We start from the raw sequence: 1,153,433 nt of genomic DNA on the forward strand, positions 1-1,153,433 counted from the left end.
CACGCTGGACATCGTAATGCAAGGGCAGTTCACTTGTAAGCAGGCACTTGCGGCAATGGCATTTGCAATCAAGAAAATGTCCACAATTGTGATGGGCTGTCATATTACACTCTATGTGGAACATGCTACTCTAACTACCCAAAGAGCATCTGCGTATGAGATCATTCTCTCCAGCACAAATATGCACATTGTACGAAGTAAAACAGTGAACTCCACGACATTCATGAAAGAAATGTGCACTGACAAGGATTTGGTCAGACACGACTGTGTAACATACGAGGGGGAGGAGGATGACATTCCCAAAGCAAAGGACAGGCCACTCAAGGGAGGGGGTCCTCTTCATTGATGGGTCAGCAACAATTAACCAGGACATACTGGCAGTGGTTCGCCTAGTAGACGTTGAATATTGATTCTAAAAAGACTGCCAATGAACTATTCAGCACTGGCAGCAGAGCTCATTGCGCTCATCGAAGTGCTGCAATATTTTGATTCAGCTTACGTCACTACAACAGTGCAGGCCGGTCTTTCAAGGTGGAAAAGGAGGGGCTTTAGGAGGGCGGATTGGTGCCCCGTACAGCATGCAGCGTTACTAGACAAGCTAATTTTTATCGCTCTCTCACAGCCTTCTGCAGTGGGGGTCATTAAATGCGCCGGCCATACAAACAACACGGACAAAGTATCACTCAGAAACGCCGCTGCACACACAGCAGCCAAAACAGCAGCTTGTCTCCCAGTACCAACTGTGGTAGAGTATGTTCTCACGATCCCCCCCGATCAGCAACCTGTCTCATACAGTGCCCTGCCCATAGCTCAAATTATTGAATTACAAGGAAGGGCCCCAGTAGAGGAAAAAGAATTGTGGGTCAAAAGGGGGTGCAAACAATCTCCTAATGATTCATTATGGAGGCAGGAATGAACAGGAAAAGCAGTGATGCCAAACAAACTGTTGATAATGTCATTTAATCAACTCCATCACCCCTTCCACAGCTCCTAACACCACATTGCTGCTGACATAGAAGAGGATTGGTTTATTCCAAACATCCAGGAACACTTGACAAGTATGGTTATTAGATGCACCACGTGTTAAAGTTTCAGTACGGGCATGACATTATGAACACTGAGAGGTGCTCTGCCCAACCCCCCCCAAAGGGCCGTTCCGCAAGTTGCATATTGACTATTCGGACACAGGAGAGAGATGCAGCAGGTCCCGGTATCTGATCGTTGTCGTCTGCCCCTTCTCACGTTGGGTGGAGGCAGGTCCTTCTGCACATCTGGATGAAAAGTATGCTGCAACATTTCTGGTCCTTGAGGTGTTCTCCCAATGGGGTGTGTGCGATGCATTAAGGTCAGATAATGGCACACACGTTTTCAATTCATTGTTTAAGGAGACTACTGCACTACCAGATGTGTATGATTTATCACCCCCAGACCAACGGAGTTGTGAAGAGGATCAACTGACTCCTCAAAAGTAAGCTATCTATGCTTTGCACCACATTGAAGAAAAACCGGGTGCATTGCTTACGCTTGGCACTGTTTAGTTTGCAAACAGAGCCCAGCAAGAACCATTTGTAACTCCATGAGGTGGTAACGGGTCGCTGCATTCACACACCAATATCTCCCATTAGAAGGGCGTCAGACGCACATAGGGCAGCAGCTGTTTCAGGTGACGAGTTCAAAGACTATTTAACAACCCTAACACAAGCACTTAAATGTATTATCCAACAGATTGCACCACCCCGATCAGAAGATGGGGCAGGTGCCATAGCTGACTCCATGACTGATTCCTCACACACTAAACCGCTGCTGCTGGGAGAACTTGTCTACGTGCAGTCCTTTGTCTGAAGGTGGAACAGCCCCAGTTTCAACGGACAATTTGAGGTAGTATTTTCTACTTCTCTTGAAAGTGGACTCCATTATTGGATCCACCAATCTGACATTTGGAAGGCACCTTCGGACATTGCTCCAGCACTTATGGTAGTGTGCATCTACCACATTTCCCTTTCCACTCCCAGCATTCGAATTTCTATTGCCCCCTTAAAACCTGTGCACACGCACAGCTGCTAAAACAGTTACATTTGGACAAGCAGGCACTTTCTTGCACTTGCGCACGCTCTCTCTCTCTTTCTCTTTCGCTCTCTCTCTGCCTCTCTCCATCTTTCCCTCTCTTTCTTTCTCTCCCTTTCTTTTTGTGTGCATAGGTTTTGCCTTTCAGAGTGTAAAGAAGATAGAACCAGCGTGCTCAAATCACTCATTATATGTAAGAAAAGATTACACTTACAATATTATGACTAGGTTTTCATATTCTTACATGTGTGTAATGCATTTTATAGCAGGTTTATTTGCTATTTCAATGTTTGTTTTAGGGATTTATTTAGGAGCTTCTTTTATATTAGAGGGACATATAAAAGAGAGGGTCTGGGGGAGAGGAAGAAAATACATCTTCACTGTGAATAATAGATCAAACACACACTCAAAATAACCCAAGGCCCAACTTTACACATCAACATGTCAACAATTCTGTTCATGATAAAAAATGTACCCCCTCGCACTGGATTAATAGAATATATTGCTAGGTCCATATTGTTTCCAAAATTTCACAATGCTTTCTATAACACAAACCGTACTAATGTAAATAATATTAGTAGTTTATTAATGGATACTTAGATGAACCCAAATGTACAACGCGACAAGCACGAAGGGCGAATTACGATGCATACCACAAGCTTGGCCTTGACGCCATAGAAGTTGTGCAACCCCCAGAACTGTCGAACAGTTGGCATACGGACATGAGCTTGGTGAATGGCAGTTGTTATGCTTGTTCATTGAAATGCATGCAGCAGGGGCATCTAAGGTCCTATTGCCACGGGAAGTACCAATTCTAGAGGCGTAATGCCTAGTACATCTTGCGCTATGTAGGCTCATGGGTACTTCCCAGACACACAATGTGAGGATTGAACTTGTCGATCCAGATCACTTGCAGTGTGACAGATATCCAAAAGGTAGCAAATGCCTGAAAAGACCCTGCCTGGTGATACAAGGACTGAAATACACAAATTACAAATAGCAATAAACAACAGTTAGCTGCATGGCAGAGGGTCTAATGGGATACAAGGAAGGGGTTCTGGCCAGGGTGTAAGCCGCATGTGCACCATTCTGGACTGAACACATCACAAAACTAACATGGATTGAAGCAATAGAGAAGCAAGTGAAAGAGAAGAAACATATGAACTTTGCTTTTACAGTGCCGGAACAGTATCAGTAGGGACAAACAAACATTGCAATAAGAATCTGCTCATTCCCGATCTCAAAAGAGGCACAGCGACAGTGATGGATTACTATTGGGTGTGTGGCGAACAAGCATACTTGCACCTCCCACCATCATTTTTATTTATTTATTTGTGTGCTTGTAGCGCGCCGAAAGCCCCCAGGCATCAGGGTGCGTGAACATGAAACAAAGACAACCTATAAATGGCCTTTCCTGATTTCTAGGGTACTATGCTAGTCAATTGCTGAAACTGACCCTGCGGCTTATTTAAACAGGTATGTTTTTCAAGTGACAAAATAGATTGGGGGTAGAAATGCACACCACTTATTCATTCATTGAATTAGCCCAATAAGTAGGTCACGTATTTGGACTTTGCGATATAGGTGATGCTTCAATAACAATTAAAGGTGCGCCCAGAGAGTAAAGCGCTACCTTTACTGTGAAAATTATGAGGCCTGAGAAGATTCACTGCACAATCATGGTGAATAAACTGCGGCACAGCTACTAGCAAATGAATTGCACTTATTAGTTTCAGTATCTGAGTTTTCAATAATTCAAAAAATGCAAACATTCAGTTTTTCTTATTATATAAATCATATCAGTGTATTACTCAACTCCATACACCGGTACAGTTCATTGAACATTAAATCAAAACTTTTCACACAAATCATTACTTTCAAAAAAGAAGAACATAATTGTAAGTAACTGTCACTGGTCTGCTAGAAAGGATGTCAGCCATGCTAAAGCAGCCGGTGAGCATCCTGCTACTTTCTTTAGTGCCTCTTGCATCAATTGGTGATCCACCAGGTCGAAGGCCACACTAAGGTCCAGCAGCATCAGGATCCCCGCCTTTCCCGTATCCACGTTAGTGAGCATACCTGTCTGTAGCTCTATCATTGCCGTTTCAGTACTATGGGCCTCTCTAAAGCCTGATTGTTGTTTGTGAAGGATATCATGGCTTTTTATGTATTTTTGGAACTAGTTTGTCGCTACCTTGTCCAATATTTTTTTAAAAAAGTTGGAGTTAGTAATGGGATGTAGGTTGGTAAGATCCTTCGGGTCCAATCCTGCCTTTTTTATCAATGGCGTTATGGTCACTTCTTTGATACCAGACCCTCGTGAAAAGAAGCATTTACAATTCTATTGAGGACATCTTTATTCTTCAAAATGATTTTTCGCCGGTAAAATATTTTCTGCACAGGATGTCGGTCTCATTTTGGACAAAACTGATAGCAACTCTTCTTCCAAGACAGGGAGGAAGCTACATTTTGGTATGTCACCAGGTCTGCTTTCCACTGTAACTTGTGGTAATGCGGTTCCAGGTACTTCTCTGGATATGATTATATTATCTCTTGCTTTTTGAATTTTTGCCGAGAAGGCTTTCTGAACTATTTCGCAGTCTTCCCTTGTAGGATTAAATGGCAGAGTAATGGCCTTTGGTTTATCCATACTTTTAAGAATTTTGAATATTTTACTGGTGGCCTTTGAAGCAGCTACTGTCTCTTTATTATAATAGTTGCTTTTTGCTTCTCTTATCTCATCCCTATATTTTGAGTTTATTTGTTTCCATTTCTATTTATTATATGTTGTAGGATTCTGGATCCACTTTCTTTCCAAACTGCGTTTTTCACTTTAAGTTTGTTCAAATCTCCGTGGAACCATTTCTGGGTCTTATCAACTTTCCTAACTAATTTATGCTTTAACGGAGCATATTTTTCCACATGCTCGCGAATGTGTGTTGTAAATTGCTCAAGTGTGTTTTCACATGCAGTATTGTCTTGTAAACTGTCTTGAATCCTGTCCAGGCAAGGTTTCAGTTTTTCAGGTCCTATATTTTTTAAATTGTGACTAAGCACCTTCTCATGTGGACTGTGTGTAACTACTTTAGGGTTATTTAGCAAAACATCAAAATAGACCATAAAATGATATGACCAAATACAAGGTTCTGTAGTAACATTTTGTGTATCTAAGTTATGGGCCTCATTACGAGGCTTGCGCTCCCGTAATGAAGGGTTCCAGTACGGGACCGGCACCATTCATTACGGGATGCGCAATTACGAGGTTCCCTTGCGAGACCCGGAACAGACGTCTGGTAACACCAGACGTCCTTTCCGGGTCCCGCGAGGGGACCAAGGAGCTAATAACGGGCCTGTTATTAACGGACCCGTTATTAGCTCCATCCCCATTCCCATTGAGCCCTCTGGGGGCTCAAATGGGAATGGGGAATGGTTGTGTGCATGAGTGTCACCGCTCGCTCCCTTCGCTCCCGTTCCCGTCACTTGGGGGCATGTTTTGGGTTTTTTTCCCTACTGGACATTTCCTCCGAACCTTATGCTACAGTGCTGTGACGAATTGGGAGCGCTAAAACCTTATTTTTCAAGTTACTTCCCTTCCGGACCCATTCCAGGTTTTTGGCAGCCAGCATGCTACGTTAATCTAATGACTATACTTCCCAGAATGCCTGGCTCACTGCCTCACCTCCTCCCTTGCAGGACAAGGTTGGGTGGAGGATAGGCAACACCTGTGGCTGCAGGTGCAGCAGGCGGCACACCTGAGGGGTGTGCTCGTTAAGGAGCTTTAAAAGCCTCAGTTTACTTCAGTCCAGCGCTGGTCATTGTTGCAGTGTTGCTGTTGTGACTGGTCCCTTGTTCCTGGTTCCTAGTTTTTACGCCTGGTTCCTAGTTCCTGTTTCTTGTTCCTCTGCCCTGGATTTCGAATTTATATGCTTAATTGATTTCTGCTTTCTGGATTTCCCTTTCCGTCTTCCTCTGTCTGCAGGCAGCCTTTCTCTGTGCTTTACCCTTTGATGCTGCCCAATTTGCCTGTGTTCTCTGTTTCTTTGAAGCTGTCCTTTGCTACTGAAAAACTTGATGCATTAGTCTTTCCCTTTATAGATTTAGCTTCCTGCCTTTCCTCCTTGGATGGGTGGGTAAGGTTTCCTTTTGTGATATAATTTTCCCTGCTCCTGATCCTTACTTTCTATTGGGATCCATTCCATGTTTTCCATTGCACTTCTGCATTTATTTCCCATTGATTATTAGGTGTGGGGTGCTGTTGTAACTAGTCCCAGTGTGTATGCCCTTTGTTTTCCTCACCATTCTATAATCACTATTCCTACTTGCCCCTTGACTAGGGTCTTATTGTATTTAGTTTCCTCCACCCATTGCTGTTATAGCCTTCAGGGTCCCTGTTTGATCAACTGGGTTTGTGGGTTTACTGACATTCAAGTGGTCTTTCCGGTCCTCGTGAGTACTGTTTCTAAGTTCCTTATTCAGTATCATCCAGAGTGTCAGCTCACAGATCCTGTCCATGCTTGCCCTCTACGTGGGCTTAGCGCTGTCAGTATCTGTAATAGCATAGTGGGTAAGGAGTTTGCCGACTTTCCTTTCAGTCATAAGGAGGTTCTAAGTGCTTACCCCACATCCCTTTTCATATATTGGTATTATAGTTTCACTCTATTTGCACTCCTGGGTTTTAGTATACACGAGTCTTGGGTATTGTATGCACGTTGTTAGATTCAAAGTTGTTCACTGTGTGATTCCGTGCACATTTCCCTTGCCATATTCATTGCCTTCTTCCTTTCTTAACAGAATGACCAGCCGTTATTCCCGTTTGAATATGGCCAGTTTAAGAAAGAAAGGCAGCAAGGCCACTAACAAGTTTGTACAGGAAGCTTCCCTTAAGTTTTCCTGTGACAATCAAGTCACTGATCCTGACTTAAATGAACTCCTTGTTACAAATGGATATTTACGTGCAAAGTATTTTTCCCACAGGATGGCCCATCGTACATTGCCTGATCCTAGTTCTGTCTTTAATTTTGATCCAGATTCTATGTCCGCACAAGCCTTAGCAGCGGAAAACAACACACTGCAAGATTTACTACACACGAGTACGTCTGTTGTTGAACCCCATGATTCCGGTTGTGCTTTACCTCAGATTGAACAGTTTCATGATTCAAACATAAAGAATGGAGGGGTTCATTGCATATCTTCTGTTTTCAGCCCTCAGTCTACTGCTTACTCCTCTGCACAAGTACTTACTGTAGTCGCTAATGCCAAGAGGTCTGATGTCAGTAGTCTGCTTAAGGGAAACACAGACCAAGTCGGTAAGAGAGAGTGTAGATCACAAAACCTGCAAGCAGTAAATGACAATGTACAATCAGTGCACATCCGGAAGGCTAGGGCAGGTTCCAGCCCTGATGCCACCATGCCTTCCCCTGTGCCTACTGATAGAGATGTACAGTTAAGGCGGGGCATGCTAAAAGCTGAACTTGAGGAGTTAAAACAAGAATACATTACTTTACAAGAGGAGAATAAAACCTTACAGTCTTTTCTGAATACACCTCAAACTTTATCCGTTGATGAAGTGAATACTGTTCAGTCCCTGAGTGCGGAGGTTTTTGTAGGTCATGATACTTGTCAATATGTAAAATCTATTGGGAGTGAAAGTCCTTTTTCTAGCACAGCACTTATTCAGGGCACAGGTTCTGACAATTGTTCTACCGTTTGTCAGGAATTGCTGTTAGATGAGGATTTACAAGCCACTCCTTTACCTAAGATTTCCTGTATAGCAGTTTGCCATAATTCTGAGCTTGAACACATACATGCTTCTAATTTCCAAACACAATCCACAATGGTGGCATACACAGAATCAGTCACTACTGTAGGCTTAGGTTCTGCCCTTGATCTAGCTGCTGAGACTGAAGTAGACATTCAAGCTGATGTGGAAAACGATGCTACCTCTGTGTTCGCTCCTCCTTCTGCCAATTCTGGTCACAACGAACAGTCAGAGACAGTACAGATTTCCGGTTTTGATGGACTCATTCCACAGTATACTGAACCAAAGACCCGGCAGGCAATTCCTGAACTTTTGATTGTAAGTATGCCACTTTCAGAAGCTAAGACCGAGGAATGGACATTTGACGAAATCCTGATTAACAGAGACTTTACTATGGTGATTCCTCTGGTTGATTTTGACTTCTACAAAGGGAGACTCTGTGTCATCCACTAAGGAGAGGGACGGCAGGGGTACAGCTCAGTCTTTGGTTACTGGTGCCAAGGAGTCAGCCGCTCTAAAGGTGCTTTCCATTCCTGAGCCACAAGTGTGTCTGTAGACTTCTGGGACTTCAGTCTGTCCTCCTACAACTATTGACTCTTCGATTATCCAGTCCACCGCTCTGCAGTCATCTTTGACACATGTGTCTTCAATCAATGAACAATTGCTATGTCTGCCAGTCACTCAAGAGCCTTCACCATGTACGTGGTCAGAGCCAAAGACCTTGACAAGTTTGTCTTCAGCTAACGAGACGGCTCCAGCTTGCATGCCCTCAGCCTCAGAATTTCCTCTGACATGCCTGTTTTCAGCTACAGTGACTCATCCAGCAGATTATCCTTCAGCCATGGAGCCTCCAGTAGCACATCCTGAGTGCATGTCTTCAATCACAGAGCCTACTGCTAGTTTGGCTTCAGTTCATGAGAGACCTGTATCCTGCTCAGCCTCGCGGCCAATATCGGAGGTGCACCTGTCTACTCTGTCTGATCATGTTGCATATTCTTCTACTTCAGAGTTACCTCCTGAATCCCAACCATTTATTACGGATGAACGTCCAGCCTGCCCTTCTTATGCTTCAGGAGGATCACCAGAAGGCCTGCCTTTTACACAAGTTGATTCTCCCAACTGCTTGACTGTAGAATCAGCGCCTCCCGAATATGCAACATCTGAGTCTGAGACTTCTGCCAGCTCTCTCTTCAGAAACATCAAGCTGGATCACGACTCGGGAGGGCCTTACATGCGAGGCCGTTGGACTTGCCTGGAGTGTTACGAGAGGGAGATGGATACCATTCGCCATGGCCCAGACACCGAACAAGTAGCCGACCAGGATAACGGGCTGGATGGTTCGCATTTGGGGGCCGGTTTGGATCAGCCGCTTGACAGCCTTTTTGTTGCCGGATCTCACATGAGCCTGAGGGAGGGGACGGGCATGGCCCCCCAGCTGCTGCACCATCCAGGTGCTAGTAGCCAAAGGAAGGGTATGACTGCTGCAGTTCAAGATGTGCCTGTTATTGCTCCTGCTGCGAGTGTGCCTGATGTACCAAGTACTGCGTCTATCACTCCTATCGGTATGCCAAACGTCCCTGCGGTTGTATCCCACGTGCAACAAGGTGGCTACATGACTGACACCAGGAGTGCCAGCCTCGTACAACCCATTGGACTTCCAGGCCCCCAAGGCATGGAACAGATGCAGTCGAACCTTGGTCACCCTCAACCACAGGCCTTTAACCAGATGGATGATGGGCGAAGATCCGAACCTCTACCTCGGCCGTCACCTTCTTTTTCTGAACATGAACATTTCCTGAAACCTGCTATTTTCTCACCTCCTGTGTGTCCGCTCTCGGCAGGGAGGCTACCAGAGTATCTACCATTGTCTAAAGCATGTTGCACCAGCCTGTCTCCCTCCTCAATGATGTATGAGTGTTCGCTCCCAGAGACTGAGCTTCCTGGACCTTCCAACTCTGCTTCGGGTCCTGCAAGTCCTTCATGCCTTTCTTCGACCCATGAGTCTCTTCCTCACCGAAACCCTGCCTATGGCTCTTCTAGACTGCGGCCTGATTCTATTCATTCCAGTCCCTCTGCTTCTGCCCACGGGTCATCGATTCCGTCAGTGCCACCTCCGAAGACAAAGCGCTCCTGTCATGGAAGGAAGATGTTTTGTGCGGGTGACGGCCGCCTGGAGTCTTGTGGGAGGGGGTATAGTGTCACCGCTCGCTCCCTTCGCTCCCGTTCCCGTCACTTGGGGGCATGTTTTGGTTTTTATTCCCTACTGCACATTTCCTCCGAACCTTATGCTACAGTGCTGTGACGAATTGGGAGCGCTAAAACCTTATTTTTCAAGTTACTTCCCTTCCGGATCCATTCCAGGTTTCTGGCAGCCAGCATGCTACGTTAATCTAATGACTATACTTCCCAGAATGCCTGGCTCACTGCCTCACCTCCTCCCTTGCAGGACAAGGTTGGGTGGAGGATAGGCAACACCTGTGGCTGCAGGTGAAGCAGGCGGCACACCTGAGGGGTGTGCTCGTTAAGGAGCTTTAAAAGCCTCAGTTTACTTCAGTCCAGCGCTGGTCATTGTTGCTGTTGTGACTGGTCCCTTGTTCCTGGTTCCTAGTTTTTACGCCTGGTTCCTAGTTCCTGTTTCTTGTTCCTCTGCCCTGGATTTCGAATTCATATGCTTAATTGATTTCTGCTTTCTGGATTTCCCTTTCTGTCTTCCTCTGTCTGCAGGCAGCCTTTCTCTGTGCTTTACCCTTTGATGCTGCCCAATTTGCCTGTGTTCTCTTTGAAGCTGTCCTTTGCTACTGAAAAACTTGATGCATTAGTCTTTCCCTTTATAGATTTAGCTTCCTGCCTTTCCTCCTTGGATGGGTGGGTAAGGTTTCCTTTTGTGATATCGTTTTCCCTGCTCCTGATCCTTACTTTCTATTTGGATCCATTCCATGTTTTCCATTGCACTTCTGCATTTATTTCCCATTGATTATTAGGTGTGGGGTGCTGTTGTAACTAGTCCCAGTGTGTATGCCCTTTGTTTTCCTCACTATTCTATAATCACTATTCCTACTTGCCCCTTGACTAGGGTCTTATGTATTTAGTTTCCTCCACCCATTGCTGTTATAGCCTTCAGGGTCCCTGTTTGATCAACTGGGTTCGTGGGTTTACAGACATTCAAGTGGTCTTTCCGGTCCTCGTGAGTACTGTTTCTAAGTTCCTTATTCAGTATCATCCAGAGTGTCCGCTCACAGATCCTGTCCATGCTTGCCCTCTACGTGGGCTTAGCGCTGTCAGTATCTGTAATAGCATAGTGGGTAAGGAGTTTGCCGACTTTCCTTTCAGTCATAAGGAGGTTCTAAGTGCTTACCCCACATCCCTTTTCATATATTGGTATTATAGTTTCACTCTATTTGCACTCCTGGGTTTTAGTATACATGAGTCTTGGGTATTGTATGCACGTTGTTAGATTCAAAGTTGTTCACTGTGTGATTCCGTGCACATTTCCCTTGCCATATTCATTGCCTTCTTCCTTTCTTAACAATGAGGAATTACCGGGAGTTCCAAGGTCGGAATGACCTGGTAATTCCTCATTCACAGACCCGGTATTGGAGCCTGGTATGGAGGCAGCCATGCCCCTGTTAAGGGCATGGCTGCCTCCATACTCGTAATGAGGCCCTATGTGTTATGACCCAATCCAATTGGTTACCCGTGGATGTAGTGGGTTCATTATTTATTACAACATGATCTAAGTTATTCAAGGTCTTTTCCAGTTTGATTGCTTCCTTATCAGTTATTCCGCTTCCACCTATTAAAGTCTCCAACAAGTAATGTTGCTGAGTTAGAAGACCTTAAATTGTTCAATTGGGGAGTTAACTCTTTGCAAAAATCTGATATAAGTGCTGGTGGTCTGTACAATACTATTATGTTTATTTGTATTTTTGTATTTTGTATTTTATTGATTTATAAAGCGCCTTACGCCAAAGCGGTGTACAAAGAACAACGTGATACATAAAACATGAACGATAAACTGTTGAAGCATAACAATATGAATCAATCAAACAACAAAACAATGGAAAGAGCAATTAACTGAAAGGGGAAGGGGGGAAGGGAGAAGGGACAGGTTGGGGGTGGAGTGAAGGAGGAGGAGGGCAAGAGGGGGAAAGGGAGGGAGGAAAAGAGGGGGAGGGGAGGGAGAGAGTCAGGGAAAGAGAGAAGAAGGGGGAAGTAGAAGGGGGTAGGGGATTCAAGAAGGAGGATGGAGAAGAAGAGATTTCAGGGAAGTGCGGAATGAAGGGAGGGAGGGGGAAGAACGGATGGCAAGAGGAAGGGAGTTCCAGTGTAAAGGAGCTAAGAGCTGGAAGAAGCGAAAACGGGAGGAGGCACAGGGAAGAGGAGGTGAAGTGAAAAGGCAATGGTCAGCTGATCGGAGGGAACGGGAGGGAGAGTTGAAGGAGAGAAGGGAGGAGAGATAGGGGGGGGCAAGACCATGAAGAGATTTGAAGACAAGACAGAGAAATTGAAATTTAAGTTGTGAGTGAAAAGGAAGCCAGCCAAGGTAGGAGAGAGAGGAAGAGATGGAATCACGGGAGGTAAGGAGACAAAGGGTGAGTACAGCAGAGTGGTAGATAGATTTAAGAGGTGCAAGGTGAGAATTAGGGAGTCCAAAGAGTAAGGAAGAGCAGTAGAAGAGGCGGGAGAAGATAATGGTGTGTGTGTGTTTAAGGTGTAAAACTTCACATCCACTGCATACTAACTTGGATTTGAATAGTTTGATAGATTCTTTGGCAATAATTGCCACACCTCCACCAATTCCACAGTCTCTGTCTTGGTTATACATAACATAACCCTCGGGTACTGCTATCTCACATTTTGGGCCCACTGGCTCGTTTAGCCATGTCCCAGTAATACACATAATATCCAACAATAGCCCCCTCCAACCATGGAGGGGCTATTGTCCGCTGGCCATGCTGCACTCAGCCCTGCTTGTGATCCTAGGAGTACATTTGCAAGGGGGGGGGCAACTGAGACTTTTGCCCCTACCACCTTTCCAACCTCTGAAGTAGAAAGAAGAAATCCGTTGCCAGCACCAGAGTTTCATACCCTCCCTGGGAAAGAAAAAGGTGAAACACTACAAAGAAAGAAGAGAGAAAATTATCTGTCCAAAGGCTCATCAAGCCTGCTCGATGAAATACCAAACGAATACAGGCTCTTCAGCAAAGTAGAGACTTTCTTTGCCTCATTGCTACTGCCCAGTGTGCAAGCTGTGCCCAACGCCAAATGCTTGCAAATTGTCCGCTGAGAACTGATGGAGCTGGCTAATGACACTGAACAAAGGCTGAACGTCGAACTCTGTGCCCTGAGGCAGATGACGATGCAGAATAGCTACATCCTAGATATGCTTACTGCAATGGAAGGAGGCATATGCAAAATGACTGGGGATTCCTGTTGCACATTTGTGCTTCCCAAAGATGCTGAAAATGTCTCTCTTTCACACATAATTGAAGATGTACATAACCTGGGAGTGCTCATGAAGAAAGAAGCTGGAATATCGAGGGAAGATTGGTTTCTCTTGGGCTCTATACTGTCTGGGGGCGATTGTGAAAATGCAAGTGCCCGTCAGCGTCTTCATCTTGGTCATCTTTGGATATGCCAAATAGGACTCCGATGTTGTGCCAAAGTAGTTCCCAATAATACAATGATGATGGTCTTAATTGGGGTAAAACCCAAAGCACCTCATGGTACCACAGAGAGCATTACCCAGACAGATGACCCAAACAAACCATCCATTACACCCCTGTGGCACAATCACCACACCCCCACCAGACCCCAAAAATTATACAAAGCACTGGGTTGATTTAGCAGGGGATGGGGTTTTTATTTACGTGACATGTACCCCAGAGGAATATGTCCCGCCTGGAGCAAGTTTAGGAGATGTTTGCAGAGCATGGGTTCCAAAAGACGAGTCGCTGCCATACCTGGAAGCTGAAAGGTTAGAGAGGGTGCAGAAGGGGGGGAACATATATTGGTACTTAGCTGCAAATGGCACTGCAGGGGAGTTTGTTAATTTAGGATTAATGAAAGGGGGCAATGTTGGGAAGGAGAGAGGGTCCTCCCATCCCCCTATGCCATACCGAATGAGAAATAAACGCTAAGAGAGCACATCCGGGGAGCAGGGGGGAGAGGGGTGCAGATAGTGGAGGGTGCGCAATCACCTTAGTGCATGCATTGCAAGCTCTATGGTAGATGCGGGTGTGAACGCCAAGTGGCGGCCATCTTAGAATTTAGGCCCAAGAGCGGCAAACAGCATTTTGTGTGTTAGTATTCAACTCTTTGCATGAGCAGTAACAACACCCCCACCCTGGGCAGGTTTCAGAGAGGAACTCTTTTTTCTTTTATTGGCCTTCATAGGAAGTGTGTGGTCCCCGAGTTATAGATCACTCAATGGTTATTAGAAAATCAAATGAAATGTTCATAGAAGAAATTTTAAAAACAAGGAACTTCATCCATAGTACAAAGTTGTATGGTCTAGTTCACGGGGTATCCCTGGTTGGTTTCTGGGATATCCTTGGTTAAAAAGTGGTCGACCGGTTTCGATGAAGGCTAGTTATCATCTTCTTCAGGACCGTAATTTTAGCTTTGTCTCAATGAGATCACGGGTTGGGGAGGGTTGCAGATGCCATCATCCCATCTACCTAAGAGAAATAAAACCAAAGTGGGTTTTAGATCTTGAGGTCACTATAATTCCTTTTGGTTAATCTTAGTCTTATTCTAAAGTGCTTTCAATTGATTTTAACCAATTTAATTGATGAACTAGTATCTGAACAGTTATGTGGCTATTTTGGTGGCAACCGTTCTCCCCAATGACAACCCGCAGCCACGGAAAAGGATTCCAACACCGAACTTTCACTAGTCATGAACCTGTCATCACATGTACTTACAGAAGCAGAAAGAAATATCCTGGAAAAAGGACTCTGTGCCCAACTGAGAGTACCAACGGCCCGGTATGACCCATTCCAAACACGAATTGAAATAAGACAACTGATCAGGAAAATAAGATTAAAACAATTCTTTCAAGACACCATAGAAATAGAAAAAGAAACTGGAAAATTCACAGACCTCCGTCCAGCCTCACAATTTTTTCCACCTACTGAAAGTAATACCCCAGAGTGCAACACTTTTGAACAAGCACTCCTTAAAAAACTAGAAATAATGGAAAAAGAACACAAATTCATACACAAAAACTACAGTAAAGCGGAAGCAGAGGCCTTAAAAACACTGGCAAACGATGACACAATAATAATCAAGCCAGCAGACAAGGCAGGAGCCACGGTTCTTATGGATTTACACAACTACCAGCAGATGGTTAACACCCCGGTACAAGATTCGACCAGCTACAGAATCCTTCCCTGTGACCCTACCCCATCTTTACGAAGACTGATTGCACCTATTGTGGAAGAGGCTCTAAATGAGGAGTATATCAACGAAAAAGAAGGCTCTTTCCTTACACCGACACATCCAAGGTTACCAGCGTTCTACGCATTACCAAAGGTGCATAAAGGAATAACACCCATACCTGGAAGACCTATAGTATCAGGTATCAATTCAATTCTGGAACCCCTGTCCCAATATGTAGACAGATTTCTACGTGACAGGATTACCAAGATGACATCTTATATAAAAGATTTAACGGCCATACTAAATCTGCTTACCACGCTTACCTTTGACGGAACCAACCAATGGCTAGTAACAATGGACATCGAGGCATTGTATACCAGTATTCCCCAGCAGGAGACAGTCGAAATGCTAAGAAGAACTCTGATTAATGACCAGAGTTTAGCCCAAGGACATGCAGGCTTCATCACTGAACTTGCAAAAATAGCCATAACCAGAAACTTCTTCATTCTTGAAAATACATTCTTTTAGCAGATCTCCGGGACAGCAATGGGCGCAACCTTCGCGTCCAGTCTAGCAAATCTCTATGTCGAACATTTTGAAAAGGAATTTGTGTATGAAGACACAAACCCCTATCGGGATAAAATAAAGGTCTGGAAAAGGTACATTGACGATGTCCTCATGATATTTGAAGGAACAGAACAAGAACTAACAGCATTTCACCAGTGGCTGAATAACTGCAATGATCATCTGAAATTCACCATTGAGGCCAACAGGACAGAGAGACACTTCCTGGACCTCCAAATCACCAATCAAGGAAATGAACTGCTGGCACGTGTCTACAAAAAAGACACCGATAGAAATTCATTGCTACAATACAACAGCTACCACCCAAGAGCCCTGAGGGACAACCTCCCCTTTGGACAATTTCTCCGATATCGCAGGACATGTACAAGATTGGAAGACTTCAAAGAACAATCTGGGGCTCTCAAAAAAACAACTGAAAAAAAGAGGTTACCCGAAAAGAATCATCAATGACACATGCAAAAGGGCAAGGAGTATAGCGAGAGAAATCACCCTCCAACAACACAAAAAAGAGGAAAAAAAGAGAAGAAATAACGGCAGTAATGAGCTATTCCCCCATGTTCAATTGCATCAAGAGAGAAATAAAAAAACTTTGGCCTATCCTAAACACAGGCTCCAGCTCCTTGGCTTTACCATCCTTTGCCATTAAGAGATGCAGAAACCTAAGGGATGGCTTGGTACACACCATGAAAGAACCGAGCGATAATGAGGCGGAGAACACAATTTGGGGAGCAAATAAACCAATGGGACATACACCATGTGGGGGGTGCTCCATGTGCGCCCAAAACTTCAAGAAGCAAATCCATTGAGATCGGATGGCACACACCATGGCAACAAAGGAGCTTCACCAACTGTAAATCCAAAGGGGTAATCTACCTCATCACGTGCCCATGCACCCTTCGATACGTGGGCATTACAATGAGGGAAGTGAAAAAAAGACTTATTGAACATAAATCATGCATTTGAACAAAAAAACTGACAGCCCCCCCTTGTGAATCACTTTGTCAAAAAAGGTCACACACAAGAAGACTTCACGTGGACCATCCTGGAAAAACTACCACCACCTAGAAGAGGCAGGGATTTTGGAAAAATGTTCCTCAAACGAGAACAACTTTGGATCTTTAGACTCAATACAGAGAAAAATGGATTACACGAAGAAATCCAGTGGAACAATTTGGCTCTAATGAGATGAACACGCAACATGGAACAATTTGCGCTAATGAGATGAATGTATAAAAAAGAATGTCAAGAAACACCATATATGACACTGTCTATCAGGGACACAGCCTGATGTGACATCTTCAGAATGATAATGTATATGCCATACATATGTGGAACCTACTCTCTGCAGTCAACTGGTGCCAGTGCTTCCAAAAAAACACAATAACCCCAAAAAATTCTAAAATCTAAATTAAAAAAAAAAAAAAGAAATCAAAACCATAACCATTCCTTTGGCTTCGGACCACCATCAGCACAGCATCACTGACGAAGGCAGAAGGCGAATACATATGTATGTGGCACAAGTCAGCCATGGACATTATTTTGACATTATTTTTAGAATAAGATAACGAGTTCACTGTATTGTATGTAAGAGCTCCCACTAGAACTACACAAACTTAAGAGATTATGAGGCTACCGCCTCAGCAATCTTGCAGTCTATAACAAAACTACTTTCTGCAAAGCCCATATCCTCTGAATGGGTCTAAAGTCACTCCAAAATGGCCGCCATGAAGGAGGATCATCAACAGCAACAATGGACCACTTATAAGTGTCCTCGTTGCTGGGCAACGGTTGCAAAAACAGAGCAACAACTTCGGCGTCCCGCAGACACAAGCAGCCGCTCGTGACATACGGTGAGTGGCGCTAGCTTTCAATACAAAAGAAATGCCTCCTATTCGAAAGTAGGCAGCAGTATGCCACCACTGTTTTCGTGCACGCATTGGCAACTGTAAATTTGGTTCATGTCCCTCCCAAAAGAACTTCTTTATAGAACCAAGATTCCTCGCGTCTGACCGCGAGCTGCCACTTGGCAGCCGCACACGCGAATGGAATAAGAACTGTCATCACCATTCCAAAGCATTCGGGCGCACCCCAGCGGGCCAAAAATGCTCTCTATATATGTATATTTTCTCAACACGCACGAACGCAAGCGGCGGTATGCCTCCACGGCCGCCGCGCATACGATTGCACCTTCTAATTCCACTCATGCTCTTCTCAATAGAAGGCAGCTTCCCTATAGAACAGAGATTCCTCGCGCTTGACCGTGAGTTACCACATTGACAGCCGCGTACGTGAATGGAACAAGAGCCATGATTACTATTTACAGATAGTCGGGCGCACACCAGCGTCCTGACTGCCGGCCACCCCCGTTGAAAAAGATTGCGCTAAATACAAAAGGATGTCCTTGCATCACGCACAATGATCCCATTACGACTAACATGTGAATACAGCACCACTGGGTCGCCTGTCTGCAATTCCTAACAAAACGCCTTGTTGCTGTCTTACAGGACTTGAGATACGCATGGCCACAGCCGCATACATCAAAAGATCCAGCTGACAGCCTGCACGCCAGAACCTATATAAGGTAATCACCAGTAGCCAATATATGTCTCTATATAGCCAAAATAGCCAAATAACTGTTCAGATACTAGTGCATCAATTAAATTGGTTACAATCAATAGAAAGCACTTTAGAATAAGACTAAGATTAACCAAAAGTAATTATAGTGACCTCAAGATCTAAAACCCATTCTGGTTTTATTTCTCGTAGGTAGATTGGATGATGGCATCTGCGACCCTCCCCAACCCTTGATTTCATTGAGACAAAGCTAAAATCACGGTCCTGAAGAAGATAACTAGCCTTCATCGAAACCGGTTGACCACTTTTTAACCAAGGATATCCCAGAAACCAACCAGGGATACCCCGTGAACTAGACCATACAACTTTGTACTATGGATGAAGTTCCTTGTTTTTAAAATTTCTTCTATGAACATTTCATTTGATTTTCAAATAACCATCAAGTGATCTATAACTCGGGGACCACACACTTCCTATGAAGGTCAATAAAAGAAAAAACAGTTCCTCTCTGAAATGTGGCCCCAAGTTCTTTTGAAACAACTAACTCCGAAATGGGTGGCACTCCCATACACCCCACGCCTAAGGACAGAAGTCCCCATATACTATGAGGAATCTCCTGTGAAAATTGTCCTTTGAGGTCACCCATTAAATGGTACCAGAATAAGGATCAGCCTCCACACTGAAAAGGTGCATCCCAATAAGTGTTCATGTGTGTTAAAAACATTGGTTCAAATAACACTTCGGGAAAAACTTTGAAGTATAATTCATCGCCTCCCTGAATGTGATCCAGCAGGTTTCAGAGAGCCACAACATCCTCCATTGTTCAGAAAGTTACAGGCCCTCGCACCCTGGAGGAATGCACGTTGCAAGGTCATGAGAAGGCAGTACCATCCTACGAAGCAGATAGCAAGGTCCTCCTGCCCTCAACGATCCCCACATGAAAAATACAGCATTGCCATACTTTCAATCTATGACCCCTGCATGCCACAGCACCATCCAAACACAGAACCACCGATCATAGAACCTTTACACCCCTTGATCACTGCTATCCCGCCTTCTGAAATGGGTCACGTGATCAGTGAAGCGAGGTGCAGGATGGCATCAGAATTATAGCCTAAAACTAAAGTGGAGGACCTTGGGAGTTGCTGATCTGTCTGGGAGCGAGTGAAGCATGTGAGTAAGTGTGACCTCGGCTCTCCCTCCAAGCTCATCCCTGTATCTGCCAGGTGCATTGTTACAATGATAAAAAAATTATTGTTTATGCAAGTATCTAATTAATTGTTAGGTCAGCTTCACCGTGGATAACGAGCCCAATGACGACCACCTGGACGAAGATGGACAGATGAAGATGGACCAATGGCTTGGCATTCCATATGGAGCAGTTCTAACATGTATAGGGCTCCTCAAATCCGTATTGTAGAATTGTACTATATATGATTATGTAATTAGTGACACAGTCGTGCTTATAATGTACCGCACATGCCTACGGAGCTCACAACGTTCGGCTGCAGCAGAGTTTTTTGTTGATGCATTTCTATTTTGTAGAAATAAATACTTGTTATCCTTGCAAGCGTGTCTTGGGCCTTTTTCCCTAGCGTGCTGTATTTTTTCTGGTGTGAGCGTGCAGGGGAATGCCTTGAGGAATTAAAGGATATGTTTGAGCCCCCTTCATGCTGCGTGAATGTCAGCTTGCAAAGGTCAGATGGGGAATGAGGGTTTGGGTACGTTTCGATTCCTGGCATCAGATGGCATTAGGAGCTGTAGCTCGGTAAACAACGTTGCACTTCAACCTATGAGGAGGTGGTGGGTGGGGAGGGGGTTAAGCCCTAGTCAGGTGGGAAATTACTCCGTCGAGTCATCAGCAGATATCACAAGAGAAAGCCACACCCTGACTCGAACTGTTGGTTCTCTATTGGTAATAGAAATGGTGACTGACCATGGACTCTGTCCCTCTGATTCCTTATAGCTGGAACCAAGCTATAATAATTATCTCTTTATAATTTAAAAGAAAGGGGGACAAATCTGCACCTAACTTATAGCATCTGATATCACTGCTTGATGCACTTTTGAATGTGTATTATAGCTTAGGCTGCTGGACTGCCTAAAAAAAAGTAGAGGTATATTAGTCGATGTGCAGCTGGGATTCAGGGAGGGACTAGGTGCAATCAACCAAGCTTTGAGCCTTTATTTTGTTATTGCAAAGTATGTGATTCTCTAAGAGTCACCAATTTATTTGGCCTTTATGGATTTGTCCACAGCATTAGACTTGGACGATCCCAAATGAGATGGGCATGCCGGTGGGTCTTCTACTCATGGTCATTCATGAGAAAACCTATGTGATATTGAGGTATGACAGAGGGGGGTAGATTTACTACTCAGAGTCAAGTTCAGGGGTTAGACAGGGTTACGTTTGTGCCCCATTTGATTTATACACCAACGCCCCACAAGGGTTTTTAGAAAACTTGTCAACTGATGAGCCCTCATAAGGTACTTGTAAATTGCCAATATCGGCTTATGCCAACGACATGGTCTTATTGGCAAAAAAAAACCTGGAGAATGACAAATATTAATAGATGCCTAAACTGCGTTCATGAAGGATAGGATGTTAAAATCTACTGTTAGGAAATCAATTGTCCGGCAAAATGATTGTCATGGTAAAGCATATTCTTTCACATGAGACAAGATATGAAAACATTGAAGAATTTGATTGCCTGGGCATCCACTTTAATTCAGAGTTTAATGGGAAAGGGCATATTATGAAGCATGACAAATAAATGAAGAAAGAAAAAGCAAGATTAGCCAAACTTGCTTCGCTACAAACACACAACTCAATCAAGCTTGCACAACCATTAGAAATGATCACAAGAAAAACGACAACCAAGGCTGAAAGACTATCGATGGACATCACCGAAATCGAATCAATTATGACAAGCCTTGACAAACGAAAGGAATAACTTGGTAACCTGACTGATAACCATCAAATGCACTTAACCTCGACTTTGTGTATCACACACGAAAGCCATAAACTACCTGCCAAAACAGAATCTCAACCTGGCAATTCTGGAAAACAATCCCTCCCAACCTGCTTCAACTATGAGTCAGACGACTCCTACTATACCCCAGATCCTACGACCAAGAACCAACAACCGACCCATTGTAACACTCTACAAGACAAGAACATCAATACCACGCCAAAAGACCAAGACCTCGAGGGAAATGCCAACCCCAGGATTCCTACCACGATGCTAGATCTACAAAACATGCTCATCGCAGTACTCTCCTAATCGATGATCCCCTTTCTTAAATTACATGAAAACATGAAAGACAGCATCAGAGACCAAGCAGTTTGCGGAACCGTTATTAGCTCTGAAGTCCCTTAACGGGTCCCTTCCATAATGCCTGGTAAAACCAGGTGTTAAGGGTGGGACCCGCTAAGGGACCTCGGAATAGGGTGGTAAGGGATTACCGGCACTAGTGTCGTTACCGGTGCCGGTAATCCCTTACCACCTACCTCGTAATGACCCCCCATCGATTTAGTAACATTCAAAGATTATCTGAACCTAGATAAGATCATTGTTGAGCTAGGAGACTTCAACGATCAGGAACTGATCTTGTCAAGACGCGCCGAGCTCCAAAAGCTTGGATTCACATGCTGGGCCTCTACAACTACAAGAGCAACCAATAAACAAAAACACAGACCAAAGAACGACAGAGACGACTATTGGCAACATCAATCGAGGGCACAAACGAACAACTATACTAATGATCATCCAAGAGCAGATAGAAAACAGAGCCAATCACCACAAACACAACAAGCATCTACAGATGAACGACCGATCAGAAGAACCTATGATTTGGAAACCTCATACACAGAAACTACATCTTCAGGAAACTCAATAAACTCCCAATCATAACAATCAACGAAGCTGAAAAACACGTGGTCACTCTGCTCGTTGAATACCAGAGGAAACTTGCATCTCTTTAGCAACCCCTCTCAGGAATTAGAACAATATAAAATCATATGCCTTCAAGAGACTTGGCTCAGCGAACCTCCAATCTGTGACGGCTTTCTTACCTTCCTTAACCCTGCCATTGTTAAAAAACAAGGAAGACCAGCATCAGGTCTCCTCACCTTAATCAAGATAACCCCCCATTGGACAGTACTGAGCAATGAAAACATCAATTCCTGGACCCAACTAACAAAAATAACAAGCACAAACAATAACCCAAGGAAAAAAAAGCATCAGTCAACAATTGCGATATTAAACCTGTACTGGAATCCTGCATCAATAACAACAGAAGCATTCATTGACGGAGTATTCATAGCAATTGACAAAGTTGTGGCAAATCACCAACCAGCAGAAATCATAATCTGTGGAGACCTGAATATCAACCTATTCACCCAAAATAGGACTCTCCGAACTCACCCACAACTTTCACCAAAAGCAAGCAGATGGATGAATGAACTCACAACTTGCAATCTTATACTCCTAGACCATGCAAGGAATAACTCTACATCCTATACGCCAACCTGGGCCACAGGATCCTCAACCGCAATCATTGATTATATATTTCTATCATACAACTTACACAAATTTGTCATAAAAGCCCAAATGATAACAACGGATAAAAGTGATCACAATCAGCTAACTGTGCACTCGCGGCCGCTAACTGAACAAAGAGACCTTGCACCGTTATGCCCACTAGAACTCAACGGCACAACATCAAGATCACGCATCCCACAACCAGCTATGGCAAACCTACCAAACAAACTACACGCTGCCAACTTGACAGATACCGAAAAACTGAACTATGAATGGATTCTACTACCCTTTCGGCAAACAGTTAAAAATCGGCCATATCAACACCACCGTCATACATACAATCAGGAAATAGCTGATAAGAAAAAATGCCTAAAACAATCGATACAGCACCTGAAAAAAACTAAATCTGGAGAAAATACAACACAGATCAAAAGTTTGAAACAGAACTACGCCAACTGGAGAAAATCCCAACAAACAATCCTCCAACAAGCTGACGCAGAAAACATACTGGGCCTGATCACGATCTCGGCGGTAACGCTAACGCTATCAGAGCGGGGGCTATTAGCGTGACCGCCATAGCCACAGGCGCTAATAGCGCGGGATCACGAGTTGGGCGGACTTGGAAGTCCCCATTCCCCATTCAGCCCATTCGGGAATGCCCCATTCCCCATTGGGCTCAATGGGGAAAATTTGCGCTCTTACCGCCGGCGGATTTCCCGCCGGCGGTAATAGCGCGAATTTTCGGCGGATTTCCCCCCCAGCCAAGAGCTGGGGCGAAATCCGCCGAAGCCCTGATTCGGCGGACCCTTTAATCCGGCGGTAATAGCGCTACCGCCGGATTTAAGGGTTACCGCCGAGGTCGTGATCAGGCCCACTGACATTATACAAGTCACATAACAAGAGAGAGCTCTGGAATCTGCTCAAAGACAACCTGCAAAAACAACACAAATTGACAGTTAACATTGTGCAAGAAACGTGGATCACACATTTCTCAACCATCTATGGACCACGACCAACACAGCTTCAAAAGAAAACGCCCAAAAATTAACCGAAATGGCAACTAAAGGCAGAATATGATGACCTCATACAACTGATCAGAAACTTAAACACCTCAAGAGCACCCGGCCCCGACAGAATATCTAACGCTGTCATCAAGCAAGACCCGCTGGCTTGGGCGAATTTCATGTGTCATATCATAACCCTTATAAATACACTCAAGCAAATTCCAAACTCCTGGAGTTCGACCACAATTTTTCCAATCTATAAGCAAGGACCCAGAGATGAACCACAGAACTTCCGCCCAATTACCCTACTGGACCCGCTCGGAAAACTCTATGCGTCAATACTATTGAAACAATTAATAGCATGGGCCACCGACAACGGCAAGTTCTCGGCCAGGCAAACGGGTTTCACCGCCAACGTCGGAACCAACATCAACCTGATATTACTTTATCTAATAAAACATGAAGCCATCAACTCGCACACCACTATGCATGCAGCGTTCATCGACCTGAAGATGGCTTTCGATACCATCTCACGGCACAAACTATGGTCAAAACTCAGAGCATGGAACTGTCCAGCGAGCATCCTCGAGCCAATCATCCTATTATATTCAGAAACTTCCATAAAAGTGAAATTATCAAAACAGGGTGCTACCACTACCGCTATTGCCACAGCAAACGGCCTAAACCAAGGGTGCCCCTTGGCGGCATACTGTACAATCTATTCACAGCAGACATTGAAGAACATCTAAGCAGCAACCAAACCAATCCCCCGAAAATAAATTCAACACCAGTTCCCGCTATGGCATACGCAGATTATATCATCTTGCTGAATAAAACAACCTCCGGACTACAAGCATCCCTGACAGCTTTGAGCAGCTACATGAACAAAAACGAACAATCAACATCTCAAAAACCAAGACAATGACCTTAACCAAACCCCATATAAAAAAGGCAAAGCAACCGACATTCAACATTAATGGAAACTGACTAGAAAATGTCACAACCTTCAAATATCTCGGTATCTTAATAAACCTAAATCAGAAGAACAATGGCTCAATAAAATTGAACAAACAGCACAAACCCTGACACGACAAGGTTGTATACTTCACAGGAAATACTGCCAATTTTCCTTCAGACCCAACCCTTACCTATTACAGACAAAAATACATCCCTAAAATAACATATGGAACCGAAGCAATGATGAATGTCCCGCACAATAAACTGAACAAAATTTGAAGCAATTTTCTGGCACAAAATTCTCCACCTACCGCAGTCATATCCAATGCCAAGAATACGTCATGAAATGGCAACTCAATCTATCGGATCCATTGTACTGTGGAAAAGATTAGAAATCTTCCAAAAAATACTTACCGACCAGAAAACCCCAGCAATCCAAATTCTGCAAGCTCAGGCAAACACCTTCAACAACACTGTACTACAAAAATGGAAACAGTCCATAAGGAAGGAAATGGAAAACAAAGAGGTGTCAGAAGAACTTCTAACTCTTCGCCCACAACACGCCAAAATAAAACTCCTTCAGAATGACTGGATAAAAACGATTTGAATGAAAAGTGTTTACAAACAAAACCTCCAATACAAAGGTATCAGGAAAATCACGAACTACCATCATATCTGCAAATTTTCCCAGACCAAACCATCAGAACAACATTTTAAAAAATACTTTTGAACATCCTACCAACAAACTCATATCTGGCAACAACGAGGAAGATCAAATACTACAAACAACTACTGTCGATTCTGCAAGAATGAAAACGCCAGAAAATGTATTCCACCTGGTCATGGAATGTCAAGCACTCTTCCCAACGCAACCAGTTTGGGGCTTTCTTCCAACTCTCATCACAACAAATGGACACGGAAGAAAGATGGGCTGCCCTACTCAGTGGGCAAAACAATAAATACACGTATACAATCACTCTCTTTCTTAGTATCATACTGGAACTCAATAAAAGAACCTCATGAGACTCAACTCAAACCAACATTTTCCATCATCTTAAGACAGATGAAAAAGTTTACAAACAAACTAAATCATCAAAAAAAATTAAAAAAAAGAAGAAGCATGCAGGTAAAATGGATCAAATAGTAGTAGGTGGACTGTGTCGATTCATCAAACAACTGTCATTTCAATCAGCAGATATCATACTTGCACGATACAGCACAGATATTTGAGGTGTTGAAAATCTCACAGTCTACTCTATGTTAATACTTTTTGTAGGAAATGATTAGCTTTACCAAAGTCAGCGCCACTACAAAATGCATGTACAATTAGGTCTAGATTACATAATTGAAAGTGGCCTGGGTGATCCAGTGCAATTGTCAATGTAGTGAAGCTACCCATAGCAAGGTTATGAAAACCTTAAATAGTATTAAGGTAGAGGTGTCTAACATTACCAAAGCAGTGGCAGGCCTCGTTAAATCTGTGGGGACTAGCCCACGGGTGAGTTCAGAGTTTTGGATGAGACAGGAAACTAACCAAAGGACATTGCACGGACCAGTTAAAACGAGATGTAAGAATGTAAGGAGTAAAGGGCCTCTTCTCAGGCCAGTAGTCACTGACAGGTTCCTGCAGTCTACACGTGTATTTCCCTTGGACGGCATCTCTAATAATACATCCAAAGGGCTAGACATAAAGGGTCCCTGGGTTAGTAACCAACAGGTGTCATCTAGGTGTGCAGCAGGGTGATCGCCGGGCCCTGGGGTGGGAGGGTCAATAAGGGGACCTAACAAATTTGTGTTTTTGTATGATGTCCCAATCCTTCTGGCGGGTTTCTATGAAGATCAGGCTACATTAGTCAACAAGGCCATTCACTGGGTGCGGCACGCCAGTGGGTGCAGTTCAATTATACTGGAAGATATTCTACGTTGTCAGAGAGGCAGAGTGCCCTCAGGGGCCTCCGACTATATCCAGATTTATTTTTACAACTGCAGCCTTGCAGAGGGTTTACTGTCGATACAATACCGTAACACTCCCCCCTGCCAGCACTAAAATCACAGTCCGCACCTGCACGCCTGGGACAGCCACAATATCAGGCAGTCTTGCCTCACTCATTCGAGTGCCATCAGAATGTCTCTGGGAGGACGTTGGTGGCTTGGAGGGTGTGGACTGACTTGACAAGGCATGTACACCCCATACTGCACCATCCTGCATTGTTCCCACACTTCAGCCCAAAATCTATCCAAAAACAGAGTGTAAAGTGTTGACGTGGAATGTTGCAGGGTTACAGGGTCTATTCGCTGATCCGGGGTGGGTTAGGTTTATTCAGGAGTGTCATCTTGTGTGCTTGCAAGAGACTTGGGCGGTGGAAGAGATTGATTTTGATAAATGGGCGAAGAGGCAGGCCTAAGGGGGGTCTGGTGACTCTGGTGAATCTCTCGCTCAAGCTAGAGTTTAAAATGATCAGAGATTAGCAAATTATTAGAAGGTCAAGAATTTTGTGTGCGAATTTATATAAAATGTATGCCTATTGATGAGAATATTCAATTAGCATGGACTGGATTGAAGGAGCATCGGTCGAATGATGTTGATAGGGTCATTTCTGATGTGGATTGGAGAGACATTCTGAAGGTGAATTTGAACCTGGGAACAGGCATGGATTTGCGTTTGATTCGACAGAAAGTTATTGGAAGGCTGTATTGGACACCAGTTAAGATGTTTAAATTGGGGCTTCGAGATAATGATTTATGCTGGTGTTGTGGTATTGGTAGAGGCACCCTTTTACATTTACTGTGGGAATGTCCGAGAGTGCAATTGTTTTGGAATTATGTCATTGATAGGATTGACTTGATTTTTGGAATAAACTTACAAAGATCCGCAGCAAACATAATTTTACTATCACATAAAGAAACATGTGTGCGTGCTAGGCAACATACTTGCGGAATAGACTGAGCCATGATGGTAGCAATTAAGCTAATTCTCAGAATTTGGAAGAAGAGGAAAAAGCCTAATGTTGAAGAGTGGTTAACGGAGTTACATATTATCTCACAGTATGATAAGGTTTAATTGAAAAATAAAGAAAAAGAAGAGGAATACATGAAGTTATGAGGACCTTTTTTGGCTCTTTATGATTGATGTGACGGTAGGGCTATTATAATGGATGTGACATCTATGGGAGAAGGTGGGATAAGATCGAGGTGAGGGGGGGGTTGTTGTTTGTTTTTTCTCTCTTTCGTTCTTCCCACTTGTGTTGTCTTTTGTGTAGTTTTGTGTATACCTGTCAGTTTGACTATTATGTTTCACAGGATATAGCTATTTTGTTGGACTAGACGATATATGATGCTTATGATGTTTTTCAAATTCAGTTGGGACGATTTAATCTGAGACATTGTTTGTTTTATGTGAAGTTGTTATTGTTTATTGCAAACTTAATAAATTGTTTTTTTTTTAAAATGATCGTTTCAGGCTCAGGTGATTTACAATGCCTAATCTCTACTCCCCCTACGGGAAAGCACATCATGCTATTTAATATATATATATATATATATATATATATATATATATATATATATATATATATATATATTGTCAATTCTACCTTCAAGTAGCCAAGTCGAGCTGCACTCTCCACAAAACCATGCTTGCCCAGTTTCCACCAAACAGCAAACGAAGGTCGGGGGGGGGGGGGGGAAATGAAACTCCACACCACCCGTTTTTCGTTTTGCTGATTTTCTTCTTTTATTGATCCACACGGGAAAAAAAGCATTTAAAAACCATGGAAATCCATTTCCAAAAATAGAGAAAGTGTGACCCCAGTGTGGGTCCTCCCAAGTGCAACACTCGAGGCGTGACGCGTTTCGCGGCTAACTCGCCGCTTTTTCACAACAAAAACCCTCTCCACCATACACCGTTTTAAAACATGAGACTAGGAGGAGGAGAGAGGGAAGGGAGGGGGTGGGCAAGCAGCCAACACAGAGATCAAAAAAGGCCACATTTAGTGATCTGCATTACGTACCAAATCCGTGGCAGACATCTTTGCCTAGTGTATTTGCCTAGCAGACATACATTCATTCGAATGAGCATTTTATTACTAGAGGTGAATTTAAAGTGCATTGTGCTTTAGCAGCTGAGACGAAATATCTATGTCCTAAATGACATTCCTTCAACCCATTGACTCTGATTGCCTCTTTGTCTTTTACTTCAAACATATATCGATCGTACTAGGCAAAAAGAGAGAAAGATTTCTAAACGCATGGAGCATTCACAGCCTAAATTGTTTTTCAATTTTAAATTTTAAAATGACTAATGCATAGTTAAAACCATCTTTAACTCCCTTAATAGGATATAAACGAATATCTAAAACCCCGAATTATGGGTCTCTATGGCTCACCCCTAATCTGTTGGATCTTATTTCATTATAATAATAATCGTTTATAATATTAGATCTCTGCTCGGGCCCCTGTTTGTCTATTTATTTAATAAAATACTTAGTGCAAGAGAGATCCCGATTCCAACATAATAATTGAAATCGAGATAACGTACTCAATATATCTGGCCATGAATGAAACATTGTCCCCAAATACAACACAACATTAGTGGGTTGATATCCGGTTTGCAGACTATATTTTTCTGGTTAAGTTTACTTCCCAATTAGCCTCTACTTGCACTCCTTCTCCCCCTCTCTCCTCCCCCATTCCCATATATAGAGAAAATAGTGCAGAGCAACAAATGTGCTCAAAAGCAGACACAAAATTACCAACACCATTAGAGATTATTTAAAATACAAAAACTTTTTTCAAAATACAAAAACTTTAAAACCAACTATTTGATATCGTATATCATTTCTGAGTACCTATTCATTCTTTAGAAACCGTGAAGGGAATATGAATACTAATTTTGCATAACATAAAGTAAGCAAAGTAAACATATAATTACTGTTTCTATGGGGATGTGCAAATAAGGGACAAAAGCATTCCTTTAGCTGCCCAGAAAGGTGTATAACTCTTCATCAATGTTATGCCCATTGGGCTGTTTACTCTCAAAATCTAGTATACACCTTGTTTCTTTTTGTCTCAGCTGCTTCTCCTTGTCACCTCCCCGGGGGCCTAACTCTATTTTATACACACCAAAGAATTTGAAACTGTCTATTTCTTTGTTATGACATTCAAAAAAATGTTTAGCCATAGGGTAGTTCACATCATTATGTGTGATGGCTCGCACATGCTGTTGTATTCAAATTTTTAACTTGCATTTTGTGCTGCCAATATAGTATTTGTGGCATGCACAGGTGAGGGCATAGACTACATAGTCTGTTTCACAGGTGATCCGTTGTTTGATCTCTGTTTTGTGTCCTGTCACTGGATGTTTAAAAGTGTCGCCGTCAATTGCAAATTTACATATATTACAGCGTGTGCATTTATGAAAGCCTTTCTTTTTCGCTGTTAACCAGTTTCCTTCTGTCTTTTCTTCTTCCTTGGCCATAAAACTGGGGACCAGCATATCTTTAAGAGACCTGTTTCTTCTAAAAGTGACTTCGGGATGGGGTTTGAGGCTTTTGGCCAGATCCGGGTCAGTTAGCAAAATGCTCCAATGTTTCTGCAAAATGTGTTTAATATTTTTTGACTGGTTATCAAAAGTAAGTATGCATCGAGTGCTCTTTTCCCCTTCTAATTGGTCTTTGTTCTTGTTTCCAGCTAATAAGGTATGTCTCTCAATTATTCTGGCTTTCAGGAAGGCTCTCTCAATGACTTTTTTAGGGTACATCTGCCTCTTGAAACCTGCTGCCGTCAATTTGCTTTCTCTATCGTAAGACTCCAAAGTGGTATTGTTTCTTCTGAGTCTCACAAATTCTCCATAGGGGACACTCCAGATCACATGTTTAGGATGTCCACTATGTGCGTGTAGAGGAGTATTTGAGCCAATCTTCTTTCGATGCAGCTCGCAAGTTATTTTCTCATTCACAATTCTAATATTGACGTCCAGAAAGGTAATTAGTGTCCGGCTGTGAGTCTCCGTGAATCTTAAGTTTTTTTTGTTTTGGTTCAATTCCTTTACGTACTCTAACCAGCCCTTTGCAGTACCTCTCCAGATAACAAACAGGTCATCGATGTATCTTAACCATAAAACCACATTTTGTGTATGTACCTGATTCCCATCTGACCATGCCTCAAGTTCTTCCCACGACCCCATCATGAGGTTTGCGTAGGAAGGCGCGAAAGTTGTTCCCATCGCCGTCCCTTGTATCTGCTTGAAATATTCATTGTTGAAAAGGAAGACATTGTTCGTGAGGCATAAATTGATCATTTGCATCACCATCTCATTATGTTTCAAAAAGTTCAAAGATTTAGTGTTCAGATAGTGTAGGCATGCTATTTTCCCATCCTCATGTCCTATCGACGTGTAGAGGGAAACAACGTCCATCGTGGCCATCAAATAATCTTTTTCCCAAGGAATATTTTCTATTTTGCACAGGAAGTCAGTGGTGTCTTTTACGTATGAGGGGAGTGTGCACACAAAAGGGAACAATACCTCGTCAATGTATTTCGATATGTTTTCCAATGCTGAGCCTATTAGGCACACGATTGGTCTCCCTGGAGGTTGTTGCAGATTCTTATGAACTTTGGGTAAAAAATATATAGTCGGAGTTATAGCTTTGCTGATAAAGAGAAATTTAAATGTATCTTCCGATATAATACCCATTTCTTCATATTTCTTTAGGAAGGATTTCACTGTTAGTTCTAATGCTGGCATGGGATTATCCTTTAATCTCGTGTAGCACTTGGTGTCGTTGAGCTGTTTATACGCCTCTTTAATATATTCTGTTTTTTTCTGCAAAACAATGTTGCGTCCCTTATCTGAGGGTTTTATAATGCAGTTCTTCAGCTCCTGCAGTTCTTTTAATGCTTTTCTTTCATTTCTTGTCAAATTATCTTTAAATTTCACATTTTTAGTTTTTCGACGTAAACTTTTTAAGTCTTCTATAACTAGACTCTGAAAAACACCAATAGTGCTAGCTACGTTTGTCGTGGGATTGAATTTGGATTTCGATTTCAGATTGCTTTTTACCATCCAATCAGTTCTGATCCCTATCTCTGCAAGATCAGTCGATACGTTCTCTTCTCCCATGTCCATTCCTTTCTCTAGTTCCATAAGATCAGTAAGTATGTCCATTTCCTTAATCGTAATCTCTGTTTTTCCTGTTTGTACTTCCTTTTTCTTTTGTTGCCACATGTTGTTGGCAAAGAATTTCCTGAGGCGGATCTTTCTTATAAAGTGGTCCAGATCTATCCTAGTATCCACATAATCATTGTTGGCAGAGGGACAGTAGTTTAGTCCCAAACTCAGAACTTTTTGTTGAGTCGTTGTTAAGATGTGATCAGACAAATTTATTATTTTAAAACTACCATCCTCCTGCATATCAGCCTCGCCAGTTGCCAGAGCGCAGCGATCTGCCCGAAGTATTGTTCTGGGAACTTCCTGCTCCGTTTTCCCCTCCTCGTTTTTTTCGGGCGCCTCTTCCTCTGCCACGATTCGCACTTCCACCTCTTTTTTGTTTGTTTTTTTTGCCATCTTGGCGTAGCAAACGCATTTCTTCTAAAAAATTTCTGCGCACTTGTGGTTCTTCTGTATATATATATATTGGGAAAACCAGAGGAAAAGGGACGGACCGCACTCTCCGTGGATCCAAAGAGGTCCTACAATCCCAAATATAATAGACCCTGTGGCCCCGTACCTCTAGAGTATAATAAAAATGAGTTTATTGATCAGAGAATATGAAACTAGCAATAAGATTTGGCCTATGATCTTGGTCATGGGGATGTGAATGTGCAGTTTGAGACAATCAGTGTTCTGTCGGGCCTTTGGGACGATAAGGATATGGACTTCGGGATTCCTCCGCTAATAACAAAAAACCCTGTGAAATTTCATAACTGTGCAATTGAGGTGGCAAGATTATTTTATGACAATGGATTGCACGCTTGCAATGGCACGGTAGCACCTGACAAACCGGCTAAAGTAACGTATGCTGGCCATGAGGGGAGTTCTAGGATCGATTACATCCTAATAAGTTTGAGTAATGGGATTGTGTGAGCAGTACGGAGGTGCTTAGCTAGGTGTGAAAGTGATCATAATCCAGTCAGCTGTGTTCTGCGGGGCTAGTGGGAAAGGCGATAGTACCTCTGAGAGTGCTATTCAGGTTTCCCTGATGGGCCATATAAGTAAATCGGTGAAATGGTCCACTTTGGATATATCTGTGGTGAAGCCATTGTTATATGCATCCATCGAGTCAAATTTTGCAAGCATTTGCTCGGAGGATATGAGGTCAGTAGGACCTGTGGAGGACTATAATGACATGGCTAAGGTCCTTCACTCCTTTTTTTACCAAACCTGTGCGGAGAGCTAGGAGAGGGACCCCCGTAAATGAAGGCGGGTTTGATGATGATTGTAAGAGGTCTAAACAAGTGCTTGTGGTCTGTTTTAGGACTCGTGCCAGTCAGATAGTACACATCTGAGACTGTTAAGGGAGGAATACAAGGCAATAATTATGGCCAAAAAAGGGGTTTTTGTCTTGGCAAAATGGGAGAATGTACAGTCCTGCTGTGCAAGAGGGGATTATATCACCTTCTGGAAATTGATAGGAACTAGTGAGAGAGATGCCAAGGGACAGATGATTGGCCAGATTCCAATGGATACCTGGCATGTTTATTTTAGTGAGTTATATGGGCCAGATCTGGGGGAGGAATCAGGGCCGTATGGGAATGCAGAAAATGCATAACCGATTGTAGATTTCTCCCTTCTAAACATTAAAGAGGTTGAACAGGCAATTGGTGGGCTGGGGACGGGGAAGGCCCCAGGCCCTGATAAAATCCCCATCGATCTGTTTAAAGATGAGCTGGGCATTTGGGCACCCCTCCTGGCACGTCGATTTAATATGATAGTTAGGTCTGGAACTGTCCCCCAATCTTGTAGGGAGGCAGTTATTTTGCCCAGCTATAAAAATGGCGATAATATAGCTCCTTGAGAATTATCGCCCTATCTCCTTGTTGGATTCTGCTGGTAAGATTTGTGCCAAAGTGCTCCTGGTTTCGCTCCAACAGTGGGCTTTGGAGGGCAGGAGAACTAACCATCTCCAAGCCGGATTCCAGGGGGGGCTTAGTACAATTGACCAATGCTTCAGGCACGGTCTACTATTAGCTAAATATGTGTCGATAATGCACGTAAAGGTATACGCTATTTTTGTGGACCTAAGTACTGCCTTCAACAGTGTCTCGAGGAAAAAGCTATCGGAAATTCTGTCAAATAAGGGCACACCAGGATATCTTTTGGTTAGTATACTGTCCATATATACTGATAACACAGCAGTTGTGAGATGCGGGTCAGAGGGGCAAAGAAATGGTACACCTCAAAATCAATCAGAGGGGCCACCAGGGGTGTGCATTGGCGTCCATTCTATTCTGCCTCAATATCAATTAAATGATTGAGGACCTGTTGGTGTGCTGTCTGGACCTGCTAAAGTTGGGGGGTGACAAGTTTCTGGCATTGTTCTATCCAGACAATGCTGTGATTCTGTCAACCACCCCTATGGGTGCTAGGCGTGGACTGAAGGTCTTCGTGGGGAAGTGTATAGAATTCAACATGCACATCAATATTGGTAGAACAAATGTTAAATGTTAAAGCTATTTGTACCGCGCACCGTCACCAACGGAATTGGTCCCCAGGCGCTCAGGCAGATCTGCAAACGAGAAGGCGGGGGGGGGTTAGTAAGGTGAAGAGGGAGTGGCATAGTGGGAGAAGTGGTGTCCTGTTGGCAGCTTCAGTTCGGTTTACACCATGCGCTGAGCTTTGGTGCGAGTATCGGATCGATGTCAGTCCCTGTGTGCTGTTGGTGCGGCTTATGTGTTGTTTGTTTATTATTGCATTGTGGTGAAGTGCGTGCGGCTTGCTGTGCAAGAGGTGGTTGTGTGGGTTTTTGTGCGAGTTAAGTGTGCAGACATTTTGAGCTTTTTGGTTACTGGGTTATATGTCTCGCAGCTAACATTCGCAGTTTGGCTAAATGCCTAGATTTGGGGATCCTGTATGGTGGGGAGAGGCCTAGGTTTCACAATACATGATGTTTCACCATACAATAGACAAAGATGTAGGCTACACCTAGATTTCAGAGTCCTGTATAGTGGGAGAAAGGCCTAGGCTCCACAATAAGTGGGTTTCAACATATACTAGACAGAGATGGAGGCTACACCTAGATTTGAGAGTCCTGTAAAGTCAGAGAGAGGCCTAGGTTTCATAATACATTACGTTTCATCATACAATAGACAAGGATGGAGGCTACACCTAGAGTCGAGAGTCCTGTAAAGCAGGAGAGAGGCCTACGTTTCATAATACATTACGTTTCACCATGCAGTAGTCAAAGATGGAGGCTATACCTAGAAATTAGAGTCCTGTATAGTGGGAGAAAGGCCTAGGATCAACAATAAGTGGGTTTCAACATAGAAAAACACAAATATGGAGTCTACACCTAGATATGAGAGTCCTGTAAAGTCTGAGAGAGGCCTGGGTTTCATAATCCATCACATCTCCCCATACAATAGACAAAGAGGGAGGCTACACCTAAATTTGAGAGTCCTGTAAAGTGGGAGTGAGGCCTAGGTTTAATAATACATTACGTTTCACCATACAATAGACAAAGATGGAAGCTAGACCTAGATTTGAGAGTCCTGCATCGTGGGACAGGCCTAGGTTCCACAATACAGTCAGTTTCCATAATGTGATTGAGTAGGTGTTCATAATATAACAGACATAGATGGTTTGTTACAGCTAGATTTGAGAGTGCTATATAGTGGGAGATTGCTAATATTGACAATTCCCTAACCGAACGATGCAGGTTAAACATTCACAGCTCTATCTTAATAAACATAGTTCCATCTCAGTGTGGCACTATCTAGATATGCCTCATGCAAAATTAACAGTCCCCCAGAGTGTGATGCAGGCTAATGTTCACAGTACTGCCCCAGCGTAGCTCGGTCAATAATTAACAATCCTCACCCTTTGTCGGGTGGTTAGTAATGGAGGCCTGGCCAACTGTGTTCTGAGGTAAGATAGAGTGGCAGGGCTTTCTGGAGTAGAGTGATTGCTCTACTCCCCACCCATGCCACACTTAGCTTGGTAGTTGCTGCTGGTTGACGGCTGGCCATTGGCTTTCCCTGCTGACAACTGCAGACACTGTTTGGAGCCGCCAATGTCGGAGCCGCCCTTTGCCTTGGGGCCCTTAGCGCAGGGGCTGCATGGGCAGAGGGCTACCCTGGAATGGTCGGTTAAGGCTATCGGTTGAGCCAATCCGGGCCGGAGGGCAGGATGGGAGGAGGGATGAGACGGGGAAGTCGAGGCCAATGGGAGCGGGTGGGTCATGGGTGCACAGGGGTCTGAGGGGCTCTGAAAATGGTCGGATCCATGTGAAAACAGGGCTCAGGAGGGCCTGTGGGCTGGAACAGTCACCTGCATCGCCGGGGACCTAAGAGGCGAGCAGGGAGAGAGGTTGCACTATAGGTGCAACACATTAGGCTTTCTAAGCCAATCCGGGCTGGGAGGAGGGATGAGACAGGGAAGTCGAGGCCAATGGGAGCAGGTGGGTCATGGGTGCACAGGGGGTCTGGGTGCTCTGAAAATGGCTGGATCCATGTGGGACCAGGGCCTGTGGGCTGGAACACTCACCTGCGTTTCTGGGGACCTAAAAGGCAAGCAAGGAGAGATGTCGCACTGGAGGTGCAATACGTTAGGCTTTCTAAGCCTATCCGGGCCAGAGGGCGGGCCGGGAGGAGGGACGAGACAGGGAAGTCAAGGCCAATGGGAGCGGGTGGGTCACAGGTGCACAGGGGGGCTCTGAAAATGGCCGAATCCATGTGGAACCAGGGCCCAGGAGGGCCTGTGGGCTGGAACACTCCCCTGCATCGCCAGGGACCTAAGAGGCGAGCAGGGAAAGAGGTCGCACTGTAGGTGCAACACATTAGGCGTTCTAAGCCAATCCGGACCGGAGGGCAGGCTGGGAGGAGGGATGAGACGGGAAGTTGAGGCCAATTGAAGCAGGTGGGTCACGGATGCACAGGGGGCTGGGGGCTCTGTAAATGGCCGAATCCATGTGGAACCAGTTCCCACGAGGCCCTGTGGGCTGGAACAATCACCTGCATTGCCGGGGACCTAAGAGAGGTGATGGTCTTTGGTCAGAAGCAAAGCAAGGCGATGAGATTGCAGATTTCCATGGAAGGTTCTGTACTGGAACAGGTTAGTTCTTTTGACTATCTGGGGGTCAGGTTGTCTAAGGACCTATCCTTGGTGGCACAACATCATAAGGCCACAGTGTCCCTTGAGAAATACGGTGGGGGAATCTGCTGGTTTTTCTCCAAGCACAGCAGGGGGCGGAGTCTCTGGCATTGAAAGGTTATCAATCTCAAGCTCTGGGGGCAGCGCTGTATGGGGATGAACTATGGGATAAGGTGCCACTACTGAGCATAGCAGAGAATTATTTTTTGAGAGCTATTTGTATGCAGCCAAGGGGGGGTCCCAATAGCAAGTCTTCATTGGGAGTGCAATCTTCAGCCAGTGAGTGGGGTTATGGGGATAAAACCTCTGCTGTACTGGGTGAGAATCTGGAGTGCCCCCGAACTTGGAAAATATAGGGAAGCTCTGAGTAACCTGTTGAGCCTACCTGGCTCCGGGGCTCTGCCTTAGTTTAAATACGCGTGCATTAGCCTTGCTGGCATTGGCTTGGAGGCCTTTTGGTTCAAATCCCATGGTGCTAACACCAGGTGCTAAAATAGTGGTAAAAAATGCATGTAAGGAGGCGACATCTGCAGGAATGAGACGAGCGTGCAAACTACTGAGCACTTGGGCTAGATATTATGATATAGAAACAAGTCCAGGGGTTTGAGGGCTACTTTGACTGAGTGGCACCCAGTTATGCTCATGCGCTATTTTTTCAGCTTTGCAACAATACACTTAAACTAGCACTTTATACAGCTAAGTGGACCCCACTGAATGTTACATCATGCAGGGGTTGTGGGGCGCCTGAGGACTCAGTTGGTGATTTTCTCCTTTTTTGTTCAGGCTATTTAGACCTTCGAAAGTGGCATCTATTCCCGCATTTTAGAATCAAGAATATTAGGTCTACCATACAAGCTGTTCATTTCTGTAAATGCACTGATGACTTAAATACCTTTTTTAATATGTTTTTAGAGCATGGCTGAGAAGACAGTGGATTTTAACAATGATGTTAAACCTGTTCATTTTATTTTTAATGCATTTGGATGGGTAATATTCCCTGAAACTTGTCTTACCTGTGTTTTATCTTAATCTTTTGTACTGCTTAGCTGATTTTATGCTGAATAGAGTTTTGTTACAACATAATTGACAGTGAGGCAATTCAGCCTACATTATCCTGGTTATCCTTCTGGAGTAACAAGCATTGAACACTCTCAAGATTGCTCACCCACAATTTACTGGAAAGGACTCAATCAAGAAAGACTTGCCCACAATTAATGGCATGAACTAGTTTTCTTGTCCAGAAAATATTTTTCAATGTATGCCGGAAGGATTCCAAGATGGCCACGGATAAGTGAAGATGCGGCCAGCTGAGCTCCGACCCTGCACAGTTATCCTGACAAAGAAGCAGTGAGGCACTCCCACTAACCTGAATCGGAAGCAGAAGGCAGGGCAATCCAGAGGTGGGGGCGCTCTTTGCAACCCCACGCGACACATGCAGCAGCTCTCCCCAGAGATGCCTTGGTCTATGCGGATCGGAGAGTCAGAGCCCACCAACCCTGCCATATTAGTAGAGCAGGCACCCAGGCAAACTCTCCCGCTCCGCTGTTACAGGACACGAAGCCCACGGAACAAGCCGTCTCCCCGGGGCAGAATACGGGTCCTGTCATCCCGACACGCCTCTCAGCTCTGGGAGCACTCAACACCTCAGGGCGGCCGCTACCTCTTGGGCTGCATCGATACCCCAAACCAGCAATGCGCATTGCACGCAGTTCATGGTGGGCACGCTGAAAGGCCCCCTCCCCCGGCTACCGGTCATCGGTGTAACCTGACAACCAGTAGCGCAAGGGCGGGCCCGGACGACAATCACAATCATCACCAGCCCAGTGCTGTGCCCCACCCGGCACTCCATTTGCTTCATCCCACAACTTGGTACATCCGTGCTCCACTAGGGGAGGGAGCTCGCAGCCACTCCACCACGATAGGGAGCAAGGTCACCCAATCAAACTGACCCCTCAGGGGATACTTTCCAACACTACAGGTCTGCATCTGTGCAGTCCCCTCCAGGCCAGCGATTCAGACTACACCCAAGGCGCAGCATGCTCGGCAGGGTATGACATGGCTGCTACAAAGGAGGATATAGAGCGCTATCTTTGGCCATTCTTAGACAAGCTTATGGCGTCCCTCCAAATGCAATTCCATATGCTCACGACAGAGCTTAAAGCGGAGCTGGCGGATATTCGCAGAGACATTGCATCCCTGGGCGAAAGAGTCGACACAAATGAAAGGGCTCTACAAGATTTGGCGCAGGACTCCTCTAAATCAGAGGACCTCTTAGAACATCTGGCAAGGATAAGCCATAATATTGAGCTTCAATGTGACGACCTCGAGAACAGATCTCGGAGGGCCAACATCCGCATTCGAAACCTCCCTGAGTCAATCCGCGATGGAGAGCTAAAGGAGCAGGTGACAAGTATATTCAGAGACTTGTCGGACACCGAGAGCGAAACTGATGTTCCAATCGATAGGGTTCACGGCATGGGGCCGACACACAAAGACCCGGGTGCTCGCCCTAGGGACACCTTGGCTGCACTGTCCTCCTATCCACAAAAGGAACAGATCCTTAGAGCGGCAAGGAAGGCTACCCCAATCACTTACTGTGGCAACGAGATCCAATTCTTCCAAGACATATCTCCATTAACCCTGCAAAAAAGAAGGGACATGCGAAAGCTGCTGGAGCACCTGCAAACCAATAAAATAGCATACAATTGGACCTTCCCATTCAGCCTCCTCTTTACCTGGAACAGCGCTACCCATAGAATTACTACCAAGGAGGAGGGAGCCAGGATAATGCAAATTGCCTGGCCCATCGGATGCAAACAGGCACGCTCCCACGGGCCCCCGACACCGGGAATGGACAACGAAGGATCGCACTCAACAGAGGCTACAGAAGAAACCTGTGCACAGTGCCCGGGGGCCACCCCCCTTACCAGAGAAGCGTCCACAGTTTAGGGGTCAGATGACTGAAAAAGAGAACTGCCAGGTCACAAACACTTTCACAGCAACGATGGGTCATCTTGGAATCCTATTTGGAGTAAGGGAAAGGGGGCCTAGGTTACCCCACATACAAACTCCCCAGGGTTATTTAGTGGGTTGTCTCCAAGGTTTCGCCATGGGTGGTTTAGCTAAGGCAACCTACACCAGGGATGGTTTTAAGGGGGGAGACAGGGTAGTGGGAGGGAAGGGGCTGAACCAACATTGGGAAATAGTTCTGTTCTTAAAGAGGTTCGGGGGGTACACAGGAGGCTGTGGATGATCTCAATACGCAACTATAGCGACAGAATTCCCATCGGACTGCACAAGTTGAACGCCCCGATCATTCCAGTGCCTAACACTTAATATCAGGGGGGCTGAACATCCCCTTAAAAAGGCAAAAGCTCAAACTTTTTCTCTCCATTCACCAGCCTGGTATTCTTGCCCTTCAGGAGACACATATTAGATCTCAGGACCGACACAGGCTGAAGCTACGAAATGACTCCCCAATCATTCAAGCTAACGCCAAGGGTAAAACATCGGGGGCACTCCTTGCATTTATATTAGGCTTCCAAAACACACACTGACAAAGAAGGCCGCTATGTCTTTGCCCTGGTCAAACTGGGCCAGTTTACCCTGTGAGTGGCCTCAATATACGCCCCGAATACGGGCCAAGAGAGCTTCTTAAAAATGGTCTTTACACACCTGGAACGTTTCGGGGATGGTGAGACCATCTTGATGGGGGACTTTAACATTGCACTGAACCCTGCACGGGGTAGGAGTTCCATTACCAAATACACCGAGCCCCCAGCATCAAGAGCCCTCAACACTAATTTTGAGCAGCTGGCACTTAAGGACGTATGGCCGGCGCTCCGAGGGAATGAAGTGAACTCCCCAAACCATCCATCATCGTAGCAAATATGGGAGTATCAAATATAGAGAACATTGTGAGATCCAGAGATGTGGCTGAAGACAAAACTAAAATACCTCATTAAGGACAAGGATCTGTCTCTTTAAGGAGAGACGTACATATTACTCATTACTCCCATTTGCACAAATCATTCTCTAGAATTGACTATATTTGGGCTTTGACCACACTGCTGGGCCACATCTCTGATATCTCAACTACGCCATAACTATCTCGGACCATACCCAATAACACTCACCATCACCCTCCCCAACATAAGGAATACACTGTGGGCCTGGAGATTCCCTGCTGGGCTGTTGGAGGAACAGGCCAAGCACGAGGAGATAGTCCAGAAAATACAGGAATACTTTTCTTCCAATTCCAGTAGAGAGATTAGGCTGTGCACTCTATGGGACGCCTTGAAGGCAACTTTAAGGGGAGAGTTCATAGCAGCAGGAGCCCATAGGGGTAAGCTAAGGCAAAAGATCACAGCTGAGCTGGAGGTAGAGTTCAGCACCACACTGAAATAAATGGAAACTGATCCTAGTGTGCAGCTTGAGAGAAAATATAGGGACACAAAGGGCAAGTTAAATCTCATACACACAAAACAGGCCAAAAAAAAGTCTGCTCTTCCTCAGGCAGAAATATTATATTAAGGGAAACAAAGCTGACAAACTCTTGGTGAGGCAACTGAGGGGGAAAAACATGGCCCAAACTATCCAGGGGGTGGAGGACGAGCATGGGGCCATGGTCACGACAACCGATCAAGTCACCGCACAATTCTATGCTTTCTACTCAACTCTATATAAATCCGAACACCCCGACCCACAACTCCAACAGGCATATCTGCAGTCAACCCCTTTGAAAACTATTCCGGTGTCCGATAGGGACTAGCTAGAAGCAGACATTACCCAAGAAGTCCAAAAGGCCATAGCGGGCCTCCCCCAAACAAATCTCCGGGCCCTGATGGTTACCCTGCATCTTTCTATAAAACATTCAGCTCCCTCCTAGTTCCTAAACTCACTGATCTTTTCAACTCATTCCACACTTCGGGCACAATAACACCTTCGATGGAGGAGGCCAAGATCATTCTATTTCCCAAGCCAGGCAAGGATCCAGCCAAATGCAGGTCCTACAGGGCAATTGACTCATGAACTTGGATGCTAAAATATACACCAAGGTCCTAGCTAACCATATTGATCAGCTAATGCCGACCCTAATCCACCCCAACCAAATGAGATTAAGAACTGACAAACACACGACAACCTGCAGAGGATCTGCCACCTACTAGAAAAAGTAGATAAGAAAAGGGATCCCACAATATTGGTCTTGTTTGATGCACAGAAAGCTTTCGACTGGGTGGAGTGGTAGTTCCTCTTTTGCACCCTGCAAACAATGGGATTTGGGTCCAGATTTATTGCGATGGTACAAGCCAACTACGCCAATGCCAAAGCCAGACTACTGGTAAACGGCCAACTGTCCCACTTAGTCCCTCTCCAGAGGGGCACAAAACAGGGCTGCCCCTACCCCTCTCTTATATGCACTACACCTGGAGCATCTACTGACACGGGTCCACCAAACATCCGCAATAAAGGGTATACATTTTGGCGCAGACGTGCTCACACTAATTGCCTACGCAGATGACATGCTACTGGCCCTCACAGACTCAGTTAACTTGCTTCCTGCGGTCCTGCTGTAACTGGAGAGATTCGGCTGGGTTGCCAGGCTGAAAATCAATGTCCCAAAATCAGAAATCCGAAACCTATCAATTCAGGGCGACAAACTAACCAGAGCCAAGGAAGCAACACAGCTGAAGTGGTTTCTCAAGAACATTCGAGTACTAGGGGTGTCCATCACACACACACACTGGGGGAGCTATGCAAGGTGAACTTCCAACCACTTCTCGCCCAAACCCAATTACAGACTTGGATTCCACTTACGATCTCGTGGCTGGGAAGAGTCAATTCCATCAAGATGGTGATCCTACCCTGGATTCTCTACCTATTCAGCCTTTTTTCACCTTAAACACCATGATATCCAAATGTATTTGGAAGAACAAGCCTCCCCGAATAGTGTTGACAACCTTAATGCTTCCTCAAAACAGAGGGGGCCTAGGTCTCCCTAATTTCCGAGAATACTATAAGGCAGCACCGTTACGGGTGATAAAAGACTGGTTCACAGAGAACACTGACAAAAGATGGGGGTAGATGGAATGAGTATTTCTAGGCCAACGACTGGGGGGACTTACTGTGTGGCTCATTAAGTCGGATAGACCACAGAACATTCACTGTAGTGAGATAATGAAAATTGTGGAAGACACACATGGGATCAAGCAATTTAGCAACACAATATAACTACCATTCCTTCCCCCCTCACCCCAATATTCGCTAACCCCCAATTTACCTCAGAAATGCAACAGGCCACATTCACAAACTGGGTTTGAGCGGGCTGCACCAGATTCTGTGATATGTTTCAGGGAGATGACATCAAACCCTATAACCAATGTAAAGATGAATTAGGATTGCAGGAATCTCAAAGTTTTCAGTATTTCCAAGTGTGCCACTGTCTGATGGCCCCCTCAAACATATTGGCCGCCACACAATCCTTGACACCGTTTGAAAAATGTCTAACCTCTAACCCAGGAGACAAGCACTTAATATCCAACCTGTACAAATCCCTCACAGATGAGCCCCCAGTGTCCAGACCTCTCTACCAACTTAGATGGGAACAAACCCTGGGCACCCCCTTAGAGGATGCAACTTGGGCCAGTGTGTGGTCTGACATTCCTCGGCTGACACGATCTATCCAAATTAGGGAATTCTGGCTAAAATTAATGTTCCAGTGGCACTATACACTCACACCACTACACAGGCTGTCCTGGTCCATATCGAAAAAAAGGGCTGGAGAGGATGTGGGAATACAGGGGATTGGTAACATATTTGGTGGTCCTGCCTGAAAATACAAGGGTAGTGGAGGGACACCTGCAAAAGATTTTTAATCTCACTAATAAGATCCCCCTGGCTGATACCCTTCTGGGCCTAGCTGAAATACTGGCGGAAAGCCTACGCCATTCTTCACCTAGCGGCATCGTTAGTAATAGCCAGGAAATGGAAGTCAGCTGACCCTCCCCAAGTAACAGACTGGATTCAGAAACCGTGGGACTTTGTCTCGATGGAATGGGTTACATACGCAATTCAAGGGGAACAAACTAAATTCACGACAGAGTGGTCGACCATATTGGACTGTCTCCACAGTCAATATGTGACCGACAGCGCCTGCTGGGGATATCCTGAAATGTTTACAGAAGTCAGATTGTTGGATACACCTTCCATGAACCAAGCAGGGTTAACGGGGGGACAAGGGGATTGTTTCAATTTGTTCTGTTATATATAAACTCAATAAAAAATGTTTTAAAGTACGCCAAGGGTGCAGCAAATCATTTACTACTAGAGGAGATGCATTCAAATAGACAGAATGATGAATTCCCAAACAATTAAGAGTGGTCAGACGCCACTAAGTTCAGGAGAAGGAATACAACTATATTTTGTTGTAAGAATTTTAAAGGTTTTTTCATCACAAGAGCTAGATTTCCTCCGATTGGAGTCAATTACAGGTCCCTGGAAGTATAAGGACTTGGATTTTTTGATTTTTGACCAGATCAGATAGAATCCCCAATGCATTTTATACTGTTTAGTCTGGTATATGGGGATATTAGACAAAGGGAATTATTAGACATTTTACATGTATTGGAGATAAGTCAATGCAGACCTGCATTGCTGTCCCTAGTATTTGCCAACAGTAAAGAGGTAATATGGCCACTACACCGTTTTCTAGCTAGTGCCATGTAGGTAAGGAGGAAAATGGTATTACTCTAATTTGAAGCTTAATACATATGGATGTATGCAAGTTTTAACTGCCTTTTCTGCAAATATGATCTTACATTTTTTGACATTTCATTTTAAGGGGATTTATATGTGAAGTGTATTTGTGATATATTTTACTGTACTATATTGATTTTAGGTTTAGTGGATGAGATTTTATCAGAATAAACCTGTCTCTCTCTCAGGCTCTGTCTCCTCATATAACCTTCCAGCTGGGATCAGGATCCCTTCGTTTCCCTCATTGTGATACCCCCACACTGGTTTAAATGTACCAAGCATTTCTATGCTTGGCCTTCAGCTCTTCTGTGGGCCATCCCAAGAAGTCTAGGTTAGTCGATGTCCGAGTTTGTCCATTGTTGTAGTTGTATAGATCATCCATTGAGCCCACAAGAGAATAGACAAAATGAGGCTTCCTGTATGCAGTTAAAGCTTCCTCTGTTAAACATGGATGATTTACATTGAAATAGTCAACCCTCAGCTCTCCATTGAGAGGGTTGAGAACAACATGGGTACTAATCATACCCATTAGCTTTTCCTTGTCTTCTATCATCTATATTCCTGGACCTTCTTAGACTACTTACAAATGAACTACATTAGTGTCATGGATGTGTTCCTACCTTCACAAGATTCTAGAGCTGGGCAGTGCAGACACATGGTATCAGAGAACTCAGTGCAGCATAGGGGGATTTGCAATATGATCTACAAAAGAGGGATTGCTTACAGGGCGTTTGCTGATTACAGGTGCAACCTACACGTTGAAAGTTCAGCAGCCCTCATATGGTCCAGAGAAAGGGATAAAAAAAAATAATTTGCATGTGTGTGAATAGATCCCAGTTTCTCTAATTGTGTCATTAGGCTATCCTTTGCATACAGAAAAAAATGTATCTCTTGTATTGATACTGTTCAGGGGGTAGTGTAACAATCACAAGCTTGGAGTGGCATTTCACTTCTCCATTAGGGAGACAAGTTAACTGAATGGGTAGCGCATGGCACTTCCAACCTCAAGTCAGTGGGTTTCAGCCCTGAATCAGGCACAAAATAAATCAATATGAATTTGTGCCGCCACTGGGAGGATTTCTGCTGAAGGTCCTCTTCCTATTTTTTTGTACTACGCGAGACTTGCATTACATTAGATAATGGATGTCTCAATGCTTGGGTATTAGATTGCAGCCCTCTAGGCACTGGACTAACCGATCTGCAAGGGTCACCTCCCCTTGTACCTTCTCTGCTGCCAGTTTTCTATTGCAGATTGTGCTGGTAAAAGTTCCGGTTCAGGCAGAATGGTTGGCTATAACCACATTGTTTTTCCGACTTTGTGGTTGATTACGCCCAACGCAGACTGGGCCCACCTACAGCAAGTCCTTGCTTGGTATGCCTGATCTAGTGTGGTCTCAACAGATATGACGACACGTACTGTCAGTTTCTTCTTTATTACATCGGTAGCTCTTCAGACTATCAACAATCACGAAAATGCAATACTGTCCTCAGGGCAACTGCTCCATGTCTCTGGATATGGTCTTCTCTACTTGTTCAGATAGCAAAGCTTCACTGCTTCTAATGATTCATATAGAGGAATAGCCCTGGAGTGGCGGTTATCTCCTATACAGTGCTATGTTCTACATTTAACTATTTCTATTTTTCCATTCTTCTGAAATAGATTATTTTTTTATTTATTGCATTTAATTATATGCCCAAACCCTTGGGTGTCACAGCGTAAGTTACATATATCTTCATTGTCATGTCAGGGTTGCATGTCAGGGTTGTCAGTCCAGAAGGTTCTCTTGTGACTCAGGTTGCACCTTCCTAGTGTCGACACACTGCAGGTTTCTCCTTAGCCCAGCAACCGACTACATGCTCTCTCATTGGGGGCAGCATGTACCCTGTATCATCAGGTGGCCAATCGACATCACCATTTCCTGCTTAACCAGTGTGACAGTTGAGAAAGTGTTATTCTATGTAATAGTGTCAAGGCAGTAGGTGGTTTTTCATAGGGCGTTTTGAGGTTTAAAAATGTTCTCTATATCATAAAAAATTGAATTGCGTCTACCATCCCATGCTAGATGCACTTACCACAGGGCAGATCTTAATCCTGAATAGAAGCTCATGGTCTTTTCTAACAAAATGCACAGTAAATGTTTCAACTTGAAATTCACTTGTGCATCTTACAGTGGTGCTGTCAATGGCATCTTTCTTATCGTCAACTCAAGTCACACTTCCTTCATGAAGGATGGCAAAGAGGAATATTCATTCTGCAGTAAATAAGAGTGCCACGTCCCTTAGTGTTCGGCAAAAGACTGCAAGGGCACTTCATATACTCATTACTAAGGACTGCGATGAGACTAAGGGAGGCAGTGATGACAGATTAGGTATAGTAATCATTATTACTCCCAGTCCGTCCATCTCATTCCAGTCCTTAGAACCCTCCATCCTCTACCTCCACATCTAAGGATAATTTAAAGAAACTCAGTAAGAGGCCAAGGAGGAGCAGGGTGCTTTACTCCTATAGGGAGACAGTACTGGGCCTCATTACGGGTCCGGAGGTAACCGTGCCCGGACCCGTAAACAGTTACCGGCGCCTGGCTTGCCGGTAACACCAGGGTGTTACAACCCCAGCACCCAGAAAGTCAGGTGCCGGTAATATGTTGTTCCCCAGGGACCATGGAAACACTGGCACCGGTAATAACAGTGCAGGTGATTCTGTGAAAGTCTGTGGGCGGGTGCCGGTCCGCCCGGCAAGTCAGACCTGCCGGTGGGAGACTTGCCAAGGGGGAGGGGGCCCCCATCCACCAGACTTGTACTTTGTCAGTCTGGAACAATGCTGCCGGTAAGCTTACCTTCACCGTTGTTTCCAGACTGGCAAGGTTAGAATGAGGCCCAGTGAAAATTCCAGGACATTTTTAGGCAACATTTCTGGTTTCCGTCTGGAAAACAGGGAGCTTCATTAGTAAAGAGTGGGACGAGACATATGGACTAGTAGGAATGGAGATTACCATACATAATTTGATGTGTCATCTGTAGAAGAGAAGATTGTAAGGCATGTGTTACCATTCCAAGAAGGCACCAAAAAAAAACACTGATAGAAGTGAATGTTATTGATTGGGTTATGTGATGAATCAAGGGTATTCCTCCCTCCCCCCCCCCATGAGCGGCTATGGAGATGAGCCTACTCCCAAAGACCCTCTCTAGGTGTCTAGGAAAGTGGGACCTCACTGGGAGAGAATATCCCTTAGGGGACAAGGACTCCCGTTCCTGTGAGGAACTCCCCAAACCATCCATCATCGTAGCAAATATGGGAGTATCAAATATAGAGAACATTGTGAGATCCAGAGATGTGGCTGAAGACAAAACTAAAATACCTCATTAAGGACAAGGATCTGTCTCTTTAAGGAGAGACGTACATATTACTGAGATGAGTAGACTGAAGACCGAGAACACGCCAAGGAGAAGCAAAGCACAGAGAGACAGAAAAGAGCGTAAGCAGGGGAAGTCCCCTGAAACAAAATGACACCTGGTGGAGTCAAGGAGAGCTGCAGGACCTGCGACTTTCACAGAAGACCAGAACGTCAGAGGGAAACGGTGGAGGCACGTCGTTTATAAGCAGAGAGAAACAGAGGAGAAGGGAAGCCTAATCCCAGTGGTGGCATAAACTGAAACAACATGTTGGTAGGCTGTGCACCCATCAAACAGCCACAAACCCACCGAGCCGGGGAGTCAATGAGACCCCCTGCTACCCGCACCAATAGTCGGTCGCAATGAGGGGGAGGACCGAGGGTGGGACACCGACAACATTGAGTAGCACGAAATTCAGAGTGGATGAGGTGAACCGAGCGAGCGTCAAGCCCAATAGCATTCCCCTGCAGATACAGGGATAACTGGGAGACCAGGAGAACAGGGAGGCCACCGGGACATCGTTATGGAGCGAAAGAAACTTGTCACAGTGAAGTTGGTGAGATATTGAATATAAAGCCATTTAAGTGGAACTGTGTTAATGCGATAAAGGGAATAACGAATAAGCCTGATAGAGAAGACATTAAGAATTGGGCACACATACCTTGGGAAGACAGGAAAGTAACCCATGGGTTTAGAAGTAAAGAGTGGAGAAAACCAGAGAGTGTGTTCTATAAATATGAATGTGTACCAAATAAGAGGAGAGATAATCCAACTGACAACCCCATGAGAGGGGGAAGGTCAAATCAAAAGAAAGTATACCCAACTTAAGAATGCCTGGGTTACAAGAGTCAGAAAGGCACACAAGGCTAGATCGAGTATAAGAGAGAGTACTAAAAGAAAAGAGTCCTTAAAGAGGGGATAAAACCCAAGTGATTTGTGAAAGAGTTACATGAACTTATCCAGAAGGTGGAAAGAGACTATTTAAAGACATCATACTAAAGAGAACTTTGGAGTGAAGATTAGACATTGCCATAAGAGACAACCAGCAGAGGGGAGATATTCTCCTGACCTAATTGAAGATAGTTAAGATAGTGGTAGGGTCAGTTAGAACTAGTTTTGGACCATGTACATATTTCTTTGGGACTTCCTGATGACTGATGAGAACCTTTAGTTATTTACATAGACAGGGATACCCCTCTAGCAACAGGGAAAGTAGGCCCTTCTTATTATTTAAATAAACACCAGTAAAGGTGTCCCTCAAGTGTTCGCCTCCTTCTTCCCATGCACCAAAGTGTCCAGTAAAAATTATTTACCTACACTTTATTGCAGCACAAAAGTGAAACAAATATTGGTCCAAACACTAGGGAAACACAGCCTGCTCCTAAAAACCTCTTCCCTACTCAGACGGCTACACCCAGTACTACAAAAACAACCACTGCTGAAACAGACCTTCCAAGCAGGATGCACTTCTCACGCATGATGGAGCAGCTGGGCTCCCTCTAGATATGTAGGGAAAAGATTGTGAGAGGTAACCACTATGACTTTAGTAAGAAAATGATATAAATGCATAACCAATATTTGCTGGATCCGACAATCCCCTCTCCTCCCTGCATAAACCAGTTGAAAAACAACAAGGAAAACCCTTTCTTGGTCCTGGGTGCATCCCCTGCTGTAAAAACATGCCAAATGCCACTATTACATACATTGTAACATAAAATGATTGTTCCTGGAAAGTTTGCTAGCTCCCTCTATATATGTACATGCAAATGCACCATCACTGAAGGATGAGTCTGAGAAATGTAGGCTCTAGAGATATCCACATGCATGTCACCAGGCAGAACCTATGGTCGTATTAACATTTGTTTTTAGTTCTGAAGGGATACATCCATTGCAGAATTCTACTCAGCTAGCTCAGAAGAATGGAAACAGTCTTTTCAAAGAGCAGTGTCGTTACTTACCGTAGGTCGTTTGGCCAAAATCAGTCTTTAAAATAGGAAACAGGGAGACCACTATTGGGCGTGGATGTCAATGGCTGCCTGAAACACGGCTCCCCATACCGGGGGAAAAAGAGATGAGAACAGAGCGTTCCATGAGCTGGAAAAGCAGAGGAAAGTGAAGATACGATAGCAGGAAGAGGTGGGGAGCATAACTGCCAAAAACCGGAGCGGGGGACGTGTGCTGTCATGCTCGGGAGGTGTAAGCAAACAGTCTACCCCGAGGCCCGAGCACAAACAACAGTCCACGGCAGGCATGAACAGACGAGAGAGTGGGGGAGGTGTACAGCTGCAGCCCACGAGACAAAGGCTGCGGCCAAAGAGACAGTGATCCCCAGAAAACGAGAGGCAGAACTAGGCCACTCGACTAGAAGCAGGACCGTGAGGCGGAGTGGCATGGCAAGGTGAAGAGAAGCTGCTCCACGAACGAGAAGAGGCAACCTTACACCAGAGGGCGGGTGGGATCATAACAACCCCCTCCCGTTAGCGAAAAGTGCATTGCCTGGCAGGGGGCCCCGAACTAGCGAGGAACCAACGGGCCACTGACGAAATCGGCTGCAGGCCTAATTGGAATAGCGGGACCGCAGGATCAAAGGAAAGTCACCCACAAAAGCGCTGGGGGCGCCAGGCAGGCCCCAGATGATCCCAGGAAGACAGGAACATACCAGGGATTGAGGCATCGAGAAGCCACACCACAGAGGAGGTACCAAAGGATAAAAGGACCAGGGGCAAGAAGAAAGAAAAACAGAGAGTTCTAAAAACAGTGCGGAGACCACCCAGAGCAGAATACAACAAACAAGGACTGTTGGGGGGAAATAGGGGGAGGACTGCCAGAGAGGGGTGCAGCCCCCCAGAACCATGGACCCAGCAGCGAGGGGAGGAGGAGGGGACAGAGCAGGACCATGAGCAGGACTCAACATCACCGCAAATAAGGGCAGAAGGGGAGGTGTAGCAAACTGGCTGCACACGGGTAGAGACCCAAAGGAAAAAAGAGACCCCAGAGGGTCTCGCCACAAGAGGACCTCCCCAGAGGGGCCGCGGACCCCCACCTGTCCAGAGTGCGGAAGTGACACTGAGATAATCAGCGCCCCAGAGCAGAGGCTGGGCCAAGAAATAAGAGACTCAAAGGAAGCAGCCCCAGGCAGCATGATAGGGTGGCAAGAAGGAGAGAGGGGGCCAACAGTGGGACCCCTGCAAGAGGTCTGGAGGCACTGCAGCAATTTAGGAGGACAGAACCCTGCCTAGCCAGGAACTCCCCCACCCCACGTCCCATCACGGACAACGCTTCCATCAAAGAAGACATAGCGGGGGTAATGGCGGAGATAAGAGCCCTGCACACCAATATCCAAACATCCATAACAGAGCTGCGTGGAAAAGTCAAAAAAAATTGAAGGAAAAATTGAGAATCTAGAACACAAACAGGTCAATGTGGACTTAATGGAAATTAAATTAAATGCATGGATGACGGACATTCAATTTAGAGAGGAAGAACTCAAATTGAAAGTGGATGGCCTGGAGAACAGAGAAAGAAGATCGATCATAAGGATAGTTGGGCTTGAAGAGGTGGATGGTGAGACCCCAGCCCAGGTTGAAAAAAAAGTGCAAGACATAGCGGATCTCCTCTTCCAAACGGAGGGAGGTAAGAAGGTAAGAAAGTGGGGGCGTGGCTTGGAGCCGGGGGCGTGGCTTGGAGCCATGGCGGTCGGAACGGCTCTGTAGGAGCTCCCGGCTGGTGCCACGCTGCCATCCACAATGCCCGGTGAATCCTGAGTCCTCTAACTTAAAAAATCATTGCTGCGATGCTCGGAAGCAGGGGCATGCTCTAGGTGCGCTCTGGTCTAGCTACGGCGCTGCATCCGATTGATTTCCTAGGTTCGAGGCGACGGGGAGCCCGCTACGGAGCAGATTCAAAATGGCGGACCCTACTGTGGCCGAGGCCCGCCGTCGATGAGGGAGACCCAGGCTCGGCCCGCGGCTAACCCGGGTCTCGGACTCGGACTGGGGCCCGTCCGCCCGCCCGCGAGCGGGGCGTCAGCTTTCCTGGGCTCCGCCGGGCGTGGGACGCCTTGATCGGCGCGAGCACCATGTTTCTTCCGGGGCTCCGACGCGGGGCCTGGCTGGGGAGCAGAGCCCACCCGCCGAGCGCGCGCCCACAGATCAGCATGGAGCGCCTCTAGGCTCCGAACAGAGGATAGCAGCTGTCTGGGGTCCTGCTGCGGTGCCTTCTCCTGCCTGCTCGCGGCTGTCCTTCACTGCCTCCGACCCGGGGACGGCGCCGGGAGAAAGGGGATAGCCTCATCTGACTTCGGCTCCGCCGCTGCCGGCCTGTGGGGGGTCCTCGCCCTGCCCACTCGGAGCCTCGCCTGCGGGGGTCTTGGGGCTGATCCCTTCACCGACTCCTCAACCCTGAGCTGCCTCAGCGGGGCCGGCCGCGGACTGAGCCGGGAGCGGCCCCGGACAGAGCTGTCACCTCCCCGCTGAGCTTGGCCGCTGCGCGGCCGTGGGCCTCCTCGCCACCCTCCCTCCTGATAAGCTCAGCGGCGTCTCCCGTCTGCCCCCTGTCCTCGGCGGGGGCGGCACCCGCGTCCACCGGCGAGTCGGGCCGGCCGCGGAGGGTCAGTGTGGACCCGGCCCCCAGGCCAGCAACCCTGCGGGACGCTCCGAGAAGACTCCAGTTCCGTACCCGGATGGGGGCCCTAACTTAACATCCGCCCAGGGGCTGCATCGTGGACGCTCCCCGTCGAGCCCTCCCCCCCTCAGCTGCACCCCCCCCTCAACGGAGGGAGAGGGCCCGAGGCCTGATCCTCCCCCTCATCGACCCTCACCCTCTCCCCGACACCCCTCAGCTTCAGCTGGCTGGGGGCGCCTGGAGCTGCCCGCTCTGGTGTGGACAGAGCCGACCCGCCTCAGGGGCCCTCGGAGTCCGCATCTTCCAACATAGCTCCCAGGGAGGGGGCCCATCTCCGGAACTAAGGTGATCCTCTCACGAGACGTCCCCCCTTCTGTATCAGCAGCACATCCAAGGCTCTCCCTCCTTTGTCGCCCGGTGCGGCCCACGCGGTGGCCCTTGAGTCCCTCAACGACCTCGTCGTTCCCCCCCTCAATGCACTGAAACCGTAGTCAGGAGACTCAGCCCGAGGGGCACTCATCACCGCCTGCCCTGCACCCCAGGGCTCCTGGACTTTCTTTCGCAAAAATACGCTTCTGGCCCACTCCCGGAGTGGGGAGGCAGACTTTCTAAACTACCGCCACAAGGTAAGGCGGCACCTGCCGCATCCAATTCCACCTGGACGCTCCGCTGCCCCCCGGGCCTGGCTTGTTGCCCCCTCTCGCCTCTGTCCTAGCTGCAGGGGCAGCTCCAGGGCAAAATGTCCAAATCGGGCAAAGCCGCCAAGCAGTCTGACATTTCCACACTTTTGGCCATGCCCGCTGGGGGGGAAAAAAGCAAGAAGGGTGAGCGTAACGAGGCTGGGGCGGGGAGCGGCCACCCTGAGGACCAAGCATCACAAGCGGTCACGAAGGCAGATCTCCAGAACCTTCTATCGGCCCTCACCAGGGAATTCCATAAGGGCACTGAAGAAGTCAAGACCCAAATCGCCCAGCTGGACAAGAGAGTGGGGGAGGTGGAGGCGAGGACCGAGGAGATTGAGACTACACTATGCGAGCAGAACTTTGAGATCGGAGAGGGGTCGGACAGGATTAGGGCCCTGGAGTGTAGGTGTGAGGCGCTGGAAGCTAGACAGGAGGACGCCGAAAATCGCTCGAGGCGGAACAACATCAGAATCCGGGGAATCCCGTCGGCAGTCTCGGAGAATGATCTCCCATCCTATGTTTCCGATCTCCTCCGCCACATCATCACCCTCCCAGATGACTCCCCCCTGGAGCTGGACAGAGTACACAGGGCTAGACCCAGGCAGAGATCCAACGGGGCATCCGATGTCCTGGTCAGGGTCCATTTCTATAAACTCAAGGAGGAGATTATGCAGGAGGCCAGGGCCATGGGTCAAATCCACTTCCGCGACTCAGAGATATCCCTATTTCAAGACTTAGCCGCATCTACCCTAGCCAAGCGAAGAGCTCTGAAACCCATGGCTGACTGGCTACGGGAACGCAAGATCACCTACCGCTGGAGCTTCCCTTCGGGCCTCTCCTTCACTTGGGAGGGAAAACCTCAGCAAATCCCATCTCCACGTGAAGCGGCAGCATTTATGGACCCGGACATGGAGGAGGGGGTCCCAAAGGGTCCGGCCCGCTCCCCCGAGGGGGCTGTGGGGGGGATCTCCCCGCCCCTGGTCCCGGGTGGTCGGTCGACGCAGGATACGCGGCCCTCTGGCAAGGGGGAAAAACACTGATTCTCACTGAGAACCCGAATGGCCCAGTCCCTATCTGTTCCTCATCAAAGTCATACAGCAACCGCCTGACCGCCCCCCTGGGAGCCTAGTTTTCAAACCTAGAGCCTTACAACCTCCTAGCCCAGCAGAGTCGCTACCAAATTACCCTTCAACTTCACAAGCCGATGGGCCTGGGCAGCCGGCGGCAAGATCACTCAATCTGCAAGATCTTCACCAATATAGCATGAGACCTCCTGGTCTCCGACACGGATGGCATCTGTGGCCCAGCCGACAGCCCTGTTGGTAGAAGGCTGGACTGGATACCTTTATCTGTTTGTTGTTTTAGGTTCTGTTCTAGTTTATGTTTTTGGTTCTCCTTGGTCAGGGGGAAATGGGCTGGAGCTCGAGCAGATGGCGAGAGGGAAAGGACAGTCAAAAGGCAAGCTGACGGTGCGCGCTCCTCTCTGCCTGGCGTCTCCAGGGCAGCAGCGAAGAGGCCAGCCGGATCTGAGGGGTCCCCAGCTCCGCAATTCAAAATACCCAGGGTTAAAGCCTCTATCAATCCAACCCAATAATGTCTCAACCGGATAGGGAACTTTCGCTCCTGACCTGGAACGTGCAGGGTCTGAATTCCCCCAGGAAAAGGAAGGCTGTGGAGCATAGGCTCTCCCGACTGGCACCCGACATCATTTGCTTGCAAGAGACTCATCTTCTCAGGAGCGATGAACGCCGCATAACCTTTCAGCGCTACACCAAAAGATTCTTCGCCTCCGCGGACCTCAAGAAGAGAGGGGTGGCCATTCTGCTAAGCCGGGACTTACCCTTATCCAATATCACCACCAAGCGAGACCCCGAGGGTCGTTATCTCCTATTAAAAGGCCTCCTGTTGGAACTTCCCATCACGATAGCCGCTATATACTGCCCGAATACAGGGCAAAGCACTTTCCTCCGGAACCTCCTACCAACACTTATCGCCTTCATAGAGGGTCGCTTGTTTATAGGGGGTGATTTCAACCTGGCTCCCGACCCAAACCTGGACAAATCGCTCCCTCCATCGAAAGAGGATTTCAGCAAAGCTATTGCCATGGCGGAATTCCTAAGGGAGACTGACACTATAGATGTATGGAGACTGGCCAACGAAGGAGAGAGGGACTACACTTTCTTCTCCCACGTTCACCTGGGTCACTCACGGATCGATCTGCTTCTAATCTCAAGCATCCTCATACCCTGCGTCGAATCCATCCAAATCGGGCTCAGAGCCCTCTCAGATCATGCTCCAGTCATGCTGAACCTGAGGGTATCAGGCCTCTCGGAACCTCCCCAGAGACAATGGAAACTACAAGACCACATCCTATCTGACATCGCAATCAGAACAGAAATGGCAGAAGCCCTTAAAAATTATTTCAGGGAAAACACCACCAAAGACTCCTCGCTCGCAATGATTTGGGACGCTATGAAACCTGTCATCAGGGGCACGGCGAACGACTGCACAGCTCGACTCAGACGATTTGGCAAGCTGCAACAAGACGCACTCGAAGCGGAGGTGGCAGAAGCGGAAAATATCCTTAAACGAGGCCCGAACATGAAAGCGAGCCGCATGCTACAAAGGGCGAAACGCTCCTTAGAAATGCACCTGGCCGACAAAGCGGCCAGGGCGCTAACATACACTAAACAGTTTTACTATGTTCACAGTAACAAGGCAAACCGGCTCCTGGTCCACAAATTGAAAAAGCTACGAACGAGAAACCTCATCCATAGCCTCGCAGATGCGCAAGGGACCCTCCGCTACTCCACCAAAGAGAAAATGGAAATCATGGCTTCCCATCACAGAACGATCATGTCGGGTGCTCCCACGGCCGAAACAGCGCACGCCAAATATCTGGCAGAAACATATACTGCCGCCCCATCCCCACAACTTGACGCCCTGGAGACCCCCTTCTCGGCAGAAGAAGTCAGTGAAACCATAGCTAAATTGAAAAACTCAACCCCTGGCCCAGATGGGCTTACAGCTCAATTCTACAAAAAATTTTCATACATCCTATCTCCTCACCTGGCTACCTTATTTAACTCATTCCTCCTCTCAGGCACGACCACCCCCTCAATGGAAGAATCAATAACCGTGCTCTTGCTGAAGCCTGGAAAGGATCGGAGCCAGTGTGCCTCCTATAGACCTATCACCCTTCTGAACTATGACGCAAAAATCTTCACCAAAACCCTAGCGAACAGGTTGGCCCCCCTGCTTCCGTCAATTATCCACCCGGATCAGACGGGATTCATACCCGGCCGCTGCACCCACGATAATATAAGAAGAACCATCAATGTCATCGAATCTGCCAATAGGAGGGGGCAGGCATTGATGGTATTATCACTGGATGCACACAAAGCCTTCGATATGCTTGACTGGGGCTATATCCGAAACACACTAACACAATTTGGCTTCGGCCCACACTTCATAAAATGGACACTAGCAAATTACCAACATCCATCCACCAGCCTCAGAATGAATGGAACTAAGTCTGACCCGATCAAAATCTCAAGAGGCACTAGGCAGGGGTGCCCCCTATCCCCCCTGGTTTTCGCCCTTTCCATGGAGCCATTCGCGATCAGGGTTCGCCACAATGCAGGGATCCAGGATCTGGCAATCAAGTCCCAAACATATAAAGCCGCCCTGTACGCCGACGATGTCCTCCTCACCTTAACCAAGCCAGAGGATTCCATGAAAGCCCTATGGAAGGAACTGCTAGATTTCGGGGAAGCCTCGGGGTTTAAGGTTAACCTTACCAAGTCCTCAGCATTAAGCATCAACCTTCCCAGCCAGCTACTATCGGACCTGGAGAGAGAATATCAGATCCCCTGGGCCAGAAAGAACCTCCCCTATCTAGGGGTCCAGCTCCTCGCTGCTCTAAGCAGACTATACAAAGCCAACTTCCCGGCACTCCTGAAAGAGCTCAAAGCCGATCTCTCACGCTGGCAAAAACAGGAGATCTCCTGGTTGGGAAGAATCACGGCCTTAAAGATGAACCTCATACCTAGACTCCTGTATCAGTGTGCGGCCATACCCACTACAATCCCGAAGCAAGAGATCCAGAAGTTACAAAAGAACATCATGAGCTTTATCTGGGAGGGGAAACAGCCGCGCATCCCGCGAAAGATTATGCTCCGGGGTCGAGAGACGGGAGGACTGGGAGCACTCGATGTTGCAAGATATGCTCTGGCCGCTCAGCTTTCATCGGCGTTCGCTTGGCTCCCCGCCGCCTCCAAGCCCTGCTGGCTGGAGCTGGAGGAGGCCTGGAGTCCAGGCCCTATAACCTCACTGCCACACCTGAAGGACCCCAACGCAAACAAGGGAGTGGGTCCTCTATCGGCAACTGAAAACACAGTAAAGAGCTGGAGGAAAGCGGCGCGTCTATGGAATATCCGCGGCGCGACGGGCCCACTCACCCCGGTCTGGGGAAACCCAGAATTCACCCCAGGCTGCAACCCCAGTAACTTCAGGAGATGGAAAGTTGGAGGACTGGAGAGGATACAAGATTTTTACGAGGAAGGAATCCCCTTAGACTTCGAGGCCTGCAAGGCAAAGTTCGACGTGCCGGAGAGCGAAAGATTCAGATACACCCAGCTCCGCCACTGGCTCTCGAGCAGAGAGATGAAGCGTCACGGAACCAGGTCCCTCACAGCCCTGGAACTCACCCTCACAGGCTCCCCGCCAAAGGGCAGAATCTCCACCCTCTACAAGCTCTTGGACAGAACAGACCCACCCCGCAAAGAACCATATATGCTGAAGTGGGAAAATGACATCGGGAGGCCAATCGATTTGGAGGAGTGGAATCTCATCTGGACAAGAGCAAACAGAAGCTCGAAGTGCGTTTCCAACAAGGAAGGAGCATTCAAGGTATGCTTCAGGTGGTATCGGACCCCAGAGACACTCAACAAATGCAACCCCAGGATTCCCCCGGCTTGCTGGAGAGGATGCCCAGACAAAGGCACTCTCTTCCATCTGTTTTGGTCATGTCCCAAGGCTATTCAATTCTGGAAATCAGTGCTGGATCACATCGGGAAAATCACAGGTCTCTCCATCCCATGGGACCCGGGCATCGCTTTATTGGGATCAAGTGGGGAGGGCCAATTCCCCCTCTCCGGGCACAGAGCAGAGTTATGCTCCCACCTGTTGACGGCCGCGAAAATCTCCATAGCTAGGCTGTGGAAAAACCCAGAGGGCCCAGCAGTACAAATGTGGTGGACAAAATGCTGGGACATAATTGCAGCTGAAAAGATAACTGCCCTCCGGTTCGGAAACAGAGACAAATTCTCCCAAACATGGGCTCCCTTTTTGGACTACACTCAGAATTTCCCAGGGTTGGCACGACAACCCCCCTCCCTACGTTGGATGGACAAAACCTAATAAATACAGAAGGGACAACGCAGTAGCAGAGGTACGGATTGGCCCAAGACCCCGTCGGCGATTAAATCCAGGAATAACACATCAAGGCCCGGACAAACTGACGCTCGCTACCACCCACTCATGACCCAGCGCCTAAAGCACTTTCAAGGATCTCCACTCGCCCATTAGTAACCTATCTCAGCCCACTAGGGCTTAATTAACCGCTTGCCCTTCCCCTTGAACTGTCCCCTGACCTGTTATTACTGTTGTTTTGTTATAAAGGACATAGTCCTTGTTGTTTTACTACTTGCATCTCGAAGCTCAACGTCGCTGCTCGCAGCGCTCTTTATGTATTCGCTACCACTTGATGCATTGTTTGTACAAAAACCAATAAATATATTTTGGGAAAAAAAAGAAGGTAAGAAAGTGCAGGTTGAAAGAGCGCACAGAGGAGGGAGAGCGTTCAGCGGCAGCCCATGATCAGTGGTGGTGAAATTCTTGCAATACAAGGAGAAAACAGGCATCCTCCCAAGGGCCAAGGAGGCCCAAGTGATCGAATATCAGAGCTCTGAGGTCAGGATGTTGCAGGATTTATCAGGCTTCACCCTGGGATGAAGAAGAGAATGTAGACCACTCACCACATGGCTCACAGAGCAGGGCACAAGGTACAGTGGGGATACCCCTTCGCACTAACATTTGAGGTCAAAGGGCAAGATTACTGAGTGACGATGCCTGAAGAGGCAAAACAAGTGCTGCAGTATCTAACAGAAAATGGAGACACGAGGGGTCCGCCGGGCCCGTTGGGAGTCCACTCACTGAGGGCGGCGCAACCGGAAATGCTTCCGCGAAGACGTAAAAGGAGCAAAGCAGGAAGGAAATACGTGAAACTGAGCTCCCCATCACCATCGAAGCCGCCCTGGCCCAGAGGCAGGCACCAATTCAATTTCACAAAACCCTGAAAGGTAAAAGAAAAACATCTAAAGGGAAGCAGTTGAAAGTCCCCCCAGTTGGGGAAATCTCTAGTGGCCCTCAGTTTTAGGAGTGTGTCTCTTTACAAGACTCCACGGGTTGGGTTCCCATCCGTGGGCATGTTCAGTTACCAAGGTTTGCCGTTAATAAGGGGGTGGGGAGACGGATGGGACAAGAGCCATAAACTAGGGAACACATGGGTACACAGGGAGGGGGAAAGCGAGGGCGAGTAGAGGGGGAAATCAGGAGAAGGGACCTGCTCCAGCAATGGTGGAGCCAGATAGAGGGGTGACAGGAAAGAGCTCTCTCAGGGTGGGATCCTTTGTCGTTAAAGGACTAAATTCCCCAACTAAAAGGTCACTAGTACAAAAAAGATAGCAGGCGCCCCTCTCTCGAGAGAGAGCATTTCGGTGCTGGACTGCCCATTTTGGCGGGACAAAGACTGATATGCATATTGATATTTCCCATCTGTGAAAGGTACAGTGAGCAAAAAGCAGATGGCTGCGAACTCTCAAAGTGGTCAATAACCACTGAACAGGTTGTCATGCGGTGTTCTTTCGAGAGAAGGGCGCCTGCTACCTTTTTTTGTATTTTTGGAAGGAACTTGGGGTTGGTCACCATAAGTTACCTGGGGACACCCAGACGTGGACTCCCTGTTCGCTGTGCTCAGAGAGGCACAGCTCCACCTTAATGATGAGGCCCAAAGAGGCTGAAACATGTGTATGGGGTTGCTGGTGGTACTCTTGTTCAGAAGGGAATTGCCATAGCATTTTAGTGCTGGACTCCCCATGTGGGTGGGACAAAGACTGATACGCAAATATATGCAAATGGATATTTCCCATCTGTGAAAGGTACAGTGAGCAAAAAGCAGATGGCTACGAACTCTCAAAGTGGTTAATAACCACTGAACAGGTTATCATGCCATGTTCTTTCGAGAGAGGGGCGTCTGCTACCTTTGTTTGTATTTTTGGAAATAACTTGGGGTTGGTCAACGCTGTTTTTCGACACCCCTGAGGAGGCCATGGAATGGCTCGATGCGCAGAACTGCCCTCAGGAGCCTGATGAGCAGATGGCGGACGGAGCAGGGAAAGTTAAGTGAAACAGTGGGCCCGGCGGACTTTGAACATTTGGACTGGAATATAGTCTTTGCCACTTTGTGATGGGGATGTACTTTTTAACTGTTTCGAACATGGCCCGCGAGCGCGGATATAAATGTGTAGGGGGCATCCGAGGGCCGTTTTATTCGTACCCCAGTGTGTGGTTAGGTTAGTCACTGTGTGGGGTGTGACACCCTGTCGGGTTCTCTACGGGGGCTTCCGTAGAGAGCCGAACACGGGGATGCCTGAGATCCAGGGATGGAGCTGGGCAGTTGGTTGGGCTAGGGGGGTGGGGGGTGTTAGTTGTTATGTGAGCCTGGGGAAGAAACTGAGAAGGGATGTAGTCGGGACTGGGGGGAGGCGATCAGACCAGAGGGGGAAGTGGGAGCTACGGATAAATCATGGGAGACCTTAAGGTATTGACATGGAATGTTAGAGGGTTGAATAGCTACCTGAAGCGTAATAAGGTCATGTTGTATTTGAGGAGGCAGAGGATAGACGTGGCCTTGTTACAGGAGACGCATTTGACACGGGATAAACTTGAAATGGTGCGGAGAAAATGGAGGGGGACAGTGGTTGGATCCACATTCTCTGCGTATGCCAGGGGCGTGCTGGTTTGGGTTGCACCACATGTCCCGTTCAAGCTCTTGGGGGAGGTTGTGGAGTCGGACGGGCGGCTTGCCATGGTTCGGGGGATTGTGGAAGGTAGAGTTGTCTGTATCATAAACACTTATGCGCCCAACCAGGACACAGCGACTTACTTCAAGACACTGTGCGCGAGACTCGGTGAAGGGATGGGGAGCACAGTAATCTGGGGTGGAGACTTTAATTGTGTGCTTAACCCCAGGGAGGACAGGTCGGATGACAAAATGGTTAGGCCCAGCCCAGCGGCCAAGGTGTTGCAGTCGCTGCTAGCGGATCTAGGCCTGGTAGACGTGTGGAGAGCGAGACACCCGGGTGGGAGGCAGTATTCGCACTATTCGGCTCCGCACCAACTGCACACGAGGCTCGACTACTTTTTTGCCACTCCAGACATTCTTACGGAGTGTGAACAGATTGACTACAGGGCGAGGGTCCTCTCGGACCACTCGCCCCTAATCATGCATTGGCGGCTGCGCCCCCCACGTGCACGGATTCCAACATGGCGCCTTCGGGCGGAAGCGCTACGGGATCCGGTATTCAAGGAGGACATGAGGGAGGAGATAGTCGCGTATTTCGAGTCGAACACAGGGAGTGTCAAATCGGCTGGTACTTTGTGGGAGGCTTTTAAGGTGGTGATGAGGGGAGTTGCTATCGCGAAGTCCAAGGGATTAATGGGCGGAATCCTGACCGACCTGCGAGAGGCCGAGATCGAGCTGGAAAAAGAATTGGAGAAGGGTGGGACCGATATGGAAGTAGTTACTGAGCTGCAGCAGCGGTGCTCTGGGCATTGGGACAGACTTTGTAACTTGAATTATACGAAGTACATTGAGAGGTTGCATGCGGGTGGGGACAAGACAGGCAGGCTCCTTGCTTGGCTATATAAGAGCGAAACCCCTAGGGCTCCGATCCGATCGGTCATCACCGAAGGGGGTGCGGAGATCGATACGCAAGAAGGGGTAAATGGGGCGTTCGCAGAATACTACCAAACATTGTATGAAGATCGGGAAGGGGGGAGCCGAGAGGAGATAGATGAAGTACTCGGGGATATAGGCCTGCCCAGAATCAGCGATGAAGAGCGAGAGGAGATGGATGCTCCGATCACTCTGGAAGAGCTCAGAGAAATAGTGCGACAGCTGCCCACTTGCAAGGCCCCGGGGGCGGACGGGTTCCCCAGCGAGTTTTATAAGGCGTATGGGGAGGAGGTACTCCCACCCATGCTGGACATGTTTAATGAGGCGTTTGAGCTGGGACAGCTACCAGAATCACTCAGGGAAGCGGTCATAGTGCCACTCCCCAAGCACAATACACCGGGACACAGTTGCGGCTCCTATCGACCCTTGTCAATGCTGAACCAGGACAGCAAGATCCTAACAGCTGTCTTGGCGGCTAGAATGAGGAGAGTGATAGGCAAGCTGATTCACCCTGACCAGACGGGCTATGTCCCGGACAGGAACATTACCCACAACCATAGACGCCTACACAGAGTGGTCGAATGGGGATGTAGCAAAGACGGCGAAATGGCGATAGTGGCGCTGGATGCGGTCAAGGCGTTCGACTCTGTTCGTTGGCCGTGGCTGTTGGCGGCACTGGATCACTTCGGAATGGGGCCAGGGTACAGGAGGTGGGCCGAATTATTATATAGCGCGCCTCTAGCCAGAGTTCGTACGGGGGCAGTAGTGTCGGATAGGTGGCAGTTAGGTAGAGGCACCAGGCAGGGATGTCCTTGGTCCCCAATGTTGTACATCCTGGCCCTTGAGCCCTTGGCAATTTACCTCCGGCAACAGTATGACCCGGTGGGCATAGAGGTGGGGGGGGAGAGCCATCTGATATCCCTGTATGCCGACGATATGCTGTTGTACCTCCAATACCCTGAAGAGAACTTGCAATATGTCTTGGAGGTGATGGAGAGGTTTGCTTGGCTTTCTGGTATAGCGGTCAACCCTCGGAAATCCACCCTGTTCCCGCTGGGCGGCTATGTGGGGATACCGGCTGAGAGGTTGCCAGTATTGCGAATCCCATGGGCGACAAGCACCTTTCGGTACCTTGGCATAGACGTATATCACACGACCGGGGAGGAACACAGGCACAATACTGAATTGGCAGTGGGGAGGATCGAGAAGTGCATGAGGTTTTGGGAGAAACTACCCTTAGCGATGATGGGCCGGGGTGCTATGCTTAAGATGGTCGTGCTACCTAGGCTGCTGCACTATTTCAATAACATTCCATACATGATACCCAAGGGGTTTTTTGCTAGACTACATAGGGTATGTAGAGATTTCTTATGGCAGGGCACGCGTAACAGGGTCGCATTGTGGAAATTGCAGAAGGCTTATGAGAAAGGCGGCGTGAGGCTGCCGAACTTTGAGGCCTACTACGTGGCAGCGCAGCTGCAGTACGTGGCCAAGTGGCTTTCGGACGACGAAACCCCGGAACATAGACTGTTGGGAAAGGACTGCTCCCCCTTCTACCTGCGAGAGATTATTTGGGTATCCAGCACATGGATGAGGGGGCGTCCTAAGATGCTAGCGTTGGGCAGGAACATGTGGCGAAGAGCCTGCCGGATGATGGGGGATCCCCTGCCATGCATGCCGCAGCTGCCGCTAGTGGCCTTGGCAGGGGAAGACGGACAGCTTAGGGCCATCCTGCGAACATACTGGGAGTCAGTGGGGCTGGTCACTTTGGGGGACATTTGGCAGGATGGGGCCTTGGCGGAGTTCGCAGATCTAGAGGCGGGGGCGGGGCTGCATGCGGGGCAATACATGACGTTCCACAGAGTGGTCAGGGAGGTCCGGAGCACTTGGCCCGAGACCGTATTGGCTGACGAGCCGGATGCGACGCTGGAGATTATGTATGACGCATCCGAGGGCGGGCATGAGGTCTCCAGGCTGTACGAGATGCTGATGGCAAAGGTTGGGAAGGATTTGGGGTACCTGAGGTTGGAATGGGAAACAGAGATGGGGGCCCCGATGGCGGATGGGCAGTGGGAGCGCGCCCTGGGGTACCACAAAAAAGTATCGAGGAATGCCAGGTTTAAACAGATACAACTATATATCACGCATAGGGCATACATGACCCCCCTGAGAATTTCCAGATTTCGAGACGCTGGGCGCCAGGCGTGTCCCAAGTGTAACACAGAGAACGCTGATATGATTCACATGTTCTGGGCCTGCCCTGTGATTGCAACCTACTGGAGTGAAGTGGCGCAGAAGCTGGCAGGGAGGGGCATTGTACTTAAGATAGATTCGGCCTGGGCCTGTTTGCTTGGAGGGTACCCCAGGGCGCGCAAGCTTCGGCACGTGGAGAAGCTTAAAGATTTGGCTTATACACTTGCCAAACGCAGAATAGCCATGGGATGGAAGAATTGTCAGAGGCCACGGGTGGAGGTATGGTGGCGTGACCTCCAGAAATGGGCTGCCGCCGAGACGACAGCATGGTGGGAGGCCAGCAGGGCGGGAGGGGAGGAAGAGGTGAGCTCCCTCACGGCATGGAAGGTGCTATTGGCTGAACTGTTTAGTACTGAGAGCGACGGAACCCCACCACACGGAACGGACAATGATGGTGGACACCCTGCAGGCTCATAGGGGGGAGGGAAGGGGATTGTTAAGTTAATTCTGTTCTGTTTTTTCTTTCTTTTCTTTTTCATATCTGTTGTTTGGCCTTTGTTGTGGCTTGATGTGTTCTATTTATGTTCTGTTGCACTGTGTGGTCGTTATAAAATAAAATACATTTTAAAAAAAAAAAACTTGGGGTTGGTCACCCTAAGTTACCTGGGGGCAACCAGACGTGAACTCCCTATTCTCTGTGCTCAGAGAAGCACAGCTCCACCTCACTGATGAGGCCCAACAAGGCTGAAACACGTGTATGGGGTTGCTGTTGGTACTCTTGTTCAGAATGGAATTGCCATAGCATTTCGGTGCTGAACTGCCCATGTGGGTGGGACAAAGACTGATATGCAAATAAATATTTCCCATCTGTGAAGGTACAGTGAGAAAAGAGCAGATGGCTGCAAACTCACAAAGTGGTTAATAACCACTAAACAGGTTATGTGGTGTTCTTTCGAGAGAAGGGCGCCTGCTACCCTTTTTTGTATTTTTAAAAGGTCACTAGTGACTTGCGAATTCGGGAGGGCAGCACTAGACGTGCTCTTCATTCAGGAGACCAGAGTGAAAGCAGGGGAAGAGAGTTCACTACAGGGCATGGGAGTGGGCCAAACATTCAGTGCCTCCTCCAAATACAAAAAAGCTGGAGTGGGGTTAATATTAACCAAGCAAATCCAACTGTCGGACCTCATTGTCCAATCGCTGATGGACTGCAGGCTACTAGTGGTGCAGGGAACTTGGGAAGGGACTTGGATCACCTTAGCAGGAGTGTAGTCCCCAAGCCAGGGGCAGAATGCATTCAATGAGAAGGCCCCAATGACCATAATGGGAAGCAACAAAGGGTTAATAATAGGAGGAGATTTTAATACATGGGAGGACCCCCAGCTCGATAGACGAGCAATGAGGCCAGAGCACATGGGATTAGTGGTGGGGGGAGGGGACAAATTCAAGAAAAGCTTGGAAGATAGGGGCTTGCTAGATGTCTGGAGGTCGCAGCACCCTGACAGGAGAGGGTGTACTTTCTTGTCCAGTTTGCACGCCACATTTACAAGAATTAACTACCTGCTAGTTGTGAGGGAGCATCGCTCGTGAATAACAGATGCAATTCGCACAGTGGAATGGTCGAACCATGACATGGTGAAAATGACCATGGAAACAGAGGGTATAGGGGGACGCAAATCTAGATGGCGCTGCAATGAATACCTCTGGAGAGATGAGCTCTTCGCAGGTGAACTCAGGGCAGGCATCGATGAGTATATCCTAATCGATGATAACAGGGAGGTGGGGGCATAACACTATGTGAGGCAGGGGAATCTCGTTGGGAAGTATCGGAAGGAGCACTTAACAACCCTCAAGCAGAAAAGAGCAGACTTAAAGGCACTAGGGACAGGGGACACAATACTCAAGATTAAGTTTTTAAAGCAAAAATTCTATGAACAAGGAGATAAGGCAGATAGCTTCTAGTGGCCATATTAAGAGCCCAGAGGCCCGAGCGATGGGTTGAGAGAATCAGGGAGGACGAGGGGGGCTGGGTGACGCCCCGGATGACATAGCCAACCTGTTTGTGGAATATCACGAGGACCTATACAAAACCGAAGGCCCTGGGAATACAGTCCCAACCAAACAGTGAAGAAGGGGATACAAATCCTGCGTGCTACTCCGCGCTGCTCTTCCTAATAAGCACCTGAGCGTCCCTTCGTCGCCCAAGAAACGAATTGCCTTGAACTTGCCCTGTGTGTATTTTCATATTCCACACATCTATACTGGCCCCAGGCACCTTCGCCTGCATGGAACACAGAAGAGAAGCCGCCATCAACCACGAGGAGCGCCCGAAGCCACCATCAGCTGTTTAGAAAATGGCCACCGAGCCTTGTGTTTACGTCGGGGTGCTAGGCAACCAGAACGGGGCATCCGGCATTTAAGCCAATCCCATAGCCGGCAGGCATACAGCCGGACTGCCCACAGACGGCCCGCTGCAAAAGGGTCTGTTTGCTCTTGTTTGCGCCCTGGAGCACCCACCACCAGCCTTATAAGAGTCAAAGTTTACTACTTCCCCTGCCATCTGCCAGGACCCCTGTCGGACTGAAGAGTCATCAACGGAGGACGCTACCAAAGGTACTTTGCCTACCTCTGGCCACGGGAGTTCATATATCCATCCAGCATGCAAACACTTACTCAAACACCGTGACACTGCTCTACGGGTCAGAGAAGTGCCACGGTGATCACGATCCTATGGACGCTAACTCTGAGCATTATGCCACCATCATGTACCATTGTTTGCAATCCCTCTAATTCTATATAAATCTGACAAATTTCGTACACTGCAGTACCGCTCAGCAAACTGCCTAATTGTCTGCTCCCCATGGGACGTACTCCCGCTATCTGCCATACGCATATGAATCTATGTTTACCATCATACATATTCTGCATACTGCCACCATTACCCTTGCATGCACGCATTTCTCACACTAATCTTCACACTTTGCCTTGTTAGACCCCACACATTAATAGTTGATGACTTAGCAAGCAGGACATAACCTGCTCTAACTAACAGTTCCATAACTAAATGTCCTTCAGCTATGTACAACCTTCAAAGTCCAATCCTCAGTAATCCTTGCACAACGGAATCCAGGAACTCTCGCCTTAGAGCCAGACTAGCTAAAATATATGAGCCTCCTATCAGTTCATTACCCACCTTTACAGGAAAGCGATTTACTAAAATCCGGCCCGACTTAATTCCTAAGAATACTAAGTTAGCCTTCAACTGCCTTCCAGAAACTAAAAACCTTACTCTCCAACGACACAAACATAAAGACCATCCTACCTCCCGCCTAGCAACCACTACTCTCACGAGCCTACCCATTAAAGGAGCCTTAATAAATGAGAGATCTCTAGAAGCACACGCCATAGAGATTGCCGATGCGATTCTGAGTGATAATTTAGACTTCCTCGCCATCACTGAGACTTGGCTGCATGCGGCAGCAGGCCCTATACTGATGGTAGCAATTGTTACGCTCACCTGGCTCCCACAGGGGCGTCGGTCGGACTCGGACAGCTGCGGTCTCCACCCACGTGATGCGTAGTGCAGCGATGACTGACTGGATCTGCCCTCCTAATCTTGTCTGCTTAACCCATAGAAATATTCTTCTGCAAGTGGAGAGATGGATTTAGCCACTTGTGGATTCAAGTGATGGCACCCCCACAGTCCTCCCCAACTAATCACCTCCGAAATGCCCTAAAAGCAATCTCACCTTATATTCTTGAAAGATGAGCTCTCCATCCTGCGTGGATTTGCAGGGGCGCGTCGATTCCAGTTACTTCACTGGTTTGAAGGCTCGGGAGAGTTCCGGAGAGTATTGACTCCGAGGTTCCTGGTGAGGACCAGTAAGTATTAAGTTCATAGAGTTCAATATGTCCGATGTTCACTCTTGTTCCCCCCTTCCTTTCTTGTCTTGCAGCTGGCTCGTGAAAAGATGCTCTTGTGGCAGCTGGTGGCACTCAGGTAAGAGTCTGTATTACCCGGCGCTGTCCGGTAAATGTTGCACGAGGAAAACGTGTTTTGTCTCTCTTTACAGATGCGGCACGTGAAAATATGGAGTCACAAAAGGTTGCCTCCGGTGGTAAATCGGGTAAGTCTATGGTGGTAAGAATTATATTTGTTGGTTCCCTCGGCTCACCTTGTGGTTTTCTTTTGTCTCCTACGTGCCGAAGTTCGACGAAGAAATGATGGAGGCAGCGCCGACACGAAGGATGCTGTGAAGACTGGTGAGTATGGCGCGGCACTGCAGCTGGAGGTGCAGCGCGTGCAGAAATGATGTTCTTTACATGTCCGGAGACAAGATGGATCCAGAATCAGGTGTGGAATAGAAATAAGTTTGTTTTCTAACCTTGCCCCTTTCTTTCCTCTTTGTTTAAGGAGCTCCGGATTCGAGGCGGGCGTGGCAGAAGACTGGATGCAGGCTGCAGGCCTGTGTGTTAAGCTGCTGGATGCAGAATAACGCGAAGCGTGTGTTGCTGGTCGGGCGTGGTTTAAATAGCCTCAAAAGTAGTCCCAGGTAAGAAGTACCTAGAACCACACCCGAGTAAAAAATAGTCCCTGTAGAAAAATAGTCCCTTTCGGGCTTCATGTTGGATTGGAGTCATTTGCAGCATGGTCTGCCTGAGGTAAGTAATGACTATGAGCCTGGCGCGTTAGGCACCAGGACTGATTCCTACTATGAGCCTGGCACCTAAGGCGCCAGGACTGAACCCAGATAGCCCCTAGCCGGGGCTGCTGAGGTTTTACTAAATGTCTAGATGCCTGCTCCCGGGGCTGATGGACTTGGTCCGGATGCCTGGGGGTAGGCATCATGACAGCACTCCCCCCCCCCCCCAAGGCCCCTCCTAAAGTTGTTCTTCCCCTGGGCCCTGGTTTGTCTGGGAAGTTCCGATGGAATCCTTTCACCAACCGAGGTGCATGGACATAGTCACTAGGTTCCCATGACCTTTCTTGTGGTCCGTAGCCCTTCCAATTGATTAAATAAAAAAGTTTTGATTTAACCATCTTGGAGTCCAGGATATTTTTTTACATCGAATTCAGGTTCTCCATCTATCAAGATGGGGTCGAGTGGTTTGGTTAATCTTGTTCCTGGTTGAACTGGTTTTAAAAGTGAAATATGAAAGACAGGATGAATGCGCATATTAGAGGGTAATTCCAATTTGACGGCTACCGGGTTGATAATGGCCTTAATAGTGTAAGGTCCCAAATATCTAGGGATAAAAGTCTGAGTTCCCTTCAGAGGTATGTGTTTTGTAGCCAGCCAAACTTGATCCCCAATCTGGTATTGTGGAGTTTCACTTCTATGTTGATCAGCATTTTTCTTATATTTCTCTTTTGCTTGTTCTAAATGTTCTGTTGCCTCTTTAAATGCTTGTGTAATAGTAGAATGCAAATGACTAACTGCAGTCATTTCTAAATGCTGAGGCGAATTTAGTTCTGAGGTTCAAGGGTGATGTCAAATATGGTATAAAAGGGGCTTTGTCCGGTTCCTGAATGTACAGAGTTATTGTATGCATACTCGGAAATCCATAAAATATCTGTCCAATTACTTTCAGTCTGGTGTAGCATGCAACGTAGGTACTGTTCAAGGCTCTGGTTGGTCCTCTCCGTCTGACCATCGGTCTGGGGATGGTGACTGGTTGATAACCTCACGTCACGTCGATTTGCGCCAGTTGACAACATTTCTTCCAAAAATGTGAAATGAATTGACTACCTCGGTCAGAGACCAATACGGAAGGAAATCCGTGTATTCGAACAATGTTTTCGAGGAACTCCTTGGCCAGAATTGAAGCAGAAGGTAATCCCTTTAGAGGAATAAAGTGGGCCATCTTGGAAAAAAGATCCACAACAACTAGAATGGTGTTAAATCCATTACATGGAGGTAGATCTGTAATAAAGTCTAACAATAAGGTGGGCCATGGTGTAGGTGGAATATCCAAATGTTGTAAGAGGCCAGCTGGTTTTTTCTTCTGACTTTTGTTTTGGGCACAAATGCCACAAGACATTACAAATGACTTTACGTCTTTTCGCCAGGTGGGCCACCAGAATTGTCTCTTAATTTTAGCTTCAGTTTTTGTTATACCTGGGTGTCCTTCCATCAGGGTGTCATAATAATAGGAGATGACTAGTTCTTGTAGTTCCTTGGGTGGTAGAAATAGTCGCCCTTGATAATAAGGTAGGTCATTGATGACTGACTAGTCCGGGCCTTTCTTCACCCAGTCCTGCAGGGCTGTTGGATCGAAGAGTTGTTGGATCTTTACTTGAATATCCTCTAGTGTCTGTAGAGTGGTTATGCCAAGAATTCTTTGTTCTGAAATTATAGGCACCGGTTCCGGGTTCGCATATGCTTCTTCCATCCCTATTCGGGATAAGGCATCTGCCTTGCCATTTTTACAACCTGGTCGATAAGTGATCACGAAATCGAACTCGGCAAAGAACAATGCCCATCGAAGTTGACGCGACGATTGGGCCTTGGCTGTTTTTAAATACTGCAAGTTCTGGTGATCGGTGATTACCGTAATGGTATGCCTGGCACAGAGAAGATAATGCCGCCAAGCCTTGAAGGCGGATTTGATGGCTAATAATTCTTTATCGGTAACCGCATAGTTTAACTCGGGTGCCGAGAACTTTCTGGACCAAAATGCTACTGGGTGAAGTTGACCGGTTTCAGGATCCTTCTGGGACAGGACAGCTCCCATGGCTAAACTGGATGCATCAGTTTCAACTATGTATGGAAGTTCGGGCCGTGGATGTTTTAAGACAGGTGCAGACGTGAATTTTGCTTTCAGCTCTTGGAAGGCCTTTTCAGCTTCTTCGGTCCACAAGAAGCATTTGTTTTTCGCAAAAGTGCTGTGATAGGGTGTACAACATGTGAGAAATCCGGAATAAATCTGCGGTAGAAATTAGCAAATCCGAGCATGCTTTGTACCCCTTTAACTGAACTGGGTGATGGCCACTTGAGGATTGTGTCCACCTTTCGAGAGTCCATTCGGACTCCTTTTGGAGTCAGGATAAATCCAAAGAATTCAACTTCCGTAGCATGAAAAACGCATTTTTCCAATTTTGCATATAACTTGTGCTGGCGTAGTTTCTTAAGGACTGCACAAATGTGCTTCACATGGTCTGATTCTGAAGAGGAGTACACTAGAATATCGTCTATGTATACAACAACACAGACGTCAATGAGTTCACAAAGGACATCGTTCATAAAATACTGGAAGGCTGCTGGTGCATTTCACAACCCGAAGGGCATCACCTGGTATTCGAATAACCCGTACTTAGTGCGAGAAGCAGTCTTCCATTCGTCGCCTTTCTTTACACGTACCAGATGATATGCCCCTTGGAGATCTAATTAAGTGTAGATGCAAGCGTCCTTTACTTGGTCTAGTAATTCGGGGATCAGAGGCAATGGGTATGGGTTCTTAACTGTGATCATATTTAATGCGCGGTAATCTATGCACGTTCTGAGGTTGCCTTCCTTTTTAGGCACGAAGAACAAAGCTGAAGATGCAGGGAACTTGGATGGATGAATGAAGCCATTAGCAAGGTATTGGTCCAAGTATTGTAGTAGGTGAAGGTTTTCGGGTTCCGTAAGGGCGTAGATCCTACTACATTGAGGTTGTGCACCGGGTATGAGATCAATTTGACAATCGTATGATCTGTGAGGTGGTAGGGCGTTTGCATGTTCCTTTTGGAAAACATCCTGGAATTCTTGATATTCCTGAGGTAACTGCACGACTGGAGTAGCAACTGTGGCCAGGCCTTGGTTCAAGGTTTTTTTTGGGTAACAAGTATGTGCACAATCCGGGAAGGTTATTCTCTTCTCTCGCCAATCAATACAAGGATTATGTGTTTTCAACCAAGGTATCCCCAGTATTATTTGTAACTGTGGGGCTTTGATTAAATCAAACACAATAGTCTCTCGATGCCCATCCTGACCCAACAGTGTCATCACTGCGGTGGAATGAGTTACAGGCCCAGAGGCAATTTCAGTTCCATCGACTGTGGTGATGACATCCAAAGTGGTCTTTTTGCAGAGAGATAGATTCATCCAAGAAGCCAACTCGTGGTCCACATAGTTTCCTATGGCCCCGCTATCAAAGTATGCCCTCACTGCGTGCATACGTGATGGCTGCCTTGGATCTATACGGACCATTGGTATGATGAAGTGCGAGGTCTGAGTATCCTTCTTCAAGCTCGGCAAGCGGGCCTCTACGCTTGTCGGGCGTGGTCGTTTCCCGAATCAGGCTCGGTTTGATTTTTATCAGCAACTCCGACTACTTTTTTTAGATGTTTTTATAGGGCAATCCCGTAGAAAATGTCCTGAGGCCCCACAGTACAGACACAATTGCATCTGCCGTCTTCTTTCTCTTTCCTTTTGAGTTAAGGGTCCCTTCATCCCCCCGATCTGCATCGGTTCTGATAAATCTGTTCTTTTGATTGAGGGTAACATTGGGTTTAACCAATACCCGATTCTCAAACTTAGCTCGATCAGCCTTTCTATTCTGAAGTCGGTGGTCTAACTGGACCACTAAGTCTATATATTCTGCACAATCCTGAGGTGGGTTCACAACCTGGGCCAAAACGTCTTTGAGTTCACCCCGAAGTCCACGATGAAATAATGTAATTCGTTTTACCTCTGGCCATCCGGTTTCCACCACTAACCTATTGAAAGTGACGATATAGGTTAGTAGATCCTGGTTACCTTGTCGTAATGATAAAAGTTCGTTATCAAGGGCCTGTCCCTGTGAATGTCTGGCAAATAGTCTTTCCATGTTCAATTGAAAACCTTGAAAATCCCGAAGAAGAGGGTCATCCTGGTTAACTAATGGAATTGACCAATCCGCTGCGCTGCCACTAAGATATGATAGTACAAAGGCTACTTTGGTTTGGTCGTTCGGAAAAGCTCCAGGTCTGCATAAAAAGTGCAAGCGGCATTGGTTCATAAACACGGCAAACTTTTTTGGGTCCCCAGCAAAGCGTTCGGGTGGAGCTAAAGGAATGCTCCCTGGTAGAACCACTTGCACAGGATTGCTCGATGAAACAGGAGTTGGATTCCCCCCCCCCCCCCCCCCCGAGTCCAGGTAATGGTGTTTGCCCAGCTTGGTTTTGCAGTAATTGTCTAGCAAGATCATCAGTGCGCTCCTTTGACACAATCAGTTCTCTCCTGGGAGCATTAGTCTCTTGGCGCGCGGAGTGCACTTCTGCCCTAAGTTCCCCTAACAAAAGGGCTACTAGTTGGTCGTTTTCTGAGGTTTCCATAACGCCCGGGTGGGGATTTGTAGATAGGCTTCACGTTCTGTTACGCTCACCTGGCTCCCACAGGGGCGTCGGTCGGACCCGGACAGCTGCGGCCTCCACCCACGTGATGCGTAGTGCAGCGATGACTGACTGGATCTGCCCTCCTAATCTTGTCTACTTAACCCGTAGAAATATTCTCGTGCAAGTGGAGAGATGGATTTAGCCACTTGTGGATTCAAGTGATGGCATCCCCACAGTCCTCCCCAACTAATCACCTCCGAAATGCCCTCACAGCAATCTCACCTTATATTCTTGAAAGATGAGCTCTCCCATCCTGCGTGGATTTGGAGGAGCGCGTCAATTCCAGTTACTTCACTGGTTTGAAGGCTCGGGAGAGTTCCGGAGAGTATTGACTCTGAGCTTCCTGGTGAGGACCAGTAAGTATTACGTTCATAGAGTTCAATATGTCCGATGTTCACTCTTGTTCCCCCCTTCCTTTCTTGTCTTGCAGCTGGCTCGTGAAAAGATGCTCTTGTGGCAGTTGGTGGCGCTCAGGTAAGAGTCTGTATTACCCGGCGCTGTCCGGTAAATGTTGTACGAGGAAAACATGTTGTTTTGTCTCTCTTTACAGATGCGGCACGTGAAAATATGGAGAGTCACAAAAGGTTGCCTCCGGTGGTAAATCAGGTAAGTCTATGGTGGTAAGAATTATATTTGTTGGTTCCCTCGGCTCACCTTGTGGTTTTCTTTTATCTCCTAGGTGCCGAGGTTCTGCGAAGAAATGGAGGCAGCGCCGACCCGAAGGATGCTGTGAAGACTGGTGAGTATGGCGCGGCACTGCAGCTGGAGGTGCGGCACGTGCAGAAATGATGTTCTTTACAGGTCCGGAGACAAGATGGATCCAGAATCAGGTGTGGAATAGAAATAAGTTTGTTTTCTAACCTTGTCCCTTTCTTTCCTCTTTGTTTTAGGAGCTCCGGATTCGAGGCGGGCATGGCTGAAGACTGAATGCAGGCTGCAGGCATGGTGAGTGTTCCACTGCTGGATGCAGAATAACGCGAAGTGTGTGTTGCTGGTCGGGCGTGGTTTAAATAGCCTCAAAAGTAGTCCCAGGTAAGAAGTCCCTAGAACCACACAAATAGTCCCTGTAGAAAAATAGTCCCTTTCAGGCTTCATGTTGGATTGGAGTCATTTGCCGCATGGTCTGCCTGAGGTAAGTAATGACTATGAGCCTGGCGCCTTGGGCGCCAGGACTGAACCCAGATAGCCCCTAGCCGGGGCTGCTGAGGTTTTACTAAATGTCTAGATGACTGCTCCCGGGGCTGATGGGCTTGGTCCGGATGCCTGGGGGTAGGCATCATGACAGCAATTCCCGATGGATATACCATATTAAGACAAGATAGATCAGGGACTAGAGGCGGAGGCATTGCTATTATCTGTAAATGTAGCCTTTCCATGAGATTAACCCCCCCCCTCGACTTCCAATCTTGTGAAGCCTTTACATTCAAACTACCACTGATCAATTCCCAGACTCTTAACATACATCTGATATACGGCCCTCCGGGCACAATTGGGACATTTGAGGAAGATATCCACACCTTCCTTTCCAGTAACCGCAAAAGCTCAACGCAAGTGTTTCTACTCGGGGACCTCAACCTGGGATTTTATGACCCGCTAGACCAATTTGCCCTGGCTACAGCAAATATTTGATCAGACCTTGGCCTGACCCAAAGAAGTAAAAACCTTACCCATAACACAGGTCGAATACTAGGCTGGGTAGCAGATTACAACTGCCAAGCCAACATCCTCTACACCTCACCGTTAGCATGGACCGACCACTACCTGCTTTTCTATACGCTCACTACCACTAGACCCCTCCCCATACTTGTCCCTAGGGCTCTACCTTGACTCCTAACATACATCTGATCTACCACCATCTGGGCACAATTGGGACATTTGAGGAAGATATCCACACCCTCCTTTCCAGTAACCTCAAAAGCTCAACGCAAGTACTTCTACTCGGGGACCTCAACCTGGGATTTATTGACCCACTAGACCAATCTGCCCTGGCTACAGCAAATATTTGATCAGACCATGGCCTGACCCAAAGAAGTAAAAACCCTACCCATAACAAAGGTCGAATACTAGACTAAAACCCTACCCATAACAAAGGTCGAATACTAGACTGGGTAGCATATTACAACTGCCATGCCAACATCCTCTCCACCTCACCGTTAGCATGGAGCGACCACTACCTGCTTTCCTTTACTCTCACTACCACTAGACCCCTCCCCATACTTGTCACTAGGGCTCCACCTACCTTAACGAGAAATAAAAAAAAACATCACAGTGGATAGGCTTATCCCTGTCATTCACCTCACCCTTAACTCACTGCCCGACAATACTGACCCTGAAAGTCTAATCAACGAATACAACAAAATTATGGCTTCCTCCAAAGATCTGATTGCCCCTCTTAAGTTGAGACCAAGTAAGCCAAAAAACTACTTGAACAAATGGTTCACTCCATTCCTAAAAAAACTTAAGGCAAGAAAAAAGAAAGTGTGAGGCGGCTTGGAAACTACTTCCCTCGGAAGCCAATAAACTAAAGCTCACCAAACCGTCATCCCTGTACAAAAAAGAAATCTGCCTTGCCAAACGGGAATCTTATGACACCTGTATCTCCCAAGCTAACTCTAACATGAAAGAGTTGTTTACTATTCTTAAAGAAATGGAGACACCCATTGCTATACCCGACGCATATACCAAAGATGAAAAATGGTGCACAGACATCCAATATGTATTAGCCAACAAAGTCTCCACCTTACAAAACAAAATATCTCTAAAAAAAAGATTCTCTAAACGTTCCCCCACACCTAAATCACCTGGGCACGCTGTTGAAACTCAGCCCACACGATTTAATTTTTCCAAAGTATCCACTATCGAAGTGGAAAGAATTATTCTATCCCTTAAACCGTCCAACTGCAGAGCGACCTTTGTCCTGCACAACTCATCAAGGACGCAGCCAAGACCTATCACGGTTCATCACCAAGCTTATCAACAGTGCCTTTGCCTCTGGTACCATCCCTATGGACATCAAAGTATCGTGAGTACTACCACTTTATATAAATAACCACCTTAGATCCCTTAACACCCACTAACTATAGGCCAATCACAACTGTCTCCTTCCTTCTAAAAATATTAGATAAGGTGGTATATACGCAAATTCAAAAGTATTTAGAACGACACCACCTGCTGGGAGCTAGACAGTCAGGCTTCCGTCCACAACATGGCATGGAAACTGCCCTCATTGACCTCAAGACACAAGTAGATGAGATTAGAGATAGTGGTAAATCAGATCGGCTTCTTCTCCTGGACCTCTCAGCTGCTTTTGATTTGGTGGTTTATGCGATCCTTTGTAACCACCTCAACACAGCAGCACACTTCTCCATAGAGGCTATAAACTGTATTAGATCTTTCCTAAGTGAAAGAACAATGAGGGTTTTCTCGCCCTCAGCTGCGGCTGATCCCATACCCATCACCTGTGGCGTGCCACAAGGGTCCTGCGTCTCGCCCACACTGTACAACATTTTTACTAAGCCCCTTTTCGATGATCTGTATCATCTCGGTATCACCTACACAAACTATGCAGATGATACCAAGATCCTCCTCCCACTTACAGGGGATTATGACAAGGATTTGTCCTTGGTGAATAGAGTGTACATCATCATCCAGGCATGGATGGCTATGCATGGTCTATGCCTGAATGATGATAAAACTGAACTCATCATCCTGGGTACCCCAACTAACTTAAAAAAATTAGGAACCAGCTACTTCTCCTTCGCAATCGACGGAAACCTCATAAAGGTAGCTCAAGAGGTAAAAACACTAGTCTTTCCAGACAAGTTAACACGCTAGCGTCCTCCACGGCGTACACGTGCAAACTTATCAGAACAGGCAGACCATTTCTCTCGAATAATAGTTGTATTCTTCTAGCCAGAGCCCACATCCTGTCACGGCTGGACTATTGTAATGCCCTATATATAGGAGCCAACAAATCTATCATTACTAGACTACAAACCCTACAAAATAATGCCCTTAGAGCGGCCCTAGGTATCTCTAGAACAGAGCACATTGCTGAGAGTAGATGACTGAACAATTGGCTCCGGACAAACGACAAAATCCTTCTCAAAACTGCCTCACTCACCCATAAATCTCTTAACAATGCCACACCGCTATACCTCTCTGAGAGATTCCATAAAAGGACATCCCTAAGACCAACCAGAACAGCAACCCGAGACTGCTTGTCCATCCCAGATTCAAATTATCTACGGTCGGAGGCAACAGTTTCCCTATCAAAGCAGCCAAACTCTGGAACTCCCTACCCCCCACACTGAGAGTTGACCAGTCATATCAGAATTTTAGATCGAACACCAGCCTTTGGCTAAAATCTACAGACCACTATCTTGCACTTTGCATGATGCTTGCTTGTATATTTAAAACTCTGTATGAACACTTACCTGCTATCCTCACAGTGACAATCACATGTCTGGACACTAATATTTGTAAATATGTAAATAGCTTCACTTCCGGACTGCACAATTCCGGTTATATATCTGTGTGCCCCGCTGTTGTAATTAATGTACTTCGTTTTATGACTGTCTGTAACTAAGCTTTGCAAATTCTTGTAACTGCTGCGCCCTAATAACCTTGGGTCTGGTGCGCCTTATAAATAATAAAACAAACAAACAAATGATAGAGATACAGGAAGATATAGCAGGGATGGGGATGACACCAAGCAGAGCATGCAGCACTTGAATCCCCCATCACTTCAGAAGAAGTGAAGGCGGCAATAAGCAGACTCCTCTTGGGAGGGGCACCAGGGGTGGACGGTTAAAACAATGGGCTTCTACAAACAATTTGCAGACTCCATAGCCCCTCAGATGGCAACACTATTCAATCATATACAAGACACAGGGGTAGTCCCAATCTCCTTCAAGAAAGGCCCATATAGTAGTTATCCCAAATCTCTATTTGGGATAGAGATGTAAATCATATCACCCAATATCCTTACTAAACATTGATGCCAAAATTTACACCAGAACACTGGCGTCTCGCATGGAAGGGATCATGCCTCACCTGACACCCGGACCAGTTGGGCTTCATAAAAGGGAGGCAAGGTGCAGACGCCATGCGCAAAACCCTAGATATAATGGAGCACTTGAGGGGGATGGGGGAAGGGGGAGAGGCAGGCCCTGCTCAGCCTTGACTCGTGGTACACAACTCCCCCATGGGTAGGGTGGCAGTCAACTGCAAATTATCTAGGGAATTTAATCTCACTAGGGGCACTAGGCAGGGATGTCCACTCTCCCCTCTCCTGTAAACCCTGTCCATAGAGCCCCTGGGAAATATGATTAGAAAGGACCCAATCATTGAAGGGATAAAAGTGGGGGACGCTGAGTACAAGTTGGCAATGTTCGCAGATGACCTGCTCCTCTATGTGGCTAACCCCGCAGCCTCCATACTGAGAATCCTACATACCATAAATGACTACAGTAAATTGCAGCAATTAAAAGTTACCGCTGACAAATCGATTCAATTCCCACATAATGACCCAAGGGGTGCCTCGGAGGAAACCCGGGGCGTTCGGAGAATCCCGGTCGCCCATCAAACGCTAAAATATCTGGGTATAAATATAACAAGAGAAGCAAGGGACTTCTACGAAGTCAACCTCCCGCCCCTCATGACAGAGTTGAAGGTGGAACTAGAAAGGTGGGCGAAACTGAGAATCTCCTGGCTGGGGGGTCTTCATGCGATAAAGATGGCAATTCTCCCCAGGCTCCTCTAACAGTACCAAATGCTCCCTCTAGAAATCCCTGCCAACTACTTCTCCCATCTCAAGGCCAAAATTATCAAATTTCTTTGGCAAGGGAAGAAGCAATGGATCTCCTACAGTACCCTTATACAAGACAAAGAGGACCGGGCAATGGGCCTGCCAGATTGCTAAACCTACTATCGAGCAGCCCAATTTAGGGCCCTGGACCTTAGAGCTGACAAAGACAAAGGCACCTGAGAGCTGACAAAGACAAACAATGGGTCGGAATAGAAAACCACATATTGCAACCAGTGACATTGGGGGTATGGCTCTGGGCCCCAAAATCAACATTCCCAAGCAAAGTTATTAACCACAACACTCTGGGTCCGCTCTTGAAATTATGGTGGAGCAAAAGTGAAACGAAGGGGCTGACAACGTGGCCCTCCCCCATGAGCCATATCTGGGCTCCTCCTATCAGAAATGAAATCCAAGAGCCATTGCACTTCCAGAAATGGTACGAATCGGTAGTGGAAAGGGTAGGTCAATTACTAAGGAAAGACTCATATATATTGCTTATTTAGACAACATTCCTGAGACGATAGTTCCAGTACACAACTGACAGGTAGAAGATCGTGCTCCGACACCACATGCAAGAGCCATGATCGGTTCAACTTTTTTAGACCAAATCAAAAGATACAGAAAGGGAAACCGCAGGAACAGCACAAAACATGTACTCTTCCAGGACCCTCTAGAAGAAGATACATTAATGAACAGAGGACGACCAGAGGCAAGAGAGGTGGATGCAAGAAGCACAACTCAGAAGCCGAAGGGGTATTAAGATTGCCAGCTTCAACAGAGCACACCATGTCATTAAATCATGTACTTAATCTCTCCAGTTATGAACTGTCAACTTTTGAAGACATCGCGTGACATTATACTCACTACTTAAAATGCGAACTAAGATGGTGGCCGGCATTGAAAGATCTCTGTGAACCCCATCTAGTTGCAGTGACCTCCTTTGCCAAAGAGGTAAGTTTGCCCCAATCAGAGCTGCAAGATTCTCCCAACTACTCTTCCAGCCCTCCCCCCCAACCTCCATCACCTAACAGTGATGCATCACATGTAATTTTCCAAACTACCATGTGCCCAGCAGTGCCTTTAACATGCTGCATCGTTTTTCTCTGACACTCATTCTGCAATCCCCAACACGCCCCCTCAACACTTGCTCTCTACCCCCTCTTTACCATGACAGGCATGACCGCATGCAGGTTCCAACACTAATTAAAATGACACAGCATGTGCACTATCAATGCTTCCTGTCTGGTTCCTTAACTCGGACGAGATATCCAGTATCACGCCTTAAACGAAGCACAAGCATTTTTCATCAATTCAACCTAGAGCACACTAGTCTTCAAAGACTCGCTCGACTACACATCTTCACCTTCACACTATAACCTTAAGTCGCCGCACCATCCCATGAGTGCCGCCATCGTGAACTGCTCGGCGCGGCCAGATTCCTACAAGCAAGTCTATGCTCCATGAACTACCACCCGCTCCCACAGCCACTGCTCACAAATTCTCTACCGCATGATTTACAACATTAGCACTATTGCTTCTGCTTCTATAAAATAAGAACAAAGCTTATAACTATACACCTTCCACTGGCACACAGCCATAACTTCCCCCATTGGTCTGCCAGCATTAAAACACTGATCTAATGGGCCAGCCCTTCCTTCCACCCCGATACTCTGTCACGAGGAGGCTGCGCGCTGAGTCTTCGCACACTACCCTGTGCCACAGACATGCCACACACACCTTACATGAACCCAGTTCATCCTCCATTAGACAGGTCCACACCGGGCCCACACCAGCCCACGTGGCCACCAACTCTCTTCCCCCCCACCAAGCGCCACCTTCTAAAAATGGTTACCTCAATGCTTTTCAATCATGAATGTAAATACTCTGCTGGAATTAATTCCTAAATGTCTCATTTTGTTTGCGCATTTAACAACTATACACCAATTGTGGAATGATGTGGTCACATTAAACAAAGTATGACATGCTTTTTTAATATAAGTGCCGTAATCACACCGTGAAGCATCACACTCAAATATCACACAATCACTTGACTATAAACATGGTTCATCCACTCACTTCGGCTCCACGAAACGGGCAATGACGCACTAATCAATATGTATTTCACACATTGCGCCACATCCTTGAAAAAGACCCCTGTTGGGTCGAAACGCGTGTCGGCATTAAGGGTTTCATGAAATCACTTTCAACATATCCAGTAAACAAGACTCCATTTTCATTGCTTACAAGCGCACCTGTACCGATGGATACTAGCAACTTCCCCGACCCAGCGCCTGGTTTGAGTTCAGTTCCTCCACAATACCACTCTAACTTTACTAAAACGGAGGGGCACCGTCTTTCAAGAGCTACTCACCAGATGCAGGACCTACTCTGCGCCACACTGTATAAGTGCACTGATCTACACATTCTAGTGCTCTCCCCAGATTTGTTATGAATCCTAACATCTGGCAGTCGGGGGATTGACAAAACATCAATTCATGAAATGACTATGACAATCAGTGTTGGCTCTTAATGCACAGCATAATTTCACACAACTATATTTTCATGTATTATGATTACATATGACAAACTGTGGAAATGTAAGTTGACTGAATGTTTTAAACTTGACTATTAGACCACATGTAACTACACTCATTTGAGACTAAGACTTTGGCCTTATCAAAGATGCTTAGAAAGTGCAATTGCACTTTTAACAAATGGGTTTACAACCTGCTGTAGTGGTCAGCATCAAAGTACTGCATAATTTTAATTTCTGTTGAGACCAGTTACCCTAAATTATAGCTATTGCATCTTTTTATAATAGTCCTTTCTAGTAGAAGATGAACCCTCCTGAAATATACCGTATACAACAAATACATGCTTTATAGTCTGCCATTCAGCATTACAGATCAGTACTTCAAGTCTCCTCGCTCTACAAGTGCGCATACACACTTCGATGTCAAGCATAGTATAGTAGCACTACAATAGACTGACCTGGCAGGACGAAGAAGGAGTTACTCACTGTAGAGAGTACTGTACCAGAAGTTCATAGTCCCCTTTCCTCCAAACTGTATGGGCACCCCTCCCACCGGGGATGCACTGGATGCAACCAGATCCATTTGTAATGCAAGAGTGCATTGATCTTCATATTTTGCACATGGATGCTGCGAGGCATGGACCCAAATGACAAGCCCCGCCCTCCAGCCCCAAGAGTCAGTGCACCTTTTCCACACATTGGCTCTGACAACCTAAGATAACTTATTTATGGGGGATGGAGGCAGGGTGACTATGGACTACTAGTACAGTAATCACTACAGTAAGTAACTTTGTCTTACTCCTACATCCCGTCCCAGCGATTTCACAGCACATTAGTCTCCTAGAATTAACTATTCTAGGAGAAAATCATTCTCTGTACTGCATCACAGCAAGGGCTAGTGTCCACACAATAATGCCAGTAGAATGCAAAGGGAGAAGACCAGGTAGGTGCTCTGCTGATCACATCCCAGGGCACTTCTCTCTGGAAGGCAACATCTGTGGCCCTTGCTGTCACAGTATGAGCATGCAAGCTGCAGGAGGCGTCTTATTCTGCATCTTGTAAGCTTCAAGAATTGCTTTAACACTCCATTGAGTAATAGAAGCTTTTGATGCTTGACAGACTGGCGATGGACCACCAACAGACATGAATAGAGCTTTTGACTTACTAAAGACCTTCGTATGAGCCAGGTAAAATTTCAGAGCCCTTTTAACATTCGGACAGTGAAGAATTTACTCAACCCTAGAAGATGGGGATGGAACCAAGGTTGGGAGAAAAACCTCCTGATGTGGAAAGGAGCGAATCTTTGGAAGGAAGGAGGGATGTCTGCAACACTACCTTGTCTTTATAGAACATTCAAAGGTTGTAACGAAATAACTACTGCTCTGCAGGAGTACAAGGATGAGTAGTGGCTAGACTCCTTACTCCGCTCTCACACTGCTACAAGCCAACAGTTATTCCAATGCAAAGTTGAAACAGGCACAGTCACGATGTATACCTCCTTCACCTTTTGTGGTAACATGGGCAGAGGGCAAGCTTTACTCATAAGAGGGTTGTGAATGTGATAGTAGCAATCCAAACAGCAATAGAACAAGACACCAAAATAAAATAATATATATGAATACTGCGCCGCCCCCAATTATCCCTACGAAAATGTCGACTGCAATTACGGTGCGGCACAGTGATCAGATAGATCACTTCTGCCCGCGTGCGCTTGCCCCAGCCCACAGTCCCCCCAATCACCATTACTGTGGCGCACTCCTGTGTGTGCCGCAGACATCCTTGTACCCCTGCAGCGTCAGCTCCTCCCACTTACGTGGGGTGGATCTGATGCTGCAGGGTCCTTTTTTATTTTTTATATCTTATCCCCATTTTACCGTAATGGTAAGCGAGCGGCACCCCCACAACCCCTAACCCCCGTTACTGCGTCCAAGGAGAGCGGGGGACACATCCGCAACCCCTGCTCTGCCTTGGCAGAGTAATGGGGGTCAGGATTTTTGTACGGTGCTCCGGCCCAACTTTAGTAATGTCGCCACAATCATGGTGACATTGTGAGACGATTCCAAATAAAAGAATGTTCTCAAGGTTATATATATATATATATAGATAGATAGATAGATAGATAGATAGATAGATAGAGAGAGAGAGAGAGAATCTGTGCCTGAATCAGACATGAGTTAGACCCATGTTTTTCCCATGTAAAATGTCGAAGTTCTTTAGAACACTTAAGAATATGTAAGAAAACACAAAGGGTGATGAAGGAAAAGTATCTTAGGTTGTCAGAGCCAATGTGTGGAAAAGTATGCTCCCTAATCATAGGAGATTAGCTTTCTATTCTTTAGAATTCGGCCATTTTTGGAATGGTCACTCCAGATTTACATCTAGACTTCTTTGGTGCATTTCTGTTCTTAACATGTTCTTTACACTCTTTCTCACACTTTCCAGCTGTGTCAGATATTACTATTTTAATACCTCCCGCCAATTGGGTCAATTGACGGGAGCCTTTTAAACCACGTTTAATGGCACTTAAACTAATCCGCTTACACTAAGCCTAGTATATGTTGGGCCCGACAGAATGACATAGTAGGTGTTCCCATGATTAAGGTTTTGAACACTACTAGTCAGAGGATAGTTCATCAGTAAGTACTATGCGCATGGGTAAACTGAGTAGTCCATTTATGGCATTGTGTACCAGCACCACGTACTTGATACCAGAAACAAAGGTGGTACTTAAGAGAGGCATTACAGATGTTACACTATGAATTTGGGATACGCATATTTACAGTATACATTGTGGAACCAGTTTGGATCGAGCACTATGCACTTTATAGTGGAAGTCACAAGCAATGGAGAACGGTCCAAATCGGCTACATTGTATATGAGTAGTGTACACTATACAGTGGACAGTGTCCGTACATTAGACTACTAACCGGAATGTAGTTCACTATGACTTTTTTTAATCGAGTGTAAATTTGCTATTCAGGAATATGCATAACCATCTGCACTCATTGCAACTCATACTTAATTGCGACATGAAACTATACAGTGGATTGACTCGAGAGTTTTTGAAAAAATATGTCAGCACCATGCACTTTATGTCTGAGTTGGCATATTAATGCACTATGAACTTTTTGTACCTTTTTAGACACTGTACGATAGATTGATTGGACAGTCACTGGGGAAAAAAAATGCATGGCACCATGCACTTTATGCCCGAGTTGAAATAACAATGCAGTATGCACTTTACAATGGGCCATGAATGTGGATTGTAGATTTGATAGACTTATTGCATTTTGCACTTTATTAAGTCTTAATTGGACAAAATGTGGATAAAGAAACGATCTTGCTTGGTGCATTTCAATCTAGTTGTGGATTCATGTACACGTCACATACCCATATGCACACTACAGCAGAGATCAGATCTCTATGTAAATTGACACCATTTGAAATGTCGGGAGACCATTGTTATTTGAAATGGTTGTGTTAAAGTCAGAGAGAGAATAGCCCCTCCTCCCTATGTACATGAAAACGAGAAACAGCGGTGTTCAAATATGTGCCTTGAACGTGGGGGAAACCATGTGAACAAGCTACAGGCTGTAGCGAAATGCGTCATCCCATTGATGGCCTCCCATGATTGTATGCCGGGCGCGGGTTGTAAGCCCACGATTTTTAAACATGATGTTTTGGAACAATAAAGGATTGATTTTTAAACAAAAAAAGTTTTTGCAACTCTTGAATGAGGAAACTATCTCCATTGGAACCTACAGTCCTGATTTAATAATTCTGTGAGTGCGGCTCAACTTCCACCAAGGTTTTGGCGGAGCAAAGAAAGATTATATATATATATATATTCAGTGAAAAAACTTTGTTACTTTGTTAAAAGGGACGTTATGGTTCCAAGTAAAACCGAAAAACTCCTGAAATTCACCAGTTATGGTAAGCTAAGCAACAATAACTCACGCCACCACCGTGCACTGCTACGACCAACACCCACGACATCAAAGATGACATCACAAATGTCATTGATGACATCACTGATGACATCACATGTGTATGTACTTTTCATAAAATATGTGTACAAGGGATTCTTATTATAATGTTGCGAAAAAAGTGTCAACGATCATTGCAATAAATATCATACCCTAATTAGTGCATTGAATGATGCCTTGATATAAATAGCATTCTATTATGGCGTTCTATCTAGTATACTAAGCTACTCATGCAGAAACATAGCATTGTGTGCAGCGTACAAGATGAAGGTATAATATTTGTAATTTTGATATGTTGAATAATGAAATGATAATTGTTTTCTTAATAGAAATTTGTGTACTGTGAAATATGTAATAGGTAGCTAATAAAACCCATGTATTACATAATTGCTTTACTACAGACAAAACACAAAGAGACAAGAACACATACAAATATGGGTATATACAGGGAAAGTGAAGTTAGCAAAAAAGCAGAAGTAGTAGCAGAAACAATTTATAACCTAACTGATTATTTTCATGCAATGATTGCTCTGTTTCAAAGCTGCTATTTACCCTACGTATATGTATCACATGATGTGATTGGACGCTAAGGAAAGTAGTGCGAGTACAATGTGTACAAATATGAGCATATGCAGGGAAAGTACAGCCATAAAGAAACAGAACTATCAGAAAGTGCTGATAACTCTATAGATTATTTTTATGCACAGAAAGGATGCTGTCTTTCAAGCTTGTGTCTTCCCCTATGTATATGTTTCATATGATGTGACTGGACTCTAAGGGAATTACTGTAAAAACCTACTTGAATGATAGGTGTACAAATAAAATAAAATGTTAAGTTTCTGACTCTTACTGAAGAAAACCATGTGGCCTAGATATGTCAGTAAACGAAAAAAGAGTAAGCCAGACATGTGATGTCATCAGTGGGTGTTAGTCTTAGCAGTGCACGGTGGTGGCGTGAGTTATTGTTGCTTAGCTTACCATAACTGGCGAATTTCAGGGGTTTTTCGGTTTTACTTTGAACCATAACGTCCCTTTAACAACGTTTTTTCACTGAATTTCATAGGTTTTTAGTAGCACAACTTAAACAATAATAACCTTGACTTTATGTACATGTAATATGAAACATACTGAACCCCTTCTACTGAATTTGATGTCCGCGAACTCTTTTAATGTCCGCGGACATGTTCGGACAACAGTACCACTACCTAAAAACTCTGGGGGGGTATGTTTAATTGTTATATCATACATAGGAACATTTTACAAATTCACAAAGCAGCACACATACACATTATATGTAGTAATACATAAGAAGTGTAACCCATATATGTAACACTAACCATTCATTTAAATACAATATGTTCTAAAATGGAATATACCAAAAGATGATAAATAGGCTTCCAACATAATTACCTCACAGACACTCCACAACTAAGAGCAAGACCAGACCTACAGAGTACTCAGAACATATCTTACCTGAAATAGTAAGTGTACTTCATTTCACTCATATATTTATAAACTTTCTGTATTAGATACAAAAAAATATCTTTTTTCTCACAGAAATGTCTAGTACTCTGGAATGGCTAGAGGAGCATTTCCCACATGAGGAAATGTCAGAAGATAGTTAAACTGATGGTGGACACTTAACAATATAAACCATTTAATAATTATTATTTTATTTACATTTAACATATATATATTTTTGTGTACAGAGCATACCAAAATAGAAAATACCTCTGAAGAAACTGTTATGGATAACACTCTTGACAGCATAAAAGAAAAAATTGATTTATTGACGACCCGTTTTAAAAATTTGAAAACTTTTGTTGAAGATCATTTTAAAACAAAAACCTCATACCATTGTCCCACATGTACCTGTCCCCCTCACCATATCCCAGTCAATTATCCCCAAACCCTCTCCATAACCCAAAAAACGTTTTGATGAGACTTCCATCCCTTCTTCAACTGATACCAATCATGTTGAAACCCCTAATTCTCCTGTTTTTGTTTCCGTTTCTGCCTCACTTTCTCTGTCATAAATTGTTAATATATGTTAAATAAAGTAACATTTTTATATTGTGTTGTAATTAGTTTTTTTTTTAAAAAAAAACAATTTAGGTGTCCGCAGACAGTGCAGGTGTTCTGAAATGTTCGTAAATGAACAAAAATGGAGGTGTCCTGAAGAACACTATACCTGTCCATACTGTTTGCTAGCAAGTTGAAACTGTTCTACAGCACACGCGGTGTCCTGAAATGTTTGTAAAGAAATGAAAATGGAGGTATCCTGAACAACACTTTACCTGTCCGTACTGTTCGATAGCAAAACACACGGGGTGTCCTGAAATGTTTGTAAAGAAACGAAAATGGAAGTGTCCTGAAGAACACTATAGCAGTCCGTAGTGTTCGCTAGCAAGTTAAAACTGTTCTAAGAACACATGCAGTGTGCTGAAATGTGCGTAAGTAAACGAAAATGGAGGTGTTCTGAAGAACACTAACCTGTCCATAATGTTTGTTAGCAAGTTGAAACTGTTCTAAGAACACAAGCGGTGTCCTGAAATGTTCGTAAATAAACAAAAATAGAAGTGTCCTGAGGACGCCATGTCTGTCCGTATTGTTCGCAAGGAAGTTGAAACTGTTCTAACAACAAACGGCTGTCCGTAACTGTTCGTTTGACGTGTGACGCACTTTTAATTACTTCAGGACCCGAACAGTGTCCGTAGAACATTAACGCGCATGCGCAAACCAATGTCCGTGCATTTGGTGCCCTGCGGACAGCCGTTTCCTTCGAGGACATGTTCACAAAGCGATCATGTGACCGCACCCACGCGTTCTGAATGCGGACACTGTTCGTGTCCCCAAACCATTCAAAAGTACATTTTCAAGTAATCCACAATATTTCTCAGTAGAAACTCACCATAGCACAAGTCCCACTTACTAATCCTGAGTTTCTACATACTTTTTGAACCTTTTTTTGTATTTGATCTGTCCGGGGACAGCGTGCATGTCTGCGAACCACGGACAAGCACCCCTATAAAAGACCACGCCCTAGAGCTTATTCTCATTGTGTTTCTGGCTATTCTTCAGAGCACAGCTATTTTTCCTGCAACTTGCAGATTATACCATCATCGAGATGGCATCCATGGCTGCACTACTGCCACCTGGTGCTGCACCTGCTTCAGCACCACCCCCAACCCCTCCACCACCACCACCTCCCCAAGGGCCTGAAGAGGGGAACAATAGTGAGGATGCAGAGGAGGAAGAAGAGGATGACGAGAATGAGGTAGTGGAAATCCCTAATACCCGCACTCGGCGTGAGTCTTGGGTGTGGCGGTTATTTACCATTCATGGGAATGGTCCTAAGGCTCGTGCGAACCGAGTCAACTGCAATGAGTGCAAAATGGTACTCAGTCGCGGGAGGCATGGTTCGTATAGCTTTGGGACCACTACCATGAAGCGACACCTCAAGTCATTCCACACTGGGGCCGTTCGCAAGGTTGTACCTTGCGAGGAGCGTAGTAGGTTGATTTCCTCTGCTTCATCCTCCGTTTCGGATCCTGTCACCACATGGAACACTCCTGTGGGACAGCATCTTCCTCAAGCTGCCCCACTGGCCATACACAATGCTGATGACCCTTACCTTTCGAGGGTTACAGTTGTGTGTATGTACTGCAACGCAGTACTCTGCAGGGGGGAGCGACTTCGCAGTGCTTTTGAGACTATCGTCTCAGAGCACGAGAAGACCTGCTCGCTACCCAAATAAAACCCACTCTACATCTTCCTCTCTGAGCTCACCCTTCCTTATCCCTGTGGTTGGTGTCCCCTCCTTTACACTCTTTTCCTAGTGTGTCGTGTATAAAAAAACCAAAAGAAGTATATAACAAAAATCTAAAAAAATAAGGCTCTTTTCAGAGCCGACTTTCACAGTTAAAAAATAGAAGTGAAAATAAATGAAACAAGACCCTTTGTATTTTTTAGAAGTCCGCAGACCTCTAAAATTTTGGGGTGCTGCCCTATAATAACCATTGCAATTTTCTCTGGGAGGAAGTGGTGGCTCTGAAAAGAGCCTTTGAGTGGTGTTTGTGTTTGAAAAATTATAAATACTCAACACCTACTTCAAAATGGATGCTGTAATTATAAAAAAAGGTTGCAATGCATTTTGTATGTTTCTTAGAAAAATCTGATTGCCAGCATAAGTTAGGTGTACTCCATCTCTGCGAAAAATGTATGTACTACGAAACATAATATTTTCATTGTGAAAAGAGGACATGCCGAAATCTCTTAGAAAGGCACAAACAGCCTTATTGACATTGCGCCTTGCTTTCTCCATTTGTGGACCAAATGAAGAAAAACAAAGCCACATTTGTCTCTGCGCAATCCGTGAAAAAATTACTTGAGAATTTGGAAACATGTCCATGACCTTCCCAAGTCCTCCTTTCATTGGAAATTGCAAAGAAATTGCAGACACATGTCCTAAACTGTTCCCTCCACAATGAATTATAATTATATCTGGATGTTGCTCTGTCTCCAAAGTAGCACAGAGAGGTAACAAGTCCAACCACTTCATTCCACGTACTCCATGTCAGTGTACTTCCACATGTGGGAATCCAAGATCTACAGCTACTCCACAGGTTTCTGCATGCACCTTCAACCAATGTATCCACGAGTCTCCCAAAATCCAAACAATCTGTTTTCTGAAACACACAGCCATAGCTATCTGTTCTTCTCTCAGCAAAAAGAGTACCTTAGAAACTCTCTCCTGGCACAACACACCCACTAAACTTTCCTGACCAATCCTTTTCTGTGCTCATTCTCATTTGCATGGCTTCCCAACCCAAAAATCCCTGGATGTAACACCCGATGTCCGCAAACTACCACCATGTCTGCAGACATATCATAACAGGGACAGCCCTTCTACCATTTCCACTTCACTCTCTGTGCCATTCCCTCATTGGATGTAGCTAAGAAGTCACATGACCATCCACCAATCACATCTAAGACCTCTACATCTAACTGCATCATCATAGATCAGCACTGCAAATGTACTGTGAATCTCTCTGAGTACAAGTGTCAAATAATTGGCAAGCAAAATCTACAAGAAATACTGTACAAGTCTCCAAGATTTCTACTTGCAGCTCCATGCATATCCATATGCATGAACACAAACTACAGGTATGCATATTTTCTGTACAGTACATGAACACATTTTCTAACTGACTTTTAGCTTGTGTAATCTGTAAAATGAATCTACTGTCTTTTTTTCAATCTCCTAAAACCAACTGTCACTTACAAACCTTTACTATTTAATTTCTTTATACACACACACTCAAATCATGTTGAACTAACATTTTTGAAATAAAATATATAGACTACATATAGTCAAACACAATTGCATGCACACTCCATGTTCAAATCTCAAACAATAATACTTGTACAATTACATACATTTTTTAAAAATGTTTATTTATTTAATTACTTACATTTATATAGGACAAGCAGCCCATGACATTGAGGCACTATTACTTGGAAGAGCTTAGTTAAAGGAATAGTGGTATTCAGTAGTACATTATGAATTTCACAAAGCATACTAAAGATATTTTGTTTGCTACAGTTAGTCATTGCAATACAATGTATTCATTAAGAACATATATGTATTCAACTGGTGCCATGTATCTTATGTGAATAAGATAGTTTTAATGGTTTTGAGGAAGGCGCTGAGGATTTCAATTAAAAAAATCAATGTCTAAATTAAAAACATTGCTATATACAAACAAAATTACTAATTTGTTTCTTTTACAATTGCAGTGAAGACCATTCTCCTGAAAAGCAGCAGCCGAATTTGAAGTACAAAGAACTAAGAAGAAACCTGCTCATTTTAGAAAAAAAGTAAGTAGAATATCACCATAATATTTGTATTATTACTAAAACACACTGTAAGGTTAATTCATGCTATTTCTGTGCCTATAAATAGAGATTCTGCACCATTCTGTCCAAAAATCCCCATGTCTTAAACCGCGATTTACAGCCAGAATGGCACACAAATTCCTATTTTTCTACACACAAATTACCCAATTCAGCCGCTAGAATTTAGATGTTATGGAACAAACAACTGTTTTAATTGTATAGCATTAGATTTACTATTTATACTTCTCCACACCACTAGCTTACTTTCTTCTGTCATCTGAACCCCAGTTTAGTAACACATTAATTCAAGAATACCCATCCCTACTAGTTGTAGTTGCCCAATGCACAATCACACACCATTACATACATCTTTATCATCTTACTCAAACACTCATGCACACAGCACACATACATTGCAGAACACCCCAACCCATACCTGCTTTATTTTTTTCAACAGACCCTAAAGAATGCCTACCAAAAATCAGGTCTGTAGAAAGCAACGCAGAAGTAGAGCAAATGAAAATAAAAGTGGCCAACATAAGCATCCATCTGTAGCAGAATTTGTAAAAAAAAAAAAGTTGAAACAAAACAGCTAATACAGTCATTTAGTGAAACAAAAGAGGTTTCAAGTACAAAAACTATGCCTCCTCTATCAAAATGTAAAACAAATCAAAAAACAATTAACAGAAAATCAGCTATCACTACAGATAAAACTGCTTCTTTAAATCTTGATATAGTGCAAAGTAAGCATACCAAGAAAAGTATTTTAGCCAAAATGTTCTGTCACAAAGTCCTTCAAAATCTTATAAAAACAGGAGAGAAACCAGGTTCAATGCTTAAAACCTATCGTAGGAAATTAATCTTAGAAGCATTGATAGACAGTGCAATTCTTCTCAAAAGAAAGTTATTTATTTTAGTGTTAAACAAAATGAAACCACTAACAAAACTAATAACTAAATTACAAAAAAGACTTCTCAATCAACAAAATGTCAACAGAAAGAACTTCTTAAGTATCTGCGGAGGTGAATGGAGTCACTACGAGCACAGAACCATACTTTAATAAAGAAGCATACAAACAAAAGCAATAAAATACAATTGCCATACATTGCAGTGGACGAAGTTATGAAAAAGTTAATAATACCATAATGGAACAAAAAGTACTCCTTACAAAAATATGCCCTGAAAACTTACAATTACCCCTCCATCCAACTGAATCAGAATGTCTAGTGTACAAATGGCCATGCACGTCAATGTGTAACATTCCCAAAAATGTGTTCAAGTCTTTACGCCAATTCCTCAATCAATATGTGAAAAGCAAAGACAAAATCAAAATTAAACTACTGCAAAATATGGATACCTGTCCAGTACGCAAGTACACAGGACTACAAGGACATTCATTAGCCGGCATTTCAGGACCTACTTGCAAAACCACCTTCCATGATATCAAAAGGATATAAAACACATCATTCAACTATAAGAAATCTAGTTTATAAACTGTACTATGCTAAAAGTCCTGCTTTAGCACTAGCCAATTTAAATAACATTCTTCTACATGGTACAACAAAAGACCTACTAGAAGAAATAGACTATATCCCGAAAAAATATTTTAGAAGTGAAAGCCACTTATAGAAAGAAATAGTTGTAAACCAAATTAGTAACAATTCTACACATGGCAACCTTTTACTACACACATACAAAAAAGAAATACTAAAATTTAAAAGTACATCAGTTGAAGTACCAAGCCATGTGTGTGTATGTTGCCGCAGAACTTTTTATAAAAGTAACACAAAAACTGTAGACCTATCATACAAAATAGAAGACAGTGAAGATTCTAAATGGTTTGAATTAGCTCTCTACCTTATAGCAGAAAATATACGAAATAACTGACCCCGTAATACTTTGCAGTTACTGCACTACAAAACTTGACAACAACCAAAATCCTTCACATGCTATCACAAATAATTTGGAATTATATCCACTACCAAAAAGCCCTTCAACAACTTAATTTAGAGCATCATAATTCAAACAGTGCACCCATTTCAAGCAATAATACGCCTTCAAGCAAAAACTGCAAAATTACCTCACTCTGAATTAGTGAAAGGTATTAGTGGAAAAGTAGTGTATTTACCACTAGATCTAAAAGAAAATGTGCACATTCTAGGAGGGCAACGTCCAATGCAAACAATCTTTAATTATCTTGGTAAATGGAGTACCTACAAAAGACAAAATAATTTGGCAACAGCTGGTAGATCTACATAAAGTTAGAGAAGCCTTGCAATATCTTAAAGAGAATAATGAATATTACAAAGAAATTAATATTGAAGAACACTTGAAGGATACAACTGAAATAATTCAAGAGACACAAGAAGCTGGTCAATTTGAGCTCCTAGATCCTGCTACAATATCAAACACTTTAGACCATTATACAATTCATCCATTGCACTCTAATGACACCATAGAAGATGCACTGGAAACATACGAAATGCGTTAAACAAAAGGATCACCAATCAGCATATGGGAAAAAAGTATAGAAGCACGTGCTTTTCCTCTATTTCCTACTGGCAAAGGAGGAAGGTGCGATGATAGACCTATTCAAATATCAGCATCAGAATACCGCTCATTACGGATGTGTTCTGAAGATCACAGATTTAGACAAAATGTGGAATACATATTCCACCTACTCTTTGAAAGTGAACTAGCAACTTTATGTTACGGAGTTGCACACATTAAAATCAGGATCGCACTTTCAAAATATGACAGCTACACAAATATTACAAAAAGTTAAACAAAAAGATGAGGTTTTACAATCAAATATTACAAATCTATTAGCAAATATGCGTGGTACTAAATAGTACTGGTTTCGACGTCATGGAGATGTACGTTGTATGATCAGAAACCTTGGCCCACCCACTTGGTTTGTTACATTAAGTTGTGCAGAATATGCGTTGGAAGATTTACATGATTTCCTACGCATATCAAACAAAAACAAAACAAACATAGATATACTAACACCTGGAGAACTTTGTTCTCTGGATCCTGTTAATGTTTCAAGATATTTTCACCATTGCTTCATTGCTATGCTACATTTTATTTGTAATAAAACTGTTCCTCCCCTTGGAGAAGTGCAACACTTCTTTCGGAGAATAAAATACCAAGCCATAGGAGCACCACATATCCACATGCTTTTACGGATTAAACATGCTCCTAAATTTGGTTAAGACAGTGATGCCACTGTTTTACAGTTTAATGAAAAATATGTCACATGTGTGAAATTCCATCAAAATCCACAAATAGTGATCTTCATGCACAAATTTTACTATTTCAAAGACACAAATGTGGCAAATATTGTCGTCGCAAATGCAAAAACAAAGGGAAATACTACACCAAATGCCGATTTGGTTTCCCTAGACCAGTTACAAATACAGGTCAAGTGAACAACCTCATGTCTTCAGTTAGACATAGGGCCTCATTACGAGTCAGGCGTTAAGGGGTTAACGGCGCCGTAAACGGCGCCGACCCTTAACGCCTGATTCCGAGGTCCCTTTGCGCCATGGTGAGTTTAACGCCTGCTTATTGCAGGCGTTAAAATCCATGGCGCTAAGGGACCATGGTGCTAATTACGCCACCTTAATTTACGGTGGCGTAATTAGCGCCTTCCCCACTCCCATTATGCCCTACGGGGCAAAAATGGGAATGGGGATGGGTAAATGGGAATTTACCGCCCCACTCACCTTGGAATGGGGCGGTAAATCCGCCATCCACCATGGTGTAAACATAGTTTACACCATGGTGGTAAGGGTACGACCCAGGCTGTAACTTACCGCCTGGGTCGTAATGAGGCCCATAGTGTTAAAGGTAAGTCACCTAAAAATACATATTACATAAAAAGAAAAGAAGAAGAACAATATATCAATGATTACAATGCCCACTTATGGAATGCAAACATAGATGTGCAGTACATTGCAGACAAGTCTACTGCAGTTGCACGACATGTCACAGCATACTTAACCAAAGCAGAAAAGACAGAGCTGCAAGACCTCTGGAAAGACCAGTCATCAGATAAAACAGTGTCTCAGAAATTATACAGCTTGGGCATAAAAATGCTCTGCCATAGAGAATGTGGATCCTATGAAGCAGCTGATCGTTTAACTGGTACTGCATTGTATGGTAAATCTGAAAATATAGTATGGCTAAGTCTTGGTCCAGCTAAATCTAGAAAAAGAGTTCTAAAATCATACAAAAATATAGAAACAATAGCCAAACATGATCCCAACAACCAAGACATTTTAAAAAACAATGTATTTGACACATACTACCCAAACAGGAGTACCACTTTGGAAACCATGTGTCTAAACCACATAGCCCAAAACTACACATACAAAAATAATATAAAACCTGATGAAAAAAACAGTAAATACAGAGTGACAAATTGTGAAGGCAGCTTAGTAAAATTCACTAAACCAAATTTAATTAATCATGTCAAATTGCCATTAAAGACTCCTCAACATAAAGAAGTATATTACATGTCCCTGCTACCACTCTTTAAACCATGGAGAAAAGAAAAAGAAATAATAGATAACTATGACCCATATGAAGACGCTTTCAAAGCAAATGAAAGCACTATAACTGATGTAAACTTTACACAGTACAAAACAGTGTTGCACAATGAACAGCAACACGAAGAAGAACTCCAAGCCCAACTAGACCAACTAGATAAGGACACTGACAGTAGTCAACCTTCTGTAACAGGAAGCCAAGAACCACTGGGAGAACCACTAATAACAAATGAGGCAGAATTAGCTATGATAGAAGTAGAAAACACCATGTGTCAGTATCAAGATAAAGAAGACAACTATACTACAATCAAAACTAAACAATGAGCAACGTAGCATTTTTCAAGAAGTAACAAAAGAAATTACACATGGTGTAGAACATGAAAACAAAGAATGCACCTGCCAACATTACAAACCTATACTATTGTATGTCAGTGGTGAAGCTGGTTCTGGCAAAACATTCCTAATCGAAATCATCAGTAAGTTCCTTCAACGATTGACAAACAACAAACTTTCAGCTGTTGTCACTGCCCCCACAGGTTTAGCTGCCTACAACATAGGTGGTGTCACTTTACACCGTTTACTACTCCTGCCAGTAGAACACCAAAACAAATTAGACTATTACAAACTTTCTACAGAAGATGCAATGGAACTACACAGAGTATTGAAACAAATGAAAATTCTACTAATAGATGAAGTGAGCATGGTGTCCAACCTCATGTTGGCTTTGATTCACCTCAGATTACAAGAAGTACTCAAAACAAACTATGAAGAGCTCTTTGCAGGAAAACACATTATTGTTTTCGGAGATCTTCAATTGACACCAGTAAAAGGTGAGCCTATTTTTAAAACATTAGGACACAAACTGCCGTAAAACTGTTGGCAGCATTGGAAATGTCAACCTTTGGCAACATTTCCAATACAGAGAATTAACAGAAAACATGCGGCAATCTGCAGATCTCACTTATGCCAACATCCTAAAAAGTATCAGAATTGGTATACTTTCTAAAGAAGCCGAAGCAATATTGAGAAGCCGAAGCAATATTGAAAACCCGGCACATTCATGCACTTTATGGTGATAATGCATGTGCTACAGATGTTATGGAACAATTAGCCCACAAAAATGTCAATTGTATGGCCTTAATGCCAACTCTTGCAAGCTGTTTCAAATTCAATGAAATAATATTAAGTAAAGAAATGCAACCAATAATGGAAATTAGCGCCACAGACAAACTAGATGTACATGGTATGACACTACCCATGTGTGACCAAGCCACAACAAGACTAAATAGTTTAGAAAAATCAATCTCAAAATCTCAAACACAGCAGGCTTGGAAAATATATTAAAATTATCCTTAAATTGCAGAGTAATGCTTAAACGTAACCTTGACGTGGACCACGGACTAGTTAATGGAGCACTGGGTACAGTTGTTGGCTTTCAAACATACCCACGTGACAACAAAATTCAGTTTGTCAATATTCTCTTTGACAAACTTTCAGAAGTAAAAAGGATAGGACGCTCAACAGCTCGATTCCTTCTCTTCAAAGACGTGTATCTACGCAGAGAACAATTGTCTCTAACTCTTCCATACGCAGTCACCATTCATAAATCACAAGGTCTTACCCTAGACAAAGCAATGATAGACATTGGTTAGAGAGTCTTTAAAGAAGGCATGAGCTACGTAGCACTATCACGCTTACGTACACTTGACAGTCTATTTCTAATCAACTTTGATGCAAGTAAAGTAAACGCTGATATTCCTTGCATTTTAGAATACAATAGACTTCGCTCACTATATACCCCCCATCTAAACACATATTCTGTACCACAAAAAGTAAAACGTAAAAGAAAACTAAATCAAACAGAAATGCAAAAGGATGTCACTGCAAATCCTCCAAAGAGAGTAAAAGAAACTAAAACTTCATCAAGTACCACAAACATAAAAGAACCCATTAGGGAAAGTAAGCCAGACTTCGTCAAAGAAGGAAGACAAACTAAAAGAAAATCAATTAGATACAGAACTACCTGGTCCATTTAAACTCTCAAATATAGTTGGAGTAAGTTGCTATGCAAATGTAGCAATGAATTTTCTATTTCAAATGCCACCAATAGTTGGCAACATTTACTTACACAATACAGACCAATTGTGTTTGCAAATCTTAGTACTTCACAGAAATGCAACAAACAATCCTGATAACACGTATAGTGTTTATGGAATAAGACAACAATTGGACTACTGTGCTGGAATGGTTAAATTCACTATAAACTCACAGAAAGATCCACAAGAATTTCTAATGTACTTACTAGAAGTACTGGAAAATAAAAACATACCTATAAATGAAATCTTCCAGATTTCATACATGTGGAAACATACATGCACTCTCTGCAACAATGTGACACAAGAACAAATCCCCAATGAACGCTTCATATATATATATATATATATATATCAATACCTAATTGTGAATCCATTCCATTTCAGCAACTTGTACAAAATGCAAACCATGGTAGATTATGTACTAACTGCAATTCGGATAATCGCTCCATGTTAGTAATCCAAACCCATAGTAAATACGTAATAATAATGCTTCTACGTTACAATGCAGATGGTACCAAAAACAACTGCAAGCTGACTGGATTCACTCATGGTCAAATATCACTTGGTAAGAAAACCTTCACAACAATAGGTATAATCTACCACGCAGGAGCCACAACCGATTCAGGGCACTACACTGCATATATAAAAAAGAAATGTGGATGGTTTGAATGAAATGATAGTACCATGACTCTAAAGCAGAGATTACCAGCAAATCTTACAAACGCTTATTTAATGTTCTTAAAACCAACATTTGATAACTAAACTGTACTTAAACCTTAAGTAAACTTGTAGTAAAAAAATATAAACTGTTAGAATATTCCAAAAGCTATCTAACTGTAATCAGATAAATGAATACCACTAAATTAGAGCAAAACTAGACAGTTAGAATACGCCAATTGGTATCTAACTGTCCCAAAATTTAACAATATCCAAACAGATAAATCAATACCACTAAAATATATCAAAAAATAGACAGTTAGAATACGCCTACTGGTATCTAACTGCTCCAAAATTTTACAATATCCAAACAAATAAATAAATAATAGGTTACTGCTCCAAAAAACTGCAACAAGCCAATGTTTACAGCATTAGCCAAAAACAACAAGTGAACACTGAAAACAAACAAAGAAATTGTAGCATAACAGAAAAAGTTTTTTTTTTTTTTAAATCCAACATGGATTTTTTTTTCTCCCATAGACCCAATGATTTTAGCAACAACACAGAAACTGAGCAAATTGCACAGTACTCTGGTTTGTAATCTACTAAATATGAGGTTAAAAAAAAATGTTGATTATACAATGTAATAAGTCATTACAAAATACTAACATGCTCTTTTCTTTTATCACAGAAATGAAGAAATACATGTACTCCAGTTACTAAACCAAACAGTAAGTATATTATAAGTACAACATCGCAGCATATCACACCCATAGTGGCTTATAACTTTGTTCCTTATAAATTTGTTTTTGAACCAAAGTTATAAGCCACTATGAGTGAAATGCTGCGGTGGTTGTGGCCAGGGCATAGAGTCTTGGGTGCATGGCCATTTGGCCATGAACCCAATACGGACAGCGTCCTCAGAACACCCCCATTTTGTTTATTTGCGAACATTTCAGGATACCGCGAGTGTTCTTAGAACACATTCAGCTTGCCATCGAACAATACGGACAGCGTCCTCAGGAGACCCCCATTTTGTTTATTTACGAACATTTCAGGACACCGCCAAGTGTTCTTAGAACAGTTTCAGCTTGCTTGCGAACAAAACGGACATATATTGCGTCCTCAGAACACCCCCCATTTAGTTTATTTAGAACATTTCAGAACAGCCGTTTTGTCCAAAGACAAATCGAACACAAGAGCGTCTACCACATAAAAAGTACAACATTTAACCTATCTCATACTCTCCCACCCTCCCCAAACACTCTTCCACACCAACACACTCTATTAAATAAACATTTTAAACCAAGTTTCACCGCGCTGGCCGCGGACATCCGCGAATGCAAGATGGCGGGCGCTACCGAAAGTCTGATGCGCTTCACGCTCCACGCCATCCAATCAGCGAACACATTGCATGTCCGCGGACATCACGCAAGCCGATTGGCCAATCAGGACACTGTCCGCGGAGTGAACAGGGAAGTGTGTCCGCGGACTGAACACAGATATCACTAATTTTTTATGACCTACTTTTTGGTCATTTAAAAAAAAACTACTGGACGGATTTTCACCAAATCTGCAAAATCACGCTTTCGGGACCAATCCGCTACTCCTGGTCCAAATTTGGTGAAAATCCGTCCAGCGGTTTGGGCTGTAGGCGCGAGCAAAGTTTTTTCCCCATTCAGTCTATGGGGGAAAAAAAGTTTTGGGACCCCCCCTATAACTTTGCCCCCCCTGGACGAATCCTCACCAAACTTTGCAGAACAATTCAAAATGGGCCATATACTTTTTTTGCAAAGTTTGGTGTGCATTCGTCCAGGGGGGAACGAAGTTATAAGCCACCCAAAAAGTGCTCTTCCTATGGAAACAGCAACTTAACCAGAACTACACAGCCACTAGCGTGGCTGTTATATATATATATATATACACACACACACACACACTTTAATCAAACACAGCAATATGCAAAATAACTGACTATAAAAACACTAGCCAAAACCCACCCTTATGGAAAGAACACAGCGTGCAGAACATGTAGATGAAAGCACTTTGGGTAATGTAGCAGGGATGAAGAGCAAGAAATTGCAGCAGTGTCATTGTTAAAAGGATGCCTTTTCAGAAAAAGGTGCTGAAAGGTAGCTTATCAGTCTCTAGAGTATCAAAAGTGGACCATCAGGGCTGGACCTCACAAAAGTACTCTTAGCGGTTCAACAGTGTTGGACCAGGCTTGTCAGCACTGTGTGCGTGGGTCGAACTGGGTCCAAATGCAGTGAGTCAGTAACAAGTCAGGTTTGAAGGGAAGCCCCATGTCGTTCTTTGCAGCATCAGAATGGTGCAGTTCAAAGTGTCCACCAGGTTAGGTTTGTTGGTCGAGTCAGTTCTATGCGATGGGTACTACAGGGTCGAGTCATCGCGTGAGAGGACACGCCTAGAGGACATTGGAAAGGCCTGCTATCCCAACAAGGTCCAAAAGAATTATTCTCGTCTTGAAAGGCCAAATGGAATCAGAGGAGGAGTTGGAAACCCCTTTCTAATAAAGATAAAAGGTTGTAGGTGATTTAATACAGAAAGCCTGCTTTAAGGGATCCAATTCCTGCTAACATGACATATGGCTTGCCTTCTTGCATCATACAGAAATTCCTCTGTTCTGCAGGAAATGAAGGAGACCGGAAGGAAAGAAGCCCAAAGAAAACCAAAATGGAGGACCCCTTCCTCCAGTCCCTTCTGCTCCGACTATTATAACTCTGCCCCCTTCTCAAGCGAGCAGCTTGAAAGGCCCTTTGGTATGAAACACCAAGGTGTTATGAGTGTACACGAGTATGATTCAAATCTTGGGTGGGTTTAAGAATTGTGCGTACTAACAGTCACCATAACAAAATCCAAGTATGACCCAATCTTAGAGATTATCCTGCGACTAGTCAGTCTTCACATGTATTATGGTTTTTGGATCAGATATGATGATTTGAGGTTCTTCTCTCTGGCCAACATGTCTACTGTGAGAGAGCCCCAGAGAGATTAGAATTCATGCAGTCTGGATAGATTTTGCTCCCATTCAGAGTTCCTCACATTGATTCTGCTCAGCCGGTCTGCTTTCGTGTTTTGATCTTGTGGCAGGTTAGAAGCTATCAAAAAGATGTTGTGCACTATTGCCCACTCACAAAAATATATGCCAGGCTCCAGGGGTCTCTTACTCCCCCGCTTGTTGAGGTAAAACAAACTGAGATCACGCTGTTCATCTAGATCAGCACCACTGTGTCCTGGATCTAAGGAAGGAATGATTTGGTTGCATTGAAGATGTACAAGTTTGTGAGCAGTGATGTGAAGGAAAAGGTTCTCCCCTAACAATGCGCGGTATATTGGGCTCTCCTTCAAGTTAACTGCAGCCCTTCCGAGAGATCTGTAGTAATTAACAAATGAACGGGAGCCTTCCAGGGAGCCCTCTCAGTGAGATTCTGTGACTTCTGCCATGAAAGAAGATTCCCCCAACCCTTCAGATGGGAAGGAATAGATCTCTCTGATTGTCTATTTCTAGCAACCAATTCTGTGCTAGAGGAGGGCTGAATCAACCTAATTCTGCATTTGCAAAAGGGCATTGACAATATACAAGAAGCCCGAAGCCCCAGAAACCTCTGATTCAAGAAAGCCAAGGTGCTCAGCCTTTGGAGAAAATGAAAGGCTGCAGAACAAGTCTTGCATTCTCTCCTTGGTAGGAAACACCTTTGCTGATACAGTGTCCCACTTGAAGCCAATAAAGGTGAAGATTTGGACTGGCAGGATCTCAGACACCAGAAGGTTGGTGTTGAGCCCCAGGTCGTACACCAGATTGATAAGAAAATGTAGGGTCATGCATACTTCCTCTGAAGAGAAGTCTGCAGACACAGATAGATGTGCATGCCCCTCGATCTCAGGACACCCGCAATGACATTGCGCATCTTTGTGAATATACACAGGCAGAGTTGTGGATAAAGGACATAACCGTGTATTGAAAATGCAAGGCCATTAAAGGGAAATGCTGGTATAGTGGTGCACTTTTCAGATTGGTATGTGTAAATAAGCATCCTTTAGGTTCACCGCGCATAGCCAATACCCTCACACAGTGATTCCATATGTGCGCTGATGACACCTTCTTGAATTTTTGTAAAGGATGAAAATCCTGGAAGAAAAAGAGAGATGGATCACAATCTTGAGGCCTACCTAGTTCTTCTTTGGCACTGAGAATGGGCAAGAGTAGAAACCTGCACATCTCTCCAGGACTGGGATTTGCTCTACAGAATTCATCTGAACCACCTTAACAATTTCCAGTAACAGTCCCGGTGATCCTGTAAGGAGGAGGAATAAACCGGAAAATCCCCCACCTCCTCCAGAATCACAGACACTCCAGGCATCTGCAAAATGGTGATACCAGGACTGGATATGTTCGGTTAGACTGCCGCCAATGAGCATTTGATCTCGATTTACACTTCATTGTTTTTTTAGCCTCTTAGGCTGCTGAAGAGAAGGAAGGGGAGTGCAACCCCTTGGTAGCTGGTCTTGGGTGCTTATGGCAATGCATGTTTGGGGATCTATCTAGTTGACATGCCCATCTCTCCTAGTAGCCAAGGAAGCCTCCAAAGGCCCTTATCCCACAATCCTACATGGAATGTCCTTGTAGGTGACCTTCACTTGTGGCTTGGTTAAGACTTTGCTGTCAGCAAATGAATTTCCTTTTTATTTAATTCCTCATCTGTTGAAACTCTGCTATGCACATCTTGAGAGAATTGGGCTGAACACATCCAGCCTGCGTCCCACATATCGGCACCTATACATATCACACGACTAGCTGTATCAATATAATAAACAGTGGACTCTCAAATGTCCTGAGCCACTTGTCTAGCCTCGGCTAAACCTAAATTAGCTTGCTTGTCTTGAGGAAAATCTGGAAGGAAATTACTTCTCAAACAAAGCATAATCGTCCCTAGTAGCCCTTGTAACATCCCTATCAAAAAGCCAGAGAAGGATTCATATTGTTTTGTCCAGGATCTGACAGTTATTTGCAGTAGTGATCTCTTGCTTCCCGGTTATACCAAACCCTACTACTACTGTCCTGTATTCCCCCCAATTGCCCCACATTTAACAGTAGTAAATGTATGCACCACATTTTTCTCTGTTCCCATCCATGGTGACAGTCCGTATCTGGTGGCATAGAGTAATTCAGTTGTAGTAGGCTGTTCCAGAGGTAGACAGAGTCCCCACCCTATTGTCCCAGCAATTGAAGACATCTTTATATGCCAAGTTCCCCGGAGAGTCAGTGATAGTCCAGTACATTAAGGATTTGATAATTGCCTTGCCTTTCTATGAAGCATGTACTTTGGACACTGAGGTATCACTAACAACCCTAGCTTAAAAGGTCATAAAGCATATACACAGAGGCTACAATTGTGTCGATAGAGTGTATTATTTGGGACATGACATTACAATGGGACACCAGATAAAAGCATCCTCTCATAAAGAGGTGGTGTATAAAATCCAGAAACCCCGGGGGGCGTGGCTCGGAGCTGCCGCGAGTGGCATGGCTTCTTAGGAGCTCCTGCTCGGCCCATCGCACCGCCACCGCCGCTTCCAGACCCCATTATGAGGCGAAATTAGAATGCCTCATGCATGAATCCACCCTGCGGCTGTCGATCGAGCGGGCCCACATTCTGTTGCCGAATTGCAGAGTTTCGGTGTGTTCTTTCCCACGGGACCCGCTCAAATTAAGATGGCGGCCGCAGAGCAAAAGCAGAGGAGTACCTCCATGAGGGGGAGGGGCAGGCGCTCTAAAGCAAAGGAAGCCGCCTAGCACTCCCAGCTCTCCATCCCGCACTGGCTCACCCAGCATCTCGCCCTGAAACCTGCGCTCACTGCCAAGCCCAAACGTCTCGAACAGCTCTGGGATCCAACGCAGCGAAGGTGACGTGATGGCGAACAATTGCGCCGCCTCTGACGGAGTCCGCTCCAGGACCGGTGTGAGTCCCCGACTCGGGGGGCCTCTCAGACCCGGCTCTCACTCCCGTTGCCAGCGCGCCTCCTCCCCCCCCATCCTGCACGGGGATTGAATCATATGCTGCTCCCCCTGAAGTCGGCCTGGCCTGAGCTGGTCCCCCGGGGAGGGGCTGCGAGCGGGGAGTGTTGTGCTTTGTGGGCCCCTGCCTGGAGCGCTCAGCCTCTCTCTCCCGGCGGCCGCTCCAGCGGCGGTGACCCACCTACCCAGTCAGACACCAGCCTTAGGCGGAGGAGCCCTCCACAATGCGTTATCTGCACCATCTGGGCGCCGCAGCCGGAACCCATCCAGATCTACAACCCAGCAGACCGCTGAGCACAGAGAACCACCACCAGCCTGCCCACCCTCGATCCACAGCATACTGGGCTCACAACATACTGGGCCTGAACTTCCGAATTCTTGTGGGGTAACACAGAGTCCCCGTGCCTCCGGGAAAGCACATCAGACCAGCCCCCTTAAGGTGAGGAGCGGGGAGGGGCAGGGGATACCCGCCTGAGTCTGTCACATTCCGAAGCTTTACTCCAAACGGGCTCCCGAACCACACCATCACTGAACGCTGCTGGCCCTCCCCACTCGGCATTGGGTACTCCCTCAAGCATCTTCTACCTGGCACTCCACCGCACCTCCCCCTATCACCAGGATCCATCATACGGTCCTCCGAGGCCCACCACAATCAGCTACGGGCAACCGAAAATATACCACAGCCTCCCCTCGACAATCGAGCTCCCTGGGCCGTGCCTGATGGGGCAGGTACTTAAAGACGACTTCTGATCCCTCCTCTTGTGGAGAATATCAAAAATCCCACGCAGGAAAGCCTGCTACAGAGACCCAACAGCATAAAAATGTCAAAAAGCGGCAAGACATCTAAGCAAGCAGATATTGTCTCCTTAATGGCTAACACCACTACTGAGAGATCCAGAAAGGGGGACCCACCAGAAGACTCCTCCATCAATCCCATGTCCACGGTTCCGGCATCAGCCCACTACCCATCCCAAACGGTCACCAAAGCCGATTTACAAGACCTACTGTCAGCTCAGACAAGAAAGAAATTAAAAAAAGCACAGAAGAGGTCACGAAAAAAATCAACTTTCTGATTAAGCGGGTGGGAGAAGTAGAACTCCGAACGGCCGAGCTTGAATCTGTGACCAAAGATTTGAAGACGAACAGGACAGGGACAGGATTACAGCTTTAGAAGCAAGATGCAACCTCCTAGAGGCAAAACAGAAGGACGCAGAGAACCGATCTCGGAGGAGTAACATTCGCTTACGAGGGATTCCATCCTCCATTCCAGACGCAGAATTAAAAGGCTATGTCTCGAACCTACTCAGATTCATAATCACACTTCCAGACAGTGCGCCCCTGGAGCTGGACCAGGTACACAGAACCTCCCCAAGACGGTAGTCTCCATTCCCCCCCGGAAGTCCTAGTTAGAATCCATTTTTTTCACGTAGCGCGAGGCGAGGCAAATGCACCAGATCACCTTTCAGGGATCCACAATTTCGCTCTATCAAGACTTGGCTGCCTCTACTCTCCAAAAGCGGAAAATCATGCAACCTCTAAAGGAATGGTTACGAGAAAGAAAGATCTCGTATCAATGGGGAATCCTGACCTGAGTCAAATTCAAGTGGGAAGGAGCTCTGAAACAAATTCACACACCAAACGAGGCAGACAAATTCATGGGCCTCAGAAGATCGGACGGGGAGTCGGAATCAGAAGAACCAATCCACCCCCCCCCACCCCTGGGGAAAGCCTTCCACAGGAGAATGGTCAAAAACCGGCAGGTGGCGCAGACTTCGGGGTCCCCCTAAAAAAGACAACAATCCGTGATGAGCAACCGGCAAGAACTCTGTTGAGTCCTGGCACTCTAGTCTCGGGCTAACATCCTTTTCAGGTAACCAGTCTAAAGATGAGGCGAATCTCACAGCTCACAATGACTCAAGCTCATTACATTGATGAAGTCCTCAGAGACATTTACTCACAAACACGCCAACAGTGTGGGAGCAATGTTTGAGCTCCAAAATACTTCAGTTCAGCAGCCCAGTTGGCCAACGCCAAGCGCTTTGGTGCCACCAGTTCCCCAGTGGAAGCATGACAATGGCTCTACTACCAGTTCAAGTTGGGGGTGGAAGGGAAGGGGGAAGATAGGTTAACAGGGCGATCAGCCCAGGGTTGGGCACGCTAAACTCCACGGGTTCCGGCCTCACAGTCAACACCGCAGCATGACGCAACAGCAACTAAGCTTTTACCAGACCAACGCAGCAAGCGATCTCTTCTAGCAGACTCTTGGCCCCGGGGGGAGAACACGGACCGAGGCACATCTAACGCTAAAGTAAATATCAATGGCTGATACAAGTGAGATAGTAATACTCACATGGAATGTCCAAGGCCTGAACTTGCCAAGAAAGCGCAAATCAGTAGAACACAGATTGGGACAATTATCGGGAGACATCATACTTCTCCAAGAAACTCATCTACTGCAGAAAGACGAAAACCGTGTCAGATTCAGTAGGTATAAAAACAGAGCATACTTCGCCTCCTCCGGAAAGAAGAAAAGAGGAGTAGTAATTCTACTAAGCGACAGAGTCCCACTGTCAAAAATCACCATAAAGAGAGACCCGGAAGGTCGCTTCCTCCTTCTAAAGGGCCTATTTGAAGAACTCCCCATCACCATCGTTTCAATTTATGGCCCCAACACATCCCAAGCCAACTTCATCACAAACCCAATTCCGACCATTCTAGCCTATCGCAAAGGCCACCTGATCATGAGTGGAGATTTCAACTGCATGTCAAACCCACAAATGGATAAAACTTTGCCCCCCACGAACACAGACTTTGCACAAGCACTGTCAATAGCCAAATTGCTGATCGAAACCAAATCTGTCAATGCATGGAGGCTATTCAATGGCACCTCAAGAGACTACACTCACTACTCCTGCGTGCATAAAGGCTTCTCAAGAATAGAACTCATACTAATATCTGGAGTCATGTTCCCATGTCTTAACAACGCAGGAATCCACACCTGCATGATATCGGATCACGCCTCAATATCTGCTAAACTAGCCATCTCAGGCCAAAAACACCCTGTTCAAAGGAACTGGAAAATTAACAACGCATTGCTATTAGATGAATGCATCCGATCGGAAACTGAAGAAACAATCTCCAACTATTTCAAAGAAAACACGACAGAGAATTCTCCCATCAACATCATCTGGGATGCCATGAAAACAGTCGTCAGAGGCACACTGATCAGTGCCGGAGCGGAACAGAGAAGAGTCTCGAATATCATGGCAGCTAAACTGGAGGAAAAAGTAAAGCAATTAGAGGACGAACTGAAATCACACAGCTCCAGAATAATGGAGAGAGCCCTGAGGAAAGCTAAAACGGCACTGGAAATGCATTGTGCTAATCGCACAGCGAAAGCCTTAGCATTTACAAAGCAATTCTATTACAGCGAAGGGAACAAGGCAAACAAAGTGCTAGTGCAAAAATTGAAACTAAGAGGGGAAGATGGAAAAAGGCTCTACTACGAAGCAGAAAAAAAAGAAAAAAAAAAAAAAAACGAAAAATTGAAGAACTGTTGAATCACCATAAATCAACCATGTCCGGGAATCCCACGGCACTAGACAATCTGTGAGAATATCCGAGTACCATACCCCTCTCCCCTCCCGCCCCCCCGAGACACATCCCAGTTGGAATTCCTAGAACTACCCATTTCCACCGAAGAAATCATGGAAGCTATTAAAACTCTCAAACCCGCCGCTCTGGGCCCTGGCGGTTTATCAGAAAACTTCTATAAAAAATGCGCCAGAATCCTAGCTCCTCAGATGACAGCCCTATTTAACTCTTTCATTGCCTCAAAGTCAATAACCGGATCAATGGCAGAATCACTCACTGTACTGCTACATAAACCTGGAAAAGACCCCGAACTAGCCGCCTCCTACCGACCTATCTCACACCTGAATAACCATGCGAAGATCTTTGCCAAAGTACTGGCCAGTAGGCTGGGACCAACCCTAATTGATAAAGACCAAACAGGATTCATCCCTGGGAGAGGAACCCACGACAATATCAGAAGGACAATAAACATCATCGGAAGCACTCACAAACTAAAGGTAGGAATGGCCGCCATATCTTTAGACACACACAAAGCCTTTGATCTGGTAGACTGGGGGTATATCCGGGCAGTCCTGGAGCACTTGGGCTTTGGCCCAAATTTTATCACATGGGTAATGGCCAACTATCAATCTCCCAGCACACAGCTGCGGGTCAATGGCACCAGGTCTAGCAAAATCCATATATCCAGGGGCACTAGACAGGGGTGCCCACTCTCACCCCTAATCTTTGCTCTATCTATGGAGCCTTTCGCTGCAAGAATCAGGCAAACTGCCAGTATAAGTGTTATCATCCGTGGGAGGCCATGAATATAAAATAGCGCTATACGCGGACGATGTCCTAATAACAGCGACAAACCTGGCAACGTCCTTGGGAGCCCTGTGGGAGGAGATTTCAGAATTCGGGGCCCTGTCAGGGTTCACGGTAAACCTGTCCAAATCCGCAGCCTTGGCAGTTAACCTTTCGAGACAAGAAAAAGACACTCTCAGCCCTCTAATGCCAATCCCATGGTCGACAGGTCCAATCGATTATCTCGGGGTACACATCCCCAATGTCCCATTGTGTTTGTATTCGAGCAACTTCCCACAACTGATCAGAGATCTTCAAAATGATCTCAAAAGGTGGAAGCCCCAGGAAATATCCTGGTTTGGTAGGATCACGGCCATTAAGATGAATCTGATCCCCAGATGGCTGTACCAATGCACAGCACTCCCAATCCATATCCCGGGTCCAGCCCTGGCAGCCTTACAAAAGCAAATCCAAGTATTCGTAGGGGGAGGGGGGGGAACCTCGCATAGCCAAATGAATAATGATGAGGGGGATACCATAGGGAGGTCTGGGAGTACCCGATTTAGCCAGAATCACTCTAGCAGCGCAACTGTCTCACTCCTTCACTTGGGCCCAAGAGACAGACAAACCGAAATGGACACAACTCGAAGAATCTTGGTGTCCGGTAGCACCCTCAGCCCTTCCACACCTACCAGCCATAAAGCCACAAGCAAACAGCGGACCCTTACAGGCAACAATAACAACAGTCCGCTGCTGGAAGGAAGCAGCCCGAAAATGGGGCATCCACAGATCGTTGGGCCCCATAACTCCCATCTGGAATAACCCTGAATTTTCCCCAGGCCTGTCGACGCACGGCTTCCAACCCTGGATAGAAGGTGGCTTACAAAAGACTAGCGATTTCCTGGAAGCAGGAGCACCCATCTCATTTGAAAGGTGGAAAAAAAATTTGGGGTAGATGAACGGGAAAGATTCCACTATGCCCAAATCCGCCACTGGCTGTCCCACAGAGTAACCAGGGAGAAATGCTCCAGAGAATTAACAGCATTGGAACTATCTTTAGCAACCCCTACAAACGAAGGCAGGACCTCAACCCTTTACCGACGCCTAGACAGGGCAGGCCCCTCTAAAAAGGAAAGATATATGCTCGAATGGGAAAAGGACCTGGGAAAAGAAATTGAAGTCGAAGAATGGGGAAAAATGTGGGCCAGACTGCATAAAAGCTCACAATGCATCACAAACAGAGAAGGGTGCTATAAACTCTGCTACAGGTACTATGCAACTCCTGCTCAAATCAACAAGGCCAATCCAAATATTCCCGGAACCTGCTGGCGAGGGTGTCCGGCTCCCGGCTCATTATTCCACATGGTATGGACATGCCCGAAGGCGGAAATATACTGGAGAGAGGTAATCAAACACATCAAGGAAATCTCGGGCCTCTCCATCTCATGGGATCCGGAATCATTCTTCTAGGCAACACAGGTGACAGTGCATTCCCAATCTCAGGCCAAATCACCAGGCTATGTACGCACCTACTCCTAGCAGCAAAAATAGCAATGGCACTTTGGTGGTCGAAATGTTGGCACATAGTGGTGGCCGAAAAAATCACTGAGATCCGTACAGGCTCTCTGAATAGAGTCCTAAACATATGGGACCCATTTATGGACTACGCCGCCAAATTTCCGGCCCTCACCAGGAGGCCTCCATTAACCAGATGGCTCCAAAGCAACCCATTTTACTGAACCACAGCCTCACGTCATAGCTACCCATCATACCGTAACCCACTTGGAGACTGAGGACAGGATAGGCCATGGACAGTAATGCCCAATCCAACAATCTGGTCCCCCTCACACCGGTCTTCCGGAGAGATATTATCGCTCTAACATATCTAATGAATGCTGTTCTGCGATTGCTGTTATGATCAATGTAATGCTCTTCTGTAAAACCCAATAAGATGTTATGAAAAAAAAATCCAGAAACCCCAGACTGTTACCCCAATGAGAGCATTTGTAGGCATTGTATGGTACTATCGCAAGTGGATTCTAGGTTATGCCCAGATTGTTAAACCCTTACAACACTTCACCAGAGCCAACACCATATAGCCATTACAATGGACTCCTGAAGCAGAAGAGGCGTGTATGAGTGCAAACAAAAGTTTGGTAGGGGCACCAGCCTTGGATCAACAATTCTACACAAAAAGAAAAGGTTCACTCTGTACTGCTATGAGAAACATTGATTCGCCCAGTCTGTCTTAACACAGTAGCATGGGTTTCACTTTAAACCTGTAGCCTGTTACACCAAAGAATTATATCCGATTGCTGCAGCGTTGCAGCCTTGCTTGTGGTCAGTTGCTGCTGAAGCATTTCCAGTACTGCAGTGCGAGAACATAGTCCTAGGTTCCCATTCGGTGGTTGCCATCCCACATGGAACAAGTTACTTACCTGTAACTGTTGTTCTCCAGCATGGGTCTGGCATGGATTCACATTCTCATGAATATTCCCCGTCGTCAGGCTGGGAATCCTCGGTAAAGAAAAATCAGTATCAGTTTCGTTTCTGATCTGTCTTTCGTAGTAGTAACCAATCACTGATCTCTGCGTCATACTGCCACAGCCAATGACTGCCATCTCCCTAAGCCCCGCCTCTGGCAGCCATCTTCAGATTTGGTAGCACGTGAAGTAGCAGTATGACCAAGTGAAGAGCCGCAAAGGGGTAGGCGGGAGGGTTCGCATGTGAATCCATGCCAGACCCATGCTGGAGAACAACAGTTACAGGTAAGTAACTTGTTCCTTCTCGAGCATGGGGTCTGGCATGGATTCACATGCTCATGAATAAAATAATACATAGCAGTACACACATGCACAACCATGGGAGGTGGCAAAGGCTCAACATTAAGCAATTCTTACCTCCTCACCAGGCTCACCTTAGGCGAACAGGTTGCGCAGCACTGCTTGGCCGACCCTGGACTCCTCCCTGGAATCCCGATCGACGCAGTAGAATTTCGTGAAGGTGTGCGTCGACCTCCACGTAGCAGCCCTGCAGATGTCCAGCAAGGGCACACCAGATAGGAACGCCGTGGTAGCTGCGATCATCTGGTGGAATGGGCTCTCGGACGGCCAGGCAGCGGTCGGTTTGCCAACTGATGACAGTACACGATACAGCCCGAGAGCCATCTGGAAATGGAAGCCTTCGAGAGAGCCTTCCCCTGATTGACAGGTCCAAAGTTCACAAAAAGTTGTGACGTCTTCCGAAAACTCTTCGTGCGGTCCACGTAGAACTTCAGCGCTCTAGCCACATCCAGCGAGTGCAAAGTCCTTTCAGCCGGCGACAAAGGCGACGGGAAGAAAACAGGTAACACCAAGGGTTCGTTGAGGTGGAAGTCCGATGGCACCTTGGGCATGAAGGAGGGGTGCGTCCTGAGCACTACCCTCGTGTCGTGAAAAGTCAAGTACGGGGGCTTGCAGGAAAGGGCCTGGATCTCTCCCACCCGTCGTGCAGAGGTGATGGCCACAAGAAACGCTGTTTTCCACAACAAGAACTTTAACGGAGCTGAGTGCAGAGGCTCGAACGGCGGTCCCATGAGCTTGGTCAGCACCACGTTGAGCTCCCACGCCGGGGCCGGGGCCTTCACCGGCGGGAACGATCTGAACAGTCCCTTCATGAACTCTTTCACCAGACGATGAGACCACAAAGACGTCCGTCCCGTGGTTCTGGTGTATCGGGAGATCGTAGCAAGATGAATCTTGATGGAAGCGTGCGCCAGTCCAGCCTTGGCCAGCGTCAGCAGGTACGGCAGTACTTGAGGAGCCGTAATCCGTAGAGGGTTAATCTTCTGTGCGTGGCACCAGACAGAGAACCTCTTCCATTTGTGTCCGTAGCATTTAAGAGTTGAGGACGCCCTGGCCTTTGCAAGAACCTCTCTGCAGTCGGCCGGTATGTCGTAACCTCCAAACTCTAACGCTGCAGGAGCCAGGCCTGCAAGTTCAGCGACTTCGGGTCGTGGTGGAGGATGGCGCCTCCTCCTTCCCTGGAGAGCAGATCCGCGTCCACTGGCAGCTTGATTGGCGGGGACGCTGACAAGTCCAGAAGGTCCGGGAACCATATCTGCCTCGGCCACGCAGGTGCGACGAGGATCATCCTGCACCGTGACCTCTTGAGCTGGTTGACGAGCCGGATCAGCAGTGGCAATGGAGGGAACGCATATAGGAACAGGCCCTCCCAGGGGAACGAGAACGCATCGCCCATGCTCCTCGGCTGGGGAAACCTGCTGGCGAACCTCCGGCACCTGGAGTTTGTCGCCGTCGTGAACAGATCGATCTGGGGTGTGCCCCACCGTCGGAAGAGGCGGTCCACTAGATCCTGTCGTAGTTCCGACTCGTGGCATGAGCGCAGCTCCCTGCTGAGCGAGTCGGCGATGGTGTTTTTTATCCCTGCCAGATGAAACGGCACCAGAAACATCCCTTGGGTGACGGCCCAATGCCACAGATCCTGAGCCTCCTTGGACAGGGCTGGGCATCTGGTACCGCCCTGCTTCCTGATGTAGAACATGGTGGTGGTGTTGTCGGTGAAGATCCTCACCACCTTGCCCTTGAGGGACGGAAGAAAGAACCTGAGGGCCCAAAACACTGCACGGAGTTCCAGGACGTTGATATGGAGGGACTTCTCCGTCGGCAGCCAAAGGCCCCTCGCGTGCAGATTTTCGGTGTGCGCTCCCCACCCTTCCAGGGAGGCATCCGTGGTCACTGTCTTCTGGTGGTCCGGGGTCTGGAAGTCCATGCCCGCTGTCAGATGCGCGCGGGTGCCCCACCAGCGGATCGCTCGTCGGAAGCTCTCGTCGAGTGTGATCCTGTCCTCGAAGCTGCCCGTCGTCTGGATCCAGCGAGCGTCCAGGAACGCCTGTAACGGGCGCATCCGAAAGCCTGCACAGGCAGATGAGATAAATGCAAGAAGACATCATTCCGAGGAGGGACTTGATGGACCTCACCCTGGCCGCGTCCGCAACCAGCATCCGCTGCACCTTGCCCAAGATGGCCCTCGTCCTTTCCTCCGACGGAGAGGCCAGAAGCGCCACTGTGTCGAGCTTCGCTCCCAGAAACAGTGCGTCTTGAGCGGGCACCAGGTGGGACTTGGCGTAGTTTATGGAGAATCCCAGGTCCACGAGTAGTTGGACGGTCCTCGCCGTGTGCTCCGCTGCGAGCTCCTTTGTCTTTGCTCGGATGAGCCAGTCGTCCAGGTAGGGGTAGACGTGGATCCCCTCGAGGCGCAGCCGCGCCGCCACCGGTGCGAGGCACTTGGTGAACACCCAGGTTGCCGACCGCAATCCGAAGGGAAGGGCTCTGAACTGGTAGTGACGCCCTTGGACCACGAATCTGAGAAACTTTGTGTCCCTTTAGGATGGGGATATGGAAGTAGGCATCCTCCAAATCCAACGACGACAGGAAATCGCCTCCTCCAGTTGACCCAGGACGTGCTGGAGGGTGACCACCCGGAACTTCTGTGTCTTGATGATTTTGTTCAGTCGTCGTAGGTCCAGGATGGGACGCCATCCTCCCGTCTTCTTCTTCACGAGGAAGTATCTTGAGTAAACTCCGGAGCCCCGAAGCCTCTTTGGGACGAGCTTGATGGCGCCTTTCTTGAGCATCGCCTTTACCTCCAAGAGAAGTTGAGGGACGTGATGTTCCTTCCTGGCCACGGGGGGGACGCGCGGGCACTTCTTTAGAAACTCGAGAGCGTGACCCTGTGCTAGGGCGTCCAGCACCCAACGGTTGGTGGAGATGGACTCCCACACGCTGACGAAGCTCGCCAGCCGGCCTCCCACCGGGGTGTTTTGGTGGGGGCCCGACCCCACGGCCGGTTCAGTCCTGCTTCGACGAGGCTTTGCCGCCTTGTCCTCCTTGGCGACGACGGCGGGGTCCGCCCGACTTGCCTCGTCCCCTGTAGGCTTTCTGTGACGACGAACGGGCCGCTTGATGATAGGTGGAAAATCCGCCGCCGGAACCTTTGGAGGCACCCTGCTTGCCTCTGCCGCTCCGAAAGGGCGTCCGTCGTTGCTGGAGAACACCAAGAGCCCGGGCCGTCTCTGTGTCCGTCTTGATGGCTTGTAGGGAATCGTCCACTGTTTTCCCAAACAGGTTGCTCCCGTCGAACGGCATGTCCAAGACTCTGGTCTGCACGTCCTGACGGAAGTCAGATGCCTTGAGCCATCCAGGCCGTCTAAGGCACACGCCGTTGCCCAACTGGCGAAATCCAGTGTCAGCGATGTTGTCGCTATCGTAATGGCGTGGTCCGACGCCACTTCTCCTTCCTGCTAGATCTCTAGGGCCTCCGCCCTCTTGTCGTCTGGTAGGAAATCCAGCAGGGGGGCGATTTTGTACCACAACTCCCTTTCGTAGCGGGCTACGATAGCCAAGGCGTTAGCAGCCTTAATCGTCGTCGCTGCCGATGAGATGACTCTGCGTCCCATTGTGTCCAACTTCTTTCCCTCGCCGTCCGGCGAGGAGGTTGACTTAGAGGCCGAGAGGCTGAGGCCCCCTCCCCCATCTTTCTTCCTGGCCGCCGGAGACGTCCGAGTCCGGGGTCGGCTGTGCCCGAAGGCACAAGGGGGCCGTGTCCGGGACCCGGTACTTCTTCTCATACCGATCCCTTCTCGCAGGCGTTGTGGATGGGTTCTTGAGGAGGGCGAGACCCTCATCCCAGATATCGTCCAGTAGAGGTACAGCGAGGACCGTCTTCCTCTTGGTCTCGCGCCGTAGATAAAGGAAACCTTCCTTCTTCTCTTTCGGGCAGAGCTGGAAACGCTCGGATGCCCTGGCGATCATGGCATGAAACGATCCAATCTCGTCGGGCGGGGAAGCCTGGGGAGGAGGTGACGACGGGAGATCCTCGTCGTAAACCTTGTCGTCTGTGCCCGTCGCAGCCGTGTCAGTCCCCGTATCATCCCCACGGGTCGTGGACGGGGAGGAAGGCTGAGTAGGGCGCGATGGTTGAAAAGGAGGTGGAGGATGAATCCTTCTTCTCTTAGGAGGAGGGCTCCCAGAAGGGCCTGGCTCCGGGTCCCCCGTCAGGAGAGGTTCCTCCGTTGGTGGTAACGGCAATCTCGTCCTTATCTCCGAGCATAAGGACTGTATAGCCAACAAAATGGCCGCCGTGTTGTCTTGAGGCACTGGTTGAGGGGAGTCCGACGGGCGGTCAGGAGCCCCGTCGGCACCCTCGACCTTCTCGTCGTCTCCTACGTCGGGGTCCCTCCCGACGGGCTGGTCTTCTTCCACGCCAACGCCGTGGCTTAAGACTTCGATCAGCTCCTCCTCAGAGGTTGAGGCCGAATCCACGACGACCTCCTGCCCCCCCTTTTTCTTCTCCGTCGGAGGTTTCACGGGGGTCCTGTCGATGGGCATGAAAGAGGACTCCCTCCGCGGTGGCAGGGAGACCCTGGGCCTCGAGGTCGCCACCACTGGTGTAGCCTCCACAGGCTGAGCCAGGGCCACGGCGACTGTCTCGATAGAGGCCTTGGCCGGATGGATTAAGGCTTTCACCACCTTAGGTGTGCTCGCCGCCTTCTCCTTGGGGGGAGGGCACTGCCTCGCTCCCCCTCCGATGGGGCCTTCGAGCTCGACCGGGGTCTCTCCAGGAGCTTCGCCGGGTGCTTGGCCTTCCTCTTACCCGAGCCAGAGCGCTGGCTCGTGGTTGATGGCACCGGGGAGGATGCGCCCTGCCTGGCGCCCGTAGAGCCCGACCGTTCGGCGCTCCCGGTGCCAGCGGACTCGCGGTGCTTGGCCTTCTGTTGGACCCCCGTCGCCGGGGCGCCCTCAAAGGTCTTAGAAGACCGCTCAGACTTCTTCTTCTTCTTCTTCTCGCCTGACGGGCTCTTCCCTTCCAGCCAGTTGGCGAGACGCAGATGGCGGTCCTTCATGGTCCGCTCCGACATATTGCCGCAAAACGCACAGTCCTTCTCCACGTGCGTCTTGTCCTCATGCAGGCAATAGAGGCAAAGGGAGTGTTCGTCCTCCTTAAAGACATTCTGAAGCTGGCATCCAGGGCAGACCCTGAACAGCTTTCCGGGCGTCGAGCTTCCCTTCTCCTGGGCCATGATCGAGATGGGCCTGAGAAACTTCTGGAGTCCTCCAAAAGCGTGGCTTGACGAAATCTTCACCCTTGAGGGGCGTAGAAGAATCCGACACGGGTCCCTGTTGATCGGATAAAGAAATGGTGGAGCTTGAGGCTCTTTTGACTGAAAAAGAGAACATTTTCCTAGGAAAAAACGTGAAAAAAGCACTAAAGCTCGAGAGCAATAGCACGAGGATCCCAACACTTGAACGTTCGGTAAAAATCTGAAGATGGCTGCCAGAGGCGGGGATTAGGGAGATGCAGTCATTGGCTGTGGTCAGTATGACGCAGAGATCAGTGATTGGTTACTACTACGAAAGACAGATCAGAAACGAAACTGATACTGATTTTTCTTTACCGAGGATTCCCAGCCTGACGACGGGGAATATTCATGAGCATGTGAATCCATGCCAGACCCCATGATGGATAATCAGCAATATCTTTATTGTTGAAAACTAAAATAAAACAATGTCTCTTTCGCCCTACTTAATATGAGCTACTGCTTTTCAACTCTTCCAATGTTACTTTGACCAGGTGCCTAGTGCTGAATCTGGCATCTCTGCCTCCCACTCCAGAGGATGGTGAACGACATGGTATGTTGCCTCATTACTGATTTTCTGTTGACACATTCCAGTGAGTTATTCAATACCCTTCTTCCTGAGGCTAATCAGATTTATTTTGTGGATGGATCGTGTTACCGGGACCAAAGTAAGACATTGGTGTCACGTATGTGGTGTGTGCTCCCAAGGGGGTGACAGAGCGAGAGGTTACCTCTGTGAAGGTTGCAGAGCTTGAGTCACTCACTTGGGTTTGTGAATTAATTACTCAGTCTGTTCACATTTATAGGGATTCCAAGTATGCTTTTGGGGTAGCCCATGACTTTTGCCAACTCTGGAAACAGAGCGGGTTTTTGACATCCACAGGTTCCGCTAAGAAAAACAGCTAGTATGGTAGTATTAGATGATAGTAGGCTCCCAGAAAAGATTCACATAATTAAGTGTTTAGTCTATCAGCCCCTGAATAACAAAATAATCTGCGGCCACTATTTTGCAGACTCCACAGCAAAGCTAGCAGCAGTAACCAACTCTGAGGTTGAGTACATCCTTCAGGTGAAGGTTAGTCCCGAACCACCTCCGTACACAACATTAGAAGACTTGGCCAATATACAGAAAACGGTATACCGTCATTTCATTGCCGCACTTTTCATTGCAGGGTTTTTTGCCGCGATTTTTTCTTCGTAAAAAAAAAAAAACGCATTTTTTTGGGGGGGTACATTTTTAAAAAAATGGGTTTGGGTGTTCGGGATGTAAAAAAAAAAAAAAGAAATGGCGGTTTGGGGGGGAGGGGTTATCCCCCCCCAAAAAAAGTTAAATCGCGGCAAAAAACCCTGCTATGAAAAGTCGTCAAAATCACGTAGAACCCAGGAAAACAGCCCCACAAGAGAGAAGGGTTATTGGTAAATAAAGGGGTGTCACTTGCATGAAGATTCCCTATGGAGAGGTGACCAGGGTGAGTTTGTTGCCCCACAAATATTACTTTCACACCTTGTTAGAATATACCATGGGCAGGAGCATTTCGGGAACAATGGAATGGTAATGACCCTCAATAAATATTGATTCCTGCCAGAGTTTACATAGTATTGTCAAAGATGGGTTGTGTGCCTACAAACCAACACTGAAGGGCAGTCCTCACCAACCAGGGAGGAAAGGCACCTCCTTATGGTCCATTTGTTAACCTCCAAAATGACTTCCTGTTGCAATAGATGGCAATATCTTCTAGTGGCATTTGATGTATTCTCTGCGATAGTAGCATACCAAGTAGAAGAGCGCCAGAACCTCTTGTTACAATGCTAAGGAGGGTTCGTATCCCTCTGTGCTCCGAGATGTGTATGACTAGTCCTGCGAGCTTCAACAGGAGCTACAGCATTTTATGGCCATACAAACTGAATACAATTGCGAAATTCTGTGGTATTTCTAGGGGAATAATAAAAGCCATTTTGGGCCAGTTCCCGAAAACCTTTACTTTTGTAACAGAAAATTAATGGTTGAAGCTTTTGAATATATTTTCAAATGTTTAACTGAAATGTGTCGTTGCACTAGAAGTGCAAAAAGGGGACACTGTGGTAGTGCACAGTCCCAGAACAGATACATCAAACTAACAGCAGGTCCGTTGGGTGCTGGGGGGTGGAGTGGGTTCTATTTTAGGGATATTTTTCCTATGGACTATTTGGTTCCTTCCCCCCAGGATATTAGCACCTACCCCAGTTCTTAGCGTTTATTGTTTTTCTTTTCTTTGAGCAGGCTTTGTTTAGGTGGAACCCTTTTCCTGTTGGCTGTGGACAAGTGTTGCCTTATATGAAATGGACTGAATAAGAGGAACTGGGGGAAAAGACATAAAATGTCCCATTGCTCCACTCTCTCAAGTGCATCGCCCAGTGCTCCCTGGTGAGAACCATCCACAACGCACACAGTCATTTGGAGTTTTTTGTTTGTTTCAAAGATAGATCTTTGAAAACCCCCACAGGTTGAACACTTCTTGTAGAATCCCTGACATTTAGTCTGCTGAGCCAGTCAGCTTCCATGTTTTGACCTGTGATGTGAGATGCTGTTAGAAATATGTTGTGTGAAATGACCCATTCCCAAAGGTAGATAGCGAGGAGACACAGGTTCTGTGACCTGGTATCTCCCTGATTTTTCACATAGAACATAGAGGTTGTGCTGTCCACAGGAACAAGCACTGCCTTGTCCTGAATACATGGGAGAAACCCACTCCGAATCCTGACAACCTACATAAGATAATCGAGAAAGCGTTAGTCGCACAACTGCAGCAACACATCGACACAAACAATCTCCAAACCTAACAATCCAGATTCAGACCCAGATGCAGCACAGAGACAGCAACCACACAGGTGGTTGACGACCCCCTTAACATCCTTGACAATGGCCACCCTTGCCTTCTTGTTCTACTCGACCTCTCAGTCGCTTTTGACACAGGAGACCACCAGGCGTTTAGGGACATCCTCGGGCATGGGGATCAGCAACCTTGTCCTACGCTGGTTCAAATGCTACCTTGCCAACCGCAAGCAGTTTGTTCAGATGGACTCCTCTAGATCGCCAATGCTACCACAAGCAGTTTGTTCAGATGGACTCCTCTAGATCGCCAATGCTACCCATGACCTGTGGAGTACCACAGTGTCCCATCCTCTCCCCAGTGATCTTCAATCTATACATGAAGCTGCTAGGAGCCCTCCTAACCACACACAACATCCACATCCACTAATACGCCAACAACACACAGCTATACCTTAAGATCAACTCCATCAAGGACATTCATAGGCTCAACACCTGCCTCTCGCTGATCCAGTCTTGGATGTCCAGTGCATACTTGAAGCTCAACCCCTCCAAGACTGAATTCCTACTCCTCACCAACAACACCGAATGCCCAGACATACAGACCTGGCAATCAACCCTGAACTCTAAGGGCTCCACACTCGAGCACACCTCCTGCACCAAGTCCCTCTGGTTCCACATCGACAAACACCTCTCCTTCAAGACACACATACTGAGACAGCTTGGTATCAGCTCTCCCTCCTGAGAAAAGTCCCGCCCTTCCTCTCTCCGGACAGCTTTAGATCCACCGTTCAAACAATGGTCCTATCCCACCTGCATGGGGGTAATGCACTCCTCGACCACCTCCCATCACCCTCCTTTGTGCCCCTGAGAAGTGCCCTACAAACGGCTGCACTTCTCATTAAGGGTCTACGCAGATGCGACCACATCACCCTGACCCTCATCAACCTTCACTGACTCCAACTGCGTGCACAAATCACCTTCAAGTCTTGCTGCACGATCTATAAGGCAGTCACCCTCAAGTCACTGAAAAACAGCATTTCCGGTGGACAGCTCACCACCAGAAGCCAGGACACGTACAGACTTAAAATCATCCGCTGCAAAAAAAAAAAAAGACTATGGAAACCCCTCCCCATCGGCATTAGACTCTCCCCCACACTCCTACAATTCAGAAAAAAAAATCAAGACCCACTTTTTCAAGAAGTCTCTCCTCCTCAACACCTAGGCCATCATGTCATCCCACATGCAACCTGACTCGCTAGACGCCAGCCGCCTCTCTCCTCCCCACCACTTGGTACAGCAGTCCCCCCTCCTCTGCCCCCTCTGTATTATTCTACCCCCCGATGTCTATCTGTTCTGTTGTTACCACTGAAAAGCGCTCAGATATGCATCTGTATTGTTGTACACCTTCTTGATAGGCACCTTCCGTCTCTCAACTTCCTCCCCTCTCTGGCAACTCCTCCGTCTGCCTTCCCTCTTTCCCCTGCTCCTCCTCCGACAGCCATACCACATCCTTGTACCCCTACTCAGAAGACCTTCAAAAGGTGGCAACCAGCTTCACCTAGCTACCCTCAACTCTCGCTCTGCTGTTAAAATACTCTTCTGATATCAGTCTCCTCCTTGAAGACTTTGACCTTGATGTTCTCTCTCTCACTGAGACCTGGTTCACTGCCAGCTCGGTCACTGCATTTGACACACTCCTCCCTGAGGGCTACAAGATCCTCTCTAAGCAGAGGCCTAAGCGGTCTGCAGCGAGAGTAGCCTTGATCTTCTCTGAGTGGGTCTGCTACTATCATTCCCACTCAGACCTACTCTTCCTTCGAATGCCTCGTCTGCAGACTTGGTGTCTCTCCAACCCTCTCGTTGACTCTCGCCACCATCTATAGGACCCCTGATCCAGTTGCACTCTTCCTCTCGGAGTCGTCTGACCTCACTTTTTCTCTGCTTGCCTCCACTTCCAAGCTTCTCCTCCTTGGAGACTTCAATATTCACCTGGACTATCCCGATTCGTCCACTGGTCTCTTCTGCATTCTCTGTGACTTTCTTTCCTTCACCATTCATCCCTCCGGTCGATCCACCCAGCCAGACATACCTTGGATGCTCTCATCTCTGCAGACATACCCATCTCCAACCCTCTCACTACACCTCTCTCCTGGTCTGACCATGCTCTCTTGTCCTCTCACCTGGATCTCCGGGGTCCCCCGGTTAAGCCCCTGGGTGCACTGCCAGTGTCCTTCTCTGTCATTCGACCAAGTGAGTGTCAGTTGCCACTTTCATCCCCCTCCCACTCCTGCCACTGACTCTGCCCTTGCTAATCTTCATCTCTCTATCACCAACACACTTAATATCCTTGCCCCTGTCATGAGGATCCGCATGAAGCCTGCCTCCAAGCCCAACACCTGGCATGACTCCGTCCTAGCCTCTCTGAAACGCAAGTTCTGATGGCTACGAATCGAAGACCCCAGACGAGTGTATCCGATTACTTACCTCTCTCTCCTTAGGAATGCGCCTTTTATGTCTTTTTTTTTTTTGTTTGTGTGCGCCCATAAACCTTGGGTTCCTTGGCGCATGTTATAGATGGTATAAAGTAAAGTGCAGTATGGCTGAGCGGAAGTGCCGGGCATCAGGCACATCCTCTGATAGAATGACCTGCCACCTGCTCCAGAGGCACTTCAGACTCTACATCCACTTAAAGAAGAGGGCCCATTTCCAGGCCCGCATCTCGGGAGCCACCAACAACATGGGCAAACTGTTTATAATCTGCAAGGAACTCTCCAATCCTACTGCAGTATCCACTTCTCCAATGCCATCACTGACCATCTGTACTTCAATGGCCTCTCACTTCTTAACCAAAATTCAGTACATCATGTCTTCTCTCCCCTCTACTGTCTTCTCTCCTCCCTCCCCAGCTCTCAGTCCTCCCTGGGCCCCCCCTCTCCCTTCCCTTTTACTCTCCTCTTTCTCGACCATAGCACCGGATGAGGTCTCTAGGCAAGACCTCTATGAAGGTCTTCTCCAAACAGGTGCTCCCCTGCTCCTCCAGAACCATCAAGGACAACATTGCCTCACTTGTGCCAGCCTTGGCTGAAATCACTCCTTTGCCTCTGGCTCCTTCCCACTACCCCTCAAACAATCATTTGTGCATCTTCCCCTCAGAAATCCCTCTGCTGACCCTTCCTGCCTGGCCAAACACTGCCCTATCTCCATTATCCCGTTCCTGGGTAAACTCCCAGAGAAGCTGTGCATCTCCCAACTAATCCAACACAATGGGTCTCATTACGAGGTTGGCGGTAAGGGGTTAACCCAACGGTGCCATTGCCGTTAACCCCTTACAGTGCCTTTGCCGTTAACCCCTTACCGACCCATTACGAGGTCCCGCCAAGGGACCAGGGAGCTAATAATGGGCCTGCTTTTAGCGGGCCCATTATTAGCTCCATCTCCATTCCCATTGAGCCCTATGGGGGCTCGAATGGGAATGGGGAATGGTTCTCAGAATGGGGACCTACCGGGTCCTCCAAGGTTGGAATGACCCAGTAAGTCCCTATTCCGAGAACACGGACCCGGAATGTGGTAAGGGGTTAGCCATGGTGCTAATAGCACCATGGCTACCTCCAACCTCGTAATGAGGCCCACTGAATCTGTTGGTTGTCTCCACAACCACCTGTCTGGCGTCAGAAAAGCCAGAGGCATGGAAACTACTCTACTGAACACCCATGAAGACTTGATCTCAAATCTCGATTCCAGCTCTCCGCCTGTTCTTATCCTCCTGTACCTTTCCCATGCCTTTGACACGGTCAATCATGCCACCCTGACAAATCTGCACCGTGACACCTTTAGCATCATGGGCCTGGCACTGGATGGGCTGGCCTCGTTCCTCTCCGACCTACCTTCCCAGGGCCCTTTTCTCTCCCCTATCACATTCTCCACCTGCGGCGTCCCTCAAGGCTCTATCCTCTCTCTGCAGCTCTTCAACATCTACCTTGCCCCTCTAGCCCTTCTGATCGCCTCCTTCTCTCCTCACTTCCAATGCTATGCAGATGCCACACAGCTCTCCTTCAAACTTCGCTCTACTTCCTCCACTCTAATTCTTGACTGTCTGACTGCTATTCAGGCATGGTGAGCTGCCAATTATCTCTGCCTCAATGCCAGTAAGACCGAGATCCTTCTCATTGGGACCCCAGCTCTCTCCCCCTGCTACCATCTGGCCACCCTCTGTGGGTCCCCTCCAATCACCCTCTTGTGAGGCGAAAAAGCTTTGGTGTCATCTTGGACTCCTCTCCCTCCTTCTTGCCTCACATTGGAGACTTTGCCAAGAAGGCCCACTATCAGCTGCACCCCCTCAGAGCCATTCTTCCTTTCCTCACCTTCCCCGCAACAGCCTCTTCCTCAATATTCCTTTATCCTCCCTTCACCCCCTTCAACTAATCCAGAATAGGACTGCAAGACTTATCCTTGGCCTCAAGCCCAGGGACCACATCTTTGCAGCCCTAAAATCTCTCCGCTGGCTCCCGGTTGCTGCTAGAATCAAGTTCAAGACCCTCTGCATCATCCACAAAGCTTTCTGGCGTCTGGGACCCGCTACATCCAACTCTCTCTTCCTAAATACCTCCCTGCAAGAGCCCATCAGTCATCTAGCTCCAACTCTCTGCAGATCAGATGCTTCTCTAAGCAGAGAGCGGGCGGTAGATCTCCTGAAGACCCACCTTTTCTCTTCTTCCTTCCCTCTTCCCCTGCCCTGCTTACACCTCGTCTACCTCAGTGACTGGATTCCTGGCTCCCTCTGACTTCTACAGGACACCAGGCCCCCCAACCCCTGCCCAGTCCACCCCCTGTCCTTGCATTTAGCATGTGGACCCTCTCCCCCTGCAATCCCTTGTACATGCCCTCCTGGCCTCCTCTCAGCACTTGCCCAGCCCCTGTGGCCTTCATCCCCCTCTCTTGCCCCCCCCTGCTCTTGCACTCTTTACCCTTCATTTCCCTTCCCACCCTTGCACTTTGCACTGACCGGCACTTCCACCCACCCCCCCTCTCGTTTGCACTTCTTGTTACTGCACTTGCGTGATCCGAATGTCTTCTCCCTTCCCTCTCCCCCTCTGCTGCTTTCACCCAGTCTGCCTCAGTGACTGGCTCCCTCTGAGTTCTACAAGGCACCAGCCCCACCCAGTCCACCACCTGTCCTCGCACTTAGCATGTGGACCCTGTCCCCCTGGAATCCCTTGTACTTGCCCAGCCCCTGTGGCCCTCTTGCCCCCCTGCTCTTGCACTCCATTCCCCTTCCCACCATATCATTTTGCACTGACCAGCATTTCCAACCCCTTCCCCCCTCGCTTGCACTTCTTGTTACTGCACTTGCATGATCTGAATGTCACAAGTCTTAGTATGACCGTTTTTTATCTTCTCCCTTGTTAACTCCACCCCCCCCCCCTTTTTTCGCCTTGTGGTGCCTTGAAACACCATTTGTTGTACAGGCCCCTTACAAATATCCAATAAATAAAATATAAATATACCTCTGCAAAGCGCTCTGCTGCTTCTCGAAGCTAGGTCCGCGCTCAAGAAATACAATGTTTATGTGAGCAGCTAGATCCTTTCGTGCCCATAACCCGTGGACAAAACTATACTCCGTCGTAGCACACCAGATCTGTATAAATTCATCAGTGGTGATCACCACTGAGGGAGATGGGCGATGGCACGGGGCGCCCCCTGTAAGAGTGAGCATGCTGCCACCACAGAAGATTGGACTTCAGACGTAGAGCGATAGAAATACTGTGCTTTAATTTATTTATTTATTTTTAATGTGATATAGTTTTATAAACAAAAACTTTACACATAATTCAACATAAAAAAACTAGTTACACAATTTAACATAATTTACACATAAAACATAATATACACATAAAATTACATTCTTATTCAATTTCAAAATTGCAACTTTCTCCCATTCAAATCAGAATCATATACACCACTAAGACTAATCTGATGATTTATTTCCTTGCTATTTCAGAGGTGGATTGTTCTTTAAGTTTTACTTTGACCGTATTCCATACTCTGTAAAGGGCCAGATGAAGACTTGCATTCAAGGTATTGATACACATATACCAGAAATCTTTTGATTTAATGTGATCTAAATTATGCACATACTTACTATAATGCTTCATATAAATGGTACTCAATCTGGGGCATAGCATGAGGACATGTCTTGCCGTTTCGATGGCAGTTTTATTCATACATATCCTACAGAAGAGCTCTGATTTGGGAATCGCCCTTTCAGGGCCAAGGACATTTAGGACAGGAAGATGATTAATACGTAACAATAATAGGAAACGTCTCAAGTTATCTGAAGGGCATAAGTTCAAGTATCCTTGTGCCTTTCTATAGGTGTAAAGTATATGGGATATAAACCCATAGCTGTGTAGGCTTTCAAGATGTTTGAAATTATTTTGCCAATCCCAGATTCTTAAACGCTCTCCCATTTGATATTTCAAATATTCAAAGTTCTCACTCCAATTGGGGATCCACTCAATCATCTCAAATAATAGTGTCATATCTCTTACATACTTAATCTGCTTATTCCCAATTATCTCTTCTTTCATTGTCAGCAGGAGAGAATTGCTAGTACTCATATGCATCTTAATATAGAGTTCAGCTCTTTTCTTTAAGACTAGAGCTTTTAAGGAAGGTAACCCCAATTCTAGCCTTAGTATCGCCATTGGTATTCCTTGTGGGAGACCCAATAGCCTACGCCAAAACTTACCCTCCAATACCTGGAGCCATTCAAGATTAAGCTGGATCAGGGCTTCCAGTCCGTAAGTAACCATAGGCACCAAGCATTGAATGTAAAGTTGGCGTGCTGCCCAAATGGAGTAACCACTCTGCTTGTAAGAGAACTGTGAAATCATAGCAGTTAATTGAGCCGCCTTTATTTCGCGATTTTGTATACAAGAATGAAGATTCCCTCTAGAGTCAAATTCCACTCCTAGATATTTATAGGAATGTGTATATTGGATTTCCAAGCCTCTGATCATCATTCTCGGGCGGCTCACCTTACCATGACTATAAAGAATCAGTTCTGTTTTCATATGATTTATTATAAGTTCATTCTCCTCCGCATATTTCCAGAGCCTCTCAGCCGAGCGAATGATCCCACTGAACGTGTGGTCAAATATCACCACATCGTCCGCGTAAGCCATGATTAAGCAATGCTGGGTACCTATTTTGGGGGGGCAGTTATACACCTCACGTAGATATTCCGGAATGTCAGAGACAAATAGATTATACAGGATAGGTGCCGTTACACACCCCTGTTTCACCCCTCTGATTTGCCTTATCACTCTAGTTGTAGCCCCGCTACCATCTAGCCGCAGCTGTACTGAGGTATCTTGATGCAGGAGCTGTAGATAGTAAAGCAGTCCTTCGGGGCATGCCATTCCCCTTAATTTCCTCCACAGTTTCTCTCTATTGACAGTGTCAAAAGCTGCCTTAAAATCAATATATAGAGCATACAGCGGAGGATTATTCGGAGAGAGAGCTTTATCTCTGAGACTATTCATAATCAACATATTATGAGTAGTGGAATATCCCGTTCTAAATCCGCTTTGGAAGCGGTCCAAGATTCCCATCTTTTCTGCCCAGGTTTGTAGTTTCTGCAGAAGCAAAGAGGCAAATAATTTGCCCGAACAATCCAGCATGGAAAGCAGACGATAATTACCAGGATCCGTTCTGTTACCCCTTTTGAATATCGGTACAAGTATTGCTTTTTGCCAGGTTTCCGGGATTCTCCCCTCAATTAATACCTTTTCAAAAAGTATTTTTAGGAGATTGGCCCAGAAAACCGGGTTACTCTTCATGAGTATATTAGAGAGGCCATTCGGTCCTGGTGCACGGGAAGCTTTAAGTTTAGTGATTTTATCTATAAGTTCTTCCAGATGTACCGGGAAGGGCTTGGGGATATATATGGTTGTGCCGAAAACCTCCGCCCTATCATCTACTATCCCGTTACGTTTCTCAAGAAAATTGACCCATTCTTCAGCGTCAATCGGATTTGTTTGAGGAGTTTCCCTGCTTCCCCTTGCCTCCCCCAGTAATGCCCAAATGTTGCTGGAATTTCTTGAGCAAATAGTTCTCACGGTTTTTTGCCAGCGTGCTAATTTTTTTGATCTTTTCCAGTATTTTAACCATGCCCTATACTGATTTTTAATCTTTTTAGTTTCAATGTGTAGATTAATCAGGGATTGTGTATTGGCCCTGATTCTGCGTATCTCCTTTCTTAATAGACGTTTAGCATCTCTTATTACTTTATCATAGGTCTCAATCGGGCCCTGTTCTCTGATAACCAATGATGATTTTTTAGTTGCGTATTTGCCTGTAGAGTTGTAAATCCACCCTTCAAGGTCCTCCATAGATAGATTAGTAAACATGATGTGATAGTCATTGTTCCAATCACCATAGTCCTGACTTGCTCTAAGTATGTTTTTCTCGGACCATATTATTCGTGAACTAGCATGATTAACAAGCAGGCTTCCTGCCGCTATTGTAGGGGGGGATTTAATACCACTATTCAGGGTTAGGCTGAGACCATTATGATCACTCCAATCATTGTCTACTATTCTCATGTCTTTAACTAAGGATGCTACCTCAGCACTGATAAAGCAGTAGTCAAGCGTACAACACTTCACACCCACTCCCCAAGTATAGTGTGCCGGGTAGTCACTGATAGTTCGTCCATTTAGACATTCCAGATCCCAGCTCCTCATAAAACATAACCATTTCTCCCCTTCTTTATCATTACAGTCATGCTGCATAATGGAATGCGGGTACAGGGACTTGTTATTAGACGTGCCTCCTTCTCCTTTCATAAGGCAATTAAAGTCACCTGTAATAATGATAAGGTTACTTTTACATTCATTTTTCCACGCACTCAACAGATCATGCAACCTGTCTTGAATTTGGTCACTGGCTGAGGCATCATAAGGATTATAGAGATTGATCAGCAGTAACTTGGCCCAATTATCCTTAAATAATATAACTACTTCCACTGCTTTGATATTATCCCCCATTTCAGTGAATATTTCTCTGGAAGTTGTTGATTTCCTTATCCCAATCATCAGTCCCCCATATGGTCTACCCATTTGCCCTTTTTTGGCAAGAGTATGATACAACTTATAGCCATCTATTACAATCGGTGCAGTTAGCCAAGTTTCTTGCAACATGAAAAAGAAGTGATTTGTAATAAAAGTTAATGACCCATTAGTCGCCGTAAAATGTTTAAAACCCCTGGTGTTCCATGATAATACTGAACAAGTTCAGGGTTTGTTTAGAGCCCGGGGTAGCGCCTCTGCAAGCCATTTAAGAGTGTTCTGAATATCACTCATTTCAACTTGTTTCCCAACAATTGGCAGGGAATTGGTTTCACCATTGATTTGGACAGATTGCATTTTATCATTAATCAATGGATCTATATCGTGAGGGTTAACATCTACACCCAACCCTACTTGCATCAGATAGTCTTTATGTTTTCGAATCAGCTGAGCTGAGGCCAATACCGTACAATGTAATGCCGTCACATTCGGGTTAGTAGTGTGTAGAGGCTCCACAAAAGAGAAGTCCTCTGATCTGATGACTCTTAATTGAGGGATCATGTGGAGTTTTCCAAGCATAGCCGTTCGTGGTAGCCATTTGCCACTAAGTTTCTGATTCAGATTCTTCACAATACAGATCTTATTTCTTTCACATTTCTCTTCTTTCATTGGCACCGAGGCTTCCTTCTCCGGGCTCACACTTTCATAGATACTATTAACACTATTCCTTTGCGGAGTAGAGAATTGATTATCCATAATATCTTGATTATCAATAAGAATAGAATCTTGACTTGTGTTGCTCACCGTCGATACATCTTTGGGTTGCTCTGGCAATATCCAACTGGTAAGTGTTCCCGGGCCCTTCTTTAGTAGATTTTTCCTTTTCTGGGCCCTTCTTTTTGCTTTTCTTGATTTTTGCTGCGGCTTAGCAGTATTAGGTAAGGGTGAAGCCACCATCACTGGCACATTCCTTAGTGCAGCTCTCCTCGCAATTCTGCGCTGTTTTTTAGTCAAGTGGGTATTTTCTTCCTTTAGAGGAGACACAGTCCCCTCAATGTTCGTGTCAATAGCCGATAATTCCGGCTCCTTTATTTCTTCGGGCTGCTCTTCATGAGCGAAGTCAATGCCCGAGCCAGGTAAGTTCAGCTGCAGAGCAGTATTAGCATGTATTTTCCCACAGAGTTTTAATAGTATTTTTAGCGCAAATTGCAATGAAGACATTGACGCCTGCAACTCTGCAATAGCTTCGGAGTTCAATTGTGAAGATTCATTTGATCGATCTTCGTTATGCCTCCTGGATTCTTCAAGATCGATCAATAAATGAGGTGATTCAGAGAGTCGGCCCTTACCCGAAATCTCTGATGAAGCATTTATTGATTTTAATACTTGTGCTTCTACTATAGGACTTACAGCTCTCTGGGTATTCTCGGTCTCAATACTCCCCACCCTGCCAGTCAGCGGGGGGGCCATTGATTTCTGTATAGAGAGACATAGATCGAGTAATGAATTGTTGTCAATATCATCAAAATGTGTCATCTCCAGGGAACGACTTCCATTATGTACTATCGACGATGTCTCCTCAGTAAGTTCACAGCTACGTACACATGGGATTTTTCCAAATAAAGCAGGAATCGTTCCTCTAGTATTAACTGGAGCTTTCAAATTATTCCCCCCCGATGAATTGGTGGCGGGCATATTTATATTGTCGGTCTTGCCTTTCCTCAGATTATAAGAAGATTTAACAGCGCGTGTTTTTGGAGGCATATTATCTCCAGAAAAATAAATGCAGGAGATTTTATTTATTTATGTCCAAATAATAAGTCACTCCTTACAGACTCCCACAGCTCCCAGAGGTAAAGTACGCAGTTGCTGCGCAGGCAGACTCAACCCTTTACCTATCGCCTCCCTGTCGTCCACAGGGAGTCCAACGGTCGAATTCCAGCATCAACCAGTAGGTCTGTGGACAAGAAACGACCTCCACGGGTTCAGACCGAAGCCGACTGGTGCTGTTTTAATGCGGTTTTCCCCAGCCTTACCCCTCGCTCTCTCCAGGTACTGGACTGCTGCCCAGCACTGTAAGTGCAGGCCTGCCCTCCCGCGGCTTCAGAAGGGCTTGCGGGGGGCTCTCAAGGAACTCACCGTTATTCACAAACACCCTCTGTCATCCGCGGTACGCTTCACCATGTGATAGCTGCTCCCGGCGGGCAGCACACAGCCCCGACGCCTCCCGGCGCGTCTCCGGGATCGCCGCCACACTAGTTCGCTCTCCGCTCCCGCACACACCACTCCAGGCCGACACAGCCCCGAATCGCCGAGTTGCCGGGACGCTGTAGCAGTCACTGGGCGGTCTCTTCCGTTAGAGGAGCGCACCTTCTTCCGCGTCACTGTCAAGCCGCACTGAGACCAGAACGAAAGGATTTCAGCCGCTTCCGACAGTCACTGTGCTTTTTGGATGCCTGTCTCTTGTGACCAGTTCTGAGGATGGTGCAATGTAATGCATCTCATTTTGAGTCTGGTAAAAGATCCCGAAAGAATGAAGGATGCTTAAAGACCTAGAAGACTGCGAAACCAGAAAGCATATGTGCTCCTTTTAGCTAGAAAGTAGGAAGCTGCTGCACACATGTTCAGTGTCCTCTCTTGAGAGTGAAATACTCTTGTAGAGATTGTGCTTCATCTGAAGCAATACATGTCAGCATCTGAGTTAGACAAATCTCTCATTTGCAGAGATTGATGGGTAAACCCAACTCCAACAAGATGGTGAGAGAAGTTTCCTAGATGCTTTGTCAGAGCTTTCCCGCTACAGCAAACATTGCAAACACTCAGAGCGGAATCTAGGCCGAAAGGAAGGACAGTGTATTGAAGTGTTGATTAATTACTGGAAAGCAGAGCAACTTGTGCTACGGCCTCTATATCTGCACATGGAAGTAAGCATCCTTCAGCTTCAATGGCCATATCCAATCTACTGGGCAATCTGGGCTGGCGTCACAATCTTTACTTTTCGCATGGGAAGGAAAGGTTTCAGGCAAGAAAGACAGCACTAAGCTTAGGACAGCCTGTTTTTTCTTGGGCACTGAGAAAATGCACAAATAGAACCCTTTGTATTTGGGGACATTAGATGCGGACTGCATTGTATTTTAGGTTCAGAGTCAGCTGAAGAGGAGGGGGGCACATAGAAACCATTAGCCGCTGTCCTAGGTTGTTTACAACAATGTGTACTTGGAGATCTATCAGGATGACTTGCATGCCTGTCCTGATGATTCTAAGTGATCCGACCGCAGCTGATTTTGCCGCGGCCGGAATGTTCGCATGAGAAAGGTGCGAACTATCAAAAGTTTGCACTTTTCTCATGCGAACACACTTGCATACTACGGGGGCTGCAGGGGTTTCCCCCCGCAACCCCCGCTCTCTATACTGTAAAGTATAGGGAGCGGGGCGTTGCGGGGGAAACCCCTGCAGCCCCCGTTTTGATGTTTCTTTGCGGGTGTGCTGTGGGGGTGTCCCCCGCAACACCCCACTCACTATGCCACACAGTATAGTGAGCAGGGTGTTGCAGGGGACACCCCCGCAATCTTTTTTTTTTTTTATTTACCTGCAATGGTACCACCAAAGGTTCAAACTTTTGGTGTTCGAACCTTTGGTGGTAGCATTTTTCGGTCGTTTTGTACAGTCGGACCTTTTTTTCGGTCCGATCGCACAAAACCGTCCTGATGCCTCTAGACCCTTCAAAGGCTCTGGATCTCAATTCTTGCCTGGAGTGTGATTGTTGGAGGGTCTTAGAATGAAGATTAGCAAGGACAGCCAATGATTTAGCTGTGATAGAGCTGGATTTCTTTTTTTTAGTTCCTCATCTGAGGAGGAGTGACATCAACCTGTGGTGTCAAATAGCAGATCTAAAATAAGGTTTTACATATCCTGTGAGAACAGTAGACGTCATCCAAGTGGTGCGCCTCATATCCACCCCAGTACAGGTCCCCGGACCCGTAGTTTCTACATGGTCGACAGTAGATTATATGAGGTCCTCTGCCACCTGTTTTGCCTCAGAAACGTCAGGCCGAAAGGGTACTGGTTTTTTCTGGAGGAAGGTCAGGTAAGAAGTCTGCAATCTCACACAAGAGGCACCATTTAGCCACCACCAAGAACACATCAATGGCTGTTTCAGTGCAGAGGATCACTGACGTAAGCTTTTCTCACATATGCCTGTAAAATCCTGTCTTTGAAAGCCGAGGAGGTAGTAAAAGATGCAGAAAGAGGCTTGTCAGAAAGGGAAGCTGAATTCACCACTGAAGAGAGGCTGGGGGTGAAGAGAAAACAGAGGAGAGTCAGAGAAACGTGCCTGTATCTGGCCTAAAGCTTTATTTGCGGGTAGACGTGAATGCAGTTTTTATCATGTCTTAGTGGCCAGTGCCAGCATTTCTTTTTGCAAATGTATGCAACACCCTTGAAGCATGAATTGCCAACACCACCATCTTCAGAATCTCCCTAGAAAGGATATCCCAGTCTCGTGGGAAGGCTGTGCCAACAAGGGGAAGACTTCCTCATTGGCTTCATTATCTGTCTTGCTGCTTGTGACCTGGTATCGCAGTGGAGGATTCAATCTGGGCTGGAACCTCAGAACCTTCATCAGGTGATGTTGGAATCCTCGGTGGCTCGGTCATGTTTGGTGCTGCAGGAGTCCGAGGCATCTGCGGAGGAAAATGATCAGTCCATGGTATGGAGTGGAAGAGAAGGTCACCAGAGTGGTTGGAGGTGGTAAAACCTTTTTTTGAGGGACTGAAGTTGTTAATTTAACTGGACCTTGATCCTTAAGGAAAATTTGGCCTCCCTAGACTCGCCTTGTGACTGATTAGACGAGGGCATTGAGGTTGATGAAGTGACACAAGAGGTAGGCACTCAGCAAGGCTGATGTACCGGAGCAGACCATGGGTCCAAATGCCCGACAAAGAAGGTGGATAGGACATGTGCCACAAGATCTGCATAGATGCCTCAAAACAATTTGAGGTAACCTCACAGGAGTGTGTGGATATTGCAATCCACTAAAACCAGCTGCCATCGCTGAGGGTGCAGCACCACAAGATGAGATGCAAGTGTCCAAGTTGTTGTCCTCTTGTCTTACAGCCATTTTGTGGAGGTTGCTAAGATGTTGCGTCATTGCTGTGCACAGAACACTCCATCCCGGCATATAGCCGTTGTGCAGTGGTTCTAATGAACCCTCAGGAAGACTCCCGGTGGAGGTATTGCAGACCTCAACCAGGTACTTGGTAGGCATAAAGCCCTCAGTTTTGTTCTCCGGTAGTCCCAGTAGGTAAAGACCAACCCCCTTCAGCTGATGCCATGTGTATGAGCACCCTTGTCCCTCGGCAAGTTGGCCACTATTAGCCCTGTGGGCCTCAGGCGTGCACCCATTATGAGGGCCCACCCTCGGGGCCTGCACCAGTAAAAATAGCCTGATGGGCCTCAGGCAGCTCCCTGGTGCAGTGTGAATTTGAATAGTCAGAAGACCCTCAAACATGACACCCTCTGCTGATGCGAGTGACCTGGAAGAAGATAAACTGTTCTACAACGTGAAAGCCTACAAGGGTTTAGGAGGGGACCTGAAGAAGAAAAAAAAATCTCCCTCCAGCGTTGTACATTTTTTTTAATGGTCTAGGTGTAAGTGCTCCAAATGGGACACAACCGTCACACTGGTGTTCAGCTCTAAAGAACTTCAGATAGAGTGCACATGGGGCTGACACCAGGAAGGGACTGCTGCAAAAGGTGCACCTAAAGGATCCCACAGGTACTGGCATGCACTTGAGGACCAAGGTACCAGATGGTGGAGTGGGGGCTAGGCAGGGAATTTAAAAAGAAGGTAAAGCGCACTAGAAACCACTGCGCCAATAAGAGCAACCATTTCCATCCACGCAGAAAAAGGCTCTGCCACCCCCATGCACCCATGGGAACATGCATCGAGTGTGGAGGAATGGGGACAAGACGTTGAATTATGGTAGTTACATTTTCTCCTAAAAGCAAACAGCTTTAAATGGAGATTGCCATCGTGATCCTTACCCAATTTGAAGATAAATCTGGCCTTCTTGACTTGTACATGGAAGTGCTAGACAAACTTCATTTGCTTGACAAATCGAAAGTGATTCTATGTGGACACTTACTTTGTCACCCTCTGATAGGGTCCAGGACTGTGCCACTGGCAATATGGTACGGGTCTCATGTGAACCTTTGCAAGTGAATCTTTATACCAGCAGTATACTTTATGAGCCGAGTGGCTGCTTGTGTGCAAGTGAGTAAGGGGGTGGTGGAGGGGCGGGGGGGGGCTGTGGTTGTAATTGAGTTTGAACCCTGCAAACCCCCAAACCCCCCAACCCCACCCCCCATGTCAAATTGTGTTGTATCCATGTCTCACTCGCTTGTTCAAGAGGGCCCTCTGGTGGATAACAATGAGGTGGCGGATCAACACTCAGATAGTGTTTAACATCCAAGGTGGGGAGAGACTAGGGTGGTTTTAAATAAACCTAAGAAAAAAATTGCACAACTGGGGACAAAGTCTAAAAAAATAAGTTGTGGCAAAATGTTACCAAGGCTTCGAATAAATGTGTTAACACCCTGCTGAACTCAACCATCAGTCAAGGCGATCCTAGAGATGGTGGTGGTTGCAATCCATAGTGTAGGTAATTAAAACAGAGGGCCCTGCACTTTTGATGGTAAATTGCCAGATTGTGCCATCGTTGATACAGGAGTTCTCAATCCTGGGAGTTCAGTTCAAACACTGGCAGGCAGGAGTGACTCCAAGATGGCAGAGGTGCATCCATCTGAAGCTTTGGAAAAGGTTGGTTTGTTGAACATTGAAACAATATAGGAGTGTGTTGGAATGAAAAGATGGTAAGTGCCCCAACTTTGATAAATCTATGTGGGCCGGGAGCTTCCCAGCAGGTGGATGCAGTCCCCTCTGGGTTTTTGACTCAGAGGTCTTCAACAATTGCAGTGGGCAAGCCCCTTCTAAAAAAAATATAGAGTTAGATTAGAACATGACTGTACAGTGAAAAAACCACCAAATCAGATCTACAGTGTTTGCCACATTATACATTGGCTCAAAAAGCATATTTCACTCCATTATGAGGGAAAAGCAAACAGTAGAGGCTCTTGGGTTTGATTTATCTCACACAGACAAGTTGGGGATTTTAAATTGAAGATGTTTTTTCCACCACCAAATTACCTTCAGAAATGATGATTTCGTTAGAAGCAAGCAGAAGTACGTTAAGGGAGTTTCAGGTTCAGAAAAAGGGTATACATTCGAACAGGTAAAAGACTGGTCCTGGTTGGCCAGCTCCTTGCATAGGACGGGCAGTCGCCAGTCTGTGCAGTTTCCCTAACATAGAGAATGGGGAGGATTTATCAAGATTTTTGTCACGGAATACTAGAGGGCACACTCCCCTAGTAACAAATGTGGCTGTGGTTCTCTTTTTGAAAACCTATTGTATTGTCTCCCTACAGGAGACGTGGTTGTTAAAGATCCCGGTTTTGGACAGCTTTATAGTAAATGCAGAGGCAGCCAAGCGAGGGACTTGTGGCTGCCCTTTTGGAGGCATTAACATTGGTTAAGTCATGTAGGAAGATGTCGCTTGTCAATTCCATTTAAGAATATTATCACCCCTTATACAGAATCTGCTTGTAGTGAATATCTATTGGCATGTGTGGATGTGGGACTTGGATAGTTTCATTAACCAGCTGTCTTTGGATATAAATGAATGGCACAATTCTTGCCCTGGGGAACAAATTATTTTGTCTTGGGATTTGAATGCATCCTGCCCAATGCCCGATTCTAATTGGGTCTCTTTCCCTATGAAGGAAGGAAAACCATTGGATGGATTGAAATGGCGGAAAGATCTGTGTGGCCTAGGTTTGAAAATGTGAAATGGATACACGATGGGAGATAGTCCCACAAATCATAAAAATTGAAAAATGTAATAAATTACAGATTGCACGCACATGATTTAGTGACCATTGTACCCAGTCTGTCCCCTTTAATATGGGGAAAAGATCTGGTGGGTGTCAGGAATGTATGTGTTAACAGGCCTAAGGGTGAATCAGGCAGGGAATAAAGTTTCACGGAATGTGGGTGAAATGTCACGGGTAAATGAGACGCTGGAAAATGATCTCTCAATGGTGTCGAAAGATTGGCTCTATGAAACCTTGAGTCTGTCAAAGTACAGAAATGTTCTTATCGATCTTTTAGAAGGCTGGGATGTTCCAATAGAAAGGGGTAATGGTGGTTTGCCATATGATGCCATGGTAGAGGGGGAGGGAGTGATATGAGACTCCAATTAAAACCCTAAAACAGATCGGGCAAACAAAAGTAGAATTGAATATTCAAAACAAAAAAAAAACAGGTAAAACAGACCCATACGAACTGGTTACAGGCTAAACATGCCGTTCGATTACAACAGGATGCAGAATCAATGTTTCAGGTTTTTTGCAGTGTAATAAATGATTGAGGGTCCACCCGCCTCTCGCCAGATAAAAGCGGTCTCTGAAGCAAATTAGATATCCTATAATCAGAAGTTCTTTGCGCTTCCAGTGACTCTGGATAATTGTGAACTAGTTGCTGTTTCTCCTAAAAAAGGAAGGGTGGACATTTAATGTAGAGAAGAAACAGATTGAGAAAGTGAGAATGAAAATCAGCACTTCTCGTCTGTTGGCCCAAATCAACTATCAAATGTATTATTTAAGGAATCCCTCGGCGTGTGCCTCTACCCTGGCAACATTGTTCAATCATGGGGGACATTCTTACTCTCTCCAAATCATGGGCCCCTGCATATATTGTCCCTATATTGAAGAAGGGCCTGCGATCAGACACACAACTATCGGCAGATAGAGATTCGCGATGCAGCCGGAAAGTCATTTTCATCCTTACTGTTGGAACATCGAGACTTGGCAAAGCGGCCTGGGTCTGATCCAAAAATGGCTGAAAGGCTTTAGAACGTTTCTTAGCACCACACTCAATGCGCTCCTGTTAAAAACAATCTGGAGTCTGGTGTGGCAGGGCAAATACGAATCAGTTTAAGTAGCCACCATAGACCTTTCTGCCACGTTTGACGCACTAGATCAAGGATTGCTGTATGAAAAAGTTGGAGCAGGGGCATTCCTGAAGGACTTCTTCATTTGCTATTTGGTTTGAGTCAGGGATCGAAGGTGCAGATTAGATTGGACCAAAGGGGGACCTTATCTTGTAGCATATGAACATCGAGAGGTGTGAGGCAGGGATACGTCTTGGCTCCCTGCCTCTTTAATCTCTATTTCCCAGACATCGGTCATTGTTTGGAGTCATCTGCATTTGCCTTGCAAAAAGAATCCATAGACTCAAACCAATATGGCTGGCATCGGCAGATGACTTCCTTTTATTTGACTGTACGCCAATTGGTCTTCAATATTTACTTACAGCCTTCAGGGATGTCATTTGGGGATCGCAGCTGCAATCCCTTTGGTCTCCCTTGCTACCCCTAAAATATATATTTATATTTTTAAGTGGAAGCTCCTGGGCTGTGGCTAGCACCATGTGGCTCTTTGTTTCTGGAGTGGCTGGCTTGCTTGTTCAGGCCTCTTTAAAAAATAAACAGGGGGTTCCCTAAGTATAGCACTTTGAAAAACCCTAAATAAGAAAGAATAGTAATAACGGATCATTTGCCTTTCTGGAGTTCTATACAATAAATTAAAGTTACTCACCATAGTGACTAGAGTACTCATAGTCCATAGTCCCCTTTCCTCCATCCTTGTGGCCGTCCCCCAACATGGGGATGGTACCGGCTCCTTTGGCAATGAAAAATTGAGCTTCCCCTTTACATATCGTATGGCGGAGCCTCGGGTGTGGGAAAGGCCCGCCAAGGCCCCGCCCTCCAGCACTTCACCTCAGTCCCCTTTGAACACATCGGATGCTTAGATACCTGGCTATGTTTATTACATATTAGCCATTGGCATACTAGCGGGGGAAGGCATATGGGACATATGGAGGAAAAGGGACTATGAGTACTCTAGTCACTACGGTGAGTAACTTTAATTACTCATATGTCCCGTCCCCTTTCCTCCATCCTTGTGGGTGATTCCACCAATCAAACACATAGGGTGGAGTTGTAATAAAGGAACAGGCGAAGAACCATGTGGCACGGCCATGTTTGGACACTAGCCACAGTTAGTAGCCAAACAAGGTAAGGCTAAAACGAAAAGTGGGAAAAAGTCACTGCTGCCACCAGCTCATCCTTTTAGCACACCTATGGCCCGATTCTCATGTAGGTGTTAAGTACTGAAAAGGACGTTAAAAGGCTTAACAACCTTTTCGGTACTTAAGACCTATTTTGAAGGTGGCGCATTCTTCCGAAGTTGGAAGGAATGCGCCACTTTCGGAATACATGTGGCGGTTGCTAGGATGGGTTGGAAACCAAGCTAGCAACCGCCACATTCGTAAACTGGCTTTTTGGAAGCCTATTCTTGTGGCACTCCTCCAGTTTAATATGTGCGCTAAACTAGCGCACATTTACGGTACCCTTTTGAGGCCATTAAACTGGAGGAGTGCCACCAGTGTAAATGGAAGTGTCCATACACCCGTGCTGTATATGGACACTTTCATGTACACAAAAGCAAGCAGCTTCAACGTTGCTGCAACCAATATTCCTCTGAGTGTTAGTCTACGGCAAAACAAAAATGTACCCCATTGTACTGCAGTGTAAGTTGCATTGTACAATGATAAAAGTTACCACAAGTGATACAAAAGTAACCAAAACACGACTAAGGGAAACAAGGTTTCCCAGTACTGACAGCCTGAAGGACATGTCAGTTTCCCCATGACATATGAGCAAAAGCCAGGGCAGTGAAGCTTAGAGTAAAAAGAACAGGTCCGATTGAAAATAAAAGTAAAAAGTTTGTGGGTTCCATAACGATGGGAAAGATTTCTCTTTACTGCACTTTCCTTCTAACAATGACACATCGAACTCCCACAGCTCCATAAATCGTGTTTTCAACTTTCTTTGAAAGTGGCTCCAGTTTCTGGTATCTTCCCATTATGTGTTCAGATCCTCACTTGATCACACCCTTCAACATATTTTTTCTACTTGTGGGCTAATTATGTGCAACTTAGCCAGGGTGCAAGGCCACCTGTGGAAACCTTAACCTGGAGTTCCTTAAATTGTGTACAAATTGACCCTGTGACCTAGGTGCGGTATATACACTCCCGTTCTTTGTCTGAACATTTCTGTGCCAATTCCTCTGCACCTTTTCTCTTGTAGGGCAACTAATCTGCTCTATAGGCCTATATTCTAACTGTACAAACTGTACAACTTCCCTATTAGCCCTTAATGCTTGTTGCTTCTTTTAAGCTCTTTACAAATGTAGAATGCGGTCTTGTGGCTCCTTTCTTTATGGCAGGTTTGTTTATCCAGTGCCTTAACTGTTGGTACTGAATCCTTCTGCCACATGAAATATTTGACCATTCACCCGTGTTGCTCTCCTTTGATCAGATGCTTGAATCCAAAGAAATCATGGCATTACAACTATCGTTATATGGGATTACTTGATGTTGTGAACAAATTGGAGGATAAAACTATGGAATATTTTGAACTAAGCACTCCATCCAAGGATGACCTGCGAACATTATGTGAGGGCTATAAGACTACTAAGATGGGAAGCAATGTCCTTGCAGCAAGGGCGAGACTTCAAATATTGTCACGTTAGAATTGGAACTCGAAAGGGGACTTTATCTCAAACCGATTGTTAATCCGCCCAAGGTTCAGTGTTGCACACCAAAGAAAGATATTACACTACCAACTTAGCAAGTCAGGTTCTCTTGGAGGCCGGGTTTCTGATAAACTAGGCCGTAGACAAGGCTGGGAAAATGTTGGCTTTGCTTGGAAAAAAAAGATGAGACTTGGGGGACAGACACGGTAACAGCGAGTATGAACGTGCTTTGCAGGACTCTGTCTCGCGTGCTTCAGTCAGCTTGCTTTCTTCTTTCCCTTTTCTTGCTGCAGGGGCCATGGGTACTGGTACTGAAGGACTGGAGCTGTCAGTAAGCCTTAAGCTGCAAGGGCAGAATAACGCAAAGCAAGAAGAAAGGCATGGGGTCTGTCTTATATTGCAACCACACCCATGCAACTGGGCCGCATGTACAGCAGCTAGTTCATGGGTCTCTCTGGGGGCCATGTTCGAAGTAGGTACGACGGCTGCACAGAGCGGCCATATTGGAGGTCCTGGCCACAGTGGAGGGCTAAACGTGAATGCACTGGCTGGGACAAGGTTGGCGTGAGCGCCAAACATGCAGCAACAGGTTCCAACCTTCCCTCAATCTCCCAAGATGTGTTTGCCTATTAAAGTGGAGGGGGATTGGTTTGCCGGTGATTATGAAGGTCCACGGCTATTTTTTTTTAAACATTTCGAAATGCATTACCAGCTTATTCACAGCGTGGCATACCGACATGTGCACTTTTCACAAGAGTGGGAAGGAACCGGATGTTGGTAGCGGGGGCTCTGTCATTCTAGGCCAGAGTTCTTTGAGCAAATCACAAGTGATAAGACACAGGATGACATTGAAAAAAAAAAAGAAACATACTTTCTACACAGGCCAGTGCAAAGGAATTGAAAAAAGGGCGCAGGGGATATTGGGAGAAATGGAAACTGCAACAAGAAGAGCTTGCTTTTTAGAGCAGCAATAGCAGAAATGAAAGACACCAATAACCCCCTCCTTCGCCAACCTGCCACCCTATCCCTTAACTTCCCTGCAAGACCCCTTCCTTTTTTTGCAACTTCATGGCCTGGTAGATTGCATGCGCCTCCTGCACCCAAAGCATTGCATAACAATTCCTTTGCGGGCAGCATTTACAAAGCCAACAGTCTGGGCTTGTGTGTAGGTATGGGCAAAGCACATGAGCATAAAGTTTGATGGTGTGGGTTGATTAAAGCGAGGTGAGATGTAGGGTTCAACTACCTCCGTAACTAACCCCTATATCAGGGTTCTTATCCATTTTAACAATACCTTTGCTGGCAGCAGGGGAAACAAGCATTGACAAAGCAGACAGTCTGGGCATTTACATCAAGGTTTTTATCCATTTGATATAAACCTAATATTCTGCTGTTATTTACTCCCTCCCCATATTGCTTCATCTAGGATTTTGTGGGGGCCCATTCAATGTATAGGGGTTCATTACAACATCTATTTATACCCTCATCAGGGTTCTTATAAATTTTATATCAAATATAAACGGTATTGTTAATCTGCTGTTTACCCCCTACCTCCATTGCTTTATCTATGACTAGTTGGAAAGCCTGTGTACACGGATCACAGTGGGTGAGGAGCGGACAAACGTACAGCTGGCCTAATAGATTTACTAAGGCAACAGCTTGTTTTGCAAGGTAACAGCTCCCTCTAGCGGTGACAACAGGCAAATCAGGTAGTCTCTAATGCGCATGACTACATCGGACAAACATTCATCTGGCCTTTTATTATATTGCATGGTTTTTTGGGGTCCCAATCAATGTACAGTGGTTCATTACAGCATCCATCCATCCATCCATCCATACCCCTTGTAGGGTACTTATCCATTTGATATCAAATTTATATAAAAAGTATAGGGGGTAATATAAAAAAAAAACTGACAACCCGTTGAACGTAGGTCGGGCCTCACAATGGCCTCTTAAGATTGAAAGTGACCTTTGAGCAAGACTGAACATTGGACTCGACTGAGGTGGAGGATCACAAACAGACAAAACAAAAATCCTGGGCTTGGATACCAAAGGCTTTGGCAGCTCAACAACAAAAATAGCCACTCTAGCGCCACGACACTCCAACGTCGCAGGCGAAAACACAGGAAATCCAGGGGTCAGAACCAAGTGCATTAAGATTGGGTTCCTGGAACGCAAGATGTTTCCATCATTTAACAACTTCAACAGACGTAAACCTGGGACACTTCAATATATTGTTTCTCCAGGAAACCTTGTTGTTTGAAAAAACGTTGTTAGACAGTTACGAGATCTTTATTTCAAGAGCCCAAAAAGGTGTAAAAGGAAGACCAACTTCGGGGCTATTGAATGCTCTCCGCTCTGGAATTGGCATACAATGTCTGAAAGCCCTTACCTCAAGTCTGTTTTTCCAAGTTCTGCTCTTACACTGGAACAACTTGTCCCTCATAGGAGAAGAGGAAGGAGGCGATCCAATGATAATAATAAACACTTATTGGAACCCTGTGGCAATAACCAACGACAACTATTTACAGATGATGGAAAAAGTGATTGAAGAGGCATACATAAACTATCAAATTAAATATCTATTAATATGTGGCGATTTGAATGCAACATGCCTGAAAGGAGGAAGAGGTCGTGTGGGGATAAGAAAAACATCACGAGCGGTTGAGAGGGGAAACCTATGGACAGATCTAATGTCCTCCAGAGATCCATACAATCTCCATTTGACATCTAATCAAAATAAAGCACCAATACCAACGTGGGAACGGGACGGAGCTCAAGTATCCATAGACCATATCTTTGTGTCCAGAGACTTGCTCACATTAACAACTGTCTTCGAAGTAATTAGAACCATCAACAGCGACCACAACTTGCTAACAGTCTCATGCGAACACCAAAGTTTCAAAAATCGATAATGACGGCCCAGATTGAAGATTCTAGTTATGGAGGTCGCCTAAGCCTAACGGCAAAGAACATAAAGAGACTAACAAAAAGATATCAGTCACTGGAAACACACAAAGATATTAAAACTATGGTCGATTACATTCCCTTGCTAACCGCATGGAATACGAAAAAGGTAAACTCAAAAAGTCTTGTAAAATCACATACCCACACATATGACGATACCTTGGTGGGTAAGAGACGGGAAATACGGAAGGCAAAGAGAGAAGCCAAACTGACAAGAAAAGCTGACATAGAAAATGCATCTCAGTTATCAAAGCAATACAAGCGCTGGGTCAAGGAACATCGGTTAAAACTATACCAACAAGACTCCAAACAAATGCTCAAGACGATTTGTGGTTGCAAATCTAGATAATTTTTGGATGCTTGTAACAAGTGAAATAAACCCAACTAATGACAATCTTCAAAACAATACCGGGGAAAATAACTGGGTGAAGTACTTTAAGGAACTCTTTAAACGGCCAGCAATGGCCCACAATATCGGAAAAAGAATGTCATCATCCTCCTGCGACGTTCCATATGACATGGATATCATCGCAGAGCTAATTGGGAAGCTGAAAACAATGCGAGGACCAGGTCCGGATGGGATAACAAACATAGCCCTTAAAGAACATCGAGAGGAATGGTCGTATTTCATACATCTGGTATTTAGGAGATGTGTTCAAATCAGAACAGTTCCCCATTCCTGGAAGACCTCTACGGTAGTTCTGATTTTCAAAAAAGGAAACGAAGAAAAGAACTACCGACCGATAGCCTTACTGGATACTATTGGTAAGATTTTTGCCTCAACATTACCGACTTGCTTCCAATTGGGTCGCAGAAAGCACCCTGCGCAGACGCCTTCCAAGCGGGTTTCGTTACGAATGCGGGGACTACCGCAAATATAATGCTACCAAGTAGCCTAAAGGGTAAAATTATGGAAGGGAGCCCCAGGGTCTTTGTAGCGTTCATCGACCTGGTCCAGGCATTCAACCAGGTTAACCGCGAAACCCTATGGGAGAAGCTCACCACATGGAACTGTCCTAAATCCATCTAAGACCCAGTTCAAGCTCTATACTCGGAAACAATGAGAGGCCGACTGAACCAGTGCAGAACTATCATCCAAGATTAAAACTGAACGAGGAGTAAAACAGGGATGCCCGTTGGCTCCAGCTCCATTCATCGCCTACTTGGGTGACTTTCAGTCTGAAGAAAAGAAGGTGAGATCGTTCCCTCCAACATTAGGCGATACGAAAATAACACGCCTATTATATGCGGATGACCTGATCCTCCTCGATCAGATAGCGGTGGGTCTTCAACGTAAACTTGACTGTCTATCCGCATACATAAAAGAAAATTACTTGGAAATAAACAAAGAAAAGACCAAGATAATGATCCTGGGAAAATAAACCAAGCGAAAAGACACTCTTAAATGGTTTCTAGACAGAAAACCGATAGAGTTCAAGTACCCAGGGGTAACCCTGAGCAGTAACCGTCTGGAAATGGCGATGCAAAGAGCTCTCTATGAAAAAACAAAATCATTAGCAGCTCAAACCAGAGCAGTGGACAGGAAATTTGGAAGATCCTACTTAATACCAACTGTACATTTCTACAGGACACAAGTCATTCCATCCTTGTCTTATAGAACAGAAGCAATGCCCTACTTTGCTTCGAACATATGGCAGAAGTTAGAGGGCCTTTATTGGCGGAAAGTCTTAGACTTACCAAAATCAACCCCAATGGCATCAATAAGGAGAGAATTGTCCTTGATGTCACTACAAGTCATCATTGAACGAAATGGCTTGATGTTATATAGAAAGCTACTCCTTCCATCTCAACCAAGAATACTGGACATTATCAGCACAGATATCAAGGGGGGGGGGGGGGGGGGGAATCAACTATTAAAAAAGTGGGAAAAGAGAAACCAAACCGTCTTGAAAGAAATCTCAAGTACTGAAGATGAACTAATGAATAACCCAAATAAGGTTAAAAAGAAAATGGAAGAATGTGACTGGATCAAAACACAGGAGAAGGCTCTCAGTAACAAATTGACAGCTAACATCCCTACAAATAGGAAAAAGATAAATTACCTTCCCAAATACAGGAAAAAGTTCCCAAATAGAGTCTTAAACACCTTTTTGAGAGCCCGCCTAAATCTACTGGCAACAAACGAAATTCTGGCCATAAGAGGCCTGTCAGCCTCTAACAAGTGTCACCATTGTGATGAAGGAGAGGAGATAGAAACAGTAAGACACCTGCTGCTCTCTTGCCCAGGAACAAAATCAATAAGATCAACTCATCTGAGACACCATTTTCTAAAGATGAAAACTTTTGACGAGGAGGATTGGTGGAGATGTCCAATGAGTGGAGAGAAGACCTCACGGGTGATTGCAGTGGCATTAATACTTCATAAGACAAAGGCCTGCAAGAGAGACAGAAAGAACATACCAAAGAAGTAAAACAAGCCAACTGTAATAATGGTGGAACAGAGACTTGACGGACTAGATTTGTTTGAAGTGAAAAGACGATCGTTAATATCATCTATAAAGTAAACAGGATAAAGAGTTTTTGAAAATATTGTTAATTTTCAATTAAATCAAATAAAAAAATTAAAATAAATAAAAGGTATATAAACGTATAGGGTTCATCATATTTTCGGGTTCAATTCAACTTATAGGGGGTCACTGATACCCTGTATCAGGGTTATCCATTAAAAAATATTCAAAGGCAATTACATTTATATAATAATTATTGGGTTTTAATAAAATGTATAGCGATACAAGGGGCAGGCCACCTGTCAACTGAACCAATTGATGAAAAGTATCCCACCCCACTATTGGTGTCAAAGGCAAAAGCTCAGACTTATCTGTAAGCCAGCCAATTTGTCAAATATTTTGAAGTTTTCCATTGTGGGAATTTTCGTTCTGGATGCTTTCTGTACAGATGTACAGAAGCAGGTTGTCCAAATATAACAAAACCAGGGTGGTAGACTAATATTAATTTGTGTGACGGATGCTCCCTCCGGTCACATGCAATGGGTTTGAGTACAAGGGAAAACAAAAGGGGCAAAGGGGCCATCTAGTACCCCTCGAAGGGAATAACTCCTCTGCTTGAGTTCCATTCATCAGCACTGTCAATTTAGGGTTATTAAGTAGTTGCATCTAGGTGACCCGGATACGAACAGAAAAGGCCATTACACAGAGTAAAGGATTCTTCACGTAGAAGGGTAGCAACCATGGCAGATAGTTCAGGATTAATGCTAAGAAGTATTGTAAATAATCCAACTAAATGGCTCTATGTCGAGTGCTCAGGGACAAACCTTACCTAATCTTTAAGCACAAGAAACAGCAAAGGTTAGAGGCGGTGTCCATGCAATTGGGACAAGATTTTTCTGTTCGAGTTTGTTAATGCAAGGGGTCTTATGAAGTATTAATGCCACTGCAATCACCCGTGAGGTCTTCTCTCCACTCATTGGACATCTCCACCAATCCTCCTCGTCAAAAGTTTTCATCTTTAGAAAATGGTGTCTCAGATGAGTTGATCTTATTGATTTTGTTCCTGGGCAAGAGAGCAGCAGGTGTCTTACTGTTTCTATCTCCTCTCCTTCATCACAATGGCGACACTTGTTAGAGGCCGACAGGCCTCTTATGGCCAGAATTTCGTTTGTTGCCAGTAGATTTAGACGGGCTCTCAAAAAGGTGTTTAAGACTCTATTTGGGAACTTTTTCCTGTATTTGGGAAGGTAATTTATCTTTTTCCTATTTGTAGGGATGTTAGCTGTCAATTTGTTACTGAGAGCCTTCTCCTGTGTTTTGAGTCTTTAAGAGGCACATTGAGATTGGTTTGAATAGAACAGTTATTAATGTTGCGGGAGTCGTGTCAGAGAGAATGCTCAATAAAAGTAGGCTATATCTTCTGCCTACTTAAAGAACTCAGGGCTTTTCCTTTAACAAGAGATGTCATGTTTTTTATTTCCTCCACATGTATCTGTGCTCAGGAACTCCCCCCCCCCATCTTCCTGCTCCAAATACCAATTTAAAAAAAATAAAACCTCCAACCAAGCTTTAGTGTACTTGGAAGAATGATACTTTAATTTTTTGAACACTTTGTTTATATCCTTATCTTTTCGAATGAAGAAACTTTCTTCATTTTCATTCCCTGTATTTTAATCACCTCTATCCTTGCAAGTAGACCATGCTGCAATGTCCCCAGGACAGTTCCCTTCACCTGAATGTCTGTCCAGATGATCTCTGAATCTGGCCTCACCAATGCTGCTTCTCAAAATTGATTTATGGATTCCCAGAGTTCCCCAAGGGCATGGGGGTGTTACATTTTAGTGTCCAGAGTAATGATCATGATGATAATGATACAGGTTTTAGGATTGCATTTTCTTAGGATAGGCAAATCCTATATTTTCCACCATTTTGAAAAAGTTATTCCCTCTGCAATGGCTCGACAGAATGCCAGGCAAGTGAGGGATCCATTGTCAATACTCAAGGGTTTATACTGCTTAGACTGGGACAACATTGTATACTCAATAAAATCAGAGAATGCCTAGAAAGGGATTTAGCATCAAATATGGTAGGGTTCAGCATGCATCATGTCACCATTAAATGATCAGTGTATTAAAAGTTTCAGTGAACATCTGAATGGTAAGTGTATTCTCTACCTTTCAGATAGGAGTTCCACCAAACATCACGTAAGCCACAGTGTGCAGCCTAGTCATTCCATCCGCAAGCTGCACCTTGGGACATACTTTTCTAGTACTGCTGAATCTAGCAAGGTCCAGTGAAAATCTTCAATTAAAGTTTCCTGTCCATAGGCAATGTACTTGTGAAGACGGGCTACTGTTGTGTGAAAGAATGAGTCTAATTCAGGAGGAAACATTCATAATGAACACTTACAGGCCACTGACCACCCCAGCAATCAATCTTATTCTAAGTAATCTGTCCGAACCTACCCAAAACCTCCAACTGGCTTTACCACTAAAAGAAAGACAAACTTGGCCTAGAGACGTTTTTTCCTCCCCCTTGGTTGGTGTATACTGGCTGGTGCATGACTCCCTCAAACCAATGTCTCTGGAATCAGTCATCTTGACTTTGCAGGGTTTCGCGTGCAGTTCAAGTAACCAATAAATGTGTTGGATTTCAGCATTAACAGCCCTGGTGCACGACTGTGCCCCACCACCAATTTTTGGTTAGTTGCCACATGTAGTTTATTGGATGCATAGATTGGATATGTAGGTCTTTCAAGAGTTCAATTGTGGTCTCTCCCAGGGTGCCTTAGATTTGTGCCCAAAGTACATTTATGAGGCCCGCCAGGGACTTCCAGCCTCCAATTGAGGTCTTGGGATGGTGTAGATTCCACCCTCTTTTGATGGCTGTGATCTTTAGCCCAGACTGAACTTTGGTTTCTTTTTGGTTGCTTTGTTTCTCCGAACCCTCCTTGGGTATTTCTCTTTATCTGCCTTTACTCAGAACCCCTTGCAGGTTATTTTTTTTTTTAAAGTGTGTTCAATTGATATTGTCTTTGCTTTCTGTCTTCTCGAAAGCCCTCAAGAGCTGTGCCTTTGACCTTCACAACTTTTGGGTATTTTGCTTTCTTTATGCTTTCTAACAAATCCTCACATATTATGGCTTATAACGTAATCTCCTTTTGATATTTGGTTCGCTTTCTGTATTCTAGTAACTTCTCTTGGCGAGCTCACCCTTATTGGGTCTTGTCCTTGCTTTCTGAATTAACTTCTCGGGTTGTGGCTTGCAACTTCAGCCCGGTTTGGCATTTACCTTGTTTTCAGGTTTCTAACAACCCCTCGATGGTTATGCTACTCAACTTCACCCCCTTCGGGTATTTTAAACGCGCTTCTGTTTTTAATAACTCCCAACCCCCGCTGGGCTTTGGTTCTCAACTTCCCCCTTTGGGTACATGTCTTAGTCTCTGGGGTTTTATAGGCCTGTCTGCATTCAATTCATTTTCTCAGTGTTCTGGCTCACTGACAGCACTGCAGAGCACAACAGCCCTCTTCCCACTCTCCTTTCAGAGAAGCATGACCTGCTTATTCTTGCTGGAATTCTTTGGGGGGAGCCGGGCACGCCTGGAGTGGATCCAGGCTTCTTGAGTCATCGGTTCCCTGTTGCTTCCTCCGAGTGCCTCAGATCAGGCTCGCAGCACTTCCTACTTGGTCGTGTCACGGTCCTCTCATGACCTTGGGGCGCCCAGTTCTCCTGGGATCAGCAGCGTCTCGTGGGCCCTCCACCCACTACTTATCCGTTGTGGTCCTGCCTCCAGGATGCATCAGCTTTGCACTGCAGCAGCGGCTCCCCCTCTGCGCAGTCTCTCCCCGATTGTACTGCTCCCAGCAGTCAACTTGTCCACGTCAGTTATTCTAGACCAGGTAAGTCCCTTATATGCCTCTTTCTGCAACAGGACACAATCCCATTGGGATTGGTTTCAAGGAGGGATCTGCTGCCAAATCAAGCATATTAAAAGGCACTTTTACATTAACATTGTGAGAAGCCCCCATGTGTCCAAAACACTGATGTCACTGATGTGAAGGCAGATGTTATAGACTGGTCTACTGGGGCTTAATTTTCCCCTAGCGGGGCAGGGGGTCTCGTAGAGATCCTACTTGCCCAATCTGCTACAGAGTGTTTGGAGTAGCAGGCTGACCTCCTGTATTGCTCGCCAAGAGTGCACGGACAGTTATTTATCACCAGTACATTTGCAGAGCAAAGCAAATACTTTGAACTCGGGTACACGGAACAATAACTCACAGCCAGATACGCAGTTAGCGGATAATGAGCATTTATACGGCTATTTATTCATAGTTAAGCATACATAAGCAACAAGTGATAACACAGAAATAAATCACAGAAAAGATAGTGAATTAAAGGGAATAAATCACCATGGGCGTAACTGAATCCCTCATCTCACCAGAAGCTGCTGGAAGACCCCGGTAACAGCTAGGCCGAGAGCACAACAGCCCACAGGAAAGTCGGAACAAGGCATCCCCCCTCCGACTGAGGTCTTTGTGTTTTTTCCACCTGACCTTTCCAGAGCTCCGCATATATGCCCTCCTCAAAAAGGGGTGGTAATTTCTCGAACCTTCTGGCATTAGCGCTTGCGCATTGATGAGTGACCGTTGGTTGACGGCCGGGTCAACCGACTAACCCCAAGGAGCAAAGCTTCCCTCTTCTTAAGCACCATGGAAAACAATTCCATAACTCATCTTCAACCTTGGCACGGGAATTACCTCCTTATCAGGTACCAGCCAGCACCTGTGAATCCCAGCTTTCCCAGCACAGTGTCCTTGACTGAGGCCTGCACACCAGGCTCAGCAAAGAATAACATCGAAAACATGTTTTTCAGCAAAGCAAGTGCAGCTTCTCACTGAGGCATGGAATAAATATCCATTATTATCAGTGCCATGTTTTAGCTTAAGCATCACACTTCCCTTGTCTCAATGGTAGTTTCTCCCATTAGGGATCAGGGATGAATTCCCGTAGACACAATTAGTAGTCTAATACATACGCATGGACGGTTAATGACCATCCCTGATGACAAGTGATCTGAAAGTATCTTGTTTTCTCTTTGGCTTTCTATACTCACTTGAAATAAGATTTCTAATTTAAAAAAAAGTAAAGCATACACAAGTATAGTGTCAAAGGGCTCACAAATCCCAATAAGACTTGTGCAAAATAGTGTGGTTTTGCAGATGTACATCTCTATCATTGTACTTTTAGTCTGCAATCATTGGTTGTATCCTTTGCAAGTTGGCAAAACCAAATTAGCTCTTTAGATTGTGGCACCAGAGCATGTCTAAATAGTTTTAATTATGGCAGAACACCAGTGCACTTAAGTCAACCACTCATCAAATTAGACATTTGAGAAGTGGAGAGTCATGCATCAGCCCTGTATCAGATGTGGGGGAAAACCATGTACTGTTTAGTGATGTGCTACATGGCACAACCCTGCATTAAAGAAACAAACTGCAGTGAAAGGGTCTTTGAAAAGCAGATACTAAAAGTGAAGGACTTGTTTGAGAAAGTTAAAAAGTCAGTAGTGAGCCCTTTAGACATGTAAATGTGAGCATACAGAAGAGGACAAACAAGCATGCTGTGTGTGCTCAGATTATCAGTACAGTCAACTATGCAGCATTTTGCACTGTGACTACCCCAACTTCGATTTCTCAGGTATGCCCAGTCTTAAGGAGCACCCTATTTAAACTTCTTTCCCAGTGCACAAACTCTACCAACCGTAGACTGAAGGGCTGGAACTCACATCTAGGTTCTCCAATCCTCCCTGAACAGGCTTAAGCGCCACCTAATAGCCAAAACAACAAATTGATAAAAATCTGTTCAAATGTGCTTTGATTGAAGGTTGAATACATTCTAAGCTCCACAATTAAGATGGTGGTACTTCCTCGTCTGTTATACCACTTTATAGATGTTCCCCTCTACAATCCCAAGCCCTTCTTTAGGGTGCTTAACACCTTAGTGAGTGGCTATCTATGGCGACCAGGGAGAGAAAGGATTGCATTGGGCACAATGTGCAGAGATTATACGGAAGGAGGAGTGAAACTGCCACACTTTGAATTGTACTATTTTGCAGAACAATTGCAATATGTTACTTGGCGTCTCTCGGATGAGCTAAGTTGGACACCACATTATTAAAAGAAACCATAAGGCTGTAGCTGTTGAAGGAGGTACTGTGGCTGGCGATGGGAGAATCCCTGACTGGCCACACATTACAGCTAGGCAAGGGAATATGGGTCAGAACCAAGAAACTGTTGGGCCTCGGTGGAACCCTAGTCCTGAAATATACTGCTGGCAGTGGTTTATGGGCAGGGCAAAGGGGATCTCAATACCATTAGAGCTCAGTGGGAAGACAAAGGGGTCACGCTGTTGGGGGATCCATTTCGGGAAGACACACTGCTGGAGTTCTCCGACTTGGTGGAAGGACGGGTACATGCTAGACACGTTGACACACGAGACTGCTCAAAGCTTCCAAAACCAAATGGCAGGGGTTCCCGGTATATACAGAAGGTGACATCACCCTGGAGTTATTTTATGACCTTTCTGGGGGAGGACTGCAGCTCTCTGGCGCTGAAATCCCTCAATTGGCTCCCTGTGGCTGCAAGGTTCAAGACCCTCTGCATAGCCCAAACAGCTTTCTGGGGCCGGGGTCCACACTAGATTAGACGGGGAATGCTATTGAGAATGCACAACAAAGAACGTTTACAGAAAATGAATGGACCGGCGTGCTGCTGTCCTCCAAGAAGGTGTGCAGGAATGCCAGGTTTAAACATATCCAACTATTTGTGCTGCACAGGACATACATTACACCACACTGGATAGCAAAATTCCCTGGGTCAACGGATACAGGCGGCCCCAGATGTGCAGATGGGAGAGAAGATTTGATACACATGTTCCGGGGATGTACAGTGATACAACAGTTCTTGGAGGCGAAATCGGCTCGGATGAAGCAGTGAGGAATAACCAAGTTTGAGTGGCACCGGTTGCGTGCGTTGGAGGTGTTCCCACATGTATGCAACAAGGAGGATAGATTTGGTATGTACATTGCCATGGCACGGAAGCCCGCTAGGGGTCCACAGATAGAATGCTGGTGGAACGACCCGAGGCGATGGTCCACAGCCGAGTCTGTGGAATGGTATAGGGTAGTATACAGAGGGATGCAGGAGCAAAGTGATAAGTGGCAGCCTGGAACGACCTGGTGCAAACAATGGTTTTCTCATCAGATGAAATGTCCCCCTTGCAAGACTGGAATTTAAGCAGGAACTAGAAGAGGGGAAAATGAATGTCTAGGGGAGGCAGGCAATGGGTGATAGGAAGAGGTACTGGGAAGGAATATGAGATGCTACCCATGAGGTCTTCTAGTAGAAAACACAATGTCATTGAGCACCATGGTGGAAGTATTGCAAGCTGTTTAATAGGTTAGTTGTTTTTTTTATAAAAGTTAAGGGGTATACATTGCAAGAGGCCAAGAAATCTAAATGATCGGATGGTGTCATAATTTGTACTGTGGCTAAAATGTGAAATAAACAGATTTAAACAAAAACATAATTCTAAGCTCCACAAAGCAGTCGACCGCCACCACTTTTACTGGTATCAGTTGCACAATTGTAACTCCAAACTATCTAACTAGCTGCTGGAAATGTGATAAGTAGGCAAGACATTATTCACACAGGTTTAGGAGATTGAATGTTTCACAAAAGGTTTTGGGAATTGTGCTGCAGTCAATTTAACTTGTTTTGGTATCGACGTACAAAAATCCTTTGTTGCCTGATTTAGGTCTTCTTGCTCTGGCAAAGATGTTCCCTTCCTAATGAAGATATGGGTGTAGTAAACCATTAGTATGGCAAAAAGATTCAATTATCTGGCCTGAATACTTTTAATAACACTGCAACATTGTGCTGACGGAGACTATTGCTTCCTCATCCACTACTGTCTCCCAGACCCCTCGCCTCCCCTGCCTCCATCTCTAGGGTACCCCTCCTGGACCTTCCCGACCCACCAGTGCCTGTAGGTCTAATGCAGAGGACAACCCCAAAACCAAACGCTCCTCCCCACCGCTATCGTCACTTACCTAGCCTCCTCCATTGGTCCAGCCGTCCGATCCCCTTTTGCTCTTTTATTCCTGAGAAATTTCACATTGGATTACGTATGGAACATACTCTTCAGAATACATGGTGCAGGCCCATTTATCAGCCACAGAAAAAGTCTCATCCCGCAGTAGAGATTTGAAGGAACATATGGATGTAAAATGAGTCACTTTAACCATCCATATGTATATTGTTACTCAATTCCACCTTTGATCAGATGTCAATGGTGATGAGGCCTGCTGTGTGTCCTTAACTCACTAATTTTTTGTCACTGCATGAGTAAAATAAGACAATAAAATCGATGCCGATAATATGTTTTAACTTTTTTTTTAAAGATACGCTAATTTATAGTAGAATGTTTTTCATTTTGAAATTCAGACACTAAGCTGTTAAGATTAAGGTTACCCATTTTTCAAAGAAGAAAAGTGGCCACAATAACAGGCACAACAAAACCAACCTTGTCAAAGTAGCAAAAGGACCATACCCCCAATGGCTCAAAGAGGACTTGGGGGGTTTGGCGGGGTAGAAGAACCTGCAGAAACAAAGTTCAATCCTACAACCGTAGAGTTGAACCCCTATGATGGCAATAGTTCAAAACCATGCAAAAGTTTAGACAAACAGCAGCAGAAACTTCCCTTCATGGCCCTGTAAAGCCACTTTTCACCAATTAACACTATATTTAAAAAAAGTGAAATGAAAAGCATCAAACTGAGAACAGACAAAGGATCTCAAAAGATAATTAATAACTTTTGGTTCAGGTTTTGTGCAGCAAGGAGGCAAGGGCACTAATCCTGGTACACTCATAAGCTCTACCCATGTTTCCCAGAGCATATGTTCACGCTCCGTCAAGGCAAACTCAGAGACCAGGTCAAGCAAGGCTTCAGAGGGCACATGGTTTATGGCACTCCACTCTTCTGTATCTGTCTTGGATAGCAACCATGGACCTCAGTCTTTGTTACTTAAAAGTGATTTCAATGTCTGATGCTTCTGCCTCCATCGGGTCCTCACCGGGAGGCGGCAGAAAGAAACCACAGAATGATGAACTGAGACCAGCTGTTATTTGCTTCCAGGGATGCAGACACAGGAAAATAATTTTTCCAAAAGAACATGTTCCTTGTAAGACCTAGTCACAGACAAAGTGGACAACCATAAATTGAAAACTTCAGCACTCAAAAGAAGAAAAGGCAACAGATAGTACACAAATGCAACCAGACAAACTGCTACATTTACTATTTAAGACGCGGGAGGGAGGTCAGCTTGCAGGAAAAATGCTTCTTCATTATCGAATATTTGGGAAACGTTGATCAACAAAACTTTGAAGATTAGACTTCTTGGCCAGTGAAAAAGGCAGGACATCCATTTCCCAATTCAAGGTATGGGTCATCGTGGGGTAACAATCCAGAATTGCCAAGGAAAATGGTGCAAACAGGCAGGGGCGAACCACAGTAGCTGATCAAAAAGATACAGCAGATAGCTCATGGAGCAAGGGAAGGTCAAAAGAGTTTTACCAGCAGTAAAGTGCTTGGAATATGCACATAAAACAAGGAATGGTACCTCTCCACCCATAGACAATCTGTTAAATAAACACACGAAAGACACCATGGAGTTTGGTTTATTTATATGCGGCTTTGCTCCCTGGATTGCCAACCTGGAACAACTTGTCCATAAACTCAAACACCTGTTTGGAGAGCAGTATGGCCTGCCAACATTTGCCTCCGGTAGGAGGCTAGAGTGGACATGGCAATGGAATAAAAACACTAAGCTTTAATGACTACTACTAGGGTGGCAGCCCACAGAAGTAGACTGGTATTTACTGTACGCACCACAGGATAGGACAGTGGAATTCTCACCTATAGAGATGGAAGACCATTGCCAGAGAACAGAACCTTGAGAGGTAGAATTGAGAAAAAAACACCAACTAACAGTTTCAATACCATCAAGACCAAAAGAACAGCACCTTAAAAATGGCCCAGACCACCATGAACCAGAGTGGCAAAGGTACCAAAACATTGCAACCTTAAAAAGGTGTGAAACCTAATGATCTGAGGACATCTAGGTCTCTTAATTGTTTCTAGTATTTACAAAGGAACAAGGGAGGAAACTGATTTTCAGAAGGAATACTAAGCCTAGATGTTTGCGTACATAACCCTGCTTGGGTCAGGATAAATGCATGTATTAGCAACATGAAATCTGACTGCCCGAATAAGGCAATGGGTGTCTGTTCCTTTGAGAAACTCAAAAAGCATGTAAACATCCACATGGCAGAGCTGCATGATATTTCTGGATGGCAAATGAAAATCAGATTATTGGTAAAAAATGACAATCTGCATGCTGAAGTTCCAAATGTCCCAGAAAGGTTATGGGGTTGGATACATTGGTAGATTCCTCTTGAGTGGACAACTCCTAAAAGCAATTAAAACAAAACAAATACTTCCTTTCTTTTCACACAGACACCAACACATTAGGTACCCATGGTGTCAGAGTTCAGCAGCAGCATATACATTTTGATGTGCCATATATCAAAGACCACATATGCTTGGCAAATATTCTGACATATACAAAATAATGACACTTGTGGAAAGAAAAATGATTGAATATATTGATCAATCCTAAAACGTACAGTCTCAAAGGAACAACACAAGTTTGTTAAATGTAGTCTATATAAGCACATCTAGCAATAGCTTGAAATAGGAGACATTCAACTCAAACTGCAACTCTAAAATGGACGAATAATGTGAAACTCAATAATAGAAACTAACTAAAGTAAATATTGCAAGGTAAGCCAATGGTTATTTTTTTGAATGAAATACTTTTGCGCACAGTCGCCCTTTTGGGATTCTTTAATCAATTTACAACTGCTACAAACGAATAAAATCCCCTTTTACCAGTCAGACTGTGATTGAGATACAACACTATCTATATGGGACCCAACAGACAGGCAGAATTCGTCATAGAAGCTTGCCAAGTTGAAATTCATGATACATTACAAAAAGCTCTATTAAAGCAACAGCTGTTAATGGCGCCTCACAATCAAAGGACCCTGCATATGGCGCTGGCTCGCATATTCATTTGTCAATCCCCATAGGAAAATGATATAAAAAGCACACTTTAGCAGCTCTAGCAACAAACCTACTTTGCGGCAGAAGGGAATAGTTTCTTACCTGTAACTCCATTTCTCCAGCATTGGTATCTTTCATGGATTCACATGCTTAGAATATTCCCCGTCGTCAGACTGGGACCCCTCGGTACACATATATAGCCTTTTCCTATAGGAAAACTTTCGACACTTTTGTGTCCTATCTACGTCCTTTTAGGACCCGCCTACGCATGCTCCGTAGGCCGTCCCAGTATAAGAGGCCCGCCCTCGCGGTTCCCCTTCAGATTTCAGCCCCTCCAAAGTAGGAAGGGTTAAACTTATCAATCAAATACATTGCATTCCGGGGAGGTTTGGCGGGCGCATGTGAATCCATGAAAGATACCAATGCTGGAGAAATGGAGTTACAGGTAAGAAACTATTCCCTTCTCCAGCATTGGATCTTTCATGGATTCACATGCTTAGAATAGATTGTATAGCAGTAACACTTGAGACGGCCGTGAGAATGCAATGTAATATACCCTCACCATACTACACAATGCATATGTACAGTAGGAATAAGTTAACTCATATAACCTTACCCACATAAAGTATACTGTCATCAAAAAGGTAGAAAACAGATTCTCCACGGCGTGGAGCTTACCTTGCTGAAACAGATGGCGCAGGACAGCTCTTCCCATCTGCACCTCGTCCGCATGCTGCCTGGCAAGGCAGTAGTGGCGGGTAAACGTGTGGGGCACTGACCATGCCGCAGCCTGCCATATGTCCGTCAGCGGAATTCCTACCCATAAAGCTGCTGAGGAGGACATTGATCTTGTAGAATGGGCTCTAGGATGTCCTTGCAGTGGCCTTCCGGCCTTGGAGTGACAAAACGCAATCGTCGATGATACCCACCGAGCCAATCCCTGTTTAAAGATTGCTTTTCCTCTCGTCGACGGACCATATGCGATGAACAGTTGTCGAGTAGACCTGAGTTCCTGTGTACGATGTAGGTAAAATTTCAGAGCCCTCTTAAAGTCCAGGGTATGAAGAGCTTTTTCTGCTGTCGATGATGGTGTCGCGAAGAAAGTAGGGAGAACAATGGACAAGTGTTTGTGATACACTGTCGGAACTTTTGGGACGAACGTAGGATTAGTTGCCAGGACCACTTTGTCCTTAAAGAATCTTAGGTATGGCGGGTCTACGACCAGCGCTTGCAGTTCCGAGATTCTCCTAGCTGATGTAATAGCAATCAAGAATGCCAACTTCCACGATATGAATTTTATGTCGGACGTGGCCATAGGCTCGAAAGGCGGTTTCATTAAGCTTGCCAACACTGTGTTGAGACTCCAGGTTGGGGGGAAACGTTTTACCGGGGGAAAAATTCGAAATAAACCCCTCATGAAGTGTTTCACAAGTCTGTCGCTAAATACAGGAGACGACTGCCTCTTCCTCGTGAACCTTGAGATGGCCGCCAGGTGCACCTTTATCGATGTGAAGGATAACCCCCTCTCCGCCAAGAGGAGCAGGTAAGGTAGAACTTGTTCCGGCGTCACCAACAACGGTTGTAGGCCGTGTTGTCCTCGACACCATTCACAGAACCTCCGCCACTTATAGGAGTAAGATTTATTTGTAGAAGGGGCTCGAGCCGCCTGCAGAATTTTTTGACAATCCTCCGCAACGTTTAAAGCACCGAACTCCGAAAAGTCAGGAGCCAGGCTGTAAGGTTGAGACTGTCCGGGTCGTGATGCCACACCGTGCCTTTGTCCCGGGATAGTAGGTTCGGGACTCTCGGAAACGCTATGGGATGTTCCAGCGACAGGTGAAGCAGGTCGGAGAACCACGGTTGCCTCGGCCAGTATGGTGCCACTAGAATTACCCGGCAATTGTATCTGCGTATCCACTGTATTGTCCTCCGTATGAGGGGGAACAGGGGAAAAGCATAAAGGAACATGTCCGTCCATGGGAAGGAGAATGCCTCCCCCATGGAACCCTCTTGAGGCCATCTGCTTGCAAATTGCTCGCATTTCTTGTTGTCTTTGGTCGCGAAGGCGTCCAGAGGGGGGTGACCCAATTTCTCGAACACTTTCATCAGGTGAACTGTGTCCATTTCCCACTCGTGTATTTGGGCCATGCTTCTGCTGAGGGAGTCTGCTTGCAAGTTCCTCACTCCCGGGAGGTGGTGAGCCACGATGGACATTTCGTGCTTTAATGCCCAATGCCAAGTGTTCTGGGCTTCTATGGAAAGAGTTATTGATCGCGTCCCTCCTTGTTTCCTCAGATAAAACATGGCCGTTGTATTGTCGGTCAGTACTCGTACTCGCGAACTCTTGATGTGTGGTAGGAATGTCTTCAAGGCCCATCGTACTGCTCTGAGCTCCAACACGTTTATGTGTAGGAGTGACTCCGTTGGGGACCAGCGACCTTGCGTTTGGAGAGAACCCATGTGAGCTCCCCATCCGGTTAGGGACGCATCCGTGATTATGGTTCGCTGAAACTCCGGTTCCTGTAGGGGTACACCGTTGTTCAGATTGTGGAAACTCTGCCACCACTGAAGGGTCCGAAGCAGCTTGTTGTAGTCGATGGTTATCTTGTCTGACCACGATCCTTGAGTCTGCGTCCATCGGTCCGCGAGGAATTCCTGGACTGGCCTCATGAATAGGCGACAGTTTGCCACCAGACGGATGCAGGATGCCATGGCCCCTAGGACCGAAACGTATTTTCTCACTGAGAGCCTGGTGTTTCGCCGTAGTCGGCTCGCTAGCTGATTGAGTCTTGAGGTTCTTCGAGAGAAGGTTTCACTAGCCCTAACTGGGTCTCGAACTGTGCCCCCAGGAATACCAGCGTTCGATGGCCGCAGAGAGGATTTTTCGAAGTTTATGGCGAATCCCAGCTGTTGTAGAAGCTGCATGGTGGCTTGTAAACTTGTGTTGGTCGACGCTGGGGAGGATCCCCTTACCAGCCAGTCGTCGAGGTATGGGTATACATGGTGGCCTTGCTTCCTTAGCCAGGCCGCTACTGGAGCCAGGCATTTCGTGAACGTTCTGGGGGAGGTCTTGAGCCCAAAGGGAAGAACCGTGAACTGGTAGTGTGTCCGCCCTATTACAAATCTCAGGAATTTCCTGTGTTTCCGACACATTGGAATGTGGAAGTACGCGTCTTGTAAATCCAGGGACGCTAGAAAATCCCCCTCTTGAACGGCGCGGATCACTTCCTGCAGAGTGAGCATCTTGAATTTTAGGCTCTTTAAAGACTTGTTGAGATCGCGTAGGTCTAAAATGGGACGCCATTTGCCGTTCGGCTTTTTTACGACGAAGTATCTTGAGTAGACTCCTTGACCTCTCTGTGATATTGGAACTAATACTATCACGCCCTTTGCTAACATGAGTGTTACCTCTTGTTGCAGTATCTTCAGATGGGAATGAGCGGTGCACACAGGTGGAATGTGCGGGGGGCTGTGTTTGAATTGTAGAGAGTGTCCGTTTCTTATAGTGTCCAGCACCCATTGATCCGTCATAATTCGTTCCCATTCGTCGACATATGCTGACACTCTTCCCCCCAGAACGGTGTGTTGTATGTCACTGCTGATCTTTATTTTGCTTGTCTCTCGACGACAACGGATAGGATGGTCTTTTCCTGGACGTCTGGAAGTTACGGCGTCGGTTTGCCATTTGGGAAGCACGTCTGTATCCCTGGGAGGGGTAAGCTGATCTGCCAAAGGATCTGTCTCCAGACGCAGAGAATCTGGAATTACCTGAAGCCCCTCTAAAGGGACGAAAAGACTTGTAGCTTCGGCCACTCTGGAGGGCACCCAATGAACGTGCCGTGTCCGAGTCCTCTTTCATTCCCTTTAGGGCTTCGTCCACCTTCTCACCGAATAGAAGGTCTCCCTCAAAAGGCATATCTAAAACTTTGTATTGTACCTCTGGCCTGAAGTAGGTACACTTAAGCCATGACTGTCGTCGTAATACGACCCCATTATTGACTTGCTTGAAGCCTGACTCAGCGAGGTCCACCACGATGTTTATTGCGTGATTTGAGGCTTCCTCACCCTCTCGGACAAGTAACATCGCTGCCTTCCTATGCTCTTCTGGAAGATGATCAAGCAACGAAGCTAGCCTGTGCCACATCTCCCTGTCGTATCTGGCTATAATCGCCAGAGAGTTTGCGGCCTTTACTGTGGTTGCTCCCACGGATAGCACTTTTTTGCCAAAGGCATCCTGGCGTCTCGCTTCGTTTTCAGGCGGAGTCGTGCACTTGTGCTGGGCCTTCGCCTTTCTCGTCGCTGCTGCCGACACCACCGAGTCCGGCGTTGGTTGGGAGGATAAACACTTGGGGGTAGACTCTGGAGCCTTAAACTTTTTCTCAAGGCGTCCTTTCACTGCCGGCTCTGAAAAAGGGTGACGCATTGTCTGCAACCCCTCCTTCCACACGTGGTCTAGTATTGGAATTGAGAACACGGACCTCCTTCTCTTACCCATGTGGTCGAACAAAAAACAATCATTTTTCTGTTCTTCCTGGGACAAACCAAATTCTTTACACGCCTTCTCCATCATAGAATGGAATGATGCAATGTCGTCCAGAGGGGACGGGTGAGCTGGGCTTTTAGGGGTTTCCAACTCTACCTCTGACTCCCAGGTTGGATCCCTAGAGGGGGATAATGAGATATCCGACATGGCTCCCTTGTCAGACTCCGAATCTGGCAGCTCACCTTCCTCTTGTGCCAGAGGTGAGATTGGCGTGCGTAGGTGCGTCGGTGGACGGGACGGGCCCGGCTCGTCGACGGGTGACTGTGGCAGGTTTGCCTGAGGTAGTCTCTGGTCCAACGACTGTAGCAAGGACTGAAGCGTGGATAGAATTTCCAGCGACAAAACAGATTGAGGATTGAGAAGAGGGGCAGATACCGGTACACCGGATCCCCTCGTCGACGACTTGTCGGCCACTCGTAGCCCTAGGTCTGCTGGGCCAGCTATTCTCTCGCTCTCGTCCTCCGAGGACAGCGACACAGCCTGTTCTTGTAGCAACGTATCCGGGGGGATCGGATCAAAAACTTCCGGCCTCCAGGCCTCCTGTAGAACCCCCGTCGATGAGGCCATCGTCACCGCGTTGTCGGTGAGACGGTGGATGCCACCTGCGTCAGTGGCAGGATAGGGGCCGATGACTGGACCACCGTCGTCGCCAGTGACTTAGCAGGCGGTCCCGCCTTTTCCACGCTTGGCCTGCTTTTACTCGACTCGTGGTCGATCGATGATGATCGCCCGAGGAGGATTTCGGCCTTTCCTTTTCGTGCTTTTTTGATGACGATGATTTTTTTGACGAGGAGTCTCTAGCTGAGTGACTCCCAGATGACTCTTTTTCCATCGGACGAGATTTCTTCGCCGGTGGTTCCGACGAGGTAGCGTGGTGTGATGTTTTTGCCGATTGTGTGGAGCCTACCTCCGAAGGGGGGTACGCCCCCGCTCCGTCATTCAGCCATGCCACCAGGCGTCGACTCCGGTCTTTAAGGGTTTTTTGAGAAAACCCTTTGCATATGTCGCAGTTATCCGCCGAATGATGAGGGTGGAGGCAATATATACAATCCATATGTCCGTCCCCCTCGTAAACTTTTTTCAAGCCGCACGCCGCACACGGACGGAACAGCGCTTTTCCTGACATGGAGGACATTTTCTCTAGCTCCAACTTCAGGTATACAACCTTGTACGAAGTAGTAAGACAACGGGAGGAGATCCCACTACTTTGGAGACGGTTGAAATCTGAAGGGGAACCGCGGGGGCGGGCCTCTTATACTGGGACGGCCTACGGAGCATGCGTAGGCGGGTCCTAAAAGGACGTAGATAGGACACAAAAGTGTCGAAAGTTTTCCTATAGGAAAAGGCTATATATGTGTACCGAGGGGTCCCAGTCTGACGACAGGGAATATTCTAAGCATGTGAATCCATGAAAGATCCAATGCTGGAGAATGATAATTCATTCCCTGAATCTAATTTGCGGTACCCTCTAGGGGAGGAATCTGGAACATTTAGCTCTTCAGATGTTTTAGACTGGCACTCCTGTCAACCCTACCCAGCATAATCATGGGTGAGAAATGAGAATCTGAGTCCAAAACATCAAGAGATGCTGGTTCCAGACCCTGGTACAGGGCATAAATCACGCTGCGAACGTTCTCCCCACTGAGGTCTCAGACATGGTTCCTGGAAACGGGACTAGGAAACTTGCACTAGGGGGCTGCCAACACCTAGCAACCCCCTAGTGCAACTTGAGCGCCTGAGAAGCCAGGATAGTGTGGTGAGGAAAAACAGATGCAGAAGGTGGATAAAAGGTTACTAATGGAAAAACAGCTTGTCTCTAAGTGACTAGGAAAGACTACCACTAAGTGATGCACTTCAATCAAAAAAATAAAATACAATCAATTAAAAAAAAACAATCTGTTAAAACACATACAGTTGATAAACACAAGAAGGTCATAGGAAGGTCAATGACAAATCCTTAAAACATGATAGAGATGTTAGGTGGTAGATGCCAACCTAGATTAAAAAACAAAAAATATAACTAAAACATTAGCAAATACAATTGATGAATCAGATGACTGAATATGCAATCAAATGGCTCTAGCAAATGTGCTTGGGCAGAAGTAGATAAATGCACTTCAAACAAGAGAATGGGATATACAAACATGTCAAATTTCTTTTACATAAGCCGCATGCGAAGTGACCCTTCTCCAGGATATGGCCACACCATCATTGAGTAAGAAATGTGATTAAGTAAAAGGGGCAGGCTGGTAATGTAGTTGCTTCTACATGCAATGTATTTATAAAATCAAAAGGAAAAGTAGCATGTGCGATCTTTGGTTTCATCCAATAATGCAGTGGTTAAAAATGGCAACTTCCAAGCTACTAGCCAGGTATAAAAGGCACTTACCTGAGGTTGTGAATGCCAGTTCAGTACATGCACGCAGCAGACTAGTTCAGACTCGCCAAGCGTGACTTCTCACTCACCAATGGCTAGCCAATATTTGGAGAACTGATTATAAAGACATTTAAGTAAAATTGCATTATATTTACGCATGATGAGTGGGTGCAAGTGAGTGCAATACCTACCTGTTAGTGTTCTTGGATCACTGATTGTTTTTGAAAGGTCGACCATGAGGCTCTTTTAAACATCTGGGCTGCTTGCATGGGAGTGGGGGGCTGCCCTGGATTGGTCGTCTTCTTTACCGTCTTGGCTCACAATTCATCCAGGTACATGTTTCAGGTAGCTCCCTAGTCTGGGTGCCTGTAATTGTTTATTTATACAGCGCTTATACACAAGTGGAGTTCTTCAAAGCGCTACAAAACGTGAAGACAGCAAGGGGAATACAGTATTCATTGTTAGGCCCTTAATTTTTGCGAATGCTCTAAACAAACAACAACTAGCGTACTAGGCCTGACGGCATTTCTCCTAGTGCAAGTCAGGAAGTGTTACAGTCGCGACCAAGCTATGGAGGGGGACAGGAAAAACAAACATACTAGTTCTAGTACATTTAGGTCATGCATGTGTACAGTGGGAGGAGCAGGCGGAAGGGGTAAACAAGTGTGCCCAGTCCAGCAGGGCACTGGGTTAAGTGCATAGAGGTTGCCCCGCTCATGGAACGTAGGCTGCAAGTGCTGTAGTGATGAACATAGAGCGGAGGCAAGTGCAAAAGACTGGCGGGGGAGCCTGGGACCTGGAAGGCTCTGGAGGTGAACCAGGCAACCAGTCAGCAAAAACTGAACAGCGTTCGGAAGGAGGCTGGAGAGCAGGAAAGCAGGTTAGCAGGGGAGAGGGAGAGAGAAGGAGTAGAAGAGGAAGGTCTTGAGGAGTTTCCGGAACTTAAGTTGCTCTGGCTCAAGATGGAGAGAGGCAGGGAGGCTGTTCCAAAGGGAGGCACAAGCAGAGGATAAAGATCTACCCCCAAATCCCTGTTTGGAAAAACGGCTCACCCGCAAGAGTTGGAGGAGGATGAGCAGAGGGCTCTAGAGGGAGAGTATTTAGGAAGAGAGCGTTGTAGATAGTGTGGACCCCAGCCGCAGAAAGCTGTCTGGGCTATGCAGAGGGTCTTGAACCTTGCAGCCACAGGGAGCCAATTGAGGGATTTCAGCGCCAGAGAGCTGCGGTCCCTGGGCTTGACACCAAGGATATGTCTCGCGGATCTGTTACTGGATGAGTTGTAGAAGACGGAGAGTAGAAGTAGCAAGATTGAGAAAGAGGCAGTTGCAGTAGTCCAGCCTAGAAAGAACCAGGGCACTGAGAATACCTCTGAGGGGCTGCAGCTGATAGTGGAACTTTTTAGAGATGTCAGAGATGTGAGAAGGAGATGGTGGTTTCGAAGTGATCCCCTAGACCTTCTTGCCTCATTAGTAGGAGAGGTTGCAGGGCCAAGGGAGGCCAGCCAGAGTGAAAGTGGGCGCAGGGGTCCCAATGAGGATGATCTCTGTGTTACTGGCATTCGGGCAGAGATTGTGAGCAGCACACCAAGCCTGAACTGTGGGCAGACAGTCAGGGATGAGCGAAGAGGAGGCCAGGGTTAGCTTTAAGGAGAGCTGGGTGTCCTCCGCATAACACCGAAAGTTAAAAGTAGAGATCCTGTGGGCCAAGGGGGCCATGTAGACATTGAAGAGCCAGGGGTATAGGTTAGATCCCTGGGGGACACCACAAGTACAGAGCGAGTGATAGAGGAGAGAAAGGACCCAAGTTACACCTGGGAAGGACGGTCGGAGAGAAAGGAGGCGAGCCACGTCAGGCTATGATCTGTGATGCCCAGGGTATCACAGAGATGGCAGATCAGGATGTTGTGGTTTACCATATCGAAGGCAGAAGAGAGGTGAAGAGGAATGAGGACAGAAGGAGAGTTAGAGTCAAGGTTTGAGAGCAGGTCTTTACAGGTGTTTAGAAGAGCAGTTTCCGTGCCTCTGGATGCTCTAAAGCCATACTGATGGTCATGAAGACAACCAACAGATGCAGTGTGGAGGGTAAGCTGAGGGATAGCCAACTTCTCCAGAAGTTTGCCCAGGAAAGGAGTGATGGCGATCAGCGATAGTTTGCTGGAATAGAGAGGACAGCAGAGGGTTTTTTGAGCACAGGGTGCCCAAGAGTGCTTGAGAGGAGTGGGGAAAACTCCAGTGGTGAAGGAGAGGTTTCAGAGGTCGGCCTAGGCTGGATCGAGAGTGTCAATGTTGTCCTAAATGGTTTTGGAGGGACAGGGGTCCACCTGTTTGGAAGAGGCTTTCATAGACCAGACTTGTCTTGAGACCTCAGGTGTGACAGGGGAGCGGGAGGAGAGAAAAAGAGGGGAAAGGGGCGGGTGCGGCTGAGGGGGGCCTCAGGGGTCGATGCTGTCATCCATGCCCTTTAATCTACATTGCTCTGTTGGGGAGGAGGATGGGGGTCTGGATACAGGGCTTGGCATTCTACCCGATTTTCGTTCCGCTATTCAAGCTCTGGTCATAGAACAGATAAGATCATAGTAACGCATTCATTAAGAATTGCTTGTCAACATATTGGCCCCTTTGAAATCCTTTTTTGATTCTTCAGTCAGACTGATAGCCAGAGATTGGACTCCCATTTCTCCAATCTTGTTTAAACTACATTGACTCACTCTTCACACCCAGATTCAGTTTCATCTTTGTTTCTTGGTTTAGAACGCAATTGTTCTAGGTCCACTTTCCTAACTTGCCAATACGTTAAACATCTCCATAGATTCTTGATTGGCTGGCAGCCAGGGTGTAAAAAGTTCAAACATTCAAGACTTGCAAATCAAGCCTTTTTATTAGAGTCTCCTCAGGCTTGGAATGCACTATCGATTGACCTGCATCCATATTCATATTTTAAGTTTTAGAAAGGCTCTTAAAATATTTGCACAAACAGGCATAAACTGTTTAGCATCTTATTGTAATGCCGTTATTCGGCTTTCTCAATTGCCCTTTTGTATTCTGGTTATTATAAAGTTGCTCGAAGCATTTGCACGAGAGTGCACTATTCAAAATTGTAATATAGAACTTTGTTACAGAAAGTAAAAACACTGCACTGGAAAACAAGGGTAGCTGTTTGCAATGAGCCAAAGGAAATGCAGAAAGTCAACAACTCATCCCACAAGAAAATACACACAGATCTTTAATAAAGCAACACAGGGACAAGAATGAGACTTTAATCGGTTTTTAAGTGGAGTTTATAACACTAAGAAAGGGTTAACACACACATACAATAACAAATGGACATCTGATTTGTATGAGGCATTATCCTGTACAAGTAATTTAGTTGTCTTTTTTTCTCAGTGCATAGCTTTACACACAGAGCCACTGCTGCACAACTATCTGAAGAGGCAAAATCAGAATAAGGCTGTTTGACAGATTGAAATTGTGTGTGTGTGTATATGCATGCGAGTACATAAATATATACACATACATATACACACATACATACACATATATACATATATACACAATCTATATGAAAAAAGATTTAACATTTGGACTGACAGAAAAAGTGTGTCTCTGCCGAACACTGCAGCCCAAAGCCCATTTTTAGTGCACAGTTCCACCCCTTCATCAGCATGCATGACACTTAACAGTATTTTAAGAAGGAAAACGAGGCACTTTGTGGCAACCACAGGCATCGTTAACATATTGCACAATTTGCTAGAACTAGACATGGAACTTGCACACTGCCACCCTAATTGTTTTAAAGCTGAAACATTCGATATTGCCTGTGAATTCCACGTACTGGGTAGATTTGCAACCAGTGCCACAGCAAAGACTGCTTTTGCCATTTACTGCCCTTGAATAACTGCAGCTACGAAATTTAATGCAGGGATACAAATGTCTTATCTTGGGATCCAATGAGTAATTTAAAGTGATGTCCTTATGGAAATTTAGATGCACGTTTCAGCACATTCTAAGGTTTTTAAAGCATAAAATCCAACAAGGGATGTTACATTTCAAGATAATTCAAAATATTGTTATAAAGTTCAATAAAGCTTGGAAAACTTTTCAGTCATCGTAATTCTTGTCAAGATCTATGGGGATGAAAGTAAAAGAGAGTATTGTATATACATATACTAAGTATATATGTATATGTAAATCCATATAAAAATGCAATTTTTCAGTTTTCAATGACAACGCCATAAAATGTAGGCCAGGCTTCCCAAAAGCATTCAAAATCAAAACCCTATTTCAGATCTTCACATTCCAAGGAGAACAAAAAAAAAATATAATAACAGTGCAAATGCCCACAATGTCATTAAGACCTGCTATCAATTTTGCCTACTTGTACAATAAAAAGCAAGTTTCAATAATATCATGAGCCCAAATCTAGGACATTCTGTAAACAGTGTTAATGTCCAAGCCTCAAACAAGAAACAGGTTGCCTTTTCAATAAAAAATGATCAGATAGCGCAAGTTGATTTGGAAGGAAGAAAAGTAGAAAAATCAACCATTTAAGTGAAATAAAAAAAAAAGTGCCACATTTTAAAAGCATATCCCGCTGACTGATTTCACAACTACGGCCACATCCAGGCTGGTGAACAGGCATTCTTTAAGTGAAAGTAAAAGTGAGTTTACGATTCATAGGCTGGTGAAACAAAAAAACGAGGAAAACATTTTAAAAAACATCCTGTGAATTATTCAGTTACCCAAATATGCCCTGACCCGCATCAATGCAGACATTTAAAACAGATGTGAATGTACAAATCCCGAATGGAACTGCTTACATGAAATATTGCAAAATTCAATGCATTTTGTTGAACGTGCAAGGCAATTTTTTTTATCTTTTAAGAGTTAATACCTCACCTGTTTTCATACACTCACTAAATACATTGCATACACATCACTAGTGATGCACTAGGCAGGTCAGCCTATAAATGAATAAGAGCACTGTCAAGAACCAGTCGGCACCAACATGTGTAATGTCAAGGCAAAAAGACGAAGATCAAAGTTAAAAATACAGAGAAGTATTAAGAGAACACATGGTTTACGTAGAAATTAAAATGAAAGCATGAAAGGTTAGTTTAGGAACGATCATCCAGTATAAAACACAAATGTAGTTGTACAAGGCTCTGCAATCTGGCCATGACGAAATTATGGAGGTATCCTAACAAGAAGGTCAAATTGGAGACCTGGCAATTTCCATATTAACAAATGATACAACACTGTCACTGTAGAATTCCATTCTTTTAATAGCAAACATAGGATAAAGAATAATTGGGGACGATTTCTATTTCAAAGTACAAATCTTTATATATCTGCAGTGTTGAAAATGTATTACGACACTGGCTTTCTTTTTTCACCATGTATAATGTAAAAAAAATTACATTGCAGGTACGAAACATTCAAGTAAAATTCCCTAACAGTTAACGACATTTAAAAAAAAAGTGTGCAAAACTGCAAAACTCATTGTAATAGAATGTGTAAGGTCAAAAGGGAGGGTGGGAACTGCTGGCAGCCTTTTGATTGAATAGATAGATGTATCACAAATCCTTAAAAACCAACCTTTACTGTTAGAATCTCATATTTGAACTTCCCGGGCACCGACACAAATTGAGTTTGTTAAATGAGGAAAAAAAGCTTGCAGGCAGCACATGAAGCATTCAGAGCAGGCAAACGAATGGAAAAGATATAAAATAACTGTAAAATGTTGGATGTATATGCACTAACAGCATCTGAATTTCAGCACTGGCCCTGGACTACGCCGGAGATTGAGCAGTCTCTACAACTGAAAAAAAATCAGTTAATTTGTCACTGTCAGCATAGTTTCTTCTTCAGAATAATTGTTTCAATCTGAGTATGAATTGACAGCTTCCACAATTTTATGGTTGTCATTGTTGTTTCTAATTCATGACCCCTGAAATAGTTCTTTAATCCCTTCATTTGTAGATGTTATAATGATGTGGAAAGTTCGTTGTACCCCTTACAGAATCGCTCCTTCTGGCTGTCTTTTTCTAGCACCATTATGCTTTAAAAAAAATGCACAAACATCAAGCAGCGACAGCGGCCGATTCTTCAAATGTCCAGGATTAACAATAATGCATGCTAAGGAAAGGTGCATGTAAGTAGCTGGAGATGGTATTTGATCCAGAGTAACTCTTCCTTGGTTGAGCATTTCTTTCCATTTACTGTCTGAAATACATGCAGTAGAACTGGAGAACAACATTTGCAAACTTCCCAGCCAACTGTAGACTTATCTGTTGCCACAAGCGTGAAGGGGCAGGACATGAACCTGTACAAGCGCAGAAAGCAACTTCAGTTTGTGACAGAACACAAAAGGAACATTTCCTACATATACACATCTGATCGGTCTCCACTTTTATAAAACTGGAATAAAATGGGAAAGTGCCATCTTTGTTATTTCCTAATTGATATTTAAATGTCTTTTGACACAAAAAGGTATGCACATAACATAGCTAGGCACCCTTTTTTTTTGTTAAACTGGACAACAGTGTCATAACCCACTGGCTGTATGGGCAAAACAAGATTGGTCAGGAAAATAATTGTTCCTATAACTGGTAATCTGACAATGTTACACTGCCATTTAAAAAAGGTCCTTGTTTTTCAGTTTATTCAAGTTTGTCTTTCCTTTGTGGTTTTTTTTCCCCCAGATAAAAAAATATTCAGACTTTTGTAATCTGCGTATGCTGATCTTCATCAAAAGGTTCATTTTCAGGATCAGAGTCAGTGGTGTCCGAGTACCTATAATGATCAGGTTCATTGTCACTAACATCCGGCGTTACTGAAGTTGAACTGCTCGCCTCAGAGTTTGTTGGCTCTTCTACAGTTTTGGTGAAATACAACTTTACCTATGCAAAGAAATGAGGATACAAGATTACAATATAGCTATGGCTGCCAAAAGACAAGAAATTTGTAAACAATGTAAAATGCAACATTTTGATCAGAGAAACAAGTTGGAGCACGCATGTATTGATGTATTTCTACTTAGTGTTCAGTCCCTGTTAAGGCATATGAAATATTCAGCATTACTTTAAAAAAAAAAAAACTTTACTCACCATGACTACTGTCCTCCTAATTCATAGTCCCCTTTCCTCCATATTTCTGTGTGCCCCTCCCATCCCATCGGGACAGTACCGGTCATTTGCAAAGCAATATGCATGATCTTAGGCTTGGGAACCTGGACATGTTGCCCCACAGACACCAGCCTCAGACACTGCCCAACAGTCCCTTTCATCACATAACGACCAGATGCTTGCTACTTAGTTCATATGGGAGCCTGAGTTTCGGTCGCATGGTGTAAAAGGGACTATGGAATAGGACTACAGTAGTCAATAAGGTAACTTTCTTACTCCCAAGTCTTGTCCCTCCATATTTTTGGGAACTTGTAAAGCATGAAGCCATTCTAGAAGGACCAAACCTCAACTATCTTAAGAAACGTTTCAGGGAGGCCTTGCCAAAAGAGGCATTGGCCTGTGTGCTCACGTGCCGACAATGTTTTCAGATGGAGTAGTCAGGTCAAGTGCTTTGATACATGGCCCATGACATCAGCCTCTGAAAGGCCACTGTTGTGGCTTTTTGCCATTTTGGATGGGCTTGCTTCTGATGCATCCAACATTCCAGAATGCATCCAAATGTGAATTCTCGGTCACAATTACGGTGGCAATAAACCTTAAGGTGTGACAGAGCCCCTTTTTAAATGAGCGCCGCCTAGGGTTGTGGGGTAGTGCATATCGCACCTCGCGCCACGTAGCAGTATTTGCACTGGGCACATTGTTTGGGTTATCCCCCTTCTTATTAAGTTGAGTTGGCATTTAGGCCCGGTCCTCTTGGGGGTGGCAAATTCTTACTGTACCCACTGCAGCAAAACCACCTGCCCACCCAGAAGCTTCTGTGTATTATCACTTTATTGCCTACTGCAGCTATGAAAACTACGAAAAGATATGGTCTTCGTAGTGAAGCCTCAAAATCGCGGAAACTATTAAGAAGTCCTGCTAAACATTAATGAGCCAAATTAAGTGTCCTGCCCTAAAATAGTTAAAAAGGACAAACTAAAAATGGCAGTTATATTTCCATCGAAAATTACTGGCTTTCTTAATGTGTCCGCGGTGGCGCAGCAGGCCCCGGTACCCATTATACCATCATAATTTCTCTAGCTGTTGAGGATGCTGTATTAGAACTACTTCCTCCCAATGAGCCGGTGGACAATCTTAACAGCAGCTCTAAACACAGTTTGCCATCCATATACCACAATGGCTTCCTTGTTCACTTTTGTAAGTGCCTCAAGAGAAATTCTTTGGGACCTAGTTCGGCTAACTTGGCTCCAATACCTCAGCAAGTTCCAACTTGGAAGCATTGGCGTCTGAGTCGGAATCATCCTACAGTGGAAGGGACTTTGCTGATGTTGTATCAGCTTCCTCTAGACATTCTTCTTTTGTTGGAGAAGAAATAATGTCTCCCTCAGTTAATTTAATTCTTTCCAAAATGGAGGCCTTGCTTACTCTTTGTTCGAAAATAGCAGCAGGAGTTAAAATCCATTGTGGCTGGAGTGGTTGAGGTTGTTCTCGACTGCAGTTAAAGTTGCAACCTTTGAGATTCTAGAACCTGCAACTCCAGGGATGGCTGCCTGAAGGCAGAGTTCCTGTGCCTGCCCTTCATCTCTCTCTTTAAATTCACTACAATGGCTGAAGACAATTCAGGAGATTCACAACCATTTAAGAGGGAAAGGAGACTAACTCTGAAAAGAGAGAAGATAAATTGATGGAACTCTAGATTAAAGTGACTACAGACAAAGCTGATATTAAGTCCTCTCTTTTGGCTTCTGAGGACAGATATAATGAACTGTCAGCAACAGTTACCACTATGGAAGGTCATCTAACCGTGATGAGTGATGACTCCCAGAAAATGGCTATACAGATAAAGGATCTGCAGGCTCAAGTGGAAAAACTGACTTAAGTGCTCTGAACAGGAGAATTTCTCTAGGATAAATAATATCCGGGTGGCTGAATTTCCAGAAAATATTGAGCAAGGTTGCCCTACAGACATTTTGGAACAAGCTTTGATTAAATTGCTCAATCTTGACCCTAAAACTCCCCCGGAAATTGAAAGGGCACAGATCCTTGGGTCCTAAACCATCACCAGGACAGCAGCCTCAGCATTCCATCATAACATTTTTAAGGTTCCCAGTGCGAGAGTTGGTGTTAAAGAAGGCAAGGGAAAAAGGTGATTTTTCATGGGGAAGCCTCAAAATGATCTTTGGAGACCCAAGTCGTGATATACTGGAAAAAAGAAAAGCATTTAATGCTGCCAAGGAGAAGGCGAAAGGGAAGCATTTGAAGTGTTACATGATCTATCCAGCGATATTGAGGGTGGTAAAAATTGGTACAGTGCACTCCTTTTCAGATCACCAAGGGGCTGAGGCGTTTCTCACGGATTTAGACCACCCATTCACAGTGCAGGATCTATATCAAAGAAGAAGATATGATGGGATTTTGGTTTTTATTTTGACTTCTGACTCTACATTTATTTTTAATTTCATGCTTATTTTATTAACTTTGTAATGTTTAATTGTATTTTGCTAATAGTATGTTTGGATTGCTGTTGAATCCGTTTTTAAAATGGTATTCCTTTGAAATACGTGCGTGAAATGGAGGGGTGGATAGCATTGTTGGGGTTGAAGGAAAGGACCGAACACATTACTGGGTAACGTGAGTCACGTAAGATTTAGAATGACAGATTTCCGTATGCCGGTTGTTACGCGATCCGAACTAAAGAAACGATGGCTCCTTGCTTTGTGTTGCAGCGAGTTTGTGTACTGTGCTTGGTAAAAACGGCAGAACTTTAGACTCTTACCGTAGTATTAACATTCTTGTTAACTGTGCCGCAGTCGGGGTCCGAACTATGTATATGATGCGAATTGCAAAGTGTATTTAAAGATAGCAGCATTAACCTTCAAACGAACAGATACTTCAACTAAGTCACATCAAAGCCATATGAATGCGCATTGTCCAGGAGTAAAGCAAACACTTTTAGAAAAGTCTGCTAAGTATTCCGACGATCTTTACGGCCATAATATACAATACATTTTGGTCTGCATTAGCCTAAAATCAACTTCAATTCAAAAATGCATTCTCCACCATATTGGGGAAAGCAGTGCTCGGTTACGTGATACGTTGGGAAGAATATACAATCACATTGAAGGCAAGATTCCAAACCGCCGACGAAGTAGCTGCATTGATGCAGTGTCACCTTGCTTACTGGCTGCTGAAAATAACAATTTAGACAGTTGCACAGAAAGTCTGCACTGCACCAAAGTGAAAACTACGCACACGCAGAGACACCAGGAATAAACCTCTTGCGCTATCGCATAGCTAGTTAACAAAGACAGCAGCTTGAGATGTAAATGTGGCAAGAATAATCAAAATGCCAATGTAACAGTGCAATTCTTCGATCGAACCACTGGCTATCTAATATGGCACACAACATGAAGATACTTCACAGAAACATCCTATCTTTTTAAAGCAGTCGAATTTCCACCACATTGTCTGTTTACACTTCATCCTTTCATGTTACTAATTGAATATGTATTTTGCATCAATCAGAAAGGTGTATTAAAAATGTCAATGCACTGCACGTGGTGCAGTGCGCTTGTTGCTGGGGTTACTGCACGTTGCCAGTTAATGAAGGATTATCATGCACGGTTACAGTCACAGAGCAGATCTCGCCCTGTTGCTTGAGTGTGGCGCTTTTAAAATGCCAGAACTACCAGAAACTTTATTGTAAACTGAATATGCATCATAAAAGCATCATTGAAATTCACGGACGCAAGTGGATTAACCAAGATAGACAGACAACTAATGCGGAACGAAGTTTATTAATGGGTTTGGAAGCAGCAGTTTATAGGATTAATACATATGCCCAGCTGATAGCAGGATATAATGGGGATGCAGTTAGATGTATTAAGTAAACAGGATGTGTGAGGAGTGTACCGAGCCTGTAAGGGGTGTAATCTGCAGATGGATATGATATGATATGTTTATTATGGAGGGTCAACAACGGATAGGAAACTTGTGTGCGCATCCTGAATTTTCAATGCGTTTACTACTATTGTTAACTCCGTATGATTTGACCTCATATTATTTATATGGTGCACCCATCATTCTGCAGGGCATATAGAAGGGTACTGAAGCATAGGGGTTTAACCTATATTCTTCAATGTAGATACCTTGACTGGGTTACAGGAGGTGAGGTGTATACTGAAGTATATTGGTGTTATAGGAATGTGACATTCTACAGGCATTGAGTTTTACTGTGGGATGTTAATTCCAGCTGAATATTATTAGGGAATCCGACAGAGGAGAAAGAGAATTGACCCTTTAATGCTTTGAGTAGCTGGCTAACTGACCACTCATTTAATTATATGGCTGAATGTTAGTTTTTAATTTAGGGCTCCCTGGAACAAGACTATAGGGGTAATATCGAGAGAGAGAGAGAGAATGAAGCAAAATGGTGGTTGAAATTTTTATATGTAGGCAATGTTTGAACTTGGTTATAGGACCTTTTCTGGGTGGCTTCATTAATTTCAGTTGAGAACCATTTTTATTCTGCATACGACGATAAACATTTTAATAATTAGTCTTTATTGCATTTTTAGCATTGGAGCGATAACAGTAACAAAAGTACTTGTTTTAAAACATGGTAGGCACAATCTTGGAGGGATTGGGTTTGAATATGGGTTGCACAGAGGTGATTGGTATTCAATAGTCACCTGGGGGATTTCTCCAGGATTCAATCTTGTGATCTTTTTTGTTTTACGTTTCCATGTCTTGGCTTGTGGGTGTTTGGTTTGTTTGTCTTCATGTTGTATATCTGTATCTACGTTGACGGCTTGCTTAGATTTGTTTTGCTGATGTTTGGAGATTTTGGAGCTTTTACTCGTATACTTACAACATATATAGTCGAGATAATTGTTATATGTGATGAGTATGGAGGTGTTTTTGACTACCATCTGGTTAAACAGTGAGTTAGTGGAAAATTGAAGATAGGTTGAAATGGGAATGAATGACTTGATTATAGTAACATGGAATGTGAAGGGCTTGAATTGCCCTAGAATAATAAAGAAAGTGATGGCAAGGTTATGGGAATCCATGTGTTAATATCCCCGCAAAAATATCGCAATAAGAATATATCGCCATATTTTTGCAGCAATATTGGCCCATGGACCCTGTGGGGGACACCCCCGCATTATTTTAAAATGTGCAGAGGACACTACCGCAACCCCTGCTCCCACAAAATATCCCCCCCAAAAATATCGCCTATGGCGAGACAAACGGCCATATGTATAGCAATATTTTTGGTGGGGATATTTTGTAGGGATACCGATTATGGGGGGCTAGAGCTGACATAGTCCTTTTACAAAAAACACATTTGGTGGATGAGACTAGGCAAGGGCTGACTAACAAGATATAATACATTTCTATCGAATTGTTATCCAATCAACTCCAGAGGGGTAAGTATTTTGTTTAGAAATGGTTTACAATATAAGGTTGCTAAGGTAGTGATGGATGGAGAGGGCCGCATGATCTTTGCAGATGTAATATACAAAGAGAAAATTACTTTAGGATGCATTTATGGGCTGTGTTTGGCAGATAAGAGTTTTGAAATACCATTTAAAAAAAACTTATGTGAAATGCATGGTGATGCTTGTAAGGAATTTGATTATTTTCTCCAAATGATTGATGTATGGAGGGAGCTACATCCTTCAGAAAAGGAATTAACGTTATTTTCTCCAGTACACGATTCTTTCTCTAGATTAGACTATATATTGATCACTAAGGCGTTAATGGACAAGACTCCTGAGGTTAATATTCTAGAGAGGGAAATCTCAGATCATGCGCCAGTTGACCTTTGTTTGCAGATGGATGTAGAGGTTCCATCATTTAGGAAATGGAGATTAAAGATGGGGATATTGGAGGAGAAGGACGCAGTAAAAGGATTACTATCTAATATGACCCAATTATTTGAGATATATGAGGGCTCAGCTGATCAAAGGATTGTATGGGATAGTTTTAAAGCAACTATTAGAGGAGATATGATTAATTGGACTTCACGCCTTAGGAAGAAATCTGTGAGTGAGCTAAACATGTTGGAAGCAAAATTGTCAAATCTGCAACAAAAATATGCTTGTTTAGGAAAAGCGAAGGATAGGTTTGAGATGAATCATGTTCTGGAAACTTTGGCAAGTGCAACAAATTTGATGGCAGAACGGGGTCTATTTTTCACGAGACAAAGATATTGGGAAACTGGTGAAAAAAGTGGGCGATTGTCAGCAAATAGTTTGAAGGGTATGAGTGGGAGATTTTTTGTTCAAGTAATTGAGGATGAAAATAATCACTTATTGTGGAAGAGTACTGAGATCTGAGCAGGTTTTAAAAATTATGAAAAATGATATACAGAGGAAGAATCAGTGTCGAGACAGGCTCAGGAGAGTCTGTTTGAACATATTGACATGAAGAAACTATCATTGAATAATAAGGCTTTAGAAGCGGATATTGAAATTGATGGTTTTGTTGGCAGTAGAATTCTATGGGACATTTTATAACTTTTTAGCCCCAGTTTTATGTAAGTTGTTTAATTCCTTCTTAAAAGGAGACAAATTGTGTCAATGACTAAGGCCATGATTACAGTAATACCAAAGGAAGGGAGAGACAATAGAAAGTGCAGGAATTACAGGCCGATTTCCTTGTTGAATGTGGACATCAACTTATTTACCAAAATAATGGCAAATAGATTGAGTGGATGTATTGGGAAAATAATTCATGAATCTCAAGTGGGGTTCATGAAGAATAGATTTGGATATAACATCAAGACACTGGTGGATATAATAAGTTTTCATCGCAATGAACTTGTCAATGCTGCTCTGGTTTTTATGGATGCTGAGAAAGCATTTGACAGGGTGAAGTGGACCTTCCTGAAATTTACGATGGAGAGAATGGGTTTTGAAAGTAGATTTGTGGGAATGATTTATTGTCTACATAGTTCTGCTAAGGCACATGTCTGGGTTAATAATGTATTGTTGGATACCTTTCGCCTTGCCAGAGGTACAAGGCAGGGCTGTCCTTTATCGCCATTTCTACTCAACATTGCTTTGGAACCATTAGTAACCATGATACGGAATGAGCAGAGGATAAGTGGGCTGACTTTTGGGCTAAAAAAAGTTCAAGTGCTTTCTTACGCTGATGATAGGATGGTGGTACTCTCGGATCCCGAAAGGGGGAGTGTTGTTCTTAAGGAATTCTTTGAAAGTGTGGGTACGTTTTCAGGTTATAAGATCTATTAGGATAAGACAGAGGTGTACCCGCTTTCAACGGCTGTAAGAAGGGGAGATTTTGTTGAATGGAACTGTAGATGGTCTGAGATGCATGTAAAATATTTGGGGATCTTTCTTATCAAAGACAATACAAAGATGGTAAGATTTAATGTGACGAGATTAATAGAAAATCTTAGGAAAGATATTAGGAAGTGGTCAAGGGTGGATTTAGGGATCTGGCCAAAGATTAGTACGATTAAAATGTCACTTTTACCAAAGGTCTTATACATGATGCAATCGATAACCCTTAGCTTCTCAAAGAAATTTATTAAGGAAATTGATGGTTTTTCAAGACTTTCTTTGGCGAAGGAAAAAGCTCAGAAGATTCCAAAGTTTACTTTATTACAAAATACTAAAGAGGGGGGCTTTGAATATCCAAACTTGGAGAATTACTACAGGGTATTCATCTTAAAGAATGCGGTCCTATATGTGACAACGGAGACAGAACAAGAACCAACTTGGTTGGCAATTGAGATAGATGCTTTGTTACAGTTTCGATTGGACAGTATTTATTCAATGGGAAGGCTACCTAAAAGGGCTGTTAAATTATCAACTGTTAGAGTAACAAAAGACTTGATGACATGTCGGCTCACTAATTTTAATGGGAATGTGTTTTTAAATCACAAATCGTCTATTTGGTATAATCCTGCTTTGCAGCTTGGAAACAGGACTCTGTATTCGCGAAGTTGGATTACAAAGGGGATCTTAACACTAGGGGATTTAATAAGTGATGGGCACATGTCTTTTGAGGAGCTTCAAGAGTGGTTTCATTTAGGTAGAAAGGAAAGGAATAGGGAGTTAGAATGTCTCTTGACCCGGGTTTTTAGTATGTTCTCTGCACCGATAGAGAAGGAACCGGCAGGATGGACCATATTTTGCTTATCGCCCTGTAGAGTCTCCACGTACTTGAAGCTCATGCTGGAGAACGAATCAATGATGGAATCATGGAGTAACTTGAAACGGAAGCAGGAAGTAGATTTAGGTTGTAATATCACTGATGACATTTTGAGGCATGTGTGGCGGGTTGGACAAAGTAGTAAGCTGGATCTCAAACTACGACTTATCCATCAAAAAATGTTTGGACGGTTATATTGGACACCTGAGCGCATGTGCAACTTGGGGTTGACAATTGACGACCTATGTTGGGGATGTGGGAAAGAGAAGGGGACATTACTTCATATGTTATGGTATTGTCCCAGAGTTCTAGCTTTCTAGTGTGAGGTGTTGGACAGGTTGGATATGATCTTATCTATCAAGTTCCCACGAAAACCATTACAGGTTCTAATGTTAGCGAACAATGGGCGTTGCTTAACGGCTTATCTGTATGGGAGTTGGATAGACCAAATCCTTGTAATCGCAGCAAAAGAGATTTTGAAAGGGTGGAAAACCAGGAAGAAGCCGCAAGTTGAGGGTTGGATTAATAATGTACTGATTTTACCGGATCTTGAACAGGGCATGTTTCGAAGAAAGGGCAAGGAGGAAGCTTATTGGATCTTATGGAAGCCTTCTAATGATTTGTATGGTAATGGAACATCAGATTGAATAACTGGTTGATCCAAGTGGTCAAGTAATGGCAAAAGGAGAGGGAACAAGTTACTTACTTGTAACTGTTGTTCTCCAGCATGGTTCTGGCATGGTTTCACATGCTCATGAATATTCCCCGTCGTCAGGCTGGGAATCCTCGGTAAAGAAAAAAAATCAGTATCAGTTTCGTTTCTGATCTGTCTTTCGTAGTAGTGACCAATCACTGACCTCTGCATCATACTGACACAGCCAATGACTGCCCTCTACCTAAGCCCCGCCTCTGGCAGCCATCTTCAGATTTGGTAGCACGTGAAGTGGCAGTATGACCAAGTGAAGAGCCGCAGAGGGGTAGGTGGAAGGGTTCGCATGTGAATCCATGCCAGACCCATGCTGGAGAACAACAGTTACAGGTAAGTAAATTGTTGCTTCTCCAGCATGGGGTCTGGCATGGATTCACATGCTCATGAATATAAGAATAAATAGCAGTACACACATGCACAACCACGGGGGGTGGCAAAAGGCTCAACATTAAGCAATACAAAAAACTCAACATTAAGCATCTCTTACCTCCTCACCAGGCTCACCTTAAGCGAACAGGTTGCGCAGCACTGCCTGGCCGACCCTGGACTCCTCCCTGGAATACCGATCGACGCAGTAGAATCTTGTGAAGGTGTGCGTCGACCTCCACGTAGCAGCCCTGCAGATGTCCAGCAGGGGCACACCAGATAAGAACGCCGTAGTAGCAGCGATCGCTCTGGTCGAATGGGCTTTCGGACGGCCTGGCAGCGGTTGGTTAGCCAACCGGTGACAGTGCATGATGCAGCCGGAGAGCCATCTGGAAATAGAAGACTTCGAGAGAGCCTTCCCTTGATTCACAGGTTCAAAGTTCACGAACAGCTGTGATATCCTCCGGAAACTCTTTGTGCGGTCCACGTAGAACTTCAGCGCTCTAGCCACATCCAGCGAGTGCAAAGTCCTCTCGGCCGGCGACGAAGGAGACGGGAAGAAAACGGGCAACACCAAGGGCTCGTTAAGCTGGAAGTCCGACGGCACCTTCGGCATAAAGGAGGGGTGCGTCCTAAGCACCACCCTCGAGGCCTGGAAAGTCAAGTACGGTGCTTTGCAGGATAGGGCCTGGATCTCTCCCACTCGTCGTGCGGAGGTAATGGCCACCAGGAACGCAGTCTTCCACGACACAAACTTCATCGGTGCGGAGTGCATCGGCTCTAATGGGGGCCCCCATGAGCCTGGTCAGCACCACGTTAAGTTCCCACGCCGGGGCCTTCACCGGCGGGAACGACCAGAACAGTCCTTTCATAAATTCTTTTACCAGTCGATGGGACCACAGGGACGTCCGTCCTGTGGTTCTGGTATATCTGGAGATCGCCGCCAGATGAATCTTAATGGAGGCATGGGCTAGCCCAGCCTTTGCCAGCGATAGCAGGTACGGCAGCACTTGAGGGGCCGTAATCCGTAGGGGGTTGATCTTCTGTGCTCGGCACCAGATAGAGAACCTCTTCCACTTATGACCGTAGCATTTGAGAGTCGAGGACGCCCTGGCCTTTGCAAGAACCTCTCTGCAATCGGCCGGTATATCGTAGCCTCCAAACTCTAGCGCTGCAGGAGCCAAGCCTGCAGGTTCAGCGACGCCGGGTCGTGGTGGAAGATGGCGCCTCCTTCTCTGGAGAGAAGGTCCGTGTCCACCGACAGCTTGATGGGAGGGGACGTTGACAAGTCCAGAAGGTCCGGGAACCAGATATGCCTCGGCCACGCCAGCATGACGAGGATCATCCTGCACCTGGACCTCTTGAGCTGGCTGATGAGTCGAAGCAGCAACGGAGGGAACGCATACAGGTATAGGCCCTCCCAGGGGAAGAACGCATCGCCCATGCTTCTCGGCTGGGGAAACCTGCTAGCGAACCTCTTGCACTTCGAGTTCGTCGCTGTTGCGAACAGGTCGATTTGGGGGTTTGCCCCATCGTCGGAAGAGTCGGTCCACCTGATCCTGGCACAGTTCCCACTCGTGACACGCGCGCAGCTCCCGGCTGAGCGAGTCGGCGATGGCGTTTCTTTCTCCTGCCAGGTGGAAGGGAACCAGGAACATCCCCTGGGCGACCGCCCAGTGCCACAGATCCTGTGCCTCCTTGGATAGGGCTGGGGATCTGGTGCCTCCCTGCTTCCGTATGTAAAACATTGTCGTGGTGTTGTCCGTGAAGATCCGCACCACCTTACCCTTGAGCGACAGGAGGAACGATTTGAGAGCCCAGAACACAGCTCAGAGTTCCAGGACGTTGATGTTGTAACGCTCACCTGATTCTCGCAGAGGCGCCGGTCTTGACTGGGCGACTACCGTATCTTCAAAGGTGATGTGTAGCACCCGGTTGGCTCTTTGGGCTGGACCTCTGTGCACTGTATGCCTGACGTGTAGAGTAAGATGTCTTAGGTAAGTGAATGCCGAGCTCTCCATCTGCCTCGGGGCAGGGTGCTGTAGCCAGTTTCTGCACTGGATAGGTAGCGCAGGCCTCTTGACTTCAGAGGACTGCTTTCTGTCGTTTACTGCACGAACGGTAAGTTTCGAGTCATTCAAATGTCTTTTTAAAGTCTTTAGTAATGATGTCTCTTGTTTTGCAGGGTTCCGGCGATGGCGGATGACGGGCTGAAGTGAGTTGAAGATGGAGCCCGTGTGATGAATAGAAGCGCCTGGAAGCACGTGAGTAAGCGCTTGTTGCCTGCTTCACGATGCGCTCTGTCTTTTTATTTTGCAGGTACGAGTCCGGAGCGGCTGCAGGGTGCCGGAATACCCACTGGATTAGATGTGGAAAGGAGTAATGGCACGTGAGTATTAAAGTTCCCCAATGTCTTTAAACGCACCTTGTTTTGTCTTTCAGATGCGGATGCAGCGCCGAAGGCCTCCGGAGCGCACGAAGAGTAGGTAAGCCTTTGCCTTTCAGATGCCGGAATGCAGTGTGAAGACCTCCGGAGCGCACGAAGAGTAGGTAAGCCTTTGCCTTTCAGATGCCGGAATGCTAACCTGTTCTTTCTTGTCTTTATAGGTGTTGCTGAAGACTGGATTCAGGATGGTAAGCCTTTTTCCTTAGGCCCAGGACTGGATGCAGAAGACACGATGAGCGTCCTGCTGCAGAGGGTGCAGAATAACGCAAAGCAAGATTCATCCACCGGGTGTGGTTTAAATAGCCTCCAGTAGTGCTTAAGTGTCTCCTTCCACAGCCACGCCTAAGTAAGAAAAGAGTTCCTGGTAAGAAAAGAGTTCCTGCCTTCCAGAAGAGTTCCAGTGTTCTAATTCTAGGGAGTGGCTCCAGCCCCACCCAACAGGAAAAGTAGTTCCAAACAGAAGAGGATCAGAGGCTCAATTGGCAGGCAAGTAAGCAGCATGGTCTGCTGCAGGTAAGTCCACCCAAGCATTATGAGCCTGGCGCTTCCAGCGCTGGGACTGGGCATATTTATGAGCCTGGTGCCACTGGCGCCAGGACTGGGTCCAAAAGGTCCCAATTGGGACTGGTTGGCACTCGGAACCTGGGTTATGGATCTGCTTCCAAGGGAGTTGGGAAAACCCTGACCTTTTGGAAGCAGAGATCATGACAGATGTGCAGGAGCCTCTCCTCCGGGAGCCAGAGGCCTCTTGCGTGGAGATCTCCGGTGTGGGCGCCCCAACCTTCCAGGGAGGCGTCCGTCGTCACCGTCTCCTGGTATGCTGGCGTCTGAAAGTCCTTGCCCGCCGTGAGGTGCGCTCGAACGCCCCACCACCGAATCGCCCGCCGGAACCCCTCGTTGAGGGGGACCCCGTCTTCGAAGGTGCCTGTCGCCTGCATCCAACGGGCGTCGAGAAATTCTTGAAGAGGGCGCATCCGTAGTCTGCAGAGGCGCACCAGGTAGATGCAAGAGGACATCACCCCCAGGAGGGACTTGATGGACCTCCGCCTGGCCACGTCCGTGGCTAGCAGGCGCTGCACTTTGCCTAGAATGGTGTTCGTCCGTTCTTCCGACGGGGCCGCCAGGCGCCTCACTGTATTGAGCTTCGCTCCCAGAAACAGGGCCACCTGTGACGGCACCAGGTGGGACTTTGGGTAGTTTATGGCAAATCCCAGATCTGTGAGTAGCTGGACGGTCCTCGCAGTGTGTTCGACGGCGAGTTCCCTCGTCCTTGAGCGGATGAGCCAGTCGTCCAGGTAGGGGTAGACGTGAATCCCCTGCAGGCGCCGCCGCGCCGCCACTGGTGCTAGGCACTTGGTAAAGACCCTGGGGGCCGACTTCAGTCCGAACGGAAGTGCTCTGAATTGGTAGTGGCGTCCCTGGACGACGAACCTGAGGAACTTTCGGTGACTTTTGAGGATGGGAACGTGGAAGTATGCATCCTCCAGGTCCAACAACGATAGAAAGTCGCCCTCCTCCAGCTGTCCCAGTACATGCTGGAGGGTGACCATCCTGAACTTTTGTGATCTGATGTATTTGTTCAAAAGACGAAGGTCCAGGATGGGGCGCCAGCCGCCCGTCTTCTTCCTGACGAGGAAGTACCTTGAGTACACCCCGGAGCCTCTTCGGACCAGCTCGATGGCGCCTTTCCTGAGCATCGTCCGTACTTCCAACAGCAGTTGCGGGGCGTGATTTTCCTTCCTGGCCACAGGTGGTACGTCAGGGCACTTCTTCAGGAATTCGATAGAGTGTCCTCTTGCCAGGGTATCCAGCACCCAACGGTCGGTGGAGATGGACTTCCACACCCCGACGAAATTCGTCAGCCGGACTCCCACCGGGGTGCTTCGGTGGGGGCCCGAGACCACGGCCGGCTCAGTCCTGCTTGGAGGTGGAGGCCTTGCCGCCCTGGCCACCTTGCCGACGGCGGCGAGGCGCTCCCTGCTTGCCGCGGCCCCTGTAGGCCTCCTGAGACTAGGAGTGTGCCGCCTGGCGTTAGGACGACGGGCCACCGCTGGATCCCTTGGAGGCACCCTGTCTGCCTCCGGGGCTCCGAAAGGGCCGTCGTTGCTGAAGGGCTCCTAGGGCGCGGGCCATCTCTGTGTCCGTTTTTATGGCTTGGAGGGATTCCTCCACCGCCTTCCCGAACAAGTTGCTGCCGTCGAACGACATGTCCAACACCCTGGTCTGGACGTCCTGACGGAAGTCGGTCGCCCGGAGCCAAACCCCGTCATTGTAGGCAAACACCGTTGCCCAGCTGGTGGAACCCGGTATCGGCAATATCGGTTGCCACCGTTATGGCGTGGTCCGACGCCACCTCGCCCTCCTGCAGTATTTCAAGGGCCTTGGACCTCTTGTCGTCCGGCAGGAAGTCCAATATGGGGGCCAGCTTAAACCAGAGCTCCCTGTCGTAACGGGCCACGATCGCCAGGGCGTTGGCCGCTTTGATCGTCGTCGCCGCCGACGAAATGACCCGCCGCCCCATGGCGTCCAACCTTTCCCTCGCCGTCCGGCGGGGAATTCGACGTCGAGGCTCCTGACCCCGCTGCTTTCTTCTTCGCCGCCGCCGAGACAACCGAGTCTGGCGTTGGCTGGGCCCTGGGGCAAAGGGGAGCGATTTCGGGGACCCGGTACTTCTTCTCGTACCGGTCCCGTTTGGCTGGTGCCGTGGAGGGGTTTTTGAGAACCGACAGGCCCTCTTCCCAGATGTCATCGATTAGGGGCACCGCGATGACAGTCTTCCTCTTGGCCTCCCGGCGCTGATAGAGGAAACCTTCCTTTCTCTGCTCCTCCGGGCAGAGCTAAAACAATTCGGACGCCCTGGCGATCATGGCGTGGAATGAGCCAATCTCGTCGGGCGGCGAGGCCCGTGCGACGGGAGACGGGAGACCCGTTTCGTCGTCGTCGCCCTCAGATCCCGTCGTCGATCCCAACGCACCGTCATCTCCCGACTCGTGGGAGGATGAGGAGGGAACTGTAGGCCTTACGGGGGCGGGCGGAGGAGAGTGGGTCCTCCGTCGTTTGCTCTGAGGACTTCCCGACGGGCCGGGATGCGGGTCCTCCGGCCTGGGCCGTAGGAATATCGTCCTTATCTCAGAGCATAAGGACTGGATGGCAGACAAAATGGCCGCCGAGCCATCTTGAAGCCTAGGATCCGGCTGTGCCGGAAGGGAAGGCCGCTCTTCCTCACCATCGTCGTCTTCCTCGGTTATGTCCCGAGGATCTTCCTGACGGGATCGAACCTTCTCAAATTGGACTTCAAGGTTCCCCACGGCCTCGGTCAGTTCCTCCTCCGAGGCTGACTCCGAGCTCGAGGAGGGCACCGTGCCTCCCCCTCGCTTCTTCCATCATGGCGGCCACAACGATGGGTTGAAAAGAGGATTCCCTCCTTGGCGGCAGGGAAACTCTAGTCCCAGAGGCAGTCTCCGCTGGTGTGGTCTCTGCCGGCTTGGCCAGAGTCGCCGCGATAGCCTCGATAGAGGCCTTCGCCTGCTGGATAGGGGCCTTCACCACCTTAGGTGCGTCCCGGGCCTTCTCCTTCGGGGGAGGGGCAACGCCTCCCTCCCCCTCTTCCGAGATCGGACAGGGCTTCTCCCGAAGCTTACCCGGGGTCTCGGACTTTCTCTTCCCCGAACCGGAGCGTTGGCTCGTGGTTGACTGTGCCGGGGAAGGTGCGCCCGCCTGGTGACCGAAGAGCCCGACCTTTCGGCAGCTCCCGGAGCCAGCGGACTCGCAGCACTTGGCCTGGTGTTGGGCCCCCGTCGCCGGGGCGCCAGCACAGGACTTAGAAGCCCGCTCTGACCCTTTCTTCTTCTCACCCGTCAAGCCCTTCTCCAACCAGCTTGCGAGACGCGATCGACGGTCCCTCATGGTCCGCTCCGACAAGTTCTTGCAGAACTGGCAGTCCTTCTCTACATGAGTCTTGTCCCCATGAAGACAGTAGAGGCATCGCAAATGTTCGTCTTCCTTAAACACATTCTGCAGCCCGCATCCAGGGCAGCTGCGAAACAGCTTGGGTCCGGGCGACGAACTCGCATCCTGGGCCATCTCGAAGTAGGCCGCGAATCTTCTGGAATCCTCCAAGAAGTTGATTCGACGAAATCTTCACCCTTGAGGGGCGTAGGAAAATCCTGCAACGGGTAGCCGTTAACGGGAGTAGAAACAGTGGAGCTTGAGGCTAGATTAACCGAAAAAAATGTGAAAATTCACCTAAAAAAGCGCGAAACACGCAGCAAAAGCTTGAGAGCTAAGCATGAGGACTCAACACTTGAACGTGCGGTAAAAATCTGAAGATGGCTGCCAGAGGCGGGGCTTAGGTAGAGGGCAGTCATTGGCTGTGGTCAGTATGACGCAGAGGTCAGTGATTGGTTACTACTACGAAAGACAGATCAGAAACGAAACTGATACTGATTTTTTTCTTTACCGAGGATTCCCAGCCTGACGACGGGGAATATTCATGAGCATGTGAATCCATGCCAGACCCCATGCTGGAGAAGTATAGTTTCTGTTGTTGGTGTGTGTGTGGGAGTGTTTGTTTTGTGCTTTTTGTCTAAATGTTTGGAAATATGGACAATACTTTTGTTAGTTTAATTTTTTTTTTTATTGTAAAAATTAGTTTTTACAAACTTTAACTACAAAACACGAACAATCACATCATTGTTATTAGGATTAGTAATATTGCCATGATGAATATGTACTCAACTAATCTAGGATTAATTTCTGGGACTGTCATGTCCACAGGCCCCAGAACACAAAAAACACACCATCTAGTGATGGGGGTAATGGGTCACTTGACTCACTTATGTCCCTTTGGGACCCATAAACACAGGGGCCCTGGCTGGACTCAGTCCTGGGTCCTTTGGCGCCAGGCTCATATAGAGATGTGAGTAGGAACACTATTTCAGTGCAGGAGTGCTTTTATTTGACATGAACTTTCCAGGAGCTGAAAGCCTTTATTCCAAAGACCATCCTCATGTGCTGACTCATCGGGTGTGGCTCCCTAGGCCTGGCCTTCATGTGCTGACTCATTGGGTGTGGCAGGCAGGCTGAACCTGGTGGGCGTGGCTTCAGAAGCTCAGCTATATAAGCTGCTCCATCCTTAAGGCCGGTGCTTCGCGTTACTGTGCACTCGCGTGCAACAGGACGCTAACCGTCGCTTGGACCAGTTTACTTACCTTTGAAACAAGGCGTCCTCCTGCATCTACAAGAAACCGGTGCTTCATCGCTTCATATGTAGACTCATCTCCTGACATCCACTGATCTGGATCCCAACGCCGTAGCACCACACTCCGCATCGACGAACTTGGACCCTGTGAAGAAGAAAGGCAAGGTTCGAACATCCGTCCTAGGGCGGCGCTGCATTTGAACCCTGCGCCCCCCCTAGTTAACAACTTACCAGCTACTGTACCACTGCAGCTTCATACCTCATTCCCTCTGGCTGCCGCATCGAGCTCTGCAGCTTCTGCCGGGCCGACAACATCACCTGCAAGGGAAGAAAGCAAAAGAGCAAACATCAAAAGTGGAACGGACAGCAATACAAGACAAAAAACTTTACAATACAACAAAAACAGACGAGGAAAGACAAAGGCAAACAGGAACACTTACCTGAAGTATAGTGGCTTAGTCGCAGCAGGACTGGACTACAACGTGCAAGGGACCAGTGAAGGAACTCTGTCCAGATCATACAAGCGCCCCTGCCAGAAGCAACAGAACGGAGTGTTCGCCAAAACTAATTGTTAAGGGCATGGCTACCTCCAAACTCGTAATGAGGCCCGATGTGTTATTTTGGAAACTGGTGTCTGACACTGAGTCGAAAGGGGAACACTCATTGGTTTGTTGTATAGGTATGGAAGAATGGAGGGTGCATTTTTCGAATTTGTACTCCATCTTCTTTGTATCACCTAGCTGTCATCCATCATATGTTAGACACAGATGTGCCGTACATTATTCTTAAAGAGGTTGAGGATGCAATCGGCTCAGCAAAGAGCGGCAAAGCGGATTTAATATAGACAGATCTCTTTAAAGATACGTTGTCTATCTAGGCCCCCACGTTCTGTCAAATTTTTAATGCCATATTGTTTACAGGGAGGATTCCCGATTCTTGGCGCAAAGCTGTTATTGTCCCAGTGTATAAAAAAAAGGGTGGAAGGTAGACTCATCTCACTCTTAAACAGGGTTGGTGAGCTGTTTGGTAAAGTTATACCGGGACATCTACAACTCTGTATTGACAGTACTGATGTGATTAGTGTTCATCAGGCCTGGTTCCAGAAGGCCCGTGGACCAGTGGACCAATGTTGTTTGCGGTTCCTCATAATCCAGAAGTGTACCGTATTCAGGAAAATGCATCTGTATGTGCTGTTTCTGGATTTGCGGACAGCATTCGACTCAGTGTGTGGGATATATTCACTCACTCAGTAGTACTTCCTTCCCCCACATCACCAAGCTGCACTTCAGCAGAACCAGCAAAATGGCTGTGCTGGATCCTGTGAGCACCGTTGCATCCAAACTGCATTTGGGAGTGACAAAAGGAGGGCAGCACTGATTTGCCAAGTGCCATTGAGCAAGATGGAACAGGAAGCACCTTGAGAAAGGGTACTAGGGTGTGTTCTGGTTTGTCCAAGAAATGTAGTGAAAAAGCAGCGCTGCTTTGCCACAAGCCCAAAGTTCCTATTGAAAAAGGGAATATTTCACCTTTAAAATGATGCCGTTCTGATGCTATTTTTCCCTGTTCTTCATCACACTACCTTTATCAAAAAGACCCTGTCATGCCCAGCCATATTCACATTGTGCTCCATCAATAAAGAGCAGTATTCCTGAATGGCAGGCTGTGCCAGCCAAATCTGAGAAAATCAACAAAAGCTTTACTTCAGCTGCACAGCGAAAACGCTTAAACTTTTGCTACAAAATGTCAAAAATCACTGCTTGAAAAGAAATTCTAGCTTTCTGTGCACATGTCAATTTCAGGGGAGCTTTGCCTGCACAGACTGTTGTGTAAAAGGAACTAACTACGGATACAGAACAATGTGGGAATCCAGATAGAAAACCAAATTTGAAAGGAAAATGCTAGCTTTCATCACGTGTCAAAATGGGCTTTTGCAAACCAAAAAGAAAGTACCTGTTTTAAAAGTGTATGTTGGATAAGGCCCTGCCCTTATCTAGCAATGTGAAGGATTTTTGCTGTGAAAGATATATGAGGGATGTTTTATTCAACAGGCTTGTTTTTTTTTTTTATTCAGAACAAAAATAAACAAAATAAGGAATTATCAAGCAGTGGCTACCACCCGTGATTTCTACAAGAAGTTTCAAGGGAAAACTCCATGACAACTCTGAGCTTAGGGGGGTAGCTTGGAAGCTGTGCCCATATATGGGGAACAATACTGAACATTTGTTTCCAAAGAGTATTTTATAAATAAAACTTGTAAGACTCATCTTTGCAACAGGACTTTGCAAAAATGTGAAAAGTGAACAGTTTAAATTGATATTATGGGTTTTAATTTAAGACGTCCGACTTCACTTCCACATGGAGAATAGAAATGGCAGATAATTGGGTATTATAAGGCAAGTATCCATGATGCCATTGCAAATTGTAATACTTGCATGCTGAATGATAATCCACACCTGTGTATAAAGTTATGGAATTTTAGGCCGAAGGTTTCTCACTAAAAACGACAAAAACTGTTAAACAGACGAAACAGAGTCTCACAAACTGTAGAGTTTGACTATCATGAGCGGCACAAAATATGTAATCTGTTCATGTAATTTGTTAAAATGCTACTACTGAACAAATGTGCCATTTATGGCAAAACTGGGTTGTGGCAAAATTAACTGTGGGAGGTTTTGAACATTGTAAAACTCACATCATGAATCTGATATCCTGCCCTTGAAACCCAACCCGCTGAGAGCAAGGCGTCAACCATTATCCCTGACCAATTCAGTGGTTTAGAGGCGTGCTTAGCTAAGCCTGCCCCACCATACAGTCTATGATGTCACTATGCATTATAAATAATAGTCCCTGACAGAACTCTAGAGACTCCCTCCTGAATTTCCTGTGCTGCGTTCATGATCTTCCCATTCATCCTGCCAGAATCCAGAGCCCACTGCAAAGCCAAAGCATAGCTGATTCCAGATTTCACTGGCAGGCCAAAGCATAGCTGAATCTACTCCAGCAAAGGCCCTTATTCAGAAAATCCCTCTAAAATCCCATTAAAAAGGGGAACAGCTGTGGTACCCTTTTGGGAACCATCCTGAAACCAGACCGGCTTCTTGCCACTACCTGCATGCCCACTGACCTATAGTATCCGGTGACCACACCTTGCCCAGCTGTCTTTTGCCAGGAGAGTCCGCTATCCGGTGACCAGAATCTTTTGTGACCAGAAACTGTTGACTGTCCAAAATCCCAGACTCAAAAGTGGACTGAGTATAATCCCCATCCCAGAGAAACAGTCTCCCCATCTTGACCCTTTTGTTTTATTAGACTTTTTAAGCAATCCTATCCATACCCTGGTAACTTGTTAAAACTGTTATAAGTCTCTGTGCATCTTGTCATCCACCTCCAAGCGTTCGCACCAATTTCCTATTCCTTTTTGTCCTGCATAGATCATAAGCCCTCAGTCATATTTGGAATAATTAAAGTAATTTCCGCATAAAGTTGAACACTGGGGTTACAAGGTTGAAGTCACAAATCAATCTTGGATCCTCCTGTGTCCCTCTATCAATATAGTTTGGATAATCTAGTTAAAGTCAAACCTGTAAGTTTCTCAGCTGATTTTCTTTCCTCTTTCAGGCCTTCATTTTACACAAATCAAACCTTTTTCTATCTTGCATAACTCACCGAGTTGTGTAACTAGAGACATCCTTTCACCTCTATCTTATCCCTGCGATATATATCTATCCCCAAGCACAAAAAATGTATTCGAAGTTAGAGTATTTCATCCGTTTTTCATAAAATTAATTTGTGTCATTTTAAACGGGAATTGAAAACAAATGCAAATTTCTAACGTGTGAATTCGGCTGCAGCATGTTCTAGCTTTCCACTTGTTTTAGAATGATATGACTCTTGTTGATCCCTTGCCTTGTGATTGCTAGTGTTTATGCATTCCTGTTGTAGTGAGAAATCATTTGTCTCAAAGATATAACTGCACATTAATTATTTGTCAATTTCCGAGTGTCATTTCATGCTATTGCAAAATGGACTCAATTATGCCAGTTTATGAAAGAGTGCTGTATATAAAGTGTAGGCTGGGTATTCTGCCCACTGCTTATTTTACGCATACATGGAATGGTTCTGACTCCGACAAATGCCCAATGCGCAGTGTTGCTAAGGAGACAGTCTCCCACTTTCTTTTTCTCTGCTCGTCGAACCTGCGGTAAAGACATTTGTATTTGAGACCCATTCTGCTGGATGCTGGTATTTATTCACTTGGATCTGCACTATTATTTTTGAGCCGAAGCTCCACTCCTTCAGTGCCACTGCTCGTCACGTGCATAGAGCTTGGCTGCTGAGGAAGAAGGTACTGACGATGCCCTTTGTTACTTCGGTATCACTGTTGCAAAATTAATAATTGTTTTAGACTGCGAGTAGAGCTCTCCTATTAGTTTTCTTTTTGATCGCTTTAGAACGAGCAAGTGTTCTGTGTGAAGGAGGAATGAATTACATGTGTTTTATGAACATGATTTTAAATGTTTTTAGTATTGACTGATGCAACAACCTGTGTTGGGAATTAATTCTCCTTTTAATATTTACTTGTGCAGGTTTTATTACATTTAGTATCAGGTATTCTTTTCTTTTTTCATGTGTGTGAACCTGATGATATTTTGTTGAATAAATGTTTTCCAAAGCAAAACAAAATGTTTTCCAGGCAACTTGTTTGATATTGGCCATAGCCATAAGTTCAAAGCACTTGTTAGCTAAAGTGGCAAAAATCAATTTAAGGTCCCAGACTAGATCTATATTGTGATTCATACTGACCCATTTCTTTGATAAGACATGCATTACTTACCATAATAGCATTTCTGACGATTGTATCTGCTTAGATTCACATGCTGTGCATATAGTCAAACACCTAGTGGTTATCGTAGAGCATTGCATCTTTCTTTCGAGGATCAAAAGGGTACGTCAACATGGGCATGACTGTAACACTATCCCTAACGTGACATGTATTGTACCCAAAATCCCTCACGCATCGAGGTCCCTCGATTGCGTTTTTTCTGCCGTGAGGGAGCCTTCTGACCAACATGAGTGAGTACAGAGAGAGCGAAGGTGTAAGATGTCCATGTTCCATCTATTCAATGAGGGGAGGAAGGGTGGGCGCATGTGAATCTAAGCAGATACAATCATCGGAAATGCTATTACAGTAAGTAATGCATGTCTTCTGATGCTTGTGAATCTGCTTAGAATCCCCTTCTTCCTTCTTAACTTTTTATTATATTAGCTGAAAACCAGCTTTACAATTAAAAAAATATTTTTTTTTAAATTCACAAATTCATATTAAACACAACATCCTAAACATTTTGTAAAAATATCATTTTTTAAACATGTTTTATTGTACTTTGTTTATTACAAACCTTTACAAATAATTAAAACAAAAAGATAAGAAAGATATAAATAGTTGACAGATTCATATTAAAGAAAAAGGAGACATAAGAAATCATCCCATAAAAAAGAAAATAGTATTCACATTATATAAAAGCAATATACAATAGACGGCAACAATATCAATATCTATAAAAAAAAGCACATTAGAACCAGAAACATTTCAAAACAGATCAAATATACATTTGTTTCACATATTTTTAGAAAATTCTAACAAAAAAAGTAAAATATATGTCAGTACCTGTAATCAAAGTACTTTCAAATCTAGAGATTCAGTGATTTATTGAAACCTGAAAGAGCCAGCCCTTCCCGAGTATTATGAATTTCAAGACAGCGCTTCCATATAAGATCGTCATCAAGCATAGTTAAATTCACTGCTAGGGATCCCAGGTACTTAACTCTCAGGCCCTGTAATGGAGCACACTCAACCACAAGATGTCTTCTCCGTACAGAACCTGCAACCAGCTGAGTCTGCCAAAATTAAGGATCTCTGCAATTGGATTTTCCTAGTAGGTAATAAGTTCAACCGGGCCCTTAATAGGATACATCTGTAGAAGAGATTTGGAAGTTGGCGCAAGATCTCAGTTAAAGAGCCTCTACGTCTATGCGCATGAGCTAGATGACTCGGACGGATAAGAGTGAAAGGCATCAATGGTCTGGATCCAATCAAAATCAAACAAAGCCTGCTTAGCCTTCATAGGATTCGATAAAGGTCTCCAGGGTCACACCAATCTCATTTTATATAATCTTAAAAATACTTAATACTCAAGAGTGATCCAGATTTCTGCCCATCAATTGGTATAACGAGTCTCGAATAGGAGCCTTCATTTTCGAGTACAAGGAGAGAGACAGGCTCATTGCACTCGTGCCCACAAGGACACAATGTCAAATTCAAAGCAGATAGATAACAGCACCACGTTAGGGACCCCAAGTATTCTCCTCCATAATTTCCACTCAATTCTGCTCAAGATTGTACAAATATCAGATTTTATGTCTAGCCCATAGATTCATTTTGGGACAATTTTTCCTTCATGGATCATCATCATTGCGGGTTTCAGAGAGAATCTTCCAAATTTTCTGTCGATCTTCACAACTTGGGCTTCCAATAGATTTGCCTTATGAATAAGGGCCTCGGTTACTATCTTAGATCTGCCTATGTGCAGAGAAAATAAAGCCCAAGTAGCGGACCATATTCGAAAAATTGAGGGACATACCTCCAACACAGCACATAAGATTTTTTTAAATTGTGCCTCTGCTTTTCGAAAACACAAGATTTTCATTTTAGTAGGATTGATAACCAGTCCATTGTCCTTGGAAGGTTCCATGTGTTAAAATCACGGCAAAAATGGCAGTGGAAACAAAATATTGCGGCAAAAAGGCTGTGGTTTTGCCGCCGTAATCCATCCACTATACCATTTAAGGGGAGAAGGGGACACCCCCGCAACCCCTGCTCCCCTTAAATGGTGTAATGGGGTACACCTTTAACGGGTCAAACAACAGCATTTTTGCTGCACGTTTTTGTACAGGCAACATTTTTATCGCGATTTTATCACTGCACACCCCTTGGAATAGGTCTCAAAGTTATTCAGTGATCTTTGCAGCACCGACCTTAGTGAGATCAAAGATAAGTAGGTGGTTTACAAAGGCAAGCCATACAATTCTATCTTTACCAATCCTTGGAGCAACTAGCCCTTCTTTGGCAAGTGTTAGAATACCGATTAAATAGCCAGGGGACCAGGACACAGCCTTGTCTCACTCCACGGTAAGATTGTATTGTCGAGATCCCCCTTTTGGGTGAGACGAACCTGGAGGCCACAGTTATTATATACCCCACTAACCAATCTCAGGAGCCCACCAGACATCCCCCATTTAGCCAATTTAGCTCATAACCGGCCACGGTCAATGCAGTCAAATGCAGCCGTCGGTCTATTGAGGCCAAATAGGTGCACCCCCTAGTTTGTAACCAGGCCTTTTCTTGGATACATTTAAGGACGAGCCCATTAATATTGGTGGAATGCCCCTTCCTGAAGCCAGTCTGGAATTAATCCAGGGGGTGGCCAGTAGAGGCCCAATCCTCAAGATGCGAGAGCAGGAACGCCGAAAAGATTTTACAATCAGCGTTGATTAACGAGATTGGTCGATAGTTACTAGGGTCAGTCCTGCCCCCACACTTGAAGATGGGGACCACATGGGCAGTATTCCAGGAAATGAGAGTAATCCCAGTATTTAGAATATCTTTAAATTCCAAATGCAAGAGTTTCGCCCAGATGTTACGGTCATCTTTGAAGGTGTTATTAGTAAGCCCATTAGGGTAATCAGGTCGTGGATGATATCAAGATCCAATTGGGGTTCCCAAGTGGCAGTTCCTACCTGTTCCGGGATAGTCACATTCGAGATTGATGGTGGCCCGAACCGATCCTCATAGAACTGCACCCAGTCCTGTTCTGATATTGAGTTACGTTGCAAGATTGTGTAATTCGGGTCTTCCCCATTGACTAAATGCCAAAAGGCACTAACTTCAGCATTGATCAGAAGTTCCAGTATAATTTCTGCGTCATGCTGAAGGAAAGAGTGCTTCGGAGCTTTACAATAGTTTTTATAGGCTTGTCTAGCCTTCCTGATGAGTTCATTACAAGTTGCCTGATCAGAATTGATGCGAGTAATAGATTTTATCTCCCTCCTCAGGCTCTTTTTTTTGCATCTGCTAATTCAATGTTATAGCAATGAGTATGTCTAGTGGCTCATTTTCTTGAGTTTGAAGTCCCTGCTGCTAGGCCAATTACTAGTGCACCAACAAACTTCTGGAACTAATTTGCATTGAAATTATTGCGTTTCCATTCAAAAGTGGATAGACTAAGTATGTTTCTTACATTTCAGTTCAGAAGACGGATGTTAGAGTCAGTCCATCTAAGTGCATTACCAGCCGTGTTCGAAGTGACTAGCGTCTGTGACCGGAATTCTCTAGTAGCCAAAACCCAATCAAATAGAGCCGTCAAGATTGAGTGGTCACTCCAGTCATTTCTCAGGAGATCAAATGACTGGCAATGGTTCATTAGAAAAGGGTCAACAAAAATATAATTAATGAGGGAAGAGCTAGTGCCTCTATGCCACGTGTGCCAATCAAAGGCCATTTGTGGATCAGCCTTTCTTCCAACTAGAGGTTGCAGTCCCTGACCCACAAGCCCTACTTTCCATATTTGGCAAAAGAAATCTCTTATCAAACTGCCCACCAGTCTGCTCTTCAAAGTTCCAGAGAGATTGTTGGGGACCACAATCAGCATTGAAGTCACCAGCCACAATGATTTTCACAAAAGACTCCAGCTGTGCAATGCCCCTATGCCAGTAGATGTTAATGATTTAACATGTTAACCTTATCCTCTATAGAGGAAAGCTCAACTCCCAAGGCACCAAATGGTAAGTTTACAATTCCCCTCTCCCCCTAGACACAAGGAATTCTCAATTGCAATGAGGAGACCCCCTTATGGCCTGCCACCAACACTTTCTTTATCAGATTGCACAAATGCACTAAATCCATCAAGAATAGGGGCAGAAGTCAGTCAAGTCTCCTGTACACATATGCAATTTGAGTCTCTCAAAGTTTTCATACACGGCAGGTTGGTAAAAAGGTGGGAATTGTTGCGGGTATTCCAAGATTTCATAGCTAGCAACAATTCCTCATGGGCAGTTGCAATGCCAATTTGCCTTTTACGGGACCAATTTTTGCCACAATGAAGAGATTATTATGGTTGCCCAGTCCATATCCTTCCCAGCCTCTTTTTCCAATCTGCTACCAAGATTCACTATATCCAACTCTTGGTGTACCTTATTCTGGTCATTACCATTAAGACTGGCACCTCCTCTCCTCATCCACCAACTGAACTTCGAATCCCAAAGTCAGTAGGGCCTCAGCCTGAGTAAGGATAAACTCACCTCAACAAAGGAGAGGCCAGGTGGATTATACTAATACACACATGATCTTTCTCCGGGAAGGAAACTCTCCCAATGTCAGACGAGGCCACTAGGGCAAGGGAAGGGATCATTGAGAATATAGTGAGAATATTAGGGCGATTAAAACACACATTATGACCAGGCTAGAGTTTATTACTAATCCTAATTTGAGCGAGCCCATTTTGTTGCCCTTTTCCCTCAGTCCCAATCCCAAGCGCCCACTAGATTTAGACATGTTTTGGCCATTTCCATTAGTGTTAGCTGAGGGAATATAGGGCCTGGCACTGCTGTTTGGCATGGGATTTGAACAGTCCCAAGGTACATATTTAGTGGAATAATTAAGTTGTTGTAATAAATCCTTCCACTCGGCGGAGACTCGTGGGTGATTGGACTCAGTTGGTAGGTTAACCAAATCCTCCAAGTATATATATTTCCCACTACCACACCCTGTCTTTGTGTTACAGGAACTTAGTCCAGAAACTGGAGTAAGCATTGGGTCAACAGTGGGCATCCCTAGAACATCAGTATGACAAGGAATCACAGGCTTGTCAACTCCATCGTTGTGGGTAGAAAAATTTGAGGTAGATGCTCCCTCACTAGGACCCCAGATGGATGCAATATGTTCAAAAATTTCCCCAGGTGAATATACTGCCACAGCTCCCCCACCCATTGGTCATACTGGTACAGATATTAAAGTATTTACCCGAGATGGATATGCTCCCACAAATCCCCACATATTGGTCGCCCAGATTCGGGAATTGCAGCCTTTTCCCTAGCTCCCAAAGTATAGTAGCCATCGTTTGTCTCCCCACCGTGGATTTCCTGCAGCCCTCCATACTGCAACATACTGATCTCATTAGGGCTCCCAACCTCCCTCCGCATCGATGGGGTTGGGATCTTTTTGGACCATAAAGTCAACCACTTTAATTTCTAGTGGTGGCTCAGGGTTCACAATTTCATGTTCAACCACCGCGGACAGCCTGGTGCGAAAGAGGGTTCTGTGAGCAGCTCTTAAAGAAAGAGACGATTCTTTCTGGCCCCCGATTTAGGTCGCATCAATTTGCCTCTGACCGCAGTCCCATTGTTCTTGGCTATTGGAGGGGCAGTTGGCACCTCCTCAACCCCCCAAACTCCTCACTCCCATCCCCAGGCCTGTAGTACTCATTAGGATCACTGCTGAGGGTAGCAGGATCAACAAGGTCAGGGGCGGGTGACTAGTAGGAATACTACTCAAGCCAGGTACCAAGTTCAAGTTGAGTTCAGTATCAGTAACATTCACAATTGCTTCATCAGATATTTGAATGATGTCCTCAGTCAGTAATCAAGATGGCACGCGTAGGTCCAGTGGATTGAGTACCCGACACCACCTTCATCTCGCGTGTGCCTCGATCGCAGTGGCCAAAGCGGACATCAGCTTCCAAGCTTCTCGAGCTTAATCATAACGTCTACGAGTTCAGAGTTTGTGGTCTTTAACTCTGCCCAGATATTGTCATAGTGAAACAAGAGAGCTCAAAACCATGTTAAGGGTTGACACTGTGGGATGAGACAAGCAAATGCGTTCATCTATTTCCCTCAAGGTATGGTGGAGTACTGATGAATGATTCTGGTCCCCTGAGCCCATCAGAGGAGGTGTTTGTTGATAGTGATCCTGGTCATGGCCAGACCGATTCCCAGATAAATTCCCAGCAAGCATACTACCAAGAGGAGTTGGTGAATCCAAAATGGGAGCCTCTCCTCCCTGCAGTACAGCACTTTCAACAAGTCTGGGCTGGCTAGCCAGTAGTTCAGTTTCTGCTTGATCAGCTAGTTCAATAATGCTTATATCGGTAAGGTTCCTCAGCCCAGAAAAATTAGGCTGTGTGGTCATAACTGAATGGTCTAGCATTGCTTTACCTTCATCACTGGGAGGGTTTTAAGTTCTGTGCTAGTAGTTAATGACTTGGTAAAATAATGGTCTATAATCCGTTGCCCGGAGATTGGTCCAATACCTGGGATAGGTTGGGTGGGTTTTAGGTAATGTAGGTCCCGCACTTCCTTATTAACATGATGGCAATCGTCTTGTATGGAGTCCGATTGTGGGGGCGATGCAGACTCTATGTGGTCCAATAAGCCACAAGTTTGAGCCTCGCCCCCCTCCTGATAGTCAACATGGGGCAGATACTCGAATAAGCTTTCCACAAAGTAGTCAACAGCCGAGGAGTGCCTTCATGATTGATAGGTAGAGTAGTAGAACCCGCCCCCTCCCTCCAGCGGTGCCACAGCGGGTTTAATGCACGGGCTGGCTGCCATCCGTGCTAGTGGAATAATTAAATCTACCGGCAAATCCTGTGAAGTTGTTAATTCCTACCCAGCACCACTACATAGTCCGGATCCCATTTTTTTTTAAAATAAAAAGTAACCGTTAATCTGCTGAGTCTAGGTCAAAGAGGAGTACCAAACGGTAGACCCCCGCAGTCCTCAGACACACCAGCAGTAATTCACATTAATCACACTCCAAGAACGCTCTAGAAACACATGACCATTGATATCATGCGTTTTATACTGCCGCGAGAGCGGCGTAGATACAAACAGGCAACCAGAGCTGCCTTCCCGCTCCTTATGAAACACTGATTGTACGAGCCGGTCTGAGCTTACAGTGGGATCAAAGAGGTCCAGAGTCTCAAGCAGTCTCCCACTTTTACTCGACTTAGCTTGGCGCGAGTAGACTGTGATTAGGCTGTACGCTTGAGTTGCTCACGCTCAGTTAGATTGATTCACTTACCAAACCGCTTCAATACAGTGCGGTAATTCTGTGTGAATTCTGTACAAGAGCCCCTTCCAACAGGGGATGAGGCTCTGTAGCATCTGTAGGGTCTCAACCGCTCACAAATACTGCATTTTTTTTCAGGTGCACCATCCAGCAATTCAGTGGTCTGCTCAGCACTCTGCTTGATCCTCTCTGATTCGATTAGAGGAAAGGGACCTCATGCGTCTCGTACATCAGAGTTTCAGCCGCTTTTGACAATCGTATTTAAAAATAGAGTTCATGTACTCATGAATTAAGAACTATTCACATTCACGTTGTCACTCAAGGTCATGGCTGAACTTTACAAGTCATTGTTCAAAAAACCACATTGAAGCAATTTAGCCAATTATTCATAAAATCGAATTATATCAGTTTCAGTGCATTAAGAAAATTTAAACCAGCAATTCGGAATAAAGTCAGATGACCTATAAACATTTTCCACATCTGATTACTGGTAACTGCATGATATTCTCTTAGTAGTTTTTGAAAGTGCAATGTGCGCAAATCATTTAACATTGTGAAATTGGTCAATAGATGTTGCAACGTTTCTTTGTTCTCAATGTTCCGACAAAATCGGCATACGTTTTCATGATTACAGATTTGTCCACGTCTGTTCTGTATTTCTTTAGTCGGCCATAGGTTAAATCTTAGCCGTAAAAAAATCATGTCTATGCAAAACTGATGGTGATTTCAACATGCATGATTCAGCAACACCAATTCTTTTCGTGAAACTGATTATTTTAAAAATCTTTATACTTGTGTCACTTTTCCCTGGTGCGAATCCAATCATTTTGTAACAGTTTGGTGTTTGCTAAGTCTGGATTTTCAATTAGGTTTTGTAGAGATCTTTCTGCTTGCATTAATGTGTGAATAACTACCATTCCATTTCTGGACAAATTTATGAGCAGATGTAAACATGCTGAGTATTCTGTCCAAATATGTTTGAGTCAGGAGCCAAAATACATTTTCTAAATAGGGAGATAACTTGCAATAAATATCTTGAGTACAATGAAATCAACCCTATTTCATAACGCACCCACACAACTGGTACACAGTTGGGTAGTCCTAGCATGTGCCACCAATATCTACCTTCCAACTTCTGCAAAATCACTTCTGTAAATAGCTTTGTTTCTATCCCATAGAGTAGAATGGGTGAGACCTTTTGTCTATAAAATGTGATGATAGGGCTAAGGGAACATTTTCCATACTTTGCTTGGATAATGTGTGATTGAGCTATTGCTATGGTCAATTTCGTATCAAGATTCATGAGATACGGTTTGTCTGTCTTATTATTGCTGAGTGCTATGCCCAAGTATGTGTACTGCTGTACAATTTCTAAGCTGTGCATAGGCTAGCGAGCAGTACCCATAGATGGTGGTGCGATGTGTGAAGTAACAGTAGCAAAGAGATGTCTTAGCGCTGCTTGTCCCACCTGAGAATCAGACCTGGAGTGTGTCCAGAACTCCAGGTTGCTGCCTTACAAATGGGCTCAAGAGGAACAATTGCAATGAATGCTATGGAAGCCCCCGTGCCTTGAGTAGAGTGTGCTCTAGGCTTGAAGGGGAGATCTCTCTTGGCAAGAGTCTAGCACAGTTTGATGCAGTTTACGATCCACTATGAAATAGCTGTTTTGGAGACAGGGTCCCCTTCTCTGCCAGATGCCACTGAAATTAAAAACTGGTTTGTCTTCTTTAGTGGTCTTGTCTTCTCCAGATAATAGATCACTGATCTCCTCACATCATGTGTGTGGAGGCTTCTTTCTGCCACATTAGTGAGGTTTTGGAAAAAAGGTGGGTAGTTCTATTGATAGGTTCACATGGAACTTTGAAATAAATGTAGGCGCAAAACGTGGGTGAGTGCGCAGGACCACCTTATGCTTGTGAATCGTGACAGATTGGCCTTGAACTGAAAGGGCCTGCAGTTCACTAACTCTCCTTTTTGATGTGATTGCCACCAAGAAGGCAGTCTTGAAGGCGAGTGCCTCAAGGCTAGCCTAATAAATAGGTTCAAAGGAAGCCCCCATTAGTCTAGTAAGTAAGTACAACATTCAGGTCCCATCCACGAGCTCGGTTGGAAAAAGGGGGGATGAAGTATTTTTAGCCCCTCCATAAATGCCTTGATTACTGGAACCTTCCACCACAAAATCTTCTTGGACGTGGTGTATGCTGAAAGTGCAGCTAAGTGGACTTTTAGGGAATTGAAAAACAGGCCTGAATCTAGTAGGTGAGTTAGGTACAGGACAATATATGTTGGTGTGCATTCAATAGGATTGATGCCCTTGCCATTGCACCAGATGACAAAGCGTTTCCATTTGCTGAAGTAGCAATGTCTGGTGTTAGGTTTTCGTGCTTCCCCAAGTATGTCCATGCACCTTTGAGGGAGTTGGAGGTGGCCGAACTCTATGACCTCAGGAGCCAGACTGTTAAGTAGAGAGTTTGCGGGCATGGATGAAGTGTCCCCCACGCCCCCGTCTTGTGGCAGCATGTTGTACGGGCATGGCAGCTTCCTGGGAGGGTAGACTGACATTGCCATGAGATGAGCGAACCAAGGTTGTCGGGCCCACATCGGGCCACCAGAATTATCGTGATTGGTTCCTGGTGCATCCTGTGCACTATCTTGTTGAGCAGGGGAGTCGGGGGAGCGCAAACAAATTTCCCTGATCATGCTATCCAGAGACTGTTCACCCTTGGAGCGGTTCTGAGGGTACCTTGAGGCATAATCTGGGCATTGTGCTTTCTCCGGAGTTGCGAATAGGTTGATCTCTGGGAAGCACCAGTTTGCGAAGACATTCAGAACAATGTCTTTGTGTAATCGCCACTCCTACTCTATGAGGGAGATATATATATATATATATATATATGGGCAGCAAGGGTTGCGGGGGTGTCCACTGCTCCCCATGAAAAATAACAAAGGGTGTGGGGTTGCAGGGGTGTCCCCCACATGTTCCATGTAATAATATCCCCACAAAAAACAGCAATTTTTCCGCGATTGGTTTGCATGGCAATAGGTTTGAGGGGCATTATTACATGGAACCCTCTACGGGTAGTGGGAAGTCTCTGCTGATTATGTCCTGAGTTCCCCTGGAACGTGTTGTGACAGGGGGAACATCTTGTGTTTGAGAGCCCATTTCCATATGTTCTGTGACCGTTTGGATAGCCCTGGACAGTGAACGCCCCCCTGTTTGCTCAGGTAATACATGGCTGTGGTACTGACTGTCAGGACTAGGAATGTCTTCCCCTTGGCGTCTGATTGGAATGCCTTCAGGGCCTTGAACACTCCTAGCAGTTCCAACAGGTTTATGTGCTTGGTTGCTACTGCTGGGGACCACATGCCATGCGCCATCTGATGGAGGGGAGCCCCTCTCCCTCGCCAGAGATGTGTCTGTGGTGAGAGTGGCTTCTACTGCGGGTGTGGTGAAGGTCTTCCCTTACAAGAGGTTTTACCTTGACCACCACTGCAGAGACTGAACGAGGGCTGCCGAGACAACCACTAGATCGTCCCATTGTCCGCTGGCCTGATGTCATTGGCTCGAGAGCAATTCTTGCATGGGGCACATGCGCAGACGTGCGTGAGGAACTAGGTAGATGCAGGTGGCCATCATCCCTAACAGTCGCATGGATCTGCGTACGGTCACCTCACGATTGCTACATAGTGAGGGATCTGGAACAGCACGTTTTGAACCCTCTCGTTGGAGGGAAGGACGAGACCGTCTTTGATCCGAATTAGAGACTCCAGAAACTGCTTGACTTGGCTGGGGTCCAGGCTGGACTTTACCTTGTTGATCGAGAACCGTAGAGTGAAGAGGAGATCTACTGTCTTTTGGGTGTTAGACATGTTCCGTACGAATCCCCTGTTATTAGCCAGTAGTCGAGTTAAGGGTAGACCGGGAGGGTCTGCCTCCGCAGGTGAGCAGGTGAGCAGATACTACCGCCAGTACCTTTGTGAACAGCCGTGGGACTGAGGCAAATGTCCTCTAACATGAACCTTGGGTACTTTTGTGCGCTGGCAACATTGAAATATTAAAGTATGGATCTTTCATATCCAATGTTGCCATGTAATCCCCTGCACCAGCAGAGGGATTACTTCCTGCGTTGTTGTCATTTTGAACTTCAGCGGCTGGCAAATTTGTTCGCTGGGTGCAAGTCTAATACAGGGCACATGGTGAGATCCTTTTTAGGTACAAGGAAGTACATTGAATTAATACCCTTGTTTACCTGATGAATGGAGGCGACTTCTATGGTGCCCTTTTCCTGAAGGATCGCGACCTCTTCCAGCAGGATTTGCAGGTGAACTGCTGATAGGCATCTGCTCTTTGGTGGATGGTATAGAGGTGGCTGGTGGAACTCAATAACCGTCTTGAGCACCCACTGGTCTGATGTGACCTTGCTCTCATGCATGAAGGAATGATGTTAACCGTCCCTCCGACCAGTAAGGCATGGGAGGGGACACGGACTGGCAAGTGATTTTGATGTGGAGGCCAAGGAGCCTCTTGGGCTGGTTTATCTGCCCCTACAGTGTCCCCTCTGCTGGTATCGGGTATTGCCAGTCGAACCTTGTCCGGAGGACCATGGGGTACCTCCTGCGCCATACTGTCCATGTGGAGCTCGTGACGAGGACTGGCCCCGAAAGGAACAGATGGTTTGCCCCTTCCCACTGTTGAAAATGCTTGGCTGTGATTTGGTTCAGATACTTGAGTGTGTAATGCTCTTTTTTCACTGTTTCCAAGGCGTCGTCCACAGAATTACCGAACAAGTTCGAATCTTCCACGGTCTTGTTTATCAAAGAGGCCCGAGTCTCCGGCTTAAAACCTGAATTCTTTAGCCAGGCATACCTCTTGAGAAGAGTACCCTGTGCCAGGGTGCGTCCCACTGTCTCTGCAGTCCAGTGTGTTTTTAAGGATGTTGTGCGTCACCTGCCTTACCTCAGAGACGACCGCCAGCAGGCGTGATCGCACGGTTTCAGGGACCTCTTGGAGGCCCTCCTGAAGCAGGTTCCACTGCACATCGCTGTAACTTACGAGAAGAGTATTATTATTAGCAATTCTCGTAGAATATGCTGCCGACGTGGTGATGCGCTTGCCTAGGGCATAGAGTTTCTTGCCGTCTTTGTCAGGTGGAGCCTCTGCAGTAGACAGTGGCACCCCAGCCCTCTTCCTGGTGGTAACCAGGGAGTCTGGTGAGGCAGATCCCCAAATGTACATTGGGTCAGATGGAGAGGGGCGAAACAGTTTCTCAACCCGAGGGTTGACAGCCCTGGTAAGGGAAGGGGACAGTAAGGAAGGTGCAAGGCGCTTCTTAATGGAATTCAGCAGGGGACTAGCTTGACTTGTGGGAGGTTTTTCCTTTAGAATGTCCCCCACAAAATCAGATTCCTGTACGGCTTCATGTGTGGCGATTTGGAAGTGGTCTGCGGCCCTCTTCAGTATGGCATTGAAAGCCATTTGGCTGTCAATAGGCGATGGCGGCTTCTGTTGGGGCGAGAAGGGAGTGGTCCAGGCAAATAACGTCTGGGTCAGGAGTTGAGTGGGTGAGAACCAAGGTGCTTCACCTGTTGGCTGATCTTGTCCCCAATCTGGACACAGGTCAGTTTCGTCCTGCCCAAAGGGATTGTCCTCTTGACTATAGGGATCCTCATAGGTCTCCTGAGGTTCTGATAACTCCAACACTACTTATTGGTGAGTTTGGATTGGAATCCTCCTCCCTAGGTCTCTTGGGAGTAATAAGCCTTTCATAAAAGTCTATAAACTGACATTTTGTCCATGTAATTTTCGAACCTCTCTGGTCCACAGGGATGAACCAGTGTCTGGAGGAGGGAAACGCTCACTAGAGGGAGGGGATTTGTCAGATAAAGCCTTAGAGAGAGGCTGGGCCCCTTCAGTGTACTCCTCTCGACGAGAGGGGGTGCTTTTTGGTTGTTCTGCCGCCGAAACAATAGCCGCAAGAATCTTGCCCACAGGACATTTCGACATGCCTGTAGGTTTCGTCGCGGTTAACTGCTCCAACGAAACCTTTGAAGCCGACACGCTCTTAGACAGCGTGTCGGCACTGTTGTGCTTTTTTGCAGAGACGCCCTTATGAGTGGAATGGCCGGATGCATGCCGAGAAGATGGTTGCAGGGAGGGGACCGGACCGCGAGGTTCGGTAGGCACCGTCAAAGTTTTCGGCGTGCCTGTTGGTGTCTGATGCTTCTTCGACGTATCCGTCGAGGAAGCTTGAGGGGTTGATTGTTTATCCTTGGGTGGTGCATGTGCTGGGGTGTGATTTCCCCATAGCAATACCGGTGGCCTGCCCGTCGTGGACTTGCACCTGGGAACCGGATGGTTCTGCCGAAAGGTCCATGTCCTCCACATCGGAGCCCCGGCTGCAACTAGAGTCCTCGCCACTCCAGGCGACGGCGCCAACGGGGAATGACTTTCGGCCTGCATCGTGTAGGCCGCCCACAGTTTTGTCCGGCTATCGTTTAACGTCTTAGGATGAAAGCTTGAAGGACTTACAGGATGGCTCATCGTGGTCACGAGGTAAGTACCTATTGCATTTGCCATGGGTGTCCTTCCAGGGGTATTTCAGGTTGCAAGACAGAAAACATAAATGGAGTTCTCTCCATAGCAGAGGTAAAGGGCGGCAGCCAGACCAGAAAAGGAAAGAGGGGAAGAGGAAATACATTCTCAGAAAAACAACCCAGGGCCCCACTTTCCCTTCTGTAAGAGCCTGGTCGGAGGGCCGAGGCCACACGGTCGACAGACGTCGATCGATGCAAAAGTCGCCGAGACAGCAGTTGGATGGCGGCAGCATAGAGATCCACGAAGTAGTCGAAGACTAAGCGACCATCGGTCATGGGACAACGAGTAATTAATTTGCAATAATAAGTGACAAGCTCTGCATAAGGCGACCAACTAGTTGGGCAGAAAAAAACAATCCGAGGGACCTCGATGCGTGAGGGATTTTGGGTACACTACACGTCACGTTGGGGATAGCGTTACAGTCACGCCCATGTCAACGTCCCCTTTCCATCCTCGAAAGAAAAATGCAATGCTCTGTGATTACCACTAGATGTCGGACTATATGCACAGCATGTGATTCAAAGCAGATTAACAAGCATCAGAAACATGGATGCGAAAATCCTAGGGAAAACGTTGGCAACTAGGTTGTCCAAAGTGGTGCCGGGATTGGTTCACCCGGACCAGTGTGGGTTTGTGTGGAGGTAGGGGGCGGGAAACGCAACATGTTGAACTTAAGGTATTTAGATCATGTTATGGATAGGGTGAAATTAAGGAATTAGAACCTAGCGTTTACTTCGTTGGATGCGGTTAAAGTATTTGACTCCTTAGAGTTGAGTGCCTTTTTTGAAGTTCTGAAATCATTTGAGTTATGATACAGGATGTTGCAATAGCTGTGATTATTATACAAGGATCCAATGGCAAAGGTGAAGACAGAGCTGCGTATCAGCAAAATGGACTCTGTAAAGGGGTACAAGACAGGACTGTCAGGTGTCTCTCCAATTTTATTTGCAATGGCATTGGGACCTCTGGCCAGGTCCTAAAGGAGCTATATTCCAGAGACAGGCATTTAAGCGGGAGGAATTATGCATAATATATCCTTGTATGTGGATGATATCCTGCTCTATGTGAGCAACCTGTTGGAAAATATTCCTATTGTATTGGAGGTTTTTGAGTAATTGTGAGAGACTATTGCTCTGTGTTTGATCTAGGAAAAAATAATTTTTGTTCCCTTTGGCGGGATTACATAAAAGAAAACGAGAGATTTTACTGGATTGGGAAGAGTCATGGGAACTAGAATTCTTCAGGTACTCCGGCATCCAGGTTTTTCATGAGGTGGAGGAGATGTTTGCATATAATGCGGGAAGAGCATTATCAAATATTGGGGACGCAGTGAACCTTTGGGAATCTCTACCGATATCATTGAAGGGAAACATTGCCCTCTGCAAGATGGTGTTTCTTCCAAATCTTTTGTAGTTTTTCACTAACATACCCTATATGATAAAACGCGTTGTCTTCAGGATGTTAGACGCAAATATAGGGGAATTACTTTGGAATACAGGAAGATGTTGGGTGGCTATGAAGACTTTAAGATGGACAAACGGAGGGTGGATTGAAGCTCCCTGAGCTATAATTTTATACTGCCCAATTACACTTTTTGGCTGACTGGGGTGATTCCCCGATAAGAGAATTGGCAAGATTGTTAGGACCTCTTCTGAAATATAGGGTGGGAACCAAACTACTGTGGAACTCCGTAGGGAAGAAGGGCACTAATATATTTCAGGTCTTGCGCTCAAGTATGGAGAAAAGTGAAAAGTGTGATGAAGGTGAAAGGGCTATATAGCACAGACCAACCAATCAGGTTGGATATCAGAATATTGGCAGTAATGAGGGAGACTTGTTCCTGGAAGGGAAGTTAATGACCTCCGAACAATGGAGGCTGGCATTTGGCATTTCTAATGGGCTCTGGACTTAAGCATAGGTTGTCAAACGGTTAGCAGAATTGTGGGAGTTTGTAACAGGAGGAACAGGAAACTGAGCAGGCAATGTTGCTAATTTTGTCATTGGGAGAAGGAAGAGGGAGGGTTTCCCATTTATACACAGTACTACGCAAGGAACTACGTAAGGAAGTTTTGACATTTAAGGACACATGGGAAAGATGTGGGTTTTGTGATTTTGGAGAGGGAATGGTCTAGGATAGGGTAACAGGTTAAAAAAAAAAGGGTATTGCGGAATGGAAGATTACAATGGCTACAATGGAACTACTTACATAGGGTATATGACCCCAGCAAAGCTTAACACTGTAGACCCTACTTTGTCATTTGGATGCCCAAGATGCAGAGGAAGTTCAGCAGGATTTTGGCACATGGTGTGGCATTCTCCAATTATTTAACAATATTGGGACGGGTGCTAGCCAGGATTCCTACGCTGATGCAGGGCACATATGCGCGCACACACCATCCATTTGTTTATGGGGACTGATTCCAGGAGGCAGGAAACATAAGAACCGAAAACGGTTAGCAACAGCATGGAAACGTTCAAAGGACCCAATGGTACAACAATGGCTAGTGGATGTACAATGATGGGGGTTGCAGAAGGGGAGATTTTATGGAAAAATAAGAATCCAGAAGGGGAGGAAGAAGTGGTACTGGATAGGGACCAAATGTTGAATGAACTCCCCCCCCCCCCCCCAAGAGTTGAAACCTACTTGAACTCATACGTATTCAGATGCAGGAATGGGGGAATACATCGAAAGATACAAGAGTGTGATAATGTATCGACAAGGAAGTAATGCCCTCTTTGCTATTTATAGAACTCTAGTCTCCGTAATGGAAAAGTATTCATCCGTTTATGCAGCTGACATTGTATTGTATAAAAACAATTATTTGGTACAGAATTGCGTTGTTGAAAAACAAAAAAATATATTTTTTAAAAAGGTCCTAGACCAGATCAGGCTTTTTAACTGGAAGAAAAAGTAGAGCTAGCCTCTTCCAGGTGTCTTTTCAGATTCGCAGGGGACAAAACCAAACTGTTCCAATGAATGAAAAGTGCAGTAGGCATCAATCTAGACCCCATACTGTAACCAATGACCTGTGAAAGAGCACATCATCTAACGCATGTTGCGGGATGAATGCCCTTAGCTATTGCCCAGTGACCAAGCTGGACCCACCTGGTATTGGTCACAAGAAGATCTTTCTGGTCGCTTAAATAATTTGCACATTGTTCTGAAAGATACCCAAGTGGCCCACTGTTCAGGAACTATACCGCAAGGGGCATTGACTGGGCTGGGGGATGATGAGGTGTGAAAGGGGATGTCACAAATGCATCTCCCCTGCTGCAAGGGGTCCAGCTTTAATGGACCCACTGAGGCAAGATTTAAGATCTCAGAACCAGAACCTCGCAGGCCAAAATGGCACCACAAGGATCCTTGGGCAATGTCTCGTCCTTCTCAACTTGCGTGACAGCCTTTTAGTCGGGGCAATGAAGGGTTTGTGAGGGCAGGGGAGGGGAGGGGAGGGAATGAGTATTTAAAGCTTTGTTCCTTCCTGATCCGGAATGCACCCCCCCCCCCCACAGCCCCAAGGCTATTCATGATGCATGCAGGTGACATCTGCTGGTGTGCTGCATGCCAAACCGATTTATTGTACGCCGACACAAACATTGAAAAATATCCCAGACTATGCCTAGAGTGAGCTCTCACTTGTGGCTCAGTTTATCCTGCCAATATGGTCTGCACCCACCAGGTGAACAGCTTTGAGAAAACATACGGTAGCTCTATGGATATGGACCAGACCCACCTCCCCAAGTTGTTGATATAAAAACACAGGTCCGGGGATTCCCAGATGGTTGCTGGAGTGTGAAGTTGCACTTCCCAGAGCTCCGTGGCGCGCCTAATAAAGGAGACTTTGAAGCGGGTAGAATATGCCACAAACCCATGAAAACACACGAGATTCCCCCCCCCCCCCCCCTTCCCCGCAACAATATAGTCATGGGTGAGATCAATATCGCAGAGCGGTTCCTCACAACCCTGCAGGAGACTGAATAAGCTGAGGAGCACACTGGCAAATGCAGACACCGTATTGGGCGTATTACAAGGGCGCCGGTGGAAGGAGCAGATACAGCTGACAAGCCATCATCCACAGAGAGCCAGATCCTGGAAAAAAGAATACCGGCCTCGGTCGGTAAGGGGGCCCGCAGCATAGCAATGGCAATGCTACACTGAGGAAAACATTGGGCAGAAACGAAACAGCTGCAGGCGCTCCGGAGGGAACACAGAAGTGGAGCGAGAGGTCTAAACGGGAAGCGTGAGGTGAGCCTTTGGCAGGGTGCTTACTATAAGAGGGGTAGCAATCGGCAGGGGCCTCCAAACCGGGAGAAGGCGGCAAACATAGGAAGAGATTAAGTGCGCTAGAGACCCAGGGGGTGACACATCAGAACACTATCCGGGAGGTAAAGAAAGAGCCAAGCATTGCGAGCGGAAGCTAGAAAGTAACAAGCCAAGGCCCCCTGGAGGGAGCCTATTCAGCGCCGACAAGATGAACAATACGCAGACACTCTGCAAACATAGCCCATGTTGCACACTATGCTGGAGTATCAAGAGAGCACAACTTGAAATAAAAGGACACTGGTACGGCCGAGGGGCTTCAATACAGACTATGCCGTATAACAGGGCAAGGGGGGTGAGGACATCTCCGAAGTGAGGCTGTGAGTCATGTTTGGTGGGCCCACATCCAAAGGCAAAAGGAGAGAGAGGGAGAAACTCACTAATGTACGTACTCGGGTAGTGTAATGCAACACATGATGCTCCCAGGGTTATATGTAGGCCCAGAGAAACCACGACGGTGAGCAGTGAAGAACAGTTAATTAGACATAGCGCTGACTCCCATACCCTAGCTTCACCCAGACAACCACACCCCAGAGCGATATTGAAAAGTGCAACAGGAGAGGCACGAATGGCAGAGTTCAACATCACCCGGCGGAAACAAGAAATCCAATATACAGAGAATACAGTGGCAATACGGGCCAAGAGGGGCCTGGCAGGGTGAGGTCGAGACAACGCTAATTTGAAAGGAGAGCAGAGAACCCCTCCCTGAATAGCAACCCACAAAGCTGCCCCAAGGGCAACGATAAAGACTATAAGAGAGCAACGGGCAGTGCTGGCCCCCCAAGAGAGCAAAACCATAATAAGGACCCATAAAATACTGAACGACCCCCAATCCAAGGCCAATTAACCCCTCCCGATGCCAAGGACGAAGGGGAAGCAGACCACAGGGAGCAACGCAAGACGCTTAAGGGAGCCAACTAGAGCGGTGCTGACGACAACACCTCGAGGTAGGCCCCACAAGCGGGACAGGGAAGCAATGCAAAGGAGGAGAGGGAACCCAGGAGATCAGCGACCTAGCGCTCAATAAGGAGGATCCGAAGGATTGCATTAAGGGCCTGGAGGAGAGGATGGCAGTGACCTTTCACAATGAAATCACGAGTTTCAAGAAAGAACTAAATGGTTCCTTGAAACAGGTCAGAGAAGAAATAAACACCTTGGGGAACAGAGTAGATGTTAAGGAACAAGGCTTGTCAGAAATCTCCCATGATGTAATTCAGAACTCAGATCTCCTAGAACAAATTGCCATAGAAGCACACAATTTAAAATTCAGGCAGAAGATCTTGAAAACGGATCCAGATGGTCTAACGTTAGAATCAAAAGGCCTCGCAGAAACAAACACGGATGCAGATCTAAAAGCTTTAGTGCAGCAATCCTTTTGTCGCAAACCTTTTGTCGGAACCTTCACTGGAGGACATTCGAATAGACCACATTCACAGGGTAGGTCCAAAAAGATCGAGATCCGGAGATAGACCTAGAGATGTGCTAGTAGCACTCGCCTCATATGAAGTGAAAGAAAAAATCCTTTGTGCGGCAAGGGGACAAATGTCTAACACAGTTAATGGATCACAAATTCTCCTGTTTCAAGACTTGGCTGCGACCACACTACAAAAAAGAAGAGCAATGGGCCCACTGACAAAAGCACTATCCGACAAAACATTTCCATACAAGTGGACCTTCCCATTTAGTATAGTATTTCCATGGGATGGGAAACAACAAAGGGCCACTACTTGCACCGAGGGCCTCTCAATTCTAGGGCTGTAGGAGGCAGATTCTAGAGAAAAATGAAGCGGGGCCCCTCAGCAAGGAATCAAGCCATGGGATTGGACCATCTCACGCGGGAGGAGAGAAACTAAAAGGCCCTCTCACTAAACAGAAATATATGATATATGATGTGGCATTTATAACGTGCCTGTACACACGTGTTTCTAGGTGTGACAAGACAAGGAGGGGGGGAAACGGAGGGAGGACAAAATAACGATCTTACTAGTGCAGGGAAGAGGGAAAGGGAGAAGTGCCAAAGGGGAAGGCGGAAGTGCAATTAACTTGAGTGCAGCCGGTGGGTGGCTCATAAGTGCAGAGAGAAGGGACTGTAGGGTTGTAGATACAGACCGTTAAGTGCCTCGGAGCCCGGAGACAGTGTAAGGGCACTGGACATGCAGGAGCCTGGGCCCGAGTTCAGAGGGTGACCAGTGCGCAGAGCAGTCAGGTGCATCAGCAGGGGGAGAGGAAGGGAAAAAGCGGAAGCGAAAAGGAAGGTCTTTAGTTGCTTCCGGAACTAGGAGGTGGTTCTGCTCAAGTTTGAGAGAGACAGGGAGGCTGCTCCAAAGGGAGGCCCCAGCCGAGGAGATCGATCTGGCCCCGACTCTCTGCTTGGAGAAGCGTCGGACCCTTAGAGAGTTGGAGGTGGATGAGCAGAGAGCTTGAGAAGGAGGATGTTTTGGAAGAGAAAGTTTGGAGGTAGAGCGGTCCCAGACCCCAGAAAACCAAGTGGATAATGCACAGGGTCTTGAAGTTGATCCTTGCAGCCACAGAGAGAAAGTGAAGAGATTTGAGAGTAGGAGGGATACGATCCCTGGGCTTGAGGCCAAGGACGAGTCTTGTTCTGGCTAAATTGTAAAGGTCGAAGAGTAGAGGCAGGAAGATTTAGAAAGAGGCTGTTACAATAGCACAGTCCAGAGAGGACCAGAGCTCTGGAGACTGGGGAGAGGAGAAGACAATCGATTAACAGAAACAATGGAGGAAAACTAGAGGAATGGAGCCGTTAAGAGGTACTTCCGGTACAGCAGTAAGTAAGCGGGGGTGAATGGCAGATACATTTTTATATGAATACTCCTTGAAAGCAAGGTACTGACCATAGGAACAATATACACCGCCAACACGGGACAAGAAACATTCAGTCCTGGGGAAGCTGGAAAACTTCGCTGAAGGAGAGATACTATTGACAGGGGATTTTAATTTGGCTTGGGACACCGGGAGGGACAGGATCGGCCAAACGATTACTAAAGGCCAGGGTCCATCAAACACTACGAGAGAAGTTTACAGAAATGGCATTGAATGACTTCTGGAGAGCTAAAAAGGGAGTGAGGTAGGATATACCTGTTTCTCCCATGAACGGGCTGACCATTCCATGATGGCCGCTCATGCCTTGTGCAACGGAGTGCTTTGGTTTGCTGCAACCTGATTGGCCAGAGCGTCTTTCAACTGGCCTATTGGAGAGCCAGCAGGCTTGGTCGGCCCTCCTCTCAAGGCCCGCTCCAGGCCCCTGTACCGAGGCTTCCACCCTCCATCCGCCTTCCTCCTCGAAGCCGCACATTGTTGCCGACTCTGTGCCTCTACCCCTGCAATTGGGAGACTGCCATGGTACACCTCACCATCTGGAGCGAAAGTAGGCCCTGGGGATTCCTGCATTTTTCTCACTGTTTAAATTGTGCATCAGCTGTTGTATGTAAATACAATTGGCTGCATCAGAACTCTTCTGCCTCCTCCTCATGATACCTAGAGGCAACGCACCTTTTTGCATTGATTTTTTTTATGTCGGGCTGACCATACCATGATGGCCGTCCGTGCCTTGTGCACCAGAATGCTTGGGGCTTTGGTTTGCTGCGATCTGATTGGCCAGAGTGTCTTTCAACTGGCCTATTGGAGAGCAGGCAGGCTTGGCCGGCCCTCTTCTCAAGGGCTGCTCCCAAGGCCCCCGTCAGCTACCTGTCCGCTACAGGTACACTATGGTCACCTGTGTGCTGTGAGCCCCCCCCAATGCCCCCTATGGTTGCCTGTGTGCTGTGAGCCCCCCAATCACCCCTATTGTCACCTGTGTGCCATGTGAGCCCCCCATGGTCGCACAATATGGTTGCCAGTGTGCCGTGAGCCCCCCACTGCCCCCTATGGTCGTTGGTGTGGTGTGAGGTCCCCCCTATGGTCGCCTATGGACAGCATGTTTCTGCCACCTGAATTGACTTTATGCATTTGTATGTTGCTGCTGCTCTGCAACATGGGGTTGGGTAGCATGTTTCTACCACCTGAATTGACTTTATGCATTTGTATGTTGCTGCTGCTCTGCAACATGGGGTTGGGTAGCATGTTTCTACCACCTGAATTGACTTTATGCATTTGTATGTTGCTGTCGCCCTGTAACATGGGGCTGGGCAGCATGTTTCTGCCAACTGAATTGACTTTATGCATGTGTATACTGCTGCTGCCCTGCAACATGGGGTTAGGCAACATGTATGTATTTTTGTTTTTGCTAGCACTTATGTAACTAAGTAAGCTTTCTGTAACAGCGGCGCTATGCCCGAGGGCTGTTGTGCGCTTCATAAATTCAAAAATAAAAAAAGGAAAAAAAAAAACAACGTACACGTACTTTCGCCAGGATATACCATGTATGGGGACTCCCCGGGTGCTAGGATTGCTAATGGAGGTGGATTTGATTTCACTGTCTGATCATGCTCCCATAAGAGTCACGCTAAGGGGCGGGAAATGGGGCAGACCACTGTGGTCAAGGACGCTGCCAAGGGAAACATCATACCATTCAGTCTTACGAGAAACACAGAGAAAATTAGCGATTACTTTGAGATAAACGACACACAAAGTGCATCCCTGGATAATGTTTAGGATACCTTTAAGGCAGTGCTCAGAGGGGAGTTAATCGCACTCAAAGCACAGAGGAGCAAACAGAAGGATAGGTTAGAAAAGGACAGAGGCCCAACGAGAATTAGCAGTAAATAAGAATAGGGCAAATTATAAAAAGATAAACATTTCAGAAAACACTTAGAAATGCTGCAGACTGGCAGGGCAGAGAAAACCCTGCTTACCTAAAACAGCAATACTACATTAAAGCAAATAAGGCGGACAGACTGTTAGCAAGACAAATGAAACGACAAACCTGTAATTGTAATATTGATGGAATAAAATAAATGGATGGCACAGTATCTATGGAAACTGAGGACATTATAAACTCCTTCTTGAAATACTATAAACATCTATACACCTCAGTGAGACCCACCCAGATAAAAATGCAGGAACATCTAGATAAGTTACATATGCCAAAAGTAACCCTGGAGGATAGAGAAATCCTAGAGGTAGGAATAACAAGACGAGGAGGTGGAAAAGATGATAAAGCTACTTCCAAGCAATAAAGCGCCGGGCCAAGATGGATTTCAAGCAGTTTTCTTTTACAAAGTAACAACCTCACTCCGTTTTTAATAAAACTTTAATTTGTTTCAGCATAGCAAGACTATAACCTGTTCAATGTCGGAGGCGAAGGCGATCCTCTTTGTGAAACCTAACAAAGATTTAACAATTTGCAGCTCCTACCAGCCCATAGGATATATATATTATATATATATATGGGATACATTACTCACCGTAATCGTATTTCTGATGCTTGTATCTGCTTAGATTCACATGCTGTGCATAGGCCGACATCTAGTGGAAGCTGCGGAGTATTACAGTTTGTTTTTCGAAGTCGAAAAATGGGCGTCGACACAGGGCGTGCCAGTAATACTATCCCTAGTGTGACGTCCCCTGTACCCATGATCCCTCACGCGTCTAGGATCCCCAGATTGTGTTTTTCCTGACATGAGGTAGCATGAGGAGTAGCGTGAGTACAGATAGTCCAAGCAGATAGACAGAAAGGTAAGACTACAAGCAACCATGCGCCTTCTCTCGGAGGGGAGGAAGGGTGGGTCGCATGTGAATCTAAGCAGATACAAGCATCAGAAATACGATTACGGTGAGTAATGTATCCCTTCTGAGGCTTGTGGAATCTGCTTAGATCACATGCTGTGCATAGATTAGCGAGCAGTACCAGAAGAAGGAGGTGGGATGTGAGAAGGGTCATGAGCAAACAGGTGTCTTAGAACCGCTTGTCCCACTTGTGTATCTGCCTTGGAATGAGTGTCAATGCAGTAATGCTGAGTAAAAGTGTGAATAGAGCTCCAAGTAGCTGCTTTGCAAATGGTGTCAAGGGGAACATTTGCAATGAAAGCCAGAGTGGCCCCAATGCCTCTGGTAGAGTGGGCCCTTGGCGTAAAAGGCAGAGTTTTTTCAGAAAGAGAGTAACACAGCTGTATACAGTTGATAATCCACTTTGAGATAGCGCCCTTAGAGACGCGATCCCCCTCTCTGCCTGTAGCTACGGAGACAAACAGTTGATCTGTTTTCCTTAGCGGTCTGGTTTTATTTACATAGTATAAGACCGCCCTACGCACATCTAGGGTGTGTAGTTTCACCTCAGCTGAGCTTTGTGGGTTTTGGAAGAAAGCCGGAAGCTCGATGGACTGGTTTACATGGAACTTGGATATGAATTTTGGTGAGAATCTAGGGTGTGTGCGTAAAACCAGTTTGTCCTTGTGGATAGTAAAGAAAGGATCTTGCACTGACAGAGCCTGAATTTCACTGACCCTTCTTATGGAGGTAATGGCTACTAAGAAGGCCGTTTTATAAGTCAGGTGTTTGAGACTACTTTTATGCATGGGTTCGAAGGGGGGCCCCATGAGCTTAGATAGCACCACATTGAGATCCCATCCTGGCGGTGGGTTCGAGATAGGAGGGTGAAGTCTCTTTACTCCTTCCATGAAGGCTTTAACCACTGGTACTTTCCACCACGAAACCTTGTTATGGGATGTGGTGTAGGCTGAGAGGGCTGCCAGGTGTACTTTCAGAGAGTTAAAAACCAACCCTGCATCCAGCAGGTGGAGCATGTATGTTACAACGTTGGAAGGAGTGCAATCAACCGGGTTGATTTGTTTACTCTGGCACCAGATAACGAATCTTTTCCACTTGTCAAAGTAACAGTGCCTTGTATTTGGTTTCCTGGACTCTTTTAGAATGTCCATACACCTCTGTGGTAATTTGAGATGTCCAAACTCTATGACTTCAGGAGCCATGCTGCTAGGTTCATAGAGTTGGGTTCCTGATGCACTGTTTGACCTTGTTGCTGGGACAGAAGGTTGTACCAGGCTGGGAGTCTGATGGGCTCGCATACCGCCATCCTGCGTAGGTGTGGAAACCATGGTTGTCTCGCCCACATGGGAGCAACTAGGATGAGCGTCATCGATTCCTTGTTCATCTTGTACACCACCTTCCTGATGAGAGGAGTTGGTGGGAAAGCGTACGCAAACATCCCTGACCAGTTCATCCACAGGGCATTCCCCTGGGAGTCCGGTTGTGGGAACCTGGATGCAAATCCTGGGCATTGTTTGTTTTCGCTTGTGGCGAATAGGTCTATAGTGGGGAAACCCCACTGAGAGAAGAGATCTTCTACTACGTCTTTGTGAAGGACCCATTCCTGTTCTTCTGGGAGGGAGTCTCTGCTTAGAGCATCCGCTAGGGAATTGAGCTCCCCTGGAACATGTTGCGATGACAGGAAGATGTTCCGTCTGAGTGCCCATATCCATATTTTCTGGGCAAGCTTGGACAGATTTGGCGAACGAGTCCCTCCTTGCTTGTTCAGATAGAACATGGCTGTCGTGCTGTCCGTCCTGATCGGCACCGACAAGTTTAGTAGATGGGGCTCGAACGCCTGCAGCGCTCGGAATACTGCCAGAAGCTCTAGCAGATTGATGTGGTTCTTGGCTACTGAGTGAGACCAGAGACCCTGAGCTGTGTGGTGGAGATGGTGAGCTCCCCACCCCGTCAGGCATGCATCTGTCGTCACCACTGCCTGTACTTCGGGATCGTAAAAGGGTTTCCCCTTTGCGAGATTCTCTCTTGTCCACCAGTGTAGGTTCTGTACGAGTGTTGGCGAAACGACCACTAGATCGTCCCACTGACCACTTGCCTGAGACCACTGTTTCGCCAACCATTCCTGCATGGGACGCATGCGCAGACGCGCGTGGGGGACCAGGTAAATGCATGACGCCATCATGCCGAGTAACCGCATAGCTTTGCGTACTGTTATCTGTTGACCTGACTGATAATGCGGAATTTGCAGAAGTATGTTCCGAATTCTTTCTTCCGAAGGGAAGGTCAATCCTTTCTGAGTATCTAGGATAGCTCCTAGAAACTGTTTTGAGGTGCTTGGCACCAGACTTGACTTTTTCTCGTTGATGGAGAAGCCTAATTCGTGGAGGAGGTCGATGGTCCTCTGAATGTTTGATCTGCAGATTCCTGGGGTTTCCCCCGTTATGAGCCAGTCGTCCAGATAAGGGTACACTGGGATTGCCTCCCTGCGTAGGTGTGCAGCTGCCACCGCCAGTACCTTGGTGAATACCCTTGGTGCAGAAGCTATCCCGAAGGGCAGTACCTTGAATTGGTAGTGGCGACTGTCCACCTTGAAGCGCAAGTATTTTCTGTGCGCCGGGAGCATGGAAATATGAAAATAGGCATCTTTCATATCCAAGGTTGCCATGTAATCCCCCTTTTTTAGGAGTGGGATTACCTCTTGTAGTGTGGTCATACGGAATTTTTGGGGCTTGACATACTTGTTGGCAGGCCGTAAGTCCAAAACTGGACGCATTGTTAAATCTTTCTTTGGCACAAGGAAGTAAGTTGAATAGATACCCTTGTTTACCTGGTGTCCCGGGACGAGTTCTATCGCGTCCTTTTCTAGCAGAATGGCGATCTCCTCGAGGAGGATCTTCTGATGTTGTAAAGAGTGGACTTTTTGTCTTGGAGGATGGTTTAGGGGACGTTGCAGTAGTTCTATGCAGTACCCATTGGATACTGTTGACAGCACCCATCTGTCGGATGTTATCCCTTCCCATGCCTGGGTGAAACTTGATATTCGTCCCCCTACTGGGGTTGCATGGGAAGGGACCCTGAACTGAGCGTCACTGCTTTGGTGGAGGCGTGCCTCCTCCTTTACTGGGGCTGCCTCTGCCTCTACCACGTCCTCTTTTACTACCCCTACCATACGCCTGGGTAGACTGTTGTGAGCTGGTGTTCCACTGTGTACCCTGGGTGTGGGAGTAGCTATTTCCTCTATTGGAATTTTGGCCACGGGGGCGACGAAAATTGCCATTCCCTCTTTGGTTAGGTGGTTTGGTAGTTAACTGGCCAAGGGATTTGAGGGTGTCGAATTCTTCCTTAGCGTTTTTTAGAGCGTCCTCGACTGCCTTCCCAAACAGGAGATCACTTTCCACTGGTTTGTCTAAGAGCGCAGCTTGTGTTTCTGCTTTGAATCCCGACTGCCTCAACCAAGCATGCCTTTTGATGACAGTCCCCTCTGCTATAAGTCTACCCGCATTGTCAGCGGCGTCCAGAGTTGCTTTTACAGTGCAGCCTGACACGTTCCTTCCTTCCGCACAAATGCGAGCTAGCTGGCTTTTAAGGGGTTAGGGAGCAGAGTCTATTAGTGCTGCCACTTCTTCCCACTGGTGACAGTTGTAGCTAGCCAACAGTGTGGTGGAATTCGCGATTCTGGCTTGGTAGGCTGCCGTGGAAGCTACTTTCCTGCCAAAACCATAAAGTTTTTTACTTTCTTTGTCGGGGGGAGCCTCAGAGGAAGATAATGGTGTACCAGCTCTTTTGCGGGTGTTGGTTACTACTAGAGAGTCTGGCTTAAGTTGACCTCTAATATATAGGGGGTCCGACTGGGCTGCTTTAAACAGCTTCTCCACTCTCGGATTTACAGGTCTTGTCAGGTTTGGGTTGACAAGGGATGGTGCTATTCTGCGTTGAACAGATTTTAGGATGGGAATGGTCTGGGCTACTGGCTTCCTTTCCCCTATTAGTTCTTCCGCAAAGTCCCTTTCTTCCTGGACACCTTGTGTGTCTATGTGGAAGTGGTTAGCTGCCCGAAAGAGCAGTTCATTCAGGAGGGGCTGATTATCTATTGGGGAGTCAGACACTGGGGCTTCCCTTTCGACTGGTGAGTCCATTCTGAAAATATCTGGGCTATTTTCTGGCTCATCCTCGTCTTCGTCTTCGCCGTAATAATCTGATCCTGCAGGATCTTCTGGCGTGTCAATTTCCTGACCTTCTATCAGGGAAGAGTTTCCTTGGTCTGTAGGGAAGAGGTAAGAATAGGGTTGGACCTCGATGGGGTCTAAAGGCCTAAATGGTGTTTCGACCCGGGGTCTTTTATTTGAGGGGATAGGGTCCCCTGACCCTGAGGGAGAATCTTCCTGAGGGTTTAAAGCTAGGAGTTGTTCAGGGTGTCTTTCGAAAAAATTCGCCAAGGAAGACATCCTTGACATTACTCTGTCAATGTCCTCGCATGACCAGAGTTTTGAGCTTGGGGTGACCTTGCTGGGACTTTCTATGGATTGGCCCTGAGAAGACTTGGTCAGTTCTTTTGTAGTGGAGGACTGCAAGGGTTGTTTCCTTTGCTGTTTACCCCCTTCCCCGTGGGTGGAAGTGTGTTTCCCCTTTCCCTCATCTTTCGACGCCTGGCGTCGAGGATCGGAGGTGGAATCCCTGTCTTTCGAACTAGCCTTCGAAACTGGCCCCTCTTTACTCCCAAGTGATGTACCCTTTTCCTGGGGTGCAGGCTGGGGGTGGAAGTCGTGTTCGTCTCCGGACGATTGATCTTCCGGGATATTAATGGTCGAGGCACTCTGTGCAAGTGTGGAGGCTTGCCTGACGTCGTGCGGCGACCTCGACCGGGACCGCCCAGAGGACGTCCTTTCGGACCGCTCCTTCTGTGCCTCTTTCCGAGGTTTCGACGACGTCGAATCTCGGGTGGATTTTTTGTGTTTAGTGTGTGTATGTGTAACGCTTTTGTCGCCGGGGGACTTCCCCATAGTCGCCGGGACGGACGACCTTCCGAGGCCGGGGACGTGCGTTCGGCTGTCCTTCGACGCCTTGGTGCCCTCGCCGTCCGAAAGTTCGGCGTCGCTGCCGTCGCTGAAGGTACCCTCCGCCTCCATAGCTGCTAGCTTGGCGTGGTGGGCCCAACGCTTGGTGGAGCGGTCCTTAAGGGTTTTGGCCTTAAACCTATTACAGGCCCTGCAACCCGTCTCGGGGTGGTCTCTGGGTAGGCAAAGGTTGCACGTAGCGTGCTTATCTACCCAAGGGTATTTCTTATTACACTTGGGGCAAAACTGAAAGGGCGTACCCTCCATACGCGCCTGTGGGCAGCGGGCAAGTGTGTGTAGGTAATAAGGTGTCGAGTGTGGAAGTGTACCACCCCCACTCTCCCTACTTGTAGGGCCGAGGCCAGCGGCCCAGGCCCGAGCCGAGGCGGAAGCCTCAAGGCCCAATCCGTCGGGTATTCGACGTTGATCTCCTCCCCGGTTCGGCGTCGAGATGTTGATCGACGAAAGGTTGGCCAAACGGGGCAAATTAGAATTATTTAGAGTGAAAATATGGCAAAGCCAGGGAACTCCGATGAAGTGCTTCCGACCAGAATGGCGGAAAAAAACAATCTGGGGATCCTAGACGCGTGAGGGATCATGGGTACAGGGGACGTCACACTAGGGATAGTATTACTGGCACGCCCTGTGTCGACGCCCATTTTTCGACTTCGAAAAACAAACTGTAATACTCCGCAGCTTCCACTAGATGTCGGCCTATGCACAGCATGTGATCTAAGCAGATTCCACAAGCCTCAGAAATATATATATATAAGGATCTTGGCTGGTAGAATGAAAACCATACTCGCCTATGTGATAGGTCAAGATCAGTCAGGCTTTATATCAGGAAGACAAACTTGGGACAATGCTAGAAGGGTCATACATCTTATAGAGAAAGCTGAAATCAAACCGATCCCTGCGACATCGATCTCTCTAGATACTGAAAAGTCATTTGATAGAGTAGAATGGCTATATCTGTTCAAGAAAATTAAACACATGGGATTTAGACCGAACTTTATACGAATGGTAGGAGAGAATTATAAAGACCCCTCAATACGACTGTCCATAAACGCGCATTTATCCAACTAAATACAAATTGAGCGGGAGACAAGGCAGGGATGCCCTCCATCTCCCCTCCAATATGCAATATATTTAGAACCCCTGCTACTATCTATTAGACAAAATCAAACTATAAAAAGGTATCCCGTTTGGAGGGGGGTGCGGGGAGATACATAAAATAGCTGCATATGAAGACTATATGCTGATGACATTGGTGGAAACAGAAACATCAATCCTGGCGCTGGTGGCAGCACTGGGGGGACCGGAAAGCATTTCAGGGCTGAAAATAAACATGACCAAGTCAGAAATGCTAGAACTGGGCCTATCAAAAGGAGAAATCCGGGGGCGTGGCTACCGCGCGAACGATGAAGACGTGAGCTCCGGCTGCTCCTGCAGAGCGCCGGCCTTATCCTGTTAATATCCTGTTTTTTTCGGGTCAGAGATCGGAATGGGGGGCAGCATCCGACTTTATATCTTATAAAGAGGCGGCAGACCGAATCTCCCTAAGCAACTTGGTAAACAAACGAAGATCCAGCACTTGCTATAATTCGGCGGGCTCCCACTCAAGCGGGATCCAAGATGGCCGATGGCGACAAGTGCCGTAAATAGCCGGGACTCTGCCGGCTCTGGGACACGGCCCCTTGCGGCGAAAACAAACAGAACACTGCCTGCTGCGCCTGGAACTCACCTGAAAGAGGAAAGCAGCCAAAGGGTTGCGCGCCGACACAGTCCCATACGAGCGGTGCACCCGCACACCTACGCTCCCTGGGACGCCTGGACCCCCACCTCTGCGAGCACCAGCAACGGACGAGGAGGTGGCGTGTCGCAGAATCACAGCGCCAAGGGGGACAAGACCGAACTTTGATCGCCATCCACGCGGGGACACGGCACTGGCCCCACCAGTGCGGGTGGAAAGAGACTCCCACGCGGAAGAGACGGAGGAGAGAGGAACACCGCAGTAGGAAGCGGAAGAAACTTGCAGCCCCGTCGGTGCCCAGACTGCCTTCACTCGAGACGCGGACACAGCCCAACGAGGGAGGAGGCTAGAAGTTGGCAAGAAAGACCGGTAAGGAGGGCTACACCACCAACACCCACGGGTTCCATAACGACACACCAACGCTCCCTGGGCCACCCAAAGTGATTGGAGCCCAGACCCTACTTCCAAGCCTCCATCAAGGGCGGTGCGGAGTGGGAGACCAACTTTCCCTGAGCCACCCAGAGTCCACCCGACATCAACTCTCCCGCTGTAGCCGGGGCACAATTAATGCAGCAGCAGTGTAAGAGGCGGCGAGCCACAACGTATAGCTCCACCAGAGATGAGAGCGCCGACCAGACGCCCACATGGGCACAAGCCTACGCAGGCGCACATCACCGGCCCCGAGTGGAGGAGCTAGAAAGGGAGATAACGCTGCAATCACAACAAGGCCTGCACCTGAAGCTGCTGATACTAGAGGCGGTGCGGAGTGGGGCGAACAACAAATCTGGGGTGAGGGGCTTCCCCCCTCCCCCAAAAAGAGGTCCGTACCCAAAACGCCAACAGACACTTATCCACCAACAACCCGCCTAGACCTAACATCACGCTGGCAATAACCAAATACAGATAAGACTAACGCAGGGTCGCGAAACAAGCCTCAAGGCTAGCGGCCCCCAGCAGCAGAAAGCAGGACCTCGGGATCAAGACGCCAGCAGGGAATCAGCAAATACCCACGGGGGTGCTTCACAAGAGTAAGCACCGAGCGGATCGCCTAGAGGAGAGGGAGGAGGCACAGTTGGCACTGGCGAAGAGCACACAAGTCGAGCCCCCCATGCAAAAGAACAGTTCCTTGACTCTGGCGGAACTGGGCAATAACCGAATGAGCAGATAGCAACTGGCTAAGCATAACAATGGGTAAGGACAAGCAACAATGGAAGACCACCACACAGAGCAGCATGGATCAATTCGCGATCGCCAGCACCCCGATAGCAGCAAGTCAAATTCTGAGTCCAAATTCCCCCGGGGGCGTAGAAAACCTATCACTTCGAGATGTAATGGCCGCAATAGCCAGTTCGCGCTCATCCATGGAAATTAAGATGGATAGCATAGCAGCGGATGTTTCCTTCTTACGCCATGATCTCCAGAAGCTCACCTCCTGCACGGGAGAGGCGGAACACCGAATCTCAGGAGCAGAAGACAACATTAGGGGTATCAACCAACAACTAGCACAAGCCCTGAATCGCCTGAAGACATTGGAATCCCGGGTAGACGAAGGGAAGGGCAGATCACGCCTGAACAGCGTACATATCCTCGGTCTACCGGAGGGCGAGGAGGGACCGAGCATGGAACTATTCCTGGAACAATGGTTGGCGGACATTTTTGCACCTCACACCTTCTACAAGTTCTTTTCAGTGGAAAGAGCACATAGGATGCCCACGGGCAAACCACCTCCTGGCACACCGCCATGTACGATAATCGCTAAACTGCTTAATTACCGGGACAGATGCGCTGCTCCAAATGTCCCACACAAAGGGGACAATTACCCATAACGGATCCCGGATCGCATTATTTCCCGATTACTCTAGGGAGGTGCAGCGAGCAAGGCAATCATTCGAGCCACTAAAAAGACAATTGGCCTTCATGAAAGTGAAATACGGGCTGTTGTTCCCGGCCCAACTTAAGGTCTAACACAAAGGGTCTACAATCCACTTTACTGATCCACAAGAGGCCTGTAAATGGGCCGAAACAAATATTGAAGGCGTCTCGACTGCGAGGCCAAAAAGACCTGAAGGGAGGCTCTGGCCCAGACCGGACCAACCCCCCCGGGGAGAAACCCAGAGGCCCACGGGCCGAACGCCCTGGATCCGGCGGCAGACCATGATGAACATTGAGGATCAACACATGACCCCCAGAACAAAAGACAGCCGAGGGATGGGATGGCGCAAGATCACACTAACCCGGAGCCTTGGCAGGTGGCCACATGATCTAACTCAACCTGAATGACCCGAATTGACCGCGAAAGAGACGGAGCTCCAGGAGGGGAAACCCCCCACCCCCCACGAAGACTGTTTCTTCTCTTTATTTGTTTCTAATAATAGTGTAAGTGTGAGCTGACCCCCTAAGGTTTTGAGGCTCAGGGATGTTCGGGCGGCAGGTACTTCAAGTTGGGGTGGAGTATAGGGAGGGGGAAGGAAGGGAATGTTTTTACGATATCTTGTTAGTTCAGGGCTATAGTATGTTCAAACAACTACCCAATCACAACCCTGTGCATGAACCACCTCACATCACCATATATCGGGACCTTACTCCCGCAGGACACACCAACGGGAGGCAGTTCTCCCGACTAAGACATCCTAACGGCCCTCCAACACGTGTTTTAGATGGCACTACTACAAACCCAGTAGCTACAGACTGATCGCCACAGGTGTCTCAAACTGCTCACCTGGAATGTGAACGGATGAGCTCTGGGATCAAGAGAAGCCTGATTAAACAACTGTTGAATAGACACTCCCCCGATGTGGCCCTGCTAACCGAAACACATCTAGCGGCAACACACTGCACCCTCTTCCAAAGAACCAACTACCAAGCCGCATTTCATGCGGGGTACACAATGGGATCCAGGGGCACCCTTATACTCTTACACAAACGAGTCCCATTCTCCCCGCAGATCATAGAACAGGACCCTCGGGGTCGCTATGTGTCCATCCTGGGATCGCTCTGGGGAAGAAACTGGCCATTGTGTCAAAATACTCGCCACCCGGATTGGGACAAGAACTACTGGACGACCCAACTACTCTCATGGGAAAACACCAGCTTGATAGGTGGATACTGGGGGGAGATTTTAACGACGTCATGTGCAATACCATAGATCGTACTTACCTCAGAGGGCGCAACCCGGATACCCCCACGAAGCTCTCCAACTTTGTATCCGCCTTGGGCCTTTGCGACGTGTGGTGGGAACTACACCCCGGAAACAAGGGCTACTCATTCCACTCGGGAGCCCACGGCTCCCTCTCCAGGCTGGACTACCTTTTCCTCCCAAACACAGACCTACATAGGGTAATATCCGCAGAGTTCCTCCCTCGTGGAATCTCGGATCACTCGCCCTTAACAGTAGAATTGTGAATGCACGGCACAACCCCTCCCAGAACGTGGAGATTGAACAATTACAATCTCAGGTTCCCCGAACTGATTGACCGCCTTACGGAAGTATCCGACAAATATTTTGAAATAAACAAACCTGCAGTGAACAACCCAGTAATAGTATGGGAGGCTTACAAAATGGTGCTGCAGGGAGAGATAATCTCCTGGACAGCGAATAAAAAGAGAGAGAGACTCCAAAAAAGAATAGAGGCAGAAGGGGAGATGATCCAGTCCGAAAATGAGCACATTCTGGACCCTACCCCGCAGACCCAGGGGTCCCTTAAACTAGCCATGGAGCACCTCAGAAATATAACGCTGAATAACGCCAAACAAGCCCATTGGGATTCCAGAGCGAGAGTATATGAGCTCGGGGACAAGGCAGGCAAAATGCTAGCCTGGCTTGAAAAGATAGATGAGGGACAACGCTATGTCCGGGAGATTGTCACTCCACGAAACGAAAGGTACCAGGCGGATGCCGAAATAGCAGAGACCTTCGCCCAATTCTATGCAGAATTATATCGAGCCCCAACATCACCACTCGACCCGACCCTCCTAGATGATAACACTCCCATCATTGACAGCACAACAGCGAGCAGAACTAGACTCCGATCTCTCTGAATCCAAAATAGCCGAAGCTCTAGCACAACTCCAAGCAGGGAAAACACCAGGCCCTAATGGGTTCCCGGCCGTAATCTGGCAAAAGCTAGGAGGAAACAAAATAGCGCCCCCCCCCTTTACAAAATGTTCCTCAGTGCCCGTGAACAGGGCACCCTCCCACCAGATCTATGTAAGGCTACCATCGTGGTCATCCCCAAGCCTGACAAGCCCCCGCAAATGTGCGCCTCCTACAGGCCTATCTCGCTAATTAATAGTGAAGCCAAGGTCCTTGCCAAGCTCCTAGCTAATCGACAGCAATCGGTAGCCCACACCCTGCTCCACCGGATCAATGCAGCTTTATGCCAAGTCAACCCGAATGAATCTGCGTCGGCTCCACTTGGCATTAGAACGGGCCCCAATTATTGACACACCTCTCGCCCTATTGGAAATTGATTTCGAAAAGGCCTTCGACTCGATCAGGTGGGACAGCCTTTGGGAAATCATGAGACGCATGGGGTTTGGCAACGGCTTCTTGGGATGGGTAAAACTACTCTATACGAACATCCGGGCGGAAATTAGAGTGAATGGTTGGCCCTCCCGGTCCTTCTGGGAAAGGGTACGCGACAGGGTTGCCCCCTCTTTCCCCTCCTCTTCGCTCTTGATAAATGGGAAAGGCTGCCTTTGAACACAGCAGCGGGTCTGATGAAACGTAATATAGCACAAAAATGGGGTACCCCAGAGTCCCCGACGGTGGAGCAATGGGCAACGGACATGGACATATGTGCAATGATAGAGCACAGAATAAACAATGCAAGAGGCTGCCCTGTCAAAACCGACAAAATATGGGGGAGGTGGGAAGAGGGAGGACCTTAGATCCCACAAGACAATGGTGGTGTGATTTTTAATAATTGCATAGAAGGTTTTGGGGAATGCTTTGGGTGATTGGTAATACGTTGGCTATTTTTGACCTTTGAAGGACATGCTAGTCCCTACATGTTATTGTTGTTTTGATTGTGATATAAAATAAAAAATGTTTTATCAAAAAAGAAAAAGGAGAAATCCATTAACCTGCGCAGTTGCTCTTCCTTCAGAATTGCCGGAGGAAGTATAACTTACCTAAGGGTAAAGCTAACCACTAATAGTTCACACCTATATAAAGCAAACTACCCAGACATAATAGAGAGAACACAAGAAGACCTTTCCAGATGGACCCCCCCCCCCCTTCGAATATCATTGTTGGGACGTATAACAGCGGTTAAAATGGTGACACTGCTCAGACTTCTGTACATATTTCAAACCCTTGCAATTGCAGTCCTGCAGAAATTCTTTAAAATAATACATTTACTGATGTCAAAATTTGTGTGGCAAAATACACCAAGACAAAGAGGGGGGGATGGGGTAACCCAATATGAGCAGATACTACGAGTCAGAACAGTTCAAAGTGGTGCGAGAATGGTTCACAGAAAGTCGAGAGAAGGTCTGGACCTGAATGGACAGGGCGGCAGCGGGTGGGCCACTGGCAGGTCTCCCATGGCTGCCAGGGAAGGATGGGCCTCAGAGGGCTAGACGTAGCTCAGTGCTCCAGGCTTCATGCGACATATGGGACGGATGGCTAAAAAAGGGGCATTTATCATGGCTCTCTACGTTTACTCCCATGTTTGGGAATCCCAATTTCTCCCCGTGTATGGAAATGGGAAAGTTCAAACAATGGCTACAACAGGGATGCACGAAAATCGGAGTCATGGTGTGGGAGGGCGAGATAGCTACGTTCGAGGACTGAAAGGTACATATAGGATTAAAAGAAAGATTAGAATATAACCAGTTAAAGGAATAGTGCGCTCAAAAATATTTTTGTCCGGAGGTTTCGGGCATGTGTTTTTAAGCATACGTTAATCGATCGTACACACATTTCCTATGCACCTTACCGTAATTGTCCTCATTTTTACACATGCGAAATCAGGCAGCAGGGCGTGGCCATCTTGTGCTAATCGTATCCGTTGCAGCATCGCCCTAAGGTGAACTGCCCTGGCGACACTAAATCATATCCCCCGCCCGGGAGGTTGACATCACCAAAGCTAGTGTTATTCTTCGCCTATCTCCATGACGCTACTGGGCAGCGTAGCCAAACGCGCCCAGTCATCACCTACGTGTTAACGTCAGTTGACGCAGAACCCGGAACATCAATACACGTCATTTCACAACACAGCGCGTCCCAATTTTTAATATAAAACTATACTTTTAAAGGCAATAGCAAAACTCTACAATATGTAATGTACTTTTATTTCACAAATGTGTCTCAGTAGCCAATTTATCATTTAACCCATTAATTCTGCACCGTGTGAAAACTAATGATGAACACAAACGTGAAACAATGGGAACACAGAGAAAACATTGTGGAAAGTAGTCTACAATTTGCTTGAGAGGTTAGTGCTATGGAGTATGTTTAGCTAACAATGGGATGCGGAAGCCAACGCTACAATTCGAAGAACACAGAGGGCATTTTAACTAAATATTAACGTAGAAAGTGGTGTTTGTGAAACCTGGGCGAACCCAGATGTGGACTACATGCATTTCGATGCCGGACTGCCCATGTGCCCGGGACAAAGACAAGTACACAAACAGGTTTTTCTTGCGTGGCGTTGCAATATGCCACAAAGAACAACCCATTACAATGTAAGCCAGCAATAACGGTCGGCTAATGAAACCTTGACTCATTCATCTATAAAATCATCCACAGTAAAGCTTACATAATATTCGGCATTTTCATCCTCTCGGCAGAACGCAGAGACTTCGTTCAGATCAGCAAATTTTCATAAAATGAAATTACATGTTCCTTTGTCCAGTTTTGGAATGGTGAACCTCTATCATATTTGATGGTATTACATCCCTCCCTTCATTCATTCCTTTTGGAATCCTCCCTTTCTTCCAAGGTCGAAAAACAATTGAACTTTATACTGTGTACGATGCGTGGGTTTGCTCAGCTCACAAACAAAATTCAAAGGCGCGGACCTTCACTCTGAATGGGAGAGAATAGCCCTTCAGACCATGGAAGCATTAGAAATATTTTTGAAAAACAAGTGAATTGTTTGCTGCCATACACGAATGCCACGCAAAATTTCTAGTGATTTACTTTTTTTAATGAAAACACTTAGTTTAATTCCAAATGCCTTATTTGTAATGTACCTATGGAGAACTTTGCACTCTCTGAGCGACTGCCACAACCAGCCCACACCACCTGTCAACTCAGCCCGTCTCCTGTTCACAAGGCAAATCACGCAAACATTTTTTGCAAGGAGCGAGTCTCGAGCCCCGACAAAATGTGCTCGTATGAGAATGTCAGAGCAAACACTACTGCAACCCCCTCCTGCCAGGCAGCGGTCCCCTGAACCCATGACCCCAGTTCCATTTGAACGCATCTGGTCTCCAGACCCTAACCCCGAACCACCTCAACGTCACCTCCCATATACCTATTCTGACTTGGTCATATATTCTGGTAATGCTGACACCTACCCCCAATGCGTTTGAAATCGTAACACTCTGAGGGCTGCAAATCAAAGATCGGCCCCTGTGATAAGACATCTGATAGTGAAGGCGCTCACTCACCACACTGATCTACACACTTATCCTAGACATGCATTAAATAATGATCATCCCTATACCTTTTAAGTATATATTAGAGGCCTATCAATTGCACACATGCGTTTGTACTATCCCACTTTGGGTCATTAGCAAGGTGAATGGTGTGGGGCTCTTGCCCCTGAGGTAACCTGTGGGGGTCCGGATTGATAGCTATCAGGTCTGACACATCAGAGCGAGAAGGGGGCGGAGTGACACATGTTAGTTTAGGATGGAATATTCTGTGACTGGGGACTTATTTTATTAGGATTCACTCTGGTGTGGTCAGCAAGGAAGGGTCACACTTCTGGTGCATCAAAAGAATAGCTTTGAGGGGAACAAGGTTGAACAAGCAGTAATTTTCCAACAGCGGGGGTGAGAGGTGCAGGAGCAGATTTATTGAGATGGATGAACTACAAGTCATGGTTCGGCCTGGTCACACACAGGACAGTGATCTGAGGAAGAATGAAATTAATACATTCTTTGCTCGCAACATCTTGCCTCAGCGCATCCGTGAGAAAGGGTCTTGGGAGGCACAGGCGCAGGTGGAAAAAGGTGGGTGCTGTCAATGCTCGCTGTGCGCAGCGCTGCTGAGGGAAGGGGAGACTTAGCAATGCCAGAATGCGGCCTAATCCAAAGATGGAGTCGAGGGTACACAAAATTGAGTCCAAATGTGTCTAGCAATAGGCCCACCTCTGCTTATGTGAGCGCCTTATTCCACATGGCTGTAGAAGGGCAAAAGAGGTGTCCCCCCACGAGTGCAAGAGCAAATGGTCCCTTTCTCATTGAATGTATGGGGGGGTGGCTCATCCGACCCACTCCTTCCTTACATTAGCGACGACCACTAACACATGCCCCCATGAAACTATAGGTCAGAATGCACCTATTTCTCACCAATAACCCGCTTTGATGAGCTGTTTTGCTTGCAGCCACTAGTTCTTGCGTGCCAAGTATCTTATCTAGCATAGGTCTCATTCCTTTTGTGGGACGCATAGTTATTCAGCTATTTGGGAAAGTGTTATGTAAGGAACCTGCAGAACCCCAATGGTGCGTTCATGCTGTTATCCATATGACCCTCCCATGATCAGTGAAGGACCCACAAGAGCTTGACGAAACTGGGAAGTGTGAAAGAAGAGAGTTACAGTGTATGGCATTCTCCAAAAGGCACTTCTTGCAAAAAATATTGACAGAGGATAGATTTGAAAAGACAAATGGGATGCTTTATTTGGACACTTTATATAAACATCGTTGAACAAATAAATAGCTGCTAATCATGTGAACCGGGAAGTGAACTGTTCCATGAGCTCTGCTTTCTGTGGACAGGGCATGTTTGCAACGTTTTGTGGCAATGTATGTGTCCTCGGAAAAAAATTGTGCGCGATTCCATAAGTATGTATGTCCAAGACGTTCAAAATAAGATTTTTCACAAAATCGAATTCCAATTCCTGGTATATTGGCTTGACCACCCATTTTTTGCTTCTTTTCGTAAAAGCCATTGTGTAACAAAGCAACCCAGAGTTTCCTGCAGTCCTCGATTGTTCACGCCCTACGTTCTCGTTATGCGCCAAGACCGGTAGTAATGTCCTATATTGCATCCCGTCTATGCCGAAATGCAATATCTTGAGCCTGTACTTTAGACACATATTGTGGAACACCTCCAAATCTCCCGTGTGACAGAATTCTGTGAGTCCCTTCAGATCTCTTGATAGAATTTTATCAAACACAACCTTCTCAAGAGCTTTGTGTGGAGGTGAAGATGGAATGAACCACTTCTGTTTGCGTTCCTGCTCCTCCGACAAAGGTCCATGTGCACATTGGTGGAAATGTTGGTTTTCTGTCCAAGAGTGAACATTGGAATAGTGGTGCATTAGTGACCGCCATTTTTCTAGTAGTAGTTCCACAGACACACCACAAATTTTGGACCTCCTCCAAAGATGGTTGCTGAAAGACTGGGACCACTGTAAAATACTTTCAGAACCTTTTTTCCCTCCAGCAGCTGAGATTTTTTTATTGATTTGGCAACGTGCCATACATGAAATTGATGGTGAATATTTGGAAACTGCTCTCTCATGGTCTTGGCTATTGAAACATGTCTGTCCGTGGCTATGAGGTCTATTTGCATTCCCCTCGATTTGAGATCTTCCAGGGATTTCATGAAACCATGTTTCTCCCATGGCCACTGAGGATTTACATTCGGACACCTGCACGACCACCGAACTCGCAATCTTTATTTTCCATGTCCTGAAAGCGGTAGGTGCAGTACTTTGCTGAAAATTCGGGGCTGTCACACTGTCCATCGCCAGCTAGCCTGAACCTTTTGCCAGAGAAATGTCCATTCAATTGACATTTGTTCAGTTTTCCAAGGTTCACTAACAGCAGGGAATAAATATTCACTTTGATATTTGTAGTACTGTGTTTTAGAAAGGAACTGGAGTCCCACAAATTGACAGAAACTGGACAACATATTTTAAGTAAAGCCACTGAAAAGTAAAGCTGCTGCACAGAGTAGATTTTCAGCTGCCACTTTCCCTAGCATCGGTTGAGCGGACCATGAAAATCTTGCATGGAGCAGATCACAGGTGGCTTGTATTTTCAAATTAGTGCCTTGTGATACACAAGTCACATTCAACAATGGCTTCCCGCACACTACTCCCAACCCCTCTCCTGACTGGATGGACACATTTCAGCATCAGTAAAATCTCCACCAGGCAGCTGTCGAATACAATGTATTTGGGCTCCTTTATTAGACTATCATCTTGCATGAATGTGGTTTGTGACTCAATTATGGTGGACATATCGGCCGAACAGGACGCACTGTAGTCGAGATATTTGGCTAGTTCCTCGGTCAATTGTGTTGAGGCTTCAGTCTCTTATTTCAGCTTGAACACGAATCGGAGAAAACATCAGTCGATTGTTTGTTGGGTGGCCCTTTTTTTGCTGGTGTCGATTGTGTCAAGGGGTCCGAGTAATTCAAAAGCATCTTCATCTTGTGGAGTTCTCGCATTGTAGCAATGGTCCAACAACACTTTGCTGGCTTCGCCGGTCACATTCAATTCATTTTCTGGCCATTGGGCATAAGCATCTTGAGTCTGCTTATTGATTTCAACATGCTGCGACTCAAACAATAGTTGCTCCATGGTGAAATCAGTTTGGCAAGCAGCATCTCTGGCTTCAGTCAATGTCTGTGTCTTCATAGTTCGTTTACATCTGGGCCTCTAAGAGATGGGTCAATGTAAAACCAACATACAGTATATAGCACTTTACATTTTTTTAAAAGCATTTTATGAAGACACCAGCCCAAAACACTTTTTGTAATCGAAATTGTTTGTTAGTTACCCTTGCTTTCTTGATTTTATGTGAAACTGCGTTCTTCACACTGCAACGACAGCACCAGCAAGTTGGTCCGCCACCTCGGATCCACGTGCCTCTTCTTCTATTTCCAGATCTTGTATACATCCCTAGAATACAATATTGAATTAAAAAAAAGTCAATCATATTTGAAATCAAATGATTTCCTCGCACACATGGCTTACATACATACCCTTGTACACTGTGTATGTCATTTAGTCAAAATATACATTTCAAATTCCACCCGATTGATGGCTAGCATACTCTATCAGAGATCACTGTGCGAAACCCACTGATTTTAATGTTGCACTCAAGCATTTTGCAAAAGATGCTTGTTTATAATAATGTCACTGTCTAATAGTATCATATGTATGATACACTTTCTTTTATTCAAGGGAACTGTCAGTACGCATAACTCAGGCTCTGGATCAGCTTCAAAGGATGCTGTAATTGTAGTAGAAGTACCAGCATCACCCTGTAACACAGTACTAGTTTTAGTATGGATGAAAAAAGTAAAACTGAACACAATGGGATGCAGACAATGGTACATATTAAAAACACATTAATGAAACATTATGTAAACAAACGACAGGCTACGTAAACGTTATCATATTATCTCTAATTCCATGCATAATACATTTCTGGAACTGAAAAGCGAAATAAAACTACCTGATACAAGCTCAAAGTTGTTGTGGACTCCGGGAAAGACATGGATGCAGAATCTTGCTCCTTCATATTCACTGCATTGTCATGGAGTTGTAAAGGGAAAATTAGATTTGAATTAGAAATGCTAACCTAAAAAAATTGACATGAAAGATTATGCTCATTTCCAAGGGCACTATAGCATAGTTTTTTGTGCCCATAAATAGTTTTCTATGATGCTCCTAAAATCAGGGGCAGATGTATAGCAAAATGGGGTGTAGTTATAAAGCAATACAATCTTGGCAATATGAAAAGTATTCTAAGGAACATTTACACCTAAAACACCAATCCTTCCATGTAGTTACCTGGTCACTACCCCAAGGCCTACAGCTAAATCATGAACCGTGACTCACCTGAGACAGCGTGTGCATGAATAGAGTTGAAATTGCATTAGGAAGCAATTTACGAGACGTTCTGAGTCGATGCTTCTTTGTGTACTGTGATTGGTGGTACATATTTGTGGTAAAGTGCAGGCTGCAGATGTGGAATCGATCACCCCTCAAGTCCCACAAGACATCCTGGGCTCTACTTTCAAGCTCTTCCGGCACAAATACGCAATATCTGACCCATTCTCTTATTAGATCTATATTCCTCGGGAATATATGCATTATTGTGCCTTTAGGTTTATGGGTCTTAGAACGGCAAACGTAAACCATACATGCAGGCATTGTTGGACATTCTGTAAAAAAAGAAAAATAATCCACATTGTTAAAAAATTATTTTGCATAAAAGCGTGAGAAAGATGCAATTATATCATACATTTTTCTATGCAATGTATGTTTTGCTCACCGAAGCAAAACCTGTGTAGCATAGCTGACTGTATTCTAGGATAACTTTCATACATAATTGATTGATGTGATGCAAATCAAAACAAGTTACTCGTCCCTTGAATGTACTATCATGCATCAAAAGGAAACATGCTTATAGACACGGTCCGCGAAGGATGCCATTCTATCCCAATTGACACTGATGACAATTGCTATATATCGAGAACAGAACAAATTAAACTCAAGTCAATGGTAATGGCAATGAGATGAATGAACAGTACACTACTGTGTACCTTCGTTTGAAATAGATAGAAAATTAGTGACCAAGAAGATATGATTAGGTGACCTGCCCTTACCTTGACCAACAGTTAGATTCAGCAAGCAGGGTAGTTAGTAGCAGGAGAACAGGGAGATGCTCACAGGTAACACGATGACGAACTGACTCTGTGGTCACAGATGTTCTCGGGTAGCAGGTTCACAAGTTGATTTGCAGTGCTCTGATGTTCTCACGATAAATATCAAGGGCGTTATAAAGAATTTGAAAAGTGGGTGTGTATATGAATTACCAGGTTACTCACCGTAGTGACCACCTTACTCCTAGTCCATAGTCCCCTTTCCTCCATACTTGTGGATATCTCTCCAACCTGTGGGATGGGACAGGAGCACTTTGTAAAAAGCATCCACATTTTTATTAAAAATGTGTCCCTCCTCTCTCCGTCCCGCGCAAGGCCCATCAGTCCTTTTCTATCGCTGGGTCACAGATCTATTAGCAATAACAGAGGAACCTTATTAGAGGGGACGGCGGGCGTATGGAGGAAAGGGGACTATGGACTAGGAGTAAGGTGGTCACTACGGTGAGTAACCTGGTAATACTCCTACGTGCCGTCCCCTTTCCTCCATACTTGTGGGAGATTCCCAAGCACTCCTTACAGGAACTACGGGTGGATGGAAATACCCCTTACTGAAACAGGTTCTTCAGCACAGCCTGACCAAACTGAGCGTCAGCTCTAGAGCTCATGTCGAGACAGTAGTGCTTACAGAAAGCTGATGGGGAGGCCCAAGTAGCTGCCCTAGCGATAGACTCCCAGGGAACATATTTCTGAAAAGCAACCGCGGCTGCCTTGCCCCGCACCAGGTGCGCATGGATACCTTTAGGAGGTTTCAGCCTTTGGACGGTGAAAGACTCAGTGATGCAGGCCGCAACCCACCTGGAAATAGTTGCCTTAGACGCCGGCTTGCCCTGAGGGTTACCGAAGGTCACAAAAAGTTGAGACGAACCAAAAAGTTGAGACGAACCCCTAAGCTCGGAAGTCCTGTCCAGGTAGGACTTAAGAGCTCTTCGGACATCAAGACAGTGTAGAACTCTTTCAGTCTCTGAGGCAGGTTTCGGAAAAAAAGACCGGAAGGGAGATCGACTGATTCAGATGGAATTCGGTCACTACCTTCAGTAGGAAAGCTGGGTTTGTCCGAAGGACTACCTTGTCCTTGTGAAAGACCAAGAAAGGATGCTCCACCGACAATGCATGGAGCTCACTCACTCTCCTCGCTGACATAACGGCGATCAGAAAAGAGACTTTCCAAGACAAGTACTTGAGGTCCACCGTAGCCATTGGTTCAAAGGGTTTACGGCACAGCGCTGTCAGGACTGCATTTAGGTCCCATGGCGGGTGCGGATTACGCACCGGAGGGTAGAGGCGTGTCACCACTGTGTTAGTTAGAGAATAAGAACACAGGTCTGTAGAAAGGTAAGCGGAAACCGCTGAGAGATAAGTCCTGCATGACAGAACATGAACCCCTGAATCTGCTAGGGAGGACACGAAGGACAGCACTGTGTCAATCGTGACCATCCTCAGATCCAACTTCTTCACCAAACACCAATGACAGAACCTGAGCCATTTACTCCTGTATTGAGATCTGGTCGAGGATTTCCTGGCTGCCTGGATAATGCACATGTTATCCGCAGACAAACTCAGATGCTCTGAAGACTTGAACTCAGGCACCATACCGCCAAGCTGAGCGATTGTGGAGAGGGGTGCCACATCTGTTGTTCCCCTTGGTGAAGAAGATCGGGAGTTACTGGTAACCTGATGGGCGGATACGCCGACAGGTGTTGAAGTTCTGAGAACCAAAACTTGGCCGGCCACCACGGAGCTATCAGCAGAAGGGAACAGTTCACAGAGTTCTTCAACTTCCAAATTGCTCGATGAACTAGAGGCAGAGGCGGGAAGGCTTAAGCTCTCATGTTGTACCATGGAATCTCGAGAGCATCCCCCAGAGTGGAGGCTCCCAGCCTGTAACGCTCACCTGACTCCCACGGGGGCGCTGGCCTGGTTCGCGCTGCTGTGACCTCGTCTAAGGTGATGCGCAGGGTTCGGAAGTCGGACTGGACCGGGCCCCAGATCTGGCTTGTCTGACTCGCAGAAGTATCCTTCTGTAGGTGAGAATAGGGGGTTAACTGTCTGCGGGGTAATGCAATCGGCCTCCCACTTACCCCTCTCACCCTCCTCAAAACCCTTCTGTGCTTCCCCGTAGCGTCTCACCTTAGGGTCTGGAAGGACGAGCTCTCCATCCTGCTTCTGATGCAGGGGCTCGTTGGTATCCAGTTACGTCACTGGATTTTCGGATGGGTGAGAACCAAACTTGCTTGGCTTCCAGGTAAGTTTTTTCTATAAGTGGTTCCCCTTGTGTCCATGCATTAATGTTCTAATGCTAGTGTCTTTTTCCCCATAGGGGCCGGGGTACGGAATGCCGGGGAACAGGCACCGACCCGAGGTGAGCGGTGAAATCCTTGTGGAAATCAGGTAAGTCTTTAATGAGTGTTTTGGTAATGTCTTTTCATTCACTCATTAACGCTGATGTCTTTTTCCCCTTAGGGGCCGGGGTCCGAAAATGCCTGGATGCGGCGCGGACCCGAAATGAAAAGGGAATGACCCAACAGGTAAGTCTTGACATGGAGTTTTAGCTTCCCTTTTCCCTTCTTTCTCTCACCTTTGTTCTTGTCTTTTTCTCCCTAGGCGCGGGGGCGCGACTGCGAATCCGGATGGTCGCTGCTGAACATGGAGGCGCCCTGTAAAGGTGAGTAGAATGCGGCGCTGCAGCGATCGATGCGATTTGCTTTTAAAAATAAATGTCTTCCTTTTCAGGATTGTCGGTGAAATGTCTCTGGGATGCAGATTTAGCAGGTGAGGCCTTTTCCTTCTTCTGTTCTCTTGTTCCCTTCCTTTGCAGGTGATTCAGGATGCTGGCAGGTGTGGCAGAAGTCAAGATGCAGGAGCAGACACGGTGAGCGTCCAGCTGCTAGATGCGGAACAACGCGAAGCACGTGTGGCTGATCGGGTGTGGTTTAAATAGCCTTGGAAGAAGTTCCTAGAATGTGTCCTTCCTCCAATCAGGTATGTATCCTTCCCCGACCACGCCCGGGTGGTAAATGAGTCCCACAGGTAAAGTAGTTCCTTTCAGGCCTCAAAGAGGCCGGGGTTCTGCAGCATGGTCTGCATCAGGTAAGTGCACCCAAACACTTTCATAATGAGCCTGGCGCCTATGGCGCCAGGACTGACATTTTCTATGAGCCTGGCGCCATAGGCGCCAGGACGCTGTCCAAAGGGCCCCTATAAGGGGTTGCTGGGACCTTCCCCGGGGACTTGATGTCCGTTTTCGGGGACGCAGGGCCTGAGCCGGCTCCCCGGGAGCGGGCATCGTGACACAGCCCCCCTCTGGAGGCATACTGAGGAAGCTTCTTGTTTACCGCCGTGGCAAAGAGGTCCACCTCCGGTGTGCCTCAAGCGAGAAAATCCATGATAGGACCTCCGCATTCAACTCCCACTCGTAGCTGACCACTGTCCGCCGGCTGAGGGCATCCGCTGTGACATTCAGCTGGCCCGGGATGTGCACTGCAAGCAGCCAGACACCATGAAGCACGGCCCACTCCCAAATCTGGATGGACAGGTCCACAAGGGGAGGGGGAGACTTTGCTTCCCCTTGCTTGTGTATGTAATACATTGATACCACATTGTCCGTGCTTATGCGGACCACCTTGTTGACAATGAGCGGTCTGAACGCCTGGAGCGCCAGAAAAATCGCCAGAAGCTCCAAATGATTAATGTGCAGGAGCTTGTCCTGAGGCGACCAGAGGTCCGAGACCTGAAGAAGATCTAACGTTGCACCCCACCCCAGAAGGGAGGAGTCCGTCGTGATCGTCACCATTGGGGCTGGGTCCTGAAACCCTGCGCCCACCGACAGGTTGCTGAGAGATGACCACCAGTCCAGGTCCACTCCCATGGAATCTGTTATTATCCACATGGAATACAGAACCACTGTCTGACGCCATGAATTCCGAAGAGCCATCTGGGTCCGTCTCATTTTGAGACGAGGAAGAGCCAGTACACACGAGGCCATGAGGCCCAGAAGCCTCTGGAACCACCAGGCCGACATGCTCTCCGACTGCGCCAACATCTGACACGTGGCCAACAGATCCGCCATTCTGTCCCCGGTCAGATGCACACTGCAGTCGATCGTGTTCCAACGAAAACCCAGGAAGATCAGGTCCTGTGAGACCGTCATGGAGGATTTCCACCAGTTCACCCACGGCCCAAGAACAGGAGCTGAGGGAGAGATTGAGGGTTGCCCGCTGCTGCAAACGGACAAGGGCTGCGTAAGAGCCAGTCGTCCTAATAAGGATACACATGGATACCCTGGAGACGAAGATAGGCCGCAATCACCGATATCATCTTCGTGAAGACACGCAGCGCCGAGCGGAGGCCAAAAGGAAGCACCCGAAACTGGAAGTGCTCCTCTCCCAAAGAGAAGCAGAGGTATCTCCCATGTGGATTCCAAATCAGGATATGCATGTACGCATCCTGAAGATCCACCACGCTGAGCCAATCGCCCATCTGCAAAGAGGAGCGTATCTGGCCGGGCGTGATCATCTTGAATTTCTCTTGGGGTAGGAAAAGATTGAACTGGGAAAGGTCTAGGATGGTGCGCAGGCCAGCCTGGTTGGGTTTCGGCACCGTAAACAGCCGGTAGTAGAAGCCCTCCCCTCGTTCCCCAAGGGGAACGGGTTCCACAGCTCTGAGGTGCAGAAGTTTCTGAACCTCGGTCTTGAGGGAGGGTGAGCCCGACAGCTGAAAAGGAGGGTTGAGGGATGGGGTAGAGGGTAAAGGTAAGCGGAAGCCCGCTCGAGCGACTGACAAGACCCATCTGTCTTCTGTGATGGTCTGCCACGCCTCCCAATGAGACACAATGCGTCCACCCACCGGGGTCTCGTGCGAGCGCTGAAAACCCTCATTTGGCAGGTTTATCGGTGGCGGTGCCACCTGAACCTGATGAGGAGGCTGAGGAGCAGGAGAAAAACCGTGTGCGTTGTTGTCTACGGCGGTTATTCCCTGCAGGAGTATCCACTCTGCGAGATTTGCGGTCGAGGAAGCCCCTAAAACCAGAGGGTCGACTTTGCGACAACGGTCTCTGGGATTTGAAAGGAGGTTTAACCAGAACCGACAATGATTTAGCCGTCTTGAGTGCTATCCTTGGTTTTGGTGAGCTCTACATCAGTAGAAGAATGAAAAAGCTCCTTACCATCGAATGGAAGGTCCAACACCTTGTCTTGCACTTCCTTAGAAAATTTAGTGGCATGCAGCCACGCCTGCCGTGAGGTATCAACCCCGAGCATGAGGCCTCAAGCCGAGGTGTCTACAAGATGAGCCGCAGCCTCCAGGAGATCCTGGGCCAAGACCCTGGCATCAGAAAGGCATCCAGCTTCTCCACCGGGATGTGCTCCTCAAACTCTGACAGACCTTTCCACATCCGCATGTTAGCTCCCGCCAATATCAATTCGGCATTGGCCTGCCTAAGCTGCAAGGCCGAGTTGGCGAAGAGTTTCCTCCCAAGGGAGTCGAGGAGCTTGTCCTCCTTAGCCAGAACCTGAGTAGCCGTCGTGGAAGAGGATGCTGCAGGCCTGGACTGCAAAGTGGCCGCAGCCACCACCGTAGAGGAGGGAGGCAGACAAGACGACAGAGCCACCTCTTCCGAAGAATGCAGCCTGTACCTTGCGTCAATCTTTTTATTGACAAAAAGTCCTGGGGGTGGCTTTTCCCAGACTCTTGGGAGCTCGGCCAGAATGTCATTCTGCAGAAACAGGCCGGTGCGCTCCAAGAGAGACAGGGTGAACGCCCCAGAAAGCACGCCCTCCTGCGGAGCGGGTGCCTCAGGCACCAGAACATCCAAGAAACTCATCATGTCCAGTACCCGGTCATGAAAGGCTCTGATAGAGCGGGACAAGGTCCTCGTTGTCCTGATCGCCTTGAGGGTCATCTGACAGGTCAGGATCCTGCTGAGCCGTGTCAGGCCCTGCCTTGTCCACTGGGGACAATGGAGGCAAAGGCGGGAGAGCAGGGGGGGGCACCACGGGCAAGGGAGACGCCAGCGGAACCAGCTGAGGAACAGGTGGAGCTGGAGGCGCCGGTGGACATATCTCCTTGAAAAGCCCTTTGAAATATTCCCTCATGGGGTCAGTGCACATAAGCGCTTGAAATTTACCGAAAAAGGCATCCTCAGGAGATTGTTTCTGGACCTGAGGAGGCCTCTCATGAGGTGGACAAGTCCAGGGACGTGACAGGGAAGGGTGCCACACCGGGCCCTCCACCGACGTATCCACATAAATCAAAGGAACCGTCCCCGCGGGCAACGAAACATTGTGCGGAAGAGGCATCCGGGCATTCCAATCATAAACTGGCCGGTAAGGATGCACAAGGGACCTCAGGTTCACCCAAGAGACCGAGCCCTACACCAGAAGCCGATGGCGTAGTTGTAGGGGTAGCACCTAAAATGGCCGCCGTAGTCGTGGCGGGAACGGGCGCCATTTTGTCCTCATCTGAGGGGAACTGCGGCACGTGAGGAAGTGAGGCAGGGTTCCCCGTCGATGGATCAGGGGTCTTAATCTTAGCCTTAACATAAGGAACCTCGGCCGAGCCGGTACTATGAGGCCTGGAATGTTTATGTGACATACCAACCGCCAACTGAGCCTTCGAAGGAAGGACCTCGGCACTGCCGGTAAAAGAAGAACTTTGCTTCTTTGCCCCCTCAACAGATCTAGTGTCACCACAAGAGCGGGAACGGTGCGCTTTCACCGACAAAGCCTTGACCGGCCTCTCGGAACTGTTGGTAGCTTTAGCCTCTGTACGAGGGACCTCGGACCCAGGTCCGGTAACAGCCTTTTCTGTGCGGGCCTCGAACATCCGTTCGGTAACTACAAGCCCAGCCAAGGCCTCGGCGCGCACCCCGGTTTTGTGTTTGAGGGAAGCCGACAGAGGCCTCAGAGCGAACTCCGGTACCCCACGACTCAGTAGAACTGGGTCTACAAACAGCCCTCACAGGAGGGGCCTCGGAGCGTACTCCGGTGTTCACAGGCCCCTTACGGAGACCCTCGTAGAAAACTCTGGTAGAATTATTAGGCCCAACTGGCCAACCCCGGTATCAGAGCGATCAACACCCCTTCCGGACCGAGAGGAACCCAGGAAGGTATCCCCCGGTTGGGGTGCCCTGAAAAGTAAAGAATTTACCGGGCGTTTTTTCTTCTCGTCGATGAACACCTGAAAATGCGAAGGAGGAGTTCGTCGGAACACCTCCTCCCACCGCTCCAACCGACGCTGAAGTGCCCGGACCGAAAGGGAGTCACAGTAAAAACAGGAGCCCCAACGGTGTTCCGGACCCAAACACTCTAAACAAAGAGGATGGGGATGCGCCCCCGCGAAGCGACGGTGACACGAACAATCTGGAAAGTCTAATTTGAAAGACAGACTAGTAAACGAACGCTAGCGAGAGCCAGAGAGGAAAAAATTGAAGAAAATCTTCCGAGGATGCAAGTGCGTCCGGCCCCGATCGAACGGAGAAAAGGACTGATGGGCGATGCATGGGTCGGAGCCAAGGTGGGTGGGGTTATGGCCGCATGCCGGGCCCCACGCAGGAAAGGGAGGAGGGACACATTTTTTTAAAAAATGTGGATGCTTTTTACAAAGTGCTCCGGTCCCGTCCCACAGGACGGAGAGATGTCCACAAGTATGGAGGAAAGGGGACGGGACGTAGGGGTATGAGTGACGTGTATATGGCATGGTCTTATGTAGCAGGGGCACGGCCTGCTTCAGGGGAGCCTGCTTGGAGACACTGGGTCTGGGGAGGCCATGTGAACAATGGCCCCTGCGCGTAAGATACCTTTGAAGTGTACATGATGTGTGGCACCTTGTTTTATGTGGATTGCAGGGGAGCAGTCTGCTTGGAGACATTGAGTCTGGGGAGGCCATGTGAACAATGGCCCCTGCACGTAAGATACCGTTGAAGTGTACATGGTGTTTGGCACCTTGGCCGTTCCTACCCTGTCAACCCCCTCAGGAGGGCACGGCCACAGGTTTGAACTGCCATTGATTCTGGTGGGGGGATGGATGGGCATGAGGCGTGCAGACAAGGTCTGGAACACCGCTGAAAGGAGAGAAACACTTATGGAGGATTGCAGGGGCGCGGTCTGCTTCAGGGGAGACACTAGGTCTGGGGAGGCCATGTGAACGATGGACCCTGCATGTTAGATACCGTTTAAGTGTACATGGTGTGTGGGACCTTGGCCATTCCCACCCTGCCAAACAATTTGGGAGGGCACGGCCACAAGTGCTAACAGTCATTGATAGGGTAGGGGGGGGGGGCGGACGGCCAAGAGGCATGCAGGAAAGGGCCAGAACACTTTTGACTGGAGACACACTTGATTCACTGAGAAATTGAAACAACCATTGATAAAAGTTCAGTTGTATTTTATTTTGTTGCCGATTTTGATGGCACAAATGTACTACACATTACAAACTTCAGGTTGCAGCACAGTATGGGAAAATCCCCTGTACTGACCGCTGTCACTGGGGAATGTGTCTCTAATGGCACCAATGACACAGGCGGGTATTACTCGTCGAACACAGTGTCCAAGCCTCCCATGACGCCACCATGTAAACGAACGCTAGGCCACCAGCCTGTACCCACCTGTGGAAGAGAAAGATACAAACTGTTTTTAAATGAACAAGATACGTGCATTAAACCTTAGTTGAAAATGCAATCTTGTATCCAATGGCATTGCTGCCAGTACAAATGTTACTTCACGGATCAACCCAAATGGGCTTTAAAGTGTAGACACATTACAACATTGAACGACTATGCATTCCATTACATTTGGGACACAGAAATATTGCTTCATGGTTGCACATGAAAAATATAAGGCCACTATGATTTCCCCAAATCGCGAGTGATGTATAGAATTGCAAGACTACATTCATTTGGCAGTGATGGATCAAAGTTATGACAATATAGGAGACAACCATGAAATGTTAGTGGCCTAAGTGACATCACAACTAGAGTACACTTACTCATTACTTGGATTGCGAGGGCGAACTGTTGCGAAGTTCGTGCATAAGCACCATCATAATCCTCAACACGAACCGTGTGAGGCAGGCTGCCCTGAAGTCATGCACCTCGGTACGCATTGCGGCTGTGTCTCGCCTTCTGATATGTAGGACAAGCATCCAGAGTTTTCTCGGCAGCAGCAGTTCTCCTCGGTTGGCATTAGCGCGCACCGATTGCATGTACACCAGGTGGAGACGTCGTCCAGGCTCAGGCTCTTCATCTGTTGATTCGTGCTTCCAACTGTCCGAAGCCCCATCGTTTCCGCATCTTTCTCTTTCGAGCAATTCCGCCTCGAAATACTCTGGCTCGTACTGGTAGGGCTGTAATGTTGCCACAAAAAAAAGACAGTGAAATGATTGAAAAAGCAACTCTAATGTCTGATGCAAAGCAGTCTTTTTATACCTATTGAGGAAAGAGGCGTTCTGCCATTTCCATGGAGACATGTCATTAGCTGGAGCGCAGAGAACGTTGACACGAGACTTGCATTGGCGTTGTGAAATGGGCGGTACATGTCTAGTGATCTCAGCCTCAGGGGCGGGAGATCTGATTTAGTGCCGCCAGGGCAGTTCACCTTAGGGCGATGCTTCAACAGATAAGATTAACACAAGATGGCTGTGCCTGCTGCCTGATTTGGCATGTGTAAAAATTAGGAAGACTACGGTAAGGTGCATAGGAAATGTTTGTACGATCGATCAACATATGCTTAAAAACACATGCACGAACCCACGGGACAATATTTTTGAGCGCACTATTCCTTTAAGACACTGGCTAAGACAACCAGAGATACGACACGCAGACTCGAAACCTATATAATTACACACTCCGGGGACAAACAATTAGTGTCAAACATGTACTGGATACTACAGGACAGTAACGCTCAGAAGATTTGGCCGTACCAAACAGCCAGGGAGGGGCTAGTGAGAGAAAGCATACGACTGGAACATTGGGAAGAGCTGTGGAGGAACATTCTGAGACTGACCAGGTCCATTCAACTACGAGAGGCTTGGTACAAGATGATATTACAATGGCATTACACACCACACAAAGTACACAAAATGTATACTACAGTATCTCAGGAGTGCTGGAGGGGATTTAAAGGGTAAGGGAACTGGAAGCATACATGGTGGAACTGCCCTAAGATCAAGAGATTCTGGGATGACATTATGGGATAGCTAGACCGTATGATACCGGAAGCGCACACCATGTCTTTGGGAGAAAGCATATGTGGACTCTTGGACCAGAAAACGCATTCTACTCTGAAACCACCAAAGAAAGCCCGGATGACAATAGCAGCTTAGCTGGCGGTAGCTAAAAATTGGAAACAGATTCCCCTTCTGTGACAAATTGGCTATATAAACTTTGGGAGACAGTGGCAATGGAGTGGCTCACATACAAGATACAAGGAGAAGTGGATACGTTCAGGAAAGATTGGGGAGAACAATAGGAGTACCTGAAGAGTGATTACATGCAACAATGGGGCCCGCAAAACATCAGACTATTGGACTTAATGTGAATGTGCATGGGACTCAGCTCTGGTCCTATGGAGCCTAATATGTGTATAAAACTACTGGAACTTATACCTAAGGACACAGAGTCGTAGAGGTGGGGAGGGTGCAGGGGTTGATGGGTGTTTGAGTTGTTTAAAAGAAAATGGCAATAAAAGAAATGTTCAAAAAAAAAAAAAAAAACACGTCAAGCGGGCCAGCACCCCCTTGTCAAGAACTGCCGAAGGGAAGAATTTTGTACTAAAAAAATGGCCTTGACTTCAAGAAGGTTTATGTTGTGTCCTTAGTTGGTCTTGGATCAGAGTCTGTGTATGGGCAACTTGTCCAGTGTCACTCCCTAGCCCTCCAGGATGAATCATTTGATACCACCACTGAGTGAGGAGGAGCCCAAAAGTGAGACTCCACCCCAGTCAGATTTTCTGGATTCTACCACAACCTCTGATCATACTGAAGGTTTGGAGGAATTGGAATTCCATCCGATTGTCCAGTTCCTGATTCTAGCAGCTTGCCAAATGTAGCTGAAATCACCAGTTTAGCCTCGCTAGGGGGACTGACTAAAGAAGGCGCTAGTAGACCAAGCAGCCTCTAATACCACAAAGTGCATGTGCAGGCCTTGTCTAGGAAAATGTCTCACTGCAGCCTAGATTGGGACGTCGAACAGGGGGTGCCAGTAATACTATCCCTAGTGTGACGTCCACTGTACCCATGATCTCTCACACGTTGGGATCCCTGGTTATTTTTTGGACATGAGGTGTATCGTGAATACATTTGTATCCAAGCAAATCCCATCAGACAAGTTCATAAGCATCCATGCGTGTTCTCTCCGAGCGGAGGAAGGGTGGGTCGCATGTGAATCTAAGCAGATACGAGCATCAGAAATACGATTACGTTGAGTAATGTATCCCTTCTGAGGTTTGTGGAATCTGCTTAGATCACATGCTGTGCATAGATTAGCAAGCAGTGGAAGGAGGAGGTGGGATGTGAAGTTTCATGAGCGAATAAATGTCTTCGAACCGCTTGCCCCACTTGTGCATCTGTCTTGGAATGAGTGTCAATGCAGTAGCGCTGAGTGAAAGTATGTATTGAGCTTCATATAGCTGCTTTTCAAATACTGTCTAAGGGAACATTTGCAATAAAAGCCAGAGAGGCTCCAGTACCTCTTGTGGAGTGGGCCCTTGGCGTAAAAGCAGAGTTTTATTTGATAGGGAATAGCACAGTTGAATATATCTGACTATCCACCTAGAGATGGCATTTTTAGAGATGCAGTCACCTTGTTTGTCTGGCGCTATGGAGACTAACAGTTGATCTGTTTTCCTTAGCAGTCTGGTCTCGTCTACATAGTAGAGGACTGTTCTCCTCACATCTAGTGTGTGGTGTTTAACCTCAGCTGAGCTATTGGGTTCCTGGAAGAAAGCCGGTAGCTCAATTGACTGGTTTACATGAAATTTGGAGATGAATTTAGGTGAGTACCTAGGGTGAGTACGTAAAACCAGCTTGTCTTTGTGTACAACAAAGAAAGGATCCTGCACTGACAATGCTTGGATTTCACTAACCCTTCTTATGGAAGTGATAGCCACTAAGAAGGCAGTCTTTTAAGTCAGTCGTTTGAGACTAGACTTGTGCATAGGCTCGAAAGGGGGTCCCATAAGCTTAGTGAGTACCACATTAAGGTCCCAACCTGGCGGCGGGTTAGAATTTGGAGGGTAAAGTCTCTTTACCCCTTCCATAAATGCCTTGATGACTGGTACCTTCCACCATGAGTCCTTATTATGAGAGGTCATGTAGGCTGACAGAGCCGCCAGGTGGCCTTTTAGGGAGTTAAAGACTAACCCTGCATCTAGCATATGGAGCATATAAGTTAGAATGTGATATGGAGTACATTCTATGGGGTTGATCTGTTTAGCATGGCACCAAATTACAAATCTCCTCCATTTGTCAAAGTAACAGTGCCTAGTGTTTGGTTTTCAAGATATCCATGCCTCTCTGTGGCTGGTTGAGATGTCCGAACTCTATGACCTCAGGAGCCATGCTGCCAAGTTCATTGAGCGTGGCTGCGGGTGCACTGTTAGTCCCTTGTGCTGGGTGAGTAGGTTGTGCTGGCACGCTAGTTTGATGGGATGCACATCACCAGTTTGCGCAGATGTGGATACCATGGTTGTCTTCCCCACATAGGAGCAACTAGGATAAGCGTCATCAGTTCCTTGTGTATTTTGTAAAGCATAAGCAAATTTCCCTGACCAGTTCATCAATAGGGCGTTCCCCTTGAAGCCTGGCTGGGGGAAACTATACGTGAAGTCTGGGCATTGACTGTTTTCGCTTGTGGCGAATAAGTCTATGGTTTGGAAATCCCATTGAAAGAATAGGTGTTCTTTGACCTGTTTGTGCAACGCCACTCGTGTTCTTCTGGTAGGTGATCTCTGCTCAATGAGTCTGCTAGAGAGTTGAGTTCCCCTGGAACATGCTCTGCTGAGAAGAACATCTTCTGTGTGAGTGTCCATTTCCAAATTTGATGTGCAGGTTTGGACAGATTTGGAGAACGCGTACCCCCCGGTTTGTTGATATAAAACATCACTGTGGTGCTCTCTGTTAGGATCTGCACTGATAGGTTTGTTAAATGGGGTTCGAATGACTGAAGGGCTTTGAATACTGCCAGAAGTTCCAGCACATTGATGTGGTTCTGAGCTACAGTTCGAGAACCACAGACCCTGAGCTGCATGGTGAAGGTAGTGAGGCCCCCACCCTGCCAGTGAGGAGTTTGTTGTGACAACCGCCTGTACCTCTGGATCGTAGAAAGGTTTCCCTTTAGTTAGATTCTCTCTCATCCACCAGCGAAGATTTTGTACAAGTGTTGGCGAAACGACCACTAGATCGTCCCCCTGACCACTTACCCGAGACCACTGTTTCACCAAACACTCCTGCATGATGCGCAGTCACGCGTGAGGAACCAGGTAAATGCAAGATGCCATCATGCCTATTAAACGTATAGCTTTGCGCACCCTTATCTGGCGGCCGGCTTGATAATGTGGCATTTGCAGTAACAAGTTTCTTACTCTTTCCTCTGATGGAAAGACCAACCCCTCTTCTGTGTTTAAAACAGCTCCTAAGCATTGTTATGTAGTGCTTGGCACTAGGCTTGATTTTTTCTCGTTGATGGAGAAGCCCAATTGAAAGAGGAGGTTGATTGTTCTCTAAATGTTTAGTCTGCAAATTAGGGGTGATTTCCCTGTAATAAGCCAGTCGTCCAGGTAAGGGTACACTGGGATTGCCTCCCTGCGCAGGTGCGCTGCCACCACCGCCAGTACCTTTGTGAATACCCTTGGAGCCGAGGCTATTCCTAAGGATAGCACCTTGAATTGGTAGTGCTGGTTTGCCATCTTGAAACGCAAGAATCTTCTGTGCGCTGGGAACATTGAAATATGAAAATAGGCATCTTTCATATCCAGTGTTGCCATGTATTCCTCCCTTTTTAGTAGAGGGATTACCTCTTGTAGCGAGTCATGCACAACTTTTGTGGCTTGACATACTTGTTGGCAGGGCGCAAACCTAATACAGGGCACATTGTTAGATCTTTCTTTGGCACAAGGAAGTACGTTGAATAAATGCCCCTGTTTACCTGGTTGGCCGAGACGACTTCAATGGCATCCTTTGATAGAAGTGTGGCTCTCTCTTCTAGAAGGATACGCTGATGTTCTTCTGAGTGGATTTTCTGTCGCGGGGGGTGGTTGTGGGGACGTTGGAGTAGTTCTACACAGTATCCGCCTGCTACTGTAGACAGCACCCATCTGTCTGAGGCGATTCCCTCCCATGCATGGGTAAAGTTGGAAATGCGTCCTCCTACTGGAGAAACATGGGAGGGCACCTGAAGCGGAATGTCACTTGCTCTGAGGTGGTGTGCCACCTCGAGCAGGGCCTCTGCCCCGACCACGACCTCTGTGTTGTCCTCTGGGATCGCCCTAGGAGGATAGGCTTTGATTATTCCCCAGGTGGAACCCTGGCCTTGATAGTAGCTGGATCCTCGAAAACGGCGGAAATTCCTGTTACCTCTTTGACCAGAAGGCTTGTTAGTGAGCTGACCTAAAGATTTAAGTGCGTCATACTCGTCCTTTGCTGTTTTAAGTGCCTCTTCAACGACTTTACCGAAGAGCACATTAGGTTCCACTGTCATGTTAATTAGCGTGGCCTGCGTTTCCGGTCTAAAACCTGACTGGCGCAGCCATGCATGCCTCTTAATAACGGTCCCTTGCGCAATGACTCTTCCGGCATTGTCCGCTGCGTCAAAATATGATTTAAGGAGGCAGCTAGACACCACCCTCCCATCTGCAGCCACTTGTGCTAGCTGGGATTTGAGTGGCTCTGGGGCAGACGAAAGTAATGCAGACATTTCTTCCCACCTGTGGCAGTTCTAACTAGCTAAGAGAGTTGCATTGTTCGCTATGCTGGTCTGATAAGCCGCAGATGAAGCGACCTTTCTGCCCATGGCATAGATCTTTTTGCTCTCCTTATCAGGTGGAGCCTCGGAGGTTGCAAGGGGTGTGCCTGCTCGCTTTGTAGTTGTTGTGACAACTAAGAGTCTGGTTTTAGTTGGCCTCTAATATATAAAGGGTCCGACGGTGCAGGCCTGAATAATTTCTCCACACGTGGGTTTACGGCCTGTGTGAGATTGGGGGCTTCTAAAGACGGCTGTATTCTGCTGCACTGATTTCAGTAGCGGAATGAACTGGGCCACTGTCTTTGTCCCCAGGAATTTGCTCTGCAAAGTCTCTATCCTCCTGAACCTCCTGGGTGTCAATCTGAAAGGGCTCAGCTGCTTTGGCTAGTACTTCATTAAGGAGGGGTTGATTATTGATAGGAGAATCGACAACCGAGTATCTTGCTTAGGAGGGGAATCTATGGAGTACATATTTGCTTCTTGGTTTGCCTCTTGGTCCTCGTCATCCCCATAAGGGTCCTCTGTATCATCAATAAAATGAGGGTCAGCTGTTTCCACAAAGGACAGATCTTCTGAGTCTGATTCTGGGTCATAAAGATCTAGGACTGTGCTCTGAAAAGGAGCATTTTGAACGAGACCTTTTAGAATGGGGTCGAGTAGGTAAGACAGATGCTTAAGAACCAGATGGGGGGGGAGTGGAGTTGTAGCTCTGAAGGTAATCAGGGTTTTTTTTCCAAACAAATTGGCCATAAAGTCCATTCTTTTCATTACTCTGTCACTATCTTGAGAAGACCATTCTTTGGAACTTGGGATGACTACAGATTGAGGGTGAAGTCCTAAATCCTCATCAGTGGGAGGTACTACCTTAGGCCTGGAATCCTTAGGTTTTTCTGAGGGCCTGGAATGTTTAGGCTTTTCCTATTGAGGTGTCTTTTCCCTAGGAGGGATTTTGCCCCTATGAGGGGTTTTAGAGGTCTTCGTGTGATGTCCCCCCCCCCCGGCTCTCCCCCTTTGGTCTTAGAGGAGTGTTTTACAGGCTTCTTGGGGCCTGCCACCTTATCCGATGGTGAGCATCGAATTCCGGATGCAGGGGCCGAGGCCTTGTCCAATCAACCTTCGGAGGGAATTTTGCGTGCGCCACCCTTGCCGTCTTGACGGTTGGGCCCTGTCGTGTGGCGATCTCGAGCAAGATTGCCCAGAGGACCAGGACTCAGCAGACCGTTCCCTGGGTGTCGTACGTGGTCGATCACTCGACCCATGTGTTGAATCTCGATCCGGGCTTATGTGCATGGTGGTGTGTGTTTTTGTTGCGCTACTGCCACCGGGTGTAGGCCCCACAACATGGCTACCGGCCTGACCTGGACGGCGTGGCTGCCATTGCTAAAAGTACCCTCTACCTCCATGGCCTTGAGTTGCCTGGTGTAGTGGGACCAGCGTTTCGTGGAGTGGTCCTTTAACGTCTTTGGCTTGAACAGCCTGCACGCTCGACAAGACGTTCCAATGTGGTCAATCGGGAGACACAAATTACAAACTAAGTGCTTGTCTAACCACAGGAATTTGCAATTACACTTGGGGCAAAATTTAAAAGGTGTATTTTCCATAATTATAAATTATGGAATATGGTTGTGGTTATGGCAGCTGGGCGAACAAAGTGTAGGAAGGGGAGTATATGCATTCCTAAAATGGCCTCCCCACTCTCGCCCTACTGTCTGGGCCAAGGCCCAGGGCAGCCTTCCAAGGCCGAACTGTCTTCACCGGCATGGTGTTTCGAAGGTCGGTGAAAGGATAGAAAGAAATACTATCGCCAATTATAACTAGTCAATGGCTTTATGCCGAAAGGAACTCCCTTATATGCGTCCGCCTAGAAAGGCAGGAAAAAAACAATCTGAGGGATCCAGACGTGTGAGGGATGATAGGTACAGTGGAAGTCACACTAGGTATAGTATTACTGGCATGCCCTGTTCGACGTCCCTTTTCGAGTTTCGAAAACAACTAATACGCTGCATCTTCCGCTAGATGTCGGTCTATGCACAGCATGTAATCAAAGCAGATTCCACAAGCCTCAGAAAATATATGGAATACATTACTCATCGTAATCGTATTTCTGGTGCTTGTATCTGCTTAGATTGACATGCTATGCATAGGCCGACATCTAGTGGAAGCTGTGCAGTATTACAGATGTTTAACGAACCTCGAAAATGGGCGTCGAAATAGGCCGTGCCAGTAATACTATCCCTATTGTGACGTCCCCTGTACTCAATCCCTCACGGGTGTGGGTTCCTCAGATTGTATTTTTTCCGACATGAGGTAGCATGAGGAGTAGTGTGAGTACAGAGTTCCTAAACAGATACATACATACATACATGGAAAGCTCAAGTAAACATCTATGCACCTTCTCTCAGGGGAAGAAGCGTGGGTGCATGTGAATCTAAGCAAATACAAGCACAAGAAATACGATTACGTTGAGTAATGTATTCCTTTTGATGCTTGTGTAATCTGCTTAGATCACATGCTATGCATAGATTAGCGAGCAGTTACGAGAAGGTGGTGGGTTGTGAGAAGGAGTAGCGGCAAATAGATGTTTTAGAACCACTTGTCCCACCGGTGTATCTGTCTTGGAATGTGTCTCAATGCAGTAGTGCTGAGTTAAGGTGTGAACTGAGCTCCATGTAGCTGCTTTGCAAATGTTGTCTAATGGTACGTTTGCAAGAAAGGCTAACGTAGCCCCAGTGCCCATTGTGGAGTGGGCTCTAGGTGTAAAAGGCAGTGTCTTTTGTGATAATGAATAGCATAACTGTATACATTTGACTTATCCATCTGGAGATTGCTCTCTTTGAAACGCACTCTCCTTGTCTGCCTGTAGCCATGGAGACAAACAGTTGATCCGTCTTCCTAAGTGGTCTGATTTTATCTACGTAGTAGAGAACCGCTCTCCTTACATCTAGTGTGTGGAGTTGACCTCAGCTGAGCTAGTGGGCCTTTGAAAGAAGGTCAGGAGCTCAATAGACTGGTTTACGTGAAACTTAGAAATAAAATTAGGTGAAAACCTAGGGTGAGCCCGTAAAACCAACTTGTCCTTATGTATGACAAAGAAGGGGTCTTGCACTGACAAGGCTTGGATCTTGCCGCCTCTTACTCTACGACTTCAGGAGCCATGCTGCCAAGTTCAAAGAGTGAGGTTGTGGGTGTAACGTTACTTCCCCGTGTTAAGTCAACATGTAGACCTGGTACGGGAGCTTGATGGGATCGCACATTGCCAGTTTGCGCAAATGTGGATACCACGGTTGTCTCGCCCACATAGGAGCAACTAGGATGAGTGCCATTTGTTCCCTGTGTATTTTGTTCACTATCCTGCTGATTAATGGCATCGGGGGGGAAAAGCATAGGCAACTATCCCTGACCAGTTCAACCATAGGGCATTCCCCTTGGAGAGTTGCTGGTGAAACCTTGTCGCGAAGTCTGGTCATTGCTTGTTTTCTCTTGTAGCGAGCAAGTCTAGAGAGTGGTAACCACAAAGAGAGAAGATGTGGTCTACGACGTCTGTGTGTAGATTCCACTCGTGCTTTTCTGGAAGAGGGTCTCTGCTGAGAGAGGCCGCTAGTGTGTTTAGTATCCCTGGAACATGTCGGGAGGACAGTGTCATCCCTCATCTGAGTGCCCACTTCCATAATTTCTGTGCCAGTTTGGACAGATTTGGAGAGTGTGTACCTCCTTGCTTGTTGACATAGAACATCGCGGTTGTGCCGTCTGGTAGGACTTGTACCGACAGGTTTGTCAGATGTTCCTCAAAGGCTTGTAGGGCTTTGAGGACTGCCAATAACTCCAGAACAGTTATATGTTTCTGTGCCGTCACTTGTGATCACAGGCCGTGTGCTGAAGGTAGTGGGCCCCCCCACCCGGAAAGGGGCGTGTCCGTCGTAACGACCGCTTGTGCTTCCTGTTCGTGGAAGGGCTTGCCCTTGAGTAGATTCTCCCTTGACCACCAGCGTAAGTTCTGAACCAGTGCTGGCAAAACAACCACTATATCGTCCCATTGACCACTTGCCTGAGACCATTGTTTCGCCAACCATTCCTGCATTGGTCGCAGGCGCTCGTGGGGGACTAGATAAATGCATGATGCCATCATACCCAGCAGGCGCATTGCTTTGCATACGCTTATCCGGAGACTGGCTTGATACTGGGGTATTTGCTGAAGCATATTTTGCACTCTTTCCATGGATGGGTAGGCTAAGCCTGTCTTTGTATCTAATACAGCTCCTAGGAACTGTTTTGATGTGTTTGGTATTAGACTTGACTTTCTCGTTTATTGAGAAACCCAATTGGAAGGAAAAGTCTATAGCCCTTTGCGTGTTTACAGTACAAAGGTGGTAGTTTTCTCCCGTGATCAGCCAGTCGTCCAAGTAAGGGTACACTGTGATTGACTCTCTGTGTCGGTGCGCTGCTACCACCGCCAGTACCTTGCTGAACACCCTTAAAGCCAAGGCTATACCGAAGGGTAGCACCTTGAACTGATAGTGTTGGTTTGCTACTTTGAATCGCAAGAATCTTCTGTGCGCTGGGAACATTGAGTTATGAAAATAGACATCTTTCATGTCCAATGTTGCCATGTAATCCCCCCTTTTTAATAGAGGGATTACTTCTTGTAGCGTTGTCATGCAAAATGTTTGTGGTTTTACAAATTTGTTTGCAGGGCACAGGTCTAGTACAGGGCGCATGGTCAGATCTTTCTTTGGAACAAGGAAATACTTTGAATAAATACTCTTGTTTACCTCTTTGTGTGGCATGAGCTTGATGACGTCCTAGAGGAGTAGAGCTTTTACCTCTTCTAGCAGGATAAGTTGTTCTTCCTGCGATTGTTTCTTCGGGCGTGGGGGGAGGTTTGGCGGTCTTCTTTGAAGCTCTATACAATAACCCCATTCAATGTTGATAACACCCATTTGTACGATGTTATAGCCTCCCATACCTGGGTGTAAAACGATATTCGTCCCCCGACTGGGGAAGCATGGGAGGGGATCCGTAGCGGGGTGTCATTGCTCAGAGGGTGTCCCTCCACCTCTGGTGGGGGAACCTCTCCCTCTTCCGCGGGCCCTGCGCTGACCCCTGGGGTAACCCTGGGTGGCTTGTTGATTTGTATTCCAAGAGGAAACTTGGTTTTGGTTGTATCCTGTTCTTTGCGTGCTTTGCCCCCGAAAGCAATGAAAATTACTACCACCTCTTTGTAGTTGTCTATAAGTCAGTTGACCAAGTGATTTGAGGGTCTCATATTCATCCTTGGCAGACTTGAGTGCGTCTTCAACTGCTTTCCCAAATAATATGTTTTGCTCCACTGGCATATTCAGTAGGGTAGCTTGAGTCTCAAGTTTAAACCCCGATTGTCTAAGCCAGGCATGTGGTTTTAAAATGGTGGCTTCTGCGATAATGCGTCCAGCGTTGTCAGCTGCATCGAAGATATTCTTTAAGAGGACGCCTTCGGCAGCCAGAAGGGAAAGTTTTGCTTTCAGTGGGTCTGGTGCTGACTCTGCTAGTGCCTTTACCTCATCCCACTTTGTGGAGTCATAGCTGGATAGCAAGGTGGAGTTGTTTGCTATATGCGCCTGGTATGCTGCAGTGGACACCATCTTCCTGCCCATGGCATATCATTTTTTGCTCTCCTTGTCCGGAGGGGCTTTGGAGGAGGACAAGGGGGTACCAGCTCTGTGGGTGGTGGTAACGACCAGAGAGTCAGGTCGAAGATGTCCCCTTATAAATAGGGGGTAGGAAAGTGCAGGTCTGAAGAGCTTCTCGATCCTAGGGTTTACTGCCCTGGTATCATTAGGTTGTTCTAGGGTGGATTGGATCCTTCTATGGACCGATTTGAGCAGGGTGATGAACTGGGTTGCCAGTTTTTTATCAGCCAACATATTCTCAGAAAAATCTTTGCCCTGTTGGACCTCTTGTGTTTCGATGCCGAAATGCTCTGCAGCCCTTATTAGTATATCATTAAATAGTGGCTGGTTATCAAAAGGGGAGTCTGGTAAAACAGGCTATTGCGGGACTGGAGAGTCCATTGCAAAAACTACAGACTCAGTCTTCCTGGTCCTGGTCGTCGTCTTCCCCGTCGTCATAACCCTCGATGTCCCGATAAGGGGGTTCACACTCCTCTAAGTATTCCTCATCCCCTATATCCTGATCATAAAGATCATAGGAGAGACGAGGAGTTTTGAGTGGTGGTTCACTGGACCTGCTGTGGCTGCGGTCCTGAAATGTCTGGACAGTCCTACTGGAAGATCTTTGGAACAGTCCCATCAGCATGCCGAACAGCTGTTTAGCTTAGCCAGAACCAGTCCGGAAGCAGATTTCAGCAACTGGACCCGTGGCCTCTGGTCTACAGCCAGACAAACAACAGTGGTGTAAGCGATCTTTCCCCTCGTCATAGGGATTGTATGGGTAGTAAAGTCCACTCATTCACTTTTTCTTGCCTGGTCGTGATTGTTGGAGCTCTGGCAGGTATCTCCACCAGGGTAAACTAGATTGTGGATGGATTTGGCGAGTACCCCTAAAATAGTCCTACATACCCTTTCAAGTCCCTTTAAACTCCAAAGATACTTATTCTGGAACTGTGTCCAACCCATTGGCTTTGCCAACGCTTGTTCTAACCTACTTACCTGGAAGGGAAGGACTACTAGGAGCCTTAATAGTTATAAGTCAAGGTGTATGGTTACTGCCTCTTTTTTCTCTTTACAATAAAAGTTAAAAATCAATGAAGCAGTATAACTAAGTAGTAAAGTGTAGTAAAGTGTAGTTGATCTAACTGAGCTCAACAACTGTGTACATATATGGTGTGGCCGATGTATTTTAGTAACAATTGCTTGACTTTCAGTTTACCTGCTTATAGTCTGGGTCTAGTAAATTAGTATCAGTTACTCTGGTCATCAACTAAGGTTGTCTCTCAGGACTCTCCTCCCCACAGACCTCCGCAAGCAATGGTTCTGAAAATCTGCCTGAATAGACATGAAGCACACAAATCAAGCTGCCAGTATCGCCATCCCAGCTCCCAATGGAGGTTAAAGCACGACAGTCTCTAGCCAACACTAAATTAGTCATCAAAGCACCCCTCAGTCAGTTATGGGATCGGGGGTGCACAGAGGGTGGCATGGGAAGTACAGTATTTCCTAACAATAATACATGGAGCAGCAACAAAGTAAATCTACTAACTCGGCTAGTGATCAATACACCTAACTTGCTGTGTTGTATCCCATACGCTATTATTTTGACACAGATTGTACACTAGATCAAAGAGAACGTACCTAGTTTAATTACGGTCTGTTTTGGTTGACTCACATGGCACATGTCAAATATGCAGGGAACATCGGGGTCAGACAAAATTATTGCCACACTGAAGTATCTTGACACGTATTGTGCAGTCTTATCTTTTGGAATTCTACAGCTTGTGACATTTACATTGCACAATGTCCTTAATGTGGAGTGTACGCCAATACTATAAAGATGTCTCACTATGTTTTTTATCCCATTCTTCAAGAATCCTTTCTTTATCATTGCACATTATTAAATCAGGGACCTTCAGTTGGGTTCCAAGACCTAAAGACTGCAATCACATTCCGGCTATAATACACCCCTTTCAGGAACAGATGCTCAGTTTTAAATACTTTAGAGGAGAATGAGTTGAGCATAGGAATGTTGCACAGAACATAGACATTGTAAAACCCCTGGATTGTGGTGAAAGTGACCAATCCCCTAAATATCTTGTACTGTTTACCTACAAAAGTATGCAAATCCAACTTAAATGGAGGTCTAGTAGTCAGGAGAGCTTTGAAATGGAACAATTTTCGTTTTGCCAGTAGTTGTCCTCAGAGTAGAAGATAATGCTCAAGTTATCCGGACCCATACTGATTTTGGTCTTGCAAACCTGCATGCCATTTTATTGGATCAAGTAAGGTCTTTGACCTTGACCGATAAGCAGACCCCTATAAAACCTAGTGTATTTCGCTTAAGTGTTGGTATGTTTAGAATTGAAAACTGGTCAAACAGGATCTGATACACTCTTGTCCTCAACATCGATCCATGTCCTTTATCATTTGAATTACAAAAAGGACACATAACTAAAAGGTTAAAAGCCCAGGAGTCTGCATGGGGGGAGATTACAGTTTTTGAATTATTGGTTCTTAGTTGCAGTCAGCCTATCTGAATCGCAGCACTTTTCTTTTTTGGTCAACATTTTACAAATGCCCTGTGCTAAGCACTTTTCATCCATGGATGGCACACCAAATAAATTGCCCTCTAGTGCTATATTTCCGTAAATGTAACACATTGAATGCCTTCTAAAACAGGTAGTGGTGCTGAAGAGAGCATGGTTTTCACTTCTGACGAGATTTCAATGGCAATAAAAATAAGCTTTGTGCGATAAAAACCCACCACATAACTATTGTCCTTTGGACATATTAAAGTAAGAGCCCAAAAGGAAATGTCACTTTTGAACTGTTCTTAATGATGTAACTAGCTCTGTACAAGCATCGGCTGGTTGCCAGGAATCCTTACTGGCTCTAATCCTCAAGAACTGATACAGAGGGGACCTCAAATGCGCAATCTCTATTCAATGCAGACTGTAAACTTCTAGGCTGCCTTCTGCAGGAAAATGTTTGATCTGGGTAGCCGATTATTACCAGATGCAGAGATTCAGTTTAGGTTCCGAGGGGTCTCAGCACAGTCAAACAAGTTTTCAACCTTATCATGATAATAAATCTCATTTTTATAGCTTTCACAGATATGTTGTGCATCTTCTATTGTGTTAACCAAGTGTCCCTATGGCCCATAATCCCCTTGGGGAAGGAACACCTTGCCTCCGTTAAACATCTTGCAGGTACTTCGTACCAACCCAAGTTTCTTTAGATATGCCCAAATGGTGCTCCCTTTGCGTCACTGCGTGATTAATGGCAGGGATGTGTTTAGGCACCCCACTGTTAATTTTACATTAATTATCTGGAAGTGCTTTGATGTGGCAGATAACCCAAATTCTATGACAAGACAGGAGGCTCGCATTATGCTTTACTTTATTTGCTGCCACACCAGCACTTTAAAACTTAACTTTAATACTGTACATTTATGTTCTTACGTTATGGAAAACGAAAATGGACCAGTTTAAATGTTTGTTTCACATCTGCCTGTGATCACTGTAATCACCCGGGAACTACTAGTCCCATGATACTCCTAATCTCTGGTAGTCCAATCCTCCCAGCTCTGCACCTATCAGAGGGCAGCCTCCTATATAAGAACCCTTGTGCCCAGGTCCTTTCCTCTTTCTTTTTTCTGCCATAAGATAAGTGACATATTTCTATATGTTTGCTTATAGAAGGATTGTTCGTCACGTATATATTTCTATAATTTATGTGATATGTGTATATCAGTATGGCATTACATCGTAGCGCGCATGGAATTAGTTTCATTTTCCTCAAAAGAGTTTACCTGAACGCGTAGCGCGAGCGTGGCGCAGCGTATTACATTCAGTAAGCGCGCGTTATACTTCTTCCAAGTTCGAGTGTTGTGAAGAGCGAGCGAGGGCCGGAGCCGCGAGCAATTCCGCTCGCTTCAGGCGGCCGAGCCCCGCGCTCTGTAATAATCGGCGCCGTCGAACTCGGCGGCCGTTAGGACCTGTGAGAGCAGGAACCCCCTCAGGTTTTCCCAGCTTCCGCTCACATTGCGCTTGCAGTCGCGTACGAGGGAAGTAGTCAACCAGAGCTCCAGATTTATTTTCGAGAAAAAAAAAAGTATATATATATATATATCTTTTGATTACGTTATAAATCGCAAGAAGCGGTTTACAGGCACACACTACACTACACTACACTACTCCTCAGAAACGTGTGTAGAGCCTTTAGAGCCTTCATCTGCTGACTTCCACGCAGTTGGCCCTGCCAACACCTCGATTATGGCTCAGTTTGTCATCCCCACCAACACCCCTTCCACTTCTCCAGAGTGGAGTCAAGAAGAGTGGGAAGAGGATCCTTCCCAGCAAGAATCAGACTTGACACAGAGTTTTAAGAAGTTACTCGGAGACTCCTTGCCGCAGGCGATCTCTCAAGGGGTGCAGCCCATTACGAAGAGATTGGAGATTCTGGAAATGATAATGGCTGAACAACAGAAACAGAACACAGCCAGAAAAAGACGGGCTAGTAGCCCTGATGAAGGAACGTCAGCAGGACACCCCCAAAAAGGGGTTGAGAAGAAGGGGTGTAAAGTAGCCCGGAAGAGCAAGCACTCTTTGACCCCCCCCCCGGGCATCACTGAAAGGGTTAACACTGTTCCCCAATTGACAGGCGACCCTGTCGCCAGGCTTAAGGAACAAGTTACTTACCTGTAACTGTTGTTCTCCAGCATGGGTCTGGCATGGATTCACATGCTCATGAATATTCCCCGTCGTCAGGCTGGGAATCCTCGGTAAAGAAAAAACCAGTATCAGTTTCGTTTCTGATCTGTCTTTCGTAGTAACAACCAATCACTGGTCTCTGCGTCATACTGACCACAGCCAATGACTGCCCTCTACCTAAGCACCGCCTCTGGCAGCCATCTTCAGATTTGGAAGCACGTGAAGTGGCAGTATGACCAAGTGAAGAGCCGCAGAGGGGTAGGCGGGAGGGTTCGCATGTGAATCCATGCCAGACCCATGCTGGAGAACAACAGTTACAGGTAAGTAACTTGTTCCTTCTCCAGCATGGGGTCTGGCATGGATTCACATGCTCATGAATAAAGAATACATAGCAGTACACACATGCACAACCACGGGAGGTGGCAACGGCTCAACATTAAGCAGTACATCAAACTCAACATTAAGCATCTTACCTCCTCACCAGGCTCACCTCTGGCGAACAGGTTGCGCAGCACTGCTTGGCCGACCCTGGACTCCTCCCTGGAATCCCGATCGACGCAGTAGAATTTCGTGAAGGTGTGCGTCGACCTCCACGTAGCAGCCCTGCATATGTCCAGCAGGGGCACACCAGAAAGGAACGCCGTGGTAGCTGCGATCGCTCTGGTGGAATGGGCTCTCGGACGGCCAGGCAGCGGTCGGTTTGCCCACCGATGACAGTACATGATACAGCCGGAGAGCCATCTGGAAATGGAAGCCTTCGAGAGAGCCTTCCCCCGATTGACAGGTCCAAAGTTCACAAAGAGTTGTGACGTCTTCCGAAAACACTTCGTGCGGTCCACGTAGAACTTCAGCGCTCTAGCCACATCCAGCGAGTGCAAAGTCCTCTCAGCCGGCGACGAAGGCGACGGGAAGAACACAGGCAACACCAAGGGTTCGTTGAGATGGAAGTCCGACGGTACCTTGGGCATGAAGGAGGGGTGCGTCCTGAGCACTACCCTCGTGTCGTGAAAAGTCAAGTACGGGGCCTTGCATGAAAGGGCCTGGATCTCTCCCACCCGTCGTGCGGAGGTGATGGCCACAAGAAACGCTGCTTTCCACGACAGAAACTTCAACGGGGCCGAGTGCAGAGGCTCGAACGGAGGTCCCATGAGCTTGGTCAGCACCACGTTGAGCTCCCACGCCGGGGCCGGAGCCTTCACCGGCGGGAACGATCTGAACAGTCCCTTCATGAACTCTTTCACCAGACGATGAGACCACAAGGACGTCCGGCCCGTGGTTCTGGTGTACCGGGAGATCGCAGCAAGATGAATCTTGATGGACGCGTGTGCCAGTCCAGCTTTGGCCAGCGTCAGCAGGTATGGCAGTACCTGGGGAGCCGTAATCCCTAGAGGGTTAATCTTCTGTGCGTGGCACCAGACAGAGAACCTCTTCCATTTGTGTCCGTAGCATTTAAGAGTCGAGGACGCCCTGGCCTTTGCAAGAACCTCTCTGCAGTCGGCCGGTATGTCGTATCCTCCAAACTCTAGCGCTGCAGGAGCCAGGCCTGCAAGTTCAGCGATTTCGGGTCGTGGTGGAGGATGGCGCCTCCTTCCCTGGAGAGAAGATCCGCGTCCACCGGCAGCTTGATTGGCGGGGACGCTGACAAGTCCAGAAGGTCCGGGAACCATATCTGCCTCGGCCACGCAGGTGCGACGAGGATCATCCAGCACCGTGACCTCTTGAGCTGGTTGACGAGCCGGATTAGCAGTGGCAAAGGAGGGAACGCGTAGAGGAACAGGCCCTCCCAGGGGAACGAGAAGGCATCGCCCATGCTCCTCGCCTGGGGAAACCTGCTGGCGAACCTCCGGCACTTGGAGTTCGTCGCCGTCGCGAACAGGTCGATCTGGGGTGTGCCCCACCGTCGGAAGAGGCGATCCACTAGATCCTGCCGTAGTTCCCACTCGTGGCACGAGCGCAGCTCCCTGCTGAGTGAGTCGGCGATGGTGTTTTTTATCCCTGCCAGATGAAACGGCACCAGAAACATCCTTTGGGCGACGGCCCAATGCCACAGGTCCTGCGCCTCCTTGGACAGCGCTGGGGACCTGGTTCCGCCCTGTTTCCTGATGTAAAACATGGTGGTGGTGTTGTCGGTGAAGATCCTCACCACCTTGCCCTTGAGGGACGGAAGGAAGGACCTGAGGGCCCAGAACACTGCACGGAGCTCCAGGACGTTGATATGGAGGGACTTCTCCGTCGGGAGCCAAAGGCCTCTCGCATGCAGATTTTCGGTGTGCGCTCCCCACCCTTCCAGGGAGGCATCGGTGGTCACTGTCTCCTGGTGGTCTGGGGTCTGGAAGTCCATGCCCGCCGTCAGATGCGTGCGGTTGCCCCACCACCGGACCGCTCTGCGGAAACTCTCGTCGAGTGTGATCCTCTCCTCGAAGCTGCCCGTCGTTTGGATCCAGCGCGCGTCCAGGAACTCCTGCAACGGGCGCATCCGGAGCCTGCACATGGGAATGAGGTAGATGCAGGAAGACATCATTCCGAGGAGGGACTTGATGGACCTCACCTTGGCCGCGTCGGAAACCAACATCCGCTGTACCTTGCCCAGGATGGACCTGGTCCTTTCCTCCGACGGGGAGGCCAGAAGAGACACTGTGTCGAGCTTCGCTCCCAGAAACAGTGCGTTTTGCGCGGGTACCAGGTGAGACTTGGCGTAGTTCACGGAGAATCCCAGGTCCGTGAGAAGTCGGACGGTCCTTGCCGTGTGATCCAGGGCGAGCTCCCTCGTCTTGGCTCGGATGAGCCAGTCGTCCAGGTAGGGGTAGACGTGGATCCCCTCGCGGCGCAGCTGCGCCGCCACCGGTGCAAGGCACTTGGTGAATACCCTGGGGGCCGACCGTAGTCCGAAGGGGAGGGCTTTGAACTGGTAGTGACGCCCTTGGACCACAAACCTGAGGAATTTTCGGTGCCCCTTTAGGATGGGAATATGGAAGTAGGCATCCTCCAAATCCAACGACGACAGGAAGTCTCCTTCCTCCAGCTGACCCAGGACGTGCTGGAGGGTGACCATCCGGAACTTTTGCGCCTTGATGAACTTGTTCAGACGTCGCAGGTCCAGGATGGGGCGCCATCCCCCCGTCTTCTTCTTCACGAGGAAGTATCTCGAGTAAACTCCAGAGCCCCGAAGTCTCTTTGCGACGAGTTCGATGGCGCCCTTCCTCAGCATCGCCTTTATCTCCAGGAGAAGTTGAGGGACGTGAAGTTCTTTCCTGGCCACGGGGGGACGCGCGGACACCTTCTTTGAAACTCGAGCGCGTGGCCCCGGGCCAAGGCGTCCAGCACCCAACGGTCGGTGGAGATGGACTCCCACACGCTGACGAAGCTCGCCAGCCGGCCTCCCACCGGGGTGCTTCGGTGGGGGCCCGACCCCACGGTCGGTTCAATCCTGCTTCGACGAGGCTTTGCCGCCTTGACCTCCTTGGCGACGACGGTGGGGTCCGCCAGACTTGCCTCGTCCTCTGTAGGCCTCCTGAGCCGACGAGCGGGCCGCTTGACGGTAGGTGGAAAAACCGCCGCCTGAACTTTTGGAGGCGCCCTTGCCTCCGCTGCTCCGAAAGGGCGTCCGTCGTTGTTGCAGAACTCCAAGGGCCCGGGCCGTCTCGGTGTCCGCTTTAATGGCCTGAAGGGAATCGTCCACTGTTTTCCCAAACAGGTTGTTCCCATCGAAGGGCATGTCCAGGACTCTGGTCTGAACGTCTTGACGGAAGTCCGTAGCCTTGAGCCATCCACGCCGCCTAAGGCAAATGCCGTTGCCCAACTGGCGGAACCCAGTGTCGGCGATGTCCGTCGCAACGGTAATGGCGTGGTCCGAAGCCACCTCACCTTCCTGCAGGATCTCCAGGGCCTCTGCCCTCTTGTGAAGTCCAGTAGGGGAGCCAGTTTGTACCAGAGCTCCCTGTCGTAGCGGGCCACGATAGCCAAGGCGTTGGCCGCTTTAATCGTCGTCGCCGCAGACGAGATGACTCTGCGTCCCATAGCGTCCAATTTCTTTCCCTCGCCGTCCGGTGGGGAAGTCGATGTGGAGGCCGCACCCCCCCCGCTTTTTTCCTGGCCGCCGCAGAGACGACGGAGTCCGGGGTAGGCTGCGCCCGGAGGCACAGGGGGGCCGTGTCTGGGACCCGGTACTTCTTCTCATACCGGTCTCTTCTAGCTGGCGTCGTGGAAGGGTTCTTGAGGAGGGTGAGGCCCTCATCCCAAATGTCGTCCAATAGAGGCACTGAGAGGACCGTCTTCCTCTTGGCCTCGCGCCGCTGATAAAGGAAACCTTCCTTCTTCTCCTCAGGGCAGAGTTGGAAAAGCTCGGATGCCCTGGTGATCATGGAGTGGAACGATCCAATCTCGCCGGGCGGAGAAGCCCTGGTGGGAGGCGAGACGGTACATCCTCATCGTATACCTCGTCGTCCGTACCCGTCGCTGCCGTGTCAGTCCCCGTATCATCCCCTCGGGTGGACGGGGAGGAGGGCTGGAAGGGGCGCGACGGCTGAAAAGGAGGCGGAGGGTGGATCCTTCTTTTCTTGGTAGGGGGAACACCAGAAGGTCCCGGTTCTGGGTCCCCCGACGGGAGAGGTTCCGTCGGCAACGGTAGTCTCGTCCTTATCTCTGAGCATAAGGACTGTATAGCCAACAAAATGGCCGCCGAGTTGTCTCGCGGCGCTGGCAGAGGGGAATCCGACGGGCGATCAGGGGCCCCGTCGGTACCCTCGATGATGTCGTCACCTGTGTCGGGATCCATCCCGACGGGCCGGTCTTCTTCCACGCCGAGGCTGTGGCTTAAGACTTCGACCAGCTCCTCCTCCGAGGTTGAGGCCGAATCTACGACGCCCTGCCCCCCCTTTTTCTTCCCCACGGGGGATTTCACGGGGGCCCTATCGATGGGCACAAAAGAGGACTCCCTCCGAGGTGGCAGGGAGACTCTGAGCCCCGAGGTCGCCACCACTGGTGTAGCCCCCACAGGCTGAGCCAGGGCCGCCGCGACAGTTTCGATAGAGGGCTTGGCCGGATGGATTAAGGCCTTCACCACCTTAGGTGCGCTCACCGCCTTATCCTTGAGGGGGGGGGACACTGCCTCGCTCCCCCTCCGATGGGGCCTTCAAGCTCGACCGGGGCCTCTCCAGGAGCTTCGCCGGGTGCTCGGCCTTCCTCTTACCCGACCCAGAGCGTTGGCTCGTGGTTGATGGTGCCGGGGAGGGTGCGCCCTGCCTGGCGCCCGTAGAGCCCGACCGTTCGGCGCTCCCGGTGCCAGCGGACTCGCGGTGCTTTGCCTTGTGTTGGACCCCCGTCGCCGGGGCGTCCTCAAAGGTCTTAGAAGACCGCTCGGATTTCTTCCTCTTCTTCTCGCCTGACGGGCTCTTCCCTTCCAGCCAGTTGGCGAGACGTTGATGGCGGTCCTTCATGGTCCGCTCCGACATGTTGCCGCAAAACGCACAGTCCTTCTCCACGTGCGTCTTGTCCTCATGTAAGCAGTAGAGACAAAAGGAGTGTTCGTCCTCCTTAAAGACGTTCTGCAGCTGGCATCCAGGGCAGACCCTGAACAGCTTTCCGGGCGTCGAGCATCCCTTCTCCTGGGCCATGTCCGGGCCTGAGAAACTTCTGGAGTCCTCCAAAAGCGTAGCTCGACGAAATCTTCACCCTTGAGGGGCGCAGTTTTTTTTTTAGAAAAAACGTGAAAAAATAGCACTAACGCTCGAGAGCAATAGCACGAGGATCCCAACACATGAACATGCGGTAAAAATCTGAAGATGGCTGCCAGAGGCGGTGCTTAGGTAGAGGGCAGTCATTGGCTGTGGTCAGTATGACGCAGAGACCAGTGATTGGTTGTTACTACGAAAGACAGATCAGAAACGAAACTGACACTGGTTTTTTCTTTACCGAGGATTCCCAGCCTGACGACGGGGAATATTCATGAGCATGTGAATCCATGCCAGACCCCATGCTGGAGAAAGAGGACTTCATGGCAAAGAACAGAGACGGCCAGGATAGACCCCCTACCCCAGGGGTGTACAATTTAGGGGACGATGACGAGGGCTATTCGCCCGATGATGAAGGGGGCGAGGAAGAAGAAGATTTCAGTAAAGGTGTGGAAGACCCCCAAATCATGGAGGATACGGCAGACATGTTCAACCCCGAGGCCATCCGACACCCTAAGTCCTCAGAATGGGTACCTTCCCCTAGAGTGGCACTTTACATGGCTCAGCATATCAGAAAACCTCTAGAAAGAGAGGTAAGATCGAGAATGAGATCTGAGTGTCCTAGACCAGAGCTGCCGAATAAACTAACAGAAACCCCTGACTTAGACCCTAAGATGGTTATGTTTGTGACCAAGATAGCTAGAGACGTTAGGAAAGGCGTGGACTGAGCCTGGAAAGGATGTCAGGATAAGCTCCTTTCCATTTCGGGTCCATTAGCAAAAATTATGGACCTCGCTGAGAAGTCAAAAGATACAGGTACGCCAACAGACGCAACCGTCCTGGGCAACTGGGCGCAAAGAGCAGTATGCCTATTGGGCAACGCCAATTGTGCCTAATCTTCGGAAAGAAGAAGAGGAATCTTATTGAAGATCGACAACAAGTTGAGCGACCTGGCCACCTATGAAGCGGGTGAAGGCGCCAAAGGTCTGTTGTTCGGCGAGGCGTTCGCCAAAGAAATGGCGCAGTTCGTAGGAACTTATTGCGCTTTAGAGAAGGCCCAGACTTCAATCAGAAAAATCTTTCCAGGGCGAATTTTTGCCGGGACCGGACGACATAGGGGTCGCTCGTCCGGTCGCTATAACTCCCAACGAAGGCCCTACAATCAGCGTGCCCAGTACTGGGACTCCAGACAACAAGACTCCTTCTTCCCGGCTTGATCGAGGTTCCCTAGAGGCCGCAGGGGAAGAGGCTCTTACAGACAACCAGGGGCAGCAGCCGGTGAGTACAGCATGTCGGAGGAAGAACCCTCCACTACCTGCGCGAATGGCAAGCATTATCAAGCGATGCATGGGTGCTACAGGCAGTAACAGGCCTACAGCTAGAGTTTATAGGTACGTTAGTACAGAGAACAGAACCCCGCCCCATAGTTATGGCGCAAGAGGAAGCAGCGCTCCTGCACAGCGAGCTCAGAAAGCTAGAAAGCAAAAATGCGATAGAGCGTGAACTCCAGAGAGATCCCGGTTTCCTCAGCAACATGTTCCTAGTTCACAGAGGGGACAAAATAAGACCAGTAATCAATCTGAAAGATTTGAACGAATGGGTGTTATACAACCATTTCAAGATGGAGGGGATTCATCTTCTCTGAGACCTTCTGCGCTCCGGAGACTGGCTAGCTCGTCTAGATCTCAAAGACGCATACCTAACGATTCCAATAGCAACTTCTTATCGGAAATATTTGCGCTTCCGATGGAAGGGAGAAGTATGGAGATTCACGTGTCTCCCGTTCGGTCTGTCCTCAGCTCCTTGGGCCTTCACCAAGCTCATGTAACCGGTGGCAGCAGCCATCAGAGAGAGAGGCATACGTATTATCTATCTAGATGACATTCTCGTCTGCGGATCAGAGAAAGCTACTCTAGCAAAGAACGTTCAATGGGTATTCTCACTCCTCACCTCGCTAGGATTCCTAGTGAACCTAGACAAATCCCAACTACGTCCGGTTCAGAGGATAGACTCTCTAGGCTTCACAATAGACTCCGTGAAAGCCTCCCTCGAGCTCCCGGGTCACGAAGTGAGAGCGATCAAGAAAGAACTCGGAGCAGTGCTAGCGAAAGGGACTGATTCCCTTCGCAAACTAGCCAGAGTAGTAGGTCTTCTAGCAGCCTCCATTCAGGCGATATTTCCGGGTCCTCTTCATTATCGAGCCCTGCAAAGGCTCAAAATAAAACATCTCCAAGGAGGTCTGCGATATCATCAATTAGTGACTTTGGACCGCGAAGCCCTCACAGAGCTCAACTGGTGGCTAGAAAATATGGAGGCCCCATTTTTGGTGACGCCCCAGAGCTAGTAATAGAATCAGATGCAAGCAGGTCAGCCTGGGGAGCCAGATGCGAACATGTGCAGACAGGAGGGAAGTGGTCAGAGGAAGAGTTACAACTCCACATAAATTGTCTCGAGTTATTAGCGGGCTCTTTTGCAGTGCGCGCTTTTACGAAAGACAAGGTGAAATGTTGCGTACTGCTCAAGATGGACATCATCTCCGCAGTGCGATACATAAACAAATTGGGAGGTACAAAATCCAAAATGCTAGCCGTGTTAGCGAAGAACTTCTGGCATTACTGTCTTCAAGACAGAATCTCCGTATCAGCGGAATACTTACCAGGCAAGCAGAACGAAGTAGCAGACTGGTATTCACGTTATCTTGTGGACTCCAGCGATTGGAAACTACACCCCCAAGTCTTCCAGCGATTGCAGAATCTATGGGGGCCCCTACACATAGATCTGTTTGCGTCCAGACTGAATGGTCAGACATCGAGGTACTTCAGCTGGAGGATAAACCCGGATGCAGCGGGCACAGATGCCTTCCTGCAACCATGGGCAGGGGCAGTACATTATGTCTTTCCGCCATTCATTATGATCACGAGAGCTCTAGCGAAAGTTCGCAGAGACCAAGCAGAAATTGTGATGGTGCTCCCCCTATGGAAGGCACACCCTTGGTTTCCAGTAGCGATGGAACTTTCTACGGATTTTCCGAGGATAGTGCCTCAGCTGCCGGACCTTCTTCTCGACCCATCCGGCCATCCTTGCCCGCTAGTGATCACGGGCTCGCTACATTTAATAGCATGCAGAGTTTCAGGAAAAGATGGGACCTGCCAGGAATTTCACAACTCGCTGCAGATTGTATCAGAGACTCCTGGGCGCCTTCCACCCTTCGGAGCTATAGTGCAGCATGGAATGGGTGGTCCAGGTGGTGTTCGGAATACGAGTTGGATCCCATTTCAGCCCCTTTAGTAGAAGTCATCAACTTCCTAGCTTTCAAATTTCAAGAAGGCGGCGCCTTCAGAACGGTGGGAGTGTATAGGTCAGCCATTTCAGCAGGTCACAATGAGATTGACGGTACCGCGGTGAGCACCCAACAGTTGTACGGCTACTCAGGGGGATGAAGCTCAAAAGACCACCTATGCCCAAGTACAAAGTGTTGTGGGATGTTAGAGACGTTTTTCACCTCTTTCTTACATGGCCCGATAACGAGAACTTGTCCCGGTCTCAGTTATCGGGAAAGCTAGCCATGCTGCTTTGCCTTACAGCCTGTAAGCGAGTTTCTGATGTCAAAGCTCTGGAAATCGATAGGAAAATATTCTATCTGAACGTCATATCTTTTACCATTACTAAAAGGACTAAGACAGATTCGAGAGTGATTGACTACCCGTACTTCACTAGTAATAAAAAGCTTTGCGTAGCACAATGTATCAAAGATTATGAGAAATCAACAGCGCATATTAGGCCACAGGGAGTGACCCAGCTACTCATTGCGCACAGGAAGCCCCATAATGCAATAGCATCAGCGACCATTGCTAGATGGGTGAGAGAAATAATGTATTGGGCAGGGATTGAATTGTCTCTTTTTGGCACGCATTCAGCCAGGGGGGCGATGGCTTCAAAAGGTTTTACTATAGGGGTGTCGCTGCAAGACATTATGAAATCAGCAGATTGGTCCTCTGAGTCGACCTTCAAGACATTCTATTTTAAGCCGGTATCGGAAATACCTAATAGGGTGGTGAACAGCATTGAACAAGCATAATGCGAGCCTCCTGTCTTGTCATAGAATAAAGATTGCCCACGCTATCAGCTCAGGAAGTCTTCATTCTATTAAAGACAAGGAGGCGAGCATTATATCCCACCCAGAATAGTAACGTATCAGTTGCATTGGCATGTGGTTAACTTTGTATCACTGTTGCTCATTCCCACCCTCATGACGACTCTCCATTCCTTTTAGGAGATGACCAGAAAACTACAGGATGAAGAAACTCGCAAAATCGAGTAAAGTTTCTTTCAAGTTGGTCACGTTTGACCTTAAAGCCTTCAGTTCTGAGGATTGTTAACAGTTCATCCCGAGAGGATTGCTCCGTTGGCGAAGAGACTATTGAGTTGGAGGGCCAGACACAAAGAAAGAGGAAAGACCTGGGCACAAGGGTTCTTATACAGGAGGCTGCCCTCTGATAGGTGAAGAGCTGGGAGGATTGGACTACCAGAGATTAGGAGTATCATGGGACTAGTAGTTCCCGGGTGATTACAGTGATCACAGGCAGATGTGAAACAAACATTTAAACTGGTCCATTTTCGTTTCCCATAAGTGTGGTTTTGTAAGAATATACATGTACAGTATTAAAGTTAAGTTTTAAAGTGCTGGTGTGGCAGCAAATAAAGAAAGTAAAGCATAATGCTTGCCTCCTTGTCTTTAATAGAATGAAGACTTCCTGAGCTGATCGCGTGGGCAATCTTTATTGTGCACCAATTCATTTAGTTTAGCTCCTACATCTAAAGCACTCAAATGATTAAATCGGCAGGTACATTCAATTTAATATATCTCGATCGTTACTGCCTGATTGCATACAAGGACATCCTAATGGAATGGGTACAAGTTATTGTTTAGGTATTACCATGGACGGGTGACTTAGTTGGGCTGCTCATCTGAAAATAGGCAGCCCTATGTCAGAAAGGTATTTTTGAAAGATTAAAGGGCGGGCTAAAGTATTGCTAAAATAATGAAGCAGAAGATTATCTAAGAGCGCAAGGGGCAATATGCTGCTATGACAATTGGTGTCATCTAAGATGCTGCCTAAAAACTGCCTTTTAATGTACAACTGGTGTTCCATATGTTGATCTATTTTTCAGCATATGAATCCTTGTATACTCATGTTTTCCTCTTCCACCCTAACACAATCTTTCCTCATTCTCCTCTATAACTTTGTATGGTGCCAATAATGGATTGTATTGGTAGCACCAGTTCTGCTGAATGGGTACCTCAATCCATTTTATCTGGCTTGCAGGAGCCTGCTTCCCATGTGTATTTATGGATGTTATTTTAATATGCAAGAATACTTGGCCAAATGCAAAATAAAAATTGATTGGGGGGTGGGGGGGTCTGAGGAGACATAGCTCTGGCATTCCCAGAGCTTTAGATAGATGCCATGTGAAACTACACATTCTTGAGATCTGAAGATTCGAGGATCAGGGCAAGGGTCACCACGGTAACAAGGTGAGTAGCAGCAAATTCAGAATAGGCCTCAAACCCCTGCACTTTATGGCTATCAAAAAAGGGCTGATCTATCCCCCCAAACTCCAAAGCAGACACCATCTAGATACGGAGATAGGGAAGAGCACTAGACTATACAGATCATTGTGCTTGTCCACGGTGCCTAGTGTTGCGTCCTGCAGCCGGTTAGTAGTTCCAGAAGACGGGGGCCTTCCATCTTGTTTGAAGTTTAAATTGGGTATTGTGAAAGATCGCTGTGATCGCTCATCTAGTCGCTGTGGCCACGCTACCCGAAAAGTTGAACAGAGTCCCTGATCCAGAGCTCATTATTCCTACTACTGGCAATTAACACACGCCTTGAAAACTACCTGCTGCGTCAAAATACGTGTCAGCAAAAGTGTTTCATAAATTCACCTCGAGTATTAGGCACAAATGTCTAATTAAAGCACTTCTAACCTAACCACTATGCAAGACTCTGCTCTAATTCATCATAAGAGCCCATAACCCAATGGATCCAGTGCCTGGTCTGAGTACAGTTCCCCTCACCACACCCAATATAACCAACTAGATAGGGCGCCATAAACTGGAGCTGAGAAAGTTAATTCTGCAGGGAGGCATCTGTGCACGGAAAGGGTGGCACTGAATGGGGACTGGGGGGTGGAGCTTGCTTGGGAGTCGTAGGAAAGTTAGGCAATATCACTGCATAATGGCCACCAAGGATCAAGCTGCAGAGGTGGTGTTGGCCCACTCTAGAAGAGGGCAGCCCCCATCAGAGAAGGGCACTGAAAAACAAATTAATACCTTTTTGTAGTAGTGGCGGGGATACAGGAGTTCAACAGATTACCTCTGGGTGTAGCGCTCCCATTAGCTGGTGGATGTAGTGTCAAGGTAGCTGCCTGCCCTGGTACAGGTGGGCAAAATAGGGGTGGGAGTAAAAAGGTGAAGGATGTTCAACCAGAATTCTTGGAGGATTGACCCATGCCTTGGAGGCCTTGAAATTCTCCAGGTACTCAAATGCCCTAGAGTCAAACAAGCTGACCCTGTGAAAGGGCATTTTTTATAATATTTAAACACATTTCAGAAGCGAACCGAGAGGAATGCATCCATGAGTGCCTGTGCACAACAGCAGCTGTGCTCATCCTTCGCGTAAGGCTGTCTGCCATGTCCAGGCCGCCCTATAAAATTTGCTTGGAAGGCTCTGCCATCAAATATGAGCTTAGAAAATGGACCCTACACGTTGGGGGACAGATCTGCAGCGGTCTCCGTGATCCAGTCCCACAAAGTATGGGAATAAAAGGCTTGAGTGCAAGAGGCACTCACAATCCGAAGGGCCAAACTGTCAGAGGCAAACGTCTTCCTTCCAAGGGGATCCAGTTTCTTGCTTCCTCTTCCTAGAAGCAGGTTCTTAAATGGAGTAGTCTTACCACGTGCAGTGGAAGTCTGCACCACCAGGCATTCCAGTGGCATGGGCAAATAAGAACACAAGGCCATAGCAAGTTTTTCCCACACAATTATTGGATCAGAAGTTCAAACAGAAATGAAACAGGAACTTCTTGGGTGGACCTTGTTCCAAGATATACGTGACATAATTATAGTTCTAGGTAGCATAGAGGGCAGTACTCTCTCAGGCACTCCACACCCTTAACTATTATGCACTAAGTGTGACTGAGTCCCCCATCATTAAATATATTTGCCCAAAAGTACACATGGATGCTCCTTAAAGCCAGTAAGTAACCCCTGTTCCTGGGGTAGAGACTGCAGGTCAGCTAGGATCAGCACTGAAAAGAAAGCACAAGGAGGACTGTGCTGGGGCTATGATACCTTAGGGTGGAACCATGCACCACAATCGGGGAGCTGAAGCATTGCATTTTAGTAGTCTCTCAAAACATTCCCCTTGGGGACCTCATGTAGCTTTGGCCCCAAAATGAAGAACATTGCCCACATTTTCTAGGACTGGAGTTAAAATAGTTGGGTATCCCCTCCTGGAATATTTAGAGAAGAGGGGTAGTAAGAGCGATATTCATTTGTTTGTCTCACTTCAGTTTTAGAAACTGAATTTCCGCATTTGGCCACCATAAACTCCTGGGGTACAGAGTTCCTCGAGGGCACTAGTGAGAGAACACATATGTACTGTGCTGACACTGAAACCACTCAGATTATGAGATGGAGCAAGCAGTGCCAGGGTATTCTACTCACATTAGAAGGCACTGAGCATGCCCTTTACCACCAGTGCTAAGGCTTAAAGCACCTGGTACTTGTGAAATCATCAAGAATCTTTCCACCAAATGCCTACACTTGCTTCAGGGTAGAGGTGGCAATGAAAAACATTAGCTGGATCAAATCAGGTGGCGATTTCCCGATATAAGACTTTTTATTGTGCATTTGTAAGGCGCTTATACATCAAGTAAATTATGTTTCAAAGCGCCCACATGGCAACAAGGAGGGCACATGGGAATGAGGGGGAAATCTAACAAGGAAAGACAGGCGGTCCTACTAGGCTTTGTGAGCATTCAGAACGTGCAAGTGCAGAGAGAGAGAAGGAGGGATGAGGAGGGTGGGGGACGAGTGCTGGGAGTAAGTTACAAGCAACTGTTAAGTGACTGGCAGAGATCACTTGGTAAGAGTGGCCAACTGCCAATAAATAAGTGCAGGCCTGTGATATCACAGGTCAGTGGGCGCTGAAGCAAGTGCTGGGAGTGGGCAGAGGCTAAAGGCGATTGGTGATGGGAGGCCAGAGACCAGGGGGACACAACGGCCCTGGTCACTAATCTCAGTGAGTGAGGTTTCAGCAAAAGAGGGAGGGAAGGAGGAGGTGAAAAGTAAAGTCTTGAGGAGCTTCCAGAATTTGAGGAGAACTGTCTCAAGACGAAGAGGGAGGAGGAGGCTGTTCAATACGAGGGAGCCAGACGAAGAAAGATCAGCCACCAGCTTGCTGTATAGCGAAGTGCTTGACACGCAGAGAGTTAGTGCCGGAGCTCTGGAGGGTGTATATTTAGTGAAAGTCAGTTGTAGATAGCACAGACCCAGACAGCCTTTTGTGTAATGATGCAGAGGGATTTGAATATGATCCTTGCAGCAACCTGGAGCCAGTGCAGAGTTTTTAGGCCTGGAGAGATGCGGTCCGTAAGATTGAGACCAAGGATAAGTCTTGCAGCCCTATTCTGGATTAGCTGGAGGGGACGTAGAGAGGAAGAGGATAGGTTAACGAATAGGCTGTTGCATTAATCAGGCCTACAGAGTACCACAGCTCTAGAGACATTGAGCTTCTGGTGAAAGGCGAAGAAAGGAAGTATTCCTTTGAGGAGGTGAGGTTCAAAGTGGGCCTTCTTGGCAAGGTCCTGGATGTGAGGGAGGAAGGAAAGGGGAGTCGACAATGACTCCAAGGTTTTTGGCTTCAGATGAAGGAGAAGAGGGAGAACCCATAGAGGGTGGCCAGAGTAAGGCCTTCAATTCAGCATTCCCATTTCCACATATTCCAAACCGCCAACACCTGCACCAGCCAAGCTAACCAGATGTGCCAAAAAACATACAGCAGACAACATACGTCCCTTTCTCAACAATCCTTGCCTAGCACCTCCTTCCTCATCTGACCCCAACATTCTAGCAGAGATCTTCAAAGACACCCTCACCCATGCCATTAACGCTGCAGCTCCTCTTGAAAATAAAAAAGAAAAAAAATCGTTTCACTCCAACTCATGGTTCTCGGAGGACCTATTAAATCTACGCCAATGCAAGCGCCAAGCTCTCAAAACATGGCAGGCCAATCCCTGTGATGCCACTAAAGTAGACTTTCTTAGCATTTCTAAAAAATACAAAAGTGCCATATTTAAGGCCAAATCAGAAACCTACAATAAGCGTATCACAGAAGCCAACTCCCACTCAAAAGAGCTATTCACCATCTTTAAAGAGCTCACCGTTCCCCCAATCTGTACAGATGAGTTTGTTAAGGATGAAGCCTGGTGCAATAGCATCCAAATAGCTATGCTAAAGAAAATAGACCTTCTTCAAAACAAAATAGCAGATCACTTCAAGGCTCTTCACCCCCAGCAGACCCATTCCGTCAATACCCCCTAAAGACAAGCACTCCCCTAAATTTAACTTCTCAAATCACCGAATCGGCTGTTCTTCACATCCTCAAACAGCTCAAACCATCTCAATGCAAAGGTGATATATGCCCCCCCATCATCATTAAAGAGTGTGCTGCACCTCTCACACCGATCATCACAGCATTCATTAACGCCTCATTCAAGACGGGCAAAGTCCCAGACAGCCTTAAAGAGGCATGGGTGCACCCGCTCTTAAAGAAACCCACCCTGGACCCTGCCCAACCTAACAACTACCGTCCCATTACAACGGTTCCATTTCTCCTTAAAATCTAAATTAAAGCTGCACACATGCAGATACAGTCCTATCTGGAAAACAACTCTGTCCTAGGTAAAAGGCAGTCTGGATTCCGCAAAGGTCACGGCACTGAAACCGCATTACTAGATTTGAAGAACCAAATCACCCAAATTCTAGAAAGGCATGCTGGCCCTCCTGCTCCTCCTAGACCTTTCTGCGGCATTTGACTTGGTCGATCATGCCATCCTCACAAACCATTTCACTCAGACTGCACACTTCTCCAAACAGGCCACAAACTGGATCACCTCCTTCCTTGAAGGAAGAGTAATGAAAGTGTTTTCCAATATAGCAAACGCAGAGCCTACCACAATCAGGTATGGGGTCCCTCAGGGCTCATGTACGGCTCCTACCCTCTATAATCTCTTTGATAAACTGGACGCACTTGGGTATCGTCAGCGTAGTTGGTGTAGGTGATCCCAAGTGCTCCTCCCGCTTACAGGACTCTACCATCAGGACGCTGCCACCCTCCAGAATATATACGCCACCATCCAAGCATGGATGGCCTCGAACAGTCTATGTCTTAACGGAGATAAGACCGAAATTCTCATCCTTGGTCAAAAATCCACTCTCACTAACCTCGACTCATTCTACACCAATTTCTGCATAGACAATTGTGTCATCCCAGTTCTACCTTCTGTCAAAACACTAGGAGTCCACATTGACGCCTCTCTCTCCATGGACAAGTAAGTCAATTCAATTGTTTCTGCCTCCGCCCTGAGCACTAAGCTTATTAATGCCATAAAACCTTTCCTTACCAAAGATAACTGTCTTTCTATTGCCAGAGCCACCATTGGAGCCAAATTAGATTATTGTAATGCGCTACTGGCCGGCACCTCCAATTCTAATCTTAATAAACTCCAAACACAGAACAATGCACTAAGAGCAGCTCTCAATATACCAAAAAGGGAACACCTCTCGAAAGCCAGAAAAGCAGCACACTGGCTACCTGTCAAAGAGCGCATTACCTTCAAAATTCTTACCACTGCACATAAATGCATCAACCTGTCAGCCCCCTCATACTTGTCAGATACATTAGCCAGATCACACTCCACCAGACCTACGAGACAATGTCACACAAACCAACTACAGGTCCCACGCATCAAACGAGCTAGAGCAGGTGGAATAAGTTTCCCCTACATTGCCCCCCAAGCTATGGAATGCACTACCCAGCACGCTCAGAGCAGAAACCTCTCTCTCTGCCTTCCGCAAAAACCTAAAAACTATATTGTTTAACTAACACTGTCTTCCCTCTAGTTGTCTACTCTCTTTTCCTCCTCTTCTGCAACTGCATTTCTCCTCTTGTAACTAAGTAATGACTTCACTGTATGTACAATAAGTCATTAGCTACTTCTGTAACAAGCGCCACGATGCCCTCCGGGCTGCCTGTGCACTAAACAAATGTAAATAAATAAATAAGGGGGAAGAAAGAGGGAGCAGGAGCCCCAATGGGAAGGATCTCAGTCTTGGTGGCATTGAGAAAGAGATCATTGGAGGCACACCATGACTGGCTGGCAGTCAGGAATGATGGAGGAAGTAAGGAGAGGATCAGAGGGAAGTTGAAGAAGAGTCGTGTGTCATCTGCATAACACTGGAAGTAAGGGGAGAAGGTGGAAATTAGATGTGCCAACGGAGCAAGATAGACATTAAAGAGCAAGGGAAAAAGGTTGGAGCCCTGGTGGACGCCAGAGGTGAAGACGGAGGTGGGAGAGGAGAAAAAGCCCAGGATAACCTGGGAGAGATGGTCATTGAGGAAGGTCAGCCAGTCCAGTGCCCGCTCCGAGATACCTAGGGTAATGTAGGGCTGTTTTATGATAGATAGGTTGATCGTGTCAAATGCAGAGGAGAGATCAAGTAGAATGAGAACGGCAGAAGAGTGAGAATCAAGAGTTGCAAGCAGTTCTTCATGGTTGTTCAGGAGAGCAGTTTCCATGCCTCTGGATGCCAGGAGGGGGTGCAAAAGAGAGGGCTTGAGGGAAGAGGGTAAGACCCAGTAGCAAAAGAGTGATTGCAGAAATCAGCAAGTGCAGGGGCAAGAGAGACAAAACTGTCCTTTATAGTTCTGGAAGAACAGGGGGATACCAGTTTGGAGGAGACCTTCAGAGCAGACAACTCTAGTGACCTCATCGGATGTGATAGGAGAGAAGGAGGAGAGAAAGTCAAGGGGGGTCAAGGCAGAACGCCATAGATGCAGGTGGGTGCGTTAACGAGAGAGAGAAAGGGAAGCAAGGGTGCTTAGGATGTCCTGTGTTTTTGAAGTGAAGTGTGTGGTCAGCGCATTACAGAGGGCCTAGGAGAGCAGGGGTGAGGTGGAGACTGCGGAAGGGTTAGTTAGTTCCTTGCAGATTTTAAAGAGTTAAATCATGTTGGATGCATAAGAGACGCAAGCCTGGATGGGGGCCCTTTTCTTGGAGCAAATTGAGAGTCGGTATTGCCTTTGGAGCAGGCGACAGGCCAGTTTGCCAGAAGGTGAACTTGAGGTCTACCACTTCCATTCCGCAGCTCTGCACTTGTGTTTCAGGGCTCCAAGTTGAGAGTCGTACCAGGTGTTACGCTTGGAGGCATGTTTCAGGCAGATCCTCATTACTGTGGCAAGAATGTCAAGAGTATTAGTGATGGCAAGATAGAGGTTGCTGAGAGCAGAGTCAGAGGTAGAGTCTGCGGTGGGGGCTTGAAGGTGGATTTGAAGCAGCAGCTGACACTCGTTTCATTGGACGGAGGTTGGCAGGGCTGGGGGAGGTGCAGTCAGACGGCAAAGAGGACCCAAGGTGAGAGGAGAGACTGGTCTGACCAGAAAGAGTGGGGTAGTGAGTGGGGAGGATAGCAAAAGATCAGTGTGGATGAAGGCATCAAGAGAGTCCAGCAGAGTGGGTGGGACCAGAGAGGAGAATGGAGAGGGAGGGCAAGGTGCAGAGTTCACAGAAGAGAGTGGATGTCGTGATTTAGAAGTCAAGGTGGATACTGAAGTCACCCAGGAGAAGGAGTTTAGAGGTGGATGATGATAGAGGAGGAAAAATCATCCATTCAGAGAGGAAGAGGGTGGTAGAGCCAGATGGCCTGTAGATAGTGGCAATAGTCAGGGAGGAAGTGTGAGAGATGACCAGTTTGCAAACCAGGCTCTCGAAGGAAGAGTAAGGTTGGGTGGGTATGAGGGAAGAAGGAACCCATTCTGGGAACCCCAATGCCAGCACGGTTAGAGCATGGCATGGAGATGATCTTATACTCGTTAAGTAGAAGGGAGTCAAAAGCAGTATTCAACCACGTCTCAGTAAGAGCAAGGATGTCAAGGTCTTCAAGGAGGAGGCAGATGTCAGCAGAGTGTTTGACAGAACGAGCATTAAGAGTGGCTAGATGCAAGAGGTTACTGCCTTTGACGGTTTTACGAGGAGGAGTACATGGGCGTGGTACACCAATCGGAGGAGTGGGGACAGAGAGGGAGGAGTAGCAGGTGTGGGAAGGAAGTTGATGAGGGACGGCACACATTGGTCAAAGAGGAGGTTGAGGAGCCTGAGCCATGACAGTGCCATTCTGATAGACATTAATGATGCACCTGGATGATGAGAAGCCTGCCAAGAGTACTCATCTAGTTTCACCCTTAATGGGTTAAGATGAGAGAGGAAAGCGAATAGAGATAAGATGAGAAGTCCATCAATCTAGAGAGGGGGCAGAAAAGAGGTTATCAGTGAAACTTGAGCTGTCACAAATTTAAAGACACCTAAAGCTGCAATGCGTCCAATTACTGGCTGGAGAAACAATGTAAAGCTAGATTTGCATGCAGCAGAATTCAAAGATGGAGGGATCGGCGGAGAAGGTAATCTATATATAAAGATAACATTTAATATAAAGACAAGCATCCCGACCCCCACGGAGCCTGTGGAGCAGGTGTCAGGACCCTCACACCTGCACTAGGTTGAGAGGGATGAAAAGTGCCCCCTTTACACATTTATGCTGCTCAGGATTCGTAGGACTCCATATAATGTCAGAGAACAATGGGAGATGTCGAGAAAATCCAATTAAGTGGCCCTTTATAAAAAATCTGGAATTTGGTGGGGTCCACCAACACCCATTCGGCCAGTCAGGACCTTTCAAACCTTCTTCAGCATCAGCAAACAGGTTGGGCACATCCAGGTACGAGCGCCATATAAATAAATATCAATTCAATTCAGGTATCACTAATGGGATTGTTGCCAATTTTAAATTTACTTTTAGGACCAAACACTTGCTCCTCATGAAAGATTTGCACAAATCTGTTCAGAGTTTGGGGTGTAGAGTGTGCATGGGGTTAGCCAGTTTTGGAACACCAGCCTGTAACTTTATCCTCCTTGACCAAAATGCTCAAAAAAAGTTCCAAATGTAATTAAAAGTATTTTCATTGGGAATGTTTCTGGAAAATTCATTGAATGTTGCCATGCCCGCCCCAACTGTGGGGGGTGTGAGTAGAGGATATTCATCAAGCCAGCCTTTGCATTCAGGGAAGCTGCTGTCTAAAAAAAACCCAGCTTTGAATCAATCACTGCTACAGGGTTCTATTTTGAGCGTGCCTGTGAAAACACACCAGATGCACTTTAAGCAGACCTGAAAATGCTGTTAAAACTTATTCTGTTGACCACAATATTTCAGCTCAATTTCCCCTTTGGAAAAATAGAAAAATTACATGGAGGTCCACAGATCGAACTGTGAACCCTGCCAGAAACCACATTATCTGGAACAGTAAAAATGTGCATATATTTAATGATGGGTTATTTAACCAATTTATATGGTCCTCTGAGTGGAAATGTTAGACCGTCCCTCCCATTTACCCCATTTATAAATATTTTAAGAAATATGAATTTAATGCCTGGCAAAACTACAAACACATTCGCGCACATGATAAATTAGTGCACTGTAGAAGTCTGATATGCAATTAAATCCATCATACATAGCATTTTAGATAATTTAATTGTTTAAAGGGTAATTAAGAAGAAATGTAAATTGGATGATTCAATACAATCATCGCATTATGCTAGATGTAGAGCATATGCCCCAACTTACCATGGGGAAACAAAACACTAACTTCTGGACTCTAATTAATAGTATTGAAATTATTCAACCAGATTGTCAGAAAAATCCCATCATGGAAAACCATTGGGTCGGGTATTTTGGCTAATTACGCGCTTCTCACATGTAATACACCAACCAGTTTGCAAAAGGCAACAGTTTTATGGGAATTTCATTTTGAGCCAGATGATATAGCTCACACTATAAACAGAACCAGTAACTTGAGAGCCCCCAGTCCTAATGGTCTCTCTAATAGACTAATCAAAAAAGCCCCATCTCTTAGGACATTCGTGTTATATATCCTTTTTGTCCATATAATTCAAGCCTGCAATACACCGGAAACCTGATAAACTGCTCATATTGTTCCTATATTTAAAAAAGGGTATTAAAGCCAATCTCCAATTACAGGTCAATTTCACTTCTTGAAGTTGGTAGCAAAATCTTCATCTCCCTAATCCTTAAAGAACTGCAGAGCGGGACCTTATAAAGTGGTCACAAAGAAACACACAGGATTGTGCGGGAATATTGGTGCTTCCTTGAATGGCTTTTTAATTGATAGTTTACAACAAAAAGTGTGGGTTAAGAACACATGTCCTAATTATCTAGCCTGTATTGGCCTTTCAGCCGCTTTCAGCTTGGTAAACCGCAATCTTCTTTGGAAGAAATTAGCAAAGCGAGGTCTTACTAAAGATCTACTTCACATATTGATCTATCTTCATTTGAAAAGGTTCTTACAAGTAAGGCTAAACCATCTAGGTCACCTATCTAAGAGTGCCCCCACATTTAGGGGGTTCTGACTCCCTGCCTCTTCAACATTTATGTTTATAACATGGGAGACTTTCAAGTGAAAGTATCATTTCGCTCCCCCTTGTCTAGGAACAATAACTTTTGTTGGGTGGCATATGCACAAAACTTTGTACTTCGCCATACTCCTATTGGACTTCAAAAACTCAGTTTGCTTTCATCAATACACCCAAAGAAATTATTTCCAAATAAATTCATGTAATCCATAAATTTGAAGTTTTGCATATTCCAGGAAAAAGCTAGGCTTTGCATGGTTTATAGTGCATGGGTGCAGACGGGTGAGCCAGACCATGGGTTGATTTTATTTGTGTAAATACTTTCACAAACAAAAAGGTTGGAAAAATGCCTTGCTATCCCCAATTCAGGGCTTGCAAAATCTACTAGCCGACAAGTATTGGCGAGGAGTTTTTATGAAGGGTGAGTACCATTTCCATGATGCTCAAACCTTGCTGGCGGGTATGGGGGAAGTTAAAAACGTATTTTTCATTTACTGCAGGAAATGGCAAATACAGGTTTCCATGTGCATGCTTGACAGCATTGCAGCAAATATGTAGTGTCCTTATGGTGACATGTGCCATTTTACAAAAAGCACTGGGAAATATTTTGTCAGTAGTCACCTTGGGGCAAGTGCATTTCTCTCAGGTCGAGTATGTAAACTAAGGAACTTACCCTGCCGGTATGGAGGGATTTATAAGAATTTCCAAGGCCTGCCTAAATACTATGAGGGGTTTCCCTGCCTCAAAGTAAACTAATGATAATGTCAAGAAGTCCAAAAGTAAAAAATGTATCACAGTCGTGTCAAAAACCTACTTCTGTCCCCAACACTTACACTTTGTTAACTATTATTATTATGGTATTTATTGAGCGCTGACCTAGCTTCAGGAAGCAACGGAGTGCTTCACAGAGGTATACAACAGTACAGATGCATAACTGAGTGCTTTTCAGAGGTAAGAGAATAGATATACAGTGGGGGTAGGATACAGAGGGGCACAGAGCAGGGATACAGCAGTACCGGGTGGCGGGGAATAGATGGGTGGGCAGCATCTAGTGAATCAGGTGGCACGATGGGGTGATGTGATGGCCTAAGTGTTGAGGAGAGACTACTTGAAAAGGTGGGTCTCGAATTATTTTCTGAATTGTAGGAGCAGGTCTGATGTGGACGGTGTTAGGCAGAAACCTGTGCAATTCCCATAGGGACCACTGCAAAAGATTTAAGACTACAGGCGTTTGGCAGTAAACCCACTTGGTAGCAGTCTGTACCACACAGATTCACTTGGTAGCTGTGGCTGAGCAGTCAGACTTCCCTCAAGAAGAGTTAGGCAGTATATAGAGTATACACAATAGGTACAGAGATACAGTAGCACAAGCAAACCCTGACCAGAGCTTTGGTGTAAAAGTATATAGTTATTTATTTAAAGACACACTTGTAGATTACACTAGCACAAATAGAAAAGTAAATTCAGCAGACAGTCACTATTATATCTATACAACCCTAATTACTTATTAGACAAGTCTTAATGAGAAACACCACTTATTTTCAGAGAGAGGTGAGCGCTTAACATAAGATGGCACTCTAATAAGTTATTAAAAAGGGAGGGGAAAAAGGCAGAGTTATGGAAGCACACACATTTCAATACTTTTAAAAGAACCATAGTAAGGCAGGATAGGCAGAGTTCTACTGGAGAGCAAGGAAGTCAATTGGCAGGCCCACTCTTGGAGAAAGCAAGCAGAAGGGGTCCAGGTTCACACAGTGGGGTTATGCCCAAAGAGTCATGTAGATAGTTCGCACACAAAGAATTAAATTAAAGTCAGGAAAAGTTAGCTAGGTTGTCCCAGGCCAGCCCAGGTTAGAAAGTCGAGGCTTTACTGTCACCCCGAACGATCTGTCGCAAGGGAAGCCAGGTGGGACACAGTACCTTAAGTGTGAAGGAAGCTCCAACGGGGGGCAGTTGTTCCTGGCAGCGGGTGCAAGTCGGTGTTTCGTCCAGAGGAAGAGGAGGTCTCGCCGTGGAGGATGCAAGTCGGTGTTTCGTCCAGAGGAAGAGGAGGTCTCGCCGTGGAGGAAAGATGAAGGTCGTTGCACTGCCAGGGAAGAAACCAGCCGCGGAGTTCTTCGGTTAAAAGGTACTACCCTTCTCTTTGCGGTAGTGGTAAGCCGTGGTATTCCAGTTGCCGGGGTGCTTGGCACGGGCAAGGCGGCCACGAGATGCTCCAGGAAGGTGAAAAGAAGGCAAAACTGGTTATCCCCACCAGTCAAAGGAAGAAGACTCTCCGGACTGGAGATCTCCTCTGTCGTCGGGAAAAGTGGTGAGACGGTTCAGCAGGGCTCCACCGGTGGCGTCGTCGTTGCAGGTCGGCTCAGCTTCTCCCTCCTCGGATTCTTAGGTCCTGTGGCGACTTCTGAAGTTCCAGTTCCCAAAGCCCTGCTTTTATGCAGCAAACCCCCATTCATTCAGCCTAGCTGTCAATCAAACATGCTAAGTGGTGAGCCGGCCGGCTCAACACTTGGGCCAATCACACAAGAGTGCGACTTGAGTTGCCAAGGCAACTCAGTCCAGGGTGCCTAAACCCCCTCCTACACCCCCTGTGGTACCCAGACAGAATGTCACCACTTTTGGAGGCTTCTGTGGAGAAGCCCGCCAAAAAGTGGAACAAAGGGCTCGACTTGGGTTGGAGTCACAGAAGGGAACACAAACACCATTTTAGAATAGAGTTCTGGCAAAAAATACCAACCGGTGAATTAATATTAAATAAATAAACCGGCAGTATGTTCGAGGCTATAGGAATTAATTAATGTTGGTAGCCTCGAACAATGGGAAAATCCCATAGAGATATATTTGCGGTTGAATATAAAAAGTAGTATCCACTGCCACCAGCCAAAACTCGATCCGGGGGGACGGAGACGTGCCCCCTCGAACAACAGACCCCGGGGCAATCGAATTGCCCCGACCAGTACTTCAACAATATGATGGTTTGTACAGGTTTCTGTTCATAATTTGGGACTAGTAAAGCCAATGGTGACTTTACATGCCCTGGGAGACAGTAGTCAGTCCCAGGGTATGGAGTCTATGTTTGGGGGTCGCTACGACACCCCTGGGTTACGGCACGGAGGGAGCTGTGTAACCCACATAAAACACATGAGACCCTATGGAGTAAAAGACTCCATAGCCCATAAAACACATGGAAAGACAAAGGAACACCTCAAATCATGTCTAAGAGTCGGAGTAAAAGAGTCACTCTTAGCAGGAGAAAAAAATAAACTCCAATAAATCCGGCAAAGCTGCTGGGGGACTCACTAGGTTTGGGAAATTAGCCTTTACAGAGAATTCTCCCTAACAGACGGGGAGGAGGTTCCATAGTCTTGGGGTGTAGGCAAAGAAGCCTAGTTTTCTGGTCCTTTCCTTTTTTCAGCAGTGGATTTCAAGTCTGCATATGTGACTGCGCAAGGGAATTCTTTACTAAAATAAAGTTCTCTCGCTGGTAGTAAGGCGTTGAAAAGAACTGTTAAAAAACACAAAGTTCCAAGACTTCACTTATTCTTCTACCAAGATGCAGGATCACAGATATTGTAAAGTCACTTATATTTCCAGTCTTTATATCCTATTGACTCGGGATCCCTGTCCGTCAAGTATAGGATTCACTTTATTATTCCCATGGTTCTTCGTCACCATGGTTTCTAATCAGTGGGTGTGAGCCCCAGAGTCGTAAAAGTGGTTTGGAGTCTTTCTTTGCCAACTGAGTAGTTCTCAACTAAATGAAATCAATCAATGTGGGTACAAGTCCCAGACTCTTAAAGGTGATTTGGCGGCTTCTATTGCCAAACAGGGACATTTCCAACTAAATATAAACCATCTTAAATGTGGGTTCAAGTCCAAGACTAGCAGAGGTGGTTTTCAGTTTTCTTTTGCCAAACTTGGTAACTTTCAATAAATGTCTTTCACAGGGTTTCAGACCCCCTTGTCTTTAGACCTTGGTTTCTAATAAGGGTGCAGGTCCCAGACTCGCACAGCGGCGTTACTCCCCTTGGTTCAATCTCCAGCCAAGTGGGTAACTGTCTTTGATGCTGTTTTCGGGTCCCAGAACCTCTCTTGTTTTAGATTTACTCTTGAGCTTCCCCGGACGTCTAACAACTTCTGGCAAACCTGCAAGTTTTATTCTTGAACGGTACCAGCGTTTCCCCAGTCTCTGTGTTACTCGCGTCTTTCTTCTCCCGGCGGCACATCGCACCTTGCAAGTGGTTCACTGCAGCCCGGGTAGCTGCGAGGCAAGCACCTGCACGAACGTACTCAGTCCATCGAACTTGGACCTTCATCAGGCTTTTCTCTACCTCGCTCGGTGGCTTCCAGTGCGGCTTCCCTCTACTCACTTGGTGCAGGCAACCCGCTGTGCCATCTCAGAGACCTGTTCTCTCAAGGCCTATTCTCTGATGGGCTCATTTGACAGCAGAGTTCCTTTTGACCTCCTGAGCCGACAAGCTGCCTCCATTCCGGCAACTGAGATCTCGGAATAAACTAGACCGCTCACTTCGTTTCTTTGAAGTGCTCTTCGTCCCAGTACTAATTTTCCCCACTGAAGCGGGATACTTTGAGTCCTTGGATATTTTGTGTTTGTCAAGAGTATCAAGATGGTAAACCTTACAACACAGTGGGCCTCATGTCACGACCCTCGCCCAAAACCCCCTCTGGCAAACCCATTGGCCAGGCGGAGTCAGGACTCGGGCCTCTAGAGCCTGGCATCCTCTCCAAAAGCCTTCATGGGGCCAGTCCTGGTGCCTATCGCGCCAGGCTCATACACCATGAAAAACAATGTGCTTGGGAACTACTTCATTGTATTGTCAGCCAACATGGAGGCATCCACATAGCTTGGTTTCGAAGAACCAAGCTATGCGGTCTAGTGTTTTGGGTGTGGTAGCCTAGGGACTACTTTACCTGGACTATTTTGTTGGGGCTATTTAAACCACACCCGAGCAAGACAACACGCTTCGCGTTACTTTGCAGCTTGCAAAATGACGCTCGCCGGGCCCAGATATTCCCTCGATCCTCGGAGAAACAGAACCTGCAAGGAGACAAAAGGAACATCATTAGCAGCAGCATCTTACCTGCAGTCTTCATCTTTAAACACTCGCAGCTACTGAGGACAGCATCCTCGAATCTGCATGCCTCCCGGACAGATCGATCTGAAATAGGAAGATAGAGTCAACATTAAAGAAAGCAGTAAGACATTTACAAATTACCAACTGCTCAAAAGGCTTACCTGGCTGGTCGCCTCTCGGCTGGCACCACTCCGGACATTCCACTCGCGCTGAAGAACACTGCGACCTACAAGGAAGGAAAACACAGGTTAGCAAAGGTAAGACTTCGCAGCGCTGCGCATAGCGCTTACTTACCGCATCATAGCTCTCTTAATGCGCCATCATTTACCAGCCGGGTTCAATCAAGCCAGTTTGCCGCGCTGAAGCTCTGCATACCTAAGGGAGAAAAAAAAGAGACATTTTAAACAAAGAAAGGCATGCAGGATAGCAACAAAACTAAACAATAAGACCTACCTGAACAATATCAAACTGGCCGGCGTCAGTGAAGTAAATGGATGCACTCGCCCATGAAAGACAACACGCCCCTGCAAAGAAGGTAGGACGGAGAGCACGCCTAATTCTACCACAAGGCAGAACCTTCCCCGCAGACCACATCAGGGCAAAGCTGAGAAGCATACCAGCGAGTAACCCGGCTGGATGGCGTCCCTGTGGATACCAGGTGAGCGCAACACCTCATTACAACTCAGGTGGTAGCCGTGCTGGGAGAATCGGCACGGCTGGTGCCGGAGTTGCATTTTTTTCCGGCACCCGTGAATGGGCAAGAACCGGGTCATGCCGAGTTAGGCGTACTTGCCCATTTTCGGGTGCCAGAATCAAGGGCCTCCTCATCCCCATTCTGCCCCATAGGGCTGCATGGGGATGGGGGCGTCGGATGCACTGGCACATTCAGAGTTGTGCCGGTGCAGCCGACGTGCTGTGCTCACAGGTGCCGGTCAGCCCGCCAGGAAAAACCTGGTGGGCTGACGTGCACCCGCAACCACAACACCTAGTATGGCGGTCCGGGAACTGCGGTACCGGCGTGCTTACCAGTACCATAGTTCCTGGACTGCCAGGGTCATAATGAGGCCCAGTATATTAGTTTTCCCTACAAGGGGAGGTGGGATTTTGTATTGGGGATGGGGTTATCAAGGCGGATGAATACCTCATTCCCTTAGAGTAATCGTCCCCAATTCCATAGGGGGCCTCCCTCCGCATGTGATCCTTTCGTGATGTACCATCCCCAGGGGGATTTATTGTACTGTTGACTCTCAACCCTTGGCCAATGGGAAAGGTTTCCCAGCAGAGAAGAAAGGGCGATATCTTCAGATTCATCACAATGGATAAAACAAGACTAATTCATGGATAGCCTGATGTATCAGGGATTTTCAATTTCCGCAAGCCAAAATAAAACCTTTATAATCGAAACCTGTCAGAAAGCGGCTGGCTTGATTAGGCAAATGAAAAAATAGGAAATTTGGCAGATTTTCATTGTTGTCCCGCATAAGATTTAAACTGGGAAAGGTTTTTCCCAAACTCATTTATGGTCTCAAAATAATCTATCGGCTAAGGCTTGATGATATGGATTCTGTTAAGCTATAAAAATGGAGAAGAATCCGGTTACTGCTTAATTATATTCCAGCTGCTGTTAAGAGTTTTGAGTTAGGTTTGCGGTCTCTGAAAGAAAAGGTTCTGTCGAAAGAATGTATTTCTTTGCAAAATTCTTGACATTCACCCAAACTCTTTTCGTGCACCTTCTTGCAGAGTCCTTGGTAATTCCTGATGTATTATTTGTAAATTTAGGACCAAATGTTACAAATAGTTAGTGGAGCTAGGAACCTCTTGACATAATACATAATATGAGCTGGGTTAAAACCCCCTTCTTCAGCAGAAGGACTGGATTGACATGTGCTCTTCTATGAAGACAAAGATTTCACACCCTTCTTTCCAACATAAAACAGTGGGTATTGTTGCTCCCTACCTAATCAAGTTTCCCAAGGCTACCTGATGATCTCACTTTATGAGGTTTAAATTTAACATCCTCTTAACAAATGGAATCCAGTGTAAACAACCGAAAGTGTCTGCACTTTGTCGAGTTTGTAATTCGACCAAAGAAATAGAAACCTTAAAGCACCAGTGAATCCTCTACCTGGCACTGCCTGACCGATGCATTAAACACTTTAAACGATGTGTACACAAAATTGAGTATATTCAGACAGGTCAATTCTAGGCCAGACTCTTGTTAGGAAACCAAGTCTCTATTGTGCTTGCTTTTATTATTTTTGGATAACCTGAAGTTGATCAATTTATATAACTGATGTAATTAACTTTTATATGGGCTATAATGATTTTAATATGCCTCTTACATTATTACTTGCTGTATTTTATTGATCATTGCGGGTGTAGCTTATGACAATCAAATGTTTGCAACCTGAATATTGGCACCTTCAATAAAGACCATTTTTTATCTTAAATGTTTAGATTGAACATAAAGAGTACATCTTGTAAAATGGGAGCGCTGCTTCATAGAAGGTTTTATGCATTAAAGTAGCAACCTTAAAGTTGATTCTAGAAGATGCATTACAGGAGATATATAGTTGGAGTCAATGTTTTAGTAACAATATGAGCAGCATTGGGCAATAAGCTCTGAAGTCTAAAAATCTGCTTATTCAGCCTAAATAAACAGCATTGCAAATGAGATACTCTCAGATTGGGTCTGATTTGTTTAAACAATCACAGATAAGGGATGGCTTTTTTACCTATAGAATTTCTTGTGGTTTAAACGATAAATGAGCATCAAAAACCATACCTAGAGTTTAACTTCCTGAAGTACAGAAAGAAATGAAAACAATTACAAAGATAAGTAGCCATTTATGATTCTGACAAATGAAAAGGGATAAATCACTACATTAGAACAGCAAGCTACTAACGCAAAGCGCCTCCGCTCAGGTCACCTGCCTGCAGACACATGCAAATGACATTTTCCACTTTGTGCACTCGCAGCCTCATACAGTTGCAAGCTGGCTTGAATATAGAGGATGCATAGTTGATGGCTAGTAAGGAGGACCCAGCTGCTAAAAACAAGGAACCTAATGTTTGTGCCAGTCATGTCCGGACACTTTCTCAGCACTTGCAACACATTTTACTTAAATGCCAGTTTCAAAAAAATGTGACTGTGCACCGAGGTGAACAGCCATTTGAAATTGAGAAGCCATGACATGGACCTCCTGCTTCAGGGTGCCCATGAAGCTTGCTGGACCACCATAGCACTGCACAGCTGCTGCTCTAGGTTAGAGACTCCACAACTATGGTAGTGATGTGATGCCTACCTCAAATATGGCAACTGTATTAATGACCACCCAGCTTGCGGGTTTAATATTTTTGGGGATATCATTGTACAATTGCTAACTGTGCCGCCTGTTTTGCAAGAACAGCATGAGGTTTCAAAATATACCATGTTAAATGGGACATTCTGTTTTAATCTGGTGACTTTTGCTGAACCAATGTTTACAAGTAAAACACATGCAAACTAAACAAAACTACAGTTCCACATAAATGATCAGTCTCCGATATGACAGGATTTGAGCAGTTTAATAAAAACTGATGTATTTGACTTGTTCAGAATAGTATTTACAAACCTTGAAGTTTGGAGAGAAAAGTCTGTTGGCTTTGTCTTTATTTGCCTTGTCCAGATCATTTTTTGACAATGTATGGATAAGATAGTCTTTGTCATTATCTGGATGTTCTGTGCTGCTTATACTATCAAGTTCCTGATCTCTATGTAAAGTTCCATTTTCTACTCTTCCACCGCTTTCATCGGGTCCTGGTACAAAGAATGTATTTATCCAAAAGTGAAACATTTTTTCCTGAAGAAAAAAAAAGGAAACATAGGAGTAATTACTTAAAAGTGGCTACTATCCCAATAAACACTTTTTTTTTTACAGAACATTCATATCACATTCAGCAGAACAAAAACATAATATATGTACTCAACATACCATGGGCTCCACCCATCAAATGATATAGTACCTTGATGGGCCAGAACCATTTTCCATTTAAACACCATACATCACTGAGGCAATCCACTGTGTGTTAATGACATGCTCGGAACCATACCTCTTCCTACCAGTTTCTCTTATTTTAACAAATATGCTGACGAGTTGGAAATCATTCCAGAGCAGAGAAATATAGGAGGCAGTAGTAACATATGCATCGTATGGATTAAAGATTCATTATTTTCAACATAGTTTCATCAACTAGTTAAACTATTAGCAGATGGCTTAAGGGCACACATAAAAACATCACTTTGCTTTGTATTTACATCTTACAGAAGACACTTGGGTGTGGCGATGCCAATCATCTGAGATGCAAGCAACATACTCCAAGGCAATCAATGTCTTGCAACCCTGTGCAGAATCAACACATCTAAAAACATCTAGGAATGTGTAATTTGTCCAATCTGATCTATTCCAATTGCAAATAAAATTACATTATGTAGTGCCCTTCACAAGTTCGAAAATATTTGGTTTTAATAATTGAATGACTTTCCTTGTCAAAAAAAAATCAGAAAATTATCTTTGGAATAAAGGTGATTGGAATTTCAAAAACTCACTTATAATTGTTGCACATGCATTAGTGTTGGTAAAGAGTCTGAGGCTAATTTAGCAATTTGAGTCGAAAATATGGTTCTCAATGTCCAATGTTGGCATAAAAGAACATTGCCTGCAGTTAACTTTTTAAAAAAAAAATAAAGGCAGAAACACGCAAACAAAAATTGAAGAAAAAAAAATATACCATTAACATTCTTTCATAACCTGGCAGAGCCATATTGGGAATGTTAAATTCTTAAAAGGGTTGCAAGATATTTAGCAATGTCTCTAAACCAGAGAGCCAGATTAGATTTGAGTGGAAGTATTTTACTCCCAGCTTTTGGATGCGAGGAGTAACATTTCAAGGGTGTTCTCACGGTTGACTGCAGAATGTTTAGGAAACTGGTACTTTCATTTAAAAATACAGCTATTTTTATTTCAACATGTACCTCTTTGTGGCCAGTACTTACAATACATTTAGATTTCTTTTATCTAATTGATCCCCATCAGATCAAGCACAAATTGTAGAGCCCTTTCTGGCCTGGTGGTGCCTGTGGTCTGAACACAGCACAGTAAGGAACAGTTACTTTACTATAGTTATGTTAAATCAACTTATAAAGCGCACAGTCACCCGAAGGTATCATGGCGCTAGAGTGAGGAGATCCTGGCAAGAGCCAAGGAATGACTAAAAGAGGCGAGTTTTAAGCTTTTCTGAAGGCTAGATAGTTAGGGATTTTCTTTATGGTCCTAGTGAGATCATTCCACAACTCGGCAGCTGTCGCAGAGAAGGCACGTCCTCTGACCCGGGCCCGTTTGTATACGGGCACCACTAACATGTCAGCCGAGGCCGAGCGCAGTGACCGGCGGGGAGCATAAGGCATGAATTTCTCCTGGCGATATTGAGCCCCTTGGCCATGTATGGCACAGTGAAAAATGCAAAGTGCCTTAAAATTGAGTTGTTAAGTCACCGGTACACAATATAGGGCTGAGCCAGGTAAAGGGAATTGCAATAATCCAGCCGCAAGATCACCATAGCCGCCACCACAGGGGGGCCTAGGGGATAGGGATCGTAGGGAGCCCCCTTTTTTAAATGTTTTGAGTTGAAAGTAACCGGCTTTGCATACAGCGGTTACTTGCTTGTCCATGGACAAGAAGGCTGACAATACTACCCCAAGGTTTTTAACCTTATCCACCGGGGCGGGAAGGGGGCCCAGGGAAGAAGGCCAGAAGGAGGACACCCAGAGTGAGGGATCAAGAGGGCAACCTACCACCATCACCTCGGTTTTGTCTCTGTTCATTTTGAGCCAGTTGTGGTCCATCCATTCACCCACGGCCGCCAGACACCTCCGCAGGCAGAACACCTCAGCCTGATCAAGATCAAGCCGGATCAGGAGCTGAGTGTCGTCCGCATACGAATAGCACCTGACGCCAAAGGAGCGGATGAGACACAAGGGCCCAGATGTAAATACTGAACAGGATGAGAGACAAAGAGGAGCCTTGCGGTACTCCACAGCTAAGGTGGCAGGGAGCAGAGGAAAAAGGAGGCATAGCGAGGGTCCGAGTACGATCCGCCAGGAAAGAGGTGAACCAGGCTAGCACCTGCCCAGATATTCACAACTGGGAGATGCGGGACAGCAGGATGGAGTGGTCAACCGTGCCAAAGGCTGCTGAAAGATCTAACAAAATCAGAGCACCCACTCCACCTGCGTCCACCAGCCTGGCCATATAATCCTGGACGGTGACCAGAACACTCTGTGCCTCTACCAGGACGGAACCCAGATTGGGCGGGTTCGAGCAAGCATGAAGCTTCAAGAAATGTGGAGTAGAGGTGACACCAGTGATTCTAGCATTTTAGATAGAAAAGGAAGGGAAATGGGGTGGAAATTGGACAAGGTTCCAGGATCAACGGAGGATTTCCTCAAAAGGGGGACCACTATATAGTCCATAGTTCCCTTTCCTCTATACTGATGGATTAAGTGGGATATTCGTCCCACAAGGACGGAACCAGAGCCTTTTTGCACCCAATAAAAATTGTCCTTTTAATTTAATGCATGCAGGGCATGCCTACCCATGCCGACTCCGCCCCTATGCAACACTCTCCAGTCCTTTTGCCGCTCGTCTACTACCATGAACAAACAACCGATTTTGCAGGGAAGGGAGGGTCATATGGAGTAAAGTGAGTACAGTACTCACTACGGTGAGTAACTTCCTTACTCCTACGCCCCATCCCGATTTCTCTATACTGATGTTAGATTTCATAGCCACGCATAACAGAACAAAAGTCAAAAGACGAGTACCTCCCTTAAACCATTTATATTGTGTAACTACACGGTCAACCTACCCATCAATTCCTTCCAAAGAGACGGTGGCAGTTATTGTGCACGATGATTCTCAGACAAGGCATTACTGGTTGCATTAAGCTTTATTTATTTTTTATATAATCATAATTAATAACCCATAGGGGAAAGTGTATAAAATGCAACCTTCATCAGTTGAACAAATGTTAAAATCAAACAATCTGAAAAACCAAAAAAGCACATCACACCAACCAAAAAACATTCTCTCAACATTCCTCACCTAAACTTTCATTCACATTCAAAACATTCAACATATATATATACTCATTCATACCTGTGCAATTCAACGCAATTTATGTTGTGTTCCCAGAGCAGAACAAACCAGTCTATAGCAATAGACCTCAAGACGCTAAAACATGTTCATAGTCTTGTAAAGTGCATCAATGTACATGTATATTATAAAAAAGGTATATATTGGCACCTCTCTTTCCATATATACAATTTCTCTGACATTTCTCTGTGACCCAAGTAGGGTCCAACTCCAAATGGGAGTGGAACCTCTAATCTTGTCGACTCGAGTTTCAGGCTAATCGTTGTTAGCATGAACAACGCAGGTGGTGGCTGTCTAACTTGGAGCAAACGAGATCCACAAGACTGCCTGACTAAACCTGGTGTCAGCTATGCAATTGGTATCCAGACAATAGTGCATGCAAAAGACAGACTGTGTGGACCACGTGCCATCCCTGCTGATGACTTCCCATGGGACATGCCTCTTAGAAGTTACAGCAGTGACCTTCGCTCTTACTGAGTGCGCATGCATACCCTTGAGTGGGAGATTTCTTCTGTGTGGAATAACATTTTATAGCAGATAAAAGCCAGGGAGCTATAGTGTCCTTTAATGCTCGACTGCCTGGACTGGGACCTCCAAAGCTGAGGAAGAGAGTAGACTTTCTGAATTGCTTGGTCCCGTTTAGAATTTGAGAGCCGAAATAAGGACCCAGTCCGCAGATGACTGGTTCCGGAAAAGTCTTTGGAAGGACAACCTCTTCATTGATATGGAAGCAAAAAACCACTTTGTGTAGGAAAGTCGGGTGCATGCACAGCACAACCTTGTCTTTGTGAATAAAACATGTAAAGTTCCAAATCTGGAAAAGCCTGTACCTCGCAGAGTGAGAGCAACCAACAGTGCCACTTTCCATGAGAGGAATTTTTGATCTGTGGTATGCAGCTGCTCGAAATGCTCGCCAGTGAGCACAGACAGAATGATATTCAGATCCCACACGAGGCCTCTTAATAAGTGGGTGCAACTGAACAAGACCCTCCATATGTCTTCATACTACTACATTTGCTGTGGAGAAAGTAGACTCGCCCACATTCCAGTAAGTGCCAATCACCGCTAAATAAGTGCTGCAGGAGTCGCCAGACGGCCAAAGATGCTAAGGGTGAGCATGCCATCTAAGCCGCTGGTGAGAGGGTTGACTCCTTTTTCAAAGGCCCAATGGCAGAATCTGATACATTTACTCTAGTATTGTGACCGTGTCAATTGTTTCCTGGCCGCCTGAATGATCTTCATGTTCTCAGAGTACCCCCTTATATGACAAGTCCTCGGGATCAAGTTTGCTGAGCAATTAAGGGCATGGATGAAGGATCTCACCCTTTTCTTGGACTAGGAGGTCGTGCTATTGTGGCAGAGGGATCAGCTCTATTCCATTTAGCCCCACCAGCTCACAGTACCAAAAACAGGCTGGCCACTGTGATGCCATCAGTTTGATTTTGTGGTCTGTGGGTTCTTTGTTTGGCTAATACCCTGGAAATCTGTGGAATTGATGGAAAGGCATAGAGGAATTCCCACTCCTCCCAGAGAGACTGTGTCCACGTCGCCCCAAGAGGCAAACAAGAGACACTTCGGTCTTGGAAAGACCCCATTTCTGTAAGATTAAACGCAGCACCAATGGATTAATCTCCCACTTGTGGTTGGAATGTTGCAGCGTGCTGGGGAGATCTGCTTCCTTGTTCACAACTCAGGCCAGATGAACTGCGCTGAGGAGAATGTTGTGATCCAGGACCCATTCCAATATGGAAACAGCCAGCTGACAGACGAGGAGACCTTGTTCTCCCCTTTGTATAGAACATAGCCCTCGAGCAGTCTATTTGTACAAGCAAGTCGATGCTTGTACGTGTTCAGAAGGAATGCATAGCGCATAGAAAATGGCTTGTAGTTCTGATGCATTTATGTGCTGCCTTTTCAGTCCGGACCACAGACCGTGGGCTTTGAAACACCCCCTCCACCCCAAAGTGGCTTTCCACCCGGTGAGGGATGAGTCTGTTGTGATAATTGGTTGGTGACTCCTTGGAAGTGAACCCCTTTCAAGAGATCTCTCTGGTCTGCCCATCACTATAGGTCCTGTCCCAGCGAGGATGGTATGGAAATGCAGTATGACTGTTTGTCCGTGGTCTGTCACCATGAGCTGCTCAGAAGCAGTTGCAGGCGCCTCATCTGCCACCTGGCGTGGGGTGGGGAACAAGAGGACACATACTACCATCAGGCCCAATAACTTCTGGTACAACCATGACATGTTCACTGTCAAAGAAGAAAGTCTCAGGACTGTCAGATTAATTTACAAGATGCGCTGGGGCAAAGGGAATATCCTTCCCAGCCTCGAATCCCACACAGACCTCAGGAACATGAGGCTCTGGACTGGGATAAGCAAGGACTTATCAAAGTTCAATGAAAACCCTGGCTGGGACAGGGCATTCAGCAGGATGTTGTTGCTTCTGAAGTCTCCTGGCTTGATGAAGGCCAGACCAACCAGTCGTCCAGGTAAGGGTATACATGGTTCCCCTCCATCCTTAAGGAACTGGCCACAGTACTCATCAGCTCAGTTTACCAAGCTGCATTGCACTGCATTAAGTCAAAAATGGCAGGTCCCAATATTGGTAGTCGTGTCTACCAATTCAAAACCGGAACGTGTAATTAGGTGTCCTTTAGGTACATCACACCAAACAAATCTTTACTCTGCAATTAGCCAAGAATCTGCGGTGGCATACTCATCTTGAATCTCTGATTGTGGAGATGGAGGTTGAAGGAGGAGAGATCCAGGATCATCTGCAGAACAGTCTAGTTTGTCTTGGGGGTGGGGGGTGGGGGGAGTCTAGGAGATTCTTGATAGAACCCTAGACCTTTATCATTGGGTAGGGTGGGGGGAAGAGAGGGTATGTTCTATGGACTGCATTTTGTGAAGTTTGTAGATCTCCTGCAATAGGAGAGCAGACCACATCTGGATCAAAGGAGGTGAGGCAGGGGGAGGAGGAGGAAGCCGGAGACGGACACCCCTGGAGACTACTGACGAAACCAGGGATCCTGCGAGATGGCCAACCAGCTGCTCAGATGCAATAATAGCCTGCAGCCAACCAGCGTGCTGTGGACCAGATACAGTTTGATATTGCTTTTTTGCATCGGTGGTGGCTGCCACAGTGTGGCAAGCGAATAAACCCTTTGAGGCGGCCCTTGACTGCTTCCTCTTGTGACCACTAGGGGACCAATCACAGTTTCTCGCCTTCCTATCCTGGTAGCCCCGAAACATGGAAATAGTTCTGGTGTTGAGCAAAGTTTGAAAGGTGAGGAATAGGTAGAACAAAAAAAAAGCAGTACCGGGCTGACTGCCATTTGTGTGAACTGGTTTGTATAAAAGCAGCACAGGAGTGTCCCAAAACAAGCTACCTATTGATGTCAATCGACACTCGGGAGTCTCCCCCCAGTTGTGGGCCACTATAAATGTGGTAAATGTCTTATCTGTAATTTCACCAAAAATACTAATTGATTTGAAAACTGTGGTTTGGAAACTAAATGCCTTCACCAATTGTACAACAAAATGGGCCATTTATTGTATAATTTGCCCATGTGGTCTTGTATATATCAGAAAAACTAAAAGAACTGTGCGGACCAGAATGGAGAACATCGGTCCTGCATAAAAATGGCATAAAAGACAAACCGCTAGTGGAACACTACCAAAAAATGAAACATTTTCACAATGACATACTATGGTATGTGTTACAAACAGTGGATGCACACCCCCGTGGGGCAGACAGGGACTTAAAATTGCGAAAGTTGGAACAAAAATGGATCCACAAACTGGATTCTGTGAAATGCGGATTAAATTTATATATAGAGTGGAATCTTTTTGTCCACAAATAAAACTCTCCTGTTCTGAACCAATAGGGACAATATAGATTAATATAGACAGTCTGTTCCCCTCTCTCAAAATAGACTGAGGTATCCCCATCTCACTGTACCTTGTTTTGGGATAGAGCAATTTACATTCTAATTCCTATAGTGGGAAACCATTCCTCCGGACATTTAACAATGGCTGCCATGCTATATCACAATCACTTACTGCGTACATCTTGTCGCAATGACGCCAACATGCATGCGTATTAGAAATACAAGGCAGGTCATGTGATCGAGTAGCGATCATTTGTACCTGCACACGGATTTTGAAACGCTGCAACCGCACCTGAATAGAAGTGCATCCGTGTTATATAATCATTGCCTCATTCAGGGAGTCTTTCATTATACGGCTTCACTTTATGTTGTTTCCTTGAATTTATTTCCACAGAACGCTCGAATTAGAAGAGCAGTTGGCAAGAGCACTACCTATACTAACTTGGTAACAAGAAGCATTTTCTAAGTGTACCCACGAAAAAACACATCTGGGAAAACATAGCCCTACAGGCCCAGCAGGAAGGTGAAGGTAGGAGTAAATACCCACCATCCTTTTTCCCACTATATCAATTACGTTAGTTGAGACATATGGTCACCATTCCCTTGCATTTACTGTTTCTAATGCAGCTCGATATGGTGCCGGCTGACATTTGATGCATTCCTTTGTCACTATGGACACATCCGTTGCAGTAAAAATAGATACCGCCCCATACTTCTTTGAGTGTCGTCTTTGAGGAAATATGAAGGTCTGATTATGGCTAGAAACCACCACTACACAGATACACATATAAATTATTGTTTCTTGGGGATTACATTAACGTATGTATGCCTCACAGTTTGGAGTATACAATCAGCCATTTTTTGACCCGAATACAATAAAATTACTTTTAACTGAACTAAAGAAGAAAAATAGATGAGAACAAGCAAATCGGGTCCAAATAACACCAAGTGGTATATCTATTATTGAATATCGATATATCTATGATGCACATGTAACAATGAATGAAATGGAAATATTAAGAAAGATGAGGCAGTATTTTTAGTTGGATGACTAGACGTTCATGCGACAACAAGCTTACTCATATCATCTTGCGGTTTGACGTATATAAGGCTGGAAATAGTCATTTCTGTCGACACTTTCCCCATGGGGGCTTTGTGCAAAATTATAAACAAATGCCTGCTATTGGGAGTCACTTTGTTTTACTAACACCACCTAAATGAACTTTGACAATTGCTAATATTTGAATGTTTTTGTATACAGTGTTCAACTGATTGTCGTATGTTGTGATATATTGTCTTTTTAAATAACTGGACTCTTTGGTGGTCCTTGCTTTTTAGCACACATCAAAATAATAAAACGAAAAATATATTTTTGCAAAAATCTGCCTTTGTGCATATCTTGTGATATTTGTTGCTACACAAGATTTTGACCTATAGGTGCCTCATATTAATCTAAATTGCCTGCCTACACTTGTGACATCAATAGGTAGCTTGTTTTGGGACACTCCTGTGCTGCTTATGTATTATAGGCCACATCCCACAAGCCCCTAACAAAAACGTGGTCTCCCTTTTGCTCATATAGCACTACCTGGTTTGTATAAAGCCACAGAAAATGTAGATTATTCAACTTCTTATGTCATGAAGCAAAAGGAAGAAGAATGGAATAGAAATCTGCTAATCACACGAACATACCTGAAATAAATAGACAAGCTGATGGATAGAACCCTCAGAGGAGAGAGCAGGCATTCAGGTTGAAAGGGAGGAAGTTGCCCATTTATCTGTAACACCTAGTCTTGAATGGTGCCAATGTCATCCAGTGCAAGACCTCATGTAAACTGAGTTCTTAGAGTTAGATTTAAGACTAAGGTGTACTGCTGTTTCTTGGGTTAGGCTGGGTCTTTAATCACAAACTGGGATTTCCTATACTTCGCGTTAAAGGTCTGTGCACATCAAAGCAACGCACATACATCAGCCAAGCTTGCACAATTTAATTGCATTCTTCAACAGTCTTGGAGGAAGATCTCAAACATTTAAAAAGTTGAATTATTTTTAATTAGCAATTAGCTTTCATCACAACATAAGATCTTCAAGAACAATGCTATTCAGGTGCTGTAAACAACCAAATTAAACTATTTTGAATTTTTGTTCAGCGCTGGCCCGACCAAGAGGGTCTCTTGACCACTTAAGGTTGAAAGGGTGGGAGGAAAAATAGAAGTTACAAAATGTTATTAGGAACGGATAGAAAGATTAGGATACACAAGTGGTAGCTTAATGGTAGATATCACATTATTAAACCCTTGTGCCTGCTAAGAATACATTTCACCTCTTCAGCAAATACTTCCCAGAATACCTATTTATTATTTATTATTACATTTGTATTGCGCACCTAACTCTTAGGCACCTGGTCGCATCTGTTTAAGAATATGGTTACAAGTAGTGCAAGGTAGAGCAGAGTGGTTACACTTAGGAATTTGGTTACACGTAATAACAAAGTTACTCATCGTAGTAACTACCTTACTCCTAGTCCATAGTCCCCTTTCCTCCATACTTTTGGGACATTCCGTCCTGTGGGACGGGACCGGAGCACTTTTGTAAAAAAAAGCATCAAATTGGAAAATGTGTGCTTTATGCGTGGTACAACACGTGGCCGTAACCCCGCCCTCCTTAGCTCCGCCCCACGCATCGCCTTTCAGTCCTTTTCTATCACCAGGTCTGAGACCATTTAAGCAATAATAGAGGATACTTATTAGAGGGGACGGCGGGCGGGCGTATGGAGTAAAGGGGACTAGGAGTAAAGTTGTCACTACGGTGAGTAACTGTTATACTCCTACATCCCGTCCCCTTTCCTCCATACTTTTGGGAGATTACCAAGCACTCCTCACAGGAAAACAGGTGGATGGAACTCCCTTACTGAAAGAGGATTTTAAGAACCGCCTGCCCGAACTGAGTATCGGCTCTGGAGCTCAGGTCTAAGCATTAATGCTTACAAAAAGCTGATGGGTAAGGCCACGTAGCTGCTTTGGCAATGGTTTCCCAGGGAACATACATCTGGATGGCAACGGCAGCCGCCTTGCCCCGCATAAGATGGCCATGAATTCTGTTTGGAGGCTGATGGCCCTGAACGGTATACGCCTCCGAAATACAGGAAGCAATCCATCGGTAGATAGTTGCTTTCGAGGCCGGCTTCCCTTTCGGGTCTCCGAAGGTCACAAAAAGTTGGGAAGAGCTCCTCAGTTTGGATGTTCTGTCCAAATAAAACTTTAGAGCTCGTCTGACGTCCAGATTATGCAATACCCTCTCGGCATCTGAGGCCAGTCTGGAAAGAAAACAGGTAAAGAAATAGACTGATTCAGATGAAAATCGGATACCACCTTTGGAAAGAAAGAGGGGTTAGTCCGGATGAAAACCTTATCCTTGTGAAAGGTGAGGAATGGATATTCTACAGACAAGGCCGGAAGCTCGCTTACATGCCTTGCTGAAGTCACTGCAATTAGAAAGGCCAATTTCTACGAAAAAGGAACTTCAAGTCCACCGTAGCCATAGGCTAAAAAGGTTTATGGCATAAGGCAGTGAGGACCACATTCAATTTCCACTTTGGATGCTAGTTGCGCACCGGTGGATACAGATGTAATAGACCTGCAAAGTGTCTTTTAATGACAGGGTTTGTCAATGAAAAAGAAGAGTCCTACAAGACAAGACATGTATGCCTGAAGATGCCAGATGAGAAACGAATGACAGGACCGTGTCGATGGCAGCCTCTCTGGGGCCCAGCTGCTTAGCTAAACACCAGTGACAAAAACTGAGCCATTTGCTCCTATACTCCTATATATGAGACCTCGTCAAAGGTTTTCTAGCCGCCTGGATAATACGCATATTATCCACGGACAAGATGAAACTTTCTAAAGATTTGAACTCTGGCACCAGGCCACCAAGCTGAATGATTGTGGGGAGGGGTGCCACAAAATGCTGATCGCTCTGGTGAAGCAGGTCAGGAATTAGCAGAAGCCTGATCGGTGAGCAGACTGACAGATGCTGAAGCTCTGAAAACCAGATTCTGGCTGGCCACCACAGGGATATGAACAGAAGAGTGCAATTCGTCATGTTCCTGAGCCTGCATAGCACCCAGTGAATCAGAGGAAGAGGCGGGAAGGCCTAGGCCCTCATCTTGTGCCACGGAATCTCGAGAGAATCCCCCAGGGAAGAAGCTCCGAGCCCGTTCCTGGAAGCATAAAGAGGATGTTTCCTGTTTGATGACGTCGCAAAGAGGTCCACTTCTGGAGTGCCCCAATGGCGAAAAAGGGTTTGAGAGGATCTCTGTGTTCAGTTCCCACTCGTAGCTGACCACTGCTCATCGGCTGAGAGTCTGCAGTCACATTCAGCTGACCCGGAATGTGCACTGCCAGCAGCCAAACACTGTGCTGAATGGCCCATTCCAAAATCTGCATGGCTAGATCTACAAGGGGAGGTGACCTGGTACCCCCATGCTTGTTGATGTAGAAAATAGATACTGCATTGTCTGTGCGGATGCAGACCACTTTGTTCACAATCACTGGCTTGAAAGCTTTGAGCGCCAGGAAAAATCGCCAGAAGCTCCAGACAAATTATGTGAAATTGTCTGTCCTGTGGCGACCACAGGTCGAAAACCTGAAGATGATCCATCGTCACGCCACACCCGATAAGGGAGGAGTCTGTCGTGATGGTTGTTTGAGGGGAGGGCTCCTGAAAAGGAGCACCCACCGAAAGATTGCTGGAAAATGACCACCATAGGAGATCGGTCATGCAGGGTGGGACCGCAATCATTTTGGTGTCTGGGTCCACTGCCTGAAGCCAGGAGCTCCGGAGAGCCATCCGCGTGAGTCGCATCTTGAGAAGAGCAAGGGGAAGAGCAAGCACATGAGGCCATGAGGCCTAGAAGCCTCTGGAACCACCAGGCCGACATGCTCTCTGACTGGATGAAAACTTGAAACGTGGTTAACCGATCTGCCATCCTGTCCACAGTCAGGTACACCCTGCAGTCCATCGTGTTCCAACGGAAACCCAGGAATATCAGGTCCCGAGATATCGTCATGGAGCATTTCCACTAGTTCACCGACAGCCCAAGGCCAAACAGGAACTGAAGGAGAGACTGAAGATTGCTAGAGGCTTTCACTGGACAAGGACTACGCAGAAGCCAATCGTCCAAATATGGATACACATGAATACCCTGTAGCCTTAGAAAAGCTGCAATGACCGACATCTTTGTGAAGACACGCAGCACTGAGCCGAGACCAAAAGTGAGCACTCGAAATTGGAAGTGCTCCTCTCCCAGGGAGAACCGCAGACTTTTCCAATGCGGGCTCCAAATCAGGATATGCATATATGCGTCCTGAAGGTCCACAACGCTGAGCCAGTCGCCCTTCTGAAGAGAGGACTTTATTTGGCAGGGAGTAATCATCTTGAATTTCTTTTGAGGGACAGAAAGGCTGAACTGGGAAAAGGTCTAGAATGGTGCGCAGGCCAGCCTGGTTGAGTTTGGACACCGTGAACAGACAAGAAGAGAAGCCCTCCCCTCTTCCCCTAGGGGAACCGGTTGCACCACCCCGAGATCTAGAAGCTTCTGGACCTTGGCTCTGAGGGAGGGCATCCCCCTACTGTTGAAAGGGAGGATTGAAGGGTGGGGGAGGGGCAAGTGGAACCTGCCCGAGCAATGGACAAAACCCACCGATCGTCGGTGATTGTTTGCCACGCCTCCAGATGAGACTAGATTCGTCGTCCCACCGGAGTCTCGTGCGAGCGCCAAAAATTTTGCAGACCTTTCTACGGTGAGACTACCTGTACCTGAAGAGGAGGCTGACAACCGAGCGAACAATTGACCATGTTGCTGTCTCCGACGGGAATCACCTGTCGGAGGATCAGTCCTGCGTGACCTGCGGACCTGGGACCCTCTGAAGCCTGAAGAGGATCGAGGCTGGGATCCAGATCTCTGAGCTTTGACTGGGGTTTTCACTAGCACCAACAGAGAATTGGCAGTTTGCGCGCTCGCCTTAGTCTTTGTAAGCTCGTCATCTGTTGAAGAATGAAACAGCTCTTTTCCGTTAAAAGGCAGATCCAGAACTTTATCTTGGACCTCCTTCGAAAACTTTGTTGCATGAAGCCAAACTTGAGGTGTCCACCCCCAGCATGAGGCCTCAAGCTGAGGTGTCAACATGGTGCGCAGCGGCCTCCAGAATATCCTACGCCAACACACTGGCATCTGATAAACCACCTTTAAAGTCATCCAGCCTGTCAACAGGAATGAACTCCCGGAAGTCAGCCAAATCTCTCCACAGTTTCATATCCGCCACCGCCAAAATGAGCTCTGTGTTAGCTTGACGTAAATGCAGAGCCGAGTTGGCAAAAATCTTCTTGCCCAAGGAATCGAGCAACTTGTCTTCCTTGGCCAGAATTTGAGCTGCAGCTGCAGAGGTCACAGAGGCTGGCTTAGACTGCAGAGTGGCGGTTACTACCACCGTTGAGGACGGGAGCGGACATGACACTAAGGCTACTTCTTCGGAGGTGTGAAGCTTTTAACAGGCGTCAATTCTTTTATGTGCAGCCCAGTGTGGGGTTTATCCCAGACCTTGCAGGCCTCGGCCAGGACATCCCTCTGAAGGAACAGGCCAGTGTGCTCCTGTGGAGACAAGGTTAGCTCCCCCAAAAGCACCCCTTCCTGCGGAGCAGGTGTCTCAGGTACTGGTATGTCAAGCAGTGACATGTACAGAACCCGGTCATGGAATGCTCGGACAGAGCGGGACTGGTCCTCACTATCCTTATCTGCCTGAGGGTTGTCTAGCGCATCCAGATCCATCGGATGAGATGTGACCGGCGTCAAATTGACGTCTCGCTCTGCTGGAGTCTTGTCAGCTGGAGACAAGGGAGGTAGAGGCGGAAGAGCTGGAGGTGGGCCGGGAGGCAGAGGCGGTGCTGCTGCCGGGGCGACAGGTGCCGTGACTGGAACTGTCGGGGCAGGATACGCACCTGGAGGCAGATTTCCCTAAAGAGTCCTTTAAAGTACTCCCTCATGGGATCAGAGTTCATAAGACTATGAAATTTCCCAAAAAAGGCATCCTCTGCCGAGACCTTAAGCCTTGGAGTGGGCAGCGGCCGCTCATGAGGGGCATAACCCCATGAACATAGTGAGGAGAGCTGCCAAGAAGACCCGCCACCAACCCGGTCTACATAGACCAATGGGGCAGATGTAGGAGGTAGCAAGACAGTATGCGGTAGCGGCATTAGAGCGCGCCAGTCATAGGAAGGGCGGAACGGATTCATACCGTCCCGTGGACAAGGTTGTCCACCAAAAAGGCGGCTCCCAGCACCCGCCGTCGATAGCGTGGGTATGGGGGAAGAATCCAAAATGGCCACCTTAGATCACGCGGGAAGGCCCACCATTTTGTGAGCATCTGTGGAGAACTGCGTCACATGTGGAGATGAGGCAGGTGACTCCATAGACTGGTCAGGGGACTTGATTGAAACTTTAGCCTTGACACAAGAATCCTCGGCAGAGCCGGTACTATGGGGTGTTGGATGTTTACTGGACATCTTTTCCCCTGAATTAGCCTCAAAAAGAGGAACCTCAGCAAAGCCGGTAACAGAGGAGCTCCGGTCAGTGACCTCTCCCTGTGCCCCCTCAACAGAACCGGTAACACCGCGAGCGCAGGAAAGTTGCGGAATCCACCTCACAGACAACAGGTCTCTCAGTTCTGTTGGTACACACCTTAGCCTCGTTAAGAGAAACCTCAGAACAGAGTCCGGTCTTAATAGCTCCCTCGAGAGGGGCCTTGAACTGTGGTTCGGTACAGAAAGCCTCAACGGAGGACTCAGGGCGCACCCCGGCGTCTGTGTGGGTAGCGCCAAACGAGGAGACCTCAGAGCAAACTCCGGTACCCAATACCTCAGCATGACTATGCTGGCTATTAGCCCCTGATTGGGATCGTGATCCGGTATAGGCAGGCCCCTCATGGGAACCCTCGGAGAAAACCCTGGTATGCCTAATAGGCCAGCGAGGCACCTCAGGGAAACCCTCGTAGCAGAGCTTTTGAAGCCCCTCCCGGACCTGAAGGACCCCAGGAAGGAGTCCCCCAGCCGGGGGTGCCCTGAAAAGTAAAGAACTTACCGGGCGTCACTCTTCTTTCCATCGGTGAACAGCTGAAAATGCGATGGAGGAACTCTCTGGAAGATCTCCCACCAACGAAGACGACGCTGAAGTGCCCGGACCGAAATGGAGTCACAGTAGAAAGACGAGTCCCAACTGTGATCCGGTCCCAGACACTCCAAGCAGAGAGAACGGCGATTCGCCCTAGCGAAGCGACGTTTGCAAGAGGAACAAGCGACAAATCCCAAATGATCCGGCATAAACGGAGGACTACGCAACCGCAGAACCGGAGCAGGAGAGAAGGACACCAGGAAAAGAAAAAAGGTCTTCCCGGTGATGTAAGCGGATCCAGCCCCGACCGCACAGAGAAATGGACTGAAAGGTGATTTCCGGGGCAGAGCTAAGGAGGGCGGGGTTATGGCCGCGTGCGGTACCCCGCGTAAAAAAGTGAAGGACATATTTTTCAATTTGATGCTTTTTTACAAAAGTGCTCCAGGCCTGTCCCACAGGACGGAATTTCCCAAAAGTATGGAGGAAAGGGGACGGGACGTAGGAGTATGCAGATCATAAAAAGACCAAGCTTAAGATTGTGGTTACAGGCAAGCTTAATGAGATGGTTACAAAAATGTGGCCATCTAAGATCTTGGTACATATTCGACTGCTTAAGAAGTTGGTTACAGGTTAGGGAAACACTTACTTCCCTAGAGAGTGAGACATTACCAGCAAAGTTAGCGAAATAACTAGCTGTACAAAATGGCATGACAAGATTCCAGGTCAGCCAAGAAAATGCTATTGTATCTGTGTCATGCAACATCATACAATTTATATCCGTTAAATATAACCAGAAGAGTCAGTTTGTTCGTTAAGGCCAGACAGATTATGGCTAGAGCGATGTAATCAACAATAAATGCAGTTTTAATTTTTACGCTCGGTTTTCACCTTGCACATGTTGTTCAAAACACTTGTGCACATGGAACTAGAGCTTCTGTACCATGTGACTAACCTTTTAACATCTTTTACATTGTTAATATGTATCTTTATCTTGTGCAATTTAATTCTCTGCGGGTCTTATTTTGTTGTTTCTCCAATGTAAACCAGGCCAAATTAGCATTTGATAAAATGTACAACACAAGTAGACCGACTTATTGAACGTTTTGCAATTTTCTTTACGTTTATGGTTGTTTTACTGCACTGACTATTGATGCTATTGCAGCAGCAGCCAATTTTAACCTGGAAATGTTTCAACATTAACGGTAGCCAATCTTTGCTGATCGTCTTCTGATATTTGGACATTTATCATAGGAGCTTCTTTTTATTGCTTATATATTCCCTGTGTATGTGAGAAGTTACTCACTGCAGTGACTAGAGTACTCCTAGTCCAAAGTCCCCTGGCCTCCATCCTTGTGGGCGTCCCCCAACATGGGGACGCTACCGGAACCTTTGGCAGTGAAAAATTGAGCGGCCCCTTTACATTTTGAACAGCGTGTGGGGATGCAACCTCCGGTGTAGGAACACCCTGCTGTGGCCCTGACGCCTCACCTCAGTGCCCTTTTAACATTGGACGCTTAAGTACTTGGCTATTTTTAATAATTTAGCACTTGGCAACAAGTGGGGGAAGATGGGTGGGATGTATGGAGAAAAGAGCACTATGGACTAGGAGTACACTAGTCACTACAGTTAGTAACATGAATTACCCATACGTCCCGTCCCCTTTCCATCCATCCTTGTGGGCAATTCCACCGAACAAAACCATAGGTGGGCCGTGACAACCTGCCTCATATCTAGGACGAAGCAAAAAGGCTCTTTAGAACCACCTGACCGAACTCTGCATCGCACGGAGCTGGTATCAAAGGAGCAGTGCTTACAGAACGCCGACTGAGTGGCCCAAGTAGCCGCCTTGCCGATGACATCCTAAGAAGCATGCCTCCAGAAATCGATGGCCATGGCCAAGAATCCACTCCGGGGTCCGCTTGCCCATGACTGTGTACGTCTCCGAAATGGCCTGAACCATCTAAAGGGCAATAGAAACCTTGGAAACCTGAGAGCCGGGGGAGGAGCCTCCAAAAGTGAAACAATGCCTTGGACTGCCTGAAGGATTACGTCAGAGGTAAAACTCGAGGACCCTCTTGAGGTCCAAGGAATGTGGGGCCCTTTCTGCCTTGGACTGCGGGTTCAGGAAGAACACCAGCATGGATAGATCTCTTGATTCATATGACTTGGAGAGACCACCTTGGGCAAGAAGTTTGGGCGAGTGCGCAAGAAGACCATGTCGTCGTGAAACGTGGTGAAGGGCTCAAACGAAGACAACAGCTGCAGCTCGCTGACCCTGTGAGCAGAAGTGAGAGCTACCAGCAAAACGGTCTTCATCGTTACCAGCCGGATGTCCACAGAGGCCATCGGCTCGAAAGGTTTGCGTTGCAAAGCTGCAAGAACCCCATTGAGGTCCCAGACAGGATGCAGCCTTTGCACCAGAGGAAAAAGCCTAGACAACCCCATGAGTTAGCCTTAACCACGGGTTGGCTGCCAAAAACACATGCTCAGGGAAATTCTTGTAAGCCCCAATGGCTGCCAAGTAAGTGCGGTAGGTATTCACCTGAACTCCAGAGCAAGCCAGGTGAACAGAAAAAGCCAGTACATCATCCAGAGGACAGGTGACAGGATCCAGACCCTTGTCAGGAGCCCAATGGCAGACGCTTGTCCATTTGCTCATATAGTGGGACCGAGTAGAGGGCCTCCTTGCTTGTTGAATGATGTCCCAGTTGTCAACCGAAAATAAATTGGAGCATGCTGCAGGCTTGGCTGGTCACGAACCAGGCCACCAGCGGCAGCTTGGCCGGCTCCAGATGTTCCACTTCCCCGCCCTGCTGCGTCACGAAGCCCATGTTGGGGATTGGAAGGTGGACAGGCCCCTGGAAGTACAAAATGCAGCAGATCCAAAAACCAGGCTTTTGAAGGCCAGTGGGGGGCAATCAGGATGAGGATGGGTGTACGAGGGGGGAACGCATAACACCTACGGCTGTGCCAACAGATATGGAAGGCATCTCCAGAGACCCCCGACACCAGACAGCCCATGAAGCAAACTGGGGGCACTTGAGGAGATTTGAACAAGTCCAGGTCCGCGAACCCCCAATGCTGGAACTGGGGCAACAAGGAGTCAGTGTGCAACTTCCACTCGTAGGTGTTGAACCCAAAGCGGCTCAGCTGGTCCGTTTCTGCATTGCTGTCCCCCTGGGAGGTGGACTGCTGAAATGCAAATCCCCTCCGTCGTGGCGCTTCCCAGATCGCAACCGCATCCATGCAGAGGAGGGGGAACGGTTGCCACACTGCTTGTTCAGGTAGAACATTTTAGCAGAATTGTCTGTCCTGACCAGAACAGACCTGTCCCTGATGAGGGGCAGAAATGCCTTGAGGGTCCAGGCACACTGCCGTGAGCTCGAGCAGATTGGTATGCAGGAGGGCTTCGGCCCTGCACCATGTGCAATGAATGACGCAGCCCCCCCCCAGCCCGAAAGAGGAGTCAGTCATCACCACCAGGGTATGCTCCAGTTGGGTGAAGGGGGCACCCACGGAAACATTGCTGTCCATCAACCACCACCGAAGATCAGGCAGGAGGAGCGGGGTATTGGGATCCTGTCTGACTGAGACCCCGGCTCCTGATCCCAATTGGCCGCCAGGTGGAGCTGGAGGTGACCCCATCTTGAGGCGAGAGTGCTGCACAGTGAGCATGCAGGACGCCATCAGACCCATAAAGTGCTGGAGCCACCATGACGAGGTGGACGAGTTGGCCAGAAAGGGCCCAATCGCCCTTCGAAGGTAGAGGAGCCTCTCGGGCATGGGGAACACCTGCTGAATGGCTGTGTTCCAACGCGCCCCTAGAAAGACCAAATCCTGGGAGGAGCACAGGTGTGATTTCCTCTGGTTGAGGGAGAACCCCAGCTGATTGTACTGAAAGCGGTACGACATAATCGTGAACTGCAGAAACTTCCCTTGTGGCTGGTAGATGGTGACATGCAGGTACACATCCTTGAGTTCTAGGGAACACACCCAGTCCTCTGCACACAATTCGTGCGCAGGAGTAATCAACGTTCGAGCGGTAAAGACAAATTGAGAAATGACAGGTTCAGTACTACCCTCAGGCCAGCCAGGTGGTTCTTGTGTACTGCAGACATCCTGGAGTACAAACCGGAGCCCCTGTCTGACTGAGGAGCCGGTTCCACCGCCTCTATCTCCAGGAGCGAACGGACCTCCCGTAAAATAGCCAGGGACCCAATCTGATGAAGAGGAGGAGATGATGGTAGAGGAAGACTGAACACTGGAAACTACGGATAGGAATCAAGGGTTCTTGAAAGGACGTTTCCAGCTGTCCTGTCCAGCCTACTGTGGAGCTGTGTTCCCTGACTGTGACATCACTGTTTCCTGGCATCAGAGCTGGAAGCAGAGGAGGCAGAGTGGAAAAATCCATGTAAAGTCCTCTGCTGCTTCCTCTTGTTGTCACTGGGGGACCTGTCAGGCCTCTACATACCTCGGTCCCGAAACTCCTTGAAGCCAGTGACAGCATGGGGCTTGAATTCAGTCCTGCCCTGAGGGAAGGACTTATGCCCTGACATTGCCAGGATGGCCAAGGACTTGACTGAGTGGAGGTTTTCTTCTTTGTCAACTCGTCATCGGTTGAAGATTGGTAGAGATCCACCCCTCAAAGGGCGAATCTAGGATCCGCACCTGTACATCAGATGAAAAAGTAGTGGCATGCATCCATGCCATCCTTCTCATCTCGACAGCCAGGCACAGCCCTCTGCTGGCCGTGTCAATTTAGGAGACCGAAGACTCCATGAGGTCCTGCGCAACAGCCCAGGAATCCGTCAGACCAGCCTTGAAAGAGGCTTGCCTCTCCAGGGGGAGGTCAGGAAGAAACTCCCACAGCCCCCACCACAAATTTTGGTTAGCCACAGTTAAAAGGGCATCAACATTGGCTTGCTGCAGATGCAGTCCTGATATGGTGTAACAGTAACAGTGTTTGCCCAAAGACTGAAGTACCTCGTCTTCTTTGGAGGAGGAAGACGATGGTTTAGAATAGAGGGAAGCCGCAGCCACCACTGCGGCTGAGGATGGGAGGCCAAAGGGATTTGCTCCCCGTACATCAGCCTGAACTTGCTGTCCAACTTCTTGTTCATCTGGGCGTTGGCCCTGGCCTTCTCACAGACCTTTCTCACCACCTGCAGGACGTCCTTCTGGAAGGGGATGCCAGACCAGATTGTGGTGCGCTTGCCCAAAAACTCTGCTAGTATGACTGCCCCAAGAACTCTGCCAGGTCCTGAAGGCAGTCATGAAAGGCCTTGACGTAAACCGAGGGTTCATCATCATGGGCGTCATTGCCAATCGCACCCCTTTTTTACAGGCTGAGGAGAGTCCAGGCCCTGGAACAAGGTGACGGTGGGGTCCTTCATAGGTCTAGAGTGAAGACAGGTCCAACGGCTGTTGAGGGGGAGGTGTTGGTGATACAGGAGGAGGTGGAGGTGTCCAAACAACTGGTAGGGCCTGGACCGGGAGAGGTACCGGCACTGGAAGTGCTGGAAGAACAGGCAGAGTGCCCAGAAAAGGAGGCCAGGGAGGCACTACCTGAGGGATAGGATGCATGAGCAGGAGGAAGCACTGAAAGAAGCAATCCTCAGTAGTCACCGGATCCCTAGGGGCCAGGCCCGCCGAAGCTCTGGTCTGCCGCTCGTGGTCAAAGCGCTGAGACGCTCTGGTGTGTAGTCGCAAGGCTGCAATGGTAGATGTACCCTTAAGGAGACCAGATGCCTGTACCATACAGTCTGCTGCCACTTCCAGAGGGAAGGGGACTGGAACCTTCTTGCAAAGCCCATTCAATGGGCGAGAGCATGGGCAGGCCCTGAGCCAAATCCAAAAGGGCCACTGGCCCAGCAGGCTCTGCCACGTTTCTACCTACCATTTTGGGACCTTGAACCACGCCCCGAGTGGGAGGATGCAAAGACCTCGGGCCAAGTGCAGGCTCAGACATGGGAGGGCACGTCCTGGGCCTTGAACCCGAAACTGCAGCATAGACCTCTGAGACCACTCTGGTAGGTGCTGAGCCTTCGGACGACTCGCCGGTAGTGGAAACGACCTCGGAGCGAACTCCGGGAGACTTTGTGCCCTCGGAACCTGCGCTTGTAGACATGTTGGATCGTGCAGAGGAATGACTCTTGGCTGTAGCAGCAGACAATGCTTTACACAGATTGGGGTAGAATAAGATGAAAAAAATGTATCTCCCTTCCGAGGACAGCCGGTAGGGCACCCGGGCCCCTTGGCGGCCTCAGGCTTGCCCACGGAATGCCCAGAAGAGCCCCCGGGCCCCTCGGCTTGGGAGCCAGTAGCCTTAGAAGTCTTGGGCCTCCCAGAACCTGAATTCAAGGAACCCTTGGCCGTGGGAACCCTGGGGAAGGAATCGCCACGCTGAGGATTCATGATGAACAGAGGGCCTACCTTCTCCTGACTAGAGTTCCTGGCGAGAAAGACCTTAAGGTGCACCGGGGCGAAGTGTGTAATATCTCCCTCCAACGCGACAATCAACTCTTCAATGCTCTGTGACCGAGAGCGCTGCACGCCGCGCATGCGCCTCAGCGATGGTTGGGCCCAAGGCACTCAAGACAGTGTATGAGGGTCTGAGGCCAGGTACCAACGGTCGATACGAAGCACATCTCGTGAATCCTCCTGCAGTCGACATTCACCGGGGGAGGCAAAGCAATGAAGGGAGGTTAAATAAGATTGAAAAACAGAGGGGTAGCAAGCGGAAAATTCAAAAAGTCTTGGTTCTGGCTGCCAGGTCCGACTCTGTCCATGCAGAAAAAGGGACTGAGGTGAGGTGCCAGAGGGCGGCGCCTCTGTGGGGCGTTTCCATTCCAGAGGCCGGATTCCAGCGCAATGCTCTAAATTTAAAGGGTAAGCTACATTTTTCACTGCCAAAGGTTCCAGTACTGTCCCCATGTTCAGGGACGCCCACAAAGATGGAGGAATGGGGACGGGACGTACGAGTACAAAGGAATATTTGGACTTTAAAAAAATAAATTCATACTGCATGCTTGTACCAAAATGTGTAGGATGTCGACGGTTAAGATGGACTTCTAGAATCTGGCCTGGTAGACCGATTTTAGGAGGCCACCCTATTTGTAAAGATCAGGGAGGTGAGTTTAGACAAAACCCAATCAAGGCACGTGGATAAGCAGCCAAGGCTTAATCTCACGAGATCTCAGTGGGGTGAGGGGCCCTCAAGGAGTCCACACAGTATGGCACACAATTCAATTTAGTAAGTTCTAAAAATGATTTTTAGGCCTCATGAACACACTGAAAAACAAATCTAGTAATACTATTGCCCAACCCTCTATAATACACATATGTACAATCACCAGAGGTTCACTTAAATAACAGATAACTTAAGTAATGCAGGTAAGATGTATGCAGTCAATGATGGAAGCCAATCAGAAGAACAATATCCTAGCTTGAAAAGTACAGACACCAAGATGAATGGGGCTCCATAGGAGGGTCCAACACAATGGTTCGCACCAGTATAAGTTGTCTTCAGGAAGGATGCAAAGGGCTTTTGGTGGCGATTAGTTTCAAACTATTTCCAAGTTATTCAGTAATTTACCAAAGAAAAGGAACAAGTTACTTACCTGTAACTGTTGTTCTCCAGCATGGGTCTGGCATGGATTCACATGCTCATGAATATTCCCTGTCGTCAGGCTGGGAATCCTCGGTAAAGAAAAAACCAGTATCAGTTTCGTTTCTGATCTGTCTTTCGTAGTAACAACCAATCACTGGTCTCTGCGTCATACTGACCACAGCCAATGACTGCCCTCTACCTAAGCACCGCCTCTGGCAGCCATCTTCAGATTTGGAAGCACGTGAAGTGGCAGTATGACCAAGTGAAGAGCCGCAGAGGGGTAGGCGGGAGGGTTTGCATGTGAATCCATGCCAGACCCATGCTGGAGAACAACAGTTACAGGTAAGTAACTTGTTCCTTCTCCAGCATGGGGTCTGGCATGGATTCACATGCTCATGAATAAAGAATACATAGCAGTACACACATGCACAACCACGGGAGGTGGCAACGGCTCAACATTAAGCAGTACATCAAACTCAACATTAAGCATCTTACCTCCTCACCAGGCTCACCTCAGGCGAACAGGTTGCGCAGCACTGCTTGGCCGACCCTGGACTCCTCCCTGGAATCCCGATCGACGCAGTAGAATTTCGTGAAGGTGTGCGTCGACCTCCACGTAGCAGCCCTGCATATGTCCAGCAGGGGCACACCAGAAAGGAACGCCGTGGTAGCTGCGATCGCTCTGGTGGAATGGGCTCTCGGACGGCCAGGCAGCGGTCGGTTTGCCAACCGATGACAGTACATGATACAGCCGGAGAGCCATCTGGAAATGGAAGCCTTCGAGAGAGCCTTCCCCCGATTGACAGGTCCAAAGTTCACAAAGAGTTGTGACGTCTTCCGAAAACACTTCGTGCGGTCCACGTAGAACTTCAGCGCTCTAGCCACATCCAGCGAGTGCAAAGTCCTCTCAGCCGGCGACGAAGGCGACGGGAAGAACACAGGCAACACCAAGGGTTCGTTGAGATGGAAGTCCGACGGTACCTTGGGCATGAAGGAGGGGTGCGTCCTGAGCACTACCCTCGTGTCGTGGAAAGTCAAGTACGGGGCCTTGCATGAAAGGGCCTGGATCTCTCCCACCCGTCGTGCGGAGGTGATGGCCACAAGAAACGCTGCTTTCCACGACAAACTTCAACGGGGCCGAGTGCAGAGGCTCGAACGGAGGTCCCATGAGCTTGGTCAGCACCACGTTGAGCTCCCACGCCGTGGCCGGAGCCTTCACCGGCGGGAACGATCTGAACAGTCCCTTCATGAACTCTTTCACCAGACGATGAGACCACAAGGACGTCCGGCCCGTGGTTCTGGTGTATCGGGAGATCGCAGCAAGATGAATCTTGATGGACACGTGTGCCAGTCCAGTTTTGGCCAGCGTCAGCAGGTACGGCAGTACCTGGGGAGCCGTAATCCGTAGAGGGTTAATCTTCTGTGCGTGGCACCAGACAGAGAACCTCTTCCATTTGTATCCGTAGCATTTAAGAGTCGAGGATGCCCTGGCCTTTGCAAGAACCTCTCTGCAGTCGGCCGGTATGTCGTATCCTCCAAACTCTAGCGCTGCAGGAGCCAGGCCTGCAAGTTCAGCGATTTCGGGTCATGGTGGAGGATGGCGCCTCCTTCCCTGGAGAGAAGATCCGCGTCCACCGGCAGCTTGATTGGCGGGGACGCTGACAAGTCCAGAAGGTCCGGGAACCATATCTGCCTCGGCCACGCAGGTGCAACGAGGATCATCCTGCACCCTGACCTCTTGAGCTGGTTGACGAGCCGGATTAGCAGTGGCAAAGGAGGGAACGCGTAGAGGAACAGGCCCTCCCAGGGGAACGAGAAGGCATCGCCCATGCTCCTCGCCTGGGGAAACCTGCTGGCGAACCTCCGGCACTTGGAGTTCGTCGCCGTCGCGAACAGGTCGATCTGGGGTGTGCCCCACCGTCGGAAGAGGCGATCCACTAGATCCTGCCGTAGTTCCCACTCGTGGCACGAGCGCAGCTCCCTGCTGAGTGAGTCGGCGATGGTGTTTTTTATCCCTGCCAGATGAAACGGCACCAGAAACATCCTTTGGGCGACGGCCCAATGCCACAGGTCCTGCGCCTCCTTGGACAGCGCTGGGGACCTGGTTCCGCCCTGTTTCCTGATGTAAAACATGGTGGTGGTGTTGTCGGTGAAGATCCTCACCACCTTGCCCTTGAGGGACGGAAGGAAGGACCTGAGGGCCCAGAACACTGCACGGAGCTCCAGGACGTTGATATGGAGGGACTTCTCCGTCGGGAGCCAAAGGCCTCTCGCGTGCAGATTTTCGGTGTGCGCTCCCCACCCTTCCAGGGAGGCATCGGTGGTCACTGTCTCCTGGTGGTCTGGGGTCTGGAAGTCCATGCCCGCCGTCAGATGCGTGCGGTTGCCCCACCACCGGACCGCTCGGCGGAAACTCTCGTCGAGTGGGATCCTCTCCTCGAAGCTGCCCGTCGTTTGGATCCAGCGCGCGTCCAGGAACTCCTGCAACGGGCGCATCCGGAGCCTGCACATGGGAATGAGGTAGATGCAGGAAGACATCATTCCGAGGAGGGACTTGGTGGACCTCACCTTGGCCGCGTCGGAAACCAACATCCGCTGTACCTTGCCCAGGATGGACCTGGTCCTTTCCTCCGACGGGGAGGCCAGAAGAGACACTGTCGAGCTTCGCTCCCAGAAACAGTGCGTTTTGCGCGGGTACCAGGTGAGACTTGGCGTAGTTCACGGAGAATCCCAGGTCCGTGAGAAGTCGGACGGTCCTTGCCGTGTGATCCAGGGCGCGCTCCCTCGTCTTGGCTCGGATGAGCCAGTCGTCCAGGTAGGGGTAGACGTGGATCCCCTCGCGGCGCAGCTGCGCCGCCACCGGTGCAAGGCACTTGGTGAATACCCTGGGGGCCGACCGTAGTCCGAAGGGGAGGGCTTTGAACTGGTAGTGACGCCCTTGGACCACAAACCTGAGGAATTTTCGGTGCCCCTTTAGGATGGGAATATGGAAGTAGGCATCCTCCAAATCCAACGACGACAGGAAGTCTCCTTCCTCCAGCTGACCCAGGACGTGCTGGAGGGTGACCACCCGGAACTTTTGCGCCTTGATGAACTTGTTCAGACGTCGCAGGTCCAGGATGGGGCGCCATCCCCCCGTCTTCTTCTTCACGAGGAAGTATCTCGAGTAAACTCCGGAGCCCCGAAGTCTCTTTGGGACGAGTTCGATGGCGCCCTTCCTCAGCATCGCCTTTACCTCCAGGAGAAGTTGAGGGACGTGAAGTTATTTCCTGGCCACGGGGGGGACGCGCGGACACCTTCTTTGAAACTCGAGCGCGTGGCCCCGGGCCAAGGCGTCCAGCACCCAACGGTCGGTGGAGATGGACTCCCACACGCTGACGAAGCTCGCCAGCCGGCCTCCCACCGGGGTGCTTCGGTGGGGGCCCGACCCCACGGTCGGTTCAATCCTGCTTCGACGAGGCTTTGCCGCCTTGACCTCCTTGGCGACGACGGCGGGGTCCGCCAGACTTGACTCGTCCTCTGTAGGCCTCCTGAGCCGACGAGCGGGCCGCTTGACGGTGGGTGGAGAAACCGCCACCTGAACTTTTGGAGGCGCCCTTGCCTCCGCTGCTCCGAAAGGGCGTCCGTCGTCGTTGCAGAACTCCAAGGGCCCGGGCCGTCTCGGTGTCCGCTTTAATGGCCTGAAGGGAATCGTCCACTGTTTTCCCAAACAGGTTGTTCCCATCGAAGGGCATGTCCAGGACTCTGGTCTGAACGTCTTGACGGAAGTCCGTAGCCTTGAGCCATCCACGCCGCCTAAGGCAAACGCCGTTGCCCAACTGGCGGAACCCAGTGTCGGCGATGTCCGTCGCAACGGTAATGGCGTGGTCCGAAGCCACCTCACCTTCCTGCAGGATCTCCAGGGCCTCTGCCCTCTTGTCGTCCGGCAAGAAGTCCAGTAGGGGAGCCAGTTTGTACCAGAGCTCCCTGTCGTAGCGGGCCACGATAGCCAAGGCGTTGGCCGCTTTAATCGTCGTCGCCGCAGACGAGATGACTCTGCGTCCCATAGCGTCCAATTTCTTTCCCTCGCCGTCCGGTGGGGAAGTCGATGTGGAGGACGCACCCCCCCCCCCCGCTTTTTTCCTGGCCGCCGCGGAGACGACGGAGTCCGGGGTAGGCTGCGCCCGGAGGCACAGGGGGGCCGTGTCCGGGACCCGGTACTTCTTCTCGTACCGGTCTCTTCTAGCTGGCGTCGTGGAAGGGTTCTTGAGGAGGGTGAGGCCCTCATCCCAAATGTCGTCCAATAGAGGCACTGAGAGGACCGTCTTCCTCTTGGCCTCGCGCCGCTGATAAAGGAAACCTTCCTTCTTCTCCTCAGGGCAGAGTTGGAAAAGCTCGGATGCCCTGGTGATCATGGAGTGGAACGATCCAATCTCGTCGGGCGGAGAAGCCCTGGTGGGAGGCGACGACGGTACATCCTCGTCGTATACCTCGTCGTCCGTACCCGTTGCTGCCGTGTCAGTCCCCGTATCATCCCCTCGGGTGGACGGGGAGGAGGGCTGGAAGGGGCGCGACGGCTGAAAAGGAGGCGGAGGGTGGATCCTTCTTTTCTTGGTAGGGGGAACACCAGAAGGTCCCGGTTCTGGGTCCCCCGACGGGAGAGGTTCCGTCGGCAACGGTAGTCTCGTCCTTATCTCTGAGCATAAGGACTGTATAGCCAACAAAATGGCCGCCGAGTTGTCTCGCGGCGCTGGCAGAGGGGAATCCGACGGGCGATCAGGGGCCCCGTCGGTACCCTCGATGATGTCGTCGTCACCTGCGTCGGGATCCATCCCGACGGGCCGGTCTTCTTCCACGCCGAGGCCGTGGCTTAAGACTTCGACCAGCTCCTCCTCCGAGGTTGAGGCCGAATCTACGACGACGCCCTGCCCCCCCTTTTTCTTCCCCACGGGGGATTTCACGGGGGTCCTATCGATGGGCACAAAAGAGGACTCCCTCCGAGGTGGCAGGGAGACTCTGAGCCCCGAGGTCGCCACCACTGGTGTAGCCCCCACAGGCTGAGCCAGGGCCGCCGCGACAGTTTCGATAGAGGGCTTGGCCGGATGGATTAAGGCCTTCACCACCTTAGGTGCGCTCACCGCCTTATCCTTGAGGGGGGGGGGGGAACACTGCCTCGCTCCCCCTCCGATGGGGCCTTCGAGCTCGACCGGGGCCTCTCCAGGAGCTTCGCCGGGTGCTCGGCCTTCCTCTTACCCGACCCAGAGCGTTGGCTCGTGGTTGATGGTGCGCCCTGCCTGGCGCCCGTAGAGCCCGACCGTTCGGCGCTCCCGGTGCCAGCGGACTCGCGGTGCTTTGCCTTGTGTTGGACCCCCGTCGCCGGGGCGTCCTCAAAGGTCTTAGAAGACCGCTCGGATTTCTTCCTCTTCTTCTCGCCTGACGGGCTCTTCCCTTCCAGCCAGTTAGCGAGACGTTGATGGCGGTCCTTCATGGTCCGCTCCGACATGTTGCCGCAAAACGCACAGTCCTTCTCCACGTGCGTCTTGTCCTCATGTAAGCAGTAGAGACAAAAGGAGTGTTCGTCCTCCTTAAAGACGTTCTGCAGCTGGCATCCAGGGCAGACCCTGAACAGCTTTCCGGGCGTCGAGCATCCCTTCTCCTGGGCCATGTCCGGGCCTGAGAAACTTCTGGAGTCCTCCAAAAGCGTAGCTCGACGAAATCTTCACCCTTGAGGGGCGCAGACGAATCCGACACGGGTCCCCGTTGATCGGATGGAGAGTCGGTGGAGCTTGAGGCTCTTTTGACCGAAAAAACGAAGTTTTTGAGAAAAAATGTGAAAAAATAGCACTAACGCTCGAGAGCAATAGCACGAGGATCCCAACACATGAACGTGCGGTAAAAATCTGAAGATGGCTGCCAGAGGCGGTGCTTAGGTAGAGGGCAGTCATTGGCTGTGGTCAGTATGACGCAGAGACCAGTGATTGGTTGTTACTACGAAAGACAGATCAGAAACGAAACTGATACTGGTTTTTTCTTTACCGAGGATTCCCAGCCTGACGACGGGGAATATTCATGAGCATGTGAATCCATGCCAGACCCCATGCTGGAGAAGTTAAGTGTTCTCCTGCAGACCCCAGGTTAAACAAGGGGCAAGAAACCCAACCCAGGTTTGACAACCAAAAGGTGAGCGGAGGGGAGACAGGAGACGAAGGGGCTTGTTCCCAATGTTATCCTATGGAGGATTAGGGTGTGGCGGAATGAGGGGATAGAGGCACACTGATGCTTACTTACCGCCTCACTCCCCTTCAATCCCCCCCCCCGGTCCCGACTCAGATTTTCCCAGATGTCTTTTTTCGGATCATATGGGGGAGGGAGGTGCTTGTTCCAGTGAGATGTGCCCAGGAGTTGCGGATTCGCTGATTCTTTGTTGTCTGAAGAAATACAGAATCACTTCACTGTATGGAGGAAGGAGAGTTCCAGCTACGATCACTGCAGTCTTCCTGCCAGACGGGGTGAAAGCAGCTGCTCCAGGACAGGTTCCCTTAAAGGTGGGAAGCTGGAATTTGGGGAGAAGATGTCTTGTGGCGCACGCTGGTGACTACCTAATTTCATATCATCAATTCAGAACGGCAATGGTTTTGGCGAGCTAGCCTACAAGAGAGCCGATTAGTCCATCCAGCAGACCAGGGACAATTTCGAAGGCTCTGAAGGGCTGGATCTTCGAGAAGGCATTGAGACTGGTTGGTCCTTTTAGTTCAGACCAAGGGCTGAAGCACTGCTCAGGGCCTTCGGAGATCAGGCAGAGGAGCAGGGCTTCACCGGGCCAGACAAAGGAAGGGATGCTGGGCCACTTCAGCCTGCTGAACAACCGAAGATAATTCCTGATCTTCGAGGGGGTCTTGGCTCCAATGTAGACCTGAAGAATAGCTGCAGAGGGCCTCCTTTTAACCAAGATTAGAGCTGGAAGCAAGCCCAAGCCTACCAATGGTAAGCGTCTGCATCATTCAAATAGCCAGTAGTTGTCCAATATCAGAAAAGTGCTGGTTTCACATCTGCCCCAGAAGCAAACTTTCTGGCAGCAAGGATGTGGACTGGAACTGTACAATTTGAGCCCCCTTCCTGGGGCAGACACACAAGGCTCACTATCCTGAGTAAGAAGCAGATTTCCCGGGCAAGTGCAGGACTTTATAAGGACGTTCCTGGCCTGGGAGTACAGGATGGCGGCCAAACTACAATACTGCCAAATAACAAGCGAAAACCTCGTGGCACAGCCCTTTTAGGGCACTAGCCACATTTAGTAGCCATACAGGAACATTGCCAATGTGCACACTAAAAATAACGCAAAAACTCTCAAAATAAATAACGGTTGCCACCAGCTTGTTTTTAGGCACATATAAAAGTAACCGTAAAGCATCTGTGTAAAAGCCTATAGTGATACAAAAGGAACAACCCACTTGCACTGCATTGTAAGATGTTAATACAAGAATTAACAAAGGAAACAAAGTTTCCCAATACTGATAGTCTGAAGGACTAATCAGTTTCCCCTTATCACATGAGCAAAAGGCAAGGGAAGTGAAGCTTAAGGCTTTTCGCCTCTTCAGAACTGTCAGGACAGTGTGAAAAACAAAACAGAATGGGGTTCCACAGGAAACTATGGAGGGAAAGATCCAAAAACAAAATATTTCGTAAACACTAGTCATGTACTACTTTTAATCTAAAAATATTGGGAATATTTAAAGTGATACTCATCGCAATGGTGATAGGAATCAGATTTCAATATTTTTAACAATACTTAATGACCAACCATAATTTACTGAGTATCATGTATTATTGGTGTACATAGGTTTTCTGAACATTTCATTATTTTGGTTATACTTTAAGGTACATCAGAAAATGTTGAAACTAGGTTTTATACTATTTGTGGCAAACTAGAAGGTGTCAGACTAAGTTGTGCCATGTTTAACGGTTTTTATTCAAATTTTAAAAAAAAGGCCCATCTAGCCCTAGCGCTATGAGGGAAGTTCCCGGACTAACAACTAAAAGTAAGGGTGCTCGTCAAAGTCCAAAGACATAGTGCTTAGTCCAAATCCTAATATCTAACTGGCCATACCACTTCGGCAAACTTAACACCAACAAAAAAGGTGGCCGGAGAAATAGCCTCTCCATCCTTGGCTTCTGTCTGGTCCAACACTTGGATCACTTTTTCAAGAAGATTTTAAAAAAGTTTGTCAAGTTCTCCATTTCTTTCCACAAATTCATCAATTTCCTCTCTGCAGGTTCTGTATGCCAGATTTTTAGGACTGTATATAGATTCCAAATTCAAATTTATTTTTCTTCATTCTCCCCTTCTATTCATGAAACTCTTTCTTCATGCCTTCTTGCTATTCAGTCTTGAATGACAGCTGATTATCTCCATCTAAATCCCTCCGAGACTGAAGTTCTTTTCTTTCCTGCCGCTACTATTCCTATGCCTCAGTCTCCTGCCTCCATATCCCCTTTTCTGCCCTCCCCTGCTAGGTACCTACTAGGGGTTATACTTGATCCTTCCTCTCGCAATCAGCTCTATAACTTCCGTAAATCTAGACCTTTTCTTTCTTTTACTGCAACTCAAATCCTTCTTGGGCTTCCTGCTACCCCTCTTGCTACCCTACCTTCCATATTTAACCCATCTACTCGGCTACACTTCTCTATTTTCTTGTGACTCCATCCCCTATGCTCTAGTATCATTTCAATGGCTTCCTTTTTAATTGAGTTTTCTTTTCAATTTTCTTTGCCTGGTTTTTAAATGTCTTCATGGTCTTGCCCCTCCCTAGCTTGCCTCCCTTATTTCTTTTTATGTCCCCTCATATTCACTTTGTTCACAATCACTTTTCCTACTTAATATTCACGAGCACACTGTGCCAATTCCCACTTTTGAGATTTTTCTCTCCCCTAAAAATTGGAAGACTTTTCTCCCCCAGTTTTGTTCTTTCACTCTTGATTCTACTTGCTTACCTATTTTTGATTCCATTTGTTGACTCCCATTTAATTTGTACCAACTATCTGTTTTATATACAGTGCTATGGCATACAGCGTGCTATAAATAAAATGTCAATTCAAATTCAATTCATATGGTTACCTTTTCTCAGGAAAGACCACGCTTTAACACAATTCCAGTATTTCTCACTTGGTGCTCGACAGTGTCCATGTCTTGTTTTCAAACACTGGAATCTGGACCCTCTCCTCCCAGTTCTGTTCACTATGTTTCGTGTTTTTATGGCTTGCCAAAGTATTCTGACCCCCTGACAGGCTTGTTTTAGTAGGTCTCGGTAGGTCATCTGCCCATTTTGGTTGTCCAGGCTCCCGTAACCCTTAAGGCTTCTCCAGCCTTGATTGTCATGGTCTTTCTGTTTCCCAGTACTTCCCAAAGCAGGCTGGCCCTCTAACAGGCTTGCTTTAGCAGGGTCTCGGTAGAGAATCTGCCGTTCGGGTTTTCCGGGATCCTGTAACCCTTACAGCTTTCCCATCTTCTGACACTACGTTTGACCCTCTCAACGTGAACGGTCGTTTCCCTCACTCTGCCCATCTTGGCAGTTGTTGCACTTCTTTGTGCAGAGATAGGTCTGGCCTTGCCGTCTTAACAGGCCCCAGACACACCACAGCTTCTGTGTGGTCACGCCACTAGACGAGATGATCTCTTTACAGTCTTTGTCTCTGTCCCGAATTTGGCTTCTTGGTCGGTCAGGACGTGAGCCTTCTGGTGTCTTGCTAGCGAATCGCTGGCTCTCCATGCTACTGCCGGCTCATCAGTCTAGCAAGGCACCACCCCTTCGGGACGTCGAACCATCAGAAGGTCGCTTCTGCGTAGGATTCTCTCCTCCATTCTAGGTTCCTCAATGTTTTATGTACTTCGTCGGAAAAAAAAGGGGTGTGCCATTCCTCTTTGATGGTGGAGTTCAGGTGGGATTCAGCATTACCTAAAGCCACAGATATTGGGGAAATGTCACTATTTGGTGGATTCAAAACAACTTAAGAGTCTTTGCAATTCCCACATAGGCAGACAATGCACTACGGGCAGGGAGTTCCTCACCGGAAGGAGTGTCCTTGTCCCAAGAGGGGAGTCACTCCCAGTGAGGTCCCAGTTAAACGGACCCCTAGGGAGGGTCTTGCTGAGCGGGCTCACCTCCCTAGCCTCAAAGGGGGGTGGTGCTCCCCTCTGGGGAGAAGAGACTAATAGTCTGGATTTGTCACATATTGCACTGCAAAAATAAATCTCATCCACCTACCAAAGACTATTCCCCAGATTTACATTTTAATGATCATCCAAAAAATGCATAAAGATGCTGCCATAATTTTGACAGATTTTGACAATTTTGTAAAATGTACTGTCAAGGGAAAACGTGTTAAAGTGAAATGCAAAGAAAATCAGGACTCACATCTTCAATGGTATTTGTGCACAGTTTTCTGCCTGTACTTCCTCCAAGTCTTGAGTGTTGAATGTACATTGGAACATAAACTTGTCATTTACAAATGGCACCACTTTCAACATTTACAGTTTCACCTCAAATCTAATGTACCAATTGAAAAATGTTTAAATATTTTTTTCATTTTGGGCATAATTTATCTCACTGGTAGTTCGATGTATGGCATTTTTTGGTAGATTGAGAGGGTGAAATAGAAGGAGCTCGAACTTATTTTCCAATCAGGAGATTTTGCCATTCCATAAAAGTCTTTTGTGCATGATGTGTAGCTTTGACACCATAGATTTCAGTTTCTATGCCATTTTATTCAAGAATCCTTGTCATAATGTGTGCTCTTAATAGCGCCTCTTCCAGACAGAGCCTCACCGACATCCTCTTTGTTGTTCCTTCGCCGGATCTATGGACCCCCCCCCCACCCCACATGATCTCTGTCCTGTCTCCTCCTCTCCCATTAACGGTGGCGTTCTCTGGGAAGTTCTCATGGCTTAATTTGACTCCTCCAGAGTCATTCTTAAGGTCTACCTAAACGGCACTGTCATGGTCCAAGGTCCTCAGGCAACTCTCCTCTTCGATAGCCGGTTCACCTCTCCAAATCAACTTCCTTTCATCTCCAGCTGTCCCCTCCTCTCATTCCTTGGCTACCTTGCCCACTCTTCCCTCCTCCTCTGCCCCACTTCTGGCTACCTCCACAACTCCGCAGGGCGTACCTCTGATATGTACCCCTACCCAGAAGGTCTTTAAGGCCGGCAAACTTCTTCATCTTGCCACACTCAACTCTCGCTGTGCTGTCAAACACTCCTCTGACATCTGCCACCTCCTTGAAGATTTGGACCTGGATGTCCTCAGTCTTACGGAGACATGGTTCATGGCCAGATCTGTCACAAGCTTTGACACTCTCCCCGCTGATGGCTACAAGATCCTCTCCGCACCCAGATCCGCCCGGCCCGGAGGAGGTGTAGCCATATCTTTCCCGAGTGGATTCCTGCCACCATCATTCCCACTCAGATTTACTCCTTTTTCGAATGCCTTGTCTGCAGGCTTCTCTCAATCTCTCCTAGCCACTCTCTTCCGGACCCCTGGGCAAATCGCCTCTTTTCTTTCTGAGTGGGCTGACCTCTCCTCCTCCCTCCTGAACTCTACTACTCAACTCCTCCTCCTTGGTGACCTCAACATCCACCTCGATTCCCACTCTCCCTCATCTCTGCTCTTTCGCGACCTTTGATATTCCCTCTCCCTCTCCATCCTCCCCTCTGGCCCAACGCACTCTGCAGGACACACACTATGTCCTCATCTACTCTGGCCTCCCCCTCTCTATCCCTCTGACCACTCCTCTCTCCTGGAGTGACCACTGCCTTCTCTCCTCTCATCTCTCACTCTCTTCCCCACAAGCCAAACTCACCCCAACAATGCCACCTACCTTCTTGGACATCCAACCTATAAAGCGTGTGTCAGTTGAGGCTTTCGTTGCAACCATCTCTCACCCCCTCTCCTCTTCTGGCTGACTCACACCCGGACACAACCCTGTCCCTTCTCTACTCTTCCATTTCTGACACTCTTGATGCTCTTGCCCCTGTCATGAGGATCTGCTTGAAGTCCAAAGTCAAGTGTAATTCCTGGTATGACTCTTACCTAACTAAACTTAAACGTAAGTGTGGGGCGGCTAAGAGGAAATGGAGGGCTTCATGTTCATCCTCTGACAAACTGGCCCGTCGCCTGCTCCAAAGGCAATACTGACTCTCTGTCCGCACCTAGAAGAGAGTCCACATTCAAGCCCATGTCTCTGCGGCACCTAACAACTTGGCTGAACTCTTCAAAATCTGGAAGAAGCTTGCTAACCCTGCTGCAGTCTCTACCACACCTCTTACCTCCCAAGCTCTCTGCACTGGCATTGCCTCTCACTTTAGCTCAAAAAGCCACATCTTGTCTACCCTCTCCTCCCCCTTCCCCTCCCATTACCCCCTCAGTCGGGGGTTGCTAACCCCCCCTTTAACAACTCCCCCTCCTTCTCTTACTTTCCTCTCGTCCCTTGACAAGGTCACTAGACAAGTCAGATCTATGAAAGCCTCAGCAAAACAGGTTCATCCCTGTTACTCTAAAACCATCAAGGACCACATTGACAACCTCGCTCCGGCCCTTGCCAATTTTTGCAACCATTCCTTTGCCTCAGGAACCTTCCCATCCACTCTGAAACATTCCCTTGTGCAACCTCTTCTCAAGAAACCCACGGCTGATCCTTCCTGTCCGGCTAACTATCGCCCAATCTCCATTACTCCCTTTCTGGGCAAACTCCTGGAAAGGTTGGCCATCTCTCAGCTTTACCTTCATTCTGATTCTGTTGGCTGTCTCCATGACCACCAGTCTGGTTTCAGAGCAGCCAGAAGCACGGAAACTGCTCTCCTGAACATCCATGAAGTTCTTCTCTCCAAACTTGAATAACATTTCCTCTGTCCTCGTCCTACTTGATCTCTCTTCTGCCTTCGACACGGTCAGCCATACCATCCTGCTTAACCGTCACTGTGAGAACCTGGGTATCACTGATCAGGCTCTGGCCTGTCTGACCTCTTTCCTCTCTGATCGACTCTCCCAGGTCCAACTGGGGTCCTTCCTATCATCCATCTTCCTCTCTACCTGTGGTGTTCCCCAGGGGTCTAACCTCTCGCCCTGGATTTTCAACCAATACCTGGCATCTCTCACCCACTGCACTGCCATTCTATTCTCAAACTTCCAGTGCTATGCTGACGTCAACTCATTTTCAGGCTGCCCTCGGCCACCTCCTCTCCCTCTCTGATTGCCAAATTGCCATTTCAGATTGGTGTGTTGCCAATGATCTTTGTCTGAATACTAGCAAGACAGATCCTCCTCATAGGCACACCTTCTCCATCCTCCCCGCTCCCCTCCCCACCTGTGAGGCTAAGAAGATTGACTCCACACTTTCCTTCTCCTCCCACATCTCTGAGGTCTCTAAAAAGTCAAACTTCCAACTGCACCTCCTCAGAGGTACTCTTCCTTTCCTCTCTTTCCCCCAGAAGCTCACCGTCTCCCAAGCTCTGGTTCTCTCTAGGTTGGACTATTGTAACAGCCTCTTTCTAAATCTACCTGCCTCTACTCTTCGCCCTCTGCAACTAATCCAGAACAGGACTGCGAGACTTGTCCTTGGCCTCAAGCCCTGAGATCATATCTCTACAGCTCTGAAATCTCTCCATTGGCTCCCAGTGGATGCACAGATTAAATTTAAAACCCTCTGCATTGTCACAAGGCTTTCAGGGGCCTGGGTCCAAAATACCTTCAGCTATCCCTGCGCAAATACCTCCCCCCTCAAGCTATTCGCTCCACTACCTCCAACTCCCTCAGGGTCAGTCGTTTTTCAAAGAAATGAGCTGGGGGTAGATCTCGGTCTCCGGCTGGGGCCTCCCTCTGGAACAGCCTCCCCACCACTCTAAAACTTGGAGAACCATCTCCGGATACAGAAGCACCTCAAGACCTTCCTCTTTGCATCTGCCTTTGCTCCTCCTCTCCCTTGCTGATCTGTTCTCTCTTGGCACTGTGAACCTGGCCACCCTCTGTCCCCTATGCCCAGGCATCTGCTCACCCTGCCACCCTTCTGCACTGCCTCTCGGCCATCCCTTGCATTGGGGACTGTATCTGTACCCCTACAGTCCCCCACAACCCATTTTCTTCTTTTTATGCACTTATCAGACTTACCCAGTTCTGCTGCCGTAATCACAACACTTGCCACTTACTGGCTGCACTACCCCTTTTTATTGCTCCATTATCTATTGTATGTATTATTATTTATCTGTTTCCCCTCTGCTCCGCACTTTCCACTCTCCCCCTCCTATGCACTTTTTCCCCTTTCCCATGCACTTGCACGTTCTCAATGTCACTGGGACTAGTAAGATCGTTGTTTTCTTCTCCCCTATTCCCCTCCCTTGTCTTGTCGCACTCTGAAACACTTGTGTACGAGCGTGATACGAATAAAATAATATATATCATAAGGCACTGTAGGTAAAGTCTATTTTGGGACAAAACAGAGATGCTAAACACATGGTGTTTCGGTGTAAGAAGCTATGTTTATTTGTCTTGGCATTATTAGAGTTTGAAAATCACTAATGGCACACCATCATTAGGTAATACAAGTTTAATTCTGTTGATTATACAGCACGCAATGAAGAGCATTGAACCAAAAAAGTGAGGGAATGCAGCAAGGAAAGTTAACTTCTAAGAATGAAAAGAATAATCCATTTGTTTAAGTGCTACATGCAAGACTTCATGAGTAGTCCGGGCAGAGTACTTCAGTGGCCTTACACCATTGATATTTCTGAGGGAGTATTCCTCAGTTGTACCGGTAGATCCCAGGGCACAGTGAGTAGCAAAAATTCATCTGTCTTTCTTTTAGGATTCTTGCTCTAAGATCATCAATAGCATTCCCATTCAAGCACTTATGTAAACCAGATCCTTGATGGTGTATATATACTCTTCCATAATCGTATTTCTTAATTTAATTACAAGTTGCCCTTCATCTATGCCGAAGCGCGAATCTGGACAAACTTGAACCTTTAATTACATTTTTACAGCTCCAGACTCGGATTGATTACCATTAGATGTTTTTAGATTCACACCATCATATGGGTTCATTCTTGGACATTGTTTTTGACAACAAAAAAAAATGTAGACAACCATTACCAACTGGCGGTTATTGTGGCAATCTATAAAAAAGGAGACTGTTCGAATCCAGGTAATTATCGACCAATCTCATGGATTACTTTTCTGGGCAAGGTATTTACCAAACTGTAGACTACGGTTTAAGTGACTGCTGTTCATATAATCACATTTTTAGTGAATAAGCTGTTTTTGGCAGCACTGTGTATACTATTGATCAAACCTTTTGGCTTCAATTAATATTAGCTATTACCCCCATGTTTGAAGGCATACCAGGCTGGTAGCCGTCCTACAGCTTGAGCCTAGGTAGGCCAGAGCGAAGTAAGGAATAAGGGTTTTACTGGCCCGGTATGTCCTGAAACACGAGGGTAATTACTGTTCGCCGCCTTAAGCTCCCTCTGGGGTGCGAATAGTGCAAAATGCTTTTGTGGTGAAAGAGGAAGGGATCTGTGCATATTGCGCAAGCCCAAACTCCTGTCCAAAAAAGGTTGTCTCCCGCCATAGTAATTGGAGAAGGGCCTATTTCTTTGGCAGGCCAGCAAGTGAGCGTGGTAGCTGGAGCAGGACGCCCAGGGCCAGCAAGTAAAGTCGGGAGCATGGGGTTGCAGGATATCATGGGGGTTAGGGAGGTAAGGGCAGGCCGAGGGGACTGGGAAGCAGAGGGTCAAAATATAAATGGTGGCATCTGAGGAAGAGGCGTGGGTGGCTGTGAATGCAGCAGACACAGGTAGTTTCTAGCCACCCGATTCGAGCGTCTGTCCCTTGGTGCCAGTGCAGAAATCTGTTCATCATCCAAAATCAAAGCTGTATATGGGGTTTGCAGTCTTGAAGTGCACACATGTCAGTCAGTGCCAAAAACATTATGTAGGAAACCCTACGGTCCCTTGGCGTTCCAGGCGCACTCATGCCTATTGTATGCATGAAGACAATACTGTTACGGTTAGGGGGAATTCTGCAGGAAATTCGATTTGATAATTCCATGTAACCTGTGCTGTGACAGGGGTGTGTGCTGGCTCCACTGCTTGCACTTTTCAGAAATGACACTGCCCAGGGCATTCAGGGTGTGAGTGCAGATCCTCCAAAGCTGGCCTATAGATCAATAGGCATTCCCTTTTAAGTGAACAATGCCGCTCTTATCTCTCGCAACTAGGGTGGCCTTCCAAAGCAACTAGAATATTTCAACCATCTTTGGAATCTAATTGGGATGGAAATAAAGCAAAACACACATTGTCTCAGTATACATAGGTGTAAGAACAGTAGAATGCCCTTAAAACAAGAGGCACAAATTCAAGATTTATCATTTAGACCAGAAAATAAATGGAGGGAATAGGAATTAAATTTGGTGGAGTGCCTTATATCTGAAAATAAAAGGTGGTGGAACAATGTACTAAAGGGAGGGGTACGTCTTCCACCTACAATATGGGATACATTACTCACCGTAATCGTATTTCTGATGCTTGTATCTGCTTAGATTCACATGCTGTGCATAGGCCGACATCTAGTGGAAGCTGCGGAGTATTACAGTTTGTTTTTCGAAAGTCGAAAATGGGCGTCGACACAGGCGTGCCAGTAATACTATCCCTAGTGTGACGTCCACTGTACCCAAGATCCCTCACGCGTGTAGGATCCTCAGATTGTATTTTTTCTGACATGAGGAAGCATGAGGAGTAGCGTGAGTACAGATAATCCAAGCAGATAGACAGAAAAGGTAAGACTACAAGCAATCATGCGCCTTCTCTCGGAGGGGAGGAAGGGTGGGTCGCATGTGAATCTAAGCAGATACAAGCATCAGAAATACGATTACGGTGAGTAATGTATCCCTTCTGAGGCTTGTGGAATCTGCTTAGATCACATGCTGTGCATAGATTAGCGAGCAGTACCAGAAGAAGGAGGTGGGATGTGAGAAGGGTCATGAGCAAACAGGTGTCTTAGAACCGCTTGTCCCACTTGTGTATCTGTCTTGGAATGAGTGTCAATGCAGTAATGCTGAGTAAAAGTGTGAATAGAGCTCCAAGTAGCCGCTTTGCAAATGGTGTCGAGGGGAACATTTGCAATGAAAGCCAGAGTGGCACCAATGCCTCTAGTAGAGTGGGCCCTTGGCGTAAAAGGCAGAGTCTTGTCAGAAAGAGAGTAACACAGCTGTATACAGTTGATAATCCACTTCGAGATAGCGCCCTTAGAGACGCGATCCCCCTCTCTGCCTGTAGCTACGGAGACAAACAGTTGATCTGTTTTCCTTAGCGGTCTGGTTTTATTTACATAGTATAGGACCGCCCTACGCACATCTAGGGTGTGTAGTTTCACCTCAGCCGAGCTTTGCGGGTTCTGGAAGAAAGCCGGAAGCTCGATGGACTGGTTTACATGGAACTTGGATATGAATTTAGGTGAGAACCTAGGGTGTGTGCGTAAAACCAGTTTGTCCTTGTGGATAGTAAAGAAAGGATCCTGCACTGACAGAGCCTGAATTTCACTGACCCTTCTTATGGAGGTAATGGCTACTAAGAAGGCCGTTTTATAAGTCAGGTGTTTGAGACTACTTTTATGCATGGGTTCGAATGGGGGTCCCATGAGCTTAGCTAGCACCACGTTGAGGTCCCATCCTGGCGGTGGGTTCGAAATAGGAGGGTGAAGTCTCTTTACTCCTTCCATGAAGGCTTTAACCACTGGTACTTTCCACCACGAGACCTTGTTATGGGATGTGGTGTAAGCCGAGAGGGCTGCCAGGTGTACTTTCAGCGAGTTAAAAACCAACCCTGCATCCAGCAGGTGGAGCATGTATGTCACAACGTTGGAAGGAGTGCAATCAACCGGGTTGATTTGTTTATTCTGGCACCAGATAACGAATCTTTTCCACTTATCAAAGTAACAGTGCCTTGTATTTGGTTTCCTGGACTCCTTTAGAATGTCCATACACCTCTGTGGTAATTTGAGATGTCCAAACTCTATGACTTCAGGAGCCATGCTGCTAGGTTCATAGAGTTGGGTTCCTGATGCACTGTTTGACCCTGTTGCTGGGACAGTAGGTTGTACCAGGCTGGGAGTCTGATGGGTTCGCACACCGCCATCCTGCGTAGGTGTGGAAACCATGGTTGTCTCGCCCACATGGGAGCAACTAGGATGAGCGTCATAGATTCCTTGTTCATCTTGTACACCACCTTCCTGATGAGAGGAGTTGGTGGAAAAGCGTACGCAAACATCCCTGACCAGTTCATCCACAGGGCATTCCCTTGGGAGTCCGGCTGGGGGAACCTGGATGCAAATCCTGGGCATTGTTTGTTTTCGCTTGTGGCGAATAGGTCTATAGTGGGGAAACCCCACTGAGAGAAGAGATCTTCTACTACGTCTCTGTGAAGGACCCATTCGTGTTCTTCCGGGAGGGAGTTTCTGCTTAGAGCATCCGCTAGGGAATTGAGCTCCCCTGGAACATGTTGCGATGACAGGAAGATGTTCCGTCTGAGTGCCCATATCCATATTTTCTGGGCAAGCTTGGACAGATTTGGCGAACGAGTCCCCCCTTGCTTGTTCAGATAGAACATGGCTGTCGTGCTGTCCGTCCTGATCTGCACCGACAAGTTCAGTAGATGGGGCTCGAACGCCCTTAGCGCTCGGAATACTGCCAGAAGCTCTAGCAGATTGATGTGGTTCTTGGCTACTGAGTGAGACCAGAGACCCTGAGCTGTGTGGTGGAGATGGTGAGCTCCCCACCCAGTCAGGCATGCATCTGTAGTCACCACGGCTTGTACTTCGGGATCGTAAAAGGGTTTCCCCTTTGCGAGATTCTCTCTTGTCCACCAGTGTAGGCTCTGTACGAGTGTTGGCGAAACGACCACTAGATCGTCCCAATGACCACTTGCCTGAGACCACTGTTTCGCCAACCATTCCTGCATGGGACGCATGCGCAGACGCGCGTGGGGGACCAGGTAAATGCATGACGCCATCATGCCCAGTAACCGCATAGCTTTGCGTACTGTTATCTGTTGACCTGACTGATAATGCGGAATTTGCAGAAGTATATTCCGAATTCTCTCTTCCGAAGGGAAGGTCAATCCTTTCTGAGTATCTAGGATAGCTCCTAGAAACTGTTTTGAGGTGCTTGGCACCAGACTTGACTTTTTCTCGTTGATGGAGAAGCCTAATTCGTGGAGGAGGTCGATAGTCCTCTGAATGTTTGACCTGCAAATTCCTGGGGTTTCCCCCGTTATGAGCCAGTCGTCCAGATAAGGGTACACCGGGATTGCTTCCCTGCGTAGGTGTGCAGCCGCCACCGCCAGTACCTTGGTGAATACCCTTGGTGCTGAAGCTATCCCGAAGGGCAGTACCTTGAATTGGTAGTGGCGACTGTCCACCTTGAAGCGCAAGTACTTTTTGTGCGCTGGGAGCATGGAAATATGAAAATAAGCATCTTTCATATCCAAGGTTGCCATGTAATCCCCCTTTTTTAGGAGGGGGATTACCTCTTGTAGCGTGGTCATACGGAATTTTTGGGGCTTGACATATTTGTTGGCAGGCCGTAAGTCCAATACTGGGCGCATTGTCAAATCTTTCTTTGGCACAAGGAAGTAAGTTGAATAGATACCCTTGTTTACCTGGTGTCCTGGGACGAGTTCTATCGCGTCCTTTTCTAGCAGAATGGCGATCTCCTCGAGAAGGATCCTTTGATGCTCTAGGGAGTGCACTCTTTGTCGTGGAGGATGATTCCGGGGACGCTGCAGTAGTTCTATACAATATCCTGCGGATACTGTTGACAGCACCCATCTGTCTGAGGTGATCCCTTCCCAAGCCTGGGTGAAGGTGGAAATGCGTCCCCCTACTGGGGTTGCGTGGCAAGGGACCCTGAACTGAGCGTCACTGTTTTGGTGGAGGCGTGCCCCCGCCCTTGTTGGGGCTGCCTCTGCCTCTTCCACGACCTCTCTTGTTACCCCTGCCGTAACTCTGGGTAGACTGCTGGTTGTTATTCCATTGTGTACCTTGTCCCTGGGCATAGTTGCCTCTTTGTGAATTTTGGCCGCGTGGGCGACGAAAATTATTGTTCCCCCTCTGGTTAGGGGGTTTGTTGGTAAGCTGGCCAAGGGATTTGAGAGTCTCATATTCATCTTTGGCATTTTTAAGTGCGTCTTCGACCGCTTTCCCAAACAATAGGTCGGGTTCCACTGGCTTGTCTATTAAAGAAGCCTGGGTTTCTGTCTTGAATCCCGACTGCCGTAACCACGCATGTCTCTTGATAACAGTACCTTCTGCTATCAATCTCCCTGCGTTGTCAGCGGCGTCGAAAGTTGCTTTTAAAATGCAACCAGACACGGCTCTCCCCTCTGCCGAGATCCGAGCCAGCTGGCCCTTTAACGGTTCTGGAGCAGAGGCAATGAGCGCCGCGACTTCTTCCCATTGATGGCAATTGTAACTAGCCAACAGGGTGGTGGAATTCGCAATCCTTGCTTGGTAGGCGGACGTTGAGGCTACCTTTCTGCCAAACCCGTAAAGTTTTTTGCTCTCCTTGTCGGGAGGAGCTTCTGATGAAGATAAGGGCGTGCCAGCCCTCTTTCTAGTGTTGGTCACCACTAGGGAATCTGGTTTAAGATGTCCCTTTATATACAGAGGGTCAGACTGGGCTGCCCGGAAAATCTTTTCAATTCTGGGGTTGACAGCTCTGGTGAGGTTAGGATTCACCAGGGAAGGATCTATTCTTCGTTGGATGGATTTGAGGATAGGGATGGTCTGAGCGACCGGTCTTCTCTCTCCTACAAACTCCTCCGCGAAGTCCCTTTCCTCCTGTACACCGTGGGTGTCGATGTGGAAGTGTTCCGCTGCTCGAGCGAGAACCTCGTTAAGGAGGGGCTGGTTATCAACTGGAGAGTCAGTAACTGGGGCTTCGCTTTGTACTGGGGAATCTACTCTGTAAATTTCCTGCTCATCTTCTCCCTCCTCCAGGTCCTCATCCTCTGCATAGTAATCTGTCCCGGTTTGTTCTTCCATAAATGCAAACTCCTGGTCCTCTTCAGGGAAAACTTGTCCCTGATAACTGGGGAGTGGAGTAGAATATGGAGTGGAGTAAGGCTGAACCTTGAAGGGTTCAGGTCTTTCGACCCGGGGCTCTTTACTTAGCGGGATAGGATCGGAGGAGCCTGAGGGTGTGGCCCCTTGAGGGTTATATGAAAGAAAGTGTTCTGGGTTCTTATCATAAAAATCAGCCAAGGAAGACATCCTAGACATAACCCTGTCTATGTCTTCACTGGACCATTCCCTGGAACAGGGTATTACTTTAGCAGGTGATTTATTTTCAAGGGTAGACTTGTGTTTGCTTGTCTGCTTAGGCTTTACAGGGGTGGAAGGCTGTGCTTTCCGCTGTTTCCCCCCTTCTCCGTGCGTGGAAAAATGTTTTCCCTGTCCCTTGGGGGCCCCAGAGACTTTCGACGCCTGGCGTCGAGGGTCTGGAGAGGTATCTGTGTGTTAACCGCGGTCTCGGTATCTTGGAGCGCGGCCTGGGGGTGGAAGTCGTCTTCGTCTCCCGACGATCGAACTTCCGTTAGTGTGTGTAGCGAGGCACTCTTGGCAAGAGTGGATGATTGCCTTGCGTCGTGAGGCGATCTCGATCGAGAGCGCCCAGAGGACACCGAGTCGGACCGTTCTTTTTGTGCCTCTTTCCGGGAAGTCGACGTCGTCGAGGTCCGGTTGGTGCACTTGGGGCAGAATTGAAAAGGGGTACCCTCCATACGCACCTTAAGGCAGCGGGCTGCTAAGTGTAGGAATATATATAAATGTAACTATATATCAAGAGTGAAGAGTATGTACCACCCCCCACTCTCCCTACTTGTAAGGGCCGAGGCCAGCGGCCTACTAGGCCCGGGCCGAGGCCAGCGGCCTACCGAGGCCCAGATCCGTCGTGCAGCAGTCGACGGTCGATGACTTCTCCAGCCGTCGTCGAGGTTGAGGGTCGACGTTGGGGTGGGGAAGGGAATGAATAAGAATTAAAATTATAATAACAGCAAAAGTATGGCTAAGGCCAGGGAACTCCGCAAGATGCTTCCGACCAGTATGGCGGAAAAAAACAATCTGAGGATCCTACACGCGTGAGGGATCTTGGGTACAGTGGACGTCACACTAGGGATAGTATTACTGGCACGCCTGTGTCGACGCCCATTTTCGACTTTCGAAAAACAAACTGTAATACTCCGCAGCTTCCACTAGATGTCGGCCTATGCACAGCATGTGATCTAAGCAGATTCCACAAGCCTCAGAAATATATATATAATATACAGGCCCATTTGGCTGCTCTTTATGGGTGCCAGTTAAAGGGCCACTTTAATGTAAATGCTCTTGTATCAGTGGAAAACTAATTCCTGAAGCAATTACTATACCTACCTCAAACAGACTTAGTATTCCGCTCTGTTTTGAATTGAACACAGCACTAAGCTTAGGCCCTCTACTTTACTGGGTTGGGTTCTGGTCCACACACTAGCTTGTCCTCTATCATGAGGCATTAAAAGAGGTCCTGGGATGGGTTTTAAATCTTGATTTGTGGTTCAACACCATTAAGATCAATGCTACCTCCAAAATTATATTAAAGGAGTTATTTCAAAGTTGAACATGATGAAACTTTGTCCTATACATGGGTCTGTTTGTGCTGCACGAGAATTATTTCGATCAGAATGACCTTACGATGCCAAATGCTTGCATGTAAAACTTCCCTTCTGTATTTTACCACTTGCCTCAGTAATCTAATTGTCAGGAAGGTGGATCTGATAAATGTGCCCTTTGTGATATGTGGCAGGAGGATTACAAACACTTTTATACATTGTCCGTTATATATGAACCTGGTCCACAAATGGCTAAGGCCCATATTTCGAAATCATGATATTACTAAGGCTGCAAATACAGCTACATTTTGTATGTTTGGGAGGTAACAATACTTTAAAAAGTTGCTTGAACGGAACAGAAGATTTTTTTTTTTTACTGCAGCTCTTTGAATGGCCAGGCCATTTTTAACTGAACTCAAGCCTGACAGATCTACCAGCATATTATTCATATGGGTGTATTGTTCCTGTGGTTTCAACTTGTTATCCCATTTCTTTTCTTACTCTTTAACAAAAGGTGCTTTGTATGTAAATTGTCTGTGGCTTTATCACCATTACCCACAATACACCTACTACTGCCTCCTGTAAAACAGCAAAGCCACAGCTGTCCGTAGATAGAAGCTGAATATTCATATGATGAGGTTTAATGAGCTTGTGACCATTGCATTTCTGATAGTGATCGAACCACTGGGGTTCAGCAAGAGCATGACTAAATAGAACAATGAAAACAAATTCATAACAAACTGTTAAAAACGAAGCCAGCAAAGCAAAGAAAATATCAAAATAGACACGCATACATTTCTCAAAATAAAGACAGAGAAACTTGTGCCACTAACTGGACTTAGCAAGGATCCTGCAAGTAGCATCCTTCCACCATCAGGAATTAGGTTGTGCCTCTTGGCAGATTGAGAAAGATGCTCTGTTAGGAGAGATGGTAGGGAAGAAGACGGCACCCCTCACAATCCATAAAAGGAAGGGTTAAATGTTGACTCAGTTACTCTTCTAAACAGTAGTGGCCAACATGCCGCTATCTAGACATCTGGCCTACAACTGGAAGATATTGCTATTAAAGAATCTACATTGGATCACCTCCTTCCTCAGGGGCATAACAGAAGCCACTATCTTGGGCCCCTACAATTCCCTGTCTCATCCAATTACACGCAGAGTACCCCAAGGATCCACACTCTAACCTCTGCTTTTCAACATCTACATGGCACTCCTACTAGACATCAATAGATCTGGTATCTCCTGCTACAACTATGTAGATGACAATTTACACATTTGTGAACCACCTGTCACCAAATGCACCAGACATTAAAAACTGCCTTGTACAGGTGGCCGCATGAATGACAGCAAACAGGCTAAAATTCAACCCTAGCAAAACAGCACTGATTATATGCAACCCTATAGGTCATAACTACACCACAATCCTGTGTCATCATGAGATGGGCCATTGCCAAAGTCACTCGAGCCAAAGGTCAGAGCCATCGTCCGAAGCCGTTTCTTCCAGCTGTGCATGCTATGCCGCATCTTACCTTACTTAACATTCACCAACATGGCCATAATTTCTTTAATATTCAAACTGGGTTATGCCGTATAAAAATGGTATGACACCTATCATGAGAGTTGCATAGGAGACAATCTGACACAAACCAAGGCATTCTTACTCACTGTGGTGGACAGCAGAAATGGGATTTCAATAATGTGGCTCAATCCTGGTCTCTGAGCTCATACTCGAGAGGAGTTCTCTGAAATTGCTAGGACATGCATGCCGTGGTGACCGGAAAATCTGTGCCTTTCACTGGGTGTTTTGCTGCCACTTTGGAGTTTAGGTTATGATGACCAGGGAGCCAGTGACACTTTCTCAGCTGTGCGGGTGGGGACATTGCTCAGCCTGAAGATGTTTTTTAGACCCTTCCCGACTCGTCCTGATGGTTACCCATGCTTTCAAAGGGCATGTAAGGGTCTAAAAAACATCTTCAGGCTGAGCAATGTCCCCATGGAAGGCAGACTACCCTCTTGCTCAGCAAGAGTGGTGAAAGGTACCCAACGTTCAGATGTCACCTTGTGTTCTGTGAACCCAGTACAAGACCGGTAAGGGTCCTTGCAGGGAACAGCACAAAAGCCTCAGTATTACTCCATTGGACGATGGCTAGCCATAACAGGACCCTTTGGCTGACCCATGTCGTCACTGGATCGAGTGCCTTAGAAAAAATCGAACCGACCAGACTAACTGCCTATGAGGACCCTTTCCTTGAATAAAAAAATTGCTTCAAGTACTTGGGAGGTGGGCTGTGGAATATGTCTTTCCACAGAATACAGAGTGACATGCCGCACAATCAGCCAGCCGGTGTTGTGGCCCCAAGGACTCCAGGCAATGTGTGTCGGAAGCTGCATAGTGCCTGCCGCAATACTTACACGCAGAGAACCGACAAAGTCCAACAAGAGTAACAGTGCAGCTATGTGAAGAGGAATGTGAAAAAATACAGGGGGTTGGGGGGGGGGGCATTTTTTTGTATTCATGATTGGTTCATTTCAAACCCTTCACATTATTTACAATCCATTTCCCTCTAAAATCACATACGAAAAAGACAAAAGAATTAAAAAGACATCAACCCCAAACCACCTATAAAAATTGAAACAGTTAACATAAAATTAAGAGATCCACAAAGTTCTGCGGTCTTCTAAACCTGTGGTTAATACACTGAACCCAATTCATCTTTCCATTCTTAATTCATCATTTAGTGTTTCTTGGCAAAATTTCTTCTAGAAATTTGAAGACCATTAACATCATACTCTTGTTCTCCCACTAAAAACATTTCACCAAGCATCAGCCGTCAATTTGGAACTTTCGACCCATGGCAAAATGTTTTTCTCTAACCACAGACAATGCTCTACATTCAACCACCAGATGTTTAATGAATTCAACTATACCCATCTCTACAGAATCTGCAAATGGATTCAGCTTGTTCTATTTGACACCTGAGGGCTAGTACTTCTCCAGTGGGGAGAAGATTCAACCGCAGGCGCATAAATATATCTCTGTATTGTCTCTCATGAGAAAGGTTTAACGATAATCTATGGGACCGCGTGCAGAACAAAGGGATCGAAAGACGGGGAGAACTTACTAAAAGAAAGCTGACTCATACAGCTACACCGTGAAAATTAAAGAAGCAACATGACAATTTAGAAGGAAATATGGCCGAAAGGTTATGGAGTGGAAAACTGGTGATGACGCTCCCTCAAGGCGACTCCCTGGCTCAGGCACGAGATTACACTGCACTCAGGCACTCAGATTATCCCCCACCCCCCGAATGAAGAACAAGCCCTAACACAGATATAAGGCAACGTCTGAAGAAAATACTGGTTCTGCTAGGACTTACTACATTTATGTATATCGAGTGGAAGATATTTTGGGTGTAGCTGGATTGAGAAATAATATTTAGCCAGCGAGGAAAGCAGGAGATGGCAAGCCACTGAAGACATTCCTGTGGACTCCTTTTTAAATGTAGAGAGAGGAATGAAGCATGTTGGGCGTATGGAGTGTGAATTGTAGGAAAGCAGATTTGGTTTTGAAAGAACAAACAATGGTGTGTAGCTGATCAAAGTGTACTGTGAAGCATTAGCACTTTACTAGTCCGACTGTGATGTATTGCCGTAGATCGCTTTCCCATTTTATGATATGTCAAATGAAATGTAATGATAGTGTATACTATTAAATTGTAATTCTTTACACTGTTGGAATGGAATGAAAAATGTTCTTTCATGTAAGGCGTGACCCCTGACTCTTCTGAAACCATTAGACCCAGTAGCACTGTTTTTGTAAGGATATTACCCTGTAGAGGGGTTGCTCAACTGTGTCTTTAAACTACCCTCTAGTCTCATTTTGTTGTGGATTAACGATAATCTATACCTACTTCTTCTGTCCTTCGTGTTAATACAATCCTGGATAAGTATTCTTTTTTTGTTTAACCTTTTCTGGGTTTGTTTTAAGTACCTCTACCGGTATATCCAGGCTGGTCAACCATTGGTTACATTTTAGCTTGTAACTGTCAAATAGCCAATCCAAACTCTCCACCGGGTTCTTCCTCAAGATCTCAAACGCTGGTAGTACGTCGTCCGTTATGCATCTGTGAAACAAGGACAAAGACTTCCAGTGAACTATTACGTGTAAAGACTGCAGAGCCAATTCAAACCTAATCATAGTCACCGAGAAGCTTGCGGGTAGGCACAGAACTCTGCACCAAATAATTGCTTCGATTCTGTCCCATACTTTCCAGGACAGATTCAAGGCTGTTTCAGCCCCACAAGGCAAAATTGAAGAAACCTTTTGTTTGTAGAAGATGACGATTGGGCACATAGTGAACTTGCCATATTTCCTATGCAGCATTAACCCTTGTAATGCTAAACTTTTAGCATTGGCTCTCAGAGTCAGCTTCCAATCTTGTTCTATGATACTGCAATCAATAGGGGCACCCAGATACGAGAGTGTACCTGTTCTATGGATTTACCCCTCCCATATGCCTTTTGAATGGATCTTTCCAGTTTCTCTTGCTCCGACAGAACAATATTTTTGTCTTTTTGACGTTAATTCTAAGGCCATTCTCCCTAATATTCCAAATGCGTCAGTCGCCAATGCAGTCGAACAATGGTTCACTCAAGGATATCACTTCTGGGACCAAATTCAGGGATAAAAATATATGATCCAGGCATGCTTTTTGATTACCCCGAGACCCAAGTCCTTCTGGCTGGAGGGTCTCCTGTGGTTTAACAATTAAGCATGCGGAAGCCCCAGGCCTTAAGCTCCCGGAGCCAACGCACAGATTTTGGCCTATCCCTTTATCATCCATGCACAATTAATTCAAATCACCACATACCAAAATATGAGGATTAAGAAAGGGGAGATGAGAATCATCGATCAGTGCCAATATCTGATCAATTAAGTGCAAACATTCCAATTAAGCTGCAACATTTGTGTAAATCAATTGGGGTTACTACCTCTATCACAGACAAACCCTGTCTGGATTTCATTAAAGTCAATAGCCCAAAATGTGGGCGACCAAGTAGACCCTTTTCTGCCGGATTCAGATACGCCACAAAAAGTCACACACAGGACTGGTTGCGACTATGTCTCCTGAAAACACAAGATATCAGAAATGTCAAGTTTAGCATTGTCCTCGACAAACAGGTGCACAAAAAGCCTCTAGTATTCCAGGAGCATAATTGCAATCATTTGGAGTCGCCATGTACTTGTTGCTAGTGGCCCTTATATATGATCAGGGAACTGCCCACCCATGACCAATCCTCTTTTATAGATTTTGAGGACGGTTTTTCATGCAGCTCTATAATTCTCCTGTCCTCAATTTTCATTGGATTAAACCTCACTTGCATCATTGGCCGGCCAGCTGTTAGTGTGGTTTACTGTTGGGGTAAATCGAGTACTGTCACGCTCCTTCCTTGATCTTGTTTTGTTGCGTCTACTTTTCTTGATGGACATTATTACCCAATCCAGTCTAGACTCTTCCACAAACTCAACTATCTTTCTATCTTCTCTCTTGATATAGCTAAACTTGGAGATGTGGTGCAGTAATTTCAAAACGTTGGCTCGGTTTAATATCAAGCCATCCTTCGTGACCAACAGTCTTTCAATCACCACTAAATTGCCTATCCACTTATCCTCATGATGCCTGGGTTGTATAGTAGTTAATGGGTCAGTCTTTCTTCCTTGGTTAATTTGTGAGGTGTTATCTATCTCACAAATGGGTCTCCTCAAAGTTGCAAGGCGCTTTTCTTCCAAGTGTCAGGAAAATCTTGCTTGCCATCCCACTGGCTGTGTCAATACAGGGTTTCTTTCAGGTTGAGGCATAGTTCTATCACTCTTGTGATCTTCAACATCATTGGAAATGTTTTCACCCGGATCTACCTCTGAGTTAGATCGTAGCTCATCTCCCCCTCTCCACTCAGTGAGTTGACAGATCCAACAAACGTGTATGGTCTTGTGGTTGTTCTCGCCTAATTAAAGATACTACATGATCCTTAATAGGAGGTGGCACATTCACCCTTTCTCGTTGAAATGTAATTTCCTTGGAAGATCCATTCCCTTGTTGGGCGGCCTTCTGCACTGCAGAGGTATTTAATACATGGATCAGCAGAGTTAAGATCGTAGAGAGGTGCACAATCTATTCAATTTAGGTTTATGTCCTTATTGCATATTGTTGGATTTTTCTTTGCAGAGGACCCTTCTTTGAATAAGACAATTTCTTTGTCAAACATTGGGAATAGCTTTTTAGGAGCTCCCTTGCCCAACCACTGGTTGTAGAGTTATCGGGGCCAGCAGTACTCCCTTCTCTAGCGTATGTATCAAGAGGCATAGTAGCTGCATACTGTGTTCTAGAATAAGCATGGATTTCCAGCGGAGAATCAGAGTTCTTATTTACCGTATTCGATGTACGCATCTACAATCGCTGCCATCAAGATATTTTTGTTGGCTTCTTCGCCCCTCGCCAGGTCGAACAGTCGGAATTGCCACTGGGCTGATAGTTCCGCTTCCTTATCCAGTCTTGATTGAATCATAGTTGTAAAAGACTCCAGAAAGATCGGTTTAGAATTAATCATAACCAGTACCGTAGCATGATCTTTTAAGGAGTCAGTCACAGACTCAGAGTTTAGCAAAAGGTGTTAACACACCAGTCAGGGCAGACATAACATTCTGCATCTGTGCCATTAGAACCGGAGAGAGCCAATCATTGTGCGCGACTTAATTGGCATTTCGCGTCCTCACTTTCTTCGGAATCAGAAGACTGACAGCATTGACAAATGTACATCACAGATTTTATGTTTGTGACATCTAGAAGATTACATACACATGAGTATGCGAGCAGGTCACTTGCTCCAGAGGGTTCATCCTCTCAGTCTCTTCATTTATCCCACTAATGTTGTGCTTTGATGCTGGTGTAGACATGGCATTAGATTTTACAGCTGTCACAAATGGATTTTCGAGAGCCTTCATCATCAGTGTGTTTGAGGCGAAAACATCACTGTGCCACTTCCGACAATCAATCAGTGATTGTATTTCCAGTATGTCCTGGGATATCTGTTTTACTAACTCAGAGAGGCACGTTGAGGGGTCATTCAAAAAAGATGTCATTTGGTTGACGGTAGCCCCCAACTGCAAAGACACATTATTCAAGACACTATATCATCTGTATTAATGGCCCAACAGGGACCTCCCTCCTCCTCCACACAAACCCTATTTCATTGGGTTCAAGGACAGCTGACTTGTAGGCTCCAAGCCGTTTGTAATTTGCTCCCTTTCAGCTGAAAGGGGCTTCACTCTAATACGAGTGTTCCTTCGAGAGGTTCGAATAACTGTCCGCGAGGAACTCCCCTTGAGCAGCCATAAAATCCATGGAGTCCATGGAAGTTTTCATTGTCGCAATCCGAGTTAGGCCATGCGTACCCATTATTTGGATGCAAGTTTGAGTCTGGGTGGGCAAGCCAGAGCTGCTCCAGTATCGCCCGGACATCAGAGTCAGTCACCCACCTAAAGGAGGTACAAGCTAGGTTCACCATCATCAGCATCGTTGGGCTTGCTTGCACACCTTGCACTGTACCATTAGTCATATTAACAGTTTTATCAGTGTTACAAGGAAAATTAGACTCGATAGCACTCCTGGGGGCCGAGTCCCACACTGATAAATGAACAGCAGAGACAAAGTCAGGGGAGGCTGCCACCGCCAGTATAGTCACAGAGGCAACAAAGGAAGTAGACCGCTGACTCACCTCGCAGTCTCAATCTGCCTCCGAAAAGGACGCTGCATATGGCAACGGTGCTTGCAGAACAGGTGAGGCTTCTTCACAGAGTTTTACTCGACGTTGGGTAATCGGGCCATTCAAGTCCATTGATCCGACTAAAATATGCACAAACTGACAACTCCAAGCCGACTCACGTGCCGCAATGCTGGGCTGAGCAAACAGCCCCATTGAGGAGGATACAAGGGACTGACCTGTGGTTGCTAATGGGCAGAGTACGTGGGACAGTCCACCTTCCTGCTGCCATACCATGTCATACAAGATTATGTTTCTTTTTGCTGTGCAAGAAACTCTTGCACATTTCCATTGGGCAGACACCTCCATTTATGGTTTGAAGGTGGCGGGACAAACGAGTATTGCCAACAGTACATTCATGGGTTTTGCTTCCAAAAGAACGCTTTCCAACATTAAGTGTTTCGGGAATTGCTGCTGGTTATTCTTACAGTATACCCAACATGTATGCATATGGATCTTGGGAAGTGACATGCCCTTTAGGTCCTCAATACCTCAACTCTAAAAGGATATGCCTTGTATTCTTAACACCTGCTCACCACTGCCTGTAAAGTGCTCATTTGACCTCTCTCTGCATCTTTTTTCTAGTAAACTATCAATTCAAGTCTTGAGGAGGAATTTATTAAATCAACAAATATCCCATAGTCAAAATATACAATGCCACACTATGGATTTAACATGTTTTAAACATTGTAATAAATAGCTTTCATGATGTAAAATACATAGTGCATCAATTAAACATCACAAAATGAAACTCTTGAGTCGGCTTTTTGACAAAAATTTCTGCATTATTTAATGTGAGTTTTACTGTGGGGTCGAACGTGCATATAGGACAATATACTCTTTAACAATGACATTCCATTACTGGTAAGTATCAACACTGTGGCAGCTGATGGAAGGGAGAAAGGACAAGAGGGGGAAAAATATACTCTACAGTACTCCAGAAATAGTAATCTTTAGACCGCCAAAGAGCAGAAACAAGGGAGGTGGAGGGGCTACAGGGTAGTGCCCGGTCAGTACGTGGAGTAGTCCCAAGTAAAAAAAAATAGAGAAGGTTCAGAAGGCTGAAAACGACCTCAAAACATAGTTCAAGGCTCTCAAAAGATAGTTCACATCTGCCAGTTAGGCGTTGGACTAATTGCCAAAAGCCAACAGTTGTAATACTTGGCAAAGGTCCTTCTTTCCCTTCAGCGAAATATCCTGCAACACATTTAAAAAACTCATTACAGCACCACTCTGCACAGGGTACGGCAATGAGACTGAAATAGGTGTCAGACTGTCACTAGTTTGAGGTACAATTCAAAGCAAATAACTACTGCCTTTGTAAACACTGATGCATTTGTTTATATTATCCTGGGTGTGCATTATTTGTTATTCTAAATGGAAAAACGGGTTCTCTCCTATAATGTCAAAAGCACATTGGAAATGTGTATTTTGTGATATCTAGTCAATTAATATGTTCTAATGTCCCCAAAGTTGTTCATGTTACTATATGGCAAGTAAGAACTTAGGGTGACTATCAAAGCAAAGGCGAAGTCGAGGGCCATAATTTGGGGCATGGTCACTACCCCAAGCGATAATGACCTGCTAAGGTATACATAGTGGTAGTAGCAAATCATGTTTTGGAATTTTGGGTGGTGAAGTAAAAGCTTTGGCCAATAATGGGAAAGTAAATAGACAAACTCAGTTGGTAAACAAATGTGGATTTATTCTGTAGTATTTAAATAACAAGGTTGTTTTCGTATGTTAGCATCACAATTGCAGACTTGGTTAAAAACGGTAGAGGGTTTAGCATGAGCATGCATTGCGGGTCGTGTAAAAGTAAACATTCTCTAGAAGAAAGAAAAAGCATTTTCCCATGTTTAGCTTTCTCCTTGGTGGGTTAAATAGGATGTGGTAGCAAAAAAAACAAACAAGTCCCCCTAGAGGAAGTGTCTTTTTGAAAGACAGCTTGCCTGGAAATTGCATACATTTTTCCTGGTCAGCTTTTCAAGACAGTGTTCAGAAGAAAGTCAATACCACTAGTTCTTGACTGCACTCTGAACATTCTGATTGGCTAAGGGAAGGTCAATAACGATTTCTAGGTGCTAAGACTTATAGACCGAGAGAGGGGTCGTTATCGCGGAAATAACGGCCTGCCACCAAGTTTGCCTCAAACTTAAGTTGGGAAGGGTCATTATCTAAAGTGATAATTACCCCTCCTGAGGCCTGCAAGGCTATTAGCACACTGTGGTGGTAGCAACATAAGTTATGAAGTTTTGGTGGTGAAGTAAAACATTTTGAATCTATAGAGAGTGAAGTAAAAAAACACACTAAGCTAAATGAATGTGGTTTTATTATGACTTTCCCTTGGATGGCAACACAAGCAATATTAGTGCCAATAGCTGTTCCTCAACTAATATATGTTGGGTATTCTGGAGAAGCTCCTGATGGCTCTGTTGGAAAAAATGTGATGAGCTTGATGTCAAGCTGAATGCACAAGCTTTTGTGTTGAAAGGGATTACCCACCTCTGTGACTCTTTAGACATTAAATGTGAAAAGCAGTCAGAAGGTTAGGAAAATGTGTTCACGATTTTGTTGTATTGGCGGACCTACTTAAGCCTACTACTAATAGTAATCCAGATGGAGATAACGTGGCTGCCACACAAAGATGTGGGGACAGTTATAAACTCGGACGATAATGTTGGGATCTTGGTAAAGAATGGTGGTGTGGCCCCCATCTGTAATTGGTACAAGAAAAACGAAGAGGTGTCAGGCAGGCAATGTATGGCGACTCTAGGAAAAACAAATCAAAGTGCCTTGAGTGTTCCCATGGATACACATGTATTAATTTCCCTGAATGTGTGGGGGGTGGCCTGGTTAATAAAACGGGTGGCAAAAGTATTGTTTTGGACTGATCGTCAGGGGTAATACGGGGAGTTTGCAGTGTGGCTAACATTTCTTTTGCCATCCGAGGAAGGTGGTATGCTGAACCTAGGGGTAGTACTCCTCGGATGGCAAAAGGAACCCTGTGGTTTTTAGGAAGCATAACAAACAAAAATCTAAGGTCCACTGTGTGGGTAAAGAAACTGTGGGGTCGGAGGGCACTCTTCTACCGCAAGTTGTTTAGGGGGTGGTGGTTACCAAGAACCCTCCACCTATAAGTGGAACTAGTGACATATGCGCCTAAATTATAGGCCAAACACATGGCTCTAAAAGTCCCCCTCGACAAAAAAAGAAACAGTCGAGAAATAAGGAAAGTGGGGATGAGTTATTAAACGATCTGGAGGAGCTGTTTTATATCCCAGCAGAAGTGGAGCATACCAAACAGATAAATGCCTTGTTGCCAACACTTAAAGTTGAATTGTCAAGTAAGTCACCTTTACACCAATGTATGCAGGGTTCGAAATTAAAGGGAGCTGGGAGCAATTTGGCGCCTGCATGTAGCCTAGAAGAGCCTGGTTAGCTTGACACTAACAGCTACCAGGAGCTACTTTGGGCTCCCCACGCCAAACGATGCTGAACACACACAACTATGTGGATTTAACTCTGGGACAATCTATAAATAAACATTACGAGCCGTCTATATGACATTTAAAACTTAAGGGGCCACAAATAATGGACAAAATGATAGGTTTTCATCTTATGTGGAAGTTACATTTGCGAACGCTATGTACTAGCTTCTCATAACCCAGTGGTAGCTTATGGTCACCGGTTAGTGCTGGATACACAGGAGCTGCTTTTAGCTCCTCATTATCCAACCTTAGTTCCGAGCCCTGTGTATGTAAGACACTAGCCAAAAACAGGGAATTAGGGTTCTTAAGGTGAGCAGTCTGTTGGCTCACACAATGTACTCTATATTAACAGAACTAGGTTCTTGGACCTTATACACGGGGCAATCCCACTACGCTGCATCAGCAGTAAAAATCTAGCCACTGTGGATATTCAGAAATACTAACCGTGTGACCTCTCATTCACTTCACAGGGGAGGATGTCATTGATTCCATTGTACACCACAAAGCTGCTCTTATGAAACAGGGCTAGGATTGTGTGGCCTTGGAGATTGAAGATCCTCACGGACATGGGGTGATGAGACACCATTCGGGAGTAGGCGAGATGCTAGGTCTGAGGGTCAGGATGATCATCGGGGTTGGGGAAACAGGGTTGCTCAGTCTGGAGACTATCTAGCGGCCAGCGCAGAGGGTGCTAAGCCTCCTTTAGTAAGCGAAGGTTGTGAAGCATCTCTGTGTGGAAATGGTGGGGGTGACTTTTTTAAATGTTTTATTTATTGCGGTGTAGCCGAGATTAACCGCTTTTCACTGATGGAGCAAAAGAAAACAAGAAAAAAACGATACAACCATAAATAGCAATATGTAATAGAAAATCATTACTTAAATGTAATTAAAACTAACATTCGCAAAACCGTTAAAACTGCACCAGTCAAGTTTATTTCATGGCCAGCTAGAAGTCTTTCCCAGAATGAGGTCGATGACAGCATATCTAATTTATCCACAAATCTTCCCAGTATTTGTGCTCGCAGTTCCCCAGTGCCCTTGCACACAATCAGCAGCTATAGTGATTGAACGGTTATTTTGTAGCAGCAAGGAACTTTTTTGGGCAATCACCTGATCGACTGGATTTCCCGTGTTGACCAAATTTCAAATTTGAACTCGGGAAGCGTGTTAAATAGTTAGGAAGACAATCCCTTGGTTTATCATATATTACGATAGGTATCCAAATAAACTTGAATCCCGCATTTCTGTTATAGTTTGTATCCAGTCCATTTGTGACATGGCCCTCTTGAGATCCATTGGATTTCCCACCAAGTCTTTCACTGTGCGGTCATAGTTTCAACATCATACAGACAAAGTTACTCATCCCAACCAAGATCTTACTCAAGCCCCCCCTTCATTTCCTCCAGTACATACAGTGACATCTGCTGGGGTGTTACTATATGCCTGTATAGTGTGACAATTTTCCAATCCATATACATTTTTAGTGATTGCAGGCCCAATTCATACCTCAAACTGGCTATTCTGAAACCGAAAAAAACCTTCTTCCAGATCTTACCCTCCAATCGAGACCAGTTTAAAACCTGGGAGCGTGTAAATGTTTTCAAACCGTATAACAGCGATGGAAATCACCTTTAGTATCAGATTAATGGGCATGTACTGTAGATCTTTCTCATTTGAGCCACTAACCGAATCAGTTTAAATTCCATATCTGACTCCAGGGAAGTCAATGTGTGAGTGGGACGCACTTGAAAAAAACTTAGATAGTCGACTTCCTTAACCACGGGTACCGTTTGCTCAGAGAGGGACCACTTAAAACTTGGAGGGATCTTTGGTGGTTTTTTGAACATACACATTTGTGATTTTCAACGGATATACACTAACCACCATGTAATCACCGAAAACAGTCCTTAATCGCTGCAAACCGACTGCTGTATAGTCCAGCAAGATTATATCGTCCGCATAAACTATCCAATTTATGGGTAGCAGGCCAATCTTTGGACTAGCCAAACAGTGATGAGCCAGAGTTTCAGCAAGGTCTGCTAAGTAGAGGTTGTAGAGTCATGGGGCAACACTGCACTCCAGTCGCACAGCTCTTTCAGTGGCCACTTTGCTCGACAAGTTACCCTGGGCATTTAATCTTGCCCTCAAGTTTGCGCCTTCATGCATGCAGACTAATATAGCTAACAAGTTCTTTAGGAGACTACAGGAGGTGAGCTTTGACCAGTCAAAGACACTATAGAGGTCCAACCATGCACAATATAATCTCGGAAGAAGGATGGCCCCATACCTCTCAGACACAATCAACATCACCAAACTATTTAGGGAGGTTGATAGTCCTCTCCTAAAGCCTATTTGCATCCTTAATAAAAATGTTCTCTCTTTGCCCATTCCTCCAGGTCCCTCAAGACCGCAGCTGCAAATATTTTTCTGTCCACATCCAGAAGGGCGATCGGGTGGTAATTAGCATGATCCGCCCGATCGCCCTTCTTGTAGATCGGTACAGTCACAGCCGACTTCCAAGTAGTTGGCAGAGAAGCAGTCCTCAGAATTTCTTCAAAGAACACCGTGAGGATTTTGGACCACATTGCAGGGTTAGCTTTTAATATAACATTAGTAAGTCCATTTGGGCCTGCCGCTCTTGATGAGGAAGATCTCTTAATCAGATCTGCCGTAATAGCTTCACTCACAGACAGCTTCCAAGTGTCCCTCAGACCATGGCGTCATCCTGCGGGTGTCAGTCTCTTATAAATGGACCCGAAGTAGCTGCACCAAGTCGACTCAGCTATCACATTACTTTGCATTTGGACTTTTGATATGTTCAAGTTGTTTATCATTGACCAAAGGTTACGGGAGTTGTTATTCACTAATGCATGCAGCATCCTCACCCCATCCACCTGGTGGTGCAAATATCTATGTTCGTGAAACCAATTTCTGTAGTCATTTTGCAATTAGATTTGATTCTTCACTATACTCTAAATGTGTTTTAGCAGAATATTTTAAGCTGCAAATGGCTTTTCTTAGGACTTTTCCTAAGCCATGTTTCCTCATCAAAGCAATCGGCATGCTGTTAAGCCTCGATGGAATCGCATGGCCAGGCTGATCAATTTCCCATAGGAAAGCCACAAAATTCAATGAATTACAAAACCTAGACAACTCCCTTTCTGGTGTGTTTGTCATCACACCACCCAAATTATTATTCAAGGTATTCCCCAAACGTCACAGCTCGATTTTTACTATTTATCATCAAACTGGAGTAGTAGCGTAGAATTTCAGCAACGTTAACGTAAGTGAGCATGGGCGATAACTTGTGATCACTCGAGCCACCTGAAAGAAAGAGCATCTCAAACAGATCATCAGATAAGAACAGGTAATACAATGTTGAGCCAGCGGAGCTCTTAGGCCAGGTGAAAGATGGCGTGATATCTCCACCTACACTGCCATTCACTATATTAAGCTTCCAACTTGCGAGGAAAGTCAGCCATCTCTCACCATTGTCAGACGGCTTCTTACTGCAGTTTTATAATCTTTTTTTCTTGTGACTCAATACATTGCGAATTTAAGTTGCCATGCTCATTCATCAGTGAATCTAAAAAGTCAATCAGGTTTCGAACAAGCGCGATGCCAATAAACGTTTATCCTCCTGCGGTGCCCTTCCATGCAATGTTAACAGGGCGACTACCCGACCTCATCTAAAAGTAGGAATCACAACAAAACAAATCTACTGAGGACCGGATAGATATAAGACCTGCAGCTGGTCGCCCACTCATACCCCTTACCGCCATTGAACTTTTTGCGGTCTGTTAACCACATTCCTTGGAATAGTATAAGATCGTGCCCCCCAAAGAGGGCTTCCTTCATTGATTTAGTTTTGAAGGAAGTGGAGCTCCGTGTATTCCAACCAACAATTCTAAATTCCGTTTTGCTAAAGGCTATCATCGACCCCCCTTAACTTCGCAAAGGCTTGTCCATTTAACTCCGGTAACATTGCCGACATCTTTGCCTCAGTTTCACTGGAAGGATTCTCCCTCCCCTCCCACTTCTGGCGTGAAAGAAGAGCTTGTTATTATTGGTTGAGCTGCTGCAGCCTAAGACTCCTTTACCCAGAACTTGCTCTCTTATAAGGATTTCTTCCTTGGAGATTTCAATGCCCAGGATTGTCAATTCTGCAGAAGCTGCCATTAAAGCGTCGGCACCTATTCTTGCTTTCAAATCCACCTCTGCGATACAAGTACAGCTGTGATGGAGGAAACGTACGTATTCAATGTCATCTGTCGAAAAAAGATATACAAGTCTGGGATATTCTTTAGCGCTAGCAAGATTGAGCTCTGATTTAGGGCTTTAAAATCTCGAGTTCTTTTCACTTGTGGTATCCAAGCCCTCTGTAGCGTGAAAGGTTGTAGAGCTACAGGAGGCCGAGACCTGTTGGCTTCCGATGCCAGGGCCCCCAAATTTAGCCCTGTTTTCCACAGCAAATTGTATTTTTTGCTGCCCCTCTTTCAGTTCCAATTGATTTACAGACCCATTTATTCTGACAATCAAGGTCCTGCCTGAGGTAGGCACCAGGGCGTCATCCCCCGAGGCCAGTCTGGGTACTTCTCAGACTGAAGTTGTCATTATAGGTGTGCATCCCAACAAGGTCTTTCCTCAGTAGAAAATCGGCTCCAATTTTACTACAGCGGTCTCATTAGATATTTCGATTACAGTAGTAACCTAAGACGGCCTGCTGGGGAGGCTTTGCACAACATATTGTCTACATTTGTAAAAATAAAAATAGGCTCCCAGGTCACTGTTTTAATGTTTTGCCCCGTTTGAGTACTAGTAGATATTATGCATACCGGCCTGGGAAAAATAGAGGAGCCAGCCCGCCCCCCTGCCACACCCCCTCCCCGCCTCCAATCCCTCCTGTGTTTCCTCAGCACCGACTGGGTTCAGGTTTGCATTTTATTGAGTTTTTACAACGAAAATTAAGTTTTCAGAATCAAACAAAAACAGGGAGTTACAGAGAGGAGCAGAAGATGACAATCAAACAATTCATCAACATACAGGCAATATTGTGCCAGGCACATTCATTATAGCATTTATTGGCGGGAATCAATGGTGAGTTGTAGTGGATTGGGTTTATGAATCTGAACTTGTCACGACATGACAGCAGGGGTTGTGGACTGTTCGTGGCTCTGGGGATCACTGTCTGGTTGCTGGTCCTATGGGAATGCTCTCTGGGATTGGCTGATAGTGGAGGGAGAGGGTCCGGAGAAAGAGGGGAGGGAGCAGAGGGAGGGGGAAGGAGAGGGAGGTTCAAGGGGTAGGGTGTTAGTGGTTCATGCACCATCGGAGCGCAGGTGGTTGGCGGGCTATTCCCGGAAATTACTCCGCGTAGTCTAGGAAGGGGGACTACTGAGTCCCAACATTTCGTCCACCACATGGGGATCACCGGGCCCTCTGCCTGTTTGCATACACGGGGTGTGGTGATTTTAGCTGCTGTGAGCAAGTGTGTGCATAGGTCCGCCAGGTGCCCTGTCAGTGAGAATATCACCTCTCCTGTGTCCCCCAGCAGAACAATTCCCGGGTCCCATGTAATTGTCAATCCCATGATTAGTCAGATCTCTTCCAGCACCTCTAGCCAGAATCGGGTTGACTGTGGGCATGACCATAATATCTAGTTGCATATATAGTTACAACTCCACCACTCAAACACAATTTGCACTCATCAATGCCAGATCCATGCAAGCCCACGTCACAGAAATCCATGACCTCATTGTCGACTTGGAGCTAGACGCCCTAGCCATTACAGAAACTTGGCTACACGAAGCCTCCGGACCAACCATTTGCCAATCCGTACCACCAGGATACACTATCCTCCGCCAGGATAGATACACTAACAAAGGTAGTGGGGTTGCCCTTATTGTAAAAGAAACACTCAAAGCCAGGCAAATCAAGTCTGCCACCCTCAGAGAACTTTGACACACACTCTGTAAAAATCTCCTTCTGTCCTAATGACATCATGATGCTACACCTAGTATACCGCCCTCCATGCCCCCTACTGGACTTTCAAGCTAACCTACACCTCCTGGGTAACAATCTCAAAAACAACACGAGTGCCATTCTCCTAAGAGATTTCAATCTGGATTTCAAGGATGCTAAGTCAAGTCTCTCATGGACTTCGGCTTTATCCAAAAAGTGGACATCCCAACCCACATCAAAGGTCGCATATTGGACTGGCTAGCTGATCACAACTGTGGAGTTGACATCAGCTCCAACACCTCCTGCCAATGGACTGACCACCATCTCCTATACTTCCTCATACCCTCCAAAACACCTGCACAACAAAACCCTCCCATGCCTGCCGCGTTAGCGAGATAAAAAAAAAAACTTTTCACTAAAGAACAAATTCTCCCCCTTCTTGAAGCATCAGCCTTAGATAGCACTACCTCTCACCAAAAAACCCACAGAACTGGCTGAGCTCTACAACAGTTCTCAAAGAGGCGATCAATGCCATCGCCCCACTAGAAAGAAAAAAGCCAAAAGCTTAAAACATGCCAACTCCTGGTATAACCAGGACTTACTTGACATAAAAGCCCTCAAGAGACAAGCCCTGAAAAAATGGCAATCACGGCCCTCTGCCTCCACACGTGAATCATATCCCACAATCGCAAAGCACCATAAAAACGTCATTGCCACAGCAAAAGTTGCTGCCTACAATTCCAGAATTGACAACGCAAAATCCCAATCCAAGGAATTATTCGCCATCTTCAATGAACTGGTTGTTCCCCCCCCCCCCCATGTCTACCCAGCAGACTGTCGAGGATGAAAAATGGTGTAACGACATCCAACATACCATGCTAGACAAGATGAACCTACTCCAGGAGAAAATCAAGGCTAATCTCAACAATCTACCCAAGGCCGTACCCCCAGCACACAATGGCATTGAGTTAGCTACATCCACCTTCTCCGACTCCCTTTGCTTTCAGAGAAGTACCCATTCCTGAGGTCCTACTAATCAGGAAGCACATAAAACCATTGTTGTGTAAGGGCGATATCTGCCCTGCAAACATAATAAAAAACTGTGCTGCAGCCCTAGCCCCCTTCATTATAGCCTTTATTATTGCTTCGTTCACCTCTGGCACGGTTCCACCCCCCCTTAAGGAAGCATGGGTCCGGCCACTCGTAAAAAGCCCACACTGGACCCTGATTCCCCTAACAACTATAGACCTATTACCACTGTGCCATTCCTGCTGAAAATTCTTGATAAGTCTGCCTACTTACAGATCCAATCCTACCTGAAAAGGCAACATCCTGGGCAAGAGGCAATCTTGTTTTCGCCCTCGGCACGGCACGGCACAGAGTCAGCCCTACTAGACTTAAAAAAACAGCTTCTAGGAAACATGGATAAGGGAAAGACCGCGCTCCTCCTGCTCCTCGACCTGTCAGCAGCATTCGACTTGGTCGACCACAAAACTATAGGGTCTCTCAAGAAGCCACCTCTTCGATATCCTCCTTCTTGGAGGGCCAAGCCATGAGGGTCTTCTCAGACCAGGCATCAGCCATTCCTTCCCCCATTTGCTGTGGGGTGCCACAAGGTTCATGAACCTCCCCCACCCTCTATAACCTCTTCACCCTGCCATTATTCAACAACCTAGAAGATCTCGGCATAACGTTCACCAATTATGCCGATGATACACAAATTCTTCTCCCACTAACTGGTGACAATGAGCAAGACCTGAAAACCTTACAACAGATATATGCAATAATCCAGGCGTGGATGGCGGCCAATGGCCTTTGTCTAAATGGGGACAAAACGGAGATCCTAAAGAAATTAGTCAGCAAATACAGCAACTTCAGCATAGAAAACACTTCGTCTCAGCTGCAGTAAAAACCCTCAGTGTCTTTCTGGACTCCACCCTATCTATGAATAGACAAGTTAGCTATATCTCGTCATCAGCAACCCTCACCACGAAAATCATCAATGCAGTAAAACCCAGCTCTCCTCCAAAAATAGTCTCAATATTGCTAGAGCTACCATAGGCGCTAAATTGGGCTACTGTAATGTCCTCCTGCTAGGGACATCCGCCAAAAACATTAACAGACTACAGATTACGCCAAATAATGCTCTCAGTATACCCAGGAGAGAGCATATCTCTCAGGCCAGACAAGAGGCTCACTGTCTCCCACAGATGTCAATCCAAAACAGCACCCACCTACTTAGCCGAATGAATACATCGAGCACAATCACTCAGACCCAAGCGGGACCTATACTCTCACCAACTATCAATTCCCACCTACAACAGAGCCAAAGGCGTCAGCTTTGAAGTGCTAGCACCAAAATCAAGGAACTCACTACCACCCAGACTAAGACAAGAAACCTCCCTCATAGCCATCAGAAAGACACTGAAACCAATACTATTCAAATAATCTGCATCCATTTTACTGTTCACTGTAACCACGGAACAGGATTATTGTCTAAACTGTATTTGTATCTGAGAGTTGTTCCCTTGTTTTTCCCGCACTAAGTGAATATGCTGTAACAGCGCCACAATGCCTCAGGGCAGTTGTACGCTTTATAAATGGAAATAAATAAATAATAGGTATAGTAGTGAGCCCATTGTTGGACAGCCCCTCCAACATTGTGGCGGTATTGCTGGGTTACTTTTGTTTAGAATTTCTGGGGTTAGATATCACCTATAGCAGACCTTCACCGCCCCCTCGTTGTTCGTAATACATGTAAAGCTCTTGTGCATTCGGAACCAGATGCGTCCCCAATCTTCCAACCCTAGTTCTCGCCCCAAGTCCCTCTCCCATTTGAGCATGTAGTTTTCTTTCTTATTGGGATCGGATTGGTCAAGGAGCTTGTAGAGTAGGCGAGATTTTCCCGTTAGGGGCCGATGCTGTTAGGGTGCGCTCTAGCTCGTTGAGCTCCCTGGCACCCCATGTGTTTTTGTCTTGCTTTGTGACATCCAGTGCCTAAATTGCGCGTACCGGATTCTTTAAGATTCCCTAAACTGAAATTTCGACTTACACTCCTCGAATGTTAATGGGGCCCAGTTGACGAAAAAGCCTGCTAGTCGGTTTAGTCCTCCTTCCGTCCACTTTTTAAAGCCCTTCAAGGTGGTACCGGGGAGAAGTCAGGGTTCTTCCATATCAGGGTTAGGGGTGCCAGGGAACCCCTGTTGCCCCATTTGCGAGCCGGCCTGCTCCAGCACTGAACTGTGTTTTTGGTGGATGTTAATGGGCATGTGTTCGTGGACCCCCGGGGCGCTGTGTGGTAGAGTTGCAAACGGTGCTGGGCTCCATGCTTCCTCCATTTTCTTCCAGCAGGGCTGGTTAGTGGTTGCCTGCCATGCAAAGGCCTGCGAGAGCTGCACAGCAAGACATTATCTGGTGACCTCCGGCACCCCCAGGCCACCCATGCCCGTGCCCCGAAGCATGATTTGCTTGGCTTTTCAGAGTTTTTTCCTGCCCCAAACATATTTTAGTAGATCTTTTTTGCAGTTTTTGGAGTGCTCTCTCGGGGATGGTAACTGGGAGGGCTAAACTATGGTAGATTAGTCTTGGAACGAAGTTCATTTTCAGGGCCATGGTCCTTCCCAACCATTATACCTCTTGTTTGTGCCAGCAGTCCAGGTCGGTGTGCAGCTCCCTAAATAGTTGTGGGAAATTAGCCTGATCTACTTGCTCAGCCTCAATTGGGAGCTGGACTTCCAGGTAAGTGAGGTGGGATTTGGTCCAGGGAGGGGGTGACTGCCTGCCAGTACTTGTCTGTGCTTCTGCGAGATGTTAATACCCAAGGCCTTTGATTTAGCGTAATTGACCTTAAAACCTGATGCCTTGCTGAATGCCTCAACCTCCTGCCAGAGAGCTTCCAATGAGTTATCTACCTGGGTTAGGGTGAGGAGAATGTCATCCGCATACGTGGCAGCTTTGTAGCAGCTTCCGCCCACCTTCAGGCCATGTATGCGTGGATGGTCCCATATTCTGGTAGCAAATGTTCCACTGAGAGCGAATACCAACAGTGAAAGGGGGCATACTTGACTTGTGCCTCTAGAGATGGCAATTTGTGGGGATCTGGTGCCGTTTATTCTCAGGAAAGTGGTGGGGTGTTAATTATCTAGGGTCAATTTGATAAATCTTGGGCCAAAACCAAAGTGGGTCAGAGTCTCGTTTATGTACCCCCAGTCTAAAAGGTCAAACACCTTGTGTCAAAGTGAGATCACTCCTAGTTCGGTCCCTGTCGTGGATGTGCCTTCAATTAAGTTTAGGGTGCGTCTGATGTTTTCCTTTGTGGTTCTCCCCGGGATGAAACTTCTTTGGTCTGGGTGGATTAGTTCGAAGAGGACCCTTTCCAGTCTGGTTGCTAGAGTTTGAGAAGATCTTGGCTTCATTGTTCATTAGTGTTATATGCCGATAGGAAGCACATTGCTCTGGCTTCTTTCCTGGCTTTGGGATAAGCACTGTCAAGGATTCCTCCATAGAGGGAGTAATGCTCCTGTTGTCAGGAAGGAGTTAAATAGTGTCGCCAGTTGGGGGGACTAAGATGTAAGCAAATGTTCTATAGAACCGTGGCGCAAGCCTGTCATGGCCATGGGCTGCATTTTTCAGGGATTTTATTGCTTCCACTATCTCCTCTGCTGTGATTGGTTGCTCAAGGGGCTCTAGCTGGGGTAGGGTTTACACCTTCTGGGTGGCCTTCAGGTAGCAGGTTTGTGCAGATTTCTCTGTTGGGGTCCCGACATGATTCCCCTGTGGTGGCTTGCCATTGCCTCCATCTTATCCCCCTCCGCATACCAGGTTGTTCCATCTAGGCCTCTAAGTGTTTGGATGCTATTTCGGATGTGTAGCTTTTTTAACTTGTATATCAAAAGCCGATTTGTTAATGTAGTAGTATTGTTTGGTGTACGTTAGTTCTCGGGCTGATTTATCAGCCAGGTGCATTTCCAGAGTGGTTTTTGCTTTTTTTATGTTCTCTGCTTATTTTACTGGTTTGGTGTTTTTTTTAACCCTTTCACCAGCTACGCCTCCCTCTCTTCTAATCTGGTTTGTTGTAGTTGCCCCCTTCTCCTTAGCGCTGCAGTGCAGTTAATCAGTACTCCCCTCACCACTGGTTTCATTGCATCCAAGACCGTTGCTTTAGGGAAACACTGCAGTGGGGTGCTCTGAAGCAACAGGTGAGTGTCTCAGATAGTTCACTTCCGATTGCTGTGTCTTGTAGTAGGGAGTCTTGTAGTTTCCAGTGTTTTTGTGGTGGGTTTTATAGGCCTTGGACTCGCACCCGGGCCAATAGTGGGGCGTGATCTGATAGCACTCTAGGGTGGATGTGGACCTCTTCAATACAGGGAAAAAGCGCACTGGACTTCCGGATTAGATCTATTCTGGAGAGTCCCTTATGGGCGTGGGAGTAAAATGTGTAATCATGGACACCTTCATCAGCGAGTCTCCAGGTGTCTATTGAACCAGTTTCCAGGAATTCAGCAAACCCAATTGTCGAGAGAAATCTTCCCTTGTAGATGGTAATGTTTTATCGTTGTTTGTGTCTGGGGCTAGGTTGAAGTCGCCTCCTATAAGGAGGTGACCCTCTGTGAATGCGATGCCTGGGAGGATGTTGGAGGAAACGATCCTGCGCGGCGTTTGGCCAGTATACGGAGGCCACGGTTAGTTGTTGTTCAAGGGGAAGGCCCTTTACTAGCAGATATCTCCCCATTGGTTCTCACTTTACTGTGACTCGTGTGAGGGGGGTCCTCCCAGGTGAATAGTATCGCCACCCCCTCCTTTTCTCCCCTGCTGTAGCGAGGTAATGCCCCGAGTATCGGTTAAAGTGAATTTGTTTCTCATCCACCTCCAAGAGGCGAGTTTCCTGCAGGCATACTATGTCAGCGGAGAGCTTGGTTAGTCTGCGTTCCACTGATTTTCTTTTCGCTGGGAAATTAAGACCCTGCACGTTTCATGTTACCATACGCAATTCTTTGTTGGTGTCAACTGTCATGTTTACTCCGTTACTATGCTCGACCATCCCCATACTACACCTGCACATCCCAAGTGGAATTAGGGTTGCCTATGCTGCGTGACATTCTGCCTCTGATTAAATTATTCCTCGTTTCTGCTGTCCTCTCTTGACCATTCCCTAGAACCAAACTCTCCTCAAACCTTCACCGCCCCCACCCCCCTCACCCAGCCCCATGTAAAGCGAGCAGTTGAGCCCACCCCTCAACTTACGGAGCAAGCGACTCAAAGCCCGCACAACCAACCTTAATACGGGCCAACAGGGCCTCTTGCAGACATGGGTACTTGCACTCCATTTGTTCAGTGTTCCACAGAGTGCCAGTCGCAGGCGTCTTCCGTAGTTACCGCTTCCCCTGTTCACATCATTCATCCAAGTGTTCAACGGTGATAGTTCGGGAGGTAAATTGCCAGACCCCTGCGGGCAGATGGCCGCCTGTTTGTGGGCAGAGGCCCGGGGAACTCCTGAGGTACCAGTACTGTGGCTCCAAAAGCGGGGCATCCTTAAAATCTGTTGAGATGCTGCCTCTCAGTCCGTCGCTTTTCTTGCTTTTGTGAACTTGGCCTTTGATCCTGCGTTTTCAGTTCACTCGGGTCCAAGGTTTTGCAGACTCTCTGCAGGATTTTGTTGTGCAATGTTCCTTTTTCAGCATTTTCGTCCTCAGCGGGCTTCAAGAGTCTTTTCACTTCCTTCATGGTGCAGATTTGCCACTGCTTGCCTTCTAGGTTAAAGTTCAGTGCGATGGGAAACCACCATCGGTACAGCACTTTATTTTCCTGCAGTCATTCTGCGTTTTTAAGGATTTCCACTTCAGCAGCGTGGATGCGGCTAGGTCTTCATACAGCATGACGGAGGCATCTCTCCCAGGACGTCCGCGGGGGGCGGGTTATGGGTCTTGCGATTCCTTGTTTTAATCTGGTTGTGTGTACCCTATTAAATTCCAGCGGGGGACTATCGGGCAGTGTCAGGTAAAACGAAAGTTCCCGCGTGAAGTTGCTCAGTTCTGCGTCTGTGATGGAGTTGTGAATGTCCCGTAGGAGGATGTTATTGCGGCGGGAGTGATTTTCGGAGTCTTCTTGCTTGTGTTCCAGGGACTCGCATCTAGCTTCCAGTGCCGTTATCCTGTCTGCTCCTTCCTCGTATGCCTGGTCGCAAAGTGTGGTTTCAATCTCTGCGGTTCTGCTTTCCACCTTGTTCATGCGCTTGTCCAGAATGGTGATTTTCCTCATTAATTCCCTGGTGCCCTTTTGGTATTCTTTAGTCATGGCTGCCAGCAGGTCCTGGAGATCTGTCTTAGTTACCACCTGTGCAGGAGAATTGTTGGTGAGCTCCAGATCGCCGCCGTGGGTCAGTGTCTGTCTGTTCGCCCCTCTTCATCTTCTCCATGGCAGTTTCCGCCAATAGAGTGAGTGGATATGTCCATTTGCTTTGCTGCTTTGGTTTGTTTGCCATTTTTCTTTTTAGACTCTGCCGGCTGAACCCTCTAGTAAGAGTTTGCCCTTCTTTGTTTTAGTTTGAGGCAGGGTATCCAGTCAGGCCTTTCTGAAGTGGTCCTGTGCCGTGGTGTGTTGCGACTGCTCCGGTCTTTGTACTGCAGCATGCTTCCTGTTTGGAATCTTATTTCGATGTGCTTAACCTCGCATTCCTGGGGGTTCCGCTGATACTTCTCTCCCTTTCCGAGCTTAACCCCCGTGAGGCGGGCTTTGTGCGAATGGCGAGCGGGGAGTTGTATGTGCTGTGGATTCTGTGCCGTCCTGTGGTAAGTGTTTAATAAGTGGCATTGCAGATGTTTTTGTGCTCAGAGTGCCCTGTGCTCATCAGCACTCCTTGTAGTGCTTCCAAGTCGGTGCTCTCGTGCCCTCCAGGCAGCCTTACTTGATTATCTGGGCTTGTCTAGGGCCCTGTCTTCGTATTTTCGCCAGCGTGGCTGGGGACTGAAGGGCAGGGTGAAGGTGCTTCACTCCTGGTTGGGGCCTTTCAGCCCCAGGCGCACGTGATTCAAGGTTGTGCTGATCTGTCTCCTAGCCCTGGTAGTGATCTGTGTCCGTGGGTGCTGCAGGGCTTGGCGCAGTGATGAGGGACAGCCCAGCGCTTCCTCTATGCCTCTTGCCATAAGTGGATGCCAGTGTTCCCAGAGTGGGTCAGCGCATCTCTCCTAGGGTCCTGGGCCAGAGCCGTTACAGTGGAGGTGGGGGCCTCCGGGCAGCAAAATTACTGTCCCTTCCGCCCGGGTCTCCGGAGCAGCAGGGGTATTGACGCAGTTAGGGGTGCTGCAGGCTGCGGAGGTCCGGTGCTGTCTGGGCTTACCTATACTGCTGGAAGTTTCTCTCCAACTGGGGCGGGCGGCCGCTTTTGCCTCTGTTTGGGTCAGGACTCAGCCTCCAGACCTTAAGAGCGGGAGGGGTGTTCGTGCCGTTGGAGGTGCTGCGAGGGTCCGCTGCGGTCCTTGAGTTCCGATCCCACCCGGTGATGCGCTCCACCTTGGTAGGTTTACTGGGCTAGCCCGATATGCGTTGCCTTAACGTTGCTTCAGAGCTGTGTGTGCTGCGTTGGAGGATGCCTCTCCCATGCTATGCTTGTTGCTGATCTGCTTGCTCCATTGGGGCGAATGGCGATTGAGGGATAACTCTGCATGTGAGGCGGAGGCAACAGTGTCTGTAGAGGGTGCATTAGGCGGTAATCGCCTTTTAGTTGTCTCCCGCTGCTTTGGATCTTGGCGAGTCAGACCCTCTCCGTCATTTTGGCAGCTGTATCAGTTGAGCGGCCTTCTAATGGCATAGCTTGGTGTGCCTAGCCGGGGCCACCATGCCTGCTCACACTCCGTCTCATTGTTCTCTCTGCTGCATACTGCTTTATTGTTGAGTCGAGTGTTGAACCGCACATTTTTATCACTTCTATTCTCTTGCTTGTCGGGCGGGGAGCTCTCAGGAAGCCATGCCATGCGCCACGGCTCCAAGCCACATCCCCAGGTTTACATTTCCATTTTACAACAGAAATCCGATCTTGCGTTTTGAAATCTTTAGTAACCTCCTTTGTACTTTGAACAGTTTTAGACACCTTTATAACTGGAAGGGCAGAGCACGTAGCAGATTAGAAGTGGGTGCAGTATTTATTTTCTGCCCAATTTGATTTTTGTTTTCCGGTACTGTTTCGCAACACATTGGGCACTTTCGTCATTCAACTTTTTTTTTTTAACTTTTTCGCTTCTTTCGTGCCTCGTCACTGGGCTGTACACTTACAGCTTCTTCTATCAGATCGACAACAGAGGTACTCTGCTCCTTGAAGTCATTTGTCACTTGCACCAATCTTCTGAATTCGTCAAGAAAGGATTCTGTTAACAGTGTGTCATCCAACTCCTCAAAACCACCGTCCTGAATTAAAGGACCGTTACATCCAGCCTCCAGGTCCTCCGCCCGTTCACTGGAAATCACTTCATTTTTTTCTGTCCCTGTGGGGACCTTCATTCTGACAAATTAAATCAGTGACAATTGTTTTGTTGCGTCCCTCTTCAAGTGTTTGAGTCCAACACCACAGTGTCTATTGCCGATTTTAGACCCGCCACGCTTGATTCACAACCTCCCATGTCCTTCGATAATTCCAATGGTATCCGAAAGTGCATCTGAACTTCACTTTTCAAAAGTTCAATGACATCCAGTAGCTGTTAAAACGAAATTTAGCGCCAAAAGCGTCGCATCAGGGTGCGGTTTAGCATTTCCGCAGTTTTCAAACTCTGAGTAGTCCATACTCTCTGCTTGTGGAAATTGGAGGGGCGGGTCTGCGGGAGAATTTGAAAGCACCTTTTGAACATCCCCCAGTATTAACCCGAGACTCCTCTGCTGACTCAGCAGTGAATTTCCCGGGGGCTCCCTCCCACCCCCCATTCATACCCGCCTCCTGAGTTTGTAAGTTATATTCTCCAGGGCATTCCAGATAATCCACATCTCCTGTGCTCCACCGTTTCCTTGTCTTTAGGCAATCATTTATTTTTCTCCTATTTTTTGCCGTTATAGTGTAGTCTGGCCCACGCATCTTCTGTGGCTCACGGTGGAGTAAACACATCCAGGGCGCCATTTTGCTGATAAGACACTAAGTATTTTACACGGCCCTGATTCCCGTGGAATTTGTCTGACGTGCTGGGGTATGTTCCTTCGGGTGATTCGGTCACAATATCTTGTCGAGGACTGCCCATTTCCTGCCCCACTATAGAATCCAGTTCCGGGGCTCTAAGGTCGTCTACTAGAGCCCCACTGCAGCGATAATCAATCTACGATGCAATATGATTTTTACTTCCACTCTGCATCGCCTTTTTGTCCACAGCTGGACTGCACTTGGGACAATGACACTGGGCTCGCAGCCCGGGAGAGAAAGTGCAGACAGGACAAAGGGAGGATTGTGCAGCTTATGTCAAATCAAAGTCAAATGAGATAGTCTTTTCTTACCGAACTGCCGGTGTTGCCGTGGACGCCGCGGACCACTGCAGACCACTTAGTCTCGACCGCTCCGTGTAAGGGCTGGCCTTTTGTAAAAGTATTTTGCTTGATAGCTCCTCTTCCACAATGAACAGCGAAGAATTGGTGCAGCAGTCCAAAGTAACACCACAGACCACTTAGTCTCGACCACTCGGTGATGATTGTTGGAATTGGCTGTTAGAAATGCTACAGCAGAAAATGGCCTCTCGGTCATAATTAAGTTTGTTTTCGTTGTCCTGGAACACTAGGGGATTTGACCACTTATTTGAACAGGAGGGATTATATGAGGCCATTGATTGTTTTTATATCATTGCCTTACAGGAAACCTGGCATACAAAGCCAGCCATGGTCAGTTGACGGGTGGAATATCATCGGTAGGCTGACTACTCGGGGTCCCTGTGGCAGGGCGAAAGGTGGTCTCTTCCTGGGCGTAAATGTCCTATTTAATTAATTGAAATTACTAGTAACTATTGGCAGGCAGAGTTCCCTTCGCTGAGAAGGATGTATGTGAGGAAAAATGGAAAAAATGTGTACGGTCATTACTGTCTATGATCCCCCCTCAGCACTGGAGCACAGTAAGATTGCAAAGGAAATGGAATCCGTCTAACATTGGGGGCTCCATCCCTATACTACTCTGTGACGACCTAAATGCAAAGATTCTGAGTGACTTTTTGGAGAGCTGTGGTGATTTAGAGCAGAGGTCTGCACTGTGCCCAACTGAGAGACTAAAACACAATGTAAACTAGGTTTCTGTTGGGCTAGCTTGTTGCACTTCTTCGGGTTCACCATGGTAAATGGCAACCAGCTCTCAGACGTGGCTCCACAGTATACCTGGTTTTCCTCCACAGTATACCTGGTTTTCCTAGGGGAGCTCTAGCAGCATGGACTATGTATTTATCTTGCAATCGTCCTTACTGGTTACTGACTTGTATGTTGCACATTGGTATGAGAGTGAACATCAGCCTCTCATTGTGAATCTTGAGTTAGATTGCCCCACCATCTATTATGGAGAACAAGGTACGCTCAACAATCAACTGAAGCGCATGTCATGGTCTACTAATAATTTAACACTAGTGGGTAGAATGGTCAAGGACACTCACAGAATTCACTTTTGACTGCAACTCACTCACAGCAGTTCTGGTGATGGGTGCCATGGCATATTTGGGGGAACTCCAGGTATGAGAATTGTGTTGCGGCTATTGGTACTAGCATTAAGCCATAAAACAGAAGGCTACTTAATAAGGGGGCAAATATCATCAGGCATGTACATCGCCACAAGTACAACAAGATGCTGAGTGATAGGAAGAGACTGCTTAGATCGGAGCTGTGCAAGTCCACCCATGAGTGTCATTCGCCTTTATCTCATGCTCCAAATAGTACGAGATCTGAAACGATTATCGCTTATGGCTGAAAAAGCAGAAATATACCCTCGACACCGACAAATGGGGCGATTAGTACACTGCACCTCAGTCAATGACACCAGAACCTTTTGGTGGATCATTAACACTAATGAAGATAGTGGCGCAGTTATGTGTGATGTTCTAGAGGCCAAATGGGTTGCACATATTGAGGCTACGCTGGGCACATCCTGCACTGTGTGAGAAACTGAGGGTGTCTCAACCGCTAGTCTCCGGGGATCGATCGATCTCTCTCTCTCTCTCTCTCTCTCTCTGGTGGCCAGGGCACGGCCATCGCCTTTGGATCTAGCCCCGGGGGGGGTGGACCAGTGTTGGAGTATCACCTGGGTGAGGGGTCTTCAGGGTGTGAGGTTGAGACAGCTGACGGCAAGACGCAGTATTTTTCATATTTTCAGCATCTAACCCATCCTTTATTTTAGGATGCTCCAAGGTCTCAACTCCCACCCCCCCAACCCTTTTTACACAAACACTGGGCAGAGGAAGAGGGAGAAAGAGTAACAAAATTAACTTTCACACATCGTACTGGCCATGTCCCGCTAAAATCGGGTCAGGCAAAGCCAGGCACTTAATTCTAGGTGCGTACACCTGATACCAATTAGCTCTCCTCACACGAATAAAAGGCAGAACCCAAGGACACACTCGAGGCAATGCGAACACGAGAACGAGCAGGGCTTCCAGGACAAAGGCAAACCTATTGGAGCAGAACAGACCAAGGGGCAAGAGCAGTGGGCCGGAAAACCCCAGAGTTCCCTACTGGAGGTTGTTGCCTTGGACAGGCTGCGAGAGACACGTGGAGAAGGCCAGATCACACAAGTGAAAACTGCATTGTGTTTCAAGGACGCCAGCAACCCTCCCGGGTAAAATGCAGAGTTGGGGAGGCAAGGCCAAGCCTGTGGCACTAACCTTGACTCGTGAATTGGAAATCATAAAGCAAAGAACAAACGCACACAGCCGGTGAGTCAGCAAGCAACCTGAAAGACTGGTGTGTGTTATTGAAATAGCAACATTTTATCACAAGTGAGGCTGCACGCATTTGAATGAGATGCGAGGAAAGGCAGACCTGTGAATGAACTGAAGTAAAAGGCAGCTGCAAGTTCAGCGATACTAAGTAACAGAACTGTCTGGCAAAAAGATAGTAGCCCACTCGAACGTCTCAGTGAAAAGGTAAATTGTTCGAAGCAAGAAAGAGAATATATAGCAAAAGTAATATGGAAAAGTTTAACTCCTAGAAAGGGGAAAGTAAAAGTTGAACTATATATTTTGAGTTGAAGTGGTCCTGCAGTGGTCTGAAAAGTAAGCCACGCACATATGAAAGCCTTTGACATCCGAAAGTGGTCCAAGCCCGATAGAGGGAGACCCAAAGTGAAGGACGCTTGGGGAAGGGAGCCCCCCCTTGCAAGTTTGTGTTGAACTTTATTGTGAGAGGTCTGAGACCAGCAGAGGGGGGCCTACGAGAACTGTGTGGTGAAAGGCCTGATCCTGACAGAGTGGGACCTTTGTGAACTTTTGGGTTGAAACCTTTTTGAAACATCGAGAAAAGAGACAAACGTGGAAGGTCAGACAGGACTTTATGCACGTTCCAGAACTGTATTTGTGTTGGAAGCCAAGCCACAGTGTGCTATCCTGGGATTGCCAACCTCTGTGTGGTCTAACGTGGGGAGGATAGTTGGTTCAACCACATTTATTCATTTGAACACTGATTTGTCCTTTTGCATACATTTCTCCTTTATTCACTTTGTTGTACAAGAGATGGGGCAGGCATTAGGTTTTGTTAGTACAGGTCCTTTTGATCTGACAGAATCCACTAGGACTGCGTTATTTATTATGCAATTGTCGAGACTACTCCCATCTTAGTTATAGGGCAGACCAACCATTTCAATAAAGGTTTTACAAATTGTAACCATTGTGTCAGTGTCATACTTGTGATACCATGCCTCCCCTACAAGTATAATCGCTGTTGATCTGAACCCAATAGGTGCACAGATCGAGGACAGGCAGGGCATATCTTCTACATCAAACGCTCCTGATCTGAACCGACTAGGCGCACAATGGGATTACTGCTTAGAGTACCCTGACCTTTACAAAATCATTGGGTTGTGTAAATCCTCAAGAGCTCCAGGCCCTGATGGCCTGTGTAATCAATTTATAAATGATGACCCCAATACTCTGGGCAGCTGTTCTACACTGGCTTTTCGGTGTGATTAGCAAGTCTCAGCAACTTCCCTCAACTTGGAGGCATAGCACTATAGTACCAGTATTTAAAAAAGGCTGTAGGCATGATCCACGTAGCTATAAATTTCTGGCTATGCTCGATGCCCCGGCTAAAAACTTTGCTAGGGTTCTATTGATGGAGCTTAATAGTTGGATGACGGCCAACGATATCATACCGTTTAATCAAACCGGCGTGAAAAGGGACTCTAACAGCACACTTAAAGGGCTAGGACTTCTTACCATCACTGAGCAGGCCTGATTAATACAGAAACAACACATATATGTGGCCTTTGTTAACTATAGTGCAGTCTTCAAAACGGTTGACAGGAATAGGCAATGGCTGAAGCTATCAAACTGGAACATACCACAGGGTCTGGCAAGTACGATTAATGCCACACGTGAAAACACACGTGTTTGCATGAACCACACAAGTGCAGTGACTAGGTGGATTAACACTAATACAGGCCTCAAACAGGGCTGCATACTTGCCCGTACACTCTAACCTCAACCAAAACTGGGCAAGATCAACACCCAGTAGCCCCCCTATGCCAATGACTTGGTCCTCTTAGATCTGACACCCAGGGGATTGCAAGCTGCTTCGGACAGGCTACATGAATATGCTATTCTTAATTCATTGAATATTAAAACCAGTAGGACCAAGATCATGGCGTTTTCTCCCGATATAAGCACTACCAAGACTTGTGCATCTTGGGATTGGAAGCTGCATGGTGACTACAGAGAGGGTGGGTACCTATAAATACCTGGGAGTTACATTGGCCACTAAACTGGGAGAAAAAAGCTCACCTACAACAGCCCAGTTAAAGATCGCCCAGGTCACTGAGGCAATAAAATCCTTTTCCTATAAGGCTGGAGGATACTCCATTGGGGTAATAATCAGGCTGCATATGATGAAAACCTTACTTATAATTTTGTATGGGGTGGAGTTGTGGGGCCTGGCATTATTGGAGAGGGTCACACTGAGGAGGCTGCTGCGTTCGATTAAAAATACTCTTGTTGAGTTTATGCTCATCTGTGCCAAGATATATTTTGAATGTTTATGCAGGTTTTGAAAATCAAGCATGCCACACCGGGTAAAGTTCCCGGTGTGGCATGCTTGATTTTCAAAACAGTGCCACTTAAGGGATGCACTATCAGACAAGAAAGACTAGGAAACATAGCCTGTTTAAGATCGAAGAGATTTCATGGTTGTGGCTTCATAGGACCACTAAGGATTGTATGGGGTTGTCCTACACAGGCTACCGGCGTAGTTTGTGTAAAAGTCTACATAATCACAGCAGGAAACCAAACCTTTTAGAGCTTGCATGTAACTGCATGTGCTATATCAAATGGGACGCACATGGTTAGCTATGTACGTGAATCCTTTTCTTGGTAACTGCAGTCTCGCCCCATTTAAGAATTACATTTAATGGGGTAACCACTCTGGAAAATACTGGATAATATTGTGGTATCCCGAGGGGTGAACGATTTTGTTGTCTATGTCGGGTTAACACCATTGAATCCGTCATACACTTGCTGTTGGACTGCACTGCTCTAACTGATGTAAGAGTGAGTGGAGGGAACCTGTAAAAGGTTTCATGATCCCATGAAATTTGTAGAGCATTTCCTATAGGGGCTGAAATTTGCCCCATCGGAGCCGCGAACAGGCAAAATTTGTGGTTTTGTACACTTGAGGAAATTCCCATCTCCTTAACCCCAGAGTCCTTGAGTTCCCATTCGTGGTTGGAGCGGGAGCCAACTCAGATTGTCCGCCATCGTGTTGAGTTCCACACTTAAATGAACCGCTTAAAGAACTATGATGAATGGCCCATTCCCAGATTTCTATAGCCAATCGACAAAGGGGAACGGACCTGCACCCTACCCCCCTGGTTTGTTGACCTACAAAATGCCCTTCAGTGGTCGGTCCTTATTAGAATCAAGAAATTCTGATAATGGCCAGAAAAGATGTTAGCGCCTTGAAGATCACGAATAATTCCAGAATGTTTATGTGCAACTCTTCTTTTGGGGACCACAGAGAATCTGTCCTCAAGTCTCACTCCAACCTGTGAGTGACACATCCATGGTGTTGGTAAGAAGTGGAGGTAGTTCCTGGAAAGATACCCCAGCTTGCAGCTTTACATGGTCTTTCCAACAAGGGTGACATGTAGAGAAGGGTCATTCAGAACCACACTGCACAAATCTCCCCGGCGGGGGGCATTACGGATTTGAGCTGCCGTACGATTCAGAAATGAACGACCCAAGACTGTCTGCAGGCCTGCCTGATTCTTTTTAAAGATAGTAAAAAGGCAAGAGTAAAACCAGCTTCCTCTTTCTAAGGGGGGCCCTCCACCGTCACCCTGATATGCAAAGGATTGACGGTTTCCAGAAACAGAGCAACAGAGTTGACTTGGAAGGGGTTGGGGGTGCGGGTGAGTGGAATTGGAGGAATCGAAAGTCGATACCCGTGGGTCACTAAAGATCCGATCCAAGAAACCTTTGAAATAAGCCAGTCTTGATGGTATACAGTAATCCTACATATCTGGATGGGCACATCATTGATTTATGGATTAAGCAGGGGCAGAGGAAGAGGTAAAAACACCTCTCTGTTTGAGGATCTTTAACCTTTTCTTCTTTGAACAATAGTAGATATGTCGGGCTACCTACGCTCTGTTTCACAGCAACAAAACCCCCCAAAGAATCTTAGCACTGACGTGCAACTGAGCTGGTCTTTAAGAAATTAAAGACTTTTGCAGCCCTTGCAGACCAATTTAAATTACTGTCAGAGACTTGGCAGTCAATGTGGACGGTCTTACTTGTTGAAGCAAGTTATCCTAGTCCAGGCTGTATTGCGTATGTTAATCCCTAGACACACTGCCCTGGATGTTGTGTCTATATGAAGCATTGAGGACTCCCTGAGGACCTGAGCATTAAGTTCAGCATCAGCCAAGCCAGAAAGGAACGCGCCACCCTATCCGGTGGCAAGTAATGATGGAAGTCTGATATTTCCAGCCTCAACAGTTGATTAGCTGCCATGATAAGGGCATGAGAGTTGGCTTGACAAAAACGTAGTGCGGCATTGGCATATATATTTCCATAGGTCTCGAACAATGTATCTGCCCTGAAAAGCAAAGACTGAGCCCCAAAGGATGTAGATGAAGTGGGTTTAGAAATGAGGATTGCGCTTGTGGATTTGATGAAAGTACCAGAGCTTCCAAATGCATTTCTCAGTACAGGGCCTCAACCTTTCTACTTGTCGTAGGTGTGGTGTGTCGGGTTTTCAACAATCTCTTGCCTTCAGCCAAGACATCCTTTTGTAAAGGAATGTCTGATTTGACTGCTCTATTCAAGATTAGCACAACTGCAAGGACTCCAGGCTATGACTAGGTTTCTTCTGGGACCAGTAGTCCAAGGAAGTCCTGCACTCCCCACAGGCAAATTTGTAAAGCTCTGGCGGATAAAGATGATTTCTCTTCAACACCATTTTAGCCATCAGTATCTTGTAGGGTGTTGGTTGATCAGAAATCCGGTCTGGTGGAGCACAGCCCGAGGCAACTTTGGGTACAGTATTTAAGATAGGAGGAGTTGGCATAGGGGCCGTAGGATCTGCTGCAGTCGTGACCGTAGGACTTTCTGTTGGAATACTAAGCATATTAGTCGAAACTGGTGTTGGCGGTATGGGAGCTCCAGGCTGGATCAGCAGTACAAGGCACTTCATTGCCACCTTAGGAATTTACCTCCTCAATGAGACTCTCGAAATAGCCCAGCATTAGCTCAGAGTACATGGTTTCTAAAAATCTGTCCTCTGAGGTAGACGCAGAAGCAGAAGTTCACGAGGAAGAGGACCTGGTCCATGATATGGACGGAAACAGGTACCATGTCTGAAAGAAGGCAGATTACCGTATCTTTGTGTTGGAGGAACTGGCTATGTAATGGACTACCAGGTTGACATTGGTGACTACTCCTCTCTTACAAACGCTTACTTGCTAACAGTTGGCGGCAAAGGAATTTGAGGTTTTCTGCAGGCTAAAGTATCCAGAGACACTGGTGAAGATATCTCAGAAGTCTCTCCAGCATTGAGAGTTACTGAGACCAAAGTCTCGCTCTCCTTTTTCTGATGTTTAACAGCTATTTTGTGGGGGCTGTGACACCACTCCTTCACCGATACGGAGGTACCAGGGTGGGTTGTCTGAGATTTGGTGGTTGAAGCTTGCTGATTCTAGGCTTGTGAAGCAGCCGTGCATCCCTGTTGTTTGAGGCCCCAATGTTGCACCTTGTGGGAGATACTGGGAGTTTTAATGAGTATCAAGCTCTATGTTGGAGACCCTGAAGTACCCTTGGGGAAAACCCCCTGAAGCAATTGGTGAAGCGCTCAGAGTGGACTCTAGCAGGCCAAGGACCCTTATGCTGCTTGAGCACGGTAGGCTTCTGACACTGATGGGTCACCTTGGGTCTACCACACCCAGAGTACTAGACATTGATGGGTCCTTTGTGGTGTCACCCGTAAAAGCCTCAGTGGCCTCGGAGACACCTCCGGTATTAGACCCAGAAGGATCCTCAGTTCGACACTGGTTGAAGCCTGTAAGGCATCAGGGAAAGCCCCTGTAGAGAAGTGGCTAGCTGCTTAAAGACTTGCGTCCCTCCTGCTGGCGTGGGGTGCCAGTGAACCTACTTGCGACTTCTGTCTGCTTAGATGCAACTCTGTTGTGCTCCAGCTGAGACCTGCGAAAAAGACTCAACTCTAAAACACTTCCCTCTAACGGGGGAAGGCGTGTCACGACACAGTCTACCCACCTGTGCTCCAGCCCAACCACTCTAAATAAATTCTGTGGGAGTCAACTGTCACTTAGTGCCTGTTGCAGGAGGAACACAATGCAAATACCATTACACCAGTCATAAAAAGACAAATGGATATTGCTGCAAGGTAAAACATGAGGGGGAAAATGTTTGCAGTAAATGTTAACCATGTGCTGTGAAAAGCATCCAGTCCTGGCGAAGCAGGGAAAAGAACTAAAGTGTTGCTGGTTAGCGGGGAGTACCACACCCATGCTGCTGTACCTTTCACACAACACAAATTCCTTTAAAGGAGAATTACTCTATTTGCGTTATGCATAAAGAGCTTCAGTGTTGTCATCAGTGTTGTCATCTTGGACTGACAAACCTTTCCCTGTCCCCCCTTGGCCTCCAAAAGTATGGAGGAAATGAGACTTAGCATAGTAGTAGTGATGGGGGTTTAGACTAAATGGAAATTTGGTACTTACATCTTCTGTTAACTCAAAATGATGTTATAGTGTCTGTGATAGGGAAAGCATTTCTCTCTTTTAAATGTTATGGTATAATGTTATTTCATAAGTATTGGTGCTTAGAAACTTTTTAATGTTTAAATCTATTTGTAAAGGTTTTTATTATAATAAACCAAATACAATAAAAAAAAAAATGGGGGTTTAGTTCTGGGTAAGGGCACACCAAACTCATTGAGACAATGCATCTTGATGCACCCAGAATGTGCACTAGAGGGATAATATAACAACCTGACTCAATTTAGCTGTGTCAGAGTGAACCGAGATCTTGCGGCATGACTAGATCACAAGATATTCTCGCACCTTAAAGTTCCAGGCTTGTTGCATATCCAGAAATATCAACAGAGCGATAACATATCTTACACTTTGGTTCTCATCTACCCTTCAATGATCTGCTCTTGGCCACAAAGCTTGGCATTTCTCAAAGTACTATTCCAGAGTTTTGCCCAGTGGAAAAAAAGTAACTATAATGCAGGGTTGAAAAGCCATCACAGTTGAACTTGGTGGCTACAGATTAGCACACATGTGTTATTGTCTACCTACTGATCTTTTAAACTGCTTAAGTATGCATAGTCCTTAACATGAATACACCTACTTTCAGCAACTCAGACCTAAGGTCCAACTTAACTAGTACATACTCAATCTACCAAATAGTGTCCCTGCTATAACACCCCCTCTTATTGTCTGTCGCTCTTGCACCTACTTTTCTTTCTGATGATCGCCTGATCCAGTCCGGGAAGGGCACAATACACCAACTTGCAGACAAGCCAGGCCCTCAGACCACTAGAGTAGTGGTTTGGCGCAGTATGAAAGTCCTGTAACACAACATCTACAGAGTAAGAAATCAACCAATTGAGATTGCGAGGCCTGAGCACAGTGATTAGACTGCTGAAGCGATGAAGTTCAATAAAATTCATCCTTAAACTTGTATGAGCCATCACAAGAGGACAGCGGGATAAAAAGAAATTGAAAATGCAAGGCAGAAAGCCATTCAACTAAAAACGTTTTTTAAAAAAGCACCTCAAAAAGTATGGTCAAAGGCAATGGTTTTGGCTTTTATAAGCATTAGGCATTTTCCAGAAACTGCCATAATGGTACTTAATGGCCACATTATTACAGTGGCTAGCTAGCACATGTCCTAAAGGCTAAACAGGAGCTAAAACCGTTGCTTATGCTAATCATTCTTTTTTACTAGGAATTGAGTAAAAAGAACAAATACAATGACGCATTGCTTAAAAATCAAGTAGCTTAATGTAAACTTGATTATAACATTACACCAGGAGCTGATTTGCAGCCTCAATTAAGCCATTACCTTCCCGAAGGTGGCTTAGAAATAGCACTAGCATGCAATTAAAGCACAGAGATATCTCGGAGATATGGGGGGCTGCTGAGGAAGGGCAAGCTAGTGGATGGGAAGGGCCATAGGGACTAGCATGCCATGGGTGGCCAGCGAGTAGGTAAAAAGAGAAATAGGGAATGAGTGTTCACATCCCAGTTCTCCCAACTTCAATTTCCAAGCTTAACATTTCACTTATAGACCACAAAGACAACCCCTGAAGGGTGTGAACCCTCCAACATGGAGGATAAACATTACAGTTGTCTCATTTATTCTCTCAAAAGCAATTTGACGGGTAAGGCATAACGCATACCTCACACTGTTCCAAGGCAGGCAAGTGGGCAAGGGTGCCCTAGAGCCAGACAAGTCTAAATGAAAGAAAGGGTATTTGTGTAGACCTTTTCAAAGGACAGTGAAAACATGGCCGTGTATCTTGATACAAGGGGACTTAATCCTATTTGTCACAAACTGTAGCTACTCTCCTGCTAGTGATGTCGTCATATCCAAATATTCAGCTAGGAAACAGGAAGGCACAGAGGAGATTCTCCTGCTGAAGGAGGCTCGAATTGCCTTTAGTTTGATGAGTAAGAACCGGCTAAATGTTCGAAAAGGGGTTGACACGGACATGGTCTTTTTTTACAGAGTGGGGAAAAAAACAATCTAGAAGAACCACTCCCACAAGGCACCGATTCTGAGATTTTCTTTTTAAGCTCTGTAAATGGGCAAGGTGGATAGTGGTAGAGGGGGGCTTTTCCATCACTTATCACAGAGAGAATCCAAAGATACTTTGTGCCCCATTTCTATGCAGAGAAGGAAGAAGTAGCCAGCTGTCCCACAAGGTAAAACTGCAGCTGGAGGGCAGGAAAATAACATTTATTTGTTTGTGGAACTCAGAGGAGCTGCAAGCAAAGATGCTTTTGGTCATTTTGTTTCTGCGTTCACTGCGGGGGGAGGAAGGTGGCTGCATTAGAGGAATTACCAGGCCTCTATTTGAAGTCCTGAAAACCTTAAAAGGTCTGAGAAGATCCAGTACTGGCTGATCGCAGGCAGGAGGCTGTGTTTTTAGATGCATGAAAACAGTCGAGCCCCATTTTTGTGTGCGTGTCAAAGATAGTCTCCAGAGTAGCTGTCAGGGTACAGGTCAATCGCAAAGCGTTTCAACTCTCTAGAGTGTCCGGTTGCAAGCAGGTAGGATTCAATCGGCTTTAGCTTGCCAGAACTCACTTGCCAATGAAATCTTGTAGGTTTTACTCCTTGCCACACTGCAGTGTTGTTAAGACCGCTGACAATGAGGTAGGAAGTTAGTAAAGCACAATTAATTTGTCTTGTTACGACACATTGCGGCTTTACACCCTCCTTCAGAACAGACGCTTGGAAGGACATACTACTTTGAACCGCGGGGAAGGCGAGGGAAAGCATCTTGATAAAGGAGTCTGGTAAAATAGTGGCTGAAACTGCAAGGTTAAACATTTTACCACTAAAATACACTGCCATTAAACGCCTTCACTGAAGCAAGGAGCGGCAAGTCCTCATTTTGAATCTTATCCAATCAAGACGGATGACTTATCTCAAGCTTTCAGCAGTATTGGCTATGTAGACACCTCAGGAGGAAGGTGACTCAATGTGAAATGCAGAAAAACTGCTGAAAGAACAAAAAATATTAATTCCGCTGCAGGAGTGCAAAGCCAAAGTGCATGAAGCACAGCAATAGGAATAGGAGCTGGACATAGTTGTCGCCAAAAAGAATTGACATAAATGGTAAAACAGGGGATGCCGTAGGTGGCAAGAGCCGGTGGACTTTAAGTCCAGGATATAGACATTCGTAGACTTAGTTGGAAAGAAATCTGTTCAAGGTATTGCTGTCTCAAGCCCTAGCAGGTTTGGGCAAGATCAAAAGAGGAAGTGTTCCAAGGTGAAACGCTATACCCCCTGTGACAGAGCACAAGAGTGCTCAATCAGAGGCTATTGCTTTAATTGCCTACAAGAAGGCGATGGTTTAAACAGCATGCAGGGAGAAAGGGTTGGAAATGACTCAAGGATTCCACACCATTCAAGGCTTAAAGAGTGAGGGGCAATAAAGGGTTAATGGCTTTTAAATGAAAGGTCAAAACATGTCCCGTCTGAGTAAGTTCTACACCACAAGGGGCTAGATGGTGGGATCACACATTCAAGAGAGGAATACGGTTCAAAGTGTAGAAGGCACTTGTGAGGCCTAGGAGCCTGTGAGGCAGGCAAAGAGTTGTGCGATGACAATGTTGGTTTGACTAGTCAGTGTGTTCTTGTGCCCAGCATCAGTCTGATAAGAGGGACAAAGTAACGGTTTGTCTGAGAACAAAACACAAAAAGGCTGTGCTGGGCCAAAAGACACGAGCTAGGCAACAAAAGAATGTGTTTAAGATTTGATAGTAGCCCAAGAGGGCAATTCTATTTAACAACAGTTTTTATCAAGGAGTATTATAATTATTACTAGGGTAATTACTGAGTGTAGAACTAGTTTTGGGAAGCAACAGAGCACTTTACAATCATAGGGGGGGAACAATGCAGTGAGGGAAGAAAACAAAAAGGGAGCGGGGAGTTAACAGAAGAGGGTCAAGAGTGGGCAATTGGCAGCACAGGATCTACAAGAAACCAGGGGAGGAGACCGTAGTAGGGTCTCACAGAGTCTCAGGTAGGGTGGGGAGTGCAGGGTGTGGACCTAGTGTTGGGGAGGAGCCATTCCTTGAAGAGGACGGTCTTGAGCCCTTTCCTGAACTGTACAAGCGATGGGACGAGTCTGATGTTGACAGGGAGGAGGTTCCAGAGTCTTGGAGCTGAGACTGAGGAGCCTGATCTACTTATTCTTTCCTTGCTGCACCATCAGAGTTAAAGTCTGCACCTTTCCTTACTTCTGGTCGATCGCAGGTCTCCAGAAAGGCTGAGCTTCTCAGTGAGATGGCTTGGGGGACTTATGGGTGACAGCCTTGTAGAGGATGCAACAGGATTTCAGGATTATACAGGCTTGTAGTGGAAGCCAATGCAGTTCGATGAGTCAGGGTGATGTGGTTGAATTTGCGTAGTCCTTTGATGAGTCTTGCCTGCACTATGCAGGACACATCTCATGGGTGCCAGGGTAGCCTCCGGAAGGGGTAGGTTGAAGGGAGGGGTGCACTACAATGTGGGAAAAACCTGAATTAGGTTGATTTTTACGCACTATACCACAACCAGAGACTAGCCATGAACGTCAATTTTGAAAAGACCCAGAGTGACAAAAACCTCAGTGTTTACAGTAAAATCCCCAGCAAATTACCAGATCAGTAGCACCAAATTCCTTGGACAGAAGCCCCTTCAATCACCAAAGATATACCTTGGAAGTGGGGTACTGGTAGGAGCAAGCTATGCAGCCACCAAAGGAGGATCTCAGATGGTGATCTGGTAGCATGCTCTGAAGGTCTCAGTGAAAGTGCAAGTAAAAGCCTGAATGGTCATCCAAGAAGCCTTTACTTAGTTACTGTTTGAGCCCCTCTTGACATAAGGGAGAGCAGTCAATGAGTCACCAGAATGTGGTGCATTATTATAATTAAAAAGCGATCCCAGCTCAATTATTTTGGACCACAGACTAGATTCTCTGAGACTTGGCTCAAGAGGTGGCTGCTCCTAGTCAAGCCCTGAAAAAAAAGTGTCACAATGTGCATTGCAGACAATACCAACTCCCAGGCATTCAGGATGGAGTCTTTGGTTCAGAGAAAATCTAGAAACACATGCAAGAGGGGCGTTGCCTAAAGTAAAAGCAATGTGGCATGCAGGAAGGAAAAGAACTGGGCATGAGACATTCAGCTAGCAAAGTGCGTTCAGTCCTTTAGAAGCAGGAAAATAAGGTGGGCAGGACGAAGGCAAACGGTGTGAAATGGGAAGAGCCATGCACAGGCTTTGCAGTGCATGCACTCCAGCATAATGATTTAATCCTTACCAAGCACTAACATCCCAACCCCGGTCTAGGGACAAGTGCGGAAGGATGGGACTTGGAATTAGAACGGTAGACAGTGTGAACTGGCCACCAGCCATTACAGAGTTATTTCACTCTTGCTAAGCAAGAACTGGTGTGTTGTGTGCATGAGGAGAGGAGGCATTCATGCCATGGACAATGGGCCTAATCCCCAGCTGCTAGGTTGCAACTTGAATCACCCAGAGTAGATTGTATGACAACACACAAAATGATCCTAATTCACTTTCGACTTTTGCTTTCCGACTATCGATAGCATCTTCATGCTTTAGCACTAGACGTTTTTTCAGCCTAAAGCAATAAACATGTTGATCGACTTTGAACTTTGATTTAATAATCAATGGTTTATAATAACCAGTCTTCAACAGTTTCTTTTTAAGGACAGTGGGAATTTACCTGCAGTAACCCCTACACAATTAGGTAGTTGGCCACAATTTTAGATCTACCAGAAAACCGGTCAAAGCCACAATATGTATACAAATACACAAAGTCCATCCCAATGAAGCCTTTCCTTAAAGGTAAGTGAAACCATGAATGGAATCTAAAATCGTCATGGGAGATTTTGTTTCAGCATGTAACACAGGCTTCTAAGTTAGTCAACAATTCAGAACAACTCAGAATTTGACTGCAGAGAGTACACGGACTAGAAAGGCAAAGAATACCGATTTTAGAGCAACCTTACCTCAGGAGGAACTGGGCAAAGAGTTGTCGGCAGCAGGCGCTGGAGCATTTGAAACAACCCCTAATAAAGAGCAGATTGAAGTTGAATTAGAAGGGAACAGGGGAGGGGAGAAGATGGTGAACACTGCCAGTGACAAAAACAGATGTCACAGATGCAGTTATTCAGTCGCTTTTTAAGCAAGGCCTTGTTAATCTAAAGACAGAAGTGCAAGCAATAAAACACCTAGGGTAAACAGACATTATGGTAAGCAGAAAGGTCTCAGTGACCATATCTTAGTTGCTATCCAATAAGTCTGTTCATGAAAAAAAACAGACACCACTTACTTAGAAGATCCGCACAGAACCAGGTACAGGTGCGTATGGCAAAAGGAAATTAGACAAGAGTACAGAATTTCTCAAAACACCCATACGTTTGTCTATGTTGAGTTCCTATGTAAAGTTACACGGTCCAGGTAGTACTTTTAACCTGTGGAAGCGCACTGAATTAAAAAAATAAATTAAAAAAAGTACAAGCTTTTAGAGTCCGCAATTAGTTTGTGTGTTAAATCCCATCAGTTCTCTTTGTGTTTCACATAGTGCTCTGGGGAGGACTGTTGAAACTCCAAATGCTGCACCAAGAATAAACACAAACTATGGTATATTGGTAATAAGCACAAAACGGCAGAATTTGATCTTGAAATGTCCTCTGGGGTAGGGAACATACTACGCTATACAGGATAATACAATCTATAGGTTTTCATGTCTAGTCAATGAATACCTACCTAAAAGAAACTAGTCTTATTGCCAAACAACTCATTTTTCTTGACTGTTTAACATTGGGCAGGCCATAGAAGCACATTCTTGAATGGACACCCTGTTCATAAGGCATTAACACATGAGCATCAACTCCAACTCTGCTACTCCCTTGCATGTCCAACACAGGTAAAGGCTGAAACTAGAATGGCCCAATTCAATCAATGCACACAACATTTTAACCAAAATGTCAATCTGGACCACAAATGAAAATGTGGAAGAGGCCACAATCATAGGCATTTGCTACAACACTAAGGCCAGAGAATGATTTCATGAGTGAGAAACATCTTGCAGCAATGGGAAGGGCGGATAGACTTGCTGACTAAAACTAAGAAATCCGCACAGAAGCCTTTACTAACCTTGCAACATATCGACATTCCCTGAAATCATCAATCTGTATTTTCTATTCTTTGTTCCATGTTTTAGAAACAAAGCCATTGCCAAAAGTCATGGCGATCTCTTCTAATAAGATCAGACTATTAACAGGATGAAGATAAGATGCGAAAAACGGGCCAAGAAGACAACCTTGGTTGAAGTAGAGTAGCAGAACGCAGGCTTTGAAATTAGGACTATAAACAGAAGCAGCTGCAGGGTATCTGGTATCCCTGAATAGGCGCAGCAACCATTTCATAGCATGCCATAATACAAATCTAACTTCCACTTGAGATGCAAACTAAATGTCTTCTAGATGTGCATTAATTAATGTTCTGTTACACACGTATCCAAATGTGCCCAGTTAATGCCACAGATGAACACAACTTAACCCCTGGTAACGTTCTTTCGACTGGATGTTGCACGTATTCCTCATCTTTGATATTCAATATCCAGCTTTAGCTGCTTCGGAAAATATTTTCGGCAGAGGACGCTGTCCGTCGATGGCGTTGACTTGATGTCCCTCGAGGGCCTCCGTCTAGGGATGTCATCGAAAGTATATATAGCACGTGTAGTGCCCGTTGGCTTCAGTTAGTTTTTTTCTTACAGTAGAAAAAACCACAGGAATGACCGTACTCATCCTTGAAGGAATGAAAGCTGTAATAGCATGGAACATTCTACTGTGGGCTAGGTTGGGAGGGCGAAGAGGAATACATGGGAGGAACATCCAGTCAAAAGAACATTACCAGGGTTAAGTAACTTGTCCTCCCGCATATTCCTCATCTTTGATAGACTCCCAAAGCAGTGATGGATTTGGTGGAGTGAGTAAGAATTTCAGTTTTCTTACCAGTTTTCATGAATGCAGGACTGCTTTACCAAAGCTCACATACTGACCGAAGGAAGATACTAATGTTTGGTGAACGTGTGAATCGTAGACTACGTTGCTACCTCAGAAATACTTTTTATCAGTATACCCCCTTTGCAGGGCTGTAGAGGTAGCCATGACCCTGGTGGAATAGGCTCTTAATCCTTCAGGAGGATCCTTGCCTGCCAGTCTGACACACTGAAATAGCCAAAATGATCCACCTGGATAAAGTCCGTTTCATAACAGCCTGACCCAGTTTGTGGCCCATATATCCAATGAAAAGCTGATCATCAATGTGAAGTTTGGACAGCCTAGATATATAAAAGCTCAAAGCTATGCGAGGGTCTTCTTTCTATCCCCCACCTCATGCCAGGACAAGGTGGGGGATAGAAAGAAGGTAAAAAAATGTTCAGTTCTACGTGAAAGACAGAAATGATCTTGGGTAAGAATGAAGGCTTAACCGTCAGAACAACTCTATCCTTATGGAAAATAGTAAAGGGTGGGTTAGATGAAAGTGCCTGCAACTCACTAACTCTACAGGCTGAAGTTAGGGCTACCAAGAGAATGGTTTTAAAGGTTAACCTTAAAGAACACAAGTGTAAAGGTTCAAAGGGTGCACACACAAGACATTTTAATACCAGATTAAGGTCCCAATTTGGAATCTGGAAACGAGATGGGGGGGGGGGGGAGAGGGAGGAATACATTGGTGAGCCCCTTTACAAATTGTGTCACCAGTGGAATTTTGAAATATGACCATTCCTCTGACGAGCGCTTAGAGATAGACAGCGCTGCCAAATAGCCTTTAATAGTACCAATTTGGAGCCCCAGATTGGCTAAAGATAATAGAAAGGATAAAACATCTGGTATTTTACACAGAAACGGATCTACATTCTTGTATTTGCACGAGTTGCAGAATTTGTTCCAACAGCAACAGTACAAAGACTTGTGTTATCCAGGAGGTCCCAATCCTTGTATCTCAGCCTTTCAGAAACCAAGCGCCAAGACTGAATGTCTTAACCTGAGTGTCTTAACCTCTGGATGGAGAACGCGACCCTCCTTTCGTGAGAGAAGGTCCTCTCCTTGTGGAAGACGCATTGGAGGACAGATGGACTTGTCCAGAAGGTCCATGTACCACGTCCTCCTGGACCAATACGGTGCAATTAGGATCATGTGTTTCCCAAACTTCCTCTACCTCCTGATTACCTGAGGAACGATGGGACTGGAGGAAACACATATAGGAGTGGAAATTCCCAGTCCACCACGAACGCATCTCCTAGAGCTCCTCTTGTGGGAAATTCCTTGGGGTAGTACAGTTCACATTTCCAGTTGACACCTGTCACAAACAGATCCACTTGAGGAGTTCTCCAAAGGACTTCCTGAGCTAGTTCCCACTCATGGGAGGCTGTGCTCTGCCTGCTCAGAGCGTCCGCGGCCATGTTCTCTCCGGTTAGATGATGTGCCGATAGGGAGATACCTTCTTGAATTGCCCAGTATCAGAGCTGCATTGCTTCTCTGCATAGTGGTAGTTGCCCTACACCACCTCTCTTGTAGTACATGACCACTGTGTTGTCTGTAATTTTCAGGACATTCTTTCCCCGTACAGGTCGCAGGAAGGCCTTCAGCGCTAGTCGATCACCATCAGTTCCAAAAGATTGATAGGTTGTTTGGACTCCGATGGAGACAAACGGCCGCTGACTGTCAGATCATTGGCGTGGGCTCCCCACCGCGTGAGGCATCCTTCACAACTGTCATCTCTGGCCATGGTTGCCAAAAAGGTTCACCCTTCAGAATGTTGTCCTCGCAGGCCCACCACAGAAGATCCTATGTGACCCGGCTTGGAACCTGAAGTAGGTCCGGGATCTTTCCTGAGAACTGGGACCACTGAGTTCTGAAAGCCCACTGAAGGGATCTCACTCTCAGGTGGGCCTGAAGGGTCTGAAAAAGAGTGACCATCTTGAACTTGTCCTTCCTGAGGAACTTGTTCAAGCATCTCAAGTCCAAGATGGGCCTCTGTCCTTTGTCTTTCTTGGGTATTAAAAAATAAGGGGGGGGGAATACCTTCCCTTGTTCCTCTCCACTACAGGCACTGGTTCTATAGCGTCTTTCTCTAGCAAGGTTAACATTTCCTGCACAAGGAGCGGATCTAGAATCTTCAAAGAGAGGCTACCCGATGGACTGCTTTGAGGTACCTGTATGAAAGGAAGGCAGTACCCATGGGCTATGGTTTCCAAAGCCCAAGCATGCGAAGTAATGACTCACCATTCTTCTAGATGCTGAGATAGTCTGCCCCCAAACCCCCCTAACTGGTTAGTTGTGACTCAAGACCTCAGAGCTTTTGAGGTTGTTGATACAATGGCCGATGGTAAAGATGCCCTTGCTTGAGCTGGCTTTGCACCTCTCCCTCGTCCACCTCAAGGGAACTTTCTTTGGCCTCTTTGACTAGCCATTCCCCTCGCTCTTCCAACTGAGTAGTAGAAAAAAGATCTACCCCCTCCAAGACTGTCCAGTAGGGCGAAAAGGCTGAGGCTACCTAATAGCAGCACCTAAAGATATGGCTGCCGCCTTTGCGGTCTGCAAATTCTCAAGGCTCTCGTCAGTCTTTTTGCTAAAAAGGTGAGACCTGTCAAAGGGCATGTTGAGGAGTCTGGACTGCACATCCAGTGCAAAGCCAAACTTTATCAACCTCGCACATCTGCGTATAACTGTGCTAGTAGCCATGGCTGATGCGGTCCGAAGAATCCAGACCTGACTGAAGAGACTCACACATGGCTTCTTTGACGTCTCTAATTATGGCCTACAACCTGTCTCCTTCGTCCCCCTCGGGAATGTGCTCTGCTGCCATGGAAATGCAGTCCCATAGAGTAAATGTACATTTTGCAAGGGCACATGTGGAGTTGGCTGTTTTAAGCGCCATACTCCCTGCAGAAAGTACCCACCTTTCTTGCCCATCCATCTACTCTCTTTTCGTCCCTATCTGGAGGGATAGTATGGTAAGCTGCTTGCTTAGATGTTGCTGTAGCTGTCTGTACCACCAGACTCTCTGGATTGTGGTGTTTTGGCAGATAGCCTGGGTTACTACTGGAAGGGCGGGACTTCTTGGTCAAATTTGTATTGACAGCTGGATTGGTTTCTGTGGTTTCCCAATTTGCTGTCACCCTCGTTTGCAAAGCAATATGAAAAGGTGATATATGACCTGACTGAGGACACTTATCCAGGATATCTGTCAGATCATCCTGTTCGAATGGTAACAGGTCTACTCCACCCCATGTACTCCACTACCTTGGACATGAGTTTCTGTATGATGCATCAGCATGCTCCACTGCTTCTGGTCTTCCAAACTCTAGCTCAGGTGAGGTGTCCACCCCACTGGCCATCTGCAGGTTGTCATAAAGGTCTCCCAACCTTGATTCCTCAGAAATAAAACGTTCTGGTACATTTGGCATACCAAACGGGAGGACAAATGGTGCCTCGCTATCTGAGGGTTCATTCTCCTCAGATTGAGGTAAGGGATTTAAAATCGTCCTTCCTGGGTAAAGGCACATATGTTTTTTCAGGCATCAAGGTTTTTGTGAATAATGGATTTGACGCTGGAAAAGCGGTCATAACTTGTTTACTGGCGCCACAGATTTTAATGGGATGCTCAACGTCAATGGTGCAGCCCAGCAATGAGGGTGCAGCTGGCGTCTATGCAGAGGGCTTGGTTGGTGTCGAAAGCGCAGCCGCTGTCAATGGGTTCAACCTCAAATTGTGCTTATGGCTTGATGGATCCTTCGAAGACACGTCAACTGATCGAGGCCTCGACTGCTCCCGATGAGGATCAGGCTTTGTTGCAGGCCAGAGGGCGTGCAGGATTTAGGTCAAGCCCTTTCCTTCCCTGCTTCATTGGAAGGCGTAGTAGGAGCATGGCTTGGAAGCTTTTTTGTTTTTCAAATATTTTTTGCATCTCTGCTCTGAAAGCCTCACACTCGGCCGGAGTGGATTTTTTGTTGGGCAAGATGCCCTCTCAGGGGAAGCGTTCGAAGAAGTCAAAGAAGGCAACCTATGGTACCTCGTCCTGGACATCGACGACGATGAGTGGTGGAAGCCACTCTTCGATCTCAACCTCTTAATTCTTCCTCAGAGTAGAGTTGCCTCTCGACTCGTCGAAGGTTTTTTGGTCGGGGTAGAGGATTTGGGGTTTCGACCTACCGTCAATTTCCTTCGTTCCTTCAAGGCCTTTCCCGTCATCGACTGGCACTTGGGGTAGAGCATAACATCTCGGACTGCTCCAAGGCACCATAAACATTTACGGTGTGGATCGGTCAATGACATTTTCAACCCACAATCTCGGCACTTCTTGAACCCGGTCTTCGGGGTTGTCTGTGTGGACGAAGACGACACTCGATTTCTCGAAGCAATGAAGTAAAAAAGCGCGTTGTATTTTTGTTGAAGCGATAGCATTCGCGTAAAACTGAACTGAAGCCAATGGGTGCTGCGCGTGCTATATATACACATTCAATGACATCCTTGAGACGGAGGCCCTCGAGGAATAGAGTCAACGCCATTGACGCACAGCGCCCTCTGCCGAAAATGTTTTCCGAAGCAGCTAAAGCTGGATATCGAATATCAAAGATGAGGAATACGTGGGAGGACACAATCCATTTGAAAATTTGAAATGGCACGAGACATCACAGTGATTCAATTGACTCATGGTATCAAGTTTACCACGCTCTTCTAGGGTATAAGCAGGAGCTAAATAAATAGTTTTTTAAAACCTTGATCAAAGTGAACGGCATTGCACTGTAACATGCCTTCAGCTCTTCCTCAGTTTGATTATAGATTAAAAGGAACCATATCTAGTCCATGCACCTCCACAATGTAACAATAGCAATGACATAGGACTGGACAAGTAAGCTTTCTAGATATAAATATTATTAAACATAGGTATGCTTCAAACGCATGAACTAAACAATGTTTCTGGTTTACAGATCTTACCATCCAAAATTGACCATGCTTCACTATGCTCATGAATCGGAAGCATTTCTTTCTAATGATTCCGCTTTTCAAGAAAATTCATATACACTAAAATAACTCTTACAAAGAAATGACACTTAACAGTTGCAGCGTTATTAAAAGCATTGAAAATATCAAGCCAAACACTCCTGCAGAAAACATCTAAACATGTGAAATAACAAGAAAAAGTTGACATATGTTCTGCAATCTTTAGAAATTGAAAGCATTATCAAAAAATATTCAAACAATTTACAATCTGTTTTACACGGAACCAATATCTGCATTCAAGAGACAACGAAATGTATGCAACAATCTAGTGATGGCAGACACTGAAAAGATGTACACTTAAAAACTCAATACATAAAAGTTAAAAAATCAATGCAGCAAAGAGGACTCCGGCATCCATACATACGGCAGGATTTGTCAACTAGAACGATATGCTACATGTTTTTCAGGAAGTGTAGCCTTGGCCTTGTGGCGAGCGCTATATTGGCCAAATTGAGAAAAAGTAAGGGTTGCATTTTCAAACAAATCAAACATCAGCCATAAAAACTAAAAATCACCTTTGGCTAGGAATTTACTTTTTAAGGGCAAATAAAAACCTTTCAAAATTGACATTCTGTGACTGAAGTAATACAAAGAGACCTACAAGGAGGCAACACACTCAAAAAGCTCCTACTGCATTAAAGCTCTTTGAAACACATCTCTTCCGTTAAATTTCATAAATGGTACGAAATTTAAATTTGTCGTGCTTTTTTTTCAATGTATTCAAGGTAATAAGCAGACTTTTGTACAAAGAATTGCTCCAGTTTGGATAAAGCTTAATGAGCCATTACAGAATCTAGTTTTAATGAGGAGAAATTTCTAATTACGTTCAAATAAATCATATAGCTGGACACTCGATCATAAAATTGTTAAAAATAAGTGTTACTTGTGCGACAAACTACAAGGATCAGATTAACCTGCAATTTAATGAGAACACTTTCACAATTTATAGATACCAGTTCAATACATGAGACAGATGAACAAGTTACTTCTGATCTGGTAACGTTCTTTCGATGGGATGTTTCTCCGACGTATTCCTTATCTTGATGGATCCTTTCCAGCTTGCTGGCCTCGGAAAAATCTTTTCAGTAGAGGGCGCTGCGCGTCGACGTCCCTCAAGCGGATGTCCCTCGACAGCCTCCGTATCAGCGCCAACGTCATCATGCGTATAAATAGACTTGTGCAGCATCCGTTGCTCAGTTCCGTTTTGACGTTAACAGTTGTTTTACATGAATTGGTTATTGACCCAGAAGTAGCATAAGCTGTAACCACAAGGGAAGTTTTACTGAGGGGATGGATGGGAGGGGCGATAAGGAATAAGTCGGAGGAACATCCCATCGAAAGAACGTTACCAGGTAAGAAGTAACTTGTTCTTCGAAGGGATTGTGTCCTCCGACGTATTCCTTATCTTGATAAGACTCCCATAGCAGTGGTGTGTAACTGGAGGTGGGAGTAAAATTGCCATGTTTCCCTTCAAGAATGAGCAGTGTGCAACACAGCTTTGCCAAATCTAGTCTCTTGGCTAGAGGAGGAATCCAGGTTGTAAAATCTTGTGAAGGTATGTGCAGACGACCATGTGGCAACCGCACATATGTCTCGAATCGGTACCCCTCTTTGGAGGGCCGAAGAGGCTGCGATACCCCTGGTTGAATGAGCCCTAAGATTTTGAGGAGGCTCTTTCCCTGCAAGTTTGTAACATTCCAGAATGGCCAAAATAATCCATCTGGAAATGGTCCGTTTTGTTATCGGTAATCCAATTTGTGCCCCGAGTAACCTATGAACAGTTGGTCTGCTTGCCTAATCCTAACAAGTCTGCTGATGTAAAAGCTCAAAGCCCGCCTTGGGTCCAGCCTATGTAGCCTTTCTTCCTCTTTGCCTGGATGGGGAGGGGGATAAAATGAAAGTAAGAATCTTCTGAGTGATGTGGAATTCAGAAACCACCTTTGGGAGGAAATTAGGCTTCACTTGTAGGACAACTTTGTCTTTATGAAAAATTGTATGAGGGGGTTTACAAGATAGAGCTTGTAATTCGCTCACCCTTCTAGCAGATGTCAATGCCACTAATAAGAAAGTTTTAAGGGTGAGAAACCTTAGATAACAAGAGTGGAGTGGTTCAAAAGGAGTACCCATCAGGAAATATAAGACTAAATTTAAGTCCCATAAGGGAACTTGGAATGGTCTTGGCGGATAGACATTGGTTAATCCCTTCAGAAATTGTATTACTAAGGGTAACTTGAAATACGATGGTTCCTCTGCAGTGCGCTTGAAGATCGATAGCGCTGCGAGATAGCCCTTGATAGTGCCAACCTAAAGGCCCGAATTTGACAGAGTAGAAAAGATAACACTGTTGGTGTACCACATGAAAAGGGGTCGATATTCCTTTCTCTACACCAGCTGCAAAATTTGTTCCAACAGCAGCGGTATAAAGTCTTTGTTGCTGGCCTTCTTGCCGAAAGCAATACCTCCATGACGTCATCTGGGAGGTCCCAATCCTTGTATCTCAACCTTTCAGATACAAAGCGTGAAGGTTCAGGGTTCTGATGTCTGGATGGAGAACCTGACCTCCCTTCTGTGAGAGAAGATTCTCCTTGAGTGGAAGACGAATTGGAGGGCAGATGGACATGTCCAGAATGTCTGGGTACCACGTTCTCCTGGCCCAGTCCGGGGCAATTAGGATCATGGCTTTCTGGAACCTTCTCAACCTCCTGATCATTTGAGGAATGACAGGGACTGGAGGAAACGCGTACAGAAGTGGAAACTCCCAGTCCACTACGAACACATCCCCTAGAGCTCCTCTCGGGGGAAATTCCCTTGAACAAAACTGATCGCACTTCCTGTTGATGCTGGTGGCCAACAGATCCACTTGAGGGGTTCCCCAAAGGGTGAAGATCTGTTGAAGGACTTCCTGAGCTAGTTCCCACTCGTGGGAGACTGTGCCCTGCCTGCTCAGAGCGTCCGCTGTCAAGTTCTTCTCTCTGGCTAAGTGAACTGCCGATCGAGAGATTCCTTCTTGGATTGCCCAAAACCAGAGCTGCATCGCCTCTCTGCACAGAGGCAGTGATCCTACGCCTCATCCTTTGTTGAGGTAGTGCATGGCCACTGTGTTGTCCGTCATTATCAGGACATTTTTCCCCTGTACAGATGGCAGAAAAGCCTTCGGCGCTAGTCTGATTGCTCTCAGCTCTAACGGGTTGATATGTAGTCTGGACTCCGATGGAAACCAACGACCGCTGATGGTCAAGTTGTTGGTATGGGCTCCCCACCCCGTGAGTGAGGCATCTGTGACTACTGTTATCTCTGGCCATGGTTGCCAAAACAGTTCCCCCTTCAAGATGTTCTCCTGGCAGGCCCACCACTGAAGGTCTCGAGCCACCTTGTCCGGAACCTGAAGGAGATCTGTCATTCTCCCTGAGAATTGCGACCACTGAGTTCTTAGTGCCCAATGAAGAAATCTCATTCTCAGGCGAGCCTCTGGCACAAGGAAGATGCAGGATGCCATGAGGCCTAGCAACCTCAAAAAGTCGAAGGCTGGGAGACGTTGGGCATTTTGAAACTTGGTGACCATCTGCACAATATCTTGAGCCCTCACCTCTGGTGGCAAGGCTTTTCCCAGGGAAGTGTCCAGGACCGCTCCAATGAACTGGAGTCTCTGTGATGGTATCATCTGTGACTTCTTTAAATTGAGGGAGAAGCCCAGTTTGTGAAGGAAGTGGCAGACAATCTAGCTGGATCTGAGCTTGTTCCGGAGATACAGCTCTGATCAGTCAATCGTCCAGGTAGGGGTAGAAGTGAATCCCTTCCCTCCTTAGACTTGCAGCCACTACCGACATTAGCTTGGTGAAGACCCTCGGGGCGGAGGTCAGCCCAAATGGCAGAACTCAAAATTGATAATGAGAGCCGCCAATTGCGAACCTCAGGTATTTCCTCTGTTTGAGATGGATTGGCACATGGAAATAAGCATCCTGAAGGTCCAGAGATACAAGCCAGTCCTGGAGCTGAGGGGCCTGAAGGATCTGAGAGAGAGTTTCCATCTTGAACTTGTCCTTCCTGAGGAACTTTTCTCGTAAATCCAAGATAGGTCTCAGTCCTCCATCCTTCTTCTGTATTAGGAAGTAGGGGAGTACCAGCCCTTGTTCCTCTCCGCTACAGGTACCGGTTCTATGGCACCTTTCTCCAGCAGGTCTACAATTTCCTGCAAGAGGAGCGGATCTGGAACTTTCCGAGAGCTGTTCCCCGATGGATGACTCTGAGGAATGCGTAGAAAAGGCAGACAGTAACTGTCAGGAATAGGGTCTGGGGCAAGCTTAGACGACAATATTGTAGGAAATACTACGATTCCCAGCATGCTTAGAGGCGCAATGTAGTCCCGGATTCACGCTAAGAGACAGCTGGAGTTCATTACTGGTGTATTTAGACGTTAACCGCCCTTGCACAGGTGCTGATAATTAATGTTGTGCAGCACGGGCGGCACGACGGCGTGTGTGAGGAACGCAGGAGGAAGAGCGAGTGATTATGTCCAGGAAGGCGGACAAAGGCTTTCGGCATTAAAGGAGAGCGTCTGGCCCGAGCATGGTTAACCTTGCTGGTTAACTTGGGAGGCAACGCGAGCATTGGTGCAGCTCTCCCCATATCTCCCGGGCCGCAGCGGTGAACAATTCCTCCCTCTCAGACCGCTGCCTTCGCTTCTATACGCGGCAGCTGCTCCACGGGGCGGCGGCATTGTCTCTGCGTCATATCAGATCGTCCGGGTGTACTTGTGAGTCACCCAGACTCGAAGATAAGTATCCTGATACATGTTTGTTTATATTGGCAAGAATTATGTTTACTTGATACGTTAAAAGACTCAATTTAGTTTGGCAAGCCCACGGGTTGTATGTAACATTATCTCCAGGAAAAGTATGAGGCAATACTTACCGCAGGAACATTTCTCCTGAGAGATAGAGGGCAAGACTGTCCATTCCGATTCTGAAGGGAAAACTTGGGTTATGTTACTGCTTCTGTTTGCTCATGTTCAATGTCAGCCCTTGGGGCCATGTGTATGTTGACTTCATGTAAGGGAGTTTCCCTTGTATGTGCCATGCAGTTCGTATCGCTCTTGTCCGCTATGTGTTAGCTACATGTTATATTACACGGTCATAAGTATGGTCATGGTATAGGGTAATTAAGAACCCTAAGCGCTTAGGAGGCTAGTAAGACAGGTAGTATCAAGTAGGAAGTACTAGGATATATTTTTGGTTCAGGATTAAGTATTGTATTGCAAATGCATATTGTCTGTTCCCTACCTTTCCCTTTGTCATTCCACCCCCTTTCCCTAACGCCGTCTTTTCCACCATTGGCTGCCACGTGGTTATCTGTGTATTTCCATTCAGAGGCCCGTGCCAACCACGGTGGGAGGGTCGATCTATTCGGCTTCTGTGGTTCGGGAGAGGGGGTTGAAACCCTATCTCCTTATTAAACTTGACAGTAACCTTGGGCAACTGTCTCGAATGCCCAAGCATCTGACGTAATAGCCTGACATTCCGTCAGATGTTGAGTTAGCCTGCCCCCTACTGGTGTCTTGTGAGGAGAGTCCTCAGAGTGATTTAGAGGCGGCTGATGCAGGTGCCGAGGGTGAAGAGGCACCTGCTGCTCCGGCTTTTGGATTTTTACCCTGTCCACCTCGGGTGAATCTTTTTTGACCTCTTTGAACCAACTGTCTTCTGCCTTTTCCGAATGCGGAATAAAAGCGAAAGGACTTGCCTCTCCATGAGGTTCCTGAGGGGCGATATGGCGTTTGATGGATTGCAGCTCCCAGGCATTTTGCTGCTGCTTTGGATGTCTAACTTTTGTAGGCTGTCACCCGCCTTCTTACCAAACAAAGAACAGCCGTCAAAGGGCATATTTAAAAGTCTGGCTTGTACATCTGAAGCAAACCCAGACTTTCGCAACCACGCAAATCTGCGGGTTGTAGTACTTGCCGCCATGGCCCTACTGATGCGGTCAGCAGAATCAATGCCAGTTTGAAGGGATTCGCACAACGCTTCCCTTTCTTCTCCCTCTGGGAGGCAGTCAGCCGCTGATTAAGCACACTCCCAAAGTGTGCGGCTGAACCTTGCGAGCATACAAGTAGCGTTAATAGATTTCAACGCCATGCTACATGCAGAAAAAACTTTCTTAGCCATAGAGTCGTATCTTTTGTCATCCCTGTCCTGTGGAACAGTAGGGTATGCCGATATACTGCCTGATGCAGTTGCTGCTTGAACAACCAGACTCTCTGGAGTTGGATGTTTAGACGAAAATTCAGTGTCAGTAGTAGATACCCTATATTTGGCTGATAACTTTTTTTTTGTTAAACGCCGGGATAACCTCAGGAGTTTCCCAGTTAGCCAATATTTTTCTTTGTAATGCAGCGTGAAATGGAACCACAGGATCCTCCTGTGGGCCTTTAACTAAAATGTCTGTAAGGTCATCCTGTTGGAATGCAGGTGAAGGTGTAGACCAACCCATGAATTCTATAATTCTTGCCATTAAAATTCTGTAAGGGGTCTCGGCATGTTCCCCTGGGTCGGGCGTTAAAGGCTTCGAAAACACCGTAAAAGGCGTTGAGAAGATTGGAAGAGGCCTTGAAGAACTCGAGAGGATCGGAATCTTACTTGAGGTTGTCGATGACATTCTCGAAGTCGTGTTAGAGGCCCTGAGTATGACCACTGGCTGTGAGGTTGTGACGGCCGTGGGTTTGTTCTTTTTCGGCGTCGATTCGATCGACCTATGCATCGATGAGCCCTTCGATAATGGCGTTGATGACGCAGATTTATGCATCAAAGGGACTTTCGACGATGCCGTCGATGGCCTTTGCTCGAGGGTTCGTGACGCTCTCGAGTAGTTTCTTTCGCCGGGTGCAATGACTCACAGCGTTTTGATTTTTCGGATCTTTCACCCAGGGCATCACCCTCAGCTGTCTTGGAGGGGGCCGAGGCCGCTTTCTCGAAGATGCTAAGCATCCTTTTACGGAATTCCTCCCACTCAGCCTGAGAGCTGTGTTTTGTGGGGCAGGTGACTCTTTCCGGAGAAACAGAAGACGAGGAAGTGGATCTTCGACGTCTCTTACTTGAATGCTTGGATCTCGAAGAGTGGTGGGAACTGCTTCGAGACCTAGAACGAGAATGTTTCCTGTGTCAGCGAGGAGATGAATGTCTCGACTCTGCCGAGGAAACTTTCGAAGGAGTTTTAACTGTCTTACCTCCCTCAAGCTTCCCCTTACGCTCCTTCAAGGATTGCGCCGTCATGGACATGCAGCCCTCGCACTCCGAACATTGGTGCTCCGATCCCAGGCACCACAAACCGATCCTGTGAGGATCGGTCAACGACATTTTCTTTCCACAGTCTCGACATTTTTTGAAGCCGTACCGTGGAGTCGTCGGTTCAGATGAGGAAGCCATCGAGTAAGAGTTGGTATTCTCGAGGAATAATGAAGAATATATTTTCTAACGAACTGAGCAACGCGAGCCCGAGGCCCACGAAGCGCGGAAAAACGGAACTGAGCAACGGACGCTGCGCGAGTCTGTTTATACGCATGATGACGTCGGCGCCGATACGGAGGCTGTCGAGGGACATCGGCTCGAGGGACGTCGACGCGCGCCGCTCTCTACTGAAAAAAAAATTCCGAGGCCAGCAAGCTGCAGATCTAGCAAGATAAGGAATACGTCGGAGAACACAATCCCTTCGAAAATCATGTTATATGATTTGATATCTTATTTTATTTCCGAATACCATAAGAGTTATACATTTTGACAGTGTAAACAGCAGGCAAGAAAAATTATACAATATATACTAACAACATATATCAGAAACAATTGGTTATCAACCTATTTTGTTCATCAAAAGCAAGTAAAGTGGTTATTTATGAATTCAAGTGTACTCTCTCTAAATATAACAGATTAATCCTTGATAAGTGGGGAGCACAATCTCGTTAATGTGGAAGGAGGCCACCACCTTTGGTAGGAACCCGGGCTGAGTTCGGAGCACAAACTTGTAACATGGTGTAGGGCTCGCTAGCCACCAGAGCCTGAATCTTACTAACTCTGCGAGCTGAAGTAAGCCCCACTAGCAGCGCTGTCTTGAGCATGACCGGTTTGATGTACACTGTGGCCATGGGCTCGAATGGTGTGCGCGCAAGGGCGCTCAGAACAACGTTGAGATCCCAGACTGAGTGCGGGCATCTTGACAGGAGGATGCAGCCTGGTTAACCCCGCTAGATGCATCTTCACTACTGGATTGGCAGAGAAAGTAAACGTGTCGTGTATGCGCCAAGGGCCGCTAGGTATGTTCTGCAGGTGTCGACCTGGATCCTTGATCTAGCTAAATATTCCAGAAAAGACAACACCTGGCCCAGAGTGCAGAACCTAGTCCATTTGCTCTTGCACTGCTTTTGAGTAGCCCAACTCCTGGCTCCCTGGATGATTTCTAGGTTTTCCCAAGACAGCCAGAGATGTTGGAGAGGCACCTGCTCAGGTTGCTAGGGCTAGCCTCTCCGGGCAAGGGTGAAGTACACCCCCCTACCCCCCCATGCACTGCACCAGGCGCAGGCCATTCACGAGCAGGAGAGGGACTTCCTTCTGGCTGGGCTGTCAGCTGCCGAAGGTCTGAGAACCATGGCTTGGTCGGGCACTGTGGCGCTATGAGGATAAGACACAGCCCGGGGACTGTCTGATCTTGCAAACAACCTTGATGAGCGGGGTAGGAGGAAATGCGTACACCACCATCCCATCCCAGGGGATCTGGAGTGTGTCCCAGAGGGAGCTGCGCCCTGTAAACCCCCACCCCCCCATGCCCCCAGGACGTGAACAGCTGGCAAGACCGATTGCTCTCCATCAAAAACAGGTCTAGGACAATGTGTCCCCCGACCTGCTGAAAATCTCTTGAAGGACTCTCTCGTTCAGTTGCCACTCGTAGTTGTCGGACCCATCCTACAGTCTGCCTGCCTCGAGGTTAGATTCTCCCAGCAAATGCACCGCTGAGATGCAGAAGTCGTGCGCAATCGCCCACTCCCAGATGCGGAGGGCCGACATGCAAAGGAGCAGGGATCTGGTGCCCGCTGCTTGTTTAGGTAGTACATGCAGATAGAGTTGTCCATCCAATGCAAACTGCACTGCTCCTGATTAATGGGAGGAATGCCTTGAGTGCTAGCCAAATGACCATCATTTCCAGCCAGTTGATGTGATTTTGTTGGTTAGTCTTGAACTACAGACCGTGTTCTGAATGTGGCCCCAGGGTAGTGCACCACACTTGGGAGTGAGGAGTCCGTAATCATAGTGTGATCCCCAGGAGGCGGTGTGAAGGGTCTGCCCGCCATTAGGTTTGCTTCCTGCTCCCATCACGTGAGGTCCTGCTGTAGGTGCGCGAGTATAGTGACCGGGGATCTTTGATGACCCAACTCCTGATCCCAGGAAGCGGAAATATGCAGCTACGTTCTCATTCACAGCCTGGTTCGTGATAGCCAGAAAGGATGCCGCCAGTACTCCCAGCAGGTGCTGGTACCACCAGGCCATAGTTACTGTTCTGCCAAGGAGGTGAGGAACAGAAGATTTGATTGTCACCACCGTCTCCCCTGTGGGAAACACCTGCGTATCCCACAGCAACCCCAAAAACACCAGTGTTTGTGTAGGGTAGAGCTGAGACTTCTGGAAGTTGATTGAGAACCCCAGTTCATAGAGTGTAGTCATGAGCCTGGCCGATGAGTACCCAACCTGCTCTGGGGACCCCCCCCCCCTCGGACTAACCAGTCGAGGTAGGGAAAAACATGGGTGCCCTCCGACCTGAGCAGAGCCGCCACCACCACCACGTTCCTCAGTCTTGTGAATACCCTTGGCATTGAATTAAGGCCGAAAGGCAGCACCTTGTATTGAAGTGCAACCCCATGACCTGGAACCTGAGGAAGGACCGATGAGACTGAACTATGGGCTGTGTAAATATGCGTCTTTCAGATCCAGGGAGAACATCCAGTCCCCCCCACACAGCATCTCTGCTATAAGCGCTGGCATCACAATTTTAAACCTCTGCAGAGGTAGGTACAGATTCAGGAAGGAAAGATCTAGGACCACTCACAGGTCCGCCTGGTGGTTCTTTTGAACAGCAAAGATGCTGGAGTAAAAGCCCTGCCCCTGCTGAGGGAGAGGAACCTCCTCCACCGCCTTGCTCACCACAAGGGAACGTAACTCTGTTCAAGAGTGAAGGATCCTGATCTCTTGTATTGGGGGCGGGGGGGAGTGGGGTGGGGTTGCATGGCAGGTGAAGCAGGAAGCCTGAGTAGACTACCAAAATCACCCATGAGTCCGTAAAACGTGAGCGCCAAGCTTAACTGTGCAGGGCCAGCCTGCCCCGACTGGGGTGCTGTGGACCTGAGAAGAGCCGTCATTGCTTTTTTGGGTCGGAGGCAGATGATTGGGAGGGGAACTGAAAAATGCCTGTGTGTGAAGACTTCTGATGTTTTCAACTATGTTGGCTGGGTCACCTGTTCGGTTGCCTAGCACAGTGGTCCTGGAAACCCTGGAAACTGCCAAGGGATTGGCCTCTGTCTGATCGAGAGTGGCCCTGTGTGAAGGTTTTGGCTGCTGGCTTGGTGAGAATGGCCAGGGATTTGGCCATCTGCAAGCAGCTCTTTTTATTGAGTTCCTCATCCGTGGTGGAGTGGAACAAGTTGCCACCCTCAAGGTCTAGGATTCTGTCCTGAACATCAGGGTTGAATATGGTCGCCTTGAGCCATGCCACTGCGATCTCCCTCCACAGCTGTTGGTTAGCCGCTGCCAGGATGGCTTCAGCATTGGCCTGCCCGAGGGTTAAACCCTGCATTTGAGTACACCTTCTTCCAATAGGCCTCTAGCATTTTTTCTTCCTTTCCCAGTGGTGCTGACGTTGAGGTGCTCATGGGGAAGGTCTGGGGCTTGGAATTCATAGATGCCGCTGAAAACACTGATACAGTGGCTGGGGCTGCACTGACAAGAGCATAGCGTCACCCTCCCTGCCTGAATTTTGCATCCAGCCTCTTATTTGTTGGCTAAGCGGGGTGGGGCTTAAGCCATCCCTTCTTCGCCAGAGTCTCCATGTCATTCTGCAACGGGATGCCAGATATGGATTCTGCTTTGCTGGGGAGCACTTCCGCCAGTACCCCTGAATTCAGTTGCTCCTTCTAGGGCTAAGGTATGCCCAGGGAATCAGCTAGCCAAGCAATCCTATCATGGAATTGCCGAAGAAGTTGTGTCCTGCTCCTCCTCAATGGTGTCTTGTTGGTCACCTGTGTTATAAGGGGCCCCTCGGTCCGCAGGCATTTGCTCTGCTGCTGAAGAAGGCTCAGGCGCTGAAACTGTAGGAGTAGGCGCTGTACCGGAATTACCAAAGGCATGGGCAACGGTGGTGGTGGAGGTACAGGCTGTGCAGGCAGCAGCTCAGGTGGCAGCGTGGGAGACAGCATCTCCTGGATTATGCCCTTAAGGATGTTCCCCATCTGTGGAGACCACATAAGGGTAAAAAATGTGTCAAAAAAATGATCCTCACAAGCGGGCTGGGTGCGATCCTGCACCGGGTGTGGAGTAAAAGCCTGTTGTCTGCTCCCACCTTGTAAGTACATGCCCTCTTGTTATCGTGCCTGACCCGTGAATGTCTGGTATGAAGTGGACCACGTGAGCGGAGTCATAGGACCCAAATCTGCCCTTGCCCTAGGCTCGCACCTTTGCAGTTCACCTTGTGGGCAGGCTTCTGTCCTGGGCGCCATCTTGTGCCTGCATGTGCCACCATTTTGTCTGTGCCTTCTGCACGTGGTTCTAGACGTAGGCCTGGGCTCGGCCTGCATGCCTGAACGCATCAGCTCTGGCCCACACTGTACCTCAGGCGTGGGCCTGGTAGGCAGTTGGCCAGTAGTGCTGTCTGCGCTGGTACTAGAGCCAGTAGGCTCCTCAGCGGTGGAACCAGTAGGGCCCTTAGAGCCTTCGACCGTTAAGCCAGTAGCTACAAGAGCCTCTGTGTCCTTGCTGCCGGTGCGAGGGTCCGACCAGGAAGGAGTCACCCCGGGGTGCTTTTTGAGAAGAGTATGCTTATCTTCTTGGTCTTCCTGCGTACATATTATTTAATGCTCTCCGGAGAACAACACTCTCCAACGCGCAAGCCACTTTTTATGAGAACGGGGTGTGAGTGTTGCAGGCTGAGCAGCCTTTCCATACATGGTCTTCCCCAAGGCACCGGAGGCAGAGCGTGTGCATATCAGAGGTGATAAAGGAACCGTTGCACGAAGGGCGTCTGCTGAAGCCAGCCGGGGTCTACATGCGGCGGGACAGACTAGTGTACTGGTGGATGGTGTTCCCAAATACCTGAAAATGTGAAAAACAAAAGATTAGGGGAAGCGCATGGAATTACGAGGCTTGAGGCCTCACCCAGCAGCGCTGGTGAAAGCACTCTGCTCCTGTCCACTTGGAAAAGAAGATTGAGGTGTGGTACCGGGGTTAGGGGAGCGCATGCTCCAGGGTCGCGTCGCTGCGGGTGTATAAATTTAAAGGGAAATTGTTATTTTTCAGGTGAGAACAGCAAATTATTTCCATTATAGCACAGTACAGTCAAAAAGCTTAAGGTCTCCTGTCCAGTAAATACAAAGAAAAACAAATCTGACACATAAAAAAGCTCACCCTTTGTGCCATTTTTTAGAATATGGCCTTTAATATTTTATCAAAACAAGTATTACCATTTTATTTAGGTAAAACATTACAGTTTTACTTAATCATACTCTTGTTCAAATTGTCTAGAACAAAAGTTTTAAAGAAATACTTAAAAGGCTAAGTCAACATGAAATACTTAAAATATTGGCTTTCTGCAGATAACTTCGTCATCATCACAGTCATTTTAAGTTGTTTCATAATCACAAAAAAGAAAACATGTAATTTCTGCTCTTTTTAAGGTTGCAAAAAATTTCTTCAGTTGGAATAAACTAGACCAGCGGAAGAAATTATTTTTACACCAGCAGAAACAGCTACTATTCCGGTCAAAAGTCACATTACTTCCAAAAGTCACTCAATCCACATGCTTACCCGACAAGTTCACTGGTCGAACTTGCTTTAAAATCCCAGCAAACTGTTTTCTTGAATTGTTCACCCTTTTACCTGAAGTGAATTCTGGGTGGTTTAAGGAAACAGTATTGCTGGCTGCCCATGTCTTAGCAAACATCTCTCCTTTAGCAGTTAATGAATGAACCCTCTTGGTGAATTGAGACTATCTGACAGAAACAGCTGTAAATTATGCTGTTTTTAAATACAAATCGGATTTAAATATATGAAGTGACTGAAATTAACACAATTAATTTAAGTTATTTTTATCCACCCTCTATTGAAGTGTCTTGATTATTCCCCTTGAAAGTAGAAAGTAAAGAACGTCCAGTTTCTACTAATTTTGACAACCTTGCAGAAGTAGACATTAGAAAGCACAGATCAGAGTAATCTCTGATAGAATCATTAACGGACTGTGCGTTTCTCTGGTAGCATGATGGCAGATCATTTTATACTAGCTGGTTAGGTCATGTTATGACCGGTTATATTACGTGATGTTACAGTATGCCGGTTTGCAATAATGGTTAATGTTTAAGCAGCCGTAAAACGGTAGCACTCCCCAAACACCCAAATAAAGCAAAACACTGAACAGAAAGTAGACCACAAAATGTAATCTTGTAGCGAGATACTATGCCAGTTTTGACCCCAAGATTAGTATGCTGCCTCTGTAATTAGGACATGCTAACTGCGGCCTAGTCCAGAAGGAACTGCAAAGGCTGGTTTATGCAGATTAACTGGCATAAACGCCCACACGGATCCTAAACGCATTCCTGCCTCACACACTGCAATAACCATTCCCATAAAGTTCCTAGCAGGCCTTCAGAGCCTCCAGCAAGCCTACTCAGCGTTTGAAGCTCCCAGGGCATCCATGGTTACGTCTTCAGTGGAGGACTTGAGGTTGAGGAAGCAGGGATCAGCTTTGAGAGCAACACCGAATAGGATATAGAGGAAGCCAATGTTTCCTCTAAGCCGGCCCCCAGCTCCATAGGACAGACATCCGGTCGTGCTGTGGAGACCACCCCTGGTGTCCATAAGGTTGTAAACGACAAACTTAACCCAAACAAAAATCAAACAAACCGCAGGGTAAACATTGGTCCGAGATTTTCGATATCAACCCCAAAACCGAAAAACAATCTAACACCTTTTCAGTGCCTAAGCCACTCAGCACCCATGGTTCAAACGGAGGACGTTTCGGGATCTAAAACACTTTCACGAGGGTGTTTTGCCATGTTCTGCTGCAATTGCGTGAAATTCTCCAGGAGCACCACTAATAAGCCCAAAATTGCCTACCCCAAGTGGGCTGCCCAGCACCACCGCCCTCCCTGCAGCAGCCCCACTTCACGTGTCCGTTGTGCCCCACAGTATCTCTAGCATTATGTGAATACACCCTTATACCTTTTCCAAATAGCATTTTGATCACATTCCATTTTCGGGGGTTCCCTCAGTATTACCCAGGTACCCCTTGCATCAAGCACATTTTTAAATGCCGGATTTTCTTTTCTGAAAAGTCTCTGTGCTTCAAAGCAGGGATATATACTGGATGGGTTTACCCCAGGAACATCTACGGAGCTTTGTGCTCAAGAGGTTTCTTATTTGGCCCAAAACTACCAAGTGGATTTCACACTATGGAAAAAATGAACAGCATTTGTTTTATTAATAACTTTCACCTCTAATACATTGTTCTAAAAAAACCTCCAGTTTGGAAGTGGGGAGCCCAGGACAAAAATGTTTTGTGGAAATAGCATCCAAATCCATCTAATGACAAGTTAATGGCATACGAATTGCAGGAAAAGTCAACGTACACAGGTTTCACCTTAACTACAGGGTGGAGATTGCCACCCTATCATATTTAAAAAAAAAAAACTTTGCTCAAGGACACTCATGAGAATGGAGAGCAGGCTGTTAATTTAGCAACTCAACTGATTAGGATGCATTTTTTTTTAATGTAGGGGGAACGTTTGGAAGAAGTGTGACAAAGCAGCTGAAAGATATGACAGGTTACTACATAAATTCAAAGGATATCAAGTTGCATAACCCCAAAAGGAGTGAGGGGCAGACACTCAGGAGTTCAGGCAAATGTATTTCGGCAACGGTAAGGCTCTGAAAAAGGTGCAGTAATATAAAGATGTATATGGCAACACAAAAAAGGTAAGAAGTTCTTCAAAGAAAGTATAAAAACAATGAGCATGAGGGTCTTTCCAAGTTTGGCTCCATTGCCGATATCTCCACTTGGTTCCGCAAATGTATTGCAGGATTACAAGTGGTGGTATGACAATGTTAGTCTCCACTTGTGGACTCCGTAGAACTCCACAGGGAATACTTTGCAATTATTACATGCAATTCTGACGAGGATAATTCTGCCCGTTTTCCGCCGTTAAGTGGAGAGTTTACCACTAGCATTTGGCACAAGGTAAATCTTCCACTTGACAGAATAACTTAGACTTTGGTGATGCAGTATACCTGCCAGTAGTTCCATTATCAACAAAGTAACAGTATTACCACCACAAATGTACTGCAGTGCCAACTTCAGAATGATCCTTCATGTCTTCAGCAGGATGTTGGGAACAGAATTGTTTACAAATGCAAAAAGGCAATAGCAGCTGTAGGCACTCTGCTAGAGGCGGCTTAGTATTTACAAGCTCAATTAACTTAAAGGGGAACAAGTGCCAATTGATTCATTTAAAAAAAGCACACAATGTATTCCTCATTATTAGAAAAATATTGTTGCTTTTCAACTTGCTCCATCATTCCAGTATTTCCAAGTCAAATCAAAGGCTCTCAAGTTTGCATCTCAGCTGTTGAGCCTGTACCACAACCAACCAGTAACATCCCATGGCTACCATCTCCCAGTTGACATGCTTTACTTAACTATACTGGGGTTCTCACCCTCCGAGAACCCCTCACTCACAGACCGTATTCTCCAGTTGAATGGAACGTAACGGGCAAGTCATTTAATAAGTTACCAAAAGCATTCTTCTAACTGGAACTAGTCGCTTGCTACCCAGCTAGGACCTACAGCAGTGCTAGAGAAGGGGACCCTCTGGGAGTGAGATGCCCCATTAGAGGGACGAAGAACCCTTCCAGGTACATTTAAAAAGTATGGCAGGGGTTTGCGACTGTCACTGGCTTAAGCTTGACAGCTGCAATGCAAACTTCAAAATCATTAATCTCAGACTGATGGTTCTCCTCCTAAAGCCAGATCCTTGATCCAAAACATCGAGACAGCACTGTCTCCGGTAATATAACAAAGATGCAAGTGAAAAATAAAGCCTACCAATAAACAAAGATTATGAATTAGGACCGAGTGAGTCCACACAGTCTACATAGAAATGCTAACCACCTTGAAGCGCAGTTTGCTTGGGAGCTGCTGGGTGCCTGGTAGTCAGGCTGCAGCACCATACAAACCATTACATGAAATGCTGGAGTACCACAAATTGTTCTCATGGTGTAGGAACACTATTCTCCTTGAGAAATTACAACAAAGAAAAATAAGCTCAAATGGCTCAAAGTCAAAGAAGGAACAAATCCAACATCAAGAAGAAATTCAAGGTATCCAAGTGTATGAGTAATTAACAGGCCATGTAAGACTGGATCCACCGTGGTCTTGTATAACCCAAGAAGGGTGGCTCCCTCACAAATATAACCCCATCCAAATCTCAAATCCACCATTATAAATTCGGACTGTGCAAACCTCACATTTGCATCCACTTAGGAGAGAACACAGTCAAGCAACCCATGGGGATAGAAGCTTGGCCAAAGCAGCAATCTTTCCACACAAACACATCTCCATTTCTGCCCAGGGAAGACATTGCAAATGGACTTCAATCATTCGTATAGGGCCTTGCACCATAATTATGCTCCCAAGACACTGTTGGTTGAATGCCCTTGGACGGACGGGAGTCCAAAGTTGGGAGAAGTTGGGAGGTGCTATTATGCGTGTGTGCATTTCAACCATTACAGTATAGTGACCGTGGCCAACACCCAGCTCGTCACCCATGTCTGAATGGCATGTAGATGGGTGCAGCGAAGGCAAACTATGAATTAGACAGGGGTGGGTGTGTTTAAGGAGATGCTGGAGAATTATGTGAGAAGCTACAGTTCGAATTGTTGTTGTTAAAGGTAGCTTCACTCTAATGGCAGAAGTGTAGTGCAGTAGTATTTGTGTAATATGTGAGTGCAGGGTATGTGGAATGAGCCTGTGCCTTGCTCAAGGTGCATTATGCGAGGGGAGAAGAACAAGTTACTTTCTTACCTGTTAACGTTCTTTCGATGGGATGGTCCGACGACGTATTCCATATCAATGACACAGTAATCATCACAGATGTGCTGCTTCGGAAAAATTTCTGGCGTCTGCGTCGATACGCTGTCCTCGAGGGCCTCCGTCGAGCCGACGTCACCGGATGTTATAAGTAGGACGCACGACGCCCGTAGCCTCAGTTATAATTTTCCCCAGAACGTGTGGCACCAACCTTCTGCCAGTATGATCACAGAAAGCCTTGCGGGAAAGTAAGCTGCAATCGCATAAGAAATTCTGTAGCGGGGCAGGTAGGGAGGGAGCGGTATGCAATAATTCGTCGGACCATCCCATCGAAAGAACGTTACCAGGTAAGAAAGTAACTTGTTCTTCGAGGGGATTGGATCCTCCGACGTATTCCATATCTATGACAGACTCCCAAAGCAGTACCAACGTATGGAGGAGAGAAAAGAATTTAGAATATAGAAACTTAGAATGCCCAATTAAATTGCAGAGTAAAGGACTGCCTTGCCAAAGGCCAGATCCTGCCCATGGATAGAATCTAGGGAGTAGTGTCTTACAAAAGTATGGACCGAAGCCCATGTGGCTGCTTCACAGATGCTACGAATACGAACACCCCTCTGCAGGGCAGTAGAGGCAGCCATACCCCTAGGAGAATGGGCCCGTAAGCCTACCGGAGGGTCCTTACCCGCCAAGCGAGAAATTGCCAAGATAATCCATCTAGACAAAATCTGCTTAGTAACAGCTTGTCCCAAACGCCTTCCATCGTAACCTATAAAGAGCTGATTGTCCACTCTGACCCGGGACATGCATGAAATGTAGAAACTTAAAGCTCTCCTAGGATCCAACCTATGGAGCCTCTCCTCTTCCTTTCCAGGATGCGGAGGAGGATAAAATGCTGGAAGAATGACCTTCTGGCTTAAATGAAATTCCGAGACATCCTTCGGAAGAAAGGAAGGACGAACTCTAAGGACAACTCTGTCCTTATTAAACACTGTGAAGGGTGGCTTAACAGAAAGTGCCTGCAACTCACTCACTCTGCGAGCGGAAGTGACCGCAACTAAAAACACAGTTTTAAGGGTTAACAGTCTCAAAGGACAAGAATGTAAAGGCTCAAATGGAGCACCCATTAGGAATTTTAGAACAAGCTTCAAATCCAAACCGGGCACCTGGAAAGGTGACGGCAGAAACACATTAGTGAACCCTTTGAGAAACTGAGAAATTAAAGGAATCCTGAAATAAGAATACTCCTCGGACAAGTGCTTAAATATGGACAGCGCCGCCAGGTAACCTTTAATGGTACCCACTTGCAGGCCCTTGTGGGCTAATGAAAGCAAAAAAGACAGAACCACAGGAATGTCACATGAAAAAGGATCCACATTCTTAACCCTTCACCAGTCGCAGAACTTTCTCCAACGGCAACGGTACAGGGACTTGGTTGCAGGCCGTCTGGCGGAAAGCAACACCTCCATCACGTCTTCAGGGAAGTCCCAATCCTTATACCTCAACCTTTCAGAAGCCAAGCGTGAAGGTTGAGGGATCTGACCTCTGGATGGAGAACCTGACCTCCCTCTCGTGAGAGCAGATCGTCTCAGTAGGGAAGACGACGGGAAGGGCAGATGGACAAGTCGAGAAGGTCCGGGTACCATGTTCTCCGGGCCCATGCCGGAGCAATGAGGATCATCCAGGAACCGAACTTCCGTTATTTCCGCAGCACTTGCAGGATGACAGGGACTGGAGGAAACGCGTACAGCAGTGGGAAGGACCACTGCACCATGAACGCGTCCCCTAAGGCTCCTCTTGGAGGAAATTCCCACGAGCAGAACTTTTTGCACTTCCAGTTGACACTGGAGGCGAAGAGATCCACTTGTGGGGTCCGCCAAAGGGCAAAGATCTCCAGGAGAATCTCCTGAGCCAGCTCCCACTCGTGAGAGATCGCGCTCTGCCTGCTCAGAGCGTCCGCCGTCTCGTTTTAGTCTCCGGCCAAATGAACTGCCGAGATCGAAATTCCCTGCTGGATGGCCCAGAACCAGAGCTGCATCGCCTATTTGTAGAGGAAGTGACCCTGCCCCCCGCCCCTTTTTGTTGAGGTAGAGCATGGCCACTGTGTTGTCCGTCAGAATCAGGACATTCTTCGTTCACACAGTCGGCAGAAAAGCCTTCAGGGTAAGCCCGACGGCCCTCAGCTCCAACAGATTGATATGGAGTCTGGACTCCGACGGAGACAAACGACCGCTGACTGTAAACTCGTTGGCATGAGCTCCCCATCCCGTGAGGGACGCGTCCGTCAGGATCGTCACCTCTGGCGAGGGCAGCCAAAATGGAGCTCCCCTCATCAGATTGCCTTCGACGGCCCACCACAGGAGGTCCTGGGCGACCAAGTACGGCACCTGAACGGGGTCCGACATCCTGCCGGAGGACTGTGACCACTGCATCTTGAGGACCCATTGCAGAGATCTCATCCGCAACCTGGCCTCTGGCACGAGAAGAATGCAGGATGCCATGAGGCCGAGCAACCTCAAGAACTCGAACGCCGGGAGAGTCTGGGCATGTTCAAACTTGTGCAACATCTGCAGAATGTGATGAGCCCTCACCTGGGGAGGGAAACACTGCCCCAGGGACGTGTCGAGCACTCCTCTGATGTACTGGAGCCGCTGAGTTGGCGTCAAATGAGACTTTAAGTTGAGGGAGAAGCCCAGCCTGTGAAGGGAGTGGCAGGTGACTGACAGATGATCCAGGACTTGCTCGGGAGAGCTCCCCCTGATCAACCAATCGTCCAGGTAGGGGTAGACGTGAATCCCCTCTTTCCTGAGATACGCTGACACCACCACGAGCTTGGTGAAAACCCTCGGGCGGAGGTCAATCCGAACGGCAGGACCCAAAACTGAAAGTGCGGGTCGCCAACCACGAACCGCAGGTACTTGTGTTTGGAATGGATCGGCACATGAAAGTAAGCGTCCTTGAGGTCGAGAGACACAAACCAGTCCTGGAGTTGAAGGGCCTGGAGGACTTGAGAAAGAGTAACCATCTTGAACTTGTGCTTCCTGAGGAGCTTGTTCAAACCGCGCAAGTCTATGATGGGTCTCAATCCCAAGTCTTTCTTGGAAATAAAAAAATAAGGGGAATACCATCCCTTGTTCCTCTCCGCTACAGGCACCAGTTCTATGGCGCCTTTCTCCAGCAGGGATTGTATTTCCTGCGCAAGGAGCGGATCCGGACTCTTCAAAGAGATTCCCTGGTGGATTGTCGTGAAGTCTCTGCCGAAAGGAAGACAGTAGCCGTGGGCTATGTTCTCCAGAACCCACACATCTGAAGTAATGGCACGACACCCTACAAGATGCTGCGCCAGCCTTCCCCCAACCGGCGAACCATGCGACATGGCCTCATGACTAAGCTGAAGCAGCTGCGGCAGCGCCTGAGGGCAAAGAGGCAACTGCCCAAGCAGCTTTGGCACCTTCAGTACCCTGTTTTCCACCTCTGGTACTCCTACGGTGGCCCCTTTGACTTGCAGTTCCTCTCGATTCACCAAAAGATGAGTAATATTGAAAGGAACCTCCCCTCCATTGCTGTCCCCTAGGACGAAAGAACAAGTTACTTCTTACCTTGTAACGTTCTTTCGACGGGATGTTCCTCCGACGTATTCCTCATCTTAGATATATATCCTTCCAGCTCTGCTGGCCTCGGAAAATTTTTTCTCCAGAGGGCGCTGTGCGTCGACGTCCCTCGAGGCGATGACCCTCGACAGCCGCCGTATCGACGCTCGACGTCATCCTGCCTATAAAGGCCGCACGCAGCGTCCGTTGCTCAGTTCCGTTTTGTAGCCCACAGTATTACTGTTTGGACTAGACTAATCACCCTGAAGGAGCGTAAGCTGCAACAACAAGGGAAGTAAAACTGCGGGGATGGATGGGAGGGTCGATGAGGAATACGTCGGAGGAACATCCCGTCGAAAGAACGTTACAAGGTAAGAAGTAACTTGTTCTTCGAAGGGATTGTGTCCTCCGACGTATTCCTCATCTTAGATAGGCTCCCATAGCAGTATTCTATATTCGGAGGAGGGAGTACTGACTTCACGCTGTCTTCTATTGGTGAATAGAATGCAGTACAGCCCTTCCAAACCTAGTCTCTTGACTAGAGGAGGAATCCAGATTGTAAAAACGTGTAAAGGTATGGACAGACGACCATGTAGCGGCCGCACATATGTCTTTAATCGGCACGCCTCTTTTGAGGGCCGATGAAGCTGCAATACCTCTGGTCGAATGAGCCCTAAGGTTTTGAGGGGGCTCTTTCCCTGCCAGTTTATAACATTCCAGAATGGCTAGAATGATCCATCTGGAAATGGTCTGCTTAGTTATTGGTAACCCCAGCTTGTGACCTGCGTAGCCTACAAACAGCTGGTCTGCCTGTCTTATCCTGGCTAGTCTACTAATGTAAAAACTTAAAACCCTCCTAGGGTCTAGTCTGTGTAACCTCTCTTCCTCTTTCCCCGGGTGAGGAGGAGGATAGAAAGATGGTAGGATAATCTTCTGAGAGATATGGAATTCAGAGACTACTTTTGGGAGGAAATTAGGCTTCACTTGCAGGACAACTTTGTCTTTGTGAAAGATTGTATGAGGGGGTTTACAAGAAAGAGCTTGTAATTCGCTCACCCTTCTAGCAGATGTAAGTGCTATTAATAAAACAGTCTTAAGGGTAAGGAATCTTAACGAACAAGAATGGAGAGGTTCGAAAGGTGTCCCCATCAGGAAAGTTAATACTAAGTTTAAATCCCATAGGGGAACTTGGAATGGTCTTGGGGGATAAACATTGGTTAACCCCTTTAGAAACTGTATTACCAAGGGTAATTTGAAATAGGATGGTTCCTCCGCAGTACGCTTAAAGATAGATAGCGCTGCGAGATAGCCCTTAATTGTGCCAACTTGAAGGCCTGAATTTGCCAAATATAGTAGGAAGGACAAAACCATTGGTGTACCACATGAAAATGGGTCGATATTCTGTTCTCTACACCAGCTGCAAAATCTGTTCCAACGGCAGCGGTATAAAGACTTTGTTGCTGGTCTCCTTGCCGAAAGCAACACCTCCATAACATCATCAGGGAGGTCCCAATCCTTGTACCTCAGCCGTTCAGAAGCCAAGCGTGAAGGTTGAGGGTTTTGATGTCTGGATGGAGAACCTGACCTCCCTTCTGTGAGAGTAGGTTCTCTCTGAGAGGAAGTCGAAATGGAGGGCAGATGGACAAGTCTAGAAGGTCCGGGTACCACGTTCTCCTGGCCCAATACGGGGCAATTGGGATCATGGTTCGTCGGAATCTTCTCAACCTCCTGATCATTTGAGGAATGACAGGGACCGGTGGGAACGCGTACAGAAGCGGAAACTCCCAGTCCACTATGAACGCGTCTCCCAGAGCTCCTCTCGGAGGAAATTCCCTTGAGCAGAACAGGTCGCATTTCCTGTTTAGGCTGGTGGCGAACAGATCTACCTGAGGGGTTCCCCAAAGGGCGAAGATCTCGTGAAGGACTTCCTGAGCTAGCTCCCACTCGTGGGAGACTGTGTTCTGCCTGCTCAGAGCGTCCGCTGTCAAGTTCTTCTCTCCGGCTAGGTGAACTGCCGATAGAGAGATTCCTTCTTGGATTGCCCAAAACCAGAGCTGCATCGCCTCTCTGCACAGGGGTAGTGATCCTACGCCTCCTCTTTTGTTGAGGTAATGCATGGCCACCGTGTTGTCCGTCATTATCAGGACGTTCTTCCCTTGTACAACTGGCAGGAAAGCCTTCAACGCAAGTTTGATGGCTCTCAGCTCTAACAGGTTGATGTGTAGTCTGGACTCCGATGGAGACCAACGACCGCTGATGGTCAAGTCGTTGGCGTGGGCTCCCCACCCCGTGAGTGAGGCATCTGTGACTACTGTTATCTCCGGCCAGGGTTGCCAAAACTGTTCTCCTTTCAGAATGTTCTCCTGACAGGCCCACCACTGAAGGTCTCGAGCCACCCTGCCGGGAACCTGAAGAAGATCTGTCATTCTCCCTGAGAATTGAGATCACTGAGTCCTCAGTGTCCACTGGAGGGATCTCATTCTCAGGCGAGCCTCTGGCACAAGGAAAATGCAGGATGCCATGAGGCCTAGCAACCTCAAAAAGTCGAAAGCTGGGAGACGTTGGGCAAGTTGGAACTTGGTAACCATCTGTAGAATATCTTGAGCCCTCACCTCTGGTGGCGAGGCTTTTCCCAGGCAAGTATCCAGGATCGCTCCTATGAACTGGAGTCTCTGCGATGGTATCATTTGAGACTTCTTTAAATTGAGGGAGAAGCCCAGCTTGTGAAGGGAGTAGCATATGTGATTTAGCTGGATCTGAGCTTGCTCCGGAGAAACAGCCCTGATCAGCCAATCGTCCAGGTAGGGGTAGACGTGAATCCCTTCCCTCCTTAGACTTGCCGCCACTACCGACATTAACTTGGTGAAGACCCTCAGGGCGGAGGTCAGCCCAAAAGGCAGTACTCGAAATTGATAGTGAGAGTTGCCAATTGCGAACCTCAGGTATTTCCTGTGTTTGAGATGGATAGGCACATGGAAATAAGCGTCCTGAAGGTCCAGAGATACCAACCAGTCCTGAAACTGAAGGGCCTGGAGGATCTGAGAAAGAGTGACCATCTTGAATTTGTCTTTCCTGAGGAAATTGTTCAATTCTCGCAAGTCCAAGATGGATCTCAGTCCTGCGTCTTTCTTTGGAATGAGAAAGTAAGGGGAGTACCAGCCCTTGTTCCTCTCCGCTACAGGTACCGGTTCTATGGCACCTTTCTCTAGCAGGTCTATAATTTCCTGCAAGAGGAGCGGATCTGGAGCTTTCTGAGAGCTGATCCCCGGTGGATGACTCTGAGGTATACGTAGGAAAGGTAGGCAGTAACCTTGGGCAACTGTTTCCAATGCCCAAGCATCTGACGTGATAGCCTGCCATTCCGCCAGATGTTGAGTCAACCTGCCTCCTACAGGTGTCCTGTGAAGGAAGTCCTCAGAGTGGTTTTGGGGCGGCTGATGCAGATGCCGATGGTAAAGAGGCACCTGCTGTTGCTGCGGCTTTAGAATATCTACCCCGTCCACCTCGGGTAGTTCTTCTTTGACCCCTTTGAGCCGGTCGTCCTCTACCTCTTCCGAATGAGGAGTAGAAGCGAAAGGACTTGCCCCTCGCAGAGGTTCCTGTGGGACGAAAAGGAGTCTGACGGATTGCAGCTCCTAGGGATTTTGCTGCTGCCTTTGAAGTTTGCAGTTTCTCTAAACTGTCATCCGCCTTTTTCCCGAACAAAGAAGAGCCATCAAATGGCATGTTCAAGAGCCTGGCTTGCACATCTGGGGCAAAACCCGACTTTCTCAACCAAGCGAACCGCCTGGTTGATGTACTTGCCGCCATTGCTCTGCTGATACTGTCAGCCGAATCAATGCCCGTCTGGAGGGATTCGCACATAGCGTCTTTACCGTCCTGTATAATATTCAGGAACGCATCCCTTTCCTCTCCCTCCGGGATGCAGTCAGCCGCTGTAGAAGCACACTCCCAAAGTGTATGGCTGAACCTAGCAAGGGTGCAAGTAGCATTAACAGACTTTAACGCCATGCTACATGCTGAAAAGACTTTCTTAGCCATAGCATCATATTTTTTATCGTCCCTGTCCTGTGGGACAGTAGGATAAGCCGTCTTGACGTCGGTAGAGGATGCTGCTTGTACCACCAGACTTTCTGGGGATGGATGTTTAGACAAGAACTCTGGGTCTGTGGAAGATACCCTGTACTTTGCAGACAGTTTTTTATTTACTGCTGGTATTACATCTGGGGTTTCCCAGTTTGTCATGATCTTTCTCTGAAGAGCTTTATGAAAAGGCACCACTGGATCCTCTTGTGGGCCTTTGTCAAGAATATCCGTGAGGTCATCTTGCTGGAAAGATTGTGAAGGTGTAGACCACCCCATGAACTCTGTAATTCTGGCCATTAAGGCTCTGTAGGGGGTTTCAGCATGCTCCCCCGGGTCTGGTTTAGCAAAATCCACCTCAGGGGAAGTGTCTAAACCACTTGCCTCATGTAAAGAATCATGAAGATCCTTTAATCTGCGCTCTTCAGAGGAAAATTCCTCTCTAACTGGGGTTACAGGTCCCTGTAACTCATCTTGTTCTGACAAATCACCCTCTTCTAAAATTGAGGATATAGTTCTCAATTGTTCTGAACTAATAAAGGGAGTAAATCCCATTTCCAAGGCAGAGGGTGCTGAACTTGTCATTATTGGCCTCGAAAGCGTTGATGTCGTCGACGCCGAAGGCTTCGAGCGTGGCGTCGAAAACAGAGGTGGAGGCCTCGAGGACCTCGACAGAATTGGAATTTTACTCGACAATATCGACGCCATCGACGTCGAGGGCCTGGGAATCGTCACTGGATGTGTGGTCATCGTGACTTTTCTCGGCGTCGACGCCGGTGTCGAGGCCGGCGTCGAGTCGACAGACCTGTGTGTCGAAGGTCCCTTCGACAACGGCGTCGAAGACCTCGACGTCGACGGAACCTTCGTCGACGGTGTCGACAGAACCTTCGAGGAAGGTTTGGAGGTCATAGTCCTACTCGAGGGTTCGAGACGCGCTCGAGAGGTTTCTTTCGCCGGGTACTGCGACTCGCGGTGTTTTTGACCTTTGGGTCTTTCGACCAGATCATCGCTCTCGGCAGTCTTCGAGGGGGTCGAGGCCGCTTTCTCGAAGACGCTCATCATGTTTTTTCTGAATTCCTCCCATTCAGCCCGGGAACTATGTTTCGTGGGGCAAGGGATTCTTTTTGGCGAAACAGAGGAAGAGGAAGACGGAGAAGGGGATCTTCGACGTTTCCTCTTCGAGTGTTTCGATCTCGAGGAGTGATGAGACCCACTCCGAGATCTGGAGCGTGAATGGTGACGAGGAGACGAATGTCTCGACTTCGTCGAAGAAGAAGAAGCTTTAAAAGTCTTACCTTTCTCCAGCTTCCCCCTACGCTCCTTCAGGGCCTTAGCTGTCATGGACATACAGTCCTCGCACTCCGAACAATGGTGTTCGGCTCCCAAGCACCACAGACAATTTCTGTGAGGATCGGTCAACGACATCTTTTTCCCACAATCTCGACATTTTTTGAAGCCGGATCGAGGGGTTGTCGGTTCCGACGAGGAAGCCATCGAGTACGATTCGAATAACTTGAAGTAAATAGTACTAAGAACTGAGCAACGGTATTCCGAGGCACCGAGTAGCGCGGAAAAACGGAACTGAGCAACGGACGCTGCGCGCGGCCTTTATAGGCAGGATGACGTCGAGCGTCGATACGGCGGCTGTCGAGGGTCATCGACTCGAGGGACGTCGACGCGCAGCGCCCTCTGGAGAAAAAATTTTCCGAGGCCAGCAGAGCTGGAAGGATATATATCTAAGATGAGGAATACGTCGGAGGACACAATCCCTTCGAAAGGCAAAGGTTGGCGAACTGCAGCGCTCAACTACTTCACTGCAGCTTTAGAGGTCTGTAACCTCTCAAGGCTCTCATCAGCCTTGCTGCCAAAAAGATGTTCACCATTAAAGGGCATGTTGAGGAGCCGGGCTTGCACATCCGGAGCAAACCCAGACTTCCGCAACCACGCAAGCCTGCTTATTACGGTGCTCGCCGCCATGGACCAGCTGACACAATCTGCCACGTCCAGACCTGACTGAACGGACTCGCACATGGCATCCTTGTCATCCTGCACAATAGCAAGAAAACCATCCCATTCCTTCCCTTCGGGAATATGATCAGCCGCTAACGAAATACAGTTCCACAGAGTGTGTGTGAAACGTGACAAGGCACACACAAAGTTGGCTGCCTGTAAAGCCATACCCCCTGAAGAAAACACTTTCTTCGCCCAGCCATGAAAACGCTTGTCGTCCCCATCAGGAGGGATGGTAGGGTACGACGCCTGCTTTGCTGGGGCCGTAGCCGCCTGCACCACCAAACTCTCCGGAGTGGGGTGCGTGGTCAAGTAGCAGGGGTCGGTACTGTCTGGGCGGTATTTTTACGGCAAAGACTTGCTCACTGCCGGGAGACTCTCCGGAGCAGTCCAAGCTGCTGCCACCCTTCTCTGCAAGGCCATATGGAATGGCAGTACCGGTTGGTGGACCTTGGTCGAGGCGATCCGTCAGGTCATCCTGCAGAAAATCCACTTGTGGCGCAGACCACCCCAAGTATTCCGTGACCCTCGACATAAGGCGCCGGTACGAGGACTCAGTATGGGTGCCAGGCTCAGGCCTACAGAACTCCACCTCTGGAGAGGTGTCCAGACCACTTGCATCGTGTAACGACTGCCGCAGGTCTTCAATCTGGCTATGCCCAGACAAAATCTTGTCAGGTACCTCCTCGGGAACCATACCTTCCTCAGACCCTTCAGCCACCTCAAATATAATCCAGAGGCTGGAATGAGGGTACAGAAAAAGGGACAAAGACATTTTTAGCTTTGGCCAGAGCCTTTCTATGGGGTTCCACCGTGCCACAGGGTACCTCCGACAAAGCAGCCTCGAAAGGCATTGAGGTCTTCTTTGAAGACCTCACAGGCTCCGACGGTCTTGAGGGCGTCGAGTACCGGGACCTGGAGCGGGCATGTCTAGAGCCACCATTCATCCGACCGGGACCTCGAAGGTGCCCGGTGATCGCGACGACCGCTCGAGCCTGAAGGCGTGCGAGTGGTGTCTCTAGCACGGTCACGGCCGGTGTCTTTCGACGGCGCGGACGGACCGGAGCCCTGCGACTGAAAAATCCCCAACATCTCCTGCCGAAATTAATCCCATTCCGCAGGAGTGGAATGCTTGTTGGGACAAGCTACCCGCCGACGGGCAGAGTCCTCGGACAAGGAAGGCGAGCGATGCCAGCGCTTTCGTGAGTGCCTCGAAGAGGCAGAGGAATGGCGGGACCTACCCCTTGGCTGAGACCACCCGGACTTATGCCGATGACGCGGAGAGTCGCCCCTCGTATCGTCAGTCGAAGCCCAGTGGATCTCGACTTCCGGTGCTTGGCCACCTTACCTACAGAAAGCTTCTTCTTGCGCTTCCGCAAGGCCTTCGATGTAAGCGACTGTCAGTCTACACAGTCATCCGTGTCGTGGTCCTCCCCGAGGCACCAGAGACAGGCGACGTGTGAATCCGTCAACGACATCTTGGACCCGCAGTCCCAACACTTCTTAAAACCCGGCCGCGGGTTGGAAGAAGATGAAGACATCATGGAAATCTTCACAACGAACAGGTTCAAAGAACCGAAAGAACAGAACTCGGTAGAACCGAGGCAACGCGTCCGCGGAAAAAATGGAACTGAGGCTACGGGCGTCGTGCGTCCTACTTATAACATCCGGTGAGGTCGGCTCGATGGAGGCCCTCGATGACAGCGTATCGACGTCATCGACGCAGGATGCAGACAGATTTTCCGAAGCAGCACAGCTGTGGTGATTACTGTGTCATAGATATGCAATACGTCGGAGGACCCAATCCCCTCGAAAACGGGTTAGCTGTGCAAGATTATGGCTACCCTACACAATAAGGCTACATACAAAATATGGCTGGCGAACACAATTGGGCTAAATTCATGTAGCTATATGGTATTAGGTAATAAGAGTGGTGGGGTTTTACTGGAGTACAGTAATGGCTGTACTCCCCCCCCACCCACACCACACTCATGTTAACAATAGCCAACAGGAAATGTGGGTTTTTCCTATAAATGCAAAAATGTTCCACTTTAGGCTGTACTTTCTGGGGTATTTCTCCACTCTTACCTTTAAAGGTCTGAACTTCAGAGACTGCTACATTTTTGTCAAATTAAATATTTTGAACAACGTGTGCATCAACTACTGAAGTTAACTGCAGGCAGTGCAACAATCTGCTTGTTCTAGAAGCTGACACAGTGGTTCACACTGGTCTTCCACAAGGAGTACATGCATTTTAAAACCCTGGTATTGAAGTAGACATGAGATTGCACCAGCACACGATCTGAAACTAAGATCAGCCCAAACTTAGTTATCATGCCAACTCTAAAACTGATGCAAATTCTTTGTTTATTAATTGTGAAACTGGGCGCTCTGCTAGCTCCACAACCAGCAATTCCAGCATGAAAAAAGTAGCCCTGGATGAAAACATCTGGCATGATAATCGGGTCATGCACAATCACGCCCATTTCATTGCGTCATACCTTGACATTCAGAATTACTTTATTCAGAAGTAAAATTGAAGTATATACATCACTCCATAAAAAGTAAATCCACCACTTCAACCAATCTCACTATCCACAAAATAGGACAATCAATACAACTCTCAGACAAATGTATATCGTGAACAAAATGATCAGATATGGCATAATGTATTAAAACTAAAATTGTGCTTTTTTCAATACATTTTTCTGGTTTAACACTTTACCGGAACGCACAGTTAAAACCTATCAATTCACAAGTTTTAAAAAAGCTCTTGATTCTAGCAAAACAATGCCTGAAAATTGTCTCCCACCCGGTGTTGAAACAGAATTATTCCCAACCTTCCAGGAAGGGATTTTAACACCCCTGAAAAACACAGAATACAAAAGGACAAGCGCAACGTGTGAAAACATCAGGCTGGAACAACGTGCAGTCTTCAAGTAGAAATTCTACTTCATTTGAAACTAGAATGGCAAGGGTGTGGTTAACCATTACATCATTTACACTTCTTTTCAGCCCAAGTTACACATAACCACCCTTGTTGCAGTAAATCAGACAAAAACATGGCTGGCCTGGAAATTATTTAGATAAGCAAGAGGCTGGCAGCTTAAACTACAGAATGTAGGGGCATGATGTGGATGCGAGGATTATTAGCATGTGGGGGGCAGGGTCCTCAGAGGTTATCTGAGCAGCTCTCTAGGTCTCAGTATGCAGCATGTTTGCGGTGCTCATTATTTCAATGTAATTACAATAAAGTGCTTGTCCCTCCGATTTGCAATGTGCACGCCGTCTGTAGTATTACACTAGTGACAGGGTGGAAAACCTGGACCTGGGTAACCCAGTGCAAGTGGTGCAGTGCCCCCTCCTCCAATTCTCCAAAGTCCCACAAAAAGTGAGGAGCAGCGAGAAGTCGGACTCCACCCGTTGGAGATCAAAGTTTGCTGATGAACGGTGAGAAGAGTAGCCTTGGCGTAAACCCCAAGTAAACACGTGGTCTCAGCAAAACCCCTCCACCTTTGTGTGCATGAAACCACCATCGCAGGATGACACCAGGGGAGAAGTGCACAGAGTGCGATTCTCAAGTCATAGCAAAGAACCAGGATGCCTGCCCCAGTAAGAAATATGGGGATTAAGGCAGATGATGCGACACTATGCAACCCCTTCAGGGTAGTCAAGGGGCAATCACCGTTTAAGCCAATGAGTTAAGACTACAAGGTGGAGCATGTGGTAATGGGAGGTAAGAGTGAAGATTAGGTAGCTAGGGAGAAGGGCCTGGCCATGACTTCAAGTACTAGTATTGTCTCAATCACGACTGGAAAATGCCCTTTGTGTTGGTGAATAGAAAATTATTGTAGGAGTTTAGAGACTGATGAATAGTGAGTTGTCATCACTAATCCCCAGCCTAAAGTCTCCTCCCATGAGTCGAGGGGAGGGCAGCCACTACCTGATCTTGACCCTGGGGGTGGTATTCTGAGGGTGGATCACATGGGAGGAGATGGCTGTCGGGGGGAGGTGATGGCTCCAACAGAAGGGACGCTGTATTCTTCCCGTTTAAGTGAAGGCGCCCAGATTCCAGATTTTCCTAAAGGCATGTTGTCATTATTAGAACCCTTTAATTGTAAGAACTTAAAACCTACTTCTGTGAAAACATCTCAAAGAGAACTGTATTAATTATTCACATATACATAATGCCTCTAAAACGCATTTGACATCTGATGTTTATGATGATTGTTATGTAAACAAAACTTTTCCACTATGTAACTTGAAACAATGGAAAACCTTTGGACTCCAATTCCCAGAAAGCATTGAGTACTGGGACGAAGAGAAGAAGTAGGGAGTTAATGTGAAGTAACAGCAAAACCAAGTATAAAGTGCGTTCTAGTCGTCAATCAGGTGCGTGGAACATTTAAACTCGAAATACACCTACAAGTGAGAAAAGGTGAAGGAGAAGTCGAAGCAAGCTGCAGAGAGCACAGAGCGGGAAGCGGATCCAGAGGTAGAGGCAGAATTACAGAGAAAAGCCATGCTGGAAAGCAGACGTGCTTGCAGGCAGCCACCTGGAGGTGCAAGGTGCCGGGGGAGAGGAACTCCTGTCAACTCGCGGCGGGAGCCCTGGAGGGACCTCTAGATGAGAAATGTTCACTGCAGAACCGGAGAAGACACGGTCCTGTGGAATGCAAACGGTTCAATAGGCAAAGCAATAAAAGAACAGACGTGGGAACCGAGAGAGATTTGGCCTGATGGGAAAAGCCTACCAGACTGAAAACCTCTATTGCATCTGCACGTAGAACCGGTGAGTCGACCAAGATGAATTTGGGCCCCCAGGACATGCCCACAAGTTACTGAACACTTGGGAACATATTTTGAATATCAACAAAGTAGATTTTGAAGCACTAGGGCAAAAGTGGTACAATTTCCCCTTATATGAGATGTCAATTTGGGGACACCTGCAACACGCATTGCCAAAAGCAAATCTATATTAAGAAGGATGTTTACAGCCAGAACTTGAGCAAACCCCTATATATGGGATGTCAGTGTGGGGGGAGTCAGAATAAGTTTTAACTGCAGTCAACAAAACTTTAACCATTGAAGAAGTACAACTGAATTCAACTTTAAAAAGGAAAGTGAACAATGCAGACAGACCTGATGCAAGATGCACATCAGGTAGTGAAACCTTTTTGGTACAAGATACCTGGCAGGAGAGTATACCAGGGGGATCTGCAAGGGCCAAAGGGGAGATATTCCTGGCAGGAAATCCAATCTTGTGTTTTATTTATTTATTTACCTGTACATTTGCATAGCGCACCAAGCCCTGGAGCATCTGGGCGATTAATCTAAGAATATGGTTACAGGTTAATTTACTGTGATAATAGGTTACAGTCGTACCACTGAGCTTATACTTGTAAAAGGTTACATACATGTCAAGGGGCGGATACATTATTTACATGTACATTTTACCCTAAACAGTTGCACTACTTGCATGTAATATGGTATGTGCCCTAGTCGGAGTGGTAACAGAATTGAACATGGGCCAGTTGGTGGTGCTTTTGCCGTCTTGGGCGAAGAGCCAAGTTTTAAGACCTTTGCGGAATGACCAGAACGGCGCATCTGCTCTGAGCGCTAGCGGCATGGAATTCTACTGTTTGGCCGTAATCACTGGGAAGCTGCAGCCTCCTGCTTTTTGCCATTTGAATCTGGGGATAGGAGATGCGAGTAGGTTGATTGGGTAGGTCTGTTGGTCTGTGCTTTGGAGATTTGGTTGGCGAGGTAGGCTGGGGCACTGCTGAACATGCATTTGTGCATTAGTGAGAGGACTTTGAATTTAATGCGATCCTGTACTGGTAACCAGTGGAGGTTGTGGCTAGCTGAAGAGATGTGATCCTTTTTGGGGATGTTGAGGGCAGCTCTGATTGCGTTATTTTGAGTTATTTGCAACTTCCTGATGTTTCCAGTGTTTGAGCCTGCAAAGAGGGAGTTGCAGTAGTCAATTCTCGATAAGATGAGTGATTTGGCTAGTGTGATGCAGTTGTCTGTCAATAGAAAGGGTCTGCTAGCTGTGATCAATTTGGCAGTGTAGGCTGCTGATGAAACAATGGCATTGACCTTTTATTTCTATTGCGCTCATACACGTGTTTCAGAGTGCGACAAGGCAAGGGAGGCGAACAGGGGAGAAACAAAATAGCGATCTTACCAGTGGCATTGAGAATGCGGAAGAGCATGGGAGAGTGGGAGGGGAAAAGGTGCAAGGGAGGGGGAGAAGTGGACAGTGCAGAGCAAAAGGAGAGCAGGAATAGTAACTGATAAATACATAACAGCAAACAAAAATAGTGCAGCCAGCAAGTGCTAAATTAAGGGAAGCAGACAGGGTAGGTCCGATAAGTGCAAGGAAGGGGGGGGGGGGGACTGTAGGGGTACCGATACACACCCCAATGTAAAGGGTGGCCTGGAGGCAGTGCGGGAGGGTGGAAATGATAAGCAGGAGCCTGGGCCCAGTGGAAAGAGGGTGGTCAGGTGCACAGTGCCAAGATAGACGAGATCTGCCGAGGAGAGGGGGGGGGCGAAGGCAGAAGCAAAGAGGATGGTTTTAAGGTGCTTCCGGCACCAGAGATGGTTCTCCTCAAGTTTTAGGGTTGTAGGGAGGCTGTTCCAGAGGCAGGCCCCAGACGAAGAAAGATCTACCCCCAACTTGTTTCTTAGAAAAACAACTGACCCTGAGGGAGTTAAAGGTAGAGGAGCGGAGAGCTCGAGAGGGGGGGTATTTGCAGAGGGATAGCTGAAGGTATTTAGGGCCCGGGCCCCAGAAAGCCTTGTGGACAATGAAGAGGGTTTTGAATTTAATCCTTGTATCCACTGGGAGCCAATGAAGAGATTTCAGGGCTGGACAGATACGATCCCAGGGCTTGAGGCCAAGGACAAGTCTCGCAGTCTTGTTCCGGATGAGTTGCAGAGGGCGGAGAGTAGAGGCAGGTAGACTTAGGAGGAGGTTGTTACAATAGTCCAACCTAGAGAGAACCAGAGCTTGGGAGACCATGAGCTTCCGTGCGAAGGAGAGGAAAGGGAGAGTACCTCTGAGAAGGTGTAGAAGGAAGTTTGACTTTTAGAGACAGATGTGGGCAGAGAACGAAAGTGTGGAATTAAGGATGACCCCAAGGTTCTTAGCCTTGCAAGTGGGGGTAGGAGGAGGGCCAAGTGCGACTGGTCAGATAGTGAGGGGAAAGGATGGTGAAGGTGTGCTGATTAGGAGGATCTCAGTCTTGCTGGCATTCAGACAAAGATCGTTTGAGGAAAACCAGTCTTGAATGGCAGTAAGGCAATCAGAGTGGGAGAGGAGGTGGCCTAGGGCATCCTGAAAATGAGTTGAGTGTCGTCAGCGTAGCACTTGAAATTTGAGCAGAAAATGGTAATGCAGTGGGCGAGAGTTGCCAGGTATTGGTTGAACAGCCAGGGCGAGCGGTTAGACCCCCGGAGAACACCACAGGTAGAGAGGAAGATAGATGATAGGAAAGACCCCAGTTGGACCTGGGAGGGTCGATCAGAGAGGAACGAGGTCAACCAGGCCAGAGCCTGATCAGTGATGCCCAGGTTATCATGGAGATGGTTGAGCAGGATGGCATGGTTGACCGTGTCAAAAGCGGAAGACGGATCAAGTAGGATGAGGACAGAGGGAGTGTTAGAGTCAAGGTTGGATAGCAGATCTTCTCAGATGTTCAGGAGAGCAGTTGTAGTGCTTCTAGCTGCTCTGAAGCCAGACTGGTGGTCGTGGAGACAGCTAACAGAATCGGAATGAAGGTTAAGCTGGGAGATAGCCAGCTTTTCAAGGAGTTTGCCCAGAAAGGGAGTAATGGAAATTGGGCGATAGTTAGCAGGATCGGAAGGATCAGCTGTGGGTTTCTTGAGAAGAGGGTGCACAAGGGAGTGCTCAGCGAGGAGGGGAAGGATCCGGAGGAAAAGGAGAGGTTGCAGAAATCGGCAAGGGCCAGAGCGAGGGAGTCAATTGACTTTTGTCTCGTAAGGGATAATGAGTCTAAATAAACTCCTAATGTTTTTACATCCTTGGCCACTGTGATGTTACCGTTGATAGTGTGATTCATAGGATTGCGGTAATTAGTTTAGTATAGGGGGTTGCCGATGATGAGAATTTCAGTTTTTTCGTCGTTCAGACAAAGCTCATGTTGTGCAATCCAAGCTCGGATCATGAAGTAGATATTGTTCAGAAGTTTGGTGTCAGTGTTGAAGGTTCCCGAGATGGGTAAAAGTATTTGGGTATCGTCAGCATAGTTGCTATATGTGACGCCCAGGTGGTCAAAAAGAGGCTTGGTGAGCACACTGTAAAGAGTTGGGGAGACACACGAGCCTTGTGGGAGAAAATACTCTCATTGTGCGGTCTGCCAGGAAGGATTTGATCCATTTCATAGCACAGGTTGAAAAATGGGCTGCGTGTTCCAAGTTTTGGCAAAGGATGTTGTGGTTGACCAAGTTGAATGCTGAGGACAGATCTAGGAGTAGGACAATTGCCAGGTCACCTTTATCTTTGATTAGGTCCATTTGGATCTTGAGGTCCAAGAAGGCAGTTTCCATCCCATGGCCTGGGCGGAAGCCTGATTGGCGGAGGCCTAAAAGGTTATAGGTTTCAAGGTATTTTTGAATTTGTAGGTACGCAACTATTTTGAGAATTTCCAGGAGAAATGGCACCTTAGTAATTGGTGGGTAGTTAGTTGGGATGTCGGGATCTAAGGTAGGTTTTTTCAGTAGGGTGGGGGTGGGGGGCGGGGGGGAGTATCCATGCTTCTTTCAAGTTTTCCGGTACGTTGCTAGAGGTGAAGGAGTTGTTTAACAGGGTTAGGATAAATGGAGCAAGTTTATCAGCGCACTCTTTGATGAAGGTTGCCAGACAGATGTCACCTTGGCATCTAGAAGGCTTCAGTCCTTTGATCATTTTTAGAGTTTCAGTGCAGGAGATAGGGGTGAATTCAAATCTAGGGATAGAGTTGTTGTAAGACGGAGGCAGGTCAGGTGGCAGGTTGATGGGGGCAAGCTTGGATGATGTTGCTCTGATGTTTTTGTGGCGTGAGGCTACTTTGTCGGATAGGGCATTTTGGATGTTAATGCACCAGGGGAGAACCTTGATGCAGTGGTCTGGGGTTGGGGCAGGTGACTCAAGCTCCCGTAGTATGGTGACAAGTTCTTTGGTATCTGAGTTGGCATTCTCAATTCTGTTGTGTTACCCTTCGAGTAGATGGTGGCTACCTTGTATTCAGTAGCTGCAGAATTGAACAAACATTTGTTTTCATGGGTGTTTTCTTTCTTCTGCAGGTGCTCTCTGCTGTTCATTTGGCAGTTTGAGGTCCTTTAGGCTGTCCGTAAACCGGAAGTTGATGCGGGCGATGGGTTTTGATTTGCGAGGACCTAAGGGGGCCACTTTGTCGATGGCTTCTAGTAGGGTTTGGTTATAGAGCGTTACCAAGGCGGTAGGGTTAGATGTCGTGTTTGCATGGGTAGTGATAGGGAGTTGCAAGGGGAGCATGTAGTCGGGGGTGATGTTCTTGTGGCTTCTTGCGTGCGCCGCTTGGGTGAGTTGTGGTAGGATATTGGGTTTAGATGCGAAGCTGGTATTGAATTGAATGATGTGGTCTGATCATGAGCATGGTTTATTGGCTAGGATGTCGGTGGCACAATTCAGGTCAGCTAACCAGTCTAGTATACATCCTTTGTAGTGTGTGGGGCTTGTGATTCTGAAGGTAAAGCCTTGTACTTCTATGGTATTGGCGATGGAGGTAGCCTCGGAGTCGGAAGGGTCATTTAAGCCTAGGTTGAAGTCTCCCATGATAATTTTTTATAGAGGTTTGGTGTTAGTGGTGAGAAGTTTCGCTATATCTTCCTCAAAGGATGTTAGAGGGCCGGGCAGTCTGTCGATAAGGTGGATGGTGAGGGTAGAAGTGGCTGAGAGTGAGAGGTCCCCTGATGGGAAGGTTTGGTTAGTGATTGCTCTTAGCTGGAGGTTGTTTTTGGCAATGAGTGCAACTCCTCCTTGTTTGGATCCTATTCTATCTTTCCTAAGGATAGTGTATCCTTTAGGGAATGCTAAGGAGATATGGGACCAGCAGCTGCGTGAAGCCAGGTTTCTGTGATTGCCAGGTAGTCAAGGTCATGGGTGGTGATGAGGTTGGTTATGTCAAGTGCATGTACCCGAAAGGAACGATCGTTGATAAGGGAGCCCTTAATGCTGGAAGGAGAGTGCCTTAGCTTGGGTATGGCCCCTGGCCAAAAGGGTGTGAGTAGGCTCACTTGTGATTGGTAGAGGGTTGGGCTGGACTTATTTTGTGTACAAGCGGTATGCCTGTGCCGCAATTGGGCATGTTTACCTATGTCTTTCAGTGGTCAGGCAGGGAGAGCGTTAAAGGCGCAGCAAAATTTGAGTCATAAGCACATCTAAGAATAATGTGCAGAAATTAGGCAAGGAAATTGAGAACACAATAAGATTGGAGGCACATGTACATGTCCTGTGCAAGATTCTTGGATGAGGGCAGTGAGTGCGTGAATAGGGTCGAGATGCAGTGTCGGCACAGGGAGGGGAACCGACAAGTTCTCAGTTTGTTGTGCATTTAATAGTGTTAAGTGAGCACCTTACGATTTGTGGATCAACGGTTTGGGAGTTGATCGTATTGGGTTGTCTCTGCCGTAGATTACAGTGAGTGGCGAGTTAGATACCGTGAAGGTGGGGGGAGCGAACAGCCGGCGGGTGCCGTAGGCTTATGGATAGACCTATCTTAGGGACGTGGGTGCTTGAATCGGCTTACGTTCAGGTGCTATGTGTGGTGGTGGTGTGGAGAGCTCTTAGACAATGACAATGGAGGGATTGGACTGTTAGGCTCTGTCGTCTGCAAAACATCTTACTAGTGGTGTAGGGCTTTCTGCCGTGTCTTGATCCTCAATGCTCCGACAGGCTCAGACAAGGGCTTTGAGCGTGGCCCTTTGGTGGAAGCTGGCATTCTTCTGCCGGCTCCCTGATTGGCCTGATTAAATGGCCAGGCAGCCAATCAGTGCAGCATCATGAGGCATTGTAAATGCACTCTTGTGCTGGAGGACATGGTGGCCATTTTGGAGAGGGTCTCTTTCCTAATTTGATACAAGTACAGCTAGCAGGGTAATCAGGCTAATTCCAAGGGCAGGCGAAAAAGCACTAAATCACAGCCGTGCTGCTATTTTGCATTTAGGAGTATTTTCATTTGGTCGGCGGTCGATTCGCTTTCAGCCCAGGAGAGCTAACCTTAAATCAGACTGCAAGGGCCATCTGTGGCTCCAGCCACATGTTCCGTTGCGGGGCTCATCTGTGGCCGGGCGGCGGCTTCCAGGGCTGCTTTTTGCAGAAAGGTATGTCGGAAAAAGATAGTTTGTCATATCAAATCTTTGTTGAAATGGAGAATTTGCTTTGCCATCCTGAAAATTAGGACAGACTCATTCTTGCTCAATTCCAACAAGCGTGTGTAACGAATATTTGTTTGGTCATTCTGAAAATCATAAAATACTTTATTTTGGTATATTCCAACCTCTGCTGTAGAAAGGAAATTTGCTTTGTCATCTTGAGGATTACATTAAGTGAAATACATTTCTATTACCTTTAATAGAACTTTGGTGAAACAGAACATTCTAAACAATATTCTTTCAACAGTTCAGGGGAAGAGAACAAACCCTGGACACAAATTCCCTCTTATCTTTTGATTCTGTATGTTAGTGTGAGGGTCAGATGTATTTTGGACACAAGGTCGATTTGCTTTAGATTAATAGGCAGGGATGTTCTTTTTTGGATAGGGAATGATAGGCCTTTATCCAAACCAGCTTTCTTTTAATATACCTAGCTAATTTTGAGAACATTACAACTGTGACTGCCTCTCATTGCTGACCCCCTCAAAATACAGAGAAAGGGGTGGTTCGCTACGTCTGGTCTGAGAGTGGCACTTTGCTAGAGCACCCAGTTCAGGCAGGAATCGCCCAGATTGGAGAGTTTAATGTTTTATTATTTAAGAGAAACCAGCATTAAGGCTAATATCTTTACTTTTGTTTTAAGTCATGCTATTCATCTTATATGCTTTTACAATGTATTGCGTTAGGGACTGAATGTGGAAAAGTGGATGGCGTGTGGGCTAGTGCTGGAGGTTGTCAGAGCAGCTCTCAACACAGTCTTGACCACGTAAAGGTGTTGTCACACAAACACCCATCATGGCTACACTTTTAAAGCCAATCACCTAAAGGTAACAAATTAAAGGTGAAACATCCCAACATGCTTCAGGCTGCTGGGCTAGGTTTCCCAGAAGAGGCACTGCAATCGCGCAGACTGCAAAAATCAAGTGTCTGCAAGGGCTTTGACAGTGCAGTGAAAACGTGTCGGCCGACAAGCAAGTGGGGGTTAGGGAACTCAGGCTACATTTTGGATTTGTATTGTTCCATATCAAATTACAAACTAGAAAGAAAAAAAAAAACACACATTCTAGGTTTTGTTGACCTGCGTATGGTCTTTGATGCAGTTACCAGGGGTAATTCTGGGCATTGCTTGTAACGTTGGGGGCAGAACTAATATTGGACTAAGCCAGGATACCTTTAATTATGGCAACTGTGTCCAAGAACATTATGAAAGAGGCAGGTCAGCGAAGTCTCAAGGCATCCCTCATTTTCAACATATTTTAACAGTGTAGCGATTGCTTTGAGAATGGCATTTTGTTGGATGATGTGGTTTCAATTGCCATTCCAGAAAACCACCTGCATGCAGCCCGATCTATTTGGGACTTTTGTTGACATTTGTGACACAAGGTACCTAGTTGTAAATGCATCCAGGGCAGGATGGTTGTTGGCCATCTTTGGGTTCTGAAGGCCCCCCAACCACCTGACTAACAGACGTTAGATAGAGGCGGATTGTGCTGGGGCCAACAAGACATGTTGAACAATTATGGGAATGTGATCCCAATCCAACAAAGAAAAAAGAGATTCAGGGTTACCAATATCAGCTAGTGAGAACTCTTCGAAGTGGACATAATGTCCACAGTTCATATACTCGCACTAGATTGTGACGGCATCATGAAGCAAGACACAGACAACAGATTCAAAGTTCAAACAAACTTACTTTATTTTTTTAACTTAAATGTCAGGATGGAATAAGGCATAACTTTCCCTAAGATAAGGTGGGATGTCCCTACCTAAAGAAACTAAGGACAGTCAAGAGTGAATAAGTTCAACTTAAAAGTCTGTGTGTCCAAAACACATACTTGCCCTCACAACTCAAGCTAAACAATGTGTAGGGATGTCAGCAACACAAGCAATAGTGTTCCAAATAAAGTTCTGAGCTTCTTCCAGCTTACATTTCAGATCCCCTTTTCCAAGTTCAAAAATAGTTCCACAAAAATCTCAGGGCTTCCTTCCAAGTTCAAGACAGAAAGTTCACACTTAACAGTTCTCAAAGGTTTGGAGACCTCCCCAATCCTCTTACCAACAGTGATTACTCTGGTTCACCAATGCATATCTATTACAACACAAGTCTTTCCATATTTTCATTGACTTACTCCTCCTGGATATTCACACTATTGATTCTTCTCTTTACTTGCTTTTCATGCAGGGCACTCGGTCTAGGCGCCGTTGACAGATGACACAATCGACCCATTAAAGGTCACGCAACAGATAACCCTCTTTATCAGCTTTTGCAACCATTGTCCACTGCTTTCCCTTGACAGTGAAAAGTATTTCTTGTATTGGAATGATCCTCTTCCAACACTTTATCGTATTTAGCTTGATCACCATTCACTTGGTTATGTTAGGGAACTTCTTTGGCCCTTGACAAAACAGGTTTTCATTCAACCTCTAGTTCCTTGACCACACGGCGTGTGTCATTACTGGTTTCTCTTCTTACACCCTTCTTGGGATTTTATTTGCTTTGCCAACACTTGTATTTCAATCAACTTGCTCTGTGGTATTTGCCACTTGGACCACGTTGCTCTTATTTCATTCAAAATATTCTCTTAATTGACTTCATCTCTTTGCGGAATTCAGAATTGCTCATTCAATCATACTTTCATGTTGCTTTAATTCTGTACTGTATTCAATAATGATTTCATGTTGTTCGCTAACTGTTTTACCCTTGAAACCATCTTCACTTCCTTTCAGGTTTATAAGCACTTTCTTCAGCATTCAAGAGTACTTAGCACTGTTTCCACATTCAATAACGGCTTATTGCCAGTTTTCAGAGCGCCCGGGTATGAGTGTTTCCCATCTGCACTCACCAGCTTCTGTCATGGCCACAGGCCCCAGAACATAAAAACCACACCGTCTAGTGATGGGGGCAATGGGTCACTTGACTCACTTAGGGCCACAGGGGCCCTGGCTGGACTCAGTCCTGGCACCTCTGGTGCCAGGCTCATATAGAGATGTGAGCAGGAACACAATTTCAGTGCAGGAGTGGTTTTATTTTACAAGAACTTTCCAGGAGCTGATAGCCTTTGTTCCAGAGAACATCCTCATGCACGGACTCATCAGGTGTGGCTCCCTAGGCCTGATCTTCATGTGCAGACTCATCGGGTGTGGCAGGCAGGCTGAACCTGGTGGGCGTGGCTTCAGAAGCCCAGCTATATAAGCTGATCCATCTTTAAGGCCGGTGTTTCGCGTTACTGTGCACTCACGAGCAACGTGACACTCGCCGCTGTGTGGACCCGTTTACTTACCTTTGAAACCAGACGTTCTCCTGCATACTCACCTCCAGGAAACCGGTGCTTCATAGCTTAATCTGCAGACTCATCTCCTGATATCCAGTGATCTTGATCCCGACGCCGCAGCACCGCGCTCCGTATCCACAAACTCGGACCCTGTGAAGAAGAAGAAAGACAAGGTTAGAACATCCATCCTAGGGCCGCGCCACATTTGAACCCTGCGCGCCCCCTAGTTAACAACTTACTAGCAACTGTACCACTGCAGCTTTGTGCCTCGTTCCCTCCTGCTGCCGCCTCGAGCTCCGCAGCTTCTGCCGGGTCAGCAACATCACCTGCAAGGGAAGAAAGCAAAAGAGCAAACATCAAAAGTGGAAAGGACAGCAATACAAGACAACAAATTTTACAATACAACAAACACAGATGAGGAAAGAAAGGCAAACGGGAACACTTACCTGAAGTATAGTCGCTTAGTCGCAGCAGGACTGGACTACCACGTGCAAGGGACCAGTGCAGGAACTCTATTCAGATCATACAAGCACCCCTGCCAAAAGCAAAAGGACGGAGTGCTCGCCAAAACTAATCAACAGGTGAGCTTTCCAGGGAGAGCGCATCCCACAGGTACCACTGTTTGGGAGAAGGGGTCTGGAAGGGGATCAGGCGCACAAGCTGGCATACTGACGCCCCATATTCTCCACGCAGAAGCAGTTTTGAGCAGCATCACCTACTACCACCAGTCAACACATAAGCGGAGAGGGCAAAGTCGGACCCGAGCAACCTCACCCTTGGGAGGGCTGTAACTGTGCCCCAATGCCTCTGCAGAGACCAGGTGAGCGTAACAGCTTGACACTAAAGCTCCCTTCGGTTCCCACTGTGCCCTTCCCGCTTCCACAGCCTCTGCTCCTCTCTTGTGGAGTTCAGGTAGAGTGTTGCTCGCTCTCCCTCTGGTGCACGACAACCAGAGTTCTTTGGCACCCCATTGCTCCTGCTTGCGACCAACACAGACGGTGCAAAGGACTTCCCAACCGGCTCTGAGCTTGCCTTGGTCCTGGCATCTCAGGTTCTCGCCTGACATGGCTTCCTGCACTTGCAGGTCCCGCTCCCGTCTCTCCGGCTTACCAGCTTCCTGCTCCAGCCGGCTCCATATTACAGCCTGTTGTGCGACCCCTTCAACTGAAGAGCCCGCATTTTTATATCTGATGGGGCTTTGTAAGTGGCGACAAGTGGTGGTCACTTAGTCCAAATGCCTGACCATAATTAAAAGGGACAACTAATCTTTACAATACTCTGAAGGCCTCCATCTCGTCTTAGTACTAGAGTGGTGAATTGACAATGTGGTGATCACAGAGTTGTCCGTTCCTTGTCCCAGTACCATGTGTTAAAAATTATGGAAATTGTGGGCAAATGTGTTACAATAGCCCATAAAGGTCGTCATAGGGTTAGGGTGTTCTTCAATAGGGAAAGGGAGATATCATGTCTCACCTGTGTATATCCTCTCCCCAATTCACAGGGGCCCTCCACCCAAGTGATTCCCCCCTTGCTTGCCTTTCCCTGGCCACCTAAGAGGATGCAAGGGGAGTAGGTGTGAGGATACCCTCAGGTTTCTCACAACTTCTTGTTCTCTGTGAGGATATGGACCAATTCAATGAGTGTTTACTACTGTTAAATTGGTCAGGTGTGTACCAATTTTAAAGTAAGAGTACACAAGGTGATATTTAACTTGGTACGTAGATGGCAGTTACTGGCACAATAAACAAGGAAGTGGTGCTTCCACTGAAAAAATGGTAGGTTAAATCCTAACTGAAAAAGGACAGTGTTAAATTGAATGCAACCCATAGAGCCAACCCGCACAAAACAAGTTTAACCTGAATTCAAACCAGTGTACAAAAATTAAAGTTACTCACTGTAGTGACTAGAGTACTCATAGTCCTTAGTCCCCTTTCCTTGATCCTTGTGTGGGTCCCTCTAACATGGGTATGGTACCAGAACCCTTGGCAGTTACAAAATTAGCTTCCCCATTAAAATTAGCCTAGCCGCGGGGCAGAGCCCCCGGGTGTGGGAACGCCCTTGAAACCCTGCCCTCCAGCACCTCACCTCAGTCCCCCTTGTACACATGGAACACTTTTAATACCTGGCTATGCTGGACATTTTAGCCCCTGGCATATACGTGGGGGAAGGTGGGTGGGACATATGGAGGAAAGGTGACTAAGGACTAGCCACTACAGTGAGTAATTACGCAAACATCCCGTCCCATTTCCTTCATCCTTGTGAATCACCGAACAAGACCATTGTGTGGAGCCGTGAAAAGCTGCCTCATACTTAAGAAGCAGCAAAAAGGTTCTTCAGAGACATGTGACCAAACTCTGCATCCCGCCTACAGCTGCTGTCCAGGGAATAGTGCTTACAGAACACAGACAGAGTTGCCCAAGTAGCCACTCTGTTAATGACTTCCCAGGAAGCATGCCTCTGAAAGACGACAGCCATAACTTTGCTCTGACTGAGTGGGCATGAATCCCTGCGGGAACCCTCTTACCCATATCCGTGTAAGCATCCGAAATAGCCTGGACCATCCAATGGGCAATTGAAACTTTGGAAGTATGGGTGCCAGGAGACGAGCCCCCAAATGTGATGAACAACGCCTCAGAGATGCAGAAATATCTTATCTGAGAGAGATGGTATGGTAATGTTTATTTATATAGTGCCTATACACAGGCAAGTGTTTCAAAGCGCTCAAGGAGGGAGGCAACACAGGGGAAAAAACAGTCGCCCAGAGCCCTTGAATTTCTGAGACGATAACGGTAAGCACAGGCAGATTAAGTGAATATGAAACATTTAACAGTTTAGATACAGCAAATAGGCCGGACGGTGATTCTGCAGTTTTTTCAAGTGCCCATTAAGGGGTGAGGACAAGGGAGAACAGACCGAACAATCTTCAGGCGGCTGTAAAAAGATCGCACAGTGCGGGAAGGGCATGGGACAAGTGCATCCAGTCGGTAGGGACTGGTGAAGTGCTGAGAGAAAATGGCTCAAGGTTTTATTACGAGTGCAGTGGGGGTGGAGGGCCCTAAGGCAAGTGCGGAGGGACTGGCAGGGATGCCTGGGACCTGTGAGACTGAGGTACACCAGGCAGCCAGTCAGTAAGATGTGGGGAAAGGAGGGACAGAAAGAAGAGCAGAAGCTAGTTTAGAAGGGTAGGGTGAGAGAGAAGGAAGAGGAGAAGAGGAAGGTCTTGAGGAGTTTCCGAAACTTAAGCATATCAGGCTCAAGATGGAGGGCAGCAGGGAGGCTGTTCCAGAGGGAGGCACTGCTGAGGAAAGAGATCTCCCTCCAAATCTCTGCGTGGAGAATCGGCTCACTCACAGAAGGTTGAAATAGAGGAGTGAAGGGCTCGAGAGGGACAGTTTTTAGGAAGGGAGCATTGAAGGTAGGTAGGTCCCAGGCCCCAGAAATCCTTGTGGACAATGCAGAGGGCCTTTAACTTGATCCTAGCAGCCACGGGGAGCCAGTGAAGGGATTTCAGCGCCGGATAGATGCGGTCCCTCGTTTTGAGGCCAAACATAAGTCTCACGGTTCTGTTCTGGATGAGTTGCAGAGGGCAGAAGCAGGGAGGTTGAGGAAGAGGCTGTTGCAGTAGTCCAGCCTGGAGAGAACCATGGCTCTGGAGAGAACCATGGCTCTGGAGACAGTGAGATGCTGGGGGAAAGTGAGAAAAGGTAGAGTGCCTCTGAGGAGGTGTAATTGATAGAAATGTTTGAGATGTCAGAAATGTGAGAGGAGGAGAGAGTGGAGTCGAAGATAACCCCAAGGTTTTTGGCTTCACTGGTGGGGGTAGGTGCGGGGCTGTGGTAGGGCGGCCAGAGTGAGAGGTGGAAGGAGGGAGCAGGTGTCCTAATGCAAACAATCTCAGTTCTACATGCATTGAGACAAAGGTCATTTGCAGCACACCATGACTGAATGGTGGACAGAGTTAGGTATGAGTGAGGAGGCGGCAGTGGCTGATGGTAGCCTGAAGGAAAGTTGTGCGTCATTTGCATAACACTGGAAATTAGAGGTGAACGTGGCAATCAAACGTGCAAGGGTAGCCATGTAGGCGTTGAAGAACCAGGGGGATAGGTTAGAACCCTGGGGAATGCTGCAGGTTGAGAGGGTGATAGTCGAGAGAAAGGCACCAAGTTCAACCTGGGATGGGCGGTCAGATAAAAAGAGGTTAACCAAGCCAGAGTCTGACCAGTGATTCCCAATGTGTCACAAAGCCGCGAGATTAGGATGTTAACAGTGTCAAAGGCGGAGGAGAGATCACGGAGAATGAGGACAGAGGGAGTTGTTGGTGTCAAGATGTGAGAGCCGGTCTTCACGGGTGTTCAGAAGAGCAGTTTCCGTGCCTCTGGTTGCTCTGAAGCCAGAATGGTGGTTGTGGAAACAACTGATTGATTCGGTGTGTAGGTTTAGCTGAGATATAGCCAGCTTCTCAAGGAGTTTGCCCAGGAAAAGAGCGATAGAGCTCGGGAGGTAGTTTGATGGAATGGAGGTGTGAGCAGAGTGTTTCTTGAGGAGAGGGTTCACAAGGGAGTGTTTGAGAGCAGTTGGGAAGACTCCAGTGGAAAAGGAGAGGTTGCAAAGGTTGGCCAAGGCTGGTGCAAGGGAGTCCATGTTGTTCTTGATGGTTTTGGAAGGGCAAGGATCAACTTGCTTGGATGAGGCCTTCATAGACCGGACATGTCTGGCGACCTCATCAGGTGTAACGGCACAGAGAGGAGAGTGGGAGTGGCGGTGGGGCCAAGAGAGGCAATGGTGGGGATTGGGGGGGGGGGGAGGGAGAGGATGTCTTGGTTTTTGTGGTGAAGTGTGCTGCCAGGGCCGAACAGAGGTCCTAGGTGGGAGTGACAGAGGAGGAGGAGGAGGCTGCTGCAGGATTGGCCAGTTCCTTGCAGACTTCAAGTTCAGCCACCGTGTTTCATGCCGCGGAGATGAAGGCTTGAATAAAGACTTTTCTTGGAGAAGGTGCAGAGTCAATATTGACTTTGAAGGAGGCTGCAGGCCAGTTTGTCAGATGCTCACCAGACAAATTGCATTTCCACTCAGCTGCCCTGCACTTGCGTTTAAGGGCAGCCAGATCCGAGAGTTGTACTTTTTATTTGGAAGGATTCTGTCGGACCCTCATGACAAGGGCAATAATATCAAGAGTGTTGGAGATAGAAAGATTAAAGGTAGTAAGGGCTGTGTCAGTGTGAGAGTCAGCCACAGGAATGGGAGGAGGAGAGTAGGTGGAGGCAAAGGCAGCCACTGTCACTTTTTCATGGGTCTGGTGACCTTGAAGCCGAGTGGTTGTCCCGGGTGAGTTGCTGCCAGAGAGGAGAGCTTCAGGTGAGTTGAAAGAGGAGAGTGATCGGTACAAGAGGGAGGTAGTGAGAGCGATAGAGAGTGGGATGTCACTGGAGAGGAGAGCATCCAACGTGTGACCTGTGGTGTGAGTGGAGCCACAGGGTAGAACAGAGCGGAAGAGTTACATGGGTTGCGGAAAGGTCCTGACAAGTCAGGAGAGTAAAGGTGGATGTTGAGGTCACCCAGCAGGAGGAGTTGAGAGGAGGAGGAGAGTAGACAAGAGGCTAGGTCGGCCCATTCCGAAAGAAAGGGATTGAGCAGTCCAGGAGGCCGATAGAAAGTTGCCAAGAGGAGAGAAAATTTAGGAGCGAGTGAGCCTGCAGACTAAGCACTCAAAGGAGGAGTAGGTCTGAATAGGGATGATAGACAGGTATTCATTCAGCGAAGATCAATGCTACTCCACCGCCTGCATTCTTTAGTCTGGGCGCAGACAGGATTTTGTAGTCTTCAGGGAGGAGTGTGTCAAAGCTTGTGACAGAGCTGTTCTTGAACCGTGTCTCAGTGATGGCGAGCACATCAAGATCCATGAGTTTGAGGAAGTTACAGATATCGGTTGAGTGTTTTACAGCAGAGCGAATGTTAAGGGTGGCATGTGGAGTAGTTTGTCATCCTTAAAGTTCTTAAGAAAGCGGGGCGCATGGGACAGTGGTCGCCACCCAGCCCCCCCTCCGAGGGTGGCAAGACGACAAGAGAGATGGAAGAGGATGGAGGAGGAATCAAGGGAGACAAGGTGGCCAGCATAGTAGGGCAAGGGCCAGGAGTCTGTACAGGAGGAGAATGCAGGTTGTGTTGTGAGCAAGGTGGCCTGTGTAGAGGAAAAGGAAGGCACAGTGGGCAAGTGAGCCTGCCCTGAGGGGGAGATAAGATTAGAAAGGCGAGGGAGGAGTCTGTCAAAGAGAAGGTTGAGGACCCTGAACCACGATGGTTCCAATTGAGGTTGACATTCATGACTCTCTAAATGGTGAAGAAGTCAAGAAGTACCTCCCAGCGAGTGCCACCATTAATGGAAGCAGAGGCAATAGGGGAAAGAAGGCCGACCATGTAGCAAGTCCATAGGTCAGGTGAGTTAACGAAGAAGAGGATGTCGGGGACGGTCTCTCTGGTAGAAGCCGTGACGTAGGTGTCTCCAATAGGAACTAAAATCGATTATCCAGCAGGGCTGGTGAAATGCAGCACAATAGACAGGCTAAATTTGACTTTAAAGCAGGGCAGGTGACACATTCAGTTACTGGCAGGGCTAGATGAGATGAAGAACAGATCAGGTAAAGTGAGAGGTAGCCAGACCCGGTGCAGAAAGAGAAGCGAGTAAAAGGAGCTGACCCTCAGAAGAGTGTTCAGGAGTCCATCTCTCACCGTTGGTCCAGGTAACATGGTTGTTTGCCTCAGCCTCCATGTGTGTGTGGGATGGTGGGCGGGGGTGTAGGAGAGGACCCCCAGAGACCTAACAGACCCGGCAAGACAGCAGACAGGGGCCTTTGTCAAGCCTTGGTTGTTTGGGCCGGCTCCCGCCTCCCGGTTGCATTGATTGGCCTTTCAGGAGCAATGGCAACCATTGGGAGAGTGAGTGAGGGCTGGCCATGCAGATTATTCAGTGTGAATGAATGAATGCGGCCATCTTGCAGGGCCCGAACACACTGAGGCAATGGGTAGAAGAACAAGTTACTTATCTTACCTGGTAACGTTCTTTCGATGGGATGTGCCTCCGATGCATTCCACATCTTTGACAGTAATTACCACAGCTGTGCTGCTTCGGAAATCTTTTTCGGCGTAGGCGTCCTGCGTCGATGACGTATATACGCTGCCCTCGAGGGCCTCCATCGATGATCGACGTCACTGGATGTTATATCTAGGACGCACAAAGCCTCAGTTGTAGTTTTTTCCCCAAGAACGTGTGGCACCAATCTCCTGCCAGTATGAATACAGAAAGCCTTGCGGAAACGTAAGTTGCAATCGCATAAGAAATTCTGTAGCGGGGCAGGTAGGGAGGGTACGATGTGGAATACGTCGGAGGAACATCCCATTGAAAGAACGTTAGCAGGTAAGATAAGTAACTTTTTCTTCAAAGGGATTGTGTCCTCCGACGTATTCCACATCTTTGACAGACTCTCAAAGCAGTACCAACGTATGGAGGTAGGAAAAGAATTTACAAATGCATCAATTTAGAATGCCCAATCAAATTGCAGAATAGAGGACTGCCTTACCAAAGTCCAAATCCTGCCCATGGATAAAGTCCAAGGAATAATGTTTCACAAAAGTATGGACAGAGGCCCATGTGGCTGCTTCGCAAATATTGTGAAAAGGAACACCCCTCTGTAGTGCAGTGGAGGCAGCCATACCCCTAGTAGAATGAGCCCGTAAACCTACTGGAGGGTCTTTTCCCACCAAACGGTAACACTCAGAGATCGTCAAAATGATCAATCTAGATAAGGTCTGCTTGGAAGCAGCCTGACCTAAACGCCTTCCAGCATAACCAATAAAGAGCTGATCGTCCACTCTGACCCGGGACATCCATAAGAGATAGAAACTCAAAGCTCTCCTAGGGTCCAACCTATGGAGCCTCTCCTCTTTCTTACCAGGATGTGGAGGAGGATAGAATGCTGGAAGATTACCTTCTGGCTCAGATGGAATTCTGACACAACCTTCGGAAGAAAGGAAGGCCGCACCCTAAGGACAACTCTGTCCTTATGGAACACAGTGAAGGGTGGTTTGGCGGAAAGTGCCTGCAACATACTCACTCTCCCTGCGGAAGTAACCGCAACTAAAAATACAGTTTTAAAGTAAAGTAATAACAGTCGCAACAGACAAGAATGTAAGGGCTCAAATGGAGCTCCCATTAGGAACTTTAAAACCAAAACCAAATTCAAATCCCATCCTGGCACCTGGAAAGGCGACGGTGGAAAAACATTAGTTAGCCCTTTTAGAAACTGAGATATCAAAGGGATTTTAAAATAAGAACATTCCTCAGACGAGCGCTTAAATATGGACAGCGCCGCCAGGTAACTCTTAATGGTACCCACTTGCAGGCCCTTGTGGGCTAAAGAAAGCAAGAAAGACATAACCAAAGGAATGAACATTGGAAAGGATCCACATTCTGTACTCTGCACCAGTCGCAAAACATTCTCCAAGGGCAACGGTACAGAGTTTTCGTTGCGTGCCTTCTGGACGAAAGGAACACCTCCATCACATCCTCAGGGAGGTCCCAATCCTGGTAACTCAACCTTTCAGATACCAAGCGTGAAGGCTGAGGGACTTGACCTCTGGATGGAGAACCCGACCCACCCTTCCGTAAGAGCAGATCGTCTCGGTAGGGAAGACGACATGGAGGGCAGATGGACATGTTGAGAAGGTCCGGGTACCACGCTCTCCTGGCCCATGCCTGAGCAATGAGGATCATCCTGGAACCGAAACTCTAACCTCTGCAACACCTGCGGAATGACGGGGACTGGAGGAAACGCGTACAGCAGTGGGAAGAAGCACTCCACTACAAACGCGTCCCCTAGGGCTCCTCTTGAAGGAAATTCCTGCAAGAAGAATCTTTCGCACTTCGCCTTGACACTGGTGGCGAAGAGATCCACGTGCGGGGTTCCCCAAAGGGCGAGGATCTCCAACAGAACTTTTTGAGCCAGCTGCCACTCGTGAGAGACCCGGCTCTGCCTGCTCAGAGCATCCGCTGCCGCGTTTTTGTCTCCGGCCAGATGAACTGCCGAGATCGAAATGTCCTGCTTAATGGCCCAGAACCAGAGCTACATCGTCTCTCTGCACAAGGGGAGTGAGCCTGCACCTCCCTTTTTGTTGAGGTAGTGCATGGCCACTGTATTGTCTGTCATAATCATGACATTCTTCCCCCGTACAGACGGCAGAAAAGCCTTCAGGGCTAGCCTGACAGCCCGCAGCTCTAAAAGATTGATGTGGAGTCTGGACTCCGACAGAGACCAACGGCGGATGGCCGTCATCTCGTTGGCATGAGCTCCCCAACCTGCGAGGGATGCGTCCGTCACAATCGTTATCTCCGGGCACGGTTGCCAAAACGGAGCACCCTTCATCAGATTGCCTTCGACGGCCCACCACAGAAGATCCTGTGCGACCGAGGGCGGAATCTGAACGAGATCCGACATCCTGCCAGAGAACTGTGACCACTGCATATTGAGAGACCATTGCAGAGATCTCATACGCAGCCTGTCCTTTGGCACCAGGAAAATGCAGGATGCCATGAGGCCGAGCAACCTCAGGAACTCGAACGCCAGGAGAATCTGGGCACATTGAAATTTGTCCACCATCTGCAGAATGTGATGAGCCCTCCCCTGGGGAGGCGAACACAACCCCGGGGATGCGTCGAGCACTGCTCCGATGTCCTGGAGCCGCTGGGTAGGTGTCACATGGGACTTCTTTAAATTGAGGGAGAAGCCCAGCTTGTGAAAGGAGTGGCAGGTGAGGGACAGATGATCCAGGGCTTGCTCGGGAGAACGCGCCCTGATCAACCAATCGTCCAGGTAGGGGTAGATGAGAATCCCCCCTTTCCTGACATACACTGCCACCACCACCATCAGCTTGGTGAAGACCCTCGGGGTAAAGGTCAATCTGAACGGCAGGACCCGAAACTGAAAATGCGAGTCGCCAACCGCGAACCTCAGGTACTTCGTGTGCTTTGGATGAATCGGCACATGATAGTAAGCATCCTTGAGGTCTAGAGACACCAAACAATCTTGTAGCTGAAGGGCCCGGGGGACTTGAGAAAGGGTCACCATCTTGAACTTGTCCTTCCTCTGAGTTTGTTCAGCCCACGCAAGTCCATGATGGGTCTTAATCCCCCCAGTCTTTTTTCGGGTTAAAAAAATAAGGGGAATACCATCCCTTGTTCCTCTCCGCTACAGGCACCAGTTCTATGCCGCCTTTCTCCAGCAGGGATATGATTCCCTGTGCAAGGAGTGGATCCGGACGCTTCAAAGAGAGCTTCCGCGATGGATTGTCGTGAGGGCTCTGCCGAAAGGGGAGACAGTAGCCGTGGGTTATGCTCTCCAGAACCCACACATCTGAAGTAATGGCTAGCCATTCTCCAAGATGCTGCGCTGGTCTGCCCCCAACCGGCGAACCATGGGACATGGCCTCATTACTGAGCGGATGCAACAGGCAACTGCCCAAGCGGCTTTGGCACCTCGAGTACCTTGCTTTCCACCTCCGGTACTCCTACGGTGGCCCCTTTGACTGACATCTCCTCTTGATCTACCAAAGGAAGAGTAGTACCGAAAGGAACCCCCCCCCCCATTGCTGTCCCCTAGGACGAAAAGGCGGAGGTTGTCGTACTGCAGCACTCAAGGACTTCCCTGCAGCTTTGGAGGTCTGCAACCTCTCAAGGCTCTCGCCAGCCTTGCTGCCAAAAATATGGACACCATCAAAGGGCATGTTGAGAAGCTGGGATTGCACATCCGGAGCAAACCCCCGACTTCAGCAAACACGCAAAGAACAAGTTACTCTCTTACCTGGTAACATTTTTTCGATGGGATGGTCCGACGACGTATTCCATATCTATGATAGTAATGACCACAGCTTTGCTGCTTCAGAAAATCTTTCGGCGTCCACGTCCTGCGTCGATGACGTCGATACACTGCCTCAAGGACTTCCTCCGACGGCACCAGATGTTATAAGTAGGACGCACGACGCCCGTAAGCCTCAGTTATAGTTTTTTCCCCCAGAACGTGTGGCACCCATCTTCTGCCAGTATGACCACAGAAAGCCTTGCGGAAACATAAGCTGCAATCACAAAAGAAATTCTGTAGCGGGGTAGGCAGGGAGGGAGCGATATGGAATACGTCGTCGGACCATCCCATCAAGAGAACGTTACCAGGTAAGAGAGTAACTTGTTTTTCGAGGGGATTGGGTCCTCCAACGTTTTCCATATCTATGACAGACTCCCAAAGCAGTACCAACGTAAGGAGGTGGGAAAAGAATTTAGAATATGCAAATTTAGAATGCCCAATCAAATTGCAGAGCAAAGGACCGCCTTGCCAAAGGCCAAATCCTGCCCATGGATGGAATCTAGGGAGTAGTGATGTACAAAAGTATGGACCGAAACCCAAGTGTCTGCTTCACAGATGTTACAAATAGGAACACCCCTCTACAGGGCAGTAGAGGCAGCCATACCCCTAGTAGAATGGGCCCGCAAGCCTACCGGAGGGTCCTTACCGGCCAAGCGGTAACATTCAGAAATTGCCAAGATAATCCATCTAGACAAAGTCTGCTTAGTGACAGATTGTCCCAAACGCCTTCCAGCGTAACCAATAAAGAGCTGATCATCCACTCTGACCCAGGGCATGCGTGAAATGTAGAAACTTAAAGCTCTCCTAGGGTCTAACCTATGGAGCCTGTCCTCGTCCTTTCCAGGATGCGGAGGAGGGTAAAATGCCAGAAGAATGAGCTTCTGGCCCAAATGAAATTCCGACACCACCTTCGGAAGAAAGGAAGGACGACAACCCTGTCCTTATGAAACACAGTGAAGGGTGGCTTAACTGAAAGTGCTTGTAACTCACTCACTCTGCGAGCAGAAGTGACCACAACTAAAAATAGTTTTCAGAGTTAACAGTCTCAAAGGGCATGAATGCAAAGGCTCAAACGGAGCACCCATCAGAAACTTGAGAACAAGGTTCAAATCCCAACCGGGCACCTGGAAAGGTGACAGAGGGAACACATTAGTGAGCCCTTTCAGAAACTGAGAAATTAAAGGAATTTTAAAATAGGAACACTCTTCAGACGAGCGCTTAAATATTGACAGCATCGCCAGGTAACCTTTAATGGTACCCACTTGAAGGCCCCTGTGGGCCAAAGAAAGCAAAAAAGACAGAACCATGGGAATTTCACATGCAAAAGGATCCACATTCTTAACCCTGCCCCAGTCGCAGAAATTCCTCCAACGGCAACGGTACAGGGACTTTGTTGCGGGCCTTCTGGCCGAAAGCAACACCTCCATCACGTCTTCAGGGAGGTCCCAATCCTTATACCTCAACCTTTCAGAAACCAAGCGTGAAGGTTGAGGGACCTGACCTCTGGATGGAGAACCTGAGCCACCCCCTCCCGAGAGAGTAGATCGTCTCGGTAGGTTAGACGACGTGGAGGGCAGATGGACAAGTCGGGAAGGTCCGGGTACCACGTCCTCCGGGCCCACGCCGGAGCAATGAGGATCATCCGGGAACCTAACCTCCGCAGTACCTGCTGGATGACGGGGACTGGAGTAAACGCGTACAGCATTGGGAATGACCACTCCACCACGAACGTGTCTCCTAAGGCTCCGTTTGGAGGAAATTCCCACGAGCAGAACCTCTCGCATTTCTGGTTGACACTGGAGGCGAAGAGATCCACTTGAAGGGTCCCCCAAAAGGCGAAGATCTCGAGGAGAATCTCCTGAGAACTCCCACTCGTGAGAGATTGCGCTCTGCCTGCTCAGAGCGTCCGCCGTCTCGTTTTCGTCTCCTGCCAGATGAACTGCCGAGATCGAAACTTCCTGCTGGATTGCCCAGAACCAGAGCTGCATCACCTCCCTGCACAGATGCAGTGACCATACCCCCCCCCTTTTTGTTGAGGTAGTGCACGGCCACTGTGTTGTCCGTCAGGATCAGGACATTCGTTCCTCGCACAGTCTGCAGAAAATCCTTCAGGGCTAGCCTGATGGCCCTCAGCTCCAACAGATTGATATTGAGCCTGGACTCCGATGGAGATCAGACCAACGACCGCTGACTGTCAACTCGTTGGCATGAGCTCCCCATCCCGTGAGGGATGCGTCCGTCACGATCATCACCTCCGGCCAGGGCAGCCAAAACGGAGTCCCCCCTCATCAGTTTGCCTTTGTCAGCCCACCAAGAAGGTCCTGAACAGGGTCTGACATCCTGCCGGAGGACTGAGACCACTGGAGCTTGAGTGCCCATTGCAAACATCTCATCCGCAACCTGGCCTCTGGCACCAGAAGAATGCAGGATGCCATGAGGCCGAGCAGTCTCAAGAACTCGAACGCTGGGAGAGTCTGGGCAAGTTGAAACTTGTGCACTATCTGCTTAATGTAAGGAGCCCTCACCTGGGGAGGAAAACTGCCCCAGGGACGTGTCGAGCACCGCTCCGATGTACTGGAGCCTCTGAGTAGGTGTCAAATGTGACTTCTTTAAGTTGAGGGAGAAGCCCAGCTTGTGGAGGGAGTGGCAGGTGACTCACAGATGATCCAGGACTTGCTTGGGAGAGCGCGCCCTGATCAACCAATCGTCCAGGTTGGGGTAGACGTGAATCCCGCCTTTCCTGTGGTGCGCTGCCACCACTACCATGAGCTTGGTGAAGACCCTCGGGGCGGAGGTCAATCCGAACGGCAGGACCCGAAACTGAAACTGCGAGTCGCCAACTGCAAACCTCAGGTACTTCTTGTGCTTCGGATGGATCGGCACATGAAAATAAGCGTCCTTGAGGTCGAGAGACACCAACCAGTCCTGAAGTTGAAGGGCCTGGAGGACTTGAGAAAGTAAATCTTGAACTTGTCCTTGCTGAGGAGTTTGTTCAAACCGCGCAAGTCCATGATGCATCTAAATCCCCCGTCTTTCTTGTAAATAAAAAAATAAGGGGAATACCATCCCTTGTTCCTCTCCGCTACAGGCACCAGTTCTATGGTGCCTTTTTCCAGCAGAGATTGAAGTACCTGCGCAAGGAACGGATCCGGACTCCTCAAAGAGAGATTCCCTGGTGGATTGTCTTCAGGCTTCTGCCGGAAAGGAAGACAGTAGCCGTGGGCTATGATCTCCAGAACCCACACATCTGAAGTAATGGTGCGCCACTCTGCAAGATGCTGCGCCAGCCTTCCCCCAACCGGTGAACCATGGGACATGGCCTCATGACTGAGCTGAAGCGGCTGTGGCGTTGCCTGAGGGCAAAGAGGCAACAGCCCGAGTGGCCTTGGTACCTCGAGTACCTGGTTTTCCACCTCTGGCACTCCTACGGTGGCCCCTTTGACTGGTAGCTCTTCTCGCTTTACCAAAGGATGAGTAATAACGAAAGGAATCTCCCCTCCATTGCTGTCCCCTAGGACGAAACGGCGGAGGTTGTCGAACTGCAGCGCCCAACGACTTCGCTGCAGCTTTTGAGGTCTGCAACCTCTCAAGGTTCTCGTCAGCCTTGCTGCCAAAAAGATGTTCCCCGTCAAAGGGCATGTTGAGGAGCCGGCCTGCACATCAGGAGCAAACCTGCATATCACAGTGCTCGTCGCCATGGACCGGCTGACGCAATCTGCCATGTCCAAACCCGACTGAACGGCCTCCCACATAGCATCCTTGCCATCCTGAAACAAGGCAAGGAAACCATCCCGCTCATCCCCTTCGGGAACATGTTCAGCAGCCAAGGAAACAGTTCCACAGAGAGTGTGTGAAACGAGACAAGGCACAAATGGAGTTGGCCGCCTGAAGCGCCATACCCCCTGCAGAAAACAATTTTTTTGCCCAGCCGTCAAAACGCTTGTCGTCCCCATCAGGAGTGATAGAAGGGTACTACTGGCTGGGTGGTATTTTCGCGGCAAAGACTTGCTCACTGCCGGGAGACTCTCCGTAGCAGTCCAAGCCGCCGCCACCCTCCTCTGTAGAGCCATATGAAACAGCAGTACCGGGTCAGTTGGTGGACCAATGTCGAGGATGTCCGTAAGGTCATCCTGAACAAACTCCCCTGGAGGAGCAGACCATCCTAAGTACTCGGTGACCCGTGACATAAGGCGCCAGTACGAAGAATCTGCATGAGTGCCAGGCTCAGGCCTACAAAATTCCACCTCCGGAGAGGTGGCCAGCCCACTAGCATCATGCAGGGACTGCCTCAGGTCCTTAAACTGGCTATGGCCCGAGACAATCTCGTCAGGCACCGTGTCAGGCACCATGCCATCATCAGAGCCCTCATCCACCTCCGAAATGAATTCCAGATGGCGGCAAGAAGGCACAGAACTGGAACCAAAGCCATGCTTGACCTTGGCCAGCGCCTTTCTAGGTGGTTCACCCGAGCCACGGGGTACCCCCGTCGACACAGCCCCGAAAGGCGTTGAGTGAATCGGCGCCGGCATCGAGAGAATCGGTGTTGACGACAGACGCGGCGCCAACAGCATCGACGGCGTCAACACATGCCTCGAAGGCGGAGCCCCGAGCGTGTCCCTCGACATCCTGGGCACTGACGGCATTGAAGACTTCCTCGGAGGCGGAGCCTCGAGAGAGTCCGTCAACGACCTTGGTGCCACAGGCATCAATGTCTTCCTCGAAGACTGCACAGATTCACGCGGTCTCGAGCGCGTCGAGGACCGGGACCTGGACCGGGCAAGCAGAGAATGATTTCCCCATGTCCGAGCGGGACCTTTCCTGCGAATTATGACGACCACCCGAGCCCGAAGGCGTGCGAGCGGCGTCTCTCGGCTGATCACGACTGACCCCACTCGGAGGCGCAGACGGACCAGTGCCCTGCGATTTGAGAATCGCCAACCTTTTCTTCCCGAAGGAAGCCCATTCCTCCGGTGTCGCATGCTTGGTGGGGTAAGCGACCCGCCGATGGGCGGAGTCCTCGGATGAGGACGGGGAAGGCGACCGATGACGGCGCTTCCGGGAGTGGCTCGAAGAGGCAGAGAAGTGGCGATACCGACTCCGGGACCGAGACCCACTGGACTTCCGACGACGATGCGGAGAGTCACCCCTCGAGTCGTCTGTCGAAACCCCCGCAGACCTCGACTTCCGGGGCTTTCGACGTGAGCGACTGGCAGTCGACACAGTCATCCGTGTCATGGGCTTCCCCGAGGAACCAGAGGCAGGCGTCGTGCGAGTCTGTGACCGACATCTTGGACCCACAGTCCCCGCACTTCTTAGAGCCCGGACGCGGTGTGGAAGACGAGGTAGACATCTTCACAAATAAATCTCACAAATAGGTTCGAAGAACCGAAAAAGCAACAGAACTCCAAAGAGTCGAGTCGAGATTCCCGAAGCGAACACGTTCGCGGAAAAAACAGAACTGAGGCTATGGGGGCGTTGTGCGTCCTACTTCTAACAACCAGTGACGTCGGCTGTCGGAGGTCCTCGAGGGCGGCGTATCAACGTCATTTCCCCCCCCCCCCCCCAGGGGGTCCGGCCTGTGGCATAAAGAAAAACATGTCTCTAGGACTTTGCTTCAATTCTTTATAAAATAAAGTCTCTTCAAGTATCCCTAGATGGCCATGACTCTCCCGGCTTGGTCTGGACCCCTTTGATTCCGGGGCCTCCCAGGGGTCTCTGGTTTTATATCCCCTTGTGGAGACTTCACTGTCTCAGTCCAGATTGGACTGTTTACCGTTTTGGCTTCTTGGGCACTTGCCCTTTATGCTTTCAGCCCCTCTCACCATTTCTACTATCTGACCGCATCTCTGGCTGTCAGCCCCACATGGGCCGCTTCTTCAGCCCGGTCTGCAGTTATGCAGGTTCTCATGCCGCCTGGGGCCCATCTATGCCCCAGCCCCACCTCTCGGGTCTTTCATCTCTCACCCCAGTTTGGGTTATGTGTATTCTCATTGCATCTCTGGATGGTGAGGCGGATGGACATTTCCTTCGCACACTAGCTTGGGGTAACTCCCAACCAGTCCACCCTCTTCTTGGTTCCACAGGTATACCACACGTGCCTGTCTCGCAGTGGGGAGGATCCTCGATGGAAGCACAGCAGCATAGGACCTTCTTCGCTCTAGTCTCCCAAGTTGGTGTGCAGGCTTAATTTCTTTTTTTCGTTAATGCCAGAACTTTCATGCCGGTTCACGTAAGCGCTGGTCAGCCACGTTTTAGGCGGCCTCGTCTCTTCTCAGCATGGGCCGAACTTCTCCAGCTCTTGGCCTGGTTGCAGGGAGCAGCGCATTGGGGGCTTCCTCAGCCAGCCACATTCCACGCCGTATGCGTGGGATGGCTCCCCACAGGACTGGCCCTCCTCTGCGTCTTGGCTCTGCAGGCTTGCAAGCTGCACTCCAGCTCATTCTCTTAATCTTATTCATGTAGGTCTCACTATGCCTTTATATCCGTCTCTGAAGGGAGGAGAACTCCATTAGTTCTGTGATGTCCACAGCACAGGGTCAGCAATCAAACCAGGCAAAACATGCTCAGAGTGATCTGGTACAATCTACAAATAACCAATGAAGACATTGGCGTTCTTGAGATAAGGGAGGGTGATATATTCCTGCTAAAGGATGGCCTGTCCTCTAACGGGATTGGGGGAGGGGGAGAGGTAGATGCACTATAGTTGGATACCACTTGTCCTGTACCCTAGGTGGTGTATAGCTTAGTGGGCCCACCTGCTTAGTCCCAAAGGGCAGGCTCCACCTTGGAGAGAGGCGAGAAAGACCCTGGATTCGTCAGACCACTTGCATACAGTTTTTACTTGGGCACAGGCAGATGGAGCGAAACCAACAACGCTGGAACACTGGAGGGAGGAGGAGGGGAATAAGAAATCGCAACAATGAACAACTGCACAGTGTGGAAGAAACAGGCTTGAAAACCACACAGTGTTGGAGGCTCCTGTTTATCCGTTGCTGAGAGAGAGAATGGAGGGGTGAAGGCGGTGGCAGTGCCTGGAGGGGCATGGATGTGTGCGTGCCTACCTATGTGCTAGAAAAAGGATCTGGTTCTTTCCCCATTGGACAGGAAGTGCAGAGATGGAGCAAGAGAACATGATGTCAAAATACTTTGTTTTTCTGTGGTACCAGCGTTAGTGGCTTCCATGACATATGCTGCCAATTGCCAGTTTTAGGTTTTCATTTTCTTACAAGCTACACATGCTTGCACAGCATTGTCCCAGGGTAGGTACGGATTGTACTTTAGGGCAGAACTAATCTGAATTTTCTCCTTTGGGGTTGTCGATGGAGCCGGTCACTGTCGGCATTGAAAACCTTATTCTTTTGCTAGCTCCATGGTTGCTGTATGGTTTTACGAAACCTCACATCTTCAGACACGTATAGGTTTGAAGAAAAAAAATAAACAGGAGGGCATCTGTTCGAGGAGCACTGTGAGTAGTTGCAGAGATAGTTTAAGAATAGTGCGACAGGAACACCCCTGTTGATACCTACATTTACTTTTGAAATGTACAACCTGTAATATTCTGGACCAACCACTGGATGTTAGGACATGTAAACAGACATTACCCTCCCTAAGGGTTTGGGCGTAGCGGGACCTCACACGGAGCGGCGGCAACTCCTCGGGGGGGGACATCGACTCCCGGGGTACAGTAAGAAACCCTCTAAAATCTGTAGTCTCAAGTTATATGGGGACCACAGGATTCTTTAAGTGTTAAAGCCTTTTTGAGTGACTGACATTACTGCTGAACCCTCCTCAAAATTGACAGAATATAATCAGAAGCCGTCTTGTTTCAGAGAACTATAAAAGCAACTTAGTCCTCACACCTGGAGGAGTCTCTAGGACACAGAGCGGAGCGGCATGGGAGGAGACGCTCAGAGTGGACGATGGAGTGCTAGACGAAGACTGTCTGAAGGTGGTACTATGCAGAGGACATGGTGGACCCAGAGACCTGGAAACGCCACCTAACCCAGGAACTCCATGCTGAGAGACCGAACAAGAGTGAGAACCGGGAGCACCAGCAAGGTCCAGAGAAGGCCACCACAACGAAACACAAGCAAAAAGCAGGTGGACACAAAAGTCGCAAACATCACAGACCCTCCTTGGCAGGAGTACAACGGAAAAGCAGGTACACTGGCCACTCGGGAAGAAGGGAAGGGGCAGTTGATCGCTACAAGGAGGGGAGAAAAATCCTGAACCCTTTTTCGGCCAAGAAGCCCAAAAGCAGACTAAACCGACTACATCAGGACCAAGGATTCCTCCGTGATATAATCCAAATGAAAGCAGGGGGGAGATAGGGGGGGGTAGGGGGGTGGAGGGGGTGGGTTCTTGAGAGCCCGAGCAACATGGCGACGAGCTAGAGGAGCTCCGGCGCCTAACACTGACATGACAAAGTGATGATTATCTTCATAAATCCAACCTGCTGATACACAATGCGGGGGACAGCTACCAAAGCACACAGGACATTACCAGCTGAAGCGAAGACAAGCTGGAGCCCCCATTCCGCTTAAAATCACAACCAAAAAAGGCAGCCACGCGGCCGTAACCAACGGCCAACTGCAGCCAACGAAGTTAGATGCTCGCCTCTGCGCCCCGGCAGATGCCACCCAGTGCAAAGAGTGAGGCTGCTCAGCAATGATCACCTCCTCCCAGCTGAGCAGGGCCAGACAGCTACTGAGCCGAGTGGAGCCCCCATCCCATAGAAATCTGCAACCGAAAAGTTAGATCAGGCAGCGGTTGCTATCAGCCCAGCACCCTACCAACTGTAGCCTCCAGTGAGGGATGCATGCCCTTGCTTCCCAACGGGCGTCGATAAGTGCGAGACAAGAGGCTGCCCGGTGATCTCCATCTTCTCCCTACAGGGCAAGGACTGACAAAGGCGGGGTGTACACCGACCACAACGGGGCACCCACCCCAGCAGCAACGTGCACCGGAGCACTGAACGGAGGAGGAGGAGGAGCGTTGGAGCGCGAGGACACCTCCCCCACCCCCGCTCCAACCAACAGATCGGGTGCTGAAATCTCCAGTCCTCGCTGGAGAGTCCCCCCCAGGCAGGAGAAGCCCACCGGGTGATCGTTTAAAGCAACAGCTCTTGGGGGAATGCGGGTGGGAGGCTGAGGATTAGAGAGCAGCGCAAGGACCCGCAATCTGCTAAAGCACTCTACATACAGGCTGATAACTGAGCCAGATTGCACTTAGCACCCTGCAGACCCCACGCAGGCCCCTGGATGGCAACCACACCTGACCCCTGAGGGATGAGCACCTCATGCAGTCCACCCCCAACGCTACAGAGCCTGCGAAGGCGGAGGAACCCATCAATGTGACGCACTAACCGCAGCGTATATTAAGCACAATCAATGCAGTACACTCCAATGGGCACAACCTAACGGCTCTGTGGGGCACCTCACGCAATACCGGTCGTACAAGGAACAAGTTACTTACCTGTAACTGTCTGGCATGGATTCACATACTCATGAATATTCTCCGTCGTCAGGCTGGGAATCCTGGGTAAAGAAATAATCAGTTTCATTTCTGTACCATCTTTCTCCTAACAACCAATCACTGGTCTCTGGGTCATACTTCCGCAGCCAATGACTGCCCTCAACCTAAGACCCCTCCTCTGGCAGCCATCTTCAGATATGGTAGCACGTAAAGCGGCAGTAGGACTAAGAGAAGAGCCGCAGAGGGGTAGGCGGGAGGGTTCGCATGTGAATCCATGCCAGACCCATGCGGCAGAACAACAGTTACAGGTAAGTAACTTGTTCCCTCTCCAGCATGGGGTCTGGCATGGATTCACATGCTCATGAATAAAGAATAAATAGCAGAACACACATGCACAACCATGGTAGGTGGCAAGGCTAAACATTAAGCATCTCAACATTAAGCATCTCTTACCGCCTCACTAGGCTCACCTTCAAGCGAGCAGGTTGCGCAGGCTCCTCCCTAGAATCCCTGTAGACGCAGTAGAACTTTGTGAAGGTGTGCGTCGACCGCCACGTAGCAGCCCTGCAGATGTCCAGCAGGGGCACACCAGACAGGAATGCTGTAGTTGCAGCAATCGCACTGGTCGAATGGGCTCTCGGATGGCCAGGCAACGGTCGGTTTGCCAACCGGTGACAATGGGTAATGCAGCCGGAGAGCCACCTGGAAAGGGAAGCCTTGGAGAGGGCCTTCCCATGGTTCACAGGGCCAAAGTTAACAAAAAGTTGCAACGTCTTCCGGAAACTCTTTATGCGGTCCACATAGAACTTCAGCGCTCTAGCTACATCCAGCGAGTGCAAAGTCCTCTCAGCCGGCGACGAAGGCGTCGGGAAGAATACAGGTAACACCAAGGGCTTGTTTAGATGAAAATCCAACAGCACCTTGGGCATGAAGGAGGGGTGCATCCGTAGCACTACCATCGTCTCGGGGAATGTCAAATATGGAGGTTTACAAGAGAGGGCCTGGATCTCTCCCACGCGTCGTGCAGAGTGATGGCCACAAGAAAAGCTATGTTCCACTACAAAAATTTCAGTGGCGCCGCATGCATAGGCTCGAACGGAAGATCCATGAGCCTAGTAAGCACCACATTGATCTCCCACGCCGGGGCCAGATCCTTCACTGGCGGAACAAGCAAAATAGTCCTTTGATGAACTCCTTGACCAATTGATGCGACCACAGAGATGATCGTCGAGGAGATCTGGTGTAGCGGGAGATAGCTGTCAGATGAACCTTGATGGAAGCATGAGCCAGTCCAGCCTTGGCCAACGACAGCAAATATGGTAGTACCTGAGGAGCCGTGACTCTTAGAGGCTCGATCTTCTGTGCACGGCACCAAACGGCAAACCTTCTCCATTTATGTCCGTAGCTTTTAAGGGTAACCTATGCTCTGGCCTTGGCAAGCACTTCCTTGCAGTCCGCTGGGAGATCGTAGCCCCCAAATTCAAATGCCGCTAGGACCTGCTCACGATGCATCATTCCTCCTGGAAGGTCTGGAGGTTGGTAAGCCCCTCCCTGAGGAGATAACCATGCCTTGGAGGGCTACCATGTCTCCCCACCTTCTCTGCGAACAAGGGAGATGGTTTTGGTGAAATGATAGGCATCTTCTCCGGTGTCTTCTCGATGGGCTGAAAAGAGGACTCCCTCCTGGTGGGCAGGGATACTCTTGCCTGCGGGGCCATGCCCTGCGGATCCACCTCAGCAGTCTTCGCAAGGGAAGCCACCACCCCTTCAATGGAAGGTTGGGCCTTCGTCAGATCTAGCTGGGCCTTCACGGCCTTGGTCGAGCCCACGTCCTTCACCTTAGAGGGAGGGTATGAACCCGGCTCCCCCTTGGCCTTCTCCGGAGGGCGTGTCTGGGTCTTCTCCAAGAACTTGCCCTGATGGTCCGACTTCCTCTTCTTTGAAGATCTTGAGCGTTGGCTCATGGCTGAAGCTGTTGGGGACGCTGTACTCGCCCTGACAGCTGAGGAACCTGTTGCAACAGCGCTCCCAGTGGCAGGACTCGCGGTGCTTAGCCTTATGTTGGGCCCCCATGGGATGAGCACCCTCAAAGGTCTTAGAAGACTGCTCAGCTTTCTTCTGGCCCAGGGAGGCATGCTGCCGGGACTCACCCGAGCAGGGGCCTTCCTGCATCCACTTGTTGAGATGCCTGCGCCGATCGCTCAGCGTGCGGGGCACCATGTCCTGACAAAACGCACAGTCATCCTCCGCATGCATCAGGTCCGAGTGCAGGCGGTAGAGGCACAGGGAATGGCCTTCGTCCGAAAGAATGTTTCGCAGGCCGCAGCCTGGGCAAATCTTGAACAGGGGCGCCAAGTCCTTCTCATCCGCTATGTCCACGCGACGTAGGCCTTGCAGAAGCTTCTGGAATTCTCAAAGAAGTAAACTCTTGAGGGGCGCTGAAGAATCCGAAAACGGGTCCCTGTTAACTGGAAGGTAAATCGACGGAGCTTGAGGCTTGAATGACCAAAAAAATTGAGTAAAACTATAAGAAAAAGTGCAAAACGCAGTAAAAGCTCAAGCCAAGCACGAGGACTCCAAACACTTGAACGTGCAGTAAAAATCTGAAGATGGCTGCCAGAGTAGGGGCTTAGGTAGAGGGCAGTCATTGGCTGGGGGCAGTTTGACCCAGAGACCAGTGATTGGTTGTTAGGAGAAAGACAGTTCAGAAACTAAACTGAAAGTGATATTTTCTTTACCGAGGATTCCCAGCCTGATGACAGGGAATATTCATGAGCATGTGAATCCATGCCGGACACCATGCTGGAGAAACTAAACTACCCATTAAGCCTCAACCTTATGTAGACCGCATATTGCCTCCAACCGCATCCAAGCTGTAGAGGAACCCGAACAAGGCCGGAGACGACACACAAGCTGCGACAGCTGCCACGGCCAGGCGCACAGGCCCTTCATACCACAGAGCAGTAACCAGACCCTGCGCCTGAAGCTGCCACAATCCGCTCCTTTTCTTCGGCCCCTAGTGGGAATGCTACAGCACACTACTGCTCCATCTAAACAGCCATCCCCTTGAGGGGAGAGTGGAGCCACGACACTGCAGCGATCTGCACGGAAATTACCCGCAATGGAGGCGCAGATCTAAAATCAACTCCAGGCGCTCCTGTAGGAAATGAAATTCATTGGCCAAATGACGCACAAGACCAACAAAATCGTACAGGACATCAAACAGGACCTGCAGGATGTTCAAACAAGACTCAATGCACAAGCAGACTGGACGACGGATAATGAAGAGTGAATCAGCTCCATGGAGGACAACACTGCATCCATGGCAACAGATGACAACGGTGTGATTAAGTAAGTGCAATGCCTGGGCGCAAAGGTCGCGGACCAAGAGAATAGGTCGACATGCAACAACCTGCGCCTGGTCAGCCTGCCCAAAAACGCAGAGGGCCTGGACCTCGAGACCTTCACCTAAGACCTCTTGCAGGACAAGCTAATGCTGCCTGATGCACGCTCCATGATTGAACACGTGCACCGAGCTATCCCCAAACCTGCGCCGAGCGATCGTCTGCAGCCCATCACCATGCACCTATTGAACTTCCAGCATAAAATGGCCATCTTGCAAGTATATCGAGCGACGGCCCCCTACATGTAGAGGGTGCGGAGTTCAGTTTAGTTTAGTTTATTATTTGTATAGTGCCGCCTGGCCCTGGGGCATCCAGGCGCTTGAGATGAATACAGCAAAATGAATACCACAAAACAGTATGATACAGCATGGTCTTGGGAAGACAGTACCATAGGTTTAGGGTATTATCAAGCAGTTACAGGTATACAGATATCACATAGCATGGTCCATAGGTGGATAAGAACATAGCATTTAGAGCATTATCACACAGTTAATGTACAGACCGATTTACAAATTTACAGGCCGAGTGCATGCTAATAAGGTAGAGCTATGCAGTTTACATTTCTTTGGACAGTAACCATGTTTTGGCGCTGTGTCTAAATCTGTGAAAGGACGGTTCTGATCTAAGCTCGAGTGGAAGTGAGTTCCAGAGTTTGGAGGCAAGCACGGGGAAGCTAGAGCCACCTGCTTTTTGGAGTTTGTATCTCGGGATATTTAAACAGTGTGTTTGAGCTGATCTGGTAGGACGAGCTGGGGTGTGGTGAGTGAGGTTGTCTGATAGGTATCTAGGTGCTTGTTTAGCTAGGCATTTATGCGTGAGTGAGAGGGTTTTATAGTCTATTCTTTGTGGTATAGATAGCCATTGGCAGGTGCGTCCGACGTCAGATATGTGTTCATGTTTGGGTATGTACAGGGCTGCCCGCAGGGCGTTATTTTGCATAACTTGTAGTTGGTTAATGTTTTTTCTGGCTGGTGCCCATGTATAGAGCATTACAATAGTCGACTTTGGAGAGGACTAGCGCTCTAGCTAAAATGGTGCAGTTGGATGGTGAGAGGTAGGGTCTGCTGGCATTGATGAGCTTACAGGTGTAAGCAGTGACGATGAGATGTAATTGATCTGTCTTGTCCGTGTGAGGGAGGAATCGAGGTAGATTCTTAAGGTTGTGACGCTGTTGGAGATGGTGATGTTATTGCCGTTGATAGTGAATGCCTGATAGAGTTTGTCGAGTTTATTAAGTCTGGGTTGGGATCCTAGGAGAAGAAGCTCAGTCTTGTCGTCGTTGAGGCATAGGCCATGCTTGGCCATCCATTCTTGGATAATGGAGTAGATGTTAAGAGCAGTGAGGTCAGTGGAGTAGTCGCCTGTTAAAGGGATCAGTATTTGGGCATCATCTGCATAGTTGGTGTAGATGACACCCAAACGGTCCAGTATGTCAAAAAGGGGTTTCGTAAACACATTGTATAGAGTGGGGAGACGCAGGAGCCCTGTGGGACGCCACATGTGACTGGGGCTGGATTGGCAGAGGCTGTGGGTGCGAAGACTCATGGATCTGTTGTTCAGGAAGGACTGGATCCATGCGTTAGCATTGTCTGAGAATTTGGCTGCAGAGGATAGATGTTTGCAGAGGATGTCGTGGTTGACCAGGTCGAAGGCGGCCGATAAGTCAAGGAGGAGAAGGAGGGCCAGTTTGCCCTTGTCTTTAATGTTATCCATCTGTGTCTTAAGGTCAATCAGGGTGGTCTCAGTGCCGTGTTTGGGGCGGAAGCCTGATTATCTAAGTGCTAGAAAGTTGTTTTTCTCAAGGTGGTTCTGTATCTGGAGGTAGGCAGCTCTGTCAAGGATTTTTAGGAGGAAGGGTACAGTCGTAATGGGTCTATAGTTGGTGGGGCACTTGGGTCTAGTGTGGGTTTCTTAAGTAGGGGAAGAACCCACGAGTCCTTGAGAATGTTGGGCACTATGTTGGATGTGAAAGATGAGTTAATGAGGGATGGGATAAAGGGAGCAGGTTGTTTGGCTGCATCTTTAATGACCGGGGCCGGGCAAATGTCGCCTTGGCATTTGGACGGTTTTAGTGAGTTGATTATTTCTTCAACCTCTTTGATGGTTATGGTGGAAAACTCGAAAAGGTTATTGTCATCATTTTGTGGGGTGGTGTGGGTATGTACCCAAGTGGTGTTATCAGCGAGGGTGAGACTTTCTTTCTTAGTCGTGATTTTGGCTTGTAACATATCAATTTTGCCTAAGAGGGCTTCCTGTATGTTCGTGCACCAGTGGATGTCTTTGTTGCATGTGTCGGGAATGGGGGATGGTGATTCGAGATCTCTCAGGATGTTGAAGAGCTCTTTGGTATTGGATTTAGCGTTGCAGATTCTTTCATTGTACATATTTTGTTTTACTGAATGATTGCTGTCTTATAGATGTTGGAGGCCAGTGCGTAAGATGTCTTGTTATTGGTGGATGATGACTGTTTCCATGCTAATTCTGCTCGTCTTTTGGTTTTGCAGAGCATTTTTAGTTCGTGGGTGAACCAAGAATTGAGATGTGCGTGTGGTTTGGCTTTCCGTAGCTTGAGTGGTACTATGGTGTTTATAGCCTTAAGGATGGTTGTGTTGTATAACTCTGCTAGTTCAGTAGGGTTAGTCATGGTAGGTGAAAAGTCGTTGATGGGTTGGAGTAAAGGGAGGAGTTTCTCTACTGTGATGTTTTTGTTACTTCTTGCGAGTGTGGGTGGAACATTAGGAGGAGGCCCAAGTGTTTGAGTGTCTTTGTTGATGGTGAAAGAGAGGAGGTGGTGATCAGTCCAAGCGCATGGTATGTTGGATAGGATGGTGGTGTTGCAATTAAGATCAGCTAGCCAGTCAAGGATGCGACCTTTGTTGTGTGTGGGTTGTGAAATATGGTGGGTGAGTCCTAATTCTGAGATGGTGTTGGCGATAGTGGTAGCTTTGTCATCTTTCTCATCGTTGTAAACTAGATTAAAGTGTCATAGGATAAGTAGTCGTGAATTGGGTTTGGTATTGTTGGAGAGTAAAAGGGCTATGTCGTCATAAAAGGATAGTATAGGGCCTGGCGGTTTGTAAATGAGGTGGATGGTGATTGTGCGGGTTGTGGATAGTTTGATGGTGAGTAGTTCCGCTGAAGGGAGGGATTGGTTTTGTATGTGCCTTATGTTGATGGAGATTTTTGCAATAATGGCTACTCCACCACCTTTGGCTGTTTGTCTGTCTGCACGGTAGATAGTATAGTCATTGGGTATAGCTAACGATAGAGAAGGGCCAGAAGCTGGGTGGAGCCAGGTCTCTGTAATAGCTATGAAATAGAGTTCATTGAGGGAGATGATGTCGGCTATGTCTAGGGCATGGGCGACTACGGATCTCGCATTGAGTGCACCTTTGATAGTTTCGGTGGTAAGGCATGGTTTTTTGATGGGGGTGCGAAGGGAGGGTACGTTCAGGCAGGGTGTGATCTGGTCTATCAGAGGTATATTGTGTGTGCAATGAGAGGCAGATTTGGGTGAGGTTCTGTTTTGTTTGTGGCCTAGGTTAGGGAGGGTCGTAGTTCTAGATCTGAGTCGGGCGAGTCTCGATGAGCCTGTGCAGGGGTAGGAGTTGCTGGTAGTAAGGTTTGTGAGGGTAGGAAGGCCAGAAGGTGTAGTCTGTAGCACTTTTTGGAGGCTGGAGGTATCTGCTATACAGTGAGAGTCGATGGTGGAGGCAGGCTGGAAAGGGTTGATTTTAGGTAGAAAGGGGGTGGGGCAGGGTATGGGATGATATCTTGGGCAAGCTGGTCTGCTGAGGCCATTGGGGTGTGAGAGGAAGTGTAACCTTGTACAGGGGATGTCATGCGGGACCAGGCAGAATGGGAACATAATGAGTAAAGTCTAGGTTAACATCTGATTTAGAATTGGCCCGGGAATTTCAGTACTCCTATGTCAGTGTGATTGGGAGTGACTTGGCACAGTGGTGCTCATGTGAGGATGTGCAAGTGGGTAGAGATTTCTAATGCACACTTAGGTAAGGTCAGAGGTTGATGCACAATCATAAGGTAAGAGCTGGGTTCAGACTGATGCACATTCAAGATACTAAAAGCTCAATGTATAGTGCTAAAGGTGCTAATGCACAGTGGAGCTAAGATGCACAATCATGTGAAGCACTGGATTCAGGTGGGTCTCATCTAGATGAGTGCAAAAAAGATACTAAAGCATAGTACAATCAGGAAATGTTAATGCACAATGGTGCTAAGGTGCACAATCAGGTGAGAGACTGGGTTAGCAGTTAGTGGGCAATCAAGATACTAGAGCCTAGTACAATCAGGTAAAAATGCTAGAGCATATTGCATTTAAGGCGAAGTATGCGCTCGTAGAGCATGGGTCTACAGTATCTCTTGCTTGGAGGTAGGCGGACGGAAAGCAAGTTAATACACTGTCTTAAGAGTGTGGATGCAGTAAACGCTGCTCAGATTGAGGGCAGTTGGGATAAACTGAGTCTGGCGTGATGGGGGAGGTGGTGTTGGCAACGGTGGCTTGCGGAATGAATGCAGGGAGAGCGAGGGCATAGTGAGGCAAGTGCCTATATACATAGATTACAAAGGGAGTATACACACGTTAGCGTAATACATTACTTTACAGCAGCTAGAGCCATGAGATTGCGATCAACTGTCCAGAGGTGGTGGTGTACGGAAGTGTCCTCGGGGTATGCTGCTTGCAGTTTTCAGGGGAAATTGCAAAGTCTAGCGAGGCTTACCCGCTATTATGCAGAGTCCTGTGGCCCGGGCCTCGGTAGCCTCCGGACAGGCTCCAGACAGGAAGTGCCCCTTGTGGAGGAGCTCCTTAGGGAGGAAGCCGGCGTTCGCCTGTCAGCGCGTGGTTGGCCCTGATGAGCAGGGGCTGGGCCAATGGGATCAGGCAGCTCGAATCAGGTGGTCGCAGAGAAGGTGCCTGCGGCCATCTTTGATTAGGAACACCTCGTGTGTTCAATGGTGGCCACAGAATGTGGAGATGGCGAAAAAGAGATTAGGGCTCGAATCGGAGCCTGCAAGGATTTTATCCTTGCTAATTAAGAATAATGCTGCTGAATGCAGCGCGCTCTGTTTCGGAGGGAGAAAGGTGTCAGGGACTGGAATTAGGCAGAGATGCCTACCTTAAATCAAAAAAGTAGCTGTAGTTGCTGGCACACTGCTCCTGCAGTGTTGGGTGCTCCTGCACCTCCAGGATCTTCAACGACTACTCCCTTGAGGTCTCTAGGCGCAGAAGGGGGTGCAACCCTGTATTTGAGGCTCTAAAGGGATAAGAACATCGGCACTTCCTCAAGTTCCCGGCAACATGGTGCAATCAATTCGACAAGCAGTGGCACTCGTTCGAGGACCCTGAGGGTGCCTGGCGCTTTCTAACACAACAGTACCTCGTCTCAGGGGAGCCCCCCCCCCACCCCAAAAGAGTACTGGCTGACAAAGCTTCAGCGGCACAATATGATTCACAACTACAGACGAGCACACCCCTGTACTCATAATAGCGGGGCACACCTGACAAAAATGATTTTCTACACGGTGGGGGGACCAAGATCCGCCTGAGGGACTGTGTTGCCGCCTGGACATCGACCAATGCGAGCGGCCATGGGCAGGCCGGTCACACGCAACAGACAAGCTGTCCCTACCCGATGCGGACCTATACCGTGGATTCTGGATTAGAGGATGCAATAAGCACCAAAGTCATACCCCCCCCCCCCTTCCATGGCTTCACAGACATTCCCAATGTTTGTTATGTTTATGATTGATCATCAGAGCCACGCTCCCGGTTGAGGGAACAGTGGCATGCTAGAGGGTCAGTGTGGGCCCTGCAACCTTCTCCGGCTTCCCTCAAGCATGGGCTTGGTTTGCCTAGTATTAGGTCCCGGTTCTGTGGACAAAGTGTTACATTGGTTGTTCAGTTTGGGTGTTTTTTTTTATTTTTGAGGTCGAGTATTGCTGCTCTTGGGGAATTGTCCTGGTCTGATCTCTAAGGTGGCCTAGGGGCTGAAAGGTCGACCAACTACGCAAGATTTAATATATGCCCCCCCCCCATTGATGCGATAACACCCCCTCTCACACTCATATCCCTCAATGTTCAGGGGTTGGGACACACGATCAAAAGGAAGAGAATGCTCAATCTAATGCGAGACCTGGGGGGGATATCATTTTCCTACAGGAAGCTCATTTAAATGGTGCTGAGTCGGAGAAGTTGGGTGGGTGCTGGGAGAGAAGAGGTGGAAATTTACTCCCCTTGCCAGGGGAAGCGGGGTGTATCCATTGCAATTCACAGACTGGCCCAATTTCTGATGGGGCAGGTGATGGTGGACAGGGGAGGCAGATGCACCCTGGTGCAGGGGCGGATTGGTCTGCAAAATATCACTCTCCTCAACATCTATGCACCCACGACCGATTCACCAACCTTCTTCTCCCACACCTTCGCCAGATGTGCTCAACACATGGTGGCGCTGCTCCTCATAGGGAGGGCGGGGTGTATCAATGTAGCACTGGCCCCACGGTTGATCATCAGCATTCTCCCACCTCCCCTCAGACCATGACCCCCCGCCCCCCCAAGAAAACTTGTCGCCCTGCAGGCCTTCATGGCTAAACTCAAAGATGCCTGGAGAATCACACGCGCGCGCGCTCCCCCCAGAGAGACTACACATTCTACTACGCTAGACATGAGAGCTTTCCAGACTAGACTATTGGCCCCTTCCCTCTCATGCCCTTCACCTCTTACGCTCTTGGGACATTGTGGCCACCACGCTATTGGAACACAACCCGGTGGTATTATGTATCAACCTGCCAAACCCCCCCCAGATCCCCTGCAGGAGCCAACTCTGGCGCCTGAACCTAAGAGTGCTGGGCTACCCCGACTTCAGAGAACATCTATAGGGGGACAAAGATATATTCTGGCAAACAAACCTAACGAACAATGCAGCAGTGTGCTGGGTTGCGTATAAGGCGTACCTTCGGAGTTGGTGCATTTCTAGGTGGTCATTCAAATTAACTGGGGTAAGCAAGAGGAAAGGCTGAGGGCCGACATCCTGGGCACCGAAAGACAGCACAAGCACACCCGGGGCCCACAGCCGCTTGCCAGACTAAGTAAACTTAGGCTGGAACTGAAACGTGTGACCACAGATAGAACCCAGAAGTCCTGATCTAGCTAGTCGCAAACCTACTACAATGAGGGGGTTAGGCCCCTGCACCTAATGGCACTGGCCTTGCGTGGTAGGCAGACAGCTCAAACGATAGACTCCATTCAGGACTCAGATGGGAACGGCAGAGCTGCAAGACCGGACGGAATCCCCATCAACCTCTACAAGGGCCTGGAGAACCGGCTAGCACCCATCCTGGCAAGGCGGTGTTTGTGGACGCTGCGACGCATGGCCACCTATCAAAATCCATGCTTGACACCAACATTATCGTGTTCCACAAAAAAGGGCGAGATCCAAAGGAGTGCGGCTCCTACTGCCCTACATCGCCGATTAACTTGCTCAATGATGGGGTACCCCTTCCATTTGCGGAAGCTCAACGGTTTTCGGGCATGGGCAAAGGACACTGGCTCCAATACAGGACCATCCGGACAGTCATTTGCAAATACACCACTGAGGAGTCCAGACAGGCATCACCAACAGCGGGCAGACTAGAAATGGGTCAGAACCTAAATTACCAGGTTACTCACCGTAGTGACCACCTTACTCCTAGTCCATAGTCCCCTTTCCTCCATACTAGTGGGACATCTCTCCGTCCTGTGGGACGAGATCGGAGCACTTTGTAAAAAGCATCAACATTTTTCCAAAAATGTGTCCTTCCTCTCTATCCTGGGCTGGGCCCGGAATGCGGCCGTAACCCTGCCCACCTTGGCTCCGCCCCGCGCATCGCCCCTCAGTCCTTTTCTCCGCTCGATCGGGGCCGGACGCACTTGCATCCTTGGAAGATTTTCTTCCCCTTTTTCCTCTCTGGCTCTCGCTAGCGTTCGTCTTCTAGTCTATGTCTTTTAAATTAGACTTTCCAGACTGTTCTTCGTGTCATCGTCGCTTCGCGAGGGCGGATCCCCATCCTCTTTGTTTAGAGTGTTTGGGTCCGGAACACTGTTGGGACTCCTGTTTTTACTGTGACTCCCTTTCGGTCCGGGCTCTTCAACTTCGGTTGGAACGGTGGGAGGAGGTGTTCCGACACACTCCTCCATCTCATTTTCAGGCGTTCATCGACGAGAAGAAGAAACGCCTGGTAAGTTCTTTACTTTTCAGAGCACCCCGGCCGGGGGATACCTTCCCGGGTTCCTCTCGAGCCGGGAGGGGCGTTGATCGCTCTGTCACCGGGGGTTCGCCCTGAGGTGCCTGTCGGGCCTAATAATTCTACCTGAGTTTTCTCCGAGGGTCTCCGTAAGGGGCCTGTGTACACCGGAGTAACTTCCGAGGCGCCTCCTGTGGGGTCTGTGTGTAGACCCAGTTCTGCTGAGTCACAGGGTACCGGAGCTTGCTCTGAGGCCTCTCTTTCGGCTTCCCTCAAAAACAAGACCGGGGTGCGTAATATTTGTTACTTCTGGAAACTCAAAATGCCAGCGTTCAGCATCATCTTTCATATTTCCCACTGGCAGTATGGAACCCCATAATGAAAAGAGAATCCATATCATTACTTGTTTTTCTTCATTTAGTAATCAGATTATCTACGATTCAAACTTTTCTTCACTACTCTCATTCCTATATTAAAGCACTGCTTCAAATTCCATATCAGGGGCACATACTGGTTTAGCACCAATTCATTCACTCACTGGAATACTACTGATCGTACTTGAAGGGTGACAGCTGGTAGCAAACAGTACCAACAAACATTTTTCGTTGAAGGAATAAATAAGTGACACTTACTTAATATAAAAAAAACACATACCTTTTTCATTATCGGTCGTTGCTTGTGAAAGAATTCCACTTTGATATCTCCGCATACTGGCAAAGGCTGAGGAAACTCAAAGTGCATATATCGGTCTTCACGCCTTGTTGGGCCAGCTGTGGAAGTGAATATCTTAACCTTCAGCTGATAGATTACGAACTGGGGATCTGCGTGATACAAGACAGGATGTAATTTCGAAGGCAACATATTTCACAAACTTATGTTACGTGAAAATAACATTTGGTTTAATACATTTGATAGTTTAACCACTCAGTTAACGTGGACTAGATTGTTGTAGCACATGAAGATTAAACATATTTCTATATACTATTGGTATAAGTTTATAAAGTAAGCACAATCCATTCAGAGACATGGATAGGGGAATACAATGATGTAATATGCCCAGTCATTAAGGAGGATGAATAATGTTTGCATAAATTCACAGACCTGTAAAAAAAAAAAAAAAAAAAAGGAGGGAATGAGAAAATCTCTAGGCTTATGGAAAAGCACAACGCTAAAGCATTCTGTCTTCGCTTTTCGGATCAAGTCATTGTTGCTGCACAAACTGATCGAAACCGATCAAGCAGCTATTAGGCCATCATCCCATTGGTATAATGTGATGCCCCGAAGGAACATTTTGTCTTTACATATTTAACATGTCATACATAAATTTACAAAGTTAAAAGGCAGGGGTTACATACGAACCTCAGGATCATGGTCAGATCCTGTTAGGTAGGAATTGATGCAGTCACACTGTGTGAGACTACACAACACTTATCTGCTTGGTATTAGGCAACCCACCTTTTGGTATAGGTCTGTACTACACAAGTTGTTAGTGTGACTGAGCAGCCAGGCCTATCTCAAGAGGGGTAAATGTGAGCTGTAGCAATGAAATTCGTAAATACAAGTAACCAAATAACATTTACATTCAAGATTTCGGTTAGTTATTTATTTAACATCAATTTTTAAATAAGCATTCTTTATAAAGGCAATTCATGTAACAATGTAAATATACTTTAAAAATACTTTTTAGAATCAAAACAGGATAATCTTTGGATATGCTTCTTAGACAATTCCTACACTCTGATTTGACTTCAATCACAAGGACAGCAATGGCATTTATATTCTGAGATTGTAGAAAGGAAAGGTTTATGGAAGGAAAAGGTTAATCAGGTGCTCAATATATGTGAGGATACTTAACATCTTCCAATGAAATCTAGACAAGCCTTTCCCAGCAATCACTGTCTAAAACAAGTCACCACCTATGAGGGACAACCAATATCAATGTCAATGGGCTAGAAGAGTCTGCATTGAGCCAGGACAGCTAAAGTCAATTTGAAACAGTCTATGGAGCTGAGGCACTTCTTAGAATCAAAGTGATGCACAAAGTTAGAGTGTTTTTATGTTTTTTGTTTTAACAAACACTTGTAGGGTCACAAGCTTTTAAGCCTGCGTAAAGAGTTGGAATCAACTCTAAAGGGAAGCCAGTGAAATTCCCAACTGAGAAAAGCACAGCTAAACAGACAATGAGGTAAGTACCCCAAGACTAAACAGTACGTCTGGTTTGAAGAAGAGTGGTCCAGTTGGATTCTGTCCTGTTACAGCGGTGCAGACCCAGTGTTCCTGAGCCTCATTTGTGGGGACAAGAATGACGGCGCCTGGAGGGCTCCTGCGGCGGTAGATGGGATGTTGTCAGCAGCTACAGGCTCTTTTCGCTTCAGCAGCACTTTGCGGTTTCAGCACTTAGTAAACAGTACCGTTGCGGATCTCTCATACTGGTTGGACTTCCTTCACTTCTTGGGTCCTGTACTCTGGTGAGGGGACTCGAGCTCTGGTTGTCCTGCTTCTGGAGGGTCTTCGGGCTATCAGCCCACCGATGTACAAAACCTGCAGAGGATCCGCTGGAGCATGGGTACTCGCCTTATCCAGAGCCCTGGTTCTCTCTAGGGCTGGACTTTTGCAACAGCCTCCATCTAAAGCTGCCTTCCTCTACTCTCCGCCCTCTGCAACTTATCCAAAACAGGACTGCAAGAATTGTCCTTGGCCAAAAGCTCAGGGATCGTATCTCTCCAGTACTGAAATCTCTGCACTGGCTCCCAGTGGCTGCAAGGATTAAGTTCAAAACCCTGTGCATTGTCCACAAAGCCTTCTGGGGCCTGGGGCCACAATACCTTCAACTCTCCCTTCCCAAATACCTTCCTTCTCGGGCTCTTCGCTCATCTGCCTCCAATTCCCAGAGGGTCAGTCGCTCCTCCAAACAACAAGTTGGTGGTCAATCTCTCTCTTTGGCAGGGGCCGCCCTCTGGAACAGCCTTCCTGCCTCCCTGAAACTTGAGGAGAACCATCTCCGGTTCCGGAAACACCTCAAAACCTTCCTCTTTGCTTCCGCTTTCTCTGCCTCTCTCCCCTTCTGAAATTCCTGGCTGAAACGGCACTGGTTACCTGGCCACCTTTTCTGATCTAAGGGCCATACCCTGCCTTTTGCACACCTGCCCTGCCTTCCTGGCAACCCCCGCACCTAGGGAATGTTTTCTGTATCCCTAAAGACCCCCCTACCAGCACTTATGGCTGCTCTACCGTGCACTTGCCACCATCTGGCCGCTTTTATTTATCTTATTTATTCTTCTATCCCATGTACTGCACTTTCCCCTCTCCCTTCCCCCAGGCACTTTTCCCTTTCTCCCTACCCATGCACTTGCGGGATCTGAATGACACCTGGCTTAGTAGGATCGTTGTCTGTCTTGGCACTGTTTCCCCTCCCTTGCCTCGTCACGTCTTGAAACACTTGTGTACAGGCGCGTTATAAATGCCATATCATAGCACGTTCGGCCGTGCCAGCAGAGCTAAACCGCGTCCCCCCCTCCCGCGTCCCCCCTTCCCCCAAATCCCCCCCCTCCCCCCAACCCCACCCCTGCAAACCCCCATCTCTGGAACAGGGGCAACAAGGAGTTGATGTGCAACTCCCACTCATAGGTGTTGAACCCCAATCGGCTGAGCTGCTCAGTTTCCACATTGCTGTCCCCTGGAAGGTGACCAAATCCCTTCCGTAAGGGCCATTCCCAGATCGCCACTGCCTCCATGCACAGGTGTACAGGAGGGGGGCGTGCAGGAACTAGTGTCACCCAGCTTGTTCAGGTAAAACATTGTGGTGGAGTGGTCTGTCCTGACCAGAACTACTGTGTCCCTGAAGAGCGGCAGAAAGGCCTTGAGAGTCAGGCCCACCACTCTGAGTTTGAGCAGACTGATATGCAGAAGAGACTCTGCCCTGGAGTCGGCTCTGGCTGGCTAAAGGGGGCTCCCACTGCCCCATTGCCATCCTCCAGCCACCAGAGAAGATCCGGGAGAAGGAGCAGGGGGATTGGGATCCTGTCCGACTGAGACCCCATCTCCTGGTCCCAATTGGCGGCAAGATGAAGCTGGAGGCGCCTGATCTTCAGGCAGGCGTGTTGAACCGTGAGCACGCACAAAGCAATCAGTCCCACAAGGTGCTGGAAACACCATGCCGAGGTGGACGAGTTGGCCAAAAAGTGCCCCATTGCTTTTCACAGGGAGAAGAGCCTCCCGGGAGCAGGGAAACAGACGCTGAACAGCTGTGCCCCAACACACTCCCAAGAAACATCAGCTCCTGCGTGGGAATCAGCTGTGATTGCCTACGGTTAAGGGAAAAGCCCAGCTAGTGAAGAACATCTGTCAGCCTTTGACAGGAGTGCACCGCCCCCTCAGGAGAGCTGGCCCTGACCATCCAGTCCAGATAAGGATACAAGTGGTAGCCCTCCAGGCGCAGGAGACCAGCCACTGCATTTCATCAGATTTGTGAAAACGCGAGGGGCCGAGCTGAGGTCGTAAGGTAGCACATTGTACTGGAAGTGGTATGCCATATTAGCGAACCGCAGAAATATCTGATGCAGCTGGTAAATGGGGACATGAAGGTGTGCATCCTTGAGGACGAGGGAACACATCCTGTCCCCTGCACACAAAGTAAGTTTCCGATATGAGCGCAGGAGTAATCATTTTGAAGCGCTCGAGCAGTAAAGACAGGTTGATAAATCACAGTTCCAGGACTACCCTGTCACTGTTCCTGTAGGGCGTGAGTCTTCTGAGAAAGCCCTGCCATCAAAACAGAAAACTAGCTGTCACATGACACCCATACCCAATCATACAGCACCTACGTCATTAGTACAATTTAAAAGCTTTTGAATTCCACATAATGCTACTTATGATTAAAGTCAATACAGCGTTCTCAGAGTATTCCGATTCATCGAAAGCCTGAAACCTTTGTTTATTGCCTTCAGTTTTGCCATCCGATTCTGTGCCTCTAATGACCGCTCATAAACGAACCTCCTCTGCAAGCTTTAACGGACTGCCTTCGCTTCACGGACAATTGCAACCAAGACAGTACCAACCTTACTGGTTATCTTTTTCACTTGTTTTCTCTGTATTTTGCTCTACGAACATTCTAAGAACAATCCTTGCATTCATTTCACTGCGGTTGGGTACTGCTGGAAAACAAACATTCTAAATCTGCTTCCACGTTAATTTCATTGTGATGACGCTCTGCTGCAGTAACACACCGCTGTGCCTTACAGACCACCCTTATTCCATGGTAGTAAAAGTAGCCCTTCTTTCCTGTTTAGAGAGGGTGGATCGTGTGATATTCCAGCATCTACTGCCCAAGGGTTGAGCCACGACAAAACTATATTACGTAGGCTGGCCCTGTAATATTATTGTCTGTTGTGCATACTGGTAATACGATCGTTTGGTCTAATCTTGTTTGCTTCCTTTGCAGCCTGGGTTAAAGCAGCGTTTGCTCCCGCTCTTATTTGATTTTCCCTTTTATCCAGTGATTTTGGAATCCGCAAAGAGGTGAATCTAAAGGAAGATCTTCCTCATGAGAGGAGACTTGGGCTAAGGCTAGCCTGGGTTCCACAGCAACCTGGCCTGCAGAGATCCAGTTGATTCACATCTGGGACACTGAATGAGTACTGACATCCCCTCAAGCCAGCATGGTTGTTCTTGGGTACCGCAAAAATCCCTGAGTAGAAGCCGGAGCCCCTGTCTGGCTGAGGAACCCGTTCCAACGCCTGCATCTCCAAAAGAGAAAGGATCTCGCGTAAAAGAGCCAGGGACCTAATCTGATGAAGAGGAGGGAATGGAGACTCTAGACAGAATCCAAATACTGTAAAAGAGCCAACCAGCCCCCTACAGGCGAGCTGTGTTCCCTGACCATGACTTCACTGCTCCTTGGCGTCTGAAGCGGGAGCAGAGGAGGGTGACGGGTGGAGGGGTGGAGGGGTGCGGGGGTAGGGGGGGCAGGGGTTTAGGAGGGAAGAGGTGGTGAAAAAACTGTGCAAAATCCTCTGAAGCTTCCTCCAGTTGTCAGCGACCTGTAAGGCCTCTGTGCCCTGCGGTCCCGAAACCCCTTGAAGCCGGTTAAAGTGCAGGGTTTGGGAAGGATTTCTGCCCTGGCTTAGTCAGGATGGCCAATGACTTGGCGGTTTGTGTAGAGGTCTTCTTTGTGAAATTGTCATCAGTGAACAAATGAAAAAGTTCCGAGCCCTCAAATGGAACATCTAGGATCCACTCTTGCACATCAGATGAAAATATAGTGGCATCTATCCACGCCTCTATTCTCATATTGACACCCAGGCACAGCCCCCTGCTGGCTGTGTCGATGTGGGACATCGAAGACTCCATGATGTCCTGTTCAACGGCCTGGGCATCCGCCAGACTGGCCTTGAAGGAGACTTGCCTCTCCAGGAGGAGGTCAGGCAGAAACTCCAAGATCCAGCCACAGCTTGCGGTTAGCCGCAGCTGAAAGGGCTTCGGCAATAGCCTGTTGCAAATGTAGGCCTGAGATGGCACATCACAGTTTGCCAGGACCTTGCCCCTCCTTGGATAGACAAATGGAGGTGGCTGCCGTGGAGGAAGTTGACAAAGACGATGGTTTAGAACCACTGAAGAGTGCGGCTGAGGGTGGGACGGCTCCCCATCCGTCAGGCTGAACCTGCTGTCCAATTTCTTGTTTATCTGGGTGTTGGCCCAGCGCTTCTCCCAGACCTTTTTCGCCACCTGCAAGAAATCCTTTTGGAGGGAAATGCCTTAACGGCTTGTTAACCTCTGCTAGCACTCCAGACTCATGAAATTATAAGTTACTCACCGTAGAGACAGAACTCTCCTCCCCATGGCCGCATTCAGTTTTAAATCGCCCATACAGTATAGAGGAAAGGGAACGGAAGAGTAATTATATGTAAGTCACTAAAGTGACTAACCTAATGCTAGTCCATAGTCTACTTTCCTCCATACTTCATGGGGCGTCCCTCGCTAGGGATAGGAAAGAGAACCTTTCACCAGAACTAATTTTCTTTCCTTTAAATTTAGATAGGCGCAGGGGCACGTCCCTGGGAGCATGCGCCCCCGACTCCGCCCACTGACACCACTCGCCAGTACCCTTTGACGCCTCAACAATATTACAATTGCCTAATGACACAGGTTTACTACGGGGGAGGATGTAGGGACGTATGGAGGAAAGGGGATTATGGACTAGGAGTATGTTAGTCACTACAGTGAGTAACTTCTAATTACTCCTATGTCTCGTCACCTTTCCTCCATACTGTATGGGAGATTACAACTGAATGCAGGCCTGAGGAGGAGAGTTGCCCCTCTAAGAAAACAACTTGTTCAAAACTGCCAGGCCAAATGCTGCGTCCAACCTGGAGCTGGCATTCAAGCAGTAGTGCTTGCAAAAGTAACCGCTTTGCTGATCGTCTGCCATGGGACGAGTCTTTGGAAAGCCAGAGCCATAGCCTTGGCTCTGATGGCGTGGAGGGTGCATGTTTGCTGGCAAAGGCCTGTGCTGCCCCCATGCGCCTCCTTGATGGCCAACGCCATCCACCTTGCTATGGAAGCCTTGGTGGCTTCACAGCCCAGATTTGACCTGCCAAAAGTGATTAACAAGCCATCCGATTTACGGAAGCTTTTCGTTTTGTCCAGGTAAAATCTTAAGAGCATGCCTGACATCCAGACAGTGCAATACCTTTTGAGCCTCTTCCTTTGGATCGGCAATGAATGTTGGGAGTACTATCTTCTCGTTAATGTGGAAGGAGGAAACGACCTTGGGCTGAAAGGCAGGGTGTGTCCTGAGCACCAGCTTGTCTGGGTAAAATGTTGTATATGGCTCTGAAGCCAGCTGAGCCTGAATTTACCAGTTACGGTGTGCAGACTTTAGGCCAATAATTAGGGCGGTCTTGATAGTGACCAGCCTGATGTCTGCTGACACCATGGGCTCAAAGGGTGTGTGCGCCAGGGTGTCCAGCACCACTTTAAGGTCCCATACCGGATGTGGGCGTTTGACCGGAGGGTATAATCTTGTCAGACCTGCCAAATGCCTTTTAACCACCGAATTGGAGGAGGAGAAAATATAATCTCTGGAGTTCTTGTATGCCCCTATGGCCGCCAGATACGTACAGCAGGTGTCTACCGCCACACCTGAGTGGTCAAGATGCACAGAGGACGACATCAGATCACCCAGTGAGCAAGACAGGTGGTCAATCTTGGTGGTCTTGGCTCAGGCACAGAACCTCATCTACTTGCTTTTGTATGGACTCCTGGTGGAGTCGTTTCTTGCTCCCTGTATGATCGCCAGATTTTCCTGTGACAACTGCAAATGCTTCAGAGTGCTCTATTCAGGAAACAAGCATTGTGAACTGGAAATAAATTGGAGGGACAGGGCCTCCCTGCCATGTTCTGTGGTCCCTTTTCATGTGTGTTCTGTATTGTTTTCTGCCCAGGAGTCCATGTAGGACTCCTGGCAGTGAAGCTCTTCCTCTTTTAGGTTTGGTGTACAGGCCCATGGGTGGGGGGGTACTACCCTGTACCCCTAGTGTATGTTTTCGGGCACCTGTGTGTGGCCCACAGAGAAGGGTATGGGCTGGTGGCAGCTCCATGCTGAGTTGACGGGTGCTCTGAGTATCCTCCATTTTGGGATACCCAGGCCCTGCCACTGGAATCAGTTGATTCCCGATAGGAAATAAGAGGGCCACTGCGTACTCTTGCTTTCTATCGCCTGTTACCTTGTTTTCCCGAAGTCCCGGGAAGCCCAGACTGTCCCTACCCCCTGACTAGATGTTGGATGGAAGTTCCATATATGGTATTGTGGGGAAGTCCAGGCCAGACTGCTGGAGCCTTCTCAATGACTGTATGTTGTGGGTACGCCCGTGGGGTGGGACCTGGGTGAATGTAGTGTGTGACGAACACACATTTCATGATATGGGTGTCTAGTATCTGGTGTGAAACACAATGACTGAGACAGCCCTGCCCGAAATTGGTATGAATGCAGTGTAAAGTGCTGAATGACTGGGTGCTTGTCCGAATCCACATTCCGTGTTGCGAGTGTCTGGATGGAGACAAATGGCCTGTGAGCCTTATTGGCTGCCTGCATGAATGCCCCTCTGAATGAGTGGTTGCCTGAGTGTGACCCAGCAGAGTGAATGGGAGACCAACAGTAGATCTGGGGACCTCTCACTGATGGAAATCGTTCAGAAGCTGAAGTCGAAACTTGATGCTTACTCTCAAAGCCGAGCCGGAAGAAGGTGGTGAACCGCTGTTCCCTCCGATACAATCTGAAAGCTGCTGTGCCTTCAAGAAACTGATCCAAGAGAGGACCTGGCTAAGAGACCTCTTCCTGAGCTAAGGGGGACCATCGTGCACCAGCTAACCTTTGCCGAAGCGCGCTGGAAGCCAACTTTCAAAAGAATGTTGACCAGAGACGGGTACCGCCGAGGAATCCGAAGTTCAAGCACCCAGACATTCTGTCCACAGTCATCGACTAGGGTTCGGAGGACCACCGTAACCGCTGGAGGCCCATCGAAGCCGCGTTACCCAAAAGCGGGGACAGCTAGACACCATGCTGCCGACGACGACCAGAGCCGCAACACTCCATTGCCCAAGAGAATTTGAATCCAAGGACTCTTGCCCGCACCGCTGACTGCTTTGTCCCACCAGAGAAATTCGAGGCAGCCGACGTGCCGAGGAGAATCCACCAGTAGGTTTCCCACCACCCGAAGACCACAAAGACGCCGACGACCCGATGCCCTTGCTGGGTCAAAGTTCTTCAGTGACCCTTTGCGGCAACTAACTATCGTCGTCTAGGTGCACCGCACGCCTAGTCTTCGCAGAACGTCAATGAGCACTGCCAGGACCGAAGCTGCTACCTCAACGCCGTCACACCTTTTCACTGATTAATCTCGATGCCAAGGTTCACCTTCTTCGAGGACTATCGACGATCGGTGGCTCCTGCCTTAAAGGGAGAAGCTCAAGAAGGATCAGTTGACGACCCATCGAAGAAATCTGCTATTCCAGGTACATTGGGGTGGTAGAACTCTTATAGAAGGAGATAAGACTCTGATAAACAATATATGGACTGTGCTTGTATTATATCTTTATTTACAGGTTGCCCAGGTGGCGGGAATCCTCACACAGGACAGTGTCTAGTGATAAGGGCCAGTATTCTGCCAGTTTAAGCAATCTGCTTTCCTCATATGTCTATTGTTGGTTCACTTTATTAACTGATTTGTATGACATTTGAACTTAGTACAGCTGATGCATTTTAATGGACACAGAGTAATTGTGGTACCACATAGAAACTGTATACATTTAACATTTTAGATAACTTAAGCACAAAGTGTGTCATTGTGATTGTAATCAAAGCCTTATTTATATGAAGAAGTGTTATCACCAACAGTGTGTGGACATTCCTTTGTGGGTGCGTGGGGGCTACACTGTATTTAAGAACCAGCCTGCATCACCTCCTGAGAGCTCAAGCCTTGATTGCTCGTCAATAGCTACCTTACAGAGAATCTTGGATGGGGTGCTCTGTGCTTCTACTCTGCCATGTAGAGGGCAGGAGTACAGATACCACCCCCCCCAGTCTTTACAAGCATGTCAGGGCTAACTTCTGCAGAGCTGTGTGAACCACTGTGCCCACCTGCTGGGATAGTAAGTGGGCTGGTCCCAATGGGAAGCAACCGGGGGCGGATCCGTCAGACTGAGAAGTTCAGAGAACCAAGGTTTTGGCGGCCACCAAGGGGCTATCAGGATGAGCCGCAGGCCCTGTGACTCCCTGACCTTGCAGATGACCCTGTGAATCAGCAGAGTGGGGGTAAAGGTGTATGCATTAATTTCGTTCCACAGAATCTGCAATGCATTCCCCAGCGATCTTCTACCTTGCCCCAGGCATGACACGAACTGATGCATCTCCTGTTCGCGAATAGGTCTACCTGAGGGTGACCCCACCTGTCTAAGATCACGCTCAGGACCTTCTCTTTCAACTGCCACTGTCCGCTTCCAAGTTGGATACCCCCGGAAAATGGACTGCTGATAAGTAAACGCTGTTTGTCTGTGCCCACTGCTAAATGTCAATGGACAGCATGCAGAGAGGAGGGGACCTGGTACCGCCCTGCTTGTTGATGTAATAAAAACAGGGGAAGCTGTCTGTATGCAGAAAGACTTGCTGCTGCTTGCTGCTGATAATCGGGAGGAACGCCTTGGGAGCCATCCAGATGGCCATCATCTCAAGCCAGTTGATGTGTTCCAGCCATGACCATATGCTATGGACAATGATTGCCCAGCAAAGCGCCCCCACCCCCATCCCTCCATGGATGAGTCCGTGGTAATGGTGATCTCGGTAGAGGGTTGCCTGAACGGTCTGCCAGCTACCAGGTTGGTCTCTGCACTCCACTACTCCAGGTACAGGTACAGGTATAGGTACAGGTATAGGTATAGGTGCTGTGGTATGCAGACTAGGGCTGCCTGGGAGCCCTTCTCCTGATTCCAAGAGGCTGAGAAATGCAGCTACAGCCTCCTCATTTTGAGTCTCGTGTGCGGCACAGCCAGGAGACAATCCACCATTATTCCAAGCAGGTGCTGGTACTACACTGCTGAGTACGCTGGTCTGCTGAGAAAATGCCTTGTGGCCTTCTCGATCGCAGTGATTGTCACGATCCATGCCCCTGATCCCCTCAAGTACAACAGCCCCTGGCAGCAGTGGGGCTGAAGCCCTTCACACTGGCCCCAAGGCCCTTAAAACTCCATCAGAAACATACATGGAGTCAGTCCTGGTGCCTTTGGCACCATGCTCATTATTAGGAATAAAGCAATACCAGTTTTGGACCTTAATCCAACATGGAGGCCTATTACACAGCTCAGTTCTTTAGAACCAAGCCATGCGGTCCAGTGTTTTGGGTGTGGCTTTGCCTGGAACTACTTTACCTGGGCTATTTAAACCACACCCAAACAGCACAACACGATTCGCGTAATTCTGCACTCCTGCAGCGTAACGCTCACCGTGTCCAGCTCCTGCTCATCTGCTTCTCCAGCTGCCAGATCCTGAAGCCCTAGATCCGGATTCCATTAATACCTGGAAGAACAAGATGAGCATTAGCGAGCAAGAACACTTACCTGTGAAATAACCGGTCTTGAATCCATCCTGCGCTTCACCTACCTCGCCCATCTCCGGAGTTCGCCGCAACCTACAATGTTAAAGAAACAAGGACAGCATTAATAACAATTCTTACCTGGGCAAGCAGCGAGTCCTGGCAGCACCCTGCACTTCTTTTACCGCGCCCATCTCCGGGTTTCACTGCAACCTGTAAGGGAGAAGGAACAAGGCCAGCATTAACAAAGCACTTACCTGGGCAAGCAGCGCTTCGATCGCTCATCACTGCAACCTGTACAAAGAAGGGAAGAGAACACAGGTTAGCAATTAACACCAATAAACAGCGCAGCGCTCCGCGCATCAAAAACTCACTGTGGTCTTTGCCATCGACGCGGCAACTCCGAGATCGCAACCATCCCTGTGAAAACAAAAATACATTTTTAGGGAACAGCGTAGTTGTGCAAGACACCGAGAAGGCAGTGAAAACGGAGGGAAAGAAAGACAGAATAAAGAAGGAAAAGACATAACTCACCTGGAAGACAGCAGAGTCGGAGTCACAGCCGGTCTGGACCCGACATAAGTGCACAAGGACCAGTAAAGTAACTATGTCCATGGAACGCCCGCCACAACCACGCGCCCCTGCACAGTGACGCAGGATGGAGAGTTCAATGCACAAAAACCTAAGGTGAGCAATAACCCCAAGGGAGGGGATTTGGACCAGAGGGAAGTGGGAATCCACCCATCTCAGAACCAGTATCTTAACCCTCCATTCTCCCGTTATAGGCGCTACCCAACGTCTGGCAAATAACCAAGCAGAGAGGGGTCCGGGATAGCGCTTAGACCTCCATCCAGTATCGTGTGGCGCCCCCGTGGATACAAGGTGAGCCTAACAGTGATCTTGTCTGGTGATGGGGAAAATCCTCTCTGCCCTCATATACCAAATCACCCCCAGGAAAGTTAAAGACTTGGTGGGGAGAAACTGCGACTTCTTGAGGTTGATGGAGAACCCCCAGATCATGTGCATGAGTGCTAAAGCCGTGTGACGTACTGCCTCTGGAGAGACTGCTCGGATAAGCCAGTCCTCGGATAAAGTGGTGGACTTCCGCCTTAAGCATGGCTGCTACCAAGTTCATTATCCTTGTAAATCCCATTGGGGCCGACTTAAGGCCAAAGGGAAGGACCTTGTACTGAAAATGGAAGCCCATGATCCTGAACCTCAGGAAGGAACGATGGGAATCCCAAATGGGGACATGCAGGTAAGCATCCTTCAGATCCAGGGAGCACATCCAGTCTCCCCCACACAGAGTCTCTGCGATAAGAGCCCGAGTAACCATCTTGAACTTTTGAAGGGTTAGGGAAAGGTTCAAGGAAGAAAGCTTTAGAACTTGCAGGCCAGCCTGGTTCTTCTTCCGAAAGGCGAATATTCGGAACTAGAAGCCCATGCCTCGTTGCGAGGCTGGAACCTCCTCCACCACCTGACTCGTGATGAGCGAGCGGATTTCCGCCAAAAGAGTTGCCATCCCAATCTGTGGGAGGGGATGAAAGAAGAAGGGGCAAGAGGAAATCGTGGAGACTACAGAGAGGATCCATGGATCCGCAAATGTTGCCTGCCATGAACGAAGTGAAGGGCAAGCCTGGCCACCAGTAGAGACTCGTGGATCTGGATGAAGTCGTCAAAACATTTTTGCCCTCTGAGGCTGGAGCCTGGGCGGGGGACTGGAAAAACGCCTTGTGGAGGGTTTTTGATGCTTGTGCCTGTGTTGGCTAGGAGACCGGTCTGGCGCATCACTCCTGGAAACCCCTGAAGCCACTGAAGGAACATGCTCTAGCCGAGCGCTGGTGGCTCTGGCTATAAGCCTTGGGTGCCGACTGTCAGGATTGACAGGGATTTAGCTGTTTGAGAGATTCTTTTTTTCATCTTCCTCGTACGTGGTTGAGTGGAAACACCCCTCCACCCCCTCAAATGGCAGGTCTAGAATGTGCTCCTGCACCAGGGTTAAATTTGGTTGCCTTGAGCCAAGCCGTCGTCCTCATATTGGTGGCCATACAGATTGCTCTACCTGCTGTGTCGAAGTGAGCCACTGTAGGCTCCATGATATCTTGGGCCACAATTTTTGCCTCTGCTAATCCAGCCTTGAAGCGCGCCTGACTCTGCGCTGGAAGCTCTCCGAGGAAGTCCGCAATCTCCATTCACAGCTTCGGATTCACTGCTGCCAGCATAGCGTTCGTGTTGGCCTGGCGCAGTTGAAGTGTAGCATTAGAGTAGATCTTTTTGCCGTATGATTCCACAGCTTTTCCTCATTCCGAGGAGTGCTGACGTTGGAGCAGCTCACTAAGACTGGCTTGGAGTAGAGCAAGGCTGCAGCTATATCTGATGAATGTGGTTGGGGTGCACTGATAGAATGAGGGAGTCAAACTCCGCCTGTCTATTCTTGGCATCCAGCTGTTTATTGGAAGGGTGCACAGAGTGCAGTTTCACCCATCCCTTCTTGACAAAAGATTCTAAATCCTTTTGCAGAGGGATGTCAGTTCTTGTGGCTGGGCAAATGGTGAGCACTTCAGCCAGAACGCCCGCCTCAGGTTGCTCGACTTAAGGCTGCGGAATCCCCATGTATTCTACTACCCTCACCAGTCTCTAGTGTAAAGCTTTAGCTGACGGAGTATCTTGGTCCTCGTCCGTGTTGCCCGCTGTGTCCTGCAGATAAGCAGCTGACAGAGGAGTGCTGGGTGTGGGCAGCTGTGGCGTGCTGGCGGGGAGTGCCGAAGCGCTGCTGGAGAGGCAGAGCCTGCGTGGTGTGAGCACAGGAACCAAGGGTTGAACCGGGACCGGGGTCTGCAACACCGCCGGGGCCTGAGGTGGTGACGGGGGTAGCATGTCCTTGATGACTCCCCAGAGGATGGTGCCCATCTGCGGTGGCTGCATGAGGGTAAGGAACTTTTCGAAGAACCTATCCTTGCATGCAGGGGAAGGGTGTGGAGGCATGGGAGCCATGCCATAAGGTTGCTGAGGTCTTGGTGGTCCTTGCTGCACCCGACTGGGTGCTGCATACCTACCCTGTGCAGGTGTTATCGGATATGACGTGGACCAGGTCACTGGAGAGGTCCAGTCCTGCTTAGATGCACGTTCCCATGCCTGCTCACCAGCAGGAGACGACTCTGGGCGAGTCGCCATCTTGTCTGGCGTGGCAGCCATTTTGTCATGCCCCGCACCACGTGCCTGCTGCACAGTGTTTGAAGAGACAGGCCCAGTATCCGCCTGCACGGTTAGAGGCAAAAACTCGGAACTTGCCTGCTGTGATGCTGGAAATGCATTGGAGGGACAGGGCCTCTGTATCCTTGTCCTTTACTGCTTTTTATCGTGTGTTCTGTCGTGTTTTCCACGCAGGAGTTCACGTGGGACTCCTGGCGGTGCAGCTCTCTCTCTTTTGGTTTGGTGAACAGACCTGTGGGATACCCTTATGGCACCCATGGGTAGGGGTACAACCCTGTGTCCCAGTGTATGTTTTCGGGCACCTGTGTGTGACCCACAGAGCAGGGTAAGGGCTGGTGGCAGCTCTGTGCTGAAATGACTGGTGCCCTGAGCGTCCTCCATTTTGGGATGCCCAGGCCCCGTCATTGGAATCGGTAGATTCCTGATGGAGACAAAATGGCCCCCATGGCCTCTTGCCTTCCATCACCTGTTAGCTTGATCTTCCCGAAGTCCCGGGAAGCCCTGCCTCTGTCCCTTCCCCCTGACTGGCTGTTGGGTGGAAGTTCCATATATGGTAGTGTGGGGGAAGTGCCGACTAGACTGGCTGGAGCCTTCTCAACGACCGTATGTTGTGGGTACGCCTGTGGGTGGGACCCGGGTGAATGGAGTGTGTGACGAATACGCATTCTATGTTGTGGGTGTCTAGTATCTGGTGTTTGACACAATGGCTGAGACAGCCCTGCCCGAAACCGGTATGAATGCAGAGTGGAGTGTTGAATGGCTCAGTACTTGTCCCAATACACATAACTTGTTGTGAGTGTCTGGAGAGAAGTGAATGGCCTGAATGCACTGTGTGCCTGATTGGCTGGCTGCCTGCCTGCCTGAATGCCCTTAGTCGTGATTGGATGCTTGAGTGTGACCCAGCGGAATGAATGGGAGATCAACAGTATATCTGGGGACCTCTCACTCCTAGGAATCCTGTTCAGAAGCTGAAGTCCACTATGACGAGTAACTGAAGCTTGATCTTGAAGCCCTGCTGGACGAGAAGAATTGCTGTTGCTCTCCTTCACAATCTGAAAGCTGCTGTGCTTCAAGAACTGACCCAGAGAGGACCTGGTAAGGCACCCTCTTCCCGAGCTACGAGGGACCATCGAGCACAGCTGATCTTTGCCTAAACTCCCTGGTAGACAGACCTTCAACAGGCTGCCGACTCGATACGGGGACTGCTGCAGAACTACAAGGAGAAGCGCCCAGACTGTTGTCCGCCACTGTCGACGGCCGCCGTTGCTGACTGGAGCTGCTGTGCTCCCATTTTTCCTAAGAACTTCATTGATCCAAGGACGCTCTCGTCCGCATCGCCGCCGCTGTATCCTGCTGGAGAAGGCCTGACCGTCAACGTGCCGAGGAGCATCCACCGGTGGGTTTCCCGTCACCCAAAGACCACAGAGACGCCGACGACTCAACGACCTTGCTGGGCCACAGTTCTTCAAACTCTTTGCAGTCTAGAACTATCGACACTGAGGTACCCGCATGCCTCTTCCTTGCAGGACGTTTACGCTTCCCCGTCAACGAGCACTGCTAGGAACGACGCGGCCACTTCTCCGTCATAGCTCAACCTGTTCTCCGTCGGACGTTCGACAATCCGTGATTCCTGCCTGAAAGGGAAGACTCAAGAAGGGCCGTCGATTCCCCGATGAGGAACGCTACAACGCCCGGTACTTTGGGGTTGGAGAACTATTGGAAAGTCTAGTGTGAACAATATATGGACTAGGCTTGTATCTTTCTTCTACAGGTTGCCCAGGTGGGGGGGGGGATCCCAACACAGAACTGGTTAATGGTAGTGACCAGTATTCTGCCAATCGTTCAACCATCGTGCTTTCCTTCCTCTCTCTACTGCTGGTTTCCTCTTTATTTTGATCTCTGTGTCATTCTGACCGTATGCACTTTAATGAGATCTGATAACGTTAGTGGTACCACTGTAGAACTGTATATATTTACCATTGTTGATTTTCAGAGTACAAGTAACAGGTTACTTAACTAACTGTTGTTCTCCAGCATGGGTCTGGCATGGATTCACATGCTCATGAATATTCCCCGTCAGGCTGGGTATCCTCGGTAAAGAAAAAACCAGTTTCAGTTTTGTTTCTGAACTGTCTTTCTACTAGTAACCAATCACTGGTCTCTGGGTCATACTGCCCCCCCAGCCAATGATTGCCCACAACCTAAGCCCCTCCTCTGGCAGCCATCTTCAGATTTGGTAGCACAGAAAGTGGCAGTAGGACCAAGTGAAGAGCCGCAGAGGGGTAGGAGGGAGGGTTTGCATGTGAATCCATGCCAGACCCATGCTGGAGAACAACAGTTACAGGTAAGTAACGTGTTCCTTCTCCAGCATGGGGTCTGGCATGGATTCACATGCTCATGAATATAAGAATACATAGCAGTACACACACATGCAAAACCACGGGAGGTGGCAAGGCTCAACATTAAGCATTTCATTAACTCAACATTAAGCATCTCTTACCTTCACACCAGGCCCGCCTTCAGGCGAACAGGTTGCGCAGCACTGCCTGGCCGACTCTGGACTCCTCCCTGGAATCCTGGTCGACGCAGTAGAATCTCGTGAAGGTGTGCGTCGACCTCCACATAGCAGCACTGCAGATGTTCAGCAGGGGCACACCAGATAGGAACGCCGTGGTAGCAGCGATCGCTCTGGTCGAATGGGCTCTCGGACGGCCGGGCAACAGTCGGTTTGCCAACCGGTGACAGTGCATGATGGAGCCGGAGAGCCATCTGGAAATGGAAGCCTTCGAGAGGGCCTTCCCTTGGTTCACAGGTCCAAAGTTCACATACAGGTGTGATGTCTTCCGAAAACTCTTTGTGCGGTCCATGTAGAACTTCAGCGCTCTAGCTACCTCCAGCGATAGCAAAGTCCTCTCGGGCGACGGGAAGAAAACAGGTAACACGAAGGGCTCCTTGAGATGGAAGTCCGACAGCACCTTGGGCATGAAGGAGGTAAGCGTCCTCAGCACCAGCCTCATCTCGTGGAAAGTCAGGTATGGAGGGTTACAGGAGAGGGCCTGGATCTCTCCTACTCGTCGTGCCGAGGTGATGGCCACAAGAAACGCAGTCTTCCACGAGAGGAACTTCAACGGTGCTGAATGCAGCGGCTCGAATGGCAGCCCCATGAGCCTGCTCAACACCACGTTGAGCGCCGACGCCGGGGCTGGACCCTTCACCAGCGGGAATGATCGGAACAATCCTTTCATAAACTCCTTCACCAGACGATGGGACCACAGAGATAATCGTCCTGGAGTTCTGGTGTAGCAGGAGATCGCCGCTAGATGTATATTGATGAGGTGTGGGCTAGCCCCGCCATGGCCAGCGACAGTAGGTATGGCAGCACCTGGGGGGCCGTTATCCGCAGAGGGTTAATCTTCTGTGCACGGCACCTGACAGAGAACCTCTTGCACTTATATCCATAGCATTTGAGAGTCGAGGACGCCCTGGCCTTTGGAAGCACCTCCTTCCATTCCGCCGGGATATCGTACCGCCAAACTCTAGTGCTGCAGGAGCCAGGCCTCCAAGTTCAGCGACCCCGGGTCGTGGTGGAGGATGGCGCCTCCTTCTCTGGCGATGACATCTGCATCAGTCGGCAGTTTGACTGGGGAGCACGCTGACATGTCCAGGAACCAGATCTGTCTCAGCCACGCCAGTGCGATGAGGAACATCCTGCACCAGGACCGTCTGAGTTGGTTGATGAGTCGCAGCAGCAACGGCAACGGTGGGAATGCATACAGGAACAGGTCGTCCCAGGGGAATGAGAAGGCATTGCCCATGCTCCCCGGCTGTGGAAACATGCTGGCGAACCTCCAATACTGTGTTCGTCGCTGTCGCGAATAGATCGATCTGGGGATTGCCTCATCATTGGAACAGCAGATCCACTTCATCTTGTCGTAGTTCCCACTCGTGGCACGAGCGCAGCTCCCTGCTGAGTGAGTCGGCGATGGTGTTCTTTATTCCTGCCAAGTGGAAGGGTACCAGAAACATCCCGTGGGCGAAGGCCCAATGCCACAGATACTGGGCCTCCTTGGATAGGGCTTGGGATCTGGTGCCTCCCTGCTTACAGATGTAGAACATCGTGGTGGTGTTGTCGGTGAAGATCCTCACCACCTTGCCCTTGACGGACGGAAGGAATGACCTGAGGGCCCAAAACACGGCTCGGAGCTCCAGGACGTTGATGTGTAGCGACTTCTCCTCCGGAAGCCAAAGGCCTCTTGCGTGGAGATCTCCGGTGTGCGCTGCCCATCCCTCCAGGGAGGCATCCATCATCACCGTCTCCTGGTGTGCGGGGGTCTGGAAGTCCAGCCCTGCTGCGAGATGCGCGCGGGTGCCCCACCACCGGATCACTTGGCGGAAGGTCTCATTGAGCGAGATCCCGTCTTTGAAGCTGCCCGTCGCTTGCATCCAACGGGCGTCGAGTAACTCTTGCAGTGGACGAATCCGCAGCCTGCACAAGCGCATGAGGAAGATGCACGAGGACATCATGCCGAGAAGGGACTTGATGGACCTCACCCTGGCCACCTCCATGGCCGGCAGTCGTTGCACCTTGCCTAGGATGGCCTTCGTCCTTTCCTCCGACAGAGAGGCCAATCGCGCCACTGTGTTGAGCCTGGCTCCCAGAAACAGTGCGACTTGTGACGGGACAGGTGGGATTTCGCGTATTTGATGGAAAATCCTAGATCCGTGAGCAGCTGGACTGTCTTCGCTGTTGTCCGACGGCGAGTTCTCTTGTCCTTGCTCGGATGAGCCAATCGACCAGGTAGGGATAGATGTGGATCCCCTGCAGGCGCAGCCGCGTCGCTACTGGTGCTAGGCACTTGGTGAATACCCTGGGCGCCGACTTCAATCCGAAGGGGAGGGCATTGAACTGGTAGTGCCGCCCTCGGACTACGAATCTGAGGAACTTTCGTATCTTCTTAGAATGGGGATGTGGAAGTAAGCATCCTCCAAGTCCAGCGACGATAGGAAGTCGCACTCCTCCAGCTGTCCCAGCATGTGCTGGAGAGTGACCATCTGAAACTTTTGGGTCTTGATGTATTTGTGTAGGCGAGGAAGGCCCAGGATGGGTCGCCAGCTACCGGTCTTCCTTACGAGGAAGTAACACGAATACACTCCGGAGCCACCTCGCCTTCCTGCAGTATCTCCAGGGCCTCAGCCCTCTTGTCGTCTGGGAGGAAATCCAGCAGAGGTGCGATCTTAAACCACAGCTCCCTGGCGTAGCGGGCCACAAACGCGAGGGCATTGGCCGCTTTAACCGTCGTCGCCGCCGAGATGACCCGTCATCCCATGGCATCTAATTTCTTCCCTTCGCCGTCCGGCGGGGAGGTCGAAGTTGAAGCCGTCGCCCCCACCGCTTTCTTCTTGGCCACCACCGAGACGAATCCGGGTTCGGCTGCGCCCTAAGGCACATGGGGGCAGCATCCGGGACCCGGTACTTGCGGGGAAGCCCGGGGGGGGGGGGGGGGGGCTTATGATGGAAGGCCCATCCCGTCATCACCACCTTCATCATCCGTCCCCGTCGTAGCTGTCTCTGTTCCCAAGTCATCCCTGGGATCCGGAGAAGGAGATGAAGGCTGTAAGGGTGGTGGGGGATGAGTTCTTCTCCGCTTGCTTGGAGGGCTTCCTGACGGTACAGGCTCCGCTGGGTCGTCTGTTGGGGGTAAGGGCAATCTTGTCCTTCTCTCCGTTCACAAAGCCTGGATAGCCATCAGGATTGCTCCTGAGCTGTCCTGTGGCCCAGCTATCGGCAGTGATGGGCGCAACGGTTGGTGAGTGGAATCCTCGTCCTCCGCAGGAACCTTATCAGTGTCACTGTCACGTTCTTCGTCCTCCTCGTCGGGATCCCTCCCGTGGGACCGGACTTCCTCGGACCTATTGTCCAGGCTCTTCACGATTTCAGCCAGCTCCTCTTCAGAGGCTGTATCCGTGTCCGTGATGGCCACCGCCTCCCGCTCCCTCTTTTCCCACCGGGGTTTTCACGAGGGTCTTATCGATGGGCTGAAAACAGGATTCCCTCCGCGGTGGCAGGGACACTCTGGGCCCAGAGGTCGCCTCCACTGGGGTACCCTCCACAGGCTTTGCCAGGGCTGCCATGACTCCGCCTTAGCCGGGTGAATCAAAGCCTTGACGACTTTTGACGCGCCTGAGGCCTTTACCTTGGGGGGGGGGGATCGTTGCCGCCTCGCTCCCCCCTCGGCTTTCTCCCTCGGGATCGACCGGGGCTTCTCCCGAAGCTTACCCGGGTTCTCCGACTTCCTTTTCCCCGAGCCAGAGTGTTGGCTCGTGGTTGATGGCGTCGTTGAAAGTGCGCCCTGCCTGGCAGCCGAGGGGCCCGACCGTTCGGCGCTCCCGGTGCCCGCGGACTCACAGTGCTTTGCCTTTTGTTGGGTCGCCGGAGCACCCTCAAAGGTCTTCGAAGACCGCTCGGACCTCTTCGTGTCACCTGCTGCTGGGCTCTTCCCCTCCAGCCAGTTGGTGAGGTGGATCTGTTGATCCTTCATGGTCCGTTCCGACATGTTCTTGCAAAACGCACAGTCCCTCTCCACGTGCGTTTTGTCTTTGTGAAGGCAGTACAGGCATCTAGAATGCTCGTCCTCCTTGAAGACATTCTGTAATCCGCATCCAGGGCAGCTCCTGAACAGCTTGGATCCGGGTGTCGTGCTCCCTTTTTTCTGGGCCATGTCCACGCGGGATAGGCCTCAAAGAATCTTCTGGAATCCTCCAAGTAGAAACGGTGGAGCTTGAGGCTCGACTGACTGAAAAAAAGATTAAAAATCGCAAAACGCAGTAAAAGCTCGAGAGCTATAGCACGAGGACTCCCAACACTTGAACGTGTGGTAAAAATCTAAAGATGGCTCCCAGAGGAGGGGCTTAGGTAGAGGGCAGACATTGGGGGCAGTATGACCCAGAGACCAGTGATTGGTTGCTAGTAGAAAGACAGTTCAGAAACAAAACTGAAACTGATTTTTTCTTTACCGAGAATTCCCAGCCAGACGACGGGGAATATTCATGAGCATGTGAATCCATGCCAGACCCTATGCTGGAGAAAGTGAGTTATCGTGATTTGTTATGTGACCTTGAATATTAATTATATAAAGACTGTTTTAACCGATACAGTGTGTGGACATTCCTTTGTGGGTGCTTGGGGACTACACTGTACTTAACCAGCTCGCATCACCGCCTGAGAAGCTAGGCCTTGATTGCTCGTCCATTGCTACTGTAATAGAGAATCTTGGTTGGGGTCCTCTGTGCCTCTCCTCTACCAAATAGAGAGCGGAAGTACAGACCCCCCTCCGGTCTTTACACCTGCACCTCAGGTATAGACCTGGGAGGCAGAGTGCCCTCGGCCATGACTCCGGTAGTGCTGCGTGTAGGCACTCCCTCTGGAGTGGTCCCGATGATAGAGCAAAGCCCCTCGGGCAGGTCCCCGGTACAAGAGCCTTGCGGCCCCTTAGCGGTGGGACCGGGAGATTCTTGCGACCCTTTGGCCGGTAGCCCTGGGAGTCTCGGTCTCCTTGCTGATCTTAGGACCTGGAAGGCCCATCCCACTCGGGCGCTTCCCTGGGAAGGTGTCGCCCTCGCGAGGTGCAGAGGAGAACAGGGCACCTACCTTGGGCCTTGTCTTCCTCATTTAAGTCTCGAGGTTCTCTGGAGGTGATCTCTCAAACAGCTCCCTCCACCTGGCCAGGCGATTGAGAGCTTGCAGGGTCAACATGTCGCACATGGAACAGCCATTCCAGTCGTGGTCAGGGCCAAGGCACCGGAGGCAGAGCGCGTGGGTATCCAACATAGGGAAGGAACCCTTGCAGGTCGGAAACCTGCTAAATCCCGCCATCACCGACATGCGCCAGAGGACAGAGACTTCTCTGACAATTTAGGAGAAAACAGAGAGAAGAAAACAGAAGGTTTTCGGGGAAGAGCGGGTGGAATTACAAGGCCATAGGACCAACGCCTGGAGCGCTGGTGAAGTGGTCCATTCCCATTGACATGGAAAAGAAAATAATGGTGGTATGGGAGGATGGGTCTGGATAACAGTCAGGGCCTGGACCGGTGGAGGGACAGGGCCTGGCACCAGGAGTGAGCCGGAGGCCTGGAAGGCGCAACCTGTGGGATCATCTCCTGGACTCTGTGCTTGAGGAGCCCGGTCATGTGCAAGGAAAGCATGAAGGAGGAGGAAACGCTCAAAGAACCAAGCTGCCAGGTCTTGAGGGCCAGCTCGCTGCGCCGCTGGGCCACCACTCCTGATCAAATCGCGGAGGTCCGTAAGACTGTGATGGCTAGATGTATCCCTAAGGAGATCAAACGCCTGTACCACAAAGTCTGCAGCTGCTTCCAGAGAGAAGGGGACTGGAGCTTTCTTGCATGGACCACTCCACGGGCAAGGGCTTGGAAAGGACCCAAATCAAATCCAAGATAGCCGCCGGTCTAAAAGGCTCTGCCACGCTCTTATCTGCCATCTTGGGTCCTTGTTACACGCACTGGATGGGACGGCGCAAACACCCCAGGCCACATGCTGCTTCTGCCATGGGAGGACACGCCTTGGGCCTAGAACCCAAAACAGAAGTGTCGACCTCGGAGCCCTCGGCCCGCAGTCGAATCGCCCCGACTCATGACCTCTGAGGCGGTTCCGGTACGTTGTGCGCCCTCAGCGGTTGAGCTGGGAGTCGTGCCAGATCGTGGCAAGGACCGACTTGTACAGGTAGAACATCACGATCCCTTGCCCCCTGGGGCCCGATGAGGACTAACTTGATAGCCCTGGGCCCCCCGGCTTTAGAGCCGGTAGCCATAGAGGCCTCGGGCCTACCAGAAGCTGAATCGAAAGTACCCTTGTCTGTGAAAACCCCTGGGAAGGAGTCTCCACGCTGAGGAGCCATGCTAAACAGAGGGCCTACCTTGTCTTGATGTGGGGTCCTCGGGACAAACTCTTTAAAATGTCCTGAAGGAGAAGCGTGGAAGATCTCCCTCCAACGTGACAACCGATTCTTCAATGCCCAGTGACTGAGAGCACTGCACACGAGTCCGTGCAGTGGTCAGGGTCCCAGGCACTCTAGACAGATCGCAGGGGGAGGGGGGATCTGAGGACGGGAACGAGCGGTCACAGGAAGCACATCTCCTGAATCCTCCTGTAGCCGATAAGCGCCGGGGGAGGCGATGCACCGAAGGGAGGTGAAGAAAATAAAATAAAACAAACGGAGCAAGCAAAAAGTTAGAACTGAGGTTTGGACACCTTCAAAATTCAATCCTAGAAGTGGAAGAACTAGTGTGTCGCGTTCCAAGTAGATATTGTGGGAAACTGCAAGAATGTGCATCCAAAAGCAGAAAGAGTAGACCAATAATTGAAAAGGGCCACTCGCGCAACATGCGTCCTAAAATGATGCTTCAGTGATAGGTCAGGCACAAACCACTTGAATGGCTCCAGAGTATAGTTCTGTGTCAACATAATTATTTATCTGCACCCCCCCATTAGAGATAGCATACTCTTCAAATTCATTGAGTATCTGGTCTTGGAATATTATTGCAGTACTCTGAACAAAAAACATCAACAGGCAGACGTCAGCGCCTTTTTACATTCTTTCAATGTTTGGCAATATGGACCCTTGAGCTCTGAAAGCTTCTAGTAAAATGAAGAGCCCATACTTCTGGGGGCCTTATCTGGCAGGGTATCAAAACAGTCTAGTTAGTGTTAAGTCTAACAAGTATGTATTCAGGTAGCATTTAAGTGATATCTTTTACAATGCTCTTCACGCTTCCTCCTGCAGCATAATCCACAATAGCCTCATTTTTGTTTGGGGATAGCAAAGGCAAGAGTGTGAATAATATTAACATCTCCCCCAATAATGAAAATGTCTAATATGGGAAGAATTCCATGATGGTGATCAAGTAATTAGGTGCGGAATGCCGAACATGAACGCTTGTCAGATGACCTTCATATATTGCTGAATCTCCAGGAAGAGTCAAGGGTTTTCTTCAAAGAACATAAATTCCAGCATGAGGTCATCAACTGCTCTGGTCATCAGTGGTAGCTTTCAGTTTAATAACAGGTAGATTCTTCAAAGGAATGCACCAGCTGGAAAGGAATTGGTGGGTCTCGATAATGGCCATCCCTTTGTCTGTTTGAGGGCTTGATAATGGCCATCACGCTGTCGTCCGAGTCAGTTTTGCACCCTAACGCAGGGATCCCTACTCCCCAGGTTAGAATATAATGAATGTTTCTCCCTCATATGTTAAAATCTGACGTTTCTACAAGTGAGGGCCTAAAGGTAAACAGCTAATCTGTCTAAGCTCCCTCAGACTTCCTAGGCTGGTCCCAACTCCAACAATGTTACTTCTAAAGGATGTTACAACCTGAAGGTACTTAAGCCCCAATCAGTCTTCGCGTCAAGTTCAGAGTTCCTCTCCTCATCTGATGATTATCCTCCACTCACTACTCTCCCCTGTGCAACTCCACCCTTCCCTCAGCTCCCAGAGTCACTACTCTTTCCCACTGATCTCTCACTCCTACTACCTGCCTCCATTATTCTGTGTAATTACCCTCTCTGCAGTACAACTGCTACCCTCCTCCTCCCACACTACTCATCCTCCTTGTTCCACACTATTGCTCCTCCTACATTAATCCTTGTTCCACACTACTATTCCTATTCGTAACAGTACTAAAACTCATCATTCCACACTAGTCATCATTCCATGCTACTAGTCGTTCCTAACTACTACAACTACACCACTCGCCTGACCCTGTACACACGTAAATGGTGCCCTGCACACTCTCCCACTACACTCAATATTCTCAGCCCCACTTCATGCCAGCAGCCCACTCCTGCATCCCTCCTTACTCTCTCCCCCAGTGCCACTCCCCTCTCTACCTATTACGCTCACTCCCAACTCTCATCCCTCACTACTCCCCTCACCTAACACTCATCCGCTGCTCCACTCCCACAAACTGGTATCACCATCTCTCACAAATACCTCACCTTGTACACTGCCCGAGTAATCTGCACCCACACTGCAATTCCCATTCCTTCCTCCATCTGGTCTTTTGGTCTGCCTCATTCTCCCCTAAACTCACCCAAACAACCCACTCTGCCTTTCCTTCTGTCTCCTTTTATACTGGGGTCCTGTTGGGTCAATTTACACCTACGCCTTCCATAGGCTGCAGTGCTCACCCGACTCGGCATCAATTGGTGCCTGTCTTTCTCCAGAAGGTGAATTACACAGGCGAGAGGATTAAAAAAAACCCTCTCCCTTTTCCAGCACAGTTTTGAAACAGTCTCTAGTGTGGTTGTAGCCAGAGGCTCAGACTGCTCCTTTGTCTTTGCTCGGGTGTTGATGAGTTTTGTTGTCATTTTGGTTTGGGGGGGGGGTGGGGTTCTCTGTCTTCTGCCCCCATGCAGTCTCTCCTCACTCAGTTTGTTTTCTGCGGGCCTCTTCCATTTGCATGGTAGCTGTCTGGATTTGTCACGTCGCGTGTTTTGCCTCAGTTCTGCTTGGCAGGGAAATTCCCAGCCCAATTCTTGGCTTTTCTTAATGCCGTACACCTCAATCCTGTTTGGGTTTTCTCAGTTGCTCCAAGGTGCCTTGTGGGAGTTGAAGTTCAGAAATGGAAAAATTAACACTGTCTAGAAAAAGTGCTGGTAGGCATTTTGCAACAAAGGGTGGCACCAGTAACCACATAAATGGTACATGAGGGGCTGAGATATTCCCCGACCGCACCTCTCCTATGAAAGCGTAATTACCCTGTTACATATGCCTGAAAATAGTTGACTCGGATGGGGTTTCGTACTGTTTGTTAGAATGGGTATTGAGGACAGTGAACAGAAATTCCCCCAAATTCTTCAGGGAAGTTGTCTTGCTTATATGGTGAAGAAAATCTTTTGGTTCTTGTAATTTGTTGATATTGCACACAAAAATGTGTACTTTGTCATAGACTGGGGAAACTCAGGGCGCTACTCTCCAATAATGGGCCTGGTGGGCAATAAACAGAAAAGTTGGAAGAGCTTCTGCTCATAATCAAGAAGGGGTTCTTTAGATGCGTAACAGAAGGGCGCTTCTAGCAGAATAGAGAGGAGAGGAGAGAACAACGCTAGTGGAAGAAGAGCTTGCAAAAAATCTTTGTGCTGCAAGGCTTATTTTGCACATGGGTGCTATACATGCTGAAGACAGTACTATTTCTTACCTGGCCTCCAACTCATTTGCCAAAATATCCTCTATGATTGCAGCGATAGCAGTCGGCTAAAACTACTGACAAGTGCTTCTACCAATGAATCAAACCCAGTTTGTCCAAATGGATTCCCTCTGCCTAACTCTCAGGAGAGGCATTTAAATAGTCCAGAGGGGTCCAAGGAGGCAGGTATTCCATAGGTGTTCACTGTGCTTAAGGCACCTGCTTCTTTAACCTTAAGTAGCATGACCGACCTTAATAAAAGTTTCAGGGCTGATGAGGAGAATCAATAATGCAGCTCTGGAGATTTTCAGCCTCCAAGTCATTTAAGCAAACACTACTGGAGATGCTAGCTATAATTGATGATTCTTTAAGGAATATTACATGGCTAAATATGATGGATGATTCAGTGAAGCAGAATAATCTACTGGGCAAAATCCCAGATGCGGTCAAAAAAGACAACTGGCTAGGATAAGAGCTGTAGTTAAATCAATAACACCAAATCCCTCTGAGTAACTCGCCGTTTAGCGTCCAATGGCTCTGCCAGCAATTTGGAAACAAAATCTTTGAGGAACTCTTTGAATTTACCCCTGCCGCGGCTCCTTTAGGGGGGAGTTGTTCTTGAAATACCCTTACTTATGCTCAATTTGAAACCACGGTTTCCCTTTTAACCAAATCAGTACATTGGGAAAATACTCAAGTAATGGGCCTCCCTATTAATCCCCAAAGATATTTAATTACCACAAGCATCTCTAGACTAGGAAAGACTGCTAAACTGGAATTATAATTGTGGGATTACTTACAGTAGTGATAATTCTAAAAACCATCCATATATCTCTTTTTATATAGGACATGCGATCACGCAACAACCGGTAGTGTTGACCTCAATTGAGGCGTACTACAAATAGCATTTGTCATCTATATATGATTGCAACGTTTAAGGCTGAAAGGTAAGAACCTTATCTTATCTGGGCATTTGTAATTTGAGTGCTCAAACCAATTTATAACATGTGTTTTTCTGAAACATGTATTTTTTGAATTTCCCTTAGAGTCTTATGAATCAGAAACTGAGTAGTCACAACTACTGGAACTAGTGCATTGGCATCGATAGTACGACTTTGTTGGCCCTTTCAAAAGGGTTTTATGATCTTTGGAAAACGTTTGAGGGTGAGCATTATTTATTGCTACCATATTGGGTCTTATTTACCATATATGCACGCCTAACTAATTTTTATAACACCTTACAAATTAAAATCACAGAAATACCAGTCCATTAGACACTATCTTACTAGACAGGTACTAATAAGCTTAAGTGACACTAATGTATACTTCCACTGGCTTCAGGTGGGCATGGCTGTACGGTTTCACATGTCTGGAAATTAATGAAGTGGTATCAATCTTTTGTTACACAAGACTTACTCAGAGTCCTACACTTTGCTGCACATATGCTAGAAGCACAGTGTGTGTTCTATGGTGTTTCAAATTGGCTTATGGGTAACGGTGACCTTACAATAGTGATTTTGGAATTATTTCAAAAGTTGTGTGACCTATTTATGGGTTCTCAGTTTTTCATTTGAGTATTTATATGGGCTCTCATTTTTGTGTTCTCACCATTTCTTCAAAATCAACTTGTCTTAATTAGACATCTCTCCATCCCTGACCCGACCTGTGACACAAAATGGTATGGTTTTTATTAATGTAACAATGATGACCTTTTGAACTTCATTCTATTATTTTTTTTATCATGAGTTTAATAACTACTACCATTTGGTTTGTATTGTTCCATTATAACTTCTGTACAATTATGTTTGTTTACGCAAATATTGTCACAGACTTGACAACGACCAGGAGGTCAAAACACGTGTCAGCTGTTTCCATCTTTGAAGAATAAATATTACTTATCCCATTATTGAATTCTTTGGATTGATACCATCTAATATTGATGAACTCCTTAAATCCATGGTCTTGAGCGCAAGATACCCTCCCAAACCCTAATTCATGTGCAGACTGCTAAACTATTTCAGGTAGATTATGGTCACATTTTCATATCCTAGTTTTTTGACCCATCTTCTAAATTAATTTGGCTATGCCTATAGGCCAAGAGTAAAGTAGGCTGGTCCTCCTGTCCTATTTCTATCCCTCTAGGTGGCATATTACGACATCTACTTGCACAAATACTAACTTTCAACTAAATTTACTGCCAGCCAGTAACAATCAGCACCTTTAGTCAATGTCAAACTGTTCTACTATAAATATATCCTCTGGTAAGAGATAATCATCCAAACCTGGCTTACTCAGCTGGTGCACAGGGGATGATTTCCGATAGCCATCATGGCATAAAATCTAAGTATTCACCAAAAGGGATCTCCGATGATTACAACCAACAAACCAAATAGGATTGCGTTATTGTTCATACCCTTTTTTTGCATAAGGGATAACCACCTTAATTAGTCTCTCATCCGGTGCACAGGTATCGATTCTGACTGGAAATCGTTATGAGATGTTATCAACTCATGATGAATTACATTAACTTCAGGTCACTAACATTGCAACCTCTAGCTCAGCTGAACCTTTTGAGTCAGGGAATGCTGTAGACACTTCAAATTATGCCCAAACAGTAGCTGACCATATCACGGTTTTGAGTAACGATGATAAATCCCTTCCACACCCGTATCAGACTTTTCTGTGATGAAAATATTGCTGGTTATAGGAACAAGCTGGATAATGCTGAGTTGTGAAACAAGTTTAGTAAATATGATGCAACACTGCTTTAGGCAAATTGGGCTATTTAGAAGTTACATCTGGATGGTTTCACTGCACAACAAATGACTGCTACATGGTCCAAAAAGTATGGCAGATTTTCAGAGGAATTGGTTACAATTATAAAAATCCTCCCTTCAAGTGGAATTAACACATATTCCTTCTGAATATAATACACTGACACTTCAAATAAAATAATCCTTATTATTTTTTATAATTGAAGCATTGATGGCTCCAAATCCTCTTTACATGACCTTATCACTACCATTAGTAATTTTGGTCGACAGTGGTTATTTTAGGTGGCAATTTTAACGGTTGAACAGATTAGAGCCCCGATTCTCTTTGATAATATGAAGGATTGCCTCCTTAATATTGCAACCCAGGGGCGTGGTCTGGCAGGCGAACCATGTAGTCGCTCTCCCTTCTAGCTCGGCAAGACTGGGAAGATTAACTCTTTTCACCTCTTAACCTGGGCCTACAATGGCGGTCCTTAACACTATGGACCTGCACCCCCCCTTCGCCCGAGGCTGATTCTGGCGGGGGGCCTAGACATGGCGGGTCTTGGCAACCAATCTGCCTGGGACCACATGAGGCGGCCTGCAAGACGGAGACTGCAGCTTTCAAGATGGTGATCGAATCTCTGTTACCCGCATAGAGCTGTGGACACGGCACCAGAGCGTTGCTCGAGGCCAACTGCTCAGAGGTTGAGGGCGCGGATATTGCAACCGGTGGTCGGAGCAGAGCTTCCCGAGAGTACCCTGATCGAGGACCGAGCGACTGCAGTCCTATTTTAAGTGAAAGTGAGGTGCTGTTCCTATGGGCCTGAGGGGCGGGGGCACCTGCAATCCCACGACTCTCCAAAATGACTGGTGCAACCCCCATACTACCAACACTTCAGCATCGAAACCCAGCCCTAATTGAGCATGTACAGCAGTAGCCAGGTGCTAGGAGGACGCTGCTCGTGACCCTGGGCTGAGCGTACCTCTATACTAAATCAATCCAAAGCCATGGTCAATTGAAAGGGCCAATGAGCAACATGCCCTTCAAAGACATCCTTGGAACAGGTTAGCTCTCTCACCGACCGGGATGCACGCCTAGGAATACATGAGGGAACGCTCCAGTGATCACCCGAGAAAGAGGGGGAGTCAGCTGCAGGAGAAACACACCCTGTGTCCTTGTTGCTAGCCCCAACCTGCTCCTGGGTAACAAGAACACTGCATAACACTTGTCAGGAATCTGGGCACTCCCCCTTTCACATGCTATGAATACTCACAACAACAGGGTCACGGCCTCTGGTAAACCCGAAGAATGGAACCATCTCACATCAATGATCTTCGGACAGCATCGGACCAAAACAAAATGCCTTCTCCAGTCTCAGTCAATATGCCTCAAAACACAGAAAGCTCATTCCCCAACCACTAAATCTGACATTGCCTCCCTCCTATAAGGCCCCGAAAAAAAGATATGCTACTAGAATTGAAACGAGATATATCAGATTGCAAAGCCGAATTCCAACGAGTGGTCGGCGACCTCAATAAAAATGTAGAGGCACTGGGGAAGCAACGTGGATGTGATTTAATCTTCTCTCATGAAGGTGACCAATATTCAGGCAAGTGTAGAACACCTACTGGCAATTGAAGAACGTCAAACACTAATGCTCACTAAAATTGAGGATGGGGCAAATACGTTGAGGTGCAATAAAGTATGGCTCTGAGGAATCTCACAGACCATCACTGATGCGTGTCTTGAGAACTATGTATAGCATCTGTTCAGGGAAATCCTGGCGTTGCAGAGCGACGCTGATATGATACAGACACTGGATCTCACACCGGGTATATTCCCAATACCAAAAGAAGAATGGCTTTTTGCCCGATGACCTAAAAAAAGTAAATTTCTTTCATATGAAAGAAAATCAACGAGCAAGCCAAGACTTAAGAGGGACTAAGCTTCTGTCTCTTCCAGGACCTAGTGCAGGTCACCCTACAAAAGTGGTGTGCTAGGAGACCGATGACTAGCTCCAACTACATTCTATCCCTTACAGGAGGGCCTTACCATTTTAGCTCCTTTTTGATCATAATGAACAAGCATCCTCCATGGAAGAAGCCTCCTCTATACTTCAGACAGACTTCTACATTGATGGAGACACCACATCCCCCTCCACGTCATCGCTCCACCCGAGCTGGACATGCAAGCAGACAGGAACAGAGAAAACAAACTCAATCAAGAGCCCAGGAGGCTCGCCAAGAAGCGGAACCGGATTGAAACACGCTGTTTACTGTGCCCAACCTAGTGGTGTCTTCGGCTGTTGGACCACTAATCCCACAATATTGTTAAATCCTTCTGCGATAACCCTGAGAAAAACACGCCTTCCCTGTAATTTACGAAACCAATTGGAGACTGAAAAACTTCAACATCAGTTAATTAACAAATCCCCCTCAGAGTTGGCCTACATCTCTCATGAGTTGCACTCCTTTTCGTTTGGGAGTGGGAATGTTAGAAATGTGAGAATAGTACAAACAATACTAGATCACGTCATAATACCACGATTATGGGTCCCAAATATAGATGCCAACAATTCATTTACACCCATGGCTCTTAAAACTATCTCTCAACGTTCAGGGGCTGAACAACTCCTTTAAGAGTAAAGTGCCCTTGCACAGTCTGTCCCCACCAAGATGTTGTCATTGTCCTGCTGCAGGAAACCCACCAACAGAAAACAGACAAATGGTGCCTCTGCTCGTGTAAATTCCCAGTGCAATTCTTCACCATAGCAAGTTGCAAGCAGAGGCATATCGATTTTGGTTAGCGCCAAGATAGCCTTTACCAAAAAAAAACATACTCCAAAATACTGAGGGGAGATACATTGAGCTTTCGGGAGACTTTGCAGGCAAACTCATTACCCTTTTCTCGGTCTATGGCACCAATGAAGAAAAATCTTGCTTTCTCCGACTATCTTTTCCCAATAATAGCACAGTTTGCGAAGGGAGAATTGTTCTTGGGAAAGGTTTTACCACTGGCCCTGGTCAGTGATCATTCTTCCACTGCCCCATCAAATCTCACAGACTCCTCACAGAATCTTGCCCAGGGCATACAGGACTTGGGATTGGTCGTTGTCTGAAGACCTCTGCACCTGACTGACAAAGATCATGTTTGATTCCCATGTCCATCAGAGCTACTGCAGGATCAACATGTTTTCTTCCCTCCTCACTATGGACTCTATACAGGGAGCGACTATCGGGAACAAAGTTCACTCAGACTATGCCCTTATTGATGGATTGATTTGTTGTTTATTATGCACCTATACAAAAGTGTTTCAAGGTGCAACAATGCAAGGGAGGGCAAAACAGAGGGAGGACAAGACCATGATCTTACTAGGTCATGTGTCATTGAGATCAGGAGAGGGTACAGGGAGAAGTGCACCTAGAGCAGCAGGGCCCTGAGCAAGTGTTGGGAGGCTGGGACTCCAAGGGGCAATCCCATCCCGGTAATGCAAGAAAGTCCAGGTGGCAAGTGCAGGGGGACTTGGTCAGGAGGTGGGTTGGTGTCTTGTAAGACTAACGCTTACCTGGGCTCCTCGGGAGCGTAATGCCTTCTCAGCCAGAGGATCTGTTATTTGGGCACTTTCAGGATTCTTTTTCTGTGAAAACGACAACAACAACAATAGAACTACTGTTATTTCTATTTTGCTGGGAAAAACTTTGTAGTAGTGCGCCTTTGATAATCCCTCCCCCTCACCTGTGTTTATGTTTTGTGGAGCTCTCCATCCTGTATTCTACAGGGGCGAGTTGGTAATAAAACCTTTAACTTGAAAGGCTGCAGTGTTCAAAAGATTCTTGTCTGAATAATGTCCTTGCTTTTCTAGAGTTATCTTGGGTAAGTATTGGGGGAAAAAATATTATAGTTTGTTCGATTCTGAGGAGTCCCTACGTTGGACAGATCTCTATTTCTAATATTTTCCCTTTTATCTTGAAGGTTCTTGGAAAGGTTAACGGCTGCAGAATGGCTGTGACTATACTCGGTTTGAAGTAACGTTTAACAAAGTTCGTCTTAACGGAGTAATTGCAGCCTTCAGGGACGAGCACGGTAAATACTAAGCGGAGAAAACTTGCTGAAACTTCAGGTAAGCAACATATGTAAAACCTTTCTTATTTCTATAAGTTCATTCATTATTGAAATACCTTTTGCTTTGCAGGTTTTCGGAAAGCCGTAGATTAAATACCTTTGGACGATGCAGAGTCTGCTGAGGAAACCTCTGAATGAAGGTACTGCGACCGCGAATGAAGACTGCTGCGAACAAGATGCTGCGGCTCTGAAGGAACTTCTGACAGAAGATGCGGAGGCTACGAAATAAACAGCTGACTGAATACACTTCAGAAACACTTCAGTTCTGTAAGTCTTTTCAAAAACAATGGAATTCTGTTGATTTTCTGTGGAAACTAATGTCTCTGAACTTTCTTTTCTTTAACAGGATCTGTCAGGAGAACGCTGGTAGTGTTACCTGCTGTCAGTGGAGAAAACTCGAAGCGAGCGCTCCAGCGGAGGTGGGGCTTAATTAGCTCCCTCTGCAATAGTTATAGTATGTGCTGTAAGTGAACAATGGACTTGGCAGCAGCCATGTTGAGTGTATGAAAACCAATGTAAGCACTATGAGAGCCTATGGGTACAATGCAATGAATGAGACAAATGCCATTTGTGCCAGGCTCGTAGCCTCTGCTGACCCACTGACTGAAATGAAGTTCCTTGTTTCCCTTGTATGCCTTAATGGGAACTGTGCTCTTTTACTGGGATCATAACAAAGACTCAGAGGACAACCATGCAGCCAGTCAGCAGACTGAGCAGGAGCAAGGGAAGGCTAGCAGGGTAGAGGGAGAGAGAAAGGAAAGAAGTGGGTCTTGAGGAGTTTCTGAAACTTAAGGTGGTCCAGCTCACGGCAGAGAGAGGCAGATAGGCCATTCCAAAGGGAGGTACCTGCAGAGGAGAGAGTTCTTCCCCCAATCTCTGCTTGAAGAAGCGACTTACCTGCCGAGAGTTCGAGGCAGATGAGCGAAGGGCTCTAGGAGGAAGGTACTTGGGGAGAGTTGAAGGTAGTAAGGTCCACTGTCCCAAAAAACTGTGTGAACGATGCAGAGGGTCTTAAACGTAATCCTTGCAGCCACCGGGGGCCAGTGGAGGGATTTCAGGCATGGAGAGATGCGGTCCCTGGGTTTGACGCCAAGGATAAGACTTGCGGTCCCGTTCTGGATGAGTTGAAGAGGGCGAAGAGTAGTGGTAGGCAGAGAAAGAGGCTGTTTCAATAGTGCGGTCTAGAGAGAACCAGAGTTCTAGTGACAGTGAGCTTCTGGGGGAGGGTGAGAAAAGGGAGACTACCTTTGAGGAGGTAGAGCTGGAAGCAAGCCTTCCTGGCAAGGTCTGATGTGTGGAGAAGGAGAGTGTGGAGTCAAAGATCACTGCAAGGTTTTTTGCCTCACCAGAGGGTGAGAGAGGGGAAAGTGGAAGCAGGGGTTCCAATGAGAAGGATCTTTGTCTTGCTGGTGTTGCGGCAGAGATTGTTAGAGGCGCGCCACAACTGAATAGCAGATAGACAGTCAGGGATGAGCGAGGAGGAGGCTGAGGGTAGCCTGAAGGAGAGATGCGGGTCATCCGCATAACACTGAAAGTTGGAGGTAAAGGTAGAGATCCGGAGGGCTAAGGGGGCCAGATAGAAGAAAAGCCAGGGGGAGAAGTTAGTCATGGGGAACGCCACATGTAGAGAGCGAGGTGGTGGAGAGAAAGGAACCAAATTGGACCTGGGAGGGTCGGTCCAGGAGGAAGGAGGTTAGACAAGCCCAAGCCAGATCCGTGATGCCATGAGTCTCACAGAGACGAGTGCTGTGGTGGAACATGTCAAAAGCAGAGGAAAGGTCGAGGAGAATGAGGACAGAGGGAGAGCTAGAGTCGAGATTTGAGAGAAGATCTTCACCGGTGCTCAGGAGTGCAGGTTCTAGGTCTCTGGCTGCTCTGAAGCCAGACTGATGTTCATGGAGGCAAGCAACAGATTAAGTGTGTATGGTTTGCTTCGAGATAGCCAACTTCTCCAGGAGTTTGCCCAGGAAAAGAGTAATAGAGATCGGGCAATAGTTTTCCGGAATGGAGGAGTCAGCAGAAGGCTTTTTTTAGTAGGTGGTGCACAAGGGAGTGCTTGAGAAGAGAGGGGACAGTGCCAATGGCGAAGGAATGATTACAGAAATTGGTCAAGGCTAGAGCAAGAGAACCAATGTTGTCCTTGATGGTTCTAGAGGAGCAGGGGGTATCCCGTTTAGATTAGACTTTCATCGACTGGACTGGTCTGGAAACATCCTCAGGTGTTACAGGAGAGGAGGAGAGGGGCAACCAAGACACGCATGAGAGGGATTGGGGAGAGAGAAGAGGTGGTGGAGAATGCGGACAGGATATCCTGGGCTTTAGTGGTGAAATGAGAAGCCAGAACCGTGCAGGGGGCCTAGGTGGGTGTAGAGGAGGAGGACACTGCAATAGGATTGGCCAGCTCCTTGCAGATTTTGAAAGGCTCTGTCGTGTTGTTCGGCCGCAGAGATGCAGGCTTGAATGTGGACACTCTTCTTAGAGAAGACAGAGTCTTTATTGCCTTTGGAGCAGTCTACAGGCCAGTGTGTCAGAGGGTGCAACAGAAGCTCCCCACTTCTGCTCAGCTACTCTGCACTAGCATTTCAGAACAGCCAAATCAGAGACGTACCAGGAGTTGCACTTTGTGGCAGGCTTCATGCAGATACTCATAACAGGATATCCAGAGTGTTAGAGATGGAGAGGTGAAGGCTGTAAACGCTGTGTCAGTTTGGGAGTCAGTCGCAGGAGTAGATGGAGGGGAGAAGGTGGAGGCAAAGGTGGCTGCTGACACTTCATGGCTCAAATTACCGCAAAGAAAGGTGTTACTGCTGGAAGGGCCTATAACAAAGGAACAGGAAGTTTCAGGTGAGAAGAGAGAAGAACGTGGCCAGTCCAGGAGAGAGGAGTAGTGAGGATTGGAGGGGGATACCTGAAGAGATGAGAGCATCCAAGGTGCGGCCGGCAGCACGAGTTGGACCAGAGGGTAGAATAGAGAGGGAAATAGTTGCATAGGTTGTGAAAGAGCCCAGAAGAGACTGGGGAGTCCAGGTGGATATTGAGATCCCAAGGAGGAGAAGCTGGGAGGTGGAGGATAGGAGAGAGGAGGAAAGATCAGCGCATTCAGAGAGGAAGAGGGTTACCGGGGCAGATGGCACGTAGATGGTGGCCAAAGTCAGAGAGAGGAGAGCCTGCAGAACAGGCATTCAAAGGAGGAGTAGGTCTGAGTGGGGATGATGGATGCAGGGATCCACTCAGGAACAATCAGGGCCACTCCGCCTCCGGACCTGGCTCGGAGAGGATCTTGTACTCATTCGCACACTCAGGAAGGAGTGTGGTAACACTTGTGACAGAGCTGGCCTTGAACCATGTCTCGGTAAGAGCGAGAACATCCAGGTCCAGAAGTTCAAGGAGGTGGCAGATGTCAGGAGTGTTTTGAAGCAGAGCGAGAGTTGAAAGTAGCCATGTGGAGCAGGTTGCGACTTTTGAAAGACATTGGGAAGAGGAGAGGAGCACCCAACGGAAGTTGCAGAGGCACCAGAGAGGTGGAAGGAGGAGGCCGCAAGGTAGCAAGAGATGTAATGGATGGCAAGGGAGCCAGAGGAGCAGGAGGAGGAGGAGGAGGAGGCAGAGTAGCCAGAGAAGTGGTCGAAGGAATATTAGGAGAAGGAAGAAAGTTCATGAAGAGGTGGAGGTGCCTATTAAATAGAAGGAGATTGGGCTGGACCATCATGTTGCCATTTAGATCAACATTAATGATGACTCTGGAAGACTGGAAAGGGGCCACTCAAACCTACCACCGGGTGCAACCATTAATGGGAGAGAAGGAGGAAGGAGAGAGAGAGAGAGAAAGAGAGAAGTGTGACCATATGAAGGGGCCATAGGTCGGGTGAAGGAATGGCAAAAGATTTCAGTGAGAGTTTGTCTGGAAGAGGCACTGATATAGGTGTCAGCGATAGGAAGGCCAGGATTGGAGACCAGGGTATCCTTCTTAAGCTTCTTCCTTCCAGACTTAGTGAGAAGAGAAGGATAGGAAATGGAAAAGCAGTTAAAGAAGATGGGGGAAATTGAGAGCACCATAGTGGGTGTGAGAGGAGAACCGAAGGAAAACACTGCACAGAGCCAAGCCACACAGGGTGCACAGTGGAGGTGGGTGGGGGCGTGGGGAGGGACAATCAGGAACACAGGGTTAACAGATGAGCAACAGGCAAAAGCAATTTATGGAAGTTTCGTAGGACGCAGTAATGGCTGTGTTCCCCGCCCCGCCCCCATCTTGCCTTGTGGTCACTGTTGTAGACGGCTGTGCTGCATGGTTGCTGTCTGCGTGCCGACCCCTTGGTCGCCGAACACCTGCGTCGCACAGCACAGTGGTCTTGTACTACGGGGGCTTTGTCAAAGAGGTTCCGATCCTCGGTTTTTAAGGGTCTAGATGCATGGACGTAGGCTCAACATATCACGTACCGACAGGCAGCATCTCCTGCGCACCTATGTCGCACAACACCGCAGCCTTGTCCTCCATGGGCTGACCTGACTATCCTAAACCGAGATAGGACGCCTAATTCCATTATCTGGCACTTAAACGATATAAACAACTTAAAATACCCTATCCTATTGGAGAAGATAACCCAAGGACATCTCCTAATATTTTAAAACTAAAGATAATGGTGAAGTCTCGCTAGAAACTTTATGGGAAGCCTCTATGGTTGTGCTTAGAGTCAAACTGAGCTCTCTGTCACGAAACGCAAACTATTGAATTTCCAGATAACTAACCTGGCAGCCCAGATCACAGCCCTGTAACAAGAACATAAAGCAACGGGCTCACTTTAAGTTTACTGAAAATTAAGAGCGGCTAGAGGGTTGTTAGAAACTCGTTTAACTGGTTTAAGTGGTGTCCAGTCATTTGGTCGACTGAAAACTGGTCGACTGCAATTTGGTCGAAAACCAAATGGTCGAATTTTTTTTTTATTTATATATTTATTTTTCGGGTTTTCGTTTTGTAAAAAAAAGGGGTTTTTAGAGAAAAAAAGGGGGTTGGGGGGGGGGGGGACCCCCCCAAAAAAAGAAAAAAAAAAGGGTTAAAAAAAAAAAAAAAATTCGACCATTTGGTTTTCGACCAAATTGGTTCGACCATTTGTCTGGTCGACCAATTTTTTTCAACCAAATGTCTGGTAAACCGGTTTAAGTTACTTACAAGTAACTATTGTTCTCCAGCATGGATTCACAAGCTCATGAATTTTCCCCATCGTCAGGCTGGGAATCCTTGGTAAAAGAAAAAACAGTCACTTACAAACTGTATTTCTCCTCTAAACCAATCACTGCCCTTTGAGTCATACTACCCCCAACCAATGATGGCTCTCCTTAAGCCCCTCCTCTGGCACCCATCTGCAGATTTGTTAAGCATGTAAAGTGTCAGATTGACCAAGAAGGCCCGCAGTCGGAGGGTGGGTTTGCATGTGAATCCATGCCCTTGTTCCTTCTCCAGCATGGTGTCTGGCATTGATTCACATGCTCATGAATAACAAATACATAGCAGTACAACATTACACAAACACGGGAGGCGGCAAGGCTCAACAGAAATAATCAACTCTTACCTCTGGAACAGGCTCACCTCAAGCAAACAGGCTGCATAGCACCACTTGGCTGATTCTGGACTCCTCCCTGGAATTCCTGTCGACGGAACACAATCTCGTGAAGGTGTGTGTGCGTGGACCTCTACGTAGCTGCCCTGCAGATGTCCAGCAGGGGCACACCAGACAGGAACGCGTTGTTGCAGCGATCGCTCTGGTGAAGTGGGCTCTCTGATGGCCGGGCAGCGGTTTGCTCGCCAAACGATGACAGTGTGTGATGCAGCCGGAGAGCCACCTTGAGGTGGATGCCTTGGACAAGGCCTTCCTATGGTTCACAGGACCAACATTCACGAACAGTTGAGACATCTTCCGAAAGCTCTTTGCGCGTCACGTAGAACTTCAAGGCATGAGCAACGGCCAGCAAGTGCAAGGCCCTTTCAGCCGGTGACAAAGGCTTGGGGAGGGGGGGGGGGGACACAGGTAACACCAAAGGCTCACTGAGGTGGAATTCCGACGGAACCTTTGGCATGAAGGAGGGGTGCGTCCGCAGCACCACCCTCGATTTGTGGAAAATCAGATATGGCCGTTTGCAGGATAGGGCCTGGATCTCACCTACCCTCCTGGCAGGGGTGATGGCCACAAAGGAAGCCGGAGCTATGACCCTCAACGGGGTAATCTTCTGATACCGGCACCACATAGCAAAACGCTTCCACTTGTGACTGTAGCACTTCAAAGTCGAAGACACTCTGGCCTTGGCGAGGACCTCTCTACAGTCTACAGGCAACTAATATCCTCCAAACTCTAGGGCTGGAGGAGCCAAGCCCTCCATTTCAGCGATCCTGGGTCGTGGTGAAGGATTGCGCCTCCTTCTCTGGTGAGAAGATCCGGAATCACTGGCAGCTTGACCAGAGGTGACACCGACAGGCTGAGAAGGTCCGGGTACCAAATCTGCCTCGGCCACACCGGGGCGATGATAATCATTCTGCATTGGCACTGCCAGAGTGTGTTGATGAGGCAACGGAGGAAACATGTACAGGAACAGGCCTTCCCACAGGAAGGAGAACGCGGCCACAGGGTTCTTGGTTGGTGCAATCTGCTGGCAAACTTCTGGCATTTGGAGTTTGCTGCTGTTGCAAACAGATCGATATGGGGCCTGCCCCACTTGATGAAGATGCAGCCCACCTGGTCCTGCCAAAGTTCCCACTCGAGGTAGGAACACAATTCCCTGCTGAGTGAGGCTGAAATGGTGTTCGACTCCCACCTGGTGAAGAGGAATGCGGACCATCTCTTGTCCTACTGCCCAGTGCCTCAAGTCCTGCGCCTCTTTGGAGAGCGATGGGGATCAAGTGCCCCCCTGCTTCATGATGTAGAACATTGTGGTGGTGGTGTTGTTGTCTAAAGATACTCACCACCTTGCCCTTCAGAGACGGAAGGAATGACTTCAGGGCCCAGAACACTGCCCGCAGCTCGAGGATATTTAGTTGGAGATAGTTCTCCTCGGCAGCCACAGGACTCTGGCGTGCAGACGTCCGGTGTGGGCTCCCCAGCCATGCATGGAAGCGTCTGTGGTGACCATCTCCTAGTATTAGGGGGAGGGGGTTGAAACCCTGTGCTCCGGGTGATGTTGGAGTGAACGCCCCACCACCTTATCATCCGCCGGAACTCCTCGTCAAGCGGGATCTTGTCAGCGAAATAGTTTGTCGCAAATTCTTCATCTTCCCCGGTTTTGGTTCCAGTGGTCTACTAGCTCTTCAGCTCCCAGGATCAGACTTTTATATAGGAACCCAGCCAATCAAACAGATGAACAAGTTACTTACTAACTGTAACGTTCTTTTGACTGGATGTTCCTCCCACGTATTCCTAATCTTAGATATATCCTTAACTTCAGCTTTGCTGCTTCGGAAAAAAATATTCTCCACCAGAGGGCGCCCTGCTCGAGTCTGCAGCCTCGATGTGCCTCGGCGGTATCCGTCGAGCGTCAATGTCATCCGCTGTGTAAATGGCTCGAGCCGTGCCCGTTGGCCTCAGTTCTGTTTTTTCAAATATTGTAGTCAATAATTAGTAGGTAAGGCGTATCCCTTTGACCAAAAGCTCTAAAGGAACCTTGCGTGTAAAACACGTAAACTGTACTGTGGGGTAGGGTGGGAGGGTTGATGAGGAATACGTGGGAGGAACATCCAGTCGAAAGAATGTTACAGTTGTTAAGTAACTTCTTTTAATGGATTGTGTCCTCTCATGTATTCCTCATCTTAGATAGGCTCCCAAAGCAGTCTGAATTGGAGGAGGGAGTACCAGAAATATGAATCATGCACAGTATCAAGTACTGATTTTGCAAAGAAACCCCCCTGTGAAGAAGTCAAATCTAGGGAGTAGTGCTTTACAAATGTGTGCATGGGTGACCAAGTGGCTGCTGCACAAATATCTTGTACCAGGACACCTCTCTGAAGAGCCGTTGAAGTCGCCATGCCCCTGGTTGAATAAGCTCTCAGCCCATCTGGAGGATCTTTCCCAGCCAATCTATAACATTCAGTTATAGCAAAAATTATCCATCTGAACAATGTTTATTTTGTCACTGCCAGCCCCAATTTATGGCCAGTATATCCCTCAAAAGTTGGGCACACTGATGAAATTTAGCCATCTCGATATATAGAAACTAAGAGCCCTCTTAGGATCTAATTTGTGCAACCTTTCTTCCTCTTTACATGCGTGAGGGGGAGGATAAAAGGCAGGCAATGTTATCTTTTGTGACATGTGGAAATCTGAGATAATTTTCGGTAGAAAAGAGGGTTTGACCTTAAGACAACTTTATCTTTGTGAATGATGGTGTGAGGAGGTTTGCTAGAAAGCACCTGCAACTCACTGACCCTGCGTGCTGAAGTAATTGCCACCAGCAGTATTGTCTATAGAGTAAGGAGCCTTAACGGGCAAGAATGCAATGGCTCAAATGGAATACATGTGAGAAATGTCAACACTAAATTTAGATCCCACACAGGTACTAAAGGGTATTGGAGGAAATCCATTAGTAAACCCTTTTAAGAACTGTACAATTAAAAAGGTATCTTGAAATAAGATTCCTCCTCTGAGGAGCGCTTAAAAATAGATAGCGCAGCCACATAACCTTTTATCGTGCCAACATGGAGCCCCAAATTGGCCAAATGTAAAAGAAAAGACAATATTGTAGGAATATTACATTGAAAAAGGGTCCACATTCTTATCTCTGCACCAGTTACTGAACCTGTTCCAACGACACCGGTACAGAGATTTAGTTGCTGGCCTTCTGGCAGAAAGCAAAATCTCCATTAAGTCATCCGGAAGATCCCAATCCTTGTTCAGCCTCTCAGAAACCATGCATGACGGCTGAGTGTCTTGACCTCTAGATGGAGAATCAGACCCTCCTCTCGCGAGAGAAGGTCCTCTTCTTTGTGGAACACGTACCACGTTCTCCTGGCCAAATCCGGGGCAATTAGGATGATGGCTTTCCCGAACTTTATTAACCTGCCTACTTGAGAATCACGGGGACTGGAGGAAACGTGTACAGGAGTGGAAATTCCCAGTCCACCACAAACACGTCTCCTAGAGCTCATCTTGTGGGAAATTCCCTTGAGCAGTACAGTTCGCACTTCCGGTTGGCACCGGTCGCGAACAGATCCACTTGAGGGGTTCCCCAAAGGGGCAAAGATCTCTTGAAGGACTTCCTGAGCTAGTTCCCATTCGTGGGATACTGTGCTCTGCCTGCTCAGAGTGTCCGCCGTCGTGTTCTGCTCTCCGGCTAAGTGAATTGCCGCTAGAGAGATTCCTTCCTGTATTTCCCAGGACCAGAGCTGCATTGCCTTTCTGCACAGTGGTAGTGACCCTACACCACCTCTCTTGTTGAGTTAGTACATGCCCACCGTGTTGTCCGCCATTATCAGGACATTCTTTCCCAGTACAGAGAGCAGAAAGGCCTTCAGTGCAATTCTGATTGCCCTCAGCTCCAAAAGGTTGATGTGTAGTTTGGACTCCGATGGAGACCAACGACCGCTGCTTGTCAGATCGCTGGTGTGGGCTCCACACCCTGTGAGTGAGGCGTCCGTCACTATCGTTATCTTTGGCCATGGTTGCCAAAAAGATTCTCCCTTGTTCGTTGAAAGCCCACCATCGAAGATCCTGTGCCACTCTGGTCGGAACTTGCAAAAGATCTGATATTTCCCCTGAAAATTGGGACCATTGAGTCCTGAGGGCCCACTGTATGCTCAATCTGGCCTCTGGCACCAGAAAAATGCAGGATGCCATAAAACCAAGCGACCTTAGAAAAAATTGAATGCCGGCAGATGCTGGACATTTTGGAACTTTGTTACCATCTGCAGAATATGGTGAGCTCTCTCTTCGGGAGGCAAGGCTTTGCCCGAGAAAGTATCCAGGACTGCTCCAATAAATTGGAGTTTCTGTGATGGTATCATATTTGACTTCTTGAAATTCAGAGAGAAGCCCAGTCTGTGTAGGAAGTGGCAGGTCTTGCTTAGATGTTCCTGGGCTTGTTCTGGAGAACGTGCCCTGATTAACCAATCGTCCAAGCAGGGGTGAATGTCAATTCCCTCCTCTCCTTAGACTTGCTGCCACTACCGCCATCAGCTTGGTGAAAGCGCTCGGGGCGGAGGTCAACCCGAATGGCAGAACTTGAAACGGATAGTGAGAGTTGCCAATCGCGAACCTCAGGTACTGTCTGAGCTTGAGATGGATTGGCACATGAAAGTAAGAATCCTGAAGGTCCAATGATACCAACCGGTCTTAGAGTTGGAGAGCCTGAAGGATCTGAGAAAGGGTAACCATCTTGAACTTGTCCTTCCTGAGGAACTTTGTTAAAGTTTCTTAAGTCCAAGATGGGTCTCAATCCTCCGTCCTCCTTTGGGATGAGAAAGGATGGGGAGTGCCAACCATTGTTCCTCTCCGCTACAAGTACATGTTCTATTGTACCTTTCTCTAGCAGTGTTAAAATTTCCTGCAACAGGATCGGGTCAGGAACTTTGGCAGAGTTGTATCCCGGAGGGTGATTCTGAGGTTTCTTCGTAACCTTGGGATATTGTTTCCAGTGCCTAAGCATCTGAAGTAATGCCCCGCCATTCTTCCAGATGCTGATAGATTCTGCCTCCCACCGGGGTCTTGTGGGTCAAAACCTCAGAGTGACTTTGCGGCAGCTGCAGTAGCGGCTGATGGGACAGTTGCCGCAGCTGGGGCAGATCTAGCACCTTTTCCTCACCCCGAGGAAATTTCCTTTGTCCTCTTTGACTGTCCTGTCCCATTCCTTTTCCAAATGAGGAATATAATCGAAAGGGACATCCCCTCCAGGAAGATGAGCCTGTGTAGGGGCATTGTTGGGGTTGTCGTATTGCTGCACTAAGTGACTTTGCTGCCACTTTAGAGGTCTGCTGCTTCTCCAAACTGTCATCCGCCTTGCTGCCGAACAACCTCAAGACGTCAAATGGCATACTGAGCAGTCTGGTCTGCAGATCCGGTGCAAAACCTGACTTTCTCAGCCACGCGAATCTACGTAGCACAGTATTAGATGACATGGACCTACTGATACTGTCAGCAGTGTCCAAACCTGATTGGAGGCATTCCCTCATAGCCTCCTTTCCATCCTTTGCTATGGCTAGGAAACCTTCCCGTTCCTCACCATCAGGGATATGCTCAGCTGCCGCTGTCATACAGTCCCACAGGGTGTATGTAAATCTTGCAAGGGAGCAAGTTACATTAGTAGATTTCAATGCCATGCTACCCGAAGAAAAAATCTTACGGGACCATGCGTCAATTTTTTTATCATCCCTTTCTGGGGGAATTGTAGGGTATGCTGCATTCCTAGTAGACATGGTCGCTTGAACCACTAGACTTTCAGGTGATGGATGTTTCCTTCAAAATATTCAGGGTCTGAGGAAGAGGGCCTGTATTTAGATGTGAATTTCGTTTTCCCATGCAGTCATCACCTTCCTTTGCAAAGCTATGTGAAAAGGAAGTATGGGGTCTTGTTGTGGTCCCCCCCCCCCAAAGGATGTCCGTCATGTAATCCTCTTGGTAAATAGGGGAATTTCTGTTCCATCCCATAAATTCTGTTACTCTACTCATTAATCTCCTATACCCTGCATCTGCATGATCAGCAGGGTCAGGTTTTTCAAACTCATACTCTGGAGGTGTGTCCAGACCACTTGCTATCTGCAGGCACTCATAGGTCTGCCATTTTTGATTTAGGGTCAATCAACTCCTCAGGAACTTCCCTTGTTCCAAACTTTACACCAGCCGGTGAAACATCCTCCTCCTCGGAGGATCTTTCCTCATAAATGGAGGACATGGATTTGAAAAAATCCGGTCTATTTTCCAGATGAAAAATCTTCTCCGGTGGCATAGACTTTGCCTTCGACACAGAAGTGAATTTAGTAATAGGAATCAACGTAGACGTCGACAAGGGCGTCGATGTTATCGGTAACGGCTTCGATATCGTCGAAGGAGCTATCGACGCCGCCAAAGTAACCCTCGACACCATTGAAGGAGTACTCGACTTAAGAGTCTTCGAGTGGCCTGTCGACACCTTGGACTCCGACATCTTCGAAAGAGGCAGCCTTCAATGAAGATTTTAATGGCGGATGAGTATCTTGCGCCATTTTTCGAGTATTGCCTCTGGTTTTTGCACTGGTAGGCGTTTATTGTGAGGCGTCAGGGATGATCCCCTCAAAGACGCCCTCGACGATTTTTCATCTGATCTTTTTGTCTCAGATCTTCCCCTGTCACTTAGTATGAGCAGGGACATGGCCTTCACTAGACTTCTTTGAGGGGGTCTGGGCCGCATTCTCAAAGATTAACATCGAGGCTCTGAATGCCTCCCACTTCTTCAGGGAATCATATTTAGAAGGGCAGGTGATAACCTCTTCTGAATACGTTGAAGAAGAGGAAGCGGGAGACTGGTGTCACCTTTTCTTCGACTTTTTTGAAGAAGACTTCCTAGATCTACTCCTCGACCTTGATTTCTTCGATTGGACACATCTTTCACTAGACTCAGCCGAGCCTTTATTTCTTCTCGAAAAAGACTTTGAGGACTCCTCCCCCACCGCCAGTTTACCTCTTCGTTCCATTATAGCTTTATTAGTCATCGACTGACAGGAACTGCATCTATCCGATGGTCGGGACCCAAGCACCAGAGGCAATTTCGATAGGGATCTGTTAACGACATCATCTTCCTGCATTTCTGACATTTTTTTAAGCCAGTTTTGGGCATGGAAGGGATCGATGACGAAGACATTTTCACGAGAACTGAAGCGCCGTTTTCTTGATACGAAGCAAAAGCTATCGGAAAAACAGAACCGAGGTGAACGGGCGTGGCTTGAGCCATTTATACAGCAGATGACGTCGACACTCCACAGATACTGCTGAGGGACATCGATGCCGCAGATTCGAGCAGAGCGCCCTCTGGTGGAGAATTATTTTTTCCGAAGCAGCAAAGCTGCATGTAAGGCTATATCTAAGATGAGGAATACGTGGGAGGACACAATCCATTCGAATTGCAATTGCAACATTCAAACATGGGGGGTTGGCAATCCTTTCAGGACAGCCAGCTGCCCAGTTTGAACTGGAATCTCACAGGCAGGCTGGACGACAAAGGACTGCAGAGTTTTGGACTCCTCCATTGCTTTCTGCTTTCAAAGACACTCTGGAGCCTGGGCAGTGATCCACAGGTCTCCCGCCGAAGATACAAATCACACAAAGGAATTTCCCACCCTGGAGCTCAAGGGAAGGAACAAGAAAGGACAAGAGACGCTAAAATGGCAAGAAAAAGACGACGGGGACCATTTCGGTAAAATGGGCACCCATAGGTGCCTTGGCCGGGCTGTGCAGACAGCCCGCGGTAAAGGTGCACCGAATACAAAGGTTCACTGCCACCAGCCATTAAAAGGTAAGTTTGTCCTTTTAACAAATTTTACATTTAAAATGAGAAAGGGGATACTCAGTATCTCCCCAGCACTCCACATAAGGTGGGGGTGCTGGTCTCACTTAGTAAAATGTAAAAGGGATCCAAAGATCCTTTCTACCCTTGGGAACTGTAGTTCTCACAAGGTTAGCCAGTTAAAGTTAAAAGGGGAGCCCCCAAGGGCAGCTCAGCAACAATAGAAACGTATTGCCAAAAAGTTGTCAGAGGATAACTTTCAAAAGATAGTATGGGGAGTCTTAAAAATGACACCCATAAAAAGAGTAAAAGATTCTATGAGTATGTCAGGTAGATTTATCATTGCTATGAAAATCTCACTTAACACCCTTGTTTTGTGTTTTTTCACAGGATATATTTCTAAAGCGGTTCTATGCTTGTCTCACTGCTTAATCACAAATGTTTTTATTACGCTGACAGCAGTTATTAGGAAATTAAACTGTGGGTTCATGGGTGTCAACTTTTGGTTGTCACTATGAGGGCACAAATTCCCCCACCCTCACCCTGAATATAAGCAAGCTACCAGACAAACCCATCTCCTGGCCGAAGCCATTTTATAGTACTTGTTTATTATAAGGAATTGCAAAAAGTCATAAGATTTGCAGCCAGTTTTAAATACATGTAACATCTTAGCAACAGTCACTCAAACTGCTGAGCTACCCGTCTATGGTTCCCTTAATGTGTTCAAAATCATCATTACCAACGGTGCAGTTCGTGTACATGACTTCAAAGCCAAAAGTATTTAATCTCCAGCCACACTGACCCTGTGCATACATTCCTTGACGGTGTACCAGTGGCAGCTTATCCATAATGGGCAATGTTGCGATGACCCACAGGCACAGTCGCCCATAATAAAGGAGTCAGCTCAGTGTAAACTGAGTACTCACTCAGCTGCTTTATGAGGCAGAGGGAGCACTCCTCGGCTGGCTTGAACTGTCAAAGGGAAACACGGTTTCAGTTTGGCAGTTCTGTTCTGGCAGTTCTGTTCCTCAGCTTCGCATACCCAATAAACCATGCAAAGCCAGGGGTGTATTGCTTCACCAACCTTGGATGGCCACATTGGGAACACTGGCTGAAGAACTTGTTTGTATGTGCAGAGCGCTCCTGGGGCATTCCAAGCTTGCGGTCTACACAGCTCATGTTCTACAGTGCTCCAACAGTTCAATCCATTTCCCTCCAAATCAGCCCATACGATAAAGGTGTCTTTGTTTTGGTGTCAGTTGGGCTCTACAAATTTAGGAAACATTAATCAGTCTATCTATATTGTCCATTATTTGGCAATGCTTTGCTTTCATCTATTGCTTTTAAAATCACCCCATCACAGAGTAATTGAGAGAATAGGAAAAAAAGCTTCCCAGTAAAATCTCATATCAAAATGTCTGCAGTTACTACACCTGCAACATTTTGCAGGTGGACTGGTTGGTCCTGACATTTTGATTGCCACAACAAATTAGAAGGGATGAATAGATTGGAAGGGATACAAAGGATAGATTAGATAGGATGGATAGATTAACTAGAACTACAATGATCCTTCGCAACCTGTGGATCTCCAGAGGTTTTGGGCTTTAACACCCATGGTCACATCTTGGACTATCCTGGGAAGGGCTGATGGGAGTTATAGTCTAAAATATCTGCAAGAGTCAAAGTATGTAGGCCCATGCTCTAGAGTAACGGGGACAATTGTGAAAGTGAAGGGGTAAGGTTGTTCAAATCATAATATATTTTTCTATTGCAGATGTGTTTGTCAAGAAAATTGGAGCAATTCATAAATAGGAAAGGATGAAAAGCACTTACTACTTGTTCCACTGCTGAACATTGGAATTGTTTCAAAAACAATCTTGTGAAAAAGTAGTGCCACGGGTCTGTAATCCAAGTTTTTCTTCAACAGATAGCTATAGTAGAAGACATAACGCCTTTGACTAGGTATAGTTACTCCCTATAGAGAAGAAAAAAAAATGACACTTTGTTTACTCTTAAAGGTCAAAAGTGAAAACATTCAAAACTTTTATCCATGATTTTGCATATACATCAATTGAGGACTTTTGCGGATAAAAGTTCAATTTTGAAAAAAAGAAATTGTGACCGCATGTTTAACCTAGTTCCCAAAGCAGCTGCTCCTGATGGCTACTTTGTTAAAGGCACAAAATCATCAACTTAAAGAATCAGCTGCAACATGCAACTGCCCCAGTTAAACTATAGTAGTTCTTGAGGAAAGAAAATATTGCACAGAAAGGAAGAGAGTAGTCTGAAAAGTTAAAGGTGTTCAAGTTTACGTTTAAACAGCATGCAATGTATGACAAAATCTAAATAGTTTGGTTACAGTACAAAAATAAAACTGAAGGCTACCTTTACAAAGACCCCATTAATTCACAATGCCTGTCTGAACAGACCATTACCTGGAGCAGAGAACTGTTTCGAAAAATTCCAAATCAAGTTGCAAGCCAAGCAGATACCATGCATTTGCATCCCCCTATAGGGTTCACCGTGCCAACCTGCATATGCTAGTCACAAAACGCTGATCCTAAAGTTGCAACCAGTCCGAAAATCTAGTCAATGCATGTGTGGGAGATTTGTGAAATTGGAAATGGGAAAACATCTTAAATATTGCAACCAATAAACAATATGCTCCATAAAAGTGAATGCCAGGGTAATGGTTTTTGAATTGTTAATGAAATGGTATCCTCATATGGTAGAATACTATGCCTTTCTTAAAGTAAGAAGGTATCTGCACTTATCAAAAGTCTTTGAAAATGTGGTTCATCTATCAAAATGTAGGATTGTTAAAAACTGTAGGTCATTGCAAACATCATATATTCAGATATATTAACACTTTAAGAATGTAAAGAAACCATTCTCCATGATTTTCAGTAGAACAGGAGTTTCCACAAACAAATAAAACATGTCTTCATCTATTGTGACAGCATCAGAGGCCTGAACCCCTCAAGAGCAGATGGTAACACCTCTGAACCTGGGGCAGAAGGCCTGTCAGGGTTTTTGGCAGAGCCAGTGCTGCCCCAGAGGTGGGGTCTGGCAGCTGGGGGGTGCCCGACTGAAAAAGCAAGTGCTACTTGACATCACCCCATACCTACCGTGCCCCGTTTTGACCAGTGTTCCTTTTCCTCTTTCAGGACTGCAGAAGTCCTTGCATCTGAGGAGGGAATGAACAGGCCAGCAGCAAGCGTGCCATTAGCGAACCACAGGGCCCCAAAGCAGTGTGCAATAGAGACTGCCACCCAGGAAGCTCCAGAACACACAAACCAAGACTTTGGCAGTGATTGGGCTTGCAGCAGGCCACCATTGCCAAGCTCCAGAGGGTCCGCGTTTGAGGAGTGGGCAGGGTTTCCGAAGCGTTTCAAGAGCTTCGTACCAGTATGAGGTAACCCAGGGGAAAAAAGGTTGGTCCGGGGAAACAGCAAGGCTACATGACTGATGGTAGGGGGAGAATAAAAGGGGGACATTGAAACTGGGTGGTGAGGTCAAAGGAGGAGAAGGGGGTGGGGGTGGACCAAGCGGAAGGAAGATGGAGATGCAGAGTGTCAGGGAAAATTGAAAAAGAGTGTGCGCAATGTGAGGTATTGGTTAGGATGAGAATGGTACTTGGGAGCGAGTGAATGTATGGTGAATTAAGAGGGTGACTGGGATAAAGTGTAATAGTAGGGAGACTATACAAGAGTGACCAAAGGGTGACTCTGAGAGCAGGCGAGGTGGAGTCAAGAGGGGAACTAGTAGAGAAGTGAGGGGTAGAGGGGAGCGCAGTAAAGGGGAGACTAAGGGTGGGGAGAGGTGGAGGGTAGCAGAGTGGGGAGAGGTGGAGAGTATTAGAGAGGAGAGAAGTAGAGTGATGAAGAGGGAAGGGAGGAGAAGGAGATGGAAGGTCAGGAGCATAACAAGGAAAATGGGAGAAGGGAGGAGAGTAGAATGAAAGAAAAGGAAGAACATCAGGGTGAGGAGTGCAAGGGCATGGAAGGACAAGGCTAAATGTGAATGGCACCCTTTAACCTCAGTCCCCTTTGAACAGATCGGACCCTTAGATACCTGGCTGCACTTATTACATATTAGCCCCTGGCATACAAGCAGTGGAAGGTGGGTGAGATGTATGAGGAAAGGGGACTTTGGACTATGAATACTCTTGAGAATCATACGTCCTGCCCACTTTCCTCCATCCTTGTGGGTGATTCCATCGAACAAGACCATCAGTGACAGCCTGCCTCATATCTAGGAAGAACCAAAAGTTCTGTAGAACCACCAGACCAAACTCAGATGGTGTCCAGGGAATAGTGCTTGCAGAAAGCCGACTGAGTGGCCCAAGCAGCTGTCCTGCTGATGACATCCCAAGAAGCAGGTCTCAAACATGACTGTCGTGGCATTAGCCCTAACCGCATGGGCATGAATAACCTCTGGTACCGGCTTGCCCATGGCTGTATACGCCTCCGAAACTGCCTGTATCCTCCAAAGGGTGTTAGAAACCTTGGAAGCCCGAGTGTCTGGGGAGGATAGCCCAAAAGTGAAAATGCCTCAGACTTCCTGAAGGATTCGGTCCCAGGGAGGTAAAACTTAAGGACCCTCTTGAGGTCCAAGGAATGTAGAGCCCTCTCTGCCTCTGAATGCAGGTTCGGGAAGAACACCGGCAGGCATATCTCTTGATTCAAATGGAATGGTGAGACCACCTTGGGAAAGAAGTTTGGATGAATGTGCTTGTCATTGTGAAACGTCGTGAAGGCCTCGCACGAAGACAGCACCTGCAGCTTGCTGACACTGCGCGCAGAGGCAAGAGGTACCACGTTACCAGCCGGATGGCCACAGAGGCCATCGGCTCAAAAGGTTTGCACTGTAAAGCTGCAAGAACCACATTGAGGTCCCAGACCAGATGCAGCCTATGCCCCGGAGGAAAATGCCTAAACAACCCCTTGAGGTGGGCCTTAACCACAATGTGTGGGCCACCCAAAACACATGCTCGGGAATTGTCAGCCCCAATGGCTGCCAAATAAGTATGGCAAGTATCCACCTGAACCCCAGAACGAGCCAGGTGCACTGAAAAAGTCAGTACGTCAGCCAGACAGGTGACAGGATCCAGACCCTTGTCACAAGCCCAATGGCAGAACCTAGTCCATTTGCTCTCATGCCGAGACCGAATAGTGGGCCTCCTGGCCTGTTGAATGATGTCACAGTTGTCATCTGAAAATTGAGCATTCTGTAGCCTTAGCTGGTCAAGAACCTGGTAGCCTGGCCGGGTCCGGATGTTCCACTACCCTGAACTTGCGCTGCGTCAGCAAGCCTCTGTTGGGGATCGGAAGGTTGACAGGGCTCCGATAGCACACCTGCAGCAGATCTGAAATCCAGGCTCTCGAAGGCCAGTGGGGGGGGAATCAGGATGAGGCTGCAGCCCACCGAAACCCAGAACTTAAGGAGGGTCCGGTGCAGCAGAACGGTGGAGGCGGGAACACAACACCTGCGGCAGTACCAACAGTTCTGGAAGGAGTCTCCCAGAGAACCCCGTCCTGCCCATGAAGCAAACTGGGGGCAATTGGAATTCAGAGGAGATGCAAACAAGTCCAGTTCTGCGAAGCCCCAACGCTGGAACAGGTGCAACAAGGAGTAAGTGTGTGACTCCCACTCGTAGGTGTTGAACCCCAAGCAGCTCAGCTTGTCCGCTTTTACATTGATGTCCCCTGGGAGGTGGACTGCTGAAATCCAAGTCCCCTCAGTCAGGGCCCATTCCCAGACCAATACCGCCTTCATGCAGAGGAGTGGGGGATGGGGAGGTGTAGGAGGAGTGGGGGATGGGGAGGTGTAGGAGGAGAGGGGGTTTGGGGGGGGAGTAAAACACTGTAGTAGAATTGCCGTCCTGAGCAGAACAGGCCTGTCCCTGAAAAGGCAGAAACCCCTTGAGGGCCATGCCCACTGCCCTGAACTTGAGCAGAAGATTGATATGCAGGAGGGCTTCCGCCCTGGACCATGCGCCATGAATCGCATAGCCATCTAGAGTAGCTCCCCCCCCCCATCTCGTAAGAGAGGAATCTGTCGTCACCACCAGGGTAGGCTCCAGTCGGGTAAAGGGGGCACCCACAGAAATACTGCTGTCCATCAACCACCAGCAAAGATCGGGCCGGATGAGCGGGGGGATCCTGTAACTGAGAACCCGTCTCCTGATCCCAATTTGCCAACAGGTGGAACTGGAGGCGCCTCATCTTGAGGGGAGCGTACTGCACCGTGAGCCCGCAGGAGGCCATCAGTGCCAGAAGGTGCAGGTAACCACCATGGTGGTTGAGTTGGCCAGAAAGTGCCCCATCGCCATGCAAAGGGAGAGGAGCCTTTCAGGCGTGGGGAACACCCGCTGAACGGCCGTGTTTCAACGCACCCCAAGGAAAACCAGATCCTGGGAGGGGCACAACTGACTTCCTCTAGTTGAGGGAGAACCGCAGCTGATGGAGAATATCCGCCAATCTCTGGCAACAGGAGTGCACCACCCCTGGGGTGAACCCGCCCTCACCAACCTGTTGTCGAGTAAAGGGTATCGGTGACAGCCCTCCAAGCAGAGGAAACCCGCCACTGCGTTCAACAACTTCATGAAGATACGAGGGGCAGAGTTCAGGTCGAAAGGCAGCACCTTGTTCTGAAAGTGGTACGACAGTCGTGAACCGCAGAAACATCCATTGGGGACATAAAGGCACGCATCTTTGAGGTCTAGGAAACACATCCAGTCCTCTGCCCCTGTCTGACAGAGGAACCGGTTCCACCGCCTGCATCTCCAAGAGCGAAAGGACCTTCTGTAAAAGAGCTGGGGATCCAACTAGACAAAGGAGGAGAGGATGGTAGAGGAAAAGGAAGAGGAAGACTGAAGCCAGTGGAGACTATGGATCCAAGGGTTCTTGAAAAGACTCTTCCAGCTGTCTTGGAAAAGAGGCAGTCGGCCTGTTCCCCGACCGAGATGTCAGTGTTTCTTGGAGTCCGAGGGGGGAGCGGAAAAACCCACACAAAGTCCTCTGCCGTTTCCTCCTGTTGTCGCTGGGCAGCCTGTCAGGCTTCTGCGTACCTCAGTCCCAAAAACCCCTTGAAGCCGGTGAAAGCACAGGGTTTGAATTTGTTCCTCCCCTGAGACTGAGGGTAGGACTTCTACGCTGGCTTTGTCAGGGTGGCCAATGACTTGGCGGTTTGAATGGAGGTTTTCTTCTTTGTCAACGCATCAGCGGTTGATGAATGAAAGAGGTACACGCTCTCAAAGGGCAGATCTAGCCCTCTGCTGGCTGTGTCAATGTGGGAGATAGAAGACTCCATGAGGTCCTGCGCAACGGCCAAGACATCCGCCAGACCGGCCTTGAAGGAGGCTTGTCTATCCAGAGGGAGGTCAGGCAGGAACTCCCAGAGCTCCTGCCACAGCTTCCGTTTAGCCGCGGCTAAAAGGGTGTTAGCATTGGCTTGCCGCAGATGCAGTCCTGATATGGCATAACAGGGTTTGCCCAAAGACTCCAGGACCTTGTCTTCCTTGGAAAGACAACTGGATGTGGGGCCAGAGGAGGAAGAATATGGTTTAGAATGGAGGGAGGCCACAGCCACCACCGAAAAATGAGGCTGACAATGGGAGGCTCCCGTCGGTCAGCTTGAGCCTGCTGTCTAACTTCTTGTTCATCTTGGCGTTGGCCCCTTGCCTTCTCCCAGACTTTTCTCGTCACCAGCAGGACATTGTTCTGGAGAGGGATGCCAAACGGGGTCGCGGTGCACTTGTCCAAAATCTCTGCTCGCACTCCAGACTCCTAGGGTGCTTCCTCAAGCAAAGGGACCCCCTTCCCCCCCCCCCCCCCCCCCAAGAACTCTGCCAGGCCCTGCAGGCAGCCATGAAAGGCCTTAACAGATGCTGAGGGTTCATCGTCCTAGGCGTCATCACAGTGATTGTCCCCCCCCCCCTTTTCACAGACGTAGGGGAGTTTGGACCCTGGAACATAGGTGCAGGCGCGGTCCCCCCTAAATCCAGAGCGGAAGACTGGTTCAACGGCTGTTGGGGAGAGGTGGGGAGGGGGGGTCTTGGTGGTAAAAGAGGAGGTGGAGGGGTCTGAACAACCGGCAGGGCCTGGTCCGGGAGAGGGACCAGCACTGGCACCGGAAGCGCTGGAGAACAGGCGGAGGAGCCCTGTGATCCGAGGACAATGCATTAGGAGGAGGAAGCACTCGAAGAAGCAATCCTCAGTACTCGTTGGATCCTTAGGGGCCCGGCCCTCCGAAGCGCTAGGCTGCCGCTCCTGGTGGAAGTGCTGAGGCAGGTAGACGTAAGGCTGCAATGGGTAGATGTACCCCTGAGACCACCAGATGCCTGTAACATACAGTCCGCCGCCGCTTCCAGAGGGAAGGAGACTGGGACCTTCTTGCAAGGGCCATTCAAAGGGCGATAGCACGGGCGGGCCCTGGTTCAAATCCAAAATGCTGCCGGCCTAACAGACTCCGCCACGTGTCTATCTGCCATTTTGGGGACTTGCACCATGCCCTGGGCAGGAGGGCGCGAAGGCCCCAAGCCACATGCAGGCTCAGGCATGGGAGGGCACGATCTGGGACCCGAACTTGAAACAAGCGCTGACCGGTAGTCAAAACGCCCTGACTCACGACCTTGGAGCGAACTCCGGCAGGCTGTGTGCCCTTGGCACCTGCAATGGTAGTCGTGTTGGATCGTGCGCGGGACTGACTCTTTGGCAGTACTTCTTGGGGGGGTTGAAGAAGAGTAAAAACTTGATCGCCCTTCCGAGGACAATCCGGTAGGGCCCCTGGGCAGGTAGCCTTGACGGCATCAGGCCTACCAACAGAACGCCAGTATCCTAGGGTGACATACTGGATACATTGGAAGAACTAGGCCTGCCCACACTTAATAGCACACAGCGCAAAGCACTATAAGGGGAACTAACGGCAGAGAATATAGACGGAGCGATCAAATCATTAACCACTTGCAAGAATCCTGGGAGCAACGGGTTCCCCCCTGAAATCTACAAAGCATACAGCACTGAATTAACCCTGGTCCTGCATGAGGTGTTAAAGAGGCATATAAAAACAAGGTACTGCCCAAGACCATAAGGGAGACGCTAGTGGTGCCAATACCTAAACCTAGTAAACCAATGGACGAGTGTGATTCATATAGGCCGTTAGCGATGCTGAACTACAATGTCATAATACAGACGACCATCATGGCCAAACGGCTGTCTAGGGTCATTGGAACCATAGTACACGGGAACCAAAATGGGTTTATACCAGGCCGAAATACAGCAATAAACTTGCGACGGCTGCAACACATTATGGCACAAACGACAAGCCTGCAAGAACAGTACCCAATAGTCTCATTAGATGCTATAAAAGCATTTGGCTCAATATACTGGGAATGGCCGATTGCGGTACTGAGGGAATTTGGGCTAGGTGAGTACTTCATCGGCTGGGTCAAAATACTATATGAAAGGCTGTTAGCAAGGATGAAAACGGGGAGAACTGTCAGCAACCTGGGACATCCAGAGGGAAACCAGGCAGGGCTGCTCACTGTCGCTGATGCTTTATTTCTTGGGCTTAGAGCCGATAGCGATATACCTAAGGAAGCCATTTTTTGATGCAGGAATCAGAGTGGGTGGAATGGACCATATAGTATCCCTATATGCCGATGATGTACTATTGTACTTAAAAAACCCACATCTGAATCTACCAGTAATTCTGGAGGTGCTGGAAAACTTTGCACGAGTGTCAGGAATTTCCTTTCATAAATGAAAATCCTGTATATTTCCGATAGCGGGACTGGCTGGGAAAACAGAGGAAGACCTCCCTGTCGTTGGGCTCCGGTGGCCGATGCCATCATTTAGATACATAGGAGTAAACATCTGGCACACAGCAGAACAGATGCATGTGGGTAACACCACACTGGATGTGACGGGACTTAGGAAGACAATGAAATTCTGATCTAAATTACCGCTGTCTGTGATGGGCAGGGTCATCACTAAAATGATAGTCTAGCCGAGGTTTCTATATTTCTTCCACAATGTCCATTATTATATCGCGGCCTCCTCCTTTCGCCTACTGGAAAGGTTGCGGAGGGAACTTCTCTGGGGTCCCACCAGACACAAGCTATCTCTGACCACACTCATGTTACCGTTGAAGCAGGTGGGATTCAATTACCGGATCTCGAGAAACACCATCTGGCAGAGCAACTCAGCTTTGTGGCCAGGTGGCTCGCAGATGAGACCACATCGGAAACAAGGCTGATAAAACAACCAGTAGCACCTGCACATCTGAAAGAAATACTGTGGGTTCCACTGGGGTGCTTGGGCAATGTCCCAATGATTTTAACGCTAGAAAGGAGGGTTTGGGACAGGGCCCGGAAACTGCTGGGACAGGAACACCCCTACTCGCCTGAGACCCCGATTGCAGTCGATGTATACGCATCCAGAGCAGATTTGGCAAATGCGAGACAATAGGAAAGCTATGGTATTTACACCTGGAGGGACGTATATGAGGAGGGTGTTTTCAGGGAATTTGCATCTATGGGAGAGAAATAGGGACTACCCAAGGGCCAGTTTCTATGGTATCAGAGGACCAGTAAGATAGCGAAAAAGAAGTGGGAAGAGTGGCCAGAGGAGACAACAGATCCAGTGCTAACGGTACTCCACAGCCTGGGTGACGGGTGGCAGCCAATATGCAAAATCTATAATCAGCTGGTGGATAGACCCAACCCCAAGAGTGCAGCACTAAAACTGATGTGGGAGACTAACCGTAGAAGGAATGGGAGAGGATACTGATGTGTCCCCAGGAAATGTCACGAAATGCTCGATTAAGGTTGATCCAATTAAATATTTTGTATAGGACCTACATGACACCCAGCAGAATAGCTAAATTTAGTAACAGAGCACACCCATTATGCCCTTGGTGCAGGTCAGAGTGAGTGGGAATGATGCACATGTTTTGGGGGTGCCTGAAGGTACAGTGCTTCTGGGCCAAAATAGAACAAACTTGCAAAAAGGCTAGTGTGGTAAGGCATGAATGGACACCGAAAGAACAAGTTACTGACCAACAGGTAACGTTCTTTCGATTGGATGTTCCTCCAACGTATTCCTCATTTTAGATGTATTCCATCCAGCTTTGGCTGCTTTGGAAAAATATTTCGGCAGAGGGCGCCATGCGTCAATGTCGTCGAGTCAATGGTCCCTCGAAGGCCTCCGTAGAGGGTGATGTCATTGGGTGTATAAGTAGCATACGCAGCGCCCCTTGGCCTCAGTTCTGTTTTTCCCCCTTCATTATTGATTTTTCACTGTGTAGACTGTACCGGCCTTGCGAGAGTTGGAGTGGCAATAGCCCGGAAAAATCTACAGAGGAGTAGGATGGGAGGGCAATGAGGAATACGTTGGAGGAACATCCAATCAAAAGAACGTTATCAGTTGGTAAGTAACTTGTTCTTCGAGTGGATTGTGTCCTCCAACGTATTCCTCATCTTAGATAGACTCCCAAAGCAGTATGGACAATTCCTCTGGAGGAGGGGTTAGATTTTTCGATACCCTTAGATGGCCGAGTATAGTACTGCTTTACCAAAATTAAGCTCCTTAGACTGGGAAGCACCCAGGCTGTAGAATTGAGAAAGCATGCAGCAAGGACCAAGTTGCTGCTTCACAAATGGACCTTATACGAACACCTCTTTATAGGGCTGTTGAAGAGGCAATGCCTCTGGTGGAATGAGCCCTTAGACCTTCTGGTGGGTCTTTTTGTGCTAATCTGTAGCATTCTGAAATACAAAGCACAATCCAGCGTGATATTGTTTGCTTTGTCACTGACTGACCCAATTTCTTTCCTGTGTAGCCAATAAACAGTTGATTGTCCACTCTAAGCTTAGAAAGCCTAGAGATGTAAAAGCTTAAAGCTCTTTTCGGATCCAACCTGCGTTATCTTTCCTCCTCCTTACTAGGATGAGGTGGAGGATAGAATGCGAATAAGACAATTCTCTGACTTTAATGGAAATCAGATTCCACTTTTGGTAAAAATGAGGGTTTAACCCTCAACACAACTCTGTACTTATGGAACACAGTATAGGGTGGCCCAGAAAACAGTGCCTGCAATTCACTCACTCTTCTCGCAGATGTTAAAGCAACTAGGAAAGCAGTTTTCCATGTCAGTAATCTTAATGGACAAGTGTGCAAAGGCTCAAAAGAAGCACACTAAGAATTTTAGGACCAAATTGAGATTCCAAATTGGCACTTGAAATGCGTAAGGAGGAAAGCCCTTAGTGAGTCATTGAAAAAATTGTACTATCAAAAGAATTTTGAAGAAGGAGCATTCTTCCGACGAGCGCTTGAAGATGGAAAGCGCCGCTAGATAACCTTTAATGGTTCCAACATTTAGACCTTTATGTGCTAGGGTCAGGAGGAAGGACAGTATTTCCGGAATAGAACATAGAAGAGGATCGACATTCTTTTCTCTGCACCAGTTGTAAAAGTTTTTTCAAAGGCAACGGTAGAGAGACTTTGTTGCTGGCCTTCTTGCCGAAAACAACACCTCCATGACGTCATCTGGAAGGTTCCAATCCTTGTATCTCAGCATTTCAGATACCAAGCATGAAGGTTGAGCGTTTTGACCTCTGGATGGAGAACCGGACCCTCCATTTGAGAGAGAAGGTTCTCTCTCTGAGGAAGATGTAATGGGGGACAGATGGATATGTCTAGAAGGTCCGGGTACCACGTTCTCCTGGCCCAATCCGGGGCAATTAGGATCATGCGGCTCCCGAAGCGTCTCAGTCTCTTGATGACATGAGGAATGACGGGAATCGGAGGTAACGCGTACAATAGTGTGAAATTCCACTCCACCACGAACGCATCCCCCAGGGCTCCTCTCGGGGGAAATTCCCTTGAGCAATACCTTTCGCACTTCCGGTTGATTCCGGTCGCAAATAGGTCCACTTGAGGGGTTCCCCAAAGGGCGAAGATCTCTTGAATGACTTCCTGAGCCAGTTCCCATTCGTGGGACACCGTGCTGTGCCTGCTCAGAGCATCTGCTGTCATATTCTCTTCCCTAGCTAGGTGAACTGCCCTTAAAGAGATTCCGTCTTGAATTGCCCAATACCAGAGTTGCAATGCCTCTTTGCACAGAGGTAGTCACCCTACACCACCTCTTTTGTTTAGATAATGCATAGCCACCTTGTTGTCCGTCATTATCAGGACATTCTTTCCTCTGACAGATGGCAGGAAAGCTTTCAGCGCTAGTCTGATTGCTCTCAGCTCCAGAAGGGTGATGTGTAGTTTGGACTCCGATGGAGACCAACGACTGCTGATTGTCAGATCTTTGTCATGAGCTCCCCACCCCTTGATTGAGGCGTCCGTCACTACTGTGATCTGCGGCCATGGTTGCCAAAAAAAGTTCTTCTTTCAGGATATTCTCTGAACAACAACACCATAGAGGATCTTGACGAACCTTGTTCGGAATCTGGAGAAGATCCGTCATTCGACCTGAGAACTGGGACCATCGAGTCTTTAGAGCCCATTGAAGGGATCTCATTCTCAGACGTGCCTCTGGCACCAGAAAGATGCAGGATGCCATGAGGCTGAGTAAACTTAAGAAGTTGTTGGAATTTGGAAACCATCTGAAGAAGGTCTTGAGCCCTCGACCTGGGAGGCGAGCTCTTACCCAGGGATGTGTAATACGGCTCCTATATATTGGAGCCGTTGAGAAGGTGTCATTTGTGACTTCTTGAAATTGAGGGAAAAGCCCAGTCTGTGGAGGAAGTGGCAGGTGACTTTCAGGTGATCCAGTGCCTGTTCGGCAGAACGTATTCTGATCAGCCAATCGTCCAGGTAGGGGTAGACGTGAATCCCCCTCTCCTGAGGTGAGCTGCCACCACTACCATCAGTTTGGTGAAGACCCTCGGGGCGGAGGTCAATCCGAATGGCAGGACTCAAAAATGATGGTGTGAGTCGCCAACTACGAACCTCAGGTATTTTCTGTGCTTGAGATGAACCGCCACATGAAAAAAAGCATCCTGGAGGTCCAATGACACCAACCAATCCTGAAGTTGAAGGGCCTGAAGGATCTGAGACAGGGTAACCATCTTGAACTTGTCCTTCCTGAGGAACTTGTTCAAGTTTCTTAAGTCCAGAATGGGTCTCAGTCCTCCGTCCTTTTTGGGGATCAAAAAATACGGGGAGTACCATTCCTTGTTCCTCTCCACTGCAGATACCAGTTCTATAGCACCTTTCTCCAGCAGGGTTAAAACTCCCTGCTATAGGAGCGGGACTGAAAACTTCGAAGGGGGTCTCCTTGGTGTATTGCTTGGAGTTTGCGTTAGAAAAGGAAGGCAGTAACCTTGGGCTATTATTTCTAGAGCCCAAACATCTGAAGTAATGGCTCGCCATTCTTGCACATGCTGTGACAGCCTGCCAACTGCAGGCGTCTTGTGCTGCAAGTCGTCAAAGTGGTTTTGAGGCGGTTGCTGCAGCCACTGATGACAGAGAGGCTAGAGCTGGCTTTGCACGTTTTCCTCGTCCACCACGAGTGGTCTTTTTCTGGCCCCTTTGACTGGCCATTCCTCTCGCCTTTCCATATGAGGAGTAGTAACGATAGGATCATCCCCTTCAAGATTGACCTGGTGCACGAAAAGGCTGAGGTTGCCTGATGCCAGCTCCCAAAGACTTGGCAGCTACCTTTGAGGTTTGCAACCTCTCAAGGCTCTTGTCAGCCTTGCTGCCAAAAAGGTGAGACCCGTCAAAGGACATGTTCAGGAGACGGTTCTGCACGTCTGGTGCGAAACCCGACTCCCGTAACCATGCAAATCTGTGCATTACCGTGCTAGTGCCCATGGACCTGCTCACATATCTACAGTGTCCAATCCAGATTCAAGGGATTCCTGCATGGCCTCCTTCCCATCTCTAACGATGGCTAGGAATTCTTCCCTTTCGTCCCCTTCTGGTATGTGCTCTGCCGCCATTACAATGCACTACCACAGAGTGTACGAAAACTTTGCCAAAGCACATATGGAGTTGGCGGATTTTAATGCCATACTCCCAGCTGAAAATACCTTCCGTGCCCAGCCATCCACACGCTTATCATCCCTGTCCGGAGGGATAGAAGGGTACGCCAGTTTGTTAGAAGCTGTGGCTGTCTGTATGACCAAATTCTCTGGAGTGGGATGTTTAGACAGATAGCCGGGGTCGCTACTGGCAGGGCGGTATTTTGAAGGGATTTATTCACTGGCGGAATAGAATCCGGAGTCTCCCAATTTTTGGCCACCCTACTTTGCAAAGCTACGTGAAAAGGTAGTATTGGGTCTTCAGTAGGACCATGATCCAATATGTCTGTTAGATCTTGGATGAATTGAGCTAGAGGTCTGGCCCATCCTAAATAATCTATTACCTTTGTTATTTGCTAATGGTATGATGGACTGGCATGTTCTCCTGGTTCTGGTCTACCAAAGTCATTTTCAGGAGATGCATCAATACCACTTGCATTGTGCAGTGATTCAACCAAATCCCTCATCCTGCTGTATTCTGAAATCAGGCATTCCTGGACATTTGGGGTGCCATATTCCAGCCCAAAAGGTACACTCTCCTCATCAGATTTCTCCTGTTCCTCAAAAATTGAGGTCAGAGACTTTAAGAACTCTTTCCTAGGTAGAGGTTTGAAAACCTTTTCTGGGAGAGGTGGACGAGGAGTATTAATGGGCCCTGAGGGGATTACAGGTTCTTTCCCTTTGTTGATTTTGCCGAACTGGGGGTTTCGGCGTCGAGGGCTTCGTGGTTGACGTCGACAAAGGCGTAGGCGCAATACCCTTCTTCGACGGCATCGAGGCGCTCTTCGAAGACTTGCCCTTCGAGGTGTGTTCGGTCTCGGACTGCGTCTGTGAACTCGAGCGGTCGACTTGACTGGCTTTTCTCGCTCAGCGTCCTAGAAGGTCCTCTATCCTTCTTTCGATCACCCGGGCTCGAGGGCGCGCGAGTGTCGGAGCGATGACGCTCCGACCGGCTTCCTAGGAAGGCGCGGACCGAGGCTTCGCTTTCTCGAACACCTCCATCATTTTGACCCTAAATGCTTCCCATTCTTCAGATGATGAATGTTTAGTGGGACATTTCATCCTTTTTGGGGATTCGTCCGAGGACAAGATGGAGAGAGACCTCTGGCGTCGATTCTTTGATTTTTTTCATCGAAGACGACGAGCGATGGGAATCGCTTCGGGACCTGGACCGATGCCTTTAGCGTCGAGGAGATTTCTCCTCACTGGACCTCGACGCTAGAGGCTTTACGGTCAGATTTGCGACCTACCTGTAGTTTTCCCCTCCTTTCTCGCAAGGCCTTCCCCGTCATCGCCTGACACTTCGTACAGGCCTCCGTGTCGTGGCCTTCTCTGAGGCACCATAAACACACTCGGTGCGGGTCTGTGATCGACATTTTTGAACCGCACGACTTGCACTTTTTGAAACCCGACCTCGGGGTAATGGTCGGCGTCGATGAAGGACATAATCAATATTATTTGCTATTCTCACAGAAAGAGGCGCGCCGAATTTCCGAAGCAACGTATACTGTGGAAAAACAGAACTGAGGCCAACGTTTATTAATTTCAGTTAATCTTAAATAGCAAAATGATGCTTTTAGTAAATTTCAGGTGCAGGGGAGATAACAGTCAACCCTGGCATATGGGTTGTAAGATATACGCAAACAAAGCAAGTTCCTAATAGAGGAATCCTGTCCCCCTCACACTTTCACAAGCTCATATAATGAGCCAAGCTGTTAATGTACATTTTATACACTCAGTGAGTGTATAGAGACTTAACAATATGTGTTCAATTATATAGTAAACACAAAATCATTGTATGGTATTCATTGATGAATCTCAACACAAAGTGAAGATATTTTCAGTATTTCTATTTTTCAGTAATTCATAAGTGGCCCAACGCGTTTCGAGAAATTCATCTCTTCTTCAGGGGCATATTCAACAATATTAATCACATCTAAAAGGAAATTTCAAAAACACAATTACCAATTTAGTAAAGTATTCTCAAAAACATTAATGGTTAAATATATACTATTCCAATATGTTCTAAAAGAGAAATCAATCAATATGTTCATTTCTTAGATACATTTTTTCATTTCACAAGATCAAATATTCACTGAGTTATTCAACATCGTAGGTGCTTGGTCTGTTTCACAACATACTGTCAAATGATCAAAAAGTGGCCATCTAATTTGACACCTCCATCATTTTGACCCTAAATGCTTCCCATTCTTCAGATGATGAATGTTTAGTGGGACATTTCATCCTTTTTGGGGATTCGTCCGAGGACAAGATGGAGAGAGACCTCTGGCGTCGATTCTTTGATTTTTTTCATCGAAGACGACGAGCGATGGGAATCGCTTCGGGACCTGGACCGATGCCTTTAGCGTCGAGGAGATTTCTCCTCACTGGACCTCGACGCTAGAGGCTTTACGGTCAGATTTGCGACCTACCTGTAGTTTTCCCCTCCTTTCTCGCAAGGCCTTCCCCGTCATCGCCTGACACTTCGTACAGGCCTCCGTGTCGTGGCCTTCTCTGAGGCACCATAAACACACTCGGTGCGGGTCTGTGATCGACATTTTTGAACCGCACGACTTGCACTTTTTGAAACCCGACCTCGGGGTAATGGTCGGCGTCGATGAAGGACATAATCAATATTATTTGCTATTCTCACAGAAAGAGGCGCGCCGAATTTCCGAAGCAACGTATACTGTGGAAAAACAGAACTGAGGCCAACGTTTATTAATTTCAGTTAATCTTAAATAGCAAAATGATGCTTTTAGTAAATTTCAGGTGCAGGGGAGATAACAGTCAACCCTGGCATATGGGTTGTAAGATATACGCAAACAAAGCAAGTTCCTAATAGAGGAATCCTGTCCCCCTCACACTTTCACAAGCTCATATAATGAGCCAAGCTGTTAATGTACATTTTATACACTCAGTGAGTGTATAGAGACTTAACAATATGTGTTCAATTATATAGTAAACACAAAATCATTGTATGGTATTCATTGATGAATCTCAACACAAAGTGAAGATATTTTCAGTATTTCTATTTTTCAGTAATTCATAAGTGGCCCAACGCGTTTCGAGAAATTCATCTCTTCTTCAGGGGCATATTCAACAATATTAATCACATCTAAAAGGAAATTTCAAAAACACAATTACCAATTTAGTAAAGTATTCTCAAAAACATTAATGGTTAAATATATACTATTCCAATATGTTCTAAAAGAGAAATCAATCAATATGTTCATTTCTTAGATACATTTTTTCATTTCACAAGATCAAATATTCACTGAGTTATTCAACATCGTAGGTGCTTGGTCTGTTTCACAACATACTGTCAAATGATCAAAAAGTGGCCATCTAATTTGATACCAGGCGGTCAGTGTTATTAATAGGCGGTCAGTGTTATTAATACTGCTGCATACAAATCTATGACTGTCGTGACTGATACTAGTTCATTCATTCTGAAAGTTAATTCCGATTATTCCATGATAGGGCCGTTCTTAAAGTATCCATGCTGGCTTGATGTGCCATCAGCATTGTGAGTAGATAACTAATAGAAGTACTTATAAAGTGCAACAATTCATCGTGATTCGACCTTGGGTCATGGCAGTATTGTTAAAATACAATGATTCTTAGTCTAAAGTAAAAGCCTGAATATTCATTGAAATGTAGCTAAACCTATGTGGAAAAGTGTCATAAAATTTTAGTTCTAACCCTTGCGGTTTGAAAAGTTGTAACCATGAAGGTAAACGGTCATTGTATCAGCACGGATTTAGAGGAAGATCACCAGTGAATATGCGTCTCTGCGGGACAGCCCGGTCCGTGTTTTAGGGTCAAGAAAGTGTAGAGAAAGCTAAGTTTAAGTAAGAATGAATAAAGAAGCAGGGGCAGGATTAGATAAGCTTACCTCCCGAGTCCGGTAGAAGTGGATACCATGTCCGCTCCCGTGCTCATAGTAGGAGCAAAGATGGCCGTAGAAATAGTGGCACTTAAAGGTGACATCACCAGTTTTGGCATATAGTGATGTCATTAATGTAAACATTGAATTATTACTTAATTCACGTGCGTATCAAGGGCAATAATATTTTTAAAGGGGTATGGTAATATTAAAGAAGTTATAGATGGCCATGTGCGGCGTCTGGATGTCAGGACGTCATGACGTGTAGGAACCGCCATTGCGGAAAAAAATATATATGTAGAAGAATCATGGTCGGGAGACTCAATAGGATGTTAAAGGAGGCGGTAACTCCTGAAGAGACAAACTAAGAGTAAATAATGCGAATTTACATAAATGATAAAAAAAATGGATGCAGAGCATGCATTGAGATATGACATCTTGTTAATAGGTTCTACTTGCTAAAATCTGTGGTGCGGTATTAGAGTAAAGAAACTTCAATATTGAAAGGGCAAATAGTGCCCATATGAGATGCGTGGTCTGGGATAAGTAAAAGAGCCTGTGGGTCAAAAGGACAAGTATAAGCCATTTGGTGAATACAGACTATAGTAATTGTTTTGGAACAAGTTAGGATACAGAAAAACTCAAGAAATATGGGTAGAGTGCGGGTTGATGAGATTTAGCGTGAGTTTCCATCATGTTACTCCGTAGGAAAATTGCATTCTGTAGAGGTGTAAACCTATTGTGCCTATTTAGACATACAATTTGTAAAAAAACTCACCTGTCATTAAGACTTACATTCTGTTAAGGTGTAATCTCCTGTGTCTATTAAGACATGCAGTTCAAAGTTAGAACGTTTGTTCTTACGTTTTGTACAGGTTTAGACACTCATACATATTTAAACATGTATTGGAGACTTACATTCTATTAAGGGCTGATCCTTTTGTGCCCCTTGAAACAAGCAGTATATATTTAATCATGAATGTTTTTATGAATACGTTGGAGGACACAATCCACTCGAAGAATGCTTACTGGGAGCCTACCCAAGAATAAGCAAATACAGACAGGTGTTCAAATTCATAGACATGGTATGTATACTGGCCAAAGGGTCCATGGCAATGGCGTGGAAAACAGTGGGGGGCCCGCAATATGCCAGATGGCAGAGGGAACTGCAACACTGGACAGGGGCAGAAATTAGAGAATGGGGTGATGGGGTATCCAAAGCCAAAGGCGATGGAAGCCCAGCATTTGAGGCCTGGAAAACATTGATCTAGGACATGTTTCACCCATCAGACGATAAACCACCATGAACAAATAGGGACCACGCTTGGGCTGACTAAGACTTACTACTGCTAGACTATTGAAACAAGGAAAATTCGAATGGTCACCCATTTGCCCCTAACGAACATGCAGTTACCCTACACCCTAGAGCCACGTTAAGCTAAACGAGTGGCCTAAAGTGCGAATCAAGCAACAAAGACTGTTATACTTTAAGTTGTTTTTTTACTGTTAACCTGTTATTACATGCAAATATGACAGATGGCAAGTTGAGATGCTAAGAGTAAATGTACTTTATAAATGCTAATAAAAACATTTAAAAATAAAAACTCTAATTTGACCAGTTTATAAATGATTGTTTTTTCTCCAAGAAAAAAAATGTCATTTGTTTTGTTTAGATGGGACTAGCTGGAGTAGACGGCGTTGCCCGTGTCATGATCGAGTGGGGTCTAATGTGCCATGGAGGATGTTGCTCTTGTCCACTTGTCAGCAAGTCTTGCTTCAGTTTGCTCTGGCATCTCATTTGCCCTGGAGGAAGTTGTTCTTTTTCTCTGGTCGTGCTGCTTTTTGTTGTTGTGTTTCAGAAGCTCTTGATATTGATTTTCGCTTTGCATCAGATGGAGCTTTTCCAAATGATGTACGTTCTTTGTGCGCCATGTTTCAGTCACTCAATGGCTTCAGCACATTTGAGAAAATGTCCAAGAAAGATTGATTGTGCTCTCTTCTTGTGAATGAACTTAAGTAAACTGTAACCTTGCCATTTCCCATATCTGGAGTGGCGCGATACCACTCTTTTTTTTATTCCCTTTTAAAATGCTTTAATAAACACTTTCGAGCTGTATACAGAAGTAATACATTTCAAAGCAATAACCAGCACGAACATTTTGCTTCAGACACTTTTCAAAACTGTGCCTCCTAGTACCTACTGTATTGAATCTGGCTGAGCATCAGTAAATGAGGGTGTCTATGGAGTGAGTTGTATGCATCCAGACTACAATCTTGCCCCAGACAAAATTTGGTAGACGTGGTTTCAACAGTGTGGATGTGTATAACCTTGCACTGTATACCATCAGAAGTAATGCATGACGGAAAAGAACTAGTTACTCTTACCTTGTAACGTTCTTTCGATGGGATGTTCCTCCGACGTATTCCTTATCTTAGATCTTAGATAGAAATCCTTCAGCTTTGCTGGCCTCGGAAAATTTTTTCGCCAGAGGGCGCTGCGCGTCGATGATCGCCGAGTCGATGACCCTCGACGGCCTCCGTGCCGACGTCGACGTCATCCTGCCTATAAAGGCCGCGCGCAGCGTCCGTTGCTCAGTTCCGTTTTGTAGTCCCCAGTAATGTTTTTGGATTAGACTAATCACCTTGAAGGAGCATAGGCTGCAAACCCACAGGAAGTCATACTGCGGGGATGGATGGGAGGGTCGATAAGGAATACGTCGGAGGAACATCCCATCGAAAGAACGTTACAAGGTAAGAGTAACTAGTTCTTCGAAGGGATTGTGTCCTCCGACGTATTCCTTATCTTAGATAGACTCCCATAGCAGTGGTATTGTGACTGGAGGCGGGAGTAATAAAAGTTATGTTACCCTTCCAGAATGGACAGAGTGTAACACAGCCTTGCCGAATCTAGTTTCTTGACTAGAGGAGGAATCCAGGCTATAGAATTTGGTAAATGTATGTGCGGACGACCATGTGGCAGCCGCACATATATCTCGAATTGGCACCCCTCTTTGAAGGGCTGAGGATGTTGCGATACCCCTGGTAGAATGAGCCCTTAGATTTTGAGGAGGCTCCTTTCCTGCCAATTTGTAGCACTCCAGAATGGCTAAAATAATCCATCTGGAGATGGTTTGTTTTGTTATTGGAAGGCCCAACTTATGTCCTGCATAACCTACAAAGAGTTGGTCTGCTTGTCTGATCTTAGCCAATCTGCTGATATAGAAGCTCAAGGCTCGCTTAGGGTCCAGCCTGTGCAGTCTCTCTTCCTCCTTCCCCGGATGAGGAGGAGGGTAGAAAGAAGGTAATATAATCTTCTGAGTGATGTGAAACTCCGAGACTACCTTCGGGAGGAAGTTAGGCTTCACCTGAAGAACAACTTTGTCCTTGTAAAAGATTGTATGTGGAGGTTTACACGATAAGGCTTGCAACTCGCTAACCCTTCTAGCAGATGTCAATGCTATTAGCAAAACAGTTTTGAGGGTGAGAAGCTTCAATGAACAAGAGTGTAGTGGTTCAAAAGGGGCACCCTTTAGGAAGTTTAAAATTAGGTTTAAATCCCATAAGGGAACTTGAAAAGGTTTCGGGGGATAAACATTAGTTAATCCTTTTAGGTATTGTATTACCAATGGAATTTTGAAGTATGAAGGCTCCTCTGCAGTGCGCTTAAAGATTGATAGCGCTGCGAGATAGCCCTTAATTGTGCCAACCTGTAGGCCTGAATTAGCCAGGTAAAGTAAGAATGACAACACCATAGGTGTACCACAAGAAAAGGGTTCAATATTCTTTTCTCTGCACCAGCTGCAAAATTTGTTCCAACGGCAGCGGTATAGAGTTTTAGTTGCCGGCCTTCTGGCCGAAAGCAACACCTCCATAACATCATCCGGAAGGTCCCAATCCTTGTACCTCAACCTTTCAGACACCAAGCGTGAAGGTTGAGGGTCTTGATGGCTGGATGGAGAACCTGACCTTCCTTCTGCGAGAGAAGATCCTCTCTGTATGGCAGTCGAATTGGAGGGCAGATGGACATGTCTAGAAGGTCCGGGTACCACGTTCTCCTGGCCCAATCCGGGGCAATTAGGATCATGGTCTTCCGAAACCTTCTCAACCTCCTGATCATTTGAGGAATGACAGGGACCGGAGGGAACGCGTACAGAAGTGGGAACTCCCAGTCCACTACGAACGCATCTCCTAGAGCTCCTCTCGGGGGAAATTCCCTTGAGCAAAATCTGTCGCACTTCCTGTTGATACTGGTGGCGAACAGATCCACTTGAGGGGTTCCCCAAAGGGCGAAGATCTCTTGAAGGACTTCCTGAGCTATCTCCCACTCGTGAGAGACTGTGCTCTGCCTGCTCAGAGCGTCCGCTGTCAAGTTCTTCTCTCCGGCTAGGTGAATTGCCGATAGAGAGATTCCTTCCTGAATTGCCCAAAACCAGAGCTGCATCGCCTCTCTGCACAGTGGTAGTGAGCCTACGCCTCCTCTTTTGTTGAGGTAGTGCATGGCCACTGTATTGTCCGTCATTATTAGGACGTTTCTTCCCCGTACAGACGGCAGAAAAGCCTTCAGCGCTAGTCTGATGGCTCTCAGCTCCAACAGGTTGATATGTAGTTTGGACTCCGATGGAGACCAACGACCGCTGATGGTCAAGTCGTTGGCGTGAGCTCCCCACCCCGTGAGTGAGGCATCCGTGACTACTGTTATCTCCGGCCATGGTTGCCAAAACATTTCTCCTTTCAGGATGTTCTCCCGACAGGCCCACCACTGAAGGTCTCGGGCTACTTTGACCGGGATCCGAAGGAGATCTGTCATCCTTCCTGAGAACTGTGACCACTGAGTTCTCAGTGCCCACTGGAGGGATCTCATTCTCAGGCGAGCCTCCGGCACGAGGAATATGCAGGATGCCATGAGGCCTAGCAACCTCAGAAAGTCGTAGGCTGGGAGATATTGGGCATTCTGAAATCTGATGACCATCTGCAGAATATCTCGAGCCCTCACCTCTGGTGGCAAGGCTTTTCCCAGGGAAGTGTCCAGGACTGCTCCAATGAATTGGAGTCTCTGTGATGGTATCATCTGTGACTTCTTTAAATTGAGGGAGAAGCCCAGCTTGTGAAGGAAGTGGCAAACATAATCTAGTTGTCTCTGAGCCTGTTCCGAAGATACAGCTCTGATCAACCAATCGTCTAGGTAAGGGTAGACATGAATCCCTTCCCTCCTTAGACTTGCAGCCACAACCGACATTAGCTTGGTAAAGACCCTCGGGGCGGAGGTTAGCCCAAATGGCAGAACTCGAAATTGATAATGAGAGCTGCCAATTGCGAACCTCAGGTATCTCCTGTGCCTGGGATGGATCGGCACATGGAAATAAGCGTCCTGGAGGTCTAGAGATACCAACCAGTCCTGAAGCTGGAGGGCCTGAAGGATCTGAGAGAGAGTCACCATCTTGAACTTGTCCTTTCGGAGGAATTTGTTCAATTCCCGTAAGTCTAAGATGGGTCTCAGTCCTCCGTCCTTCTTCGGTATTATGAAGTAGGGGGAGTACCAACCCTTGTTCCTTTCCGCTACAGGTACCAGTTCTATGGCACCTTTCTCTAGCAGGTCTAAAACCTCCTGCAAGAGGAGCGGATCTGGAAGCTTCAAAGGGTTGTTCCCCGGTGGATGACTCTGAGGGATATGTAGGAAGGGCAGGCAGTAACCTTGGGCCACTGTCTCCAGAGCCCAAGCATCTGACGTAATAGCCTGCCATTCCGTCAGATGGTGAGTTAACCTGCCCCCTACTGGTGTTCTGTGAGGGGAGACCTCAGAGTGGTTTTGAAGCGGCTGATGCAGTTGCCGAAGGTAAAGTGGCTCCTGCTCCTGCGGGTGCGGCTTTCTTTCCCCTACCCCGTCCACCACGGGTAAATCTTCCTTGGCCTCTTTGAGCCGGTCGTCCCCTGCCCCTTCCATATGAGGAATAGTAACGAAAGGACCGTCCTCTCCACGATGATCCCGAAGGACGAAAGGTATTCTGACGGATAGCAGCTCCCAATGACTTGGCTGCTGCCTTGGACGTTTGCAGTTTCTCCAAACTGTCATCCGCCTTCTTTCCAAAGAGGGTAGAACCGTCAAAGGGCATATTCAAAAGCCTGGTCTGCACGTCAGAGGCAAAACCAGACTTCCTCAACCACGCATGCCTGCGGATTGTGGTACTTGCCGCCATGGCCCTGCTGATACTGTCAGCAGAATCTAGGCCAGTTTGTAGGGTCTCGCACATCGCATCTTTACCATCCCTGATGATGTTTAAAAATGCGTCCCTTTCCTCTCCTTCTTGGAGGCAGTCAGCCGCTGATGAAGCGCACTCCCAAAGGGTGTGGCTGAACCTAGCGAGCGTACAGGTCGCGTTAATAGACTTTAACGCCATGCTACAGGCAGAAAAAACCTTCTTAGCCATGGCATCATACTTTTTGTCATCCCTATCCTGCGGAGCAGTGGGGTATGCAGATGTGCTGCCTGATGAGGTTGCAGCCTGTACAACCAAGCTCTCAGGAGTAGGGTGTTTTGACAAATATTCAGGGTCAGAACTAGCCACCCTGTATTTTGTTGACAGTTTTTTATTTACTGCCGGGATAATTTCTGGCGTTTCCCAGTTTGTCAAAATCCTTCTCTGTAGAGCAGAGTGAAATGGAACCACAGGATCCTCCTGTGGGCCCTTGTCCAGTATGTCAGTGAGGTCATCCTGCTGAAAGGCAGGAGAAGGTGCAGACCAACCCATAAATTCTATGATTCTAGACATCAGAGCTCTATATGGAGTCTCCGCATGTTCTCCTGGGTCTGGTTTGATAAATTCTGCTTCAGGAGAAGTGTCCAAGCCACTAGCTTCCTGAAGTGCATCCTGAAGATTTTTTAATCTTCCTTCCTCAGAGGCGAAAGTCTCTGGCTCTGGTGATGTGGTCCTCTGTAAATCAATATCTTGGTCTGAATCCTCCCTTTCCTCAAAAATCGAGGTTAAAGGGGGATACATTGGTTTTTGGAATGGTATAAACCCCATTTCCAATGCAGAAGGAGCCATCATCACAGGCCTTGAAAACGTCGATGTCGTCGACACCGACGTGAAAGTACTCGAAGGCGCCGTGAAAAGCGTCGAGAAATGTGTACTAGGCCTCGAAGAACTCGAAAGGATCGGAGTCCTGCTCGAGAACGACGTCGACGTTCTCGGCGTCGAGTCGGAGGTCTTTTGTCTAACCGTTGGCTGTGGAGTAGCCGTGGTTATTTCCTTCACCGGCGTCGATATCGGCGTCGACGTCGGCGTCGACTCGATCGACTGATGCGCCGATGAATCCTTCGACAACGGCGTCGATGGCGCCGACCTCTGTTTCGAAGGAGTTTTCGACGATGGCGTCGATGATGCTTTATCTCCCGATGGCTCGAGGCGCTTTCGGGTTGACTTTTCCGCCGGGTACTGCGACTCGCGGCGTTTAGATTTTTTGGGTTTTTTACCCGGGGTATCACCCTCAGCTGTCTTCGAGGGGGACGAGGCCGCTTTCTCGAAGACGCTTAGCATCTTTTTCCTGAATTCCTCCCACTCAGCTTGCGAGCTGCGTTTTGTGGGGCAATGAACTCTCTCAGGAGAACTCGACGAAGATGACGAAGGGGATCTCCTACGTCTCTTCTTCGAGTGTCTCGATGTCGACGAGTGGTGGGAGCCACTTCGTGATCTAGATCGAGAGTGTTTTTTATGGTGAGGAGACGAACGTCTCGACTCTACCGAAGAAGCTTTCGAGGAAGTTAAAGTTGACCTACCTCTCTCGAGCTTCCCCCTACGCTCCTTCAAGGCTTTCGCCGTCATGGAAAGGCATTCCTCACACTCCGAACTCTGGTGCGTGATTCCCAGACACCACAAACAGACCCTGTGAGGGTCCGTCAACGACATTTTCTTCCCGCAGTCTCGGCACTTTTTGAAACCGGACCGAGGGGTCGTCGGGTCGGAGGAGGATGCCATCGATATCGAGGTAAATAGTAGTTATTATATACGTTATCTTGACGAGAACTGAGCAACGGTGTTCCGAGGCACAACGAAGCGCGGAAAAACGGAACTGAGCAACGGACGCTGCGCGCGGCCTTTATAGGCAGGATGACGTCGACGTCGGCACGGAGGCCGTCGAGGGTCATCGACTCGGCGATCATCGACGCGCAGCGCCCTCTGGCGAAAAAATTTTCCGAGGCCAGCAAAGCTGAAGGATTTCTATCTAAGATCTAAGATAAGGAATACGTCGGAGGACACAATCCCTTCGAAAGTGACTTTAGATTGATTTAATTGACTTATTTTCTCCTCTCAATGCACATTTCTCCATACTGAAGACCTAAAGCGCAAGCAAAGTAGACAATGTTTCAATTACTGAATGTATATTATGTTCTTACCCATGTTTTACTTTGATTTAAAGGGGACAGTGGAGATAATGTAGATGTCGATTCCCTATGACACTAGCGATATCTAACAGGTATATGTTTGATAATTCTATTATTATGCAACTTGCACATTTCATTAACGTGCAACTTTTTTTAGTTCTTGATTTTATGCATCACTTGTAACACTATGCTGTTTAACATCATTCCGGTCTAATTCTTATTTATTATTATGGGGTCATCACATCAATTATAGTAATAAAACATGTGGCTTCACCCACTCTTCTGCAATTAGCTCATCATACATGGTGAACATTTAGCCTGCTAATTATTTTAATTGAAAGTCCAACAATTATTTTTGTTGAAGACTATGAATCACAATGCCATATCTGTAATCACAAATGAAATGCAATTAAAAATCAATGTTCAAACTATGAATACATTTTTTTCTGCTTCTTTCATGTTTTGATATGTACCAGGAGTGTGCTATTGATATGGTGGAGCTGGACAAAACACAAAGAGCACAGGTGCAGAAGTTAATGTGAGTCATCATGTATATAGTGTTGACTTGGCCATGTTCGCATTACTTTTTAAAGTGTGTACTCAAGTCAAATTCAACGATTTGTTGATTGTACTTGTTTCTTAGCAATGATTATACTTTTCAAAACGGAATACATGGTTTAATTTCAGATTATATATTGTCTTCTCATCACTTTGGATCTATAATTTGCATAATACAGTTCAACAGGTATTTATTTGTAACTGATCTTTACATTTTAACATCTACAGTAGCACAACTGATGTTTATTTCTAGTTAATATAAATAAGGATCTAACAACCAATTTAAGTCTTTATAGCATTATGCCTTCATAATTATCTTAATTTGTATCTTTTCGCCTCACTTCTTGTACTGTAGCATGATGCTGTAAAGTTAAGTAATTTTTACATATCAAGCAATAGCACCCAGGCTAAACGGTTAGTATCAATGTTAGTATAATGTGGCGCAATGCAATATATTTCTCATGAAATGAAAAATAGAATACAATTAGGAATAACTTCATACAGTTCATTTTTGGGACGCAATGTACAAGTATTTAACAACTTAAGCAGTTACGCTGACTACATTTATTGAATATGTTAAGTATGACAAGGTTTATATATTCATAACTATAAGCATATGCCATTTTTTAAGCTATATGTTAAAGCTTTCAATCTGTGTGTATGCAATTTATTTGAATACCAAGGAGATGGTAATGGCTAATGTTGTCATCATTCAAGGAACTCTGCTCTACTTTTAATACAAGTGATGTCCATGTAATTATTTTGCATTTGGTAACTTAAATTGTAAGTCTTTCGATGAGTATTAATATATGTTGAGATAAATGTTAATTTAGTTAGAGAATTTAAAATAATGGTAATTAGTGATATTTTAATTGCCAGTTATTTAATCTGTAATATTACATTGGTTTTTAAATACATTGCAAGGTTTATATTGATATTTGTTTTAAATTTCATTTTTTATTTGTAATAGAGGCAGAGGGAAAAGATAGGACAACTCAGACAACACTAATTCGAAGTGATGCCCTTTGTCAAACTGAAAGCTCTCCCAAACGTTCCTCCCAAGTTACATCAAACACTTGTCCAAAGGTTGCAACTAAGAATGTGTGCACGCAGTGGTCACCAGCATACCATGGAAAGTAACAATGGCTCATTGTTGTAGCACACAATGTCCACATAAACTGAGAGACCCCAGCGAAGGAGTTACCTATATTTGCCAAGCCACTTCCGAATCAGAAAGCACATTGCAGAACAATTGGTTCTTGAGGGAACCTAAATGAATGGTCTTTGACAGCCACCTGTTTGAGATTTTAAAAATAATTAAATGCAACTGTGGGAGGACTTGTGGCGAGCCATTGGTTAATTGTACTGGTAAAGTCGCTGGAACAAACATGAAGATCGAGGGGAGCAGTGTGCAGGAACATCACCTTTTCGTGCTCTGCTCAACCCATTTGTGGCAAAGTATCAACAGAAAATGTAATTAGTTAGTGTGATCCATTGTTCAATGGATCAACATTTAGTAAGTTCTCAAATGTCTGTAGATTTGTAGAAATTGAGTGTATGGCTAAAACTACAGATATAAGCAACATTACTTGTTCCCCGCTAGAAGTCATGCCTCAAACAAGTATCAATTGACAATGCGCTCCCAGGCAAAAGGCTCAGGCTAGCTGGTGGACAGTGCCACAGTGTAGGATTTTCTATTAAGTACTGTGCTTACCACTTGCATGGAGACAAAAAACTGTGAGCTTGGTCCTGGTGCAAGTGTCAGAATGCACATCCTCCATTGCCATGAAGAAATATGGTTTCATTAAATCCATTATACTTCTTCATTCATGGGGATTGCAAACAGAATTGATAGCCACGGTCCAGTATGTGGGCATTACAGATGTTCTGCGCGAGCAGTTCCTTGACAAAGCATCCATGTGATGTATGGGACGTTTCAAAATCAATAGCCAATAAAATGAATGCTGCTTGTAAAAGAAGCAATGACAATAGTTTTGGCGTGTACTGAAGTTATTTGCATTTTCCATTTATAGGTACCAGGGTGCAAAGGTTTCAAGGAGGATGAGATAAAAGGAGGTGGGTGTGCAAGAGAATGAGAAGGAAAGAGATTAGAGAAATAGCCCAATATGAAATAATTGTAGCTGGGAAATGGAAAGCCAGGCACATGACTTGCTTCTGACAAAGCTGCTGATTGGAGAAAATATTGTTAGGTAACTTCTCAAGTGCTGGACATAGCACATATTCACACTCCATCCAGTTAGTGACACTTGGATGGTGCAGTACACACCGGACATCTCCAGGCCATGACTTTACTGGGGGACAGTATAGTGCTCGCACTGGTCCGATAAAAATGATCTAGGTCTCGGCAGAAAAGTATTCCTCCAGTAGTAAATGGTATGTTGTGATCGAGGCCGAAGATTTCATATGCCGGAGTGGCAGAAACGGACTGTGTCCTATGTTTTTGTCAACAAACTGCTCTGTGTGTACCTCATCCATCAACGCCCTCCGACCCAGCAGCCCAGTCGACAGTACAGAGATGCAGGAGCGGGTGCATGCACCCTTTAAAGATCCACCCACTAGCTGATGCGTACACAGCAGAGGGTGCATAAAACACTGCAAGGGATCACCCCCCAATAAATAAAGCTCATTAGAATATAGCCCCATTCACAGCGCCTCTGAATAAATAATTTATTGACAGAGCATTTTTCAAGTGCATTTTCCCCTCCTGTGTGGGGCAGCTACAAGATGGCTGCCCTCGCCCAGTCATGAGAAGGGAGGCCTGGCTTAGTTTCGTCTCCAAAAGAAATCAATCCATGTTGAAAGTCACAGACAAGTGACAGTGCTCCCGATTGGGAGAAAATACATTAAACAAGCCCCTATTGGATGACATCCGCGTAGTACAACAGGAATGAACACTTTGCGTATTGGGAGTTGTAGGACACAGCATTTCCAGTTGTCATGCCAACCACATACTGTTTCTTGGAATTCCTTTGTTCTTGTAGCATATGTACAAAATATTGCCAGGCCTGGTAATAAAAGGTGGTTAGGGGAACTTGGCAGAGAAATGGGGCTGACAGTTAAGAACCAGAGGTTGAGAGTGAGTGAGCACTTTGAGAGCGCAGTGAGAAGGCATGCAAGGGCATGGCGATGCAAGGCAGATGATGCAGCTCTTGCCCCCTTCCCCTATTGGTGTCTGCAGGTGACCCTCCCCAGCCCCCATGGTTACATTTACCTGGCAGAACAGTGCTGTGCCGAGTGAGAGGGGGGGGGAGCACATACTGTAATTTCAAGAATCCAACTATTTAATTGCTTAAGTACCATTTTTTTTTTTTGATATAACATTTTTTTATTGTTTTGTGGACATCATCAAACACAACAACAATATGTGGTTGACATTTGGTCACCACACATAACCTTTTACACTTTAATAACATTTAAAACATTTGGAACATTTAAACACACAGGTATACATTTCCTCCTGGCATCTGGTTTCTATTTGCATATATTGTAAAGTTGTTGCTTCTAGAGTTTCTCAACATCGTTCCGATGGCTTATATCGATTCACTGTTCGGCGCTCAGTGTCCTCGTGTCTGTTCTTTACTTGCCTTCAGCTGTCCTCCCATTTTTGCCATATCTTGGCCGCTTTCTCCGGGCATCCTCTTGTAGTGTACACTCTCACCTCCATTGGGATACACATGTCTACGTCTGCTACCCATTTGGTGTATTGCGGCGGTGCGGGCGAGCCCCATAGTTGGGCTATGTTTCTTTTGGCAAGACTTGTAGTCGTTGCAAACATGAGTTTTTCAAATCTGGATAACTCTATATCCGCAACTATTCCCAATATCAGGAGTTTTGGATCCATCGGTATTTCACGGTCAAGTACTGCTGAGAGCTTATCGCAGCATTGTTGCCAAAAGTCTTGTATCTGCGGGCATTCCCATAAGGTGTGGAAAAAGGTACCCCTCATCTGGTGACATCTCAAGCAATTGGGGTCTGTCGCTCTTCCCCATTGGTGCAGGGCCTCTCTGGGATAGTAGACCCTATGTAGGATTTTTAACTGTACCAGCCTGATTCTGGCTGAGATTGCTGATTCCCGGGGGTGCATGAGTGCTACTGTCCAGTCTTCCGCTTGTACTTGACCCACATCCCTTTCCCATTTCTCTTTAAGTCCTGTGAGTTCTTTCGTGGCAAACGAATTGATGGCATTGTACATTGTGGAGGTTACTTTATGCCCAATCCGTTCCATCACTATATTCCTCTCGATCGGGGTGCATTCCGGTATATTCGGGAGGTCTATTTCGCTTGCAGTGAGTGCATGCCTTATTTGTAAATAGTGGAAGTGCTCTGTGATGGGGAGGTCGAACTCGTCCCGCAGGACCTGGAATGTCTTGATTTCGCCATCCTGTACCAGGTCTTCTAGTGTCTGTATACCCGCCTCCTCCCAGACCGCCCATTTGGGAATGTCTTTAAGTTCCGGGAGGTGTTTATTCCACCACAGGGGTTGTTTCAGAGTGACTTTCCCCTCCCATCCTAGGTGTTTATGCGCATCCATCCAGATCTGTGTTCTCTGAGTTATCATTGTGGGTGTAGCTTGTCGGGTTTTCTTTTGATATAAGCTTTCTAGCGGGGTGACTCCATGGTTCGCTTGTGCATCTGCTCTGTTATGTGGTATCATTGGATCAGCATGCAGACTATCATCCACTACCGACATTTGGGCAGCCCAATAATACGTCTGTAGGTGTGGCAGCCCGATTCCTCCCTCCCACACTGAGCGCTGAAGGGTTCCGAGAGCAATTCGTGGGTGACCCCCTCCCCAGAGTAGTTTCCTAAGTGATTCATCTATTTTATAAAATTCTGTTCGGGGTATATATAGCGGTGCGTTCTGCAGGGCATATAAGAACCGGGGGAGGGCCAACATCTTGAATAAAGCAGCTCTTCCCAGTAGGGTGAGCGGGAGGGCCATCCACTGTTTAACGTCATTTACAAATCTATCCCTTACTGGGTGCAGGTTCCTCCTTATATACTGACTTAGGTCCGTTGAGATTTGTATCCCCAGGTATCGGAATTGCTCTTTCTCGATCCTAAATGGGTTATTTGCTAGGGTCGCTGCATCTAATCCTTTTATTGGAAAGATCAGGGATTTATCATAGTTTACCTTCAACCCACTAAAGGCTCCATATGTAGTTAGTAGGTTAGTCACAATGGGGCTGGATATCGCTGGGTCACTAAGGTAGATTAGTAGATCATCTGCGTATAGGGACACCCTGTCCTCCCAATCTTGCGCCCAGTGGAATCCCCTCCAATCCATAGATTCCCTTAGCATTATCGCCAGTGGTTCTATTGCGAGTGCAAACAACATTGCCGAGAGGGGACATCCCTGCCTGGTGCCCTTCCCAAGTTTAATGGTTCGTGAGGACCAGCCATTGACTCTAACCTCAGCCATCGGGGCATTATATAGGAGCTTAACCCAGTCTGTGAATTGCTCTCCAAATCCCATTCTACCCATAATGCACCACAGGGCCTCCCAGTGTATTGAGTCGAAGGCCTTCTCAAAGTCAATAGTTAGCAGTGCCAATGGGTCCTGTAGAGTGGCCGATCTTTCAATGGCGGAGTAAAGTCTGCGTATATTCATTCGTGTGGATCTTTGTGGCATGAAGCCGCATTGGTCCGGGTGGACCAGGGAGGTTATTACTGTTTGCAGTCTGTTGGCCAGTATTTTGGCCAATATTTTAGCTTCCGTGTTAATGAGAGAGATTGGGCGGTATGAGCTACATGCATCTGGAGGTTTGCCTTCTTTGTGTATCACCACTATGCTGGCTTGTCTTAGGTCCGGTGGTAGGATGCCTTTCTCTTTTGCCTGCAGGAACATTTTGAGCATGTGCGGCGCCACTTCTCGGGTGCCAATTTTTTTCCATATTTCTACTGGAAGGCCATTTGGTCCTGGGGTTTTTCCATTCTGTAGCTGGGAGATGGCTGTTGTCAGTTCTTCTTCTGTTATTGGAGCCTCAAGATTCAGCTTCTGGGTTTCGTTTAGTATTGGAATGGTCACTGAGTCCAATGTGGTGGCATCCAGCGGAGTTGTCGGTGGTTCATATAGCTTCTCATAGTAGGTTGCAAAGGCCTCCGCTATGTCTGAGTCTGTTGAGGTCCATTCCGTGTCTGTGGTGCCTATTCGTCGTACCAGGAGGTGTCTATCCTCTCTCCTTTCCAACCATGCCAGCATTCTGCTGGCTTTGTCTCCCGTTTCATATATTCTTGCTCGTGTAGTTCTGTGCGCTTGTTCTGCGCATGTCAGCGCTACATTGTGTAGTTTCTTCTGTGCCATCTTTAGGGGTGTGTTGTCGTCTGTCATTCCTGACCTTATGAGGTTCTCCTCAGCTCGTTTCACGTCTGCTTCTGCTTCTCTTACTTTTTGCTGGTGTAATTTTTTGTGTGCTGATGTCCAGCTTAATATTTCGCCCCTTAAAGTTGCTTTGTATGCTTCCCATATTATTCCAGCGTCATCCACGGAGTTCTGATTTAGTTCAAAGTACATTTCGGTTGTTTCTTGGATTTTCTCCGTTAGTTCTGGGAATCCCAGGTAGTATGCATTTAGTCGCCACTTCGGTGGGGCCTGGGGTCTTTGTGTCTCGAGCGTCATCGTGAGTGGGGAGTGATCTGATATTCCTCGGGGCTGCAGGGTTGACTCAATCACTTTGTGCATATTTACCCCAGGGAGGAAGAAATAGTCTATCCTGGACATCGATCCATGTGCACCGGAGTGGAAAGAGAATTGTTTCTCACCTGGGTGGAGATCCCTCCATGCATCTTTAAGGCCCAGTGCTGATGCGAAGTTAGCCAGTTTGGTCGGTCTTGCCGGATTTCCTCCCCTCTGATGTGTGCGGTCTTCCACGGTGTTCATCACCTCATTGAAGTCTCCGCCCATCACTAGTGTATCCGCTGGGTTATTTACTATTATCGGTGTGATTTCTTCTAGTAGGGGGGCCAACAATGCTGGGGGCGAGTAGATCACCATTGTAGCTATGGTTTGGTTCCATAGTGTGCCTTGCATAAACACAAATCTGCCTCCCGGATCTTGGACTATTCGTGTTACATCTATCGGGGTTCTTTTGTTTATTAGTATTAGCACACCTCTCGAGCCCATGGAGAAGCCTGCATGTATTGCTGTTTTGTATTTGGTTCTTTTGAAGAATTGGCAGTTCGTGCCCGCCAGGTGTGTTTCAGTTAACATCACTATATCCGGATCATGTCGAGTAATATATTGCATTACTAGTCTTCTCTTTATGCTGTTCCCCAGGCCGTTCACATTCCATGTCATGAAGGCAAGCTTTTTTTCCTTAAGTCCAGCCGTAGTCATTGCTCACTGAGTTCTTGGCCGTATGTGGGTGTTTGGTTCTTGCCATTTTCGAGTTTGTCTGATTCGTTGTGGTCCTGATGGGCCATTTGTCATTTGTATACCTGTGTAACTCCCGATCCCCCCTCCCTATACTCCTTCCCCAACTGAAGCATCTGTCGCCTATTAAACAAAACATCTATCTACTTATAGTCTCTTCGGTATTAGGAATACCTCCGTGCGCTCGTCGTAATTGTCCGGGGGGGTAGTGCCGCGCCAGGTTTTGGGGCCACCAGCATTGATTTCACTAGTTGCTATTTTTGTTGGGTGGTCCTTGTTTAATTTCACATTATGATAATTTCATCTTTTGTCCGCTTTTACATTTATTCGTCTCAGTTTCGTGATATCGCTTCCATATCTTGGTGAGGTAGTTTGTGGGGGTTCGTTTAGCTTTGGTCTATTTCTTCTCGATTCATTGCTTTTGCCTGTGTCTCAGGTGTCATGAGTTCATTCATCTCTCAGTCGTGTTTGTAATTAATCGTTTCCTCTCTGGGGTCTCGCCTCCATTTCTTGATGGAGTATCTCATTTGGGGGCTCATTCAGACGTGGTCTATTCCTCCTTGGTTCTAGTCGTTTGCGTGGGTTCCATTCCCCCTTCAGATGTCCCTCAGCCCAGGCCCATGCCTCTCTGGGGTCAGTGAAATGTACTGTGGTACCATTGTGGTATATCTTCAATTGCGCAGGGAACAGGAGGCCATATTTTACATCTAGTGCCTGTAGGCGTTTCTTGAGGGGGTCAAAGGATTGTCTCATTTTCTGTACCTCCCTAGTGAAGTCTGGAAAGAGGCCTATTCTGGAGCCGTTGTATGTTATCTCTCCTTTTTGTCTGGCCATTTGTAATATAGCATCACGATCTCTGTAATTAAGGATTTTCGCTACTACCGTTCTCGGTTGCTTCCCAGGTATCGGTGTGCCCGTTGGGACTCGATGCGCTCTCTCTATTGAGAAAAGTGTCGACAGGGTCTTGGGGGCAAATAGGTCGGTGAGCCATTTCTCCAGGAAGAGCTCCATGGAGTCCCCTTCAGTCTTTTCCGGCAGCCCAAGTATACGTATATTATTCCTCCTTGATCTGCCCTCACCCTCCTCCACCCTGGACTCTAGCACTTTGATGCGTTCTAGCGCTCTGTTCATTTGCTGACCCATACTTCTCAAGTCATCCTCTGCAACAGATATACGGGTCTCGGCCTCACCAGTGCGGGAGGAGAGTTTCTGGAGATCATGTCGCAGCAGAGAGACTTCTGTGGTGATGCCATCCATTTTGACTTCCATTGAGGATCGTGAGTTGGCAATGGCATTCATCACATCCCTCAGGGATATTGATTCTCCAGGGTTTTGTGGGTCTTCAGGTCTATCTGAGTTTGTTGGCGGGGGCAGAGTGGTGGTCGTGTACTGTTCCATGGTGCTCTGACTGGCTCCCTTTTTCGTGGTTAGTGCCTTATCTTTGCCCATTGCAGCAGCTATCTGCTGGTTAGCTGTCGTTATATAGTGCGTAGTTTCTGGGTCGTTTTTTCGGGGTATTTCGTCTGGTGTTGCTTGGTCAGGAGGTTATATTCTCAGGCAAGTGTGTGAGTTCTTGGTTTCGCCCTTTCCCTATGTGTCGGCCACAGGCTGGTGCAGCGGTGTGACAGTCTCGGTATCCCTGTTACTTTCACAGTCTTGGTAGTACCAGCACGATTCTGAGGGCAGCTCTGCGTTTATGTGTGTGGTCGTCGCTGCAGGATCATGTGTTCCCTTAGTTGTGCTGCCTTAATTGGTACTTATGTCCCCCGCCGCTTCCAGTTAAATATTTTGGGGTGCTTTCCCCCTGCACTTTGAGAAATGCAGCTCGCCCACTCCAACCAATCACCCCCTCCTTACCGCTATGTTTGATGCGGGTTTGGCGGGCGCTCTACGTGGAGCGGAGCGCCCGCAGTTCAGCTTCGGGCCCGGGGCGGGTGATGGCGGGAAGGCCCCCGTATCTCGGCGGCGGCATCCGCTGGGCTGTTTGTCCTCCGGGTAGCGATCTCCTCGTCCCCCTCCGCCTCCGTGCACACCGGGTCTTATGGGCCGTTGGGGTTGCAGTCTCCGCACTGTGGATCAGTAGTGTCGTGGCTCCTGTCGCGGGGGCGGGCTATGATAGGCAGCCCTCCATGCAACGCGTCGGCAGCAGTGACAGCCGAGCAGTCCGGCCCGCAGAGGATTGTGTTTCGGGTGAGGTCGCTCGTTCCCTGGGGCCTGCTGCCACCCCACCGATGGGGAGCGGGCAGCGACCTCGACCAAGCTCACTGTCCCCCAGTGCACGGCAATTCAGCGCTCGTAGTGGCAGTCTCTTTCACACTATCTCAGCCCCCGCACGGGGCCTCCTCCCAGGTTGACTTCACCGTTGCCGCACGGCGCCCCAGGTCAGTTGCCGCGTATGGCGGCCATTTTGTCGGTCTCGCGCGTTGCAGGCCTCGCTTCTTCCGCGCGTCTCAGCCAGGGTTTCCCGCACCGTTTTCGGTTCGGGATCAGGCGGTTTTGCTCCGCAGCGGTTCTTGCTTCACCAGAGCGATTTTGGTCCTCACAGGTCAGTGATTACGGCAGGATTTCAGCAGGATCTTGCTGGCGGCCCCGGAGCGATGCGAGATCACGTCTGCATCGTCCGTCCGTTGGCCACGCCCCCCCTAAGTACCATTTTTTTTTTAATTACTTAAGTACAATTGTTTCATTACCCAAAGTAATGCATTCATTTGTTATTTTCCTATTTGTAGTGCACTTGACTAAAACTGTGCACATAATAGGTGTACTTATACGAGATTGTGTTGAAATCGTCTCCATTTCAAATGGGGGGTTTACCCAGAATTTCATTCCCTGATTGCAACATATATATATTAATAAAACACACACAATGTTTGGCTATCGAGATTTCACAGAACGCAGTTGTGTCGTCAACTCATTCACGAGACCATCAACTTCACAGTGAATTCACAAGAGTTGTGACACGCTGCATGAATAAAGCCTTCCTAGGTAGTGAAAGCCGCAGCAATGCTTTTCAAAAATAGTTTTATTCAATGTATAGTGCATACATTTCTAGCCTCTATAACGGGTACCATACTCATGTCCCCCGAGGGTGCCAAAGGCTGCTCGCTTGAACACTACACGATCCCCCTAGATGCAAGAACCTGTCCCCTCCTCCACTTTCTTCTAGAGTACGCTACCTTCCTCTCATGTCCACCACTTATCAGTTCAGATTCCTTGAAGAGCCTTAAACCATCTTAAGCCACGAGTCCAGAGCGATATAAAATGCCTACTCTTCCCCCGATCGATTGAATACCCTTCTTCCTTTTAATTTCTCCTCTTGTCCTTTTTCTATTGACTCCTTGGAGCTTCTAAGCACTTCAGTGACAGCTAATGCGTTTCACAAAATGCTTGCATGACATACAATGCTATGTTATGGGGGCATAAAGCCATTTTGGGTTCTGACAGAATGTTCCAAAGTTATCATCTTGTTGGCAACCAACCGGATTCCTACCTATGGTGTGCCACGTATTTTATGTATGTAGACATTACACGGACACACATGTGGATGTATATTGATACACACGTGCTGAGGCGATTAACATTGTCTATTTTAGAAGAGAGCCTCCTGTTAGGCAGAAACCTGTGCAGTTCCCTCTGGGACCACTGCAAAAGATTTAGGACTACAGGTGTTTGGCAGTAAACCCACTTGGTAGCAGCCTGTACCACAAAGATTCACTTGGTAGCTGTGGCTGAGCAGTCAGACTTCCCTCAAGAAGAGTTAGGCAGTATACAGAGTATTCACAATAGGTCAAGAGAACACAATAGAACAAGTAAACACTGACCAGGGCTTGGTGTAAAAGAGATGAACAAGTTACTTCTTACCTTGTAACGTTCTTTCGACGGGATGTTCCTCCGACGTATTCCTCATCTTAGATATCTCCTTCCAGCTCTACTGGTCTCGGAAAAAATTTTCTCTAGAGGGCGCTGCGCGTCAACGTCCTCCGAGTCGATGTCCCTCGACAGCCGCCGTATCGACGTCGACGTCATCCTGCCTATAAAGGCCGCGCGCAGCGTCCGTTGCTCAGTTCCGTTTTGTAGCCCACAATAATTCTTTCTGGACTAGACTAATCACCCTGAAGGAGCGTAAGCTGCAACAAGGGAAGTAGAACTGCGGGGATGGATGGGAGGGTCGATGAGGAATACGTCGGAGGAACATCCCGTCGAAAGAACGTTACAAGGTAAGAAGTAACTTGTTCTTCGAAGGGATTGTGTCCTCCGACGTATTCCTCATCTTAGATAGGCTCCCATAGCAGTATTCTATTATTGGAGGAGGGAGTACTGACTTCACGCTGTCTTCTATTGATGAATAGAAGACAGTACAGCCCTTCCAAACTTAGTCTCTTGACTGGAGGAGGAATCCAAGTTGTAAAATCGTGTAAAGGTATGGACAGACGACCATGTAGCAGCCGCACAGATGTCTTTAACCGGCACACCTCTTTTGAGGGCTGATGAAGCTGCAATACCTCTGGTCGAATGAGCCCTAAGGTTTTGAGGGGGCTCTTTCCCTGCCAGTTTATAACATTCCAGAATGGCTAGAATGATCCATCTGGAAATGGTCTGCTTAGTTATTGGTAACCCCAGCTTGTGACCTGTGTAACCTACAAACAGCTGGTCTGCCTGTCTTATCCTGGCTAGTCTACTGATGTAAAAACTTAAAGCCCTTCTAGGGTCTAGCCTGTGTAACCTCTCTTCCTCTTTCCCCGGATGAGGAGGAGGATAGAAAGATGGTAGGGTAATCCTCTGAGTGATATGGAATTCAGAAACCACCTTTGGGAGGAAATTAGGCTTCACTTGCAGGACAACTTTGTCTTTGTGAAAGATTGTGTGAGGGGGTTTACAAGAAAGAGCTTGTAATTCGCTCACCCTTCTAGCAGATGTAAGTGCTATTAATAAAACAGTTTTAAGGGTAAGGAATCTTAACAAACAAGAATGGAGAGGTTCGAAAGGTGTGCCCATCAGGAAAGTTAGGACTAAGTTTAAATCCCATAGGGGAACTTGGAATGGTCTTGGGGGATAAACATTGGTTAACCCCTTTAGAAACTGTATTACCAAGGGTAACTTGAAATAGGATGGTTCTTCCGCAGTGCGCTTAAAGATGGATAGCGCTGCGAGATAGCCCTTAATGGTGCCAACTTGAAGGCCTGAATTCGCCAAATATAGTAGGAAGGACAAAATCATTGGTGTACCACATGAAAAAGGGTCGATATTCTGTTCTCTACACCAGCTGCAAAATCTGTTCCAACGGCAGCGGTATAAAGACTTTGTTGCTGGCCTCCTTGCCGAAAGCAACACCTCCATAACATCATCAGGGAGGTCCCAATCCTTGTACCTCAGCCTTTCAGAAGCCAAGCGTGAAGGTTGAGGGTTTTGATGTCTGGATGGAGAGCCTGACCTCCCTTCTGTGAGAGTAGGTTCTCTCTGAGTGGAAGTCGAATTGGAGGACAGATGGACAAGTCTAGAAGGTCCGGGTACCACGTTCTCCTGGCCCAATCCGGGGCAATTAGGATCATGGTTCTCCGGAATCTTCTCAACCTCCTGATCATTTGAGGAATGACAGGGACCGGTGGGAACGCGTACAGAAGCGGAAACTCCCAGTCCACTATGGACGGGTCTCCCAGAGCTCCTCTCGGGGGAAATTCCCTTGAGCAGAACAGGTTGCATTTTCTGTTGAGGCTGGTGGCGAACAGATCTACCTGAGGGGTTCCCCAAAGGGCGAAGATCTCTTGAAGGACTTCCTGAGCTAGCTCCCACTCGTGGGAGACTGCTCTGCCTGCTCAGAGCGTCCGCTGTCAAGTTCTTCTCTCCGGCTAGGTGAACTGCCGATAGAGAGATTCCTTCTTGGATTGCCCAAAACCAGAGCTGCATCGCCTCTCTGCACAGGGGTAGTGATCCTACGCCTCCTCTTTTGTTGAGGTAATGCATGGCCACCGTGTTGTCCGTCATTATCAGGACGTTTTTCCCTTGTACAGCTGGCAGGAACGCCTTCAGCGCAAGTCTGATGGCTCTCAGCTCTAACAGGTTGATATGTAGTCTGGACTCCGATGGAGACCAACGACCGCTGATGGTCAAGTCGTTGGCGTGGGCTCCCCACCCCGTGAGTGAGGCATCCGTGACTACTGTTATCTCTGGCCAGGGTTGCCAAAAATGTTCCCCTTTCAGAATGTTCTCCTGACAGGCCCACCACTGAAGGTCTCGAGCCACCCTGTCGGGAACCTGAAGAAGATCTGTCATTCTCCCTGAGAATTGTGACAACTGAGTTCTCAGTGCCCACTGGAGGGATCTCATTCTCAGGCGAGCCTCTGGCACTAGGAAAATGAGGGATGCCATGAGGCCTAGCAACCTCAAAAAGTCGAAGGCTGGGAGACGTTGGACATCTTGGAACTTGGTAACCATCTGTAGAATATCTTGAGCCCTCACCTCTGGTGGCGAGGCTTTTCCCAGGGAAGTGTCCAGGATCGCTCCTATGAACTGGAGTCTCTGCAATGGTATCATTTGTGACTTCTTTAAATTGAGGTAGAAGCCCAGTTTGTGAAGGGAGTGGCACACGTGATTTAGCTGGATCTGAGCTTGTTCCGAAGAAACAGCCCTGATCAAACAATCGTCCAGGTAGGGGTAGACTTGAATCCCTTCCCTCCTTAGACTTGCCGCCACTACCGACATTAACTTGGTGAAGACCCTCGGGGCGGAGGTCAGCCCAAATGGCAGCACTCGAAATTGATAGTGAGAGTTGCCAATTGCGAACCTCAGGTATTTCCTGTGTTTGAGATGGATAGGCACATGGAAATAAGCATCCTGAAGGTCCAGAGATACCAACCAGTCCTGGAACTGAAGGGCCTGGAGGATCTGAGAAAGAGTGACCATCTTGAATTTGTCTTTCCTGAGGAATTTGTTCAATTCTCGCAAGTCCAAGATGGGTCTCAGTCCTCCGTCTTTCTTTGGAATGAGAAAGTAAGGGGAGTACCAGCCCTTGTTCCTCTCCGCTACAGGTACCGGTTCTATGTCACCTTTCTCTAGCAGGTCCAAAATTTCCTGCAAGAGGAGCGGATCTGGAGCTTTCTGAGAGCTGATCCCCGGTGGATGACTCTGAGGTATGCGTAGGAAAGGCAGGCAGTAACCTTGGGCAACTGTTTCCAATGCCCAAGCATCTGACGTGATAGCCTGCCATACCGCCAGATGTTGAGTCAATCTGCCTCCTACAGGTGTCCTGTGAGGGAAGTCCTCAGAGTGGTTTTGGGGCGGCTGATGCAGATGCCGATGGTAAAGAGGCACCTGCTGTTGCTGCGGCTTTTGAATATCTACCCCGTCCACCTCGTGTAGTTCTTCTTTGTCCCCTTTGAGCCGGTCGTCCTCTACCTCTTCCGAATGCGGAGTAGAAGCGAAAGGACTTGCCCCTCCCAGAGGTTCCTGTGGGACGAAAAGGTGTCTTACGGATTGCAGTGCCTAGGGATTTTGCTGCTGCTTTTGAAGTTTGCAGTTTCTCTAAACTGTCATCCGCCTTTTTCCCGAACAAAGAAGAGCCATCTAATGGCATGTTCAAGAGCCTGGCTTGCACATCTGGGGCAAAACCAGACTTTTTCAACCAAGCGAATCTCCTGGTTGTTGTACTTGCTGCCATTGCTCTGCTGATACGGTCAGCCGAATCAATGCCCGTCTGGAGGGATTCGCACATAGCGTCTTTACCGTCCTGTATGATATTCAGGAACGCATCCCTTTCTTCTCCCTCCGGGATGCAGTCAGCCGCTGTAGAAGCACACTCCCAAAGTGTATGGCTGAATCTAGCAAGGGTGCAAGTAGCATTAACAGATTTTAACACCATGCTACATGCCGAAAAAACTTTCTTTGCCATAGCATCATATATTTTATCGTCCCTGTCCTGTGGGACGGTAGGATAAGCCGTCTTGACATCGGTAGAAGATGCTGCCTGTACCACCAGACTTTCTGGGGATGGGTGTTTTGACAAAAACTCTGGGTCTGTAGAGGATACCCTGTATTTTGTAGACAGTTTTTTATTTACTGCCGGGACGACATCTGGGGATTCCCAGTTCGTCAAAATCTTCCTCTGAAGAGCTTTATGAAAAGGCACCACAGGATCCTCCTGTGTGCCTTTGTCAAGAATATCCGTGAGGTCATCTTGTTGGAAAGATTGTGAAGGTGCAGACCACCCCATAAACTCTGTGATCCTGGCCATTAAGGCTCTGTAGGGGGTTTCAGCATGCTCCCCCGGGTCTGGCCTAGCAAACTCCACCTCAGGGGAGGGGTCTAACCCACTTGCCTCATGTAAGGAATCGTGAAGATCCTTTAACCTGCGTTCTTCAGAGAAAAATTACTCTCTAATTGGGGTTACAGGTCCCTGCAACTCAAATGTGTCTTCCTGTTCAGACAATTCACCCTCTTCCATAATTGAGGACATAGTTCTCAATTGTTCTGAACTCATAAAGGGTGTAAACCCCATTTCCAAGGCAGAGGGTGCCGAACTTGTCATAATCGGCCTCGAAAACGTTGATGTTGTCGACGCCGACGTCGAAGGCTTTAAGCGTGGCGTCGAAAACAAAGGCGGAGGCCTCGATGACCTCGACAGAATTGGGATTCTGCTCAACAATCTCGAAGCCATCGTGGACCTGGGGATAGTCACTGGGTGTGTCGTAACCGTGACTTTTCTCGGCGTCAACGCCAGTGTCGAAGCTGGCGTCGAGTCGACAGACCCGTGTGTCGAAGGTCCCTTCCACAACGGCGTCGAAGACACCGACCTCGGCGTCGACGGAACCTTCGAGGAAGGTTTGGAGGTCATAGTCCTACTCGAGGGTTCGAGACGCGCTCGAGAGGTTTCCTTCGCCGGGTACTGCGACTCGCAGCGTTTTTGACCTTCGGGTCTTTCGACCAGAGCATCGCTCTCGGCAGTCTTCGAGGGGGTCGAGGCCGCTTTCTCGAAGACGCTCATCATATTTTTGCGGAATTCCTCCCATTCAGCCCGGGAACTATGTTTCGTGGGGCAAGGGATTCTCTTTGGCGAAACAGAGGAAGAGGAAGACGGAGAAGGGAATCTTCGACGTCTCCTCTTCGAGTGCTTCGATCTCGAGGAGTGATGGGACCCACTCCGAGACCTGGAGAGCGAATGGTGACGAGGAGACGAATGTCTCGACTTCGTCGATGAAGAAGAAGCTTTAAAAGTCTTACCTTTCTCCAGCTTCCCCCTACGCTCCTTCAGGGCCTTAGCTGTCATGGACATACAGTCCTCGCACTCCGAACAATGGTGTTCAGCTCCCAAACACCACAGACAAACTCTGAGGGTCAGTCAGCGACATCTTTTTCCCACAATCTCGGCATTTTTTGAAGCCGGATCGAGGAGTTGTCGGTTCCGACAAAGAAGCCATCGAGTACGGATCGAATAACTCGAGGTAAATAGGTTTAACCTGACAAAACTGAGCAACGGTATTCCAAGGCACTGAGTAAGCGCGGAAAAACGGAACTGAGCAACGGACGCTGCGCGCGGCCTTTATAGGCAGGATGACGTCGATACGGCGGCTGTCGAGGGACATCGACTCGGAGGACGTCGACGCGCAGCGCCCTCTAGAGAAAAAATTTGCCGAGACCAGCAGAGCTGGAAGGAGATATCTAAGATGAGGAATACGTCGGAGGACACAATCCTTTCGAAATAATTATTTATTTAAAACCACATCTAGAAAAACACACAGGCACTAATAGTAAGCAATTCAAAAACACGGTCACTAAAAGATATACACTCCCTTAAAAGAATATTAGACAAGTCTTAAGTAAAGCCCCACTTATTTTCAGACAGCGGTGAGCGCTTAACGTAGATGGCACTCTAATAATTCATTTTAAAAAGGGAGAGAAAAGCAGAGAATAAATTGAAACAGATCCCAACACTTTTTCACGAACACAACAAGAGAGGAAGTCAAAGTAACACCATGAATTCAGAGTTAGTAGGCCGGATCCACTTTAAGAGGATCAAAACGAAATGTGTCCAAGGTCACACGGTTGCAGTGCACAAAAGTCTTCTAACGGTTCAAAAAAAGGAGTTGGATCAAAGAAAGGGACCAGTTAGTGGGTCAAGGCGGCCAGCCCAGTCCAGAAGGTTAAGGGGTTATTATTACCTTTTAGCAATCTTTAGAAAGGGAGGCCTGGCGGACACGGTACCTTAAAGTGGTGAGAAAACTCCAGCAGGGGCAGTTGTTCCTGGCAGCGGATGCAAGTCGGTGCTTCGTCCGGGGGAAGAGGATCTCGTCGGGGAGGAAGACAGGAGTCTGTTGCACTGCCAGGGAAGAAACCAGCCGTGGAGTTTCTCAGGTACCAGGCGCGTTCCGTTGATTCGCGGTTCAGTGGTAAGTAGCTATCCGGCTGCCGGGGTGCTTGGCACGGGCAGTTTGACCACAAACCGGCCTGGGGTGCGAAAAGAAGGTGGTAAACTGGTTGTGCCCACCAGTCAGGGGAATAAGCCTCTCCAGCCAGGAGATCTTCTCTGTCGTCGGGAAGTGGTGAGTCGGTTCCGCAGGGCTCCACCGGTGGTGTCGTCGTGGTAGGTCGGCTCAGCTTCTCCCTCGTCGGATTCTCAGGTCCTGTGGCAACTTCTGAAGTTCCAGTCCCAAAAGCCCTGCTTTTATGCAGCATGCCCCCATTCACTCAGCCTAGCTGTCAATCAAACATGCTAAGTGGTGAGCCAGCCTGCTCACCACTTGGGCCAATCACACAAGAGTGCGACCCAGTCCAGGGTGCCTAAACCCCCTCCCACACCCCCTCTGGTACCCAGACAGAGTGGCACCACTTTTGGAGGCTTCTGTGGAGAAACCCGCCAAAAAGTGGAACAAAGGGCTCGACTTGGGTTGGAGTAACAGAAGAGAACACAAATGCCATTTTAGAATCGAGTCCTGGCAAAAAATACCAACCGGCGAATTAATATTAAATAAATAAACTGGCGGTATGTTCGAGGCTATTAGAATTAAATAATTAAAGTTGGTAGCCTCGAACAATGGGAAAATCCCACAGGGAAATATATCGCGGTCGAATATAAAAAGTAGTATCCACTGCCACCAGCCAAAACTCGATCAGGGGGGACGGAGACGAGCCCCCTCGAATAACAGACCCCGGGGCAATCGAATTGCCCCGACCAGTACGTCCACAATATGATGGTTTGTACTGGTTTCTGTTAATTTGGGACTAGTAAAGCCAATGGTGACTTTACATGCCCTAGGAGACAGTAGTCAGTCCCAGGGTATGGAGTCTATGGTGGGGTGTCACTATGACACTCCTGTGTTACTGCACGGAGGGTGCAGTGTAACACACATAGCAAAAACACATGAGACCCTATGGAGTAAAGGACCCCATAAAACACAGTCATAGGAACACCATAAATCATGTCCAAGAGTGGGAGAAAAAGAGTCTCACTCTTGGCAGGAGAAAAAAACAAACTCCAGAAATCCAGCAAAGCTGCTGGGGGACTCACTAGGTTAGGAAATTCAGCCTAAAGAGACTCACTAGGTTAGGAAATTCAGCCTAAAGAGAGAATTCTCCCTAACACCTCCCAGTCACAGCCCTGAGCTGTTGGTTTTGCTTCCATGTCCTCCCTTCCAATAGCCGAGGTGTGTGATCTGATGTCTGCGTGACTCAAGGAGCTAGAGTTTGTATGTTCGGTACACACGCTGAAGACATTACAGACCATTTATCCGGTTTTCACATGAGACTGCTCTGATTGGCAGCCTTCAAACATGAGGGCCTGACCCTTGTGCCCATGGCAACCTCCAGCAGACATCCAGACTCACTCTCTTCCTTGAGGAAGAAGTAACACTAATGTGCCAAGATAGCGCCTACATTCATAGGCAGCAGGGGCTTACATCGCCCACACAGAGTGAATTGTCCCAGCAAGAGGAGGGGAGCTGTGTATATTGGGCGTTATGATTGTGCAATGCAGCGCATTCACATTCATTCATTGAGCCGCCCATCCGTGCTGGTGAGACAGCTTGTGGAGTCAGGCGCTTGCTAGCGAGATCTGCGACAGGACGACTAAGCTTTTGAAATCTGTGTTCTTGCACTAAGCAATAGTAACATTTGCTATTCACATCCCCCACTGTTTCTCGCCAATTACGTTGTGTTTCCGTCCACGTCCCTATCCAACGCGCTGTGTACATTTTAATTTAGTTTCGAGTTGCCATCATCCGGGCCTCATTTGTTACCTCGTGTCCAAACTTACAAGTCAACATGCTGAGCAGTGGTTTCTTGCCTCTGTAGAGGTCTGTTGCCAGCTGCAATCCCCCACGTATGCCCCTACTGTACTTAAGCACTCCAGACTGGATGCCTATCACAGGATGTGTTGCAGCTCATGGATGCTTGCCGTGGCGTGTCTGAACCCCCGTCAGCCTGCTCCTCCACTGTGTGTCAAAGTGTGGTCCAGGCAAAGCAGATCAAACAGAGATCACTCCGTTGCAGACTTTAAACACAGTCAGAGAGGATTTCAACTAACAAGTATTGGTGCATACAAACGAAAATCTAACAGGCATCTACTTAAGTACAGTAATTTGCTCCTACTTCGGTAACGCACAGCTCCCCGGCAACAGCAGCAGGCTGGCAGACGTGAGCTAGAGGGTGAAGGCCCGGATAGTGCTTCAGCCATTTCATCACCAAGCATCAGCAAGTTGCTATGCCAACGCCATACACTGCTCCCGAACTCCCCTTTGTCTTTTTTACATTTACAGTACCAATGTTTTAGCGATTAGGTGCCAAAACATGTAAGGTTTGAGTTGAGATTTGCTTGGAAAAGTGGCAGTCACCGATTCTTCATTTGTCAAACAAGCACTCATGGCAATATAACTAGCATTATTACGCGTGGCAACATGGACCTTTGAGTAATGAGCCACAGGGTAGGAAAAAGTGCCTAGTGCCCAGGCTCACACAGCCCTTCAAACGATTGTGCACTCCAAAGAGCTGACCAAAGATTTGGTGGGCCTCACTGAGTTTTCCAGGTTTTGCATGCTATGTGTCTAGGGTACAGACCCAAAAGGTTGTATTTCTGCATAGACTGTACTGGCTGTAATCGGAATGAGAACTTTGGTAAAAAGCGAGAACTGCTGGTGCGTTTGGTATGTTGCATTACAACAAGTCATTTACCAAAATAAAGACGTAATGGGTGCTCTAAGCCAGGATTAGAGCATATTCAGTTTGACTTTGTGAAAGATGTAACTGACTGCTGGCAATAGACATGCATGGCCTTTGGGATGTCCTCTACAAAGTCAGGATCAGATACAGTTTCCCCGAGTTTGTATCTGAAAATGCTCTGCTACCCTTTTCAGTAAATTATTAAAAAGGAGTTGGTCGTCGATGGGAGACTGGACTTTGGGCTTCTCTAGAGGGTTGTTGTCAAACAGCTGGGTCATCCTCCAAAGTATGAATGGGAGTTGCTGGCCAAGTCCCCTGATCAGCGTCCCATTCCCAAATTTTTTGACCAGCAACCCCTTTGTCCAAGATAAAGTATAGATTATCTTGATCGTCTTGAAAAATATTTGAGGTGTCGTCAGAGACATCTGGTGGAAAGTGATTAAGTCTGGGACTCTTGGCAGGTGGCTCAGCCTAATCTATGTAAAGTGATTTCTGTTTATTTGGGTACTTTTCCATAAAAGGACACAAATTCAGACACCCTATCCATAGTCTTATCTAACTTTTCTTTTGTCCCGGTACCTGTTCCAGGGTCTTCAGGTAGAGGAAATACAACTTTCTCTGGATCTACAGATCTTTTACCCTGCAGGGACTTGGATAAAGTATCAGTAGACGCAGTATATGAAGAGGAGGTTACTGATGTAGCAACAGGGGACCTAGACGGCTGTCTAGATGCTTGTGGTGTAGGTCTGGCATGTTTTTCCCCCATGTTTGTGTTTGGACATATATTTGACTGCTGTTTTGACGTATCTGAATCGGCGGTTGGAAGTTTATGGAAAGCAACAGATTTCTCTTTGGGTTTAGAGCCATGTAGCAAGCACGGATGCAAAGGCTCAGCAGGTTTTGAATGCAAGGGTTCAATTACTTTTGACAGCACTTCCGAATAAAGGGCAGTTGCTGTTGAAACTCCTTTCAAATGATTCGATGAAAGGCTGACTTGGGGTTATGTGCTTTTGTGAGAGCACGTGTGCCCTTGTCGCTAGCAGACTTCCCCATAGCAGGGCTTTCACCATGCCCAGTGGGGCTGGGGACAGTCTAGTGACTCCACAGTAAATCTTCCAAAAAAGAGTTGTAGCTGCTGAGGTCTTCCTCGTCAGACTACACCATGCTGGTGACGGATATAGGATACCACCGGCATGGCATAGGCCGCCCACCGCTTGGCGCGGCCTGGTAAGTGTTTTTGGCTTTAAACGTTTGCATGTATCACTATGCCATTTGGCGTAATCGCGTGGAAGACTACTGTTACACACTCAGTGTGCATCTCTCCAAGGAAACATTTTATTGCAGGACGGACAGAATTTAAAGGACGTCCGTTCCATATTGTATACATTTATCAGCAGCTAGACAAAAATCAGTAGAGAATAAAGTGGAAGTAGGCATTCTATAAAAGGATGTAAATGTAGAGACCTCCACTCTCCCTACTGCAAGGCCGAAGCCTGGTAAACGCCGCAGCCGGCCATCGAAGCTTCAGATGGTAGTCGCCGGGCATAGGAAGATAGTTTGTCGCGATGACTGTCAAAATATAACAATAGTAATATTAATTAGTCTTAAATTGCAATCTCCCAGTAGCAAGGCTATGAGCTCCAGATATGCAATCGACCACGAAGGCGGAATAAAACAATCTGAGTGACCTTGACGCGTGAATCGTCTTGGGTACAATACACGTCACAAAGGGATAGTATTACAAGCACGCCCCGTCGCCATCCCTTTTTGAAACCTGAAAACAACGCAATCCTCCACACCTACCACTAGATGTCGGCCTATGCACAGCATGTGATTCTACTCACAAGCCTCAAATTATGTTACAAAATTATCACAGACTGAAATAGAATTAGCATGTCACACTTTCGAGAAACGGAAATAACGCCATTACAGATCCATGATGGACACATTTCATTTTTAAGTACAAGGTTATATATTATTAATATCCTCAAAGAGTTGGAAAACCCCATCCCGATCATCAACCCTGTTCAACCAAGTAAAGAATGGTGCACTACCATTCAAGATGCTCTTGCCACTAAAATCCAGCTACTACAAAACAAAATCACCAAAAGGAAAATACTAGCAGAAAAACATATCCTGGCAGACGCCAACTCCAGTCCCATAGTATGTAACACCCCATTCTTCCATTTTGCTCCAGTTTCCCCAACAAACAGTACTTAATACCATAGATAAACTAAAGGCATCCAGCTGCGAAGGAGACATCTTCCCAGCACACTTAGTCAAACTAAGTGCTCCCACCCTCACCCCTATCATCACTAATTTTGTAAATGCATCATTCAGCGCCAATTTGGTCCCGGCCAGTATCAAAAAAGCCTGGGTCACACCATTACTAAAAAAGCCTTTGGTGGACCCACTTATCCTGCCAACGGCCTATAACTACAGTTCCATTCCTTCTTAGAAATTATTGACAAAATAGCATATAACCAAATACAAACCCATCTCGAACAGAACACACTCCTAGGAGCTAGACAATCAGGGTTCAGACCGAACCAGAGTACCGAAACCGCTCTCACTGATCTCAAAATCCAAATAGACACCATTAGAGACACATAGCAATATTACTGCTGCTGGACCTCTCAGCAGCGTTTGACCTCGTATACCATGATAAACTGACACACTAGCCAAAGATTTCAGTTTCTCTACCGATGCCACCCTCTGGATTAAATCCTTTCTAGCTGAACGAACATCCAGAGTCGCCATTGAGAAAGATGCGGCTGACCCCATAGCGGTCCCCATCGTAGTACACCAAGGATCTTGCCTCTCCTCTACCCTGTATAATGCCTACACCAAACTCCTATTCTCAGCTCTAGACGATATGGTTGTCATCTACACTAATTTTGCAGATGACACCCAGATCCTCATCCCAATTACCATGGATTATGCCCAAGACACCCAGACCATCAACAACATTTACGCTATCATTCAAAACTGGATGGCACTGAACAGTCTCGGTAATGATGAGAAGACTGAGGTGTTCATTCTAGGGTCCAAATCTAGAAAAGGCTCTCTCCATCCTGATTATACACATCAATATCAACGGCAATTTGATACCAGTACTGAAGCACGTCAAAACTCTTGGCGTCTATCTAGATGCCAATCTCACCATGGACAAACACATATGAGCCCCCTCATCCTCCATGGCATACACTGACAAACTCATTGCGCTGAGCCGCCAATTGCTTACACCCGCCAACTGTATAACTTTAGCCAGAGCGCTGATATTAACCAAGCTCAACTACTCCAAAGTCCTCCTTCCAGGAACCTCTAACGCCAATATAAGTAAACTACAATTGCCTCACTAACAAAGCCCCCAGCTACCTTAACAATGCCATAAAGAAAGAAACCCACCAACAGAGCACTCGAATCGAACAATAAGGCACTACTAGAAATCCTGCGTCACAAAAGCACCAAAGCAGGAGGGTGTAGCTTCAAAGTCCTAGCCCCCACCCTGTGGAACTCACTACCACTCAATCAAAAATGAGGAAACCATTGCTAGATTTTATTTAAAATAAATAAATATTTCACTGAAAACATAGTTATTCAACAAATTCTGATTGACCAGGCCGTCCCTCCCTCATACGGCTAACACAGAACCACCTTTGTTGAACCACTATCAATGTACTGTTTTGATGAGCCACCCGCATTAATGCTATCCTATCTGTTTTCTGTAATATTGTATAAGAGTTTTTCAAGCTGTCTTTAACCTCACCTTAATACCCAAGGGTCTGGCCATGTAACAAATGAAATGAAAAAAATAATATAACAAAGTAATTGCGTATGTCATAGCGATGAATAATAGTTTGATGGGGGCCATGTATTGGCGTACTAAAGCACATAACCCATTTGTTTCCATCAATCGTATTCTACAGAAAAAGTTTCTTATGTTGGCAAAAATCACCACACAACTGAGAAACACTTGCAGAACCTGCATCGGACCTCAAACAGAAACCTTTCACATTGGGCAAGCCCACTGAAAAACACTTAATCACGCCCATAATGCCACGCAAGCCATATTCCCTTGGATGGCTTTTATTCCCAGCAGTGGAGCATCGTCAATGGATCTATTTAAAAAAGAATTGGGATGACCATGTTGCTCATATTTGCAGTACTCATGATAAGAACCAATACGTCTGATGCAGATGTGAACCGAACTGAAAAGTTGACAATTTTATTGGTTGAACAAACCTTTTATCTGCACAGGAAAGCTCCATGTGCTTCGCGAAGACCGTGATTCTAAGACTAATAATACCATTGATGCATTCTCAAAATGGATTAGGATGTCAGTCATTGGCATTTCCAAATAAAGAACTCCGATTAAAGAATTGAATACAAAATATCACAAGAAACGTTTTTTGGGGAAGTATCTCAAACAAAAACTGAAAAAGTAGAAATACGATTGTGTTGACAGGTAGGAAAGTGATGGTTTCTTATAACATGCCTCCTATTGCTTGGACTACAATCTTATTGATGGATGATCTATTCTTTCAATGGCTGTGGCTGTAAACAACCTGAATGGCTCTGACTGATATATTTAAAGTTTTGCTTTTCAATACAAAACAGATCGACATACTAAATTCTCAATTTATCACAGTTACTGAAAAGTAAAAAATGTTAATCTGTCTGTGCAATGTGACTAAATGTTGGTGTACATTGAATGAGTGCCTTCTGCATTTTGCATGCAGAAAAGTGATTCCATAGCTGCTGAGAGCAGCTGTTTGGCCACAGTATGCACCAATGTCATGACAAGGGGTGTAGCAAAGCGGTGTGACATGTGATCAACTAATTTGATCATCACAAGATGGCGGTTTTGGTCCCATGCACTTCGCATTTGTACAGGTCAGGAAATCGAAGTTAAGATGCATTGAAAGGAAACATTTAATTGAAGAACAAGTTACTTTCTTACCTGGTAACGTTCTTTCGATGGGATGGTCCGACGACGTATTCCATATCTATGACATGTAATCACCACAGCTGTGCTGCTTCGGAAACTTTTTTCGGCGTCTGCGTGCTGCGTCGATGACGTCGATGCGCCGTGGACCTCCTCCGACGTCATCCGATGTGATAAGTAGGACGCACGACGCCCATAGCCTCAGTTGTAGTTTTTTCCCCCAGAACGTGTGACATTAGTCAACTACCAGTCAGACACCAAGCCTTGCGGAACGTAAGCTGCAATCGCAAAAGAAATTCTGCAGCGGGGAAGGCAGGGAGGGAGCGATATGGAATACATCGTCGGACCATCCTATCGAAAGAACGTTACCAGGTAAGAAAGTAACTTGTTCTTCGAGGGGATTGGGTCCTCCGACGTATTCCATATCTATGACAGACTCCCAAAGCAGTACCAGAGCAAGGAGGAGGGAAAGAATTTAGAATCAAAATTTAGAATTGCCAATCAAATAGCAGAGCAAAGGACCGCCTTGCCAAAGGCCAGATCCTGTCCTCGGACGGAATCGAGGGAATAGTGACGTACAAATGTATGTACTGAAGCCCAGGTGGCTGCATCACAGATGTTGCGAATAGGAACACCCCTCTGCAGGGCAGTAGATTCAGCCATACCCCTGGTAGAATGGGCCCGCAAGCCAGCCGGTGGGTCCTTAGCCGCCAAGCGGTAACACTCCGAGATGGCCAAAATAATCCAGCAAGACAAAGTCTGTTTCGTCACAGCTTGTCCCAAACGCTTTACAGCGTAACCAATAAAGAGCTGATCGTCCACTCTGACCCGGGACATGCGTGAAACATAAAAGCTTAAAGCTCTCCTAGGATCAAGCCTTTGGAGCCTCTCCTCTTCCTTACCAGGATGCGGAGGAGGAGGATATAAATGCTGGAAGAACAACCTTCTGGGCCAAATGAAATTCCGTCACTACCTTCGGAAGAAAAGAAGGACAAACTCTAAGGACAACCCTGTCCTTGTGAAATACAGTGAAGGGTGGCTTAACTGAAAGTGCCTGTAACTCTGCGAGTGGAAGTAACCGCAACTAAAAACACAGTTTTCAGAGTTAACAGCCTCAAAGGGCAAGAATGTAAAGGCTCAAACAGAGCACCCATAAGAAACTTAAGAACAAGGTTTAAATCCCAACCGAGTACCAGGAAAGGTGACGGAGGGAACACATTAGTGAGCCCTTTCAGAAACTGTGAAATTAAAGGGATTTTAAAGTAGGAACACTCTTCAGACGAGCGCTTAAAGATGGACAGCGCCGCCAGGTAACCTTTAATGGTACCCACTTGCAAGCCCCTGTGGGCCAAAGAAAGCAAAAAGGACAGAACCATGGGGATGTCGCATGCAAAAGGATCCACATTCTGAACTCTGCACCCGTCGCAGAACTTACGGCAACGGTACAGAGACTTTGTTGCTGGCCGTCGGGCCGAGAGCAACACCTCCATCACGTCTTCAGGGAGGTCCCAATCCTTATACCTCAACCTTTCAGAAGCCAAGCGTGAAGGTTGAGGGATCTGACCTCTGGATGGAGAACCTGACCCCCCTCCCGTGAGAGCAGATCGTCTCGGTAGGGAAGACAACGTGGAGGGCAGATGGACAAGTCGAGAAGGTCCGGGTACCACGTCCTCCGAGCCCACGACGGAGCAATGAGGATCATCCGGGAACCGAACTTCCGTAACCTCCGCAGCACTTGCGGGATGACGGGGACTGGAGGAAACGTGTACAGCAGCGGGAATGAGCACTCCACCACGAACGCGTCTCCTAAGGCTCCTTTTGGAGGAAATTCCCGCGAGCAGAACCTCTCGCACTTCCGGTTGACACTGGAGGCGAAGAGATCCACTTGAGGGGGTCCCCCAAAGGGCGAAGATCTCCAGGAGAATCTCCTGAGCCAACTCCCACTCGTGAGAGATCGTGCTCTGCCTGCTCAGAGCGTCCGCTGTCACGTTTTTGTCTCCGGCCAGATGAACTGCCGACATCGAAACTTCCTGCTGGATGGCCCAGAACTCGAGCTGCATCGCCTCCCTGCACAGAGGAAGTGACCCTGCCCCGCCCCTTTTTGTTGAGGTAGTGCATGGCCACTGTGTTGTCCGTCAGGATCAGGACACTCTTTCCTCGCACAGTCGGCAGAAAAGCCTTCAGGGTTAGCCTGACGGCCCTCAGCTCCAACAGATCGATATGGAGTCTGGACTCCCCATCCCGTGAGGGATGCATCCGTCACGATCGTCACCTCCGGCCAGGGAAGCCAAAATGGAGCCCCCTTCATCAAGTTGCCTTCGACGGGCCACCACAGAAGGTCCTGGGCGACCGAGGGCGGCACCTGAACCGGGTCCGACATCCTGCCGGAGGACTGCGACCATTGCATCTTGAGTGCCCACTGCAAAGATCACATCCGCAGGCGAGCCTCTGGCACCAGAAGAATGCAAGATGCCATGAGGCCGAGCAACCTCAAGCACTCGAACGCTGGGAGCTTCTGGGCATGCTGAAACTTGTGCACCATCTGCTGAATGTGAAGAGCCCTCACCTGGGGAGGAAAACACTGCCCCAGGGAAGTGTCGAGCACTGCTGCGATGTACTGGAGCCGCTGTGTTGCCGTCAAATGGGACTTCTTTAAATTGAGGGAGAAGCCCAGCCTGTGAAGGGAGTGGCAGGTGACGGACAGATGCTACAGGACTTGCTCGGGAGAGCTCCCCCTGATCAACCAATCGTCCAGGTAGGGGTAGACGTGAATCCTCGCTTGCCGAGATGCGCTGCCACCACCACCATGAGCTTGATGAAAACCCTCGGGGCGGAGGTCAATCCGAATGGCAGGACCCGAAACTGAAAGTGCGAGTCGCCAACCGCGAACCTCAGGTACTTCTTGTGCTTGGGATGGATCGGCACATGGAAGTAAGCATCCTTGAGGTCGAGAGACACAACCAGTCCTGAAGCTGAAGGGCCTGGAGGACTTCAGAGAGAGTAACCATCTTGAACTAGTCCTTCCTTAGGAGTTTGTTCAAACCGCGCAAGTCCATGATGGGTCTCAATCCCCCGTCTTTCTTCGAAATTAAAAAATAAGCGGAATACCATCCCCTGTTCCTCTCCGCTACAGGCACCAGTGCTATGGCGCCTTTCTCCAGCAGGGCTTGAATTTCCGGCGCAAGGAGCGGATCCGTACTCTGCAAAGAGAGGTTCCCCGGTGGATTGTCGCGAGGCCTGTGCCGAAAGGGAAGACAGTAGCCGTGGGTTATGATCTCCAGAACCCACACATCTGAAGTAATGGCACGCCACTCTACAAGATGCTGCGCCAGCCTTCCCCCAACTGGCGAACCATGGGACATGGCCTCATGACTGAGTGGTAGCGGCTGCAGCGTTGCCTGAGGGCAAAGAGGCAACTGCCAGAGCGGCCTTGGCACAACGGGTACCCTGTCGTCCACCTCTGGTACCCCTGCGTTGGCCTCTTTGACTGCCAGCTCCTCTTGCTTTACTGAAGGACGAGTAATAGCGAAAGGAACCACCCCTCCATTGCTGTCCCCTAGGACGAAAAGGCACAGGTTGGCGAACTGTAGCGCCCAACGACTTCGCTGCAGCTTTTGAGGTCTGCAACCTCTCAAGGCTCTCGTCAGCCTTGCTGCCAAAAAGGTGTTCACCGTCAAAGGGCATGTTGAGGAGCCGGGACTGCACATCAAGAGCAAACCCCGACTTCCGCAACCACGCAAACCTGCGTATCACGGTGCTCGCCGCCATGGACCTGCTGACGCATTCAGCCAAGTCCAAACCCGACTCAACGGACTCACACATGGCATCCTTACCATCCTGGACCATAGCAAGGAAACCATCCCGTTCGTCCCCTTCAGGAATATGTTCAGCCGCTAACGCAACACAGTTCCACAGAGTGTGTGTGAAACGAGACAAGGCACAAATGGAGTTGGCCGCCTGAAGCGCCATACCACCAGAAGAAAACACTTTCTTCGCCCAGCCATCAAAACGTTTGTCGTCCCTAACAGGAGGGATGGTAGGGTACGGCGCCTGCTTTGCCGGGGCCGCCTGCACCACCAAACTCTCCGGAGTGGGGTGCCTGGTCAAGTAGCAGGGGTCGCTACTGGCTGGATGGTATTTTCGCGACAAGGACCTGCCCACAGCCGGGAGACTCTCCGGAGCAGTCCAAGCCGCCGCCACCCTTCTCTGTAAAGCCATATGGAACGGCAGTACCGGGTCAGTTGGGGGACCAACATCAAGGATGTCCGTGAGATCATCCTGCACAAACTCCCCTGGGGGAGCAGACCATCCCAAGTACTCGGAAACCCTAGCCATAAGGCGTCGGTACGAGGAATCGGCATGAGAGCCAGGCTCAGGCCTACAAAACTCCACCTCCGGAGAGGTGTCCAGTCCACTGGCATCATGCAGTGACTGCCTCAAATCGTCAAACTGATTATGGCCCGAGACAATTTCATCTGGAACCTGACTAGGAACCAGGCCATCAGAATCCTCATCTGCCTCCGAAATATATTCCAGGTGGCGAAAAGAAGGCACCCGAGAGTGCTTGCTCTTAACCAGAGCCTTCCTAGGGGGTTCCGCAGTGCCACGGGGTACCTCCGACACCCCGGCCTCGAAAGGCGTCGAGTGAATCGGCGCCGGCATCGAGAGAACAGGCATCGGCGTCGAGTAAATCGGCGTCGACGTCAGATGCCGCGCCGCCAGCATCGGCGGCGTCGACACAGTCCTCGAAGCCGGAGCTCCGAGCGTGTCCTTCGACGACCTGAGCGTCGACGGCTTCGACAATTTCCTCGGAGCCGGAGCCTCGAGAAAGCCTGTCGACGCCCTTGACGCCTCAGACGTCGATGTCTTCCTCGAAGACATCACAGGTGCACACGGTCTCGAACGCGTCGAGGACTGGGACCTGGAACGGGTACGTCGAGAACGAGTCCCCTTGTCCAAACGGGACCTCTCCCATGACTCGTGCCAACCACTCTTGCGAACGGCGTCTCTCGACCTCTCACGACCGACCCCACTCGGGGGCGCGGACGGCTTAGTACCCTGCGATTAGAGAATCGCCAGCATTTTCTTCCCGAAGGAAGCCCATTCCTCTGGCGTCACACAGCTGGTGGGGTAAGCGACGTGCCGGGCAGAGTCCTCCGAAGAGGACCTGGAAGACGACCGGTGTCGGCGCTTCCGAGAATGCCTCGAAGAGGCTGAGGTGTGGCGAGACCTACTCCTAGAAGGAGACCCACGAGACTTCCGACGATGACGCGGAGAGTCTCCTCTCGAATCATCCGTCGAAAGCCCCGCAGACTTCGGCTTCCGGGGCTTGGACACCCGACCTACTGACAACTTCTTACGTTCACGTAAGGCTTTGGACGTGAGCGACTGGCAGCCGATAGTCATCCGTGTCGTGGGCCTCCCCGAGGCACCAGAGGCAGGCGTCGTGCGAGTCCGTCACCGACATCTTGGACCCACACTCCCCGCACTTCTTGAAGCCCGGACGCGGGGTCGAAGACCAAGTAGAAGACATCTTCACACGAAGGATTTTCTCACAAAAACGAACAGGTTCGAAGAACCGAGAAGAACAGAACTCCAAAGAGTCGAGGCGTTAACCGAGATTCACGAAGCAACACGTTCGCGGAAAAAACGGAACTGAGGCTACGGGCGTCGTGCGTCCTACTTATCACATCGGATGACGTCGGAGGAGGTCCTCGACAACACCGCATCGACGTCATCGACGCAGGAAAAAGTTTCCGAAGCAGCACAGCTGTGGTGATTATATGTCATAGATATGGAATACGTCGGAGGACCCAATCCCCTCGAACCATATATACTGTGGAGGGTCAGAAGAAGGAGTCCGACGGGTAACCTTTTCTTTAATTAAAATGCCTATCAATCTCTATTGCTAAATGGAATGCCCTACCCGTCTAAAGCAACTAAAGGTGAGGAAGTCCAAAGTAAATATGTCCTCCAACCAAACTATCTGACCATACCACTAAATATAACTAAAGTAAATAGGCCAAGAGAATGTCTCTTCTTCACCTGGTCTTTGCTTTGTGGCTGGTCTTTTATATAAAGGTTTCTTTTTGGGTCATATAATTCTTAGTGTAATCTCCTTTGATAGTCTCTTATCAACTCTTGTAGTCCTTCAAAATGACTCGTGCTTTCTGTGGCTCCAGCTTTGGAGTACTTTTCCTTCCATTAGTTCCCAACATGCTTGTTGTCACATATATATTGTTCCCAGTCTCTTTGATCAGGCTTTCCTAAATTATGCTTGTCTTGATTCCTTTTTAGGCTTTCTTGGCCGCCAAGGATTCTCTCTCTCTGAGGCAGTCTGCCCTCTAATCTTGTTCAGCGGCAAGCTTTACCGCTCCTTTCTCGTTGTGTTTCTGGGTTGTACTTTCTCTAGCCCTCAACTCTGCAGATATAAAGTGGGTGCCCTTCTTCCGAGGGATTAAGTCTTGAGTCTCTATTGGCTCTGCACCCGAGTTGGTTAAATCTCATATTGCTCACTTCCCTTGCCAACTGCTTTCTTCAATGCTATCTCGCCCTCAGGACTGGGACAAGTTTCTCTCTTCAAGTGACACTGATATTCCATGACCAGGTTGTTTGTCATTCGCTTTCTCTGGTTTTCACAGTTCCAATCATTCAATTTTATAATCGTTCTCGTCTTTAGAACTAGGATGAGTTTCTTCACGCATAGGATTACCCGACAGCCGCCTGCTATTCCAGTTTCCCCCAGTAGCTCATGCGGGGGAAGGTTGCAGGGCTCGGCTCTCGTTCGGGTACCGCTTCTCACTCTTCTCACTGCTCAGGTTCCCGTTCTTGATTCCTCGCCGGGTGCCTGCCTTCTCCAGTGACTGCCAATTGGAAGATATTCAGGCTTCCCATCTCAGTAGTTTAGGCACCATTCCTCAGGCGTCCTTGACTACCACTCTGCAAGTGTGGCCTTGCCACAATGAGGTATTGTCTTCCCTCGTTTCCTTCCTGTTTGGCTCAATACACTGCGACACCTGCATCTCCCGCTGGGTTTCTCTGGCTCTTCAAAAGTGGTGGGCTGCGCTACCTGCCTTGACTCCACCTTCACAGGGCGCGATGTCAGGGTGTTTCGCCCGCGCAAAGCTTCTGCTCCGACTCGCCCCGATTAAATGCATGTCTATTTAAAGAAGACATCTCTTTTTCCACATTTTTTTTTCACATTGTCTTTAGGCAAACAAAGTTGCCACATTACTCTTCAAAGAAGATAGTACCATATATGCGGCTGTGGTAGTTGACGTAGGGAGTTCCTCACAGGAACAGAAGTCCTTGTCCCCAAAGGGGAAGCCTCACCCAAGGGGAGAAGGGACTGTCGAGCAACACAGAGCGCTGGCACGCACCTGATCTCGGGGTTCCTTGGACAGGCAGCACCACAATGAAAACCAGGTCCGGAGTGATAATGTGACACGGGAAGACCACCTATACCTGCCGTCCAAGTAAAAACCCCTCAGAGGCAAGATTAGGGTAGCTCTCCCTACACCATGAAAGGGCACCCCAGATTAATGTGATGCAAGGACAGTGAAAAGCACTGTACTGGAGTACCACAGCTGGTAGGCAACTGGTAAGCCACATGTAATGGAGACTAAGATACTGGGTAGGTAACCAGAAAAGCAGAGTCCAATGAAACCAGTAGGTAAGAGGGAAAAGAGGAAACGCCTAGGTTACAGGTATGCAATCACAGAAGAGGAAACCAAAACAAAAGGTCAAAAGAGAAGGACGCCGAGCAGGAGGCAGGCAGCAAAAGAGGAATCACCCAGAACAGGTGAACAGAGAGAAGGGAAAAGAGCAAGGCACAGGAGCGTGGCAACAAGAAAGTTGACGCACAGAGTGGGGTAACTTCCTGGTTCTTATACTCATGAGTGAGAACAAGGTTGTTCTCTGGTTGCCTGGTAACCCAATTCAGAGGCAGGGACATATGTGTCTGATTGAATGAAGTGCGGTTGTCGATGTCCATGAAAATAAGATGGCACACGTGGTACTGAACCCTTGCAACATGAGGATTCCAATCAGCCAATGCAGGACTGGCGAGGCCGTCGCAGATGCATGAGGGGCAAGGAAACTACCCATCTGCAGATGAGTGGACACTGTGGTGAGCGCTTGGGCCGGCAGGTTATGATGAGGCAGCCGTGAGCAGGGTGAATCGGTCAGGTCCCCGGCGCCAGTGCCCTCTCCCTGAGCCAGCAGGTGCCCCAGGCGTCCAAGGAAAGGGACAGTAAAACTGACGAAGCAGGCGTGGAGCAAAAACCTAGAGAAGCAGGTTCCCATGTACGATCACCAAGCGTGCAGCCTTTCCAGTAAAAGAGGTATTGCAGCCAGACACAAAAAAGGCATCATCAAATATAGCTTCTACTTCATATTCTGGTTCTCCATCAACAAGGATGGGACCTGGATGAAGGCTGGAATGATGGAAAGTATCTGGCATGTATGTCTTCAATAGTGACACATGGAAAGTTGGATGGATGCGCCAGGTAGTAGGTAAATGACGGCGAAAGGCCATCGAAACAAGCGTCACAGCAATAAAGGGCCCCATAAAGCACAGAGCAAATTTACGAGGACAGTTATGCAGCGGAAGATCTTTAGTACTAAGCCATCTTTTGTCCACCAACGTGATAGACCGGTTCAGGAGCTCTCCTCTGATTAGCTTGGCGTTCATGTAAGAGCTTGGTTTTATTCAAGACTGCCATATCAGATCATGCTTGACCTGCAGTTTTTAGATAATAGCATCTGCTGAGGGTACAGTGGTGATAGTAATGGAGGGCATAAGCAGTACTTTCAGCTGTTGACCAAAGGTGCTATACTGGGTGGCTGAATGCTTGGCATTATATGCAACTTCAGCAATGTCCAGCAATTCAGCCCAATCAGTCTGCATCAAGCCAGTATAGCAACGCAAGTAAGATTCTAGCGTTTTATTAGTTCTTTCAGTTTGCCGATTAGTTTGTGGATGGTAGCCAGAAATAAGTGCCTACTAATACCTAGGGCTTGGCACATGGCTGTCCAAAAATGAGACCAATTTTTGTCCTTGATCCATGATTACCGTCTCTGGAAGAACATGAAGACAATAGATGTTGTGGAGGAAAGCTGCTGACGTTTGAAGGGAAGAGCCGGGAATGGAATGAAATTAGCCATTTTACTGGAGCAGTCTATAACCACTAAAACACAAGTGTAACCTCTGGACACTGAAGGTCAACCATAAAGTCCATGGCTATAGTGTGCCAAGGATACAGAGGTGTTTCCAAGGAATAAAGTAGACCCACAGGTTTAAGAAGAGAATTACTATGCATGGCACATGTGGTACAAGTAGAGACATAGGCGATCACATGGGACTTAATGCCTGGCCACCAGAATTTTTGCGAAACCAATTTGAGCGTGGAGGATTGACCGCAAAGGCCAGCCAAACTAAAGTCATGGAAACCATGTAGGACAAGATTTTGTAAAGAAGTAGTGGGAAGGTAGAGTTTCCCATGGAAGAATCACAAAACATCCCAGGTACTGAAGTGCGTGGTCTTCCGTAGAGAGGACATGCAAGGATCAGACGCTTACTACATTTTTAGAGTCTCCAAAAAGGCCAAGGCTGCCATCAAGAAGTGTTTCGAGGGGAATACCCGTGAAGGTGTAGCAAGGCGGGTAATGCAATTAGCCATAGTACATGACGAGGCATTCGCATTTTCCGTTCCAGGAATAAGTGATCTTAAAGTTAAACTGCGAGAATAACAAAGCCCAGCGTGCTTGCCAGCTGTCCGTACAAGCCAGGCATTTCAAAGTATTGAAGATTTCTGTGATCAGTGAGAACTTCCACAGGATGTTGACCCCCTAGTTGCCGATGGCTCCATTCAAGGAAACGCTCCTCAACTGTCATGATCTCTGCTTCCAAAAGGTCAGGGTTTTCCCAACTCCCTTGGAAGCAGATCCATAACCCATGTTCTGAGTGCCAACCAGTCCCAATTGGGACCTTTTGGACCCAGTCCTGGCGCCAGTGGCACCAGGCTCATAAATATGCCCAGTCCCAGCGCTGGAAGTGCCGGGCTCATAATGCTTGGGTGGACTTACCTGCAGCAGACCATGCTGCTTACTTGCCTGCCAGTTGAGCCTCTGATCTCTTCTGTTTGGAACTACTTTTCCTGTTGGGTGGGGCAGGAGCCACTCCCTAGGTTCAGAACACTGGAACTCTTCTGGAAAGCAGGAACTCTTTTCTTACCTAGGCGTGGCTGTGGAAGGAGACACCTAAGCACTACAGGAGGCTATTTAAACCACACCCGATGGATGAATCTTGCTTTGCGTTATTCTGCATCCTCTGCAGCAGAACGTTCATCGTGTCTTCTGCATCTGATCCTGGGCCTAAGGAAAAAGGCTTACCATCCTGAATCCAGTCTTCAGCAACACCTATAAAGACAAGAAAGAACAGGTTAGCATTACGGTCTTCAGTGACAGCTCTTCACTTACCTGATCCATCGGCTGTCACCAACGCCTCGCGCTGCATTCCGGCATCTGAAAGACAAAGGCTTACCTACTCTTCGTGCGCTCCGGAGGTCTTCACACTGCATTCCGGCATCTGAAAGACAAAAGCTTACCAACTCTTCGCACGCTCCGGAGTCCTTCGGCGCTGCATCCCGCATCTGAAAGACAAAACAAGGTGCGTTTAAAGACATTGGGGAACTTTAATACTCACGTGCCATTACTCCTTTCCACATCTAACCCAGTGGGTATTCCGGCACCCTGCAGCCGCTCCGAACTTGTACCTGCAAAATAAAAAGACAGTTAGAGCGCATCGTGAAGCAGGCAACAAGCGCTTACTTACGTGCTTCCAGGCGCTTCTATTCATCACACGGGCTCCATCTTCAACTCACTTCAGCCCGTCATCTGCCATCGCCGGAACCCTGCAAAACAAGAAACATCATTACTAAAGACTTTAAAGACATTAGAATTACTCGAAACTTACCGTTCGTGCAGTAAACGACAGACAGCAGTCCTCTGAAGTCAAGAGGCCTGCTCCCCTTATCCAGTGAAGAAACTGGTTACAGCACCCTGCCCCGAGTCAGATGGAGAGCACGGCGTTCACTTACCTAAGGTGAGAGCGTTAACCTTTGGGGTTCTACAGGAGAAGAGAAAGGGAAGAAGAGAGAGACATTCAATAACCCAGTTCCTTAATCCCATATTTTCTATCTGCAGACATCTTACCCTTCAAGTCAGACATACAGTGCACAGAGGTCCAGCCCAAAGAGCCAGCCGTGTGTTACACATCACCTTTGCAGATACGGTATACGCCCAGTCAAGACCGGCGCCTCTACGGGAATCAGGTGAGCGTTACAGAACGCAAAGCCTACCACAAAACTCCCGTCCAGGCGCTATGGAAACCTCGGATACCGACCAGCTAGCCCAGTTACTTGGGGAACTAAGGGCAGAAGTGCATGCAGCCCGTCAGGAAACGAACGCTCTAAGAAGGGAACTGATTATTTCCAAGGAGCGAACAGATGATCTTGCTAGACAATTGCTACAGTCACAAGCCGGACAGACCCCGTTACCCGCATCTGGGGGAAATCTTCCTTCTACATCCTCTATGAATCCAGTGCAGATCAACCTACCTGGGAATGTACCTCTGGCTCCGCCCGAACGATTTTCTGGTGACCCAAAGAGGTTTGCAGTATTTATCAATCAGTGCCGGTTGCATTTCTTATGCCGGCCAGCAGCCTTTCCAACTGATCAAGCTAAAGTAGCTTTTGTGCTTTCGTACCTTAGTGGCAATGCGGCAGACTGGTCGATCCCTCTAGTAAATCAAGATGATCCGGTCCTCCATGATTTTCAAGCTTTTCAGCTCAGTATGGAAAAACTGTTCGCAAGACATTCACAGTGGCGGGCCTTGGACAATGAGCTTCTTTCGTTGCGACAAGGTAATCAAGACCTTTTGGCTTATATTGCGGCTTTCAACAGACTGATAGTGGAAACTCAATGGCCTGAGGACAAAAGGATTACGCTGTTTTATAGAGGTCTACGTGGAGAGCTCAAAGATGTGTTAGCCCAAGTAGTGAATCCCCCACAAGATTGTTCGGACTATATAGACTTAGTCGTTCAAATAGATCACAGACTGCAGAACAGGAAGGCCGATCGTTCCAAGTTTGATGCTCGAGTATTTTCCAAACCGCCAACTCCTTCCAAAGGAGTAGACTCCGGGGAACCCATGCAAATAGGGGGTCTGAAAGGTCCTCTAACACAAAAGGAGCGGGAAAGGAGAAAACAGTTGCAATTATGCCTCTATTGCGAACACTCAGGGCACTTTCTTCGAGACTGTCCGGTGAAACCTGCCAAGAAGGCAGTAGGAGCTGCAGTTACCAAAGTTACAAACTCTGAGCAGGGAAACGACCTCGCCCGACAAGAATAGAGGTCCTCTTGCCGAGCGTGAAAACCAGTTCCGTGACCTCGCATTTCGTGATACCTATGGTCCTCATTAGCCCTGATAATCGGGATCGATTACATGCAATTGAAGCTTACGTCGACAGCGGTGCCATCGGCAATTATGTGGATCATGAAATGGTTTTGAGGATGAATCTAACTCTTTGTCCCAAGGCTGTAAAGGACGTCATTACTACGGTGGATGGTACGGAGATAGCCTCCGGGCCAGTAACGCATACCACTCAAGAGGTGACGCTAGTAAGTCAAGATGGACACCATGAGAAGATCGTGTTCGATGTGATCAAGGCCCCTCAGTTTCAGATTATACTAGGAATACCTTGGTTAGAGAAACACAATCCTCTGATCGATTGGCGAGCAAGAACGGTCCAGTTTCCAGAATGTGTCTCTACTTGTCACCCTCCACCTGGTGTTGCACTGGCAGCAATTTCTTCAGAGACTCCCCAGTTACCTCCCGAAGACCTAGAATACCAAGATGTTTTCCGGAAGGATCAGGCTAACTCTCTACCTCCTCATAGGTCTTATGACTGCCAGATAGACCTGATACCTGGATCTACTCCTCCTTGTAGTAGAATTTATGCCCTCACCGAGCCTGATAACCTTCACCTTCGACAATACCTGGATCAATACCTGGCAAATGGGTTTATTCGTCATTCCAAGTCCCCTGCTTCTTCAGCTTTGTTCTTAGTTCCAAAAAAGGAAGGAGACCTTAGAACTTGTATAGATTATCGCTCCCTGAACCAGATCACCGTTAAGAATAGATACCCGTTACCTTTGATCCCTGAACTCCTGGACCAAGTCAGAAAAGCATGCATATATACAAAGCTGGATCTTAGAGGAGCTTACCACTTGGTACGAGTAAAAGAGGGCGATGAATGGAAGACGGCCTTCCGCACCAAGTATGGACTATTTGAATATCAGGTCATGCCCTTCGGACTTTGCAATGCCCCGGCCGCCTTTCAATATTTTATGAACGATGTCCTCAGAGAGCTCATAGATGTGTGTGCTGTTGTTTACATTGACGACATCCTCGTTTATTCTTCATCGGAATCTGAACATCGGAAACACGTGAAAATGGTCCTCGAAAGATTGCGTCAACACAAACTTTTCGCTAAGTTGGAAAAATGTGTTTTCAACGTGCCTGAAGTTGAATTCTTGGGATTCATATTATCACCTGGCGGAGTGCGTATGGATTCAAAGAAGGTCGATGCAGTTCTCAAATGGCCATCACCATCCTCCGTAAAAGGTGTGCAAAACATGTTAGGCTTCGCTAACTTTTACCGCAGGTTTATCCCCGAATTCTCTCGAATAGTCCAGCCCATCACTGCCTTGTTAAAGAAAAACAAACGTTTTGAATGGTCTACCGAGGCGGAACAAGCTTTCCAGGGTTTGAAGACTAAATTTATCTCTGCACCAATCTTAAAACACCCTCGCCCCGAACTCCCCTACATCGTGGAAACTGATGCTTCAAGCCTTGCCATGGGGGCAGTTCTATCACAAAAGGACCCGGTAACCAATCAGTTGCATCCCGTGGCATTTTGGTCCCGCAAATTCTCGCCTCCTGAAATCAATTACACGATTACTGACAAGGAACTTCTGGCTATCAAGTCTGCCTTTAAGGCTTGGCGGCATTATCTGCTGGGGGCCTGACACACCGTTACTGTGATTACGGATCACCGAAACCTGCAATATTTGAAAACCGCAAAAGCCCAATCCTCTAGACAACTTCGTTGGGCATTATTCTTTGCCGAGTTTGACTTCATAATTACCTATCGACCTGGTACAAAGAACGGTAAAGCTGATGCCCTTTCTCGGATGGGAGTGGAAGAACACTTGATCAACCCTAAACCTGTACCAATCATTCCCGAACAAAGAATTCTGGGTGTAATCGCCACAGAATCCATAGAGGAAGTTAAGGATAAGGCCAGGCAACTTGTAACTCCAGCAGACATACAGAATTGGCATCTGCAGGGAAAGGACTTTGCAGTAAAGGACAACTTATTGTATTTCCAAGAACGATTATACCTACCCAGCACAGATTTACAGAAAAAAGTAATCTCTTGTTATCACGATTCTTTAATGGAAGGACATCCCGGTATGGCCAAGACCTCAGAAAAGATCAAGCGCTACTTCTGGTGGCCGTCTTGGAAAAAAGATATCAGAGACTTTATAATGTCCTGTGGAGTATGCGCCCAAAACAAGAGTCAAAAGGAAAGACCAGCAGGCCTCTTACGCCATATTGACATCCCACCTCGCCCTTGGCATACGCTTTCTATGGACTTCATCACCGATCTACCTCCATGCTCCGGATACAATACGATTCTAGTAATCGTGGACTTATTCTCCAAGATGGCGCATTTCATTCCGCTCAAAGGCTTGCCAACAGCAGCAACTCTGGCCCGAGAATTTCTCGAAAACATCGTCCGACTGCACGGTTTTCCTTCGGTTCTAATTTCGGATCGAGGTAGTCAATTTATTTCGCATTTTTGGCGAAGTTGCTGTCGGTCGGCTCAAATTGATGTGAGACTATCGACCAGTCACCACCCTCAGACCGACGGACAAACCGAGAGGACCAATCAAACTCTGGAACAGTATTTACGCTGCATGCTGCAACAAACTGAAAAAACTTGGAAAGACATCCTGTGGATAGCCGAATATGCCTACAATAACTCTGTCCATTCGGGAACTGGGAAAACCCCGTTTTTTCTTTTGTACGGCAATCACCCTCGAACCTCGGAGTTGGATCCCCTCCAAGATCTTGAAACACCAGCAGTAGACTACCTGCATTCTACAATCACCCAAGCCTTTAAGGAAGCTGTTTCTCACCTTCAAAGGGCTAAAGAACAATACAAGAAAGGAGCAGATCAACATCGGAAGGAAGCCCCTCAATATCAAGTAGGGGATCAAGTCTGGTTATCCACCAAATATCTACCTCTAAAAGGGCCACGCACATTCAACCCAAGATACCTTGGTCCCTATTCCATCACTACCATAGTAAACCCAGTAGCGGTCAAGTTGGACTTGCCCCCGCACATGAAGATACATCCGGTCTTCCACGTCTCTCTATTAAAACCCGTGCAACCTCAAACCCGACTAACTAAATCTCCAAAACCTATCCTAGTTGATGGAGAACTCGAGTTTGAAGTCAAAAGCATTCTGGACTCCAAGATCTCCAAATCTAAACTATTTTACCTAATTGACTGGAAAGGCTACGGCCCCCAAGAGAGATCCTGGGAACCTGCTGAATATGTCCACGCTCCTCGCCTAATCAAAAGATTTCACCGAACATTTCCTGACAAGCCAAAACCCCCGGAGAAGCCCGGTTTGGGAGGGGCCTTGAGGGGGGGTACTGTCATGATCTCTGCTTCCAAAAGGTCAGGGTTTTCCCAACTCCCTTGGAAGCAGATCCATAACCCAGGTTCCGAGTGCCAACCAGTCCCAATTGGGACCTTTTGGACCCAGTCCTGGCGCCAGTGGCACCAGGCTCATAAATATGCCCAGTCCCAGCGCTGGAAGCGCCGGGCTCATAATGCTTGGGTGGACTTACCTGCAGCAGACCATGCTGCTTACTTGCCTGCCAGTTGAGCCTCTGATCCTCTTCTGTTTGGAACTACTTTTCCTGTTGGGTGGGGCAGGAGCCACTCCCTAGATTCAGAACACTGGAACTCTTCTGGAAAGCAGGAACTCTTTTCTTACCTAGGCGTGGCTGTGGAAGGAGACACCTAAGCACTACAGGAGGCTATTTAAACCACACCCGATGGATGAATCTTGCTTTGCGTTATTCTGCATCCTCTGCAGCAGAACGTTCATCGTGTCTTCTGCATCTGATCCTGGGCCTAAGGAAAAAGGCTTACCATCCTGAATCCAGTCTTCAGCAACACCTATAAAGACAAGAAAGAACAGGTTAGCATTACGGTCTTCAGTGACAGCTCTTCACTTACCTGATCCATCGGCTGTCACCAACGCCTCGCGCTGCATTCCGGCATCTGAAAGACAAAGGCTTACCTACTCTTCGTGCGCTCCGGAGGTCTTCACACTGCATTCCGGCATCTGAAAGACAAAAGCTTACCAACTCTTCGCACGCTCCGGAGGCCTTCGGCGCTGCATCCCGCATCTGAAAGACAAAACAAGGTGCGTTTAAAGACATTGGGGAACTTTAATACTCACGTGCCATTACTCCTTTCCACATCTAACCCAGTGGGTATTCCGGCACCCTGCAGCCGCTCCGAACTTGTACCTGCAAAATAAAAAGACAGTTAGAGCGCATCGTGAAGCAGGCAACAAGCGCTTACTTACGTGCTTCCAGGCGCTTCTATTCATCACACGGGCTCCATCTTCAACTCACTTCAGCCCGTCATCCGCCATCGCCGGAACCCTGCAAAACAATAAACATCATTACTAAAGAAATTAAAGACATTAGAATTACTCGAAACTTACCGTTCGTGCAGTAAACGACGGACAGCAGTCCTCTGAAGTCAAGAGGCCTGCTCCCCTTATCCAGTGAAGAAACTGGTTACAGCACCCTGCCCCGAGGCAGATGAAGAGCACGGCGTTCACTTACCTAAGGTGAGAGCGTTAACCTTTGGGGTTCTACAGGAGAAGAGAAAGGGAAGAAGAGAGAGACATTCAATAACCCAGTTCCTTAATCCCATATTTTCTATCTGCAGACATCTTACCCTTCAAGTCAGACATACAGTGCACAGAGGTCCAGCCCAAAGAGCCAGCCGTGTGTTACACATCACCTTTGCAGATACGGTATATGCCCAGTCAAGACCGGCGCCTCTACGGGAATCAGGTGAGCGTTACATCAACAGCCAAGACCTCATTTTCAATAATGGCATAATTCTGCTCACTGGATGTTAATTGCTTGGAGAAATATGCAATGGTATGTTCTAGACCTGTCTTGGATTACTTTGAAGCAACACTTGATTAGGACATTGGTGTATCAGTACTTTTGTGAACTCATTTCTTTAGGTCTTTGAAAGCCTTTTCGGCATGATCATTCAATCTGAACACAAGTCCCTTTCGTAAGACGAGTAGTAACATCGGTCCGCGTTGGGCGAAATCAGGTATAAAGCAACAATAGAAGTTTGCAAAACCCAGAAAGTGTTTGACAGATGTAACATCCCAGGAACTGGCCCATTCCTTGATAGCCTAAATCATCTTTGGGTCCATGTGGATTCCTTACAGACTGATGACATAACCTAGAAACATAATCTTGTCTTTGCAAAACAACCATTTCTCCTCTTTGGCACACATATGGTTTTCCAGCAACTGTCTAAGGACCTCAAACATGGGTAACACGCCCTTCAAGAGAAGCTAAAAATAAAATCAGGATATCGTCCAGGTTAATCCAAGTATTTATGCCCAGTAGATCAGAAAAGACAGAATCCATAAGGCGTTGAAAGACTTCTGATGCATTACATAGGCCAAAGGGCATGACCAGACAATATAATGCCCTAAAGGATACTTGAATGCAGTCTTCCACTCAGCCCCTGTCTTGATACGCATCAGGTGATTATCTCTGCGCAAGTCAATTTTGGTAAATCTATGGGCATCACAGAGTGACTGCAAGATATCCAGAATAGGAGGTAAAGGCTATCTGTCCTTGACAGTTATTTCACTGAGAAAGCGATAGTCAACACACGGCCTCAGAGTGCCCTCTTTCTTGGGAATGAAAAACAATGGAGCTCCCGCTGGTGAACGTGATCGCTAAATGCATCGCTTCTCAATGCATTCTTGGATACATTTCCACAATTCCACTAATTTCTGAGAGGTAAGGGAATATATCCGGTCCATGGGGAATTGGCTGGCGAGGACTTAACTGATTTCACAGTCGAAGGAACATTGTGGGGGGGGGATATTCTCTGGAGGAGAAAACACCTTGTCGTATGAGGCATAGTCAAAGGGTTGTTGCGTCAACAAAACAGTCGAGTTTGTCCGGGTTCAGCAGGAGTTCATTGTATTCCAGAAGGACTAGGAAGGTTACAACACTCCGTGGTGCACATATCAGAACCGAAAATTGTCTGTGTGGCCAAATTAGTAAATGAATTGTGGAAGACCAACCAGGGTAACCCCAATATGAGTAGATGAGAGGGTGACTGAATGATGCCAAATGCTAGAGTCTATTGATGTTTATTAATGGTTAAAAGAATAGGTTCAGTTTCCTGGGTTATAAGACCGGAAGACAATGGGGTCCATTTAATACCCTTCACAAGAGTGCTGCGATTCTTTTGTCGCATCAGGATCCCACCTTTCACCAAACTGGACATCCAAGTAATAATTGGCTGCTCCAGAGTCCGCCAGTGCTATGGTGCTTACCATCTTGGATTTCATACCCCATGTGATGGCCACTTGTAAAACAAATATAACGTGAGGTGGGATGGCATGGACCAACTGGGCTCATTGTTTCCTCCCTGCCTGAGAACAAGCCTAGTATTCTGCCCCTGATTCAGCAGACGGATTAGACAACCACTCAAGAAATGAAATCCACTTTGCATTAAAGGCACAATTAGTTGCCTAGGCTTCCTCCCATGTGGCCTGATCCTGACCCTGGGGCGTTACATGAGGAAGGATCACATAGGAGGGGACAATACTGGGGAGAGCTATACTTCTTTGGAGTCACAGTGTTCCCTTCTTTCCCATGGGAAAGACCCACGGATCCCTAAGACCTTAATGGCTTATTGTCAGATAATGATTCCCCCACGTTGTGGAAGTCAAGAAACCTTTTCTCAACGTCATTCTGGTCAGGCCCCCACGTTCCACCCAAACATTCTCAACTCACAAAACACCTTGATGTGCCTTTATGTAAAGTCCAGTAGAACAAGCAATTAAGGGTTAACAGTTGAAAGGTAACCATAACCTCAATCTTGATATGCCTTGTAAAATCTGTGAGAAAAACCATGCAGGAGTTGAAATCCCAAATAAAGTTATGGACTTTAACTCACAAACACTCAGGTACTGAGACAAGGACGATGACCAGGAAGGTTGTGAATGTGACAGGAGCTCGAAATACAATAGGTGGACTAGTTTTTACAAGCATGCAATGATGAGCAGGAAATTTGAAAATGGCAACCGCTTTAAGAGGGAGGTGCAGCGTGCAGTGCAGAAGGAGATGTTGCCATCCATTTCAGGGCTACTGAACGCAAAGAACACAGACAGAGCCAGCAAATCAGAGGAGGCTGTTGGGAAAAGAAGAGGAACGCTCTGTGCGAGCAAGAAGGGCTGTGGAGATGCCAGAAGCTCCTGGAGATTTGGATGCTTGACGTAGCAGCAGACTTCATCCCTGGCCTAGGAGGAGAGCTGACGTGCGACCACAGATCCACGCCTGGTGCTGGGGGAGCGTCTGCACACTCCAAACTGGAAGGCAGAAGAAGCAGCCAGAACGCAAAGGCATAAGTGACATCGGGGATGCCTCAGTCTGCCCAAAGCAGATGCGGACACCAGGGCGTTCGACAACCCTGCCAACAAGTTATTGAATGATACAATTACTATTATTAATAATAAAAGGTTCCTAATGCAGAAAATATAGAAAGGCAAAGTTTATTTGAATGAAGCCATGGCAAAGCACAAGTTGCCATAAGAAGAATGTTTGTATGCCGACAAGACAAAGTATAAAGGCAGAGAGGGTTAGGGGGTCAGGGGCGTGGTTAACTGCCATGCAGTGAAGTCACACTCTCTGTTGCTCCTGCTCGATCCATGTCGTTATAACAGCTGAGGGAACTTCAGCAGCGCATGAAAATGCAGAAATTGCAGACGTAAGAGGTGCCTGCACACCCCATTCACCGAGAAGAGACCCAGTGGAACACACGCAAAACCAAGATGGCGCTGGAGGTAAAGCACAAGCGTTGTACAGGCGTGTGATCCCGCTACAGCCTCACAGTCAGCAACAGGGTCCTTGATGAATGTGACCCTTGTCACTCTCCCTCACGAGAGCGCTGTGGGACATGAAACAGCACAGGATTACAATTAAAACTGTGAATCACACAGCAACAGGCGCAGACACAATACAGTGCGGCAGGACGTACCCTGGGAAGGAGCCCTGGTCGACGCACAGGAGAAGTGAAGATACACCATACGCAGTTGAGGCGAGCACGCGGAGACCTGACTCTCCTGCAGGGCGAGAACAGCTGCCCTGCGCCGGGCAATGGGATTAGCACCGATGAGTAGCACACGCCAACACCCAGCATTGAAACAAAGCCCAAGCGGGACACACTTCACGCAACAGCGCTGCCGTGCACATACGAATTCCAGTGCCCCCATTAAGCACAAGCTGTGGCGGCTGGGTATCCCCCTTACCCATTGCTAAGTGCGGGAGTCTCGGCATCAAAATTGACGAACTGCATGCTGCAGGGGCTGAGACCAGGAATCAACACACGCAGGGGGCCAGCGAATGTCACAATATCAATTGGATGAAACAAAGTAACCTGTGGACAAGCTTCACACGGGTACAAGGAGCATGTAAGCCTCGGTTTATGGTTTAGTTGTGTTTGAAAATAGGATTATCCCAGAGTCACAGCAAGACATCCAAAACCCAGTTCTCATCTGCGTGGCAGAAGCCCACATCAGACTTGCAACCCAAACAAGACCGGGTGTCCAAAGTAAAAGGGCAAAGTCGGGAGAAGCAGCCCAAACCCGGCAAAGCCACGCAGCAAATATACAACATCTTGCAACGACATATTAGAAGCTGTTCTTACCCGTAAGACATGCTGATGTGATCAGTAGCCAAAGTGCACAGTGCATCAGCGCACAGACGCCAAACCCTGCGGAAGTACCTCCCACATGCCTTCAACGGCAACCAAACCAAGTCCAAATAATCTACGATAAAGACACATGCAAAAATGTCAACAGCCAGACGCAAGCATGACCCCAGTGGCGCAAGGGTCAATGAAAGATCAAAATGTTGGAGAACAAATATGACTAGCCATCGCAGCCCTGAAATCCTCGTTGGAAGCCAAGATGGATGCTGTCATCATTGGGGTTGGGCTTTTGCAACAAGATGTATTCTCACTGGCAGAAATAACTGGGTCGCTTGAAAAACAAGTAGCAGAAAACACAACAAAGCATAAAGACAACAGCAGCGGGCACCAGAACACTGCAGCAGCAAGTGAAGAACCTCGAAGATATAGCAGATGATGCAGAGGGAAGGGCTAGGAGGAACAATGTCAGAATTATTGGCCTTCTGGAAGGAGAGGAGGGGTCTGGCCCGACAACATATATAGAAAATATGTTCCAACAAATTGGGCCCTGCAGCCTCACTCAAAGCTTCAAGGTAGAACCGACGCATAGGTCACTAATCAACAAACTTAGATCGGGAGCGCCCCCAAGACCAATAAGAGCCAAAATATTGAATTATAAAATCAGAGAAAAGATATTGGTGTATTTACGAATAAGAGGCACCATACAAAGAGCATCAGCAAACAGCGTATCCAGACTATACCTTACTAGTACAACAGGGCAGAATGCAATTCAACGCAGTGAAAGACTACGCAAGACCAACCTCAAATACATGTTAGAGCCCTCTTCTTTGACAACCCTGAAGATTCGCAAGAATGTATGGATACCAAGAGACTGACACTGTTACCGGAATGAGGCCCACAAAGTCTGAAGATACTTCTGCCTGCCAGAACCTCTACAACTTAGTTGGGTGCGTGAATACTGCCACACACCCTATAGACCCAGTAAGTCAGCTAGCTGCGAGTCATCGCATAACAAGACGCACAAACTTTGATAATCCAGGTCTAGAATAAGAAATCAGCGCAATGATGCCACAGTAAGCAGGAACACGTTTGAAGAGACTCCACATAGCATAAAACTACATTGAGAGACTTACACCCCAGTGTATTCACACCTTTGGGATACTAGTTCTAGAGTATCCACCTGCCATACACCAGACACTGTCAAATTGTACCAGACGGCGCACATGTTGTAAGTGGAACGCCTGAGCATGCAGAGTATAGTTTGACGACTGTTAGAAGTTAGGAATAAGTTTGGGGGGTGGGAATGATGTATGGGTTTGTTTGCAGAGCCTCGGATCGCATTTGTGTTGGAGATTAGAATTGGACAGCGGGTCCCCATTTGTTACCGTCAATATCTGGTGTTCAGGACAACACTCTCGTTCTTACGATTGTTCCATGTGGACATCAATATATGTTGTCACAGAGAGCGAGAGGAAGATACAGGTGTCTCACCCAAGCTGTTATAGATGTTGAGAGTCCTTAGACCGGTCATTTGGAATGTCCGGGGTCTAAACAACTACATAAAAAGAAACAGGGTGATGACATTTACCTAGACACAAGGTCGACATAGCATTGCTGCAAGAAACACATCTCACCTATGAAAGACCAAATACACTAAGAAATGGAGAAGCAACACAGTGAGCTCAACCTATTCGGCATATGCAAAGGGAGTGTTAATTTGGATATTACCAACGGTGCATATAAGAATTCTGAAGATGATTGTGGACAACGAAGGTAGGGTGATCTTAGTACACAGGTTCCTGGAAAATAAGGAGGTATGTATCGTCAATACATACACTCCGAATCGCGATGCCTCGAACTTCTTTAAGCCAATGTATTCCAGAGTTGGCTCATTAATGAACCGCGCTATAATATAGGGCAGCCAATTTAATTGTGCGCGCTACTCACTGCTTGACAGCTTAGATATCAAACAAACACGTCCCACTCCCCCAGCCAAGACTGTAAATGCATTGCTAAAATCCTTTGACTTGGACATGTGGCAGGGCTCCACTCAAATTCGAGAGGTTACTCACATTACTCTGCCCTACATGACCAGAATAGACTTCTTTGCAGGTGCAGAAATAGCATACAAGGCCCGAGTTTTATCAGATCATACCCCACTCCTGCCATTGTGGCAAACAGTTCCCTCTAAGTATCCACTCATGGAAACAGAGAGGAAGCTTTGCAGAATGTGTTATTTAGGAACCACCTGAAAGAGTATTGACCGTTATTTTCAAAACACTAGTGTCGCATCAGCAGGTACACTGTGGGAAGCGTTTAAAGTACTAATCAGAGGAGAAGCCATAACCAAATCAGGGGGATATAGGCAGACATCACTAAAGAATTACTTATGGCAGAAAGGCAATTAGAAAAAATAAACAAAATCAGGAAACAAATTCCTGCCGCCCCGACACTTAAATTAAGACAGGATTGCTTAACACATTGGGATAGGCTAGGCAAACTTCGCTATGTAAAATATACAGAAAGACAACATGCAGAAGGGGACAAGCCTGGATGGCTGCTGGCCTGGCTTTATAAGAGCGATATCAAGGGAGATATGATCTATTCTATTACAGGCAGTCAGGTACATTATGCACCATACAACCAGATATAAATAGAATCGTTTACGAATATTACAACTCTTTGTACAAAGAGTCTTCTGATGCACAACCCTCGGAAGTAGAAGCGGCTCTGGCGCAGACAGAACTTCCCTGCCTAAACAACAAAGCTGCAGAATTACTAGAGAACCCCATCACTAACGAAGAACTAATTGCCATCCGGTAAAACCCTGGTGCAGACAGGCTTGCCAAGTGACGTTTATAAGGAATTGTGCAGGGGAATTGGCACCTCCATTGCTAGACATGCTAAATGAGGCATACAAGGGGCTCTCTCCCTAAATCTCAGAGTCCATAATTGTAGCCCTCCTCAAGCCAAACAAACCTACTACAGAGTGTAGCTCATATAGACCGCTGTCCTTACTAAATCAAGACAGCAAGATACTCACCGCACTGCTGGCTAACAGACTCAAAGTTATAACAGATCTCATCCACCCAGACCAAACAGGTTACATGCCAGGGAGAAATACGACATGGAACTTATGTACAACTTATGTAGACTCCATCACACCATAGGTTGTACTAATGCTTGGGAGAATTATTGCATGGTAGCTTCCCAAGATGCTGTTAAAGCATTTGGCTCAATTAAATGGCCATGGCTAATAACCACCCTGCAACAATTTGGTTTAGGGCCAAAATATATTAAATGGATACAGATGCTGTATAGCAAGCCTCTAGCCAAAAAAGGTCAACTAATCTCAGAACAATGGCAAATGGAGAAAAGCACCAGACAGGGGTGCTTCCTGTCCTCTAGGTTTTTCATTTTGGCCCTTGAACCAAAAGCAGCATTTCTCAGACAATATAGTGAAGCGGAAATAATATATGGGGTGCGTTATCTGATATCTATGTATACAGATGACATGCTGTTATACATACTACAGCCAGAAGACAATTTGCAATACATACTCTATGTTCTAGACAAATTTGCAGAACTCTCGGGCAGAACTGTCAGTCGGAAAAATCATGTTCATTCCCATTGGCAGGGCTAAGAGGTAAAAATGGAAACGCATTACCCACACTAGCAATGCGTTGGAATAAGGAAACGTTCAAATACCTAGGCATAAATATATATCACATGCGCTGGATCTGGTGGTCAAGTCTAAGACCTTCGGATGCAGTTACCCCTCTCGCTAATGGGTAGGGCGCTACTAAAGATGGTTCTCCCGAAAATGTTGCATTATTGCACCAACGTGCTGCATAACATAACCAAGAAATCCTTTAAGGCACTGGACACGACATGCAGAGGATTTTTATGGCAAAACAAAAGATGCAGGCTAGCCTCATCTACCCTCCAAAGACCACACGAAGAACGTGGGATCAGGGTGCCCAATTTTGAACCATACTTCTTAGCTAGCCAACTGCAATTCGTTACAGGATGGTTGTCCGATTAACCGACGTGCGACACCCAATTTATACAACCCGCCAGCAAACCCTTTTACTTACAGGAGATACTGTGAGTACGCAACTCTCAACTACAATACCTCCTGCACTTAGTGGTACTAGGCAAACAATTATGGCATAGAGCCTGTAAAACCCTCTGGAAAAGTGTCCCACTTTCCCCCCCAGATTCCTTTGGTAGCACTAACATCAGACAACCAACAAGGACGGTTAAATATACGTACATACTGGGAACTGGACGGAGTGACAACTGTAAGGAAGGCATGGTATCAACAGTAAGACAGACACAAGTGACCACAGTTCAAGGAGGTTATTTGAACTTCAAATGGGTCTGAAAAACGCCCATCTAATTATAAATTTAAAGATGGGAGCAAGCTACGACCATTAAATAACGCAGTCCTAGGTGGTGTCTTGTCAAAAAGAAAAAAGGACCTATACTAATAAACCTATTGCCAAGCCTTACCTCTAAATACAAATGGTGAGGGAAACAATGTTATGCAAAAGAAAAGTGTTCAAGAAACGATGTGTCAGGATATTCTAGCCGTTGGATTTCCTTGCTCACGTTTTCAGCACAGGATAAGGCGGCACACTCAAGCTTATCACAGTCTCCGGCTTTTATAGCCCAAGGGTGCAGTTCAAAACTTCAACATCACCGCTTTCTGTACCAGAGTCTTTTTGCCGTTCAAAGTCTCTTCTTTGAGACGGCCTGATGCAATTAACAAATAAAGTTCCTTTACTTTCAGGATACTTCTTCGCTCACTTTTCTTCAGATTTACTGTTCACCTTGGATCCCCCTCTGCCGGATTCAGATCCACTTTAACACAAAGTTCGTACTTTCACATGACAATGCATTACTTACCGTAAAAGCATTTCTGATGGTTGTATCTGCTTAGATTCACATGCTGTGCATAGGTCCGACATCCAGTGGTCACTGCGGAGTATTGCATTTTGTTTTTCGTAGTCGAAAAGGGGACGTCGACAAGGCGTGTCTTTAACACTATCCCTATAGCGACGTGCGTTGTACCCACAATCCCTCACGCGTCGAGGTCCCTCTGTTTGTATTTTTTCTGCCCTGAGGGAGCCTTCTATACTTGAGTGAGTACAGAAAAGAGAGAGATATGTAGAAAGGTGTCTATGTTCCTTCCATCCGAGCGTGGAGGAAGGGTGGGCGCATGTGAATCTAAGCAGATACAACCATCAGAAATGCTTTTACGGTAAGTAATGCATTGTCTTCTGATGTTTGTTAATCTGCTTAGAATCACATGCTGTGCATAGACTAGCGAGCAGTACCCGGAGTTGGCGGTGGGTTATGAGAAGGAACAGTAGAGAAAAGATGTCTTAATACTGCCTGTCCCACCTGGGAGTCAGATCTCGAGTGTGTATCTAGACAGTAGTGTTTTGTAAAGGTGTGCACAGAACTCGAGGTAGCCGCTTTGCAGATGGACTCAAGGGGAACATTTGCAATGAACGCTATGGAAGCCCCAGTGCCTCGAGTGGAATGTGCTCTTGGCTTGAAGGGTAGTTCTCTGTTAGCAAGAGTTTAACAGAGAGTGATGCATTGAACAATCCATCTAGATATAGTGGACTTTGAAACTGCAACTCCCTCTCTTCCTGCTGCCACCGAGACAAAGAACTGATTAGTCTTTCTCAGTGGTCTAGTTCTTTCCATGTAGAACATGACAGCTCTGCGTACATCTAGTGTATGCAGACTTTTTTCTCCCAAGCTGGAAGGGTTTTGAAAGAACGTTGGTAGTTCTATTGACTGGTTTACATGGAATTTCGAGATGAATTTTGGTGCAAACCTTGGGTGTGTGCGTAGAACCACCTTATCCTTGTGAACTGTTACGAAGGGGTCTAGAACAGAAAGAGCCTGTAGTTCACTTACTCTCCTAATGGAGGTGATAGCTATTAGGAAAGCAGTCTTAAGAGTGAGGTCTTTAAGAGTTGCCTTGTGCATGGGTTCAAAAGGAGGGCCCATGAGTCTAGAAAGTACCACATTTAAGTCCCATCCGGGAGCTGGGTTAGCTATCGGAGGGTGTATTCTCTTTACCCCCTCCATGAAGGCCTTGATAACTTGTATCTTCCACCACGACACTAAGTTGGGAAGTGGTGTATGCAGAAAGTGCCGCTAGGTGGACTTTAAGGGAATTGAACACTAGATCTGAATCCAGTAAATGGGTCAAGTACAAAACAATGTTAGTGGGGGAGCAGTCAACCGGGTTGATGCTCTTACCTCTACACCAGATGACAAATCTCTTCCACTTGCTAGAATAGCAGTGGCGAGTATTAGGTTTTCTGGCTTCCCTGAGGATGTCCATACATCTCTACGGGAGTTGTAGATATCCAAATTCTATCATCTCAGGAGCCAGGCTGCTAAGTTCATGGTCTGAGGGCATGGATGCCATGTCCTGCCCCTGTCCTGTGACAGCATGTTGTACGGGCAGGGAAGTTTCACTGGGGGAGATAGAGACATCTCCATCAAGTGAGCGAACCATGGCTGCCGGGCCCACATTGGGGCCACTAGTATCATGGTAACCTGCTTCTGGTGCATCTTGTGCACCACTTTGTTGAGAAGGGGAGTCGGGGGAAAGGCGTAAACAAATTTCCCTGACCATTGAATCGACAGACCGTTCCCCTTGGACTGGTTCTGGGGGTACCTGGAGGCGTAACTTTGGCATTGTGAGTTCTCCAGAGTTGCGAACAGGTCTATTTCCGGGAATCCCCATTGCGTGAAGACGTATAAGACAATGTCTTCGTGCAATTGCCATTCGTACTCTTCTAGCAGGGTGAAGTCTCTGCTGAGTTCGTCTGCTAGCAGATTGAGTTCCCCTGGTATGTGTTGTGACAGTAGGAACATGTTGTCTTTGAGAGCCCACTTCCATATATTCTGGGACAGCTTGGACAGTCCTGGAGAGTGGGTTCCCCCCTGCTTGTTGATGTAGTACATGGCTGTGGTGCTGTCTGTAAGGACCATCACTGTCTTCGCTTGTAGGTGTCCCTGGAAGGCTTTTAGTGCTTTGAACACCGCCAGTAGCTCCAGCAGGTTTATGTGCTTGGATGCTACGTTCGGAGTCCACACTCCGTGAGCAGTCTGATGGGATAGGTGAGCCCCCAATCCTGTGAGGGATGCGTCCGTGGTTAGAGTGGCCTCCACCGCGGGTGTGGCAAAGGGTTTCCCTATTATCAGGTTTTCCTTTGTCCACCACCGTAGCGGAGAACCAAGGCTTGCGAGACCACCACTAGATCGTCCCATTGTCCGCTGGCCTGACACCACTGGCTGTTGAGCCACTCTTGCATTGGGCGCATGCGCAGGCGCGCTAGCAATCGCATCGCTTTGCGCACCGTCACCTCTCGACCTGCCACATATTGGGGGATCTGAAACAGCATGTTTTGGACCCTCTCGTTGGAGGGGAAGACGAGGCCGTCCTTTGTTCGAATTAGAGCCCCTAGGAATTGTTTGACTTGGCTGGGGTCTAAGCTGGACGACTTCTCGTTGATGGAGAAGCCCAGTTGGAACAAAAGGTCTACAGTCTTTTGGGTGTTTGAGAAGTATGTCTCGTAAGAATCCCCTGTTATGAGCCAGTCGTCGAGGTAAGGGTATACTGGGATGGATAACCTGCGCAGGTGGGCTGCTGCCACTTTCAGTACTTTCGTGAATACCCTTGGTGCAGATGCTACGCCGAAGGGTAGCACTCTGACTGGTAGTGTTTGCCCTCTATCATGAACCTGAGGTATTTTCTGTGCGCTGGCAACATTAAAATATGAAAGTATGCATCTTTCATGTCCAGTGTTGTCATGTAATCTCCCTGTGATAGCAGTGGGATTACTTCCTGTAAGGTCACCATAGGAAACTTTTGGGGTTTGACAAACTTGTTCGCTGGGCGCAGATCTAATACAGGGCGCATGGTTAGATCCTTTTTGGGTACAAGGAAGTACACTGAATAAATACCTTCCATTACCTGAGATAGAGGCACGACCTCTATGGCTCCTTTTTCCAGCAGTTGGTCCACTTCTTGGAGAAGGATGGCGAGGTGTTCTGGTGTCATGCGGCGTCCCCTCGGGGGTCTGTATGTTGGGGAACTGTTGAACTCTATACAGTAGCCGCGGGCTACGGTGGAAAGTACCCAGCGGTCTGATGTTATTCCCTCCCATGCTGGAAGAAAGGATGTTAACCGGCCCCTGACCGGCGTTGCATGGGAGGGGACGCGAATCTTTGCGTCACTTGGTGGTGTTGTTGGCTTGGGAGCCTCTGGGGGTGGAACCCCGGCCGCTTCCCTTGCCACGACGTTGACCCCTCTGATTATACTGGCCGCTATTACTCTGGTAGTTGCTGGCAGAGTACTGTTGTTGGTTTTGTTGCTGGCGTTGTCCACGAAAAAAGCGCTCATTACCAAAGGGGGTTTTGAAATTTGGTCTAAGGTCTTTATTGTATCAAATTCTTTCTTCGCGTTCTCCAGCGCGTCATCCACTGCTCTCCCAAAGAGGTTGGACTCCTCTATGGGTTTATTAATAAGGGACGCTTGCGTTTCCGCCTTAAATCCGGAATTGCGAAGTCAGACGTGACGCTTCAGTAAAATTCCTTGTACCAAAGTGCGGCCAGCCGTCTCTGCTGCATCGAGGGCATTCTTGACGATGCTTTGACCAGAGAGCCCTCGTTAACTGTAGCCAGTAAACAAGTCCTTAGGGGTTCGGAAGCTTCTTCGATGTCCTGTCTGAGCTTAGCCCATTGAGCATCGGCGTAGCTTGCCAATAGCGTATTATTATTGGCGATTCTGGTAGAGAATGCTGCAGAGGTGGTGATTCTCTTGGCTAGGGCATACAGCTTCTTCCCCTCTTTGTCTGGGGGTGCCTCGCTAGTAGATAGTGGGACTCATGCCCTTTTCCTGGTGTTGGTCACAACCAGGGAGTCCGGGATTGAGTGACCCTTAATATATAATGGGTCTGATTGAGAGGGAGAGAACAGTTTCTCAATCCTTGGATTGACCCCTCTCACCAATGCCGGAGTGGAAAGAGAAGGTGTAATACGTCTCTTAAATGAGGCGAGGATGGGTATAACCTGGCTAGTGAGGGGTTTTTCTTTGATAATCCTCTCCACAAAAATCGGTGTCTGGGGTGACCTCCCCAGTTTCGATCTCGAAATGTGCTGCTGCCTTCTTCAGCAGTGCATTGAAGGTGGGTTGATCATCGACAGGGGAAGGGTTCCTGACTGGTGTAGTTTCAGTAGACCTGATGACTATACTGCTACTGCCTGTGTCATCCAACCTAGCCGGTGACTGCCAGGGATTTGGGTCGCCCTCGCCTGTGTCTTCCTGGAATCCTTCCTCACATAGGTTAGTTTCCTTGTGAAAACCTTCCTCTTCTTGTTGGTCCTCAACATAGGTGAACTCATCTTCCTCTTGGAAGGTGTCTTCCTCAGTGGGATTATAAGAGTTTATGTCCTCCTGTATGGGGTTATAAAACTTCTGGTATTTAGCCCTTGGACTCTCCAGGGGTGCCTCCCTTGGTCTCTTGGGTGCCCTATGTTCTGGGATGGACATGAACCTAGTTTGTCCATACAGGTCTGGAACCTTTCAAAGGTCCACTGAGGTCGGCCAGGACGATCTGGGAAAGAAAAGGGGGTTTCTTCCTCATGTAATAGTCTGGTTCTGTCCCATAACGTCGAAGAAAGAGAGCCTTCGCCTTCTGAGTATCTTTTTTGCTGGCTAGGGCCTTCTGTCGGCGTCGGGAACAGGCCTGATTTGTTTTCCGGCGCCTTCGGCGTATCTTTGGCATTCTGCGCGGTTTTCGGCATTGCACTCGCCGTACGTCTTTGGCCGTCCTTAGATGCTATGCGCGCGAGGCTTTCGGCGATCATACTCTCTTCCGAGGGATCGGTCGCCGACGCGCTATAAAACATCGAGCCTTTGCTCGTCGAGTCCTTGGTCGTCGAGTCCTTGGTGGCAACGTGAGCGCTCTTGCGATGCGCATCGCCGGAAATTTTGGTGTTAGCGCCCTTATTTTTAGAGTGCCCAGTCGCCTGTCGCGGGAGCGGTGGCGGGGAGGGCTGACGACCCTTACGGTCGGCGGAAGACGTCGGTGGGCCCCGCGTCCCCGTTGGCGCTATGGCTGCCTTCGTCTTCGACAAATGTGTGCCTGGGGGTATGTGCTTTGGTGTTTTTCTGTGTGCGTCCTTGTCGCTGGGGTGTTCATCCCCATAAGCTGGGTGTGAGCCGGGCTTGTCGGGGGCCGTGTAGTCACTGTCCTCGTCACACTCGGCGGCGGCAGCGGGCGAGGAGTCAGGCCTAGACATGGCGTAGGCCGCCCACCTTTTGACCCTGCGGTCTTTTAGAGTTTTGGGCTTTAGTAATTTACAGGCCGCACAGCAGCCGTCCTGGTGATCGAGGGGTAAGCAACGGTTGCACCGTTTGTGCTTATCCTTCCAGGTATATTTACCCTTGCAAAGCGGGCAAAACCTAAATGGCGTCCTCTCCATAGCTGAGGGTAATAAGTGTGACTACGACCTCGAAAGAGAGGGAGGGGAAAGAGAAAGGCATTCTTAAAGAAAAGAAAGAAAGAAAGACCACAAATCCCCACTCTCCCTACTATGTATGGCCGGCGAGGCCAGGCCACGTGTTCGGCAGCGCCGAAGGATCCCCTCCGCTCGTCCTTCCGTCGAAGATCTTGCTCGGCGGAGAAACGGCTCTGCATCGAGGGAGGGTTCTACGTTATTGATATTAATAACAAACGACCAAAGGTCGAAGAAACTATTTGGCAATGTCTCTCGAGGAGCTCCGCATAAAGGCGACCAGTAGCTGGGCGGAAAAAAACAATCCGAGGGACCTCGACGCGTGAGGGATTGTGGGTACAACGCACGTCACTATAGGGATAGTGTTACAGACACACCTTGTCGACGTCCCCTTTTCGACTACGAAAAACAAAATGCAATACTCCGCAGTCACCACTGGATGTCGGACCTATGCACAGCATGTGAATCTAAGCAGATTAACAAACATCAGAAATACAATTTTCTTAGGATTTCCAGGTATCCAATTTCTCTGGTGACTCCCGGTTCACCCCAGATCCCCCTCTGTCGGGCTCAAATCCGTTCTAACAAAAAATCTTCAATCAGTCTCCCTCTGCCGGTCTCGGACCAACCTGGTCTACTTTGCCATCAACTTTCTTTACTGTATCAACATCAAAGGCTTGTGCAAAGGATTTGACTTGACCGGTTGCAGGACCACTTCGATTCACAATCCTTTGCCACTCACTTTTGTGAACTCTCAGCTGGACACCTTACAGAGACCTTCAATTGAGCACATACGCTCTGCCGGACCACTCTGTCAAAGGTATCATATATTCTAGCTTCAAAGTTCAATAACTCATCTGCAGTTCAACTTTACTTGCGTTGGTTATCACATGCATTTTATACAATGTTCTCAGATCCAGCGCTCATCATACAATGTTGCTTCTTGCAATCTTGGTTTCAACACAGACCGGCCTTGTATCCGTCTCCCCCAACTCACTGGCTGTGTTGATTCCACCAACGCTGCTTTCTTGTTGGAGCCAAGGACAGTACCACGGCAGCTGGTGATTCACCACGCATTCATTATCGACGCGGGAGGGCCCTGGGTACCTCAGCCTGGTTTCCTGGTCTTACGCTTTCTATTCGAGGCTTAATGAAAGTAACGGTTCTTTGTCGAAAAGGTCAAGGGAACTTCCCTCCTTGTGATCCCCTTCGGTTTCACAGTCTTTCTCCTCGTGTTAAATTTCCATCTTGTAACTTCTGTTTCCTCGCATGCTTTGCCTCTCTGCGAGTGTGTTCTCGTGCTCCACCTTTTATCCGTGTGGGGAAGCGTAATGGAAGTCAGGTGTGCGTGGTGGTCAGTAATTGCCTGACCATTGTATTGGGACACGTCAGGTATACGGCTCGGGTGTAATCTGTTTTCTCTCATAGCGGGCTGTCTGTGATAAAGTGTTTGGGTTGTAAAAGGGGTGGAGGTTGAGTTCCTAAGTATCCTACCTGGTAGGATGGGGTAAAGGTGCTACAGTGAAGGGGATACTGTATCTCACTATCCGGTGTCCCACTCCCCGAACACCCCTCACCAGGTGATCCTCCCGTAATGGTCCACCACCAGGATCTGGATCCAAAAGCAATGGCTGTGCCCTGGCCACCTGCATGACAGATCCCTGTGGACTAGTGGGTGAGACACCTTCTGGTTTCTCACACAACTATCAGTAACGTGTTCCCAGAGGGCACATTAATAGACTTCCTGACCCTGACAGGACAAACAGGAATACATAGAGGCAAATACATAATGCATAACACATTGCTTTGTATACTTAAACGAAACTGACCAGTTAGACTCAAGTGAAATGGTTGAAACTTTTTATAACGTGGTAGAGGGATGTCATACTGTGTCCCGCTTATATTGATTGTTTCTCACCCAGTACTCAGTCCCATTGGGGAATATTCAGCAAACGTGGAAACAGGACCTGGGGGAACAAAATACGGACACTGCATGGCTGCGTACCACAAACTGGTGTCTAGGAACACTAAACTGCAACTTTTACAACTATTTATTACACAGAGAGCATATTTAACACACCAAAAGGTCTCAAAGTCCAATAACCCAGATACAGCATTGCCCAAAATGCATGCAAGAGAATGCTGGTATGTTACATGTGTTTTAGTACTGCCCTAAACTACAATAGAATTGGGAAGCAAAAGCGAATAAACTGTCTAGTTCAAATGTGTTGTTAAATGTCCATTCCCCCTTGGCCTGCCTGCTGGGAGTGTTTTCACGACCAAGAAGAGCGAAACCTATTTGTAAACTGAAAGACCTAGTGCAGAATGGCAATGGGTTGGAAATCTCAAACCGGGTTGGTTGTAGAACACTGGTGGAAAGATCTGCAGAAATGGGCAGTAGCAGAAACCTCGGTCTGGCAGAGGGCTACCCATTGGGGCCAGGTGGAAGAGGGATCTGCCATTGAAGACTGAAGATTACAACATCTTTTTACAACTACTGTAGGTACATCAGACAGAGTATCTCCCATGGATGAAACAGCCATGTCGACAACAGTAATATATCTGAAGCATGTTTACCCGTAGAAGGAACTTTATAGTCGTATAGGAGCGGGAAGAGGCGATGAATGTGTTACTTGTTGGGATAGGGAGCTGGGTTGTTGGGGCACAGAGTCAAATCCCCATATATGGCTTCACACCAAGTACGTAGGATAAGTTTGAAATGTTGTTCTACTGTGTAAACTGTTGTATTGCAAATAAAATAAACATTTTTTTTTAATAAAATATAAAAGTATAAAGGCAAACCCAATCAAATACAGAAGCATGAGATGCCAATGTGGGGGAAGAGGTTTGCGCAAGTACATTTGAATAAACTATTACCACAGATAGTCCAAGTGCCACATGGTATATGCTATTGTGGTACATCCAAGTACTGTGAAATGCATAAGTGCCCTGGCAGGTGAATACCCCAGGCAGTGGAAGTTGTACAAAGATTCCTGGCAAGAAAGTAAACCAGGTGATCTGAGAATCCTAAAGAGAAGTCCTGGCAGGCGAATACACCAGGCAGTGGAAGTTGTATAAAGATTACTGGTAGGGGAGTATACCAGGTAATCTGCAAAAATATAAGAACTTTTACGGAAAGACATACAGTTGAACAAGAACTTTGTGAGTCCAGTAAAGACACCAAAGAACTATTAGCTAAAGAGATTTTGGCATCGTGTTGAAGAATCCAGGGGAAGAGGACCACCTTATGGAGTCTGGGGTCTTTACCCTGGAGTTCATTTTTATTGGAGTAATTTTGGGTTTGAACACTTTTTCTAACATTAAGTTAGACATTTCCTTGCACCTTTTCTTTGTAAGTGTGAGAGTCAGGATAGGTTGTTTTGGTCACAAGAATGGTTTTTCAGTTACTGACATCCTGACGCAAACAGATCCTTAGTTTTAGTGTCTAGGTAGGAAAGTTAATTTTTGGAATAGGGCTAGAGAGCCGTTTCCTCCAACCCCTTTTTATTTAATAAAATATCTGTACTTAAAAATACAAGAACATTTTGTCTGTCTCATTTGACCCCTACCAAAGGACTCCCATCCCTACAAGGAACATCCTTTCCGGAAGACATTATCCACCTACATGAGAATCGGAAAGGCTGTTAGCACAGTTTTGGATTCACCAAATAGTAACATTTCTTCAATTTCTTTGGCTTCAGGTGATAGTTGATCTGCCTGAAAACACTCCACTTTTGTTCGTCATGGCACAAGTAAAACCAAGAGTACGTTGAATAGGGAGGAAAGAATCCTAAGCAAGGTGGGAACCTCTGACGGGAAGGCATTCTGGAGGGGCTAAGCCAGCGATAGCGTGAACAGCTAAAAAAACTCTCGCAAGACAATGGAAGGCTGGTGTCCTAACCGGCAAAGAGGCCTGGGTCAAGAAGGGGACAATAAAGCAACAGTCTCCCCTTGTAGAGCAACCACACGGAAGCCGTGGTGTGTGTGGCGCCCATTAATGGACGCTAAATCCAGAGCGCAGCAGAGATATCAAATCCAGAGCGCCAGACAAGAAATGCATTAGCTGCCCAGCTGAGCAATGGAAGGGAAGCAAATACTCCCGACAAGGTAATGTGTAAAGTATGAGGCACAGAGATGAACTGTAATGAAAGCATAAGCTTTATTCAGCAGGCCCACCGTCTCTTCCTCCATCAACTGTCGCTCATCGACATTCCATCTCCACGAACTCAATAGATGCATGAGCTTGTGCAGATGGAACGATGACACGTAGGAATGAAAAACATAACACAAACAAGTGTACAATATAAAGAAACTATAATAACAAATCACTACATATCTCCCTCCCCGATATATAAACAACTTCTAAAGAAAATTTAAACAAAATAAACAACATTCATTTTTTCCTTGCAGGAGCGAATTTATCACCCCCAATAGCTATCAGGTATGTGTCGAAAAGTCTTATCCACCTGTCGCACCTTATAACAGGGGTACCAGGTTCTGAAAAGAAGGTTGGTGGGCGGGGGGCATGCTTGCTGCTGCCATAGTGAATTCTTAATATAACTTTGCTAATTCTCAATGCAGTACTTGTTGAATTGTCTTCCAGTGTACTCCTCAATTATAAACAGTGAAGATTTTTCCGTTCTTCAAAACAAAGTATGCATGGGTGGTAGTTGCTATTATGTTGAAGTTGGTGTGTTTGTGGGTTGCTCTTCCTTACTTTGTTCTAAAACATCTTTTGCAATGGTCTTCTCCTACACCATTAATTGAAAGCTGCTGCCCTTCTACTAGAAGTAATATGGTACTTTTCTTCGAGGCACGTTACTCACGTTGTGCCAGCTTTTCCAATTGGCTTCTGCTACAATCTTAACTGAAAGCTGCTGTCCTTCCACTAGAGTTAATATAGTAGTTTTCTCCTGCCGCTTCCACGACCATAAACGTAAGCGGGGCGGAGCAGCCTGATTCTCCGGAATTATGTGGCAGTGAGGGATGTTGGTCGCTTCTACGCCCAGGGGACGGAGAGGCTGAGAGGCCAACTTCTCTTGCGGCCGCCCTACGAGTAGTGAGCAGCCGACTTCTGTGGCCGCTACAACACCATTGGGTGGAGCGGCTGTCTACTCTTCGCCGGTGCCCAACCGGCGACGTTGCTGATGTGCGTTCCTTTGCTGCGCTCCCATCGGGATGGAGGCTTTGGGAAGAGGCGAACTTTCAGGCTCCTTGCCTCGCAGTGTTCTCTTACTCTCACTCGGTGTGCGGTGGGCCTGCTCTGCAGATTTGGGATATCCTCTTCGCCAAATGTAAAGTATGAAGCACAGAGATGAATCGTAATGAAAGCATAAGCTTTATTCAGCAGGCCCACCGGTTCTCCCTCCATCAACTTTCGCTCATCGACATTCCATCTCCACGAACTCAATAAATGCATGAGCTTGTGCAGATGGAACGATGACACGTAGGAATGAAAAACATAACATACATAAACAAGTGTACAATATAAAGAAACTCTAATAACAAATCACTACATAATGCCTGGAGAAACCACAAAAGTTACATGAGGCCGGAAACACAAACGGGCAGGCGCTGCATCAAGGCCCTTCTCAAGCAAGCCTGACAGAGGGCTAGAGGACTTTGGGGAGTCCTGGAAGCAAGATACTTAGTGCACAGAACTGGGAAGAGAGAGATCCTAAAGGGTTTAAGTGTTTTAAACAAGAACATGAGCAAGCACCAAGCAGGAAATGGTAGAGTTGTGTTAAGAAAACCGTATGAAGTGTATGTAAAGATTTAAAACATGGCATACAGACCTCCTTAGAGGCTGAGGACTGTACTACAAGAAATTAACTTTACTTAATACCTTCCTCTTGGAAAAGAGATCCAAGCGAGGGGCCAGGTAGAAATCCAAGACAGAGGCTATTGCTCACAACTCCTTTTCTTAAGTTTTCTTAAGGGGTAGGGCCGGTTAGCTGAATAGGATTTGGACCAATGACTTTCTTTTGGGACATTTGACAAGCACCTTTAGTTTATTAGGCAGGGAACTTCCCTCTTAGTGTTAGGGCTGGATTGGCAATTATTTTATTTTAAATAAAAACCCTTGAACATGCCAGTACTTCTGAATCGTCTGCCTGGTTCACAACAACTGGTGCACAGATCTATGTTGGCGAGAATTCTCCAGAATGGCTAATTTCCCTTACCTACTGAGTCCCTCAGCAGCTTTGCGGGATTTCTGGGATTTATTTTTTTCACCTGGCAAGAGTGCAAGCCTTTATTCCCCACTCTTACATGTGTTTTGCTGTGTGTTTTACATTTTTGTGTTCATAGACTATGGAGTCTCACCTACTCCATAGGCATCATCTTTTTACTGTGTGTCACACAGCACTTTTAGTGCAGTGACACAGGGTTGTCTTTTTCAGACTTAACTCTCTAAACTCAATTTTCTGGTGCTGACTACTGTCCCCCAGAACATGTAGAGTTGCCATTGACTTTATTAGTCTTTTTAAATTCACAGACCCAGTACAAACTATCTACCATTTTTTCCCTACCGCGGATTATGAAAATAGCCTTGGTACTGTTTTAGGCTAAGTTAGTAGCCTCGAACTTTAATCCGCTGGACCCCTTTTTTTTATTTCGGTTCCGGCTGGGTTTATTCGCCATTTCTTTTTGTAAAGGTCTTTCTCGTGTTTTACTCTGCGCGCCAAACCAGGTTTGGCTCCTTTGTTCGCCGTCCTTTGTGGGCTTCTGCACAGAAGCCCTCCTTAGGCGCCCGAATGTCTGAGGGGGACAGGGTGTGAGGGAGGGGTTTGAGACTCCCTGCACAGGGTCTCCTTGGAGACCCATGTTGCACTCTATATGAATGGCTGTGGTGACTGTCCCGTCAGGACAGCCACCCTGCTGTGTGATTGACAGCCAGGCTGTGTGAATGGGGGAAAAGTGCATAAAAAGCAGGTCTCTGGGACTTGGAAGGCAGAGTCGCCACTGGATCGAGAGAACCAAAGAAGCTGAAAGAAGAGGACCACTACCACAACTGAACCTCCCGGTGAAGCCCTGCTGCGGGTCCAAATCTCCAAACTTCGACGACAGGGAAGATCTGCAAGAAATCTTCTCCCCTTGAGCTGGTGGGACCAACCAGTTCACCAAACTCCAAGCCAAGCCTCCCTCCTTTGGTCGAATTTGCTGTGCACAGCTACAGTGAACCGGATAGCCAGGAGGATCGGACCCTGCTTGGGTTATAAGGAGCACGCCTTTTATTCGTCGCTTTGCTCCGCTGCTGGTTTCTTCCCTGGGCAGTGCCAGGACCCTCCCAGTCTTCCCTCTTCGTGTCAGCCCAACAGTCGCTTCAGGAACTGTGAGCCTGTAGGATCTGCCAAGAACGTCTACCTCAGCCACAGCATTCATCTGCTCTAAAGGTACTGTGCAAACCCGGTTGTTCGTTCCGGCCGACCGCAGTGAAAGTGTTTGAAATCTTTCGCCAACCCAAGGGCTTGTCCTTCTCTACTCTTTAAAGTAACTTCTTCTGACCAACTTCGTTTCGAACTCTTGGCAAAGACTTGACCGCGAACTACTCTGAACTGTGTAATCCTCTGCAAATAGTCTGAACCATAGACATTGGGCCAGGCCTATTGAATTGAATCCTCATTGTAGCAAGCCTTTTCTAGATTGCCCTGCCTACTCACTTGTTGGTGCTGATTAATTGTGTATAACCTTGCCTTTCCCTCCCTTTTAAATTGCTGGAGTGCCATTTTTGCTCACACTTCATTTTGAGCTTAATTTGTCCAGAATTCATTGGGTGTTGTGTAGTATATTAAGAGTGTGATTTTCTGCTGCTTTACTTTAGTGATGTTTTACAAATGATGTGTAAATAAATGTATATTCTTTTATTCAGAAACCTTGATGCCGTGTTTGCTTGAACAATAGTAATTGCTGCCTTTGTGTAACTTCTGATACTGCTCACTTTACTCTTGAGAGAAGGCTGACTGCTCAGCCATCGCTACCACTTTACTGTGTAGTACAGGCTTGTACCAAAGGTGAATTTGTAATGTCACTTGTAGTCTTAATTGTGTGTGGTGTTGCCAAAGGGTACTGCATATGATTCTGCCCAACAATCTACTTTATATTTTGTAGCCAAAACAAACATTTCAGGATGAACCCAGCTGTAAGGATATAGGCGATTGGAGAAATGAATTTGCATACATTGGAGATTAATTCCATTATGCTTACCAATGGATTGAAGAAGGGGATTGGCTGCATCCGCCAATCCATAATGGTTCCTTAGATGAAACTCCCTTTTCATGAGGAGGAAACTTCCAATAGTGCTTGAACTTCTCTAGGCCAATCAGATGTTCCCTCTAGCAGGGCTTTGGCCAGGTGCATTGCTCTGTTCAATACATCTGCAAAGGTTTCACTGGTGCGGTTGTTGGTAATCTGCATATTCAGGAGGTATGCTAGCTTCAACAACACCTGAGGGAACTGTAGAGGCCTTGGTTTCACTTCAGCCCAGTTGACTAGCATAAATTCAGTCAGCACCAGTAGATGAACATTTTTACAGCATTGTACCACTTCCAAGACGGTGATCAGGTCGGCAACTCCCACAGGTACACCATAACATGATGCATTGAACTGCTTGATGGAGGAACCATTCGTCAACAGCAAGGATTTGCTGAAAGTTTACATTTGCATGGTGCTTAATGTACATACTGTACAGTTGGAATACTGCTCACATGGAAAGACCTTTGAGATGTCCTGACATCTTACATGGAGCGCTCCAACAGTCGTTCAAGGCATACTGTTAAACCGTAGAGTCCACACGCAAGCACGGGTGTACGGTACATCATAGGTGGTTTTAACCAGTGATCTTTCACTTGATGCAGGCTACCCCAAAACTGCAATGTTTCACACATCTGAGTTGGTCTTGTTGGCACTGGAAGGTTCAAAATCCCATGGATTGTCCATGACATGAAGTCTTTTCCCACGTTGATGATCCAAGTTTTTTTGAACATGCTCAACATAGTATAGGTTGACTCTTAGATGGCCTGTTGCTGAGCTGGTTTTCACACGTTAATTTCCATTTGTTGCACCGCCATGTTATGGTTGTCCAATCCGGAACTCTTGTAGACAGTGTGTCCAAGTAGTCTGATCTTTAGATGTGTGACAACAGCTTGTGGATCCTCTTTGAAGGGTTTCAAGACCTGTTGAATGATATGCACTGTCAACCACCACATCCCTTAGGTGGTACATTCTTTGCTGCAGTGTAATGACAGTCAGCACATTAAAGCTCTTCTCTATTGAATGATCTTCAAGGCATTTGATTTCCAATACTGCTTCCTTAGAAGCGTAGGAGGTATCAGGAGGTGTCAGTATGTCTTGGTTCTCTTTTTGTCCTAACCTTCCCTAGGTGACCTATCTTATATAGGATTGCTAACCAATCACCTGGTTTACCCCATGCGTCTAGCTCACTAATAGCCACATTTAAGGGTACTTGTTTAGACATTAATAGGCATGCTTTGCCCAAAGAAATGCATAGGTTTGTGAAGCGTTGCGAGTAGCCCAAGCCCTATAGGGACAGACACCTTTATGTCCCTTATAAAACTCATTGACCTGGAGATTCCAGAGAGTCTGAAAAGCGCGCTTTCATTTTCTTGCATTGCCTTGTTATTCCGAATAGTTGTTCAACAGAATACACCCTCTTTGGCTTTCCAATATGGATAAAATGATCTCTCATTTCAATTACGGGTAATTTGGAAACGGGTGTAGTTATGGAAGTACGTCAAATGTGATTTTCACATGCTAGTCTAGAGTTTCAGTTCCACGTACCTACCAAGATTCAACCCCACCATTTTGCGTGTTGGGACAGATTCTTCACAGGATTATTATTTAGGTACAATATGATTGCTACATATCATGAGCACCATGCACATTGGAACATATTATGGTCGATATCTACTTTAATTGTTTTAGCTATATTGAATAATCTGATGTTGATAATTAGTTGTGTGTTTGTATTGTTTTATGGACAATGTCCAAAATAAACATGATTGATGATGATGATTTTTGGCAGGACTTTGTCATTTTGGCAAAAAATATTGCATTATATGCCACAGAGTATGTGAACCATAGGAATTGACTATTTTCTGGGGTTAGAGGGTATTAATACATACCTATTCTGTACGATTCCTCCCTCCTCTTTTGCAACATTTGTTAATGGCACCTTCAACTTGGATATGGAGTCTGGAAAATCAACGGCACGGCGCTCCCAGTGAGTTTTGTTTATCCACTTCACCGGCAATTCTTTGTACAAAAAGGCAGGTGTCCAAATAAGTCACAAAAACAAACATATGACATGTCTAAATTCTCTGAATCATCTTCATGATCCAACAGTGCTCCATGAGCAAATCTTTCCATCTTATCCCTCAGCATGTTCCTATAGGTGTCGGACATGCATCCCAGGGGGCACTCTCCTAGATCATCTACCACTGATAGTGTATGTACCTGGAGTTGCATACTAGGCCCACTGTAGGTTTTGTACTGGCGGGTCCAAAACTGAATTAACTCAAGGGGGGTATATGCTAATTTGTATTCAGTTCCCGCCCACATCAGCTGGCACCTCGTTCTTGCGTAGTTTATGTGCCATCGCTAAAATTGACATGTTCATCTTTCTGCTGGTTGTGGGGATCTCCACTTGAGTCAAAAACGTTCAGGTCAATAAGACAAAAAAGGTGTTAAAACTGATGCACAGCAAAATGTAGAACAAAATAACTGACCCAGCGATAATCTTTCATCCCTTGGAGCATTTTGTCCATTTCAAAATCAGGATTGATTGTGCATTTTGCTTCGTTTCTGGCTTTAGTTCTGGCTCCATTTCTGGCTCATCGGTTCCAAAAATGTAAAAAATGTAAACTGGGAGGATTCTTGATTGATATCGTAGCCATTTCTTTTCTTCTTGCGTGCTTGTCCGGTTGTTCAAGATAGAGTCTCCTCCCTCGGGAACAGGGAGTAACCATCTGGAGCTGGCTTAAGGTGGTCTATACTGACACTTAACAAGTATTTCTTTTTTTTCTTCTTTTTTTAAGGAGGTGGAGCTGGCAGTTATTGTGCCAATGAGTTTCAGTACCTTCACAGGCGGTCAGCCGCATTGGTCCAAGTGCTTTTTTTTATCGTGAATGTTCTTCAACACCCAGTTTCTGGGCTTCACGTTGCTGCAGATTTATGTTGGTACTGTTTTAAGAGTTTCTCACCATGGATGGAGTCCCTCAGGAGATTTGCTAGTAGCAGCTGGTGTGGCATGGTTAGAAACTTAGGGATTGTGTAAGTCAGGCATGTACATGGGAATGCCAAACAGCAACTCGTAAGGTGTTTTACATTCACGATGTGAAAGGCGAGGCAGCTTATTAATACTGTGCTGCACTAACAATACATGATATTCCCGATTGCCTCCAGAATAGAGGATGCATTTAGTCAAGGCTTACTTTATTATCGCATCAGCTTTCGCAACCACCCCATCAGGCTGTGGCGTGAACGGTTTTGAGAAATGCATAGTACAACCCCAGCTTGATAGTTTCTCTTAAGGCTCTGACAGAAATGGCAGGCCAATTGTCCGCTTGGAGCAATTTCAGTGTTGTCATACCCAAGGACAGCAATAACTTTATGACTGCTTTACAGTTCGCTTTCTTCGGATGAATTAACCAGGTAAATCTGGTAAACAAAAGTCTACCGCGACGAACAAGTATTTGTACTTCTCAATAGGTGTTAGTGGGCCCGTGTGATCAATTTACATGAATTCAAATGGTGATGTGGCCCTTGTTAGTGTGCTCTTTTTTCGTTTTCTGGAATTATCCACTGTTTGCAAGCATATGGAGCAATTCACTATATACTGCCGTACCGCTTTACTAAGCCCTGACCAGCAATATCTGTCCTGCAAGAGCGGTATTGCAGCTCCCACCAGTGGTTTGGGCATGTGCTGCAGAAACTAGTTGCAACCTGACCCGATTATTCGTCAGTATACTATAAATACGGCCTCCTTTTGTCCTAGGGATAGTGACTACAACTGGGTTCTCTTTCACACTATACAAGTAGTGGTGTCCCCTTCTGGGTTAGGCCTATTTGCATCCAAACATGCTTTTATGTCCTCATCAATGTGTGTAGTAGAGCGGGTCAGCACTGCCATCACCTTTATTGTACTCTGTCATTCAGACTGTTCAGCAAGAGCATCTCCTGCACTATTCCCATATTTATTTGTGCTTTTGTATGCATAATCCAGATGAGAGCATTTGCCTCTAATGTCCAAAACTTTTTTTCTTTTACCAAGGTTGCTTTGACATATTAATTTACCTTTGTATTTTCTGATGGAGTTTGCTTGCCCCCATAGTAGGGCAAAATTGTAACCTCTAACATAGCCTGAATCAGACAATTAACGTGGGTTTATGTGGTTCGACTCGCCTCAGCGCAAGGAAAATGCTGTGCTACTCAGCAACCTGAGCTGATCTATCAACTAAATATTTTGTGTGTCCTGGTGTTCAAAAGCATTACGATTAAAATGTCCTTTTAACAGCAGCACAGGCAGCAGAACATTCAGAGCGTGTTCCACCTGCTGGAACAGCACTCCCGTTCACAGTATAGGACATCTGCAAACATCCAAAGTGGGATGTCTGGAGCAGCTGCATCAGCTTCTGATTTTAAAGGCCATTGCAGATCACACATCTGCTGTAGTTATGGCTTGTAATGATACTTTGTGTGTGGTGGTGCTGGAGTGCATGCCAATTGGGACCACCTTGAGTGTAATGCCTTTGCATTTAAGATACTACAGCACATATGTTTATCAAATACTTTATAAAATATGTTTTAAACATGTTTCAAAACCACTTCTATCCCCCATTGGTGATTCTACACAATCAAGTCATGGAAGATGGAAGTGTTACTTCATCTATGGGGCAAGCAGTGATCAGTGTACTTACTAAACTGTAAGCATCCCCTACTCTATAGTTAATATAAACCTATTGCCCTTCTGAACGTGGATGTGAAAATGTATGTTCGGGTACTGGCAAACAGATGGGCGACTATAGTGAAGGAGGACTAAAGTGGATTCACACTGGGAAAGGAGGCCATGGATAATGTGTGCAAGATAGTCAACCTTGTAGGAATAGCTCGTACATAAATTCCTGCAACACTACTTTCAATCAGATGCAAAAAAGGCTTTCAACAGGGTAAAGTGGTCTTTTCTAGTTAGGGTCCTGGTGAAAGCCGAGTTGAGATGGAGATTCACTACAGCTATAATAGACATCTACGGTAACTCAACGGCACGAGTACAGGTCAATGAGCTCTTATCAGAGGATTTCACTCTTACTAGGGACACTAGGCAGGGGTGCTAGATGTCATCCCCTCCTTTTGTTCTAGTGGTTGAGCCACTGGCACAGCCAATATGTGAAGATTAGGACAAAGGAACTGAATAAGAGGGAGATCCTTCAAAGTATCTCAATTCCCAGATGATGTGCTTCTGTCGATCTCATGACCGGAGTGGTTAATTCCAGCTATAGTGAACATATTAAGGGACTCCCAAAATGAATCTTGAAAAGTCTGAAATAATGGATTTAACAATGGCCCCACCATTATCTGAGGCAATATCCTAGATCACCCCACTGAAGATGGAACCAATTTAAAATATTTAGGAATGTATCCTGATGAATAAAATTGCAGACCTTTACTTTGCATTGGCAATTTCCTAGTTAGGGAGAAGAGACTCTAAAGGTGAAAAGAATACAGAAGCGTCTGTATTTATTTCAAACCATACAAGTGCCCGTCCCAATTCAACATCTTAAAAAGATGAAAAGCAAAATGACATTAATTTCGAAAGAAGTCCCGGGAGACCCGGGTTTAAACAGAATATTCCACTGCTCCCACGCCGCAAAGGAGTTCTCTCCTGCCTTAATGAAGGGTACAATTCTTTAGAAGCAGTAATGGGAAGTCCTCTATGCAAAGTTTAATTGTTACAGAGAGGTGGTCAACCTCTAGCAGCATAGGGATTAACATCTACAAAAATCCTACTGTCAATATGGGATAGATTAAGAGAAAGGGTAAGGATCTCACCTCATATCAGGCCTCTGCATTCAAGTAATTAAAATACTCAATTTACACCACCACATAACAATAACTAGTTCCAAACTTCTCTTGAAGTGGGGAGGAGCAGGCAGGGGGAGTGCCACAAAGATGTGCCAGGGTAATGAGATAATGTAATTTAATCAATGGAAGGAAGAATTTAGTCGGACTGAAAAAAAAAAGACTTTACAGACCGGACACTGGCTTCTCCAGCAGGACACCAAGGAGAAATTCGCTAGGCCTCATCACATTTGAAAGGGTTCTCATTTCACACAAAGGAAGCAAAGGTCTATCTCAGAAATATATAAATAGCTTGAGATAGGTGTTAACGAAGAAACATATATGGTTAGATGAAAGCATGGCATGAAGACCTAGAAGTAATGTAAAATAGAGAAATTTGGAAGAGGGAGGTTTCAGCATCTGTCTGGACTCTGCGTAAAGAACAATTTTATTCTGTATAAAGAACACTTTTATAAAAATTACATTGTTATTGCTGTCAGGCCCCAGAAACCCTAAAACATTATGCCAAAGAGAATGGACTGTGCTGGAGGTGAGGGTGCATTTCTGTACATATGGTGACATGAATTGGAACATTTCTGGGAACAAGTACTTAAAGAAATTGGTAAGATAATGGGCCATTAAATACCCCAACAAAACAGGTGTGTTTATAGAGCAAACCTGTAAAAATGTTTTCCCCAAAGAAATCCAGTGAGGTAATATTTAAAAACTACTGTTAGCAAGTCTAGTGTTCGGGAAATTGTGGAAAACCAGGTAAATACCAGATTTATTGGAATGGTATAGCAAAATGTTGCAGGTTTTGATCAATGAGAAATTGTCATGCACGATTAAAAGCATACGAAAATTCTGACAGATTTGGGGACATTTTCTTGATCATGTTGAAAAGCACAACAGACTTCACATGCCCCACATAGATGAGAGCATTGGGTCTACTGAAATATGAATCTAGTAGTGCCTGGTTAAATTAGCAAAATAGGTGTTCTAACACCATTCAGACTAAGAATGAAGAGAGTATGAGACATTAACAAACGTTTTTTCAAATCTGGTTAAAATTGGTGGCGGGTACGGGATGGGTTGAAAGGGTGGGTGGGTGGGTAGGGGATGGTGGGGGGTGGTAAAAGTTATGTTTTCATGTTGTAACCTAAAAGTGTATACACAATAACCATGACAATATTAGTGCATTTATGTTGATATATTGAAAACATAAAAACTAGTATACACACAAATATGTGAATGGCCTTATCAAATTCGAATGCATGCCCTACACCCAGTAAGACTGAAAATGGTCCAGGTTATGTCAAATATTTACAACACACTTAACCTGAGAACAGTCAGAAGCTATTACAAAATAGCTTAACAGTCTTGGCACATTCTGGTAATAATACATTTAGTAGAAAAATGCAATTTTGTTTAAATATTAAGTGAATGTTTTAATTGCATCAATCTGTTATGTTACATATATAAATGGCATAGTAAACAACCAGACTCGGTCACTGAGAGCACAGCCCACAAGTAAACGAGATTTACACCCAAACAGGATGCCCCCAATCAGAAATATTGGAAATATTGCAGAAAATGTAAGTTCCTGTTTTAAATGCATGAACATGTTAAATAAATATCACCAACCTTTTTGTCTCTGGTCCGTACTTCTCCATAGAAATCTAGTGCATCCTGTGGTTTTAGAAATTTCTTTCGATGTAGCAAATATGCACATATCATCACACCAGTGCGTCCCTTTCCAGCTTTACAGTGAATTGCAGCAACATGATTGTCATTTTCACTCAACCACTGGTCAAGGTCTTCGCAAAAAGGTTTGATAAGCTCTAGCTGTGGTGGATTATGGTCTTCAAAAGGATACTGCGCAACTAAATCATAAAGACGTTAAATGATTAGTATAAAACTCAATTTAGAGGTCAACAATGTTCAAGAGGCATGATTACTTTTTTGGAGGGAACACACTTCTGTTTTTTGTTAGCAATGGGGTTTATATAATATGTAGTGATTTTAAGACCTTAAAGCTCAAAACCCCTGGATGGATTTCTGATGAAATCAAGTGCATTTCGAGGTCAAAGTTGGCAATCTCATGTTTTAACAGAGTATGCAGAATTCTATTAACCCAGTTCCCAAGCCGAATTTTGAATGTTTGACCTTTCAATCCGCATAAACAAAATGTCGCCAAATTGCATTATTATGGTAATGTATTATAAGCTAATGTTCACCGCAATCTCATCTGCATTATAGTACAGTCCAGAGTTAAATTGGATTACACTTTTTGTAATATAACGTTGTATTGTAATTGTGGCTGCTTTAGGTTTCTTCTCACCAGTTGTATTAAACTTTTTCTATTATATTGTTTCATCTCAACAGGTGACTATAGATCCAGTTGTTTCCTTGAAGAGGGGTTCATCTGTGGATTATAGCTCATGCATATTCTGCCAAACCCATAAAGCCAAAGTTCCCATAAGTACAGCAAGCGATCATAGACTTAGTATGTACGGTAAAGGTTGCTGCATGTACCAAGGAAGCTAAGGGACTCTAAGAATATACATTTCATTGATTGTCTTGAAAATTGGAGTCTGCTGCAAAATTAACACTTTTATGGCACAAGTTGTGTTATGCTCACTTCACAGACAAGAGTAAAATCAAACTCTCACTTATAACTCAGGCACAGTATTTGAAGGATGAAGAAGTTTACAGTAGCATTCGTGCTGCTGTTGGCGACAGGCCTTCATTGCTAAAAGGGGTGACCAGTCAACTACGAAGCATTATTTTTTTGGACAAATCACTGTTGGGAATGAACACCCGAGCTCAGTAATGAAAAAAACGAGTAATCATATTCTTCTGGCTTCTCATCTTGACTACAAATTGGGCATTTAAGTGACAGACCACATGGCAGCTGAAGCCAAATACAACCTCAACGGTTTAAGAACATTCACTGGATCAACCTCAAACAAAGCAAGAATCATCCAATACAGACGTTGATATTCTATGGCTATGCAAGGAGCTACATCAAGAATCTGACAAAGGTCACATACTACTTCTTGCGGATGTCTGGGAAAGGTATAAGGAGCTGGCTGAGAAATCATCTACCACGATGCAACAGTTCTACTACAGTAGAAGCACCCCATTCAACGGAATGTAGCAGTCACAGTTATGTAATATTTTCACCACCTTCCACCCTCTTGACCAGTGTCCATCAGAGCAAAAAAGTATGCAGATTCCCACAAAATATCAGCCAACTACAGTCCGGCAAATGAAAGAAAGCACTGCGGACACTGTGGAAATGCTGACACTGCCTAAATATGAGCTTCAAGAAAAAGTTTTTCTATGATTCTATGACAAGACAAGAGGCTCGCATTATGCTTTACTTTCTTTTATTTGCTGCCACACCAGCACTTTAAAACTTAACTTTAATACTGTACATTTATGTTCTTACAAAACCACAGTTCTGGAAAACGAAAATGGACCAGTTTAAACGTTTGTTTCACATCTGCATGTGATCACTAATCACCCGGGAACTACTAGTCCCATGATACTCAGTCTCTGGTAGTCCAATCCTCCCAGCTCTGCACCTATCACAGTGCAGCCTCCTGTATAAGAACCCTTGTGCCCAGGTCCTTTCCTCTTTCTTTTTGCTGCCATAAGATAAGAGACATTTTTCTCTAGCTTTGCTTATAGAAGGATTGTTAGTCACGTATATATTTCTATAATTTCTGTAATATGTGTATATCAGTATGGCATTACACCGTAGCGTGCATGGAATTAGTTTCATTCTCCTCAAAAGAGTTGACCTGAACGCGTAGCGCGAGCGTTGCGCAGCGTATTACATTCAGTAAGCGCGCGTTATACTTCTTTCCCGAAAGTTCGAGTGTTGTGAAGAGCGAGCGAGGGCCGCAGCCGCGAGCAATTCCACTCGCTTCAGGCTGCCGAGCCCCGCGCTCTGTAATAATCGGCGCCGGCAAACGCAGCGGCCGTTAGGACCTGTGGGAGCGGGAACCCCCTCAGGTTTTTTCCCAGCTTCCCCAGGGATTCTAGCTTCCGCTCACATTGCGCTTGCAGTCGCGTACGAGCGAAGTAGTTAACCAGAGCTCCAGATTCATTTTGAAAAAAAAATATATATATATATATCTTTTGAATACTTTATAAAACTCAAGAAGCGGTTTACAGGCACACACTACATTACTCCTCAGAAACGTGTGTTGAGCCTGAAGAGCCTTCATCTGCCGACTTCCAAGCATGTTCTCTGCAGTGCGATACATAAACAAATTGGGAGCCACAAAATCCAAAATGCTAGCCGAGTTAGCGAAAAATTTCTGGCATTACTGTCTTCAAAAAAAGAATCTCCGTATCAGCGGAATACTTACCAGGCAAGCAGAACGAAGTAGCAGACTGGAATTCACGTTATCTTGTGGACTCCATCGATTGGAAACTACACCCCCAAGTCTTCAAAGACTTTGTTGAGTAAAGCTTTTCTTCGTGAAAGTGAAGTGGTGTACTTTTTTCAGTGCAGTTTAAATTGCAGCTGCTGTAGACCTTTTTACCCCTGAAAGCAAAACAGAACTGCCAGCAAGTCTATGCTTTTACCCTTGTCGCAAGCCTTTGATTCTTTGTGAAGTTAAGAGGAGGAAGGTAAAGGAAGAGGAGCACGCAACTTTCCCAGAGCTATTGTTGCCACTGCTGCTTACATTGGAAGATGACACGTTATAATGAATGGCTCATCCTTTGGAACCATGTATTTCAAGTTAAACGTTTTGGCCGTTTTTCATTGATTAAGCAAGCATTCTCCAAATGGGGTTTGCACATGAAGCTAGTCAGGAGAGAATAACATCTTCATTTGGAAGTCTGTCAGGTGGTAAAATGTCCAAAGCCTGCATAGTTTCTTTTAGCACCAAACTTTGTTTGGCTACATGAATTGTACCAGAGACTTGGTGGGCACCTGAACTGTTCACTGTATCCACACCTGGGACTTTTCCTGGTATAACAATTCCTGCCATTCTCTCATTCAACTATATCTAGGCTTTACGCTTGTTAATACAAAACAGGAAGTGTGCGCGAAAAACGTCAGGGTCCAGGTGAATGACCAAATCCTCCTGCAAGGACATCTCAATCCTGTCTGGAGAGTGGGGCAAATTGCAAATCAGACCATTGTTCACTCACTACAACCGTCCATGTCTGAACCCAAGGCTGAAATATGCCCTTAAGCAATTCATGGAACAGACAATTAAGAACACTGCCATGATCCGTCAGACATGCAGGAGGCCAAGTCGCATCTTAATAATTTAAAGTATATGTTCAGGCAAAGAAAACCAGTATAATGACATGAGAGGATTAAGTGGGTAAAATTTAGAAGATCGAAATTGTAGAGAATTGCAGAAGACCGAATCCGCAAACCTATGGCGTTCCAGAGTGCTTTAAGTGCATGCAATTGGTTGCCAGTCATTTGGTCGAAAAAAATTGGTCGACCAGACAAATGGTCGAACCAATTTGATCGAAAACCAAATGGTCGAATTTTTTTTTTTTTTTATTTTAACCCTTTTTTTTGGGGGGGGTCCCCCCCCCCCCCAACCCCCTTTTTTTCTCTAAAACCCCCTTTTTTAACTAAACGAAAACCCAAAAAATAAATGTATAAATAAAAAAAAAAATTCGACCATTTGGTTTTCGACCAAATTGCGTCGACCAAATTGCAGTCGACCAGTTTTTTTTCGACGAGTTGACTGGACACCCATGCAATTATATGGAGCATTTCTCATTATATTTTTGACAAAACATTGGGCCTCAACTACAACACGATTTGATAACCTAACACAGATCAGGACTTGGAAAGCCTGGTGAAAAACTAAACCCAGAGTTAATATGTTGTCCCTCTTCTAAAGCCCGGCCTTGGATAGCTTAAAATCAGCAAAGCAAATTCAGGCACATTAAAACTGGTGGAATGCAGCATTTAAATAAACCATGATTTCACAGTACTGCAGGCACAGGCACACACACACATATATATTTGACCAGTGTTTGTTCTTAGTAGAGGACTTCCACACACTTGTTTAACACACAATTCCACCATATGCACCAGATTTCTGGGGTTTAAATACATTTTTTCAGTCTAGCTCAGATGAACATCTGTCATGTTGATTAAATGACCTGGAGGCCCTGCAGTTTTGCATAAACTCGCTTGCGCAAGAAAGAATGGAAAGCAAAAAGGTGGATTTCTCCACTCCGACTTCCCCTCTGTCATCTCTATGATGGGGTTATCGAGAGCTCAGACAAATGTTAGTATATTGAAACACCAGTCGTCGTGGTTTAGGCTTATTGAATCCGTGAAATAGCCTGATGTTAAAGTTAAAAAGGTATTTGTACCACGCAATGTCACCAACGGAATTGGTCCCCTGGCACCTAGGCAGATCTGCAAACAAGAAGGCGGGTTGGGTTAGTCGGGTGAAGAGGGAGTAGGAATGTGAGAGAAGTCGTGTGCTGTTGGTAGCTTCAGTTCGGTTTTCACCGTGTGCTGAGCTTTGGTGTGAATATCGGACCGATAATACTTTGTGTGCGGTTGGTGCGGTTTATGTGTTTGTTGTTGCAGAACGTTGATGATAATTGGGGTCCTGTATGGTTTCCTCTCACACAGATTTTTACATTATGTTATTCTACCAACACAGACTGAGTAATAGGACTAGGTTCCACAGCAGCTACTACGATTCAAGGATACTGTAATAGCGTAGGGAGGTGAGGTGTGGGGGCTGTGACAAATCAAGGGAATTGCCCCTTCTCCCAAAGGGGGAGCCCCCCCTTGAGGCTAGGGAGGTGAGCCCGCTCTGCAACACCCTCCCTAGGGGTCGAGGCAAGTAGAACCTCACCAGGAGAGACTCCCCGAAGAGGACACTGGCAGTGAGCCAACAGCAAAGAGGAGCGGGATAGAAGCTCCCAAAAAGGCTCATAGCCCGAAGATGTTCCCCTATGTTGTTGAAGGTAACGGGGACATGGAGAAGACCAGTAGGCCAAGAGAGAATCATACATTTCAAGAAGCTTGTCCCAGTAAAAGTAAAGAAAAGTTGAATACAAAACTGATTAACTTAAATTGCTTTGATCAAAGAAAGTATTATTTAAGTCCCGCAGAGGGAGAGAAAGCAACCTTGCATACCAGTACCCTGGCAAAAGGGGAAAGTACCCAAGCCTTCAACAGAGAAAGAAGGGCACACGAGAGAAAGAGAATGTGATTAATGGAAATACCGAGAAATCTTAAAGAATATTCATGTGAGAAAGACTCCTTGTAATTCCTGAGAGGGAGAACAAGAGAATTTGGATATAAATAACATGTGAGAAGGAAAAGCAGACAAGCTATTTAAGACAGGAAGAGGGGAACCCGAGAGAGCCCTACACGCTGAAGCTCAGAGAGACCACCAAAGTAAAAAGTATATAGGACAGAGAATGTCAGAATAAGGTGAAATACAATTGTCTAGAACACCACAGCTACAAAAGAAATTGTAAGTTTCCAGGTTGTTTTGATTTTTTTTTTTAAAAAGGATCAAAGAAAGTATAAAACGTCAAGGAAAGATTCCTCGGGGGGAGAGAAATCAATCTCCTGCAGGAGATGCATGAACTGATGCAGAAAGCAACTAGAGAATAACTAAAGATCACCTATTAACAAGAACTCCATAGTCTGATACAAGAAGTATCTCCATGAGAAGGGGAGCCATTGTCTTACCTGTAGAGATGTACACCATCTAGGCCAATAACAATTATAAACACTGAAACATTTAGCTAAAATACAACCAATAAATTATAGCCAATCCTGTCTAGGTGTGTCTGGCAGACCAATCCGGATTCATTCCTGGGCGATCCACCCTTCATGGTTTGTGTCGCATGTTCAGCCCGATTCATATCTTTAATCAGAACCTACCAGAAGTTGTGGCCCTTGAACATGCAGAGAAAGCCTTCGACTCAAGAGTGGCACGTCATGTTCAGTGCTTCATAACATGGGATCCAGCTCCTTTTTTACCAGGTTAATGAAACTGCTTTACACTCAAGGCGTGGAGATTGATCATAAATGAACAGTTTACAAATATGTACCCATTGGGTTGGGAAAACTGGAAAGGCCATCCCACCTCGCCCTTGTTTGCCTTGGCCCTAGAGCAGTTTGCAGCACTGATAAGGGAGAAGCACATTCACAGACGGGAACAATTATAATCCCATAAATTATTTCTCTTCATGCGGACGATCCTACACTATTCATTAAGAATCAAGAGATCAATCTTGAATCGTGATATTTTCTGGCATTAAAGTAAGCCGTCAGTCCTGTTCCACATCACAAATTAAACTCCTGAGACTGCTAATGGGTTAGCATTTCAGTGGCACCCTTACAAAAAGGGTGTGTGCATGGGTGTATGTCTTTGTGAGTATGACAGTGTAACAAGTGTGTGTGGTTTTGGAAAACTTGTTAATCACGGAGACAGTGTGCGATATATTTATGCTGGATTCTTACTAGGTTTCTCACAGACACATTAATCATCTATTTGGTATAATAGCAAGTCATAATCTTGTATCACTACGGTTGCCATTCATACAGCGCCGCCATTCTGCTTATGCCATTAATACTGACGATCTATGCAATTATTGGCGATACTGTATCCAGCCCAGTATTTTATACAGGTTCCATACAAGGGCATGCGCGTAAGCCTTCGGATAAGACTGTAAGACAAGGCCATTACTTCAGTCATTGCACTCAGCATTTTAGCATATTCCGTCTTTCTCCGTCTCTTTTTTCAAATATTTTTTTTAAAAGTAGAGGCACGATGTAATTTCAAAATCGGAATAGACAGTCATTTTGGGCAACAACAGACAATCTTGTGGTAAGAGGATGGAAAACGATTATAACAATTAATATCTATTAATACGCATTTATACATGTGTTAGTTCCAACTGTTGTTACAACTGTAATGTTGAACAGTAGTGGTCCACCCATTGAATGGTCGGGTACAATCAAGTAACCACAAGGTATTATTGTTTTTACTATTCTTACTATGTTTGTATTTTACCACATTATAATAATGTCATGCTTTATTTTGTATATGTTAAGTCATGGCCAGTACCTATAATAGGGTGTGCAAGCATGCCATTCTGTCTGGATGACCACATTCCAAGATGTCTGCCGATTACGACCAAACAAGTAATGGTATACTACCATGAACCAGGCACGAGCAGTAACATCGACAAAGGTCTGGCTAAGTAAATAAGATCTGTGTGCATTGTACCTACACAAACACGACGAAGCCCGTTCAAGGTGAAACGCGTTGTTCTGTTTGCTGCCCACCGAGCACATTGAATAAAAGATACTATTTTGCAGCTGAATAGGTGATCAGATCAATTTTTGGAAAATACTGCTAGCGTGCCGCTGCATTTCCGACTGTGTAGTAGTCTTACTTTTCTCATACTACACGGCCCGCGGTAGCGGGCGTCTAGTTATGGTTAAGTTGCTCAACCCATAGAAAGACCACTTTTTCGGCAGCTTATAACATTTCTCGCCATGGACGAACTTGTATAAAACTTTGCCAATAAAGTATATGGGGCCTGCTGAATTTCTTTCTAAGTTGAGTGAGGTTTCGTGGAGGGGGGGCAAAATTCTAGGGGAGTCCCCATTTTTTTTTTCCCTTTAACTGAATGGGCAAAAACTTTGCGCTCGGCTACAGCCCAAAGGGCTGGATAGATATTAACCAAATTTGCAGCATGAGCGGGGGCTTGGTTCCGAAAGCGTGCTTGTGTGTTTGGTGTATATCCGACCAGTACTTTTGTTGCAAAGAACTGAAATGTACGTCTCTAAAAATGTGAGATATCTGGCTCTGCTCCGCAGACCAATTTCCCTGTTCACTCCGCGGACAAAAGTCTCATTGGCTTGCAGTATGCCGTGATGTCAGCGAACATTGGACAAGGCCGGTGGTTGGCTGGAGGGAAGCGTGCTGTGCGTCAACATTTTCGGGAACGCCGCCATGGTGTATCGGAGGACAGTGCTGCGCCGAAAGGGCCTGGCAAACATACTTTACGCCATGTGGTGGTAGGGAGAAGGGATGGAAAGTGTGGGGGAGTGAGAAGTGGTTCATCTGAGATATGTCATTAGGTGGAAGAAGACAGTGGTATGCTTGCAGTATCCGTACATACTGCGCCAATTCACGGGTCCCTCCACAGGCGACTACCATGTGTGGTGAATGCAGGCAGCCTTCGTTACGGCACGATAGCTTGTGCAGCGCACTTTTACTGTAGTGACTGGTGGCAGCTCTATTGCAGAAGGGGAGTGCATTGCACATGACATGAACATCGTAACAAAGCATGTTCTACGGTGTGTGAGAGGACTTGCACCGACAACTGTGTGTCCTGGTTGCAAGTAGGTTTGACATTGTTGCCTTGTGTGTGTGGTTCGCCAGCATTGCATACATTGTTGGTTCCATGGGTGTGGTGATTGTTAGCCCATCCTACAGTGTTTAGTCCATGGCTGCAGCTAATGGAGTGAACAGTCCTGCAGTGTGTGCACTGGGTGCAGTGTTGAAGCACTGTGTGCATAGAAGTGGATATGGTTGAACTGCATATTTTATCGGCTTGGGTAGTGTTCATTGCTCGGAGTGCTCAGTACTGTACTGCACTATGCAGTGTGGGTTTTGTGCACTTAAAATGCTGGGAGCACGGCCACTGTTGTGAAGATTTTGTGGTTTGGTTGGCAGTAACACAATGCTATGTGAATGGAAGTGGGTAGGGGTGACCCAGACACTGGTAGGTTTGTGGATTCTGCTAATTGTTACATGTTTGCATGCATCGCTGTATTATGGTGCGGGGGTTGGGTAGAAGTGTCGCTGCCTAAATTACATTTGGAGATTGTGGTACCTGGCCAAACGCTGTAGGCCATGCACCCAAGAGGCTAGGCCTTGACAGCCACCACAACATATGCAGCCATGCAGTTTTAACTGTGCATCTCTCCAAGGGTGGTGATCTTTAAAGCATGGTTGTGGAGAACATTTTACACTTGGTACAACACCCGAAGTGAGGCGATATGTGTACATTACCATTTGGTGTAGGTCATTGCACGTGTTGCACATTAGGGAGCCACATGTGACCATTTGCGTTTGATATGGTTTGCCCCTTATAAGACCCTTGCTTTAGGAAGTGCTTTACCATATTGCGCCATGAAAGGAAGTCCTCAGAATCACACATTCAAAATATGGACAATGTACACAGACATCCACATACCGTTCACCACACCCCATGCAACGTCATGCAACCATGCATGAAAACATGTGGCCAGGGTGAAGTTGGCAGGCTCAATTGCAGATAGGGAGTGCATTGCACATGACATGAGCATTTAAACATAGGGTATACTATGGTGTGTTGTGTGTGGTGAGGCCCTAGTGCCTTGGATGGATGGAGCCCTTGCATTGACAACTATGTAGCCTGCTTGCAAGTAGGTTTGACATTGTTGCATTCTGTGTGTGGTTTGTGAGCATTGCATACATTGTTGGTTCCATGGGTGTGGCGATGGTTAGCACACCCTGTTTTTAGTCCATGGCTGGAGCTGATGGAGTGAACAATCCTGCAGTGTGTGCACTGGGTGCTGTGTTGAAATAATGTGTTTATAGACGTGGATAGGGTAGAACTGGATATTTTATGTGCTTGGGTAGTGTGCATTGTGCAGATTACTGACTACTTTACTGCACTTTGACGTACTGGTTGTTTGTACTTACTACAGTGCTGGGAGCAAAAATAAATATTGCCATCTGTACTTTGTGGTGATGGGTGCTGCTCTGGGTGAATCTGGATGCTGAAAGCGTTGATACTTTTGGTGAACTTTTTACTGGAGGTGCTTTGAAATCACACAAAACATGTACTCTGAGTGTGTAACGGTACATATGGAGTTCTGTACACAAATAAGTGTTCGATGTAGAGGTCTTGGATGTCATTGCTGCATGCCTGGGTGACTATTTAATAGTACCTAATGAGGGAGTTCTGCTAAAAGGATAATGGAAAGGGAAGAAGGACTGTCCCTACTTTAATGGGGCGAAGCCCTCGCTGTAGCTGGGAAAGCGCACGTGCCATATCCTGCCCTTCTCCGCATGGTGAGCATGGAAATGCAATTGTGGGTATTATCCAATCAGGTGTTCAGTGTGTGGTTCACAGGAAGGGGCGGTACTATTTTTCCCCAATACGCTGTGTAGTGAGGTTGGCAGAGATGGAGAGACGCACAGTGCTGATCGTGGGTGATAACTTTGTGCAAGATCTGCACCAGGTATGCTGTGCAAAGAGTCATTGCTGCTAATTTTGGGTTTGAAGGAGTGCAGGCTTTGTGGGGCAGTCTGTATGAGTGCAGTTTCGGCAGTGTAGTTGACCTTTGCAGATATGTGGCCTCTGTCGCTACTGTTGAAGTTGTCGTGGTGTCTTAGGGGGCGGGAGGAGTCTACATTTGGGTTACATGTCATGTGGACGTTTGCTCCATCAAATGAAGAAGTTGATGAATGCAGTGATGCAGATTTTTCCCAATGCCAAGGTGGTTTTCTCATGCATACCACCAAGAGGAGTATGGGACTATAACGGTGTAATTTATCCCCAGCCAGAGCTCGGAAGGTGTCTTATAAACAGAAGCATGGGTGCATTTATGTGCACTGATGGGATGTTCTCCACCCACTATGAGAACATGAAGTCGCAAAATATGCACTGGTTCCATGCAAATGGCATTTCTTTGAACGCCGTTGGCAATGCCATTTTCTTTTACACTGTGCAACAAGCATTGACCATAAATCAGTAAAAATATAAGGAGAAGCAAACAAACTCATCTAAAGAGAAAAACAAAAGATTTGCAAGCATGTAAAAAAATTGAAAAAAATGAAATTTAAAAAATAAATAAAGCTTTTCAGAGTCACCACTAAAGACCCAATCCCCTACCTGTTACGCTCTCTTGGTCTCTGCAGAGGCGTTGGGGCACGGTTGCAGCCCTCCCGAGGGTGAGGTTGATCGGGTCAGACTTCGACTCTCTGCGCTTATGTGGTGAATGGTGGTAATAGGTGATGCTGCTCGGGACTGCTCCTGTGTGGAGAATAGGGGGCGAGAGTATGCCAGCCTGTGTGCGCCTGATCCCCTTCCATACCCCTTCTCCCAAACCGTGGCACCCGTGGGATGCGCTGCCCCTGGAAAGCTCACCTGTTGATTAGTTTTGGCAAGCACTCCATCCTGCTGCTTCTGGCAGGGGCACTTGTATGATCTGGGCCCAGTTCCTTCACTGGTTCCTTGCACATGGTAGTCCAGTCCTGCTGCAACTAAGCCACTATACTTCAGGTAAGTGTTCCTGTTTGCCTTTGTCTTTCCTTGTCTGTTTTTGTTGCATTGTAAAGTTTGTTGTCTTGTATTGCTGTCCGCTCCACTTGATGTTTCCTCTTTTGCTTTCTTCCCTTGCAGGTGATGTTGCTGGCCCGACAGAAGTTGCAGAGCTCGAGGCGGCAGCCGGAGGGAATGAGGAACGAAGCTGCAGCGGTACAGTAGCTGGTAAATTGTTAACTAGGGGGCGCGCAGGGTTCAAATGCGGCACGGCCCTAGGACAGATGTTCTAACCTTGTCTTTCTTCTTCTTCACAGGGTCCGAGTCGAGGATGTGGAGTGCGGTGCTGCCGCGTCGTGATCAAGATCACTGGATGTCAGGAGAGGAGTCTGCAGATGAAGTGATGAAGCACCGGTTTCTTGGAGGCGAGTATGCAGGAGAACGCCTGGTTTTAAAGATAAGTAAACTGGTCCAAGCGGCTTTGAGAGTCATGTTGCAAGCGAGTGCACAGTAACGCGAAGCAGCCGCCTTAAGGATTGAGCATCTTATATAGCTCAGCTTCTGAAGCCACGCCCACCATGTTCAGCCTGCCTGCCACACTCGATGAGTCATCACATGAGGATGTTCTCTGGAATAAAGGCTTTCAGCTCCTGGAAGGTTCTTGTAAAATAAAAGCTCTCCTGCACTGAAATAAAGTGTTCCTGCTCACATCTCTATATGAGCCTGGCGCCAAAGGGGCCAGGACCAAGTCCAGCCAGGCCCCCTGTGCTTATGGGTCCCAAAGAAGGGAGATAAGTGAGTCAAGTGACCCATTGCCACCATCACTAAATGGTGTGGTTTGTGTGTTCTGGGGCCTGTGACCATGACACTACCCTGTTTCAAATTTCTCCCCCCCCTCCCTCCCATTCCTAGCACGATAACTCTGCGGATTCCACTGTAGTTTCAGGATTACACGTGCCACGTCCAGGCCTTTTAAAGGTTGGCAGGCATGGAAAACGGTACTGTGGAGGCGAAGGCATTGCTCAATAAGGTTTCTGGTTGTGGTGTGTATGCACAAAAACTGAGGCAGAAGGTCTATTTGTACAGAGAAACGCAGAAGGCTATGGTTGAAATGTGCAAGGTAAGGGGCAAGCATCCTGTTTGCATGCACGCACTGTATGTACTTGTTTGAAGTTGCTAAGATACATTCAGTGCTCCTTTTGTGCGATATTCGATATTTTTGCACATTTTGTAGGAAACAGTTATTGCTGAAAAAAATTCTGTAAAGAGTGCAAGGTAAGTGGCAGGCATCCTGTTATGTATGCAATGTGTGTATGGTATGATATGGTATGATATGATATGGCATTTATAACGCGCCTATACACAAGTGTTTCAAGGCGCGACGAGGCAAGGGAGGGGGGAACAGGGGAGACGGGCAACGATCCTACTAGGCCCGGTGTCACTCAGATCGCGCAAGTGCATGGTTAGGGGGAGGGGAAAGTGCCGTACATAGGAAGAAGAATAAATAAGTAAAAATACAGCCCGCTGGTGGCAAGTGCAAGGATAAGTGCAGACATCAGGTGGTGGCGGGACTGTTAGGGATACAGAAAACAATCTCCAAGTGCGGGGATTGCCAGGAAGGCAGTGCAGGGGTGCGACTGGCGGGGGAAGGTGGCGTGGGCCCGAGATCAAAGGGTGGCCAGGTAACCAGTGCAGAATCAGTTTCAGCCAGGAAGTCAGCAGGGGAGAGGAGGAGAAAAAGCAGAAGCAAAGAGAAAGGTTTGGAGGTGCTTCCCGGAACCAGAGACGGTTTTCCTCAAGAGGCAGGGAGGTTGTTCCAGAGTGAGGCCCCAGCCGATGAAAGATCTACCACCAACTGGTTCCTTGGAGAAGCAACTGACCCTGAGGGAGTTGATATATGATATGATATGGCATTTATAACGCGCCTATACAAAAGTGTTTCAAGATGCGACGAGGCAGGTGGGGGGAAACAAGGGGAGGACAGACAACGATCCTACTAGGCCAAGTGTCATTCAGATCGTGCAAGTGCATGGGAAGGGGGGTAAGGAAAAGTGCGCGGGGGAAGGGAGAGGGGAAAGTGCAGTACATGGGGGAAAAAGTGGAACAAATAAGAATAAATAACGGCCAGCTGGTGGCAAGTGCAAGGAAGTGCAGACAAAAGTGCTAGTGGGGGACTGTAGGGATACTGAACGGTCCCCAGGTGCAGGGGTTGCCAGGGAGGCAGTGCAAGTGGTCAAATTGACGGGGCAAAGGCCAGAGATCAGAGAGGGTGGCCAGGTAACCCGAGCAGTTTCAGTCAGAAAATCAGCAGGGGAGAAGGGGAGAGAAAGCAGAGGCAAAGAGGAAGGTTTTTAGGTGCTTCTGGAACCGGAGATGGTTCTCCTTGAGTTTCAGGGAGGCAGGAAGGCTGTTCCAGAGAGAGGTTGCAGCCGAAGAGAGTAATCTTCCACCAACTCGTTGCTTGGAGAAGCGACTGACACTGAGGGAGTTGGAGGCGGATGAGCGAAGAGCTCGCGCAGGGAGATATTTAGGAAGTGAGAGTTGAAGGTATTGTGGATAATGCAGATGGTTTTGACCTTAATCCTCGCAGCCACTGGGAGCCAGTGCAGACATTTCAGCCCCAGAGAGAGACGATCCCTGAGCTTGAGGCCAAGGACAAGTCGTGCAGTCCTGTTCTGGATGAGTTGCAGAGGGCGGAGAGTAGAAGCAAGCAGATTTAGAAAGAGGTTGTTGCAATAGTCCAGCCTAGAGAACCACAACTGTGGGGACAGTGAACTTCTAGGAACTTGGTTTAGGTTGGTAAGATACATTCAATGCTGGTTTTGGTGCGATATTTTTATGATTTATGTAGGAAATGGGTTAATGCGGAAAATAATTCATAGCATTGTCGGAAGGAAAGAAGAGAGTTCCCGTTTGGATATTACAATGGTGGATAAGGGTAAATGAAAACGTTGAAAGCATATACCATTTAAGTGCCACTTGATGGTAGGTGAAGGGAGAAAAAACATTATGTTTTTAAGTACGTAATGGACGTTCAGTAGCAGATACCGTTGCCAGAGGTACTTATAACAGAGTTGTAAACATATGCAGAACAATTATTCATACCTCTACTTTGTGGTGATGGGTGGCATGTGGATGTATGTGGATGCATAAATCTTGCATAGTTTTACTGAACTTTCTACTGGACATCCTTTCGAATGACAACACTTGCAGTCTGAATGTGTAACGGTACATATGAAGTGTTGCTCAGAACTGATAGTGTTAGATGCTGACGTCTTGGATGGGATTGGTGGATGCGTGTGTGTTTATTTAACAGTACCCAATGAGGTAGTGCTGGACAAAAAATAGTGCAAAGGGAAGGACTTCTCTTGCTTTACTGGGGCGCAGCCCTCGCAGTACTTGGGGAAGCACACATGCCACATTCTGCACTTCTCACCATACTGGCCAATGGAAGTGGGATTGTGGGGATTATCCAATGTGGTACCGAGGGTGTGGTTCACAGGAAGGGGCAATAATACTATTTTTCACTACTTTGCGTAGTGAGGCAGGCTGACATGGCAAAACGCACTGTGTTGGTTTTGAGTGATACCTTTGTGATAGATCTGCACAAGTAAGCCCAGGAAAGAGACTTTGATGGTGATTTTGGTTTGGAAGGAGTGGACGCATTGTCGTGCACTGTCCTTGTCCGCAGTTTCGGCGATATGCTTGCACTTTGCAGACAAGTGGCCAGTTTCACTACTGTTCATGAAGTCGTCCTGCACTATCGCGGCATGCGTTTGGGTTACGTGGCTTGTTCAGGTTTGTGCCATAAACTGAAGAGGTTGCTCAATGCATTGAAGAGGCTTTTACCCACTGCCCAGGTGCTTTTCTCATCCATAACACCAAGAAGAGTATGGGACAATTCTAATGTATGTTTTTCCTAGCCAGCGGTTGGAAGGCGTCTCGTCAACAGAAGCATGTGTAATTTTTTGTCAGCTGGTGGGATGTTCTTCTGCAACAATGACCTCATTAGTTGTCGAAATGCTGAGTTTTTCCATGCAAATGGCATTTCGTTGTTGCCCATTGGTGATGCGGTTCGTTTGCCCATCTACAGGATGTTTTGAAGAGTTTACTGTAAGAATGTGTGGAGAAGAAAAAACAATCCTATAAAAACCGAAAAAGGTTTATCTAGAAGCACCTAAGAAATAAATAAAGGCTCTTTTCAGAGCCACCACTAAAGTCGAAATCCCCTACCCTGGTTGCAATGTATTCCCCCACGCCCGCACACAGCACGAAAGCCACATCTGGGGCTTTTGAGGATGGCGGGCATGGAAATGGGACTGTGGAGGCTAAGGTATTGCCCACTAACCTGTCTGGGTGTGGTGTGTACGCAGAGGAATGTTGTACAGAACTGATAGTGTTACATAGAGAGCTCTACAATGTGATTGGTGGATGCATCTGTGACTATTTAACAGTACCCAATGAGGGTGTGCTGGAAAGAAGATGGTGGAAAGGGAAGAAGGACTTTCTGCTTTACTGGGGTGCGGCCCTCGCCGTACTTGGGGAAGCACAAGTGCCACATACTACCGTTTTCAGCATGCTGCCCATGCGAATGGGACAGTGGGTACTATAGGTATTGAGGGTGTGGGTCACAGGAAGGGGCATAAATACTTTTCTCCATTACTGTTCATAGTGAGCCGGGCTAACATGGTTGCCATTACTTGCAAAGGTAATGTAGCAAAGAATATTTGGTCCGACATCAATTAAAGCTAAAAGCTATGTGGACCGCTACTCTGTTCTGAAAAGTTTCAAACAGATGCAGAGCAGATCTGGGGTATGCCTTTTGGTAGGGCTGCTATGGAGACCTTGCACCCGGAAAACAGGCCTAAATTGTTCAAACAAATACAAACATGTGCAATGGCACATTGTGGGGTGTTTGTAAGCATGTACCTTCCCAATACCCCGCCGTAGATTGCAGAACACTGTACTTTTCCGCTGTCCCAGGGTCCGGATCGTGTCCTTGAAAAAAGGGCTTGCGTGCAGCATGAGTGCAGTCGAATGGGGACGTCGCAATTCTTCTCGATTGGGACGGCTGTCCACAGGACACGTTTTGGGCAGAATACTTTGTGCACATGTGCATAGGTGTCCCATGCACACCGTTGGGATCTCTGGACTGATTAATAGTGTGACACAAGTGCACCGACCATTTTGGGACAAGCTGGGTGTTTATAGGGTATAGCAGGTGGGATGTTTATGTGTACAGCTACCTGTAGGACGCGGGTGGGCGGCTCCAACTAATTAAAGTTTGTCACAACTTAGGTCGCATATGCTGCACAGGGGCAGTATCACCAGGAGACAGAGGAAGAGGAACGGATGCGTGTTCTTGTGCAACGGACAAACGTCCGCTCCCACAACTAATTATAGGTGGTTCACAAGATGCGGACATGCAGGTCATACTGGCTTCGTACGGATGCCTCCATTGAGACTGCGGATAGGCCGGGCAGGTGAAGTGTCCTTAGGACACCTCCCTTTTGCTTAATTGCGGTCATTCCTACCAGTACTATTCCCCGCTGAGCCATACCAGCATTTTAAAAACAAAGGAGAAGCCAAATATACCCTCAACAATTTAAATATCAACCTTTACTTCCACACATTCATACATACCATTAGGAAAGGGAAGGGGTAGCAGAAGAGGATACTTATTGTGGGGAATTGGGGATTTGCACAAGTTGGTCATGAGGGGAGCAAAGGATTGAGGTATCATTGTAACATCTCTAATCACACAGATTTTGAGAGGATGGCGGGCTGTGACATGCGGAAGGGGAACACGTGCAGGTCAGGCAGTGCCATTTTATTTTGTCCATATGTCCTTGTACGTAATCTTTTAAGGCGGCAAAACTGTTCACAGATTCTTACATTTTGGCTTCCAGGCTGTCCAATTTGCCATTTACAGAGTTTCTTTTCTTTCCTGTGCCCGTATGCTGTTGTGGAAGGGGTGTCGCTTGCGTTGCCTTGCTTACCTTTCCAATAAGGTCTCTTAAAGAAAAAAAACCTGCTAGGTGTACATGAAGCAATAGATATTAAATATTTTATGTTTCAGACTGTGGTGCGTACCAATGGGGTTACTATTGTTAGTGATTGCATCATGAGGGACATTTTCTTCCAGCCACTCTAAGGTGCTTGCCATTGCTGCGTAAAAAAAGAAACATACTTCTCTACTACTGTATACTGCACCACCTGTGCAATTATCAGACAAACTTTAGTGTGCTTACTACGTTGTAGTGACGTTCTGGTCCTAGTACTTTCTAGACCTTACTCTGGCCGTTTGTTCTTGGTCCCCATGTAAAGTAGCAGTGCAGTAAGATTGTTGAAGGCAACATCACTCCTCTTGTTGGTGCATTCAGTTATGGTGTACTCCCTATGACTTTGTGCTGTTTGTTTCATAAGTACACAGTTTGCAGACCTACTCTATTTTCCCCTCGCAATTCATGTACATGGTGCTGTTTGTATATGTTCCTTGTATTTGCTGAATGGTAACACTATGTAAGAGCCCCTGCTTTCTGAGCAGGTTGGATGCCACCCGATGTCTGAAACCAGACGCATAGTTCGCGACTTCTGTGCGCATTAACATGGTGCCAGCAGGTTCACTATGTTGTACAGTACATCTTTATAAGCAAAGGGTATCCTGGTAAAAACCTATGCAATTCAGTGAAAAAACGTTACATGGACGTTATGGTTACATGTAAAACCGAAAACCCCCAGAAATTCGCCAGTTATGGTAAGCTAAGCAACCATGACTCGCGCTACCACTGTGCAATGCAAGGGCTAACACTGATGAAATCAAAGATGACATCACAAATGTCATTGATGACATCACTGATATCACATGTCTGGCTCCCTCTTTGTTCAGTGACATATCTACACCAGGTGCTTTTCTTCACTGACAGGAACAAAAAATTCAAAAGGTACTCTATTTGTAGACCTTACCCTTCTCATATGTTCTTACACTATTTTCCTTAGGGTTCAGTCACATCATATGATACATATACATAGGGGAAGAAGCAAGCCTGAAACACAGCAATCATGACTGTGCATGAAGATAATCAGTTAGGTTACGCGTCGGGATCCCTCAGATTGTTATTTTTCGGACATGAGGTAGCAAGAGGTGTAGCGCGAGTACATCTGTATCGAAGCAGATACGCATCAGACAAGCTCATAAGCATCCATGCGACTTCTCTCCGAGGGGAGGAAGGGTGGGTCGCATGTGAATCTAAGCAGACACAAGCATCAGAAATACGATTACGGTGAGTAATGCATCCCTTCTGAGGCTTGTGGAGTCTGCTTAGATCACATGCTGTGCATAGATTAGCAAGCAGTGGCAGAAGGAGGTGGTATGTGAGAAGGTTCATGAGCGAATAAATGTCTGAACCGCTTGTCGCACTTGTGCATCTGTCTTGGAATGTGTGTCAATGCAGTAGTGCTAAATGAAAGTATGTACAGCGCTCCATGTAACTGCCCTGCAAATACTGTCCAAGGGGACATTTGCAATGAAAGCTTGAGTGGCTCCAGTACCTCTTGTGGAGTGAACCCTGGGCGTAAAAGGCAGTGTTTTATTTGATAGGGAATTGCACAGTTGGATACATCCAACTATCCACCTATAGATGCGGTCACCTTCTCTGCCTGGCGGTATGGAGATAAACAATTGATCTGTTTTTCTTAGCGGTCTGGTCTTGTCCAAGTAGTAGAGGACCGCTCTCCTCACATCTAGTGTGTGGAGATTTACCTCAGCTGAGCTGTTGGGTTCCTGGAAGAAAGCCGGTAGTTCAATTGACTGGTTTACATGAAATTCGGAGATGAATTTAGGTGAGAACCTAGGGCGAGTACGTAAAACCAGCTTATCTTTGTGTACAACAAAGAAAGGATTCTGCACGGACAATGCTTGTATTTCACTAACCCTTCTTAGCCACTAAGAAGGCAGTCTTATAAGTCTGGTGGTTGAGACTAGACTTGTGCATAGGCTCGAAAAGGGGTCCCATGAGCTTAGAGAGTACCATATTGAGGTCCCAAACTGGCGGCGGGTTAGAAATTGGAGGGTGGTGTCTCTTTACCCCTTCCATAAATGCTTTGATGACCAGTACTTTTTACTATGAGACCTTCTTATGAGAGGTTGTGTAGGCGGACATTGCCGCCAGGTGGACTTTTAGGAAGTTAAACACTGACCCCGCATCTAGCAAACAGAGCATATACATCAGAATGTTGGATGGAGTACACTATGGGGTTGATTTGTTTAGTCTGGCACCAAATTACAAATCGTCTCCATTTGTCAAATAACAGTGCCTAGTGTTTGTTTTTCTTGATTCTTTCAAGATATCCATGCATCTTTGTGGCAGGTTGAAATGTCCGTACTCTATGTCAAGTTCATCGAGTGCGGTTGCAGTGTTAGTCCTTCGTGCTGGGTGAGTAGGTTGTACTGGCACAGGAGTTTGATGGGATGGCACATCGCCAGTTTACGCAGATGCGGATACCATGGTTGTCTTGCCCACGTAGGAGCAACTAGGATAAGCGGCATCGGTTCCTTGTGTATCTTGTTCACCACTTTCCTCATGAGAGTTTTTTGGGGGGGAAAAGCATAAGCAAATTTCCCCGACCAGTTCATCCATAGGGCGTTCCCCCTTGGAGCCTGGCTGCGAGAACCTGGACATGAAGTCTGGGCATTGACTGTTTTCGCTTGTGGCGTATAAGTCTATAGTTGGGAAACCCCATTGAGAGAAGAGGTGTTCTACGACTCCATCGTGTAAACGCCACTCATGTTCCTCTGATAGGGGATCTCTGCTCAGTAAGTCTGCTAGAGAGTTGAGTTCCCCTGGAACATGTGACGACGAACATTTTCATTCCGAGTTCCCATTTCCAAATTTGCTGTGCAAGTTTGGACAGATTTGGAGAACGTGTACCCCCCAGTTTGTTGATATAATACATTGCTATAGTGCTGTCTGTTAGGATCTGCACAGATAGGTTTGTTAAATGGGGTTTGAATGCCTGGAGGGCTTTGAATACTGCCAGAGTTCCAGCAGATTGAAGTGGTTCTGAGCTACAGTGCAAGACCACAGACCCTACGCTGTATGGTGAAGGTAGTGAGCCCCCCCACCCTGCCAGTAAGGTGCCTCACCCTGCCAGTAAGGTGCCTGTCGGGACAACCGTCTGTACCTCTGGATCGTAGAAAGGTCTTCCTTTCGTTAGATTCTCTCTTGTCCACCAGCGAAGAATTTGTACAAGTGTTGGCGAAACGACCACTAGATCGTCCCACTGACCACTTGCCTGAGACCACTGTTTCGCCAACCACTCCTGCATGGGTCGCAGGCGCGCGTGAGTAACCAGGTAAATGCAAGATGCCATCATGCCTATTAAACAAATCGCTTTGCGCACCCTTACCTGGAGGCCGTGCTGATAATCAGGGACGTCATTTAGGGGTTGCCAGAGGTCACAACTGCGACCTCTGAGGTCTCCCTTACGACCTCAATGGTCTCCCTTGTGACCTCTTAAAAAAAAAAAAAAAAGAAAAATGTAATGCAAGCTCCTGAGCTGTGGCCAGGGTTGGATCGGCCCAACGGCTGTTTTCGGCCTGTGGCTGGGCCAGAATCGTCTTGCAGACGGGCAAGGGGCTAGTTTGAAGCCCATGCCTGGGCCGGTCTCGGGTCAGCTCAGGGCTGCCTGCAGGCCCGGCCTACTCTGATCTGCGAGACATTACACCATGGCACCAGTGAAGGAAGTGTTACTTTAAAAAACACTTGATGCGGGCCAGCACACCCGCTCCCAGTGTTTTGTAAAAAAGTAACATCCTGCAACTGCTTGTGCTCGGCTCACCTGCCCTTAAAGGGAGGGAGGTCTTAGCAGAACCTGTGTTTGAGGGTTCTGGTTACAAGCACTACTTCCTCTGTGTACACATAATCTACACCACTTCAGGGGTGTCAAACACAATGCACCAGCGCTGGAATTGAACACATGCACGGTCAGGTTCGATTCCAACGTCTCGCATACTCCCTGGTGACAAGTGCTGGTCCCTTCACATTAAAAGTGTACCTTGTCGCTCCTGAGAAGTGCTGGTACTGTCCCTGTGACAATCAACTTCCGAGGCACCAGTGATCTAGGGATGAATATCGGTTTCTCAACCATCAATCATCCCTGCTCTTTGACCCCCCTCCCAGGTACGCATTATCAGTTTCCTCTCCTGTCTCAGAGGAGGTCCCCGCTTCTCTGATGTCGTTTTTGTGATGGATGACGACGGTCCCATTATCAAGGGCTGCAGTGAGACCTGGTGGAGCACCGGATCCAGAAGGCCGGGGACCCCCAGTACTGTCTTCCCAGTGGTCTCTTGTGAAGATGGTGATGGCGTTGTGTCATCCCCTGGTAAGTAAGATGTTAGGGTTGGTGGGGAGCTTGATTATTTGATTATCTGTGTATTATTTCATCCCAGCTCTCATTGCACTAGCAGCTGATTTGAATGCTTGCATAAAGAGGGCATGGGGAGGCGTCTCCTTGTGTGCCCTGGCATTGTTGCCACTTGTCACTTTAATGTAGTGCCGTTTTTATGCAAATAAAGAGCCTTTGAACATACTCGTTGCGGACAGGCTTGTGTGCAGGACAAAATTTGCGATTAATTTTCTCACTGAAGCTGAACAGCAACTGGCGCTATAGCTTCCTACACTAGCGGTGATTGCTACACCGGATATTCCCCGCCAGTGGAAATGGGAGGAGTTACTCATGCGGTGCACAGGGCAACGAATGCCACTCGTTTCCCTACATGCAGGTGCCATTTTTTAATAGGTGAAGAAACTATCTTGTAAATGAGTCTAATTATGTGGGGGTTTTTTGTTCTTGTGGAGCATGCAGCCACTTTTTCTACCCGCAGCTTGTTCTTTTTGTACTTGCTGTTCGACAGCAAGAAACTATTTTGAGAACGTTGAGTTTTGTAAACAGTGTCCTGACAAAAGCAAAAGCATACATCGAGTGGAGAAGATGCTCTTTTGTTTGACTCTGGCAGGCTCGGACTGGCCTATCAGGCAATGCCATTTACAACTGCGGGCCACTTTTTCATTGGCGCCCGAGATAATTTGAATGCCCCGTCCCGACCCTGCTCTCTGGTGATAATCATGTAACATAATGTGCAAAAATCAAGTGAGTATCTAGCATTGCAAGAGGAGGGTGGGGGCTCAAAAAAAGCCCTGCTCCTTATCCCCCTAAATTCAGTGCGCGCGATTCCATACGTCTCATTCACGACCCCAAACACTCCCCCAATCAACTTACATGCTGTCCGAAACACTGCAGGACATTGTCCTGGCAGAGGGGCACATCCCCCGCTCGGTACCCTCATTGACAATGAAGGTGTTGAATGGAAAAGGTGTTCTGCTGCCTAGACAATGGGAGTGCTGAGCAGGAACACTGCTGTTCGGCACCCTCATTCACAATAAAGGTGCAGAACGGGAGAGGTGTCCCGCTGCCAAGTGTACTGGGTCTGACAGTTGAAAGATCCACTTGGGGGGACAAGCTGCCCGCCGCCACGCTCAGTATGCCACTGGCAAAGATAATGGAACACATCATTGCAATCCTTTACATGTGGCATCAAAACTGCTCGATTATGTTTTCTCCCAGTCGTGATGGCAGTGAATAAATGCGGACAGAAAGCAAAATTCATTGGGGCTCTCTGTAGCCCTTGGTTTGACTTCTCCCATTCTTCACTCACAGACACCTATACCCTCCGAAAAGAAAAAACGGCTTTTCCAAACACTGCAGCACTTCTTATTTGAAGCACTTGAGAAAAAGTCAAGCTGTTCCAAGGGAGAAAAAAGCAAGTTTTTTTAGGAAGGAAAAAAGTAATGTGTGTGAGACAGAAAAATTCAAGTTATTGTAGCGCAGAAAGACAAGTTGTGCAACTGTTATGGCAGATGCATGACTTTATTTTATGGCATGATGAGTCCCAGAAACAGTATAACAATGTGTGAACCTTTCAGTTAGAAAAAAAAAAACCTTTAGCTTGTATCAATTGGATAGCAAAAAAAAAAAAAAAAAAAAAAAAAAAACGCAAGCATTGGCAATGACAACAGTTTTGGCTTTTTTGAAGATATGGGAAATATATTTGCCGGACACTGCTGTAATGAATGGTGGCAGCTTGAAAATTGTGCATGTAACTGGACATATTGGAGCAGTGTCTGACAAATGCTCATCTAATACATATACCCAAGCCAAACTATTCCTAATGTTTGCTTTTAATAAGATTTGCTTCTTATAAATCAAGTGGCTGAAGGCATACCTGGTTAAGACATTTTTATTACAACAGTGCGTTTGCAGCACCTATGAAACCAGTAGCTCTCAGAAGACTGCTTTGAAAAAACAATGGCAGGCACTTTGAGTGTAAAGTTTGATGGTAAGGCTTGATTAAGGCGAGCTCAACGAGTTCCCATGAGGTGGTGTTTGGGGGAGGCAGGGGGGTAGCGGGAACTGAGTGGGAATGTGTTACGCTCACCTGGTATCCACAGGGGCGCCACACGATACTGGATGGAGGTCTAAGCGCTATTCCGGACCCCCCTCTGCTGGGTTATGTGCCAGACGTTGGGTAGCGCCTATAAGAGGAGAATGGAGGGCTAACATACTGGTTCTGTGATGGGTGGACTCCTACCTCCCTCTGGTCCAAATCCTCTCCTTTGAGGTTATTGCTCACCTTAGGTTTTTGTGCGTTGAACTCTCCGTCCTGAGTCTCTGTGCATGGGCGCGTGGTTGGTGCTGGCGTTCCGTGGACCTAGTTGCTTCACTGGTCTGTGTGCCCTTATGTCGGGTCCAGACCGGCTGTGACTCCGACTCCGCTTGCTGTCTTCCAGGTTTGTTATAATGCATTTTCTGTCTTTATTCGGTCTTTCTTTCCCTCTGTCTTCTCAGTGTCTTGCCCCACTACACTGTTCCCTAACAATGTCTTTGTTTTCACAGGGGTGGTTGCGATTTCAGTTTTGCCGCACCGATGGCGAAGACCACAGTGAGTTATTGATGCGCGGAGCGCTGTGCTGTTTTAGGATGTTAATTGCTAACCTGTGTTCTCTTCCCTTCTTTGTACAGGTTGCGGTGATGTTCCGGAGTAATGAGCGATCGAAGCGCTGCTTGCCCAGGTTAAGTGCTTTGATAATGCTGACCTTGGTCCTTCTTCCTGGCAGGTTGCGGTGAAACCCGGAGATGGGCGAGGTACGAGACGCGCAGGGTGCTGCCAGGACTCACTGCTTGCCCATTTAAGAATTGTTATTAATGCTGTCCTTGTTTCTTTACCTTTGCAGGTTGCGGCTAACTCTGGAGATGGGCGAGGTAAGCGAAGCCCAGGACGGATTCAAGACCGGTTAATTCACAGGTAAGTGTTCTTGCTCGCTAATGCTGTTCTTGCTCTTCCAGGTTATTAATGGAATCTAGGGCTTCAGGATCGGGCCGCCGGAGAAGCAGATGAGCAGGAGATGGACACGGTGAGTGTTACGCTGCAGGACTGCAGAACAACGCAAAGCGTGTTCTGCTGTTTGGGTGTGGTTTAAATAGCCCAGGCAAAGTAGTTCCAGGCCAAGTAGTTCCAGGCCCAGCCACACCCAAAACAATAGACCGCATGGCTCGGCTCTAAAGAACTGAGCTGTGTAATAGGACTCCATGTTGGATTAAGGTCCAAAACTGGTATTGCTTTATTCCTGATAATGAGCATGGCGCCAAAGGCGCCAGGACTGACTCCATGTATGTTTCTGATGGAGTTTTAAGGCCCTTGGGGCCAGTGTGAAGGGCTTTAGCCCCACTGCTGCCAGGGGGCTGTTATACCTGAGGGGGTCAGGGGCATGGATCGTGACAGAATGGCCATGGGGATTAACATGAGCAAAACCAAAAGTTGATGGCTGGAAGGTGTTGAATAAATAAGAACCATGGGGTGGTACCAAGCCTGATTTGCATATTGTCTTTCCCCTTTTGTAATGGCTTGGCAGGCGAACCATCCATAAGTAGCATTTTCTGTAAAGTCGTGAATTGATGCGAATCACAGATGATGGTTTGAAGGTTGCTTTTTTTTTGTTGATGCGAGGGTTGGGCCACTTTGTTTTTGGTGTCCGGGCCCATTTCTTGTCCCAGTCTGACCCTTGCTGTGGCCAGCACCATGTGGCTCTTTACTTCTGGAGTGGCTGGCTTTCTTGTTCAGGCCTCTTAAAAAAAGAAAAATAAGAACAGGAGTGCCACAAGTCTAGCACTTTCAGTACTGACCCTAAATAATAAAGAATAGGAATACCAAATGTGTTGTTTTGAAATTCTATACAAATAATTGCTAGACTCATTAAAGGTTTATTTCAGGCACACTTCAGGGGGGGTCGAGTCACTGATTTAGTCTCTTAAATGCTTCAACTGAGCCTTTCATCCTTCTGAGGTCGATAAAGGAGTACCAACAGAGGTTGGGTGATCTTGGGTGTACATTTTTGGTATCCAGTCATTTGTTTGAAAACAAAAGGATCGAATGCAATACATTCGAGTCAAAAGAACCAAAAAAAAAAAAGACTGAATGCCTTTTTTTTTTAAATGTCTTTTTTGGGGGGGGTTTTGGTATAGGTAAAATTAATGGTTTTTGGCCTAAAAACGGGGGTTTGCCCCCCCCCCGATTAAAAAAGGTTCTTTTTTTCAGTCCTTTTGAGCCAAATGTATTGCATTTCGATCCTTTGTATTCGATCTTTTCACCCATAACCATATTTTTTCTATATAAAGCGCTTAAGCGTAAGTGCTATATAATAACACATCATTATCATTTGGTCATGGACGTCAGCTTGCATTCCCAGTAATTTGGTAATATGGACCTATACACACTGATCTTAATGAGATATATATATATATATATATATATATATATATATATATATATATTAGCGATCCATTCTTGTATGAATTTACATCACATTATATAGTAATACCGTAACCATATTTTTCGTAGTGTACAATGTTATGTGATGCCACTTCCTGTTTTGTCAAGGGGTGAAAGGTCATGTTCCATCACTTCAGCGATATCACTTTCTTGGTGGGGTCAAATGACATCACTTCCTGTGATGTCATCAGAGGTTAAGGGTTGTGTGATGTCACTTCTGCTACCCCTGGCATCCTGGTGAAATGACGTCCCTGCTGATAATGTGCTATTTGCGGTACACATAATTTACTCTTTCCTTGGAAAGACCAACCCCCTCCTCTGGGTTTAAGACAGCTCCTTGGAACTGCTTTGAAGTGCTTGGCACTAGGCTTGACTTTTGCTCGTTGAGGGAGAAGCCCAATTGAAAGAGCAGGTTGATTGTTCTCAATGTTTTGTCTGCAAATCAGGGGGTGATCCCCCTGCAATGAGCCAGTTGTCCAGGTAAGGGTACACTGGGATTGCCTCCCTGCGCAGGTGCACTGCCACCACCATCAGTAACTTTGTGAATACCCTTGGAGCCGCGGCTATTCCAAAGGGCAGCACCTTGAATTGGTAGTGCTGGTTCGCCATCTTGAAACGCAAGAATCTTCTGTGCGCTCCGCACATTGAAATATGAAAATAGGCATCTTTCATATCCAGTGTTGCCATGTAGTTCCCCCTTTTTAGTAGATGGATTACTCTTGTAGCGTAGTCATGCAGAACTTTTGTCGCTTAACATACTTGTTTGCAGGACGCAAATCTAATACTGGGCGGAGTGTTAGATATTTCTTTGGCACAGGGAAGTAAGTTGAATAAATACCCCTGTTTACCTGGTTGTTCAGGACAACTTTGATGGAGTCCCTAGTGTGGCTATCTCTTAGAGAAGGATACCCTGGTGTTCTTCTGAGTGGATCTTCCGTTGTGGGGACGTTGGAGTAGTTCTATACAGTACCCGCCTGCTACTGTGGACAGCACGAATCTGTGTGAGGCGACTCTCTCCCATGCGTGGGTAAAGCTGGAAATGCGTCCTCCTGAAGAAACATGGGAGGGCACCTGAAGTGGAATGTCACTTGCTCTGAGGTGGTGTGCCACCTCGAACAGGGCCTCTGCCCAGACCACGACCTCTGCGTTGTCCTCTGGGATAGCCCTGGGAGGATTGGCCTAGATTTCCACAGGAGGAACCCTGACCTTGATTGTAGCTGGATCTTCGTTGAGTTTTGGCCTTGAAAACGGCGAAAATTTCCATTACCCCTCTGTCCGGAAGGCTTGTTAGTGAGTTGACCTAAAGATTTAAGAGTGTCATACTCGTACTTCGCTGTTTTAAGAGGGTCTTCTATGGCCTTACCGAAGAGCACGTTAGGTTCAACTGGCATGTTTATTAGAGTGGCCTGTGTTTCCGGTCTAAAACCTGACTAGCGCAGCCATGCATGCCTTTAAATAACAGTCTCTTGTGCAATGACTCTTCCGGCATTGTCCAGCACTTCAAAATTGGTTTTAAGGCGGCAGCTAGACACTGTCCTCCCATCTGCAGCCACCTGTGCTAGTTGGGACTTGAGTGGCTCTGGAGCAGATGAAAGTACAGCAGACATTTCCTCCCACTTGTGGCAGTTGTAAATAGCCAAGGGAGTTGCAGTGTTCGCTATCCTGGCTTGATAGGCCGCAGAGGAGGCGACCTTCCTGCCCATGGTGTAGATCTTTTTGCTCTCCTTATCGGGTGGAGCCTCGGAGGAAGCAAGGGGTGTGCCTGCTCGCTTTCTAGTTGTAGTCACAACTGAGTCGTCTGGTTTCAGATGCCCTCTAATATATAACGGTTTTGAAGTTGCAGGTCTGAATTTCACCACATGTGGGTTTACAGCCCATGTGGGATTAGGGGGCTTCTAAAGATGGCTGTATTCTGCGCTGCACTGTTTTCAGTAGCGGGATAAACTGGGCCACTGTCTTTTGGGCCCCAAGGATTTGTTCTGCAAAGTCTTTATCCTCCTGGGTGCTCAGCCGCCTTAGCTAGTACTTCATTGAGGAGGGGTCCATTATCAATAGGAGAATCGACAATTGGAGTGTCTTGGTTAAGAGGGGAATCTATAGATTACAATTTGACCTCTTGGTCTGCCTCTTGGTCCTCGTCATCCCCATAATAAGGGTCCTCTGTATCCTCATCAATAAGCTAAGGGTCAGATGCCTCTACAAAGGAGAGATCTTCTTGGTCTGATTCAGGGTTATAGAGATCTATGACTGTAATCTGTAAAGGAATTTTTGAACAAGACCTCATAGAAGGGGGTGAGTAGGTAAGGCAGAGGCTTGAGAACCAGATGGAGCTGAAGCTCTGAAGGTAATCAGGGTTCTTTTCGTAAAGATTGGCCATAAAGGTCATTCTTCTCATCACTCTGTCAATATCCTGTGAAGATCATTCTTTAGAATTTGGGATTACCACAGATTGAGAAAGTCCTAGGTCCTCATCTGTGGGAGGTACCACTTTAGGCCTAGATTTTCTAGGTTTTTCTATGGGCCTGGATAATTTAGGCTTTTCTTTCTGAGGTGTTTTTTCCTCTAACAGGGCTCTTGTCCCTATGAGGGGTGTTTGAGGTCTTTTTGTGATGTCCCCTCTCCCCCGGGGTCCAGAGGAGTGTTTTACAGACTTCTTGGGGCCTGCCACCTTATTGGATGCTGAGCGGCGAATTTCGGCTGCGGGTAGGGCAGAGGCCTCGTCTGCAGATGAATCGATCTTCGGAGGGAGTTTTGCAAGCGACACCCTTGCCGTCTTTCGACGGTTGGGCCCTGTCGTGTGGCCAACTCAAACGAGATTGCCAGAGGACCGGGACTCAGCTGACCTTTCCCTTGGTGTCGATCGTTGTCAATCACTCGACCCATGTGTCGAGTCTTGACCAGGGCTTATGTGCTTACTAGTGTACATTTTTGTAGCGCTATCGCCGCCAGGTGTAGTCCCCACAACATGGCCACCGGCCTGTCCTACGGGGTCGGGGGGGCCTGCGCTTGAGTAACTGGAGCTACTCTTTCGCCCTCATCGTCCGAAAGGACGGCGTAGCTGCCATCGCTAAAGGCGCCTTCCACCTCCATGGCCTCGAGCTGCCTGGCGTAGTGGGCCAGCGTTTCGTGGAGCGGTCCTTTAACGTCTTTGGCTTGAAGAGCCTGCACGCTCGACAAGACGTTTCGACGTGGTCTCTTGGAAGACACAAGTTACAAACTAAGTGTTTGTCTAACCACAGGAATTTGCGATTACACTTGGAGCAGAATTTAAAAGGTGTATTTTACATAATTATAGTTTACGGCAGCTGGGCGAACAAAGTGTAGGAAGGGGAGTATATGCATCCTAAAATGCCCCCCCCCCTCTCTCCCTACTGCCTGGGCCGAGGCCCGGGGCAGCCTTCCAAGGCCGAAACGTCCATCGCGGTAGTCTTCGACAGGCAGTTTCTCCGTCTTCACCGGCGTGGTGTTTCGGAGGTCGGTGAAAGGATAGTATTTCTTTCTATCGCTAATTTGAAAATAGTCAATGGCTTTAAGCCGAAAGGAACTCCGCTATACGCATCCGTCTAGAATGGCCGAAAAAAACAATCTGAGGGATCCCGGCACGTGAGGGATCATGGGTACAGTGGACGTCACACTAGGGATATTATTACAGGCACGACCTGTCGACTTCTGTTTGAGTTTCGAAAGCAATAACTATTATTCTGCAGCTTCCACTAGATGTCAGCCTATGCACAGCATGTGATCTAAGTAGATTCCACAAGCATCAGAAATATATGGGATACATTACTCACCGTAATCGTATTTCTGATGCTTGTATCTGCTTAGATCACATGCTGTGCATAGGCCGACATCTAGTGGAAGCTGTGGAGCATTAGTTTGTTTTTCGAAACTCGGAAATGGGTGTCGACAATGGACGTGCCAGTAATACTATCTCTAGTGTGACGTCCACTGTACCCATGATCCCTCACGCGTGTAGGACCCTCAGATTGTATTTTTTCTGACATGAGGTAGCATGAGGAGTAGCGTGAGTACAGATTATCCAAGCAGATAAAGGAAGATAAGACTACAAGCATCCATGCACCTTCTCTCAGAGGGGAGGAAGGGTGGGTCGCATGTGAATCTAAGCAGATACAAGCATCAGAAATACGATTACGGTGAGTAATGTATCCCTTCTGAGGCTTGTGTAATCTGCTTAGATTAGCGAGCAGTATAAGAAGAAGGAGGTGGGATGTGAGAAGGGTCCTGAGCAAACAGATGTCTTAGAACCACTTGTCCCACTTGGGTATCTGTCTTGGAATGAGTGTCAATGCAGTAGTGCTGAGTAAAGGTGTGAATAGAGCTCCAGGTAGCTGCTTTGCAAATGGTGTCAAGGGGTACATTTGCAATAAAAAGCCAGAGTGGCCCCAATGCCTCTTGTCGAGTGGGCTCTTGGCGTGAAAGGCAGAGTTCTTTCTGAAAGGGAGTAACACAGCTGGATACAATTAACAATCCACTTTGAGATGGCACCTTTAGAGATGCGATCTCCCTCTCTGCCTGTAGCTACGGAGACAAACAGTTGGTCTGTTTTTCTTAGCGGCCTGGTTTTGTCTACATAGTAGAGGACCGCTCTTCGCACATCTAGAGTGTGTAGTTTCAACTCAGCCGAGCTCTTGGGTTCTTGTAAGAAAGCCAGAAGCTCAATGGACTGGTTAACATGGAATTTAGAAATAAACTTAGGTGAAAACCTAGGGTGTGTATGTAAAACCAGTTTATCATTATGAACAGTAAAGAAAGGATCCTGCACTGACAGAGCCTGAATTTCACTGACCCTTATTATCGATGTAATGGCTACTAAGAAGGCAGTTTTATGTGTCAGGTCTCTGAGACTGCTTCTATGCAAGGGCTCGAATGGGGGGCCCATGAGTTTAGCCAGCACCACATGAAGGTCCCATCCTGGAGGTGGGTTAGAAATTGGAGGGTTGAGTCTCTTTACCCCTTCCATGAAGGGGTTAACCACTGGTACTTTCCACCATACCTTGTTATGGGAGGTGGTGTATGCTGACAGAGCTGCCAGGTGTACCTTTAGTGAATTAAATACCATCCCTGCGTCCAGCAGGTGGAGCATGTAGGTGTGCAATCAACCGGGTTGATTTGTCTATTCTGGCACCAGATAACAAATCTTTTCCATTTGTCAAAATAACAGTGCCTAGTGTTTGGCACTAATAATTCCTAGATTCCTTTAGGATGTCCATGCACTTCTGTGGTAAATTGAAGTGTCCAAACTCTAACTTCAGTAGCCACGCTGTCAAGTTCATTGAGCTGGGTTGAGGATGCACTGTTTGACCTTGGTGCTGGGATAGTAGGTTGTACCAGCATGGGAGTCTGATGGGTTTGAACGCTGATAGTCTGCGCAGGTGTGGGAACCACGGCTGTCTCGCCTACATGGAAGCAACTAGGATGAGCGTCATCGATTCCTTGTGCATCTTGTTGACCACATTCCTCATCTAGAGGAGTTGGTGGAAAAGCGTAAGCAAAAATCCCTGACCAATTTGACCACAGGGTGTTCCCCTTGGAGCCTGGTTGGGGAAGCCTGGATGCGAAGTCTGGGCATTGTCTGTTTTTGCTTCTTCTACGACTTCTCCGTGTAGACACCATTCATATTCTCTTGGGAGGGGATCTCTGCTCAGAGCGTCCGCTAGTGAATAGAGCTCCCCTGGAACATGTTGAGATGACACGTAGATGTTCCGTCTGAGTGCCCATATCCAAATTCTCTGGGCAAGCTTGGACAGATTTGGCGAACATGTCCCTCCCTGCTTGTTTAGGTAAAACATTGCTGTGATGCTGTCTGTCAAGATCTGCACTGACAGGTTCAGCAGGTTGGGCTCGAACGCTTGAAGCGCTCTGAATACTGCCAGAAGCTCTTGCAGATTGATATGATTCTTGGCCACTGTGTCAGACCAGAGACCCTGAGCTGTGTGGTGAAGACGGTGTGCTCCCCACCCTGACAGGGATGCGTCTGTTGTGACTACAGCCTGTACCTCGGGATCGTAAAAGGGTTTCCCCTTTGACAGGTTTTCTCTTGTCCACCAGTGAAGACTTTGTACAAGTGTTGGCGAAACGACCACTAGATCGTCCCACTGACCACTTGCCTGAGACCACTGTTTCGGGGACCAGGTAAATACACAACGCCTTCATGCCTAGCAAATGCATCGCTATTGCCCCGTTATCTGGCGACCAGCCCGATATAGAGGAATTTGCAGCAGTAGATTCCGAATTCTTTCCTCTGATGGAAAGGCCAACCCCTCTTGTGTGTTTAGAAACGCTCCTAGGAACTGTTTGGAGGTGCTTGAAGCCAGACTTGACTTTCTCGTTTATGGAGAAACCCAATTCGAAGAGCAGGTTGATCGTTCTTTGAATGTTTGCACTGCAAATTGCTGGGGTTTCCCCCGTGATGGGCCACTCGTTCAGGTAAGGGTACACTGGGATTGCCTCCCTGCGTAGGCGTGCCGCCACCACCATCAGAACCTTGGTGAATACCCTTGGAGCCGAGGCTATACCGAAGGGCAGCACCTTGAACTGGTAGTGCCGACTGTCCACCTAGAAGGGCAAGAATTTTCTGTGCGCTGGGAACATGGAAATATGAAAATAGGCATCTTTCATGTCGAATGTTGCCATGTAATCCCCCTTTTTTAGGAGGGATTACCTCTTGGAGAGTAGTCATGCAAAATTTTTGGGGCTTGACATACTTGTTTGCAGGGCGTAAGTCTAAAACTGGAATTGTTTGGCACAAGGAAGTAAGTTGAATAAATACCCTTGTTTACCTGCTTGCCCGGGACGAGTTTGATCACGTCCTTTTCTAGAAGATTGACGATCTCCTCGAGGAGGATCTTCTGGTGGTCTAAGGAATGTACCTTTAGTCGTGGAGGGTGGTTTCGGGGACGCTCGAGCAGCTCTATGCAGTATCCTGCGGACACTGTGGACAGCACCCATCTGTCTGATGTGATCTCTTCCCAAGCTTGGGTGAAGTTGGTAATGCGTCCCCCTACTGGAGATGCGTGGGAAGGGACCATGATCTCGGCGTCACTGTTTTGCGGGAGGCGTGCCGCCTCTGCTGGGGCTGCGTCTACCCTTACCCACGACCCCTCTGTTTTCCTCCTGTTGTAATTTTGGGTAGACTGCTGGTTGTTGCCCCATGGAGTACCCTGCCCCTGAGAAAAGTTGGAGCCTCTTTGTGAATTTTGGCCGCGTGAGCGATGAAAATTGCCATTCCCTCTTTGATTAGGGGGCTTGTTGGTCAATTATCCCAGGGATTTTAGAGTCTCGTACTCATCCTTGGCAAATGTGTCCTCTACCGCCTTGCCAAACAGTAGCTCAGGCCCCACCAGTTCGTCTATTAAGGATACTTGTGTCTCGGGTTTAAACCCTGAATGTCTTAGCCAAGCATGCCTCTTAATAACAGTGCTCTCTGCAATCAGCCTGCCGGCGTTATCCGCGGCATCAAAGGTTGCCTCAAGGATGCAACCGGAAAAGGCTCTCCCCTCCGACGCAACCTGTGCCAACTGGCTTATTAAAGGTTCCGGTACAGAGTCCATTAGTGCAGCAACTAGTTCCCGCTGGTGGCAGTTGTAACTAGCCAGCAGAGTGGTGGAGTTGGCAATGCTTGCCTGGCAGGCGGAAGTGGAGGCTACCTTCCATCCCAAACCGTAGATCTTTTTGCTCCCCTTGTCGGGGGGAGCCTCAGACGATAAGGGCGTTCCCGCCCTCTTCCGGGTATTAGTCACTACCAGGGAGTCCGGTTTCAGTTGCCCCCTTATGTACAGCGGATCTGATTGGGCTGCCCTGAAAAACTTTTCGATCCTGGGGTTTACTGCCCTGGTGAGGTTCGGATTGAGAAGGGAAGCATCAATTCTCCTTTGTATAGACTTGAGAATGGGGATAGCCTGGGCAATGGGTCTCTTTTCTCCCACTAGTTCCTCAGCAAAGTCCCTCTCCTCCTGAGCTCCCTGAGTATCTATGCGGAAGTGTTCTGCACTCTAGACAAAACCTCATTTAAGAGGTTGGTTATCGACTGGAGAGTCGGTAACCAGAGGTTCCTTGCCTTCTGGGGAGTCTACTCTGTAGACTTCTGGGTCATCTTCCTCCTCCTCCTCCTCCTCTTGGTCCTGGTCATCCCCGTAGTAGTCCACCCCTGTTTGGTCATCCAACGTTGCCAAATCTGGATCCTCATTATATTGAGAGTATGGCTGTAGGAGAGGAAGTGATCTGGATTCTTGGTATAGAAGTATGCAAGGGACGACATTCTAGACATAACTCTGTCTATATACTCACTGGACCATTCTTTAGAGCTAGGGATTACCCTTACTTGGGAGGGTTTCCCTGCAATATCTTGACTGGACCTATGGGCTTGTGCAGCGGTCTTGGTTAGTTTAACAGAAGATTGAACTGTCCTCATGTTTCTGTGGTGCAGAAGGCGGCTGAGAATGTTTCTTCTGCTGTCCCCCCTCCCAGTGAGTGGAAGAGTGCTTCCCTGGTGTTTTCACCTTCCCATGGATTTTCGACGTCTGGCGACGAGATTGGGGTTGGGACCCGGGAGCAGCCGTTGCGCGGTCTGCTGACGCCGACTCCGGGAGCGCGGCCTGGGGATGGTGGTCGTCTTCGGACGATCGTACCTCCATTACTTTGGTGAGTGAGGCACTCTTGGCAACAGTGGATGGTTGCCTGGTGTCATGCGGCGATCTTGATCAAGAATGCCCAGAGGACACTGATTCAGTGGACCGTTCTCTTTGTGCCTCTTTCCGAGAGCTCGACACACGCGTCGAGTCTCGGTTGGACTTCGAGTGTTTAGTGGAAGTGTTGTGGGTAGCGCTCGTGTCGCCGGGTGTGTTGCCCATAGCTGGCCTGCTGGACAACCTTCCGAGGTCAGGGACTTGCACTTGGCTTTCTTTCGACGCCATGTTGTCCTCGCCGGCATACTCGTCTACTGTAATACTCTGCAGCTTTCAATAGATGTCGGCCTATGCACAGCATGTGATCTAAGCAGATTGCACAAGCCTCATAAATATATATCACTAACAAACACTTTATTAAAGGAACGTTATGGTTAAGTTGCACAAGCATGACCCCGAAGTTCTTAGCCTCACAGGTGGGAGCAGGAAGAGGGCCAAGGGAGGCCAGCCAGAGTGACAGGAAAGGAGGGTGCAGGTGTGCCAATGAGGAGAATCTCCGTCTTACTGGCATTAAGGCCAAGATCGTTGGCAGCACACCACTCCTGAATAGCAGAAAGACTGTCAGAGATGAGAGAAGGAGAAGAGGTGGCAGAGGGGAGCCTGAATGAGCTGAGTGTCATCCACATAGCACTGAAAGTTGGAGCAGAGAGCCGCAATGCGGTGGGCGAGAGGTGCCAAGTATAGGTTGAACAGCCAGGAAGAGAGGTTAGACCCCTGGTGAGCTCCCGCTGAAAACTTAAGGGTGTGGAGGTCTAGTCCGCGCACATCGAGCCCGTCTTGGTTCCCGATGATGGTATTGGACCGGGGAAAAGGTTGTAGCAGCAGCTGGCTGAAGTTGTGGGAGAATAGGAGCCTGTGGACCTGCCTGCAGCGGGAGTGCGTAGAGGGCCTGGGAGGCTGGGAGCGCGGCTCGGCGAAGGTTCTGCCAGTGCGCTACAGATCCCCTCCCCCAGGAAGTGCTGTGCAGCCCGCTCGCTAGTCCTGGCGTCAGAGCAGCTGCGGAGGGGGTCGGCCGCGATTGCACCGAGAAGTGGCCAGTGAGGAGACCCGGCTTGGCTGGCCCACACCCACTGGCGGAACAGTGAGCAGAGGAGGAGGCGGCGGCGGCGCCGGGGGTCGGGTGCACAAGTGAGGGGCACGGCGGGCTGGCCTGGACCTCCCTGCGCTGAGGTGCGATCCCGCGGCAGTGTCCGCCACAGGGGTGAGGTGACAGCGCACCCGGGAGCGGTGTTGGAGGTCGGACAATTTGGTGGGCCGGATGAGCGAGTGCCGCGGCGGGAGTTTTGCGGCTCCTGGGGGGTGGGTGTTCAGGCAGGGGAGCTTGGGACCTTTAACAGCATTAGTCTATCCCCAAGTACAGAACCACTATAAAGACAGTGGATTTTTATTTATTTATTTAATTTTCTCTTTCTTAGTGAATGCTGGATGCAGACATCTGGAAATCCTCACGCATTGTGAATAATGGAAATATTGGCAAAGGCTGTGCAGGCCAGTGATGACTTGACCTTGCTAATACAAGGGCCACATCCTGCAGAGGTAGAAAACCAGTAGACAATGCATCCTGGCTCACCTTCCAGTTTACCAGACCAGACCTAATTTGCTCAAGTAGGCCACATGATGGAATTGGTTTTGGGGGGGAGTAAAGAGTGTACCACTCGGGAGTGCTGGTAAATGGGACATGACAGCTGAGGTACTGAGACCCTGAATTAGGCTTCTGGGAGGACGACTGCCAGGCGGGTAGGCGGCTCATGCTGGGTCCCTTCTCTGGGCTGCTTGTCACTGGCGCTGTTCTGCAGGGTGGCCTTGGGGAACATTTTTGGAGGTCACTGAGGTGTGGGGTCGGTGGTTGGTCATGTCAGTGAAGACCTGTCCTCTCTTCCCCTCCTAATATTGAACAGCACGGCGGAGACTTGAACTCGTAGGGCGCCCCCCTGGCTGGGCGAGGCACCAGGTGGAGAGCATAGGGGGGCAAGAGTGTGGGGCAAGCTGCCTCATGGGAGTTGGAGGTGAATTGAGGTCCAGCGAGGGACTATGTTGGAGGCCCCGTGAGTGGAGTGTCGGGAATATCTCGCATAAGCCCGGGAAGTGAAACAAAGATTGCCCAGGAGGGTGCATCGTTCGCGGTGACGGTTGCTGTGGTTGTGCAGGGCTTCCGGGAGTCAGGAAGCGGGTGGTGGCGGCAGTCCAGCTGTGCAGTTCCCATCAGGTAATGGGCAACAAGAGACAGACCCGCCTCCCATATACACAAAGGGAAGACATGGGGGAGCGCGCTCTCGACCGACCAGCCCCCCAGAAGCCACAGGTAATGGCGGCACCCCCGACATCGGCAGAGGCAAAGGATGGTGGGTGCCTCGAGCCTCCTGCATCTGAATTGAGTCTAGTGATGGCTGAAATGAGGAGTGGATTCACTTCCATTAACTCCAAGCTTGACGGTCTGGCCTATAAGGTCGACAGGATGCAAGAAAGAATCGATAGAGAGTAGCAGGACATCCGAGGTTGAGACCAGGGTCAGCACGCTGGAGGACACGTGTAATGAGACAGCTCGAGTGGTCCAGAGTATGCAGCGGGAGATGAAGGCAATAAAAGATAAGAATGAGGACTTCGAAGTAAGATCTTGCAGAAACAGCATTCGGGTGGTGGGAAGCTCGTAAACGATTCTGCAGCAAAACATGGAGGTCTTCATAGAAAATTTAATTAAGGAAGTGCTGTAGGGGCTGGCTCTGTCGTCACAATTTCTGGTGGAGAGGGACCACCGAATTACACAACAGGTGCCGAGGCCAGGACAAAACCCAAGAATGGTGATAGCCAAGTTACTCTATTATCAGGACCTGGACATATCTTGAGAAGGGCAAGGGAGCTCGGATACCTCACCTTCGAGAACTGTAAAACGTCCTTCTACCCTGATTTCACCCCTGCGGTCCATAGGGCCCAGTGGTCGTCTGCTGCAGCCAAGCGGGTGCTCTGAGATAGACAGCTCCAATATTCAATGCAATACCCTTCCAAGCTACGGGTGCAGCACAATGGGAGGGCACATTTTTTCACAAGCCCTGAGGCAGTGCATGAGTTTATCGAATCTCTCCCGAAATAGGATGCAGTAGTGGTGTATCACTGCGGAGTGGGACTCGACTTTGGGAGGCCTGCTTGAATGATGTGTACTCTTGCTTGCAAGTGGCTGCTAGAGCCGTAGGCCTCTATTTGTGTACAGGGGGGTCGATGGCTGCAGCATAAATAGTCATGAAAATGTAATGAATCAGACCAGCAGCATACTTTGAAAGAAAAAGTTGCTGGCCTCCCCTGGCGATGGGACAGTGAGGGGCCATGTAGGCGGCAGTATCTGGCACCCCCGGGCTGTTGCTCATGCAGAGGTTGTTGTTGGGCGGGCTGTTTAAACTGATGTTGGGGTATGTTTTTTGTGAGGGGAAGGGGTCACTGCCGGTTGGGGGTGGGCAGTGTGGGTGGGGGAGGGGGACAGGGGATCAGTTTTGGAGGGGTGGGGGGATGGAGTGGGGGGGGGGGGGGAGTAGTGGGAATGCAGTGTCGGCCTCGCAGTTTGGTGTTAATTAAAAATGGTTCACATCATCTTTGTTGGTACGAGTGCTTGCTAATGGCAAGGGTTGTCATAGGGTGCAGCCTGGTTCCTCTGTTTTACAGCAATGGTGTATAAGTTAATTTGCTGGAACGTAAGGGGGTTAAATGATCCACGGAAGGCTCGGAAGGTGCTGCAATGTTGTGAGAGGCATGGGGCACGTATAGTCAAGCTCCAGGAGACCCACCTCAAAGGTAAAGCGAATGAGGGAGTGGCCAAGAGCTGGGGAGACAAGTTATACTCAACGTATTCGTCCTTCTCAGTAGGTGTAATAACGCCGATTCATAAGTAGCTGGGGTTTTGGGTGAGTGGTACGATAATTGATCAAGGAGGGAGGTATGTGTTGGTATCTGGTGCGATAGGGTCCACATCACTAACCCTTGTTAACATAGATGGAACGAATGTTGACGACCCGGAATTCTTTAATACGATAGTGGGGCTGTGTCTTAAGTTTACGCACACCAATATCCTGTGGGCGGGTGACTTGAATGTGATCCTGGGGGAGGAGGGGATCAAGAGCTGCTAAGGCAGTACTCAGCTATGGAACTGCTGGAACTAAGGGATGTCTGGAGGCTGCTACACACGGGGGTGGAGGGATTGACACACCACACATCAGCTCATAATACTGTGTCCAGGTTGGACTACATTCTGTCATGTCAGCATTTGGTGCACTCCGAGGATCGTGTACATCTCCCAAGGACGCTCTCGGACCACGCACCTGTGTTATGCTCCCTGTGTTTGGGGGAGCCGCCCCCTCAGCCCTGTTGTAGGTTTAAATCAGAGGCGCTGCTTGACGTTGCCTTTAAAAGTGAGATACATAGCTTGATCATTCATTTTTGTTGAAGAAAATTGGGGCTCTATAGCCAGGAGAGGAACATTATGGGAGGCTTTTAAAGGTGGTGTTAAGGGGTGGATGCCCGTCTACAGAGTTGGGGGTCTTGAAGCCGATTCGAAGAAAGCTGACTGAAACGGAGTTTGAGATCAAGCGCTGGGGGGGAGGAGTTGGGGTCGTCGAGCACTCTGAGTGCGCTTTCTAAATTGAAGGAGGGACTGGTGTCAGGATTTCACAGGTGGTAGGGGGAAGCATGCAGTGCCAAATGGCAACAGGCATTGGAAAACACATGATTAATGCTAAACAGAGGTTAAAACCTCTTTACCTCAGGACTTTGCTTTGTGTCCTATGTAGGCAGAAAGTTGGGCTGTGGCGAGCAAGCCTTCTAGCACCTAAAACCAATAAAAACAATAGAAGAAGCAATGGGACTCCAATTCCCAGCAGCCTCGCGTGCCCAAGAGCCTCCAGGAAGCTACAGGACAACGCAAACACGAAGAACGCCGCTTGCGCTACTGGATCTCAAGGAGAGAAGACGTGTCTCGGCGGGCTCCTGCAGGTAGCCATCAGCGGGGCCACACCCCGCCTGCGACTTCTGCAGGCCCCTGCTCACCACTCCAGATAAGTGCAACTTTAATCGGTTTACTCACTGGCAGCTCGAACACTCGCTGTATGCCGAGCGTGCTTGGGGGATTTGTATTTACGCGAATCCATGACAATGTGGTTCGGAGCACCGGCATTGTTTACTTTTGAAGCCACACAGCTCCGCAGCCTACTGTGAAACTAATCGAGTTGGGGAACTGGCATTGTTAACCCTTACTAATCCTACGAACCGCAGCACCGGCACAGTTAATCTTGCTAATCTTACGAGCCGGAACTCTGGCATTATTAACCCTTGCTAATTCTAACACTTCACAGTTACTAATGTTAAAGCTGGGTTCCGGCGGTATAGGTTGTCATATTTAGGGCAATTAACTCTGATTCCTTGGTACACGTTCATTCCTATTTTTTGATCCCTTGTAGCGGAGTTCCGTTGTTCGCACAGCACGACTTGAACACTGGTCAATTAACCCCAAGTCATCTGCTGCACGACAGAAGCTAAGTGCTTTCCTTTTGTTTAAATCTGTGTTGTTTTACACATGTTTGGGTTCCTAATGTCCGCATTTGATGAAGGGTGACTATTGGGTATTGTTATAATGCTCATTAATCCAAATCACTAAGGCAAAGGAAATAGGAGTCAATGAGGGTCAATTGTGCACTACTGTAAGAATCAAGCTGAAGTATGACTCATCCCGGTTCACAAACCAAAGCATATGTATACTTGTGAAGGAGTGAATGGGCGGAGTTTCAGCAGTCTCATGAAACCCCAGGAGGGGCATCACTTCGAAACCTCTTAAACTTTTCCTAACCCTTCCATTTCCCTTTCCTACCCTTTTACCCGGTTTCCCTAACCACCCCTTCCTATCCAACCAGCGGACCCTAACCCTCTTTCCCCAGAGGGTCAAGGAAGCCTGTATTGTTAACACTCCAGGCTCCAAGACCCAACGGGGAGGTAGGTGTACAGGCTACCTCCGCGCAGGACCAAGGTCGTGACAACTGGACAGGTTCCACAAACTGGCGGAGCAGGAGGTGCGATACTTTGCGAGGCCGGCAATGGCGCACAAGTATGGGGAGGAGGGGAGGCCTGGTAGACACCTGGCAAAGCTGGTGCAGTTTGAGCAGGGGCATAGGGAAATTATGGCTGTAAGGGCACCGGGGAGGGGCGGGGAATAGTCGAGATCGCAGATCTTTCCATGGTTACTATGCAGCTTTGTACTCGTCGAGGGGCACTCTGTCGGGAGTGGCTCTCACAAAGTATGTTGGGGGAGGGGGGCGGCTCTTCCCCGGCTCAGTGCAGAGGCTTCAGATGCGCTGGCGGCTCCCATTGTGGTGGAGGATATTTTGCGGGCAGTGCGGGATCTCCCATCATCCAAGGCGCTCGGATCAGATGGCATTACAGTGGAGTTCTATAAAGAGTGTGGCCCCGGGGTGGCACGTCAGATGCTGGGAGTATGGGAGGAGGGCTTGGCATTAGGACAACTACCCCCTACTATGAGGGAAGCAGTGATCACCTTAATCCTTAAACCGGGCAAAGACCTTGCTTATTGGCTGACCGTTTACTCCCGCACATCAAGCAGTTAATCCATGGAGACCAATCCGGATTCATTCCGGGGTGGTCGACTGCGTTGAATCTTAGGAGGCTTTTTGCTATTCTTGCCCAAATGGATATGTGCAGGCAAGCGGTCGCGGCATTGCTGGATATGGAGAAGGCATTTGATTCGGTCGAGTGGGATTATCCATTTGATGTTCTGTTCCAGGTGAGGGTTCCAGAGTATTTCCTAAGAGCCGTAAAATTGCTTTATGCGGGCTCGGGGGCCAAGATCAGCATTGATAGCACATACTCAGACTTGTTCACACTTGGAAGGGGCACAAGGCAAGGGTGTCCTCTTTCCACCTTGTTATTTACCATAGCAATTGAAGTCTTGGCATGTAGGCTTAGGAGGCATCACGGCCATAGGGGCAATCCCATTGGGGGGGGGGGGGGCGCAAGAACTCATCTCATTGTATTCCGATGATGCCATTCTGCTTCTGAGAAACCCGGAGATTAACCTGGGCCCATTGACGAAAGAAATTGCAGACTTTGGAGTGGCTTCCTGGCTCTTGCTGAATCGGTCCAAATCTACGCTATTCCCCCTCACTCTAGCTACTACACGCCCAAGCAATACTGAAGGGTTTGGATGGAGGCAATCGGCCATTACATACCTAGGAATTAAGGTTAGTAGAGGGGCCCAATCACTACTTAGGGATAACCATATGGAGTACTTGCAGACCCTGACTACCAGAACAATAGACCTATGTTTTGGCGGTATTGCCACAACAATCGAAACCCAAAGTCCTGCGTCAGTCGTGGAACATAATAAAGAAATAAATGGTTCCTTTATAGCTTCTGTGACATTAGTACTACTGAACAGTCATTTTGAAGTAATCGACACTGGAAAGATAGAGTCCACACTTACATATGATCTTTTCGGAAAAAATAAAGGGAGGGTATAGTGAGACAGATTTTTCAGTGTCTTCATACGTCTCTACGCCTCATCCTAAACAACGTAAAATAAGCCTTAGCTTTCCACTATATAACAGAGAATCTCTGCATACTGATAAGGCAGTGTGACATGTACTCAGAAAAAGCATCAATAGCTTTATACTATGTACAGTCTTCATTTCTGTACATTTCTGTACTTATAATTAAGGCAGAGGTACAGGGCCATACCATAATTCTGGCTCAAATACATCAAAGACTTGAAGCAACATCTAATGAAGCTGAATGCATATCATTATGACCACTGAAACCCCAGCCTCACGTACAAGGGATGACTGATCTCACAGGCAATTTACATGCTGCAACACTCGGGGAAACAGTCCGAACCACTATGTACCCGAAGGCTGGTCTAACAGGAATCCTAATTGGACTTGCCTCTAAGACTCTACAGCCTATGCCACAGATTACGTCATCCGAAACTTTGGCACAACCTGAAAAGGCAGACACCTGTAGCAAACACCTACATCCTGAAATTGTGGTAAGCAATCTACCGCCTATTCAAGAAAGCTCATCTTTTTTCTCTGACCCTAAATTGATCTCTGGTATGACAGAGCCTCAAAAGATGGGTAAGAAGTCTACACAAAAGTTGAAAAATATTGAAAAGCCACAAAAAAAAAAGAATCAAACAAGCAGTTAGCAAGTAATCCTGAATAAAAGTACTTCAAAGTAATTCCTGCGTAGCCTATCCATTAGAGACGCAGTTACCAATACGAAACAGTGTGCAAAGAAGTCTATATTGAAACCAGCTTCACAGAAAAGCCATTGCCTAGCAAATAAAACCAACAAAAGATGTCATAGTTGACAGCTTCTCTGAAGGGAGGGGGGGATTGGCAGGGGGTAATTCAGATCAAGAGGGAGGCTTTATTGTACATGACAATTATTTTAAAAAGCCTGTGTTTTCATCGGCACAGCCCCTCCCCACTTTCACTCAAGATTCAATGCGAGTCTTGTAGTATAAATTATAGTGCTTTGAAGTGCAGCGCTTTGAAGTATAGCGCTTCACTGAATGTGATAGCATTCTATTGCCAGCAATAATGTGGCACACACATATAGTCATGTTATGTAGCCAATATTACAGGTGAATATATGGCTGGAGGCATGCAAGGTATGGAATTCATAATGCAGCCAGAAATCTCAATATAAAGCTACAGAGGGTAAATGTGTATTATATTTTTTTCTTTCTTTTCTCTTCATTGAAATGCCTCATACAGAGGAGACTACATTATGTATCTAACTGACTGACTTAATTAACAAGTACTAATCACTAGTGCTAACTCATTAACATTATAATGTAATCTCTAAGTGAGAAATGAGGTGAAAGTACATGTTTTGAAATTCGCTTTTAAACGTGCATTTTTCTCTTATTTTCTCTAGCTGTGCTGAATGCGAAAGACAGGAAGGCAACAGGAAATCAAAAAGAAACAGTTATTATAATTTGAAGCTCCCATTGTTTGTGACATAGGGGTGTCAACCTAATATACTTCCCTCCAATCAGATTAGCAGAAAGTGTATCTGCAGATACGCTGCGTAAGCAACAGAGTTCTGCTGCGGGAAAGTGACAGAATAATTTCAGATCACTTTTGCTGAGTTGCCCAGTCTCACCTAGCACCGGCTTGAGAATTCCATGTTCTCGCTGTGCACTTCAAAACTTCAAGATTACAAAGGCAACCCTGGGCCCATTCTTTGGAAGCGAGCAAAGTGAGATTGTGTGTGGGAGACAACTACAGATAATTGGTAAATATCCAAAGTGAATTGAGGTTACTGTGTGCTGTACTACGAATGACCATCTAAAAATATCAGGCAAGCAGAGTAGCCAAAGGGAATCCCCTGCATTTAACTGCCATTTTCTAATGTTACAAAGTGAATTTTGTTCTGTCGCTGTATTTTTTTTTTCTCTTCTTTTTGTTACAGACAATGCGGTAATACAAATGGTAAGATGTTTACTTTGAAATGCAACTGTTATAATACAAATGATATATACGCAGATCGTGTAGAGTGTTTTTGTCTTTTCTTGGTGCATTTGGAATAATACCTTATGAAGTGGGGAAGATTTTTAGGTAATACATGTGTCATCTTTCCCATGCAGATGGAATAGACTTAGCAGTGATAAATAGTAGTATGCGTTTGTTCACCCAGTGCATGGTGTTTGGGTGAAATCTAATACAAAATATAGATTACTGGGGGTCCATGACCCAGTAATGAGGCCTATGGAAGCATGGTTCACTGATGTATATAAGTTAGTGATGACACCACAAGTTATTGATAATACTCTGTGTGAAATTGTGCTGTCTCTGTATATAGGTCCAAGGCTCTATAGATCACAAGAACATTATAAGAATAAGGAAAGCTTTGTGTATGTTAGGGCCATAAATAAAACATGAAAATTATGCTCACCACTTAATTACCAACCATAGTGTATACTACTAAATGATCCCATATAATGTAATGAGGTATGGTCACTGAAAGGAAATAAGGCCAAACCCAATCTAAATGCAAGGAGTAATCATCAGCAAATTACCATTTTTTTAATTTATTTTTTTGGCGGTAAGAAAATACCGCCAGACCCCAAATCTACACAAAATATCCTACATATTTATGGTGCGTTGCAGGCCGGGAAAGTAATCATTGAGCACCTACTGGGTGTGGCAAGTGTGTCTCACACTACCATCTGTACATTAGAGGGAACCCATTTCATAATAGAAGTGTGTCACTAAAAACGAATTTCAGAATGTCAATAGAAGCCACATTCTCAGAACTAGTGCAATATCTGGAGGCAAAGTTATATGCACATGGGACATGGTCATCAAATAATGCCACAGAATGGGATGATCGCATTTATGGTGAAGTGCAGAAAGAACCACTAGACAGCATTTTTGCAGAAGGCAGCATAATTCAGGTCTGCCTTCCGAGATTATTAAATGCAGCAGATAAACATGCAGAGAAAGATTGTCTGATACGGCTATGCGCCAAGACATGGTTTATTTTGAATAGGTCCCTGCGAATGCAAGAAAATGATACTAAGCCGACCTAGATGGGGCAAGTAAAATTAGATTTAGAAGGATATCAAAAAGACATGCAGTTAAAATGTAGAGATCTTGATATTTAATTGTCCAAAAGCAAGAAACATTTTGAGGACAGTGAACAAGAATTGGTACATTTAAAAGCGTTGGTAGACCATATTAGACAAGACAAAGATGAGGTTGTTTCGGAAATGCAGATTTTACAAAAAGAACATTATGAAAAAGAAAGTGATCTCCAAAATGCAGAACAGGAAATGATTAAAATGTTTCGAGAAAGACAAGAGAAACAAAGAATTCAATGAATGCCAAATGCAAATGTGCGATATGCAGGAGGTAATTAATAAAATGAGGCATGAAAACAACTATTTGCAAAATGAGGCAGACAGGCTCCTTAAGATGTGTAAGGATTTGGAACAGCAAATATGCATTTCCAGGTCCCAGGATAGAGGGCAGGGCACCACATTCAATAGATTTGAGGTGAATCCTATTTCTACCCAAAGGGCTAGTGCCCCAGTGATTGGGCCGGTGACTGAACTTGGTTGCAGCGCCCTTGGGGGATTTGATATACCCATGGGGGGCCGCCACCAATCCCATACACCTGAAACCAGGGTTGAATCACCAATTAGCGCAATTCCGTGCATTGCAACGAGTAGCCCCATAAAGATAATGAAATTCATCAAAGCTCTGATCAAACCATTTAAAAAAGGAGGGGAATGCTGCATAGAGGACCACTTAGAAGCGGTGCATGACATATTTAAAGCCCTCCAGATACCCAAGGAACAATACAGGCAGTATTTTCATTTAACTCTAGATGCTCCCACAGCCAGTATCATAAGGGGATTAAATGAACAGCAGAATATGACATGGGCAGAGTTTGAAAAAGAGATTAGGTGTTATTATTCTCCTTTCCAGTCATTGCAGGAGGCGAAGAAAGTTGCTTACACAATCACTGCTGGGCCTAATAAATCCCCTCGCCAGTTTTTACAAGACTTAAAAAGAGCTTTTTCTCGCTTTGATGTATCTTTTGATCCCAATTCCAATGAGTTTAAAACTGCCTACTTCTATGGGCTACAGAAAGACATATCACAGTTGGTCCGTGAATTTGACCGTGACAAGTCACTTGAATGGATTGTACACCAAAACACAAAACTATATGAGGTACTCTATTGTCAGGGTAGAGTGATAAAATGAAAGACACTAGACCAAAATCTAAAGAACCCTCAGCAACAGTGATGGAAATCAGGTCAGCCAAAATGTCCCTCGAGTCTGCTCAGAGTCCAGGTAAAAATAATTTGACACCTGAACAAAGGGGTAATCAACAAAGGTCATCACTTCCTGCACCAATGTTTCAATCACATGATCCTAGTAATAGGGAGAGCTACATCAGACCTAGATACTTAGGAGATAGACCCCGGGCGGGATACCGGCCTGATATGTCAGGTATGAATAATAACCAGAGACAAAGTCAGGATCAAAGAAATAATGGTCCCTACCAGACATTGTGGACACAGAGCAGATTTGATCCCAACACCATGATATATGGTAATCAGGATAGACCCAGATATGTTGATCGATTTACTGATAATGGGACTCAACATAGGGGTCAGTACCCACAACATGAGAGACCAGAAATGAGGCAGAATATGAATTATGCTCCATGTCAATACAATGATTCACCATCACCAGGGGACTACAACCAAAGGATGGGTGCACCTCGCTCCCCACCACATATGAATCAAGAGTTCAGAAGTAATCCTAATAGAAATCATTCTCCTGAGAGGTATCAGAATAGATCCAATCAGGGGGGAAAACAACCAATATCGATCTAGGCCACAGAGAGAGGATTCTAGAGAAATGGAAAGATTCCAGTGTCTCGAGGCCCAAGTGAAAATGTTGGCTGAACAAATAGGAAAGCTCTGTACAGCACAAAAACAGTCATCAAAGGAGCGGGCAGAAGGCCACAGCAATGACCGGGGGGTTTCTGATATGTGACTTAGTATTAATGATACCTGCAATGCTAAGAAAACCGATTACTCTGATATGATGTTGCATAATGACTCTGAGATGTCTAAAGATTCAAAGATAAAGATACCAGTAAATGAACATGCGACAGAAATTGCAAATGCATCTAAAAAAGTAGTTCAGTTTAATCTAGAGCTAAATCAAACATTGGAGATTTGTACCAATGAAACAGGAAAACCTGAAATTCCAAAAGAACGAAGACAAATTTAAGAACAATGACTCATGTATGGGGAATACCAGTGAACAGGGAGTAAGTGAGGATGCTATAACTCCTTCCCTGGGCAATCAGAACAATAAACCAAACAGGCAGAAAAAATAAATGCTCAAAAGGAGGGTACAGTTCAATCACCCGAAGAATTCTTTGAGCTACACATTTTTGAAGAAGTTAAAAGGACTGGTACCATACTAAATGATTACAAATGCACAGAGTTAGACAATGACAAATTGCCAAGTGATGTTGTTACACATGTTCAGTTGGAGGATTGTAATGTGACCTCTGATGATACCTGGATGGATGGGCGAACAGTGGCCACAGTCCAAAAAACCTCTGGACATGTGGAAATGAATAAAGTAACTCACACAGAAATGGACAGAAAGGAGGGAAAAATATCTTCCCATTTACCAATGTGTTTAGCCAAAAGTGAAAAAGGCCTGAGAAAGGCGAGTCCTGAAATCAGCAAGAATTTGCACTTCTTATGTGTGTTAGAGGAAGTTGAAGACAGATATTATGCTCCCATCACTGTAGAAGAGAAATGCAATACATTTGCAATGATTGACACTGGCGCACAGGCCAGAATTATCTACAAAAAGAATTGTTAAAAAGTATTAATGAGGGGAGATCTCCACAGAATCACATCACAGTGAGGCAAAATGAAGGTCCCGTGCATAACTTTAACGGGGAGGAGGTGCCTATTATAGGCGTTACCGAGGTTGACAAAGATATGAAAACAAAGAATGAAACAGGAGGTATTTATCACATCTATTTGTGAAATTCCATTTCTGATGGGGACAGATTGCCTGAAAAGATTGTCTCCCCTTATAGATGGGGTGAATGGAGTACTGTGGTCCTTAACCAAAAAACCATTGAGACCTAAGAAACTAAAATCACAAAACAGCAATATAAATGAATGTCACACCATTGCCAAAACGAATGATGCAGTAGTTATATCTCCATAATGGCTGTATACCTAGCGTCACTGTTATCTTGATTTGTCAAGATAAAATGCAAAGTGAAAATGAGAAACAATCTGTACAAATATATTTAGAGCCTAGGAAAATATGGCGAACTGCAATAGATGAGCACACATTACGTTTTTATTTAAAAGAGAAGACATGCAAACAGAATACTACTCCTAAAACAGACACAGAAAAACACATTACTACTCTTGCTGAAATACACATGGAAGATGAGCAACCATGGGTTCACATTGGTATAAATGACTATTCTAAAATAATAAAAGCCACCTTAGCGCTTGAACAGGAAAGAAGCTTTATTAATGAGAAATTACTGCAAAAAATAATGGAGAGGGAGGAGATCCCAAAATTTAGAATTAAAAACCAATATGTCTCTGGTTTGGACAGTCCAGACTTTGAAAATCGAATTGCGGGCAGATGTATGCTGAAGATTAGTATTGGACAGAAAGCAATTCACCATAATGTGTGGATAGTGAGTGGGACACAAAATGACTTTTACATGGCAAATGATATCATGCACAGAATGTGTATGGTGTTAGATTTCCTTAATCAAAAAATATGGTCACGCCTAGGTGGGCCGGCACCTGAATTTGAAGACAAAAGAAGGGCTCATCATTGCGCAGAACTTGTCCCATATGCAATTGAATTACAGCTAAGGAAGGATACTATTATCCCTGCATTCACCGAGCAGTTTGCAATAACGCTGAAGTGCAAAAATGGACAGCAGATGAAGGGTTCTGATGCATTTGTGTGCTTCAATGAATCCATAAAACAGCAAGGCCTGTATTATGAATACATTCCATTGATAGATGTTGGTGAAGGGTCTGTAAACTTTTTCAAGGATGTCAAGATATTCCTTTAGAGGAAAGTTCTTCATTAGGAATGGCCATACAAAGATCACATTATATTGTAGATTATAATAACATGGTAACTGGAAATATCCCTAAAAGGTATGTAGATGCAGGGTGTGTGTTGCCAGAGTACCTGAATTCTCAGCCCAAAGGAATCTTTAAAATTCAATCTGTGTACCCTTATGATTCAAATGAGACAGTGTGCTGTCATCAAAAGGATTATATACCATTTGACTTAAATGAAACAGAAAATCAGCCCATTTAAGAGGAAGCTGATATACCAAAATATTTAAAAGTGGCAGCATTACAGAGAGACACAGCCACACAGTTAGAGGAAAGCACAGAGATTCCTCCACTGGAAGATTTCCCAGAATCTTCAAAAATTGTAGAGGAGCACATTTTATCAGCAGATGCATGTGACAGCGATGAGGATAGAAATGAATTGAGAAAAATATTTATGGAGTTTAAATATTTCTTTGCTAAAGATGCTTATGATTGCGGCATAACTAATTTACATGTGGCCACGATACCGGAAGGGTGTAGTAGAAGCCCAGTATTTGTGCGCCACTATAGATTACCACTGGCATGTTTAGAGTCATTGGCACAGATAATTAAAAATTTGGAGTCTCTGGGAATTAACAGGCCTATTCATAGCACATCCAACACACCTATTTTAGGTATGTTAAAGCCAAATGGTCAATGGCGGCTATGTGCAAATTTGAGGATATTAAATAAAAGAGTGCCAGTATCCAGATGGCCACTGCCATTCATTGATCAAGGCCTGGCTCAGGTGCATGGCTCAAAAGTGTTCACTACATTAGATCTCACCTCTGGATATTGGTGCGTGCCACTGGCAGAGGAGATTCAGAATTTATTTACATTTTCATTTGATAAGACCCAATACGCATGGGTTAGAGTTCCATTCGGTATGTCAATAGTGGGAGTGAATTTGAAATATTTTTGAGCAAGGACATGCCTGATGCTGCGGAAAGAGGAACCATATTATGTGGATGATGTCCTGATAAAAAATGAAAGTTTGAAAAGCCATTTTGATGAAATAAGACATGTTCTTGGCAAATTGCAAAAAGCAGACGCCAAAGTATCTTTACAAAAGGCACAATGGTGCAAGAAAAAAGTTAATTTTCTAGGCCATGAAGTGACTGAACATGGACTAAGCCCACAAAAGAAGAAAGTAGAGGCCATACAAAAACTAAAAGAACCTAGAAGTGTGAAAGGTTTGAAAAGTTTATTAGGAATGACGGGGTATAACAAAGTTTATTGAAAATTATGCTGAAATTACTCAGCCATTGACTAAACTGCTAAAGCTGAATATACCCTGGAAATGGGAAAAAGAGCAATCTGAGGCAGTGGCTAAATTAAAGGAATGTCTTGTAAAGGCACCATGTTTAGCATACCCCATAAAAGATAGGGATTTCTTTATAGAAATAGGTTTCTCTGAACATTGTATGTCAGCAGTGTTATCACAAAAACATGATTTGAATCACAAAACCATTGCTTATGCAAGTAAGGCATTTTCCCAAGTTGAAATTAAATTCAGTGAATGTGAAAAGGCCCTTTTGTGTGGGCGCTATAGCATTTCCGCCCCATTGTTCAGGGAGAAAAGGTAATTATTGAGACAAATCATCAACTTTTGCAGTTTTTAGAGAGTAAAAGGATTAGGTCAGGCAACCTAGCACAGTCCAGAATTACTTCATGGACACTGGCATTGCAAGGTTTCCCTGTAGAAGTGAGGTATGGCCAAAATAAAGAGCCCAGTTGCTCAAGGTTTGGCAGATTTACATGACTGTGCAGCTGAACATGTATCAAACGAAGTAGAAGTGGAATCTAGTTTACAGGAGTTTGGACAATCACCACACAAAGCTTTTTATGAAAAGACATGCAAGGATTTGCCAACTGTATTATGTTGACGGTTGTGCTTTTCACATTGAAAAGGACAGTAATAAACAATTGGTGTCAGGAACAGGAAATGTCCGGTTGAAATGTAAAGGCATTCCCAGTACAGCGATGAGAATTGGGGCTAGGAGCAGTCAAGTAGCGGAATTGGCAGCCATTTTTAAAGCAATTACTACTGCAGTTGATAATACATTTAGTGAAATTCTCCTGGTGACTGATTCTGATTATGCACGAAAAAGCTTTGTGGAATATTTGCCTGACTGGAAAGCAAGAGGCATGATTACATAAAATAAAAAGCCCCTTAAACATGGAAAAATGATACAAGCCATAGACAAATTGGTGTCAGAGAATGATTTGACAATATACTGGAGAAATATTTACAAACTCCAGGAGAGGATAAGGAGGGAAATGATAAGGCAGATCATTTAGCTAAAATTGGGGCTGTGATGGGAGAGTTGCTACCTATTGAGCATTTACTTGGTGAAACACAAATGGATGCAGTTACAAGCTCTAAAGCCCCAAAAGAGGTAGAACAACCAGTGGTACAGTGGAGTTATGATACACCAGATCAAGATCTGATTAAGGCACAAAAAGATGATCCAATTTTGGGAATCTATTATAATCATTTGATGGACCCTGAACAAAACACTTTAAAAGAAAATGATTGTGTGGGAAAAGAAGAGTTGAGGCTGCCATTAAAGAATAAGAAACGAATTAGACAACAGGATGGACTCATGATTGTGTAGATTTGGAAAAAGGGTCATTTGGTGATGACTACTCCTTGCATTTAGGTTGGGTTTGGCCTTATTTCCTTTCAGTGACCATACCTTATTACATTATATGGGATAATTTAGTAGTATACACTATTGTTGGTAATTTAGTGGTGAGCATAACTTTCCTGTTCTATTTATGACCCCAACATACACAAAACTTTCCTTATTCTTATAATGTTCTTGTGATCTATAGAGAGCCTTGGACCTATATACAGAGACAGCACAATTTCACACACAGTATTATCAATAACATGTGGTGTCATCACTGACTTATATACATCAGTGAACTATGCTTCCATAGGCCTCATTACAGGTTCATGGACCCCCAGTAATCTATATTTTGTATTAGATTTCACCCAAACATCATGCACTGGGTGGACACACGCATACAACTATTTATCACTGCTAAGTCTATCTATTCCATCTGCATGGAAAACATGACATGTATTACCTAAAAATCTTCCCCACTTCATAAGGTATTATTCCAAACGCATCAAGAAAAGACAAACAAAAACACACTACACGATCTGCCTACATATCATTTGTATTATAACAGTTGCATTTCAAAGTAAACATTTTACCATTTGTATTACCGCCTTGTCTAACAAAAAGAGAAAAATAAATACAGCGACAGAACAAAATACACTTTGTAACATTATAACATGGCAATTAAATGCAGGGGATTCCCTTTGGCTACTCTGCCTGCCTGATATTTTTAGAAGGTCATTCGTACTACAGCACAGAGTAACCTCAATTCACTTTGGATATTTACCAATTATCTGTAGTTGTCTCCCACACACGACCTCACTTCGCTCGCCTCCGAAGAATGGGCCCAGGGTTGCCTTTGTAATCTTGAAGGTTTGAAGTGCACAGCGAGAACATGCAATTCTCAAGCTGGTGCTAGGTGAGACTGGGCACGTCTGTCTCACAGCCCAGTCTCAGATCCTCCGTCTCGGCAACTCAGCAAAAGCGATCTGAACTTTTTCTGTCAGACTTTCCCCCAGCAGAACTCTGTTGCTTATGCAGCGTATCTGCAGATATACTTCCCTCCAATCACATTAGCAGAAAGTTTATTAGGTTGACACCCCTATGTCACAAACAATGGGAGCTTCAAATTATAATAACTTTCTTTTTGATTTCCTGCTGCCTTCCTGTCTTTCGCATTCAGCACAGCCAGAGAAAAGAGAAAAATGCACGTTTAAAGGCGAATTTCAAAACATGTACTTTCACCTCATTTTTCACATAGAGATTACATAATGTTAATGAGTTAGCACCAGTGATTAGTACTTGTTAATTAAGTCAGTCAGTTAGATACATAATGTAGTCTCCTGTGTATGAGGCATCTTAATGAAGAGAAAAGAAAGAAAAAAAATAATGAACATTTACCCTCTGTAGCTTTATATTAGGCTTTCTGACTGCTTTATGAATTCCATGCCTTGCATGCTTCCAACCATATATTCACCTGTTTTATTGGCAACCTAAAATGACTATGTGTGTGTGCCACATTATTGCTGGCAATAGAATGCTATCACATTCAGTGAAGCACTATACTTCAAAGCGCTACACTTCAAAGCACTATAAATTATACTACAGTCTGCAGTTTTCCCAGTTGGTTGTAAAAAACGAGATACTGCCATTTCACTGTTGCCAAACAGGTTGTCGGGTCATAGGGGTACACACAACTCAATCTTTTTTTCCACTTTGCATCTGTTTGAGCGGTGGGTACACACATCAGCTCCTATAAACAGATTTACTCCATAAAGATGCGGGTAAAGGCAAGCCATTAGTTTTCTTACATCGTAGTAATAAAAGTGAAATGGTTACTTCTCTGATGTTTAGGGGGCGTGTTTCGAATAATTCTTCAACGTCTATTGCTTACACTCAACTCGACTTCAAAAACATCAGCAGAGCCCCAATTGGTTTGTGAACATTTTGAAGGCGCCGGAAATAGATCCTATTCAAGCAGCATCCGGCTCAAGTTATGTCAATTCAAGCCAATCCCAAATAAAAGGAGCATTCTCCACTTTATTTGTGGGAGAGTACTTAAGATGGAAAGGGCTCTGAAGTATGTTATAAATGAGAGTTCCAAACCTAAGGGATAGAATTATCCTACGGTTAGGAGGTCCTTCTGATAATATTGCCCCACAGCCTAAAGAGGGTCCAGTAATGCCTGAATGTCCGACTACCCTGGACCCTAAACTCAAACAATCATTTTTCGAAACAATGTTCTACAGATCATAATGTGAGATCACAAAATTATAGAGTATTGAGGGGCGCCCACGGTAAAGATGTGCACTTGGCGAATCGATTCAGTGACAACTCAGACTCGAAGGCAGGTAGAAATAACAACTCCTCTGTGAACATTCAATCAATACAGAGGGCTAGTCATAACAAATATATTATAGAGCGCATATTTAAGAATGACTAATTGCTCTCAATGGGACATCTATTCCGGCTGTTTTCTCAGAACTTCCTAATCTATCCATCATAGGCTCTAAGGACATTGACCACATGGAATTTCATGAGCATTCATGTACCAGTGCCGCAATAATACACATTGGATCCAATTTGATAGAAGACGTGATCAGACGGGAATCACTTAACCTACATAGACTGGGTTTTTCAGTCACTGATCAGGAATTGACAGAGCAAAGACAAGCTAAAATGTACTAATAAGGGGAACGCAATTAAAGTCAGCATTCAGAACAGGGGACATTCAAAACACTTGGTAAAAGATTTTGACTTGCGTGCTTCAAGTGGTGCCTTGTCGGACTGGCACTGGTCTTGGTTTGGCTTGTTGGAGCCCTTTAAAAAATGAGTCTGGTTTGAAACCTCTAAAAAGGCTTTATCCACCCCTTTTCCTTCTCCAAAACTCATGTCATGGAACGAGAGGGCATTTTTTTAAAATAATTTGGAGTTGAATAAGTTCATTTGTTCTCACAATTTGGTTTGTATTCAAGAACATTGGTTTACCATTCCACCTAGTTTAGATGGCTTCCAAAATGCAAAACACAGCAAACGAGGCCGACCATCTGGCAGAGTTATGAGTTTGTTTAAATTAGGTTGTGGCATTCAAAATGTAGGAAAAAATAATTCATAAATCACTAGTTATTGGGGGGGGGGGAAGAAAGGACTATATTGTTAGTCAATTTCTACAGGCATGCGGGGCCTGGTCTGATTGACGCCATATTGCAAAAGATCACTTCTTGTGTGGAACGATGGCTGAGTTTTACGACACAAAGACATGTTATTGTTTTATGTGATATAAATTCTTGATGCCCTCAAACGGAGCAGGGGACTATGGGTACATTGGTTGTATTGTTGAATCGTCAACCAGCGAGTAAAACTCAAAATGGGGTTAGGTGGATGAGTAGGAGCGATTTGGGCCTTGTTAAATGTATCATTGAAGGGAGACATCCCGGGAATCTTTATATGGGCTAGAGGTAACTCCAGATCTATACTAGATTACATATTTGTAGACTCAAATTTATTGGAGAAAAGCTAAAATCGGAATGTTACTACAACCCCTTTTAGTGATCACTGCTTTCTTAGTTGTGATTTGGACTTTTCAACTTGATTGTGGTGCATCCACATATTCTGAAACTCTGTCAAACAATCCAAAAGGAAACAGATTGACTTGGAATAGCGGGACTATAATTGGATACAATGAACTGAAGTAAGCCAGATCTAGCATTAGAGCCATTAAAAAACAGTCCCAAACAAACAAGGAAATGGCGAATGTAGATTTGATTCGTTCAAAGTACAAAAAATGGACGAGGCACAAACGTGCCAGAATAAAACAAGATTCTGAGATTATGTTGTCCATCTTGAAATCCAAGAAAACTGCTAACTTCTGGAAATTAGTGAATTTGATCAATCATAGCAACCAGAGTACTCAAATGAATGCTGTGTCCGTATCTCAGTGGATTTCACATTCAAAACTGTACGCAGAGGATCAGGTATCTCCTACTGTTCTCCTTGAGGTAAATCGTTCAGAGCCCATTTATAACAGTGTAACAATATAAGGCCTACCAGAAACTGTATTATGCTATCATGAATGCAACCGATTCTAAAACCCGGGACCCAACAATCTTTCCAATATACTCAAGTAACCCGTATGGCTGGGTGGCCACACTCTGCTTTTCTTTAATTACATAATGCGGTTTGGCCGTCTACCCTCTTTGTGGCATACATCTTACATTATCCAGATTTATAAGCAACGCCCCTGTAGCGAACCCAAGAATTAACTCACCATTTCAATAATTGAAGCAGACAGCAACATTTTTGCTGCAATGTTGCCAATACATGTTGAATCCTGGGTCAAGGAAACCGGCTGCTAAAACAATTGGCAGGTAGGCTTCAGAAGAAGCCATGGGACATTGTTGAATGGCCATCTCCTGAGATGCCTACAGGATTCCATGCTGAAAGGCAGCTATAAAGCAATCTATCTAGTTTCCATCGATTTAAGCGCTGCTTTCGATCTTGTGATTCGTGATCTATTGTTTGACACTAGAGTCTTGGGCTTACAAATATTGCTTACTGCCTTTGAGGGGTACACAAAATATTTTTTGGAAATGAATGCCCAAAAAACTGATATATTGACCTTTAAGCCGACTAATCGTATCGACAAAGAAAACTGGCAAATGGGGGATGATCAATTGGAGAAGGGGGGGGTTGGTATACGTAGGGTTCTATAGCCTAGGTGTCTCAAACAAAGTAAGTATGAATAACTTCCTCAACAGTAAATCTGACATGCTTATAAGTCAGATGAAATTAAACAAATATTGTAAACACTCATTGATACCTCCCTTGAATTATTATACGACTACAGCAATCCCAAAACGAACATATGGTGTCGAGGTCTATCAAGGGTGGTTCCTCCAAATCTTACAAAAAATTGAAAACAAGATATTGAGAAGAGTACTGGGAATTCCAAACACTTCCTATGACATCTATTTTATTCGAAATTGAAATCTGCTGTATTCGAACCATGGTTAGGTGGAACTTGTTGACCTTTTACAAACTTCTCCTCCCTTATGTTGACTCCCTTTATGAGGAAATTAGTAAAATTCTGATGAACACAAAGGTGAAAACAGTTAGGAACTTTGGTCTTAAATGTGAGGGCATTTTGGGCGAAATTGGGTAGACAATCGAGACCTGAAGATTTGACTGGAGTATCCAGACTAATGACTTTCATGGCCAGAAGAGAATGAACCATCTTCAACACTAGCATAAGGCTCTTGGTACGCTAGCTGCTCATTGGAGGTTATTTCCATGCCCGTAAATTAGAAAAGACTTTGCCAGATTTAGATGGGGGAACATCGATATGACACGGGCGATACAGAAGCGTTTCAATCTGGATGGAGTCAATAGTACGTACCTCTTGTGGTTTGACTGCCGAATCATTGGAACATTTTTGTATATTGTGAAGGGGTGGGCACGGAGCGTCAAATATTTTTTTCAAAACATCTACATAAAATGAAATTTATGAACTCTGAGCATATTTGGAAGTTATGTTTGAGTGGTGTGAAGAGATCATTGAGTATTACAATTGTTGGATTCTTTAATTCATTAGAATTGAATGCAATTTTTAAATAAAATGTCTCATTTGTATTCAGGGATATTGTTCTGGAAGTACATTTCTAAGTTTTTACTTGTTTTTCTTTATTCTTTTTAATAATTTGGAAACAAAATTAATGTATTATTCAGTAGTTTTATTTTTTGTGATGTAAATTCTATTTTGTCATTTTTATTTTTTTTTATTGTTAAGGTTCAGCATTTGATTAGTCAATAAACAAAAAAACACAAAATAAACAAGTGAACTTTCAGCCTGCTCTGGTTTAGATGATTCGGCACACTGGCACGCTGAATCACCTACACAAGTCCAGATTGAAATGTTGCTAAAACCCGCATGCGGGACACACATAACTGGGCTATCCAACACTGCAACGCCAGACCAATGGGCAGAGACCATTTAGTACAACATATGGACTTTCTAGTCCACTTCCAACTAGAACGCATGTGAATAACACATGCATTGCCAATAGGAGATCTCATTTTCCAACTTGGACGTTCTCAATGACCAGATGTAATAGGATACTATGTTTTGGTAATTCATGGGATAAGAATGAAATACACAGATATATGACGCCAACATTCTGTGCAAAATATTATGACAGAAACTGCCTTGACAAAGCACATATGGGATGAACTGGTGGCCACACAGTTGGTAATTGCTCCTCATAGTATTGCCTCAAACTGGAGTCAACACTATGTTGAAATTGTAACATACGTCACTAAAACTATACTCACAGGACAGATCTATGCGGCTGGTCCAAGTACAGCTCAGTTTATGTTGCCTTAATAAACTGGATACCTAACTGTATACGCAACCGAATACCATTTTACTTGGAACAGTTGCATAGGGGTATACCCTTTTCGAACTTTAAGATTTTCTACATTAAACACAAGGTTTGAGTGTTACCCATCCCAGCAATCTGCTGCACCAAGGAGCCGCACAGACATTAATAGATCATAGACTACCCTAGATGGAACCAGCGCGGCTAGAAGGTCTGTCAACCAATCATGTTTTATTTCACACAAGCACATTCTTTAGTGTACTCTGGACCTATGTGTCTGATGTTATATCCTCCCATGTGTTGGTGTAAGCTGAAATGAGACCCATCAGGGTTGCATAGGAGGGGACTGTGATTGGGTAGTCATTTGTTGGCAGGGGCAGAGCCTTGCCCTCTGCCGCGTGCTATACCCCTGCGGGGGTGACATTGGGTGATTAACTACGTGTTCCCAGAGTGTGGCTGCTCTGGAAAGTTGTGCTACTTTGGTGTGATTGATGTGTTGGTGGGGTGAAGGACAGCGTCCGAAAGGGCCGTCTGACTCCAAAGTTTCCCCTCTGTGAGAAAGGCTTCCCTGAAATCTGTTGTAGGCTTTAGAGGGTGCCAGTTTCCTTTCTAGCTTTCCCTAGAACTTCATCTACAGCTATCCCAAACTGGTAGTCATCATCTACCTGTTTTTCCAGGAGGTTGGCATATGTTTCAGGTTTGAACCTTGAGCCAAAGCCAAGCAGGTCTCTTTATAGTTGTTGTCCCGGTAATATTTCTGCCTGCATTCCCTGGTAGAGAGTTCTTAATTACTGCATTCACAGAGAGCATCATGTTTATCACTACCAGATTGCATGAAAGTTGTTAGTGTGGTGAGGTAGCCATAAGCTAGAGAAAACCAAAGAGATAACACAGGGGTCCTCGGTGAGGAGATGCAATATCTGATTCAACAAAGCAAATAAAGTTGCTGGCTTACTGTGTTCCTTGGGTTGGAACACCTTTACTTGCTTTGTCTGGGGAAGCCCCAAAAACAGGGAAGTACATCCTTGGTGGTCCTCTGATAATAACTTTTGTGCATGTATTAAGTAGGAACCTACTGCTAAGAAAAGGACATCTTTTTTGGAATCCACACAACCCTTTGGGCCAGAAGGCCGACCACACGAACACTTTGAGTTGTCCACATTAACAACCGCTGACACCATCATGATCAGGGGTCACCCCTTTGGCGGCTGCAAAGGCCAATATAGGGTACTTCGAGTTGGGGGCAGTGTGATTTACTGTCTTGTGCAGATACATTTTTAACCCACCAGATTTGTGGGCTTTCATATCCCTCCCTGGTGGTCTAGACAGAGGAAACTGGAGGCAGCAAATCGGCAACCTCAGAAAAATGTGTCTGCCATCACCAAAGACTGTGCTGGAAGTTGGAGCCCAAGCATAACTTTTCTTCTAGAATAGCCCAGAATTTGAGTTTAGGTTTTGGTAGGTAAGGTGCACTAAGTGCAGTTCTTGACTGACCTTTCTGGCCTCATTTATCACATCGGACTGAGGCAGATGCCTACCAGAGAGGAGTGCATTGAGAAGTTGGAAGGAACCAAGGTTGCGTTCATGAAACATCTGCCAGAGAAGGACTAACTACGTAAATGTGATGGTCATGGTTGGCATCCTAGGAGCCTTGCAGAGAAAGTGGGGTTGCACACCCATAATGTACATCAGCAGAGGGCCTGCAGAAGGGGCCCTTGTGGTATGAGCCAGTGCTGGAGGCGACAGGTAGGCTCAGAGAAGGTGGATGAGTAAGTAGTTCCAGAGGAAGACAGCATGATCTTTCAAATTAGTTCTTTGAATAAACGTGTTATTTCTGATGCCATCATGAGGTGCTTAAAACTTACGGTGCAGCATCTTTCTGTTGAGGGGATCTCAGAAGGAATAGGGCTCTGTGAAAGATAAGATTATGCAGAGGCACACCTTGCATAGGAGGTGCCAGGTTCAAGCAGCGAGTAAAGGACAAAATGGAAAGTGTACTGAAAGTCCATTCAGGTTGCTTATGAAACGTATCAGTCCACTTGAGGCTAAAAGTCAGGTCTACACTTGTACTCCAAAAAGCATGCCTTTCTTTACTGCTAGCAGGTCAAGGCATCCAGCCTAAAGAAGTAGAAAGTGACAAGCTTGCCTGGGAAGGTACAGTTTACATACTGGCCATGGAGCATGTCAAGGACAGTGCTAGGTCCTTAGCTTTGTGTTGGCTTTCCTAGACAAGCAGAAATTGGCTTCTTCTTAGGGCAAGGGTAGGAAGAGGGCTCATCTCCAAGCTCCACCATCCTCGTAAAATCAGTGAAGCATAAGTGCAGGAGTCACAAATTGGTGTATGGGCAGGGACCTTAGATACCCTGTAGTTTTGCCACTAAGGGACAACCATGGCCGGAGGAGGAGGGGAAAGCCTGCAGTGCCTTGGAGTAAGGTGTGTGGGTTTGCCTGATAGGGGGTGTAGTGGTTAAGGGGCATTGTTAATCAACGGCAGGCCGGATTTGAACAAGCAGCCATTGAGTAGTCTGGATCCGCAGAACAAAGGTCAGAGACTCTCTCTTAGCTGGGCTAGCCCAGGTAAGAGCTTGGTCTGTTAGCAAGCCCTCTACACCTGGTAGTGAGTGAAGGCAAACCCTGAGAGGAAAGCACAAACACCTGTAACAGGGGAGTCCATATGACTTATGAATATTAAGTGCACAGGAGAGCCCTGCATAGTTGCTTGACAATGTTCTTACTCTGTAACAGAGGTGGAAAAGACAGTTTGGGCCAAAGCACTAGGGATAACTACTGCTCTAAAGGTTCCCATGGCCATGTGTAAGAAGGCCATCTAATCCTGTTTTTTATCTTTGGCCTCTGGGACTGGTAGCATTTTCTTTCACATTTAGGTAAACTACAAGCCCCTTAGTTCCAGGCAAAAAAAAGGAATGGATGGCCTTCTCACGCATGTCCATGGGAATCTTCAGAGCTCTGAGAATCACACAAGTAACAAGACCCCACCTACATGCTAGCACAGTCTTTGTATAAACTAAAAAGACACAATTCCGAAGTGTTCTCTCACTCATATCCCTTTAGGACCGAGCCAACCTGGAAAAACATCCCAGGTACATTTTAAAATGTGTTTAAATCTACAGTAAAACTGCCAAAAAAAAAGGTTAATGCAGAAGATACTTTTGTCCTTTTAGGGGATGACTTATGTCAACTCCAGTCCTACAAAATGTTGGGAAGGTTTTGTATTTTGGAAACCCATAAGTGTAACTATATGAAGAGCCCCCGGGGGTGGGGGACGTTTGAGAGAATGCTTAGTTCAAGTGCTGTTCCCCCAACATGCTTCATTCCAGTTTTCTACCACGGGACAACACCCCACAAGTATGGCGGGAAAGGGTTCAGGAGTTTATTATAATTGCAAGTAGAGCTTATGTAACTCACTGCACACTGCGTTGCAGCTATATCAGAAAGTACGTACATGATTGCGAAGAGGTGGAGGGCACAGGAAAAAGTGCCAGTATAGCTTGTGGAATGTTAATTCAAGGAATATAGTACAACAGGTGAGATGGACTACATGCATGGGTATAAGCTAGTACCAAGGAAGCAATGTGGACAGCTTTGATGACAAACTGTTTCTGGCACATGCCATTGGAGGTAGGCAAATGTAGATTGATAAATGACATCCAGTGTCCGAGTAGCTATTGCATGCATCACAGAGGACGACCCAAAGGGTCTACCTGAGCACACGGTAAATTTCTGGCATGCTGAAAAACTATAAGGTAGTTGCTAGGCATTCTAGATTTCCTGTGTCAACTAGCCAATAAGCAACCTCAGTCAACGCATAACATGCTCACTGAATGAATCATTGGGACACCAGAGGTATGGCACAAAAAATTGAAACAGGAGAAAGGGTTACACAGGAAAAAGGAGTTTGTGCACTGAAACTGTAGCTCCGTTGCAGTAAATGCTCCACCAAGGTCTCTTTGCAGAACAGTCTGAAGGTCTGGCAAACTGCCAGAGACAGAAATAAGTAATAGACAAGAAATCAATAACTACATTTAGTTTTTGAAAACTGTATTCAGAGAATTGGATTCGGAACTTACCTCTGCAGTTAAATTTGGCAGTATCATAATGTCTTTCAGCACACCTGAAATAAAACGCATACATCTGTAAAATATTACAAGATGAACAGTCATTTTTAAAATGAAACCATGCACAATTTTGAAAGTGAGGCCAGCTTACACAATGTTGTACAGTCAACCTGCAAAAGACTGGAATTGTGACTTATTAAATGTATCCATGATTTATTAGCCAGGAACTTTGGGAAGATTAAAGTAATCATAATGGAATCCAAAAAGTAACATGTTGGTTTCTGCAAGAAACAGTAAATTCACTCTGCTAGCCAAAACATTCCTCAACATAGACGCCCCTAAACATTCAATACGTTGAATTTGTGTCAAAGGACGCAAACGCACATTAAAATGTGTCTTGTCTTCGAGACACACATTTCAAACTAGAATTAAACTTTTCCTCCAAAATGGCATAAAATAGTATGTCATATTGGATTCCTTGTAAATACCTTCCCAAGTCATTTGGGTTTAAGAATGAGCTTGTTTATTTCTATGGTGATAAAAGGAGAGGGTAGTGTTACGCATATAGGTAAGTTTCTTTGCATTGCATATTCAAAGAATTTCAGATACTCTACCAAGGTATACTTTGAGCTCTGCAGTTTAGGAGCACTATGAACTATTTTATGGTAAGATTGTCAATTTGGAGTAATATTTTATGTGGATAGGGACTAGACAGTCGATCACAAACCATTGACCGTGACATTCTGGGAATGCCAGAGTCTACAGGGAAGGGACAGGCTTGTGTTGTGAATCCATTATGGTTGCGTGTAAAAAAAAAAAAAAAAAAAAAAAAAAACACTTTTTAAAAGTAGCACCGCTTTGCACCAGACCCTCTCCTGGCTGTTACCTTGTTCGTGTAACTGGACTTGATTAATCTTGGAAGTATATACTGAAGCTCTGCCCCTTTTCTTTGTGACATCAAATTGCGCAAACCAGCGTGCGCGTATCAAGCAGAAGCATGGGTGAAGCACCCCTTTGCACCTGACCCTCTCCTGGTTGTTACCTTGTTCGTGTTACTGGACTTGATTAATCTTGGTATTTGAACCTTTCAGCAGCATTACAGCTTTACAGCTTTATGGACACTATTTAAGTGCCTACTTGCCTTTGTTTTCTTTGCCCTTTTAGAAGTTATATACTGAAGCGACACCCCTTTTCTTTGTGACATCATACAAGGGAGACTGCGCGCGCACCAGCGCGCGCACACCAAGCGGAAGCACCAGTGAATTGCTGCTTCGCCGCAGCGCTGTGCGGTGACTGTCCGGTCCCTTCCTGTTTGGTGCTTCTTGGTTTGGCTTACGGGGTCGTTATACTGTGTCAGCACTTAAGGTTGGTGTTCTGATATTATTGAAGGGCTTGACGCCAAGTGTTAATAACATTCTCTTACTGAAAATGAAAATATCTCTGTACACTACGTACAGGCATGCCCCTCATGTATCGAAGAGAGGCCAGGATTCTACTCTGAAAAAGCAAATGGATTTCTCTAAAAGCTATCCTGATCACAAACTATGTTCTACACCAAAACCATGCGATCCAACATCAACATATGCCACACATCAACCGAAGGACTTTACCACAGCTGATGTACGCTTCTTTTACCCTGATCCGCATTCAGGGCCTTCATCAGCTGTTAAGTCAGCCGAAACGCATGTGTTGGGTGTGTGCAATTCAGTTAATCCAACAGCACACACACAACAATTTGCAATCTATGCCCATCAGATAATGCAGTATTGAGAAGCGAAGCGGTAGCGGCTGGCCCAGTGAGAGGTGGTGGCAATGTTGTAAATCTCTCGGCCGATATAGCTGTCATTGATCTGGATTAGATGCAGACTGATTACTCTGCTTAAAGTATTTCTCAAAAGTCGTCCTTTTCTCCAAATGTCTTCTTTGAAGCCAGCCCTGTTAGATCTAATGTGGCTTCCTCTTTTCTTGCCCCTACTCCTCGGCAAAAAGTAAAAGAACCCCATCACATTCCCGAAGGGATGGGAAAAGTTATGGGACTAGCATTGGAAGCCATGAATACGACCATGCCTACTATTGTGAAACATTTTTGAAACTTTGATAAAATGAACCTTCAGGGCTCACAAATAGCCTTTATTCTGGCTTGGGAATCCACTCACGAGGCGTTTGAGAAACGTTTGCGGCCTATTGAAATAAAAGCAGCTTCCCCTCATCCTTTAATTTTTGTGGACAGAGCCCCCCTCCCCGTTGAATTTGTGTCGCTCTATTGAGCGTACACATGCCAAGTTACCAAACAGATATTTTGCCTTCTTTACCATATATCACAGGTATAATCACTGAAGAAAATGCTCAGTTGAACATGGCTGCTACCTTCATTAACAAAACCACAAGGTGCAATTGGCAAAAAGGCTTACACTATTTTTTCAAAACCAAAAGGGGGATCAAAAAGTAATTACTGGCAATTGTAAAAAAAAAATAAAAAATAAGAACATTAAAACGAGTAAAATCACTTCGACAAGTGCTATTAAGCAATTCATTAAAGCTTTAAAATCTCTGTTTAAAAACACAATTGGCTTCTGCAGCTGTTTCAAAAAAATACATGCAACTGAATCATATTCATAAACTCAAACTTGGATTGCAAATTCCAAGTGGGAGCTTTAGTAAATCCTATCCTCCTTTGGATGAACTTGTAGAAGCGATTCAAAACCAACAAAGTATACCTCCTGGTTCAACATCCCAAATAGCTGCAGTTTCCAATGCACCAATTCCCGCAATTAGTAGCCTAACCCAAGACCAAGCCTTTAAGGCCTTCAGGCGACAGGAAATTAGGAAGGAGTTTGATGTCTACATGGTCAGGTTCACAAATTTACCTAATATAGGAGTTCTACTATCTATGTCTATTGGACAGTGTGCTCCTTTTATGATGCCAACTGATCTCGCCAAATGTCCATTAGATTCTGACGTCCAGAGCAAAAATAGTGGAGTTGTAAGGGCAGCAAACACACCTGAAGTTGGCTCGAAAAACTCTAAAATCTTGAGTGAACAAGTACATCCTACTGGCTCTGAGAATAGAAGGGAAGACCAGTATGAAGGTCATGGAGCCGAGATTGTAACATTCTTGCTATCTCTCCTTCCCAAAAAACAAAAAAAACAAAAATCACTGCGGAAACTACCAGATACACAAATAGGTTCCGAAGGTACAATTGAATTTCACTATACATGACACACATGTTGGTGCATTAATACTTGGCTGTCGGCCTGCCCCATTTCCACAATATGGTTTAAATAGGTACAGTGTTCTTGAGTTGTTTATTTAAATTAACAAACAAGAGGACATCGGAACCTTAGACATTGAATAAGTTGAGTTCATCAATGAAACCACTGAGCACAGTGCGCTTATGGTTGCGATCCCGATTGGTGCGAAACACAATTTGGAGTGCCAAAGAACAACTATTTGATATGGGATTTCTACTTTAAGTAGGCCCCTCTCAAGCAAATGATGCTCCACAGGGAGGTGTGTCCCAAACGGGATCAACACCACAAATGCAAACTAAGAATCCAATGGTAAACCCTAATGATCGATCTGTATGTAAATGTGGTTGCAACTGTGGGAACAGAAGTTAACTAGGGCAACAGGACGCGGAAAGACTGCTCAGATTGCTATCATGGAACACATGTGGTCAACGTCATTTGTTTAACAATAAAGAATCTTAGAGCAATTTGATCTAATTATGCTCCAAGAAACTTGGTTGACCACTGCTCCAATTTGGCATGACCATGTAATACATCTCACTCCAGCTTTACAAGGCGTGAAGGGGCGCCCAATGTCTGGGCTACTCACCTGTATTAAGATTAGTTCTGGCCTTAGCATTATCTTTTCATATGCGCATAGTGCCTAGTGCATATCCACAACTTACCATTGTTTCTGTCAACTCAGTCCTGTTTGCTCTGATTAACTTATATTGCAACCCTTCTTGAATTGATGACTCAAGGTTTTTGTATGATGTAACCAGTATGTTAGATCATGTAGCGACGGTTGCGGGAATTGCCCTCACTGTTCTGGCAGGTGATCTTAACTTGCATTGTTCAGAGGAGGGGAACGCAAGGGAAAAAAGTAAGCTAATACAATGGAAACATCTAATGTCTTGTCGTGCCCTATGCATGATTAATGGCACTAGCCCGGAAGACACTCCGCCTCATATCACGTGGAAACGAGGCCTATCTGCAGCTACCATTGATTACATCTATTTAGATTATAAGCTATTTTGTGGAATAGCTTATTTTCGCATATTATTGGTAGCAGGAAGTGACCACCGAATGTTAACTACTCAATGGTCTAGGTAGAGCAAGCATCCGTCTCAGCGAAAAAAAATATTTTCAGGGGTTGTGACTGTTAATACAGAATTGAATCGAATTAGGTGGACAGAGGAGACTTTAACACAATATGCTAATACATTGTCTTCGGTCCTCAGTAATGCTGCACATAGTGGCTTCTGATATAACATACCCTATTATGATCTTATGCAAAAATACATCGTAAAGACGCAAAAAACAAAGGAAGTTTGAATGTAGAACCCATGCTTTTGACACGAGTTGCTCTGACTAGAGATAAGACGAGATATAAAAATTGGATTTGTGCACATCGTGTAACTCTCTTGCAGAGAGATGGTCAACAAAGGTTGGCGCTTATGCAAAATAAAAATGGTGCACACATTTTGCAAACTCTAAACGAAGCAACAGTAACTTCACAAATGTTGACCCAGGTACATAATGTCTCAGAACTGGTCTGGATAGACCATTTAAAAAAAATATATGCTAAACCATTGAATTTTTTAGATCATCAAGAAACTGAGGAAGAGGCACATTTTTATCTAGATATAGCCAAAGCTGATATAGGGCATTTTATTATTAAAGTAATAAGCCAATCCAAAGCACCAGGGCCAGATGGGCTGTCGAACAAAACTTACAATATCTGTCCAAATTTGAGGATTCTGTTTGAATCATATTTTCCAACATATTAATTACTCACAATGCATCCCTCTATCATGGAAACACTCCATAAGGAACAAGTTACTTACCTGTAACTGTTGTTCTCCAGCATGGGTCTGGCATGGATTCACATGCTCATGAATATTCCCCGTCGTCAGGCTGGGAATCCTCGGTAAAGAAAAATCAGTATCAGTTTCGTTTCTGATCTGTCTTTCGTAGTAGTAACCAATCACTGATCTCTGCGTCATACTAACCACAGCCAATGACTGCCATCTCCCTAAGCCCCGCCTGTGGCAGCCATCTTCAGATTTGGTAGCACGTGAAGTGGCAGTATGACCAAGTTAAGAGCCGCAGAGGGGTAGGCGGGAGGGTTCGCATGTGAATCCATGCCAGACCCATGCTGGAGAACAACAGTTACAGGTAAGTAACTTGTTCCTTCTCCAGCATGGGGTCTGGCATGGATTCACATGCTCATGAATATAAGAATACATAGCAGTACACACATGCACAACCACGGGAGGTGGCAAAAAGGCTCAACATTAAGCAATACAACGACTCAACATTAAGCATCTCTTACCTCCTCACCAGGCTCACCTTAAGCGAACAGGTTGCGCAGCACTGCCTGGCCGACCCTGGACTCCTCCCTGGAATCCCGATCGACGCAGTAGAATCTCGTGAAGGTGTGCGTCAACCTCCACGTAGCAGCCCTGCAGATGTCCAGCAGGGGCACACCAGATAGGAATGCCGTAGTAGCAGCGATCGCTCTGGTCGAATGGGCTCTCGGACGGCATGGCAGCGGTCGGTTAGCCAACCGGTGGCAGTGCATGATGCAGCCGGAGAGCCATCTGGAAATAGAAGACTTCGAGAGAGCCTTCCCTTGATTCACAGGTTCAAAGTTCACGAACAGCTGTGATGTCCTCCGGAAACTCTTTGTGCGGTCCACGTAGAACTTCAGCGCTCTAGCCACATCCAGCGAGTGCAAAGTCCTCTCGGCCGGCGACGAAGGAGACGGGAAGAAAACAGGTAACACCAGGGGCTCGTTAAGATGGAAGTCCGACGGCACCTTGGGCATAAAGGAGGGGTGCGTCCTAAGCACCACCCTCGAGGCATGGAAAGTCAAGTACGGTGCTTTGCAGGATAGGGCCTGGATCTCTCCCACTCGTCGTGCGGAGGTAATGGCCACCAGGAATGCAGTCTTCCACGACACAAACTTCATCGGTGCGGAGTGCATCGGCTCGAATGGGGGGCCCATGAGCCTGGTCAGCACCACGTTAAGTTCCCACGCCGGGGCCGGGGCCTTCACCGGCGGGAACGATCGGAACAGTCCTTTCATAAACTCTTACCAGTCGATGGGACCACAGGGACGTAAGTCCTGTGGTTCTGGTATATCTGGAGATCGCCGCCAGATGAATCTTAATGGAGGCATGGGCTAGCCCAGCCTTTGCCAGCGATAGCAGGTACGGCAGCACTCGAGGGGCCGTAATCCGTAGGGGCTTGATCTTCTGTGCTCGGCACCAGATAGAGAACCTCTTCCACTTGTGACCGTAGCATTTTAGAGTCAAGGACGCCCTGGCCTTTGCAAGAACCTCTCTGCAGTCGGCCGGTATATCGTGCCCTCCAAACTCTAGCGCTGCAGGAACCAAGCCTGCAGGTTCAGCAACGCTGGGTTGTGGTGGAAGATGGCGCCTCCTTCTCTGGAGAGAAGATCCGCGTCCGCTGACAGCTTGATGGATGGTGACGTCGACAAGTCCAGAAGGTCCGGGAACCAGATCTGCCTCGGCCACACCGGTGCGACGAGGATCATCCTGCACTGGGACCTCTTGAGCTGGTTGATGAGTCGAAGCAGCAACGGCAACGGAGGGAACGCATACAGGTAGAGGCCGTCCCAGGGGAACGAGAACGCATCGCCCATGCTTCTCGGCTGGGGAAACCTGCTGGCGAACCTCTGGCACTTCGAGTTCGTCGCTGTTGCGAACAGGTCGATTTGGGGTTTGCCCCATCGTCGGAAGAGTTGATCCACCTGATCCTGGCGCAGCTCCCTGCTGAGCGAGTCGGCGATGGTGTTTCTTTCTCCTGCCAGGTGGAAGGGAACCAGGAACATCCCCTGGGCGACCGCCCAGTGCCACAGATCCTGTGCCTCCTTTGATAGGGCTGGGGATCTGGTGCCTCCCTGCTTCCGTATGTAAAACATTGTCGTGGTGTTGTCCGTGAAGATCCGCACCACCTTGCCCTTGAGCGACGGGAGGAACGATTTGAGAGCCCAGAACACGGCTCGGAGTTCCAGGATGTTGATGTGAAGGAGCTTCTCCTCCGAGAGCCAGAGGCCTCTTGCATGGAGATCTCCGGTGTGGGCGCCCCAACCTTCCAGGGAAGCGTCAGTCGTCACCGTCTCCTGGTACGCCGGCGTCCGAAAGTCCTTGCCCGCCGTGAGGTGCGCTCGAACGCCCCACCACTGAATCGCCCGCCGGAACACCTCGTTGAGGGGGACCCTGTCTTCGAAGGTGCCCGTCGCCTGCATCCAACGGGCGTCGAGAAATTCTTGAAGAGGGCGCATCCATAATCTGCATAGGCGCACCAGGTAGATGCAAGAGGACATCATCCCCAGGAGGGACTTGATGGACCTCACCCTGGCCACGTCCGTGGCTAGCAGGCGCTGCACTTTGCCCAGAATGGTCTTCGTCCGTTCCTCCGACGGTGCCGCCAGGCGCCTCACTGTATCGAGCTTCGCTCCCAGAAACAGGGCCACCTGCGACGGCACCAGGTGGGACTTTGGGTAATTTATGGCGAATCCCAGGTCTGTGAGTAGCTGGACGGTCCTCGCAGTGTGTTCGACAGAGAGTTCCCTCGTCCTTGAGCGGATGAGCCAGTCGTCCAGGTAGGGGTAGACGTGAATCCCCTGCAGGCGCAGCCGCGCCGCCACAGGTGCTAGGCACTTGGTAAAGACCCTGGGGGCCGACTTCAATCCGAACGGCAGTGCTCCGAATTGGTAGTGGTGTCCCAGGACGACGAACCCGAGGAACTTTCGGTGACTTTTGAGAATGGGAACATGGAAGTATGCATCCTCCAGGTCCAGCGACGATAGAAAGTCGCCTTCCTCCAGCTGTCCCAGCACGTGCTGGAGGGTGACCATCCTGAACTTTTGTGACCTGATGTATTTGTTCAAACGACGAAGGTCCAGTATGGGGCGCCAGCCGCCCGTCTTCTTCCTGAAGAGGAAGTACCTTGAGTACACCCCGGAGCCTCTTCGGGACGAGCTCGATGGCGCCTTTCCTGAGCATCGCCCGTACTTCCAACAGCAGTTGCGGGATGTGATTTTCCTTCCTGGCCACAGGTGGAACGTGAGGGCACTTCTTCAGGAATTCGATAGAGTGTCCTCTTGCCAGGGTATCCAGCACCCAACGGTCGGTGAAGATGGACTTCCACACGCCGACGAACTTCGTAAGACGGCCTTCCACCGGGGTGCTTCGGTGGGGGCCCGAGGCCACGGCCGGTTCAGTCCTGCTTGGAGGTGGTGGCCTTGCCGCCCTGGCCACCTTGCCGACGGCGGCGAGGCGCTCCCTGCTTGCCGCGACCCATGTAGGCCTCCTGAGATGAGGAGCGTGCCGCCTGGCGGTAGGATGACGAGCCACCGCTGGATCCCTTGTAGGCCCCCTGTCTGCCTCCGGAGCTCCGAAAGGGCCGTCGTTGCTGAAGGGCTCCTAGGGCGCGGGCCGTCTCTGTGTCTGTCTTTATGGCTTGGAGGGATTCGTCCACCGCCTTCCCGAACAAGTTGCTGCCGTCGAACGGCATGTCCAACACCCTGGTCTGGACGTCCTGACGGAAGTCAGTCGCCCGGAGCCAACCCAGTCGTCGTAGGCAAACTCCGTTGCCCAGCTGGCGGAACCCAGTATCGGCAATATCGGTTGCCACCGTTATGGCTTGGTCCGACGCCACCTCGCCTTCTTGAAGTATTTCCAGGGCCTCGGACCTCTTGTCGTCCGGTAGGAAGTCCAATATGGGGGCCAGCTTAAACCAGAGCTCTCTGTCGTAACGGGCCACGATCGCCAGGGCGTTGGCCACTTTGATCGTCGTCGCCGCTGACGAAATGACCCGTCGCCCCATGGCGTCCAACTTCTTTCCCTCGCCGTCCGGAGGGGAATTCGACGTTGAGGCTCCTGACCCCGCCCCTTTCTTCTTCTTCGCCGCCGAGACGACCGAGTCTGGCGTTGGCTGGGCCCTGAGGCACAGGGGAGCGGTCTAGGGTACCCGGTACTTCTTCTCGTACCAGTCCCGTTTGGCTAGTGCCGTGGAGGGGTTCTTGACTACCGACAGGCCCTCCTCCCAGATGTCATCGATTAGAGGCACCGCGATGACAGTCTTCCTCTTGGCCTCCTGGTGCTGATAGAGGAAACCTTCCTTTTTCTGCTCCTCCGGGCAGAGCTGGAACAATTCGGACGCCCTGGCGATCATGGCGTGGAATGAGCCAATCTCGTCAGGCGGAGATGCCCGTGCGACTGGAGACGGGAGACCCGTTCCGTCGTCATCGCCCTCACAACCCGTCGTCGAGCCTACCGCACCGTCATCTCCCGACTCGTGGGAGGATGAGGAGGGAACTGCAGGCCTTACGGGGGCGAGCGGAGGAGAGGGTTGGGTCCTCCTTCGTTTGTTCTGAGGACTTCCCGACGGGCCAGGTTGCGGGTCCTCCGGCCTGGGCCGTGGTAATCTCGTCCTTATCTCAGAGCATAAGGACTGGATCGCAAACAAAATGGCCGGCAAGCTATCCTGAGGCCTAGGATCCGGCTGCGCCGGAAGGGAAGGCTGCTCTTCCTCGGTTATCTCCCGAGGATCTTCCTTGCGGGACCGAACCTTCTCGAATTGGACTTCGAGATTCCTCGCAACCTCGGTCAGTTCCCCCTCCGAGGCTGACTCCGAGCTTGAGGAGGTTACCGCCCCCCCCCCCCCTTTTTCCATCAAGGGGGCCATGACGATGGGCTGAAAAGAGGATTCCCATCTTGGCGGCAAGGAAACTCTAGTCCCGGAGGCAGTCTCCGCTGGCGGGGTCTCTGCCGGCTTGGCCAGAGTCGCCGCAATCGCCTCGATAGAGGCCTTTGCCTGCTGGGTAGGGGCGTTCACCACCTTAGGTGCGTCCTGGGCCTTCTCCTTAGGGGGAGGGGCGACGCCTCGCTCCCCCTCTCCCGAGATCGGACGGGGCTTCTCCCGAAGCTTACCCGGGGTCTCGGACTTCCTCTTCCCCGAACCGGAGCGCTGGCTCGTGGTTGACGGTGCCGGGGAAGGTGCGCCCTGCCTGGCGACCGAAGAGCCCGACCTTTCAGTGCTCCCGGAGCCAGCGGACTCGCAGCGCTTGGCCTGGTGTTGGGCCCCCGTCGCAGGACTTAGAAGCCCGCTCGGACCCTTTCTTCTTCTTCTCACCCGTTGAGCCCTTCTCCAACCAGCTGGCGAGACGGGATCGACGATCCCTCATGGTCCGCTCCGACAAGTTCTTGCAGAACTGGCAGTCATTCTCTACATGAGTCTTGTCCCCATGAAGACAGAGGCATCGCGAATGTTCGTCCTCCTTAAACACATTCTGCAGCCCGCATCCAGGGCAGCTGCAAAACAGCTTGGGTCCGGGTGACGAACTTGCGTCCTGGGCCATCTCGAAGTAGGCCGCGAATCTTCTGGAATCCTCCAAGAGGTTGATTCGACGAAATCTTCACCCTTGAGGGGCGTAGGAAAATCCCGCAACGGGTACCCGTTTACGGGAGTAGAAACGGTGGAGCTTAAATCGATTAACTGAAAAAATGTGAAAATTCACCTGAAAAAGCGCGAAACACGCAGCAAAAGCTCGAGAGCTAAGCACGAGGACTCCCAACACTTGAACGTGTGGTAAAAATCTGAAGATGGCTGCCAGAGGCGGGGCTTAGGGAGATGGCAGTCATTGGCTGTGGTCAGTATGACGCATAGATCAGTGATTGGTTACTACTACAAAAGACAGATCAGAAACAAAACTGATACTGATTTTTCTTTACCGACGATTCCCAGCCTGAAGACGGGGAATATATATGAGCATGTGAATCCATGCCAGACCCCATGCTGGAGAAAGATACCAATTTATAAAAAGGGTGATTGCCGACAACCAGAAAGCTACAGACCCATTGCATTGCTTGATGCACCGGGAAAGATATATAGCCGTATTATACTTAAAGAACTTAATGAGTGGCCAATGCGAGAACAAAAAAAAAGACACCCTTTTCAATCCGGGTTTGGTCACATCGCCAAACATGCTCACCCTTAATTTGCTTAAAGGCAAATATTTAGATCAAAACCAAATGCTTTATTTAGCGTTTGTTGACTTTCGCATAGCCTTTGATTCTGTTGATCGGCAATTGCTCTTTGCTAAATTACATCGTTATGGATGTCCCCCTTCCTTACTTACCTTCATTAAACAGCTACACTCAAACACCACAATGCAAGTTAGACTTACACACTGGATGGCTTACTATCCGTCACTATTCCAACTGATCGAGGACTAAAACAGGGGTGCACACTAGCCTCCACTTTGATGGATTTATTTTTGTTGAATATAGGAATCAAGTTTGAAGATATAATATCAGAGGCACCTAAACTGGGAAATCAAAAAAAAAATCACCTGGCTTCTTTATGCCGACGACCCTAATGGTTTGCAAAATCTCTTGAACAAACTGAACGAGTATGTCTGTGATAACAATCTAACCATCAATCTTGAAAAAACTCAAATAGTCATATGCCATAAGAAAAAGTCTAATAAGACAGTGAATTATAAATGGACTTTTTAAAATAAACAACTATCAGTTGTAACACAATAAAAGTATTTGGGAATACCATTTACTGGCATGTCAAGTGATATTATATACACAGTGACTCTTGATGCAATAATCTGAATGCTGATTTCACAAGCCAAGATACTGATCAATAAATATGGTAAATTTACAACATCTCATATTATAACCTTCATTCAACAGAAGGTCGTGCCGATAATCGCATGTGGTTCAGACACAGGTTTACCAAAACCCAGATCCTATTGGGATCGTTATGAAGCTACATTTTGGAAATCAGTATTGGGACTCCCAAAATGCACACCCTTACCATTATTGCGCTATGAATTAGGTTTTATTTCCATTCATAACCAAGTACTTTGGAAACGGAGTAGTCTTTACAGGAAATGTTTAATAGGAGACACTACACCGAATATTCTGGGCATCCTTGCTAAATACGTGTTAACATGGTCACTCAGATTTCCGAAAGCATGGTCTAACTGTCTTAGATGCCCTGTATGATGCAGGTATATCAATTGAATTGCTTTTGATGAACCCCTCCAAGAAAAAACTGCTTTTGTATCGCTTTGATTGGATAAGTACACGTAACCAATATCAAAATTATGTAGATTGTAATATTACTATGTTTGCTCACAAAAGCTATAGTACCATGGAAACTTATCGGGTAAAATGTCCATCGACCTATGTGAGATCTCAAATGCTTCGTATTCGTCTAAATCTATGTCTGACCAGGCAGATTATGGCTAGAAGAAAAATGATCCCTAACGACCAAACAACCTGTCGATTTTGTAATAAGACTCAAATTGAAACTGTCATTTGGTGGTTGATTGCTCTGCTTTGATTGTCATTCGACATAGATACTTTCAAATGTTTGCAATTCCTGTGTCCGCGCACCAAAGATGAAATATGGAGTTTTTTTACTAACAAGTACGAAAACAGCAACACAGTTTGTTAATACTGTCATTCCATTGGAGACAAATTGGAACTAGTTTGTGTTATAAGAGATAGGTGTTTAGCATGTCTGTTTAAATTTTTAGATATCAGTCGATTGATCTGTATGGTAGGCAGAGTGATCCTCTACATTTTTTTAATGACTTCTAATAGTTTTTGTCTTTTGATGTTCTAAAGGATTATATATTATGTTGTGAATAACTATTAGATTAGCGAGCAGTACCAGAAGAAGGAGGTGGGATGTGAGAAGGGTCATGAGCAAACAGGTGTCTTAGAACCGCTTGTCCCACTTGTGTATCTGTCTTGGAATGAGTGTCAATGCAGTAATGCTGAGTAAAAGTGTGAATAGAGCTCCAAGTAGCCGCTTTGCAAATGGTGTCGAGGGGAACATTTGCAATGAAAGCCAGAGTGGCACCAATGCCTCTAGTAGAGTGGGCCCTTGGCGTAAAAGGCAGAGTCTTTTCAGAAAGAGAGTAACACAGCTGTATACAGTTGATAATCCACTTCGAGATAGCGCCTTTAGAGACGCGATCCCCCTCTCTGCCTGTAGCTACGGAGACAAACAGTTGATCTGTTTTCCTTAGCGGTCTGGTTTTATTTACATAGTATAGGACCGCCCTACGCACATCTAGGGTGTGTAGTTTCACCTCAGCCGAGCTTTGCGGGTTTTGGAAGAAAGCCGGAAGCTCGATGGACTGGTTTACATGGAACTTGGATATGAATTTAGGTGAGAACCTAGGGTGTGTGCGTAAAACCAGTTTGTCCTTGTGGATAGTAAAGAAAGGATCTTGCACTGACAGAGCCTGAATTTCACTGACCCTTCTTATGGAGGTAATGGCTACTAAGAAGGCCGTTTTATAAGTCAGGTGTTTGAGACTACTTTTATGCATGGGTTCGAATGGGGGTCCCATGAGCTTAGCTAGCACCACGTTGAGGTCCCATCCTGGCGGTGGGTTCGAAATAGGAGGGTGAAGTCTCTTTACTCCTTCCATGAAGGCTTTAACCACTGGCACTTTCCACCACGAGACCTTGTTATGGGATGTGGTGTAAGCCGAGAGGGCTGCCAGGTGTACTTTCAGTGAGTTAAAAACCAACCCTGCATCCAGCAGGTGGAGCATGTATGTCACAACGTTGGAAGGAGTGCAATCAACCGGCTTGATTTGTTTATTCTGGCACCAGATAACGAATCTTTTCCACTTATCAAAGTAACAGTGCCTTGTATTTGGTTTCCTGGATTCCTTTAGAATGTCCATACACCTCTGTGGTAATTTGAGATGTCCAAACTCTATGACTTCAGGAGCCATGCTGCTAGGTTCATAGAGTTGGGTTCCTGATGCACTGTTTGAACCTGTTGCTGGGACAGTAGGTTGTACCAGGCTGGGAGTCTGATGGGTTCGCACACCGCCATCCTGCGTAGGTGTGGAAACCATGGTTGTCTCGCCCACATGGGAGCAACTAGGATGAGCGTCATCGATTCCTTGTTCATCTTGTACACCACCTTCCTGATGAGAGGAGTTGGTGGAAAAGCGTACGCAAACATCCCTGACCAGTTCATCCACAGGGCATTCCCTTGGGAGTCTGGTTGGGGGAACCTGGATGCAAATCCTGGGCATTGTTTGTTTTCGCTTGTGGCAAATAGGTCTATAGTGGGGAAACCCCACTGAGAGAAGAGATCTTCTACCACGTCTCTGTGAAGGACCCATTCGTGTTCTTCTGGGAGGGAGTCTCTGCTTAGAGCATCCGCTAGGGAATTGAGCTCCCCTGGAACATGTTGCGATGACAGGAAGATGTTCCGTCTGAGTGCCCATATCCAGATTTTCTGGGCAAGCTTGGACAGATTTGGCGAACGAGTTCCCCCTTGCTTGTTTAGATAGAACATGGCTGTCGTGCTGTCCGTACTGATCTGCACCGACAAGTTCAGTAGATGGGGCTCGAATGCCCTTAGCGCTCGGAATACTGCCAGAAGCTCTAGCAGATTGATGTGGTTCTTGGCTACTGAGTGAGACCAGAGACCCTGAGCTGTGTGGTGGAGATGGTGAGCTCCCCACCCAGTCAGGCATGCATCTGTAGTCACCACGGCTTGTACTTCGGGATCGTAAAAGGGTTTCCCCTTTGCGAGATTCTCTCTTGTCCACCAGTGTAGGCTCTGTACGAGTGTTGGCGAAACGACCACTAGATCGTCCCAATGACCACTTGCCTGAGACCACTGTTTCGCCAACCATTCCTGCATGGGACGCATGCGCAGACGCGCGTGGGGGACCAGGTAAATGCATGACGCCATCATGCCCAGTAACCGCATAGCTTTGCGTACTGTTATCTGTTGACCTGACTGATAATGCGGAATTTGCAGAAGTATATTCCGAATTCTCTCTTCCGAAGGGAAGGTCAATCCTTTCTGAGTATCTAGGATAGCTCCTAGAAACTGTTTTGAGGTGCTTGGCACCAGACTTGACTTTTTCTCGTTGATAGAGAAGCCTAATTCGTGGAGGAGGTCGATAGTCCTCTGAATGTTTGACCTGCAAATTCCTGGGGTTTCCCCCGTTATGAGCCAGTCGTCCAGATAAGGGTACACCGGGATTGCTTCCCTGCGTAGGTGTGCAGCCGCCACCGCCAGTACCTTGGTGAATACCCTTGGTGCAGAAGCTATCCCGAAGGGCAGTACCTTGAATTGGTAGTGGCGACTGTCTACCTTGAAGCGCAAGTACTTTCTGTGCGCTGGGAGCATGGAAATATGAAAATAAGCATCTTTCATATCCAAGGTTGCCATGTAATCCCCCTTTTTTAGGAGGGGGATTACCTCTTGTAGCGTGGTCATACGGAATTTTTGGGGCTTGACATACTTGTTGGCAGGCCGTAAATCCAATACTGGGCGCATTGTCAAATCTTTCTTTGGCACAAGGAAGTAAGTTGAATAGATACCCTTGTTTACCTGGTGTCCTGGGACGAGTTCTATCGCGTCCTTTTCTAGCAGAATGGCGATCTCCTCGAGAAGGATCCTTTGATGCTCTAGGGAGTGCACTCTTTGTCGTGGAGGATGGTTCCGGGGACGCTGCAGTAGTTCTATACAATATCCTGCGGATACTGTTGACAGCACCCATCTGTCTGAGGTGATCCCTTCCCAAGCCTGGGTGAAGGTGGAAATGCGTCCCCCTACTGGGGTTGCGTGGCAAGGGACCCTGAACTGAGCGTCACTGTTTTGGTGGAGGCGTGCCACCTCCCTTGTTGGGGCTGCCTCTGCCTCTTCCACGACCTCTCTTGTTACCCCTGCCGTAACTCTGGGTAGACTGCTGGTTGTTATTCCATTGTGTACCCTGTCCCTGGGCATAGTTGCCTCTGTGAATTTTGGCCGCGTGGGCGACGAAAATTACTGTTCCCCCTCTGGTTAGGGGGTTTGTTGGTAAGCTGGCCAAGGGATTTGAGAGTCTCATATTCATCTTTGGCATTTTTAAGTGCGTCTTCGACCGCTTTCCCAAACAATAGGTCGGGTTCCACTGGCTTGTCTATTAAAGAAGCCTGGGTTTCTGTCTTGAATCCCGACTGCCGTAACCACGCATGTCTTTTGATAACAGTACCTTCTGCTATCAATCTCCCTGCGTTGTCAGCGGCGTCGAAAGTTGCTTTTAAAATGCAACCAGACACGGCTCTCCCTTCTGCCGAGATCCGAGCCAGCTGGCCCTTTAACGGTTCTGGAGCAGAGGCAATGAGCGCCGCGACTTCTTCCCATTGATGGCAATTGTAACTAGCCAACAGGGTGGTGGAATTCGCAATCCTTGCTTGGTAGGCGGACGTTGAGGCTACCTTCCTGCCAAACCCGTAAAGTTTTTTGCTCTCCTTGTCGGGAGGAGCTTCTGATGAAGATAAGGGCGTGCCAGCCCTTTTTCTAGTGTTGGTAACCACTAGGGAATCTGGTTTAAGATGTCCCCTTATATACCGAGGGTCAGACTGGGCTGCCCGGAAAATCTTTTCAATTCTGGGGTTGACAGCTCTGGTGAGGTTCGGATTCACCAGGGAAGGATCTATTCTTCGTTGGATGGATTTGAGGATAGGGATGGTCTGAGCGACTGGTCTTCTCTCTCCTACAAACTCCTCCGCGAAGTCCCTTTCCTCCTGTACACCGTGGGTGTCGATGTGGAAGTGTTCCGCTGCTCGAGCGAGAACCTCGTTAAGGAGGGGCTGGTTATCAACTGGAGAGTCAGTAATTGGGGCTTCGCTTTGTACTGGGGAATCTACTCTGTAAATTTCCTGCTCATCTTCTCCCTCCTCCAGGTCCTCATCCTCCGCATAGTAATCTGTCCCGGTTTGTTCTTCCATAATGTCAAACTCCTGGTCCTCTTCAGGGAAAACTTGTCCCTGGTAACTGGGGAGTGGAGTAGAATATGGAGTGGAGTAAGGCTGAACCTCGAAGGGTTCAGGTCTTTCGAACCGGGGCTTTTTACTTAGCGGGATGGGATCGGAGGAGCCTGAGGGTGTGGCCCCTTGAGGGTTATATGAAAGAAAGTGTTCTGGGTTCTTATCATAAAAATCAGCTAAGGAAGACATCCTAGACATAACCCTGTCTATGTCCTCACTGGACCATTCCCTGGAACAGGGTATTACTTTAGCAGGTGATTTATGGGACTTTTCAAGGGTAGACTTGTGTTTACTTGTCTGCCTAGGGTGGGAGGATGGCTTTACAGGGGTGGAAGGCTGTGTTTTCCGCTGTTTCCCCCCCTCCCCGTGCGTGGAAAAATGTTTTCCCTGTCCTTTGGGGGCCCCAGAGACTTTCGACGCCTGGCGCCCAGGGTCTGGAGAGGTATCTGTGTGCTTCGGGCGTGGGGCCTCACTGGTGTTAACCGCGGTCTCGGTATCTTGGAGCGCGGCCTGGGGGTGGAAGTCGTCTTCGTCTCCCGACGATCGAACTTCCGTTAATGTGTGTAGCGAGGCACTCTTGGCAAGAGTGGATGATTGCCTTGCGTCGTGAGGCGATCTCGATCGAGAGCGCCCAGAGGACACCGAGTCGGACCGTTCTTTTTGTGCCTCTTTCCGGGAAGTCGACGTCGTCGAGGTCCGGTTGGTCTTAGTGTGTTTAGTGTGTGTTAGGTGTGTAGCGCTTGCGTCGCCGGGGGTCTTCCCCATAGCCGCCCTGCCGGACGACCTTCCGAGGTCGGGGACCTGCGCTCGTCGGCTGTCTTTCGACGCCGTAATGCCCTCGCCGTCCGAAAGTACGGCGTCGCTGCCATCGCTGAAGGCGCCCTCCGCTGCCATGGCCTCCTGCCTGGCGTGGTGGGCCCAACGCTTTGTTGAACGGTCCTTAAGTGTCTTAGGTTTAAACCTACTACACGCTCTGCAGTTCGCTTCGGGGTGATCCCTCGGCAAGCAGAGATTGCACGTGGCGTGCCTGTCGACCCAAGGGTATTTGCGATTGCACTTGGGGCAGAATTGAAAAGGGGTACCCTCCATACGCACCTTAAGGCAGCGGGCTGCTAAGTGTAGGAATATATAAATGTAACTATATATCAAGAGTGAAGAGTATGTACCACCCCCCACTCTCCCTACTTGTAAGGGCCGAGGCCAGCGGCCTACTAGGCCCGGGCCGAGGCCAGCGGCCTTCCGAGGCCCAGATCCGTCGTGCAGCAGTCAACGGTCGATGACTTCTCCAGCCGTCGTCGAGGTTGAGGGTCGACGTTGGGGTGGGGAAGGGAATGAATAAGAATTATAATTATAATAACAGCAAAAGTATGGCTAAGGCCAGGGAACTCCGCAAGATGCTTCTGACCAGTATGGCGGAAAAAAACAATCTGAGGATCCTACACGCGTGAGGGATCTTGGGTACAGTGGACGTCACACTAGGGATAGTATTACTGGCACGCCTGTGTCGACGCCCATTTTCGACTTTCGAAAAACAAACTGTAATACTCCGCAGCTTCCACTAGATGTCGGCCTATGCACAGCATGTGATCTAAGCAGATTCCACAAGCCTCAGAAATATATATATGTATATATAATACATTACTCACCGTAATCATATTTCTGATGCTTGTATCTGCTTAGATTCACATGCTGTGCATAGGCCGACATCTAGTGGAAGCTGCAGAGTATTACAGTTTGTTTTTCGAAACCCGAAAATGGGCGTCGACACAGGGCGTGCCAGTAATATCATCCCATCCATAGTGTGACGTCCACTGTACCCATAATCCCTCAGGTGTTTAGGACCCTTAGATTGTATTTTTTCTGACATGAGGTAGCAGGAGGAGTAGTGAGAGTACAGATTATCCAAACAGATAGAAAGATAAGACTACAAGCATCCATGAGCCTTCTCTCAGAGACGAGGAAGGGTGGGTCGCATGTGAATCTAAGCAGATACGAGCATCAGAAACACGATTACGGTGAGTAATGTATCCCTTCTGAGGCTTGTGTAATCTGCTTAGATCAAATGCTGTGCATAGATTAGCAAGCAGTGTTAGAAGGAGGTGGGATCTGAGAAGGGTCATGAGCAAATAAATGTCTTAGAACCGCTTGTTCCACTTGTATATCTGTCTTGGAATGGGGGTCAATGCAGTAGTGCTGAGTAAAAGTGTGAATAGAGCTCCAAGTAGCTGCTTTGCAAATGGTGTCAAGGGGTACATTTGCAATGAAAGCCAGAGTGGCCCCAATGCCTCTTGTAGAGTGGGCTCTTGGCGTGAAAGGCAGAGTTTTTTCAGAAAGGGAGTAACACAGCTGGATACAATTTATAATCCACTTAGAGATGGCACCTTTAGAGACGCGATCTCCCTCTGTGCCTGTAGCTGCTGAGAAACAGTTGGGCTGTTTTCCTTAGCGGTCTGGTTTTGTCTACATAGTATGGGACCGCCCTACGCACATCTAGGGTGTGTAGTTTCACCTCAGCAGAGCTTTGAGGGTCTTGGAAGAAAGCCGGAAGCTCGATGGATTGGTTAACGTGGAATTTAGAAATAAAACTTAGGTGAGAACCTAGGGTGTGTAGGTAAAACCTGTTTATCTTTATGAACAGTAAAGAAAGGATCCTGCACTGAGAGCCTGAATTTCACTGACCCTTCTTATAGATGTAATGGCTACTAAGAAGGCAGTCTTATAAGTCAGGTGTTTGAGACTGCTTTTATGCATGGGCTCGAATGGGGGGCCCATGAGTTTAGATAGCACCACATTAAGCTCCCATCCTGGTGGTGGGTTAGAAATTGGAGGGTGAAGTCTCTTTACTTCTTCCATGAAGGCTTTAACCACTGGTACTTTCCACCACGACTCCTTTTTATGGGAGGTGGTGTATGCTGACAGAGCTGCCAAGTGTACCTTCAGTGAATTAAATACCAACTCTGCGTCCAGCAGGTGGAGCATGTAGGTGACAATAGTGGAAGGAGTGCAATAAACTGGGTTGATTTGCTTATTCTGGCACCAGATAACGAATCTTTTCCATTGGTCAAAGTAGCAGTGCCTCGTGTTTGGCTTCCTAGATTCTTTTAGGATGTCCACACATCTCTGAGGTAAATTGAGATGTCCAAACTCTATGACCTCAGGAGCCATGCTGCCAGGTTCATTGAGTTGGGTTGAGGATGCACTGTCTGACCTCGGTGCTGGGACAGTAGGTTGTACCAGCATGGGAGTTTTAAGGGTTCGCACATCGCTAGTCTGCATAAGTGTGGGAACCACGGTTGCCTCGCCCACATGGGAGCAACTAGGACGAGCGTCATCGATTCCCTGTGCATCTTGTTGACCACCTTCCTGATGAGGGGTTGGTGGAAAAGGGTACGCAAACATCCCTGACCAGTTCATCCACAGGGTGTACCCCTGGGAGTATGGTTGGGGGAACCTGGATGCAATCCTGGGCACTGCGTTTTCGCTTGTGGCGAATAGGTCTATAGTGGGGAAACCCCACTGAGAGAAGAGATTTTCTACGATTTCTCTGTGTAGACATCATTCGTGTTCTTCTGGGAGGGGAATCTCTGCTCAAAGCGTCCGCCAGAGAATTGAGATCCCCTGGAACATGTTGAGATGACAGGTAGATGTTCCGTCTGAGTGCCCATATCCAGATTTTCTGGGCAAGCTTGGACAGATTTGGCGAATGAGTCCCTCCCTGCTTGTTCAGGTAAAACATTGCTGTCGTGCTGTCTGTCAGGACCTGCACTGACGGGTTCAACAGGTAGGGCTCGAACGCTTGAAGCGCTCTGAATACTGCCAGAAGCTCTAGCAGATGGATATGATTCTTGGCCACTGAGTGAGACCAGAGACCCTGAGCTGTGTGGTGGAGAAGGTGTGTTCCCCCCCCCTCACAGGGATGCATCTGTTGTGACTACAGCCTGTACCTCGGGATTGTAAAAGAGTTTCCCCTTTGAAAAGGTTTTCTCATGTCCACCAGTGAAGACTTTGTACAAGTGTTGGCGAAACGACCACTAGATCGTCCTACTGACCACTTGCCTGAGACCACTGTTTTGCCAACCATTCTTGCATGGGACACATGCGCAGGTGCGCGTGGGGGACCAGGTAAATACATGACACCATCATTCCCAGCAAACGCATCGCTTTGCGCACCGCTATCTGGCGACCGGCCTGATATATCGGAATTTGCAGCAGTAGATTCCGAATTCTTTCCTCTGATGGAAAGGCCAACCCCTCGTGTTTCTAGGACTGCTCCTAGAAACTGTTTGGAGGTGCTTGGCACCAGACTTGTCTTTCTCGTTTATGGAGAAACCCAAAATCGGAGAGGAGGTCGATAGTTCTCTGAATGTTTGATCTGCAAATTTCTGGGGTCTCCCCGTGATGAGCCAGTCGTCCAGGTAAGGGTACACTGGGATTGCCTCCCTGCTTAGGTGTGCTGCCGCCACTGCCAGTACTTTGGTGAATACCCTTGGAGCACAGGCTACACCGAAGGGCAGTACCTTGAACTGGTAGTGCCGACTGTCCACCTTGGAGCGCATGAATCTTCTGTGCGCTGGGAACATGGAAATATGAAAATAGGCATCTTTCATGTCCAATGTTGCCATGGAATCCCCCTTTTTTTTTTTAGGAGAGGGATTACCTCTTGGAGAGTAGACATGCAAAATTTTTGGGGCTTGACATACTTGTTTGCAGGCCGTAAGTCTAATACTGGGCGCATTGTTGAATCTTTTTTTGGCACAAGGAAGTTGAATAAATACCCTTGTTTACCTGGTGTCACGAGACGAGTTCTATCGCGTCCTTTGCTCGAAGATTGGCGATCTCTTCGAGGAGGATCTTCTGGTGGTCTAAGGATTGTACCTTTTGACTTAGAGGGTGGTTTTGGGGACGCTCTAACAGTCCTATGCAGTATCCTGCGGACACTGTGGACAGCAACCATCTGTCTGATGTGATCCCTTCCCAAGCTTGGGTGAAGTTGGAAATGCGTCCCCCTACTGGGGATGCGTGAGAAGGGACCCTGAACGGAATGTCACTGCTTTGCGGGAGGCGTGCCGCCGCCTTTATTGGGGCTGCCTCTACCCTTACCGCGTCCCCTTTTGTTACCCCTGCCATAACCTTGGGTAGACTGCTGGTTGTTGTTATTCCATGGTGTACCCTGCCCCTGGGAATAGTTTGAGCCTCTGAATTTTGGCCGCGTGGGCGACAAAAATGGCCATTCCCTCTTTGATTAGGGGGTTTGTTGGTTAACTGGCCCAGGGATTTGAGAGTCTCTTACTCATCTTCGGCATTTTTTAATGAGTCCTCTACCGCCTTGCCAAACAGTAGATCAGTCTCCACCGGTTTGTCTATTAAGGATGTTTGTGTCTCGGGTTTAAACCCAGATTGTCTTAACCAAGCATGCCTTTTGATAACAGTGCTCTCTGCTATCAGCCTGCCGGCATTATCCGCGGCATCAAAGGTTGCTTTAAGGATACAACCGGACACGGCTCTTCCCCTCCGACGCAACCTGTGCCAGCTGGCTTTTTAAAGGTTCCGGGGCGGAGTCGATGAGTGCCGCAACTTCTTCCCACTGATGGTAGTTGTAACTCGCCAGCAGGGTGGTGGAGTTGGCAATCCTTGCCTGGTAGGCGGAAGTGGAGGCTACCTTCCTTCCCAACCCATAGATCTTTTTGCTATCCTTGTCGGGGGAGCTTCAGACGAGGATAGGGGTATTCCCGCCCTCTTTCGGGTACTAGTCACTACCAAGGAGTCAGGTTTCAGTTTCCCCCTAGTGTGTGCAGAGTCCTTTCTCCCAAGTTGGAAGGATTTTGAAAGAACGCTGGTAGTTCTATAGACTGGTTTACGTGGAATTTTGAGATGAATTTCGGAGCAAACCTTGGGTGAGTGCGTAGAACCACCTTATCTCTGTGAACTGTAACAAAGGGGTCTAGAACAGAAAGAGCCTGTAGTTCACTTACTCTCCTGATGGAGGTGATAGCTATTAGAAAAGCAGTCTTAAGAGTGAGGTCTTTAAGAGATGCTTTGTGCATGGGTTCAAATGGTGAGCCCATGAGTCTGGTAAGTACCACGTTAAGGTCCCATCCGGGAGCTGGGTCAGCTATCGGGGGGTGTATTCTCTTTACTCCCTCCATGAAGGCCTTTATAACGGGGATCTTCCACCACGACACTTTGAGTTGGGAAGTGGTGTAAGCAGAAAGTGTCGCTAGGTGGACTTTAATGGAATTGAACACTAGACCTGAATCCAATAAATGGGTCAGGTATAGATCAATATGTGTGGGAGAGCAGTCAATCGGGTTGATGCTCTTTCCTCTGCACCAGATGACAAATCTCCTCCATTTGCTAGAATAGCAGTGGCAAGTGTTAGGTTTTCTGGCTTCCCTGAGGATGTCCATGCATCTCTGCGGGAGCTGCAATGTCCAAATTCTATGATCTCAGGAGCCAGGCTGCTAAGTTCATGTTCTGGGGGCATGGATGCAGAGTCCTGCCCTTGTCTTGTGACAGCATGTTGTACGGGCAGGGGAGTTTCACTGGGGGAGATAGAGACATCTCCATCAAGTGAGCGAACCATGGCTGTCGGGCCCACATTGGGGCCACCAGTATCATGGTCACTTGTTCCTGGTGCATCTTGTGCACCACCTTGTTGAGAAGGGGAGTCGGCGGAAAAGCGTAAACAAATTTCCCTGACCATTGAATCGACAGACTGTTCCCCTTGGATTGGTTCTGGGGGTACCTGGAGGCGTAACTTTGGCATTGTGAGTTCTCCAGGGTTGCGAACAGGTCTATTTCTGGGAATCCCCATTGCGTGAAGACGTCGAAGACGATGTCTTCGTGCAGTCGCCATTCGTACTCTTCGGGCAGGGGGAAATCTCTGCTGAGTTTGTCTGCCAGCAGATTGAGTTCCCCTGGTACATGTTGTGACAGTAGGAACATATCTTGTTTGAGAGCCCACTTCCATATATTTTGGGCCAGTTTGGACAGTCCTGGAGAGTGGGTTCCCCCCTTCTTGTTGATGTAATACATGGCTGTGGTGCTGTCTGTAAGGACCATCACTGTCCTGCCTTGTAGTTGTTCCTGGAAGGCTTTTAGCGCCTTGAACACCGCTAGTAGCTCCAGAAGATTGATGTGTTTGGATGCTACGTTCGGAGTCCACACTCCGTGAGCAGTCTGATGGGATAGGTGAGCCCCCCATCCTGTGAGGGATGCGTCTGTGGTTAGAGTGGCTTCCGCTGCGGGTGTGGCAAAGGGTTTCCCTTTTCCCAGGTTTTCCTTTGTCCACCACCGTAGCGAGAGAACTAAGGCCTGCGAGACCACCACTAGATCGTCCCATAGTCCGCTGGCCTGACACCACTGGCTGTTGAGCCACTCTTGCATTGGGCGCATGCGCAGGCGCGCGTGAGGTACCAAATAAATACACAACGCCATCATGCCTAGCAGGCGCATTGCTTTGCGTACCGTCACCTCTCGACCGGTCACATATTGAGGGATCTGAAACAGCATGTTTTGGACCCTCTCTTTGGAGGGGAAGACGAGGCCGTCCTTTGTTTGAATTAGAGCCCCTAGGAATTGTTTGATTTGGCTGGGGTCTAGGCTGGACTTCTTTTCGTTGATGGAGAAGCCCAACTGGAACAAAAGGTCTACAGTCTTTTGGGTATTGGAGAAGCATGTTTCGTAAGAATCCCCTGTTATGAGCCAGTCGTCGAGGTAAGGGTAAACTGGGATGGACAACCTGCGCAGGTGGGCCGCTGCCACTGCCAGCACCTTCGTGAATACCCTTGGTGCTGATGCTATGCCGAAGGGTAGCACTCTGAACTGGTAGTGTTTGCCCTCTATCATGAACCGGAGGTATTTTCTGTGCGCTGGCAACATTAAAATATGAAAGTATGCATCTTTCATGTCCAATGTTGTCATGTAATCTCCCTGTGATAGCAGTGGGATCACTTCTTGTAAGGTCACCATACGAAACTTTTGGGGTTTGATAAACTTGTTCGCTGGGCGCAGATCTAATACAGGGCGCATGGTTAGATCCTTTTTGGGTACAAGGAAGTACACTGAATAAATACCTTCCGTTACCTGAGATAGAGGTACGACCTCTATGGCTCCTTTTTCCAGCAGTTGTTGTACTTCTTGGAGAAGGATGGCAAGATGTTCCGGTGTCATGCGACGTCCCCTCGGGGGTTTGTATGTTGGGGAACTGTTGAATTCGATGCAGTATCCGTGGGCTACGGTGGAAAGTACCCAGCGGTCTGACGTTATACCCTCCCATGCTGGAAGAAAGGATGTTATCCGGCCCCCGACCGGTGTTGCATGGGAGGGGACGCGAATCTTCGCGTCACTTGGTGTTGTTGGGGGCTTGGGAGCCTCTGGGGGTGGAGCCCCGGCCTCTTCCTTTGCCCCGGCGCTGGCCTCTTTGGCTGTACTGGCCACTATTGGTCTGGAAATTGGTGGCAGGGTACTGTTGCTGCTGGTTTTGTTGTTGGCGTTGGCCACGAAAAAAGCGTTTGTTGCCATAGCCGCGCCTGGTAGAGGGCTTAGAGATTTGGTCAAGAGTTTTGATAGTATCAAACTCTTTTTTAGCCATCTCCAGAACCTCATCCACCGCTTTCCCGAAGAGGTTAGAGTCTTCAACAGGTTTATTTATTAAAGACGCCTGTGTCTCCGGTTTGAACCCTGAGTTGCGCAGCCATACGTGGCGTTTTAGGATTATTCCCTGAACCAGGGAACGTCCCGCTGTTTCTGCAGCATCCAGAGAGTTCTTTACAATACTCTGGTTGACCTGGGTTCCTTCGCCAATAGTTGTAAGCAGGCGTGTACGTAAAGGTTCCGGCGCTTCTTCAGCGTCTTTGCGCAGTTTGGCCCACTGCGCGTCCGCATAGCTAGCGAGCAAAGAATTAATGTTCGCAATTCTTGCCGAAAAGGCAGCCGAGGATGTAACTCTTTTTGCAAGGGCATATAACCGCTTGCCCTCCTTGTCAGGTGGTGCCTCACTGGTGGAAAGTGGTACCCCTGCCACCTTTCTTGTGTTGGTTACTACCAGGGAATCCGGAATGGAATGTCCCCTGATGTACAGCGGGTCTGAGGGTGAAGGAGTGAAAAGTTTTTCAATTCTAGGATTGACCCCTCTGATTAGTGCGGGTGTGGACAGCGAAGGGATGATTCTTCTCTTCACCGAAGCGAGGAGGGGAATGGTCTGACTGACCGGGGGTTTCTCCTTAATTACTCTTTCCACAAAGTCTAATTCAGGAGAGAGCTCCCCAGTGTCCAGTTCGAAATGTGCTGCTGCTCTGCGCAACAGGGCATTAAATGTGGGCTGATCGTCAATGGGAGACGTGTTTCTAATAGGTGAATTGTCAGGAGGATTTAGGTTCAGGACATCAGTGTCGGAATATATTGATGGGGATTGCCAGGGGTGAGAAGGTCCTTCTTCTGGATTTTCTCCGAAGCCTTCTCCTACCAAGTCTGGGCTGTCTTCCAGACCTTACTCCTGGTTCCGTCCCTCTTCCTCGTCCATAAAATCATCCTCTTCCTCAAAATAATGTTCTTCCCCAGTGAGGTCATACACACTATGGAGGTCTAGCGGGGGAAAAATAGTGTCTTGTAGTTGAAAACGGCTCGACCTCTCCCACAACGTCGAGGAAAGTGTCCCGTCGCCCTCCGAAAAGCCTTCAGGTGTGTTGGGAATCCCCTCGACTGAAGGAGATAGTCCCTGCCTTTCTTCGGGCTTTTTCGGCGTGTCTTTCGACCTCTGCGTAGCGCTCGACGTGTCTTTCGGCGTACGCTTGTGGGCGTCGGCTACCACGATCCTCGCCAAGCTCTCAGCGACTCGTTTGTCAGCGGAGGGCTGTGGTTTCGACGTTATGGGTGTCGATCGCTCTACGGCGGCATGCGCTTTCTGCTGATGCGCGCCGGCCGATGATTTGGGGGCGGCGCCCTTATTTGCCGAAAGCCCAGCCGCTGGTCGCGGCTGCGGTTGCGAGAGGGGCTTCGAACCCGAACGGTCCGAGGAGGCCGCCGGTGGAACCTGCGTCTCCTTGGGCGCTGATGCTCTCTTCGCCTTCGACGAAGAAGAGCCATGGGTTGTGTGCTTATGTGTGGTCTTGTGTGCGTCAATGTCGCCGGGGTGTTCATCCCCATAAGCAGGGCGTGAGCCGAGCCCGTCGGGGCCGGGGACAGACGACCAAGCGCGTGTGCGCTCTTTAGGGGGGTTTTTGACTTCCGTAGCGGAGGTCGTGGTATCACGTTCCTCGTCACTGTCGGTGGTAGCAACGGTGGGTGAAGCGTCGGCCTTCGACATAGCGTAGGCCGCCCACCTCTTGACCCTACGGTCTTTTAGAGTCTTAGGCTTAAGAAGCCGACAAGCCGTGCAACCTTCCTCTTTGTGATCGAGGGGCAAGCAGCGGTTACACCGTGAATGCTTGTCCTTCCAAGTAAACTTGCCCTTGCAAAGCAGGCAAAACCTAAAGGGTGTCCTCTCCATAGCCGAGGCAATAAATCGTGATAACCACACCAAGGGAAAGGAAGGGGAAAAGGAAAGGCATTCTCAGAAAAGAACCAGAGATGTCCCACGACCCCCACTCTCCCTACTGTATATGGCCTGCGAGGCCAGGCCACGTGTTCGGCAAGGCCGAAGGATCTCCTCCGCTCGTCCCCTTCGTCGAAGATCTTGCTCGGCGGAGACAGCTTCACAACAGCGTCGAGGGGGGGGGGGTCGATATGTTCTATATTAATATAGGAAAACGACCAAAGGTCGAGGAGATGAAATCTGCAATGTCTCTCGAGGAGCTCCGCGTAAAGGCGACCAGTAGCTGGGCAGAAAAAAACAATCTGAGGGACCTTGACGCGTGAGGGATTGTGGGTACAACGCACGTCACTATAGGGATAGTGTTTCAGACACGCCTTGTCGACGTCCCTTTTCGACTACGAAAAACAAAATGCAATACTCTGCAGTGACCACTGGATGTCGGACCTATGCACAGCATGTGATTCTAAGCAGATTAACAAACATCAGAAACATATATATATGGGGGGTGTGACAGTTATGGACCGTTATGGCCAGCTATTGATTGTTTATCCATAAGTCAGGCAGGCGGCTCAACAGAATGCACTGGGCTGGCAATGGCGGTGAACGGGGCTTGCTAAGGGCCATCCGTCTCTCAAACATCATTTTTGGCACCTCCTCCTGAATCCAGGCATCCCTGACCCAGGTTAGTCTTGAGCAATCAGTAACCCCCACTGTCTTTATTTTGTTATGTGGATGTGATGGCTAAAGGCAAACTCCTTGTCCAAATTCCTAAACTGTCCCTACAATATCGATGCAGTCCTATAGGGCAGTGTAAGGATGCAGTCGGACCTAAACCCTCACTATATCTCCTTACTATTTTCCACCCCCTATTCTTCTAGGTCCAGCTCCACCCTCTTCCTCTGCATCCTATATCTCTTCTCCTCTGTCTTTCCAAAGTCTCTCCTACAGCCTACCTACACCCGCCTATGCTACTAAAGTCTTTCCTACCACACTACTCATATTCTTCCCCTCTCGGCATTACATCAGTCTAACTCACGTACCCTACTCACTTTTCCAGGGGTATTGGGCCCTCTTCACTCTGCCTTTCCATTCACTGTCACTATTCTCATCTCCTCCCTCACTACTCTCCGACACGAGTCTCCTTGCACCCCCACTCCTCCACCCTCTCTACTAGCCTCACTCTCTTAATACCCACTCCCTTGCACTCTACTACCCTCATTCCCCTACTCCCATCTACCACACTGTCTTGCTCACTGACTTTCTATAAAGCCCCTCCCTTTTCCGACACTACATGAATACCCCCACACCCCCGCTGGTATCACTCTCCTCCACAAATACCTCACCTGCACTATGCTGAAATTCTGCCACCAGTTCTTTATTATTCCACTTGTCGATCGGTCGGTCTCTGGGAGAACCTTCACCTCCTCCAACCAACAACCCACACCCTGCCCTCTTCGTCAGTATCTTTTGTACTGCGCTCCTGGTGTTTGTCTCCCCTTTCTTCTTCTAGTCAATGAACCACTCACCTGACACACTGCACAAATTGGGCCCTGTTTTTTTTTTTACCCAGGAGAAGTGTTGCACAGGTGAGAGGGGCTTCACACCAAAGCCCCACCCCGTTTTCCCAGCACAGTTTCAGAAACCGTCTCTGATAAGGTTGCAGCCTGGGGCTCAGGCTGCTCAATCTCATTGTGGCTTTCCTCAGGTGTCAGTAAGTGATGTTGCCATTTCAGATTGAGCAGGGTTTCTGTGTCTCATCTGTGCCCCTGCAGTCTCTCTTCTCTCCAAGTTTGCTTCTTCTGGTTCCAGATTGGCCTGGGGTCTGTCTGGGAGCGTCAAGTCACATGCTGCCTGGCTCATTCTTGCTTGGCAGCAAGATTCGTATCCCAGTCCATTCACGGGTTGTGCTTAATACAGCTCTCCTGACTCTGGTCAGGGTTTTCTTTTTTGCTCCCATATGCATTTTGGCAGGTGAGAGTCCTGTAAGAGGCTAGCGCATCAGGGCCAGATTCACCACTTCAGCCCTGCTTCCACACACATGGTACCATCATATCTCCTTGATAGACTCTGCAGTAAAGATCAATGGGAACATTACCCTGGGCTGAATCAAAGACTAGATGTAAGTTGATATGGTTATTAGCAATGCTCAATGAGATTGAAAGAAGGGAGGTTAAATGAGCCAGAAAATGATTCAAATGAAATAGCTCAGCTAACCCAGTTTTTGTGGATCTGAGTGCAGCTTTAACAAAATAGAGAAGTCTTGCGGGGACTACCAAGAAAAGTTATGGACGCACATTTAGAAGAAGCAGTCTGCATTCTCCACTGAAGATTCTGCCCACGTCCTATATGGCCCATGTGGTGAAAACACAGGGATTTCTAGCTATAAAAGGGTGCCAACCATGGCCTCTTTTTACTTTTGCTATTAAATGAAACACACAGTTGAGGTGCAAGGATGTTTTTACATTTTGCGTACGACTTGGTCTTCCTAGAATGAACACAAAAATTAACACTGTTGGCTGCCTTTGATAAGTAATGGGCTACTAAAACTGTACTTCTTGATGTAGGGAAATCAAAAGTGAGCCTAAAGCAGGGGGAGGTGACTAGACCAAATGAGCTAGCTTAAGGGAAACCAGTTTTTGTTCTTTGGAAATTCAGTTCAAGCCTTTGGTGTGTAGAGGGACTGCTGGGTGTGTGGATGGACTACTGGGTGTGTTGACGGACTACAAGCAAACCGGGCTATTAACATCGTCATAGATTGCGGAAGGTGAATTAAACACGCATCACTGTTTTGCTGCTCAATCTGAGAAAGCCCTTTCAGCAGGGGTTGGACCCTTGAGCTCTCCATATGTGGGTCTACGACACTCTTTAACTCTCACACCAGACTATGCTGGCTCGGGCTGATGAGAGTAATAGCCCAAACATCTGAAAAGCCAAAAGTTGGCAAATGTTGCAAACCCCTGACCTACGGGAAGGTAAAAGGGGCAAAGTTTGGGAAATTTACTATTGCAAATAGCTAAAAGTGCCACCAGAAGTAGTGTGCAGCAAACAGATTAAAGTAAGATATCAGGATAAAGGAGGACAATTGGAACAGAAAAGAAAATTGGTCAAAATGTTTTATGGGTATATATTTCAATGACACTGAGAACAGCGTTGGATCACATGTGGCATGTCAAGAGCCGTTGCCGGGGTCTATGATTCAGATTGCGTACACAGCATGGTTCATTGTTATTACAGGCCCCCTTAGGTATAGAAGAACAAGTTACTTACCAACTTTAACGTTCTTTCGATTGGATGTTCCCCCCGCTTATTCCTCATCTTAGATATATCCTTACCTTCAGCTTGCTGCTTCGGCATTATTTTTTTCTTCTCTCCACCAGAGGGCGCTCCTCTCGAGGCTGCAACGTCGATGTCCCTCGGCAGCATCCGTCGAGTATCGACGTCATCCACTGTATAAGAGCCTCGAGCGCGCCTGCTGGCTTCAGTTCTGTTTTATTCGCATATTGTATCCCATGGATTTTAATTAAAGGCGTGCCTCTTTTGACCCAAGCCTTAAAAGAAATTAGAGTGTAAAGCACATAAACTGTACTGTGGGGTAGGATGGGAGGGTCGATGAGGAATACGTGGGAGGAACATCCAATCGAAAGAACGTTACAGTTGGTAAGTAACTTGTTCTTCAAATGGATTGTGTCCTCCCACGTATTCCTCATCTTAGATAGACTCACAAAGCAGTTTTTTTATTGGAGGTGGGAGTACAGACATTGTTTTAGTCATGTACTGAATGGAGTACTGATTTAGCAAATAATCCTCCTTGAGAGGTAGTTGAGTCCAAAGCATAATGTTTTATGAAAGTATGCATGGATGCCCATGTGGCTGTTGCACAAATATCTTGTACAGGAACACCCCTTTGAAGTGCTGTTGAAGTTGCCATGCCCCTAGTTGAATGAGCTCTCAATCACTCAGGGGGATCTTTTCCAGCTAGTCTATAATACTCGGTTATGGCGAAGATTATCCATCTTGATAATGTTTGTTTGGTTACAGCTAGACCTAGTTTACGGCCAGTGTACCCTACAAACAGTTGATCACACTGACTTATCTTTGTCAATCTTGAAATATAAAAGCTAAGAGCCCTTCTAGGATCTAATCTATGTAGTCGTTCCTCTTCCTTACTTGTGTGAGGAGGAGGTTAGAAAGTAGGTAGTATTTTCTGTGACAGGTGAAAGTCTGAAACGATCTTAGGCAAGAAAGAAGGATTGACCCTAAGGGCAACTTCATCTTTATAAAAGGTGGTGTGAGGAGGTCCACTAGAAAGTGCCTGCAACTCACTTAACCTGAGAAATTAAAGGTATTTTAAAATAGGAACACTCTTCAGACGAGCGCTTAAATAGGGACAGCGCCGCCAGGTAACCTTTAACGGTACCCACTTGCAAGAAAGCAAAAAAGACAGAACCATGGGAATGTCACATGCAAAAGGATCCACATTCTTAACCCTGCACCAGTCACAGAACTTACGCCAACGGCACAGGGACTTTGTTGCTGGCCGTCTGGCCGAGAGCAACACCTCCATCACGTCTTCAGGGAGGTCCCAATCCTTATACCTCAACCTTTCAGAAACCAAGCGTGAAGGTTGAGGGATCTGACCTCTGGATGGAGAACCTGACCCCCCTCCCGTGAGAGCAGATCGTCTCGGTAGGGAAGACGACGTGGAGGGCAGATGGACAAGTCGAGAAGGTCCGGTACCACGAAATCCGGGCCCACGCCGGAGCAATGAGGATCATCCGGGAACCGAACCTCTGTAACCTCTGCAGTACTTGCGGGATGACGGGGACTGGAGGAAAAGCGTACAGCAGTGGAAATTACCACTCCACCACGAACGCGTCTCCTAAGGCTCCTTTTGGAGGAAATTCCCGCAAGCAGAAAGTCTTGCACTTCCGGTTGACACTGGAGGCGAAGAGAACCACTTGAGCGGTCCCCCAAAGGCCGAAGAACTCCAGGAGAATCTCCTGAGCCAACTCCCACTATTGAGAGATCTCGCTCTGCCTGCTCAGAGCGTCCGCCGTCTCGTTTTCGTCTGCGGCCAGATGAACTGACGAGATCGAAACTTCCTGCTGGATTGCCCAGATCCAGAGCTGCATCGCCTCCCTACACAGAGGAAGTGACCTTGCCCCCCCCCCCTTTTTGTTGAGGTAGTGCATGGCCACCGTGTTGTCCGTCAGGATCAGGACATTCTTTCCTCGCACAGTCGTCAGAAAAGCCTTCAGGGCTAGCCTGACAGCCCTCAGCTCCAACAGATTGATAGAGAGTCTGGACTCCGACGGAGACCAACGACAGCTGACTCAACTCGTTGGCATGAGCTCCCCATCCCGTGAGGGATGCGTCCGTCACGATCGTCACCTCCGGCCAGGGTAGCCAAATTGGAGCCCCCTTCATCAGATTGTCTTCGACGGCCCACCACAGAAGGTCCTGGGCGACCGAGGACGGCACCTGAACAGGGTCCGACAACCTGCCAGAGGAGTGAGACCACTGGAGCTTGAGTGCCCATTGCAAAGATCCCATCCGCAACCTGGCCTCTGGCACCAGAAGAATGCAGGATGCCATGAGGCCGAGCAATCTCAAGAACGCGAACGCTGGGAGACTTTGGGCAAGCTGAAACTTGTGCACCATCTGCTGAATGTGATGAGCCCTCACCTGGGGAGGAAAACACTGCCCCAGGGACGTGTCGAGCACAGCTCCGATGTACTGGAGCCTCTGAGTTGGTGTCAAATGGGGCTTCTTTAAGTTGAGGGAGAAGCCCAGCTTGTGAAAGGAGTGGCAGGTGACCGACAGATGATCCAGGACTTGCTCGGGAGAGCGCGCCCTTATCAACCAATCGTCCAGGTAGGGGTAGACGTGAATCCCCCCTTTCCTGAGGTGCGCTGCCACCACTACCATGAGCTTGGTGAAGACCCTCGGGGCGGAGGTCAATCCGAACGGCAGGACCCAAAACTGTAAGTGCGAATCGCCAACCGCGAACCTCAGGTACTTCTTGTGCTTTGGATGTATCGGCACATGAAAATAAGCGTCCTTGAGGTCGAGAGACACCAACCAGTCCTGAAGTTGAAGGGCCTGGAGGACTTGAGAGAGAGTATCCATCTTGAACTTGTCCTTCCTGACGAGTTTTTCAAACCGTGCAAGTCCATGATGGGTCTCAATCCCCCGTCTTCCTTGGAAATCAAAAAATAAGGGGAATACCATCCCTTGTTCCTCTCCGCTACAGGCACCAGTTCTATGGCGCCTTTTTCCGGCAGGGATTGAATTTCCTGTGCAAGGAGTGGATCCGGACTCTTCAAAGAGAGATTCCCCTTTGGATTGTCTTGAGGCCTCTTCCGGAAAGGAATACAGTAGCCGTGGGTTATTATCTCCAGAACCCACACATCAGAAGTAATGGTGCGCCACTCTGCAAGATGCTGCGCCAGCCTTCCCCCCCAACCAGCGAACCATGGGACATGGCCTCATAACAGCTGAAGCCGCTGCGGCGTTGCCTGAGGGCAAAGAGGCAACAGACCGAGCGGCCTTTGCACCTCGAGTACCTCGTTTTCCACCTCTGGCACTCCTACGGTGGCCCCTTTGACTGGCAGCGCCTCTCGCTTTACCAAAGGATGAGTAATAACGAAAGCAACCTCCCCCTCCATTGTTGTACCCTAGGACGAAAAGGCGGAGGTTGGCGAACTGCAGCGCCCAACGACTTTGCTGCAGCTTTGGAGGTCTGCAACCTCTCAAGGCTCTCGTCAGCCTTGCTGCCAAAAAGATGTTCCCCGTCAAAGGGCATGTTGAGGAGCCGGGCCTGCACATCAGGAGCAAATTCCGACTTCCGCAACCACGCAAACCTGCATATCACGGTGCTCGCCGCCATGGACCGGCTGATGCAATCTGCCATGTCCAAACCCGACTGAACGGCCTCACACATGGCATCCTTGCCATCCTGAACCATGGCAAGGAAATCATCCTGTTCGTCCCCTTCGGGAATATGTTCAGCCGCTAAGGAAAAACAGGTCCACAGAGTGTGCGTGAAACGTGAGAAGGCACATACGGAGTTGGCCGCCTGAAGCGCCATACCCCCTGAAGAAAACACTTTCTTTGCCCAGCCGTCAAAATGCTTGTAGATCCCATCAGGAGGGATGGTAGGATATGACGCCTGCTTTGCCGGGGCCGTAGACGCCTGCACCACCAAACTCTCCAGAGTGGGGTGCTTGGTCAAGTTGCAAGGGTCGCTACTGGCTGGGCGGTATTTTCGCGGCAAAGACTTGCCCACTGCTGGGAGACTCTCCGGAGCAGTCCAAGCCGCCGCCACCCTCGTCTGTAGAGCCATATGGAACGGCAGTACCAGGTCAGTTGGTGGACCTTGGTCGAGGATATCCGTAAGGTCATCCTGAAGAAAATCCCCTGGGGGAGCAGACCATCCCAAGTACTCAGTGACCCTAGACATAAGACACTGGTACGAGGAGTCGGCATGAGTGCCAGGCTCAGGCCTACAAAACTTCACCTCCGGAGAGGTGTCCAGCCAACTGGCATCGTGCAGGGACTGCCGCAGGTCTTCAATTTGGCTATGGCCCGAGAGAATCTCGTCTGGCACCGTATCAGGAACCATGCCATCATCAGAGACCTCATCCACCACCAAGATGGCGGTAACAAGGCACAGAATGTGGAACAAAGCCATGCTTGACCTTGGCCAGAGCCTTTCTAGGCGTTTCCACCGAGCCCCGGGGTACCCCCATCGAAACAGCCTCGAAAGGCGTCGAGTGAATCAGCGTCGACACCGAACACGGCGCGGACAGCATCAATGGCTTCGACAAAGGCCTCGAGGCCGGAGCCCAGAGCGTGTCCCTCGACGACTTCTTCGGAGGCGGGGCCTCGAAAGGGTCCGTTGACGACCTCGGCGCCGAAGTCCTCCTCGAAGACACCACAGGTGCACGCGGTCTTAAGCTCGTCGAGGACCTGGACCGGGCAGGACGAGAACAATTCCCCTTGTCCGAGCGGGACCTCTCCCGCGAATCGTGCCGACCACCCGAGCCCGAAGCCGTGCGAGTGGTGTCTCTCGACCGATCACGACCGACCCCACTGGGAAGCACAGACAGACCAGTGCCCTGCGATTTGAGAATCGCTAACATTTTCTTCCCAAAGGAAGCCCATTCCTCCGGCGTCGCATGCTTGGTGGGATAAGCGACCCGCCGACAGGCGAAGTCCTCGGATGAGGACGGGGAAGGTGACCGATAACAGCGCTTCCGGGAGTACCTCGGAGAGACAGAGGAGTGGCGGGACCGACTCCGGGACCGAGACCCACTGGACTTCCGACAACAATGCGGAGAGTCGCCCCTCGAATCGTCCGTAGAAAGCCCCGCAGACCTCGACTTCGTTGCTTGGACACCTTACCTACCGAAAACTTCTTCTTGCGCTCCCGCAAGGCTTTGGACATGAGCGACTGGCAGTCGTCACGTAATCAATGTCATGGGCCTTCCCGAGGCACCAGAGGCAGGCATTATGCAAGTCCGTCACCGACATCTTGGACCCACAGTCCCCGCACTTCTTAAAGCCCGGACGCGGGGTGGAAGACGAGGTAGACATCTTCACGAAGAATATACTTCACAATCGAAGTACCGAGAAAGAACAGAAACTCCAAGAGTCGAAGCGCACCGAGATCTCCGAAGCGAACACGTTCGCGGAAAAAACGGAACTGAGGCTACGGGTGTCGTGCATCCTACTTATAACATCCAGTGACATCGGCTGTCGGAGGATGTCCTCGAGGGCGGCGTATCAACGTCATTGACGCAGAAGATTTTCCGAAGCAGCACAGATGTGGTGATTGCATGTCGTAGATATGAAATACGTGGGAGGACCCAATCCCCTCGAAAAGATAATACTGTTGGAATCTTACATTGAAAAGGGTCTACATTCTTATCCCTACATCAGTTACATAACTTGTTCCGATGACACCGGTACAGAGATTTAGTTGCTGGCCTTCTGGCCGAAAGCGAAATCTCCATAACGTCATCCGGAAGGTCCCAATCCTTGTATTTCTACCTCTCAGAAGCCATGCATGAAGGTTGAGTATGTTAACCTCTGGATGGAGAACGTGACCTCCCTCTTGCGAGAGAAGATCCTCTCTTTTTGGAAGACTTATTGAAGGGCAGATGGACATATCAAGAAGATCCGGGTACCATGTTCTCCTGGCCCAATCCGGGGCAATTAGGATCATGGTTTTCCTGAACTTTCTCAACCTTCTTATTACCGGAGTGATCACGGGGACTGGAGGGAACGCATACAGAAGAGGAAACTTCCACTCCACTACGAATGCGTCTCCTAGAGCTCCTCTCAGGGGAAATTCCCTTGAGCAGTACAGTTCGCACTTCCTGTTGACAATGGTCGCGAACAGATCCACTTGAGGGGTTCCCCAAAGGGTGAAGATCTCTTGAAGGACTTTCTGAGCTAATTCCCACTCATGGGAGACTCTGTTCTGCCTGCTCAGAGCGTCTGCCGCTGTGTTTTGGTCTCCTGCTAGGTGAATGGCAGATAGAAAGATCCCTTCCTGCATTGCCCAGAACCAGAGCTGCACTGCCTCTCTCCACAGTGGTAGTGACCCTACTCCTCCTCTGTTGTTGAGGTAGTAGATGGCCACTGTGTTGTCCGTCATTATCAGGACATTATTTCCCCTTACAGAGGGCAGGAAGGCCTTCAGTGCTAGTCTGATCGCCCTCAGCTCTAACAGGTTGATGTGTAGTCTGGACTCCGATGGAGACCAACGACCGCTGATTGTCAACTCGTTGGTGTGAGTTTCCCCACCCCGTGAGTGAGGGGTCCGTTACTACTGTTATCGCTGGCCATGGTTGCCAAAAAGATTCTCCCTTGAGGATGTGTTCCTTGCAAGCCCACCATTGTAGATCCTGTACTACCCTGGTTGGGATTTGTAAAAGATTTCTCATTTCCCCCGAAAATTGGAACCATCGAGTCCAGAGAGCCCATTGAAGGGATCTCATTCTCAACCTGGCATCTGGCACCAGAAAAATGCAGGATGCCATGAGGCCGAGTAACCTCAGAAAATCGAAGGCAAGTAGACACTGGGCATTCTGGAATTTCATTACCATCTGCAGAATGTGGTGAGCTCTCTCTTCGGGAGGTGAGATTTTGCCCGAACAAGTATCCAGGACTGCTCCAATAAACTGGAGCTTCTGTGATGGTATCATGTTTGACTTTTATAAATTCAGAGAAAACCCGAGTTTGTGAAGGAAGTGGCAAGTCTTGAATAGATGATCCTGGGCATGTTCGGGAGAACGTGCCCTGATCATCCAATCGTCCAGGTAGGGGTAGAAGTGAATCCCCCCTCTTCTGAGACACGCTGCCACTACCACCATCAACTGCGTGAAAACCCTTGGGGCGGAAGTCAACCCAAATGGCAGAACTCGAAACCGATAGTGAGAATTGCAAATCACAAACCTCAGGTACTCTGTGCTTGAGATGGATTGGCACATGAAAGTAAGCATCCTGAAGGTCCAATGATACCAACCAGTCTTGAAGTTGGAGAGCCTGAAGGATCTGAGAAAGAGTAACCATCTTGAACTTGTCCTTCCTGAGGAACTTGTTCAAGTCTCTCAAGACTACCAACTCCGCTACAGGTACATGTTCTATTGCACCTTTCTGTAGCAGGGTTAAAACTTCCTGTAACAGTAGCGGGTCTGGATTTTTGGTAGAGTTGTATCCCGGTGGGTGATTGAGGTTTCTTTTGAAAAGTAAGGCAGTAACCTTGGAATACTGTTTCCAGAACCCAAGCATCTGAGGTAATGCCTGCCATTCCTGCAGATGCTGTGAGATTCTGCCTCCCACTGGGATCTTGTGGATCAAAACCTCAGAGTGGTTTTGCTGCAGCAGCGGCTGAAGGGACAGATGCCGCTGCTGGGGCACATCTAGCACCTCTTCCTCGCCCCCGAGAAAATATCTTTTGTCCTCTTTGACTGGCCTGTCCCCTTCCTCTCCCAAATGAGGAGCAAAAACGAAAGGGATGACCCCTCGAGGAAGATGAGCCTGAGCAGGGGAGTTGTTGAGGTTGCCTTATGGTGGCACTAAGTGATTTTGCAGCTGCCTTGGAGGTCTGCAGCTTTTCTAAACTTTCATCTGCTTTGCTGCCAAACAACCTCGAGCCGTCAAATGGCATATTAAGAAGTCTAGATTGTACATCTGGTGCAAAACCTGACTTTCCTAGCCATGCAAATCTGGGAAGCACTGCGCTAGATGCCATGGACCTACTGATACTGTCAGCTGTGTCCAAACCTGCTTGAAGGCATTCCCCAGAAGCCTCCTAGCCATTGCTTACTATGGATAGGAACCCATCATGTTCCTCTCCTTCTGGGATGTGTTGAGCTGCCGCTGACATGCAGTCCCACAGGGTATATGACAATGCATTACTTACCGTAAAAGCATTTCTGATGGTTGTATCTGCTTAGATTCACATGCTGTGCATAGGTCCGACATCCAGTGGTCACTGCGGAGTATTGCATTTTGTTTTTCGTAGTCGAAAAGGGACGTCGACAAGGCTTGTCTGAAATACTATCCCTATAGTGACGTGCGTTATACCCACAATCCCTCACGCGTCGAGGTCCCTCTGTTTGTATTTTTCTGCCCTGAGGGAGCCTTCTAGACGTGAGTGAGTACAGAAAAGAGAGATATAAAAGGAAGTCTATGTTCCTTCCATCCGAGCGGGGAGGAAGGGTGGGCGCATGTGAATCTAAGCAGTTACAACCATCAGAAATGCTTTTACGGTAAGTAATGCATTGTCTTCTGATGTTTGTTAATCTGCTTAGAATCACATGCTGTGCATAGACTAGCGAGCAGTACCCGGAGTTGGCGGTGGGTTATGAGAAGGAACAGTAGAGAAAAGATGTCTTAATACTGCCTGTCCCACCTGGGAGTCAGATCTCGAGTGTGTATCTAGACAGTAGTGTTTTGTAAAGGTGTGCACAGAACTCCAGGTAGCCGCTTTGCAGATGGACTCAAGGGGAACATTTGCAATGAATGCTATGGACGCCCCCGTGCCTCGAGTAGAGTGTGCTCTTGGCTTAAAGGGCAGTTCTCTCTTAGCAAGAGTATAGCAGAGAGTGATGCATTGAACAATCCATCTAGAAATAGTGAACTTTGAAACTGCATCCCCTTCTCTTCCTGCTGCCACCGAGACGAAGAACTGATTAGTCTTCCTCAGTTGTCTGGTTCTTTCCATGTAGAACATGACCGCTCTGCGCACATCTAGTGTGTGCAGAGTTTTTTCTCCCAAGTTGGAAGGATTGTGAAAGAACGTTGGCAGTTCTATAGACTGGTTTACGTGGAATTTCGAGATGAATTTCGGAGCAAACCTTGGGTGCGTGCGTAGAACCACCTTATCTCTGAACTGTAACGAAGGGGTCTAGAACAGAAAGAGCCTGTAGTTCACTTACTCTCCTGATGGAGGTGATAGCTATTAGAAAAGCAGTCTTAAGAGTGAGGTCTTTAAGAGATGCTTTGTGCATGGGTTCGAATGGTGAGCCCATGAGTCTGGGAAGTACCACGTTAAGGTCCCATCCGGGAGCTGGGTCAGCTATCGGGGGGTGTATTCTCTTTACTCCCTCCATGAAGGCCTTTATAACGGGGATCTTCCACCACGACACTTTGAGTTGGGAAGTGGTGTATGCAGAAAGTGCCGCTAGGTGGACTTTAATGGAATTGAACACTAGACCTGAATCCAATAAGTGGGTCAGGTATAGAACAATATGTGTGGGAGAGCAGTCAATCGGGTTGATGCTTTTTCCTCTGCACCAGATGACAAATCTCTTCCACTTGCTAGAATAGCAGTGGCGAGTGTTAGGTTTTCTGGCTTCCCTGAGGATGTCCATGCATCTCTGCGGGAGCTGTAGATGTCCGAATTCTATGATCTCAGGAGCCAAGCTGCTAAGTTCATGTTCTGGGGGCATGGATGCAGAGTCCTGCCCTTGTCTTGTGACAGCATGTTGTAAGGGCAGGGGAGTTTCACTGGGGGAGATAGAGACATCTCCATCAAGTGAGCGAACCATGGTTGTCAGGCCCACATTGGGGCCACCAGTATCATGGTCACTTGTTCCTGGTGCATCTTGTGCACCACCTTGTTGAGAAGGGGAGTCGGGGGGAAAAGCATAAACAAATTTCCCTGACCATTGCATCGACAGACCGTTCCCCTTGGATTGGTTCTGGGGGTACCTGGAGGCGTAACTTTGGCATTGTGAGTTCTCCAGGGTTGCGACTCTTTCTGGGAATTCCCATTGTGTGAAGACGTCGAAGACGATGTCTTCGTGCAGTCGCCATTCGTACTCTTCGGGCAGGGGGAAATCTCTGCTGAGTTTGTCTGCCAGCAGATTGAGTTCCCCTGGTACATGTTGTGACAGTAGGAACATGTTTTGTTTGAGAGCCCACTTCCATATATTTTGGGCCAGTTTGGACAGTCCTGGAGAGTGGGTGCCCCCCTGCTTGTTGATGTAGTACATGGCTGTGGTTCTGCCTTGTAGGTGTTCCTGGAAGGCTTTTAGTGCCTTGAACACAGCTAGTAGCTCCAGTAGATTTATGTGTTTGGATGCTACGTTCGGAGTCCACACTCCGTGAGCAGTCTGATGGGATAGGTGAGCCCCCCATCCTGTGAGGGATGCGTCTGTGGTTAGAGTGGCTTCCGCCGCGGGTGTGGCAAAGGGTTTCCCTCTTTCCAGGTTTTCCTTTGTCCACCACCGTAGCGAGAGAACCAAGGCCTGCAAGACCACCACTAGATCGTCCCATAGTCCGCTGGCCTGACACCACTGGCTGTTGAGCCACTCTTGCATAGGGCGCAGGCGCGCGTGAGGTACCAAATAAATACACGACGCCATCATGCCTAGCAAGCGCATTGCTTTGCGTACCGTCACCTCTCGACCGGTCACATATTGAGGGATCTGAAACAGCATGTTTTGGACCCTCTCGTTGGAGGGGAAGACGAGGCCGTCCTTTGTTTGAATTAGAGCCCCTAGGAATTGTTTGATTTGGCTGGGGTCTAGGCTGGACTTCTTTTCGTTGATGGAGAAGCCCAACTGGAACAAAAGGTCTACAGTCTTTTGGGTATTGGAGAAGCATGTTTCGTAAGAATCCCCTGTTATGAGCCAGTCGTCGAGGTAAGGGTAAACTGGGATGGACAACATGCGCAGGTGGGCCGCTGCCACTGCCAGTACCTTCGTGAATACCCTTGGTGCCGATGCTATGCCGAGGGGTAGAACTCTGAACTGGTAGTGTTTGCCCTCTATCATGAACCTGAGGTATCTTCTGTGCGCTGGCAACATTAAAATATGAAAGTATGCATCTTTCATGTCCAATGTTGTCATGTAATCTCCCTGTGATAGCAGTGGGATCACTTCCTGTAAGGTCACCATACGAAACTTCTGGGGTTTGATAAACTTGTTCGCTGGGCGCAGATCTAATACAGGGCGCATGGTTAGATCCTTTTTGGGTACAAGGAAGTACACTGAATAAATACCTTCCGTTACCTGAGATAGAGGCACGACCTCTATGGCTCCTTTTTCCAGCAGTTGTTGTACTTCTTGGAGAAGGATGGCAAGGTGTTCCGGTGTCATGCGTCGTCCCCTCGGGGGTCTGTATGTTGGGGAACCGTTGAATTCGATGCAGTATCAGTGGGCTACGGTGGAAAGTACCCAGCGGTCTGATGTTATTCCCTCCCATGCTGGAAGAAAGGATGTTATCCGGCCCCCGACCGGTGTTACATGGGAGGGGACGCGAATCTTCGCATCACTTGGTGTTATTCGGGGCTTGGGAGCCTCTGGGGGTGGACCCCCGACCTCTCCCTTTGCCACGGCGCTGGCCTCTTTGGCTGTACTGCCCACTATTGGTCTGGTAATTGGTGGCAGGGTACTGTTGCTGCTGATTCTGCTGTTGGCGTTGGCCAGGAAAAAAGCGCTTGTTGCCATAGCCGCGTCTGGTAGTGGGCTTAGAGATCTGGTCAAGAGTTTTGATAGTATCGAACTCTTTTTTAGCCATCTCCAGAGCCTCATCCACCGCTTTCCCGAAGAGGTTTGAGTCTTCAACAGGTTTATTTATTAAAGACGCCTCTGTCTCCGGTTTGAGCCCTGAGTTGCGCAGCCATACATGGCGTTTTAGGAGTATTCCCTGAACCAGGGAACGTCCCGCTGTCTCTGCAGCATCCAGAGAGTTCTTTACAATACTCTGGTTGACCTGGGTTCCTTCGCCAATAGTTGATAGCAGGCGTGTACGTAGTGGTTCCGGCGCTTCTTCGGTGTCTTTGCGCAGTTTAGCCCACTGCGCGTCCGGCGTTGCTAGCTAGCAAAGAATTGTTGTTCGCAATTCTTGCCGAAAAGGCAGCCGAGGATGTGACTCTCTTTGCAAGGGCATATAACCTCTTGCCCTCCTTGTCAGGTGGTGCCTCGCTGGTGGACAGCGGCACCCCTGCACTCTTCCTTGTATTAGTTACTACAAGGGAATCCGGAATAGAATGTCCCCTGATGTACAGCGGGTCTGAGGGTGAAGGAGTGAAAAGTTTTTCAATTCTTGGATTAACTCCTCTGATTAGTGCGGGTGTGGATAGCGAAGGGATGATTCTTCTCTTCATTGAAGCGAGGAGGGGAATGGTCTGGCTGACCGGGGGTTTCTCCTTAATTACTCTTTCCACAAAGTCTATTTCAGGAGAGATCTCCCCAGTGTCCAGTTCGAAATGTGCTGCTGCTCTGCGCAACAGGGCATTGAATGTGGGCTGATCATCAATGGGAGACGTGTTTCTAACAGGTGAATTGTCAGGAGGATTTAGTTTCAGGACATCAGTGTACGAATATACTGATGGGGATTGCCAGGGATGAGAAGGTCCTTCTTCTGGATTTTCTCCGAACCCTTCTCCTACCATGTCTGGGCTGTCTTCCAGACCTTCCTCCTGGTTCTGTCCCTCTTCATCGTCCACAAATTCATCCTCCTCCTCCAAGTATTGTTCCTCACCACTGAGGTCATACACATTATGGAAATCTGAGGCTGTGTCCTGCTGGGGATTGAATAGTCTCGGATATTTGGCCCTGGGGTCCTCCTGAGGCCCTTCTCTTGTTCTCTTGGGAGTAGGAGGGTTCTGGGTCTTCATAAACCTCTCCATTCTCTCCATGCAGAGATGGAGCCTTTCCATGGTTTCATGGGGTACCCCTGAGCGGTCTAGCGCGGGAAAATTAGTGTCATCTAGCTGAAAACGGCTCGACCTCTCCCATAACGTCAAGGAAAGTGTCCCGTCGCCTTCCGAAAAGCCTTCCGGTGTGCTGGGGGTCCCCCCGACTGAAGGGGGTAGTCCCTGTCTTTCTTCGGGCTTTTTCGGCGTGTCTTTCGACCTTGCGTAGCGCTCGACGTGTCTTTCGGCGTACGCTTCTGGGCGTCGGCTACAACGATCCTCGCCAAGCTCTCTGCGACTCGTTTGTCAGCAGAGGGCTGTGGTTTCGACGTTACGGGTGTCGATTGTTCTACGGCAGCGTGAGCTCTCTGCTGGTGCGGTCCGGCTGATGGTTTGGGGGCGGCGCCCTTATTTGCCGAAAGCCCAGCCGCTGGTCGCGGCTGCGGTTGCGAGAGGGGCTTCGAACCTGAACGGTCCGAGGAGGCCGCCGGTGGAACCTGCGTCTCCTTGGGCGCTGATGCTTTCTTCGTCTTCGACGAAGAAGAGCCATGGGTTGTGTGCTTATGTGTGGTATCGTGTGCGTCAGTGTCGCCGGGGTGTTCATCCCCATAAGCAGGGCGTGAGCCGAGCCCGTCGGGGCTGGGACAGACGAAGAAGAGCGCGAGCGCTCTTTAGAGGGGTCTACGACTTCCGTAGCGGAGGTCGTGTTATCACGTTCCTCGTCACTGTCGGTGGTAGCAGCGGCGGGTAAAGAATCGGCCTTCGACATAGCGTAGGCCGCCCACCTCTTGACCCTATGGTCTTTTAGAGTCTTTGGCTTAAGAAGCCGACAAGCCGGGCAACCCTCCTCTTTGTGATCGAGGTGCAAGCAGCGGTTACACCGTGAATGCTTGTCCTTCCAAGTAAACTTGCCCTTGCAAAGCGGGCAAAAACTAAAGGGTGTCCTCTCCATAGCCGAGGCAATAAATCGTGATAACGACCCCAAGGGAAAGGAAGGGGAAAAGGAAAGGCATTCTCAGAAAAGAACCAGAGATGTCCCACGACCCCACTCTCCCTACTGTATTTGGCCTGCGAGCCCAGGCCACGTGTTCGGCAACGCCGAAGGATCTCCTCCGCTCGTCCCCTCCGTCGAAGATCTTGCTCGACGGAGACAGCTTCACAACTGCGTCGAGGGAGGGATCGATGTGTTATATATTAAATAGGAAAACGACCAAAGGTCGAGGAGATGAAATCTGCAATGTCTCTCGAGGAGCTCCGCGTAAAGGCGACCAGTAGCTGGGCGGAAAAAAACAATCTGAGGGACCTCGACGCGTGAGGGATTGTGGGTACAACACACGTCACTATAGGGATACTATTTCAGACACGCCTTGTCGACGTCCCTTTTCGACTACGAAAAACAAAATGCAATACTCCGCAGTGACCACTGGATGTCGGACCTATGCACAGCATGTGATTCTAAGCAGATTAACAAACATCAGAAGTAAATCTCGCCAGTGTGCAAGATACATTTGTGGATTTTAGAGCCATGCTCTCTGATGTAAATATCTTTTTAGACCATGGATCAATCTTTTTATCATCCCTATCAGGGGGAATTGTAGGGTATGCAGCATTTCTAGCTGATGTGGCTGCTTGAACTACCAGCCTTTCTGGAGATGGGTGCTTACTTAAATATTCTGGGTCAGAATTACAGGGTCTGTATTTTGCAACATATTTCTTATTTACTGCTGGGATGGATTCAGGTCTTTCCCAAGCAGTATTAACTCTCCTTTGTAAGGCAATATGAAAAGGAAGTATGGGGTCTGGTTGTGGTCCTCATGATAGGATATTCATCATATCATCATCCTGGTATACAGGTGAGTTTCTACCCCATCCCATAAACTCTAACTCTATTCATTAGTTTTCTGTAACCTAAATCAGCATGCTCTGCCGGGTCAGGTTTTTCAAACTCGTATTCTGGGGACGTATCTAGTCCACTTGCAGATTGTAAACTCTCATAAAGGTCTTGCATTTTAGATTGAGGATTATTTAATTCCTCAGGAACTTGTCTTGTACCATATTTTACTCCTGTAGATTAAACCTCTTGTTCATATTCATCTTCCTCATTTCCTGATGACATTTCTCCATATATAGATGACATGGTTTGGAAAATATCATGTCTACTTTCTGGGTGAAACACCTTTTCAGGTATAGGTTTTAACATTGGTGTTGATTTCACCCCTGTAACAGGTGTCGAAGTCGACAAATGCGTCGATGTTGTTGAGGTATCACTTCAAAGGATCTATGAATGTCGTTGAAGTAGTTGTCGAGACCCTCAACGCCGTCGATAGTGTACTTCGACGTAACTCTTTTGGGTTGGGTCGTCGACCCCTTATGCTCGACAGCCTTCGATAGAGGCTTCGGACATGTTTTAAATCGAGGACTTCGATGATTCATCGAATTCTAACGTCCTTTTCGTAAGGTCTGCCTCCTGTTTATGCACGGGAAGGCTTTTCTTTTTAGGTGTCTGGGAAGATTCCCTGGGAGACACCCTCGACAATTTCTTGCCGGATTTCCTCGTCTTAGACCTTCCCCGGTTACTTTTTTTGTGCAAAGGTGCATGGTCTTCATCAGACATTTTTGAGGGGGTCTGGGCCGCATTCTCAAAATGTGTCATCAATGCTTTAAACGCTTCCCACTTTTTAGGTGAGTCATGCTTTGTTGGACATGTAATAACTCAGATGTAGTTGAGGAAGAGGAAGAGGGAGACCGGTGTCGTCTTTTCTTCACTTTTTTGGACGAAGAAGACGACTACTTTCTCAATCTACTCCTCAACCTGTATTTTTTATGGCGTTTTGTGGAAGACTCAGCCGAGTCTTTTTTCCCTCTCGAAGAAAACGTTGAGGATTCTTCCCCCACCGCCAGTTTACCTCTTCTTTCTTTTTGATTGATTGATATTTTATTTCTATCACGCTCGTTCACAATTGTTTCAGAGCGCAGCAAGGGAGGGAGAACAGGGGAGAACAAAAAAGCGATCTTACTAGGCCCAGTGACATTGAGGATGCGCAAGTGCATGGGGGAGGAGAAAAGTGTATGGATGGGGGGAGAGGTGGAAAGTGTGAAGCAGAGGAGAAACAGATAAATAACAATAAATAAATAATAAAGGCAACAAACAGTGGTAATGCAGCCAGCTATTTGCAAGTGCTAGGTTTAAGGCAGCAGACAGGGTAGGTCTGATAAGTGCAGGAAGAAAAAGGGGGGGCTGTATGGGTACAGATACAGACCCCAGTGCAAGGTGTGGCCCAAAGGCAGTGCAGGAGGGTGGCAGGATGAGCAGGTACCTGGGCCCAAAGGTCAGAGGTTGGCCAGGTGCACGGTGCCAAGAGAGAACAGATCAGCAGGGGAGATGGGGAGCAAAGGCAGAAGAAAAGAGGAAGGTCTTGAGGTGCTTCCGGAACCAGAGATGGTTCTCAAGTTGAGTGGCAGGGAGGCTGTTCCAGAGGGAGGCCCCAGCCAAAGACAGATCTACCCCCAGCTCGTTTCTTTGAAAAATGACTGACCCTGAGGGAGTTGGAGGTAGAGGAGCGAAGAACTTGAGAGGGGAGGTATTTGTGGAGGGATAGCTGAAGGTATTTTGGACCCAGGCCCCAGAAAGCCTTGTGGACAATGCAGAGGGTTTTGAATTTAATCCTTGCATACACTGGGAGCCAGTGGAGAGATTTCAGAGCTGGAGAGATACAATCCCAGGGCTTGAGGCCAAGGACAAGCCTCGCAGTCCTGTTCTGGATTAGTTGCAGAGGGCGGAGAGTAGAGGCAGGTAGATTTAGAAAGAGGCTGTTACAATAGTCCAACCTAGAGAGAACCAGAGCTTTAGGTACCATGAGCTTCTGGGGGAAGGAGAGGAAAGGCAGAGTACCTCTGAGGAGGTGCAGTCGGAAATTTGACTTTTTAGAGAACTCAGAGATGTGGGCGGAGAAGGAAAGGTAGGAGTCAAAGATGACCCTGAGGTTCTTAGCCTCGCAGGTGGGGTAGGCCTTAGGCCTTATGGGTCATTGACTGACAGGAACCGCAGTCATCCATTCGATGGTCAGAACCGAGGCACCAAAGGCAATTTCGATGAGGGTCGGTCAGCGACCTTTTTCTCCCACACCTTTGGCATTTCTTAAACCCAGTTTTCGGTGTGGACGGGTTCGAAGAAGATGATATTCGTTATAACTGAAGTGCCGTTTTATCTCGATACGAAGCGACGCTAACGGAAAAATGGCCTACACTATGATTGATGGAGGGGTTGTCAGGATTTGCCGGCAGCCAGGGTATGCCAGTCTAAGGAAAGCCTCAAGTTTGACAGGTGGGGAAGTGCCATATTGTTCCTGCAAGCATCGTGGAAGGTTGGCTTGAGCAATGCTGATTTTAGGGTTCTCTTGAATCAGTAATAGTAGAGTTCTAAGTGATACAGGCAGGTCATTCCAGCAAGTGATGTAGGCAGGTTTTCGGGGTGGGGCAAAGCTTATTCTGCCATGTTTCTGACTTTTTGCACTTGGCATGTTCTCACCTGATGATAGAATGTCCATCTTGTTAATATGGAGTCAAAAGGGCTTTGAGGTACTTTGGCCCCTTGTTGTGGAGAGAAGGGTGCGTCAGATAGTACTTTCAGGCAAACTCCGAATTCAAAATGACGTTTGTGTAGCAGCTTCATAACTCGCTTGGGGTGTTCCTGTAGGGAGAGCCATCATTTTTATGCTTCATACCCTCTCCTAGCGATACTGGATGAGTGGAGCCTTGTTTCCACTCATTCATTCTTGTGGACTCTGTCTTTTGGAACCCTATTCTTTATATTCTACCTGTACTATGGAGTCCGTCTGCCTGCTCCATAGCTCTTAAAGGCATCTGTGTTTTACTACTGCAGCACACAGCTCCTCATGGGCAGTGTTGCTAGGGACCCTTAGGGTCCTCTTTAAGATTATTTTTCTATATCCTCCCAAAACTCCATAGTCAGAGATTGGCACATACCACGTTCAGTGGAGTGCCAAAGGGATATCAAGTATCCCCTTCTCTCTACTCCTGTGACGTTTTAGTCACAGACAATCTCCTAGGTATGGGTGATGGCAGTTGCCGTGTTCTACCAACTATTGTGTTATTTGTATACCGCAGGCTATGTCCATTATCTCGGTAATGCACAATAGGGGCACCTAAGTACCAACTTGGGGCCTCCCTTCTTTTTTCACCACTACTAGTGTGGCTGTCCTTCGTCAGCCCTTCTTCTACCATTCTGGGAGGGGGAGGTCTCTGTGTGTTGCCTTTGGCAGGAACCCTTGGGTACTGACTCCATTACCATGCGTGAATTGTAAAGATCTTAGATCTGTTTTAAAGTTTTTACAGATATATTGTGCATTCTTTTATTGCTTTTTAGGGTGATTGAGTATTTTGAAGACGTGTGTTCTAAATTGTTTAGCCGAGTATAAACCGCTTCCCTACCTCTTTATAATTGTATTTGCAAGCACATCGTGCACGCCACGCGCACTGTGCCAGCTAATTCTGGTGCTTCCACGGGACTCTTATTTCCAGAGATGTGTAAACCGCTCCAAACTACATTTCCCATCCTCTTTGTAGTTCGGGCGTGTATTTATTTACAAGTCAGGCGAGTAAGCACTGGCACGTAGGGGCCAGCTTGCTCCAGTGAGTGCTTTGCCTCCTCTCTTGATTTTTCATGTTATTCTCTTATTCTACTCACACAAATAGTCACTGGATCATAAAATGTATAGTGTGAAAAATGTCCAGTGTGATCTCGTTTCCTCTATACAGAGGAATCGTAGAGCACGCCTCTGATCAGAGGCAGATGAGTCAGGTATCACAAATATGTATATTAACCTGCTCCATGCCAAAAAACTGGATGGCCAGGAGCTAATTTATTTACCTGCCTTGACTAATACCTGTGCAAAAAGCACAGATATAAATCATGCAAATGCCCCATTAATAATGATCTTTGTGGAAAATACTATGTTAATTCAAAACATACCAACATTGTCTATAGATCAAAATAATGTCACTCTTAAATGTGGACTCCTGAATACACGTTCTATGGTGATGCACACTATTGAAATCAGTGACTGCATCATTGAGAATAATTTTGACATTCTTATCCTACCGGAGACTCCAAGATGAAGTGCTACATTCTATATCACTTGCAACACCTGATGGCTATAAATGCCTGCACACTGATAGTGAAACTGGGAGGCGGCGTGGGGTGCCAATGATTTTTAGACAGACCTTCAACTTCTATATTTCTTCACTTCCACACTTGGATTTGTGCGAGGCACTCCAGCTTAAGTTTAATATTTAATCATCATGCTCATTAAGCATAATCATTCTATACAGCCCTCCACGAAGCACTCCTATTTTCAAAGAACAATTGTTGGCATTTATTGGGGGTTCGTGTAAAACTAATACCGCAGTAACCATCTTGGGGGATTTTAATTTATGGGCCAATAACCTGCAGGATTTGGAAGTGCAATCTCTGTGGCAAACGTCATCCCTTGGTTTTTCACAGTTGGTGGATAAACCAACACAGAAAGCAGGAAACTCTCGACTGGATATTGGTAAAAAATATGGCACTAACTCTACAGAACGTAGAAACATGCTCCTGGTCAGACCATTCTATGGTACATTTTAGCTTACCATTAAAACTGGACAACATACCGAAGGAACTAATATCATTAAGGGAATACTGCAATCTAAAAAACATTATGCCCAAGGTCTGTCACAAAACTGTTCATCCCCTGTTACCACCTTTAGGAGGGAGGACCGTCCCTGGATGAATTTACTGTTGCCTTTAGGTAAGCGACAAACAAGGCGTTTGACTTCCTTGCTCCTTCTTGCCCTTCTAAGAATAAGAAACAGAAGGGCTACAAACTTAGTTTCTCTACCAAACTAATACCTCGGCTTATCTGCGTGTCATGTTGTTCTGTCCATGTGAGCATCCTGAGACCTTTGGGCTAGTGTTGCGCTGTATAAGAAATGTATTAGTAAGCCTAGGCTCCAGAGTGTCTGGGCAGGCAGGAAGTGGGGGTGGGCTCTTCCACCCCCTGTCCTTTGAGCCATCTCCCGAGGTCCTAGGAGCTTCCAGAGCTACAGAACCCCAATACCAAGAGACCTTCTGCCTGTTTTGAGTGCATCGTCTTAGAAAGGCCGAATCCGTCCAAATCTTTGCTGAAACCATAAGGACACTCCAGAGATCCGATTCAACTCGCTCATACTCCCTCATCAGAGTGTGGGACTTCAGGAAGCGAAAATGAATAACCAGGTGATCCATGTCCTTTGTTGGTGCTGCAGAAAAGGCGCCAATACTGCAGAGTGAACCAAGAAGTTGCTGAAAGTCATGCCCCAGGTCCTCCCTCGACTGCTGCCGAGAGATCCTGCCCATTGTCCTGCCTTCAGTCATCAGACCAAGGATTCCAGAGGTCGGGTCCAGAGCTGCAACATCACAGAGCATCCAGCACAAACATTTTCTTCTTCTAACCTAAGGTACTAAGGTACTGTGGGGTATTGCTTACCTGATTCCAAGAGTGGCGGCATGAAACTAGAGTTCTTTTATAGGTCTCCATTGTTAGTTGTTAACTTGCTGTTTCTATAACACTAAAGACTGGAAGAAGTCCTCGGGAACTCTTCGTATTCTGCTGCTTGTCAAGACTTTGAGCCCTTTCCGAACTGCCTTTAGCTAGAGTTGTGTTTTTGGACAAAAGACTTGCTGTTCGAAGAAACCCTCTCTATTGTCCTTCCTTAAAGTGAATTTACTATATATGTTTGCAGAGTAAATGTATAACTGTATGAACTGTGAGAAACTGCAGGTGCGCATAATAAAAGATAATACGATAACATTGTCTATTCCCTTTCTAACGTTACAACAAATGTAACTGCGAACAAACACAAAAGTGAAAGTGTCCTTTGAAGTGTATTCAAGTATTCTGAAGTGTTCTAGTGTAAACGTCTAAAGTATTTAAAGTGATTCTGGTGTGTATATATAATAAATATATAATGTTATATACATTATAAGTGTAAGAGTTTTACCAGGTTACTCACCGTAGTGACCACCTTACTCCTATTCCATAGTCCCCTTTCCTCCATATTTATGGGACATCTCTCCGTCCTGTGGGACGGGACCTGAGCACTTTGTAAAAAGCATCCAAATGTTTTTCAAAAATGTGTCCCTCCTCTCTTTCCTGCGCGGGGCCCGGCACGTGGCCGTAACCCCGCCCACCTTGGCTCCGCCCCGCGCATCGCCCATCAGTCCTTTTCTATCGCAGGGTCAAAGACCCATTAGCAATAACAGAGGAACCTTATTAGAGGGGACGGCGGGCGGGCGTATGGAGGAAAGGGGACTATGGACTAGGAGTAAGGTGGTCACTACGGTGAGTAACCTGCTAATACTCCTATATCCCGTCCCCTTTCCTCCATACTATGGGAGATTCCCAAGCACTCCTTACAGGAACTATGGGTGGATGGAAATACCCCTTACTGAAACAGGTTCTTCAGCACAGCCTGGCCGAACTGAGCTTCCGCTCTAGAGCTCATAGAGGCAGTAATTCTTACAGAAAGCAGATGGGGAGGCCCAAGTACCCGCTTTAGCGATGGACTCCCAGGGAACATACTTCTGAAAAGCAACCTCGGCTGCCTTGCCTCGCACCTGGTGTGCATGGATACCTTTAGGAGTTACTGGTAACCTAATTGGCGGACACACCGACAGGTGTTGAAGTTCTGAGAACCAAAACCTGGCCGGCCACCACGGAGCAATCAGTAGAAGAGAACAGTTGACAGAGCTCTTCAACTTCCAAATTGCTCGATGAACTATGGGAAGAGGCGGGAAGGCGTAAGCGCTCATGTTGTGCCATGGAATCTCGAGTGCGTCCCCCAGAAAGGAGGCTCCCAGCCCCCGGCTGGAGGCATACTGAGGAAGCTTCTTGTTTACCGCCGTGGCGAAGTGGTCCACCTCCGGTGTGCCCCAACGCGAGAAAATCCATGAGAGGATCTCCACCTTCAACTCCCACTCGTAGCGGACTGTCCGCCGGCTGAGGGCATCCACAGTGACATTCAGCTGGCCCGGAATGTGCACTGCAAGCAGCCAGACCCCATGAAGCACGGCCCACTCCCAAATCTGGATGGACAGGTCCACGAGAGGGGGGGGGGGACTTCGTTGCCCCTTGCTCGTTTATGTAATACATTGATACCACATTGTCCGTTCTTATGCAGACCACCTTGTTGACAATGAGAGGTCTGAACGCCTTGAGCGCCAGAAAAATCGCCAGAAGTTCCAAATGATTTATGTGCAGGAGCTTGTCCTGAGGTGACCAGAGGTCCGAGACCTGAAGAAGATCTAACCTCGCACCCCACCCCAGAAGGGAGGAGTCTGTCGTGATAGTCACCATGGGGGCCGGGTCCTGGAACCCCGCGCCCACTGACAGGTTGCTGAGAGATGACCACCAGTCCAGGTCCACTCTCATGGAAACCGTAATCATTATCTGCTTGGAATCCGGGTCCACAGCCTGACGCCAGGAACTCCGAAGAGCCATCTTGGTCCGTCTCATTTTGAGACGAACAAGAGGAAGAGCCAGTACACACGAGGCTATGAGGCCCAGAAGCCTCTGGAACCACTAGGCCGACATGCTCTCCGACTGCGCAAACATCTGACACGTGGCCAACAGATCCGCCATTCTGTCCCCGGTCAGATACACTCGGCAGTCGATCGTTTTCCAACGAAAACCCAGGAAAGTCAGGTCCTGTGAGACCGTCATGGAGGATTTCGGCCAGTTCACCGACAGCCCAAGATGGAACAGGAGCTGAAGGAGAGACTGGAGGTTGTCCGCTGCTGCCAACGGACAAGGGCTGCATAGGAGCCAGTCGTCCAAATAGGGCTACACATGGATACCCGGGAGACGAAGATAAGCCGCAATCACCGACATCTTCGTGAAGACACGCGGTGCCGAACTGAGGCCAAAAGGAAGCACCCGAAACTGGAAGTGCTCCTCTCCCAAAGAGAAGCAGAGGTATCTCCTGTGTGGATTACAAAAAAGGGTATGCATGTATGCATCCTGAAGATCCACCACGCTGAGCCAATCGCCCATCTGCAAAGAGGAGCGAATCTGGCAGGGGTGATCATCTTGAATTTCTCTTAGGGTAGGAAAAGATTGAACTGGGAAAGGTCTAGGATGGTGCTCAGGCCAGCCTGGTTGGGTTTGGGCCCCGTAAACAGCCAGGAGTAGAAGCCCTCCCCTCGCTCCCCAAGGGGAACGGGTTCCACAGCTCTGAGGTGCAGAAGTTTCTGAACTTCGGCCTTGAGGGAGGGTGAGCCCGACAGCTGAAAAGGAGGGTTGAGGGGTGGGGTAGGGGGTAAAGGTAAGCGGAAGCCCGCTCGAGCGACTGACAAGACCCATCTGTCTTCTGTGATGGCCTGCCATGCCTCCCAATGAGACGCAATGCGTCCTCCCACCGGGGTCTCGTGTGAGCAGGCTTATCGTGGCAGTGCCACCTGAACCTGATGAGGAGGCTGAGGAGCGGGAGAAATACCACGTACGCTCTTGTCTACGGCGGTTATTCCCCGCAGGGGTATCCACTCTGCGAGATTTGCGGTCGAGGAAGCCCCTAAAACCAGAGGCAGGTCGACCTTGCAACAATGGCCTTTGAGACTTGAAGGGAGCTTTAACCAGAACAGACAATGATTTAGCCGTCTGAGTGCTATCTTTGGTTTTGGTGAGCTCTACATCAGTAGAAGAGTGAAAAAGCTCCTTACCATCAAATGGAAGGTCCAGAACCTTGTCTTGCACCTCCTTCGAGAACTTAGTGGCATGCAGCCACGCTTGCCGCGAGGTATCAACCCCAAGCATCAGACCCCGAGCCGAGGGGTCTACTTGACGACCCACAGCCTCCAGGAGATCCTGAGCCAAGACCCTGGCATCGGAAAGGCCTCCTCTGAAATCCTCCAACTTCTCGACCGGAATGTGCTCCTCAAACTCCTACAGACCTCTCCACATCCGCACGTTAGCTCCCCACCAAAATCAATTCTGCATTGGCCTGCCTGAGCTGTAAGGCCGAATTGGCAAAGATTTTCCTCCCTAGGGAGTCCAGGAGCTTGTCCTCCTTTCCCAAGACCTGAGTAGCCGTCGCGGAGGAGGATGCTGCAGGCCTGGATTGCAACGTAGCCGCAGCCACCACTGTGGAGGAGGGAGGCGGACAAGACAAGGCCACTTCTTCCGAAGAATGCAGCCTGTATGTCGCGTCAATCTTTTTATTGACAAAAAGTCCTGAGTGTGGCTTTTCCCAAACTCTTCGGACCATAGCCAGAATGTCCTTCAGCAAGAACAGGCCGGTACGCTCCAAAGGAGACAAGGTGAACGCCCCAGAAAGCACGCCCTCCTGCGGAGCAGGTGCCTCGGGCACCGGAACATCTAAGAAACTCATGTCCAGCACCCGGTCATGGAAAGCTCTGATAGAGCGGGGAAGGTCCTCGTTGTCCTGATCGCCTTGAGGGTCATCTGACAGGTCAGGATCCTGCTGAGCCATGTCAGGCACTGCCTTGTCCACTGGGGACAATGGTGGCACAGGCGGAAGCGCAGGGGGAGGCACCACGGGCAAGGGAGGCGCCGGCGGGACCACCGTCGGAACGGGTGGAGCCGGAGGCGCGGGTGGACATTTCTCCTTGAAAAGTCCTTTGAAATATTCCCTTCATGGGGTCGGTGCGCATAAGTGCTTGAAATTTACTGAAAAAAAGAGTCCTCAGGAGATTGTTTCGGAACCTGAGGAGGCCTCTCATGAGGTGGACAAATCCAGGGACGTAACTGAGAAGGGTGCCACACCGGTCCCTCCACCGACAAAACCACATAAATCAAGGGAGCCGCCCTCGCGGGCAACAAAACATTGTGTGGAAGAGGCATCCGGGCATTCCAATCATAAACCGGCCGGTAAGGATGCACACAAGGGATCTTCGGTTCACCCGAAGGACCGGACCCTACACCAGGGGCCGATGGCGCAGTTGTAGGGGTAGTACCTAAAATGGCCGCCGTGGTCGTGGCGGGAACGGCCGCCATTTTGTCCTCATCTGAGGGGAACTGCGGCACGTGAGGAAGTGAGGCAGGGGTCCCCGTCGATGGGTCAGGGGTATTAATTTTAGCCTTAACATAAGGAACCTCGGCAGAGCTGGTACTATGAGGCCTGGAATGTTTCTGCGGCATACCAACCGCCAACTGAGCCTTCGAAGGAAGGGCCTCGGCACTGCCGTTAAAAGAAGAAACTTTCTTCTTTGCCCCCTCAACAGATCTGGTGTCACCACAAGAGCGGGAACGGTGCGCTTTCACCGACAGGGCCTTGCACGGTCCCTCAGAACTGTTGGTATCCTTAGCCTCTGTACGAGGGACCTCGGACCTAGGCTCGGTAGAAGCCTTATCGGCACGGGCCTCGAACATCCGTTCGGTAACCTCAAGTCCAGCCAAGACCTCGGGGCGCACCCCAGTTTTGTATTTGAGGGAAGCCGAAAGAGCGGCCTCAGAGCAAGATCTGGTACCCCACGACTCAGAACTGGGTCTACAAACAGCCCCCACAGGAGGGGCCTCGGAGCATACTCCGGTGGACACAGGCCCCTTACGGAGACCCTCGGAGAAAACTCCGGTAGGATTATTAGGCCAACAGGCACCTCAGGGCAAACCCCGGTAACAGAGCGATCAACGCCCCTCCCGGCTCGAGAGGAACCCGTAAAGGTATAACCCGGCCGGGGTGCTCTGAAAAGTAAAGAACTTACCGGGCGTTTTTTCTTCTCGTCGATGAACGCCTGAAAATGCAAAGGAGGAGTCTGTCCGAACACCTCCTCCCACCGCTCCAACCGACGTTGAAGTGCCTGGACCGAAAGGGAGTCACAGTAAAAACAGGAGTCACAACAGTGTTCCGGACCCAAACACTCTAAACAAAGAGGATGGGGATCCACGGTGACACGATGAACAGTCTGGAAAATCTAGTTTAAAAGACAGACTAGTAAACAAACGCTAGCGAGAGCCAGAGAGGGAAAAAGGGAAGAAAGTCTTCCGAGGATGCAAGTGCCGTCCGGCCCCAATCGTGCAGAGAAAAGGGCTGATGGGCGATGCGCGGGGCAGAGCCAATGTGGGCGGGGTTACGGCCGCGCCCCGGGCCCCGCGCAGGAAAGAGAAGAGGGACACATTTTTGAAAAAAATTTGGATGCTTTTTACAAAGTGCTCTGGTCCCGTCCCACAGGACAGAGAGATGTCCCCTAAGTATGGAGGAAAGGGGAAGGGACGTAGGAGTATCTTTGGTGTGCATGTCTAACTAAGGTTCAATGTACTTACCTACAGTTCACATCCTCCTCTTAAGATAAGTCTGACTGCTCTGCCACTCTACCAAGGTCCTGAGTTAGTACAGACTGATACTAAGAGTTGGAGACCTACAAACCAGTGGGATAGCTTACTAAACTCTTACTACCAGTAGGACTTTAGGAAAACCCCCCTAACAGTTCCCACATGCTATGGCACATGATCTCTGTCCGTGTGGTTTTTTTTTTTTAAACAGAGTAGCTGAGTTTGAGGTTTACGGAAGCCTACATACAGTGTTACTACAGTAATCTATGTTGGATAGGAACAGGGACCTTGTCAGCTAACATTTCTGCACCATCGCCAAGTATGGCATAATCTTCCAAAGCATATACATTGGGATGTATGGTTGATTTTCAGGGTGAATGACACGTCTGAGAAGGTTTAGGATTTCATAGGAGTGTACCTAGTGAACTAGTATCAGAGAGGGGGGTCCAATTCAAGCAGATTAACGAGTACTTGAAGCAAAGATTCATAAATCAGAGTCTTTGTACCATCCACACAGTAATAGACTTATAGAATGCTGAAGGTCAGTAAAGAAGTTTCCCCAAAAGGCTGTACAAAGTGCGGAATAATGATCACACATCCTGGTTATCATAATGCTACTTACCACCACTATATTAAAATAGCGAGGGGCAGAAAGCCGTGCACCGATTTATGCATGCGTAGGATTACTGCATAACTGAGGTCAAAAGTATGAAAAGAATGGGGATAAAAACTTTTATTTTTAAAGGAAGCGCTAGACCAAAGCAGTCAGGCTGTGTATGGAGACGAGAGATAAGGGTCACAGATAGACATGTAGGAGACTGAGCAAATTACTTGTTAAAGGGTAGACAACACTTTTCCAAGCCTATGAATATAAGAGCATGGAAAAGGGAAAGTACAATTTGAGAGTGGGAGCAAAAGGAACATTGAGCTTTTTAGCCTGTATTAAACATCTAATAATGAGATCATGGTGGGCTCCTCTGCAGATTACCATGTGGCGAGACAGTTTGGTCTCTTGTAGTGCTGTGAGAGACCTGGCAACTACTGGTACCCCAAAACAAGAGCATGCACCTAAGACCAGAGTCAAGTTGAGAACATTTACTATGGATTCTGCCTCCAAGTACAAAGACTTGTGTTCTCATTAAGAGTCTGGCGGTATTAGTAGGGCCAGTACCTCTAAATGAATGCGCCGTTTACCACTGTACCCAACAATGGTCATTTCACCAGATTATGTGTTTTGGTTACTTCCCATTTTCAAGTCCCACAAGACTTCAACAGGGATTGGAGGCATTACCGCTAATCATAATTCCTTCATTTTGCCAGGAGGAAAACAAATTCAGGCAAGTGCTGGGAGAAGTTCCTCCTCGTGGAAACCAAAACTATGATTGGAATTTTTAAAAAGCTCAAGCAACTGCATTACTTTTTAACATGCATACTGTGCCATTTCTACAAGACCGCAATCTACTTAAAATTTGCAACAGATCACACAATTAAACTTATTACAAATAAAAAAGAAAGTACTTACAAATTGTATATCTTGTAGTAGTTTTTATGTTTTTGATCCAAAAACCTCAAAGGATAATGAAAAGACAAATACCATTACTATACATTCTTTCATAAAACATTTCTACATCAATTTCCATAATTCCAATTGACACCATTGTATATGAGGTTCAACAGAAAAGACACATGCCTCCCATTCTGCATCTTACAAATGAATACTTCCGTCTCAACACCAAGTAACAAGAGATGCGTGGTAGTAACCCAGCTGTCTGTGCAAGCCATGCACAGCCTACTCTCGGATAGGACAACAAATGGAAACAGGATTACGCATTTGTTTGCAGTCATTTTAAGACCAATTATATATATTTTCTTTTAAAACACAAACATCGGACATTGTCGGCCACCTGGATCCAGTCATCACCAACTGCACAGATTTTGGATCAGCAGTCTCCCAGCCCCGCACTTTATTCAAACCCAGTAACTCTACAAACCTGTATTCCCTAACTCGGTACATCGATCTGTCACTGTCAGGATTTGTGTCAGCTGAAGCTTCTACGTGATCATTCTCTGCTCCAAAGCTTCGCCCCAGCTGCCCAAGCTATGCCAACCAGGAGGTTGCTGCATAGTCCTGCTGACTTGCCCCACCTCCATCTTAACCCAGCTCTTTTCTTCCCACACCTTACTGGGGAGAGGGACAGGGGGGGATAAGGTTAAGCAAACAATAGTTGCATTGAAGGTGTTTGGGGAGTAAGCTTAAAAAAAGTGTTCCACAGAAGTGTTTGTTCAATGATCCAAAAGGTGCCATTTTAAATGGGAATGTTACGAAAATAATTGCCCAACTGATTTTACTTCAGAATGTACAAAGCAGGCCAAATCAGTGAAAAGCAAGGATTTGGGACTTTGCGGTTCTTATGTAACAGATTCAGAAGTAAATGCATTTATAGTGTTTTTTACTGTTGCAGCCTTATTATGGGGGGGACTAAGAGTATGGTTAGGTTGTAAGTATGATTTCTAATGCATGGAGTGACAGCTTGTAAGTTTGCACGCTTCAGAATTGGAGTTGACGCAACCTCTGTTGCAATCGACAGAGGGAACTACGCTCCGATCATTTTTTATATTTTAGGTAAGTTAGTTAGGGGAGGTGAAGCAGCCCTTGTAGTCTTTAATTGGTGGGGGGACATACAGGGGGTGGGGTTATGAAATTGGGGAAGTGACCCTATACTAACTCCACATGAGAATTAGACTTGTCCTTTTGCAGGGGGCATTCCATTTTACAATTACAAACGGTAAGCAGTTCTAATATTAAATAGAAAGGTGACCTGTTCTGGTCATCTTTTTCCTCTGTTGCCAAGGGCGTAGCTATGTAGCTGAGCCCAAACACCTCACTTTGATTGGAAAGGAACCTCAGACAATTTAAGTAGACAGTGTTAGGGGGCAAAATTGCTTGTGCCAGGGGATTTATACTGAATTAGGAGAGGGGGAAAATGAAGTGCTTGAGGAGTAACAGGAAGGATCTAGTGGTAAAGGAGAGATTGCAGAAATTAGCCAAAGCTGGAGCAAGGGAGGCAAAGTTGTCCTTGATATTTCTGGAGGAGTAGGGTAGCACCTGTTTGGATGAGACTTTCATAGACCAGGCTTGTCTAGAGACCTCATCAGGTGATATGGGAGAGAAAGGGTAGATTAGAAGTGGAGAGTGGGGCCAAGGGAGGCCGCAGAGTCGGTGAGGGAGAAGGGAGTGGTGTAGAGAGTGAAGACAGGATGTTTTGAGTTTTAGTAATGAAGTGGACCAGTGCAGTGCAGAGAGCCTGGGAAGGCAGAGGAGAAATGGAGACTGCATTAGGATTGGCGAGTTCCTTGCAGATTTTGAAAAGTTCAGCACTGTTGTTGGTGGACCCAAAAATGTGGGTTTGGATTTAGGCCCTCTTCCTAGAGCAGATGGAAAGTCTGTATTGCCTTTGGAGCCGGCAGCAGGCCAGTTTTGTCAGACAATGTGCTCGAAGCCTGCAACTCTCAATCAGCAGCTCTGCACTTGCTTTTCAGGGAGGCCAGGTCAGAGTCCTACCAGGTGATGGGCTTGGAGGCAGGTTTCATGCAGATCCTCATGACAGGGGCAAGGATGTCCAGAGTGTTGGAGATGCAGAGTTGAAGGTTAGCAAGGGCTGTGTCAGAGTGAAAGTCAGCGGCAGCAGTGGAAGGTGGAATGAAGGTGGCGGCAAAAGCAGAAACTGGCACTCACTTCATAGGTCGAATGACAGAAGGAGACTGGCAGTGTGGGCGGGGGCTTTGCTGGGGTACCAAGGAGGTCCAGGTGAGAGGACAGTAGAGCATCTGACCAGGAGAGGAGTAGTGAGATGGTTGGAGATGGGGATGTCTGCTGGGATGAGAGCATCCGAGGTGTGTCCGGCTGAGTGCAATGGACCGGAAGGAAGAATAGAGAGGGAAAGTCACAGAGGTTGCGGATGAGTCCAGAGGTGGCATCAGGGGAGTCAAGGTGAATATTGAAGTCTCAAAGAAGAAAAAACTTTGAGGTGGAGGGCAGGAGAGAAGAGGTGAGGTCAGACCACTCTAAGGGAGACCGGGTCAGAGGGCCTGAAGATGGTGGCCAGTCAGCGAGAAGATAGAAGAGAGACCAAGCCTGCAGACGAGGAATTCGAAGGAGGATTAGGACTGAGTGGGTATGATACTAGTAGAGACTCATTCAGGGAAGATCAGGGCCACTCTGGCTCTGGGCCGGTTAGGCCTGGGCTTCAAGACGGTCTTGTAGCCCTCTGGGATTAGTGTGTCAAAACTCATGACAGCTGGCTGTGAACCACGTCTCAGTGAGGGCGAGGATGTCTAGGTCTTCAAGGAGGTGGCAGATATCAGAGGGGTGTTTGACGGCAGAGCGAGAGTTGAGGGTAGCCAAGTGGAACTGGTTGTCACTTTTTAAAGATCTTCCACGGAGGGGTACAGGAACGTGTTACACCTGTCAGACGTGGTTGAAGGAGGGCTGGCAGGAAAAGTGAGGCACAGCGAACACAAACACACAGATTTGACTTTCCTAGATAGAGGGGAAAAGCCCCAGTGACCAACTATGACAATTCACCTAATGCCAGATATGGATAACATGAAACTGCGGTGTGCAGCAGACTGCAAACTTTGCTAATAGGAGTAATAAGAGAGGAGAGACAGTTAAATAGGGAGCAGTAATGGCTGATCCCGTACTCGCCCATTTCGTCCTTTGTCAGTCGCTGCTGGTTTATGGCTGTGCTGTATGCTTCCGCGGTGAACACAGTCTGGAGCTGCTCCTACTGTGGAAGCTGCCCTTTGCCTTAGGGCCCTTTGCTGCATGGGCTGCACAGGCAGAGGGGCTGCCCTGGGAGGAGGTCCTAAAAGGGGCCGCAGGCCCAATCACAAAGCAGGTGGGCAGGCACAGGGAAGCAGGAAGGAAGACCAGCCCAAGAACAGGCACGATGTTACAAATGGTTTACGTTACTTAGCTGTGACTATTGTTCTCCAGCATGAGTCTGTCATGGATTCACATGCTCATGAACATTCCCAGTCAGGCTGGGAATCCACGTTAAAAGAAATGTCCTCTGTCATACTGCCCACATCCAATGATAGTCCTCTCCCTTAGTTCCACCCCTGGTGGCCATCTTCAGATTTGTTAAGCACGTAAAGTGGTAGTATGAACCAAGAAAAGCCACAGAGGGGAAGGAGGGAGGGTTCGCATGTGAATCCATGCCAGACCCATGCTGGAGAACCATAGGTACAGGTAAAGTAACTTAAACCTTCTCCAGCATGGTATCTGGGATGGATTCACATGCTCCCGATTAACGATTACACAGCAGTACATATACACAACCATGGGCGGTAGCAAGGCTCAACAGAAGCAATAAACACTCACTCTGGAACAGACTCACTTCAAACAAACAGGTTGCGTAGCACCGATTGGCCGACTCGGGACTCCTCCCTGGAATCTGTCGATGCAGTAGGAAGGTGCGCGTGCAGCCCTGCAAATGTCTGATTGTGATGGATCGGATTTGTGGGATTGCAATCGCAGCAACGAAAGTGTTTGCAGACCCTACGAGTGCGAGACACTAACTACATTGAATGTTCATTTGGTGGAGCATACAGGGATCACGCTTCGATGGGCCTAACCCCTCCCCCCCCCCCCGAGCCAACTGGCCTGTAGTAAATACGGCTTGGAGAAAACAATACTTTGGTGGAAAAAGGGAAACAGCAGCAAGATATAACAACATCGTAACCAAGAAGGAACTTTGTCCTTGGCGCAGCTCAGCCAATACTGCACGAAGAGACTAGATTTGAAGTCAACATACCTTGGAAGTGGCTTTCCGGGAAACACACTTGGTCTACAGAAATTTGACACCCTGCAAAGCGAAAGAAATTACCCCTTGAACATTGGACAACAGCCAATCACACCAACTTGAATTCTTTTTGCATTAAGAATTGTTTGTTGTTTGTAATATATATGTCCTGATGAGGAGCACCAGACGGAAACTGTATAGGCATCCTGCAAGATGAGATGCTTCCTTGTATAGAAGCAACTCCAGGACCTAGATGGCTACAGGTCTAATAAACCTTTTCAACTCCTACATGTATTATATATGGAGCATGTTCTAAAACCCAGAACCATTTGTGAATATTTTCCCCTTTGGGTCACGCTTAAATACTCTCCATTCAGCAAATACTAAAAGGCCTGAATGGGCATTTCTTTCATGTACCCCACCAAGTTATTCATTGTCTAGATTATTGAAATTTGTCTCTTACATATTGTTTTCAAATGTGTTTTTTTGATGTTTTTTTTTTGTTTTAATACAAACCTTTTATGTTCACAACCTTTGACACGTGTGAGTCTCCTTATTCGATCTTTCTTCTTTCTGGACAAACCTTATGGGTTACTAACTCAGTGGATTTAATCCATTAGTATAACTATACCAGGCTCCCCGATTTCCATTTGTTCCATTTATTGATAAAAATTGGGTATGAACCTGGAAGGTAGCAGTTCTACTTCCTTTTGTTTTTGTATCTTTGATGCCTGAGTCTGCTACTTGTCACCCTGGGCACACCGAAGCCCTCAGAATATATAGGCCGTTCTGGTTGCCCGAAACTCGAGTCGACAACACCATAGAGCCCACTCCTCCTAGAGTTGGTTCTAGCTTGGGTTTACATAGACAAAAAAATGTGGTAATTGATATGTATTCAAGAACAACCACCTTGGAACATTTACCCTGTTTTGAATTCTTAAAATATTGTTAGCCAGGCATTTTGAGCAATTAAAGTACTAACCCAAATAGATGGGATGTTCTGAGCTACAGAACAGAACTATCAGGATTGCGATTTTTGCACAAGTATGAGTGGTGTTTTGTATGTATGTGGATGAAAGAGTATGTGAGGAATGATATGCGAGATGTGAGTTTTGTGTTGGTGTGATAAAAAATGTGTGCTTTGACAATTGGTTTTTAATAGATATGATATTAATATATTTGATGTGTTTCTTTGCAAATGTTTTCCATGATTATAGTATGATCAAATAAACAAAATAAATGAATTCTGACATGCTGTCTTTTGTCTAGAATATACACCTCTTAAATAGGGTTATTGCTTTGGAAGGTATTATGTGGCATTTTTACACATGAATTGTATGAATCAACAATAGGAGGGTGTGTACTTATCTACGGATAATTGCAGCTTTGTATGGGCCCTGCAGATGTCGAGCAGGGGCACACCCGAGAGAAACTCTGTCATAGCTGCAATGACTCTGGTGGAGTGAGCTCTCGGACGGCCTGGAAGCGGCCTGTTAGCCAGTCGATTACAGTGCATAATGCAGCCGGAGAGCCACCTGGAGATGTAACATTTGAAAAGGCCTTTCCATGATTTACAGGTCCAAAGTTGACAAACAACTGAGAAGTATGCTGAAAATCCTTCATACGTGCCACATAGAATTTCAAGGCATGAGCAACGTCCAGTGAATGCAAGGCCCTCTACACTGGCGACAACGGATTCTGGAAGCAACCCGGCAACAGCAAAGGTATGTTTATGTGGAATTCCGACAGTTCATTTGGCATAAAGGTGGGGTGTGTATGCAGTACCACCATTGAAGCATGGAAAGATAAGTAAGGCTGCTTGCAAGACAGGGCCTGAATCTCCCCGACCCGCCTGGCCAAGGCAATAGCCACAAGGAAAGCAATCTTCCACGAGAAACTTGAGCGGAGCCTGATGCATCTGTTCGAAGGGGGCTCCCATTAGCTTAGTCAACACAGCATTGAGCTCCCAAGCTCACTGGCAGAAAAGTCCTAAAGAGCCCCTTAAGGAACTCCTTGACTAGCCTATAAGACCATAGTGAATGTCTGCCCGGTTACCTGGTGTACCTGGATATGGTGGCAAGATTCACCTTGATGGAGGGATGAGCCAGTCCCGCTTTGGCCAAGGAAAGCGGGTATAGCAGAAGTTGCCGAGCCGTGACCCTCAAAGGGGTAATCGGAGTCTAGCACCATCGAGAGAAGAGTTTCCAATTAAGTCTGTAGCACTTTAACGTTGACAAGGCTCTATGTTATGCTCACCTGGTATCCACGGGGGCGCCACAGGATACTGGATGGAGATCTAAATGCTATCCCTGGCCCCTCTGCTTGGTTTTGTTCCAGACGTTGGGTATCGCCTATAAGAATGGAGGGTTAAGATGCTAGTTCTGTGATGGGTGGACTCCCACCTCCCTCTGATCCAAATCCCCTCCCTTGGGGTTATTGCTCACCTTAGGTTCTTGCGCTATGAACTCGCCGTCTTGGGTCTCTGTGCAGGGGCGCGTGGTTGGTGCGGGCGTTCCGTGGACCTAGTTGCTTCACTGGTCCGTGTGCCCTTATGTCGGGTCCAGACTGGCTGTGACTTCGACTCTGCTTGCTGTCTTCCAGGTGAGTTATAATGTTTTTTCCGTCTTTATTCTGTCTCTTTCTTTCCCTCTTTTTTCTGTCATCTCGGCGTCTTGCTCCACTACGCTGTTCCCCAACACTGTTGTTTTGCTTTCACACGGATGGTTGTGATCTCGGAGTTGGCGCGCCGATGGCAAAGACCACGGTGAGTTATTGATGCGGAGCGCCGCGCCGTTTATTGGTGTTAATTGCTAACCTGTGTTCTCTTCCCTTCTTTGTACAGGTTGCACTGATGTTCCGGAGTGATGAGCGATCGAAGCGCTGCTTGCCCAGGTAAGTGCTTTGTTAATGCTGATCTTGTTCCTTCTCCCTTGCTGGGTTGTGGTGAAACAGGGAAATTGGCGAGGTAAGAGAAGCGCAGGTTACTGTCAGGACTCTCTGCTTGCCCAGTTAAGAATTGTTATTAATGCTGTCCTTGTTTCTTTAACTTTGCAGGTTGCGGCGAACTCCGGAGATGGGCGAGATAAGCGAAGCTCAGGATGGATTCAAGACCGGTTACTTCACAGGTAAGTGTTCTTGGTTGCTAATGCTGCTCTTGTTCTTCCAGGTTATTACTGGAATCCGGATCTAAGGCTTCAGGATCGGGCCGCCGGAGAAGCAGGTGAGCAGGAGCTGGACACGGTGAGCGTTACAATGCAGGAGTGCAGAATAACGCGAAGCGTGTTCTGCTGTTTGGGTGTGGTTTAAATAGCCCAGGTAAAGTAGTTCCAGGCCCAGCCACACCCAAAACAATAGACCGCATGGCTTGGTTCTAAAGAACTGAGCTGTGCAATAGGCCTCCATGTTGGATTAAGGTCCAAAACTGGTATTGCTTTATTCTTGATAATGAGGCTGGTGCCAACGGCGCCAGGACTGACTCCATGTAGGTTTCTGATGGAGTTTTAAGGCCCTTGGGGCCAGTGTGAAGGGCTTTAGCCCCACTGCTGCCAGGGGGCTGTTATACCGGAGGGGGTCCGGGTCATGGATCGTGACACTCTGGCCCTGGCCAGGGTGTCCTTACATTCTGCGGGTAAAGCATAGCCTCCAAACTCTAGGGCTGCAGGAGCCATGCACTCTGGCTCAGAGAGAGTCTTGATGCAAAATCCCCCCGCCCCCTTCTCTGGCGAGAAGGTCCGGGGACAACTGTAGCCTGATAGACGGAACCACTGAAAGGCGTAATAAGTCCGGATACCAGATCTGCCTCAGCCACGCTGGGACGAGCATCATCCTTCAGTGGCACTGCGAGTGTATTTATCACACATAGGAGGAGCAGAAACTGGGGTTAAGCTTAGAGGAGCTGTCCCTCCCATGGGAACGACAAAGCGTCCCCCAAGCTCCTCGGTTGAGGGAACCTGCTGGCAAACCTCTGGCACTTGGAGTTCGCTGCTGTGAAGAGATCGATCTGAGGTCGTCCCCATTTGTCAAACAGCAGATCCACCTGGTCCTGGCAAAGCTCCCACTATTGGCAAGAACACAGTTGCCTGCTGAGCAAGTCCGCGATGGTGGTGTTGACTCCCACCAGGTGAAACAGAACTAGGAACATACTTTGACGAATGGCCCACTGCCACAAGTCCTGGACCGCTGGAAAATGCTAGAGACTGGGTCCCCCTCCCCGTGCTTCTGGATATAGAACATGGTTGAAGTTTTTTCTGTGAAGATCCTCACCACCTTGTCTTTCAATGACAGCAGAACAGACTTCAAGGCCCAGAATACGGCCCAAAGTTCCAGGACGTTGATGTGTAGGTCCTTTTCCTCTGGTTGCCAGAGGCCTATGGTGTGTAACTGTTTGGTGTGGGCTCCCCATCCCTCTAGACAGGCATCTGTGGTGACCGTCTCTTGGTAGGGAGGAACCAGAAACGGAGCTCCCTGGACGAGATGCTGCCGAACAACCCACGACTGCATCGCCCGACGGAGCACTTTGTTGAGAGCTCTTATTGGTAAAGTTCCCTGTTTCTTGCATCCACCTAGCATCCAGGAACTCCTGGAGAGGTCTCATGCACAGTCTGCAGAGGCGAATGAGGTGAATGAAGGAGGATAACATACCCAGAAGCGCCTTGATGGATCACACCGTTGCTACCTGGGCTGACAACAATTGCTGCACTTTGCCTTGTATGGTATTCACCCTCTCCTCTGAGGGAGACTCCAAGCACATCGTCGTGTTGAGCCATGCACCTAGGTATATAGTGTCCTGAGATGGCTTCAAGCAAGACTCAAGTACAGTCCTCGCTGTGTGCTCGCTTGACACAGACCGCGAGCGGGCACCACCAGCCAGTCATCCAGGTAGGGGTAAACATGGATGCCCTTAAGACGAAGATGCACTGCCACCAGTGCCAGGCACTTCGTAAACACCCTTGGGGCCAACTTCAGGCTGAAAAGGCAGAGCCTTGAACTAGTAGTGCTGAGCCTGAGCCACAAATCGCAGGAACATGCAGTGCTTTGTGTGAATGCGGATATAGAAATGGGTGTCCTCCAGGGTCAGAAAATCTCCCTGCTCCAGTTAGCCAAGCAAGTGCTGCAACGTGACCATCTGGAACTTAAGTACTTGCCCAGACAATGTAGATCCATAATCTGCCTCCAACCACCTGTCTTCTTTCGAACTAGAAAGTATCTGGAATATACTCCGGGGCCCTGGAGCCGCTGGGGGACGGCTCTATTGCCACTTTCCGTAACATGGCCCACACCTCTTGCAGAAGCTGCGGCCTGCGTAGTGCTTGTCGCTGATTCGGTGGGATACAAGGACAATTGCTTTTAAACTCCAAGATGTGTCCCTGTCCGAGAGCGCCCATCACCCACCTGTCCGTGGTGATCTTTTTGTAACAAATTTTGCCAGCCGGCCTTCCACTGGAGTGCGCAAGTGGGGGCTCGGTGCCACGGCCGGTTCAGACCCGCTATGGGGCTGGGGGGGGGGGGGGGGGGTGTTCTGCCTTGCAGACTGTGCCGCCACGGACCTCTGCTGCCTTGAGAGTCCCCCCTGTAAGCTTCTTGAGTGGAAGAGCGCGAGGGCTGCTTGTACGGGGTACTATAACCCTTTGAAGATCTTCCTGGCTTTCCTCTGGAGGAGCAAAGGGATGAGGACCGACGCTGCTGCAAGGTTCCAAGGGAACGTGCCGTCTCCTTATGGGTCTATCGCCTATAAAGACTGGTGGACTGTCTTTCCGAAGAGGTTTTCCTCGTTGAACAGCATATCCAGCACCTTTGTGTCTGCAATGTCCATTGCCGCTGTGTTGGCATGATCCAAGGCCACTTCACCCTCCTGAAAGAGTTCCAGTGCCCCAACTTTCTCATCTTCGAGTAGGATGTCCAAGATAGTGCCCAGCTTGTACCAGAGTTCGCAGTCATAACGGGACAAAATGGATAGGGCTTTTGCTGCCTTGATGGTAGAGGCTGCCGTGTAAATCATGCACTTGCCCATCGCATCAAGCTTCTTCCAGTTCTGGTCCAGAAGTATCATGGCTGCCGAAGACTGGTTTGCTGAGCATTTCCTGGCTACGGGCGAGACCACTAAATCCGGCTAAGGCTGGGGGCGCCGAGTTGGGTACCCTGTACTTCTTTTCCAATCTGTCCTGTTTCGTCAGGGCTGTATTTGGATTCTTCAGAAGGGCTAGGCTCTCTTCCCAGATGTCGTCCATGATGTTCTTCCTCCTCGACTCGCGTCATTGCTACAGGAAGCCCTCTCCATCTCCACGCTTGTCGTGATGAGGTGGTGGCAGAGGGGTCAGATGATGCCAAGGACCGGCGCTCCCCTTGGACTTACTCTTCCATGGGGGAGAATTTACCCTTTGAGGTACTGGATGGAATCCTTAGTTGGATCTCGGTGACTAGTGTGTGCAGGGTGAATAAGATGTCCAGAAAAACATCCCTAAGCCTAGGGGTAAACAGAGCAAACAGTCTAATCCGGGCTAAAGTGTCTCATCTTGCGCACTGGGGGCTGAGGTCCTCCCTCATGTCCTCCCCCTCTGTGGTCAGAGCAGCATCCCTTGTGAGGATCATTGTCCTTGTTGGTACTAGAGTAGATCTGCTCCGGTTTATCTTCAGCAGACTGTCAGTCTGCATACCTGGGAGGCTTCACAGGGGGGATCACTTTCCTCCCTCTCCGGATGCTGTTGGGCCGCAACGGCTGCCTGGTCTTTCCCTGGCAGTGGTTCCATTGCAACTGCTTCCACAGCTGGATCTCGTCTTGGGGGCAAGGACATCTGCTGGGCGGCCGCCACTACTTTCTTGGACCCGCTCTCTTTCAGAGCCGCAGTGGACGTCATTGACTTAGACAAGTGTTTGTGACTGCCTTTGTCGACGGTGCCGTAGTCGACTTGGCCTTGGTTGAAGCCTTATCTGGCTTCGACAAGTCCTCCCTTCACCTGGCTATTCGCGGACAGAGTTTGGACGGCGTTAGCGTCTTTCCCGTCGAAGACGCTCCTGTTGTCATCAGGATCACCGGGGAGGACGATGGTGAACGCTGTTAGGCAGAAACCTGTGCCGTTCCTTGGTAGCAGTTTAACACACAGATTCACTTGGTAGCTGTGGCTGAGCAGTCAGACTTCCCTCAAGAAGAGTTAGGCAGTATACAGAGTATTCACAATAGGTCAAAAGAACACAGTAGAACAAGCAAACACTGACCAGAGCTTGGTGTAAAAGATATATTTATTTAAAACCACATCTAATAAAACACACAGGCACTAATATTAGGCAGTTCAAAAACACGGTCACTAAAAGATATACACTCCCTTAAAAGAATATTAGACAAGTCTTAAGTAAAGCCCCACTTATTTTCAGACAGCGGTGAGCGCTTAACGTAGATGGCACTCTAATAATTCAGTTTAAAAGGGAGAGAAAGGCAGAGCATAAATTGAAACAGATCCCAACACTTTCAAAAGAACACAGCAAGAGAGGAAGGCAGAGTCAAACCGCGAAGTTAGAGTTCAGAAAGCCGGATCCACATTAAAAGGATCAGAACGAAATGTGTCAAAGGTCACATGGTTGAAAAGTGCACATAAGTCTCGAAAAGGTTCAGAAAGAGTTGCACCAAAAGAAAAGGACCAGTTAGATGGTCAAGGCGGCCAGCCCAGTCCAGAAGGTTAAGGGATTATTATTACCTTGTAGCCATCTTTAGAAAGGGAGGCCTGGAGGACACGGTACCTTAAAGTGGTGAGAATACTCCAGCGGGGGCAGTTGTTCCTGGCAGCGGATACAAGTCGGTGCTTCGTCCGGGGGAAGAGAGGATCACGTCGGGGAGGAAGACAGGAGTCTGTTGCACTGCCAGGGAAGAAACCAGCCGCAGAGTTCAGGTCAAAAAGGAGTGCTCCTTTTATTCGCGGTCCAGTGGTAAGTGGCTATCCGGTTGCCGGGGTGCTTGGCACGGGCAATTCGACCACAAGACGTCCTGGGATGCGAGGAAAAGAAGGTAAACTGGTTGTGCCCACCTGTCCGGGGAAGAAGACTCTCCAGCCGGGAGATCTTCTCTGTCGTCGGGAAGTGGCGAGTCGGTTCCGCAGGGCTCCACCGGTGGTGTCGTCGTAGCAGGTCGGCTCAGCTTCTCCCTCGTCGGATTCTCAGGTCCTGTGGCGACTTCTGAAGTTCCAGTCCCAAAAGAACTGCTTTTATGCAGCACACCCCCATTCACTCAGCCTAGCTGTCAATCAAACATGCTAAGTGGTGAGCCGGGCCAATCACACAAGAGTGCGACTTGAGTTACCAATGTAACTCAGTCCAGGGTGCCTAAACCCCCTCCCACACCCCCTGTGGTAGCCAGACAGAGTGGCACCACCTTTGGAGACTTCTGTGGAGAAGCCCGCCATAAAGTGGAACAAAGGGCTCGACTTGGGTTGGAGTCACAGAAGAGAACAAACGCCATTTTAGAATAGAGTCCTGGCAAAAAATACCAACCGGCGAATTAATATTAAATAAATAAACCGGCGGTATGTTCGAGGCTATGAGAATTAAATAATTAAAGTTGGTAGCCTCGAACAATGGGAAAATCCCATAGAGATATATTCGCGGTCGAATATAAAAAGTAGTATCCACTGCCACCAGCCAAAACTCGATCAGGGGGGGACGGAGACGTGCCCCCTCGACTAACAGACCCCGGGGCAATCGAATTGCCCCGACCAGTACGTCCACAATATGATGGTTTGTACTGGTTTCTGTTTATAATTTGGGACTAGTAAAGCCAATGGTGACTTTATATGCCCTGGGAGACAGTAGTCAGTCCCAGGGTATGGAGTCTATGGTGGTGTGTCACTATGACACCCCTGTGTCACTGCACGGAGGGTGCAGTGTAACAAACATAGTAAAAACACATGAGACCCTATGGAGTAAAGGACCCCATAGCCCATAAAACACATTAACAGTCAAAGGAACACCACAAATCATGTCCAAGAGTGGGAGAAAAAGAGTCTCACTCTTGGCAGGAGAAAAAAACAAACTCCAGAAATCCAGCAAAGCTGCTGGGGGACTCACTAGGTTAGGAAATTCAGCCTAAACAGAGAATTCTCCCTAACAAACGCCTCTTGCCCGACTCAGGACCCGCAGCAAACCCAGCAGAGCTAGCGTCATGGAGCTTGACCTCCTCTTGGAACCCACACTCTGTGCATCCTTAAAGGATCTCGACCTCCTCCCGGAGGGAGAACGATCCACGGTCCTGCTGGTCGTGAATGAGGCTTGACCCTGTACAGAGGCAGCGTCAGAGATCTTGCTAGACTTGAGCCACGCCGACAATCTGCTGTATCTGTCTTTCTTGGTTTTCTTTGAAAAACCACAGCACACCCTGCATCCCTCCTCATCGTGGTCCGGATGTGCAGGAAGTACAAGCATTTATGGTGTTGATCTTCTATGAAGATGTTTCTTAACCCACACTTCGCGCAGAGTTTGAAGAGGCAGCGGCCTTCCTTCACCTCAGCCATGCTGAAGGGTTGCAAATTAGGCCCCAAGGCCGAGCCTTCTCGAAACTCCGATAATCTGATAGTGGATGACGATCTTCGCTGGTAGCAGAGCCCTACAACCGGTCTCTATCCTTCGTCGAAGACTATGAAGAAAAAACGGACAAAATCTAACTATTTTGCAAAAATGTTCAGAAAAACACAAAATTAGCTTGGAGAGCAATTTAAGGACTCGCACAATGAAATGCACGGGAACAATCTGAACATGGCCAACAGGGGTGGGGCTTGGAGAGGACGGTCATTGGATGGGGCAGTATGACCCAGAGGACCGTGATTGGTATAGAGCAGAAGAACAAGTTACTTACCAACTGTAACGTTCTTTCGACTGGATGTTCCTCCCACGTTTTCGTCATCTTATGATAGTCGTATCCTGCCAGCTTTGCTGCTTCGGAAAAAAATTTCTCGGCAGAGGGCGCTGTGCACAAGGTTGTGGCGTTGATGTCCCTTGACGGGCTCCGTACTGTGTTGATGTCACCATTAGTATAAATAGCTTGTGCCGCGCACGTTGGCTTCAGTTTTTCCGAGGAAACGTTCAAGCAACACCGAGGCGTGCCTCATGTCTGATAGACTCTTCGTGAGAGAGAGGAAAGTGTAAGTAACGTAAACTGTACCGCAGGGTAGGTTGAAAGGTGCCATGAGGAATACGTGGGAGGAACATCCAGTCGAAAGAACGTTACAGTTGGTAAGTAACTTGTTCTTCGAATGGATTGTGTCCTCCGACGTATTCCTCACCTTATGATAGACTCCTATAGCAGTGGTAATTTTGGAGGTGGGAGTACTAGTTATTGTTCTCATGAACAGAATGAAGTACCGCCTTGGCAAATAAACCCTCATTGGAGGAAGAGGCATCTGAGCAATAATTCTTGATGAAGGTATGCATTGATCTGCTGCAGGGGAACCGCCCCCCCCCTTCAGAGCGACAGAAGTAGCCATCCCCCTAGTGGAATGGGCTTGCAGCCCATACGGTGCGTCCTTTCCAGTCAATCTGTAGCAATCAATTATAGCAAGAATGATCCAGCGGGAGTTTGTTTGGTCACCGCTAAACCCAATTTATGACCTGTATAACCCACAAAAAGTTGGTCATCTTGACATTCTTGAAATGTAAAAACTGAGAGCCCTTTTGGGGTCCAGTCTATGCAGTCTCTCCTCTTCTTTGACCAAATGAGGAGGAGGATAGAATGTTGGTAATATGATTTTTTTGACAAGTGGAAGTCAGAAATTACTTTTGGTAAGAAAGATGGTTTAACCTTAAGAACCACTTTGTCCTTGTAAAAAGTAGTATATGGAGGTTTACATGAGAGCCATGAGAGTTCACCAACCCTGCGGGCTGATGTTAAGGCCACAAGAAGGAGAGTCTTCAATGTTAGAAGCCTCAAGGGACAGGAGTGCAGAGGCTCAAAAGGTATACAAGTTAGAAACTTAAGTACTAGATTTAAATCCCAAGTTTGGACATGAAAAGGGACTGGGGTATAAATTAGTAAGCCCTTTCAGAAATTGAATCAATGGAATTTTGAAGTAAGAAACCTCTTCCGAGGAGCGCTTGAAAATGGACAGCGCAGCTGGATATCCTTTAATTGTTCCGATACGGAGCCCCAGATCGGCTAGATGCAATAGGAAAGAGCACCATTGAGGTGCCACATTGAAAAGGGTCCACATCCTTATCTTTGCACACCAGTTACTGAATTTGTTCTAATGACACTGGTACAAAGATTTTGCTGCTGGCCTTCTGGCCGAAAGCAAAATCTCCATTACGTCATCTGGAAGATCCCAATCCTTGTATCTCAACCTCTCAGAAACCATGCATGAAGGTTGAATGTCTTGACCTCTGGATGGAGAACCCGACCTTCCTCTTGCGAGAGAAGATCCTCTCTTTGCGGAAGACGTATTGGAGGGCAGATGGACATGTCCAAAAGGTCCGGGTACCACATCCTCCTGGCCCAATCTGGGGCAATTAGGATCATGGTTTTCATGAACTTTCTCAACTCCCTGATTACTTGAGGAATCACTGGGACTTGAGGAAACGCGTACAGAAGTGGAAACTTCCAGTACACCACGAATGCGCCTCCTAAAGCTCCTCTCGGAGGAAATTCCATTGAGCAGCACTGTTCGCACTTCCGGTTTACTGTGGTCACGAACAGATCCACTTGAGGGGTTCCCCAAAGGGTGAAAATCTCCAGAAGGACTTCCTGAGCTAGCTCCCACTCGTGGGAGGCTGTGCTCTGCCTGCTCAGAATGTCTGCAGCCGTGTTCTGCTCTCCAGCCAGGTGAACTGCTGATAGAGAGATTCCTTCTCGTATTACCCAGAACCACAGTTGCATCGTCACTCTGCACAGTAGTAGTGACCCTACGCCTCCTCTCTGGTTAGGTAGTACATGACCACTGTGTTGTCCGTCATAATCAGGACATTATTTCCCTGTACAAAGGGCGGGAAGGCCTTCCGCGCTAGTCTGATTGCCCTCAGCTCCAATTGGTTGATGTGTAGTTTTGACTCCGATGGAGACCAACGACCGCTGATTGTCAGATCATTGGTGTGGGTTCCCCACCCCGTGAGAGAGGCGTCAGTTTCTACTGTTATCTCCGGGCATGGTTGCCAAAACTATTCTCCCTTGAGGGTGTTGTCGCAAGCCCACCATGGTAGATCCTGAGCAACTGCGCTCGGGCCTTGCAGAAGATCTGACATACTCCCTGAGAACTGGGACTACCGAGTTCAGAGGGCCCACTAAAGGGATCTCATTCTCAATCTCACCTCTGGCAGCAGAAAAATGCAGGATGCCATGAGGCCGAGCAACCTCAGAAAATCGAAGGCCGGCAGATGCTGGGCATTCTGGAACTTCGTTACCATCTGCAGAATATGGAGAGCTCTCACCTCGGGAGGCGAGGCTTTGTCCGAGGAAGTATCCAAAACTGCTCCGATAAACTGGAGCTTTTGGGAATTTTATCATGCGAGATGTTTTGAAATTGAAGGAGAAGCCCAGTTTGTGAAGTAAGTGACAAGTGATCGACAATGTTCCTGAGCTTGTTCGGGAGAACGTGCTCTGATCAACCAATCATCCAGGTAGGGGTAGACGTGAACCCCCCCCCCCCCCCCATGAGACTCGCTGCCACAACTACCATCAGTTTGGTGAAAACCCTCGGGCCGAGATCAGCCCAAATGGCAGAACTCGCAACTGAAAGTGAGAACCGCCAACCTCAGGTACTCTGTGCTTGGGATGGATTGGCACATGAAAGTAAGCATCCTGAAGGTCCAATGATATCAACCAGTCTTGGAGTTGATAAAGGGTTACCATCTTGAACTTGTCCTTCCTGAGGAACTTGTTCAAGTTTCTTAAGTCCAAGATGGGTCTCAAACCTCCGTCCTTCTTTGGAATGAGGAAGTAGGAGGAGTATCAACCCTTGTTCCTCTCCGCTACAGGTACCTGTTCTATTGCACCTTTCTCTAGCAGGGTTAAAGGTTCCTGCAACAGGAGCAGATCTGGAATTTTCACAGAGTTGGTTCCCGGTGGATGGTCCCGAGGCCTTTTTAGGAAGAGAAGGCAGTAACCTTGAGCTACTGTCTCCAGTGCCCAAGCATCTGAAGTAATGCCCCGCCATTCTTTCAGATGCTGAGAAATTCTGCCTATCACCGGGGTTTTGTGTGATAAGGCCTCAGAGTGATTTGGAGGCGGCTACAGGAGCGGCTGGGGGCAAAGATGCCATTCCTGAGGCTGGTTTTGCACTTTTTCATCGTCCACCACACGCAACATTGCTCTTGCCTCTTTGAATGGCCGGTCATCTTCCTCTACCAAAAGAGGAGTAGTACTGAAAAGAACGACCACTCCATGAAGAAGAGCCCGAATAAGGTTTTTGAGGCTGTCGCATGGAGACGCCAAGAGATTTAGCTGCCGCTTTTGAGGTCTGTAGTTTTTCTAAGCTTTCATCAGCTTTACTACCAAACAGCCTCAAGCCATCAAAAGGAATGTTGAGAAGTCTCGCCTGCACATCTGGTGCAAACCCCGACTTCAACCACGCAAATCTGCATAGCACTGTGCTTGCAGCCATGGATCTGCTGATACTATCAGCAGTATCCAGTCCAGACTGGAGACATTCCCCCATTGCCTCCTTTCTGTCTTTGACAATATTCAGGAAGCCTTCCCTTTCCTTGCCTTACGGAATATGATCAGCCGCCGCCGAAATGCAGTCCCACGGGGTATGGGTGAACCTGGCCAGTGACAGTTGACTTGAGCGCCATACTACCGGAGGTAAAGACCTTACAGGCCCAAGCATCCACCTTATCCTCTCTATCCAGAGGGATAGATGGATATGCTGTTTGTCTTGAGGAAGTTGCAGCCTGAATAACCAGACTTTCTGGGGTGGGATGCCTGCTTAAATAATCAGGATCAGAACTAGAAGTTCTATACTTCTTTGGAAAATTATTGTTGACTGCAGCAATTGTATCATGAACCTCCCAGTTTTTTCTACCGTTCTTTGAAGTGCCCTATGGAAGGGGAGAACTGGATCCTTCTGGGGGCTCTGATCAAGTATGTCAGTCATAGCATCCTGATCAAAAGTGGGTGAGGCTCTACCCCAACCCATGTATTCAACCACTCTATTCATTAGACTCCTGTAGCCTGAATCTGCATGTTCTGCAGGGTCAGGTTTTGCAAACTCCAGCTCAGGTGACGTATCAATGCCACTAGCAGAGTGAAGGGTATCACACAGGTTTCCCATTTTCGATTCTGGATCGATTCATTCTTCTGGGACCTCTCTAGTACCATATTGTACTCCAAAAGGAGAAACTACTTCAGAGCCACTTTCTTCAAAAATAGACGACTTGGACTTAAAGAAGTCTGACTTCGGTAAGGGAGTAAATCTCCCTTCCTGTTCATGAGTTTGGGGCGAAGGAATCAAAGGAACCTTCAATGGTATCGAAGGAGTCTTCGAAGACACTGATGATGTCTACGCTAAAGGCGTCGAAAACGCTTTTGGCTTCGATGTCGAAGCAGTCAGCGCCGACAAAGTCGTCAAGGCTTTCAACGAATTCTGTTTTTTATACGGCGTCAGGGAAACTCGATTCTCGAGGAATCTTTGACGATTTGACGTCGACTCGAGTTTTTTGAGTTTCACCCATACTACTGGGTTTTACCACAGTAGTTCCTGACTTCCCTGCTTCATCCGACGGAGCGACCGGGGCCTGGCTCTTTTGAGGCTTCTTTGAGAGGGTCGTGGCCGCATTCTCAAAGACCTCCATCATCTTCCTTATAAATTCTTCCCATTTACTTGGGGAATCCGACTTAGTCGGGCATCGTACCAATTCGGTAGACGTATCTATGGAAGAAGAGGGAGATCTAGGTCTCCTCTTAACCTTTTTTTCAAGAGGAAGATGAAGAGCATCTCGATCTACTGCGAGATCAAGATCTCAGTGTTTACGACGATCCGATTCATTTGAATCACGACATCCGATTCATTTGAATCACATGACTTCCTATGTCTTTTTGACAAGGCCTTCGAGGAGACCTTGGAAGCTTCCTGTCCCACCGCCAGTTTACCTTTCCTCTCACAAAGGGCCTTCTCCATCATCGACTGACAGGAGCCACAGTTGCCGTTCGATGGTCTGAACCTAGGCACCAAGACAAACGCGGTGAGGATCTGCAATGGACATCTTCGATCCGCAGTCGATACATTTCTTGAACCCCGTCTTGGGAGTAGAAAAGGTGGAAGACGACGACTTGTTCTGAAGAAAATTTCGAAGTGCGGCGTTCGAGAGCGAAGCATTCGGAAAAACTGAACTGAAACCAACAGGGCGCGGCACGAGCTATATATACTGATGGTGAAGCCGACACGGTGCGGAGACCGTCGAGGGACATTAACGCCACAACCTCGTGCACAGAGCACTCTGCCGAGAATTTTTTTTCCGAAGCAGCAAAGCTGGCAGGATACGAATATCATAAAATGAGGAATACTTTGGAGGACACAATCCATTTGAAATAGTTTTAAAGTGAAAGTGAAACTTTTTTTCTTTTACCGAGGATTCACAGCCTGACGAAATATTAATGAGCATGTGAATCCATATCCATGCAGGAGAATAGCGATGAGGAGCGCGAGATGTAAAAAGCACACCAGATGCACATTTAAACAGTATTCAGCAATTTAGGGCACCTGAGCACTTACCCCACCAATGATTTATGGCTTGTATAAGGCAGCTAAGGAATCAAAAGAGCACGTTTGCAGGACAATCTCAGAGAGGTTGTGGTGCAGGGGAGAGAAAAGAAAGTTACTACTCCCCCGGGTCCAGAAACTGTGGAAAAAGAAGAGGCATCCGATGCGTTTGTGAACCTAAAGGATGCTTTCCTTCAGAAAACTACAGTGCCAAGCCCCCTACCCACTTCCCCGGGGGAACACAAAATGGGCGATGGAGATACTGCGTCAGACAGCGACAGATTAGAGACACATTCCCCGATACAGGAGTTAAAAGGTGGGAAGAAAGAAAGGAGAAGAGCACCCAAGACCCCAAAGAGCAAATTGCGGATATCTTCAATCCAGGCAGCATAAGGCACCCCCCAGATCTAATGAGGAGAAAGAAGTGTTCAGAGGAGACTACAGAACAGATGAGATTTATGGGGATTAGTTGCCCGTTTTCAATCCGGTTTAGAAAAGAAAGAAAAAACATTCTCGTGAAAGAAAGTGAAGTTTTGAAACTGCTAAAGAGTAAAATAAAGGCATAATGCTAGACTCCGGTCTTGATAGAGAATTATTACGTTTCAAGCAGAAGACTGTAAAAAAATCGAAATGAGGCCCTGGGAACAGAAATAATTTGTGTGATCTGCTGATGGATGAAAAAAATAAACCAGGTCAATTAATGGTACTGCATGTTAGAAATCATAACTTTATTTTCAGAAACAAAGCTGACTGAAACAAGGATAAATACAAGGTATCGGTCAAGACAACCACCACAGCCTTTCATGTTCCGCACAACCCGTTATTGTCCACGTTTCAGAAGGTAATGTGCTTAGTTCAGGTGCTCGTTTAATGGTTCAACCTTAACCAAAATATCAAATTTTTGAATTGGTAGACTACAGTTTATTTCCAAAAACACTTATACAAGCACCAGAGATAATAGGCTCTTCCACAAGATAGATGAATCACGTTTACAATAACAAGGAGCACTGGGCAATGCACCGGCAGAAAATGCACCTTTGGCTGGTGCTGGTCAATGAGACAGTCAAGGTTTTAGTGCAGAATATTGCATTTATTTTCTGGATCTGGACAGCAGAAAAATCATAATCTGTGGTCATCAACATTACAGAATATATACATCCGCTGTTGTAATATAGTAGAATGGTTTAACAAAATTGATAGAAAAGCTTCCATCTTGTGGTTTAAAAGGTGAACTGATAACTAACAGGCATGCTAACATAACGAAAATCATAAGAGAAGATTCCACAAATCCAGATTCAATTCAATGTTTGTCAGCTGATCAAAGTACTTGGGAGTGCCAAAGAGCAGCATTGCAGTTCCTGTAGTAGCGCCAAGTGTGTCGAGCACGGTTTAGCCGGCTCAAAAACCTCATGCGCGAGACAGGCTTTGGGCTGGTTTCTGGGCGTTGGAAATGCTGGCAGACCCGGTACAGGTTCTCGGGGGCAATGTGGTCCTTTCTTCTGCCCTTCCAGAAAGGGATGGTCTGTAGAGAACACTTCCCACCCACCTCCCTTCTTATATACGCAACACACCACAGCAGACTGGCCCTCATCAAGCGTGTTTGATGTCCAATCCAAGCTGCTGTAAGAAGTATCCTTTGCCATCGGATGTCATACCCAGTGTGTTCTGTCTGCAAGAAATGGCAAGGAGGATAAGAGGTTTCGGGGCGATAACAATATGAAAGATTGAGGGGCCGCTCTGTGCCCGAAGCTCTCTCATGGGTTACTCCAACCCTGCGCCCTTCTTCTGTCTGCATACTTAAAAAGGACTACAGAAGCCAGCACCCTGGTGGGAGGCGGCCATCGTAATGGCAGGACTGTCTATGGCTCAGACTGGAGGACCAGATACCTGGACAATGTTTCAAGCCTACTCAAGGGATAAAAAGAGGGCTTCCTTGGTGGACCTGCACGGTTGTTTTGGGTACTGCAAGCAGACCGCTTAGCACAAACTAGGCGCCATCATGAAAGTTACTGACCACCAAGCAGACAAAATTACATCATAGCTGTATAGTTTTATAGCTTGAGTAGCCAAAAACGTCCAAACAGACATGGATTATATTTAGTTTTGACCAACTGCCACCATACCTTTGAGGGGAGGACACACAATTATGGTATTTTCAACCAAAGGTGCCTACAGTTAAAAAGCCACCTGTGTCTTGTGAAGAGCCAGGAATGGGAGTCAGACACAAGGGAGTCATGGCTTTGGTCAAAGACGCATTCAAATAAAAAGGGGGTGGGGAACCTCTGTCCTTGCTCTAAGAGACGTTTCCCTACCAAAAATAAAAACTAACGGTCTGTCAATGTCAGTATGTCCAAAGCAAAAACGTCCTATGTCCAAGTACTATTCTGGCCCTCACATTTCAAACTAAATTCTAAAGTGAAATGGGTAATGTCTTTGACCTTGAGTGGGTCATAAAGTGTTCAAAAAGGAAAATGTGCAACTCCAATACAAATGTTCCAATTGGATAGAGATCCTTATTCTAGAGGGCGATTACCTTCCCCTGGATTTCTCTTCCCTTGGTTGCTTATTCAACAATGTCAGTTCTTTGGGTTTCGATTGATAGATTACATAACTAATATATAAGGCAACTTGGCACTTGTTAAGATACCCGATGTACTCTCCTGCCAGGTTTTCACTGCTCTTGTGATCAGCACAGCACTTCCGTATAAGTCTTTGTCAGGACCGTTTAACGTCCGTTATTTCCTATACAATGATCAAATTGTCTTTGGCAGGTCTACTTCCCAACCAGGGCTCTCTTTTATGCGCACACTTGCAACTGCCTGGTATACTCTCCTGCCAGGGCTTTCACATATAGTTATCTTTCTTATACCTTAAATTTGCCTGGAATACTTTGCCTGCCACGGCTTTTCTCGTGTGGGCTCTATGCACCTCTCCAATCTGGATAGTTTCTTGCTTTTCCTGGTATTCTTTCTGCCTGGAATATTAACCTGCCTGGACATCTTTTACATATACAATACACTTACAAACTTGAAATTCTTGTGTTTTTCTTCCGTTCTCCCTTTCAAAAACATGCTCTCTCTATATGCTTCATGAATGCTCATCTGTTTTTGGCATGGCTGCTAATACGCCCCGGCATGCCCGCTTCCCTTGGGTGGACTCCCCGGTTCTGGCTGGCGTAGTTTCCTTCTGCTTTAAGCCTCAACTGTCGTTTAGCATTTCCTGCTGTGTTGCCAAATCCATTTCTCTGCCTCTCACGGTACCTGCTGTGCTCTTCTACTTTGTGTCTTCAGGCTCTGGTAAGGCAAAGGCTGCCTCCAAACACCTGCAAACACCCATGAGCCCTCTCTGTTGGCTTCTGGTGATCCCGTAGCACATTCTTCTCACGGTCAGCTTCCCTCCTTGGTTTGCAAGCCGGTTCACTCATTGGCCCCCTCTCCAGCCTCACGGTCTCTTGGTTCGCCTAGAGTAAAGCAGCTTTCTCCAACCAGCAGCAAGCTCAGTTAGCTGTTGCACTTGTTTGACTCTCCCAGGCAAAGGCATGCGCTCGCAACAACTACAGCGCAGCCTGTGTTCCTGGCCTTCCGCGATCTGCATTACTATTGATCTTCCTCGTTGCAGTTTTCTGGTAGTTATGGAAATGGAAGTCCATTCTTTACGTTTTATAGGTAAGGTCGGTAAAGTCTAGGTAATTGTTCTTTAAAGACAAGTCAGTTGTAGAGGACTTGAAGGTACAAGCTGAGAAGGTGTTTCATTAATTTTAGAGTGCAAGTCTGATGTTGATGCCTCATATACAGCTCTTCAGCTTCCTCCAAGGTGGATGAGGGGAGGTGTAGGAGTATGCCATTAAGGCATTAGGCAGGGATGGGGTATTCTTAAAAGAAGAAGGGGGATACCACGTCTCATTTGATGGCAACATGATATTCTCCTGGAGGTAACATGAAACAGATTGAGAGCTCTGCAGATTACCCAGTAGATTGTACTAATAGCCCAACAGAGCTGGGATTATGGTTGAAGTAGTTTGGCACATGGAAGTGCTTTGGTAATTAAAGCATATTGTGCATAAACTTTACAAATACGCAACTAACATCAAAGCCATGTCAAGCAAATTCCAGTTGGGAGAAGCAATCTTGTGTTTGAGCTGGGCATCTTGTGGTTACCCAAACTCATTTGTTTATGTTAGCAACTTCCCTTCAGGTGCTGCTGGTACTTTACTTTATTGGACAGTGCGGTTTGCAAAAGTGCAGGATGTACAGCTATTATCTGCATGCATATTATTGTAGAATAAGCATCTGGTCACTTTCAAGAAGAAAACTACTTTGCAATAAAATATGAATATTTTCAAATCCTTTGTGTGGCTTCCGTGTACATCCATTGAGGAATCAGAAATGGAGTAGCATAAAAAAGTAAAAAGGTAAAATTTATTTAACACAAACATTTGCAAATATTGCAAATGTTCATCCAAACATGGATGCTCTTAGGATATCATTAAAAGGTAAAGGAAATCAAAAAGCACTAAAATTATTTTGCCAAATTAATATCTATGTTCTCAAAGTATCTTAACTTTACATAGAATATGGACTAATTGGTGGTTGTTTTAAAAATGTTTAGCTAATTTTTTATGGTCTGAACATTGTGCAATTCAACAGTAGCTCTGGGTGTTGCCTCCTAGGCAATCCATGCAGTGTGCAAATACAATTTAAAAAATAATCTTCGTCCAAGCTACCATAAAAACATTTCTCCAGTTACTGTGTTCCAACATGCATTGCAATGGGTTAAAATTAAGATAGTCAATCTCAATTTGGTCGTCAAGATTCTAGGATAACTTGCTGAACGAGATTTTTTTCAAAAGCAATATTTTCTATTATCTGGAAGGATAAACATTTGTGTGCGCCGGTATCCAAAGGATCTTTCAAAAACCAAGCCTTAAATATTACAAGTTAATGTAGACTTCTATTGTGTACCAAGAAGGATTACCAAAAAGGATGGTAAAACTCCAGGTCATTTGCATTTTCTTGATATATTCATGCCATGGGGTTGTTAATGTGTATTCTACAGCACACTGTCACCACTTGCATTGTCTCTTGGTGTTCTGGCTGATCTGCAATAGAAGGAGCATTGCTGGGGCTGTTAGTGGGGTTGAGAGGGAGAAGAGCAAAAGAGCGTTGATGTGCTCTTGGCAGCTTCAGCTCAGAGAAACTGGTCACTAGGCATGGTGCGTTTTCGGTTTGTATCAGTCATGTGATGTTGAGGTGTGATTGTGTATGGTTTGTTTTCACGTCCGGTCTTGCGAGGTGCATGTGGTTGGTGGTGCGGTAGAGGTATGGTTGTGATTAAGTCACAGTTTGAGGGTGCGTATCCAGAAAGGTGAGTTTTTAGTACAGTTAGTGGCAATTCTTTCCCGATTTCCCACTCCAGATGTTCATGCAGCGCGAAACATTTATCTCCCCCAACAATTCATCCAGGTGCTACATATTCCTTGTCCCCAGCATTCAATCCTAGTGCATCATGGTTTCTCCCCCCTACCAATCCCTTAGTGCCATGCATTTCTCACCCCCAACAGTCCCTCTAATTGTGATACATCTCCCGCCCTAACCGTTAGTCTAATCGAGACACTTCCTACCCTCGACACTCCCATCATATTGTGATACCCTTCTCATCTCCAACACCCATTCCGCGTGCAACGCCTCTCCCATCCACCACCACTTCATCCCGTTGCGACACTCATCACCCTTAAACAACCCATCTGGGGGAAATACATTTCCTGTCCCAAGCAGTCCAGTAAAGTGCGATGCATTTCCCACCCAACAAAGTGTGTCTCAATCAGCCCATCATGATACAGGAGTTATAGTGCCTATCTCAGACCGCAGCAGGGAGCATACGGCTTAACTATGCTATTATTTCTATACCCTGGCTTTGCCGGTGCTCTGCTGCACAGATGGAGAGGGATTTGTGGCATCTTCAGATCTTCCACCAAGATGGCGTACCCTGCGCTGTTTTATCGGTCTAGTATCTGGTGGTTCTGCAGCCTCTTTCCTGTTTCTGCATTCCTGCAGGATGTTCCAGGTGCGTCACTACTCCATTCCAAGACGCTTCAGAAGTTCGCCTTCTCAATATCCTTTTTATTAGCAGACCGCTTGGATTTTTTATTTATTTATTGCTTATTCCTAGACTCTTCTAGCTGCGGAACCAAGAACCTCAGAACTGCTCGCTCCTTTCACAAACTCAACAAGTTTGCTCCAGAACCATGCTACGCTCCCCCTCACCGATCTTTCTTCAATCGATACCCGCTTACTTACCACTCCCTCTCCCCCTCTATCCAGCGCGCTCTCACTTCTCTGTGGCACCAGGGTCCACACTCCACAAACAAGAAGGCACAGAACTAACTTCATCTTTCATTGAAGGAAGAGGCTGACCAACCTGCTGAAGCTTCACTAGTCAGCGATAGGGTTTTTGAGGGTTTCCCTACGGCTCCTATTTTTTTTCCATCTGGTGTTCTTTGGAATAGAGGTTGCAGGGGTCATTGAGTCGGCTTGTCACAATCCACTATTATGCACTATAGCATTGTTCTTACAAGTTATTAACAATTATAATGGATGTGGCTGATTTAACACAGTTAGGTTGAATGCAGGATAAGGCTAGCCTATTCGAGTAAGCCAAATGCTAATAGGCAAATGATATTAGATCAGTACATTAGTGGTTGTACTCATCGCTTTTTTGGTGTTTTTCTGGTTGGATTTTGCAATGTCTGGAGCGTTGGATTGTGTTGCAAGTAGATCCCTTTGCTTGGTCTCACTTCATGTCGGGTGTGTTTCGTTAGTCCCTGGTTTCAAGGGGTTCATTTTGTGTTATGCAGATGCTGTTTCGGCATTTTCATTCCTTTCGGTACTGAAGAGCCTGAATTTTAGATGTTTTCTAATTTTAGCTAGTCCTCCGTAGTCTTATTTCTTTCGGGAGGGAGTACCAGAGTTTTACAGCTATGCAAGAGAAGGCTGATCCTCCAAGTATTTTCCTTGTGTAAAATTTCGGTTCTAGGCCGATGTCGTTGCTGGTTTGTAGATGGCAATGTTTTCATTTGTATGAATTCCGCTCCCTAGTCGTGGATTGCTCTATGCATTATACACATTTTGAAGGAGATTTTTTTCTGACTGGGAGTCAATGTAGCATCCTTAGCACTGGTGTGATGTGGTCTCTTCGGGAGAGTTTGAGGCGAAGTCTGGCAGCTGCATTCTATATTTGTTGTAGTTTCCTCAGCAAGTTTTCCGGCATAACAAGGTATTGGCGCAGTCAATCCTGGACATGAGGAAGATGATGGCAAGTGTTCTGTGCCGGGAGGAAATGAGGGTAGTATCGTTTTGATAGCATGCAGATAGAAGCAGTTATTGCGTTGACTCGTGGCTCTAGTGTTAACTTGTTGTCCAATAGGATTCCAAGGTTTTTGACTACTTTGGATGGGTCCTGTGGGGTTCCCAGTTCTGTTGGCCATGGTATGTTCATGTTTCCTTGGTTGTTCGGTGAAATCATGATTTCATTTTGTCCGGGTTAATTTTAAGGTTATTAGTGTTTATCCATTGGTAGAGGTCTTTGAGACAGTCTGTTAGCGTGGGGTTCTCCTCTTTGTTGCAGTTGATTTTGTAGATTTGGGTATCTGCATAGTTTTAGGATACAAGGCCATGTCTTTTGATGAGGTTAATTAGGGGCGGCATGCAGATGTTGAACAGCAGTGGGGATAGTGAGGTGGGACACCATAAATTGTTTCCCGTGGTGCGGATATGAATGGTTTTAGCCTTATTGTTTCTGTTCTTCCAGACAGTAAACATTTAATCCAAAAGGAGCGCTGTATTTCCAATCCCTAAATCTTTAGCTTGGGAGGAGTAGCAAGGTGGAAGCCAGAGCCAGTCCTACCCCAGGGGATTGATGTGTCCCGTATTTAAGTGTGGCCAGTACCACTGTTGATGATCATCCCATGCCTGTCTCACATGATATTGGCTAGGTCTTCTCGGTTTCTTGAACAAAGTCATCCATTACCAGGCTGCACAACCCCAAGGAAACACTGCAGAACAGGAAGGTCAACATCTGTGAAGAACAGCACTGCCAAACAGACAACCTGCAAGCCTCCACACTATGCGATTATCAACACTGCAAGCCTGCAGAGCAGCTTGTGCAGCGTTAATACCCATTCAGCACTCCAAGCCATTTAGATACATGCATAGCCAACCAACGAACTGTACCGGCAGGACATTACACAAATAGTTGTCCCAGCGGGCCACCATTGCAGAACTGGGGAAAACCCGCATGGGAAAAAGAGGCAGGATTTAGACCACCTTTTATGGATTGCAAAGTTTGTAACATCTCTTGTGCTGGAAAGAGCAGGCACAATTGGCCAGAAGAACCAGGAGAGAGCCAATGTAGGCAAAAGAGGGAGGACATAAGGAAGGACAGGAGGTCAGAGGAAGAGAAGGTGGCAGACCAAGAGAACAAATGGAGGATAGACGGTGGAAAGGAGTGAAGAGGCAATTTGCCGATAGGGTGAGGTATTGGCTGGTGAGAGTGAGTGGTACTGTACTGGGACTGTACATGTAAGGTGGTAGTATAGAGTAGGGAGTGAGTGGGAGGTGACTGAACGAGTGAAAGGAAGGTAATCAAGGAGCAAGTGGTGAAGTAATAGTGGCGAGAGGAGAGAGTAGTAGTGTGGCGAGTAGACAGTAGTAGTGGTGTGGAGGGAGGAAAGGAGGAGTAATTGTCAGAGGGTAGGAAGAAGTCAGATCAGAGGTTGGGTGGAGGTGAGTGAAAGATACAGAGGAACAAGAAGTAGCAGGGAGAGAGAAAGGAGAAGGTGGGTGGAGTGTGAGAGGAAAGGTGGAGAGGAATGTGCAGGGGAAGAGAACATAGCGAGATAAATACCAGGATGAAAGAGAAAAGAGTGGGCTGGAGTGTCTTGAAGGCACCCCCCACAATCTCTAGAACTAACCAAGGAAGTAGAGTAGGTCACATCAAGGAAGTCGCTAAAGTATCTAAAAGGGATACAAAACGTGATTTTAGGCCATCACAAAGGCAGGCAGAACCGAGAAGTAGGGGTTACCATTCAGTAGATAAAGACCTAGGGAGAAGGAACGCTTGGTTTAGGATTGGGCACGCTGTCTCTTGACAAGAGAGGGACGGCCCTAGAGCTCATTTTATCAGATCAATAAAAACCCTGGACCAGTCTTCGGGAGTTGGTGACTTACTGAGGCCATCTTTGATATTTCTGTGTCTGCTTACAAAGGAAACTGTAGTTGGCAAACTAACAAAAATAAACCTGTGAAATACATCCACACTGCTATCTCCGAAGTATGTTCACATGCTCCAGTTTTTGGATACCCGACTCTTGGTATTAAACCAAATCGTCATTGGTTTAGTAAACGATACCTCCAAGCTCGCCCTCATTAGGAAGATGAACCACATTGGACTAGAGTTTACTTTCTAACAATGTTTGAGGTTTGGTTACCATCATTACAAATCCTCCGAAACAAAGGAGCAGCGTGGTTTATCTAAATAATTGAAAGGGCAGCAAATAAGACACTGCAACCAATCACCCAGCCTGTCATTTTACACAGTGGGAGGGAGTAATTAGTAATACCACAATGGCTCATCCCACCCCCCAGCTCCCACAAGGCCTACTGTTTTCCATAGACTTAAATAGATAACTCAGAAAAGCCCCAACAGTATTTCACGTCAATGGAAAGATCACCTGCCAAAAAGTAACTGATTTCTCTCAGCTTGGAAACAGTTGAGAGATCATGTTTTACCTGTGACAAATTATAACCGGTGTTACTGATATCAATTGCAGGCTCTTTAATAAGTGACTGTTCGCTTTCTGCAATGAAATGTTAAAATGAATACTAGAATTACTGCAGACTGCCCTAGGTCTTTGAGAAATGTCTTTGAAAATAAGAAGAATCTTTATGGGACTGAGAAAGGCTACACATGGTTTTACCAAGAAGTCTGAAGGAATATCTCAGGTTGCAGCCTTGCCATTAAAGTTCAAGAGATGTACTGCTGAAACATCAACAGAGCCTTCGATCTCACCAATTAACCTTGCTGAAGCGATGGCCATAAAAAGAAAAATCAGTTTTCCAAACAACCAAGCCAAAACCCTTTGTCCTCCTTTCGATAAAATGGTTTATGGCAGATAGCTGGCAATACCACATGAATATCCCATTGCAGATTATGTGACCTCCTGATAGAGGAGGGGGTTTTGTTCGAGATAACGGGCTGAAGAGGCACTTCACTATATTGGCTATTGAAACGGAAGCTTGGTCAGAGCGGAGATTAGCTCCTAGAGCCAATAGATAGCTATGCATGAACTTTCTGTAGTCCAGAAAAAGCAAGACCAGGTAGAAAGAAAAAGAAAACAGTCTTAGGAGCCAGAGTGTGGATTCTTATTCTCCAAGCACAAACGTGAGAGAACCAAGTCCATTTACAAGAACACAGAGGGTGGAAACCTTCCTTATTGCCTGGATAAAATGCATGTACGCAGACAAGCCAAGATAAGCTGTTGTGCAACCAAGCTGCTAACATCAAGTGAGGGCAAGGGTACAGTATCAAAGGAGCATGGCTAAGCATATCTGTCTCCTCCAGGAGTCCCTCATTCAGGCCATTACTAACCTCCTTTATACCCGCAGGCCTTTACTTTCAATCTTGCCCCTCATTATTTGTCATTCGAGTTCTTGCTGCCGATTCAGTATTCTCAGGATTTATTTTAATATCCCTCATTAAAGACTTCAAAATTAGCCAAAACAAAACCACTATTCTGAGCTTTTGAGCAATTGGTGAGGTACTGTCAGGGTTTTAAGGTGGTCGCACTGTGAAGTGCCATTTGCAATTCCCAGCGCCAAGAAGATTGCTGGCTTCCTTTCAGCTACACCATGCTGATCCGGCACAGACAGCGATAAGCACCTTGGTGCTTTGGGTTTGAGAGAGAGCTTTAGTTTGCTCGCTCGCGGTTTGTCTTCTCTCCTGTTTCTGTGTAACTCATGAACTCAGTGGTTTCAAAGAATTGGTGTACTTTGCCCATCACAGACTGTTCGTCCAATACCCAGTTTACCATAGTTTCCTGCAATATCCCTTTGGAAATGTAGTCTTGCAAGCCAAACCTCTACAGCAGGATGCTTGTTACATTAATACTACATATCTGGGGCAATAAACCATAAAAGCCACGCTTTTCAACCATGTTAGACGACATGAGGAAACCGTCTGACCAGCACAATGCCTGGTGGTTTGCTACCCCCACATGGAAGGATGGGGGAGTTCAGACTTCTCACTGCAGCTTTTGCATACAGCAGCGGCCTTGCTATGGAGAACTTGTCTTGGAGGAAGTAACTCAACATATGCCACCCTCAAGGTAATGAGTGCCGCCCATTATATGGCGCAGAATAGAAGACTGAGTCGCATGCTGCTCAAGAGACCAGTAAGTGTGGAAAAGTGCGTTATCTTAAAAGGCTTTTTACTATGCCAAATCACTGCTGTAGCAGTATCATATGGCTTGTCTAGGGGTATTGTGACCTTGACCAGCATATCGAGAATGTAGTCTGTGCAAAGGGCAAAAGGAAGAGAGAGGGCAAGATAAGATGTGAGACAGTGGTCGAAGTGTACGAAAAGAAGTAGTGGAACTATGTTCCCTGCTGGCCTGCACCCACTCCCCACAAACCCCATCACCACGTCCCGTCCCACACACAATACATACTCCTAAACACTTGCACCTGCTGTTTAAGGGAACGTTCAGTGCAGTTCACTGAAAGTGCAAGTTTCAACTTCTTCCTACACTTTTATTTTAAAACGAAACCATTCCGGAACGGTTTCTTTTTAAAATAGACGTATAGGAGCTGTGAAAGGTAATTTAAAAAAAGTATAGGAGCACCGCTCCCGACCGCTCCCGCTCACTTCGACCATTGATGTTAGAGAAGGTGAAGAATGATGGGACAAAAGAGTAGGGATGCAGCCAAGGAAAAACTACTGTATTAGTGTGGATCAATTCTCATTGCTCATATGTCCATTATGTAGAACGCTTTGCTTCAAGGGCCACTTATCCATAAGAGGCAGAGTCAGAGAATCAAATACATGATGACCAGATAATACTCGTAGAGTTTGGAGGAGCGATTTACTCAAGAAGTGCCTGCACTGCCTAGTACAATTGATAGAGGCATTTGATCTGGTTTGTTGTTAATTCAGAACAGTTTGTCAGATATGGATGAACAAGTTACTTTCTTACCTGGTAACGTTCTTTCGATGGGATGTTCCGACGACGTATTCCACATCTATGACAGGTAATCACCACAGCTGGGCTGCCTGGGAACATTTTTGGCGTCTGCGTCGATACGCCCCATCGAGGCCCTCCTTCGATGGCTGTCACCCGATCTTATATGTAGGACGCACAACGCCCGCAGCCTCAGTTGTAGCTTTTCCCCCAGAATGTGTGGCACCAGTCTTCTGCCAGTATTACTACAGAAAGCCTTGCGGAAACAAAAGCCGCAATCGCATAAGAAATTCTGTAGAGGGGCAGGCTGGGAGGGGGGTTCGATGTGGAATACGTCGTCGGAACATCCCATCGAAAGAATGTTACCAGGTAAGAAAGTAACTTCGAGGGCTTTGGTTTCTCTGATGTATTCCACATCTATGACAGACTCCCAAAGCAGTACCAGCGTATGGAGGTGGGAAAAGAATTTAGAATGCCCAATTAAATTGCAGAATAGAGGACTGCCTTACCAAAGGCCAAATCTTGCCCATGGATAGAATACAGGGAGTAGTGTTTGACAAAAGTATGGCCAGAGGCCCATGTGGCTGCTTCACAAATGTTACGAATGGGAACACCCCTCTGCAGAGCAGTAGAGGCAGCCACACACCTAGTAGAAGGGGCCCGTGAGCCTACCGGAGGGTCCTTTACCGCCAAACGGTAATATTCAGAGATTGTCAAGATAATCCATCAAGACAGACTGCTTCGTAACAGCTTGTCCCAAACGCCTACCAGCGTAACCTACAAAGAGCTGATGGTCCACTCTGACCCGGGACATGCGTGAGATGTAGAAATTTAAAGCTCTCCTAGGATCCAACCTATGGAGCCTCTCCTCTTCCTTACCAGGATGCGGAGGAGGATAGAATGCCGGAATAATGAACTTCTGGCTCAAATGAAATTCCGACACAACCTTCGGAAGAAAAGAAGGACGAACCCTAAGGACAACCCTATCCTTATGGAACACCATGAAGGGTGGCTTGGCGGATAGTGCCTGCAACTCACTCTGCAAGCGGAAGTAACCGCAACTAAAAATACAGTTTTAAAGGTCAACAGTCTCAAAGAACAAGAATGTAAAGGCTCAAACGGAGCTCCCATTAGGAATTTTAGAACGAGGTTCAGATCCCAACCGGGCAAATGGAAAGGTGACGGTGGAAACGCATTAGTGAGCCCTTTCAAAAACTGAGAAATCAAAGGAATCTTAAAATAAGAACTCCTCAGACGAGCACTTAAATATGGACACAACGCCAGGTAACGTTTAATGGTACCCATTTGCACACCCTTGTGGGCTAATGAACGCAAAAAAGACAGAACCACAAGAATGGCACATGTAAAAGGATCCATATTCTTAACCCTGCACCATTTGCAGAACTTTCTCCAACGGCAACGGTACAGGGACTTTGTTGCAGGCCTTCTGGCCGAAAGCAACACCTCCATCGCATCTTCAGGGACGTCCCAATCCTATCTCAACCTTTCAGAAGCAAAGCATGAAGGTTGAGGGACTTGACCTCTGGATGGAGAACCTGACCCCCCCTCCCGTGAGAGCAGATCGTCTCGGTAGGGAAGACGGCGTGGATGGCAGATGGACATGTCGAGAAGGTCCGGGTACCACGTTCTCCTGGCCCATGCCGAAGCAATGAGGATCATTCGGAAACCGAACCTCCGTAACCTCCGCAGCACTTGCGGGATGACAGGGACTGGAGGAAACTTGTACAGCAGTGGGAAGGACCACTCCACTACGAACAAGTCCCCTAAGGCTCCTCTTGGAGGAAATTCCCACAAGCAGAATCTTTTGCACTTCCGGTTGACACTGATGGCGAAGAGATCCACTTGTGGGGTCCACCAAAGGGCGAAGATCTCCAGGAGAATTTCCTGAGCCAGCTCCCACTCGTGAGAGACCGTGCTCTGCCTGCTCAGAGCGTCCGCCACCAAGTTTTAGTTTCCGGCCAGATGAACTGCCGAGATCGAGATTTCCTGCTGGATGGCCCAGAACCAGAGATGCATCACCTCTCTGCACAGAGGGAGGGACCCTGCCACCCCCCCCTTTTTATTGAGGTTGTGCATGGGCACTGTATTGTCCGTCAAAATCAGGACATTCTTTCCCCGCACAGCCGGCAGAAAAGCCCTCAGGGCTAGCCTGACGGCCCTCAGCTCCAGCAGATTAAATGGAGTCTGGACTCCGACGGAGACCAACGACCGTTGACTGTCAACTCGTTGGCATGAGCTCCCCATCCCGTGAGGGATGCATCCGTCACAATCGTCACCTCCGTCCAGGGTTGCCAAAATGGAGGCCCTTTCATCAAATTGCCTTCAACGGCCCACCACAGAAGATCCTGGGCGACCGAGGGCGGCACCTGAACTGGATCCATCATGCCAGAGGCCTGCGACCACTGCATCTTGAGAGCCCACTGTAAAGATCTTATCCGCAACCTGGCCTCTGGCACCAGAAGAATGCAGGATGCCATGAGGCTGAGCAACCTCAAGAACTCGAACGCCGGGAGACTTTGGGAACGTTGAAACTTGTCCACCATCTGCAGAATGTGATGAGCACTCACCTGGGGAGGCAAACACTGCCCCAGAGATGTGTCGAGCACTGCTCCGATGTACTGGAGCCGCTGGGTAGGTGTCAAGTGGGACTTCTTTAAATTGAGGGAGAAGCCCAGCTTGTGAAGGGAGTGGCAGGTTACTGACAGATCCAGGATTTGCTCGGGAGAGCGCGCCCTGATCAACCAATTGTCCAGGTAGGGGTAGACGTGAATCCCCCCCTTTCCGGAGATACGCTGCCACCACCACCATGAGCTTGGTGAAGACCCTCGGGCGGAGGTCAATCCGAATGGCAGGAACCCAAACTGAAAATGCGAGTCGCCAACAGCGAACCTCAGGTACTTCTTGTGCTTGGGATGGATCGGCACATGAAAATAAGCGTCCTTGAGGTCGAGAGACACCAACCAGTCCTGAAGTTGAAGGGCCTGGAGGACTTGAGAAAGAGTAACCATCTTGAACTTGTCCTTCCTGAGGAGCTTGTTCAAACCACGCAAGTCCATGATGGTTCTCAATCCCCCGTCTTTTTTCAGGATCAAAAAATATGGGGAATATCATCCCTTGTTCCTCTCCGCTACAGGCACCAGTTCTATGGTGCCTTTCTCCAGCAGGGATTTGATTTCCTGTGCAAGGAGCGGATCTGGACTCTTCAAAGAGATTCCCTGGTGGATTGTCGTGAGGCCTCTGCCAGAAAGGAAGACAGTAGCCGTGGGCTATGATCTCCAGAACCTGTTAGGCAGAATCCTGTGCAGTTCCCTTGGGGAACACTGCAAGAAGATTAAGACTACAGGAGTAAGTAGTAAACCCAATTGGTAGCAGACCGCACCACCCAGATTTACCTGGTAGCTGTGGCTGAGCAGTCAGACTTCTCTCAAGCTAAGTAGGGCAGTATAGAGAGGATACACAATAGGGCTAAAACAAAGTTGAGCAAGCAAACACTGACCAGAACTTGGTATTAAAAGTATATAATTATTTATTTAAAACACACTTTAGGAAATACACTAAGCACTCTAATTCAAAGCAAGTTCAAACACAGACAGATAAAGTATACACACCTCCCTTAATTATTAGACAAGTCTACGTTAAAACACCACTATTTGTAAAAACAGATGTGAGCGCCTAACTTAGATGGCACTCCAATAATTAGGTTAAAGGGAGAGAAAAAGGCAGGTCATGAAAATAAAACAGTTCCCAACACTTTTCTAAGACCACAGCAAGTTAGTGAAAGCAGTGTCTACTGTAGAGCCGAAGTTCATAGGCCAGGCCCACTTTAAATGGAGCAAGGTGAGATGTGCCCAAGATCACAGAGTTTAAAAAGCACTCAAGTCTTTGCAGAAATGTTCAAAGGAGGTTGGTTTGATGCGAAAGATAAAGTTAGAAGGTCTGGAGCCAACCCAGTTTGAAAGCCAAGGATTTGAGGGTCACCTTTAGAAAATCCGCAGAAAGGGAGGCCAGGCGGAACACAGTACCTTAAAGAGTGAGGAAGCTTCAGCGGTGGCAGTTGTTCCTGGCAGCGGGTGCAGTTTGTGGTTTCGACCAGTGGAAGAGAAGATCTCATCGAGGAGGAAACTGAGTCGTTGCACTGCCCAGGGGAAGAGACCAGCCGCGGAGTTCGTCGGTTAAAAGGTGCGTTCCTTTTATTCACGGTCACAGTGGTGAAGCTTGGCTATCCGGCCGCCGGGGTGCTTGGCACGGGTGATTCGAGCAAGGGACATCCTGGAAGGCGAATGGTGAACTGGTTGTCCCCACCAGCTCAAAGGGAGAAGACTCTTCCAGCAGAAGATCTCCTCTTGTCGTCGGGAAAGTGGTGAGGTTGTTGCAGCAGGGCTCCACCGGTGGTGTCGTCGTTGCAGATGGCTCGGCTTCTCCCCTCTTCGGATTTCTTAGTTCCTTTGGCGACTTCTGAAGTGCCAGTCCCAAAAGCCCTGCTTTTATGCAGAAAAACGCCCATTCAACAGCCTAGCTGTCACTCATACATGCTAAGTGGTGAGCCGGGCGGCTCACCACTGGGCCAATCAGAACAGAGTGCGACTTCAGTTGCTAAGGCAGCGCAGTCCAGAGTGCCAATTCCCCCACCCACACATCCTGTGGAACCCAGACAGAGTGGCACTTCTTCTGTGGAGAAGCCCGCCAAAAAGTGGAAAAGGGCCCGACCTTGGTTGGCGTTACAGAGACCGACACAAACGCCATTTTAGAAAAGAGTTCTGGCGAAAAGATCCAACCAGTGATTTTATATTAAATAAATAAACCGGCGGTATCTTAACATTGCACCAAAAAGCGGTGCGTTTACACTCACTGGGAAAATGCCATAGGAAATATTCCGGTGGAATATTTTGCGTGGTATCCACTGCCACCAGCCAGAAACTCGACAAGGGGGGACTGGACAGTGCCCCCTTGGAAACAGACCCAGGGGCAATCTAATTAACCCCTTCCAGTACTTCCACAATATGATGGTTTGTACTGGTTCTGTTCATAATTTTGGACTAGTAAAGTAAATGGTGACTTTACATGCCCTGGGAGACAGTAGTTAGTCCCAGAGTATGGAGTCTATGTTTGGGGGTCACTATGACACCCCAGTGTTACTGCACTGAGGGTGCTGTGTAACACACACACTAAAACGGATTCACACATGGCATCCTTGCCATCCTGAACAAGGGCAAGAAAACCATCCCGTTCCTCCCCTTCGGGAATATGTGCAGCCGCCAAAGAGACAATTCCACAGAGTTTGAGTGAAACGTGCTAAGGCACACACAGAGTAGGCTGCCTGTAAAGCCATACACCCTGAAGAAAACACTTTCTTCACCCAGCCATCAAAACGTTTATCGTCCCTATCAGGAAGGATGGTAGGGTACGACGCCTGCTTGGCCGGGGCCATAGCTGCCTGCACCACCAAACTCTTCGGAGTAGGGTACATCGTCAAGTAGCAGGGGTCGCTACTGGCTGGATGGTATTTTTTTCGGCAATGACTTCCTCACTGCCGGGAGAGACTCCAGAGCAGTCCAAGCCACTGCCACCCTCCTCTGTAAAGCCATATGAAATGGCAGCACCGGGTCAAAGGGTGGACCTTGGTCAAGGATATCTGTCAGGTCATCCTGCAGAAAATCCACTGGTGGCGCAGACCACCCCAAGTACTCCGTCACCCTCGACGTGAGACGCCGGTATGAAGATTCGGCGTGCGTGCCAGGTTCAGGCCTACCGAACTCAATCTCCAGAGAGGTGTCCAGACCACTGGCGTCGTGCAAAGAGTGACGCAGGTCTTCCAACAGGAACCAAACCATCAGACCCTTCATCCACCCCTGGATGAAAGCACAGAAAAAGGTTAAAAAACAGGCTTCACTGACTGCTTCAGGGCCTTCCTCGGAGTTACCACCGATGCACGGGGTACCTCCGGTAAAGCCTCCACAAAAGGCGTCGAGGGCTTTGACGGAATCGGCATCGAGCGTGGCGCCGACGGCTTCGACACAGGTCTCGAAGGCGGTGCCCCGAACGTGTCCTTTGACGGCCTCGGCGCCAATGACTTCCTCGTGGCGGAGCCTTGAGAGACTCCCTCGACGGACTTGGCGCTGATGGTGTAGACGTCTTCTTAGAAGACTTCACAGGCTCCGACGGTCTTGATGGCGTCGAGGACTGGGACCTGGAAAGGGCATGGCTAGAGCGATGGACCTTGTCCGAGCGGGATCTCGACGGCTCCCGATGATCGCACCAACCGCCCGAGCCCGAAGGCGTGCGAGCGGCGGCCCTAGCGCGTTCCTTGACGGCTTCCTTCGAAGGCGCGGAAGGAACGGAGCCCTGCGATTCAAAAATCGCCATCATCTCCTTGCGAAATGCGTCCCATTCCGCCGGAGATTAATGCTTGTTGGGACAAGCTACCCGCCGGCTGGTTGAGTCCTCGAACGAGGAAGGCGAGAAGAGGCAGAGGAATGGCAGGAACCACTACGGGACCGAGACGCCCTGGACTTACGCCGACGTGGAGTGTCGCCCCTCGAATCATCGGACGAAAGCCCAGCGGATCTCTACTTTCGGGGTTCGGAAACCCTACCTACAGATAACTTCTTCTTCCGCTCCCGCAAGGCCTTCGAAGTCAAAGACTGGCAATCGTCACAGTCATCGGTGGCGTGGTCCTCGCCGAGGCACCAGATGCAGACGTCGTGCTGGTCTGTAGGTGACATCTTGGAACCGCAGTCTCAACACTTCTTGAAGCCCGACCGCAGGGTAGAAGAAGATGAAGACATGATTTTTCACAAAAACCAAGAACCGATTCAAACAGAAGAAGAACCGAGGTGCACTGAGATTCCGAAGCAAACACGTTCGCAGAAAAAACAGAACTAAGGCTACGGGCGTCGTGCGTCCTACATATAACATCGGGTGACATCAGCCGTCGAAGGAGGTCCTCGAAGGGGCGTATCGACGTCATTGACGCAGGACGCCAAAAATTTTCCAAAGCAGCACAGCTGTGGCGATTACCCGTCATAGATGTGGATTACGTCAGAGGAACCAATCCCCTCGAATGCTAAATTCCCAAATATAGTGCAAGGCCAAGGTTAAGAAGTGGGCAGGTCAAGAATTGCCCATGTGGATGTCTGAATGTGTTGGAAAGCATATCGATAGGAAAAGGGTGTGCAGCCTGTTGCTAAGTTTTTTATGAGATGCTGATGGAATGGAATTTTGAGGAGGGGATGATTTTAACTGCAGCAGTACGAGGCTATGAATAGTGCTTTTCTTAGATAGTAGGTCTGGAACAATGCAATGATTTAAACAGTTTGTACAGTACAATTGATCCAAGACAGAAAATGGTGCATGCTTCTACTTCTATTGAAAGGTTGAGACAAGAAAGTACAGCTGAAGTATCAGATTATTACTCTGCAGTACAGAAACAAGAGTAACATTTCATAGATCAGGAGTAAGGTTAACGAGCGTAAACTAGATTTCAAAACAAGACAGGACTTCATTAATATAAAATGTAGTACTTTAAATTTAGAATAGGACTTTGTAAAGAAAATGTTGCCTATTGTCTAGTGAGCGTATGACTGAGCGCGCATCAACACAAGATAGGACAATACAATTAAGAAGTCCTTCAGAAAACCCATAAGGTTCTTGTTCTAGACCTTATATACAAAGTTGGCAAATTATATGGTTGCAGGGTTCTCATACAAACAAAAGGAGTAGGCCAACATAACTGACAAGATGGTGTAAGGGAGGCATGGTATCACAAGTATGACACTGACACAAACAATGCAATTTGTAAAACAGTTATTGAAATATCAATGGGGTTGGAGAAACTCCTACTTTGCCCTGTAGCTAAAATGGGAGTAGACTCGACCATCAGATAACAAATAAAACAGTCCTAGTTGAGTGTTGTCAAATCAAAATGGCATATACTAACAAAAACCTAATGCCTGCCTTAAATCTTGTACAAAAGGTGTGAAAAGGAGAATATATATGCAAAAGGAAGGAAAGTCTGTGTTCAATTCAAACAAAGAATAAATGTGGCTGAGTCAACTCTCCTCCCCACGTTGGACAGCATGGAGTAAGCAGGTCCCTGTAGGCAAGATGGCATTCTGGCTCAGGCTCATTTCAAGACGTGGATCGAGGCCCTCCTGGCCTTCCACGTCAAAGTTTTATTTGACAATTTTCAAAATATAGTTAATCAACAGAGTTCACGTCTGTCTCCCCCAGTCAGGGTCAGACCTCTTACAAAAAAAAAAAAAAAAAAAAAAACACTTGCAGGGGTTGCCCCTTCACCAAGCTTAATTCACCTCCTTTAGGGCCTCCCTTCACATCATTTATCACACCTTTGGTCTCCCTCAGTCGAGTTCGGGCGGTTCCCTAATGTCCAAGACTTTCCAATGTGCGTGGCTTTTTTTCTACTTTTCTACAGACCTCCGCAGGACCACATCGACTTTCCAGCTTTCAACTCGCACTCCCATTTTCCCCAGTGTTTCCTGGTCTGGGTAGTTTACTGTATTATGTACCAAAGTTCAACGTTCACCTTTTACTCTACGCTTTTCTCAATCGCCTCGCTTTTACAGTTCATTCACTTTATCGCTATAAACTTTTCACCTTTCACTGAGATTTTCGAGTGGGCTACTTCCTTTCACCGGACCACTCCGTTACTCAGTATCGCTCATTTTACAGCCATCGTTACTTCATGGTTCATTCGCAGGTCTGCCTTTCTTCATGTCTCATCCACACGCATGCAGCCTTCAATTGTGCGATATTATGTTGCCACTTCAATCTTTCTTTAGCACACACCAGTCTCTCACGTCGCTTTCCAACTCACCGGCCGTGTGCAATTCTTTCTGGTCTTTACAGTCTTTCGATTTAAAAAAATCAAGGTTAGTACCACAGGCTTGGCCTCACCTCCCCAAACTCTTCACACGGGAGGGTCGCTGGCGTCCTTGAAACACAAAGCAGCCTTCTTGTTTGGATTCAGCCTTCTCTATGTGTCTTTTGTTGCCTTGTTGAGGAAACAACCTCCTGCAGGGAACTCCTGGGGTTCTCTGCCCATGGCCCTCGCCCCTCGGTCCGTTGCTCTTTTCCAGTGTTTGCCTTCGCCCCGGAAGTTCTTCTCTTACTTGCGTTCCACCTTGCTCAGAGTGTTTCTCTATGTTCCGCCTTTTATCCGTGGGAGGAGAGCCAACTGGTATTAGATGTATGCACTTGGATTTAAGTGCCCAACTTTGCCTGACCCAATTAGCGGGACATGTCCAATGCGATGTAGAAAAGTTTGCATTATTACTCAGTCACCCTCTTCCTCTGCTCAGGGTTTGTGTGGAAAGGGGGCAAGAGGGGCGGGGGTTGGGACATTGGAGCATCCTAAGAAATAGGAGGGATCATGGGTATAGGACGGAGGAATACTGCGTATCGCGATCGGCTGCCCCACTCCGACTCCCACTCCCCAAAGACCCCCCACCCAGGTGATCCTCCCGCACTGGTCCACCACCAGAGTCTGAATCCAAAGGCGATGGCGTGCCCTGGCCTTCTGGGAGAGACCCCCAGGGACTAGCAGTTTAAACGCCCTTTGATTTCTCACAATGGAGAAAACAAGGCAAGTGCAATCCCTTCATAAAAGCTGCACCTGTGTTCTGGGATATCGGGCGTGCCATCCTCTGACCAATTAACTACCATTGTTTTAATAAGTTGGCAAAGATTACAAAAGGTGACCTTAGGGTGTAAAGACTTGGGCTGACAGGACAAGGCCAAATGAGTGGAACTGCATGGTTCTTAAAATACTTCCAATTCAATGCAGAGTATATGTTATGTACTGCATGCATTAAAACATTGCACACAATTCTGATATGCTTGCCGTTTTATGCAGGATTACTAGTAGCATTAAATAAATGTTGCACATTGGGATATTTGTATTGCACCAGTACTCTTTTCAAAAAGTAACTCAGGTTTGTAATTTTTATAAAGCCAACATGCATCAAACTATAAAGCAGGAGCTGAAAAGCACCCAAATATTAGTCGACCAATACAATCCCAATGAACATAATTCAAACAAATATTTTGTACTTTTTTTTTTTTAAATCAAGGTAAGCAATATCTTACCTTACAACATCGTCAATGTTGTTTCTGTACACGCCTTCAAGCCGGTCTGCAGGAAATCCCATGGCAATAATGTTTGGATAAATATCTGAATAAGTAATTAAGGAACTAGCTGGACCTTTTTGAAAACTTCTAAACTTTTATTTAAATGTAAATGAAACACAATTTCAGTACAGGTACAAGATTTCAAACAGTCTCGGAAAAATTAAAAGATAAAACATAATCAAAAAGTATTTTTAGATTGCATGTAAATTGCTGTATACAACTGAGAAACAGAAGCAGACTGTTCCTCTGTCACAGCTCTAAAATGGACAGATGTTGACTGTGATACAGGTGTGCAGAAAAGAAGTCTCCAGAACACCAGGTTTATTAAGGAACAAAAATGCTTTTATCAACAAATTATGCAGAAACCCATTAACCTTGTTTTTTTCAAGAAGCTAGTGATACGGCAGCATATTCAGTATAGTGAAGGTGTTTTGACAATAGTTGTGCATAGCATGAAGAGGACTGAGCACTAACAACATTGCCATTCTCAACATCCTATTGCTCTCCATTCTGCATTACTTCTTGCAGGTGGCAGTCCATCAGGATGGCATGCGAGCAAAATGCTTCTAGACCCCTGATGAATGAACATTGGGAATGCAGAATTATGTGTAATTACCAGCATTTAAATATACAGTAAAAGGTTGGTTATACGGCAGCCTTCGGGAATCAATCATGACCAAAGGCAAGATTGTTTAGGCAGCAGATAAAGAACCAGCCCTTCTGGATAACAATATCCCAGGGCCCAATGAAATCATCCCAGCAATTTCTACAGACAGATCTGCTGACTGATTAAACCAGGTTCAGAGAAGAGCAGTAACCACTTCTGAATCTAATAAAACAAATAGTACAAATCTCCAGTCGCTCCATCGTTTTAGACTCTGCATTAGTTAGACAGAAAATGCTAATAGGCCTAAAAGTCTCACGATTTCTTCACAGTGATATGTTGAAGTTTGCAATGACCGTGCCACTCAGCCTTTGTTAGCCTGAACCTTTTTGCTCTGTAAATGCAAGGTGCAGTCTCAGAGTTCACTCAGAGCCCCAGGAAATCCAAGGAGTACATGGGCATGCCCACAGGTTTCTGCCAGCTGTCAAGAAATCCCAGACCTTAGACTCACTTCCATGTGAGAACGCTACAGCTCTGCCTCCTAAAACATAATGTGTAGGTTAGATAAATTATCAACCAACTCCCTGAGCCCAGTGGATAGTAGCCAATGGCCTCATCAGCTTTCGGAAGTATCACAGGACAGAAGACAAGACAAATGGCCCATCGCAATTTCAAAAACTTGAGCATTTCATAAGAAACGAAGGAACCTCTTGTGCTGGCAGAATATTTGAACCATCAGGCAGGCGTCTTTCATATCTAGGTGGGCGAGCAAGTAGTTTTTTTCAATCTTGTACAAAGTTAATACCTTATATTTTGAGCTGGCAGTACACCAAGCAGCTGATTAAATGCCTGCAACCTTATGACTGGTCTCACTTTCCTTGTCCTGTGAGCTTAGAACAGCGTGCTCAAGAATCCCATGGGGTGCAGTACTAAATGAACAATGGCGTTTTCTGCCAGCAAGGTCCACCACCTCACTGTGCCCCACCAGTTCTCTTTCTTGTAGGGAAAATTACATGGGACGAGCATCGCTAGGCATCCTCTGATATAAACAGAGACGTGTACAGATTTGTACCTTGACCCCTTGTTAAAAAAAAAAAGAAGAAATAGCTGTGAATGTACTAAAGGATCGCTCAACAGCCAGAAACGGCTGGCGGTCTGGCATTCCTCTACCGTAAGCTCTGGCAACAGGTTGCCGTTGAGAAAGAATCTTGAGAACAAGCATCTAATCAACCATCTCGTCCTCTGCTCAGAGCATATTCGAGTTATTTCAGAAGTAACCATACAACTGGCTCCACCTCCACCAGAGCCTCTCAAAAACATAGGAAGCAAACAGCAAAATTATGCGAGTTTTGTCCAATGTGGTTTACTAAGTTACTAAGTTTGCAGAAAAGGGATCACCAAATAGCTAGACATTTATCTTGGTGCCTGCTTCTGAACCGGCTAGCCCAACTTTGAATTAATCTTCACCAGAAAGCGACAGCCCCCCCACCATACAAAAGATGGTGAATTGGCATTGTAGGAATGACAAACTGGGCCCAGCCTGCCAACATTTTTGGGTTCACTGGCTCACCAAGATCTTCCACAATGGCCTGCCAGATCTAATAACTTGTCCTGACAAGCACTCCAGTACCGATCAACTTTCATGGGTGTCTTTCTGAACTGTAGATATAAAGATCAGGTTTCAAGGGTCTAGGCGAGGGGATAAGATAACCAGCTCTTCATAAAGGGGCCTACCGCACTTCACTCTGATTTTTGATCGCTGTGATTTGCAATCTGAAAACTCAACTAATCCACCACTTATACGGAAGGGACCCATTAAGAGGATTGAACTTATCTAAAGCCATTCTTTCGGAGAGCCCTGGCAACTGACCCATCCATTGTTTTTCGGCATTTCAGATTTTGCCAATCACCTTCCAAATCCTCATTCTCGCAATTGAAGCCTTTGTCTAGTAGCGTGGGAACTTATTTTTATTCATTTATTTTATTATTTATTTTATTTATTGAATTCTTGTAAAGCGCTATACTCCCATAGGCCTCAGGGCGCTACACAAAACAAGACTTACAAACATCATAAACTGAAGAAATAAACAGAAATACATAAGAGCAACCAGATAACATCTGAAGGGTCCCCGTAAGCAGAAGGTATTTGGTTGTGGTTAAGTGTTAGACTACAAGTCTTAGATATGAAGAGCCCATTGGCATATATTTACAAATACTCAGAAACCCAGGGAGGTTTACTGGCTCCACACCCCACCAAGACACAGTCCCTGTTCTTCGTGGTACACCAGCCATCAATTTTTACTCTATGTAGAAACTTCAGAACAGAACTTCTGACTACACCCAAACCCGTTCTTAGACAAAGCCATGCCAGTACTTTATTTCGTAGTGCTTCCCTTTGTTCTCTCTCATAAGGCTCTTCAACATCCGTGATTATAAAATTCCTACAGTCCGTGACCAGGTCTCTGATTGGGCCATCCTTAGGCATTGTCATATAGGACTTTCTTAAACGCAGACTCCGTAAATTAGCTGGTTTGGGAGTGATATCCACAGACCCAGTCATACCAGCCAGACACGTCTCTGCTTTTTTGGCGGTGGCAGGAGATACAATATTGGTCTGTAAGGACTCATTTCTTATAGTGGCTATCGGGGTAGAGGCATTCTTCACTGGCGGTGTTATGCGGACATACCCAGTGTGATTAGTCCATGATTATCAAAATTCGCAACAGATAAAACAGTTTGACAAAAACTCTCCACTTTATCGATAACTGAAATGGATCCCGGAAGGTGTTTGGGGATCAGTTTGGCAAAAGGTTTCCATTTTAAACAAATGAAGTCTCTTAACAGATTTCTCCACAAATTCCAGACATGCCCTAAAATCACAAGGATTGGTACACTTGTTAAACTCTGTGGTAATTTTGGCCTGAAAAAGCTCTGGGAATCGGGCAAAGCTATTTTACTCAGGGCTCAAGCCAGAGCGTGAAGTGTGGTCAAAGTTGATTTTAGATCTGTCTCTACCTGGGAGGTGTGTTCCAGTAGAAGGAGACGTCATAAAAACACAGCAGCTTTCTGAGTATTTTTCTGCATTGAAGGCCCCAGAGAGCAAATTAGTGGCACTATCAGAGAAACTACCAATATCAGAAGGCAGCTCTGGGTGCGTTTCGGCAATGATGGCCCCAGGAAACAAAGCTGTGGCACTATCGGAGACACTATTAGTGTCAGAAGGCAACTCCGTTAACTTAGCGCAGAGTCTCTGCCCCCTGTGCAAGCTTGATGCCAATACTTAGGAAAGAATCTTTGCTGGGTACTGGTGACATTGCCACAGCCTTAAAAATCTAAAGCTTTAATCCCAGAGTTCACAGGCTTATGTGAGGCAAGTTGTGGCATTACAGACATTTTATATGAAGAGGCAAGAGCCGTTATTTAAAAAGAAGCACACACAGTTGTATGCTGCAATGAATACCTGAACAAACTGGCTTTCCACCCTTCAACCATAAGCCAGGTGAAAAACAGACAAAATGCTTGAAAGCATCACTAACATGATAGAAGGCATCCCAATGCCTGGAAAGCTGCTCGCCGATGAAGTGCTGCAACTTCCGCCATCAGCAGAGCTGATTTTCCATCCAGCGATGACAGGACCAAGAGGCCTGGCAGATTAGAGGAGAGGACCTACTGACTGGTACGAGAAACTGCACTGCAACGTTGAGTGTTACAGCCGCCTCCGACGCTCCGCCAGCTCACTTCCTCACTAAGCAAGTGTGGTGCACACACCATCACATCCTCAAAGAGTATAAGAGGTTGGGCACCTTCCTTTAATGTACTGCTTTGTGTCTCCCTAAAGCAGATGTGGCCTCTGGGTGAGCAGCTTCTGGCAGTTTGGGATAAGTGGCAGGTCTCTTTAAAGCGTATGCAGTCCCTGCCTTCCCAACCCCACTCTCTAAATGATGCCATTGCTTTCCTCCGGCCTATAAGGCCAGTCGCTCTGGACCTTGATCAGATCATGTGCATGTTCAATACGGGAGGACATTCTCTGTCAATGAGCTTCCATAGCATCCAGTCGTCCCTGGACAGGCTTTGAAACATCTGTCACTGTCACGACCCTCGTCCAAAACCCCTCTGGCAAACCCATTGGCCAGGTGGAGTCAGGACTCGGGCCTCTAGAGCCTGGCATCCTCTTCAAAAGCCCTCATGGGGCCAGTCCTGGCGCCTATGGCAGCAGGCTCATACACCATGAGCAACAATGTGCTTGGGAACTACTTTATTGTATTGTCAGCCAACATGAAGGCATCCACATAGCTTGGTTCCATAAGAACCAAGCTCTGCGGTCTAGTGTTTTGGTGTGGCAGGCCTGGAACTACTTTCCCTGGTACGACTTTACCTGGGCTATATAAACCACACCCTGACTGCAGAACATGCTTCGTGTTACTTTGCAGCTTGCAACGTGACGCTCACCATGTCCAGCTATTCCCTCGAACCTCGGAGAAGCAGAACCTGCAAGGAGACAAAAGGATCATCATTAGCAGCAGCATTTTACCTGCAGTCTTCATCTTTAAACACTCGCAGCTACTGAAAACCGCTTCCTCGAATCTGCACGTCTTCCGGACAGAACGACCTAAAAGAGGAAGATAGAGGCAACATTAAAGAAAGCTGTAGAGACATTTACAAATTACGAACTGCTCAAAAGGCTTACCTGGCTGGCACCACTCCGGACATTCCACTCGCGCTGAAGAACACCGCAACCTACAAGGAAGGAAAACACAGGTTAGCAAAGGCAAGACTTTGCAGCGCTGCGCATAGCGCTTGCTTACCGCATCATAGTGCTCTTAATGCGCCATCATTTACCAGCGGGGCTCAACCAAGCCAGTTCGCCGCGCTGAAGCTCCGCATACTTAAGGGAGAAAAAAGACATTTTAAACAAAGAATGGCATGCAGGATAGCAACAAAACTAAACAGCAGCAATAAGACCTACCTGAACAATAACAAACGGGCCGGCGTCAGTGAAGTAACTGGACCGCACTCGCCCATGAAAGACAACGTACCACTGCAAAGAAGGCAGGACTGAGAGCACACCTAATTCTACCACAAGGTGAGGAGAGGGCGCCAGAGGGACTGAAATCATACGGGGGTGGAGGGAGGATACTTACCCCAGTCGGTCAGTCTTGAACACAGTCCTCCTGTATTTTCAGGCAGAACCTTCCCTGCAGACCACATCAGGGCAAAGCTGAGACGCATACCAGCGAGTAACCCGGCTGGGTGGCGTCCCTGTGGATACCAGGTGAGCGTAACAGTCACTTCAATCCACAGATTTAACAAGGGACCATTTGGAGCAGGCAGCCAGGGGATCCGTCAGGGTAACCCTGGTCAATCGCAACTGTACATCTCATACACTTGGTCATTTTGGTGACTCTTTGGTGTTGAGGCAGAGGTAATTGGGGTGGTTCTTTCATTTTATGGGACCTCTAAACCTTTTGCTTTTTCCAAGTTATTTGACTTTAGTTTTGTGGTCAGAGGTACTTCTACTGAAGTCCCCCTGCCACAGGAACCCTTTATGGGCGGTACTATGGTGGGCCATATGGCTCCTAGGTCAGGGATGCTTTGGAAGCAACACATTTTTGTGTTATGTCTTTTTCACCCTACAATAAGTGTTGTGTAGCACGCAGGTGTCAGCTGTAAGTCAGTTTTGGATTAACTAGGGGTATAGCTAGTTTTACCGCATTAGTAGCCCAATGTACCAGTATAGTAGCCACTGAAGTACTAATGGAGTTCTTTAAGCCAAACTCCCACAGAGGCCACTTCCCTTGGGTAGGATAGTGGCAGCCTAGCCACCCGCTGTTCCAATTGCATACACAAAGGCCACTTCCAGGCCTTCCTAGGGTCAACAGTTAAATGATACTCTAGATGATTAATGTGTTGTTCACCGTTAGTCTTAAAATGCACCTGTGAAAGCACAGGCTTTAGTTCTTTGGCTACTGTAAGAGGTGCATTTTGCGCTTAAAATCCTATAGCACTCAGTTTTAAATTATTCCCCAATGACTTCCCTAACAGCCCACCCCATTCCATGATTCAGATTCTCAAATTTAGCTGTGTTGAGTCTTGTACTCAACTTACATTGTTAGGCGTAGGCCTCTCTCCCACTATGTTATCACTATTACAGGACCCTCAAATCCAGATAAATCTAGCTCTGCCCAGTCGTTGCACCCGAGCGAATTTAAGACTAAATTGATCCACATTGAGAGGTGTCCAAACTGTGATCGCTGGCCTGCCCTATGCTATGATAGTATAACCGATATCCTACATTGTGATAGCATAGTAATTTCTAGCCAGCCTACACTATGACTATACTGGAATTGCTAGACTACCTCACATACTAACAATTCTGTTTAGACTAACTTCACCCACATCTAGAGGGAACCACACTGTGATAATATTGCAAGAACCCGCCAGCATTACCTCAGAGAACAACATCGATAGCTACCTGAACTGAGTCCTAGACCACCCAACAACTGAACGCCCAGTACCCTGCAACTCTCCCAGAAAGTGAACCTGTATGATACACACCTAACCCACCACACCAACGGAAAAACAGACAGCACCCGAAAGCACCCAAGCTTACCACCATTAGAGGAAACACCAGTACTGCCCTAGCACAAGACATTACAGTCGACCACTTGACCGGTTATCCCTGCACCAAGAACCAAAATGCCCCAGGGCAGGAATGGGCACAAAGAGAACAAGATCATGTCACAAGGGACATGGATACATAAATCCAACTGACTCCAGTAAAAACATTCTCAAATGCAGGAAACGCCCCACCAAAAACCAATATCAGAACAAACTTCGAAAGAGAAAAATCCTTATATATATCTCGCCACAACCCCAAAACCTGGATACCCCATCGACGCCGAGATCTCGAGACAAACAAAGAATCAACAGCCAGAAAAAACACGGGATCACCCAAGAAGAGTATGGGAAGACTCCAACCTTCTCACCCCATACATCACAAGAACAGATGGACACGACCAACACCCACTACACACAAGACAAGATGAAGTACTAGTAACCAACAACTAAACCATTAACCTAACAGACCGATTCAATGGAAGCCTTCGATGATCTTCAACCAATCGGCATGAGCAGGGGAGCACCACTATTGTGCAGCCAAGCTATCAATCTAGCAGACCGCTTCAATGAAGATGCAGCCTTCGCTATCATCTTCATCCAATCAACGTCAATACAGAAGCACCGCGACCGAATAATTGCGAACCAAACAAGGAACTAATAAGCAGAACCACACCAAAATGATCCACTACAATTTAATCAATGCAAGGTCAATGTCCAAACATGCCACCAAAATATACAATCTCCTCTATGACTGAGGTATCGACATCCTATTTGTAACAAACATGGCTAGACAACAACTACAAGATCACCCTCAACTGCCTGCCTGAAAACTTGAAATGCGTCCAAGCAAACAGAAAAAACGAAAGAGAGGGCTAGGGGGACTGGCAATCATCCACAAGGAACACCTGGATATCAAACTGGAAGACCCACTAAACATTGATAAATGTGAATCCATAATCCTACGCCTATCAGAAAACCCCAAAACAAACCTGAAATTCATACAGATATACAGACCACCAACCTACAATGCAACCTTCGTAGATCCCTTCAAGAAAGCAATCACCATCCTAGCCATCAATCATAATCACCTGATCGTCCTCTGAGATTTCAACATCTGGTTCAATGAAATCACAACCACAAAAAAAATCTCTAACCAACCAAAGGAGTAACCCACTCGGCAGGGCATACACTTGATGCAATCTTCGCCAACAAAGAACTCATTACCACGGCACCCCCAATTCAAATACTCTGGAGCGACCACCTCATCATTCCCTTCGTAATCACAATGACCACTCCAATAAACAAGAAACAAGACATCCCATCGACCACCATGAAAAGAAACTGGAGAACCATCAAAAACTCCAACCTCACTGAACTTCTGAAGCTCAGCAGACCGCACCCGACAGTTATGGAATAAGCCGACCTGGACAAAAAAGTAGCCCTACTTCCCACCTGGATTGTAACAACAATCAACAACACTGCCAAAGAAAAACCTTTCACTCCTTTGTGAAAAAGAGTGATGGCAAAATGGTTCACCCCACTATCCAGGAAAAACCGAAAACTAGAACTAGATTGGAGAATCAAAAATTACACTGCAAAATAACTGAAATCCCTGCAACACAAACGCTCATACAAAAAGGAAATACAAAAAGCAAAGAGGAAATACTACGACAACCAAATCTATAAAGCACCAAACACCCAAAAAGAAGAACTCTTCAAAATCATAAATGAAATAGAAATCCACCTGCCTGCAATAATACGCCAATTCCTTCGATGAAACTATGCAATGACCTAGCAGACCACTTCAAAAACAAAACCACCACCACCCAACAAACCATAGAAAGCAGCCCACTCGATCATACTATGGACCCCACCTATACCCACGAGGAACATCCGAACAAACTTCGAAGCTTCCCTGAAATATCAGTGGAGACTTTCGTCAAACTGGTAAATCAAAGCAACAACTCAGGCTCTCCCGAGAACCCATGCCCCCTGGACATATATAATTCAATTCTTAAACAAGGAACTCCCATGGAATAGAACAGGAATATCCTCTACTTTTCAATCTCGACAGGGAAAGTGCCACATTCCTTCAAATCAGCGTACATCAGGCCACTACTCAAAGACACAGCGGGAACCGAAGACCCAGCTAACATCCCTTACAAAGCCAAACTGCTCGAAACTTACATATATAAAACAACCCAAGAATTCATAGAAAAGAATTGCCTACTAGACCAGGCACAAGTTGGTTTCAGACCAATGAGAGGAACGGAATCAGCTCTCCTCTCAATATGGGACGATCTAAAAACAAACGCAGACTCAGACAACAGTACTGCCTTGATATTTCTAGACCTATCTGCAGCATTTGACACAGTTAATCACAACATCATAACAAGACTAGAAGGGCTGGGAATAACAGACATGGCCCTACTGTATATCAAATCTTTCCTAACAAACAGAAATGGAAACCATATGGATGAAACCTTTCAAATCCAACCCAAGAGATCCCACATGGGGAGTACCACAAGGATCACCCTTCTCCCCGCTATTATTCAACATCTACCTATCTCTACTAATCAAATCATAATAAAGCAGTACAAAATAACAGTTTGGGCGAGTTTAAATCCACATAATAAGCGTGAAGACCAGAAAAACAGTATGAAGTAGTGGGGGAGTGGACCGTCGCACCACAGAGGAGCTGCCAGCTACCCAGCAGTGGGAAAAGACACAGCCACAGCCCGAGCGGGTCCTCGGCGGCCAACAGCGTGACAACTTGCCGAGCCTTCGATCATCAAGAAAAGGGCCCAGTCGCAGGGGAGAACCAGCGGAGGCGAAAACAGACCAGCACCCCGGCGGAGGAGTCGCAGTGCAGCGCGGAACCCCTATACTCTGCTCTGGGAACACTGGGCGCCCCAGCCAATGAGGAGCCCCATAGAGCACCCCGGATGACGCAGGCCTCAAGGCCGCGATAACAGACTCACCTGCACTCCCGAGCGAAACAGAGGGCGCAGACAGGAGCCGCCATAATGAAACGACTGGGGATAGGACACTGAAGAGGAGCCCCGGACACGGCCGAGCGGGGTCCTTGGCGGCCATCAGTGCGACAGCCTGGAGAGCCTCCGAATGCCAAGAACAATGCCTACTCTCAGGAGAGCATCAGCAGAGGTACAGGCAGTCCAGCACCCAGACGGCAGAATTGCAGTACACCCTGGAACCCCCATACTCGGCACAGAGCACACTGGGCGCCTCAGCTTAAGGGAAGAGCCCCACAGAGCACCCCAGATGATGCAGGCCCCAGGGCAGTGATAAACGAATCTACATGCACCCCAGAGCGGACTAGAGAGGGCACAGACGGGAGCTACCACAAAGAAACAGATGCTGGGAACAGGACATGGCATAGAAGCCCTGAACGGCACACCCCACGCAAGCGGGACCCACACTCACCCCGGCCCAGCAGAAGGAAGAAAAGCAGGGTGGACATCCACCTCCGCCAACACATCGCGGTGCAGATCCCGGAGAAAGCCCAACCACCAGCAGAAGGAGCCCAGAAAAGACCTCATCGGACCAGCAAAGGAGGTGGCCACGGAGAGACCGAGGGGCAATCCCCATATCAACAGAAGGAAGGGTGGCGAGTACTGAGAGACCTACTGCACGACGCTCCACAAACAAACTCCCACGATAACAAAACCCAGGCACCACCAACTTGCGAGCCATCACACCAGGGGGACCAGGTAACCCACAGCTGAAGACAATTGAGTTGAGCACCCATGAACTGGTCAAGCAGGATCACGCTCGACAAGCCACTAGGGCAATCATAAGAGTGGCCGCAACTCTAAACCAAAGAACCCACAGGGCCCAGGATACAGGGGGTAGAGCACCAGGAGTGTGGGACCACTGGGAAGGATCCCACCCGGTCCGGATTCCCTAGACTAAAACGGAGATAAGGGGGCGCTAGAATACCAAGAGGACTACACACTTTCTCCACCACACAGGACGCAAACCACGGCACAAAGATCAGATCGCCCCAGTGACAAAAGAAGCCCAAAGGCAGTCTGCATTGCAAGCATTGATATCCAGGTCGAGGGGAAAAACCCCAGCACAGTGCCCCCCCCCACACTCCCAGGGGAAACAAAACCAGAATCTAAGACAGCTCTGGGGCACACAAGACATAGATAACACTACAACGGAGGGGTCAACATCAGGCCCACATACCCCCCCCCCCCCCCGCCCTAAAGCACGCCATGAAAGCGGGCATTGAGTAAAACAGGCATGCAGAATTGTTTCAAAGAATTACAGTCCCAACTACTGATATCTGTTCAAGAACAATTTAAGACACTGACACTACGGGAGGACATGAAACAGTCCCTCCAGGAAGTCAAACTGCACATTGCGAAGCTCAAGGAAAGAACAGATATACTAGAAAGAAAGGTCGAAGAGGATACACAAAAATCAGACGAAGCACTGGAACAGCTAGCCTGAGCATACACCAACCTAGAACTCCAATGTGAAGACTTGGAGAACAGGCCAAGAAGATCTAACATAAGGATTAAGAACCCACCTGAATCCATCGAGGACAGAGGTCTACTGGGAACGGTAACAACTCTTCACAGAAATTCTAGCAGACAACACAGAGGTGGGAGGTGGGGAACCGAAGATATGAAACAGGAAGGAGCACAGGAACGCGACACAAAGGAACAAGGAAACGGACCAACCATGGATAAGAAGAACATGAACCAGATAAAGATCCTCTAACAGAACGTCAGGGGAATGAACACACTGACAAAAAGAGCGAAACTGGAAAGGCAAGCATGGAGAACAAGAGCTGACATCATTATGTATCAAGAAACACAAAAAGGAGCGATAAAACCCTAAAGAAGATAAGAGGGACCTCACAAGTATTCCAGTCCAACGCAGAGGGGAAGAAGGCAGGCGCCCTCATAGCCATACAAGACAGACTGAATCCACACGTAAAGAACTACCGAGCGGACAAGGAGGGACGATACCTCTTCATGAACGTGATACTGGAAGGAAGACAAGTAACCCTGGCATCAATATATGCTCCCAATACGAGACAGGAGGGATTCCGGAAAGGCACTCTAGCGGCGCTGGAGGAATTCGCAACAGGAGACATCATTCTGGGGGGGCGGGTGGGGAGACATGAACATAGCATGGGACCCCAAACTGGAAAGGAGCGCCAAAACACGAACAGTAAACGCTCCATCGAAAATGTTCAAAAAAGCATTCGAAACAGTGTCCCTCCATGACCTCTGGCGAGCAAAGAATGAAGAAAGGCAAGGCTATATGCACTAGTCCCACGTATACAATACGCAATCGAGAATAGACTATATGTGGGCGTCAACGGGCCTAGTCGGGAAAGTGTCAGACATGGACATTGGCCCCATTTCGTTCTCAGACCATGCCCCAATAATGGCCTCTTTAAACATACAAAGCCCGAGGGGACGAGTATGGTCCTGGAGATTCCCATCGGACATCCTGCACGGTCCCACAACAGTGGAAACGATGCAGGAAAAGGTACACACCGACTTCGCAGAGAATGGCACAGGAACCACCCCCCCCCCCCGCCACCCCAGGGGATGGTATTGGACGCATTAAAGGCTGTACTTAAAGGCAAAGCGAGACAGGCAGCTGGCACGGTGTGAATAAGACCTAGAAGCGCAACTAGCCGAAGCAAGTAAAGAACTTGTGAGCAATCCCACCAGAGAAAAGAAAAGGGCTATGAAACACATCCAAGGCCAACTAGGGCTACTCCAGACAAGAAAAGCAGAACTAACAGTCCTGAAAACCAGACAGAGCTACTATATACACGCCAACAAGGCAGACAAACTACTAGCACAACAACTCTGTGAGAAAGGAAGAAAAATGACAATACTAAAGCTGAAAGACTCACAAGCGGACACCAAAACAACGGACGAAGAAATGGGGAAGGTAATGAGGGCTTACTACCAGAACCTATACCGGTCGGAGAACCCAAGGGAAAATGCCCTGAAGACGTACCTCAACAATATCACATTACCCCAGATTTCAGAAGACAGAAAGCAATCCCTGGAGAGGGATATCCGGCCGGAGGAGATAATCCAGGCAATCAAAACACTACCAAAGAATACAGCCCCGGGCCCAGACGGTTTTACTGAGGTGTTCTATGAGAAATTCCAAGATTCACGTGTCTACAGACAGACCAAACTATACAATAGCTTCAAAACACAAGGCAACATAACACCCTCAATAAACGAGGCGAAGATGGTGATATTTCCCAAACTGGGCAAGGACCCGACACTACCTGGGTCATACCGTTCAATTGCCCTTACCAACCTGGATGCCAAACGCTACACCAAGATACTGGCGGACAGCCTCTCCACACACTTAACATTGGTGGCTCTGGGATTCATCCCCGGGGAGACAACAGCAGACAACACAGAAGAGTATGCCACCTGATAGAGCAGGCAGAACGCAAGAACACCCAGGCAATCTTACTGGCGCATGACGTAGAAAAAACGTTTGACAGTCGAATGGACGCAGCTCTTCTCAACAATGGAACGCATGGGCTTCGGACAATCCTACATGCAAATGGTCACAGTCAGCTATAAGACACCCTCGTTGCGGATATCAAATGGTCTTCTGTTGCCAGCGTGGCACTCAGAGTTACAAAACAGGGCTGCCCGCTGTCGCCTCTTCTCTATGCTCTATTCCTGGAACATCTAACAAAAGAACAAGTTACTTTCTTACCTGGTAACGTTCTTTCGATGGGATGGTCCGACGACGTATTCCATATCTATGACAGTAATCACCACAGCTGTGCTGCTTCGGAAACTTTTTCGGCGTCTGCGTCCTGCGTCGATGACGTCGATGCGCCGCCGTCGAGGACCTCCTCCGACGTCCGACGTCATCCGATGTGATAAGTAGGACGCACGACGCCAGTAGCCTCAGTTGTAGTTTTTTCCCCCAGAACGTGTGACAATAGTCAACTGCCAGTCCGACACAAAGCCTTGCGGAACGTAAGCTGCAAACGCAACAGAAATTCTGCAGCGGGGAAGGCAGGGCGGGAGCGATATGGAATACGTCGTCGGACCATCCCATCGAAAGAACGTTACCAGGTAAGAAAGTAACTTGTTCTTCGAGGGGATTGGGTCCTCCGACGTATTCCATATCTATGACAGACTCCCAAAGCAGTACCAAATCAAGGAGGAGGGAAAGAATTTAGAAACAAAATTTAGAATAGCCAATCAAATAGCAGAGCAAAGGACCGCCTTGCCAAAGGCCAGATCCTGCCCTCTGATGGAATCGAGGGAATAATGCCGCACAAATGTATGCACTGAAGCCCAGGTGGCAGCATCACAGATGTTGCGAATAGGAACACCCCTCTGCAGGGCAGTAGATGCAGCCAAGCCCCTGGTAGAATGGGCCCGCAAGCCAGCCGGAGGGTCCTTGCCCGCCAAGCGGTAACACTCCGAGATGGCCAAAATAATCCAGCGGGACAAAGTCTGTTTCGTCACAGCTTGCCCCAAGCGCTTACCAGCGTAACCAATAAAGAGTTGATCGTCCACTCTGACCCGGGACATGCGAGAAACATAAAAGCTCAAAGCTCTCCTAGGATCAAGCCTATGGAGCCTCTCCTCTTCCTTACCAGGATGCGGAGGAGGATAGAATGCCGGAAGAACAATCTTCTGGGCCAAATGAAATTCCGTCACTACCTTCGGAAGAAAAGAAGGACGAACTCGAAGGACAACCCTGTCCTTGTGAAATACAGTGAAGGGTGGCTTAACAGAAAGTGCCTGTAACTCACTCACTCTGCGAGCGGAAGTAACCGCAACTAAAAACACAGTTTTCAAAGTCAACAGCCTCAAAGGGCAAGAATGTAACGGCTCAAACGGAGCACCCATAAGAAACCTAAGAACAAGGTTCAAATCCCAACCGGGCACCAGGAAAGGCGACGGAGGGAACACATTAGTGAGCCCTTTCAGAAACTGTGAAATTAAAGGGATTTTAAAGTAAGAACATTCTTCAGATGAGCGCTTAAAGATGGACAGCGCCGCCAGGTAACCCTTAACGGTACCCACTTGCAAGCCCCTGTGGGCCAAAGAAAGCAAAAAGGACAGAACCATGGGGATGTCACATGCAAAAGGATCCACATTCTGAACTCTGCACCAGTCGCAGAACTTACGCCAACGGCAACGGTACAGAGACTTAGTTGCGGGCCTTCGGGCCGAAAGCAACACCTCCATCACGTCTTCAGGGAGGTCCCAATCCTTATACCTCAACCTTTCAGAAGCCAAGCGTGAAGGTTGAGGGATCCGACCTCTGGATGGAGAACCTGACCCCCCTCCCGTGAGAGCAGATCGTCTCGGTAGGGAAGACGACGTGGAGGGCAAATGGACAAGTCGAGAAGGTCCGGGTACCACGTCCTCCGAGCCCACGCCGGAGCAATGAGGATCATCCGGGAACCGAACTTCCGTAACCTCCGCAGCACTTGCGGGATGACGGGGACCGGAGGAAACGCGTACAGCAGCGGGAACGACCACTCCACCACGAACGCGTCTCCTAAGGCTCCTTTTGGAGGAAATTCCCGCGAGCAAAACCTTTCGCACTTCCGGTTGACACTGGAGGCAAAGAGATCCACTTGAGGGGTCCCCCAAAGGGCGAAGATCTCCAGGAGAATCTCCTGAGCCAACTCCCACTCGTGAGAGATCGTGCACTGCCTGCTCAGAGCGTCCGCCGTCACGTTCTCGACTCCGGCCAGATGAACTGCCGAGATCGAAACTTCCTGCTGGATGGCCCAGAACTCGAGCTGCATCGCCTCCCTGCACAGAGGAAGTGACCCTGCCCCCCCCTTTTTGTTGAGGTAGTGCATGGCCACTGTGTTGTCCGTCAGGATCAGGACATTCTTCCCTCGCACAGTCGGCAGAAAAGCCCTCAGGGCTAGCCTGACGGCCCTCAGCTCCAACAGATTGATATGGAGTCTGGACTCCGACGGAGACCAACGACCGCTGACTGTCAGCCCGTTGGCATGAGCTCCCCATCCCGTGAGGGATGCATCCGACACGATCGTCACCTCCGGCCAGGGAAGCCAAAACGGAGCCCCCTTCATCAAGTTGCCTTCGACGGCCCACCACAGAAGGTCCCGGGCGACCGAGGGCGGCACCTGAATCGGGTCCGACATCCTGCCGGAGGACTGCGACCATTGCATCTTGAGTGCCCACTGCAAAGATCTCATTCGCAGGCGAGCCTCTGGCACCAGAAGAATGCAGGACGCCATGAGGCCGAGCAACCTCAAGAACTCGAACGCTGGGAGCGTCTGGGCATGCTGAAACTTGCGCACCATCTGCTGAATGTGAAGAGCCCTCACCTGGGGAGGAAAACACTGCCCCAGGGAAGTGTCGAGCACTGCTCCGATGTACTGGAGCCTCTGCGTTGGCGTCAAATGGGACTTCTTTAAATTGAGGGAGAAGCCCAGCCTGTGAAGGGAGTGGCAGGCGACGGACAGATGATCCAGGACCTGCTCGGGAGAGCTCCCCCTGATCAACCAATCGTCCAGGTAGGGGTAGACGTGAATCCCCCCTTGCCTGAGATGCGCTGCCACCACCACCATGAGCTTGGTGAAAACCCTCGGGGCGGAGGTCAAACCGAACGGCAGGACCCGAAACTGAAAGTGCGAGTCGCCAACCGCGAACCTCAGGTACTTCTTGTGCTTGGGATGGATCGGCACATGGAAGTAAGCATCCTTGAGGTCGAGTGACACCAACCAGTCCTGAAGCTGAAGGGCCTGGAGGACTTGAGAGAGAGTAACCATCTTGAACTTGTCCTTCCTGAGGAGTTTGTTCAAACCGCGCAAGTCCATGATGGGTCTCAATCCCCCGTCTTTCTTGGAAATCAAAAAATAAGGGGAATACCATCCCTTGTTCCTCTCCGCTACAGGCACCAGTTCTATGGCGCCTTTCTCCAGCAGGGCTTGAATTTCCTGCGCAAGGAGCGGATCCGGACACTTCAAAGAGAGGTTCCCCGGTGGATTGTCGCGAGGCCTGTGCCGAAAGGGAAGACAGTAGCCGTGGGTTATGATCTCCAGAACCCACACATCCGAAGTAATGGCACGCCACTCTACAAGATGCTGCGCCAGCCTTCCCCCAACCGGCGAACCATGGGACAAGGCCTCATGACTGAGTAGGAGCGGCTGCGGCGTTACCAGAGGGCAAAGAGGCAACTGCCCGAGCGGCCTTGGCACCACGGGTACCCTGTCGTCCACCTCTGGTACCCCTGCGTTGGCCCCTTTGACTGCCAGCTCCTCTCGCTCTACCAAAGGACGAGTAATAGCGAAAGGAGCCACCCCTCCACTGCTGTCCCCTAGGACGAAAAGGCGGAGGTTGGCGAACTGCAGCGCCCAACGACTTCGCTGCAGCTTTTGAGGTCTGCAACCTCTCAAGGCTCTCGTCAGCCTTGCTGCCAAAAAGATGTTCACCATCAAAGGGCATGTTGAGGAGCCGGGACTGCACATCAGGAGCAAACCCCGACTTCCGCAACCACGCAAACCTGCGTATCACGGTGCTCGCCGCCATGGACCTACTGACGCATTCAGCTAAGTCCAAACCCGACTGAACGGACTCACACATGGCATCCTTACCATCCTGGACCAAAGCAAGGAAACCATCCCGTTCGTCCCCTTCGGGAATATGTTCAGCCGCTAACGCAACACAGTTCCACAGAGTGTGCGTGAAACGTGACAAGGCACAAATGGAGTTGGCCGCCTGAAGCGCCATACCACCAGAAGAAAACACCTTCTTCGCCCAGCCATCAAAACGTTTGTCGTCCCTATCAGGAGGGATGGTAGGGTACGACGCCTGCTTTGCCGGGGCCGTGGCCGCCTGCACCACCAAACTTTCCGGAGTGGGGTGCCTGGTCAAGTAGCAGGGGTCGCCACTGGCTGGACGGTATTTCCGCGACAAGGATCTGCCCACTGCCGGGAGACTCTCCGGAGCAGTCCAAGCCGCCGCCACCCTACGCTGTAAAGCCATATGGAATGGCAGAACCGGGTCAGATGGGGGACCAACATCAAGGATGTCCGTCAGATCATCCTGCACAAACTCCCCTGGGGGAGCAGACCATCCCAGATACTCAGACACCCTAGCCATAAGGCGCCGGTATGAGGAATCGGCATGGGAGCCAGGCTCAGGCCGACCAAATTCCACCTCCGGAGAGGTGTCCAGACCACTAGCATCATGCAGCGACTGCCTCAATTCGTCAAATTGACTATGGCCCGAGACAATGTCATCCGGCACCTGACCAGGAACCAGGCCAACCGAATCCTCATCCGCCTCCGAAATATAATCCAAGTGGTGGAAAGGCACCTGAGAGTGCCTGCTCTTAGCCAGAGCCTTCCTAGGGGGTACACCCGAGACACGGGGCACCTCCGACACGAAAGGCGTCGACGGCGTCGAGCGAATCGGCGCCGCCGTCGAGAAAACCGGCAACGGCGCCGAGAGGATCGGCGTCGAGGAAATCGGCGTCGACGTCAGATGCAGCGCCTCCAATATCGGCGGCGTCGACACAGCCCTCGAAGCCGGAGCCCCGAGCGTGTCCCTCGACGACCTGAACGTCGACGGCTTCGACGACTTCCTCGGAGCCGGAGCCTCGAGAAAGCCTGTCGACGCCCTCGACGCCTCAGACGTCGATGTCTTCCTCGAAGACATCACAGGTGCACACGGTCTCGATCGCGTCGAGGACCGGGACCTGGAACGGGTACGGCGAGAACGAGCCTCCTTGTCCGAACGGGACCTCTCCCGTGACTCGTGCCGACCACTCTTGCGAGCGGCGTCTCTCGACCTCACACGGCCGACCCCACTCGGGGGCGCGGACGGTTGAGTACCCTGCGACTCAAGAATCGACCAACATTTTCTTCCCGAAGGAAGCCCATTCCTCCGGCGTCGCACGGCTGGTGGGATAACCGACGTGCCGGGCAGAGTCCTCGGAAGAGGACCTGGAAGGCGACCGGTGACGGCGCTTCCGAGAACGCCTCGAAGAGGCAGAGGAGAGGCGAGACCGACTCCTAGAAGAAGACCGACGAGACCTCCGACGATGACGCGGAGAGTCACCCCTCGAATCATCCGTCGAAAGCCCCGCCGACTTCGACTTCCGGGGCTTGGACACCCGACCTACCGACAATTTCTTCTTACGTTCGCGTAAGGCCTTGGAAGTGAGCGACAGGCAGTCGACACAGTCATCCGTGTCGTGGGCCTCCCCGAGGCACCAGAGGCAGGCGTCGTGCGAGTCAGTCACCGACATCTTGGACCCACACACCCCGCACTTCTTGAAGCCCGGACGCGGGGTTGAAGACGAAGTGGAAGACATCGCTGCGAAGGAATATTCACAAACGAACAGGCTCGAAGAACCAGAAAGAACAGAACTCCAAAGAGTCGAGGCTAGAACCGAGAAACACGAAGCAACACGTTCGCGGAAAAAACGGAACTGAGGCTACTGGCGTCGTGCGTCCTACTTATCACATCGGATGACGTCGGACGTCGGAGGAGGTCCTCGACGGCGGCGCATCGACGTCATCGACGCAGGACGCAGACGCCGAAAAAGTTTCCGAAGCAGCACAGCTGTGGTGATTACTGTCATAGATATGGAATACGTCGGAGGACCCAATCCCCTCGAAATATGGATACAACAGATCAGGGGTATCCAGATTTTACATAAAACAACAGCCTTCGCGGACGACATGCTTGTGGCCCTATTGAATCAGCCCAATCTCTACCAGCGCTACAACAGGAGTTGGACACATTCGAGGCCATCTCCGGTCTTAAAATAAACAAACACAAATCTGAGATCCTAAACATGACTATGGACCAGAGTGCTCTTAGAGAACTGTCCCGCGAAAACAGCATGAAAAGTGCCCTAGAAAGCGTTACATATCTAGGAATTCAGCTAGCACCATCAGTAACAACTGTACGCGGCGAACTTCCCAAACCTACTAGCACAGTTGAGAAAGAAAATGGAGAAATGGAAGCCCCTTAACATACCATGGCGGGGAAGGATGACGGCGGTCAAAATGACCATACTACCAAAACTCCTATACTACTTCCAGGCACTACCGATAAAGCTACTGAAAATATTCTTCAGGTTATTGAATAGGATGATAACCGCCTTTATATGGCAACATAAGAAACCAAGAATAGCTATGACAATACTGACAGCGCACAATAAAGAGGGCGGAATGGCACTGCCCCACTTTAGGAAATATTATGAAGCAGCGCAACTACGAGTATTAAGAGAATGGATGGCGCAGCCCCCTCACCACATATGGGCGAAACAAGAGGAGTTGGTGGCCAGGACCCAATGGTCAAACCTACTCTGGGGAGACAAAAGATACAGGCACCCCATGCCAAAATCAGCAAAATCATAGGAGCAAGCCTGGCCGCATGGGAAGTGGCAGTCAAGAGAGGCAACCTAACATACTCATCACCGCTCACTCTGACATTCCGAAATCCAGACTTCCGGCCGGGGATGGTCTCCAACGCATTCACCAGCTGGAAGCAAGCGGCTTGTACAAAGATTCGAGATATATTCAAGGGGTCAACAATCAGAACGTTCAGGTAATGTATTCAGGAGATGGTATTAAAGGGATTAAAATCATCAGACGACTACCCATACATTCAACCAACACATTGGCTCTCAACTCAGGCAACCAGGGAGGCCGCCACGAGACAACTAACAAGGTTCGAAACGTTCCTGAGAAAGGACACCGGATCCTGCAAACTAATATCAAACCTGTACAATCTCCTGAATGAGCAGGGAGTGGAGATGCAGTGGAACTACATGAAGTGGGAGAGGACACTTGGAGAATCGATACTGTGAGACCAGTGGAAAGAGGTACGTGCATGCTCTATACAACAGAGAGATGTGGCAAAAAAATTCTCCTCCAATGGCACTATAACCCAGAAAGACTCCATGCAATCTATCCTGCCACCAAAGAGAACTGCTGGCGAGGCCGCAGACAACTGGGTGACTGGAGACATCTGGTGAGGCTGTCCGGCCATAGCTACCTTCTGGAATTAAGTCAAAGAACATGTGGGGAAAATGGTACATGGAACAGAAGCCCTCGAAGAGAGGATCTGGTTGGTGGGTATGTGGAACCCAGCACAAAAAAACATAATAGAAAGCAACAGAAAGGAATAATTATGCTAATCATAGCAGCCTGGCTAACAATAGGCCAACACTGGAGGCAGAAAGACCATTGCAATGGCTCCAGAAAGTATAGAATTATATTTCATTGGAATGGATGACATGCAAACTTCAAGGTACCCCAGAAGGCATCCAGTCTAATTGGGGCAGTATCCTGACATTTGCAGAGCGACTATATGCTTCAATGGAGCACACACAAGAGCCGTATCCTGAACATTTTGTAATCTAAGCAAGACATTGAATTCATGAACGATCCCCAGCATCCAGGGGCAGTGTGGGGAGGGGGGAGGGGGGGGTTAATGGGGGAAAAGGGGGAGTTGAATTGTTGACTGTCATGTTTAAATGCAAAACCAATAAAAATTATACAAAAAAAGCAAAAAAAAATACAAAGACACCCAAGAAAAAAACAACACTAGAGAACTGCCTTCGTGATGTATTCAACTGGATGAACTCGAACCACCTCAAAATCAACACAAGCAAAACAGAAATAATGATTGTCACAAAAAGCGGGAGGAGACAACCACTACATTCCTTGGCCAAGGGAACTCTGTACAACCCCAGCACCATTGCTGATTGTAAAAAACCTGGGTGTACTGATAGACAACAATCTCACTCTGGAGCCACAGGTAAACGCTCTACTCAAGAAATGCTTCTTTCTCCTGCGAGCAGCAAAAAGAATCCTACCGTTCCGGTCATTCGCCAACTAAACAATCACCATCTTCGTCCTCGTCATGTCCAGAGTAGATTACGCCAATAGCCTATACTTGGGTATGCCTGAACGACTCCTAAAAAAACTACAACGTATACAAAATGCAGCAGCCAAATTGCTTCTCAAACTACCCCGAAGAGTACACATCACACCTGCGCTAAAAAAAACACATTGGCTACCAATAAAATAACAAATAAAATTTAAAACCATGTGCATACACAAACAAGTCGCCGAGTTCCTGAGAGACAAAGTACGCCTACATCAACCAACAAGAACGCTCAGATCAAGCAACAAGATCCGCCTGGAACCGAAACCTGTAACGCTCACCTGATTCCCGCAGAGGCGCCGGTCTTGACTGGGCGAATACCGTATCTTCAAAGGTGATGTGTAACACACGATTGGCTCTTTGGGCTGGACCTCTGTGCACTGTATGTCTGACTCGAAGAGTAAGATGTCTGCAGATAGAAAATATGGGATTAATGAACTGGGGTTATTGGGTGTCTCTCTCTTCTTCCCCTTCTCTTCTCCTGTAGAACCCCAAAGGTTAACGCTCTCATCTTAGGTAAGTGAACGCCGAGCTCTCCATCTGCCTCGGGGCAGGGTGCCGTAACCAGTTTCTTCACTGGATAAGGGTGCAGGCCTCTTGACCTCAGAGGACTGCTGTCCGTCGTTTACTGCACGAACGGTAAGTTCCGAGTATTTCAAATGTCTTTAAATGTCTTTTGTAATGATGTCTCTTGTTTTGCAGGGTTCCGGCGATGGCGGATGACGGGCTGAAGTGAGTTGAGGATGGAACCCGTGTGAGGAATAGAAGCGCCTGGAAGAACGTAAGTAAGCGCTTGTTGCCTGCTTCACGATGCGCACTAACTGTCCTTTTATCTTGCAGGTACAAGTTCGGAGCTGCTGAAGGGTGCCGGAATACCCACTGTGTTCGGCGTGGGAAGGAGTAATGGCACGTGAGTAATAAAGTTACCCAATGTCTTTAAACGCACCTTCTTTTGTCTTCAGATGCGGGATGCAGCGCCAAAGGCCTCCGGAGCGTGCGAAGAGTTGGTAAGCTTTTGTCTTTCAGATGCCGGAATGCAGCGCGAGGCGTTGGTGACAGCCGATGGACCAGGTAAGAGAAGCGCTGTCACTGAAGACCGTAATGCTAACCTGTTCTTTCTTGTCTTTATAGGTGTTGCTGAAGACTGGATTCAGGATGGTAAGCCTTTGTTCCCTTAGGCCCAGGATCAGAAGCAGAAGACACGATGAGCGTTCTGCTGCAGAGAATGCAGAATAACACAAAGCAAGATTCATCCATCGGGTGTGGTTTAAATAGCCTCCTGTGGTGCTTAGGTGTCTCCTTCCACAGCCACGCCTAGGTAAGAAAAGAGTTCCTGCTTTACAGAAGAGTTCCAGTGTTCTGAACCTAGGGAGTGGCTCCAGCCCCACCCAACAGGAAAGGTAGTCCCAAACAGAAGAGGATTAGAGGCTCAACTGGCAGGTAAGTAAGCAGCATGGTCTGCTGCAGGTAAGTCCACCCAAGCATTATGAGCCCGGCGCTTCCAGCGCTGGGACTGGGACTGGGCTTATTTATGAGCCTGGTGCCACTGGCGCCAGGACAGGGTCCAAAAGGTCCCAATTGGGACTGGTTGGCACTCGGAACCTGGGTTATGGGTCTGCTTCCAAGGGAGTTGGGTAAGTCCTGACCTTTTGGAAGCAGAGATCATGACAAAACCCTACAACAAAAGAAAACTCTGATCTTCTTTCTCTCACAAGGCGCCAAAAACTTGGAACAACCTACCAAAGAACATACGTAACAAGAAACCACCTACTATTCAGAAAACCTCTCAAATCCTGGCTCTTCAGTTCGTAACTAGAAGACCGCTCACAGGGACACACACTCAACTAAAACAATGGGGAATGAAAACACAGATCCCGATTCCCACCAAGCAATCAACTAAAAATAGAATCTAAGGAAGACACTCCACAACATACCGAACGACAGATAGCCATGCTAGGAGGACACTAAAGACTGAATACATAGGCAGACAAAGACGGAAGGACTAGGACTATTCATCAATAGCATGCTGGCCCTGAACCAACAGACATACGTCACAATAGAGGGAGAGAAATAGACATTCCCAATCACAATATAGAAAGCTCATTGGAATACAGCTGGGAGCATACCGCACCATCACACACAACAGTCAGACGGCCAATAAAGGAAATCAGCAACAACCACACCCATAGGAATACAATTTAAATGGAACAAGATGTACTAGAACCAGGATAGAGACCCTACTAACCCAACTTTCGAATCTCTGCATAACTAACCCTCCGGAAAATTCACAACCATCTCTCGCCCAGCAAACCACACGCACTTTACCACATTGCATCAACAACAAACAAGCACAAATAGCACCAACAGCACACAAGGTCTGGCTCGGTTCAATACTCGCACCGAAGCTCAGCACATAGTGTATACGGAACAGAAGCTACCAACAGCACTTCACTTCTCCCACTCACCTAATCCCCGCTCCACCCGACTAACCCTGCCCGCCCCTCTTCTCGTTTAAAGATCCGCCAGAGTGCCCGAGGACCAACTCTGTTACTGAAGGTGCGCTCTATAAATACCTTTAACATTCTATTCCAAGAGGGGAGGAAGGGTGGGCGCATGTGAATCTAAGCAGATACAATCATCAGAAATACCATTACAGTGAGTAATGTATGTCTTTTGATGCGTGTGAATCTGTTTAGAATCATATGCTGTGCATAGGCTAGCGAGTAGTACCCGGAGATGGCGGTGAGATGTGTGAAGGAACAGTAGCAAAGAGATGTCTTAGCACTGCTTGTCCCACCTGAGAATCAGACGTGTCTCTCTAAGTAGTAGTGTTGGGTGAAAGAGTGAATGGAACTCCAGGTTGCTGCTTTGCAAATGGAATCTAGAAGAACATTTGCAATGAATGCTATGGTATACCCTGTGCCCCTAGAAGTGTGAGCTCTAGACATAAAGGGTACATCTCTCTTGGCTAGAGTGTAACACAGTGTGATGCAATTTACAATCCATTTGAAAATAGCCGATTTAGAGACAGGGTCGACTTCTCTACCAGCTGCCACAGAGACAAAGAATTGGTTCGTCTTTCTCAGTGTCTTCCATTTTTCAAGGTAGTAAATTACTGCCCTCCTCAGATACAGTATGTGGAAGCTTCTTTCTGCCATGTTAGTGGGGTTTTGGAAGAAAGTGGGAAGTTCGATTGACTGATAAACATGGAACTTCGAGATTAATTTATGTGCAAAGCGTGTGTGTGCGCAAAACTACCTTGTCTTTGTGAATCGTCACAAAAGGGTTTCTTGACTGAAAGGGCCGGCAGTTCATTAACCCTCCTTATAAAGGTAATGGCCACTGGGAAGGCAGTCTCATGGGTGAGGGACTTAAGGCTAGCCAAGTGCATGGGCTCAAAAGGAATCCCCATCAATCTGGTAAGGACAACATTCAAGTCCCATCTGGGAGTTGGGTTGGAAATTGGGGGGGGGGGATGAAGCCTCTTACCCTCTCCATGAAGGACTTAATGACATGAATTTTCCACCATGAAACCTTGCTCTGGCATGTGGTATACGCACAGAGAGCGGCAAGGTGAACCTTTAGAGAATTTAAAACAAGTCCTGAGTCTAAAAAGTGTGTTAAAGGACAATATCTTTAGGGGAGCAGTCAATGGGATTGACGTTCTTAGTATTGTACCAGATAAAGCGATTCCACTTGTTGGGGTAGCCATGTCTGGTGTTTGGTTTTCGTGCTTGCTTGAGTATGTCCATGCATCTGGCAGTTGAAGGTGTCCAAACTCTTCAGGAGCCAAGCTGCTAAGTTGAGTGTTTGGGGGCAAGGATACAGTGTCTACCTGGTCTTGAGACAGCATGTTGTACAGGCATGGCAGCTTCCGGGGAGCGGAGACTGACATTTCCATGAGATGGGAGAATCAAGGCTGTCTGGCCCACATTGGTGCCACCAGGATCATTGTGACTTTTTACTGGTGCATCTTGTGCACTATCCGGTTGAGGAGGATAATCAGGGGCTGGGAGGATGTGGGGGTAGCGTAGGCAAATCTCCCGGACCAGGTTATCCAGAGACTGTTCCCTTTAGAGCGTTTCTGTGGGCACCTGGAGGCGTAATCTGGACACTGGCCGTTCTCCAGAGTAGGGATGTAACAGTATACCGTTAGAGATACTGTGAACCACTTAATTGAACAATAGTAACCGTCACATTGTTTATATCGGTATACCGTTTATACCGTTAAGTGTGCTTTTCAATCTGATTTGTAAAGGCTGCAGTAAGCAAGTGCTGCGCAGTCTTGGTCTTGCACTGTTGGATGTGCCGTCAGCAAAGTAGTTTCAGTCGCAGCAGTTTTTAATGCCATTCCATAAATCACAAGTGTCTGACACAAAATCAATATGTTAGCAATTGGAAGAATAAATACAGTGCCAAGAAGGAAAAGGGTTTACTTTGGGTTGGCGGCTTTGGGGTTTATATGTTTATAATGGCTAATGTTTGCTAAAAATGACAATGGGGGATTTCCCTGGCTCCATCATTGAATTTACATACAAGTCACACTGCGAAATTCACTCATCTCTGTGGGTATTCCCTGCTGCCATACCAAAGGGTAACATGTCCGTGATTACTCAACACCTTTTACTAAACTAAAGGCTGTAAGGGGGAGAGAGAAAGAAAGAGAATGTATGCATGTAGTGGGGGAGCTAAAAGCCTAAATGACCACTTAAGAAAAGCTATTCAGTTTGCTTTGCCAGCCATAGCTGCTCCTCCTCCTCCTCCTCCGTGTTTGTGTTTGGTAGAAGCAAGGGGTGGCATTTCAGTGGAAAGTATGTTGAAAAGCCAAATTCTGGCCCTGGGTACCTGGTTTTGTTTGTGTTGATAAATCTGACAATTTATGACCTTTTAGAAAATTTGTTAATATTAGTTAACTACACCTGCTATACCGCGATAACCATGATATACCATCATTTGGCAAGAAGGTTATCGTACCGTCATAAAACTAATAACGTGACACCCCTACTCCACAGTTGCAAACAAGTCGATCTCTGGGAACCCTCATTCTGTAAAGACGGAACATGGCAAGAGAGCATGGTAATAGTAAGTGTCAGCAGGGGAGGCCAGCGGCCAGCCGTCAACCAGCAGCAACCATCAAGGTAGATGTGGCCTGGGTGAGGAGTAGAGCTATCACTCTACTCCAGAAGCCATGCATGCTACCTGCCCTCAGACCATAGCATACCAACACCAACCTGCTTAACTAGATAAAATTATGAACATTAGCCTGCGTCACATCTAGATGGGTTTGTGAAGGTTAACAAGTGCCACATTAAGATAGAATTCTGAACATTAGCACATGTCGCTTCGCGATAGGATTGTGAATCATAGCAAGTATCAAGCTTAGATAGAATTGCGAATTGTGCCTGTGTCACATCTAGATAGAATTGCGAATGTTAGCCATTGCCACATCTAGACTGCATTTAGATATAATAGTGAATGCTAGCTTGCTTTGTATCTAAACAGGTTTTTGAAGGTGTGCCAGTGCCACATTTGCATATAATTGGGAATATTGGCGTGCGTCATATAGACAGGATTGTGAATATTAGCCAGTACTGCATCTAGATAGAAATGCGTAGATATTCATGCACCACATCTGGAAAGAACGTGGAAATTGAGCACATATCACTTCTAGATAGCGAGGCCAATAACAAACCCACTACTAATTTCACCCCTCTGTCTACACCTCTCAAACACTTACCAAACACAACCACAACCCTAAAGCACAACAAACCTCACTACACCACAACAAAACAACCCACACATAGCTTCGCACAACAGCGCACAACGGCTACCAACCAGAAAACATCCCCAAGCTCAGCGAACGGTGTTAACCGAAATGAAGCTGCTAACAGCACATCACTGCTCTCTTGCACTTATCCCGCTCGTTCCCACCAACTCACCCCCACCCCCTTTCCTTTCCTTTTCAGATCTGCCAGGAGACCACGGTGGTGATAGTGTGCAGTACAAATATCCTTTAACATTAACGTAAGAGGAGGAACATGCCCACTTCCAGATGTTCTGGGACAGTCTAGATTGCCCTAGAGAGCGAGTGCCCCCCTTCCCCCATTTTTTCAGTCAGTACATGGGCGTGGTACCGTCTGTAAGGACCAGAAATGTCTTCCCCTGAAGGTGTGCTTGGAAGGCTTTCAGGGCATTGATCACTGCACGCAGTTCCAATAGACTGAGGTGATTGGACGCTACTGATGGGGACCACATGCCGTGCACTGTCTATTGAAGGAGGTGAGCCCCCGACCAAGATGTGTCTGTGGTGAGTGGTCTCTACTGCGTGGGTGGTGAAGGTTTTACCCTGCAGAAGGTCTTCCCTTGACCACCACTTGATGGAACGAGGGCTGCCGAGTACCACTAGATCGTCCCACTTGCCGCTGGCACCCAACAGCATTGGCTCGAGAGCAACTCCTGCATGGGGCGCATGCGCAGAAGAGCATCAGGAACTAGGAAGACGCAGGAAGCCATCATCCCCAGCAGTTGCATGGCCTTGCGGGCGGTAACCCAGTGACTGGCTACATAGTGAGGGATCTGGCACAGCATGTTTTGAACCCCCTCATTGGAGGGGAAGACGAGCCCTTCTGACTGAATTAGGGCCCCTAGAAACTGTTTGACTTGGCGGTGGACCAGACTTCTCGTTGATAGAGAATCCTAGGCTGAATAACAGATCTACTGTTGCCTGGGCATTAGCTAAGCACGTTCCGTACGAGTCCCCCATGAGCCAGTCAAGGTAGGGATACCAGGGGATGAACTGCCTGCGCAGGTGAGCCGTCGCTAAAGCCAGTACCTTTGCAAACACCCTCGGGCTGAGGCAAATGCAAAGGGGAGAACTGATAGTGCGTGTCCTCTATCATGAACCTGAGGTACTTTTTGTGCACTGGCAAAATTCTTCCTCCTTCTCTCCACTGCCTTCTGAGGGGAATGGGTATGCTGTAGTCCTTCTGCCTGTGCATTTCTCGACATCCCCACAGCAACAGTCTACCCCTCTCCTCCCCCGCTTCCTCTATGAAGACCTCCCCTGTTAAAACATCCTCCGCAGCATCTCCACTCCACTACCTCTGGACTGGTACACGTGTGCAAAGGTCTTTTTGCCGACGCAATTCCTGATCTATGCAAGCCGTGACCCCATCGATTAACTTCCACGGCTCACTACACCCTAACCTGCCTCACTGGTTCACTGTCCAGCACCAATCCTTCAGTGCCACCCGACCTGCAACCTCACATTATTGCCTCGTATACGGCACGCTTGAACTGAGTGACTCCCAACCAAATTAACTAACAGCCATTACTATCTCTCTTGCATCCACAGCTTGTCAGACCTTCCCCACTATCCAAACTTAAACCCCCTGCACAGTTTCCACACTCTTACCCACTGAACATACGACTCCCCAAACTACAATATATCTGCCTAGTCACTCTGCTCTTATAGTGTCCTCAGGCATGCATAACACCTTTTACCAGCTCACTCCATCTTCCCCTTCCACTCCCAGCACCACTGCCTGGCACTCCCCCAAAACTCTCTGCCTGATCATCATGACCCTCTCCACACTTAACTATCCATCGTCCCGCCACCCCCACTTGGCCAGACATCAATCCTCCCCAATTCGACACCACAACCTCATCTATCCCCAAACCACTGACACCTCCAATATCATTGACATCGCCTTATGGAATGCAAGATCACTAACAAAACATGCAAAAGTGCAGAGGCTCAAATGGCATTCAAGTTAGGAATTTAAGAACCAAGTTTAAATCCCAAGTTGGAACATGAAACAGTATTGGTGGATATACATTGGTAAGTCCTTTCAGGAAGTGTATGATTAATGGAATTTTAAAATAAGAAACCTCTTCGGAGGAGCGCTTAAAAATGGACAGCGCAGCAAGATATCCTTTAATTGGTCCGATCTGGAGCCCCAGATTGGCTAGATTTAACAGGAAAGAAAGCACCATTGGGGTGCCACATTGAAAAGGGTCCACATCCTTATCTTTGCACCAGTTACTGAACTTGTTCCAATGACACCAGTTCAAGAATTTTGTTGCGGGCCTTCTGGCCGAAAGCAAAATCTCCATTACGTCATCCATAAGATCCCAATCCTTGTATCTAAACCTCTCAGAAACCATGCGTGTAGATTGAGTGTCTTGACCTCTGGATGGAGAACCTGACCTTCCTCTTGCGAGAGAAGATCCTCTCTTTGCGGAAGACGTATTGGAGGGCAGATTGACATGTCCAGAAGGTCCGGGTACCACGTCCTTCTGGCCCAGTCCGGGGCAATTAGCATCATGGCTTTCCTGAACTTTCTCAACCTCCTGATTACTTGAGGAATCACGGGGACTGGAGGAAACTCGTACAGTAGGGGGAAATCCCAGTCCACCACAAACGCGTCTCTTAGAGCTCCTATCGGGGGAAATTCCCTTGAGCAATACTGACCGCACTTCCGGTTTACTGTGGTTGCGAACAGATCCACTTGAGGGGTTCCCCAAAGGGCAAAGATCTCCAGAAGGACTTCCTGAGCCAACTCCCACTCGTGGGAGAATGCTCTGCCTGCTCAGAGCGTCTGCCACCGTGCGGCTAGGTGAACTGCCGACAGACAGATTCCTTCTCGTATTGCCCAGAACCAGAGCTGCATTGCCTCTCTGCACAGCGTTAGTGATCCTACACCTCCTCTTTTGTTGAGGTAGTACATGGCCACTGTGTTGTCCGTCATTATCAGGACATTCTTTCCCTGTACAGAGGGCAGAACGGCCTTCAGTGCTAGTCTGATTGCCCTCAGCTCCAATAGGTTGATGTGTAGTTTGGACTCCGATGGAGACCAACATCTGCTGATTATCAGATCGCTGGTGTGAGCTCCCCACCCCGCGAGTGAAGCGTCCGTTACTACTGTTATCTCCGGCCATGGGTGCCAAAAAGATTCTCTCTTGAGGATGTGGTTGTTGCAAGCCCACCATAGTAGATGCTGAGCAACTGCGCTTGGGACTTGCAGAAGATCTGACATACTCCCCGAGAATTGGGACCACTGAGTTCTGAGGGCCCATTGGAGGGATCTCCTTCTTAGTCTGGCCTCTGGCACCAGAAAAATGCAGGATGCCATGAGGCCTAGCAACCTCAGAAAAATCGAAGGCCGGCAGATGCTGGGCTTTCTGGAATTTTGTTACCATCTGCTGGATGTGGAGAGCCCTTACCTCGGGCGGCGAAGCTTTGCCCGAGGAAGTGTCCAAGACTGCTCCGATAAACTGCAGTTCTTGGGATGGTATCATGTGGGACTTATTGAAATTGAGGGAGAAGTCCAGGTTGTGAAGGAAGTGACAGGTGATCGACAGATGTTCCTGAGCTTGTTCGGGAGAACGTGCTCTGATCAACCAGTCGCACAGGTAGGGGTAGATGTGAATCCCTCCTCTCCGGAGACTCGCTGCCACTATCGCCATCAGCTTGGTGAAATCCCTCGGAGCAGAGGTCCGCCCGAATGGCAGAACTCGAAACTGATAGTGAGAACCGCCACCTGTGAACCTCAGGTATTTACTGTGCTTGGGATGTATTGGCACATGAAAATAAGCATCCTGAAAGTCCAATCCTACCAACCAGTCTTGGAGTTGGAGAGCCTGAAGGATTTGAGAAAGGGTTACCATCTTGAACTTGTCCTTCCTGAGGAACTTGGTCAAGTTTCTTGAGACCAAAAGTCCAAGATGGGTCTCAATCCTTCGTCCTTTGGGATGAGAAAATAAGGGGAGTACCAACCCTTGTTCCTCTCCGGTACAGGTACATGTTCTATTGCACCTTTCTCTAGCAGGATTAAAATTTCTTGCAAAAGGAGCGGGTCTGGAATTTTGGTAGAGCTGGCTCCCAGTGGATGATCGTGAGGCCTTTTTAGGAAGGGAAGGCAGTAACCTTGAGCTACTGTTTCCAGTGCCCAAGCATCTGAAGTAATGCCCCGCCATTCTTTCAGATGCTGAGAGATTCTGCCTCCCACTGGTGTTTTGTATGATAAGAACTGAGTGATTTGGAGGCGGCTGAGGGCATAGATGCCGTTCCTGAAGATGGCTTTGTAGTCTTTCCTCGTCCACCACGAGTGACATTCCATTTGCCTCTTTGAAAAGCCTGTCATCTTCCTCTACCAACAGAAGAGTAGTATCGAAAAGGACGACCCCTCCAGGAAAATGAGCCCGAATAGGGCTTCTGAGGCTGTCGCATGGCGGCACTAAGGGATTTAGCTGCCGCTTTTGAGGTCTGTAGTTTTTCTAGGCTCTCATCAGTCTTACTACCAAACAGCCTTGAGCCATCAAAGAGCATGTTGATAAGTCTGGCCTGCACATCTGGTGCAAACCCAGACATCCTCAACCACGCAAATCTGCGTAGCTCTGTGCTTGATGCCATGAATCTGCTAATACTATCAGCAGTATCCAGTCCAGACTGGAGACATTCCCCCATTGCCTCCTTCCCGTCTTTAACTATATTCAGGAAGCCTTCCCTTTCCTCGCCTTCCGTAATATGTTCAGCTGTCGCCGAAATGCATTCCCACAGGTTATGTGTGAACCTGGCCAGGGTACAGGTGGCATTGGTTGATTTCAAGGCCATGCTACCTGAAGTAAAAACTTTACAAGCTCAAGCATCAACCTTCTTATCCTCCCTATCCGGAGGTATGGTTGGGTATGCTGTTTGTCTCGAAGTAGTTGCAGCCTGAATAACCAGACTTTCTGGAGTAGGGTGTCTATTCAGATACTCTGGATCAGAATTAGAAGTTCTATACTTCTTTGGAAGATTGTGGTCTACTGCAGCAATGTAATCAGGTTTTTCCCAGTTCTTTTCCACTGTCCTCTGAAGCGCCCTATGGAAAGTGAGAACTGGATCTTTCTTGGGACCTCGAACTATTATGTCCGTCATATCATCCTGTTCAAAAGTAGGTGAGGCTCTTCCCCAACCCATATATTCTATCACCCTGTTCATCAAACTCCTGTACCCCGAGTCTGCATGCTCTGGAGGATCAGGTGTAGCAAACTAACTCAGGTGACGTGGCAATGCCACTTGCAGAATGTAGAGTCTCGCACAGGTCTCTCATTTTAGATTCAGGGTTTATAAATTCCTCTGGAACCTGTCCAGTGCCATATTTTACTCCAAAGGGAGTGCCATCTTCATCCTCCGAGCCAGATTCTTCAAAAATTGAAGACATGGACCTAAAAAAAAATCTGACTTCGGTAAGGGTGTAAAACTTCTCTCTTCCTCCTGATTTTTTGTGGAAGGAATAGGTGTTTTCTTCGAAGGTGTCGAAGGAACCTTCGACACACTCGAAGTCTTCGATAAAGGCGTCGAAGATAGTTTAGGCTTCGATGTCGAAGCTGTCAACGCCGATGGCGTCCACGAAGTTGCGCTCGATTTCGACAACTTCTGCTTTTTATAAGGGATCGGAGAAACACTCTAGTCAAGGATCTCTCGACGACTTGTGGACTCGAGTCTTCGGGCTTCACCCATACTACTGGGTTTTACTGCAGTAGTTCTCGTCTTCTCGGTGTCGTCCAATGGAGTGACCGGGGTCTGGCTCTTCTGAGGTTTCTTTGAGGGGGTCGAGGCCGCATTGTCAAAGACCTGCATCATTTTTCTTCTAAAATGTTCCCATTTTGTTGGATATCGAAACCAATTCAGTCGATGTATCGGATGATGACGATGGAGATCTAGGTCTCCTGTTTAGTTTTTTAGAAGACGAAGAAGATCGTCTCGATCTATTACGAGATCGGGATCTCTTGGAGTGTTTTTTATGATGTTCCGATTCCTTTGAATCGACGATTTTTTATGACTTTGACAAGGCCTTCGAAGTGGCCTTTGACGCCTCCCACCACACCGCTAGTTTACCTTTCCTCTCACGGAGGGCCTTCTCTGTCATCGACGGACAGGAACCACAGTCGCTGGTTCGATGACCTGAACCCAGACACCAAAGACAGATACGGTGAGGATCGGTGATAGACATCTTCGACCCGCAGTCGATACACTTCTTAAACCCAGTCTTGGGTGTAGAAGCGGTTGATGATGAAGACATTTTCTGACAGAAAATCTAGAAGCGCGCCATTCACGAGAGCGAAGCAATCGGAAAAATGGAACTGAAGCCAACGGGCGCGGCTCGAGCAATTTATACCAGCAGTGACGTCGACACGGAACGGAGCCCGTCGAGGGACAATCGACGCCACGACCTCGAGCACAGCGCCCTCTGCTGAAAAAAAAATTCCGAAGCAGCGAAGCTGGCGATAACAAATATCACAAGATGAGGAATCTGTGGCAGGACAATCCATTCGAAATACAGTTTTAAATTGAAATTGCCACTTTTCTTTTAAAGAGGATTCCCAGTCTGAGGACAGAGAATATTCATGAGCATGTGAATCCATGCCAGACCCTATGCTGTAGAATGTACAATCCCATTCCCTATATGCATCTGTTTTTAAGCAGGCTGTGTCAACCCCCAGCCCTCTTGGGTATCCCCTTGTCAGCAGATGCTCCTCTCAATGGAGATGTAATATCTTACTTTCGCATCAAGGTCGATGACTCTAGGTTTTATTTCCCTTATGTGGCTGTCCTGTACTTGTGTTTGTGCGTGAGGTCAACCTAGGGATCTGCTATGAGGCTTTGTTTGGCTACTGGGGTAGACTGCAAACCCTGCGTCTGAAATCAGACAGAGTTCCATGGCCAGAGGTACATACTTTTTTCATCAGATTCCACCTGCATGGCAGACGATGCCTAGTATTAACGAAGGTGCTCCCAAAGAGTTTTCAGTTCAAATTGTTGGCATGCCCGGCAGCAGTCTTCGGCCTGGTCCCTTGGGAGACGTTGTTACACACTGCGTATTGGTCTCCAGTGAAATGTTGAGTAACACCTTGGACAGAAATGAATTGGTGTATTCTCCATATGGGCCCTAGGGAATCAACTGTAGCCTCTGTCTGGTAGGGTAAGGAGGCAGAGACATTCTCTAGGACTTTATGTATTACCAAAACATTAACTGTGTTCCTCACACAATCTGTACTGCATGCCTCATGGAATCGCTGTCGAGTCAAAGCTTTCTTCTATATGCCGAAGCTGGCGATCACGCGTGCAATGGTTTTGAAATGTTCCCTCAACAAGCTTTCCTGTCAAACTATCGAGAGGGTGCGGGGGGGGGGGGAGGGACAACAATCTGAAGACATCTATGCGAGAGGTTTAATGGGTACCCTGAAATAGTGGAACCGTAAAACCCCAGTCGAAGGCCTGTTTTCAGCACAGCACCTTCGGCACAGGTCCCTTTTAGGTACACTTGTTGGCCACGGGCAGCATGGTGCAGGGACCTACACACAAAGATATTTATGTTTGCTTAAATACATTTTCAATGGGAGCATTCACTTACAGGACAGAACCATGTACTGAGGGCTAGCGTTTGCTTAAATATACTGTAAACTAAAGCACTGCATTTTTCCCGTGCTTCAGTTGACAATATATTTCAATCAAATTAATTTCCTGGCATCCTGCTGGCTGGGGCCAACTGGGCATGCGCTGCGCCAAAACACAGCGTAGCAATTCACAAGAAACCTATGCATGTACGAGCTGTTTACTGGGCTGCGATTGCTACCCTGTAGTTGAGATACAATCTATGAACCATGGATTTTTGTGAACATTCGATTGCTAATAACTGCACCTGGGATGGATCTGGCTTAATATTTCAAACAAAATTGTCTGGCACACTCTCTTCTTCCCTCCAAACTGTAAATTGAGACCAATTCGAAAAACTGCCCATACGTTATTAAATTGTAGATTAAAGCTGTTATTAGACCTACAGGCATTTACTTTCCAATGGAGAAAAATGTGCTTTATTTTAGCACGCGCAAATGAAAAAATGCTGGACCAGTGTGCCCAAAAATAAAAAAGATGGGCAGAAAGTGTTGCAGATCATGTTTGGTGTGAACCTGTACAGAAGTGTTTAAAATATTTGGAAAATGTCTAAAAACATGCAGCTCTCCACACAGTGCACCATGGCTTTTCAGAAAAGAAAAACTGCTTTTTTTAAGACAAGTGCTCAAAATTATATTTTGAGGAGGGGAAGTTCACATCAGGGTAGAGGGAGAGAGTATCAAAGACGACCAAACGGTGAAGTGAGCGCTTTGGAAAGAGGAACAGCCCCTTTTAGCCCGCTCATTTTTGTCTTACTGTGGGAAAAATCACAAGTCACGGTTGGAATGAAAAGTGTCCCTGGGGAAAGAGGGGGTGAAACAGGATTATAGGAGGGTCAGGAGGGTTTACATAGCGGGGGGTTAGGGGGCAGGTGAAGGAACAAGTTACTTACCTGTAACTGTTGTTCTCCAGCATGGGTCTGGCATGGATTCACATGCTCATGAATATTCCCCGTCGTCAGGCTGGGAATCCTCGGTAAAGAAAAAATCAGTATCAGTTTCGTTTCTGATCTGTCTTTCGTAGTAGTAACCAATCACTGATCTCTGTGTCATACTGACCACAGCCAATGACTGCCCTCTACCTAAGCCCCGCCTCTGGCAGCCATCATCAGATTTGGTAGCACGTGAAGTGGCAGTATGACCAAGTGAAGAGCCGCAGAGGGGTAGGCGGGAGGGTTCGCATGTGAATCCATGCCCAGTTACAGGTAAGTAACTTGTTCCTTCTCCAGCATGGGGTCTGGCATGGATTCACATGCTCATGAATAAAGAATACATAGCAGTACACGCATGCACAACCACGGGAGGTGGCAAAGGCTCAACATTAAGCATTACATCAAACTGAACATTAAGCAATTCTTACCTCCTCACCAGGCTCACCTTAGGCGAACAGGTTGCGCAGCACTGCTTGGCCGACCCTGGACTCCTCCCTGGAATCCCGATCGACGCAGTAGAATTTCGTGAAGGTGTGCGTCGACCTCCACGTAGCAGCCCTGCAGATGTCCAGCAAGGGCACACCAGATAGGAACGCTGTGGTAGCTGCGTTCGCTCTGGTGGAATGGGCTCTCGGACGGCCAGGCAGCGTCGGTTTGCCAACCGATGACAGTACATGATACAGCCGGAGAGCCATCTGGAAATGGAAGCCTTCGAGAGAGCCTTCCCCTTATTGACAGGTCCAAAGTTCACAAAGAGTTGTGACGTCTTCCGAAAACACTTTGTGCGGTCCACGTAGAACTTCAGCGCTCTAGCCACATCCAGCGAGTGCAAAGTCCTTTCAGCCGGCGACGAAGGCGACGGGAAGAAAACAGGCAACACCAAGGGTTCGTTGAGGTGGAAGTCCGACGGCACCTTGGGCATGAAGGAGGGGTGCGTCCTGAGCACTACCCTCGTGTCGTGAAAAGTCAAGTACGGGGCCTTGCAGGAAAGGGCCTGGATCTCTCCCACCCGTCGTGCGGAGGTGATGGCCACAAGAAACGCTGTTTTCCACGACAAGAACTTCAACGGAGCCGAGTGCAGAGGCTCGAACGGAGGTCCCATGAGCTTGGTCAGCACCACGTTGAGCTCCCACGCCGGGGCCGGAGCCTTCACCGGCGGGAACGATCTGAACAGTCCCTTCATGAACTCTTTCACCAGACGATGAGACCACAAAGACGTCCGCCCCGTGGTTCTGGTGTATCGGGAGATCGCAGCAAGATGAATCTTGATGGACGCGTGCGCCAGTCCAGCTTTGGCCAGCGTCAGTAGGTATGGCAGTACTTAGGGAGCAGTAATCCGTAGAGGGTTAATCTTCTGTGCGTGGCACCAGACAGAGAACCTCTTCCATTTGTGTCCATAGCATTTAAGAGTTGAGGACGCCCTGGCCTTTGCAAGAACCTCTCTGCAGTCGTCCGGTATGTCGTAACCTCCAAACTCTAACGCTGCAGGAGCCAGGCCTGCAAGCTCAGCGACTTCGGGTCGTGATGGAGGATGGCGCCTCCTTCCCTGGAGAGAAGATCCGCGTCCACTGGCAGCTTGATTGACGGGGACGCTGACAAGTCCAGAAGGTCCGGGAACCATATCTGCCTCGGCCACGCAGGTGCGACGAGGATCATCCTGCACCGTGACCTCTTGAGCTGGTTGATGAGCCGGATCAACAATGGCAATGGAGGGAACGCGTATAGAAACAGGCCCTCCCAGGGGAACGAGAAAGCATCGCCCATGCTCCTCGGCTGGGGAAACCTGCTGGCGAACCTCCGGCACTTGGAGTTCGTCGCCGTCGCGAACAGATCGATCTGGGGTGTGCCCCACCGTCGGAAGAGGCGGTCCACTAGATCCTGTCGTAGTTCCCACTCGTGGCACGAGCGCAGCTCCCTGCTGAGTGAGTCGGCGATGGTGTTTTTTATCCCTGCCAGATGAAACGGCACCAGAAACATCCCTTGGGCGACGGCCCAATGCCACAGATCCTGCGCCTCCATGGACAGGGCTGGGGACCTGGTTCTGCCCTGTTTCCTGATGTAGAACATGGTGGTGGTGTTGTCGGTGAAGATCCTCACCACCTTGCCCTTGAGGGACGGAAGAAAGGACCCGAGGACCCAAAACACTGCACGGAGCTCCAGGACGTTGATATGGAGGGACTTCTCCGTCGGGAGCCAAAGGCCTCTCGCGTGCAGATTTTCGGTGTGCGCTCCCCACCCTTCCAGGGAGGCATCCGTGGTCACTGTCTCCTGGTGGCCGGGGGTCTGGAAGTCCACTCTCATCGAGTGTGATCCTCTCCTCGAAGCTGCCCGTCGTCTGGATCCAGCGAGCGTCCAGGAACTCCTGCAACGGGCGCATCCGGAGCCTGCACAGGCGGATGAGATAAATGCAAGAAGACATCATTCCGAGGAGGGACTTGATGGACCTCACCCTGGCCGTGTCCGCGACCAGCATCCGCTGCACCTTGCCCAAGATGGCCCTCGTCCTTTCCTCCGACGGAGAGGCCAGAAGCGACACTGTCAAGCTTCGCTCCCAGAAACAGTGCGTCTTGCGCGGGCACCAGGTGGGACTTGGCGTAGTTTATGGAGAATCCCAGGTCCGTGAGAAGTTGGACCGTCCTTGCCGTGTGCTCCACGGCGAGCTCCTTCGTCTTCGCTCGGATGAGCCAGTCGTCCAGGTAGGGGTAGACGTGGATCCCCTCTCGGCGCAGCTGCGCCGCCACCGGTGCGAGGCACTTGGTGAACACCCTGGGTGCCGACCTCAGTCCGAAGGGAAGGGCTCTGAACTGGTAGTGACGCCCTTGGACCACGAGCCTGAGAAACTTTGTGTCCCTTTAGGATGGGAATATGGAAGTAGGCATCCTCCAAATCCAACGACGACAGGAAATCGCCCTCCTCCAGCTGACCCAGTCCGGAACTTCTGTGCCTTGATGAATTTGTTCAGTCGTCGTAGGTCCAGGATGGGACGCCATCCTCCCGTCTTCTTCACGAGGAAGTATCTTGAGTAAACTCCGGAGCCCCGAAGTCTCTTTGGGACGAGCTCGATGGCGCCCTTCTTGAGCATCGCCTTTACCTCCAAGAGAAGTTGAGGGACGTGATGTTCTTTCCTGACCACAGGGGGGACGCGCGGGCACCTCTTTAGAAACTCGAGCGCGTGACCCTGAGCTAGAGCGTCCAGCACCCAACGGTCGGTGGAGATGGACTCCCACACGCTGACGAAGCTCGCCAGCCGGCCTCCCACCGGGGTGCTTTGGTGGGGGCCCGACCCCACGGCCGGTTCAGTCCTGCTTCGACGAGGCTTTGCCGCCTTGTCCTCTTTGGCACGACGGCGGGGTCCGCCCGACTTGCCTCGTCCCCTGTAGGCTTCCTGCGACGACGAACGGGCCGCTTGGCGGTAGGTGGAAAATCCGCCGCCGGAACCTTTGGAGGCACCCCGTTTGCCTCCGTCGCTCCGAAAGGGCGGCCGCCGTTGCTGAAGAACCCCAAGAGCCCGGGCCGTCTCCGTGTCTGCCTTGATGGCTTGAAGGGCATCGTCTACTGTTTTCCCAAACAGGTTGTTTCCGTCGAACGGCATGTCCAAGACTCTGGTCTGCACGTCCTGACGGAAGTCAGTAGCCTTGAGCCATCCACGCCGCCTAAGGCACACGTCGTTGCCCAACTGGCGAAATCCAGTGTCAGCGATGTCCGTCGCAATCGTAATGGCGTGGTCCAACGCCACCTCTCCTTCCTGCAAGATCTCTAGAGCTTCCGCCCTCTTGTCGTCCGGTAGGAAGTCCAGCAGGGGGGACAGTTTGTACCACAACTCCCTGTCGTAGCGGGCTACGATAGCCAAGGCGTTGGCCGCCTTAATCGTCGTTGCTGCAGACGAGATTACTCTGCGACCCATTGTATCTAATTTCTTTCCCTCGCCGTCCGGCGGGGAGGTCGACGTAGAGGCTGCGCCCCCCCCCGCTTTCTTCCTGGCCGCCGCGGAGACGACCGAGTCCGGGGTCGGCTGTGCCCGAAGGCACAAGGGGGCCGCGTCCGGGACCCGGTACTTTTTCTCGTACCGATCCCTTCTAGCCGGCGTCGTGGATGGGTTCTTGAGGAGGGCGAGGCCCTCATCCCAAATATCGTCCAGTAGAGGTACAGAGAGGACAGTCTTCCTCTTGGCCTCGCGCCGTTGATAAAGGAAACCTTCCTTCTTCTTCTCTTCCGGGCAGAGCTGGAAAAGCTCGGATGCCCTTGCGATCATGGAGTGAAACGATACAATCTCGTCGGGCGGGGAAGCCCGGGTGGGAGGTGACGACAGCAGATCCTCGTCGTAAACCTTGTCGTCCATACCCGTCGCGGCCATGTCAGTCCCCGTATCATCTCCACGAGTCGTGGACGGGGAGGAGGGCTGAACAGGGCGCGATGGCTGAAAAGGAGGTGGAGGATGAATCCTTCTTCTCTTAGGGGGAGGGCTCCCAGAAGGGCCTGGCTCCGGGTCCCCCGTTGGGAGCGGTTCCTCCGCTGGTGGTAACGGCAGTCTCGTCCTTATCTCCGAGCATAAGGACTGTATAGCCAACAAAATGGCAGCCGAGTTGTCTTGCGGCACTGGTTGAGGGGAGTCCAATGGGCGGTCAGGGGCCCCGTCGGCACCCTCGACATTATCGTCGTCTCCTAGGTCGGGGTCCCTCCCGACAGGCTGGTCTTCTTCCACACCAACACCGTGGCTCAAGACTTCGATCAGCGCTTCCTCAGAGGTTGAGGCCGAATCCACGACAACCTCCTGCCCCCCCTTTTTCTTCTTTGTCGGAGGTTTCACGGGGGTCCTGTCGATGGGCATAAAAGAGGACTCCCTCCGCGATGGCAGGGAGACCCTGAGCCCCGAGGTCGCCACCACTGGTGTAGCCTCCACAGGCTGAGCCAGGGCCGCCGCGACTGTCTCGATAGAGGCCTTGGCCGGATGGATTAAGGCTTTCACCACCTTAGGTGCGCTCACCGCCTTCTCCTTGGGGGGAGGGTCACTGCCTCGCTCCCCCTCCGATGGGGCCTTCGAGCTCGACCGGGGTCTCTCCAGGAGCTTCGCCGGGTGCTCGGCCTTCCTCTTACACGAACCAGAGCATTGGCTCGTGGTTGATGGCGCCGGGGAGGATGCGCCCTGCCTGGCGCCCGTAGAGCCCGACCATTCGGCGCTCCCGGTGCCAGCGGACTCGCGGTGCTTGGCCTTGTGTTGGACCCCCGTCGCCGGGGCATCCTCAAAGGTCTTAGAAGACCGCTCAGACTTCTTCTTCTTACCTGACGGCCTCTTGCCTTCCAGCCAGTTGGCGAGACGTTGATGCCGGTCATTCATGGTCCGCTCCGACATATTGCCGCAAAACGCACAGTCCTTCTCCACGTGCGTCTTGTCCTCATGTAGGCAGTAAAGACAAAGGGAGTGTTCGTCCTCCTTAAAGACATTTTGAAGCTGGCATCCAGGGCAGACCCTGAACAGCTTTCCGGGCGTCGAGCTTCCCTTCTCCTGGGCCATGTCCGAGATGGGCCTGAGAAACTTCTTGAGTCCTCCAAAAGCGTGGCTCGACGAAATCTTCACCCTTGAGGGGCGTAGACGAATCCGACACGGGTCCCCGTTGATCGGATGAAGAAACGGTGGAGCTTGAGGCTCTTTTGACCGAAAAAATAGAAGTTTTTTGAGAAAAAACGTGAAAAAATAGCACTAACGCTCGAGAGCAATAGCACGAGGATCCTAACACTTGAACGTGCGGTAAAAATCTGAAGATGGCTGCCAGAGGCGGGGCTTAGGTAGAGGGCAGTCATTGGCTGTGGTCAGTATGACGCAGAGATCAGCGATTGGTTACTACTACGAAAGAGAGATCAGAAACGAAACTGATACTGATACTGATTTTTTCTTTACCGAGGATTCCCAGCCTGATGACGGGGAATATTCATGAGCATGTGAATCCATGCCAGACCCCATGCTGGAGAAGCTTGTTTTCTCCAGCATTGGTATCTTTCATAGATTCACATGCTGTGACTACTCCAAGTCCTCAGGCTGGGAATCCTTGGTAACTTTTCAATTCCCCCTTGCCCTAGGCAAGAAGAAATCACATTTTGTAGCCCAACACCCTTGTTATGGGTGTCTTTGGTCCCCATCAATGGGACCTCCAGTAGCCCTAGACTAGACCGTCCTCGTCCCCTCAGATTATGATCCGTGATACAAGATGTCCCTGGGTCTGCGAGTGGTTTTACCTGACTGGGTGGAAGGAGGGCGCATGTGAAAGTATGCAAGATAACAATGCTGGAGAACAGGAGTTACAGGTAAGAAACGTTCTCCTTCTCCAGCATTGGATTTTTCAGAGATTCACATGCTGTGAATAGACTACAGACACTGGAAGTGCATACAGGTAAAAGCCACCTTGCCCCTTTACAGTAAATCCACAGGATCGTACCTTATTGGAACAAGCGCTGTAGGACTGCTCTCCCTGTCCGCACTTTTTCAGCATGCTGCTTCTCCAGACTGTAGTGCCTCGTGAAAGTATGCAGCGCTGGCCAGGTGGCGGTTTGGCAGAGGTCTGCAATCGGGACCCCCGGCGTCCATGCTGCTCTCGTTCAATGTGCACATGGGGGCGCCTGGAGGGGATTCTCTGCTGATTTGTGGCACAAGACAATGGCCAACAGGATCCACCTTGCTATGCTTTGTTTTGACATAGCACTGCCTTTATTCGCTGGACCATACGCTTCGTAAAGTTGTGATTTCCTGAAGGACTGCGTCCTGTCAATTTAGTATGCCAACGTTTGATTGAAGTCGAGCGAGTGTAATGCCACCTCTGCCCGTGTTGGGGGCTTGCTAAAGAAAGCCGGTAAGGTTATCGTGATAATCTTGTGAAAATCCGTGGGCACTTTGGGAGCAAATCGTGGGTTTGCCATGAGAAGTATCCTGTCCTTTTGGAACCGCAAGTATGGATGGTTGATTGCAAGGGGTTGCAGCTCCGTACCCGCCTAGCTGACTTAATAGGCACCAGAAAGGTGAATTTTCATGACAAGTATCCCATAGGTTGAAACGTCTTCATGACCTCCATTCTGGCAATATCCGTCTTACTGGTGGAAAAATTCTGAAAAGGCCTTTGAGGAAATGCTTTAGGAGTCTGCGTCCGTAGAGGGACACGCCTTTTTCGTGTGGTGGCGTACCTAGAGATGGTTGCCAAGTGCACTTTAATGGAGTTGTGGACAAGGCCTTGTTTGGCCTGGCCTAGCAGGTAAGGCAGTAGCACCTCTGTCTTCACCCAAAATGGGTTCAGCCCTTCCTGGTGTTGCGGGCGTTGGGTTTCGCATCATTTGCAAAATCGCTTCCATTTCAGGCGGATTGGTTAGAGGGAGGAGCTCTCGCCGCCGCTAGGACCTGCCTACATTCTTGTAATATGTTCAGGCTTCCAAACTCCGCGAAGTCAGGAGCCACAACGTCAGGCTAAGTGATTGGAGGTTGTGGTGCAGAATTTTCCCATTGCCTCGCGTTATGATGTCCAGCCGATTGCTGAGTCAGATGGGTTTGTCCCTGGAGAGTTGAACCACATTGGAGTATCAGGATTTGGTGAGGCCAGTCTGGAGCAATGAGGGTCACCTTGCAGGAGTGCTGCTTGATTGTCTGTATTCTGCGTAGGATCAGGGAGCGGCAAGAACACTTACGCAAAGATGCCGTCCCATGGAAAACTGACTGTTTCCCATTGAATCCTTTTGGGGGAGTCCTGCTGGCGTACCAGACACACTTTATATTGTGTATTGTGGCGAATGGGTCTACCGTTGGTCGACCCCAGTATTGGAACAGTGATTGCAGCGTTGAGGAGTCGTGCTCCCATTCACGGTTCTACAACATTTGCCTGGTGAGGCTGTCCATCTATTCTGCATCCACGGAAGGTGGAATGCCCGAATGCTGATACAGTGGGCAATGGCCCAGTGCCATGTCAGGTGGGCTTCCCCTGGACAATGTTCTGGATCTCGTTCCTCCTTGCTTTTGCAGTTGAAACATTGTGGTGGTGTAGTCTGTGAGGACTTTGACTGTTTAGTGCTCCAGTATCGGGAGGAATGATTTGAGTGCCCATTGAAACGCCCTGAGTTAAGAGTACATATATATGAAGGGATGCCTCCTGAGGCATCCATAGCCCCTTGATGTGTAGTTGGTCCACAGGAGCGCCCCTACCCTGGAGGGAGACGCCCGTAACCAGAGTTTTGTCAGGTGTTGGATCGTGAAATGTTTTCCCCCTGCAGACATTGGCTTTGTTCACCCACCAATGTGAGCTGTGAGCGCAGCTTGAGAGGGATGATCCAGTGGTCTGCGACCAGTTTGCCGCCAGGAACTCTTTAAGCCGTCTCATATGAAGTCTGCAGTGCGGGACCAGTGGCATGCTCAACACCATCGTCTCGAGCAGCTGCTTGCATTGTCGCAATTCCTTCACTTTGTTCGGTCTGAACATCTTAAGGGCCGCAAGGGTATTTAACCTTTGCTGGAGGGACACACCCTGGGCGGAGAATTCTGCCCCCAGGAACATGAGCCTCTTGGATTGCCACAAGAAGGATTTCTTGTAGTGGATGGTGAAGTCCAATGTTTGTAATAGGCCCACTGTCACCGCTATAAAAGACTGTGCTCCCTGCCAGGATGGAGATTGCACCAGCCAGTTGTCTAAATAAGGATGGATGTGGTGCACTTGTCTGCGCAGGCTAGCTGCCATTGGCGCAAGGCACTTGGTGCACGGAGCAGACTTCAGGACGAATGGCAGGACCTTAAACTGGTAGTGCGATTCTCCAACCACAAAATGGAGGTATTTCCGGTGACCTGGGTAGATGGGTACATGAAATGGTGCATCCTGAAGATCCAGGGATGCAAGGTAGTCGTGGTGCTGCATTGCTTCTATGACCTGCTATAATATGATCATAGTGAACTGTATGCGCTTTATAAAATGTGTTCAGTCTCCTTGGGTCTAGAATGGGCCTTAATTTTCCATCTGGTTCATCGACAAAGTATCAGGAGTACACTCCCCTTCCACTTTGATCCCTGAGGACTTTTTCTTCAGCCCTTTTTGCAGCATGAACTGCACTTCCATTAGGAGCACGGTCTTGTGGCCTGTGGCTGATGGTTTGGAGGTATGGAAGGGGCAGTTTGTTTGAACTCCAATAGGTGTCTACATCCAGCACCCATTTGTTCTTTATTTCTCTCGCGTCTAGGGCGAACCTGGATATCCTCCCTCTTAGGGTGCCGTGGGATGGATCGTCACTGTTGGCTCTTACCCTGCCGTCCCTTTGAGATTCAGAGGGCTGCTTGCAGCGATGATTTTGTCAAGTCTTTCTATTTTTGGTACCCTGGAAAGCTCTCTTGTACCCTTGGGAATAATATGATGAGCCTCTTGCGTATTGGCCTCCCTTGTTGGATGAGGATGTGGATGTTCTGCAGGCTGTTCTGCCAGCTGCTCCCCTGAACTGACGAAAAGGTAGACTGTTCTGTAGTGATCTTAATGACCAGACTGTCAGTTTTAATATTTTTTAGAGCTTTGTCGATCTTGGGTTCGAACAGCTAATCACCCTCAAAAGGCATGTCCACTACTTTATGGTAAACATCCAGACGGAAATCCGTACATCAGAGCCACGCTGGTCTTCATAGGATGACTCATTTGGGCGCTTGTTTAAAACCAGTTTCCCGCCAGGTCCACTGCCTTGTTAATACCCAGGTTGTCTAAGTTTATTCCACATCTCCAGGTGCTATGGAAACAGAGCTGGTCCGTTTTTCTTAGAGGTTTTGTTTATGTAGTGCAAGACCGCCCTGCTTACATCTAATGTATGGAGGCTTTTTTCAGCAGAGTGAAATGTTCAATGGACTGATTGACATGGAACTTGGCTATGAATTTTGGTGAAAATCTAGGATGTGTGTCCTTGTGGAATTAAAGGGTCATGTATAGCTAAAGCCTCTAGCTCACTTACTCGTCTTATCGAGGTGATGGCTACCAGAAATGGGGTTATGTAGGTTAAGTGTTTTAGGCTGGTCTTGTGCATAGGCTCAAAGGGCAGACCCATGAGCTTTGAGAGTACAACATTAAGGTCCCAACCTGGTGGACGGTTAGAAATGCGAGGGTATAGTCTCTATACTTCCTCCATGAAAGCTTTGATAACAGAACATTCCACCAAGACATTGTTTTGTGAAGTGTTGTATGCAGACAGGGCCGTTAGGTGTACCTTGATGGATTTAAACACTAGGCCAGAGTCTAGTAGGTAAAGCGTGCAGTGTAGAATGTTGGATGGTGAACATTCAATTGGATTTAAGGATTGTGATCTGCACCATACCACAAAACCTTTCTACTTGTTGAAGTAACAGTGTCAGGTGTTTTGTTTCCGTGCCTCCTTGAGGATATCCATACACCTTTGAGGAAGGTTTAAGTGCCCAAACTCTATGACTTCAGGAGCCAGGCTGCCAACCAAGTTCATAGACCGAGGATGTGGATTGAGTGTTGTCCCCTCATGCTGTGACAGTCTTTTGGAGGGGCACAGAAGTTTGATTGGTTTGCACATCGCCAGTTTGAGCAGGTGTGGAAACCATGGTTGTCTTGCCCACATTGGAGTGATCAGGATTAGCATGGCTTGTTCCTGGTGCATCTTCTGCACTAGCCTGCTCAGGAGTGGTGTCGGTGGAAACGCATAAGCACATTTCCCTGACCGGTTCATCCACAGGGTGCTCCCCTTCGATCTAGGTTGGGGAAAACCTGCATGCAAATTCTGGGCATTGTGCGTTTTTACTTGTGGCGAACAAGTCTAAAGCAGGATAACCCCACAGGGAGAAGATTTTGTCTAGAATAGCTCTGCTGATTTGCCACTCGTGCTCCTCTGGTAGATTTCTGCTCAGATTGTCTGCTAAAGCATTGAGTTCCCCTGGAATTTGTTGAGACTAGGAACATGTTCCACTTGAGTACCCATTTCCAAACATTTGGGGATAGCCTGGACAGACTTGAAAAGTGTGCATCCCTGCTCGTTTAGGTAAAACATGGCAGTTGTGCTGTTGGTGAGGACTTAAACTGTTTGACCCATTAGATGTTGCTGAAAAGCCTGCAGTCCTCCGAAAACTGCCAGAAGATTTATGTGGTTTTGGGCTGTGGTGGATAACGCCCACTTGTCCAAAGTGATCCCCCTCCCATGTGTGGGTGATTTGTGAGATGCAACCTACTCGATTAGGATGGGAGGGGGCCTGAAGCACGGCATCATTGCTTGGGTGGGGTGGAAGCTCTGGTGGAAGAAGCTCTACCTCTGCTCCTGGACCTGTTGTAGCTTCTTTGAAAAATTGGACGAGTACTGTCCCTGAGAGGTGCCTCATGATGGCGACTGGCTACCCTGACCCTAATTGGATGAATGCTGTGTGCCCTGCCCATGGAAGAATGTCCTTGTGTTAAAGGCCCCCCTTTGGTCAAAAGGTTTGCTGGAAAGTTGTCCGAGAGATTTCAGGGTGTCCTACTCTTTGGTAAGGCAGTTGAGGATGATCTTAAGAGTGCCAAACAGGGCATTTGTCTCAATGAGCAGGTTTAATAGCAACTTAAACCCTGACTGCCTCAATCAGGCATGACGTTTAATTAAAGTGCCTTCAGCAACTATGCGGCCTGCATGGTCAGCGGCATCCAAGTTGGTTTTCGGGATGCAGTTGGCCATTTGCTTGCATCAGATACTGTTTTTAAGAGTTGTGACTTTTGAGGTTCTGGAACAGCTTTAATTTGATGTTCCAGCTCGTCCCACTTGTGGCAACCATAGCTAGCCAGAAGGGTGGTATTGTTGGCTATTCTAGTCTGGTAGTCAGCAGAGGATGACTTGCTTTCTTTATGAGGCAGAGCCTTCGCAGAGCCTAGAGGTGTGCCTACTCCCTTCCTTGTTGTGGTGACAACCAAGGAATCGGGTTTCAGTTGACCCCTGATGTGCAGTGGGGCCGGTCTGAACACCACCTCGATGCGGGGATGACTGCTTTGGTAAGATTTGGTTTAAGGAGGGAAGACTGGATGTGCCTTTGGACGGATTGCAGGAAGGGGGATAAACTGTGGCAGATCTCTTGTCTCCCAGACGATCCTCCACAAAGTCTGTCATGTTGTGCCTCCTGAGTGACCATTTTAAAATGCAGTGTGGCCCTAAGGAGCAGCTCATTATACTGGGGTGGATTGTCAATAAGCTAGTCAACCACTGGCTGATCTTGATTATCTGAGGACGTAGATGGTATCATCATCATCATCATCATCATCATCATCATCATAATACTGGTCCCCATGGGAACTAGGATCTTGCCAACCTGAAGGGTTCACAATATACATATCTTGAGAGGGGACATGGGATTGAGGAGTGGCACAGTTTTGGCTGGAGGTGCTGGGCTGAGGGGTGTCCAGACGAGGCACCTTAACAGGTGGTTCATCACTGGCTGCCCCTCCCTTTTGTATTAAGCCCTGGGGGTTTCAAAAGTCTTCAGGTGCCTGTTTCAGAGACATGTTGTGCGGCGAATGCGATGGCCCAGAGGACAGAGGTGACTTGGAGGACCTCTCAGACACTGCGTGGCCAGAATCCGTCAACTATGTAATCGACGTTCGGCCATGGGGTGTGCGTTTGGTGTGGCCCGAGGTGCGAGTGCCTTTCCCACCAGGTGATTTCTCGGTCACAGGACCGCTAGTCTGCTTGCTAGAGTCGGGAGAATCGCACATGGGATTCCTTCAGAGCCCGATCACCCTCGGCATCACTTAGATATATATGATATGGCATTTATAACGCGCCTATGCACAAGTGCTTCAAGGCGCGACGAGGCAAGGGAGGGGAACATAGGGGGGACAGACAACGATCCTACTAGGCCAGGTGTCATTCAGATCGTGCAAGTGCGTGGGAAGGGGGCAGGGACAGTGCAGTACAAGATGATAACAGTAAGTGAGTAGCAGCTAGCACGTGGCAAGTGCATGGGTAAGTGCGGACAAGTGTCAGGGGCTGGTAGGGGGACTGTTGGGATACAGAAACAGTCCCCAAGAGCTGGGTTTGCCAGGTAGGCAGTGCAGGTGTGAGACAATGGCAGGGGAGGGACCTGGGCCCAGGATCAGAGGGTGTCCAGGTAGCCAGTGTGGTTCAGGTTCCAGCCAGGAGGTCAGCAGAGGTGAGGAGGAGAGAAAGCAAAGAGAAAGGTTTTGAGGTGCTTCCGGAACCGGAGATGGTTCTCCTCAGGTTTAAGGGAGGCAGGGAGGCTGTTCCAGATGGAGGCACCAGCTGAAGAAAGATCTACCACCAACTCGTTGCTTGGAGAAGCGACTGACCCTGAGGGATTAGGAGGCAGATGAGCGGAGAGCTCGAGAAGGAGGGTATTTAGGAAGGGAGAGTTGAAGATATTGAGGGCCCAGGCCCCAGAAGGCCTTGTGGACGATGCAGAGGGTTTTGAACTTAATCCTCGCAGCCACTGGGAGCCAATGCAGAGATTTAGGTCCTGGAGAGCTACGATCCCTGGGCTTGAGGCCAAGGACAAGTTGTTAGGCAGAAACCTGTGCAGTTCCCTTAGGGAACACTGCAAAAGATTTAAGACTACAGGTGTTGGCAGTAAACCCGCTTGGTAGCAGTCTGTACCACCCAGATTTACCTGGTAGCTGTAGCTCAGCAGTCAGACTTCCCTCAAGAAGAGTTAGGCAGTATGCAAAGTATACACAATAGGCACTCAGACACACCAATACAAGCAAACACTGACCAGAGCTTTGGTATCAAAGTATATAATTATTTATTTAAAAACACACTGTTTGAAACACTCCAGCACTCTTGTTGTAAAATATTCTAAACAGTTACTATTGTAATATATACACCTCTTTTTCCTTATCAGATAAGTCTCAATAAAACACCACTTATTTTCATACAGAGGCAAGCGCTTAACTAGATGGCACTCCAATAAGTTTGTGAGAAAGGGAGGGAAAAAGACAGAATATGGAAAGGTACACCACTCTAAGATTCAGGAACACTGTTAGCAAGGCAGAAGAGCAAAAGTCACTGGTGAGCCAAAGTCCAAAGGCTGGGCCCACTCTTAGAGAGAGCAGAGCACAAATGCGCCCAAAATCACACAGTTACACTAGGCTTAGAAAGTCTTGCATAGAGTTCAAAAAGAGTTTAGAGAGGCTCAGGAAAGTTTAGCCAGGGTGTCCCAGGCCAACCCAGGTTCGAAAGCCGGGGGCTAAATCTACCCCATACAGTCGGTTGCAAGGGAAGCCAGGCGGGACACGGTACCTTAAGTGGGAAGGATCCTCCAGCGGTGGCAGTTGTTCCTGGCAGTGGGTGCAAGTCGCGTTGTCGTCCAGGGGAAGAGAAGATCTCGACTTGGAGGAAAAATGAAGGTCGTTGCACTGCCAGGGAAGAAACCAGCCGCAGAGTTTTCTGGTTAAAGGTGGTACCTTTGTTTCGCGGTCGTGGTAAAACGTGGTATCCCGGTTGCCGGGATGCTTGGCACAGGCAAGGCGGCCACGAGGTACGTAGGGAAGGTGAAAAGACAGTGAAACTGGTTATCCCCACCAGTCAAAGGAAGAAGACTCTCCGGCGGGAGATCTCCTCTGTCATTGGGAAAAGTGGTGAGACGGTCCAGCAGGGCTCCACCGGTGGTGGCGTTGTGGCAGGTCGGCTCAGCTTCTCCCTCGTCGGATTCTTAGGTCCTGTGGCAAATTCTGAAGTTCCAGTCCCCAAAGCCCTGCTTGTATGCAGAAAACCCCCATTCACTCAGCCTAGCTGTCACTCAAACATGCAAAGTGGTGAGCCGGCCGGCTCACCACTTGGGCCAATCAGGACGGAGTGCGACTTGAGTTGCCTAGGCAACTCATTCCAGGGTGCCTAAATCCCCCTCCACCCCTCCTAAGTACCCCAGACAGAGTGGCACCACTTTGGAGGGCTTCTGTGGAGAAGCCAGCCAAAAAGTGGAACAAAGGGCTCGACTTGGGTTAGAGTCACAGAAGAGAACACAAACGCCATTTTAGAATCAAGTTTTGGCAAAAAATACCAACCGGAGAATTAATATTAAATAAACCGGTGTTATGTTCGAGGCTACCGTAAATAATTAAATAAAGATAGTAACCTAAAACAATGGGAAATCCCATAGGAAAATATTTGCGGTTGAATATAAAAAGTAGTATCCACTGCCACCAGCCAAAACTCGATCAGGGGGGACGGAGACGTGCCCCCTCGACTAACAGACCCTGGGGCAATTGAATTGCCCCAGCCAGTACGTCCACAATATAATGGTTTGTACTGGTTCTGTTCAGAACTTAAGCCTAGTAAAGTCAATGGTGATTTTACATGCCCTGGGAGACAGTAGTCAGTCCCAGGGTATGGAGTCTATACTGGGGGGTCACTATGACACCCCTGTGTTACTGCACTGAGGCTGCTGTGTAACACACATCCCAAAAACACATGAAGCCCTATGGGGTAAAAGACCTCATAGCCCATTAAACACATCTAGATTCAAAGAAACACACTCAAATCATGCCCAAGAGTGAGGGTAAAAGAATCTCACTCTTGGCAGGAGAAGAAAAATAAACCCCAAAAATCCAGCAAAGCTGCTGGGGGACTCACTAGGTTAGGAAATTCAGCCTAAACAGAGAATTCTCCCTAACACAAGTCACGCAGTCCTTTTTTGGATAAGTTGCAGAGGGTGAAGAGTAGAAGCAGGTAGATTTAGAAAGAGGCTGTTGCAATAGAACCAAAGCTCTGGAGACAGTGAGCTTCTGAGGAGGGGAAGAAGAGGAAAGGAAGAATCCCTCAGAGGAGGTGCAGCTGGTAGTCGGACTTCTATTGTGAAGTCGAAGATGACCCTAAGGTTTTTAGCCTTGCAAGTGGGAGCTGGAAGAGGGCCAATAGAGGCTGGCCAGAGAGCTACAGGGAAGGAGGGAGCGAGTGTGCCGATGAGGAGAATCTCTGTCTTACTGGCATTAAGGCAGAGATCATTGGCAGCACACCACTCCTGGATAGCAAATAGACAGTCAGATGAGGAGGCCGAGGGTAGCCCGTAAATGAGCTGGGTGTCATCTGCATAGCACTGGAAGTTGGGGCAGAGAGCGGAGATGCGGTGGGCAAGTGTCAGGTATTGGTTGAACAGCCATGGAGAGAGGTTAGAACCCTGGGGGACACCACAGATGGAGAAAACGATAGCGGAGAGGAAGTACCCAAGCTTGACCTGAGAGGGTCGGTCAGAGAGGAAAGAAGTCAGCCATGCCAGAGCCTGACCATTGATATCCAAATGATCACAGACAGTTGAGCAGGATGGTATGGTTGACAGTGTCAAAGGCAGAAGAGAGATCAAGCAGGATGAGGACGCAGGGGGTGTTAGAGTCAAGGTTGGAGAGCAGGTCTTCATGGATGTTCAGGAGAGCAGTTTACGTGCTTCTGGCAGCTCTGAAGCCAGACCGATGGTCATGAAGACAACCAACAGATTCAGTGTGGAGATTAAGCTGGGAGATGGACAGTTTCTCCAGGAGCTTACCCAGGAAGGCAGTGATGGAGATTGGGCGATAGTTAGCTGGGCAGGAGGGGTCGGCAGAGGGTTTAAGAAGAGGGTGCACAAGGGAGTGCTTCAGGGGGGGAAGGGAAGACTCCAGTGGCGAAGGAGTGATTGCAGAAATCAGCCAGGGCAGGAGCCAGGGAGTCGATGTGGTCCTTTATGGTTTTGGAGGAAGAGGGGTGAACCTGTATCAACGAGACTTTCATAGATCAGACTTGTTTAGAAACCTTGTCAGCGGAGAACAGGGGAAAGGCAGAGAAGGAGGGAGGTGAGGTGGCCGAATAAGTGCCTGAGGAAGAGCAGGGGGGGAGAGAGGGGGAAGAGAGAGGGGGAAGAGAGAGGGGGAAGAGAGAGGGGGAAGAGAGAGGGGGAAGAGAGAGGGGGAAGAGAGAGGGGGAAGAGAGAGGGGGAAGAGAGAGGGGGAAGAGAGAGGGGGAAGAGAGAGGGGGAAGAGAGAGGGGGAAGAGAGAGGGGGAAGAGAGAGGGGGAAGAGAGAGGGGGAAGAGAGAGGGGGAAGAGAGAGGGGAAGAGAGAGGGGAAGAGAGAGGGGAAGAGAGAGGGGAAGAGAGAGGGGGAGTGAGAGAGGGGGGAGTGAGAGAGGGGGGAGTGAGAGGGGGGGAGTGAGAGAGGGGGGGAGTGAGAGAGGAGGGGGGGTGAGAGAGGGGGAGTGAGAGAGGGGGGGTGAGAGAGGGGGTGAGAGAGGGGGTGAGAGAGGGGGTGAGAGAGGGGGTGAGAGAGGGGGTGAGAGAGGGGGTGAGAGAGGGGGAGGGAGAGGGGGAGGGAGAGGGGGAGGGAGAGGGGGAGGGAGAGGGGGGTAGGGGGGGAGAGAGGGGGAGGAGAAGGATGTACTGAGTTTTGGAGATGAAGTGAGAAGCCAGTGCCGTGCAGAGGTCCTGGGAAGGGACAGGAGATTTAGAGAATGTGGCAGGATTGGCCAGTTCCTTGCAGATTTTTAAGAGTTCAGCCGAGTTGTTAGATGCCGCAGAGACGCTGGCTTGGATAAGAGCTCCCTTCTTGGTTCGGACAGAGAGTCGGTATTGCCTTTGCACATGAAGCATGCCATTTGTACATGGCTTTGGGCTTCAGGCGGATTCTCATGACAGGGGCAAGGATATCAAGAGCATCAGATATAGCAGAGTGGAGCATGGAGAGGGCTGTGACTGGATGAGAGTCAGCCAGGTGGGGTGGGTGGGGGATTGGGGGGGTTGGGGGGAGTGAGAAGGTGGCGGAGAAAGCCTCAGCTGACATACGTTTCATGGGTCGGATGACCGTGAAGGTGGGTGCCAGTGATGGAAGTGGCTTGGCCTGAGGGGTAGGGAGGGTAAGGTGGGAGGAGAGGAGAAAGTGATCACTCCAGGAGAGGGCAGTGGTGAGAGGGACAGAGGGGAAGGTCTTAGGAGATCAGAACATCCAGAGAGTGCCCTGCAGAGTGAGTCAGGCCAGGAGTGAATAGTGACTTAGAGAGAGTCGCAGATGTCGTGAAAGAGCCCAGAGGGAGGACAGGAGGCATCCAGGTGGATGTTGAAGTCTCCAGAGAGAAGGAGTTGAGTGGTAGAGGCCAGGAGTGAGGAGGAGAGGTCTGCCCACTCTGAGAGGAAGGAGGAAATCTGACCAGGTGGCCAATAGATAGTAGCCACGGTAAGGGAATGGCTAGGGGAGAGAGAGAGCCTGCAGACAAGGCATTCAAAAGAGGAGTAGGCCTGCGTATGAGTGACAGAGGCAGGAATCCAATCAGGGAAGATCAGGGCTACACCCCCACCGGAGCGGTTGGACCTGGGCGCACAGAGGCTCTTGTAGCCGTCGGGTAGGAGCGTATCAAAGCTCGTGACAGAGCTGGCTGTGAACCATGTCTCAGTGAGATCTAGGACGTCAAGGTCAAGTTCTTCCAGAAGGCGGTAGATATCAGAGGAGTGTTTGACAGCAGAACGAGAATTTAGGGTGACAATATGGAGAAGGTTGCCATCCTTTAAGGCCTTCCGGGGAGTGGTGCAGATCAGAGGTACGCCCTGCGGAGGTGTAGAAGGAGCCTGAGAGGGGGGAAAGAGAGGGAAGGGGAAGGCAAGGTAGCCAAGGAGGGGGCAGAGGTAGCCACGGAAAGGGGAGAGCTGACAGCAGGAGAGGAAAGTAAGTTGATGAGGCGTGGGAAGCATCTATCAAAGAGGTGAAGGTTGGCCTGAGGGCCTTGGACCAAGACGGTCCCATTAGAGTAAACATTAATGATGACCTTAGAGGAATGGAAGGAGGACAGGAGGGCATCCCAACGGGTACCACCATTAATGGGAGAAGAAGAGAAAGGACAGAGCACAGAGACCATATGATGGGTCCATATGTCAGGTGAAGGCACGACAAAGAGGACGTTGGTGAGAGTTTCCTTGGAGGAAGCACTGATGTAGGTGTCAGCGCTAGAGAGGCCTGGGTTGGAGACCAGGATGTCTTTTTAAACTTCTTCCTACCAGATTTTGTAAGGAGAGCAGGATAGTCAATGGAGAAGCAGTTACAAAAGATAGGAGACAGAGCACCATAGAGTAGGAGGGAGAGGAGGTGAGTGGCGGGGAGAGGGAGAGGCACTAGCGAAGGACACTAGAATAGGCAGACAACACAGTGAGAGTCAAGCAAGTTGAGCAATAGGACAGACGCTCAGGATTAAGGAGTTTACACAATGCACATGTAAAAGACAGGTGAGAAGACTCACCTAAGTTTGAGAATCTTAAAGAAGGGAGAAAAGGACTAATTTTTCACAATACAATTCTTTTAAATACTGATACAATGCAAATTGGAACCCCGGGGAAGAACCGCGTTAAGTGTCTGAAGGTGGAGGTGGGTGAGGGGGCAGGGGAGCTAGTGGGGCTAATTTGGAAGACTGACTGGCAAATGGGATCACCCACGTCGATGCTAGCTTCACTGGATTCCCCCGCCACGTCTATTGAGGCCTCAGCCTGGATGGTGTGGGCAGACCAGCGCTCGTTTCAACGGTCCTTTGAGATTTTTCGGGCGGAAAGGTTTACAGGACTTGCAAGTCTTTTCGGGGTGATCCCTTGGCAGACAGTGACTGCACACTTTCTGCGTCTTTCCAGGAGTATTTCCTGTTGCAGGATGGGCAGAACTTAAATGGTGTGTTCTCCATAGCGAGAAGAAAAGGAAGATGAGGGGTCAGAAGAGGCATTCTCTAACAGCGAAGATGTTAAAGAACCTCCCCGCACTCTCCCTACTGTAATGGGCCAGGGGAGGCCTGTGTAGGCCACAGTCTTTGTTCATTGAAGCGGTTGAAGCATAGTAGATGATGAACCCGCCCGTCGAAAAGCCGCAGAAGCAGCGGCGGGTGATGGGCGGTTGTACAAAGGATAGGAAGAAAGTCTTAAATTAAACTTTGTCTAATCAAAGTTATTAGCCAGAAGAACTCTGCAAACTCTTGATCGCTCACAATGGCAGAAGAAAACTATCCAAGGGACCTCAACATGTGAACAAGCATGGGTACAGTAGACATCACACTACGGACAGTATTACTAACATGCCCAGTCGATGTCCCTTTTCGAGTTTCGAAAACAAATCCTGTATTACCACAGCCTATGCACAGCATGTGATCTAAGCAGATCCACAAGCCTCAGAAATGTGTATATATGTTATTCTTGTTTGCCTCGCACCTGCAAGCTGCATTTGCAGTTTTCCATGAATTTGCAGCTTCATACCCATAGATACCTGCTCTTTTCATGTGGGCCTCATGAAAGCCTGACCTTTAGAGTGCAGTACTTGCAAGGACTGACAGTGGCCAAATGCTGTTTGTTTTCTTAGTGTGTTCTGAGATATTCAAAACTTAGAAAACACAAAGCACCCGGGACTGTGGACTGTCTCCCATACATGCAAGTAACCGGGAGAGACCCAGTTTAGCTTCAAAGCAAGGAACGGGCCAGCGATGTTGCTCTAAGTGGTCTTGTAACTCGTGCTAATTTATTAGGGAACATGGCCTGAGGGGAATCAGTCACTTTCTTGCTTTGAAGATTGTTCACCCCAACATCACTGTAGCTGTAAAAATATCTTTAAAAAAACTTTTTTCTATAGCCACAGGTACCATCTGCTATCTGTAATAATTATAGCCACAAATATTAGTAAAACAGCTGTGAAAAAAGAAAAATGCTTACCTGCCCCCTCCAGGCCCTCACCAAGTGTCCCCCTCCTCCGTGCCTGCTCCCCACATTCCCATGATGGCCTCCTGACCTCCCCTGCCCTCTCCCATTCCCCCCACAAAACACACTTTCCGTGACGCAGTTTGCTTTGAGATGTTGGATATTCGCAGCTATTCTGTCCGATAGCCGAGGTTTCAAAAAAGCTTTGTGTTGCAAACTCAGTCCCTAGACCCCCAACCCCTAGCCTGATGGCACTTGCATGTCTTTTTCCTGGGTTTCATTTTCTGATACCCGGCCTCGGTTAGAGCCGCAGCTATCTCTCGAATCAAGGAAAAAGAAAATGGATGACGGCTGTTTCATTTATAAACACCAGGTTTCTCTGCAGTTTACCAGAGATATAGCCATCTAATTTTGGAGAAGCAGTACACACCTTTTACCATCAAATATTAAAAAAAACTTCTGGATGGAATAACCCCAAACACATGGATAGAGAGTCAACGGTTCATGCCCAAGTTTTTTCGGACCTAGTCCAAATCCATCCAGTGGTTTGGGCTGGACGGTGGAGCAAATATTTACCTTTTTTATTCATGGGAAAATTAATGGGGACTAGACAGCAACTTTGTTTTTGTTTTCTTAATGACTATTTTTAACAGAACTTTCCCAAATCTTGTAGTTTGGGCAGGGGGAACACACCTCCCTAATTGTCTTAAGAATTTCAAACATATCAGTTGCACGAGTCAAAGGTTCTTAGCAATTCAGGCTTTCTATTGGAGTCCAACTCACCTTAAGTATAGGGCAGCGACCACCACGCGTACATGCATACTTTGTCCCTTCTTCCCGGGGGAAGGGGGCCACCCCCTTTGAAGATAGGGAGGTGAGCCTGCCAAGCAAGACCCTCCCTAGGGGTCCAGGAAAGTGGGAGCTAAATGGGAATGACTCACTGTTCCTATAAGGAACTCCAGGGACAAAACACTGTCTGCATATATGGGAATAGAAATGACTGATGTTACTTCTATTCTACATCCAATGAACGAACAAGTTACTTTCTTACCTGGTAATGTTCTTTCGATGGGATGTTCCAACGACGTATTCCACATCTATGAAAGTAATCACCACAGCTGTGCTGCTTTGGAAAATTGTTCGGCGTCTGCATCCATGACGTCGATACGCTGTCCTCGAGGGGGCTCCGTCGAGCCGACTTCACCGGATGTTATAAGTAGGACGCACGACGCCCATAGCCTCAGTTGTAGTTTTTTCCCAGAACGTGTGGCACCAATCTTCTGCCAGAATGACTACAGAAAGCCTTGCGGTAACGTAAGCTGCAATCGCATAAGAAATTCTGTAGAGGGGCAGGCTGGGAGGGTACGATGTGGAATACGTCGTCGGAACATCCCATCGAAAGAACGTTACCAGGTAAGAAAATAAATTGTTCTTCGAGGTGAAATGTTCCTCCAACGTATTCCACATCTATGACAGACTCCCAAAGCAGTACCAACGTATGGAGGTGGGAAAAGAATTTAGAAATTTAGAATGCCCAATCAAATTGCAGAATAGAGGACCGCCTTACCAAAGGCGAAGTCTTGCCCATGGATAGAGTTCAGGGAGTAATGTTTTACAAAAGTATAGACAGAGGCCCATGTGGCTGCTTCACAAATGTTACGAATGGGAACATCCCTCTGCAGAGCAGTGGAGGCAGCCACACCCCTAGTAGAATGGGCCCTCAAACCTACCAGAGGGTCCTTACCCGCCAGACGGTAGCATTCCGAGATGGTCAAGATAATCCACCTGGACAAGGTCTGCTTAGTAACAGCTTGACCCAAAAGCCTTGCATCATATCCTACAAAGAGCATATTGTTCACTTTGACCCGGAACATCCGTGAGATGTAGAAGCTCAACGCTCTCCTAGGATCTTACCAGGATGTGGAGGAGGATAGAATGCCGGAAGAATGACCTTCTGGCTTAAATGAAATTCCGATACAACCTTCGCAAGAAAAGAAGGACGAACCCTAAGGATGACCCCGTCCTTATGGAACACCGTGAAGGGTGGCTTGACGGATAGTGCCTGCAACTCACTCACTCTGCGAGCGGAAGTAACCACAACTAAAAATACAGTTTTAAAAGTCAACAGTCTCAAAGGACAAGAATGTAAAGGCTCAAACGGAGCTCCCATTAGGAATTTTAGAACCAGGTTCAAATCCCAACTGGGCACCTGGAAAGGTGACGGTAGGAACATATTAGTGAGCCCTTTCAAAAACTGAGAAATTAAAGGAATCTTAAAATAAGACTACTCAGACGAGCGCTTATATATGGACAGCGCCGCCAGTTAACCTTTAATGGTACCCACTTGGAGGCCCTTGTGGGTTAATGAAAGCAAAAAAGACAAAACCACAGGAATGCACATGAAAAAGGATCCACGTTCTTAACCCTGCACCAGTCGCAGAACTTTCTCCAACGGCAACAGTACAGGGACTTTGTTACAGGCCTTCTGGCCGAAAGCAACACCTCCATCACGTCTTCAGGGAGGTCCCAATCCTTATACCTCAACCTTTCAGAAGCCAAGCATGAAGGTTGAGGGATCTGACCTCTGGATGGAGAACCTGACCCCCCTCACGTGAGAGCAGATCGTCTCGGTAGGGAAGACGGCATGGAAGGCAGATGGACATGTCGAGAAGGTCCGGGGTAACACCTTCTCCTGGCCCATGCCGGAGCAATGAGGATCATTCGGGAACCGAGCCTCCGTAACCTCCACAGCACTTTCGGAATGATGGGGACATGAGTAAACGCATACAGCAGTGGGAAGGACCACTCTACTATGAACGCGTCCCCCAAAGGCTCCTCTTGAAGGAAATTCCCGCGAGCAGAATCTTGCGCACTTCCGGTTGACACTGGTGGCAAAGAGATCCACTTGTGGGGTCCCCCAAAGGGCGAAGATCTCCAGGACAATCTCCTGAGCCAGCTCCCACTCGTGAGAGACCGTGCTCTGCCTGCTCAGAGCGTCCGCCACCACGTTTTCGTCTCCGGCCAGATGAACTGCCGAGATCGAAATTTCCTGCTGAATGACCCAGAACCAGAGCTGCATCGCCTCTCTGCACAGACGGAGAGAACCTGCCCCCCCCCCCTTTTTGTTGACGTAGTGCATGGCCACTGTATTGTCCGTCAGAATCAGGATATTCTTTGCCCGCACATCCAGCAGAAAAGCCTTCAGGGCTAGCCTGACAGCCCTCATCTCCAACAGATTGATATGTAGTCTGGACTCCGATGGAGACCAAAGACCGCTGACTGTCCACTCGTTGGCATGAGGTCCCCGTCCCGTGAGGGATGCGTCCGTCACGATCGTCACCTCCGGCCAGGGCAGCCAAAATGGAGCCCCTTTCATCAGATTGCCTTTGACGGCCCACCACAGAAGATCCTGGGCGACCGATGGCGGCAGCTGAACTGGATCCTACATCCTGCCGGAGGCCTGCGACCACTGCATCTTGAGAGCCCACTGCAAAGATCTCATCTGCAGCCTGGCCTCTGGCTCCAGAAGAATGCAGGATGCCATGAGGCTGAGCAACCTCAAGAAATCGAACACCGGGAGACTCTGGGCACGTTGAAACTTGTCCACCATCTGCAGAATGTGATGACCCCTCACCTGGGGGGGCGAACACTGCCCCAGAGATGTGTCGAGCACTGCTCCGATGTACTGGAGCCGCTGGGTAGGTGTCAAGTGGGACTTCTTTAAGTTGAGGGAGATGCCCAGCGTGTGAAGGAGTGGCCGGTGACTGACAGATGATCCAGGATTTGCTCTGAAGAGCGCTCCCTGATCAACCAATCGTCCAGGTAGGGGTAGAAGGGAATACCCCCTTTCCTGAGATACGCTGCCACCACCACCATGAGCTTGGTGAAGACCCGCGTGGTGGAGGCCAATCCGAAAGGCAGGACCCAAAACTAAAAATGCGAGCCGCCAACTGCGAACCTCAGGTACTTCTTGTGCTTGGGATGAATCGGCACATGAAATTAAGCGTCCTTGAGGTTGAGAGACACCAACCAGTCCTGAAGTTGAAGGGCCTGGAGGACTTGAGAAAGAATAACCATCTTGAACTTGTCCTTCCTGAGAAGCTTGTTCAAACCACGCAAGTCCATGATGGGTCTCAATCCCGCGTCTTTTTTCGGGATAAATAAATATGGGGAATACCATCCCTTGTTCCTCTCCGCTACAGGCACCAGTTCTATGGCACCTTTCTCTAGCAGGGATTTGATTTCCTGCGCAAGGAGCGGATCCGGACTCTTCAAAGAGATTCCCTGGTGGATTGTCGTGAGGCCTCTGCTGGAAAGGAAGACAGCAGCCATGGGCTATGATCTCCAGAACCCACACATCTGAAGTAATGGCACGCCATTCTACAAGATGCTGCACCAGCCTTCCCCCGACCTGCGAACCATGGGACATGGCCTCATGACTGAGCTGAAGTGGCTCCGGCAGTGCCTGAGGGCAAAGAGGCAACTGTCCGAGCGGCTTTGGCACCTCGAATACCTTGTTTTCCACCTCTGGTACTCCTACGTTGGCTACTTTGACTGGCCGCTCCCCTCGATCTACCAAAAGACGAATAGTATTAAAAGGAACCTTCCCTCCATTGCTGTCCCCTGGGACGAAAAGGCGGAGGTTGACGGACTGCAGCGCTCAACGACTTCGCTGCAGCTTTGGAGGTCTGCAACCTCTCAAGGCTCTCGTCAGCCTTGCTGGCAAAAAGATGTACACCATCAAAGCGCATGTTGAGAAGCCGGGCTTGTACGTCAGGAGCAAACCCCGACTTCCGCAACCACGCAAATCTGCGCATCACGGTGCTCGCCGCCATGGACCAGCTGACACAGTCTGCCATGTCCAGACCCGACTGAACGGCTTCACACATGGCATCCTTGCCATCCTGAATGAGGGCAAGAAAACCATCCTGTTCCTCCCCTTCGGGAATATGTTCAGCCGCCAAAGACACACAACTCCACAGAGTGTGAGTGAAACGTGCTAAGGCACACACGGAGTTGGCTGCCTGTAACTGCGAACCTCAGGTACTTCTTGTGCTTGGGATGAATCGGCACATGAAATTAAGCGTCCTTGAGGTTGAGAGACACCAACCAGTCCTGAAGTTGAAGGGCCTGGAGGACTTGAGAAAGAATAACCATCTTGAACTTGTCCTTCCTGAGAAGCTTGTTCAAACCACGCAAGTCCATGATGGGTCTCAATCCCGCGTCTTTTTTCGGGATAAATAAATATGGGGAATACCATCCCTTGTTCCTCTCCGCTACAGGCACCAGTTCTATGGCACCTTTCTCTAGCAGGGATTTGATTTCCTGCGCAAGGAGCGGATCCGGACTCTTCAAAGAGATTCCCTGGTGGATTGTCGTGAGGCCTCTGCTGGAAAGGAAGACAGCAGCCATGGGCTATGATCTCCAGAACCCACACATCTGAAGTAATGGCACGCCATTCTACAAGATGCTGCACCAGCCTTCCCCCGACCTGCGAACCATGGGACATGGCCTCATGACTGAGCTGAAGTGGCTCCGGCAGTGCCTGAGGGCAAAGAGGCAACTGTCCGAGCGGCTTTGGCACCTCGAATACCTTGTTTTCCACCTCTGGTACTCCTACGTTGGCTACTTTGACTGGCCGCTCCCCTCGATCTACCAAAAGACGAATAGTATTAAAAGGAACCTTCCCTCCATTGCTGTCCCCTGGGACGAAAAGGCGGAGGTTGACGGACTGCAGCGCTCAACGACTTCGCTGCAGCTTTGGAGGTCTGCAACCTCTCAAGGCTCTCGTCAGCCTTGCTGGCAAAAAGATGTACACCATCAAAGCGCATGTTGAGAAGCCGGGCTTGTACGTCAGGAGCAAACCCCGACTTCCGCAACCACGCAAATCTGCGCATCACGGTGCTCGCCGCCATGGACCAGCTGACACAGTCTGCCATGTCCAGACCCGACTGAACGGCTTCACACATGGCATCCTTGCCATCCTGAATGAGGGCAAGAAAACCATCCTGTTCCTCCCCTTCGGGAATATGTTCAGCCGCCAAAGACACACAACTCCACAGAGTGTGAGTGAAACGTGCTAAGGCACACACGGAGTTGGCTGCCTGTAAAGCCATACCCCCTGAAGAAAACACTTTCTCGCCCAGCCATCAAAACGTTTATCGTCCCGATCACGAGGGATGGTAGGGTACGACGCCTGCTTTGCCGGAGCCGTAGCCGCCTGCACCACCAAACACTCCGGAGTGGGATGCGTCGTCAAGTAGCAGGGGTCGCTACTGGCTGGACGGTATTTTTTCGGCAACGACTTGCTCACTGCCGGGAGACTCTCCGGAGCAGTCCAAGCCGCCGCCACCCTTCTCTGTAAAGCCATATGAAATGGCAGCACCGGTCAGTGGGTGGACCTTGGTCAAGGATATCGGTCAGGTCATCCTGCAGAAAATGCACTGGTGGCGCAGACCACCCCAAGTACTCCGTCACCCTCGACATGAGACGCCGGTATGAAGACTCGGCGTGCGTTCCAGGCTCAGGCCTACCGAACTCAACCTCCAGAGAGGTGTCCAGACCACTGGCGTTGTGCAAAGAGTGACGCAGGTCTTCCAACTGGCTATGAACAGACAAGAGTTCGTCAGGAACCTCATCAGGAACCAAACCTTCATCCACCTCAAAGATCTAATCCAGAGGCTGGAATAAATCCCTGGATGAAGGCACAGAAAAAGGTTCAAATACAGGCCTCACTGACTTCTTCAGGGCCTTCCTTGGAGTTTCCACCGATGCACGGAGTACCTCCGGTAAAGCCTCCACAAAAGGCGTATAGGGCTTCAACGGAATCGGCGTCGAAAGCGGCGCCGATGGCTTCGACACAGGTCTCAAGGGTGGTGCCCCGAACGTGTCCTTCGACGACCTCGGCGCTGATGGCGTCGACGACTTCCTCGGAGGCGGAGTCTTGAGAGAGTCCCTCGACGGACATGGCGCCGACATCTTCTTAGAAGACCTCACAGGCTCCGACGGTCTCGAGGGCGTCGAGGACCGGTACCTGGAGCAGGCATGGCTAGAGTGATCTACCTTGTCGGACCGGGACCTCGACGGCTCCCGATGATCGTGCCAACTGCCCGAGTCTAAAGGCGTGCGAGCGGTGGCCCTAGCGCGTTCCTTCCCGGCTTCTCTCGAAGGCTCGGACGGAACAGAGCCCTGCGATTCGAAAATCGCCATAATTTCCTTACAAAATGCGTCCCATTCCACAGAAGAGGAATTGCTTGGTAGGACAAGCTACCCGCCGTCTGGCGGAGTCCTCGGACGAGGACGGGGAAGGCGACCTGTGACAGCGCTTCCGCGAGTGCCTAGAAGAGGCAAAGGAATGGCGGGAACCACTCCAGGACTGAGACCCCCTGACTTACGCCGACGCGGAGAGTCGCCCCTCGAATCGTCGGTCGAAAGCCCAGTGGATTTCGACTTTCAGGGTTTGGAAACCCTACCTACAGAAGCTACTTCTTCCGCTCCCGCAAGGCCTTTGACATCAAAGACTGGCAATCTCCACAGTCATCCGTGACGTGGTCCTCGCTGAGGCACCAGAGGCAGACGTCATGCGGGTCCGTAAGCGACATCTTGGAACCGCAGTCCCGACACTTCTAGAATCCCGACCGCGAAGTAGAAGAAGACATGGTATCTTCACAAACAACCAAGTTTGAAGAACCGAAAGAAATCAGAAGAACCAAGGAGCACCGAGATCTCCGAATCGAACACGTTCGCGGAAAAAAGCGGAACTGAGGCTACGGGTGTCGTGTGTCCTATTTATAACATCCGGTGACGTCGGCTCGACGGAGGCCCTCTAGAACAGCGTATCGATGCAGAATATTTTTCCGAAGCAGCACAGCTGTGGCGATTACGGTCATAGATGTTGAATACATCGGAGGAACAAATCCCCTCGAAAGTGAGAATACTTATATATCTTGGGCTTTAAGTAATGCTAGATTCTATTTGAACACAATAACCAAGGAGGAACAACATAGCCCTTTGAAAGACTGTGGGGGAAATAAAGAGACGAGGAACCTGGAGAGGAGGAGCGAGAATCTTATGCAGAGGCAGGCCTCTGACTTGGAGACGTCCTGAAGGCGCAAAGCTACGCTACACTGCAGAGCCAACGTTAGCATGGAGAGAGAGCAAGAAAACATGGGACACCGGAAGGCCGGCACAGAGAAAGGCGATACAGCCGAGAAGGGGAAGGAAGGACTGTCTTACCTGGTACTGCGGCCATGCTGCAGCCGTGGGGGGGTCAGGGACCAGCGAACCTACGCCAAGAACAGCATCCAACGGGGGAATGAATCCTCCGCTTGGAACGTGAAAATTCCAGACACTGTCGAGACAAACGGAATCTGATAAAGCAAGTGTTTAAGGGCCGGTGATGTGGAGGAGGGGTGAGCGGCAACAGCCCTGCTGAAATGCCATCCCGCTGGAGCACACCCGAAGGCAGAGCAGACACCAGAGTTGTGCAGGGCGGAGGGAGGCGAGCGGATTCTGAGAAAGAAGCCGATATACAGGGTTAGGGGAGACCTAGAACCCAGAGCACTGAATATTGGTATGGAACAATGAAACAAGTACATCGGTTAAAGCAACCCTTTAAAAAAGCTTCGGGGCCTAGAGAACCCTAGAGAAAGAAGGTACATTTGTGAAATCGAAGAGCAGGGAACCTGGAGAGTTCCAGCAAGTTGCGCATGAGCTCAATCCAAGAAGGAGAAAGTTGAAAAGGAATAAAGAAATCATTCCTTCGCGTAAAGAATTGGAAACCTTTGATTTGCTCATTGAACATTAGTCGGACAAGCCAGGGTTCAGAGGCTATTGATCTGGTGTATTTGGAGTGCTTTTTCTACAGTGTTAGGGCCAGATAGTGAATAGATTGGACTGAGGACTACTTTTGATTTGAACGACTTGAAAAGCACCCTTAGTTTAGTTGGTAGAGAAATCCCTGGAACAGATCAGCATTTTTATTTTAATAAAGGTAATTCAAAAATGTCATTTTAGTCCATCTCCTTCTGTTTCACCACAATACGCAGTTCCAGTATTTATAAAGGCATTATGCAATTACTGAGGAAATACAATGCTGCTCTGCACTTTACCAGAATCTACAAATAAACATCCGTGATGTAAACCATCCCAGTGCAATAGGGACACCCTTTTTCATGAATGTGGAGCGTTCTATTTTTTTACTTGGGCTCCAAGCATTTCCTACGGTCACATTTAAAGTTGATTAGAACCCAGTCCTTGGGCCAGTTAATAGGATGTGTTTCCGGTGTGTGAGAGAAACTTTACGCTATTTGTAGAGTGCGGTCCCCCAGGGGAGCACGCAACGACCAGCATCCCGTAGCTGTGCCCTTTTCATGGCAGCGGGTGAGAGCACAAATCATGAATGAAGTCGTGCATTATTCCGGCGCCTCATCACCGTAAATTGAGGCCGTTTGTTTCCATGTTTCTTAATTTTCTTTCTACATCATGAGCATCTGGGTACCTCCACAGCCTTGGGGCACCCACCCTACAGGTGAATGCTTGTCCAATACAACTATTGCTATAAAGCAGGATTGTGACAGAAGCTTACCAGCACTAGAAATCATCTTGATCGATAATCAGTTGGGACTTGTATAAGCTTTTTGTACTAATAACGCACGAGTAGAAAGTAGGAATCGGCCATGTTAAATGAAAAGAGTTTTACAAAATACACAATTGAACTAGTGTTTCATTGGCATGAATAAGGGAAAAAGTATGTAACTAGTATATGATGGACGGTTGGTGGGTAATAAACACTGTGCATGTGGAGAACTGAGGGGGTAAGTGATCAGATGACTGGCTAGTAGCTTGCAACTTGAGGTCCTAGACCGCTAATGGAATTTCAAAACAAAAAGTGACAAGGGTCTTGCTCACAAGAGTAAAAGAAGGGGTACAACAGGTTTAAGCGTTTGATTTTAGACAGGTTTTTGTAGTGCACTCTTCTATGGAAGCATCTACTATGCCAATCGAGCAATGAATACACTTTAAGCTTTGATACACCTCAGCATCTGTATGTTTTTCTAATACAGGATGATGCATTGCGAAATAAAAATTGCAATAAATCTGTAATGAAAACAAACTGCATCCGACCGCTGTTTGGGTTCACAATACAAGTTCTGCAAACAGATCAACACAACAGGCACCAGTTTGTCTTGGGAAAATGTACATAGTGAACACACTTTACTACAATACTTGGTTCTGGCTTTCCAGAATTTCGGACACGGTGCCCAATGGATTGACACATGGTCATCAACAGTAAGAGAATTGGTTGCGTTTTATAGACAAACATCTAAATATTATTTTTTTTATGTGGCTATAGACTGTGCTTTGGGTAGCTTTGCAGTACACGTGGTTCACTACAGAAGGCTGCAGAGTGGTTTTAAAAAACATTTCATAAATTAAAGGAGGGCACAAGGAAACGCTCTTTTTTAACCAGACATTTTTCAAACAGAAACGCTCTGTTTACAGCATAGGTTCTTATAAACACGTGACTGTCCCAATGCAAGTCTCACAAACCTGAATGTGCTAAAATCAGGATCAACTATGATGCTAGGTAAAATAAAAGTAGATTAAAAAGGAGTGAGACAAACACGTGGATGTCATCCCTTCTCCCCTAGGGGGGAGCACCTTCCCATGTGGCCAGAGAGGTGAGGCCACTCCCCGATAGTTCCCCTGCGGGCGGTACTCAGCGGGTGGATCTCAAGGGGAGGGATCCCTTTATGGGACTTGGGATGACTATCAGGGGAGAATGCAGTGTGACCAGACTATATCACAGCCTCCCTCATCCTCCTACCCTATATAGGGTACCATAATTCTCCCCACTTCCAAGTACTTGTGTAGGGTACATACCTCAACCTCCTTAAGAATTTACTGAGACAAGGAAGAGTAGGGACTACCTATGTGAGTCATATGTGAAGACTAGGATGAAGAAAAATCCAAGTAACCCAGTTGAGAATAATATCAGTAAAAAGACGAAAAAGAGAATCACAGCGTAATTAAGAGCGCTCTGCGTAACCCAATCCAGCATTCTAGACAATATGTGAGCAAATGAAATATAAAAAGGGAAGAAAGACTCAAAATGGTGTTCAGCCCTCCCAAGGAACCGCAAGCTGGTCGACGGTGTGGCAAAGCGAAGCCTGAGAAAACGAGACGGAAGGCGAGAATGTGAAGCCTCCAAAAAGGATTGAAAGTGAAAGGACCCTTCTCCCAACTGGAAGCAGGCTGCTGATACCGGCGGAAGAGAAAGGACCATGCGGTTCACGTCGGAAAGTCAGGCCAGCAGAAAGCAGTAGCTACGGACACGCCGGAATGGACCACCTGGAGAGCGTGGGATCAAAGAGATTGAGTCCTTGGACCGATCGGAGCATGAACGGAAGCACCCTGGATGTAGGGGCTTCCCGGGGCTAGCTGGTGGTGACAGAAGAAGGGCCCCTTATAAAGAAGGGTGGAAGTACCCTAGCGAATAGGGCAGAGAGGAGAGCTTGGGAAAGAAACTTTGAATGAATAATTGCAAGTAAGGGTCTGGGACCCTCCAATTACAGAAAAGAAAGTATAACAGATACATGGGCAATAGCAGTGCCTGTCAGGATAGTGAACCAAGCATGCTATATGATCAGCAGAGAAGCCTGACAAAGACCAGTGGAAGGGAGTTATTTCCCTGGTGTTGACAAGCTGGAGAAAGCCAGGGGAATTGGGGTCATTCCCCTCTGGCGTTGTGAGAAATCTAAGAAAAGCCACTGGAAGGAGTCATTCCCCCAGGCATTGTAAACATTGTGAGAAGCCTGAGAAAGGCCAATGTAAGGGAGTCATTCCCCCCTGGTGTTGTGGACATTGTGAGACATTTGAGTAAAGCCAGTGGAAGGGAGGCATTTCCCCATGCTTTGTGAACTATACTTAAAATGATCAGAAGGAAGACATTCCTCCTGGTAATAGAACCAAGCACCATGGTGAGGAACAACAATGGGCAGCAAGGATAGTTGATGTTTTGGAATTGGAACATTGTTTTATAAGTGTACTAAGACTTTCAATTTGGAACTTTGTGTTGTACCTTTGAAGGGAATTGTGATCTGGGGAAGGGAGTAATTCCCTCCGGACCACTGGAACCATAGTCCACTCTCCAGAAGAAGGGAGTCATTCTTCTACACCAAGAAGACTCAACAATCCTTTAGTTTAGCTACAAGTGTACCAGAAGGAAATGAGTTTCTGGCAGAGGATTGTGGACTTCCTTTTCCTGGACATCCTGACAGACCCAGTGTTTTTGATTGAGGCAGGGAAATCCCTCTTCGAAGATGGGGAAAGTTAAGGTGTACGCTTTATTTTCAGAGCCAATAAAAGTTTATAGCCCAAAAAAAATAAAAAACAAAAAAAATAAATAAAAAAAAAAGTCAACTGTGTCAGACTACTCCTTCCACACCCCTTACAGGAGGAAAACCACAGGGGCTAGGCGAGTGCTAAGGGGAGGTCAGGGGGGCTATTGCATGGTGTGCAGGGGGTGTGGAGCCACATGCCAAGTGCAAGAGGGGGTGTGGTGGTTGGTCTGGGTTGTGGGGCTGGTGCCCTGTAGAACTCAGAGGGAACCAGGCAGACAGTCATTGCGGCAGGCAGAGGTGTTTGCAGGGGAGGGGGAGAGGGAAGGAATAAGAGAAAATGAGGGTCTTGAGGAGCATCCAGAGATTTGGCTCAAGCCTGAGAGGAGAAGGGAGACCATTCCAGAGGGAGGCTCCTGCGGAGGGGAAGAGATCTACCCCCCACTCACTGCTTGGAGAAGTGTCTGATCAGTAGAGAGTTGGAGCTGGAATACCGAAGAGCTCTAGCAGCGAGGTATTTAGGGAGAGAGAGTTGGGTGGAACAGGGTCCCAAGCCCCAGAAAGCGTTGTAGGTGATACAAAGGGTCTTGAACTTGATCCTAGCAACAAACAGGAGCCAGTGGCGAGATTTTAGGGCTGGAGAGATGCGGTCCCTGGGCTGGATGCCAAGGGTAAGTCTTGCAGTCCTATTCTGGATTAGTAGAAGGGGCAAAGGGAGGATGGAGGACCAGCCTAGACAGGACCAGAGCTCTGGTGACATGGAGTTTCAGGGGGAAAGGGAGAATACCTCTGAGGAGGTGCAGCTGATAGTGGGCCTTCTTGCAAGGTCCTCTGTGTGGTTTCCAAGCTGCTCTAAAAATGCATGTTGTACAAAAGATTTAAAAATGCAGGCGTTAAACTATGAATAGTACATTAACACAAAAGTTAAAGAAAAGGGCGTACCTTTGCCATATACGCTAAACCACATACACAATGACAAATTATGTGCCAAAATAACATTGTAGGTAAAGGCGGATGGATCACTGATCATCAAAACATAAGTGTTCCCATGCCGTATGCAAGTAGCCATTGCCCTTGTCCTATACATGGCCACACAAGCTGGGAGAGCTGGGGCTTGGCACTTCTTAGGCTGCTTGGCGCATGCTTGTTATATCAGGCACGAGTCATTTCTGAGTAGGAGGCTTGAGGTGCTTCTGGTCACTGGTCCTCCTTGCCAATTTGTCTGCTGGTAGAAAGTTAGTGCATGTGGATTATTGATCGCTCACAGAATGTTGGGTGAATGTAATGCATGCACTTGCACAAGGAAAAATGCTGTCAGGCCTAGTACGCTAGATATTTTTCTGTTAGATCATTCGGAAAATTCAAGGCCTAAGAATGACTACTGTATTCCCTTGCTCGCTTCCCGCTTTGAAGCACTTCACTTCTGTATAAGCACTGTACTAATTAACAATTACAATGTATGATTCCACGAGTGCAAGTTAGAGCTGAGTTGTGAGCATCGGGGAATGGACCAGTAAGTGTCTCTGCCAACCTGTCTCTTCTAACTGTATGGAGCTATAACCCAAGTGTTTCTAGTTACACATATACATATACAGGTTGAACGCCCGACTTTCCCGATACTAAGGTGTTCCCAACCTAACAAAACCAAGGTGTCCAAATCATAAACAGGCCACTGTCCTTACTAACCTATCCTGACCCTGCCATTGTCATAACACAAACCAGGAGAATGACTCCCTTCTCCTGCAGGTTGTTTATTCACCAAATTCAGTACAGTAAGTGATTTTTAAATAGTTCTTGTTAAGTATTTTTATTAAGTGCCACAATTCTGACATTGGGTTCTTCAGGCTCTCAGCCTTGACTGTTATTCGATTAGGGTTTTCTTTCAGGTGGGACTTAACCTACCTTTGACTTTCTTCTTGTCTTCCTGAATTCTTAATTTTTATATCAGTCTCTTGGTTTACTTTGGGTTCCATCTTCCTTTCCTACTTCAATCCAATCTTCAGGGTTTCCCTGTTCTGATACTTTTACCATCTCAAAACGTTCTCTTCTTCCTTGTATGGAAGGGATCCCACAACACTTGTTATCTTGGATTAGTACTTTATTTTTACTGAGACAAGTAGGGGTATTCATATAATGAATTTCCTTTTATTCACTGACTTTCAAAGTTCTATCTGTATTGGGACGAGTATGAGCGTTTCAGTAATGTCCTTCAGTCTCTCTCCCGGGTCGCCCGCTTTCCCTGTACATGCTCTGCCCAGGGACAGCATCACTGTGTTTCTCAACGGTATAGGACTTCCTGTGTCTTGTCAGATTGGTTTTGTGGAGTATTTCTGGTATTCCTCTGTTTTCCGACACGTTCTATTTGGCATCTTGTACTTTGCCTCACGGTCCACTAGGGTTCTCGGTGTTGTTAACAGACCCCACTGGTGCCCCACAGCTTGCAAATAGTCGCGCCACCACTTATTTCTTCTCTGGGGTAAGGGTCTGTTACGTACAGTTAACTTTCTCTGCAAGCTTCACCTTCTTGGTGCCACACGTCTGCGGCTTCGCTCCGCCTCCGGTATAGGATTTAAATATCTTTGTGCATACTTCTTAGTGGACATATCAATACAGTTCTGTTCATATTCAATTTTCCTCTCAATTTGTAAACGTTTGCGACTACTGGTTTCAAGTTTATATTTTTTATGTAATTCAATTTGATTTAAATGGTTAAAATATACTTTTGTTTCTGAAAGCAGAGATTGTTGTATATTACTGGAGGAAGTTACTGGTCATCCCGCTCAGTGAATCAGAATTTTTCCTTCGATATTTAATATACGACGATGCACTGTTTGGAAAATTCTTGATTTTATGGATCTAATCCCCAATTCATCCCTGATGTTTTCCAATGGTGCCGAAGTAGACAAGTCTTTTATTTTTTAAACATCTCCCTTCATTTAGTTTCATCTTATTCCAAACGCGGTAGACCTACACTACTTTGCTTCCATAGGTTACCATTGAGGCGATTATAACCTAGCTAACAATTAATGGTCTTCGGCTGTATCCACTATATTTTTTCAATTGCAGATGTATATGTAACATGTGGACTAGTTGGTCACATTTTCATTTTAACATACAAATATGGGGTTGCCAAGTGGTCGCTCATTCATTTTGATTCCCAAATAGGGATATTCAGCAAATTGCTGAAGGCTAACAACTTGATGTGCCATTAATAAATGTACTTTTTTTTAATGAAATGTCATGATTGAGTCATTTGTGTTAAGGCCATTTATGTTCGAGTATTCATAAAGTACGTTCAGTGAAGTCTGCAGGCCAGCAGGTGTGGAATTAAGCAGTATCAAATCATCCCCATAACCAAGCCTACTAATTTATTTCCCCTATATGTGGTGACACAATCGTGCCCTCATGTTTTAGTGTATTCGGGAGGCCTGTCAGATAGTTAAAAATAATGGGAGCAAGGACACATCCCCGTTTCAAACAATTATAGGTTTGTATGAGGTGTGACCACTCGTGTTCATTCAAACTACTGTGGTAAAGTAGCACCTGGATGCCTACGGGCTTTGGCACTCTAGAAATCTACATCTCTCTATCTATATCTATATATATATATATATATAAATAAATGTCATGGAGAAGAATGATCATTTTCAGCAGTCCGCCTGTTACGCCCCAATCTGTGAACTTCTGCCAGTGGCTTGACCAATGCAAAAGTGACAGAAGTCGATGTAGGCAGCAAATACTGGATGCAAGTATGTATTTTTAGGCTGCTCAATAACTCATGGTAAGGGCCATTACATTTACTGAAGTGTATGTACCCTGTATAACTCCTGTCCGAGTGAATGGGAGCTGGCTTAAGGAGTTGATCCATTTGTTACGCTCACACAGGATTATGCATCCAAATAGTCAGGTGCACCTAACATGCCAATGAGTCAATAATTCTTGAGGTTTTCACTTTGTAATTTCTTATATAGAGGCACCTATATGCTCTTGGTGCATGATAGAGGCAAGATCCCAGTCTTGCTGATGGAAAGAAATGCATGCAATATGTTAGCCTAATTTATTGGAGCTAATTTTACAAGTGCATTGCACAGCCAATAGGGGCCTGTGTCCTGAGGTGGTTTACAGGCCTCGATATGAGCCATTATCTCTTGTGTGGTATGTTTGTATATTGAGAGGGTGCAGAAGTGAGGCTTTGGCACAATGGTGATATGTTTTGGGGTAGAGACTTTTATTAAATAAAAAAGGGATGGAAAAATGCCTCTGTCTCTAAACCTAAGAGGGGTTTCCCTGCCTCTAAGAAAACTAAGGAAACTGTCAGAATATCCAAATTATGAAGTCCATTATTGTTGGGTCTCAAAAAGCCTACTTGTCTGTCACAACTGTGCAAGGATGATCTCTTCCTAAAGTAATGTGTTCTGTGTAGATCCAAGCAACAGAAACAAATCCCAGTCTCTTGTTGCCAAGTGAGTCGCTCATCCATTTTAATTCCCAAACCGGGATATTCAGCAACTTGCTGAAGGCTAACCACTTGATGTGCCATTTATAAATTTACTTTTTTTTAATTAAATGTCATGATTGAGTAATTTGTGTTAAGGCCATTTATGTTCCAGTATTCATAAAGTACGTTCAGTGAAGTCTGCAGGCCAGCAGGTGTTGAATTAAGTAGTACCCAATCATCCCCATAACCAAGCCTTCCACCCTTTTCTCCTCCGGACCTCCAGCACCACTTGGGTTACTCCTACTGGTGTTTCCCGAGCAGCTGCTGTCTCTCGGGAGGCTCTGGTAAAGCTTAGCAGTGGCTTTCCGGATATCTGCTTCTTCCCAGTGGTGCATCCTCTCTATTGGATGCTTCATGACCGGAGGTTCCACACAGCAGCAACGCAAGCAGTCCTGGTCTCTGGGACCTCGCTTGCATTCTCCTCCTCAACTCTCGGCTTCCCTCCTGCAGACTCTCCCTTTTGCAGTTGTACGGCTGACCGGTTCCCTCCTTGGAGAATCACTGTTCTGCTGCATCCCAGCTGTGGGATGCTTAGACTCCTGCATTGGAAAATAGTTGCTTTGGGCCAATCACGTTCGTTGAGAAGCTAGAGCGCTCGCTCTGCTTCTCTAGAGTGATCCTTGGACTCCTGGCCATCTTCTCAGTACACCCCATAGAGTCAGGTGTTACATACTTTACATTCTCTAATGGTTCAGTCTTGTTAAGTAAATTAATTTTCCAAATATATGTAGTACGGCCATAAGCAGTATACCCTGCATCACCTGATGTTTGAATCTTGTCAAGTAAATTAGGTTTTCCAATACTTGAAATAGAGCCATATGCAATATCCTTTGCCTTCTCTGATTATTTAGCGTTGTCAAGTATATTGGGTTGACTAATTTGGCAATAACAGACATTGTCCCAATCAACAGAAGCGGGAAAGAGGCTTTAATATTGGGGAAGGGTTTAGGTAGATCAACGTGGGGCTTCCTGCGTTGTCGGAACATGGTCGTCCCTAGTCTCATAAGGGGGTTCCTCCCTCATGCAATTCTCCCTCTGTGCACCACCCCAGGGGGATTATTGTACTGTTGATACACAGCCCTGGCCCAATGGGAAAGGTCTCCCACTAGGGGAGAAGGCACGGCATCCTCAGATTTGTCACAACATGCAGAGCTAGTTATCGATATGTTTCACCACTTCTTGTGTCAGTCTTGGAATAGGCTTCCTCTGTGTCGTATCCAAACAGCCTCTGATACATTCATAATCATACGACCTTGATTATTATCTTTAATGCATTTCCAAAATATACTGAGTACTTGTCCTTTAAGATGTCATATATTCCCAATCACTTGCAAGGTAAATTTGTATATAGCACTCTCAATCCTTTTTAATGCTTATTCATTTGTGAGGCTTTAAGAACAGTACTGCAGGATGAAGAGATGTCGGAATTAATTTTATTAAAAGGGAGATCTTATTTCACTTTATGCTGGTTAGAGACAGTGATCTGATTTACGTTACAATAGAGATGTTGTGTGGTGTGCCACTGGTCAAGCAAGAGATTAGGAGAGGTAAGTGATAATTCTCTTCCAGTGCCTCTACCATACGTTCCTCTACATCCTGATAATTAATAAATGGGCTAAAAACAGTCAAGTGTGCTTGCAGATTTCCCCAATACACATCCGTAAGCCAGTGGCTGTTCTTCCATACATCTTCAACTTAGCGTACATGTTTTTACTCTGCATGTATCATGACCATTTCTTCCCTGGTAATAGATTACTGTCTTGATTCCGCAAGTGGTATATCCCACACTCAGTTTCTTAGATCACTTGAGTCAGTGGCAGACCAAAGTCTTGGCATTATGCATTAAAACCGTCCAGTATCATTAGTAGCGCTTTTCCTTCCTTATACGTTTTTGATGATATCAATGTGTTTATCAACCAAATTATATTTTTGGTTTATGTTTGCATGGAGGGACATAGATGTCCATAATTATTAACGGTGTACGGTTTCTGGAAAATGTTAGGTTGGAACTACATATGAGTAATGAGAGAAAGCTGGTCAACAGTAGGAGGCAAGAGGAGACCTCTGTGCAAAGTCTGCATTTATTTAGACAGAGAGCGAGGGACAAATCTAACATGGTCATGCTTTTGTATGTTTTTATGTTGCGATTTTAAAAGACTAAATTGCCAATTACTTTTGGATAAGTTGGCAGCACTTGCTACTTAATCTTCATGCTCCAAATTGAGGCCGATGCAGGCAAGACATAAAAAGATGTATTAGATATCAAATCTGTATTGCATAAAAAACAAATTCCTAACACTTCAGAAATACGAAATACATTAGCAATACTTGCAGCAGCTACATAGGGCCAGTTAAGCAAATATGATGAATTTCAGAAACAGCAGTTATTGAATACCTCACATTTTGGAAAGCTGATCGACAGCACAAAGGAGCCATTTGCATGTTCTGCTGCAAAATTAACATGGTGGAGAGGGTGTGGGGCCAGCACCCTAGTCTTATTTCCTATTTCACCAAAATATATTTTCCAGATGAATATGTCCAAAATAAAAAATAGAAAATCTTTAGCATGGCCACAGGGGGAGAATTCCAGCCTTGGAAAAGCAATACAAAATATAAAACCGCACCAACTAAGTAGATTACTTTGTACTGCTTGCTAAGAAAATGGCCAATAGAAAAAAGGTAACAAAAGCCAGACATAGAATGATGTCCTTTTGACAGTGCAGAGAGAAATAAAGTTACTCATCATAGTGACTTCTGTACTCCTAGTCCATAGCCCCCTTAGCGTCCATACAGACATATGGGTGTCTGTCCAAGGGGACAGGACCGGAGCTCTTTTTCTCCGTTTAAAGATTTTGTGTAACCCCATCAACTGGCAACACCCATCAGTCCTTAAAGACTCTAGAAAGGCAATGTGATTATTGTTCTAATCCTAGGGGGGGCAGCAAGCAGGGCGTATGGAAGAAAGGGGACTATGGACTTTTCGTACAGAAGTCACTGTAGTGAGTAACTTTCTTACTCCTATGTACCAATCCCTTTTCTCCATACTTATGAGGGATTAAAAAGCACCAATAAACCAGGGGAGGTTAGAAATTAACCATAGCCAAACAAGTTCTCTAGGACCTTCTACCCAAATCTGGCATCTACCAAGCAGCATTGTCAATGCAGCTTTACTAAAGACATCCTAGGGAATGTTTCTCTGAAACAGGACTGCTGCAGCTTTGGCTCTTTATGCATGCACGTGCAAGCCTTTGTGTACTGCTTTTTTCATGACGCTTGAAAGCCTCCACAGTGCAAGAAACAATCCATCAAGCGATTGTTGACTTAGAAGTCCGCAAGCCAGACTGCAGACCACCAAACGTTATGAACAGGCTGTCCGATTTACTAAAGTCTTCATATCTGTCCAAGTAAAACATCAGACAACAGCTCACATTCAGAGTGCAAAGCTCTACCAGCCTTCGCCTGAAGGACAGAAATCTCCTGATTTAGGTGGAAACAAGAAACTTTAGGCAAAAAAGAAGAGTGGGTTTTAAGGATCCCCTCATCTTTTATTAAAAAAAAAAACGGTTCATGGCATTATCCGCATCCGAGCCTGAATCTCACAGATTCTTCTGGCCGAAGAAGTAAATCACCTGTCCACGTTCCTGGCTCAGAAGGTCCTGGGACACTGAAAGGAGAAGAGGGCCAGACCCGGTACTGAAAAGTACCCCCAGAGAAAGTCTAAGGAATGTGTGTGCTGCATGGATGAGGACATGTAGATAAGCATCTTTCAGATCCACAGTGCACAACCAATCTCCCAGGACGATTAAATGCGGATTTGAGCTGGCAAAAACATCTTGAATTGTTTTAAGGGGAAAGAAAACATTCAGAAATGAAAGATCTAAGATTGTCAGGCCGATCTGGTCCTTATTCGGGACAGTTAAAAAGACTAGAGTAAAAACTGCTTTAACTTTCAAGATGGGGGACTAATGCCCCGTAGATTGACAATTCCTGAAAAAAAGAGCGGCAGAGCTGACTTGAAGTAGAGCGGTAGAAGAGGGAGGGATTGGAGGAATCTAAAGAGGATACCCCTGGGTCACAACAGATCAAATCCAAGAATCCCTTCAAATGGTGCACCAGCCTTGATGGCATGCAGAAATCATGCCCCCTACCGTGCATGGATGGATCTGTACACAAGCATAATTGTTTCTTGGGTTCTGCAGTGGTAGAGGTGGAAGAGGGGAAAAATACTGTATTTGAGGATCTTTGCTGCATCCTTCTCTGAGCACTGGGAAACCTGTCAAGCTTCCTACTCTGCTATGTTAGGAACAACCGGCCTCACTCCCCAAAAACGTTGAACCCAGAAGTCCAACCAGCCCATTGGAGTACTAGGAAAATTAGTCTTAGCTAGTGCCGGAGCCAGTTTTGGGAGGTATTGAAGCTCCAGACTGGATCAGTGGTACAGGTTGAATCTGTGCCACCCGATGAATGATTTCCTTAATAAGACTCTTGAAATAGCATACCATCAGCTCGGAGCACATGATCTGCTGATGTTTTTGGAAAAATACGTCTTCCAAGGTTGAAGTTGCAGCCCATGAGGAAGAAGCTGGGGTCCATGAGGAAGATAAGGATGGGGTCCAACATGAGGATGGAGCCAGCTAAAATGTTGGAGGTCTGGGGCGGTGGGCAGGAAGGCATATGCAAGATCTTAAAAACAAAGAAGCCCCCAGTTCAGTGGACAAGGTTGACATTGGTGACCAGTCTAATCTTACAAATCACCTTCTTGCCAACAGTTGAAGGCAAATGAATTTGAGGTGTTCTGAGCCTAACTTATCCAAAGAAGATATCTCTATCTCTTCAGCAGTGCGAGATACTGAGAAAGAGATCGGTTTGTCCTGGTGTTTAGTTGGAATTTTCTTGGTGCTGTGGCACTGCTCCTTCAGATACCGAAGTACCGGAGGGTTTTTTAAATGTTTTATTTGGAGGACAAAGCTTGCCATTTAGTTGAAGCTTGTGAAGCTGCCATGCACGCCTTTCCGTTTGAGGCCCAAATCTTGCACTTTGTTGGAGTTGCAAGGATTTTTACCTCGGCGCAGAACTAGATGTTCGAGATCCTGCAGGGCCCTCGGGTCCGAAACCTGATACAATTGGTGAAGCCCTCAGAGCGGACACCAGAAGGTAGAGGACAGCCCCGCTACTAGACCTAGAGAGGTCATTGGTGGAGGCAATAGTCCGAGCAACCAGGGAGAGAGCTCCTGTTTTAGACCCCTGTAGGATCCTCAGTTTGTACCCCGGTGGAAGTCTGTAAGGCGTGCCGCAGTGAAGCAATGCCTAGTTGATACACCACTTGTGTCCCTTCTGCTTGTGCAGGCTGTTGTGAACTGAGCTGTGACTTCATCTACTTGGATGCAACAAACTGATGTGTTCCGGCAGCGACTTATGAAAAACGTCCCGCCAACAAATAGACCTTCAATGAAGCATGTGAACAAAAAAAATAACAAAAAAATAAAGACATGACAAACTTACCCACCTGTTTTCCGGGCCCCAAGCACTCTAAAAAGTCCACGAGAGTCTGCCGCCACATACTGCCTGCCACAGAAGCAACATACCACAAAACCAGTGATACCCATCATTAAATGAAGAATTTGGGAGCAAATGAAGCAGTAAAAAAAAAAAAAAAAAAAAAAAATTATAATAATAATTGCCTGCAGACTGTGCAAAGCTTCCAGTCCTATCTAAGCAGCAGAGAAAAAGGATGGATGGGTATTTACAGTGGGCCGGGTCAGTGGGGGTATCCAGCCTATTGCACCTTACCGCGCAATACAAATTCTTTCAAAGGGGAATTATACTTTTTGTGCTGTGAAGAAGAAAAAAAAAAAAAAAGCTCCAGTCCCATTGCCTTGGACGGACAACCATAACAATGGAGAAAGGGGATGGGACATAGGAATACATTGGGCCCTGGATACATTTAGAAAGCACATGGTCCACCATACATCAGAGGTGGGAATTTGGAAAGAAGAAAGGACAAATTATTTGTGATTGGCAAATCTGGAAGCGCATTTCCCTATACTGTCCTACAATTAAACTAATACTTCAGTTGGATCAAAAGAATCAACATAGAAGATAGGCTCAGAGTTGTAAAGTTACGTTTACTGCAGTAGGTGGCTCAAGTAGTACCAGTAGAATTAAAGATTATTTTATACCAGGGAACTAACCATCATGGAAGTTTTGCATGGAAAACAGGCTGAACACTTAACTCTGGCTTTTAGATCAATGACTAAATAAACCACTGCAGCCTGGATTGGTGTGCGGGGTTAGGGGGAGCGCTATTAGAGGCACACAACTTTAAAAAAACAAATGCTAGCTAATCAGCAGTGTCCAGAAAGGCAGCACTCTGAGAAAGGCATGAAGCAGAAGCAAAAGATGGTGTTCTGTTCATGAGAGCTAAACATTGTGGAGGTGAAGCTGCTAAGGTTCCGGTGAGCGAGAGTCTACATGAGAATACTGAAGCATTCAGCACGAGATTTTTCTACTGAAGACCTGTATACACTGCTGATGATCCAAGGGAGAAAGCAAAGATTCTCCTGCATTCAACCCACAGGTGAACTTCAGCAAGTCCATTTGCAATTCGAAGTGGATTGGGTGCCATTGGAGATCTGAGCTGCAGCAAGGCCAAATCCTGAATTCAGTAAAGAATTCAGAGAAACTGCAAATCTTATGTGCCACTATAAACCATGCTGGGAGCTGCAGGCAATAGGATGAGGGGAACCAAGAAAAGGAAATGGGGTAAGTGACAGAATACCAGGAACCCTGAAGAGTGGGGTGTCTGACCCACAGGTCTCTAACTCCAAATAAAACGAAAAAACTATCTCGGGCAAGTGGTGGCCAAAAGAGATTTGTGAATGATTAGAAAATTGCACATAACTGGAAGTGCTGCAATTTGAAAAAGGAATTGTCCTGTTTGAGAAATATGTGGCATACAAGAAAACAATGCTGGGTTCTCGGAAATGAAGATGGTTTTCAAATTTGTTATGAATGAAAGCGTAAAACAAGATTATGCTGTGTTTTATTGAAGACACCCAATAAGTTTTGTGAATCTCCCCTCCCACCCACATAGCGCACCCCCTCACTCCCAACTGAAGTTGGCTGCATCAGAACCAGAAGAGAACACACATTTTTTCAGAGGAGGGTGGTTTTTTTTTTTTTTTTAAAAGGTTGACGTTATAGAAGATATAAATCAACAGAAGCATCTCCGAGGAAGGTTTGTGGTGGGGGAGGTGGTACAGAAATTAGATCAGCCTGGTGTTTGGAAACATACAAGATCCGATGTGTGCTGCTGGAATGACACGCTGTCCATCTAGAAGCATGAGTGCAATCTGATGCGGTTAAGCTTTGCAAAGGTTGATGGACTTTGTAAGGGAGCAGGGGGATCAGGTGGCAAGGTCTACAACAGGGTTTAATGTTTTCGATTTGTTTCATGAGATGTTCATACTTGTGACAGAATGGCCATCTTTGAGGGCTTTATCGTTTGAATGTTTGATTTTTATTGCATATACCAGAAAATTCTGATTAAACCCTGTTTCATAAAGTTATGGATGCTAAAAAGCATACTGCAACCAGGTGACTCAGCTGGCACAGTCTCAACTAATCCAGCCACTTCCTGCAGCAGCAGAAGAGCAGGGGCAAAGGTTACATGCGCATTCCAGAGTAGCCTGCTGGAGCCAAGCTCAAGGCAGGCAGAGGTGTAGTCAGTTTTTTTCAAATTATTTGCGGATCTTCAAAAGGCCCGAGGGTAGGGGAAACCGTAAATCCGAGACCTGCCTAGTTTGGCAGGGTGGCTCTTGCAATTGTGCTATTAAAAAGCCAAAAATATTGGTTGTTCGAGTCGTCAACTTGGATCAATGAATCAGCAGACAGTTGATTAAGGTAGGTCTGTCCTGCACTCCACCCAGATATCCATTGGGTGGAGGTCTGGAAGTTTCCTTTTGATGCTCCTGTATAGGAATGTCACCACCTTTCCTAGGACACAAAAGACCCCGAGGATGTGGGCTTGGCATTCACATCAAAGACATTCTAACCATCACATACAACGGATACAGAGTGGGGTTCTACCCGGATTATGCTAAGGAGGTACAAAAGGCCCGCCAGTCGTTTGACTCAGTTGAGAAGAAACTTCAATCCCTGCCAATCAAGTATGCTCTCTTCTTCCCAGCGATGATCAAGGTCCATGACGAGGGCATGACCCACCTATTCCACAACCCCAGAGAAGCATGGGAATGGCTCGAAAACACAGATCCTCAACGGGCCCGCGGCCCGCCCTCCGGACCGTCCACACGGAAACCCTGGGTCCGGGTGGGGGTGTTTTAAGGATGTAAGTAATCAGAATCACCGGATGAGAAGACAGGACACTGACATATGCTGGCAGAAGAATCAAACACTGTCTACGAGCGGGGCCAGTGACACCCGAGCCACCCAGGTATCAGCCATACAACTACAGGGCAACGCCCAGACGTGTCTCTCTGGTATATACCTCTGCGCACCTTGGAAACACCAGGGATCACCATTGCTCCTTCCAGATGCCCCATTAAGTAACCCAAGCAGATAGAGTAAACACCAACACGTTATCCTTACTCTCCTGGAACGTTAACGGCCTCGGCTCCAGCGTGAAACGAAGATTGGTGCTCCAATAGCTCAATAGATATTCACCCAACATAGTTCTCCTCAATGAAACACACCTGATTGACACAAACACCAACTTTTTCAAACGATCCAATTACCCGCATTCCTACCACGCCAGATTCACAAAAGGCGCCAGGGGTACGAGGATACTAGTCCATAAACGAGTGTCCGTACAGGTCAGAAAAGTCAGAACCGATCCTCAGGGCCGCTATGTGATGCTGCTTGCTGACATCTGGGATGAGAAATGGGGCCTTTGCCGCAATTTACCCCCCCCCCACGCTCACGAAAGAACTGCTGACCGAACTACGGAACTTGCTCCTGGAAGAAGAGGCCAACCTGTGGGTGATAGGAGGAGATTTCAACGAAGTGATGGATGTCACAGTCGATAGGTTTTACAGGAGACCTGGAGGTCGACTCGCCCTGATATCGCTTGCCACGTTCGCTGAAGCACAGGGGCTAACAGACACACGGCGCTCACTCCATGGTGGCGAGGCTGGCTTCTCCTTTTTCTCCGGCGTGCATAAATCATTCTCAAGGATTGATGATGCCTTCATTCCCCGTAACACAAACCACAGGCTCCTATCTGCTGAATTCCTTCCAAGGGGAATTTCGGACCACTCTCCGCTCCTTATCACCATGAAGGCGGCCTCCCAACGCCCGGATCGCAACTGGCGCTTCAGCACATACCACCTGCGACTCCCTGAAATCGTGGAAGAGCTGGAAAAAAAAAAGACGGCAGAATACTTCGAAATGAACAAAGGCTCAGTGGAATGCCCGATCTCGATCTGGGAGGCATATAAGACGGTCCTCCGTGGAGAAGCTATCTCGGTGGTCTCCGCCAACCGAAAATGACAAGCCCAAAAGGTCAGGGAAGCAGAAGCACAAGTCCTGGAATGCGAAAGGCAAATCCTGGCACACAACACTCAAGAAGCAAAGGAGGCCCTGATCACGGCACAAGATGCCCTCAGCAATATAGTACTGGACAACGCACGAACAGCCCATCAGCTAGTCCGAAACCAAATTTATGAGCGAGGGGATAAAGCAAACAAAACCCTGGCCTGGTTGGAGAAACGTGAACAAAGCAGAGGACATGTGCGCGCTATCAAATCTCTGGACGGAACATTGCTGACGGAAGACTCCGACATAGTGGAAGCATATGCGGCATACTACAAGAAACTCTACACTCCGCCCACTGGAAGCCCTGCACTTGAGCCCTCTTGCTATCTAGACCCGATTGAGATCCCGAAACTCTCAACACCAATCAGACCTCCTGAACCCTGAAATCACAGAGACTGAAATACAAGAGGCGATCGCACAGCTTCAACCTGAGAAAACTCTGGGCCCCAACGGCTTCCCCACAGAGACTTGGAAATGCATCAGTGGCACACTACCGACCCATATGCACTGCATGTTCCTACGCAGTAAAGAACAAGGGGCACTTTCCTCGGACCTCAGAAAGGTGTGCATAGTCGTCATACATAAAACTGGAAAGCCCCCAGAGGAATGCACCTCCTACCGTCCCATTTCACTGATCAACAGAGAAGCCAAGGTCCTCGCCAGAACACTCGCTAATAGTCTATTGAAGGTGATTGAGACTCTCGTCCACCCAGACCAATGTGGATACATGCCCAACAAATCCACCGCATGAACTTACGCAGAATTCAAATTGCCCTGAGCAGAGCCTCAGAAATACCGGCTCCAATGGCCCTCCTGGCAGTGGACTTCGAGAAGGCATTTGACTCTGTGGGATGGGACGCCTTATGGGCAATCATGGCTCGAATAAACCTCGGGCAAACATTCATATCATGGGTCAAACTCCTTTACGCATCCCCAGAAGCCACGGTAACGGTGAACGGTAGGTCCTCCAAACCATTCCCGCTAGGCCGAGGTACCAGGCACGGGTGCCCATTATCCCTACTCCTCTTCCTCCTTGCCATCGAACCACTAGCAATAGAACTCAGAGCAAACAATGATTGGTCCGGATTTGCCTGGCCGGGGGGAGGCGAGGATCAACTCTCGCTCTACGCGGATGACCTCCTGGTATATCTTAGCAACCCGAGGACCTCATGCCCGACCGTCTCCCTTATCCTTAGGGAATACCAAAACTTCACGGGCCTAAAGGTGAACGAGGCCAAAACCATTTACTTCCCAATCCAGACGGTGAGTCTGCGATCCCAGAGACCGGCCCATATCATGTCTGTATCAGAGACGTTAAATATCTGGCCATACGGCTCGACCCGACATTAGAAGGGTTCCTCCAACTCAACCTTCAGCCCGTAATAGAGCGGTTTAATAGAGATGTCTCCCACTGGCAATCCCTGCCCCTATCTCTAATAGGAAGGGCCGCACTATTCAAGATGATGACCCTCCCCAGACTCCTGTATGTTCTCCAAAACGCCCCGCTCATTATCCCCCGAGAAACTTTCACACTTATCGATCGGAATCTTCGCACACTGCTATGGGGAGGGAAACAACCCAGAATTGCCCTTAATACGCTCCAGAGATCGGTATGGGAGGGAGGAATCGGCATACCCTGAATACTCGCGTATTATCTGGCGGCTCAGATTGGGGTGGTAAATGAATGGTTAAACGCAGATCCCACACTACCACATATCCGCATTGAAATAGAGACCATGTCCCCAATACCCCCACTGCAGATCCTGCATACCACCAACATCCAACTCCCGACGCTACCAAAAATAACGCAACATATCTGCCGAGCCTGGCGGGACTCACATAAACTGGTCGGCTGAAACGGTAGGTCAACACTATCCCAACCAATAGGGCGGAATGCGCACCTCCCGAAAATAGTAAAAATGGGCTCCTTTGAACACTGGGGAGCAAAAGGGATAAATACACTAGCACATGTGATCCAGGGGGGCCACTTCCTAAACTTTGAAACCATGCAAGAGCAATTCGGCTTGGGACCCATGGACCAGTTTCGGGATGCGCAGCTGGCCCATGCCATCCACACCCAGTTCCCTGACAACAATTATACCCCCCTGCTCTCCCATAGAGACCAATGTCCTCCCGCAACGGATCCCCTCCAAGGTCACCTCTACCCTCTATCAAGCACTCAACTCCTTCGGGGCCTCACAACTCGATAGGCTCAAAGAAAGGTGGGAAAGGGACCTAGGTGAACTGGAACCTGAAGATTGGATAGATGCATTAATGTCCCCTAGAGAAATTGGGATAGAAACCAAGCTCAGACTAATACAACTGAGAATCCTCCACCGCTACCATTATTCGCGCACTGACATGGCCAGATGGGGGGACCGGAGGATGAGATATGCATTAGATGCAAAACTGAGCCTGCTACCTTCTACCATATGATCTGGGACTGTCAAGTGTTACAAGTCTTCTGGGGGGGACTGTATCAACACGATCTCCACTGTCCTGGCGACGCCAATTCCCAATGATCCTAAAATGACACTCCTGGGCATCTGGGGAGAAATGGACTTGACAAAACACGAAAAAATGTTTTTGGCGGTTGCACTGGGGGCGGGCAAAAGACTCATTGCGGCCAACTGGGGCTCCACAAACCTGCTGTGCCCGAACCGATGGAGCAATGAACTGGACAGATGTGCAGCTTCAGAGCGCCGGATCTGTAATGCGCGGGGTTGTCCCCGTAAATTTGAAAAAATATGGGGTAAATAGCTCGATGCTCACTGAAACCCACCCCCTCCCATTTCCCCCTCCCTCTCCTCACCCCCTTCGCCCCCTCCCTACACCTCCCCCGTCTCGAGGACGTAAGTCGCAACCTGTGTTACCAGCATTTCTTTGTCTCGCAACCGTCTTACGGCCCCTTGGCCCCTGCAGTGCCCTTGCCGCTATCGATACTGCCTTGTTTTTCTTTTTCTGATGAATGTTTGTTTAAATATCCACGTTGTCGTTGTGTTGTTTAAATGCAATAAACAGTTCTTACAAAAAAAAAATATATATATATAAAGACATTCTAACCAGTATACAATAGATCGTCCACCCCAGGGGGCTGGTTACCGGAGTCTCTAGCTAAGAAGAGAAAGGGGCAGAGTTATGGTAACCTGGGACTACAGTACCATCCATTGAGGAGGTGGGGGGGGGGATTCCACTATCTTGGATTCTGTTCAGCACCCCTCCTCCCCCAAAACTTCCTGCCTCCTCCCCACTTCCTGCAGTCAAAGCTCTATGGGTATGAAATCAGGGAACGAAGGATACTTTGTTCCAAAGCAAGCCTGTTGTCAGCAGTCCAATCCACAACGCTCTAACAATCAGCTGAAGCACTTTGCCTGTAAAAAAGGGAGGCAGGGAAGACACTATTGTTCTTGATTCATCTTTCATACTCTCAGGAGAAGGAGTCACTGAATCTCCTTTGGGAATAGTCTATTCAAAAGCCATCTGCCATAAAGGTGAAGACAGAGCTTAGAGCACTAATGTCCCAGGGTGTAAGCTCAGGAGCAACATGTTGGCATCATATTATTCATAAATATATACATAAATAAATCCTACTGTACAATGGTGCTCACCAGTTGGTTTGGACCACTGTGAGAAAGATTCGACAACAATGGCAATGTAGGCTGGGCCAGGAATGTTATAGCCAATTAACCAGCCATAGTAGATCAACATGACATATTACTTTTCAAGGCATCACGCAGAGAACTACTAAAGGGTGGGGATTAGGAGGATTTAATGGACAAGTATAGACATGTTATTTCACGATCACAATGGGTGGTCGAGTGAGTTTGCATTGCATCAGAAGCGTTGTAGGACGCTAATGATGTGCAGATTGAGGCTATATTTTGGCATGCTTATCACAATAAGAAGCAATAACCACGTTCTGCTTCACCTTCACTGCCTGGGTCATGTGGGTGTGCAATGTGTATGGACTAATGAGGTAGCAATTGAAAAGAACTTGGACGCCCAAAACTAGAGCAGCCTTGCAAATCAAGAACATATCTACTACTGCTGTAATCAGCAGTCAAACAGTCCATCGGCGAACCTGTATTTAATGGGCCACTATGACTCAGCAACACTCCACCATCTCAGCAATACTTGAAGCCAGGATCATTGGCTGCAGCAGATACTTCGATCAGTAACCAATATAACTAAGTGGGCCTTCCCTTCTGCACTCTGGTAAGGTCTATTATGGCTGTTAGCAGAAGCTTGGAAATATGCACAAGTTGCAAATAGTAGCATGACCGCCTAACTGTCCCATAATTACATAGGTTCCAATTAGCTTTGTTGTACATGCAAGATGTGTCTGTATCCACCATTTGCATTGGTAAAAAGGTCCAGAAAAATAAAATACCCACACGGCCATTTGTGTGCTCTCCTGAAAATGTAACTGCTGTTCCTTTTCACAGCTAGTAGTAGACAGTTGACGAATAGGTGGCATGCATGTCCAACATTGCATCATTACGTCCTTCGCATACGATGGCATTGTACAGGCAAGTTTTGTGTTTAATGCCATCACACATTTGTTGGATGTTCTACATACCAATTGCCCTTGAATAATGGGCATGAAAGCAAGATGCATGCAAAACTGTCTAGGATTTCAAAGATTGCCCAACTTCATTACAAATAAATGTCTTGCTCATTTTTAATTGAAGAGCTAATTCATTCCTTCAGCTATCACTTAATACAATGTTCGCCAAAGGCACGAATGTGACCAACATTAGCGTAATGTGCGTAAAAATGCACCATTTGCTACCATTTCCCAAATAGTCCTTGAGAAATAATCCTAAGGCGCCAGTAAAGAACCCCACAGTGTTAATGGTCTTAAGTGCTTTAAAACTGCCCCATTTGCCACCTACATTCGTAAACCCCAGCTTTCTCTCAAATTAATTTAAAAGCCACTAGAAATGCATCTGGAATATAGGTGCATCTCTACTACATTGCTCTTAGTTGCTGAACATTAACTATTACTGTTTTAATTTGAGTTGTAATCATTTTGCCACCATATGAAAAGCAATATATTCGGCCATGGTACAAATGTTGCTCACCATTTCATTTGATAAGCAAATGTTGCTCACCATTTCACTTGATAAGCAAATGTTGCTCATAGCACACAGAAGGTTGGGGATCTCTGACTCAGAAGCAAGCTCAGTTCCCTACCCATTGCCAGGACATATTTGGGGTGACCAGCAGGCAGGCTGGACCAGGCCTACAACAACTGAGACACTGGTACCCCAGGACCCTTCACGCTAGATGTGGCAGAACCGTACAAGTGTGATCGACACCATACTGGCCAGGTGCTGCAGAAAGAAAGGGCTCATCTTCCTATGCAGATCCTGGAAAGGGCCTTCCAGCAACCCATAAATCGAGGAAAAGTTCTGGGCCTAGATTCCTGCATTGAACCGCTTGCGGTCTACACCAACCCAGTCATCTGCCTGTCCCAAGAGTCTTCATGCCACGTGCCATTGCGGCTTGTGAACTGCACTGTGTCTCTGACACAGTCACCGAGTTCACCGACCTTCTGCCGAATCACTGCCTCAGAAAACGCCTTGAAGTCTGGCTTGGCCGATTCCAATTCAGAGTGATCAACACATTTAGGAAAGAAAAACGTATATCATACACAGGCCTGCCTAGTTTTTCTTGGGAACTGTGAGAAGCTTGTAAAAGGTGGTCGATGGATTGATGGCCTTCATAGTTCTCCACCAACATTCATGAAGATAAAAATTGAGTTTAGTAGATCTTGGAAGAAAGGAAAAAACTCGCCAACAGGTCTCGGCCACTAGATATGTTCTTGGTCTATGTATAATTAAAGGTATGAAACCAAGCAAGTGCTATCTTCAACCTATCTGAGTGACACTACCGCAGGAGTGAGTATAGAACACAAATCCAACTTCCACAGAATAAGCAAACTAACTTCTTGCCCATTATGTTGTTGTCCCAAATAATCTTTATTAACATCCTCAAATACCCAAAGCTACACATGCATGTTTGTAAGATACGAGTTGGCCTGAGGATCTGAAAGTGGCTCCAGGTAGCTGCGCGTTAAGCTAACCAGACTCTCCTAGACTAGAAGCAGGAGCTAAATAGCTCCTAGCTCCCACCTCCCAACCGTTTCGAACCCTACCCTCCTAGGACTCTTAGCTCTACATCTCAATTCCTTCTCCGTTTCTGTTTAGTGTTATGGTAACAGATTTATAATGCGCAGGTTCGCCCTGAGCGATCTTGGCACGAAGAAGAAAAACACAGTCAGGTGAACAGCTCAGCACTAAAAGAGTAATGTCTTAAGAAGGCAGCAGAAGTGAAGGTGATTCTCAACACTTCTCAAAGCGGGAGAGAGGCTACAAGTTGTTCGCTGCAAAAGGGACACTCAATTGCAAACGAGAATGTTATTATAGAAGATGACTGGACCAATTTTCCCAGTAGATTCCATGCAAAAATGCCCGGTAAGGTCCAGTAACAATTAAACATACATGTTCGGCAAATCGCCGGCTCTGGGTTTCTTGAGTCACCCTAACAAGAAGAAGAAAACATATAAGTTCAAAATTGATCCAGTGAGCCTCTGAGGTTTAGATGAATCCACAGGGCTAACAGCTAGACCTCTTTTGTCATATACGGACGGACACAAAAAGGGGCAGAGTTCAGAATTGAGGGGAGCTAGCAGCCATTTAGCTCCTGCTTGTGGTCTAGAAGAGCCTAGTTAGCTTGGCAAAAACAGCTACCAGGCACTACTTCCAGCTCTCCAGGCAAAGTGATGCCAAACACAAACACGTGTGCATTTAGAAGAATCCATAAAGATTAGGACACATCTATACTAAATTTAAAGCATAAAGGAGTCATAAATAGTTAACAAAGTGATATGTTTGTATTTTATGTGGAAGTTTAGATTTGCAGAATGTTATGTACTAGCTCCTGGTTCCCCTGTGGTCGCTCCTGGTCACCGATTAATGCTGGATACCCAGGTGCTGTTTTTAGCTTTAGATTATAAAATCTTAATTTCGATGCCTCAAGGGGGATCTGATCTGCACATATCCTACTAGTCGAAGGCAAAATTAAGGTTTAAGATCTACTTTTACACAAGCCTCTTGGGCATTGAAAGTGGCTGTTGGGCTGGGAAGAACGCTGCTCTGCTCTGAGCCCAAGTGAATGCTGCCGTCGGTGAGAGGAAGCCTCTCGTGTGTGTTTATCTGCCGTAACACTACAACTACCAGCATACAAGTAATGGACTAATCTTTTGACTAATTCTTTGGATATTGTTTTCATTCTGTGCTGTGCTCCGCAGACTGCGGTGCTTCTCTCTCTTGCCTTGCCTTGGTCCTCATTAGAGTTTGCCTTCTCTTTCTACAGCGTTTCCTTTGGTCACACCCCTGCACTCGACCGCATCCGCCTGTGCGGTCTATTTTTACTGGGGTGCGCGCGCATTGGAAGTGGCATTTGAAAGTGGCTGTTGGGCAGTAAGGTGGTGAGGCGGTGGCTCAAAAATATATTAAAAAAAATATATATATATTTTTTTTTTTGTGTAATATTAGGCCCGAAATACGCTTATAAGGCAATGCTATTGAACTGTATTGGACAGTTATTTTGGGAGTGAGTGAGACTGTTGGCTATTGTCTCTGGTTGGTTTTGTTCTACGAGTCAGTTTGATATTCTAAGGTTTTGGGGAATACGTGACAACCCGATCTTTTCACAACTGTATTGAGTCAATATGGCAACTGTGTTGAGAAACCGGAAAATATGTCTTCCAACCCCTATTCCCAATAAGCCTAATGCTGGAACCCCAAATGAGGACCAATGTCCATCCGCTTCAAACAATGCAAATGATATGGGTGAACTCAAGGATAATCTAGCAGATCCAGGGCCTGGGGGAGAAACCTCTGGTGGATATAAATCTGGAGGTGGGGAGTGATAAAGACTGCTTGTCGAATCTGGGAGTAAATAAAAATAAAAGCATAAATATTATCCAGGAAGTGGAACTATCACATATGTTTGCCCAGGTGCATGCAAAGGGGAATGGTAATATGTTAAGAGGATGAGGATGTTTCATTTACCCCTGCATGCTCATCGTTTGACTCAAGTTCCTATTCAGACAAGCTTTTTGAGTATCCGAGAGAAACCGATTGCACAACCATCTGTGGAACAATTTGAGGCGATAAAAGACACAAATTTGGACGTCTCAATTATGTCACAAGCTGTGAAACTAGAACAGAGTAAACGTGTAAGGCTCTCATGAGGCCCTTCCACCCCGGTTAATGCTGCCTGTAATTGTGTCGATAATGTTCACCTCTTTAATACCCTTCCTCGTACACAGACCTTAATACCACACAGAATATTCTCAGCCAGCGCAAAATTCCCTCTTCCATCAGCTTCTATTTTTACTGAAGCTGGTAGTCAGAAGTGGGCAATGGGGGAGAATACTGACTGGGCATTATTGGAGGGGTCTTCGAATCCAATGGAGCACAATAAATTATTGCCATCAGTGCCCGATATTCATTAATCGCCGCCTCGGGCCTCCCTGACTAGCTCCCCAAACCCTGAGACCAATGAGCATTTTGAAGAATCATTGCCAGTAATTACCAGGATTCTAAAACTTTTAGACAAGGGGCACGAGCTGATTCACTGGGAAATCAGAGACCTTAAACGGATTGTATTAGACGCACAAGCCAAACTGAACAGGGTGGAGGTATTTCTAATGGGCAAAACATGTGTTGATATTTCAGGAGTAAGAAAGATTACACTGCCTCTACCTGTGACAGTCAAATCGCAGGGATCCCAAACTAACGAATGTATAAACAATCGCCCTAGCTTCAGTGAGGTTGTAACTACCGTAAGTCGACAATGACTGCTTCAGCTCTTACAAATAATGCCCCGAAAATATGTGACAAAGATGACAAACTAATCTTAAATGTAATGACAGAGTTTTGTCAAAAAATGACCAAAGTAGAACAGGGAGTATCAAACCTGGTTCTCTCCACTTCTCTCAAGACAACTAGGGGTGAGGGAGTAAAAGACCCTGGAGATACCAAATCTAACTCCAGACCCCCCCTGATAGCCCATCAGTTCTGATTTTATGGAAAAGTCCTACTCCACAAACAAATCAGACGCGGGTTCCCAAAATATAGAAGATGTTTCAATGCCAGAATGTGATGGTTACTCTCTCTCTCACAACGCCAAAAACGTTTGGCGTTAAAAGCTAAAAAAAGGAAACTAAAGAAAATTCAGAATCTGGACAAGGCACAAATAAAAACGAAAGAATCTAAAGCTTTGACAAATGAGGTTGCATTGTCAGACTTGATACAGTTAAATGAAGAAAGCCGTGTGGCTCTGCAACTTCATAATGTCACTTCTGATCTGAATCCATCCTGTCCAGTTCTGGAAAATAAAAAAAGAAGAAAAATAAAATCACAAAAAACAAAAATACAAAGAGAACTAGAGGGGGTGAGGAACACCGAGGGTGGAAATTTAATTTCAGGGCGTAGGTACAGATCTCCTTCCATAACAGTGAAGTGGGAGGACAACAAAGAAGTGAAACAACTACAATTATCCAACTTCTAGAAGGTATTGGAAAAATCTCACATTTTTCCACAAGAGAGTTTGAATGGGAAGCAGGAAGCCCCAATGACATCGATGGAATCGAATAGACTGGGTTTCACCTCACAACCAGTGGCTGGCAATCGGGATCCGCTACCCTTACGGGAAGTGGATTCTTGGCTCCTGCCGGACAAAATAGAGCTGGGTGAGCCCGGTAAAATGGTCGATATGGATCAGGCATTACCAATCTCAAAAATTGTTCCACAACTAAAAGAGGAACTCGGGACACACAGTAGTGAACTTCCAAGGATCATTAAAAAAAATATAATGGACCTATTACCAGACGGATCTAGGCTTAAAAATCAGGAACAATGGGGAAATTCAAAGGAAGGAAATGGTAGTTCCATCCATGACCATTTGGGTGCCCCTATTAATATGAATCTGCAGGGAGAGCCGACTTTGAAATGTCATATTCGGTCAACTGTGCCAAGTATGGGGGAAAACTCACAAATGGTCCAAGATAATCTCTCTGAACATCCGCTCAATACACAAATAAAACATCAACTGGATGGTGAAGTTAGGCCCTGCCTACAGTCAATAACTCCAACTCATTAAAGATGGTGATCTGCGGGAACCGGCTCTTCCAGATTACCCAAATATCCGGTTATACAATCTATGTGATATTGGTGGGGGCCTCCCTCCCTTCACAGATCACGCGTTCTCTCACTGTACAATGAGATCCCTAAATTAAGACCGATTTCCTCGGCTGACATTAGCTTGGTGGATTTTATCCACCCAACGTGGCTTGACCATGTAAGAATTGTCCCGAGGTCTCAAACATCTTTGATCTCATTATACAGGAGACTGAACAGTTTAATAAGATGCAGTACAATATTCTTATCTTCAGTAATGGTTGGGAGAATGGTAAGGATTTTAACGAACAGAAACACAATCCTTTGCCATTGCAGGAGGAGGAGCGTACGCATAAAGACGTTAATATTCATGCGAGGGGAGGTGATGATCAAGAATGGAGATGGCTAGCACTATCACTGAGAGAATCTATTTCTCAAATTAAAACTATGCAGCAGAAACATTAGTTGCACTGACCCGACACAATTTTGGCAAATACAGTCATGGAATTCAAGGGCCTATACAACCGTGATGGCCTCTAAAGAGGTATGCTCTAAATTTAAATCAATGGATGTGATTTGTATCCAAGAAACATGGTTGACAGCCCCTCTTCATTTTGACGGATTTGATTGTCGATATCAATTTGCTACGATGGGGCCCCGTGGTAGACCATCGGGTGGCCTCTTAATAGCAGTGAAAATAGCAAGTGGCACAAGAATAATGGAATCTTTCACTATCACTAGGGGGGTTATGGTAACTGTGCTAGAGTACAGGAATTCATGTTGTTCGACCGTTATGTTGATAAGGAATATCTACTATAATAAGCTTCAAAATGTATTGGACAACATCATTCCGTCAATCAATAATTGCCTTTTGAAAATGTCGCTCAAATGCAGAGGTCTCGATATTATTGCAGTTGGAGACTTCAACTCGGAAATTAAACATGGCATGGGAATGAATAAAAGTGTGAGTTCCTCGTCTTTTAGATCTATGCAGAACTTTGGCCAGATAGATGGGGTCCCCATGCAACCTCACGTAAAACAATGCAGGGCCATATCTGGTCTAAACTTTTTAATTCCTGGGGACTTACTCATATGAATACTGTCTTCGATACTTCTGCTAATAAGTATACATGGTCAAATGGTATATATAAATCAATGATTGATCATATGTTTTTTTCAGACGGACTCGCAGCACTGTGTGCTGATTTTTGTGTGGGTGAGTCCTATACGAGCGATCATAGAATTTTGGAGGCTAAAATGAACTGGAACTATGTTAAACTAACTCAGGATTCCTTTCCTACAAATGTGATGGTGTCATCTGGTGGGAATAGAATTGGATGGTATGAGGGTAACAGATAAACTAAATGCCACCTTCCTATACGAGTACAATTGTACACCACTGACCACAAGACTAACTTTATTCTCGGTTCCTTACTTTTGCGAATTTGTTAAATGTTTATTTGTTAGCTATGCAAAACCTAAAAAAAATGGGAAATATGAAGCGTCAACATGTGCATGTTTACGACCCTATGGTAAGGCAACAAAAAAAAAAAGAAATGAAACTAACCGTTGTATTAGAGCCATTCTAAAATCTAACGATGCTCAGGATACATAGGTTAAGGCAATCCACTTAATCAAACAAGCAAAAAAGAACTGGTTGAAAGCCCATAAGTTGTATATGCCGGAGAAAGACAATACGGCAATGCTAATGGCATTACGAGACTTATCCGCTCGTCAATTTTGGTCGCTAATAAACTCTCTGGAGAAAACACAAGTAATGCTACAAACTGGCTGTGTACAAGAGGACATATGGGCTAGCCACTTCTCTACTCTATAGGAAGGAAACTTTGCTATGACAAATAGTCTAGACGTAATTAAAAGGGGACATTGGACAAGTAACTTTGATGCTGAGGACATTGGAAAACAAATTAGGGCTGTAAACACCTCCCGACCAGCAGGCCCTAATGGGTTAACCAATTGTACAGTGAAGAGAAACCCCTCATAATGGGCTAAGGCATTGTATATATTATTTTCAGACATTATATTGACCTGCACTATCCCCTGCTCTTGGAGGATCTCCTATATTGTTACCATATACAAAAAAGGGGATAGAAGCTGCCCCCTCAATTATCATCCAATATCTATTATGGATGCAGATTCTAAAATATTTGCAGGAATAGTCCTTCGGAAAATTGAGGAATGGGTGGAATTAAATCAGATATTCTGTATACAACAATTTGGCTTTCGAAAGGGGATTGGTACAGAAATAGGGGGGTTTAATTTTTACTCTCCTCTTAGAGAAGGCCTGCAAGAAAGCAGCCAGTTCGAGACATCTAGCCTTGATCGATCTTTCCCTTGCGTTTGAAAAGGTGATCAGGTTGGCTTCAATGGGGATTCCTTCAGGACTCCTAACCATACCGATTCATCTACATGAAGATTCAGCCATTCAAGTTAGTTTAAATTTATCAGGGGATTTGTCTCGGCTTATTCAAACAGGCAATGGTTTGAGACAGGGGTGTCTGTTTGCACCGACACTGATATATATCGGATGTCGATGAGCCTTTAACCACAGCATCCCTTGTCTCACCAATGATTGAGGGTAAAAAAATATCTTGGACAGCATATGCCGATGATATCCTTCCGATTGATGCCACCCTTGTTGGCATTCAGCAGAAACTGGTGGCCCTTTCTAACTATATGGCCAACAATGGTTTGGTTATTAATGTATTAATGGGAAGAAATCTGTTGCGATTACCTTAACAAATAAGAACAAACAACCTATGTTTAAATGGAGGATTGATGGCCGTTTCCTACTCAAGGTACGATCCCTTTGCTATTTGGGTTTCCCGATCTTCAATGGCTCAGTGACACATATGTATTGGAATCACTACTTAGATGAAGTAGATACTGATTTTCCAAAAGGTTGCTACAAAATACTGCAAATACTCAGTGATCCCGCTGATTAGGTTTTATACTCTTAAAGTTCTACCTAAACTCTTATACGTCTTTGAAATTCTTCCCTTTCGAACTCATCGACTGGCTGCTAAATTGGAATCTCAAATTTGGCAGAAAATATACTATTTACTGAAGGGTGTTCCAATGTCTGCTATTCGCTTTGAGCTGGGCCTTCGCTCATTGGATTGCAAAATAACTTGGAGAAGACTTGCTTTATATCGGAACTTGATTACAGCCAACCATAATACTCTATATGCACTTATGGGTTGCAGACAGAGCGGGTTCCTCGACATCGAAGTGGCTATTGAATTTACAAATAGATTGCCTGAAATGTTTAGACTCCATCTGTCTCACATCTGAAATCCTGATACTTAATCCCATGAGAGTTAGGGAAAAACTTCAATCCCTAGATTGGGTGCAATCCATGGAAAGGGTTGAGGCCTCTAAGTTTTATAAGCAGATTATATCTGAGGGAAAGAAAATTGCCACCCCAGAGTCATAGTTAATCAAATTCCCTGACCCAAGAAGGAGGGCCGCATACCTGAGATTTTGTTTCAATGTTTTGTTGACAGGGGAAATCTTAGAAATTCGATCTGGTACAACTCAGAGAATCCCATGTCGTTTCTGCCATTGTTTTGTAACTTCTCAATCACTGAAGCACTTACGTTTGAAGTTCCAGGCATTAATTCCCCAACGCCTAGTAGCCTTTGGTAAATTTGTTCATGATTCCTCAAAAGTTGACATCGAAGATCTATGGTGGAATATGCTTTATGGCAAATTGAACGCATTGAAATTGGCTGTGGTGAAATCTCTGTATGAGGTGTGTAATCTGTTTTCAGGTACACAACTAATAATTGGAATGGTGTGGGGAACTGAATTAAGGAAGGGACTGATTTTAACCTAGAACAATTCAGACAACTGAATATTTTGTAATGTCTTGCCTTGGAAATATCACTTATGTGACAATTCTAATCCGCTGTTAAAAGAATAAGGGATTCATTTTAGATGCGGTTGGTATATATTGAATGCAAAATGGTTTTAACTGTCTCATGTTTATTTATTAATTTACATTTGATACCTTCTTGTGTATAAAAAAAACTATTTTGTGTTTTCTCTGTAAAGGTTTATATTTTGTAAACCAAACGCAAATAAAAAAAAAAAAATGTATTATATATTTGCCCAATTATGTGATCAGCATTAGCAAAACCAGCAGTTTCAGCTTTGCTAAACTGAACCTGTTGCAGCTGCCTCCACAAAGGACCTAGGCAGTGAGACCAACTTAAAATGTGTACACAGATATCATTGCTTCTTCTGCAGCACAGTCCACCTCACCAATCTACTAGCATGCCCTAAAAACTCACTGGTCCCCTTGGCAAGAATGGCACTATTCCTTACTTTCCAATAGTAATTCAACAGTGGCTAAAGGCAAGTGCACATTTTCTGACCGAACCACAAGGCAGAAGAACAGTTTCTCAACCCTTCACTAGGCTCGCTAAACTGCTAGGGGCCTTTTCAGTGTGCATGGCCATTTCATGTCAAGTCTCATCATTTGTAAACAAGAGCCTACACTCTTGGTGCAAAAGGGTCAATTACAGTTAATGGTGGTGCTGAGGCACAACCCAGGAGCCAAAACCAAAAAGCAAAATAGCTTGGTGTAATTAGCTTCTGCATATAGCAGAGTTTAGTATGGTCAGCTTCACACCAATCGCTGCTTGGAGTTGCAGTTGAGTCCCCAGGCCAAATGGCGCAAGACAAATATATCCATGCAACATCAAAATTGATTTTGAAAGAAGTATATAAATGGCGATCAATTCGACTGGGCAAAAATGACCAGACAAACTCAAATTGAACTTATATTAGGGAACATGTTATAGGGGTGGGCAAAATAATTAACAGGGCTAGAATAAACTGAAGTGTCAGGATAAACTCTGCACAAGGTGAACTAAAAGTTCCAACTCAATGAAAAGTACAAAGTAAACTTACAGGATGGTGTCGCTTTAAAATACTGCTTCTGCCTCCAAAGGAGCTTTGACCAAAGTCCTTAAACAAATTCTGTTGCCTGAAGTGGTAGTCCAGCATCCTCCCCAATATTTAAATGTTCGAACTAGAACTACTGCATCCTTTTTGGGGGTACATAACTAATTTAAGTGTGGGCCCAAGCCCCTCCTCTCTGGTCTCATAATTCATCCCCTTTCATTCTTCAGCTTGTTTTCAAACATGTGAACATGCCCTGCATCCTGCTCTTTACACCCTGGCTCTTGCCTCCCGAGTCTGTGGGAGACCACACCTGACCTATTGTTGGACCCAGCAAGGGTCTAGCACTAGGTCAGGATAGTTCTCAAGGCCAACTGTCCAGCCAGGGAAGGGTGACAATGAGTGGGATGGCCTACTGCACTGATCTAGTCTCTAGATCTAGATATCAATGTCCATCGGCCCAGTCCTCTGCACTTTCTGCCCTCCTCCTCACTCACCCTTGTGTGTGCCCCCCACCCCTTCATTAGGCTATTTACAAATTCTTCCTCGTGGACTTGCATCACATTCTTCTTTCCTGCATCACCTTATTTGCCTACCTGGTTGCCCTAATCCTTCCTAAACACTCATTTAGTGACTATCATACCCACCTTCACCCCTTCTGCCACCTCCTATCTCAGCGACTTATTACCTGCCTCTCCTACACACTTTTTGTCTTCTCCTTTCAAATTGCACTCAATTATCCAAGCTCTCTTGGCCCGCAATAGCCAGCCCCCCCCCCCTCACCCCCGATTCCCTGGCGATATTCGTCTCTTCTCCCTCACCAATATTCAGCTGCAGATATTCACTCATTACTTCAGACACATGTGTTCCCCTCCTGTTGCCCTTCCCAGTCCACCTCTGGACATACATCCTCCATTCATTCCTGATAAGAAAGAAAGTCTTCCCCATTGGGGTTTACCCGATTTCTCCTACTGAAATATCACTCCCGCTTAGCCTCAAGAACACCTCCATCATCCTTATGGCCTCCCTCTTCCCACCTCAGTACTGATCTTGTCCCCCCAGGGCCACCACAGTCAACTAACCTGCACCTTCTTACAGTCAACTAACTTGCATCTTCATCCAGCTCAAGGCTGGTTGGTCTTGTCTAATGGGTATTTCATGTAACTCCAATGTTCCACATGGCCCAGCCTCCTTGACCTCTCCTCCAGTCTCCCGGGTCTTACTCGGTCTCTTGCTCTACTCAAACCTTCACCCAACTCACTCCTGCTTCCACTCTCCGGTCTCCAGCTACACACGCACAGACAGCGTGTGTGCTTTTATAGGTCTTTACCAAAACCCTTCAGCCGCCTTCTGTTGAAGGGGATTCTGGTGGATTAGGTAGGATGGGGTTAGGCGATATGGTTCTGCCCCCCGTGGATGGCGTACGGCTCAGACGTGGTACTTGCAACTGGCTCTTCCCTCCCCCTTTAGCAGTCCGCTCTGCCTGTCCCACCCGGACCCTGCCATCCAGCCACTCTGCTGTGGTATTTCAGGCAGCTGTTGTAGGGACTGGCTGATGGGCCTGTGATGAATTGCAATTTGGCAAAGGTATGAAAGCCCTGGCTTTTTTGATTAAATAAATTGATGCAGGTAATACAATCTCTGAAGGGGAAATATGCTAATCAGATTGTACTCTTTAATACGCTCCATGGCAAAATCATAGTATGTACTTGTGCCCTGCTGCATCAGTATCCTGATTTGCAGCACCTGCTCTACCAGTGGAACTGAACAGATTCAGAGGTCACACGTTTCCTCTTAACAGCTGCAGTTACATCCAAATCTACCCCTATTTAGCAGATGATTATGTACCAAAACCTCTGAGGAATTGCTCGAAATTATCAGTAAAATAGAGGACAAATCACCAAAGAAGAAGTGAGTAACTTTTATACTTCATGAGAATCAGAACACAAAGCTCCGTCCAGCTCATATTTCATCAAAAAGTAAATACAAGTTTTATTTTTTAAGAGCGAGGTGATTGAGGCAACCCACGAGGTATAACATGGGGTCCATCTGCACAGATGCAGAATTCAGACCCGTATGTGCAACAGGGGGGAATTCAGAATCAGACACCACGGATACTTTAGCAAAGTGATACCATTGGGGGATAATATGATTTTTATTTAACCGATACGGCCTTGACAGCGGCTAAAATGAGTCTTAAATAAGCCCAGTCAAGTTTCCCCCAATTTACAGACACAAGTAAGACAATTACTAAGGAAAATCTGTTTGAAAGTTTGAGATATCAGAACAGAGCAATTCCATCACCCAATTTCACAAAATATCTACCTTACCTCCGCCCACCAAGAATATTGACTTTTGAATCTGTTATTGCTATGGGCCTAAAGAGAGTGATCTCTCAAACATCACATTAAATATAATCTCAATAAAAGTGAATTCTAAACCCGTAAAAATTAAAAATTAAATGAAAATGGATACTTTAGAGATTATGAAAATGCAGATAAGGGTGCTGGATTGTTGTACAAAATACTGAAATATGATGCAGAACACTTCTACAATTGTCATTATCTCAGTTCTAACAAATTCCCATATTAAAAATCCATGCACCTATTCTACTTGTTACGTAAGTGCATAGCTCTATTGTGGATCCACCCGGGCACACTTGTTTTAGCATGTGGTTCCATTTTAGAGCCTATATCCAAATTTGTAGATCCCTTCATTAAACCATTCACAGTCCTAGGATGTTCCAATATGCAAGATTTGAGGGATGTCAATAATTTGGTTGAAGATCTTGCATTGGACTCTAAAAAAGACTACCTAGTAACTCTTGATATCAAAGCACTTTCTATAAATATACCCCAAGAAGTACTTAACACTGGACCATGACCACATGCAATGCCGACAAAATTCATCGACAGCTAGTATTGCTCTTGGTTATAATTATTTCAACTTTACGGGCTCATACTACAAACAGAACAAAAGGAACATCTATGAGAGATTTTTTCACCCCACCCCCAGCCTTCCAAATTAGTTGGCCAATTCAAATTCATGTATATTTGGCATAACATTTACAATTCATTTTTTCTCCATCTCAGATTTATAGATTATATCTTAATAATTTCTCCTCTAAACCAATCAGTGTCTTTTGAGTCACACAGCCCCCATCCAATGACAGTCGTCTCCCTAAGGGCCCCCCCTTGGTGGCCATCTTCAGATTTGGTAGAGTACAGAAAGTGGCAGTATGAACCAAGAGGAGCCACCATCAGGAAGAAGAAAAAGTTACTTACCAACTGTAACGGTCTTACAATTGGATGTTCCTCCCACGTATTCCTCATTTTAGGTATCTTGTCTCCCAGCTTTGCTGCTTCGGAAAATGTTTTCACCAGAGGGAATCTCATCCTCAATCTGGCCTCTGGCACCAGAAAAATGCAGGATGCCATGATGCCTAGCAACCTTAGAAAGTCGAATGCCAGTAGATGTTGGGCATTTTGAAACTTTGTTACCATCTGCAGAATGTGGTGAGCTCTCTCCTCGGGAGGCAAGGCTTTCCCTGAGGAAGTATCCAGGACTGCTCCAATGAATTGGAGTCTTTAGCTTCAAATCATGCGACTTCTTGTAATTGAGGGAGAAGCCCAGTCTGTGTAAGAAGTGGCAAGTCAAGGCCAGATATTCCTGGGGGTGTCCGGTCAATTGGTCGACAACAAACTGGTCGACTGCAATTTGGTCGACACCATTTAGTCGAATGCCAAATGGTCTAATTTTTTTATATATATATATATATATATATATATATATATATATATATATATATATATATATATATATATATATATATATATATATATATATATATGTGTTTTGTGGGTTTTCGTGTGGGGGAAAAAAAAAAGAAAAGGGGGTTGGGGGGGACCCCCCAAAAAAAACCAAAAAAGGGGTGAAAAAAAAAAAAAAAATTCGACCATTTGGCATTCGACCAAATGGTGTCGACCAATTGTCCTGTCGACCAAATGTTTTCGACCAATTGACTGGTAACCCTCGTAACCTTCGGGTGAACTTTCCCTAATTAGCCAATCGTCCAGCTACAGGTAGACATGAATCCCCTTCTCTGGATACTCGCTGCCACCCCCGCCATCAGTTTGGTGAAAACCCTCAGGGCGGAGGTCAGCCCAAATGGTAGAACCCGAAACTGATAATGAGAACCACCAATTGCAAACCTTTGGTACTTTCAGGGCTTGAGATGGATTGGCACATGAAAGTAAGCATCCTAAAGGTCCAATTAAACCAGCTAGTCCTGAAACTGAAGAGCCTGAAGGATCTGAGAAAGGGTCACCATCTTGAACTTGTCCTTCCTGAGGAATTTGTTCAAATTTCTTAAGTCCAAGATGGGTCTCAATCCTCCGTCCTTTTTGGGGTATGAGAAAATAAGGGGCGTACCAACCTATGTTCCTTTCCGCTAAAGGTACATGTTCTATTGCACCTTTCTCTCGGAGGGTTAAAATTGCCTGCACAAGGAGCGGATCTGGACTTTTTACAGAGTTGGCTCCCGGTGGATGATTTTGAGGTCTTTGATGAAAAGGAAGGCAGTAACCATGGGTCACTATCTCTAGTGCCCAGGCATCTGACGTAATGCCCCACCATTCGTCTAGATACAGAGTGATTCTGCCTCCCACCGGGGTTTTGTCGGTGAAGACCTCAAAGTGGCTTTGCAGCGGCTGAGGAGGTAGTAGCCGCTGCTGGGGCTGATCTAGCACCTCTCTTTTTTCCACCACAAAAAGGTTTACTCTGTTGGCCTCTTTGACAGGCCTGTCCCCTCCCTTTTTTAAAAGAGGAGTAGAAACTAAAGGGGCAACTCCTCCAGGAAGATTAGCCTGCATAAGAGTGTTGTTGAGGCTCTCTTATAGCACCGCTAAGTGATTTCGCTGCCGCTTTTGAGGTCTGCAGCTTCTCCAAGCTCTCGTCCGCCTTGCTGCCAAACAACCTCAAGCCGTCAAAGGGCATATTGAGTAATCTAGACTGCATATTAGGTGCAAAGCCAGATTTCCTCAGCCATGCAAATCTGCGTAGGACCGTGCTAGATGCCATGGACTTGCTTATACTATCAGCAGTGTCCATTCCTGACTGAAGGCATTCCTCTATAGCCTCTTTACCATCTTTCATTATCGCCAGGAAACCATCCTGTTCCTCACCTTCCGGGATGTGGTCAGCCGCTGAGGTCATGCAGTCCCAAAAGGGTATGTGTAAATCTTGCTAAATTACAAGTTACATTAGTCGATTTAAGGGCCATGCTGCCCAAAGAAAAAACTTTCCGGGCCCAAGCATCAACTTTATCATCCCGGTCTAGTGGCATTGAGGGGTAAACTGATTGCCTAATGGAGGTTGCAGCTTGTACCACTAGACTTTCAGGGGAAGGATGTTTAGATAGGTATTACGGATTTGATAAAGATGGCCTGTATTTTGGTACAAATTTCTTATTTACTGCTGGAACCGAATCAGGAGTATTCCAATTTGCCATCACCCTCTTCTGAAGTGGTTTATCGAATGCAAGAACAGGATCTTTTAGGAGGACCTTCACTCAGGATGTCCTTCATGTCATCCTGGTCGAAATTTGGGGAAGCTGCCTTCCAACCCATAAAATCAATGACCCTTCCCATGAGATTTTTATAGCTAGGATCAGCATGATCTGTAGGGTCTACTTCAGGGTTAGTGTCTAGGCCACTGGCATTTTGGAGACAGTCATAAAGATCTGTAATCTTGGAATTCGGGTCCACTAGCTCTTCAGGGACCGCTCTGGCTCCAAACCTAACTCCAGCTAAAGTAACATTCTCTTCTGAGGAGTGTTCTTCAAAAATGAATGACATGGATCTGAAAAATTCCTGTCTGGGTTGAGGATGGAAAGCTTTTTCCAGGTAAAGAGGGTGGTATCGACTCAGGCACGGGCAATGGCGTCGACTTGGGTATCGGGATTAAAGAATGCCTCGATAGAGGCGTCGATGGCGTCAATAAAGAAGATGCTGGCTTCGAGGTTTTCGAAGGAGGCTTCGATACTGTCGAGGAAGTCTTTGATACAGTCACGCCACTTTCGTCGGCGGTTTTGACGCTGTAGCCATCGACTGTCGAGTCTTGACGCCGATGTCGATTCAGCTACCACAGATTTATGCTCCAGAGGTTTTATTTTAGTACGAGGCGTCAGGGAACTTTCCCTTGACACACTCTACTCTTTTTCAGCTCTCGCGCGTTTAATCTTTGATCTCGCTCTGTCACTTTTAGAGTGGGCAGAGGCATGATCTCCATACGGCATCTTCGAGAAGCCCTAAAGGCCTCCCATTTTTCAGGGGAATCGTGCTTGGATGGATAAGTCACTCTCCTCTCGGAAGAGGAGGAGGAGGAAGAAGACGACCTGTGACGTCGCTTTTTTGACTTTAGTCGAAGACCAGGAGAATTTCCTTGAGCGACTCTTCGATCTCGACCCATGTCGAGATTTTTGACAAGATTATGAATCTTTTTGTCTTTTAGAAGACTTAAGTTTCCTCCCCCACCGCCAGCTTACCTCTCTGTTCCCTAAGAGCCTTACTGGACATGGCCTGACAGGAACCACACTCGTCAACCGATGGTCTGAGCTGAGACACCAGAGGCAATTCCGATGGGGGTCTGTTATTGACATTTTCCTACAACACTTCTGACATATTTTTAAACCTGTCTTGGGTGTGGTGGGAGTAGATGACGAGGACATATTCGAGAAAAAACCTGATGCGCCGTTCGTGACACGAAGCAGATGCTCGGAAAAACGGAACTGAGGTAACGGGTGCTGCTCGAGCCCTTTATACAGCGGATGACGTCAACGCTGGCCCTCGAGGGACTTCGACTCTGCGGCCTCAAACACAGCGCCCTCTGGTGAAAAATTTTTCCAAAGCAGCAAAGCTGGGAGACAAGATATCTAAGATGAGGAATACGTGGGAGGACACAATCCATTCGACGGGAGAGTTTGCATGTGAATCCATGCCAGACGAATGCTGGAAAACGGGAACGTGCAAGTAACCCGTTCCTTCTCCAGCATGGGGTCTGGCATGGATTCACATGCTCATGAATATGATTACAAACTAGTACATATACACAACCACGAGAGGTGACAAAGCTTAACAGAAGGAATACACTTACCTGTGGAATGTAAGTGATTTCAATCCGGCACTTCACTTAAGTCAATGCCTAGCGTGTAATGCGCAACTGAAACCCTTATTTGTGTCTATAAGTTATTTTATTCTGAACGATGTACAACTTGTATCACGCCCCTCTCTTTGAACCCCCCCGGTCACACTAAACCAAGAATCAGACTGGTTTGCAAAGTTAAAAAAAAAAAATATATATATATGTTCACAATATAAACACACTATTTTTAACGGGGATACAATAATCACCAACGGGGTAATGTCACACTAAACAATCTCTTTAATCATAAGGAGTAATAATGCGCAAAAACAATGGAGCACAGAAATAATACTTTTGTGGGTGTGTGTTCAATTCAAATGGCAATGTGGTTACTTTTTCCCCCTTCAGACCCCTCAATCCCCCCCAATATGCAATTTGAAGAAATAGGAAGAGAGAGAGCAGGTTTCAGGAATGCAGAATTCAAGCAAATATCTCAATCCCAATTTCCCCCCAGCAAACACAAGAGAGAAACCGAACTAATTGGCAAACTGTCAAATATGGTTTTACAGTTGGTTTTGAAAGGAAGAGGTAAAATACTAAACATGGGCTAAATCACTGGAATTGTTGAAATACTAATGGGAGCCGCTTTATCTGGTTGTAGACGATCACTAGCGATGATTTGAGAGCAATAAGCAATGGAAAAACTTAAATTTGAGGTCGGGTGCAATGAAAAGCTGTTTTACACATTATAGATTTTGCCAAACAAAAATTTGCGGCAAACTTTTTCACGTGCGGTAATTGCGATCGCAGGAGAACTATAAGGATTTGGTTTGCGGTTTTGAAAATTGAAGAAGTTATGGACGTTTTCGTGGAGGTCGTTTTTTTCAGATAGAGGCAAATTGTAAAACAAGGATGCACTTTTAAAAAGGCAAACAGGATTTCTCTACACTAGGGATGTACTATGAAGAAGCAAACTAAACGACAGCACAGCCACCAGCCCAAGACGTCTCTGGATGGTTTTTGCCTGCCAAGACGCTCGCCTTCTTCAGAAAATTATATATATATATATCAGCGCAAAGATCGGTTTAATACTACTAATACAGAAGATAATAGGGATGAGATAGAGAGTTCAGGCAGTTCAAAAGTAGTCTAACAATGCAGTTCTGGATATCAGAGGATGGGTTTGGATAGGGATGACTATGGACAGTTCATAAACTAGTAACAGTCCTATACTAAGGATACGCACTATATAGTTTTGAACAGAGCCGTCAGGGATTCAGGTCAGTCAAGATTTCTGGACAGGAATTCTGCTGGGCACACCGGACTGGACAGGCTGTTGTGCACACTGGACTGGACAGCAAGGCGCTCTGGTCTGTAATCAGCAAGGCGCTCTGGTTCACAGCTATCTGGTCACAGCACGGCTCTACTGGGTTGGGTCTTTGGATTCTGGCAATAATTCTTAGCAGGAAAGCAGTACAGCACAGCCAGGCTGTTCTTTGGTTCCCCTTAGAGGTCTGGGGTAAATTCTGGTTTCTGGAATTTTCAAGGCCTAGCTGAGAGTGGTTCAGCTATGGAAAAGGGCCTTTCTGCTTGTCAAGTTTCTGGAATATGGAATATGGATAGTTCTCCTGCAAAGTGCTCTGCCAGCAATCGGTTGGTGGGTGAATGTGTGTGTTTCTAAGTCCTCAGCTGTCTCTATTTATGCATTTGATAAAGGGGTGTGTATGCTGAATTATCCTAAGCGCGCCCCCTAGGTTGGCTATAGGCTAGAATCTTTCATCTCCCTTGATTGGAGGAGAAAACAGTGTGTCACCATGATTATGTGGTTTTATGAGGCAGGGAATCCTCCCCTTGGGTTTTGAACATGAAATCTACTTTTCAGATAATACATATCACAATTTTGCAAACTTTATAACAATAGTATATCTAGATCACATATTTTGTCGAGCAAATATTCTTCCAAGCCCCGTCTCTGTAGGATCTTGGGTCTGGAGTTGACAGAATTTCACACTTTTTGTCCGAGATACACTATCTAGTTTGTCCAAAATTGGTACACATGTGCGCATTGTATAAGGGCATAAGCTTGTGAAGTTTCATACTTCTGACATCAATACATTTGTTATACAACCACAATTTCTACAGTTATGTCCCAGACATAGCACAGAGTTCTGGCTTCTCTTAAAATGTGCAGCAAAAGTTAGGTTCAGAAGTCCAGGGTTTCTATATTTGTTTACAATTGTCCACAGTAAAATATCAGTCTTATTAGAAATCTGCTTTTTGTCCATTATGAATCAACAAAATGGTCTGTCCCCGCCTCCTTGGTTTTGCAGCTTCAGCAGCAATCTCCGCTCACTTCCTTCTGGCAGAGGCCCTTCACAATCCTTCCTGATTAGCATCTCCATGCCTAGGAGGAAGCCCATTGTGCTCTTCCCAGAGCAGCCCCAGTGCCCCTCCCCTCTTAATCAACACCTGAATGCGAGTTCCTGGCCCAGAGAGCAGAAGGAAGGTGCCTTGCCCAGTGGAAGGGGGGCGGGGGGGAGTTTTGTAGTTTTGGCTTGAATCAGGCTTACTTTAAAAGTCACTTTGTTACATTTTTCTTTGTTCAAAAATAAACATCTAGAACACCGATTCCAGGCTCTAAACCATGAAGTTTAAATAGTAACAACCTAGGTTACTCTGGATGACAGGTCACTTAGATTTTAGACATTAGATCTTAATGGTACAAGTTTACAGTTTAAATGCAGGCTTTTGAATGTTTTTGTGACCAATTCAGCTTTCCAGGATATTGCAATTCCACTATGCTTTCTTGCCTTCAGTAAAATGTGACACCCTGCAAGAAGATTGGATGTTTGAGGGTGTTTAGGACCAGCATTTCATATTTTCAGCAACCAAGAAAACATTTAACTGCAAGATTTCAGATTTCTTTCAGCAAGCACTGCTTTTCATCTGTGCTCCATTTTTACATGTTGGGCAGACCAATGACATGTTTCAGAAGTGCAGTCTCCATTCCACCACTGACAACATGCATGGTAGATTTGGAAGCCAACATTTTGTGCTTGGTCGAGCGCAATTTCCTTAGGTTTTGGCGCGCATGGGGTTTTCGCTGCCATTTTGATGATTCTGGTGCCACCAGCACACAGTGATGCTGCAGGGCAGAGCAGAGTGGGTTAAAACATCCCACAGGAACAGACCTGCTTCAAACAAACAGGTTGCATAGCACCACTTCGCCAACCCAGAACTCCTCCCTGGAATCCGTCAACGCAGTAGCATCTCGTGAAGGTGTGGGTTGACCTCCACATAGCAGCCCTGCAGATGTAAAGCAGGGGAACACCAAAAGAGAAACGCTGTTGTGGCAGTGATGGCTCTGGTGGCATGGGCTCTCAGCCAGCCAGGAAGAGGTCTGTTGGCCTGACGATGACAGTGCAGCCGGAGAGCCACATGGAGATAGAAGAAGGAGACAGGGCCTTTTCCATGACTCACAGGTCTAGAATTCACAAAGAGTTGAGATGCCTTCCGAAAGTCCTTTGTGTGTGCCAAATAAAACTTCAAGGCACAAGCAACATCCAGCAAATGCAAAGCCCTTTTCAGCAGGCGTAGAAGGGTTCAGCAAGAAAACTGACACAACCAAAGGCTTGTTGAGGTGTAATTCTGACTGAACCTTCGGTATAAAAGGTGGGGTGGGTCCGCAGCACCACCCTCGTAGCGTGGAAGGACATGTACGGCTGCTTGCAAGAGGGCCTGATCTCCCCGACCCGCCTGGCCGAGGTGATCGCCACAAGGAAAGCTGTTTTCCACAAGAGAAATTTCAGGGAAGCCCCCATGAGTTTGGTCAAAACCATGTTCAGCTCCCAAACTAGGGCAGGAGCCTTCACTGGTGGAAAAGTCCTGAAGAGGGCTTTGAGGAACTCCTTGAGGAGTCTGTGCGACCACAGAGAGGGCTTATCAGGCATCCTGGTGTAATGGGATATGGCAGACAGATGCACTTTGATCGAAGCATGAGCTAGGCCAGTCTTGCCCAGGAAAAGCAGGACCGGAAGGAGCTGCGGAGCTGTGATCCACAGTGGCGTAATTCTGAGTCTTCATCACACCATGAAGCACTTCCTTTTATAGCTGTAGCACAACAATGTAGAGGGAGCTCTGGCCTTGGCTGGGATCTTCTTACATTCCAGCAGCAGGGAATAATGCCTAAACTCTAATGCTTCAGGAGCCAGTCCATGAGGCTCATCAACGCGGTGTAGTTGTGCAGTTTCACCCTATATTCTCTGGTGAAGATCGGTAAGTGTAGGCAGCCAGATTGTCAGAGCCACTGACAGACGAAGTAGGTCTGGGTACCAGATCTGTCGAGGCCACGCCAGACTAGGAGTATCATCCTGCAATGACGCCAAGTGTGTTGATCGCACATAGCAGAAGTGGGATCGGAGGGAAGGCGCACAGACGAGCATCTCGCACGGGAACAAGAAGGCATCAACAGGCCCCTTGGCTGAGGGAACCTGCTGGCGAACCTCTGGCACTTGGAGTTGGCTGCTGTCGTGAATAGGTTGACCTGGGGTTGACCCAACTAGCTGAAGACAAACCATACCTGTCCTGACGAAGTTCCTATTCATGGCAGGAACGCAGCTCCCCGCTGAGCGAGTCGGCGAGGGTGTCCTTGGCGAATGCCAAGTGAAAAGCGACAAGTACATGTCCTGAAGAATTGCCCGGTGCCACAGTGTCTGGCCTTCGAGGGAGAGCACTAGGGAGCGCGTCCCACCCAGTTTCTGCATGTAGAACATGCTGGCAGTGTTGTCTGAAGATCCTCACCACCTTCCCCCGCAGAAACGGCAGCAATGATTTGCGGGCCAAGAATACTGCCTAGAGATCCAGGACTTTGATGCTAAGGTCCTTACCCTCAGCATGCAACTGTCTGGTTTGGACGCCCCACCGCTCCAGGGAGGCATCCGTGGTGTCCGTTGCCTAGTACGGCGGGATCCGAAAGGGAGCTCCTTGCGCGAGTTGTGGGCGCACTCCCCACCATCGTAGAGCTTGCTGGAACCCCTAGATGAGGGAGATCTTGTCTGTCCAAGAGCCTGAGACCTGCCGCCACAGTGCATCCAGGAACTCCTGAAGAAGCCTCACCTGCAGCCTGCAAAAAGTGACGAGGTGGATGCAGGACATCATGCCCAACAGCAACTTGATGGCTCGTACTGTCACTAGTGCGCCGACGACAGGCACTGCACCTTCCCCAGCATGGTCGCCACCCTCTCCTCTGAGGGGGCAGCTAGGCATGCAACCGTGTTGAGACAGTTCTGCGATGGCTCCATGCAGGACTTTCAATAATTGATGGAGAATCCGTGCTCTGTCAGCAGACAAATGGTCTCTGCAGTGTGCTGGTTTGCCAGTGCATGAGAGCAGGAGCAGATGAGCCAGTCGAGATAAGGGTAGACTTAGATGCCCTTGAGAAGTAGATGAGCTGCCAACGGAGCCCTTCTTTAACAAGGCTTGAACCTCCTGCAGCAGTTGAGCCATGTGTAGTTCTTGACGTGCCACAGGAGGAATGCAAGGACATCTGTGTTGGAATTTCAAGGCGTGCCCCTGATGAAGAATGTCCAGCACCCAGCACACATTTGTCCATGGAGATGGTCTTCTACTTGTTGATAACGTATTCTAGTCTGAAACCCACAGGGTTAAAAAAATGAGGGGTTCGGATCCCCGCCTGGTGCAGGCCTGCTTGGCCGTTTGCTTCCTGGCTTGCAGGCGACAACTCTGTCCTCTGTTGCCGTAGGCCTGTAAACAGCCCCTCTAGGCCTCCTGGGTTGTGGAATGATAGATTTGACGATAGGGGGTGTTATACCCCTTGGAGGATCTGCCAGGCTTCCCCCTCAAGGACATAAAGGACAATTACATGCTCTGCTGAAATGGCCCCAGGGAGCCCACCATCTCTATAACTGTCTTAACCATCTGGAGAGACTTGTCCACAATACTGCCCAACAGATAGTCCATCAAAGAATTTCCTCCAACTTGGACTGGACATCCACCGTGAAGTAAGTGGCTTTCAGCTAGCCTTGGCGTTGAAGGGACACCCCAATGCCCATCCCAGTGCAAACAGATAACTGCGATGTCCAGTGCCACCGTGATGGCCTGATCAGAGGCCACCTTTCACTCCTGGAACAGAGCCAGGGCCTCATCTGCTTGTCCTTATAATGCGCTTTCACACAACAAACTTCCTCCCCTCCTGGTCTGGAGGCGCCATAGACGAAGATGAAGGGTACGACGAGAGCTTCCTGGCGGCGGCAGACACCACGGACTCCGGAGAAGGCTGTGATCACAACCACCTGGGGCCGAGTCCGTAACCCGGTACTTCTTCTCCAGCCCGTCTCCCTTGGGGGAAGCAGTACTCGGCGTCTTGAAGGGCCAAACCATCCTCCTAGTCATCTAGCAGGGGGATCGACATGACCGTCTTGCGTCTGGACTGCCGGCGTTGGAAGAGAAACCCCTTCTTCGTCTCCTCCGGTACCAAACTGAAGAAAGCAGAGGCCCTTGAGATCATGGCATGAAAAGAACCAATCTTGTTCTGTGACGATGCCCTAGCGTGCTCGTCGGAACGCAGCGGATCCCCCATCTGCCGTCACATAGTCAGACTAGTCGGTATAAGTCGCAGTAGCGACCATATCCGTACCAGTGTTGGTACATAGCAGATCCTCACCACAGGGGTCACAGGACGGGGCAGTGGTGCACTGGCTGACGTCTTAGAGCAGATGGGTCCCTCGCCTTATGCTTTGGCTTGGAAGGGCTTCTGTCCAGTCGCTTTGGAGAACTCTGGGCCAGGGACAGGCATGGGGGTAGCCTGACCAGGCGTGCCAGCCGCGGTAGTCGGCAGGGCCGCCGCTGAAGCCGTATGCAGGAGGCAAAGACAAACGCGGGGTCGCTATCATCTTGGTGGCGGAGAGCACGGAAGTAGCAAGGCCCCCTTTTGATGAAGTAGTAATGGTCACCAACAGTCGTCGACAGTGTGTATGTCTTGGAAGACAAAGCAGTCCTCGACGCTCTGGTCCTGGTCAACAAAGGTGGCAATGACAGTGGACGAGAGAAGCCGCCTGAGGACTTTGCAACTTTGTCCGGGGACAGCAATCGAAGTTTCAACCCAGTGACTGACTTCCTCTTGTAAGGAGCGCCCCTAAACTGTCATGCTCACCATGGACGCAGATGGAGATAGGGAACGTGTCCTTCCCGAACTGGGTACTGTAGCCACGTCGACCCTAGCGGGATCCATAGCATAGTTCTTAACTTTATTTTGGAACGCCTTCTCAGAGGGAGTGCGCTCATGGGACAGTTCGGTCTTGAATGAGGCATGAATGTCCCTGGAGGCCGAGTCAGAAGCCTTCCCCAACTTCAGCCACACCACCAACCTGCTGTAACGGTCCTTCTACGTCTTCCATGAAAAACCACAGCAAATTTGACATCCTTCCTCAATGCGGTCCAGATGAAGACAACACAAGCACTTGAGGGGACTATCCTCGACACAGACATTGTGTAGTCCACATTTCACGCATATCTTGAAGAAAATACTCTTTGGACATCCTGCACGCTGGGCCTCGGAAAATTACAGAACTGGCGAAGCAGATCAACGGATCCCTGCTGCCAGTGGTCGATCAACGATCGACAGAGGAACAATCAGAGAAAACAGACATTTTGTCCAGAAAATATTGAAATAGTCAAAACGAGAGGACTCCCAACACTGAAAAGTGTGGTAAAAATCTGAAGATGGCCACCAGGGGTGGAGCTTAGGGAGACAACCGTCAATGGATGGGGCAATATGACCCAAAGAACAGTGATTGGTTTAGAGGAGAACTGCAGCTTTCAGGCTAAAGCGAAACAGCTTTTCTTTTTTTTTTTAAAGAGGATTCCCAGCTTGACGACAGGGAATATTCATGAGCATGTAAATCCATGCCAGACCCCATGCTGGAGAATAACATTGCCTTCAATCAGTTTTTAAGAGCTACAAGGAACTGTATGACAGAGGGTGTCTTTATTCAATCAGACATTACTACCAGACATCTGCCTCAAAGAGGGCACTCTAAGCAGCTAATAAAACATTCTATGAAGAGGGCAAGATTCTTTGATGAATAGTTTGCTTCGGAATAGTGTTGAACCTCAAATGGACAGGCTACTATGCGTGACAAGCTACGGGCCACGCAGTAAAATAAAATAATCTGAGAGCGCAACTGGCACATATTCCAAGTGTATGATCCAGGGCTCCACAAACCCAGGTTTGCATTTAAAAGATGGATCACTTTACACCAGTCATTAGTTCAAGCCGTGCGCAATGAGAAGATACCTATACAAAGACATCCGGAAACTATTTTGCCTAGCTCCCATGAATGGGAATTTCCCATGTGTCCATTTTTCAGCTTGCCCATTCACTATCAAAACTTCTCAATTTCAATTTGCTGATAAGATTTTGGTTCTTAAAACATTTAAAAATTGTAAGTAAGAACGTCATTTGGGATTCTTTGCCCTTGCCAGCACTGCTATGTTAGTAAAACTAAAACACTGGTAAGGAACAAGTTACTTACCTGTAACTGTTGTTCTCCAGCATGGGTCTGGCATGGATTCACATGCTCATGAATATTCCCCGTCGTCAGGCTGGGAATCCTCGGTAAAGAAAAAACCAGTATCAGTTTCGTTTCTGATCTGTCTTTCGTAGTAATAACCAATCACTGGTCTCTGCGTCATACTGACCACAGCCAATGACTGCCCTCTACCTAAGCACCGCCTCTGGCAGCCATCTTCAGATTTGGAAGCAAGTGAAGTGGCAGTATGACCAAGTGAAGAGCCGCAGAGGGGTAGGCAGGAGGGTTCGCATGTGAATCCATGCCAGACCCATGCTGGAGAACAACAGTTACAGGTAAGTAACTTGTTCCTTCTCCAGCATGGGGTCTTGCATGGATTCACATGCTCATGAATAAAGAATACATAGCAGTACACACATGCACAACCACAGGAGGTGGCAAAGGCTCAACATTAAGCAGTACATCAAACTCAACATTAAGCATCTTACCTCCTCACCAGGCTCACCTCAGGCGAACAGGTTGCGCAGCACTGCTTGGCCGACCCTGGACTCCTCCCTGGAATCCCGATCGACGCAGTAGAATTTCGTGAAGGTGTGCGTCGACCTCCACGTAGCAGCCCTGCATATGTCCAGCAGGGGCACACCAGAAAGGAACGCCGTGGTAGCTGCGATCGCTCTGGTGGAATGGGCTCTCGGACGGCCAGGCAGCGGCGGTTTGCCAACCGATGACAGTACATGATACAGCCGGAGAGCCATCTGGAAATGGAAGCCTTCGAGAGAGCCTTCCCCTGATTGACAGGTCCAAAGTTCACAAAGAGTTGTGACGTCTTCCGAAAACACTTCGTGCAGTCCACGTAGAACTTCAGCGCTCTAGCCACATCCAGCGAGTGCAAAGTCCTCTCAGCCGGCGACGAAGGCGACGGGAAGAACACAGGCAACACCAAGGGTTCGTTGAGATGGAAGTCCGACGGTACCTTGGGCATGAAGGAGGGGTGCGTCCTGAGCACTACCCTTGTGTCGTGAAAAGTCAAGTACGGGGCCTTGCAGGAAAGGGCCTGGATCCCTCCCACCCGTCGTGCGGAGGTGATGGCCACAAGAAACGCTGTTTACCACGACAGAAACTTCAACGGGGCCGAGTGCAGAGGCTCGAACGGAGGTCCCATGAGCTTGGTCAGCACCACGTTGAGCTCCCACGCCGGGGCCGGAGCCTTCACCGGAGGGAACGATCTGAACAGTCCCTTCATGAACTCTTTCACCAGACGATGAGACCACAAGGACGTCCGGCCCGTGGTTCTGGTGTATCGGGAGATTGCAGCAGGATGAATCTTGATGGACGCGTGTGCCAGTCCAGCTTTGGCCAGCGTCAGCAGGTACGGCAGTACCTGGGGAGCCGTAATCCGTAGAGGGTTAATCTTCTGTGCGTGGCACCAGACAGAGAACCTCTTCCATTTGTGTCCGTAGCATTTAAGAGTCGAGGACGCCCTGGCCTTTGCAAGAACCTCTCTGCAGTCGGCCGGTATGTCGTATCCTCCAAACTCTAGCGCTGCAGGAGCCAGGCCTGCAAGTTCAGCGATTTCGGGTCGTGGTGGAGGATGGCGCCTCCTTCCCTGGAAAGTAGATCCGCGTCCACCGGCAGCTTGATTGGCGGGGACGCTGACAAGTCCAGAAGGTCCGGGAACCATATCTGCCTCGGCCACGCAGGTGCGACGAGGATCATCCTGCACCGTGACCTCTTGAGCTGGTTGACGAGCCGGATTAGCAGTGGCAAAGGAGGGAACGCGTAGAGGAACAGGCCCTCCCAGGGGAACGAGAAAGCATCGCCCATGCTCCTCGCCTGGGGAAACCTGCTGGAGAAACCTCCGGCACTTGGAGTTCGTCGCCGTCGCGAACAGGTCGATCTGGGGTGTGCCCCACCGTCGGAAGAGGCGATCCACTAGATCCTGCCGTAGTTCACACTCGTGGCACGAGCGCAGCTCCTTGCTGAGTGAGTCGGCGATGGTGTTTTTTATCCCTGCCAGATGAAACGGCACCAGAAACATCCTTTGGGCGACGGCCCAATGCCACAGGTCCTGCGCCTCCTTCGACAGCGCTGGGGACCTGGTTCCGCCCTGTTTCCTGATGTAAAACATGGTGGTGGTGTTGTCGGTGAAGATCCTCACCACCTTGCCCTTGAGGGACGGAAGGAAGGACCTGAGGGCCCAGAACACTGCACGGAGCTCCAGGACGTTGATATGGAGGGACTTCTCCGTCGGGAGCCAAAGGCCTCTCGCGTGCAGATTTTCGGTGTGCGCTCCCCACCCTTCCAGGGAGGCATCCGTGGTCACTGTCTCCTGGTGGTCTGGGGTCTGGAAGTCCATGCCCGCCGTCAGATGCGCGCGGTTGCCCCACCACCGGACCGCTCGGCGGAAACTCTCGTCGAGTGTGATCCTCTCCTCGAAGCCGCCCGTCGTTTGGATCCAGCGCGCGTCCAGGAACTCCTGCAACGGGCGCATCCGGAGCCTGCACATGGGAATGAGGTAGATGCAAGAAGACATCATTCCGAGGAGGGACTTGATGGACCTCACCTTGGCCGCGTCGGAAACCAACATCCGCTGTACCTTGCCCAGGATGGACCTGGTCCTTTCCTCCGACGGGGAGGCCAGAAGGGACACTGTGTCGAGCTTCGCTCCCAGAAACAGTGCGTTTTGCGCGGGTACCAGGTGGGACTTGGCGTAGTTCACGGAGAATCCCAGGTCCGTGAGAAGTTGGACGGTCCTTGCCGTGTGCTCCATGGCGAGCTCCCTCGTCTTGGCTCGGATGAGCCAGTCGTCCAGGTAGGGGTAGACGTGGATCCCCTCGCGGCGCAGCTGCGCTGCCACCGGTGCAAGGCACTTGGTGAATACCCTGGGTGCCGACCGTAGTCCGAAGGGGAGGGCTTTGAACTGGTAGTGACGCCCTTGGACCACAAACCTGAGGAATTTTCGGTGCCCCTTTAGGATGGGAATATGGAAGTAGGCATCCTCCAAATCCAACGACGACAGGAAGTCTCCTTCCTCCAGCTGCCCCAGGACGTGCTGGAGGGTGACCATCCGGAACTTCTGCGCCTTGATGAACTTGTTCAGACGTCGCAGATCTAGAATGGGGCGCCATCCTCCCGTCTTCTTCTTCACGAGGAAGTATCTCGAGTAAACTCGAGCCCCGAAGCCTCTTTGGGACGAGTTCGATGGCGCCCTTCCTGAGCATCGCCTTTACCTCCAGGAGAAGCTGAGGGACGTGAAGCTCTTTCCTGGCCACGGGGGGGGACGCGCGGGCACCTTCTTTGAAACTCGAGCGCGTGGCCCCGGGCTAAGGCGTCCAGCACCCAACGGTCGGTGGAGATGGACTCCCACACGCTGACGAAGCTCGCCAGCCGGCCTCCCACCGGGGTGCTTCGGTGGGGGCCCGACCCCACGGCCGGTTCAATCCTGTTTCGACGAGGCTTTGCCGCTTGACGGTAGGTGGAGAAACCGCCGCCGGAACCTTTGGAGGCGCCCTTGCCTCCGCTGCTCCGAAAGGGCGTCCGTCGTTGCTGCAGAACCCCAAGGGCCCGGGCCGTCTCAGTGTCCGCTTTAATGGCCTGAAGGGAATCGTCCACTGTTTTCCCAAACAGGTTGTTCCCATCGAACGGCATGTCCAGGACTCTGGTCTGTACGTCTTGACGGAAGTCCGTAGCCTTGAGCCATCCACGCCGCCTAAGGCACACGCCGTTGCCCAACTGGCGAAACCCAGTGTCGGCGATGTCCGTCGCAATAGTGATGGCGTGGTCCGACGCCACCTCACCTTCCTGTAGGATCTCCAGGGCATCCGCCCTCTTGTCGTCCGGTAGGAAGTCCAGCAGGGGAGCCAGTTTGTACCATAGCTCCCTGTCGTAGCGGGCCACGATAGCCAAGGCGTTGGCCGCCTTAATCGTCGTCGCTGCAGACGATATGACCCTGCGTCCCATAGCGTCCAATTTCTTTCCCTCGCCGTCCGGTGGGGAAGTCGATGTGGAGACCGCACCCCCCCCCGCTTTCTTCCTGGCCGCCGTGGAGACGACGGAGTCCGGGGTAGGCTGCAACCGGAGGCACAGGGGGGCCGCGTCCCGGACCCGGTACTTCTTCTCGTACCGGCTGTTCTAGCTGGCGTCGTGGAAGGGTTCTTGAGGAGGGCGAGGCCCTCATCCCAAATGTCGCCCAGTAGAGGCACCGCGAGGACCGTCTTCCTCTTGGCCTCGCGCCGTTGATAAAGGAATCCTTCCTTTTTCTTCTCCTCAGGGCAGAGTTGGAAAAGCTCGGATGCCCTGGCGATCATGGAGTGGAACGATCCAATCTCGTCGGGCGGAGAAGCCCTGGTGGGAGGTGACGACGGTAGATCCTCGTCGTATACCTCGTCGTCCGTACCCGTCGCCGCCGTGTCAGTCCCCGTATCATTCCCTCGGGTGGACGGGGAGGAGGGCTGGACGGGGCGCGACAGCTGAAAAGGAGGTGGAGGGTGAATCCTTCTTTTCTTGGGCGGGGGAACACCAGAAGGTCCCGGTTCAGGATCCCCCGACGGGAGAGGTTCCTCCGCCGGCAACGGTAGTCTCGTCCTTATCTCTGAACATAAGGACTGTATAGCCAACAAAATGGCCGCCGAGTTGTCTTGCGGCGCTGGCAGAGGGGAATCCGACGGGCGATCAGGGGCCCCGTCGGCACCCTCGACGATGTCGTCGTCACCTGCGTCGGGATCCATCCCGACGGGCCGGTCTTCTTCCACGCCAAGGCCATGGCTTAAGACCTCAATCAGCTCTTCATCCGAGGTTGAGGCCGAATCTACGACGACGCCCTGCCCCCCCTTTTTCTTCCCCGCCGGGGATTTCACGGGGGTCCTATCGATGGGCACAAAAGAGGACTCCCTCCGAGGTGGCAGGGAGACTGAGCCCCGAGGTCGCCACCACTGGTGTAGCCTCCACAGGCTGAGCCAGGGCCGCCGCGACAGTATCGATAGAGGGCTTGGCCGGATGGATTAAGGCCTTCACCACCTTAGGTGCGCTCACCGCCTTATCCTTGAGGGGGGGGGGGGGACACTGCCTCGCTCCCCCTCCGATGGGGCCTTCGAGCTCGACCGGGGCCTCTCCAGGAGCTTCGCCGGGTGCTCGCCCTTCCTCTTACCCGACCCCGAGCGTTGGCTCGTGGCTGAAGGTGCCGGGGAGGGTGCGCCCTGCCTGGCGCCCGTAGAGCCCGACCGTTCGGCGCTCCCGGTGCCAGCGGACTCGCGGTGCTTGGCCTTGTGTTGGACCCCCGTCGCCGGGGCGTCTTCAAAGGTCTTAGAAGACCGCTCGGATTTCTTCCTCTTCTCACCTGACGGGCTCTTCCCTTCCAGCCAGTTGGCGAGACGTTGATGGCGGTCCTTCATGGTCCGCTCTGACATATTGCCGCAAAACGCACAGTCCTTCTCCACGTGCGTCTGGTCCTCATGTAAGCAGTAGAGACAAAAGGAGTGTTCGTCCTCCTTAAAGACGTTCTGCAGCTGGCATCCAGGGCAGATCCTGAACAGCTTTCCGGGCGTCGAGCTTCCCTTCTCCTGGGCCATGTCCGGGCCTGAGAAGCTTCTAGAGTCCTCCAAAAGCGTAGCTCGACGAAATCTTCACCCTTGAGGGGCGCAGACGAATCCGACACGGGTCCCCGTTGATCGGATGGAGAGTCGGTGGAGCTTGAGGCTCTTTTGACCGAAAAAACAAAGTTTTTGAGAAAAAACGTGAAAAAATAGCACTAACGCTCAAGAGCAATAGCACGAGGATCCCAACACATGAACGTGCGGTAAAAATCTGAAGATGGCTGCCAGAGGCGGTGCTTAGGTAGAGGGCAGTCATTGGCTGTGGTCAGTATGACGCAGAGACCAGTGATTGGTTATTACTACGAAAGACAGATCAGAAACGAAACTGATACTGGTTTTTTCTTTACCGAGGATTCCCAGCCTGACGACGGGGAATATTCATGAGCATGTGAATCCATGCCAAACCCCATGCTGGAGAAATGTCTGTATTAATGATGATCCGTCTAGGATTCGCTATGATGTGGCCGTAGCACAATTGGAACATTTTAGAGAAGCCAGTCTTAGTCTGGATGACTTAAAATGGCTTGTTTAGGAAAAGATGTAGATGTTGTAGACGTTATGGTGTATGTTTGAATGATATAAAGGGTTTCAATACAGGAATAACTTAGGGTTGTAAATAATTTTTTATTATAGGGTCAAGCTTGTCCCTGGGGGAACACTTTGCTACTCGTCAAAAATATCTCACCTGTGAATTGTAGTAATCTTGGCTGCTTGGAGATTATGGCACAACCTATAGGTGTCGAGTTGCTGAATCTTTTGCACTAATTGGCCATAAATGTAATGTTAGTGTAGTCAGCAATTAGTTATATTTCAGCCTTAGAATGGGTGCTTGTGACGTCTACCTTTTTGTCGAAATTAATTGCTGCCCGACATTAATGAATGTATGCAGTGTCAATGGATTCACAATAAGCACTTTGCACGTTACATTTCACAATTATGTATTGTCATTTCTGATATATAAATGAAGTGTTTTGTTACTAATTAAGGCGGATATCTTTTCATACCACATTAAAATTGTTGATGAGATTTTAGCATGTTTCTATATGCTTTTGTACCTTTTTTTATACGTTGACCATACTTCTGTGTATTTCCTTTGTGAAGCAAACCTTGGAGGGTGTACCTTGAAAATATGTTCTGAATACTTAAAAAACAAATTTAAAACAAAATCATTGCCACATGGGGAATTTGTGTCTTTTTTTTATTTAGAATGTTTCCCTGCTCTCCATGGTTTGTTCAGGGTAAATTGGTGTATCTTTGATACGAGACATCAAAGTCTTTACAGCACAGGGGCTGCATTTAAAATACGCATCCCTGTTCCCAAAACTGCATAAAGGAAGATCTTGTTCTGGTGGCACACTAACTGTAAAAATAAGCCATAACCGAACTAGGGTATGGTGCCCAGCATCTCTCAGTCACCCCAGCCACATTAGATTTATATTGCATGTGTTTCAGCCCTGTGGACCCAGTTCAGCTGTGGAAGGGTTATGTGTATTCCCCCAGATAGGTTAGACCCTGCCCTACTAGCAGGAATGTAGCCTGGTGGGATTGCCATGCAACACCCTTCTGCCAGGGACAGCCACTACACAGGATGCTGGCCTGGTAGCAGGAATCAAAGGGCATACTGTGGAAATGGTAGTCTCCATGTGGGGATCCGAAAGCATCCACTTGCGTTCCACATATATGTCACTTGAGTTTTCTCTGGGCTTTCTGTATTTTTCATTTTAGCAATGTATTGCAAGATTTCTTTTTCCCAACTTGCACTGTATGTGGCAGTAGATTTCCTTGCCTATGAATCTACACAGACTCGCCTGGGACTACAATTTCTGCGCTTATGTTTTACCAGTACATGCATTTTTCCCTGTATTCCATTTCCTGTGCTCGTGGTTTATTTCTGTCAAATGCTGGAGTGTTCTCCTGTGTTTGTAGTGTCCATGACAGAAGCCTTGTCAATATAGCCTGAACTACCTTGCCTTTATTTTTACTTCATACCAGAATCTGTATTTGGTTACTGCATGGACACTTCACCCTACTTGGTTTCAACATTGCCTGCTCACTGCATTTTGTACTGTTACTTCACGATCTCTGTAGTTGCGTGCCTCCTGGCACACTGGACATGGTCTGCCTTTTACCCAATGTTCCGAGAGAGAGGCCGAGAGAGAGCGAGAGAGCAAAAAGGTGGGATTTCCCTACCTAAAGAAACTAAGGACAGTCTGAGTCAGTTCAACTTAAAGGTTTGTCTGTGTCCAAAACCTATCCTTGCCCTCACAGCTAAAGCTAAACAATGTGTAGGGATGTCAGCAACAAATGAAATAGCGTTCCAAATACGGTTCCGAGCTGCTTCCAGCTCTAGGCTTACTCTCCAGCTCCCCTTCCCCAGGTTAAAAGCAGTTCCAAAAAGCCTTGGAGTTCCCTTACACGAGTAGACTGCACAGTTCCAAAAAGCCCTTACGGTTCCCTGTCCCACAGCTAAAACACAAGTTCAGAAGCAGTTTCCAAGAAAACCTCAGGGTTCTCTTCTCCACAAAGATCAAACAGTTTCGAAAAGGCCTCAATGCTCCTCCCATAAGGCAACAAGACGTTTACAATGACTTGGGTTTTCCTTCTCCAAAGGACGTCAGCTTGTCCAGCTGGCGAAACATGCGTAGGCTGAAATTGAAGATTTCTGTGACATATATGAATTAAATCACAGCCTATCAAGCTCATTCCAATATTTGTGTTGATTGTAATTGATTAACAATTTGAAATGTGTCATAGCACTCAATTATTCTTCAGGCCAGCCCAACTACCCAGAGGACAACTCTTTCAGAATTCAATAAGGCTTGTAAAGCATTCCTTTGATTCGACAGTCAATAATAAATGCCTCTCATTTACATTCCTTCACTTTAAAGTTCAGCATTTGTTCATAGTATCCAAAACACCACTTGCTTTGGGTTCATGGTAACTTGTATATACATTTCCTTTCAAACGGCATCACCATATGCCTTGCAGTAGCCCCAGAAACACCTTGGTACGAGTGTTCCCTTTGATGCACTCACCGGTCCTCGGCGGCTCCTCTGGGCATTCACCCTCTTCTAGACTCCACGCACACACTGCTTGTCTTCAAGAAGCTGCTACGAATACCGCTGTGGGTTGCCAGTAGCTCCGCCTCTCTCACGGACGCTAAGAGTGGCCTGCAGAGCTTCCAAATCCCATGCGCCCCAAAGCTCCAGCTGTGGCTACTTAACAGAGGGGACCGTGAGCCTTGGTCCTTTCACAGTCCGCTCAAACCCCACAGTCAGTTTCCTTTTAGTAAAAGCTGGCGTCCTGGTCTCCGAGCAGGACCCTTCTCGGCAGCTCTTCTTTGCAGGAAGTCACCCCTCTCAGGTCAGCCTCTCCTGGCTCAGTGTCTCTCCTGCTGGTTTCCCCTTCCTTGCTGTCAGCTCCACCTTGTATGCATCTGTGACCTATTAACAGGTTGCAGGTGTGAGCCCTTGAGTGAAATTGCCTCACCACAATTACTGGTGTTCTTTGGACATGCCTGACCCTCACAATAGTTTCCAGACCTCTTCCTCGTCCCAGTACTAGAGTAGTGATCTTCCACAACCTATAAAGATAAGCAGAGGGTAAGGTTTGCTCTCACAGGGGAAAGGGAGATGCCATGCCTTGCCTAAAGACATCCTCTTATTCAACTTCTTCCTATTGTCATTACCTGTATAGCATTTTCCAGGGTCAATCTAACAATCATCATTCCCTTTTCATCTATTGTCCCTGCCTGCGTTTGCCCACTTTTCTTACACCTTGCGATTTCCCTCCCCCTTCCCGTCACTAAGCCTGCTTGAACCCTGGGAACCGCCCAGAACCAGTTCCCCATCATCGTGAGGACACAGAAGGGGTATGGGGGGGGCGCAAGAAGGGGGTAACAGCCTCATAAGTGTGTGGAGAGAAGGACTCTAGGTTTATTTTTGGTTGCTGGCAGTGGTGTGCTGAACGTGTTGGTGGGGGCAGAGAAGCTGTGGAGGAACCTTTAGCTGGTGCCCTTCTCCCTGCCTGCATTGCTCCCCCCTCTCACTCTGTGTCCCCCTTTCTCCTCAACCTGCTCCATTTGGCTCTTTCCCTGCTCACTCTCCCCTCCTCTCTCTTCCTCTCTCACCATCTCCCCCGCCAGCTATTTTTCCCCCTTGCTCCCCACTCTTTGCTCCCGAACTGCCCATTCTTTCTCTCGGCCCAATCTCTCTCGCCCTCTTCCCAGAAGTCTCCCCACTCAGGTTTTGCTTCTCCAACCCTTCCCTTGGTGAACCTTCTCTACCCCCCCTTAATCCAAGGGTACTCCACAAACCCTTGGGTCCCATGAATGTGGGTGTGCCTAGCCAGTTTGCCTGCCACTGATGCTCTGCCATATGCCCACCGCCTGGTGCAGATAATCATCCATGTACAGTTGGCCTAACGTACTCCTTCTGCAATATGTCTACTTCTCTGCCCGTAATAAACTGGTTCCCGATTTCTGACCTGCACAAAGACTTTGAAGCATTCATTGGTATTGTCACTCTTCGGTGTAGCCTGACAGTTATGGCCAGTGGGGGGCCCAGTCCGGCTTCATAGACAACGCACCCTCGTTGGGTCCTTTGATCCCTGGCCGAAAACTGAAGGCTCTGCCTGGGGTCGCCCATACAGCCTTTGCCCTCATTTTGGCCTGCCTCCCAAGTCCGCAATGACAAAGTTACTCACTGTAGTGACTACCTTACTCCTAGTCCATAGCCCCCTTTCCTCCATACTTTTGGGACATTTATGCAGGGACACTGCACATGATCCCCTGCCTTCCTGAGCTCTGCCGTGCGCATCGCCCTTCAGGCCTTTATCGCCAGGTCGAAGGAACGTTTTAGCAAAATAGAGGATACTTATTAAAGGGGATGGCCGGCTGACGTATGGAGGAAAGGGGACTATGGACTAGGAGTAAGGTAGTCCCTACGGTGAGTAACTGTCATACTCGTACATCCTGTCCCCTTTCCTCCATACTTTTGGGAGATTCCCAAGCACTGGCCAAAGCAAAAATGGGAGGATGGAAATTTCCCTTATTGGAACAAGTTTCTAAGAACTGCCTGACTGAACTGGGCATCAGCCCGAGAGCTCAGGTCAAGACAATGCCTGCAAAAAGCAGAAGGGGAAGGCAACATAGCAGCCGCTTTGCCACAGACCAAATGTGCATGAATGCCCTTTGGGGGCTGAAGGCCTTGAATTTCGTAGGCCTCAGATACATGAAGCTATCCAACGTGAGATGGAAGCTTTCGAAGCAGGTTTACTTTTTGGTCAACAAACAGAGTTGTGAAGAAAGTTTGCTTGTTCGGTCGAGGTAAAACTTCAGAGCTAGTCTGACATCTAGGTGTGTAAAACCCTCTCGGCATCAGAGCCTGGGTTCGGAAAGAAAACCGGTAAGGATATTGACTCAGACAATTTTGGGAAAGAAAGAAGGATGAGTGTGAAGCACAACCTTATCCTTGTGGAATGTTAGGAATGGATGTTCAACAGAAAGAGCTTAAAGCTCACTTATTCTTCTTGCAGATGTTACCGCAATCAAGAAGGCCACTTTCCAAGAAAGGTACTAGAGCTCGGAAGTGGGCGTAGGTTCAAATGGTTTATGACACAAGGCAGTGATGACCAGATTCAGATCCCATTTTGGACGGCGTGTCCTAACTGAAGGAAAGAGTTGAATAAAACCTGCAAAGTTTCTCTTGATCAATGGGTTTGCCAGTGAAAAGGAGCAACTGTTTGAAGACAGATAAAGCACATGGGTATGTCCTGCATGATAAGACATGTATGTCAGAGCCTGCAAGGTCCGATTTAAAAAAAATAAAAAACATGACACAGTCAATGGAAGCTTGGAGAGGATCAAGCTGTTTACTTAGACACCAATGACAAAGCCATTTCCTCTTGTACCGAGCCCTTGTAGAAGGTTTACGTGCCGCCTGAATTATGCGCATGTTATCCTGTGAAAGAGACCGGAACTCAGGTACCAAGCCGCCAAGCTGAAAGATTGTGGTGAGGGATGACAACTAATGATTGCTCTGTTGGAGAAGAATCGGGAATCTGCAGCAACCTGATCAGATTGTACACTGACCGGTGCTGCAGCTCCGAAAACCAGAACCTGGCTGGCCACCAAGGAGCTATGAAGAGGAGAAGGCAGTTGGAAGCACTCCTGAATTTCCAGAGTGACTGATGAATCCACGGCAAAGGCGGGAAGGTGTAAGATTTCATGTTGTCCCAAGGGATCTCGAGTGTGCCCCCCAAGTAAGACACTCAGACCGTCCCTGGAAGCATAAAGATGAAGTTTCCTTTTAGTTGAGGTTGCAAAGAGGTCCACCGCTGGAGAACCCCATTGCTGAAAGATCTTGGTGAGAACATCGCTGTTCATAACTCGCTGCAGATTGACGGCTCAGGGAGTCTGCTGCAACATTGATGTGACCCAGAATGTGCACAGCCTGAAGCCAGACATTGTGCTGGATTGCCCAATTCCAAATGTGGATAGCTAGATCCAAAGGAGGGGACCTGGTGCCCACCTGCTTGTTGATGTAGAACATCACTACAGAATTTTCCGTGCAAATTCAAACCACACTGTTGATGATGGAGCTGAAAAGCTTTGAGCACTAGAACTACCAGAAGCTCTAGGTAATTGATATGGGTCCATCTGTCCTGGGGTGTCCACAGATCAAACACCTCAAGATGACTTAGCATCGCTCCTAACACTAGAAGGGAGGAGTGTGTGGTAACCGTGACTTGTGGGCAGGGCTCCAAGAAGGAGGTTCCCAACGAAAGGTTGCTGGCGAAAGACCACCATTGAAGCTCCACCGTCATGGAGGATGGAACTGGAATTATTTTGTAGCCTGAGACCAGCAGCTCCAAAGAGAGGTAGGGCTAACATGCAAGAATCTATGAGGCCCAGGAGTCTCTGGAACCACCAGGCAGACATGTGGGAGGACTGGAGGAAAGGCTGGCACGGCAGTCCTGGAACCCTCTGAAACCTGAGAAGGACCTTGTTTGAGACCCCGACCTTTAAGTATAAGCTGCTTTAGCTGGGGTTTTAGCAAGGACCAACACAGATTTAGTCTTTAGAGTGCTTGCCTTCCTTTTAGTGAGTTCCTCATTGGTGGAGAGGTGAAACAGTTCCTTACCTTCGAAAGGAAGATCCAGTACTTTGTCCTGAACCTCCTTCGAGAACTTGGTAGCATGCAGCCACGACTGGCGGGAGATGTCCACCCCCAAAATAAGGCCCAGAGCGTGTCAACATGATAGGTCGCGGCCTCCAACAGGTTCTGAGCTAGCTGGCATCAGATAAGCCGCCTTTAAAATCTTCACGCCTGTCAGGAAGAATACATTCCTGAAACTCAGCAAGCTCGTTCCACAGCTTGAGAGTTGCAGCCGCTAGGATGACCTCAGTATTTACCTGTTGCAGCTGAAGAGCTGAAATGAAAAATACTTCTCCCCCCCCCCCCAATGGCATCAAGAAGCTTGTCCTCCTTGGAAAGGACTTGAGACACTGCCGTAGAGGATGTAGAGGATGGCTTAGACTGGAGCGTAGCTGCGGCCACCAGCGCTGAAGAGGGGAGTGGACATGCAGTCATGGGTATGTCTTCTGACGAGTGCAGCTTGTAACAAGCATCAATTTTCCTGTTCAGGTGCTGCCCGGAATAAGGTTTTTCCCCAGACCTTGCAGGCTGCAGCTAGCACATACTTTTGAAGGAAAAGGCCTGTGCACTCCTGCGTCGAAAGAGTAAAGGCTCCTCAAAGTATACCTTTTTGTGGAGCCAGAGCCTCGGGTATCGGAATATCAAGCAACGCTGTCATATCCACAATCCGGTCATGAAAAGCTCAGAGTGGGACGGGTCTTTGCTATCCTGGTCAGCTTGGTCTTCATCCAATACGGCGGGAACGGAAACCTGATCCGCAGCAAGTGGCACCTCAGACCTCATGGGCAGACTTGACCGCGCAACGGGAGACTTAAGCACAGGTAAAAGTGGAGGCAGTGGTACAAAGAGGCTGGTTGCTATGATGGCCCTCCGTTAGCTGGATCCACATAAACTAAAGGTGCGGACGTAGGAGGGAGCGAGACTGGCAGCTGGAAATGAGCACGATAATCCACTGGAGGGCGGAACGGATTCCTATTGTCCACATTACGTGGAAAAGGTTGCTCTGCCCCAAAAATAGGCCCCTTTGAAGCAGCCATTGACTGTGGTGTAAGAGAGCTAGTTAAAATGGCCACCTCAGACCGTGGCAGTTGGGCCACCATTTTATTACTGTCTGAGGTGAACTATGTCACAGGTATCAGCGAAGCCATTGTCGCAACAGAGGTATCAGGGGACTTTATTTCCATTTTAGCCTTGCGACAGGGAACCTTGGCAGAGCCGGTGCTAGCAGATCTAGAGCACTTTTACAACTCCTTAGATGCTGCTGAAGAATTAGCCCTCGGCGAAAGGAACCTCGGCAGGGCCGGTACTTGAAGACTTAAGGCGTTTGCCTTCCTTCTTTGCTCCCTGAGCAGGATCGGTTCGACCACAGGGTTGTGGGTGGGAAGGCTTAGGGTCAACCCCTGTAGCCAGAGACCTAAGAGAGGGCCCCTCGATCTTAACGGTTTTATTTATAGCACCTAGTAGGGGATCCTCACGGGTTACCCCGGTGCCTTTAGTCGCTTTACTGGAAAGCTCGAGACTAGTCTTGGTACGTTTAGTTCCAGACTTGGGAACCTCGGGAACTACCCCAGTGAAAATAACCCTAGTAATGCTGGGCTTAACCTTAGCCCCCAGATGGGGGAACCTTGGATAAAGATCTGCTCCTGACAGCCTCCTTACAGGCAACCTCAGAGGAAACTCCGGAATACAGGTTAGATCCCTTGCAGAGTCCTGGTACCAGAGCCACTTGGGTCCCTCCCGGAACCAGAAGACCTCGGTAAGGAGTCCCGTGGCCGGGGTGCCCTAAAAAAAGGAAGGAACGTCTGGGACGCCTCCTTTTTTCTTCGATTAACTGCTGTAAATGAAGAGGAATCCGCTGGAAATCCTCCTGCCACCGGACAAGGTGACGCTGGAGTGCACGGACAGAGAGGGAGTCGCAGTAGAAACAAGAGTCCCACTGGTGTTTCAGGCCCAGGCACTCCAGAAGAGAGAATGGGGATCCACTGTCAGGAAACGACATTCGCACCAAGAACAGGACACGAATCCCAGACACTCCGGCATAGACGGAAGAAAGATGACCGTGGCACTGGAACAGGAATATGAAGGACAAGGGAGCAAAAAGAAACAATTCCCCAAGATGTACGTGTGTCTGACCCTGGCCGCATGGAGAAAAGGACTGAAAGGCGATGCACGGGCAGAGCTCAGGAAGGCAGGTTACCGTCGCATGCAGTGGCTGCGCATATAAAAAACAAAAGCTATTGTCCAGACGGACGGAATGTCCCAAAAGTATGGAGGAAAGGGGACGGGATGTAGGAGTATACCCATTCACAAAGAGCCATGCCTCACACCAGGTGACAGCATTTGTCCTTAGAGACAGGAAGGGGGCAGGAAGAACTCAGTTCACAGGAAGCCGACTTCCACCATCTTGAATCTCTATGCTGCTCTCTGCCTTTCCTGTTCCCTCCACCTTCGTCTGCCCTTCTGATGTCACACCCAAAGTGCTTTACCAAAGTCTGTTCATTTCAAAAGCAGGGATTGGACCCCAAAAGCAGGCTAGATTTAGCTCTATCACCTGGAGAAATGTGCCTATAAAAGAAGTCGTCTACCACCACTTCTTTGAGTCATCCTACAGCACCTTTGGATAATCACTTGAAGATTTCGCTGGACCCTGCTGAGAGAGCGGTTCTTTCTAAAGTCCTCCCAACTATCCCCAGGGCCCATAGGGGGTGGTCTGATACTGTAGCAAGAACCTGCCTCTCTGCCAGCCACAGCAGCACCCAGATGAAGGACCCCTGCAGTTGTGCGCCAGTCTCCCCCATGTTTGGGAGGATCAGAAGAGGAGTCCTGAGCACCTGGCTTGGGACTCCGAGCACACAGAGCACCAAGAAGTCTGAGTTAGCACCGCCAGGCCACCAAGAACTGCAAAGAGGTACCATTTGTCAATTTTTGGGCCCTAGAGACTGGTTAGGTCACTTGTAATCCCTTTTGCAATCTCAAGAACATATCATTTGAACGTGGTGGTCCTTGATTGCACTTTCCCCTCTCCACACACCCCTTTGTCTCATTACCCAGAGTTCTGCATCAATTATATCTTTTCATATTCTGAGGTCTTTCTACAGAGATGGGTTTGGGGCAGTTTAAAAAGTTAATGCACATGGTGGGGGGCGCTGTTGCACTCTATCCAAGATAGCTTCCTAGAACTTGAGCTCCGTGCGGGCGCATCCTTCAACCTGTACTAACAGCGCTTGAGCCCTGTGGATTGCCTTGCTGCTCGACATCACGGGACATAAATTCCTCCTTCGTCCCCTGACCAAGTCCCAGCTCATTCTGAGCCAGCCCTGCGGAGTCACACCACTGCCTTCATTATCGCCGAGTATCCCCGTCTACAACCCCGCAGCGGCTCCCGGCCCGGCCCCTTTCTGGACACCTGAGGACAGGGTGCGGGAGGCCTGCCTGGGGGAGGGGCACCCCTGTGAACAGACTGCGCGCCTTTCTGGTGCGGCGCTGCCTGGTCCTGCAGGCCGCTGCATCGCCCTGGCGGACCCATGGCGGGCTGGAATCGGGGCCGCGCAAAGCCCCCCCCCCTTGCCGACGTTGCTGACTCCGCTCACAACCCATTGTTCACAACAGAGCCTACTGCATTCCCAAATTGATCGGGAGCTACACCCTGGTCACCTCTGACGCCGAGGTCCACTGGCATGGGCCTCAGTGTGTGGGAAGCCGAGCCCCCCCCCTCCTAATCAGACTGAATGTTCACCTCGGACGAGACTCTCCGCGGCAACTGCCTACCATCACGACAACATTGAGTAAGTGGGGCCACTTAACATTTTAACAGCCAGGCTGTGGTCTCATATTCAGCAGAACTCACTACATCCTTGGATGTACCTTATGGGACCCCCACCTCCCCAATGCTACTGGGGCACACAATTGAGCCCACTACTTCCAAGACCTCTCCCCCCACTTCCTGGATATCACTATGTGCTGGCACCTATATGCACATGGCAGAGGCCCATACACAAGCCTTCTCTCTTCACTTGGTGGCTGCTCCTAGACCCTCTGACCTTACTGCGTGCCACAGTTTGAGCTCCCCTACTGTGGGACCCTTCATTACTAGCTCTCCCGCTGTTATCACACGGGGTGAAACTGGGCAAGCCTCCATCTGGATTTTGCTTCCTCATATGCTCAACTTTCTCAATTGATCCCAGGATCTGCACAGCTGTCCTAACTATCCTGCTGCCCGACAGAGGTGTATACCGGGGGGGACCCGACAACCCCAAGCCGCACAAGAGCCTCCAACACACTTCAATCGGTGTGTCTACGTGGCGGGTCACAACCAATTCTCCAGTATAGCCTAGACCGTCCGAGGGGGGCGCTTACTCTCTGGCCCCTGATGCCACCTGCTAGGGGCTCTACCTGTGGCACTACTTACTATGTTTGATACAGTCTATCTGAATGTGTCTGCCGGACGTTAGGATGTGGTACAGGCAGGTAAGCTGTGGATAAGTCCTCTAAGTGCTTTCGTCTTGGTCCGAGTATGTGTTCAGTCTTTAGTGTCCTCCTTTTGTGGCCATTTCTCATAAAACAAGAAGAATGCAAGTGGAAGAACAAGAACCCACCTCTTAGGTAATACATTGTGCATGGAAAAAATACATATATTATTTGCAGGCAAGGGTTCATACATTGTGTTCATGGGCAATAATACATATGTTATTTACAAGCTAAGGGTCATACATTGTATTCATGATCAAGAATTACATAATCAGCATGTGGACATTGTGCTAGTATTGGTTGAATAACCAGGTTTTAGCAGTCTTTTTAAGCCTGTGAGGGATGTCTCTTTTGATGTTGATGGGGCGGGAGTTCCAGTGCCTAGGGGCAAGGACGTGGAAGCTGCTGCCCCCAGCTCTAGAGTTTTTGAAACAGGGAATCGCTACGGGTTGATTGTCATTGGATCTGAGCGATCTGGTGGGTTCTATTTTCTGGATAGCGTTGTTGAGGCAAATGGGGGCTTTTTTAGCAAGACATTTGTGCACGATAGAGTGTTTTAAAGATAATTCTGGCTTTAATGGGTAGCCAGTTAGCATCCTTCCTGATCTTGGAGATGTGATCGAATTATTTTATTCCTAATGCTGCTCATAAGACCTTATTTTGCATAAGTTGCAGTTTGCTGAGATTGATGTTGGATGTACCTAGTAGTAATACATTACAGTAATTAATTATATATATATATATGCACACGCTGTGGAGGAGGAGAGGGTGCTGATGTGTTTGGTCATGAGGTTGTCGTCTAAGTATACGCCTAAAGTTTTTACTTGCTCGAGTACTGTAGCACTGTCAATATTGAAGGCGGTGTACTCTGTATGGAGGCGGCTATTTTAGGTTGGGATCCCACGATGAGAAGTTCTGTCTTTTCATCGTTGAGACAGACTATTCAAAGCCATCCAATTTTGGATGATGGCGTATATGTTATTTATGGTTAATGTGTCCAGATCATAGTTACCTGAGAGAGGGATAAGGATCTGGGCGTCATCAGCAAAATTTCTGTAGAGGACAGCCAAGTGTAGCTTTGTGTAGGCATTATTTTTTTTATTTTAACATTTGTAAAGCGCACTACAGCCCAAAGGCGTTGAGGCGCTGTTGACATTAAAGTGTAAGTAGACACGAGTACATTTAGGACATGCGGTTACTTGGTTACAACATAGGTGCTAGGTTACAGAGTCTGAGTACAGCTGGGCATATGAGATGGTTTAAGTACAAAGTAAAAACAAGGACTGACATTTCATACAAATAGGCTGGTTTTGATGGCTTTGCGGAAGGCCAAGTGGGAGTCGATTACCCTAATGTGTGAGGGTAGTGCGTTCCAGTGGGTGGCAGATATATAGCGTTGGAGAGAAGCACGATTCTTGGCGTACCCCAATGGGGACTGGGATGGGATCAGCAGATTCTTTGCTTATGGAGACTCTGGAGGTGTGTTCGGCTAAGAAGGATTTAACCCACATGGTGGCATTTTTAGAGAAGTTGAAGTCATTAGCTAGTGAACTGCACAGTTTATCGTGATCCACGAGGTCAAATGCTGCAGATAGGTCTAACAGCAAAAGTATGCAGAATTTCCCTGAATTTGGTTTGGTCTTAAACCGGATTGTCTGGTTCCAAGGAGCTGGTTTTGTTCAAGGTGGGCTTGGACTTGTGTGTATGCAATGTTGTCAATAATTTTAAGTAGGAATGGGACCATTGCTATTGGGCGATAATTGGTGGGCACTGTAGGGTTCAATGTATTTTTTTATTTTTTAGAAGTGGGGTGACCAAGGCTTCTTTGATGCTGGCTGGGACTGTGTTAGTGTTGAAGGAGGCGTTGACAAAATTAGTAATAGTGGGGGTGAGGATCGTAGCACATGCTTGGATTATTTTAGCTGGGACGTTGTCCCCTTTGCAGTTAGTGGCTTTAGCTTAGAGATGGTATCAAGTACTAGTTCTTGGGAGACGGGGCAAAGTAAAAAGTAGCGTTGGTGTTTTCGTTGGGGGTGGTGCTGGAGTGAATGGTTAGTGTATTTTAGTCTGCTAGGACAAGTCTTTTGGTAGTTTTTTTGTTTTGTAGCAGAGCAATTTTGAAGGCTAAGGCATCTTGAATAGTGGTGCACCATTCTTTTCTGGAGTTGACCAGTGCCGTGTCTGGGATGGGGTGGGATTTTCTAATTCTCTAAGGACAGCGAAGAGTTCTTTAGAGTCTGATGCGGCATTGCTGATGTGAGTGTTATATGTATTGGATTTGTGAGTGATAATAGCTGTTTTATAGATTTTGTTGGCCTTGTTGAAGGCGTTGGCAGAGTCAGGAGAGAGATGTTTGTTGTGGGTGTGTTCAAGAGAACGTTTGGTTCGTTTTAGTGATGCTAATTCTTCCAGAAATGTGTCTTTTTGTCGGCACGTCGTGTTTTGGTAGTTATTGGCGCTACTTCATCAATAGTAAGTGTGAGGCATTTATGGTAGTAGTCAGCGAGGGTACTAGGGTCCTTGCTGGTAGTCAGGTTGTTTTCTAATGTTTTATTGAGAATGGGGTCAAAGTTATCTACAGTGAGCTTCCGGGGGGTTTCTGGTTTCGTAAGTATCCAGTACTTTAGTCTTAGGGTGGTTGAGTTCATCGCCCGGAAGGGTGAATTCTATGCAGTGGTAGTCCATCCAGCTGAGGGGAGTAATTGAGTCAACAGATAGTCTGGTATTGAGTGCAAGGATCCAATCGAGTGTTCTACCCTTGATATGCGTGGGACCAAATACCAGTTGGGTGAAATTCATGTCTGAGTGCTGAGTGTAAGGCTTCAGCTTTATTGTCTTGGTCGTCATTAAAGCCTAGATTTAGGTCTCCAATGATGATTGAGGAACATTAGTGTTGGGTTTAATGAGTGGGGCAAGAAGTAAGGGAAGGTCTATTTCAGGGTGGCTGTTGGCGCTAGGTGTTCTGTAGATCACCACAATGTTGATCATAGTTTTACTATTCATGGGGAGTTTACCTAGCAGAAGTTTGTATCCTGCAATGTCTTCAATGGAGCAGGATCTTAGTTTTAGATTACTCTTGGCTATGATGGCTCCACCAATGAGAGTTCTATCAGTCCTAAGGATGGAGTAGTCGGGTGGGATGGCGAGAGCTAACAGCGGTCCAGATGCTGGATGGAGCCAGGATTCTGGGATTACTAGTAGGTCTAGGTTTTGTTCAGTGATTAGGTAATGGATTTCAATAGCATGAGCTTCTAGTGACCGGGCGTTGAGGAGTATGCCTTTGAAACAGGTGAGTGGCTTGGCTTCAGCTGCGGTAGCAGTCTTGGGTGTCTGAGGACAAGGGGAATTGGGAGCCCTTTTTGCGATTGGGGCAATGGGTGGTTTGTACTTGTTACCGTGAAGGAGGCTATTGGTCTTTGGTGGATTGAGAGTTAAGGGGGTGGGGATAGGACAGTGGTGGAGTAGTTTGATGCGCGATCTTAGTGGAAGGATCCTATCGTTCCCATACATGGGGTACGTTTTGGGACTTGAAATAGAGCTGTGGAGCGATGGTTCTGCTTTAAGATCCATGGGGATGGGGTCTCGAATGGAGCTCCTAGTAGTAGTCTCAGGCTGTGGGTATGATCAGGGATAGGAGGGAAGGGTGGAGTGGGTGGAAGGAATGGTGTGGGGCAGGGTATGGGATAATGTCTGGGGCATGCCAGTCTGGATAGGCCATGTCTGAGTTTAAGGAATGGCTGCCTGTGCAAGGTGTGCCATCTTGGACAAGGCTGAAAGGAAACATTGTGATGAGTAGCCAACCTAGCATGGCTGTGTTCAAAAAGTTGGTTAGGGCTGGGGGGTTAGTCCATGGGCAGGTACTTTGAAGAGTTGATCATCAGGCTATTTCAGATACTGTGTACAATCAAACAGCATGCTAGTTGAGATGCTGTGTGCAAATAATCAATAAGCTAGTTCAGATACTGTGTGCAAATAATAGGCTAGTTCAGATACTGTGTACAAATAATCAATAGGCTAGTTCAGGCTTGTGGCAGTGGGCCAGTACTAGAACAATTAATCATCAGTGGACAGTTAGAACAATTAGTCATCCGGCTGTATATTAGGAAAGTGCATCTTGATTCAAAGATACATGCACAGCCGAGCATTTATGCTGGGCAGTTTGAACTCACTCCGTTTTGGTTTGAGGCAGCGTTACACGGCTTTGGATGTCTGTGCGGTTGTGCAGTGCACAAATGGTTTGTGAGTAAGTGAGTGTGCAGCGAGCAGCGTGCCGTCGCCTTTCGCCAGTTGCGCACGGTCAGCACAGTCAGTTGTGCCTTTATCTGTGCCTTCGTTTGGGCCAGCGCGCGCCTGCCGGCGAGTGATGATTGGTTAGAAGTAAAACAAGTCAGCCAATCGTGTCGTCGGAGCAGGCAGCTGATCAGAAACAGAGGGAGCGGGAGGTCGCATCGGGCAGGGCGGCCATTTTAGAAAGGGTGCTCCACGTTGCAGGCAATGGTGTGATTCGCTAACCCCAAAGGAAGTGGCCTATTTCTGGTTTAAGGTCGGGAAACAGCGTGGCAGATTCCATCCAGACTGGTGGTCATACGGGGGTGGGTAATTGCAAGGCAAATGCAGCACGTTGGGATAGGGGCTTTAGGGCTGCAGGAGTCATGCCCAAAGCTTACCTTTCAGTGTAAGCACGATTGATGACAATGCTGCTCCTGCAACAAGGGGAACGGCGCAAGAGCTCCTGCTATGCTTGAAGCTGGAATTGTTACCCATGAAGGGATATTCCAATATTGTAGAATGCCATTTGGGCTAGTATCAGCCTCTTCAGTCTTTCAAAAAGTGATGGACAAGCTACTGAAAGGTCTTTCTGGAGTATGTTGTTTTCAGTATGACATACTTATATGTGGTAGTGATCAGGAAAGCCATGATGTGAATCTCAGGAGAGCAGTAAACATTTTGGGTGAGTGGGGAGTGACCCTGAGGGCGGAAAAGTGCATGTTCAGGAAGGAGGTTATAGAACACATAGGTCATGAAATTTCAGGCGAAGGTTTAAAACCAAGAAAAGATATGGTGGATGGAATTAAAAGAGTCAAGTCAGAGAGGTAAAGCAGAGTTGAGGTCTTTCCTCAGTATGGAGGAATTCTACCAAAAATGTGTTCAGAGGGTTTGCCGATAAGGTGGTGAAGATGAGAAGTTTGTTGAGGAAAGGAGTAGAATTTGTATCGGATGTGGAATGCGAGAGAGTTCCAGATGATAAAGAAAGAGATGGATATGGCCAAGCACCTTGCGATATTTGACACCAAGAGGAAGAGCGTAATATCTGTGGATGCCACTATTTGTGGTATTCGGGCGGTGTTATCACAACCAGGAGAAGAGAACGCGGAGTTGATGGACACTCATGCGTCAAGAAGATTGTTCATTGGGCGGTAGAGAAATTCAAGAATTTGTCTGGGGATCTGAATTTGTGATTAGAACTGATCATAAACCCCTGAAGGATATGTTTGGGAGGAAAAGATTGTAAACAGTGTCGAGAAGAGTAGCGTGCTGGGTTGCGAGAATGCAGAACACACATTTTGTATGGAGTTGGTATCCGGGAAAGAGAATTTGTTTGCAGACCATGTTTCCAGATTAGTTGTGAGTGAACAGGAGAAAGATGAGGAAGGGAACGAGGAGGTCATTACTGATACTGTGTTTGTAAATCATGAAGTTATAATTACCAGGGAGGAGTGGGAGACAGCTTTGAGAGAAGATGAGACTTTCATGAGGACAATACAATTTGTACGTGAGGGATGGCCGGAGAAGAGGTTGTAAATGGAGAGGAGAGAGCTTTCTGGGAGGTGAGAATGGAACAACGAGTTGAAGGTAATCTCTTATATAAATATGATAGGGCGGTTGTGCCAAGGATTTTGAGGAGGAGGTTGGGGGAGGCGGCCCACGAGGGTCACATAGGTATATCGAAAGCCAAGGGAGTGTTCAGAAATAATTACTGGTGGCCGGATTCGATAGAGGAGATGCGAAAGGGTGCATTGAATGCAAGGCTTCCGGTAAGAATGCGATGGCGAAAGAACAGCCCATGGTGAAAGTGGACGATCCAGACAGAGTGTGGAGTGAATTGGGATTGGATATTTTTGGACCGGTGGACAGGGGACGAGGACGTGGACATTTTATGCTGGTATTAGTGGATCTGTTCTCTAGATGGACAGAATTTAAGATTGTGATGGACATCTCATCCCAGAGTGTGATTATTTTTCTGCCGGGGGTGGTTGAGAGAGAAGGGTTGCCAGATTCAATTTTGACGGGTAATGGAAAACAATTTGTGGGTGGGACATTTCCAGGAATACTTGAGGTTGAGTCGGGTGAAGCATAAGAAAACGGCTTTGTACACCCAAAACCAATGGTAAGGTTGAGAGAGTAATAGAACCATAATGGATGCTGTGCGGATGGCAAAGACGTGTGGAAGGGACAGAAAGACTGCAGTTAGGGACAGGCTATATGTGTTGCGCTTGGCTCCCCATGCCATTACTGGAGTAAGTCTGTTTGAACTCATGAGAGGGAGGAAACCAAATACTAGGGTAATACCTCCATGGCTGGGAAGAGCTGGTGACTCTCATTGACTCTCACTGCGTGGTAGAGGATGTGAAGACAAAATGAATACCAGAAAGGAAGAATATGTCAAGAGGGTGAATGAGAAGTTTGGAAGGAGGGAGGTGAAAGTGAAGGTAGGAGATTGAGTTAGGATAAAGAAGGGAGTTGTGGGAAGGAAAGGAGAATCGTTGTATAGTGAATCATATCGTTGCAGCAGTGAGAGCGGACAGAGGGCAAGTATGGAATCTGAGAAGAGTGGCTGTGACAAAGTCCATGTGGAGACGGGATGGTAGCACTATCTAGATTAATTATAGTTATATGTGATTCATGACGAACTATGCATTCCAATTTGACATGTGTTTCATTAAAGCAGAAGGATTACCTTTTTGCATGGTACCAATGCACTAGTACATGTATATTCTATGTTTGCATGGAACTGTAAACAGTCCTACTTTTCAATATTTACTGTCATGTGGGACATGTACGTAGTTAGAGATTGTATATAGTTATGGAGGACTCCTGATGCTCAATACATGTATATATTTATTTGAGAACCATACCAAACGAAAGGAGATGTGTTGTACAGTGATCCTATCAGAATGTGGAATGCCAGAGTGGAAACTCAACCCTCTCCATGTCATGTAGAATGTGAATAGTAATGGAATGTTTTTCCTTAATTAGGAAATCGGTTGGCTGCCAAGGATTTGATGAAGGATGTGCTGAGGTCTTAAGGATTATACTTGTAAGAATAAACACGTTATTCTTCTTCAATAACCAAACCATGTGAGCAGCTTTAAGACGGACACCAAAGCCATTTGATCCTACTGGAGCTTCACCAGATGGATGGTGCACCAAACCCGTAGGGTGTTCCGTGTTTTGTTGCCTGTGCCACCTCGGTCCTCTTTTTCCAATCTGCTCACCACCCTCATTTTTGATTCAGAGTCACGCCCACCTATCAATTCTGGATCCTGTCCCCGCTGCCTTCCCAAAGGTTAGTCATTTGGGATCTGCATTAGCAGCAATTGTCTTTTTACATCCGGATATGCAGCCTGCAAGCCCTTGCCCATCCTAGAAAAAATATTTGGCTCCTGGACTAAATTAATAGCCATTTGTGACTTCCAACTATAGCACTACAAGGTATACAATAAGCAGTGTCGCATAGCAATTTTCCATGCAATTCTATAGGTTTGCTAATCAAATTGACACTTGTGTGGCAAAGCTAGCTATTTAATTTGCCATGTTCAATCAAAGCACAGCTAGACCTGTATTCCTCTCTTGCCTTTGTGCTCTCTCCAGTCCCTTTTCTGTGCTCAATTCAAGCGGTAATGGAGAGAAGGTGCAGCAATAATGATCTCCTCCAAAGGCCTGTGTGTGAGTGCCAAGTAAGTATTTTATTTTTATTTTTCAAATAATCGGGATGGCACACTGATACTTTCTGGGAAAGACCAGTCAGTATGTGTTAACTTTAGATTTTTTTTATTTTTTATAAAGGTAACCATGCACTTCCATTCCTAAGAATATAAGTTGTTACATAATGCATAATTACAATATTGACACTGCAACATCTCCATGCTTTACAGTAAAATTTAGGTGAGTATCTAAATGTCAGTGTCAACTATATTTCATCTCATTAATGAAGAGGCATCATATTGACGAGTGAACACTTTTGAAAACGTACACGATTAAAGAACTAGGTTTGCCATCAAAAGCCTTTGACTTGCTGGTTGCATACATCTGTGCAATTGGTGCTCAACCCATGAGCTGATCCCATACTCCTTGACATTATTTAATCAATCAGTTGCTTTATACAGCTACCCTGAAAGCGAGATGACCACAAACTACAATATTCCACCTAGTTTGCTAAGTTCTCTGCTTGCTACACCATCCACTCTGCATAGTCGCTTACTTTTCCTTTTACATAGTGAATACACAAAGCTAACTAGATGTTTATGCAAAGTAGTGATCAATAGTTCAGTCCATTTGGTACATATATAGATCTACTGCACCACCATACACTGTAGTTTGCCTCCAGAGCTTACTTTGCTTTATAATGATGATAGCATTATATATTTGCACCTGCAGGAGACCGCTGGGCAAACTGTTTTCAGAGCCTTTTTATCGTGTCTATTTGTGTCCATTCGTGCAGGTTATATTTTTACTTTTCACAGACACTCATTCGCGGCTCGCAAAGTCTTTTCGTCCATTTTCATAGTCAAGAATATTTTATGAAGGGCTTGCAAGGGATATTTGAAACGTTCATTTAACATTTACTGTGCTGCAGGAAATGTCAAAGGTTTTACTTTGCACGGGTGGCAGCAGTTTGCCAACCATAAGGGGGGTTTGTAGTGACATGCAGCATTTTACAGAAATCGCATTTAAATGTGTCATCCGTTGCTATGAGTCGAGTGCATTTCTCTTAGGTCGAACAGGTAAACTGAGTTACCCGACCTGCAGATCTAGCTGAATTTGCAAGTCTCAACTGTTCTCACTAATCTAATTTCAGCAGTACTCAAAAATGCTGTATTGTTGCTCATTTCGTGTCTTATGTACAAATAACTTCTGGTAACATTAACCACTATTAGTGCAACAATTGCTAATCAAATGGATCCGTTTGCTAATCAATACAATTTTAATTAGCAAACTCTGCTAATCAATTTCTTAAAACTAATGTATACCTTGCACTATTTCTCTGCATCACCATCCTTCCTCCAGTTCTTTTGCCACTTCCCAACGAACTATGTACTTGCTTTCGAGACCTTTAGCGTACTGTGGCGACTGTTCAGCGACTCTCGGTTTCCAGCTTTTCATCCGTTTTCATCTTTCAGCTTACCATTTTTACTCCCAATGTTTATTTCAATCACCTCCACATTAAGATTAGTTTGTCACACATTCTCCTCTTCCTTCCCTCATGGGGGGGAACCTTAATAACCTTATTTATTCTCACATTCTTCCCCCTTCTGTTCCAAGGAGCCCGGGTCATCGATAACTGACATCCTTTGTGCCTAGATTTTAGAATTATTTTATGTCCATTTCTTTCTTCCAGAAACTTGAGTTTCATATTTTAAAACTGGCAACAGCATCAATCCCATTTCCTTATGCATCATGTTTGTGAGGGTTGGGGGTGGGGATCCCTTTCCTCGTGGATACTCACCTCCTACCTCCCGCCCTCGCTCAGATGTCACCATACTTTCTCTAAACCGTATTGTCTGTCCTTGCCCATCGTCCATCTGGACCTACCTCATCTTTTTGGAATGGCAGATTTCTAACAGTCTTCTCCCCACTGGCCCTCCCCCATTTGATCCTTTCTTCAGCATGGCGACTGCAACTTCACTTTCTCACTCGTTTCTCTTGCCTTTTTCTGTCGATTGACAATTTACACTTCAGATCTCTCGATCTCCCCTCGACTTAATATTCTTCATTCCCTGGAGTCATCTGTCTGATTCCCCTTCCTTTCTGCAAATCACCTCTTCCTACCTTTGTCATTTCTTTCCCTTCTGCGTCCCTCACTTGTCATCCAGTTTTTTTATGTCAAGATCTTCTCTTGCACTAGGACCCCTCCATACATTGTTCTTCCCTCCTTTTCAGGCTCATCCCTCTGTACGGGAACTGTAAGACAGACGACTATTCAAGGCGCAGCTATGACACCCATTCTCGCATGACCTGTTCCATTACATCAGATGTCAAGCAGCAAAAAGGGCTGAAGCAGGTGACATTCACTCAGAGTGTGAAATACAGAGGTGGCTGCCTTTGGTTAAAGAAGGCACCTCGGGTGGGCTTAGATGTAAACTCGCACTCTATGATGCTGCGCTTCACTACCAGAGAGGTAACAAAGAAGAGAGACGCCTTTCATTAATTGAGCCAGAAACCTCTACCATGCTTGGCCATCTTTGGACTCGTCCTGCTGCCACGGGCGAGGCAATACACAGATGCTGGCGATTTACAGCATCAATTTGGGGCCTATAGACCAAAACCGAGCAGTGAAAGAGGCAGTGTTACAAAGTACCCTCTGGACTGGGTAATCCTGAGACCAGTTAGGAGCTAATTTTACAAGTGTCTTTGCTGACTGAAAATCTATCGGATCAGGTTTGACACTAACAGCATTCGCATGAATCCTTTTCACATACACTGAAGCAGTTATATTGGGGTCTCCCAAAGAAAACATTACAAGGGGGGGTGGAGTTATTAAAATAAAAGGATTATCTATGTCAAATATTCAGACCCAGGTTACTGTTAGGGAGAATTCTTAGTGCTAAATTCCTCCCACTGTAGAGACACCCAGCTCTTTTGCTTGACTTAGGACTTTTTAATTTTAACCCTGGAGTGAGCAAGACCTTTTTCTCACTTCGTCATGTGTTTTGACCTGATTTGGATTAAGTCTGAAACTCTATGGGCATCTACTTTTTGTATGGTGACACACAGCACTTTCAGTGCAGCGTCCCTTTAGATTTCTCACAAGGTTTAATTACCTTTTCTTGGGTGAACTACAGTTCCCAAGAATAGTAAAGTGAAATTGACTTACTTACCTTTTTCTTTTTGTAGGCCCAGCACACACCATCTTATGTGGAGTGCTGGGGGGATTACTTAGTAGCCCCTCCTACATTCTCATGTAAAATGTTTATGTTACCCTCACTACGTTAAATAGCTGGTCGCAGTGGTTTAATGTTTCCTACCATTGAGCTTTTCTACCGCAGGCTGAACCCTCAGTTGCAGTGTGTGGGGTACATTTATCAGCCCAACGGAAATCCCTGCATCACAAAACTGCATGTTAGCGGTTGCAAAAATAATGGCTGTGCTGTGTCTGCTGAGCACATATTCCCCTGCATCACAAAACTGCGTTTTAGCAGTTACTGACGTAATGGCTGCACTGTCAAGCTGAGCACATATGGGGTGAGATGGAACACAGACACCCCGGGAATGGCTGCATTTATTTTCTTCATGTGCACCAAAGAGAAGAATTCAAAGGCAGCCTGGCTCAGTGCTGCAGTGGTGTGATTTGCAAAAACCTAAAACTGCAAAGGAAAATGTTCTGTGTTTAAAATAAACTTGCATTGGTGCTATTTCCAGCTTTAAACATCACACAGTTTGGTTCCAGTAAAACACAGCTATGTTCATCTATATTCAGGCTGATCATCAAATGAGGGCCATTCCTCCCGGAAGGCATTGCTGTGTCAAATAAAGTCTGTGAAAAGCAGGAATTACATTTCAGGCCACACTGCTGACATTTACTTTCGAAACAAATTAACACATGCAAAGCTCTTCAAAATAAGCCATCCCTCTCCTTTGCCTGATGTCAGTTTCAAAGAACCCATTTCTGTGTAGAAATTGACCATGAAAGCTTTCAGAAAGCAAAATGCGAGGAACCCCGCTTTTTTGTTAAATGGACATGAAAATAAAAACCTGTGTTACACTGCTTTGCAAAGAAATGAAATTACATTATGGAAGCTAAATGGGAAAGAATACCGTCAATGCAGAAGAAAAGCTGCAAAAAATATAGGTATATTTTATTTTGCGTTATTTTACTTTTTCCTCACAAAAAGAACTTCAACAGCCTAGCTGAGGCAGGCATTCCTGTTAGACCAGTTTGGCTCAAAGGCCAAATGTTGCCCCTCCCCGTGATTTGAGACAGCCAGGGCAGGGGCCCTGTTCCATGCCATGGACTGCCAAGTGTGATAATTACAGGGTGCCCCAGACTGCATGGCAGAGATGCTCCCAAGAACAAAGGGGGATTCCAACCCACGTGTTTGCCTCAGAAATGTGAAACCCTCTGTATTCAAACTGAAGGACTTCAAAGGAGGAGTCATGACAACCCATGGAAAGACAATTGGCGATTGGCGTGGGGCCAGGGGGTGAAGGGGTTGGAAGGGCTGCCCACATTTGGGAACAAAGCCAGCCCATTTGATTTAAAATACTTTTTATATTAAGACATTTATTTCAGTAATCTGAATAAGCAGTAATGTGAAATTATGATGGTTAATGTAATTTTTTTTTTTATCAGCAACAAGAGACTGTGGGTTATCCTTGCATGTGGGGGACGTGAATGGCATTAAAGAGGCATTTCTGAAGAAAGCGTGCAGGACACAGACGTAAAGTTTAATGGAAATATGCCCGACATTGTTAGGCTTATGTGTAGCCATTTGTAGAATTTTAGGTGAAGTATTTCATTTATTTTATTTTTATTTATGCTTTTGTAATGCGGAAAAAAGGCAGCAGGCATCAGGGCGCAATAACATAGAACCAAAAGACAAAGACAGACAAACCAAAACGATTCTGGATCCCTTCAAAATATGAAGGCTTTACTTAAAAAGGTGTGTCTTGATGTGCTTTCTAAAGATTCTGTAGTTTGGTTGTAAGCGGATAGCCGGAGGAAGCTTGATCCACTGCTGCGCAGCCTGGCCAGGGAAAGATTTCACAGCACCAGTCACTTGATTGACCAAAGGCACCTGTAGCCTGCCATGCACTTCAGACCTCAGTGGCCTATTGGGTGTGCATCTTGTTCCGGAAGTACGCTGATGCCACCCCATGCAGGCATCTGTGCACTAGCGTCATAGATTTGAAGAGAATCCTGCCCTCAATCCTGAGCCGGTGTAGTACTCTCCTTCCTTCAGTCACATGGTCTCTTCTGTTGATCACTTTGACAACACGTATCGGGTTATTCTCCATTACCTGGCATCTCTCAATGCCTTTCTTAGTGACACCAAACATCAGTGATTTGCCATAGTCCAAACGTGACAGAATAATGGCCCGGGCGATAGTGGCAGAGTTCTTCTCACTTAGGAGGGGACGGATGGCTCTCAGGAGGCGCAGGTAGTAAACGTTTTTAAATGGAGGTAGTTCACCTGAGCTTCTACGCCCAAGGACGCCTCCATCATCCCAAGAGTTTTAACCTGAGCAGCTACCTTGATGCACAAGTCTTTAATAAAAAATGACTCATTCTACTCCTAACTTGGCTCTTGCTTGGCATGAGCCAAATATTAGATAGTTTTTTTGCTGCTATTTAAGCACATCCAATTGCCATCTATCCACTTATCAATTATGCCATATATTGCCGCGATCTTAGCCACGTCTATTTGATAATCACCCTCTAGCTCCAGCACCAACTGTGTATCGTCGGCGTAATTGATAAAATGTACGCCAACGATTTCTAGTAGTTCACAAACATTTCATGAAAAGGTTGAATAGTAGAGGGAATAGGCTTGCTCCCAGAGGAACCCCTGCGCTAATGTGGGCTGCCTTAGAGAACTCTTCCCAGTGGACTCTTGCTACTCGATCTGCCAGAAAGGAGGTCAACCAGGCCAGTGCCACCTTGGTGCATCCTGCTGTTTTCTCCAAGACCTGCTGTAGTAGGTGGTGGCCCACCAGGTTGAATGCCACACTTAGATCGAGGAGCATTAACATCCCGGTTTTACCAGCATGCATGACTGCAGATTGGGCATCGCAGTCTCCATGCTATGTGCTACACAGAAACCAGACTGTTGCTCATGCAGAATGTTGTTAGCTTCAACATGGAATTGAAGTTGTTTCGTACCTATTTTGTCCATAATTTTCAGGATAGAATTGGTGTTGGTTATTGGACGCAGGTTACCAGGGTCCTTCGGATCTAAGCCCAGTTTCTTGACCAGGGGCATAATGGTAACATTCTTGATGCCCTGGGAGACAATGCCATCTTGGAAAGAGGCATTAATTATTTTTGTCAGAACTGGGGAACAGTTCCTTATTTTCCAAGATTATTTTAGGAGGTATTACGTTTTCTGCGCAAGAGGAGGGTTTCATTTTTGTCAACACTTTAATCCTCTCTTCTTCTGAGATGGAATGGAAATTAAACTCACTAGTCTTTTCTGCTGCAGGTCTACAGCTATAGGCAAACAGATCTCCTTGGAGGCCTCTCTAGCCGAAATTATAGACTTTTTGACTTTCTGTATTTGATCAAGAAACGCCCTTTGCACCAATTCACATTCCTCCTCGAAATGAACATGTGGGGGTGGGACAATACTTTGACATTCTCAACTCGGTAGAACAACCCAAAGAGTTTGCTTGTTGAGTTTGGTGCGGCTTCTATCAGCTCATTGTAATAATTAGATTTGGCCTCTCTAATGCTTATTCTGTATTTTACGCAATTCAAACATTACTTGTTGGATGTCGACAGATCTTTTTGCCAGATTCTTTCCAATCTTCTTTTCTCATTCTTGAGCTCACAAAGCTTACTATGGAATCAGTTATGATGGTTGTTCTTCGTAGCCATTTTCGGTTTCAGGGGTTTTCCATAGAAATGGCGAAAGATTGCCAGAAGGGCAAAGTAACATTGCACCGACTTGGGATTTGAAATGGCATATTCCTTGTAAAATATGGGATCTGCCTATCTGATTTTCATGAGTATAACAATTATAAATATTAGCATTTTGTTTCATAACTGATTTTGGTAAAGGTATCTGGTGTAACAAAGCACATGATAAAACACACCCCCTAAAACTGATGTCAATTCCCTGGATCCAATCTGCTTGCAGGGAGGTGGCGAAATCCACAGCCTGACCTATCCTATCTTAGAGGCATGTCCAGGTTATTTCCGCCCACATAGTAAAAATCCTCCGATATTATTCCGCTTATAAAAGGAGGAGGCATATGGAGAGTCAAGACATTCAAAGATCCGACATTCAAAATTCAGGGCTTTCAACATCCAGAGATTCAGACATTCAACTTTCACCCTGCAAGACTCCAGAGCCAGGCCAGAGGTAGCTGATCCTATCCAGGCAGAACCTCCTATCCAAGCAGAACCACTATCCAGAACTAAACCCTGCAAAAATCCTAATAGTTCAGGGAGAAAGGGGGAAAGGCTGCTGACCCTTTTGAGAGAATCCAGTGACCAGACCTGTCCTTGCCCAGCTGATGCACCCCGCTGTCCACTGTAACCAGACCCCAGTTGCCCTGGTGTTCCCTTAAAGGAAAGCCCAGCCGCTGCGCAATGACCAGATCCTTGTCCCGCTGTCCAGAGACCCAGTTAGCTGTCCAAACTACCCAATTCAAGTGCATTTTGTAACCGTCACCCTCCCCAGTATCCAAAAAGCTGCATACACCATTCTGTTACCTTGCATTATGTCCAACCTTATACAAATCCTCCACGTACCCTAGTAACTTCTTAAATTGCAAGAATCCTGTGTGTATCCTGTCCTTAGAAGAATCTGTGTTAGTCTCCATGTGTTAGCGCAATTCTTTACAAATCAGTTCAATCCTTTGTGTAAGTCCTTAATACTATTTTGAATAAATTAATTTCCCATAGAGATGAACGCGGTGAGAGTAGGTACCTTGCAAATTAACCTCCTGTCTTTCTTTAAATACCTAGCCACTAAAATATAGTTGCAGTAGAACCAAATCATTTTGCTAACAAATCCGAGTTTGCCGTGAAAGTGTTTCCCTTTTAAAAATCCAACTTTCCTTTCCTATAAAGAATCCCATACTGTCACCCTTCCACTTTAAGATCCTACCTGTTAAGTGCCTTTGTACCTCATCAGTAAAACCGATTTCCGATTTTGACTGTTTAGCTCAATTCTTAAGCGGTTTGCTTGCTTTAAACCTGTGAAAACTAAGAAATTGTAATTTTGCCACGTTTGTTTATTCATTTATATAGCGCACCAGACCCGAGGGTATCAGGGCACAGCAGTTAAAGATATGCGAAGCTTAGGTTACGGTTACACAATATAAACAGCAGTATTACAGGTACAAGCCAGGAATAGGTCAATAAATACTAAGGGTGTACCGAACTTCGGCTTGGGATAAGTATTCGGCCGAACTCCGGCTGAAAAAAAGCTATTCGGCTCTGGCCGAATAGTTTCTTGCTATTCGGCTCTTGCCGAATACTTTTGACATTCTCATTTGAATACAATGCAACGTGAACTCAGAAAGGCAAATATAGACTTCAGTTTGCAAAACTGAATAGAATTAGACCAAACAAATTGTTATCACACTATCTTATATTGTAATCTGCTCTTTAGGGCATGTTTTGTTACAGATTCTTAGACAAAAAAGGTGCTCATCTTTCATACTTAGTCTGCAACAATACAGAAACAGCTTTTCTTTTGGCAAATGTTTATATGCAATGTGCACTGTTTTTTCCAACGGAAAAAACAAACTGAAAGAAACGTGCATAGATACTTTCAGTTCCTGTCATGTCACTTCCCATTGCGTACGTCATAGTCCCCCAGTTTCTTTTTTTATGGACTTGAGTCCTGAGTTTAACATTATCTGATATTTTAGCAGGAATTATAAGTTGCATATGTTTGTGCATTGGTGAGAAAGAGTGGCTAAAATAAGTGCAAAGTGAGCAGCATTTCTTTGGGTGGAGTGAATAGTTATGAGATGGAGTTTACGCATTTCAGATTTGCTCTTGACTTGTGTCCTGCATGAGCCGACATGAACCATTTTATACATTTCTATGTCAGCTGCAAAGAAGTTTCGAAACTCGACTGCATCGACTTTCCAACTGGATAGTGAATGCAATGCATTGGATTCACAAAGGCAGTCCTTTTGCATTTGTGAAGCCTCCTACGGGCACTGAATATGCAACAATCTGTACATTTGGTCCCTTCATTTTGGTTAAATCTGCTTAATTTCTGGCTTTTATACTTTAAATAAAGATGCTACATTAATTACAATGAAGAGAAATACAAATATAGAATGCATTTAAAATGGTGCTTTCTTTTTAGTAAGTGTGTTTTTTGCAGTTTGGAACATGATTTATTAAATAAAGCAACTATTCGGCTTCATATTCAGCGAATACCGAATCGTTTGTCAACTATTCGGCCGAATACTAAATATGCTATTCGGTACAGCCCTAATAAGTACACTGAGGCGAATATACATAATATACAAATACAGTACGCAGTGTGAATTCACCTGAGCAGGTCTTAAAGATCGGTAGACTTGAGCCAGTTAATGTAGCGAAGTCTGAAATTTGGAAAGGGTTGATCTTCTCACAGGGGGTGGCAAGGAGTTCCAGAGTTGGGGCGCTTTGACGGGGAAGCTGCAACCCCCAATCTTGGAGAGCCTAAATCGAGGGATGGCGAGGCAAGCAATTGGTGTTAGTTCGTCGCATAGGTCTGATAGATTCTGTGGAATCTATCCATGAGATAGCTAGGGGCAGCGTTGTTCAGTGCTTTATGTGTAGGAGATGCCGTTTTTAGCTGGATTTTATTATTAGGTTGAGAGCCAGTTGTATTGGCGCCTAATCTCAGATATGTGTGATCTTCTGGCCACACCAAGGGCTGCTCTTAGGGGATTATTTTGGAGAATTTGTATCCTCTGGGTGATCAACTTGTTGGCACCAATGTAGAGGGCATTACAATAATCTAGCCTAGAGAGTATGAGGGATCCGGCCAGAATACAGTTGTCAGAGAGAAAGTGTTTGCCGGATCTAATGAGCTTACAAGTGTAAGCGGTAGCGGAGGCCATGGAGTTCACTTGTTTGGTGAAGGAGAGGGTGGAGTCAAGGTAAAAACCAAGGGTCTTCACCGCTTTGGCCACTTTAATGAGGTTACCATCGATTATGAAGGATGAGTAATCCTGATCTAATTTCTTGAGGTTGGTATGGGTACCCAGGATGAGGAGCTTGGTTTTGTCATCATTCAAGAATAGACCGTGGGTCGCCATCCATGCCTGGATGATGTGGTACACTATATTCACCAAGGCCAAATCCTTCACGTAATCCCCTGAAAGTGGGATGAGAATCTGAGTATCATCTGCGAAATTAGTGTTGGTGATACCCAGATCGTCCAGATCATCGAAAAGGGGCTTGGGGAATATATTTTAGTGTAGGGGAGACACAGGAGCCCTGTGACACTCCACAAGTGATGGGGATAGTGTCAGACCCTCGTGGTCCTGTCACTCAAGAATGACTTGATCCCAGTTATAGCCTCCTTGGAGAAGTGGGTGGCTGAGTCTAGGTGGCTGCATAAGACCTTGTGGTCCACGAGGTCGAATGCAGCCGAGAGGTCAAGCAAAAGAAGGAGGGCTGTTTTCTCTTTATCTCTTAGCTCATTGACTTGTGTCTTCAGATCGGGCTCCTAGGAGTTTATGAAGTACCAGATATTGTTAGATTTGAAGGTAAGCAACCTTGTCCAATACTTGTAACAGAAAAGGTACTGTTGTAATAGGACGGTCGTTGGTGGGTATAAGTGGGTCAAGAGTTTGCTTTTTTAGTAGTGGGAGCACCCAAGATTGTTTGAGGTTAGCAGGGATGATGCCGGATGCAAATGAGGCGATGACAAGTTTGGAAATAAAGGGGCAAGATCTCTAGCAGCATCCTTTATGAGCTGGGCAGAGGTCGCCCTGGCAGTTGGAGGGCTTGAGTGAGCGAATAACTTTCTACCTCGAGGATGGAGGTTTTAGTGAAGTTGAATCAGGTCCGGGAATCAGCTAGTGTTTCCTCAGTGGGGAGGTCAGTATTTTCGGGTGAGGTGGCGGATTAAGGGAGGCTTTATTTTTGGCTATTTTATTTTGGAGGGTGGTAACTTTGTTGGAAAGTGCTTGTTATATATCTGAACACCAGGTTTTATCTTTAGTGCAGATTTCAGGGATAGGGATAGGAGATTCTAATTCCTTTAAGATAGTAAATAATTCCTTTATACTGGAGTTAACGTTGGAGATCCGTTTGTGGTAGGAATTACGTTTGGCAAAGCAAATTTGCTTTTTATATTGTGATGAGATTTCAGTTAATTTAGTTGTGTTGGCTTCTGAAGGGAGTGCTCTCCAGGAAGTTCTACTGTGGGGTAAACCACTTGTTAAGGCGATTTTTGGGCTTGCTGGGTCTGAGTTTGATTGGGGCAATAGTGTCGAGTGAGGTTAACATGATTTTGTTGTACTCATTAACAAGCGTTTCTGGATCCAGATTGTCAGCGAGTGAATTAAGGGTGGGGAGAATGGCAGGGATCACTTTGTCCAACTGTGATGTTCTTTTTATACCTTGTTAGGCAAGGTGGGGCAGCTGGAGTAACTAAAGGGGTAGGTCTCGACATTATGAGTGTAAAGGACAAGAGGAAGTGGTCCGTCCAAAGTTGTGGGGAGATGGCGCTGATGTTTGCAGTGCAGTTGTAATCAGCCACCCAGTCCAATGTTCTCCCTTTAATATGAGTGTGCTCACTGATTTTTGTGGGTTATGCCAAGTTCAGATAAGATGTTGGCGGTGGCTGTCGCGAGTTTGTCTAGTGGGTCGTTGAAACCCAGGTTGAAGTCACCTAAAAGTAGTAACCGAGAGGTAGTTTTTAGATTATTGGAGAGTAAGGTGTAGATGTGCTCCTCAAAAGCCCCACCCAATTGGGCCAGGAGGTCTATAGAGATTAGATGAATAGTGACGGTCTGGGAATTGACTAATGGGAGTTTAACTGTTAGGGCTTCACAGGATTTGGTAGAGTGGGAGGGAGCAAGTCTCATAAAGAGGCTATCGTTGGAGATAATGGCGATGCCTCCACCTCGCGTCTTGTCTCTGTCCTGTCGAAGTATTGTATAGCCATAAGGGACTTCTAGCGAGAGCAAAGGACCTGCCACTTCATGCAGCCATGACTCTGTAATGACAAGAAAGTCTAAATTGTCTGCCAATATCAGGTCAGAAATGTCTGTGGCTTGAGCAACTAGGGACCTGGCGTTTATTAGCGCTCCTTTGAGAGGGTGGATGATGGTAAGGTTGAGAGTAGGATCTACTTTCTTGGGATGGTCCATAGTATGGTACTTGGTGGTGGCATGAAGGCATGGACTGATACTATTGGGGTAAGCACTAGTCTCATTATGGCTAATAAGGAGGTTAGTTTTCTTGTTTGACAAGGGCATGGATCTGGCGAGAGGTTAGAAGAGTTTAGTTAATTTTGATCGGAGTCTGGAATTCGTAGAATCTGTAGTACTCGGATTGTTTGGAAGTAGGCTCATTGTGTGATAACATGGTTGTCTTATGGTGGATGATCCGACTGTCGGCCATTTAGTCAGACTTAGAAGGATTCGCAAGTCAAGGGGAGATGGCCTAGTGAGACTCACTAGCAGGTTGAGTAAAAGTATTATGCCGAAGGCGCAAAAGTTGTGGACTGTGGTGATCATGTTATGGATAATTTACAGTTGTGGTTAAGGGGATTGCTAGTATCTATGAGAGTAGGCTAGTCCAACTTTGGCACGGCCTAGGCGAATAGTACAAGTTAGAGCAATTAGCGTGGTAGGCTAGGCGCATTTAAGCATGGAAAGGGAATCACTCAACAGTGTAGACTAAATCAAAGTACCATGATATGGGACTAGCCTATTTAGCATGTGGAAACAACACTTGCAGACTAAAAGAGAATGGGGTGCGCAAGTCTGAACAAGCCGGCTAGAGCAGTTAACGTAGTGTTACTCTAGTCTAAATTGAGTCACGTGGGATACAATTGGATTACAGCTAAAGGGCACTACTGTAGCTGTATGGCTAGTCAGGCATAAGCACAATAAGGAAGAAACATTACGCGCATTGGATAACAACAATGAGGATGTGAGGTTCATTTACCAGCTGCTAATATGGGGGATAATGAGGTAAGAGCTGGAGCTAGTCGTAGCAGTATCGCAACAGTAGCAGCTGCGTTAGACATCAATGAGGGATCATGCAGACAGAGCACATAGTACAAAGGGGGCATGGGAGAGAGCACGGTGCTGGAACGGGCAATGTTACAAAGGTCTGCCAGAACATAAGGCATATACTATAGCACCAGCATATGTGGGGAATGAGACAAGTATACCGTTGGTGGGTGTAGGTGTAGAGTGTTGTACCTTAACAGATATTCAAATTGGTGATCAACACGGCAAGGGATGACGATCTCGAAACAGGGCATGAGTGTACTTGAGTCTCGTCCCGGTCAGGGGTGAGTCTGCCTCATTAGCAAAAGTCTCAGGAATTCTTACCAGTGTGGTGCATCAGGAGGGGTGGAGCAGTGTCCCTAGCACACAGCGCTCATCGCGCTTATTCAGGCTCGGTCAGGTGCCAGTGTCGCTTTCGTGGAGCCAGCTAACTCCTGCCGTTAGCCCTAGCAGGCCTATAGGCTGGTGCCTGGCCAATAGGGGAGCAGCCTTCCCGGAAGCTGTGGCTACATTGGTATCGCGAATGTGCGGCGGCCCATCTTTGAGGTGAATAACCTTGTTGTTTCAAATAGGAACAGCGTGGAACAGGTGGAAATAAACACAGTTTCAGATGGATGCGCTTGTGGAAATAAAATGAAAAGGCCAGAGGTTGTAGAACAAAGTTGCTCCTTCAGGTACAGGGTGTGGATGGGTGAAAGCCAGCAGACTTACCTGGCTTCGTCTGCTGTACGCGAGGTAGTACGAGGTCCGTTCTTCTACCCGAGGGGGTCCAAAGCTCCTGCTCTACTCACGGGTGAATGGAGATGCGATTCTTGCTGCACTGTTTTTCCTTCCCAAAATCGATTTCCTCACCTGTATGCCTGTTTAGTGCCTTGCAGCGTAGCTTGTACGTTTTATGGCTTCTTTAGCACAGCCTCACAAATTCCCGTCTTATCCATTGAACCGCACATGTAAAATAACTAATCAGGGAATTCTGAGTGCCATTTTGCTCAGTTTCAAGGATTTTCAATCCGATTTTGGCCTCCCATTCAGGGGCGGTAGGTCGGATTTCCAATCTGATTTTTGCCCATTATACCCGACTCCTTGCTACTCCTCTCCACCCACACAAAACTTGGTTAACAGGGTATTGAGGGAATATTGCAGGAGGAATGCATAATGGTTGTGCCATTTAAAAGTATTACCATGGTTTTCACTCATATTTCCATTAGTTAAATTAAGTGTATCCTATAATTTGGCTGTGTAATTATCACCCCACTGGCGATTGATGCCCTATATTGAATCTGTTTGGTTTTTATTGGAATTTAAAAATAAATAATATTTCATTATTACACACCAGCCTGGTTCATTGCGACACAGGGTGCTCGTCAAGGGGAGTTGCGAGACGGGTTGTCGGCCTTCTCAAAGCAGAATCTGAAATTAATAAACTTGAAAGCGTTTTTATTGTGCGCCACATCTCTGGCCAGTGGAAAGAGTCCTGGTCTGGAGTGGGCTGTGTCTTTAAATCCGTGACAAGGGCCGCACCCATGGGTGACCATTTTGTCAAAATGGCCCCTGTCCCAGTCTTCGTTTTTCACCATTTTCAATTTGTGAGGACTTTCTTAGGTTTCACTCTGTGTGTTGAGACAGATTCGAGCCCTTTCTTTGTCTTGCCTTTGGCAGGCTTCCCGGCCCTGGCTCCAGTGTGTCTGGAAGGACAGGATGTGAGGAAGGGACCCTAAACTTCCTTGTCCTTTGCTGTAGGAATGCCTGAATGCAACCAGTCGCGATGGCTGGCTGTCCTTTCCAGACAGCCACCCTTCTGTGCGATTGACAGCCTAGGCTCTGCATGCCTGGGAGAAACCTGTAAAAGGCAAGGGTTTTGGGACTAGAGGCAGAGTCAACCACTGGGAGAAACACTCGAAGAAGAAACCGTTAATGAAGCTTGCTGCACCCTCCTGCACGGTGAGGCCCTGCTGCTGTGCTGAAACTCCTTTTTCAATTTGACAGAGAAGCTCTGAAAGGGACGACTTCTCCCCTTGCATTAGTAGGGCCAACTAACAGACGAACTCCACTGGACCATCTTCCGACTGGCTGTACTTCACTGCTGTAAGAACCGAATGCCAGGGGTCGAGTAATCCGTAGTCGAGTGAAGTGTCTGATGCCGTAACGAATCCGGCTAGAAGCTCTAGGAGTCTCCCAAGGACCCTCCACAACCAGGACAACCAGATCTCAAGTCCCCTCACCAGTGTGCAGCAGTCAAGGAGTGAAGGAAGCCCAACCAGGATCAGAGATCCAAGACGGTGCTGTTTGCTAAGCGCTGAAACCACAAAGTGCTGCTGAACAGAAAAGAGTCTGTAGCTGCCAACGACCTCCCAAGTACCGCAGCATGAGGCCACCAGACATCCTCTCTCTTGTCCCCACAATTGAGGCTCAGCAACAAGGTTCTGCACCACTGTAGCAAGACAGAATCCAGCTAGACCGCTCTACTTCCAACCAGAGGTACTGTTTAGGATGGAGGTACTTGCCTTATTGCTTTTTTTAGCTGTTCCTTTCTCACTTGGGAATTGCATTGGCTTACTTTTAGAGTATACCCCAACTCTTTCTCACAGGCTTTACAGCTTGTGACCCTACAAGTGATTTTCTACAAACTCTAGTTTTGTGCAAGACTTTCTAATCTAAGATGTGTCCCGGCTCCATAGACTGTTGCAATTGACTTTGGCTGTCCTGGCTCCCTGAACACTCTTCTAGTCCATTGACTTTGATATTGTTTGTCCCTCATAGGTGATAACTTGTTGTAGACCATTACTGCTGGGAAAGGCGTGTCTAGATTTCATTGGAAGATTTAGTTGTCCTCACATTTACTGAGAACCTGTTTAACCTTTCCCTTCCCTTAACCTTTCCCTTCTGCAACCTCAGAACGCAACGTATAACTAGTGTGATATATAAATGCCATTACTGTCCTTGTGATTGAAGTCACCTCAGGGTGTAGGAATTGTGTAAGAAGCATATCCAAAGATGATCCACCAACTTGTTCCGATTCTGAAAAGTAATTATAAAGTATATTTACATGGTTGCATGAATTGCCTTTTTAAAGAACGCTTATTTAAAAAATGATGTTAATAAAATAAATAACTATTTATAAATGAAACCTTGAGTGTAAGTGTTACTTGGCTACTTGTATTTACGGATGTCATTTGTACAGCTGGACAGCTCACATTTACCCATCTTCAGATAGGCCTGGCTGCTCAATCACACTACCAACTTGTGTATTACAGACCTATACCAAAAGGTGGGTTACCTAATACCAAGCAGATAAGCGTCGTGTAGGCTCAGTGTGACTGCATCAATTCTTACCCAACCGTTACTGTCACTCATCCAATCTTATCCAAGATAGGGGCTCAGAAATGCCGATTTTAAAAGGTTGAAAATTAGTTGAATGCTGACAGCTTATAGCTGAAAGGTAGTGGCTCAATGATAGAAGATAAAGAGTGTAAAGAATCCGAGTTGCATGCTACTAGCCAGCCATAAAAGTCACTTGCCACCTCAATTCAACACATATGCACAGCAAACTATTTCCTACTCGCCAGGACGCAATTACCACTACAAGGGCACATTTGGAGGGCCTGGTTAAATGATGGATAGAAGTGTTAAAAAGCCAGGGTAACAATTTTTAGTGGGTACCACCAGCTGCAAACGTGAAGCTCTGTTCCTTTTATATAGCTCTTGCGCGAGTAACAAATAAGTCCACAGCTTGATGTGTCCACGCAACAAACGGCCCTTCAAGTGGTGTACATTTACAGTTTTCCTACACAATACAAATTAAAGGGCATGAAATGTTCCAGTTTCCATTATTTCAAAGTAAATACTCAAGGCCTATGGACAAACGAGATTTCTGGTGAGCGTTTACCTTGAATTTTGGCCATGTTGTTCGTCGAAACTATTTTCTTTGTAATGTTCCTGCCTCTTTTGTCTACTTCCTCTCCCCAGCCTTGCACCCGCCTTCCCCCACTGTAAATTGGTCCTCTTATGGGCCAGAACAGCACCCAAACCTGAGGCCCCAAGGCAACCTTCCCAAGGAGCCAGCAATGTTAAGCCCGTTTACCTGGCGCTCAAGGCCTGCTCTTGCCACACGCTCACCTAGCAACCAGATGAGGCGAACACCATAGATTTCCATATTAATCCTATTTTGCTGCCAGAGACTTCATGGCATAGTAAGATTAATTCACTTTGCTGCCAGAAAACCACTTCCATAGCTACAAGGTGGAAACTACCCATGGATAAGAAAAAGCATCTCACCCTTCCATAGGAACGCAGTACACAATTTGTGCTCACAAAGAGTGGTCACTTGCCATTGGCTAGTGTAGAGTACATATTTTGAGGCCGGGCTAGATTTGTTTTGCTTTTCATCCTGCTGCCAGGTAAATTATTACACAGACTAATTCAGTGCTGATGGAGCATTCTTGGCACAGCAATCTACACTATGAAATGGATTCTGTAGCATCAACGTAAAGTCAGTTTGATTTGTTCCACAACACAGCCTTAAAACTTCATACTTAACTGCTAACTTTGCGATAAAACACAGACACTCGACCATCCCCCGAGATATCAACTTTAGGTTCAAGAAACAAACAAATTAGCACTTAAAGGTCTGAACTCCTACATGGCCAGCTTCACCTAAAGCAAGTGATAAAAATGGCCAAAAAAATACTACAGTACCGTTAATAATCAACCCATATGCCCACACAACCAGGTACTACAGAGTAACCAACTAAAACACCCTGGTCTATCAACGTTACAATGCGTAAACCCTGGTCACACAGAGGCCACTCAACCAGCACCAGAAGAACCTGGTAAAGCTAAACCTTGAACTCCGAAATCCTATGAAAGATTAGGCCAATACCCCATGAATCAAATCTTACTGGAAGGGTGGGCGGGAAGAGGAAGAGAAGAAAGAAAAAACACACCTTAGCAAAGCTACAAAGCACTGCATACCCTCACCTCCCTGATGGAAGGAAAGAAATAAATAGCACACCCCATCCAAGAATTCTAAAAAGGTGAAAACGGGAAAAAAGTGTGGAGAAAAAGCATTAAAATCAACAAGAAAAGGTAACTTATCAAAAGAGATAAGACACTATAAATCACAAATTCTTAAAGCAAAGAAACGTCCCTACTTCAAATGTCAGTAAGGACTCAGAACTACCAAATCATTGAGATGCAGTATGGTATTGATCCAAACTGAGAAACTGTGCAAAGATATCACCAACCACTTCACAAAAATATACAGCAGGTACACAACGCAGTGTGTAAGAAACAGAATAATCCCTGCAAACAACCCCCACCATAGCCCCTCCGATGAACACATTTAAACCACCCACTATCAAAAAAAAATTTAAACAAATAAAAAAGAAGGAAAGGCAGCTCTCAGTTGGAACCCTGCCCTGCCGAATATTTATAAACAGATCCTCACCATGCAACCACTGGCACTATTCTCACAAACCAATTATCAGCTCACTCAAAACAGAAATTGTACCAAAGTATTTACTTATATCAAACTGCTTAGAAAAAATGAAAACAGGCTAAATGCTTATTAAATATGAGCAGGAGATAATGGCACAGGGGGGACCTGGACCAAAATTGGATGCAACCCGGATGAGAGTATGAAAGAAGAAGCGCATAAGCAGGGAAGCTGCAATTGAAAAGAAAAAAAAAGCTCCCGATTGCACAACTTCCTTGCAACACTCCAGTTTCTACAATGCATGTCAATGGGCAATTGACAAACCTTCCAGGCTGGAGTTTGCACAAGTTGGAAAGCATGGCATATACGCATACCTCCATTTGCAGGAGTTGTTTCCGAATAGAACAACAAGTTACTTTCTTACCTGGCAACGTTCTTTCGATGGGATGGTCCGATGACGTATTTCATATCTATGACAGTAATCACAGCTGTGCTGCTTCGGAAAAATCTTTCGGCGTCTGCGTCCTGCATCGATGACGTTGATACGCTGTCCTCGAGGGTCTCTGTCGAGCCGTCACCAGATGTTATAAGTAGGACGCCAGTAGCCTCAGTTATAGTTTTTTCCCAGAACGTGTGGCACCAATCTTCTGCCAGTATCACCACAGAAAGCCTTACGGAAACGTAAGCTTCTGTAGCGGGCAGTTAGGGAGGGAGCGATATGGAATACGTCGTCTGACCATCCCATTGAAAGAACGTTACCAGGTAAGAAAGTAACTTGTTCTTCGAGGGGATTGGGTCCTCCGACGTATTCCATATCTATGGCAGACTCCCAAGGCAGTACCAACGTATGGATGAGGGAAAAGAATTTAGAATATATAAATTTAGAAAACCCAATTAAATTGCAGAGTAAAGGACCGCCTTGCCAAAGGCCAGATCCTGCCCATGGATAGAATCTAAGGAGTAGTGTCTTACAAAAGTATGGACCGAAGCCCATGTGGCTGCTTCACAGATGTTACGAATAGGACCACCCCTCTGCAGGGCAGTAGAGGAAGCCATACCCTTAGGAGAATGGGCCCGTAAGCCTACCGGAGGGTCCTTACCAGCCAAGCGTAACATTCAGAAATTGCCAAAATAATCCATCTAGACAAAGTCTGCTTAGTAACAGCTTGTCCCAAACGCCTTCCAGCGTAACCTATAAAGAGCTGATCGTCCACGCTGACCCGAACATGTGTGAAATGTAGAAACTTAAAGCTCTCCTAGGATCCAACCTATGGAGCCTCTCCTCTTCCTTACCAGGATGCGGAGGAGGATAAAATGCTGGAAGAATTATGAAATTCCGAGACAACCTTCGGAAGAAAGGAAGGACGAACTCCAAGGACAACCCTGTCCCTATGAAACACCGTGAAGGGTGGCTTAACAGAAAGTGCCTGCAACTCACTCAGTCTGCGAGCGGAAGTGACCGCAACTAAAAACACAGTTTTAAGGGTTAACAGTCTCAAAGGACAAGAATATAAAGGCTCAAATGGAGCACCCATTAGGAATTTTAGGACAAGGTTCAAATCCCAACCGGGCACCTGGAAAGGTGACGGCGGAAACACATTAGTGAGCCCTTTGAGAAACTGAGAAATTAAAGGAATCTTGAAATAAGAACACTCCTCAGACGAGCGCTTAAATATGGACAGCGCCGCCAGGTAACCTTTAATGGCACCCACTTGCAGGCCCTTGTGGGCTAACGAAAGCAAAAAAGCCAGAACCACAGGAATGTCACATGAAAAAGGGTCCACATTCTTAACCCTGCACCAGTCGCAGAACTTTTTCCAATGGCAACGGTATAGGGACTTAGTTGCAGGCCGTCTGGTCGAAAGCAACACCTCCATCACGTCTTCAGGGAGGTCCCAATCTTTACACCTCAACCTTTCTGACCTCTGGATGGGGAACCTGACCCCATCCCATGAGAGCAGAGCGTCTCGGTAGGGAAGACGACGTGGAGGGCAGATGGACATGTCGAGAAGGTACGGGTACCACGCTCACCGGGCCATACCGGAGCAATGAGGACCATCCGGGAACCGAACCTCCTTAACCTCTGCAGCACTCGCGGGATGACGGGGACTGGAGGAAACGCGTACAGCAGTGGGAAGGACCACTCCACCACGAACGCGTCCCCCAAGGCTCCTCTTGGAGGAAATTCCAGCGAGCAGAACTTTTCGTACTTCCGGTTGACACTGGAGGCGAAGAGATCCACTTGTGGGGTCCCCCAAAGGGCGATGTTCTCCAGGAGAATCTCCTGAGCCAGCTCCCACTCGTGAGAGATCGCGATCTGCCTGCTCAGAGCGTCTGCCGTCTCGTTTTCGTCTCCAACCAGATGAAGATCGAAATTCCCTGCTGGATGGCCCAGAACCAGGGCTGCATCACCTCCCTGCACAGAGGAAGTGACCCTGCCCCCCCCCACTTTTTGTTGAGGTAGTGCATGGCCACTGTGTTGTCTGTCAGAATCAGGACATTCTTCCTTCGCATAGTCGGACGAAAAGCCTTCGGGGCAAGCCTGACGGCCCTCAACTCCAAAAGATTGGAGTCTTGACTCCGACGGAGACCAACGACCGCTGACTGTCAACTCGTTGGCATGAGCGCCCCATCCTGTGAGGGAGCCGTCCGTCACGATCGTCACCTCCGACCAGAGCAGCCAAAAATGGACCCCCACCATCAGATTGACTTCGACGGCCCACCACAGGAGGTCCTGGGCGACAGAGGGCGGCACCTGAACGGGGTCCGACATCCTGCCGGAGGACTGACCACTGCATCTTGAGGGCCCATTGCAGAGCTCTCATCCGCAACCTGGCCGCCTCTGGCACCAGAAGAATGCGGGATGCCATGAGGCCGAGCAACCTCAAGAACTCGAACGCCGGGAGACACTGGGCATGTTGAAACTTGTGCACCATCTGCAGAATGTGATGAGCCCTCACTTAGGGAGGGAAACACTGCCCCGGGGACGTGTCGAGCACTGCTCCAATGTACTGGAGCCGCTGAGTTGGCGTCAAGTAGGGATGTAACGGTATTACGGTATACCATTAAAGATACCGTGAACCACTTAATTGAACAATAATAACTGTCACATTGTTTATACCAGTATACCGTTCATACCGTTAAGTGTGCTTTTCAATCTGATTTTGAAAGGCTGCAGTAAGCAAGTGCTGCGCAGTCTTCATCTTGCACTGTTGGATGTGCCGTCTGCCAAGTATTTTCAGTTGGAGCAGTTTTTAATGACTTTCCATAAACCACACGTGCCTGACACAAAATCATTTTTTTAGCAATAGGAAGAATAGATACAGTGCCAAGAAGGAAAAGGCTTTTCTTTGGGTTGGCGGCTTTGGGGTTTATATACTTAGAATAGATAATGTTTTATAAACATGTGACAATGGGGGATTTCCCTGGTTCTATCATTGAATTTACATATAAGTCACACTGCGAAATGTACTCATCTCTGTGGGTATTCCCTGCTGCCATACCAAAGGGTAACATGTCTGTGATTACTGACCACCATTTGGCCCGCAAAACTAAAGGCTGTAACGTAAAGAGAGAGTGCGTGTGCGTGTTTGTGTGCGTGTATGCGCACAAGCGTATACTAACATCAGACTCCATTGATCTGTGGCATGCAGGTTATCAAGATGGCAACATGTTCATCTTCACCAGTAGCCAGTGAGGGAGCTAAAAGCCTAAATGACCACTTAAGAAAAGCTATACAGTTTGCTTTGCCAGTCGCAGCAGGGCTCCCCCACCCCCTCTCCACACGTGTGTTTGTTGGAAGCAAGGGGTGGCATTTCAGTGGAAAGTATGTTGAAAAGCCCAATTCTGGACCTGCGTGCCTGGTTTTGTTTGTGATGATAAATCTGACAATTTATGACCTTTTAGAAAATATTTGTTAACATTAGTTAACTCCACCTGCTATACCGCGATAACCATGATATACCGTCATTTGGCAAGAAGGTTATTGTACCGTCATAAAACTAATACCGTGACACCCCTAGCGTCAAGTTAGACTTATTTAAGTTGAGGGAGAAGCCCAGCCTGTGAAAGGAGTGGCAGGTGATGGACAGATGATCAGGACTTGCTCGGGAGAGCGCGCCCTGATCAACCAATCATCCAGGTAGGGGTAGACGTGAATCCCCCCTTTAATGAGATACGCAGCCACCACCACCATGAGCTTGGTGAAAACCCTCGGGCGGAGGTCAATCCGAACGGCAGGACCCAAAACAAAGTGCGAGTCGCCACCCGCGAACCTCAGGTACTTCTTGTGCTTGGGATGGATCGGCACATGAAAGTAAGCGGTCGAGAGACACCAACCAGTCCTTGAGTTGAAGGGCCTGGAGAACTTGAGAAAGAGTAACCATCTTGAACTTGTCTTTCCTGAGGAGCTTGTTCAAACCGCGCAAGTCCATGATGGGTCTCAACCCCAGACTTTCTTCGAAATCAAAAAAATAGGAATACCATCCCTGGTTCCTCTCCGCTACAGGCACCAGTTCTACGGCGCCTTTCTCCAGCAGGGATTGCATTTCCTGCGCAGGGAGCGGATCCGGACTCTTCAAAGAGAGATTCCCAGGTAGATTGTCATGAGGCCTCTGCCGGAAAGGAAAACAGTAGCCGTGGGCAATGATCTCCAGAACCCACACATCTGAAGTAATGGCACGCCACTCTACAAGATGCTGCGCCAGCCTTCCCCCAACCGGCAAACCATGGGACATGGCCTCATGACTGAGCTGAAGCGGCTGCGGCAGTGCCTGAGGGCAAAGAGGCAACTGCCTGAGCGGCTTTGGCACCTCGAGTACCCGGTTTTCCACCTCTGGTACTCCTACGGTGGCCCCTTTGACTTGCAGCTCCTCTCGATTTACCAAAAGATGAGTAATATTGAAAGGAACCTCCCCTCCATTGCTGTCCCCTAAAACGAAAAGGCAGAGGTTGGCGAACTGCAGCGCTCAACGTCTTCGCTGCAGCTTTAGAGGTCTGCAACCTCTCAAGGCTCTCGTCAGCCTTGCTGTCAAAAAGATGTTCACCATCAAAGGGCATGTCGAGGAGCCGGGCTTGCACATCCGGAGCAAACCCCGACTTCAGCAACCATGCAAACCTGCGTATTACAGTGCTCGCCGCCATGGACCGGCTGACACGATCTGCCATGTCCAGACCCGACTGAACGGACTCACACATGGCATCCTTGCCATCCTGCACAATAGCAAGAAAACCATCCCGTTCCTCCCCTCCGTGAATATGATCAGCCGCTAACGAAACACAATTCCACAGAGTGTGCGTGAAACGTGACAAGGCACACACGGAGTTGGCTTCCTGTAAAACCATACCCCCTGAAAAAAACACTTTCTTCGCCCAGCCATCAAAACGCTTGGCGTCAATATCAGGAGGGATGGTAGGGTACAACGCCTGCTTTGCTGGGGCCGTAGCCGCCTGCACCACCAAACTCTACGGAGTGGGGTGCGTGGTCAAGTAACATGGGTTGCTACTGGCTGGGTGGTATTTTTGCAGCAAAGACTTGCTCACTGCCGGGAGACTCTCTGGGCAGTCCAAGCTGCTGCCACCCTTCTCTGGAACGCCATATGGAATGGCAGTACCGGGTCAGTTGGTGGACCTTGGTCGAGGATACAGTCAGGTCATCCTGCAGAAAATCCACTTGTGGCGCAGACCACCCCAAGTATTCCGTAACCCTCGACATAGGGCGCCGGCACGAGGACTCGGCATGGGTGCCAGGCTCAGGCCTACAGAATTCCACCTCCGTAGGGGTGTCCAGACCACTTGTGTCGTGCAACGACTGCCGCAGTCTTCAATCTGGCTATGCCCAGACAAAATCTCGTCAGGTACCTCCTCAGAAACCATACCTTCCTCAGACTCTTCATCCACCTCAGAAATATAATGCAGAGGCTGGAATGAGGGCACAGGAAAAGGGACAAAAGACATTTTTAGCCTTGGCCAGAGCCTTTCTAGGAGGTTCCACCGTGCCATGGGGTACCTCTGACAAAAGCAGCCTCGAAAGGTGTCCAGGGCTCGATGGAATTGGCGTTGACGTAGAGCATGGCACCGACGGCTTCGACACAGTCCTCGAGGGCAGAGCCCCGAGCGAGTCCTTCGACAGCCTGGGCGCTGAAGGCGTCGACGGCTTCCTCAGAGGCAGAGCCTCGCGAGAGTCCCTTGACGACCTTGGTGCCGAAGCTGTCGAGGTCTTCTTCGAAGACCTCACAGGCTCCGAGGGAGTCGAGGACCGGGACCTGGAGCGGGCATGTCTAGAGCGACCATCCTTGTCTGACCGGGACCTCGAAGGTGCCCAGTGATCACAACGACCGCTAGAGCCCAAAGGCGTGCGAGTGGTGTCTCTAGCACGGTCAAGGCTGGCGTCTTTCGACGGCGCAGACGGACCGGAGCCCTGCGACTGAAAAATCGCTAACATCTCCTGTCAAAATAAATCCCATTTCGCAGGAGTGGAATGCTTGTTGGGACAAGCTACCCGCCGACGGGCGGAGTCCTCGGACGAGGAAGGCGACCGATGCCGGCGCTTCCGTGAGTGCCTCGAAGAGGCAGAGGAATGGCGGGACCTACACCTGGACTGAGACCCCCCCGGACTTACGCCGACGACGCAGAGAGTCGCCCCTCGAATCGTCAGTCGAAAGCACAGTGGATCTCGACTTCCGGGGCTTGGCCACCTTACCTAAAGAAAGCTTCTTCTTACGCTCCCGCAAGGCCTTCGATGTAAGCGACTGGCAGTCTACACAGTCATCCGTGTCTGGTGCCTCAGGGAGGACCACGAGACAGGCGACGTGCGAATCCGTCAATGACATCTTGGACCCGCAGTCCCGACACTTCTTAAAACCCGGCCGCAGGGTGGAAGAAGACGAAGACATCCTGGAAATCTTCACAACGAACAGGTTCGAAGAACCGAAAGAACAGAACTCAGAAGAACCGAGGCGCACCGAGATCTCCGAAGCGAACACGTTCGTGGAAAAAACGGAATTGAGGCTACGGGAGTCGTGCGTCCTACTTATAACATCCGGTGATGTCGGCTCGACGGAGGCCCTCGAGGACAGCCTATCGACGTCATTGACGCAGGACGCAGAAAGATTTTCCGAAGAGGCACAGCTGTGCTGATTACTGTCATAGATATGGAAAACGTCGGAGGACCCAATCCCCTCGAAACAAAAAATGTATTAATTGTGGTCACTCTACCTTTGACTCCGGAGCTGCAATGTTTCAGTGTGCTGTGCTGGCTTCCAGCTGGGCGAAGCATCACATAGCAAGCCTGGTGGGAATCGGAGGTACAGAATCAGAGTATTTTCCTAAGCCATGCCCAGACCTAAACCTTGGAAAAGCAAGGACATTTTGAAGGAGACTATTCAATGCGCTTAATAATGGGGAACGTGCTGGCTTCACCACCACCATACTCGCATAGACTTCAGAAGAACAAGGAGCAGCTTTCTAATCCAGCAAGCTTCGATAAGTTCCACAAGAAATGTAAAGAGGTGTTACCACAGCAGACAGAAGGTGTGAAACTGATAATCAATAAGATACTGACAAGCCACTTTCAGGCCAGACACAGTCCACATAAGCATCATCAGTCAATCAACCCACCACCTAAAAGGCATCCTATACAGGAGACAAATAGCTCAGCCCAACAGAGGCGTTTCCAACTCTCATCAGTGATATTGACAATACAGGCAGCCTCCATGTTCAAATCTTGCATCTTGTGACTAATCGCATACAACCCAAAAGTGTCTTCTACTTTTAAAGAATCAAACCTCCCACCACTCCTCTTCATCTCTACAGGCCTAATGATGAGCACAAGAAACAAATGAGCACACTTGGTACAACTATGAGGACGACACAAGTCGAAAATAAACTGACAACTGAGGAAAACTTTCTCACAAGTGGATGGATAAAAAAGGTATTACCCAAATTGACCTTTCGCAATTGCCCTTTTATCCTACTTGACCCAATTATAGTGATCCTAATTGACCTTCTGCACAATTGACCGTTATATTAGTTATTTTATATATGTGTTGGGTTGGTTTTGGATTATAAATAATATAAGGGGATTGGGAGAGGGGTTGCGGGGAGTTCCCTCCCGCATATATGTCCTAATTGACCTTTTAAATTAGGTAAATTCTCCCAAAGTCAATTGTGAAAAGGTCAATTAGTATACATCCAAATAAAACTGAACCTGCACCTACACTATAATAATGATCGTTTTACCTCAAGCGGCCACTGAAACACCTCTAACCATGGTATCCGGAGGTACACAACTGCCCAAGAACATCTAAACTTTAGTGATCAAGCATCTCGGGCATACAACTGAATCACACTGGAACTCAAGTCAATGCAATAATCAAAAATTGCTTCTTACATGCAGACAGTTCATGCGCCATCTCACTTTCCACACAAAGTTGGCTATCATTTCTCTGTTCTCTTAATGATGGCAACAGCATTTATCCAGGTATGTGGGACAAAAACCCTAAATGGATGCAAAACAGAGAGGCTAGTCTATTACTCAGACACAACAGGGGGGAGAACATAACAGCTCTTAAAGCATTGCACTGGCTACCAGCAGGGAGTGTAGGGGGATAGAAAAAGCAACTTTAAGGCTCTCTGCATCGCCCACAAAGCACTCCAAGAAGCAGAATTCATGCAAAGCAACATCTCACATAAACCAGTTAGAGATCTAAGATCCAGAAAAGACATGCCAATAAACCAGAAGATTCTACAGATAAACACATTGGCTCTGCCTTCAACCGCTATTGTGGCCAAAATGTGCTACCAAAAAGAAAAAAAAATTGAACGATTACTTGAAATTCAGGACAAATTTAAAAGCACTGGCTTTTCAATGCACAATCAAGGAAATTAGCCAACAAACTGCACCTCTCAAATGCCCTGAATGCCCGTTTTGAAACCAACACATGGCATTCTGAGAAAGAAACCAATAATTAGAACAGGACATCTTCAGGCACAACTAAAACTTCAAAAGAATGCCTCCCTCTTCTTCAAAATCAAAAATGTGAACCAGGACATCAGCCCATTACAACCACATAAGAGGAAGCTCAACGCCTCTCACCACAATAAACTGTGAAACAATGCACTTGCAGCAGATAAGGAAAGCCTGTCGGACCAACCACTGACACTATTGGCCAATCGCCAATTTCTCCACCTTACTCACCACCCGAATGTGGCTTGTAAAAGTCCTTCTCCCCAGACGCCAAACACCACAACTCTAAACCTCCATTACCAACTAATACACCCCGCCCACACTGCATGCACAGGGTTCACCGTCTGGACATTAAGCCCTTGATGCTCTCAACGCATCATGCATAGTAAGAGGTCAAGAAAACAGAATTCAGTGTATTTCCATTTTGCACCATCTACACAAAGCATTACAATCTTGAGTTTTCTCTCTCCTCACAACTAACCAAACCCACCCACTCTGGTCCAGATCCGTCAAAGCACCCAGAGACCACACAATGGCAGAGGTGTGCGATACAAATCCCAACATAAAAACAAGGGGGATGGTGATTTGCAACTAATTGGTGAGAGTGCAGATATTTAGCCTTTTTGAGAATCAGTCCACAAGAATGCATGGATTGATTAAATATACAAAATCAATCTGGATAGATCTAATAAATCTAATAAGTAAATACTTTTTACCAAGGTACTTTTTGAAACATTTTTTAAAAAGCAAAGTTGGACATTTTACAAAATGATTTTAAATATGTGCAATTCATAACAAAAAAATAAAATGTAAACATGAATTTAGCCAAATGTGTACAAATGGGTCCAATCTCACGGTGGATCAAACAACCCTTAACCACGATCAAACCCACATAGGGAACAAAGGCAACAGACACCAGCAACTCAGCTGGTCCCATCCATCCCCCCCCCCCGAACCGCTCATAGGCCATTTGAGGAGTATATTGACAAAGGAAAAGCAGCAAAAGCCAATGCATCAGCCTAGACTTTTAGGTCTCCTCCTTAGCACCACAAGGCAACTCTGCGGCGAATACTTCCCTTACTGAAGGTCCGCAGGTGCACGCTTTCCCTCCTTAACAATACTAGTTGTCCATACACACACCGCACAACACAGGATGGTAAAGTTCCAGCAAGTGCAGAACATCTGCTGCCATACCTGCTCACCTAGGCCCCTGGAATAACAAAAACTACTGTAAACTGCCGTCTCAAAATTGGACAGATCACTGGTAATCATCGTAGTACACTCGTCATCCACCGAACACCCACCCTCCCAATCATCCTTCAAATCTGGTTGTACAGTACAACGGACACTGCAAGGAATCGCACCCAAGTTCAAACAGTAAAAACTAGACTAACCAAGCAAGCAGGGCCACTACTCAAACTCTTAACTCTGGATCAAAATCCATAGATGCCAACATTTCCGTCTCCCCAGTGCACCATTCAAAGTTTAGAAGCTCTAATGCTTCCATTTCAGACAAGCAATCTCAGGACCACTGAATTTTAGAGGGGGGCAGTACAAATCTGGATATGGACATCAACTGACACTTCAGGGCGTCACTTGCCAACTAAGGATTCCTACTATAAAACACTATTGATGGCTTACTCAAGGTGACATGTGGCTGTGCCACCGCGCAGAACAGTCAATAATAATCTTCAATTATTGTCAATCGTACCAAACAGGATGTCAGGGAATGTGTGGAATAACGAGTAAGCCTAATCAATTGGGCGGCACGCGGCTTTTGTAGCTACCCCAGCATGTCTTAACATACCCAACGAAACACGTGCATGACAAGGTAGGACACACTGCAACCATACGTCCCCTGCACCAACGCTACCTAGGCTCCAGTCTACAACAATGCACAATAAAACACAATTCTGGCCCAATATGAGACCACAGTAGTAGCAGATGCATGCTATAGAAAAGCATATTACCGAGGGGCCTGCACAGAAATACTGAGATCGTGTTTTAAAAAAAAAAAAAGAAAGACGACTGAAGTCAGCATATAAGAAATGTACATTTATAAAAACATTCTGGTGTTTAAAGCTTCCCCATTAGGGAGCAAAGAGGGTCGGGAAATCGAAAAGTAAAACAAAAACAATACATTGCGTACTGCCTTGCAGGTGCTTATGTTCAACATAAAGAAACAACTTTGTCCTGCTTATTTTGAATGCTGCGTTAATGACTTATACAGCGCGGTTATTCTGCTTGGATTCGCTGAGTCGGGTTCTAGTAGTATTTGGGTCTGACCCTTCATCAGGTGCACAGAATGAAGTTAACAAAAACGGATAAAATGACAAAATAGCTACCAAAATCAACAATCAGTAAAACAAAACGTCTTGTTGTTCGATTAAACAGATAAACGAGAAAGTGCATCCACTCTCATGACTCGCCCTCTTCCTTGGGTTCAAAACCCAAACAGAATCTAGCATATGAAGATTTACCAATAGACAGAAAAGGCCAGTAAACAATGTCAAGTTCACACGTTTATGATGCCGGCTAATTTATTTTACTCAGTGGTGCTGCATCCCAGTGGATTTACGAGTGTGTTTTAACTTCTAATGGTAGGAAGCTAGGTCTATGCCAGGATGGTTGAGAGAACCATTTCACTACAGCCATGGTGAAGTATGAACTTCAATGTTGAGAGACGGTAGTTGAATTAGGCGGCGAGAGGGCTGTAGTACACTGAAGATTCCCCTGCTAAACCCCCAACCTGGTCTTCGACAGTCGCCACGCACAGTGAGTAAGACTCAAATTTAATCTTGGAAGTAGCCAAAGTTGGAAAGTTTATTGTGCAATTTTAAAATTTGAAAGGTTGCAGTCAGTTGCCAGTTTAAGTTCTAGCTTCCATAAGCTGATGGGATTGAAGTGGGAACATGTGCATCACTATTACGTGTTAATGTTAAAGGACATTTGTACCGCGCACTATCACCACCGGAGTGGTCCCCTGGCAGCTCTGAAAGAGGAGGGGAGGTTGAGTTAGTGGGAGGAAGCAGGAAAAGTGCAAGAGAGCAGTGATGAGCTGTTGGCGGCCTCAGCCCGGTGGGTCCGTTGGCTGGGCCTGGGGTGTTTGCGGCCGGTAGTCGTCGTGTACTGTTGTGCAAGACTGTTTTTGTTTTGTTGTTGCAGTGTAGTGATGTTTGTGCGGGTTGTTGTGCTGTAGGTTTTGGTTGTGTTTGGTTTGGAGTTTGAGAGGTGTATGCAGAAAGGGAAATTGTTAGTAGCGTTGGTTAGTGTCCATCTCTATCCTGAATTGAGGCGCTCGGCTTGCGTAGTCTCCCCTGATGCGGCTCTGTCCTGATCTGGGTCTGACTGGCATATAAGGTTCCTTACTCCTCTGGCCCCCACCTCTAACATGCTATCTCATAGCTCCCCTTATCCTCACTTCATACTCCTGTGGCCAGTGCACCTGCCAATGTCAACCTCTCAGGTAGTGTGGTGATTGCCAATATCTCGACAATTCCACACCACTGTGGTACCTGGCGATAACTAAGGGGCGGGCAAAGTGTTTGTGGGATGGTCTGGGGTAGTTGACTCAGTCTCCGTGCGTGCCGCCTGTCTATCCGGTGTCACCCGTCCAGGTGCCGTGGGAGTTACCCTCTCGGGTTGGGGATGTCCGTGTCCTTTCCGGTTTAGTCATCCTTTTTCCGGTTTTGGTTTCCAGATTTAGTCTGTGGTGTTGAAGAGCCAGGTTTTTAGCGATTTCCTGAATTTTAGGTGATCTTCAGTGTTTCTTATTTCTTTTGGGATGTTGTTCCAGGTTTTTGCGGCTAAGTGGTAGAAGGAGGTGCCTCCAAGTTTTTTCTTAAGGTAAGGTTTGAGTTCCAGGCGTATTTTGTTGCTTGATCGGAGGAGTCTCGTTGGTTTGTAGACTTATTTTCTTTTGTAGGAACTGTGCTCCTTGTCCGCTGATTGCCCTGTGCGTTATGCACATTGTTTTGAAGGTGATGCAATGTTTTACTGGGAGCCAGTGTAGTGTGTTTAGGGCTGGAGTGATGTGGTCTCTTCTGGATAGTTTGAGTCTTGCTGCTGCATTTTGGATCTGTTGCAGTTTCTTCAGGAGGTATTCTGGTATTCTGAGGTAGAGGCTGTTTGCATAGTCGATTTTTGACATGATTAGGGCGACGATAACGAGTGTTTTGTGCGTGAAGGAGAGGAAAGGTCGAATTCTTCTTGCCGTGTGGAGGATGAAAAAACATTTCTTCACTGTTGCATTTATTTATGGTTCCAGGGTTAGGGTGTTGTCCATTAGGACTCCCAGATTTTTTACTACCTTCGATGGTGTTGGTGCATTTACCATTTCCGTAGGCCATGGGATGGTGGTTTCGTTCTCTTGGTCTTTGGATACGATCATGATTTCTGTCTTTCGTGGGTTGATTTTCAGGTTGTTAGCATCCATCCAGTTGAAGACTTCTTTTAGACAGTCGGTTAGGGTTGAGTGGTCGGCTTCAGTGTCTTTGATTTTGTAGATGATCTGAGTGTCATCTGCGTAGTTGTAACATGTAATGTTGCATTTTTTGAAGATTCTGATGACCGGAGTCTAATAGATGTTGAAATATAGTGGAGATAGTGAGGATCCTTGTGGCACTCCACAGTCGCTAACTCGTGGAATGGATTTGAAAGGTTTTATCCATACAGTTTCTGTTCTGTCTGCTAGGAATGATTTGGTCCAGCGTAGTGCTGTGTCTGTTATGCCTATGTCTTCTAGTCTTTTGCTCAGGGTGTCGTGGCTAACTGTGTCAAAGGATGCGGAGAGGTCGAGCAGAATAAGGGCTGAGGTAGTGTTTGAGTCTGCGTTAGTTTTGAGGTCATCCCAGATGGATAGTAGTGCTGTTTCCGTTCCTCTCGCTGGTCTGAAACCGATTTGAGCTTGGTCCAGCAGGTGGTGTTTTTCTACGTGTTCTTGGGTTAGTTTATATACGAAGGTTTCTAGAAGTTTTGCTGGGTAGGGGATGTTAGAGATCGGCCTGTAGTTGGAAAGGTCATCTACGTCACCACTTGTGTTTTTCAAGAGTGGCTTGATGTATGCCGATTTGAAGATCTTCGGTACAGTCCCTGTTGATAGTGATAGATTTAGAAGGTTTCTGTAGTGTTCTGCTGGCGATCCTTGCGCGAGGATTGATTTGTAGATGTCTGGGGGACAGGGGTCCATGGGTGATCCCGCTTGCTTGCTTCGTTTTACCAGCATTGCGAATGCATCTGCTGATATTTCAGGAATGCTTTGGAGTTTGTGTTGTGGTTCCGTGTTAGGTTAATTGGGTCGTTTGTTGTGGTTGGTTGGTCGCTTTTGTATGGTTTGTCGGATGTCATTCATTTTTTTTTTTAAGTGGTCTGCCAGGTTTTTGCATAGTTTTTCTAAGGGGTTTGGGGTGTTATCGCAGCCTGGTGGGTTTCTCATTTCTTCAAGGATGCTAAAGATTTCTTTTTGTGTGTTGGTGGAATTGTTGATTCTATCATCGTAATGTCTTCTCTTTGCCTTTTGAATTTCCTTTTTGTATGCGCAGATTTGTTTCTGGTACAGTGGTTTTTTCCCTGGGTTGTATTCTTTCCTCCATTCCAATTCCATTTTTTTGTTTTCCTTTTTCATGTCGTTTAATAGTGGGGTGAACCATTTTGCCATTGCTCTTTTTTTTGATGGGGTGAACGTTTTTTCTGGGGCGATCTTGTCTATTGTATCCACGATCCATTTGTTCAGTATCTCTGCTTTCCCGTCAAGGTCCGCTAGCTCCAGTTCTGTAGTTGAGGGTTTCGTTAATTCCAGTTGTTCGAATAGGTTGCTTTCTTTGACGTGTTTCCAGTTTCTTTTGGTGGTGGTTGTGTTTTGGATGTTGGATGTCGGCTTGGGTAGGCAGAGTGATCACGAATGGGATGATGAGATGGTCGCTCCACAGTATTTGTATCAGGTGCCGTGGTGATTTTTCCTTGGCGAAAATTGCGTCTAGGGTGTGTCCTGCCGAGTGCGTTGCTCCTTTGACTAGTTGTCATAGTTTCATTGTGCTGAGTTGTTCAATTAGTGAGTTTTGGGAGTTGGCGTGGCTGTCTTCAAACCAGATGTTGAAGTCCCCCAGGATGATTAGGTGTTCGTGGTTGATGGCTAAGTTGGTGATGGCTTCTATGAAGTTATCGACGAATGTTGCATCATATGTTGGCGGTCTGTATACCAGGATGAATGTGATGTTGGTTTTTGGGCTCGCTGTTAGGTGTATTACCATGGTTCTGCAGTTGAGGATGTTCAGTGGTTTGTCAGTTTATATTTTCAGGTGTTCTTTGAATGCTATAGCGATGCCTCCTCCTTTTTTGTTTTTTCTGTTTATTTGTAGGCATTTGAAGTCGGTCGGAAGGCAGCTTTGGAGTGTGATTTTGTAGTTGTCATCCAGCCATGTTTCTGTGATGAACAGGATGTCAATGCCGTTGTCGTCGAGTAGGTCGAAGATCTCTGTTGAGTGTTTTGACATGGATCTTACGTTTATTAGATTGCAGTGAAGTTTGGAGGTGTTTGATTTGGGCTTTGTCGAGGTCGTCTTCTGTTCGGTGTTGAGGTTTCCTTCCTGGTCGGTCACTTGTTGGGCTGTGGGATTCGGGGTGTCAGCGTCTTCTAAGAGTTCTTCTAGGTTTTGTCTGGGGTTTTTTGTGTTTTCATTGCATTCGTCTTCCAGGAGTTGTGGTTGTTGATTGGAAGTTCCTCTTGCTTTGGTGATGTAGGGGGTTATTGCGGCGGTCGCCTGTTTGTTGTTTGTGTTGGTCATCCTTCTTCTACTTGCTTGTGTTAGGTTGTTTGATGTTGCTGCTTTTAATGTTGGGGTGGATTGCCATGGTGGCCAGTTGTCTGCGAGGTATGGAGTTAGACAGAGGGATTTTTCTCTTCTCTCAGAGTTGCTTCGGTTTGTGTTCCTGTCTGTCGGGGTCCAGTCTATGGTTGTTGTTCCAAGTTGCTGTTCTGGAGTGTTCTTTCATCTCTTCGTCTTTTCCTTGGAATGGGTCGTTTGCGCTGCATTGTAAGATTGAGAGTTGTTTAGTCTTTGTTTGGTGATGTCTAGTTGGTCCTGCTTTGGTCTGGTTGTCTTGTGGTGTAGTGGCGGTGAGGGGGTGTCCGCTACTAGTTTGGGCTCCGTCTGTAGGTGGTATTCCGGCTGGAGTTGGCGACTCGTTCAGTCGCTGTCCTGGGAGGGGAAGGGGGTGGTAAGGGTTATTAAGTCAGGTGTTATTGGTGGCTCTCTTTGCTGTCCGTCTCCCTGAGCGCTGTTCACTGTGGTGAGCAGGCTGTGTGGGTTGGGAAGGGTATCTGCTGGTTGGAGGGTGGCTTGGACAGGCACAGCTTGGACTTTCCCCTTGTGATGCGAGATGCCCTAGTCAGAGTGACCCCCCACCGTAATTCACTGGTGACTTGAGAGTTAGCTAAATTTGCGGGTGAGCTAGATTTGAGATACCTGTATAGTGGGAGAGAGGCCCATCAATGCGGTTTGGAGATCCTCAGTGCAATTTGGGCACAGAGGCCCTGCTAAGTTTGAGACACCTGTATAGTGGGAGAGAGGCTTATCAATGCAGTTTGGAGAACCCACGAAAGCCACCCCCAAAGCGTGGCAGAGTATCGGGGTGGTCCTAGCCAATGAGGGAGTTTCACACTGCAGCTTCGGCAGCAGCGGCTCGAGCCAAATGCATGTACGGCACTGACTCTCCTTTTTAGGGAGATTCGCCACCCGTGCAACCTAAGATGACACATCCGGCTCTAGACATTCCTAAATTCACATTCTTGCCAGTTTCTATTGAAGACATGAACGACACCCTCTCTTCCATAAATTGCACTACCTGCGCCGAAAACATCATACCTCCCAAACTGATTCTTGATAATACTGAAATCTTCTCCCCTTTTCTCTGCCGTATGACAAATGCTTCCTTCAGGGACCGGAAGGTACCGACAGAAATCAAAACAGTCACAGTCACCCCCCTAGTCAAGAAACCAGGATTAGATCAACAAGACCCTGCCAACCTTAGACCCATTACTAATTGCAACTTTCTTCTGAAGGTCCTTGACAAAATAGCGACCAGGCAACTACAAGATTATGTAGATCATCACAGCTTGTTACACCCCCAACAATCGGGCTTTAGAAGTGCCCACAGCACTGAGTCAGCATTGCTGGACTTACAGACAGAAATGTTGAGCATCCTGGACAGAGGTAAAACAGGGCTGTTAATCCTCTTGGACCTCTCGGCGGCATTCGATTTGTTAGATCACGGAAAGCTCCGAGAGGCCCTAGGCGCAGCTGGTAACTGCTCCCATGATGCAATAGATTGGGTGTCTTCATTTTTAGAAGACAGGAACTCAAAAATCAATTGGGCAGGTCATTCCACCTCACCCAAACCTGTAGATTGCGGCGTCCCCCAGGGAGCCAGTTTCTCACCCTTGCTCTTCAACTTATATATCCGCTGCCTTTGTACTCTTTTATCTCAGCTCGGAATTTTTTTCACCAACTTCGCTGACGATACACAGCTCATTCTAGAGCTGAGCGGAGACCATCACGCAGATAACGAGAAGCTATCGGCTATTTACGACATCATCGAAAACTGGATGATTGCACACTGGATGTGTCTTAATAGCTCCAAAACGGAACTCATGACCTTCGGAAGCGCTAAAGCCTTAAACAATCTTGGTTCGGATTACTCCACATTCACTATAAAAGATTCTACCATTAAGGTATCTAATAAGGTTAAAACACTAGGTATTTACTTACAATCCTCCTTAGGCGCAGAAGCCCAAACCGCTCATTTAAAGCGAAACTGTCAATACTACCAAAGGCTTCTATGTCAGATAAGACCTTTTCTTAATACCAAGAACAGCACCACGATAGGGAGAGCCACCATACTATCCCGCTTAGATTATGGGAACGCGTTAATGCTCGGCGCCAGCAACAACTGCCTGAAACAATGTCAGATTATCCAGAATAATGCTGTTAGGTCCATCACTAATAAATCCAAACGTGAACACATCACCAAGGACAGAAAAGATCTTCATTGGTTGGCTGTAAAGGAACGGATCAAGTTTAAATCACTGATCCTAACCCACCGATGCCTATATGGCACGGCACCTGCATACCTTAAGAATAAATTCAGCTGGTATGAGCCGAGCCGTAGCTTGAGATCTGCAAAACAAGGATTGATCAATCCCAGCCCTCCAGGTAAAGCCACTGGTCTCGGCCGAGCTTTTCCGAACCTGGCGACTTTCCACTGGAACAAACTGCCTTGCAGCCTCAGATTGGAAAACAACCTCCAACGCTTTAGGAAACAATTGAAGACCTTTCTCTTCATATAATTAGACAACCTCCACACCGCTTCTAGTTGCCATCGTTCCGCTTCCTCCCTCTCTATGCTCTCTATGTGTTGTCCCGTTCTTCTTCGTCCTTGTGTCCTTGTCGCGCCCTGATGCTTGCGAGCTTCGGCGCGTTACAAATAAATAAATAAATAAATAAATAAATAAATAGGGCTTTACACCAACAACCTCCTTGTCAGTGCTCCAAATTGTCCTATTGGTAGTAACCGGTGTTTGCCTGGTAGTAACCAGAAGCGTGTTCAGCTTTTGCCGGTGGCAGATAGGGTGTCACGGTTCAGCCTTAGCTGATGTAATGTATTGTGTGGCTGGGACCGTCCCAAGTTTATTGTTGCTCCAAATAAACTGTGACCTTGTATATTCCAAATAACCTTACAAAAGTTGTCTGTTATTTCATGATGTATGTGCGATATACTGGCCACAGGAGGTGGGAGTGACCAATGGGGGATCTCCCTGTTAAGAGGCGGACCAGCCCCCGCAGTGGGCGCTGGAGGGACAGCCTACATAAGGGGTTGTCCCCTCTGGCCGCCACCTTCCGGGGGGTGGGCAGTCTCTACTCTTCCGCCCAAATGGAGGCGGAAGAGGTGTCCCACAGGGCCTGACTTCCGGCCGGGTCCTCGGAGGATGCTTATAAGGTGGGAGCTGCGGGCAATCAGTCTCTTTGCCCAGCAGCCCCCGCCATGTCTTGATCCTCACCCACCCACACCCTGATTCATGGAAGGGATATTTTAACCTGGGAAAAGTGTTGGGGAGTAAAGAAGTAGTAGCGTGTGTCATTTGCATTAATAAGAGGTCAAGCTGCAATTTCTAAACACTACCAGGAGCTTCTTGGAGTCCAAGCAAGATATTTGCAAGTCTAGCTATAGAGAGCATGGTTTTACCGAGACCTAATGCATACCAATCTCACATGGACTGCGTTCAAGCAGGACTAAGTATAAATTGCGAACAGCTAAGTCACATTTTGGCATTGTTCTACAATTGGAGGGAGAGGAGGAGAAGAGGTGCCTTCTGAAATCTGCCGGCAAGCCAAATAGTGTAATACAGCATTACATACTATCTGACAATAGCCCTGTTCCTCTAGCGTCCAACATTAAAATGAGACCTTCTAGCCCTTGTTGCTAACATATAGCTTGTGTATATCAAAAAACGGGTCGACCCTCGACTTATTGGGTATAATACTGGGCTGAGGCATCCCACGCTAACTGCCCACCGCAGATGTGGTGTAGTGTAAAAACGGACACATTCCTCACTTGACCAAGTTGCGAGATCTTGTCCAAATCAAGGTTAGACCTTTACAGTTAACAAAATCTTGTTATACTGTGCACTTCACCTCCAAATGGAAGTGCTTAGAAACTAGCTAAAAATACTAGAAGGAAAGTGAAACGAAGATGCTTTGCTTGACAGACTAAGTGCCCCAACCCTCATTACCAAGCATCACACTTGTAACAAATGCAAAGTCTCTTCACATCCAAAGTCCTACAAAACAAAAGTCCCATCTTCATGCTCAGCTTTGCTGTTTATGAATGTCAAAACTGTTGGCATTGCAAATGCTCTTACTCAACCGCAGTCAGAATATGTCCACCAGTAATTATGCAGATGTACTATGAAAAACAGCATAGATAAGGATATTCACGGACGAGTGCCACATATTTTGAACTTAATGATAAAAAAGCACTCCATGTGACAGAATCTATGAGAAATCTTCATCACCACAAGATTTAATATCACAATCAGGTGAATTAGCCATGATGACTAAGAACTGCATACTTTTTCTAGGGATTTAGTATTATTTTAAAAAATGTTGCTGCTTGAAGTTAAATATACCAGTTATTTAACAAGTTGGCTACTTGGGTCAAAATATTTGACACAAAATTAAGGCCCAACAGTGACCTAATTAAAAGGAATAGAAATGTTCTGTCAGTGCTGATAATATTTCATGTACCCTCATGAGCACTCAGTGTGCCACTATACTGAAACGAACCAAACGGCGGCCAGGATTACCGATATGCCACTGGTAGACTGAGGTGCCACAACAGTTCGCAGGAATAGGGAAAAGACCAAAAACTATGCAGTTGTAACGTTTGTTAGTGCTCAGGACATACGCACGCCAGTGACAAGTCATGCATGAAGGTGAAGCTTATACTTGAGTGAGAACAGGTATGAACGTCACTTGGGTATGAATTTCCAGACAGTGGTTCCTCACATATACTGAAGCTATCCACAGCAGGTGAAGGCAGTGTCACATTGATAGGAAGAACAGAATTGAACAAATAAAGCATGGTGCTGTTACCCATGCCTCTCATGGTGAAAGAATTTTCGAAAGGAAGAGCAGATTAAACATAACTGATTAATGTACCTTCTGGAGGATTCAACTCATGTAAACCCCTATTAAAAGCCAGAGAAACGTGTGCTCCTCTGCCATATTTTTAGAATTCTCAGCGGGTGTCCGTTTCTCTTCAGCTGTATCAAAATAATAAGTTGACCGTTTATACAACTGCAGTTGTCTTCAGTGGATTTTCCCCAGTTCAAATGAACCCGAGGGTGGATTTTTCAATCAACTAGATTTGGGATTCCGTCTGATTTCTAACAGATGGGGTGCGGCTTAACTGTGTTCATCCATTTGTAATGATCCAGCAGGCATCATAGGGTGGTTCCACTCATTGATGCGGTCATGCATCTGTGATCGGTGTACCCACTATACACCAGCACCCCGTTAACAGTGGTTAGGAGTCATGAACAGGCATAGCTAGATCCAAGTACAGCGAACAAGTCATACAAAGCACATAGGACAAGGGAAGGTGCATGAAGAGATGACAATTATTACTTTTCGCACATTAGGGCCCAAGTGTACGAGACCACCCCAAATCAAGATCTGTGATAGTGTAAAACAAGGAGGGTTCTGGGAGTCGCTCTACCGGCACGAACATGGCCCGTTGACCTGTTCTTGGTTGTATGGCTCCCGGAAGAGTCTCAACCAAGTTTTTAGCTCACTGTCCCTTTCACAGAGGAGAAATATTCCTGCATATCAGTCTTTGTCCTGCCCAGGTGCAGTCCAGCACCAAAACGCTAGCCAATTCTCCTCTGAACAAGAGTACCAACAGCAAACCCAGACACGTGTTTCAGCCTAGTCGGGTCTCAGTGAGGAGGAGCTGTGCCTCTCTAAGATAATGTGCTCCCATCTTTTAGTGAGGTTAGAGGTTAACACTCCTATTACAGTTAAAGTGTCGAAATATGACAAGCATGAAAATAAAAAGCTTACATCTGTGCAGCAAACCATGTATAAACAAACAACAACGGTGAGGGGGTATGCAGAAGCGTCGGAATCACAACGACCAACCATTTGACATGTCCTTGCTTTGCAAGCATGCAACGGGGAAGGGGGAAAAAATACCATTTCACATCCACGTAACAAACATATTTATAAAGAAAGCAGACCAGTAATGAACATTTTGTAAAGTTTGCACTCATTCAAATATGCAATCCTTCATCCAAAGCAAAATTCTACCTCAACTGAACTTACATAGCAGTTATCACTGCCTGCTTAGTGCAAAATGTATATGACAAACAAAACAAACTGTCCGCAAAGACCATGCTCCATCGAGGGGAAGATTAACAAAATATCTTGCACAGTAATTAGGTCTGGGACTTGTAACACATATTTGCCAAATCACAGCAAGACAATCCCGCTGGACCAAGTCATTCAGTACACAATCTCAGAATGACCGTGTAACCGAAAACGCACAAAGCTTCAAAACTGAAAACCTCCCTGGTATACCTTCAGTACAGACGTTTGAGGGGTGTGGTTGGAGGGGACCAAAGAATAGCAACCAAGACGTAAACTGGGTAAATACCCACTTGCAATATAAAAACACCATCCTGCCATGGTATAGTGCGTTGGGGTGAATTCCAGTCAGTACGTAAAGGGCAAGTTAACCGACTTCACTAAGTAGCATTCATCACCAGTACTCAGAAAAACATGGGCAAAAAAGTGTCTATGAAATAATTATTCTGTGCGTTGTATACTGTCCAACTATGTGCCGCTTTAATTCTACACGAGTGAAGAACGATCGCGGTAAGTGTCTTGCAAACCTATGATGCTTTATAAAAAAAAATTAAAAGCTCAAATTACTCTTCATGGGTTTTTTAATATTCCAACCAAGCGTGCAGGCCTCACATTCTGAAACTGACCAGTATCTAGTCCACTGCAGGAACAGCATCTTAATGCGGAAAAGCAGGTTTCTGGTTCCTGCAGATGCCAAAAGACAATATCACAAGAACAGCCCTTAAAGAAAGAGGCAGATCAAAATGAAATACAGTGGGTTTCCCAAAACGCAAACAGGCTTCGAGCAAGGCGGTCCCTTGTTTTAAGCTAATGCACACTTTGCATTACAAACTTTGGCATTTACCTTCCAAGTAATCACATTACAAAACATGCATTATCTTACTACCTGGGGGCTCACCAGGTTGTTGTAAGAAATATACTATTCGTTGGAAGGGATCGGAACGAAGAAATATTAAGCAAAAAGTAAAAGCAGCTCCTGGGTATCCAGCACAACCTACTAAGCAAGAGCTACCTCTGGGGAACGAGAAGCTAGTACCAAACCAGTTGCTGATTTAACGTCTCACGAGGGGCAAACATCTTATAGTGCGTTATATGACCCATTACGGTTTAAATGTCGTCTAGACATGTACTAACGCTCTCATGTTTGTATGGCAGCACTTGACATGAGGAGTCAAGCTAACCATACTCTTCTAGGCTAGTGCCTGTGAACTCAGTAAGTAAAAAGTCGATTTGCACGTGCATACTGGTGTACCAAGACACGCACTCAAACCCTAGGACCGCCAAGGATTTATAACAGTAAGAGGGGAAAAAAGTGGGCTGAAACAAGAGTTGCGGTGTGGCATGCATTGTCTTGCAGGAACTCGTTTGTTGTAGACGAGAAGCCTCACACTTTGCACATATTTTACTGTCACGGCGACTATTCTGACAGACAAAATGAGCACTAAACACAGTGTACATTGAATGCTCAGAAGGAATGCACATTTAAATTACTATCATAAACCGGTTGGTGGTCATTCTTATGTCACCAAAATACACTTCCTTATTATGCAGAGAAGCCAGCATCATATGTTCAGGGTACCCACATTATTCGACAACTAGCGCCGCCCCTCAGTCCCACCCACACCACTGACAGCTGACCTACCCACTCCCTTCAAAACCCCCACGCGCTAAAGAGGGGAGGGAGTTCCCCAGTAAAGGTTGTCCACTTCCAGCACTAATGGTAATTGTACAGAAATGACAACTGTCCAGGAGCACGTTTCTTAAATCTGCCCCTCAAAACCAAGCCAGTCAATCTAGCACATTGTCGCGCTATCTTCACCACGCCCGATACACCTGCTGGAAAACTGCACAAAAAAGCTGGTAATAACGTTCACATTTAGCATACTAAACAATCGCTAGTCCCCGATGGTGTCCAACCAGCCTGCAGGATCGTTGCCGTTGCGACAAGTTTACAATACATGGCACCTGCATATGTGAAAACGACAGAAATGCCCACAAAGGATCGCAACTATCAGATTCTGTAACATGTGGAAATAAGCATCAACTCAGAACCTTTACAATGCCCTAACCAGTCCATATGCCTTGTTACCAACCATACTAGACTGAATAAGACTATCGATGTTTCCAGTACCACACACCTAATGAGAAAAGTGGGCTTTATAGATTACGCTTTAACTCTCACCATCCAACACCGTGAGGTACTGTGCCATAAATGGAGATAACGCCAACGAGTTTATAGACCCAACTGCAAAGCAACCCGTTATTTGCATGGTCTTACATTCCCAACATGCACTGCTATTTACGTATTCATTTTGAAGTCTGCTCGAATTCACATGCAAGAGCGTAGTAATAGGAAATCGTTGTAACTGCAGCACTATTAAGGTAAGGCAGCAAAGCTGCAGAGAAATAAATCAAAAATAGTTGAATTGTTCACAGTAAGGCATGCACACAGCGGAAAGCACTCACCTGGACGACGTTGGAGCTTCAGGAAAGCAAATTGTAGTGTTCCAATGCACGGGTAGCTACCACCAATGTGATCCGAGACTGTAGACAGTGAAGCACGGCGTTGACCCACTGAAGATGGCAAGCCTCGCGGGGATGTTAGCGTGCAGGCAGAGGGACCTTCACTCACATCACGGGCAGGAGATGTAGCAAGATGCACGGTGACAACTGTGAGGCCGGCAGTGGGGCATAGAAGTGTGGTGTATGCAACCATCAGAGTCGTGCAGAGAACCAGTAACAAAAAAGCGTAGGTAGGAAAGGCACAGAGCGGCTAAAAGAGACTCGTCAGCAGAGGTAGCTAGCCCGTGAGTGTGCACAGCCGAGTAAAGTGGAAACCTTAGCCAAGCGCACACCAGAGCACGGTCTGTACATAAAGAGACAGACCTACGAGGCGCCGGTAAAAGACGCGCAATGTCCGAAACCCCAAACACGGCTGCCAGCCAACGCCATCTTTTGGTTGCACACACACTGCATCAGAGCCACACACCGATGCTGGCCAAGAGCGGGTGAAAAAGGGCAATGGCTGCAAAACTAGAGCCGACTGAGGTGAACGGCAGAGGGAAACCCAATACGGCCCTGTTGGTGCAGCCTTCAGGGCTCCAAACACCCAATTCCCAACAAGTCTTGAGGCTTGTCACACTGGGCAAACTGGAGAACCAACACTGGCGACAGCACATATATGAACAGTGCTGCAAGCCCAAACGTAGCACCCATCGGGACCCTCTTAAGGGCCAGAACCAGCGATGGAGCTCGCAGCATCTGTACCCCACCAACTTAAATACAGCATCCTCGGGTAAGGAGCGAAGTGTGCGACGAGGCACAATTGCTCTCTCGGAATGGGTGCATGTAGATAGGTTCCAGGGCTGGTGCACTCTCCTGCGACAGTAAGCAGCCCCCTCCTTTTATCAACTGAAGATATGGGCCTGTCACAGCCGCGATATCAATCATGTGGACCCTGTGACACCTTTTCTCGGACTTAGGTGGTTAGGCATCTAACTTCCTGAGACCAGTGCTCTTTTCTCCATATAACCAGGCGTTATGACCCCTCCTCCCTTTCTTCTAAAATCAAGACCCAGTTCCCCATCCTCTGAAACAAAAGGTTATGTCAATATTCAAACATTACCAGGAAACCGTGGGCTATGCCCTATCCCCCACTTTATTAGGGACCACCGGCACTTTCCCTAGCATCATGGAGAAGCCCCCCTCCCTTATCTGACATCAGGAAAAAACGATTATCCCGTTTCCTTACACCTGGGAGTAACGGCGCAATTTTCTGTGGAATCAAAGGGTTGGGAAACCCTTCCTGGGACAAACATCTGGAAAGCCTCTTGTGCATGTGGTCAGTGCTTAGTTTGCACGACCTGTGACCTTACGAGCCACCATACCCCATGATAGCAATTGGTAGGAATGGGCAGCTTCACTAGCATGGACTAGGGCATCCTCGGCTTACAATGCATCGTTGTCTACCTTCTGACCTCTTGTAATATCACGCACTGATAATGCCCCTTTTTACAGTAAGAACTGCAGAAGGTGTTTTGGGGTTGACAGGGCAAAGGGGGCGTTCCTCTGATGACAGTAGCGACTAGGTTTCCACTCCAAATACATTCCGGCACCCCCTGTCGGTGGTCTTGCACACAATAAGGCCTGCAGCATTGCACATATGGGTCAAGCAGGATACAGGTCAGGTCCAGGTCGAAGCCGTCCTCCTGATAGCGCCGCTTATTGCGGCTGACGATCTCCTTGAGTTTGGCGGTCATGTCGGGGAAGGCAGGGAGCGAGAAGGCCGGGAGGGAGAGGGGCGGGGGATGGTGCTGCTGCCTCTTCTGCAGGGTGGCAGCGGGTGGGGAGCGGGGACGGCCTCCTCCGCTCTGGGGGTGCAATCCTGGCCTCCCGCGCCGGGGCCGCACCGCCAGCCCGGCTGCCCGCTCTTCACTCCCGGGCTGCGGCTCCGACCGGAGGGGGCCCAGAGGCTCTCCCGGACGCGCGCGCGATCCGTGGCACCCAATCCCGGGGGCTGCGAACAGCTCTAATCAGGGGATAGAGGAAGGGGCCGCCTGACGTTGCACGTAGCGCGCTGACATCGCACGCTATTTGGTAGCGCATGCGCCGGACTTCTTAGAGTAGGGAGTGCCGTGCTGTAGGCAGATGTTGTGCGCTGAGATGTAAGTGGAAGCAGGTAGCGGGCCAGAGCACATATCAAGGGCTCATGGTTGCGATAAGCCGAGTAACAACCCCGTGTTCGTAACCAACACCCAGGAAACCAATACTCTGCAGAGGTCGGCGGACTCAGCCCCCCACCCTGGTTACTTTAGGAAGCAATTGGAGTGGCCACTTTCACCCGAAGATCAGCCCATTGCGTCAGAGCCCGTTTGGAATATATTTGGGAACTTTCATGTGAGCGGATTAGGAACGTGCCACAAAAAAGCGTTATCTAAGAAGCGCGCTGTCACCGATTAGTAATAATTGTTCGGCGTTTCATGTCAGCATTAACAGTTCTGCAACTTGTCAAGACCACTTGCAAATTCAGTACACCCAAAGTTCTGATGACAAATCGTGCTCAATGAGACTCGACGTGCTCAGTGTAGGATTACCTGTAAGTAAATGAATAGAATGATCAAGTTTCCTATTGTTTTTATAAAGTACATGGGACCTAATTTTTTGGGGGAAAAGTGTTAAACGGAGGATGTTATGTTATGTTTCGAGATTTGATAACTCTGCTTCCTCGGAGCGAGCACACGCGCAAAGGAAGAAGGAGAGCGCTACAGCAACACCGTTTACCAACATCTCCTGCATGGGCGAGTGTGGTCCATACACCCTGCCACCAGTGTCATGCCAGCATCCCCTGCCTGGGCTGAGGGGGGGAGGGAGGGGAGTGGCTGGTGCCACTTATGTAAGGTGATACTCCTGCCACCAGTGTCGCGCTACCTGACCCACCATCAAGGGACTAAGCTGATGTGTCCCTGGGTGCGGCTTTGCTGGCTCATGAACTTTGTTCTCAACTATCCTGAACTGATATGTGCAAGCTTGAACTCGTTTCCTGCAGCTCCACTAATGCTCAGAGAGGACTCGGTAAATATGTGCTTTGATGCTGTGAGCCTGCATGTCGTTTGATATGTTTAAAGTGGTCCCAGTAATTAAGTATGTGTGAAGCTGGAATCCTGCAGAGTGTCAGCATGCTCAATGTGGTTCCGGTGACTGACCATGGTGTCCATTGGTTGAAGTTTTCCCGTTCTCCCCTGCAGAATAAGTTTCCCTCAGGATGTGGTAGAATTGCCAACGTGCTATCAGCAGTCCACCAACTCCAACTGTCATCCGCAATAGATGTAAAGAGTGGTTGGGATATGTTTTGATGTTTGTAACTGCTTGAGTCCCAATGTGAGTCCCAATGTATGTGATTGATTTATCTTGCGATTTGTTGTAATTAGTTCATGGCTCGTGGGCTCGAGGCATGGGCTCGTGAGGGGTTCTGGTGGAGAAAGTGTGTGCGTGGTTGCGTGTGAGGATTCTATCTTTGGCAGTTGGGGTATGACTGTTACTGCCGGGTGGGGTGCTACCGGTGACGTTCACGTACAATCTATCCAATGAAGGATGATACTGTAACATGGAATAAAGTTCTACATTATCACTACTCGCGTGTCACGGCGAGGTTACTTCACATGGCGACGAGGAGAACCGTCGCGGAGGGGACGGTGCAACTGTGACGACACTGCCCTCCAGCTAACGGTCACCCCACCCAGCCCAGTTTTCAGTCTGTCAAGAGACAGTCAGTGGTGTTTTTGGGCTAACCCTGTGCTGTTCCGTAAAGGACAGGGGAGCACCGACGGAGAGCCCCGGAGGAAGCTGGCCGCATCTCGCAGGACAGTGTTTTCCCGCTTCTGTGGGCTGGTGGCAGTGTGAGCAGCATCGCCTTGCTCCTGGGCGTAGAGGAGAGCTTCCGTTGGCACCGACCGCCATTTGGGGTCCTGTTGATGGTGATTTGACAAGCAGCGGTGTGGGTCTTTGGGGGGCGCTGTGCTCCGATTGAAGCCCCGGTCGGGGGCGTTGACGGGCACTGCGCTAGGCAGAGGACGTGATCACCTGATGGCACGTCGGAGCTGAGAGGCCACGTCGCTCTGTGATTGGTGGTGTTTGGACCGCTTCCGTGGTTTATCCTCCTAGAGAATCCAGCAAGGAGCGGCGAATAATCTTTGGAGGTAGTGTTTAACTGCGAGTATGAAGGGGGAGGACTGTTACCTTCGTAACGTTTTCTGTGGCTGGAAGGATAATGGTGCATCATGCGTTGTCTGGAGTAATGGCGACGGTCCGGATGTTGAAAAGTCGGTGATGTTAATGACATTTCAGGGAAAGGTGTATGGAGAGTTGCTGGCGTATCGTCTAACGAGTGCTCATGAAGCACTGTGGAGCAACGGCGGGGGCATCATTTCCCATCAAAGCTGTGCAAGGTGTGAGTGGAGCAGGAGACTTGCAGGAAGAGACGGTCATTTCTGCGGTGACTGCAAGAAGAGGTATTGGCATTGGTGTTCGGCATGCCAGGTGACTTTCTACCATGCTTTGAGTTGTTTTGACCCAGGGGGAGTCGGTACTTGAACTTGTTTTACAATAACATTCTGGGTTGGTTGAGGCCGGTATGCATGTGGTCCGGTTTATTCGGTTTATGTAATTGTGGCATCTGTGGTGTAAGTTGTTTTGGGCCTGTGTGATAGTGTGACTGGGTTTGAGTGTCAATGTTGTGGCCCGTATTGTGATACTGTAGTGGGTGTCAAACAGGAACGAGGAGATCATTTTGTAATGCTCATTATTACATGTATGCATTTTTCACTTCAAAGCGGGGGAAGTAAGGAGTAAAGGGACTTTGGGTGGTCAAGAGTAATGTGTAATTTTCTTTTCAGCATGGACTTATGCAAATTTAGGGTCAATGTGATTTTGTGCACTGTAAATTGGTTTACGTGTATGTATTTTTCCCTTCTGGGGGGCCGGGGGGGAGGTAAGGACAAAATAAAACGGACTGTAATGTGTTTGGTAAACGGACTCTGGGGAAGAGTAACTGTATGTTTTCCTTTACAGTATGGACTTAAAAGAAAAAGAAGGACCTAGGGCCATTGTGATTTTATGTACTGTGAAAAAATAAATAAAAGTAATGTTTTTTTTTTTTTTTTTTTTATTTACTGGATGGATTTGGGAATGGGTCAGCAGATGGATGCTATTGGGAATAAGTTGTATAATTGTCAACGCAATTATTTATTAGCATTCTGCCAGTTCCTTTATGTACTAGTATCACATGGGGGATCTCGTTTGGTGTGGCTTAGGTATGTGTTTCCTGGGTTTTGGTATGCACTTAGGGTGCATAGGTTACTAGGTTGGATGCTATATGTATATGCCTACTATATGTATATGCCAAGTATTGGTTTGAGCGTCTCCAGGAGTTTAGGATGGAGTTGGTTTGTTCTCAAGTTGTTTTTGAGTGTCTCCAAGGGTGTAGGATGGAGATGGGTTTGTGCTCAAGTTGTTTATTTTCATTTTACTGATTGCCATTTAGGGGTATGGTTGTCCTAGTCAGGTGGTCTAATGTGCACAGGGCTGTGCTGCCTTTTGGAAGGTCAATCCTATCTGTGGCTGCGGTTGCTACTGCATAGGGTTGCTGGCATTGGAACTTTTGGTTTTGGGTTACCATGTTTTTGGTTATGGTTACAGGATTATCCAGGTTTATTTATGGGTCATCCAGTGGGGTGTTCCTTCGGGATGCGTTTTATTATGTTTTGGAAGGGCTTTATTGACCTGGGGCTAATGGTGTTTAGCATGTTTGGAGTTTTTGTTTGATATTGAGATGATGGAGATAGTAGCATTGGGATATTATTTGTGACTTGTTTTGGAGTGTTATGTTGGAGGCCAGACTCATGGTTTGTAGCGGGCTGTTGCTCTAGGATGAACGGGTATGTGCGCGGACGTGGCAGGTCCGTTGACCTGAAGGGCAGCTCAGGGTGGTAGGAGATTGTACTTGTTGGGGTTAGAGTGTTAGCAAGTTTCGTTTTTGGGGATGCTGTGGGTGTGGCAGGCCCAGGTCCTGAGGGGCAGCTTGGAACTGGTGGATGATCAATTTTTTTATTTTTAGTCCTCGCTTTGTGGAGTCTCTGGAGTACTTATGGAAGGTTTAAGGTTGTTGATATGGGTGGTTTATGGTGTTAGGGTTTGAAATAAACGGTTTTAATATACCTACCTTAAGTGAGTTGTATCATCTGGGTGATATGGTGTTTTATCTTGCATACATGGGGCTTCATGTTTGGTATTTAGGTGGACTTTTGGTTCAGTGTCTTTGGGTACATTTTCGTGCTGGCCACACGTTATGTAAATGGGGTGAGTTTTATAAAGAGGTGTTCTTTGTGATGACAACGGTGGAGGATATGTTGTCATTAGATCATGGCTCGAGGCATGGGCTCGTGAGGGGTTCTGGTGGAGAACGTGTGTGCGTGGTTGCGTGTGAGGATTCTATCTTTGACAGTTGGGGAATGACTTTTTACTGCCGGGTGGGGTGCTACCGGTGACGTTCACGTAAATCTATCTAATGAAGGACGACACTGTAACATGGAATAACGTTCTACATTATCACTACTCGCGTGTCACGGCGAGGTTACTTCACGGTTCCCCATTAGTACAAGTATTGCTGTTTGTGACAGTTGATTTATTTGATGTCCAGTAATATTGTCTTTGTTTGTTATGGAAAAGGAGGCGTGTGGTGTTGCCCCTTTTAAGGATATGTCATGACTGATTGCGAATAAAAGGAGTCGCCACACGCACGTGCCTCCAGAACGGCAGCATACACCATGTCATGACACTTCTATCTCTTTGCCTCATTTAGTTGGGACTGCAGGCCTACACAGTGTGATCAGTCCTGCCACCCTACTGATCTGGGTGCCCCCATATCGACGTGTGACCTGGGTACGCCAAGGCCACTGTCCCTCTGTATGGACACAGAGCAGCTGCTATTCCGGGAGCCCCCAGCAGCTGATGTCTGGTCATGTGACCAGGGCAAGCAGGATGATCCCTGCCACTACAAGTGTCGGCTGGGTGTACCCAGCAACCCACGAGCTGGCCAGCCAGCCAGCCTGCAACTGTACCAACGGAAGAATATGCTGGGTGCCCACAGAGGTGGTCTGACTGGCCTGTGTGACCATTGGTTCAGTCACAACAGGTAGTGACGATATAGGTGCGTGCCATTGGTCACAGGCGCCACAAACCAAAACATAAGGGGTTATCTTCAGAAACTTTGTGTGGATGGGACAAGTTAACTTGTATGGTGCCCCATGTCCTAAAATGATGTTTTGGGGAATTAGTGTCAAATTATCAAAGGTGCTCTTCAAAACATGAGAAGTTTAAAATACAAAATGTATGTTTTGATGGTATCTGACAGCATGATAATGCTGTGGTTGTGTTATGGTGCATAGCTGCCAACTGGCACATAACTCGTTGGTTTCACCTGCCAATTTAACACATAACCCTGAGGGCCCCAAAGATATCGGAAAAGCACGAGGAGAGCAGGATGAGAAGCCAGGTCATCACTCAAGTGATGACCCTTTCAGATGGAAAGCGAGCCTTTCATCTGATGGCAGTGGCTTTGCTTAGGTATGTTTCTGCAAACAGTTGCAGGCCTTTGACCTCCTTTCATGACCACAGCTTTGCAGGCTTACCAGGCTCTGCAGCCAGCCCCACCTCCAAAACTTTGAGTAGAAGGCTGCTGTGTCTCTAATGGCACTGTACCAGACCTGGCTTAAAAAAACAAAAACAAATAGGAGCTCCGAAGAGTGTTTTCCCCAAAATCACAAGGCACACCAATGCAATCCCACCACTTTGTAACACAGATTAAAGGGTAAATCAAAAGTGCAATGCAGTACACACTTCTACTGATAGATGCAAAAGATGAAATGCTCTCCTGTCAAACTAATGTCAGTCACTTAAGGACAGGCCATCTCTTTTTGAGAAAATACACTTGTGTGCACTATTACAAAAGGTCATTCAAACTGAACAGAGATTGTTTCTGACTCTATTGCAAAAAGCCCTCAATGTGGTGGGTTCATAGCATATTCTATCTTTTTGAGGTGGTGGGTGTGGTTATGCAAATATGCACATTTTTGCAGGGCGGCATAGGAGTGTGGATACCGGACAATTGACTTTTGAGCCCATTCTAAAAAGGTTGGAATCTATTTATGGTGCATGGTAGGATTTGTCAGTTGGTTCATGGTATATATTCAGCTGCATGGTACCATAACCCCATGTAAGGCTGAGTGGCGCTACAGTGGCAGTGTCGCTAACGTAGCAGTGGGCAGTCATAAAATAAGGTCTCAGGAAACTGACTAGATACTTCTTTGGTCCCTTAATTTGTGTCATGGCATAGTGTCACCCGACATAGAATCCCCATGTCTACTAACACACCACTACCCACAGCAAAACAATATAGGTTACACAATGGAACATAGACCACCTGAAGACACATATCTACACTAAATTCCCCCAAAACACCACTAACCAACCATAGATAAAACAGCTCTCCAAACTCTTTAAACACTACTCTGTAATAATAAATGGAACTAGAAACGGTTTCCCTACAGCAAACTGCTGCCAACAAACTGCTTCTTCTTTCTAATGTGGTGCATATGATTGAATTGTATGGACAAATATGACACATTTATGCAAGCAAGTCGAAAAGGAATGGGTCTGAAGTTGAATTTAATTACCACAACAGAACATTCCGAATGACCCATGGATCATTGGTGCCAAAGGCCCAACTTTGCAACTTGGCTAAGCAAGGAAATGAATGGCCTGTATTGAAGGAATATTAGTATAATATACAATGCAAAGGATAAAGCACGATGTTCGGTAAGAAGAAAGGAACATTACTGTGTTTTCAAAAGGTGCACAGTTCTAACATATTGAGTAAAGTGCCAATGGCTTTTCTGTTTCAAAGGCACTTCAATTTAAGTTGTGTGTTTATTCTACTAATGTCAGAGTATTGTATAAAGACATAATGACACATTGAACTGATTGAAATTAATAAATTACCTATGCACACGATTTGAAAAGCCATATGTTGTATGGTTTGAAAAAGCCATGTATTCATTTGTGTCCTCTATTGTGTGGGTTGCAAGTAGCTAGAACCTTAACTCGGAGCAAGCTAGCCCCCACCCTAAGAAGTGGCTGAGAGGATGCACTGACAAAATAGGCTTAACATTCCGAAGTTCAGACTTCTATGGTATATTTTTTCCCCTAAAAATCCAGGCCTATTTTAATTGCGAGCTTCAAATGCAAATCCGTCCATTAAAACATTGTGAACTCTGCTTGGTAATAAACCTGACCATTTGTCTAGCTAAGGCGAGAGAATAAAGAGATCTGTCACAACGAGACCTGAGCTCCTGATAAAGGTCTGTTTATTTGAATCATGGAGCTGGAGCAAGCAATCTAATTCTCAGGGCAAATGCAGGACATGTCTTGATTTAAAGACACCACTCATGAAGGCTGTTTTAACTGTGCTGGGCCAGTGAGATCCCCAAGTGGAAATGCAGAGGATGTCAGAAGTACATTTCTCATGTACCTATGTTGTACCATTGACTGTACATTTACACACCAAAACATGAACCTAAATCAGCACCTCTACCACGTAAACATGTGGGATTAAGTTTGCTGTGATCTTAAGAATCTCCTTTTTGGTTTGGTACCGAATTTGCATTTTCCACAATGCGGAAAATTGATAACTTCACATATAAATATCCTACCAAGAGTGTTGTATGTCCAGGTTTGTCTCTGCAAGCACAAAACGCAACGTTCTTGATTTAAATGAATTGGCATGTTACCATCAGGAATTGTAGAGTGAAAGCAAACAATATTCAGCAGTATAGGAGTAAAATCACCATCCATTAAAAATATAGACCTCGTGACAAGACATTCAAGGATAGGAGTGTTTGTATTTTTGGGAGTGCCATTTTGATGAATTAGCCAATGAAAAGACTTTACCAATGAAAAGATGCAGCATCAGAAGGACATGGGGTATAGAATATATTGATTATGAAATAGGCTGCAGACATATCTTTGAGGATTATAGACTGATTGATGAGAGACCCCCAACTGTAGAACCGATTTCCAAAGAGGCTGCAGAAATTATGTTTAATATTCTTAAGAGATGAAATGAGCCCAGTCTATCTGGGAACCCGTGTAGATCAGATTTGAGGGACTTGGTGATTGAAGGATTCCAGTCCAAGAAGCTTCAAGCTGAGTTAAATCCGAATTGCCCTTCAGTCCTTTCTATGCTAAATCCCCGGTGTGGGTGGTCTGTGAAAAAGGGGAGGCAAGTTCCCAATATACACAAGAGCATTTTAAGGTAGAATATGCTATGCTCTTCATTGCAAAGTGAGATTTGATTTCAATAAAACCGGTTGCATTTTGTACTGTGTGCAGTGTAAAACAGATAGCTTGTCTCTCCAATATAAGCATAGTTTTGCTTTTTGTAAGGTCCAATTAAATTGAAGCCACATTTTCCTGCAGACTATTCAGACTATGAATTACTCATGAAGCACCTTAGCCTGATAGAGAAATAGTCATAATGTGCAGCCTGTTGAGGCCGTAAGTATTTAGGAAATATATTTATGGATGGCGCGTAGCTTAGAGCAGTAATTTCTGTACTATAAAATTAAAACTGAATGTAAATCCCACACAAACCCCTATTCTGAAATTGCACAGGGGGACCCCTTTATAAAGGTGACTCATTCGTCAAGTGAAAGGGGATGTGTACTTATAATATAATCTTAGCAAAATGATTGGGGTGTGGGAGCTGAAGTTAAGTGCAATCTGAACGGGTGACAGTTCCCCAAACCTGAGACTAATGCAGGTGTTTGTTGCAATTATCTAGGGGCTTACTATAAATGATACATATACACCTCAGTACCATAATTACACGGAAAAGGGTGGGGCATGCACCAGTTCCCTAGCATGGACTGGCAATATTGGGGTAGAAAAGTTCTGTATATTATGTGCAAATGTAAACATCGGTGCAGTTTAAGATTGTTAATTTGAAATCGGAATAATTTGAACCAGGCCTCGCAAATTCTTAAGTGGCCCCCTAGACCCACAGGATGAGTTCCGTAGTTTACAGACTTGCACCACGGTAATGGGTGACCAAATATTTACCAGTGATTTCTGTAATATGGTACCTGACACGATAAGCACATTTAATATTTGATGCAATCCTGCCACCCAAATGCCAGCCATGCACACTGAAAACTTTATTTGCCATTTACTGCAATCAAAGTTTGTTTGCAGCAAATGTCAAATAAAAGTTTAAAACATCCCCATCCTCGCCAGCAAGGTCAAGTACCATGCAAATAGTATTTGCCCTTCATAAAATCTCCTCGCCAATGCACGTAGGCTTGTCGATTGTGCTAGCGCTGACAAGAACCAAATAGCACGTGAGCTGCAGAGTTACAATTAGAATGTTCTATTGTTATTCAGAGTTCAAGTTTTATATATATGAACTAAAAATCTTAGGGTGCAGTTAAGTTGCGCAGATTTAACGCAACAAAACCCTTGAAATTCAGCGGATGTGGGAGGTTATTACCAGCTTAACTTGGCGCGCTCTTGTTTATGTCCCCCATAATGCCATTTTGTAAGTCATCATGAATCCCTTCTCTTATAGTATGTGCTCATGGGCTTTGCAACGGGAATGCGCCCGCTGATTTTAAGGGTTTTGTTATACCATCATTTTTTTAACTGGCCAATAGCCATGGCCTTTGGCCATGTCCACTGTACATATTCCCCCAATATGTTTCACAGACAACAGATTCAAAATTGAATCTCAAAACTTTATTTAACTTAAGTCAGGATGGAGTAAGGCCTAACTTGCCCTATGCTGAGGTGGGATTTCATTACCTAAGGAAAACTAAGGATAGTCAGCGTCAGTAAGTCCAACTCAAAAGTCTGTCTGTGTCCAAAACCCATGCTTGCCCTCCTAACTAACTGAATACAATGTGAAGGGATGTCAGCATAAAAATGAATAGTGTTCAAAACAAAGTTCTGAGCTTCTTCCAGCTCCTGGCTTGTAATCGGCTCCCCCTTCCTCAAGTTTAAAATAGTTCACAAGGTATTGGGGTTCCCTTCCCCAAGAGTTCAACTATTCCAGCTTTTCAAAACAACACAGTTCCTTGTGACACTTACCATCTCTTTTATCAGCATTGCATTTTACTAGTTCACATAGATCGTTCTGTTTCATGACTCCACGACAAATTAAGCGACCGTAGCAAAACATAAGTTTCTCTATGGATACTTTCATTGGCTTTTTCCATGAGGGGGGGGGGGGCATTTGGTCTAGATGCAGTTGTCTGAACACACAGTCCACCCATTACAGGCCACGCAACTGTTAGCCCTTCTGGTTTGCTTTCTTATCAACAATTGTCCATTGCTTTGGACAGTAAAACTTGCTTCTTTCATCGGTGTTGCACTCTTTCAACACTTTACCGTGGCTCAGTTGGCCACTGTGCACATTTCCTCTTAACCTGCAGTTCCTGGAACTCTTTTTAGCTCTGTTCAATACGTGGTTTCTTCTTCTTGGTATTCCTTTTGGCTTTGCTAACATTTGTATATCAAACAATTTAATCCGTTGTATCTGCTGCTTGCACTACCTTGCTTTCATTCCATTCACAAGTACCCTTAACTTGTTTTTGCTCTGTGTTGCATTCAAAATGTTCATAATGTCTTTTAATTCATTCGATATTCGAAAGCCTCTCATTTGGCCTCCAAAAGTGCATGTGACAATGTTCAGTATTCGGAAGCACTTGCTTCGTCATTCAACTGCTCATTAATTTCTCTGTGCGACATTCAAAAAGTGTTCATAATAGTCCCCGTTACGAGTTTGGCGGTAAGTGGTAAAATTGCAAGTAACACAGTTTCTGCCAACCTTACCACTATGCCAAATTACGAGTGACTCAAAAATCGTCTGTAATTCCACCAGTGGAATTACCTCAGGCGGAATTACCTCCAGCAGTAAATCTGCCAAAAATCAGCAGAAACAGTGGTGGCGCTAATTCCGCTGACGGAATCAACGCCAAATAACAAACACATTTCCAGAAGATTACAAGTACAAACACAGCCGAATAACCTCCAAAAGTCACAACTACCTTCACAAAAAAGGCAGAATTAAATGCATACAGGTGTCACAAATCAAGGTCCAGGTGCACCTGATCCACTCCAGGTGGAGTATAAAAGGTCCACCCAACACACATCCTAGCAACATGCAGCCACAAACCGATGTAGATTACAGGCTTCACAACCTGCTACTCTACATCGAGCTACAGCACCATGCTGGACCACAGCAGGGAAGGAGACAGGCACAACCAAGGCGTAGGAGGCGCATGCTGCAGAAGGCAACCATGCCACGTGTCCGACCATCACCATGGACACTGACGCACAGCCAATTAGTCACCTTATACGGACTGGACCGTCCAACCATCGCCAACCTGCTCACCCTGACACAGACACAACTGGAGAGTGCCATTTCATCAGGGAAGCCACAGCCTCTCCCCCTGCTGAAGCTGCTGGAAATCCTACATTTCTATGGCACAGGTGCCTTGCAGCACACAGTAGGGACACTGCATGGCATGACCCAGCCCACGTTCTCCAAGGTGCTGGACCGAGTCTTGGCTGCCCTAATGACTTATGCACATCTCCATGCCCATCACCCCAGCACAGGTGCATGCAGCCAAGGCAAGGTTCTACATTTCCCCAACAACATTGCGTCATTCATTGCACCTGTGTGGCGTTGGTACCACTCCAGGCAACAGAACAGGCATACCAGAAACAATATCACTCGATGAATGTGCAGATGACCTGTGATGCCGACCTCGCCACCAGTCACTGCTTACACCGATATCCTGGGGCCACACATGATTCACTGATTCTGCGCAGCAGCACCCTGCCTGCGTAAATGGAAAAGGAAACTAGGACAGCACACCTGGCTTGTGGGTAAATAGCACTCAGCAAAAGCTGGCAAAAGCACTGACGCACACCTGGGGCACATGAGCAGTAATAAAGTGAATGAACCACAAGTCCCATGACACAACAACAATATGCAGAATAGGCCAGGCACCCTGACTGACCCACCCCAGGACACAGACTTGAAACATGTGATGGCACAAGGCATCCAGCCTTGCAAGGCAGCACCACGCAATCAGGGCCATGTACAACCCACGTAAACATTGCCATTTGCCCTACATGGGTTACTGCCACACCATAGTTGACCAGTGCATTGCCAATGTCACAGCAGTGACAGACACCCAGGCCTCCAGATAAGGTGGGTACTAGGCCTTTTTACGCATGAAAATCTTGTAAATACGACAGCTTTGTTATTTTCCTGGGTACATTTACACACAGGTTTAGAGCCGAGGGCTGTGCAAAGGTCAGGTTACTTGACAAAAACCAGAAGGCTTCTTTTGATGATTATCTAGATGGATGTAATTGCAAGCCACTTCTAAAACAGAATGTATTTCTCTGAAGCCTTTCAAAAAAATAAACTGCATACTGTGATAAAAGGAATGGTTTCTTTCCATTCAGCTTCAGAAGCACTGTGCATGTTTTCCTAGAATTTTAGGATTGTATAACTGATAAGATGGAAAACTAAGTTGCAATTGAGAATTCATATTTTTAACAAGTTATGCTTTTTTTTCCAGTGAAAGCAAACCAGTATTGCACAATTTGTATTTTTCAAAGTTCCGGTGCTGTGTGCATAATCATGCAGAGGCAATTCATTTTTACACTTATAATTTAATTTACACTCTAATTATAAAAACAGTGTGTAAAATGATGACTATGCACAGTCTAGTTCAACCTTACATCCATTCAACCTTGCAGTCAATGGGGGTACATTACTATAAATGGTCAGTGGCAGCAGAGTCTTTGCTCAAGGGTGAGTGATTGTCATTACACTGACCACACGTGTTCTAGCCTCTCAAATCCTCAGGACTACAATTAAAACATCCAAAACCTGACTCTCGAGGAAGTGAAAGCGCTGTTCAAAAACAAACAAATGAAAGTTAGATTGGTAATTGTAATAGGGACAGGTTTTGCTGAGTTTCTGTGATAATCCAGATGGGTATTTAACTTTATGTAGCGCAATCCCGGCAAGTCCAACTCAGCCTTTCATCCTTTCGAGGTCGATAAAGGAGTACCGACTTTGGTTTGGTGGTAATTGTGATAAATATGTTCTATGCACAGGGCTTTGCCAAAAGAGCTATATAACTAACCATTTGACCACTAGATTAGATATAGAATTTAGCATGGAGTCCTTGCCTCTCTGCACTGTTGTATAATAACACTGGCATACCATTAGGTAGTAATACCTCCAGGAAATTGGGACTTTCATTAAATATCAAAAGTCAATTCTGCTATCGAATCTCAAACACACAATACAATTCATGTTTGCTTTACTATATAATTGGCTAGGTTTTTGTGATTTCAACATTTAAATATATACAGGAGAGATCAAATGGGCAGAAATAATGAAGGGTGTATTCTGTCACAATGCAGAAAGCTGCCGCATAGTAATGATTTCCATACCGTTTTTGCACACGTCGGCTGGATGTCGCATCCATTTTACTCTCTTGCAAAGAAGAAAAATCATTTTTACTCTTAAAATCACATTTACTCTCAAAGTTTAAAAATAGAGAATAAAATACTCCCACCTCCAAAATCTTATCTGGAGCACTGCAGACACCACATGACTGCCGACTCCCACAACGTGTATTACTGCAAGGGAGCCATGTAGCCCATGTCCCATCAACCCCTGATACGCACACCGTGCCCATCCACTGAGTCATGCACATAGGAGTATACACGTCGGGACCATTAAGTTGTTCCCCGGCCCTCACATCGTCATGTCTCACACAGACCATTCATGTTTTTCAGGTGATGCTGGATAACCGCAGTTGGCATGACTATTGACCCCCGGGAGAAACCCTGCCACACCACAGGATATAGCCTATAATGAGGCGCGGTGGAGAACGAGATCATGTATTGAGCGGACATTTGGCCTTCTGAAATCCAGGTTCCGGTGCCTACATCACACAGGCGCTGCACTGATGTACAGCCCTGTAAAAGTACAGAAAACCTCAGTGGTCTGCGCAATGCTGCACAACACGTGCATTTGCAGGAATGTTGAAATGCCAGCAGATGAGGACAGTGAGCCCCCGAGCTATGTGGAGGAAGAGGCTGGAGGAGGGAACAAGGTACCACAGCCCATATGTGTGGAAGTAAGGGAAGGTTAGATGGTCCGCCAGAAGCTCGTGAACAATTATTTCTGACTCTAGAGACATGACACCCATACATGCATTGAATGCATATGTCAAAATTGCATCTAATGAAAACCGTCAAACTGATAAAAGATTCAAGTGTGTTTATTACTGGCAATAAAGTGACCCACCCCAACACCAAATCTCCCCCCACCATCTCCCGTGTCCCCCGCTCTGGTCTGCCTCTCCAGCCTGCTATCTGGGCTGGGTGCTCACCCTTGACCCCACAGTAGGGGTAGCGGACTGTGAGCTCCCCTGCACGCTCCCCCGTAGATGGTCCGTGCTGAGATGTATGGCTCTGGCCATGGACTCATGTGAGGAGGACCTTTTTGTTCAGCCAGCTCCCGCACCCTCTGGCTTGTGAGGCACAGGCTGACATTGCATGTCACTGTATGACCTTGGCAACCATCTCGATGACCCCTGGATGCAGTCACACATGGCCTCAGCATGCCCCACGTGTTCCTGAGCAATGACACGCATTTCCGCCTGCCTCTGTTCCATCCGGTCCATGATGGCCTGGAATGTGGGGGCAGGCACTGGTCGTGGTGATTGACCTTGGTAATATTCCTCATACTGCCCTTGACGGTGAGCATTCCTGGCCTGCTCATCAGGTGAGTCCTTCGCGAAGCACAGGGCGTGGCGGAAATCACAGTGGGATGGTGGTGTGTGCAGAGGGGTGAGGCTGTGCCAGGAGAGAGGACTCGGGTGGCAATTGGCAGACAGGGGAATGTCGGTGGCTGGATGCAGGGGAGGCACCCTCATACTCCTCGACACCCGTGCATGCAGTGGCCTGCTCTGGCTCACCTTTGCGTCCGCTGTCGGACCCAATTTGTTTGTGTCCTGCCTTGTCTCGGGTGGCACAGATTACACACTTTGGGTCTGTGGTGGCCCCGTGGGCGTGTCCGTCTGGACAGCCAGAGTAACTGTTGGTGGACCAATGGCATGGTGCCTGTTCTTTGGTGGCACACTCCCACTCCTTGAACTGACTTGGCCTGGCTGCTTGCTGTCAGTGGTTGCTGCTGGTGTTGTGGAGGGGCCAGCCTTGCGTTCCTGTTGGGACAAATAGAAATGTGCGTTAACATATTGGTGATGAGGTGCTTGGCAAATCAACATTCACTGTCACTTGTACTTTGTTGTTACTGTGTGTTGGGCCTCCTGGGCGGGCTGGCATCATGCGTCGGCCTCTGTGTACATGGCATACATTGCGTCTGGACTGCCAGGTGTGGATTGGCCAGCTTGATTTGGTGGTGCATCCCTGGGATGTGTTTGGCTACAGGCTGTCCTGTCCAGTGGTGCATCAGGTCTGTTGGTGGCAGGTATCCAGTGGTGCTGTCAGGTGGGTGCAGTGCGTTTGGTTGTGTGTGGGTCAAGTGGCCATGTTGTCAAATATGTACTCCTCAATGTGTGTGTACATGGACCATAGTAGTCAAGGGTCTAGTGACTATGACCAAACTATCCACAGTTGTGCATACATGGGCAGGGACAAGGTGCAGGGTTGCATGGTGGCTATGTTGATGTCAGGAAGGTCTGTAATCTCCTCTTCTTCCAGAGATGCTCCAGTCTCCCTCTCCTCCCCTTCCTCCTCACCTTGAAGTCTCTGGCGTTGAGTCAGCTTGGGATTGTCCTTTGTTCGAGTCTTCACTCCTTTTTTTTGAAGATGGGGACGACCAAGGTAGGATGCCACAGTGACACCCTTTGGGTGATCTGTGGCAACCCTCCTCGGTCGCTGGTCAATGGGGAAAAAGCCAGTGGCACAAAAAACCCCGGAAGATTAGGATCTTCAAACGCAGTGAGGTTGTAGTAAACACACTCCGGAGGCAGCAGCAGAGGGAGAGGAATCTGATGAACACGGTCCAAAATTAGAAGGAATTCCAATAAGAATCGGGTATGAGACCAGATAAATGGAAAAGTTCCAAAGCTGATAGAACAGTAGAGGGCTTGGCGAGGCACTCCACAGGACAGGCTGAGGTCAGAACCGGGATATCAACAGGAAGTAGTTCCGATACTGGATAAACAGGTGAGGGCTGGGCGAGGCAATCCACAAGACAGGCAATGGTCGGTACACGAAGATGTAAACAGATAGGAACAGAGGAGGGCAAAAGAAGAGGACCAAGGCAGGTAAGTACCATACAGGAAGAAAGCAAGCATAAACAGAATAAGTATAGAGAGAAAGGCACAAGATGGATGGGAGAGAGGATAAGAGACGGGAACGGAACAGACAAGGGAGAAGGAGTCAAGAAGGCGAGGAGAAAATACAGGTAAAAGGTTCGGAGCGCAAGGGGAACAGCAAGGAAAAGAAGGACAACAGAGGGGAAAAAGGGAAACTCCACGAAAAAACAACAGCAGCGCTGGAACAAGACGAAAACACTGTACGTTGCAACGCACCTGACCCCGGAAGTGAAAGGATTAAATACCGGTGTCAGAAACGTCGCTACGACAACTAGACCGTACAGCGCGCTTCCCAAAAAACGTGATGGAACTCGCTATGGCGGACGCAGCTTCCACTTCTTCCAAAGCCGCCAGGTTCCCTGAGGCGTGACAGTATGCCCCCTCCTAAGGTCCACCCCACCAGGTTTATTGGGGTGTCTGGAATGGAACCTACGCAACAGGAGGGGGGTATTTAAGTGTGCTCTGGGTTCCCACGTGTTTTCAGACCTTGGGTATCCTTTCCAGTGGACTAAGTACTCTAAACATCTCTTATGATATCGAGAGTCACATATTTGGGATACCTCATAGATGTCTTCAGCGGGATCTGGGGGAACTGGAGTGTTTTTCCTTCTTCGGGACCACTTATCTTCCATGAAGGCCTTCAATTGAGAGGTGTGAAACACCGGATGTACACGACTTAATCGTGTAGGCAGCTGTAAGCGAAAGGCTACTGGGTTGACTACTTGTGTTATCTTGTATGGTCCAATAAATCTAGGGGACATCTTAGATGGACGTACCCAACGTGGTAAATTTTTTGTGGACAGTAGTACTTTGGAACCGACTCCCCAATTGGGTACCGGTCTCCTGTGTTTATTAGCTTGGGATCTATTTCTCTCTTGAGCTTCAATGAGTCCCAGCCTAGCCTTGTTTTGGGCCTCTCGGATAGTTGCTAGTTGCTTCCACAGAGGGCACAGAGGACTCAATGTTGGTCAAGGGAAGCAAGGTACGGGGATGATAGCCGTACGTACAAAAAAAAGGGCTAGAACCGAGGGCTGAGTGGCAAGTGTTGTTATAGGAGAATTCGGCCGTCGGGAGTAACTGGACCCAATCATCCTGTTGTTGGTTGACAAAACACCGGAGATACTGCTCTAAGGTACCATTTAGACGTTCAGTTTGTCCATTTGATTGTGGATGGAACCCCGAGGTGAAGGCCCTTTCTATGCCTAATCTTTTGAATAAGGCAGACCAGAAATGAGAGGTGTACTGGCTGCCACGGTCTGAGATGATGTTAGTAGGCATCCCATGTAGCTTAAATATGTCTCTCAGGAAAACATCAGCCATGCGAGATGCAGAAGGTACCCCAGGTAGAGGTGAAAAATGCGCCATTTTCGTAAATGAATCGATGACCACCATTATACAGGTACAACCCTGAGACTCTGGCAACTCTACGATGAAGTTGGTCGATATAGTGGTCCATGGGCCTGTGGGAATGGCATCGGATTCCAACAAACCCAGATGTTTTTGTGTGGAATACTTGTTACGAAGACAGGTAACACAGGACTGAACCTATTGTCTGGTCTCTTCCTTCATCTTTGGCCAAAAAAAATACCTTGATAAGAGTTCTTGAGTATTACGAATACCACGGTGACCCGCAATCTTGGTATCATGGCACCATAATAATGCTGTCTTCCTTAACGACGGAGTTGGCAGATACAACTTGTCCTTGACCATATATAACCCATCCTTGATAACATAATCGGTCTTGTCGCTATGTCTCTCTGCTTCAAATCTCCCTCCAGAATCGTCCTTGACCTGTTGCAGGAACGTGGATACCACTCCTATTCTCTGAGATCTTGCAAACATCAATTCTGTAGTAGCTTCTTGTTCAGACAGGTAATCACTGCGTCGGGACAGGGCATCAGCCACTAAGTTTTGTTCACCCGGAATGTAAGTAATATCGAAATCAAATTGGGCGAAAAAATGAGCCCACCTTGCCTGTCTTGTGTTATAACATTCAAATTGACGCAATACCTGCAAATTCTTATGATCCGTTCGGAGGGTAAAAGGGTGTTCTCCGCCTTGGAGGAGGTGTCGCCACTCAGTGCAGGCTAATTTCATAGCCAGCAATTCCCTCTCAATCACAGAGTAGTTACGTTGGCTGGGGTTCAGTGTCTTGGAATAATAGGACACCGGATGTTCCTTCCCCTCATACCCTTGCAGTAATACTGCCCCGATAGCAGCAGAAGATGCGTCAGCTTCCACTATAAAGGGACGGAGCTGGTCAGGTTGCCTTAATATGGGAGCTGAACAGAAAGCTTGTTTGAGTTGTTGGAAACTCTCCTCGGCTTGAGTAGACCATTGGAAAGGGGAGGAAGATTTCTTAAGAAGCGAGGTCATCGGGAGTATCCGTTGAGAGAAGTTTGGTATAAATTTCCGGTAGAAATTCGACAAACCAAGAAATCTCTGGATGTCTTTAACCGACTTGGGAGACGGCCAATCTAGAATGGAATTGACCTTCTGAGGGTCCATGGCTATTAGGAAAGAATGTATCCTAAATATGAAATGGACGTTGCCGAAAACACACCCTTTTCCAATTTGACTGAGAGGTGATTGTCTTTGAGTCTGTGAAAAACCTCCTTGACATGAGTGCTATGCTCAACTTGGGTGTGGGAAAAGACCAATATGTCATCAAGATAAATGATGACAGAGTGTCCCAGGAGATCCGAAAAAAGTCTGTCCATGAAACGTTGGAATACCGATGGAGCATTTACAAGGCCGAAGGGCATCACTTGATACTCATACAAACCAAAAGGGGTTCTAAAGGCAGTCTTCCACTCATCTCCGGTTTGTATCCGAAGCAAATGGTAGGCGTTGCGTAAGTCTAGTTTAGTAAACACAGTGGCCGACTGTACGGCATGAATGATTTCAGAGATGAGGGGCATAGGATATCTGTCCTTAATGGTTACTTTATTTAATCCTCTGTAATCTATACAGGGGCGTAGCTCTTGAGTGTCTTTCTTGGGAATGAAGAACAAAGAGGCACCAGCAGGAGATTTGGATGGTCTGATCAACTCATTGGCTAGGTTTTTGTCTAGGTAGTCTCTCAGATACTGCCTTTCTTGCATAGTCAAGGGATACATGCGACCAAATGGGACTAAGGCATCTGGGTGCAATTCAATACAGCAATCTTCGGGTCTGTGAGGAGGAAGCTCCAACGGGATCTTCTCTGTCACTACTTCAGTGTAACCACTCAAATAGGATGGTAAGCAATGTATGGTCTTAGATTCCACCCCACAGGAAGTTTGAATCGTAGAAAAGGTTGGTTTCGGCAAACAGCTTGCCTTGCAGAAGGTAGAATGAAAACTTAACAGGTTTCTGGACCAGTCAATGGTGGGATTATGCCGACGTAACCATCCAATGCCTAGGATCAAAGGGAAGTGAGCAGCTCTGATGATATCAAAGGAAAGGCGTTCTGTATGCTGCATGATACGCATGGTGAGAACTTCAGTAGAATGGGGAATGAGGCCGGAGCTCAAAGGCTCGCCATCTACTCCCTCCACCGTCTGGTCCTCGATCTTGGCTATCCCAGTAAGCCCTTGGCTCTCTGCCCAGTGGGTATCAATGAAATTTCCTGCGGCTCCACAATCCAGAAGAGCCTGAGTCTGTATTGAGGTCTGGCCGCTCAAAAGGGTGACTGTCATCACCATAAGTCGATCATCGTCAGAACACTCCAAAGTGGTGACTGAGAGGGTAACAAAGGGACTGGAATCCTGTCATGATCTCTGCTTCCAAAAGATCAGGACTTGCCGACTCCCTTGGAAGCAGACCCATAACCCCGGTTCCGAGGGCCAGCCAGTCCCAATTGGGACCTTTTGGACCCTGTCCTGGCGCCAGTGGCACCAGGCTCATAAAGATGCCCAGTCCCAGCGCTGGAAGCGCCGGGCTCATAATGCTTGGGTGGACTTACCTGCAGCAGACCATGCTGCTTACTTACCTGCCAGTTGAACCCCGGATCCTCTTCTGTTTGGGACTACTTTTCCTGTTGGGTGGGGCAGGAGCCACTCCCTAGGTTCAGAACACTGGAACTCTTCTGGAAAGCAGGAACTCTTTTCTTACCTAGGCGTGGCTGTGGAAGGAGACAACTAAGCACTACAGGAGGCTATTTAAACCACACCTGATGGATGAATCTTGCTTTGTGTTATTCTGCATTCTCTGCAGCAGAACGCTCATCGTGTCTTCTGCTTCTGATCCTGGGCCTAAGGAAACAAAGGCTTACCATCCTGGAATCCAGTCTTCAGCAGCACCTGTAAAGACAAAGAAAGAACAGGTTAGCACTACGGTCTTCAGTGGCAGCGCATCTCTTACCTGGTCCATCGGCTGTCACCAACGCCTCGCGCTGCATTCCGGCATCTGAAAGACAAAGGCTTACCTACTCTTCGCATGTTCCGGAGGTCTTCGCACTGCATTCCGGCATCTGAAAGACAAAAGCTTACCAGCTCTTCGCACGCTCCGGAGGCCTTCGGCGCTGCATCCCGCATCTGAAAGACAAAAGAAGGTGCGTTTAAAGACATTGGGCAACTTTATTACTCACGTGCCATTACTCCTTCCCACGCCGAATCCAGTGTCTATTCCAGCACCCTTCAGCTTCTCTAAAGCTCCGAACTTGTACCTGCAAGATAAAAGGGACAGTTAGTGCGCATCGTGAAGCAGGCTACAAGCGCTTACCTACGTGCTTCCAGGCGCTTCTATTCCTCACGCGGGTTCGATCCTCAACTCTCATCAGCCCGCCATCGCCGGAACTCTGCAAAACAAGAGATATCATTACAAAAGACTTTTAAGACATTTGAAGCACCCAGAACTTACCGTTCGTGCAGTTAACGACGGACAGCAGTCCTCTGAGGTCAAGAGGCCTGCACCCTTATCCAGTGAAGGAACTGGTTACGGCACCCTGCCCCGAGGCAGATGGAGAGCTCGGCGTTCACTTACCTAAGGTGAGGGCATTAACCTTTGGGGTTCTACAGGAGAAGAGAAAGGGAAGAGGAGAGAGGCACCCAATAACCCCAGTTCATTAATCCCATATTTTCTATCTGCAGACATCTTACTCTTCGAGTCAGACATACAGTGCACAGAGGTCCAGCCCAAAGAGCCAACCGTGTGTTACACATCACCTTTGAAGATACGGCATTCACCCAGTCAAAACCGGCGCCTCTGCGGGAATCAGGTGAGCATTACAGAACACAAAGCCTACCGCAAAACTCCCACCCAGGCGCTATGGAAACCTCGGATACCGACCAACTAGCCCAGTTACTTGGGGAACTAAGAGCAGAAGTGCATGCAGCCCGTCAGGAAACAAATGCTCTAAGAAGGGAACTGATTATTTCCAAGGAGCGAACAGACGATCTCGCTAGACAATTGCTACAGTCACAAGACGGACAAACTCCGTTACCCGCATCAGGGGCAAATCTTCCTTCAACATCCTCTACGAACCCAGTGCAGATCAACCTACCTGGGAATGTACCTCTGGCTCCGCCCGAACGATTTTCTGGTGACCCAAAGAGGTTTGCAGTATTCATTAATCAGTGCCGGTTGCACTTCTTATGCCGGCCAGCAGCCTTTCCAACTGATCAAGCTAAGGTAGCTTTCGTGCTTTCGTACCTTAGTGGCAATGCGGCAGACTGGTCGATCCCTCTAGTTAATCAAGATGATCCAGTTCTCCATGATTTTCAAGCTTTTCAGCTCAGTATGGAAAAACTGTTTGCAAGACATTCACAGGGGCAGGCCTTGGACAATGAGCTCCTTTCATTGCGACAGGGTAATCAAGACCTTTTGGCTTATATTGCGTCTTTCAACAGACTGATAGTGGAAACTCGATGGCCTGAGGACAAAAGGATTACGCTGTTTTATAGAGGTCTACGTGGAGAGCTCAAAGATGTGTTAGCCCAAGTAGTGAATCCCCCGCAAGACTGTTCGGACTATATTGACTTAGTCGTTCAAATAGATCACAGACTGCAGAACAGGAAGGCCGATCGTTCCAAGTTTGATGCTCGAGTATTTTCCAAACCACCAACTCCTTCCAAAGGAGTAGACTCCGGGGAACCCATGCAAATAGGGGGCCTGAAAGGACCACTAACACAAAAGGAGCGGGAAAGGAGAAAACAGTTGCAATTATGCCTCTATTGCGGAAACTCAGGGCACTTTCTTCGAGACTGTCCGGTGAAACCAGCCAAGAAGGCAGTAGGAGCTGCAGTTACCAAGGTCACAAACTCTGAGCAGGGAAACGACCTCGCCCGACAAGAATAGAGGTCCTCTTGCCGAGCGTTAAAACCAGTTCCGTGACCTTGCATTTCGTGATACCTATGGTCCTCATTAACCCTGACCATCCGGATGGATTACATGCGATTGAAGCTTACGTCGACAGCGGTGCCATCGGCAATTATGTGGATCATGAAATGGTTTTGAGGATGAATCTAACTCTTTGTCCCAAGGCTGTAAAGGACGTCATTACTACGGTGGATGGTACGGAGATAGCCTCCGGACCAGTAACCATACCACTCAAGAAGTGACGCTAGTAAGTCAAGATGGACACCATGAGAAGATCGTGTTCGATGTGATCAAGGCCCCTCAGTTCCAGATTATTCTAGGAATACCTTGGTTAGAGAAACACAATCCTCAGATCGATTGGCGAGCAAGAACGGTTCAGTTTCCAGAATGTGTCTCTACTTGTCACCCTCCACCTGGTGTTGCACTGGCAGCAATTTCTTCGGAGACTCCCCAGTTACCTCCCGAATACCTAGAATTCCAAGATGTTTTCCGGAAGGATCAGGCTAACTCTCTACCTCCTCATAGGTCTTATGACTGCCAGATAGACCTGATACCTGGATCTACTCCTCCTTGTAGTAGAATTTATGCCCTCACCGAGCCTGAGAACCTTCACCTCCGACAATACCTGGATCAATACCTAGCGAATGGGTTTATTCGTCCTTCCAAGTCCCCTGCTTCCTCAGCTTTGTTCTTCGTTCCAAAAAAAGAAGGGGACCTTAGAACTTGTATAGATTATCGCGCCCTGAACCAGATCACCGTTAAGAATAGATATCCGTTACCTTTGATCCCTGAACTCCTGGACCAAGTCAGAAAAGCATGCATATATACAAAGCTGGATCTTAGAGGAGCCTACCACTTGGTACGAGTAAAAGAGGGCGATGAATGGAAGACGGCCTTCCGCACCAAGTATGGGCTATTTGAATATCAGGTCATGCCCTTCGGACTTTACAATGCCCCGGCGCCTTTCAATATTTTATGAACGATGTCCTCAGAGAGCTCATAGATGTGTGTGTTGTTGTTTACATTGACGACATCCTCGTTTATTCTTCATCGGAAACTGAACATCGGAAACACGTGAAAATGGTCCTCGAGAGATTGCGTCAACACAAACTTTTCGCTAAGTTGGAAAAATGTGTTTTCAACGTGACTGAAGTTGAATTCTTGGGATTCATATTATCACCTAGCGGAGTGCGTATGGATTCAAAGAAGGTCGATGCAATTCTCAAATGGCCATCGCCATCCTCCGTAAAAGGTGTTCAAAGCATGTTAGGCTTCGCTAACTTTTACCGCAGGTTTATCCCCGAATTCTCTCGAATAGTCCAGCCCATCACCGCCTTGTTAAAGAAAAACAAACGTTTTGAATGGTCTACCGAGGCGGAACAAGCTTTCCAGAATTTGAAGACTAGATTTATCTCTGCACCGATCTTAAAATATCCTCGCCCAGAACTCCCCTACATCGTTGAAACTGATGCTTCGAGCCTTGCCATGGGGGCAGTTCTATCACAAAAGGACCCAGTAACCAATCAGTTGCATCCCGTGGCATTTTGGTCCCGCAAATTCTCGCCTCCTGAAATCAATTACACTATTACTGATAAGGAACTTCTAGCTATCAAGTCCGCCTTTAAGGCTTGGCGGCATTATCTTCTGGGGGCCCGACACACCGTTACTGTGATTACAGATCACCGAAACCTGCAATATTTGAAAACCACAAAAGCTCAATCCTCTAGGCAACTCTGTTGGGCACTATTCTTTGCCGAGTTTGACTTCATAATTACCTATCGACCTGGTACAAAAAACGGCAAAGCTGATGCCCTTTCTCGGATGGGAGTGGAAGAACATTTGATCAATCCTAAACCTGTACCTATCATTCCCGAACAAAGAATTCTAGGTGTAATCGCCACACAATCCATAGAGGAAGTTAAGGATAAAGCCAGGCTACTGGTAACTCCAGCAGACATACAGAATTGGCATCTGCAGGGAAAGGACTTTACGGTGAAGGACAACCTATTATATTTCCAAGAACGGTTATACCTGCCCAGCACAGATTTACAGAAAAAGGTAATCTCTTGTTATCACGATTCTTTAATGGAAGGACATCCCGGTATGACCAAGACCTCGGAAAAGATCAAGCGCTACTTCTGGTGGCCGTCTTGGAAAAAAGATATCAGAGACTTTATAATGTCCTGTGGAGTATGCGCCCAAAACAAGAGTCAAAAGGAAAAACCAGCCGGCCTCTTACGCCCTATTGACATCCCGCCTCGCCCTTGGCATACGCTTTCTATGGACTTCATCACCGATCTACCTCCATGCTCCGGATACAATACGATCCTAGTAATCGTGGACCTATTCTCCAAGATGGCGCATTTCATTCCACTCAAAGGCTTACCAACAGCAGTGACTCTGGCCCGAGAATTTCTCGAAAACATCGTCCGACTGCACGGTTTTCCTTCAGTTCTAATTTCGGATCGAGGTAGTCAATTTATTTCTCATTTTTGGCGAAGTTGCTGTCGGTCGGCTCAAGTTGATGTGAGACTTTCGACCAGCCACCACCCTCAAACCGACGGACAAACCGAGAGGACCAATCAAACTCTGGAACAGGATTTGCGCTGCATGCTACAACAAACTGAAAAAACTTGGAAAGGTATCCTTTGGATAGCCGAATATGCCTACAATAACTCTGTCCACTCGGGAACTGGGAAGACCCCGTTTTTTCTTTTATACGGTAGTCACCCTCGAACCTCGGAGTTGGATCCACTCCAAGATCTTGGAACACCAGCAGTAGACCACCTGCATTCTACAATCACCCAAGCCTTTAAGGAAGCCGTTTCTCACCTTCAAAGGGCTAAAGAACAATACAAGAAAGGAGCAGACCAACATCGGAAGGAAGCCCCCCAATATCAAGTAGGAGATCAAGTCTGGTTATCCACCAAATATCTACCTCTAAAAGGACCACGCACATTCAACCCAAGATACCTTGGTCCCTATTCCATCACTACCATAGTAAATCCAGTAGCGGTCAAGTTGGACTTGCCCCCTCACATGAAGATACATCCGGTCTTCCACGTCTCTCTATTAAAACCCGTGCAACCTCAAACCCGACTAACTACATCTCCAAAACCTATTCTAGTTGATGGAGAACTCGAGTTTGAAGTCAAAAGCATCCTGGATTCCAAGATCTCCAAATCTAAACTATTTTACCTGATTGACTGGAAAGGCTACGGTCCCCAAGAAAGATCCTGGGAACCTGCAGAATATGTCCACGCGCCTCGTCTAATCAAAAGATTTCATCGAACATTTCCTAACAAACCCAAACCCCCGGAGAAGCCTGGCTTGGGAGGGGCCTTGAGGGGGGGTGCTGTCATGATCTCTGCTTCCAAAAGATCAGGACTTGCCCGACTCCCTTGGAAGCAGACCCATAACCCCGGTTCCGAGGGCCAGCCAGTCCCAATTGGGACCTTTTGGACCCTGTCCTGGCGCCAGTGGCACCAGGCTCATAAAGATGCCCAGTCCCAGCGCTGGAAGCGCCGGGCTCATAATGCTTGGGTGGACTTACCTGCAGCAGACCATGCTGCTTACTTACCTGCCAGTTGAACCCCTGATCCTCTTCTGTTTGGGACTACTTTTCCTGTTGGGTGGGGCAGGAGCCACTCCCTAGGTTCAGAACACTGGAACTCTTCTGGAAAGCAGGAACTCTTTTCTTACCTAGGCGTGGCTGTGGAAGGAGACAACTAAGCACTACAGGAGGCTATTTAAACCACACCTGATGGATGAATCTTGCTTTGTGTTATTCTGCATTCTCTGCAGCAGAACGCTCATCGTGTCTTCTGCTTCTGATCCTGGGCCTAAGGAAACAAAGGCTTACCATCCTGGAATCCAGTCTTCAGCAGCACCTGTAAAGACAAAGAAAGAACAGGTTAGCACTACGGTCTTCAGTGGCAGCGCATCTCTTACCTGGTCCATCGGCTGTCACCAACGCCTCGCGCTGCATTCCGGCATCTGAAAGACAAAGGCTTACCTACTCTTCGCATGTTCCGGAGGTCTTCGCACTGCATTCCGGCATCTGAAAGACAAAAGCTTACCAGCTCTTTGCACGCTCCGGAGGCCTTCGGCGCTGCATCCCGCATCTGAAAGACAAAAGAAGTTGCGTTTAAAGACATTGGGCAACTTTATTACTCACGTGCCATTACTCCTTCCCACGCCGAATCCAGTGTGTATTCCAGCACCCTTCAGCTTCTCTAAAGCTCCGAACTTGTACCTGCAAGATAAAAGGGACAGTTAGTGCGCATCGTGAAGCAGGCTACAAGCGCTTACCTACGTGCTTCCAGGCGCTTCTATTCCTCACGCGGGTTCGATCCTCAACTCTCATCAGCCCGCCATCCGCCATCGCCGGAACTCTGCAAAACAAGAGATATCATTACAAAAGACTTTTAAGACATTTGAAGCGCCCAGAACTTACCGTTCGTGCAGTTAACGACGGACAGCAGTCCTCTGAGGTCAAGAGGCCTGCACCCTTATCCAGTGAAGGAACTGGTTACGGCACCCTGCCCCGAGGCAGATGGAGAGCTCGGCGTTCACTTACCTAAGGTGAGGGCATTAACCTTTGGGGTTCTACAGGAGAAGAGAAAGGGAAGAGGAGAGAGGCACCCAATAACCCCAGTTCATTAATCCCATATTTTCTATCTGCAGACATCTTACTCTTCGAGTCAGACATACAGTGCACAGAGGTCCAGCCCAAAGAGCCAACCGTGTGTTACACATCACCTTTGAAGATACGGCATTCACCCAGTCAAGACCGGCGCCTCTGCGGGAATCAGGTGAGCGTTACAAATCCTTCCCTCGGTAATACGTCCCTAAATTTACCGAGGGTGCTCGTTTCCCGAGCGTATGGGAGGCACATCAGGACAATCTCGAAGTAAGTGAGTCGAAGATCCACAGTACATGCATAGATTCCCTTCTTGCCTCCTCCTGCGTTCTTCAGCCGATAGAGGGGAGCGAGTGATGCCGATCTGCATAGGCTCTTCTCGAGAGAGACGAGTAGAGGGAGATGGTGCAGAAGGAGAAGGAACTGGAGGCATCGGAATACCACTCTTTATCTTACGTCGCTCAGCTCGCCGTTCAGACAGCCGGAAATCAATCCGAAGTGTTGCTGTGATCAGGTCAGCAAAGGTTAAGGGGCGTTCGATACTTGCAAGTTCGTCTTTTAACTCTTCTCGCAGACCCCTCCGATAGATGACATACTGTGCCTGTTCTTGCCAACCTGCTTCTGCTGCGATCTGTTTAAATAAGGTGATATAGGACATTAAGTCAGAATTTCCTTGTCTGATGTCCAACAGGTCTTCGGAGGCCAGATAGATGCTCTCAGTTCGAAGGAAGGTTTGCTTCATCAAGATCTTGAAAGCTTCATAATCCTGAAGCACAGGATCAGTTCTATTGACTAAAGGGGTGGCCCAAGCCAAGGCTTTGCCTGACATGTGGGTTATCATAAACCCTACCTTGGCATGACCGGAAAAAAAGGCCAGTGGGCGAAATGAGAAATGCAAATGACACGCATCCAAGAACTCCTTTAGCCTCTTGGGCGTCCCATCAAACTTCCCAGAGACTAACGGTAGGGGAGGCAAGTCGGTAGTTGGTGGTTCTCGCTCTGCTATCCTCTGTTGTAGCGCTGCGTTTGCGCCCTTAATATTCTGGACTTCCAGGCTCAGGTTTTGTACTGCTGCTACTAGCTCCTGAACCTGCTGCGGAGTGGCCATGTCAAATTCGGGGCGTTGCAAACTGTCAGGAAGGTCTGTAATCTCCTCTTCTTCCAGAGATGCTCCAGTCTCCCTCTCCTCCCCTTCCTCCTCACCTTGAAGTCTCCGGCGTTGAGTCAGCTTGGGATTGTCCTTTGTTCGAGTCTTCACTCCTTTTTTTTGAAGATAGGGACGACCAAGGTAGGATGCCACAGTGACACCCTTTGGGTGATCTGTGGCAACCCTCCTCGGTCGCTGGTCAATGGGGAAAAAGCCAGTGGCACAAAAAACCCCGGAAGATTAGGATCTTCAAATGCAGTGAGGTTGTAGTAAACACACTCCGGAGGCAGCAGCACACGGTCCAAAATTAGAAGGAATTCCAATAAGAATCGGGTATGAACAGTAGAGGGCTTGGCGAGGCACTCCACAGGACAGGCTGAGGTCAGAACCGGGATATCAACAGGAAGTAGTTCCGATACTGGATAAACAGGTGAGGGCTGGGCGAGGCAATCCACAAGACAGGCAATGGTCGGTACACGGAGATGTAAACAGATAGGAACAGAGGAGGGCAAAAGAAGAGGACCAAGGCAGGTAAGTACCATACAGGAAGAAAGCAAGCATAAACAGAATAAGTATAGAGAGAAAACACAAGACGGATGGAAGGGAGGATAAGAGACGGGAACGGAACAGACAAGGGAGAAGGAGTCAAGAAGGCGAGGAGAAAATACAGGTAAAAGGTTCGGAGCGCAAGGGGAACAGCAAGGAAAAGAAGGACAACAGAGGGGAAAAAGGGAAACTCCACGAAAAAACAACAGCAGCGCTGGAACAAGACGAAAACACTGTACGTTGCAACGCACCTGACCCCGGAAGTGAAAGGATTAAATACCAGTGTCAGGAACGTCGCTACGACAACTAGACCGTACAGCGCGCTTCCCAAAAAACGTGATGGAACTCGCTATGGCGGACGCAGCTTCCACTTCTTCCAAAGCCGCCAGGTTCCCTGAGGCGTGACAGTTGACTGTGCATGGGTGTCATGTCAGGGGGGTCCTATGGCCCCTGGTTGGTGTCATATATATGGCCTGGTGCCTCACATGGATGGTGATTGCTTGCTGGGGTTCACATCACATGCTTGCATGGCCATGTGGGTGTTCATGGATGCCTAAAGGGTTGTCCGTTTATAGGTGTATGTGTCACTGTGGTACTCGCCAGATTCAGCTTGACTGCCGGCTTCCACTGATCATATCCTCCCACAGTGTCAGTTGCAAGGATTCCACTCCAGTGGCTGCAGTCACCTGGCAGTGGATGGAGATCCGACTACTGACCTTGAGGTCATTCCACCACTTCATTTCCTCGACCTCACGTTGGACGTGACCTACAGCCACCCCCTTATCCCTGATTCCTGCCAATATATTGTTTTTGCGCTGTTGGCTGGTCTTCCTGTGAGATGCCCCATACAGTTCCTCAGAGTGGGCAACCACTTGCTCGGCCAACACTGTGAGATCCTGCTATGTGAATTTGCGTTTCCGTGGCCTCTTATAGGGCACCCTGCGTTTGCCCTTTCCCAAGCACATGTTTGGCCTCAGCTGGGTTTCTGGATGGTACTCCTATCTTGATATATTTGATGGATTGTGATTTCCAAAATGGCCACCGTGGTGCTTCCTTATATAGCAATGATGAATATTCGCTGGGGGAATTTGCGGCAGCGGTATTTCCATCAACGGTAATTCTGCTGACCGACATGGCAGTAACAGTAATTCTGTCAATATTTGGCAGAATTACACCCAATATCTTTCTGCTCCATCTGTAATCCTCCATAGCCATCTTCTTTGTCCAGTACCAGTGTGGTGTTTGGGTAGGCTTGAATGAAAGGAAGCGTGCATAACTGTGTTGTTTCCTCCTCATCTTGGTACTTGGCTGATATCTGCTTTCATTAACATTATAAGGCTTGGTACTTGGCTGATATGTGTTAATCTCATCCCAGTGAGGATGTGTCCTCCTAGTTGGTCACTTCCTCGTCACAGTGTTGAGGTGTGGTTTTGTGGGACATTTTGGAGGGAAGAAAAGGGAAATGGCTGACCGTAGCCTACAAAGGTTTGAGGGATAGAAAAACAAATGACTTGTCCCTGGTAATGTTCCTTCAACTGGATGTTCGTCCCTCATATTCGTATTCCTCATCTTTGATATACTCTGATATCCTGTTTGCAGCTCGGAAACATTTCTCAGTAGTGGGCACCGTGTGACCTCGTGTCCCTCGAGACCCTTCGTCCTCCTAGAGTATGACGTTGATGCTGGTATATATGGCACACACTGCGCCCGTTGCCTCAGTTCATGTTTTTCCTCTCAACAGCACAGCAGTCTCGAAGATGAGATTACTTGAGCGTTTACGGAGAGGAAGGTGTAAACCACGGAAACTCCTTGACGGAGGGGAATGATGTGAGGGACAGTTGAGGAATACGTAGGAGGAACATCCGGTCAAAAGAACATTACCAGGGGTACGTAATTTGTTCTTCGAATGGATTGCGTCCTCCCACGTATTCCTCATCTTTGATATTCTCCCATAGCAGTGTGTTGCAGGAGGTGAGAAAGAAGAGTTTGATTTTTATCTAATTTTGGTTGATGCTGTGTCACACAGCCTTTCTAAATCTGGATTCCCGGCCCAAAAGGGAATCTAAACTGTAATATTTTGCAAATGTATGCACAGAAGACCAGGCGGCAGCATTGCAGATGTCTTGTAGCGGTACACCTCTCTTGAGGGCTGAAGAAGTGGCTACACCTCTGGTCGAGTAGGCCCTTAGATCTTTGGGATCCTCTTTGTAACAGGTTGTAACATTCGGCTATACATAGTATGATCCACGGAGACAGCTTTTGTTTAGTGACCACTTGTCCCATTCTGTGGCCCGCATAACAAACAACTAGTTGGTTGCCCACTCTTATCTTAGAAACCCTGTTGATCTAAAAGCTCAATGCTCTTCTAGGGTCAAGTCTGTGTAATCTCTCCTCCTCCTTGGATGAATGAGGAGAAGGGTAGAAAGCCAGTAAGACCATCTTTTGTGTCAGATGAAATTTGGACACTATTTTTGGCATAAAAGGACAAACCCTCAAAACTACCTTGCCCTTATGAAAGACCGTGAATAGTGGTTTTGAACACAAGGCCTGAAGCTCGCTCACTTTGTGAGCAGAAGTAATGGCCGTTAAGAATACAGTTTTCAAAGACAACATCTTAATTGGACAACTATGTAATGGCACAAATGGAGAACCCATCGGGAAGCTTAAAACTGGGTTAATATCCCAGATCGGGACAATAAAAGGAACCGGTTGGAAGATGTTGGTCAACCCTTTCAGAAATTGGATGACTATAGGAACCTTTAAGTAGGAACCTTGTTCTGGAGAGCGCTTGAAAATGGACAGCACAGTCAGATAGCCCTGGACTGTAGCAACCTGTAGCCCCTGATGGGTTAAATGTAGTAGAAAAGACAAAACCGATGGTGTCACAAGTAAATCAATCAATTCTTTTATCTCTACGCCAGCTGCAAAATTTGTTCTAACATTGTCGGTAGAAAGATTTGGTTGCTGGCCTTCTGGCCAAAAGCAACACCTCCATGACAACTTTCGGAAGGTCCCAATCTTTGTACCTCAACATCTCAGAAACCATGCGTGGAGATTGAGGGTCCTGATCCCTGGATGAAGAATGTGACCCTCCTCTTGCGAGAGAAGGTCCTCTCTTTGTGGAAGATGAATTTGAGGGCAAATGGACCTTTCCAGAAGTTTTGGGTACCACGTCCTCCTGGCCCAGTCCGGGGCAATCGGGGATCATGGATTTCCGAAATTTTCTTAGCCTCTGAGAACATGAGTAATGATGAGGATCGGGTGAAACGTGTACAGAAGTGGAAATTCCCAGTCCACTACGAACACGTCCCCTAGAGCTCCTCTCGGGGGAAATTCCCTTGAGCAGAACTGTTTGCACTTCCGGTTGACACTGGTCGTGAACAGATCCAATAGTGGGGTTCCCCAAAGAGTGAAGATAACTTGAAGGACTTCCAGAGCTAACTCCCACTCGTGCCTACTCGGAGCGTACGCCGCAGTGTTTTCTTCTCCAGCCAGATGAACTGCCGACAGAGAGATTCCTTCTTGCCATGGCCAAAACCAGAGCTGGATTGCCTCTCTGCACAGAGGCAGTGACCCCACACCTCCTCTTTTTATTTTTTTTTGAGGTAACACATGGCCACTGTGTTGTCCGTCATTATCCGTACACTCTTTCCTCGTACAGTGGGCAGAAAGGCCATCAGCGCTAGTCTGATTGCCCTCAGCTCCAAAGGTTTGATATACAGTTTGTACTCCGACGTAGACCAGTGTCCACTGATTGTTAGACCGCTGGTGTGACCTCCCCAACCTGAGAGGGAGGGATCTGTAACCACCGTAATCTCCGACCATAGTTGCCAAAAGGGTTCCCCCTTCAACACATTCTCCTTGATGGACCACCACAGGAGATCCTGCGCGACCCTGTTCGGGATCCATACCAGATCTGTCATCCTGGCGTGAACTGTGACCACTGAGTCCTGATGGCCCACTGAAGATGACTCATTCTCAGACGGCCTGTGGCACAAGAAAAAGGCTGGATGCCATGAGACTGAGCAACCTCAGAAAATCGAAGGCCGGAAGATTTGAGGCACTTTGAAATTCGTTTACCATCTGTGCTATGTGGATAGCCCTCACCTCTGGTGGTGAAGCTTTTCCCAAGAAAGAGTCCAGGACTGCTACAATGAATTGCAGCTTCTGGAAAGGTGTCTTGTGGGACTTCTTGAAGTTGAAGGAGAAGCCCAGCTTGTGGAGAAGACTGACAGATGCTGTCCAGATGTTCCAGAGCCTGTTCGGGTGAACAGGCTCTGATCATCTTATTGTCTAGTTAGGGGTAGATGTGAATCCCCGACCCTTCGTAAATCCGCTGCCACCTCTGCCATCAGTTTGGTGAAAACCCTCGGGAAGAGGTCAGCCCGAATGGCAGAACTCAAAACTGATAGTGAGAACTGCCAATCTCTGGCATTTCCTGTGCTTGAGATGAATTGGCACATGAAAATAAGCACCCTGAAAATCCAATGACGCCATCAAATCCGGGAGTCTAAGGACCTGAAGGATCTGCGAGAGAGTGACAATATTTAACTTGTCCTCCCTAGGAACTTGTTCAAGCATCTCAAGTCCAAGATGGGTCGCAACCCTCCGTCCTTTTTTGGGATCAGAAAGTAAGGAGAGTACCAGCCTTGATTTCTTTCTGCTGCAGGTACCTGTTCGACTGCACCCTTCTCCAACAGTTTGTGAATTTCCTGAAGGAGTGGATCTGGTACTCTCGGGGAGTGGTCTGGAAGGGGACAGTCTGGTGGTCTCTTTAGAAAATGAAGGCAGTAACCATGGCTGACAGTTTGGAGTGCCCAAGCATCTGTTGTAATAGTTTACCATTCTTTCAGATGCTGAGATAATCTGCCTTCCACCACTGTTGAATGTTTCAAGTTTTCAAAGTGGTTTTGTTGGTCCGGTTGGTGCAGAAGGCAAGGCAACGAATACTGCTGCAGCTCCTCTGCCTGTACGTCCTCAACCACTTCGAGGTTGCCTTCTCTGTCCCCTCTAGTTACATTGACCTCTTCCTCTGCTAACTGAGGCATAGTAATGAAACTAACGATTTCTCCATCCCTGAGCAGTAGGTGGAGCTGTTAGACCTTGTTGGGGCTGCCTAATGGCCTGACTCAAAGATGTTGCTGCTGCCTTGGATGACTGCAACTTTTCAAGACTTTCGTCTGCTTTAGATCCAAACAAGTAGGACCCTTCAAACGGCATATGCAATAATCTGGATTGCACGTCGGAAGCAAACCCTGATTTATGAAGCCAGGCAAACTGTACCAACAGCCATAGATGGGCTAATACAAACTGGGGTGTCTAGCCCTGACTGCAATGATTGGCACATAGCATCTTTACCATCATGAACAATGCTCCTAAAAGCATCCGTTTCCTCACCCTCTAGGATGTGTTCAGATGCCATGGCTAAGTGAAGGAGAACTTCGCTATAGCACAAGTTCCATTTGTTGCTTTCAGTGCCATACTTCCTGCGGAGAAAACTTTATTTTCCATGGCATCGAGTCTTTAATCCTCCCTGTCTGCCGGGACTGTGGCATAGGCTGCTCCCTTAAATGCAGCAGTAGCTGCTTGCACAACAGGGCTTTGTGGGCTCTGATGTTTCGAAAGAAACTCTGGATCCACTGTTGAGGGTCTGTATTTTTTGTGTGAAATCCTTGTGAACTGTAGGGATGATATCTGGATTTTTCCAGTTTTCTAGAACTTCTTTTTTTTTATTATAATTTTTTATTATTTTAACAACATTCCAAACATTACACACTTGAGGACAACCACATTTAAGCTTCACAACATTATCTTACAAATTAAGTTTCAGTCCTCCCCCCGCCTCCTTAACTCGAGCCCTTGCTTCCATGTCACTTTCCTACTTATCTCCAGGTGTGTCTACTTCAATTGTCTCTTCTGTGTCATCGTCACTATGGTCGGCCTGGGGAGGGTCCCATCATTGAGGCCACCAGTTGTCTCCCACCGGTTGTCTCCATGCTATCAGGGGTCCCACCTCCTGCCTCCCCCCCTGCTGACTGCTTCGTACCAAGCAGCCGTTTTTGCCTCTTCCCACTTCATGAGGTCCGCCCACCACATCTCAATTCTAGGCCGTTGGGCTGCCTTCCAGCACATTGCAATTCTCCGTTTGGCCAGGATGTAGGCCAGGTCTTTCATCTTACTGATGTGCTTCAGGTTGCGTCGTCTGGTGAAAGCCCCCAGCATGCATGCCCAGGCTGACTCCACCTCTAGCGTAATCCCTTTTTCCGCTAGGCGTATCTTCAGTTCTGTCCAAAACCTCCCCACCTCCGGGCAAGCCCAAAACATATGTAGCATCCCATCTTTCTCCTCCCTGCACCGTGGGCATTTCTGCGCTACCGGGCCCCCAAACTTGGCGATTTTACTGGGGGTCATGTATGCCCTATGAGTAACATATAACTGAATCTGCTGAAGCCTCGCATTTCGGGACGCCTTCTTACGATACCTTTGGGCTCTGTCCCATTGCCCATCCGACATGGATTCTCCCACCTCCTCCTCCCAGTCTCGCCTCAGTTGGAGCAGCTCTTTTCCCACCCTAGTCCCCAGTAGCTCATATAGACGAGATATTTCGTGCCCACCCTCGGAGAGATCATACATCGTCTCGATGGTTGCATCGGGTTGTTCCGTGAGCACTGCCTCAGGCCAGCTTTCTCTCACCCGTTTCATAATTCTGGTATAAGTAATGTGTTGGTCTTTATGCACCCTGGCGTCCTGCACTAGTCTCTGAAAGTCTAGTGCCGCCCCCTCCTGCCATATATCTCCAAGGGTTGCCAGGCCCAACGGTTCCCAGTATCTGCAGATCCCTTTTATCATTTGGGAGTCCTACCCGCACAGCGCCACTAGCGGCACCCGCGGGGAGGCAGTTCTCTAGAACTCTATTTTTCACTGCTGTATGGAAGGGAAGGACTGGGTCTTTAGGAGATCCCCTGTCCAAAATATCTGTAAGATCATCCTGTTTATATTCAACCGATGATCTACCCCATCCAAGGTATTCAATAACCGTTGCCATTACTGATCTATAAGATGTATCAATCAGCATGTCCAGAACCTTCAGGGGTGCCAAAATCAACCACTGGAGAGGTGTCTAGACCACTGGCATGGTGTCCACAAGGTCTCTCATTTTAGATTCTTGGGATATCAGCGCCTTTGGAACACCAGGAATGCTGTTGTCAAGAACCAAGGAAGAAGAGATTGACGCTCTCACCCGAACCACAGAAGTCTAATAGATCGACCCTCCCACCGTGGTTGGCACGGGTGCCTGGTTTTGAATAAACGGGTAACCATGTGGCAGCCAATGGGGAGTGAGGGGGGTACCAGGATTAGGGGGAGGTTGTGGATGGGTAAGGAAAACCAGAAAGAAGAAATAGGGTAGCTTAGTTGGATAGGTTTTAGGGGGAAATTAGAGAAAAGAAACATGCATATAGCAGCAATCCTGTCCTACTCTCGCCCTATCCCTGCATATCATCAATCCCTAGCACCAAAACCTGAACCCACCTACCTAAACTGTAACCTGCTACAATGCATATGAAGCACATACAACATGGACTTTATTGCAGCATGGAAGTTCATAACATGGAAGCATATATCATGGGACTTAATGCAACATGAGAACATAGACCTTAATGCAGCATGGAAAGCAGACATGGACCTGGTAGCAAGCAGCATGGCATGTACATGGGTATTCCCCTTTCATGAAAAAAACAAACACATGGCCCCTTGGGCTAGTACAAGCAAGCATGACGTGACATTACATTCAGGGATTCCCCATTCTGCAACCTATGGAGTCATGACCCCTTTCCCTTAATGTAATGACTGTTAATCCTGACACCCTCCCTCCTGAAGTGCCTGCCGCATGCCACTACTACTTGTAATCTCCCTCTCAATGGTCTTAACTATGTTTGAAACGTGTGAATCCAAAGGATCAGTTCCTTAATGGCAAAACATTGCGTGAGTGGGCTGTACCCCTTTTAGTTTACGTAAACGTGCGAGCAGCGCCCCTTCTGTAATCTCACAGCCACGACAACAACAAACAATGGTCCAACACTTATCTGCATGTCCAGGGCCCCGTGGGGTAACACGGACCTGAAGAACAACAGCGAAGTACTTGCCGGGCCATTTCTGATCACCACTGCGACCCTGGCTGGATAGACTGCAGCATTCCTCCGGCGTCCCTAACGTCTCCAAACTTCCTCATACATACCGCTGTAACTGCCCGTGCTGGAAACACATCGATAATCCGCATGGGGGGCTGGCACGTTAAGTAATCCTCAATCAATGTCATCTGGTGTAGCGTGCGTAGTCCCAGAACTACGGGCCTTTCCCAAGGCTGCTGGGAAATGGAGTTCCTACACCAATTCAATCATTTTACATGTACTGCACTCTTTATTTATTTTTTTTTCCTACCCCAGCCCCAATTCCTGACAGCCTTATTCCCTACCAAAACTATAAAACAGGCTTTCTTCCTCCACCTCTTCCTCATACAAATTGGCCATGGACTTGCAAAAGTCTTTTTCCCTGAGGTTAAAAACCTTCAGGCTTTCAAAAGGCCTTAAGGGCTTCGACCCTGACTGTTTTGGCATCGATAGACTTGCCTTCGACACAAACGAATGGGTCAGAGAAGGAGGATCCCTTTTGAGGCATTGAGGCCCTGAGAGGAGCACGAGATGCCTTTTGAGGCCTTCGAAGCCTTCTACCTTTTGTCGGGGCCCTCGGGCGTGGGGCAGTGTTTTGTTTTTTTTTTCTTTTTTTTTTTCACAGACACCCTGTCGGGAGTCTCTAACGACTTCAACAAAGGGGCTGGCTTCTCCGCCTTCTCAAACACCTTTACATCTACCAGCGGAACATTTCCTGTTCCACTTGACTAGCCCCCTTGTTAGGAAATTGTATCCTAATCCCTTCGGGTGAGGAATCCATAGAGGATGACCTGGAGTGTTGACTCCTTTTCTTTGTTCTCCTTAAAGATGACAAAGAGGACTGCCGAGATCTCAAACGCTTCAAACTTTTGCCGTGCATCTTGGCCCGGTGCGTAGATCTCCCTCTTGGGCTCTTAACTTCGGATTAAACCTTTGTTGGGGTAACAGAGACTAACTCGGGGATGGTTAGCCCAATGCAAGTTTCCCCGTCCTCTCCTTTAACGCTTTTGCTGTCATAGACTGGCACAAGCCACAATCTGCGATGTGGCCCACCCCCCAGGCACCATTGACATGCTCGCCGAGGATCAGTTATGGACATCTTAGCTGAATACTCGGCACATTTCTTGAAGCCTGTTTTTGGGGTATGAGTAGACATTTTTTTGTAACAAACTCCTAGCTACGCAGTAAATAACACGCTGAGGTGAAGAACCATTTCGAGCAGCTGTGTGGAAAAAGACAACTGAAGCACGGGTGTGGTGCGTGCCATATATACCAGCGTCAACGTCCTACTTGAGGAGGGCGGAGGCTCGCAAGGGACACTATGTCGACGACGCACAGTGCCCTCTGCTGAGAAAAGTTTCTGAGCTGTAAGCAGGATATCCGAGTATATCAAAGATGAGGAATGCGTAGGAGGACTCCATTGAAATTGGAATGGGGGATACAATGTCTCACCTAATTGCGTCCTCTCTGCACTCCCCAAGTTCCCTTCACCCAGGTGATCCTCCCTTGCAAATCCACCCCTAGGGTCGGGATCCAAAAGCAATGGCCTTTCCCTGGCCATCTGAGAGGAGGATCCGGAGGGGGGGAAGAAGTGAGGACGACCTCGGGTTCCTCACATACCCTTCCCCCAATAACAGGGCTCCCCGCACAAGGGTTATGAGCGGCCAGTCTTTCAAAATTAAGGAAAGAATTCACTAAATCTTTACCTTCCTCATAGGGCTGGAGTATCCCCTATGGTAGTAGAGGTCTAGCTTGTAGTTCAACTAATTGCGTGAAGTTCTCTTGTAGACGTGCTTCCACCAGCATCTGATGGGCAGCCAACTGGGTTATGAGGGCATCTAGGTCTGCCATCTCTTTGGAAGGATTAAGGGTTTCCCCAGAGGGGATCTGGGATTCATACAAAAATAAAGTTTCAACCTCTTCCGAGAAGGTCTCAAAATCGTCCGACTCATCCGGGTCTAAGTCTTGAGCAGGTTGGCTAATTTCTACCTCCAAGTCTTCTGGGGTTCCCAGTAGGGTTAGCCCCAAAGAAAATTGGTTCAGAAAAGGAAGGACTTAATGCGCCGGGTCAAAAAAGTCCTGGTATGCTCTGATTCGTAGGACTATCCCATCCCACTGTTGGATGTTATAGTGAGAGACCAACAGAGTATCCAAAAGGACCTGAGCTTTGAAAAGTCTTGTCGGTTAAATGGGATATGTAATTTGGACACACAAGGTTTCTTTAAGGGTAAAAATGTGATCAGAATTGTTAATTTCAATAATCCTGTTTTCCCCCCTCTGGTGGTTTAACTATGAGTTCTCAATTTTTATCAATAGTCGCAACCCACAACACCATATTTAAGGAAAGCATGGTTATCGGAAGCACGACAGACACAAGAAGTATAGTCCAAGGGTTTCGATAGTTCAGGAGTGCTGAACTAGTGTACTCCCTTCCCCACCTTACATCACGGGACAAGGCCGAACAGTGGCATGACTGTAAGAACCCCTTGAGTCTGTCTATAAGCATCAGAAAGCTGTTTATTCAGAAAAGGCAGGAACCCTCAAATCAATGTATTTTGCTTGGCGTCCCAAGACCTTTCCCAAGCTCTCACCATGCGAGATTTCCCTCTTCCCCGGCTTCCTCGTGATACCCCCTTCGTTGGGTTCACCTTTGTCTTTACACCACTGTTTGGTCACTTTAACAAAATGCGGGATTCACTTTCCCTTGCTTTCACTTGGCATCCCTCCATTGGGGTCATTATAGCCTTAAAAAATCACAGTTCAGTTAACTTCATCAGTTATACTAGCTTATAACACTCAGGAACTCTTAATGTCATTTTAAACAAATATTTGGTGTGGCATCCCTCCGTCAGGTTCACACTTGCCTTTATAACACAGTTTACTTAGCTTTACTTTACAATTGTTCACTTCGTTTCCCACTTGTCAAAGACTTTCGATTGTACAAGGATTTTGCTTGCACTTTTGTATGACCACTTTAACTTTCTATTACTTTGGTTTGCCTCTCGTAAGGCCTTCTGGTATTTGCAGTCTTTCCCATTATCTTACTTTCAATCTAACAGTTTCACTCTGGGTGCGGAGCCTTTTGAGAAGGTAATAGTCTATTCCTTTTTTTAAACTCTTTTTATTGTGTTTATAGTTTGTTAAAACATTTTTTACACAACCGAGCAAGAATAAAAAGAAAAATCAATTTGATTCTACACAGCAGAACTTTTCGTCGTGATCTCTATTATCAAAAGTTCTTATGTACAATTACAGAATTTCCTGGTTCAACCTGCATTTGTCTATCAGTTAAGTAGGGATGCCATCCCTTTTTTTAATTTTCTAGTATTTTTTCTAGAAAATGTATTCCAGAACATAGCCAAGATGTTTTTTCACCAAGAAGGAATAGTCTCCACCATTCGTCAATGGTCAGTGAGCTTGTACTGTTAAAATACGATTGCAAGTATGTCCTCTGTGCTGTTGGACCTGGGCATACGGTTATCAAATGCTCCACTGATTCTGTATTTTTGGCGGAATTGCGAAATCAACATAGATTGTCATTTGTTTTTCAGTTTTCTTCTGAACATGGTTTCCTTTGTGTAGTAAATATTAAACCTTAATCGCAGAAATTGATTTCAATGATATTGACTTGGACATTTCTGAAAGTATTTAGCCTTTGCGGCTCAATTGGAAAGAGTGATAGAGCATCCATGGGCCACATATATGTGCCATTTATTGGTTTGAGTAGGATGTGATATGGTACTACCGATTCTTTCATTATGATTTTCCTGAAAAAGCTACACTTTTCCATAGTGTTACCGAGTATAGAGATTGTGGACCCAGTTCATTTCTGATAACACTCATTGGATTGATTTAGGCAGATGCAATACAGATTTCCAAAGTTCCCCTTTGAGCACGTTCCATGTTGACCAAATTAGACTTAAGGCTGCTTCTCCACCATACGTCAGTACTGGAATCACTTTTTGTTTGTAGAACATTAGTAGTGGCAGCTTTGTAAATCTTCCATATTGTGCGTGAAGTATGGCACCCTGTGAGGCGAGCATCCTGATTTTTGGTTTAAGAAAATCAATCCAAATTGCTTCTCCCAGCGCTTTGTTAAATTGGATGTCTAGGTATTTAATGGAATCAATTTTGTTCAAGCACTTCATTTCCTGTTTTCCATACGACAGTTCTTGTTTTCTTAGATCCCCGTACAAAGGTTCTGATTTTTTTTTTCTTTTTTTTTTCTTTTTTTTCTGTTGCTTGTTTCATTCTTGGTCATGTATTCTTCTAGATGGTTTAGTTTCCGTTGAAGACCTATTCGAGTGTACTCGATCAGCACTAAGTTGTCCGCATATAAAATCCATCCAATCTGCTGATTGTTAATTTTTGGGGGGAAATCAATCAGCCACTTTTTCAAGGCTTTTCTATTACTGGACCACTGCGTCATTCTTAACATATTTCAGTCTTAAACACATTTGCAATGTTGCAGGCTTCCCTTGTGGTTTTCTATGACACGCGCAGCTTCTGCATTCATCATTCTAGTTACAATGTACTTTCGCCCGTGGTTTCATGAGACTCTGCGAGCCTCATTAAACGGTTTGGTATCTTTCACTCGATAACTCCAGCCGGTCTCGCAGTTCACTCACCGGTAGCGCTCGATACCATTCGTCCAGTGTTTCCTTGAAGCCAAAACTATCGGCACTGCACGGCTCACCTCCTCCCAACTCCATCTTTCACCCGAAGGAGGGCTCGCCTTCACCTTGTGCATTAGTGGGGTGGTTTCCTTTGAAGAGTCTGTGCGACCTTCACTCTGCAGCTGGCCGGACTAAGGCCCTTCTCTTGCCTCTTGGTCCCTTCTGCTCTGCTTCGATGGTAGCTCCAATTTCTGTTCTCCTGCCACATTGCTCACCTTGCCACACAGGTGCTGTCATGCTCCGCCTTTTATCCCAGTGGGAAAAGCGAACAGGATTCAGGTGTGAGTCATCAAGATTAAGGGCCTGACCCTGATATTGGGACATGTCAAACGGACTGGTTGTGTGTGAGTCTGTTTTTCTCAGAATCGCTTTATCCATGCAGCAGAGTGTGTGTAGAAAAGGGTGGGGGGATAAGGTTCCTATATAGTATATAGAATGACGGTGTTCTACAGGGAAATGGGTGTTGGGATACCACATCTCTCCTATGGGTCCCCCACTCCCACTCCCCAGGCGCCCCACATCCAGGTGTTCCTCCCACACTGGTCTACCCCCGGAGTCTGGGTCCAATAGCGATGCCCGTGCCCCGGCCGCCTGGATGACAGATCCCAAAAGACTAGTCGTTGAGACACTCTTTGGTTTCTCACAGGAACAAGCATTCCAATTAGTCTGTGGGAGAGACCGACTAAACAAATCGTTTCCCAGAAGAGAGTCCCAAGAGGGACATTCAAGGAAACCTGACCGAAGGAGGTCAGTACGGTGGAGTGCTGCTGCACCTGGAGAGCGAGAGAGACCCGTAGTGTGGCATCCTGTTGTGAGAATTCCCAGGACCGGGACGTCAGAAGAAAGTGGTGGCCAGGAGGGGCAGAAGGAGAAACCACCTTTCCAACCCGACACCACGCTGGAAGAAGGATACCACAGCACACACACCAACAAAAAGGTACTGAAGAGAGCCGTCCTGACGAGACAGGGAGAGCTGATGAGAGTGCATGCTAACCTGCAGATGCAACCCTATTACAGTGAAGGTAACGGGGAAAGCGGGAGACCCGGTGTCAAGACTAAAGGCCTCATGAGTTGGGCGGTATTTTGGTGGTAAATCCACCAGAATACCACCCAACGCAACTAATGTTAACGCCACTTGGTGTATTACTGCCGGAATACAAGTGGCAGTGTCAGTGTAAGTCCCCATTTTGTTTTAGTCCACAGGACTGAATGGGGCATTTTCAGTGGAATTACTGTAGAGGTAATTGCGCCGAAAATGGGTGGATAGTCAGCGGATTTACCTCCAGCTCATAGTAATGGCATTACCGCAGCATTTTTACCACATCGCCCAACTCGTGATGAGGCCCTAAACGTGGTACTATTGCAGTAACTTGTAATGTGACCAATGCCAAGCAGAGAGTTGGTGTAAAGCATGTGGCTAATGTAAAGCAAAAACCTATTAGACAAACACGTTGGAGCAGATGTCACATCTGCTTCCATTGTAGGTGCTGCAATAGGCTGGGGAAGCAAAACGACATTACGCAGCAGGCTGGGAAGCTCGGCACGAGCTCCTGTAACATGCTGGGACACACCCAAGACACTCCCGACTCAGCGCGCACGCGCATGCAATCGCGAGACACCCTCGCTCGCGCTAATGATTGCTGATCCAAACAAACGCCTCTCCGGAGACATCCTGGTAGGCAAGCTGAACGCGGGGGCGAAGTGCATGCCTGAGGATCCCAGGCGCCGCGCTTCATAAAGATAGGAAATCATGAAGTGGCAGGACCGCATTACTTAACGTTCACAACCTGCAGCACCAGCCTATACTCAGCGCCCTGCTCTTGCCGCATGATAACATGGCAAACTTTACTTCAGAGTGCTCGCACATTCATAGAGAGATCCGAGTACCTCAGCTCATTAACTCCTTGGCATAAGCAGAGCAGAAACTGATCCGAAACTTTTGTTTTCATCGTTATTTACTGCAGAAACTGCACACAGAACGCAGCTTGCTGCCACTCTTCAGAAGCTCCAGAACGCGACGCCAGCACACAGTGGACATTCTGATCACCTATGAGCCAGAGCTAAGTAGCCTTGTCTCTCAATGTTGTATTTGCATGTAACCGCACCAGCATGTTGATGTGCCTTGCATGAGACAATGCAAGGTTCAGTTCATGATATTCTTGTTAGGTTTGACAGAAACCGAAATGCTCATAATCCTTAGCGCCGACACTCTCAGTGGGGGCACGTCTTCATCCCCTGCTCCCACCGCCCCCCGTCTTGCCCCCATTCCTTAACCGCTACCCTCCTCCCTTGGAGCCCAACCTCCTTATAGCCCCAAATGAGAGGCATGACCAGTTGAATGAGTGGGAGAAAATTGCCACAGCAAACTTTATTACATGGTGTTCCGTTTCGCCGCTACCCTCAGGATTCTGTGCTGAGCAATAGCATCCTTGTCCCGCCCCACCCCTTCGGGTCCTTGCAGACCCGTCGCGGGCCCCGTACCTCCTTAACAGTCCCTTTCTACCCTTTGGCCATTTCTTTCTTTTTCATTTTTTCTTTTCATTATTTCATTTTCTTTTCCCATCTCTATTTATGTGCATTTTCTTTCAATGTCTTATTTTCGTTTCATTCTCCATTGTCCGCTTTGGCTCCTTTTTTAGGATGCGTCCAGATCTCTTTCCCCCTTCATGCTTCCCTTTCCCCTTCCATTTCCTTGTCATTTATCTGCTTTGGCTCCTTTCTTAGGATGCGCCCAGATCTCCTTGTCCCCCCTCTTGCTTCCCTTTACCCCTGGATTCCCTCTTCTTCCCCCTTCCCCTTGGTGGCTGTCTATTCCTTTCCAAATTTCCCTCTCCCCCAGCGGTCTTCCCTTAGCCTGTCATGCCAGGAAACCCCCCCTCTTGCTGAAACCCCGGCTGCCCTAGCTCCCACCGCCTTAGTTGTCCCATCCCCTCGGGCCCCTCCTTCCCCTTCACGCACTCCTGTTCTCAAGAGCCCCATCCAAAGCTACCTTCACCCCAGAGCCCAACAGCCTTAATTTCCCCATCATCCTGCCCTTACCTATCGCTTAAGAGGGGTCCTCCCCAAATCTCCCCCCTGCTCCTCTTAGGCCACTTCCTACTGCATTCCAAGGACCCCCCTCCCAAGTGTTTCTTCAGTTCTCCTTGAGCTGTCAATTGAAAATGCCCCATTTCTCTTACCACCAACCCCTAATCCCAAGTGGACCCCCTAGCCGCACCAGTTTCCCCAACCTACTTGCCAGTGCCCCGTTTACTGTAAAACCTTTCATTCCCCCCCCCCCCCCGGCTGACTTCATTGTTGCTCTCCATTTTTGTTTCCAACGATACACTTCCCATTTCCCACCACCCGCGTTTGGAGTTGGAAGGCCTTCCAAGCCCCCTAACCCTTCCCTTTAACATGGGCCTCCCCTGAGTCTAATACTCCTAGGCACCGTTCATAAATAAGCTGATGGCTTTGGAGTCCCTTGTGGTATCCCCCAGTGCTTTCTAACGGGAGCATCATGTAACATCCGCTGGGCGTGTCTGCAAGAAAAAACATGAAACATAAACACACACAATAAAAGGGTGGGAGGGCAAAATTCGGCAGAGAAGAGGCCCATATCCTTGTGCGGGGCCTTTTATAGGGGTCTCCGGTTGGGACTCCTGATGATGTCACGCACCACCCCCTCCCCCCTTCTGGGTGGTAACCTGCATGGCTCCACCCCCCCACCCGACTCCACTCCCCCGACTCCACTTCCCGCCGTGCCTCATGGGGGCGTCGGCACTAATGGGGGCCCCCGCCGAGGAGCCCTTCTTTAAATGGCGCGGGAGCCCGTCGATGTACCGTGCTTAAGGTAGTGCAAGGATTTGCCCACAGTGTTTAAGTGCCTTGCATTAGCAAAGCAAGGACCTGCTGTTGTCTAACCCCAATGTATAGTTGCATGAGTTAATGCAATTTTTGTCATGACTTGATGTTCCCGATCCCTGGACCAAGCCTGGAGGCTCCGGTCACGGCTGGCTGCGGGCATTTTTTCCACCAATATGGCCACCGTTGATGTTCCCGGGAAGCTAAGAACGCGGTCTAGAATTACCTCTGACAGCAGTCGTATGCGTCCGGATCACCGTTCAGCCTTGCGTCTCAACGCTCGGCTAGTGCTTGCCTTGCATCCCTGTTCGTCTTGCGCTCCCCTGCTCAGCGTGCTCCTGCTTCCTCCTTGCCTCTCCTCCCTGTGTTTCCCTGACTCCTGCTGCTTCATCTATTGCTCTCTTCGCTTCTGGCTATTGTTACGCTTCCTTGCCTTATACTTTCAGTTCCTAATTGTCTGTTCCTCAGTATACTTCCTGGATACCTCTGCTGTTACCTTTTGGACATCTTCCTCTCCAGTTTACCCACAGATCATCTACAGGTTTTTTCCCTCTTTGAGGTTTTTTTTCCTGGCTTTTGGGTTGTCCCCAGATTTAGTCTGCTTGGTGGTTTTTCGACTAGGCAGGGTGGCGTCAGGGGAGGCTTGCCCCTTTCTTCATGAAACCCGGACCAACAAGAAAAGCTCCACAGTAAAAGCTGTCAAGAAAGCCCCGCAAAAGACTCCACAGGTGAGCCCTGTCCAAAAATCTGAGTTCTGTCAATTTCCTGGCAAGTTTCTCAATGCTCAATGTGTTGGTGTGAGGTAATGCAAGGTTTCTCCATGCGCACTGTATCTTGCATTCGGTAATGGAATGTATTCAGACACTCATGTATCTTTCATGAAGAAATGCAAGTCTGTTGTTCTCACCATAGTATGGGTTATGATTGTCACTTGGTGCGGCAACTGTGAGTGAGTATGATGTGCACAGTTCATAGGGTCAGCGGCTCTACAGCAATCATTGGAGGAGATGCAGAAGGAGTCGAGGACCATTTACCCTACTCTTTCCCCCTCACCCCCTTCCCATCCATTACCTCTCCCTAACCTTCTTTTCCGATTACCCTACTTCCCATACATATCCAATCCAGTGGACCTTAACCCCCTCTTTCCACAATGGGTTGTGGTGGCCTGTATACTGTTACACTGCAGGTGCCAAAACCCTATGGGGAGGCAGGAGTTTGTGCTGCCCCTGCACAGAACCAGAGGAGTCGTGACACCCAGGGAACACGGCACATGTAATGGGTGGTCTGACCGTTCTTGTATCAGTACAGAAAACAAATAGAACAATGCAGGTAACCAGCCTACTTGTCCCAGTGAAGGGCAAACCCATAAGGAGATTGAGAAACATACAGGCAACCTGCTTACTCATGCCAGTGAAAGGCAAAACCATAGGAAAAGTGAGAGACACTGAGGCAACTAGCCTACTCGTCCCAGTGAAGGACCTTATAATACCAAGGGCGAGAATCATTCAGTGACCCAGCCTACTGTGCCCAGTGAATGCCTAAATTATAAGAAGAGTGAAACTGGCCACTGGGTAGATTACACAGATCCCAGTGAGGAGAAAAGTAAACAGAAGCTAATAATAAGTGAGACAAGAGGAGATGGACACTTGATGAAACTGCTATCAGAAGGAGAAAGATTACCCACTATGATTAGAAAGAATAGTGGAAGACTATTCAGCTGCCAAAACACCTAGAACGAGAACTTTGAGAAAACAGGGGAAGACAAATAAATGGAAGTGGAAACGTCCCATAAGGGAATTGAATGAACTGATAAAAGGAATCGCTAGAAGCTATTTGAAGATCCTGTACTGACAAGGACTTGCTGGAAAACCTCCTAGGAGAAAGGAGCCATTCTTCTGGTCTTTAGGTATTTAGTATAAGTGTTAGGGTCATCGTAGAGTTGTTTTTTGATGGAGGACAGACACTTGCTTTGGACTTTAAAATGGACAACGAGCACTGTAGTTTAGTTGTGTTGGGTAGTGTGTTGAGTCAGAGGTGATTATCCCACGAAACCTGGCCTGGGACCCTTCTCATGTGGCCAGGGAAAGGCTGACACTTCCTGACCCTGGGGGTGGTGATCTGCTGGAGGACTGCATGAGAGGAGATTCAGGTCAAGAAAATTTGGAGAACTCTCTAACTTCCCTAGGGATCCTACAGTTTTGATGTCCTATTGTAAAATTGAGGCCTTTGATATTAAAGAGAACTAGAACGTTGGGGACTTAAAGTCCCACAATGCCCTAAGTATTGGGACGATGAAGAGGGCCTCAAAGGTGCAGAACTGCAGTATGCAGTCTAAGGGTTCTAATGACTGTAAGGAAGGCATGGTATCAAACAGTAAAACAGACACAAGTGATCATAGTTCAAAGGTGTTTATTGAACTTCAGTTGGGTTTGAAAATGGCTATCTAAACCTAAATCTAAAGATGGGAGCAAGCTACGACCATCAAATGATAACGTAGTCCTAGTGGTGTCTTGTCAAAATAAAAGGGCCTGTACTAATAAACCTATTGCCAATCCTTCTAAATACAAATCGTGTGGGAAACAATGTTATGCAAAGAAAAAAGTGTTCAAGAAATGATGTCGGGATATTCAAGTCGTTGACTTCCCTTCCTCGCATTTTCATCACAGGACAAGGCGCATACTCGAGCTTAGGACAGTCTCTGGCTTATCTAGCACGATGATGCAGTTACAATCTCAGTATCAGGGCTGTCTGTGCCAAAGTCAATTGTCATGTACAAATATTTGGTGATTTCTGATTAACCTGGGTGCCCCTGCGCCAGGCTGGAACCCACTTTATTATACAATTACTCTCCCTCTGCCAGGCTTGCACCAACTTTATCAACTTGGCCACAAACTTCCTTTACTACATCAACATCGAAGACTTTCGATTGTGCGCAGGATTTTGCTTGACCCGTCGCAGGACCACTTCGATTCACAATTCTCTACAACTCGTTCACGTTTTAGCTAGCTACCCTGCTGAGACCTTCAATTGGGCACACACGTGTTGCCGGACCACTCTATCAAGGGTATTGTTTCAAAGTTCAATCACTCGCCAGCAGTTCAACTTTACTTGCTTCTTTTATCACACATATTTCAAACAATGTTCGTTCCGCGGCTCGCCATGCAATGTTGCCGATTGCAACCTTGGCTTCAAAACAGACTTTTTTTTTTTTATAGGTCTTCCCCAACTCACCGGCTGTGTTGATTTCACTGACGCTGCGTTGTTCTTGGATCCAAAGACAGTAACACAGTGGCGGAGAATTCTCCCCGTCTTGATTGACGCGGGAGGGCCCCGATTATCTCTGACACACAATGCAGGATTCTTCAGCCTGTTTTCCTGGTCTTACAATTTCCAATTTCGAGGGCTCATGAAAGCAATGGTTCTTTGTCGAAAAGGTTATGGGAACTTTCCTCCTTGCAGTCCCCTTCTGTTTTACCGTCTTTCTCCTCCTGTTAAACTGCCATCTTGGAACTGCTGTTTCCTCGTGTGCTTTGCCTCGCTCTGAGTGTGCTCTCGTACTCCGCCTTTTATCCGTATGGGGAAGCTTAATGGAAGTCAGGTGTGTGTGATGGTCAGGAATTGCCTGACCTTGCCAGACCATTGTATTGGGACACGTCAGGTAAACGGGTTCAAGTGTTGTCCGTTTTCTCTGATAGCGGGCTGTCTGTGAGAAAGTGTTTGTGTTGTAATTAGGGGGAAGGGGGGTTGGAGTTCCTAAATATCCTATGGGATAAAGGCGTTACAAGGAAGGGGATACCGTGCCCCACCGTCCGGTGTCCCACTCCCCGAAGACCCCTCACCCGGGTGATCCTCCCGCACTGGTCCACCCCCAGAAACTGGATCCAAAAGCGATAGCCGTCTCCTGGCTACCTGGAAGACAGATCCCCAGGGGCTGGTGGGTGAGACAACATCTGGTTTCTCACATGACCCACACCTGAGCGGGACTTTTGAATATTTTAAAGCCCCTTCAGGTGCAGGCCATTAGAAAAGTGGAGTAGCTGAAGAAGTTCAGCCACATTTGCAGCAGCAAAAGCAGGGAAGCGAAGACACCAGAGCCTTTGCTGTGTTGGAAGCGGATGTCGGTCCTGAGAGGGTCTTCGGAGCTGAAAACCGAAAGTGCAGAGGTTGCGCAACGGGAAGCAGTGCTTTGAGAGGCTTCCCCATGGGAGAGAGAAGTTCTCCCTATTTCACACCTAGGTCCTGTAGCTGGCGAGCACCAGTGTACACGTGGAGCAAGACCGGCTCCTTTCCCGAACGACACGGGCTGTGGGAATATGACAGAAGCTGTCAGGCGCCCAGGAAGCAAACGAAGAAGCAGAGGAGGCAGCGGACCGAGTGGATGCGTAGAAAGAGAACAGTGAGTAGTTTTAACCCCGGAACACTCTGTACTCGGCAGCTAACTGCTGACCAATAATTTGAATACCGAACTAATGAAAGAAAGTCATGTTGGCGATATACTCCCTTTGAAAGAAGGCTAAAGAAGAAAGGTTACAATTCTCATTACCAAAGCTGAAGCAAAGAGGGGGCAAATGTGAACTAAGATAGGAACCTGCATTGTCCAAACAAAAAGGGGGCAATACTTAAGAAAAACCATAACCACCATTGCCAAAGTAAAGCGGGGGCAATACTTCAGAAAGACTGTAACAAATATTGGCAAAGTAACAAGAGAACAATATTACAGAAAGATTGTAACCATTATTCCCAGGGTGAAGAGGATGCAATAGTTGAGCAATTCACCAACAATCATTGCCTAAACCAAAAGAGAACAAGTATAACAGAGGATTACAAAGGGACATTGTCATGAGTTACTTGGTGTGAAAGTGGAAAGTCAAGCTTGGCCCTCTCTGTAGGAAGTATCACTAAGGATAGGAGCATAACCTGCATTGCATGTGGCAAATAAAGCAGTGGAATAACAGCACCAATGTGTATTATGTCTTCTCAGAAGAATTTCAATGTTGTTGAAAGTCAAAGACTTTTCTGAAAATTTGAAGCAAGCCTTACCACAGAGTACTTGTAGTGGTGTTAGGAGTGTTGTCCTGGTAGGCGAGTATTCCAGGAAAGGGATTATTAGTGGTAGTCCTGGCAGGAAGAAGATGATGAAGTACTGCTTTGTGGTTGAACATTGTGAAAGAAAGTGGCAAGTCCACTAATGTGTTTGATGAACTGTGATAAAACATCCTGACAAAACATTGTTGATCAAGAAGAATTGCGGAAGTGTTTTGGTTTCCAAGGAGGAAAACTTATTTTGAAATATTGACTATTAGTATCAAGTGATGAAAGACTTTTTGTCATTTTGTGGAAACATTTGCCAAGTGAAAGACTTTTGGAGTGAGAATATTTATATATTCATACCAGAGCTGGCCTACAAAAAGGAACTTTCTTATTTGGAACTTTGATTTGGAAAATCATGTTTAAACGTGGGTTCAAGGAGACGTGGTTACAACGTTCATGATTGAACATAACTGTTATTTTGTTAAACCTCTATTGCCATATAATACCTTTTATGAGTTTGCTGTATATCCAAGTGTGAGGGACGGATTCCTTTATTAGAGTGTTTTAATATAGTCCTAGTTTGATGGGCAGGGAAATCCTCTTTAGGCACTCTATAAATTAAGAAAATGGCTCCTTGTGGAAAACCTTTATCAAGTTGTCTGCTTTGCATTTCTGACCCCTCACAGCAGGGAAACCCTTTGATTAGGGAAAGTAAAGCATTTTTCTTATTATTTATAATAAATACGTCTTCAGCCATGGCCAGTGGCCACTGCTTTTGGCTGTGTCCACTGTACATATTCCCCCAATATGTTTCTTTTAGGCCCACTGGCCATGGCCTTCGGCCTTTGGCCGTGTCCACTGTACATCTTCCCCCAGTATGTTTCTTTTGGACCCAATCCGACTAGGTGGCCACGGCCTTCGGCTCTGCCCCCTATACATGTCCTTTGGGCCCACTAGCCAGGGCCTTTGTCCCTGGCAAGTGAGCACAGACTTTGGCCATGCCCACTGTATATTTTAAAACACTACCAGGCAACTAGCCATGGCCTTCTGCCGTGTCGACTGTACATGTTCCCCCCAATACGTTTCTTTTGAATCGACTATACATGCCTTTTGGGCACTGGCCAGTGAGCACGGCCTTTGGCCATGTCCACTGTACATGTTCCCTTAATATGTTTCTTTTGGACCCAATATACATGTCTTTTGGGCCCACTGGCCACTAACGAGCCACTAGCCATGGCAAACCATTTGTTACCAATCGGTCATTTCCCCCTGCCCAGTAGATGTAGGCACTGTAGATGTTAAACCTTTTTCTTTCTAACTCCTTATTTCTGTGATAATTTCACAGTAATCATTTACAATAACAGAAAAGTCTGTAGAAGAGTAACGGTTCATGGATTCCTGCGATAACAGGAAAAATTGCTTCGAATTAAAGTCTTCCACATCCTCACAGGCCCTCAGCATGTGTGCCCTCACTCCACTCAATCCAATGTTGGGCTATTACGGTTTTAAATGTATCTATATATCCCCGATGACTTGCATTTTTCATATGAAGAAAATAACTTTTTTCAGTAACTTTCAAACCCTTGCATGAAAACTTAGAAAATATTTGTCAGTTACATTTCTAGGCAAGTGCCTGTGCATGCAAAATTACAGAATTGTACATAAACGGCTTCATAGTTTAAACATGTTTACTTTGATCATGTTTTGAACAGCTTTGAACATGGGAAAAACATTTTTTGGTATGTGCCTAGGATTTCATGAGGAATTAGGGCACTGAAAAAAAAATTAAGTAGACTTGGCCCAAGGGGGCAGGAGGATGGGGAGGTGCCACAGAATGAACTGGTTTACACAGAATGTGTAATGGAATGCTTTGTGCATGTATTGCAATTTTTATTACTGTTTATTGATAGCCTATCATGGTACCAAAATCATGTAAACTCTGTAATGCCCATTGGGCGTTGTGCCGCACAGGCCTCTTGTTATATGACTGAATCAGAAATAAAGGTTTAAAAAAAAAATCACAAAAAATCGACTTGGCCAATTTTGAGTTAAGAACATTTGAAATGTACCTATATATTGTGCATGCCAAGAGCGTATGAGTTTCTCGGTTCATACATTACTCCATTGTATCTTCTGAAAACACATGATGTACTTAATGTATGGACAGTAAATCTCCTAGACCTCTTTGATGTCATCACTACTTTCCCTCGAGTAGCCTCTTACCATGTGGCCATGAGACGGCAGTCTCTACTTGATTCTGACTCTGGGGCGGCTATGTGAGGGAGGACCACCTGAGGGGAGGTGATCATCCGGGGGATGGTATGACATCAATGGAGGAAGGCACATACCTCCCATTCCCTTTTAGGTAAGTTCCCTCCATTCCCCATGCCAGGCATATTGTGACACTCTCCCTCAACCCTGTGCCAGACCTACTTTAAAAACTCCCTGACATGACACAAAGAACAATATCACTGAAATAAGGAAGAGTCGAGGACCAGTAATCATCTCTCCCAAAAGGGTCTCGTACCAATTCCCTCAATATCACATAAGGGATGACGTGATCACCACTGGGACAAGGAAGTGAGATCGAACAATGCGGATCACGAAGACTGGAAAGACCACAGAGCGGTCTAGTCTTTGGAAACTCTCAAATCAGCCCGAGAACTTTAAAATTGCTGCTGCAGCAGCTGACAAGGAAAAGGAGTCGGGAGAGCTGCCGAGGCTGGAGGACACAGCGTCCTGCATGGACTGAAACTGGCATAGCGGGGGAGTGAATGCTGTGGAAGACAGTGGCGGACTGCCGCCAAACAGCAGCAGAGGAAGCGAGAAGGCAGATGGCTCATCGCCTGTGAGCGAGAAGTAGCAGGAACTGTGTACCAAGTTGGAGAAGGCACACCGGTTGACTGGGTGCATGCCGAGCCAGCAGCCGGAGAGGAAAGAGGGCAGAGAAGCGCAGGAAACTCTACAGGCACCGGTTAAGCCCAGGGAAGTGAACAGTTACCGGGTTGCCTGAAGGTGTGCACTGCTCGAAATTGAAATGAAAGTAATGAAAAGGTTAACATACCTACAAGCTGTTACACAGAGTGGTTGCTGAACCCGCACTTTAAGAAAGGTAGAGAAATCTAAGTAAATAAGAATGAACTGGGAGAAGGGGCAAACCCCTGTGGAAAGAGAACCATTGTTGAGACGAATGCAGTAAAAACAGGAACTATTCGCCAACACTGGGCCAAAGTAGGTTCATGGATAAAATCCCAAAAATACTTAAAATACATGTATGGAAATCCTGGCAGGAGGTGAAAGCAAATACTTTTAAATAAATGCATAAAAGTCCTGGTAGGGGGAATGGACCAGGTGAAAGTGAATACTTTATAAATAAATATCTGAAAGTCCTGGTAGAAAAATAGACCAGGTGAAGGTGCATGCTTACAAGTAGATGTATGAAAGTCCTGACAGGAGAGTATACTAGGTGAAGATATAAACATAGAAATAATTGTGTAAAGGCCTGGCAGGAAGCCATACCAAGTGAAAATAAGTGTTTTGGAAAGATTGTATGAAGCTTGGCAGGGAAGTATACCGGGCTCGTGCAAGTGTGTGTAGAAGTGGTAAGAAACTCAAGGGTGTGTGACGAATCGGGGATAATTCCTCCCAGAAACCTGGCCTAGGACCCTCCTCATGTGGCCAGGGAAAGGGAGATGCTTCCTGATCCCAACACTGAGGGTGGTGTACTGCGGGGGGATCACATGGACGGGGGACATACCAGAAAGACTGGGATAACCTCCATTTTAACTCCCCCCACCCCATAATCCCACACTTTAGATGGCTGTTTGCCAAACTGCAGAAGTTGAAATAACTAACTTTATTGAAGGAAACTGCATGTCCCATAATCCCATGAGTACTGGGACGTTGAAGAGGCATGCAGTTGTAACAGTCAGGCAATTAAGCCTAACAGCCCACACCAGAAGAAACCTGGGAGGCATAAAGGGTCCCCTCAGGTGCAGGTAATTAGAAAAGGAGGAAGGAGCTGGAACTGTGAATGGAGTGAATAGTAGCAGAAAGAAGAAGGCACAAGACTGGCAAACCAAGCAGACGTGGAAGAACAAGAGGGACGCTGGAATGATGAGATATCAGTTTTCTCCTGCATGTTCTGAGAGACTCCTGTTCCCCAAAACTCTTGAAGTGCAGAGGCTGCGCCGCAGAAGACCGGCAGGAGAGCTGGTTTTCTACATGTGAGCCTGATTGCTGTGGTTGCCCAGCAGAGACCGTTCTGGAAACTGAGGCGAGGAGCAGTGTTCAAGCCTTGGGTATGTGAGGAACCCGAGGGCATCCTCACTTCTTTATCCAATGTATCCTCCGCCAAGGTGGCCATGGAAAGGCCGTCGCTATCGAATCCTGACTCTGGGGGTGGATATGCAAGGGAGGATCACCTCGGTGGAGGAGACTTGGGGAGCGGGGATGAGGCACCCTTACGTCAGGCATGGTATCCCCCATTTCCCTTTCACAATGAGCCTATTGTTCCCCAAATCATTATAGGCTATTGTCAATCCTTTCCCTATGATTCCCCTAACGCATTTCCCAATAGACACCAGTTTGGTACTGGGTCGAGGATGAGGCCAACTAGAGAAACACCTCCTTTCTTTATTGACACACACAACACACACACATACAAACACCAGTTATGTACTGGGATGAGGAGGAGGCCAGCAAGAGTAATGCAGGACTCCTGATTCAGCACTGAGCGGTCTAGCAAGAAGTATGGGAAAGTGGAGTCGGCTGTGGAAGCAGATCTCCGAATTCTGCACAAGAGCAGTCCTCAAGCAGAGGGCTCGAGAGACCCTTGAAGATGCAGAGTGTATGCATCGGGAAGCGAGAATGAAGGAAGCTGGAGGCTGGTGGCTGACCGCAGAAAGGGAACCGGCACGACAAGATGAAGCTGCAGTGTGAAGCCCGTGCTGAGAGAATCAGTGGTGCGAGCAAAGCCACAGAGCCGCTGGAGAGGCGGAGCGAGGCACCGCACGAGATAGAAGGTGCTTGTGGCAGCTGGAGGCCTTGCTGGATCACCGTAAGATCCGACCAGTGAGTCAACCGAGGAAGAGGGACACCAGGGCGGCAGGCAGGCATGCAAAACCTTTTATGAATGCCGAATTGCATGAAAGCAAGTACTTTTTGAGTATCGATCTGAATGAAAGTAAGCACTTTTTGAATACCGATCTGATTTGAAAGCAAATTTGTGGAACTGCCTGATAAAAAGGAACTGTGTGATTTGAGAAAATGAATATTGGCAAACAAGCACTGGTAAGAGCGATGAGAATATAAGGAACTGTGTTATTTTAGAAAACCAGCATTGGCAAACACGTATTGACAAGAGCCGTAAGAGTAGAAAGAACTATGTAACTTCAGTGAACAAGCATTGGCTAGAAGGGCCAGGAGAATATGTGAAAGTGCAACAAGTAAATGGTGGCAAAACAAGCTATGATGAAGTATCATGAGGATGTGAATTGAGAATGACTCAAGCACCACTGTAAAGCTGAAGCAGTAACAACGTGCCTATGAAGAAGAAGCAAGTAAGGTGTGTCGGTTGCCTGACCTGTAATGGGTGGACTGCGTGGTCCGACAACTGCGCCTAGACTACACCCCTTTATGGAGAAGCCACCGAAAGCATCCACAAAGAAGCTTGTGTTGAAAAGCAAGGAAATCCTGTGTGATCTGAAATCGAGGAACTTCATTATATGAAACTGGTGAAAGGTAACCAAACCAGAAAAGCTGGGAAGTGTAAGGAACTCATGGTTGCAACAGTAAAGACAGACGCAAGTGATCACAGTTCAAGGGTGTTTATTAAACTTTATGCAGGTCGGAAAAAAGCCTAATCTAAATCTATGATGGGAGCAAGCGTCGACCATCAATTGAAAATAAGGCAATCCTTGGTGTTTTGTCAAATAAAAATGGCCTATACTAAGAAACCTATTGCCAAACCTTACAACTAATAGAGAAAGGGTGTGGGATGGATTTCAAGGAAAGAAAGAAGCATTTGTAAAAAAAATATGTCAGGATGCAGTAGCTTGGATCTCCCTTCCCCCACGTTTTGAGCACGGGGTAAAATGGGATCTTGGAGCACAATACACACTCGAGCTTTCCTCAGCACAAGTCGACAGTTACGTTCCAGTTCATCAGGTGCCTCGTTTCTCTTGAAAGTCTTTTGCCGTAGCGGGCCTGGCGTAAATAAAAATAAAAGTTCCTTCAACAAAAATGAAAGTTCGGTACTTGGTACACTTTGAGTGAGGATTGTTCACCCATGAGTCCCCCTCTTCTGGGCGCTGACCCTTCTTTACTTTCAGCCTCCCTTTTCTAGGTTCACTACAGCTTTTCGCTTGCTCATAAATCTTACTGTCTTTTTAAACAGTTCCAGTGGACATACCTATTGTTTGCTGGGACTTTAGACTTGCCCCCTTCTCGTCTGCATCCCTCGGTTGGGTTCACACTTGCCAACTTCACCTTACATTCACTTTCAATGTTTGCAGGATTCACTTCCCTTGCTTTCTTTGTAGTTCGTAGATCAAAGGCTTTCGACTGTACAGGGATTTTGCTTGACCTCCTGTATGACCACTTTGACCTATCTGGCGACTCTCCTATGGCCTTCTGGTTTCTGTAGTTTCACTCAGACGGGGATCTGGTTCCCTCTGCAGCTGGTCTCCGCTTAACACTTTTACAGTTATTTGAACTTAGTTCAACATGCCATTTTGCCTCTTTCATTCACCACAGCCCGGGTTTTATCGGCTCTTTCCTCGACTCACCGGCTGTGATGAACCGCTTGGCTTTCCTCACCTAACTGGAGTCAAAGCTGGTACCACAGTAGCGGGAGTTTCACTCGTTCCAGTTTATCAGGGTCGTCACGCTCTGTGTACCGTTGGCATCTGTTGCAGCACACTTGGGCTATTGTCCTTGGTCTTACGATTTCTTCTGCGCAGGTTTCGCGGGTCTGCTTCGGAAAGGGGGAGGTCGTGTCTCTCCTTTTCAGCCTCTCGATATTTGCTGCCTTTCACCTCCTTTTGAACTGCCGGACCTGGATAGCTGTCTTGTCTTGCGTTCTGCCTTGCTCGTACTGTGCTCTCTTGCTCCACCTTTTAGACCTGTGGGGAAAGGAAAGGGCTGTCAGGTATGTGAATCTGTTCAATTGCCTGACTTTGCCTGACCCTTGAATTGGGACATGTCAGGTAAACGGCTCTGGTGTTAGTACGTTCTCTGGTGAATCGTGCAAAAGTGTTTGTGTCGGAAAAGGGGACGGGGCAGTGCTTTGAATGTCCTACGTGGTAGGGTGGGGAAAAGGTTTTGAAAGAAGGGGGATACTGCGTCTCACCCATCAGTGTGCCACAACCTAAGGACCCCCCATCCAGATGATCCTCCCTCCCTCACTGGTCCACCCCCAGGAACTGGATCCAATAGCGATGGCTGTGTCCTGGCCACCTGGATGACCGATCCCCGGGGACTAGCTAGGTAGACACCTTCAGGTTTCTCACAGAAGTATCTCAAGGAATTGTGTTGTTTTGGAAAGTTGAAAGACTTGAAAGCTTGGGGAAGGGAAACCCTGTTTATGCTGACAACCCTACACAATGTATACAATTTGATGGGAGGGTAAGTATAGGTTTTTGAACACAGACATTTGCTTTTGGACTTTGTGCGGGAGGATCACCTGGGAGGAGGAGATGTGGGAGTTGGGCTGGGGCACCTTTGGGTGAGACATGGTATCCCCCATTTCCCCTCCATCAGGAATCAAAAATCCCCCAGGCTTTCATGGGATATTTCCAGTCCCTTCCCTATGGAGTTAGAAAATCCTCTCCCAATGTATACCACTATGGTACTGAGACAAGGAAGAGACCACACAAGAACTCGCACTCACTCATACTTTATTAACTCAGACATACACAAACACCATTCTGGGACTGGGACGAGAAAGAGTGGTGCTGATTACCAAGACCATTGTAAAACCAATGTGAATCTCGATGTCCTGACTTCCTTTATAAGCTCACCTGAGCAGGCCACTTATACCGCCCCTCTGGCTCCAGGTGCAGGCTATTCACATTGATTCCCTCTCCGGTAGCCCATTGTGTCGGTGACCCTGGAGGAGGGGTTTGCTGAGCCGGAAACGGAAGCAGCCATGAAGCACCGACCAAAAGCAGAGAAGGGCACACTGTGGTGCGAGCCGCATGGTGCAGAAAGTTTGTAGGGCTCACGAGTGAGTGAGCGGCAGCGGAGGCGTTGTGATTGCCTGAAACACAGTTGTTGAATGACCGCCATGTGGTGAAGGTTGATGAAAGGATTGGTTAATGGAAGGACCAGAAAAGCAGTACACTTGAAAGTGAATGCAAATTCCCTGCAGGAGAATGAACTGGGAATTTGCAGTTACTTTCTTTTGAAATGAACGAACAGCACTTTTGAAAATCGAACCAAAGGAAAGTAATAAGAGTGAATGCCACATGAGCGGAAAACAGAGAAAAGTGTTCCCTGATACAAAGGAACTATGACGCATGGAAATTAAAGAAAGCATTGTTGATGAATTTATATAACTGTGAGTTGTACAAGTTGCAGAAAAGCAAGCATTGGCAAGAGCCACCTGGAACAAGGACTGCAAGAATACCACTGTTGAGCTGAAGCAGTAGCCAATCAAGTGTGTCAGTTGTATGACCTGTAAAGGGTGGACCATGTGGTCCGAAAACTGTGCCTAGACCAACTACACCCCACTAAAGAGAAGCCACATGATGCATTTTTACATTTATGGTTAAATATCCAGATAAGTTTGCATGTTGTGAATTTCAAGAGTTGAACTTTAATGATGTTGTTAAAAGAGCCAACAAGCCTGAAAGCTGTGAAGAATCCTGAGGAGTTGCATTGTTATGAAAACTGTGAGAGACTTGAAAGTGTGGGGAATGCAACCCCTGTTGATGGAAAGTGAACTATTTGGAATCCTGGGGAAGGGAGAACCCTTTTCCAACCAAGAGCTGGAAGAAGCTTTGAACTTTTGTTTTAACACTTTTTTAGTTTAATACTGACATCCCTACACAGTTTTGAACAAATAGATGTGCGAGGGCAAGTATATGTTTTGGACACACAGACATTTACTTTGGATTTCCCGACACAGACTGTCCTTAGTTTCAGTTGGGTAGGGAAATCCCACCTTAGCATAGGGCAAGGTAGGCCTTATCTGTCATGATTCATGCCCCCAGCCCTCAGAGACATCAGGCTGGAGCCAGGCCATGATCCCCTATATGGCCCTTAAGGGCCTCTCCATCCCACCAGAGACCCACTTGGAGTCAGAACTGGCACCTGTGGTGCCAAGCTCGCACATAGCTCTAAGAATCACTTGGCATTGGACTTGTAATGTATTGTGGGCAAGATGAATGCCCCCACATAACCCAGTTCCTTGAACTGTGTATGCGGTCTAGCTTTTTTGGTGTCGTTCAACCCAGGGATACCTGGGTTACCTGGAAGCTATTTAAACAATGCCCGGGCCGAGAAACACGCTTTGCGTTTCTCTGCACCTGCAGCGTGACACTCACCGTGCTCGGATCGGTCTCCTGAAGGTCTTCGCCTTTCCGCCGCATCCCGCGCACCTGCAAGAACAAGAACAGCATTAATATTGTACTTACCTTGAAGAGCATCCAGCTTCCATCCATCGCTCCTCCGTTCCTGTGGGCAGCTACGGCAGTGTCATCTCCATCTCGGCACGCTATTTGCTAGGGGAGGAAAACGAATGGAAGGAAAGACATTAGTAAGCATTCTTCACATCTCAGCTTACTCTAACTGTAAGAAGAGTCAAATGCTTACCTGGACTCAAGCCGCTCGGGGTAACTTCAGCTCCGGAGCATCCCACCAACCTGCAACGGGAAAAACATTCCAGGTTAGCACGAAAGCATAAAGAGGCGCCGCACATTGCGCTTACTCACCACATCTTATCCTTTCAGCCGGCAGCCATGCTGGGATTGCAGCACCTGAAAGGGACACAGAGACAAACATTGGTCAATACAAGGAAGAGCAGGCAGCATCGCGCTCCCACTCACCGTTAGCGCTTGGCTCTCCTCAGCAGCACAACGCCATCTCTGACCTCCTCCAACACCTAAGGGAGGAGAGACACGTTATAGAAGAGACAAGAGTCAAAAGGACAGTTCATAAGAATCGTTCAACCTACCGATCGGGCTGAAATTACAGCAAGCCCAGTCCGTTGGGCTTGTGCCAGTGCAGAAATGAGCCCACATCAATCGACGCACCCCTGCACCGAAGGGCAGGACGGAGAGCGCACCTCACAAGAAAGCAAGGTGAGGAATGGACAAAGGGGAAGGTTTGGTCCCCAAGGGAAGAGGGGGGTCAAGCGAGCAGAGACAATACAGTTAAACTCTGGCAACCCTGTGTTTCAGGTCCAGTCTCCAGACGAACAGATTCCAGGGAAGGGTTCGAGGTCGTAGGAGTTCCAAACAGGCTGAGTGGCGTCCCTGTGGATACCAGGTGAGCGTTACATTATCCCAACCTTTTTGTGATTTTGTAGCCCAAACAGTCCTCAGTTGTCTGTGTCTACTTCCTAATGCCCTCACAACTTAAACAGACTATCTTTAGTTTCCTTTAGGTAGGGAAATCCCACCTTGGCATAGGCCAAGTTAGGCCTTTTTCCAACCCCCCTTCTGATTTAATAAAAATATATAGCCCATACTTTATTCAGTTGTCTGTGTCTACTTCATGATACCTTCACAGGTATTGGGATCGAGAGGGGCTCCAAAGATGTGCAGCCGGACTAGAGACACCTTCACAGAGAAAGGGTGTGGGTCCGAGCGAAGCGAGAAGTAGCAGACGACGTAGCAGAAGTCAGGAAAGCAATGCGACCCACAGAACAATTGTCAGAGAAGCCGGTGAGTGAAGTACAGCTTTCTAAAACCTTCCACTAGCGTTGCCGGCAACATGATCCAACATCATGATAACTCAAGTAAGAATGAAAGCAAGTAAATCTTGTTTGTTGAATCTAAAACTGTTAGCACAATGGAAATGTAACTCGCACATAATCTGGAAGTTCCTTTTACACGCATATAAAGCTAATGTTACTAAACTCCAGGGGAGTTGCTAGGTCTGGAAAAGACCCGGGGCTAAGCTGATGTCAGTACTGTTGGGACTGGGGGATAGCTAGTCGTTTGGCTGTAGCTCATGAGATTCTATCCGGGGCTACAACCAAAAGATCAGCGGCTATAGCCCCCTTAATACCCCCCCTAGCAACGCCCCTGCTAAACTCCATTGTTCAGTTATTAAAGAGACTGTTTCTACCTAAAGGAGTGGTTGTGTGTCTCCAGTTAAGAGTGAGCACTGCGAAGACCATTACTGAATACAATTGTGGAAAACTTTAACCTATGAAAAGTACATCAAAGTGTGGTCGCATGTACCTAATTGTGATTCCTAAAGAAAGATTGAACTCTATCTTTCACTTTCGTCCATGAATACAATCTTATAACGATCCTTTAAACCTTGAAAACTAAATCAAGAAGAGGTTGCGTGTGCCGAATTGTTTCCTGCAGAAAGACTGAATCCTATACTATACTTGAATGCGACATACCTTTGAAGTATATAAATTGTTGAAGAGAACAAGCATTGCCCATTCCAAGAGGTGCCCCATACTTACAGTGAAACCAACCTTCCTCAAGTTTAAAGAACAATTGAGCTGCACTGTGACGTTACTAACAGTTAATTGGCCTAAAACAGTGTACAAGCATTACCTGAAGCCGATAGTGTGACACCGAGGCTTCTGGGTAATTGATTGGGCTGATAGCTGGCAGAAAGGTGCAGATAAAGTTGGGGAAGGAAAACTGGCTGCTTGTAAAGACTATGGGCCTCATTTAGAGTCTGCCGGTCCGGAAACAACGGTGGCGGTAAATCCACTGCCACCGTTGTTTCCGAACCGATGGATTCCAAGTTCTGCAGGCGGGAGGTGTCACTCCCGCCAGGTCTGACCTGGCGGGAGTAACGCCACCCGCCTGCAGGCGGAAATCGAAACACCGGCCCCGTCATAGACGGAACCAGTGTTTCCATTGTCCCCATCCCCATGGAGTCCTACGGGACTCCATGGGAATGGGGATTTACGGAATTCCGCCTCCGGAATTACTGGGTCACCAGGGTTGTAATGCTCTGGTGATTCTGACAATGACGGAGGCGGAATGGCATTTCAGGTCTGGCGGCAGCCTGACGATTTTTCCAGCACGGCTACCGCCGGACTCGTAATGAGGCCCTATTTTGAAGTAGATTCAACCTGTAATGCTCTAGACTGTGGAAGCCGGTTAAGACTGAGTCTTAAAGGCAAACCTAAGTTGATATTGTGGCAGTTAGACAAGCTAGGCAAAGAGGCGGCCCCTTTGAAGAAAGTTATTCAGAGGAAGAGTGCCTTGCTTACCTCAAGAGGTTGAAATGCTTTATATTATAACTTGTCGAAATCTGTCTAAAATTACAATTCATTTAAGTCGTGGTGGTAGTCCCAAACGCTGAAACTGTGGTTGTATGTCTGGTTGTCAGTAGATGCAACTTTGTAGTTGTCCAAACGAAGTAGAATACTGTGGGACAAAAGTTGACTGTTCTCATGGTAAAGCAAGTAGAACTACAGTTGTTGAAGTGGAAGCAGCAGCACTAAGAAGTCATCCTGTCAAACATACCATGTGAATGCTAAAACTGTAATCCTAACTGTTAATCTTGAACCGTGTATCATTGGGAGTGTGGATATTACATTTTCTTTTGAGCTGTGGCAAATCGTCTTAAAGGAGCAACAAGGCATTGTGGCCAATATTACCATTGGGGCCATTTTACTGGAAGTGGAAAGTGGATATTTCACCCAAGAGAGGAGATCGTTGCCAGTGGAATTTTGGTTAATTAACTTTTACTTTAACTTGGAAGAACATTTGCAAAAATTACTTTGAATGCTGGGGAAGGGAAAACTTACTCGGAGCAGTAGAAGGTCATTCAGGAACTGTGAATGTTGTTCATGTAATTGAATTGCCATATCTTTTCTTTATGTATTTGTTGTTTAGAGTGAGGGCCAGTTATCCTGTGTTAGAGTGTATTCCCTTAGCTTTGGTTAGGCAGGGTATTCCTCAATGGAGTAGTGTGAAGAATCCTGTGGATCCCTCACTAAAACCCTGCTGAAAGTCTTCGTCCAGGTGGCCAAGGGAGGGCAGACGCTTCCTGATCCCAACCCTGGGGTGGTGTGCTGCGGAAGGATCACCTGGGTGGCGACAGGGCACCGGGCAGTGAGGAGGTTCTGTGGGATGAGACGCTGTATTTTCCTTCTGACGGGAATATCTTTTCCACCATGCCCAAAGAGGTCATGGCTTATTGTCATTTTGGTATCAGGAACTGAAAGGCTGGCAGTAGTTGTAGAAGGAGAAGAGCGCGAGGCTGGCAGTTCATGAGGAAGTGTGATCACTTAAAGGACTCCGGGACAAGGAGAGAGCAGATTTCACCTGCAAGTTCTGAGAGGGTCCTTTGTTCACAAACCCTGCCTTGCCTGCACTGAGAGAGACGTGCTGGAGGTGAGGGTCTTCTCCGCTGGGCCTAGTGGTGGTGACTGCAGAGCCATGACCGCACTGAAACCTGTGGCCCGTAGCAAGAAGCAAACAGAGGGACAGAGGCTTGCAGGAGACTCCCAGTTGGTGTGACCAGAACAGAGACACATGTGCTGAAGAAAGGTGTGGGTCCCAAGTGTTCCCAAAGTCATAGAAGCATAGAAGCAGAAGTCGGGAAGTTGACACAGCCCGCAGTCGCTGAGTGAAGCTTGGCGTCCAGGTTCACTCTTAACTACTTGCCGGTAGCTGTTACCAGCTTTAAAGTGGCTTGCATAAGCATAGAAGCAAGTTTAGGTTGTAATAAAAGCTAGAGTGCTTGCGTGTGAAGAAAAGCTTTTTGTTTACCACTGTCTCCCTTTAAAGTGATATTGGAGTGGTTGCGTGTCTCCAATTAAGAAGGGGAACGTTTTCGAAAGTCTCTGTAAAATTCTGAAGTTAACTTTCACAATTGTTGCAAGATCTTGCAATATCAAAGTAAGGTCGTGTGGACCAATTATGATTCCCGACCTCAGAAGAAAGTGGTACCGTGGGAATACAAAGCCTTACAAACATTTAAAGTTGAAATATATTCTAAAGAGTGGTCGTTTATACCTAAATAAAAAGAAATTATAATAAACATTATTTTTGAAGTCTGAACCTTGTAACACCAAGAACTAATATTCCTTGAACGTAGAAGTAGTTTCAGATGAAAAAGGAAGAACAAGCATTACGCAAGCCAAGATGTGAACCCTTTCTATAGTAAAGAGAACCCTGTTAAAATCAATCCACCGAACAGGTGAAGTTGTTAAAGGTCCAGTGTCCTCTGATACAAGTGAGACATTGTTATCTGAAGTTGGAAGTGTGGCAATGTTGTAATTGGTTATTTATGACGCGCTTAATACCCAGAGGTTTCTAAGCACGGACCCGGGGATCGAACCTGTTGCTCCGTGTCGTCTTGTTTCCAGGGCGAGCAGGCTATCCTCTCGAAACAACTTCAAGGTAGTTACTGCAACCAATAAGATGTGTACAAAGCTGGGGAAGGGAGCTGGGTGCTTGTTAAAAGACTGAACCACTATCCTGTAATGTTGAGACTGTTGAAGTGGGGAGAAAGTCAGTCTGGAAGCAGAGGCAGGTTATCCTTGTGGCAGTAAGGCTGTCAGATGAGGCAAAGAGGCTGCCCTTTTCTCGGAATCTTGGAAAGAAGAGTGCCTTGCGTACCTGTAGAGGTCAAAGTGTCTTGTCTTAAAAATACCTAACCATTTTCATACATAAAACTGAAGTAGAAGTACCAGCACTGTGGCGTTGTATAATACTGTCAGTAGATGCTCCATTGAAGTTGATTGAAGTAGTAGCATACTGTGGAATCAAGGAGTCAGGTTTTCCACAGTAAAAGTAGTAGAAGGTTGGTTGTCAACAGGGAAAACAATAACTGAAGAATCATCCTGGTGATTATACCAAAGCCGATGCAGTGGTTATGAAAATATGTAGAATTGAAGAAGATGTGGCAAATATATTTTCTGAACTGTGGCAAAGCACTCCTGGAAGGAAGACCTCCAGATTACCATTGGTGCTATTTTCTTGGCTAGAATTGGAAAGGGATCCTTTCAACTGAAAGCTGAAGAACTGTTGCCAGTGGACTTTTGTTGTTTGACCTTAATTTCCTTGGACACTTACAAGAACTGGTTCAAGACTTTACCCTTTTGTTTGAACATTTGGTGAAACCACTTTGAATAATGCTGGGGAAGGGATTTACCCAGGACAGGTGAAGGTCATCAATATTACTGTTTGTTATTCATTTATTTATGCTGTTTATCATTTACTTTATATGTTGGTATTGTTTAGTGCGAGGGCCTGTTTGTTTCTGTTAGGAGCGATTCCCTTAGTTATTACACTATGTGGGGAACCCCCTGATAGAGTAGGTTTAGCGAGGATTTATTTGCACCTTTTTCTTTTTAATAAAATGCACAATTATGAGAAAAATACAAGAAGTTGTCTGCCTCTCATTACTGACCCATGACATATGGTATTAGGTGAGGGATGCAACTAGCTTCATGCAAACTAGGGGCCCACTTTTTAGTGTGAGAACAAGATTCCTGCAGCAGAGGGAGAGGAATGTGTGGTACATGTAAAATCTAGAAACACCATTTTGCAATTGAAACACCAAATACTAGATCAAAAGGGCTTTCCCATAGATCACCAAAAATGATTGCGCCAAAACACCTGTTTAATAATAAGAGTATCAGCTTGTTATTTAAAATCTTACACCAGACTTACTTTGATCTTGTACCTCATTCTAGAGCTCTCTCTTCTCTTTCAATAACCCCACCTGATATTGAGATAAGGGAAGGAGAGGATTCCGAACTATCACGTCTGAAAAACCTGAAGTTATTTCATGAATCAGTCCCCAGGGATCCTTTATTCAGGTGAGCAGGAAAGGGCCATCGTTATTGGATCCAGACTTTGGGGGTGGACAATTGAGGGAGGATCACCTGGTTAGGGTGTCCTCTGGGAGTGGAGAGGTGGTCAGGGTGTCCTCTGGGAGTGGAGAGGAAACACCGACGGTGAGGCATGGAATCCCCCATTTCCTGACAGTTATTTACCCCATATTCCCTCTACCTTTATGGGATACTACAACTCCCATGGCGCCCCTCCTTTTCTTCTCAGCCCAACTACTGATACGAGGAAAAAGGAAGACTGAGACTAGGAAGATTACCACTAGTACATGCACTGGCCTTGTCCCACTAATGAGGCCATGCAGGGTCAGGCATTCAGTCACACACACACCTGAAACTCATGAACCATTTTCCAACTATAAAAGGTGGAGCACAGAAAGACACAGAGGGAGACAAGGGCCAAGAAGACAGGCAAGCTGGATGGCGAGACAGAGGAGCAGCTCAGAGAGAGCTGCCGAGAATGAGGCAAGGGATAACGGAATGCCAAGATGCTGACAGGCTGCAAGTTGAGGCAGGTGAAAGTGTGGTGAGGGAGCCGTGTCTGCAAGAAGCCGGGAGAGTTCAGAGAAGGAAGCCGAGGGGCCAGCTGAGCCCTTTCCTCCATGTGCCAGTAAACTGCTTATTTCTTCCCCGGGATAGCGAGGCCGCCCGGGAGTATCTTGGGGGCAGGTGGGCAAGACCCTGACCTCGATGAGCTGAAAACAGGAGGACGCGCAAAAGCAATCACAGCCATTGAGTTCAAAGAGAGGGAGAGCCCATTTTGTAATACGCGCGATTGGGGAAAGCTACAGTGTTGCACGCAAGGCTACACATTGAAGGATAAAGACATTGAACTGAAAGCTCTAATGTATTTAGCCAGCAAGCGAGCCGATTAGAAACAATGTAACAGAGCGGTGTCATGTGAGTAGGCAAGTTGTTAAACGCTTCTTGAAATATAACGGAACAGTGAATAATGAAAGTGAAATGCGTTGAAAGCCATTGAAGGAAAGGGCACAAGGGAAAGAGAGCGTGCAAAGATCCCGAAAGGCTAATGTGAAAGTGAACTGATAATAAGAAACTGAGTGGCTGAGGGCCTGTTCTGCAAAACCAAGTGCAAGAGGCACAGACATTGAGAAATCAATTTTATTGTCGGAGTGGTCATGCATAGGGATGAGAATACTGTGTGGGTGCAAAGGTCTCTGGCAAGGCGATAATAAGGACCCTGCTGTCAGAGTGGTCATGCATGGGAGTGATAATACTATGCGGTTGCGAAGGTCTCTGACAGGGCAACATTGTGAAGGAGAAGTACAAAGGTTGTGGAAGGGATTTCTCCCCAAGCTCTCTGATGCAGAGCTGTTTATCTGGAAAGTGTTTCAGCCACGTTTGAGTGTTTTGAAGACGGGCAAGGGCAGCCTGTGAAAGTATCTGAGAAGGAACTTTGTGAATATCTGTTTGTTTGAGAATTGTGAAGCCAGGTGAGGGATGCCCGAAAAGAATCCATTGATGAGAAGTTTGAGGCATATTGAACTGACATTGAAATATGCAAGGGAAGCCTAACAGATATATGGGAAATCTTTGAACTGTGCAAACTATCCACCTTGAAAGAACTTTGTAAGATCCCCATTGAACTGTACTTGGGGTTGGGAGTGGAGACCCGCTTTCATTGCCATTTTGACACTCTATTTTCATACATTTTCTCACACTTAGTTAATGTGAAACGTGAGGGCAAGTATAGGTTTCCGACAGACTTTTTTCTTTGTTTGACTGACTGACTTGGACCATTTTATTTTTACTTTGATGATCGAGACTACTCCCATTATAGAATTGGGGCAGGCTAGGAAGTCCCCAACCCCAGTCAAACTTAATAAAGGTGTTGAAACGTGTACCTTCTGTGTCTGTGTCATTACTTGTGATACCATGCCTGCCTCACATACTAGATGGATTTTGAAATAAGGATACAGAGAGAGAGTCATTATTACTATTATTTTCTCTTTTAGGGCATGGTGAAAGTGTGACTTGTAACATGGAATTTAGCCTCTCAAGAAGGATATTTATATCTGTAATGCGTCAGGCATCCAAGATTTTGTGTATTAACATAAATTACACGGTCTAGTCACAGAATGGATACACACATGAAAAGAGAACAATTAAACCTGTGTTAAGTTTATTATATCATGAATGTGTTATTGGAAATTTGAATGGAAACTCACACCATGCTACTTTCTGTTTAAGAAATGAATAATATGTTAAACATGGAGATGTGAAAAAATCTTACGTTTAACACTGTTGATTGAATTGAAGGTGGATTTTGTATAGAACATTACATTGCAAGATTATTCCAAAAAACAGTCTGAGTTAGTGTATGAATTTGATGACTTTACATATTATTTTATTTTAGCAAAAATACAAATACATAGGAAGAGGGGATTCCTCCTCCGAATGAGTGCACCAGGGTTACCTGTTGGCAACAACAGGCTTGTTTTTTTTCAAATTGCCTCACATATGGTGTCTGGAGTGGGATGCGGCTCAACTGAAACAAGTTGGGTAACCCTGAAGTTTCAGAAATTGAGTACCAGAGCCTCAGACCCAACAGTAGCTACAAAGCGCTCCATTGGGTTCATCTATGCAGTAGCAGGAAAGTGTCCATCCCTCCGGGAGAAAGGGGATTGATAAGTGCTGACTTGGTCCTAATACCTCCCCCTGGATGTTACTTCGGACTAGCTCCCAATTCAGGCCTGGCCTGGATGTTTGGATTAGATGTAATAGCAAGAGTCATTGATCTTGATTTCAGGAGAGATAGAACCATGGGGAGACAGCATTTGAAATCCAACCTGGGTAAAAATGGCTCAAGGGATACTTGAAAGAGCTTTGTTCCCCCTGTTAAAGGAAGAAATAGAGTAATAGACTACAGAAAGAGGTAAATTGGGTTTTGGAGAGGCTGATAAAAGGCCCCAACCAATTTTACCATCTGATATTAATAAAGGAGAACCTGATGTTCTGCCTGATTTAGTCTTTGTACAAAGGAACTATCCCTCACTATCTGAAGCCTTTCTGCAGGTAATACTGGAAACAAAGGGAAGGGAAAAAGGGGGTCCCTTCTTTTTCCTGAAACAGGGATTGTTATATAGAAGAGAAATCTCAGGCGAAGGTCTGTCTAAAACTCAATTGGTAGTACCTCAAAGTCACTGAAAGATTGTGCTTGAAATTGCCCATTCACATCTAACAGGGGGGCATTTAGGACAAGTAAAAGCCAAAGCTCAGATTAGTGGAAAATTATATTGGCCAGGAATACATGCAGAGACAAAAATGTTGTTCAGACATGTGAGAGCTGTCAGAAAACCAGTACATATATTCCTCCTCCAGCTCTGTTGAATCCATTGCCAATAATTGAAGTCCCTTTTTCCAGGATTGAAATGGATAGAATTGATCCACTTGAAACCTCTAAGTTAGGTAATAAATATATGCTGGCAATTGTTGATTATGCCACAAGATACCCTGAGGCTTTTCCTATGAGAAAAACCCCACGCAGCAACTATTGAAACATCTTCTTCAATTTTTTTTCTCAGCCCCGATTCCCAAAGGAAATCCTAACCTATCAAGGTACAAACTTTGAGTAAGCTTATTGGAGAGATGAAGGAGTTGTTACATATTGCCACCCTGAAAACCTCAGTTTATCACCCTCAAACGGGTGGGCTTGTGGAATGATTTAATCAGACCCTCAAAACAATTCTGAGAAAACTGGTTGATAAAGATGGAAAAGATTGGGACCGTATGAATCCTTAGGCCTTGTTCGCTATGAGAAAAACCCCACAAGCTTCCACCGTTTTTTTTCCCCTTTCGAACTATTGTATGGTCAAGAGCTTAGCGATGTCCTGGACATGCTCAGGCAAACATGGGAAGAACGAGAAGATACCCCAATACCACTCTCTCAAACGCCACAAGATTACAAGAGCATATGGCATTAGTCATACATTTAGCCCATACCCATATGGTGAAAGCCCAATACCAACAAAAGCTTTCCTATGATAAAAAGGTCAATCCGAGATATTTCTCTATAGGACAAAAAGTTCTAGTCTTTCTGCCTACTTCAGAAAACAAGTTGGTTTCAAAGTGGCACGACCCCTAGAAATAATTGATCAGACAGGGACCTGTAATTACAGTGTCACAACCTGATAGATGGCAGAAAACTCATATTTACCAAATCAATCTTTTAAAAGAGTGGAAAGAAAACCTCTCAGCCGCTCTCTACCATCTTATCTTGTTTAGTACCACACAAAATGGGTAACCTAAACCTAATCCCCCAGGAACTTACAAACAATAAGAAGGAAGATCTAACCAATCGTATTGTGCAGTTTCCTGATGTCGATAGTGAAGAACCAAGAAGGGTGAAAGGAACCTACCATCACATACATACTCCTTAGGTAAGTGGTGTATTTTAAACCCTACCGAGTACCAGAAGCCCACAAAATGATTGTCATTGAATAGGTGGAAAAGATGTTAAAAACTAACATCATTGGAGGCCTCCAGGGGGCGCAGGCAACATTTCTGCCCTGGTGATCAGTGATTTATGCAGAGTTTTGCACCCAGGACCCCCAGGAGGAGGCACCTCGAGTGTCTGAAGGGCTGCAGCCCTGGGGCAACTGAGGAGTGGTGGGTCCCCTGGAGAGAGCGACAATGGGTGTCTGTGGCCTGCAACAGTGGTGCTTTCCCGGAGATGCCAGTGGCTGGGTGGAGGAGCCGCAATGCAGGAAGCCCACCCGTTGTGAGAGCTGAGCAGCGAGCTGATTTGGGAGCAGCCCCTCCAGTAATAAGATGCCAGCGCCGTCAGAGGGAAGGGGCGGTGACCACAAGCTCCCACCTGTGGTGCTTTACAGCAACGAGGAGCAGCCAGGGCGCGAGGGCGAGCCCCCGAGGTGGCCGCAAAGTGGAGACTGGACTGCATCTGGAGGTCCGTTGCTGAGGACGGGTGAAACTGGAGGAGCCGGCATACAGGCTAGGACTGCAGTGGAAGCCCCGAGCTGCTGGGGAACACCCGGACTATCACAGGAGTTGCCGCTGACTGACAGACAACGGGGCGGCCGGGCGAGCTGAGGAAGGCCGCCCCGCCTCTGGTGTATCGAGAAGGCTGGTGTGAGGGACAGAGCCCAGCACAGCAACCCCCAGAGCAGTGCAGTGGACATGAAGGAGGCCGATGCAATGGCACAGGGGAGGCCCCCGGCCCTGAACAGGAGGTGAGAGGGGCCAAGGCAGAGCTTGGGCGGGTCACCCCCCAGAAACACTGAGATTTGAGCCCGGTGGGGCAAGAGAAAGGGCGACTGCCCCACTAGAAGAGTGCATCAGTAACAGACTGGGCACGAAGGCTGACAATGTGATGAGCAACAGGCACCCCCAATAAACTGCCCAAGAGGCAAAGCGGATCCCCAGAGAGCCTGAAGACAATCAGAGGGAGATCTGGCCTGCAGTGGGGGCCCAAAAGTATTTGTGCCTAGGTGCCTGGAGGTATGTGACGGTGCCACAGTGAGAGCCAGAGGTCGACCACTGGTGCCCAGGAGGTGAAGGAGCAGAGGACCCCCTGGAACCAACTCCCTCAGGAGGCTGGGGGAGGGGAGGGGAGATGAGTGGCGAGTAGAGGTCACTGGAGGTCAAATCGCAGGCAGTGTCCAGCAGGGGGGGCTGTGACCGGGGGCAGCCATTACACAATAAGTGGTAAGGCCCAAATAAGTGGTAAGGCCCGAAGAGCCCACACAGTACCGCTATCACAACAGCAAGGCGATGACGGCGGCAAGGGTGAATGTGGACCGCATCCATGCACTGCAGATATTGGCTCCGTCAAATGCGATATCCAGGCCATTCTGGAGGACATTAGGGGAATGCGGACAGACATAGGATCAAAGGTTGCAGACATCTCAGCAAGGTTGGTAACACTGGAGGACAGAGTTGAAGGAGTGGAGGCTAACCAGGCCTCGAGGGGATCGCAGAAGTGAAAACAGAGACACGCTTCTTGGGATTAGAGAGACGGGAGGAGGAGCTATGTCTTAAAATGGACAACATCGAAAACCGGGAGACATATAATATCCTCTGATATTTTGGGCTGCGGAAAGGGAATTCCCCGGGGGCCTGAAGTGCAAAATACAGGAAATAATTGGAATGATCCTGGGGCCCAAGGAAGGTGAGAAGGTAACCATTGACGGGGTGCACCGTGCCGGAGGAGGGAGTAGAGGGCCACAAACTGTCCTGACCTGAATGCACTACTATGTCGACAAGGTGAAGATACTCGCAAGGGCACAGCGCCTTGGGGAAATTGATTATGGGGACTCCAAGGTAGCCGTCTTCCAGGACCTCTCGGCCCATATGCTGTTGAGGCGTAAGAAGTGCAGTCCCCTAACCAAATGGCTCCAGGAGAAGGAGGTGAGGTACAGATGGGGGTTCCCCTTTGCGCTGGTGTTTGAATTGGGGGGACAGAGGTTCCACCTGGTCATGGAGGAGGAGGTCAAGCGCGCCACGGAGGATCTGGTGGGGCAGCGGAATGGAAGCCCCTAAGAAGAGGGTGGGAGTGGGCAGGAATGTCGGCGTGGGCTCCGAGGCCCAAACCTGGCGTCGGGGAATAGCAGGATGCATGGGGCCAGGAAGTTCCAGAAGATGAATACCCCCTGCCCCCGACGAGAGGACATGTGAACATGTGAAAGGGACTCCGGGTCTTACTTGGTAGTCCCTGTTTTGGCATGCTGTCTTTGTCCTTGGTCTGGGCTCCAAGCACCCATGGTTCGACAGGAGGGGAGCTGGAGGGGGGAAAACCCACGCTGTTGTGTTAGGGGCAGTTGTGAGGGAAGGGATGCGGTTCCCCTGGTGTTTTAAAACAGTTCAGAAGTTGTTTACCGGGTTAGACAAGAGGAGTGGTGGGGGCAGGAGGCTCAGGTCAGCCGTCTGGGTGCTGCGGGAGGCGATTCTGTCATAACCTCAAGTATTGGGGGCAAGGGGCGCTGGCAAGGGATTACAGGCGGAGGGAGGGGGAACTGGGTGGAGTTCCCAAGGCAGGGACGATGTCTCTGGTGGTTCGACGGATGTGACCACAATGTTGGCAACACCCGGTCAGACGCCTCAAAGAGGGAGGGGGAGAAAGAGGGGAGGGGGAGAAAATTAGAGAGGAGAGGGAAGGGAAGGGAAGGGGGAGGGATGGTCCATGCAGCAGAGGTTACATTGAGTTAGGAAGGCTTACCCGACGGAGGATCTGAAGGGGGCAGAGCGAATAGGGTTGCAAGACTATGGCTGAACTGAGGGTGGCCACATTAAATGTGAAGGGGCGGAACTCCCAAAACAAGAGGTCACTGACCAGTAATATGTTCCACAAACAGTGACTGAGGATCATCTTCCTCCATGAGACCCGCTATAAGCAGGGGGCTGCGTCAGCGATAAAGGGGAAAGACAAAAGTAAAGCGTACTGGGCCTCCCAAAAGGACCGAAAGAAGGAGGGGGTGGGTATCCTGGTGGGGAAGGCATTCAAGATGACAGAACTGCAGATTAAGAGGGGGTTGGGGGCTGGTTCCTGGGGATTAAGGGCCTATATGAAGGTATGAAGGTTACACTGGCCACGCTATACGCACCAAACACAGGTCAGGTTGGCTTTATACACAGTGTGTTCAGGTTGTTGGAAGGTTGGGCAGAGAGGGGGCCATGATCCTGGGGGGTGACTTCAACTTGGAGGTGGATCCGGCACTAAACTGCTGGTCGGCAAAGGGAAGAGGGCCGAGCGAGGCTTGTAAAGAGAATGTTGCCTTTAAAAACCTCCTACATGACTACTACTGGGTGGATGTTTGGCAGAAGGGCTGTCGGGGGCTGGGGGATACACATTCTACTCGCCCCACACCAATCCGTCTTGAGGATAGATCTGTTACGAGTCCCGCAAGAGCAGGGGGGGGTGAGATGAGGGGGTCCAGAGTTGAGGTGGGAACATGGTCGGAAAACGAGCTGGTGGTGGCGGAGTGCAGACCAGTGAAACCGCACCGTCGACAGACAAGCTGGAGGTGCAATGATGCCCCAGTGAGAGATTGGGTATTTTGAGAATTCCTGGGGAAGGATGTTGAGGCGTATTTTGTAACTAACGTCAATTGCGAGGTAGGAATGGCCATGGTCCGGGAGGCGGCAAAGGCCACAGTTAAAGGTTTGCTTATAGCAGAAGGGGCGAGGGGGAAAAAAGGGAGAGGAGTCTGATGGAGGCTAGACTTGGAGAGGCAAGTGCTGAGGGCCCAGTTGAACCAACATGACGCAGACTCAGAAAGGCTCCTGGGAGAGATGAGGGACAAGCAGCTGGAGCTTCACTCCGTATCAGTTGGAGAAGTGGTAAAAAAGATGCGCTACATGAGGCAGAGCTACTACTAGAGAGGGGACGTGGTGCGCACGCTCCTGGCAAACAGGGTTAGGGGAGACGGGGCACAAAGCAGGGTGCATAAGATACAAGGGGCGAGCAGGGTCCTCGTAGAAGGTAGAGAGGAGATTCCAGCCCAATTTGCTGATTACTATCAGAACATATATACCAGGCCGGTAGAGGCAACGAGACAAGGTGCATGCTTGTTTGGAAGGGATGCAGCTTCCGAAACTTTCAAGGGCCGATAAGGAGGCACTCGAAGAGGAAATCTCATGTGAGGAGGTACTAAGGGCGATGCAAAAGTTAAAAGTAGGCAAAGCCCCAGGGGAAGACGGGTTCACCTCAGATTTTTACAAACAGTTTCAATCTCTACTGGCAACACCAAGCTGTTAAATTCAATTGTGGGGGGTGGCACCATACCGCCAACGTTCCTCAGGGCCTTAATAGCAGTAATCCCTAAGCTGGGCAAGGGCCCAGCCGATTGCGCCTCATACCGACCTATCTCCCTATTAAACATGGATGCAAAGATCTTTGCCAGGCTCCTGGCGTCGCGCCTGGAGCTGTATCTCCCGCGACTGATACGTGAAGACCAAACGGTCTTCCTCATGCACAGGCAAGAGGCGGATAACCTTCTTAAGACACTGCACATCATTAATGCACCAGGGTGATAAAAGAGGGGGCCCTGTTCCTGGCCTTGGATGCAGAGAAGGCCTTCGATATGGTGAGTTGGGCTTTCATGGAGGAGGTGCTCTCAGTTATTGGGATGGGCCTGAGATGGGAGGGTTGGATCAAAGCGCTGTACCCTGAGCCGACAACCAGGGTGGTGGTGAATGGGTGTGCATTGCAGGCCTTCCCTCTACAATGGGACACAAAGCAGGTGAGCCCGCTCTCCCCGTTGCTCTATGCGTTAGTGATGGAGCCATGGGCGAGGGGGCTGAGGAAGGACGAAGGAATAGGGGGAGTCTCTATGGGGGATTAACGTGTAAGGTGAGTCTCTTTGCGGACGACGCCCTGCTCTACATTACGAACGTGGGCCAATCGCTCCCCTGCCTACTGGAAGGGTTGGAAAGGTACGGGGATTTTTCGGGCTTTACGGTCAACCCAGGGAAATCACTGGCCTATGTTGTCGGAGACTTGCCAGGGTTGGAGAGGGATTATATAGGGGGTTGCCATTTCAGATACAAGAAGACTCCTTCAGATACCTAGGGGCTCAAGTTTCCTGCCAATATGGAGAGCTCTTCCCCAGGAACTTCCTTCCACTATGGGCGGCAGTGCGGAAAGACATGGAGAGGTGGGACAGATTAAAGTTTACGTGGATGGCACGATTAAACGGAATTAAAATGGTGATATTGCACAAGTTCCTATTCTTATTTCAAATGCTCCCGGTGAAGGTTCCCAAATCCTTCTTTGAGAAAGTGAAGGCTACCCTAACAAAATTCCTATGGACGGGGGCCAAGCACAGGATTGCCTATGGGACATTGATACTGCTGAAGGAAGAGGGGGGGTGGGGTTCCCGGATCTCTACACCTACTACAGGGCTGCCCAGCTCTGCGTATTGGTAGATCACATGGACCCACACACCGATAAACAATGGGTGCAGCTGGACAATGCAGTCCTGGCCCCAGTATCCTTAGGGGAATGGCTCTGGGTACCGAGGTCTCGCATTCCGAGGAGAGTGCTGCGTCACCCGGTCCTTGAAGTCCTGTGGTACCTCTTGGGGAAGACTAGATGTCTTTTCACTTGACCGTCCCCCTTGAGCTGTATCTGGGCCCGGTCCCTGAGGGATGGGATTGAGGAGCCGCTGGATTTCCAGCTCTGGTACGAGGTGGGGTTAAGCAGAGCATGTCAAATGTGGGAAGGGGAGGTCTTTATCGCACTGGAAAGGTTGGAGGAGTGTTTGTTGGTGGAGAAACTCTCGGTATTCCAGTACCTCCGGCTGAAAGGGATGCTGGCGTAGTGGCTGTGGGGGGAGAACCTGAGAAGGGGGTTGACTGACTTTGAGCAGCTCTTGCGCAGATGTGCTCCAAAGGACTAGTCACATGGCTATATAGGACAAACCTACTGGCAAAACCCAAGGATCCACTCACAGTGAGAACTAGGTGGGGGAAGGACCTGGGGAAGGAAATTGTTGATGCCTTATGGGCTTTGATGTGCAGAAAATCCACTTGCGTTATGGCTTCTCTCCAGTATAGGCACCAGGCTCTGAAGTTATTGCACAGATGGCACTACCCACCAGTGGTGCTGGGAAAGATAGGATGGGGGCAGGACCTGCAATGTTGGAAGTGTAACCGGGCAAGAGGGGACTATGGGCATATGTGGTGGGGCTGTCATAAGGTCCAGGCCTACTGGAGAGATGTTCTGTCTTTGGTTAGGGGGATTGACGGGATACACAGGGGGTTCTCACCATGGTTTCACCTTTTTGCTGGTAGTGGCTAGATGTTGCCTGGCCCAGGTGTGCAAAAACTAACGCCTGCCGGTGGAAAAAGAATGGGAGGGAAAGATCTGTGCTATATACGATGTGGAGTTTCTGACACACTTGCTGGACGAATCCAGGTCCAGCATCGAAGTCCAGTGGGTGCCCTTCTTTGAGAAGTATGGCCGGTGAACGCTGTAAAGAAGGGGAGCTGCCCCAATGGGGAGAATGGTGAGGTTGGTTGGGGGGAAGGGGAGTGAGCCACAACGGAGGGACCAGTGAGGCCGCGTGGAGGAAACAATCACAGGCGTCCCTGCTGGAAAACAATATTTGGGAATGAATGGCTGTTTGAGCCTCAAGGGGAGTAAGAGCTTGAGATAGTGATAATGACGCAACTAAAGGCGAATTGAATGCCAAATGCTGCATGGAAGGGTGGAGACGGAGGGGGGAGAGTAGTGCGGTAAGAGGAGTGGTGGGGGGAGGGGGTGCAGGGGAAGGGTGGGTTTGAGGGGAATGGCGCTGATTGTTGACAATGTTTTTTCTGAAATGCCAATAAATTCAATTTTGAAATAAAAAAAATAAATAAAACCCTCTTCCAGTCCCTGGTCCTCTCCCATAGTACTGGTGACAAAACCTGACCAGAGCTGGAGATTCTGCATGGGGTAAATTCAGTTTCCTCCTTCAATGCCTATCCCATGCCCTGTATTGATGAATTAATAGACCAATTGGGAGATGCAGTCTATTTGTTAACCTTAGACCTTACCAAAGGGTATTGGCAGATCCCACTACACGGCCCTGACAGAGAAAAAACAGCCTTTTCAACTCCAACAGGAATGTTCCAATTTAAAGTCTTGCCCTTTGGACTCCATGGTGCCCGTGTGACGTTCCAAAGATTAATGGATACATTTTGCAACCTTATTCTGGTTTCAGCAGGGGATACATTGATGACATTGTCGTATATAGAAAGACATGTGAAGAGCATCTCCATCACTATATACCATCATGAGGGCTCTGCGTAAAGCTGGGTTCACAGCCAACCCAATAAAGTGTAAACTGGCCCAAAAATACCTAGGCTTCTTCGTAGGGAACGGTAATGTACAACCGCAAATGGAAAAAGTGAAAGCAGTCCTGGAAGCACCAACACCTAAAACCAAAACAGATCTAAGAGCCTTCTTGGGATTGATTGGGTACTATTGTAGGTTCATCACAAACTTTTCTGATAAAACCTCCAGACTGACTGATAACTTTAGAAATGCAGAACCACAAAGACTCCAGTTGAAAGATGAGGATGAAGTTTGTTACAACAATTTAAAGCGGAGCCTAATCCAAAATCCCATTTTAAAGGTAGCAGACTTTTCCAAAGATTTCATTCTTCAATCTGATGCTTCCCTGATTAGATTAGGGCCATTTTTATCACAGACTGCTTAGAACACCCTGTACTATTTGACAGTAGAAAACTCTTCCCCAGGGAGAAACATTACTCAGTTTTGGAGTTAGAAGCTCTTGCTATAAAATGGGCCAACCTACATCTCAAGTACTATCTCTTAGGAAGAAAATTCAAATTAATCACTGACCACTCTCCCCCTGTAAGTCAGCAAAAGGAATCAAATCCACGGGTTATGCAATGGTTTCTGGACTTGCAACCTTACTGCTTCACAGTGGAAAATAGAAAAGGAATCCACATAGGGGAAGGGTATGTGCAAAACCTTAAGGTGTTTCATGACTCAGTCTCACAGGATTCCTTATTCTGGGGGCCAGGGAAGGCCCATCGCTATTGGATACCAACCCTGGGGGTGGACGTGCGAGGGAGGATCACCTGGGTAGGGAATTCCCCCATGTCCTGACTGTTAGTCACCCCATATTCCCTCTACCTTTATGGGATACTACAACTCCCATAACTACCCTCCTTTCCTTATCAGCCAACTACTGAGACGAGGAAGACTGAGACTAGTAAGATTACCACTGGTAACATGCACTGGCCTTGTCCCACTAATGAGGCCAGGCAGGGTCAGGCACTCGCTCACAATCGCATACACCCGAAACTCGTGAACTGTTTTCCAAACTAAAAGGTGGAGCGCAGAAAGACACAGATCGAGAAAGGGGCCAAGAAGGAAGGCAAGCTGGATGGTGATATGGAGGTGCAGCTGAGAGAGAGCTGCCGAGAACAAGGCAAGGGAGAACTGGATGCTGAGACACTGGCAGGCTGCAAGTTGAGGTAGGAGAAAGCATGGCGAGGGAGCCGTGTCTCCAAGAAGCCGGGAAAGTTCATAGAAGAGAGCTGAGGTGCCGGCTAAATCCTTTCCTCCACGCACCAGCCGCCAACTGCTTGTTTCACTCTTCCCCCCCCCGGGGCAGGGAGGCTGACTAGGAGTATCTGAGGGGCAGGTGGGCAAGACCCTGACCTTGACGAGCTGAAAACAGGACGACGCACGAAAGCAATCACAGCCGGTGAGTTCAAAGAAAGGGAGAGCCCGATTTGTGATGGGACACTTCGGACTGGGCGATTACTTTATTAGATGGATTAAGATTCTGTACGAGTGTCATCTGTCGTCCTGTTTGGCGTTTGTATCCGCGTTGGCGGCTACGCGCTGGAAGGGCGAGCGGAGGTTCCGCTACGTGATTTCTCCTCAGCGCACCCTACGGTCTAGTGGTTTTCCAACATGGCACCGCTGGGAAGAATTTCTTTCCTTCTCTCCCAGCGATCGCTGCGTTGCAACCCCCTTCACTGTGCTAGCTTGCATCTTTGGGTCTATACGCTAGTTTTCCAGTCTCGACCGCTCCGGTCACTTCCTTGTTTCCTCGGTCTGCCTCCCTCAGACCACCTTTCCTTCTCTCTCCCTTTCTACCCCTGCCTTGCCTCTCCTTCCCGCTTTCTCCTTACCTCTCGGCTTGTTTTCTCCTGCGGCGCGCGGCCCCTCCGTGTCCGCGTTCTCTCCCAGCCGCTTCGGTTTTTCTGTTGCTCCGGAGAAGTTTTATCCCGCTGGTTCTTTTTCCGGTGGCTCTCCCTCTCTCCGCTTCCGTCTCCACATTGGATATCCGGCTTCGCCTGCTCCCATCAGCTACCTACCTCAAGGACGCCACTTCAGCTGCTTGCTCTGGACCATCTCAAGCTGCTTCTCTCATCAGAGGATTTTTTCTGCCTGAACAGGCTTTTTCCCTTCGCTACTGTCTGATCGCGGGAAGGAGGCCCCAGGTTTGCTACACTTTAGCGCTCACTGTGGCTTCCTCTCGAGACAGATACGCTCTACACAAAAAGGAGAAGGACTATCTCTCTCACAGGCTACTGCAACCGGAGGACTTGGAATCAGGTGAGGAGGGTGGGGAGGAACGGGAGTTCGCGGAAACCACCAGACGGGACAACGAGGCACCGCTTGCCAGGGTAAAGACAGGTAGAGTGGTGTCGCCGCTGTGGGATATACAAAGGGGTACCAGACAAGGTTGCCCGCTGTCGCCAATGCTTTACGTACGATCGACATATACATTAGGAAACCATTTTTTGACACAGGCATAAAGGTGGGAGAAGCATACCATGCTGTCTCCTTGTATGAAGACGATGTCCTGTTGTACCTACGGGACCCACACCTTAAGGTACCCGTAATCCTGAAGGTGCTGGAAAATTTTGCACGAGTATCGGGGATCTCCTTCAGCACGGAGAAATCATGCATATTCCCACTAGCAGGGCAGGGAAGAGGACCTCCTGAAGGTTGGGCTTAGATGGGAAACACACACGTTCTGATACCTAAGGGTGAATATCTGGCACACACCCGAACAGATGCACGGGGGCAACACACTGTTAGCGGTGCAGGGGCTCAGGAAGTCCATGAAGTTTTGGTCCAAATTACCACTGTCAGTTATGGGTAGGGTTTCCATTGTTAAGATGATGGTCCTTCCAAGTTTTCTATACTTTTTCCAAAATGTTCACTACTGTATACAAGCCTAATTTTTTTGATTGTTGGAAAAACTGCTGAGGGAGCTGTTGTGGGGCCCGGCCAGACATAGACTTTCCATCAATGTACTTATGCTTCCATATAGAGCGGGAGGAGTTCAACTACCAGCCCTGGAGAAATATTTCCTGGCAGCATAACTCTGCTTTGTGGCCAAGTGGCTCGCGGACAAGACCACCTCGGAAACTGCACTGTTGAAACAACTTGCAGCGCCGGTGCTCCAGAAGGAAGCGCTCTGGGTACCATTGTGGTGCTTTGGGGAGGACCCAATGATTGTACATCTAGGTAGACGAATTTGGAGCAGGGCCCTGAAACTGCTAGGGCATGAACATCCCTACTCCCCTGAGATCCTGATTGCGGCAGATGTCTGTACAGGCAAGACAGACCTGGCTAGGATAAGGCAATGGAAAAGACACGGCATCTACACTTGGGGGACACAGATGAGGAAGGTGTCTTCAGGGGATTTGAAACCATGGTGGAAAAAGAGGGGCTACCCAACGGAAAATTTTTATGGTACCGAAAGGTCAGAAAGGTGGCTAAAGAGAAATGGAGGGGGTGGCCAAAGGAACCTGAGGCGGAACCAGTCCTAACGCTACTTTACAAATTGGGGGATGGGTGGAGACCAGTGTCCAGACTCTCCAGCATGCAGATAGACCCAACCCTAAGAGTAACCTACTGAAACAGTGGTGGGAGGCAGTTCTGGAGATCAGCTTAACGGAGAAGGAATGGGAGAGGGTCCTGGGATATCCCCAGGAAGTGTCAAGAAATGCCAGATTCTGACTGCTCCAATTGAATATCCTTTATAGGACCTATATGACACCCAGCAGAATAGCCGAATTCAATAGCAACGTAAAACCACTATGTCCCTGGTGTGGGTTGGAGGGTGCAGGAATGATGCATATGTTCTGGGGGTGCCCAAAGATACATCGCTTCTGGATCAAGATAGAGCATGCTTGCAGAAAGTCAGCGGTAGCAAGGTATGAATGGACACCAAAAGAGTGTCTTCTGGGGGCCTACCCAAGAATAAGTAAAGTCAGACATATAATCAAATTTATGGACATGGTATGTGTGCTGGCGAAGAGGACCATTGCAATGGCGTGTAAATCTGCTAGGGGCTCCCAATATGATAGATGGAACAGAGACCTGGAACACTGGACAGGGGCTGAAACCAGGGTATGGGTTGATGGAATAGCTAAGGATTGTGGCGATGCAAGCCCTGCTTACGAGGCCTGGAAAGCCAATTTTAGAGGGGGCTGGGACTGGGTATCAGCTGGGCCTCAATAGCGGGCAGCCCGGGCTGTCCCACCAAAGCTGCGCCCGCCAAGGACACCATAGGAGTTGAAATGTATTTGAGAAAGAAAATAAGCGCCTTCATGGGGAAGTGAAGAATGTTTGTTTGTTGTTAGTCTGAAGTTACTTGCAACAGTGATCAAAATGGAGCATCGAACTGCTACATGTACGTTACAAATGCCAATAAAAAACATTAAAAATATAATAATTGTGGACTACCAAGTTTGTTTCCAAATACGGACAAAAAACTGTGCTCGCTTGTGGTACTAATGTGTAGGCACTTCCTACTTATGTTCTCTTGTATTGTTTTTACAAGGCTGAAATGAATAAAAGTTAAATGCACTACATGTCCCAGAATCCCGTAGAGACTGAGACAAAGAAGAGGGCTGCAGAGGCATGTAGGAGTACAGGACAAGCAATTAGGTCTAACAGCCTTTGCCAGGATCAGTCAATTAGCAGCAATGGCCTGCACCTGAATCAATTGCCCCACCTGAGAGGCATAAAAGGTTGCAGCAGGAGAGAAGCTGCAAGAGGAGCTAGAGCAGGAGCTGGAAGGCTAGCAGTAGTAATAGAAGGAGAAGAGCACAAGGCTGGCAGTTCATGAGGAAGTTTAATCACTTAAGAGACCGCCAGGACAAGGAGAGGGCAGATTTCACCTGCAAGCTCTGAGAGGGTCCTGTGTTTACAGACCCTACCTTCCCGTGGCTGCACTAAGAGAGACATGCTGGAAGTGAAGGTCTTCCCAGGTGTGCCTAGTGGTGGTGATTGCAGAGCTGTGACCGTGCTGAAACCTGAGGCCCGTAGCAAGAAGCAAGCAGAGGGACAAAGGAGTGCAGGAGACTCCCAGTTGGCGAGGCCGGGACCAGAGACACCCGTGCTACAGAAGGGAGTGGGTCCGAAGTGTGCCTGAAGTCTTAGAAGCAGAAGTCGGGAAGTTGAAGCAGCCCGCCGTCGCAGTGTTCCGGGAGCCGGTGAGTGAAGCTTGTCATCCAGGTTCATTCTTAACTCCCTGCCGGTAATTGTTGCCAGCTTTAAAGTGGCTCTCGTAAGCATAGGAGCAAGTTTGAGTTTGTTGTTACGAAAGATGTTCTGAACAATGGAAATGTATCACACGCACCTGTTATAAAAGCTAGAGGCTCGCGTGTGAAGAAAAGCTTTTTGTTTCTGTCATGCACTCCGCTCCACACACCACGCACTCTGCATCACACATCTCTGTCAGCAACTCCGAGATCCCCTTGGCCCGCCCATGTTCCCCGATCTCTTCACATTCCTCTCCCAAGTTACGGGACTCACGTCTGCAGCATATCACCTCTCATGTGCAAGCGCGGGTTTCCACTAGCAGCGCGCATTCCTGATTGCGCCCGTTTCGTCACTGGCAACTCCCTTGGCGCCTGAAAGACCGGCGAAGCAGCTGTGTACTTCCGCGTCGCCTGACTGCAGCCTCCTGCTCACGTGATCCAAGATTCTCCCCACGTGATGCGGTCGCGCATCACGTGACCAGGAAGTAACGAGCATTTAAATGCGGCTTGTTCGTACGGTCGCTGCTTCACAGCTGTTCACTGCAACTCTGTTTGGCGTCACATACCTTTTTGGATCTATTCAATAACTCGACCTTGGCTTTTGGACTCACTGACTTCTTTGGGATTATCCTTATTGGCTACTGGCAAACTTTTGATGCTCTTTTGGTAAAGGACCTCGGACTGTCTTCTGGACTTCTCTTGGATTACCCTATTGGTTGGCACCTTGTTCTCCTGGCTTCCTCTGAGGTGCTCCACAGTTACCTGGATCTTGGTTCTTCTATCAGGTGGGCTTTGACACCACACCACTCAGTGGGCCCTACCACAGCATACATCAAAGTGGGGACTGCTGCCCACGTGAGTCCCAGAACTCCGACCCGATAGGGTTAGCAGTAGCGTCACTGCCCTTTCCCGGTAAGACCTTTTCTGATTCCTCTGTATTATTGTTATCTGTTATTGCTTGGTACTTAATTGCCATTTCCTTTACAGCGGTTTTGGGGTCTTCAGAGGTTTGTGGTTCCAGAGTTCGACATCTCCTACCTGTGGCCTCAAGGGCGGCACAGAGAGTGGCTTTAGGGTCTCTCTGTGTGGCACTTGGGGTCGGAGGTCTCTTCTATCTACACGACATTCAAGTCTCGACAGTTTGCCACTGTCCAACTTTAAAAAAGTGAAATGCTAGTGGTTGCCAGTCTCCAATAAAGAAGGGGAACATTTTTGAAAGTCCCCGGAAAACTAACTTTCACAATATCAAAGGAAGGTTGCGTGTGACCAATTATGATTCCCGGCCGTAGAAGAAAGTGGTTCCGTGGGAATAAAAAGCCTTATAAGCATTTAAAGTTGAACATTATTCTAAAGAGTGGTCGCGTATACCTAAAAATTGTTTTCCTTTAAAGTCTGAACCTTGTAACACCAAGAACAAATATTGCTTGGATGCAGAAGTAGTTGTAGCGCCCAAGCCAAGAGGCGAACCCTTTCTATAGTAAAGAGAACCCTGTTCAAATCAATCCAACTAATGGGCAAAGTTGTTAAAGGTCCAGTGTCCTCTGATACAAGTGAGACATTTTAACTGAAGTTGGAAGTGTGGCAATCGAACTTCAAGGTAGCTACTGGATCGAAGAAGTTGTGTACAAAGCTGGGGAAGGGAGCTGGGTGGTTGTTAAAAGACTGAACCAGTCACCTGTAATGCTGAGACTGTTCAAGTGGGGAGAAAGTCAGTTTGGAATCACAGGCAGATTATTCTTGTGGCAGTAAGGCAGAGGGAAGAGGCAAAGAGGCTGCCCTTTTCTTGAAATCTAGGAAAGAAGAGTGCCTTGCCTACCTGTAGAGGTCGAAGTGTCTTGTCTTTAAAATACCTAACCATTTTCATACATAAAGCTGATGTATAAGTACCAGAACTGTGGTGCTGTATAATACTCTCAGTAGATGCCCCATTGAAGTTGATTGAAGTATTAGCATACTGTGGAATCAAGGAATCGGTTTTCCATAATAAAAGTAGTGGAAAGGTGGTTGTCAAGAGGGGAACAACAACCAAAGGAGAAGTATCCTCACAATTATGCCAATGACACGGCAGAGTTTACAAACATTTGTAGAATTAAAGAAGATGTGGCTAATATATTTTCTGAACTGCGGCAAAGCAATCTTGGAAAGAATACCTTCAGGATTACCAATGGTGCTATTTTCTTGGCTAGAATTAAACAGGATCTTTTCAACTGAAAGCTGTAGAACTGTTGCCAGTGGACTTTTGTTTGAACTTTTATTTCCTTGCAAACTTACAAGAACTGGTTCAAGACTATACCCTTTTTGTTTGAACATTTGGAGAAACTGACTTTGAATAATCTTGGGGAAGGGATTTACCCAGGACAGGTGAAGTCATCCAAATTACTGGTTGATTGTTATTCATTTATTTATTCTGTTGATCATTCACTTTATATGTTTGTATTGTTTAGTGGGAGGGCCAGTTAGTTTCTGTTAGGAGTGATTTCCTTAGTTATTATACTAGGTGGGTAACCCCCTGATAGAATAGGTTTATCGAGTAGTTTTTTGTACATTCTTCTATTTTTTTTTAAACTTCTTTTTATTGATTTTAATAATACAAAAAACGAACCGACAAAAAACCCCACTTCCCCCCCACCAGGGAGCCCATATCTCTACAATCCCCCCCTCCCCTACCGTTCCCTTCCAACAATCAAACAGCTAGGTCCAGGAGTCTCAGTCTGTGTGGGCACCATTGCTCCCGGAACTTGCCCTTCAAGAAGTCCAAAGTTTCTCCTCATTCCGCGGCAAAGCTGCTCACATTGTCAGCGGCCACGAACGATGCCCATTCAAGTGATACAACCTCCCACAACTTTCTCAACCAGTCTTGCTCTGTTGGGACCACTGAACTTTTCCACCTTTGGGCAAGGAGAGACATAGCCGTCAGAATGAAGATTACCACCGCCTTGCGCGGTGCCCTCCCTGCCGCCCTCCTCAACTCCCTCCACATCCCTGCTAGAATCTCCCGGGGGTCTTGACCCATGCCTCTTCCGAATGCCTGGTCCAGTGCCCAAGAAATACTCTTCCAAAAGGGGCTAATGCTGGGACAATCCCACCAAATATGGGCTTTTGTACCCGTCTCCCCACAGCCCCTCCAACAAGCCCCAGAAGCTGTCGGGGAAAAATGCCGGAAGGCGCACTGGGGTATAGTGCCAACCCATTAGATATTTATACCAGGCCTCCTGTAGCTGGGGAGCCTTAGCCACCTTCGGAATCAGTCTCCAGAGCCTCTCCCATTCCTCCCGTTCCATCTCCCTCCCCAGGAGCCCCTCCCATCTAGACATGTACGGCCACTTTATGATGGGGCCGGCGCTTCCTAGAAGCTTATATATATTTGATATCGACCCTCTGGATCCCTCGTTTGTCAAGAGGAACTGTTCAAACTGAGTCCAATCTCGCGTTGCCGCCCTTCTCATCTCCCCAGACAACACCCAGTGCCTGATCTGGTAATATCGAAGCCGCTCTCCCTCGCCCACTCCGAACTCCCGCTTGCAATCCTCAAACTATTTCACTTCATGCCCCCGAAATAGGTCCCTGATGACCCTACACCCTCCGCTTTCCCATTTCTGAAAAGCCCCCTTCTCCAGCCCAGGGGTAAAGTCACCCTTATTAAAAATGGGGGTGAAAGGCGACGGGAAAGAACTGATCCCCAACTTTTCCACCGCCCAGTCCCAAATATCAACCAGTCCCTTGGTTATGACACTCAAGTACAGGTGAGCCGGCCTCAGCCTACGGGGGAGCCAAAGTGCCTCGCCTAAGTGGTGATGCACCACCGCTCTATCCATCTTGACCCAATGCTTGTTGTATTCCTCAGAGAACCACTCACGGATCACCCTGAGTTGCGCCGCTCTATAGTAGCGCCTAAAGCCTGGCAATGCTAAACCCCCTACCCCCTTGGAAGCTGTCATAAGACCTTTCGCCAAGCGCGGCGTCCTGCCCTCCCAGATGAATTCCTTCACCGCCTTGTCTAGCTCTTTGAAAAAGGATGCGGGAATGGGCAAAGGGATCGCCTGAAAAAGATAGAGTAAACGCGGGAGAGTCACCATCTTAAGAGCCGCCCCCCTTCCCAACCACGATATCTTTAGAGTGCTCCACTTCCTAAGGTCTCTTTTAATAGATGCAAGAGCAGGGGTATAATTCGCTCCATACCATCCTGATAGCCGAGGGGTAACCCTGATCCCCAGATAGCGAATTCCTCCAGGACTCCACTTGAACTGAGAGGAGGCTCTCGGGGCCCTCAACTCTTCTCCCTGCAGCGACAAATTCATGATTTCGGATTTATGCATGTTCACCCTCAGAACGGAGACCACCCGGAAGGTGGACAACAAAGGTGTACATCCCGCCAGCGACACCGACGGGTTTGTCAGGGTGAGGAGCATATCGTCTGCAAAAGCCGCCACCTTATGCTCCGTCCCTCCAAAGGGGATTCCCTGAATATGTTTTGCTTCCCGAATTGCCACAAACAGGGGCTCTAAATATATAGCGAACAAAAGCGGAGACGGGGGGCACCCCTGCCTCGTGCCCCGTCCAAGCCTAAACGGCCGGGACATCGCGCCGTTAATAAGCAGCCACACGGAGGGGGTTCTATAAATCGCGCAAATCATATCGAAAACCGCCCAAAGCCCATTCGCTCCTTCACCCGGAACAGAAAGGACCACTCCACCTGGTCGAACTCCTTCTCGGCATCCAGGGCTAGAAGAATCGCCGGAGTGGGGGTCTTCTGTACCTTTTTGACCAAATGGGCAACTCTCCTAATATTATCGGCTGTTTGTCGTCCCCGCACGAACCCAGACATGATCTTGCTGGATCAGTTCTGGTAGTCGAGTTTCTAAATGCTTAGCCAAAATCTTTGTGTAGATCTTCGCATCGGAATTTATAAGAGTGATAGGTCTATACGAGGTACATTCCTCTGGATCTTTGCCCACCTTATGTATAAGCGTGATTTTGGCTTCTTCCATGGAGGGGGTAATCCCGCTCAAAGGGTCAAATGAATTAAAGAGTTGGGTTAGTTGTGGGACCAGGATACTGGAAAAGGACTTGTAAAAGGAGACCGGGAAGCCATCGGGGCCCGGAGCTTTGTTGGCAGGGAGAGTAGCAATGACAGCCTGCACCTCATCCTCCGTGATTGGCTTTCCTAGGTCCTCTCCCTCTTCCCCCGCGAGACTGGGTAAAGGCAAGCCCTCCAAGAACTTCTCCTGCAACCGGGCGGTAGGGCCCTGGGATGAGTACAGGGCCTCATAGAACTTGGTTAGACGGTCCCTGATTTCCTCCAAGCTAGTGAGCCGCTCCCTCCTTCCCCCTTCAGAGCAGCTATCGCATTTCGTTCTCTGATGCCCCTCAGTAAACGCGCCAGCAGGGAGTCCGCCTTGTTGGCCTTAGCATATAGCTTCTGTCTGACCCTCAATAACGCACTCTCCGCCTTCTTACTCCTGAGGAGTCTCAATTGCCCCTCAGCTAACCTGTGCTCCCTATATGTTTTCCTTGAGGGGTCTCCTTTAAGCTTGACCATCCCGGCCTCTACCTAATCCTCCAACTGGGCCTCTAATAGCCGCAGCTGTCTATTCCTCTCCGCTTTAAGGGCGATGAGGTCCCCCCTCAACGTGGCTTTGAATGCGCCCCGTCTCGTGCTAAGACTTGTGTCGGTCTCATTGTTTCTGACAAAGAAGGCTTTGATGGCATTCTCAATCTCTTCCCTAATCACCCCATCCCTCAGAAGGTCCCTGGGAAAATGCCAGCTCCATACCCCAGGCCCGCGCCTGCCCAAGCGCATATTCATTTGCACCGCCTTGTGGTTGGCGATTCCCATAGGGCCGGTCTCTATCCCCTCTACCCCCTCCCCCCCAGTAAACTAGCTGACACCCAGATATAATCAATCCGGGACTGAGTTCGGTGAACATCCGAGAGATAAGTAAATCCCTCTTCCTCCCCCCTAAGTACCCTCCACACATCTTTCAAGCCTGCCTCCTGGAATCGCTCCTTCAGTCGCGGGGAAGCCACCGCCCCCTCCCCCCCCCTGCGTGCTGTGTCCGATCTAACCTCTTATCCCAGGCTAAGTTGAAATCCCCCATTAAAATGACCTGCCCTCTTGAAAACTCTCCCAGCGTAGTCAGTGTCTCCCTCATAAAGTGATCTTGCCCCACATTTGTACCATACACCGAGGCGATCTTGTAGGTGGCGACCATGCATTCCCCCCTCACCATAATAAACCTCCCGTTTTTATCCCTTCGATATCCTGGATTCTAAAATCCATGCAATTTCTAAATGCCACCGATAGGCCCCCCTTCTTTGAAGGACCTGACGCAAAGAGAACTTGAGAGTAGCCCCTCAGGCACAGACGGCATTGATCTACTCACAGCAAATGAGTCTCCTGTAGCGCTAGGACATCCGGAGTTTGCGTACGGGCGAAGTGTTCTAATTTCGCCCTTTTGAGAGGAGAATTTAATCCTCTCACATTAAGAGTCAGCCACTTGAAACCGAAAGAAGGGAGATATCCAACCTCCGCAAACCCCCTTCTCAGCGACCCTCCCGAGTCCCTGTTGTTCCCCCAACGTCCCCGACCCACCCCACTATACATATGGGCTCCAACCCCCACCCGGTCTCCCTCCCCTCCCCCCTGCTCGGACTCCCCAACTTTGGGCAAAAACTAAAACTCCCCCCACCCGTACCTTCCCTCCCCCTTGTCCCCCCCCACTAGTCCCATTACAACTCGATCCAACATGTTTAACTCCGTCCCCCTGGCTCCATACGCAGCTCTAAAGACCACCACCCCCGTGAAAGAGATAGAAAGACGATGGCCCAACTAGGGTCACCCCTCCGCCCTGCGTGTTGGCCCCTTTCCCCCGGGGAGCCCCGCACAGCCACCCCCGCCTCTGAGGCCCCACATCGCCCTCCTTCTCCTGCCTCGCTCTCCTACAGAGGCCCATTCCCAAGGTCGGCTCCCCTCCCTCAGCTCCCCACCGGGTCCCGAGGCCCCCGCACGTGTCCCCGCCTCCACATCCAAGCCAACAATACTGGCTACTTCCTGAACCAAGGTCACCCTTTTTTTGTACCCCTTCCCATTCAAAAACCAGGCCAAATGGGAAGGACCACCTGTATTTTATCCCTTTCCTGGACAGCTCTTTTATAACAGGACCCATGGCCCTTCTTTTCACAAGGGGGCTCACGGACAGATCCTGGAACAAGATCTCCCGCCCTCTGTAGAGAACGGGCTCACTTTGCCTGGCCGCCCGCAACACTGCTTCCTTCTGGCCGTAACTGGCAAAAGAAACCACCACTTCCCGGGGTCTGGCGTTGGGACCCAGTGGAGCTCGACCAACTCTGTGGGCCCTGTCCAATGTTATTGAGCTCGAGTCCCCCACCCCTAAGAGCTCCGCGAAGATGTGTTGGCATTCTTCTTTCAACAGCTTTTCCGATAGCGACTCCGGAAGCTCCTTTATCCTAATGTTACTCCTCCGCGACCTGTTTTCTAAGTCCTCTAACATCGTCTCCATGTTCCTAGTGGCAATGTCCAGGCAGTCTGGCCTCACTATTAGCTGTGGTGTCCTTCACAGTGTCCTGGAGGCCTGTCTCCAACAAATCGTCTCTTTCCCCGAGCTTTGCTACTTCATGCCTAATTTCACCCAACGCTGTATTGAGGTCCGACCGCATGAGCTGAAACTGATCCTGGAAGGTTTGCGCTAGGGACTCCCTAAGGGCCTGTAATTCCCCCCTGAAGTCCTGTCTGGTCATCCGCTCTCCCTCCCCCTCTAGCGCCGCTCTCCTATTCTCCCTGGAAGAAAACACGAGGGAGAGTCCTGTCTATGGAGACAAAGCTAATTGCAATTTGATTATATGCAAAAGAAATTTGAGGTGTATCTGAACCTCTATTGTAGCCTTATTTATGCATATCCAAAGGTAGGTGTACAAACAAAGGAGTAATAATACACATGCACTCGTGTAAATTAAATTAAACCTGAGAGTGGTTTTTATTTTCTCTCCTCAGTCATTAAATCACTTTTTTTTATTTTTTTTATTTTTTAAAAAAGGAAACAAAAAAAATTGGATTGTCAATTCCAATATGAAAGTCAAAAATTGCATTTATACATTGATACAATTGTTCCGCATATTCAAAACATGAAGCATGGAGACAACATAAACAATTATTGCTCTAAACACAAGACCTTAAATAGGTCTGACAAAAGCCAGCCTGGCTTTTGTGAGACCTATTTAAGGTCTTGTGTTTAGAGCAATAGCCTGGCTTTTGTCAGACCTATTTATGTGTTTAGAGCAATAATTGTTTATGTTGTTTCTATCCGTTTGAGGTAAATGTGTAACTTACCTGGTGTTGATATTAGGTGAATTATGAGAAGAACAAGTAATGTACTAAATACAAGAAAAATCTGCCTGTACATGGGTCCTTCTCAAAGAATGTCAGCATACGCCATATTCATGTATCCATTCATTCAGGTTCTGTTTTATGCATGCCGAAAAAGTCTCCATGCTTCATGTTTTTGAATATGCGGAACAATTATATCAATGTATAAATTCAATTTTTGTCTTTCATATTGGAATTGACAATCCAATTTTTTTTGTTTCCTTTTTTAAAAAATAAAAAAAATAAAAAAAAGTGATTTAATGACTGGGGAGAGAAAATAAAAACCACTCTCAGGTTTAATTTAATTTACACGAGTGCATGTGTATTATTACTCCTTTGTTTGTACACCTATCCTTTGGATATGCATAAATAAGGCTACAATAGAGGATCAGATACACCTCAAATTTCTTTTGCATATAATCAAATTGCAATTAGCTTTGTCTCCATAGACAGGACTCTCCCTCGTGTTTTCTTTCTACTGATAGCCCTTTGTCCTGTGCTATAGTTTTGGGCTCTCCCTCCCGTTTACTCTCCTATTCTCCCTGAGCTGGCCTCCGCTCATTTTATCAGAAATCTTGCTCCCCATCATGGGCCAAAGCAGCGACCGCGGTCTCTGGGTCGCCTTGGGAGATGATCCGGGCTTGCCCAATTTCTGCTTTTGTCTGCAAGACATCCGTGAGGGGCCCAGGATTGGCCCCTTAAGCATCCAGGTAAGAAACCGTTGCACCAATTGCAACCAGGGAATGCCCAGGGGGCCCCAACCCGGGCCGGTGCGTACCCACACAATGGGGGGATACTCGTTGCCTCAGAGATTATACAGGGCCGGGCTCTTCTGCGCTTTTAGGTTCCAATATGGGGCTGCACTGTGGGGGAAAACCGGGGCTCCACCACCCCCTCAGGCAGACCTCAGCGGGGGCCTCAGCCCAAGGGTGACAGTCCCCAGCACTCGCTCTCCAGCAGCCCCGGGAACAGGACTCGTCCAGCCTTCACCTCGGGGAAAGGATCCAAGGAGCGGCGCCTCCAGACCCTCTGCTCAGGAGGCCCCCCCAGATCAGGAGCACCGGGGGGAAGGGGAGAGCCCATGCGTAGCCGTTCCCAAAATCACCCGCTGGGGGACCCAGGGAGGAGCCAGGCGCCGCCAGGCCCTCCTGCGCACCTCCCGCCTGGGGCCGGGCTGATGCCAGCTGCCCACTCCCCCCCGATAGTTCATGCATGCCGGGGGGAGGTAAGATGAATGCCCACTCCCCCTTTGAGCCGATCCAGATAAGGGGTCCACTCCACCTGGCACAACAGGCACAATCCCGCTGGGCTAGCACGTCAGGACCAGCCGCTCAACTATCCTTGTGGCGCCGAAGCCCCAGGCAGCCCCGGCGCCTGGCAAATCCACTCCTGAAGGGAGGCCGCCCAGCGAGTCCCAAACCACGTCGAGGGAGGGGGCAATCTCCTCCTTGGCCGACCCCCCCCAGCCCCCGCAGACCGCGAGGTCCCACTCCAACCCCCGCCGGGGGGCAGGAAAGTCCAGCGCCGGCGGCGACTCAGCCCCTCCTGCGATGTGGACAGGCCCGCCGCTGATCCTGATGGTGCACGTTACTCCCGTGAGGGGGGGTGGGGGGGGCGCCCGGGACTCACCGCTTTGCTTCTAGGGCTCTGCAGCCGCTCCGACACGACACCGGAGCCGGCCCGCCGAGGGGGTGGTGAAGCCTTCAGCAAGTCCGGGCCCGGGGTCTCGGAGCAGCCGTCGGCACGTCAGTCGTTGCCGGCGGCCATCTTGGAAAGCGTACATTATTCTTTTAATAAAATGCACAATTCTGAGAAAAATACAAGCAGTTGTCCACCTTGCATTACTGACCCCCCACATGTGGTTTTTAGGAGTGGGATCGGATTCAATTGATACAAATTGGGGAACCCTTCAGTTTGAGAAACTTAATAATAGAGCTTCTAATCCCACTATAGCTACTGAATATTCTATTGGATTTGACATTTATAGTAGTAGGGGAGAATTGATGCAACCGCGGGAAAGAGTTTTGATCCCCACAGATTTGATCCTTGTCCCCCCCGAAGGGTACTTATATCGTCTGGCCGCTAAGTCTAGCCTGGCATGGCGGTATGGAATACACGTATTGGCAGGGTTAATTGACACCGACTATAGAGGAGATGTAAATGTCTCAATGCAAAATAATGGAAAAAAAGGCATACCAAATCAAAGCTGGGGAAAGGGTAGCACAAGGTATCTTGGAATGTGCCATGTTCCAAAAGCTTAAGGGAGTTAAGAATTGTGAGCAAACCGGGAGAGCAACTCAAGGGTTTGGGGAGGCAGACTTTGAACCAGAGGTTGCAGTGTCTATAAATAAGGAAGAAGAACTTATTTCTGACTTAACTTTTGCTCAGCAGAATGATCCTTTGCTAGCAGAGCCTTTTTAAAAAAAAAACTTTTATTTAGCTTGGCAGCACAACATAGGCAAGCAACATACAAGGTAAGTACAGTGCATTTACAGTTTAGATGATACAGGCATACAGCAACTGCTTACAATATGGGTGTACACTTTAATAACATGCAGAGTGGGTGTGGGGTTGGGGAAAGTGCGACTCAGGAGGGGGAACCGGGGCGAGAAGGGGTAGCAGCTGGCGATGATGTATCCGACGCCGCACTCAAATCGGACATATAGGATCGAAATTTGAGCCAGACATCTCTGGGCCTTGAGTGAGTGGGTTGTAATAAGGACCAGGTTTCCTCGGTGTCCGAGGCCCAAGTGATTGCCTTGAGCCACTGTGTATGAGTGGGGGGTGTGGGCCAGAGCCAACAAAGTAGAATGGATCGCACTGCGAGTAGCATGCAGAGGCCAGCCAGTTTTTTAGAGTCCCGGCGTAGTTCGGGGAAATCGTGGAAGAGGCGCCTCATTGGGGAAGGGTCGATGGGACATTCGAGGATAGCAGACATGGTTGAGCACACCATACTCCAAAATTGGGTAAGGCAGGGGCAGGACCAGATCATATGAATATAGTCGGCAGTATCGTGGCCACATCTGGGGCATCTTGGGGAGTGATCATTAAGCATGCGGTGTAGTCTGCTCGGGGTATAATGGAACCTATGAAGTACCTTAAGCTGAATTAGTTTGAAGCCAGAGTTGAAGGATACCCCGTGTATGTGAGCGCACATGTGAGCCCAGCGTTCGTCAGTCACCTCCACCCCGAGGTCGTCCCCCCATGCCGTCTCAATTTAGTGAATTCTGGAGTGGATCTGGATTGAACCATGTTGTACAGTCTAGATATCTTACCTCTAGTGGGTGTAGGGGAGGTCAGTTCTTCAATAGCGGGATCGTCTGGTGGTATCGCTGGGAACATGGGGTATTTTTGTTTAAGGGTTTTCCGGAGGGACGAGTACTGGAGCCATAAAGACGGACCCCGTCTCAGAGACCATGGGAGGTCCGGCCATTCAATGAAGCTGCCCTGCACGAAGACGTCACGGATCAACTCATATCCCGCCTCGACCCAGTGGCGCACCATGGGCGGCGGTACTCATGGGACCCCTGGGAGAAAGTTCCAGAGCGGGAGGTTGCTGTGGAACGGGTGGACAGTGCCAAGCAGTTTCCACGTTTTCGTTAATGCCAGGGACGTGCAGGCCATCGGGTCAAGTGAGTCCAGGGCTGATGGGATGGGTTGTATCACCAGGGAGTGGATATCCCGGTTGCTAACCGTTAGTTTTTCGAGTCCGACATGTGGAGGGGGGTCTATTGTGTTAAACCAGTGTGACGTGAATTGGATTTGAGAAACCAGCCAGTATTTGAGAAAATCACGGACCCCAAAGCTGCCACTAACCATCGGGGTGGACAAGGTTCCAAGTTTAAGTTGGACCGCACCCGAGTGCCATAAAAAGGAGTTGATAGTACGAGTCAGTGTTCGGAACAAGCCCTCGCCTGGACATAGGGGAATGTTGGTGAACCTGTAGAGTAGTTGGGACAGTACTATCATCTTCAGTATCCCTATTCTGCCTCAAGGGAGATCGGTAGCTTACTCCAGGCTAGAGTCCTGATTGCCAGGTGCATGAGATAATTTTGATAATTTTCCTCGAAGGTCGACTCGAACTGTTGAGTTATTTCTATCCCGCGATAGGTGATTTTTGACTGAGCCCACGCGAACCCCAGGGTATCAGGAGGGGGGAGAGTGCAATCCGTGAGTGGGAAGAGAGTGGATTTTGCGCAGTTCACCTTGAGGCCTGAGATGCGACCAAAGCAGACAACGTCCTCTAGTATCAGGGGCAAATTGATGGAGGGAGAACGAATGAAGAGGAGTGCGTCGTCGGCAAACAAAGACACTATATCAGCCTGGCCCGCAGTTCGCAGCCCTCTATGGGAGAGAATGGACAGCCCTGCCTCGTCCCCCTAGCGATCTTAAAGAGGGGGGAGCATCGGTCTTCAGTGTGTACCCTGGCCACCGGATCGGAATAAAGTAGTCTGACCCAGGAGAGAAAGGCGGGGACAATTTTGCATTTTTCCAGGACCCGCCAGAGGTATTTCCACGAGACCGAATCAAACGCTTTTTGCATGTCAAGTGTGGCGGCCACCGCGTGCACATTAAGACTTATTCTGCTGATTATGTTAAAGAGGCGTCTCAGGTTCAAGGAGGTGGAGCGTCCTGCGATGAAGCCTGCTTGATCATGGTGGATAACGTATGGCATACAGGGGGCAAGTCGTATCGCTAACAATTTGGCAAATATTTGGACATTGCAATTTATGAGCGAGAGTGGGCGGTACGAGCCGCATTGTGTGGGGGATTTACCAGGCTTAAGTAATACGGTTATCGTGGCTTCTCGGAGTGATGGGGGAAATTTGCCTGTCTCCACTGATTCTACCCAAAGAGCTATTAGGTGAGGGAGTAGAAGTGATTTATAGCGTTTATAAAATTCGATCGGGATGCCATCAGAGCCGGGAGCCTTCCCAGAGGACAGGGAGTCCACAGCGTCTGAGAACTCCTCAGGGGAGAGCGGAGAGTCGAGGAATCCGATGGTCTCAGGAGAGAGAACCGATAGGGGGAGGGAATCAAGGTAAGAGTCGACTTCCGCCGTCGAGGCATCATCCGCATTGGCATGCAGGGCTTCATAAAAGGTGAAGAATTCCGAGTTGATGTCCTGCGATGAGACAGCCAGAGAGCCATCGGGCCTCTCAACCCCAGGGATATGCGGGGCACCTAGCTCGCGGCGGCTGAGCCTAGCGAGGAAGCGGCCAGTGCATTCACCCTCTCCATATTTCCTCGCCAGGCCAGGGTTATCCAAGAATTTTTGTTCACGGTCCACCAGGGACCGGAATGTGTCGAGTTCCACTCCTATTGATGCCAGGGCCTCAGGGGTTGGGAGTAGTGAACACTGGGCCTCCAGAATCGATAGTCTGGATTCGCTTTCAGCAATGTCCCTCCGGATTGTTCTAAGAATGCCACTTTCCTTGGACAGTGCTATGCCCCTAATGTAAGCCTTAAAGGATTCCCATAGAGTGGCCTGTGAAGACACCGATTCTGTATTTATTTCAAATAACTCCTCAATAGCCACCTCGAGTTCGGAGCTAAATAAGGGGTCAAAGAGAGAGTGAGGTTTCATCCTCCAGTGCCTAGTACGGTCGCGGTCCGGGCCCCAACACATGGTGATGGTCACTGGCGAATGGTCAGATAGGGTTCTAGGAAGAATCATTAGTTGCGTCACAGTTTTTATCAGTATATCAGAGATTACCCATCTATCAATTTGGGAATAGGAGTCGTGCACCGAGGAATAGAAGGAATAGGAGCGGGATTCGGGGTAGAGGAGTCTCCATGCGTCAACCATACCGAGTCGGGGGAGAGATGACAGTGTAGTGTAGGCTGCCTTGGTAAATTGGCAGGGCCTGGATGCAGATCTGTTGAGGTTCACATCAAAAATTGTGTTAAAGTCACCCCCCCAGAGGATTGGAACTAGAGGGAAGCCATCGAGAAGGGACGTGAGATGCGTATAAAATTCAGAGTCGTCTGTTAGGACCATAAATATTCAGTAGGACCACCCCCTTGTTCTGAAGCGTGGCATGGAGTAGCACATATCTGCCCTGGGGGGTCTATCTGTGAGGATATAAGAGTGAACTTAAGACTCGTGTGGATAAGAGTCATAACCCCGCGGCTTTGGGTAGAGAAGTCAGTAAAGTATCTTTGGGGGCACCACGTTTTGGCAAATCCCACACATTGTTCGGCACAGGCATGTGTCTCTTGCAGAAAAAGGATTTTGGTCCCATGCCATTCGGCCTGTAGCTGGAGTTGCCTCATTTTCTTAAAAATGCCCAATCCCCGCACATTCCAACTCATGAAAGTCAGGTTATCTTCAGTCAACAATGTGATTGTATCAAGACAATGGGCCTCATTACGAGTCCGGCGGTAACCGCGGCGGTAAAACCGCCTAGTTACGACCGGACTCGTATTACCATTCCGCCTCCGTGATTCCCGGAATTACCGGGGCATTACAACCCCGGTTTTCCGGGAATCACGGAGGCCGAATGGTGTTAATCCCCATTCCCATCGAGTCCTATGGGACTCGATGGGAATGGGGATCATGGAAACACCGGCAGCATCTCGTAATGCTGCCGGTGTTTCCTCGTCTGCCTGCAGGCGGGCGGTGTTAAACCCGCCAGGTCAGACCTGGCGGGAGCATCACCTCCCGCCTGGTGGAGTCGGGATCAGGCGGTCCGGAAACAACGGTGGCGGCGGGTTTACTGCCACCGTTATTTCTGGACCGCCTGAGTTATAATGAGGCCCAATGTTGATATCTGATGGGCCGGTTTAGCAGCCCTTCAGCCCAAACGTTCAACATTACCTTGTGCTCTGCCCTTGCTGCCAACACCAAGCTTTTTATACCATAACACCCAACGTACCCCACCCCCACCTACATCCCTCCCCCAACTAGAGGAATGACAACCCCAAAACCCATTAACCAAATCCAAACTAGTGACATCAACGCCGGGGGGCCTGTGGGCTGGTCTGGTGGCACCGCTCCAGGCCGAAGGCAGTTCAGGAGAAACATATTGCCTAACAGTGGCTTTGTACGTAACTTGAAGAAAGTTTTGCATGCATGAGTGTGGCACAGAAGTGTACTGGTGAACCGAACTGATCTTGTTAAAGAGTAGTCGACTCATATATTCCTGGCGCAGAGAGGTACTCAGTGTTGGCGACTTCTCGACAGGGTAGCTTAATAGCTGCATAAACATGGTTGAAGGGGAGGTTCAGCCTGGGAAGTGTTCGTCAATGAATCTGGAGGCCTCCTCTGGGATCGTAAAAAAAAAAACACCTGGTTGGCGTGCTCAATGCGCAGTTTAGCGGGATACAGCTTGGAGTATTTAACTCCATGGTCTCTTAGCCTTTTCTTTACCCGCAGGAAAGTCTTGCGCTCCCGCTGGACAGCCACTGAGAAGTCAGGGTATAGGTGTATCCTTGCTCCACCCAACAGAAGTTCGCCCTTAATTCTTGCGGCTCTGAGGAGGGCATTGCGGTCTCGGAAGTTCAGAACCCTAGCTATGATGGGGCGTGGAGGCGCGCCCGGCTTGGGTTTAGCTGTTAGGGCTCGGTGCGCTCGCTCTATCGCGAACTGTGGGGAGAGCTTCGGGGACTCGAGGAGCGACAGTAGTGTATGTTCGATATAGTCCTCCATCGGCTCATTGATACCATCCTTGGGAACGCCAATAATGTGGAGGTTGTTACGCCTCGATCGGGATTCAAGGTCCTCATTTTTCTTTTCAACCTCAAGGACTCGATTGGAGAGCGCGGAGACCTCCGCACGCAGGGAACCCAGGCCATCCTCGGTGAAGCTCACTCTTGTATCGATCTCTGACACCCGACTGTCGGTCCTCTCGATGTGGGCCTTAATGGAGGATATGGTGCCATTCATGTCGTCCAGTTTGGAATGGAGTGTGGTGAAGCCCTCATGGATGAATTCCATCATGTTCTGGGAGTCTGGAGGGACAGATGATGATGATTTAGTGGGGGCCTGCTCAGGTACTTCTTCAGTCGACCTCGACAAAGTTTTTGCAAACATGTTAATGGAGCACTGCTTTTTCCTGGCTCCTTTGGTCATTGTGCCGATGACAAGGCTTCAGAGGAATGAGGGAGGGCTTATGGCACCCCAGGTAGTGTGGGAGGGGGTCTAGCAGGATACAGCACGTTGGAGGTCCGAGCCGTGCATACCAGCAGGAGGTAGTCAGCCGGGGTAACAGGATGTTGTAGCTACCCCTTCAATGAATCGGGGGTCCCCCGAATAGTGTTGGAGGTTGAACTGGCGTGCCTCAGTAGACAGCCCTATTTGCGTTTTGTGCCCCAGGAGGGGGGGCCCAGAGGATCGAGCAGGCAGTCTGGGGCTGGGGTCTGATGACCGCACTTAGTCTTCTCAGTAGATGTGGCTGCCAACGTAGCCTGCAGGATCTTGATCTGCAACAGGAGAACTAGGGATGGAGCCTCAAAACCACATGTGTATGAGTAGATAGGTGTAACCGCTGTTGGTCGTTGAGGGTTTAGGCGCGCACCAGTGCCACCTCTCCAGAGGCCGGCAGCTCAAAGATCAGGCGTCAAGTTGTATTTTCTGGGGGGGTGGGAAAGCTACCTCTCCGTCTCGTTGTATTGTGCGCAGCCTGCTTATGGATATGTATACAGGGAGGTCAGGATGTACACTCCATTTCCAATAGGTCCCGTGACGTTGTCTCAGGAAAAGATTGTGACCTGCGGGAGGCACCAGCCAATGTATGGGGCTCACAGCCAGGGTGGGCAGAAGGCCGCGCTGAACTGACCAGGGACTAGTGTCTCACCAGGCATGGTACAAGGGTCTAATGCGGTCTGAGCCGCGTGAAGATGGAGCGGAAGGGATTGGGCGCACCTGCACCGCGGGGGGCACCATGAGGGGAGGAGGAGCGGAGCCGGGGCAGGGTCCGGGCCGCAGCACGCCCTCAGGCGTGAGCCATCGGGTCCCAGGGCATCCCCTCTCAGATGCGGTCGGTCGGTACCTCCCCCAGGGCTGCGCAGCCCAGTAATATTATTTTGTCCTGTGGGCACATTAGTAAGGGACTGGTGGCAGTCACTCTGTGTGTCCCTTTAGAGTGTATGCAAGTTAGTGTCCATCAATGGGGATGCTTGAGGACTTTTATCCCCCACGTACCTTAGGGCTGCCAAGGATCTGGTATTTTAGCCCACGTTGCCAGGGCTGTGTGGCACCTGGGATCAGTTGGTGCGTCGCAGCTCAACCCCGAGTGTAGAAGTCTCGTAGACGGGGCAGAGGGAGGCCCACCACCGAACCGCTCTCTCGTTGCAATGTGGCCACCGAGGGGGGGGGGCAGGACACGGCCGATGCAGGATACAGCCCGCCCCCCAGAGCGGGCGCCGGCACAGCCCACAGGGATCTCTGCCCGCCTCAGGGTGTGCAGCTCCATCGGTGGTGTCAGCTCGCACCATTGATGTGGGGCCTCAGCGCCGGCGTTGTCTGCTCCAAGTCCCCGCTCAAATGCGGAACGGCGGGGGCGACCCACCGCCCAATGGGCTCCCTCAAGGCTGACAGGGCGTCCCGGGTATGTGAGGCGGATCCCCTCCAGCACCGGATTTTGGCACGCAGCTTCACAGCCGTTGGCAGATGGCCGTGGCAGAACCCGATCTCAGGGTTCTCAATACCGTTTTTAGTCGGGATTCGGACCGGGTGGTCCATGGGCCAGCCGCTCGTGAATCGTAGCAGTTAGGTTCACGCAGGTGATCGTAGAGGCACAGGATCAGGATCAAGTGATCTGCCTGCCGCGGAGCTCACAGTTCAGGCGGCCATCTTGTTCGGCACACAACAGCGCCCCCCCAGCAGAGCCTTTTAATCAAGTAACGAGTGAAGAGAAAGGAAGGAAGACCAGTTGTCCATTTGTTTTCAAAAGAATGGGTTGCTGTTGTAAGGCAGGCATGGTATCATGAAGGAAGACAGACACGGTACACGGTTCAAGGGTGTTTATTGAACTTCAATGGGTTGAATAAATGCCTATCTAACCCTAAATCTAAGGATGCGATTAAGCTACAACCATCAAAGTAAAAATAATGCAGTCCTAGTGGAGTCTTGTCAAAATAAAAAGGGCCTATACTAATAAACCTATTGCCAATTCTTACTTCTAAATACAAATGGTGTGGTAAAATGATGTATGCAAAAGAAAGAGTGTTCAGAAAATAATAGGCCAGAATGACTGCGTAAATATGTTCCTTTCCCCACATTTTCAGCACAAAACAAAGTGGCACACTTGAGCTTCGAACACACTATGGCTTCTGTGGCTCGAAGAGACAGTTCAGGACATTAGTCAGAGCGTTCTGTGACAGTCTTTTCCCCAAAATAAAGCCTCTTGTTCGCAGGATGCCTGGACGCATACAAAACAAAGTTCCTTCTCTTCAGGTTTTTTCAAAGTTCACAAGTTTAAGGGACCACGGTTTCAAATAGGTCTCCCTCAGATGGACTCGGACTTGTCGTTCACACTCCTCCTTTATACTTAGTTCACTGTTCACTATAGGCTTGCCTCAGCCGGGCTCGGGCCTTTTATTCACACGTTTACAAATCTCCCTCTGCTGGGCTCGGACCTGTTGTTCACACTTCCTTGTTCCTTAGTTAATCGAAGACTTTCGACTGTGTTAGGCCTTTGCTTAACCTCCACATGACCACTTCGATGTATTTCACATTCATTCCTTTGACACTTAAAAGCACCAAATCTTTTGTTCTCGGAAACTCACTGGTTGCCCTGTTCACAGTTCTCCTGTATTTTGCCTTCATTCAGGGTATGGCCAGCAGCTGTAGCCTACCTTCTCCGGCTTCCTGGAGATCCGTCTCCCTAGCCACGCCACAGCCTCTATCCAGCACTGAGTCAGCGTCATGGCTCCACGCTCCCCTTCTTTCTGCACTCTGGCTTTCCGGGTCCTCTCTGTGCTCTTGACTTCACGCCAAAAGCTCCTAGGGTTCTTGGACCCCTCCTTAATGTTCACACAAGGGTCTCCCTCAGCCGGGCTCGGACCCCTCTCGGTTTTCAAAAAGAAATGGTTTTGGACTTCCAGTCCCAGAATGCACTTCCTTGTAGTTTGCTCCCACTTCACCAGCTCCCCTAAAACGGCATTCTCGCAGTTTGGGTGCAACAGGAGCACGAGGGGGTGTTTGACTGAGGTCAGGGTCCTACCACTCAAAGGCATGGGCTCTTCAGTTTCGCCCAGGGGAAGAGCTCTGATGTGGGTGCTGCCAGGCAACCCCAGCTTTGGCTCCCTGGAGGCACAGCTCCCACTCCACACTGCAGCCTCCTCTGCACTCACAGGTCTAGTGTCTGGACAGTTCTTCCTCCTCCAGGCCTTCCAGGTTATATCCAGGTCAATTGGTCTCCCGCTGGCTTCTCTACACCCGCCAGCATCCCCAGCTTGCTCCGAGTGTGTTCCTGTGCCCTGCTTTTTATACTGGTATGGAGCCTGTTTCAGGTGTGGGTGGTTGAACGGAGGCCTGACTCTGCCTGTCCTTGTTATTGGGACAAGATGGAGACTGCCCTTAGGGATCCATGGTACATTGGTTCCAATGGAAAATCTTCATAGCTCTGTTCCTCTTCTTAGTCCCAGTGGTTTTTTAAATTGGGGCGGGGGAGACAGGGTAAGATTCACAATATCTAGGGTTGGGTTGGGAAAAAATAGGATGTTGGATAATTTGGGAAAGGGGAATACCATGTCTCACCCGTGGGCATCCCACTCACAATTCCCACGGTCCCCCCACCCAGGTGATCCTCGCGCACTGATCCACCCCCAGGGTCTAGATCTAAAGGCGATGGCCGTGCCCTGGGAACCTGAGCAGAGGATCCAGGGGAAAAAGAAGTGAGAATACCCTTGGGTTTCTCACACTGTATAGGGGAGATTTGGACCTCTGGTAAACCCCAAACTCATATTGTGATACCTAGAAGTCCTAAAGACATCGTAATAGAGATGGCTCATGCTCATTTGACTGGGGGACATTTGGGAATCAGTAAGCCCCAAACCCAAATTGTGAATAGATTTTGTTGGCCAAGCATGTATGCCGATATCAAAAGTTAATAAATACCTGTGAGCTTTGCCAGAAGACCAGTAAAAAAATGCCTCCTCCTGCTCCTTTACAACCTTTATCTATTATTGATGTTCATTTTTCCCGAATTGAGAGGGAACATGGAAATTGGGGAATAAATACATCTTGGTTATTTTAGATTATGCAACCAGATATCCTGAGGCCTTCCCTTTAAGGTATAATACTTTCCAGCAAATCTTTAAACACTTATTACCACTTTTTAGTTGCGAACTGGTTTCCCGAAAGAAATCCTGACTGACCAAGGTTCCACTTTTATGAGCAAATTTATGGCTGAGGTCAAAGACACTCTTTAAAACTCTTAAGGACCCCGATTTATCACCCTCAAACTGATGAATTAGTTGAAAGATTCAACCAGACACTGAAGCATATTCTAAAGAAATTGGTTGAAGCCGATGGGAAGAACTGAGAACAAAGTTCCTTCTCTTCTTCAGGTTTTTTCAAAGTTCACAAGTTTAAGGGTTCACGGTTTAGAATAGCTCTCCCTCAGCAGGACTCGGACCTGTCGTTCACACTCTTCCTTTATACTTAGCTCACTATAGGCCTCTCTCAGCCGGGCTCAGGCCTTTTATTCTTACGTTTACAGATCTCCCTCAGCCGGCCTCGGACTTGTTGTTCACAATTCCTTCTTCCTTAGTTAATTGAAGACTTTCGACTGTGCAAGGCCTTTGCTTAACTTCTGCATGACCACTTCGATGTATTTCTGCCAGGACTTGATTGACCCTCCCTTAACTCCTCCTTACCTGTTTCTTCAAATGAGCTTTCAGGGTTGATAGAGTCCTTCTTCTTCCTTGGTCTTCTTAGTTCTTTACTCCTTTTTGTCTTTTTTCTGGTGTAGGTAGGGGTGAGCTCCCTCGGTGGCCACCTTGACCGGAATGGAACCAGGTCCGGGGGACCCCCAAGAAGCAAGCTCCCAATTCAGGGAAAAAAAGGCTGATAAGCCCAAAAAAAACCTGTGTTGTGTTGAGTCTTTTTCTTGGAGGTGAGGATAATCAGTGTAAATCCAAAAGCAATATTTCCAATAAAGGTTCACTAGAAGTAAGTTCGCAAAGTTCAGAGCTGATAAGAGGACCAGGATGGCTAGCAATAATTCCGAACAGGAACGTGGATGGAAAAGGAAAAAACAGAAGAGCAACCGGAAGACTGCACTCCTCTACAGACTCCTCCAAAAACACTGGTAAGCGAAAATTGGCAAAATAAGACTATAGGAAATCACGAACAAAAATAGTATAAGCAGGAAGGCGAAAAGGGGAAGAGGAAGCCTAGAGACATGGCGGAGAAAAGGAACTGTCCTAGTTAAAAGGGAGATTAGAAAGACAAGGGAAACCGCAGCCGAAAAGTAAGGAAACAACGAGAAAACGGAGCAATATCAACTAAATTAGAAGGTTAGACAGGAGCAGGTACGCAGAATAACTATCAAAACAACGGAGAAAGGAAAAAATAACAAAGAAAAGGGTTAGCAGAGCGAAGGAAAGAGAAACCGGAAGTAGGCTGTCGAAGGAAAGTAAACAAACTACGTTGTAGAAAGAAACTAAGGGAAACTCACAAAAGTTTTACCTTAATAGAAGTAGTAGATCCGAAGTGTGCTGGAATACAGGTGACTGGGAGAAAAGAGAATGCAGGGAACTAAAAAAGAAAAAGCAAGCGAGTCGCTGAAAAACTGGGACTAGCAGCGTCTAGGTCAAAGGACGGTACAACGCATCGGTTTGCCGATGAAGCAGACATAAATGTGTACTAGCGGCCATATTGGAAGTAGCATAGACTGTCAATACAGAACCAAGGCGTCCATATTGGGTGTATTTCCACCTATGCCAGCATTTCCAGGGCTGATGAATGACAGTATGCCCCCTTCGGTGTCCACTTCCCCCGGGCTTTCCAGGGTATAAACTGTAAAACCTCTGTACCAGTCTAGGAGCATCGATGTGGGATCTTGGTTCCCACGTTCTCTCCATCTTAGGATATCCTTTCCAGTGTACTAGGTACTGCAAGATACCATGTCTGTAGCAGGAGTTGATCAGCCTGGCGACTTCATATTCTTCTGGTTCCAAAGGTGCAGAACCCATAATCTTCTTGGTTTTCCTGTTATATGGGTTGTTTACACAAGACTTGAGTAAGGAAGAATGGAATACAGAATGGATGTGTCTTAGACTGTGAGGCAACTCTAGTCTAAAGGCAACTGGGTTGATTCTGGAATGTATCTGGAACGGCCCAATGTATTGAGGAGAAAACTTGCCCAAGTGAGTCCAGTGGGGAAGATATCTGGTGGACAACCAGACTAGCATTCCCGGATCCCGTTAAGGGTTGGGTCCTCTTTTTGCATCTGCATAGGTCTTGTAAGTCTTCATACTCTCCTCCAAGGACTGTAACGCTTCTTTGTGGGTCTTGTTGAGGTCAGACAACAGACCATCCACCGCCAGTCAATTTGAGTCAGATGGGTTAATACCGGGCAAGTGATGCGGACGGTACCCATACGTGCACTTGTAAGGGCTCATTCCATTGGCCGTATGCAAGGTGTTATATGCAAATTCTGCCTTCGGAATGAGGGTTGCCCAGTCATCTTGTTCTCTGTTGCAAAAACAATGGAGATATTGCTCAAGATTAGGAGTAAGCCTCTCCGTTTGACCATTTGATTGCGGGTGATAACCCAAGGAGAGTGCCCTTTGAATGCCAAGTTTATCACAAAGGGAGGACCAAAACGTGGACGTGAATTGTGTACCACGATCTGAGATCACTGTTCGGGGAATACCATGTAATCTCACAATGTTGCATAGAAAAACTGCAGCAGTTTCAGAATCGGAGGGTATACCGGGTAAAGTGAGCCAACTTGGTATAGGAGTCAACTGTCACTGATATAGCGGTCTTACCCTGGGATGGCGGTAAATCCACAATGAAATCCATGGACACATTTTCCCAAGGACGAGATGGTAATTCTGCTTGTTGTAGTAGTCCTAAAGGTTTTTGTCGGGAAATCTTCCCGGTGGCACAAACTGGGCAGGACGATTCATAGGTGATGGCATCGGATCACACTGATGCCCACCAAAAACTTCTGATTACTCGGTCGTACGTAGCTTTTTGTCCCTTATGACCTGCTAAGGGTAGGTAATGACAAAACCGCATAGCCTTTTCTCGAAGAGATACTATAGGTAAAAAGAGGGCAGACCCATGAAACCATAAACCGTTCTTTTCCTGTAGTTTGTATGCAATCAACTCCTTCTGAGAACAGGTCTTAAAACTGCTTTGCACATCTCGGAGAAATGTGTTGACAACTGCTAGAAACCAATGTACTGGAAGGACTTTCTCCGTTTGCACCGTACCCTTAAATTCTTCAGGCCAACTCCTTGATAGGGCATCCGCCACACTATTCTGAGTACCGGGGATATATGTGATCTTGTATTCAAAGTTTGAAAAGTAGTAGGCCCATCTGGCATGTCGGGAGTTTCTACACTCCATTTGTTGGAGCACTTTTAAATTCCGATGATCAGTGCGAATCAAGAAACAATGAGAGGCCCCTTGCAACAAATGTATCCACTCCTCACAGGCCATTCTCATGGGCAACTCTTTCTAGGACAGAATTATGTATTTCCATAGAAGAGAAGGTACATGAGTAATAGGCGATAGAATGTTCTTGCCCTTCTTGATCTTCCTGTACCAAAACAGCACCTAAAGCCCCCCCCCGAAGCATCCGTCTCAAGAATAAAAGGTTTGCATTGGTCAGGCTGCATTAATACAGGTGCTGTAGTAAACAACTGCTTGAGTCGTAAGAAGGCTGCTTGAGCGTCAGGATGCCACTTGAAAGTTGACCCCTTTTTGAGCAAGGAGGTGAGAGGCAGTACTAGATCAGAGAAATTAGGAATGAACCGACGATAAAAGTTTGACAGACCAAGAAATCGTTGCACCTCTTTTACTGATGATGGTTCGGGCCACTGGGTGATAGGCCTTAACCTTCTCTGGGTCCATCCTTAATCCCTTGGCGGATAATATGAATCCCAGGTATGGAACTCTGAGGCTTCGAATGTGCATTTTTCTCATGTAGCGTACAACTGACATTCCTTCAGTCTACCTAGAACCTCATTAACATGGAGATGATGTTCCTTCAGTGTGGTGGAAAAAACTAGTATATCATCTAGATACACCACTGCTGACACGTATAACATGTCAGCAAACACTTTGTATATGAATCTTTGGAACAGAATCTTTGGAACACCACTGGGGCATTGACCAGACCAAAGGGCATCACACAATATTCGAACAACCCCAACGGTATTCTAAAGGCGGTCTTCCATTCATCGCCTCTCTTTATTTTCAGCAGATGGTAAGCGCCTCCCAAATCCAATTTTGAGAACACTTGTGAGTCTCTTACTGCCTCTAGGATATCTCAAATCAGGGGCATGGGATATCTGTCTCTAATAGTGATACTGTTCAAACCCCTGTAATTGATACAAGGGCGGAGCTTCTTTGAGTCTTTCTTGGAGACAAAGAACAAAGATGCCCCTCCTAATGATTTGGATTCTCGAATCAAACCGTTCTTGAGATTGGACTCTAGATACTCCTTTAATGCTGTCTTTTCAAGTTGAGACAATGGAAACATCCTTCCGAACGGAAATGGAGCTTCTTCCTTCAGATCTATGCTACAGTCTTCTGGATGGTGAGGTGGAAGGAGCATTGGGATAACGTCCTCGAAAACCTCAGAAAAGGCTTGGTAATGTACCGGTATTGTAGATATGGAAATGCACTGTTGGACCTTCATACAGGCGGACTGAATCTTCTCCTGTGATTCCTTGATACAATGTTCACCACAGTATTCTGAATCAAAACTCAATTTATTGGAACCTCAATCAATCCGAGGATTATGCCGCCTTAAAAAGGAGATGCCTAGTATCAAAAGAAAATGAGCCACTCTTATTACATCTAATCTGAAAGCCTCGGTGTGGTTACCCATGGAAATCTGAATGTGTAAGGTCTCCAGTGTAATTGGTCCAGAAGATAATGGGCGACCATCGACCCCACTCTACTGGTACAGCTTTTTTCTTTTCTTGGAGTGGAATGTGGTTCTCCTCTGCCCAGGTCACATCTATGAATTTACCTGGCGCTCCACAGTCCAACATGGCGAGAACTTGAAAAGGGATTTCTGATCGAAAGGACAAAGAAACCTGAAATTCCATCAGTCTATTGTCTTTTACTCCTTCATCGCTTGCTCGGGTGACATTGCAAGGGTTTGAGCTGCTTTCCCTGATATCTGCCTTGCATAGAAACGGGGTGTGGCGTTTCCCTGACACCGTTGAGGGATCTCTGAACAATCTCGTAACTGATGCTTGGAAGAACGGCAATACATACATAGGTTCAGTTCACGTCTTCTGTTCCTTTCCACTGGCGTTAGTGGTCCCCTTGTCGCACCAATTTGCATAGCTTCTTCAGTAGCTAGCTTGTCCTTCGAAGTAGGTGGAGGACTGTACACAAGAGGGTATCCCTGACCTCTTCTACACTTATGGCGCCTTTCCAGTAACCTGAACTCAATCTGGAGCACCAGGGTCACTAGCTCTTGAAAAGTATTTGGTCTAGCCACTCTGGCAAGCTCATCCTTGATGTCTTTGTGTAGACATCAGAGAAATCTAGTCTGTTGAGCTGTGTCTGGCCATCCTGCTGATGTGGCTAGTCTTTGAAACTGGGTTACGTATGCCTAGACGTCTTGATTACCTTGCTTGACATCCAACAAAGCTTCAAACGTAGAGAATCGCACTTCTGGGCGTTCAAAACGCGTCTTGAAGTGGAGTATAAACTGGTCATAATCATTGACTGATGGATCCTGGGAGGTGACCAGTGGGGTTGCCCAGGCTAAAGCACTTCAGACCAAATTAGAGATTAGAAAACCCACTTGTGATCTTCCGGTCTCGAAAGTCTTGGGCCTGAAGGAAAAATACAATGAGCAGGCGTCCAAAAATTCTTTCATCAACCTGGGGCTTCCGTCGTACTTGCCATAAGAGAACGGCATTGGTGCTAGGTCACTTCTACCTTCATCTCTAGCTGCTACTTGTTGTCGAAGCGTTACGTTTTCAGCTTGAAGAGTCTGCATCTCGACTCGGAGTCCTTGAATAGCATTACAAAGCTCTTGAAACTGCTCCAAGGATGCCATTGGTCTTTCTAGGCTTTGTATTCTGTCAGGGCTTGATTGACCCTCCCTTAACTCCTCCTCACCTGTTTCTTCAAATGAGCTTTCAGGGTTGATAGAGTCCTTCTTCTTCCTTGGTCTTCTTAGTTCTTTACTCTTTTTGTCTTTTTTCTGGTGTAGGTAGGGGCGAGCTCCCTCAGTGGCCACCTTGACCGGAATGGAACCCGGTCCGGTGGACCCCCAAGGAGCAAGCTCCCAATTCAGGGGGGGAAAAAAGGCTGAAAAGCCAAAAAAAAACCTGTGTTGTGTTGACAAGTCTTTTTCTTGGAGGTGAGGATAATCTGTGTAAATCCAAAAGGAATGTTTCCAATAAAGGTTCACTAGAAGTAAGTCCGCAAAATTCAGAGCTGATAAGAGAACCAGGATGGGTAGCAATAATTCCGAACAGGAACGTGGATGGAAAAGGAAAAAACAGAAGAGAAACCGAAGACTGCACTCCTCTACAGACTCCTCCAAAAACACTGGTTAGCAAAAATGGAGAAAATAAGACTAGAGGAAATCACAAACAAAAATAGTGTAAGCAGGCAGGCGAAAAGGGTAAGAGGAAGCCCAGAGATGTGGTGGAGAAAAGGAACTGTCCTAGATAAAAGGGAGATTAGAAAGACAAGGGAAACCGCAGCCGAAAAGTCAGTAAGGAAACAACGAGAAAACAGAAAGAGCAATATCAACTAAATTAGAAGGATAGACAGGAGCAGATACGCAGAATAACTATCTGAACAACAGAGAAAGGAAAAAATAACAAAGAAAAGGGTTAGCAGAGCGAAGGAAAGATAAACCGGAAGTAGGCTGTCGAAGGAAAGTAAACAGACTACAGTGTAGAAAGAAATGAAAGAAAACCCACGAAAGTTTTACCTTAAAAGAACTAGTAGGTCCGAGGTGTGTTTGAATACAGGTGACAGGGAGAAAAGAGAATGCGGGGAACTGGAAAAGCAAAAGCAAGCGAGTCGCTAGAAAACAGGGACTAGCAGAGTCTAGGTCAAAGGACGATACAACTCATCGGTTTGCCGATGAAGTGGACATAAATACGTACCGGCGGCCATATTGGAAGTAGCATAGGCCGTCAAAACGTCCATATTAGGTGTATTTGCACCTATGCCAGCATTTCCAGGGCTGATGCATGACAATTTGACATTCATTCCTTTGACACTTAAACGCACCAGGTTTCCTTCGTTCTCGGAAACTCACCAGTTGCCGGGTTGCTTGGTCACTATTTGCCATGAGAAAAACTCCTCAATCCTCTAGGGGAGTATCTCCCTTTGAATTGTTATATGGAAGGGAACCCAGAGATTTGTTTGACATGTTATGAGAGACCTGGGAGGAGAGTGAAAGAGCCACTTTTCCTTTATCGTAAACTGCTCAAAGAAAAAATGGCAGCAGTAAGAAAAGTAGTTCACTTAAATATTGTAGAACCCCAGGAACAGCAAAAAGGTCATGACAGGAAGGCATTGATGAGATCTTTCTCCATAGAGCAAAACATGTTGGTCCTTCTTCCTTCGTGTGACAATAAGATACTATCTAGATGGTACAGACCTTGTGAATACTATCTAGATGGTGCAGACCTTGTGAAGTAATTGAACAGATGGGACCTTACAATTACAAAATATCAAAACCTGATTGGAAAATTAAAACCCATATATATCATATCAACTTACTTAAAGAGTGTAAAGAACCTATGGTTAAAGATACTTTCATTATGTTAACCAGATTCTATCAGTTCTCCCCTGACCTATCCCAGATTGAATCAAAAGCAGGATTTAGTGGATGTATTACAACAGTTTCCTGATGTGTTTAGACCAGAGCCAGGGAGAGTGAAAGGAGTGTACTATTATATACGTACTCCTCCAGGACAGGTAGTACATCAAAAACCTTACTGTATTCCTGAGAGTAGAGAACAAATCTTTCACGAGGAATTAAAATCTATGTTAAAGGCTGACGTTATTGAACCATGACAAAGTCCATGTTCCTCCCCAATTGTCTTAGTTGCCAAGCCCGATAATTCCTTGATATTCTGTATAGATTTCAAAAAAGTGAATAATGTGTCCCATTTTGATAGCCATGCTATGCCCAGAATGTGATATGATGAAGCATTTATAATGCGTCTGTACACAAGGTTTCTAGGCGTGACAAGACAAGGAAGGGGAAACAAGGACAAAATAATGATCTTACTAGGCCTTGTGTCATTCAGATTGTGCAAGTGCAGCGAAGAGGGAAAGAGAGAAGTGCCAGGGGTGAGCGGATGGGGAAGTGCAGTAAACTCACAAGTGCAGCCAGCGGGTGGCTCATAAAGGCAGAGAGAAGGGACTGTAGAGTTGCAGATACAGAAACTTAAGTGTTGGGGGGTCGGAAGGCAGTGCAAGGGCAACTGGACATGCAGGAGCCTGGGCCCGAGTTCAGAGGGTGACCAGGTGACCAGAGCACAGAGCAGTCACGTGCATCAGCAGGGGAGAGGAAGAAAGAAACCTGATCACCGTTGGGTGTTCGCATTTTGAAAAAGAGGGGTAATTCTGAGATCAGGTTAAAGAGCCAGCAAACACACACCTTCAGACCAGCAGATGGAACCTGGTCTCTGAACGACCCTGTGTGTATTGGTGTCAATAGGGTCATATTAACCTTCTTTGTTCACTGCAATCAGAAATCGTATAATCACAGAGAGTGATGAAGTGAAGTAAATAAATGGACAAGCTAGTGGCTAAATTGGACAAAATCAGGAACTGGACAGGAGACTGTTTGGGCTCTTTCCCTTTTGATCCCATCCGGTAAAACTTGCTGTTGCTGCGCCTGTCTATATTCATCTCGATAGAAGCTCCTAAATGTTTGTTAACTCATTATGTCAATCAGATAAAACCTGAGGAGTGGTCCATTGATGGAAGACTAAAGGGGCTCGGAATGGGAGAATCCTTCCACCGAGAATTCAATAATGTTACAAGGTGGACCTGTCCAACAGCTGCAATCGAGTGTCCCAGCGGGACAGGTGGTAACCACTAATGCGCAAATACACGATCTAGTACTTTCAAAACAGACCTCAAGGAAGGAGTTTGGTGATGCAGCATTTTCTTTGGTCTCAACGTTAAAAAGAGGAAAAGATTTCACTCTAACAGCCTCAAACATCAAGGGAACAATAGATCAATATTTCAAGAGGAGATGTCATAGAAGTTTGTGTGATTTTGAAGAGGGCTCACAAGCACCCAAATATGGCAAATCGAAATCTGCAGGAAAGATGGGAAATGCTTCTCAACAAGTGGCACCTTTTTTTTTTTTAAACAATTTTATTAGTTTCTTCAAACAAACAATACAAACCAAACATGCAGTGCATATATCAACAGTCCAGTTGCACATCGCTTAATTCTGATCACTGCTTCCCTTATCCCACCCCCCATTCCGAGCCTATTACTTCCCTCATTTCGTTTCTGCATCTTGTGGTAGGGTCTCCCCTTCCATGAGTTCTGCCACTATTAATAATTTCCATCCCATCAGGGTCTCTGTCTCTTCCTCCCCCCCTGTGCTATTCGCTTCTTGCCATACCGTGGTTCTGCTTCTGCCCATTTCTGCAAGGCTTTCCACCACATCTCTACTCACGGTCTGTGGCATGCCTTCCATCCCATAGCAATTCTCCTCTTTGCAAGCACATGTGCCAGATCTTTCAATTTACTCACATGCTTGAGTTTCTGCGATCTAGGGAACCCGCCCCCCCCCAGTAAGCAGGCCCACACTGTATCCACCACAATCTTAACCCCCTTCTCTGCTAGTTTTTGTGCCACTTCGCTCCAGAAGCGCTCAATAACCGGGCATGACCAAAACATATGCACCATACCCGCCTTCTCTTCATCACATTTAGGGCATGCTTGCCGTCCTGCATTTTTGAACCTGGATACCCTCTGGGGTGTCATATACGCCCTATGCGTAATATACAGTTTTATCTGTTTTAATCTCGCATTCCTCGACACCTTCTTATGGTACCCCTGAACTCGTTCCCACATCCCATCGTCCATCGGGGCTCCCACTTCCGCTTCCCAGTCTTGTCTCAATTGTGTTACCTCTTTCCCAACCTTAGACATCATCATTTCGTATATTCTAGATATCTCATGTCCCCCCTCCGTTATATCGTATATTATGTCTATAGTAGCCTCTGGTTCTTCCTCTAGTACAACTTTGGGCCATATTTTTTTGATTCTCTGCGCCTTCTATGGTGTGTAATGTACTGGCCCGTGTGCAACCCAGTTTCCTCACCCAGCACCTCAAAATCTATGATAGAGCCCTCTTGCCAGATATCACCCATTGTTGCTAACCCAACCGGTTCCCAGTGGTTCCTGATTATCATCCTTAGCTGCTTATCTCCCCCTGTTAGTGCGACTAGTGGTATCTGCGGGGAACATGCGGATGGGCTCTCCATCATCTGGCATGCCCTGCGCCACATCTTCCATCCAAGTATCAGCATTTTAGGGCGACCTTCCATTTCTGTCTTGGGCAACCACATCATCTCTTTCAAGTAAAATGGGGCACAATCTTGTCCAAGCAACCTGGATTCGGAGGTCACTTCATCTGAGAGCCATTTGTCAACATACTGCAGTTGGCTCGCTACATAATAGACCTCATAATTGGGCAGTTTTATCCCCCTTTCTCATAAAAGTTCTGTAGCTTCCACAGTGCCACTCTGTTTCGCGTGCCATGCCACAGGAAATCCCTACACATACTGTTCAGTTTAATAAAGAACTTCTTGGGTATCAGATGTGGTTATTCCCAAAATAGTGCAGGAGCCTAGGTAGGACCACTGTCTTTAGCATTGCCCCACGTCCCATCATTGCCAAGGGCAACTTCTCCCAGAATCTCATGCATTTTTCAATTTTTTTAATGGCTACATCCGTGTTGTACTTATGCTCCTCTTCCACTGTGTGGTATACGTCTATCCCTAAATAACGAAATGTACTAACCGCCCATGGTATCTGTAACACCGGTAACTGTTCCATTAGAATCCCTTTATATCCTCCCAGTGGAAACATGCTGGACTTCTGAGGGTTCACCGCTATACCAGACAACCCTGCATATCTCTCCATTACTCCTAAAATATATTGGAGATTTTCTTCCGGGTGCCGCAAGTACACCAGCATATCATTTGCATATAGGGAAATCAGATGCCGTTCCCCTCCCACTGCAATGCCTATGATGTCATATTGTTGTCTCAAATATATTGCTAGGGGTTCCAGAGCCAATATGTAAAGCATCAGACCATGGACATCCTTGTCTGGTGCCTCTGTGAAGCTGCCATCTTTCCGATATCACTGCTCCCGTTTTAACTCTTGCCAGCGGTTCACTATATAGCATTTTCGCCCACCGTATATATCCAGGCCCCATCCCATAGCCCGCCAGGGACGCCAACAGCCATGGCCACCTGACCAAGTCGAAGGCTTTTATTGCGTCCAAAGATACAATTGCCATTTCACCCTCGTTCTCGCCCCCAAACTCAATGACCCATTGGAGTCGTCTATGATTGTTGGATATATTCCTATTCGGGACATAACCGGTCTGATCAGGGTGTATTAGTTTAACAATAACCCTCTTCAGTCTATTTGCTAAAACAGCCGTCAATATCTTGCTATCTTGATTTAACATCGATAGAGGTCTATAGGAACCGCAGCTATGCCCTGGCTTGTTCGGTTTGGGAAGCGGTATTATAATCGCTTCTCTAAGGGACTCTGGCAATCTTCTAAGCTCAAACGCTTCATTCAACATTTCTAACAGTGGGGGAAGAACCTCTTCTTTATATACTTTATAAAATTCACTTGGAAGTCCATCAGCCCCAGGGGTCTTACTAGTGGGCAACTGTGTCACCACCTCTTCCAGCTCCTCCAATGTAATTGTGCATCCAATTCCTCTCTTTCCTCCGCGCTTATCTTTGGCAGTCCTGTACCCTCCAATGTTTCTGTTATCGTCGCGCGACTACTCTCCCCATCATCTCCATATAGTTGCCTATAATAGTCTGCAAACTCCTGATTAACTCCCTCCTGGGTGTCAGCTACACTACCGTCTTCCCTCGTTATTGTTCTGATCGTGGGTCTAGGGGTTTCGCTCTTATATAACCACGCCAAAAACCTTCCTGGTTTATCCCCTCCCGCGTGCTGTCTCTCTATATATTTTTTATAGTTTAGGTTACACAGTCTTTCCCAGTGATCCGCGCATTTCTGCTGCAGCCCGAGTATCAATTCCATTTCTTCCTTAGTAGTACTCCCTCCTCTCAATGCCTTCTCCAGTTCCCCTTCTGTCTCCCGTAGGTCAGCCAGGATCCCCCTTTGCAGACCTTTAGATTTTGCTATGGCTACCCCTCTCATCACAACCTTAAAGGCTTCCCACAGTGTGCCCGCCGAGTCCACACTGCCAGTATTCGTCTCAGAATAGGTTATAATCTCCTCCCTCATATCCTCTCTCAAAAAGGGGTCTCTCAGTGCTTCCGCTCGGAGGCACCATGTCGGAATCCTTGCTCTCGGGGGGCAGTATTGCCACCCGAGGATCAAGGCGAGTGGTCCGAAAGGACTCTTGTTTTATATTCTACTTGTGTAATCTCTATTATTACCTCTGGTGTAGCAAAGAAATAGTCCAGCCTCGTATGTAACTGCTGCGGGGCAGAATAATGCGAGTATTGCCTTTCCTGAGGGGGTCTCATCCTCCACACATCTCCCAAGCAAAAGTCATCCAACAATGTCTGCAGCGCTTTAGCAGCTGGGGCGGGTCTATCCATCCTCCCGTCTGATGTATCTACCCTAGGGTTAAGTACACAGTTAAAGTCCCCTCCCCAGATCACCGCGCTCCCCATGCACATGCTAAGATTAGTGCATAGCATTCTGAAGTATGCCTGTGTATTCTGATTCGGGGCATACGTATTTACAATGCTTATCTCCCTATTTTCCACCAATCCCCTCAGTATAACCATCCTCCCATCCTTCTCAGCTACCTCCTGCAACCGCTGGAAAGGGACATGCAGTGCCACCCAGATAAGCACTCCTCTAGCATAGGCAGAATATGATGAGCCCACCACCACTCCCTTCCATTTCTTAGCAATCGTCTCCATCTCATCCCGTGTCAGGTGGGTCTCCTGCAGCAGAGCAATGTCTATCTTTTGCCTATGCAGGTACAATATGACCTTGTTCCTCTTTAAATAACTATTAAGCGCCCTAACATTCCAGGTAATTACCTTAAGGTCCCCCATGGCCTATTAAGAGTTCCACCCCGCCCCCACCTGTGCAGTTCAGATCTAAGTTCCATCTCAGTCTATATAGGCTTGTTTCCCAGTTTAAACTCCCCTTAACTAAAAATACACCAAACTCCCCAACCTTCCTCCCTCCCACCTCCCTTCCTTTCCCCAAAATCACCCCCCCCCAACTGTTGCCCAGCTCCATCCCTGGATCTCAGGCACCCCTGCATCTAACTCTTTCCGGCAATAGCCTGTACTCGCAGCTCAGCAGGGTGAGGTTGCCCTAGTGGCTATCCTACTACTACTCCTACTACTCGGGGGGGGCAGGGTGTCTTCGTCCTGCTGCTCCAATAAAATTCAATTCAACCACGCATTGCTACTCAATTTACTTATGTACTCGGCATTCTATATTCCAGTCCATTAGGTTCAACAAAATCAAGGATATCACAGCCTAGTATCAGCATTATCCGTCCGCACCCCAACATCATTATCTCTATCATAGTCTCTACTGGGGTGCCCCGCTTTGTGTCAGTTCAATGTACATATAATCCCCATCACTTATCGTGCTCCTCCTGGGCCTGGTCCGCATCTCGTTCCGGGCAGCCCTGTAGGTCCAGCCATGTCGCTGCTTCCTCTGGGTTGTCAAAAAAGAACATTCTGCTTTTGTGCAACACTTTCAATTTCGCGGGGTACAGAAGCATGTATTTGATTCCGGCCATGCATAGCCTCCTCTTAACTGCCACATAGCTGTACCGTTGCCTCTGTACTAACATTGTGTAGTCAGGATACGCCGTGATGGTGGATGAAGCTCTTTCGATCGTTCCCCCTTTACGAAAGTACTCCAAGATCTTCTCACAATCTTTATAGTTCAGTATCTTCGCAATTATCGCGCGTGGAGGGGCCCCAGGCTTCGGCTTCCTCATGAGGGCTCTATGTGCTCTCTCCACTGTAAATCCTTGCGAGAGTTTGTCAGTCCCTATTTCTTGCAGGATCATGTTCTCCACATAGTCTGTAGGGTCCTGGCCTTCTTCTCCCTCCGGCAGGCCGACCACGCGGATGTTATTCCTTCTCGCCCTCCCTTCATCTTCCTCTGCACGGTTCTCCAGGTTAGCCACCTGTTGCTTTAGTATGTGGACCTCCTTTGTATTATTGGTGCTGGTGTCTGTGTTGGTTTTCACCGCACTCTCCAGGCTACTTGTTCTATCAGCCAGCGCCCTGACATCTTGTCGCAGCAGGGTGACGTCTATGCCCACAGCGTCTATTTTAGCCTCCAAGCAAGTTCGCAGGTCCGCTATTGCTATTCCCCATGAGTCCCGCAACTCTGTTATAGCCGTTAGTATCTGGTGATTTCCAGTCGCCGATGTACTTTCCGCAAGTGCGGTCGCGCCTCTGTGCGTCGACGCCGCCGGAGAATGCTGTGTCCTGGCAAATGCCTCCATCATAGGTTGCTTGCCTTTGCTTTTGGCTCCCCTCCTTGTCATCCCGCGATCTTAGTTATGTGTCTTAGGTTACTTTTTCCATGGTGTGGCAATTCTACTTCGCTGACTTGCTGTGCCACCTGTGATTCACTCCCAGCCAGGCGGCTCCGTGGGTCAAGTTATGTTTCAGATGGGTTGCATCCTCCCACGTATCTGATACCTCCCGTGTTAGGGCACAACTTGCTTCCAGTGATTTCACCACTGCGGCAACCCGTGGCTTTGGCTTTCATCCATTAGGGCATATAATTGACCATCCCCCACAGCGAGGGTCTGTCTACAGTGTCCGTGTCCCACCCAACAGGCGCCTTTATTCAGTGTGTGTCACTGTCCAGCAGCTGCTTAGGATGTTTCCCCCAGGTGCTGTCTCATTCATAGGGTGCAGCACAGTGGTCTTGTGTGACCTCCTTCAGTACATGCGCCTCATTTACCACTAGTTACACCCAAGGCCAGCGCTTCCACTCAGGCTTCTGTCTCCAAGGAAATCAACAAGGTACTCCCTTTCAAATGGCTGGACACACTGGGGCAATGATCTCCTCTGTTATGCTGTCAGGGACGCAGGGCTCACAATGTACTTGGTTTTATTGTTAGCGTGCAGCATACATATGCCGCGCACCTTGCTCCCGTGTTTTCATTGCCCTTCGTCCATGAGGGCTACGGTTTCCTTACCCCAACCTGGTCGCAGCGTGGGCATCATTGTTTCCTCTTCTGTCGCTCCACTTCGCCGGCTTCAGGCAATGAACAACAGAAGGTCCGCGCCGGCTTCTTCGCATAGCGTGGGTCCTTTATTATGTTGGCAACAATGTATTTATTTCGTCAGTTCCCGCTCATCAACTGATCTTTCCACAGCTGCGATGCACCATGCGGACCGCACCGGGTTTCGCTAGAGCCACGCGGAGCGTTGGTCGGCACGGACACCTCCACAGCCGTAGCCGCTCAGAGCACCCCTGCGACTCCAGATGTTGATCTCAAGCACCCTCGCCCCGCGAGCGTCCTGCCCGCGGTGCCGAGTGCCCACACTTACAGTGTTGCAATATGCGCCACGGCGGGAGCACCGTTCCTAGAGCAGCTGCCTCCTCACAATCCAATCTTCTTTACCAGCCCACGCCGTCTGCCGCTCGGGTCCGTATGGGGGCTTCCTCTGTATTGGGCACAATTCCTTTGTTAGCCGCCATTTTACATCTTAGCATTGCAGTACGGCTGCCATCCGGAAAAGCTAATTATTTCCTCCTTGACCGCTCCGATTCATGTATAATCTTCAGCCAGTGCAGAGCTCACATTCCGACATCCCTGCTTCCATTTGTGAGTTCCGTGGATTGTTTTTCTGCGCGTGTTCACCGGATCAATATCGGACCTCTAAGAGCAGCTTTTCAGACACAACCTAGTCCATGGCTAGTTAGCCACGCCCCCAGTGGCACCTTAGATCTATCCCTGGGTAGCAACCTGTCTTCAATCTCAATTCACAATGACCCAAATCCCGGTCCCCTCTTAAATTCAACAGAAAACACCAGAAGGGAATCAGGAGATCAAATGGCTCCTAGACTTCAAATGAATGTATGTACACTTCCCCCTTCATTCAGAATCACAACTGAAGAGCCTATGGCAAGTGTGATTACTTTAACAGCCTTGAACTTTGTGCTAAATTCCTTGATTGTGGTTTTTGAGGCAACAAAAGGAGATATTTAAGTACATACTGGAATTCTATTAGAAATGTCTAGGGATATCGAATTGTTTGAGTCTTCGTTAGTGGGTCTTGGCAACGCTAGCGCAATCTGACCAACATTATTAACATTGATAGATGCTTTTGGCCCTACAAAAGACAGAGCTAGCTGACATTAACACCATGCTCCGCAATATAAGTATAGAAGGAAAGGAAACTAAATCAATGTTATTAAATTTTATTCATACCCATGGAAACGATAAGGGGTTGGATCAGCTCTTGCCTACTGTGCCTACCCAAGCTCGATCCCCCTCTATTCTTGATGACACTCCCCTGTCCCAATTGGTGATGGACGAATTCTGCCGCTTAGCACAACTGGCAGATGCTGTCCCCCAAGATGATGTGGTTTGTATAGAAGAAGAGTCATCTTCAAAACCAACCGGCATCAGAGAAGTAGAGGCTTTGTGGAAGGAAAGTTCACAACAATCGTATCGAAGAAGGAGGAGGATGAGGGAAAAAAACTGAAAAATGTGAGACAAACAACTCGACATCCTACTAGACAGGAAAAGAAATCTAAAAATATGAAGACCAAAAAAGCAAGTAACACCGACACGAATAAATTTATCCATAGCCTAAGTAATCCATCCAAAAAACTCAAGGAGAAGGCAGAAAAAGGGGATAAACCATCTACAGATCATGAGACTGAGCCCCTGGGAGTCTCATCCACAGGAAACAACGAAAATTAGCTAAGGGACAAAACGAGGTTTGAACCTAGTAAAGTGTCCAAAAAAACGGCAGGTATACAAACCGAGCAAGTTGTTGGAAAAAATGTGGGGCTCCCTGCCTTGTCTTCTCTGGGTGTACCAGTTTTAGCGACAGCTGGGAAACCGATAAAATGGGCACCTATTTAACCAAGAGTTAAACCAGCGACAACTATGATGCCCCAGTTAGGGACCTCTTTGAAAATAGCTCCGATATTCCTTCAAGGACAAAATAAGATCAAAGTCATCAGAAGGTCCTGAAATTAGTGACGATGGACCGAGCAGAATTACTCCAGTAAACTCGGTTAAAAGCGTCTTGCAAAAATCGCTTCTGCCTAAAGAAGACACAGCAAATCATACTCCTGAAGGGCAATTAAAGAGCAAAGAAGAAGGAAATCAACAAGAAGGGGACCAAAATGTAATTGGAAAAGCGGAACCGCCCTTTGGTAAAAGTCAGTCCATTTGCCGCCCGTGACTCTGGTTTCATGGCCAAAAAGACAAAATGAATTGCAAATATTTGACTAGAGGATCACTCCTGGTACTCTTTAAAAAGATACCAGATCTATATCTTTTTGCATCCAAAGACATTGAGTATGTTAAGTTTCCAGAGCAGCAGTTGACCCACTTAGTGAAAGTAGGGTTCACATCCAAGATAGAGGCGAGGGCAGTTCTGGAAGTGGCCGACCTTTTGCAAAAACATGGTCTTGCCAATTACGAATCTTTGCCCTCACACATGAGTGGAGGGGATTAAAGGGTGGATGTAGTAAATGTAGGGGTGAGAACAAAAAATGTCCAATCTAAGGGAACATCATCAACTGAGCAAGTCCAGGCCAGCGGAGATAAGGCAGCCATGTGGTTGCTGCTGCCAGAGATTATCATGCAGGTCTGTCAGAAACTAGGTGCAGGAGAGAGTCAGCTTTAGTCGAAAGAGTCTAAGGGTGATAAGTTGGAACACGCCGAGATCCAGCTCCTTTAGGAACCTTAAAATTAGATCAGAGGTATTCGGCGAAAATGATTTGATTCTCCTACAGAAGACTTGGTTAGTCAATTCGCCAGAGTTAGAGGGTTTCATAATGCTCACACAACCAGCGACAACGATAAGGAAGGGAAGGCCCAAAGGTGGCCTATTGATGGCTTGCAATGCTACCCTCTTAAAGAGGTGGTATTGATCCCCTGTAAACAAGAGGGGATCTTGGCAGCAAAATGTGCGGTATCAACATCTCAAGGGATGAAGCATATAGCAGTTGTAAATCTGTACTGGAACCTCGCATGTTCAAAGCTTGCAGACTTTTTGGATTCTATATCGGGTGTGTGGACCCAAAAAAAATTAGACTATCCAGATGTCTATGTCTTGGTTGCAGGGGACTTGAACTCCCAGTGCGTGGAAAGTAGGCAAGGGGGAGAGGTGTCAAAACCTAAGGGAATCTCATCAAATGGGAAAAGATGGTGGTATTGATCCCCTGTAAACAAGAGGGGATCTTGGCAGCAAAATGTGCAGTATCAACATCTCAAGGGATGAAGCATATAGCAGTTGTAAATCTGTACTGGAACCTCGCATGTTCAAAGCTTGCAGACTTTTTGGATTCTGTATCGGGTGTGTGGACCCAAAAAAAATTAGACTATCCAAATGTCTATGTCTTGGTTGCAGGGGACTTGAACTCCCAGTGCGTGGAAAGTAGGCAAGGGGGAGAGGTGTCAAAATCTAAGGGAATCTCATCAAATGGGAAAAGATGGTTATCTTTGTTCACGGAATGGGATTTGAAAATGATGAATGGGTCTCTGGAAGGGGATATCCCCCGGCTAACACATGGTCCTGAGGGTAATCAGCATCCATTTTGGATTATATGTTAATGTCGACTTGTATGTTCGACAAATGCGAAAACTTCTTGGTGAGGGAATGAGGCTCAAGTGACCATAAGCGCCTAGAAATCTCATTTAGATGGTATTTCAAAAAGAAAATAAGAGGCGGTAGGAGCATTTAGTAGTAAATAACCCAAAAAATCTGCTGGTAAAATATAGGAGGGATGGAGAGCAATTAAATAAAGCACTGCAGCAATGAAATCATGACTTAAGTGATAGCGATTTGGAAGGAAATTGCAACCCTCATACTTTTCATGATTTCTTGTGGATAGTGGAGGCAACCCAGATTATGTCATCTCGAAGAGTATAGTTCATTAACATACATTTGATGAAAGCACCTGGCAAAAGAAAAGCGAGATGCGCCTGTTAGTAAAAGCTACAAAGAGGGACGCTTCAGATAAGACTATCCGCCAAGCAAAACTTAAGACCATTAAAAATAATTACAAACTATGGTCTAAACAACAGCGAATGATTCGCGTGCAGAATGACAGAGAGTCTATGCTTCAAGCTGTCCAAACAAAAATTCGCAAAATGTTTGGTCTTTGATTAACAAACATGCAGCTGACCAAGCCAGTGCCCTGTCAAATTCAGTCTCTGAATTCGAGTGGGTAAATTATCTCTCTAAGAAATACTTCAAGTCGAAAGAGGAGCCCATTTTTTGCACCTCCGGGGGCTTATGGAATTTGGATATTACGAAGAAGACATTCTTGATTTAATAATGAAGTCTTCAGCCTCGAAAGCTGCAGGCCTTGGTGGCCTAACATACCAAGTACTAAAGGGAAACCCAAAGAGGTGGGCCAAACGGTTGAATATACTATAATATACTGTTCCAGGGGATATTAAAGCATTAAAAAATCCCGGTGTCCTGGAAATCAGGTATCGTCATTCTGATTTTTAAAAAGGGGGATCGTAAGGATCCAATAAACTATAGACCCATTAACCGCCTTGATGTGGAAAGCAAGTTGTTTGCTAGTCTACTGTTGAGAGATTTGGAACACTGGGCTGATTTAAATAACATCCTCCCGAAACAACAGACCGGATGCCGGAAAGGTCATTCAATGTCCCTGAATGGCATAGTGCTTTCCACCCTCTGCAACAACAAAGTTGGGGGGGTAACACCACGATTACATGGCGTGTTTATTGATTTATCAAGCACTTTTGACCTGGTGAATCGAGACAGATTGTGGTCTAAACTTAAAAGCAGGGGTGCTCTGATTTCACTTATAAACATTTTAGCCACCCTGCACGAAGGAAACACGTGCAAGTGAAATTGAATTTAGAAGGTTCCTGTCAGAACACATCCCTGTGAAAAGGGGGATGAGGCAGGGTTGTATGGTTGCTCCCTTTCTGTTTAATTTTTATCTCGCAGATTTTGGCCAGGAGGTCGAGACCACAGCATTGGGCAGTGTTAAGATTGGAACAAATGCAATTAAGTGGCTCATGTATGCGGATGACATTGTACTCCTGGACTAAACACCAGTGCGTCTCCAGAGACTGTTGAACGCTTTAGATCAATACATGAAGGACCATGGTCTCCAGGTAAACCCTGAAAAGTTGAAAGTGGTGATTTTTGGAGAAAAAGGTGGAAGAGGTGGCAGGTTTTGCTGGACGGTGGGGGGCCAGCGTATTCCATTGGCGGAGGATGTCATTTATTTGGGTTACACCTTACATGCTATACCAAAAGTTAGCCTTATATGGGCAGATATAATACAAAAATGTACTCCACTGACGTCGCAACTACAGAAAATGATCAGACAGTTTTGCGAGTTTTCCCTCCTGCCAGCAATCTGGTTTTACACAGCTAAGATCATCCCAGTCCTCCTGTATGGCCTAGAGGCAAAACCATTAACCTGGACGCTTGACTGGCAGAAAATAGAGGGCAAGATTTGGAAAAAAGCTTTATGTCTGTCAAATAGTTTGCCGATAGCCAGTTTAAGATTCAAGTTGGGTCTCTCAAAACTTAGGTCGCAGGTCGACTGGAAACTTCTCTCACCTTTTAGTTTGATATCCAACCCTAGGCGAAATACCCTATATGAAGATCTACGAGTCCATTTGAAGTCTGATTCTCCTGGGATATTGTGTGATCTAAAAAGAGCTTCCCATGAGATTGTGACTAAATGTAATAGCGACATGGACACCCTAATTACAAATCCTATGAAGACAAAGAGGGCGCTAATAACAACAGACTGGATAAAGACAATTGACCAAACACGGTCTTCCACAGTTACGCCTTCTTTTTCTCCAACAGATAAGAGACTTGGATACCTTCCAAATTACTTGTCAAAATTCCCGGATGCAAAAAGGATGAATTTTCTTAGAGTGCGTCTTGGTCTGGTTCACACGGGATCCATCCTCGCCCGTTGGGGGTGTGGAGTAAGAAGTAGGTCTTTATGTCCAGAATGTCAGGACCCAAAAGACCAGACAATTGAGCACTTATTAAGATGTTGTCATGGAACATGGGATGCTCGAAAGAAATACTTGGGGCACTTTGTTGTCTCAAGTGATTGGTTGTCATCCCAGGATTTTTGGGTGAGATTGATCGCAGGGTATGAAACTGGGTTGACGATAAATGTTGTTAGAGTGCTGCAACAGACAGGCTTTTTTTCTTCAAAGTATGATAAATCCTCACTCCCTCTCCCATATAGTGAAAGCTGAAGATTTGCAATTGGCCAGCAGTTTAAAGAACGGTGATTATGTTAAAAATAATTCTTTTTAGATAAGAAATGTTTGTTTTGTAAATGTGTGTTTCTGTGAAAAACAAATATTTGGTTATGCCACAATAAAAAAAAAGAAAGCTGAAGCAAAAAGGAAGGTGTTGAGTTGCTTCCAGAACCAGATGTGGTTCTGCTCAAGTTTGAGAGAGGCAGGAAGGCTGTTCCAGAAGGAGGCCCCAGCCGAGGAGATAGATCTACCCCCAACTCTCTGCTTGGAGAAGCGTCTGACCCTCAGAGTTGGAGGTGGATGAGCGCAGAGCTCGGGAAGGTAGATGTTTTGGAAGAGAAAGTTGGAGGTAGAGCGGTCCCAGGCCCGAGAAACCCTTGTGTACAATGCAGAGGGTCTTCAAGTTCAGCCTTGCAGCCACGGGGACCCAGTGAAGAGATTTCTGAGCTGAAGAGATGCGATCCCTGGGCTTGAGGCCAAGGACAATTCTCCCAGTCCTGTTCTGGATAAGTTGTAAAAGTCGAAGAGTAGAGCCAGGAAGATTTAGAAAAAGGCTGTTGCAATAGTCCCGCCTAGAGAGGACCAGAGCTCTGGAGACAGACATCTTCTGGAGGAAAGTGAAAAAAGGAAGAATACCTCTGAGGTGCAGCTGATAGTTTGCCTTCTTAGAGACGTCAGAGAAGAAGAGGGTGAAGTCAAAGATGGCGCCAAGGTTCTTAGCCTCACAGGAAGGAGCAGGAAGAGAGCCCAGAGTGGGCAACCAGAGAGAGCGAGGAAAGGAGGGAGCGGGTGCCCTAATGAGGAGGATCTCCGTCTTACTCTCATTAAGGCAGAGATGATTGGTGGCACACCATTCCTGAATTGTGGCCAGACAGTCTAGTATGAGAGAAGAAGCAGAGGTGGCTGAGGGGAGCCTGAAAGAGAGCTGAGTTGAAACATTGAAAATTGGAGCAGAAAGTAGCGATGCAGTGGAAAGGAGGTGGCAGGTAGTGGTTGAAGATCTAGGGAGGGAGGTTAGACCCCTGGGGAACACCACAAGTAGAGAGCGAGAGAAAGATAGAAGAGAGAGATGGAGACCCAAGTTGTACCTGAGAGGGTCGGTCGGTCGGTGAGAAAGGAGGTCAACCAGGCCAGAGCCTGATCAGTAATACCAAGGTTGTTGCAGGGATGATTGAGCAGGATGGCATGGTTGACGGTGTCAAAAGCAGAGGATAGATCAAGGAGAATGAGGACAGAAGGAGATTAGAGTCAAGATTGCAGAGGTAGTCTTCACGGGTGTTCAGGTGAGCAGTTTCCATGCTTCTGGCAGTTCTGAAGCCAGACTGGTGGTCATGGAGACAACCAACAGATTCAGTTTGTAGATTAAGCTGGGAGATGGACAGCTTTTCCAAGAGTTTGCCCAGGAAAGGAGTGATCGAGATTGGGTGATAGTTAGCTGGAGAGGAAGGATCGGCCGAGGGCTTCGTCAGAAGGGGGTGAACAAGAGAGTGCTTAAGGGGAGGGGAAAGTTCCAGTGGCAAAGGAGTGATCGCAGAAATCGGCCAAGGGTGTCGATGTGGTCCTTGATAATTCTGGATGAGCAGGGGAGAACTTGCTTTGATGAGACTTTCATAGATCAGACTTGTCTAAAAACATTGTCAGGGGTGAACCGAGGAAAGGAGGAGGAGAGATGGCCTCAAATGGGCCAGGAGTGGTGGAGGAGGAAGAAGAGGAGGTAGAGAAAGAGAGGGTGGACAGCATGTCCTACGTTTTAGTAGTGAAATGAGACGCCAAGGCCGTGCGGAGGGCCTGGGAGGGAACAGGAGAGGTAGAGATTGCAGCAGGATTGGCCAGTTCCTTGCAGATTTTGAAAAGTTCAGCAGAGTTGTTAGATGCCGCAGAGATGCAGGTTCGGATGTAGGCTCTCTTCTTAGAGAGGACAGAGAACCTGTACTGCCTTTGGAGCAGGCGGCAGGCCAGTTTGTCAGAGGGCACGCCTGAGGCCCTCCACTTCCTCTCTACCGCCTTACACTTGCCTTTAAGGGCGGCAAGATCGGAGTTGCACCTGGATTTGGGCTTCAAGCAAATTCTCATTACAGGGGCAAGGACATTGTGATGCTGGAAATGCATTGGAGGGACAGGGCCTTCATGTCCTTGTCCTGTAGGTCTTTTATCATGTGTTATTTTCTGCACAGTAGTCCATGTGGGACTCCTGGCAGTGCAGCTCTTCCTCTTTTTGTTATGGTGAACAGAGCCTTGGGATACTCATATGGCACCCATGGGTGGGAGTACAACCCTGTACCCCTAGTGTATGTTTTTGGGCACATGTGTGTGGCCCACAGAGCAGGGTATGGGCTGGTGGCAGATCCATGCTGAATTTGACAGTTGCTCTGAGTATCCTCCATTTTGGGATACCCAGGCCTGCCATTGGAATAAGTCGATTCCTGATAGGGGACAAGATGGGCCCTGTGGCCTCTTGCTTTCTATTGCCTGTTACCTTGTTTTCCAAGTCCTGGGAAGCCCTGACTCAGTCCCTTCCTCTGACTGGCTGTTGGGTGTAAGTTCCATATATGGCATTGTGGGGAAGTCCAGGCCAGACTGGCTGGAGCCTTCCTAATGACTGTAAGTTGTGGGGTGGGACCTGGGTGAATGGAGTGTGTGACGAATACGCATTTCATGTTATGTGTGTCTAGTTCTTGGTGTTTGACACAATGACTGAGACAGCCCTGCCCGAAACTGGTATGAATGCGGTGTGAAGTGCTGAATGGCTGGGTGTTGTCCGAAGCCACATTCCATATTGTGAGTGTCTGGATGGAGAAGAATGGCCTGAATGCACGGTGAGCCTAATTGGCTGCCGGCCTGCATGAATGCCCCGGTGAATGATTGTTTGCCCGAGTGTGACCCAGCAGAGTGACTTAGAGACCGAACAGTATCTGGGGACCTCTCACTGATGTAAATCGTTCAGAAGCTGAAGTGTAAACTTGATGCTTAGCTTGAAGCACAGCTAGAAGAAGAAGGCTTTTCTGCTGCTTTCCTTTGTCACAATCCGAAAGCTGTTGTGTCTGCAAGAACTGATCCAAGAGAAGACCTGCCTAGGAGACCTCTTCAGAAGCTGCGAGGGAACATCATGCACCAGCTAACCTTCACCAAGGCTCCCTGGAAGTCAGTCCTCGAAAGGCTGCTGACCGGAGACGGGGACCGCCGAGGAATCTGAAATGAAGCGCCCAGACTTTGAAGTCCATCGCCGTCGACGGCCATCATCGCCGACCGGAGCCGCAACGCTCCATTGCCTAAGACATTGAATCAAAGACTCCCTTCCACATCACCGTCGGCCGCTTTGTCCCGCCGGAGAAAGTCAAGGTCGCTGACGAACCAAGGAAAATCTGCTGATTGGTTTCCTGCCACATAAAGTCCTCAAAGATGCCGACTGAGATACGAAAGCCAGCCGTGGTCAAGTCCTGATCGCCAACGCCAGATGCCGACAACCCGACGCCTTTCTGGGCCTACGTTGTTTATTGACTCTTTGTGGCAACAAACTATCATCGCCGAGGTGCACCGCACGGCTCATCTTCGCAGGACGTCCACGACCAATGGTCGACAAGCACCGCAAGGACTGAAGCTGCTTCCTCGACAACATTGTTCACCTTTTTCTTCGAGGAATCTCGGTGATATGTGGCTCCTGCCTTAAAGGGAGTTCACTCAAGAAGGATCCATCGACGACCTGTCGTCGAACTGTGCTAAACCAGGTACATTGTGATAGTAGAACCTTTGTAGAAGGAAATAGAACTGCTAAACAATATATGGACTGGGCTTGTTTATCTTATTTACAGGTTGCCCTGGTGGAGGGGATCCTCACACAGAGCTGTGACTAGCTAACGGGGCCAGTATTCTGCCAATTGTTAAACCAACTTGTCTTCCTCCTCATGTCTATTGTTGGTTCACTTTATTAATTGATTATGCCATTTGAAACTGTCTACAGATGATGCATTTTAATGGAATGAAATGAGTAATTGTGGTACCACATAGACACTGTATATATTTATCATTTTAGAATTGCCTGAGCACAAAGTGTGTTATATGTGTACATAATCAAAACCTTATTTATATAAAGAACTGTGTTTTCACTAACATAGTGGACAATCCTTTGTGGGGGCTTGGGGACTACACTGTACTTAAACAGCCTGCATCACCTCCTGAGAGCTTAAGCCTTGATTGCTCGTCAATTGCTACCGTTTAGAGACTCTTGGCTGGGGTGCTCTGTGCTTCTACTCTGCCATATAGAGGGCAGGAGTACAAACAAAAAAACCCAGTCTTTATAGACATCCAGAGTGCTAGAGATAGAGAGATGAAGGTTAGAGAGGGCTGTGTCAGGATGAGTCAGCCAAAGGTGCAGGAGGACGAAAATAAGTAGCGGCAAAAGCCTCAACTGACACATGCTTCATGGGTCAAATGACCGAGAAGGTAGGTGGCAGTGCTGGAGTCGGCTTGACTTGCGGGGAAGAGAGAGATAGGTGGAAAGAGAGGAAAAAGTGATCACTCCAAGAGAGAGGAGTGATGAGAGGCTTAGAGAAGTGGAGGTCTGGGGAGATCAGAAAATCCAGAGTGTGCCCTGCAGAATGAGTACGGCCAGAGGTAAGAATAGAGGGAGAGAAAGAATCGCAGAGGTTTGTGAAAGCGTCCTGAAGAAGGGCTGGTAACATCTAGGTGAATGTTCAAGTCTCTGAGGAGGAGAAGTTGGGAGGTAGAGGCAAGGAGTGAGAAGGAGAGGTCGGCCAACTGAGAGAGGAAGAGGGTGACCTGGCCAGGCGGCCTGTAGATAGTGCCCACATTGAGAGAGGGGCCAGGAGAGATGGAGAGCCTGCAGACCAGGTATTCAAAGGAGGAGTAGTGCTACATTGGAATGATAGAAGCAGGGATCCACTCTGGGAAAATCAAGGCTACACCCCCACTGGGATGGTTGGTTCTGGGTTCAGACAGGATCTTGTAGCCATCAGGAAGGAGAGTGTTGAAACTTGTGACAGAGCTGGCCATGAATCAAGTCTCAGTGAGACCGAGAACATCCAAATCAAGCTCTTCCAGGAGATGGCAAATGTCAGAGGAGTGTTTGACAGCTGAACAAGAGTCGAGAGTAGCAATGTCGAGCAGCTTGCCACATTTGAAAGACTTCTGGGGAGGGGCACAGGCCAGAGGGACACCCTGCGGAAGTGTTTTGACGGACCTGAGGATGGGCAGAGGAGGAAGGAAGAGAAGCCAGGGTAGTCAGAGAGGGAGAAGAGTGCCAGAGTGGTGTCAAAGGAGGGAGGTGGCAGAGGGGCAACCTATGCCGCACAGACGGAAGAAAGCCGGGGGGGCATCCGCAATAACACTTGATGCCAACAGCTGAGCGTTAACCCCTCCAGGTACCACACCAAAAGCATCCCACCCAGGGGGCAATGACCTCGTCTCCTCACGACCGAAGCTCAGCGGTACTGCTGATAAGAAGGTAAGGCGGCACCTGCCGCACTTGTGGGAGGAACTCAGTGTCATGATGCCTACCTCCAAGGAGCCAGGTCCGACCCAGCAACCCCAGAGGCAGGCATCATTTCCCCCAGGGGAGTGCCAGCGGGCCTAAGCTGGGGCCCTTTGGACGCAGTCCTGGCGCCTTAGGCGCCAGGCTCATGTTGGACCTCTGTCCTGGCGCCTTAGGCACCAGGCTCATAAAGCTAGACATGTGTTCAAGTGTTTTAATGTGCACTTACCTGATGCAGACCATGCTGCCACATCCAGGCCCTCTTGAGGCCTGAATGGAACTACTTTACCTGTGGGACTACTTTCCACCCGGGTGTGGTCGGGGAAGGATACATACCTGATCGGAGGAAGGATACACACTTGGAACTTCTTCCAAAGCTATTTAAACCACACCCGATCAGCAACTCACGCTTCGCGTTGTTCTGCTCCTCGTTGCTGGACGCTCACCGTGTCAGCTCCTGCATCTGGACTTCTGCCACGCCTGTCAGCATCCTGGGTCACCTGCAAAGGGAGACAAGAGACCTACCAGCTAAACTGCACCACGGAGACATCACCGACGATCCTGAAAGGGAAGACATCATTTTTTAAAAGCATTTCGTTACGATCGCTGCAGCGCTGCATTTCACTCACCTTTCCTGGGTTCCTCCATCTTCAGCAGCGATCATCCGGATACACAGCCACTTCCCAGAGCCTAGAGAAAAAGACAAGAATAAGAGGTGAGAGAAGGAAGGGAATAAGACTTACCTGTTGGGTCATTCCCATTTCATTTCGGGTCTTGCCGCTTCCAGGCATTTTCCGGACCCCGGCCCCTATGGGGAAAAAAGACAAAGACATTGAATGAGCGTATGCAAAGACAGTTCCCGAGCGCTCATCCAGAACTAACCTGCCATTTACTGGAACTGGAACTGCACGTTTCACTTCGGGTCGGCGCCATATCTCCGGCATTCCGAACCCCGGCCCCTAAGGGGAAAAAAGACATAAGCATTAGCGCTTGCTGCAAAAAGACAATGAACATTATTATTAAGCTTGGACTTTTGAACTTGCAACAGAACTTTTACAGAGCCTTACCTGAATAGTCAAGCTTACCTGAACTCCCAACAATCCTCAATCCAGTGAAGTAACTGGGTTTCAACGAGCCCCTGCATCAGAAGCAGGATGGAGAGCTCATCCTTCCTGACCCTAAGGTGAGACTTCACGGGGAATCGTGGAAGGGTATCGTGGAGGGTTGGAAGAGAGTGGGAGGCTTGACCATAACTCAGTCAGTAGGTAATACTCCCTTTTCACGCACAGGGGAATATTCCTGCGAGCCGGAGAAGCCAGAGTAGAGGGCCCTTCCTGTCCATCTTCAGAGTCCTGCGCTTCACCATTGAAGAAGCATCAGCACTCGAAGCCAGACCTGCGCCTCCGTGGGAATCAGGTGAGCGTTACAGAACGCGAAGCCTACCCACAATTTCCCACCCGGGCGCTATGGAGACTTCCGAGACTGATCAGCTGGCCCAGCTTTTGGGGGAATTACGGGCAGAGGTGCACTCAGCCCGCCAGGAGACTAACGCTCTCAAAAGAGAACTGATCTTATCCAAGGAAAGAACAGATGACCTAGCCAAAAGGTTACAGGCCCAGGCAGGGCACACTCCTTTACCTAATTCCGGAGACATTTCCACATCAATGGGTTTGAGTAACCCGGTACAAATTAATCTACCTGGACACATGCCTTTGGCCCCGTCTGAACGTTTTGCGGGGGATCCCAAGAAATATGCCGTCTTTATGAACCAATGTCGTTTACACTTTCTATGCAGACCCGGAGCCTTCCCTAACGATCAGACCAAGGTAGCCTTTATACTATCTTACCTCAGTGGCAGTGCTGCCGATTGGTCTATTCCATTGGTAAATCAGGATGATCCCATTCTCCAGAATTTTTAGGGCTTCCAGGCCAGCATGGAAAGATTGTTCGCTCAACACTCTCAAAGACAGGCCCTTGATCACAAACTGCTATCCTTACGACAAGGTAATCAGGATCTTCTGTCCTACATAGCCAACTTTAACAGACTGGTTGTGGAAACTGGATGGCCAGAAAGCAAAAGGATCACATTGTTCCATCGAGGCCTGCGCGGAGAGCTTAAGGATGTTCTAGCTCAGATAGTAAACCCACCCCAGGTCTGCGCAGACTACATTGACTTGGTGGTTCAACTTGATCACAGACTTCAAAATAGAAAAGCAGATCAGTTCAAGTATGAAAACCGAGCACCGATCAAAACCCACGCTAACTCCAAGAGTACCGACGTATCTGAACCTATGCATATCAGTGGTGTTAAAGGACCATTAACGCAGAAAGAACGAGAGAGAAGGCGGCAAATGCAACTTTGTCTGTATTGCGGGACTTCCGGTCACTTTCTTCGAAATTGTCCAGTTAAACCACTTAAGAAGGTGGTTGGAGCTACTGATAATGAATTAGAGACACCTGATTCGGGAAACGACCTAGCCCGGCAAGCGTAGGGGTCCGCTTGCCGAGCTTGAAAACTAACTCTTTGACCTCGCATTTTGTCATGCCAATGGTGCTCGTGGACCCAAAACAGCCTCAGCAGTTGCATGCTATAAAAGCATACATCGACAGTGGAGCTATTGGAAATTACATAGACAGTGAATTGGCTTCCAGGATTAAGCTTCCTCTCCGCCCGAAAGTAACCCAAGATGTCATTACTACAGTAGATGAAACCGAAATAGCCTCAGGGCCTGTAACGCATTCCACTGTTGAAGTGACACTGGTGGGTCAGGATGGACCTCGGGAAGCAATCGTGTTTGATGTGATCAAGGCCCCACAATTTCAAGTAATTCTTGGAATTCCTTGGTTAGGAACACATAATCCCAGAATTGACTGGCGAGCAAAGAAGATAAGTTTTCCTGATTGTGAACCAACTTGTTATCCAAGAAATCCAGCTATGGGTCTAGCCTCAGCAACTTCCACCCCTGTACAGCTACCGCCAGAATACCGAGAATTCCAAGCCGTTTTTCAGAAAGAACAGGCTAACACGTTACCTCCCCATCGGTCTTATGATTGCCAAATCGATCTGGTACCCAATGCTCAACTACCTTGTAGTAGGATTTATGCTCTTACGGAACCTGAGAACCTGCATTTGCGTCAGTATTTAGATCAGTACCTAGCCAATGGTTTTATTCGCCCATCCAAGTCTCCTGTCTCTGCAGCTCTGTTCTTCGTGCCGAAAAAAGAAGGCGACCTTAGAACGTGTATAGACTATCGCGCCCTAAATCAAATAACGATTAAGAATCGTTATCCTCTGCCCTTGATCCCTGAGCTTATCGACCAGGTGAAAGACGCTTGTGTGTACACCAAGTTAGATCTCCGAGGAGCTTATCACCTGGTGCGCATAAAAGAAGGCGACGAATGGAAGACTGCATTCCGCACCAAATTTGGGCTCTTCGAATATCAGGTGATGCCCTTCGGTTTGTGCAATGCACCTGCCGCCTTTCAGTACTTTATGAATGATGTTCTTCTGGAATTTATCGATGTCTGTGTCATTGTTTACATTGACGACATCCTGGTGTACTCTTCTTCAGAATCTGATCACAGAAAACATGTTAGGGCAGTTCTTGAGAAACTGCGTCAGCACAGACTATTTGCAAAACTCGAAAAATGTGTTTTTCATACCACAGAAGTTGAGTTTCTCGGATTCATTCTGACACCTCAAGGAGTCCGAATGGACTCGTGAAAGGTGGACGCCATCCTCAAATGGCCATCTCCAAGCTCTGTGAAGGGAGTTCAGAGCATGCTCGGCTTTGCCAATTTCTATCGAAGATTCATCCCGGAATTTTCCCGAACAGTCCAACCCATCACCGCTCTCCTAAAGAAAAACAAACGCTTCGAATGGACTCTTGAGGCCGAACAAGCCTTCCAGGACCTGAAAACCAAATTCACCTCTGCACCTGTTTTGAAGCATCCACACCCAGATCTCCCGTACATAGTGGAAACCGATGCATCCAGTTCGGCCATGGGAGCTGTCCTGTCGCAAAGAGATCCAAAAACTAACCAACTACACCCAGTGGCCTTTTGGTCCAGAAAATTTTCTCCTCCTGAAATCAACTACGCAATTACCGATAAAGAGTTACTGGCCATCAAATCTGCTTTCAAGGCTTGGCGTCACTACCTTCTCGGGGCAAGACACACCATCACCGTAATTACGGACCACAGAAACTTACAGTATTTAAAGACGGCCAAAGCTCAATCTTCACGACAACTCTGATGGGCTCTATTCTTTGCGGAATTTGATTTTGTAATTACCTATCGCCCTGGCTGCAAGAATGGAAAAGCGGACGCCTTATCCCGGATTGGCATGGAAGAACCTAATTCGAGCTTAGAACCTGTGCCCATCATACCTGAGCAAAGAATCTTAGGCTTAACTTCATTGCAAACTATTGAGGATATCCAAACGCAAGTAAAACAACTTCTAGACTCTTCAACCTTACTGGAATGGAGTCAAAAGGGTCCTCATTACACCGTTAAGGATGACTTATCCTACTTCCAGGAGCGGTTGTTTCTGCCAAGTAAAGAATTGCAAGAACTTGTTATTGCCCATCATCATGAATCTTTAATGGAAGGACACCCTGGTATCGCTAAAACGGAGGAAAAAATCAAACACCACTTCTGGTGGCCTTCTTGGAGAAAAGACATAAAGTCTTTTGTACTGTCTTGTGGAATTTGCGCCCAAAACAAGGCTCAAAAGAAAAGGCCAGCCGGCCTACTTCAACCCTTGGATATTCCACCGGCACCATGGCACACCCTGTCAATGGACTTTATAACAGATCTGCCTCCTTGTGCTGGTTACAACACAAGCCTTGTAATTGTGGACCTATTCTCCAAAATGGCCCACTTTATCCCTTTAAAGGGTTTGCCTTCAGCTTCCACCTTGGCCAAGGAATTCCTGGAGAATATAGTTCGCATACATGGTTTCCCTTCCATATTAGTCTCGGATCGTGGAAGTCAATTTATCTCAAATTTTTGGAAGAAGTGTTGCCAACTAGCACAAATAGATGTGCGGTTATCCACCAGCCACCACCCCCAGACCGACGGACAAACCGAGAGAACCAATCAGACTCTCGAGCAATGTCTTCGGTGCATGTTACACCAATCCGAGTTAAATTGGAAAGACATCCTTTGGATCGCAGAATATGCATACAACAATTCAGTGCATTCTGGAACCGGACAAACCCCCTTTTATACTTTGTATGGTCACCATCCTCGGACCTCTGACCTAGATCCACCTCTGACCCTGGAAATGCCCGCAGTAAATCATCTGCATTCCACAATAACCCGAGCCTTCAAAGAATCTGCAACTCATTTACAGCTAGCCAAGAAAAAGTATAAAGAAAACGCTGATTTGCGCCGAAGTAAAACTCCTCCTTACCAAGTAGGAGACCAGGTATGGCTAGCAACTAAACATTTACCCCTCAAGGGCCCGCGAACCTTCAATCCCAGATTCATAGGACCTTATCCCATCAAAGCTATAATCAACCCAGTGGCCTTTAAACTGGATCTACCGTCCAACATGCGTATTCATCCAGTTTTTCATGCATCACTTTTGAAGCCAGTACAACCAGGAACCCGATTGTCCAAGCCTCCAGATCCAGTTCAAATTGAAGGGGAATTAGAATTCAAAGTTAAAGACATTTTAGACTCCAAGATGGTAAAGTCGAAACTCTTCTATCTTGTTGACTGGAAGGGATATGGACCTCAGGAGAGATCGTGGGAGCCTAGTAACCATGTCCACGCACCTCGATTAGTACAAAGGTTTCACCAGAGATTTCCGAACAAGCCCAAACCCCCGGAGGGAAGAACCTTGGGAGTGGCCTTGAGGGGGGGTACTGTCATGATGCTTACCTCCAAGGAGCCAGGTCCGACCCAGCAACCCCAGAGGCAGGCATCATTTCCCCCAGGGGAGTGCCAGCGGGCCCAAGCTGGGGACCTTTGGACGCAGTCCTGGCGCCTTGGGCGCCAGGCTCATGTTGGACCTCTGCCCTGGCGCCTTAGGCGCCAGGCTCATAAAGCTAGACATGTGTCCAAGTGTTTTAATGTGCACTTACCTGATGCAGACCATGCTGCCACATCCAGGCCCTCTTGAGGCCTGAATGGAACTACTTTACCTGTGGGACTACTTTCCACCCGGGTGTGGTCGGGGAAGGATACATACCTGATCGGAGGAAGGATACACACTTGGAACTTCTTCCAAAGCTATTTAAACCACACCCGATCAGCAACTCGCGCTTCGCGTTGTTCTGCTCCTCGCAGCTGGACGCTCACCGTGTCAGCTCCTGCATCTGGACTTCAGCCATGCCTGTCAGCATCCTGGGTCACCTGCAAAGGGAGACAAGAGACCTACCAGCTAAAACTGCACCACGGAGACATCACCGACGATCCTGAAAGGGAAGACATCATTTTTTAAAAGCATTTCGTTACGATCGCTGCAGCGCTGCATTTCACTCACCTTTCCTGGGTTCCTCCATCTTCAGCAGCGATCATCCGGATACACAGCCACTTCCCAGAGCCTAGAGAAAAAGACAAGAATAAGAGGTGAGAGAAGGAAGGGAATAAGACTTACCTGTTGGGTCATTCCCATTTAATTTCGGGCCTTGCCGCTTCCAGGCATTTTCCGGACCCCGGCCCCTATGGGGAAAAAAGACAAAGACATTGAATGAGCGTATGCAAAGACAGTTCCCGAGCGCTCATCCAGAACTAACCTGCCATTTACTGGAACTGAAACTGCACGTTTCACTTCGGGTCGGCGCCATATGTCCGGCATTCCGAACCCCGGCCCCTAAGGGGAAAAAAGACATAAGCATAAGCGCTTGCTGCAAAAAGACAATGAACATTATTATTAAGCTTGGGCTTTTGAACTTGCAACAGAACTTTTACAGAGCCTTACCTGAATAGTCAAGCTTACCTGAACTCCCAACAATCCTCAATCCAGTGAAGTAACTGGGTTTCAACGAGCCCCTGCATCAGAAGCAGGATGGAGAGCTCATCCTTCCTGACCCTAAGGTGAGACTTCACGGGGAATCGTGGAAGGGTATTGTGGAGGGTTGGAAGAGAGTGGGAGGCTTGAGCATAACTCAGTCAGTAGGTAATACTCCCTTTTCACGCACAGGGGAATATTCCTGTGAGCCGGAGAAGCCAGAGTAGAGGGCCCTTCCTGTCCATCTTCAGAGTCCTGCGCTTCACCATTGAAGAAGCATCAGCACTCGAAGCCAGACCTGCGCCTCCTTGGGAATCAGGTGAGCGTTACACTCAGCAACAGCACAAGCAGTGCCTTCCTGCCCCACGGGACGAAACAAGGCAGACTGACTAAGCCGTATAGGTTGCGAACCTAAGGATCCTAGGAATTGGGGTGGGCCGCAGGCTCCCTTCGTCTCAAATCCCAGGCCAGAGCTGATTCGCTAATCTCCAGTAGCCTGAACTTAAACATCTCAAGCAGACCCCGAAGTCCGGAGCGTCAGCGCACCCAGCGGCCCCAGGTTACCTGTCGCCCCCCCATAAAGTCGCCGGGAGCGGAGTAGAGGTTCCCCTGACTCCCACCAATAGCACCCAGTCGGTCTCAGCATCAGCCATAAAGAGTGAGGATTCCTGCTGCAAGCAACTAAAAGCACGAGTACTGCTGAAGGGACTTCCCCCACTACCTCCCCCCACCCCCGCAGGATTGTGAAGGCTATCACAATCCCAAGCAGACAGACATTGATTCACTGCTCACGACACCGATGGCATAAAAAACTCCAAGTAGTCGCGCAGAAGAGGGTCCTGACCTAGGTGCACAATCAGTCACAAAACCACACCTACAAGAACTCCTATCTGCCATCACGAAGGAGTATCAAAAAGGGACTGATGAGGTGAAGGTCAAGATTTCAACGCTCGACAAGCAAATAGGGGAAATCGAATCAAGAACTGTAGAAATTGAAACCACACTCTACGAACAAAACTTTGAAATAGGGGAGGGGGCGGATAGGCTTGTAGCACTAGAAGCCAGATGCGAAGCTCTTGAAGCCAAACTGGAGGATGCCGAAAATCGTTACAGGCCTGAGAGGAATCCTGGCATCAATCCCAGATGAGGAACTGGGGGCTTATGTCAACGACTTATTCCGCTTCATCATAACCCTCCTGGACGAATCCCCGCTGGAACTTGACAGGGTACACAGGACGAGAGTAAAGCAAAACTCCTCCACATCCTCCGACTTGCTGGCAAGAGTGCACTTTTACAGGCTCAAAGAGGAAATAATGCAGGAAGCCAGAGGCATGCCCCGCATACACTTCAGAGACACCACGATATCTCTGTACCAAGATCTAGCCGCATCCACATTGGCAATGAGGAAAGCCCTTAATCCCATGACGGAATGGCTGCGAGAAAGAAAGATCATATACCGCTGGAGTTTCCCCACAGGCCTTGCGTTCTCCTCATGGGAGGGAGTCCCCCGGCATATCCATACCACAAGAGAAGCCGAAAGCTTCATGAACTCCCCAACCAAATGAAGGCGAACCCGAGGAAACAAGGCCTAATACGGAGAGAGCAGAGAGGGCCCTCCTGAAATCCTGGTCCAGGGTAGAGGGTCGATACAGAAACCGCAGCCTCCAACCCAGGAACAAAAAATACAACAACCGCTGAGGGAGGGAGGGGGGGTTACCCCCCATAGGCCCAACGTACAGTACACACTGAGCCAACCTCGTTGGGATGACTGAAACATGGGCGCAACAAGGTTATCTGGCGGAAGACAAGTCAACAAACATCCTGGGACCCCCAACCTTCTGGCAACAGGCCTTCCCCTCTCAAGCCAACCTCCAGGTAGTCGAACAAACCGAACCCTCGCTGCAAAGCACGCAACCCAAAAGAACTGTCCAAACCCAAGTGAGGACGGCTATAACCAATCCGGAACTATTTGAGGCGCATTGCCGCTTACTGAGTTGGCGGCGTGGACCCAGCCGGTTGCCCCATTGGTGAACGGCTGGACCGGAAAACCAGTTTCTTTTCTTATTCGTTTGTGGGTTGGGCAGGGGTTGTGGGGGGTGGGACGGAGTGATAGGGAAACACATGACAAGGGGAAGAACTGGTGGGGAGTGAAATCACGGCAAAAGACAATTCCATCACTAGCAAACAGCACAATCGGCACGCAGACATCAAGCAGAACACAGGAATCAAGGGACGCATTAAGCAAAGTGACAAAACGGAGTATCAATGGCCACCTCGAATAAGGAGCTAACCATGCTGACCTGGTATGTGCAAGGCCTAAACGCCCCAGGCAAAAGGAAATCGGTGGAGCACAGGCTCTCCCAAACAGCAGCAGATGTCATCTGTCTACAAGAAACGCTTCTCCTAGCAGTTGACGAGAGACAACTCTCCTTCCAGCATTACCCAAGACGCTTCTTCTCCTCAGCAGGACAAAAGAAAAGGGGGGTAGGCGTGCTCCTAAGCCACTACCTGCCACTAACCCAGGTAACTGTCAAACACGACCCCGAAGGTCGCTACCTCCTGTTGAAAGGCCTCCTGATTGAATTGCCCATCACTTTAGTCGCAATTTACTGCCCGAACTCCGCACAAGAGCGCTTCCTCCGTAACCTTCTACCGATCATCTCGGCCTTTGCCGTAGGTCACCTACTGATTGGAGGAGACTTCAACTTACCCCCAGACGCGAATCTGGACAAGACACTGCCCCCATCGAAGGAAGACTTTGTTAAAGCGCTAGCCATGGCAGAATTCTAAAGGGAAAGTGAGACCATCAACATTTGGAGGCTCTCCAATGGAAGCGCAAGGGACTACACATTTTATTTGCATGCCCACCTATACCTAGGGTACTCGAGGATTGACCTCCTGTTGATGACAAGCACACTCATCCCATGCGTTGAAGACATCCAGATAGGACACAACCATAATCAGACCACGCCCCAGTCATCATGCGTCTAAGGGTGCAGGGCCTACCGGATCCGCCGTGCCGTGCGTGGAGACTCCAGGACCAGGTCCTAACGGATAAAGCCAGCAGAACAGAATTAATGGAAGCCCTAACTAACTACTTCAAACAGAACACGACCGTTGAGGTCTCCAAGGCTATCATCTCGGATGCAATGAAGCCCGTCATCCACGGGGTCGCGATGGATTGCACCGCAAGACACAGGCGACTAAACCAACTGCAGCAAGACAAACTAGAGGCAAGGGTGGCAGAAATAGAGAATAGCTTCAAACAACGCCAAACCAAAAAAGTAGGCCGCAAGCTGAGAAAAGCAAAAGCCGCGCTGGAATTGCACGTAGCGGACCGATCAGCCAGAGCACTGACCTACACCAAGCAATTGTATTATCTGAACAGTAATAAAGATAACCGCCTCCTGGTCCACAAGCTTAAGAAGTTAAGGACACGGAACAACATTGAATGCCTGGTAGACAGCACTGGCAGTGATGACAGAAAATCACAGGAAGATTATGGCCGGACCCCCAAGAGATAAAGTTACACAACAGCAATACTTAAAGTCTGCCTGAAAAGAACCTCCACACCCCCACCTAGAAGCTCCGGAAGACCCAATTACGGCCAAAGGGGTGTGTGATATGCTCTCTTAAAAACACTACCCCAGGACCAGATGGACTTGCAGTCCAATTCTACAAAACGTTTGTGCATATCCTCGCGCCCCAGCTAGCGGGGCTGTTCAACTCATTCCTCTCTACGGGATCCACCACCCCATCCATGGAGGAGTCGCTAACCGTTCTTATACTAAAGCCCGGGAAAGACCCTGCTTAATACTCGTCATACCGCCCTATCACCTTGCTAAATAACGACGCCAAGGTGTACGCAAACATTCTGACGAGGAGATTAGCGCCACTTCTCCCAGACATGATGGGATGTACAAAACTAAAAAAAGAATGTGGCCCCCCATAAATTACAGTGGCAACCAGAAGATACAAATTGTTTCGACAAATTGAAGCATATCTTATGTAGTGTACCTGTTTTGAAAGGTGCAGACTTTAATCAACCCTTTATTTTGCAAACTGACACTTCCCATATTGGTTTAGGAACAGTGTTATCTCAGCTCCATGATGGTGTAGAACATCCAATCCTCTATATAAGCCGGAAATTGTTTTGACCAGAGAAAATAACTATGCCACTCTAGAGTTGGAAGCCCTTGCCATCAAGTGGGCAGTAACATACTTGAAATACTATTTAACAGGACGGAAGTTCAGGCTAATCACTGATAATTCCCCTTTAAAATGGTTGAGTTTAAGGAAAGATATCAACACTAGAGTCATGCACTGTTTTTTAGATTTACAGCCTTATTGCTGCTCAGAGTAACATCGGAAAGGTAAAGAGCAAGGGAATGTTGATTTCTTTTCCCGATTTCCCTTAGAGGCTGAGAAAACCAATGGCATTAGGGGACAGTTATGTGATGAATCAGGGATGATTCCTCCCAGAAACCTGGCATGGGACCCTCCTCATGTGGCCAGGGAAAGGCGATGCCTCCTGATATGGACCCTGGGAGTGATGTACGGCGGGAAGATCACATGGAGGGAAACAGACCAGGAAGACTGGGACAACCTCCTTTTAACTTCCCCCGTAATCCCACACTTTTGATGGCTGTTTGCCAAACTGCAGACGTTGAAATAACTAACTTAATTGAAGGGAATTACATGTCCCATAATCCCATGAGTACTGGGACGAGGAAGAGGCATGCAGTTGTAACAGTCAGGCAATTAACCCTAACAGCCCACACATAAAGACGCCTGGGAGGCATAACAGGCCTCCTGAGGTGCAGGCAATTGGAGAAGGAGAAGGAGGAAGAAGCAGTGGAAGGAGCTGTAACTGTGAATGGAGTGCGAGTCGTAGTAGTAGTAGCAGAAAGAAGAAGGCACGAGTCCCAGAAACCAAGCAGACATGGGAGAACAAGAGTGACGCCTGAATGAGGAGACAGCAGATTTCACCTGCATGGTCTGATTGAGTCCTGTTCCCCCAAACTCTGAAGTGCAGAGGCTCCCCAGCAAAAGACGTTCAGGAGAGCTGGTTTACACATGTGAGCCTGATTGCTGTGGTTGCCGTGCAGAGACTGTGCTGGAAACTGAGGCAAGGAGCAGTTTTCAAGCTTTGGGTATGGTAAAGAACTCATGATGGCAACAGTAAAGACGAGACACAAGTGATCACAGTTCAAGGGTGTTTATTAAACTGTGTAGGTAGGTTGGTAAAACACCTAATCTAAACCTAAATCTAAAATGGGAGCAAGCTACTACCATCAAATAATAAGGCAGTCCTAGTGGTGTGTTGTCAAATAAAAGGACCTATACTAAAACAAAATCTATTGCCAATCCTTACAACTAAATACAAAAAGTGTGTGGGAAAGGGTTCACAAGAAAAAAAGAAGTATTCATAAATGATAAGTCAGGATGTGGTAGCCAGGGGACTCCCTTCCCCATGTTTTGAGCACAGAGCAAAGCGTTACTCCGAAGCACAGCACACACTCAAGCTTTCCCAGCACGAGACAACAGTTCTGTTCTCAGGTATCAGGGCGTCCGGTGGTTAAGTCTCTTTTCTACAAAAAGTCTCTTGTCTCAGAGGAACTGATGTGTTCAAAATAACAAACAAAAGTTCCTTTCCGTATGCACATTGGGTGATGCCTTTTCACTGCTGGACACCCCTCTTCTGGGCTCAGATCCACAAACAGTTCCAAGCGATATCAGGACCTTTGGTGGTTAACTCGCTCGCTTCCAACGGCCTGATAGGTTCAAAATAACAAACCAAAGTTCCTTTTTGATTGTACTTGGGGTGATAATTCTTCACCCCAGGTCCCCCTCTTCTGGGCTCAGACCCCTCTCGAATAGTAGCCTCCCTCTGTTGGGTTCACTACTGCTCTCATTCACACGCTTTCTCCTTTTGCATTCACAAATGTTTGGGGTGATAGCTTTTCACCCTTGGATCCCCCTCTTCCGGGCGCAGACCCTTCTTGACTGTTAACCTCCATCTGTCACGTTCACTATGGCTTGGTGTCCAAAACAATTTCACCTTTCGCATTCACAAGTCAAAATGTCTTTTTAAACAGTTCACTGTGGACATCCCTCTGTCGGGTTCACTCTTGTCAACACACTGTTCATTGGGACATCAAGCACCTTTCTAACGGCGTCCCTCCATCGGGTTCACTCTTGCCAGTCTCACAGGTCTTTCTCTTTTCTCACTATGTAGTATTGATGTCCCTTAGCTTTCCAATTACGTGCAGGTCAAAGGCTTATGGCTGGACAGGGGCTTTTGCTAGACCCTTGTATGACCACTTTGACCTTTTCCTTGCAGCTCTCCTAAAACCTTCTGGTATCATTAGTTTCATCAAACGGGGGGTCAACTAGAGTCCCTCGAATGAGCACCCATGTGGTGCTGGACCCCTCTCCAGCTGGTTTTCCCCTAAAAGTTGTTGGCTCTTTTAACTTCCCTTACTTTGCCACTTGTAACTTTTGCTCAACACAGTTCGGTTTCTTATTGGTTCTCCCCTCGACTCACTGGCTGTGATGAACCGCTTGGCTTGTTTGGTATCTGGAGTCAAGGACGGTACAACGGTAGCAAGCGTCTCCCTCTGTCCTGATTACCAGTGTAGGCCTGTTCCGTGTACCATTGACATCTGCTGCAGCACAAGCTGGCTATTGTTTGTGGTCTTATGATTCCTTCCACAGAGGCTTTGCGGGCCTGGGTCGGAAAGGGCAAGGTCACTTCTCTTCTTGTCAGCCCTTCAGTTCTCGCTGCCTTTCTCCCCCTCTTGAATTGCCGCCCTGGGATAGCTGTCTCGTCACAAGGTCTGCCTTGCTCGTAGTGTGCTCTCGTGCTCCACCTTTTGTCCCTGTGGGGAAGAGAAAGGGCCATCAGGTGTGTGTGATTCTGGTCAGTTGCCTGACTCTGCCAACCCTTGTGTCGGGACATGTCAGGTAAACGGTTCTCTGGTTAGCCCGTTGTTTTCCACGGTCTGAGAAAGTGTTTGTGTCGGAAAAGGGAGGGGGCTGTCATGAGGAATTATATTCTTCGTCCTAGGGGTGTTGGTAAACTCAGGCGTGAGATTGGTAGGGTTTGTGAAACAGACGGGAATGAGCAAGTTTATTATCATGAAATGAACAGGGGTGATACTGGGAACGGTAGAGTTTTGTCAAAGTAGACTCGGAGTACAGAAAGGAATAAACAAAAGGGATGTGGAGAAGAATGATTGGGAGTATTGGGGTAGGAAACGGGAAAACAGGGATTCTGGGAGTTATGGTTTTTGAATGCAACAGGGTTTCTAATGTATTTACCATCTGCGGAGGGGATGTTGGATTCTAGTAAAGGAGGTTCATTGGGTGGAAGGGAGGTTGAGTTGGTACACCCTATAAAAGCCTCAAGGACCTAGTCTTCCTCGTCCCTTTCTCCAGTATAGTACCGCGCCTCACATGGGGCATTCCCCCCAGCATAACTCCCTTGCTCGTTCGTCCCCAGGTTTGGGATCTGAGAGTGCCAGCCCTTCAATGGCCACCTGATTAAAGGATAGTTCCGGGACTTTATTTTTATTGTCCCTACGGTTCGGCCATGTGTTTTTAAGCATAAATCGGTAGATCGTAGAAAACTTTCCTATGGACCTTACCCGACTTTTCGTCCATTAACGCACTCGAAATCAGCCGCCATTTTCTGATAATCCTATCATTTCCCCCCCATCGCCCTGGCTCACCTGCTTTTGCGGCACTAAATTAAATCCCCCGCCCCTGAGCCTGACATCAGCAGACGCGTACCGCCCATTTCCCAACGCCAAAGCACGTTTCGTGTCAACAATCGCTGCGCCTCAGCTAATGAAGTGTCGCCATGGAAATGGCAGGACGCCTCTTTCCTCAATAAGTATAAACACACCGTTTCACAACACACAGCAGCAGATTTTCGATTCCATTCTTCTCTCTGTGCTACTTTGAGTATTCTGTGACTCGTTTCTGTGCTCTGGTCAGCTACCTTTGCCGCTTCTAGGCCTTGTGAACACCTGTACCATCTCGGTAAATTATTTTACTTTCTTTACCACACAATGGCTACAATAATGCCGTATATGTACGAGCCCGAGTACACCGAGGAAGAACTACTGGAAAGGCAAGCACGCGAAAACGATGGGGATTCGGACGGCAGTTGGGAGGACCAGTCAACGGATGAAGAGCCTGTACCATGTCGCATGGACGGCGTCTCCACCTGGTGCACGTGCAATCGGTGCGAGCTAATGCCAACTGAGGAGGAGAACTGCTGCTGCCGTGAAAATTCCGGGTGCTTGGCCTACATTTCGGAAGGCGAGCCAAGTCCGCAATGCATCACCGAGCTGCCAGAGTTCAGGGAAGCCTGCCTCTCACGGACCGTGTTGAGGATGATGATGGTGCTTATGCACGAACTTTGCGGCACTGTTCGTCCGTGTAATCCGAGTAACGAGTAAGTATACTCTGGTTGTGATGTCAGTGATGCCACTACTATTTCATGGTCGTCTCCCACATATAAAATTGCATCTACATATCATTCGAATGCATGTAAATTGGTTCCATATTGTGCATTTTCTAGATAGAATTTTTTTCAAAGCTGAATGACATTTTTTACCTGAATCGACAGTGATAAGAAAGTTTTGTCATTTTAATACAGTTTGCATCTTTCATTTTCACAGGTGGTACAGGCTGGTGGCCTATCGTTGCTTCACTTGGTGGCTTCACGGGAGGCTCGGACACCGCGTTCGGAGAGTAATACCTGCCTGTGCGGTACTTGCCATTAGACAACATTTCCCCAGCGACAGTGGACAATACCGCGGATTTTCCCTGGATGTGCTGCAACCGGAACTTTACAATGTGTAATGTTTATTATTGATGTTCAATTGAAATTAAGATCTAAAATAAAACCCAACATATATTTTAACAATGGTTGTTTTTATTTTTTAAATGAATCTAGTGTGTCTCCATTGAATAGTGTGCCTTGTCTTGTCACACCACATGTCTCCGGCCAGCATCCTCCCTCACGCTGGCCGCCCACCTTCAATCCACATAACCGTTGAACCCATATGCAGCAGACATACATATGTTATTTTGCGGGTTGGCATCAAGCCTCCCGGCCTTGCCTCCTCCCCCAAAAATACTTACCACACCACTTTGTTCAAGCGTTGGCAATAAAAGGCTGTTGGATTTTATTGATACAAAACATGGTTATAGGTAAATAATCAATATGGTTGATCATATTAAATCATCCTTTTGGGCACCGGGTACAGAGATGACTCCCTCTGGCCCGTGCCGTCTTGCCACCACAGGCCAGCCTGCTGCTGACTAACTGCCTAGGCATCCAGGGTCTCCAGGGTGAACTCCACCCATATATTCTCCTGGGAGGGTGAGGTATTTATAAACTCACCCCCCTGCCTTCCATGTACTAGATCCTGCAGCCTGCCTCTTACATGCAGTTAGATGGCCTCTCCTTGGTGAGGCCCTGCGGCAAACGAGTCTTGTCTGCACGACCACCGCCCCAATCCACCCCCCCGCCGTATCAAAGGCAGTTCGCACCGGGGTACTTGCGCTGGCAAGTGGAGCTGTCAGGGAGCGATAAAGGCCAAGGAGGTTCCAAAGACCATGTACACTTCAAAGTGGTCTATAGAGCATGGGTTGTTGTTCCCATGTCTACCTCCAGACCCCGTGTCTCCTGCCAAGCATCCCCCCTCATGCTGGACGGCCCCCTGCAATCCACATAAGTGTGTCTCAATTCACGAGTCTTCCTGTGTCTTGTCTGCACGACCACCGCCCCAATCCACCCCCCGCCCTATCAAAGGCAGTTCGCACCGGGGTACTTGTGCTGGCAAGTGGAGCTGTCAGGGAGCGATAAAGGCCAAGAGGTGCCAAAGACCATGTACACTTCAAAGTGGTCTATAGAGCATGGGTTGTTGTTCCCATGTCTACCTCCAGACCCCGTGGCTCCTGCCAAGCATCCCCCCTCACGCTGGACGGCCCCCTGCAATCCACATAATGCCACGACATATACACGTCATTCATTCACAAACACACCCCTGTTTCGAATTCTTTATAACCCACTTCATATTTTTAATGAGAACTTCTTTGCGCTTTGCTAGTCAACCCGTGAAGGTGCTGGTTATCTGCTCTTCGTCTCTGTGAACTTCCGTGACCACTTCGAGGAAACTCGTCAGTTTGCAACCGGTGAACTGCTCCCTGTTCTACGACAAGAAACTACTCTGATCCCTGCATCTAACTGTTTGTTCGTCAAGGTAAGGCCATGTACCATAATCATTTTGCGTCCAATTTCTTTTCGTTCAAGACAGTACATGCAAGGAACTAGTCACATGTTCTGAGTTTAGTCAAATTATTTTTCTATTTTTTTAAAGTTATTCAAATACTTAGCCGCATGTGAATAACGTGTATAGTTCCAAGAACCAAAACAAACCTTGCATTGAACCTTTTATGTGTCATTTAATTTTTTAACACATTGGTATTCATAGAGAATTGTTGATCTTTACTTTTCAGAACTTTCCACAATGTCTGCCTGTTCCATTGGCGGTTGCCCTTCGAAGACCCATAATAAATCTGAAGGTACTATAATGCATGTTTTCCCTAAGACAATAGATCAGATAAGAGAATGGGTCCGATATTGCGGATATCCACCGTCTGAGCTTGAAAGTAGAGTCCTAGAAGTCTTTGCTGACAAGAGGGGTGATCGATACCGCATCTGCAGCAGGCACTTTAGCTCAGACATGTACTCCACATCATTGCTAATAAAGAAGAACACACCGCGAGCGAAGCGAAAATTGCTCTCAACCGCTATTCCCACTCTATTCGTCCACATCCCTCCACTGGTGAGTCAAGTTTACGTATTTATCTCTCGGCCTTGCGGTAGTGTGTAGCATTAGCTAACAATAATTTCCCCATTTATGTATCCACTCAATATGAAGGCGGAAGATTCTCCATCCGTGTCGTTATTGCAGTCATCAGCCACTTCAAGCGCCTATCGGGTAATCTTACTTGGCTATTCTGCCACTGACTTGTTTTAGGCATGTAAATCAATAGTTTTAATTTATCGTGTAATTATTTTACCTAATGGTACACCCTTGTACTCGTCCTCTAGTCTTTGTTTTCAGTTATAATTATTGTTATCCAAAATAATGCAAGTACTGTCTTTCAGGGAGATGCTGAGGAGTCCAACGTATTGACGACAACCGTTGATGTCACTCAGATGCTCGAGGTACGTTTCCGGACAGTTCCATCGATGGAGATCATCAGATCTTGCATTCTTGTAGCGTGATTGTTACACACAATGTTTCTTTCGTTTTTAGGCATTGATATGTCCTTCTGTCGTCGCCCTCCTATGTGTCTTCTTTTTTCAATATTGTGTTCATTACTAATGAAAGTCCTATGTTTCAGGGAGTCGATGGAGCATTAGTCCAAGAAGAAGGGGGAGCATGCAGTTACGGGTCGGCGCAACAGCTTGCAGAAGTGTGCACTGCAGTTACATCGTCCCTTGATGTTCTTATGCATTTCGAGGTATGGATACTGACAGTTCGATCAAGCGAAATTATATGACGTGATTACATCCGCTATACTTCCTTCTTTATTAACGCAAGTACTATGTTTCAGGGAGATGACGGAGCTTCTTCTACAAGAACATCACCCCTAGTAGTTGATGCAGATCTCTGGGTGGTGACACTTCCAACGATCGAGCAAATCGAATCATATTTACATATCCATTATTTATTTTAGACAACTGATCATTTGTGCAGGTCTATTTAGATGAGCCGTTGACGCCTGCACAAAGTTTATGTTCTTTTTAACAAAATAGAAAACCATACTAATGCAATTACTGTGTTTCAGGGAGTTACTGAAGCATCATCTTCAATAATATCATCAATGGAAGTCTATGAGGAGCCCGAGGTATGGATCTTGACAGTTCCATCTAACTAGATCAACAATGCGTGAATAATTGTAGTTTGAATGTTCTACACAAAGCGTTCATTCGTGTTTTGCTATTGAGATGTACGTGGGTATTGGTCCCCAAGTACATTTTGTGTTTTCAATATTATTATACATACTAATGAAAGTTCTATGTTTCAGGGAGTCGATGGAGCGTCAGTGCGTGATGGATGTGCTTATCATGAAAATATAGTCGTTGCAGCGCAAGAGGAAGTGGAGACATGCACACACGAGTCGGAGCAACAGCGTCCTGATGTTGAAGTTCGAGGCAAGAAAGTTTCAAAGAAAAGAAAGCAAAAGAAGGTTAGTGTCCTGGTCACTATATTATGTTGTTTTTCACTGTTAATAGTTCAATACTGTAAGTTGTGTTTAAACTGAACATCCCTTTTCCAATCTGTCCTCTAGTTGCGAGTGGGTGTACGAACTAGATCTACACAGACAGTGAAGCGAACGAGAGATGTTGCTTGTCAAACCTTTTGGCAGGGACTTGAGACTGGAGATGCATCGTGCCAATGGGAAGAATATGAAGTGATTGACAACGGAGCTATACCACCACCAGCCATTGATAGTGAATGTCCTCCTGGTAGTTCGGATGCAGTCGGAGATCAATTCACAGAATCCACACCCGCAAAAACTAAGACCGCGAGAAAGTTGAAGAAATTGTTTTATTCACCCATCGCCGGAGAAGGAACAGATGTTGCAATGGAAGAGAATGAAGTGGACGACAATGAAACACCATCAATATCACTGAACATAGCGGAAGACGATATCAGAGATTCTACCTTTCATGTGAGTGACATGTCCTCAACGTTACAGGCCGAACCAGCTGGGATGCAGAGTGACAGTATAAGGAAAGAGGCCAAATTCATTGTATTCGATAGTTGTTTGATTGATATTATTATTCGGATGAAATGTGGGCATTCGGTTGGTGGGGAAGTATGTGGGGAGCCATTGATTAATGTGACTCGTGCAATTCGAGGCACTAACCTTAAAATACATGCCACCTGTACAAAATATCATCCTTTCTCATGGTCTGCACAACCCATGCTGGGGCAACTGCCAGCAGGCAATCTACTTTGTGCAGCGGCTGCACTTTTTAGTGGTTCAAGTTTTAAAAAGTTAGAGTCTTTCTTTCAGTTTGTGGGAATCCATTTCATTGCGAAAACTCAGTTCTACAAATACCAAACCGATTATCTATTTCCAGCCATTAGCGAAGCTTGGAGAATGGAAAAAATGTCTATTGATAGTACATTCGCGGGCAAACGGTTCAGGCTAGCCGGTGATGGACAGTGCGACAGCCCAGGATTTTCAGCCAAGTACTGCACCTACCATTTTCAGGATATGGAAAGTAAGAAAATTGTGAGTTCGGTGGTCGTGCAGGTGTCACAAAGTACATCCTCAGTGGCCATGGAGAAAGTTGGTTTTGTAGCATCATTGCAAGAACTACAATCGCGGGGAATGGTGATCGACCTGATAGCCACGGACAGACACGTTTCAATTGCCAAGACAATGAGAGAAGAGTACAAAAATATAAATCACCAATTTGACGTTTGGCATCTTGCAAAAACAATCAATAAAAAAATGTCGGCTGCAGGTAAAAAAAAAGATATGCAAGGTATTTCACAGTGGTCCAAGTCAATCAGCAACCATCTTTGGTGGAGCTCAAAAACATGTGGAGGGTCGTTGGAAATTCTACTGGAAAAATGGCGGTCAGTAATGCTACAGTGTAGCAACCTTCACCGCTGGACCACAAACCAACATTTCCACAATTGTGAACATGGCCATTTGTCCACAGAGGAGGCACGGAAGAAGAAGTGGTTGATTCCTTCATCACCCACTCACAAAGCCATTGAAAAGATTGTATTTGATAAAACTATAACAAGAGATTTGAGGGGACTCACGGAATTCTGCCACACAGGAGATTTGGAGGTGTTCCACAATATGTGCCTAAAGTACAGGCCAAAACGATTGCATTTTGGCATGGAGGGCATGATAAATCGGACTCTTCTAGCGGTCTTGGCACATAACCATAATGTTGGCCGTCAACAAAGTAGGACGACCGGAACCTTAGGGACGCTTCGCTACAATAAGGCCTTCACTAAAAGAAGTAAACAATGGGTGATCAAACCAGTGTTTGAGGATATGCAATATGAGTTTATTGAGAGACTTATTGTTGATGTCCTAGATAGGCACATACATGGGGTTGTGAACGAACCTGTGCAGGGGACAACTGCATTGCCACCCAACATTGCCTCTGTTCCATGTCCACCTAAAGCAGAGCTCATTGAGAAATACACATCACGGTTTAAATGATTGTAATTTGATTGTCTGTTCCATCGAGTCTCCTCATGTCGCAGGCCCATTGAATATGTGTAGCTATGTATTGTGTAAATAAAAGTGATTGCTCTGTGAGTCATGTGAGATGGCCTTACACTGAATGTAGCCAACTAGGAATGTGTGCTCGTTCAAAGTGAAGGTCAGCTGCTTTTATTTTTTTCTCGGGTGCCGGAATGGCCCACGACTCAGTATAAGGTTCTATTGTTATTTGACCTTGACAGGCCGGGACCATCCCGAAAGACTTCTTTTTGGGGGTGTGGGGCAATAATGTAAGAAACGATAATGAATATAATTTCAGAAACGAAAGCCATTTAATGTTCGTTCATTAGAAGAAATAACGTCGGCATAGAAGGAGTGGTATTTCGGGGCTGCCCTACGCACAGACACAATGGAAAATGCAAATATAATGTAAGTAACTCTTTAGATGAGTTTATACCGCAATTTAATTACTATACAGTAGCTTTAAAGACGGGTTAAGTTGTACTTGTTCGTTCTATGTGGCATATTGTTTTGTACCGCGCACTATCTTGAGGAGAACCATCTCCTTTTACGGAAGCACCTCAAAACCTTCCTCTTTGCTTCTGCTTTCTCTCTCCATCTCCCCTGCTACAACTGGTCCACTGTCTGCGACCTCGGTCCTGGGCCCTTCCACTCTCCACCTGCACTGCCTCCCTGTCAACCCCTGCACTGGGGGACTGTCTCAGTATCCTACAACCCCCCCATTGACGTATAATACCCAGTTGCACTGTCCTAGCTATGAAATAATTTCCCGACCTAATATATAAAATGAATAATTTTAATAAAGATCTGATGGTGAGACTAATTTCATTTTTTATGTTTTTAAAACAGGTACATCCTTCATTATTGTATGTGTCACGAGTACCAGACACCGGCGGATGGCTTTTATAACCGCCAGTTGCTTCTCCGCGTGAACAACGTTACCACCCTGACCATTTTATGGGACGATCGCCAAGTACAAGTATGCCCTTACGCGGTACTAACGGCTAGATGCAACATACAGACCGTTGTGGTGGCCTAGTGCCTCGTTGTTGGAACAGCCATGCGATTATCAGTGCGACCGAAGAGCTTATTTTATCGTAAACCAACACCCTGTGTACTGCACACGAACATCGCTTGCCTCAAGACGAACTATTTTGGATCGAGAGCAAAGAAAAATGCAAATCGCAGAATATTCTCTAAACATTTGATGTCCAATAAATGTACTTTGCCAAATGGACAATCTTGCCGTTTGCTTTTAAACCACAGTTTCATATTCCGAATTGTGGCGCTGCATTGTGAGATGATCTAAGACCCTGTGTACAGCAAAGGAACATTGCGTGCCTCAAAACGAACTTTTTGGAATGTGCGCAAATAAAAATGCAAATCGCTGAATATTCTCTAAACATTTGATGTCAAATAAATGTACTTTACCAAATTTACAATCTTGCGGTTTGATTTAAAAGTACAGTTTCATATTCCGAATTGTGGCGCGCTGTGTTGTGAGCTAATCTGTGTTGGTTTCCGGGTTCTGTGTGGAGTCGCGTAGAAGACGCCTGGGCGCGTTTGCCTACGCAGCACAGTCACGTCACGGATAGAGGCGGGGAATATGAATGTTTTGATAAAGTCTGTTTCAGGGGCGGGGGATTTGATTTAGTGCCGCAAAAGCAGGTGAGCCAGGGCGATGGGGGGAAATGATAGGATTATCAGAAAATGGCGGCTGATTTCGAGTGCGTTAATGGACGAAAAGTCGGGTAAGGTCCATAGGAAAGTTTTCTACGATCTACCGATTTATGCTTAAAAACACATGGCCGAACCGTAGGGACAATAAAAATAAAGTCCCGGAACTATCCTTTAAGGGATTCTCTGGGTCTACTCCAGAGAATACCTTCAGGTTTCTCACAGTATTAGTTGTGGGAGGGGCTCAAAAGACGTGTGGCCCGACCAGAGACACCTTCACAGAGGAAGGGTGTGGGTCAGAACAAAGCCAGAAGCAGCAGAAGTTGTAGCAGAAGTCGGGAAACCACTGTGACCCGCAAAGTAAGTGTCCGTGAAGCTGGTGAGTGAATTATGACTTTCTAAAACCTCACACGTGCATTGCAGGCAACAGTTTCCAGCTCCGTGATAACTCGCGTAAGAATTGAAGCGAGTAAAACCTGTTTGTTGAATCTATAACTGTCAACACAATGGAAATGTAGCACTCGCCTGTAGTCTGGAAGTCCCGTTTACTCGCGTATGAAGCTAACATTACTAAATTCCGTTGTTCCATTATTAAGGAGACTGTTCTACTTAAAGGAGTGGTAACGTGTCTCTAATTTAATTAAGGGAGTAAATGCTTCGAAGACCATTACCGAATACTTAACACTCACAATACAATTGTGGAAACCTTTAACCTATGAAAAGTACATCAAAGGGTGGTCGCGTCTGCCTAATTGTGATTCCTAAAGAAAGGTTGAACTCTATCATTCACTTTCGTCCAGGAATACAATCTTCTAACAATCCATAAGAAGAGCTTGCGTGTGTCTAATTGTGTTTCCTCCAGAAAGATTGAATCCTAGACTATACTTTAATGCAACATACCTTTTAATTATAAGAAGTTGAAGTATATAATCTGTTGGAGAAGAGAAGAAGCATTGCCCTTGCCAAGAGGCGCCCCATACTTACAGTGAAGCCAACCTTTCTCAGAGTTAAAGAACAATCCAGCTGTACTGTGAAGGTACTAACAGTTAATTGGCCTACAACAACAGTGTGCAAGCATTGCCTGAAGCTAAGAGAGTGGCACCAATGACTGATTGTAAAGACTATTTTGAAGTAGATTCAACCTGTAATGCCCAAGACTGTGGAAGCCGGAGAAGAGTGAGTCTTAAAGGCAAACCCAGTTTGATATTGTGGCAGTTAGACAAGAGAAGCAAAGAGGCTGCCCCTTTGAAGAAAGATATTCAGAGGAAGAGTGCCTTGACTACATGAAGAAGTTGAAGTGCTTTATAGTATATCAAAATCTGTCTAAAAGTACAATTCATTTAAGTCGTGGTAGTACGTACCGAAGTCGATCGCACGTACCTTAGATTTTGAGAAAACTCCTGTTATGGGTCAAGAGATTGACCATGCTGTCAGCAACCCTATTTTCGCGGGACTTGATACAGGAAATGGTGCAGTCTACAGTACATCCACCTCCAATCCAGTCGGGGTGGTGAAGGTTGGATGTACACAACACTTTGGTCCCGACCACGCTGTGATAGCTGATCCCACCATAAAGAACGTGCATAACACAGATGCAACATTAAAGAAAGGGTTTTTCCAGGCAAAACGGACACTAGCATTACTAAACACAAGGTCTTTGGTGAAGCACATGATCGATGTTCATGGCTTTATTCTAGAACATAGAGAGGACATTATGTGCATCACCAAAACCTGGCTCACTGATGCACATGGCCCTACTATCAAGCAAGCGACCCCTCCCGTCTATGCCTTTTTGGGAAGCACCGAGCAGGGGGCCTTGGAGGAGGCGTGGCTGTTATGTACAAAAAGGAGCTTGGAATCTACGAAACTAAAATAGAGTGTGAATACTGTGATAATTTGCATATGAAACTGCTTCCTAACTTTAATCACAGCATTAACCTGGTCTTGCTCTATCGTCCAGCGGGTGAACCCTCAAAGTTCAACGAGGACTTTATAAATGTTGTAGCCCCTATGTCAACAGTTAATTCTGCCTTGGTTATATTGGGAGACTTTAACCTTTGGAAAGGACATGTTGAAGGTAACAAAGCTCTGGAGCTTGAGAAAACCCTAAAATACCACCAGATAACAATGTATAACTCTGAACCGACGCATATAAAAGGACACATCCTTGACTGGGTGGGAAGTGGAAACATCCTTCTTGATAACATTACCACTACACCTTGTATATGGTCTGACCATTTTTCCGTCTTATTTCAGCTGACACTTGCATCCCCCTCATTGAAAATGCATGAACCCCTGTACGTAAAGTACAGAATATGAACTTAAAGGCTGTTATAGCACCCATTCTTTCTGAATGCCTGAAGATCATAATGACCAAAACTGATGATTCGGACAGTCCGGAAGCCCTCATCAGTACTTATAATGAGGAGTTTTAAAGCATGTTCAATCAGGAGGCTCCTTTGAAAATCAGAACCATCAGAGAAACTCCAAATCGCCAGAAATGGTTCACCGCTGCCATGGTGGAACTTAAAACCACTAAAAGGCAGGCAGAACACGTCTGGCTGAAAGACAATACTCTGGAAAATTTGGAAGTATGGAAGTCTAAGACGAAGGAATTTAAGGTCAAGATCTTGGAAGCTAAGTGTAACTTTTATAACGAACAAATCACCAAGGACGGAAACCAAACTAAGGAACCTTTTCGACTCCTTAGGTCCTGGGAGAAACCCATGAGTACAAACCCCACCATTAAACCAACTAATGAAGACTGTAAAAGAGTTCAGAAAGCTTTTTCCGACAAATTGAAAATTGCCCAAAAAAAGATCCTGGAAGAATTAACCAGGAAAGCTTCCCATACTATGGTTACTTTGGAAAGTTGTAGTAATGATGGGAAGTATGAAGGTACGGTAAACTTTAAAATGGGCTCACAAAATTTGGAAGACTGAGAACAATCTCGGTGGATATCCCACACCCGATTTAGGTTCAAGGAGCATACTACGGTAGAAATCATTAATGTCCTTAATACCATGCACCCTACCAGCTGCCCGGGTGAACTTCTTTCATCCAAGATAATATTAGACCATAAGGACTTTTTTGCCCTGTTTCTTTGTAGGTTTGTAAACTCCTCCTTTCGAACTGGTAGTATCCCACGGTCCATAAAAAATGTTGCAGTCACGCTGCTACTAAAAAAGGCCGGTTTAGGTCCCAATGATGCAACCAACCTTAGGCCTATCACTAATACACTCTTTTAAAATAATTTATCGATAAAGTTGCTACTTTACAACTTCTGACCCATATCTCAGGAGTGGGTGTTTTACATAAGAAGCAATCCGGCTTCCATGGCACTGCGAGTGCACTGTTGGACCTACAGACACACACACTCTCCGGGTTGGAGACGAGCAAATCGTGGCGGCTGATGTTGTTAGATCTATCGGCAGCCTTTGATTTTTTGGATCAGGGTATCCTGCTGGATCAGATGGCTACCGTTAGGGGGGTCTCTCAGTGGAGGCAATAAACTGGCTAAAGTCCTTCCTTGAAGGGCGCTGCTCATGAATTCACTGCGGTGAAAGTGTGTCTGATGCTGAAATTACTACCTGTGGAGTACCCCAGGGGGCATGCCTCTCTCCCCTACTCTTTAACATTTATATTATCCCAGTGTGCATGAATTTGGAGAGTCTGGACTTATTATTCTGTAACTATGCAGATGACGTCCAGTAAGCATTGGAGATTAGTGGGGATCATGAAAAAGATCAACAGAAGCTGGACTCAGTCTATCAGACAATCAAGGCACTAAGACATCATCCTGACAAACATACCATTGTGAATGCTAAAACTGTAATCCTAACTATTGTATCATTTGCAGTGTGTATATTACATTTTCATTTGAACAAATCTTCTTAAAGTAGCAACAAGGCATTGTAAAGGCAGTGAGGCATTTTGACATATTTTCTTTAATAATAAAATGGCATACTTTGAGAAATCCTCAAGCAGTTGTCCGCCTCACATTACTGACCCCTCACAGAGGGCACCTGCCCTTAAATTCTTGAACTGTGAGAATCGTAAGAAAGAGGCATATGTGATGAATTGGAGATGATTACCCAGAAACCTTGACCTGCGACCCCTCTCATGTGGTCAGGGAAAGGCAGATGCTTCCTGACCCTGGGGGTGGTGTTCTGTGAGAGGATCTCTTACGCTCACCTGGCTCCCACAGAGGCGTCGATCTGAATTGGACAGCTGCAGTCTCCACCAAGGTGATGCGTAGGGCAGAGATGACGGACTGTTTGGCCCGCTTAGCTTCGTTTGTTTGGCCCGTAGGAATATTCTTCTGCAAATGGAGAAAGGGAATTAACCACCCGTGGAGTTGAGCGTAAATCCCCCCACCCCCTGCTGTTCTCCCCACTGATCACCTTTGATGTCCCCTCTTATAGTCTCACCTGATGGTTTGGAAAGATGAGCTCTCCATCCTGCATTGAGCGCAGGGGCGCATAGATAACCAGTTGCTTCACTGGCTCGAAGGAATTGGTGAGTTCCAGAACAATATTGACTCCCGCCAAGACGCCGTAAGTATGTAGTTCATAAGAGTTCAAATGCCTGACTTTCACTCTTGTCCGATTCCTTGCAGGTTGCAGCTTGACCCTAGCGATCAGTTCCTGGTGGCAACCGGTAATATTCAGGTAAGGATTTGTATTATCCAACACAGTTCGTTAAAATAATGTCAATATGTAACCGGTTGCTTTCTCCCTTATTCAGGCGCTGAGAGAAAGTATGAAGTCTTGGGGAATAATGCCTCCGGCGGTAAAATCAGGTAAGTCTATTGTGGTGAGGAGGTTTCCTCTTATTTGTCCCTTTGTTTCACCTTGCTGTCCTTTTGTTTCCCCTTAGGAGCCGGGGTTCGGCGAGGATGCAGTGGAAGCTGCGCCGACCCGTGAAGAGGAATAGTACCCCCGGTGCTAAAATCAGGTAAGTCTATGGGGGTATATTGCCTCTGTGTATTCCCTTGGCTCACCTTGTTGTTCTTGTCTTCCCCTTAGGTGCCGGAGTGCGGCAGGAACATGCAGAAGGATTCAGTGGAATGTGAAGATGCTGCGAAGGCCGGTGAGTTCAGCGCGGCGCTGCAGCAGACGAGGCGACGCACATAAATAACTTCTTTCTTCCAGCTCGAAGGCGCGATGGATCGGGAATTCAGGTAAGGATCAAAGGTATTGCTCTTGTTCTAACCTTTTCTCCTTCTTTCTCCCTTTTTCTAGAAGCTCCAAACTCGAGGCGGGCGTGGCAGAAGACTGGATGCAGACTTGCAGGCACGGTGAGCTTTACGCTGCTGAATGCAGAATATCGCGAAGCGTGTGCTGCTCTTCGGCGTGGTTTAAATAGCCTCCAAAGTAGTCCCAGGTAAGTATTCCTCCCCAGCCCCACCCGAGTAAAAAATAGTCCCTAGGTAAAGTAGTCCCTTCCAAACCTCTTTTTCTTGGAGCTCTTGCAGCATGGTCTGCATCAGGTAAGTTTGCAGCATGGTCTGCATCAGGTAGGTTTTAATCTATGAGCCTGGCGCCTATGGCGCCAGGACTGACTCTCCATATGAGCCTGGCGCCATAGACGCCAGGGCTGCATCCAAATAGCCCCTAGCAGGGGTTGTTGGGCTTGCTTGGGAAAACTTGATGCCTGCTTCCGGGGTCGCTGGACTTGGTCTGGGTCCCCAGGGGTAGGCATCATGACAGCACTCCCCCCCAAGCCCCCTCCTAAAGTCGTTCCTCCCTGTGGTTTCGGTTTGTCTGGGAAATTTCGGTGGAATGTTTTCACCAATCGAGGTGCATGAACATGGTCGCTAGGTTCCCATGACCTTTCCTGTGGTCCGTAACCTTTCCAGTCGATTAAATAAAAAAGTTTTGACTTTATCAGCTTGGAGTCCAGGATGTTCTTAACTTCAAATTCGGGTTCTCCGTCTACAAGGATGGGGTCTGGTGGCTTGGTTAATCTTGTCCCTGGTTGCACTGGCTTCAAAAGTGACACATGAAAGACGGGGTGAATTTGCATATTAGCAGGTAAGTGCAACTTAGCCACCGGGTTGATAATGGCCTTAATAGAGTAAGGTCCCAAATATCTGGGGTTAAAGGTCAGTGTTCCCTTCAGAGGTATATATTTTGTGGCTAACCATACTTGGTCCCCTATCTGGTATTGTGGAGTATCACTTCTATACCGATCAGCATCTTTCTTGTATTTTTCTTTCGCCTGTTTTAAATGTGTAGTTGATTTCTTAAAGGCTTGTGTAATCATAGCGTGCAGATGGTCCACTGCGGGCATTTCTAAGTGTTGGGGAGAGTCAAGGTCTGAGGTTCGAGGGTGGTGCCCATATAAGGTATAAAAGGGGCTTTGTCCAGTTCCAGAGTGTACTGAATTATTATACACATATTCGGCGATCCAAAGATTGTCTTCCAATTACTCTCAGTCTGATATAGCATACAACGCAGGTATTGTTCGAGAGTCTGGTTGGTCCTCTCCGTTTGACCATCGGTCTGGGGGTGGTGACTGGTCGATAACCTCACATCGATTTGCGCCAATTGACAGCATTTTTTCCAAAAATGTGAAATGAATTGACTGCCCCGGTCAGAGACCAATATGGACGGAAATCCGTGTGTGCGAACAATGTTTTCGAGGAACTCCTTGGCCAGGATTGAAGCTGAAGGTAATCCCTTCAAAGGAATAAAGTGGGCCATCTTGGAAAAAAGATCCACAATAACTAGAATGGTGTTAAATCCATTGCATGGGGGTAGATCAGTAATAAAGTCTAATGATAAGGTGTGCCATGGTGTAGGCAGAATGTTTAAAGGTTGTAAGAGTCCAGCAGGTTTTTTCTTTTGACTTTTGTTTTGGGCGCAAATGCCACAAGACATCACAAATGATTTAATATCCTTTCGCCAGGTGGGCCACCAGAATTGTCTTTTAATTTTAGCTTCAGTTTTTGCAATACCTGGGTGCCCCTCCATTAGGGTATCATGATAACGGGAAATGACTAGCTCTTGTAGTTCCTTGTGTGGCAGAAATAGCCGCCCTTGGTAATAAGTCAGATCATTGGTGACAGAGTAGTCCGGGCCTTTCTTTACCCAGTCCTGCAGGGCTGTAGGATCAAAGAGTTGCTGGATCTTTACCTGAATGTCCTCTAGTGTCTGTAGAGTAGTCATGCCAAGAATCCTTTGTTCGGAAATTATAGGTACTGGTTCTGGGTTCACTTCTGCCTCTCCCATCCCTATTCGAGATAAGGCGTCTGCTTTACCATTCTTACAACCTGGTCGATAGGTTATAACTAAATCGAACTCGGCAAAGAACAATGCCCATCGCAGTTGATGTGACGATTGGGCCTTGGCTGTCTTTAAATACTGTAAGTTCCGGTTATTGGTGATCACAGTAATGGTATGCCTGGCACCGAGAAGATAGTTCCGCCAAGCCTTGAAGGCGGATTCAATGGCTAATAACTCCTTATCGGTAACCGCATAGTTTAACTCGGGTACCAAGAACTTTCTGGGCCAAAATGCTACTGGGTGAAGCTGGCCAGTTTCAGGGTCCTTTTGAGATAGGACAGCTCCCCAGGCTAGACTGGATGCATCAGTTTCCACTATGTATGGAAGTTCAGGGCGCGGGTGCTTTAATACAGGTGCAGACGTGAATTTCGCTTTCAGCTCTTGGAAGGCATTTTCAGCCTCTTCAGTCCACATAAAGCGTTTATTTTTTCGCAAGAGTGCTGTGATGGGATGTACGACGTGAAAAATCTGGGATTAATCTGCGGTAGAAATTGGCAAAGCCGAGCATGCTTTGTACTCCTTTAACTGAGCTTGGTGATGGCCACTTAAGGATTGCGTCCACCTTTCGTGAGTCCATTCGGACTCCCTTTGGGGTCAGGATAAACCCAAGGAATTCAACTTCTGTGGCATGAAAAACGCATTTTTCCAGTTTTGCATATAGTTTGTGCTGGCGCAATTTCTCAAGGACTGCTCGGACATGCTTCACATGGTCAGATTCTGAAGAGGAGTATATTAGAATATCATCGATATATACGACAACACAAACGTCAATGAGTTCACGAAGGACATCGTTCATGAAGTATTGGAAGGCTGCTGGTGCATTGCACAACCCGAAAGGCATTACCTGGTATTCAAATAACCCATACTTAGTGCGGAAAGCAGTCTTCCATTCGTCGCCCACTTTTACACGTACCAGATGATATGCCCCCCGGAGATCTAATTTTGTGTATATGCAGGCGTCCTTCACTTGGTCTAGTAGTTCAGGGATCAGAGGCAATGGGTATCGGTTCTTAACAGTTATCTGGTTCAATGCGCGGTAGTCTATGAACGTTCTGAGGTCACCTTCCTTTTTTTGCACGAAGAACAAAGCTGAAAATGCAGGGGATTTGGGTGGGCGAATAAAGCCATTGGCAAGGTACTGGTCTAGGTATTGTCGTAGGTGAAGGTTCTCAGGTTTCGTAAGGGCATAGATCCTGCTACAAGGGGGTTGTGCACCGGGTATGAGATCCATTTGACAATCATACGATCTGTGAGGAGGTAAGGTATTTGCCTGTTCTTTTTGGAAGACATCCTGGAATTCTTGATATTCTGGAGGTGGTTGCATGACTGCTGTGGTTACTGTGGCCAGGCCTGCGTTCAGATTTTTCTTTGGGTAACAGGTTTGTGCACAATCCGGGAAGGTTATTCTCTTCTCTCGCCAATCAATACGAGGATTATGTGTTTCCAACCAAGGTATCCCCAGTATTATTTGGAACTGTGGGGCTTTGATTAGATCAAACACAATAGTCTCTCGATGCCCATCCTGATCCAATAGTGTCATCTCTGCGGTGGAATGAGTTACAGGCCCAGAGGCTATTTCAGTTCCATCGACTGTGGTGATGACATCTGAGGTGGTTTTTCGGCAAAGAGGTAGATTCATCCTGGAAGCCAATTCGTAGTCCACATAGTTTCCTATGGCCCCGCTATCAATGTATGCCCTTACTGCGTGCATACGCGATGGCTGCCCTGGATCTACGAGGACCATTGGTATGATGAAATGTGAGGTCTGAGTATCCTTCTTCAAGCTCGGCAAGCGGACCTCTACGCTTGTCGGGCGTGGTCGTTTCCCGAGTTTGACTCCATATGGCTTTTATCAGCAGCCCCTACCACCTTCTTAGGTCAATTCTAGGGCAATCCCGTAGAAAATGCCCAGAAGTTCCACAATATAGACACAATTGCATTTGCCGTCTCCTTTCTCTTTCCTTCTGGGTTAAGGGTCCTTTAACCCCTTCCAATTTGCATGGGTTCTGAAGCATCTGCTCCTTTGGGGTTAGCGTGGGTTTTAACCAAAACCCGATTCTCAAACTTGGCTCGATCAGCCTTTCTGTTCTGAAGTCTGTGATCTAACTGGACCACTAAGTCTATATATTCAGCACATTCTTGAGGTGGGTTCACAACTTGAGCCAAGACATCCTTGAGTTCTCCTCGAAGCCCTCGATGAAATAACGTGATTCGTTTTACCTCAAGCCACCCAGTTTCCACTATCAACCTATTAAAGGTTGCGATTTAGGATAAAAGGTCCTGGTTACCCTGTCGTAGGGACAAAAGTTCGTTATCCAGGGCCTGTCCTTGGGAGTGCCGGGCAAATAGTCTTTCTATGCTAGTTTGAAAGCCCTGAAAATCTCGAAGAATTGGGTCATCCTGAGTAACTAGTGGAATTGACCAATCAGCTGCACTGCCGCTGAGATATGACAATACAAAGGCTACCTTGGCTTGATCGTTTCGGAAGGCTCCAGGTCTGCATAAAAAGTGCAAGCGGCATTGGTTCATAAACACGGCGAACCTTTTGGGATCTCCGGCAAAGCGTTCGGGTGGAGCTAATGGAATATTTCCTGGTAGGTTTATTTGCACAGGGTTACTCGATAACACAGGAGCTGGATTTCCCCCGGAACCAGGTAGGGGTGCTTGTCCAGCCTGGCGTTGCAATAGTTACCTAGCAAGGTCATCAGTTTGCTCCTTTGACAAAATCAGTTCTCTCCTAAGAGCATTGCTTTCTTGATGGGCGGAATGTACTTCAGCCCTCAGTTCCCCTAGTAATTGGGCCAATTGGTCAGTTTCTGAGGTATCCATAACGCCCGGGTGGGAATTTGTAGATAGGCTTCGCGTTCTGTTATGCTCACCTGGCTCCCACAGAGGCGTTGATCTGAACTGGAGAGCTGTAGTCTCCACCAAGGTGACGCATAGAGGCCGAGATGACGGACTGGACTGGCCCACTTAGCTTTGTTTGTTTGGCCCGTAGGAATATTCTTCTGCAAATAGAGAAAGGGAATTAACCACCCGTGAAGTTGAGCGTAAATCCCCCCACCCGCCGCTATTCTCCCCACTGATTACCTTTGATGTCCCCTCTTATAGTCTCACCTGATGGTTTGGAAGGACGAGCTCTCCATCCTGCATTGAGCGCAGGGGCGCGTAGATAACCAGTTGCTTCACTGGCTCGAAGGAATTGGTGAGTTCCAGAACAATATTGACTCCGAGTTTCCCGGCAAGACGCCGTAAGTATGTAGTTCGTAAGAGTTCAAATGCCTGACTTTCACTCTTGTCCGATTCCTTGCAGGTTGCAGCTTGACCCTAGCAAAGAGTTCCTTGTGGCAACCGGTAATATTCAGGTAAGGATTTGTATTATCCAACACAGTTCGTTAAAATAATGTCAATATGTAACCTGTTGCTTTCTCCCTTATTCAGGCGCTGAGAGAAAGTATGAAGTCTTGGGGAATAATGCCTCCGGCGGTAAAATCAGGTAAGTCTATTGTGGTGAGGAGGTTTCCTCTTGTTTGTCCCTTTGTTTCACCTTGCTGTCCTTTTGTTTCCCCTTAGGGGCCGGGGTTCGACGAGCATGCAGTCGAAGCTGTGCCGACCCGTGAAGAGGAATAGTACCTGCGGTGGTAAAATCAGGTAAGTCTATGGGGGTATATTGCCTCTGTGTATTCCCTTGGCTCACCTTGTTGTTCTTGTCTTCCCCTTAGGTGCCGGAGTGCGGCAGGAACATGCAGAAGGATGCAGTGGAATGTGAAGATGCGGCGAAGGCCGGTGAGTTCAGCGCGGGACTGCAGCAGGCGAGGCGACGCGCATAAATAACTTCTTTCTTCCAGCTCGAAGGCGCGATGGATCGGGAATTCAGGTAAGGATCAAAGGTATTGCTCTTGTTCTAACCTTTTCTCCTTCTTTCTCCCTTTTTCTAGGAGCTCCGAACTCGAGGCGGGCGTGGCAGAAGACTGGATGCAGACGTACAAGCACTGTGAGCGTTACGCTGCTGGATGCAGAATAACTCGAAGCGTGTGCTGCTCTTTGGGCGTGGTTTAAATAGCCTCCAAAGTAGTCCCAGGTAAGTATTCCTCCCCAGCCCCACCCGAGTAAAAAATAGTCCCTAGGTAAAGTAGTCCCTTCCAAGCCTCTTTGGCTTGGAGCTCTTGCAGCATGGTCTGCATCAGGTAAGTTTGTAGCATGGTCTGCATCAGGTAGGTTTTAATCTATGAGCCTGGTGCTTATGGTGCCAGGACTGACTCTCCATATGAGCCTGGCGCCATAGACGCCAGGACTGCATCCAAATAGCCCCTAGCAGGGGTTGTTGGGCTTGCTTGGGAAAACTTGATGTCTGCTTCCGGGGTCGCTGGACTTCATCTGGGTCCCCGGGGGTAGACATCATGACAGGATCAAATGGGGACAGGGGAGCAAGTCAAGAAGAATGGAAAAATCCTTTTTGTAATAACTTCTCCAGAGACCCTACCCTTCGGATGGCATACTGTAAAATCAAAGCTGTGGTAAAAGCTGATTTTTATATTGTGGACTCCAAGTCCCACACTTCCCAATGTACCTGGATGAACAAGAGGACTGCAGAGGCACGAAACTGCAATTTGCTACTTATTAGTGGTAATGACCCACACCTGAGGGTGACTGGGAGACATAAAAGGCCCCCTCTGGTGCAGGACATAGAGAAGAGCAGTAGCAGGAGGTGGAGTATGTGTGGTACCTACATGTGGCAGCAGAAGCATCAGTTAGAGGAGAGAAGAGATGCTTGCACCACCGTCGTATGCTGAGCAGATGCCAGTCCAGGGAGGGTCTCCTCTATCCGAGACATTGAATGAAGAGGTTGCGCAGCGGGAAGTGTTATGATTGACAGCCTTCCCTCTGAGGACCGCAGCTGCAAAGGTCGCGCAGTGGAAAGCGCACAATTTGAAAGTTTTCCCCCATTGTCTGTTGAGTGGCAGATAAGCACCAGAGAGCAGTGGGAGCGAGGAGAGATCCTCTATCGACTGGGTCGGCCACAGGAAGCCGAGAAGGAGAGGTTGAAGGGCCATCCAGGAAAGTAGAAGCAGTCGACCTGGAGACAGCGAGGCAAATGGACGTCCATGCCAGACACAGCAAGTTCACTGGTAGATTGTGGCACTGAAGCGCTCCGTAATCGCCCGCTGGCCAAGTCCAGGGGCCTTAAGCATAAAAAGAATGTCAATCGAGTGAAGTGGGAAAAGAAACATTGTTTTGAATACCGAACTGATATAAAGCAGACTTATTCTATTGCAAACAAGCTGACTCGATCAGAAGCAGGTGGCAGAACAAGTACTTAACTATCAGACCAGAAGGGTGTGATTGTATCAATGTGGGTCAGATTAAAGGCCAACAACAAGAGAGGGCAATACTCAGAGAAACCAATACAAACAACTATTGTCAAAGCCAAAAGAGAATCATACAAAGACAAGTTATAGAAAACCAACATTGCCAAAGCCAAGAGAGGGCAATTAAGAATTCAAGTGTTTGTAAAACATATTGCCCATATGTAAAGAAGGTCATAAGAGGATCTGGCTTAGACCCACATTGCCAAAGCCAAAGAAGTGTAAGAGTGAGAGAAAACCATTGTCAGCATTTGGTTAATGCAGAAGTGGGTTACAAGAGTGGCAGGAGGGTTGTCCTTCCGGCAGGAGATATTCAGGAGGAGTGGACCATAACCTGCATTGCGTGTGGCAATCACAAGTGTGTTACAAACAGCACCAATGTGTTTCTTGTTATCCCAGAAGAAATACTTAAACCTGATGTTGTGAAGCAAAATACATTGTTAACTTGTTGGAATATAACCTTTACCACTGACGTACTTGTAGTTAGTAGTTTATTCTGTCCTGGCAGGAAAGTACACCAGGGCAGAGGACATTGTAGTAGCACTTCAATGACTTTCACCTGATCCACTCACCTGCCAGGCCAGGTGAGTGGACAAGGTGAAAGTCATTGAAGTACTGTGGTGTGGTTAAAAGTCTTGAAGAAGTAGTATATAACTGTTAGAGAATCATCTTGAAAAATAAATGTTGCTGAAGCAAGTGTTGTGTGAACTGCTGCAGAATCATCTAACAGTGTTAAACCAAGTGTTTGTGAACTGTTTCAGAATTATCCTGACAAAGACATTTTCGTTGATCCTAATGAACTATAGAAGTATTCTTGGTTTATGAGAAGAAGGTACTGTGAACTCTTTGTTACAAGTAGAAAGAAGAATGTTCAACATTTTGAACTTTTGTTGTCAAGTTGGAATCAGAAGAACTGAAGTGGAACTTAGTTAGAAGACAGGATTTCCATATCCTTTTGAAACTGTTGAATAGAAACCTGCTTGAATCTGGGGAACTCACCCAGATTATAAGACAGTTATCAGGTTGTGAACATAACTGTTATACTTGTGTTATTTTAACTGCCATATATTACCTTGTTGAGTTATTGTATGTAAAAGTGTGAGGGACAGAAACCTTTTGATAGTGTTTCCTTTAGTTTATTCTAGGCAGGGAAATTCTCATCAGTATAGGAATAGTGAGGTGTTTGTCCAACCCTTTGAGTTAATAAAATGGCATCTTTTGAAAAATGTTCACAAAGTTGTCGGTCTCACATTTCTGACCCCTCCCATATGGTGTCAGGGGCGGGATTGGAATCAATTGACACTAATTGGGCAACCCTTAAATTTGAAAAACTTAGTAAAAGAGCTTCCACTCCTACTATAGCTACTAAGCAGTCCATAGGCATCAATATATATAGTAGTAGAGGGGAGTTAATTCAACCAGGAGACAAGGCCTAGATCCCCACTGGCTTGATCCTTAATCCTCCCAAGGGTACTTATATAGGCCAAGCCTGGTGCTATGTCTTAGACGTATTGGCAGGAGTGATTGACCCTGACTAGTGATGAGCTGTTAAAATACTGATGTAAAACAATGGGAAGAAAGCATACCAAATTAAAGTCGGAGAAAAGATAGCTCAGGTGATATTAAAGAAGGCTATGTTTCCAAAAACAAAAGAAGTTCATATTAGTGAAAAGGCTGATAAAGGAGCTCAGGGTTTTGGGGAAGCAGACATTGAGTCTGCAGGAAAATTCAACACAGAGTGAGAGGAAGTGTTACGCTCACCTGGTCTCTGCGGGGACGTTGGGGCACGGTTGCAGCCCTCCCTGGAAGTGGATCGCCCTTGCCTGGCTTCTTCCCCTGCACATATGCTGCGGGCTGCGATAATTGGTGATGCTGCTCCTGCGTGGATATATGAGATTGTGAGAATGCTGCTATGTGACATCTGTCTTGCTCAAACCCTTCTTTCCAAAGTGTGGTGAGCATGCACCGACCCATATAGTCTCACCTGTTGATTAATGATGATGAGCTCTCTGTCCTGCTTCTCACTGCAGGGGCGCTTGTTGATGGGCCGAGTTCTTTAACTGGTCCATTGTACGTGGCAGCCCAGACCAGCTCTGGCTTAACCCCTTCTGATGGTAAGTGTTTTCTGGCTTTTAAATATTGTGATGTTGATTCCTGATTATTGTCCATATCTTTTAATGATGTCCTTCCTCTGCTTTCTCCCAACAGGTGAAATGCATCCCTGCGGTAGTTGCGGTGCATGAAGCGAGGCCAAATTGGAAGAGAATGGAGTCCACGATGCTCCAACAGAAGGTGAGTGTTAGTTTAAGGTTGAGCGCAAAGATTTGTCAAAGGTGCGACCTTAAACGTTATGTTTTAGCGAACTCTAACCTTGTCTTTATCTTTTTCTCTTGCAGGCACCGTCTTCAGATGAATTGCCCGCTGTGCCACGATGTCAGGGTTGGAGCGCTGCCTTCTGGAGGTCTGGAGATGGATGAAGAATGCCAAAGACAACGATGATGCGTGCCGAAGAAAGCATGTTCCAAGGTAAGTGCTGAGGCTGGTAACTGGAAACAAAGGTAAGATGTAGAGGCTGGTAGCTCGAAACAAGGTAAGATTGGCTCAGGCGGTGGTGAGCGTTACGCTGCCATCAGTGCAGAATAACGCGAAGCGCTTGCACGAAGGCTGGGCGGGCTTAAATAGTCTAGCTCTGGCCACGTCCATTAGCCTTGGCTCACCGGTCCCACCCTGCCACTCTAAAGGATGCTGCACGTGGAATCCAGCTTCCCCCAGTGGTCACACCCAAATAAACGCACGTGGAAGTTCTTGCAGGGAAAATAAAATACGTGCACAAAATAAAGTGTGTCAGTTTTATATTTGTTCATGAGCCTGGCGCCAAAGGCCTCTAGGACTGAGTCTAGCTTGGCTTCCTATGCTGTATTGTCCCAAAGGGACATTTAACAGTTGTGTCACCCCTTGCCCTCGTCCCCTGATGGTACGGGGTCTGTGTTTCCGGGCCGGTGGCCATGACGGAGAGATTATTCCTGACTTGGCTTTTGCACAACGTAATGATCCATTTCTAGCAGGACCCTTTAATCAAGTAATGATTGAGGAAGAAGGGAGGAGAAAGAATGGACCTTTTTTCCACTGAAAACCTGGCTATTATATAGGGGGATGTAGATCCATCAGGTAGACCCAGAGCCCAAATTGTGATTCCCAAAAGCCATACAAATATTGTATTAGAAATCACTCATGCCCATCTAAGAGGGGGGCATTTGGGAACTGCAAAAACCCAAGCACAAACGGTGAATAGATTCTATTGGCCAGGAATGCATGCTGATATAAAGAATTTCGTCAACACCTGTGCCTTGTGTCAGTAAACTAGTACCCGAATATCTCCTCCTGTTCCCTTACAATCTTTATCCATTATAGGCTATTGTCAGTCATTTCCCTATGATTTCCCTAAAACATTCCCCAATAGACACCAGTTTGGTACTTGGACGAGGAAGAGACCAACTAGAGAAACATATCCTTTCTTTATTGGCACACACGCATACAAACACCAGTTATGTACTGGGACAAAGAGGACGCCAGCAAGAGTAATGCAGGACTCCTGATTGAGCACTGAGCAGTCTAGTCATTTTTGGACCAATAAACTTGGTGAGAGGTTTAAAAGCAGGAAGTACGGCAAAATGGGCTCCGCTGTGGAAGGAGGTCTATGAACTGCTGCATGAGAATATGTACAACATTTGAATTGTAATGAATTTGAATTTTAATTGACATGCACTGCAAATCCAGATGCTATTGACTTGCTAGATGTATACTTGTATCTAAAAAATATCCGGATTATGTCTAAAATATATGGGAAGAGCACATAGGTTAATTCTAGATTTGCAGCAACCAGTCGCCATAAATCAAGTATTGTTGAGAACACCCCAACTGGCAAATATATTTGGGCTAGAAGGAATTGAAGTGCAATGGCAGAGTATTGTATGTAAATATGTGCTCTGTAAAGCGCTTTGGATAAAGGCGCTATATAAATAACACATCATTATCATTATTTGAAAGAATGTGAGGTTTAAAAATCCAGATTTTTGCAGAGAAGTTATAAAGAGGAGAATATGAACATTGTCAGTAAAAGAGGGATTGAGACACCTAGGAGTGAGTTACTGAAACCCAAGAAATGGGGGAAAAGTAAGAACAGCCAATGGGTGAGGATGATTACCAACTATTCAAACGATAGGTACACAGTTTTCAACATTTTCCAAAGACATTGCCACATATTGTCTTTGGACTCTGAATTATCAGAATATATTGGTAAAAATCCAAAATGTGTGTACACGAGGGCACCTACAATTAAAACTGCTGTCAGTCTGCCCTTTTTAAGACCCATTGCAAAACCTAAAACTTGGCTAGATCAATACCTTACAGGCTTTTTCAAATGTGGCACGTGCAGCATGTGTCACTATGGGAAGGAACTAAAAAGCATATGCATGAATGTGCAGGAACCATATGTAATTGAGCATGTTATAAATTGCAAGTCAAAATATGCAGTACATGCGATTATTTGTGTATGCACTCTTATTTACATTGGTAGCACTATTCGTGAAATAAGAATAAGGATAGGAGAACATCTACATGCCTTGCAGAATAATGACCCGTTACTACCACTATAAACGCATTGGCAGGAAAAAACAACAAATGGATGATAAAGCTGGAATACTATTTGCTGGATTACAATTACATCCGAATTCTAGAGGAGGAGACAGAGAAAAACAACTGAGAAAGATAGAGGCAAGAATGATTTGCCCATACAGGACAATTGATAGGGGTCTGAATACAGACCATGAAATGGGGGTCTTCTTGTGAGACCATGGGATTATGTACAGGACAACAGTACTATTAATGAAATGTACACATCCATACAGTCCTGGATGGCGCTAAACTCTTTAGCGCTTAATGATAAGAAAACAGAGTTGCTTATTGTTGTCTTTCTGCCAGGTGGACACCTGTCTAACAGCCCTTTTCACCTTTAACAAGACAGGCGCCACTTCCAGGATACCCTATTATAACTCTATTGTTGGAACTAGTTCCAGATTTAAGAAACTGGACTCTCAGTATAATCAATATGTAATTGCTGGTTGCGATATTCCAGTTGTCCATAACACTGGGAGTTTATCTGGGCTCGCAACTCAAAGTTAATAAACATGTGTCACATCTCAAATCTTCCTGTTCCTATATGATCAAACTGTTATGCAGATCCGTCCCTATTTGTCGGAAAAGGATAGGGCTTTAGTGGCTTCTGCTACTATCAACATGAAGTTAGACATCTGCAAAAGTCTTTTGATGGGTACATCTCTGACTGATATAAAGAAGTTACAAGTAGTTCAAAATGGGGCAGTTCGTGCAGTTTGTGGTTTTGGGAAACGAGAGCATGTCACTGAGACCCGCCGAAAACTACATTGGCTTGTTGTGCATCACAGGGTGCAGCACGAGGTTCTTACTCTTGTCTACAAATGTCTGTCAGGCAATGCCCCTTATTATATTGCAGAACGTATCAAGAAGGTACCTTTTAGAAGAACCATTTGCTCTAAAAAGAATAACTTGTAGGTTCAACCTCAATTTGCTCTGAAAAAATATGGTGGCGCCTGTTTTGAAGTTTGGGCTCCTTCCTTATGCAACAAATTATTGTCTCTTCTGAAGATGAGTTTTTTTCTTGCTCAGTTCAAGGCCTGAAGACCCTTTTATTTGATAAAGATATAGATTAATCAGTTGTCTTGGTCTTGCTTCTTCTCCTTCCTTTTTTTTTATATGTGTCTGTGAGTTTCCTAAGAGCACTCTGAGGCCTTCGGGCATGTGATGCAATATAAATAATTAATAGAATATTCCAGGGGCTGCCCATGGTGATACAGGAGGAGGAAATTAGGCGTTTGGACAAGTTAACAGTATGATTATAGTGGGGCAATAACCAGCCCAGAATAGGGATTCGGCCGCTGAGGCTGCAATATGTGGAAGGAGGGCTGGGGGCTCCTGACTTCCTGCTTTATTATGCAGTGGAACTGTTGCAGTATGTAGTACTTTGGTTAGTGGAAAGGGAGCAGGATCAGATGACGAGGTTAATAGCAACTGAGATCGCGTCAAAGCAGCTGCGGAATGTTCCCCTGATGGGCACCAAGCAAACATGTCTAGGCAATATATAGGGTGTAGAACAGGAGCACGAGAATGGAAGGCTACAAGCATATGTATATGCCACAGCTGCCGGTATGGGGTATGGGGGAATGCTATATGCCCCTCAAAATGCAGGTCTTGGCTGGGAGTAGGAGGGGTGCAGAGCAGGGAAGAGACATCAAGAAATGTGGCAGTTATATGGGGATGATGGCTTTTTGAAATTCGAACAGGCCAGAGCAAATTGGGACATGAGGACTGCAGGTTTTCTGATGTATGTCAGGCTAGCTAGGTGTAGCAGAAAAACCTGGGGGGAATTTCCTAGCACACGACGAGTGCATGCAATTAACCAGGCTATTCTGTTGTTAAGGGAAGGGGGCAGAATCATACCGATGATATACAGGGCATGCGTGAGGAGATCTGACTTGCAAATGTTGGATATTTGGGAGAAAGATGGGGGGCAGACTCTGGGGGATGCAGAACGGGAGAGGACCTTGCAGTAACATGAAGTATGTTTCCCGAAACATGAGGTTCAAGTTAATTCATTAGATGTTTGCACTGGACCTACCTATCACTACCTATGGTGCAGAAAATGTACAGTCATGTCAGAGCAAACTGTCACAAGTGTTCATGTCCAAAGGTTACATTCAAACACATGTGGTGGGAATGCCCACAAGTACACAACTTTTGGGGTAAGATGGTTGAAACTTTGGCGGCATTTACGCGATGGGAGTTTACAGCCACAATCAAGACATGTTTGCTGGGTATTATAACTAGAAAGAAGAATGGTAAACTGAGGTTGAAATTTGCATTTCTGGTTCTGAAACTGGCAAAAAAGCAACGAGGTGGAAACAGTCAGCAGGGTTATCAGTAAAAATCTAGACTGAGGACATTATTAGATGGGCTGCAGCAGAGGAGATTAGGCTGACAAATCTAGCTGAGCATGAAGGCATATATTCCGTATGGGATGAATGCCTGGAGGCAGTGTTGGACTCACTGGACATAATGCCCCCATAATGGGGAGTTTGTTCATAATGAATGCAGTGCATATGAGAAGAGGCATAGGACGTCGGAAGGGGGCACTGGGAAAAGATCAAGGAGACAAGCAGGATGGGGAAGCATATGAGTGGGGCCGAATTGGTGAGGGCAGCATGTGGGCAATGTGAAATGGGGGAGTTGATGAAAGATGAGAAGTGCCTGCGATATGCTCAGAGGAGGGGATGGGGCGGGGCAATGTTGATGCATACATTATGCACATTGATGGATTGCAGGTGCTAAATTCTTGTGAATTTTTCAGTTGTTTTTTTTTATCAAAAATGAAAACTATGCATCATGGAAATGTAACTACAATAGCAATTAAGCAGTAAAGAAATATGAAAAAAGGATAGCGGTAGCCAGTAGGGCTAGTTAGACTAGTTTTGAACAGCTGGACATTCACAGACGTTTAAGAGCACCCTAGTTAGATATATAAGTAGGGAATATCCCATAGCAATAGGGAAAGTTAGACCTTATTCTTATTCTTTAATAAAAACGTTTGGAACATGTCCTCAAAGTGTCCGTGTCCTTCATCTGATCATCTGACCCTCCACATTGTGAAGGCATCATGAAGCAAGACATAGACAACAGATTGAAAGTCCAAAATGAAATAGTTTATTAACTCAATTGTCAGGATGGTAGAAGGCCTAACATGCCCTATGCTAACGTGGGATTTCCCTACCTGAACGAAACTAAGGAAAGTTCGGTCAAAGAGTTCAACTTAAAAGTCTGTCTGTGTCCAAATACCTATCCTTGCCCTCACAACTAAAGCTAAACATTATCAGGGTAATTCATAGAATTTTGCACAAAAGTGGCACACGCGGCTGGCGCAGAGTGTCACCGTGCGATACACTGCGCCAGCCGCGTGCGAGAAAATCCATTTTATCGCACAGCGTATTCATGGATTTTAGCCTCCAAAACCAGCCGTGGCGAAGAGTGGCGCAGCGACCCTGCAGCAGTGCCAGTTACGCCCCCAAGAACGCCCTCGCGCAAGGAAAATCCATCAAAATCCCCAATTCATCGCAAATGTCTGCGGTAACCCTGGACCAGTTTACAGGGCTGCCAAACAGCAAACGCCAAGCGGGGAACGTGTATTTCAGGGGTTCGCGGGAAGTTTCACACGTGATCCCAACAGGGTACGTGTATTTCAGGGGTGCGCGTGAAGTTTCACGCGTGAATCCTGCAGGGTACGTGTATTTCGGGGTGCACGGGAAGTTTCACATGCGAATTCAGCAGGGTACGTGTATTTCAGGGGTTCGCGGGAAGTTTCACACGTGATGCCAACAGGGTACGTGTATTTCAGGGGTGCGCGGGAAGTTTCACACGCGATTCCATCAGGGCACGTGTATTTCTGGGTGCATGGGAAGTTCCACACGCGATTGGCCTGGGTACGTGTATTTCGGGGTGCGCGTGAAGTTTCACACGTGAATCCTGCCGGGTACGTTTATTCCGGGGTGCGCGGGAAGTTTCACACGCGAATTCAGCAGGGTACGTGTATTTCAGGGGTGCGCGGGAAGTTCCACACGCGATTGTCCTGGATACGTGTATTTCGGGGTGCGCGTGAAGTTTCACACGCGAATCCTGCCAGGTACGTGTATTTCGGGTTGCGCGGGAAGTTTCACACGTGAATTCAGCAGGGTACGTGTATTTCAGGGGTGCGTGGGAAGTTCCACACGCGATTGTCCTGGGTACGTGTATTTCGGGGTATGCGTGAAGTTTCACACGCGAATCCTGCCGGGTACGTGTATTTCGGGTTGCGCGGGAAGTTTCACATGCAAATTCAGCATGGTACATGTATTTCAGGGGTGCGCGGGAAGTTCCACACGCGATTGTCCTGGGTACTTGCATTTCGGGGTGCGCGTGAAGTTTCACACGCGAATCCTGCAGGTTATGTGTATTTCGGGGTGCGCGGGAAGTTTCACATGCAAATTCAGCAGGGTACGTGTATTTCAGGGGTGCGCGGGAAGTTCCACACGCGATTGTCCTGGGTACCTGTATTCCAGGGGTGCGTGTGAAGTTTCACACGTGATTCCATCAGGGCACGTGTATTTCAGGGGTGCGCGGGAAGTTCCACACGCGATTGCCCTGGGTATGTGTATTTCAGGGTGCACGGGAAGTCTCACACGCGATTTCAGCAGGGTACGTGTATTTCAGGGGTTTCGGGGGGTACTACACGTGAATTGGCCGTGTGTGTCCTCCCAGGTGTTCCCTCTACACGCTCCACGGCCCCTGCAGACAGCCCACAACACAGGGGACTACCCTGCACCCCTGCTCATGTCCCGCAGGCAGCCCATCCACCATGGGCATGCCCCCCAGCCAAGCCACATGTCACCTTGCACTACTGATCAACAACGCATGTCTCCCAGCACCCCCACCCCCCAGCACTGTGGGGCACCTGCCAGCAGGCCCCCACTCATGTCCCCCTGCACCCCCACCCCCCAGCATCCAGGGGTACCCTCCACCAGTCCCCCACATATGTCTCCCAGCACCCCCACACCCCTGCAGTCAGGGGCACCCTCCACCAGGCCTCCACTCATGTCCCCCGCACCCCCACCCCCCAGCAGTGCAGGGCACCTGCCAGCAGGCCCCCACTCATGTCTCCCAGCACCCCCACCCCCCACCAGGCAGGGGCACCCTCCACCAGTCCCCCACACATGTCCAACTCATGTCCCCCTGCACCCCCACCCCCCAGCAATGTGGGGCACCTGCCAGCAGGCCCCCACTCATGTCCAACTCATGTCCCCCTGCATCCCCACCCCCCAGCAGTCAGGGGCACCCTCCACCAGGCCCCCACACATGTCTCCCAGCACCCCCACCCCCCAGCAGTCAGGGTCACCCTCCACGAGGCCCCCACTCATGTCCCCCTGCACCCCCACCCCCAGCAGTGCAGGGCACCTGCCAGCAGGCCCCCACTCATGTCCCCCTGCACCCCCACCCCCCAGCATTCAGGGGCACCCTCCACCAGGCCCCCACATATGTCTCCCAGCACCCCCACATCCCTGCAGTCAGGGGCACCCTCCACCAGGCCCCCACTCATGTCTCCCAGCACCCCCACCCCCCAGCAGGCAGGGGCACCCTCCACCAGTCCCCCACACATGTCCAACTCATGTCCCCCTGCACCCCCACCCCCCAGCACTGTGGGGCACCTGCCAGCAGGCCCCCACTCATGTCCAACTCATGTCCCCCTGCATCCCCACCCCCAGCAGTCAGGGGCACCCTCCACCAGGCCCCCACACATGTCTCCCAGCACCCCCACCCCCCAGCAGTCAGGGTCACCCTCCACCAGGCCCCCACTCATGTCCCCCTGCACCCCCACCCCCAGCAGTGCAGGGCACCTGCCAGCAGGCCCCCACTCATGTCTCCCAGCACCCCCACCCCCCAGCATCCAGGGGCACCCTCCACCAGGCCCCCACACATGTCTCCCAGCACCCCCACACCCCAGCAGTCAGGGGCACCCTCCACCAGGCCCCCACTCATGTCCCCCTGCACCCCCAGCCCCCAGCAGTGCAGGGCACCTGCCTGCAGGGCACCTGCCAGCAGGCCCCAACTCATGTCTCCCAGAACCCCCACCCCCCAGCAGTCAGGGGCACCCTCCACCAGGCCCCCCCACATGTCCAACTCATGTCCCCCTGCACCCCCACCCCCCAGCACTGTGGGGCACCTACCAGCAGGCCCCCACTCATGTCCAACTCATGTCCCCCTGCATCCCCACCCCCCAGCAGTCAGGGGCACCCTCCACCAGGCCCCCACACATGTCTCCCAGCACCCCCACCCCCAGCAGTCAGGGTCACCCTCCACCAGGCCCCCACTCATGTCCCCCGGCACCCCCACCCCCAGCAGTGCAGGGCACCTGCCAGCAGGCCCCCACTCATGTCTCCCAGCACCCCCACCCCCCAGCATCCAGGGGCACCCTCCACCAGGCCCCCACACATGTCTCCCAGCACCCCCACACCCCAGCAGTCAGGGGCACCCTCCACCAAGCCCCCACTCATGTCCCCCTGCACCCCCACCCCCCAGCAGTGCAGGGCACCTGCCAGCAGGCCCCCACTCATGTCTCCCAGCACCCCCACCCCACAGCAGTCAGGGGCACCCTCCACCAGGCCCCCACACATGTCCAACTCATGTCCCCCTGCACCCCCAACCCCCAGCACTGTGGGGCACCTGCCAGCAGACCCCCTTTCATGTCCAACTCATGTCCCCCTGCATCCCCACCCCCCAGCAGTCAGGGGCACCCTCCACCGGGCCCCCACACATGTCTCCCAGCACCCCCACCCCCAGCAGTCAGGGGCACCCTCCACCAGGCCCCCACTCATGTCCCCCTGCACCCCCACCCCCCAGCAGTGCAGGGCACCTGCCAGCAGGCCCCCACTCATGTCTCCCAGCACCCCCACCCCCCAGCATCCAGGGGCACCCTCCACCAGGCCCCCACACATGTCTCCCAGCACGCCCACACCCCAGCAGTCAGGGGCACCCTCCACCAGGCCCCCACTCATGTCCCCCTGAACCCCCACCCCCCAGCAGTGCAGGGCACCTGCCAGCAGGCCCCCACTCATGTCTCCCAGCATCCCACCCCCCAGCATCCAGGGGCACCCTCCACCAGGCCCCCACACATGTCTCCCAGCACCCCCACACCCCAGCAGTGCAGGGCACCTGCCAGCAGGCCCCCACTCATGTCTCCCAGCACCCCCACCCCCCAGCATCCAGGGGCACCCTCCACCAGGCCCCCACACATGTCTCCCAGCACCCCCACACCCCAGCAGTCAGGTGCACCCTCCACCAGGCCTCCACTCATGTCCAACTCATGTCCCCCAGCATCCCCACCCCCCAGCAGTCAGGGGCACCCTCCACCAGGCCCCCACACATGTCTCCCAGCACCCCCACCCCCCAGCAGTCAGGGTCACCCTCCACCAGGCCCCCACTCATGTCCCCCTGCACCCCCACCCCCAGCAGTGCAGGGCACCTGCCAGCAGGCCCCCACTCATGTCTCCCAGCACCCCCACCCCCCAGCATCCAGGGGCACCCTCCACCAGGCCCCCACACATGTCTCCCAGCACCCCCACACCCCAGCAGTCAGGGGCACCCTCCACCAGGCCCCCACTCATGTCCCCCTGAACCCCCACCCCCAGCAGTGCAGGGCACCTGCCAGCAGGCCCCCACTCATGTCTCCCAGCACCCCCACCCCACAGCAGTCAGGGGCACCCTCCAGGCCCCCACACATGTCCAACTCATGTCCCCCTGCACCCCCAACCCCCAGCACTGTGGGGGCACCTGCCAGCAGACCCCCTTTCATGTCCAACTCATGTCCCCCTGCATCCCCACCCCCAGCAGTCAGGGGCACCCTCCACCGGGCCCCCACACATGTCTCCCAGCACCCCCACCCCCAGCAGTCAGGGGCACCCTCCACCAGGCCCCCACTCATGTCCCCCTGCACCCACACCCCCCAGCAGTGCAGGGCACCTGCCAGCAGGCCCCCACTCATGTCTCCCAGCACCCCCACCCCCCAGCATCCAGGGGCACCCTCCACCAGGCCCCCACACATGTCTCCCAGCACCCCCACACCCCAGCAGTCAGGGGCACCCTCCACCAGGCCCCCACTCATGTCCCCCTGAACCCCCACCCCCCAGCAGTGCAGGGCACCTGCCAGCAGGCCCCCACTCATGTCTCCCAGCATCCCACCCCCCAGCATCCAGGGGCACCCTCCACCAGGCCCCCACACATGTCTCCCAGCACCCCCACACCCCAGCAGTGCAGGGCACCTGCCAGCAGGCCCCCACTCATGTCTCCCAGCACCCCCACCCCCCAGCATCCAGGGGCACCCTCCACCAGGCCCCCACACATGTCTCCCAGCACCCCCACACCCCAGCAGTCAGGTGCACCCTCCACCAGGCCTCCACTCATGTCCAACTCATGTCCCCCAGCATCCCCACCCCCCAGCAGTGCAGGGCACCTGCCAGCAGGCCCCCATACATGTCCCCCCAACACCTCATGATGATCCATAATCATGGCCCCCATGCCCCCTCAATACACTGCCTACGCCACCCCAGTCCGAACACACCACCAGGTATGACATCCACCCCACAAAGAAATCACCAGCACATGATGCATCCCAAATGGCTAGTCTGCACATCAACATATATCCGTCAAACCCACACAATGACAGCATGTGAATGATAAAACACACATTGTGACATGCATGAAACCAAAGAGAGAATACCACACATTGAAGTACCAAATGATAATGTATTAAACAGAAAAGCAAGGCAATGAAATGGAACAGAAGAAAATGGAAATAAAAAATGAAATCCAGCATGTCCAATAAATGAAAAAGATGCATGAAATCCAAATGAAAAGCAATCCAAAAGCAAGTCTCCAAAGTGTCAGTCTGAGAAAATAAATCCAAGGTGCAAAAATAGTAAAAAAAAACATTGATCCATGGGGAAAAAAAATCAACAATCCAAATCCATTGTCAAACTATGTACAAAGTGAACATCCAGGGTCCATGTGCCCAATCCTTTAAATGAAACCTATAAAATAAAATCCTACCTAATGAAGAACTATATACAAGAAGTTGGGGCATTGTCCAAGCGCCCCAAAACAAAACAAAACCGAAAGGAAACAACACTAAAGAACTATTTACAAGGGCAGTGGGCTAGTCCAACGGCTCACTTCTGGATGTTCCGGGCCAGGGCATCATTGAACTCCTGCTCAATGTCCCGGAGGCGGTCCTCTTCCATGGGCCCGAGGGTCTGCAGGGATGATGACATGTTCTCCTCCAACTCCCTGCGGATTGCCTCGAGGCACTCGGCCTGCCTCAGGGCCCTCTGCATGTAGTTCTCCGCCCTGACCATCGTGAGCCGTGCCTCTTCCGCCCGCTGCCGCTCCGCATCTATGGCGTGGCCCAACCGCTGCCACACGGAAGACACTTCCCGTCCTGGGTCCTCCTGCCCTCCGGCCGATGCCTGCCCCTCCGATGTCGAAGGCCCCGAGCCATCATGGCTCCCACCTCGTTGCTGCTGCTGCTGTGCCTGTGCCCGTGCCCTGGCTCCTGCTGCCTGCACGTCCTCCACCGGCCGGGGTGCAGTCGTTGATGTGGCCACCCCTGCTGGACGTCTGACTCCCGACTGTGGCAGGGATGTGTCCTCCACCAGCCTGGCCGCACCGTCAGAGGCAGCTCCACAGGGCACCCCGGTGACAAATGGGTGGAACGATGGCACGGAGGACGACTGGCGCATAGGGTGTTCAGTTGAGGAGGGGGTCGGAACAAGCTCCAGCAAACGGAGGAATCCGGCCTGGGTGACCTGTCCCAGTAGGCTGACGCGGTCAACGAGCCATTCGAGATGACGTGCAGTCTCCTCATGAAAAGACTGCAGGTCACCTCGCATGGCCCGTTGACGCAACGCCACACCAGTCAGGACAGGCTCAACCTGTACCTGGATAGCCACGTCCGCAGGCAGAGGAAGGCCATTTGTTGTAAGCTCATCCCCTGCCTGAAAACAGGTATGGACGTAGGCATCCCTGCTGGTGCAAGATGATGCAGTGACATGATCAGGGACATGATTGCACACAGGCACCTCCGCAGCGGCCTGTGCTGCCTCCTGTCCCTGGTCCTGCACTGCACCACTAGCACCAGTGGAATCCCCACCTCCAGACCCCGTCTCTGTCGCTTGCACGGCCTCCTCCTCCACCAAACCCCCCACCAACCTGGATGACTCCGTGCCATCTTCCCCCGTTGGGCCCTGTGGGTCCCAGCTGCCCCTTCTGCTGCCGAGGAGTCCAACTCTGACCTCCGCCTCTTGGACCTCCCCCCGGCAGCTGCGGCCTGGGACGCGGCACCGGACTCCTCACTCCCCGACGAGATGACAACCTGGGAGGGGAGCCGGGCCTTGCGTCTCCAGCTGGCGGTGCAATCCCTGCCGCTGTGCTCCACAGCACCTTCTCCGCCCTCTTCATCAGTTGACGCTGCAGACAGGGAGAAATAAAACACAGGCATCAGAGCACTGTACAATGGACACATACACACATGACAGTTGTACATGAGTGGCATTGGCAAACCTCAGACATGGCATCACAATCGCCAACACACATGTCATTTCAACTCGCACACATGAGCCATACCACAGCCATATCGCAACAGCCAGCACCATCCATACACATACAACAGCATGAGCAGGCAAAGGTGAGCCAGACATCACATGCAACACAGGGAGTGCACTACACATGCACACACACCACCACACTTGCATGCATGTGTACACCTCTGCCAACTGTCGCAGTGTTGAGATCGGCATCCATGTCACATCTGCCAATCAGGCTTCCACATCCCGGTGTCACATGCATCCATGTTGCATCACTGTTGCACCCTTGTCAAATACACACTCATGTACATGTACACAGTGCAGATACATGCAGCTGAAACCAACATCCATGTGTGACATCACGAACATGCCTACTTACATACACATTCATTCAAACATGTGTGCCCACACATCTGCATTTGACATGCAAGCCTACACACACAAGCACCATCCATGTCTCACACATGAGAGCCCTTGCATGTGTTAGCCTCACGGCCCTGTACACCCCCCCATACTTGGCCCATAAAAACACAGGTGCAACCTGCACACTACTGGCACACCACCACACGCACAGCTTACAATCAGGATGCATGTACACTTACCGCTCGACTCCAGACGGGTCTGGCTCTGAAGGACCTGGACGTAGAGCGCTGGGGATATGCGTTCCAGGACCCGCATCTGATCTTCTGACAAGTGGCCCCGGCGCCCCTTAGCATCCGCTGCCTTCAAGAGGCGCCGGGCCTTGTTGAGGGTCCTGCTAGCGCTTCTTGACATGATGGAATAGTTGGACTGCCACCCCCTCCGCGTTGATGGCAGTCACGATGTCCGTCCAGATCCGAGTCCGTCCTTGTCTGTGCGCAAACTTCCGAAGAGGGCATCATACTGCCCCAGGACTTGCTCCACCAGGACACCAACTTCGGTGGCACTGAAGCTGGTGCCCCTCTGCCTCTCTGGCCAGGGGTTGCCAGTGGTGCCAGATGTTGCAGTGCCCGACATGACAACCCCAGAGGCAGGAGTGGGTGGGCAACTGGGTCCTGGGGCTGGTCTGTGGAGCGATGGAATCCCAGTCGGGAGTCTTCGGTTCCAGCAGGGGTGGTCACAGCAACAGCACCCCTGGCTGATGTGCAGGCAGCAAATGGAAGGGCATGTGGGCAGCAGGCAGTCAGGCAGCAGCAGATGGGAGTGTGCTCAGGGCTCTGGGGGGCAGTAATTCGGCCTTCTGGGCAGGAGCGTGGTCTTCCGTGTGCTTACGCGTGGCCATCTTGATACGGAGTGATTCGGCACGTGAAAATCCAGCACGTCTGCGTGTAATTCGAGGAAAGGGCCTTAGCGCGTAAGCGCGTCAGCACAAGTACGCAAATTCACTGGCCCAAAGGCCCCCAGCGTGTAGGCGCGTCTATGACGTTACACGCACGTGCGTTTTCCATGGCGCGTAGAAAAAATAAGCACGTCAGAGTGTCATAGCGTGTAATTGGTGGAAAGGGCCTCAGCGCGTATGCGCGTCTGTGACGTGCGTGCGCGGGCGTTTCCCTGTACACGGGTGCATGTTACATGTCCAATGACTGCACGTCAGAGTGTCAGCTCATGTAATTGGAGGATAGGGCCTTAGCGCATACACGCGGAAGTGACGCTGGACTTGTGGGCATGTTTAAAAGGTACGTGTAGAACGCCATTTCCTTGTACGTGCTTTTCGTGGAGAGCGAGTGGGTGAAATCTGTACTTCTTGTCGGTTCACACGCGATTTACTTCACGGCATTCCAAGTTCGTACTCCCTGTTACCTCTGACAGCTTTTTCCCTTTTTGTCTTTTTCCTGGGCCTGTTTCCTCAAACAGCGTTCACTTCTTCTGTTGTCCTGTCTCCTCAGACAGCGTACAATTCTTCTTTTGGCGGGGGTGTTGCCAACGCGCACACGTGCGTCTTTTTCACGCTATTTTTCCAGGCAGACGGTGAGTCGCGCACATATTTAACATCTGTGCTTGCCCCGTGTGTCGCGTACCCCTTCAGAGGTCATTCTAGGCTGCGTGTGACACGCATACGTTCATTTTTGTGTTTCTGGGTGCCACTGCGTAGTGCAGGTTTATTTTTCCACGCACGTGGTCTAGGAGGGGTTGCGTGCACATTATCTCCCTTTTTTGGGATGCCTGTGCGTTGCGTGAACCGTCATCTTCCCCCAGGGGTCACATACAGCCTTGCTAGAGCACTAGGGTACGAATTCCATCTAGTACCCTACCCCTTTGACCCCCAATTGCCCAGGACAATAGTTTACTGCAACTCCCATACGCACAACAACATCAGTGCCATGGTTGGGAGGCGAGCACGCGGTAAGGGTGGCAAAGGTGGCGGAGCCTCAAGAGGTTGGCTTGGTGGATACGGTAGGGGACATGGCCGGGACTTGCAGGGTGCCCCTAGTCCCCCATGTGTGGATGACCAGTCAGGGACACCCATGCCCCCCCCCCCTGGTTGAGGGTAACGTGGCTGACACCATCCCTGCTCAGCCCTTGTTGGACCAGCCCATTGTGGCACCAGACCTGGCACAGGGTGACTCCATGGCTGACTTCCAGGTCAGCAGGTCTAGGCCACGTGTGGCGGTGCACGTTGGTGTCACCAGGCCACGTGGATCAGGGGCAGCTATGTCATCTGCTGCCCCGAGTAGGCAGGGTGGGGAGGCTGCAGGGGCAGCTGCGGCTCCATCCACCCCAGCCGGGACAGTGTCGGTCCCAGTCCATCCTGCTGACGTTCCCCCTGACTACATCACACTTCAGCTAATGCCTGCACCAAGTCCCATGGTGAGTGTTCATTCTCACACTCCTAGTCTACAGTCCACCGGGGCTCCTGCCCCTAGTGTCCAGAGCGGCGTAGGACACTCAGGATCCCCACCACCTTCCAAGCGGAAGAGGAAGAGTGCTTGTCCAGTACAGGCTGATGCCCCAGACACGGCTACACAGTCCGGCCCGCCAAGGAAGCCCAGCTTCAATCAGGCCGACCATGTTGCACTTGTGGAGTATGTGTCCGCACATGACAGCAAAATGGTGATTACTGCAGGATGCAAGACCACACCTGCACAACGTCTGGGACACTGGCAGACCATCGCGGACATCATAAGTGCCCTTGGATTCGTGAGGCGCACAGCTAATGATTGCTACAAGCGCTGGAATGACCTGAAGCGCAGGGCAAAGAAAAAGCTGGCCTCAAGTCATGCCGCTACTCTAGTGACTGGAGGTGGGTCTCCAGCAGAAGACATTGAACTCACTCCACATGAGTATGTTGCTGGGACCTATGTCACGGAGAGACAGATCCAAGGCGTGGGAGACCTGCCAGATTACGAGGCATTGTCCGGTGAGTGCACATGCATGTGTGTGTCATCCATGTGCATGGTGTGTGTGTGAGGGCTTCTGATTGAGTGCCAGGTGAGGGTGTGTGTGCCTGAGTGGTTTGGGTCACCCATGTGCTTCATCCAATACATTCTGGGCACCAGGATTTGGGTATTGCCGTATCCTTTCTGGCAACAGTAGACATTTAGCCCAACATCACGCCAGTTGCCCTTGAAGTGTCATCTTGCCACAACATTGTTGCGTATTATTCTGTGTTCATTCAGGCTGATTGTTTGCATTCCACCACTTTCACTAGGCATTTCTCAGTCCTATTGTCACATGTGTGACATGGCTATGGTACATGCCATCTGTGTGATGGCATGTGTCATGTATGTGTATTGGACATGCCAATAACAGGCCAATGTGTGATGGCACTGCTAGCCAGCATGCAGCAAATGTGTTGGTCTTCCATCTTGGTGTCATCAATATGTGCCATTTGCCTCCCCTTCATACGCAGTGACGGTGCATGCATGGGAGGGTTATAGTCATGTGGGACATGTGTCAATGAAGTACTGGTTCTGTTGCTTCTCCGCCCTAATTGTGTGCCATGGTGCTAATGCCTGTTCCCATTTCTTTTGATTCATGTCTTTGCAGGGGATGACGCACTTGATACTGCTGGGGTTGTGGAGATGGTGCAGACCCAGGAGGGGTCTCAGGCCTGACCGGGCACCAGTGAGGGACGTGGTGTGGTGGTGGGTGAGAACCCACACTTGCTGCAGACCATTCTCTCAAGGGGTGTCTCTGGGTGCACCTCTCCCGAGCTCTATTCAGGTGTCGATTCGGATGATGAGACCTATGTGCTGTCGCAGGTAAGTGTTTCTGGGAGGGATTCTGTACTGTCCAACCCACCTGCACCAGGGGTAGAACCCTCAATGGGGATGTCAGTGTTGGTAGGTCCGCCTTTGGTGGTTACGGATGCAGGGTCACACTCCGCAACATCTGATCCTGTTCCTGGGCCAGCAGATCAGAGGGGGAATGCAGTCCTGCAGCCTCAGGTAGTGCCGGCACAGCAAGGCACAGTTTGCCTTGCCCCAGACAGGTGTGGTGCCCGCGGACACGGTGGCCGTACGCCACCTGGCAATACTGCATGGGAGCAATCCATATACGGTATGGCAAACCAACAGGCAGCATCATCTGAGATGATGGCTCAGGCCATGGATAGGGTGGCCACTTCCATTGTCCCCCAAGAAAGGCTGATGGAACAACTACAGCAGGCAACAGACTCCATTTGCCAGTCACACAGGGAGGACATGTTGGCGTCCAACAGGGACAGACGGGCGGCACTGGAGACTCTGCGGGAAGCCATTTCTATTGAGTCCCAGGGCCACAGGGAAGCCCTGAGGGTGGAACTCTGTCAGCTCAGGGTGACTCTTGTTGAGCTTGAGGCTTCAACTGACACGAGGACAGAACAGCAGCTGGAGCGGCTCACACGTACGCTCTCAGCTGAGATGCAGGCAACTCGGGAGGAGGTCCGGGCATCCCGTGAGTTGTTGCATGGGGACCTCCGCACGATTATCCTCCAGAACCAGACCTTCCACACCCGCATGCTTGCTGCCATGGAGGACCAGACTAGGGCTTTGCGTGGGCTGCCTCCCATAGTACCACTACCTCCTGATGCAGCTGCAGAGGGTGAGGAGAGCGACAGCAGCGATTCTCTCACAATAGGGTAGCTGTGCAGGCCATGAGCCCATGGAGGTGTTTTTTTTCCCCAAAATCCACACAGGTGGGTTTTGGTGTGCACCCTGTCCTCGGACCTCCTGGGTGGCCTCCCCCACCCCCACTGGCCCATACATGGCCATTTTTGATTTTTGATTTTTGAATTTTGAATTTTTATTTTTGAATGTTTTTAACAGTGTGTTGCCTTGTGTGGCTCCCGTGGGCATACGCTGTATTGTGGCTGGGCACATGCAGGCTTGTCCTGAATTTGGGTTAGATACTTGGTTTTGTGTGACACACACCCCTCCTGCTTCCCATTTCCATGGGCTTGCAAAGGGTGTGCCCAAGTGACATTGACTTACACAGTGACGTTGGACGCCCATTTGCTGTGTGGGCAGTCTGTAGTCAATACTGTGTATACATTCCTAGTGCATATTGTTATTGTATTGTACACTGCATGGTGTCTTGATATGTGCCTCTGCATCCATCTCATCCTCCTAATTTGCAGGTCCATTCCTCATGTCTTCACAAGGCGGTCGACTTTGGAAATGGAGTCCATGTTGTAAGCAGTGCACATACACTTTTGCGTGGCGCTAACACTGTACAGTTGGAAGTGGTCGAAGTGTTGCCATTATCAGGTAGTGAGACTACCAATTTTTTAAATCCGTACTGTCATGTTTATGGTAGGTTTGAGGTTGTGTAGGTGATTTGTATTATTGCTAAATATTTGGTAATGTGTGTTGTTGGTCCTGCATTACTGTGAGCATTTCATGTGTGGCCAGTTTCCATTAGGGACACTGTACTTTGTGACACTTGTGTCATGTTGTGGGGATTACTTTGTTTGCTCTCACATAGGATGACATGCCATGGTGTGTTGTGTGGCGGTGCCGGGGAGGGGTTGGGTGACATGGCACTGTTCTCATGTTGTATTTTGCAAGTGGGTATTCATTTATGCTGCATAGAAGTGTGTCTTTTGATGACACTGCATTGGTGGTGTTTGTGTAGGTAGGGATGCACACATTGTGACACTTCCAGGTGAACAATCTCAGGCTGCTATGGTTCTGACAGTTGACTGTCCCTTCATTGATCATAATTGTCAGATTGAGTCATCATTGATTGTCAGATGGTATGTGCCAGGGCTGTGTGCACTCCACAGGGGTGTGATTTCTATGTGAAGTAATTAGCCACCAGCTGCGTATGGGCAGCCTCACCCCGTGCCCTTTCCCCTCCAATGCGCAGCGGGCGTGCATGTGGTTGGGGATGTGGGGGCACCAGGCGTGTTGCAACATTGTGCAGGACACATGCTGCCACTATGATCCTGCACACTACTGGGGGAGCGTATAACAGCTGCCCGCCAGAACGGTCAAGGGAGCGAAAGCGTGACTTGAGCACTCCGAATGTGTGCTCCACTATGCCCCGGGTTGCAATATGGGCTGTGTTGTATCTTACCTTGGGAGGCGTGATGGGGTTCTGAATTGGCGTCATCATGTGGGTGCTCAGAGGGTAGGCACTGTCCCCTGGGGAGATGGTGATGGGTATCATTAGTGGGGTAGTGACATTACTCTGTATCTGACATGCATGCGTGTGCAGTGGCATTTATACTCACCAAGCAGCCATGCATCGCCATGCCGCCCAGCTTCCATGTTTCGGTTTAGGGTTGACATCCTGTATATGAAGCTGCCGTGGGTGGACCCTGGATAGTTGGCATATACTGAGGTGATGATTCCCTTGGCATCACATACTACTTGGACGTTGAAGGAATGCCAGTGCTTGCGGTTTCTATAAATGTGATCAGATGCCCTGGGGGGGACGTAGAGCCACATGGGTGCAATCAATGGCACCTAGCACTTTGGGGAATTGTGCCACCCCGTAGAAATCCTGGCTGACAGCCTGCCTTTCTGCAGGTGTTCTGGGCAGGTATATGTGCCTGCGGACTGATGGGCGTGCAGTGACGATGGCCAACACATGGTGTAGGCACCGTGACTGCGTGGCCTGTGACACCCCCCCCCACTATGGCACTTGTCCGCTGAAATGATCCGGTAGCCAAGAAGTGCAGTACATTGAGGACCTTCTCCAGGGGGCTGAGTGCTTGGGAGCACAGGGTGGGTGATGTGAGGTCATCCTCCCACTCACTGACCAGGTCGAGTATTATGTGAGGTGGAAACCTGTACCTCGCATACACCTGGTCATCAGGCATACCAAAAAGGCTGGTTCTGGGTGTAAAGATTCTGGCCCTGACTATCCTCCTCCTCCTCCTCCTGCGGTATCCCACGGCCACTGCTGCTAGGAACGGTATATTCATCCTGGCGTCTGGTCTTGTTTGTTGTTTGCGCACACTTTTATGCTGCGCGGGTCGACGTACGCCTGCTTCCTGCGAGTCGACGTGCGCCTGCTTCATGCTGGCGTACGTGTTTCCGGATTGGACCGTCTTTTTTGGCGCGTTGTAGGCGACTGTGTAAATCTTCCCGCCCACCCCACGAATACACGTAACACGCTCTCCCAGGCCCAGTCGCGTGTAAATCTTCCCGGCCACCCCAGGAATACACGTAACACGCTCTCCCAGGCCCAGTCGCGTGTAAATTTTCCCGGCCACCCCAGGAATACACGTACCCCACTCTCCCAGGCCCAGTCACTTGTGGAAGTTCACGCAAACCCTGTAATACACGTACCCTGCTGATATCGCGTGTGGAAGTTCACGCGGACCCGTAATACACGTACCCTGCCGAAATTGCATGTAAAACTACCCGTGCACCCCTGAAATACACGTACCCAGGCCAATCGCACTGCTGGGGGGTGGGGGTGCAGAGGGACATGAGTTGAACATGAGTGGGGGCCTGCTGGCAGGTGCCCCTGGATGCTGGGGGGTGGGGGTGCAGGGGGACATGAGTGGGGGCCTGGTGGAGGGTGCCCATGGATGCTGGGGGGTGGGGGTGCAGGGAGACATGAGTGGGGGCCTGGTGGAGGGTGCCCCTGACTGCTGGTGGGTGGGGGTGCTGGGAGACATGAGTTGGACATGAGTGGGGGCCTGGTGGAAGTTGCCCCTGACTGCTCGGGGGTGGGGGTGCTGGGAGACATGAGTTGGACATGAGTGGGGGCCTGCTGGCAGGTGCCCTGCACTGCTGGGGGGTGGGGGTGCAGGGGGACATGAGTGGGGGCCTGGTGGAGGGTGCCCCTGACTGCTGGGGTGTGGGGGTGCTGGGAGACATGAGTTGGACATGAGTGGGGGCCTTCTGGCAGGTGCCCTGCACTGCTGGGGGGTGGGGGTGCAGGGGGACATGAGTGGGGGCCTGCTGGCAGGTGCCCCTGGATGCTGGGGGGTGGGGGTGCTGGGAGACATGAGTGGGGGCCTGGTGGAGGGTGCCCCTGACTGCTGGGGGTGGGGGTGCTGGGAGACTTGAGTTGGACATGAGTGGGGGCTTGCTGGCAGGTGCCCCTGGAAGCTGGGGGGTGGGGGTGCAGGGAGACATGAGTGGGGGCCTGGTGGAGGGTGCCCCTGACTTCTGGGGGGTGGGGGTGCTGGGAGACATGAGTTGGACATGAGTGGGGGCCTGCTGGCAGGTGCCCCACAGTGCTGGGGCGTGGGGGTGCAGGGGGACATGAGTTGGACATGAGTGGGGGCCTGCTGGCAGGTGCCCCTGGATGCTGGGGGTTGGGGCTGCAGGGGGACATGAGCGGGGGCCTGGTGGAGGGTGCCCCTGGATGCTGGGGGGTGGGGGTGCAGGGAGACATGAGTGGGGGCCTGGTGGAGGGAGCCCCTGACTGCTGGGGGGTGGGTGTGCTGGGAGACATGAGTTGGACATGAGTGGGGGCCTGGTGGAGGGTGCCCCTGACTGCTGGGGGGTGGCGGTGCAGGGAGACATGAGTGGGGGCCTGGTGGAGGGTGCCCCTGGATGCTGAGGGGTGGGGGTGCAGGGAGACATGAGTGGGGGCCTGATGGAGGGTGCCCCTGACTGCTGGGGGTGGGGGTGCTGGGAGACATGAGTTGGACATGAGTGGGGGCCTGGTGGAGGGTGCCCCTGACTGCTGGGGGATGGGGGTGCAGGGAGACATGAGTTGGACATGAGTGGGGGCCTGGTGGAGGGTGCCCCTGGATGCTGGGGGGTGGGGGTGCTGGGAGACATGAGTTGGACATGAGTGGGGGCCTGGTGGAGGGTGCCCCTGACTGATGGGGGGTGGGGTTGCAGGGAGACATGAGTTGGACATGAGTGGGGGCCTGGTGGAGGGTGCCCCTGACTGCTGGGGGGTGGGGGTGCTGGGAGACATGAGTTGGACATGAGTGGGGGCCTGGTGGAGGGTGCCCCTGACTGCTGGGGGGTGGAGGTGCTGGGAGACATGAGTGGGGGCCTGCTGGCAGGTGCCCTGCACTGCTGGGGGGTGGGGCTGCAGGGGGACATGAGTGGGGGCCTGGTGGAGGGTGCCCCTGACTGCTGGGGGGTGGGGGTGCTGGGAGACATGAGTGGGGGCCTGGTGGAGGGTGCCCCTGACTGCTGGGGGGTGGGGGTGCTGGGAGACATGAGCTGGACATGAGTGGGGGCCTGCTGGCAGGTGCCCCTGGATGCTGGGGGGTGGGGGTGCTGGGGGACATGAGTGGGGTCCTGGTGGAGGGTGCCCTTGACTGCAGGGGGGTGGGGGTGCTGGGAGACATAAGTTGGACATGAGTGGGGGCCTGGTGGAGGGTGCCCCTGACTGCTGGGGGGTGGGGGTGCTGGGAGACATGAGTGGGGGCCTGCTGGCAGGTGCCCTGCACTGCTGGGGGTGGGGGTGCAGGGAGACATGAGTGGGGGCCTGGTGGAGGGTGCCCCTGACTGCTGGGGGGTGTGGGTGCTGGGAGACATGAGTGGGGGCCTGGTGGAGGGTGCCCCTGGGTAGGGGTGTTGGGAGACATGAGTTGGACATGAGTGGGGGCCTGCTGGCAGGTGCCCCACAGTGCTGGGGGTGGGGGTGCAGGAGGACATGAGTTGGACATGAGTGGGGCCTGCTGGCAGGTGCTCTGAACTGCTGGGGGGTGGGGGTGCAGGGAGACATGAGTGGGGGCCTGGTGGAGGGTGCCCCTGACTGCTGGGGGGTGGGGGTGCTGGGAGACATGAGTGGGGGCCTGGTGGAGGGTGCCCCTGGATTCTGAGGGGTGGGGTGCAGGGAGACATGAGTGGGGGCCTGGTGGAGGGTGCCCCTGACTGCTGGGGGGTGGGGGTGCAGGGAGACATGAGTTGGACATGAGTGGGGGCCTGCTGGCAGGTGCCCCTGGATGCTGGGGGGTGGGGGTGCAGGGGGACATGAGTGGGGGCCTGGTGGAGGGTGCCCCTGGATGCTGGGGGCTGGGGGTGCAGGGAGACATGAGTGGGGGCCTGGTGGAGGGTGCCCCTGACTGCTGGGGGGTGGGGGTGCAGGGAGACATGAGTTGGACATGAGTGGGGGCCTGGTGGAGGGTGCCGCTGGATGCTGGGGGGTGGGGGTGTAGGGAGACCTGAGTTGGACATGAGTGGGGGCCTGCTGGCAGGTGCCCCTAGATGCTGGGGGGTGGGGGTGCAGGGGGACATGAGTGGGGGCCTGGTGGAGGGTGCCCCTGGATGCTGGGGGGTAGGAGTGCAGGGGGACATGAGTGGGGGCCTGGTAGAGGGTGCCCCTGGATGCTTGGGGGTGGGGGTGCAGGGAGACATGAGTGGGGACCTGGTGGAGGGTGCCCCTGACTGCTGGGGGGTGGGGGTGCAGGGAGACATGAGTTGGACATGAGTGGGGGCCTGGTGGAGGGTGCCCCTGACTTCTGGGGGGTCGGGGTGCAGGGAGACATGAGTGGGGGCCTGCTGGCAGGTGCCCCTGGATGCTGGGGGGTGGGGGCGCAGGGGGACATGAGTAGGGGCCTGGTGGAGGGTGCCCCTGGATGCTGGGGGGTGGGGGTGCAGGGAGACATGAGTGGGGGCCTGGTGGAGGGTGCCCCTGACTGCTGGGGGGTGGGGGTGCAGGGAGACATGAGTTGGACATGATGTGGGGCCTGGTGGAGGGTGCCCCTGGATCCTGGGGGGTGGAGGTGCTGGGAGACATGAGTGGGGGCCTGGTGGAGGGTTCCCCTGACTGCTGGGGGGTGGGGGTGCAGGGAGACATGAGTTGGACATGAGTGGGGGCCTGGTGGAGGGTGCCTCTGGATGCTGGGGGCTGGGGGTTCTGGGAGACATGCGTTGGTGGGC

The 1,153,433-nt window shown here is 47.5% G+C and overlaps 1 protein-coding gene across 2 annotated transcripts; it reads right to left on the minus strand.

Moving 5' to 3' along the window:
* Positions 1-168,664: 168,664 nt before the first annotated feature.
* PTEN (phosphatase and tensin homolog) lies at positions 168,665-959,863 on the minus strand. 2 transcript variants are annotated; one of them, XM_069611282.1, is made up of 10 exons: positions 959,472-959,863; positions 775,224-775,308; positions 732,917-732,961; positions 674,308-674,351; positions 611,286-611,524; positions 512,354-512,495; positions 463,352-463,518; positions 381,909-381,968; positions 293,307-293,534; positions 168,665-172,322 (listed from the first exon to the last, which is right to left on the minus strand). In XM_069611282.1, exons 1-10 carry the CDS (start codon positions 959,548-959,550, stop codon positions 172,137-172,139), a joined length of 1,275 nt encoding a protein of 424 aa, XP_069467383.1. In that variant the 5' UTR covers positions 959,551-959,863; the 3' UTR covers positions 168,665-172,136. The 2 variants fall into 2 exon arrangements, with proteins under 2 accessions (XP_069467383.1, XP_069467384.1); XM_069611283.1 differs by lacking the exon at positions 381,909-381,968 and having other exon boundaries at positions 959,472-959,862.
* Between the last annotated feature and the right edge of the window lie 193,570 nt (positions 959,864-1,153,433).

This window comes from Ambystoma mexicanum, chromosome 8 (assembly GCF_040938575.1).
Source record: "Ambystoma mexicanum isolate Mex_15411 chromosome 8, UKY_AmexF1_1, whole genome shotgun sequence".
In the NCBI taxonomy this organism is placed as follows: Eukaryota; Metazoa; Chordata; class Amphibia; order Caudata; family Ambystomatidae; genus Ambystoma; species Ambystoma mexicanum.

Coding starts and splice junctions, on each gene's coding strand:
- PTEN (XM_069611282.1), bottom strand. CDS start 959,550: ATGACCGCCAAACTCAAGGAGATCGTCAGCCGCAATAAGCGGCGCTAT. Junction 732,962..775,223: donor AACATTGACGATGTTGTAAG/GTAAGATATTGC, acceptor TTATCCTTTGAG/GTTTTTGGATCAAAAACATA. Junction 172,323..293,306: donor TTTTCTCTCCAAACTTCAAG/GTTTGTAAATAC, acceptor TTCTTTGCATAG/GTAAAGTTGTATTTCACCAA.